The 1153433-nt window shown below is 33.0% G+C and overlaps 1 protein-coding gene and 2 long non-coding RNA genes across 3 annotated transcripts; 1 reads left to right on the plus strand and 2 right to left on the minus strand.

Annotated features, from left to right (window-relative positions):
- Positions 1-958: 958 nt before the first annotated feature.
- LOC124357860 lies at positions 959-4271 on the plus strand. The gene is made up of 2 exons (XR_006921998.1): positions 959-1810; positions 3909-4271. It is a non-coding gene; the product is annotated as an uncharacterized LOC124357860 (long non-coding RNA).
- Positions 4272-36297: 32026 nt separating this feature from the next.
- Positions 36298-40499, minus strand: LOC124358774. The gene is made up of 2 exons (XR_006922071.1): positions 40390-40499; positions 36298-36505 (listed from the first exon to the last, which is right to left on the minus strand). It is a non-coding gene; the product is annotated as an uncharacterized LOC124358774 (long non-coding RNA).
- Positions 40500-128892: 88393 nt separating this feature from the next.
- Positions 128893-862741, minus strand: LOC124358513 (fat-like cadherin-related tumor suppressor homolog). The gene is given in 62 exon segments (XM_046810807.1): positions 128893-130530; positions 132602-132703; positions 138281-138352; positions 139083-139236; positions 140319-140418; positions 140509-140740; positions 141470-141680; positions 142719-142869; positions 143319-143659; positions 145185-145436; positions 146546-146689; positions 147108-147245; positions 147899-148113; positions 151034-151235; positions 152238-152422; positions 152547-152786; positions 152921-153091; positions 154552-154812; positions 156427-156693; positions 157765-158073; positions 158187-158348; positions 159544-159688; positions 161714-161922; positions 162367-162517; positions 163138-163298; positions 164348-164533; positions 165399-165599; positions 166683-166919; positions 167746-167970; positions 169367-169538; positions 170730-170885; positions 171702-171969; positions 173841-174034; positions 176358-176578; positions 176770-177013; positions 180546-180774; positions 182647-182833; positions 185063-185307; positions 185499-185740; positions 205730-205869; positions 207071-207284; positions 223428-223574; positions 226229-226336; positions 227196-227354; positions 250302-250363; positions 252893-253097; positions 263971-264077; positions 266503-266716; positions 283734-283880; positions 286508-286615; positions 287432-287725; positions 287861-288087; positions 288139-288265; positions 324453-324514; positions 327048-327252; positions 347405-347511; positions 468116-468353; positions 468355-471441; positions 620109-620164; positions 715127-715178; positions 798349-798385; positions 862634-862741. Coding segments are annotated over 58 exon segments (13620 nt in total). The 5' UTR covers positions 471418-471441; positions 620109-620164; positions 715127-715178; positions 798349-798385; positions 862634-862741; the 3' UTR covers positions 128893-130426.
- Positions 862742-1153433: the final 290692 nt, after the last annotated feature.

A 1153433-nucleotide genomic window follows, 5' to 3' on the forward strand; every position in this document is an offset into this window, starting at 1 on the left:
AGTAGATTTAAAAACTCCTGTTTGTGTCACTATTTATTTAGTAAAACTTTACATGCTTTTGCATGTTGTAATTAATTTGTACATATTTAAGGTGGATGGTAATTTTTGAAACCAACATTTGAATGTTATAGATCATTCTTTTTTTATTTATTCCCATATTTTGTAATATTTTGGGGCCATTTCGAAGAAATTACGGTAAAAACTAAAGTAAACTCGAATTTTCAGCCCAACTTTGAAATAAGTATTTGGAATGGGGCTTCAAAAAAGGAGAAGATCTCCTTTAACATCTCTGCGTCGGTCACACTAGAATTTCAAACAGCCGTTTCCTTCCATTCCATGTTCTAGTTAAAAGATTTTTTATTTAAAAAAGAAACCACAGTTTCTCTAAAACTACAAAAAAAATCATAAATACCTATGAAATACAAGATAAAATATACCAGTTATGTCAGTGGTTACGATAAATAAAAAAACAATGTTAAAGTATTGTGCAATTATGTATGCTTTTGTAATCAGACCACTGAAATGGTAAAGAGCTGAATAACATAAAAAATGCTGCCTAACGTTGATTAAGATAAAAATACGAGTAATATCTAGAATAGATACTGAAGGTAAAACGTAATTTTAAATCCAAAAATTCCCTCAAACAATATAAAAAATCATATCGTTGGTCAAATATAAAATGTATTACACACAGAATACATGTTATTAAATATGAATAGTCAGTAAAAATATTGCCATTATTAATTACTCAAAGAATGTTTTCTTAACGAAAAAATTAAATACATACGAATGTAAACGGAACGAAAACTTGTAAATCATATACACGTTATAAGTAGAAAAAGTTCAACAATTCAATATGGTACGCATAATAATATGTATTATCAAAAAATATACCTCCAAATATTTTGGAATTTCACTCAAAGAACTATGTTTGACATAAAATTTAAAACTTGGAAGTGTTATCAAAGGACCTGCTGACACAAATGCGATTTTCGTTCGGCTGATTAAATTCTTACGAACATTTTTTTGAACATCCCTTAAATATCTAAAAAATTTCTTTGCGGAATTACTTACGTAGGGCGAAAAATGTTAAAGAAGAGTGGACACTTTTGCTTTAAAACAGAGTACGAGTAGTATTTCAAGAAAAATCGCATTGCTTGCTTATTCAGTACACATATGCTCTCGGGTCCTATATTAAGCTAGACAAATTAAATAGCATTAATGACTTATTTACTGCAAAAACTATTTAAAAAAGGATTATTATATTTGTATCATGTGTTTTTCATGTTCCTTTGTTGTAGAGTAAAAAGCAAGAGTAGATACATTTATTCATATCAGTCCATAAATTGGTCTACAACTAATAATAAATTCATTGATTTATAAGTCATAAAAATATGGCAATAGCTTTAGTAAAGTTATTACTTTTATATAATTAGCCTCGCCACATAAATCATGTTTGGCTTATCGCATTAAGCAAACGAACAATCGTTATTCAGCCAATCATGTTCTAAAAATAACATTCATTTTCCACGCTAGAATAATTCCTTAATTAACTTCTATTGTGTACGTTCAGAAGCGAATACTCTTTAATTGTTCGAAATCAAGGCGTTAAGGCTATATAAGTCGCGATTAATTAGCGTGCAGTGATAAACGCCTTTGCGTGCAAGGTATATCTTTGTGTTGATCACTTGTCTGGGGAGCTTCAACACCAAAGCACACCAGATGGAGGTGAGCTTGGTGTGGTTCACTGCAATTCTACTTCTGGACTTCGTATCTGCCTCTTCCTCGCTTCCGGTGTGGTGCTGTATTTGTAAGTACTTAGTTTTTAAGAAGTAGAGTGAGTTCGTGTCATAGTTTTGAATTGAATAAAATTAAAATTCGTACCCTTTGGCTTTCCACACTGTTACAATATGATTTCAAATCGCTTTAAAAAATCAAGAATTTCTATTTAAAACAGTTTATTAGTTTAAAATTAGTTTTTTATAAAATGAAGGCCTATTTGCAAACAATTTAAAATATTTCAGTGAGGCCAGATCAACCTAATTAAATAAAATAACTATTTTTCCAATTACATGAATTTTAAGACCTGGGCTTACTTTTACAATCGAGATATTAAACCGCTATTTAAAATCGATAATGGTACCTTAAAATTTTAACTCATAATTAAATCTTGAATACGCCTTTTTCACACAATTTGAAAGTGATTAGTGAGGCGATTTTAACATGATTAAAGTGAAATAATAATATTAAAAACTTTTAAAAAATTGTTATAAAAAATAGAAAGTTTAAAAAGTGTTAAAAGGTTCTTAATAATTATATACATAGTTATTAAAAAAATTTTCACGGATATAGATATTTTTATGGAATGCTTTTCAACTAGAAAAATACGGATATTATATTTAGATGTGGAATATTAAAGTTATTATTTAGAATTATTTAGCTTAATTAAAAGACATAACAATACATTTTCAAACACAATTCGATATATTTTACAAAACTATTTTATGAAAAGAAAGGAATAATAAATAAAATTACTTTTATTGTAAATATAATAATTTTAAAATTACAAACTCCAACGCAGTTTACTAAGGAACAGCCTAGCTGAAAAATTATCCATGTTTGTAATAAATAAAAACCATTATTTTTCCATCCTTCATTTGGTTTTTATTCATAATCTCATATTGTAAAAGAATAATAATTGTCAAATTAAATATCAAACCTTAAATTTATTATGCCTGACTACATATTTAAATGGAATTTAGTAAAATAAGATCGTAGTTTTAGACGTTTATGATATATTTACTGAGTGAAAAAATGTTTCGCGTCTAACAGCTTAAATTTTTACATAGATATGTGTCCCTTCTTATGCAGTTAACAAAAAATACTTTTGACTAAAATATGAGCCTAAAAATTTTTCAGGAAAACATCGAGAAATATAACAAACTTAATTTTGATTTTAAATTAAACATTTTGATAGTTAAGCCTTGAAAAAGCGTACAGCTATATAAAGCGCTATAAATAATTAATCATAGCTTCATATACTAATTACGTAATTTTAATTACTTGAAGAATCATAATTTATTTTGGTTTCACGTTAAAATTAAACTGCTCTGAAAATAGTGGCCTTCAATACGTTACGCAAGTGTTTGGTCAATGAAAGTTTCTACTAGACTATCAGTAGAATTTCTAGTGATGGGGAAATCCAATGACAAATAAAAGGGGTGTAACACATTGGCAACAAATTTCCAAATACTCCACTGTGTTACGTAGGTCTATCGGGGAGGGTGTGTTTTAGTATGGGAGTTCATATTAAAAGTAATATTATTTATTAAATCATACAAAATAATAGCATACAACATACATAGCATATAAACATACATTCAGTAATTTCATATGAAAATGCCTCATATAGACTACAACTGACGAAAGAGGCAGAGACCAGAAATCAGTGTTTTCTTGAGATAACGTTTTCAAGTAATTTCCACTTAGCATGCTTCTCAGTCAACAATAGGAATCACCACCTCTGCAGCAGCACCACTCAACCAGAACAACGTCGCTTATACTCGGTTATCCTTTTACCCTCAGCCTTCAATATTTTTATAGATAAAAAAATACATGAACAATGTAAAAGAAGTTAAATATTTATATGAAAAAAGACAATTTGACCTAGATATCTGATATCCAAACTGTATTTTGTTTTGAAGATTGTCGTGCTGTGTAAAATTGTGCTATATTATATAGAGTAAAAGAGGTTTTAAAAATAATTCAATAACATTTAAAAATGATCTAAAAGTTTTTAACATGTTTAAGATTGTTTAATTATAGCAAAATAAATTAATAAGTGTCATGTCAGTGATGTTATCTCATTCTAAAAGAGATTAACTTTTCATTGTTTCTTATTTTTTCAGTTCGATCAACATGGTTTATTTACTGCTTGGAGCGTCGTGGTTAGCGGTAATCAATCTGGGAGATCTGGCTTTGCAATGCCCAACGAGATTTGCAAAGGAAGATGTGTTTGCTGAAGATGGAGATAATGAGTTTAGAGATAATTACAGTAAAAACTCCCAAAGTACCAATTACCTTCCACCGAAAACAACGAAGCGGTCACTACGAGGAGAAGAAGCAGTATTGCAGTAGACCATACCAGTCTCGTCTATGTCTGGCGTTCTTTGGTGTTGAAGCTCTTCTAACAAGTGTTCAACACAAAGATATACCTTGCACACAACGACATTTATCACAGAAAATAATAAAAAAATTGCTTTCACACACAATATCTTCTATAAATTATTTGATGAAAATACACAAGCCCTTAATTTAAATATACAGAATTTAATTAAAGAATGTTATTAGCGTAGATAAACAATGCCACGAATGAAATTAATGTTTGTGCTTCATAATTACAAGTCATTATTATGCGCATTATAGGTAATATTCTTTTTACCAAAGATGTTAGCGGATGGTGACTCAAGAGCTGCCTAATGTACTGGTGTTGTTATGAGGTAATATCAGAGATTATGACGGCTGGGATCAGGAACCTCCTGATTTTACATTTCGTGTCACCTCTTCCCCGAACTGGGCACTAGTAGCGTTTGTATTTTCACACTTTGCTGTGGTGTGCAATTCTTGTTCCGTTTATAATGAATCATGGCTCTTGCCTTTTTTTCGCCTTCTTTAAAACAGTGTACGCTGAGGATCAATTTTAAAAAATATTTGGTTTTATTCAAATGTTTAGTTGTAAAGTAATATTCTCTAAATCTTCCACGCCAAATCCTCAAATTGGCATAATTGCGAGTAATCACTCTTCCAGAGAAAACTTTGATTCTGGCAGTTTGAGGCCATTTGCGGCGCACCAGAATCTCGACATTGATATGTCAATCCTGGACATCAGTTAGATTTGCCAGATTTAAGTGACAAGCCGGTTTTCGCTTCAACCAGTGTACGTTCAACTAGGTGGTATAAGCCAGCCAAAAGTGAACCCTCCTTGTGTAGTATAAATATGTTACAAATTAAACAAAATGTTGCCTTGAAAGATTTTGTTTTTTACATATGTGGGTTTATATAATGTTGTGGAATTAGTTCTATGATTTAAGATAATTGAAATAAATTCAATGTAATTTAATTTTATTACTGGAATAATTTATTTGAGGTTTGTAAAGAATTAATTGCATAACAAAATCAATTAATCCATTAATATATATTCATATTATAGTATCGTTAAACATGGACAAGAAGCTATGGACAAGAAAAAACATAACTGTTTAAACTTTACTTGGAGTTTAATTTAAATACGAATATGGCCGAAAAAACGGATTTGACAGTGATGAGTCAGCTGATGTTTTCATAACCCAGCGAATATTGCACACCGCCAACCCCCCCCCCCCCCTCAAATAACAGGTTCTCAGACCCTCAGGTATAGCTAAACCACCATCCTGACATGTATGGTTGTTCCTACCCCTCCTTAATACTATCACTGGTTTATCCTTATATTGGTCTTTCCTTTCTTGTAAGTGTTTAGCCTGCTCTTTGGTGTTGAATGATTTTGAAGGGATAACATGATTACGGATATTCACATACGTTATGTTTGACAAGAATATAAATACAGCGCAAAGTTTTGAACAGTGGTATCTGTGTATTTCTGCTTGTGTCTAATTCTAAAACATTATGTTAAGTAACAGTTCAAACACCAAAGACCAGCTGTTGGTATGTTCACAGCCGTGTATCGGAATTCTTTACCTTATATTTTATTAATCAGTGCCTGAAGAAGAGGGAAAAAAACCAATCCTCGAAACGTCACGTATTTTTTCAGTTGATATGAGTTTATGCTCATTTCGTTGCGCCGTATATCTTGTTTAACTAGCTTACCGTGTGCAAGATAAGCTTGTAAACTCAGATTGAATAATACAATTATTTTAAAATTAAGTAAGGAAATGAAGTACTTTTTATATACGTAAATAGATTATATTTCGATTATAGTCTAAATGGAGCTTGACTGCTTTGTTCAAAATTACTATAAGCCAACATTAAATATCTTTTCCAAGTAGACGAAAAGAAAGGTATATGTCATGTGCTGCTGTCACCTCAAAATTTCAAAATTAAAACGCATTATTAGTTCGTGATTTATTTGTATAAAACTGGTAGTCCGTTTACTACTTGGTTTCTGTTGTTAAACTCGTAATACTTTTAACATTATAGAAAGTTTGTCTAGTGAATATTTTACAAGACAGATAAATATAAGCATATTTAAGTGGTTTCTAAAAACATAGACATGGTATAAATGTCTGATGGCATGATTGTAAAACGAATTGGCTTACATTAATTCGTGGTTACTGAAGTGTTCTGAAACTTCTAAACCCAATATTAGTTTGCACTGCAATGCCTAATACGGACAAATATTCCTACAATCTCTCATCTTCGTATCTTTAAAAGACAGCCATGTTAAAACCAAACTTTATTTCTACATAAAAACTCTCCAACCATAAAAAAACCTTTATTATTTCTAAAAAAATTTAGTTTTAAATGAATATTTTTTTTAAATATTTCATAGCCTAAAAAAAAGTTTTACAAATTCTAGCGTAGGCCCGACACCTTGAACTCTTATTTGCTGCTAATACTTAACGAATTTTCTAAAGCACTGTTATCTGTGTTATCTCCTTTACGAGTTTAGTTTTAATTAATTTAAAATCATGGCTGTTATCTTTGTATTTTTAACTACAATATAATATTAGCGCCGTTTGGACAAAGATAAATTTCTAAATTAAATTGAATTTATGAGATAGAATTATCTTAGAAACTTGTAACTTTGCACCATTATTCTGTTCTTATTTTATCTTTAATAAAGTGTAACACGAACGATATTCAATAATTTCTTCGATACGATATCCCATATTTTAATTTCTTGGCACAACGAGTGATTTTACTGTTTCCAGTCAGAACTAATAAAGTCAGTGACATTGCAAAATTTATGCCTGGCTTGAAAAGAACTATCAAAGCAATAAATCTGCGTTTACTAACCAGGCAGTAGTGTTTTCTCTCAGCCAACCGAAGAATGAATCGTAAATTTTAGAGGTATAAGTTACTTCTGATACTACTAGCTGAGAATTTCTTTAAGAATAAAAATGTTTAATGGTGCCTAAATATTATTCTAATTTCGGAAATTTTATTTCAAATTTTCAATTTATTTACAATCGTTTTTAGCTTTCCAAACTAAGTTACGTTGTAGAAAGTAATACACACGAAGAAAATTATGGACAATTTTCGTGCCATTAATTAGTTACCTAGTAATATGCCACATGAAGTGTTGCGTAACAGGCTTCCCTGAGGCAGAATACTAAATTACAAATCTATAGCTCGTTTCATTATGTACTCATTTTCCTTACGAATTTAATTTATACTCCGATTTTCTCGTTGCCATCATTGTTTAGTATTAGACAATGTAAGAATGTTCAGTAAAGCTCAGTCGGATCCCATTGAGTGACGTAAACCTTCATCGTACTCGATGTTTCCTATGTAGTAATAAAGCGACAAGCAAAATTTCAATTTTATAGGTTAGTTCATTCTCGAGATATCGTGCGGACAGACAGACAGACTGGCTGAAATAGAAATTTTCGAGTTCCTAAAGTGATAGGCTTCGCTAACGCTCAGCAAATTACGTTAAAATTATCCATTTATGTTTGACTCCAACATAAAAGCCAGCCGTTGCCGCCGATAGAGCCAGCTTCCGCCAATATAGTAAAGGTTCCTAAATTTACTTGAATAAACTTAGGATTTCAATCTTCCACTTTGTGTTGAATTCCCCACGTGGGCCTAGCTTACATCTCTCTTTGTATGATCTTGACTTACACCTGCATGGTTCATTGTCCATGTTGAAATATAGATATCTTTGTTTCCCTAGTCACTTGGGTTATTACTAGAATAGAATTTCAATGTATTAATATACTAATTTCATTAATAACAAAATAATATCAATAAATTAATGGAACATTAAACAGTGGCACCAATTAAACATTTCTCTAGTAACATGAAACACTCACGTATTTGTCGGATCCCAGCGTTTGAACAATGTGAAATTAAACAAAGCTTTCACTGAACACCGCATGTTACTCGTAATCCACTGAGAGTTCTCAGAGTGTAATATGTCTGCTTAAAATATCTGAGTGACTTTCCTTGTTCAGACCCTTACCACGGTTCAAGATTATAGTTTATTATAAGAAAAGTTTCCATCTTCTTCGACGATGTAATATTTTTTCCCAAACCGCGAAGGTATTTTTATTGTGTGTTTTTAAATACTTTTATTTCTGTTTTCTTAAAATTTAAAATCTACATAATAATCCAACAATTATTGTATTGACATTTTGTTTTAATTTTACGTTTTATTTGGCTCAGTTACTGATTCAATAATTTAAGTGGAATCTCCAAGATAAGCTTACAAATTTTTAAATAAATATTATGTGAATTAGCATTAAACTAATTTCGTTCTTAGTAAATAAAACTCTTCGTTATGTCTTTCGTTGGCTTAGCTGAACCTCAAGTTACGAATGACCTAACATATAACATATACGTATGTTGAGACATTTTATTTGTCTCTACTTATCCATGAAATTTGTACTATCATGTTTCCCTGTTTTCTCTTCTTCTTTTAATATGTAATTCTAATCACAAGATCAGTTTATATTTTATGGTATTTTAAGGCACAGATTCCATCCATATATTATTTTTTGTTTGTGTTTACAAGGCGCGATTCTAATTTTATGCTTACTATTATCATTTTATGGGAATTATTCTCTAATGTTGCAAAACTTGAAGGGTTTGTATGTAATAAAATATCTATTTGCTCTCTTCTCATATTAGAGATGTATGGTATTTTAGGAGTTGACTTCTGAATAAGACAATAGATACCAGTTATCAAAACTTTATGTTAAAATTGATTTAACATATTTATCCGGAGGAAACATCCGTGGTCTTGTTAACATTTAAAAAATATTACTAACCGTACAATTAATTTAATTTATTTAATAGGTATTTATTTATATCCATAGTGATTGATTACAAGATGATAAGCGGTCTTTAATTTGTATATGTGTATAAGTTTTAAACTTATTATGTTCGCATTATAAATAGAAAACAGTAAATTTGTTGGTATAGTCAGATAATCCTATATTGATCAAAATTGAAATAAATAACAAGCCTTTTATACATTCAACTAATTTTGAACTCCTTACTGGAAATATTTAATTGTGGACACTTACAAATCAAATTAATAGAAAATCGTGTTGAAGTTTATCTACATTATTAGAAGGTTTTAATAATTCTGTGAACATAAACAATAAATAATGATTAATTTTAATTATGTTGAACATTTTATTACACGATCAATAATTTAATTATGATAATACTAAATATAAAAAGAGTCTGAGTTGATAAAACCAAGGTAACACAGATTCCAGTCACTTGTAATCTTACAGTTTCTATTCCAAGCACGTTCTTAATATTATCTTGGTGTCTTTGTACGTCTGGGTTTATTATCATTTAAGCGATTTCCGCAAATTAGAAGTTGTGTGAATATTCAACAGCTGGAATCTATCGATTGTGTTTTCGCGTTTCATTTATAGCTTTATGGACATTAAAGAAAGATTTTTTATTACTAATGGCACAACTATTTGTACTTTAATAAAAAAATCGTTGAACATTTACTGACTAATTAATCATATTATGGAACTTCGTCGACCTTCAACACCATTTGAGAAAGATTAGATTGGTATTAACCCAAACCACATAGATCTTGATAATACAATTTATTAGTATGAACTGGGTTTCGGACATTTGCCATAGTTATACGTTACAAAATGTACGTTTCGAGTATTGAAATCTAACCTCTTCGTCAGGTGTAAGAAATATAAAAGGTACTTTAAGCCTTCAACGTGCGACAATGAACTGCCACTAAAAATTTGAAACCCAAGGAGAAAATAAGCCCATAATAAGGAGGAAATAAGCGTGTTATATTAATTTTCTCCTGTCTGGACTTAAAGCTGTTGCGGGTTTGATCATTATTTTTAGGGATAGTTTATTCCCACACGTTGTAGATTTTAAGTACTCTTTATGCAATAAAGTTCTTTCACCTTACGAGGAGTGTAGATTTCAACCATCTAAACTTAGTGTTATACAATGTTTAACATTTAACGAGGTTAAATGTCCAAAATCTCATGATCCTTTCAAACATTCATTCGTCAATAACAAACTTAAAAAAAGCATTTCTTTATCTTAATATTTTCATCAAAGTTAAGTAAACATGATAAAACTATTTGATTAGAACTAAGAGTGGCATTATTTCAAGTTACGATTGTTTTCTTTTTTTTACTATGGACCCTCGATTTGCGACACCATTGTACTTTTAAAACTTATGCAAAAATTATTCAATCCTTACTCCTGTTCATTGTTTAATACAATTGTTATTCTCACAAATAGTTTGTATTATTTTATGTCTTGTTGAAATGTAAGTGGGAGAAAATAAAAAAAATCTGATTTTTACACAACTTTATGAAACAATATTGAGAATTTTTATTACAGGAAAATTATGACCATTTCTTTCCTTATTAACCTCTTGTATCATTCAGTATGATATGCTGAAATTTAATGAGACATTACATTGTTTCTGTATTATTAGTTTTTCCAATGCCTTCTCTATATCCTTTGTAACTAATTATTTAACGAACACAATTAGCTGTAAAGATGTTTTCAATAAAATTATATTTCGCAGTTTTAATTTAAAACTTTTTTTGCAAGGTTGGCAACAGTGCGCAGTGAGGGATGTACAGTCAATTTCAACTGGGACCATAGTACGGGGAATCTTCTCTCAAATAATTTAAAAATCCAATATTCCAATAAAGAAGTTTGATGTCCTTATGTTTGAATATTATCCATCTTGTCATACATTTGCAAAGCGCGTAAAATATAGCTTATAATTTAAAAGATAGTTATTTAGGTTTTTAAGTGTCCATTAGACTGTCTATGAGAACAATATTTTGACAAATATTTTTATGTAATATATTGTACTAAAACGATATCAAAACTGCTAATTAAAAAGATAAATGTCTATCTTAAAGGTAATTTCTTTCCTAAAAGGTTATATCTTGTTGGAAACTCTTGTTCCATCCATCTTACGAAAATGACAACTAATTATATATTATATGTCTATTAACATTAATACATGTGTTTATTTATTACAATAAAGTTTATTAGAAAGCAATTTCAGTAATCTTGTCATTGTGTCAACTTACATTTCGTATACTACATGTTTAAAAACGCATTTCAGTTTAATTGAAAATTGTTTGTCAATGCGTGTATAAGGCCTTAATTATTAGTGTGTATAGTATGTTTTATTTTTTGTATATGATTTAAAGCTAAAACATTAAAAAATATTAAATAAAAAACAGTACAAATATGATTCGTAAAATGAAAACTTTCTTAGAATATTTGTTTTGTAAATTTACGACATCACAAATGCAAATGTAACGCTTTTTTACTCTTAATACTTTACTTACTACTCGATTACTATGTAATTACTAAATACATTTCTGATATACTCCCCAAATAAGATAATATTTTTTATTTAATTATATTTTTAATGAAAACCATTTTTATTTTAAGAGATAAATGTTAACTTTTATATGTATGAAAGTTTTCTAAAAGATAAAGCTGTGTACCTTCTTGAAGACATAACTTGTTTTTTATTCTTTAAATAATCAAATATAGGGGACTCAAATGGTCTATTTTTAATTTTCATACGTGACTCTATTTTTATTAGCAATATGCATATGCCTATGTAACAAATAATACTTGTATGATAAAAAGTGTTACAATTTTGCCAAAGAAACAAAATAGTTCAAAAACTCGAGTCTTTTAGGTTTTTAACTAAACGGAACTTGGTTTGTAATTAACCCTCCCCACCCCCCAGCCAAACGTTAAGATTAATAGTGGGGATATGTACACTTGTACAGTAACATAGACGTTAGGGGCTGAAAGTGTAAATTAATTACTTATAAATAAATAGGAAAAGAGTTTAAATTCATTCTTAATTCTTGAATGTTTACCAAAACTGATTGCCAACGCAAAACATAACAAGGGATCAAATAAATGATTTAATAAAAATGTTTGAAATTAAAGGAAACAGCATTGAGAAGCTATGAAATCTCTGAATTATTAAAAGAATTTTTAAAATGGATAAGCGTTGGTGCTGACTACCCTTCTCGGAAACCATACATGTAAATACATGATGTATGCTAATGAGGAACAGTTATATTGTGTTATAATGAATCATGAATATCATTTACGGAGACCATTCGAGACACAGCTTCGACAGCCTGTAGAGATTATAAACGGCTGGAAACGCGTGGGTCATTGAACCTTTCAAGAAAAAGAAATGGGTCTTGTAAGACAAAAGTACACACAGGACAATAGCATTGGTTGCTTGGAAGGATTTCCACAATAGAATTTTTATCAGCAATGAGCCATAGAGTTATAACAATTCTCCTTGTAACAGTTGGTGATGATTTTGACGATGAATTGGTTCCTCTACCTGATATTATTTATTGCAGTTAGACAAGAATAACAACATTAAAGGCGCATAGGATAGTACTCGCTAGGGTTTTTCTTGTTAAGTAATATTTAAATGGGTTTGAGTGTTTTACTGATAAAATAATATGAATAGTTATATACAATAATAAACCATTTTAACACTTTTGATATATTTTTTTATTTTGTACGATGTCCATTTCAAATTCTATGAATTTCATCTTCAGGTACATGAATTCATAAAATTGGAAATTTACATCGTACGAAATAAAAAAATATATCAAAAGTGTTTAAAATGTTTATTATTGTATATAATTTCATCAATATGAATAGTGTTTTGTTATTTATATTTTTCTATGCATAACAACGATATTACTGCTTTATCTTGTTTATAACGTACTTAACAGACCAGTGAATGCTGGAAGATGAAGGACTCGTACATCAGATGCAGGAAGAAGAAGGTGACAACGATGCTCTTGCTGTAGGTTAGTGCATGTTGTTTGGGCTGCAGCTTGGCAAGGAGGGGCCGACTATGCCAGATGAGCCATCTGGAGAAGGGAGACTCTCTTGTGTTGCCCGTTTAATTAATTGCCAGACCTACAAGGATATGCAGTCCATGTTGCCACACAGTTTTATAGGGTTATGTACGGCTAATTTCATAAAAACCAATTTTTTTACTAGGTAAAGACAGCATCAGGCGGCATACTGGATAACATATCAGATAACCCCTGACTTGCCCGCAATGTTGTCCAATAATAGGAAAATGTATTAAAGTTTTAGTTTAAATTTTTCCTTTTGTGTTGTATATATAATTTATGCTTTATAATTAGTGTGGTTTTTGCATATAGTTTCATTTTCTTTTATTTATTATTATATCACATTTTTTACTTTCATTAACTTAGTTATATAATTTAATTTATAAACATTTTGTATAATATAGTACTTTATACTACAAATAAAACTTTCGTTTATGAGTTTGTAATTCACCAACACGCCTGAACCTCATTAGACTATTTATATCTTTAAGGTAGAATCGGGAATATAAAAATGTGCCATACGTGACTTACAAGAATATGTTTCAAATCCAGTTAACAAGTTACTTGAAGCATTGATGAGTAAAAAAATATTAGACTCAAACAGTAATTTAAACGCAAAATTATTTTTGCTGCAGATGTTAGTACAAAAATGTCCAGGATCTTTTATATCTCTATTACGTCGATTTTTATGTAGATTATGAGTTTTAAGAACACCGAAATAAAAGTATTTAAAAATACACAATGAAAATACCTTTGCTTTTGGAAAAAATATTACATCGTTGAAGAAGGTAGAAACTTTTCTTAAAATAAACTATGATCGTGAACCATTCTTGAACCGTGGTAAGGGTCTGAACAAGGAAAGTCACTCAGATATTTGAAGCAGACATATCACTCTCTGAGAACTCTCAGCGGATTACGAGTAACATGCGGTGTTCTGTGAAAGCTTTGTTTAATTTCACATTGTTCAAACGTTGCGATTCGAATAATTCGGACATGTTTAATTGTTCTTAGAGAAATGTTTAATTGGCACGACTTAGTTTAATGTTGCAATAATGTAGTGATATTATTTCCTCATTAATGAAATTAATATATATTAAAATTCTATTCCAGCAGTAAGCCAAGTGACTAAAAAAACAAATATATCTATATTTTAAAATTTACAATAAACCATGCAGGTATAAGTCAAGATCATACAAAGAGAGATGCAAGCTAAACCCACGTGGGGAATTCAAGACAATGTGGTAGACTGAAATCCTAAGTTTATCCAAGTAAATGTACGCTAATCTGACTATATCGGCGGAATATCGGCGGCAACGGCTGGCTTTTATGTAAGAGTCAAACATAAATGGATAAATTTAACGTAATTGGCTGAGCGTTAGCGAATATGAGTATATTTCAACTTATTTTACTAAAACCATTATCCACAAGTAGTATCAGAAGTTTTTATACCTCTAAAATTTACGACTCATTCTTCAGTAAGTACTGCCTTACACACTACTGCCTAGTAAGTAAACGCAGATTTATTGCTTTGATAGTTCTTTTCAAGCCAGGCATAAAGTTTTTATGTCACTGATTTTATTAGTTTTTACTGGAAACAATAAAAACACTCGTTGTGCCAAGAACGAACAATATGGCATTTTGTATCGAAGAAATTATTGAATGTGGTTCGTGTGAATGTTGCTCATTAACTATTAGGTAAGAGAAAAATAATGGTATAATTTACAAGTCCCTAAGTTGATTCTATGTCATAAACTTAATTAATTTTAGTAATTTACCTTTGTTCAAATTTTAAAGACCTTGGTACTAATTTTAAAGAGTAGTCAAAAATATTAGGATAACTGGAGTAATTTTAAATGCATTGAAACTAAACTTTGTGTGGAGATAGTAAATAATAAACGTACTTTGGACAAATCTGTGAGGCATTAGCAACAAATCAGAGTTCAAGAGGCCTTCGGTAGCATTTGTGAAACATTTTATTTCGATTTTAAAATATTAATAAAAGAACAGAATAAAAACTAAAAATTTTAGAAATAATAAAAGTTTTTATGGTTACAGAGTTTTTATGTATCAATAAAATTTAGTTTCAACAATGCAGTCTTTTAAATACATGAAGAGGAAATATTCTAGGAATAGACGCCAGTATTAGGCATTGTAGAGGAAACTGAAATTGGGTTTATAAGTTTCAGGCCACACTTACAACTTCCTTAGCCTCGAAATAATACAAGCAAATACGTTTACAAACATAATTTCTAACTGACTCCAATTATATTTTGTATACACTTTCAGAAACCACTTAAATATGATGATATTTATTCAAATATTTTTAAATGTTAACTAGATAAACTTTCTATACTCTTTAAAGTATTGCGAATTTGATAACACACATCAAGCACTAACTGTACCGCAAACTTTATAAATTACTAGCAAAAATTATATATTAATATTTTAATTTTTATATTTCGTTATTATACAGCCACACGTGGCATATACCTTTCTTCTCGACTGCGCTGAAAGGACATGTATTGTAGACTTTCTCTGACTTTGAGTCACTAAGCAATAAAATGGATTAAGTTCTAAAATTAACCTATTTAGGTATATAAAAATATGATCCTTACTTCATTTTTAAAATACATGTATTATTCAATATACGTTTATCTTGTATTAGAAGCCGGGTAAACAAGATATACGGAGCAACAAAAATCAGCATAAAGTTCTATTAACTGAAAAAGACGCGATGTTTCAAGGATTGATATGTTTGCTCTTCTTCAGGTGTTAAACCTTAAAAGGGCAACATAAAAACCATAATAACATGCCAACAGCTGGGTGTTAGTGTTTATACTGTTACATAACATAATATCTTAGAATTAGACACGCGAAGAAGAGAAAAGATGCCAGTGTTCAAAACTTTGTACTGAATTTCTATTTTTGTAAAACATAACGAATCCCTTCAAATCATCCATCGTCAAGAAGGAATTCTAAACAAAAAGCAGGTTCTTATCAATACAAGATAAAACACTCACAAGAAAGGAAAGACCCAGATAAGGATGATTCAGTGATAGCGGGGAGGGGGAAAGGAACAATCATAAATGTCAGGATGGTGGATTAGCTATACCCGAGGCTCTGAGAACCTGGCGATGGGGGGGAGCGGGGGTGGCGGTGTGCAATATTCGCTGGGTTATGAAAACATCAGCTGACTCACCACTGACAAATCAGTTTTTTCGGCCATATTTGTATTCAATTCAAACTGTAAGTAAAGTTGAAATAGTGTATTTTTTGTCCGTAGCTGTTTATTCATGTTTAAAGATGGTAAATTGATACTTTTTATAATCACCGTAGTCTATTAATTACTATCAGTTATATCTGACAGTATAAAACACTGAAATAGAAAATCAATATAATAGTGAATGAGTTGTTTTATCATGATACCTTCAAAACTTGAAACTAATTATTTCAGTAATTCAAATAAATTATAAGTAAATTACATTTCAACTGGATTATTTCAATTATCTTAAATTATAGAACTAATTTCACAAACAATTATTTCATTCATGGCAGTAATTATCCATGTTGAACCAATTCTTTAATTAGGTTCTCACTTTTATTTTTTAATTAAGGACTTTTGTATTTTTATTTAATAAATTAATAAAAGATATTATAGTTCAAAATTGTTTTTATTAAGGCATTTCGACTGTCTGTGATAGACGTCGTTGCATGCAAGGTATATCTTTGTGTTGAACACTTGTCAGAAGAGCTTCAACACCAAGGGGCACAAGACGAAGACGAGGCTGGTATGGTCTACTGCAATACTTCTCCTCCTCCTCCTAGTAACCGCTTCATTGTCTTCGGTGGAAGGAAGTTGGTACTTCTTTTGGGAGTTTTTACTGTCATTCTCTTTAAATTAGTCATTTCCGTCCTCAGCAAACACATTTTCCTTCGTAAATCTAGTTGAGCTGTGCAAAGCCAGAACTCCCAGATTGAATTCCTCTTGCCAAGACTCTCCAAGCAGTAAATAAAGCATGCTGATCGAACTGAAAAAAAACAATTAAAAGTTAATCTCTTTTAGAAATAGATAATATCACTGAAATTACGCTAATTTATTTATTTTGTTATAAGTAAAAAATAAAACACATGATAAATACTTTTAGATCCATTTTAAATGCAACAGAATTAATTATAAAATCTCTTTTACTATATATAAAAGAGCATGTTTCGTTCATTACGACTAATCTATTTAAAAGAATGCAGTTTGAATATCAATAACCTAGACCAAATTGTTCCATTAAACAATTCAAATCTTTATTACGTAATTCATGTACTTTATAAAATTTGTAAAAATATTGGAGACTGAGGGTAAAAATGTACCCGAGTATAAGCGTTGTTGTTCTGGTTGGGTGTTGCTCCTGCAGAGACTTTTTGAGAAGTTTGCTAAGTGAAAATTATTTGAAAAGTTATCCACTTGATTCTTCGAAAATAATTGGTTTCTTTGGTGGTGTACTTGGATTGCTTTCATTTATTAGACTATTTGTAGTTATCCGTTGACTGAAATTAGGCGACATACATTATTTTTATAATTATTTATTGGGTATAATATTAAATTAATATTTTGCACATATTTATAAAATCAGTATTAAGGGAAGTATAACTCGATATTTAAAAATCTAATTTTTACTTTTTTTCTTTATTATGCATTAAATATTCTCTTTTATAAGGTATTTATTTTTTATTCCATATAAATTAAAACTTATAAAAATATATTTTTTAACTATGTCATAGTATATTTTTGGCTCTAGAAAATAGCACATAACAAATAAATAAATAAATAGCAAAGAACTTAGAGATCTTCATGTACTTAGTCTGTTGCACGAACTAATCCACAATGGTTGTCCAAGTTATTTGGCCCAAAGTTTCGTTTTTATGTCTGATATTAGTGCACGTAGAACTCGTAGGGGTGCATCTTTATTATCAACTCCAATTCATAGGACAACCTTATATAATAAATCTTTCACTGTTTCCGCATGTCGATTGTGGAACGCTCTCCAAGACAACATCAGAAATATTGACAAGCGCGATCGCTTTGGGGCGGAGGTTAGGGCCTTTCTGCTGCGGACTCGGCCGGAGTGACGGTTGGTGATTCTTGTGGTCACACTTGTGGTAACTGTATGTAAGGGGCGTGGATAGGGAATGAAAGCTGATTAGGATAGGATAGTTTTATTAGTTGCCTGTTGTATTAAATCTATTTATGATAGAGTTTAATCTAAATGGTTAATTTTAATTATAATTTATATATATATATATATACATTATTATGTTACATCCAATATGCAATTAATTATTAAAGTGATTTAGTTAAGTGTCAGTTACAATGTCGTAATAGGTATGATTATATTTTACTTTGTTTGGAGGTTAAGTGGTAGAGAGGACTTTTAAGTCCTAACTTCGCCTCTGTAAATAAAGGCATTTTTCATTTCATTTCATGGTGCAAATATAACAAATCTTTATTAGACCAAACACAGACAGCATGACCATAAAAACTATTTGGGCATCTTAAAAGAGATTTTTAATAAAATTAGGCCTCTACATCTGGAATTGACAGACAAACGGCTCTAAGAAGGGTAAAACAGAATACGAATGTGGCTATTTATATGGTCTATTATATGTTCTGTGATCCAATAAAGGACCTTTGTGAGAATACCGACACTGAAGTATGGTTTTTTTACTGCAGTTTGTGCATTTAATGAAGGTTATATAAATAGAGCAAAAATTTTGAACCGTATATGTTTGAGTGTGACAAAACATCTAGTGAATGCAATCAAAAATCTGGAGCGAATTAAACTGCAAATGGTTGAAAAAGTTGCTAATAGCCTGAAAAAGAAAATCAGACAGACCAGGACTCTCTGAAAAGTAAACTTTAGGATATTTATCATGAACAAGAGGATCCAGAAAACTCTAAATACTGTCCTGGACATTATTAAACAGTTGCAAAGCTTTACTTTTGTTTCTCTTCGCGATTTCCGGAACTTGTGTTTTAAATATTTGGATGCCACTATTTTAGCTCAGAAAGATCCTACATTAGTAAAATGCTTAAAAAATATTGTTTGTAATACAAGCTAATCACAGACATCGGGATTTAAAAAGTGTGAATTCTGTTGAAAATAAAAAATGTTATAATACTTTTTTGTTATAATATTAATATACATGTTACAATGTATGCACATAATATAAATTTATTCTTTAGTAAAATGTATGTTTAATTTTATTTATTTTGCGTGTATGTATCTAAATAAAAGTCCAAATAATTAACACAAAAAATTCAGAGCCCTAACTTGATTAATTCTGGAGATAAATGGCATAAATTAACATTGCGGGAGATAGGAAGTCAGACTCCCCTCAAATGAATTACGTCTCAAGAACAGACTGATATCTGCACTCTTCCTCTTTCATCAACTGTGTTTATATACGAAATTGTCATGTGAAATTATTGAGTGTATTCTATTATTTAATATGAGTCAATAAATAATTTGAATTTTCTGATGAACTCTCATTTATCAGACTTACGTCGCAATGTGGCGTATTTGGCAATTTCAGTTGGTAAATTCTGTGAATATGACAAAAGGAAAAATAATATAATTACGGTACAGCAAGTATCTGTGCTGTACCCTTTTTACTATTCATTGGATATTACCATCACTGGAAATTCTACTGATAGTCTAGTCCCAGGGTTTCTCAAAGAAAGAACTTCTATGACCTGCATGCACTGTAGCTACTATTTTCAGAGCAGTTTAAGTTAAGCGTAAAACCACAATAAATTATGTTTCTTTAAGCAATTAAAAATACGTTTCTAGCATATGAGCTTATGATTAATTTATTTATTGGGCTTTATAGCTTCACGAAATAGCAGTGTTTTCAAGGTTTAATTATCTCAAATTAAAATCACAACTAGGTCAGCTATACTTTCCGATATTTTCCGGAAAACATTTTAGGCTCGAATTTTAAACAAAAGGGTCTACTTTTAAATTATAGAATTTTGCGTTGTAGATTTTTCGGATTTCCTACGATTATAATATTGTTATACTCTGGCCGACTTCCCTTAATAAATTACTCGTAAATATTAAATAAAAAAAGTAGATTGCCCTACCACCATAAAAATAACTTGAACATAATTACATGTGTTGTCTATAATTTCTGATGAAGCATATCCATTGGCAATATACATAAATACAATGCAATTGATTGCAATTTATATTTTTTGCAACTCGTTTTTAACTCTGGAAAGATCTGGATTCCTGTGTAACCAATTGTCGCATCCTCCAATGCCAGTGACCTCCGACCGATCTTTGAATTCACCTGCAAATATAGAGTGTTTCGACCTTGCTGGAGTCTTTTTGTAGGATCAGATATCTCGTACGTGCCGTGCTGTGCGTGTGACAGATGAAATTAATTTAGGCACAGTGAATACACTAGAGAAGAGGGTAGAAAATGTCTTCTCTATTGCAAAAACGATGAAACCTCAGGAGGAAGACAATGAGTATAAATTGATAAGCAAGGACTACTATAAAACACTGGAGGCGACTAATGAGAAGAAACAGCTAGTTGCTCAATCTTATACATGATCTAGTGTCACAGTACATGCGTCACCTGGAGCACGTGAGTAATAAGTTCAAGATGGAGCTGGATGCCGAATATGGCCATCACAGAAGTATTGGAGAAGCGATCTCAGAAGATAAATCTACCACCAAACAACGGCTCCAAAAGGTAAATCGATATTAATTTGCTACTCACAGAAGTTCTGTGGCTGATACAACAGAAAAGAGGAGGGATTCTACAATTTTGGATCACATGAGAGCAGTTTCAACATTGACCATCCATATCTCTGCCCATTGTCAACTACAAGCTGACTCATATTGATTGTCGTGGACGAGGCTACATGGGAGCTGGTAGGACTGACATACAGGTATAGTAGAAGCAGCGGCAAAATGGAACAAGGATATCGTACTGCAAGTATGAAAGCCTTATATTAAGCCATCAACTTAGGAGGGTCTGGGGATAGGGTGCAGAGGCAATGGTTCCCACAGCCACGATTGAGCATAAGCAAGAAACTGACTGGAGTCGTTCGAATTCAAAAATTTGTAGCTGCCATTCAGCACAGCAGAAAAAAAAAAAACAAAAAATCAGAAGGTGCTTGTCAGCAGCATTAATAGTAAAAATTTGAATAGTTGTGTTGAGTCTTGTCAGCTTTGTTGCGAGTAACTGGTTTTAGAATGTAATCGAGAAGAGTATAAAATGAAAGGACATTTCAATTACAATTGTACAGTGTAATTCGATATAACTATATTTTATGTTTATATGGTCACGTATTTCATTGTCATTTCGTTCTATGTTTCATAACGTTATTATTGTTCTCATTTGTATTCAAACTTCAAAAGATCTCATTAGTTCATTGGTAAAAATGTTAGGGTCATAGCCTAAAAGCCAAGTAGTAGTTTTTAATTTTCAAATTATATTTACAACACAAGTCGTTATATTTATTATTCTTTTCATATCATCATATAATGTTTGTGAAATATATGGATTGTCTTAGAACAAATATTTATTATGATGTCTTTTTCAGCACCTACACTATAAACTGGCCCATATGGGGTATAGCATACACTAAACACCTTAGTTGGTAAAATTTAAAATTACCATTCTCAATTTTGAAAAAAGTTTCACATATTGGTTATAGAACTGAGCTCAAGTCTTCAAATTCACATACTTGGAAGGAATTGATCTTAATTTATCTCAATTTAATGATAATCAACTCGACTTCCTAAAATATTTCAAATTTTATGTAAAAAGGCTTTCATTTAAGATTTAAACAATCATAACATTTTAAATTGCCATTGCAAAAAGCGGTAAAAAGTGGTTTTGATCTTTCGGCGAGATGTTACATTTACATAAATGGAAGAATCATTCTTAAATTTATCTCAATTAAATCATGTTAAACTTGACTTACTAAAAACTTTAAAAATGTATGCAAATAAGCTTTCATTTAAGATTTAAAACTAAAATAACATTAAAAATTACAATTCTCGATTTTAAAAGCGGTTTAATATCTCGGCAGTAAAAGCAAATTCAGATTTTAAAATTCACAAAACTGAAATAAATCTATCATGAGTTTATATCTACTTTATTATGTAGATTCGTTATAATAAAACTGTACGCAATTGGCCTTCATTAAACATTTTAAATTAAGTTTAGAATTTTCCTCCACCCCACAGTATGAGGGTGAGGAGAGCAACCAGGTAAAAAATTGAATTTACTCAATTTAAAACTATGACACAAAGTCACTCTACTTCTTAAAAATTAAATACTCACAAATGAAGCATCACAGCCACCACACCAGAAGCAAGGAAGTGGCAGCTACGAAGCCGAGAAGGAGGACTGCAGTAAGCCATACCAACTTCATCTTCATCTGGTGCGCTTTGGTGCTGAAGCTCCCTGACAAGTGTCCTACCCAAATATATACCTTGCATCCAATGGCGTTTATCACTGCACGCCAATTAATCACCACTTTATAGCCTTAACGCCTTGATTTCGAACAATAATATCTCCTTATGAAATTAGTTTGTGAAAATTAACGAGTATTCGGTTCTAAACGTACACAATAAAAGTTAATTAAAGAATTAAATTAGCGTGGAAAATGAATGCTATATATAGGACTTGATTGACTGATTAACGACTGTACGTGTGCTTCGTGCGATAAGCCAAACATGTTTTATGTGGCGAGGCCAATTATAACTTTACTGCACTCTATTGTCATATTTTTATGACTTAAAAATCTATGAATTTATTATTAATTATAGAGTAATTTATGGGCTGATATGGATAAATTTATCGACATCCACCTTTAAAATTGTTTGACTTATGATTTTTCTTAGTCTAAGGTACAAAAACACGTTTACAAGAAGCAAATAGCATCGTTAATTTTAAATACATATTGCAGTAATAAGTATTAATAAATCCTATTTAATGTATTTTAATCTAGGAGCCGAGAGCGAATGTGTCCCTAATAAGCGCAGAAGTCATTTGTCTTGAAATTTAAAAAGAAATGTTCTTAACAAAAAATATTATTTTCTTTTGCTTTATTCGCTTAAAACCGACAGCCAGGAAAATGAATAATAGTTATCTATAATTATATTCGTCAGATGATGTGAATTTAAGTCATCGCTGTTTTAACACTTATTTTCGTGTCTGACAATTAGATTAAAGTGCGTAAAGAAAAACATGATCTAGGAAAAACTTTAAAAATAATACTCTCCCCTTTCTACCTCCACCAAACCCACTATGGGTGACGGTCGATTTTCTTTCGTACGGGAAACATTCTCTGTCCATTTTTACAGTAACTTATTCGTAATTTTTGTCGAGATATAATACAGCTTTATATCGGTTTATTACCTTATCATCTTTTTTTAGCTGTTTAACGCTGTACAGTGAGATAGACGATGAAGCACGAGATGTAATTGTTATGCGTTTCTCCTTCATTAACATGAAACAGTAGTCTTGTTCTAATAGCTAACTAACATTTAATTCCTCATAAATAAGACATTGGCTAATTTGACTTTTTCTAGATGGAGTAGTATCTGTGAAATAAGTTTAAAAGAATTATATATTTTGAAACATGTTAGATTTCATCATGTATTGCGGTTGTATGATTGAAATTATGATGATTGAAACTGAGTATCAATATTTTTTACTTTACCAAACCTTTGTTATTGTTGGTCTAGCTGGGACTAAGTGGAGGCATAGTGTGGTGCTACGTTTAAGCAGGTTGTTGGTAAATAAAATACTTTTAATTCGTAAATCTTTAATGTTAACAACTGCGAGACAACTAGTTTTATTCAATTACATGCAATAAAGAAAAAAAGGCGTGGAAGATCTATTTGCGTAGCTGTAATGAATACAGAGCGGCAAAGCTGAAACATAGCAAGACAGTCAGTCAAGTGTCAGATAATAACCGCAGGAGCATTAAATTTATTTAATGGATTAGTTAGGGAAAGGTCGAGCAGTTACTGCAGAGAGAGATGATGGCCGTGCGGTCTGTTATATTGTTGCCACACAGTTTTTGTAGCATTGGGACTGCTAGTGGCTGCATGATGTGAAGTATTGGATATGAGGTCGGTAACCTGAAATAGACCTTAGATATGTTTACATATTTTATCTATTCTATTTCTAATTGAAATGCGATTAAAATAACTAGATTTATAAAAGTAGTTGAAGAAATGGCTTGTACTCACTACAAAACTTCTTACTCGATTTTAATAACTTCAGTACACCACATTTAACATGAAACGTTTAATTTAAGTTAGTAACTTTCTCTGGTGTAGGTTTTATTCTAGAAAATAACTGTTTTAAAACTGGATTACAAAGAAAGTAACAAACTGTAAAAATCCATTGTTATCAAATAAAAGTTAACGTTCAATTCCTAAAAGCCTACCTCTTGGAGCAAATAACATTTTACAGTCAACAATCTGATTTTGAAGAATATATAAATACCCTTTCACAAGCACTAAATGAAAGAGGATGTCACAAAAGGTTAATTTATAAACAAAGTAAGTTTCTTAGTAATAATATAATTACCTTCATTTGACTTTATAACCCCAAACTTATTACACAATTTATTCCAGACTTACAAAAAAATCACGAAAACTGTTTTCATATTTTTGAAAATTCACGAGAAACTCTACAATTATTTTTAAACCACCTTAAACATGTCATTTCCTCTAAACCCTCTAATTAAAAAAAAAAAACGTATAAGAATAATTTTGAAAGATTACATCCAGAGAGTAGTCTTAACAAGCAACTTAATATTTATGAACCCTCTAAATGCTAAACGCAAAAAAAATAAAAATAATGGAAGAATATAAATCACTCATTATTATTTCAATTAACAAAGAATATAAAATTAAAACAATATTAACTCTAATCTAAACAAGGCTATCCATCAGACGAGCTGCAAAAATTGTACAATAGATTACTTTAACAAAATCAATAATTCCCTTAATTTTTTTTTTTTAAGGAGGAGCCGATCTCCTTTTATGCCTTATTCTGCCCGTCCTCATGGGCCACTGGCCTGAGCGAGGATCTTATCAAACAGAATAAGGGGGAGAGTCGATACAGTACAAGGTCGATGGTACCGATAATAAGTGCAACGGTCACAGACAGGATTCGAACCTGCAATATCTCTAACTCAGACCCAAAGTCCAACGTCTTAGACCACTCGGCCATCGGCACTCCCAAATAAAGATGACTATCACTTTGCCATCTCTCATCAAAATTCAGAAAGGCCATTCCTTTCATAACGCTTCCTTTTGTGAGGTAGAATCAAGCACCGATCTTCATGATAACATGTAATTTTCACAATAAGTCAAATAAAGTCTTCCCTTTCTAGAAATGTAGTTTTTTAGGTTCGCGGTAAAAATTTGTTCTAAAATTAATGGCCTACGAATAGTACCAAAGTACCATTTTGAACTTAGGGTGAGTCCATATTTATGGCTATACTCTACTTACGTTAGAACTTCCAATCGTGGGCAGGTAGCACATCCACTTTCCTCAGAAGTATAATTCAGATAAAATAGACAAAATTTGTAAATTGTGTGCAACAAAATCTATATAGGAAGGAAATGCAAAACCCTTACATTTCCTGCCATACCAATAATGCAGGAAATGTAAGATCGCGATGCTAGCATGAAGAATTTCAGGGTCGCGAGGTAAGAATGCTGTTAAGAATGTTCAAGCTGCAGTGAAAATACAAGTAAGACTTGTCCTGTAAGAAAATCAATCTCGAAGAATACCATTCAAGCCTGTCCACTAAAAAGTGGTGATTGACATTTTGTACCCCTCACCCTATTTTGTAGGCGTACCTGAAAGAACCCCGCTTGACATTTTCTAGGTCGCCGTCATTGAGGCTCCAACACTCCCAAAGAGCTACTATTGTGTCCACCTTGGCACATTTATTAAATCTAATTCTCAAGTTTCTAAATCTGCAATGGCAGTGGCAGTAATCCAAACTTACCCAGACAGTCTAAGTTACCGCGCATCCCACATGTCCACACAGAAGTGGTACCTTCCCGCATTCATGCAACGGAATCCCATGCAACAAGGAGGCCGATTTGGGCCGCACTACAACATAACACAATTACATTACACTCTAAGGCCACATAGATATTTCATAATACAAAAATTAAATGGCTGCCAATATTTTTGAAAATATTGAAACTTAAAAAAAAATGTTTCTGATATAATACATTCTGAAATGGACCCTTTTTACCAAGTTTTGTAACAATCGTAAAGATAAAAAAATATACATGTTTTAATAAAACAGAAAATGGCGTATAGCTGGAAATTGGAAACACTTATTCTTCATTGTTAACAATCGCACATAGAATCTTAAAATGCATAGCCAGCCCAACCTTTTTATTATACCCATATATAATTTTCATTGGGACAAACCTAAGTCAACTATGACATCGGAAATATCTTGGACCAGATTTAGATTGCAAGGACCGGAAATATACCCTTTTTTATTGACGAAGATTTCAAAGACCTACAAAAAAGTATATATTTTCGTAATCGGGATAACAGGGCAAACTTAACTGTTGTGTTTGGGAATAATTAATTTAATTTTAAGTTAATATTTTTGTCATCAATTACAAGTTAGTTATCAGATGTTCAACCTATATATTTGCAAAATTTTCAACGTGTTTTTGCGTATGCTTCAACTCAGATATTTTAATTTTGAAGTTACAAACAATCAAATAATTTTACGATTTAGCTATTCAAGCCACTTGGTTCTCTTAGTTGTAATTTTATTCAATTTTTACAAATACGAAATATGAACTTTAAATACTCACAAAATAATTTAAAGTGCCACAACGTCCTGCCACTAACGAAGTAGCCGCTATCAGGAGAAGTGCAGTGAGCCATATCAGCCTCATCTTGATCTGGTACAATCTATCTGCACTGTGCAATGTGTTCTGGTACGTTTTCAACACAACGTCACCGCTTGAACACAACAATTCTTATCTCTGATTTCACGCAAATTAATTTCCAATGAATACTAGATTACCTGTTTGGCTAACTGAAACGTTGTTAACAATGAAAACTAAATAAATTGATTTTAAAACACTTTATACGTACCTCTCATTATGTGTACACAATGCGGTATTTTATTAGCGTATAAAATCAATTTCATATACGATTTAAGGCCAAGACTGACTAACTGGCATTACTGTTTACCTATTTCATGTGGAAAACAGTATTTTTATGCCAAACCCAACATTATTGAGTTTTGTGATAGAATTTGACTATACTAGCAGTACATACAAAAAATATTGTATTAGTAGTAGAATAGTGGGCAACACTCAGCTATGTTTGGAAAGCTGAATTCAATGCGTATTATGATTTAGCTCCAGCTCACCTTCCTCTTAGCACAGCGTCTGTAATGCGACGCTGTCACGAACTTTACTCCAGATTCCAGGAGTCAAGTTCGTCCCCAAAAAAGATCTCTTCAAACAAACTTGACTTCCTATTCCATAAGTCAAGGCTGTAAAAGTTATAACATACAGCAATATCTAAGAAACAGCCAAAAGTAACCACAAAAATATTCTACAGATTGAGCTACCTTTTTGTAGAGGCTTAACTTAATTGTTTTACGAATGGGGTATGGGGCAGCAAAAAATCGCTCAAAATGGCTCAAGAGGATTGAAGATTTACCTGGTGTTTTAGTTGTGTGCCCAGTCATTTACAGAGATTTGTAAGAGTAGGAAATTCCCAAAAACTTAGGTCCCCAAGTCCCCAAGAAGTACACGAATAAAGTATGTAATTTGGAACTTAGCTGTGCCATTCAGTTTTCTTCAACACCCATATTTTGTTAATCAACAAAATTAAGAGATAATTTACAAGACTGCGTAGATAGTCTAATAATATATCAACTTGAAAATATTGTTTTATTATAATTCGACAGCATTTATCCATTTAAGTTTGTAGATATAAGAAACTGAAGTATATCATAGCTAAGAGTCAAAGCATTTCCAAGCTTGAATACCCTCAAAAATAAGTTAATAATAATTGTGCGTTTATAAAAATTTCCCAAAACCTAAAAAATAATCTTTTTCCTTCTTACTAATTGAAATAATTTTAAAAAAAATTCTTTCTGGGAACAATGTCTACTACATATTAGAGTTGAATTTCATCATATGATCCCCAGTTTTTTTACTAGTGATGACTTACACTGGGTGAAGCAAACACTGACGTGACTCAACCCCAATGGACGTCATGGAACGGCGCATCACTAACAGCAAATGTGGAGATATTAGAGTAAAAGGTATAAAGTGCAGATCGGTCTAGTTTACTGCGGAGGGTGGCTATTGGAGTTAGGTACAGCTTCCTTAGTGTTAAAGGCTGTTGCTAGCTTAATATTGAGGGTGTAACTTTTTTATCTACTTTGGCTCGAACAAAAAAAGCTTTACATTCTCCTACGAAGACATTTCTAAGATTTAGTGTTGTCTATTTTTTTCATGGAATCTCTAAAGAAGGGTATCCCTATCATCAACCTTACTCACCTTGTATATTGTGTCAGCAAGCGCAAATGTTCTTTCTAGGACTAAGTACAGTTGGTATTTCCTCAAATTCCTGTTCTAAATAATAATAAAGAAAGATAAATGGACAGGGAATGGTAAATTTGCAGATCACAGCGTAAGATGTCTGAAAGTCCTATGTGTACTTCTGGACTAATCACAGTATGAAAAAGCTTAGCCTTTGGAAGTCTCACCTTCACCTTTTTGTATTACCCAGCCTCTCAAAAAGCCCGATAATTAAGATATTAAGATATAACATATAAGATGTTACAGTTACCTGTTAAATAGGAGTCTGTGACCACCTTGTTTCTACTAGCTACTGATCTGAGGTCTCAAGCAATCTTTCCTAATATCTAGAAAATGAGTTTCACTGTTTTCTTTAACATCTGGACAGTAATCATGAGATTGACTAACCAAATACGAGTATCGTTATAAGATAAACAGGAATCACATTTTATATTATTTCACAAAAGAAAACTCACAATTATCCAATAATTTGTGTATATTTCACATAGAATATGACATTTACAGAAAACCCACTTGCAACAACATATACATACCACACGATTCGAACCATCCACCCTCCCAAAAAAGAGCTGCTTTCCACACAATGATTAATAGATTACTTACAACACCTTTAAAACACGATGAATACATGAAGGAAATAAGAAACATAAAAAGTATAGCAGCTTTCAATGGATACTCAACTAAATTAATTGACAGTTTATTAAAAAAACAAAAGAAGAATTTATCAAAAATATCGAGGACAACTCTGAACAAAAGTGAACAAAAAGAAAATCGAAACTGGCAATCCATGAGTTATGGTCCATTTTATAAAGAAATTAAAAAAGTATTTAGAAAACATCAAGACATGAACATAACATTTTACACACCATATAAGATAAATAACCTAATTTGAAATCCTAAAGATAAAATTTTAGATGAAAATAAAAGTGGCATTTACAAAATTAACTGTGAAGATTGTGATAAAATTTATATTGGCCAAACAAAAAGAACCATTAAAAAAAGATTTAAAGAACACGAAAGATATTATAAATATGGACAAACTGATAAATCTGCTATTGCCAAACATGCTTTTGAAACAAACCACACCTTTAAAAACTTTACATTATTAAAACAAGTCCACAAACAAGAAGAACTCGACGCATATGAAACATTATACATAACAAAACACAAAGATAAAATTTTAAACAATGATTTTGGACCGATTCAAAATTCACCATTCCTTTAAAATATAACTAAATTTTTTGACCCAAACTTATATACATATACTAATATTTGATATTATTTTATTTTAATTTTAACCATATAAATCTTGTTAGTTTTACTCAGCTGATATTTGTTTTTAAATTGTTGATTCACACCTGATGATGGCATCTTCGATGTCGAAAGGCCTCGTGAAAAATACACAAATTATTGGATAATTGTGAGTTTTCTTTTGTGAAATAATAGAAAATGTATATTCCAATAAGAAGAGCTCCTCCTCCTTCATTGCAATAGGAATCACATTGTTTCGTTTTATTTTTCAGGGATATACGTACAGAGGGGATGTATGCCAGTAAATAAATCAAGATTAGTACTAAGGCCTTCAGAGACATTTAATTACTGTACAACTCTGTAATATTATGAATTGATACTTGAATTGATACTTAGAACGTATCTCACTTAATGCTTACGCATCCTTTAAAAGCAAGCACAGTACTATTGCCCTGAACGCTTATTTAAACCAACAGGTTAAAAAATAAATTTCCTAATGAAACTCTCCCTACTTAAACTCGAAATCCTTGACAACGCCTCGCGGGAATTTTGGTTTCTGGACGAAAACACACCAATTTGCCTCACAGATACCACCACACTCATACCGGGAATGTGTGTTTAACTCAGCACGTTTAATAAGAAGTGTTAATTACAATAATTATGTATCGTACTATCCAATATTACAATTACTCCATATGGTATAAAACATCAGACTCAATTTGGCTATAAGCAATACAAATTTACAGATTTTCATCGCTATTTCAATATCAAATGTCAGTTTTGTGAAAAGACTCATTTACGATAAGTTTTAAACGGACACTTTAAATAACAATATCGATATGGTTTCATAATAACTGAAAATATGCTCTGTTTAATAATTTGATCTACTGAATACAAAGCGATATACACGAGTAGGGATACGTTAAATTCCTAAGTATGATAACATTGACATTGTGTTATGGTTACTGATATGTCTAAGAATGGAAGCGAGGTACTGATTCGACTTCAGGAGTAAATTCAATGCTGTGGTCAAGTAAATTCAGAACTTTTTTTATAGCTATTGGAGGTGTTGACTTTTCTTTCCTGCAAATATATCTTAATAAAACAAATTAAGTATGTCGTGCAGGATAAATTTAAAAATAACTTATGTAAAAATTTTTGCTAATGCTCAGAAAAATCCGGTGGAGTGCTCCATCATCAAAAAATTTGTTGCCTTTATCTAAATAGAGCTTCGTTTAAAATTTCAAGACTATATGCTAATTCGTTCCTGAGATTTCGTGTAGACAGAACAGAAATAACAATTGTCGAGCCCCTCAAGTGATAAGCTTTTCTAACCCTCATCCAAAGAAGAGTTTTTCAAAGATACTGGTAGATCTCATATCTTCTTCTGTTTTACAACGATTGGTAAGCAGTACAATTTAGATAGGATTTGATGTTACAAGTTTCTGTTTTTCAAAGATACTGGTAGATCTCATATCTTCTTCTGTTTTTACAACGATTGGTAAGCAGTACAATTTAGGTAGGATTTGATGTTACAAGTTTCTGTTTTTCAAAGATACTGGTAGATCTCATATCTTCTTCTGTTTTACAACGATTGGTAAGCAGTACAATTTAGGTAGGATTTGATGTTACAAGTTTCTGTTTTTCAAAGATACTGGTAGATCTCATATCTTCTTCTGTTTTACAACGATTGGTAAGCAGTACAATTTAGATAGGATTTGATGTTACAAGTTTCTGTTTTTCAAAGATACTGGTAGATCTCATATCTTCTTCTGTTTTACAACGATTGGTAAGCAGTACAATTTAGATAGGATTTGATGTTACAAGTTTCTGTTTTTTCAAAGATACTGGTAGATCTCATATCTTCTTCTGTTTTACAACGATTGGTAAGCAGTACAATTTAGATAGGATTTGATGTTACAAAGTTCTGTTTTTAAAAGATACTGGTAGATCTCATATCTTCTTCTGTTTTACAACGATTGGTAAGCAGTACAATTTAGATAGGATTTAATGTTACAAGTTTCTGTTTTTAAAAGATACTGGTAGATCTCATATCTTCTTCTGTTTTACAACGATTGGTAAGCAGTACAATTTAGATAGGATTTGATGTTACAAGTTTCTGTTTTTCAAAAGACTGGTAGATCTCATATCTTCTTCTGTTTTACAACGATTGGTAAGCAGTACAATTTAGATAGGATTTGATGTTACAAGTTTCTGTTTTTCAAAGATACTGGTAGATCTCATATCTTCTTCTGTTTTACAACGATTGGTAAGCAGTACAATTTAGATAGGATTTGATGTTACAAGTTTCTGTTTTAAAAGATACTGGTAGATTCTCATATCTTCTTCTGTTTTTACAACGATTGGTAAGCAGTACAATTTAGATAGGATTTGATGTTACACGTTTCTGTTTTTAAAAGATACTGGTAGATCTCATATCTTCTTCTGTTTTACAACGATTGGTAAGCAGTATACTAGATAGGATTTGATGTTACAAGTTTCTGTTTTTAAAAGATACTGGTAGATCATATCTTCTTCTGTTTTACAACGATTGGTAAGCAGTACAATTTAGATAGGAATTTAATGTTACAAGTTTCTGTTTTTAAAAGATACTGGTAGATCTCATAATCTTCTCTGTTTTACAAACGATTGGTAAGCAGTACAATTTAGATAGGATTTGATGTTACAAGTTTCTGTTTTTCAAAGATACTGGTAGATCTCATATCTTTCTTCTGTTTTACAACGATTGGTAAGCAGTAACAATTTAGATAGGATTTGATGTTACAAGTTTCTGTTTTTTAAAAGATACTGGTAGATCTCATATCTTCTTCTGTTTTACAACGATTGGTAAGCAGTACAATTTAGATAGGATTTGATGTTACAAGTTTCTGTTTTTCAAAGATACTGGTAGATCTCATATCTTCTCTCTGTTTTACAACGATTGGTAAGCAGTACAATTTAGATAGGATTTAATGTTACAAGTTTCTGTTTTAAAAGATATGGTAGATCTCATATCTTCTTCTGTTTTTACAACGATTGGTAAGCAGTACAATTTAGGATAGGATTTAATGTTACAAGTTTCTGTTTTTAAGATACTGGTAGATCTCATATCTTCTTCTGTTTTACAAGATTGGTAAGCAGTACAATTTAGATAGGATTTGATGTTACAAGTTTCTGTTTTTAAAGATACTTAGATCTCATATCTTCTTCTGTTTTTACAACGATTGGTAAGCAGTACAATTTAGATAGGATTTTAATGTTACAAGTTTCTGTTTTTTAAAAGATACTGGTAGATCTCATATCTTCTTCTGTTTTTACAACGATTGGTAAGCAGTACAATTTAGATAGGATTTAATGTTACAAGTTTCTGTTTTTAAAAGATACTGGTAGATCTCATATCTTCTTCTGTTTTACAACGATTGGTAAGCAGTACAATTTAGATAGGATTTGATGTTACAAGTTTCTGTTTTTAAAAGATACTGGTAGATCTCATATCTTCTTCTGTTTTACAACGATGGTAAGCAGTACAATTTAGATAGGATTTGATGTTACAAGTTTCTGTTTTTAAAAGATACTGGAGATCTCATATCTTCTTCTGTTTTACAACGATTGGTAAGCAGTACAATTTAGATAGGATTGATGTTACAATGTTTTTAAAAGATACTGGTAGATCTCATATCTTCTTCTGTTTTACAACGATTGGTAAGCAGTACAATTTAGATAGGATTGATGTTACAAGTTTCTGTAGATACGTAGATCTCCATATCTTCTTCTGTTTTACAACGATTGGTAAGCAGTACAATTAGATAGGATTTAATGTTACAAGTTTCTGTTTTTAAAGATACTGGTAGTTGTACAAGATTTCTACTTTGATGTTACAAGTTTCTGTTTTTCAAAGATACTGGTAGATCTCATATCTTCTTCTGTTTTACAACGATTGGTAAGCAGTACAATTTAGATAGGATTTGATGTTACAAGTTTCTGTTTTTCAAAGATACTGGTAGATCTCATATCTTCTTCTGTTTTACAACGATTGGTAAGCAGTACAATTTAGATAGGATTTGATGTTACAAGTTTCTGTTTTTCAATTTTAATTAATTGTTTTCAATACTACAATTCACCACTGCTGAAGTTTGGAGAATCAGATCTTTCTAGAGAATGTTGGAGAGAGTCGAGGGTAATTTGGAAATAAGACTAAATGCCGTCGATTAATATCACCAGGAGAGTAATATTTTTTACTAATTGTAAAAAACGACTTTCAAATCTGGCTATACCTTATGTTATTCTTTGGTTATGTATAACAAAACCATACAAAATATAAAAACGGATTGGGTCATAATTTTAATACTATTAGTTATTAAATGTAAGAAAAATATTTTCTTGTGAAATAAAAACACCAACCAGCGACTCACTCACTTTCATATCATTCGGTAAATTCCAGCTGTTCACTCCATTCATTTTCCCTCGTATAATACTCTCTGTTCTTTTGCCAACTAGTCCAAATATGATATTATGTCAATTTCGTTTTCTATTTCCTAGTTCACTCACCATTTAAAATATGTACACAACTAGTGCTAAATAAATAGATGCCATTTACACATTTATATCTTATAAATTATATATTCTATCATGTCAAGTTCGTATATAAAAATTATAAAAGAAAAGATCCTAACACAGCATTAACTTTTATTTAACTAAGCATTAACTAAGTATTTAAGTATTGCAGATTAAACTTTTGCTTAAAGATGTATCAATTTAGATTCATCATCATGACCATGTGTAGTCTTGTGCGATACACTTGTTATATGAGCCAAGTAAAGTGTCAATCACTTATTATAAGGCAATAGTTGTTGTAATGTTAATTGAATAATAAAGTTGGTATGTTAAAATTCCTCAATGATTCTGTCTGTTAAAGTGGAGTATCTTTTTAACAAGTCTTAAAGGAGCTCTTCGTATGCATTCTTGCCAAGTGGATATCAAAATTGTATGCGAAGATTTAGTTCCTCACTAACGTAAATTCAATGGCTTTAAATAGTGAGGCAAAGACTTTAGAGGAACAAATATCAAGTTCCAGTATGACTGCAATTGATGAGACTATCCCTTTCAGATGCGTCTGATTATCCTACAGAAGACACGATATCACAAGCTGGAAGAGCATGTTTCTTCTCAAGAAACCTTGTTAAATGTGAATAACAGCAATTCAGCAACTGAAAAGAACCCCTTGCAGTATTTGATTCCTTTAAAACGTGGAGACTTTTCCTGATTGGACGTTGGTTCAAACTGATTACAGATCAAAAGTTGACCTCGTACTTGGTGAACCAAAAGCGTAATGGCAAAGTAAAGAATAACAAAATCCTGAAGTGCCAACTAGAGTTAGCACCACAATCTTATGATATTGTCTACCAATCAGGCAAAGAAATTTTGTAGCCGATGCTTTTTTCCCGTGTTTCCTCTTCTCTTTCAACTCGAGTATCTGAAAAACTTCACCTAAATTCTTTAAACGTAAGGAGAATTAATCATGTCGTAGTTGCTTAAGCATTTTGTTGTGCGGCAGGGAAGTACACTGTTTTATAATTGTTAGTTTAATAGCCAGAATTCGCAAATAAGGCATTGTAATAGTCATGTTTTTTCATAAAAGCCGTCCATTGCTTGGCAAAGTGGACATCCGATTGCCTTCACAGAATTTACAAGGTGTAACAAAACTATCTACACAACTTTAGGATATTGTTTCATGAAACAAGAGGAGCTAAAAACTAAATACAACCAATGGTATATCCCTTTTCGTTTACCGTTAGTCTGTCTGTATCTGTTTGTTTCTTCAGAAACAAGTACAGATAAAAAACTAAAATTTGGTACAATTACTTTTCTTGCAGTCTCAAATCAATAGCTAAGTTTGTGTAGACAGTTTTGTTGCACCCTATGTAGATCGTAGGATCTATTCAGTAGACACTAAGTGTCTACATTTCAAAGTCCAATGACAAGGATTCCAAAACTCGATAACTCTGAGTGTTGAGGAATAGAACATTTACTAAGTTGTAGATGCAAAAAAGTCGTTCTCTTTGCCTGTATCGTTACCAGTGATGTTCCTTCCTGCCTTCAGGGATGATCTTCTCTAAAGCAAATCTTTAATTTTGTATTTAGTTGCTCTATTATTATTAATTTCTTATTTATCAATTAACTTCGCGATATAATACATTACTCTATACCTTCACTGTTGGTCTATAACTGAGTGACGATGAGTATTTTCATAAAACAGCAAGCGCAATACCACGTAATAAGGAATCTAAACAACTATTAAATCCAATGTGGATAACAAGGCTTTATTAACTGACAAATATATTGGTTATTAACTAAGTATGTATCCCACAATATCATTCAGTTCTTCCTACAAGCGTCATTTACTCCAGTGCCATTTGGTAGAAAGTCTTCTTTTGGATAGATCGACAATGCAAAGTTTAATGAATTGGCTTCCAATACGTCCACAATGCAGACCGTTGCAACAAGTGCAAACTGCGCACAGAAAACACACTCTTAAAATATGTTCATGTTATATATTATAAAACTAGAGTGTTTTAAATACTTAAAGACGTATAGCATGTAATACAGTATATTGAAATATGAATTTAGTTTTACTTAAATATAGAATTATTTGATTTGTTGGCTAAATGTGCAATTTATTGCTTATTACCCTACCAAACTTTATTCCCCATAAAAATCCAACTAAAAGTAAAAGTTAACAACAGATAGTGCGACCAGTGTCATGACTATCATTTAAGTTTCCGTTTCACACTGGTCCACAAATTGTTTACACAATTAAAGTCGTGGAATATTTCAGTCTCGCTATGGAAATCTAACCTCAGTCAAAAAATGTTCAACCGAAACTTTAACTAGAATTGCTCGTGAACTGGAAAGCTTTTATGAAAGATAAACTTCGATAAAAATAAATTATTCACTCGTGGTTAGCCACTCAACTTACTGTAATTAGAAATTTAAATATTGTATAACATTGAATATAAAAAGTATTATATTTAATATAATAAATTTAATATTTACTTTAAAATTTAAACATTATTATATTTAATTATTTTAAACATTATATAACTGTTTTTATAAAAACAGTCCAAAGTAGGATTAGATTTGTCTTCACTTAGCACTATAAGCTGAGGAAACCTCTTATTGTACTTAGTCCTTTGCACTTGCTTCCGGAGAGATAGGACATCCAGGATAGGTACGGTTGGTGTAGGGACCACCTCCCACGGAGATCTCGTGAGCACACTGTAAGGACAAATTCCGATCATTACACCTTAATCTTGTGGCCTTGGAAGAAGGGGAGGCCAGTTAGGATGCAGCCGCTCCAATCAGAACAGGTAGAGAGGAGTACTCTCCGTGGAACTACTGAAGTGACATATCTGATTTTGCCTTCTATCGTGTGTATCCTCTAACAGGACGATATTAAACATCCAGACGAGAACACTCCAAGGAGATTGATTATTTATTATTACTATATCGTTGGTTCAACATTTAAGATGTGCTAACCACAAATACTTACATAATCAAGGCAAACACGCGAATAATATTTCAGTAATATAAGCAAATTCTGGTATTTTAAAAATAACGTGCCTTGAGTACATCATAAAAAGAATATAGTTAAAGTTTTTTGACCTTCAATTTCTCTATTTTGTGATAATAACACATTTTTATGCAGGAAAAGTAAACTGATAATAATTAAATTTGCTTAAACTTATATTAAAGTTTTATTAAGTTAGCTAGATTTAAAAGACGCCTAACCTCTACCGCTTCACCAACACACAAAGACTAATGCAATTAGACGTTCTTGTGGCTGATTGAGGTCGGTTATGCCATTAGGATGTGGATTTAGCTGCAAAAACGATTCATCCATCCCAAAAAATTGTAACATGTCATGGTTTAATTACACAAAGATTTGTTACGTCCCTAAATATTGAATATTAACACATCTGTTAAGCCTTAATTTTCAAAATAGTTGTTCTTAGAAAATCCTGGAGGAATAATTATAGAATAAGTTGAATAACAGATTTTGTTTAAATTTCGCTTAGTTTTACTTACTCTTAGTTCAGGGTAAGAACGTAAAAAATTAGGCCCTGATAGGTCCTGCGTATCTTTGCCTGTATATCCTGTATACGCGATCTGTATATGCGATAACTGTTAATAGAAATATCGATCGTAGGAACTTGAAACTTTACTTGGTTCCATGAGTCGCATGATTAAATGATTCATGACTACTGATTGAAATCTGTGCCACTCAAACTCCTGAAATGATTCGAAAGATTGTTATTGAAAAATAAACATAACACCTAATGAAATTTTCAAAAATGTTTTAGAACAATATTTGTGATTACTCCAATGGTGCACGTAAAGCGTGAAGACCTCAGCGGCAACCAGAACTGTCCGGTCGTAACTAGTTTACTTGGCAGTACGTGGACGGCTGTTACGTGAATATTTGACTTGAACATATATAACCAAGAGTAAATACTCATTAATATAATAATTAATCTATTATATTGATTAATACGTACTTCAATAACTGTAAATGTACAGTGATGTTAGATATTTTACAATTATATGAAAAAATAGTCTAAAACATTTCTAAAAGCATTCTTACTATCTCACTTTTTACACAATAACAGTAGAATTAGGCTTACGCGCTTTCCTTAGTCTTCCGGTTGACGCCACGTCGAAACATTGGCTACACAATATATTCCAATAGTATGTCATTAACATATATTTTTTCAAAAATAATATATGCATATATTTAATGTTTATTTGTATGTACACACCTTGATTAGCCTGCGTTGCAGGTTATATGTAAATGTTATATGAATATAGGTTTATATGATATTCTGTCAGTAGGTGGTAAAGTAAGTGCTAATATATTGACAACATTTTGGTTTTAATTTAATTTCTGAAAAATATCTAAAATCTATTCTATTATTGTGACATAATAATTTATAAATATATTTTCAGGAAGGCTAAAAATTGTCTGCAGTACACTTCAAAAATTATCGGAAGCATTATGATAAGATAAGAAAGTACAAAAAAGATTGGCGAATCGCTGAATTAGGAGTGAAGGAGATGTTTATCTACATAACGAGCCTCTATCAGTCCTCAGTTGTCTCCGTTGTCCCTTCCCAAAGCGTGTTTCTGGGAAACCTATCTCCGCACTAACATTGCGTTAAATATTTACTGACAGAACAATACAAAGTTTTGATTTGACCAATTGGACAACACAATTTCCTACGAAACTATACGGGCATGGGGATTACAAATGTTTAGTTTTTAAAATTTGTAATAACCCTATTAGAAATAAAATTATATTGAAAACTTGTAAAATGTAACAAAAAGAGTCGTGTAAAATATAAACGAGTACAAACAACATCAGTGGCAAAGCATATCTCCATTTAACGGCGTATTTTGTACGAGACCACGGAGCCCGAACGCCCCCAAACAGTTTTAGCAAAATATTAAATTCTCTGAAGAGAATTATTGACCTTTCTATCATAATCATTATTTTATAGTGTAAATAAAATGAATGAGAATTTTTAAGACTCAAAAAGTCTATATTGATTGAGAGACAGGCACCTAGGTGACGAGTTGTCTTAACCATAATTTGATAGGTTGGGCTCCCTCACAACTCAACCCTGACTCCATTATCAAAACGAGCATATGTCTATCGACCGAGAGAAGTCGTAGCTGCTCTTTTTGCATGGGTGCTAACCTTATCCTCAATATTATACAGACTTTTCATAGCATATAATGAAGAAAATAATTTTTTTAATTTAAAGAGGCGATTTTAGAACTTAAAAGTCTTCTCTTCCACTTTCCACGACCACAAGTAAAACCTAACCTAGCGTATGTTCTTCAGTATTACTCAGAAAGCTATTCCTTAATATATTACAAAATGCTATATGTAAACATGTTATTTTTTTAACTATGAGCCTTAGTACGTACAGTTAGATTTTTGAAGTAGGAACGAATTGACTATAATGGTTAGTAAAAGATATGAATTTATTATGACACTGCAAGAAGTGGTAAGAAAAATTAACGTTAAATTTGTAAAATTAATCGAACCAAAATGGACGCCGAATGAGTACAGTTACTTTTCCTAAATTTTAAGAATGTATATTCTATAGGTTGTAAGTTAATTTTAAACGTGCTTTGATGGTGGTATGTTGTGCAAAACTTTACAAGATAAAACGTAAAAAGCTCACTCGCATAAATGGGGAGTCGATTTTGATTACAAAATGTTCAGAAAAACAGCCAAACGAAATTAAAGTGTTACTAACTACGATCAAATTAAACATACGTTTCTAATAGTCTGCAGATAAAATTAGACGTTTTTTATGATTTTTACTTACAGGTTTGAATACGCTATTGCAAAACTGATCTTCGCATGAACCAAATACAAGAATAAATAATATCAAAAACATCGCGCTTATGAACATTGTAAGAGCATCGTAATTCCTACAGCTACCTCATCAAAATGGGATGAACATAAAATCTTGCAAATTTTATAAACCATAGATCTATTACCTCAATGGCAAAATACTCATTTTCATAATGAACGCGGATAATTCCATGCCTTGTAAAATTATTGGTATTTTTGAAAATAGGCGTGAAGTTGCTCAGTGTTCATTGTATTTGGCATTAAATTACTGCAGATATGTCGTAAACTGCATTGTTAAGCAAGGTTTTACAAGCCGAGGTTTATGTAATCACAAAATCACTGTCTTCGCGAGTTTTTACGATTACTTAGACAACCAAACATACAACTGTTTGTACTTGTGTACTTTATAACAAGGTATACATCACATACATTAAATGTGTCGTAACACGCTTCGCTGAGGTTGCATGCAAAATTTAAAGATTATAGTTAATTTTATTCTCGATATTTAGATAGATAGACAGGCCAACATTATACAGAAATGAAATGTTTACAGCCACCGGAAAACAGTAGATATGTTACGACAGCCTACTGAAAGGTAGACTTTAATGTCACTCAGCTAAGTCCCACGGTTGGACATGCTCCAGCATGAAACTTATTCTTGACCATTTAGAAATAAAGTTTTATTGCAGAATTAAAAGTGTACAAATTACATCTTTCTAGTGATATATTGCTACGTGGTACATTAACATATTTGTTAGTTGAGAAAAAAATACTAATGTGAGTTCACGTATAGTACATTTCTTAAAGAATGCGCTGAAATCAAATATTATATACGGATTTTAAAATTATTACGGATTTCACTCTATTATTTTTCTTTTTACTGAAAAAATAAGCTGCATGTGTTTATATGTCACATGTTAAAATCTCGTAAAAATTTTAATCAGCTTGTTTAGTAATTTATTTATTCTACTATTTTCTCGTTCACATCATGGGTATCAATAAGAAACAAATATTAATAATATTAGCTAACGCTTAGCTCAATTCCATGGACAAACATGCACTATCATCGAACTCAGAGTTAACTGTATGTAAATAAAGCTTCGTGTAAAATTTCAAACCTATAGGTTAGTTTGTTTTCGAGATATGAAGCCGACAGACGCGCAGAAATAAAATATTTCCAGCCCTTAAGTGATAAAGAGTTTTTGTTTAATTTCTCACGTTTTCATAACAGTTAGATTCTCATCCGATTGGAAATATCAAGCAGAACAATCGAACGCCCACGAAGTAATCGCGAGCACAATAGAGCGATCTAATCCTGCAGGCAATCCTTTGTTTGTCCGAATAATTTGCAGCCATTAAACGTCTTATTGTCCACTCCCATTGATTGTTCTACAGCCTTCAGTAACTTTTGTGTTCACAGATTTTATTCGCATTGTACAGCCTGCTAAAGATAGTGTTTCTTAAAGATTTTCAATTACAGTATTACCTTCATTAAATTTCGACAAAAATTTCTCCCATGTAATCGTGACAATAACGAAATTTTCTAAAATAATTTTCACGTCTTAACGTTTTATAACTCCTGTTAACAAAATAGAAAACAAAATTAAAGGTTATATTTAGACCGTGGTTACGGATTATCTTAGGAAATTTAAATGCGCAAATTAAAGATTTTTTCTAGAGATTTGAAGTATAAGAAAAGAATAATTTTCGAAATGATGGCATGTGAGCTACGATGTATCCGTACAAATAAACCATGTACCTTCACCGATGAGTATTTTAATAGTGCAAACCGTATAGATAGGTGACGGGTTGTAACCTGTAAAACATCTTTTGTTTAGTATGTGCTGTATCCATTTATCTGTTCTTTATCACAATGGAGGGGAGAGCCTCCTGTTGACTAAAATAAAGGATCCAGATAAGAGAGGAGAAATGAGGGAAATGGATAGCAGAAAACTATAGATTAACAAACCATGGGAGGAAAAGGATGAGGTACTAGGGGGCAGAAACTTGCGGAAGGAAAATAAAGAGGGGAACAGAATGCGTAAGTTTTCAGTTGTAGAGGAAGGAGAATTACTCGTGTGAGGAGAAAGGAAAGAGAGACTCCTGTGAAATCTGTAACAAGATTCGTTATGTGTGTTGGTGTGTGAGAGATAGAGGGAGGGAGGGTGGGAGGGAGGGAGAGAGAGGGAGGGAGAGAGGGAGAGGGAGAGGGAGAGAGGGAGGGAGAGAGAGAGAGAGAGAGAGAGAGAGAGAGAGAGAGAGAGAGAGAGAGAGAGAGAGAGAGAGAGAGAGAGGAATACAGGACGCTCAACAACTAGAAGATTGCGAGTCATTAGCAGCAAGCGAGCAAGATAAGAGTGAGAGAGGTAGACAGACGAGTTGTCGCCAACTATAGGAGAGTAAGTTGTGATATCGGTAGAGAGGGTGATTGAGCTATCAACTATGGGAGGAGGGCAGTTTATGAGACGTTGAGAGGAGTAGACAAGTGGACTCTTTGTTAGTTTACAGGCGCACTATAAGTTGCACTATACGATATCCATTTAGTGTGCAAAATTAAACAACACTATACATTTTTATACGGAGTAAACCCTTTAAAGGTTATTGTTGTCGATCATCGCATTCTGTTGCTGCGGATTACTTAAAAGGCATACTGAAGTGCAGCTCATAATAATACCCTTAGTATATACCTTTATAGTTGTTATTTAATGGAAATTAAGTTCTATATTATATGTAAAGAGAAATAATTTTTTATTGAATTGTAGATATATTGAAACAAGCCATATCTCAGGAGAAATAAACTGGCCGTAAGAACATAACAAATTATTTTGACCAAAATACCCGTACTTAATACACGCATCTAACTTTTCCCCGTTTTTAAGGCCACATTTAAATGGTATAAACGATTGATACAGATATTATTAAAATTAAATGTTACTATTGGAGGAAGTTATGATTCTTTTAGTTATAATTAGTCAAACACGAGAACATCAATAAAGGTCTTGATATTGCTTCGAACAAAACATTGTGGGTTCAAATGAACGATGGTAAAGTAATTGCATCAAATCCTAACAGTAACGCGGTTCGTAGATTGCTAACTCTGTTGTCATCTACAACTGGCAACGTATTCAGAATAAAGAATCTCAATTACTATCTTCCTTGTAATTGCTGATTAAATTTTCCTTTTAAAATGACCGTCCTTAATATTATAATTTAGATATTTATTTATTTATATTTATCTTTCTATTGACTGTATGTCTAGTAGTATATTAATAACCTACCTCAACTTTGATTTCAGTTTAAAGGTTAACAATATAGAGTACCTTCAGTTGTGATGATTATAAAATATGATCTTGTTTTGAACAATGCAATCTAAGTTTAAACATTTTGGGACGGTTTTACAAGAACAGTTGTAGTTGATATGTCTGGCAAGAAGTAAACGCTGAATTTTACATCTGTATTTATCAGACTTATTCAGATGTATTCTTCAATAGTAGGCAATTACTCCTTCGAATATAGCATAAGAAACAACACCAGTTGCGTAATTCCTACTTACAGGTCAAAGCTATTTAAAAATCAGAAAACATCTATTCCTTACCATAGTCTATCAGGGAACGCTATGAAGGATTAACGATGAGCGTTGTCCCCTTTAATCCATCCCAGAACCCTCTCTTTCGAATTGTGAATTTGGTACCATGAAGGATAAAGTGATTACAAATAGGATTTCTAAGTATTTTTAGCTAAGTATATTTGACTTTTCCGTCTCCTTTTTACTAATTAATTGATTGATTAACTAATTAGCTTCCATCTAGCTCAGTATTAATTATTTTATTTATTTATCATTGTAACTTGTATTTATTTCACGCTCAATTTTAGATATTTCTCGATAGATTACAAAATCATTTTATATATCCCTTCTAACCATTTTGAGAAGGGGAAATAGAGCTTCGAAATTCGTCATAATGATCTGAAGTGAATAATTTATTACAAATTCAAGGGTAGAGAAGAAGAATTTAGGTTTGTCGGATGAACTGTATAATATAAGAGTATCATATGCTACTACTCTATCGATATTAGGTAAAAAGGCGCAAAGGTTTCATAGAAATCATTTATGTTGATCCTCTACTACAATTACTGCTATAAATATTCGTTGTCTCTTATATTTCATATTCTACAAAACTAATACTATAGAAAGAAAGCCAGAAATGAAAGTGACAATCCACCGGCCACAATACTCGCCAGGCTGCATCTGAACTATCGGAACAATCTAAAGTTCTGTAAGGAATCAAAACAAAGGGACTCAAACTTCCTGGTTAGTTTTAAATTGTTAAAGCTTATAAATTTAATAACTTTCGGTGATTATGTAAAAGTTTTTCTTCATCTTATAATATCAAAGGTTCATTTGTTATCTACCAGTTCAACAAGGATTCCATTAATCGTTACTAAGAGTTAATTGAAACCAACTGCATTACTCGAGTTGGTTTTGATTGAACGTTACAGTAGTAGAAAATATTTTCAGTCAATATCTCTTTGTAAATAAACATTATAAGTTTATATGTGATGTTATTTTTTAAACATAACAACTACTTATGCATTAGTAAAATAAGCATGGGATACAAACCTATATATGGGATAGTAGTTTGAGTTTATTAAGGAATATTAAACCTTTACTAAATAACTAAGAACTTCTTCACCAAAAGCTAGCCAAAACGATTTTAACCACATGTTTAGGGTAAAAGCTTTTTGTAAATAAGGGTGCTACAGCTTGGAAACTGTTCTTATGCAAAACCTTCAAATATTTTCCGAGGGAGGACCCCTGGACCCTCTTTTCCATTATACCCATTGATTATAATGAGAAATACAAGATCATTTCAAATGTCCAGATCTAGGCACAGCTTAACACTTCTGTGTAATTATACTTGAGCCTTTCTAAATTTATTATATGCAAGTTGCCCCCACTTAGAGAACGTTTTAAGGGCTCACTAAAATTAAATGCAATTTTATGTGATAGGAATATGGTACTGATTATTTCTATAAAGATTATATTTGGCTTAACCTTTCATTTATATAATAATTTAACCACTAGACACTTAAAAATTGACATATCAACATAATCAAACGAGATGTCAATAGATGTTTCAGAAAATAACATACAAACATGTTCTAAATTTACATATATACACAACATTTACCACGGATTCCTCCCACACCGTAACGAACCAAAATAAACGTTCAGCCTAGCACAGGAAGAATGAGTACATCCCAGTATATAACTACACTCTTTGTTAGTCTGGAAATTATTTCTTTAGTCATAGGAAACTTCAAGACTCTGAGAGCAATTGAAAATAATTTTAATCATTAATAACAATATTTTTTCAATGCAATTTTTATATTTTGAGTCGAGGAATTTTGAAAGCAACTAGTTTCTTGTCAGGCGATTCCATGAATAATATTTACGCAATGTTTATTACAACAAAATTAATATACCATAAGAAGAAAATGAAGTTATTTTCAAATATTTGAGACATTATGAAAAGTTATACAGGACTATAGTGTAATGTTTATAAAGAGAATAACGTAGAATAGAATTTTTAATATGGCCTTCATAACTGATTTCATTTTCTTGATATATATTTAAAATGGTCTCCAAGCAATTGAATGCATTGTTCTTGTAATTTCTTTATTAATTTAAGATTGTAGAATTTTTTTCTATTCACTTATATTTTGTGTGTTGCGATCAGCTGTATAAATCTTTTATATTTTTTTGTAAATACATCTTTTAAACACAATCACCACATCTTATTTCATATATTCTGGATTTATTTAATTTAAATCCTTATTTAATTCTAAACTAATCCTTGGGGCTTCCTAATACATGATATAGTGTATTGTTTATTTTGTAAGAAACAGATTTATTTCATGTTTTAAAAGTTTATCAATTTCTTTTCGAAAGGCATCGCCCAAAAAATAAAAGTTGTATTAAAGAATAGTTTTTATTACTAATTATTTAAAATGAGAAAGAATGTCTGAATCTACAAAAGGCATAGCAATGAAAGATGTTCAAGAAGATATCCACAACACCATGAAAAACTAATTGTAATTATATAAATATACGTTACGACGATAAAGCATACACATTGAATTTCTTCAAAGTATTTCTTCAGATAGCGCCATACGGATTTGTAGGAATAAGTATTATTCCTAGCGACACAATAAGTCCGGCTCATATTGCCACCGTGGAGGTGCGGTATCAATATTGACAGAGGCTGTATTGGCTGTCGAGAGAGGATGTAGAGAGGACACTCCTGCTTTCAAACTTTCAACATTTTCCACCGATGGTCCAAACTTCAGGAATTAATCGATGTAAGACCTTAGGAACAACTCTAAACAATTCTACAATTCTCTTCAGGAAACAATAATTCTAATCCACACCATAGTGTACTCTTTTCTTTGTCTGGTGTGGCTACATGCAGATTTCAATAGTTAATAATGAAGTTTAGAATTTTAGAATACGGTTTTATAAAATAAAAATGTTTAATAACAATATTAATTCATCAGATTTTTATTGCGATACAAAATGTAAAAATGCGATACAGTATTATGATTTCCTTCCTCCTATGAAAACCCTTTGTAATTTTGTTCTCTGGGTCATAAGAAACGCAAACCAACTATAATCATCTATATATATATATATATAGATGATTATAGTATATATATATATATATATATATATATATATATATATATAGATGATTATAGTTATATTAGATAGATAGATTATAGATGAGGTGCTTAGTTGGATGATTATATCAATTAATTAAGCACCTGTATATCTGTATGTGACACTTAAATAAATTAAATTATAAAATAGCTTTCCAAAATTAAAGAAAATTTTGTTAAATGTTATCTATGTAATGGTTTCTATAAATAAAATTTGTATATGTAAGTATATTTGTTATCATATAATGATTAACGATTCTTATAACTTAATCAACTATTTACCAATGGATTGGTAAGGCCTTGCCTGTATAATCTATCCAGCTAGAAAATAAATTTATTAGTTTTTAAAATGTCACAGTAAAAGGTTTTATATGTAACCAATGTTAAACTTTAAACATACATTTCTGTACGATATTCCTATTTTATCATACGTACGTAATTATTTATGAAATTACAATACTATACTTAATTCGCAATATTGAACATTGCAGCTCTTGAAAAATTCCTTACACAATATATTACTTTGGGCCAGAATCCATTACAGTAATACCATGTGTACAATTACGTTGTATCACAGAAAGCGTAAATGTGTTACATTGGATTAAGCAATATGTTGGAGAATTTTCTGTGTTCTCTCCATTTACAACTTCTTAATCCTGGGCTTACAACTTCACGTGCTTCATTACGTCAGAATCTCGCATCGGTCAAGAGATTAAAACTTTATCTGACCTCAGAGTACATCGCAGGATTTGGCCTACTCACTGCCTTCTGGTTTCACGTATTTAATTCAGTTAGAAAACAGCACTGCTTTATAGATTAAAACTGTGTATGCTTTGAGAATATAACGTGGGATTTGTATCCCGCTACTCTAGTCTTCCATTATGAATATTAGTTGGAAAGAGGCTTGTAGCAGTATAAAGGTATACTACTGTGTGTGAGAAAAAACACACTGAGCAAAATATCAGTAGGTGGAAAAAGTTTATTGCTTGTGTACAGAAGAATGGTTTGGATGTTAAAAAAAAAGATTTCAATGTACAAGATTTCATGAGTAGAGTTATGAGGAAGATGTGAGTAGTAATGGGCACAAATTACCAACACGTTGACATTTATGAAAATTGAGATGTTTACAACCAATAGCTCAACAACCTTACGATGGGTGGTTGTAAGTTACCGGATTGAGCCATTCGCAAAGGAAGTGTCTAAAATGGACGATTTTAGAACAAAATGATTTTACTTTCATACATATCTTATAATAAAACTTCTTGTAACGAGTGTTGTAGAGAGACAGCTGATTGCCGCACAGTCTAGGGCGTCGGATTTTGGATCTGAGTTAGAGATAGCTCAAGTTCAAATCCCATTGGTAACTGAATAATTCGTTATTAGTACTGCTGATCTTATCCTATTTGACAAGTTCCCCTCGCAAGCTAGTGCACAATAAAAGGCAAAAAAGGACATAGGCCTCTCCTTAAAAAATTTCTTTTTACTTATCACAGACCCAAAGGTCATGTCCATATTATAACACGAATTCTAACATAAATAAAATAAAAAGTTAAACAAGTGAGCTACACACCCAGTGGTAGTGAACTTAAAATCAGACCACCTAACTTGTGTCTACGGAGCAACAATGAGGTCTAGGAAAGCTTTTACAAGTACTTCAATAACCCCACCACACTGTACTAAAATGCGTGACAGACTACGGAATGAATATGTGTCACATTCAATTTTGATGATTCAATAAGAATAAATTCATGCTGTACAACTAGTTAGAAGTGAAATTTAGATAAAAACTACCTAAACAGTAAAGACACTCAACTCAGGCACCTAACGTTGCCACTATATTCTCGAGGTATCGGTGTATTGCAAGTTCAGATGTCACTTGACTCTTACCAGGGATGTCCACGGGTACATTACAAGAAGTAGGGACAACTTGAGGGTTCAGAAACATCGGCCAGCCGTCTTTGATAAACTCCCTTCAAAGGTTGGTGTCAGTTAATCAGCTCGTACCTGGTAACATCAAGAAACTGGAAAATTAAAACTATTTCAAAGATAGACTAAAACACTTCTTGGTGACTATTCCCTTGAGAATCTCGTGGTTATCAGTTGGGAACATTAAACTAATTTACTTCTTTGATTGCTTGGTTTGCTAAGTGTGAAAAAAGTGTATGAAATTTTGTGTATGGATGTTATATGATTGAAACCATTGTAAAAGTAAATTATAGTCAGTGTATTAACGATGTAATTACTATTTTACTATTAAAAATGACTTGCATTACAATATGAGTATTGGCCTTTTGCAGTAAAAAAAATATATTTGATTTGATTGGAAGTGCAGTCGGCCGAGTACGGATGCTATGGGGTAACCTTATTGAAACTAATTGGTTTGAAATATTTTTTACGTATAGCTTCAAAATCAAGATACGGTGACTGCGTTCAGTTTCCCAGCACGACTGACCAGTTGCAAGACGGCTATCTCCTTAGCGATAAGAGGCCTGGACTCTGATAACTTCACTGAGAACTGGCGGAACAGTTATCGCATAGTGTAAATAAGGATAACCAGTTTCTTATCTCGAGTATCACTAGTCGAGTTGCTATCACTAGGTGTTGCGCCAGACAAAGTAAATTCTGTTCACATACGACAGTAATATCTAGAAAATGTATAGAATTGAAATGTCCGACACTTGTTGTGATAAAACTCGCAAAAGCTCTTGCGCCTTTTTAGCATATGAATTTTTACTGTCGGATACCAAACTTGCGCAATTTCTTGGAAGTGTAAACTCACCCTACTATAGTTAAATGACCTTGAGTTATTTTCCATAAGAGCAACGTTTAAACCTTACATAATTTTACGCCCCCTCATTTTTATTTTAGCATTATGTGATATCTCTCATTTTAAACGTATAATTATAACGCATACAAACGTATTTCATTTCTTTGTAAAGTGCGTACTTTTTAAATAAGTAAACAATAAAAGTACAATCAAATTTGTGATTTTTTTTCTGAATAATCGATAAGAATTTGGAAAAATCTCAAAGGCGTTTGGAAGCATATAAATTATATTAAAAAAACAGTGTTCTCCAATAATTCTATGGATAAAGATAAGGGCGTAAAAATGCACGAGGTTTAAGACTTTTCTACGGGAGAACTCAAGGGTATTTTACTACGGCGGGCTCTTTATGTAATGATGTTTTTAATTGATATACTTAGTACTATTTTACTATTGACGTTTGTCATACATATGTAATTAACATAAAGAATAATACAGATATTTAAACATTTGTATAGTGCATTTACATTTGAAATTCTACGGAAATTTGATATTGATTTAATTTTTAATTTCATGTTATTATACGTGTTCAATGCAACATACACCTGAGAGCACAGTTCATTTGAATCTATTTCCTTACAATGTTCTTAAATAGCTTTACAAAGAGTTCCAAACAGACAATTACACATGTGAATCACATGCATGCAAAGTCGGGGGTTTTGCAAACATTTTACAGAACTAATTTCCTTTGCACGTCCAACGGAAGTGATATTGCAGTTCCAACAAAGCTCGCAATCCAGTATTAGTAAGCAACAGCGATGACCCTCTTTCTGAATGAATTTAAAATGTTTTTATAGTCAGTGCTTTGTGTATCTGACGTAAATGAGGTTTTCGTATTGCAATTATTATTCTTCTAAACATAACAATTCCAGTCATAGTGTCTGATTTAAAAGATAAAAATAAACTTGATACATGTGTATGATATACGAAATTGTTCATGAACTAGACCGGCAACGTTCAAGTTATGTATCAAAAATAAGACAAAAAAGCTAAAGATATAAGTTTTTCAGTATGTTCAGAACTGTAAGCAATTCAAAACATCGTTCCTGAAGTTATGCACATTAATATATATATATATATATATATATATATATATATATATAAAATTAGTACTTTATGTGATTCAATGTTTATTGAAATGAAATTAGGGTATTAACACTTAGACAAATTTAATGAGTAAATAAAAGTCATTTGACAGGTATTTGGTCTTCCGATCATATGTTACTTTGGTTATTTAAACACGTATGTAAAAGATACGGCCAAATACAAAATAATTGAATCGTAAAAAGTAAGAACTCTGTGGTGTAATGGTAGCACATTCACCCGGCAAGACAGAGATCCGGGTTCGAGTCCCGGCGGAGCAAGTACTTTGTGATTCAATGTTTATTGAAATTAAATTAGGCTATTGCCAGTTATATATATATATATATATATATATATATATATATATATATGATTAAATTATACGCACAGTGTTAAATTAAATGTTTATTATCGTTTTCGAGCTAAAGTTCATTTTTTATATATTTTTCTATTATTATAATTTTAAACAAATGTATTTATCTTTAATGTTAAGGTAAATATGTTAGTTTAAAAACCCGGTTATATCACCTGAACGTTTGCTTATTCAATTTTTATTGTTCTTACTGAACCAAATAAATACTTAAAAAGTGAATAGTGTGCTAGATATTTGTCATTTGACTGTTGTGTAGTGAAACTTGGAGAACAAATACTCACTTTCTTAACTTAACTCATGAAACGCCCGACTTGAGCGGAACAATAGCACAACACACGCCTCGGCTGCACATAACATTATGATTCAATATTCATGCATTGTGGCCTGAGCCCATACAGTCGCTTTGTGGTGTACTACTGTATGTTGTTTACAGCTGCATAATTCAGTCGTTTGCTCAACATTTTATCGTATTAGATCTTTACAGAGAGAGTGTTCCGACGACACCACACTGTGGGTTTCAAGCTATGAAATGGATCAGCAATAACTTTATTGTTACAAAAGGAGATTCTTATTTATTAATTTTAATAAATTTTATTTTCAATATAGTTGTTTCTATTTCGAGAAAGTGAGTTTCCACAAACAAAACTAGTGCTTACAACTATAGATTCTTAGGAGAAATTCCCCTATCGCTTTCACGAACCTTTTATTCGGCATAGTTTATAACTATTTAAATTAAACTATCTATCTATATTAACATGGTACAGAAATGTTTAGTTTATCGGCTGTCTGTGTGAATGTATATGTGAATTTTTATCTTTTATTTCTGAAAACAGTAAAGAGAGCAATTCATATTTGCCCCAAGTGTAATTCTTGCTGTCTCAAATAAAGAGAAAATTACTATTCAACTAACATTTCACGTTTCAAAATGACCGGCTGTTGAAGTTTATGAAAATATTTAAATTATAAAAAATTGTATAATTTAATTAGAAATATATTGACAGCCTAGAACACAATAAGTAATGAACACATAATGTAGATATATGGGTTTCACTGTTGCAATTCACGGTTAGTAATAATGAAACATATATAAACCGTGAAAATGAACAATGTTTATATCAAATTTTTGGTTTGTCTTGACACGAAGAACAAACTCCCAAAAATTACTGGAGGGTTCGTAAACACCAATATTCATATATATATATATATATATATATATATATATATATATATATAGTGTGTGTGTATGTGTATGGGTAAATATATATATATATATATATATATATATATATATATATATATATACTTTTTTTAAATATTTTTGTGTTTCATTGTTGGGTGTGAAAAATATACGTAGGCTAACACACTGGTTTATTATAATAATGTATAATTGTACATATTACCCACCCATAAACCCATGAACTGCAATAGTATTCAAAAGAACGGGTTAGTGCATCAAAGATGTGGTCAACTGTAAAGAAGCCAATGCAGACAGATTGAATATCCAGTCAGTCAATAAACGAAGATGTTTAATGATAAACAAGTCAAATATCAGAGACTAATGTTTTCCTAGTAGGCTGACGTCAGAGAGGAGGGGGAGAACCGATTGACAGATCAACGGACAGCTCGCCGATAATGATGAAGGGGGAGTAAGAAATGATAACTGCTTACTATTATTAGGAACTCAATATTCCTTAATTCACCAAATAGAACTTAGCAATTCAATATCCCTCAGAGTTTCACCTTAAATTAAACCCATACTAAACATTACACACTGGTGATTCACATTATGTAGACACTTGGGTGAGATAGTTCGTTCATTTACGTTTGCTCATTTAATATATCTTTTACACGAGGTTCGTTTTGGAACTTAGAAGAAAATAGAAGAGTAGGGCTAATACATCATGGTAAAGTACAGCCAGAGTATCTGACAACATTGTGTGCAAAAGGTCTAAGTGTTTCATTGTAAGGGTTCTCTCGTCTAATGGAAGTGTCTCACGCTCTTTCTGTCTCAACCACCGGTCTTGATACTGTATCGGTATCAGTATCTGACAACAATGTGTGCAAAAGGTCTAAGTGGTTCATTGTAAGGGTCCTCTCGTCTAATGGAAGTGTCTCACGCTCTTTCTGTCTCAACCACCGGTCTTGATACTGTATCGGTATCAGTATCTGACAACATTGTGTGCAAAAGGTCTAAGTGGTTCATTGTAAGGGTTCTCTCGTCTAATGGAAGTGTCTCACGCTCTTTCTGTCTCAACCACCGGTCTTGATACTGTATCGGTATCAGTATCTGACAACAATGTGTGCAAAAGGTCTAAGTGTTTCATTGTAAGGGTTCTCTCATCTAATGGAAGTGTCTCACGCTCTTTCTGTCTCAACCACCGGTCTTGATACTGTATCGGTATCAGTATCTGACAACAATATGTGCAAAAGGTCTAAGTGGTTCATTGTAAGGGTCCTCTCGTCTAATGGAAGTGTCTCACGCTCTTTCTGTCTCAACCACCGGTCTTGATACTGTATCGGTATCAGTATCTGACAACAATGTGTGCAAAAGGTCTAAGTGTTTCATTGTAAGGGTTCTCTCATCTAATGGAAGTGTCTCACGCTCTTTCTGTCTCAACCACCGGTCTTGATACTGTATCGGTATCAGTATCTGACAACAATATGTGCAAAAGGTCTAAGTGGTTCATTGTAAGGGTCCTCTCGTCTAATGGAAGTGTCTCACGCTCTTTCTGTCTCAACCACCGGTCTTGATACTGTATCGGTATCAGTATCTGACAACAATGTGTGCAAAAGGTCTAAGTGTTTCATTGTAAGGGTTCTCTCGTCTAATGGAAGTGTCTCACGCTCTTTCTGTCTCAACCACCGGTCTTGATACTGTATCGGTATCAGTATCTGACAACAATGTGTGCAAAAGGTCTAAGTGGTTCATTGTAAGGGTCCTCTCGTCTAATGGAAGTGTCTCACGCTCTTTCTGTCTCAACCACCGGTCTTGATTCTGTATCGGTATCAGCATCAAGTGTATATGTAATAATATCCTTTACTAAATTATATTACATTATTATTATTTAAATATTCATATCAATAAAAATACAGTAATTTTCTGTCGAGTCACTACCAGTATGGTGATAATTGTTTTAGCACCTCCAAAAACATAACTATTGATTTAGACTCTTGCGAACATTTACTTACACTGGAAACCCCACAAAATAAGTCCAGAACATTATTCAGATAAAATATATTATTTATATATATATATATATATATATATATATATATATATATATATATTATATCAGCAATGTTTAAGACGTTTTTAGAATAAATCATATAAATGCTAAAAGTCTTAATTCGGGTACAGGGTGATATGTTCTGGACCTCAGAATCCGACATGGAGTAACTTGTCACGGCACTCCAGAACCTGTTATGAAGTGGCTTGTTAATGTCATCGAAGCTCGAGATTAATTGAATTGTCACGGCACTCACAGGACAACATTGAGTGAAATTTTACGGCGCTCAGAGTCCGACATTGAGTAGAGTGTGAGAGTCTTTCATTTAGTATAATATTACATCACTCACAATCCAACGTTGAGTGGGTTGTTCCGACACACACAGGGCCTTCCATTGAATAAACTAACGTTGAGTGGACTGTTTCGACACTCAATCCGGCATTAAGTGAACTATAACGGTTCTCACAATTAAACATTGAGTGAATTATTACGGCATAGTCCATCATTGAGTGGAATGTTACAGACTAAAAGTCCGACATTGTGTAGGCTGTCAGTGTTTGGCATTGAGTGAACTATTATGGAACTCACAGTCCAACGTTGAGTGAACTGTTACGACACTAAGTCCGAAATTGAGTGGACTATTACGACACTCAGTCTGGCATTGAATGAATTATTACGGTACTCCCAATTCGAAATTGAGTGTATTGTTACAGCAGCACTAATATTCCGGTATTAAAACACTAGCACTGGGGTAAAAACAAAATTTATGCACCTTAAAATAACTCACGAAAATTACTTTCCAATACAGCGTTCCATGTGATTATTTTAAATACATTTGATACAGGTCTGACAGGGTTGATTGAATATAATTCATTTATTACAAATATATTTATTATAATGAAAATGTATTTCTAACATTTACATCACTTATAAAAATAGTCCCTTTAGTAGCACAATGTTCAGGTCAGTAAATTAGATAAAAAATCACAATAGTAATTTTGTGCTTGCGGGTAAAACCTCATACTTGGGTAGAGTAGGGTGGAAAGGTCAAGTTATATGTAAACACTATTTCCTCTCAGGAGCTGACGAAATCCTTACAGTGAAAAAATTTAAAATAATTATAAATCCAATAGTAAAATTAATGTTACTGATTTTATTGGTATTTGATACCAGATTACAGTAAAAAATATTACAATTATTCAATTAAAAGCTTATATATAATGTTCAGCCTTAAGCTTATAAGTTTGTTTATTAGAATTTCATAAAATAAAAAATGCAACATTGATTGTTCCGATGATTCTATTCACTCATCATAGAACATCGGAATACATGAGCATCACTATAATGTTCATTGATGGCCACGAGCGGAAAACCCTGTTATGTTAATTGTATTGTATTGTATTGTGCTTCTGTATTTAAGTCAAATTATTACTACAAGCCTTACAGTTACTTCTTAAACGACAGTACAAAACTAATCGTTATTTGTACAACTAATTCTAGAAAACAGTTTACTCGACTCTCATTTACTGCGCTATCAAATAAAAATCTACACTAAATACATTCTAACCTAAATATCTATTAAATGTCAGAATGATAACTCATAAAGATTTATTGAAAAAAAAAAATTATCTTTAGTAAAAAAATTACTGGAAAATAAGTAGAAAAGACTTATATTGAAACTTACGTATAATACGAGTAAACTGTCTATACCACTGATTTTACGACCTTGTAAAAGGCTTAAAAAATTTGTGTTACTTCATACTTAACACAATGCGTTGCGATTAGGGCAAAATACACAGATAAAAATTAAAACACGAGCTATGAAAAGCTGGTAAAAATATATCTTAAGGTGTAGTCCAGAATAAAAACTCGTTTTTAGCGTAATCAGTCAGCAGCCATGGAAATGCTTATTGGTTGAAGATAGCTCACGGAAGAATCTGTAAATTTTCAATGGTTTTGCTAAGCACTTTTTAATGCATTTTGGAGTTATTACAAAAGCTATTTACAACATAGGTGTTTTTGTTATGAATTAACTTGATTTAACCCAAAATCGAAGATCGTAATGAAAAAAATTTGAAACAACTCTAGGAAAAGGTAATTGGGAAACATTTTCTACATTCTCATACATTAATGAATAGTCAGCGAAAATTAATATTGGTTTTTAGATCATACCTAATAATTTTTGAAATGGAGAGATAATATTACTTGTAGAATTCTTTAATGAGATAGTCCAGAAATTTTTGAGTAAGTATAGATTTTGAATTGATAAAAGATAAACTCTATTTATCTATGTCAATAAAGCTGTAGAAGGTAATCAATTCGCTTCGTAAACTCAATGAAAAGCTTCTTTGGCACATTGTAAGTGAAGAAGATTTTTTCAAAACGTGAAAAACAAAATAACTAAGCAATACAAAATGTTAAAATACACCTTTAAATCTGAACAATTCCTCAAATAACCCATCAGTCTTTTATTCTACTTTGTGAAGGATTTACATAGCGAATTGGTTCAGGATAAATAAGCAGGTACACGAGTGAAACTGAAAGCGTGGAGGAGGCTACGAGCAGACGTCCAGACTGCTGGGAAACCCGTAGGGGATCACCTGATCCTCTTGACTGTTCAGTTTAGTGTCCAGGGTCGCCAGTTCCCGAGCAGGGTCACCTAAAGATATGAAAACAGTTGTATATGTAACACTAGAAGAGTGGTTACAAGCAGATGTCTCGGCTCCTGGGAAACCCGTACGGGATCATCTGATCCTCTTGACTGTTCAGTTTGGTGTCCAGGGTCGCCAGTTCCCGAGCAGGGTCACCTAAAAAAATCAATTGTACCAAGATGGGAAGACAAGTACATTTATATCACTAAAAGCCTGATTACAAGTAGACATCTAGAGTGATAAAACTCCCATATAAGCTTAGTTCCTTGAACTTTCGGTTTAGTGTCCAGGATTCCTGAGGAGCTTGTTAGCACAGCGCTGGAGGCAAGGTGCTGTTATCTGTTATCTGCAATTCCTGAAAAAGATATCTGTGAGCAAACCCTGATATATTAAAATAGTAAAACCCTTCGAAATGAATTATAGAAATTCTACATCAGTTACCATTTATGGTTCATCTCAGCGTTGAAAAATATTTTGAAAACAGGTGTAAATGAAGATCTAATGAAGAGCAAATTTGAGACTACATAGTACTACATCTAAAACCGAATGAGATGTTACAATTTGTATACTATAAATATGATGAATGAAATGAGCAATCCTTCGGGAAACAAAATCTCGAAAAAGAATAGGTATTTTCCTGCAGTATTCGATGATCTACCATATTGAATACAATAGGATTGTGTATGTTTCATTATTAAATATTGCATAGGTTTTTATTCTATTATGTATCGTTATTGGCTTATTAGTATGGCGCGGGGGACTAGTTTTTACTCCATTGAAGAGTAAATTTAAGTTAAATCTCATGGTTAGCAAAATAAAAGCACTGATTGTGGTTTCCAAAACCGAATCAAATTTAAAATGTGTCGAAAAAAGGGATTACTCTTGAAAGAAATCTGAAATGTTAATTTAAGAAATTATTACAGATATAGGCTGGTGATTTTCCAATCATCAAGACAATTTTCAGATTGTATAGAGAATGCCACGTACGAACATATTAAATGCAGTGGGATGGAACAATATATTTCTCTTGAATATTACATACAATTGTATTTTTTCCCACGTACAAAAAAATCCAACAACATGGAATTGTGAAAAGGAAAGTGAACAAAAGAAAGGAATCGAGCATGACTGAAAAATTAAGTTAGATCTTCAAGGTAAACAAGGAGCCGAATTTACTTTCAAAAGTGTCGAAAATGGAATAGATTGAAAGAAATCGGAAAATTTACAGAAACTTATTCTTAAAAAATTATTATAAATAGGCTAGTGATTTAGTATTTTTTCAGTCGTGAAGGCAATCTCAGCTTGTCCTGGAGAATGCCACATACGAACATATTAAATGCAATGGGATAGAAAAATATGTTTCTGTTGAGTATTAAATACAATCTTATTTCATCCCACATACAAGAACAGTTCCAACAACGTGGTAAGGTGATAAGGAAATTGAACCAAAGAAACAAAAGAAGGGAAACGAGCATGACTGAACAATTGAGTTAGATGTTCAAGGTGAACAATGAAATAACATCAAATTTTAAACTTGTCTAAAAGAGAATAAACATGAAATAAATCGTAAAATTTTGCATCCAGACATCAAGCCATCAGGTTGTCCTAGAGGATGGCAAGAACGAACTTATTTAAAGCAATGAGACTAATATATATTTCAATGCCAATATTTATTTTTAATTGAATATTATTATTATTTGTGAGAATATTATATATAACTATCTAGATTTCCACATTTAAAAAAAATGTTCAACTTAAAATCCCAGTTTTCAAATTTATGTAACGATTAAATTATCAATTATTCCTTTATTATATTGTTAACATAGTGAAAGTTCTGCTCTTCCACCTAATTAATCAGTTTGTCATTAATATATTTACTTCCATTAATTTAGTTTTTTCTTTAACTAAATAAAAAAATATCTACGAAATTGTAATTGCTAGAGTTCGAATTTAAATCAACAGAAATGATTGGACTACTACAATTTGTTGGTTCATGGAAATTACTTTTGATATAGGTAGTTGTGAACTTTCTTTCTTAAAGCTCGCTTCTTTTGCTACACATCTGGTTGAAATAATTACCAGAAACTCTTACATCTCCTAAGGACAATACTTTATGTATAGCAGTAAATGATGACTGTATGTGGGCTACCTGTGAGACAGCTATCGTTGCTATGGTAACTGGAAGAGTCGCCCAGGATGGTTGTGTGGACATCGCCGTTCTGCAACCACTCCGTACAGTCCCAGTGGAATCCTGCAAGTGAACACGTGATCAACATATATAAGATATTACAAGGTTTACAACATTTTTGATAACTAATAAATGTTATTACAAGTTATACTTTAGAAGTTAGGAAAACTCGTTTTAAGTAACTTTTGTAAGTATTTGAGTTTCATTAGTTTGATTTTTGTTCAAAGACACATAGGTACAGCTTTCTTTGTTTATTTGGGTAACTTTTGTGGAGAAAATATTTATTTTCATTCATTATTTTCGAAGTGTTTTATTTTCAGGCCAGATTTTGGTTTATACAGTTTAGTGCGCGACTTTGAGTTTTTCAAGTAAAACAAACTTTTACACAATTCGATGTAAACCTTTTGAGTGGTTACCAATACACAACTTTTGTTCTTTAATAAATGTGCAAACATAAAACCCCTACTTAAATTAGTTTATTTTAATTTATATTTTAATTTATACAACCAATAATTTAGCACAAAATAAATAGTCTTTAGAGCTTTTAGATTAAAATTATTTCTTTCGATTAACTCCTTGAATAACACTAGTCAGTATAAATATTATTTATAATCCAACTAATATTAGATTATAAATAGTATTTTGGTGACTGACGATTGGTTGTGGGTGAGTCTAAAATAAAGAATTAAGGTTGCTAAAATTTATTTTCCAAATTATAACCCGTTTTATAACCCCCAATTCGACCTTCATCGAGCCTTGAACGCGAATTCTTTCTAATGGGGCTTACCCCCATTTTGTTTTCCCCACACAATGGAAGTCCGCCTTAGTTCGTCCACATAAATAAAATTAAATCTCCATCTGAACCCCAAGACTACCGACCAATTAGTATCTTACCAGCTCTCTCGAAAGGCCTTGAGCGAATAGTACATTCCCAAATATCAGATTTCTTGTCTAAAAATAATATTATTAATGTTTTTCAGTCTGGCTTTCGCCAAAACCATAGTACAGAAACTGCACTTCTGAAAATAACTGATGACATTCGATTAGCCATGGATCGAGGTCTTTATACCTTACTAGTTCTATTCGATTTCAGCAAGGCCTTCAATACAATCATTCATAATATTCTATTTAAAAAGCTTAAAAATGTAGGTTTCTCTGAAAATGCTTTAGCATGGATAAAATCATATCTGAGGGACAGAAAGCAGTGTGTGTGCAATGACAACTCAATGTCTGATTTCAGAACTGTGACCTGCGGAGTTCCGCAAGGATCAATACTTGGCCCACTACTTTTTATTTTGTACATAAATGACATTAACACTGTATTGCGACATTGCAAATTTCACTGTTTATGCTTATGACTTACAAATCTACTCACACTTTAAACATTATCGACATAAACCAGACTGTGAAGTGGATGAATGAAGACATACAACGACTTGTTCAATGGGCTTTAAAAAATGGACTTAAACTTAACCCGGATAAAACCCAACCCATGATTGTCTGTCATCAACGACTTGCCAACTCCATTGACCTACAGAATACACCGACAATAATTGTAGACGGAAAACTTTTACCATACGTTTGAAAGGTAAAAAGTCTAGGACTAATTCATAAGCAACACACTTGGATGGACCGATGCAGTGGTGTGTACACCTGTAACAGGGTGTTCGCTGCTGTTCACACACTGAAACGAATGAAAGGACTTCTACCATTTCACATTAAACTTCTCTTGATCCAAGTCACTGGTGTGTTTTCATTACTTTAACTACTGCAAGTCTGTAATCAATGACATGACTGTAGCCCTTAGCACTAAACTGCAAAAGAGCACAAAATTACTGCATTCGCTTTCTGTTTGATTTTACGTCGAAGGGATCATGTTACACCATATTTTATTCAATCATCAATTCTAAAATTTGCTGATTCAAGATCGATTCGAATTTTGTCATTGTTGCACTCTATTAATTAATTAATACGGATTCACCAAAATATTTGTCTGAAAACTTTCAGTTTTTTGGCGGGGAGTGGCGCAAGAGAAACTCGGTCTGGTGCACTAAGTCTCAGAATTCCAGTACACAGAACCAAAACCTATAACCGATCCTTCACCGTTACCGCCTGTAGATTATGGAACTCCTTACCAGATCCTGTCCAACAAATTGAGACGAAAACGGTTTTGTGGCGGAGCTGAGACGAAAATACCTGGGACCGGATGATCGTGGCGGGCGGCGGGGCTACTCTTTGAATCCTGACTGTGTGAATGAAAGAGTGAATGGAATACCGTTAAGTTATAGTTAATTAGCCTTAATTTGCATTATTAAGATTTAATTTTTTAAGAGGTTAAATGTAAGAAAGGACCGTGTGGTCCTAATTTCGCCTCAATAAAGAAGTGTTTCTTTCTTTCTTTTTTTTACCAATACCAGTTTTATAAAACCTACAATAAAATTAGGTACACATAACTAATCGGATACCATAATATGAATAACTGGTACAGAAATATTACTGGGTAAAACAGCGAAAAGGCTTTGCATTCTATTGACATTAAGGCATATTTTTAGGTAACGCTACTTCAGATATATTCAGAAATACGTAAAAAAGTCTGGCTTGACAAATGACATCCGGACAAGCCGGAGATCCTGTTTGCGACACAACCAACGGACCATGTTTGTAAGACCGCCATCACTGTTCTTGAATTACAGCTCACATTACATACAGATTCCGTCTGGCTTGACACATGACATCCGGACAAGCCGGAGATTCCTGTTTGCGACTCAATAAACGGACCAGGTTTGTAATACCACCATCAATGTTCTTGAACTACAGCTCACAATTACATACAGATTCCGTCTGGCTTGACAGATGACATCCGGACAAGTCGGAGATCCTGCTTGTGACTCAACAAACGCATCAGGTTGGTAATTCCGCCATTACTGTTCTTGAACTAAAGCTCACATTACATACAGATTCCATCTGGCTTGACACATGACATCTAGAAAAGCCGGAGATGATCCTGTTCGCGATATCTATTTTATTCTATTCTACATACAGATTCCGTCTGGCTTGATACATGACATCTAGAAAAAGCCGGAGATCCTGTTAGTGACTCAAAAAACCGACCAGGTTTTGTAATACCGCTACTCATAGTAGAACAGAAAATAGTAATAGAAGTGCCTAATTTAAAAATTAATGTTAAATATAGCTAAGGTAAAACGGGCTGGTTACTATTAGAGTTAAAGTGAGAAAATGCTTATTAAAAAACATATAACAAATTTATATAAAAAGCATACAACATTAACTATAAGTAAAATCTGTAAATTTGTTATCCGTTTAACAAAAAGTATTAAGTAGAATACGAATATAATAGTAGCGGTATATTAATGCTTTTAAGTCAAGCTCAAACTTTGGGAATAGCAAATACTAATTAGTAATCTAACAATTTCGGTCATTTTCTACGCACCTCACATTATTAATCCTAACTCTTCCTGTGTTTCCGATTCTATTAACGGTTTTCTTCCCATTTAAAATATCCGTAGTCGATTAATTTGTTAAGATTAATCTTTATTTTTTATCCAATTGTAATAATATTAACGTTTATTGTAATAGAAGTGTATAGCCAATAATTACTTCAACTCGATGAAACAAATATAGGTCGACGATATACAATATTACCAGTATTTTTACATTAAAGTCACTAACCAAATATCAATTCGAGAGCAACTGTAATTATGAATAATACTGGAGGAAATAGTAAAATGTCATTATAATGGACGTATAATATTGTAGGCCATCCGCAGTATTTGGTATTTTAAATTACAATAAATTAAAACTTTTCATTAATGTCACGTGTACAGTAGTTATCAAAACTGACACTGAAATAATATTTAAATGAGTTTTATGTTTATCTAGATAATGGGGTAGATTAATACCTTAGTTTTGCACAAAAAAGAATTGACAGATGTACACTTGCAAAGTTAGTATTAAAATACTTATTCATTAAAACACTATTCAAATTGTAAATTATGTTTTATTTTCCTTAATTTTCATTGAAAATCATTTATACTTACCTCCAATCGTTCTTGTATCATCTTCTGTGGGTATAACCTGGTGTAGGGGGATGTCTGCAGTTTGTTTTTAAATCTAAAAAAAAACAAAAAGTTAAACTTTAGTAAATAACGTAATTATCATAACTGTACAGGGTGTTCTTTAGAAATGTTATCACGCGTCTGATCGAGCACTGAGGAAACAGTGAATATACATTTTAAAATTTATAATATAACAGATGAGTTTTATTGTTTGTATTATTAGAAACAAAATTTTTTACATAATCTATATTTTAGAAGTTATCAATAATTATTTACTTATATTATACAGCTAAGCAAATAATTTGAATACGTCTTTAAATTAAAAAAAGACTTTCCATACCTATTTTACTTGAATCTAGTGTGAAATGGCTAAGAAAAAAATGAATCCACGAGACTTTAAATAATAAACTTCATACTATTTTGGACGATATTTATATTTATTGAACATATATGTAAAATATGGGTCAAAATGTTCAGTATTTTAGGGCATGTTTTATTTTAGCTTATATGGCTTTTATTTATGAAATTCAGCATCATAGTTTTTATAATGAACACAAAATTTTAACCCGTATTTTATAACTTTCAGAAATTTCCTTACTCATAAACCTTGTTAGATCAACATCTGCATTTAGGTAAAATTACATACTTTGGACCAATAATAAATTTCTAAAAATTACCAATTACCCATACACAGTGAGACAGACCGAAAAATAAGGAGGCACCCGATATTCATTTCTCTACACGTGACTGTTTTCTAGGTTGAGTAATTTCTGGACACCCTGTACATATTGTTTGCCAATGGCGCAGTGTAGTGGGTACGGCGGTTTATCGCAAGATAACCAGATCAAGCAACGCCGAGCGTGGCTGCTGCTTGGACAGGTGACCGCTGAGCGATGCTGTCCTTGCAAGCGGCCCGTCTGCCCGGCCATTGGTGGTGGTTCGGAAGTCACCTTTAAGCCGTTTGGTCCCCAGGTTAAGTGGTTAGAGAGGGCTTCTTAGCCCTAACTTCGCCTGGTAAAATAAGACATTCTTTACTTTACTTTTTTTTACTTTTACATACGTACCGTTGTTGATCTTGTGATGGGGGACTCATGAGGTTGCGCCTGTAGTCTGGCGGCACGTTGTCTGACTCCGCTGTCCCTCTCTCGGCGTTGTTGAAGCGCCACGGCTGAGAAAACCTCGTTGTTAGAACTGCACGTGTACGATGTTGGCCTGGAGGGCTGTTCCAACATCACCAGGATTTACAATTTTATAAAACATCTTTCATAAAAAACATTATATTAATGTCCCATTTTTATATCAGAGGAAAATAAAATGCAATTTTATTTTCAAAGCTTTTGATGTATTATTCATTTTCCTGGATAATGGCGAGCTCTAAAGCTAGGCTGACTTCCTGGAAGTGAAAAAGATTTTCAATTTAAGGTAAAGTAATTTGCTCCAAAGTAGGACTGATTAAGTCATTAAATAGCGCCAGTGTTCAGTTCTAAATTAGCAAAGCAAATTTTCCCTGGTGAATTGATTAAATTCTAAATGGTGGTGTCTTAGGCTATAATTGTTTTTTAATTTAAATTTTATTCCAGGTATTTTATCCAGAATATTTCGGTATATTTTATACGCTGGTGCTAAGGCGGGACCTAATGGCAGTCCTTCTTCGCGAATTTTTCGTTGTCCTCTAAGTACTTGCACTTTGGGTTTCATTAGTTTGATTTATATAATCTCCTTTTTGTCTAATGAGTGCTGATTGTAAGTCCCCACCCCCCCCCCCCCCCACCCCCCCCCCCCCCCACCCCCCCCCCCCCCCACCCCCCCCCCCCCCCACCCCCCCCCCCCCCCACCCCCCCCCCCCCCAGAATGGCTAACGTAAGATTACTCTCATTGAGGGTAGCGACCCCCGGGAACGCAAACTCGTTCTCTGCGCCCCGTTTTTCGAGTGGGTTTTTAGCCAAATAAAAGGGGATTTTTTTCGCCAGAAAAAGGAAAAATTTCCGTTTTGAAGGATCCTTTTCCCTCTCTGCGCTACGACGCGGATTTTGGGGAAAGAGAGAGTCTTCTTCCTCGACCCTTGATGATGTAGTACGTTGTGAAAAGTTTTCAAAATTTTTAATTTTTATCATCTTTTTTCAAGTACCCAAATTTTAAAATTTTTTCAATTATCTGTAGGACCCCCCTTTGTCGCCATCATGGGTTTTTGGTAAATATTTTTAGAGTATTTAAACTTTTTGATCAACATTTTTAACTAATCAGATTTAATTTTTTAACTCTAGGGATAGGGGTATTTTCAAATTTAAATTATTTCAAGCAAATTTGATTTTGTGTTGTGGGATTTTATTTTAAGCATAGCCAAAATTTCATTTCACCAAATTGTTTTTTAGTATTGTTTTTATTCAATAAATCAAAAAATTTTGTTTCTTAAAAATTTTATTTTCTTTTTTACCACACATAGCTGCCCTACGCCGCACCCATTGTAAAAACGACCCTGTAAAGAAAAAAGAGCTAAAGCAAAATTTTTTTACAAAACCTATTTTTTTACTATTTATTATAATGTAACGTATCCGTTTACAAATGGCACCCAGCAAACGTGGGGCAGCCTAAAAGTGGTTTTTTAGCTTAATAAATTGTGTAGGGTTTTCTAATTTGAAATAGAATAAATCAAAATTTAAAAATGATGGATCAGAACTTAGAGGAATATTGACAATTCGGACAGTAGTAGTGAGATGACGCTCGCCGGAACTAGCATAATTAGGGCCTAGATCAGACAAGTCTTTGGGCTAATGCGAATAATGTTGAAACGATGTAGGCCTGTTAGAACTGTGCATATCAGCAATTGTTTTTGTTTTTGATTGACACAAAAACTCAAATGACAAAATTTGAGTGGGTTAAAATAACAAGATGGATGAGGGTAAAAACCGATATTTTATAACAAGATGGTATGACCTTAAAAACGATTATTTATAGCAAAATGGATGACGTTCAAAACGGGGCATTGACACAAATTGAACAAAAATTTAAACACCAAAAAATTGAGAATGTTTTCAAAGTGAATTGAAAGGGAGAGATTAAAGGTTGTGGGGGAGGGAAGTTGCAAAACTAAAATTTGCTAAAAGTCAATCAAAAAATTCGATCAAGAGGTTTCACAGATTAGTGCTGGGTTGATGAGATAGTAAATAAAATCGATACACATGCAACGGAGATACTGAGAATAAAAAGATTATGTAGGGATGAGTGAAAGTACTAAGGTAACTTTAAACGAGGAAAGAATCTAAATCAAATTTAAAAGAGAGGAATCAGACCTACTAGTTGAGTCGAACAAAGTTCAGACCTCTGTGAAAAGCGTAAAAATGGAGGGTAGCGGTCTTAATCAACAAATACCGGGCTTGTAAAGATTATGGCGGAACTCTATTTGACCGAGTTTGATGAGGGTAATGATTGGACTCACCTATGAATTTTTGAAATTGGGCTGAAAAATTTTTACTAATAGTAATCCAAGAACACTGGGAAATCAAAACTTTTGTATTATTGTAAAATACTTGAAAGGGGGGAAGCATCTGAGTGGGCTTCGGAGAAACATTGACAACATGGGAGAGTTTTGAACAATTTAAAAATTGATTTCAAAAAGAGATTCTGGGGCATTACTAACAAAAAGATTTTGAAAACAAATTGATGGGTAATGGGAAATTTTTTGTGAGGTGGGTAAAAACCGAATTGACAAAACATATGTGCTTGGGGTATTTTGACATAGCAAAAGAAATTGGAAAACCAGATGGATAACCCTTGCGTTTGTTGGCTTTATTTGTCGACATTTTGCCGCTACACATAAGTGCCAGTCTCGGCAATTCTACAATCCCCTTGCTGGTAGGGAAGAAATAGAAGTAGTATTAAATCAGCTCAGTTATGAAGCCTTCAAAAAAGTAAGTTTCAGGGATACATTACAACACTAATCATGAAAATGGAAATAGACAAAAAAACATACACAGGAAAGTGGCCAACACAAAACTTTCATGAACAGTTACCCAAGGACAGAAGTATAGGCCAAAATCATGAGAAACAGGGTAGTAAATACCCACACAAATTAGTGTGTGTATGTGTACCTATACAACATGCGCAGAGGCCGATAACACTGTGTACACTACTGGAAATCATTTTGAAAGGGGAATCGGGAAAATAATAGGGGGTACACAGAACCCCCGAGGGTTTCAGAACATTTCGAGAAGGTAGGGGAAGATTACAGGGGTGGACCAAATTACCGGGGGGGACACAACTATAGGGGAAACATACAGAAAAACTTTGATGGGGCCGGGAAATTGAAAATGGTCAAGATTGACCAACCAACAATTTCAAGGGGAAATAACTCGGAACTTAAAATTTTGACAAAAGGACCAAAAATAAAAAACTTTTGAATTGATAGGCGATAGTCAGTTTTGTAGGACTATTAAACAAAAAATTATGCAAAATGGATAACAGTTAAAAAAACCCTGGTGGTAGAAATCAATAGGACTTTGTGTTGGGGGGGTTTCAAACGATTAATACAATTATATGAGCAGGTAAAAAAATACATTCAATCAAGTTATCTGAAAACCTAATGATTTTTATTGGGTACAAATTGACTTTCTAAAAAATAATTCAATTGAGCAAATGAAAACGGACATGAAAAGATTCTGTTGAATACCTAATAAAATTGTAAATAAGAAATTAATCATTTTGACTCTACTCCAATTCGAAAAGTTGCTAAAAGACATTTGTGTTCAGAGGGAAAAGGGTTTAAAGATTTTAAACAGGTTCATACGGGCATTAGTCAATTGGGATACAATCAAGATTTAATCATGTCCACACACACTTTGTTGATCACAATGAGTTAGGGGTGTAATTTAAAAATTATTTTGAACAAAACATCAAACTTTGGGGAAAAAAAAAACATTTGATGATTTGGTTCATCTGAATATTGATGGGTTTGAAACTTTTTAAAAGAAAGCATTGATGAGTTTTTTTCAATCAAACAAATGAAGAGTTGAAAGGGGTTGTGCAAAGTAACCAGAATCAAATCTTTATGGATCAAAATATAGCGGATGATTTTTTAGATGAAAGCAACTACCATGATGGAAAAATAAAGTTTTAAGGACGTGATTGGGTTCAATCTTTACCAGAAAATGGATATTTGGTATTGGTGGGGGTTTAAAAATACAAGTGTTTAGTAGATTCAGGTAGTCAAGCATGTATAATGTCAGATGAATTCTATATAAAGAAAATAAAAAATCACAGTGGGGTACAACATTCAGAGTTAACCTATTAGTAATCTGTCAATTGTAGTGTGTTACAAGGAGTCGGGTCCAAAAGAATAAATGTTCAAATAAGACTAGAGGTAAATATTGGTGAACAAAGTTGTCCCAATAACATTTTTAATTGTTCAAAGGACTAAAAATTGAGTTGATACTTAGGTTGTGACTTTTTCAGCAAATCATAAGGTTGTACTAATACTTTGATTACCAATACTTTCTGCTTTAGACATGACGGGAAATATCTGAGGACTAAAATTAGTGTATAGAAATGGTGAGAATTTGGGTGGGGGTTAAGAATAATACATATTAACAGAATTAACTTGTATAAAGATGAAAATGAAATAGACAGATATTTAGGCAAATTTAAAGCCACTTTTTTTGAACACAGATCAAATCAAGTAGGCCTAGAACAAAAATTATAAGATCAAACATGAATTCTGAATCAGAAGCAATTTGAACAGATGGTTAGTAGACAGATTTAGTGAATTAGAGGCAGATAATGTGTAGTATTAAGGGATGAGGAACTAGAATTATTAAGGAGTAGTACTCTTTGAAAATATTGAAGTTTTTTCGGATCAACCACGTGTCAGCCTGTGGGTTAAAGGATACACAGCAAAGCTGAATGTTAAAGTGAAGTCCACATATATTGGCATGTCTTATCCGGTTTCCGTTTAGTAAAAAGAAAAATTGTAGAGGAAGAATTAGAAAGACTGAAACAACAAGGAGTATTATAGGAAGAGTCAAATAGTCCTTTTTTTCTAATCCCTTAGTCTGTGTAGTAAAGAAAGATTTTGAGTATAAGATTGTTGCTTAGACATGTTAGGAAATTTAAATTTGTATACTTTGTTCCCGGGATAGACAAAGTAACTGAAACAAAACTGATGATATATTTCAAAAATTTATGGGAGTTAAATATTTTTACAACATTAAGATTTAACGCAAGGGTAAAAGGTTTTTCCAGATTCAAACTCGATAAAGAATCTAGTAAATTTGTAGCTTTCACATTCACGGAAAAAATTTGCAATTTAAGCGAGATTACCATTTGGGTTTGAATGAATAAGCACGGCTCATTTTACTAAAGCGATGAATAAAATTTTGGGCATGAGTTTAGCAATTTATTTCGTAACTTGTTAGTTGATGACTTTCTAATAACGTCCAGAACTTTTTTGGAACATTTATATCATATCGATAGAGTACTGAAAAGACTGCAATGAGGTGAGAGTGACTTGTTAAAAACTTAAAAATCAGATTTTTAGAAACAGGAAGTAAAGTTTTTTTAGGTTTTGTTTCTTAGTAAAAAAAGATGTGGGACTAAAGATGGATGAGGGATACAGTTGAAAAGATAAAAAATTTTCCAACCCCAAAGTACTTTAAAAGAACTGGCAATCGTTTTAGTTTATGTAATTATTACAGAAAAATTTCAGGAAGAACTATTCAGATTGACGGGTCAGTTTGGTGACATTTTGGAGTTCTAAAGTAAATGGTTTTTGGGATAAGACAAAACAAAAATCTGTTTGAGAAAATAAAAGAAACATTTTTAGACTCAGTTATTGTTACATCATCCAATCTGAAAGTAGGGCATTCTATTTAAGTACAGATGTATCAGACATCAGTGTGTCAAGCCATTCTTTTCAAGTAAATGATCAGGGGGGAACATGAAAGTGATAAGTTTTGCAAGTAGGACTCTGTTTAGCAACAGAGAAAAATTTATAGCATACAGGAAAAAGAAATTTATTGGCTGTGGTCTTTGCTTGTAAAAAAAATTCCGATCTTATATTAATTGGACATTTTTCAAGTAATTGTTCTTTCAGAACCCACAAGGCATTATCTTTTCCTTACAACCTGTAGACTATCTATGGTAGAATTTTGAGGTGGAGGTTTTGCATTTCAGAATACAATCTCCACTATTGGTACATCAGCGAGAAGGCAAAATATTCTTACCGCTGAACATTCTTTCAAGAGAAACTGCGACGAAAATTATAAATGAATCCAGTTGAAAAGGAATTCGGTAAATGGTTTTTACAAAAATAAAATTTGAAATTGAAGTTAGCGATAGGAAGATTTTAAAACCACATGGTTCAGAAATAATAGAGGAAAAACAAAGGAAGTGATGATAAAATTTGGGGCCTATTTTTACTAAATTGGGGAGGGTTAATGATCAACAAAATAAAAGATCAATTTGTTATTCATAAATGGAATTCTTTTTAAGAAAGATTTAAATGATTGTGATAGTTTTAACGTCTGTATACAAAAGCAATTCAATCAGAATTTAATTCAATTTAACACATTTGAAAATATGGTCATTTGGGGGGACATAAAATCTATTTATACTAAGGGAATATTGTGTTTTTCCTAAGATGGAACTTTCAGTAAAAGAATCAGTTAAAATGTTGTCAATTGTGTCAATGTGCCAAACACACACTGTTAAACTCATAGGTCTGTTTTACAACCAATTAATTCCTAAAAATTGAAAGCTCTGCACTAATCTCAGCTTGACTTGATGTGTAAAATACTATATGTTGAGTTGGAATTTGTTTTTCTAAATTTGTGAAGTTGTTCTCCGGCGTCATAATAGTAGAGCTGCTAGCCGAGTATTACTAAATATATTGATCAATGAATACATACCTGAGGTATGTGAGATAGGTAGTGTTTTGTCCGATCATGGGCTCGCAGTTCACTAGTAATTTATGAGTATAATACCCTTAGAGGTGGGGGGGGGGAACTATTAAAACATTAAAAACTATATTCATAGTTCTGTTTGGCATCCAGCCTCAAATCCAGTTGAAAGGGCTAATAAGGAAATTACTGAAAAAATATGCTGGTATATTGCCATGAAGAATACATACTAAATGGCCATTATAGTATAAATTTTCATTGAAAAGTGTTTTTAAATCATTCCGTGCAATGAGACCACGGGATGAAATCCCGTTTTGAACATAATGTCTTGGTAGGCAAAGATAGGAATTTTTTACAGGATATCGGTTCAATTTCCCAAAGAGAAAAGACTGTTAGCTGACTATCCAGGGTTAAATAAGATTAGTCAAAGATAGATAGTTTCAAAAGGGGAAAAAAGGAAAAGAAAATTTGATAATAAGGTCAAAAACCCAATTTTAGATTTAGTATTAGGAGAAATGAAGTTCATAGTATAAACACACACAGTCTCTGCTGACCAAACTTGACAAGAAAATTAAAGAAGTTCTTTCTGCTTTATGAGGGCCCGTATCAGGGTCGTCAGAAATAAAATTTGGAAAACGCATATGTTCAGGTCAACGAAGCATGGTGGTGTGATAGGAACAATTAAATGTAACACAATTAAAAAAGGTTTGTATCGGAAATTTTGGTTTAGTTCAAAGATGGGAGGGTTTAAAAACAATATGGTTTCGTGATTTTTATTATTCCCTTTGTAGCTTTTTTCCCGTCGAAAGATATAAAAAGTCATACACAAAACAAAATAAAATGGCATGCCTGATTTTGTACGATGTGAACGGCCATGGGACAAAATAAATGCCAAAAAAACCACATAGTCACACACAGTTAGGTTTCTGGGTGGTTAACCACATAAAACATACTTGAAATATGAATTTCAAGACAACAGTACGAAGGTACACTATCACACACATTTTATTGTTTCTGGGTGTGGATTAAACACAAAAAAACATACTCATCTAAGAACGATTGAAGTCAACGTACAGGTACACAGGGTACATAATCACACACAGTTTATTGGTTTCTGGGTTTTGTAAATAGTTGAAAATGTAAGATTCAAAACTAATTATTGAAATATGGTTGGATTTAATAGGAGCGAATGACATTTCTAAGTAAGGAAACACAGTTTTATTGAAATTAAAACTACAGTAAACACATTCTAAAGAAAAAGAAAGAGAGAAGAGGAAAGTAAAAGAATAAAACAAAAAGACACAAATTAAAAATATTCATTATTGAAATAATGAATTGTTTTACTGATGAGTTATTTTATGTTTGTTGTATGGATAAACATAATAATAATAATGAAGTAAACATGGGGAGATACTGATGATGATACAATAACACAGAATAAGGCACACTGGGGGGTACATACTGTAAAAAAATAATTATTCTTAAAGTAAAATGTTTATGAGATGGGTAGGTACAAGTAGGCCCTTTTAATAGTGTTAATATGATAATGATAGAGGGGTAGTGTTAAGTAAACTACAACTGAACAAATGCAAAATGTGAAGGAATATATTGTGAATTGGTAGTAGGATAATATAATAGATAGAGAATAGGCAGTAGAAATTGAAGTAGGTTGGGAACAATTTAAAAAGTGGAAAGGAAAGTAGGAGTTACAGGAGAATGTAATTGTGAACCAGAATTGAGCCACTAAAAAAAATTTTCAAAAGTCAGTACTAAATTAATTAATTCAGATGGGGGATGAATAGACAAAGGAGAAATATAGTAGGCAAATATAAATATTTGGTTTAATAATTCATTTAATCAACTTATAATATGTTTTTTTAAAGTGACAATGACCACATAAGAAGGGATTATTCACTCGTGGCGAAATTGGTATTTTAATGGTAATTGAGGAAGTTAGGAGAATATGTTATATAAATGAATACAAAATAAATGAGTGAGAAAGAAAAGAATATCAGGCTAATTATACAAAAAAATATAAAACTCAAACACCAAGGGACAATAATTGTAGTTATTAATGACTGGGGGGTTGCAAAGGAATAATTTCATTAGATTAAAAAAAATTGGTAATTTAATTACATGAAAGGCTGATAACTATTAGACTTAGTGCGTTGAAGTAAAAATAGTACAACAAAATAGGTCAACAAGGAGGGTAAATAAAAATAAACTACAAAAATAGACAGGTTAATAATATTATAACCTCGATTAAAAATAAACAAAAACAAAAATATTTAAAATTATGCAAGATTATTACAGAAGGATAAATACATTAAATAAATTTTTTACCATTTATTGTGTATAATTTCTAAAAAAAAAAAGGAGAATAACAAATTTTATAAACTTGTGTGAGAGAGATTGTTATTGTTAATTATGAATGAATTTGTAAGATGAAAAATGCTGAGAATGAATTTTTATCTAGTAACAATAGTAGTAATAATTTATTTGGAAAAAATAATGGTTCATAATTTATGTTAATGTTTGATTGGTTTTTGACTTAGTTGTAAGAATGTTTTAATAAATAATGTAGGTAACTATTTGTTGTGAAAAAACTTTAATTTTAAAATATTAGAAAATGTTTAGAATTTAAGATGTGAAAGTGGTTGTGCGCGAATATCACAGGCAAATCACAACAAATTAAATCACCAAAAGCAACTGGACTAGGACACTTTTAAAAGTCATGGTGTGTTTTTTTATGAATCTACCACAAGTGTATGGGACACTTTAAAGTCCCATGGTGTGTGCTGTTTCTTTATGACCTGAAAATAAGTCTAAGGACACATAAGTTTGAAGAAGTTTTTGTCAGTGAAGATGACGAATAGTGTTTAAAAAATGGAACATTTTTAAAAGCATTGGATGCGAGAAAAGTCAAAAACCGTTTGGATCAATTCACTGCAATAATACAATTCACTTTTGGTAACAAGTGAATGAAATAAAAACTTTCTCTTCTCCCATAAGGAAATAGAAATGTGGAAAGGCAAGAACCTTTTTAAATCACAAATTTCAACTTCCAAAAGGTGATGTTAAATGAAGTAAATGTGGAAAGGCAAGAATTTTAATCAAATTCAACTTCCAAAGGTGATGTTAAAATGAAGGTAAATGGAAAGAGTAAGGCAAGAACTTTTAATCAAATTCAACTTCCAAAGGTGATGTTTAAATATGAAGTCAGGACAGATAAAAGCTGAGCTCTGGGCCCCAATAAGTATAGAAGCTGTGATAACTCACCATGACCTGTAAGTCTATGAACTAAGAGAGTAAACTGTGATAACTTTTAGAGCCTGTAGACAATAGCAAAACTTGAACTTCACAGAATTTTAACTTTAAGTAAAAAATTTGTTCGTCAAGAAGCATGAAGAAAAAATTTTGTAATATTAGATTTAATTAACAGTTGTTTGTTCTTTGTTCTTCAATTTTATTTGTTTGTTGTTGTTCGGATTGTTTAATATGTATATCTTTGTTATTTTAAATCATTCACTGTAAAAGTTTTAATGAGTAAAAATTTTGTAATGAAAATTTTCAAATTTTACCACAAAAAAATTTTGGGGGTATCTGTTAACGGTATAGGCCTAGCTGTAAACCTAAATCAACTTTTATACTTTTACAATTAATAATAATGTCGAGAATAATAATAATACAATAAATAATATTGTTTTCTATTAATAATAAATCTAAATGAATAGGAATCCAAAACGACAATTTAATTGCTTAGTTAATGTTATCATTCTCATATTTGAGAATAATCAAATTTCAATTTATTATGAAAGTTAGTTTGTGCATGGTGACATAGTCCGTCACTGACAGTTTTTGTAACCTCAAACATTAAATCTCGAATAGTTAAAGCGGTCATATTTAATAAAACTCGATAGTTCCCTCATCCAACACAACAAAGAACAAAGCCTAAACACGGCAAAAAACGGCGTGCCACGATTGGCTAACGTAACGATTACTCTCATTGGAGGGTAGCGACCCCGCGGGAACGCAAACTCGTTCTCTGCGCACCGAATTCGAGTGGGTTGTTAGCCAGAAGTAAAAGCGGATCATTTTTCGACCAGAAAAATCGGAAAAAATTTTCCCGTTTTGAAGGGTATCACTTTTTCCTCTCTGCGCTACTGACGCGGAGTTTGGGAAAGAGAGAGTCTTCTTTCCTCGACCTCTTGATGATGTAGTACGTTGTGAAAATTAGTTTTCAAAATTTTTTCAATTATTAATCAGTCTTTTTTTCAATGTGATCCAAATTTAAATTTTCAATTATCTGTGAGGACCCGCCTTGTCGCCATCATGGGATTTGGTGAATATGTTTTCGAAAGAGTATTTAAACCTTTTTTGATCAACATTTTTAACTAATCAGGACTCTTAATTTTAACTGCTAGGGAGTAGGGGTATTTTCCTAATTAATTATTTCAAGCTAATTGGATTTTGTGTTGTAGGATGTTATTTTAAGCATAGCCATAATTTCATTTTCATCAAAATCATGTTTCATTAGTATTAGTTTTTAATTCAATAAATTCTAAAATTTGTTTCTATCAAAATTTTATTTTCCATTTTAACACCACACATAGCTGCCCTACGCCGCACCCATTGTTTAAAACGACCCTGTAAAGACAAAGAGTCCTAAAAGCTAATATATTTTTCAAAAAAACCTATCTTTTTTACTTTTTATTATAATGTAACGTATCCGTTTACAAAGTCCTATTACAAAAAACTTCTAAATTGTATTTTGACAGAATTAGACTACCCTGTCCTGTAATTGCATATATATTTACTTCATCAGAAAACAAGAAACCAACTATGGAACAATAAAGGCAGTGTAAATTACAATATCCATAAATGTACACTTTTTGATAGATTTTTTTTATAGTAGTAAGCAACGTAACAAATTCAAAAATTTGGTGTCCGGTAGTATAATTATTAATTATACTACAATCTCTCGTCCATATTCCTAAATGAAATGCAACATACTCAACAATCATTGCACTATATACACTATTTTTATTTTATTGAAACAAAATAATTAAATAATAATACACAACATTTTTTGTTTATTTTGTATTTAAATTTTCTACGTTTGTCAAACTGTAAACCATTATAATTATGCTAATGTGTACGAAATATTACTTATAGAACAATCAAGTTTCAGCCAACCGTGGCTATTACGCTATAAATACTGTATTTATTAATACTGTACAGATAGGAATAAAAATTTAATCTTATTACTTGAAATAAAAAATATTTACATTGTTTTTCTTCTCTTTGGTTTATATGTTAATGTAATAACCGTCCTTAGTTTGAAAGCAGTGAAATTTCATGTCAAAGCCTACATTACTGCCTTCACATTTTAAATGTAAAAAATAACCTAATCGTAATAAATATGACCTTATAAAATAGGCAGATCGTTCATTAATCTCATTTAAAATATATCAGATACTCAAAAATATATCTACTTATAGCTAAAACAAATTTAAATATAACAAATAATTAAACATGCACCGGGGAGTATACGGGTTATTGCTTTGACGTGTAACTACCTTAATAACGTATTATATAGGTTTAATATTAGGTTAACCATTCTCATTACAACAATTTTATCACGGTGAACATCATTAATGTTTTATTGAAAACTGTAAGAGTATTGTTTATCAAAATTTAATTTGTAAATACAAACCCCACTAAATACTCATATTTTTAAAGTTTTTTTTTTATTCAAAAGTGCTAACTGTAACAAAATAATTTAAGCTAAAGATGAAATATCAAGTTCTGTTTTCAAATAAGAAAAATTCCTTAAATATTTTGTTGCACCGCATTCATTCTTAATTGATTACGATACACAATTATTTAAATTTAATTCGTTTAATTTCTGTAGTAGCACTGCAATGAAAATAAAAGTCAATTGACAACACATGGGATTTATTCTATGCCCAGACTTTATAGAGAACAAAATATTGTTCACATAGTTTTTAACATTATTCTTGTTTTTAAAATAAGATTAATTTACACACATAAATAGTCTAGTATGATACAAAATTAAAGTTTCTTCTTTGTATATAATTTAGAAAATTCTTCTTCCCAAATCTTGATCTTAAACTGTAATTATTATTTAACTTTACTAAGGTTTTACTATTGAAATTAAAAACTACTTTAAAATTAAAATAACATAATTATAACTATGTTTTCTATACATTGCATTGAGTTTGAAATTAATCTACAGAAGTAATTTTGATTTTGTATGTTATCTACCGGTTTTTTACAAGAGTGTTCTTTGACCAAACAGATTATGTTTAGTTCTGTAGTAAGAATACTTCATAGTCTAGTAGCCGAGTACCAATTTGACCTGTACATAATCTTGGTTAACTAGAAATAGATAGAAGAATTCTTTCTAAGAAAGAAATTGATGATCAACCACGATAATTTTGGTAGGGGTTGAAATATTGGGGTACAAAAGTGTTTAAAGATATTAGGACGATATTTAATCAAACACTACCTTTTTTTCCTTCATTGATGCAATTACAACTGAACTTCAAACAAACTAGATGATTAAATTTCTTAACGTTATGGGTATGTATACGATTAGTTAACACTGATTTTAAAATTTAATGAAGTGTCTGATGGTGTTTTAGCTTGTTCCAGAGAACAAATATGAAAATATCTTCATTTCATAATTTTTTACCCCTTTTGATACTCTTCCATTTCAAATTCCACCAGTATTAGTGAAACTCTCGATCGATTTTATTTTTAGGGGAAATTTCTCTGTAGATTTCATGAAAAACAACGCTGTGTGCTTTACAATGCAAAATTTGGTTCTGGGCTCCTGGGCTATTATGTTTATCCCAACGCTTCTTCTACGATCGATTTGGAAAGCGTTTTAAAAGCTAATACCGGAAACGTGGTGTGATTACAAATTATGTTCTTTACCACCCTGTAAGTGGCATGTATTATTTAAATACATTAATCTGCTTATGTCTAGACTCAATACAAAGTTAGGGTCACACTCATTACTTGAAGCTTCTCTTCATTTTGATGTAAGTATTATTGGAAGATTATAATATAATGCTATTAAGAATCTTTGAAATGCGTAGAGATTGAAGAAGAAGATTAAACCATTTTGATTATACAATGAAGTTGTAAGACGTAAGGACAAACGTATCTCCAGATAAAAAAGGACGATGAAGAGAAACACCAGCATTATGATTCGGAAAGGTTGTAATGATGTAAATAGTCGAAGTTTTGTGTACCGTACTGTATTACCCAATTATATTATATCTCCGGAAAATGTCACTTTTTACGTTAGTACTTATTCTTTATAACACTTTTTCGCACACAAAAACTATTTTTTTCACAACAATGCCGTTATAAGTAATCTTTATATGTTTACGCAATAAAACAAATTAAAATATTTTGTAATTTTTTTGAAGTTTTAATAATTTTATTTTATAATTTAAAAGGTATTAAAAAAGAGTATGCCAGATATTTCAAATCTATAGCTCATTTTATTCTTGAGATGTCCTCCGCTCAGGTACAGAAGACACAATGTGTCAGCCTACCAACATATAGGCTTCAATTACGCTGAGCCAAATGGTTGGACATGCACCATTATAAATTAATTCTTAGCTAGATGCATTATCAAGCAAACTGTTAAGTGTACAGACGAAATATTTATATTAGACCACCTTAAAGAATTTGCATTTCTCAGGATGAACGTTTAAGTGCCTAGTGGCGAACGTTTGAACGACTGTATTACTGACAAATCAGTTATTTGTGAAGCCAAGATTTTTAAAATCAGTACAGATACAAATATATTATGTGACTATAACAAACCTCAGCTCTAGAATAGAGTGGAGCCACGCCGTGGTCATAGGCGTACACTGTGAGCCAGTAGTGAGGGGTAGTCTCTCGGTCCAGGACAGCTTCTGTCCAGATGTTTCCTGGAAGCAGACGTGGAAATCAGGTTACAGTATTGGATATCCTAGCAACACACAACTCTCTTTATATTGTGACGTCCAATGCTTTGGAAAGCGTATTAGTATGAAAGTGCAATTGCAATAAAAACATACATTGAGAATCATATTATTTTAGAATGAATCTGTAGTTGAGAAATCAAATCCAGAACTGAATATTATATTTTTAACAATAATCGATAACAATTTAATCGTTGTAATATTCAATTTTTTTGATAAAAAAACTTCTAGAGTAAAGTAAAATGTAAGAGTATGATAAAGAATGATTGTTTATGAAACACCAACTTTCAGTTTCTATTTTGAAGTACTTTTCTACAAGACTTATAGGTATTGTTATAAAGCAAACATGTAAGAACAGCAATCGGCAATTTTGTGCCACAATTTGGTACGATTGCTCTGTCACTATTCACTTAGTTTAATATAAAGAAGCTAATGCAATAACCCACTCAAGCCGCTTATAGGCGAAATAACGGCAAACAATCAGCAGTTTCCATCATGATCTTATAACTCCCCACAACCGTGATCCACTTTAAACTCGCGTAATTATCTTGGCTGGAGTCAAGAGATTGAGTCACACGTAGTCTACACTCTTCAGCATTTCATCCGATAACCAACTTATATTGTATTCTACTGGAAGTCTGATACTTTTATGCTCCAGAAAACACTTCGTGGATGTTCTGTACACTCTCGTAAATTTTATTCTCTCAACAATATTGTAAACAGTGACTTTATTGTGTTGATAACACTAATTACACTATACAAAAAATAGTCAACCTTTATTTACTGATAAGCTGAACAAACTCATAGAAGAAACACATTTTAATCTCTAACCGTTGAAACCTAACTACCTGACCAGTTTAATTCCATATAGAACTTAACCATTTGAACATTTTATGTAGTTTTAACAATGAACCAAGATCTTCAGGGACCTATTTCAGTGATTAGCATAATAACATGATGTACTTGATGTTCTTGCCACCCTCTAGTTATCTTAAAAAACCAAATAATATAATATTAATAGTAATAGGGGATGAAAAAAGAATGCAGGATAATAATAATGAATAGTTAACTAGTGAATCTAATAATAATGAATAGCTAACTAGTGAATCTAATAATAAAATAAAGTTCAAATCTCAGCGATTTTCCCAATTCACAACTCAATCGCGCAATTAGGTTGCCCCCACAGTAACATAGCGTTCATTCCCAACGTACAATGATATACCGGGGTGAGTTTTTTAAAGTGATCCAATAGCTATCTTTTTAATTACACGACTTAGCACCACACTTTAAATTTGGAACTTGCTCAATTTTAAAGTTTCACTCAGGAATACACTTTCACATTTTTTTAAGATGGCCGCCATTTTCCAATATGGTGGCCAACTTTAAAATCTTTTTTTGGAACACCCTGTATTTTATGTTGCTTTTAGATTTTACTCTAAAAAATAAGACATTTTTGCTATTGAGAGTTTTTCAATATCTCTAATGGTTCAGGAGCAACGTGGACTGGAAGTTTTCATCATCGGTGGCATTAACTCTTAAAGCACGTTTAATCAATGTCAGTTGTTAGTGTTTTGTTATGTGTGTAGTTTATATGTGTTTTGATATTAGACATATTTTACGGTGAGCATTAATCATTTTGCTTTGATATTCATTTAACTTTCGACTAAATGTTTAGTAAAAAAAGATTTTGAGATAAAAAAGATTTCAGAAGCAGCGACTTAGACGGATCGCAGTTTAAACAAATGCATTTAAAGAATACATAATTTATTGAACACATTTAAAAATTATATAAAAACATATTATTGTGATAGCAATACCAAAAACAAAGGACCAGTTATAATAGCTTAATAACCCTACAAAATCAAATCAAATGTTTCGAAGTGCCGCCCTTCTGTATCAATTCACTTTCTGAGTCGTTGCACATTCACTCTTTGTTACCCTTATTAAAACGTCTTCGCCAATTGAGCTCCACTCGTTGCGTATCCTTTCACACATCGTAGCGTAATCTTTGTCTTCGGGAGTTGTAGGGCGCGTGTGGTACACCTTATCCTTTTTGGCTCCCCACAGAAAAAATCCGAACCATTAGGTAGTGTGGGCCTCCTCGATCACCTGACCTTTCTCCTTTGGATTAGCACATCCGTAGCACATCTCTCATCGGTACCGATCAGCTTGTTCTTATACACAGTCCAGCCGTTATCAGAAGATGACACTGGAGCTGTGTTGCATCGAGCATCGTGATATGATAACGACCTGGCAATAATAGTATGCCTGTTATGTTGCAAAAACCAGTCTACAATACATGGTAACTGACACAAACATCGCATTCCCCTAGTTATAATTCGTATTAAAAAAATTTCCGTGGAGATTTTAATATTGCCGAAATAAACAAAATTGAGATCTTGTATTGAAGTCGAAGCAGAAACATCAATATTGCAAAGGTAGTGGCCTTAGAACAATGCATTTGGACGGAATTCAAAACAGTCCATCAAGTTGTAGAGTGGTCTGACTTGCCACTTCTGCACTAAATATATGTTCTGCCCCGCAACAAGACTAGGTAATCAGGGGCGAAAACATGTGTTTTAAACATTTTTATTTCACCACTTTAGAGCTATTCAGTTTCGATTGCAGATTATTCAACTAATGTAACAGTTTGGATGATTTTATAGTAGGTGCACAAATTTTAAAATGAAAATTTTCAGAACAATTTATGTGTTTTATATGTATTCATATCCCAAGAGATTTAAGACGAGACTTCATTTTTTACATACTGATTACTTTGGTAATACGTACGTACGATGAATGCTCAGTTCTTGTCGAAGTGTAATCAGAAATATTCAATTAGTCGAGCTGTACTGAAAATAGAGCTATTTTCAGCAGCTGTGACAAGATTTGTCAATGTCACAAAATAAGCGAACTCGTTGAAGTATCAGCTGACCCGTTTATTGGAAACGCGCCCTGTATCTATGCTTGGTTAATTTTATGTGTAATAGTTTTACGATCCGAACACAAAATTCTGACTGGATGTAATGAATTTTCGAGTGGTAAAAAAGTTATTAGTTTAAACTCTACTAAAACTAATAAAGAAGTAAAAAAAAATACAAATTTTCTAAGCAGTTGGGAAACATTTATCTGATGATAATTTATGAACTCTGGTATTTTGAATTTATGGTTCAATACTGATTCTGAAACATCCTTTCATTAATATTATCATTGGAAGTAAAACCAATACAATATATTTAATAAGTGCTGTTTAATGGCAATATATAATTAATCATGTTAATAAAAGTATTACTCCCACGTCCTAAAAGGACGTGATTTCTTTTAAGAATATCAGAGAAAGTTTAGGGTATCAGCAGAGAAAACCCTTTCCAACACTAACCTGGAGATGTAACAAGCCAAAGAATTACTTGAGAAAAATGACCGGAGGCAACCAGAGAATATTCTCAGACTCGATAAATACAGACTTGAAGTATTGGTAAGCTTTCTTACAGAGCATTGTATTATCAATGAACAAAAGAAGCTTGGTTTGAAAGATGAAGTTAGATTCCTTCAAGAAAATGGAAATTGCAGCTCCAAAATTTTTTATCGAAATACCTTATCTAATAATACTATAAAACGCACTACCAAAGAGCCAAAATCAATCTTCTGGTATAGGGATGTAGTATAAACGCTTCTCAGTTTTTTTATGTAACTAGAATGAAGAGGCAGTATATTATATAAATAGGTATTTTCACCGTTAATAAAGGAGTAAGGAAAAAACAGTACATGTAGAAAATTTGCATCGTCTAAAAAAATAACTATGTTACACTTGAGATAGGAACGAAACATAAAGGTTCATTTTAAGTGATGCTGTCATCGTAAAATCTCAAACCGCACATGTATTAACAGGATCGAAGATTAATTTGTCCAACCTCTATGCTACGACCTCTATAATATTATTAGCAAAGTAATCAGTATTTAAAAAATGAAGAAGACTCGTCTTAAACCTCTTGGGAAAATGAATAGTTATAAACACATAAATTTTACTAAAATGTTCATTTTAAAATACTAATATTTTGGTTTTTTATTGGGTTATAACATAAGTCAAATGTTTAGACACAATCGTCCCCGGTTTTATTAGACCAGTTGAAAATCATGGAACTGATCACTTTTTCTAATATTGCTGCGATAACATTTCAAATAATGAGACTTAATACACTTATCATGGATAAATACTTCGAGTGTATTATTACCGATTCATCGGGGACCGTTAAAATGGCAAAAAGTTAAATTTAGTTCGTATTACTCGTACTTGTTCGTTTACTTCTTAAACTGGAACAAATAATAAAATATTTATAAATGATTAAAATGCTAACACCGCTTTTAGACACTCAAAAACCTTAAAAAAAATTTAGAAAATTGCTTTCCCTTTATTGCAAAAATAGTTTTCAATTCAATTGAAACGACCGCCATATTTTTTTTATAAGACTGTATAAAAACCTATTTTATCGAAACAACTTTAATACTACACTATACCGTTCTTGTTGTAGTAATAAAAAAAAATTACAGTATTCATAGTGTCCATTAGCATTGATACTATGTTATTTATACATCCAGTTATCTTAATAACTTACATAAAATTCTAAACTTATGAGTACAAAAGTTTAAATTGCTTAAGTTCGTGGAAAAGCGTTACACCTTTGGTCTACACCGAGCAGTACCCGAGATAATAAATATTGCACAAATGTGTCGCGTCTTACAACTTTTCACTGCCCAAGGTTGTGCTAGCTAGCTTATCCAAGGGACTTTTAAAAACTACCCCTATGAGAATTCATTTTGCCTACTACAGGATATCACAATTATAATACAAGTAATTTATGTTTCGATTTTTATAATGTCTAAAACTTTCAATAATACTCATGTACTTGGTTTAGTATAAAAAGGTTATAAAGTAATTACGCTACTGTGTTAAGAAATCCGAGCTATACTGTCAATATAAATTCTGGAAAGTATTATTTTTAAGTAGAAATAGAAATTATCTATCTAACCGGTGCAAAATTTAAAAGAACTTTAGTATTCAAAAATAAATAGAAATGACATAAGAGCTTTCTTGGATTAAATGTGGGGAAAGGGTGTATTTGAAATTTGAGTCAAAAACAGGAAAGATATTCTAGTCATAACCGAAAATTGTTTTAGAAGTGGGAAAGAAATAGTTGATTCTTTGTTAATATTTATTTGTTATTGACGTTACATATTTGTAGAATATAAAGGGATTTCGGACAGTTGCCATCGTTATATGTAACAAGAATCGAACGCTACATTTCAAGGATTGGGAACTATCCGCTTCTTCAAGTGTCGGCAGTCTCTCACCTTGTCTGGTTTGTGCAGCACGTATTCTGCAGTGCGCTTTTATTTTGGTTCTTTCTACTTATCTTCTTTTTCTTTTCTCACTGTAGGTATATGGGTAATTTTTTTGTTGTTTTAGTACCATATATTTTTTCGGTCTGGCGAGTTTATGGCCATATATTGATGTCATCCAGCTTAGCCACATGCATTAAAATTTTCGATAGCTAAAGAACAGCATAGGTTTTCAATCGTGAGAAACACGCAAGTTCTATTCTTGCAACTCACGATGGCAAATGAACAAAATCCTTTCAGCTGATTAATATAGGCGATTTCACAACAGGGTTCGAGATTGTATTAGAATGATTTGTAAAATAATGTTCTATGTAAATCATATTTCAACCATAAACGCCACTATAATTTAGGAACAATGGGATAATTTTACCACATCGATGACATTGACAACCAAATCAAAACCACCAAAATAACTTCAAATTACTAATCATAGCTAACCATTTTTCCAATGAGAAATATAAAAATTAACTAATATTTTAATATTACTTCTTATATTATTTACGCCTTAGTGTGTTAGAAATTTTCATAAAATGACCTTGAACATGACATTCTCATTCAATTAAGTGTCCAAACGACCAGCTAATTAAATTAGAGAGTGAGGGCTCTGTCAGGTAAAGTTCAAGTACCTCTGACGCTGTTGTAGCGGTTGGTAATTGTGCGGTAGTGTGCATTATAACATAAACAGTCAGTCCGTACAAAGCAATGTTACCAGTCAGGTTTGTGTTCTTTCCGATGAACTAAAGTTATATTTGTTAGGATAGGTTATAGATTATCCAGTGCATATTAGACAGTCATATCAATAAATACTAGTCATTAATAGTCCATTCTTAATCGCTCTATGAATTTTGGTGTAAAATAATATACTGGTATTTTATTTAAATACGACCAAAATACAGGTGATTCTTTACAAAACAATGAAACGATTAGTCTACAAGGAAACCATGTATTGACCTTGTGATCTGTTCCCAAAAAACCTACAAAATCATGTAAGTTGTTAAACCTAACTATTACAGTTTAATATACTTTATGATATCATAATTTAAATATATTCAATTCTATATAAATATTATTTATTATTTAACTAGCAATAGAATAAAACTCTACGTAAATCGACATGTTAACAATTTCAACTACATCGTTAGCAAATTGATGAGTTTTTCACTTTTGTAAAGGTTCATTCAGAAACCGTAACGAACCCGGACCGATACCGTTTGTATTGGAACTGTCACAAAGGTACCAAAGCAATTACGGAATTATCAATAACTGGACTTGACAGGTGACAGTGTATAGTTCAATGGTATAGGGAAATTATAACAAGCACAGTACGATAAGAGAACATGCTTTATATGCATACGTTATAAATAAATAATTACACAAATAATTTCTAAGGAAATCAGCATTTCGGACATTTTGCTTCGTTATTTGTTATAAAAACGTATAACACTATGAGATTTCATGAATTTCAAACAGGATTGATATCTACCCTCTTAATTAGGTGAAAAAGCAACATAATACATTAATACACGAATATTTGCAGTAAAGCACTGCCACTCAAAGATACAAAAAATTACTGGTAGACGATTAGAGATATACAAAAACTACAGATTAGAGATATAAAACCCAAGCGATATCATTGCATAGGAGCTAGAACGCACACAAACACGTTAAACCCAAACTTTTGAACGTGGAACAAAAGCGAGACCAGTAGAAAAAGTAATTTCGTTTCTAATCGCTTTTATATGTACACGATTGTGTTGATAATTGTAATTAGCCAACAATAGCTTTACTACCTGTCCAATACCTTTCTACCAACTCTGCAAGACTGTTGAAAAGAAAATTAAGTGAAAAATATTAATTAAGTTGGATACGAAGACACAATGTTTTTGGACACTCCATAGGCATTGCTACCTGTCCAACCTTATTCTACTAACTCGACACGACTGTCCCTAGAACTAAGTGAAGAATATAATAAAGTTGGATAAGAAATTATGTTCTTGTTTAGAACCACTGCTTATGCCTTGTTGCCTGTCCGTTCCCATCCAACTTGTCTAACAAAGGACTGAATTAATAAGAGAAAATAGGTTAATTGCTCATTTTGGGAACTCTTCTTTAAGCCTTTTTAAATGTCCTATCAAATACTTACTATTTCGCCAGGGTCTTAGCCTAAGAACCAAAGCATTAATACTATGAGTATAAACAGCAAAGAAGAAAAATGATTCCAACAAATATTCTCTTTCGTCTTGATCTAACACAAGTAGACAGTAACTACAGAGAATTCGTTTTGCCAAACTTATTTACTGTATTATTCGTTGGTTCCATAATTCGTCAAATATATAAAGTGAATACGTAATTAATTTGCCTCTGTCTATTAAGTAACATCGATGGAAACTAATATTTTTACATGCTTTTAATTGAGAAGTAAAATTAAACTAAATTACAAATTAGAAATAATTCCTATAACATTAGTATAATACAGTAGTTAGTAGTAGTTAATGCTTATTAGTTACTTAGTTAAGTTACAATCTAAAGAAAGGATGATAGGAATTTTACGTTTGCCATCGTTATATGTGTTATACATTCAGTATTATATAAGGATGGAAGATTTCTGAAATAGTATTTGTTATTCTTTTAGCACTTCAATTGTGAAAACAATCATTAAAAACATTTTAAAACCGTTTTTTGATGGTCTTTTCCACCTCGCTAATATTGTTTTGTGCTGTATAATATAATCTGTACGTAATATTTACATTCTGACAATAGACTATTAAGGTTTAGTTAAAAAGGCAAATAGTTTAAGAGGTAGGTTTTAATGGTACTTGTTTGGATACTAGGATGAGAAGTAAGGTCAATACCAATCGTACATAATAAATACTTCTATCAAATGTCAACATTATAGATTACTCATGAGTTACATTAGAATATAGATGAATCTTTTAATGTATCCGTGACCCATACAATTATATACCACGTAACATATCATTACAAATAGTGTTTGTATATTCTGTTAGTTACTTTACGTGTTTGCACTAAAAGGAATATTTTAAAATGATAATTAATATTTATTCAAGTAACGCATGTTCTTTTCCAATACGTCGAATACACTTCAGATTAATGAATTATTATACCATAAACGGAAGAACTGTAAATAGGCGATAAACGCATTAAAACTGTGGGTAAATACGGTAGCGGCAAATATTTACTGGAAATGATTGAATGCCGAACAATCTGTGGTTCAAACAGTGAATTCTCACTTAGCAGACACCAACAAAGCGACTGTAAACTACAGCAATTTCATTAATCGAATCGCTGTGCAATTAGTTCAAATTTGGCCCCTAATACCGATTAAATGTGAGCTACTAGACACCACACGATTTGTTGAAGTAGTACGCGTGTTGAACGTATATGAAAAAACCTTGTTATATTATATTATAATTCAGTTTCTAAAACAAGCGTCATATGTTGTAGAATAAATTCTTGACAGATAAAGGTCTTAAGGCTTGATATCAATAACAACACAAACAATCTTTCCCTACTGCAGTTTGACATTAAAATGCTATTTTCACGCTCATTAGTGCCAGTACCATTAGCTTATCTAATATTATTTATAATGTTTTACATCTATGCGAGTATAAAGCAGTGCAGAATGATATAAAAATACCTATAATAAAACAAAGGAAGTTATAAATTTGTGTTTTATTATGCTCCAACACTATAAATAACCCTCATAAAGGTTCTGAGTAAACGTCTGAGTAAAACTTACCATTTACGATATTTCGTTAAGAACACTGGCGTTTCGGGACGATAAAAGTAGTAATAAATCTAACCGAAATACGAAATATCCCTATCGTGTTCAGATAGCACGTATGTAATAATTCAATGGCATCAGTAATGTGTCTATTTTATTAGAGGTAATGTTTATATACCTACGGTCATTGATGGTTGTAGTATTGTTTGTAATAATAAAGAAACTTTATAATATTTACAATTATGTTTTATTAGATTAAGATTTAATGTTATTACATAAAGAATATTGTTTGGATTTGTCTTCTCTGTAGAATAATCGACAAGCACTGTTGAGATTGCACTGTGGACTTTGCCATAGATATACAGAATAGTAAAAAATAAGTTCCAAGTTTAGAAGAAACCCACAGGTAATAAAAAATATATAATAAGAATAGCTATTAAAATTTCTTATTTACTGTCAGAAACACAGGTTATTTGTGCCAACGCGAGCATATTCTTTCTTCTGTAGGGGTGGAAGTAATGGACAATAAAGTCTCAAGCAATGTCTACTTTGGTAAAAATACATAGCGAAAAACGCAAAACATGTCGGTGCATTAAATCTTTGTAGTTTCGGTATTTCACCTTACAGTTTGTTACAAATAACAATTTCCTCCAGGCACGCAACATATTTTACGGTCTGTATCCTCATGCGAACTGTTTCTTAACTTCATACCAACGCTAACGTATCGTGGGCTTTGTACACAGACTTTCTCAATGCAGTAATATAGTTCAACTAAGAAGCTGAATTTAGGAACTATATACTTGTGTTGTGTTAAATGATACAAATATATTCAACTCAAAATCAAATCAAAATCATTTATTTCTCATAGACATGAACATGTATCGAGAATTGTCAATATTTATAAAATAACTAAATACTAAAAATATTCTTATTAAAGTTATTGCTATATCTGGTAAAACTACAAATTAAAAATATATTGAAAAAACAGTACTAATGATATTTTTACTTGTAAGGTTGTGTGCGGCACACAAATTCAGAGAGTGAGTAAAAACAGTTTTTTACAAGAAATCTTTTAGTTTGTTTTTGAAAGATGCAAGTGAAGTGCTGACTTTTAAATAATCTGGGTTGAATTGGCTAAATAATCAACTATGCTTAATTTGTTGAACTTTAGCGAAACATATTACACGGCATTTGGAAAAATGAAATTTTTTGACATTGTTCATCACCGAGTTTGATGAAGGTGCATCCCACTCCATGAAATTCGGCTAAACGTTACCGAAAATTTTGACAACCGACTTTCTGATAACCATGAAAGAGGGAATCGCAGGATAAATACTTTTATAAAAAAAGCAATATCAAAGTTAGCATACAAGATTGAAACATGTGACACATAGTAGTTATAATATTGGTGTAGCGTATTCCTAATTTTTTAATTAATTACCAGCGGAAAATTATTACAACCTTTACCAATTATACGAAATACCCTTTGTATCAATGGCACTTTTTTAATGAAAAACCTTGCTCTTCGTAAACATTTGTGAACTGTTCAGAACCTATATTGAGCAGGAGGTCTGTGCGTGCATGATTGCATGATTGATTGCATGCATGAATGCTCCCTACTCTGTTTATCCAGTGCTACATGACTATAAATCGTAATTATACAAAGTTAAATGTAATAATATGCAGATTTATTGTAAATATAGTTATCTTGCTTCAGTAATAAATGTTACATTTTATATGTATATAACATATTGTTGCATATGTTAGTAAAGGGTTATTTCACATAAACGTTTTTCATATATACTGATAACATTAGCACTGTTTCCTATCATTGCTACTATAGCACAACTTTCTCATAACTTTAATAATATACTACTAATTCCATGGACTTTTTATGTTTCTTTATACATTTTCACCACTGGATCTTTGATGTTTCTTTTCTTTACTTAATGCACAAATATTGCTAGGTTATACATTGAAGGAGACATTGATTAACGACTTTATCCTGTATTGTTCTATCCCTAAAAAAAGAATATGCTTACGTTTGCACAAATAACCTGTGTTCCTGAAAATACATACAACTTCTTTCTAGTGTTTTTTTATTATACAATTTTTGTTACAAGTGGTTACAAATAAAGTTTGTATTTACAATTGTTTGTGGTAGAATCGCTTTTGGGAAACCACAAAATAGTTTACTATAAAATATCCAGGGAAGTGTTATATACATTTCTATAATATCTCTTTCAGTCTTTAATTCACTCAATGTGTTAAATGTGAATGCCGTGTAAGTTATTTTGTGCAAGATTAATAGGGTCGATCCTAAAATAAATTTTGTGACACGGCAAGTATAAAGTTTTAGAATTTATTTATTTGTTTAAATTAACGGAAATTAGAATAATATTTAAGATATCAACAAAAAATAATTTTATAATTAATTGTTTATTTAATTCTAAATACGTTTCTAAGCGATATTTAAGACAACAATTAGTTGCAAATTATCAAATTTAGAAAGAATTTTAATTATTCAACCACGATGACAGGGTCTGTCCAACAACTCCTAAGAATGAGGCCACAGAGTAAACCAATATCCTTGAGTAAGATGAATGCTCAGTTCTTGTCGAAGTGTAATCAGAAATATTCAATTAGTCGCGCTGTACTCAGAGAAGCTATTTTCAGCAGCTGTGACAAGATTTGTCAATGTCACCAAATAAGCGAACTCGTTGAAGTATCGCAGCCCCGTTTATTGGAAACAAGCCCTCGATCTGTGCGAAGCTCCGAGCTTGGTTAATTTTATGTGTAATTGTTTTACGAGCCGAGCACAGAATATCTGACTGGTGGTAATGAGTACGAGTGGCAACGAGTCGATTTCGTTGATCAATTTAACCATTATTAAAAGTAGCAAAAATGTAAACAAATGCATACTGTCTGAACAGTTGGAAAATTTATCTTCTGATTAATTATGAATTCTGGTATTTTTAATACATAGTTTCTACCTTATTCTACAACATCCTTCAATTAATATTATCATTGGATGCAAACCCAGTACGATAAACTTATTACTTGCCGTTAATGAAATTATTTAATTAACAATGCACAACAACATTCATCCTTACAATGAATATTGTTTTATTTGATATATTACTTATGCATACATAGTATGCCAGGAAAACCAATAAATCGCAGACTATAGTGTAATGGACTATAAGGGCACAGTACAAATATATGGATATTGTCAAGTGAAAATTATCTTGTAACGTCATTTATAAGGTATTTTCTAAGATATTAGGCTGACAATATATCCAGAAAAGGACCTCCAACGCCTTTTTAGGACTTGATGTCGGAAGCACGCAAGACATTTCATCCTTTCATGAGAATCTCAGCGAAACGAAAAAAAGAGGACTTTTTTTGGAACAGTAACCCACGGATGAGACAAGCCAAAGAACTACTTGGAATGAAGAACCGAAGGGTGGGAAGGCTTCAGTAGATTCTGTCCCGACAAATAAAAGTTCTCTGTCCCGACAAATAAAAGTTCAAGTTCTCAAAAAATTCAAGTTAGGCTTTCTTACAGGGCATTGTATTTTCAATAAACTGAAGAAGCTTAGTTTGAATGAAGATTATGGATATAGATTCCTTCAAGGTTGAAAGGAAACCGATGATACTTTATTATTTGATAGCGATATGTAGAGCACTACAAAAGAATCAAAGTTAAAATTCTGACATAAAGTTACAATATAGAAGCTAATCAAACCACTTGACCCCTTTCATGTAATAAGATTCATGAGGCAATGTTGGCAGAATATAATAAAATAGGCATTTTCATCACTAAGCCTAGCTGTTAAGGGAAAAACATGGCAAATAATAAGTTTTGCACACTATATTTAAATTGAGATAGAAAACAAAGTAATTAAAAACACAAAAGAAGGGTACACTTTCCGTGTAATTTATATAGTTATATCTCAAATGAATGATGCATTTGTACAATTAGATGTTATTTTTACATCTTTCTTGTAATGACCTCTATGATATTGTCAGCGTAGTAATAAATAGTAAAAAAAATATAAAACTCATATTAAACCTTGTTCTAAAAAAAGTAAATTAAAAAATACCAATATATTTTCTCTTTATTGCATTATAACCCGTATCAAATGTTTGTTGGTAAAAGATATCCATCAATTTAAATTATTACTCTATACTGCTAATAACTCAAATAAAGTTTTACAAACTAATATAAAAAGCTTTAAAACTGAAACTTTTAATTGAATTGATAGCCTTAAGGGCGTTTAGACACAATCGTCCACGGCTTTGTTGGACCAGTTAAAATGTATGGACTGATCTCTTTCTCTCACATTGCTGCAATAATATTTCAATAACTAAGATAGTAAAACAACTCTCACTGAATATATGTAATGCTTTTTTACCGTCTCATTGGAGTCGTTATTTAAAAATAACTATTAAATGATTTCAGGGGTAGGGTACGGACCCGGTTTTTTATATCAAAGAATGCAATCATCGATACCTAATATTCGTATCTTAAAACCTAGACTATCTATCGATATAAAGTATATATAGTCCTCAATAACAATCATATGTTTTAATTTAAAATATGAATTTAATATTTAGAGTGATCAAACAAATTATTATAACCAAAAGTAGGAAAACTAAAGACGCCCATATTAGCTCCTGTCACAGTTACAGATTCTTACAAGTTTCTGGAAAAGTGTTACTTTTGGTCTACACAGCGCAGTACCAAAGATGATAAATTTTGCCCAAATGTGTCGCATCTTAAAATGTTTCATTGCTTGAGAATGGCTAGCTAGCTTATCCTAGACTTGTGAAGTAGCTACTCCTGTAAGTATTTTTTTTCTACTACAGAAATCACCATAATACTACAGTTATTTTATCTTCCGATTATATAAAAATGTAAAGCTTTTAATATTATTCCTATACATAATTTCTTTTGAATCAGTTAAGCATTACATCAGCTGTTGTGTTAAGAAACTGCATTTTACTGTCAATATAAATCCTGAAAAGGACGATAGCTTGGAAAACTATCGATCTAATTGGTGAAACATTTGAGAACTCTTTTCAAAACGGAAAGTTCTATTCTTGTACATAACCGAAAATGATTGCACACGACCAACATCCTTTCAGTTGATTAATAAGAGTGATTTTACAATTCAAGACTATAATTATTGTATTACAATATCGTGTAAAATAACGGTTTTGCAATCATGTTTCTACAATATTGGGCAATAATTTCGCAATAATTTAACAAATGTTCCACGTCAGTGATCTCCCTGTGTGGCTATTTGGAGGGACATCAAGTATCAAATTAAATTAATTAATCGACTGTGGCAAATTAGAGAAGAATTCAACCACACTAATGAATTACCGACAAAATTAAATTCAAATTTTTATTCATTAGAAAATGCAATATCGACACCATATTATTTATTTTTAATGAGAAATATACACAGGTAACCTGATTTTTCTACAATATCCTTGGACATTATACTTCCATTCAATTAAGTATCCAAGCGACCAGCTAATTAAATTAGAGAGTGAGGGCTCTGTCAGGTAAAGTTCAAGTACCTCTGACGCTGTTGTAGCGGTAGGTAATTGTGCGGTAGTGTGCATTATAACATTAACAGTCAGTCCGTACAAAGCAATGTTACCAGTCAGGTTTACGTCTTATCTGATGAAACAAATATTACATCATAACAACCTATTATCAGGAAATAACTACACTTATTGTGACAAAACATTGCGGATCGCGAAACGTAATATATATTTCATTGCCACAATTTAGTAGTTTCAATACAAATTATAATTCTTCAAATAACAATTGAATCAATCTCTACGTAATACGACATGGTAACAATTTCAACTACATCATTTGCAAGTTGATGAGTTTTTGCACTTTTGTAAAGGTTCGAAACCGTAACGAACCCGGACCGATACCGTTTGCATTGGAACTGCCACAAAGGTACCAAAGCAATTACGGAATTATCAACTTGATAGATGACAGCGTATAGTTCAATGGTATAGGGAAATTATAACAAGCAAATACACAGGAGAAGAGAAAATGCTTTATATCCATGTATTACCATTTAACAAGAAATTTTAAAGGACAGCAGCATTTCTAGATTTGCATCGCTATACGTTACAAAAATTATAACACAACGTTTCGAGGATGAGATCTTCACTCTTCGTCAGGTTCAAAAACTCCTAATACTTCGGTAACATAATAAGTGCGGCAAATGGTCTACCATTCAATAGGTATAAATAATAGATAATAGGGCTGATAAATAGCTAACATTACACTTTCCAGTATTTTGAAAGACTGTGGCAGGACAAAATCACATAAGATAGTAGAGATAGAGATGTCGAATCCCATACTGCTAATTTGAAAGATTGCTGAAGGAGCTAAAATTAAAATAAAAACAGATATATGACAGAAAATATGTGAGGTGAAATATAGAACTTGAAAATTAATAACTGTCCAAACAATGCTACAAACGTGGCCAGACTGTCCGAGGTACTAAACTGAAGAATATTAACAAAGATAGATACACAAGGAAATATCCTCGTTTTGTAACTAATATATAAGCCTTATTACTTGACCAAACCCGTTCTACAAAACCGGCCAGACTTTGCTCTTCTCTTTTTTGTTGAGAGAAGTGAAATGAAAAGTAAAACAAAAAGTTAGACAAAAGAATATAAGATCTTTTAGCTAAAACTGAACTCAACTTATAAAACTAACGCTATGTACTACCTGTCTAATCCATGCTACCAACTCCGTCAGACTATTCAAAGTACTGAAATTAAGAGTATTAACAAAGTAAATACGAGAACAAGGCGCTATGCTAGTTTTTGAGACTAATTATAAGCCTTGCAACAAACGTTCAGAAGGTAAGAAGAACAGAAGTAAACAAAAATATAACCAATCTGAAAACATTATATTGTTGGTCAGCGTAAATTAAAATCTTGACAAAAAGACCAACTGTCACATCCATGCTACCATTCGGTCAGAGTATTTAAAATACTGAAATGATGAATATTAACAAAGTAAGATACGATAAATAAGGGGCTACGATAGCTTTTAAGATAATTTCATAAGCCTTGCAACAAACAACCCATTTTATTACATCAACTCTATCAGAATGTAAAAAAGGAAGTAAACAAATACAACAAAACGGATAAAATTATATGGTCGATCAGCGTAGATGTAAAAATCTACTAAACCACCTGTCAAATCCATGCTACCATTGGGCCAAACAATTTATAATAATGAAATGAAGAATATTAACAACGTAAGTAACGATATACAAGGCGCTATGCTAAATTTTGAGACTAATTATAAGCCTTGCAACAAACGTTCAGAAGGTAAGAAGAACAGAAGTAAACAAAAATATAACCAATCTGAAAACATTATATTGTTGGTCAGCGTAAATTAAAATCTTGACAAAAAGACCAACTGTCACATCCATGCTACCATTCGGTCAGAGTATTTAAAATACTGAAATGATGAATATTAACAAAGTAAGATACGATAAATAAGGGGCTACGATAGCTTTTAAGATAATTTCATAAGCCTTGCAACAAACAACCCATTTTATTACATCAACTCTATCAGAATGTAAAAAAGGAAGTAAACAAATACAACAAAACGGATAAAATTATATGGTCGATCAGCGTAGATGTAAAAATCTACTAAACCACCTGTCAAATCCATGCTACCATTCGGCCAAACAATTTATAATAATGAAATGAAGAATATTAACAACGTAAGTAACGATATACAAGGCGCTATGCTAAATTTTGAGACTAATTCATAAGCGTTGCAATAAACGTCTTATTCTATCACATAAACTCGATCAGAGTGTTAAAATAACTAAAGTAAAAAATATAACAAAAGTGAAAATATTATATGTTCATTGAGTTTAGGTTGAAATCTACTCGTAAAACATAACTGGTTCACTACCTGCCACATACATGCTACCAACTCGGTTAGGCTATTAAAAATACTCTATTGAACATTTTAACGAAGTAAGATACGGGAAACAAGGCGCTTTGCTAGTTTTTGAGAGATATATTCATAAGCCTTGCTCCAAACGTCCCATTTAATCACAAAAACTCGATCAGAAAGTTAAGAGAACTGAAGTAAAAAAAATGTAAAAATAGCCAGAAATAATTCAATGACCGGTCAGATTAGAAGGAACTTTACTCGTAAAACCCACCCAGTGTACTACTAAATGTCACGTCCAAGCTACCAACTCGGGCAGACTATTCAAAGTATTGAAATTAAGAATATTAAAAAAATAAGATACGAGAAACAATGCGCTATGCTAATTTTGAAACTAATTCATGTGCCTTACTATACCAGTCCCATTTCATCAATCAACTCGACCAGAATGTTAAAAGAACCGAATTAAAAAATATAAAAATAGCCAGGTAAAATTATATGACCGGTTTAATTAGAAGAAACTTTCCTCGTTTGTCCAAGGAATTTAAAAAATATATAAAAAAGGCCTTGGGAAGATAAGGTCAATGTCATAATTTTAAAATAATTTAACTTTGGTAAGCGAACTGTTTAGATTCAATTTAACGATCGCCACAATGATTATTTTTTAATAATGGTGCGAAAAACTTACTTAAGTGAAATATATTTATTTCTTTGGAGCGCTCTTATAGTATTAGATAGAAATTACAGTACTTATCATTTTCACTTGCATTGATATTATGGAACAATTAATTTATCTTCCGATTATATAAAAATTTAAATATTATTTTTATACATAATTTCATTTGAATAATTAAATATTACATCAGCTTTTGTGTTAAGAAACCGTGTTTTACCCTCAATATAAAGTATGCAAAGGGCGATAGCTTTAAAAACTATCTCATCGGTGAAACATTTGAGAACTTTTTTGATAACGGAAAGATCTGTTCTTGTAACCCAAAATGATGGCACACGACAGCATCCTTTCTGTTGATTAATAAGTGTGATGTTACAATGGGTGACGATAATTTTATTAGAATGTTGTGTAAAATAACGGTTGTGCAATACTGTTTCTACAATATTGGCCACTAATTTCGAAATCATCGGGCAATTGTTCCACGTCGGTGATCTCCCTATGTGGCTATTTGGAAGGACATAGTATCAAATTAAATTAATTAATCGACTTTGGCAAATTAGAGAGGAATTCAACCACACTAATTGATTAACGACACAATAAAATTCAAACTTTTAATCATTACAAAATACAATATCGACACCATATTATTTATTTTTAATGAGAAATATACACAGGTTACCTGATTTTTTCTAAAACATCCTTGGACATTATACTTCCATTCAATTAAGTTTCCAAGCGACCAGCTAATTAGATTAGACTGTGAGGGCTCTGTCAGGTAAAGTTCAAGTACCTCCGACGCTGTTGTAGCGGTGGGTAATTGTGCAGTAGTGTGCATTATAACATAAACAGTCAGTCAGTCAAAAGCAATTTTACCAGTCAGATTTACGTCTTTTGTGATGAAACAAATATTACATCATAACAACCTATTATCAGGAAATAATTACAATTATTGTAACAAAAAATTGCGGATCGCGAAACACATATATTTCATTGTCACAATTTAGTAGTTTCAATACAAATTATACTTCTTCAAATAACAATTGAATCAATCTCTACGTAATACGCCAAAAAAAAATTGAAATACATCGTTTGCAAGTTGATGAGTTTTTCACTTTTGTAAAGGTTCATTCAGAAACCGTAACGAACCTGGACCGATACCGTTTGTATTGGAACTGCCACAAAGGTACCAAAGCAATTACGGAATTATCAATAACTGGTATTGACAGGTAACATTGTATAGTTCAATGGTATAAGGAAATTATAACAAGCAAATATATAGGAGAAGAGATCATGCTTTATATCCTTGTGTTACCATTTAACAAGCTATTTTAAAGGACAGTAGCATTTCGAGATTTGCATCGCTACATGATACAAAAAGTATAACACTTTGTTTCGAGGATGAGATCTTCACTCTTGGTCAGATACAAAAACTCCTAATACTTTGGTAACATAATAAGTGCGGCAATGGACGCACCTATATAAACTTGTAGTAAAAGTAATTAAAAGGTAAAATAATAGATGATAGGGCTGATATATAACCAACATTAGACGTTACAGTATTTTGAAAGATTGTGGATGGACTAAATAAACACACGATATAGTAGATATAGATGTGTACAAATCCAATCCTGCTAATTTGAAAAAAATGCTGAAGAAGTTAAAACTAAAATATTAAAAACCATTTTAGAGAAAGTAGGTGAAATTTAATATAGATATTGAACACTACTAACTATCTAAACATCCGAAGTACTAAATTGTATAATATTATTACAGTTAGATATACAAGGAGATATGCTAGTTTTTATACTAATATATAAGCCTTATTACTTGATCAAACCCGTTCTACGAAACCGGCCAGACTTTGCTGTTCTCTTTTTTGTTGAGAGAAGTGAAATAAAAAGTAAAACAAAAAGTTGGACAAAAGAATATAAGATCATTTAGCTAAAACTGAACTCTACTTAAAAAATTAACGCTTTTTGTACTACCTGTCTAATCCATGCTACCAACTCGGTCAGACTATTCATAGTACTGAAATTAAGAGTACTATCAAAGTAAAATAGAAGAAACAAGGCGCAATGCTATTTTTTGAGATTAATTCATTAGCCTTGCTACAAATGTCCCATTTAATCACAAAAGCTCGATCAGAAAGTTAAAAAAAAAGAAATAAATTAATAACCAAAGTGAAAAAATTATATGGTCGGTAACCGAAGATGAAACAATTTACTAAAAGACCACCTATTTAATCCATGCTACCATTCGGCCAGACAATTTAAAATACTGAAATGAAGAATATTAGTAAAGAAAGTCGCGATATACAAGGCGCTATGCTAAATTTTGAGACTAATTCATAAACCTTGCTACAGATGTCCCATTTAATCACAACAGTTCGATCAGAAAGTTAAAATCAATAACAAAAGTGAAAAACTTATATGGTCGGTAACCGAAGATGAAACAAGTTACTAAAAGACCACCTATTTAATCCATGCTACCATTCGGCCAGACAATTTAAAATACTGAAATTGAAGAATATTAGTAAAGAAAGTCGCGATATACAAGGCGCTATGCTAAATTTTGAGACTAATTCATAAACCTTGCTACAGATGTCCCATTTAATCACAACAACTCGATCAGAAAGTTAAAATCAATAACAAAAATGAAAACATTATATGGTCGGTAACCGAAGATGAAACAATTTACTAAAAGACCACCTATTTAATCCATGCTACCATTCGGCCAGACAATTTAAAATACTGAAATGAAGAATATTACCAAAGTAAGTCGCTATATACAAGGCGCTATGCTAAATTTTGAGATTAATTCATAACCCTTGCTACAAATGTCCCATTTAAAACAGCTCGATCAGAAAGTTAAAATCAATAACAAAAGTGAAAAAATTATATGGTCAGTAACCGAAGATGAAACAATTTACTAAAAGACCACCTATGTAATCCATGCTACCATTCGGCCAGACAATTTAAAATACTGAAATTGAAGAATATTAGTAAAGAAAGTCGCGATATACATAGCGCTATGCTAAATTTTGAGACTAATTCATAAACCTTGCTACAGATGTCCCATTTAATCACAACAACTCGATCAGAAAGTTAAAATCAATAACAAAAGTGAAAACTTTATATGGTCGGTAACCGAAGATGAAACAATTTACTAAAAGACCACCTATTTAATCCATGCTACCATTCGGCCACACAATTTAAAATACTGAAATTGAAGAATATTAGTAAAGAAAGTCGCGATATACATAGCGCTATGCTAAATTTTGAGACTAATTCATAAACCTTGCTACAGATGTCCCATTTAATCACAACAGCTCGATCAGAAAGTTAAAATCAATAACAAAAATGAAAACATTATATGGTCGGTAACCGAAGATGAAACAATTTACTAAAAGACCACCTATTTAATCCATGCTACCATTCGGCCAGACAATTTAAAATACTGAAATTGAAAAATATTAGTAAATAAAGTCGCGATATACAAGGCGCTATGCTAAATTTTGAGACTAATTCATAAACCTTGCTACAGATGTCCCATTTAATCACAACAACTCGATCAGAAAGTTAAAATCAATAACAAAAATGAAAACATTATATGGTCGGTAACCGAAGATGAAACAATTTACTAAAAGACCACCTATTTAATCCATGCTACCATTCGGCCAGACAATTTAAAATACTGAAATGAAGAATATTAACAAAGTAAGTCGCGATATACAAGGCGCTATGCTAAATTTTGAGACTAATTCATAAACCTTGCTACAGATGTCCCATTTAATCACAACAACTCGATCAGAAAGTTAAAATCAATAACAAAAATGAAAACATTATATGGTCGGTAACCGAAGATGAAACAATTTACTAAAAGACCACCTATTTAATCCATGCTACCATTCGGCCAGACAATTTAAAATACTGAAATTGAAGAATATTAGTAACAAAGTAAGTCGCGATATACAAGGCGCTATGCTAAATTTTGAGACTAATTCATAAACCTTGCTACAGATGTCCCATTTAATCACAACAACTCGATCAGAAAGTTAAAATCAATAACAAAAGTGAAAAACTTTATATGGTCGGTAACCGAAGATGAAACAATTTACTAAAAGACCACCTATTTAATCCATGCTACCATTCGGCCAGACAATTTAAAATACTGAAATTGAAGAATATTAGTAAAGAAAGTCGCGATATACAAGGCGCTATGCTAAATTTTGAGACTAATTCATAAACCTTGCTACAGATGTCCCATTTAATCACAACAACTCGATCAGAAAGTTAAAATCAATAACAAAAATGAAAACATTATATGGTCGGTAACCGAAGATGAAACAATTTACTAAAAGACCACCTATTTAATCCATGCTACCATTCGGCCAGACAATTTAAAATACTGAAATTGAAGAATATTAGTAAAGTAAGTCGCGATATACAAGGCGCTATGCTAAATTTTGAGACTAATTCATAAACCTTGCTACAGATGTCCCATTTAATCACAACAACTCGATCAGAAAGTTAAAATCAATAACAAAAAGTGAAAAAATTATATGGTCGGTAACCGAAGATGAAACAATTTACTAAAAGACCACCTATTTAATCCATGCTACCATTCGGCCAGACAATTTAAAATACTGAAATTGAAGAATATTAGTAAAGAAAGTCGCGATATACAAGGCGCTATGCTAAATTTTGAGACTAATTCATAAACCTTGCTACAGATGTCCCATTTAATCACAACAACTCGATCAGAAAGTTAAAATCAATAACAAAAGTGAAAACTTTATATGGTCGGTAACCGAAGATGAAACAATTTACTAAAAGACCACCTATTTAATCCATGCTACCATTCGGCCAGACAATTTAAAATACTGAAATTGAAGAATATTAAAGTAAGTTCGCGATATACAAGGCGCTATGCTAAATTTTGAGACTAATTCATAAACCTTGCTACAGATGTCCCATTTAATCACAACAAACTCGATCAGAAAGTTAAAATCAATAACAAAAATGAAAACATTATATGGTCGGTAACCGAAGATGAAACAATTTACTAAAAGACCACCTATTTAATCCATGCTACCATTGAAAATACCAGCGCACACAAAATACAATTTAATATGATCAATAACAAAAAGAATATTAACCTGTAAGATCCATGTCGCGATAAATACGTAAAGAAAGTCGCGATATACATAGCGCTATGCTAAATTTTGAGACTAATTCATAAACCTTGCTACAGATGTCCCATTTAATCACAACAGCTCGATCAGAAAGTTAAAATCAATAACAAAAGTGAAAACTTATATGGTCGGTAACCGAAGATGAAACAATTTACTAAAAGACCACCTATTTAATCCATGCTACCATTCGGCCAGACAATTTAAAATACTGAAATTGAAGAATATTAGTAAAGAAAGTCGCGATATACAAGGCGCTATGCTAAATTTTGAGACTAATTCATAAACCTTGCTACAGATGTCCCATTTAATCACAACAACTCGATCAGAAAGTTAAAATCAATAACAAAAATGAAAACATTATATGGTCGGTAACCGAAGATGAAACAATTTACTAAAAGACCACCTATTTAATCCATGCTACCATTCGGCCAGACAATTTAAAATACTGAAATGAAGAATATTAACAAAGTAAGTCGCGATATACAAGGCGCTATGCTAAATTTTGAGACTAATTCATAAACCTTGCTACAGATGTCCCATTTAATCACAACAACTCGATCAGAAAGTTAAAATCAATAACAAAAGTGAAAACATTATATGGTCGGTAACCGAAGATGAAACAATTTACTAAAAGACCACCTATTTAATCCATGCTACCATTCGGCCAGACAATTTAAAATACTGAAATTGAAGAATATTAGTAAAGAAAGTCGCGATATACATAGCGCTATGCTAAATTTTGAGACTAATTCATAAACCTTGCTACAGATGTCCCATTTAATCACAACAACTCGATCAGAAAGTTAAAATCAATAACAAAAATGAAAACATTATATGGTCGGTAACCGAAGATGAAACAATTTACTAAAAGACCACCTATTTAATCCATGCTACCATTCGGCCAGACAATTTAAAATACTGAAATTGAAGAATATTAGTAAAGTAAGTCGCGATATACAAGGCGCTATGCTAAATTTTGAGACTAATTCATAAACCTTGCTACAGATGTCCCATTTAATCACAACAACTCGATCAGAAAGTTAAAATCAATAACAAAAATGAAAACATTATATGGTCGGTAACCGAAGATGAAACAATTTACTAAAAGACCACCTATTTAATCCATGCTACCATTCGGCCAGACAATTTAAAATACTGAAATTGAAGAATATTAGTAAAGTAAGTCGCGATATACAAGGCGCTATGCTAAATTTTGAGACTAATTCATAAACCTTGCTACAGATGTCCCATTTAATCACAACAACTCGATCAGAAAGTTAAAATCAATAACAAAAATGAAAACATTATATGGTCGGTAACCGAAGATGAAACAATTTACTAAAAGACCACCTATTTAATCCATGCTACCATTCGGCCAGACAATTTAAAATACTGAAATGAAGAATATTAACAAAGTAAGTCGCGATATACAAGGCGCTATGCTAAATTTTGAGATTAATTCATAAACGTTGCTACAGATGTCGCATTTAATCACAACAGCTCGATCAGAAAGTTAAAATCAATAACAAAAGTGAAAAACTTATATGGTCGGTAACCGAAGATGAAACAATTTACTAAAAGACCACCTATTTAATCCATGCTACCATTCGGCCAGACAATTTAAAATACTGAAATTGAAGAATATTAGTAAAGAAAGTCGCGATATACAAGGCGCTATGCTAAATTTTGAGACTAATTCATAAACCTTGCTACAGATGTCCCATTTAATCACAACAACTCGATCAGAAAGTTAAAATCAATAACAAAAATGAAAACATTATATGGTCGGTAACCGAAGATGAAACAATTTACTAAAAGACCACCTATTTAATCCATGCTACCATTCGGCCAGACAATTTAAAATACTGAAATTGAAGAATATTAGTAAAGTAAGTCGCGATATACAAGGCGCTATGCTAAATTTTGAGACTAATTCATAAACCTTGCTACAGATGTCCCATTTAATCACAACAGCTCGATCAGAAAGTTAAAATCAATAACAAAAATGAAAACATTATATGGTCGGTAACCGAAGATGAAACAATTTACTAAAAGACCACCTATTTAATCCATGCTACCATTCGGCCAGACAATTTAAAATACTGAAATTGAAGAATATTAGTAAAGAAAGTCGCGATATACAAGGCGCTATGCTAAATTTTGAGACTAATTCATAAACCTTGCTACAGATGTCCCATTTAATCACAACAACTCGATCAGAAAGTTAAAATCAATAACAAAAATGAAAACATTATATGGTCGGTAACCGAAGATGAAACAATTTACTAAAAGACCACCTATTTAATCCATGCTACCATTCGGCCAGACAATTTAAAATACTGAAATTGAAGAATATTAGTAAAGTAAGTCGCGATATACAAGGCGCTATGCTAAATTTTGAGACTAATTCATAAACCTTGCTACAGATGTCCCATTTAATCACAACAGCTCGATCAGAAAGTTAAAATCAATAACAAAAGTGAAAAACATTATATGGTCGGTAACCGAAGATGAAACAATTTACTAAAAGACCACCTATTTAATCCATGCTACCATTCGGCCAGACAATTTAAAATACTGAAATTGAAGAATATTAGTAAAGAAAGTCGCGATATACATAGCGCTATGCTAAATTTTGAGACTAATTCATAAACCTTGCTACAGATGTCCCATTTAATCACAACAACTCGATCAGAAAGTTAAAATCAATAACAAAAATGAAAACATTATATGGTCGGTAACCGAAGATGAAACAATTTACTAAAAGACCACCTATTTAATCCATGCTACCATTCGGCCAGACAATTTAAAATACTGAAATTGAAGAATATTAGTAAAGAAAGTCGCGATATACAAGGCGCTATGCTAAATTTTGAGACTAATTCATAAACCTTGCTACAGATGTCCCATTTAATCACAACAACTCGATCAAAAAGTTAAAATCAATAACAAAAATGAAAACATTATATGGTCGGTAACCGAAGATGAAACAATTTACTAAAAGACCACCTATTTAATCCATGCTACCATTCGGCCAGACAATTTAAAATACTGAAATTGAAGAATATTAACAAAGTAAGTCGCGATATACAAGGCGCTATGCTAAATTTTGAGACTAATTCATAAACCTTGCTACAGATGTCCCATTTAATCACAACAACTCGATCAGAAAGTTAAAATCAATAACAAAAATGAAAACATTATATGGTCGGTAACCGAAGATGAAACAATTTACTAAAAGACCACCTATTTAATCCATGCTACCATTCGGCCAGACAATTTAAAATACTGAAATTGAAGAATATTAACAAAGTAAGTCGCGATATACAAGGCGCTATGCTAAATTTTGAGACTAATTCATAAACCTTGCTACAGATGTCCCATTTAATCACAACAACTCGATCAGAAAGTTAAAATCAATAACAAAAGTGAAAAACATTATATGGTCGGTAACCGAAGATGAAACAATTTACTAAAAGACCACCTATTTAATCCATGCTACCATTCGGCCAGACAATTTAAAATACTGAAATTGAAGAATATTAGTAAAGAAAGTCGCGATATACAAGGCGCTATGCTAAATTTTGAGACTAATTCATAAACCTTGCTACAGATGTCCCATTTAATCACAACAGCTCGATCAGAAAGTTAAAATCAATAACAAAAGTGAAAAAATTATATGGTCGGTAACCGAAGATGAAACAATTTACTAAAAGACCACCTATTTAATCCATGCTACCATTCGGCCAGACAATTTAAAATACTGAAATTGAAGAATATTAGTAAAGAAAGTCGCGATATACAAGGCGCTATGCTAAATTTTGAGACTAATTCATAAACCTTGCTACAGATGTCCCATTTAATCACAACAACTCGATCAGAAAGTTAAAATCAATAACAAAAATGAAAACATTATATGGTCGGTAACCGAAGATGAAACAATTTACTAAAAGACCACCTATTTAATCCATGCTACCATTCGGCCAGACAATTTAAAATACTGAAATTGAAGAATATTAGTAAAGAAAGTCGCGATATACAAGGCGCTATGCTAAATTTTCAGACTAATTCATAAACCTTGCTACAGATGTCCCATTTAATCACAACAACTCGATCAAAAAGTTAAAATCAATAACAAAAATGAAAACATTTTATGGTCGGTAACCGAAGATGAAACAATTTACTAAAAGACCACCTATTTAATCCATGCTACCATTCGGCCAGACAATTTAAAATACTGAAATGAAGAATATTAACAAAGTAAGTCGCGATATACAAGGCGCTATGCTAAATTTTGAGATTAATTCATAAACCTTGCTACAGATGTCCCATTTAATCACAACAGCTCGATCAGAAAGTTAAAATCAATAACAAAAGTGAAAACATTATATGGTCGGTAACCGAAGATGAAACAATTTACTAAAAGACCACCTATTTAATCCATGCTACCATTCGGCCAGACAATTTAAAATACTGAAATTGAAGAATATTAGTAAAGAAAGTCGCGATATACATAGCGCTATGCTAAATTTTGAGACTAATTCATAAACCTTGCTACAGATGTCCCATTTAATCACAACAACTCGATCAGAAAGTTAAAATCAATAACAAAAGTGAAAACATTATATGGTCGGTAACCGAAGATGAAACAATTTACTAAAAGACCACCTATTTAATCCATGCTACCATTCGGCCACACAATTTAAAATACTGAAATTGAAGAATATTAGTAAAGAAAGTCGCGATATACATAGCGCTATGCTAAATTTTGAGACTAATTCATAAACCTTGCTACAGATGTCCCATTTAATCACAACAACTCGATCAGAAAGTTAAAATCAATAACAAAAATGAAAACATTTATATGGTCGGTAACCGAAGATGAAACAATTTACTAAAAGACCACCTATTTAATCCATGCTACCATTCGGCCAGACAATTTAAAATACTGAAATTGAAGAATATTAACAAAGTAAGTCGCGATATACAAGGCGCTATGCTAAATTTTGAGATTAATTCATAAACCTTGCTACAGATGTCGCATTTAATCACAACAGCTCGATCAGAAAGTTAAAATCAATAACAAAAGTGAAAAAATTATATGGTCGGTAACCGAAGATGAAACAATTTACTAAAAGACCACCTATTTAATCCATGCTACCATTCGGCCAGACAATTTAAAATACTGAAATTGAAGAATATTAGTAAAGAAAGTCGCGATATACAAGGCGCTATGCTAAATTTTGAGACTAATTCATAAACCTTGCTACAGATGTCCCATTTAATCACAACAACTCGATCAGAAAGTTAAAATCAATAACAAAAATGAAAACATTATATGGTCGGTAACCGAAGATGAAACAATTTACTAAAAGACCACCTATTTAATCCATGCTACCATTCGGCCAGACAATTTAAAATACTGAAATGAAGAATATTACCAAAGTAAGTCGCTATATACAAGGCGCTATGCTAAATTTTGAGATTAATTCATAACCCTTGCTACAAATGTCCCATTTAAAACAGCTCGATCAGAAAGTTAAAATCAATAACAAAAGTGAAAAAATTATATGGTCAGTAACCGAAGATGAAACAATTTACTAAAAGACCACCTATGTAATCCATGCTACCATTCGGCCAGACAATTTAAAATACTGAAATTGAAGAATATTAGTAAAGAAAGTCGCGATATACATAGCGCTATGCTAAATTTTGAGACTAATTCATAAACCTTGCTACAGATGTCCCATTTAATCACAACAACTCGATCAGAAAGTTAAAATCAATAACAAAAGTGAAAACTTTATATGGTCGGTAACCGAAGATGAAACAATTTACTAAAAGACCACCTATTTAATCCATGCTACCATTCGGCCACACAATTTAAAATACTGAAATTGAAGAATATTAGTAAAGAAAGTCGCGATATACATAGCGCTATGCTAAATTTTGAGACTAATTCATAAACCTTGCTACAGATGTCCCATTTAATCACAACAACTCGATCAGAAAGTTAAAATCAATAACAAAAATGAAAACATTATATGGTCGGTAACCGAAGATGAAACAATTTACTAAAAGACCACCTATTTAATCCATGCTACCATTCGGCCAGACAATTTAAAATACTGAAATGAAGAATATTAACAAAGTAAGTCGCGATATACAAGGCGCTATGCTAAATTTTGAGACTAATTCATAAACCTTGCTACAGATGTCCCATTTAATCACAACAACTCGATCAGAAAGTTAAAATCAATAACAAAAAGTGAAAAATTATATGGTCGGTAACCGAAGATGAAACAATTTACTAAAAGACCACCTATTTAATCCATGCTACCATTCGGCCAGACAATTTAAAATACTGAAATTGAAGAATATTAGTAAAGAAAGTCGCGATATACAAGGCGCTATGCTAAATTTTGAGACTAATTCATAAACCTTGCTACAGATGTCCCATTTAATCACAACAACTCGATCAGAAAGTTAAAATCAATAACAAAAATGAAAACATTATATGGTCGGTAACCGAAGATGAAACAATTTACTAAAAGACCACCTATTTAATCCATGCTACCATTCGGCCAGACAATTTAAAATACTGAAATGAAGAATATTACCAAAGTAAGTCGCGATATACAAGGCGCTATGCTAAATTTTGAGATTAATTCATAAACCCTTGCTACAGATGTCCCATTTAATCACAACAGCTCGATCAGAAAGTTAAAATCAATAACAAAAGTGAAAAAATTATATGGTCGGTAACCGAAGATGAAACAATTTACTAAAAGACCACCTATTTAATCCATGCTACCATTCGGCCAGACAATTTAAAATACTGAAATTGAAGAATATTAGTAAAGAAAGTCGCGATATACAAGGCGCTATGCTAAATTTTGAGACTAATTCATAAACCTTGCTACAGATGTCCCATTTAATCACAACAACTCGATCAGAAAGTTAAAATCAATAACAAAAATGAAAACATTATATGGTCGGTAACCGAAGATGAAACAATTTACTAAAAGACCACCTATTTAATCCATGCTACCATTCGGCCAGACAATTTAAAATACTGAAATGAAGAATATTAACAAAGTAAGTCGCGATATACAAGGCGCTATGCTAAATTTTGAGACTAATATTCATAAACCTTGCTACAAATGTCCCATTTAATCACAACAGCTCGATCAGAGTGTAAAAAGAACCAAAGTAAATAATATAAGGAAAGGAAAAAAATTTTATGTTAATTCAGTTTAGGTGGAACTGTAATTGTAAAACATACCTAGTTAACACCTGTAAAAATCATGCTAGCTACTCGGTCAGATTATAAAAAATATTCAATATTTTTCATATTAACAAAGTAAGATACGACAATCCAGGAACATTGCTTGTTTTTTAGATATATATTCATAAGCCTTGCTACAAACGTCCCATTTAATCACAACTGAATCACAAAGTGAATAGAAAAGAAGTAAAAAAATAACAAAATTGAAGAAATGATATGGTCGGCCAGCGTAGATGAAACTCTTGACGATAAAAACACCTATCAAAACTACGCTACCAACTCAGTCAGACTATTAAAGATACTTATATGGAGAATATTGACAAAGTAAGATTAGATAACCAAGGCTATTTCCTAATTTTTGAAAGATACGAGCTTTACTGCAAACGTCTCATTTTATCACAGCAACTCGATCAGAAAGTTAATATAAAAGAAGTAAAAACCATATAAAAAAGTAAAAAGAACAACGAAAATAATATTTAAATGATATATAATACTCATTCCAGTAAGTTATGTTCTTTCCACATACTTCCAATATACTATGAAAGTCAACAACAGAATTTTTCTGTAAATATTGTAGCTGCAAATATTTACTGGAAATGATCGAATGCCGAACAATCTGTGGTTTAAACAGTAAATTCTCACTTAGCGGGCGCCAACAAAGCGACTGTAAACTGCAGCAATTTCATTAATCGAATCGCTGTGCAATTAGTTAAAATTTGGCCCCCAATACAGATTAAATGTGACCTACTAGACACCGCACGATAAATGGAAAATTATACGCGAGTGAAAGTGTTTCCGTACATTAAAGTGTTGATAAAAAGTCAGCAACGAGTTAGCAACTGTGTATATCCAAGAAAACATTCTTGGTTGAAACGAAAGTAATGTATTTCATCTCACTTTACAACAAAAGCATTCAATAAATAATTTCCAATTGCATTTATACGTTTCAATACTATTTAGTAAATGTTGAGTTTTATCTCCAGTTCCAATTGTACTTTGGCGTTCATAAGAAAACCATTACCTTCTTTGTTTACTTTAAATGCTTTATACCTATGTACTAATAAAAGCAGTCCAGAATAATATAGGACTTCTGTTACTAAAACTAAGGAGGATATAAATTTAACTTTCTTAGGCTCGAACAGTATAAATAGATACCATACACGCCTCACATTTCAAAAACAGGGATTTCTTTGACGCTTAAACAAATGAAAATAGTAAAAACTACCAAAGTTGATTAAACAAAACATGTTAAGCAGCATTATACACAGACAATGCCTGTAAACTCATTCAAAAACAATCACAGTCAATATGCCTGTTTTTATTAGACGTTATGTTTATACATTTACAGCTATTGGCATTTACAAACTTGTTGAAATAGTAAGGATCAAAGTTTATCATCTTGATATACAGACTTGTTATTTAAGACAGTTTTGTAAGCAAAATCCTTTGGCTTTTATATTTTAACAATAAAATCCAGATTTTCCATGGGTTTTGTGTTTAAGGTCTGCATACGGTAATGCGATGACATAGGTTTCCACTTAGAAGTCTCAGATGGACGAGTCACAAAAGTTTTATCGAGAGCACCCTCTAGCTTCTTATTGGTGATCACGATATAAAATAAATTGAGTAGGTCTACTACCATTGAGCTGGTGTCCTCTACATTGAGTTTTCCTATAAAGTATGTATCTTAGACGGACGAATCAGGACAGTTTTGTTACAAACCATCTTGCTTCTCAGTGGCAAATCACGAAAGTAAGTTTCTTGGCCATACTATCTATCTACGGCTGGTGAACCACAATATTAAATGCTCTTGGCAGGACATCCTAATCTCTGACTGCCGGAACACCTTGGTAATCTTCTTCTGGCGAAGCGTAAGTCATTCACTTTCTCGGGCAGCCACCATCTAGTAGAGAGCAAATTTGTTGGAGGTACTTGAAACATTTTATTTTGCCTCAGCCATAAAAAAGATTGAATTAGGCTTTTAATTGTCATAAGGCATTATGGGTGCCATGACGTGGGTCATGTGGCATAAGGTAGCATAAGAAGGAGTAGGAGAAAGAAGAAAAATATTAATTTTGAATATGGAACTTGATTACGCACAACTTTATGTAAGCTTGCACACGGGATGATGTTTAAAATTCGACCCAGCGCTACTGTTTCTGTGAACTCAGACTCGCTCTGACAGAATCGTCCTCTCAGGGATAGTGGCCAGAGCTGTTGGCCTATTGCGATTTCTTTCTCCTGTTTCCCAAGCAACCACATTTTATATAATGAAGTAATTGGCTACCTGTGCTGAACATCAGGCATCAGCGAAAAAGCAAATTAATAAATGTGCCTAACATAGAACTTGTGGTGGCCATCGAACGTCAGAGAATAGTTCAAACTAAACAACTGATTAGGGAAGTACCGGCAATAACGCCCATCTCAGACCAACCACCGCCAGAGAAAAGTTCAAACTAAACTAATGGCTTGGGAAGGAACGGCAATTGACGCCCACCTCAGGCCACCCACCGCCAGAAAAAAGTACAAACTAAACTAATGGCTTGGGAAGGAACGGCAATAACGCCCATCTCAGGCCACCCACCGCCAGAGAAAAGTTCAAACTAAACTAATGGCTTGAGAAGGAACGGCAATGACGGCCATCTCAGGCCACCCACCGCCAGAGAAAAGTTAAAACTAAACTAAGGGCTTGAGAAGGAACGGCAATGACGAGCAGCGCTCGCCATCCGAGGACTCTTGGTCAATAATCCATATTTTTGAAAGAATAATACCTAAGTAACTCAAGGTGACTAAACTTTCCTACCAAATATCATAGGTTTCACAGTGATATCCTGTAAACTAATATGTCTCCGAGAGCTCATGACGAAAATACTTTTTTTTGGAAGGATAATACCTAAGTAACTCAAGGTGATTGAACTTTCCTACCAAATCTCATTGGTCTCACAATCTTATCCTGTAAACCCATATGGGTCTGAGAGTTCATGATCAATAATCCATATTTATGGAAGGATAACATCTAAGTAACTCAAGGTGACTTAAATTTCCTATCAGATCTTATAGGTCTCCCTGTCCTATCCTGTTAGCAGCCAAACTAATCTACTAGCTGGAAAATGAATAGCGGCGAAGATGCAGGGATATCCAACCAAGGTCCAATCTTTGTTATATAATATATTATAATAACATGCATATTTAGAAGTTCGCTTTAAGCACATGATCCGAGAGAAGGATCATCGTTGTCCCCCCCGCCAAAAAAAAGAAAAAAACACGAAACGCTGATTCCCTTTTAAGTTTTGATCTGCCAGCCCTTGAAGCTACATCCAGAAAAATAATATGAGTCCGATTACTCTGCTATAATTATTTCATTAAATGTAACATTAAAAAACGTAAGATATGATTCCCAACGAAAAACAGTATAGTAACGAACATGCAATACTCATAAAAAGGAAATAAGTAAAGAAATGTGATTTATTGTCATAAACACAGGTTATTAGTGCCAACGCGCACATATTCTTACTTCTCTATTGGTAAAAACCAATAAACTATAAAGTCGTCAAGCAATGTCTACTGTGTTGGAAAAATACACAGCGACAAAAGTAAATCATGTCGGTGCATTAAATCTTTTTGTGGTCTCGGTATTTCACCTTACAGTTTGCTAGAAATCACAATTTTTCCCACACAAGCTACATATTTTACGGTCTGTACCCCTCATGCGAACTGTTTCTTAACTTCATACCAACGCTAACATACCGTGGGGTTATACACTTATATACAGACTTTACCTTTCGCATTGCAGTAATATACAGTAACTAATATGCTGGTTTTATCATCTATAAACTAATATTTCATTGCGTTAAATGACACAAAGATCAAGAATTATGCTTAATTGGCGGAGCAATTACCAAGTGTAATCACTCAAACGGATGCACAAATTAATGGTCTGTATATCCACAAGATATATCAAGGACTATCTGACCTACAGACTTTAAATTTTGCATAAAGCTTCATTTATATATCGGTAACACCAAGTTCAGTAATGCTGCATATTACACTATGGGATATGGCTAAGTGTTAAAGAAAATTGTATATTGGTCTTATGGCTAATAAAGATTCAACGAGAATATCGCAATATAAATACACATTGTAACCATACTGACGAAGATAGCCTTGCTATCGAAAGGTCTCACAAAAATAAAAGTATTAAATAGTAACATTATATTGTGTTGAACTGTTCAGTAATGTATAGAGAACTTTATGAAATAAGCTTTCTTTTATGCCAGTCACAATTTTCACCATTAAATTTAATGAAACAAATAACCTGGGTATTGATTGATCAAACAACATAATATTTTTAATTTTGCATGAAAAATTATTTCTTAGAGCGTCATTACTCCCTAGGTTGACAGAATTTATATTCTGACTGCCGAAGAGATGTAAACATTTCTTTTCCGTATGACCGTCAGTTTCTGTGTACACCGGATAACTGAAAAACGAAATGAGCTTTAGACTTTGGGGTTCCTACGTGTTGCTTTTTCTTTTTTCAACAAGAGATTATAAAACTATCTTACCGCACATGTACATGATGAGGCTAACCTGTGAAAAATATGTCTAAGCCCATTCGATGGTCTTCATGATTAATATGAGTTTATTTAATCTGTATTTTTGTGTTTGCAGTGGAATTGTCAAAAACACACAATCAAATGTTTAATTGCGAGCACAAAAACAAATCCCATTCTGTACCAAATAATTCAGTTATGATGCCTCTGTAATTGCTCGCAATTTGTCGTTTTGTTGTTCTTTATTGATTTGTTATCTAATTTGTTTTACCGAATTAAAAAAATAAATAATTTAGTGTATTAATTATAGTATCAATCATATTAAATTAAATATCTCAGTCCCGTCCGGCTAGATTTAGTGAATTCCCATAAGGAAAATAAAATAAACCACTGGTAACGCCTTCGTTGTAATAGCCAAGTCCGAGAGAATAAAACATGTACCGTCATAGCCCCTAGCAGTGAGCCCTGGTGTGGGAGAGAAAGCATGTTCTTGGTGAGCACATTTCAGATAACAGAAATATCATGACATTACATTTGACCTAGAAGTTTGCATTGGTACTTTAAGATCGGGGGAGTTTTTCTATCGATTTACGTATATAAATGATTCTTTGTGAGTATCTGTTCATTAAATCGAGTTTCAATAAAACGTGTAAAAGATTTTAGTTAATTAATTTCTATTAAGATTTTAAAACGATAAGGTGGGGAAGAATAGAGAGCAGGGCCGTACTATAACGGAATACTCTTACCTTTTAATATATACACTCAATTTTCATAGTGCAGTTCAAGTGGTTTTTAGCGTACAAATAAAGCTCGATTAACACTACATGCTAAATAATACTGTTACTACTAAAACAACGCTCAACACCCGTCACGCGTATGAAATGAGTAACCACGTGCAGTACCTATTCCACGGTTCGATATTAACGTGACGTCACTAGCTGCAAATAAAACGCAACGTACAAAGTAACTATGTGTTGGGAACATAAAGAGTTTACCGGTCCTGGGTAAAAAGACATTTTACTGGGATAAAGAAAACTGTAGCGACAGTACAATAAATAAAACTGTTTATCAGTAAGCAAACTTGCAACATTGTCGGCAACGAGAGCCGCATTCATATGTTAAACAGGTCGTTTGTTGCAAGCAGAGACAGTCACACACACGTTGTTATTGTCACACGACTGGATTGTGTAACTGGCATGTGTGTAAACGTTGATTTATTTACATAAATTACAATCGGAAAATGTAAAACTGGCTGACGTCTTTTAACCCGAATAGTTACAAACTTTTTTTACATCATTAATTTTAAAGTTCTCACAGAAAAAACTCCACAAGCCAAGGGAAACTGACATAAAGTTACCTTTTTTAAGGTGGCTGTATTTTTCTTTCATCTGAACCACTAACTCTTACACGTTTACCACATTACTTCAGGTTCAATTTAGATGAATAATTGCAGCTTTAACAGTTTTTTAATTAAATTAAAAATCCTAATAAGTAATTAACCGAAAAACGTGGATTATGGATGAACTTTACCAATGTAGTTTTATAATAACTATATGGATAACAGAACAGATAAAAGACACAACTGTTAACAGGAAAGAGATAACAGGGACAACTTTTTAAAGCGCAATCCAATGGTCAGACAAAGTACTACTATTTATAGAGTGCGGTCAGGTCAACATTCATGTTGCCTTTGACTAGGAAAACATGGAACGATTTAAAACGTGTTTTGTCTATACCAAGATGACATCCAATGTCGATATGTTTCCTCTATCTAAGTTATTTTTAATTTTCATACTATTTGGCAAGATATCAGATGACTTACGTCATAAGCGTAAATGTTCGAAACACATAAATTCTAACAGTAAAATACTTTAAATTCAGACTATTATCTTTAATGCTAAATACGGCTATTTATTTTTAAGTGCTTTGAAAAAGAGCACTACCTTTTTTTTAAAAAAACAAGCGTTTCAAATTTTTTTCATAATTTTGAGACTAATGGAAGAGAGATGAAAATGCAATAATAGTATTTTGAAGATCCTTAATATAAGCAGAAGTATCAAGAAAATACTTAACATGCCAAAATAATGATGAAGTCGTGAGAATTTTGATATTTTCTTTCAAATATTTTATGTGTTGTGTATTATTCCTAATTGCATAGTAGTTTTTGTTTCCCTAGGGTGTTCCAACCTTTAAAAAAATATAACACATCATGCAATTTCATATTATTTGATGTATTTTTTCAAGAGAGACATCCATTGTTTTACACAAAATTAAACTATGTATGATGACTAATTTTAATAAGTAATAACACCTTTTTGTAACTCTAGGTCAACAACTACTGACCTGCAATTACTACCTCAGCGAAATATACAACCCTTTTACGGCAATTATTAAAAGATAACTACTTGATTTAGAATTATGCAAGAGTTTTTTAGTATAGTGTACTCTCAAATACATCTACAGATACTCACTCTCTAAAGTTCAATACAGAACCGTTATAAAATAAAATGAAGAGAAGTGGTAGTAAGTATGGAAAGTATATATCTTTGAATCATTTTCTCTATCCCACTTGCCGTAGCGAGAGAACTGGGACCGATATAAAACCGGCGAAAGGAAGTCCCTTTCAACATCGTCCCAGTGCGGCATTTCGTATGGTAATCAGGTTATTTCTAAACGAGTACACAGAGACATATATGATATGGTTGGACACAGCCAAGTATTGCTTCATAGCTCGTGAATTGAGAACCGGTTTGCGCTTTGTTTCATTGTAGGATATGGCAAGTTTTGTGCGAGTTGTTAGCGAAATGGTACAAAAATATAAACGAAACATTTATTTATGACACTGACGTCAAAGTACAGGTGTGGCAATGAGAGAATTCGCACCTTTTATTTTTTATATCTCAAAATTGAATAACTCCATTTTAACATTTTTTGCTGGTAAACAAACATCATGACATTAGGTAATTACTATGCATATTTTAATTTGTCCTCCACGTCATTTTTGTGAGTAAACCATTCTATATTTTAAGACGAACGACCTTAGAACCCACTGACAGTCCTTAAGTGCTGGCCTGAATCACTTGTTCCAGCATTTACTTGAGGAACTGCCTGAACTTCCCTATGTTAATCCTTTGCATAGTAAGAACGTTCTCGGACGAATTATTAACAAACCGGATTTATCAATTAGCTCTTCGAAGAAACAATACAAACAGAGAGTAATCTATGGGGTCGAGCTGACCCAGGAGGTATGTCCCCAAATCTTCAGAATCTAACGACCATTAAAAGGTCTTCCATAGAGCCAGTCAATAGATGGCGTCCATATCAGTCGTGCGCAGTGGTTCGCGTCTTGCTGCTGAAAAGTTACACGAGAGATCATTTATCAATACCCAGCTCTTCTAGAAAATGGAATAAAAAATTACTAAAATTCTGTACAGAACCGAGGGTTTACAATAACTTGTGTCTCCCCCCGTTATCAAAGTAGCTTTCAGTAAGCACAACAAAAACAAAAAAACAACAAAACAATAGCACAATAAGGTCCAAAATTTTGTTTCCTATCTTAGACTGCAGCACCATTACCGCCACTTTAGGGTGTTTACGTAAATGGATTGGGGTATAAAATCTCTCTGGGCGATTGATGAGCATTTTGGGTCAGGAGTGGGCGCGAGTTCGCAATTTTACCTCGTACAGGAGGGAGGACCTGTGAAAGCAATTTTTTTTCTATTTTTAAGGAATAAACGACTAGTAGAGGGATGTTTCACTACCGGAAATTTCAAACCCTCAAAGCATAACTCATTTGACAGGTTATTGTGGTATACAGGTGGCACACCACACAATGATGTATATCTTAGATTTCAATTACCAAAAAATTGAGGGTAGCAGATTACTCCCTCTAATAAAAAATCAAGAGATGACCAGCCAATGAAATATCTTTAGTGTATTAATTTTAAGGTTAAATCGTTTTAAGGGACCACTCCATACTCAATTTTACAAAAACATTATAAAAACCGAGTTACAACTTACTGCTGAAAAATTCTACTATATTTACATTCATGGGAAAGGAGGTCTTTAAGTGATGATGAAGTTTATTAGAGACATGTTCTAATAAAATTATTATCAGTGATAATGTGGGGAGAAAAGTTAATCTTTAAAAAGTATAGGTCTCTCTTGATTATTAAACAATAAAAAAAATTTTTATCAATAATACCATTTTTATGGCCAATGGTACCTCGTACCTCCATAAAAAAAATAGGGAAATTACAAATCCCACCCCCCCCCCCCCCCACCCCCCCCCCCCCCCACCCCCCCCCCCCCCCACCCCCCCCCCCCCCCACCCCCCCCCCCCCCCACCCCCCCCCCCCCCCAATCTTATAATTTTAAAACGTTCATTTGTTATCTAACCAGTTAAAACAAGGATTCCATTAATCGTTACTAAGAGTTAATTGAAAACCAATGCATTACTCGAGTTGGTTTTGATTGAACGTTACAGTAGTAGAAAATATTTTCAGTCAATATCTTTTTGTAAATAAACATTATAAGTTTATATGTTATGTTATTTTTGAAACATAACAACTACTTATGCATTAGTAAAATAAGCATGGGAATACAAACCTATATAGGGGATAGTGGTTTGAATTGATTAAGGAATATTAAGCTATTACTAAATAACTAAGAACTTTTTCGCCAAAACCTGGGCAAAACTATTTTAACCACATGTTTTAGGCTAACAGTTTTTTGTAAATAAGGGTGCTACCCGATGGAGGGTCCGAACACCTCGTTTTCCATTATACACATTGACTATAATCAGAAGTACAAGATCATTTGGAATGTCCAGATCTAGGCACAGCTTAAAACTTCTACTTGGAGCCTCTCTACATTTATTATATGCAAGTTGCAATCACTTAGAGAACGTTTTAAGGGCTCACTAAAATTAAATTCAATTTTATGTGATAGGAATATGATACTGATTATTTCTCTAAAGGTCATATTTGGCTTAATCTTTCATCCATATAATTAATTAATCACTAGACACTTAAAAAAATTGCCATATCAACATAATCAAACGAGATGTCAATAGATGTTTTAGAAAATAATATACAAACATTTTCTAAATTTACATATGTACACAACATTTACCACGGACTCCTCCCACACCGTAAACGAACCAAAATAAACGTTCAGCCTAGCACAGGAAGAATAAGTACATCCCAGTATATAACTACACTCTTTGTTAGTCTGGAATTTATTTTCATTAGTCATGGGAAACTTGAAGACTCTGAGAGCAATTGAAAATCATTTTATATCATTAATAACAATATTTTTTCAATGCAAATCTTTATATTTTGGGTCGAGGAATTTTGAAAGTAACTAGTTTCTTGTCAGGCGATTCCATGAATAATATTTACGCAATGTGTATTACAACAAAATTAATTATACCATATGGAGTAAATGAAGTTATTTAAATTTTTGGGACATTATGAAAAGCTATACAGGACTATAGTTTAATGTTTTTAAAGGGAAGAATGTAGAATAGAATTTTCAATATGTCCTTCCTATCTGATTTCATCTGCTTGATATATATTTTAAATGGTTTCCAAGCAATTGAATGCATTGTTCTTGTAATTTCTTTATTAATTTAAGATTGTAAAATCTTTTTATTCACTTATATTTTGTGTGTTGCGATCAGCTGTATAAATCTTTTTATATTTTTTTTGTCAATACATCTTTCAAACATAATCATCACATCTTATTTCGTATATTCTGGATTTATTTGATTTAAATTCTTATTTAATTCTAAATTAATCCTTGGGGTTTCCTAATATTTGGGATAGTGTATCTGTTTATTTTGTAAGAAATAGATTTATTACATGTTTTAAAAAGTGTATTAATTTTTTTTCGAAAACCATCGCCCAATAAATAAAAGGTTCATTGAAGAATAGTTTTTATTACTTATACAAAGGATGTCTGAATCTACTAAAGTTATAGCTTTGAAAGACGTTCAAGAAGATATCCACAACACCATGAAAAACTAATATTGCAATTATATAAATATACGTTACGACAATAAAGCATACACATTGAATTTCTTCAAAGTATTTCTTCAGATAGCCCCATGCTGATTTGTTGGAATAAGTATTATTCCTAGCGACACAATAATTTCGGCTCATATTGCCACCGTGGAGGTGCGGTATCAATATTGACAGAGGCTGTATTGGCTGTCGAGAGAGGATATAGAGAGGACACTCCTGCTTTCACACTTTCAACATGTTCCACCAATAGTCCAAACTTCAGGAACTAATCGATGTAAGACCTTGGAAACAATTCTAATCGTGCACCATAGTGTACTCTTTTCTTTGTTTGGTGTAGCTACATGCAGATTTCAGTATTGAATAATGAAGTTTAGAATTTGTAGTACACGGTCTTATAAAATAAAAATGTGTAATAAAAATATTAACTCAACTGATTTTAAAAAACTAAAATGCTATACAGTATTAGGATTTCCTTTTTCTGATAAAAACCCTTTAGAATTTCGTTCCCTGGGTCAAACCAACATATAATCATCGATATATATACATATATATATATATATATATATATATATATATATATATATATCAATTAATTAAGCGTCTGTATATCTGTATGTGACACTTAAAATAAATTAAATTATAAAATAGCTTTACAAAATTAAAGAAAATTTTGTTAAAATGATATCTGTGTTATGGCCTATATAAATAAAATATGTGTATGTTAATATACTTGTTCTCATATAATGATTTGCGTTTTTCATAACCTAATGAAATATTTACTAATGAATTGGTAACACCCTACTTGTATAATCTATCCAGCTAGGAAATAAATTTATTAGTTTTTAAAATGTCACAGTAAAAGGTTTTGTATGTAACCAATGTTAAACTTTAAACATACATTTCGGTACGATACTCCTATTTTATCATACTTACGTAATTATTTATGAAATTACAATACTATACTTAAATCCAAATACTAAACATTGCAACTTCTAAAACATTTCTAAAACCCTATTAATTTCGGCCAGAATCCATTACAGTAGTAACCTGTGTACAATTAAGTTGTACCACGGGAAGCGGAAATATGTTACATTGGATTAAGCAATATGTTGGAACATTTCCTGTGTTCTCTCCATTTACAACTTCTTAATCCTGGGCTTACAACTTCACGTGCTTCATTACGTCAGAATCTCGCATCGGTCAAGAGATTAAAACTTTATCTGGCCTCAGAGTATATCGCAGGATTTGGCCTACTCACTGCCTTCCGGCTCCACGTGTTTAATCCAGTTAGAAAACAGCACTGCTTTATAGATTAAAACTGTGTATGCTTTGAGGATATAACGAGGGATTTGTATCCCGCTACTCTGGTCTTCCATTAAGAATATTTGTTGGAAAGAGGCTTGTAGCAGTATTAAGGTACACCACTGTGTGTGAGAAAAAACACACTGAGCAAAATATCGGTAGGTGGAAAAAGTTTATTGCTTGTGTACAAAAGGATGGTTTAGACGTCTATAAAAAAATAGTAGGTGTACAAGATTTCATGAGTAGGGTTATCAGGACTATATCAGGAAGATGTGAGTAGTTGTGGGCACAAATTACCATCACGTTGAAATTTATGACGAATGAGATGAGTACAACCAATAGCTGAACAACCTTACGATGGGCTGGTTGTAAGTTACCGGATTAGCCATTCGCAAAGGAAGTGTCTAAAACGGACGATTTAAGAAAAAAATTATCTTGCTTTCCTACATATCTTATAATAAAACCTCTTTTAACGATTGTTGTAGAGAGAGAGCCGATTGCCGCACAGTCTAGGGCGTCGGACTTTGGATCTGAGTTAGAGATAGCTCAGGTTCAAATCCTAATGGTAACTGAATAATTCGTTATTAGTACTTCTGATCTTATCCTATTTGACAAGTTCCCCTCGCAAGCTAGTGCATAATAAAAGGCAAAAAAGGACATAGGCCTCTCCTTAAAAAAATTCTTTTCACTTATCACAGACCCAAACGTCATGTCCATATTATAACATGAATTCTAACATAAATAAAACCTAAAGTTAACATGTGAGCTACACACCCAGTGGTAGTGAACTTAAAATCAGACCACCTAACTTGTGTCTACGGAGCAACAATGAGGTCTAGGAAAGCTTTTACAAGTACTTCAATAACCCCACCACACTGTACTAAAATGCGTGACAGACTACGGAATGAATATGTGTCACATTCAATTTTGATGATTAAATAAGAATAAATCCATGCTGTACAACTAGTTAGAAGTGAAATTTAGATAAACTACGAGCCTCGTACTTAAATTTTAAAGATTCTCAACTCAGGCACCTAACGTTGCCTCTATATTCTCGAAGTATCGGTGTACTGCAAGTTCAGATGTCACTTGACTCTTAGCCGGGATGTCCACGGGTACATTTCAAGAAGTAGGGACAACTTGAGGGTTCAGAAACATCGGCCAGCCGTCTTTGATAAACTCCCTTCAAAGGTTGGTGTCAGTTAATCAGCTCGTACCTGGTAACATCAAGAAACTGGATATATTAAAACCATTTCAAAGATAGACTAAAACACTTCTTGGTGAATATTCCCTTGATAATCTCGTGGTTATCAGCTGGGAACATTAAACTAATTTACTTCTTTGATTGCTTGGTTTGCTAAGTGTGAAAAAGTATATGAAATTTTGTGTATGGATGTTATATGAATCAAACCATTGTAAAAGTAATGTATAGTCAGTGTATGAACGATGGCATTACTATTTCACTATTAAAAAGGGCTTGCATTACAATATGAGTTTTGGCCTTTTGCAGTAAAAATATATTTGATTTGATTGGTAGTGCAGTCGGCCGAGTACGAATGCTATGGGGTAACCTTATTGAAACTAATTGGTTTGAAATATTTTTTACGTAGAGCTTAAAAATCAGATACGGTGGCTGCGTTCAGTTTCCAGCACGACTGACCACTTGCAAGACGGCTATCTCCTTAGCGATAAGAGGCCTGACTCTGATAACTTCACTGAGAACTGGCGGAACAGTTATCGCATATTGTAAATAAGGATAACCAGTTCTTATCTCGAGTATCACTAGTCGAGTTGCTATCACTAGTTGTTGCGCCAGACAAAGTAAATTCTATTCACATACGACAGTAATATCTAGAAAATGTATAGAATTAAAATGTCCGAAACTTGTGATAACACTCGCAAAAGCTCTCTTGCGCCTTTTTGAGCATATGAATTTTTACTGTCGGATACCAAACTTGCGCAATTTCTTGCAAGTATAAACTCACCCTACTATAGTTAAATGACCTTGAATTATTTTCCATAAGAGCAACGTTTAAACCTTACATAATTTTACGCTCCCTCATTTTTATTTTAGCATTATGTGATATCTCTCATTTTAGACGTATAATTGTAACTCATACAAACGTATTTCATTTCTTTGTAAAGTGCGTACTTTTTAAATAAGTAAACAATAAAAGTACAATCAAATTTATGATTTTTTTCTGAATAATCGTTAAGAATATGGAAAAATCTCAAAGGCGTTTGGAAGCATATAAATTGTATTTTAAAAACAGTGTTCTCCAATAATTCTATGGATAAAGGTAAGGGCGTAAAAATGCATGAGGTTTAAGAATATACTTACGGGAGAACTCAAGGGTATTTTATTACGGCGGGCTCTTTATGTAATGATGTTTTTTAATTTATATACTTTGCACTATTTTACTATTGACGTTTGTCATACATATGTAATTAACATAAAGAAAAATACAGATATTTAAACATTTGTATAGTAATTTACATTTGAAATTCTACGGAAATTTGATACTGTGTTAATTTTTAATTTCATGTTATACATGTTGAATGCAAACATACACCTGAGATCACAGTTCATTTGAATCTATTTCCTTACAATGTTCTTAAATAGCTTGACAAAGAGTTCCAAACAGACAATTACACATGTGAATCACATGCATTCAAAGTCGGGGGTTTTGCAAACATTTTACAGAACTAATTTCCTTTGCACGTCCAACGGAAGTGATATTGCGGTTGCAACAAAGCTCGCAATCCAGTATTAATAAGCAAAAGCGATGACCCTTTTTCTGAATGAATTTAAAATGTTTTTATAGTCAGTGCTTTGTGTATCTGACGTAAATGAGGTTTTCGTATTGCAATTATTATTCTTCTAAACATAACAATTCCAGTCATAGTGTCAGATTTAAAAGACAACAATTAAATTGATACATGTAAATGATCTACGAAATTTTTCATGAACTAGACCGGCAACGTTCAAGTTATGTATCAAAAATAAGACAAAAAAGCTAAAGATATAAGTTTTTCAGTATGTTCCGAACTGTAAGTAATTCAAAACATCGTTTCTGAAGTTATGCACATTTGGATATTATTATTCCATTATTATATATATATATATATAAAATATAAAAAATTAGTACTTTTTGTGATTCAATGTTTATTGAAATGAAATTAGGGCTATTGCCACTAATCCAAATTTAATGAGTAAATAAAAGTCATTTGACAGGTATTTGGTCTTCCGATCATATGTTAGTTTGGTTATTTAAACACGTATGTAACAGAAACGGCCAAATACAAAATAATTGAATCGTAAAAAGTGAGGACTCTGTGGTGTAATGGTAGCACATTCACCCGGCAAGTGAGAGATCTGGGTTCGAGTCCCGGCGGAGCAAGTACTTTTTGTATTCAATGTTTATTGAAATTAAATTAGGCTATTGCCACTGATTTATATATATATATATATTACATATATATTTATTTATTTATATATATATATATATACATATATATATATATTTATATACAATTTATTAAATTACACGCACAGTGTTAAATTAAATGTTTATTATCGTTTTCGAGCTAAAGTTCATTTCTTATATATATGTCTATTATTATAATTTTAAACAAATAGATTTATCTTTAGTATTAAGGTAAATATGTTAGTTTAAAACCCGATTATATCATCTGAACGTTTGTTTATTCACTTTTTCATTCTTCTTACTGAACCAAATCAAATACTAAAAAAGTGAATAGTGTGCTAGATATTTGTCATTTAACTGTTGTGTAGTGAAAACTTGGAGAACAAATACTCACTTTCTTCACTTAACTCATGAAACGCCCGACTTGAACGGAACAATAGCACAAACACACGCCTCGGCTGCACATAACATTATGATTCAATATTCATGCATTGTGGCCTGAGCCCATACAGTCGCTTTGTGGTGTACTATGTTGTTTACAGCTGCATAATTCAGTCGTTTGCTCCAACATTTTATCGTATTAGATCTTTACAGAGAGTGTGTTCCGACGACACTGCGAGTTGTAAGCTATATAATGGATAGTAAAGACAACAATAATTTTTTTGCCACAAAAAAATGTTAAATATAACTTTTAATAAATTTGAGTTATAATAAGGTTGTTTCTATTTCAATCAAAAATATGGTCTTTATATGGGTTAGATGATGCGGATTTAATACTTATTGACGTATCTAGTGGATGGAGAACACGTATCCAGGTAATCAATAAACGAAGATATTGAACGATAAAACAAGTCAAAAGATCGGAGGTTAATTTTGTCCTGGTAGGCTGACGTCAGAGAGGAGGGGAGCACTGATTGGCAGATCAACGGACAGCTCACCGATAATGATGAAGTGGTGGGGGGGGGGTGAGGAACGAACCCTGTCCAAGCCTATAACGGGCGATACGCGGCTTGTTGTAGTAAAGTGTACTGAGTATTGCGTTGATTATAATTCAGGGTTAATCGTTGTAAAATTAAATTATTCCACAAATAATCTGTATTCTACTAGTCTATAATGTGTTTTACAGCTTATTTCTTTTTTTTTTAATTTAACATAATGTAAGGATACCACTTTAGATATCAAATAAAGGAAATGCTTCAGGCATGTAACGTTTAAAGGTGGTGAGCTTGAAAACAATATATTAACATTATAAGTCAGCCATTAAAGAATTAGATTGTAATATTACTTATTATTAGAGCATTGGATACTCCATCTACGATCACATTTTAATTTGCCCAAAACTTTTTCTTTCACTAGGTTTCTACTCGTACATCTGAGAGGGGAATTAAATTGAAAGCAACTGCGTATCCAACATTTGAGCCTCCTTTAGAGAAACCATTGCAAATTTGTTACTCAAACTCATAACATAAATATGGTAGGAAGGGTTGATTCAGTACGAAAGTTGAGTTCAACTCCAATTCTATATCGGTCTTCCTGGATCCTTCAGAAGTACTTGGACTCCACATTCTAGGAGTCAAGTTAGTCAGTGGCAGCGTCAGTTCTCAGAGACTGGACCAAGCAGAAAGTGAAATATAGCTGAACTCAACATTCGCAAAATTGGTTATTGTTACTGTTCATAGCAAGTGGCGACAATCACCTTGCTGATAATCCTCTTAGATCAAATGTTCTAAATGGATCACATTTATTGTGATAAAACATACTGCAAGATATAAAAAAACAAACTAGAGTACAATTAGACATTGTACAAATATTTAGAATCAATTACACGTTACCTAATCGATTCATTAGGGACAGTCGACACCTATTGCTAAAATATTTATTGATCAAAGAATGGTAATAGAAACCTTAATCACTCCGAGATAGATATGCTTTTCAACTAATTCGCATTGAATAAATCCTTACCACCATAGCTTAAGATGATTAAAGAATGGTAATAGAATCCTTAAGCACTCCGAGATAAATATGCTTTTCAACTAATTCGCATTGAATACCTTCCTTACCACCATAGCTTATGTTAGGTATAGATTACTCCGTTACTCCTCCCTGCTTTAGGATCGTGTCTAAAACATAGTAGTGAAGTGAATTGTACACATGATGAGTCAATGAGAATACTTCATCATATAAATTACACTACATTTTGTAGTCTGCGTGTCTCTGATGTCGAAATGATGCAAAGGAACACGTAGGAGAGATGACCTTGTTTTGTGAGTCTTAGAAATTCTTCACCGCCTACTTGTTTTGGATCTCTTCACCGGGCCGTGGAATTAGGATTCCAGGGCGAGCTAAATCGTCAAAAATCGCATTAAATTAATCCTTCTTACTATACCACATGTTAGCTATTATTAACTTTACTTGCTATTATTAGGAACTCAATCTTCATTAATTCACCAAAGTGAACTTACCAATTTAATTTCCCTTCGAGTTTCACCATAAATTAAACCCGTACTAAACATCACACACTGGTGATTCACATTTTGTAGACAGTAGAGTAAGATAGTTCGTTAATTCACGTTTGCTCATTTAATATATCTTTTACACAAGGTTCGTTTTAGAACTTAGAAGAAAAGGGAAGAGTAGGGCTAATACAGCATGGTAAAGTATAGCCAGAGTATCTGACAACATTGTGAGCAAAAGGTCTAAGTGTTTCATTGTAAGGGTTCTCTCGTCTAATGGAAGTGTCTCACGCTCTTTCTGTCTCAACCACCGGTCTTGATGCTGTATTGGTATCAGCATCAAGTGTATATGTAATTATATCCCTTTACTAAATTATATTATATTAATATTATTTAAAAATATTCATACCAATAATAATACAGTAATTATCTGGCGAGTCATTACCAGTATGGTGATAATTGTTTTAGCACCTCCAAAAACATAACTATTGATTTAGACTCTTGCGAACATTTACTTACACTGGACATCCCACAAAATAAGTCCAGAACATTATTCAGATAAAATATAATATATATATATATATATATATATATATATATATATATTATATCAGCAATGTTTAAGACGTTTTTAGAATAAATCACATAAATGATAAAAAGTCTTAATTTGGGTACAGGGTGGTATGTTCTGTGCCTCAGAATCCGACATGGAGTAACTTGCCACGGCACTCCAGAACCTGTTATGAAGTGGCTTGTTAATGCCATCGAAGCTCGAGATTAATTGAATTGTCACGGCACTCACAGAACAACATTGAGTAAAATTTTACGGCGCTCAGAGTCCGACATTGAGGAGAGTGTGAGAGTCTTTCATTTAGTAGAATATTAAATTACTCACAATCCAACGTTGAGTGGGTTGTTCCGACACTTAGGGCCCTCCATTGAGTAAACTAACGTTGAGTGGACTGTTACGACACTCAATCCGGCATTGAGTGAACTATAACGGTTCAAACAATTGGCATTGAGTGAATTATTACGGCATAGTCCATCATTGAGTGGAATGTTACAGACCCAAAGTCCGACATTGTGTAGGCTGTCAGAGTTTGACATTGAGTGAACTATTAGGGAACTCACAGTCCAACGTTGAGTGACTGTTATGACACTCAGTCCTAAATTGAGTGGACTATTACGACACTCAGTCTGGCATTGAATGAATTATTAAGATACTCCTAATCCAAAATTGAGTGTATTGTTACAGCACTAGCATTAAAACACTAGCACTAGGGTAAAAACAAACTTTATGCACCTTAAAATAACTCACGAAAATTACTTTCCAATACAGCGTTCCAAGTGATTATTTAAAATACATTTGATACAGGTCTGACAGGGTTGATTGAATAGAATTCATTTATTACAAATATATTTATTATAATGAAAATGTATTTCTAACATTTACATCACTTATAAAAATAGTCCCTTTAGTAGCACAATGTTCAGGTCAGTAAATTAGATAAAAATCACAATAGTAATTTTGTGCTTGCGGGTAAAAACCTCATACTTAGGTAGAGTAGGGTGTAAAGGTCTAGTTATACGTAAACACTATTTCCTCACAGGAGCTGACGAAATCCATACAGTGAAAAAATTAAAAATACTTATAAATCCAGTATTAAAATTAATAAGTTACTGATTTTATTGGTATTTTGTTACCAGATTACAGTATAAATATTGAAATTATTCAATTATAAGCTTATATATCGTGTTCAGCCATAAGCTTATAAGTTTATGTTTATTAGAATTTCATAAAATACTAAACGCAACATCGATTGTTCCGATGTTCCTATTCACTAATAGGAACATCGGAAACACATCACTATAATGTTCATTGATGGCCACGAGCGGAAAACCCTGTTATGTTAATTGTATTGTATTGTGCTTCTGTATTTAAGTGAAATTATTACTACAAGCCTTACGGTTACTTCTTAAACGACAGTAAAAAACTAATCGTTATTTATACAACTTAATTCTAGAAAACAGTTTACTCGACTCTCATTTACTGCGTTAAGAAATAAAAATCTACACTAAATAAATTCTAACCTAAATATCTATTAAATGTCAAAATGAAAACTCATAGTTTTATTGGAAAAAATAATCTTGAGTAAAATTATTACTGGAAAATCAACTGAAATGACTTTTGTTTAAACTTTCGTAAAGTACGAGTAAACTGTTTATACCACTGATTTTACGACCTTGTAAAAGGCTTACAAAATGTGCGTTACTTCATACTTAACACAATGCGTTGAGATTAGAGCGAAATATACGGATAACAATTAAAACACGAGCTATGAAATGCTGGTAAAAATATACCTTAAGGTGTAGCCCAGAATAAAAAATACTCGTTTTTAGCATAATCAGTAATCAGCCTTGGAAATGCTTATGGATTGAAGATAGCTCATGGAAGAATCTGTAAATTTTCAATGGTTTTGCTAAGCACCTTTTAATGCATTTTGGAGTTATTACAAAACCTATTTACAACATAGGTGTTTTTGTTATGAATTAACTTGATTTAACCCAAAATCGAAGATCGTAATGAAAAAAATTTGAAACAACTCTAGGAAAAGGTAATAAGAAGTAAGAAATTTTTGATTATGTATAGATTTTGAAATGGTAAAAGATAAACTCTATTTATCTCTGTCAATACAGCTTTATAAGGTTATCAATTCGCTTCGTAACTCAATAAAAGCTTCTTTTGGCACAGTATAAGTAAAGAAGACTTTTCCAAACATGAAGAACAAAATAATTAAGCAATACAAAATGTTAAAATACACCTTTAAATCTGAACAATTCCTCAAATAACCCATCAGTCTTTTATTCTACTTTGTAAAGGATTTACATAGCGAATTGGTTCAGGATAAATAAGCAGGTACACGAGTGAAACCGAAAGCGTGGAGGAGGCTACGAGCAGACGTCCAGACTGCTGGGAAACCCGTACGGGATCACCTGATCCTCTTGGCTGTTCAGTTTGGTGTCCAGGGTCGCTAGTTCCCGAGCAGGGTCACCTAAAAAAATCAATTGTGCTAAGATGGGAAAACAAGTACATTTATATCATTAAAAGCCTGATTACAAGTAGACATCTAGACTGCTAAAACCCCATATAAGCTGATTCCCTTGAACTTTCGGTTTGGTGTCCAGGATTCCTGAGGGGCTTGTTAGCACAGCGCTGGAGACAAGGTGCTGTTATCTGTTATCTGCAATTTCTGAAAAAGATAACTGTGAGCAAACCCTGCTATAGTAAAATAGTAAGACCCTTCGAAATGAATCATAGAAATTCTACATCAGTTACCATTTATGGTTCATCTGAGCGTTGAAAAATATTTTGAAAACAGGTGTAAATGAAGATCTAATGAAGAGCAAATTTGAGACTATTATGTATAGTACATCTAAAACCGAATCAGATTTACAATCCTTGTACTACAAATATAATGAAAGAAATGAGAAATCCTTCGCGAAACAAAATCTCGAAAAAGAATAGGCAAAACTTTTAGCAATTTTTCTAGCCGTAAAATAACTTAACTTTTCCTAGCGAATGCGATGATTGACCACATTGAATACAATGGGATTGTATATGTGTGTCATTATTATTTATTGCATAGGTTTTTTATTGTATTATGAATCGTTATTGGCTTGTTAGCATGATGCGGGATACTAGTTTTTACTTCATTGATGTGTGGATTTGAGTTAAGTCTCATTGTAAGCAAGGAAATAAAAGCACTGATTGTGGTTTCCAAAACCAAATCAAATTTAAAATGTGTCGAAAAGAGTTTACTCTGGAAAGAAATCGGAAATTCTGCAGAAACTTTAATTTTTTTTAAATTATTACAGATATAGGCTATTGATTTTCAAATCATCAAGACCATCTCAGCTTGTCCCAGAGAATGCCACGTACAAACATATTAAATGCAATGGGATAGAAAAATATATTTCAGTTGAGTATTAAATACAATCTTATTTCATCCCACATACAAGAACAGTTCCAACAACGTGGTATGGTGATAAGGAAAGTGAACGAAAGAAACAAAAGAAGGGAATCGAGCATGACTGAACAATTAAGTTAGATCTTCAAGGTGAACAAGGAGCCGAATTTACTTTCAAAAGTGTCGGAAATGGAATAGACTTGAAAGAAATCGGAAAATTTACAGAAACTTATTCTTAAAAAATTATTATAAATAGGCTAGTGATTTTGTATTTTTTCAATCGTCAAGGCATTCTCAGCTTGTCCCAGAGAATGCCACATACGAACATATTAAATGCAATGGGATAGAAAAATATATTTCTGTTGAGTATTAAATACAATCTTATTTCATCCCACATACAAGAACAGTTCCAACAACGTGGTATGGTGATAAGGAAAGTGAACCAAAGAAACAAAATAAGGGAAACGAGCATGACTGAACAATTGAGTTAGATGTTCAAGGTGAACAATGAATAATATCAAATTTTAAACGTGTCTAAAAGAGAATAAACATGAAATAAATCGTAAAATCTTGCATCCAGACATCAAGACATCAGCTTGTCCTAGAGGATGGCAAGAACGAACTTATTTAAAGCAATGAGACTAATATATGTTTCAATGCCAATATTTATTTTTAATTGAATATTATTATTATTATTTGTGCGAATATTATATATAACTATCTAGATTTCCACATTTTATGACAATTTTCAACTTAAAATCCCAGTTTCAAATTTACGTATGATTGAATTATCAACTATTCGTTTATTATATTGTAAACATAGTAAAATATTTCTGCTCTTCCACCTAATTAATCAGTTTGTCATTAATATAATTAATTCCATTAATTTATTTTTCTAATCAGTTTTTTTTTAACTAAATTAAAAATCTACAAAATTTTAATTGCTAGAGTCAGAATTCAAATCAACAGAAATGATTGGACTACTACAAGTTGTTGGTTCATGGAAATTACTTTAGATATAGGTAGTTGTGAACTTTCTTTCGCAAAGCTCGCTTCTTTTGCCACACATCTGGTTGAAATAATTACCAGAAACTCTTACATCTCCTACGGACAATACTTTATGTATAGCAGTAAATGATGACTGGATGTGGGCTACCTGTGAGACAGCTATCGTTGCTATGGTAACTGGAAGAGTCACCCAGGATGGTTGTGTGGACATCGCCGTTCTGCAACCACTCCGTACAATCCCAGTGGAATCCTGCAAGTGAACACGTGATCAACATATAGAAGATATTACAAGGTTTACAACATTTTGAGAACTAATATATTTGATACATTAGGTACAATTAGGTACAAATAAGCAATCGATACCATGATATGAATAAATAATTGGTACAAAAATATTACTGGGTCAACATTCTATTGAACAATACATATTTTCAGATAACGCTACTTTAAGTTATATTCATAAATAGTCTGGCTTGACAAATGACATCCGGACAAGCCGGAGATCCTGTTTGCGACACAACCAACGGACCATATTTGTAATATCGCCATCACTGTTCTTGTATTACAGCTCACATTAAATACAGATTCCGTCTGGTTTGACACATGACATCTGGAAAAGCCGAAGATATTGTTTGCGACTCAACTAACGGACCATATTTGTAATATCGCCATCACTGTTCTTGTATTACAGCTCACATTAAAATACAGATTCCGTCTGGTTTGACACATGACGTCTGGAAAAAGCCGAAGATATTGTTTGCGACTCAACTAACGGACCATATTTGTAATAACGCCCTCACTGTTCTTGAATTACAGCTCACATTACCTACAGATTCGGTCTGGCTTGACACATGATATCCGGACAAGACGGAGATCCCGTTTGCTACTCAACTAAAGGACCTTGTTTGTAATACCGCCATGACTGATCTTGAAATACAGCTCACATTACCTAAAGATTCGGTCTGGCTTTGACACATGATATCCGGACAAGACGGAGATCCCCGTTTGCTACTCAACTAAAGGACCTTGTTTGTAATATCGCCATCACTGTTCTTGAATTACAGCTCACATTACCTACAGATTCGGTCTGGCTTGACACATGATATCCGGACAAGACGGAGATCCCGTTTGCTACTCAACTAAAGGACCTTAGTTTGTAATACCGCCATGACTGATCTTGAATTACAGCTCACATTACCTACAGATTCGGTCTGGCTTGACACATGATATCCGGACAAGACGGAGATCCCGTTTTGCTACTCAACTACAGGACCTTGATTGTAATATCGCCATCACTGTTCTTGAATTACAGCTCACATTACCTACAGATTCGGTCTGGCTTGACACATGATATCCGGACAAGACGGAGATCCCGTTTGCTACTCAACTAAAGGACCTTGTTTTGTAATACCGCCATGACTGATCTTGAATTACAGCTCACATTTACCTACAGATTCAATCTGGCTTGACACATGATATCCGGACCAAGACGGAAATCCCGTTTGCTACTCAACTAAAAGGACCTTGTTTGTAATACCGCCATGACTGATCTTGAATTACAGCTCACATTACCTACAGATTCGGCCTGGCTTGACACATGATATCCGGACAAGACGGAGATCCCGTTTGCTACTCAACTAAAGGACCTTGTTTGTAATACCGCCATGACTGATCTTGAATTACAGCTCACATTACCTACAGATTCGGTCTGGCTTGACACATGATATCCGGGACAAGACGGAGATCCCGTTTGCTACTCAACTAAAGGACCTTGTTTGTAATACCGCCATGACTGATCTTGAATTACAGCTCACATTACCTACAGATTCGGTCTGGCTTGACACATGATATCCCGACAAGACGGAGATCCCGTTTGCTACTCAACTAAAGGACCTTGTTTGTAATACCGCCATGACTGATCTTGAATTACAGCTCACATTACCTACAGGTTCGGTCTGGCTTGACACATGATATCCGGACAAGACGGAGAATCCCCTTTGCTACTCAACTAAAGGACCTTGTTTGTAATATCGCCATCACTGTTCTTGAATTACAGCTCACATTACCTACAGATTCGGTCTGGCTTGACACATGATATCCGGACAAGACGGAGATCCCGTTTGCTACTCAACTAACGGACCATATTTGTAATAACGCGCCCTCACTGTTCTTGAATTACAGCTCACATTACCTACAGATTCGGTCCTGGCTTGACACGTGATATCCGGACAAGACGGAGATCCCGTTTGCTAGTCAACTAAAGGACCTTGTTTGTAATAATCGCCACCACTGACTGTTCTTGAATTACACAGCTCACATTACCTACAGATTCGGTCTGGCTTGACACATGATATCCGGATAAGACGGAGATCCCGTTTGCTACTCAACTAAAGGACCTTGTTTGTAATACCGCCATGACTGATCTTGAATTACAGCTCACATTACCTACAGATTCGGTCTGGCTTGACACATGATATCCGGACAAGACGGAGATCCCGTTTGCTACTCAACTAAAGGACCTTGTTTGTAATACCGCCATGACTGATCTTGAAATTACAGCTCACATTACCTACAGATTCGGTCTGGCTTGACACATGATATCCGGACAAGACGGAGATCCCGTTTGCTACTCAACTAAAGGACCTTGTTTGTAATACCGCCATGACTGATCTTGAATTACAGCTCACATTACCTACAGATTCGGTCTGGCTTGACACATGATATCCGGACAAGACGGAGATCCCGTTTGATACTCAACTAACGGACCATATTTGTAATAACGCCCTCACTGTTCTTGAATTACAGCTCACATTACCTACAGATTCGGTCTGGCTTGACACATGATATCCGGACAAGACGGAGATCCCGTTTGCTACTCAACTAAACGGACCTTGTTTGTAATACCGCCATGACTGATCTTGAAATACAGCTCACATTACATACAGATTCGGTCTGGCTTGACACATGATATCCGGACAAGACGGAGATCCCGTTTGCTACTCAACTAAAGGACCTTGTTTGTAATATCGCCATCACTGTTCTTGAATTACAGCTCACATTACCTACAGATTCGGTCTGGCTTGACACATGATATCTGGACAAGACGGAGATCCCGTTTGCTACTCAACTAAAGGACCTTGTTTGTAATACCGCCATGACTGATCTTGAATTACAGCTCACATTACCTACAGATTCGGTCTGGCTTGACACATGATATCCGGACAAGATGGAGATCCCGTTTGCTACTCAACTAAAGGACCTTGTTTGTAATATCGCCATCACTGTTCTTGAATTACAGCTCACATTACCTACAGATTCGGTCTGGCTTGACACATGATATCCGGACAAGACGGAGATCCCGTTTGCTACTCAACTAAAGGACCTTGTTTGTAATACCGCCATGACTGATCTTGAATTACAGCTCACATTACCTACAGATTCGGTCTGGCTTGACACATGATAACCGGACAAGACGGAGATCCCGTTTACTACTCAACTAAAGGACCTTGTTTGTAATACCGCCATGACTGATCTTGAATTACAGCTCACATTACCTACAGATTCGGTCTGGCTTGACACATGATATCCGGACAAGACGGAGATCCCGTTTGCTACTCAATTAAAGGACCTTGTTTGTAATACCGCCATGACTGATCTTGAATTACAGCTCACATTACCTACAGATTCGGTCTGGCTTGACACATGATATCCCGACAAGACGGAGATCCCGTTTGCTACTCAACTAAAGGACCTTGTTTGTAATACCGCCATGACTGATCTTGAATTACAGCTCACATTACCTACAGATTCGGTCTGGCTTGACACATGATATCCGGACAAGACGGAGATCCCGTTTGCTACTCAACTAAAGGACCTTGTTTGTAATACCGCCATGACTGATCTTGAATTACAGCTCACATTACCTACAGGTTCGGTCTGGCTTGACACATGACATCCGGACAAGACGGAGATCCTGTTTGCGACTCAACTAAAGGACCATGTTTGTAATATCGCCATCACTGTTCTTGAATTACAGCTCACATTACATACAGATTCCGTCTGGCTTGACACATGACATCCGGACAAGACGGAGATCCTGTTTGCGACTCAACTAACGGACCATATTTGTAATACCGCCATCACTGTTCTTGAATTACAGCTCACATTACATACAGATTCCGTCTGGCTTGACACATGACATCCGGACAAGACGGAGATCCTGTTTGCGACTCAACTAAACGGACCATGTTTGTAATACCGCCATCACTGTTCTTGAATTACAGCTCACATTACCTACAGATTCGGTCTGGCTTGACACATGATATCCGGATAAGACGGAGATCCCGTTTGCTACTCAACTAAAGGACCTTGTTTGTAATACCGCCATGACTGATCTTGAATTACAGCTCACATTACCTACAGATTCGGTCTGGCTTGACACATGATATCCGGACAAGACGGAGATCCCGTTTGCTACTCAACTAAAGGACCTTGTTTGTAATACCGCCATGACTGATCTTGAATTACAGCTCACATTACCTACAGATTCGGTCTGGCTTGACACATGATATCCGGACAAGACGGAGATCCCGTTTGCTACTCAACTAAAGGACCTTGTTTGTAATATCGCCATCACTGTTCTTGAATTACAGCTCACATTACCTACAGATTCCGTCTGGCTTGACACATGACATCCGGACAAGACGGAGATCCTGTTTGCGACTCAACTAACGGACCTTGTTTGTAATACCGCCATGACTGTTCTTGAATTACAGCTCACATTACATACAGATTCCGTCTGGCTTGATACATGACATCTAGAAAAGCCGGAGATCCTGTTTGTGACTAAAAAAACATGCCAGGTTTGTAATACCGCTACTACTGTTCATAGTAGAACAGAAATTAGTAATAAAAGTGCCTCATTTAAAAATTAATGTTAAATATAGCTAAGATAAAACGGGCTAGTTACTATTAGAGTTAAAGTGAGAAATGCTTATTAAAAAACATATAACAAATTTAGATAAAAAGCATACAACATTAACTAAAAGTAAAATCTGTAAATTTTTTATCCGTTTAACAAAAAATATTAAGTAGAATACGAATATAATAGTAGCGGTATTAATGCTTTCAAGTCAAGCTCAAACTTGGGAATAGCAAATACTAATTAGTAATATAAAATTTCGGTCATTTTCTACGCACCTCACATTATAATCCTAACTCTTCCTGTGTTGCCGATTCCATTAACGGTTTTCTTTCCATTTAAATTATCCATAGTTGATTAATTTGTTAAGATTAATCTTTATTTTTTATCCAATTGTAATAATATTATTGTTTATTGTAATAGAAGTGTATAGCCAATAATTACTTCAACTCGATGAAACAAATATAGGTCGACGATATACAATATTACCAGTATTTTACGTTAAAGTCACCAACCAAATATCAATTCGAGAGTAACTGTAATTATGAATAATATTGGAGGAAATAATAAAATGTCATTATATGGACGTATAATATTGTAGGCCATCGCCAGTATTTGGTATTTTAAATTACAATAAATTAAATGCATTAAATTAAAACTTTTCATTAATGTCACGTGTACAGTAGTTAAAAAAACTGACACTGAAATAATATTTAAATGAGTTTTATGTTTATCTAGATAATGGGGTAGATTAATACCTTATTTTTGCACAAAAAGAATTGACAGATGTACACTTGCAAAGTAATTTAATAGTATTAAATACTTATTCATTAAAAACCAACACTATTCAAATTGTAAATTATGTTTTATTTTCCTTAATTTTCATTGAAAATCATTTATACTTACCTCCAATCGTTCTTGTATCATCTTCTGCGGGTATAACCTGGTGTAGGGGGATGTCTGCAGTTTGTTTTAAATCTAAAAAAACAAAAGTTAAACTTTAGTAAATAACGTAATTATCATAACTGTACAGGGTGTTCTTTAGAAATGTTATCACGCGTCTGATCGAGCATTGAGTAAACAGTGAATATACATTTAAAATTTATATTATAACAGATGAGTTTTATATTTTGTATTTTCGAAGAATCAAAATTTTTTTACATAATCTATATTTTAGAAGTTATCAATAATTATTTACTTATATTATACAGCTAAGAACTAATTTGTGTACGTCTTTAAAATTAAAAAAAGACTTTCCATACCTATTTTCTTTGAATCTAGTGTAAAATGGCTAAGAAAAATGAATCCATGAGACTTTATAAATAATAAACTTCAAATTATTTTGGACGATATTTATATTTATTCAACATATATGTAAAATATGGGTCAAAATGTTCAGTATTTTAAGGCATGTTTTTATTTTAGCTTATATGGCTTTTTATGAAATTCAGCATCATAGTTTTTATAATGAACACAAATTTTAACCCGTATTTTATAACTTTCAGAAATTTTTTACTCATAAACCTTGTTAGATCAACATCTGCATTTAGGTAAAATTACATACTTTGGACCAATAATAAATTTCTAAAAATTACCAATTACCCATACACAGTGAGACAGACCGAAAAATAAGGAAAACAGATCTACATTTTTCTACACGTGACTGTTTCTAGGTTGAGTATTTTCTGGACACCCTGTACACACGTACCGTTGTTGATCTTGTGATGGGGACTCATGAGGTTGCGCCTGTAGTCTGGCGGCACGTTGTCTGACTCCGCTGTCCCTCTCTCGGCGTTGTTGAGCGCCACGGCTGAGAAAACCTCGTTGTTAGAACTGCACGTGTACGACGTTGGCCTGGAGGGCTGTTCCAACATCACCAGGATTTAAAATTTTATAAAACATCTTTTATAAAACATTATATTAATATCCAATTTTTATATCAGGGAAAATAAATTCATTTTCGAAGCTGTTCATGTTTAAGCTCTTAGCTAGGCTGACTTCCTGGAAGTGAAAAAATTTTCAATTTAAGGTAAAGTAATTTGTTCCAAAGTAGGACTGATTAAGTCATTAATAGCGCCAGTGCTCAGTTCAAAATTAGCAAGCAAATTTATCCTGGTGAATTGATTAATTCTAAATGGTGTGTTTGGGCTATGATTGTTTTTTAATTTACATTTTATTCCAAGTGATTTATCCAGAATGTCTGGGTATTTTATACGCTGGTGCTAAGGCGAGATCTAATAGCAATTCTTCTTCGCGAATTTTTCGTAATCCTCTAAGTACTTTCCCTTTGGGTTTCATTAGTTTGATTTATTTAATCTCCTTTTTGTCTAATGAGTGATGATTGTAAGGTCGTCTATTATTTTTCGGTAGGATCGTTATATATTTTTATGTTACTGTTTTTATAAACTCTAATATTCGTTCGTTATATTGCTTTATTTCCATTATTACAAAAGCTTGGCTGTCTCCGGCTTAGTTAACATGTAATGGTGAGTCATTGTTTATTCTTTTTTTAGTATTTACAGTTTGGGTTCTTTTATTTAAATATTAAACTATCATTTTTGGGACCTTTTTTAAGGATTCGTTTAGTTTGTTATCAATTACATGTCTAACATAATTTTTAGTTTCAATGTTTAATGGAATTTAAGGTGGTTTCAGCGTTTAAGATTTCCGAAATCTCTCAGATAATAAATTAAAATAATTGCTTTGGTTTCTGCATTTTCTCACTTGTCTGCACTTAAGAAGTATTCTGGAAACGTAATATGATTCTTTCACCACATTTTCCCAATCAGATTAAAAAAACCTCCCTCCAATTCGAGGAAGGAACAGGATTTTCGAGAGGATATTCCAAAGCTCCTCGGAGACACAAGAAAGAAGAAATGTGCAAATTATGCGTGTCCATAAAAAATACATTTAGATTAAAATCTTAATCGACGTTCAATGTTACCTGTGTAACCTGGAGGTTACTGAGTTTGGAGGTTCTCTTGATGACGTGATTCAGTTCCGACTTGTCCACCCTGTTCCCAGGACTGATGCGGTGGCAGCGTCTGCAACACGACAGTACAGTATTTAGTCGGTTGATCCTCACATACAATATAAATCAAATCAACAACATGACTGTCATACAATACTCTTACCTGTAGAGGACGAATACGAGTACAAGACACGAGACTATGAGGATTGCCACGACGATCGCCACCAGCTCCTCCCAGTGGATGCTGGCGGTGACGGCGGGAGGACAAGAGTGAGAGGGAGGGCAGGAGGGGGGTACGCAGATGTAGCCCCCTGGGGCCCCCGCCTGGGGCATACATCCCTGAGGAGGAGGACACCCACAGTCGCCGCCCGGGAGAATCTCCTCACAGTATTCACCTGCCATGTAACACCGCAAATTAGAGAGAGCATTTAGTTACAAGGAAAACCCACACAATTATTTAAAAAAATAGGAGTTCACTAAACTATGTATCGCGTAACGAGCTTTGTTAAGTTACATGCTAAATTTAAGTCTAAAACTTTCATTTTCAAAATGTCCTGCAAATAGATCTTGAAGTCAAACATTATACAGAAAATCGCTTGTTACCCCTCCCCACCTCCGGGTAACAAAAGAGAAATTGTGCCAGCTAATTTCAAGTTTCATGAGAAATTCTAAGTTTACAGATGAAAACTTTCACGAGATATCTTGCCATCGTTTTTTTTTTTTTTCATTAAATTAGGTTTCTTAGCAATGTTCAAATTGTAGTTTCTGTGAACTAGGGAACGTACTAAATCGCAAGAGTGAGCTGAAATCACATGTTAAAATCTCATATAAGTGTACTCAGTTTATTTACAGATTTATTGATCCTACTATTTTCTCGTTGCATGGTTACCCACAAGGCCAATGTACAAATTTTCACTGAGTGACATGCACCATAGTCGAACTCAGTGTTACTCGTATACACATGAACCTACATATAAGATTTCGATTTTGTTGGTCAGTTCGTTTCAAGATATCGTGCGAACAGACGGAATGACTGAAATAAAATTTTTAGTCCCCAAGTTAGATAGTTTTAGCTAACGCTCAGCCAACTAGCAGTATAAGTAAGTTTAGAATGATAAACTGACCTCCATAGCCGAGGTTGCAGGCGCAGTAGAGTTGGTGGGAGTGGCCAGGACACACGAAACTGAGGTGGTCTGTGGCCACTGTGAACACCAAGTCCCGCTGTATCTGAACCTTCTGGCGGCAGAGAGCGCCGTTGTGGCAGTCGCATGACCAGTTGGCCCCGCTCAATCCAGCGGACTGTAGAGCCTCGCTGAGCACCGCCAGCTCCACCCCCTGGGTTACAAAACTGTGGTTAGACCCTGAGAAATACAACAATACCCACGGATTGAACTGACTATGAATCGGACTGTAGAGCCTCGCTGAGCACCGCGAGCTCCACCCCTGGGTTACAAAACTGTGGTTAGACCCTGAGAAATACAACAATACCCACGGATTGAACTGACTATGAATCGGACTGTAGAGCCTCGCTGAGCACCGCTAGCTCCACCTGCTGGGATTAAAAAACTGTGGTTACGCCCTGAGAAATACAACAATACCCACAGATTGCTGTTACTGACAATGAATCGTACTGTAGAGCCTCGCTGACAATGCAATACTGACAGTTACTTGCTACGGGATCATGAATTTGATTGTTTTTTAGGAGAAGCCGATCCCCTTTTAAGACTTACTCTGCCCGTCCTCATGGACCACTGGCCTGTGCGATGATGTTATCAAACAGAATAGGGGGAAGAGTCGATACAGTACAAGGTTGATGGTACTGATAAAAAGTGCAACGGTCACATATAGAATTCGAACCTGCGCTATCTCTAACTCAGACTCAAAACCCAACGTCTGAGACCGCTCGGCCATCGGCACTCCCAATATCTGTCCTTTTACAAAAATTTCAAATGGTGCTGTGGAATTTTTGCACACCAAGCATTCCAAATAAACAATTGTATGGTATTGGATTTAAAAGCCTTGGGATTTAAAATAAATTATCATTGTTATGGCAAATTTCATAGACAAAACAGATTTTCTAGTAATTGCAGGAAGTGTTTTGAAAAGGCCCTCTTACTCAGCGGTTTGGCGCTGACATGTAGAACACTTCGATACCAGTGATCGCTACGACTAGCTTTTTCGTTACCATCAATATATATTGTGATAGCGGCAAACTTAGCTACTAGCGCTGATCGTCTATCGACACTACTGACTATCAAAGTTCGCTATGGTCTTGGAAGGAAAATTTAAGAATATGAGAATGAAGATAATTATAATTTGTAAATTATGTATCACAGATTCACTCAAAATATGTACTCGTAATTGTTGACTCACCCCAGTGATGGTCAAGAGTATGTCAAGGTCACCGTGAGCCACAGCTTGCAGACTGGTCAGTGACACCTGCCTCAGCAACGCTGACTCCAGGAGCTGCACCAGGCTCTTCCACTGCCGCAGCACGAAGTGATGGGCCGTCATACTCCGCAACCTGAAGCAGTGGGACATTTCATTATGCTACAATAATTGTAACGCCAGACGTTTGATGCTTAATTCATAAATATTTCACTACATTTTTCGTGAAAATTATAATGGTAATGTTATTTTTAACATCAAAGTATAAAATAACTCCAACAATTTCATTAACATATTAATTATGTTTAACAAATTTTTCTTCATAAATGGATTTTTTCACACGACATACTTAAATGTGATTGAGTTCAAACAGTTAAATCTGTATTTAATTCGTTGATGTTTTCCTCATATCGACATATTAATTTAGTAATTTATCATTATTAACAGCTCTACAGAATCTTGTGGGCGAGCATCATCTCTTATCTGCTCCACCACAATAATGAGAAAACATAAGGCCATTGCGGCCCTGCGACCACAATTAGGCTAGATCCATCTACTAAATGGTATCCTAAAATGTTACCGGACCTGATGCTGACGCTGTGCTGCAGCATGTCCTCCCAGAGAGGCAGCACGTGGACGGTGACGGTGGTGTACGTCGTGAACTTGCCGTCAGACACAGAGATGTTGAGGCGGTAGCGGCCAGCATCCACCATGGGACCGGCGGTCAGAACTCCACGGCGAGGCTCCACCGAGAACTGTCCCTGGCCTGGTGGGCTCGGCTCCATCGCGAACACCAGCGTGTCATAAGGGTCCTGGTCCGAGGCTATCAGGTGACCGATCTCACCTCCGGGCCATCGCTCCTGGTAGGCGATGATGAACACCTCCAGTGGTAACACTGTCGGTGCAAATTGTGACTCCTCTATAACCTGCGGAAAGAGGAAATAATGATGAGTATCTTAAGAAACGTTATACACGTTTATATGAGTCATACACCGTCACTTGCAAAAACTGATGAATATCTGAACAGTGCCTGATGCAATACAGGATGATTCACTGAGGAATACCTACATTGAGATGTCAGAAAGTATTAATTTTACTGAATACTTTTTGCATTATATTTTATTATTATTACAAACACGAGTTGCCATTACTTGTTACTTATTACTCGTTATTATTATTTTTACTCGTACGTAGTTGGAATTTTTAAATTCGGTCTCAATTTTTAATATAACAATCAGCTTTGAAATATGTTATGGACACCCCTATTTTTAACGGATATGAGTTTTACATACTTCAGGATGTTATTTTGATACACTATAAATTCATAAATTGTAACTACTTATTTTTAATATGCATTAAAAATAAGTGCAGTTCTGAATTCAAATTTTTTACAATAGTATGAAAAGGATTCTGACAGTTTAAGTTATCTTAGCGGCTAAACGGTTATGTATACGAAAATAATATCATGAAGCATGTAAATCCAAATCTGTTAAATAAAAATAAAGGTTCTTATAGTAAATTTCAAAGTGGACTCATTTATACATGGTGTCCAAACTTTAAACTTTCAACTACATATTTATAATACTTAAATAAGGTAATTGAATGGATTCAAATTTCTTTGTAAAATTAATACTTCCTAATATCCCAATGGTGGCCTCACGGAGTTGATAAATCTGTATAATTCTCCTTTACTATATAAAATGTATGTTTAAAGTGTTTTCGATACTCTCTAAGAATGTTGTAATTCAATCAACGCAAGCGAAAATCGGCAAGTCAAATGTCGTATTTGAAATCCAAACATTTTAATAACACGAACATGTATATACTCGTATATTAATGATAATTTCAAATTAGCTAAGGCTTAAGAAATTAACTTTAATATACCATGAAAGGAATATACTCAGGAAAGAGGCATTAAACGCTGTTATACTTTTCTCAGCTATGGGTTGGGAAAATCGACATCTTTCAAAGTGCATATACAGGATGGGTCAAAAGTCCCGAGACAATGGAGTATTTCCTCAGACACGAATTTCTGAGAAAACGGTTTCAAATAAAAGTTATACGGTTTGGAAAACTCTATCCACTAGTGTCATGAACTATGTGTGGGGTCGTTTGTTCTTGTTATTGAGAACCCATATTTTTCGTCAAAGATTCATGTTCTACTCAAAAACTAAGAAACCAAACCGAAAAACTATAAAAAAATATAATGGACAGCAAGATGTAAAAGGGAATCAGCATCTTCTTTTAAAAAAATAAATAAATCATTTGTTTGAAAATTGTTTTATAAACCCGAAAAGTTTATCGAAATAACAATGTGAACTAATTATTCTAAAGTTTGTTCATGCAGAAATACTCTGAAATTTTGGTTCATCCCGTATATAAAATGCAGCTACTTTATATGCTGTGAGTGGCTTAGCTGTAAGTTTAATATTTTGCGTACACATTGCGTACCTTGACAGTGATCCAAGAGTCGGTGTGCAGGGGAGGGAAGCCGCTGTCACCCACGCGAACCTGCAGGTAGTACACAGAGCGAGCTCGCGTGCTGAGGCGAGCTGCTGTGTACAAAGTGCCGTCAGATACCACGCGGAAAGCCAGGTCAGCATTGCCGGACAAGATGCTGAAGGAAAACGGAGCTCCGTTGGGGAAGGTGTCAACGTCAGACACAATCATCTGACCCACAGCCCAGCCTGGCATTTTGTCCTCCTGAATCAAAACATGTACGCCATATCAATAAAGTTGTTTTGTTGATAAAACAAGTACGTCACAGATGCCAGTTTTAACATTATGTCATAAAGAAAGAATAGATTCTCTTTAAAGAGATCATTAAATACAAAGTTTAATAAAAAAACAGTTAAAACTTATCCAAGAATTCCTTCGAACACATTGTTGGAGAGGAATTTTGATCATACTCTTTCACAATTAAGGTGTACTTAAGATTTGCTGAAAAACTAAACTCATACAAAACCCTTTCAAATAATTAAGAAGAGAATTTAAAAAAGAATATCTACGAATACCACTAAAGCCACGTACGAAAGTGTGCGAAGCAAATTAATTGTGAATTTTATTATTAAAACAAAAATATGACATCAAATTTAATAAACAAAATGTGAATTTATCGAGTGGAAAGTTATCTCGGGAAAGGTTTCATCTGTAGGAATGTTGCATTAACATTCATTTGTGCATAAACAAGAACGTTCTCTGCTGTGGCAAGTCCAAACATGGAGTTTAACTAACGTCGACGAAACCTATAAATCAGTTAGCTGACACGATTTATTTTTTGTTTGCCGGGCAATGTTAAATTTTCCTTGCCGTATGATTGTCTGTGGTTCTATCTGTCAATATTTAAATGAATTACAGATTTGAAATCATACAGCGAAGCTTGTTACACACGTGTTGTGGTGTACTTCTACCTTGTACTGAAAGGTATCAATCATATTCCAGCAAAAAACAACAACGTAGCATCATCTGCATACAAGGTTATTAACCGTGTTCCTTCGATACAAATGATTGTAGATGACAGAAATGTTAAAAAATAGAGGACTCAAGATAGATCCTAATGGTATTCCAAACTTATCCTTGACTAAATTTTATTTCTATTAAAGTAATATGGTATAATTAATCTACAAAAACTAAAAACTCCTATAATTAAATTAATGAAGGGATTACAGTAAGAAAGAAGCTTCAACAAAGTATTATGATCATATTTTAGTTTCATGCTCCTGGTTGGACAAAAATGTGTCTGATATTTAATATACAACTATAATAATGAATCTATCAAATTATAGATTCATTTGTCCAATCTATTTGGTTACCTGGACAAAGAACGTGTAGTTGTCTTGGGTCAGTGTTGGCGGATTATCGTTTACGTCCAGGACACTTATACTGATGAAGACAGTAGAACTCAGTTGAGGAGAGCCGAAGTCAGAGGCCTGGATCGTTAAGCTGTATTCTGCGATCTAGAAAATATAATCTTATGTGTTGTGAACTTTTATTGTTAATCTTAAAGCACTAAAATAAGAGACAACTAACTTGTGCATTAAATGTCGTTTCTTTAAAGGGAATTCCATTAAACCAAGAAAATGACAAGAGTTAAGTATGAACCAAAATTTTACATTTTGGTTTTGAAATAAATGAATGGTAGAAATAAAACTGTTTCGGATCTTATCTGTACAAAGTGGTAACCAATAATAATAAAATTGCTTTACTTTATTAATGGTTGTCATTTATGATATGCTGATAAAATAAATTTTACTACTTATAATGGTGCCTTTTACTCAATGAAATAGATTTTAGATTTTATCTCGCTCTATTTCATGTCAAACAAGTTTGAATCCATTTAAAGTTGACAAATACTTCGGACTACATAACACTTACAGACTCTCTGTCCAAAGTTTTGGCCACCGACAACTCTCCAGTGTTCAGATCCAGACTGAACTGGTGAAGAGAGTCTCCCGACTCCAGAGAGTATCCCACTCTCGCGTTGGGTCCACTGTCCCGGTCCGCAGCCTCCAGCTGGAACATGAGCTTGGTTCGTAACAGTTGAAACTTATCAGAGACATCAAAACCTTACAAGAAATGGTGAATTTAAAAATGTAGTACATGATTGAACAACATGATTAAATTCCAAAACCAATTAATATGGCAAGTTATGGTACTAGCGAGAAAACATTTTGCTGAACAACAGAGTTGTAGTGTGACCATTATTATTTAACTGACGAAATTCTATCTACAGCTCGACAATATCAGCTTAGACAAAAGTTTATAAAGTCCTAGTGTCATTTTTATTTAGTAGCCAATTTAACTTGTTCAATTAAGTTTAATAATAAAAATAAATTGATAAGTTTTTGACTGTGTTCACGTATGTTATATAGTTGTGTAAAGCTACTATGTGTGCTTTGTCTAAGCTTATACAATTCAAAAAATCCGAAATTTGTTTTGTTTTATTTCTTAATAATTAATTATTCAGATACGTACTGCAAATCCATGTTTATAATTATTAATTAATTCTCAAGCATAAAATTATATGAATGACTAATCAGTGACTATGATTATATCAATGACTAATGATATAATAAAAACATAGATGAGTTGTATTAAATTTTGCAGTGCTTTATTGGTTTCAGCAAGGATTTCGTTTGGAAATATCGAATGTAGTACAAACTCACCTTTAAAATTATTTCTCCCACTTGCACGTCTTCAGGGACCTGAGCGGAGAATGCAGTCTGGGAGAAGACAGGAGCGTTGTCGTTACTGTCCAAGACGGTGATGTTTACAGTGGTCTGACTACTGAGTGGGGGTAACCCTTGGTCCGTGGCCAGAACAGTCAACAGGTACCACTTGGTCTGCTCGTAGTCTACCTGCTGTACCACTGAGATCACTCCTGTCACATAACATCGTCATACAGAAGGTGCAACTGGGGTTGTGGTAGTCTAACAGTTTACAACGATGGCTACTGAGTGGAGGTAACCCTTGGTCCGTGGCCAGAACAGTCAACAGGTACCACTTGGTCTGCTCGTAGTCTATCTGCTGTACCACTGAGATCACTCCTGTCACATAACATCGTCATACAGAAGGTGCAACTGGGGTTGTGGTAGTCCTAACAGATTACAACGATGGCTACTGAGTGGGGTAATCCTTAGTCCGTGGGCCAGAACAGTCAACAGGTACCACTGGTCTGCTTCGTAGTCTATCTGCTGTACCAAGTGAGATCACTCCTGTCACGTTAACAACATCGTCAAACAGAAGGTGCAACTGGGGTTGTGTAGCTCTAACAGTTTTTACAACGATGGCTACTGAGGTGGTAACCAAACAGAGTCCGGTGGCAGTTAGGTGAACAGTCAGCAGGTACCACTTGGTCTGCTCGTGTAGTCTAATCTGCTGTACCACTGAGACCACTCCCTTACACATAACATCACATACAGAAGGTGCAACCTGGGGTTGTGGTAGTCCTAACAGTTTACAACGATGGCTACTAATTTCGTGTGGAGTTGTAACCCTTGTCGTGGCCAGAATCAGTTTACCAAGTGGGGTTGGTCCCACTTTGGTTCTGCTTCGTAGTCTATCTGCGTACACTCTGAATCACTCCTGTCACATAACATCATCATAAGCCAGATAGGTGCAACTGGGGTTGTGTAGTTTTTTAACAGTATTTACAACTTGTTGGGCCTTACTGTGGTGGGGGTATGTTACCCATGGTCCGTGCGGCGCAGAAACAGTCAGCAGTTACCACTTTGGTCTGCTCGTAGTCTATCAAATATAGTAGCCAGTGAGATCAATCCTGGGTTGCATAACATCGTCATGTGAAGGTAGCAAACTGGGGTTTTGTGGTAGTCTTTAACAGGTTGGGTACAAACGATTGCTATCTGAGTGTTTGGGTGTAGCCCCTTGGTCCTGTGCCAGAACAGTCAGCAGGTACCGTTGTAGAGTAGTGGGTGTGGTGTGTTGGCCACTTGGTCTGCTCGTAGTCTACCGTCTGCCTGAATCACTCCAGTGAGATCACTCATGTCGGTACTGAAGTGCATACCATCGTTCATAGTGGTAGTCTAACATGTGGTGTTTGTTGAGGCTACTGAGTTACAACGACCTTGGTCGTGGATCCAGAACAGTCATCCCAGTACCACTTGCCAGAACAGGTCAGCGTACCACTTGGTCTGCTCGTAGTCACCTGCTGTACCACTGAGATCTCACTCCTGTCACAACATAACATCGTCATACAGAAGGTGCAACAAATGCAACTGGGGTTGTGGTTTTTTGTACTAGTCTAACAAATTACAACGATGCTACTGAGTGGGAGGTAACCCGGTCCGTGGCCCAGAACAGTCAGGCCAGGTAACACTTTCGGTCTGCTCGTAGGTATTTCATACCACATGCTACCACTGAGATCACTCCTGCTGTCACATAAACATCCAGGATACAGAAAGATTCAACTTGTGGTAGTCTATCAGTTTTAACAGACGATGGCTTACTGAATCGGGGTAACCTCTTGGTCCGTCGGCCAGCAGAACAGTCCACCCAGTACCACTTGGGTCTTGCTCGTAGTCTATCTTCTGCTGTAAACACTGAGAATCACTCCTGTCACTTATAACATCGTTCATAAAGAAGGGTGGCCAACCTGGGGATTGTGGTAGTCTAAACAGTTTATCAACGAGGCACTGAGGTGGGGTAACCTTGGTCCGTGGCCCAGAAAAGTCAATCAAGGTGACCACTTGGTCTGGCTCGTAGTCCCTATCTGCTGTACCAGTGAGATCACTCCTGTCACATACCATCGTCATACAGAAGGTGCAACCTGAGGATTGTGTTAGTCTAAAACAGTTTACAAACGGATGGCTACTGAGTAGGGGGTAACCCTTGGTCCGCTGGCCAGGTCAGCCAGGTACCACTTGGTCTGGCTCGCTAGAGTATCTGCATGTACCACTGAGAATCATCCTGTCCACATAACGTCGTCATACTGCAGGGTGCAAAAACGGGGTTTGTTGGGTACTCTAAAGCAGATTACAAGTGGTTATGGGCTACTGTGTGGAGGTAACCCATGGTCCGTTTGGCCAGAAACAGTCAGCAGGTACGCACCTTGGTCTGCCCGTAGTCTATTCTGCTGTACCAGTGAGGATCACACTCCTGGCTCGTCCATACATAGAAGGTGGTCAGAACAACGATGGCTACTGTGGTCCGTGGGAACAGTCTACGTAACAGGTTTACCACACACGAGGAGTGAGGTCTGTCTACTACAGGTGGAGTGTAACCCCTCCTGATAATCGTCATACGTACTCTAACAGAGTCACTGAGTGGAGGTTACCCATGGTCCGTGCAGAACAGTCATGCAGAACCAGCAGTGAGATCTCTCCTGTCACATAATAAAATCGTCATACAGAAGGTGCAACTGGGGTTGTGGTACGCCGTACACTACTGAGATGGAGGTAACCCCCATGTCCGTGCTGCTACTCGTATCTGTAACCACTCGTACAGAAAGTGCAACTGGTTGTGCAGTTTACAACGATACATCTACCGTGAGTCAGCAGGTCACTCCTGCTGTTACACTAACATAACATCGTCATACAGAAGGTGCAACTGGGGTTGTGGTAGTCTAACAGTTTACAACGATGGCTACTGAGTGGGGTAACCCTTGGTCCGTGGCCAGAACAGTCAACAGGTACCACTTGGTCTGCTCGTAGTCTATCTGCTGTACCACTGAGATCACTCCTGTCACATACCATCGTCATAAAAGAGGTCCTGCAAATTATCTCTGTTCCAACTCGCTATCTTCTATTACTATCTAAGAGGTAAACAAACCAAAAAATACTCACCAGTAATAGGGTGGAGGTCGAACTTCCCCTGTTCGTTACCCTCTACAATAGTGTAGATGATTTGTGCGTTGACTCCAGTGTCTTTAGAGATGGCGTCAACTTTGACAATCTCCGAGCTGACAGAGATGTTCTCAGGTACCGTGATGGCATAACTGCGCGAAAGGAACTCCGGTGGGTTGTCATTAACATCCAGCACTGTTACCTGCAAAATTAAGCACAACGATTAAGAAATTTTTATTATTGTAGTACATGTCCTTTTCAATAATTATAAATAATGAGACTTATTTATTAAGACGATTTTGATGAAAGTAGTATATAACCTTTGCTAGCCCTGAATTTCTCAATCATTTTTCTCGTATTATGAAATTAACTTCATAACGCTATGATAAGCGATTTCAATACATTACAAAAATTGCATATGCTGTTCAAATGACAAGTGAACATTACATTATAAGAAATACTGATGGAAATCACAACCAAATCCCACAATGGCTGACGCAGGTGAAGAGCCATAAGAATAACATTATTTTGATACTTCTCCTTTTTCAACTAGTCAATATATATTTTCAAAATAACATGATTTTTTATGCGCAAAACTGAGTTGTTCGGTTCGATTTCTTTGTCTTTTCAGTCTTTTACCCTCAAATTAACCAGCAACAGCTTGGCTTAGTCTTCCAAGAAAGCCAATTTTTCAGGTTACCATTACAGATACACGTTCAATTGAAGGAAAGTGCCAAAAATTCACAGCTGTAAAAAACAAATCACATAGCCAAAGTATAATATTGCTTTTCTTCAGCAAGTCGGGTTTGGCTAGTGAATTACCTCACCTGAAATCCGTTTAAGGAAGGAAGATTTATTCAAAGTAATAAGAAAATCGGTTGAATTGTTTTACTAAACACAAATATTTTTTTTTAAACCATTTGAAAACGTCTTCTAAATCTCTGCCTAGTCTTCTAGGGATTAGCACACATCGATAAGCTGATCATAGGAGTTATTACAACGTAGTCAAGAATACGCTCAACTTAACTGATGTGACTACTAATAACATCGCACATCAATCATCACGACTCGTTACCTGCAGTGTGGTGAGAGTCCAGAGCTGCGGCATGCCCGAGTCCACGGCTTTCAAGGTAGACAACAATAAGCTGCACTTCACTAATGTGACTACTAATAACATCGCACATCAATCATCACGACTCGTTACCTGGAGTGTGGTGAGAGTCCAGAGCTGAGGCATGCCCGAGTCCACGGCTTTCAAGATGAGGGTGAACATGGATTGGGCCTCGCGGTCCAGAGTCTTTGCGAGGCGCACGATGGCGGAATCCTTGTCAACCTCGAAGTGATTCTCCCCAGAGTTCACCAAGTAGTAGCGGATCTTCCGGTTTACTCCTAGGAGGACGGGTTTAGTAAATATCGCTTATTGTGAAATTATATGGTGATTGATATAATTTTATATATTATCTCGTTACCATATTTTCAAAAGTTATGAAACGTATGTGCAATAAAATCTCACCTCTGTCTGCATCCACGGCAGTCAGTTTAGTAATGAAAGCACCAACAGCCGAATCCTCTGACAGCGAAACCTTGTGGCTGGCCAGATGGAACTCTGGAGCGTTGTCGTTCACATCAGTCAACGTCAGCTCTACGTACGATACGCACTCCCACTCGGGATAGCTGTCGTCGTACGCGTAGGCCTTCAGGGAGTACCTGGGCATCGTCTCCCGGTCCAACAACTTGCTCGTCTTCAATTCTCCTGAACATAAATACCATACCATTACCATTATATAATTAAAGTAGAACTGTGATTTTATTTACAAAACTTACTACTTACCTGTTTACTTTTTTTTCTTTTAGACGCAAAGTACTGATATTTAAACACATGTTTACCTTTCTCCTTGTGGAGGTAGAAGTGGTCAGCGCCATCTCCCGCCAGGTGAAAGGAGACGGAGGGCTGGAGGTCGGGGTCCTCCACAGCTACGGTCAGCACGAAAGTCCCGGGTGCCGCATTCTCTGCCAGGGTGGCGTAGTACCGCGACTGTACACAGTAGGGTCGTTCATCTGACACAGATCATCAGGTACAGTCAGGTCTACAAGTACAGCGCAGCTAACTTGGGCTTCAGAATACAATTGGTTCCTACATCCAAGTTCCAGCCCTTGTAATTATTTTACTAAAAGCTTTAAGTAGAAGATAATGGATGAAATATAAGTGATGCAATTTCTAAAACTGAACAACACATTGCCTTCAGCCTTATCCTTTCTGTGAAGTTAGGGAATCAGTTATTTTTATCGAAGCTGGTTCAGTTTAAAAAATGCCTTTTTATTTTGTTCCTGTCTTCAACAGCTGTAAACTTCTTACGAAACTTGTCTCGAAGTAAATGAAGTTGTCTAAGATATTCATTTCGTAAACATTAAATAAATCAATTAAAATTCAAAGTAAAAAAAAATTTTAAATTTAAATGGATTTTTTTTTTACTTTTTTACTACATATTTACTTTTTTCACTATGTGACATTTTTTCAGCACTGAATTTAGATTCTTGTATCTTACAGTGGAGGTTCCTATTGAGACAAAGAATAGCTTATGACGAAAACAAAATCGTAATAATTAATTATTTAAAATTGATGTTAAAGCTTAATAGGCTGAAATTTACTTTTTCATAGATATCCCTTACTCAGTTTAGAACATTAGTAAGTAATTTTCAATACTTGACTTTTCGTACAGTTTTGAACTGAGTATAACAAATGAAGTAAATTGTAAAACCTAGACAAAAATCGGTATTTATTCTCTTTATAAAAAACGGCTAATTTTAATAGGGTTTTCATAATTGTATGTAGTTATAATTAGTTTTATTTGTTTGTATTTTACAAAGAAATGCACTAATGTAAAAAACCTAGTCAAGTTAAGAATTTAGCTAGAAACTCATTTAAATAAAATAGCCCTCAAAATCAATCTCACTCATTACAATATTACAAACATGAGTAAATTCTAAAAAAATGACTGCAACTCATAATTATAATCAACGAATAAATGCAAAACCTAGAACTCTCAAAGTTTGACTAAAATAAAACTATAAATATTATAAATTCAAATAGGATGAACTAAGATTTTAAATGCATTTTTATCAATGCAAATGCAAATGTAATTTAATTTTTTTTCTGTAAAATACTTACAAAATCTAACATTATATTTTTTGTAAAACGTTATTAAAGAACTTTCATTGCCTGCAATAAGAGCAAGGCAGAAAAGATGAAAAGCAAAGTTTTCTGGTTGTCGGGACGAAGTCATTCCAAAGTTTCTCGTGTGATAGGATCCGTCTATGACCTATGCCGGGTTTCCGCGAAGATAAGTTCATTATACTACTTTAAAATCATATAAATTTGTAGGCAAGGTGGTTGCCACTCGTAGCTGGAATCTCAATTCTTGGATTTTTGGCGGATCTTTTAGCAATATTCCCTGTTAGCTCATTCCAAATTTCTTATCAGACTCAAAAAAACGAAATAAATGGACAGTGAGTCTTACCATTAACATCCAGGACGTGCAGTGCCACCTGGGCTGTAGCGATGAACTTTGAATCGGAGACCAATACTGTCAACCGGTAGCTGTCTCGGAATTCCCGATCCAGCCCCCGTCTCAGGTACATCACCCCGGGGACCGCTTCATCCATGGCGAACTGCAGATCTGGATCTCCGCCCGAGATGTAGAACTTGAGCACTGAATCTGAGTCCAAGTCCGAGGCTTCTAGTAGCAGTACCTCGCTGCCTTCCTCCAGATCCTCTTTCACTATTGAACATCATACATCAGGAGACTAATTTGACAGTAATGACTCATACGGCACCAAAATTTAAAACATTCAGAACTGAGTTATATTATGCCGATAACTGCCTTCTTAAAAAATACTCATTTAGGTCCAGCAAAACGTTAGTACTTTGATAGTAACTATATCTATAGGTAAATATTTCACTTTAGGACTATCAATAAGTGATCTTTTAATAAAAGTAATTGTCAGCAAAAGCGGAATGTGCGTTTGACACTGAAGCCAAGTAAAGCTCTAGTCCAAGGCATATATAATAACTATTCTTCTAAACACGCATCTATCTATTCCTCCTGATTAGTTGGGATTGTATTTCGTCATTATTAGACGTTATCCATGTTTAGCACACATGTTTCTTGTTTCAATGAGGTAGATTTTAATCCGACTGATGCAAGGAAGACTAGATGCACAATGTTTTAACTAGTTCAAGAGGCGAACTAACATCATGGCTTCGATGACTGGGTTTAGGATGCTAATCTTATATGTTGTCTTGTGCTTTTATGGACAATGAAGAAAAAAATATTGCTTTTATTTTACAAAGAAAAAAAACATGCAATATGCTACAATCATTATTAATACATTTCGTTCTTTCTTCAGAAAACATCAAACTACCCGCTTGATTTGAGGAATGCTATTATGTCAAAAACAAATATATATCCACAAGACTTGCAGGCTTAGTGCATCCGAAATTCCTGATATGCAAGTACCCATGTGGCCTGACTAATAAACCGGTGTCCGTAAAAACTTCCTTTTTTGAATAACTAATATTTATTGTAGAATATACTTTTATGGCTAATAAATTTTCATTATATTGACAAATAATATAATCAGAGTTTTTTTAACAATTGTACATCACGAAATACAAACCATGCGTAAGACCAGCAGATATCAACAGGTATTTGACCTTTAATCAATGAAACTATCCAGCGTGACTGATGCTACTGGATGTTGGGAATCTCTGAGTAAGATGATCAATGTCACATATCTTTTATGAATACACAAATTCTCGATGTAACCCTATAAAAAGTTCAGTAGTGGTGTATGTCTGAAGGCTTCTTGGTAAACATGATAATAAAACTTAACAGTATACTCAACAGTTCCAAATAACTAATACTCGTTATCTATACAAACTAGTATCATCCTTAGGAATATTCATAACTAGGAATTTCTTTTGCGGACACCCGGTTTATAATAAATACGTTTATGGCATAATAAGGAGTAATAGCGGATCACGTAAATCCATCCTTCCAAATCAGGAATGGCGAGTACGCTCATTGCTATGTCCATCTGACCAATTTCCAGGTCCGTTATCTTTAAATCGATAAGTTAGAGACTCCATAAGCGATAAGTGACTCTGCCAGTGTCACTGATAACGCCGTAAAACTGATTATTTCGAGTCTTAACAATGTAGAATGATGTGTTTAACTGTTTTAAGGGCTGAATAGAATGAGTGTAAGTTTTGATAGTATATAACTGTCGTTGGTATACTATTATACTACTTGGATACTGATCCCTATTCATGGATACTTGTATTAATGCAGTATTTGTTAACACACTAAACACAAATTGTGTGGAGCAAGTACCAGAAACAGTGTAGACATCCTGGGAGAACACCGGAGGGTTGTCGTTGTAGTCTATGAGATCTACCAGGAGAGAGGTGGAACTGCTGAGTGCCGGACTGCCGTTGTCCACTGCCACCACCGTCAGGTTGTAGGAGGTCTTCAGCTCTCGGTCCAGTGCCCCTGACGTCACCACCCAGCCCGTGTACGTGTCTATGGTGAACACACCCTCGCCCTCCAGCAGGTAGTACACCTCGCCGTTTCTTCCCTCGTCAGCGTCTTCCGCCTCCACTACGTCCAGACAAAAGTTTGCTTATTGTAATACTCTCAAAACACTACGATATTTCAGCTACAAAGTTAACTTAAAATTAAAAGTTTCGAAAATATAAGTGACACTACACCAGTTTACGAGTTTTGAAAACCTATCATGTTTTATGGTGTACTATGCAACTATATAAAAAAAGTATTTATTTGCTTACTTATTAGTGAGGTTTTAAATTAAATTATATGCACAGGAAAAATGTTATTTTAATTTCTAGAATATTCGCTACTCGTTTGTACAAGTTAAACTAATAACATTAAACAACACTATTATTACACATACAATAATATTACTAACATTTACAGTTGGAAGTTTCATGTAACATAATTTAAGAGTTGTCTGAGATTACCTCAAACTGTCTTTTTTATCATCTCTGATCTAAATCAAATCAGACTACTAGCATACTAATCAATCTTGGAAAGTCAAGTTTACAAAAAAACAATCCAACATCTTATTGATTAATGGATTAATACAACTGAACAGATTTATGACTACCGAATGAATACAGGTGTTACATAAGGTTTATACTTGAGTCCTTACTTATTTACTATTTATTACTCCAATAATTCATGGATATACAAGGACCTTATTTATTTAAAGACCGGATTTTTCAATATTTCGGAGAAAAATATAATCGAAGAAAATTCTAAAGTCGATTTTTTATTCCGGAGACAATAAATAAATAGCATATGAGTTTCTTCATTGTATTAGGAAATGACTGGAACTGATGAAGTTGTTTTGCTATCTAAAATTTTAGGTTAAAATGCGAAGACAGTTAAAGGAGACTGTTAGAGGTGTTGAATCACTATTCTTGTAAATTTGAAGGCTACACTTACTTGGATGCAGTTTATGGCTTATCTATAAGAACTCCATTATCCATTATTTTAAAAATGTATACTAATTAAATTGAATAGCTTGTTCTTGAATGACATTTTTTGCTGCAGTCATTTTTATGCAAATAATAAACTGAACTATGCTAAGTAGTTTCTTAAATTATAGAAACTTTCTGTAAAAAATCACAATTTCCAAAGGACTCTGACCTTGCATGATCGAGGTTCCGACTGCGACGTTCTCTGCCACGGCAGTCCGGTACAGTGCGGAGTGGAACATGGGGCGGTTATCGTTACAGTCGAGTACGACGACGGTAATGGTGTCGAGGGTGGCAAGCCTGGGGGCGGCTCGGGACTGCGCCACCGCCCCCAGAGTGTGGAGAGCCACCGCCTCCCGGTCCAGGGGAGCGGACAGGTAGAGCCAACCGTCTGGGCTGACCGAGAACTGAGAGCCGGTAGCCAGCAGACGGTAATCCACCTGTAGTGGAGAGCTGAGGACCAACTGTGTGACGTTGTAACCTGGAAATCATGAATGGGAGACACACGTAATATAAGAGAAAGCGAAAAAGTAGTAAGCTTGTAAAATAAAGTACATAGATAATCTTAACCTGTAGAACTAGAAGAACATTTACCTAACGGGGCGTCCTCGGGAATGAAGAACGTTTCGTCTGTCCTCTGGAAGGCCGGGAGCTCGTCGGTGAAGTCCATGATGTAGACTCTGACAGGGACATCGGAGTGGAGTGAAGGTGAACCTCTATCTGCCGCTCTCACAAAGAACTGGTACACTTGGCCCTCTGTAAAGAGGTGTAAACGTAAAGATTTATTCCAATGTACAAACAGTGGTCTAAGAAAACAGTTTATCAGTCAAAAATGTTAATAATGATAAACTGTTCATTAACACAAACATTTTAGGATCCATTCAATTTTTCCTGGTATAAATTTTAAAATTGATTAATTTAACGAAAAATGTTTTATTTAATTACAGGTTTCTTTAAATTTTAAATGTATTTACTTCAAATAAACATTAAAATACAGTAAAATATTTGTTGTTATATCGATAACAAAGATTCCCTAAATATTTTATTTTAGTTTTGAATTAAATTTAATATTACAAAAATTTTACTAAATATATAATTTTTGTAAAAAAAAATGCAGAAGTAAGTATATATTAGATTCTTTATTTTAGAACATTAAATGTACAATTATATTGAAAGAAAAATTTTAAAATCCATATTTTTTTATAATGTCTATTGAATATTGGGTTGATGCAAATATCAAAAGAGTATAAATATTATTATGTAAAACAAAAGATTTTTTATTTAAGAAAGTCTTTTTTATGTATCTTTGTTAAGTTGCACGTCTATTAAGTGAACCACGTAAGCTGACAATATTCTTTGATGCGCTTTTGTGCAATTGCGTGAGTATGAAATATTTTACTACTAAAGTGAATTTAGTGCATTGTTTGCCAACTATTACTTTCACTGCACTTCCAAGAGATTTTTAATGTTTTGTAGTGCTAGAAATTGGAACGCATCCACAACTGGATGAAGCTCCATTATTGAGTTAGTTTGTTTGTTTGCTTTTGTGATTTGGATTCAGTAGTAAAGATTTTTATGTTCCATCAATATTTCACTCTTAAAATAAACGGCTTAATTAGCAGATAGAAAGACTTTATGGCTGTAATGGTGTAATTCTGGTATGCTAAAGACCATACGCATCTCATTAAGTTTACAATAATGGAAAATTTCAAATTACAGTTGCGCTAAAATCCTCTGTAATTTTATGTTTCTTTAAAAATACGAACTTTTCATTTGTTTAACAAGGCTGTACTCATTTGTACTTGTGTTATATAATGACAATAACGACTTCAGAGAGGATAAATGTGGTGAAAGACGAAATATACAATGAGTTTAGCTCAATTCAGACAATGCAATGGACGACTCTTTGAACTAGACAGGTAAAGATACATAATTATAGAGATAACTGTACCGAGAGAAAGTACAGGCTGCTGTAGGTACAGAGTGCCGCTGACAGGATGAACACTGAACAGCTGATGTGTCTCGCTGTCCTGTGGGGACTGCAGGGTGTACGTCACCTGCGCAGCTGGGCCCTTATCTGCGTCAGTTGCGCGCACCTGCAACATTTCACCTACAGCTGTTGACGATACCAACAACTTGTAAGAACATAACATCTTCATTAGGTGTAACTTCTTTACTTTCAACAATAACTTAATTTAACTAGAAACTCAAACTTGCCTTTTAAAACAGGCATCTTAAGAAGAAGATAAATACCTTACAGTTAACATTGAGTTGAACAGTGCTCTACTGGAGGCAATATATTCTAAGTACATGAAGCGTAAAATTGGTTGCTTGCTCTCAAAATCAACAAGAATACATAAAGTCTTAGGCTAAAAACGTGTATTTGGTTTGTCCCGAGCAACTAATGCAGAGTTTATCTTTCATCAGCTTTATCTCTATTTTGCTGTGCGGTAGAAAAATGTGGATCGTCTCGTTATAAATGCGCGTGAAAGACAAGATTAGACTAAAAGACTAAAAAGTAGATGTGCAACTAAAAATGGTATCCTCTCCTTTGATAAAATCGTATGCACCAAAGAATCTCGTGTTATTCGAGCACAAAGAAATTCGGAAAAGACGTGCTTTTTAATTCTTCTGATCTCAATCTCCCTGTTTTGCTAATAAAGTAGCTGCATCAAGTTCCGGAAACCTATGGTCATTTTCATTTAAAAAAACGCTGACAATTCCAAATCAAAATCACTGTCTTCAAAGAAATATTAAGAGACCATAATAACAACATAATAAAGAGCAAATTAATCCATTAAAATGACAAGTGGAGTGAGATTTTTGGAAGGAATAGTCCAACATTAACTGTCCTTCGATTTGGAAATGGCCTACGAAATTACTTAAAATCAAATAGCTAGAAATAAAGGTCACGAGATGTAATGGAGTAGCTGCCTCGTAAACAACGGATACCATCGTTAACGAGTGTTCTTTCCGGTTTTCTCGAATGTGGTTTCAGATGATGTAAATTTTGATAATACATTATTTATAATATTATTTCAATTGTGTTCCGATAAAAAAAAACTAAGTTGCGTGGGAGGTATGTATTTGAGAGATTTGAAAGTATGAATATTAATTCACGTTCACGTTCACAATTTGTATTAAAATTTCATAATTGATAATAAGTTTAATAATTTACTGAAGATGACTGAATTTTAACGTTCTTTCATGCAAATTTGGAAAATGTATTGGTAACAATATGTTATATCCTTATAACAATATAAATTTTTAAACTTAGCTACAATATTGTGTGGGGTTCGTATTGCCCTTGCTCTCTAGGAACATAAGTAAGTCACTTGAGGGATTTTAAATTTAGCTACAATATTGTGTAGGGTTCGTATTGCCCTTGCTCTCTAGGAACATAAGTAAGTCACTTGAGGGATTTTAAATTTAGCTACAATATTGTGTAGGGTTTGTATTGCCCTTGCTCTCTAGGAACATAAGTAAGTCACTTGAGGGATTTTAAATTTAGCTACAATATTGTGTAGGGTTCGTATTGCCCTTGCTCTCTAGGAACATAAGTAAGTCACTTGAGGGATTTTAAATTTAGCTACAATATTGTGTAGGGTTCGTATTGCCCTTGTTCTCTAGGAACATAAGTAAGTCACTTGAGGGATTTTAAACTTAGCTACAATATTGTGTGGGGTTCGTATTGCCCTTGCTCTCTAGGAACATAAGTAAGTCACTTGAGGGATTTTAAACTTAGCTACAATATTGTGTAGGGTTCGTATTGCCCTTGCTCTCTAGGAACATAAGTAAGTCACTTGAGGGATTTTAAACTTAGCTACAATAGTGTGTAGGGTTCGTATTGCCCTTGCTCTCTAGGAACATAAGTAAGTCACTTGAGGGATTTTAAACTTAGCTACAATATTTTGTAGGGTTCGTATTGCCCTTGCTCTCTAGGAACATAAGTAAGTCACTTGAGGGATTTTAACTTAGCTACTTGCCCTTGTCTTGAGGGTTGCGTTGATTGCCCTTGCTCTCTAGGAACATAAGTAAGTCACTTGAGGGATTTTAAACTTAGCTACAAAATTGTGTAAGGTTCGTACTCCCCGTGTTTTCTAGGAACAACAGTAAGTCACCTTGAGGAATGCCGAGTTGACGGTGAGGTTGGACGGCACACAAGCCAGGTACTCCGGCAGCATGAACTTGGGCGAGTTGTCGTTGACGTCTGTAACCGTCAGTCTGACAGACGTGAACCCTACATGGCCAGAGGTGTCAGAGGCCATCACCAGGATATCGTACAGGGCTCGCTTCTCCCTGTCCAGTGCCTTCTTGCTCCTCAGCAGTCCTGAGCAAGTTAAAACTCATTGTCTTTGAAAATGAATCGTCTGGACATAGGCTCTAGAGGGTCAAAATTTAATGGCTTCACACATTGTTTTTTAATTCATGAATAAAGTTATATAATGAATTTTAATAAAATAATCATTAGCTGGAGGTTTTCCAGGGGTGATCGATTTGTCCTTCTTTAAAACGAGCAACCGTCGTGTGAATATATTTTGAAAACAAGCATCAGTGCTAATAGTGTATGTCTTTACCTGTCCTTATTTCCTCTCCAATTCTTTTTATAATACTCGTTACACTATCATATACTCGCAGGCAACATCATTTTCTGTCAACATCAGCTGACTCTTTTTTTACCGAGAACAAACTTTTTAAAAGCTTCCATCTTTGAACAAGAATTTGTACATATATTTTATTCTATCTAAAGGATTACGAGTGACTGCCGACTCACCTGTCAATGGATCTATGCTGACCATGCTTCTGTGCTTGTCGGAAGGAAGAGAGTACGTGACTTCCCCTTCTATAGCTCCCTCCGAGTCCGTATCCTCCGCAGCAACCAGGACCAGGAAGCTAGGTTCCGCCATGTTCTCCGGTAGGGTTATCTAGTGTAAAGAATATAGCAATGATAAATTGCAAAGACGCGAATAGGATTAGCACAAATTTTAATGTATGATTTGAAAAATTGAAATACTTTCCAGAAGACATAAAATCGGCTTAACGGAGTGAATTTAACCTTTAAGAAATATCCATCAAGGTTAGTAATACAGGTATATTGGATACATTTAGATTTCATACATTTTATAAGATCTCCAAACACCAGATGTTTGCGGTTATTCCTTGATAAGACAGCCATACATAGAAATTTAGTAAAAGTTAATTTAATAATTTTCGCATTAATTTACTGGTATAACTTTGAAAATAGTAGACTCTTGACGTTTAGTTTAAAATTTTCCACACATTCTCTACTCTTAGTAAATAGTATTCAAAAAAGAAGACCAAGAATTTTCTCCTCTCATTACGATAAAATATGAGGGCGTTGGTTTGCCCCCAAAGTCAAATTCCTGATACGCTACTGATCTTACTTACCTCATAGTGATCTGCGAGGAACACAGGGGCGCCACGGTCAGCGTGCTGCAGGTCCACGGCAACTGTACAGAAGCTCATATGGACCCCATCGCTCACAGACACGTTCAGCTCCAGGGGCGACACTGATCTTACTTACCTCATAGTGATCTGCGAGGAACACAGGGGCGCCATGGTCAGCGTGCTGCAGGTCCACGGCAACTGTACAGAAGCTCATATGGACCCCATCGCTCACAGACACGTTCAGCTCTAGGGGCGACACTGGCAGCGACTTGGGCAACTTCATCAGCTGCAACACTCCTGGAACATAGGTGTATTAGTAGTTTCTTCTGCAAACAAAAATAGGTGGTACAGAACGATAAACTAGTTTGAAAAAACTTATAGTTAAAAATCTGTAAAAGATAATTAATTTTGAGGTTGTGTTGAGATTGTGTTTCCACTTGGATATTTTGCTAGATTACACACAAGTGGGCGCGGACAACTACCACTGATTTCGTAGTGGAAAGGAGATTGTTAGTCCTATAAGGACATTAGCAGTTGCTTTCAAAGTGACATTTCATCCAGGATGGGCAAGGTTGGGGATTAGGGGCTACCTCCTGTTGAGATCCCATATAAAGGGATAGCGGTCTTTTTTCAGTCATGTCACTTTGGAAGAAGGAAATGCCAGATCTGCCTCATCGTCTCTAGTCAAAGCGGCAGGAACAGGACTCCCTCGTATTCAGGCTACCAACAGACTAACACTAAGAGAGATCGACCCACTCCAGTGGTCAACATCCACAGTAGATCCACTCAATTATCTTACTCCACTCCAGTTACATCTGAGGTCAGTGGTGTGCTAATCCTCAACATCCATAGATTGCTCAGATATCAGATATATATTCCAGGATGGCCAGGACACATGGGTTTCTGCTGTACTCACTAGGTTCAATTGGAAAGTATACACCTTCTTGAAGTGAACCCTCCTAAAGAAAGAATGGTAGCTTAGTACCACAAATAATTATCTGAAAACTCAGAAGAGCTGATATGATCGTAGAATTTTTCTTAAAATCGCTTAATATGCAAAATTATCATTCCATTTTTTTTTTTTACTGTGGAATATTATCAGTTATAAAAATCAAACGCTATCATTTATTTACCTCTGTAGTATATTAAGCTGTTTATAAAAAAACTGATTAATAAATGTTTAATAAAATACACAAGGAAATTAAAGCTAAAAGGTCTAAGTTCTATTGTTTAAGGAAACCAAAATATATGTATTACGTAATCAAGTTGAACGTAAAAGTCGAGATTTGATATGGACATTAAATATTATTCCATTATTGAGACCATTATTCATCATACTGACCCACCTGTGTCCGCCTCTATAGAGAACATGTGATGGAGGCCCCTGGAGACGATGTTGTACTGCAGACGGTCCAGATCGGGGTCCCTCGCCTGCACTCTGCAGACGAACTGGCCTCTGACCGCCTCAGACGATAGTTGGGAAACGAACACGGACCGGGCGAACTGTGGAGGATTGTCGTTTGTGTCTAGAACTACACCAACAGTTCAGCGTCAGAAAGCGCTCGATACAATTCTTAGCACAAATCATGTTTGTGTCTTGCATTTAAGTTTGGATACATATTAAAAAAGAACATTAAATTATAATCTTCTTCTATTAATACTTCTACGGAACTATTTGGGATACAGAAGCGAGCAAGAAAATTACTGACAAATGATAGGAAAATCGTAAATGAAAGAGTAGGGATTTAACAGATGTCCATAGTCAGATCTCTATTGCGTATCTTATTGAACATTTTAGAATCCAAAGAATTTTGAATTTATATTAAAAAGGGTTTCCCCCAATTTCATGAATGAACTCCGAATGTTTGTATATGTTCATTAAAAAGCACTTAAGGTATAGACGTACTTGTATACATTTAATATAAATTAGCAATTTTAGGGTAATTTAATGAGTAGTTATGGCTTTGTATAAAAAGATTTTCTCCTGTACATTTTAGATTTTTCTCTTCGATTGCGTTTACGTTACTAGCATATACTTTCTAGTGATCCAGACATTCCAGACATTTTCCACTGTTTGGGGTTCTCTCCGAAAGGGTTAAAGGTTTTCTGAATACTGTACTAGTTTATGCTCTGTGTATATCTAACCCATATCTACCGTATAATTGTGGGATAACAAATTGCCTTTCAATGTACACAACGATAAACACATCAGTATGTTTTCCTCCGCAATCTATCGATCGTAATACATAATCATTAAAATTTGATAACGAAGAGAAAGAAAGATTTCATGGTTTCTGACTTCTCATTTAATGAACAGCCAATCCAAACAGTTTCATGTTCAAACACGAGGATCACTGATTCATAACATGCTTTAGAATAACGTCTCAATAATCGCACCTTTGACCCACAGATGAACGGATGTGGAGAGGTTAGGGATGCCTGTGTCTGTAGCCACCACCACCAGTTTATGGGAACTGTGGATCTCTCTATCCAGGCTCTTCTTCAGGTACACAGACCCGTCCTCTGGCTCGATTGTGAAATGGTCTGAGGTCAAGCCCTCCAGCGTCTTTAAGGAGTAGCGGATTACACCTCCATGACCTGAAAAGTTGACATAATTATTTATTGATACAGACATGCTATAAAATTACCTATTTAAATCAACCCTGATTGTGATTTACAAAGAAATAAAGTATACTGTTTCAATTATAAAGCTTAGTGTGTTTTTATTTATAAATTTATAATTTCTTGCACTCAAATTAAGATTTAAAACCTTGTTTCTGAGGAGGAAGAATTAGAAGTTATATGATATACTTCGACCTTTATACATGGGACAAAACAAGACTTTTTTCCATTCCTTATTTGGAGTTCGAGACCAAGCATTTAGCTTAAACTGTTAATATTCGATGTAGCTGAGTTCAAACTTACACTTATTCGATGTAATAAGTGATCAACAACTACGACAATGAAATGTGGTGTCATTCAATGCCATTTGGACGAATTAGGCTAACTGGAGTGACGGCGAAAGCTTTAATCCTAGAACTTTGACTTGATTGTCCAGAAAAGCACTACTATAAAAAAATCGGTTTTCTCATGAACCGTTGCAGTGGAAAACACTCAAGCAAGAAACTAATTTCTTATGGTTTCCATTCCTGAGTGGAAACTTTTCTGCACCAATAAAAGTCACAGTGAACAAATTTGACATTAATTTGATATCCAATTAATTATTGTGAAGCCTACCTAAAGAGAATTGGGAACTATAAAAAGGTGTTGGGGTCGGTTCAAATAAGAATTTAATCTTATTGATTCCGGGTCTGTGAGGATCTATTGGGTACAAAATACTTCTTTAACTGACAAACACAAAAGACACTAAATAAAGCTTGAGACAAATTTACATTAGGCAGCAATTGTGCATGTGATATCTAAACTGGACATAGCCATTCTGCGGAAAAAATGGTTACGACCAAAAAATAAATTCCGAGTTTCATATAAACCTAGATAAGGTAGATGGAATATGGTCAAATGTTAATATGATGACTATAAACATTTCACGTTCTTAGTCACTTGTTAAAATACCTAAGTTAAAGCGCTTAGTTCGTACTTATCTCGCAATTAACGTGCTTATTTTAAACTTCACTATGTCTGGATAGTAATCAAAACACTGTAATCGATCATTATACCGACCTGTATCTTTATCGGATGCTGAAACTTTGATAACAAACGAGCCAGGTGCAGCCGCCTCAGACACTGTAGTGTGGTACATGTTTACTGGAAATTCTGGATGGCAGTCGTTTATATCGGTTATCTTGACTTTGACCAGCGTCTCGGCTGAGACTCCAGAATGCAGATCGGTAGCTTTCACAGTCAGGCTGTGCTCCTGGGCATCCTCGAAGTCCAACTCGTCTGCCACCCTCAGTACACCTAAAGACAAGGAACAATCTTGAAACAAGGAAGTTGAGGCGGTAGGTCACATAGGTGATGGCCTAGTAATTGGTGATTTGACAGTGGAATCATTGTAAAACGGCGCTTTGCTTAGTTACAGAATTTTCAACTTCCCCTGGCTGACATACAGGGATTTCGCAGTTTTTTTAGTGACGGTAAACTTCCATGCGTATCAAAGGTATGTTGTTTTTTCTATTTTTTTAAATTTTCATACCAAACACTTCTAAGCCTACCTATCGACTTCTCTACTGTATTTTAGGCAGGTAGGCTATATTCCCGAACCAATTTTCCAAAACACACCAGAAATCTTTGTGAATTCCAGAGTTGTCATAACCTTTTGACCTTTCAGGTATTTCTAAAATAATCACTATCACCTACCGAAATTTTACCTACCATAATTGATGGTACATCCTATAAAACGCATGAAAAGTCCACCTCGTATTTATTCATCTATATTATTTCATCGTCAATTTAATTGGACTTAGCTACTTTAACATTGAATCTATTGAAACACTTGACGGTTTTTCCCAGTTTTTGATACTTTTCTTTATATGTATTCGCTCATACCGGATATAACTATATCGTATAATAAGGGGAAAGTTATATTTGTAAAAACAGAGCTATAAATAAAATGATAATGTAACATTAAAAACCAGTAATAATATTTTTAAATAGTAAACATTACAACAATTACAATCGTAACAGACAACTGTAGCAGTGTTGGCCAAACGATAAAAAGCCCTTACAAAATCCACATTTTTACCAGCGAATATTCCACAGAGATGGTAGAAAACCCGGTTATTACCTGAACCAAAGTCGATGGTGAATATCTCGTACTCGTTCCCGGCCACGATGGAGTAGTAGAGCTTCATGCCGTGTGGGACGTGGGTGTCAAGGGTCACAGGCACCACTGTGTGGGCAGCCACATCCTCCGGTACTACAGCGGTGTAGAACTGCTTGTCGAAGAGCGGCAGTGTCCTGTCTACTACGGTCAGGTGCACCCACACCTCGGTGGAGCACGGAGTCATGCCTGCCATAGCATTGTAACCGACCACAATTAAACAATGATTTTATTTTGAATGAATACATTAGTATATACAATGAATTGTTGGATTGGAAAATACCATGCGATTGTTATAGCTCCAACATCACACATTAGGAATTGAGAAAAAGCAATCATTGTAGTATCACTAGATAAAGGAATACAACATTTTCCAATATATAATTTTTTATTTTGTGCAAGGCTTTTCTGAATCAAAGATTCCATCATCAGGCACTTCACAAATTATCAAATTATTAAACATTTGATAATTTGTGAAGTGCCTGATGATGGAATCTTTGATTCAGAAAAGCCTTGCACAAAGTAAAAAATTATATATTGGAAAATGTCGAATTTCTTTATCTAGTGATACTACAATAAACCGTTTTTTCCAATGCTCCAAGATTCAACATTCAACAAAAAGCAATCAGTTAGTTTTGTTATGCTCTTTGGAACTGCGAAATTTAGATATCAGTACTTTTACTGGATTTATTTTATTTTATTTATTTTACTGGATAAATTTACCTTTCGATCGAGCTTATTGGTTTAGAATCCCGAATAACAAAACATATTTTAAAACGAATTGTAAAACATTGACTTAGAACATTTATTGAAGACTCTTGGAGCAATTGGAAAATTCTTTAAATATTACTAAATGCTAATGAAAACATTACTTTTCCCAAATTTTTTATTTGTGGAGTCGTCTTATGATGAAACCTTTGGTTTTGAAAGGCCTCGTCCCAAAAATAAACAATATGGAAAAAGTATTGTTTTCATTAACATATTTAGTAATGTTTAGAACATTTATACTCATACAAGCTTATTATTTTAATTAATATATCAACACCAATCAAATATATTGTTATCTTTATATTTATAAATTAAAAAGTAATAAACTGAATAAAAGGGAATATATAGATTAATTTTTTGCTATGCCACTATATTGCTCTGGTAAATAGTACATGGAAAGAACCATTCTCATTAAATCAATAACAAGTAAGTAAACAATAATAATCTTTTAACAATTTTATTTGTACAATGTACATTTCAGAAGAATTCATCGGGTACTTGTAAATTGTATACAAAAAATACACAAAAGTGTTAAAATGTTATTATTGTCTACTTATATTAAACACTTTTCGAGGTAACATTTTTAATTTAATACATTGTGTTAAAAGCGAATTCATTTAACATAAATAATGTAACTAGATATTCATTCTTTACTTTACTTATTTTGATCTTTTTCAGTCATTTGTTTTACTATTTTTGGCCACTGAGAGAATTAATTAATCATGGAATAATGCCAATTAGTAATAGTTTATACTCCTTGTTGGAATTATAGAGGGTTTGATATTGTTACAATTAGAGCAGAGTAGACGGGTATAACCTCCATCGTAGGCAGCGATGCTGAGCTGGTACTCTCGGACCTGAGACTCTAGGGGCTGCTTGAGTATGACCTCTCCGGTCTTGCGGTGGACGCGGAACAGCTCACCATGGCCTCGCATCAGCTCGTACCTCACCTCCCCGTTCTCCCCGGAGTCCAGGTCGATGGCGTGTACCTGCAGGATACGCTATTTTACACTTTACCTTCGGCTTGGCACATGTTCTTGTGCTGAGAAGCAATGGTAAGGGTATCTTATTCACAAATCATTCTTTTTATACGTTATAAATGTAATTTACTTTTGCTTGTTCACGTTTATCTTGCTAAAATCCAAATATTCAAGCTGTAAATAGAATTATCTATTTAACATGGTAATCTACTACATCAATAGTAAACTAAACAGAAGTCTTCGGCAAGTAAAATATGTAAATAGGCCAAATTCAATGTTGGGAATACATATGTATATAAACATCAATTTTTTTCATAAATCGGGCACAAATTACTTAAAATCTCCTAATTAGTATTACGTCAGTCAAGAAGCTACCAACTTTAGAAAAAAAATATTTCGTCATAATCTGAGTAGGCAGATTAAAAAACTAATCACACAACAACAATAATAGTTTTCTAATTAGGAGGATTGATTCAAACGCAGTGCTCTTAGCTTCAGAGATCTATATAAAGCCACCCGTCACTTAGCTAGACTACGATTCGATGATTTGTCTGTGATGAGATTATAACTTTATTGATTTCCAAAAATCAATAAATCATCTTCGTCACTTCACTTTCAATGTATCTTCAGAAATAATGAACATTTATTCATCTCGAGGGATTCAAGTGTTATGACAGGTTTACTGTATCATGGCTTAACTATTATATACAGTATTATTCAGCAAATTATGGAATTGATGTAATCTAAAAAAGATTTGGAAATTCGCGATCTATTAATTTAAAAATACGTTTTAATTTTTAAAACTCTTTAATGTAGACAGATTTATTCCTTTTCATCTCGTCAACATAAAATTTATGTATTTGTTACTTTTTCACTGTTTCTATTAGGATATAAATACTGAATATTTAAATTTAAAAATAAATCTATCTAAACAACTGTAGTATGACTGACAATGTTTTTTGGTTTAGTCGAAAATTGAAGTAACCAACATTTCCAACGCCAATCTCCTTGCCTCTGATACTTAAGGCAGTTTAAAATAAGAACTTTATTATTATTTGAGTCTGTGATCATATTATTTATTACTAATAATTCAAAAAGAGGATTATAAAAAAACTGTAGTAAGCATGTTACATGCTATATGTTTAATATCGACTGTTCCTTAACGTGATTGGTATATTGAGAGCCAAACCTGCCACATGCCTTAGTGATGACATCGCCCTTGGCCGCATCCACAGGCACAGTCCCATAGTACGGCAACCCCACGAACAGAGGGCAGTTGTCGTTGATGTCCAGCACACTGATGTTCACAAGGGTCTGAGCCACCCGCACTTCTGCACCAGCTGTCGTGCTGCGACCCTAGGAATAGTAACATTTACAACTGTCACAACCAAAAACAACACATCATACAGCTACGAGGCTAAACGTTTTTTGGGTTGGAATCTCCACTTAACCACCAAGTTCCTTTACTCAGATATGTACCGATCTCTTAAGGTTTTGCAATTGACAAATCACTTATATTTGAAATCGTTATATTACACATTTTAACCGTATATCTTTAAAACATCTTTTTTAAACACACAAAACTTATTTAAGAACTTAAGAAATTATTAATCTACGAGGGTTGTATGTCTCCTCTTTTGTAAGAAACACTAAATAATTCACAAGCTAATTTTTTATCAATTAAAATTTGGTAAAAAGCCATGTAAAATTCCTAAAATCATATTTCGTTGGAAAATTATTATTTCTGTGTCATAAATCGTTTAAAATAGGCTTCCTTTCCCTAACTTCCTAACTCATACATACCATAAACAATTTTTAATTTATCTTCAACTGTATTTAAAATGTGCATGGTAATAAATATTCTCGGAGTTCCTACTTTAAATGCATGTACGACGTAAAATACATACCACATATTTTAATTGTAAAGGACCGCTGGACATTGAACAATATTGTCTGTCTTCTTTCAGATCAAAGCCGCCTATTACTGTTAAGTTCAATTTAGTTAATAATAAAAACTGATTATGCTATTGTAGATACTTTTTAAAACTGAATATCATATAGGTTATCATCTCTGGAATAAAAACTTTAGTTTTGATACTAAAAGTTAAAATTACTGTACGTTCTGAGGAGTAAAATAGGAAGAAATATGTTTCCAGTGATGACTGAACACACCTGAACGATGAGCTGAAAGTGGTCCTGGTGCTCACGATCGAAGCGTAGCCCGGTGGTCTGAATGGCGCCCGACGTGGGGCCGATGTGGAACAGTGGTGAGGGGTTGAGCAGGGAGAACACCACGTGCTCGTTTAACTCTGCCCCCACCACTGACACCACAGCCACTGTTACAATCTTGGTGGAGTTCTCGACTATAGCCGCTTCGTACACGTCCTGCTGGAACTTGAGTGTCGACTCGGAGCTCCACTCCCACTTTATGTTAACAAACCTGCAGTGAAGCGTACACAGGGTGTTTAGAAAAGGTTATCACACTTCTTGGGCCGATAGTACTCATCATTTCAAACAAAAAATGTCATATAAACATAGGTCGAGAAATGTCTCGTTCAGCCGCTAGCCAACATTTTGTCTTTTTTTAAGTTAAAATAAATAATTTTGTAATTTATTTCAACAATAACATAATAACGCTTGTTGCAAATCTTTAGTCAAATAAAAAAATAAATCTTATTTACAAGACACAATCTACTTAGCAAATTGTATTACAATACCAAATGCACTTTTTTTAACGAAATCTGTCCACGCATAAGTAAGCACGATCACTGTAAAGTTCACAAGAACAGTAGCAAACATCACAACAAAATTGATGGGAATGACGAAAATAATATTTTTCTATGTAAAGTAACATTATTTTAGTTCAGTGCTGCAAACTAAAACAAAAAGGATCAAGATTTTAAATCTAAAGGTCAAAAATAACTACTGCTGTTTCTTTGAGTTTGGTATTTATCTTTGACAATGTGCATAGTTATTTGACAAATTTTAGGCATATTAGAAATTTTAGCACTTTCAACATTTGAAAAGCCCTGCATCCATTTCCCTGAAAGAATATGTCAGTAATAAGCTTAGAAAAATTGTGCTCCCTACTGCGTTATAGTGAGAATAACCCAAAACTTAATTTAAAACAATTTTCTTAGTACGTAATTTGGCAGATCCTCTAACTGTATCCTTTATTTTGACTTAAGATAATTAACTTTTATTTTCGCCGAAACGTTCAGTGTCTAAAGATATTAAAAATTACTTATAACTTAGAACCCATGTTGAATTATAATATTTCTAAAACATTACTCCAGCCCAAAACTAGGCATTATTTGAGCCTTTATTAAAGTTTTAAGTAATGTTATTCAATTAAAATTAGTGGATTTAGAGATAGTAAAAGTGTAATTGTTACTTAGTTTGACCACAGTAAGTTGCCTACAGCACGGGTGGTCTACCTAATCTTCTACAGAAAATAGTTTGTCATGGCTCCGATGTTACAGTATTACAAGAACTATTGTAATAACGTTGTTGCTGAACTTTACCAACTACCATAATAAGCTGAGTTACCAAACTTACGTCTATTATAAGATTGCCTTTGGTGTAATATTTTAGGGGAATGATGTGGAAAGCGAGAACTACTGTTTAAAAAAAAAAAAAAAACTGGGCGATAAAATATTTCTACCTGTAATAACTCATTTCCTCCAGATCAGTGTCAGGATAGCGTTTTACCTCTGATCATCACATAAAACATAATCCATCACTATTTATACATACTAAAAATACAGATCGATACACTTTTTTCAGCTTAAACTGAACATTTACTGATATACTAACATTGATTAATTTTATTATCTATTCTAGTAGTTAACATGATTTCTTTAGTAGAGCGACAGAGCGTTAAACATATACCTATTTGACTAAATATATTTTTAGGCAAACTACACTTCCATAGAAAGTCACTTTATGCTTAAACAATTTACTGGTCTGTATCGTGGTCTCAATTGATTTTCCCAATAAATTAACATTTGTCTTAATAACTTTTAATCCCTTTACAGTTTATTATCATAATATTTATTATGCTATAACAAATTATTTATCTTTTTTATCAAAACATCCTCTCGGGTAAATTGACTGAATTTGCTCATCACCGGTTTAAAAAAAAGTGTATATAACACTGGTGACCAAAGGAATACAATTTTTTATCTGTAACAAAATTTTTTTAAAGCAATTGAATCATTGTGCCTGTAAAAAAATAAAACTTGCATCTTCTTAGATTACAAAATTATTTTACCATGTACAGGAGAGGGAACATGTATGAAGATTACTCACGCAAATGCCGTGTGGGGACCGTCAGATACGGCAACTTTGAGGCGGTGAGGAGACTTGTGAATGCCTCGAGACTTGTTCTTCAGAGAGATCAGGCCAGAGTCGCCGGACATCGCGTAGACATTCTCGTAGTTTCCGGTCACTATGGAGTATTCCAGCTTCGTTATATTCGGGGAGTCGCAGTCACTCGCTTGTACCTGCACGTCACATTGCAAACTTGACTTAGTTACATCTAGATGTTGGATCTGATGTGGTCATATTTAGTAACAGGGGCTGAAATTGAAAAACTAAAATCCTTCATATTATTTGACGGAATGTAAGACGTTGAATGAACTTCAACAACATAAATTATACAGAGTTTCCAAAAAGTTCAACCTTTAACTATATATCGGTTGAGAATTTTCGAATCTCGATTAAGCACATGTAATAACTTCACACAAGGATATTTATTGATGTGAATGTTTAGTTCCAGTTCAACATCATCTAAGTGCATCGTCTGGAATGTGACGCTGGCACTGACTTGACTCTTGAATCTAGAGCCTTATTCGTCTAAAGAATCAAAAGAAATTTGGCTAAGTAGAAACTTAAATGAACTCTTTACATCGATTCGACATTGGAGACACTTAAGGGGACTGGGATTGTCCTATTCCTGCAATGTTAAATTTAACAAACTTGTTGTACCTCTATCTCAATAACCATAAAAGATAAAACACTAACTTGTGTTTTATTTTGAAGATGAACCTTTTCTTTACATTTTTAGCAGAGGGGTTATAAAAATTCCATCAGGTAAAGGTTTTGGTAATTTATAAAAATATATATAACATTTTGTTATTTTTTCCTCATATGATCAGATATAATTTTTTTTTCAAGCAGTATTTCAAAAAGTTGTCTGTTCAAAATGTAAGGCATATTATGTGGAATAAAACAAAAAAAAGGTCATGCTTATATCTTTTATAGTTTTTGAGATACAGGTACATATGTAAAAAAAACACACAAATGTTCGGGAATCGCGAGTAAAACATGTATTGCTATAACACAGAGGATTCTGTTTACTTTAATACATCCCTGCACCATATGAAGGCTCATTTGGGTCTTCCTGCTCCTCAAACTGGTCCTCCAACTTCCTTTTAGCGAACTGCTGCGTCTTGCGGCACTTTTTTCTAATTTCTTCTACAGCTTTCTCTGCTTCGATTCTCGTTTCGTCAATGGATTTCAAGGTTTTTATGCAATTAATGCCCGGTGTGATTCCTAATTTTCCTAGTATTTTACATTTAGTAATGTTTCCATTGTTAAAAGTAGCTATACCCTAATAAACACCAAACTCAAGTGTAGAAATCATCACAAAATTAGACTTTGGAATTCTATTCCAGATCACACTGTTGAGCGACTCACAAGGATTTTGGGTGCCACCATGCAGACACTTTTGTAAGAGCACAGGAGAAGATAAATCTTTGAAGATGGGTTTAATTTTGTTTATTACCTAATTCTAAATGTTTATTTAGAAATAGGTAGACCTACTATAATAAAGTACAATAACAATTTAGTGTTGAAGTAACTTCTCAGTACTCGCGCGGCGCAGGTTTACGAGCCAGAAAAGCGTGCACAACATTACAAAAATGCAAATAATTATTTTATTATTGCTCAGAAGTTTGTTCTAATGGTTTCAAATTAAAGAGGACAGAACATAGATTTGAAAAATGTAAAAAACAAAAAATCGGTATTTTTGACCAAATGGACCATCCCAGTCCCCTTGTTACAATATAGTGTAATCTAGGTGAAGAGGTATTCTCATTGTCACATCAAGTGCACAATTGAGTGTTCTATCATGTTTTAATGACGATCTCTAAGCTCGGTGGAGCAACATAATCTTTTACACGTATCGCTCCTATGGCTAAGTGTTGAGATCTGTGACAGTGTTAGATTCCTAAGAGGAAGGCAAAGTAGGGCTAAACTCAATATTTTACATTGAATTAACCCTTCCCCCGCTTATAGCTATGTTATTTATAGATGTATTCTAAAAATCCCTCCACTTTCTAAAATTTAAAAAAAAACCAACAAAATGAGGTATTACGTAATAGGGTTACTTGTTGAAACCTTTCTAGCTCTTCCACCCAAAAAGAGGGGAGGTTGGGTAATTGAAAGATCTACATAAGTAAAATCATCGTGTGATACCTGATTGTGAAAGTCTTGATAACATAAGAACGGTGGAAGTTATATGCCTCTAAAAGATCATCACATGTTTCCTTCCAACATAGCAACAAACTGAAGATAGGATTTTACATTTATTCAGACCACAGTCATTTTGGATAGCGTAGACTGAATGTGATACGTTGTGTCATTCAATTTAGTCTATTTTAATCACCTCTTACTAGAGGAAATGGACGTAATTAAATTTATCAAACAATCTTCATCTTCAGTTATTGCATTCCTAAAGAATATTTCAAACATCTCAAGGATTCAAAGTGAAAGGAAGGGAGGATTGGTTGGGAGTTTTAGGACTCTCTGTATGTAAGAACTTACCTGGGCAATAGAGACATTGTTGAAAGTGGGCAGCAGGACTGTAGTATTGTACTCTGTCTGGGAGAAGTGTGGCGGACAATCGTTGACGTCCGTGACCTGAACCCAGACCTTGGCGAGGTCCCGACCGGACAGTTGGGGAGATCCTGTGTCCCGGACCTGGACGTGAAACGTCACGGACTGGGTCTCCTCATAGTCCAACTGGCCTTGGGTGCGGATTGCTCCTGTAAGTTTACATCACCATTACCCTCTTAAGATTAAATAAATATTGTAAAATTTCGTGGAAAGCATTAAATTGAATCTGTTTATTGAAATATAATATTCTTAATTAAAGTCTCGAGTCGGTGGTATATAACGATATAAAGTGAAATAAAAATAACGTTTTTGCTCAATTATCCAGAAAAAGAAAATTTACCTGTGGATGGATCTATGTAGAAGATCCTCCTAGGGACGGACTCCACGATGTCGTACTGGAGGATAGCAGAGTCCGCGTCCTCGGCTTTCACCACGAGAGGGCTCCGAGAATCCGTGAGGACCAGAGAACCTGGAGTGGCGTCCTCGGATATTCTGCCTCGGTATTCGGTCTCTAGAAACCGAGGGGAGTTGTCGTTGCAGTCCACTACGTCCACCACCAGACCGATCTCCGCTCTCACTCCGGCCTGTAAACGAGATATAGATAACTTGTTGTCCTTTGGTGTCTACTTTGGTATTCGGTCTCTAGAAACCGAGGGGAGTTGTCGTTGCAGTCCACTATGTCTACTACCAGCCCGATCTCCGCTGTCACTCCGGTTCTGTAAACGAGATATAGATAACTTGTTGTCCTTTGGTGTCTGCTTTGGTATTCGGTCTCTAGAAACCGAGGGGAGTTGTCGTTGCAGTCCACTATGTCTACTACCAGCCCGATCTCTGCTGTCACTCCGGTTCTGTAAACGAGATATAGATCACTTGTTTTCCTATAGTGTCTGCTTTGGTATTCGGTCTCTGGAAACCGAGGGGAGTTGTCGTTGCAGTCCACTATGTCTACTACCAGCCCGATCTCTGCTGTCACTCCGTTCTGTAAACGAGATATAGATCACTTGTTTTCCTATAGTGTCTACTTTGGTATTCGGTCTCTGGAAACCGAGGGGAGTTGTCGTTGCAGTCCACTATGTGTCCGCAGTCCACTATGCTCTCCGATCTCTGCTGTCGATCTCTGCTGTCACTCCGTTCTGTAAACGAGATATAGATCACTTGTTTTCCTATAGTGTCTGCTTTGGTATTCGGTCTCTGGAAACCGAGGGGAGTTGCCGTTGTAGTCCACTATGTCTACTACCAGTGCGATCTCCGCTCTCACTCCGGCTTGCAAACGAGATAAAAGTCACTTGTTGTCTTTTGGTGTCTGTTTTGCTATTTAGTCTCTAGAAACGGAGGAAAATTGTCATTGCAGTCCCTTTACTTTGACAATTTCTTAAGCTCCATATATCTGGTTCAGCAACAACATATACGTTTCATTATCAGCAGCACGCGTAAAATTAACCCACATAAAATTATACAAGATGGAGTAAAGAAATATAACAGTGAATTTTGTGACATAGGAGGTGTCAATATTATAAAGTGAAATGATTGAGGAATAACAGAGTGTCTATCATATCATTCATGCCCAACCTATCCCCAACATAAAAAAACAAACAACACACTACGATTCTCAAACATAGAGGCACATCTGCTCGGGAAATTGATAAGGAGATGTGCGTATCTCTCCACTAGAGCGATGAAAATAGAAACAATACTCTGCGTTCATCATGGAAAGTGGCACTTTGGGCCCATTGTTTTTAACCCTTCCATTCACTATAAACTGACAGTTGGACCTATTCTAACAAAGTACATAATTAACTTTGCAAATGTTGAGTCCATCACTTTACAGTGAACTTTCATACATGATATTTATCTTTGTTACTAGTACTGTTTTAAACTATGTGTACTGTAAATTTTAAAATTTTCAATTAAATCTCATAACCTTACTTATTACGAGTAAAAAATGAATAAATCTACTAGTTTACATTTTTTAAATATCAAACTCATACGAAGAAATTACGATTGTATGGCTCGTAATCATCCAACTGAAAAATTATATTAAAAATATCGTAAATTCTGTGTCTATTTTTACACCATGTTCAAAAGAAATATTGTAAGGATTAGTCTATAACCAGTGCTAGCTAATTACATACATTTCTTTCACTTTATTTCTTATTTATTGCTTGTAAATTTGCACAACAAGCAATTTTTGTACTCTGCGTGTACAAGAAGAGTTTGATTTATTTTAGGCGAATTCGATTTGCTTGCTTGTTAATACTTGTAAAAGTATTTATCACTTTTGCTTAAAAAATGTATTGAACATTTATTTTTTTATGTAACTATCTGTGTAAAATGTAAAACCTACACAACCTACATAATGTAAACAACACTAAAAGATTGATTCTCTAGAGTATGTGGTACATAAAAGGTGAACAAAAATTCCCGGGGAAAATCTAATTTATCACATACATCCAGTGACCGTCACTTCTTCAGGGTGACGGCCCACAAGGAGTCAGAAGAAAATCTTACATGTTAAAATACGTTGTTCTGCACATCAAATTAAAGGTAAACAAAAATTAATGATGCAAACCCAACCTCAAACGAACAACCCAGCCAGAAATAGCAGCCGTTAACTTGGAAATTTGGACTTAGTTTGTAGTAAATAAGAAAATACTAATGATGAATCACTTCTATTTTATGCCTAAATTTATGCAATTGTCGAATTCAGCAATCATCAAATGCTCTAGTTTTGCCTGTGAATAAGGTATTCATACTACCTTAAAATTTGCTACGTTTACATAATAATTGTAAATTGTAGCCATATTTGAACTGTTGTCAATTCGATTCTCAGTATTTTGCCACTTACAGGAACCTTTGGTAAGGTTAAAAGAACAAAAGATGTTAAGTCATCTGTAAAGACATTGAGTAACAAAGGAATGTAAAATCCCCAACTCGCTGAAGAAATGAAACAGATCTCGACATTCAACAAAAACAGATTGCTGGAAAGAAAATGACTGTTGCCATCATTCGGTAATAACTCTTTTTCTAAGAGACTTACTAAAGAAAGTACAGCATCGCAGTTGTGATCTACGTTATGTTTTGTGTAATTCACGACGTTCTGTTCTCTGGGCATTGTCTGGTGTAATGGATTTCCCAAGAAAGACAGGTTGATTCGATAGCGCCCCGTTCTTTAAAACATTTCCAGACTAACCTAGTTATTCACGAAATACAACGAGTATTTTATGGAAATTCTTTACGCCTCGTCATGGAAAATCATAAATGTAACGGAAACGTCATTTGATGAAATTTGTGATACAATGAATTTTTCAGAAACTATTCAGAACAGAAACTAAGCTGTCTCAATAATCTATCAAATACAGTTTATGATACTTGACAATATAATTCTATAAATAGCTGAGATGAAAAAGTATACAGTTATTTGGTTCTTCACTACTATAACGGTAGATTTCGAAATTAGAACCGTTCGTACAGTGTCTACTAACAGTATTTCTATTCGATTTTTGAAAAGCATCTATAAATTATATCAAAATTACAGTACTCATCTAAGACCAATGTTGGAAAATAACATACACAAAACGAGTAAGTATAAATTTTGGATACTAATATACTAAACTAATATCCACCTACATACTTCACAGAAAGATGAAAGCAACACTACTAGATCCTTTCTTCATTAATTCGACTATTTATTATTCTATCTGTCTTTATTAAATTTAAATACAAAATAGATTAACAAATGGTTAAGCAATAGACACATCGGATAGTTTTCAATCTACATACTGTTGCCATGCCAACCGTACTGTTCCTATATTAGTGCTGGGTATTGATAGGATTCAAGGCTATAATAAAAAGGTAAAAAGCAGCGTTGTATAAGAATATAAAAGTAAAAAAGTTCGATACCTTATGTTTTAGAGTTAATTTGAGGCTATTATCCCTATAAATAAGTACTCGTATATTCTGTTTTTAATTACAACTCTCAGTAAAATGAAACTAACTTTTTGAACTTTAGATACTTTGTTATATATACGTATATTTATGCGCAGTTCATAATCTATCTTTAAATTAATCTCCAGAAATATTGCACTGACATTACAAATAATGTTGTAAGTACATTACCATGTTTGTAGCAGACACAGTGAGATTGTAGCTTGGCCTAGTCTCGTAGTCCAGGGGGTGTTGGGTTGAGACAACTCCTGTAGTAGGGTTGATGGTGAAGTGCCTATCGGAGTTGCCATCCTCTATATCATACGTGAGGGAGAGAGCGCTGCGAGCTCGGGCTTGCCAGACTATCCAACCCACGGCTACACTCTCCTCCACCTCAGCCACGGCACGGATCTCCTCAAACCTACATCAAGTTAAATATTAGCGATGTACAAAGTACTATAGGAGAACAGAAGATGTTGGACGGTGACAATTCCTGTTGTGAAGCTCATGATGATGGTTGAATTGAGTTGCCATCCTCTACAACACACGAAAGAGAGAGGATGCTGGAGTCAACCAATTATTTCCCAACACCTGCATCAGTAAGCACAATAAAAGAAAGGCAAGACCTTAATACCGAGGTTCATGCTGGTTACCATGTATTTGGAACTTTATGAATGCTTCCGAAGAACAAATAGTGGCTGTCTTTATGGTGTATGTAACACTATGATGATATGAGGCTGTAGCACAATTAGTAAAAACTTTAAAACGTAACAGTTAGACTTTTAATTCCTTGAAATGTAAAATAAAAGATAACTGTAAAGAAAATTAGCAAAAAATAAACAAAATGTAACAAACATTTAACGCATTTGTATAAAAACACATGGAAGAAATCGCACACGCCTTTATTAATTCTGGTTCGATTGTGAACTTGGATTTAGTAAGGCTGGTTTAATCTTTAAAAAGGTCAAATATAGCGTTTCCTTTGAATTAAGTTGTAAGTGGGATGCCTTTGTTGAGTAATTGCTTGACGTGAACGTAATTAAATATCAAGAAACCAGTCATTCATGCTGCCCCTTTATTAGAAAAGTGTTATAACTCACACTGACACTATTCCTTTCTCATAGAATACTATTCAAAAGGTGACGCTTTGATGGTTGTATCGAAATTGTTAAGCTCTGAATGAGTATGTGCGTACGTTTCAAATTCTTAGCATTATCACAATAAAACTCAATTAATCCGACTTCCTGTCCAAAGTACAACAATTAAAAATGGTTTATATTATATCTATAGTTAAAAGTTCTATAATTCATTGCAAATGCATAGCGCTTAGTGAAATCATAAAGGAAATCTCACCCTTCTTGGAAAACGATTTAAGACAGACCTTCAAAGAAATCATTGTTAATGTTCTTTGTTTCGTGTTTATTTTTGTCAATAAATTGATTACGAAGAAACAGGATTTTCCAGAGGTTTTCAGTTATCAAAAAAAACATTAACACTACTTTTCGAAATTTGAAATCGGATCTCTTCCAAAGGTAAAAACTAAACAAAGCATATTATAGAGCGTTGCTACATGTATTTTGTGTATCAAGTCCATGCAGATTAACTCTAAAACATGCACTAAATAACAGTAAAAGTGAACTAATGAATGCAAGTCACAACAGGTCTGCACTCACTGACAAACTTAAGAGAACTGCCTCTGATTGGCACGCCTGATTCACCTGAAGAAGAGATCAGATTGCGGATTTCTAAACGGAATGTTATTGATTTTCTTTTACATCAAACGATACCAAATGTAGGGTTCAATACCATCAAAAATCATATTTCCTACTAACGTAAAATTGTAAAATTATTCAGTAGACTTGTGTATGTTGTAATTTAAAACCAACATATTATGTACTTTCATAACTCACATTTAATGAATTTGTATAACGCTTATACTAAAAAAGCTGGTCAAAAATCATTCAATTACGAACCACACTGAGATCAATGGAAGAACGTTTTTCTCATGTAGTTGTTTTACTAAACCTTTCAGTAGTACATTGTATATATATAAACAAACCTGGGAGGAGCATGGTCTGAATGCCTGACAGTGACGAAGATGGGCAGGGTACTAGCCAGCGGGGCGGAGCCCTGGTCCAAACAGATTTGGTATCACAATGTATACATGTAAACAAACCTGGGAGCAGCATGGTCTGACTGCCTGACAGTGACAAAGACGGGCAGGGTAATAGCCAGCGGGGCGGAGCCCTGGTCCAAACAGATTTGGTAGTACATTGTATACATGTAAACAAACCTGGGAGCAGCATGGTCTGACTGCCTGACAGTGACAAAGACGGGCAGGGTACTAGCCAGCGGGGCGGAGCCCTGGTCCACAGCCCTCACAATCAGGTTGAACTCCGCCGCCTCCTCGCAGTCCAGATCTCGAGCTACCGATATGTCCCCCATCACCGCGTCAATGGAGAAATAATTTCCAACATTGCCTGAAAACAAATATTTCTCTATGGTATGGTATACTGGTATGGCTAGTCTACCTCCAGCCATACCGGTATATGACATCGACAACAGTAAAGTTATCAATATATACTAACATACGAATAGTATAAGCTTATTTAATAAATTTGCAAACCCTGTAGAAAACATTAGCAAAATGTTTTTTTACAAATACAGATATCATTAACGTCCACATTTAAACTTGCTTGAAAAAAAGACATGTAAAACGTTTAAGTTAAATCTCTACAGGATTTTGAGATGGGAACACTAGATATGTTAACCTTTTTTAATATTTAAGTTTCTTTATTCTTTAAACATGTAATATTTTACTAAAAAAACCATACGGAATGAAAGCCAAGCGGAATCCCATTTTATTTATTTAACTTCCCGAAAACAAAAAGATATTTAATAAACCAAATTCATTTTTGCCATTACCAATTTATAAAAAAGAGTAATGACAAAAATATTAAATCTCAATAAGAAAAGTTTTTCGTAAAAATTGCATGTTACTTCGTTGAAGGTAAAGAATAATGAGGTTTTTTAATTATTTAATACAAAAAGTCTATAGTATTTAAAACATTAACTATATAATTTAAAGTTACAGAGCAGATAGTTAAAAGCACACTTTATCATACCCAAACTATATTTATAACCGTTACCAATAATTTGTAAAGTGAATTAGAATTTAAATTAAGATAATACGAGTATTTTATTTAAATACGGCGTAGTTTAGTTCATAAATTAATAGGTGAATACTACAACGTTTGAAGTATTTATTTCCAGTGATTACAAACGTATTGTAAGATAACTTTTTTCCAGAAAGACTAGAGGTAAACATTGTCCAGAAAGTGACAAAATGTACTTTTGAAAAAGCTCTTATATGCACATCACTTGTAGAGGTTGTATAATATCTCCATTGTATAAAAAGCTGTGCCTTAGCAACTCCTAATCCTATTCTTCTAACAACTCTAGACTACGAGTCAGGAAAGTGCATACAAAAGCTAAAAAACATAATCATATTAAAACTCTCATAAACTACATCCCTAAAGGGGTATATAGACTTTTACCACGAAGTACAAAACTGACCAACAGATGATGCTAGTGACAATACTCACGCGGAACAACAAATTACCTGAATATGAATGAAGAGTAAATTTGCACTCTATATAAAAACAATCCAGCTTTAAGTGAAAACTGAATTTTATATAATATATAACTCAACACTATCACCACTATACCCTATCAACTATCGTGTATTAGTGTTGAACAAGAACCCAGCAAAGACATAGAAAGTCAAGTAGAGTGAAAGGAAAATTGTCGATCCGAGCCCAGAGTAGAAATCTGGAGATTCTGGAGATCTGGAAATCTTGGAGACTTCGAAAGCTGGAATTTAATATTTATACAAGAACTTGGGTTGGCTAATGAAAACATTGATAGAAAGAAATATTCCTGGTAGTGAGTGAGTAATATTTATCTGTGCGAGTGAGCTAATCACAGGCCATGATAATTAAACAATGTTGTTGAATATCGCAAACAAGGCCTATTTGCACGTGGCTGTGTAATGTATATTACTTAATAACCATCAGACAACTGTATCAATCTACAACGCATGGCTAGACAATTTATTCTCTTATCTTGTAGAGAGCTCAAAATTAATTGATATTCTTTTTCCTGTGGCATACTTTAGCCTTTTGCAGCTGGTGTAAACGCGTTTTACACAATTGGACAAGTTGGAAATAATAAAAGACGCGTAGGCTGTGGATAGTAGTTTCAAGGTTCGGTTAGGGACCGCTAAGCATTGGCTGCTGTACAATTAAGGAAAATGTGTTATTGTTCCTGCTGATAGATTAATGAAGTACTTTACACTAGGGTGGTTAGCCTACTCCTGCACCTTTATAATCATCTTTAGGTCAGGGTCGTGATTATAACCTGTAAGGTGGTAAACTGTGTTCCTGTAACGTTTGTGAAAACCGCAACATACGAGCATAACATAAACCATATATCGGACTCTCCGTCATTCCTGTTCACTTTTCGTAGTTTTTTTTGCCTGTGACCTGAAATTACCCCGCCCACTCTAGGGAGTGTCGTCTGCGGCAATTAAAGTAATATTCTTTTGACGATTCTTATTCATAGGCGACATATTCCGCGTATGGTGAAAACAAAATATTTAAGGTATATAAATAATTATTACTATTAAATTTATTACTATAGGCTACTACCTGATACTATAGCGTAGGTAACTGCAGCGTTGGCGCCGTGGTCTCGGTCAGTGGCGACCACGGTGACGACTCTGGAGCCCACGAAAGCGTTCTCCAGCACGACAGCCTGGACAACACCGCCAGACCACTGCGGCGCGTGGTCATTGCTATCTGTCACATGGACGATGACACGGGCAAAGTTGCGCTTCACTGGGGAGCTGGAGTCTGACACCACCACGGTCAGGATGTGCTCTGATATGCTTTCCCTGGAATAAGGAGTAAAATTACCATCAGTTCTAACTAAAAGACACAAATAGAGTACACAACATTTAATCCTATAAAATAAGACTATGATCTAGAGACAAGTGATTCATCAGGCACAAAGATTTATACCTCAATATGGATCAAATTCTTTCAAAACTTCATCCTCAAAATTGCCACAGTTGGTTATCCTCACCTGTCCAAAGGCTGGGCCACAGTGAGTAGACCAGTCACGTGATCCAGGTCGAACAGCTCGAGACTGGTGACGCTGCGACTGTTGTGCACACTATAGATGAGCTGACTGGTGACGTCATTGTCTGTAGCGGTGACGTGGACCAGTGAAGTGCCCGGCCTCACGCTCTCGTCTACCGTCACCACGAACTCTGCCTGAGAGAATTCTGGCCTGAACTCGTTACTGTCGACAACCTCCACCAGCAACTGTTACCAACAAGTAAAATTACCACAAGATCCAGCAATATCAGAGAATTTGTGTCAGTACCCATTGGAAACTAAGGATGCATAATTTTTCAAAACTGTTTTTCTTTCACAGCTGTTTTTTTTTTTAATATAGTGTACCTAAAATACTCTATATTAAAAATCAAACATGGTTTTAACTGTAACTAAAGCATTTGGTGGTATTTTTATGTGAGGAGTCATTGGACTCTCTATTACTGTAGTAAGAGGTATCCAGAATTTGTAAAACGTTGAAACTGATTCTTGAATAGTTAAAATCGGACTGTTATTTAAAAATTGGAACAATGATGAAATTTTAGATATTTTTATTCATATATAATTATAAAATAAATTCTTAACTCCCTAACCTTTAGAAAGGCAAATCACTGCAAATATTCATATTAGTGCCAAAACAGGCAGGCAGAAAGAATGTTTAGATATAGTACTTCGTTATGAATTTCATCTGCAGTTATTAGAACAAGTAAATTGCATAGAACTCATGTGGAATTTTCTCTCTTCAAATTGAATCTTAATATAGAATTAATCTTAATTTAAGCCTATTTATAAGCATATCTTAAATAATCCTATTTATTGCCTAATATATATTTTTGTACACTTATATTATTGTTTGAAATTTAATTATTTCGGAGAAAACTAAACCAAATCTTAGTTAGTTGTTACACTTTCCATATACAACAAAAGCACAAACAGAGACAATTAGAACTCCTCACTCCTCCTTAACTCCGACAGATGTTTAGCACACCACAACCGACACCACTCATTCATTTTAAAGGCCTTCGCCACCAAATAGAGATAAATAGAACTCCTCGACCGAGTTTTAGCACACAAATCCTTCATTTCAAAGACCTTTGCTACCATTTTTCAAGACGAAGAATTCGAAAATAATTCTACAGCTGCAGTATTTACCAAATCAAAACAAACTCCTGATGACATGATAGAATTCACTATCTCGAAAATGATGAAATCCTATATGATTTATCTAATGGCTCCAAATAGAAGAGTCAAGCACCATAAGTGGTACAAACTTTCATAATTAGCTTTAGGGACAATTGGCTACTATAAATCAGAGTAAATTATATCGTCTAGAACAGTAGGAATGTATGAACGCCTAACTAAAACACCCAATAAAAAATAAGAGACTAAATTGATTTTATTTGTGTATGGAAATTGATGTACAAGTAGGTGACAATTCAGAGGGAAAAAACGAGTTAATTCAGTTTGAGTTCATACTTAAGTATTAGACCTATGTATTCTATAGATAAATCATGAGACATGAGCACCCCCAGAAACGATTTTAAAACGGGTTTCGACCTATGGGCGTGGTAGTACGGACAGCACATATGAACAATCGACCCTTGGACGTTTGGTCCGATGCGGGGGGGGAGGGGGGGTCGAAAATGGACCTTTCAGACTGGAGCCCAGACGGTAAGAGCGCCGAAGCCAAAATGGGGGGGATCGGTGCTCCGTATGGGACATCCTAGGTTTGCCGCCGGGTACGTGTCGCCAGCCCCCCTGTTTGCGAGCTATTCAAGATGGCGTCACGAGCACGTCGTGTGGGAGAGGTGGTGAGTGCGGGGTAGGGTTTTTCCATTGGACACGGTCCACCGGAGAGGTCTGAGGCTAAAATTTGGCATGCGCCGTCTGTCGTTTGTCTGGGGTGCCGACCATGGACGTTTGAAAAAGGGTGATTTTCAGCGATTCCAAACGGCTGGAGATTTTTCCAAAGTGAAGGGTTCATGTGATGCGTCTTGGGAGTGGGAGGTGAACGCCGTTTACAGAAACGCCGTAGGTGGTCCCAATTCAAAATGGCGGCCACGAGTTTGCGGATCTCGGCCGTGGTAAGTGTTGGGGAAAAATTTCTTTTTGGACATTATTCTACGTCGGGATTGAGCGACAAAAAGTGGCATGAGTCATTGTTCAAAGTGATGGGGGGGAGGGGGGGGCGTTTCAAAAAGGGTGTCCAAACTGTGGCCCAGGTGGAGTTAGGTGGCCCGGGTTTTTTGGGCTCATGTCATGGCTCGGGCGCAAAAAATAAGATTCCCGTGGAGAAATTGCGGGTTTTTAAAACTACCCGGACTCAAGGTCCAGAAGAAGACGATTTTCGTTATTAACGTATTTTTCCGGGTTTTTTCACTGGAACCCCTTTAGTGGACGAGTTGATGTACAGAAATGTCATTTTTTCGGGTTTCCGCCCAACCATGGGGTAGGGGTGGGGGTGGGAAATCGGGTGTCCAAACTGGAGGCTAACTGATACCACTTGAGCGGTCCTTTTTGGGCATAAAAATCGTCAAAAAATTAGAAAATAGGATTGATGTGGAGAAATCGCCGGTTCGATAAACTACCCGGACCTAAGGTCCAGAAAAAGGCGGTTTTCGTTATTGGTGCATTTTTTTCGGGGTTTTTTCAGTGTGACCTCTTTAGCGGACAAGTTGATGTACAAAAATGCCCTTTTTTAGGGTTTCCGCTCAACCATGGGGTGGGGGTGGGGGTGCGAAATCGGGTGTCCAAACTGGAGGCTACCTTATACCACTTGAGCCGTCCTTTTAGGGCTTAAAAATCGTCAAAAAATAAGAAAATAGGATTCCCGTGGAAAAACTAAGGGTTTTAAACATTACCCGGACATAAGGTCCAGAAAAAGACGATTTTCGTTATTAACGTATTTTTCCGGGGTTTCTTCACTGGAACCCCTTTGATGGACGAGTCGATGTACAAAAAACCCTTTTTTGCGGATTTCCGGTCAACCATGGGGCGGCGGTGGGGGTGCGAATCTGGGTGTCCAAACTGGAGGCTAACGGGTAAATGTTGAGTGGTACTCTTTGAGCTTAAAAATCGTCAAAAAATTAGACAATGGGATTGCCGTGGAGAAACTACGGGTTTTAAACACTACCCGGACACAAGGTCCAGAAAAAGCCGATTTTCGTTAATAGCGTATTTTTTCGGGTTTTCTTCAGTGGGACCTCTTTAATGGTCCAGTTAGTGCACAAAAATGCCATTTTTTCCGATTTCCGCCCAACCAAGGGGTGAGGGTGGGGGTACGAATTTGGATGTCCAAAATGGAGGAAAACGTGTAATAATTGAGCCGTACTTTTTGGGCTTAAAAATCGTCAAAAAATTAGAAAATGAGATTCCAGTCGGAAAAAAGCCCACTTTTAAGAATATCGGGGACCGAAGGACCAAAAAAATCGATTTTTGGCGTTAAAAAAATTTTCAGGTTTTTTTTGCCTGGAATCCTTTAATCAGCCCAGGTGATGGACAAAAATACCATTTTTTTGCTTTTCGCTACTATACCAGGTTCAGGGGATCCGTTTGGATTTAGGTGTCCAAACTGGACTGAAATGCGTAATGGGTGACTGCGGTTTTTTGGTGTCTAAAAATCGAAAAAAATTTATAATTGGGATTCCGATCATAAAAGTTGCCACTTTTGACAATTTCAGGCAACGAGAGGCCTTCATCTATGGTGCAATACGGTGTACGTGCCTTCTAACAAGCTTCCGAGGCCGTCAGGCCGAGGGCAATGCTGCAATAGGGCGTACGTGACTACTAACAAGCTTCCGAGGCCGGCAGACCGAGGTCAATAGGGCAATAGGGCGTACTTGACTACTTCAAACAAGCTACCGAGGCCGTCAGGCCGAGGGCAATGCTGAAATAGGGCGTACGTGACTACTAACAAGCTTCCGAGGCCGGCAGGTCCGAGGTCAATAAGGCAATAGGGCGTACTTGACTACTTCAAACAAGCTACCGAGGCCGGCAGGCCGAGGTCAATGGTGTAATAGGGCGTACGTGACTACTAACAAGCTTCCGAGGCCGGCAGGCCGAGGTCAATAGGGTAATAGGGCGTACGTGACTACTAACAAGCTTCCGAGGCCGGCAGGCCAAGGCCAATAGGGCAATAGGGCGTACTTGACTACTTCTAACAAGCTACCGAGGCCGGCAGGCCGAGGTCAATGGTGTAATAGGGCGTACGTGACTACTAACAAGCTTCCGAGGCCGGCAGGCCGAGGTCAATTGTGCAATAGGGCGTACGTGACTATTAACAAGCTTCCGAGGCCGGCAGGCCGAGGTCACTGATGCAATAGGGCGTACGTGACTACTATTAACAAGCTACCGAGGCCGGCAGGCCGAGGTCAATGGTGCAATAGGGCGTACGTGACTATTAACAAACTTCCGAGGCCGGCAGGCCGAGGTCACTGATGCAATAGGGCGTACGTGACTACTATTAACAAGCTACCGAGGCCGGCAGGCCGAGGTCAATGGTGCAATAGGGCGTACGTGACTATTAACAAGCTTCCGAGGCCGGCAGGCCGAGGTCACTGATGCAATAGGGCGTACGTGACTACTATTAACAAGCTACCGAGGCCGGCAGGCCGAGGTCAATGGTGCAATAGGGCGTACGTGACTATTAACAAGCTTCCGAGGCCGGTAGGCTGAGGTTCTTAATTATATAGAACGAACATTATTGGCAAAAATTTATTTAGTTTGTTATTTTAAGGTTAAGAATATGGTGAGAACTTGCCTATAGTACATATAAATTGGTAAGACGGGGAGTGGTATTGTTACAAAAGAAACAAATTTTTTATATATTTTGTTTAATTTAATAAAAGTGAACGATTTTATAAGAAGTATGTGTGTAAATTTGAAAGTTTATATTGTGTATAGTAAAGTTTTTTAAGAATTTAAAGATAATTACGTATATTGGCTAATTATATTAAGAAATGTAACATGTACAGTATCATAAATTGGTAAAAATAAGGAGTATTATTTGAAAAGTAAAAATTTTTGAAATATTTTGCTTTATTTAAAAACATTAAATGTATTTATAACAGTTTTGTATATGAATTTGTAAAGTTATAACATGTATTGCAGAGTATTCTATATACATTTAACATTTTTTTACCGTAATTTCGTATAAATGAAGCGTATTCTATTGGAATTGCAAACTTTATACATGTTATATTATTTGAAATGAACGTAATTGCTTTTTTTAGCGTAATGAATGACACTTAATACATGTATTTTGTGTATAGAAGAATTATTTGTAGAGAAATGGGTCACATAATGTACATAAACTTACTAAGAATTATTCAGCATGTTGTGAAATAAGCGAGTTTTTTTATTGGCTTGGTGTTAGGAAGGAAATTACATTCTTTTTTTACGTTATGTATGGTGATTCGTAACGGTATTACGTATATTGCACAATTATATAGACAAATGTAACATGTACAGTAGTATAAAGTGATAAGAATGTCTAATGTTCTTAGAAAAGTTACAAGTTTTTAAAACGTTTTGCTTTATTTCATAAAAATATATGTATTTGTCATAATTATTTATATAAATTTAGAAGTTTATTGTATACACTTAATAGTTATGTATAGCAATTGGACAAGTTTTACAGTAGTTTTTATAAAAGTAAGTCTGTATTCTTTGCATTGATTCAAATACCGTACATTATTATATGTATAGAAATATAAATCATTCTTATAAATGAATAGTATTTAAATTAATCGTGTTTATTATACAGAACGTTATGTGTAATGATAAAAAATAACAATATACAGTTGCAATTTTGCCTTTGTAAATGTAATATTAATAAATGTTTTACAAATAATGACGAATTACATTTCAAAAAAGAAATTTGTTATCGTCAAAATACGGGAAGATTAGTCTGCGCGACTACGACAGGTACGTGAAATAGCCTTTTATAATTGAATAGTATGTCAATTATTCATGTTTAGTATTCAGAACGTAATGTGTGATGATTAAAATTATCAAAACACAGTGATAATTTTGCTATAACAAATAAATATTAAGAAATATATTACAAATATTGACGGATTATTTTTCAAACTAATACATTCTTCATCATTATGTATATTGCACAATTATATAGACAAATGTAACAAAAGTAAGTCTATACGCTTTGTGTTGGTTCAAATACTGTACATTATTATATGTATAGAAATATAAATCATTCTTAAAAGTGAATAGTATTTCAATTATTCGTGTTTATTATACAGAACGTTATGTGTAATGATAAAAAATAACAATATACAGTTGCAATTTTGCCTTTGTAAATGTAATATTAATAAATGTTTTACAAATAATGACGAATTACATTTCAAAAAAGAAATTTGTTATCGTCAAAATACGGGAAGATTAGTCTGCGCGACTACGACAGGTACGTGAAATAGCCTTTTATAATTGAATAGTATGTCAATTATTCATGTTTAGTATTCAGAACGTAATGTGTGATGATTAAAATTATCAAAACACAGTGATAATTTTGCTATAACAAATAAATATTAAGAAATATATTACAAATATTGACGGATTATTTTTCAAACTAATACATTCTTCATCATTATGTATATTGCACAATTATATAGACAAATGTAACAAAAGTAAGTCTATACGCTTTGTGTTGGTTCAAATACTGTACATTATTATATGTATAGAAATATAAATCATTCTTAAAAGTGAATAGTATTTCAATTATTATTGTTTATTATACAGAACGTTATGTGTAATGATAAAAAATAACAATATACAGTTGCAATTTTGCCTTTGCAAATGAAATATTAATAAATGTTTTACAAATAATAACGAATTACATTTCAAAAAAGAAATTTGCTATCGTCAAAATACGGGAAGATTAGTCTGCGCGACTACGACAGGTACGTGAAATAGCCTTTTATAATTGAATAGTATGTCAATTATTCATGTTTAGTATTCAGAACGTAATGTGTGATGATTGAAATTATCAAAACACAGTGATAATTTTGCTATAACAAATAAATATTAAGAAATATATTACAAATATTGACGGATTATTTTTCAAACTAATACATTCTTCATCATTATGTATATTGCACAATTATATAGACAAATGTAACAAAAGTAAGTCTATACGCTTTGTGTTGGTTCAAATACTGTACATTATTATATGTATAGAAATATAAATCATTCTTAAAAGTGAATAGTATTTCAATTATTCGTGTTTATTATACAGAACGTTATGTGTAATGATAAAAAATAACAATATACAGTTGCAATTTTGCCTTTGTAAATGTAATAATAATAAATGTTTTACAAATAATGACGAATTACATTTCAAAAAAGAAATTTGTTATCGTCAAAATACGGGAAGATTAGTCTGCGCGACTACGACAGGTACGTGAAATAGCCTTTTATAATTGAATAGTAATGTCAATTATTCATGTTTAGTATTCAGAACGTAATGTGTGATGATTAAAATTATCAAAACACAGTGATAATTTTGCTATAACAAATAAATATTAAGAAATATATTACAAATATTGACGGATTATTTTTCAAACTAATACATTCTTCATCATTATGTATATTGCACAATTATATAGACAAATGTAACAAAAGTAAGTCTATACGCTTTGTGTTGGTTCAAATACTGTACATTATTATATGTATAGATAGAAATATAAATCATTCTTAAAAGTGAATAGTATTTCAATTATTCGTGTTTATTATACAGAACGTTATGTGTAATGATAAAAAATAACAATATACAGTTGCAATTTTGCCTTTGCAAATGAAATATTAATAAATGTTTTACAAATAATAACGAATTACATTTCAAAAAAGAACTTTGCTATCGTCAAAATACGGGAAGATTAGTCTGCGCGACTACGACAGGTACGTGAAATAGCCTTTTATAATTGAATAGTATGTCAATTATTCATGTTTAGTATTCAGAACGTAATGTGTGATGATTAAAAATTAATCAAAACACAGTGATAATTTTGCTATAACAAATAAATATTAAGAAATATATTACAAATATTGACGGATTATTTTTCAAAACTAATACATTCTTCATCATTATGTATATTGCACAATTATATAGACAAAATGTAACAAAAGTAAGTCCTATTACGCTTTGTGTTGGTTCAAATACTGTACATTATTATATGTATAGAAATATAAATCATTCTTAAAAGTGAATAGTATTTCAATTATTCGTGTTTATTATACAGAACGTTATGTGTAATGATAAAAAATAACAATATACAGTTGCAATTTTGCCTTTGTAAATGTAATATTAATAAATGTTTTACAAATAATAACGAATTACATTTCAAAAAAGAAATTTGTTATCGTCAAAATACGGGAAGATTAGTCTGCGCGACTACGACAGGTACGTGAAATAGCCTTTTATAATTGAATAGTATGTCAATTATTCATGTTTAGTATTCAGAACGTAATGTGTGATGATTAAAATTATCAAAACACAGTGATAATTTTTGCTATAACAAAATAAATATTAAGAAATATATTACAAATATTGACGGATTATTTTTCAAAACTAATACATTCTTCATCATTATGTATATTGCACAATTATATAGACAAATGTAACAAAAGTAAGTCTATACGCTTTGTGTTGGTTCAAATACTGTACATTATTATATGTATAAGAAATATAAATCATTCTTAAAAGTGAATAGTATTTCAATTATTCGTGTTTATTATACAGAACGTTATGTGTAATGATAAAAAATAACAATATACAGTTGCAATTTTGCCTTTTGCAAATGAAATATTAATAAATGTTTTACAAATAATAACGAATTACATTTCAAAAAAGAAATTTGCTATCGTCAAAATACGGGAAGATTAGTCTGCGCGACTACGACAGGTACGTGAAATAGCCTTTTATAATTGAATAGTATGTCAATTATTCATGTTTAGTATTCAGAACGTAAATGTGTTGATGATTGAAATTATCAAAACACAGTGATAATTTTGCTATAACAAATAAATATTAAGAAATATATTACAAATATTGACGGATTTATTTTTCAAACTAATACATTCTTCATCATTATGTATATTGCACAATTATATAGACAAATGTAACAAAAAGTAAGTCTATACGCTTTGTGTTGGTTCAAATACTGTACATTATTATATGTATAGAAATATAAATCATTCTTAAAAGTGAATAGTATTTCAATTATTCGTGTTTATTATACAGAACGTTATGTGTAATGATAAAAAATAACAATATACAGTTGCAATTTTGCCTTTGTAAATGTAATATTAATAAATGTTTTACAAATAATGACGAATTACATTTCAAAAAAGGAAATTTGTTTATCGTCAAAATACGGGAAGATTAGTCTGCGCGACTACGGCAGGTACGTGAAATAGCCTTTTATAATTGAATAGTATGTCAATTATTCATGTTTAGTATTCAGAAACGTAAATGTGTGATGATTAAAATTATCAAAACACAGTGATAATTTTGCTATAACAAATAAATATTTAAGAAATATATTACAAATATTTTGACGGATTATTTTTTCAAACTAATACATTCTTCATCATTATGTATATTGCACAATTATATAGGACAAATGTAACAAAAGTAAGTCTATACGCTTTGTGTTTGGTTCAAAATACTGTTACATTATTATATGTATAGAAATATAAATCATTCTTAATAAGTGATAGTGGAATTTCAATTATTCGTGTTTATTATACAGGAACGTTATGTGTAATGATAAAAAAATAACAATATACAGTTTGCAATTTTGCCTTTGTAAATGTAATATTAATAAATGTTTTACAAATAATGACGAATTACATTTCAAAAAAGAAAATTTGTTATCGTCAAAATACGGGAAGATTAGTCTGCGCGACTACGACAGGTACGTGAAACTAGCCTTTTATAATTGAATAGTATTGTCAATTATTATGTTTAGTATTCAGAACGTAATGTGTGGATGATTAAAAATTATCAATAACACAGTGATAAATTTACTTGCTATAACAAATAAATATTAAGAAAATATTCCAAATATTTACGAATTTTATATGAGAAAAAAGAAATTGTACATAGTGCTAATACTACAAGATCACTCTGGGCGAGTATGATAGGTACGTGTAATAGCCGTGGCAGTTGCACTAGTTCTCTTTCGTTTCAACAATACAATTGTTCATTCCTTTTTAAATTTTAAAGGAGTGTTGTTGTGCGTGTTAAAATCTAAAAATATATTTCTTCTAAATATTGTCAAGTAAGTGGAATATATATTTCTTATGTTTAATTATTATCTAGGACATGTTTAATTTCATATTTTAAGTAATAAATTTCATGTTTGTATGTGTTATTTTTCTTTAATTTTCAGCAATATATTATGGAACCTACTCTGACGCCATTTTGGACCTATCTTTCGGATGATGAAATTTTTAATATCGTTATTAAAATTGAAACGTTATATAAGTTTTAAACTATTTATATACTTATATTTTACTTGACTATTATTATCTAGAATGAATTTATACATAAAAAACTAAATTTCTAGAAATTTAATTTTTTTATCTTTGAATAAAAATTTTTTTTTTTTTAATTTTACTTGACGTTAAAAATTTTGATGGCACGAGTTGCAAAACATGATTTGAATCAAAAATGGCTCTTGACATTTTTCAAGAAAATTAATTATTAAACTGAGATACAAGGACTTTTAGGTAGTAAAAATAAGCCTAGACGTAAAGCGTGTATAGCCTACGTGTGTTTGCAGAAGGAATATGGAATTAATTAGTGTTCGGAAATGATAAAGGACATGAAATAAAGATGATTGACTGATTTTGTTTTATAAAATTATTTGTATTTTTTATTTTAATGGGATTTCTCGGTTTTCACTTCGTTACGGAGTAAAAATTTTATTTAAGATGTTAAAACTTATTGGAAGGTAATTTTTTTTAGGTTCTACACACTATTTTAAGCAAAAAATGTTCTCATGTGTTTTTCAAAAAATGAATATTTATTGAGATACAGGGTTGCGGAAAAAAACATTCTTCGGATAACCTCAAATATTGTAAATCGTTAAAAAAATTGAAATGTTATCGAGGTACAGTTTAAAATAACTATTCTAAAATGTATACATACTTAATTCTTTATCATAAATGTACAGTAATTTATTGGTTTTATCTTAATTTCATCCAATATTAAAAATAATATGTTTTTAGGTTATACTAATGAGGTGTATACAATTTTGTTTTTATATTGTATTAAAAAACATTGTACAAGATGTAATAACATAATTCTAAACAAAAAATTATTATTATGAATATTTTTGAAAAAATCGCGTTTTAACTAACGTATAGCAGTATTTCGGAAAGTAACTGCGTACGTATAGTGTCAATATCCTACGCATTACTTCGCAAAGGAATATGAGTACAATTATGATTGGTAATGGACAAAGGGAATAAATATAATAAAGTTTTAGTAATTTACTTTTATAAATATATTTATATTATTTATTTTATGGCTTATTTTTGGATTTTTAGGTTATATTTTATAAATTTTTGTTGTGTGATGTTGTGGAAGTGCCAAAGAAATTGAAAACATATGTGAATAAGTGTAAATAATTGTCATTTATGTGTGTAGTAATTTGTTGTTCGACATAAATGTAGATTTATTATGTAAAAATTTCTTGGAAAATGGAAATTTCTTATTTATAAACATTTAAATTTTTACCGGTAAGTGAAATGTTTTATATTGTAGGAGAAAAACATTAGAGTGGATATTAAAACACAAGTGCAAATGAAAAATATGCTTGGAATATTGCGGGAAAAATGTATTCTAACTTCGTTACAAGATTGTTTTGGAAAATGACAGCGTACATCTAGTGACAAATTGCCTACGCGTATTTCGCAAATGAATATGGATACAATTGTGATTGGTATGGTTAAAGGGAGTTAAATAATGATGTTTTAGTGGTTTAGTTTCATAAAAATATTTATATTATTTATTTTTATGGCTTTACTTTTGGATTTTTAGGTTATATTTTAAAAATTTTTGTATTGTAATGTTGTAAAGTGCAAACATATAGAAACATTATGTGGGTAAGTGTAAATAATTGTCATTTATGTGTGTAGTAATTTGTTGTTCAACATAAATGTAGATTTATTATGTGAAAATCTTTTGGAAAATGGAAATTTCTTATTTATAAACATTAAATTGTACCGGTAAGTAAAATGTTTTATATTGAAGGAAAGAAACATTACAGTGGATATAAAACACAAGTGCAAATGAAGTATATGCTTGGAATAATGCGGTAAAAATGTATTCTAACTTCGTTACAAGATTGTTTTGGAAAATTGACAGCGTACATCTAGTGTCAATAGCCTACGCGTACTTCGCACATATAATATGGATACAATTGTAATTTGTATTGGTGAAAGGAAGTGAAACAATGGTGTTTTAGTGATTTAGTTCATAAAAAATATTTATATTATTTATTATATGGCTAATTTTTGAATTTTTAGGTTATATTTTATAAATTTTGATTGTTGTGATGTTGTAAAGTGCAAAGAAAATTGAAACATTATGTGAATAAGTGTAAATAATTGTCATTTATGTGTGTAGTAATTTGTTGTTCGACATAAATGTAGATTTATTATGTGAAAATTTCTTGGAAATTTCTTATTTATAAACATTAAATTTTACCGGTAAGTGAAATGTTTATATTGTAGGAGAAAAAACATTAGAGTGGATATAAAACACAAGTGCAAATGAAAAATATGCTTGGAATCTATGTATTCTAAATTCGTTAAAAGATTGTTTTTGGAAATGACAGCGTACATGTAGTGTCAATAGCCTACGCGTACTTCGCACATCAATATGGATACAATTGTGATTTGTATTGGTGAAGGAATTTAGTACGAAATAAGTCCTATTGAGTCTCACAGACGCAAGGACTATACCCGAAGCTCCTTTTAGGGCTATGATAAGTTAGGAAAACATTAGCGAGTATTTATTTCATGATTAGAACAAGTAAATTGCATAGGAATCTATAAATGTTACTCTTTTCAAATTTATTGTTCATGTAGAATTTATCTTTAGACATTTATTTATTGTATAACAGATACTTTATAATATAAACTTATATTATTGCATAAATCAATTAAGATTACTAGAGCTATAAACTTATATCGAGGTATGTAAGTGTATGAGTAAACGAAACATTAATTTTTGGCATTGGTTGTATTTAGGGTTGTATTAGTTTTAATATTAATTATGAAGGACTCAATAATAAAAGACTCGGAGATTATTTGGAAATATTGCATTATAAAGACGTTTGATTTGGAGCAGTAAAACATTGAATTATATCTGACGTAACTAAACCAATCCTAGATTAGTTACTACACTTTCCATTTAAAACAAAAGCACAAAGAGAGATAATTAAAATTCCTCGACAGGGTTTTAGTACACCACCACCAACACCATCTGTAAATTTGAAGAGCCTTCGCCACCAATTGTTAGGAAGAAGAATTCTACGATAATTCTACATCTCAGACCGATCCAAAACTTAAAAATTCACAACGAGCTCTTGACGAGAACTCACTAACTCATAAAATAATGATGACCTATATGATGTGTTTACTGACTCCAAATAGAACAGTCAAGCATCATCGACTGTACAAACTTTCATAATTAGATTTGGAACTTAGAGACTATTATTAATCAAAGTAAATTATAACTTCCAGAAAACTCCGAAAGTATCAACGCCAAAATTAACCTCCTGAGACCCAGGGATTTTTGTTGTTTTTTCTAATTAACTCCTAAGTGACTAATACTAGGCCATTAACTACAACTCAGTTGAGTCCTGAGCGTAAACTGGTGTATACTTAAACAAATTCCTGAGTGCCTAGTATTAGTCACTTAACTTCAAAATTCTCTCCATGGCTTGCTGGTTATCAGACTGCCCCATAGGGGGTAGCACTGTACAGGTTAGAATGTTCCTTGTTGATGTAGTTCCTCAACTCACCGCTAGGGTGCGTCAGTGTGACACAGCATTGAAACAAACAAGATGGCAACACCACCCAGAAAATCATCCTCTACAAATCAACGATGTAAGTAGATAAAACCATTGTTTTACTTTATAAGTTATATTTATATGTCATAAACACATCACAAGGTTATTATGTAGTGTATTAAATGCAACAATAATCAGTTTCTTTATAGGACAAATTGTTGTGCAATCTAAGTGACTAATATTAGGCACACAGGGCTAAAGACCAAAAGGCAGTATTTTACTAATACCTAATACTAGTAACTTCGGTCTTTATTATGTTGAATTTCAGTATAAACTTTTTTACAGTGACACCAAGAAAAATCAATGCTTGTCTGTTTGGGACTGATGATTCTGAGATCGAGGATTTCAATGATGAAGAAAATGAAGATAATGTCCTCAGTGCCAGCACAAGAGAGCAATCTTTATTTCAAGCGAATTGGAGTGACAATACTGGCAGCGACCCTGACTATCATCCCTCAACTAGTGACAGCGATAACGAACCCACAACATCAACAGCAGTAAAGGTAACTTGATCATTAAATTTCTTTATCCTAACCTAACCTAATGTAATCTAACTTATACAAACAAAATACATGTAATTACTATGGTTACACATTCTACTTAAAATTCTGTTGAAAATTATTAAATACTTTAACTGAGTACATGATTTATTTTATTTTATTGATTGTTTTCAGAAAAATCAACTAGCCAAAAGGAAGAAAAATACTAAACTGCAACCACCAATCAAGAGAACAAAGAACATACCTACTGCCGAACCATGGAGAAAAGGCATTTTTTCTCCTGATCCTGTGACTCTTCACGAACCTTCGTATATACCACTGGACTGTACGAATTGGAGTAATGAGAAGTTTGTTGAACTATATTATGATGATGATATTCTTTTACAATTTGTGGAGAAAAGCAACCAGACTTATGTACTTAAGACAGGTAAAAGTTTGAACTTATCTTTGAGAGAATTCAAAGTTTGGTTGGGAGTAAATTTTGTAATGTCATCCCTACAGTTGCCCCAAATACGTATGTATTGGGACAAGGAATGGAGAGTTGCTGTAGTTGCTGATCATATGCCTAGGGACAGGTTTTTTCAAATAAGAAATTCACTAAAAATTGTCTTTGATGATGACATTAATGAAGAGCAAAGGAAAGCCGATAGGCTATGGAAAATAAGACCACTGATTGACCGTGTTTTGTTAGGATGCTTAAAACAAACCAGAAATCAACACATCTGTATAGATGAGATGATGATACCCTTCAGTGGCACAAGTGACTTAAAACAGTACATTCCCAACAAGCCCAACCCCTTAGGAATTAAGGTATTTGTTTTGGCTAATCCTACTGGGATTATATGTGACTGTGGTTTACCAGAATCAGACCACCTTTACTCAAGATATTGCTGGAAGCTTTTGGCAATGTGAGTCTGCCGTTCTTTATCTAACTCGGTCTTTAGTTCCTGGTCATGTCATTTACATCGACAGATATTTTAATACTGTACGATTAGCTGAAGAACTTCTTAATCGTGGAATTAGATGCTCAGGGACTTTAAGGAAGGATAGGCTTCCCCAGGATAATGATCTTCCTGACGACAAGATTTTTAAGAAAAGCCAAAGTAGGGGTTCAGCCACTGTCAGTGTTCGCGCCGATGGTGCGATAGCATTAACAAAGTGGCTGGATAACAAATCCGTAACTATGATCTCAACTAATGAGTCCGTTGAGCCCATGTGTGAGGTTAAAAGGTGGTCAAAGGCTGAGAAGAGGTATATTCAAGTGTCCCAACCAAGTGTGGTGCAGTCATACAACAAAAATATGGGAGGGGTGGATTTGATAGACAGAATACTATCTTATTGCCCTTCGAGATCTAGAACTAAAAAATGGACAGTTAGATGTTTATTGCACTTTTTTGATGTAGCCCTAGGAAATGCATGGCTTCAGATGAGGGAGATTAAGAAATCGTCAGGAGTATCTCCCAAGGACATTGTTCAATTCAGGCATTTCAAGTTGGAATTAGGTAAATCCATGATTGAGAAGAATAGTGTTCGTCTGGATGTTGATGAAAATGGGGATGAAGATCAAGGACACCAAGAAGAAGGATTTTTGGATCGTAGGAAGAGTGCGGGCCCATGTTTAGAGAAAAGACTGCAAGGCGCCACCCACTTACCGGAGGTGACAAAGAAAATCCAAAAGAGGTGTGCTCTTCCAAAGTGTTTAAAAAAATCTACTGTTTTTTGTACACAGTGCAAAGTTTATCTTTGCCTTGTAGATGGAAGGAACTGTTTTGCTAAATACCACACAAAGTAATTTGAGGGTCATGATTTAAAAATCCTAATTAACTTAGTATTTTTAATTAACTCAAAAATCAACAGAAACCATGGAAGTCTGATTACGATAGCTCAGTGCAGTATTTTTAATTCTTTTGTACTCATGTTAATTGACACTCAATAAAATATATGGTTTAACTGGATGTACTATGTTTTTATACCATTTCTACCCATTTCAGTCCGAAGTGCCTATTATTAGGACAATCAAAAAGGGTAGAATAAGGCACAACAGAATTTTTTAAATATTTTTTTTGGCTCTTTTCATTTGTTTATAGACAAGTTATTATCATGTCATATGATATTTTAAAGAAAAAAATTCTCGGGACTCAAGGCCAATTTTTTAGAGTGCCTAATAAAAGGCACTTCGGTCATAGTTGCTAAATCTTATTGAAATCCTCAGGTCTCAAGTACTATCAAGACAAGTGCCTAGTATTAGCCACTCTGGACTCAGGAGGTTAAAAGACTAACAAATTGTAAGAGACGAAATTGATTTTATTTGTGAACTGAAATTGATATAAAAATACTCTAGGAAACCGTTCGAGAGGGCAAATGAAGTTAATTAATTCAGTTTGTGATGCATTTTTCAACCTCTAGTAATATAAATATGTACTCTATAGGTATATTATATGCTATAAACAAATTAGTACGAAATAAGAGCCTCTTCAGTCTCACAGACGCAAGGACTATGACGGTAGTTCCTTTTAGGGCTATAAAGAATAGAAAAACATTGGACAGTACGTATTTTGGTTATTAGAACAAGTAAATTGCATAGAATTCATGTGTAAATTTCTCTTTTTAAATGTATTGTTAATGTAGACTTAATCTTAACATAGGCTACTATTTATTACCGAAGAGATATTTTAGTACACGTATATTATTTATTAATTAATTAAGATTACCAGCAATATAAATTTTTATCGGGGTACGTAAGTGTATGAATAAATAAAACTTTTATTGTATATGTTTAATTTAGTGTTTGTATATATTCATTATAGCGCACTTAATACGGAAATACCAGAAACGTTTTTGGAAATATTGTAAAATAAAGACGTTTGAATTCGTATAGTAAAAACTGAATTATATCTGAGGGAACTAAACCAAACCTAGGTTAGTTATTAAACTTTCCATTTCAACAAAAGCACAAAGAGAGGCAATGAGAACTTCTCGACAGGGGTTTAGCACACCACCACCAACACCATCTTCGAGAGCCTTCGCCACCAATTTTCAAGAAGAAGAAGAAGTCGATGATATTTCTACACCTGCAGACCGATTAAAACCAATCCGATTGAAAACCAAAAACATAAAAAGTTCCTGACGTAATGGTGGAATTCACTAGATCAAAAAATGATGATTACCTATGATTTGTCTACTGACTCCAGATAGAACAGTCAAGCACCATCGGTGGTACAAACTTTCATAATAATCAAGTTTTATTTGGGGATAATAGACTACTTGAAATCAGAGTAAAATATATCTTCGAGAATAAAAGGAAAGTATCAACGCAAAACTTAAAAACCTAACAAATAGTAAGGGACCAAATTTATTACATTTGTGAAAATAATTTTAAGTAATTTGTAGAGGGCAACCAGACTGAATTCAATGTTTGATGTCTAATTTTTCACCATTTGGTAATACATCTATGTATTTTCCGTAGACCTATGAATTTTTCAGGTGTACTGTATGCTATGAACAGGTTTATCTTAATAGGCTTTTCAGTGTCACAGACACAAGGACTATGCCCGTAAGACTTTATAGGAATATTGCGGAATATAAAAACATAGGATGGTATCTATTTTAGTTCTTGTAAAAAGTACATTTCATTAAAATTAATTGTGAATCTTTTTTAACTTTTTGCTGAGATAGATTTATTTTCAATACACGCAATTTGCCTGAGTTATGTAAGCACTTATATTTGTACAAAATTAAGTTTACTCACAATATAAATTTGAATTATTGTATATTATTTTATGATAACATAAAACTTGTTTCTTTTAATTGGTTTAGTGTACAGTTTATAAATATGCATTCATTATAGCAGACTTATACGAAAAGAATCGGAACTTATATGAAAATATATTATATTAAAGACGTTTTAAATTGGTTTAGTAAATATTAAATTATTTTTGAGAGATCTCAACAAATTCCAGATTGGCCTTATTTGAATTAATCCTTGTTCAAATATTCCAAATTGAAAGGTAACATAAAAAGCAATGCACGAATTGAATTACATATCTCTAGATGCAGTTACAGCTGCATAGTATCAGTTAATACCTCCATAATATAATTATATTGATGCCACTAACATATAATTATCGATACACACTTCCCCCAACGTTTTACAATATAATGTTAGGAAAATACTTATGACTATCATAACTAACTGTCACATTATAATTTCCCAGCAGTTCATTTATTGTTATAATTATGATTAAACAATGCAAGTGATTTATTAGACTTGTATATTTTTAATTGTTACGTATGTTTTAGTTTACTAATTGACGAGAAGTTCAAAATACAATTCAGTCGTTGACCGTTCTTCCAGTATAATTTTACAGATCAAAATATTTTAGCGACTGCAATGGTTTATATTAGCTAACAGGTGACCAATTATGACATTTCTTAGATGTTTTATGAAATTATACGCACTTTCATGAAACTATTTTGTATTGAATATTTTTAAGAGATCTCAGCGAATAGGTGTTGCCTAATGGTTATTTTAATACTTATACACTACTGTTTGAATATATTAAGTTTACTAGCACTATATCATTTTATTGAAGTAAGTATGTGTACGAGGATATTGAACTTATTGTTTTTATATTTATGATGATGAGTCGTTGGTTGGTTTGATTATATAATTATATGTAGTTGTATCTCATTTCTATCATAGCGAAAATGCATTCATATGTATGTTATTAGTATAATGTATAGTATAATGTATACTATACATTACCGTATAATGTATGGATACATTATAATGTATAATGTTGACACAATTTGAATTTAATTCATATTATTAAATACACCCATTTTGATATATACCCTTATAATACTTCAATAATATATTGTATTTCCATTTGTTGATAAAGACATTTTTAAAGATAAATGATAAGTAGATAAATACAAATATCAGTAACATGTTACACAAGAATCAAATATTTATATACCACATGTAGTATTATTAGGCCATCTGCCTTTTTGCTTGTGTAAAATAGTCACCTAATCCACCAACTGCTTTACGAAGTGTTTGTGGAGCGTAATCATTCAGTTTCAGGTGCGGTAATGTCAGTGGTTAACAGATATGTCTATAACAGAATAATCCCATCACCGTTGTATCGACAGGTGGCCGTTATGACGCTGCAACAATTCATCTATAATTCTACGAGCCGTATGTATATGTGAGTCTACAGTGCGATGACTATTGGATAGGCTACTTTGTAAAGATGTGACATTTCACAATCAAGTTGACGGACAATGGTACAGACCGAATTATTTAGCAAGAAACACTTGGCGGGGAGACGACACGACCCCCTCTCCCACAAATAGCCTACCCCTCCCACGACTCAAGCAAGTACAGCTCGCTCCCACATCCACAAGCCACTGACAATACAATCGTCTCAGGTCGTGACAGCATTACTTCTGGTCTGAACTGTTCCAAGTGTTTCCGTATGCACTGGAAAGGTAAGGGTAGCTCGTGCGCATGCGCTGGACGCACTGAGCCAAATGGTTCGGTCTGTACACATGGTAGTAGTTTTAGCCATGCAACAGTTTATCTAGATACCTACGTATGTGTATACGGTGCGATGACTATCAGACAGGCTGATTGTGAGGTTGTACAGATTCTGCGTCTCACAGTCCAGTTGACGGGCTAGTTGTACACTTCCTGAGTCGACTCCGATGATGAACTCTTCTCTGGGGTCTCCGGCTGAACGAAAACAAAAAACAAATTTTTGATAAGAACAAAATACCTGTCAAAAGTTTACCTTTTTAACAAAAATAGTTTTGTTACAATCTACTTGTATATACAATTATTTATATAACTCGCCCTAAATATATTACAATGTTACCTTTCTTATTTGTTTTTCATTTTACAGCAATACACTGACATATACATAAAGAATGTTTAATAGTTCTACTCAAAAAGGCGACAGTTTATATGCCAAAAAGACATGTTAATGGAGGAGAAACAAAAATATGAGTGATTGAATATAAAGTCATGCTAGAGTGGAACTGTTTTTCTGTTGAAAACGGCACAGGCCTAACAGAAGTCGGATTCTTTAACAATTTTTAGTTATTTCTTTGAATCTTTTATCTTAGTATATTTTATTATTTGTTATAAAATAATAATTAATATACGATATTACTGCGTTATTGATAAGAAAAAAATAGTTGTTTCCTAGGAGGTAAAGCTTTACATCACAATTATTAACTCATCAAAACAAAATTTATACGTTGAGGCATAACAAGATAATAAATAATGCAGCATCAAACAATACAAAAAACCAACTATGAGGTACGTTATATACACAGATGAAGAGTTTGAGAAGCTAAAAGAACTCAAAATATTTCTAGACTATGTTTTACAAAACACGGTATAGTAAAAAGTATTTGTAGTAGCGGGTGATAGAAAACAAAGCCTGGGAAAATATTGGATTTTTTTGTCTAGGAAACATAGAGATCAAAATTTGTTTTGATTCTGACCCTGTTACAACTTCAAAAAATAGGAAATATAACAAAAGTTTTGGTAATGGTGAGTTACATCATTTGCAATTCAATACCACTCATAATATAAGATCTTCAAGCTAGTTTATAAGTCACTGGTATTAAGTACAACTTCAAATATTAAATATAGCAACAGTTTTGGTAATTGTGAGTTATATCATTTGTAATTCAATACCACTCATAATATAAGATCTTCAAGCTAGTTTATAAGTCACTGGTATTAAGTACCAGTGTGTGTGTGTGTGTGTGTGTGTGTGACTAAAGCTCAGCCACTAAGTTTGATCATTTGTTATTATAAGAGATTTATTTGTTAATAGATATGATAAACTGCATATCCATACATAATCACAAACTATGTATCCATACATACTCACTTATTGTACTGTATATCCATACACACTCACCTACTATGGAGAACCAGATGATGGTGCCGTCTAGTATAGGAGGTTGCACAACAGCCACCAGATAACCCTCAGGGTCCAGTTCCGTGACGCGGGTGAAGTGAGGGTTCGGTGCACTGAGGATTGAGGGTCGACCGTCACCCCCAGGCCCCACAACGTGCACGCTCACCCTCACAGTAGAGCGACGCTGGGGCGATCCTTGGTCCGAGGCCCGCACCTACAACATGAGCACGATATATTATCTGATGTAGGAGACATCACTATACCACGTGTTGCCTTACAGACCTCGCTGGGGCGATCCTTGGTCGGAGGCCCGCACCTACAACATGAGCACGATATATTATCTGATGTAGGAGTACGCTACCACACCAAGTGTTGCCTTACAGACCTCGCTGGGGCGATCCTTGGTCGGAGGCCCGCACCTACAACATGAGCATGATATATTATCTGATGTAGGAGACACCACCACACCACGTGTTGCCTTACAGACCTCGCTGGGGCGATCCTTGGTCCGAGGCCCGCACCTACAACATGAGCACGATATATTATCTGATGTAGGAGAACGCCACCACACCACGTGTGGTCTGTAAGGCATTACAGACCTCGCTGGGGCGATCCTTGGTCCGAGGCCCGCACCTACAACATGAGCACGATATATTATCTGATGTAGGAGTACGCTACCACACCACGTGTTGCCTTACAGACCTCGCTGGGGCGATCCTTGGTCGGAGGCCCGCACCTACAACATGAGCACGATATATTATCTGATGTAGGAGACACCACCACACCACGTGTTGCCTTACAGACCTCGCTGGGGCGATCCTTGGTCCGAGGCCCGCACCTACAACATGAGCACGATATATTATCTGATGTAGGAGAACGCCGCCACACCACGTGTGGTCTGTAAGGCATTACAGACCTCGCTGGGGCGATCCTTGGTCCGAGGCCCGCACCTACAACATGAGCACGATATATTATCTGATGTAGGAGTACGCCATCACGCCACGTGTCGTCTTACAGACCTCGCTGGGGTTGAATACGACATTTCAAGTATATAACGCATTTCATTATGTTTATATGTTATTACTATATAAAATTTTGAAAAATGATATGATTGTACTCAGTCTGTTTGATAATTTATGTACTCTATGATATTCTTCTTGTTATAAAACCAATGTATTAATGTTCACTAACACTCAGACAAATTCCATTGCGTGGCATGCACCACCATACGACTCGACTTTGCCTATATAGAAATAAAGCTTCATACAAACAATCAAATCTTTAGGCCAGTTTGTTAATAAAATGCGATGAACACAAAGCTTCAGCTATTGAGCTATAAAAACCAATTACCCAAAAACCTAACCCAAAGACAAAGCAAAGCAAGTTAAAAATAAATTTACTGAAACGAAGCTGATTGGTTTTACACACTGAAAAAAGTACCAAAAAGAAGCTAAAATATCTACTACAGTTGAAGCTGTAACTGTGTATTTTGGGGGATAAGTTTCCTGACTACTAATGTTGCAACTAGCGAGGGTTACTTTATATATTATAGCGAGGCAACTTTATTTTTATATATATAATGTAAATAATTTTCTTCTGGAACATTAATATACAAGATCAGACAGAAGCTAGAAAAGATTCACTTTTTGAAACCCATCTACACAAGGATTTTAGAGTTCTCCCGATATTTAAGACTCATGTGCTGGACAAAATAAGATACATATTTTCGTTAAGTTCCATCACTACACACTGAATTGAATGGTTTAACTTGGTAGCTATCTCTTTACCAGTAACTGGTCACAGTTTTATGGAAAATGGCAAAAATATAGGATTATTTTCCAAGTGCTCTACGGTAGATACTCCCAATGAATGATTGGAAAGATATCATCGAGGTAGCTAGAATAAAGCAGTATTTTTTTTGTAATTTCATGTAGGTAAACGATTTTCAAAAATCAGAAAGAGTTTCTTAATGGAAAGCATTACAAACAAGTTTCCTTTCGCTATGAAGCCTGTGAATCCATTTTTATTTTGTGCCTAAAAAGGAGAAATGTTAAGCATATACATGCTTACAACGGAGCATTCTACTCAGCTTCTGTATAAACTTAAGTCGCTCAAGGAGCCTTCTAACATAACAGAATCTAAACAGCTATATCAATCTCCAATATTGCCTCGTCAAAATAGAGATGTACAGACCTCGCAATTTTGTGAAGATACGAGGAGTAAGATTAATACAAACATCTTCTTATGGCTCAAGACAGTGCTGTAGTGGCATTAATCTATAAATATGACTTTCATTATCTTGAAAATAACTTTTAATAACAGGAAATCTCGCACGATCTATATGTAAACACATGCGTTGACCTTTTAATTAAGAATTAATTTCTATCTTTGTACAATCATTTAAGGGTGTATATACAATTCATACATGCAAGATTTTCCTATTTAAAGCTGATTAATATAAGATAATTTCTTTTAGATTTTGATTTTTTTAGGTACTGGTCTATTTTAGGTATACAGGATTAAACATGCTTTTTTAGTAGTAAGGCTAAAATGTTTTATTCCTCTGAATGATGTTTGATAATAATAAAATGGCAGAAGAGTTTATTTTCTGTGGCATTTATTAAATGATTAACCCACAAGGTAATTTATTTACACACACACACACACACACACACACACACACACACACACACACACACACACACACACACACACACACACACACACACAAACTACCTAGGACTTTATCAAATTACAAATATTCTTCGACTAGCATATAGTTTATGTTACAACTCTGCTTCAACTAACCAAAATTTCAAAAAAATTCCAAAAATAAGATTAAAAAAAAACCATTAGTTTTAAAAGATATTTTAGTGGTCCCAAAATTACCTGAAGTCAATAAACACAAGGAACAAGAAAATATTACAGTCGCAACACATCGTTACAACAAACTCAGATGTTTAGTATGCAACTTTAAAAACTTTTACAAGTAGTTCTATACAAAAATCGTACAGAATATTTGAAGATTTATTTACAAATTCGATACAAGTTATACCCTAAAGATTAAATTAGCTCAACAATATATTCTCTAAAAACAAGGATGACAGAGCACAAATATGTATGCAAACATAAAAAAAACAGTAACTAATAATGGCACATGGCTTGATGTATAATTTAAATTTTGAAGAATACGTATATTCACTAGAACCGATAAAAAAAATGGCACAAAATTTGAGTACGAACAACCGAAGAACCATGGAACAAGCCCACCACCTCACCACCAAACCAAAATTTCCGAATGGATTAAATTTAAGAGGACTTCGTGAACAAAATGAATTTATAGATAAAAACAACAAAAATAAAAACTAAGAAGGTATTACTAAACTATTTTATATTTTGGTTGAAACCGTCATCAAGAAATTAAAAAAGTTATCGAAATAAGTTATACGAACATATAAAAACATAAACATCACAAAGAAAAAAAATTAACGAGGTAGAGTTGTAACATAAGATTTAATCATCAAGAAATTAAAAAAGTAATCGAAATAAGTTATAAGAACATATAACAACATAAACATCACAAAGAAAAAAAAATTAACGAGGTAGAGTTGTAACATAAGATTTAATTTTATTAATTCATTTTGTTCACAAAGTGGTTTTAAATTTAATACATTGGGAAATTTTGATTTGGTGGCGAGGTGGTGGGCTTGTTCCATGGTTCTTCAGTTGTTCGTACTAAAATTTTGTGCCTTTTTCTTATCGGTTCTAGTAAATATACTTCTTCTTCAAAATTTAAATTATACATCAAGCCATGTGCCTTGTATGTAAACAACTACTGTATTGCAAACAAGTTCAGGTTGCTGTTTTTTATTAAAAACATAAAAATCACAAAGAAAAAAAAAATTATATATAAAATATATATATATATATATATATATATATACACATAAAATAATAATCTTTGTGTTTCATTTCCTGAAAATAGTTATGAATGATGAATGATTTCCCAACCTTATAACTTAATAAATATCAATATTTTATGCATAAAAGTAATTTAATATCCATACATTTTCATGAACATCATTTCCTTCTTGATCTACGTTGTGAAATAATCAAGGTACAAATTGTGTATAATGCGTTGTAACTCTTGTAACACCGGCTTGTAACTCTTTGTTGGTGGATATTGGCTAGCGAAGTTATCCCAGGGACATATAAGTACCGTGTTAATACCAAATTCAATTTGGATTACTTATAAATTACGGTAGTATTTATCGAGTTCTGGAAATCTTGATCTGCAAAAACGAATTTATCTTTCCGAACTGTCGTCATGAGAGTTACTGCATAAGTTGAATTCCTATCAAATCCAAGAGTAGTCAAAACCATATGGTACTACAACATTTACCATTATAAACATAAGAGAGTCCCAATAACAGAGGATCTTAGATGATGGCTAATATTGATAATTATGTTAAAATAGTAGTAATTGTCGTAAAACTGGTATCGCAATAGTAGTAATTAAGTAAAACTTATCGCCGGTAGTTCAACATCTCTACAGAAGGAATGTAGATAAATAAGAGAAATGATAGTTAAACTCATCACTTATAATGAAATGTTATCTATTCAGACGTGTCGGAGGAGAAGTGGAAGAAATTAAGTAGTATTTAGAGATTCAAAAGATAAAAAATAAAAAAAATTATGGTTGCCTGTAAAGTCGGTTTTACGGGCGAAGATTTTACGTGACAACGTCTTTTTCTCGGTAGAATATTTATTGATATGAATATTATTAAATTGCACAATAGGAACAAGGAATTGAATGAAAATAAGAATTGCACAAATTTTAACTATAGAAATATATTTTGTTTACTAAAACATTTTACATAATTTGAAATTAATTAAAATTTGTTATTGTAAATGGTAAAGTTGAATAAAACATTTACTAAAATTGGAATTTGAAATTCTTGCTAAACACAGTTAAATTCTAACTCCGCGCGTGGTGATTGGTCGGTTTAGTTCGTTTGTTTGGTCGCACTGTTATGACAGGTTAGAGGTTATAATTTGTTATTTTAAATGTTTGACTAGCAATACGCGCTGTTTCTTCTCAATCGACTGAATTATGATTGATTGCAGAGTGATTTAAACTAATAATTTACTTAACACTATCAACATTTGTCAATAGTATGACATAACCTATAAACTCAGTTTCTCAACTTTTGTGTCAATCTAACAATTAATCAATCAATCATAGTTTACGATAATGAAATATCAGTGTACATTATTTACCTTTATTGTTTTAGTTGTTGTAAATGACGAATCTAAGCACTCCACATTTTCACGAATAAACATAGTTATCTGCTTTATCCCGTGCGGCGGACCCACGTTATCTGCTTTATCCCGTGCGGCGGACCCACTGGACGGGCATCGTAACGTTACCGGGCGTTACACTTTTTCATGAGTGACTCCGAGCCGCAACCTAATTTAAGACGTTGTCACGTCAAAAAATCCTTCTGATATTAATTATTCTATATTATGTTTCTACCATATGTAAACTACGGAATAATTTAATTTCAAAATTAGATTAGGAATAGTTTTGTGTTCTTTCCTATTACATTGTACCAATTTACAATGTTATATTTCCTAAGTTTGCGATGATTTGAGTTTTTATGATATACTTATACTTATAATGTAATAGCTAACTATACTCTTAAACATATCATTAAACTCTTATGATCTCAATACAAATCTACAAAGAAACATTTGTTTCCTTGCAGTGTCGACCTGATTTTGATGGTGTGAATTATTTGAAACCTGTTTATTTCTCTAAACGAAAAGTTATTACCAAAATTGACATTTATTAATATTTCGAATTTGCTTATAACGTAGATGTGGTTGGAAGGGTTGATTCAACGTTAATGTCAAACTAAGCTCTATATTACCTTCCGTTTAATAAAAGAATTAACTTAACATTCGCATTTCAAAAAGCGTCTTGCTTTAACCCATATTGTAAAATTTCGAGTTGAAGAAAGAGAAAATCATTTCCATGAGCGAAGAGCAAAAAATACCATTCAATCGCAGCGAACCAATTAAACAACAACTAAAAAACAATTAAAATTAAGAACAATTTTAATTGTTCTTAAATCAACAAAGCTTGGCAAGATTTCTTATTATTATTTTTTTTTAATTGTTCTTAAATAAGCTATTATCGAAATTTTATTTCTGAAGTCTATTACACACTTGTATTGGCTACACTACTAACACAAAGTTATAAACTTTCTACTTCATTTTTTATTACTTTTATCTCAATGCAGGAAAAATTAGGTAAAGTATATTTTTGACATCGTATCAGAACTGTTCACCTTGAACGGCTTCTATTCTATTTGAAAGTTAAAACTATAATGTTAAAATTTCAGTATAATATAGATTTGTTCCTGATGTAATGTAATTAAATTTCAGTCATAAATCACAACAAATATAACACAGTTCAATCCATGTGGCATAACTACAAAGGAAACGGCGATATACAGAATTGTAAATTTCTTACATGTGTTTTAATTACGTCTTCAGATAATCACATTATGATACAGATTTTATGTTATTCAGTACGTTATACCTGTAGAGAACCATGGCGAGAAACAATGTGACAATGTGATTGGCTCATTGCAGAGTTGTCTGCATACTAATGCACAGTTCCACTGATGTATGGCTACAACTCGCCGACAATACACTGATTAGAAGCTGTTGTGTTTACAAGTAGGACGATATTGTCAATACACTGAATGAGATATATCATTAAACTTTTCACCTTACTAACAATTATTTTATATTGATTGAAAGTCTTTTTATGTTTGGAAATCTTGATAAAGTAGAAGCTTATTAACGTTTCAGTGCTCACATGTCTTGAATGGTCCAAAGAGCAATACCGACATCTTGTCCTCTGATGAAAACTTGAACGTACTTATTCTTAAAAATAAAAATTACGAGGAAATTTATTTCATTTTGATTGACTGAACTAGTGTGGAAGAATGCAATAACTTTAATAGTTACGATTAAACAATTTACACATACATTATTTTACAAGCAAAAACTTAAAGTCTTGTAAAAAGGGTCCACAAATACTACAAACAAGCCATAATCGATGAATAATCTCAAGTCGATACACAAATATTATCGTGTCATCATATTAAACTTTTACATCTCCACAAAACCTTATTGGAAATAAATAATGCTTTCAAATTCTTTTTCTGAAATAAATACAGTTGTAGCCTACACAGACTAGGATTAAAACAATATTTTTAACTAAAAGTTATATACTGTATTATTGTTTACAATTCCGCAGCACTATCGTTTAAATAACAATAAGCGATTTTTTGTTAATTACAAAGACTAGGATTAAAACAATATTTTTTACTGAAAATTATATATTATTGTTTACTGTTCCGCAGCACTATCAATTGAACAACAATAAGTGATTTGTTTGTTATCTTTATAATTTCAGCTTGTAAATGCCAAATTCTGTAGCTTATTAATCAGGATCAAAATAAAAATACAAATAAAATTCACTTTTTGTTTTTTTAAATAACAAATAATATTGTATTGAAGTCCTCTAATTGAAGGTGCAATGTTTAATTAAAACGAGGTTGCTTCTTATTAATTTTATATACTTATCATTGATTACTCAAATGCATGTCATGCAATTTTGAACCTGATTCCCAAAATATACTTATTTTGTATTATAATTTTTGATAAATGTGTTCTATATTCTCCATAGCCGTTAATTGTGAGCATATTGTTAAAGACTCCTCTTGAACTTAATATATAATATGATATAAATGTAATCATAGCTCGATTTACATATTGTTTTTTTAATTAAATGATTTTAATGATATTTTTATAAACAGTAAGAAATAAAAATTGGTGTCTATATTACATAAATAACAATTTCAAGACCAACACTTGCTCGGAAGAATTTATAACAGTTAGAAAAATTGTTTTACCGACTTTTAAACTACAATTTAAAGACAACTTTAACTTTAAAAAATAAGGCTTTTAAAAATTAGTAAACATTTTAGAATAAATGAAAAGATTAATTTCTTAAACATAAATACTAAAGAACCCCTACTAGTAAAGGAAATAAAGCAAGTGTACATTTTTACCCGCAATTACCACCAGAGCAATTCGCTATTCACTTTTCCATCACATTTGTATATTTTATCTCTGTTTTCGTTGGAGTTCAATGAATAAAGGCCACAACACTTTGGATCAACGAAATTTTTGTAACTTAAATGTTTATAAACGCAGAAGCATTACAAGACCTGTATTAGAAAATATTTATTGCAAACCTTCAACACAAGAAGATTTGACGAAATTGTTTCGAAAAGGCTTCATTGTAAACACTGGAATCATGAAGCAAAATATTACACAATAAGACACAAAAATGTTTATAAATCCAAAAATGCGTCAGACATATTTTTAAGAGCTATGATACAGAGATAAATAAAACATTGACACAAACAAGATAAAAAGAGAAATGAATAAATCCTTTGCCTCGCAGGAAAGACACGTCAAGCAGGATATGTACAGTCGTGCATGCTGCAAGCAACATATAGGGTCTATAAGTGGCTTACCTACACGTCTTGTGTCAAGTTTCGACTATTGCCTGAAGGGGGAATAGTGATTGATATGTAACGCTCAACTTCAACTGGTTTATCATTGAGAGAATTACAAATACGTTTGTTACCTTTTCACGACCATTGTATGAGAAGTGAACATTAGTCGATAAGTAATATTCACTTTGAATTGGTGTATAATTGAGAGATTTACAAATACATTTGTTGCCTTTTTACGACGATTGCATGAGAAGTGAACATTATTCAATAAGAAATATATTCACCATAAGCTGGTTTATCACTGAGAAGATTACGCATACGTTTCTTACAATTTTATGGCAATTACCAGAGATGTTAATAGTGATTGACATATAACGTTTACTTTGAGCTAGGTAGTCATTACACTATTATCTGGTATTAACACACGGTGATTGTCTCGAGTGTTTATAGTGATCGATGCCTAACCCTTACCTTGAGCTGGGTTGTCACTGAATGGCTTTCTCGGTTATCTGGTATTAACAAACAGTGATTGTCGCCAGGGTTTATAGTGATCGATACCTAACCCTTACCTTGAGCTGGGTTGTCACTGAATGGCTTTCTCGGTTATCTGGTATTAACACACAGTGATTGTCTCGAGTGTTTATAGTGATCGATGCCTAACCCTTACCTCCTTGACCTTGGGTTGTCACTGCATAGCTTTCGCAATTATCCGGTATTAATTCACGGTAATTGTCTCGAGGGATTATAGTGATCACTACCTAAACCTTACCTTGAGGTGGGTTGTCACTGTATAGCTATCGTGGTTATCCTGTATTGATTCACGGTGATCAATTTTCGAATTGCCTCTATATATAATTGCTACCGTTAAATTTTAATCTAAGTATACTTGAGGTAATGTGTTAATGTTTTATCACGATTACGGTGGAAATTTTATCGGATCTTTGCAAATATTAACATGAGCGTTTAAGAAAAATTTTTATTTGTACTATGAAGTTGTGAGCACGATGAGAGAAAGGTGGAATAGGAACCAGGTCAATGGTTACAGGTTTCTTAATTAAATTTCAAACAATTATTACGGTTTATATACGATATTTATGTTCAGAAGAAAACTTTATGAGCGCATTTCATTTTTTTTATTTAACTTAATACCTTACAAATATAGCAAAGAACAATTTTCTGTAGTTTTCTTAAAAAGGGGTTAACTTTATATTTCATAGACGCATTCACCCTTTTAAATATTAATATTTATTAAGAAATAAGAAACGGATTTGACTTTGTTTATTTACAATATAACTACTGTTTGCACCGTCCTGTGTAAAAGGTAATGGAAGAATGAAATATATAAAACATAAAAAGGTAGGTTTCACTTAAAATATTAAAGGTACTAATTAGAGTTGAATGTATTATTTCCTAATTTACGAGCATTTTACTAAAATGTGTATACTACTGAAAACTTATTTCACAATAATGGTTAGTGGCAATAACCAAAATGATGTCACTAAGCAAAAGTTAATCAAAATCTATACACATTTAAATTGCAATTTTAATCTGACATGAACACGTCATGAAAGTTTTAAATTTTAACTAAAACCCAGTTTTGTTTATAACTAATGAACATTTTATGTAAGGCTAGTTTAAGATATCAAGTATAACAAGTAACAACAATTATAAAGAAACTCGTGTAAAACTGCGTCGTATGTACATCGCTTCAACACGTCTTGTTAACAATTTCTGTACAACATCCAGTAACTTTATAATTAGCTGAAACTCTCGAGTAATTTGAGTGACGCCGTATCCTGTCAAGACAGGTGATGTATTGTCCTTCTGCTTTGTTGTCAGTATTCACAAACTTTTTGACTAATGCTATTGTTGGTTACTTGAAAAATATCATCTTCGATAAAGTCTTCAAATACAATAATATATCCCTTATAATTTAGCACAGTTATTGGCTTAAAATTTGATAATAAGCTAAAACTATTATAAGAATTGTGTCTTATTTTGTTTACTTAGAGGAAGAATACGAGGAAACCCATTATTGCACTTAGTTATAAATGATCACTTGCACTGCTTCCAGATTGACAGGATATTCGGGATGGGTAAGGTCGGGAATAGGGGTGTCACCTCTTGTCAATATCCCATGAGTAGGGATAACGGGCACTATCTGAGTAGTCCCCTTGGATAAAAGGCTCATATAAATCTACTAGAAAAGAACCTTCCATGGGGTTAAAACGAACTGTGGTATTAAGTTAAAGGTAAAAATCTCCAGAAGTGTAGCAGAACTTATATATGAATCAAACATCTCTTTAGAGCAATGGTAAAATAATTAGAAAATATATAAGCCAATGAAGGAGCGTCTGTAGAATAAAAGATATAAGAAATAAAAAGAGCTGAGAGCCTAGAGCTGTACATGACATGTTCTTGTAAACCTGAAGTAACAGGTTCGAACAAAAAATTTCTTGTCTCTACACGTTGTATCACGTGACATCATTAACTCTAGGAACGAGTGGTGTGTTTTCCAAGAAAATAAATTAATCGGAAACAGTGCTAGTTATCCTCAGGATCGTAGTTATCAAAACTTTCGAAAATGTTTAAGAATAATTTTTCAACAGGTAACCTTTTTTACTGGCTCACTTAATATACGCGAATAATGATTAAATCAGCAACAAGATAAATAACAGCTGTTTAGCTGAAAACCACTATTTTTTTCGTTTGTAGACGCGATTTAACGATTACCAATGTTTGACGGTTGGTTGCAAGTTTGAAAAGCTAATGAGACCAAAAAAAATATTTATCATTTAGTATTTTAACCCTATTGGTACGATCCTATTTAGACCATCTCAATGACTAACGCGGATGGCTGTCAATGTCTTTCTCAAAGAATACTTATCTGTTGATTTCGCAAGACACTATGATGTACGCTTATAAACTTCAAACTGGCTCAAAGATCCAGGATTACGTACTGTATCAACTCCCCTATGTGTGTATTCCTCCCGCAGACATACGGTGGCTCAGAGTGGAACATGGCGGAATCTTGTAAACAAACCGTTACATGCTGGCACAGGCACGTTCCGGCTTACACCCCTTACATCCTGTCTTGTAAACAAGCCTTGTGCAGGTGTGTGGGTGTGTGTTGCATCTAAGAGTTGAACAAATAGCACTTTAACTATTAAAAAACCAATATACTGTTAAGTTAATATTGGATGATGTATTAACTCATCTAGCAATTTCACCGAGAAGAAATTCATACATTCGTAAAAAGCCACATAAATAAGGATCAGCACTTTGCAATAGAAACAAGTAGTTTAGTAAATGATTTGTCACAAACAGATACAAAATATAAGTGGAGAATTCCACTCCGATGGCTTAAATATTATTTTTATCAATAGTCTTGATGTTTCTAGCTTTATTTTCATAAACACGTGATTTTAATGACTATACAATATAGAAATCAATAGTACATTTTCACATCAATTTTAGACACCTCCCAAAGTAATTTTAATTTCAGTTTAGATTTCTTTTAGCTTTATTAGCTTTATTTATATACAACTTTTTATAAAGCGTTATCGTAATTTCAGAAATCCATAAGCCAAGTGCATACCGTTATTAAACGTTATAAAATACTAAATACGTAATTAACAATAGTAAAACATTAAAAAACATTTAAATTTTATATCTACTATTCGATGAAACCATAAACATCAGGTTAATGTATTGATGATGGATACATGGCATCCGAAATGTAAATAGTACGCAAAAAAATAATAAAATTTTTTAAATCTGCTTTATTTTGTTAGTTTAACTAAACCCTTTCGGAAGTGTAATCTAACTCTTTGTTTGAGGATTGTTTTCCTAATGTAACAAGAAACTCAGTTTTTTTGAGACGTGGTAGTATAATATGAGTTACAATTTATAAAAAGCTTGTTTTATACTTCGTTTTTACAATTAGTTACAACGATTAGTTAAAATTGATTAAAACGCACATTCCCTTGTGTACAGAAATTGTTCATTTGGATTTGCGGGGACTTATTAACTTTTTGTCAAATTCAAACTCGACATCTCAACTTCTTAAATGTGTTGCATAGCGACTGTGAAACAATTAAACACAGTAGCAATACAAAATTGTGTCTTTATTGTTGAACCCTCTTGCTCACTTACTGTATCTGAATTCAAGAAAAGCCACATCTAAGACGCATACTTTACACGGCAAAGAGAAAGGTATATTTCACTGACAGACGAGACTTTCTCACATTCACATGTTCTTTGATCTGCCAAGCCTTGATGCTCACCACACGACAAATTTTGCCCGTTTCTCGCTTTTCTATTTCACAGACTCAGCATTCTGACAAAAGTCTACGTAATTCTCTTAATATATAACAAAGTTTCCAGTGAAAGTTGGAAAATTCGAGGCTCTACTGAGGAATAACACAATTATAATTCTTTCAGATTTCAAATTATGTAGTCTTTATATTACAGTATAGGAATTTCAGTGGATCGAAAAATATCCTAACTATCCAAAGTTATATTAAATTCCAAAGGCTCATAGTTATATTGTATGCTCTAATAAAGTCATGATTTATGGTCATGTCAGCAGATGGTTGACCCTTCCAAATGTCCTTAATGGAATTAGTCATAAAGGAAAAAAACTCATCGACTATAGATACGTCAAATATATAATACGTCCATCCACATTAGAGTCCAAGAAACATGTTTCTCGCACCTGCCATTGATAAGTTAGCAGTTTGCGGTGCGAAAAGCTTATCTTTTTGCAAATATAAAATTCCCCTGGGTTTACTTGGTGATTACAGTTCTGATCATAGAAATTCATTGATCAAGGAATCGTAGTTTTTAGAATTCACTGTCACGTTACTCTTTAGAGAAATCCAGCCCCATTAAATTGCAACGGTCAACCGCACAAAAAATTATAACATTCTGAGATTCGGAAAGAGATTAAAACAAGTTGGAGTGATTTTTATGGGAACAATATTATAGGGTTTAATTACTTACTGAACAGGGTAGATGAAGATGAGCTTCATAGTTTATTAAACTGAATTTGAGTTATCACTAAAGAACATACGCATGTGGCGATGCAATGACAACTATTTTTTCAAATACAGTAAATTTCAGTTGCTTTACCGCCTAAATTTGACTGGCACATTTCTCGCATATCAGGTTTATGTTAAGCCTCTTGCATATCTTTGCATGGATCGATTTGAACTCATGACTAATGGCGAAATAAATTGGCGATATTTTCGGGTGTCCTTACGATTCTTGCTGGGTGTGATGGTTCTGTTTTTGTTTACCTGTTGCTCTGGTAGTCTCAAATAGTCAAAACCAACGTGTTTCAGTTTGGAACAGTTCCATTCTTATTATAGTTGAAGTTCATACTAAATATTAGCTGTACTGTAGCAGATTCGCTTTAAAAAATAAGATTCACAAGCAAAATCATATTGCTGTATCTTTTACTGCTCTGTTAGGACTGAAATGTACACCAAAAGTTAAATATTCCTCTCCTGAAATAACCTCGCAGAGTGAACAAAAAATTAGCAATAGCGTAGGATAGTATTCTTGAAAAGTCTCAGGCAAAACGAAGAAGACATAAAATACCTCTGTTGAATCATAAATACCAAAATTTCCTGCGAGACCGAAAACTCCTTTAATAATCATAGCTACCTTAGACAACCTTGACAAGAACTATTTCTCAGATCTTCACGGTTTCAGATCAGACTTATGACAAGTGTGCATAAACGCAATTTCATGCACATTACCTGCGACGTTATTGTGGTAAAGCAGTTTGTGGTAGACAACAAACCCCTTCCTTATTACGTTCAAACGTAAACGACAATATTAATTTAGCTGAAAAACATAGCTTTTGAAGATAGGTTCTTCTGGAGATTCCAGTAGCCTTTTATAGATAGCTCACTTTCATATTAAATAATGTAATATTACCAATATAACTGATTTATGAATGAAAGTCTACTTAACGATATCTTTACTCCTCAAGAACTGGATTATGTATCGAATAAGACTACATATCCTTTAACAAAACCAAACAAATGCTACGAAACCTCATCTTGAGGGAGACAGTTCTAGTGAATTTAAAGCTTACATAACAGAATTAGACATTGGAAAACATATTCAATAGCGTTTAGAATGGTCTTCTTTCAGCTACCGGTTAATATTCTGTAAAGTATGATAAACATATCACTGGTATGGAATTTAAATCATACCATCTGTTGCATGGTTTTCTTTGAGTAATCCATTTTTGATTATTTGTTTTACAGAAAAAAATCCCCACGGGGATAAACAAACCTGCGATATTCACAGAAACAAAAGTTCTCCCTGGGAACAGGCCTAAAGAACGATTACCTGTAAAGATTTGTAATTGGTTAAATGGCATCACTTCTCGTATTGAAGTTGCAGTTGCTATTTGATCTTTCATGAAAGAGAATAGCCCAATGTCATAACTTGACTATGTCAGATCTAATTCTTATATTGTTGTAAGGAGACCTTAGTAAGGCGTACAACAAACCCCAGGCGAGTATATATCCTTCTGACAAATCTTCACGATGGACGAGAGTGTTAAAACAGGATCTTCATATTTATTTCTAACGCGAAAGAGGATAATTTCTTGAGAAATCATATTTACGAATTCAAAGAAAACGCAGATAAAACCAATCTTGTAAGCTTTTCCAACCAAGAGAATTCCAATTATTAGAAATGCTTCCTACAAAGAAACCCTATACTACCGCTTAAACCAGAGAGAACATTCCGTTCGTCGATAAATTCCGCGCACACAGATGGGATAGCAATGCAGCGCAGGGCCAATATGTGGCTAGATAAAGGCGGCCAACATCTGTGTGGCGGGCGCGGTGTATTGATGCAACCGCCTTTGTATCCATCTTGCGGCCCTTGATAGCTTCAATTGATAGTACCTGACTAATTTATGGCCTATCTCATCTCAATCTACGCCTGAGTGAAGATTCGTTCCACAACTTAAATCTTTTTTAATATCAGTATGTTTAGACTTAATTTACAATGACAATAAATAATGTATTTTTAACTCTATTTATTTTTTATATTTGTTTCTCGATAACCTCTGCCTAAATATGCAACAGCTTTGTAAGGTCTATAATAAAACTGAGTTGGAAAATTATTTAGATTACCGTCGGTACTATGATACACAGAATTCATATTATAAGCGTACAATGGATAAATATGACTAATGGGAAAAATATATGGAATTCACAATACCAGTAATAATAATTTCCACGCATTGGCGTATATAAACTGGGCCTAGGGACTCAAAACCTTCCCCAAATTTTAAAAACACACATTAAAACCGCACCTAGTTATTCGTTTAAGGCTAGAACACTTTTTGAGATTTTAAAACTTAAACAATTTCCCATTGGAAGATTCCGAGCCTCTATTCAATGAGTGTATTTCATACAGCCTAAATCACCCAGTGTTCCCCCCACGAAATAATTTTCTGTATACGCCACTGTGTCGAAGAGTAGAATACTCTTTCTTCTACTTCTGAAGAGTGATCAATGACGATTTCCCCAAGGTGTTAGAAGTCCTGAAGCGATTGTAGCTGAATTTGACCTGGTATTTTAAAATTAAATTTACTTACCAGGAGGTCGAAGTCGTGGTTGGCGAAGACTGGGCGCTGAGCGAACACCAACCTAGAGTGTTGGTGGATGCTAAAGCGATCGTGGCTGGATTTGACCTGGTATTTTAAAATTAAATTTACTTACCAGGAGGTCGAAGTCGTGGTTGGCGAGGACTGGGCGCTGAGCGAACACCACCCCAGAGTGTTGGTGTATGCTGAAACGATCGTGGCTGGATTTGACCTGGTATTGAACTTTCCCGTTGTTGTCACAATCCGAGTCCACTGCTAGAAGCTGTAACACACCCACTTATAATTACTACTAGTCGTTGGCATTATCAGTAACACTTGAATGGAAAATGTGAACAATAAAATAGTAACATTTAAGTTTTTAGGCTAATTAACTTAATGAGGCTAATTGAAATAACCTACATCATATACCTAATGTGTGCAAATGTGTTCTTAAGTTATTTATTAGCACATTAAGTTTTTGCTAACTAATGCTTTTATTTTCAGTTTAAGTTTTAGAAAACTCAATGAATAGTCAGTGATTAGAGAGACCCTATGTTAGAATGCATATAGAACCAACCAAATATAAACGACGTAACTTAAAAGTGAAGATAGGAAATAAGCAGGCATAGCAGAACACAATTTCAAAAACAAATTTTCCGTTTTCCAGAACCCACAGGAAAATGTTTTCTTTCAACATTCCCCGGGCGTAAGCGTCCGGTGTTGTAAGATTTGGGAAAGGAAAGTTTGTTCTAAGGGAGATGAGACGGTTGCCAAAGGTTTGTTGGAGGAAAGCAATGTTGTTAACGGCAGTGTGACTGGTTGCGCCATCTTGCTGGAACCAATGTGAGTTTAGCGATTAAATATTGTATTAAAACATTATAGTCAATGTATCCTATAATACGTTTCCTTTAGCCATAACGAATGAAAAAGATACCTTTACCAATTCAAGAGGAATTGTAGGCATTGAAATTAGTATTCAGTGCGTTTTATAATGAAAGCATTATGAGAAACTGTTTAAAATAAGTTTTAAACACAAAATTAAATATCTACATGGAATAAAATTTATTTCAATAATAATATTGAGGAAAAATATATTTCCTCAATATTAAAACATAAAATAGATCTTTTTTACCTCCAGCAGTTTTTAATCTGTACCTAGTTACAAAAGTTATAAAAATTTAATGTTTAAAATACCTATAATTCCTTATAAAGTAATCAAAAGTTTCTTTTAATGTCTTCTAAAAAAGGCACAAATCAAGGACACAAAGCATCCTTGTTCATTCTACACACATTCTAGTACATAAGTAGAAGATAAAGAATCTTTTCCCTACGAAACCATGAAATTGTAATGCGAATGTAAATCTTAATTAAAAAAGTGATGTTAGCTCTTGTCTCTCGGTAATTTCAGTTCTGAAGATGAGTTAATGCTTCTGTAATTACGAGGAAGGTAAAGCGCACCTGGGTTTATGTAATTGTGCAGGCCTTCGTTTTACAGATAGTAATTTGTGTTTGAATTCTCCAAGAACTCTCTTATATTATATATTAAAACTTGCCATTACGCATTAATTTTTTTAAACTTTATAATGTTGGAACTCAGTGGAACCACTCTTTATACTTGTCTCTCCTACTTGTACTATTTGCGTTTTTAGACCACTTTAAAAATTATGTATTAAAAAAACTATTGTCAAGCAACTGACAGGCTGTAATATGCCTCATACAAAAGAGAATATGGTTTTCCCAACATAAACTGTACATCTGTGTGTGAGGTAAAAGGTATAAATATTATTCTTGAATACAATATTAGGTTATTATTAGTGTAATAAAATAAATAATCAAACACATAATTGTTGAATTGAAGCATCATACATCTTAGAAATTATATTATGAAAGTTAGTGATTGTTTTTTTGATATGTTGCTAACCCGAAGTAGTTCGAAACATATATATATATATATATATATATATATATATATATATATATATATATATGTGTGTGTATGTATATATATATATATATACATACACACGAATCCAATATAATGCAGCGGTACGAATGCAGTAATGTTTCAAATTACTTCGAGTTACCAAAATATTAAAAAACTATAACTGTAATTCACCCTAGTTGCAGAAATGTTTAATATGGAATGCTTTATTGCAAACAACTGTGGCATCAAAACAGGATTTTTTTTGTTCTCTTAGGACAAGGAGAATATAAATTTTATCTAATCATATAAGGACTTTTGCGCTACTTCCGGAGTGATAGGATATTCTCAAGGGGTACGGTTGGGGGTAGAGGCTACCTTCTATCGAGATCCATGAAGAATAATTTAGGTATTTAGGTCACTAGTCTCAAGTCATGACCTCTCGAAAGTAGGAGGAGCCAGCTCTGAACCAGTCTCTCCAGCCAAAGGAGGCAGGGGTGGCACACCTTTATGTTGAGGCTAGAAAGAACCTTTGACACTAAAGGAACGAAACCCTCTAATAAACCCTCTAACAGTCATATCCGTAAGGTTGTCTAGATTGAAGTGACACATCGGTGTTTGCTGTGCAAAGTGAAAGGTTCAATTAGAATGTACGAGGCCAGAAACAGGCCAGAAATGATCTCTGCTGGGTATTGAAAAAGGATAGTTGATGTTCAAAATTTCCAGAATTTGTAAGTTTTTGACAAAGAGCAATAACTTTATAGTAATTCTAATGAGAGCATGTCTACTACAGAAAGAAACTTTACCAGAAGACTGAAAAGCAAGTAACGTTACAGTCCACCGTATACAAACAGTTGAGACCTCATTTAATTATATCTAGGACAATGTTTACTACCTTACCAGAATACATAATTGTATGTAAAGTATAATCCTCTCTATGGTAACCCTACCTTACAAACTTTGAGACCACATCCAACTCTATCTGTAACAATGTATGCAACAGAATGTCAACTTACCCTGAACACGGGGTAGCCTGTGAGGTTATCAGAGTCCAAACTGTGCCAGGCCTCACCGACAAATAAAGCCTCGAACTCCAAGTCTGATTCACTGGCATCTACTTCATTCTGGAAATAAATACATTTTTCAATAAAATCCTGACCAACCCTTTAATAATTCATATATTTTTAATAAAAAACTCACGGGAAAACGTACAAATTTTAAAGAATATATTAAACACTACTAAGGGACCTGTAATTTTAGCTATATAATTCAACAAAATGCAATTTTCAGTTTTATAAAATTTGTCCAAACATAAAAAAGTAAGTCTAAACTTAGAACGCATAGTGAAACAATACACAGTTCTTTGCAGCATACATTTTTATACAATTGGAGTTCTCTTTTCCTATAATCTCAGGAAATGTATATATATATATATATATATATATATATATATATATATAGTATATATATAACTTCTTAACTACTAACTAGTCTCTTCATTAACCTAAATTCGTAAAACGGAGTCTAGGATCAGTTTAAACTATTTTGGAACCAGGCATTGGGCGACAATCTCCCCGATCTTAGTGGGCGACTGAAAATACAAATTGGTGGATTATGGAAAAACTAAAAAAAAATTAAAACATCACTGATTATTATCGACTTTTATGGACTTTATAGGACATCCAGGTACACATTTTAGTGACATTCTGTATCAATATTGTATCTAGGAAAAATTTAAATCACTAAATTTTTACCCCGCCACTTATATTTTTGAAAAACAAAACCTTCGAAATGCAAATAATAATAATTTGTTATTTATCATAGGACATTTTGTGTAATTAATTTTGAATTATTACAACACTCTACGAATTAATTTTACAAGTTAACAAAAAGGTGTAGGGCCACACTCATTTCATTCTTTTAATGAATGGAATATTTTAACTTATTTTATTTCGCAGTATAAACTGAGGACGATGTACGTACCTGGATGATAAATGTAGACTCCTTGCTCTGCACCTCGGGTATCATGATGTGGTAGAACGTCTGGTCGAACTGTGGAGAGTTGTCGTTCTCATCCTTCACCACGACGACGACCTGAACTGTGGAGGACAAGGGTGGTGTCCCACTGTCCGTCAGTGTTACCTGCAAACACAACGCTCCATCACTATAGATCAGAGTCTGATCGAACTGTGGAGAGTTAACGTTCTCATCCTTCACCACCACGACGACCTCAACTGTGGAGGACAAGGGTGGTATCCCACTGTCCGTCAGTGTTACCTGCAAACACAACTCTCCATCACTATAGATCAGAGTCTGGTGGAACTGTGGAGAGAATTGTCATTCTTATACTTCACCACCACGACAACCTGAACTGTGGAGGACAAGGGTGGTATCCCACTGTCCGTCAGTGTCTCCTACAAACAAAACTCTCCATCACTATAGATCAGAGTCTGGTGGAACTGAAGAGAGTTGTCATTCTTATACTTCACCACTACGACGACCTCAACTGTGGAGGACTAGGGTGGTATCACGTTGTCCGTCAGTGTCTCCTACAAACAAAACTCTGCATCACTATAGATCAGAGCCTGGTCGAACTTTGGAAAGTTTTCGTTCTTAATCCTTATCATAACGACGACCTTAACTATGGAGGACAAGGGTGGTGTCCCACTTTCTTTCAGTATCACCTTCAAACAAAACACAACAATATACATCAGAATTGCTTAGTTTCAAGTTCCAATAGTGACTCACTAAATATCTGAATATTGAACGAGATTTTCATCAAAAATAACTTATTATTCGTTGGTTTCAGGCTCCAGCAGGTTGCCCACATCAGGATTATTGAGTGTACACCATATGTTATACCTTCACAACTAAATTGCAATGCATACAGACATTTTTAAATCAATGACTTTCAAGAAATTTTATAAGGTTTACCTCTTGCAAGGAGGCAAAATGTATATTTTATGCACGATAGTGCACCAGCACATTATACTTTGCTGGAGAAGGAACATTTAAATGAAGTGTATCATTAGAGTTAGATTGGTAGAGGTGGTCCTGTGGCATAGTCTCCATGTTCTTCAGAATCCCATTGATTTCTGTCTGGGACCATATAACATCTCTAGTATACTCATCACCGATTTTAATTCAAGAAATGGGGTATTCATGACACCACTGGAACCATCAGAAATCAGCCAGGAATTTTTGAAAGAGTGAGAAGGTCTTTTGTTAGAATACTCATTTAACTACTATGATATTGACCATGAAAAATCTTAAGTTTCTAGACAAAAACTTTCTTAAATTAAAGGACAACAGAAATAGGAACAAAAATGACTTCTTTATACTCTAATCTTTTTATGGAATTACTTGAGAGAATCTTGTTATCAGCCCAACACTTTCAAACCCTTGGCTTGGCTTCGTTATAGCGATGAAATCTTTCTACTTTGCAACAATGGAATGGAAAATCTGAAAAATTCCTACAATAACTAAATGATTTTCCTTAGTCAATATCACTTGGCAATCATCACAAAATTCAGTGACTTTTCTTGATGCAAACGTTCTATTAAATGACGGTTGCTTTAAAACTAAAGCTCATGTCAAGGACAGAAATAGTATGTAATACCTACATTATGAGAGCTGCCATCCACAGTATTTAAAGAAATCTAATACCCCAAGGGTATTCTACTGTTCTACTAGCTAAGAATCTATGTACGGATAAAATTCACTTCCACAATTATATAAAAACTTTGTCAAATTCATTAATTACCATAAAAACTACAAAAGCGATTAATATTGAAGTGACTATACTCAAACCAAAAACATGTTTTAAATATTGTAAAAAATATGCCAAATTTAAAACTTGGACAAAAAATGTATTGGTTTTTCCAAACTCCATTCAAAATAAGAACAGCAATCAATATTTCTATGAGTAAACCACGCTGTGGAATATAAAGTATGATGTAATCGACAAACTGTTAACTAAATATATTCTATGCAGAAGATATCAATTGTAACAGCGAAAATTTAGTTTATAAATTATCCTGTAAATATGGCCCCAAAGACTAAACTGGAGAAACATCACACCACTTAATCTGAGGATGAACAATCATCGTGCAAATGTTCAACATCAAACCTTTTAAAAGTGTATCCATGTGCCATGAATACACCATGTGCCGAACATATATTTTTTAAAGTGTATCTCTAATTGGAATCTAACAGTTTCAAAATTATGAAAATAAAGAATACACAAAAATATTAATAAGAAGATAAGAAATCCAACATATTGGCTCTTTATCAGTTGGGTTAAATCTAAGGCAAATTTCATTAAATTCTTGAAACTTTGTTTTCTCTTTCTCTGTGTTTAAGATAAACCATTTCTTATTTACTTCTTTAGATACCATATGTTATTACAGTTTTTAATGTGTTCATAACCTTTATTCTTCTATTTTGTTATATTTGTATTATAAATGTTTTTGATTAATGTCATTCAAAAGGGACTAAATGATCAGCACTAAAGATAAGAAAAGAGTTTTGTTTTATTGTATACCTACATATATATATATATATATATATATATATATATATATATGAACTTGAATATATATATATATATATATATATATTCAAGTTCAGACAATATCAACAAATTACATGGCAAGAACGAATCACACCAATCTCCACTTCTCAGAATAACTTCTCCAGTGAGGAAGTTGCACAAATGTGTGCAATTTTGTAGTCCCATGCCTTCTAGATTAACACCAACTTACTGATCCATTCAGCAATAAGTCTTAAACTAGAGGGCATATTTTCTTGTACATTGATGAAACTAGAAAGATTTCATCACTATAACGAAACCATCTTGCATTGCCAGCACACAGATCTTATTAAAACGAAGAAAAAACTTCCTCTGAACACAGTACTAGATAAGTAAACCAACCTGTTGGATACTAAATAAGATACTGATTTGAATTAATTGCGGACACTACAAAGAGTTTTCCCCAGAATATGGGTGATGAATGTGCGTTTTTCTTACATATCTTCACAATAGTAACACCGCATTAGCCTTAATGTTACTTTTTATACTGGTCTGGAAGATAGTATTTTAAGAAGACCGATTACGAAGGGAACCCGATTTATATAGAGTTATAGAGATATATTCATTATGATTCACGACTCTTCGTCTAGCACTTTTGGCATATAATCCGTCGGAGTTTTCACTATTGTTGGCACATCTGTTTTATAAGGAGTCAACTGTTGACAACGTAGAAACTCTTGTAGATAAATTTCTATTGTGTTCTACATGAAAAACTATTTTAATACGTATTCAGTTCGCGGCTACGTTCCCAGGGAGATGAAGGATATATTTAAATAGGAACACAGGATGAGAAGTATATTATTAAAAGATTTATTAATAGAATAGAAGACACAAATCCGACCTCATTTTTAGTATTTGCATTGTATTCTTATTATCGTGAAGTACAGAACTACGGATAAATACTTTGAACACCAACTAGAGGTTTCAATCAGTATAACATAATTTATTTTATTTATTTGCTTGTTCTTAAAACGACGATTCTAGTTGTTTTAAAGCATATAAAATTATTATATACGTTAAAAGACTCCAAAAATACACATTTTTCTACTTAATTTCAGATAGTAGTTTATTAACTTTGTATCCAAATAATATACTTAAAAATAATAACATTATTTAGTACCCGAGAAACTATATGTATTTCCAATTCCTACGTAAGTCTCAACTAGGACGCCTTCGTTGACAAATATCTCCGCAGTTATGCACCCACTGCAGAAAGCCAAGCTACCCTCACAACGATCCATTGAATTTATAAATACCAAGGTTTAAAAAAAGTTACTGGACATTCTAAAAGAGACGTTTTGCATACTGAACTCAATGATTGAATTCACGTATGGAAATGAGATACTAAGGGAAACTTAGGTAAAGGCGTGTACATTGATATTTCATTGTAAATTAACTTTTACTAGAAATTAAACACATATATTGAAATAGCAATTGCACCTTGAGAGTATATTATGCATATGAATACAAGAATTCTTCAGCTTGCCTTGATAATTTCATAAGGTTCTAATGTTTAACTGACAAATTAGTTTAATGTTTCTTATATTAGGGGTTCTTATTTTATATAATGATTATTAAGTTTAAAATTTTTAGGAGGTTTTAAATTTTTCAATATATGTTCTCTCATAGTATAATGTAGTTTGTTTGTAAAGTAGATGTTTTATAGCGATTTAATATAAATTCGTAATATTTTCAATGACTTTTAAAGTTTATCTAAACTTCGGTAAATCCCAGATATAACCACGAGTGACATTCATGGTTAGAAGAGTTAACAAATAATGCCACCAGAAATAAGACGAAAGATTTCACAACGGTTATCCGTTTTATGCACCAAATTACATACTAACCCAATACCAGACATTGAACACTATAAAACCCACAATAAAGAGACGTATGCAAAGATGTAAACTTCAGATGACAACTCAAAGATATGGAAAGAACGATTAACGACCTCGTACTATTTAGATAACTTCTTCAGTGAGGACTTGCGCACAAATGTGAGCAACTAGGTTGTTTAACCCTCCAACTGTTGTTTATCAAAATTTTGATAAACATAACCCCTTGTGGATTGTTGTTCGTCAAAATTTTGATAAACAAACATTCCCTTGCATTATCACTCATTACAGTATATTCCGGCAACGTATCGATTCGATTCATGCACCATTGGATTCGGGAAAAACAGCCTAAGGAATACTATAGTTTTATTCCTCTTTGTATTGTAGTTGCAACGTACCAAGTTCGTAGTTTGGAACGTAAAAGAAGATGATGCAATTCATTGTGACCGCCATGTTGTCGACGCCGTCTGAGTGTTGTTGATGTATCGAGTCGTGTTTATTAGTAAGTTTTAGTAGTTTTATTTGTGTTTTAGTGTTGTGTTTAGTGTGTGGTGAATTGTTAGATATTGCAGTAGTGCAAATAAATATATTTTAGAATAAATAAATTTCTTTTTACTGAAATATGTTTGATGAATTATCGAGAATCTGTGTAGGCTATTGCAAAATGACTTTGCTAAAATTCATTTCACGTAGTTTGTTATTTTTTTTTACTCACTAAACGTTATTTAGGCACTCTTTTAGTCCTGAAATAACAATATTTAGTCTTAGTAAATAGATAGTTTTCACAACCAAATATATATTTACCGTAATTTCTTTAGTTATGTATGATAACTGTTTGGACCATTCCAGGGTCATTGTTAGTCGCGTATATACTGTTATTTTAGTAATACATGTAGTTGTGGAATCAAAATTTAGTCTTGGCCAGACTAATAAGAAATTTATTTAGTATTTCAGTAATAAGAAATTAATTTTTTCTTGAATATTGGTGATAAAAATAGTGATTTTTGTAGGCTACTGTAGGCGACGCGCACCAAGCTCTTCAAGCGACTCGGACTAAAAATAAGTAAGTTAAATTTTGTTATAATGTTTTCTTATGGTAAATTCAACTTAATTAATCAATTTTAAGTGATGTAAATAAATATTAACATATTTTGTAAAACTGTGTACTTTATTGTAAATTTGAATTTTTTCTCATTGGTACGCGTTGTTATATTTTATTTTATAAATTTGGTATTATTCCATTTATTTGGACACAGTTATATGGTTTTCTAAAACTACATAAAATTTCCCATCAGATGGAAACCATAGATTTATAAATTTGGATATAATACAAGCTTTGAAACACATTTTATACTTTGCTGTTTAAAAATTTTTCGCAAAATTTTTGAGTAATGACAAAATGAAACTTTTTTCGACTCTTCAAAAAAAAAGTTATGGAATTTATTTTACTACCGGTACTGCTGTATAGTTTACTTCATTTTGAGTAGTAAAATATGCAATATAACATGTATTGAAGTAAAACTGTATTAGTAAAACTTTTATTAGCAAACTCTTACATATACACCCTATTTTCACAATTTATGCGCATCGCTGCTTCTTGTTATATAGTACTATTATAGTTTCATAAATTTGTATAATGCTTAAGTGTTTCTGAAACTAGAATAAATTTGACACAAAATGGTAATCTCACTTTTATAGTTTTCTTACTATAACTTGGTTTGCTAGGTATGGTCCCCCCCAAATTGAAAAAAAAAAATGTAAATTTTGAATTTCATGGGAAAAAAAATTTAGTAAACATTTTTTTAAGGCCAAATTTAAATACTAATATTATTATATGTTTAATTCCGAACACAAAAATATATACTTCTATATATATATATTACTTTTAATTTATATTTTTAATAAATTTTTTAAAAAACCCTTGCACGAGGCTCGAAAACATGCCGCCACTACAGGAAAAAATGACCGCCAGTTGGAGGGTTGAAACAGTCATTTAAAGCTAACACCGGCCAATATTCTTACCACCCATTTCTCCAATTACTTGAACTCTTAAAGAATTACAAGAGTTGCCACAGAACATCAATCCATATGAAATTAAAGAATTAAAATGCCCAAAGTACACTTGTCTATAAACATGATGATCAACTGCTTGGGATACGGTTAGGATTGAATAAAAGGCTTTGCTCAATTAGGAAAGTAAAGATCCAATATGTTGAGATGCCATGTTAGGTTAGCATTGATTACCAACCCCAAGAAATTGGTACAAGTAAGAGAGTTAAAGCCAGATGGGAGATACAATGTGTAAGGTTGAGGAGTCTTGCAGTGTAAGTGTGCAATGAGGAGATGTAGATGTAACTTGATACACTGAGTGTTACAAGGGTTAAGTTTCAATCTATTTGCATCAATCCAAGAATTTAGTTGTTGAGTAATACAATGTTTTATTCTAGAGATGTTTCCATTATGTTTGAGACCATGCCAGACGATCTTTCCTGATGAATCTAAAAGAATAGTTATCCACATGTAAGTTCTTTATCCATTCATCTTAGTGACAATTTATGTAAGAGGGTCATTCAGGAAGTAAATCGTTGTTGAATGAGTGGGGTTAGAGACACGATCTTGGTATTCATTCCCCCATTTTGTACCAAACCACAGCTCGAGTTAAACACTATAATCTGCTTTTTTGTAACTCGTGAATAATTGTTGTGAAATGTTTATTTCGGGAAGTACACACAAACATTCATGAAGTGCCTAGTTACCTTGGATTGATGACATTGTTCAATATAACTTTCAATCTGTTCTGTAGTTATATACTAAAAGTATAAAACTGTTAGAACACAATCCTCTGAAAACAATAATATCCTCAGATAATAGCACTTGCAGAAATCAGGTAGACGAGTAAACCACCCTGCTGGATAAGAAATCAGATTCTTGCTTGAATCGATCGAGGACGCTTTTATGATTCAATAGAATATCAACAACAAAGATAAACATAGAGCTATATTCCTCCTGCAACGTGGGCGATGATTCGTTTCTATGATTTGTATCCAAAGATATGTACACAAAGCTTTTGTAAATTGAATTCAGTTATTAATTTCATATTTGAATTTTAAATTACGAAGAAAACGTAGCTATAGACGGGTAAATGCAAATTTAACTGTAGTAAAAATTTAAAAAATGAACACATCTATAGAAATATAAATTGTATCTTAGGAGTGTATTGTGAATATGTATACGAGAATTCTCAGCTTGATTTTATTAATACATCAGGTTCTTTATGTTCAATTGACAAATTACATTCAATTTTAGTGTCTGAAAGGTATTTTAAAGGTAATTTTATAGAATGAAATATTTATTAAATAACGTTCAGTTTTATTTGGAGATATTTGACCTTTTATCAATATTTATTCTTTCATAGTATAAAGAAGTCGTAATGTAAGGTATAAAGAGAGAAATGTTTTATGTATTCATGACCTTCAAAGAAATTTAAAGTATAGCAAAATTTCGGTAGATCCTAGATATAACCACCAATAATATTTGAAGTTAGAAAAATTTACAAATAATGCCATTAGTTAATGTGATGAAGAATCGATCAACCTAGATCATTAATGCGCACAAAAACACATCCTTTAATAGAAAATACTACGTATGTAACAATACAAAGAAGCACAAAAATAGGGTGTAGTCAAAAATGTACTACTCAAATACTGAAGATAGCGACGCAAAGAAAATGTCGTATTCATTTAAAAAGATACATGATCAAGATTTATGTTGATTGGTAGACAAAGCCCAAAATATTCTTTTCTCATAATTTGAGATAGTAGTTAAACAATCTGTTTACCATAATTTATGAAAGTGTTATAATACATATTATGTCAAAGTGTAATGCAATTATGATATAATTAGTATAGTTCTAGTGTAACGTGTCAAACAATTTTAACACGTAATTTTTTTTCACTGCTAAGCTCCCAAGGAGACGAAGGACATGTTTAAATGGGAACGAAGGAAGAGAATTATATTTAATTAAGTGTATTTATGTCAAAAACTCGCCCTCAAAATATGGATAGTAACTAAAATTATAGCTTACTAAACTTTAACACATTTTTAGTATTAGCTTTTGTATTATTTTCAAATTGATCTTGAAGAACAGAACTACAGTTAATTATGTGAACACCAATTAAAGGTTTCAATCAGTAAAACATAATTGATAGTTATTTGCTTGTTCGTAAAACACAGTTCCTAGTAGTTTTAAAGGATATAAAAGTTTGATATATGTCAAAGAACTCCAAAAATACATAATTTTCTCTTAATTTCAGGTAGTAATTCGTTAATTTTGTAAGAAAATAATCGAGTTGATATTTCCATTTCCTACGTAAGTCTCAACTAGGACACCTTCGTTGACCAATATCTCCACAGTTATGCGTGCGCTGCAGAAATCCAAGCCACTCTCACAATGATCCATTAAATGTATAATACCAAGGATTCAAAAAAGTTCTTAGACATTCAAAGAGACGTTTTGCATACTGAACTCAGTGACTGATTTCACATTTTGAAATGAAATATTCAGAAAAACTTAGCTATTGACGCTAAGTACACATTTCATTTTAGTGCAAAATTAATAGAAATTAAACACGTCTATGGAAATAGCAGTTGTAGCCCAAGAGTATATTGTGCATATGTATACGAGAATTCTTCAGCATCCTCGATAATTTCATAAGGTTATATATCTTCTCCTGACAAATTAGTTTAAATTTTAGTTTATTATATTAAAGGTATTTACGTGGGGCGATTATTGTGTTTAACATTTGTGGAGATTTTGTACATTTTTTCAATATGTGTTCTATCATACTGTACTTTAGTTTGCTTGTAATGTAGTTGCAATTTAAGAGCAATTTGTAATATTGACCTTCAAACTTTGCAAGAACTTCGGTAAATCCAGATGTAACCACGAATATCCTTCATGACAAGTAACATAATGCCACAAAAACGTAGACGAAAGGTTACACAACAATCTTATATCAACCCCTATACAGTGATATGAAGATAAGTGTTGTGATTAACAAGTCTCGTGTATTATGTCCAAGATTGGAGACAAGTACTTGTGATTGAAAGACAAAACTAATAGTAGTGTACCTTGAAGCTGTATGAGTTAATCAAAGCCTGCTTTTAGGAAATCCAATAAAAGAATCTGTAACACTATCAAAAAGCCTATTCCAGAAAAAACTACCAAAATATTAAAATAAAAACAAAGCGGTGAAATATATAGAACAATATAGTCTTCTGTTGCCACAAAGAATTAGAATTATTATATACCTGAAGGTGTGTTGCGTACCGTACAGAAACACCTCAATCAATCTAATACTTGCTCTGTCCCTATCTACTAATCCCATCACAGTTTGAAAATAGGCTCACTATTTCGGGATTTTAAAATGTCCAGTTTTCAGCTTATCCCGTGGTTACATGTTGAAAGTCAACTGAGCGTCAAATTTTATGTTTCTAGCCCTCTAGAATTAGGTTAGAGTTTCTATACATGATTTACACATGTTGCTGTTAAGGATAATATATTACATTTATATCTGATGATCAATTTTAACACAGACAACTCAAATCAGAACGGTTTTAGTATTGACTAATACAAGGGTCTTTTATAATTGGTTTACTTAATGTGTATGAACCCATCTGGACATAGCAGAAGATATGCATTTTAACACACAGTGTGACATACTCTATTTAAAGCAACATAAGTGACATAACAATACTGATATAAATTTATTCTTAGGAATTGTCGATTCAGCATATAACTATTACAGACATAAAGACAGTGATTATGGAATTGAAATAAATGCTGCTCACTTAGAACAAAATATAGCCATCACTGTATATCACTGTTTATTAGTGGGATAACGGTTTGTATTCCAAATCGAAGGTACGACTATAGAAGGATGTACCAGTAATATTCAGCAAATCCTAAATCCAAATTGAAATGAAAGAAAAGTACTTTACCATTCCAAAGATTGATGGGTCCTTAAAGAGTATACAGTTATTTAAGTACCGAAAAAACTTGAATGATAAAAGAAACGTAAAACTCGTTCGTTCTCTTAACAACTCTGCGAAAGAGAAGTTTTATAAAGAATCAATCACTCGGAGATGAACGTCTGGTATTGAGAAGGTGCAGACATTCACGTCATTGAGAGTGGAAAGGCAGGGATACGGCGGCGATGGATCTGAATACCGCCAGCCTTTTGACTTAGCGCTACATTTTGTGAAATCTCCGTGAATGGTTAATTGTGGGGCTCGTATCCATGCATTCACATGTTCAATTTACGGATGAAAATGGTGTATGTTATTAATAGTAATTAACATCGGTACGTAATTGTAAAAGCTAGAGTTGAAATATTTCTAATTTTATCATATTTAAACAATTTAAACAATCTAAACAATGTTAATTCTCTTCTTAAAAAGTTGAAATAAATAGCATTAATAAGGGATTATGAACTATTATACTTACTCTTATGATAAAAACCAAGTTTGAACTTTTTAATTAAGCGATAGGACATGATTAAGTGTTAACAGGACAATGTTACCTATGAGAAAGGAATATTCTGAGCAAAAATACAAATTTTAACATAGATTTAAAACTAATCGAACATAAATAGTAATTTATATTGAAACTTTTGACATCGAATGCTTATAACACCTCTGAAACCAAACAATGAACAATTTAAATTTAACTTTAAATGACAAAACTAACAAGTATATACTAACAAGTGTTAACAGGTTAATTCTTAGGTTTATTTTTATATAAAACTTGTATAGTATGTTTTATTAATTTAAATTTTATTCCAACAGTCCTCTTTGAATATTTTGTAAAATAAGAGCACGAATAGTTAATAAATATTATATTTGTTAAAAAGAAGAGAAACCCTCTCTGATTTATTTCACTTTGAAATTTTCCTCTTTAGATATAATTAGTAGTTTAACATTATTTAGTAGAAACACTTCAACATTAGACAAACTAATAGTAATTAAACGGGAAGTAAGTTTATATCACATTCTAGTACTCTTTCATGCCGGTTTTTGTTAACATTACGGTTTATGTTATGTGCAATCTGCTTACAGATTCTGTTACATTAAATAAGCAGTTATCAATCCACACAAACACAAGTATTCACAACTTTCATTACGTTTTAGTTAGGAATGTCAAATAATAAACAGATTAAAGTTTATAATTCAAAAAATACACGAGTGTTCACAACTATCATACAGTTGCAGTCAAAACATGTCAAAAGACACATAGGTAAAGATTGGAATCCACACAAGCATGAAAGTTGACAACTATCATAAAATGTAGTTAATAATGACAAAAGATACACAGGTTAAAGTTTGTAATCCACAGATACATCAATGTTGAAATTTTTCATAAAGTTGTAGTTAGGATTAAAAAAAAATACTTGGGTTAAAGTTTGAGCAATTCACACAAACATGAACAGTGAAAACTGCCATGAAGATTTAGTATGGAATGGCCAGAAATACGAATGTTTAAAATTGTGATCTACACAGACACGAATGTTTACAACTGTAATGAAGATATAGTTTGGGATAGCAAAAAATAAATGGGTTGATTAATCACCCATTTTCATAAGGATAATATTCGACGGACTGTAGAATACCAAAACGGTCACCACACATCTCTCTGTGTTTAGAGGTGATTGATAATTTTCTTTCTACATTTTACGAGTTGCAAAATGAGTTGACGATCAATGAATGATGTATAATGTAGGCGAGTAAATGATTATTGTACTATATTTACTTATAAATATAAATAATTAATACTAAATTTTAAGTCATCAATATAATAACTAGAATGACATTTAAAATCTTATTTCCGATCTTCAGCGGAAGAGATTTTTCGGATTACCGATATATGACCGGTCATGTCATGTGTTTCACAGGGAGGCAATTGTAATTAGAATGACTTATAGACTGGCTTACTAAATAGGATTAATGAAGTCCAGATTGAAGGACTCTATAGTCAATTTACTCTAACTGTAAGAACAGTTTGGGAGTATTAAAACGTAATTAATTTAAACTATAGCAACACAGAAAGAATTTCGTGTAGAAATAAGAGTTTGTATACACGCTACAAAGCTGCTTAGAACACTGAGGGAAGTTACCAGAGATATTCCCACCCTGACTTGTAATTGACTCTCCAAGCTCTTGAAACTTTTTCAATTTTATTCAATTTTCTTTACAACTTTATGCTGTTTAGTCCAATGTAAAGCGAGATCCTTGAGGAGATTATTCAACGCCGCTTTTAAACTGACCTCAGGCCCATTCATCTGTACCACTTAATTACTTCTGATAGACATTTTAATTAAGACTGATTTCTTCTTATCTTTGGCGCTGATTTTATTTCCTTTTTGCTAAATTAATTGAAAAATGCCAACCAAACTATGTCTATATTTAATATAACTAGTTATATTTAAATCAATAAACAAAGTTTAATTTTTTTTCAATATTTAACACAACTCTTTGTTTCTCTTTTTCTTCTTTGTGTCAGTAAGTTAATTGTATAAATTAACAATGTCAGGGCTTAAAACCAAGTTTAATAAATGAAAATGTAAAACTTTTTATAGCTGAAATACATTGCCAAAAATATTTTTTTAATTCCTTGATACCGTCAAAATGTACATACAATCGAGATATTGCATATAAACACTGACAAAGAAATGAATACGAAGCGGCAAACGAAAATGATGAAATAAAAAAGCATGAGGAAATCAAGTGGTTAAGGTATATATTTGGTCATATAATTGACAAGAAGACATTACTGATGTTTGCAGATTCAAAATACAATTTTAAAATTATTACAAAACGCGTTTATATCTTGCGGCCAAACCTCTCTTTTCTTGGCCAAAACTACTCAAGGAGTAACTGGAGTTCATTGAATCAGAAATACACCAGTTACAATGATGGGGAGGAGAAGTCGAGCCCTACGGCGGGAGGTCAGCAATTCTTACGGGTTTTGTGAATGGCACGAAAGTTTTCATACCTTTACAAGTGCTAACAATATTTAACACGAAAAATCACTTATTTGCTTCGAGTAGGTTATTTCCATGCCATAATTCTTCCTTCACAAAGGACAAAAACCATGATTAAACGATTTCAGTAGAAGGAAATTCCTTATCATGATTTTTAGTTAAGGAAATTAAAAAAGGAAAGAACTGGAGTATGATGCCAATTTACACTTCCTCACGCACTTTGAATAAACAAACGTACATACTTCCAAGCAGAAACTTAGATGTGAGGTGGATTTTGTTAATGTTTACAAAGTAACCTATAAAGCAAGTCAGAGGTTTTATCACTAAATATTGGTCAATAGGTGCGAATAGGGATTATTTCAATGAACGTAAATGAACTCTATATTATATTAGCAAACTTCTGATGGCTTACTGAAGTTTTTTCATTAAAATGCAACGTTTAACAAGACATTAAACAAATATACCCAAGAAGAAATTGTAACCTAAGAGTGTGTTTTGATACGTACAGTATATGGGAATTCTCATTTTGCTTTTATTATTACATTAGAATATAAATGTTTAAGTAACATACAGGCGTACATTACATACCTGTATTACATTAAAGTTTAGTTTTTCTACTCTAGGAAGTATTTCTATGAAATGATATATTTTTATTAATTTATCGAGTTTGCCATAGTTTGAGATATTTTAAAAAGTATTATGCCATAATGCAATATTAATTTGATATAGATTTTAAAGGAATCTTCAACATTTTAAATTATTTACAAAGTTTTCAAGAACCACTATCGAGATAACCGACTAAGAAACTTTTTGGTTTGAACGTTTTATAGTTACAGCCACATGGTAACTGAAAAATGATATCAAAACTAACGAGTCCATAATACGAACACAAACACTTCCTTTGAAAAGAAAATGCAACACATTGTACGATAGAAGAAACAAAGATGGATATATATATATATATATATATATATATATTTATACTGTAAGTATTCCCATAGTTGGTTAAATTCGCATTTTTCCTATAAAGCAAGTCAAAGGGTTTATCACTTATGATTGGGAAACATATGTGAAAAGGGATAGTTTCAGTGAACGTGAAAAACTCAACTTCTGGAAAGAATGAAGAATCACACAGAATCCTACGAAAGCGCATGTCACTATCAGTATGCATGTAGCGGATTTAGTAACGTATTCACAAGTGTTTATTTTGAATTATTTAATATTGTTGAATATTATTGTTTATGTTTACGCATATATCTGATTATTTATCATTTCTTGCATGATGCTGGTTTAATGTTGTTATTTTCGCATAAGGTTATTTGTCAAATCTTTTTATTACTGTTGCTGGTTTTGATATTTAACTATCTATAATTGTATTTGTCTTCGTAACCTTTTTGTTGAGTATTTGTTAACTAACTTATATTTCTTACTTATTCATTGTTTTGTTGATTATTTATTTTTAGCAATGTTTTTTATTTTATTATATAAGTAAATATTATTGTAGCTATTAATCGTTTATACTGTTTTTAACTTATTTAGGTGTACTACTTGTTTAATTCCGTTGGAGGACAAGAGAAAGACTTTCAGATCAGGTAGATTATTACACCACTATGACGGCTAAAAAATCAGATACTAATTTTAATCAATCTAGGACACTATTATGAAAGATAATCAACGATAGTGATAACCATGCACATATATTCCTACCGAAACATCGGCGATGACTATTTGTATTTTTGATGTGATGTGGACCCTTTTCTGATTACTCCGGCTGGACCTTGATGTTATAAGCGCTAGTAAAAGTTATAAGGAAACGCCACCACACTGGGGGTCAAACCTGAAATACATGGGCGGGATGGTAATACCGCACTTATGAACGTAGTACATGACGCTGGAGGGAAGGGGGGTAGCTAAGGCTGTCGAATTCCCCTTATGAGGGGCCGCCGGCCCAGCTAATTCCGACTACCGACTCCCTCCGGTTTAAGAAAATCTTGCCGATTTGGAGGATGAACTCATGAACTTTGCCGAAGCGATCCATCGTGAAAACAAAATTCCTGCAGCCACCGCCACCGCCAGGAGTGGTGCAATGTTTCTCAAGGACGTTGGGCACTCCCAAGGCCAGCCTAGTAAGTTAGTAGAAATCATGATATACTCAGCTCGGGTAACTCCGTGGTCGCTGACCACATACTTATAAAATATGACCTCCTGGGGGAAGAGTCCAAATTAGTACAAGAATTAATACTGACTACAGAAATTCTGAATATTGAACCACTGTAAATACTGACGCACACACACCAAACAGTGGCGCTACCAGAGAAGTCAGTTGAATTATCTCTAACAGCAAGCCTATACTACACAAAAAAGGCTTCTACGATGAAAGCAGCAAACATGAAAGAGTAATACTGGCACATCTTCTCTTAGTATTAAACCAATGTTAGTTTTGATAATGGCAACGCAAACAATGACTGCTACTAGAGTATTGGTGAGTTCAGTTGATGTGGGAATATGACTCTTCATTGCATTCCAACATCACGGCTATACTACACCCTTGTTTCCCGAATATTAGTAAAATAGCTAACTTCAGTATTAGAGGTAATATTGACTAAAACGTGTCTCAATATTGAACACCGTTCATTCCGACACTGGCACTGGAAGCAGTTACCGCTATCTGAGTAGCGTTATTTTATGAGTAGCGTAGATGAGTAGAATTATTGCTTAACTTCAAAATCACTGCTGCTCTAAAGAAATAATCCCTAAAATGACTTTCCAATTGTTTTTCCGTATTTTAAAGGAAAAACTGGAATAATTAGCAGATATAATTATGAAGGCTGAAGAATTTGTCAATATTGACATTGGCACCTCAAACAGTGGACGCTGCCGGAGAAACGATGACATGATTTGGTGTCGGAATATTATTCATCAATACACTCGTTGGAGTGTACACGAGACAAATAAGTCTTGCCATTGTTTCTCGAATGAAAGCGAGAGAGCTGAAATCAGTAGCAGAGGTAATATTGACTAAAGCGTCTCTCAATATTACACCACGATCAATACTGACACTGGCCCACAAACCGAAACCGCTGCCGGAGTATTAATGTTTTTTCAATCAATACACTTCAAAAGAAGGGCTACACTAGTTAAATAAAACTCTCACTAATTACCGGTTGAAGACTTGGAAATCATTAGCACAGGTAATGGAAACTAAAATGGTTTTCAGTATTAGATCGCGATCAGTATTGACTATTACTTCAAGTAGTGATCGCTTCTTAGTATTAATGAGTTGTAATATTATTCCACAATACTTATAATCTTCTACTTTCAACTAGGCCAAGTTATTATGCAATTTGATAATGTTAAAGTCTAAAATACACGTTGCATTAAATATATCATCTATGAGGGAACTGAATATATTAGGCAGCAGTTACCGTTAGTAATATTTCCGTAAACATTGACTACTTCTGGAGTATTGAAAAGTTTCTGCGATATTTATATAGTGTAAATTAGTAGACTAGAACGGCATAACTTCATCATGCAAATTGAAAAATAAAATTCGCTCTCAGATGGTGCAATACGTAATATCAGTTAAGATATTTTCTATAAGTATTAATCTGCGAGCGTCATATAACCTGGATGGTACCAGAAATAAGTCATGACAAAATTCACCAGTACATAAGGTTAATATACAATAACTAGTATCAAGTATATTATATTATATATATACATACATACACAAGTGATGATTACTGACATTTGTTGATAATTATTTCCAGCTAAACGTTCGTGTCAAGTTACTCAGTTGAAAGTGTACAATTATTGCACTGTTCAATAAAGTTCCGAGAAAAATCAACGTAGCAAATCTTCAAAAAATCAATGTTTTCTGTCAACGTATAATATTGATACACCTACCTGCACCGATGTTATCCAGTCATGTCAGCCTTTTCACCTCAAACAGAGAGTCAATTTCAAAGATATACTGTAGCTCTGCAGTTGAAGTGTGTTCTTGTACAACATGCAGACATAAACTCAAATCAGCAACACTGCGGCAGTGTCTGTGTGAGTGTCTTTACTGCGGTATAATATTGACAATGAACTCAGCCGACAGGAACTGTAGTCCCCAGCTGAGAGCCAGCCATTATTGAGTTTTTGTCACCGGTCTATTTTTGCAAGTGTAATGTTAACTGATATTCTGACAGTTAACATGCGGCATGGCGAGGTGGATTACTACCTCACGCAGTTCATGACAGGTCACGGCTATTTCAAGTCGTACCTGAACCGGATGGGCAAGACCGATTCACCGGATTGCATCTACTGCCCGGGCGAACACACCTTCTTCCACTGTCCGCGTTGGGAAAGGCCCCGCCTGGAGGCCACAAGAAAACTCGAGGTTTTTTTCGGTGGATACGGTTTGCGAAAAGATAATGGAGGATGAGGGGAACTGGGATTGTTTGTCACAGTTCGTCCGGGGCATCCTCCTGGAAAAGAAACCCGATCTGGACCGCGAAGTGGGCCAGATCCCTTGACCGAGCGGCTGGATAAGGAGCGAGCCCCACGGGCTTAAGCCAATTTTAGGCCTAGCCTGAAGTAATGTGATAAACAATGCCAGGTTAGAATCCTTAAGAGTAGAGGAGGTTTTTTAGTGGGTAAACCCGTTTTTAGGGGAGTCCCACACTACAGGCTGGCCACCTGTGTGCGTAATTGCATTTTTCCTGCCTCTCCCTAAAAAAAAAAAAAAGAATTCTGACAGTAAACTCAAAACTATTAATAACGCCGATGCATTGTTTAATATTGACTGCGGTATAATGTCCATCGTTGCCTCGGCCACCACTTGTGTCAATATTTTCTTCAAAAAAAGTTAATTTCAAGATACTATATAAGTATATTACAAGGATCTGGTAGGGCAGTCCTTTTTTTCGAGTTGCTGTTTCTTTCTGTGTACTAGTGTAATTCCCGAACAGGTATTTTGTTACCTCGGGCTTTATTGTTGATTTTAGTTTAAGTTCTACTGTATGTAAAATGTACAACTGAAAACAATAAAGAAATGTTTCATCATTCATATTTCCTTAATTAAGTGTATTTAACGAATAATATTGTCATAAATAATCAAATAATCAATATTGTGGGTGAGGTTTGTATCAGTCGTGTAGTTTAGTCTACTATTGACATAAGTTTCAAAAGCTCAAACTATTAGTTTTTATTTTTCAATTCAATCTGAAAGAACTGTTAAGTTAATTTTGCTTAATTAACTACACCAGGTGCACTTTGGTGTTCTTATTTGGTATACATCTACAGCTATGGTATTTTTGGTACAATATATAAATTGGTGTCAAATAGTGTCACATCGAGTATGTCCTTGAACTCACGTAAATAACAAATACATTTATTTTTCCATATAAATACATTTTATAGCATCAAGTATGCATGAAATTGCTCAATACAATAGAGAGATGCAAAATCCATTTTGCACTACAACATCACAAAATGTGGAGTCGACCTTCTTGACATGAAGAGTGCGGTGTACTCTTCAAGCTGTAGAATCAGGCGTTCATCTCTTGATATTTTTTACAGGGTTGTGAGCAGAGGAAAAATAAATGTATTTGTTATTTACATGAGTTCAAGGACATACTCGATATGACACTATTTAATTTATTAGAAGCTTTGGGCTACGCATTGATTGTCCCTCACCTACAAGCAAGATCAACACCAACCAGCTCGAACCAAACATGAGACGCATGGCCGTCTGCTTCAAGCCAATGCTCCACTAAATCTTTCTGGAGTTAGAAAAATCAAGTCCTACTTGCTCATTGGTAAAACAAGGAAAATGTTGTTCTAATTATATTTCAATAGAAAGGTTTGTCTTGATTTTGCAACAAAATTGATATAGAAGATATATGTACAGAAAATTAATACTTTCAGTAAGTAAAATTTAAATTAATTAAATCTCTATTTTAAAGATTCCAATTTTAGTTTCGATGGATTACGATTTCTGATGTAGAAACTAAATTTAATATTATTTTTTATTGTAATATATGATATTTTTATGTATATGTAATAAAAATAATTAACATATAACAAATATTACTTAATTTTTTTATATAATACTTATTCCTTTGTATAACAGAGCTGCGACAGAAAGCTATAAAAAAGAAAATACGGTCTCAGAGACCAGGTGTTTCTATTGACGTAATTTAAATTAAGTTTCAATAATAGTGTTAAAAGCTAAGGTGAAGATAAAGAGTGACTGAACATTTTTTTAACAGACTTTTATTTTTCACTATAAGTTTGGTTTAAACTTGTGCTTCAAAGTCGAGTTTGCTAATGGGATTTGAATATATAGTGCACGATGAAATTACTAACGCTTTAGATTTTGTTTTATTTTTGTAGGAGTTTACTGGCTTAACCTCTCAAGATAGGGTAAAAGGTCACTAGATCTTTAAAATTACTAAACCCTAACTTATTCTTGTCGGGGTAGAACTTAAAGTTCGGTTACTGTCGGGATTTAAATTGATGACTGTACGGAATCATTTTGTGGCTTAACTGAGCTAGATGAGGTAAAAAGTCATTAACATTTTTCTTCCTTTATTTCTCACTAAACACACAGCTTTGAAAAGTCTGAATGGAAAAATTGGCAAAATGTGACTAAAATTTAGACGGTTCGGCTCTTTTGAGCTAGAACCAAAAACAGTTTACGTTGAAAAATTATGTTTAATTTATTGCTAATTTTTCGAGGAGCTAAAAGTAAATTTTTACGAAAGATTTACCAAGTGGCCTTTTTTGAGGTTTTTTGGGAATAGACCTAGACAACAATCATTCAAAAATGTAAATGTTTTATCACATCTAGAAGTATGATACAATTTCTGTGCATACATGTGTTTATCCGGGGCTTAAACCTTGATATCTCACTCACCGGGTGAGCGCGCTACCACTACACCCCAAAGCCCTTAGTTTTTACTATTCAATTATTTTGTATTTTTATGAACAGGTTTAACAGCTGCTGTATAAGTATTCAGTTTTGACAACAGCCACGGTTATTATCTTCCGCAAGGAAATAGACTGGTTAACGTTCTGGCCCATAACCATATGTTGGGTTGGGTGAAAGAGTGTAAATTCGTCGGGTATTACAAAAAAGTCATCCACCAAATGTTGGTTAGTAAAATTTACTTTGATACGTTAGAATATATAGTTTAAGGTATCCACTTAAATTACGCATTAATTAAGTAAACAGGAAGGTTTTCATGGTTTAGGAATTGTTAAGGGTTGTAGTTTCATTCAGTCCTTTAATCAAGTGGAGGTCTTATGAGTATAACCTTATTCTATGTGTAGATAATTCATTAATACTGTACTAAATTATTCATCAATGATGGCAAGATATATCGACTAGATCCACCCTCTGAATACAATATTGCTCATGTAGACGTACCCCAAGGTTGATATCAGAGTTACCCATAAGATCAATGTAAAAACATTTGCTAACGCTAAGACAAGTCTCATGGAGTGGCATGCATCACTGTACTCTAGCATTACTAAAAATGAAGTTTATGCAAAACTTTAGGTATACAAATCACTTTGTTTTCAAGATATCATCCTTACTACAATAATACAATTTTTCCAGCTGTCCAGTAGTAAGCTTCACTGACGCTCACCCAATTAATAATTATCACCCTTTCCCATCGCTGACACTATAATATGTAAAATATCGTATAACAAGAATAAAGTACTTCTAAAGACAATTCCCAGGGAGTTTTTCTATATTTTAAAATACCTGCATCTTTTAAATATATTTGTGTAATAATCTGTTGATATAAGAGAATAGCTATCTACATTACAAAAATAGTAAGCACCCGACAACATTCTACATGCTGCTCATTCATAAAGGATGGGTCATATGTACAGATTATAATGTATGTTATTATCAAAATTATAATTGTTTGCTGCGTTAGAATACTTATTTATGGCAACTTCATTATTTAGTATTCTTTATATAAACTAAATATAAGATTTTCGTTATTTATAATACTGTTTTATAAACGTAAATCTTTACAATTTGCCCATTATATTGTGTTTTTGGAAACTAAAAGCTTTTACACTAAACGTTGTTCAGGTAATTTTATGTTAACCCTTTATTTTATCTGGGACGTTAATTAAAATCTTTAAGTATTCAGTATGCAGAAGCAAGTTGTTTACGAAACTTTCCAACCTCTAAAGCTTTCAGAGGTGTTAAAATGGAATTTCTTTTCCTCCCAACTCCCTTTATAAAGCGTGAGAAAACTAATTTATTTAAATAGAGGTTTAAAAACACTGTATACTTTATTGTTTCTTCTAAATGCAGTTGAATTAAATTAATAAAGCGTTTAAATCTTATTTTTATTATTATTCTTGATACATTAAGTAGGCTACAATATATATGAAAATTAGATAAATAATTATGTACATTACAATATAATTATACATATTTATATTGTGTATTTCAGAAGTTTTCATGAGAAAAAAGAACACGTATAAATACTTACGATATGTATAAACAATCAAACAACAATATATTTTTAACCAAACGCATAGTCCAACCTAAGGATTGAACAACTGTGGATAATTAATGTAAGTTCGGAGTGCAAAATTTATTAAAATTTAAATATACAACTAAAATATTACAATATAAGAGTACGCCAAAACATGTGTGCTATAACAGACTTAGCTGACGTTTCATGCGAAACTTCAAATCTGTAGATCATTTCAGACAGACAGAGAGACAGAAAATCATACAAATTTTTACATCTCCCGAAAGGAAAAAAGGAAATTGTGTCGGCATACTGAGTGATAGGCTTCAATGACTCTCAGCCAAATTCAATAATGGACATACGTCATCAAGAACGCATTCATATCTATATGAAATAAAGTTTCATAAAATATTTCTACAAATATCTTCTACATACAATTCATTTACATTTCTATTCATCAAATTAAGTTTCATAGCAATTTTCAAATAATAAAAGTTCCTGTGAGCTAGGGTGGGTAATAAAATGCAAGCCTACGCTAAAATCATATTTTGGTACATACTTTTAACATGGACTTTCCAATCTATTTTTTCTTCTTTTTACTTTACCAATAAAATTGTCACATAACTACTCATTTTTCCAAATTTATTTATTCTGCTTTGGTGTTTTTACCATCATGGTTACCCATAAGACCAATTTAAATATATTCGCTAACGCTCAGCCAAATCCCATGGAATTACATGCATGATCATTGAACTCAGTGTTGCCTATACAGTAATGAAGCTTCTTCCAAAATTTTAATCTGTAGATCAGTTTGTTTGCGAGAAATCGTTCTGAAAAATATACAGACAGACCAAGAGAAATGAAAGTTATCCAGGACCTTAAGTAATAGGCCTCGCAAACGCTCGGCCACAAGACAAGTTTAAGGCCCAGTTCTACGTTATCAGGAGGAGAATTAAAGTAGTTCATGCTCAGAACACCTGATACAGTTGTGATAGTTCTTCAATAATAAAACTTATGTAAGTAAAGTAACTAGTCAGAAAATCAAGTCCATGCTCATGCAAATCACAAAAAAACGCATACAGAAATATGGTTATTTTCGATCAATGATTAAGAGAGCTCAGGAAGAATTTTACCTCGAGCACATATTCTTCTTGTTCTTCCCTGTCGATCTGGTCCGTGGTCGTGTATATAAGACCTGAAACAAGGGGCATATAAACAATTACTGTAGAATATGACATTATTGAAATACTCATGCATGCATAAGATATACTATAGTACGTATGCGTTTGTCGTTGGTAGTAGTGCATTATTTTCACGCTGTCCCCTTCCCCCTTGCGCTGTTCTCATGCATACAATTACGGCAAAGAGAATTATGATTAATTAATACAATAATCCCAAATAGAGGCAAAAACACTATGTCCCACTGGCCAGTCATTATCCCAACTTCACATAGTTATTTTATTACATGTTTGACCTAAAATACTAGATTTAAAAATGATTCTGATGTCACATTTCCTTGTATATTCTTCTTAATTCAAGTAATGTCGCTTTTCATAACAAAATTAACTCCTAACAAACTGACACTAGTTTGACATTTTCATTCACAATAGTGGACTTTCCATTATTCGTGTATAAACGAGGAAATTTCTTCCTTTATTTATGTGTTATGGAAAAATTGAATAATATCAATTCCAAAAACAAAACTATGGACAAATATCAAACTGACGGTTATTATCCTTTGGAAAGAAAATAAAAATATTATGTACAAAGTGCGCTCAACAAAATCTGAAAATTATTATTGTACACTAGTTTATGACAGTAAAATCTTTCGGTATTGCCTACAGGAAGAGTTACATTTTAATGTTAATTGACTTGTAGCGTTTTTATAACTTATAACAATGATCATATTTACTTGTACTATTAAAGGTATATTTTTATTTTAAAAGAAGTACAGAGTTTAATCAGCACAGTGAAGAAAACATATATTTTTAATGTAGAATGTTATAACGCTTTGGTCCGCCATCTTAAAACGATTAAGTTTTTTTTATTTAATATTTATGTAAAATAGAGCTTTAAAAATGTGCAATACGTCATACATTTACTATTTTAAAATTTTAATCAGGAATCTCCAGTTGTAGCACATCTTTTCCATAAATAATTAAATAAATTCATGAATTGAATTAAATTGTTTTAAATACATTTCATGTATGTAATTTAGAAAGATTGGTTTTTTCTTCTTTACTGTAGTTCTAACCATTCTCTTAATATACTTTTAGGATACGTTATTTGACTTACCCTGTATAAAAGCGTTTTATGAAATTAGTTTTACATAAAGTATCAGAAAAGGTTACCTTTAAACACCAATTTTCGCATACATACTAAGATTATTTAACCTAAAATCTAAACTTTGAATGTATAAAAGAACTTTTACAATTGTATCCTCAAATGGCATGGTACAGTGAATTAACACCCTATTTAATTGTGTTGTTGACAGCGCTCGAAGTTCTTGTTACGTTCTTGGTGTAATTACGCTCTCTAAACAGCAGCGTGCTACGCTACACCAAGAGACACGTTGACGTCTTGCCCCACTCCCATGGTAATTATTACATTTGTATGCAAATGTTATTAAAAACTTCACTAGACTGTGACAACTTTGTAGGTATTACCTGTGAACTTTATGCAAGTTTTACTGTGTCCATGTGCCATAACTCAGTAAACAACTTTGCTTCTTTGTATTTGCTTTTCATCGCATTTAAATGTTACAATTTAACCCTGTGTCACATCTGATGTGTCAATACATTTTAGTATATTAAAACTGAAAAAACTAAATTAGATGAGAGATGAAGAAAATATGAGGCTTCAAGGCATTTTAAAAATAATATTAGAGAAATCAAAAGCCGATTTTCATTGTAACACAACGTGGTTCTTTTGGAATTTACACAATAGGAGAATTCTCATCGGAGAGAAATCGACTTTAATCAACACCAAATTTTATCTCTATTGTACATCAATCTGATTTTATGTATGTTTATTATTTTGTAAAAGCAAGCCGCTTCGTATACGAAGTAAATAAGGATATCTTATTTTACCAGGCAACTTTATGGCTAAAAACCCCTCTCTAAAACTTAACCTACAGTTACATACAGTTTCTTTAATTATGTAAGCATATCATTACAACTAATTTTAAAAACAAATTACCGAAAAAAGGTAAAGTAGAAGAGATAGACTTTGCAAAAAAGTATATGGGATGTTATTGATGAATCTGTTTTTTTTTTTTTTTTATTTAACGTATAAATTTTTAGATTTGAGAATAACAATAATAGTCTGGTAGACATTGTAAAAATGTATACGGGACGTTAATTATGAATATAGTTTTTTATTTTACGTGTAATTTTTCTTATTTGAGAATAACATTAACACCTGCCACCCACTTTATTTATAGTGAGAATATAGAAACTTTAAAGTCATTATGACACCAACTATATCAAAGTAACTTGAAATTAATTTCAGGTACGGTTATTCCTACCATATTTAAATAATCATTTTGCCCAACCTTTGGACATTTGCCATATGTGAAGAGACCAAATAAGGTCAAATCCGGAAGAGAATTGATATGGATCGTTATCACTGGTTCAATTCGTGTTGTAATTAAATTTGATGGAATATGTATTTCAAAAAAAATTTCATAACACGAAGAAGCGAATAATAAACCAAGATTGCTCACCGGTGTCATCTATAGCGAAGTGACCGGCTGTGTTGCCGGCAGTGATGTTGAAGCTGATCCTCTCGCCGGGACCCTGATCGGCGTCAGAGGCGGACACCCGGAGCACAGAGGTGTGAGTGGGGCAGTTCTCCAGCACGTGGCCGCTGTAGGCCGGCTTGTCTGCCAGGGGGACGTTGTCATTCTGGTCCTCCACTAGCACAAACACCTGCAACAGAGAATGATACAAGTACGATCACAATGGTGATTACTACAGCTGCAGTGTTCTAGTCCTGTAGGCCGGCTTGTCTGCCAGGGTGACGTTTGTCATTCTGGTCCTCCACTAGCACAAATACCTAAAGCAGAGAATGATACCAGTACGATCACAATGATGATTACCACAGCTGCAGTATTCTAGTCCTTTAGGCCAGCTTGTCTGCCAGGGGGACGTTGTCATTCTGGTCCTCCACTAGCACAAACACCTGCAGCAGAGAATGATACAAGTACGATCACTATGGTGATTACTACAGCTGCAATGTTCTAGTCCTGTAGGCCAGTTTGACTGCCAGGGGGACGTTGTCATTCTGGTCCTTCACTAGCACAAACACCTAATGCAGAGAATGATACAAGTACGATCACAATGGTGATTACTACAGCTGCAATTTTCTAATCCAAGTACTTCAATGCCAAGTCCAAAAAAGTTTTGAAGAAGTAATAATTGAGGATAAGATTCTTATATCAGCTAGACTCTAGACTTATGCTGTATTACATATTGTAACAATTTCAGCGAACGCATTTGCAGAATATCTTGTTAGTTAGGCAAACTCCTCAAATCAATACTCTTTAAATGTAAATCACGTAATTACTGTCTTAGGGGCATTGTATAAATTAATATTTTATATAATAAATGTATAATAATTACTTCAATCACACACGCGCAACCTATGAGTTGCATGGGAACTATAGAAAAATGTATTGTGTCTTATTCCTGAATAAAGATGATTTGAACTTGAACTTGAATGTTCTTTGACTAGAAAAACCAGCAAGAAAGTTAAGAATAACTTCTTGGCCTCTAAAACAAGTGTTTGGCCAATATTTATTATGAAACCTCTTTCGATTGCAGATAATTCTAAACTTCAAACAAACACATGTTTTATTCACGAGCAGGGTTACAAGTATATATGATATATAATTATTTTATAATTCATCTTATCATATAAAACCAGTCGAAAAGCTAAAGTTCGTGTCGAGTGGACGTAATCCCTAAAAAAGGTAATATATTTCGATTTAATTTTATATTTAATTAAATGTAACTATTCTATCTAATAGAATGCTCAAAATTCGGTAGAAATCTACAATTTGTTAATGATTAGGTTCCCTGTTTGTGGAAATCGATCCTTGAAAGTTGGAAGCCCCGCGCATTAATTCCTGGATTGCGATTAACCGCTGCACAAATAGGGTGAAAGGGAGGAGACAAAGGAGGAAAAGACAAGAGGGAAAGATAAGGGAGTAGCATTCAAGGGTAGAGATTGGGGAAGGAGATAAGTTTTAGCAAAGCCTTGTACTGTCGTGGTTTTTCAGATCCAACTCAAAAACTACGTATATTCTTCTAATTGAGTAAAGAAAAACCTTGTAGGTGGAGTTTGTATTGGTTAGTTAATTTTGAATAACCGACAAACAAAAAACTATACTTTTTATTTTGTGAGGCTTCTTAAATGCAAAGCTGTTCCATCAGACACTTCACATAATAAAATAATAAATACTAATTTCTTTAAATTTTTGAAACGGTCAGACATAAGAGATTTTAATATTGTTTTGTGTGGTGTTGTATATGAAAACCCCAAATTATAACTTTGAAAGGTACTGTGTAAATTGTTGAACGTTGTGTTTGTTTGTATGTTTGTTTACTTTTGTGTAGGGTTTGATGTACACTGCTCTGATGTAAAAACTCCGTTCAGAATAAAAAGTAAAATTATTGGCTTGTTTTCTATTCTAAATTAGGTGATATCAAAAGGAAGTTGGGAAAAAGTATTGTAATTTATGCATGAAAGTTGTATAATAGTAATTTTTGTAAATAGCCTAACTTTTAAACACATTCCGTTGGATGGCGCAATTTCTAAACTATGTATACTGTATTTCTTTAAGTTTATAAATATCTAAAGATTGGTAGATTCAAATTTATAGAATACATCCTATCAGATTGTCATATAATTCCAGTTACGTCCTGTACAAGTGTGTTAATAACAGTTACCCTTGCAAGTCAGGTATTAATCAATGACTATGTCTAAAAATTAGTGTGGCTGGCAATACACTAACTGTCTTTGTTCAATATTGTTCTTCTATCATTGAACAATAATAGTGCTTAACTCGATTAAATATAATAAACGTTTTCTACATACACCTATTCAAGCTGTTTTGACTTAAATCATCTCGAAAAAAAACCAATCCAACTAGAAGTTTGGATCATTTAAAAATGTACACAACATTTAAATTAAGTGGCAAACAAATCCCCGCGTTTATCTCATATGCCGGTCTATTTTGTTTAACCTGAGCGAATGGATTACACTGAAAGAAATTAACGTACACGGTTTCACAATTAGCATTAAATCTCCTCTAACCGACACTACATTACATGTGAGGCCAATTATGTATAATTACATTTTAGTTGATAAGGTAATTTTATTCATGTATGGGAATTCATCAGCTAGCCCCTCACATAGACCATGCAAAACTTTGTTATATAAATGTGTGTTTTTGACTAATAACTGATTCGTAAATGGAGTTTAAGGTTACTTAACTTCACAAGCGTAATAGCCTAAGAGCTGAGAGGCAAATCACATTGAATAATCATAAAATGGGTTTTTTAAATTTTAAAATAATTTCTTATAAAAATAAAATTTATCGTCAGCCTCGCGGGTTTGGTGGAAGTCGAAATGAAAGGGTAATAAAAGGGTGAAAATATTAAATATTATCCTTTTATCAGAGAATTTTCCTTTCTTTATTTGTTTAACAGAGTAAAAACTGCCCGTCAGACACAAGCGTAATAGCTATATCACCGTCTGACAATTAGATAAAAAAAACAGGCGGCTGGATAAGTGTTTTTTCATTATGCCGGTCTGCATGATACCTGAAAAATTAACTAACCTACGGATTTGATATATGTCACATGACTTTATTTATATATGAGCAACGCTGAGTTTGATGGTGGAGCGTCAACCCATAAAATTTGGCTCAGGTTTAGCGTAGGTTTACATTGGCCTTATGTGCAACCATGATGGCGACAAGAAAATGGCGGTGTAACTGTATTTGCATCAAACTAAGTACAATTATATGACATTTTAACATGTAACGTAGCAAAACTTGTAGCCTAATGAAATGAGATTTAGAGTTTAAACGTTGTATGTAGCCCCAGCAGAGACTGTGGTCGAATATGTGTGATAGAACCAGTGAATATAAAAACTGAATAGTTTACAGACCGAGTTAGAACCCAACATTGGTCCAAATAATGGTGAGTAGCTGTGTTGGAGTTGAGGGCAAACAGAATGACGTATTTCATATTCGGGAGTGAGTTCGGAACTGAACTTGGGACATTTGCATGGCAACTTCCACTGTTGGTTAGTTGTCTGCAGCATCAGCTCGCCACTAAGACTGACGCCACCATGTGAAAGACTGATTAGCATTATATATACATGAGGCATATTCTAATGGTACTTTAACTAGAATACTGGATATTATTGGTATGATTAATCTACCGCCCATTTAAACGAACAAGCTAACAAATAATTTCATAAATTAAACACCTTCATAAAAAAAATTCTTTGATGGTACCAACATCTAGCGGCTAAAGGTTAGTATATGCGTAGTATTACGAATAAAAGGGTGAGAAAATATGTAAAGTGTAGACGACCTTCATTGGATTCGTATAAACCATCGTTTATACCAAATATAAAATCCGGTGAGAGAAATCCAAACCACTTCAATTACGAAAAAGTTCTGAAAAGCACAAAATTGAATTTTATTCTACTAGTTTAACATGTGTTCAATTTATATTTACATTTACAAATCTTTATGTACGTATGTATGTCAAATCGCCTTATCAAAACAGTCAGTTTACGCCTGTCAATATACAGGGTGTTTGCGAATTCTCTAGTTATATTTTAGGATTTTTTACAATAAAGACAACAAAAAGTAATTATAAATATGGATCAAAAATATTTAGTATACCATCTGTCTGCCATTTTATTATTTATTTTTTAAATGTGTGGATTCTGAAGGCAGTTTTATAGTTTTTATACCACAATTATTTTCTTAGTGATAGTAATTAAAAAAAAAAAAATATTGGTTGAAGAGCCTTCCTCAATAACAAAGAAAGTAATGTTTTTAGTTTAAATTTAGTTAATTTTTTAAAGGTTTTCTGGTATTTAGCGGGTTTTTTTAGTTCTACATTCTGGTTGATATTGTATGCGCGTTCAGCGATGTGACTGCTCATTGAAATGTTGTTTTAGGATCCGTCAGAAGAGGAGAGCAAGTTTGAATATTGTTTCAGTTACTTCTAAAAAAATACGATAGAAAATATGTGGATCAAATAAAATCTCCATTATTTATAATACTTTTAAGCAAATATGTGCAAATATAATAACAATTGATACAAAGCTTATACGGATGTATTGAATTGTTATTGTATATTAACTAATCCATAAAAAGAAAAATATTTAAAAAATATTCATTACTTATATGAATGCCTTCGTAAAGTTGGATCGCAATATGAAAGAATTGATCTTGGAGCTAAAGAACAAATTGGGGTTTTACGCAGGGGTCGCGCCAGCGAATATGAACCAAACTTCTCTTATCTGAATCATAGTAGTAACTTACTAGTAAGACATTTTTATTGCTATAATGAAAATAACAGTACATTTTATGATTAGTTTCAAAGGTGACTGATCAATAGACAACGATTACTGATGATTTTGTATCATAATTTAAAACAAAAACTAATAGCTCTTGTGTTGGCGTTAAATTTTCAATTGTTTACGCAGAGAAAAATATCGTTTAGGAGTAGCAAAACCAGCTGACTTAGCTACTGTGGAAAAAATATACATTTTTAAATCGCAGCTATATTGAATAATAGCCCACTTCCGTACAAATTGCTGAAAAATATGTTACTACTATTTGGAAACTTGAAGACTACATACCTAATCTACTTAATTTTGTTTATAATTTCCTAAGAAAAATGACATTTTAATAATTAAAACTAGCAGGATCTGTTTGATTTTGTTTGATCCACCTTAAAATGTGGGAAAGTTTTTATCTCGATTAATAAACGTATTATTTTCCAAATTCTTAAGTATTATTTTTCAGTGTTTTTAAATTAATTATCTGTTTTCTGTAAACATAGTTTTTGGGACAGTACAACCACACGTTTAACTAATTTAACAAATATTTTCAATTTGTTTACATTTATATTGTTGAAAGCATAGAGTAAGCTTGATAGCAACATCACTTTTTATTAAACTTCTCTGCAGCCGCTGTTTAGCATTGAGTAAGAAAATGTCAAGATAATAAAATTAAAAGTTGTAATAAAAACATAATTTTAAGTGCAAATTTTAAATATGTAATTGGTCAGTGCAATCAAGATATAATAGAAAAATTACTATTTAACTATGGTTACTATTTAAGGTAACTTAAAGTCTATTACAAAAAACTTCTAAATTGTATTTTGACAGAATTAGACTACCCTGTCCTGTAATTGCATATATATTTACTTCATCAGAAAACAAGAAAACCAACTATGGAACAATAAAGGCAGTGTAAATTACAATATCCATAAATGAACACTTTTTGATAGATTTTTTTTATAGTAGTAGTAACGTAACAAATTCAAAATTGGTGACGGTAATATAATTATTAATTATACTACAATCTCGTCCATATTCCTAAATGAATGCAACATACTCAACAATCATTGCACTTTATAAACTATTTTTATTTTATTGAACAAAATAATTAAATAATAATACACAACATTTTTTGTTTATTTTGTATTAAATTTTCTACGTTTGTCGAACTGAAACCATTATAATATTATGCACAATATGTACGTAAATATAAAAATCAAGTCTCAGCCAACCGTATCTATTACGTTATAAATACTGTATTTATTATACTGTACAGATCGGAATAAAAACTTAATCTTATTAGTTGAAAAGTAAATATTTACATTGTTTTTTTTTTCTCTTTGGTTTATATAATGATGTAATAATTATACATACTTTGAAGAAGTGAAATTTCATGTAAAATATAAATTATTGGTTTCACATTTAAAATGTTAAAAATAACCTAATCGTAATTAATAACTTGACCTTATAAAATATGCAGATCATTCAATAAACTCATTTAAAATATATCAGATACTCAAAATATATCTACATATAGCTAAAACAAATTTAAATATAACAAATAATTAAACATGCACAGGAAGTATACGGGTATTGCTTTGACATTTAACTACCTTAAAATCTTATTATATAGGTTAATATTGGGTTAACCATTCTCATTACAACAATTTTGTCACGGTGAACATCATTACTGTTTTATTAAAAACTGTAAGAGTATTGTTTATCAAAATTTTATTTGAAATAAAAACCCTCACTAAATCCTCATTATTTTAAAGTTCTTTTTTTATTCAGAAGTGCTAACTCTAACAAAACAATTTCTGCTAAAGATGAAATATAAGTTCTGTTTCAAATAAGAAAAATCCCTTAAATATGTTTTTTTTGCACCGCATTCTTAATTGATTACGATACACAATTATTTAAATTTAATTCGTTTAATTTCTGTAGTAGCACTGCAATGAAAATCAAAGTCAATTGACAACACGTGGATTTATTCTATGCCCAGACTTTATAGAGAACAAAATATAGTGCACATAGTTTTAACATTATTCTTGTTTTTAAAATAAGATTAATTTACACACATAAATAGTCTGGTATAGTACAAAATTAAAGTTTCTTCTTTGTATATAATTTATAAAATTCTTCTTCACAAATCTTGATCTGAAACTGTAATTATTATTTAACTTTACTAAGGTTTTACTATTGAAATTAAAACTACCTTAAAATGAAAATAAAATAATTATAACCATAAAAATGTATACAAAATATAAATCTTTTGAAATATTAAAAATTTTAAAAATTCAAAGAATCAAAATTTTTAAATCACTCCAAATGTCTTATCTTCTCAACGAGTGGGATATTAAACTGGTCATGTTCTGGCCACTGCTCGGGAGTGAGACAATAGTTTATTTCAAAAGCCATTTCTTGGCTCGTTTTATCGACATCACTTCACAAAGAACACTGAATCATGAATGATAGAAATGTATCCAATCCTCCAATGAGATAGTTTTCCAATATCTTCGGTAATGCATTGGCATAGATCAGTGGTAGGCAGGATTACATTATTCTCTATGTGTTTTTGTAATAATATGATGTCTTACTTCACAAAAATTCACTTAGATAATAGCTTCTATCAACTGCGGCTGAAAGAGAGAAGTTATTACCTAATAGGGTTTGTAGTTTCTTGGGAATATTATAAGATTGTAAGAGCACCATTCAGGTTACGTGTAAGATCATAAGTGATGTCATCTCTTCTTAATAAAATATTTAGGACATAAGATTTAATTCTGCAATTAGTTTATAGGTAGCATATTAGTATATACGCGCAAGAATAACGCCATTCTAGAGCCAGTTTAAATTAATTCAAAAAAGAAGTGGGAGTGCTTCCAATATACCCTGGTATTAATAAATTTTTAACATTTAAGTTTTATATTTTCAAACCAATTAACGATCAATGAATGAACGTAAGACCAAGACTTATTCATATTACTACGAAAATACAGAGGAGTATAATGTAATCCTGCCTACCACTCCTGTTTGCCAATGGATTAACGAAGGTATTAGAAACTATCTCATTGGAGGATTGGATAAATTTCTGTCATTCATTATTCAGTGTTCTTTGTGAAGTGATGTCGATACAACGAGCCAAGAAATGGCTTTTGAAATAAACTATTGTCCCACTCCAGAGCAGTGGCCAGAACATGACCAGTTTAATATCCCACTCGTTGACAAGATGAGACTATCGTAATGATTTAAATATTTTGATTCTTTTAATTTTCAAAATTTTTAATATTTCAAATTTTTATATTTTGTATACATTTTATAGTTATAATTATCTTATTTTCATGTTAAATAGTTTTTTATTTCAATAGCACAACCTTAGTAAAGTTAAATAATAATTACAGTTTCAAATCAAGATGTGTGAAGAAGAATTTTATAAATTATATACAAAGAAGAAACCTTAATTTTGTATTATACCAGACTATATATGTGTGTAAATTAATCTTATTTTAAAAAAAAGAATAATGTTAAAACTATGTGAACTACATTTTGTTTTCTATAAATTCTGGACATTGAATAAATCCATGTGTTGTCAATTGACTTTTATTTTCATTGCAATGCTACTACAGAAATTAAACGAATTAAATTCAAATAATTGTGTATCGTAATCAATTAAGAATGCAGTGCAACAAACATATTTAAGGGATTTTTCTTGTTTGAAACAGAACTGATATTTTCATTTTTAGCTGAAATTGTTTAGTTACAGTTAGAACTTCTGAATAAAAAAAGAACTTTAAAATAATGAGGATTTAGTGAGGGTTTTTATTACAAATTAAATTTTGATAAACAATACTCTTACAGTTTTCTATAAAACATTAATGATGTTCACCGTGATAAAATTGTTGTAATGAGAATGGTTAACCCAATATTAACCTATATAATACGTTATTAAGGTAGTTACACGTTAAAGCAATACCCGTATACATTCCGTGCATGTTTAATTATTTGTTATATTTAAATATGTTTTAGGTGTGTGTAAATATTTGAGAATCTGATATATTTTATATGAGTACAAATTAATGACTCTATTTTTTATAATGTTAAATTATTAATCAACATTATGTTATTTCTTGCATTTAACCGAAGGTATTAGAAAGTAATTTTGATTAATTTTTTATGGTATAACAAGTAAAAAACTTTAATTTTTAAGATATCACACACATTTATTTGTTTTTTATGTAAATAAATTTTACTTTTAAAACAAGAATAAGTTTTAAAACTATTTTGACCCTTTTTTATTGTCATTTATATATAAATCCTACATTTAAAGAAGAATATATTTAAAACTATTTGAAATATATTTTTTTCCATGGCGTCTGGACATAAAATATACCTACGTATTTAAATTTACTTTAATTTTTATTTCAATTCCTCAATTAAAATTTATACTTGAATACAAATTTAAATGATTGTGTATCGTAAAAAATTGACAACACGTTACATCTAACAAAAATATCGAAATTTTTATAGGAAACGGATGTGATATTTCAATTTTAGGTGCAATTGTTTTGTTCAGAGGTAACAAGTCAGAATAAAAAAAACCAATCTCTAGGCGGATTTAGTGAGGATCTTTAAATTAGAAATGAAATTTTAATAAATAATAATCATAGAGTTTTCTACAAAACATTAAAGATTTCACTATGACAAAAGTTTGTATTTGAAGTTTGTTTGACAACGAAAGTATTTTTAAGGAAAATCAGATCTTTTCCAGGCATTTGCCGTCGTTTACACAATTTTCAGTCATTGTATTATATCACTGAACGATGGCAAATGTCCGCAAAATCCTGTTTTCATAACAAAACTGTTGTAATGATAATGATTACCCTACTAATAACCATGATAATACGTTGTTTTGATGGTTAAAGGCCAAAGCAACACCCATATTATCCAGTGCGTGTTTAACTTTATGTTATATGTAAATGTATGATTTAAAATTTAATGAAGTGTCTGATGGTTTTTTTAGCGTGTTCACCTAGAGAACAAATATGGAAATATCTTAATTTCATAATTTTTACCCCTTTTGATACTCTCCTATTTCAAATTCCACCAATATTAGTAAAACTGACGATCGATTTTATTTTTAGGGGAATTTCTCTGTGGATTTCATGAAAAACAACGCTGTGTACTTTACAATGCATATTGGCTCTGGGCTCCTGGGCTATTATGTTTATCCCAACGCTTCTTCTACGATCGATTTGGAAAGGGTTTTTAAAAGATATACTGGAAACGTGGTGTGATTACAAATTATGTCTTTGCCCTGTAAGTGGCATGTATTATTAAATACATTAATCTGCTTATGTCTAGACTCAATACAAAGTTAGGGTCACACTCATTACTTATAGTTTGTCTTAATTTTTATGTAAGTATTATTGGAAGATTACAATATAATGCTATTAAGAATATTTGAAACGAGTAAAGATTTGAAGAAGATTAAACAATTTTGTTTATACCATGAAGTTATAAGACGTGAGGACAAACGTATCTCCAGATCAAAAAGGAAGATGAAAAGAAACACCAGCATCATGATTCAGAAATGTTGTAATGATGTAAATACTCTAACTCAGTCGAAGTTTTGTGTACTGTATTACTCAATTATATTATATCTCTGGAAAATGTCTCTTTTTCTTTACGTTAGTACTTATTCTTTATAACACTTTTTCGCAAACAAATGATTTTTTCACAACAATGCATCGTTAAGTAATCTTTATATGTTTATAGAATAAAACAAATTTAAATATTTTGAAAATTTTTTAACTTTTAATAATTTATTTTATAATTTAAAATGTATTTAAAAGAGTATGCCAGATATTTCAAATCTATAGCTCATTTTATTCTTGAGATGTCCTCCGGACAGGTACAGAAGACACAATGTGTCAGCCTTACCAACATGCAGGCTTCAATGACGCTGAGCCAAATGGTTGGACATGCACCATTATAAATTAATTCTTAGCTATACAGAAATGCATTATCAAGCAAACGTGTACAGACATATTTATATTTAGACACCTTAAAAACTTTGCATTTCTCGGGATGAAAGTTCAAGAGCCTCGCAGCAGACGTTAAACGACAGTATTGACAAGTCAGTTATTTCTGAAGCGAATATTCTAAAATGTTTTAAAGATACAAATATACCATGTGACTATAACGAACCTCAGCTCTTGAATGGAGTGGAGCCACGCCGTGATCATAGGCGTACACTGCGAGCCAGTAGTGAGGGGTAGTCTCTCGGTCCAGGACAGCTTCTGTCCAGATGTTTCCTGGAAACAGACGTGGAAATCAGGTTACAGTATTGGATATCCTAGCAACACACAACTCTCTTTATATTGTGACTCCCCCCCCCCCCCCACCCCCCCCCCCCCCCACCCCCCCCCCCCCCCACCCCCCCCCCCCCCCACCCCCCCCCCCCCCCACCCCCCCCCCCCCCCACCCCAATCATTTGTAATTCTATAACACTCATAATATAAGATCTTCAAGCTACTTTATAAGTCACTGGTATTAAGTACAACTTCAAATTTGTAATGAAGGTAAATTACGTTCCGTCTTTTAATTTATAGTGAACTTGGAAAAGTCTACTTCAAAAATTAACGTAGTTTTGTGATGTCAAAATGAAATGTACCCTATTATTTGCTGTATATATTCTGCAAAGAATTACGCTTTTAATGTTAATTAAGAGTAAAAAGCATAATTTGAATTAGTCTGGTTTCAAATTATTAAAAGTAAAAATAATCGACAAACTGGATATAAAAAAACAGCTGATCTCGAATAATGAAGACATATGAGCTTATGCAAACAACCAGAGAATATGCTTCAATTCACCCTCTGTGTTTTTATGGTTGGGAAAATCTCGTATTTATGTAGCCGGTATATTATGTATTCTAAAAAACCTTTACCGTCCATTATAACACTAAAAAGTGTAACATCTGCCTTTATTAGAATGCAGATGTTATGTAATGTCCATTAAATATTAAAAAGTATAACATTTTCTTTTATTAGAATGTTATATTTCTTTCTTAGTTCTTCTTCTTGTTACAGATTTCATAAAAATTCCAAAAATTAAAAATGTGGAATTATATATAAATTTTTAATAATTGCTGAAATTATTTGCAATAGTCATACAATTAAACAGTTGTTCTTCACTTCTGCTTATTTTTTATGGATTTCATTTAAGACCTATACGGAGGCAAGATAAATTGTACCTGTATGAAGTCTGTTAACATGATAATCAAAATATAGTTTTTAAAGTGTTTAAAGCGATAAACAGACTGAATGGGATATATCACAAAACTACGTTAATTTTTTAAGTAGACTTTTCCAAGTTCACTATAAATTAAAAGACGGAACGTCATTTACCTTCATTACAAATTTGAAGTTGTACTTAATACCAGTGACTTATAAAGTAGCTTGAAGATCTTATATTATGAGTGGTATTGAATTACAAATGATATAACTCACAATTACCAAAACTGTTGCAATATTTCCTTTTTGAATTTGTAACAGGGTCAGAATAAAAACAAATTTACATACTCAACATAAATTGTTTTAGTTTTGCATTTTAAAAGTCATATTAAAATAATGACAAACATTAGAATTACTAACCAATGAAAATCAACTAGTAGAAAAATATAAAACAGGAACAACGACAGAAACAATATGATTAATATTACAATGAAAACATATTTTTTTCTAATTAAAGAAAATATATGGTCAGATTATTTATTGTAATTACTAACTAAATACATAATGTTATTTTATTTAGAAACTTAAGTAAATTATTCATAGTATAAGACGCGCATGTTTTTAGAAATGTACGAAATGTGATTGACAGGCAGAGGGCGCATTCCTACTGCCAGTCTACTCGTAAGCTCCGTACAGTAGCTAGCACCGATTGTATAACAAAGAGAAGTACGCATGAAGCTCTGGGGAGAAGAAGGTCTATTAATATTATTTATTCGTTGATACTTGTAGTTTTCCAGTTCATTTCGGAGTCAGGAAGTGATACCATTCCGAACTAAAATCAATAACGATTACATTGGATGGAACCTCTATTGTAACTCACTCGGTTGGTAAGCTATTTTGGAAATGGTTACTTCCGGTATGGATAAGTCTATATTACTTAGTAAGCCAAACATGCTGCTGAGCACAAAACAGACAAAAGTGAAGAGTGTTATGATCTTAAATGGGTAAAATAAGGCCTTTCCTTCGAAGAAAATTTAAATATGTTAAAATTAAAAAATTATAAAACAAGCCCATCAGATAATCTTAAAATCAAAATACCAATTCGTTTAAATTAAAGATAAAAGTAACTTTTATAAAACTCCTTCTGTTATTAATTATATAACAGCTGGGTCTTTGCATTTTTTAGTTGCGTGTTAACTTTTTCTGGTTATTATCTTATTTGTTGGGTTTATTGTTCTTTTACACTCAATAATTAATTAACTAATTTTGCTTCTTAAAGATGTGGGCATGGAATCCTACGAAAAATAAAAGCTTTTTATCTTTGATTTGAATTTCAATAAGTGAAATACTATATATATATAGGCTTTACTAACGCTCAGCCACTAAGTTTGTTGTTTTAAGAGATTTTTTGTGTAAATAGATATGATAAACCTATGTATCCATACATAATCACATAATAATATGTAGCCATACATAATCACTTACTGTATATCCATACACACTCACCTACTATGGAGAACCAGATGATGGTGCCGTCTAGTATAGGGGGTTGCACAACAGCCACCAGATAACCTTCAGGGTCCAGTTCCGTGACGCGGGTGAAGTGAGGGTTCGGTGCACTGAGGGTTGAGGGTCGACCGTCACCCCCAGGCCCCACAACGTGCACGCTCACCCTCACAGTAGAGCGACGCTGGGGCGATCCTTGGTCCGAGGCCCGCACCTGCAACATGAACACGAAATATTATCTGATGTAGGAGTACGCCAACACACCACGTGTTGCCTTACAGACCTTATCGCCGGTAGTTCAACATCTCTACAGAAGGAATGTAGATAAATAAGAGAAATGATAGTTAACCTCATCACTTATAATGAAAAATTATCTCTTCAGACGTGCCAGAGGAGAAGTGGAAGAAATTAATTAGTATTTAGAGATTCAAAAGATAAAAAAAGCTGCAGAAAATACAACAAACCTATCTTTGAGTTGTTGGCAAACCATTCGTAAGATTCTCTTACAATCTTCTAATACTTCAATGAAACATAAAAACCTTTGATCGTATTCTGCTTGCTCGATTGAAAGCACTATTTTAGTCGCTTGCTCGAACGTTAACGAGGCTTCCGATAAAAGTTTTTGTTTGGCACTTTCACTTCTGATGCCACTCACCAGTCTGTCTCTCAAGTAATCATTTAACGACGCGCCAAAGTCACAATGGGTTGTCATTTTTTTCAAATTTGAAATATACTCGACAACCGACTCGCCTTCCAACTGTACTCGCTTACTAAAACGATATCGCTCCGCGATGAAGCTAGGAGTCGGGAATAAATGTTTTTGCACAAGTTGCACCAGTTCATTAAATGTCTTTTCCGACGGTTTATTAGGAGTGCACAGGTCTCTCAACAAACTATACGTTTTTACTCCTATCACAGTTAAAAGCGTACTGACCTTTTTACCCGCGTCAATGCTATTACAGTCCACATACAGCTCAAAACGTTCGATGTATGACGCCCAGGTTTCAACTGACCCGTCATATTCCCCGATAACGCCTATTTGCGCCATTATATTAGTTACAGGAAATGGTAATTCATCTAATTGTACTTGCCACATCAACTAGTAGCTAAAATAATTTGGTTGCACACTACACTTCCTCCCACACTAATTGGTTTGAAACTAAAGAAAATTCGTACTGTTAATCTCCGTGATGTTCACTCGCCATTTTGTGATGTTCACTCGATCAAAACTGTCCTCGTGTTGTTCGCGCACGTGGTGTTCACTGTTGATGTCCAGCGGCGATGTACACTCGGAATTTCGCACTAATTTCCACAAATCCTCGTCGCCATTTGTGATGTTCGTGACGGTGGTAATAAAACTGGGTTAATAAAATTACACCTAATTAAGGAAAACTATTGGACTACGTCTTGGTCGGGAGGACGCGGGTTTCAAGGACCGTGGGTAAAATTGGACTGAGAGAGAACACTCGCTGCTGGAACGGTAAGGAACGTTGGCGGGGAGAAGTGGCGTGACCTCAGTAGCCAATAGGATTTATTTCAAAAAGTATGGTCTCATATGACGTCACATACATGTAACCGCCAACGGCCAGATTGACAATCAACATTCCTATCTTAACAAATATATTTTAGATAGCTGACTATTTATATTGGATTCAGATATGTACACCACAACCCTAAAGATTAAATTGGCTCAACAATACATTCTCTGAGAACAAGGATGACAGAGCACAAATATGTATGCAAACATAAAAAAAACAGTAACCAATAATGGCACATGGCTTGATGTAAAATTTAAATTTTGAAGAATACGTATATTCACTAGAACCGATAAGAAAAATGGCACAAAATTTGAGTACGAACAACCGAAGAACCATGGAACAAGCCCACCAACTCACTACCAAACCAAAATTTCCGAATGGATTAAATTTAAGAGGACTTCGTGAACAAAATGAATTTACAGATAAAAACAAAACAAATAAAAACCAAGAAGGTATTACTAAACTATTTTATATTTTGGTTTAAACCGTCATCGAGAAATTAAAAAAGTTATCGAAATAAGTTATAAGAACATATAAAAACATAAACATCACAAAGAAAAAAAATTAACGAGGTAGAGTTGTAACATAAGATTTAATTTTATAAATTCATTTTCTTCAAAAAGTGCTCTTAAATTTAATCCACTGGGAAATTTTGATTTGGTGGCGAGTTGGTGGGCTTGTTCCATGGTTCTTCGGTTGTTCGTACTAAAATTTTGTGCCATTTTTCTTATCGGTTCTAGTGAATATACTTCTTCTTTAAAATTTAATTTATACATCAAGCCATGTGCCACTACAAGTTGCTGTTTTTTATGTGTATAAAATAATAATCTTTGTGTTTGATTTCCTGACAATAGTTTTTTCGACTATGTTGGTTTTCCCTTAGAACCGTAAATCACTTTTTCCCCAACCTATAACTTAATAAATATCAATATTTTATGCATAAAAGTAATTTAATATCCATACATTTTCTTAACATCATTTCCTTCTTGATCTATGTTGTGAAATAATCAAGGTACAAATTTTGTATAATGCGTTGTAACTCTTGTAACACCGGCTTGTAACTCTTTGTTGGTGGATATTGGCTAGCGAAGTTATCCCAGGGACATATAAGTATCGTGTTAATACCAAATTCAATTTGGATTACTTATAAATTACGGTAGTATTTATCGAGTTCTGGAAATCTTGATCTGCAAAAACGAATTTATCTTTCCGAACTGTCGTCATGAGAGTTACTGCATAAGTTGGATTCCTATCAAATCCAAGAGTAGTCAAAATCATATGGTACTACAACATTTACCATTATAAACATAAGAGGGTCCCAATAACAGAGGATCTTAGATGATGGATAATATTGATAATTATGTTAAAATAGTAGTAATTGTCGTAAAACTGGTATCGCAATAGTAGTAATTAAGTAAAACTTATCGCCGGTAGTTCAACAACTCTACAGAAGGAATGTAGATAAATAAGAGAAATGATAGTTAAACTCATCACTTATAATGAAAGATTATCTCTTCAGACGTGCCAGAGGAGAAGTGGAAGAAATTAAGTAGTATTTAGAGATTCAAAAGATAAAAAAAACGCTGCAGAAAATACAACAAACTTATCTCTGAGTTGTTGGCAAACCATTCGTAAGATTCTCTTACAATCTTCTAATAGTTCAATGAAACATAAAAACCTTTGATCGTATTCCGCTTGCAGCTGCATAGTTTCTATCTCTTTCTCCCAGCTCCCTGTGTTCTTTTCCAGGCTCTTGAGGGAACTTCTTTATACAAAACTACTTTCGCAATAAATTAAGTCAAGTTTGACATACGTAATATCGTTTACAATTTTTAATCGCCTATAACACTTATACTTCTTTATTTTTAATATACACATTCCAAACTCAGAGGTTTCATCAACTGGCAGGCAGGTTTAGGTTAAACTAAAATTAAACAAATAATTGATCTAACTTAAGATGTATAACTAAGTTCGTGGCTAAATTTTGCACTTAATGTTGCATGTGTGATTAATATTTATTATTTAAAATTGTAATAAGTAATAATTTTTGTAACAATTTGTCAGTTGATAGTATGTCATAGTTAATTTTAGCAATTTTTAAATGACAAATATTTGAAAATTGATATCTATATTCGTGTATGTATGGCTATTATTATTTAAATGAGAGCTTTTATATATTCAAGACACATATAATTTTCTGTTTCGCGGCATGACCCAAGCAATCTGCGCGCGCAGCCGAGGCTCTACTAGCCATTCACGAAACAAGATCTCACCTACGCGGTCATTCTGTGATGACTTTAAATAATAAACTATCAAAACACCTTTGATTTGAATACAACCACGAGATAACTGAATAAATCAGTAAATATTCCAGTTCTTGAATCTTGGCTCGCACGAATACCGAAGAATGGGCTATAAGGTAAAGCCCATGTTCTTTGGAAAGAAGCCCCCCTCCCCCGTCAATACGGGGGCCCATTCATACTGCAGTGATTGAGTGAACGTTTGATTAAAAGGATAATAATCCTCAGTACTGATACCTTTGATTAAATAAACTCAAAAATTAATGGATTACACTGGGAGAGCTACCGTGTTGAAAGTAATCAACTAATCAGAGCACCAATTCACTAATAACTGGATACGATTATTATCCATAGATTTACTACCGGTGGTAAGATCTAAAAGTCATCTAAAAGTTAAGTTCACGCCATGTCGAATGGTTGCTAATAGTATTAAAACCTATTTCTGCCTCGCTGTTGCTGTTTGGGCAATTATTGAGTTTTCGAAAGTTTGAATATGATATTTTGATTTGTCTTTGGTCTTCGAATAACACCCGAAAAGGTTGGTAGGACACTCTGTATATTAAATAGTATAGAGGGAAATGATATGGTTATACTTGTATAAAAAAAGTAATTTATTTCAGTAATGCTTCGAACGAATTAAATTCGTTTCTGGCGAACAGTTCTGATGTGATTTCAAAAATATACTTTTTCATTAATTGAAATAAAAATATTATAACAATTAAGTAGAAGGTATATAACTTTGTATTAGTAGTGTAGTCACAAAAATAGATTTAAGAGATTTAATAAATAAGATTTCAATGATAACTAAAGTTTAAAAAAAAATTAGAAATCATTAAATATATTTCAAAAAATATGGCAAGCCAAGCTTGGTTGATTTGATAACAACAAAAAACAAAAAAAAAGAAGAAAACGATAACGATGTTGAGTAAGCTGAGGTTCACTAAGAATGTACGAGGGAAACAGACCAGACGAAAACGATCAATAGTGAGAGTTACTAAATGCAAGTAAACGCTCGACACACTGATTCAAGTCGGGAGTACATCTGTGTTGTATTATTATAACTGCAAAATCCAAAATTCATAGTTTAACAATATTGGAATATACAGATTAAATTTTGATTTCGAATTACGGTTTACTATACAATGGAAGTAACCGCTGAGTTTGAATGCTAATTGGATCCTTTTTTTAAATCATGATCTAGTAATTTGTGGCAAAGTTTACAAAGATCCCGATCTGGGTCAGTGTTTGTTTTTCTTTTTCTTATTTTTGGCTTTTAATTGTTCTTAATCACCAAGCTTGGCATTTAGTAACTCTTATTATTGTTTTTTTAAATCTGCTGTTATTATCGAAATTTTATTGTCTGAATTCTATTACACACTTCTTATTGGCTACACTACTAACACAAAGTATATACTTTTTACTTCATTTTTTGTAATACTTTATATTTCCTTGAGGAATGAGGTAAAGTATATCGGTATTGAAATCATATCAGAACGTTCACCTTAACGGCACCGATTCTATTTGAATTTTCAACCAACTATAATGTTAACGATATTTCTTGTTATGATACAAGCGTTTTGTTCCTGATGTAATTTCGATTAAATGTGATGCTGAAAGATTTCAATTCATGTTGCATAACTACAAAGGAAAACTGCGGTATTACAGAATTGTAAACTCCATAATTACATTTTTTAAACGTCTTCTGATAATCACATTATGATCCACAGATTGTATATATTATGCAGTACGTTATACCTGTAGAGAACCATGGCGAGAACAATGTGACAATGTGATTGGCTCATTGCAGAGTTGTCTGCATACTAATGCCCAGTTCCACTGATGTTATGGCTACAACTCACCGACAATACACTGTTTTGTAATTCTAAGTAGACAACAATGTGATCAAGTGATTGGCTCGTTGCAGAGTTGGTCTGCATACTAATGCAAGTTCCACTGATGTTTTTACAACTCACCGATCAATACACTGATTAGAACCGTTATAAGTAAACAAAAATGTCGTGGCTACGTTGCAGAGTTGTCTTAACATATTAATGCCCAGTTCCAAACTGATCGCTGGGTACAAAACAATCACTGATTAGCATCTGTGTTTATAAGTAGAACAATGTGACATGTGAAATAGGCTCGCTTGCAGTTAAGTTGTTCCGACTAATAACTGAAAATTTTGCTACAACTCACCGACAATACACTGATTCAAGAGAATATCCACTAGTGACCATAAATGTGATTGGCTCGTTGCAGATTTACTGCATACTAATGCTGAGGGTTCACATTGATGTACGAGGGAAGCAGACAACTAAATCACCGACAATACAATAGAGAGAGTTACTAAATGCAAGGTAAACTGCTCTGTTTATAAGTACTAACACAAATGTGACAATGTGATTGGCTCGTTGCAGAGTTGTTACTTTGCATACTATAATGCCCGGTTCCACTGTTGAATGGCTACAACTCACCGACAAACTGATTAGCAGCTGCTGTGTTTGATAAGTAGAACAATTGTGACAATGTGATTGGTTTTCGTTGCAGAGTTGTCTGCTTAATACTTAAATGCCCCAGTTCCATCTGATGTATGGCTACAAACTCACACGACAATAACACTGATTAGCAGCTGCTGTGTTTATAAGTAGAAAAATGTGACAATGTGATTGGTCGTTGCAGAGTTGTCTGCATAACTAATCAGTTCCACTGTGTATGGTACAACTCGCCGAAATACACTGATTTAGAAGCTTAAATGTGTTTATAAGTAGAACAATGTGACAATGTGATTGGCTCGTTGCAGAGTTGTCTGCATTACTAATGCCCAGTTCCATGATGTATACAATTTCAAACCTCCAATACACTGATTAGCTGCTGTGTTTATAAGTAGAACAATGTGACAATGTGATTGGCTCAGTTGCAGAGTTGTCTGCATACTAATGCCCAGTTCCACTGATGTATGGCTACAACTCACCGACAATACACTGATTAGCAGCTGCTGTGTTTATAAGTAGAAAAATGTGACAATGTGATTGGCTCGTTGCAGAGTTGTCTGCATACTAATGCCCAGTTCCACTGATGTATGCTACAACTCACCGACAATACATGATTAGATGCTGTGTTTACAAGTAGGACGATGTTGTCAATACACTGAATGAGATATATCATTAAACATTTCACCTTTCTAACAATTATTTTATATTGATTGAAAGTCTTTTATGTTTGGAAATCTTGATAACTTAGAAGCTTATTCACGTTTCAGTGCTCACATGTCTTGAATGGTCCAAAGAGCAATACCGACATCTTGTCCTCTGATGAAAACTTGAACGTACTTATTCTTAAAAATAAAAATTATGAGGAAATTTATTTCGTTTTGATTGACTGAACTAGTGTGGAAGAATTCAATAACTTTAATAGTTACGATTAAACAATTTACACATACATTATTTTACAAGCACAAACTTAAAGTCTTGTAAAAAGGGTCCACAAATACTACAAACAAGCCATAATCGATGAATAATCATTCAAGTCGATACACAAATATTATCGTTTCATCATATTTAACTTTTACATCTCTAGAAAACCTTATAGGAAATAAATATTGTTTTCAAATTCTTTTTCTGAAATAAATACAGTTGTAGCCTACACAGACTAGGATTAAAACATTATTTTTCACTGAAAATTATGTATTATTTTTTTACAGTTCCGCAGCACTATCGATTGAACAACAATAAGTGATTTGTTTGTTATCTTTATAATTTCAGCTGGTAAATGCCAAATTCTGTAGCTTATTAATTAGGATAAAAATAAAAATAAAATTCACTTTTTGTTTTGTTAAATAACAAATAATATTATATTGAAGTCCTCTAATTGAAGGTGCAATGTTTAATTAAAACGAGTTTGCATCTTATTAATTTTATATACTTTCATTGTTTACTCAAATGCATGTCATAAAAGTTTGAAACTTATCCTCGAAAAAAAATTCTTTTTTAAAAATTGTTTTTTAATTCTTGTATAAAATAACGAAATGATAAGTGTGTTCTATATTCTCCCTAGCCGTTAATTGTTAGCATATGGTTAAAGACTCCTCTTGAACTTAAGACATAAGATATATACATTTAATCATAGCTCGATTTACAATATTGAGTTTTTAATTAGATGATTTTAATGATATTTTTATAAACAGTAATAAATAAAAATTGGTGTCTATATTACATAAATAACAATTTCAAGACCAACACTTGCTCGGTAGAATTTATTACAGTTAGAAAAATTGTTTTACCGACTTTTAAACTACAATTTTAAAGACAAATTTAACTTAAAAAAATAAGACTTTTACAAATTAGTAAACATTTTAGAATAAATTAAAAGATTAATTTCTTAAACATAAATACTAAAGAACCCCTACTACAAAAAGGCAATGGACAATGTTATGTTACAAAATTACGAATAGATATAGATTCACTGCATCAAACCAATAGTAATTTTAGTAAAATATACTTATTTATCAAAACAGTAAAGGAAATAAAGCAAGTGTACATTTTTACCCGCAATTACCACCAGAGCAATTCGCTATTCACTTTTCCATCACATTTGTATATTTTATCACATTTTTTGTCGTTGGAGTTCTATGAATAAAGGCCACAATACTTTGGATCAACGAAAATTTGTAACTTAAATGTTTATAAACGCAGAAGAATTACAAGACCTGTCTTAGAAAATATTTATTACAAACCTTCAACCCAAGAAAATTTGACGAAATTTTTTTGAAAAGGCTTCATTGTAAACACTGGAATCATGAAACAAAATCGCACCATTACACAATAAGACACATAAATGTTTATATATCCAAAAATGCGTCAAACTTATTTGTAAGAGCTATATACAGAGATAAATATAACATTGACACAAACAAGATAAAAAGAGGAATGAATAAATCCTTTGCTTCGCAGAAAAGACACGTCAAGCAGGATATGTACACTCGTGCATGCCGCAAGCAACATATAGGGTCTATAAGTGGCTTACCTACACGTCTTGTGTCAACTCTCGACTATTGCCTGAAGGGGGAATAGTGATCGATATGTAACGCTCAACTTCAGCTGGTTTATCATTGAGAAAATTACAAATACGTCTGTTACCTTTTTACGACCATTGTATGAGAAGTGAACATTTGTCGATAAGTAATATTCACTTTGAATTAGTGCATAATTGAGAGATTTACAAATAACTTTGTTAACATTTGAGGGTGATTGTCTTAGAACTAACATTACGTTTATTACTATTTTATAGCATTACCTGAGAATGTTATATATTTACCATAAAGCTGGTTTATCATTGAATTACATATATACTATTTTATGGCAATTACCTGAGATGTTAATAGTGATATATATATATATAACGTTTCGATATATAACGTGATCGAGCTAGGTAGTCATTACACTATTATCTGGTATTAACTCACAGTGATTGTCTCGAGGGTTTAAAGTGATCGATACCTAACCCTTACCTTGAGCTGGGTTGTCACTGAATGGCTTTCTCGGTTATCTGGTATTAACAAACGGTGATTGTCGCCAGGGTTTATAGTGATCGATACCTAACCCTTACCTTGAGGTGGGTTGTCACTGAATAGCTTTCACGGTTATCTGGTATCAATTCAAGGCGATTGTCTCGAGAATTAATAGTTATCGATATTCAACGTTTAACTTGTCTAGCTTGTCACCAGACAAGTTACACAAACGTTAGGTGTGCACAGCACAATACTGGTTTAAACGCTTTTGAAATGGCATCTCAGGGATATCGGAGATTATTGGTGATAATTAACATTCTTAAAATTTTCAAAATTCATTAATAAATGTAATTTTAAGCCTTAATCTGGCAAAACTGTATTATCGGTTTTTTAGAACGGAAAATTACGAGATCGTAAGTTTAGAGCGGAAGTTTGTTAGCTAACAATCATCTTAATACTTCACAATGGATTCAGGTTCTATAGAATTGATTCATTTGTTTTCGAAATGTCAGTATATATTAATGAAAGGCCTTGTAGTTAATAACTAAATACAAAATATTTAAATGAAATTAGAGAAGTGTATTAAGAACGTTGAATATTTTAATTTCAGTTTAAAAATAGGAGGCAAATTCTAATTGTCTCTCTATATAATTGCTACCGTTAAATTTTAATCTAAGTACACTTGAAGTAATGTGTTAATGTTTTATCACGATTACGGTGGAAATTTTATCGGATCTTTGCAAATATTAACATGAGCGTTTAAGAAAAATTTTTATTTGTACTAAGAAGTTGTGAGCACGATGAGAGAAAGGTGGAATAGGAACCAGGTCAATGGTTACAGGTTTCTTAATTAAATTTCAAACAATTATTACGGTTTATATACGATATTTGTGTTCAGCAGAAAACTTTATGAGCGTATTTCATTTTTTTATTTAACTTAATACCTTACAAATATAGCAAAGAACAATTTTCTGTAGTTTTCTTAAAAGGGCATAACTTTATATTTCATAGACGCATTCACCCTTTTAAATATTAATATTTATTAAGAAATAAGAAACGGATTTGACTTTGTTTATTTACAATATAACTACTGTTTGCACCGTCCTGTGTAAAAGGTAATGGAAGAAATAAATAGATAAAACATAAAAAGGTAGGTTACACTTAAAATATTAAAGGTACTAATTAGAGCTGAATGTGTTATTTCCTAATTTACGAGCATTTTACTAAAATGTGTATACTACTGAAAAATTATTTCACAATAATGGTTAGTGGCAATAACCAAGTGATGTCGCTAAGCAATAGTTAAACAAAACCTATACACGTTTAAATTGCAATTTTTATTCTGACATCAACACGTCATGAAAGTTTTAAATTTTAACTAACCTGTTTTGTTTATAACTAATGAGCATTTTATGTAAGGCTAGTTTAATATATCAAGTATAACAAGTAACAACAATAATTGTTGTTACTTGTTATCTAATTATTATAAATAAACTCGTGTAAAACTGCGTCGTATGTACATCGCTTCAACACGTCTTGTTAACAATTTCTGTACAACATCAAGTAACTTTATAATTAGCTGAAACTCACGAGTAACTTGAGTGACGCTGTACCGTGTCAAGACAGGTGATGTATTGTCCTTCTGCTTTGTTGTCAGTATTCACAAACTTTTTGACTAATGCTATTGTTGGTTACTTGAAAAATATCATCTTCGATAAAGTCTTCAAATACAATAATATATCCCTTATAATTTAGCACAGTTGTTGGCTTAAAATTTGATAATAAGCTAAAACTAATATACGAATTTTGTCTTATTTTGTTTACTTAGAGGAAGAATACGAGGAAACCCATTATTGCACTTAGTTATAAATGATCACTTGCACTGCTTCCAGATTGACAGGATATTCGGGATGGGTAAGGTCGGGAATAGAGGTGCCACCTCTTGTCAATATCCCATGAGTAGGGATAACGGGCACTATCTGAGTAGTCACCTTGGATAAAAGGCTCATATAAATCTACTAGAAAAGAACCTTCCATGGGGTTAAAACGAACTGTGTTATTAAGTTAAAGGTAAAAATCTCCAGAAGTGTAGCAGAACTTATATATGAATCAAACATCTCTTTAGAGCAATGGTAAAATAATTAGAAAATATATAAGCCAATGAAGGAGCGTCTGTAGAATAAAAGATGTAAGAAATAACAAGAGTTGAGAGCCTAGAGCTGTACATGACATGTTCTTGTAAACCAGAGGAAATTTCTTGTCTCTACACGTTGTATCACGTCACATCATTAACTCTAGGAGCGAGTGGTGTGTTTTCCAAGAAAATAAATTAATAAACAACAGTGCTAGTCATCCTCAGGATCCTAGTTATCAAAAGGGTCGAAAATGTTAAAGAATGATTTTACAACACGTAACCTTTTTTACTGGCACACTTAATATACGTGAATAATGATTATATCAGCAACAAGACAAATAACAGTTGTTTGGTTGAAAACCACGATTTTTTCGTTTTGTAGACGCGATTTAACGATTACCGATGTTTGACGGTTGGTTGCAAGTTTGAAAAGCTAATGAGACCTATAAAAATATTTATCATTTAGTATTTTAACCCTTTTGGTACGATCCTATTTAGACCCTCTCAATAACTAACGCGGATGGCTGTCAATGTCTTTCTCAAAGAAAACTTATCTGTTGATTTCGCAAGACACTATGATGTACGCTTATTCACTTCAAACTGGCTCAAAGATCCAGGATTACGTACTGTATCAACTCCCCTATGTGTGTATTCCTCCCGCAGACATACGGTGGCTCAGAGTGGAACATGGCGGAATCTTGTAAACAAACCGTTACATGCTGGCACAGGCACGTTCCGGCTTACACCCCTTACATCCTGTCTTGTAAACAAGCCTTGTGCAGGTGTGTGGGTGTGTGTTGCATCTAAGAGTTGAACAAATAGCACTTTAACTATTAAAAAACCAATATACTGTTAAGTTAATATTGGATGATGTATTAACTAATCTAGCAATTTCACCGAGAAGAAATTCATACATTCGTAAAAAGCCACATAAATAAGGATTAGGATGTTATAAGCACTTTGCAATAGAAACAAGTAGTTTAGTAAATGATTTGTCACAAACAGATACAAAATATAAGTGGAGAAATCCACTCCAATGGCTTAAATATTATTTTTATCAATAGTCTTGATGTTTCTAGCTTTATTTTCATAAACACGTCATTTTAATGACTATACAATATAGAAATCAATAGCACGTTTTGACATCAATTTTAGACAACCTCCCAAAGTAATTTTAATTTCAGTTTAGATTTCTTTTAGCTTCATTTATATACAACTTTTTATAAAGCGTTATCGTAATTTCAGACATCCATAAGCCAAGTGCATACCGTTATTAAACGTTATAAAATACTAAATACGTAATTAACAATAGTAAAACATTAACAAACATTTAGTTTTTATATTTACTTTTCGATGAAACCATAAACATCAGGTTAATGTATTGATGATGAATACATGGCATCCGAAATGTAAATAGTACGCAAAAAAATAATAAAATTGTTTAAATCTGTTTTATTTTGTTAGTTTAACTAAACCCTTTCGGAAGTCTAATCTAACTCTTTGTTTGAAGATTGTTTTCCTAATGTAACAAGAAACTCAGTTTTTGTGAGAGACGTGATAGTATAATACGAGTTACAATTTATAAAAAAGCTTGTTTTATACTTCGATTTACAATTAGTTACAACGATTAGTTAAAATTGATTAAAACGCACATTCCCTTGTGTACAGAAATTGTTCATTTGGATTTGCGGGGACTTATTAACTTTTTGTCAATTTCAAACTCGACATCTCAACTTCTTAAATGTGTTGCATAGCTACTGCGAGACAATTAAACACAGTAGCAATACAAAATTGTGTCTTTATTTTTGAACCCTCTTGCTCACTTACTGTATCTGAATTCAAGAAAAGCCACATCTAAGACGCATACTTTACACGGCAAAGAGAAAGGTATATTTCACTGACAGACGAGACTTTCTCACATTCACATGCTCTTTGATCTGCCAAGCCTTGATGCTCACCACACGACAAATTTTGCCCGTTTCTCGCTTTTCTCTTCCACAGACTCAGCATTCTGACAAAAGTCTACGTAATTCTCTTAATATGTAACAAAGTTTCCAGTAAAAGTTGGAAAATCCAATGCTCTACTGAGGAATAACAAAATTATAATTCTTTCAGATTTCAAATTATGTAGTCTTTATATTACACTATAGGAATTTCAGTGTATCGAAAAATATCCTAACTATCCAAAGTTATATTAAATTCCAAAGGCTCATAGTTATATTGTATGCTCTAATAAAGTCAAGTTAAATGGCCCTGTCAGCGGATGGTTGACCCTTCCAAATGTCCTTAATGGAATTGGTCATAGAGGAAAAAACTCATCGACTTATAAATGTATATATATACGTCAAATATAAATATATAAATAAACGCCTTATAAATGAGGAGTACTTGTCTATGTATTCAACACGCAATAATAGGCAAATGACCTGTATATGCGCCCTCATAACAGTAAGGTGTGAAGTTAGATCCCTCAATGACTACACACAATTTGGGGCATTCAAGAACATCATAGAATCTGTACTACCTGATGCTAAGGTGATATATCCCCTGATCATGGGCACCGGAAACAGGGACAAGTTTATCGGCCCAGCAGCTGCTAGGGTGGTTGAAATACTCCAACAACAGGATCGAGAGGGTGGAAGAAGAGGTAGTCCCAACACAGGTGGGGAGAATGAAGCACACACCGGGGAGGATGAGGACTTGAACCTCTAGTTTTTGAGATTAAAGTTCTGATCATAGAAATTCATTGATCAAGGAATCGTAGCTTTTAGAATTCACTGTCACGTTACTCTTTAGAGAAATCCAGCCCCATTAAATTGCAACGGTCAACCGCACAAAAAATTATAACATTCTGAGATTCGGAAAGAGTTTAAAACAAGTTGGAGTGATTTCTATGCGACCAATATTATAGGGTTTAATTACTTACTGACAAGGTTAGATGAAGATGAGCTTCATAGTTTATTAAACTGTACTTGAATTATCACTAAAGAACATACGCATGTGGCAATGCAAAGACTACTATTTTTTCAAATACATTAAATTTCAGTTGCTTTACCGCCTAAATTTGAGTGGCACATTTCTCGCATATCAGGTTTATATTAAGCTTTTCTGCATATCTTTGCATGGATCGATTTGAACTCATGACTAATGGCGAAATAAATTGGCGATATTTTCGGGTGTCCTTACGATTCTTGCTGGGTGTGATGGTTCTGTTTTTGTTTACCTGTTGCTCTGGTAGTCTCAAATAGTCAAAACCAACGTGTTTCAGTTTGGAACAGTTCCATTCTTATTATAGTTGAAGTTCATACTAAATATTAGCTGTACTGTAGCAGATTCGCTTTAAAAAAATAAGATTCACAAGCAAAATCATGTTGCTGTATCTTTTACTGCTCTGTTAGGACTGAAATGAACACACCCTCCTCAATAACTGAAGCTAATTACTCCACCACACACAATGACCATGTACCAAAATTTAAATATTCCTCTCCTGAAATAACCTCGCAGAGTGAACAAAAAATTAGCAATAGCGTAGGATAGTATTCTTGAAAAGTCTCAGGCAAAACGAAGAAGAAGACATAAAATACCTCTGTTGAATCATAAATACCAAAATTTCCTGCGAGACCGAAAACTCCTTTAATAATCATAGCTACCTTAGACAACCTCGACAAGAACTATTTCTCAGATCTTCACGGTTTCAGATCAGACTTATGACAAGTATGCATAAACGCAATTTCATGCACATTACCTGCGACGTTAGTGTGGTAAAGCAGTTTGTGGTAGACAACAAACCCCTTCCTTATTACGTTCAAACGTAAACGACAATATTAATTTAGCTGACAAACATAGCTTTTGAAGATAGGTTCTTCTGGAGATTCTAATAGCCTTTTATAGATAGCTCACTTTCATATTAAATAATCTAATATTACCAATATAACTGATTTATGAATGAAAGTCTACTTAACGATATCTTTACTCCTCAAGAACTGGATTATGTATTGAATCCTATGTAGATTATGTACTAGACTACATACCCTTTAACAGAACCAAACAAATGCTACGAAACCTCATCTTGAGGGAGACAGTTCTAGTGAATTTAAAGCTTACATAACAGAATTAGACATTGGAAAACATATTCAATAGCGTTTAGAATGGTCTTCTTTCAGCTACCGGTTAATATTCTGTAAAGTATGATAAACATATCACTGGTATGGAATTTAAATCATACCATCTGTCTCATGGTTTTCTTTGAGTAATCCATTTTTGATTATTTGTTTTAGAGAAAACAATCCCCACGGGGATAAAACAAACCTGCGATATTCACAGAAACAAAAGTTCTCCCTGGGAACAGGCCTAAAGAACGATTACCTGTAAAGATTTGTAATTGGTTAAATGGCATCACTTCTCGTATTGAAGTTGCAGTTGCTATTTTATCTTTCATGAAAGAGAATAGCCCAATGTCATAACTTGACTATGTCAGATCTAATTCTTATATTGTTGTAAGGAGACCTTAGTAAGGCGTACAACAAACCCCAGGCGAGTATATATCCTTCTGACAAATCTTCACGTTGGACGAGAGTGTTAAAACAGGATCTTCATATTTATTTCTAACGCGAAAGAGGATAATTTCTTGAGAAATCATATTTACGAATTCAAAGAAAACGCAGATAAAACCAATCTTGTAAGCTTTTCCAACCAAGAGAATTCCAATTATTAGAAATGCTTCCTACAAAGAAACCCTATACTACCGCTTAAACCAGAGAGAACATTCCGTTCGTCGATAAATTCCGCGCACACAGATGGGATAGCAATGCAGCGCAGGGCCAATATGTGGCTAGATAAAGGCGGCCAACATCTGTGTGGCGGGCGCGGTGTATTGATGCAACCGCCTTTGTATCCATCTTGCGGCCCTTGATAGCTTCAATTGATAGTACCTGACTAATTTATGGCCTATCTCATCTCAATCTACGCCTGAGTGAAGATTCGTTCCACAACTTAAATCTTTTTTAATATCAGTATGTTTAGACTTAATTTACAATGACAATAAATAATGTATTTTTAACTCTATTTATTTTTTATATTTGTTTCTCGATAACCTCTGCCTAAATATGCAACAGCTTTGTAAGGTCTATAATAAAACTGAGTTGGAAAATTATTTAGATTACCGTCGGTACTATGATACACAGAATTCATATTATAAGCGTACAATGGATAAATATAACTAATGGGAAAAATATATGGAATTCACAATACCAGTAATAATAATTTCCACGCATTGGCGTATATAAACTGGGCCTAGGGACTCAAAACCTTCCCCAAATTTTAAAAACACACATTAAAACCGCACCTAGTTATTCGTTTAAGGCTAGAACACTTTTTGAGATTTTAAAACTTAAACAATTTCCCATTGGAAGATTCCGAGCCTCTATTCAATGAGTGTATTTCATACAGCCTAAATCACCCAGTGTTCCCCCCACGAAATAATTTTCTGTATACGCCACTGTGTCGAAGAGTAGAATACTCGTTCTTCTACTTCTGAAGAGTGATCAATGACGATTTCCCCAGGATGTTAGAAGTCCTGAAGCGATCGTAGCTGAATTTGACCTGGTATTTTAAAATTAAATTTACTTACCAGGAGGTCGAAGTCGTGGTTGGCGAAGACTGGGCGCTGAGCGAACACCAACCTAGAGTGTTGGTGGATGCTAAAGCGATCGTGGCTGGATTTGACCTGGTATTTTAAAATTAAATTTACTTACCAGGAGGTCGAAGTCGTGGTTGGCGAGGACTGGGCGCTGAGCGAACACCACCCCAGAGTGTTGGTGTATGCTGAAACGATCGTGGCTGGATTTGACCTGGTATTGAACTTTCCCGTTGTTGTCACAATCCGAGTCCACTGCTAGAAGCTGTAACACACCCACTTATAATTACTACTAGTCGTTGGCATTATCAGTAACACTTGAAGGGAAAATGTGAACAATAAAATAGTAACATTTAAGTTTTTAGGCTAATTAACTTAATGAGGCTAATTGAAATAACCTACATCATATACCTAATGTGTGCAAATGTGTTCTTAAGTTATTTATTAGCACATTAAGTTTTTGCTAACTAATGCTTTTATTTTCAGTTTAAGTTTTAGAAAACTCAATGAATAGTCAGTGATTAGAGAGACCCTATGTTAGAATGCATATAGAACCAACCAAATATAAACGACGTAACTTAAAAGTGAAGATAGGAAATAAGCAGGCATAGCAGAACACAATTTCAAAAACAAATTTTCCGTTTTCCAGAACCCACAGGAAAATGTTTTCTTTCAACATTCCCCGGACGTAGGCGTCCGGTGTTGTAAGATTTGGGAAAGGAAAGTTTGTTCTAAGGGAGATGAGACGGTTGCCAAAGGTTTGTTGGAGGAAAGCAATGTTGTTAACGGCAGTGTGACTGGTTGCGCCATCTTGCTGGAACCAATGTGAGTTTAGCGATTAAATATTGTATTAAAACATTATAGTCAATGTATCCTATAATACGTTTCCTTTAGCCATAACGAATGAAAAAGATACCTTTACCAATTCAAGAGGAATTGTAGGCATTGAAATTAGTATTCAGTGCGTTTTATAATGAAAGCATTATGAGAAACTGTTTAAAATAAGTTTTAAACACAAAATTAAATATCTACATGGAATAAAATTTATTTCAATAATAATATTGAGGAAAAATATATTTCCTCAATATTAAAACATAAAATAGATCTTTTTTACCTCCAGCAGTTTTTATCTGTACCTAGTTACAAAAGTTATAAAAATTTAATGTTTAAAATACCTATAATTCCTTATAAAGTAATCAAAAGTTTCTTTTAATGTCTTCTAAAAAAGGCACAAATCAAGGACACAAAGCATCCTTGTTCATTCTACACACATTCTAGTACATAAGTAGAAGATAAAGAATCTTTTCCCTACGAAACCATGAAATTGTAATGCGAATGTAAATCTTAATTAAAAAAGTGATGTTAGCTCTTGTCTCTCGGTAATTTCAGTTCTGAAGATGAGTTAATGCTTCTGTAATTACGAGGAAGGTAAAGCGCACCTGGGTTTATGTAATTGTGCAGGCCTTCGTTTTACAGATAGTAATTTGTGTTTGAATTCTCCAAGAACTCTCTTATATTATATATTAAAACTTGCCATTACGCATTAATTTTTTTAAACTTTATAAGGTTGGAACTCAGTGGAACCACTCTTTATACTTGTCTCTCCTACTTGTACTATTTGCGTTTTTAGACCACTTTAAAAATTATGTATTAAAAAAACTATTGTCAAGCAACTGACAGGCTGTAATATGCCTCATACAAAAGAGAATATGGTTTTCCCAACATAAACTGTACATCTGTGTGTGAGGTAAAAGGTATAAATATTATTCTTGAATACAATATTAGGTTATTATTAGTGTAATAAAATAAATAATCAAACACATAATTATTGAATTGAAGCATCATACATCTTAGAAATTATATTATGAAAGTTAGTGATTGTTTTTTTGATATGTTACTAACCCGAAGTAATTCGAAACATATATACGATATATATATATATATATATATATATATATATATATATATATATATATATATATATACACGAATCCAATATAATGCAGCGGTACGAATGCAGTAATGTTTCAAATTACTTCGAGTTACCAAAATATTAAAAAAATATGACTGTAATTCACCCTAGTTGCAGAAATGTTTAATATGGAATGCTTTATTGCAAACAACTGTGGCATCAAAACAGGATTTTTTTGTTCTCTTAGGACAAGGAGAATATAAATTTTATCTAATCATATAAGGACTTTTGCGCTACTTCCGGAGTGATAGGATATTCTCAAGGGGTACGGTTGGGGGTAGAGGCCACCTTCTATCGAGATCCATGAAGAATAATTTAGGTATTTAGGTCACTAGTCTCAAGTCATGACCTCTCGAAAGTAGGAGGAGCCAGCTCTGAACCAGTCTCTCCAGCCAAAGGAGGCAGGGGTGGCACACCTTTATGTTGAGGCTAGAAAGAACCTTTGACACTAAAGGAACGAAACCCTCTAATAAACCCTCTAACAGTCATATCCGTAAGGTTGTCTAGATTGAAGTGACACATCGGTGTTTGCTGTGCAAAGTGAAAGGTTCAATTAGAATGTACGAGGCCAGAAACAGGCCAGAAATGATCTCTGCTGGGTATTGAAAAAGGATAGTTGATGTTCAAAATTTCCAGAATTTGTAAGTTTTTGACAACGAGCAATAACTTTATAGTAATTCTAATGAGATCATGTCTACTACAGAAAGAAACTTTACCAGAAGACTGAAAAGCAAGTAACGTTACAGTCCACCGTATACAAACAGTTGAGACCTCATTTAATTATATCTAGGACAATGTTTACTACCTTACCAGAATACATAATTGTATGTAAAGTATAATCCTCTCTATCGTAACACACAAACTTTGAGACCACATCCAACTCTATCTGTAACAATGTATGCAACAGAATGTCAACTTACCCTGAACACGGGGTAGCCTGTGAGGTTATCAGAGTCCAAACTGTGCCAGGCCTCACCGACAAATAAAGCCTCGAACTCCAAGTCTGATTCACTGGCATCTACTTCATTCTGGAAATAAATACATTTTTCAATAAAATCCTGAACAAACCTTTAATAATTCATATATTTTCAATAAAAACCCACTCACGGGAAAACTACAAATTTTAAAGAATATATTAAACACTACTAAGGGACCTGTAATTTTAGCTATATAATTCAACAAAATGCAATTTTCAGTTTTATAAAATTTGTCCAAACATAAAAAAGTTAAATTAGTCTAAACTTAGAACGCATGGTGAAACAATACACAGTTCTTTGCAGCATACATTTTTATACCATTGGAGTTCTTTTTCCCTATAATCTCAGGAAATATATTTCTTAACTACTAACTAGTCTCTTCATTAACCTAAATTCGTAAAACGGAGTCTAGGATCAGTTTAAACTATTTTGGAACCAGGCATTGGGCGACAATCTCCCCGATCTTAGTGGGTGACTGAAAATACAAATTGGTGGATTATGGAAAAACTAAAAAAAATTTAAGACCTCACTGATTATTATCGACTTTTATGGACTTTATAGGACATCCAGATACACATTTTAGTGACATTCTGTATCAATATTGTATCTAAGGAAAATTTAAATCACTACATTTTTACCCCGCCACTTATATTTTTGAAAAACAAAACCTTCGAAATGCAAATAATAATAATTTGTTATTTATCATAGGACATTTTGTGTAATTAATTTTGAATTATTACAACACTCTACGAATTAATTTTACAAGTTAACAAAAAGGTGTAGGGCCACACTCATTTCATTCTTTTAATGAATGGAATATTTTAACTTATTTTATTTCGCAGTATAAACTGAGGACGATGTACGTACCTGGATGATAAATGTAGACTCCTTGCTCTGCACCTCGGGTATCATGATGTGGTAGAACGTCTGATCGAACTGTGGAGAGTTGTCGTTCTCATCCTTCACCACGACGACGACCTGAACTGTGGAGGACAAGGGTGGTGTCCCACTGTCCGTCAGTGTTACCTGCAAACACAAAGCTCCATCACTATAGATTAGAGTCTGATCGAACTGTGGAGAGTTAAAGTTCTCATCATTCCCCACCACGACGACCTGAACTGTGGAGGACAAGGGCGTTATCCCACTGTCCGTCAGTGTTACCTGCAAATAAAACGCTCCATCACTATAGATCAGAGTCTTATCAAACTGTGGAGAGTTAACGTTCTCATCCTACACCACCACGACGACCTGAACTGTGGAGGACAAGGGTGGTGTCCCACTGTCCGTCAGTGTTACCTGCAAACACAACACTCCATCACTATGGATCAGAGTCTGCTCGGACTGTGGAGAGTTAACGTTCTCATCCTTCACCACCACGACGACCTGAACTGTGGAGGACAAGGGCGGTATCCCACTGTCCGTAAGTGTTACCTGCAAATAAAACGCTCCATCACTATAGATCAGAGTCTGATCGAACTGTGGAGAGTTAACGTTCTCATCCTTCACCACCACGACGACCTGAACTGTGGAGGACTAGGGTGGTATCCCACTGTCCGTCAGTGTCTCCTACAAACAAAACTCTCCATCACTATAGATCAGAGTCTGATCGAACTGTGGAGAGTTAACGTTCTCATCCTTCACCACCACGACGACCTGAACTGTGGAGGACAAGGGTGGTGTCCCACTGTCCGTCAGTGTTACCTGCAAACACAACGCTCTATCACTATAGATCAGAGTCTGGTCGAACTTTGGAAACTTTTCGTTCCTAATCCTTATCATAACGACGACCTCAACTATGGAGGACAAGGGTGGTGTCCCACTTTCCGTCAGTATCACCTTCAAACAAAACACAACAATATACATCAGAATTGTTTAGTTTCAAGTTCCAATAGTGACTCACTAAATATCTGAATATTGAACGAGATTTTCATCAAAAATAACTTATTATTCGTTGGTTTCAGGCTCCAGCAGGTCGTCCACATCAGGATTATTGAGTTTACACCACATGTTATACCTTCACAACTAAATTGCAGTGCATACAGACATTTTTAAATCGACGACTTTCAAGAAATTTTATAAGGTTTACCTCTTGCAAGGAGGCAAAATGTATATTTTATGCACGATAGTGCACCAGCACATTATACTTTGCTGGTGAAGGAACATTTAAATGAAGTGTATCATTAGAGTTAGATTGGTAGAGGTGGTCCTGTGGCATAGTCTCCATGTTCTTCAGAATCCCATTGATTTCTGTCTGGGACCATATAACATCTCTAGTATACTCATCACCGATTTTAATTCAAGAAATGGGGTATTCATGACACCACTGGAACCATCAGAAATCAGCCAGGAATTTTTGAATGAGTGAGAAGGTCTTTTGTTAGAATACTCATTTAACTACTATGATATTGACCATGAAAAATCTTATGTTTCTAGACAAAAACTTTCTTAAAATAAAGGAAACAGAAATAGGAACAAAAATGACTTCTTTATACTATAATCTTTTTAAGGAATTATTTGAGAGAATCTTGTTATCAGCCCAACACTTTCAACCCTTGGCTTGGCTTCGTTATAGTGATGAAATCTTTCTAGTTTGCAACAATGGAATGAAAAATCTGAAAAAATTCATTCAATAACTAAATGATTTTCCTTAGTCAATATCACTTGGCAATCATCACAAAATTCAGTGACTTTTCTTGATGCACACGTTCTGTTAAATGACGGTTGCTTAAAACTAAAGCTCATGTCAAGGACAGAAATAGTATTTAATACCTACATTATGAGAGCTGCCATCCACAGTATTTAAAGAAATCTAATACCCCAAGGGTATTCTACTATTCTACTAGCTAAGAATCTATGTACGGATAAAATTCACTTCCACAATTATATAAAAACTTTGTCAAATTCATTAATTACCATCAAAACTACAAAAGCGATTAATATTGAAGTGACTATACTCAAACCAAAAATATGTTTTAAATATTGTAAAAAATATGCCAAATTTAAAACTTGGACAAAAAATGTATCAGTTTTTCCATACTCGATTCAAAATAAGAACAGCAATCAATATTTCTATGAGTAAACCACGCTGTGGAATATGAAGTATGATGTAATCGACAAACTGTTAACTAGAAAAATATTCTATGCAGAAGATATCGCTTTTAACAGCGAAAATGTAGTTTATAAATTATCCTGTAAATATGGCCCCAAAGACTAAACTGGAGAAACATCACACCACTTAATCTGAGGATGAACAATCATCGTGCAAATGTTCAACATCAAACCTTTTAAAAGTGTATCCATGTGCCATGAATACACCATGTGCCGAACATATATTTTTTTAAGTGTATCTCTAATTGGAATCTAACAGTTTCAAAATTATGAAAATAAAGAATACACAAAAATATTAATAAGAAGATAAGAAATCCAACATATTGGCTCTTTATCAGTTGGGTTAAATCTAAGGCAAATTTCATTAAATTCTTGAAACTTTGTTTTCTCTTTCTCTGTGTTTAAGATAAACCATTTCTTATTTACTTCTTTAGATACCATATGTTATTACAGTTTTTAATGTGTTCATAACCTTTATTCTTCTATTTTGTTATATTTGTATTATAAATGTTTTTGATAATGTCATTCAAAAGGGACTAAATGATCAGCACTAAAGATAAGAAAAGAGTTTAGTTTTATTGTATACCTACATATATATATTCAAGTTCAGACAATATCAACAAATTACATGGCAAGAACGAATCACACCAATCTCCACTTCTCAGAATAACTTCTCCAGTGAGGAAGTTGCACAAATGTGTGCAATTTTGTAGTCCCATGCCTTCTAGATTAACACCAACTTCCTGATCCATTCAGCAATAAGTCTTAAACTAGAGGGCATATTTTCTTGTACATTGTTGAAACTAGAAAGATTTCATCACTATAACGAAACCATCTTGCATTGCCAGCACACAGATCTTTTTAAAACGAAGAAAAAACTTCCTCTGAACACAGTACTAGATAAGTAAACCAACCTGTTGGATACTAAATAAGATACTGATTTGAATTAATTACGGACACTACAAAGAGTTTTCCCCAGAATATGGGTGATGAATGTGCGTTTTTCTTACATATCTTCACAATAGTAACACCGCATTACCCTTAATGTTACTTTTTATACTGGTCTGGAAGTTAGTATTTTAAGAAGACCGATTACGAAGGGAACCCGATTTATATAGAGTTATAGAGATATATTCATTATCGGTATATTCATTATGATTCACGACTCTTCGTCTAGCACTTTTGGCATATAATCTGTCGGGGTTTTCACTATTGTTGGCACATCTGTTTTATAAGGAGTCAACTGTTGACAACGTTGAAACTCTTGTAGATAAATTTCTATTGTGTTCTACATGAAAAACTATTTTAATACGTATTCAGTTCGCGGCTACGTTCCCAGGGAGACGAAGGATATATTTAAATAGGAACACAGGATGAGAAGTATATTAATTAAAAGATTTATTAATAGAATAGAAGACACAAATCCGACCTCATTTTTAGTATTTGCACTATTTTCTTATTATCTTGAAGTACAGAACTACGGATAAATACTTTGAACACCAACTAGAGGTTTCAATCAGTAAAACATAATTTATTTTATTTATTTGCTTGTTGTTAAAAAGACGATTCCAGTTGTTTTAAAGCATATAAAATTATTATATACGTTAAAAGACTCCAAAAATACAAATTTTTCTACTTCATTTCAGATAGTAGTTTATTAACTTTGTATCCAAATAATATACTTAAAAATAATAACATTATTTAGTACCCGAGAAACTATATTTATTTCCAATTCCTACGTAAGTCTCAACTAGGACGCCTTCGTTGACAAATATCTCCGCAGTTATGCACCCACTGCAGAAAGCCAAGCCACCCTCACAACGATCCATTGAATTTATAAATACCAAGGTTTAAAAAAAGTTACTGGACATTCTAAAAGAGACGTTTTGCATACTGAACTCAATGATTGAATTCACGTATGGAAATGAGATACTAAGGGAACTTAGGTAAAGGCGTGTACATTGATATTTCATTGTAAATTAACTTTTACTAGAAATTAAACACATCTATTGAAATAGCAATTGCACCTTGAGAGTATATTATGGATATGAATACAAGAATTCTTCAGCTTGCCTTGATAATTTCATAAGGTTCTAATGTTTAACTGACAAATTAGTTTAATGTTTAGTGTTTCTTATATTAGGGGTTCTTATTTTATATAATGATTATTATGTTTAACATTTTTAGGAGGTTTTAAATTTTTTCAATACATGTTCTCTCATAGTATAATGTAGTTTTTTTTAAGTAGATGTTTTATAGCGATTTAAGATAAATTCGTAATATTTTCAATGACTTTTAAAGTTTATCTAAACTTCGGTAAATCCCAGATATAACCACGAGTGACATTCATGGTTAGAAGAGTTAACAAATAATGCCACCAGAAATAAGACGAAAGATTTCACAACGGTTATCCGTTTTATGCACCAAATTACATACTAACCCAATACCAGACATTGAACACTATAAAAACCACAATAAAGAGACGTATGCAAAGATGTAAACTTCAGATGACAACTCAAAGATATGGAAAGAACGATTAACGACCTCATACTATTTAGATAACTTCTTCAGTGAGGACTTGCGCACAAATGTGAGCAACTAGGTTGTTCAATGCATTTAAAACAGTCATCTAAAGCTAACACCGGCCAATATTCTTACCACCCATTTCTCCAATTACTTGAACTCTTAAAGAATTACAAGAGTTTCCACAGAACATCAATCCATATGAAATTAAAGAATTAAAATACCCAAAGTACACTTGTCTATAAACATGATGATCAACTGCTTGGGATACGGTTAGGATTGAATAAAAGGCTTTGCTCAATTTGGAAAGTAAAGATCCAATATGTTGAGATGCCATGTTAGGTTAGCATTGATTACCAACCCCAAGAAATTGGTACAAGTAAGAGAGTTAAAGCCAGATGGGAGATACAATGTGTAAGGTTGAGGAGTCTTGCAGTGTAAGTGTGCAATGAGGAGATGTAGATGTAACTTGATACACTGAGTGTTACAAGGGTTAAGTTTCAATCTATTTGCATCAATCCAAGAATTTAGTTGTTGAGTAATACAATGTTTTATTCTAGAGATGTTTCCATTATGTTTCAGACCATGCCAGACGATCTTTCCTGATGAATCTAAAAGAATAGTTATCCACATGTAAGTTCTTTATCCATTCATCTTAGTGACAATTTATGTAAGAGGGTCATTCAGGAAGTAAATCGTTGTTGAATGAGTGGGGTTAGAGACACGATCTTGGTATTCATTCCCCCATTTTGTACCAAACCACAGCTTAAACAGTTTAATCCAGTTAAACACTATAATCTGCTTTTTTGTAACTCGTGAAGAATCGTTGTGAAATGTTTATTTCGGGAAGTACACACAAACATTCATGAAGTGCCTAGTTACCTTGGATTGATGACATTGTTCAATATAACTTTCAATCTGTTCTGTAGTTATATACTAAAACGATACAACTGTTAGAACACAATCCTCTGAAAACAATAATATCCTCAGATAATAGCACTTGCAGAAATCAGGTAGACGAGTAAACCACCCTGCTGGATAAGAAATCAGATTCTTGCTTGAATCGATCGAGGACGCTTTTATGATTCAATAGAATATCAACAACAAAGATAAACATAGAGCTATATTCCTCCTGCAACGTGAGCGATGATTCGTTTCTATGATTTGTATCCAAAGATATGTACACAAAGCTTTTGTAAATTGAATTCAGTTATTAATTTCATATTTGAATTTTAAATTACGAAGAAAACGTAGCTATAGACGGGTAAATGCAAATTTAACTGTAGTAAAACTTTAAAAAATGAACACATCTATAGAAATATAAATTGTATCTTAGGAGTGTATTGTGAATATGTATACGAGAATTCTCAGCTTGATTTTATTAATACATCAGGTTCTTTATGTTCAATTGACAAATTACATTCAATTTTAGTGTCTGAAAGGTATTTTAAAGGTAATTTTATAGAATGAAATATTTATTAAATAACGTTCAGTTTTATTTGGAGATATTTGACCTTTTATCAATATTTATTCTTTCATAGTATAAAGAAGTCGTAATGTAAGGTATAAAGAGAAATGTTTTATGTATTCATGACCTTCAAAGAAATTTTAAAGTATAGCAAAATTTCGGTAGATCCTAGATATAACCACCAATAATATTTGAAGTTAGAAAAATTTACAAATAATGCCATTAGTTAATGTGATGAAGAATCGATCAACCTAGATCATTAATGCGCACAAAAACACATCCTTTAATAGAAAATACTACGTATGTAACAATACAAAGAAGCACAAAAATAGGGTGTAGTCAAAAATGTACTACTCAAATACTGAAGATAGCGACGCAAAGAAAATGTCGTATTCATTTAAAAGAATACATGATCAAGATTTATGTTGATTGGTAGACAAAGCCCAAAATATTCTTTTCTCATAATTTGAGATAGTAGTTTCACAATATTTTTTTAATGTGCTTCTTAAATGATGACACTATTTATTACTTGATAAACAATTATTATTTAAATTGTCTGTAAAAGTTCTTGTTCATTATAACAGATAAGTTTTATGTATTAAAACTCAATTATTGGTTACATTCGGAAGTGAAATTATCAGGAAAATATAGCTATAGACAGGTACATTCACATTCTATTATAGGGCAACAATTATGAGAAATTATATACGGCACGGGAAATAGCCATAATGATAATCTGAAAGTCTATTGTGAATAGATGTGCGAGAATTGTCAGCTTGCTTTGGTTAGTACATCAGGTTCTAAATGGCCAACTTCCAAATTCTATTCAATTTTAATTTTTATTTAGGCGGTATTCTTAAAAAAAAAGCTATTTCATATAAGTTGATATGTCATCATTTATGAAAGTGTTATAATACATATTATGTCAAAGTGTAATGCAATTATGATATAATTATGTAATTAGTATAGTTCTAGTGTAACGTGTCAAACAATTTTAACACGTAATTTTTTTTCACTGCTAAGCTCCCAAGGAGACGAAGGACATGTTTAAATGGGAACGAAGGAAGAGAATTATATTTAATTAAGTGTATTTATGTCAAAAACTCGCCCTCAAAATATGGATAGTAACTAAAATTATAGCTTACTAAACTTTAACACATTTTTAGTATTAGCTTTTGTATTATTTTCAAATTGATCTTGAAGAACAGAACTACAGATAATTATGTGAACACCAATTAAAGGTTTCAATCAGTAAAACATAATTGATAGTTATTTGCTTGTTCGTAAAACACAGTTCCTAGTAGTTTTAAAGGATATAAAAGTTTGATATATGTCAAAGAACTCCAAAAATACATAATTTTCTCTTAATTTCAGGTAGTAATTCGTTAATTTTGTAAGAAAATAATGGACTTGATATGTAATAAAATTATTATTACTCGATAAAATATATTTATTTCCATTTCCTACGTAAGTCTCAACTAGGACACCTTCGTTGACCAATATCTCCACAGTTATGCGTGCGCTGCAGAAATCCAAGCCACTCTCACAATGATCCATTAAATGTATAATACCAAGGATTCAAAAAAGTTCTTAGACATTCAAAGAGACGTTTTGCATACTGAACTCAGTGACTGATTTCACATTTTGAAATGAAATATTCAGAAAAACTTAGCTATTGACGCTAAGTACACATTTCATTTTAGTGCAAAATTAATAGAAATTAAACACGTCTATGGAAATAGCAGTTGTAGCCCAAGAGTATATTGTGCATATGTATACGAGAATTCTTCAGCATCCTCGATAATTTCATAAGGTTATATATCTTCTCCTGACAAATTAGTTTAAATTTTAGTTTATTATATTAAAGGTATTTACATGGGATGATTATTGTGTTTAACATTTTTGGAGATTTTGTACATTTTTTCAATATGTGTTCTATCATACTGTACTTTAGTTTGCTTGTAATGTAGTTGCAATTTAAGAGCAATTTGTAATATTTTCAATGACCTTCAAACTTTGCAAGAACTTCGGTAAATCCAGATGTAACCACGATATATCCTTCATGGACAAGTAACATAATGCCACCAAAACGTAGACGAAAGGTTACACAACAATCTTATATCAACCCCTATACAGCGATATGAAGATAAGTGTTGTGATTAACAAGTCTCGTGTATTATGTCCAAGATTGGAGACAAGTACTTGTGATTGAAAGACAAAACTAATAGTAGTGTACCTTGAAGCTGTATGAGTTAATCAAAGCCTGCTTTTAGGAAATCCAATAAAAGAATCTGTAACACTATCAAAAAGCCTATTCCAGAAAAAACTACCAAAATATTAAAATAAAAACAAAGCGGTGAAATATATAGAACAATATAGTCTTCTGTTGCCACAAAGAATTAGAATTATTATATACCTGAAGGTGTGTTGCGTACCGTACAGAAACACCTCAATCAATCTAATACTTGCTCTGTCCCTATCTACTAATCCCATCACAGTTTGAAAATAGGCTCACTATTTCGGGATTTTAAAATGTCCTGTTTTCAGCTTATCCCGTGGTTACATGTTGAAAGTCAACTGCGCGTCAAATTTTATGTTTCTAGCCCTCTAGAAGTAGGTTAGAGTTTCTATACATGATTTACACATGTTGCTGTTAAGGATAATATACTTATTACATTTATATCTGATGATCAATTTTAACACAGACAACTCAAATCAGAACGGTTTAAGTATTGACTAATACAAGGGTCTTTTATAATTGGTTTACTTAATGTGTATGAACCCATCTGGACATAGCAGAAGATATGCATTTTAACACACAGTGTGACATACTCTATTTTAAAGCAACATAAGTGACATAACAATACTGATTTATTGTTAGGAATTGACATTCAGAATATGTCTATTACAGACATAAATACCGTAATTATGGAATTGAAATAAATGCTGCTCACTTAGAACAAAATATAGCCATCACTGTATATCACTGTTTATTAGTGGGATAACGGTTTGTATTTTCCAAATCAAAGATACGACTATAGAAGGATGTACCAGTAATATTCAGCAAATCCTAAATCCAAATTGAAATGAAAGAAAAGTACTTTACCATTCCAAAGATTGATGGGTCCTTAAAGAGTATACAGTTATTTAAGTACCGAAAAAACTTGAATGATAAAAGAAACGTAAAACTCGTTCGTTCTCTTAACAACTCTGTGAAAGAGAAGTTTTATAAAGAATCAATCACTCGGAGATGAACATCTGGTATTGAGAGGGTGCAGACATTCACGTCATTGAGAGTGGAAAGGCAGGAATACGGCGGCGATGGATCTGAATACCGCCAGCCTTTTGACTTAGCGCTACATTTTGTGAATTCTCCGTGAATGGTTAATTGTGGGGCTCGTATCCATGCATTCACATGTTCAAGTTACGGATGAAAATGGTGTATGTTATTAATAGTAATTAACATCGGTACTTAATTGTAAAAGCTAGAGTTGAAATATTTCTAATTTTATCATATTTAAACAATTTAAACAATCTAAACAATGTTAATTCTCTTCTTAAAAAGTTGAAATTAATAGCATTAATAAGGGATTATGAACTATTAAACTTACTCTTATGATAACAACAAGGTTTGAACTTTTTAATTAAGCGATAAGACATGATTAAGTGTTAACAGGACAATGTTACCTATGAGAAAGGAATATTCTGAGCAAAATTACGAATTTTAACATAGATTTAAAACTAATCGAAGATAAAATAGTAATTTATATTGAAAATTTCGACATCCAATGCCTATAACTCCTCTGAAACCAAACAATGAACAATTTAAATTTAACTTTAAATGACAAAACTAACAAGTATATAACCACAGTGTTCATTAATTTAATTCTTAGGTTTATTTTTATATAAAACTTGTATAGTATGTTTTATTAATTTAAATTTTATTCCAACAGTCTTCTTTGAATATTTTGTAAAATAAGAGCACGAATAGTTAATACATATTCTATTGGTTTAAAAAAGAGAGAAACCCTCTCTGATTTATTTCACTTTGAAATTTCGAAACCTCTTTAGATATAATTTGTAGTTTAACATTATTTAGTAGAAACACTTCAAAATTAGACAAACTAATAGTAATTATACGGGGAAGTAAGTCTATATCATATTCTAGTACTCTTTCATGCCGGTTTTCGTTAACATTACGGTTTATGTTACGGGCAAAATTCTTACAGATTCTGTTAAATTGAATAAGCAGTTATCAATCCACAAAAAACACAAGTATTCACAACTTTCATTACGTTTTAGTTAGGAATGTCAAATAATACACAGATTAAAGTTTATAATCTAAAAAAACACATGATTGTTCACAACTATCATAAAGTTGTAGTTAAAACATGTCAAAAGACACATAGGTAAAGTTTGGAATCCACACAAGCATGAAAGTTCACAAATATCATAAAATGTAGTTAGTAATGACAAAAAAACACACAGGTTAAAGTTTGTAATCCACACATACATCAATGTTGAAACTTTTCATAAAGTTGTAGTTAGGATTAAAAAAAAATACTTGGGTTAAAGTTTGAGCAATCCACACAAACATGAACAGTGAAAACTGCCATGAAGATGTAGTATGGAATGGCCAGAAATACGAATGTTTAAAATTGTGATCTACACAAACACGAATGTTTACAACTGTAATGAAGATATAGTTTGGGATAGCAAAAAATACATGGGTTGATTAATCACCCATTTCCATAAGGATAATATTCGACGGACTGTAGAATACCAAAACGGTCACCACACATCTCTCTGTGTTTAGAGGTAATTGATATATTTCTTTCTACCTTTTACGAGTTGCAAAATGAGTTGACGATCAATGAATGATGTATAATGTAGGTGAGTAAATGATTATTGTACTATATTTACTTATAAATATAAATATTTAATACTAAATTTTAAGTCATCAATATAATAACTAGAATGACATTTACAATCTTATTTACGATCTTCAGCGTAAGAGATTTTTCGGATTACCGATATATGACCGGTCATGTCATGTGTGTTTCACAGGGAGGCAATTGTAATTAGAATGACTTATAGACTGGCTTACTAAATAGGATTAATGAAGTCCAGATTGAAGGACTCTATAGTCAATTTACTCTAACTGTAAGAACAGTTTTAGACTATTAAAACGTAATTAATTTAAACTATAGCAACAGAGAAAGAATTTTGTGTAGCTGAAATAAGAGTTTGTATACACGCTACAAAGCTGCTTAGAACACTGAGGGAAGTTACCAGAGATATTCCCACCCTGACTTGTAATTGACTCTCCAAGCTCTTGAAACTTTTTCAATTTTATTCAATTTTCTTTACAACTTTATGCTGTTTAGTCCAATGTAAAGCGAGATTCTTGAGGAGATTATTCAACGCCGCTTTTAAACTGACCTCAGGCCCATTCATCTGTACCACTTAATTACTTCTGATAGACATTTTAATTAAGACTGATTTCTTCTTATCTTTGGCGCTGATTTTATTTCCTTTTTGCTAAATTAATTGAAAAATGCCAACCAAACTATGTCTATATTTAATATAACTAGTTATATTTAAATCAATAAACAAAGTTTAATTTTTTTCAATATTTAACACAACTCTTTGTTTCTCTTTTTCTTCTTTGTGTCAGTAAGTTAATTGTATAAATTGACAATGTCAGGGCTTAAAACCCAGTTTAATATAAAAATGTAAAACTTTTTATAGCTGAAATACATTCCCAAAAATATTTTTTTAATTCCTTGATGCCGTCAAAATGTACGTACATTAAGGATATTGCATATAAGTACTGACAAAGAAATAAGTACGAAGCGGCAAACGAAAATGATGAAATAAAACAAGTATAAGGAAATCAAGTGGTTAAGGTATATATTTGGTCACATAATTGACAAGAAGACATCAATGATGTTTGCAGAATCAAAATACAATTTTAAAATTATTACAAAACGCGTTTATATCTTGCGGCCAAACCTCTCTTTTCTTGGCCAAAACTACTCAAGGAGTAACTGGAGTTCATGGAAACAGAAATACACCAGTTACAATGATGGGGAGGAGGAGTGTAGCCCTACGGCGGGAGGTCAGTCATTCGAATTTTGTGACTGGCACGAAAGTTTTCATACCTTGAGCTACCAATATTTGTACTACCAATTTACCAATTGTACTACCTATTTGTAGCTACCAATACAAACACGAAAAATCACTTATTTGCTCCGAGTAGGTTATTTCCATGCCATAGTTCTTCCTTCACAAAGGACACAAACCATGATTAAACAATTTCAGTGAAAGGAAATTCCTTATCATGATTTTTAGTTGAGGAAATTAAAAAAGGAAAGAACTGGAGTATGATGCCAATTTACACTTCCTCACGCACTTTGAATATACAAACGTACATACTTCCAAGCAGAAACTTAGAAGTGAGGTGGATTTTGTTAATGTTTACAAAGTAACCTATAAAGCAAGTCAGAGGATTCCTCACTAAAATATTGGTCAATAGGTGCGAATAGGGATTTTTTCAGTGAACGTGAAAGAACTCTATATATTATATTAGTCAACTTCTGATGGCTTACTGAATTTTTTCACTAAAATGGAAAGTTTAACAAGACATTAAACAAATATATCTAAGAGGAAATTGTAACCTAAGAGTGTGTTTTGATATGTATATGGGGAATTCTCATTTTGCTTTTATTATTACATTAGAATATAAATGTTAAAGTAACATATTCCGTTAAATTTTTAGTTTTTATTCTCTCTGGAGGTATTTCTATGAAATGATATATTTTTATTAATTTATCGAGTTTGCCATAGTTTGAGATATTTTAAAAAGTATTATGCCATAATGCAATATTAATTTGATATAGATTTTAAAGGAATCTTCAACATTTTAAATTATTTACAAAGCTTTCAAGAACCACTATCGAGATAACCGACTAAGAAACTTTTTGGTTTGAACGTTTTATAGTTACAGCCACATGGTAACTGAAAAATGATATCAAAACTAACGAGTCCATAATACGAACACAAACACTTCCTTTGAAAAGAAAATGCAACACATTGTACGATAGAAGAAACAAAGATGGATATATATTTATACTGTAAGTATTCCCATAGTTGGTTAAATTCGCATTTTTCCTATAAAGATAGTCAAAGGGTTTATCACTTATGATTGGGAAACATATGTGAAAAGGGATAGTTTCAGTGAACGTGAAAAACTTAACTTCTGGAAAGAATGAAGAATCACACAGAATCCTATGAAAGCGCACGTCACTATCAGTATGCATGTAGCGGATTTAGTTACGTATTCACAAGTGTTCATTTGAATTATTTAATATTGTTGTTAATTATTGTTTATGTTTACGCATATATCTGATTATTTATCTTTTCTTGCATGATGCTGGTTAAATGTTGTTATTTTCGCATAAGGTTATTTTTCAAATCTTTTTATTGCTGTTGCTCGTTTTGATATTTAACTATCTATTACTGTCTTTGTCTTTTTAACCTTTTTGTTGAGTATTTGTTAACTAACTTATATTTCTTACTTATTCATTGTTTTGTTGATTATTTATTTTTAACACTGTTTTTTATTTTATTATATAAGTAAATATTATTAAAGCTATTAATCGTTTATACTTTTTAAACTTATTTAAGTGTACTACCTGTGTAATTCCGTTGGAGGACAAGAGAAGAACTTTCCCCGAACGTAACACTTTCACATCAGGTAGATTATTACACCACTATGACGGGTAAGAAATCAGATACTAATTTTAATCAATCGAGGACACTATTATGAAAGACAATCAACGATAGTGATAACCATGCACATATATTCCTACCGAAAACATCGGCGATGACTATTTGTATTTTTGATGTGTCTGCACAATAGTGACACTACCCTACACGTGGATTGAAAGAGACCTTTTTGTACAAGATAGACTTCCTACAGCAGCAGAGTGGTCACAGATTTAAAGATCAAGAGACCTACAGCAGCAGAGTGGCCACAGATTTAAAGGATCAAGAGACCTACAGCTGCAGAGAGGGCACAGGTTGCAGTGATCAATTGTTCAAAAGCTGCTCATAATTTGCATCACACGACTATCGATAAACAGAGGAGGGCCAAGTTCCTTCACCAAAGATGATTATTTAAAAAAAGTTGGAACACCTTCATAGGAAAACCAAAATAAATAAAAGGTTTAGGTAAGATACATAATAGAATGCATAAAATAAGAAGCAACAAGGACGAACAATCATCGGATATATTTATAATATTCATTTTTTATTATTTTTATTTATAATATTAACACATTCATAAAAATTAGGCTCTTCTTATTCCTATACGACGTAAAAACCATAGACCGGAAAATACAGTACATCTGCCCTCTTAGACCGAACTATCTAAATACACAGTATATAACTAACAATCTGTGTTCCAAAAACGAGTATTAAAAAGATTCATCAATGTAATACTCAGCAAATCTTAAAACCAAATTGAAGTGCAAGAAAAGTATTTTACCATTCCATAGACTGATGGGCCCTTAAAAAGTACAGAGTTGGATAAATACCGAGAAAAAAACTTGAATGATAGAAGGAACGTGAAACTCGTTCGTTCTCTTAACAACTCTGTGAAAGAGAAGTTTTATAAAGAATCAATCACTCGGAGATGAACATCTGGTATTGAGGGGGTGCAGACATTCACGTCATTGAGAGTGGAAAGGCAGGAATACGGCGGCGATGGATCTGAATACCGCCAGCCTTTTGACTTATCGCTACATTTTGTGAATTCAGCATGAGTGGTTAATTATGGGATTCATTTCTATGCATTCTCACGTTCAATTAACGGATGTAAATGTTCAATGTGATTAATGGTAGTAAACATCAGTAATTCATTTTAAAGTCTAGTGTCTAATTATTTCTAAATTTAACAGTTATTTTTAATATATATCATCATTTGTAACATCATGGACTTCTAATAAAATTAGTGGACAGTAATTTAGTATAATAAATATTGACTATAAAGTTTGAACTAGTTATTCAAGGATAGGACTCAGTTACAAATATGGCACGATGAAGTGATAACAGGACAACGTTACTCAGAAAAGAATAATTTCTTTTAAAGTGTAATATCTTAAAATATTTTAAATACTCATTAGAATAATGTAATGAAATTTTTGACATTGCCGAAGGAAGCCAGACCATAAATGCTACCGGGTGCTACCAATATTTAATATACACAAACATAGATCTACATAGCAGGACAACGTTACTCAGAAAAGAATATTTTCTTTTAAAGTGCAATATCTTAAAATATTTTAAATACTCATTAGAATAATGTAATGAAATTTTTGACATTGCCGAAGGAAGCCAGACCATAAATGCTACCGGGTGCTACCAATATTTAATATACACACACATAGATCTACATAGCAGGACAACGTTACTCAGAAAAGAATATTTTCTTTTAAAGTGCAATATCTTAAAATATTTTAAATACTCATTAGAATAATGTAATGAAATTTTTGACATTGCCGAAGGAAGCCAGACCATAAATGCTACCGGGTGCTACCAATATTTAATATACACAAACATAGATCTACATAGCAGGACAACGTTACTCAGAAAAGAATATTTTCTTTTAAAGTGCAATATCTTAAAATATTTTAAATACTCATTAGAATAATGTAATGAAATTTTTGACATTGCCGAAGGAACCCAGACCATAAATGCTACCGGGTGCTACCAATATTTAATATACACAAACATAGATCTACATAGCAGGACAACGTTACTCAGAAAAGAATATTTTCTTTTAAAGTGCAATATCTTAAAATATTTTAAATACTCATTAGAATAATGTAATGAAATTTTTGACATTGCCGAAGGAAGCCAGACCATAAATGCTACCGGGTGCTACCAATATTTAATATACACACACATAGATCTACATAGCAGGACAACGTTACTCAGAAAAGAATATTTTCTTTTAAAGTGCAATGTCTTAAAATATTTTAAATACTCACTAGAATAATGTAATGAAATTTTTGACATTGCCGAGGAAGCCGGACCATAAATGCTACCGGGTGCTAAAAATATTTACTATACACAAACATTGATCTACATATCAGGACAACGCTACTCAGAAAAGAATATTTTCTTTTAAAGTGCAATATCTTAAAATATTTTAAATACTCATTAGAATAATGTAATGAAATTTTTGACATTGCCGAAGGAACCCAGACCATAAATGCTACCGGGTGCTACCAATATTTAATATACACAAACATAGATCTACATAGCAGGACAACGTTACTCAGAAAAGAATATTTTCTTTTAAAGTGCAATGTCTTAAAATATTTTAAATAGCTTTATTTTTGACATTGCCGAGGAAGCCGGACCATAAATGCTACCGGGTGCTAAAAATATTTACTATACACAAACATTGATCTACATATCAGGACAACGCTACTCAGAAAAGAATATTTTCTTTTAAAGTGCAATATCTTAAAATATTTTAAATACTCATTAGAATAATGTAATGAAATTTTTGACATTGCCGAAGGAAGCCGGACCATAAATGCTACCGGGTGCTACCAATATTTAATATACACAAACATATATCTACATAGCAGGACAACGCTACTCAGAAAAGAATATTTTCTTTTAAAGTGCAATATCTTAAAATATTTTAAATACTCATTAGAATAATGTAATGAAATTTTTGACATTGCCGAAGGAAGCCGGACCATAAATGCTACCGGGTGCTACCAATATTTAATATACACAAACATATATCTACATAGCAGGACAACGCTACTCAGAAAAGAATATTTTCTTTTAAAGTGCAATATCTTATAATATTTTAAATACTCATTAGAATAATGTAATGAAATTTTTGACATTGCCGAAGGAAGCCGGACCATAAATGCTAGCGGGTGCTACCAATATTAAATATACACAAACATATATCTACATCAAAGATTCGTGAAGAAGATATAGATTGGCATGATTAAAAATGGATAGATAAAATTTGTATCCACACAAACAAAATTCATGAAAAAATGTATGGTCCCAACATTTACGAACAAGATGTAGATTGGAGTGTCAAACTACGGGTAAAATGTTATAATCGGATTTTTTGTTTCCGGATTAACCAATCCATTCTATGAAGACAAAATTCGACGAACTGTCAAAAAAGAGAAAAGTCACTACAAGTCTCTCTGTCTTTACAGGTGATAATGTTTTGTTACTTTCTTTTACGAGTTTCAACACGAGGTACATTATTATTGTTATATAATATACTAAATATTTTATACCTTGTTTAATCTCATAAATTACTGGATTGATATTGCGTAGGCTGTTTAAACGATCTTCAGAGACGCCGACTTTTATGTTATCCTACAAGAAATTGGTTGAAAGGGAGGCTATTGTAATTGCAATGCATTTTTGACTGAAGTATTAAACGAGATTATTGAATGTGGTATTGTGAAATAAAAATTCAGGTAATGAATTCTACATTCCAGGACTTTTTCCAAGGAGTCCAGTCCAAACCTCTCCATTTCCTGTAACTATAAGGACTTTTTAAACGTAGTTTTATTAATCTATAAAAAAGGGACAATTTGTTATAACTAAGAGGATTGTGTATACACACTACAAAACTGCTTAGAACACTGAGGGAAGTTACCAGAGATATTCCCACCCTGACTTGTAATTGACTCTCAGAGCTCTTGAAACTTTTTAAATTTGATTAAATTTTCTTCACAACTTTATGCTGTTTAGTCCAATGCAAAGCGAGATCCTTGAGGAGATTATTCAACGCCGCTTTTAAACTGACCTCAGGCTAATTTATCGATACCACGTAATTACTTATGATAGATATTTTAATTAAGACTGATTTCTTCTTATCTTTTTCTGATTTATATTTATTTCTCGGTAATTAAATTAGAAAGTACTAACCAAAAGTTTATTATTTGTTTGAATATTTAACATAACTGTTCGTGTATGTTCTGTCTGATAGTTATATAAGGATAGATATAAGGACTTTTTAAACGTAGTTTTATTAATCTATAAAAAAGGGACAATTTGTTATAACTAAGAGGATTGTGTATACACACTACAAAACTGCTTAGAACACTGAGGGAAGTTACCAGAGATATTCCCACCCTGACTTGTAATTGACTCTCAGAGCTCTTGAAACTTTTTAAATTTGATTAAATTTTCTTCACAACTTTATGCTGTTTAGTCCCAATGCAAAGCGAGATCCTTGAGGAGATTATTCAACGCCGCTTTTAAACTGACCTCAGGCTAATTTATCGATACCACGTAATTACTTATGATAGACATTTTAATTAAGACTGATTTCTTCTTATCTTTTTCTGATTTATATTTATTTCTCGGTAATTAAATTAGAAAGTACTAACCAAAAGTTTATTATTTGTTTGAATATTTAACATAACTGTTCGTGTATGTTCTGTCTGATAGTTAACTGAACCATAAAAATGTGAAAACTTTTATTCCTAAATAAACAATGACAACGATTGTTTGTAGATACCATTATAACGTCAAAAATGCAATTACGTTCCATATGTTGTATATGCACTCTGAAAAGAAAAGAATATGATGAGGCAAATAAAAATTAAGAAATATAAAAAGTATGAAGAAATTAAGAGGATAAGGTACGAAATATTTTGCCAATTAATTTTAGAGGTCCGATAAGAAGATATTATTGATGTGATAAATATCAAAATATAATTTTTAAATTTATTACGAAAATGGCTCCTATCTTGTGAACGCAATATGACCCAGCCGATTGTCTCACTTGTTAACCAAAACTACAGAGGACTTGAATGGATTTCATGGAAACAGAAATACATCAGTCACAATGTTGGGTAAGAAAGTTATGGTCAATGGCAGAAGGTTAGTGATTGGTAAGCGTTCTGTAACTTGCAAGATAGTCTCCATCCTTTTACCTGCACCAGTGTTACCAAGATTTAAAACGAAATATCCTAATTTCTCTGCTACAATTATTATTACTTATCAAAGGACACAGCCAATGATGATGCCAACTTAATGATTACTCTCCCTCACGAACAAAGGAACAAAATAGAACTGTAATTATACGTTACAGCCGAGTATTAGCGTGATATTAAACTTGTGATAAAAAACTGTATTTACACAAAGTTTTCAAACAACACCACACAAACTATAGTAGAATTTATCTAAAAGTAGACATTTGAAAGAGCAAGAAAAGAATTGTTTTGGTGAGAATAAAACGTCTACTTAACTTAAACATTATGACCAGCAGTGATAAAGCCAGCAGTGAATTTAATAGTGAATCTAGGGCCACTCTACACCAAAATCTGTCAGAGAAACATATAACCCTAAAAAGCAAGATTATCAATCAAGTACAAAATTTAAACATTAACGACAATTGCTCATTTCGTTACTGTTTGTGATTTAAAAAAGTAAGGAAAATGTATTATTATATAATATTAAATAAAGACGAAAACGTACTCCATATTGTTGTGTATTTGAGCATTACGTTATCTATTTGTGTTGTTTCTTTTCATTTTTTAAGATTTCTGAAGATATATTGTGTAGATTATTCTCTGAAGTAGAACAAAATAACTCTTTTTATTCAATAAGTAAAACATGATAACCGTTTTGCGAGAAACTAATAACGGTACGGAATCTTTTGGCAATAAGTTTATTTTTTATAATCTTTCTTTTACACACAGGTTTTTCTTTTATTTGACATTTCAACTATTTCGTTATAAAAATAAATACACACAGTACGAAGAAATATATGAAAAAACACTATAAGTATCGATTTTTGAAGATTGTGAAAAGATAACTGGCCATTTTGGATATTTATATTATTGTTTTCAGTCCCAACCACTCAAAAACCTTTAGGCTCTGTTTTTAAATTTCCTGTTAATACCTCTCAAGCTTTACATTAACTAATTTTTTTACAGCTAGAACTCAGTTCGGTGCTTTTAACTGAGAAGATTGCCCTAAACGTACACACATGGCCAGCTTTGAGCTCAAGAATTCAAAAAAATCACAATTTTTTAAAGAGTAATGACCTCAGACGAAGCTACATTTCAAACAAGTGATGTATTTAATCGCCACAAATTGTGAAATATAAAGTTGATAACAACCAGATATTGAGTAAAGCTTTAATATTTGCAGAATAGAAAATGTAGCTATCGAGTATGAAAATAACATTTTTTCTTTTCTCTTCAATTTGACTTCTAATTAAGTGGAAATCGAATCTCGATTTAGCTTATAGTGGTAAAAGGAAAGGTAATATCATATAAAGAAAATTTCCACTTGCGAGTGACAATTCGCAATCAATCACAAAAATCGACGTGTTTGAGTTTACGGTGATGGAAGATCGGATATCGTGAGGTACAACTCGTGCGAGACAAGACCAATCACAGAAATCGAGTTTTGCATAAATCGAAGTTCAAGTGTTTGAGTTTACGGTGATGGAAGATCGGATATCGTGAGGTACAACTCGTGCGAGACAAGACCAATCACAGAAATCGAGTTTTGCATAAATCGAAGTTCAAGTGTTTGAGTTTACGGTGATGGAAGATCGGATATCGTGAGGTACAACTCGTGCGAGACAAGACCAATCACAGAAATCGAGTTTTGCATAAATCGAAGTTCAAGTGTTTGAGTTTACGGTGATGGAAGATCGGATATCGTGAGGTACAACTCGTGCGAGACAAGACCAATCACAGAAATCGAGTTTTGCATAAATCGAAGTTCAAGTGTTTGAGTTTACGGTGATGGAAGATCGGATATCGTGAGGTACAACTCGTGCGAGACAAGACCAATCACAGAAATCGAGTTTTGCATAAATCGAAGTTCAAGTGTTTGAGTTTACGGTGATGGAAGATCGGATATCGTGAGGTACAACTCGTGCGAGACAAGACCAATCACATAAATCGAGTTTTGCATAAATCGAAGTTCAAGTGTTTGGGTTTACGGTGATGGAAGATCGTGAGGATATCGTGAGGAGGCACAACTCGTGCGAGACAAGACCAATCACAGAAATCGAGTTTTGCATAAATCGAAGTTCAAGTGTTTGGGTTTACGGTGATGGAAGGGAAGGTAAGAACGGATAACGTGAAGTTCCACTCGCGCGAGACACAACCAATCACAGAAATCGAGTTTGGTGGAAATCGAATCTCAGGTGTTTGGGTTTGTGGTACTGAAATGGCTGGAGAAATGGCTATTGGGAAGGAGAAAGAGGATAACCGTAGTTGATCTCATATTACATATGTGTCACATTCAATGGTAACACGGCCATATATATCATGATATATTTATTAATCAGATAAAAGTTGTATCTTTTTTTGCCATGTTATGTCCTACATATTTTTAAGTACATATTTTTCATAAACACATGTCGATAGTTAAAAAAAGTAATTTAAATTTTGTCTTTTTATTTTTACCACTAGTAATGTATTACTGATTGAATATCTTGGCATAAAAGGGGAGTAACTAACCTAAAAAAATCGTATTTTTTACTTACGAAATAAACATGGCTTTTACAGTCATTATTTTCCAAACTAATGATTAAAAGTAATAAAAGCATAGTAATTCAGTAAATAAAAACATCATAAATGTTCGTTACATTGTTTAAACACACGCTAAAAGTTATCACTGATGAAGCAATAAAAATGTGTATAATACGAAAGTCTAGTAAAATATATCATAGAGAAAGTTACACACTAGCATATATTTTTAAACTCACCATTAGGAAATGTTCGAAGACGATGCAATTAATTAAGTTTTTTTGTAAGATTGACAACTGACCTGGACTTTTTAATGTAAGTAAAATTAAAGTTACTCCAAACAAGTAAGTTACACCGGGTGTTACAAAAAATTGTTATAAGCTGAAAATGACGTAATCGTACTTATCTTAACCATTTTGACTATGAATATCAAAGTCTTCAAGGAATTTATTTTTCCCATTTTGACTAAATTAGAAGAAAATAGATTTACTTTTCCTAAAAACATGTAGACTTTTTAGAGACTGAAGTTTTGTGAATCAAACGAACATATTCCTTCTTTAATTTTAGATAAATTAAAATAAAACTAAAATGTCTCAAAATAATTTATTAGAAAAATATTTAAAGACTCATGGTGATATATAATATGGGGTAGAAAACTCTTTTAGAATGCCTCAGATTTTGTTTAACAGACGCGTTTAAGATAGAAGCTCGATCGAATGGTCTATCGTATGGTATAAAGACCATCTAGCGTGACAAATATCCATCGTGGTTTTGGGCTGGCGACCTTTTCTGGGAATATTCTATAAACGCAGTCACTCCTCTTCACAAATTGTGAGTTGTGAGAGTCAATCGATTAATGAAATAAGGACACTTTAAAACAAAAAAAAACCCCTGGACTTAAAACTCGATCACTGGAATTTACGGATGTAAACATTCAAAGAAAGCAATTGATTGTTTCGGTGAAGCTGACATCAAGTGATCTAAAAATAAATAATGATGAAAATGTAGTAAATTAAATAAGCTACCGATTGACCATCGTCGGCCTTAGTAGCAAACACAATATTATAGCAAAAAGTATGCATACTGTACAGATAGTAGTACATAGTCACACAATCTCGAACAAGAAGATATTAGGATGCCAGATGTCACCACAAATTTTAGGGTACAAACAACAACAGGTCGCAGCAGGCGAGATCTGCCGAAGAAAACCAGTGGTTTTAATAGTGCGTTAAAAGAGGTAAAACGGGGAATAAATCAGGTAAAAAGATGAAATGGTCTATAATATTAAGTCACCAGCAAGTTCAACACAAAAACATTATTCTTACAGCCTATGTTAACATTCTAGAGTAGCGTTACTCTAGTATTCATAAATAGAATAAAAGAAGAAGGAGACAACAGACATTGTGCAAGTGACAGAGGAGTCTATACGTATAAAAAACTAAGTTATAATAGATTAAAAATATAATAACATTAGTAAACAGCGGAAACAACTATAATTTATTAGTTGACAGATAATCAAATATTCACAGTTATTGATGAAGATCAAATGTGTTTCAGAGCTTAATCAGAACTATTACGTACCGTACAGAGCTCTAAAAGGGCCACTTATGGCCAAAACATATGTACCATTGCACTAACCATTTTTGTGGACCTGCAGATCATTTGCTTATGGGCTTTAAATAAAGATCTGCTCAGTAATAGATTTACAACAGTAAACTCTCAAAAGTATTATTTATTTTCTGATTTTTTACAAGGAATTTTCTATAATCATTGGAACATACATACACTCATTTATTATTCAAACATTACTGTATTTAAAATTCAAAAAGGACATTTTATGCATTAAAGATTTATAACAGTAAACTCTCAATCGTTTACAAAAGTATTTATTTTCTGATTGTTTACATGTACTTTTCTATAATCATTGGAACATACCTTCCACATTCATTCATTATTCAAAAATTACTGTGTTTTAAAATTCAAAAAGGACATTTTCTATAAGTCTTTGTTTCATCAATTCAATAACTGGTTTCTTTTCATTAATTATTTACTATTAAGACTATTTAAATACTATTAAAATATTATTGAACCTGATTATTAGATTAAACTCACTTTAATACTACACTTCGCACCGTCCACTCTCTGGACACACTGCTGTCTGCTCCATGTTCCGCGAGACTTCGCCATGCTCAACCAAAACAATTCTCAACCACAAATAATCTCCGTCTCTACATACTTAGGCAAGTGCTTAAACCCGTTTTTATTGCATTTTATTATTTAAAATGGCTTAAAACTTAACAAAATACACATGTACCTTTACCTTTAATTAATTAGTCTATATTTACATAGATAAACAAAAAATCATATTTCTTTAATGTCAGTCTGTAAAAATTGTGCCGAAAGAACAGTTTCAGTCACATAATAAAAACGTATACACTAGCAAGGAAAAGTGTAAGTCTATTCAACAAAGAAATGTTTGATGACTTCTAGCTTCTAGACTTCCCAGGCTTTACGGTAATTTTCTACGAAGAGTTCGCGAAAAATTAAAATCAGTATTTTAAAAGTTCCATATCAATTTCGTGTATTTGTATATAACAAAATATTTGTTATTGAAAAGTAATGTGACATTCATTTTAATCATACCAGAAATTATAACAAAAAATTTTCAATAGTATGTAAATATTTTTAGTGTGTTCATAGAATCTTAATAATAACAATACTAATCAACATTTGTTAACAGAAAAGACGTTTTTAAACGTTGTCCTCCAACATTCTCTTGACGGATTTATCAAAATAACATCACATTAAGGATATTTAAAGTTTAATGAGCGAATGAAAAATAAAATACAAGACATAAACGTATTATATAACAATTTTTTATGTTATGATAGAAAAAATCACTGAGCTAATAATTTTAACAATCTTAAAAATAACAGCTTTTAACCTTAATTATTAGAATCTAAATTTAAATGTTCACGATTCACTGTATCAAATCACTGTTAACAGACATAACATGTTTCGGTCTTTTTGTGGAGACCCCGATATTCAGGAAGAAACCAATTGTGCTTGGTAACTACTTAGTTAGAGAATATTTAAATAAATAAACTATTATTCAGGCAAAGCTCACCACATGCGGAGCTTCCATAACAAATAAATTTCTTGCTTTTTCCTAAAAATAACTCTTTCTGAAACGAACAGGATTCATTAAAATGTACCAGCTTTATACAATAATATGGGCACTAGGTTTGAGCCAAGTACTCAAACAAATAACGGTAACTTCTGTGTGACAAATGTTGCAGAGTGACGCCAGGCCTGTGACGTCACATATCACAAGAAGTGTCCTACAAATCATCAGTGTAGTGTCACAAACCCGTGCACAATCAGGCTGGAGTTCCACCAGGCTCATCCTTTCTCCCTTTCCTGGTAAACAGTAAATCTGTTTGTTGTCTGTTTCTTTGTCTTACAAATTACGCCGTGATATTTGTTAAGTCGAGCAACCCAGATTGGCTATAAACTATATTTTACAGCCAAAAGTATTTTACAGTTTTAAACTTGCGTTCGAAAATTTTCCTTACTACTCGGGATCTACAGAATTCGTTGAACATATTTTCACTTTAATTTAACACTAATAACTCGACTGTACACTCACTTTTAAATGGTAACAGTCGTAAACTATTACATGGTTGAAAGGAATACCTGCTAAAACTTCTATACATATAATGATATAATGAAGTTTTAAACAGAACTGTTCAAAAATAAAGGACGAATATGAAACCTAGTAGGAACCTATTGATACAAGTTGTTTAGTATTGAGATCTTTATTCATCTTTGGTGGTAAGTAAACAGAAATTGGTGGGGTATAAATTTTTTAATACTCGATGTTTAAGAAGTTCTTGGTTAGTTCGGGCCTAACATCCTGGCTACTGAGCAGTGACACTACGACTGTACGAGGCTAGATGTGCTATAAATACGTGACTTGGGTAAACAGATATACAACGTAGTGTGGATTTACACAGTTATCAGTTTCAGCTTTCGCTATTCCATAGTTCCTTTCTAATTTGAATCCTCTCTATTTTGTCGTTTTACTTTCTGACAGAATAGAAATCAATCAACTATATTTTTTCTGACAGTTATACGGTTCTTTAAAACCTTCGCTGTTGCTTTACACTGAGTGAGTCAGCTACTAAACACTAATGTTGTGCGCGGTTTGGAGATTACCGTAGTCAATATATTAACTGTACACGTAAATTTTAAATTTTTGAGTTCCGAATACTTTTCAGCCGTAATAACAAAATAGGATTTTAGCCAAATATAACTCCCAAATGAAGCAGTTACCATACCAATCCAGGCTAGCCACTGTATCTTGGTTGTGTGATGATATCATTAGAACAGGTAATAATACCTTAAATGACCCTCAGTATTAAACTGTGATCAATACTAAAACTGACAACGCCAGTAGCCGCTGAGGGAAGATTTATTATTTGGTGTTTCGAAATTAATCATAAGTCCACTCCAACAGATCTACTATAATGGGTAAATAAAACTTTCCCCTTTCTAGATGAAGGTAAGAGGGCTGACATATGTTCCCAGAGGTAATGCTGACTTATAGAGACCGAGATAAATACTAACTCTTAAAATCGCAAACAGTGGCCGCGCAGGGAATATTGATAATTTGGTATAAGTACTCATGAAATCAAATCCGAACACCAGGATTATAGTAGAAAAACAAAAACGTGCTATTGTTTTCTCGATGAAAGTTAGAGGGGCTAACATAAGTTATTGAAAGAAATTCTGACTTATAGCGAGTCTCAATATTAGATTGAGGTCAATACTGATACTGACACCACAAACAGTGGCCGCTGTAAGAGTATTAATGACTTGGTATAAGTATAATACTCGTGAAATACAATCCAACCCTAGGATTACACTAGACAAACCACAACTTCATATATTTCCCGTTAAAAGTTAGAGGGCTAACATCACTACTAAAAGAAATGCTGACATAGTGAGTCTCAATATTAGATTGAGGTTAATACTGATACGGACACCACAAACAGTGGCGCTGCAAGAATATTAATGACTTGGTATAAGTATAGATACCCTAGGATTACACTAGACAAACACAACTTCATATATTTCCCGTTAAAAGTTAGAGGGCTAACATCACTACTAAAAGAAATGCTGACATAGTGAGTCCCCTCAATATTAGATTGAGGTCAATACTGATACGGACACCACAAAAAGTGGCCGCTGCAAGAGTATTAATGACTTGGTATAAGTATAATACCCTAGGATTACACTAGACAAACACAACTTCATATATTTCCCGTTAAAAGTTAGAGGGCTAACATAAGTATTTAAAAGAAATTCTGACTTATAGCGAGTCTCAATATTAGATTGAGGTCAATACTGATACTGACACCACAAACAGTGGCCGCTGCAAGAATATTAATGACTTGGTATAAGTATAATACCCTAGGATTACAATAGACAAACACAACTTCATATATTTCCCGTTAAAAGTTAGAGGGCTAACATTAAGTATTTTGAAAGAAATTCTGACTTATAGCGAGTCCTCAATATTAGATTGGGGCCAATACTGATACTGACACCACAAACAGTGGCCGCTGTAAGAGTATTAATGACTTGGTATAAGTATAATATACTCGTGAAATTACAATCCAACCCTAGGATACACTAGACAAACACAACTTCATATATTTCCCGTTAAAAGTTTAGAGGGCTAACATCACTACTAAAAGAAATGCTGACATAGTGAGTCTCAATATTAGATTGAGGTTTAATACTGATACGGACACCACAAACAGTGGCCGCTGCAAGAGTATTAATGACTTGGTAATAAGTATAATACCCTAGGATTACACTAGACAAACACAACTTCATATATATCCCGTTAAAAGTTAGAGGGCTAACATAAGTATTGAAAGAAATTCTGACTTATAGCGAGTCTAAATATTAGATTGAGGTCAATACTGATACTGGACACACCACAAACAGTGGCCGCTGTAAGAGTATTGAATGACATGGTGTAAGTTATAATACCCTAGGATTACACTAGACAAACACAACTTCATATATTTCCCGTTAAAAGTTAGAGGGCTAACATAAGTATTGAAAGAAATTCTGACTTATAGCGAGTCTCAATATTAGATTGAGGCCAATACTGATACTGACACCACAAACAGTGGCCGCTGTAAGAGTATTAATGACTTGGTATAAGTATAATACCCTAGGATTAACACTAGACAAACACAGACTTCATATATTTCCCGTTAAAAAGTTAGAGGGCTAACATAAGTATTGAAAGAAATTCTGACTTATAGCGAGTCTCAATATTAGACTGAGGCCAATACTAACACTCGACGACCACAAACAGTAGCCGCTGCGCCAAAGTATTGATGTGTTAAAGTTTGGTGTCAGATACATGTTTTCAATACACTCAAATACTAGGGTGACAATTGTCGTCCACTTACTTGTTGTAATAATGCTCCTCCAACGAGATTTTAATTCGTTTCTCTTCTAAATGAGATCCTATGCTTTGTAACTATACTCCACTTCTTTTTTCAATAATTCTTTACGTTCGATCAACCACTCTTTAATTTTCTCTTCTAACTCTGTTTTTTCCAATTGTTTTATTCTTGCCTAAAAAGAGGTTGTTCAGATCGTTGTTTGATCGTCATCGTCGATGCTGGTCTTGGAAGTTCCCATCGTCAGGAGAGGACCTCAAACCTATCCAGGCGGTGATCTGTGTGACTTCGTTCTCCCGATGGGTTCGCTGAGTGGAGGTCAGGAGCCATTCACTTCGATCCTCGATCATGTAGTGCAACAAGGACACAGAGGTCTGGCTCAATATTGCTACGGGCGAGCCCCAGTCCGTCTCTGTTTTTACGATCCGGGGAAAACGGATACTAGGCCTCATAGAACAGGGGTAGGTCATTTAGTGTCTGAGTTGGACCCTTTTTCTGATTAATCCGGCCTGGAACTTTGATGTTAATAAGCGGTAGTAAAAGTTATCAGGAACGCCACCACACTGCGGCTCAAACCTGAAATAGATGGGCGGGATGGGTAAATGCCGCACTTATGAACGTAGTACATGACGCTAGGTGGGAAGGGGGTAGCTAAGGCTGTCGAATTCCCCTCATGAGGGGCAGCCGGCCCAGATAATTCCGACTACCGACGCCCTCCGGTTTAAGGAGGATGAACTACATGAACTCTGCCGAAGCGATCCGAAGCGAAGTGAAAACAAAATTCCTGCAGCCACCGCCACCGCCAGGAGTGGTGCAAGGTTTCTCAAGGACGTTGGGCACTCCCAAGGCCAGCCTAGTAAGTTAGTAGAAATCATGATATACTCAGCTCGGGTAACTCCGTGGTCGCTGACCACATACTTATAAAATATGACCTCCTGGGGGAAGAGTCCAAATTAGTACAAGAAGTAATACTGACTACAGAAATTCTGAATATTGAACCACTTTAAATACTGACGCTGACACACCAAACAGTGGCGCTACCAGAGAAGTCAGTTGAATTATCTCTAACAGCAAGCCTAGACTACACAAAAAAGGCTTCTACGATGAAAGCAGCAAACCTGAAAGAGTAATACTGGCACATCTTCTCTTAGTATTAAACCAATGTTAGTTTTGATAATGGCAACGCAAACAATGACTGCTACTAGAGTATTGGTGAGTTGAGTTGGTGTAGGAATATGACTCATCATTGCACTCCAACATCACGGCTATACTACACCCTTCTTTCCCGAATATTAGTGACAGAGCTAACTTCAGTATTAGAGGTAATATTGACTAAAACGTGTCTCAATATTGAACACCGGTCATTCCGACACTGGCACTGGAAGCAGTTACCGCTATCTGAGTAGCGTTATGTTATGAGTAGCGTAGATGAGTACAATTATTGCTTAACTTCAAAATCACTGCTGCTCTAAAGAAATAATCCCTAAAATGACTTTCCAATTGTTTTTCCGTATTTTTAAAGGAAAAACTGGAATAATTAGCAGATATAATTATGAAGGCTGAAGAATTTGTCAATATTGACACTGGCACCTCAAACAGTGGACGCTGCCGGAGAAACGATGACATGATTTGGTGTCGGAATATTATTCATCAATACACTCGTTGGAGTGTACACGAGACAAATAAGTCTTGCCATTGTTTCTCGAATGAAAGCGAGAGAGCTGAAATCAGTAGCAGAGGTAATATTGACTAAAGCGTCTCTCAATATTACACCACGATCAATACTGACACTGGCCCACAAACCGAAACCGCTGCCGGAGTATTAATGATTTGAATTTCCGGCATCAATCAATACACTTCAAAAGAAGGGCTACACTAGTTAAATAAAACTCTCACTAATTACCGGTTGAAGACTTGGAAATCATTAGCACAGGTAATGGAAACTAAAGGGGTTTTCAGTATTAGATCGCGATCAGTACTGACTATTACCTCAAGTGGTGATCGCTTCTGTAGTATTAATGAGTTGTAATATTATTCCACAATACTTATAATCTTCTACTTTCAACTAGGCCAAGTTATTATGCAATTTGATAATGTTAAAGTCTAAAATACACGTTGCATTAAATATATCATCTATGAGGGAACTGAATATATTAGGCAGCAGTTACCGTTAGTAATATTTCCGTAAACATTGACTACTTCTGGAGTATTGAAAAGTTTCTGCGATATTTATATAGTGTAAATTAGTAGACTAGAACGGCATAACTTCATCATGCAAATTGAAAAATAAAATTCGCTCTCAGATGGTGCCATACGTAATATCAGTTAAGATATTTTCTATAAGTATTAATCTGCGAGCGTCATATAACCTGGATGGTACCAGAAATAAGTCATGAGAAAATTCACCAGTACATAAGGTTGATATACAATAACTGGTATCAAGTATATTATATATATATATATATATATATATATATATATATATATATATATATATATATATATATTATATATATATATATACATACATACACAAGTGATGATTACTGACATTTGTTGATTTTTATTTCCAGCTAAAAGTTCGTGTCAAGTTACTCAGTTGAAAGTGTACAATTATTGCATTGTTCAATAAAGTTCCGAGAAAAATCAACGTAGCAAATCTTCAACAAATCAATGTTTTCTGTCAACGTATAATATTGATACACCTACCTGCACCGAAATGTGATCCAGTCATGTCAGCCTTTTCACCTCAAACAGAGAGCCGATTTCAAAGATATACTGTAGCTCTGCAGTTGAAGTGTGTTCTTGTATAACATGCGGACATAAACTCAAATCAGCAACACTGCGGCAGTGTCTGTGTGATTGTATTTACTGCGGTATAATATTGACAATGAACTCAGCCGACAGGAACTGTTGTCCCCAGCTGAGAGCCAGCCATTATTGAGTTTTTGTCACCGGTCTATTTTTTGCAAGGGTAATTGTTAACTGATATTCTGACAGTAAACTCAAAACTATTAATAACGCCGATGCATTGTTTCATATTGACTGCGGTATAATGTCCATCGTTGCCTCAGCCACCACTTGTGTCAATATTTTCTTCAAAAAAGTGAATTTCAAGATACTATATAAGTATATTACGAGGATCTGGTAGGGCAGTCCTTTTTTTCGAGTTGCTGTTTCTTTCTGTGTACTAGTGTAATTCCCGAACAGGTATTTTGTTACCTCGGGCTTTATTGTTGATTTTAGTTTAAGATCTACTACTGTATGTAAAATGTACAACTGACAACAATAAAGAAATTTTTCATTCATTCATATTTCCTTAATTAAGTGTATTTAACGAATAATATTCTCATAAATAATCAAATAATCAATATTGTGGGTGAGTTTTGTATCAGTCGTGTAGTTTAGTCTACTATGACATAAGTTTCAAAAGCTCAAACTATTAGTTTTTATTTTTCAATTCAATCTGAAAGAACTGTTAAGTTAATTTTGCTTAATTAACTACACCAGGTGCACTTTGGTGTTCTTATTTGGTATACATCTACAGCTATGGTATTTTTGGTACAATATATAAATTAGTGTCAAATCGGGTATGTCCTGGAACTCATGTAAATAACAAATACATTTATTTTTCCTCTGCTCACAACCCTATAAAACCATCAAGAGGTGAGCGCCTGATTCTATGGCTTGAAGAGTACACCGCACTCTTCATGTCAAGAAGGTGGAATCCACATTTTGTGCAGTTGTAGTTCAAAATGGATTTTCCTTCTCTTCATTGTATTGAGAATTTTCATGCATACTTGATGCTAATATAAATTCAGTGAACCAGTTGTCTCCTGCTACATTTGTATTAGATCCCTAGATTGTATGACAGGTTTATGCTGTAGTTTTTTGTTTTTAGTAACAATTTGATTCCACCTTCCTCTAAGTGATACTAGCATTTCATCCTTTGTTACATTAGATGATACTCAAAATTTTATTTGGCATTTAGATATGAATTAAGTGAATATCTTTCATATTAACGCAATTTAACATTTCTCATTTTCCATACGCTTATCAGCGTATATCCTAATAATGTATCTGGCCAGTGTGTGTCACACAATCTAGGGATCTAATACAAATGTAGCAGGAGACAACTGGTTCACTGAATTAGTAGATGAACTGCAGAAGAGAAAATTGACATACGCTGGTACAATAAAGACAGATTTATTGGTACAACAGATTCCTAACGACTTCCTGCAGAATGCTAATCGATACCCTGGTTCTTCCATCTATGGATTTAAACAACAAATTACTCTTACACGCAACGTACCTAAAGATATTCAAGGATTTATATTAGCATCAAGTATGCATGAAATTGCTCAATACAATAGAGAGATGCAAAATCCATTTTGCACTACAACATCACAAAATGTGGAGTCGACCTTCTTGACATGAAGAGTGCGGTGTACTCTTCAAGCTGTAGAATCAGGCGTTCATCTCTTGATATTTTTTACAGGGTTGTGAGCAGAGGAAAAATAAATGTATTTGTTATTTACATGAGTTCAAGGACATACTCGATATGACACTATTTAATTTATTAGAAGCTTTGGGCTACGCATTGATTGTCCCTCACCTACAAGCAAGATCAACACCAACCAGCTCGAACCAAACATGAGACGCATGCCCGTCTGCTTCAAGCCAATCCCTCACCAAATCTTTCTGGGGTTGGAAAAAAACACGTCCTACTTCCTCATAAGTAAAACAAGGAAAATGTTATTCTAATTATATTCCAATAGAAAGGTTTGTCTTGATTTTGCAACAAAAGTGATATAGAAGATATATGTACAGAAAATTAATACTTTTAGTAAGTAAAATTTAAAGTAATTAAATCTCTAATTTAAAGATTCCAATTTTAGTTTCGATGGATTACGATTTCTGATGTAGAAACTAAATTTATTATTATTTTTTATTGTAATATATGATATTTTTATGTATATGTAATAACAATAATTAACATATAACAAATATTACTTAATTTTTTATATAATACTTATTCCTTTATATTACAGTGCTGCGACAGAAAGCTATAAAAAAGAAAATACGGTCTCAGAGACCAGGTGTTTCTATTGACGTAATTTAAATTAAGTTTCAATAATAGTGTTAAAAGCTAAGGTGAAGATAAAAAGTGACTGAACATTTTTTTTAACAGACTTTTATTTTTCATTATAAGTTTGGTTTAAACTTGTGCTTCAAAGTCGAGTTTGCTAATGAGATTTGAATATATAGTGCACGATGAAATTACTAACGCTTTAGATTTTGTTTTATTTTTGTAGGAGTTTACTGGCTTAACCTCTCAAGATAGGGTAGAAGGTCACTAGATCTTTAAAATTACTAAACCCTAACTTATTCTTGTCGGGGTAGAACTTAAAAGTTCGTTCACTGTCGGGATTTAAATTGATGACTGTACGGAATCATTTTGTGGCTTAACTGAGCTAGATGAGGTAAAAAGTCATTAACATTTTTCTTCCTTTATTTCTCACTAAACACACAGCTTTGAAAAGCCTGAATGGAAAAATTGGCAAAATGTGACTAAAATTTAGACTTTTCAAGCGGTTTACGTGCTGATCCCTAGAACACTTTTTTAGATAATTTAATCTGTTAAATCTCGTCAAAAATTAGATTAGAGCTACGGCCATACGGTTCGGCTCTTTTGAGCTAGAAACAAAAACAGTTTACGTTGAAAAATTATGTTTAATTTATTGCTCATTTTTCGAGGAGCTAAAAGTAAATTTTTACGAAAGATTTACCAAGAGGCCTTTTTTGAGGTTTTTTGGGAATAGGCCTAGACAACAATCATGCAAAAATTTAAATTTTTTATCACATCTAGAAGTATGATACAATTTCTGTGCATACATGTGTTTATCCGGGGCTTAAACCTTGATATCTCACTCACCGGGTGAGCGCGCTACCACTACACCCCAAAGCCCTTAGTTTTTACTATTCAATTATTTTGTATTTTTATGAATAAGTTTAACAGCTGCTGTATAAGTATTCAGTTTTGACAATAGCCACGATTATTATCTTCCGCAAGGAAATGGACTGGTTAACGTTCTGGCCCATAACCATATGTTGGGTTGGGTGAAAGAGTGTAAATTCGTCGGGTATTAAGTCATCCACCAAATGTTGGTTAGTACAATTTACTTTGATACGTTAGAATATATAGTTTAAGGTATCCACTTAAATTACGCATTAATTAAGTAAACAGGAAGGTTTTCATGGTTTAGGAATTGTTAAGGGTTGTAGTTTCATTCAGTCCTTTAATCAAGTGAAAGTCTTATGAGTAAAACCGTATTCTATATGTAGATAATTCATTAATACTGTACTAAATTATTCATTAATGATGGCAAGATAAATCGACTAGATCCATCCTCTGAATACAATATTGCTCATCTAGACGTACCCCAAGGTTGACATCAGGGTTACCCTTAAGATCAATGTAAAAACATTTGCTAGCGCTAAGCCAAGTCTCATGGAGTGGCATGCATCACTGTACTCTAGCATTACTAAAAATGAAGCTTATGCAAAACTGTAGGTATACAGATCACTTTGTTTTCAAGATATCATCCTTACTACAATAATACAATTTTTTCCAGCTGTCCAGTAATAAGCTACACTGACGCTCACCCAATTAATAACTATCAACCTTTCCCATCGCTGACACTATAATATGTAAAATATCGTTTAACAAGAATAAAGTACTTCAAGAGACAATTCCCAGGGAGGTTTTGTTTATTATAAAATACCTGCATCTTTTAAATATATATATATGTATGTGTGTGTGTGTGTGTGTGTGTGTGTGTGTGTGTGTGTGTGTGTGTGTGTGTGTGTGTGTGTGTGTGTGTAACAATCTGTTAATATAAGAGAATAGCTATCTATATTAAAAAAATAATAAGCACCCCACAACGTTCTACATACTGCTCATTCATAAAGGACGGGTTATATGTACAGATTATTATATATGTTATTATCAAAATTATAATTGTTTGCTGCGTTAGAATACTTATTTATGGCAACTTCATGGTTTAGTATTCTTTATATGATCTAAATATCAGATTTGCGTTATTTATAAGACTATTTTTAAACGTAAATCTTTACAATTTGCCCATTATATTGTGTTTTGGAAACTAAAAGCTTTTACGTTAAACCTTGTTCAGGTAATTTTATGTTAACCCTTTATTTTATCTGGGACGTTAATTAAAATCTGTTAAGTATTCAGTATGCAGAAGCAAGTTGTTTACGAAACTTTCCAACCTCTAAAGCTTTCAGAGGTGTTAAAATGGAATTTCTTTTCCTCCCAACTCCCTTTATAAAGCGTGAGAAAACTAATTTATTTAAATAGAGGTTTAAAAACACTGTATAGTTTATTGTTTCTTCTAAATGCAGTTGAATTAAATTAATAAAGCGTTTAAATCTTATTTTTATTATTATTCTTGATACATTAAGTAGGCTAAAATATCTATAAAAATTATATATATATATATAAAAGAGAAAATTTCAGATTATGTACTTTTTATAATAAAATTGCCTATATTGTGTATCTAAGAGGAAGTCTTCATGAGGAAAAAAGAACACGTATAAATACTTACGACATGTATAAAAAAATCAAACAACAATATATTTTTAAACAAATGCATAGTCCAACTTAAGGATTGAACAACTGGATAATTAATGTAAGTTCGGAGTGCAAAATTTATTAAAATTTAAATATACAACTAAAATATTACAATATAAGAGTACGCCAAAACACGTATCGTATAACAGACTTAGCTGAAGTTTCATGTTTCAAATCTGTAGATCATTTCAGACAGACAGAGAGACAGAAAATCATACAAATTTTTACATCTCCCGACAGGAAAAAAAATATTGTGTCGGCCTACTGAGCGATAGGCTTCAATGACTTTCAGCCAAATTCAATGGTGGACATACGTCATCAAGAACTCATTCATGTCTATATGAAATAAAGTTTCATAAAATATTTCTACAAATATCTTCTACATACAATTCATTTACATTTATATTCATCAAATTAAGTTTCATAGCAATGTTCAAATAATAAAAGTTCCGGTGAGCTAGGGCGGGTAATAAAATGCAAGCCTACGCTAAAATCATATTTTGGTACATACTTTTAACATGGACTTTCCAATCTATTTTTTTCTTCTTTTTACTTTACCAATAAAATTGTCGCATAATTTTACTCATTTTTCCTAATTTATTTATTCTGCTATGGTGTTTTTACCATCATGGTTACCCATAAGACCAATTTAAATATATTCGCTAACGCTCAGCCAAATCCCATGGAATTACATGCATGATCATTGAACTCAGTGTTGCCTATACAGTAATGAAGCTTCTTCCAAAATTTTAATCTGTAGATCAGTTTGTTTGCGAGAAATCGTTCTGAAAAATATACAGACAGACCAAGAGAAATGAAAGTTATCCAGGACCTTAAGTAATAGGCCTCGCAAACGCTCGGCCACAAGACAAGTTTAAGGCCCAGTTCTACGTTATCAGGAGGAGAATTAAAGTAGTTCATGCTCAGAACACCTGATACAGTTGTGATAGTTCTTCAATAATAAAACTTATGTAAGTAAAGTAACTAGTCAGAAAATCAAGTCCATGCTCATGCAAATCACAAAAAACGCATACAGAAATATGGTTATTTTCGATAAATGATTAAGAGAGCTCAGGAAGAATTTTACCTCGAGCACATATTCTTCTTGTTCTTCCCTGTCGATCTGGTCCGTGGTCGTGTATATAAGACCTGAAACAAGGGGCATATAAACAATTACTGTAGAATATGACATTATTGAAATACTCATGCATGCATTAAGATATACTATAGTACGTATGCGTTTGTCGTTGGTAGTAGTGCATTATTTTCACGCTGTCCCCTTCCCCCTTGCGCTATTCTCATGCATACAATTACGGCAAAGAGAATTATGATTAATTAATACAATAATCCCAAATAAAGGCAAAAATACTATATCCCACTGGCCAGTCATTATCCTAACTTCACCCAACTTCACATAGTTATTTTATTACATGTTTGACCTAAAATACTAGATTTAAAAATGATTCTGATGTCAAATTTCCTTGTATATAGTAATTTCGCTTTTCATAACAAAATTAACTCCTAACAAACTGACACTAGTTTGACATTTTCATTCACAATAGTGGACTTTCCATTATTCGTGTATAAACGAGGAAATTTCTTCCTTTATTTATGTGTTATGGAAAAATTGAATAATATCAATTCCAAAAACAAAACTATGGACAAATATCAAACTGACGGTTATTATCCTTTGGAAAGAAAATAAAAATATTATGTACAAAGTGCGCTCAACAACATCTGAAAATTATTATTGTATACTAGTTTATGACAGTAAAATCTTTCGGTATTGCCTACAGGAAGAGTTACATTTTAATGTTAATTGACTTGTAGCGTTTTTATGGCTTATAACAATGATCATATTTACTTGTACTATTAAAGGTATATTTTTATTGTAAAAGAAGTACAGAGTTTAATCAGCACAGTGAAGAAAATACATATTTTTAATGTAAAACCCAATGTTATAACGTTTTGGTCCGCCATCTTAAAACGATTAAGTTTTTTTTTATTTAATATTTACGTAAAATAGAGCTTTAAAAATGTCCAATACGTCATACATTTACTATTTTAAAATTTTAATCTGGAATCTCCAGTTGTAGCACATCTTTTCCCATAAATAATTAAATAAATTCATGAATTGAATTAAATTGTTTTAAATACATTTCATGTATGTAATTTAGAAAGATTGGTTTTTGCTTCTTTACTGTAGTTCTAACCATTCTCTTAATATACGTTTAGGATACGTTATTTGACTTACCCTGTATAAAAGCGTTTTATGAAATTAGTTTTACATAAAGTATCAGAAAAGGTTACCTTTAAACACCAATTTTCGCATACATACTAAGATTATTTAACCTAAAATCTAAACTTTGAATGTATAAAAGAACTTTTACAATTATATCCTCAAATGGCATGGTACAGTGAATTAACACCCTATTTAATTGTGTTATTGACAGCGCTCGAAGTTCTTGTTGCGTTCTTGGTGTAATTACGCTCTCTAAACAGCAGCGTGCTACGCTACACCAAGAGACACGTTGACGTCTTGCCCCACTCCCATGGTAATTATTACATTTGTATGCAAATGTTATTAAAACTTCACTAGACTGTGACAACTTTGTAGGTATTACCTGTGAACTTTATGCAAGTTTTACTGTGTTCATGTGCCATAACTCAGTAACAACTTTGCTTCTTTGTGTTTGCTTTTCATCGCATATAAATGTTGCAATTTAACCCTGTGTCACATATGATGTGTCAATACATTTTAGTATATTAAAACTGAAAAAACTAAATTAGATGAGAGATGAAGAAAATATGAGGCTTCAAGACATTTTCAAAGTAATATTAGAGAAATCAAAAGCCGATTTTCATTGTAACACAACGTGGTTCTTTTGGAATTTGCACAATAGGAGAATTCTCATCGGAGAGAAATCGACTTTCATCAACACCAAATTTTATCTCTATTGTACATCAATCTGATTTTATGTATGTTTATTATTTTATAAAAGCAAGCCGCTTCGTATACGAAGTAAATAAGGATATCTTATTTTACGAGGCAACTTTATGGCTAAAAAGCCGTCTCTAAAACTTAACCTACAGTTACATACAGTTTCTTTAATTATGTAAGTATATCATTACAACTAATTTTAAAAACAAATTACCGAAAAAAGGTAAAGTAGAAGAGATAGACTTTGCAAAAAAGTATATGGGATGTTATTGATGAATCTGTTTTTTTTTTTTTATATATTTAACGTATAATTTTTTAGATTTGAGAATTACAATAATAGTCTGGTAGACATTGTAAAAATGTATACGGGACGTTAATTATGAATATAGTTTTTTATTTGACGTGTAATTTTTCTTATTTGAGAATAACATTGACACCTGTCACCCACTTTATTTATAGTGAGAATATTGAAACTTTACAGTCATTATGACACCAACTATATCAAAGTAACTTGAAATTAATTTCAGGTACGGTTATTCCTACCATATTTAAATAATCATTTTGCCCAACCTTTGGACATTTGCCATATGTGAAGAGACCAAATAAGGTCAAATCCGGATGAGAATTGATATGGATCGTTATCACTGGTTCAATTCGTGTTGTAATTAAATTTGATGGAGTATGTATTTCAAAAAAAATTTCATAACACGAAGAAGCGAATAATAAACCAAGACTGCTCACCGGTGTCATCTATAGCGAAGTGACCGGCTGTGTTGCCGGCAGTGATGTTAAAGCTGATCCTCTCGCCGGGACCCTGATCGGCGTCAGAGGCGGACACCCGGAGCACAGAGGTGTGAGTGGGGCAGTTCTCCAGCACGTGGCCGCTGTAGGCCGGCTTGTCTGCCAGGGGGACGTTGTCATTCTGGTCCTCCACTAGCACAAACACCTGCAGCAGAGAATGATACAAGTACGATCACAATGGTGATTACTACAGCTGCAATGTTCTAGTGCTGTAGGCCGGCTTGTCTGCCAGGGGAACGTTGTTCATTCTGGTCCTTCACTAGCACAAACACCTGCAGCAGAGAATGATACAAGTACGATCACAATGGTGATTACTACAGCTGCAATGTTCTAGTCCTGTAGGCCGGCTTGTCTGCCAGGGGGACGTTGTCATTCTGGTCCTCCACTAGCACAAACACCTGCAGCAGAGAATGATACAAGTACGATCACAATGGTGATTACTACAGCTGCAGTGTTCTAGTCCTGTAGGCCGGCTTGTCTGCCAGGGGAACGTTGTCATTCTGGTCCTTCACTAGCACAAACACCTGCAGCAGAGAATGATACCAAGTACGGATTCACAATGGTGATTACTACAGCTGCAATGTTCTAGTCCTGTAGGCCGGCTTGTCTGCCAGGGGGAACGTTGTCATTCTGGTCCTCCACTAGCACAAACACCTGCAGCAGAGAATGATACAAGTACGATCACTATGGTGATTACTACAGCTGCAATGTTCTAGTCCTGTAGGCCGGCTTGTCTGCCAGGGGGACGTTGTCATTCTGGTCCTCCACTAGCACAAACACCTGCAGCAGAGAATGATACAAGTACGATCACAATGGTGATTACTACAGCTGCAGTATTCTAGTCCTGTAGGCCGGCTTGTCTGCCAGGGGAACGTTTTCATTCTGGTCCTTCACTAGCACAAACACCTGCAGCAGAGAATGATACCAGTACCATTACAATGGTGATTACTACAGCTGCAATGTTCTAGTCCTGTAGGCCAGCTTGTCTGCTAGGGAGACGTTGTCATTCTGGTCCTCCACTAGAACAAACACCTGCAGCAGAGAATGATACAAGTACGATCACTATGGTGATTACTACAGCTGCAATGTTCTAGTCCTGTAGGCCGGCTTGTCTGCCAGGGGGACGTTGTCATTCTGGTCCTTCACTAGCACAAACACCTAAAGCAGAGAATGATACAAGTACGATCACAATGGTGATTACTACAGCTGCAATTTTCTAATCCAAGTACTTCAATGCCAAGTGCCAAGAAGTTTTGAAGAAGTAATAATTGAGGATAAGATTCTTATATCAGCTAGACTCTAGACTTATGCTGTATTACATATTGTAACAATTTCAGCGAACGCATGTGCAGAATATCTTGTTAGTTAGGCAAACTCCTCAAATCAATACTCTTTAAATGTAAATCACGTAATTACTGTCTTAGGGGCATTGTATAAATTAATATTTTATATAATAAATGTATAATAATTACTTCAATCACACGCGCAACCTATGAGTTGCATGGGAACTATAGAAAAATGTATTGTGTCTTATTCCTGAATAAAGATGATTTGAACTTGAACTTGAATGTTCTTTGACTAGAAAAACCAGCAAGAAAGTTAAGAATTACTTCTTGGCCTCTAAACAAGTGTTTGGCCAATATTTATTATGAAACCTCTTTCGATTGCAGATAATTCTAAACTTTAAACAAACACATGTTTTATTCACGAGCAGGGTTACAAGTATATATGATATATAATTAATTTTATAATTCGTCTTATCATATAAAACCAGTCGAAAAGCTAAAGTTCGTTTCGAGTGGACGTAATCCCTAAAAAAGGTAATATATTTCGATTTAATTTTATATTTAATTAAATGTAGCTATTCTATCTAATAGAATGCTCAAAATTCGGTAGAAATCTACAATTTGTTAATGATTAGGTTCCCTGTTTGTGGAAATCGATCCTTGAAAGTTGGAAGCCCCGCGCCTTAATTCCTGGATTGCGATTAACCGCTGCACAAATAGGGTGAAAGGGAGGAGACAAAGGAGGAAAAGACAAGAGGGAAAGATAAGGGAGTAGCATTCAAGGGTAGAGATTGGGGAAGGAGATAAGTTTTAGCAAAGCCTCGTACTGTCGTGGTTTTTCAGATCCAACTCAAAAAGTACGTATATTCTTCTAATTGAGTAAAGAAAAACCTTGTAGGTGGAGTTTGTATTGGTTAGTTAATTTTGAATAACCGACAAACAAAAAACTATACTTTTTATTTTGTGAGGCTTCTTAAAAGCAAAGCTGTTCCATCAGACACTTCACATAATAAAATAATAAATACTAATTTCTTTAAATTTTTGAAACGGTCAGACATAAGAGATTTTAATATTGTTTTGTGTGGTGTTGTATATGAAAACCCCAAATTATAACTTTGAACGGTACTGTGTAAATTGTTGAACGTTGTGTTTGTTTGTGTGTTTGTTTACTTTTGTGTAGGGTTTGATGTACACTGTTCTGATGTCAAAACTCCGTTCAGAATAAAAAGTAAAATTATTGGCTTGTTTGCTATTCTAAATTAGGTGATATCAAAAGGAAGTTGGGAAAAAGTATTGTAATTTATGTATGAAAGTTGTATAATAGTAATTTTTGTAAATAGCCTAACTTTTAAACACATTCCGTTGGATGGCGCAATTTCTAAACTATGTATACTGTATTTTTTTAACTGTATAAATATCTAAAGATTGGTAGATTCAAATTTATAGAATACATCCTATCAGATTGTCATATAATTCCAGTTACGTCCTGTACAAGTGTGTTAATAACAGTTACCCTTGCAAGTCAGGTACTAATCAATGACTATTTCTAAAAATTAGTGTGGCTGGCGGTACACTAACTGTCTTTGTTCAATATTGTTCTTCTATCATTGAACAATAATAGTGCTTAACTCGATTAAATATAATAAACGTTTTCTACATACACCTATTCAAGCTGTTTTGACTTAAATCATCTCGAAAATAAACCAATCCAACTAGAAGTTTGGATCATTTAAAAATGTACACAACATTTAAAATTAAGGGGCAAACAAATCCCCGCGTTTATCTCGTATGCCGGTCTATTTTGTTTAACCTGAGCGAATGGATTACACTGAAAGTAATTAACGTACACGGTTTCACAATTAACATTAAATCTCCTCTAACCGACACTACATTACATGTGAGGCCAATTATGTATAATTACATTTTAGTTGATAAGGTAATTTTATTCATGTATGGGAATTCATCAGCTGGCCCCTCACATAGACCGTGCAAAACTGTGTTATATAAATGTGTGTTTTTGACTAATAACTGATTCGTAAATGGAGTTTAAAGTTACTTAACTTCACAAGCTTAATAGCCTAAGAGCTGAGAGACAAATCACATTGAATGATCATAAAATGGGTTTTTTAAATTTTAAAAGAATTTCTTCTAAAAATAAAATTTATCGTCAGCCTCGCTGGTTTGGTGGAGGTCGAAATGAAAGGGTAATAAAAGGGTGAAAATATTAAATATTATCCTTTTCTCAGAGAATTTTCCTTTCTTTTTTTTGTTTAACAGAGTAAAAACTGCCCGTCAGACACAAACGTAATAGCTATATCACCGTCTGACAATTAGATAAAAAACACAGGCGGCTGGATAAGTGTTTTTTCATTATGTCGGTCTGCATGATACCTGAAAAATTAACTAACCTACGGATTTGATATTTGTCACATGACTTTATTTATATATGAGCAACACTGAGTTTGATGGTGGAGCGTCAACCCATAAAATTTGGCTCAGGTTTAGCGAAGTTTTACATTGGCCTTATGGGCAACCATGATGGCGACAAGAAAATGGCGGTGTAACTGCATTTGCATCAAACTAAGTACAATTATATGACATTTTAACATGTGACGTAGCAAAACTTGTAGCCTAATGAAATGAGATTTAGAGTTTAAACGTTGTATGTAGCCCCAGCAAAGACTGTGGTCGAATATGTGTGATAGAACCAGTGAATATAAAAACTGAATAGTTTACGGACCGAGTTAGAACCCAACATTGGTCCAAATAATGGTGAGTAGCTGTGTTGGAGTTGAGGGCAAACAGAATGACGTATTTCATATTCGGGAGTGAGTTCGGAACTGAACTTGGGACATTTGCATGGCAACTTCCACTGTTGGTTAGTTGTCTGCAGCATCAGCTCGCCACTAACACTGGCGCCACCATGTGAAATACTGATTAGCATTAAATAATCCATGAGGCATACTCTAATGGAACTTTAAGTAGAATACTGGATATTATTGGTATGACTAATTTACCGCCCATTTAAACGAACAAGCTAACAAATAATTTCATAAATTAAACACCTTCATAAACAAAAAATTGTTATGTTGATACCAACATCTAGCGGGTAAAGGTTAGTACATGCGTAGTATTACGAATAAAAGGGTGAGAAAATATGTAAAGTGTAGACGACCTTCATTGGATTCGTATAAACCATCGTTTGTACCAAATATAAAATCCGGTGAGAGAAATCCAAATCACTTCAATTACGAAAAAGTTCTGAAAAGCACAAAATTGAATTTTATTCCACTAGTTTAACATGTGTTCAATTTATATTTACATTTACAAATCTTTATGTATGTATGTATGTCAAATCGCCTTATCAAAACAGTCAGTTTACGCCTGTCATTATACAGGGTGTTTGCGAATTCTCTGGTAATATGTTAGGAAATTTTAAACAATAAAGACAACAACAAGTAAAAAATACGAGTAAAAATAAAATATCATTGCTAGTTCTAAGACAAATTAAATTATAAATTTCATCGTCCCTAGTTAGAAACAAGGCTGGTAATAATTACTTCCAGTTCATTACAAATGGATACTAACTATACTATTTTAATAATTTTTTTATGTATAAGTTCCATTATAGAAGTAACTTTTAATCACACATTGCTAATTAATTTTGAGTTACTGTTAGATACATTGTATGCCTACCACTATCCTATTTGCCAAGAGATTACCGAAGGTTATTGCAAACAGTCTCATTGGAGATTGGATACATTTCTGTCATTCATGATTCAGTGTTCTTTGTGAAGTGAAGGTCCATAAAACGAGCCAAGAAATGGCTATTGAAATAAACTAATTGTCCTAACTCCTAGAGAGCAGTGGGCACAAAATGTCCAGTTTAATATCCCACTCATAGGACAAAATGAGACTTTTAGGAATGATTTTAAAATTTTTATTCTTTGAACTTTTAAAATGTTTAATATTAAAATATGAGACATTTTTATACTTGAAATTAATTTTATTTTAATTTTAAAAGTAGTTTTTAAGTTTAAATACTGAAACCTTAGTAAAGTTAAATAATAATTACAGTTTCAGATCAAGACTTGTGAAGAAGAATTTTTTCTAAATTATATACAAAGAAGAAACTTTAATTTTGTTAATATCAGACTATTTATGTGTGTAAATTAATCTTATTTTTAAAAACAAGAATAATGTTAAAACTAATGTGAACTATATTTTGTTCTCTATAAAGTCTGGGCATGATGAATAAATCCATGTGTTTGTCAATTGACCTTTTTATTTTTATTGCAGTGCTAACTGCAAAAATTAAAAAAAATTAATTTAAATAATTTTGTATCGAAATCAATTAAGAATGCGGTGCAACAAACATATTTAAAGGACTTGATATTATTTGAAACAGAACTGATATTTAATCTTTAGCTGAAATTGTTTTGTTAGAGTTAAAACTTCTGAATAAAAAAATAAGTTTAAAATAATGAGGATTTAGTAAGGTATTTGTTACCAAATTACATTTTGATAACAAATACTCATAGTATTTTCCAAAAAAACGATACTGACGTTCACCAAAAGAAGGTGTTTGTAATGATTACCCTCAATATTATTTTATATAATACGTTATCAAGGTAGTTACAACGTCAAAGCAATACCGTAATATAATTCCTTGCATGTTTAATTATTTGTTATATTTAATATGTTTTTAGTCTGTGTGTAAACATTTGAGATCTGATAATGTTTTATATGAGTTTGATGAATGATCTTGTCTTTTTTATAAGGTTAAATTATTAATTAACAGTGATTTGTAATTTCTTGCATTTTAAATTTGAAATCATTGACGTCGTAGCCATTTCATGAAATTTCACTTTCCTTAAAGTAAGGATGAATTATTATTTACTGTTACTAAACTACCACAGAAGAAACAATGTAAAAGTTAAGATTTCAAAACTTTAAAGTACATACCCACGCTTGGCTGAGGTTTTTTTTTTTGGTTATTTACGTGATTAATATTATGTACAAATTACGCAATAATATAATGATTTTCAGTGTGACAAATGTACAAAATGTATTGCTTTTAATGTAATTTATAATAAGTTTTCTTTACCAGTAAGTAACTTTAATTGTGTAAGATACCAGACCCCATTTTTTATAAAAATAAATTTTATGACTTTTAAAACAAAAATAAAATTTAAAACTATTTCGAGTACCATTTTTTTACTATACGTTTTATGTAAATAAATCTTTAACTTTTAGTAGAAGAATAATTTTAAAACTATTTGAAATAATATTTTTTTTCTATGGCGTCCTGGAAGTAAAATAAAACTACGTGTTTAAAATTGACTTTAATTAATTTCAATTCCACTATTGAAAATTAAACTTGCATTAAATTAAAATTAATTGTGTACCGTAATCAATTGAGAACACGTTACAATGAAAAAAAGTTTAGGATGTTTTATATGAAAAAGTATATATTTCAAAATTTAGGTGCAATCATTTTGTTCAGAGGTAGCAGGTCAGAATAAAAAAGCAAATCTCTAGGCGATTTAGAGAGGATCTTTAAATTCTAAATGAATCTTAAGACATTAATTACTCATAGAGTTATCTACAACAAACATTAACGATTATCACTATGACAAAAAAATCTTTAATTTAAAGTTTGTTTTTGACAGTGAAAGAATTATTAAGGAAAAAAAAAATCGGGGGGCATCTTTTCCGTGGGCATTTCCCACATCGTTTAATACAAAATTTTCGGTGATTGTATTATATCATGAACTATATGGAAAATGTCCGGAAAATCCTGTTACCCACAACAAAACTATTGTAATATGAGAAAGAATACCCTACTAATAACCATGATATACGTTGTTTTGGTGGTTAAAGGCCAAAGCAACACCCATATATATATATTAGATATATATTAATAATATATATATATATATATATATATGATATATATATATTATATCCAATGCGTGTTTAATTATTTGTTATATTGTAAATGTATTTTATAAGATTAATATTTGTAACAAATTATGTTTTATTATAAAAGTTGTCAGTGTAGAAAATGTAATACAAATCATACACAGAATTTTGAGTATTTATAATCTTTATTTGTAATAAAATGCAAAATAAAACACAACAGCATCAATACGGCAACATTAAATCGTGCATTGTATCTACACTATTTACTTAACCGATTGTACGATCAGGGAAATTGGAACTATTTAACTATAAAGTTTGTTAGATGATTGTCCCTGTTTGTATAAATCGATTTATAATACAGTACGAAGATCCGCGCCTAATTTCCTCAATTATGATTAACCGCTAAACAAAAGATGGTGAAAAGGGAGGAGACAAAGGAGGGAGGGACAAGGGGAAAGAATAGGGAAGTAACATTTCATGGGCAGAGATTAGGGAAGGAGATAAGGTGAAGTTTTTAGCAAAGCCTTGTACTGTCGTGGTTTGCCAGATCCAACTTAAAAAATACGCATATACTTCTAATTGAGTAAAGAAAATCCTTGTAGACGGAGTTTGTATTGATTGGTTAATAAGTTTATAATAACAAACGAAATATTATTAGATTTTGTGAAACTTCTTAAAAGCAAAGCTGTGTCCATCAAACACATCAAAATTAATTACAAAATAATTTCTTCAAATTTTTTGAAACAGTCACACATAAGATATATTAATATTATCACTGAGCATAACAAAAAATTTATGTGTCACACAAATCAAAATATCTGGGCAACCCTTTATGGATGTACCAGGAGGCGGCACACGACCAAACTAGACCGCAAATGGAAATGTCCAGATTCTTCAAAAGGCTTCTCTTTACTCAATTAGAAGATATACATATTTTTTTAAGTTGGATCTGGCAAACCATAAACAGTGCAAGGCATGTTTTGCTAATACTTAATCATTCCTTCCTCAATCTCTGCACATGAATGCTACTCCCTTATCTCTCCTCCCTTGTCTCTTCCTCCTTTGTCTCCTCCCTTTTCACACTCTTTAAGCAGCGTTAGTCGCAATCGAAGAAAATAGGCGCGGGGCCTTACTACATTCAAAGACAGCGATTTCCACAAAGAAGAACCTAATGATTGACAATTTGTAGAATTCTTCTACCCAAATTTGTACATTTTGATAGGTAGTATAGCTACATTTTATAATTTAAAAATTAAAAATAAATCAAAATATATTATCTTAATCTAAAAAGAGCATGTTCATCATGACGTAAACAGAAGTGTACGATCGTAACCGAATAGTCATATTCATTAACAGTACTATTCTGTCGTATTTTTTCTATAGTGTCAATAGAGCTGGTTCCAGTGCGTGGATGATTCCCCATGTGGCAAATAACAATGGTTTTTTTAAATAAGTTTGAACTACAAACTAGTGTTTCACATGTTAACATTTAATTTACTAAGAGAATTCCTTTTTAAAAGTTTTTATACTTTTTTGTAGTACATCGTCAGTTTAAAACTACTGTTAGGTACCGTGAATCTTTCCTGAACATAGTGGACATGAAAGTTGGTCCTGCCTTAACCTGTGAAACATGCCACTGCGGAATATCAGTGCTGGTATCACATGTGGTCGGGGAAAAAAAACCAATGGGTAGTGCTGGTGCCAAGGGGGAATAACAAAGGTATTTTACATATTTGTCTATTGAAATCCATATAATATATTTTTCTCTTGTAACAAAATCGACTTTTTTTTTGCGGCTAAAAATTGCCCGAATACCACACTTATGTAATGTGGAGAAGCTGCAAGATGGTTAGTAAAAAAAATTCAGAAATATGAAGTATGCTTTATTTGTTTTAAAAAGAAATCATTATCATTGCAATAACCAGCGCTCCATGTCGACTATCATAATTGAAAATTATGTAATGTAAATGTTAATAAGAATTCTAGTTCATTTCCAAAACAATTTATATATCATCTAAGTCATGTTATTATAATGGATTTATAATTTCATGGGGCAATTTAACAATATTTTATTGATTACCCTCGGAAGTCATTATTCATTACTGTTTAGATTTCGCGAGAGCGCTATCTCAAGTAGATTGGTGTTGGTTATAAACTTTACGGCATCATTAATCGTGCATTGTATCTATATTATTTACTAACCGATTTTACGATCATGGAGAAACAAATGTTTGTATTTTAGAATTTAGCTTGTACCTATTAAATATTCTTTAATGACTACCATAATATTATTCATCTTATATACGGTATTACGCTTTAAAAAACGTCAATCGGCTGCCATATTTAAATACTAAAGCGATCTAGCGGGTAAAGGTTATTAAGAATTAGTATTACGAATAGAAAAGGGGTGAGAAAATATGTAAAGTGTAGACGGACCTTCATTGGATTCCATATCAACACATCGTTTATAACCATAATTTGAAATGGGGCCCGGGTGAGAGAATTATCCAATTCACACTTCAATAAAAAAAAGGTTTCTGAAAAAGCACCGAATTGACTTTTATTCTACTAGTTTAACATGTGTTTCAATTTTTATATTTAGATTTTACCGATCTTTATATTACTACCTACACATCAAATTGCCTTATATTCTCTAATCCAGTCACAATAAACGCCAGTCATTAACCAGGGTTTTTGCGAATTCTGGGGTAATATTTTATGAATTTGTTTTATATTAACACAACAAAACTTTAATACAAATATGGATCATAAATGTTTAGTAGGGGGGAGGAGGACAGTCTGCCTGTCTATGTTCTTTTTAAAATTTTATTTTGAAATTAAAAAAAACCAATAAAAACATGAAACCTTATATTTTGGGGGGCACAAGTCTATTTTTATTGCAAACGCTCAGATCAAGATAAAAATAATATATTATCATAACCACGTTTAAATATGGCAGGCGATTGATGTTTTTAAATCTTAATACCGTATGAACGAATAATATTATGGAAGTTATTAAAGAATAATTAATGTTAAGCTAAATTTAATTAACACATTGTGCCAACTTGATCATAAAATCGGTTAGTAAATAATGTACATATAAGCTTAACTGTTATAATGCACGATTAATAATGCCGTAAAAGTTTAAACAACAAAACTTTGGCCGCGAATTACAACAGTAATGAATAAATGACTGAGGGTGATAAATAAATATTGTTAAATTGCATGGAACTATAAATCCATTATAAATGACGCAGATAAATATAACATTTGTTGGAAATAAACGATACTTTAGCAAAATTTACATTACATAATATCTAATTATGATAGTCGACATGGAGCGCTAGGTATTGCAATAATAATAACTCTGTTTAAAAAAATAAGGCATACTTCATATTTGTGAATTTTTACCAACCATCTTGCAGCTTTTCCACATTACAAAGTGGGCTATTCGGCAATTTTAGCCGGAAAAAGTCAATTTTGTAAATATCACGCGAGAAAAAAGTACTTCAATCTATACTTGTTTTTCAGTTTAACAGAAGACCAAAGCTCAACAGGGAAGGATCTCGAAGCTCTAAGCCCAAGATGGAAAATAATTAATCCTATTATTATATATTAAGCATTATTTACATATAAAAAATTGTCCCTGTGTTTTAATAGTTGTAATACGATTTCCTAAGTTTTATCTTATTTGTGTTCACTTTCTATCTGTAGAAATTACATATAATACTAGATAGGGTAGTGGTGTAAATGAATATTAAATTGATTAGAAATAAAGGAGAATTTAGTAATATTTACATTACATAATTTCCAATTATGATAGTCGACATGGAGCGCAGGGTATTATAATAATATTATTTCTGTTTTAAACAATAATGCAATCTTCATATTTTTAATTTTAACCTGCTATCTTGAAGCTTCTCTACACCACAAAATGGGGAATTTGTCAATTGTAGCCGGACAAAAGTAGATTGTGTTACAAGAGAAAAATATATTTATCGATTTCAATAGACAAATATTAAAATACCTTTGTTGTGCCCTTTGGCACTAGCTCTGCCCCATGGGTTTCCCCGACTACATGAGATACCACTGATAACGCAGTGGCATGTTTCCACAGGTCAGACACTTTCATGTCCACTATTTTCAGAACGATCACGGTACTAACAGTAGTTTTAAACTGACGTGTACTACAAAATAGTACAACACTTTTAAAAAGGATTCTCTTAGTAAATTCAATGTTAACATGAAACAGTAGATTGTAGTTCAAAAAAAATTTAAAAACCCAGTAATATTTGCCACATGAATCATATACGCACTGGAACAGCTCTATTGACACTATAGAAAAATACCACAGAATTGTACTGAAATATGTCTGTAGGTTACGCTCTTAACTTCTGCTTACGTATGAACCGCTGTCTTTAGAGTAAATTAAATGTTTGTTTCCCAAATTGACTGATACGCCTTATTTCTAATAACTGTATTCTGCTCCAAACAGGAACGTCACATATAGACCTGTCTCAAGACTCGAACTGTTCAACTTGATGCGGCAGCTTAAGGATATCACTGTAAATAAGCGGCTTGAAGTAACGTCTTTTAATTATACTAAATGTTCAGAGAAAGATAAAAAAATTAAAAATTCGATTTTCCAGACCTAGATTTGAATAAAAACCCAGCTGCGAATAAATGCACAGAAAAGTGAACGGAAAGAATTTTTTAATAACAGAGGATGGTTCCAAAGAACGTTTAAGCTAACACAGAAAAAAGTTAATTGTCAAAAGATTTTATCGTTTCCTCCCTGACATACCTCTTCTCTCAAGAGGTACAAACGCTTAAGATGAATGAGTTAGACTTCTGACATATCTGCATCTCGCATGGTAAGCTGTAGAGTCTGTTCAAGAGTGACCTCTCCTCAAGCTTAATAGTAGAACGCCGCACAGTGTATAAGAGGTTCTAAAAACTAAGAGTGTTTTGTCCGTATTGGAAAAGACTGAATAATCATAATTCTTAAATTAATCGCCCTTCCTTCATGTTGGAGAATCTTATCAAAAGGAATAAGGAGTACTGTACTTTATAAATGTTACGGTCGAAAACAGGATGTGACATGTCTATTTCAGACCAAAAATGCAACGCTTCAAACCACTAGCCCACCGGCTACCCCAAACCCCTCTTTTGAAGCATCCTCTACAAAAATGTAATTATTAAATATTTTTTTCTAAGTCTATACTTACTAAAAGTCTTTTAACAATGGAACGTCTGACTGTTTTTCAGACGGTGTAATAATAAAACGTTTTCGTATAATACCTGTTAAAATGTTTTATATCTGTGGAAAAATCTTTAACAAAGACAGCAATGTATTAAAGTAATGTTTCAATTTACTATAGTTATATACATAAATTATACAAAATGGCGTTCTCTATAACTGTGATGTCTAGCCCATGCACGAGAAAAACATTTTTACAAAAGACACCAATTAGTAACATTTTACATATGGACTGAAATATTTAAACTTGTTTGCGGTTGTTAGTGGTTTCAGTGGTAGAAGCCCACTAACAACTATGCTGATGAGTATTGTTTTGTAAAATAAATAGTGAAACGGTACACTGTATATAAACAATAGACCACTATAATTAACCTAATGCATTTTATATGTGTTCAGGAGGTGACCTACTTACAATATATAGCTACTAAACTAGATACTGTGATCAAACCAGAACAACTGTATTACATAACTTAAATATGATTCATTAGTATTTCACCCCCTACATTTGTAACTGCAATAAAAAATAAGTGTAGTCATAGTCAATTTTATGCCATTTTATTATAACGTACATACATTTCAATTCATACTATGACTGATATAAAACATTAAAGTGGTTCATTAAGTTGCATTTATTTTATTATGTATTTTTCAAATGTGTGGATCCTGAAGACGTTTTTAAAGTTTTATAATTCAATTATTTTTTTCGTGGTTATTATTTTTGGCAAAAATTATATTGCGTGAAGCGCCTTCCTCAAATAACAAACAAAGTAATATTTTGAGTTTAACTTTAGTTAGTTCTTTGTAAAATTTTTCTGGTATTTAGCGAGTTTGTAGTTCTACATTGTGGTAGATTTTGTATGCGCGTTTAGCGATGTGACTGCTCATTGAAATGTTGTTTTAGGATCCGTCAGAAGAGGAGAGCAAGGTCCGAATATTTTTTCAGTTACCTTTAAAAAAATACGATGGAAAATAAGTGGATCAAACGAAAACTACATTATCAACAACTTTATAAGCAAATATATACAAATATAATACAATTGATACAAAACTTGTACGGAGATATTGAATTGTTATGAACATATTAATTAACTATAAAAAGAAGAAAATATCAAAAATATATTAATTACTTATATGAATGCCTTCGTAAAGTTGGATCGCAATGTGAAAGAATTGATCTTGGAGCTAAAGAACAAATTGGGGTTTTATGTACGGGTCGCGCCGGCGGAAAATGAACCAAACTTCTCTTATCTGAATCATAGTAGTAACTTACTAGTAAGACATTTTACAGCTATAATGAAAATAACAGTACATTTTATGATTAGTTTCAAAGGTGACTGATCAATAGACAACGATTACTGATGATTTTGTATCATAATTTAAAACAAAAACTAATAGCTCTTGTGTTGGCGTTAAATTTTCAATTGTTTACGCAGAGAAAAAAATCGTTTAGGAGTAGCAAAACCAGCTGACTTAGCTACTGTGGAAAAAAATACATTTTAAAATCGCAGCTATATTGAATAATAGCCCATTTCCGTACAAATTGCTGAAAAATATGTTACTACTATTTGGAAACTTGAAGATTACAGACCTAATCTACTTAATTTTTTTTATAATTTCCTAAGAAAAATGACATTTTAACAATTAAAACTAGCAGGATCTGTTTGATTGTGTTTGATCCACCTTAAAATGTAGGATAGTTTTTATCTCGATTAATAAACGTATTATTTTCCAAATTCTTAAGTATTATTTTTCAGTGTTTTTAAATTAATTAGCTGTTTTCTGCAAACATAGTTTTAGGACAGTACAACCATATGTGTAACTAATTTAACAACTAACGATTTGTTTACATTTATATTGTTGAAAGCATAGAGTGAGCTTGATAGCAACTTCACTTCTTATATTAAACTTCTCTGCAGCCGCTGTTAAGCATTGAGTAAGAAAATTTCAAAGTAATCAAATTAAAAGTTGTAATACAAATATAATTTTAAGTGACAATTTTAAATATTTCATTGGTCAGTGTAATCAAGATATAATAGAAAAATTACTATTTTACTAAGGTTACTATTTAAGGTAACTTAAAGTCTATTACAAAAAATTTCTAAATTGTCTATTCACAGAATTAGGCTACCCTGTCCTGTGATTGCATATATATTTTCTTCATCAGAAAACAAGGAAATCAACTATGGAACAATAAAAGGCAGTGTAAATTACAATATCCATAAATGTACACTTTTTGATAGATTTTTTTTGATAGTAGTAGCAACGTAACAAATTCAAAATTGGTGTCGGTAATATAATTATTAATTATACTACAATCTCGTCCATATTCCTAAATGAATGCAACATACTCAACAATCATTGCACTATATAAACTATTTTTATTTTATTGAACAAAATAATTAAATAATAATACACAACATTTTTTGTTTATTTTGTATTAAATTTCCTACGTTTGTCGAACTGAAACCATTATAATTATGCACAATATGTACGTAATATTAGTTATATAACAATCAAGTTTCAGCCAACCGTATCTATTACGTTATAAATACTGTATTTATTAATACTGTACAGATCGAAAGAAAAATTTAATCTTATTTCTTGAAAAGTAAATATTTACATTGTTTTTTTTCTCTTTGGTTTATATAATGATGTAATAATTATCCTTACTTTGAAGAAGTGAAATTTCATGTAAAATCTAAATTATTGGTTTCACATTTAAAATGTAAAAAATAACCTAATCGTAATTAATAACTTGACCTTATAAAATATGCAGATCATTCATTAAACTCATTTAAAATATATCAGATACTCAAAGTATATCTACATATAGCTAAAACATATTTAAATATAACAAATAATTAAATATGCACGAGAAGTATACCGGCATTGCTTTGACTTTTAACTACCTTAAAAACTTATTATATAGGTTAATATTGGGTTAACCATTCCCATTACAACAATTTTGTCACGGTGAACATCATTAATGTTATATTAAAAACTCTAAGAGTATTGTTTATCAAAATTTAATTTGTAATAAAAACCCTCACTAAATCCTCATTATTTTAAAGTTCTTTTTTTATTCAGAAGTGCTAACTGTAACAAAACAATTTCAGCTAAAGATGAAATATCAGTTCTGTTTCAAACAAGAAAAATCCCTTAAATATGTTTGTTGCACCGCATTCTTAATTGATTACGATACACAATTATTTGAATTTAATTCGTTTAATTTCTGTAGTAGCACTGCAATGAAAATCAAAGTCAATTGACAACACGTGGATTTATTCTATGTCCAGACTTTATAGAGAACAAAATATAATTCACATAGTTTTAAAATTATTCTTGTTTTTAAAATATGATTAATTTATACACATAAATAGTCTGGTATAATACAAAATTAAAGTTTCTTCTCTGTATATAATTTAGAAAATTCTTCTTCACAAATCTTGATCTGACACTGTAACTATTATTTAACTTTACTAAGGTTTTACTATTGAAATTAAAACTACTTTAAAATTAAAATAAAATAATTATAACCATAAAAATGTATACAAAATATAAATCTTTTGAAATATTAAAAATTTTAAAAATTCAAAGAATCAAAATTTTAAAATCACTCCAAATGTCTTATCTTGTCAACGAGTGGGATATTAAACTGGTCATGTTCTGGCCACTGCTCTGGAGCGGGACAATAGTTTATTTCAAAAGCCATTTCTTGGCTCGTTTTATCGACATCACTTCACAAAGAACACTGAATCATGAATGACAGAAATTTATCCAATCCTCCAATGAGATAGTTTCCAATACCTTCGGTAATCCATTGGCAAAGAGGAGTGGTAGGCAGGATTACATTATTCTCTATGTGTTTTTGTAATAATATGAATGTCTTACTTCACAAAAATTCACTTAGATAATAGCTTCTATCAACTGCGGCTGAATGAGAGAAGTTAGTACCTAATAGGGTTTGTAGTTCCTTTGGAATATTATAAGATTTTAAGAGCACCATTCAGGTTACGTGTAAGATCGTAAGTGATGTCATCTCTACTTAATAAAATATTGGAGGACATAAGATTTAATTCTGCAATTAATTTATAGGTAGCATATTAGTATACGCAAGAATAATGTCATTCTAGAGCCCGTTTGAATTAATTCAAAAAAGAAGTAGGAGTGCTTCCAATATACCATAGTATTAATTAATTTTTAACATTTAAGTTTCATATTTTCAAACCAATTAATGATCAATGAATCAAAGTAAGAGCAAGACTTATTCATATTACTACGAAAATACACAGAGTATAATGTAATCCTGCCTACCACTGCTCTATGCCAATGGATTACCGAAGGTATTGGAAACTATCTCATTGGAGGATTGGATACATTTCTGTCATTCATGATTCAGTGTTCTTTGTGAAGTGATGTCGATAAAACGAGCCAAGAAATGGCTTTTGAAATAAACTATTGTCCCACTCCAGAGCAGTGGCCAGAACATGACCAGTTTAATATCCCACTCGTTGACAAGATGAGACTTTCGTAGTGATTTTAATATTTTGATTCTTTTAATTTTCAAAATTTTTAATATTTCAAAAATTTCATATTTTGTATACATTTTATAGTTATAATTATTTTATTTTAATTTTAAATAGTTTTTATTTTAATAGTAAAACCTTAGTAAAGTTAAATAATAATTACAGTTTCAGATCAAGATGTGTGAAGAAGAATTTTCTAAATTATATACAAAGAAGAAACTTTAATTTTGTATTATACCAGACTATTTAGTGTAAATTAATCTTATTTTAAAAACAAGAATAATGTTAAAACTATGTGAACTACATTTTGTTTTCTATAAATTCTGGACATTGAATAAATCCATGTGTTGTCAATTGACTTTTATTTTCATTGCAATGCTACTACAGAAATTAAACGAATTAAATTCAAATAATTGTGTATCGTAATCAATTAAGAATGCAGTGCAACAAACATATTTAAGGGATTTTTCTTGTTTGAAACAGAACTGATATTTCATCTTTAGCTGAAATTGTTTAGTTACAGTTAGAACTTCTGAATAAAAAAAGAACTTTAAAATAATGAGGATTTAGTGAGGGTTTTTATTACAAATTAAATTTTGATAAACAATACTCTTAGAGTTTTTAATAAAACATTAATGATGTTCACCGTGACAAAATTGTTGTAATGAGAATGGTTAACCCAATATTAACCTATATAATAAGTTTTTAAGGTAGTTAAAAGTCAAAGCAATACCCGTATACTTCTCGTGCATATTTAATTATTTGTTATATTTAAATATGTTTTAGCTATATGTAGATATATTTTGAACTGATATTTCATCTTTAGCTTAAATTATTTTGTTAGAGTTAGCACTTCTGAATAAAAAAAGAACTTTAAAATAATGAGTATTTAGTGAGTGTTTTTTATTACAAATTAAATTTTGATAAACAATACTCTTACAGTTTTCAATAAAACATTAATGATGTTCACCGTGATAAAATTGTTGTAATGAGAATGGTTAACCCAATATTAACCTATATAATACGTTATTAAGGTAGTTACACGTCAAAGCAATCCCCGTATACATTCCGTGCATGTTTAATTATTTGTTATATTTAAATATGTTTTAGGTGTGTGTAAATATTTGAGAATCTGATATATTTTATATGAGTACAAATTAATGACTGTATTTTTTATAATGTTAAATTATTAATCACCATTATGTTATTTCTTGCATTTAACCGAAGGTATTAGAAAGTAATTTTGATTAATTTTTTATGGTATAACAAGTAAAAACTTTAATTTTTAAGATATCACACCCATTTATTTGTTTTTTTATGTAAATAAATTTTACTTTTAAAACAAGAATAAGTTTAAAACTATTTTGACCCTTTTTATTGTCGTTTATAAATAAATCCTACATTTAAAGAAGAATATATTTAAAACTATTTGAAATATATTTTTTTCCATGGCGTCTGGACATACAATATACCTACGTATTTAAATTTACTTTAATTTTTATTTCAATTCCTCAATGAAAATTATACTTGAATAAAAATTCAAATTATTGTGTATCGTAATCAATTGACAACACGTTACATCAACAAAAATATCGAAATTTTTATAGGAAACGGATATGATATTTCAATTTTAGGTGCAATTGTTTTGTTCAGAGGTAACAAGTCAGAATAAAAAACCAATCTCTAGGCGGATTTAGTGAGGATATTTAAATTAGAAATGAAATTTTAATAAATAATAATCATAGAGTTTTCTACAAAACATTAAAGATTTCACTATGACAAAAGTTTGTATTTGAAGTTTGTTTGACCATGAAAGAATTTTTAAGGAAATCAGATCTTTTCCGGGCATTTGCCGTCGTTTACACAATTTTCAGTCATTGTATTATATCACTGAACGATGGCAAATGTCCGCAAAATCCTGTTTTCACAACAAAACTGTTGTAATGATAATGATTACCCTAATAATAACCATGATAATACGTTGTTTTGATGGTTAAAGGCCAAAGCAACACCCATATTATCCAGTGCGTGTTTAACTATATGTTATATGTAAATGTATGATTTAAAATTTAATGAAGTGTCTGATGGTTTTTTAGCGTGTTCACCTAGAGAACAAATATGGAAATATCTTCATTTCATAATTTTTACCCCTTTTGATACTCTCCTATTTCAAATTCCACCAATATTAGTAAAACTGACGATCGATTTTATTTTTAGGGGAGATTTCTCTGTGGATTTCATGAAAAACAACGCTGTGTGCTTTACAATGCACATTGGCTCTGGGCTCCTGGGCTATTATGTTTATCCCAACGCTTCTTCTACGATCGATTTGGAAAGCGTTTTTAAAAGCTATACTGGAAACGTGGTGTGATTACAAATTATGTCTTTACCCTGTAAGTGGCATGTATTATTTAAATACATTAATCTGCTTATGTCTAGACTCAATACAAAGTTAGGGTCACACTCATTACTTATAGTTTGTCTTAATTTTTATGTAAGTATTATTGGAAGATTACAATATAATGCTATTAAGAATATTTGAAAAGAGTAAAGATTGAAGAAGATTAAACAATTTTGTTTTTTACCATGAAGTTATAAGACGTGAGGACAAACGTATCTCCAGATAAAAAAGGAAGATGAAAAGAAACACCAGCATCATGATTCAGAAATGTTGTAATGATGTAAATACTCTAACTCAGTCGAAGTTTTGTGTGTACTGTATTACGCAATTATATTATATCTCCGGAAAATGTCTCTTTTTTCTTTACGTTAGTACTTATTCTTTATAACACTTTTTCGCACACAAATGATTTTTTCACAAAAATGCATCGTTAAGTAATCTTTATATGTTTATACAATAAAACAAATTAAAATATTTTGAAAATTTTTTAAGTTTTAATAATTTATTTTATAATTTAAAAGGTATTAAAAAGAGTATGCCAGATATTTCAAATCTATAGCTCATTTTATTCTTGAGATGTCCTCCGGACAGGTACAGAACACACAATGTGTCAGCCTACCAACATATAGGCTTCAATGACGCTGAGCCAAATGGTTGGACATGCACCATTATAAATTAATTCTTAGCTATATTAGCTATATGCATTATCAAGCAAACTTTAAAGTGTACAGACGAAATATTTATATTAGACACCTTAAAAAATTTGCATTTCTCAGGATGAACGTTTAAGAGCCTAGTGGCGAACGTTGAACGACTGTATTATTGACAAATCAGTTATTTGTGAAGCCAAGATTTTAAAATCAGTACAGATACAAATATACTATGTGACTATAACAAACCTCAGCTCTAGAATGGAGTGGAGCCACGCCGTGGTCATAGGCGTACACTGTGAGCCAGTAGTGAGGGGTAGTCTCTCGGTCCAGGACAGCTTCTGTCCAGATGTTTCCTGGAAACAGACGTGGAAATCAGGTTACAGTATTGGATATCCTAGCAACACACAACTCTCTTTATATTGTGACGTCCAATGCTTTGGAAAGCGTATTAGTATGAAAGTGCAATTGCAATAAAAACATACATTGAGAATCATATAATTTTAGAATCAATTTGTAGTTGAGAAATCAAATGCAGAACTGAATATTCTATTTTAACATTAGTCGATAACAATTAATCGTTGTAATATTCAATTTTTTTATAAAAAAAAACTTCTAGAGTAAAGTAAAATGTAAGAGTATGATAAAGAATGATTGTTTATGAAACACCAACTTTCAGTTTCTATTTTGAAGTACTTTTCTACAAGCCTTATAGATATTGTTATAAAGCAAACATGTAAGAACAGCAATCGGCAATTTTTGCCACAATTTGGTACGTTTGCTCTGTCACTATTCACTTCGTTTAATATAAAGAAGCTAATGCAATATCCCACTCAAGCCGCTTATAGGCGAAATAACGGCAAACAATCAGCAGTTTCCATCATGATCTTATAACTCCCACAACCGTGATCCACTTTAACTCGCGTAATTATCTTGGCTGGAGTCAAGAGATTGAGTCACACGTAGTCTACACTCTTCAGCATTTCATCCGATAACCAACTTATATTGTATCCCACTGGAAGTCTGATAATTTTATACTCCAGAAAACACTTCGTGGATTTTCTGTACACTCTCGTGAATTTTATTCTCTCAACAGTATTGTAAACAGTGACTTTACTGTCTTGATAACACTAATTACACTATACAAAAAATAGTCAACCTTTATTTACTGATAAGCTTAACAACTCATACAAAAAACACATTTTATGGTTATATTAATCACTAACCGTTGAAACCTAACTACCTGACCAGTTTAATTCCCTAGAGAACTTAACCATTTGAACATTTCATGTAGTTTTACAATGAACCAAGATCTTCAGGGACCTAATGAATGATCAGCATAATAACATGATGTACGTGATGTTCTTGTCACCCTCTAGTTCTCTTAAAAACCTAATAATATAATATTAATAGTAATAGGGGATGAAAAGGAATGGAGGATAATAATAATATTAATAGTTAACTAGTGAATCTAATAATAAAATAAAGTTTAAATCTCAGCGATTTCCCCATTCACAACTCAATCGCGCAATTATGTTGCCCCCACAGTAAGCGTAAGGTTCATTCCAACGTACAATGATCTATAAATAAATAATCCAGGTAAAGTAACAGCCCTGTTTTTCAACTGTACTTTGTGGCGAAACACGCTTTTTATTGAAATCTCTTTAAAGTGAATAGTTTCAAATTTGTGTAACCTAAAGTGGTCAGGAGCACTTCCAGAGAGCTAATTTGTTGTGAAAAATCGTGATTTTTGGAGTCAAAAAGTGAATAAAAGTAGGAACAACTCATGTGCGAGGTATTCCAAAACAAAATATTCAATAAAAGAAAACATTGGAGCCTGTATCCTTCCAAAAGCTAAAACGTTTACATAGATTATGATCCTGCGAAGGTAACTTAACACTACCATGAGAAAAGAGCTAACTAAAGGCGAAAATTGTTATACGCTAAATATCAGTAATCTGCAAACTACAGGCAAGCAGTGAGACTTCTAGAACCAAGATGAAGCAATATCGTATTAACCAATGCATAAAATAAGATTGTTAAGATGAAGAAAGATTATATCTAAAAATGTTTTAGATCGCTGAAACATAAATCGAAAGAAGCAAGGAATATTACATAAACTAAAGAGGAACTATGATGAAACATGGAAGAGGACGCTGAGAACACTATCAGCAATTAATTTTCTTTAATGTTATTTACTTGAATACAACACATGGTATAGATGGACGCATTCCGTATTGCAAGTTCCCGCAGATCTGAAAGTCATCTTGTACCAGCTATATATATTCACATACATGCTAAGAAACATCTATTAATAGTTTCTCTAAACCTAGAACAAGTTAAAATTTCTTTAGTATAACATATCGGACGTAGCACATCTCTCATCGGTGCCGATCAGCTGTTCTTATACACAGTCCAGCCGTTATCAGAAGATGACACTGGAGCTGTGTTGCATCGCGCATCGTGATATGATAACGACCTGACAATAATAGTATGCCTGTTATGTTGCAAGAACTGCAGTCTACAATACATGGTAACTGACACAAACATCGCATTCCCCTTGTTGTATTCTTATTATAAAAAGATTCCGTGGAGATTTGAATATTGCCGAAATGAAAAAGATTGAGATCTTGTATTGAAATCGACGCAGAAACATCAATATTGCTGAGGAAGTGGCGTTTGGACATTCATTTGGACGGAATTCAAAACAGTCCATCAAGTTGTAGATTGGTCTGACTTGCCTCTTCTGCACTAAATACTACATGTTTTTCCCCGCAACAAGACTAGGCAATCAGGGCCAAAACATGTGTTTTACACATTTTATATCACCAGTTTAGAGCTATTCAGTTTCGATTGCAGATTATTAACTAATGTAACCGTTTGGATGATTTTATAATAGGTGCACAAATTTTAAATGAGAATTTTTAGAACAATTTATATCTTTAAATGTATTCATATCCCAAGAGATTTAGGACGAGACTTCATTTTTAAATACTGATTACTTTGCTAATAATATTATAGAGGTCATAGCATCGATGTTGTACAAATTAATCTTTATTTCTGCTAATACATTTTTAGTGTGAGATTTTACGATGACAGCAACACTTAAAATAAACTTTTATTTTTCGCTCTTATCTCAAGTGTAATGTAGTTATTTTATTGCATACGTTTTTTACATCCCTATGCCAGAAGTTTAATTTTTTCTCTTTGGTAGTACGTTTTATAGTATTACTAGATTAGGTATTTTGAGCAAATGTTTGGAGCTGCAACCTCCGTTTTCATTAAGGAATCTGACTTCATCTTTCAAACCAAGCTTCTACTGTTCATTGTTAATGAAATTCTCTGTAAGAAAGCTTACCAATACTTCAAGTCTGTATTTATCGAGTCTGAGAATATTCTCTGGTTGCCTCCGGTCATTTTTCTCAAGTAATTCTTTGGCTTGTCACATCTCCAGGTTAGTGTTCGAAAGGTTTCTCTGTTGGAACCCATGAATTTCTGTGATATTCTCAAAATCATCACGTCCGTTTAAAGGGCGTTCCTGTTATAGGTATTCTTTCAGCGTCTTCGGTAAAAATATCTTACAAGCCCCGTTATCTTAAACGATCTGAAAATAAAAATTGAGACACTCCTAATACAATATTTATATTTAAATCAATTTTAAAAAATAAACGGAAATTAGGACACATTTAATATACAAAACTATAAGATTTTCATATTGTTTTAGTTCATTGGATACACTCTTCTAAGCGATATTTAAGACAATTAGTTAGCAAATTTTAACAGCAAAAAGACATTTTAATTATTCAACCAAGATGACAAGAACCAAGTCCAACAATTCCTAAACATAAACTCACCAAATAAAGCAATAACCTTGAGTAAGATGAATGCTCAGTTCTTGTCGAAATGTAATCAGAAATATTCAATTAGTCGCGCTGTACTGAGAGAAGCTATTTTCAGCAGCCGTGACAAGATTTGTCAATGTCACTAAATAAGCGAACTCGAAATTCATCATAGAATCGTTTATTGGAAACAGGCCCTGTATCTGTGCTTGGTTAATTTTATGTGTAATAGTTTTACGATCTGAGCACAAAATTCTGACTGGTTGTAATGATTTTTCGAGTGGTAAAAATTCGATGTAGTTATTAGTTTAAACACTACTAAAACTAATAAAGAAGTAAAAAAAGAAAATATTCAGAGCAGTTGGAAACATTTATCTGGTGATAATTTAAGAAATCTGGTGTTTTAAATGTATGGTTCAACACTCATTCTGTAACATCCTTTCATTAATATTATCATTGGAAGTAAAACCAATACAATAAATTTACTAAGTGCTGTTAATGGCAAGATATAATTATCTTGTTAATGAAAGTTTTACTCTCCACGTCTAAAAGGCGTGATTTTTTTGAGAATATCAGAGAAAGTCTATCAGCAGAGAAACCTTTCGAACACTAACCTGGAGATGTAACAAGCCAAAGAATTACTTGAGAAAAATGACCGGAGGCAACCAGAGAATATTCTCAGACTCGATAAATACAGACTTGAAGTATTGGTAAGCTTTCTTACAGAGCATTGTATTATCAATGAACAAAAGAAGCTTGGTTTGAAAGATGAAGTTAGATTCCTTCAAGAAAATGGAAATTGCAGCTCCAAAACTTTTGATCGAAATACCTTATCTAATAATACTATAAAGCGCACTACCAAAGAGCCAAAATCAATCTTCTGGCATAGGGATGTAGTATAAACGCTTCTCAGTTTTTGTTTTTTTATGTGACTAGAATGAAGAGGCAGTATATTATATAAATAGCTATTTTCACCGTTAATAAAGGAGTAAGGAAAAACAGTACATGTAGAAAATTAGCATCGTCTAAAAAAATAACTATGTTACACTTGAGATAGGAACGAAACATAAAGGTTCATTTTAAGTGATGCTGTCATCGTAAAATCTCAAACCGCACATGTATTAACAGGATCGAAGATTAATTTGTCCAACCTCTATGCTACGACCTCTATAATATTATTAGCAAAGTAATCAGTATTTAAAAAATGAAGAAGACTCGTCTTAAACGTCTTGGAAAATGAATAGTTATAAACACATAAATTTTACTAAAATGTTCATTTTAAAATACTAATATTTTGGTTTTTTATTGGGTTATAACATAAGTCAAATGTTTAGACACAATCGTCCCCGGTTTTATTAGACCAGTTGAAAATTATGGAACTGATCATTTTTTCTAATATTGCTGCGATAACATTTCAAATAATGAGACTTAACACACTTATCATGGATAAATACTTCGAATGTATTATTACCGATTCATCGGGGACCGTTAAAATGGCAAAAAGTTAAATTTAGTTCGTATTACTCGTACTTGTTCGTTTACTTCTTAAACTGGAACAAATAATAAAATATTTATAAATGATTAAAATGCTAACACCGCTTTTAGACACTCAAAAACCTTCAAAATGTTTTTTTTAGAAAATTGCTTTCCCTTTATTGCAAAAATATTTTTTAATTCAATTGAAACGACCGCCATATTTTTTTTATAAGACTGAATAAAAAAATATTTTATCGAAACAACTTTAATACTACACTATACCGTTCTTGTTGTAGTAATAAAAAAATACAGTATTCATAGTGTCCATTAGCATTGATACTATGTTATTTTTACATCCAGTCATCTTAATAACTTACATAAAATTCTAAACTTATGAGTACAAAAGTTTAAATTGCTTAAGTTCGTGGAAAAGCGTTACCTTTGGTCTACACCGAGCAGTACCCGAGATAATAAATATTGCACAAATGTGTCGCGTCTTACAACTTTTCATTGCCCAAGGTTGTGCTAGCTAGCTTATCCAAGGAACGCCTAAAAGTTACCCCTATAAGAATTCATTTTGACTACTACAGGATATCTCAATTATAACTACAAGTAATTTATCATTCTATTTGTATTTGTCTAAAACGTTCGATAATACTCCTGTACATAGATTAGTATAAATAGCTTATAAAGTAATTACGCTACTGTGTTAAGAGAGTCCGAATTATCCTGTCAATACAAATTCTGGAAAGTATGATAGCAATAAAAATTATCTATCTAATCAGTCAAAAATGTAAAAAAAAAACATCTAAGAATTAAAAAGTAAATAGAAATGACATGAGAGCTTTCTTAGATTAAATGCTGGAAGATGGTGTATTTTGAATTTTATATGTGAAAAATCAAAAACAGAAAAGATACATTAGTCATAACAGAAAAATGTTTTTGGAAGTGGGAAGGAACTAATTGATTCTTTGTTAACATTTATTATTGACGTTGCATATTTGTAGAAAATAAAGGGATTTCGGACAGGTGCCATCGTTATATGTTTCAAGAATCGAACGCTACATTCCAAGGATTGGGAACTATCTTTTTCTTCATGTGTCAGCAGTCTGTCACCTTGTACAGCACGTATTCTGCAGTGCGCTTTTATTTTGGTTCTTTCTACTTATCTTCTTTTTCTTTTCTCACTGTAGGTACAGGTATATGGGTAATTTTTTTGTTTTAGTACCACATTTTTTCGGTCTGGCGAGTTTATGGCCATATATTGATGTCATCCAGCTTAGCCATATGCATTAAAATTTTCGATAGCTAAAGAACAGCATAGGTTTCAATCGTGAGAAACACGCATGTTCTATTCTTGCAACTCAAAACGATGGCAAATGAACAAAATCCTTTCAGCTGATTAATATAGGCGATTTTACAACAGGGTTCGAGATTGTATTAGAATAATTTTTAAAATAATGTTCTATGTAAATCATATTTCAACCATAAAGGCCACTATAATTTACGAACAATGGGATAATTTTACCACATACACAACCAAATCAAAACCGCCAAAATAACTTCAAATTCCTAATCATAGTTATCCATTTTTCCAATGAGAAATATACTAAATTAACTAATATTTTAATATTACTTCTTATATTATTTAAGCCTTAGTGTGTTAGAAATTTTCATAAAATGACCTTGAACATGACATTCTCATTCAATTAAGTGTCCAAGCGACCAGCTAATTAAATTAGAGAGTGAAGGCTCTGTCAGGTAAGGTTCAAGTACCTCTGACGCTGTTGTAGCGGTTGGTAATTGTGCGGTAGTGTGCATTATAACATAAACAGTCAGTCCGTACAAAGCAATGTTACCAGTCAGGTTTATGTTCTTTCCGATGAACTAAAGTTATATTTGTTATTATGGGTTATAGATTATCTAGTTCATATTAGACAGTCATATAAATAAATACTAGTCATTAATAGTCCATTCTTAATCGCTCTATGAATTTTGGTGTGAAATAATATACTGGTATTTTATTGAAATACGACCAAAATACATGTGATTCTTTACAAAACAATGCGTACTACAAGGAAACCATGTATTGACCTTGTGATCTGTTCCCAAAGAAGCTACAAAATCAAGTAAGTTGTTAAACCTAACTATTACGGTTAATATACTTCATGATATCATAATTTAAATAGATTCAATTCTATATAAATATTATTTATTATTTAACTAGCTATTGAATAAAACTTTACGTAAGTCGACATGCTAACAATTTCAACTACATCGTTAGCAAGTTGATGAGTTTTTCACTTTTGTAAAGGTTCATTCAGAAACCGTAACGAACCCGGACCGATACCGTTTGTATTGGAACTGCCACAAAGGTACCAAAGCAATTACAGAATTATCAATAACTGGACTTGACAGGTGACAGTGTATAGTTCAATAGTGTAGGGAAATTATAACAAGCACAGTAGAAGAAGAGAACATGCTTTATATGCATACGTTATAAATAATAATTAAACAAATAATTTCTAAGGAAAGCAGCATTTCGGACATTATGCTTTGTTATATGTTAAAAAACGTATAACACTATGAAATTATGAATTTCATACAGGATTGAAATATAACCTTTGTGTAAAAGCCCCTTAATACTGTACACTAATAAGTACAGTAAAGTACTGCCACTCAAAGATATAAAGAATATTACTGGTAGACGAACATCGTAAATTCCAGATTAGAGATATAGAACTCAAGTGATGTCACTGCACATCAATACAAAGGGCTGAATTAATAAGAGAAAATAGGTTGATTGCTCATTTTGGGAACTCTTCTTTAAGCCTTGTTAAATGTCCTATCAAATACTTACTATTTCGCCAGGGTCTTAGTCTAAAAACCAGAGCATTAATACTATGAGTATAAACCGCAAACAATTAATATAATTCCAACAAATATTCCCTTTCGTCTTGATCTAACACAAGTAGACAGTAACTACAGAGAATTCGTTTTGCCAAACTTAGTTACTGTATTATTCGTTGGTTCCATAATTCGTCAAATATATAACTTGAATACGTAATTAATTTGCCTCTGTCTATTAAGTAAAATCGATGTAAAAGATTATTTTTACATGCTCTTAATTGAGAAGTAAAATTAAACTAAATTACAAATAATTCCTATTGTAAATTAAAATAATATATTAATCTTAATTAACTTATCTATTACTAGATAGGACAAAACAGATATCTTCAACACACGCAATATATATATTTTTTTAAATATTTTTGTAGGAAATGATGATACGAAATATAGAATTTACTCAGAATAAGGTTGAAGCGCTTTTTTTAAGGTTCATCTGTTATACATAAAAACAGTGTAACTACGATTTGTTAAAAAAATGTACGTTGCAATACATAACAGGAGTAGCCTACACACCCTTTCGCTAGCAAGATATATTTAAATACAACGTTTCGTAAACAAGTATTTCCTCTCTTTCTCTTATTCAGGCGTTGACAATAGACCAGACCCCAAGGCAAAGGAAAGCCACAAAGAGAACATGTAAGAGGATCATTGTGTAAGTATTATACTGATAATGTGACCAAAACTATAGCACATATCAGTAAAACATTTTTTTTTAACTATCCTCCTTGAAAACCGAATATTTAAACATAGAAGGAATACAAAAAGTTAAAAATTAAATCTATCAATATGACCTTGATTGCTAACTTTATAAATTTCCAGCCGATAATAAATTTATCACTAAGCTGGATGAATTTTAGGCGAGATACGTTATCTCGTGTGTAGCTCAAATTGAAGGTATTTAAAAAATACTTGCAGAATTCTTCTACTTAATGAAATATTAACAGTTTTATTATTGTAACAGTAGTATAATACAGTAGTTAGTAGTAGTTAATGCTTAGTAGTTACTTAGTTAAGTTACAATCTAAAGAAAGGATGATAGGAGTTTTATGTTTGCCATCGTTATATGTGTTATACATTCAGTATTATATAAGAATGGAACATTTCCGAAATAGTATCTTGTTATTCTTTTAACACTTCCATTGTGAAAACAATAATTTAAAAAATTTTAAAACCTTTTTTGATGGTCTTTTCCACCTCGCTAATATTGTTTGTGCTGTATAATATTATCTGTACGTAATATTTACATTCTGACAATAGACTATTAAGATTACTTAAAAAGGCAAATAGTTTAAGAGGTAGGTTTTAATGGTACTTGTTTGGATACTAGGATGAGAAGTAAGGTCAATATCAATCGTACATAATAAATACTTCTATCGAATGTCAACATTATAGATTACTCATGAGTTACATTAGAATATAGATGAATCTTTTAATGTATCCGTGACCCATACAATTATATACCACGTAACATATCATTACAAATAGTGTTTGTATATTCTGTTAGTTACTTTACAAGTTTGCACTAAAAGGAATATTTTAAAATGATAATTAATATTTATTCAAGAAATGCATGTTTTTTCCAATACTTCCAATACACTTCATATTAATGAATTATTATACCATAAACGGAAGAACTGTAAATAGGAAATAAACGCATTAAAACTGTGGGTAAATACGTTAGCGGCAAATATTTACCGGAAATGATTGAATGCCAAACAATCTGTGGTTCAAACAGTGAATTCTCACTTAGCGGACACCAACAAAGCGACTGTAAACTGCAGCAATTTCATTAATCGAATCGCTGTGCAATTAGTTCAAATTTGGCCCCCAATAACGATTAAATGTGAGCTACTAGAGACCACACGATTTGTTGAAGTAGTACGCGTGTTGAAAGTGCATGAAAAAAGTTGATTAAAAATTATGATCAGTATCTAAAACAAGCGTCATATGTTGTAGAATAAATTCTTGACAGATAAAGGTCTTAAGGCTTGATATCAATAACAACACAAACAATCTTTCCCTACTGCAGTTTGACATTAAAATGCTATTTTCACGCTCATTAGTACCAGTACCATTAGCTTATCTAATATTATTTATAATGTTTTACATCTATGCGAGTATAAAGCAGTGCAGAATGATATAAAAATACCTATAATAAAACAAAGGAAGTTATAAATTTGTGTTTTATTATGCTCCAACACTATAAATAACCCTCATAAAGGTTCTGAGTAAACGTCTGAGTAAAACTTACCATTTACGATATTCCGTTAAGAACACTGGCGTTCCGGAACGATAAAAGTAGTAATAAATCTAACCGAAATACGAAATATCCCTATCGTGTTCAGATAGCACGTATGTAATAATTCAATGGCATCAGTAAATGTGTCTATTTTATTAGAGGTTAATGTTTAAATACTTACGATATTCGGCGGTTGTAGTATTGTTTGTAATAATGAAGAAACTGTATAATATTTACAGTTATATTTTATTATATTAAGATTCAATTTTAATAATTAGAATAATTTAGTTTGGATTTGTCCTCCCAGTAAAATAATCGACAAGCAAAATTGAGATTGCACTATGGACTTTGCCAAAGAAATACAGAATCGTAAGATACAAGTTCCAAGTTTAGGAGAAATCCACAAGTAATAAACATTATGTAATAAGAACACGATAAAGAAATTATATTTACTGTCAGGAACATAGGTTATTCGAGCATACTCTTTCTTCTCTACGAGTGGAAGCAATGGACAATAAAGTTTCAACTTAAGCAATGTCTACCGTGATGAAAATACACAGCGAAAAACGCAAAACATGTCGGTGCATTAAATCTTTGTAGTTTCGGTATTGCGTCTTACAGTTTACTACAAATAACAATTTCCTCCAGGCACGCAACATATTTTACGGTCTGTACCCCTCATGCGAACTGTTTCTTAACTTCATACCAACGATAACGTACCATGGGGTCTATACAGACTTTAAAATGCAGTAATATATTTAAACTAAAAAACTGAATTTAGGAAGTATATACTTGTGTTGAGTTAACTGATACAAATATATTCAACTATGCTTAATTGGCTGAACGTTAGTGAAACATATTACACGGCATTTGGAGAAATATAATTTCTTTAAAATTTTCATGAAGTATCTCATTCCTATATTAGGGAACACCGAGTTACATGAAAGTTTATCCCACTCCATGAAATTCGGCTAAACGTTACCGACAATTTTGACAACCGACTTTCTGATAACCACGAAAGAGCGAATTGTACGATAAATACTTTAGTAAACAAACAGTATAAGTACTATTATGTGATACAAAACACACACACACACACACGGCATAACACATACACAACATGGACATGGACATGTGAAATAGCAGCAGATGTAGCTATAATCTTGGTAGGGCGTAATCATGCCTTGTAAAATAATTACCACTAAAAATTTATTTATAAATTATACGAATTCACCATTTGTATCAATGGAACTTTTTTAATGAAAAACCTCTGACTTCATAAACATTTGTGAACTGTTCAGAACCGATATTGGGCAGGCAGTCTGGGCGTGCATGATAGCATGATTGATTGCATGCATGAATGCTCCCTACTCTGTTTTCCTGTCTACAGGACTATAAACCGTAATTATACAGTTAAATGTTTTAATATGTAGATTTATTGTAAATATAGTTAACTTTCTTCAGTAATAATACTTTTAAATGTTTCTTGTATGTAACATATTGTTGCATATTTTAGGAAAGAGTGATTTTACGTACACGTTTTTCATATATACTGATAACATTAGCGCAGTTCCTATCATTGTATCCTCATAAATTTCCATTTTATTATACTACTAATTCCATGGACTTTTTATGTTTCTTTATACATTTTCACCACTGGATCTTTGATGTTTCTTTTCTTTACTTAATGCACAAATATTGCTAGGTTATACATTGAAGGAGACATTGCTTAACGACTTTATCCTGTATTGTTTCTATCCCTAAAAAAAAGAATATGCTTACGTTTGCACAAATAACCCGTGTTCCTGAAAATACATACAACTTCTTTCTAGGGTTTTTTATTATAAAATTTTTGTTACAAGTGGTTACAAATAAAGTTTGTATTTAAAATTGTTTGTGGTAGAATCGCTTTTGGGAAACCACAAAATATTTTACTATAAAATATCAAGGGAGGTGTTATATACATATCAGTAATATATATTTCAGTCTTTAATTCACACAATGTGTTAAATGTGAATGAAAGTGTAAGTTTTGTGCAAGATTATAGGGTCGATCCAAAAATAAATTTTGGAACACGGCAAATAAAAAATTTTAGAATTTATTTATTTGTTTAAATTAACGAAAATTAGAATAATATGTAAGACAGAACAAAATTTTATATATTGTTTATTTCATTAGAAATACGTTTCTAAGCGATATTTAAGACAACAATTAGTTGCAAATTATCAAATTTAGAAAGAATTTTAATTATTCAACCACGAAGACAGGGTCCGTCCAACAACTCTTAAAATGAGGCCACAGAGTAAACCAACATCCTTGAGTAAGACGAACACTCAGTTCTTGTCGAAGTGTAATCATAAATATTCAATTAGTCGCGCTGTACTCAGAGAAGCTATTTTCAGCAGCTGTGACAAGATTTGTCAATGTCACCAAATAAGCGAACTCGTTGAAGTATCGCAGCCCCGTTTATTGGAAACAAGCCCTCGATCTGTGCGAAGCTCCGAGCTTGGTTAATTTTATGTATAATTGTTAACGAGCCGAGCACAGAATATCTGACTGGTGGTAATGAGTACGAGTGGCAACGAGTCGATTTCGTTGGTCAATTTAACCATTATTAAAAGTAGCAAAAATGTAAACAAATGCATACTGTCTGAACAGTTGGAAAATTTATCTTCTGCTTAATTATGAATTCTGGTATTTTTAATACATAGTTTCTACCTTATTCTACAACATCCTTTAATTAATATTATCATTGGATGCAAACCCAGTACGATAAACTTATTACTTGCCGTTAATGAAATTATGTAATTAACAGTGCAACAACATTCATCCTTACAATGAATATTGTTTTATTTGATATATTACTTATGCATATTATGCCAGGAAAACCAATATATCGCAGACTATAGTGTAATGGACTATAAAGGTACAGTAAAAATATGAATATTGTCAAGTGAAAATTATCTTGTAACGTCATTTCTAAGGTATTTTCTAAGATATTAGGCTGACAATATATCCAGAAAAGGACCTCCAACGCCTTTTTAGGACTTGATGTCGGAAGCACGCTAGACATTTCATCATTTAATGAGAATCTCAGCGAAACGAAAGAGGACTTCTTTTGAACAGTAACCCACGGATGAGACAAGCCAAAGAACTACTTGGAACGAAGAACCGAAGGGTGGGGAGGCTTGAGTAGACTCTGTGCCGAGAAATAAAAGTTCAAGTTCTCGATAAATTCAAGTTAGGCTTTCTTACAGGGCATTATATTTTCAACAAACTGAAGAAGCTTAGTTTGAATGAAGATGATGGATATAGATTCCTTCAAGGATGAAAGGAAACCGATGATACTTTATTATTTGATGGTGATATGTAGAACACTACAAAAGAATCAAAGTAAAAATTCTGGCATAAAGTTATAATATAGAAGCTAATCAAACCACTTGACCCCTTTCATGTAACAAGATTCATAAGGCAACGTTGGCAGAATATAATATAATAGACATTTTCACCACTAAGCCTAGCTGTTAAGGAAAAAACATGGCAAATAATAAGTTTGTAACTTTTTGCACACTATATTTAAATTGAGATAGAAAACAAGTAATACAATTAAAAACACAGAAGAATAAAGATACATGTTTCGTGTAATTTATATAGTTAAATCTCAAATGAATGATGCATTTGTACAATTAGATGTTATTTTTACATCTTTCTTGTAATAAACCTCTATGATATTGTCAGCGTAGTAATAAATAGTAAAAAAATATAGAAATCATATTAAACCTTGTTCGAAAAAAAGTAAATTTAAAAATACCAATATATTTTCTCTTTATTGCATTATAACCCATATCAAATGTTTGTTGGTAAAAGATATCCACGGTTTTTTATGTAAAAGAATGTAATCATCGATACCTAATATTCGTATCTCAAAACCTAGACTATCAATCGATATAAAGTATATATAGTCCTCAACAACAATCGTATGTTTTAATTTAAAATATGAATTTAATATTTACAGTGATCAAACAACTTATTATAACCAAAAGTAGGAAAACTGAAGACGCCCATATTAGCTCCTGTCACAGTTACACTTATTTCTTTACTTCTTCTTACAAGTTTCTGGAAAAGTGTGACTTTTGGTCTACACAGCGCAGTACCAAAAATGATAAATTTTGCCCAAATGTGTCGCATCTTAAAATGTTTCATTGCTTGAGACTGGCTAGCTAGCTTATCCTAGACTTGTGGAGTAGCTACTCCTGTAAGTATTTTTTTTCTACTACAGAAATCACCGTAATACTACAATTATTTTATCTTCCGATTATATAAAAATGTAAAGCTTTTAATATAATTCCTATACATAATTTCTTTTAAATCAGTTAAGCATTACATCAGCTGTTGTGTTTAGAAACTGCATTTTACTGTCAATATAAATCATGAAAAGGGCGATAGCTTTGAAAACTATCGATCTAATCGGTGAAACATTTGAGAACTCTTTTCAAAACGGAAAGTTCTATTCTTGTAACCGAAAATGATTGCACACGACCAACATCCTTTCAGTTGATTAATAAAAGTGATGTTACAATGCAAGACTATAATTGTATTAGAATATCGTGTAAAATAACGGTTTTGCAATCATGTTTCTACAATATTGGGCAATAATTTCGAAATCATTGGACAATTGTTCCACGTCAGTGATCTCCCTGTGTGGCTATTTGGAGGGACATCAAGTATCAAATTAAATTAATTAATCGACTATGGCAAATTAGAGAAGAATTCAACCACACTAATGAATTACCGACACAATTAAATTCAAATTTTTATTCATTAGAAAATAAAATATCGACACCATATTATTTATTTTGAATGAGAAATATACATAGGAAAACAAATTTTTTATAAAATATCCTTGGAAATTATGCTTCCATTCAATTACGTGTCCAAACGACCAACTAATTAAATTAGAGCGTGAGGGCTCTGTCAGGTAAGGTTCAAGTACCTCTGACGCTGTTGTAGCGGTTGGTAATTGTGCGGTAGTGTGCATTATAACATAAACAGTCAGTCCGTACAAAGCAATGTTACCAGTCAGGTTTACGTCTTATCTGATGAAGCAAATATTACATCATAACAACCTATTATCAGGAAATAATTACACTTATTGTAATAAAAAGTTTCCGATCGCCAAACGTAATATATATTCCACTGTCACAATTTAGTAGTCTCAATACAAATTATAATTCTTCAAATAACAATTAAATCAATCTCTACGTAATACGACATGATAACAATTTCAACTAAATCGTTTGCAAGTTGATGAGTTTTTCACTTTTGTAAAGGTTCATTCAGAAACCGTAACGAACCCGGACCGATACCGTTTGTATTGGAACTGGCACAAAGGTACCAAAGCAATTACCGAATTATCAATAACTGGACTTGACAGGTGACAGTGTATAGTTCAATGGTATTAGGAAAATATAACAAGGACACTCTGAGAAGAGAACATGCTTTATATGCATGTGTTACAATATAACAAGTAATTTTAAAGGACAGTAGCATTTCGAGATTTGCATCGCTATAAGTTAAAAAAGTATAACACTTTGTTACGAGCATGAGATCTTCACTCTTCGTCAGGTTCGAAAACTCCTAATACCTTGGTAACATAATAAGTGCGGCAATGGACGCACCTATATAAACTTGTAGTAAAAGTAATTAAAAGGTATAAATAATAGATAATAGGGCTGATAAACAGCTAACATTAGACTTTACAGTATTTTGAAAGACTGTGGCAGGACTAAAATCACATAAGATAGTAGAGATAGAGATGTCGAATCCAATACTGCTAATTTGAAAGATTGCTGAAGGAGCTAAAATTAAAATATAAAACAGATATGTGAGAGAAAATATGTGAGGTGAAATATAGAACTCGAAAACTACTGTCTAAACAGTGCTACAAACTTGGCTAGACTGTCCGAGGTACTAAACTGAAGAATATTAACAAAGTTAGATACACAACGAAATATCCTCGTTTTGGAACTAATATATACGCCTCGTTACTTGACCAAACCGGCCAGACTATGTTGTTCTCTTTTTTGTTGAGAGAAGTGAAATGAAAAGTAAAACAAAAAGTTAGACAAAAGAATATAAGATCATTTAGCTAAAACTGAACTCTACTTGTAAAACTAACGCTATGTACTACCTGTCTAATCCATGCTATCAACTCCGTCAGAATATTCAAAGTACTGAAATTAAGAGTATTAACAAATTAAATACGAGAACAAGGCGCTATGCTAGTTTTTGAGACTAATTTATAAGGTTTGCAACAAACGTTCAGAAGGTAAGAAGAACAGAAGTAAACAAATATAACCAATCTGAAAACATTATATTGTTGGTCAGCGTAAATTAAAATCTTGACGAAAAGACCAACTGTCACATCCATGCTACCATTCGGTCAGAGTATTAAAAATACTGAAATGATGAATATTAACAAAGTGAGATAATTTCATAAGCCTAGTAACAAACAACCCATTTTATTACATCAACTCTATCAGAATGTACAAAAAGGGAGTAAACATATACAACAAAACGGATAAAATTATATGGTCGATCAGCGTAGATGAAACAATCTACTAAACCACCTGTCAAATCCATGCTACCATTCGGCCAGACAATTTATAATAATGAAATGAAGAATATTAACAAAGTAAGTAACGATATACAAGGCGCATGTATACATCGATACATACTAGTCATCAATAATCTATTCTTAATCGGTCTAGGAACTTTGAGTCCTCTGTCAAACGATAAGCTACTATACCCTGCGATTTTATTCAAATGCGAAATACAAAAGTGTGACCTTGACAAAAAAAGCAAATCCACAAAAAACCTTATATTTTTCCATTTGGCTACTAAGCCTTATTAAACTTTATGTTATACGGTTTTAATCAAAATTAAGACGAAAAACAAATATTACATCTTAACCACTTATTATAAGGAAATCTTTACATCTATAGTAACAAAAATTAGCGTATCACTGAACATAATATATTTCATGACATTATCATTTAGTTGATTTAATTATTATATAAATACTATTATTCTTCAAATAACAATTGAATCAATTTCTACGTAATACGACATGATAACAATTTCAACTACATAATTTGCAAGTTGATGAGTTTTTCACTTTGAAAAGGTTCATTCAGAAACCGTAACGAACCCGGACCGATACCGTTTGTATTGGAACTGCCACAAAGGTACCAAAGCAATTACAGAATTATCAATAACTGGACTTGATAGGTGACAATGTATAGTTCAATGGTATAGGGAAACTACAACAAGGAAATACATAGGAGAAGAGAAAATGCTTTATATCCTTGCAGTAACAAATAACAAGTAGAAATTGAACACTACTGTCTAAGCAATGCTACAAACTTGGCCAGACTGTCCGAAGTACTAAATTGAAGAATATTATTACAGTTAGATACACAAGGAGATATGCTAATTTTTATAAGAATACATAAGCCTCGTTACCTGACCAAACCCGTTGTACAAAACCGGCCAGACTGTTGAGATAAGTGAAATGAAAAGTAAGACAAAAAGTTAGACAGTAGAATATAAGATCATTTATCTGAAATAGAACTGTTCTTATACAACTAACACTATGTACTACCTGTCTAATCCATGCTACCAACTCGGGAAAACTTTTCAAAGTACTGAAATTAAGAATATTAAAAATTAAGATACGAGAAACAATGCACTATGCTATTTTTGAGACTAATTCATGTGCCTTACTACACCAGTCCTATTTCATCAATCAACTCGACCAGAATATTAAAAGAACTGAGTAAAAAATATAAAAATAGCCAGATAAAATTATATGACCGGTCAAATTAGAAGGACTTTCGTCATTTGTCAAAGGATTTTAAAAATATATAAAATGGTCTTGGGAAGGTAAGGTAAAATATAAGTCGTAATTTAAAAATAATTTAATTTTGGTAGGCGAATTGTTTAGATTCAATTTAACGAGCGCCACAATGATTATCTTTTAATAAGGGTGCGACAAACTTACTTAAGGGAAGTATATTTATTTCTTTGGAACGATCTTATAGTATTAGATAGGAATTATAGTACTTATCATTTTCACTTGCATGGATATTATGCTATTGTAATATTTCTAAAAGTGTTGTGTGATAGTCATCTTAGTATCTTACAAGACATTTAAATCTTATGTTAAGTTTCTGGAAAAGTGTTACTTTTGATCTACACAGCGCAGTACCAAAGATCATAAATTATGCACAGATGTGTCGCATCTTAAAAGTTTTCATCGCCAGAGACTGGCTAGCTAGCTTATCCTAGACCTGTGGAGTTACTACCGATATATAAAATGTATCTTCGATTATAAAAAAATTTAAAGATTGTAATATTATACTGTCAATATAAAGTCTGAAAAGGGCGATAGCTTTGAAAACTATCCATCTCATCGGCGAAACATTTGAGAACTTTTTTGATAACGAAAAGTTCTTTTTTTGTAACCCAAAATGATGGCACACGACCAACATCCTTTCAGTTGATTAATAAGGGTGATGTAACAATGGATGACTATAATTGTATTAGAATATTGTGTAACATAACGGTTGTGCAATCTTGTTTCTACAATATTGGCCACTAATTTCGAAATCATCCGACAATTTTTCCACGTCGGTGATCTCCCTGTGTGGCTATGTAGTAGGTCATCAATTATCAAATTAAATTAATTAATAAACTGTGGCAAATTACAGAGGAATTCAACGACACTAATGAATTACCGACACAATTAAATTTAAACTTTTAATTATTAAAAATACAACATCGACACCATCTTATTTATTTTCAATGAGAAATATAAACAGGTAAACTGTTTTTTTTTTCTTCTAAAATATCCTTTGAAATTATACTTCCATTCAATTAAGTGTCCAAGCGACCAGCTAATTAAATTAGAGAGTGAGGGCTCTGTCAGGTAAGGTTCAAGTACCTCTGACGCTGTTGTAGCGGTGGGTAATTGTGCGGTAGTGTGCATTATAACATAAACAGTCAGTCCGTACAAAGCAATGTTACCAGTCAGGTAAGGTTCAAGTACCTCTGACGCTGTTGTAGCGGTGGGTAATTGTGCGGTAGTGTACATTATAACATAAACAGTCAGTCCGTACAAAGCAATGTTACCAGTCAGGTTTACGTCTTTTGTGATGAAACAAATATTACATCATAACAACCTATTATCAGGAAATAGTTACAATTATTGTAACAAACAATTGCAGATCGCGAAACGTAATACATATATTTCGTTGTCACAATTTAGTAGTTTCAATACAAATTATAATTCTTCAAATAACAATTCAATCATTCTCTACGTAATACGACAAAAAAAAATTCAAATACAACGTTTGCAAGTTGATGAGTTTTTCACTTTTGTAAAGGTTCATTCAGAAACCGTAACGAACCCGGACCGATACCGTTTGTATTGGAACTTTCACACAGGTACCAAAGCAATTACGGAATTATCAATAACTGGTATTGACAGGTAACATTGTATAGTTCAATAATATAAGGAAATTATAACAAGCAAATATATAGGAGAAGAGAACATGCTTTATATCCTTGCGGTACGATATAAAAAGTAATTTTAAAGGACAGTAGCATGTCGATATTTGCATCGCTACATGTTACAAAAAGTTTAACACTTTGTTTCGCGGATTAAATCTTCACTCTTCGTCAGGTGCAAAAACTCCTAATACTTTGGTAACATTATAAGTGCGGCAATGGACGCACTAAAGTAAACTTGTAGTAAAAGTAATAACGTAACATAATAAATGATAGGGCTGATATATAACCAACATTATATGTTACAGTATTTGAAAAGACTGTGGAAGGACTAAATAAACACACTAGATAGTAGAGATAAACGTGTACAAATCCAATCCTGCTAAGTTGGAAAAATTGATGAAGAAGTGAAAATAAAAATATTTAAAAAAATTTAGAGAAAGTAGGTGAGATGAAATATATAAATTGAACACTACTAGCTGTCTAAACATCCGAAGTACTAAATTGAAGAATATAATTACAGAAAGATAACAAAGGAGATATGCTAGTTTTATACTAATATATAAGCCTCATTACTTGACCAAACCCGTTCTACGAAACCGGCCAGAGTTTGTTGTTCTCTTTTTTGTTGAGAGAAGTGAAATGAAAAGGAAAACAAAAAGTTAGACAAAAGAATATAAGATCATGTAGCTGAAACTGAACTCTACTTATACAATTAATGCTACGTACTGCCTGCCTAATCCATGCTACCAATTCCGTCAGTCTATTCAAAGTACTGAAATTAAGATTATTAACAAAGTAAAATAGAAGAACCATGGCGCTATGCTAGTTTCTGAGATTAATCCATAAGTCTTGCTACAAACGACCCACTTTATCACATCGACTCTAGCAGAATGTATAAAGAACAGAAGTAAACATATATAACAAATCTGAAAACATTATATGGTCGGTCAGCGTAGATGAAACTCTCGAAAAGGAGACCACCTGTTAAATGCATGCTACCATTCGGTCAGAGTATTCAAAATACTGAAATAAAGAATATTAACAAAGTCAACAATAACGAGAAATTAGGCGCTATGATAAGTTTTGAGACTAATTCATTAGCCTTGCTACAAATGACCCATTTCATCACAACAACTCGATCAGAAAGTAAAATAAAATAAGTAAAAAACATAACAAAAGTGAAAAAAAATATCGGTAGGTCAGCGTAGATGAAACAATCGACGCAAAGACCAACTGTCAAATCCATGCTACCATTTGGACAGAGTATTTAAAATACTGAAATTATGAATATTAACAAACTAAGATACGATAGATAAGAAGCTATGATAGTTTTGGAGATTAATGCATAAGCCTTGCATTTAAAAATATATAAAAAGTCCTTAAGAAGATAAGGTAAAATATATATCGTAATTTAAAAATAATTTAACTTTGTTAGGCGAATTGTTTGGATTAAATTTAACGATCGCCAAGATCCACATTTTTGTAAGGATAACATCTAAGTAATTCAAGGTGACTGAACTTTTCTCTCAGATCTCATAGGTCTCACAGTTATATCCTGAAAAACTCATGTGTGTCCGAGAGCTCGTGATCAATAATCCATATTTTTGGAAGGATAATATCTAAGTAACTCAAGGTGACTGAACTTTCCTATCATATTTCATAAGTCTCACAGTTAGATCCAGTAAACCAATGTGTGACCGAGAGTTCATGATCAATAATCCATATTTTTGGAAGGGTAATATCTAAGTAACTAAAGGTGACTAAAACATTCCTATCAGATCTCATAGGTCTCACAGTTATATCCTGAAAAACTCATGTGTGTCCGAGAGCTCATGATCAATAATCCATATTTTTGGAAGGATAATATCTAAGTAACTCAAGGTGACTGAACTTTCCTATCAGATCTCATAGGTCTCACAGTTATATCTTGAAAACCTCACGTGTGTCCGAGAGCTCATGATCAATAATCCATATTTTTGGAAGGATAATATCTAAGTAACTCAAGGTGACTGAATTTCCCTATCAGATCTTATAGGTCTCCCTGTCCTATCCTGTTAGCAGCCAAAATAAACTACTAACTGGAAGATGAATAGCGGCGAAGATGCCGGGATATCCAACCAAGGTCCAACCTTTGTTTAATATCACGCATATTTGGAAGCGCGCTTTAAGACCATAATCCGAAAGAAGGATAATCGTTGTCCCCCCCCCCAAAAAAAAAACAAAAAATGAAACGCTGATTCCCTTTTAAGTTTTGATCTGCCTGCCCTTGAAGCTACATCCAGAAAAATAATATGAGTCCGATTACTCTGCTATAATTTTTTCATTAAATGTAACATTCAAAAACGTAAGATATGATTCCCAACGAAAAAGAGTACTAGTAACGAACATGCAATACTCATAGAAAGGAAATAAATAAAGAAATGTGATTTATTGTCAGAAACACAGGTTATTCGTGCCAACGCGCACATATTATTTCTTCTCTATTGGTAAAATCAATAGCCTATAAAGTCGTCAAGCAATGTCTCCTGTGTTGGAAAAATACACAGCGACAAAAGAAAATCATGTCGGTGCATTAAATCTTTTAGTGGTCTCGGTATTTCACCTTAAAGTTTGCTAGAAATCACAATTTCTCCCACGCAAGCAACATATTTTGCTGTCTGTATCCCTCATGCGATCTGTTTCATAACTTCTTACCAACGCTAACGTACCGTGGGGTTTGTACACTTTTACAAAGACTTTACCTTTCTCATTGCAGTAATATACAGTAACTAATAAGCTGAATTTAGCATCTATAAACTAATATTGCATTGCGTTAAATGACACAAAGATCAAGAATTATGCTTAATTGGCGGAGCAATTACTAAGTGTGTCACTCAAAGGGATGCAAAAATTAATGGTCTGTATATCCACGAGATATATCAAGGACTGTCTGACCTATAGACTTTAAATTTTGCATAAAGCTTCATTTATATATCGGCAACACCGAGTTCAGTGATGCTGCATCTTACTCCATGGATATTGCTAAGTGTTAAAGAAAATTGAATATTTGTCTTAAGGCTAATAAAGATTCAACGAGAATATCACAGTATAAATACACGTTGTAACCATACTGACGAAGATAGCCTTGCTATCGAAAGGCCTCACAAAAATAAAAGTATTACATAGTAACACTATATTGTGTTGAACTGTTCAGTAATGTATAAAGAACTTTATGAACTAAGCTGTTTTTTATGCCAATCACAATTTTCACCATTAAATTTAATTAAACGTATAACATGGGTATTGCTTGATCAAACAACACAATATTTTTTAATTTTGCATGAAAAATTATTTCTTAGAGCGTCATTACTCCCTAGGTTGACAGAATTTATATTCTATCTGCTGAAGAGATGTAAACATTTCTTTTCCCTATGAACGTCAGTTTGTGTGTCCACCGGATAACTGGAAAACGAAATGAGCTTTAGACTTTGGGGTTCCTACGTGTTGCTATGTCTAAGCCCATTCGATGGTCTTCATGATTAATATGAGTTATTTTATCTGGTTTTTTGTGTTTCCAGTGGAATTGTCAAAAACACACATTCAAATATGTTTTAATTGCGAGCACAAAAAAATCCCATTCTGTACCAAATAATTCAGTTATGATACCTCTGTAATTGCTCGCAATTTGTCGTTTTGCTGTTCTTTATTGATTTGTTCTAATTTGTTTTACGAATTAAAAAAATACATAATTTAGTGTATTAATTATAGTATAAATCATATAAAATTAAATATCTCAGTCCCGCCGGCTAGATTTAGTGAATTCCCATAAGGAAAATAAACCACTGGTAACGCCTTCGTTGTAATAGCCAAGTCCGAGAGAATAAAACATGTACCGTCATAGCCCGTAGCAGTGAGCCCTGGTGTGGGAGAGAAAGCATGTTCTTGGTGAGCACATTTCAGATAACAGAAATATCATGACATTACATTTGACCTAGAAGTTTGCATTGGTACTTTAAGATCGGGGGAGTTTTTCTATCGATTTACGTATATAAATGATTCTTTGTGAGTATCTACTGTTCATTAAATCGAGTTTCAATAAAACGTGTAAAAGATTTTAGTTAATTAATTTCTATTAAGATTTTAAAACATAAGGTGGGGAAGAATAGAGAGCAGGGCCGTACTATAACGGAATACTCTTACCTTTTAATATATACACTCAATTTTCATAGTGCAGTTCAAGTGGTTTTTAGCGTACAAATAAAGCTCGATTAACACTACATGCTAAATAATACTGTTACTAAAACAACGCTCAACACTCGTCACGCGTATGAAATGAGTAACCACGTGCAGTACCTATTCCACGGTTCGATATTAACGTGACGTCACTAGCTGCAAATAAAACACAACGTACAAAGTAACTATGTGTTGGGAACATAAAGAGTTTACCGGTCCTGGGTAAAAAGACATTTTACTGGGACAAAGAAAACTGTAGCGACAGTACAATAAATAAAACTGTTTATCAGTAAGCAAACTGCAACATTGTCGGCACGAGAGCCGCATTCATATGTTAAACAGGTCGTTTGTTGCAAGCAGAGACAGTCACACACGCTGTTATTGTCACACGACTGGATTGTGTAACTGGCATGTGTGTAAACGTTGATTTATTTAACATAAATTACAATCGGAAAATGTAAAACTGGCTGACGTCTTTTAACCCGAAGAGTTACAAACTTTTTTTTCATCATTAATTTTAAAGTTTTCACAGAAAAACTCCACAAGCCAAGGGAAACTGACATAAAGTTACCTTTTTTAAGGTGGCTGTATTTTTCTTTCATCTGAACCACTAACTCTTACAGGTTTACCACATTACTTCAGGTTCAATTTAGATGAATAATTGCAGCTTTAACAGTTTGTAATTATAATTAAAAATCCTAATAAGTAATTAACCGAAAAACGTGGATTATGGATGAACTTTACCAATGTAGTTTTATAATAACTATATGGATAACAGAACAGATAAAAGACACAACTGTTAACAGGAAAGAGATAACAGGGACAACTTTTTAAAGCGCAATCCAATGGTCAGACAAAGTACTACTATTTATAGAGAGCGGTCAGGTCAACATTCATGTTGCCTTTGACTAGGAAAACATGGAACGATTTAAAACGTGTTTTGTCTATACCAAGATGACATCCAATGTCAATATGTTTCCTCTATCTAAGTTAATTTTAATATTCATACTATTTGGCAAGATATCAGATGACTTATGTCATAAGCGTAAATGTTCGAAACACGTAAATTCTAACAGTAAAATACTTTAACTTCAGACTATTATCTTTAATGCTAATTACGGCTATTTATTTTTAAGTGCTTTGAAAAGGAGCACTACCTTTTTTTAACGTCAAATTTTTCATAATTTTGAGACTAATGGAGGAGAGATGAAAATGCAATAATAGTATTTTTAAGATCCTTAATATAAGGAGAAGTATCAAGAAAATACTTAAAATGCCAAAATAATGATGAAGTTGTTAGAATTTTGTTTATTTTCTTTCAGATATTTTATGTGTTGTGTATTATCCTAATTACATAGTAGTTCTAGGGTGTTCCAACCTTTAAAAAAATATAACACATTATGCAATTTCATATTATTTTATGTATTTTTTCAAGAAGACATCCATTGTTTTACAAAAATTAAACTATGTATGATGACTAATTTTAATAAGTAATAACACCTTTTGTAACTCTAGGTCAACAACTACTGACCAGCAATTACTACCTCAGCGAAATATACAACCCTTTTACGGCAATTATTAAAAGATAACTACTTGGTTTAGAATTATGCAAGAGTCTTTTAGTACAGTGTACTCTCAAATACATCTACAGATACTCACTCTCTAAGTTCAATACAGAACCGTTATAAAATAAAATGAAGAGAAGGTAGTAAGTACGGAAAGGATATATCTGTGAATTATTTTATCTCTCCACTCGCCGAAGCGAGAGAATTGGGACCGATATAAAACCGGCGAAAGGAAGTCCTTTCAACATCGTCCCAGTGCGGCATTCGTATGGTAAACAGGTTATTTGTAACCGCGTACACAGAGACACATATGATATGTTTGGACACAGCCAGACATTGCTTCATGGCTCGGAAATTGAGAACCAGTTTGCAATGTGTTTCATTGTACGACACGGCAAGTCTTGTGCGAGTTGTTAGCGAAATGGTAACAGGGATAACTTACACAAAGGAGTGACCAGCCATCAACCAACAACCGTTAACACTTAGGGAACCCAACCAACTCCAACAGTCATATCCAACAGGAGACTGGACCGCTCCTAAACATATGGGGTTGCCCAAATTTAAGTGACACATCGGTTTTTGTTGTACCCAGTGTGGGTTCAACTTAAAGGTATAAACCAGCCAGAAGTGAACTCTCCTGGGTGTTGAGCTTATATACAAGTAGGATTAATGACATCAAAATGCCTCGTTGATGTCCAGGTATAAACATTCCAAATCAATTAATTTTGTGATGGCCGAAGAGCCTTGCTGGAAGCCATGTTGTTTGTAGGAAACACTACTGTGAAGATGATGATACACTATTCAGTATAATACTCTCTAAAATTCTTCTAATCTACTAGAGTTATAATCTCTAGAGCGGGTGTTTAACTAATAATATAAGGTTGGGGATTTTAACATTTCCTCTGCCTGAAACCTTAAAATAAGCACTGCATGACTCTGCTTCAGAGATTGTGCGAGTACCTTTGATGAGAAAATATACTTAAAAATTGAGTAAGGCGAATTTAAAAAAGCTGTATCATATGACAATCACATGTTATTAAACAACTGAAAACTTGGACAACACTATAACTACTTTAACCTGGTGGTGGAGCTTAGCTGGCGTAGCCACCCTAGTAATTTTCCAATTTAAAAGGTGAATACTTTTTTGATTCGTTTATCTTAATCCATATTTTAAATGGATAATGCTCACTTCCAAAGTTTTGACCTGTAATATTCACCTTCTTTACAGTTATGTGCTAAATGCTTTACTTATATTTGAGAATTAAAAAGAAAATAAAGCTCAATATTAGACACGCGTTTATCTACTGTAATATTGCACTTTATAATCTTTATTGTCAGTACTGTTACCGTTAGATTTACATTAAATATGAATACAGTAACAAACGCATTTGAAATAGCATTAAAGCTCTTGTAAAAACATAAAATATCACATAATATGTTTAATCCACACTGTTTCTGAACTGTCTTTGTATTTTATAAACACGTAGAATAACATACAACCGCAGAATACAATACACAACTGATACTCATAAATATCAATATTCCCTTGCATTCTCCGCATTGCATTCTCCTCAAACGGTTTAGTTAGTAAAAACAGAATTTCTTATTATTATTCATGGCATTATCTCGTCTCCGAGAAAATTGGCTACTTTGTCTTGTGGCCGAGATTTACAGTGAAAATGCCTCACCTTAAACTGGAGGATCGCTTGGAATGAATTAAGTAATAAACGATTGCACTAATCAATATATATTACAATAATGTAAAAGATTTTAATCACAATGTTCTGTGCTTATTTTAGAGTAAACAAAAAAATTTAAACCGTAAATTACAATTATCAGAGATTTCAGACAAAGGCACTCTATACTACGGACGGAAAGGCTCTCTTTCATTCTAACGAAAATGCGCCAACCAATTCTTGGCAAAGTTAATTAGTTTTAATGGTTTAGCAGTCATCTTTTTTCCTAATTATTATGATAAAGCTTTAAAATTCAGACATAAAGATAGCTAAGTACTCTAATAACGAAAATTTCGGAAGAAAAAATTGTTTTGGTTCTTTGCTTTGCAAGTGGTAGGCTACATATAAAGAGATATGAAGAAACAATCTGAAAAATAAGTACTCCTATCTAGCCAGAAAAAGTTCGTAAACAGGAAAGTAACATTTTATAAGTCTTGCCCTAAATGTTGGTAAAAGGAATTGGATTCTATAATTATTACTTTCAGGAAGAATATTTTCTATAATGTTTGTTTTCTAGATGTAAAACACGTCTACCTTAAAAGTAGAAACGTATACGCAATCTGAAGGATGAATTTGATCAGGACAATTTTATATTAAAGAAATTAATAGGGTTAAACTCAGTTAAAAATTATCTATCCAACTTCCTGCTATGAACCATCATGCTCTCGCCAGTTGACAAGCATTAGAATATAACTGTGATTTGATTTTTGTATGTAGCTTTGTGGCTGTAATATCAATTCTCGTTAATTTCTAGGGCGTCTATTGTACAGTAATATAAAAATATATTCTACCGTAGTAAAAGCTATTGCAACATATATTTCTTCTGGGTAGTATACATAAATAAATTCCTAGAAGAAATAATACTCATGAAAGAAGTATACTATAGCATTATTAATTGGTGCGTAGCTAAATAATATGATATTGGTTCCTTGGAACACTCAAAACTTTATAACACTTGTCTTACCTGTTACGTAAGTTTAATATAAAGATTTTATATTTGACGATGTATAAGAGAGCAGTAGCAGTTCTAGAAAGCTTTGTTTAAATTAATTTATATTATATTAGTAATCTTACTGTTAAACACACTAATGTAACTATATTAATTATAAATTTATCCATCGTAAGTCTAATATTACCGCTTCATTTAAAACATAGGTACAATATTGCATTTACAAAGTGAAAATTAGTGACTTAAGTAAGTATCATGCAAAAGACTAATACAATATGTTTAATTTGGTGCAAGAGAATATGACATGTACCTTTAAATTCTATAAAAGTATAAGTTAATATTCCAAATGGTAGTACACATTCTTTATCTATAAACAATTTATTTTTGGCAGTAACATTATATATTATGTAATTAAAAATACAAAATTATTCATTACTATTCACCAAGATTGAAATTGGAAATTTCAAGATTAGTTTTACTCTATGATACGTAGGAAGAAAAGAATAATATCATTTAACTTGGTTCATGAGTTGACTCCATCTTTATTATCGTCCGTGTCTAGATAAACTTTCAATCGTGATGTTAATTATGCTAATTATTAGAAGCTAAAAATAGATTAATCTTGCATACAATCTAAAAGAAACAAACTAAAGCAACTGGGGTTTTAAAACAAAAACCCTCGGTTACAAAAAGTATCAAAACTTCAATGGTAAACGTTTCAGAGACAACTGGTGTTTGTTAGGTTTAGCACCTTATTGTTGTAAAGCAGGATTTCTATACAAATGTCAGTCTTAAGTCCCCAACGACGCTTTGTACTTAACTAACGAGATCGACCGCAGACTCTTAATGATCTTGGCAAGTCGTGTCGCCGCGAGCTAATCGTCACCATTGTTGAGCCTCGCAGGAGGAATATTGTCAAGTACCTGATTGTTCAAAGGGAGAGGTAATATAAGAAACTTTTACAGATGGATCAAATTTAGGATTGCTACGCTTACAGAATATTTAACATATTTTATATAGTAGATGATATAAAATACAAAATTATTTTACGCAAAACGTTCAAAAACTGGTAATATAAGAGACTGCTACAGATGGGTGAAATTTAAAGATTTCTATGGTTACAATAGTGTGTTTAATCAATCAACGTTCAAGAGCTGTATTGCTCTCTTAGACAGGCTCAAATACAAAAGTTTATGAATAAGTGTGTAGAGTAACATGAATATTCCGTATAAAAAGAAAAAAGTAATTGAAAAAAAAATATTTAATTACATTTACAAAAACGTTTCACAAAGAAGGCCTTTTATCTTCATTATTTGGTATTTTGGTTCCTTAGAATTTTAGATGAATTAATAAAATGTATATATATAAATATGTATATATATATGTATATATATATAATGTGATTAAAAACAAGTTTACGAGTTCTATTGGATTTTATTCTAAATATGTTTTCACTGTGCAAAAAGATCTTGATAGAAAAATCCTGGACATTTATATCTTGGTGCATATGTTCCTATTATTCCAAGAAGTTTTAACCCGATTTAGACATACAGTTGTGTTATTTAAACCCTGATAAACAATAGTAAAATAGAAAGGTATATATATATATATATATATATATATATATATATATATATATATATATATATTTCAATAATGCAACCCAAATGTGGTTAAATTTAAATATTTTGGCTCTAAACTGTAAAATTCACACGGTTTTCTTACGGAAAAACTAAATTATTGTTTAAAAATTGTATCGATGAGATCATAAATTTTCGTTACGACTTAAATATAAAATTTCGTAATATTTTATATCCATGTAGTGAAAGATAGAAAGAAAGAAATATATTAAAAAGAGAGAACGCTGGCTATCATATTGGATCGCAATTTAATAAATACATAATGCAACATGAAACTATATTACCAATAGTACACAATACACATTACATTCGTTATATTGTTGAACAAAACCACTTGTACTTAATGCTTCACACGCCACACATGCCAACAATTAAAAAGTGATATTTACTGAATGATGCCTACTGAATCTCTGAGGCAACAGAAATTGAATAAATGTCAATAATGATTTCTCTGGAGATTTTTCTCATTACTGATTGGATTTGGAAAGCGGATTGTCGGCGGGATCTGCATATCAATGAGAGGCCGCAGAGTGATTCATGCATTCAATTACGTCATTCACTGATTTTGACAGGTTGGCATTGACGTCGAAGTTAATCACGACACCTTTCATCATTTTTCTAAACAGAAGTCACAATTACAAATACTTCGTAAATCCAGGAAGTTTAGTATAGTTTACCTTACGAGAAAGTTTCAAATTAATTTTTATGGTGTATATATATTTCACTTAGTTAACCTCTGGTGCTATATTTATCATGGAGATTTGTTTGAACATACTTATATTATTTCTATTTGAAAAATAGTACCAGCAACGACCCATGTTAGACCTTGATACATTTTTATTTTAAATTATTTTTTATAGAGAGTCCAATGTCCTTTAAAATTCTTCTGCAATAATAATACTGTAATGACTTAAATAAACCGCGTCAACAAAAAACTGGTGTTTTTAAAGGTTTTAAAATTTAATTTTTCTGTTTCTCGCATATTTAACCATATATTCTAGGATTTTAAATCTGGAGCAGATAACACATATCTCCTGTTTAAACTTCCGCATCATGTTCAGTTGACGTAACTCTTAACAGAATCAAAACCCTGTAACTCAAATAAAAACCCTCATTCAAACCACTTTTTTGCCAAAAATAAACCTTTAGTCAAAGGAATTATACTGGTGATATAACTTTTCTCTATTAAGGTAACGAGCTTCCATGAAGCAGAAATCTATGTTATTGTAAAATATACTTTTACCAAGATAGATAAACAAAGAGAAAGCTAAAAAATGTACAGATTTATTTTAATAAAATAATAGTGAAAGTGAGAAAAACTATACGAGCATTCTGTGGTATTTCAAAAAAGTGGAAGCAAGGCTAGTACTATTTTTTAGTTAGGAAATAGTTTTGAAACTACATAGGAAATTCGATAATTATCCTAAACACTTTCCAAAACTTTTTATATTGATTTTTGAGCTACTGATTTTTATTGCATATTCTTTTAGAGATAAAAGAACACAGTACATAAAGGCGGTTATTGAATAAATCGAGGATTTCCGTGCGTTACAGAGTGACTGATATCCAGCGACGGCACACCGTACCGCAGGGGACTGCCAGTCAAGCTGTCAATATGTACAACAACACAGCTTCTACTGTCGACTACTCTAATGTTATTCTTTACAATTTTACAATAGCTACTCTTTCCCTGTTTTAATCTTTTATTTATGATAAGTATTTTTTATAGTTTTATTTTTATTAATATCAATTTTGCTGTAAAATACAATAATTTTAGGAATAATGTGACTTTATTTAACACGTATAATTAATTTATAATGTGACAGCATACTATGCAAATTTCTATTGAGTAAATGAGTCCAACGGTATAAAGTGTCCGGACTTCAATTATCCGAACTCCAGTTATATGGACTCCAATTATTCGAAATCCAGTTATTCGGATCGCTAATTATCTGGATCAGATAAAGAAAAATAAAATAAATTTGATATTTAAAGGCATGTCGTCCTGCGAGCAATCATTATGCAGGAATCGCCCGCTGCAAACACTGATCATAGAACGGATCCTAGACTTTGCAGAATCGATTCAAGACAACAAAACAGCTGACTCTGCCTGGTATGTTCAAAAAATGATATATTTTACTCGGATTCAATATTGCTTGTCAACATTATGTAATGTAAACATTTTCATTCATGTTGTTTTTTCATGATAAATACGGTACATGTTCTCTCTTTTGTTTACAGTTTTTTCTAAAAATGGCCCTTTTTTCCAGAAAAATATATACATCTAGATTTCTTCTCATCCGGATCGTGTCCGGTCCCCAATTAATCTGAATAATAAGAATTATTCTGTATTAGGTTTTGATAAATATGCAAAAAAATAAAAAACTAATATAAAATAATATATGTTAAAAAACTATATGTATTGCAAGTTTTGTTTGTTTCTGCAGTTCGCGTGTCTAAAAGATAATGAATTTTGAATTTCACAGCATCTTTGTCACAATTTGTAGGGATTCATTTTGAGACATTTAAAAAGTGTTCTTAAAAAGATATTAAATTATTGGATGTGCACGCTGTGCAACATTTCGGCATTGATTGAAATATCTAAAGTTGTGTATCATTTATATTCAGCTTATGTTGAACTTGATGCTTTAAAAATCTTAAAAGTATTTAAAAAAATCAAATTTACAAGAATAGGTCGATAAGATCAATATATATATATATTCACATTCATTACAATTTTCATTAGTATGTTGTTAAGTTTTGTAAAATTTGTCATTTATTGCTAATATAGTGTTTATCTCAATAATTTCATACACGGTTTCAGAGACTGTACCTACAATAAAACTTACTGATATTTATGTCTAAATTGTCAATTTCTGTTATTATTGTCAACTACTTTGATCAAGTTGATAACGTGTCTACGATTTAATCTGGAGTCATTGTTTCAGGCATTACTGTACTGGATTAGTATAGCCATAGTTTTTCGTAAGTTTGAACCAGCGACTTAATCAGAAACAGAAATTGTACATAAGGTTATATAGTAGACTACGCTATTAAGGGATTGTCATTTCTACAGTCGATTACGATTTTTTGTAATCACTATTATTTTACGATTTTACCAAAGTTGTGTGTTTATTTGTGTTAAATTTATAAAAAACTGTATATGTTGCTAATATAACACATAAAAGTAATATTACAATTATAATGTGGGAATATATCCAATATATTTTACTATTCATTATATTTTAATTAGTACATTGTTAAATTTTTGAAAAAAATTCATTTTTGCTAATACTGTATAGTGATTATTTGAAAAGTGTTATAGACGGTCTGAATGAATAACTAGTACCGATTTAAGTCTAATTTGTGCATTCCGGTTATTGTTTCCAACTACTTAAATCAAGTTGATTGTGTGTCAACGATTTTAATCTGGAATCAATGTTTCAGATATTACTGTATGTTTCTTGAGATACTGCAACTTAATCAGAAATACATAATTTAATAACACATACATAAAATTTGTAAGTAAAACAATTTAATTTAATATTTTAAGAGTCAGTTTGCACAGGATAAGGATACAAAGGATACACCTTGGTTTTTTCAAATCGATTAAAGGATTTTCCAGATGGAAGTATTCGATTTATCAGCCATGCTAGGTTTTTATGGAGGTTAAAAAAAGAATAGTATGAAAAGGGTTAAAAGTATGAAACAATAATTTTTTAGATTACAATTTTCTAGACTGATACACTTGAAACAATCGTCAGACACCCCAAATAATAGCTGTTGAGGCACCGATAGAAGAAACTCGTAATCAACAATTTAAGTGTGTGATATGGTTATCTAACGCTGAGTTAAGATTGATTTTATGTGCCAAAAGTTGATTTTAAGTATGTCAAGCTTTTGGTACCTTCGCATTTCGATCAACAACAAAACAGCTAGCGCAGCTAACGTATGATTTCTATCTCGTGAAAAATTTATCTCAAGACAGACCAGTAACTAAAAGTTTTAGAACATTAATAATCGGTACTGAATCGGTACTTTTACATAAGTGCAAATAAATATAACAAAATGTGTAAGATACCTTAAAGTTATGACATGACAATACTAATTTTGAAACTACCCTTCAAGCTTCCCGGAATCGTGGGAAATTGACCTCAAGTTGATAGTTTGTCTATGATTTTGATCTGGAATGTTTCAGACATTACTGTATTACAATGCCAAAGGCTCGTAAGTTTTGTGATACTGCGATCTAATTAGAAATAGATAATTTTGAAGTTTTAACTAATACAAATCAACACGATACGTTATATTAGTTAATGGCCACTAAGGTATGTTATGTGAGGAACTTTTAAATATGTTTCAATATATATATTTATAAATTTATTTTTAGAGCATGCTAGGCCTAAGAAAATATAAATTTGTGTTGGTATCAATGCACGAAGACATAGTCAAGAGTGGAATGATCGTAGTCCACTAAATAATACAGGATTACAAACATAATGGCAAGTGAATTAATATGAAATAAAAGAATGTGAGATTCTGAAGCTCGCTTTGATAAACTTTGGTGTCAGACGCGAGGTTCACACAAGCTGCAATCTCGCCGACTTACTGTCTCCTCCTGCATACATCCAGCTGTCTTTACTCTGCCATTTCCGACCTAAACCGTGGATAAACCGTGATTCTTTCTTATCATTATAACCGGATAACGTGTATTTGTAAGAAATAAATAGAAAACTGATAATATACCGTACAATTCTAAAACCACACTATTAAGACTCAATAGAATAGTGGAAACTATGAAATCTTATTAAACGAGAATCTCTGAAGCAAAGGTAGATGAATAGTCGTAAAGTTCTGGCTTCCCAATCCATGTTCGTTATGTCGTACTTATTCATGTCATAAAACTTTAATTTAGTACCTCGTGTATTGACTTGTGACCTAAATAATGTTTACCTAAAATGTTGAAATAAAAATGTTGTTACTTTTGTCATGCTTTTACTCTATAAATGTAAATAAATTAAAAATATTGGTTAAAATAACTAAAAATATGGCCGTACTGTCATAATACAATGTTTACACAAACCAGTTGAATACATTTAATTGGCTCCTTGAATTTTAATTTACTAAATTTAGCGTCCAAGATGGGATGTTTTTCGCTATAAAGATCAATGGGGCGTAGCCCGGAAGGATTCTCGAAACAAGAATAGGCCTATGTTCATCCTACGGACCCTAGGAATGACCACGTAAAATTTTAGTACAATCATGAATGGTTTGTTGTAAAATTTTAGTACAGTCATGAATAGTTTGTACATAAAAGTAAAACAAACAATCGCACTTTCACATTTATTTTATTATTAGGATAATGAATAGTTGTGGAACAATTACACATCAAATTTAGTACCAATCACGAACTAAAGTGTGAAGTGCCTTGAAGAACGCATCTTGCGAACATAATGATAACAGTTATTTTGAACTCTTCAGACTTTGCATTTATACAGTGAGATATCCATAGAAGTTTAAAAGGCTCCACTGTTACAGGCTTCAGAACATTTATTCTACTATAACTGTAGAAGAAGCATGTAGCATGAAGAAACATAACAACTTTGAGTAATACAACCCTTCCTAGTTATACTTTAATAAATATTATTCGGATTTCCGTGAGAAAAACTATTAGGGAATATGAACAGGTGAGAAATATTCCAAATTATGAACCCGAGAGAAAAACTATTTCAATTTATGAATCTGTGGGAAACACTATTCTCACTTATAAATATGTAAGTAAAACTATTTGGAGATATGGACGAATAAGATAAACTATTCTGAACATAAACCTGTAAAAAACAATTCAATATTATGAACAAATTCTTACATATTTTCTTTTCCTCAAAACCATTTGGAAATATAATATTTATCTGGAGAGATCAACTATTCAGATCTAAGAATATGTAAAAAAAACTATACAGAGATATATTTATAACCTGTGATAAAAACTGTTCCAATTTCTGAACATTCAAGTATCGGTAATCGCACACATTACCTTTAGAGAAAAACTATTTCGTCTTGTAATACATCGGGACTGTGGGAAAAACTAATTTAGTTACAAGTCATTCATAAAATAGGCCACAGTTTCTGTATTGATGTTTCACATACGGAAAGACAGATAAGGAAAAAAATATTTTTCTCAGCGTGATTTATCAAGAAAGAGTAAAGTTTTCATTTGTCAAATAAATACAAAGGCAGAATGGGTGAGATGTGGCGGCGGAGAAAGTGTACTGGAGCATGAGACAGTGATCCCGCACTTGGCTATGACATGTATCACACCACCTCTCATATATTTTCCAAAAGCAAAAACAACTACGCCTTATACTTACGTGGATTTCAACCAACTTCCCATGTTCTGCGCCAAGTTCTCCTAATTATACCAATAAAAACTTATCAATACATTAAAACATATGCAAAAATATACGCCAAAACATGCTTGTATTATTTGGATTCGGCTTGTAAAATAATTGACCCACGATGATTCAGAAATTGAGGTAAAAAGAACCTTGAATATTAATTGCAAATATACTTTGAACATTTATAAAAAACTATTTTAGCGGGATTGTCGATTCATATTTTACCCTGCAGATAACAATATCATATAGATTTTGAAATTCAAATCCTGGAAATTCATATTTTAGTTCCAAATATGCATGAAATAGTATACGTTACTAAGTGTAAATTCACTATCATTCCATTAACAGGGGTTTGATATCAATATCAAGTTAAGCACACATATACAAACAATTTCTACGAATATTCAATAAGTGACTTATATGATTAGTTCAATAATATGAATCACTAGTGAACTGTTGAAAATCGATTGGTTCAATGACAGGTGTAATGACAGAAATTACGTCACAATTCTTTGAATTACAAGAAAAACTGATAACGCTAAATTTTATCACTCATGTCAAAATTAAATTTAAAAGTAAAAAAGAATGTATAATATTCTATCAATATTTATATTGTATTGATATATAAAAAATAACTGTGAAAATAATTATTTTATATTAATTTATAAAAAAATCTATTACAGTTGAACTTAATAATGCGAAGCACAAGAAATTATAATTAAAAATATGCTGTCAAAGTATAACTGTATTAACAGCGTGGCTGACTAAATTAATTTAAATTAAAGTGGAGATATGGGCGTAAATTCTGAATACAGATTTAGGATGGGTGTAATTTTAAGTTAGGCATAAAAACAATATTGTACAAGACAGAGTTTTCCTCACATAAAAAAAACTGGAAATAGCTTTCTAAAACTAAATTGACAAAAAACTAACCAACTTGTGTGCTTGATAAAATTTGGTAATTTCTCTTTTTTAAATATATCGTATCGGAGTTAAAATATTAAAAATAGCCGTATATATACACATTTATGTGATGGTTTACAAAAAAACTTTAGAAAAATCGAATTGCTTGATTTATTATATAATTAGTTACGATTATGTCGACACTTTACTACCTACAGTATAACTAGTTATTATTGGCATTTAATTTACATTTCAAAGTACCAAATCAACCACTTCTAAGATAGTAATATTCAATGGGATTCATCCTCAAATAAGGAGCCATTTTTGCGTAACTAGATATTTTAGACACTTTAATTACTTAATCCCAATCGTTTTTCTAGAAAAATGATTCTTTTACTTTAGTTTTTTCCTGGCAATAGAAGGACTGTAAAGATATGGAGATCATTCTTTATGTTTAGTAAGATATGTAATAGATCAGTAACGCTACGTTTCAAGCTAGAAATCTGATGTATTTCTCAGGTGAATACCTAACCAAACAAGTAACTGCAGTCTAGATTATTGTAAACAAATCACATCAGAATCAGAATGCAGTGACATACCAGTTAGCAAAAGTGTCATGTGTGAATTCTATGCATATTATCTCTAAAATCTAAATTAACCAAAACAAAACACAATTCTTAAAACTGGATTAAATAAGACACGTTATAACAGAAGTACAATCAATGTTTAACCACGTACAACTGTCAGTGGTTTATGTTACGTTACGTGACTGATGGCGAAGAACGGATTAACACGCGGAATCACGCACATGTTACTACACAACGCGTAGACGCATGCTACACTAGCAGAGTGATCGATGTCGACTAGAATATGCATGGCGAGCTTTATTGCCCCGGCCTCCGTGAAAGCAACGTGGTCCCATGATGAACGCTCAAATTATTCCAGGGATTACTCAGCATAAAATTGCAGCTTGCTATACGAGTTTTACGTACTAAGGAGAGGGAAGGGTTGATAAAATTGGTCAAATAGACATTGAAATTGTCCCACTTCTGCAATATAAAAATTTGTAACTAATATTACATTTAGAGGCTCATTTAACAGTACAGAACTTACTAAAAATGTTGGAACTGCATACAATGATTGAACAAACCAATGGTATATGTCTTTGTGTGTAAGAACAATCACGTAAGAACTACTGCCTCAATTGTACTGATATTATGCATGGACATACTTAGTATCCCTGGTTAAAATATAATCCTATAATTATTTTTTAATCCCTCCAGGCTATGTCCTACTGGTCTCTAAAGTTACTTTACAGCAAACAAATATTATTAAATGAAAGATCCTTTTAAATGTAATCAACTGTTGTGTGTAAACATTATTTACCGTTGCGACCGTTATTAATCAAAAAGTAAGAAAATATCTAGATATAAAAATGAAACGTTTTAGAAAAATTTACATTTAATTGTAAACTTTAGCAAATATTTAGTATGCCGTGCTTAAGTCAGTACTAGATCATCACAGATTATATCAAACACAGATTTACCATTTATAATCTTTACTATTAATTTAGTAAAATAAAAAAATTATATAGTACGGTTTAAGAATGGCTGATAATTTCTTAACCGGTACAAAAATATTGGATTTTCATTTTGAGCTTATTACCTACACGAAAAAATGGCTGAGTACTTTCTCAACCAGTATAAAGATATCAGATTTTCATTTTGAGCTTATTACCTACACGAAAAAATGGCTAAGTAATTTCTCAACCAGTATAAAGATATCAGATTTTCATTTTGAGCTTATTACCTACACGAAAAAATGGCTGAGTAATTTCTCAACCAATATAAAGATATCAGATTTTCATTTTGAGCTTATTACCTACACGAAAAAATGGCTAGGTAATTTCTCAACCAGTATAAAGATATCAGATTTTCATTTTGAGCTTATTACCTACACGAAAAAATGGCTGAGTAATTTCTCAACCAGTATAAAATATCAGATTTTCATTTTGAGCTTATTACCTACACGAAAAAATGGCTGAGTAATTTCTTAACCAGTATAAAATATCAGATTTTCATTTTGAGCTTATTACCTACACGAAAAAATGGCTGAGTAATTTCTCAACCAGTATAAAGATATCAGATTTTCATTTTGAGCTTATTACCTACGCGAAAAAATGGCTGAGTAATTTCTCAACCAGTATAAAGATATCAGATTTTCATTTTGAGCTTATTACCTACACGAAAAAATGGCTGAGTAATTTCTCAACCAGTATAAAGATATCAGATTTTCATTTTGAGCTTAATATGGCTGAGTAATTTCTCAACCAGTATAAAGATATCAGATTTTCATTTTGAGCTTATTACCTACGCGAAAAAATGGCTGAGTAATTTCTCAACCAGTATAAAGATATCAGATTTTCATATTGAGCTTATTACCTACACGAAAAAATGGCTGAGTAATTTCTTAAACAGTATAAAAATATCAGATTTTCATTTTGAGCTTATTACCTACACGAAAAAATGGCTGAGTAATTTCTTAAACAGTATAAAAATATCAGATTTTCATTTTGAGCTTATTACCTACACGAAAAAAATGGCTGAGTAATTTCTCAACCAGTATAAAGATATCAGATTTTCATTTACAGCTTATTACCTACACGAAAAAATGGCTGAGTAATTTCTCAACCAGTATAAAGATATCAGATTTTCATTTACAGCTTATTACCTTCACGAAAAAAATATTGTAAAATTTAAAGAATAGCTGAGTAATGTAAAATATCAAGTTTTCATTTTCAGATTATTACATCTACGGGCTAAACTAAATAAGTCAAATTGAATTTTCTTATTCTTGTATACATGTTGAATATTTTAAACAAACTGTATACATTTAAAATACTTCATCAGTCTGTAAAAATATTATAAAGATAATAAGCAAAGACCACTATGAAACATTCAAACAACATTTCGTTCTGTGTAGAATATTAACACTTCGCCAGCAATTATTGTAAAGAAACATTGTGGACTCCAACATATATCCAACATATACTCACGAAATTATTTATTCTCTCAGGTAAAATGTTTTACAGCACACACCGTTGAAAGATATACGAACAAAGTACTGCATTTTTAAACCTTTCAATTGTTTACCTCACCCATTGAAAGCATTAGATTCCTTCAAACTCTTTAAGATCTCCTAATGAGCTACCTTCTAAGCCGAGCTTTTTCTTTCTTTTGGTACTTATAGTAACTTGTTGCTTATGTTATGTAACACATTTTGCCATAACAAATTAACTAAATCTGCTCTTAAACTTATATTATCTTAAGAAACCGAATATTTTTTCAGTTCAACCATTTTTATCAACTGTTATAAATTTTTTAGAATGAGTTAGCCAATGTTTATAAATAACTAGCTTACCCTGCGCGCGTTGCTACGCCACCAACTAAAATAAATTTGAAGGAAATATTTCAATAAATTTGAAGGAAATATTCAATACACACATATACAATTCATTTTGAGTCACCTTATTGATTTTGTTCATTCCGAAAAAAATGTGACATTGCAGCGTTTCGATTAAATTCGATATTTATTGAAGGGCTGTGGGATACACAATATTTCTTGTTTTTCCATCTGGTGCGTAAACAAATAAATCAGAAGGTTTTCCAACGCGTGAGCAAGCCACATAGAGCTGGCCCATGTGAGAAGCATGGATTCTCCAAATTCAATCCACCATACTTGCAACGATTGTCCTTGTGCTTTGTTGATAGTTATTGCGAAAGCGAGTCGCACCGGAAACTGCAAACGTTTAAATTCGAATGGCATATCTGTTGGGATCATTGGGAATACGTGTAACAGTACGTCTTCACCTTTGAATTTTCCAGTCAAAATTGTTGCCTCGATAACATTGTTCATCATTTTCTTGACTGAGAGTCTGGTTCCGTTACAAAAGTCGTGGTGGATTTATGTTTCGAAGAAGAATGATGGGTACGGCCAATTTTCAATATAAGAACGTGCGGTGGCATGCCTGGCAAATCAAGCGAATTCAAAAATTCAGTTGGATAGTTGATAACTTCGTCTTGATTCACCACAGTATCGATGGACTTATATATTGTTGTTTCGCCAGGTATTCCATTCTGGAATATTGAAGTTAATGGTATTGACATCGATATTTTTGGCTGCTAATATAGCACGCGTACTGAGCCACTGAAGATTTTTGTAGCTTTGTGCAATGTTTGGAAAAACTTTTTGCACCAATTCATCTATGCTTTTTTGTGATCTTACAGAAGTTTGCTGGCAAGGTGATTCATTGCGTAGATTCATCAATTTGCACTCGCCCATTTCCAATATCCATCAATTGTTTTGCAAAATTTTCAGCCGATGCATCCTGTTGTAGTTGTACAGGCTGTTGGTTTTCAAAATCAATTTCTGTATATGGCGCCATAAAACTGATGATTTGAGACATGCATTAAGTTCGTCAGCGGGGTGTTGAACGTGGTATAACCGGCAGCGTTTGTCGAAAATCACCAGACAATAAAATGAGTGCGCCACCAAAGATCTGTTCGTTTCCTCTCAAATCTCGCATGTGTACGATCAATTGCTTCCAATGCTTTCTTGTGAGACATTGTACATTCGTCCCCATATGATAATTTGACACGTTTGGAGTAATTTGCCCATTTCCAGAGTTTTTACTGATGTTGCATGTTGGTGTCTCCAGTGTTTTGCAAATTCAACGGCAGTTTCAATGCTGAATGCCACTGTTCGGCCACCATCCAAAAGAGTTGCCGCAATTCCAGATGATGCAATGGCCAGTGCAATATTATTTTGTGATTCGATATGGTTGCCAGAATGAGTGAAAGAAGAAAAGTCTTTCCCTGTACCACCAGGCGCAATCTAGGAAAAATAGTCACCACTCTGTTCTGTAATGGCACGCATAATTCTGTCATACGCAATGCGTTGTTCTGGAATCAACTGCGGAAGATTTATCTGAAACAAATGTCCCCAATTCGACAGTATCAAAGTGTGTTTCTCGTTGCAAATCACGATCGAAAAGGTTGTTCGCTGGTCGGTTTGGATCAGGCATTCCCAGTTGCACCAGTGCCTTGTTAGTAATTGCCAAACATATATCTTCAATCAAAATCAATGCCTCATTATACACGTTTGGAGTGAATTGAATGTCCCGAATTTTGATTCGCAATGCGCAAACGATGTAGAATGTCTTCACTCATGTTGTCCTTGTATTTTTCCCAAAGATCGTTTGGATTACATGGGAAACAGGTTGTTAAAATGATAGCAAATAACGTACGTATTTGCTGTGGTCGAGCAGTATTCGATGCATCAGCGAGTTGCAGTGTCCCAATGGGCATCATTTTCAAGAAGATTTAGTTTTCTGGCAAGCTTGATGATAAGTGGCGCATAACTGACCGTTGACTGTCCTTAAATCTTGGAAGGACATCGGTCCACGTACATTGATTAACAGCAATCGCAAATAGAAAATTCGGTATTGTTCGGGTGAACAGTGTTACAGACGACCCAATGCGTCACTGGAATACAAATTTGGGATGTCCTTCAACTACTTTACCTTGTTTGCGACGTTGAAAACTTTTTAGCCGATGCATTCCACGTGTAGAATTTCGGTACCTCAGAATAAAGTAGAGTTCTTTTTGCAAAATGATCATCTTGGCACAATGAGTAAAATGCAGTTAAAGTTGTTGCCGGTGGAAACCAATGCTCTTGCACGTACATTATCTGTTGTGAAGTACACGCGTTGTCCATTCTCGAGATGCACTGCCAAATTGTACTACTGTTGGGATGTCGTTCATGGATTGGAAATGATAAGATTGCGCCATACTGCTTCATTGCTGCTAATGTAGCGTCCAAGTTGGTATTGGTTGATTTCATCGAGCGGTTGCCGCTACATTCCCTACTCCGAAGACTGCCATGTCACTTCCTTTGTTGACATACTTGCAAATGTATTTAATCGACTTTACTGAATTGCAATACTCAACATTAATGTGTGCTTTGAAGGTCTTTGAGAGCAAATGGTGAATATGGAACAACCCAACGATTATCGACTTCGACATTAACGTTTCGTACTTTCAGAACGATGGGATTTGCCGCCATCTTCAACTGATCGTCGGACGATACAGTGGGTATCCGTCATTGCCAGTAGTATGGTCTCAGAAACCAAGTTTCTTGGTATCGTTTCGTGCATTTCCCATCAGGCAATGCATGGTGAATTGTTATTAAATGCGCCACATGGACCATGAATTCATATTTTTGGTAACGACGTCGAATAAGTTTTGAATCAATGTCTTTATCTGGTATTTCTGCTGAGATGATTTGGTCAACTTGATTTGGGCGTAATTTTATTGACTAACCAAATCAAAATATGTGCATGTGGCAATCCTCTTTTCTGCCATTCAATGGAATACATCCAACAGCGTACCTCTCCAAAAAACACGATGCTTGATAATAAAATCCATGAAAGATTTCAATTTTTGTTTAAATACGCGTGTGCGGTAATGTCATGGCGGTCCGAAGATGATTGTCCAGCTAACAGAAGTTTCATTAATTTCATCCCACGTAGGATTGCATGTAAATGTGATGAATCAAATCTGGACGACCGTATGCGCGAACGTATGTTATCGCAATCTTGTGCATATTCATGCATTGTGCCGTGGACTTCCCGTGAATGTCGATGGTAATATGACCATTCTTCCTTAATCGTTTTGGATTCTTGTTACCATCATTAACGATTGCGTCTCGTAAATGGATGTACTCTTCAGACCGCAACTTGGTTTGATTCAATCGAATATATAAGAGTCGTTCGGTTCAATCTTCGCCGTACATGTCGACAAATGTATTGATGGAACAATTGTCGACATTTTAGTATGTGGTTCTCAGGCGTCTTGACGAATCATCAATCGATACGAATAATAATTCATAGCAACTGACTTTCTTATTCGTTTCCTCGTCTGTTTGTGGATTTCTCATTTTGATGTTTAAATGATATCCATCTTCTCCTCGCCAAAACAGAATCGGATACTGTAATCCGTCCTATGAACGATGAGTTTCGGAGACTCGTTGAACGTCACCACTTCTGCGATGAAGAATTATGTCGCGTGATTCGAATTCTTCGCCAACTATCACGATCGCCACTTCATCAAAACTGTTGGTGCATTAAATTGTCTTTCGTATTGGCCAACGGGTCTTTTATCTGCTCGAATTACAACTGCGTAGTCATCGGCTGGCATTTGTTGAATGGCGGTTTTAAACAAACTGAACTAATTCATTGTGTTGATCGAAAAAAGGCTTGTTAACGCAGCCACGATTTCTCGTTTAAGTGCCTGCATTGTAATGAATCATCGTTGTTTCAATTTGTTCATGACTGTTTGCCATGAAATAAATTTGAAGAAACTTGTGATCTGCGTCCGGCAATGGTAGCAGCGATCCGGCACGATGATAAATTTGCCCTTGCACTCTAAATGTTGGCATGTAATTTTCACGCACGATGTTAGTTGCACCGAACGATGTCATTTGAAAACATGAATTGTATTTGCGAATATTTTCCAAGAAATGCTTCGATTCACGTGTAACACCTGATAACAACGTTGATAGTGGTTCGGGTGGTGGATGTATTTCTGGGCAGTATAACTTTTCCATTGGCGCAGCACATTCCTGGTGTTTCATTCTTAAATTTAAGGGCGCCACAATACATACAAAATTTTATCCATTTTTCCAATGACGACACTTGGATGAAGACTGTAATCATTATTACTATCATAATAGAATGCCAGCAAGATTTAAATCAATGTGCAACGTTCGTCTTGATCGAACGTTGCTTATTCTAATATTTTGCAGCCTTCTTTCCCGTTGTTCAGTTGTCTCAGACGAACGGGCCTGAGTAGTACGTATTCGATTAGTTTCCAACCTCAATTTTCGTTGTTCAGTTGATTCCGTCGAACGGGTTTCAGCGGCATGTACTCGAATATTTTCCAGCCTTAATACTCGTTGCTCGTCTGATTCTGAGGCTCGTATTGCTCTTTTCTTCCGAGCTTGAGGTGTAGATCGACAATTGCTTGTCGCTTTGGAGGCATTAATTGTACGGGAACAACGTAAAAAATGCGTTTGAATTTATAAGATGTTAATCAGCACTCCGAATCACATAATGTATCCGATCCAATTGAACCGGCTGTTCACACACGGATAGATGCTTTTCTAACTTTATTAATATTATTTAATATTAATCCTTCATAACTATTTTATTGTACTTACATTTTAAATAATTTGACAGCTCTATATTTTATATATATACAAAGAACAGCTGATTAAAATTTGAAAAGACGTTAACATATGTTTGCTGCAATTGCATTTCTTATGGGTATTTCTGTAACCAGTGGGGCGGAATCCTGAATCGGGAAAGGGATAACATTCAATGGGCATAGCATATAAACCTTCTCCGTGGAGGAAAAATACATATACGTACAAATTTTCATCATGATCGGTCCAAAAAGTTCACGATTCATAAAGGACAAACATACAAACATTCATTTATATATATATAGATAGGATAATAATTCTAGTCTTGGTTAACGTCAACGTGTCGAAAGAATAAAAAAATGTCCTTTTGTTAAACGTCGTAGACTAATTCGATGAAATGAATGGAATGACAGTATTTTACACGAACTTGTATAAAATGTAAATTTTGTTTGATTTTACAAAGATGGAACGTCGTGCTGTTCAAAAAATGTATTGTATTCTTTGGCAAATTTTCTGACGAATCACGTATAATCCAAGCTAACGCCGTACACCAAAATTTAGATTACTGTCACACTGATATAAATTTTTAAAACTTGTATCAATCATCTCTTTAACGTAAAAACAGTTAAAACAATATGCATACGGAATTTTACCTGTAACATAAATTCTGTCAGTTTGATAACAAAAGATCTATTATCTATTATAAAGAATACATTAAGCATGTTCTTAAGGTTTTAACTTGCTTACATAATCAAAGTACTACTAACTACTATAATAATTAAAATATTACTTAAACATTTCAACTGTTTACCAGCTTAGCAAGTAGAGCAAAAAGCGTTAGGTCAGTGTAGGTTTTGACTTAATACTAAATTTGAATCAAGGGCTCCATAGCAGCAGCAGTTAACCATAAAGCCACACAACCAAATTATATCTACACAACTCATCGCTTTCTAAAATATGAATTTTATACAAATATATATTTTACGTTTAACAACAAAAAGGATATTATACTGTTTATAGTCTGCAAGAGCATATAAAATATGCAGATTGTACAGTAAAGCAATAGGCTACATGCATCGATAAGCTAATGCATATTTTCCACTTAATAAGCGATCCCGTACACACAATGCTGTTATGTTTATCCACATAGAGCGAGGCTTGTTAGTTATAACAGTTCAAGTGTAATAATATAAAATCTATCATGTGTTCAGATAACTCTGATTTTTAAGTAAACCATCAGGTAATTGTGGAATGTTACATTTAAATCTTTTTATGTTAATAATATTCATCAGTGTTTTTTAGATAAGTGCAAATAAATATTAAACCATTTTAAGATACCTAAAAGTTATGAGATGCCAATGCTTATTTTGAAAACTACCTTTCAAGTTTCTGGAACATTATTTACGTTAACTGTAATAAACATAATATGAAGCACAAATATATGTAATTTCCTTGACGTTATCTGTTATTAACACAAGTCAGAGTCGAGAAGGTTAAATCCTCGATTACTGCATTGCTGTACTGTTTGGAAGCAGAGACGTCTGATACGCGATTCATTTCCTGTCTCAAGTAATTCCTCCTGTACTTCCTCCATTATCCTTCATATCCGCCTACTACTACGAAAATATTTCCAGGATGTTTCTTAGAGCTAGTTATATTTGTTATATTTAAACAACACATATACAAACATTCAATAAAGAGCTATACACACAGATAACACATAAGACATCTTTAATTACTAAAACATTATATTGTTTTACAATTTCAATCAATTCCCAAAATCTGAATTAACATAATTGAGTTCACCACCCTCCGGATAGGTGGGCTAATTTCACTTGGAGCTTCAAAAGAACTTTGGATTAAGTTCACCAAGCGGATAAGTTTACCAAGGGTTAAGAATTGCCAAGGGATTAAGGTAGGGCTGGAGTTAAGTTGATCAGGGGTTAAGGTTTCTGATCTCGAGCACGGTGAAGTCCACAGTAGTTTCTGTTTGGTTCGCTGCGATTTAATGATATCCTTTTAAAATATCTATAGTTTTCGTTGTTTTTTTATCTCTTTCCCTCATGAACATGATTTTCTTTTTCTACAACTCGAAATTTTAAAATTTGTGTTGAAGTAAGACCATATTTGAAATGCGAATGTTAATTTAATTTATTTTCCTTTTTTTAAGCGGAAGGTGAAATGGAGCTTAATTCAACATTACAATTGAATCAACCCTTCCATAGCTGCGTTATGAACATATTTGAAATATTAATAAATGTCAATTTTGGTAATGACTTCTCGTTTAGGAAAATAAACAGGTTTCAAATAATTCGCACCATGGAATGCGGCTCGAGACTGGCAAGGGAATAAATATTTCTTTGTGGATTTATATTGAGATCATGAGAATGAAATTAATATATTTATAAGGATATGGTTACCAATAAAAGTAAAGTATGTAATACACATTCAAAACATCTCAAACAGTTATTATAGCATTGGAAATTTGTACATAGTATTAGGAAAGAACACAAAACTATTGTAAACCAATTTTGAAATTGAATTATTTCATAGTTATAATAACATTTCCTATGGTACAGACGTTTTATAGAATAACTAATAACCGAAGATATATATATATATAATATATATATTTTTTTTTTTATTACCAAAAGATATCCATAAACTACATTATGAGAGAAGAGAGTAACAGGTTTCAATTGGAAATACAGAGGAAACGAGCTCTTGGCGCATTCATTTCGTTAAGCTTAATTTAAAACTAATTCAGTATCTGAATTCAATTATGTTTCATGTACGATACCGAAGTTTGCAGCTTAGAAGCAACAGAAAATGGACATTTATAAATGACAAATTAGAACAAACGAAAGAAATCATATTATTTATAGTTTACTGTCGTAAATAGAAGATAAATTGTGTCTATTTTTGAAAGGCATATCTAAAGTTATGTGCAGCGTATAAATAAATTAATTTCGTTTAATAAAATATTTTATTGCAATCTTTAATATGGAGTTTGAGTTAGTCATATTTATGTTATCCCCTAAGTTTTAGGAATGTAATGAGAATACAACTCCATCTTCTTTCCTCACCCTAAAGAAAAACAACAAATACTGGTCCTGTTTCTGTGTTTGTAAAACTAATGATGATGAAGTAAATGAACGTTATCACACTAACTAGACTGTTAGCAGAAATAACCTAATTAAGTGACGTCACGTCTAATTAATTACTATGTAGTCGGAAGGTGTTTCGAAAGCTCTTTCAATATTTAGGAATTTAATTTTCGTGTCAAGATAAAAACAAATTATATATAAACATGGATTATATGATTGCACTCTCAAATACTTAATTTACCGTATATCACTATGCACGTGTGCTTAATAGTTTTTATTTTTGTTCCAAAAACCAGTAAAAATTATAAAATCTTAATTTGGCCAAATTTATTTGCTTTCAGTCGGAAAAAAGTGAAAATGTATATTATATTATGTTTTTAAAAGGCGGACAATTAAAGTTTTTGAAGTTTCATAATGTAAAAAATTATAATGTTTACGGAAAAAATTAAATTTGCTAATTGTAAGTACAGACAATTTGACACATACATCGTAGAAATCAATAATTAGATAGTATAGATATAAACTTTTAAAGGTTCCCATGTACGATTGGTGATGAGTTATACAATAGTAATTTTGATGTGTATTTTCCATCAAAAGTTTATATCTATATTGATTTACATTGTTTATGTTATAGGTGTCTAGATGATTTTATTTTTATATTATAATTATAAACATTAAATGAGTTTATAAGACGTATCTATTCCCTTAAAACCTTCAGTAACGAAATGTTTTGTGAAATTTGTTTTTGCTGTTTTCAAATAAAGACTAAAAATATTTACTCAAAAAACTTGGTGAGCTTTTAAATTTTAACTATATTACGAATGAGGTTTGACAATGTGTACAACAAATATAATACTGTGGAAATTTATATTGTTTTAAACATATTTTTAAGGTTATAACTATTATTTTCATACCATTAATATTTACGTTCTTGGAGCTTCAAAATTTAGAAAATAATGCTAATAATAATAATAAATAACGTGAACACTTTAAAATTATCATGTCAACTATATTGTATAAATCATCCTTCAGAAATATAAATGCTTTTTTATTTATTATATTTAGTCGTCAACCTCACATGCTGATTCTGACTCCTAGCATTTTATAAGGACAAGAAATGTCGTTATTAAGTTCTCTCCTTTAGTTGGCCATAAATAGAGGAAGACATTTCAGATTTATTTTCATACTATACCTCTCTTAACCATAATTTTGTTAGGCAAAATTATAAAATATACTTAAGCAATGTGATACACCAACTTAAATTATAAATGTTTTACAAGTTTTTAATAATAGTTAGAAATGTTTTATAGTAATCTGAAAAAGATTAAATCGGTCTAGAAAAATTAAATCCACACAAACCAGGTAATCCATTCAAGGCTCGACGAACAAATGCGGATTACAGAGCCTTTCCCCACGCCGGACTTCGTTTATCGGTCAAAATCGCCTTAACTTGGTGTTATATTTGTCGTATAAAGCTTTCAATATTTTCCTTTCATGGAACTATAAATTCAGTATGACAAAGTAAATCAACTTCAAAAACCTATAAAACAATACAATAAAGGAACCAGAAAGTAAAAAACGTTTTAATTTTAGACAACGACAGTTATTCAAATCCAATATCGTAGAATGTTTGAATGCAGCGAAAAATTTAAGAAACGTTTTTATCAGACAATTAAATCCATAGTGAAAAGTTACAGAGACATTTTCCAATTAGCGCAGTCCTTGTATAAAGTGGAATGTTACTTAAGAAACATTCACATGGTTGAGTACCTTATATCACAAGTATAATGAATACGGTAGTTAAATATTGTTAGGTACTGCCAACCGTTGTTTATTAAATATTATTAAACTGTTTATATGTATATAAGTATGGATCAAATTTAAATCTGATAATTTTTATTTTAAAAGTCTTGTTCAATATTACTTGTTAGAGGCTAATGTGTGTAAACTTGAAATAATATTAGGTATATAAATGTTCAGGGACTAGCATCTGACATTCACTAACTACAATAAGCACATTGAGCTATAATTTATTCAAGACAATGAACATTAATTTAATAAAAGATTCATATAGGAGCTTTATCTGGAACCGAGACAAAAACAGGGAAATTATCTTAATATAGCAAGGAATATATTTATGCACATTTATAAATTCCTATATCTACTTTTTATCATGCCTAGTTGCCTAAAGATATGTAAAATATATCCTCATAAAGAGATGACACTACGAAAAGTAGATGACTTACTTAAAAAATAAGTTGGAATTTTTAAATTATGTAACTTAAATATATTACGTGTATATATTTAAGTAATTATTTAAGTCCACCCAGTAATTCTAAGGATAAAAACGATTATCATTATGAATAGTGAAAGAGGGATAATTAGAAGATGAATATAAATAGCACTCCAGTATAAGAAAGCAATATCGAGTTAGCGTGAATCCCAGAGTTTCTCGTTACAAAATAAATAAATCTGGGAACAAATCCAAGCAAGCAATCTCAATCTAAAAGCCATTTGTAGCGCAATGTGTTTCACCCTCGATCGATGTATCTGTTTTGTGGTGTTCTGAGTAAGACTCATGCACGAGTACTTTCGATCAAAAGTTAATAAAAATCTACCTGTTTTTCCTTCATCATTAAAATATATCGGGGGATTGTATCTGTGGTCTATTACTTAATTATTAACTTACTTCATATTTTTACAATTCAGTAAATAACTAAAATAAGATACAGAAATGAATTATGATAATTATTATTCATTACTTAAAATACTTACGCTGCATTTTGTTAAAAGTTTAAAGTGAAACAATTATTCAGTTAAAAACGTTAAGCGGAGTAAAAACTGGAATATTCTTGTTTACTCCTTTATCGTTCATCTAAAGCCCATTAATTTCTTGATGAAACTGTAAATAAATCTCTTTAATATTTCCATCTCATTTAAATGCATTTTAAAATACTCATTCCATCGCTGAATGAATTAAAAACTGAGACGAGAGTAACAATTTCTTCCATGGAGGCGACTGAAACTTTAATTGCTCGCAAATTGAAAGTGATCCGCAATGATAAAAAGTTGAAACAAACTCTTGGGAACTTTCACTTTATCGCGTCCCTCCAGGATATAAAGTGAAGCACGTTACTCGAAGCAACAGGTTGAAGAAGATCTCTTTTACAGTTTTATCTCGTATTGAAAGTACCCATCTTTATTTATTGTTAAATAGAATAATAACATTTATTTCAATTCAAGTGACCAAAGTAATAACTAAATATTTTAATCTATTATTTATGGTATTATATTAAATCTTCATTTTAATATCACATATCTGGTAAAACAATCTCTAGAGCTAGTTTCGTTCGTATCTTACTGCTAGCAGTAAGATAATTCTTCCTGTACAACGTTCAGTAAGTAATTTACACATAAAAAAGTACCAGTAGAAAGAATGTAAAAGGCTAAAATTTACAAACCTTTTACATATTTCGACACTGTGTAAGCATTTATCTACGACTTTTACGCAATTTCTTACTGAAAAAGTGACATTGTGGACATATTCCTTTTAAAATACATTCCTAACAAATTCCTGAGTTGTGATGATCACTGATAAATATTCCATCAGTATTTGACCCATTTTAGATTATTTAAGCTAAGTTCAGAGCGGGAGTGAGGAGAACTAAAAAATCTGACTGAACATGCTCTCGCATTGCATGTTTGTACAGTAATTAAATTCATTGTCTTATTGATTTTGATACAAAGATACATTAATCCTCTGTGTTGGGGTACTACAGAAACTATTTTTATTGCAGTTAATATTTTTAATATATAAATCAGAGAGCTTTTGAAAAGATCGTTTATTCTGTAGATATACCTGATCCTCCTCTTGATAATTAAACAAGTCAAGAATAGTAGGGCAGATGTGATTTTTACAATAGTGTTCTTAAGTCTAATAATATGATAGTTGGTGTTCAATGCCAGATTGTGGGGAAGGCTTTATAGGATTGTTAATGTTAAATGTCTTCTAAATGTTTCCATTCCATCTATGTACAATTTTGATTTTTTTTTATATCATGCCTGTTTAAATATATGATTAACAGACAAGGTTTACTGCGAGTGTGGTCTGTTGGTACTACGTTAGCGAGTATACTTATGATTTATTTAAAAATGAAAAGGATTTTGTATAGGTATATTATGTAATGCCACTTTATACTATCAAAAACGTACGTGATGTGATTTTAGATTTCCAGAAATGTGAGGCTAATACAGAGTATTAAATTAATCGGCAAACACTGTCCATAGTGTGTACACCATACAAAAATCTGAAATAAGACGAAGTTGAACTGTAGCTAAAGTCAAAATACGCATTAAATTAACCCTTTCCACCACAGTTAAGTAAATAAATACAGACTAATTATGTAAAAAATACATAATTAAGAATTGAAATGTAATTTATATGAATGGAAAAAAAATTAAATTTAATAGACGTTTTCGCCGTGATATTTCAAAATGTATGTATCTTATACGAACATTTTTTAATTGGAAAATAATTTTACACTACATATGACGTTCCTTTGAAGTCCAAGAATGATGGAAAGTATATTTTACACATACTGGTTATATAATACCAAAACTTGATTTTCATGATATCTTTAATGGAGAGGGAGAGAGAGATACGGAGACTTAAACCTAAAGGTATTTATTTATGCTCAGCCTGCTGTCTTTCCGAACTATATAATATAGAACAAACCTAAAAAATTTGAATTTTGCGTTTAAACTTCATTAATATTAAGGGAAAATGGAATCCGATGATGGTGCATGTCACGTGTGAGATTTCTGCTCAGCATTTTTACATTGGTCTTAGGGGTATAGTTTTTGTTCTGTTAGGACAAGGAGCTTATAAATTGGCATCTATTCCTATAAGGACCTTTTCCGGAGTTACAGGATATTCTAGATGGGTAAGGTTGGTGGAAGGGACCGTCTCCTGCGGAGATCCATGAGGAAGAATTTAGGACACTAATCTCAAGTCATGTTCCCATCGGAAGAAGCGGAAGCCAGCTATGTACCTGCCTCTGCAGTTAAATACAGGTAGGTGATGACGTACCCTGATGTCTAGGCTGACAAGAACCTTGAATTTTATGGAATAAACCCCACCAACTTCAACAGTCATCTCCCACAGTAAACAAGACCTATCAAACTTACCCTTGAACCCCAGAACCTCGACATTTGTGGTTAGTGATGTTCCGCTCCTGAACATCTATAAGGTTGCACAGATTTAAGTGACACATCGGTATTTGCTGTACCCAGTGTGGGTTCAACTGGAAGGTATAAACCCCCTTGCTGGGCAGTCTTATGAGGGTGATGCCAAGAAGGAAATTGCAAAATAAGTATTTTTGAACATAGAATAAAATTGATTTTCAAATATATGACATAGCAACAAATTTTACTTACTGGCTTAAAAGTTTTGCATCCAGCCTTGACAAAGCGTGTTATGCAACATTTGTTGTGGCATACCCCCTCCTTGTTAAGTTTCTACTCTATTACAGAGAAAAGGTTAATTTACATGCAAATTTAATAATGAAATACTAACATCAGCATACTTGTTGTGACATTGTAACAAAATCATAACATAAACTAAACATAACTTGCAGTTTCTAAAAAAGAAACATTTACTTAAAGTTAAACTGTATTGACACATTGGACACAAGAAACATCCCTAAAAGATGTTCATTACTTACGCTTAACGTTATTACTCTGGGAGATTGTCAAATATGCGATAGAGAGCAACTTAACCGAGAGTTGATGTTTCCTCCAAGTTACCTCTGTCAGATTAAACTCACTTTGCGAGCAATCAAACTTTTAGTTCTGTATCAGGGATATATATATATATATATAATATATATATATAAAAAACTCTTGCTTTTCATCGTGGTGTCTTAAGAAATTAAAAAATACACACCTATAAACGCAAGAGTTTCGCTTATATTCTATTCAACAGTTTTATTAATCTCAGGCATTAGGTTTTTTTGTTCATTTCGTACAAAAACGCTGAGTAACACTATCTTTAGACTTAGTCCTTTGCACTAACATCCGGTGTGATATAGAACATCTACGATGGGGGTTGTGAAATAAAAACCTTGTCGGAAATCCAATTTTATATCCTCTATGACAAAGGATAGCGGGCAATATATCTGTCATGTGTTTGAAGGAGAAAGAGGAACTAGTCATAACGTAGCAGGACAGTGTTGGAGGTCCTCACATTTAGACTTGCAATAACCTTACACACTGAGAGATTACGGCCTCCAACAATCATTTCCGCAATAAATAGACTAATCCTTTTACCCCCATATATCGACATTTTTGGATAGTAATTGACCACTTGTGAACATCTGTCGTGTTCTCAGACGTTAGTGGCACATATGTTATTGCTGTGCTCAGTAGAGATTCATACTCTAACGTATAAACCAACCAAAACAGAATCTTCCTACACAAATATAAAAGTTGCAAGTATTGTTAAACATTCCACTGAACACATGAAGACAAATAAGGAAAAGCATTTAAAGGTATATATACATACTGTTTCGAAGTGTGAAAATTTTGCCAAAAAGATTTAACCAATTTGTTTGTCAATGTTTAGAAAACAAGAATTTATTTTCGACACTTTCCATCTTTTCCTTTTTTTTAATCGTAACACTATTTTTAGCGATCGAAAATACCGTAAACTTCTATTGATGCAACGTCAGTCGAGTTAAAATATTGACGCCATTTATATTTTTAGTATAACATTTACGTTAGAATGCAATGGAAAAAATTTAAATTTGCAATTGAAATGTCGAAGTTATTGGTTAGAGAACCGAAAATATCTCTTGAGACAAGACTACCATCAGTATCAGCCCAGTGATTAGGATGCTTTGAGATTTAGAGTGTGGTTTTGTAACAAGAAAAGTTATATGAAAAATAGGTATTTAATATTTAAATTTATACTTTCTTCACGTGATGTAGTAACTGTAGAATTTATTTTTTAAATTACAATTATTTTTTTAAAGCACAAAAATAATTCTATACAGTCAAGAAGCGAGAGCGAATACACAATATATTCAAACAAAATGTGTTCTTTCATGAATATGTTTTAAATAGTTAACTCTACAAGGAAGGCTTCTAGGTACGCTGAATTATCTATTAGTCATATCTGTGAGAAATAATCCTAGCTTTTATCCTTAGTAATTTAAACCTTAAACAAAGAGAATCCGCTGTGCTACTTTCAGTGCAATTTCCATTTATGAATATATTGAAATTGTATAAAAATAATAATACATAATTATGTTATGTTTCGCGCTGAAAATGTGTTAATATATAATAATAACAGTAATTAAGTGAATGAGAGGCCGATTCCCTGTTGGCCATAATCGGTCTATCCTCATGGTTTATTGGCCTGAGGGAGATATTTATCAAAGACAGGAAGTAGGACAGTCAGTACAGTACAAACCGGTGCTAATGATAAAAACGTGCTACTGGTGCAAACAGGACTTGAACCTGCACTATCTTTAACTCAGGCCCAAAGTCCGTCCTCTTAGATCGTGTGGTATTCAGCCCCCCCCCCATTTTGTCACAATTAACTTATATTTCAGAATTCTAGCCGGTGACCTTGAATTTCCGCTTTTCTCTGCATTTAAAACGTATAAACACATGTTAGAAATGTTTCTATTCCAAACTTGTATGTGATCATGAGGAGACGGAAAAGTAAAACTTATCATATTTTTCCTAGAAACAGGCGACAGTCCTATAAGGATATTTTACATGACACAGACTGTGAAGATAAACAGAATCAACATTCAACCTCTGCCTAATACAGGTTATAACACTGCGGCCCCAAGAGCCACTGCTAAGGCACAGTGAGATCTTGGCTATAAATCACAACTCGTCGACTGACTGAGCCCCAGGCAGTACGTATTGTCTCATATCTCTCCATAAAGTTACTACCTCCAGATTCACTTTAAAATCTTGTTCTTTAGCTTGAAGTAACAGAATTAAATTATTTATCAGAAAATTAAATACAGTATAAAATGTTTAATTATGTGAATAAATAAGTTTTTCATACTAAAACGATTCAATTTAAAACAACCATATAAACACCGGATGCTCTAAGAGGAGTGTAGGAGTTTGAACAATTTGTGGTATTTATTATACATGGAAGGAATACCCCAATACCATGTGTCTCGTAACAAGCTCCGCTGTGGTTTAATGCAAAATTCCAAATCTGTGGCTCATTTCATTACTGACATGGAACAAATAATAATGGTGCGGAAAAGAAACTTTTACATCCTCCGGTAAATAAAAAGTTAATTGTGTAAGCCTACAGAGTGAAAGGCTTCAACGTCGCTAAATTCAATGGTTGGAAATGCACCATGATAAAACTTATTTTAGTCTATGTAGAAATGAAGTTTAATACAAAATTTCAAGTCCACAAATAAAACTCCCCTCCCCCCAAGAATTATACCATATAATATATTCACATTTTTGTTAATGAAATTGAATCCTGGTAGAGCAATTACTTTTAGTAATTCAATATTTATTGAAATTGAGTAAGTCTATTACCATTTATACAAATGTTATGAATGTAAATATAAATTTATATATATATATATATATATATATATATATATATATATACATATATAACAGTCTATAATAATCCATTACACTTAAATGTTTTAATTACTCAAAACCATTTTGAAATTTAGAAGTTAACCTATAAAAAATTCTCAAGAATCTTATTTAGAAGAAAATTATTTTCTCTCCTTAAGTACATAAAGTTCAGGAAATTTACGGAAGAGTTGTGTTTATTCAAATGTTAAAATATGCTTTCGGCGAAAGTCTGGAAACAACACGTACATTCATATGCGGAAAAACGCACTAATATTATTCTACATAAAAAGTATAATAACACAATTTTTATCAAAGTTCCTCTAACAAGTTCAGTTACACTGTGTTATTAAATATTTTCGTTTGAAAAGACCAGGTTAGTAAGAAAGTACCATGGAATCAATAATTCCAAAATGTACTGAGTTCAGAATTATAAATATGTAATTTCAAATTGTCTCTGTTGTTTCTTACTTGTCATAGGATACATAAACCCAAATGGAAAATATGACTGTTAATTTTGAAAAAAATTGTAATTTTTAACCGTAAAACTTGATGTTGCATGAATTTCTGTATCGAGATATACAAAAATCCAATTTCTAAAATTACCAAATTAGTTTAGAATATTGTATTGTTATATTATATTATTGTCAATTAATTTTGTATACGAAACCGTATCTATAAAAAAAACTGTTTTAGTTTTAAAGTTAAATCAAACGTTTATAATTTAAATGTTCCGTTACCTAAATAGGTAGTACGATGCTCAAGATCAAAGAATTACAATTATTTCCAGTTTTAAACGAACACTATAATGGTGCCTCCAACAAGGATAACCTCAACAATCTGCATATTTGATATAGAAAGGTCTGATCAGATTTGGCCAATAGGATTGATTTGACTAGAATATCGTACAGAGAACAAACATTCCACCGGTCAGTAACTCGATATATCCTTGGATTGCATCGGACCATCCTGGTTATCTACGGTAGATACCACAATGTGTTATCTAATCAACGTAGAGATTAGATATACGTAGAGTTGAAAAGGAACTACAAGATGTTGTTAACTCAAAACAATTACAAAGTTAATTTAACAACAACAATTTAGTAATATATTATTATCTGAAGATGTACAACTATTATTGAAATACTCGATGGTCGGTGTTATTTAAATCAAACTACGAGTAGGAAAACATAATATAAGAATCTTATATTTCAATATTAATAACATTGTTATACCCGCCCATTTCGACCTATAAAAAAATTAGCGCATCTGACGATAAATTTCTTTCTAAAGAGAAATTTCTTTATCGAGTTCAAGAAAAACCAGGTTGTGTTTGTGGTTGTGCTTATAGAGTGCAAATTGGCTAATTTCTCTTAGAATAAAAGGTGTGTCTGCCAAATTTTCAAAAAAGTGTTTGACTTCAGTTTACAACAATCATTGAACTAGTGTTCAATAGGCAACTATCAATAAATTATTGCTTGCAGGAGCGCAATATCTTCATACGGGAATTCAATAATTAATATTTTATTAATCTGTAACACATCTATCCCATGAGGCGAAAAAATATATTAACCTTTTATGTACCCTATCATTTCACTCCGAACAAACACTAGTGCGGCTAACGAACAATTACCGTCTTTGGGTAAGTTCCTCCATAGATTCCATGAAAACTGTATTCATACAATGCCAATGACTTCGATTCTAAAAGCATCCAATCCGGTGAATTACTTTTATAACTACCATTTTTGCGATAATCGAAACATTGTAATTAATTCATCGGAATGGTTTGATTGTCATTTATTAAGCACCGAGTAAGAACTGGATTCTTATATTATAAGAGGATAATGTTGTACTAAGCTCCTATGCCCTCATTTCAATCAAGATTAAATCTTCTCCACACCAGTATTCCTTTCACTGTAATAGTTCCAGATTGTAGTTGAATATTGTTTGAATTCTTCCTTGATTGCGTTAGACATTATAAAGAAATTGAGCAGTTCATTCATTTTCATGCTCCAAATAGAATAACCCTATATTAAATAGGTACTAAAAATTACACATCATGTAATTGATAAAAACCAATAGCTAAGTTACACTAGAATAAGCAGTTGTTTTTATTTCTACTACTATAAGATGTGAGAATATAATAAAACGTATTTAGTATATGAATATAATATTTTGTGTGTGTTACAATTGAACAATTCATATTTTATCATTTCCGAGAATACTATTAATCAAATTATCCAGCCATCGCACTAAGAATCCAGATTAAACTTGGAATAATTTTGGAAAAGTAATGTAAACCAACAAATCGTTTTTAAATTACTCATGTGTAGTCTTTTATTTCTGTATAGTTTGCAAACAAATGTTGATGGTGGAAAGAACCTATAAAAAATTAAAGCTTGAAATCAATAAATATAGTTTGTATATTGCATATGATGATATAAATAAGAGGTATGATGTTAAAAATAAACTATACGTTGTTTTAATAGAAGATAGAATTATTCTGGAAAACATATCCACAGAACTACGAAACACTCTGTAAATTGTATATTGGTGCACATCAATCTTTATATAACATCACATTAAAATAAACCTGCAATAATTCTTGTTATTTATTAAAATTCTATAAAAAAAACCAAACACCACAAAACCTTTCTTGCCTGATGTAACACAGGAACGTCGCAGTATGGGGAACGATATTTGTTTTGATGATTGACAAACATATAAATATAAAATGTTAATAACCTCAATCGACGAATGATAGGTTAATATTGGATGGCTTGGTCAAATAAACATGATTGGCAAATGAATCACCGGAAGATTAAACCGTTAATGTGTGTAAATATGTATTTAAATCTCCATTATTTCCACAAAGTTAAATTGAAAAACTTCACCTATAATAAATTGCGCACAAGTAAAAATATAAAAATAGCAACTCCAGATTCGTTTATATCAATTTAAACATATCCTATAACACAAGAAAACAAATACATGCGCGCGTGTGCGCGCGCGCACACACACACACGCACACACACAACACAATACAGGGGGAGAGAGAGAGGGGAGGGAGAGATAATTTTCTATTTACAAAGTTTTTAAGTTTGTAAGTGCAAATAGGATTTTTCACTAATTTTTCTCCCAACTTTAGGTTTATTAAACTAAAAACTATTTACATAAGTACATTTGAAATACATTTTTTAAGTTTGGAATGTGGTATATTATTTGCCTATTTATGAAAGTTCATTAACATTTTGTATTGAAACAGATGTTAAATTTAATTGTATTTGTATAAAATTAATCGATATTGTAAGAATGTCGATATCAAATAACAAATATATTGATGCCGTTCTACAATATTTAAATCTTTCAGGCTAAAGAACCTCCATGTTAACCGCACCCTCTTTTTCACGTGGAAGTTATTTCTGTATATAACTTGTATACTAATCTGTTTATTGTCAGCTCGTAGTTGTTGTTAAATCCTTGAAGATTACTTATTTATTTGTGTTAATCAGTGAATTCCTCTTGTTAAACTCTATCACGATCATTGGAACTGGCAGCCATTGTTCTCAGACAATAGGCTGGCAGACAGACAGGCAGACAGAAGCAATCGCATTAGTTCACCTGCTGTATTTTGGCTTACATTGAATCTTAAGCCAATTACTGGACGAATACAAGAGATAAGGGTCTATAGGCAATATATCAGTATTTTCACATACGATCGAGTGAGAACTGTCAGTCGGTTTTAAACCTAATTCTGCAGGACGTGTTCCTTGATCCTTTAAAATGTAATTCGTCTGAACGTACTTTCTGAAAACTTTTATAAAAATCATTGCAAACAAACGTTTTTTTTATTTTAAAGTATGAAATGTACCTTTATGGGTAAGGATCTTTAGTTTATTCATAAATTAAACAGCAAGAAAAATAACAATTTATTCTAGCTTTCGAAACTACATCTTTTTTATTATCAAAATCTCATTACTTAAAAATAACAATAAATGAGGTTGATAATTGATTTTAATTTAGCATAAGACTTTACCATAATTAAATTTATAGTCCTGCTAAAAAGTTTACACGCTGTTGCTATAAAAATGGTCATTATTATAGAACATTGGTTTATGTCTTTACAACAAATTTAAATATGTCTTCCCACAATCAACCCTTATTAATTTTGACATTCTTTTATTTTTGCACGGATTGAGGAAATGTAGGATGAAAAAATAATATGTTACACAAACTATTCACAAAATACTACAATAATTCTGCAGCCACTACGAAGAGTAATATTATACAAGAAACAAACCGTGTTTCCTTTCCAATAACCCACACTGAGTTGTAACACATCGGAGACTCAGATAACTACATCAGAGACTCAGATAAGAGCAGATAGACTCTCCAGGGACTCAGACTCTTCCAACACAGCCCCACAGTGAGATCAAAGATTATTAGTACTCTTTATATTACATCTTTACAATGTAAATATAGTAAGAAAATATTTTTTGGACAGTACAATTATTCATATATCCTGATTTTTTTCGTGTAAAAATAATTTTATGTATACTTTGTGATATCGCAATAATTAAATTTATCCGTAAAAGCATTGTGTGTACGGGATCACTCATTAAGCGTAAAATGCGCATTTGCTTATCAATGAATGTTGATTATTGCTTTACTGAAGAAGTTATATATTCAATATACATAGAAAATAAACATTGAATATACTTTTTTTGTGAAAAAAAAAACAAACACAACATTTGCATGAAATACATATTTTTAGATAGCGATGACTTGAGTAGCTGTAATTTGGTTATGTGGCTTTGTAGTTAGCTAATTTTGTTACTAGATGGTCTTCATTTATAATTAGTATCAAGTCAAACCCTTCAGTGAATTAACCCTTATTGCCCTGCTTGCTAAGCTGGTAAACAGTTGTGATATAAATAGTCCAGCCTGAGTACATAAAAAGTTAAATAATTAAAAACTCCGCTTTCTTATATTCTCAGGCTGGACTATTTATATAACATTTCAACTGTTTACCAGCTTAGCAAGTAGGGCAATAAGGATTAATTTACTGAAGGGTATGACTTGATACTAATTATAAATTAAGACCACCTAGTAAAAACATCAGCTAACTACAAAGCTACATAACCAAATTAAATTTCATGCAATTATTCTGTTTGTGTTTCACAACAAAAAGGATATTCAATGTTTATTTTCTATGTATAGTAAATATGTAACTTTTTCATTAAAGCAATATGCACCACGCATCAATAAGCAAATGCACATTTTCCGCTTAATAAGCGATCCATCCCGTACACACAATGCTGTTATGTGTATCCGATAGAGCGATGATCGATAATTGTAACAGATCAAGTGTACTGCTAGATAATCTATCAATGTATTGAATAAACTTGTATTATTAAGTAAGTCACCAAATAATTGAATAATGCCATATTGAAAGGATTAGAAAAAAAAAGAATTGAATTTGAATAGTCTAAGAGCCGAGCAAATTAGAACTGCATCTTATTTTCCTTTATACCAATTGAGAAATCTTTTTCCAAAAAAAGGATTCCATCATCAAGGTATTCATACAGCCATACTAAGTTCGTGGAGTTAAAAATTGGAATGTTAAAAAGGATTAAAGTATGAAACGATAATCTTTTAGATTATATATTTTTTTAAATTGATACACTTAAAACCAACTGTGAGACATAAATAAAAGTTGTCACCGTCAGAAGAAAATTAAATTCGCCACTGCAATGTGTGTAAATGGTTACCTGGCTCTGAGTTAACATATATTTATGTGCTGCAAGGTTTGTTCTCAGTGCGCCAAGTTAAGAAAAATACGATATATGAAAATATTATATTTTTATATTGCTAACCCTTTTAGCACTCCCCCCCATTTCGACTCCCATCAAAACTAGGTCGGTTTACAATCGATTTATTTCCCTTGGAAAACTTCTCAATACATTTTAAATGTTAAAACAGACCATGTTGTGTAATTATAACAATACAAACGGGTTCTCTGTTCCTGGTCTATACATTCGTAATACAAATAATTAATCGGTACCTTTTAAATTAGTTAAAATAAATAAAAAAATTTGGTAAGGTGCCTAAAAGTTACGATACGCCAATACTAATTTTAAAAACTTCTGGAGTTAAGTAAATTAACCTCAACGGAAATAAATATAACAGGAAGCACAAATATCTTTAATTTCCTTGACGTTATCTGTAATTGAAACAAGTCAGAGTCGAGAAGGTTAAGTCCCAGATTACTGCATCGCTCTACTCTTTGGCAGCAGAGACGTCTGATATCATTTCCTGTCTCAAGTAATTTCTCCTTTACTTCCTCCATTTTCCTTCATATCCGTCTATAATACGAAAATGTTTGCAGGATATTTCTTTACTCAGTTTATATCTTTGCATCGTATATTTGTTAAACAATAGAACTGCAGACTTTCTATTAAGAACTATAAACAAAACTACACATTTTAATTAATACAAATTATTTGCCCCCTCCCTCAGGGTAGGAAAACTAGTTTCACCTGGAGCTTCTAACGAACGTGGGATTAATTTGACCGGGAGATTAAGTTCACCAGACGGATAAGTTTACCACGGGTTAAGATTGGCCAAGGGATTAAGGTGGGGCTGGAGTTAAATTGATCAGGGGTTAAGGTTTCTGATCTCAAGAAAGGTGGTGTACAGTAGTTTATATTTTATTTGCTGGTATTTAATGGTTTCTTTTTCAAATATTTATTACTTTTGTAACTTAGTTTCGTGTAAGTGATTTTCTTTTTCTAACCAGTGAACGTTGTGTTGAAGTACAACCGTACTAGAGTACAGTAAAAACCTTTCATTTAGGAAAATAAATAGGCTTCCAATATTTCACCTCATAGGTATTTTAAGAGATATATATTTAACTTTTGTGGCCCACTTGTCGATATTTAAAGTAGTGAGAATAATGGTACAAAAACCATTAAAATCGGCTCAACAATGTCTAGGAGTCAAATTTTCTTTCGAGGGTTATGTTGTGAAGATTAGTTTAATGTTATGAAATAAGACATATAATTTTATTTTATTACCAATCAAAGTAAAGTATGTTATTAACATTGAAACCATCGCAAACTTAGTTATTAAGGCATTGTAAATTCAAAATTAAATTAAGTAAGAACACACAAATATTATTGCAATAACTTTGAAATGTTATTATTTAGTAGATTTAATAACACATGCTAGAGTAGAAACACAGTATAAATTCGAAGCATAATAACTAGTACCTATTGAAATATTATATATTATTTTATTGCCAAAACATATCCCAACACTATTTCACTATTTTTTGAAAGGAGAGTAGTAATAGATTCCAACTGGAAATAAGGATGAAACAAGGCTCTTAATTCATTCGTTGAGCATAATTGAAAATAATTCAGTATCGGATTTCAATTTTAATTTTGTTTCATGTATTGTATCATAGGGGTTTGTAGCTAAGAAGCAGCAGGATAGGGAAAATTATAAATAATAAATTAGCAAAACAAATCTTATATTATTTATAGTTTACTGTTGTCAATTGTAGGTAAAGTGTGTCTATTATTCAAGGTTGTGTCTATAATTATTTACTGTGTATAGTAAACCTTAGGATGAAGATTCCAGTGATTCATCTTTAGGTTCTCCCCTCAGTCTCAAGAGAGAAATATGAAAACAACTAAATCTTTTCTCCTGACCCTGAAAAAAATAAACTAGCCTTGTTTTGAATTTTGTAAATCTTAATTGTAGCAAACGCCCTTTTATCACATTAATCGAATTACTAGCGGGAATAACGGTTATTAAAGGACGTCACATTTCTTATTTAAAAACAAACTATATACAAGGAGAGTAAATACAGACTATCCTGAAAAAGTTTGAAATTTGTTTTTCGTGTCAAGACAAGCAAAAATATAATATAAACATGGGTCATAAATGCTTAATATCCTTTATTACCTGTATAAATGTGTTATATATTTTTAATTCAGAAACTAGTAAAAATAATAAAAAAGAATTTGGACAAATTGCTTTTCTTTCAGTCCCAAATAAGGTAAAAAGTTATATATTATTATATAATGTTTAATGATGGCGGAAACGTAACGTATTTAAAGTATAATACCGTAAAAATAATACTATTATGATACTGATTGCATAAAAATTATTTTGCTAAGTCTAAATACAAATATTTTGACACACAGATCACAAAAATCGGTTAAGTAGATAATGTAGGGTTTTTCCATTACAAAGTTAATTTGTAAATTTTTACGTTTTAGCTGTCAAAATGTTTGTATTTTTATATTGCAATTAATATACAAAAAAACATATAAGTCCAAGCCACTTAAAAAATTTCAGTTTAGACTAAAAAAAACTGTTATTCATGAAAAAGATAAGATTTTACATTAGAATTTGTTTTACTGTGTATTGAAACCATGTAAATCACATATATTTAAAAAATTACATTTATAAAACGTATTTCTCAGGGTTATAATAACTAATATTTGCATACCGTTAATATTCATGTCATTGGAGCTTCCAAATTTAAAAAATTCTACTTGGCCTGCTTCACTATAGAATTATTGTAAAAAAACATTAACGTTACATTTTTTAGCTTTCTGAAAAGATGAGCAGAAAAATAGTTCTATAAAAATGGAATCCACAAAACCAGGTAAGCCAAGTATGGCTCTACGAACAAATGCGCATTACAGTCATTTTTCTTCACATCGGAATTCGTTTATCGGTTATAATCCTCTTAACATGGTTTTATATTTGTCGTGGAAAGTTTTCCAATATTTTCATTTTATGGAACTCTTGTATGATAAAAAATGTTGTATAAAATTATATCGACATCAAAACCATGAAAAATAATAGTAGTAAATTAAAGGAACGAAAATAGAAAATTTACTTTAATTTTAGAAATCAATAGATATTCCAAGCAAATATTATAGAATTTTTTAACGCGGCGACTTATTAAACATAACTATTTTGAAGACAGCGTATGATTAAATGTATTTAATTCTAAAATTTCAGAAAGTTACTACTAGAAACAACATGAGATTCTTGTATTTCATCAAAAAATCTAAATGTAGATTAAATTTTATACTTGTTACGAATGATATTTTTACTCATACATGTAAAAGAGAGACTACACTTTCTGAGCTAAATTAAAAAAGAAGGCATCAGTGGTATTACAAAATAGTATGCAAAAATACACAAAGATGTTAAGAATTAAAGAAAGTGATATTTCCAAACAGTAAAAACTGAATTTCTGACGCTTCATTGAGATCCACCCAGTAGTTCTAAGGATAATCGAATTATTATTATGAATAATGAAAGAAGGATGATTAGACCATGAATATGAATAGCAATCCAGAATAGGAAGCAATATCGAGTAAACGCGAGTCCCAGAGTTTCTCGTTACAAAATAAATAAATCTGGGAACAAATCCAAGCAAGCAATCTCCATCTAAAAGCCATTTGTAGCGCAATGTGTTTCACCCTCGATCGATGTATCTGTTTTGTGGTGTTCTGAGTAAGACTCATGCACGAGCACTTTCATAGAAATTTATAAAAATCTACCTGTTCCCTCCTCCATCATAAAAATATATCGGGGGATTGTATCTATGGTCTATTACTTAATTATTAAGCTATTTCATATTTTATCGTTTAGTACACTATTAAAATAAAATAGGTACCGAAATAGATTATAGATTGTTATTAATTTAAATATTTGGAACATTGTAGCAGCATTTTGTTGAATCAGTTACGGAAGTATTCAATTAAAACGGTATGCAGAGTAAATACAGGATATTTTTGTTTATTCCTTTATCGTCTATTTAAAGCCCATTAACTTGTTGATGAAACTTTAAATAACTCTCTTAAATATTACCATAGCATTTAAATGTACTTATTCCATCGTTGAATGAGTTAAAAATTGAGACGAGAGTAACAATTTCTTCTATCGAGGCGACTAAAACTTTAATTGCTCACAAATTGAAAGTGATCCGCAATGATAAAAACTTGAAACAAACTCTTGGGAACTTTCACTTTATCGCACTCCTCCAGGATATAACTTGAACTACGTTTCTTGAAGCAGCTGGCTCTTTTAAACTTTTATCTCCAATTTAAAGTACACATCATTATTTATTGTTAAATAGAATATTGAAGTGTATTTCATGTGATGTGACTAAAGCAATAACTAATATTTTAATAGAATATTTTTTTATTTTAATATCACATACCCAGTCAAAAAGTATCTAAAACTAACTGTAAGAGCTTTTTCCTGTACAAGGTAAAAAAATGTTAAAAATCAGTATATAGAGTGTAAAATGATAAATTTTAAGAACCATTTTCATATTTTTGTACTGTACTAGCAGGTACCTGGGGCTTTACTGGTAATTTCCTACTGAAAAAACAGGGTCGTCATAGCATATTCCTTTTTAATGAGATTCCTTTGGTCTATTTTTTATTTAAATTTAATAACCAGTGTTTTAGGGCCTTTAAGTCGGAAAGTGAAACAGTTTTGAAAGGACTCGAATTTCGTTCAATATGTCATAATTAAATATTTCAGTAATAATTAAATATTTCAGTAATAATTAAATATTTTAGGCTACCGTGCAGGAATATCAGGGCGAAGGTCTTAGCTTTTTATTTAACACATTAACGATGTAATGAATACGCCATTTTGAAACGAAATTTGACTTTGAATTGATGTTCTGTTGAAGTACATATACGCGTATGCAAGTCTGAGAAGCCTATTTCGGTCAAATATGTATAATTATAGCCATTGCAGTTTATTTAGACCCGCACAAAATTAAAATTTGTATAGTTTAATCCTTTTAAATTACAAAACCCTAAATAGTCAAAACATGAAAGTAAGTTTGTTTATTTATTATGCTTTCATACGTAAACTATTAAACTGATTGTACTGAAATTGTATGCATGTTCTGGATACAATATACCAGTTATTTCGAAAATCACTCTGCGGTAAAGTCCACTGGCCAGGGAACATTTTAAAATTTATCTTACGGGTAATGGTGATGGCAACGAGAAAATGTCAAAATAAATTATTTTACACGCATAATAAAATCACATGTTAAAATATGTGACATAGACTTGCTATAGACTTAAAATTTTGCATGCAGCTTTGGCGAAGCCTGTTACGTAACACTTGTAATGGCATACCCCACCATTATTTTCCGTACAACCACAGAGAATTCATTTTATTGCAAACTTAATCGTGAAAAACTAACAACAATGCGTACTAGTCGTGACGTTTAAAAAAATGAGAATATAATCTTACTTCAGTTTTTAAACAGTAAACATCTACTTAAACTTAAATTGTACACATTACACACAAGAAGTATCACTAAAAGGTTCAGTTAATCAAGGTTTAAGTTATTACTCTGGGAGATTGCCAAAGATGCGATAAAGAGCAACTTCCCCGAGAGTTGATGTTTGCTCCAAGTTGTCTCTGTACAGATTAAACTCACTTTGCGAGCAATCAAACTTTTAGTTCTGTCCCAGTAGGATTTATATATATATATATATATATATATATATAATATATATATAAGTCTGACATTAAATACAATAAAACCATATTAATGGTTCAAGTATTAAAAATAATAAAATTTTACTAATCGTAATAATACTTAGTGACATCTAAGAAATGTAAGAAAGAACAGTTGTACCAATCATAAGAATAAATTATTAGCGTACATGGACGAATAAACGATTAGTTAAACCCGCAGTAACAGAGACTGGCAGTTATACGATACGATAAGTGACAAATGAATGACGTAGCAGCGGCTCAGCGCGGCGTCCCGCAGAGTCCGGATGCGGTCTGCCGGAGGTAAATGGAAAATTCAATAAAACCCAAATCGATATCCGGACAGAGCTGCGTTAAACTGACTGTCACATTCTGTCTGCAGACCAGTGTCGAAATATCCTTTTTCTAAATTCCAATTCTTGGAACTTGTGATGGAAATTATTTTTTTAAGTACAATAATAAGTCAAACAGTCAAGGTGTGAGAGCGAATTCACAATTAATAAACACAAAATGTGTTTTATAAATTACAAATAATCGTACCTTTTACTTTAATAATTTATACGATTATAAAAATACAGCATCGTTTTTCTTTAAATCCGATCAGGAAATGCCTTTCATGAAAAATTGATATCCGCACTGCTAGTTTTTGGTGCAATTATGTCATAGTATTATGAGGGCATCTAAGGGATTAAAACAATAAATAATTCTAATAAAATCGATTGTCAGTAATGAAAAAATATATATAATATTACGATCAAAAGCAATATAAAGAGATTGCAATTTTTATCCATAGTCTTTTTTCGATCCATCACTAATATTAATGCAGGTGATATTCAACTCCTTTCTCGAAAAAATTCTACACTAGTGATTTCATAAACAAACTAGTTTGTGTTCTTAGATCAAGTTCAAATTGGCTCTCGCCTATCTAATACAAACTATTTTTACTTGTGTTACTGTGAATAAGGACACCAAGGTCTTCATGTTAAATATCTTTCATATTCATTAATTTTTAATTCTCTAAAGGTCCCGCTTTTTCATCTCTCATTGATAATTGGTAATGCATTTCTGTTCATAAAAAACACTTAATTTCTCCATATTAAATAGAGTGAAACAAGTTCTAAATTGCGAACCTATTACATAAGTTTACATAAGTTATAATTGGGTTTGAATATTATGTGCTAGTAAAACGTTGATATATGCATAATTTAGCCTAAGTCAATATAGTTAATTATAAGTTTCAATGTTTATATTTTTGAATCTATGCTATTCTGATTTGCGCCAATGTATAATTAAGAAATACTGACTTTTAATATAATTATTTTTAATTTTAGGCTAAATCTAGTAGTATTTTAAGCCATGGTATCGCATGTCCTGTTCTAATTTATTATAAACATTGTGTTGGATGAAAGTGAAGAATGTTAACCAACATGCGTTTATATAAATATGCAGATTAAAAAATTCCATCCGCGTGAATAAATTTAACTACAACTTTTGAATCATACCTGAATTATATAAAAACCTAACCAATTTTATCTTTTATCAACATTACGTCAAATCACGAAAATTAAATTTGCTTAAATCATATTCAATCGGAATAGTATGTTTGTTCTTTGTGTACAGTAAAATATGCTATTATTAAATATAGAAATTTTCCACGCTGTACGACATATGATGTCCATTGAATGTATTCAAAGGTATTCAATGAAGCGGTAGCCTTTGACGTTTCAACGTGCCAGACGAGACGTTATAACTTATTTACCACCTGTCGCTCCATTATCTACCACTGTTCCATTCGGGTTATTAAATATGAATAAACGTTGATTCTATTTTGCTATATCAGTACATTAAAAATAATAAAGGGTGATCAACCCAAGCATTGCCATTGGAGTATCAAAAATTATTAGATTTACAGCAAACTTAGAATTAGGAAAGTTACAGTATTTTTTTGTAGTTAATAAATGACAAATTAAAATTTAAAATTCTCCCCCAAGTTTAAAATATGGCATTCGAATTTGAAATTTATTAAGAAAACCCCATTTTTTCTGACAGTTGTGGGCTGATAAAATAATCTTTACTAATTATTAGTTCTTCATTAATTATTTTCTAATTATTTACTAATTCTTGTATTAATAATTTCATTCTTAAAAAAGGTTACAGTCTCTAGAAATTGCCTATATCTTTCCGTTTTCAGTGAATCGATATTTTATTTCAGTGGATACGGAGTACTCAGAATATGAGTATGTGCTTAGAAAACTCTCAAAGATGACAAAATTGCATTTAAACTCCCCTAAATTGAATGCTTTTCGTCCCTATACGAGGCGGTCAATTTATTGACCAATCCTTTTTCGTCTAACAACTGAAACTGGTATTTTATATTTTGTTGGTCTAGAAATATAGCTATTTCCTCAAATGGGAGAAGATAGAAAACTTCATTTGACAGCAGGATGGTGCAAAGCGACGTAGGTTATAACGCAGAATGCGATTGGTTGAAAATCACTATGCTCGACTGCAGGATTGTTCACATCTTATCTATTGTATGTTATGGAGAACATACTACTTAATTTCGGTCGACGACACAATGTCTTTTAAAGAACCTCAAATAAATAATCGATCTTCAAAGTTCGAACAACAGCTGCGAGCTGGTAATAATAATTAACTAAGCAGAATGGTATACAAGTTAGTTAGTATACCTAAAATATATTATAGGTATCAGCTGAAATTTTCCTCTAACATTGTAAAAATTAATGGAGATTTAAATGCCGATTTCCTGTTTTATCTTTTGGCAATTAATTCGGCAACATTATCATTTTTGCGAGAAGCGAGACAGTGTAATTAATTCATCGGAATGGTTTGATTGTCATTTATAAAAGCCCCGAGGAAGAACTGGATTCTAATATAAGAGGATAATGGTTTAATAAGCTGCCATGCCATTATTGCAATCAAGATCTCTAAATCTTCTCTGCGCCGTTCTTTTATCTCCTGGCACTGTACAGAATATTGTTAAATATTGATTGACTTCACGTATAATTGCTTTCAATTTGATCAAATAATTTGAGCAGTCAATCTATTTCGTGCTCAAAATACAGTACTCCTACATTAAAGAGATACAAAAAATTATACTTAGCTACATCTAAAATAGGCAAAAAATATAATAAATATCAAAATATGCACTTCTGATACCGTATTTAAGAATTACTGTTGTTAACTTTATCTCGCCATGGTGCTAAAAATCCGGATGGAGTTGTTTTAATTTTGAGAAAGGGTTAGAGTGAATGTCGAAACTGACAGTTTCCTTTAACTACATTTAGTATTATGATTTGTCTTGGAATAAAGACCCTTATAATAATATTATGCAAGTTGTTTGGAATTTCTTTTCATATACTTACGTTCAGGTAAAAATCTATAAATAGTCTTTAAATTACTCAAGTTAAACCCTTAAATAACTTTAGCCTTTTTTGTACAGTTTCCAGGAAAAGATTTAACACAGGATAGAACCCATAGAAACATGAGCTAATACAACATAGTTAGGAGATTACATGTGTTGATCTGAGTTTGATATTAGACGTTAAAACTAAAAATATGTTGTCTTAATCAATGAATCAAAGGAACAATTATTGTGGAAATCATGTTCTGAGAACTAAGGGACATTTTACATTGTTGCACATAAATCTTTATTTAACAACATAATAAAAGTAGCCTTCAATTATTTTTGTTAATTATTGAAATTCATAAAAAACAAAAAACTCGGATAAATTGTGCTTATTGTATCCATTGGTAACATAAACACTATTGCCGAATTAATTACCAAAAGATAAAACAGGAAATAGGCATTTAAATCTAGATTTATTTTTACAATGTTAGAGGAAAATTTCAGCTATGATATGGTGACACATACACTTTTATCTATCTTGATTTTTATAAACTGGTTTAGTACTTTAATGTTTACTTTGTGATACATTATTCATAAAATGCGTCTTTCAAAACTAAATCATTTAAAAGTATTGAATGCATGCTCTTTAAAGAAGTTAGGGGTACTTCTACGGTCTTTGCTTAGTGTTAAATTAAATAAACAAAACAATTAAAGGTGTCAGAGCGAGGACAACGCACAATTGCCGACTGTTGCTTTGTTCAGCTCATATTTACAGTACACCCTAGAGCTTCGGATTGTTCACATGTGTTCTGTTATTCGTTCCTGGAAAATTAAAAAGGTGTTGGATATTTTCCAACAATTTCATTTCCATAAAAGGTTCTCAATTCAAAGTAGTATGTATAAATTTAGTAGTAAAGTTTACGCACCCTGCTAGTGTAGTAGTCTAATTTTTACAATGTTAGAGGAAAATTTCAGCTATAATATATGTTAGGTAATGATAATGAATAAAATAGGAACTGTAGATTCGTTTATAACCATTTCCAATGAACACGTATTCTATATGAAAAGAAAACAAATAAATCTACACATGTCCTGTTTAAAATAATTTACTTTCAAGTATGTTTGAAGGAAACATTTATTATAAGACTTTTAAGTGTCTATGTTGGACTAGCCTTAACATTTTATATTGCAACAGATGTTAAATATACTTATATTTGTACAAACACAATAAGTATGAAAATATTTTGATCTTAAAAAACAAACATATTGATGGCATTCTTTAATATTTTAATTTATTACGTATATAAAACCTTCGGGTTAACCACATCCTCTTTTTCACATTGAAGTTATTTCTGTACCTAACTTGTATACCATTCTGCTTAGTTAATTATTATTACCAGCTCGCAGCTGTTGTTCGAACTTTGAAGATTGATTATTTATTTGTGTTAATCAGTGTCACGACTATTGGAACTGGCAGCCATTGTTCCAAGACAATAGACTGGCAGACGGAAGCAATCGCATTAGCTCATCTGCTGCATTTTGTCTTGCATTGAATCTTAAATCAATTATTGGATGAGTACGAGACAGAGAGTATATAAAAATATATGCAAGGTATTCCTTGTTCCTTTAAAATGTAGGACATCTTTAAGCTATTTTTATTCAATACTGTTAACTAAAGATATTTAGTTTATTCATAAATTTAGATAGAGAAGAAAAGATAAGAAAAATATAATTACTAAAATACGATGGGTATCTTCATCCTTGATAAGCAAAGCTGCCCACAAAAAAATCTTAATTTCAAATAGCTTTCGAAATTACAACTTCGATTTTTTTAAATGAAAAACTCATAAATAATTTTAATTTAGTATAAACTTTAGGTTACTTATATTTTATGTCCAGCTAAGGATTTTACTCACTGTCACTAAAAAAAATGATCATCGGTATAATTGCTTCCACAATCGCTCTTATAAATTTAAAGTTATTTTTATTTGCTGCGGATTAAGGAAATTTGGGATATATTCAGTAGAAAAGTTTGTCACGCTAATATGTTACAAAATGATCTCATCTGAACACGAAAAGAAATAATATGTTTGAAATTGAAATTACATTCCAAATTGTACTTTGGCCTATTGCACCAGCGGGAATAAGGGTTTCTACGCGAGGGTACAATGACAGGTATATATACCATATTTATTCTTCACATTACACTGCACATCTAGAAATATTTTGCTATTTCCTGATTTATCATATTTTGCTTCATAGTGTTTGTTTTATTTCTAAAACGGTGGAGATAGCGTGCTTGTTAAAACTAGGCCAGTTTTCATAGTTAGTGTTGAATTAAAATCTTTCTAACTACGTGTACATAAAATTATTTATTTTTTAGCTGTCATGGAATACTACGTTGATTTAAAAATTATGTGACACCCATAAAATAGAATGATATAGTTAGATCAGTTTATCGTATTTTACCTCATTCAACCATTGGTCATCAAACATATACACATTTTTATATTTAATTCATTAGAACCATCTCGAGGTATGTTTTTCCCGTTCGATTAATAGTTCTTTAACAAGACAATTTTTATTTTTTTCAGGTTTTAGCAAATTTAACTATTTTTATTGTGGATTTGTGAAGTGGCTAAAAATATCCATAACGTAAAAACTTGGCCGTAGTCATCTTAAGGTTCATCTAGCCATCATTTTGTTGCACTGCTGAATTCGACAAGACCACTTATCGCCAGAAAATAAAACCTAAGGATCCGATATGCTACTTCTTGTGCAGTGTGTGTGTGTGTGTGTGTGTGTGACTTGGCAATTGCACGAGATGGTGACACATACACTTTTATCTATCTTGATTTTTATAAACTGGTTTAGTACTTTAATGTATACTTTGTGATACATTATTCATAAAATGCGTCTTTCAAAACTAAATCATTTAAAAGTATTTAATGCATGCTCTTTAAAGAGGTTATGGGTACTTCTACGGTCTGTGCTTAGTTGTAAATTAAAATAACAAAACAATTAAAGGTGTCAGAGCGAGGACAACGCACAATTGCCGACTGTTGCTTTGTTCAGCTCATATTTACAGTACACCCTAGAGCTTCGGTTTGTTCACATGTGTTCTGTTATTCGTTCCTGGAAAATTAAAAAGGTGTTGGATAAACAATTTCATTTCCATAAAAGTTTCTCAATTCAAAGTAGTAAAGTATACACACACTGCTAGTGTAGTAGTCCCCTACAATTGCTGGAATGGTACTCGAAGATAGAGTAAGTCTCAATCTTTAACACAAATTTTATGTAGACCAAAGAATAGATACTACGATTGGTGAAGCAGTTCCGTCTCTTCAGACGCAGATAGGCAGAATATTTCAAATTTCAATGTGTTACAGCATACTCAATTGAGGATTGAGGGCCCTGCTCGTGTACCATCCCATTCAGTGTGGAAGAATAAATTCAACTACGTAACATTTCCTGGCTATGAGGAAATTTATCTAATAGACTACAACTTGCCTATCTCTTCATGGATACATCGTGATTTAATACTTTTAAGATTTATAATTTGTTAAATCACCTCATACATAAAGTTTTCCTTCTAAAGTACATATTAATCGCTAATAATATTTTAATGAGCCAATATTAATCTTGTTAGTGAGTTCAAATCGTGCGGATGTTTCCGAAACAAGGACACAAAGTGATACATCAATTAATTATGAACAGTCAATTAACGTTTATTGTTATTTATCTCATTGGCTTTTTTCACTTAGCATATTCTTCTTGACGATAAAACATTGTGTTCCGCCTCCCCTTCCATGACTTTCTGGGGTTGGTTCCATTTCACCGCAGTGTCTGGATAAATACATTTTGACTGCTGCTATAGGGTTGGCTGAAAAGAAATTATCCTCGAGATGGAGGCATTTTTATAGCATTTAAAGTTAACGATGTAAGGCATTTTGCTGCATAGTTGATTTTTAAAAGCATGTACCTGAAATGAAATAAAGTTTTATGCTATCTGAGTAAAGTTTTAACACAACTAAAAAAGTCTTTGAACATGTATACTTAAAAATAATCATACCAGTAGATTTTAACGGGGAGATCTTGCAAAGTTAGTTATCACTAAGGCTAATCATGATTATAGAGATTTTAAAAAGTACACAAGAAATTATTATTTACAAGAAATAAAATCAGGATGTGTTTAATCTTATACTTCCACTGTCCAGAATACTCTCTTACTGTATTTACAATGTAAAAGATGTAATATAAAGATTACTAATAATCTTTGATCTCACTGTGGGTCTGTGTTAGACGAGTCTGAGTCCCTGGAGAGTCTATTTCCTCTTATCTGAGTCTCTGATGTAGTTATCTGAGTCTCCGGTGTGTTACAACTCAGTGTGGGTTATTGGAAAATAAACACGGGATGTTTCTTGTACAATATTTGTTCTTCATAATGGCAGCAAAATTATATGGTGACGTAACAATTTTCAAGGCAGTTTTATTTATTACTATTTTGTATATGTAGTAGACAACAGTTTTATTCTTTTATGGTGAGTAAAACTAACTAGATATTTTGACATAGAAAAATTTTATAGTTTAAAATATTCCGATTTAAAAGGTAGATGTTAGATAATTAAGGAGTTCCGACATGACTTTCCAATGTTCCAAAGAAGAATCTGCTCGACATTTATTTAATTATCGTAAAAACAATACAGCTGTAGATTTCATAAAAATCGATGCTCCTCGTCGGGATCAAAATTGAATAGCTTGGCTATGAGTATTACTGAACTCGCCTTCGGCTCGCTGGGGGCTACGCCCCCGGCCCCTAAGTAGGGTGTTCGCAAATTCGAGGATAAGCGTATTTCGGGAACAGGTTAAGTCCGAGCATTCGATGAGGAATGTGGGCGAGCTTTTTAAAAGAAATATTAATCTTGCAGGCATTTTTTTTCCTTAATTATTTTTTATACGATTATGTCATAGTTTATCTTGGAGTAAATAACGTGCAAAAATTTTCATTTACACAGGTCAATCATTCTCGAGATATCGTGCGGGGCACCTAGTTTCTAGGTTAACACCGATTAAGGCAATAAAGGGGCGAGGATTTTGCTCTGTTTTTTGTAGTTTTATGAATAAAGAAAATTATTTGATCTGAAGAAAAACTCACCAAAAGAACTGTAAATCAAGAAACTAAGGTTTAAGTGTCATTTACACAGCAAGGGTTAACTTGACCAGATGTTTATTAATGGTATCTAAATTGAGGCAAAAGATATATCGCAGATTCATTAACATGTATTAGAAAATATATTTTCCATAGGTCAATTAATATAAGAGAAATTGTCCTTGTAAGGCTATTGCAGTTTCAAAAACTAAGTAAGAATTGAGTTTTTCCTAGATAGACACATATATCTAATTATTGAATAACATGGTCGTGGTTGTAATAAGGTTCATCCTTAATAACTGTAGGTGAGAAAAACTTAAACGTACGTTGGTTAGCGGATGATGTATTTAATGTTACACCGAGGTTGGCAGCTTATTAGGAATTTGTGATTTAAAATTATTCTATTTGAGCGTTGGTAAAAACACGTCTTAACCTTTAATTTAGTTTCGTCTATTTGTTATCGTCACATATAAGCAGGCAAATATAGAATAATATAATAAGTAAATTAGAAGTAAGGCAATGCCGAGAAATGCCTTTGCGTTTGGCAATGCCTTTTGCGTTGTTTAGTTCATTTTTTCATAGAATAAACAACATAAAATAAACATCCTAAAAATAGCATCATGTATAAAAACATTGTCCTCGGAAATGAGCCTGCATGGGCTATGATGCCTGTGCGCAGTCTCGAGTTGTTCACGCCTGAAGAAATAACGGACTGGATTAATAAAAAAAACGAATATAAATATAGTACAAAATAATACACCATTACACACCACACACATACATACAACACACACATACATATATACATATATATATATATATGCATGCACATACACATGCGAATATGCAATGAATATATTAAAAGGAAAAAACCGCGTACTTTTGCTTTGTACCTGTTTTAAAGCATTAAATATTATTAATTCTAAAACATATACATATTAGCAACAATGGTAATTAAGCAGGGTCACCGCAGATTATAATAGGTTATTGATAATGAATGATGATGGGATAGGAGTGGTGGCTGTTTACATGTCAAACTGTCCGTCTGTAGTTCGTAGACAGCACTGCCTCGGCCTCCTCAATAGGACAATGATAATAACCACTGGTTAAACCTTCCTTTTAAAAATAATTGTAGAAATTTCACTGAAAAAACTAATAATTTGGAAAACTGTTTTACTCATATTTATAAAAGCACGTGAGCAAGAAAAGTATGAGTTTGGTGTTAGAATAAGATTTAGTTAATTGCAATGGTAGAATTCCTGTTGATCTAGAATAACGTGTGTTATGGGTGTGTTGAGTTCTTACAAATAAATCATCTAAATTTTTATACATGTGTATTAAAAGAGAATTTTTATAAAAAGTTTGTCTTATTGTAAAACATTTTAGTTTCTTGAAATAAAAACGGATGTTGAAAACCTATGACATTTTTTAAAAGCTACTTTCAAAATTGTTTTCTGAACCGTAAAAAGAAGATTCAAGATTTGATTTATAAGCTGCCCCCCAAGAAATTATCCCAAATGCCAAAAAGAGATTGCACGTATGAATAATATACCATTTTCATTTCTTGAACAGTAAGAATATCCCTAAGGTTCTTAAAGGCAAAGATATACTTTCGGTCTTTTGTTTGAGATTATTCAATATGGTCTGACCATTTCAAACGGAAATCTAAAATAACGCCAAGATATTTATACGAGTTTATTTTTTCGATTGCTTCACAAATATAGGTACTGTTACTGTGATTTTCCACAATTATGTATGATCAGATTTCCTAAGACATAATCCGACTGAGATTCAAAGAAATTGGGCATAAATTTTGTTTTAGTTATATTTAGGAAAGGACATTCTGATCAAACCACTTTTTCAATAACATTAAATCACTTAATGCTTCTCGGTCTCACATCCGCCCATGTATTTCCTTTCAGAAAAAATAAGTGTGTCGTCGGCAAATAATGTTATTTTTCCGTTTAAAATTTAGCTTGGCAATATTATTTATATATAATAAGAACAGAATTGGCCCAAGTGTACTCCCTTGAACTACACCGTAGTCTACATTAATTGCCATCGCTACTAACATTACAAATTGAGACATATTGTTTTCTATTGGTAAAATAACTTTTGAAACCAGGTAAGGCATTGCCCCGAACACCTAATTGTTCTAATTTATTCATTAACTTATTTCTATCAACAGAGTCCAAAGGCTTTTTTGAGGTCTAAAAAGAATTAGCATTGATTTTTTGTTTTTCTGAGATTGCACTATTTAATTCTTTATTTAAATCAAACAATGCATCCGAAATACTCCTGTCGTCCCTAAACCCATACTGAAACTGAGAAAGTACATTATTTAACCTGGAGAAAATGTACGAGCTGTTCCTTAACTACCTTCTCCATACCTTAGCAAAGACACTCAAGAGGGATATCGGACGGAAGTTGTTTTTGTCAGTAAAGCTGTTTGACTTGTGCAAAGGGTACACTTTAGCCAACTTAAAATTTTCAGGGAGTATTCCCTGGTGTTTATACTTAAATTGATCAAGTATAGCAGTGGTTTCATAAAAGTGCTTAAATTGTCCTTGAGGACCCGTGCAGAAGACGCCCATCATGACCCGGGCAGAGCCTCCACGTAAATTTGTCACGTGCCGTATTATGTCCAGTTCTGTCACCGTACGTAACGTAAATGTCGCATCCAGTCTATAGTCGCTATCGCTCACCACTGGGTCCCCTACCGTGGTTAATTGTATCGGCTAACGTTTTCCCAAACAGACGCAAAATAATTATTGAAATCATTTGCTACTTGAGTAATTTTAATCGTTAGTAATGTTTGAATTTTGTCGGCAGAAAACTTTCGTATTGGAAATGTATCCCTGGTTTGCACCCTACCCGCCAATTCGTTTACTATTCCCCAAAACATTTTAGGGTCTTTTCTGTTTTTCAGTAATTTTTAGAACGATAATATTCTCTCTCTCTTAGCGTGGTTTTTAATGATGTGCTTAGAGTTTGTCTATAGTTGTGGTAATAATGTTTTAATGACACATTAAAAGGTTGTTTTTTTTAATTATTTTACTTAACTTATCCCTCGCTCTTATTGAACAAATCAAATCCCGCAGATATCCAAGGCTTAAGTTTCTTAGATCTAGTAGATATTTTTATTACTTTAACTTTGTGGCATTCTCGATTGATTTCTGTACTATATCGTTAAATAGTGTGGAACAAGTATTGGCCTCCAAGGACTCAAGTACGGGTTTTTCCCAGTGGGCGCGTGTCAGCAACTTTCTCTCGGAAAATTATATTTCCGACACCAATATAATTTTAATCTTAGTTTACGTTTTTGCCACGATCATAAAATCTTTTATATTGTTTACCTCACCTGCTGAACAAATTAGAAGCTTTTAACTCTTTCCCTAACAAGCAACCTTCTTAGCAGGGCGTTTCAGTTTGTTATAAATGTCCACCCCAACCTAATATTTCATTGTTGATACTTAGAATTACTTGTTGCTTAGTTTATATAGAATATTCTTTATTGCACATATTCTTGGAGAACAGGGCAAAAGTCATATTTATGTTACAATTGGTGTAATGAGTTAGTGTTTGTCAAAAATTGTGTGTTCTACATTGAACAAATTCTTGGATGGTGTAAATTGGTCGCTCTAGTAGCCCAGTTTCTCAAGGAGGCTTTGAAGTTCTTTTTCTGGCAGTCTTCTTAGGGATTCAGGTAGAATGTTGAAGAACATTGCTCCTCGATAAGAAGGTTTTCCTCTCAAATAAGCTGAGATGATGTTGATTTAGGAGAAAGTTGCTCCTGTGTCTGGTGTTATAGGAGTGTCCGTCTCCAGTCCTTGCTTGCCCCTGATTTGATTGTATAGAGGATTGTCTCTTGGATGTAAAGTCCTACTACAGTCAGAATTCTCAGTTCTTTGAAGGCTGTTCGGCATGTGTCAAGTGGTCCTAGTCCTTTTTAGAGCTCTAATTGTCCTTTTTTGTAGAACCAGCACCCTTTGGAGATTTGAGATTGTCGTGCCTCCCCAGGCTATCAGGCCGTATCTCAAGTGAGATTCAAACAACGAGTAGTATGCTGTCATAGCTACATCAGTGTTGCTGATTTTGCGCAATTCTCCTTATTGCGTAAAAGACTGCTATTTAGTTTTTGACAGAGCTGGTTGATGTGTGGTTTCCCAAGATAAATTTCGGTCCAAGGTGAGTCCTAAATATTTTCCGAATTCTATTGTAGTTACTTCTGGGAGACCATGATAGTTATTTTGAGTAGCTGTAAAAAAAATTAGTTGTTGGGTTTTTGATTCATTTAAAACCATATCATTTAGGTTGCAATATTGTTTAGCCATATTGAAAGCTACAAAGGAGTCAATGTCTAGTTGATCTTTGTTTTTGTTTGCTACAATAAGGGCTGTATCATCGGCGTACATTATCATTTCACAATAGTTTGAAGGTATTCTGGAAAGTCGCTATTCAGAAGGATATACAAGACGGGTCCAAGAACAGAGCCTTGCGGCACTCCTCTGCTTACTGGTAGTGGTTCAGATTTCACTTTTTTGACCGTGTTGTGTGTAGTGTAAGTAATTTCCACAATCTGTGTCCTATTGCTGAGGTAGCTCTTGAACCAGTCTATTTCTTTGTCAATGATTCCCAGAGTTTGCAGTTCTTTTTTAATAAGCTTGTGGTCTAGACAATCGAAGGCCTTGGTAAAGTCCAAAAGTATACTTGTGGCTATATATCCTGCTTCCAATTTATCAATGATGGTTTCAATTAGTTGGACCAGTGCTGTTACTGTAGATCTGTCTTTTACAAAAAACCATTGGAGGATCCCATGAAACGTTTTAAAAGCAGCATCCACATTGTATGTGAGCATAACTTGTGACCCAGTCCTGTGCTTGTAGATTATACCTCAGTTCTTCTACGGCTCTTGTGTTTAAATTGTCTTTCTGTATGATTGTGTCTGCGTGGGGCTTGTCATGTTTGTAGAGATAAAGCATAACTGGGCAGTGTGATCTGAGAGACCTGTTTTTTGCACTCTGGTTGATATTTCAGTTTCGTTAATGTTTGTGCATATGAAATCTATAGAAGTCTTGCTGTGACTGGTTATTCTTGTAGGGGGTAGGTGAAGTCTGCTCAGGGCCATAGCCGGTGAATCATATCGTCCAAGTTTCTTCTGTCGTTGATTGCCACCAGGTTGTCTACATTGGACATCCCCTATTACGAGTACCAGGGTTTTTTAAAAGATGTTATTTTGTCCAATTCAGATGATAAAATATCTAATGCTTCTTCCAAGTTGCTACTAGGTGGCCTGTATAAACCTAAAAAAAGGTGCAAGAAATCTTTGTTTCATCTCAATTTTCACAAGGATGGTTTCACATATAAGTTCTGATGTGGTTCCTGATAAGGATATTACTGTAATTTTATTTTTAAGGTTTAAGTTTGCAAAGACAGCCACTCCACCTTTTCTGTGTTGTTGTATATTTAAAGCTGCCTATAAGTCTGTAGCCAAGGATTCTAGTGCTCACCAGCTTTTCGTTGTTTAAGCCATGCTCAGTAAGTATTAGTAAGTCTGGTTTGTTGTTGTGGAGAAAATAAGCAAGTCTGTCGGTTTTGTTCTGAAGGCCGTCAATATTTTTGGTCTGCAATCATACGTTTCTGGTGCTTATTTTCTAGGTTTGGGAGAATTTATATTTTGGGGATTTTGATTTATTTTTGGTTCTTGTACTGTTGCTAATTTCGGCTCAGCTATGTCCTTGTGGACTTGATTTTGGTTTTGTCTAAAAAGTGTCAAGTTGGTGGGTCGCATCCTGTGAAGAGGTTTGAGTCTGAGGTCCTGGTGGTGTAGGAGACTGGTTAGGCATATATGAGGTGGCAGTTTCACATAATGCAGAGGGTTTGCCGTATTTTTTTTAAATTGTCTTTATAAATTTTAATATTTTCCTTGTACTCATCAATGTGAACGGTTGAAGAACTCCTCGATACTTTCTTCTTCTTTTCTGATTTTTTGCTAAAGCTGGTGGTGATCTTGAGATCCTATGGGAAGATGTGGAAGGTGAAGTTATTTTAAGGCCAGGCATTGGTGATGTTGGTGTCCGTCCAGAGGACTCGTTTCAGAGGCTTGTCGCCCTGGTTGTTTTCTTGAGTCCTGTCCTTGAAGTGTTGCAGCCTCCTTGCATTTGGCAACTTGCAAAGCTACACTGAACTGAGTCTTTTTTTTTTTGTTTTTTGGAGATTTTTTTTGATACATTAAATTTAGAGCAGTTATTTTTCTGACTTAGATAAAACATTTTGCTTTAATAAATCCTCTATAGCTATTCTTAATCTTAGTTTATCTTAACAATTCATTTAAGTCAATTATTTTACAACGAGTAAACAATAGTTTTCAAAAAATAAGTTAAATCTTACGAATTCATTGTAGTAATAACTAGTTTCAATTTATCTGAAAAATCAGATGTAATATGTCATAGAATCGTTTATAAAAATCAATGGAATAATAATTTAGATTAATTTTTAAAAAATAGAACGTCATTTTGTTCCAAAACTGTATCGTCATCGTTGGTAATTTTTTCACCAACCACTGATAATCCAAGCCAACGCCAAACGCACATCAAAATATTTTATATTTTTACTTAAACATATATTGAAAAACGTTATCATGACTTCAACATAAGTATCAATAACAATACCAAATATAATATGTACCATCATACTGTCAGTTTTATAAGCAAATATTTATTATGATATATACATTAAAATGTTTTTCAGCGATTAAACTTATTTATAGACTTGGACTGGATTATCTATACAAACGTTTAGCTGTGTAACAGTATAGCAAGCAGGGCAATGGGTTTGACAGTCAGCGAAGGGTTTGACATGATATTACATATAAATTAAGACCCCATATTAGCAACACCAGTTAACTAAAATCCCAAATAATCACAATATAGCTACAAAACGCATCGCTATCTAAAAAATTTATTATTTATATAGCCTACTGTGGGTTCAGCTGGAAGGTATAAATCTGCCCGAAGTGAACCCTCCTGGTAGTAACTGTGTAGATACTGCTAGATACTATACCTATGAATTCAGGTAACTTTTATTGTTTAGAAAGCCACCACATATTTGGGGAACGCAACATTTAAAGTTTTTGAAAGTAAAAGGATTAATAGTATTAAACGATAATTTTTTAAAAATACATTGTTTATAGCTTTATATACTTAGACTTCCCATAGTTGTTGAGTCACCGTCAGAAGAGATTAAAAATCGCCAGTTTGAGGATCTTTATATAGTTGTCTGACGCAGAATTAACAGTTATTATTTGCCGCAAGGTACGTATTATGTGTTTCAATCTAAGAAAGATACGGTATAAAAATTATTATATTATCATTTTTGTAACCCTTTTGGTACCCTCCCATTTCGACTTAGACCAAAACTAGCGCGGCTAACGATCGATATTTTTCCCTTGAAAAACTTCTCAATCGAGATTATGTTAATACATATATGTAATTATACATAGTGTAAAAAATTGGCTCTCGGCTCCTGGACTGTAATTTTTGCATATTATTAACTCATTTGGCCTTTTCAGTTAGTGTGAATAAATAAAAACATTTGTCATGTTCATGGCAATGTTAACTTTAACAACTACCTTTCAAGCTTCCAAAATTATGGTAAAACAACTTCACTTGTAATAATATAATAGGACGCACAAATTACTTTAATTTCTTGACGTTATCTGTAATTGTAACAAGTCAGAGTCGATAACGTTAAGTCCCAGATTACTGCATTGCTCTACTCTATGGAAGCAGAGACGTCTGATACGCGATTCATTTCCTGTCTCAAGTAATTTCTCCTTTACTTCCTCTGTTATCCTTCATATCCGCCTATTACTACGAAAATGTTTGCAGGATGTTTCTTCAAGCTCTTTATATTTGTTACAACATCTGTTTTGCTCAAAATACAACTGCAGACATTCTAGAAAGAGCTATAAACATTAATGTCATTGTTTAATACTATATTATAGTTTTGATAAAGCAATTGAATCAATAACCCATATGTAAATTAACACAATTAATTAAGTTCTCCACACTCACGGTAGGACGGCTAATTTCACTTGAAGATTCAAACAAACGTAGTATTAATTTTTTATCGGGAGATTAGGTTAACCAAGCAGATGAGTTTAATGAGTTTACCATGAGTTAAGATTTCACAATTGAGTAAGGTGGGGCTGGAGTAAAGTTGATCAGTGGTTCAGGGTTTCTAATAAAAAACACTGTGAATTATTTTCAAATATTTATATATATTTATTTGACAAAAAGTACATAACCAACAATTTAGGGATCTTCTTCATTAGTTAAGAGGTCAAAGGCGAAGATATACTCTAACTTAAATGATAGATGTTTTAGAACATGCTAATAAAAGTTGGACAGTTATATTTTATAGTTATCTGAAAAAGATTAAATCAGTTTATAACAATTAAATCCAAGTAAACCAGGTAAACCATTCATGGCTCTACGAAAAAATGCAGATTATACTGTGCTCTTTCCCAACGCCGGACTTCGTTTATCGGTTTAAATCGCCTTAACTTGGTGTTATATTTGTCGTGGAAAGTTTTTCCAATATTTTCATTCCGTAGAACTATACATTCTGGAATGATAATACAATATTTATAAAGTAAATCGAATAGAAGACCCTAAAAATAGTAGTAGTAAAACAAAAGAACAAAAAAGCAAAATTTAATTTTAATTTTTGGAAAAATATGAAAAGCCAGTATTATATAATTTTTGAATGCGGTGACAAACTGAAATAAAGATGTCATTAGACAATTTAATCCTTATTTTAACGTTATAGAACAATTTTTAAATTATTATGTCCTTCTTACAGTGTTTATCTCCTCTAAGAAAACATCTACGTGGTTTAGTGCTTTTCATCACAAGAATAACGAATTTAGCATTAACTACCGAACTGTAGGTACGCTGCGTTAGCTGTTATGTAGTAAATATCATTATAGTGTTTCTATGTACAGAAATATGAATAGCTTTGAAATCCGTTAGTTCTTATTTTAAAATTATAATATTTGTTTTAATGCCTTATATTTGTTATATTTACATAATATTAGGTATACCAAATTTTAGAGACAAGCTCCTATTATTACGTGACTTTAATCATTTTTGTAACGTTTTTCCATTTTCAAACAGTTCTCTCCTCATAACAATTTTCTTGAACAATCTTTATCTGATCATTCGGAGTGTAGTTGTACAATTTGTGTAATCACGGCCAAAAAATCTTTCAAATACTAAGAAAAATATGAGTGTGAACACAATTTTTAATCCAAAAAGTAATTGCTTAAAGTCATAAATCGTTAAAAAGTCAATTACAGGAGCAATAGCTCATAGACCCATACGTGCTTTAAACTCTGCATTTTTCTTCACCTGTTTTATATAGATTTAATTTTAATGTTAAACGCCTTCTTTATGTTAAAAAGCTGTATCCTGTAACATCTCAACAACAAATCATAATTAAAGACGTTAACTATGGGAAACATCTTAACTAAGTATACCAAACGAAGAATGTTTCCTCTTTCACATACTGTACAAGGGCAGGAATAATATCAGTGCGCAATTTATCAGTAATTATTTATTCAAAATATCCAAACCATCAAAGGATTAAGCATTTTTGTATAATCTGATCTTACATACAAGAATCTACACTTAAAGTACCAACGGTTGGAAGGGTTGATTCAGTGTGATTGTTTAGTTAAGTGCTGTAAAGTGTTGCAGTGATATTTCTCTTGAATTTTACCTGTGCCTGGTACAATTTAAGTTTTAATACACTATCAAGTTTAAAAAGATTTGGCTATTGCGATTCACTAGTCTTAAATCCCATGTCTTATGATAAGGAATTTACGTGATATTATTTATATGTTTTATGTACGAAGACATCCTTAGACTAAACCTATCTACATTGTTGCTATTGCATTTATTTATTCCTAAAGAATCCGAATTTTACTACTAGAAATACATTGTTTTTGTAATTTCATCTACCAGTTAAATGCATGATTACTATGGTTAAAATAGGTAATTTTGGCGCCAGAAGTCGGAGAGAGAAACAGTTCCTATAAATTCCGTGAAATAACCTGAATTTCTTCCAATATTTCATGATAAAAGAATCCAGTAACAGTTAAAATGTTTTAGGCCAGCATTGAGGAATCCCAAAGTTGAAATTCTCACCTTTCCAATTAAAACACTCACGATGAAATGAATAATGAAGCTATGTCATCTTGAATCATGACTTAATTTTTCTTTTCATAATTTAAGAATACAATACATTTACGCATGTCTGATAAGCCTATTACGGCAATAAAGTGTATACCACTCGCCATTGTAGTATAAGGTATTTCTGTTGCCATAGTTTAGTTTATTCAAAGGCTTACTTCAGTCAAAAAACTAACATGCTTTGTATACGGGTATTTAAATCTGTAGCAAGAATTTGATAGTAACTTTGTCTTTGACATCTGGATTACACTAATGATCAAGCACTGCATACTAACATTTGCTAAATTTAAAGTTAAAAGTAAATTTTTACTAAGACGTCCAATTTTATTATCTGGAGAACAAAAGGTAGTTTTCAAGACCAGTTGGGCGTATCCCGGTGAAATTTGAGCACAGAATAGGCATAGGCCCATTAATCAGGAACCCAAAATATGTCCATGTAAAATTTTAATACATTCAGTCCAGTAGTTTTTACGTGATTGAGTTATACAAAGATGAACACACAGACAGATGCCATTAGATTTGTATACAATAGTATAGATTATACAGAATACACCATAATATCACTTTTACTGAATTAACAGTAAAAACTTTAAACAATGTATACGCATAACATAAACGTTTGCCTTATTTCATTCATTTTAATAATTAAAAAAATTATAATATGTATTAGACAAAAATAATATCATACATATGAAAATCTAGTGCTAAACAATTTGAGTGTTTAATGAGAGTTGAAGCTTGCAAAGCTCTGCGAAGAGTGGTGATATTATTCGCTTATAGGAAGATGGTTAGAACTAGCAAAATGCTTTATTACAACTATTTATTACAACTATGCTTTATTACAACTATTACAGTTATACAATGCTTATTCAACTCAAAGTTAAGAAAGAGAGTGACTTATTACAAAGAGATCAAACCAGGTAATACTGCTAACAGATTGGCCTATTTAAATAAAATAATGGTACTAAGCTCTGCTATCAGACATCTGCTGTATCCAGCTATCTGAGCTCAGGTAGAGGAATCATCTGATCCGATCCAACAAGATTCTAAGAAATAACGTTGGGAGTAGATTTAGCTATTGGTTATCTCAAGGCTTATCAAGATTCCCTGTGATAGGAGTGACCTTATTCAAACCGACCGGGATAAACATTAAGAATATAAACCATTGGAAACAGCTTATTGATAAGCACCTGCGGTAAGTTTATTCACTTCTAGTTTAATCGTTGTAGATAAGATCAGTAGTTTGGGGATTCCAGTTGGTAACAGCATTTGAATAATTTATTTAGCTCAAATAAAATACAAAATTTACAGTTTTAATTAGAAAATCAGTGAAACACGAGGTTCAAATTTCGCATAAATCATATAAGGGATGTCACAAATAGCGTACCCCTGAGAGACATGCACCTACTATAAATGTAACGATTTTACTTTGCTGAGAACGTGCATATGTGTTAGACTGCAAAGAAAACATCGATCGAGGCTGCACACTTTCTTCTATAAATAGCTTTCAGACTGAATCTACCGCTTGTATTTGTTCACCACACTTTGATTCATTTTATAATGAGAAATTCTAGTGCTTGACGTATTTCTGTTTATAAAATATTGAGGTTTTGATGTGTTTTCCCTAGATTTTTACACACTACAAATTCCGCATAAATATCGCAAAACAAAGATGATAATGAAAACTTAGCTCTCTAGAATAATAATACGCCCTGTCCTGTTCCAGTTTTGTTAATTAATCAGGTTTACTTTTAGCGTTATAATGTATGAAATATCTCACTTAAAAATAAAAGGATTTTGTATCCAATATATATATATATACCGTACTTCTAGAAGTGCTGGAAAAAACGGGTCCCAGTGGGCAGAACCGATCAGAGTCGCAAAGCTCATCGTCTTTGACAAGGCCCCGATGGCCCATCGCTACATATTCGAGATCCTCGACCGTTCGCTTCGAGATCTCATGAACCGCGATGAGCCATTCGGTGGCAAGATCTTTCTGTGCTCTGGAGACTTCCGGCAGATCGCGCCTGTCGTTGTAAAAGCACGGATGGCAGCTGCCGTTGCGTAAGTTTCTCTTCGGTCCTCGCGTCTGTGGCGACTGTTCCGCATCTTCTCTGTGACCACACCACACAGGACGAGCAGTTCCGTTGACTACTCCGACTTCCTTCTTGCAGTAGGCAACGGCACTGTTCCGTCCACAACTTTTGGGGAGGGCAAAGAGAGTGGCGCTCTTATTCCTCTGACCGGAGTAAATTTCGTTACTTCTTTACAAAACCTAATCTCCAAAGTCTTCCCCTGTCGAAGTCCTCCAGGATTCCGATCAGTGTGCTTGTCGCGCGATCCTCTCTACCATGAATGTGAATGTCAAGGAAATCAACGAAATCATCCTGAACTCCGTGGACTCGCCTTTATGAGTTGAGAAGCGCCGACTCTGTGGACACTGAGAACGACCATCTTGGCGTCGAAGTTAATCTGCTAAACCAGGCTACAGGCAAGGGTACTCCAGATCACGTGCTGCGACTTAAGATCGGTTCAGTGTGTCTCATCATGAGGAATCTTAACAACGCCGACGGACTCGTTAATGGCACTAAGGTCATTGTGACGGCTGTAACCAATCGGTTGATTACCGTCAGACGCCCTCACGACACACAACCTATCGTTTTTCCTAGAATAATCTTTAGGTTCCCGATCGTTGAAGGTTCGCCGTTATTTGTCCGTCGACGTCAGTTTCCTATGATGCAGGAGGTTTCCTCTTTCGTGTCAGCATACTCGATGACCGGTCACAAGAGCCAAGGTCAGACAATCGATCTTGTCTGAGTCGACCTTCGCACTGACTGTTTTACCCGCGGCCAGTTGGACGTCCTGTTAAGTACAGTTAGACGCCCAGAAGACATCGTTGTACTTGTCCGTCCTGATAGGGATTGCGATGAAGTCGCCTACGCGAAGAACATCGTGTACGGCGAACTTCTTCAGTAAACCCGATTGACACTGGCAGTAGGCTAGGGGACCTGCCCAAACCAAACTCTCCGTCGTGATTGACTATGGCAGTATGCTAGGGGGCCTGCCCAAACAAAACTCCCCGTCGTAATTGACATTGTCAGTAGGCTGGGGGGCCTGTCCAAACCAAACTCCCCGTCGTGATTGACATTGGCAATAGGCTAGGGTGCCTGCCCAAACAAAACTCCCCGTCGTGATTGACATTGGTAGTAGGCTAGGGGGTCTGCCCAAACAAAACTCCTCATCATTATTGACATTGACAGTAGGCTAGGGGGCCTGCCCAAACCAAACTCCCCGTTGTGATTGACTCTAGCAGTAGGCTAGGGGGCCTGCCCAAACAAAACTCCCCGTAGTGTTTGACTAGGCAGTAGGCAAGCGGATCTGCCAAAACAAAAATCCTCTTCGATGTAAATAAGTTTCATGTAAATATGTAAATATATGGTCTTCATGTTTGCCGGCCTCCCCGTGGCGAGACTGGATATGTCATGCTTACATTTAAAGCATTGACAAACTAACGGGCAAACAACAGTTTCAACAACGATAAGTTATTACCAAACCATTTGACACAAATATATAAACAACTAAATATGCAAATTTGTACACGATATGAGTGAACATCATTAATCAACGATACTTGTAATTCTGTTAATAGTATATGGTCTCCATGTTTGCCGGCCTCCCCGTGGCGAGCCTGGATATGTCATGCTTACATTTAAAACATTGACAATTTAACGGGCAAACAACAGTTTCAACAACAATAAGTTATTACCAAACCATTTGACACAAGTATATAAACAACTAAATATGTAAATTTGTACACGACATGAGTCAACATCATTAATAAGGTTACCTGATACCTGTAATTCGGTTAATAGTATATGGTCTCCGTGTTTGCCGGCCTCCCCGTGGCGATACTGGATACGTTATGCTTGCATTTCAAGCATTTACAAACTAACGGGCAAACAACAGTTTTATCGACTATAAGTTGCTAGCAAATAATTTGACACAAGTATATGTACCGCTAAATCTCCGAAATTGCACACGTTATGCGATAACAATATTAATTAATGTGGTAATAATATATGGTCTCAATGAGACTGAATAAACCACGCAAAAATTGAAACCATTGGAGAACTAACACGAAATCAAAAGTATAATAAATTTTAATACCAATGAATACACAATTACACACCAGTAAATATTTCTAATTACAAAAGAAATTGTTCCACTAAGAGGTATAAACTTTAATCACCGAATTTTTACAAACTTTTGAAGTATTATCCAGACTATCCGTATTGAGACCGGCTATATATTATTGTAAGAAGCTTTGGACAACCACTGTGCAAAAACAAAAGTTTTGCCTTAAATTGATATTTATTTGATTTCTTTATTTCAACGGCCTATATGTTTCTCTTTAACTGCCCATATTTTTAACTTGAGGCGAGACATGATAAACTATCTATTATTTCCAGATCTCTAGACATTGCCTTACTTCTAATTTACTTATTATATTATTTTATATTTGCCTGATTAACTGTAACGATAACAGATAGGGGATACTAAATAAAGACGTGTTTTTCACCAACGCTCAAATAGAATAATTTTAATCACAGATTCCGAATAAGCTACCAACCTCGTGTGACATTAAATACATCAACCGCTAACCAACGTACGAATAAGTTTTCTCACCTACAGTTATTAAGAATGAACCTTATTACCACCACGCACATGTTATTCAATAATTAGATATATGTGTATCTCTATAAATGTCTCAATAACGTGTGTATACGATGACGAACTATATATGCTCATACTTACCTAGTTTTTGAAACTGCAATAGCCTCTCACAATTTCTCAATTTCTTTTATATTAATTGACCTATGGTAAACTATTTTTTTAATAACGTTAATGAATCTGCAATATATCTTTTGCCTCAATTTAGAACACAGTAATAAACATCTGGTCAAGTTAACCCCTGCTGTGTAAATGACACTTTATCTTAGTTTCTTGATTTACAATTCTTTTGGTAAGTTTTTCTTCAGATCAACTTTATTTTCTTTATTCATAATACTACAACAAACAGAGCAAAACCTTGTCCCTTTATTGCCTTAATCGGTGTTACACCTTGAAACTAAGTACCCGCACGATATCTCGAGAACTGATTGATCTGTGGAAATGAAATTTTTGCACGTTACTTATTCCCAAGATAACTAGACATAATCGTATCAAAAATAATTAAGGCAAAACATTCCGGCAAGGCTATTATTTCTTTTAAAAGCTCGCCCAGATTCCTCATCGAATGTTTGGACTGAACCTGTTCCCGAAATACGCTTATCCTCGAATTTGCTAAAACCCCACTTAGGGGCCTGGGGGCGTAGCCCCTAGCAAACCGAAGGCGAGTAGGTTTGTTATATTGTACCACTCCATACTATCAAATCGTACCTGATGTGATTCAGATTTAAAGAAATGTGAGGCTTATTAGAGTAGTAAACTAAATCGACAGACACAGTCCTCGTAGTGTACACCATACACAAGTTGAACTAAGAGAAAGTTAAACTGGAGCTAAAGTTAACATACACACTGAATCAACCTTCCCACCACAGTTACATGAATAAATACAGACTAATTATATTAAGTGTACAGAATTCATACTGAAATTTAATTAATCTGAATGGGATACAAACAGGAAAGTTAATGGTCGTTTTTGCCTTGATGGTTTAAAATTTATGTTTCTTATATCAACGTTTATAATTAGAAAATAACTTTGAACTACGGTAACATAAAGGTATTAAACCGCCTTTTCATATGACGTCCCCTTGAGGTCCAAGAATGATGGAAATAGTACTAAGTGACGTAAAAAATGTTACATAATTCAAAAAAATATCCTTAATTTATTATTAAAGGAGCGGAAAAGACAGCTACAGAGACTTAAAAGTAACGGTATTTCATTTGCTCAGGTCGCAATGCTATAAACAATTCTTATGTGTATTTAACCGGAATTTGGGCTTAACGCTGGCCTTGATTTAACCAATTGGAACTACGTGGCAGAAGAAGATAACGTTCAATATAACAGGAATAATTATTTTTTGAGCGATAGTAAAGCCATTCACTCGTGGGGCAAGAAAATATTTATTTGCCTGTGTCTGTCTTTCCACACAGTATCTAAAAGTGAAGAAATCTATAAACTTGAAATTTTTTTACCTCGAGTCCAATGATGTTACATATCACCGCAGACGGTTTTAATCAAGACATTTGTAAACAGAATAAAAACTATATAAAATTTTAACATATAACATTGTAAATCAGTAGCCTATAGGCTCTAACTTCTGCGTGCAGTCTCTGCATGTTAGCAACACTTGTTAGGGCATACTTCCTAATTGTTATTTTCTACACTACTACAGAGAAAAGGTTCATAAAAATTAATCCTCGAAACTAATCAAATGCATACTAGTCAGTCATGACGTTCTAATAAAATGAAAAACTAATCTAACTGGCAGTTTTTTAAACAGGAAACATATTTTTAAACTTAAATTACATTAAAACACTGCACTCAATAAGCATACCTAAAAGGTTCAATTAATCAAGCTTTAATTTATTTCTCTGGGAGATTGTCAAAGATGCGATAAAGAGCAACTTCCCCGAGAGTTGATGTTTGCTCCAAGTTGCCTCAGTACAGATTAAACTTTCATTGCGAGCAATCAAACTTTTAGTTCTTTCTCTAAGTGAAATATGTATATATATTGTAGGAATCACAATTCCGACCCGTTACAACTTAATAATCTTTACTTAGAAAACAGTAAATACACGCCGATCGACATCAGAATTTCGCTCATATTCTAGTCAATAGTTTTATGTACCTCAGTCATTCAGGTTTTTTAATAAAAAGCTGAGGTACCCTCTCATTGCACTTAGTCCTAAAAAGAACTTTGCATTTATACTCGATTTGATAGAATATTGAGAATGGGGTGAACAACCACATTTTGTAAAGATCCCATTTTAAATCCACTATGAAAAGAAATAGCGGGCAGTACGCATATGATGTTGCATTGGATGTTTGGAGTTGGCAAGCGTGGGAAGGACTGGATCTCTTTCAGCCTCTTCTAGTCATAACGGGAAGGTGACAGTATTGCAGCCCCTAAAGTTTACACTTGCAACAACCATATCCAGAAGAACTTCTTGATATGCAATTGAAAACATTTTTGCGTTATGTTCTATTAGTGCAAACAGAGAAAAGTTAGATTATAAGTGTCCTTTCCATTTTTAAATAATTAGCAAGAATCGTACAATTTTTAATTTTTGAAATTTAAAATGTCTACAATACTTAATTGAGATCCGAAAAGAGTAATCTAAAAATAACTCAAGAGATAAAGATTAGCATCAATATCAACTACAGTGGCTAGGGTGATTTCAGATTTCAAGTATATTTTATAACGATAAATTCTAAACTTCCATTATTCAAATCAAATAACTGTAAAAAGTATAAATTGAACAAAATACTTTATAGGAAAATCACAAATTTATATTTATGATAAAACTTCACGTTACATGTTCTCTGTAGAATTTATATATCATTACATAATTGAAGTAATTAACCAAAAAAATCTAAAAAAAATATTTGTTATCCTAGAAATAAATTAATGCTCCTGGACGTTTCAATCTTAAAATAACGTTTCTGTACCTAGTTTCGATTGTACTACTCTCCAAAGGAAGAGAAATTATATTCTTAGCATAGTGATCTGATCAGAACTTTAAGAAATAATTGACAAATTTCAAGAAAACTTTACTTACATTCTAGTTTAATTCTGTAAACTCAACTTTGTTTAGAGTATAGTTATTACGTCACACATTAAAAAAATTAAAACTATATTAATTTTTTGTGTATCTAGACCTATTTTTTACATAATCCTGAAGATCAACATAAAGATTAAACAGACTGCAATCCATAGACTAAATAATTAAAAATCGTAAAGATTTTACTAATCGTAATGGTTCACAGTTACATGTAAGAAATTAAAGCAAGAAAAATTCTACCAATAATAGAAATAAAGTATTAGGTACATGGACGAATAAACGATTAGTTAAACCCGCAGTAACAGAGACTGGCAGTTATACGATACGACAAATGACAAATGAATGACGTAGCAGCGGCGCGGCGCAGCGTCCCGCAGAGTCCGGATGCGGTCTGCCGGAGGTAAATGGAAAATTCAATAAAACCCAAATCGATATCCGGACAGGGCTGCGTTAAACTGAGTGTCACATTCCGTCTGCAGACCAGTGTCGAAATAACCTTTTTGTAAATTCCAATCCTTGGAACTTGTGATTATTTTTTTAGTACAAATAAGTTCAACATTCAAAATGTTAGAGCGAATTCACACTTGATTAAAAACCACCTTATTCTTATATATCTTTCTTTTAAATTAGTTGACTCTACAAGGGAGGCTTCTAGTAAAGCTACTGAGTAAATGCTTTTCTATATGCCCTTAAAGAAAGAAAATTGACGTCTGCAGTGCTTACTCTGGTGCAATATCGAATTATAACTGCATCGAAAGGGTTAAAATCAATAAATAATTAATTTTTAAAATTTAAAATTTGTGAACTTAGCTTAACTATTAAAATCGATTGTCAGTAATGAAAAGATATATAATATTATGGTCAGAAAACAATATAAATAGATTGAAATTTTTACTGTTGGCCCCATTTTGGAGCCACCGTCTATAGTACGAGTAGTACAAGTAACACTCAACTCCTTTCTCGAAGAAATTTCCACTAGTAATTTCACTAGTGAAACAAACTGGATTGGGTTCTTAGATGAAATTAAAATTTACTATCACTTACATCATGTGTACGACTTGTGTGTTACCGTAAATAAGAACATAAAAGTAATTATTCATTTAAAGTATCGTCCACATTCATTTATTTTAAACTTTCATAAATCCCGCTGAAATATTATCCTCGCATTGGTTATTAATAATGCACTTCTTTTCGTATACAAATACTTTTGACCTTACCTTATAAATATTAGATCAAGTGAAAAAATTTCGAATTCGGAGCCCATAATATAAGTTGTAATTAATTTCAAATAATTTAGTTTGATACATATGTACTAGTAAAACGATGGCACAAGTATTATTTAAGGTAAATAAGTTTCAATATTTAGTTCAATTACTACGATGTTGAAGATAACATATTTTTGAACCTATGCTATTCTGATATGCGTCTGTGTTTAATTAGGCACTATTCAATTTTATTACAGTTTTTCAAAAGAATCAACAGGGAAACTAGTAAACATAGTAGGTTGTAAGGCTCTGTATCGTGTATCTTATTACACTGTATCATCAAAATTGTGTTGGATTAAAGTGGAGAATGTTTACCAACTTGAGTTTTTTATAAATATGCAGATTAAAAATTTCCATCCGGGTGAATAAATTTAACTAAAACTTTTGAATGGTGTTAAAACATAATCAGTTTGCTCTTTTATCAACGTTGCATTAAGTGAGGAAGATTACATTTACTTAAATACAATTCAATCAGAATTCTATGTTTGGTATTGTGTTTCGATAAATATGCTTTAAATATGGAAATGTTCCACGCTGTACGATATATATATATATATATATATATATATATATATATATATATATATATATATATATATACCTGTCCATTGAATGTATTCAAAGGTTATATTCAATGCGCCGTTGGCCTTTGACGTTTCGATATGCCAGACGAGACGTTATAACTTATTTACCACCTGTCACTCCATTATATTCCACTGTTCTATTCCGTTTATTATACATGAATGAAACGTAACTTCTATTTTGTTATATCAGTACATTAAAAATAATAATGAGTGAACAACCCAATCGAGGCCATTAAAATGTCAGTAATTATTGATTTTACAGCAAACTTCTGAGTTAGGAAAATTACCGTGATTCTTTTAGTTATTAAAATAACTTGTATCAAAATGTTTAACTCGCTCACAATTTTCCAATATGGCATTAAATTGTGAAATTTCTTAAAGAAAGACCCATTTTTTAGAGATTTGGGCTTAAAATGGAATCTTTACTAATCTTTACTTTTTTACTAATTTATACTAACTCTTGCATTAATACTTTCTTTCTAAAATAGGTCACAGTCTCTGGAAATTACCTGATCTCTTTCGTCCTTAGTGAATCGATATTTCATTTCACTAGCCACGGAACACTTTGGCATTTTTATATTGAGAAACTTAGCGACATTTTGTGATGAGGGTACATTAAAAATGGCATGTTTCGGCCTCTTTTACCCATACATGTCTTATGGCATTACTCTATGGGGTGGTTGTTCGCATCGCAACTTGTCCAGATGTGTTGTGTTGCAAAAAAGAGAAAGCAGAATAATTGCAAAACTTGGTTTCAGGGAGTCATGTAGGGAGAGTTTTAGAAGGCTCGAACTGATGACAATCCCATCCCTCTACGAAACTGTCTTGTACTGTCGGTACAAATGTAAAACCTCACGTGGCAGGGACGTACATGGCTATAACACTAGGGGGAGGGTTGTGTTAAGGGTAGCACAGCACAGGCTCCAAGCTCAAGAAGCTCTAACCCGTGAGGTGAGAGCTAAATTGGGCATGAGGAACACGGGGAAACAATGTTTAAAAAGAAATTAAAGCAATTTTAGTAGGGGGAGGGGACTTCTACGGTGTTGATGAGTTCGCGGACCGTGAGCCGTGAGTTTTAAGGGGCCGACCTGTCTTACCTTAAATTATATTTGTAGGATTTTAATTGTATTTTATAGTTTTAACCATCTTTTTGACTGTTTTAACTATTTTAAACTTTAAACTATTCAAAAGTATGTTTAATTTTATATTTTTAATTATATAAAGTTGTTGTATAAATATTGTTTAATTTGATCAACTTTAATTTGACGTAACCTGTATATTGTGTATTATTTCAATAACATATGTCATGTTTTAAATAAATACCTGTTTAAATGTCATATTAAATTTAGTTTAGTGCTCTAAGCAATTAACTTCGAATTAATTCTATACAATATGTGACATGTTTTACAGGAATAAATAGATTAATTATTTATTATTATTATGTGAGTATGTGCTCAGAAAACTCTCACAGATGGTAAAATTGCAACTCCCCCTAAATTGAATGTTTTCTATACCAATACGAGGTGGTTAATTTAATATTCCTTTTCGATCACTGCACCCGACTGCTGGATTATCCGCAAAAGGTCTAACGACTGAGCTTGTTACGCGTAGCATCCAAATTCACCCGGTCTGACGCCATGAGATTTCTACCTGTGAGGATCACGAAAAATCGAGCGTACTCGTATGACTCTATGCTACCAGATGACTCGTCCGATTCAAGGAATACAATTGAAGCAGCTGTAGCATGAATGACTCCAGACACACTGAACATTAGGTAAGATCTGTGCTAATGACTAGACGTGTGTAATGTGACGCCTAAACCTCACATTGAACACTTATACGCTTTTAGATATTACAATTAGAGTTTCTCTCTTGTTCGGTGAGTTTTAGCGAAGCTTATCAATGTGGAAATTTCATTTCGGTCTGCCTGTCTCTTCGCCCGATATCTCCAAAACGAACTTACATACAAACGTAAATTTTACACGAAGCTTTATTTCTGTATAAGGAACACATAGCTAGAATGTTACATATCACTCCATAGGATTTATATTTTTAAATTGTTTTAAGGGAGACCACGATGGCAACGAAAAAAGTACAGAATAAATTAATTTGTAAACAAACTCAGTACATCCATAGATTTTACAATGTGGCATATTAACACACGTATCCAAACTATCTCAACACAAATTTATATGCTCATCTAGGAGCATCTGGTACTTATTGCTCTATTTATCATAACAAGTATAGTCAAGATCTTAAAAACAATAAGAGATTTTAAAAAATTGTATTAAAAAATTGTAGAACATGTTATGCAAATTCCAGAACACATTATGTATTTTCCTCTTCCATCATGAATAATTGATAAAATAAATATTTTTTTCAAATTCAAGTGACCACCACGATAGAACGAAGTTAATCATAATATTTGTAATATCAACCTTTGTATCAAAAATGGACTTATTTCAGCATTTCTATAGTCAGTTATTGGTTATATAATAATTGTTTGGGAGTTTACGTACAATCGATATCTTACTATAAGTAAAGAATTAATTTTAAAATAGAAACTTCGTTGTAATATATTTTAGACAGTTAATATTACAGTATGTTGTGTAATAAGGTCGTTATAAAGAAACTGCTATAATCCGTCAACTCGCTGTTGAACTTAACGTCATGTTGCCTCGAGCAAACATTCTCTAATACGTCTGAACACAACCCTTGTTACAAAGTTACAAAATACACACATATTAAGGCCGTTTAAATAATCTAACACATAGTAATTTATTATTATATTTTATGTAACTTTTATTCGATTAATTTTATTTGATTTACTATCATTAATTACAATTAATGTGTTGCATTTCAGCTACAATAAATGTTAAGAATTTTAACCTCCTTCTTTAATTAAGAATTGTTTTTGAGTATGAAAACTGAAAATATTTTTCAATCTCTAATGGTTTCAATGATTCACAAGTAGTGTGACATATAAAAGTTTAAATTTTACATGGCTATAAAAAATAATCAGGAAAACTATTATTTTCTCATCTTTTAGTACGTTAAGTTCAGCAAAGTTACGGAGTAGTTATGTTTATTCAAATTGTAAAATATCCATAAGGCAGACCCTAGGAACAATACATGCATTCGTGTCTATAGTTCAAAAATAAAATAACCTCTAAAAGTTCTTTTACAAAAAGCTCAGTATCGCTGCGTTAAACATTTTCTTTCAAATTTAAAAACTGGTTAGACGATTGTTTTTCTGCTTATTGGTCTTGTGAGAATGAGCATTTGAAAATTAATTTCGTACATCGAAGACATTGTTAGTAAGAATTTCCAAAAACATAATGAAAGTTATATTGCAATGGATTGTTGAGCCATACAGCACGATAAGCTATGCCCAATTCAAAATCTAATAACTGGATATATGCAGAATTATATATCTACAAAAACTTATTATTTGTTGTATGATTTAATTAAATTGCTCCTTACTTTAATAAATCGTAGGATGTAGCAAGTTCAAAGAAGTACAAATATTTACTGGTTTAAAAGAGCCAGAATAGTGACTCAAACAAGGGTAACCTCAAAAACCTGCAAATTCGATACGGAAAGGTCTGATCAAATTTGGCAGGTAGGATTGATGTGAATAGAATATGCCATTGAGAACACACAGTCCACCGGTTAGTAACCAAATCTATCCACAGCAATCCAGAACATACTGGTTTTCTTCGGTCCTATCAAGAACCTCATCTAATCGAAGTAAAGATGAGTTTAAAAGGATCCAAGAATGAGAAAATTGTTGCTAACTCTGGACAGTTACAAAGATAATTAAACCATAGCAATTTTGAGTATTATTATGTTATCATTATCGTATGACGATGATATGACTACATTGTGGTGCCTAATGGTCAGAGTTCAGTAAATAGATCTACGCGTGGAAAACAATTGAGAAAAACAGATCATATTGATATTTTAACACTTTTGATACTCTCCCATTTCGAACGCCAACTAAATTAGCGCAGTTGACGATCGACTTTCTCAGTAAACATTTCTCTATCGAGTTCAAGAAAACCCAGGTTGTGTTATAATTGTGCTTGTAGAATGCAAATTGGACATCGGGTTCTGTACTAAAATATGTTTGCCAAATTTTAGGAAAATTGTTTGACTACGGTTAATGAAAATTACCCAACAATTGATCAACAGACAAAGATCAGTACATTGTTTAAGCCTTGTATTCTCATATGGGAATTCAATAATATAAATATTTTAATTATCTGTCACACTTCTCCTAGTACAAGAGATTAGAGATATTTTAAGTTATTAGGTACCCTATCATTTCAACCCAACAAGAACTAACGTAGCGACGAACGATTACTGCCTTAGAGCACATTCATCTATCGATTCCATGAAAACTGAGTTTACGCGATGCCAATTAACTTCGATTCCCAAACCATTCAATTCATACCATCCGGTGAATTACTGTTATAATTACCATTTTTGCGATAAGCGAGACAGTGTAATTATTTTATCTGAATGGTTTGATTAATATTTAAAAATACCCTGAGGAAGAACTGGATTCTAATATAAGAGGATAATGGTTTAATAAGCTGCGATGCCATTATTGCAATCAAGATTAAATCTTCCCTGCGCCGCTCTTTCTTCTACTGTAACTGTTCCAGAATGTAGTTGAATATTGATTAAATTCACGTTTATCTGCATTACATTTGATACGCTCATTACAAGATTTGAGTAGCTCATTCAATTTCTAGCTCAAAGTACAATAACCAGATATTAAATAGATATAAAAATGAGACCTCAAATAATTTTATGAACATTATTTACATTAGTTATATTTGTATAAGTAACATTGTTTTAAAAATTTTACTATTGTATAAAAAATTGAAAAAATGTAACAAATATGACAGTGCTAATAATTTTCGAGTGTGCTTTACAGTTAAATAATTCATATTTTATCATTTACCAAGAATAACTGTTGCTCAAATTATCCAGTCATGGCGCTAAGAAACCAAATGAAGTTTAAGTTGATTTTGGAAAAGGAATATCAACGCTGACAGTTTCATTTTACTACATTACCAAAAAAAACACAAACTGCAATTTTTATTAATACGATTAGTCTTGGAAAAGAGGTTACTAGAATTTTATTATCCACGTTGTTTAGATTTTTTCATAAATAAACTAAAAACATTACTTAAATTCGTGTAAAAATCGAAAATTAACCTTTAAATTACTTAATTTTAGCCTTTTTCCTGTACATTTGAAAGAATCATTTTATAAACAGTGAACAAAACTGATAAAAAAAGGAAAAATGTTGAAGTTAATACTACATAATTCTTAGATTGCATAAATGGTGATCTGAATAATATATCAGATGTTAAAACTAAAATATAAGTTCTCTTACTTAAAAGAAATAACTATTGTGGAAACCATGTCCACAGATTACAGGACTCTCTTTACATTAGTACTATTGCTGCACATCAATCTTTGTATAACATCTCATTAAAATTAACCTACAATGTTTCTTGTGTTTAATAACATTCTATAAAAAATACAGAAAAAACAACAAACACATTGATGATGCCTTTATTCAATATTAAAATCCCTTAAGTTTAAAGAACCTCCAAGTTATTAACCTCATTTTTCGCATTGAAGTTATTTCTGTATCTAACTTGTATACCAATGTGCTAACTTAGTTTATTATTAGCTCGCAGCTGTTGTTCGAACCTTAAAGATTGGTTATTTATTTATGTTAATCAGTGGATTCAGCATCACGATCATTGGAACTGGCAGCCATTGTTCCCAGACAATAGGCTGGCAGACAGACAAGCAGACAGAAGCAATCGCATCAGCTCATCTGCCGCATTTTGGCTTACATTGAATCTTAAATCAATTACTTAAGGGGGGTCGGAATGTAATTTTAAAGCTTGTGATTTTAGCTTTATTTTCATACCACATTTATAGATTTTTGTCAATTAGTTTTTTTTTTCTATAAGCATATTAGTAGAGTGATGCAACACCAATTTTGACGGTTTATGTCCAAATGGTGACGAAAGTTGGTGTAAATACCAGCGAGCGATAGCTGAAAATACAATATATGACCATGCTGCTCACACCCACTTACCTTTAGCAGTAATGGCGGAAATTAAACCCATTTTCAGAGATTTGTCAAACCGAGAATTGCTACGAAAATGCCTGCACAAAGGAACTCAAAATCCTAACGAGTCATTGAATAATATTATATGGACAAGGATCCCAAAGACAACATTCATCATGAAGAAAACCCTACGATTTGGTGTATATGAAGCTATTGCCACCTTTAATAAAGGTAACATAGTTAGATTAGAAGTTTTAGAGAAACTAGGAATGTTCCCAGGCAATCAATGCATTGTGGTAATGAAGTCACTGGATGAGCTAAGGGTAAAAAAGCAGAGAAAGCGATGCACGAAATGGAAAAAAAGTGCCGTAAGCAGCTTGCCTTAGCTAAAAAGAGACTAGAAGACACTTATGAAGAGATGGAGGACCCAGACAATCCAACATATGGAGCTGGAATGCATTGATTGTAAGTTTTTTGTTTACATCAGTTCTTAAAAATATTAAAATGCGATTTCCCGAAAACTTGCGTTTTTTTATTTTAGGAACATATATCTCAAGAACCAAAAAAGATATCATCTTGATTTTTGTTTTAATTTGTTTCTATTTTATAGCTTTACATTTTAAACAGAGAGATAATTAAAATCATTCATATTAATATTTTTGCACAATTTTTAAATAATTTTTTTTCCATAGTAATTTTTAAAAAAGTTTTAAAATCTGTAAAAAATATAAATTAATACTTTAATAAAAACCCTCCGTTCATACAACACTTAAATACATGTACTTTAAAATAAAAAAAATTGCAGCATCCTAAGTGATATAGTTTTGGATAAATGTGTTCCTAAAATCAACAAAATAGCATGGGATAGATAGGCCTGTCCGACACCCCTTAAGGAATACAAGAGGCAGAAAGTCTATAAAACTATAGGCAAGGTATAATGTATAGGTGTTTTTACGTATGCTATGGTGGGATCTATGATTGGGTCAAGGTGGATTTCAAACCTAATCCTTCAGGAAATCCTTCCTCGTTGCTTTAAAATGTAATTTGTCTTGACGTACTATCTGAAAACCCTTAATTAAAAAATAGTAGGATATTTAGTTTATTTATAAAAGTGGTCAAAAAGAAGAATAGACGATAAAATATTTAACAACCAAAATATAATAATAATCATTATTTTTTGCAAGGTGTTCCAAAAAAGTCTCTACTAAACAACACCTACAATGTTTAAATTAAAAACTCATAACTCATACATAAATGAGGTTGATAAATGATTTAAATTTAACATAAACGTTTAGCTTAATCATATCTTACGCCCTGCTAAAAATTGTACACGCTGTTGATAGTAAAAGTTCATTAGTAACACACATAACATGTAACATCACGTACATGTAGCGATTGTGACATTATCATGTAACTTTTAACAAATTTCCACAATGAACCATTATTATTTTATGTTCTTTTCATTTTTCACGGATTAAGAAAATTTCGGATTGTAAATTGTGAAAAAGTTTCATTTTCTAAAATGTTCCAAAATGATCTTATCTGAACACGAAACAGCGTTGTCGAGGAGGAGGAGAAAGTAACATTTTGTTTGGAGGACCCTCAACAGCTTCTCAAATATTCTTGCGAGAGGTTTCACACATCCTTCAAACATCCTTGATTAGAAGCAACATTGAGTGTATTACCACAAACTTGAATACATAACGGACCTAAACAGTTAAAGCAATATATATGGAAAAACTTAATATTGAACAACCATTCAAAACATGTTTGAAGTTTAAGTTATATCCAAAATTGTTTCTTCGATCTAGTGAGTCAAAGGGAATTGTGGTTTCTGAGTGAGGGGGGAATTTCAACTGTATGTGTAATTATTATTCTTCATGTGACACTGCGCATCTTTTAATATTTTACCATTTCCTAATGATAATATTTTGTAATTTCCTGATTGATCATATTATGCTGCATAGCTAATTTGAAGAGGAAGACGTAGTAGACATCGTACCATTGTGTTCAGGTGCATTGTGTTTGTTGTTTTATATTTCTACAATGGCAATGGTGTGCTGGTAAAAACTTTGGGGAAATTGTATATTGGGTGTTATATACAACATTTTCTGTTTCTGTTGAAAATAAAAATATTGATTTTTTAGCTGTCGTTGAAACGTTATTATTACACAATACGGTTACTATGGAGGCCACACAATGTAAATAATATAGTTAGGTCAGTTTGCAGTATTTTATCTCTTTCAAAAATTCGTTATCAAGCATGTGAATCTTTATATTTAACTGATCGGTACTACCTCGAAGAGTCTTTTTCGTCCACTACCATCAGCGCAGATGGCCGGAGGCGTTTCTGTCAGTCTGACAAAAAATATTGGGAATTTTCAAAACTGCTAAAATCTAGACGTTTTAGAACACTAAGAGCAGTTTAGCAGTTTTGTGTGAACATAACAGAATAGGCATTATATCTTCACTTTTTAATTTTTGGGTGGAAGTAAGCAAAGCATTTCTTACGCTACAAACAAAACTATTAAATCCTAATTAAAACTCATATATACCTGTAGAGTGTAATGCCTTCTTGTGTAAGTTTAATGCTATCTGAGTAAAAATTAACATAATATAGGAGATTTGTACATTATGTATTGTAGAGTATAAGGTGTTACGCAAATACAGCGTCACTGAAAATCTATAATTATCTTAACTGTTTTATTGTATTAATAGATTTTAAGCTTGTAAATTTAATTATTACTAAGGATAATTGAGATTGTAGCAATGTCTTAAAGCATATATGAAATTATTTTTTGCCAGAAGCACTCAGGATGTGTTTACGTATATACTACTACTGTCCAAAGTAAGTTCTTACTTTATTTACAATGTAAAGATGTAATATAAATATTAGTAATCTTTGATCTCACTGTGTTAGACAAGTCGGAGTCCCTGGAGAGTCTATCTGCTCTTATCTGAGTCTCTGATGTAGTTATCTGAGTCTCCGATGTGTTACAACTCAGTGTGGGTTATTGGAAAAGAAGCACGGTATGTTTCTTGTATAATATTACTCTTCGTAGCGGCAGCAACAATTACGTGTTAACTTCAAATTTTGTAAGGCAATTTTATTTATTACTATTTCGTAAAGGCAACATAAATCAGTTTCATTCTTTTACCATTCGGTATTTTCACTTAAAAATATTATACGGTTTGAAATATTTCAATTCAATTGGATTTAAATCGATTTTTATTATATTTATAAATATTTCGATGGTAATTTGAAATAATAGAGGTTTTAGATGGTAAATAAATTAAGGAGTGTCTCTTGGTTGATATTGGTGTAATTTTTTTAAGTGCCAAAAACAACTCTGCTCGACAGTTATGTAGTCATCGTTAGGACAATATAGTCAGTAGATTTAATATCGTAATCTCATTGAAAATTCCTTATCGCCTATAAGCACTTCTAGTTCGAGTGAATTATATTCCCGAAGCCAATGTTGGATTTGCATTTTTTACTCCAACAAGAAATTCTGTCAAGAAATATCTCCTAATGTCAATTGTAATTTACTCCGGTCTTAGTATTTTTTGTTCACGCTTCATTTAGCCTTGTCTCCCGGAAAAGAATATACATATACACATCTGAGAAGCCTACTTCTGTCAAAGTCAACTAAGATTTGTTTCATAACAGTCTTTAAACACACAGTAAAAGTTAGATAGTAACTTTATCTTTTATATTTGTATTATAGTACTGACCAAGGACTGCATACTTGCTCAAATTTACAATACATATTTTTACTAGAGCTTTGAATTTTCTCATCTGGATATTTTCTTACTCTGTAAAAAAATTTTCTCAACAGTGGTCGCAAGGAATTTCGAAATAACAAGGGATTATGTTTAAGTTCACTTTTTGTTGTTACACTACAAATGTAGACCAATGTGAAAAATTGGTAAAAACTAATTACACACATATGGTTGTCCTGTGAAAAAACAATGTTTCTACAGAAACCAGTCACATTTAACAGACTTTTAGATTAAAAATATTTGTCTTTTTTAGTATAATTTAACTTTAGAGACCAAGATGGGATTTTTCGAAACTTTTCAGACCAAGAGGGAATTTCTAAATAGGAGTAGGCCTATACGTTAACTACGGTCGCTAAGAAATTCCATCCAAAATTTCAGTACAATCGATTGAATAGTTTATTTCACGCATAAAGCATAAAATAAAGCAGAAGCATAAAGCGTTACAAAAAAGAAAATCAATTTCGTATTTATACTTTTAGTTACGATATTGTGACAGCAATTTATTTAGTTAGCTTTGTTTCTTAGTCCAGGAGTATGTCATAACTAAATCATCCACTTCACATACTCTAGCTTGCGCAATTAAAATTCTGAAATATGACAAAGGAGAGTCAGCCATCCTCAATCAACAGATGTTAAACTGAAACAGCCAATAATACACATATGAAGTACAGGTGATGGAGCTGTATCATGATATGCTAGTAATAGACTGCCAGTTTTTTGACAATCTGATGCTTTCTACTTGCTAGTACTAGATTATTGGCAACAGTATTTCTTCATTTTTCTACATGAATTGGTTTAATGGAATATCTGTTTGACTCACAACGTAGAAGTATTTAATATCGAACCTTACATAATTTTATAACTTTGCCACTCAACATTGACCTCTTCAATTACCTTTCAATGACCTAATTCAAGCTAAAAAAACACGCCGAGATAAGACCAATCTCTCAAAGCAGAATCTCGCGAAAACAAACCCATCTTTTTTAAAGGTGCTGGTGTATGTTCTAATTACTTTAGTGCTTAAAACTTTGCTAGAGGAGGAAGACGAAATATGAAGGCTATTTATTTATGGTTAAATACTATTTACATTATAAATATTTTGTTAACCTATTAATTATTATTATATATTTATATTATTACTCATAAAATAATTCAATTCTTAAATATAAATTTTTAAACTGTAGATAAATACAATTAAATTAATAAATCAAATAAAATGAAATATAATAAAATGTTAAGCAGATTACAAGAAGAAACTTTTAATATAATGATCCTTAAAGAATATAAATATTAGTGCTCCAAATAAGTTTACTGCATAGTGCACAGTTTATATTAATGCTTTCAGGCGGAATAAAAGTGCTGAAGAAAAACTTGTGGACTTAAAATTCATGAAGTTCATCCAAAGAGTTGAGTTGTGCTGAGAGTTTCTTGTCTGAACTGTGGCCTAAACAGAGTCATGTAAGGAACTTGGCCAAACTATTTTTAAAAATCTACTCAAGCTAAACTTTGTCTGAAACGATTTCGTTCCATATTTTCTATCTGAGGCAAACTGTTTGAATTTCGTTACTGGAATTGTTAAGGACTTAAATGCATTATATGGAATAAGATATTTACAAAAAACCTTCCATTCCAACAGCTATTAATAAAATTATTAAGGCTCTCCTTGAAATTGTAACGTGCCATTACTGTAAATTACAGAAATGTCGTAATAGGGGTAAAACCTATGGGATTTTCTTGGTGTATCGAAGAACCTTGTTGATTTTTGGGTGAAAAATTCAAACAGTAATCTGTTTTCTATATGTTTGTTCATCTGTGTCACTCTCGATAGAAAGATAAAAACACAACGTTCCTCTAGGTCTAAGGAAGACACAAATTAGATTTAGATTCTGAAAGGTTGACAAGACTGTCTGTCTCGCCATCTGTCTACAGGATAAATCTTGATAAAAAAATTATAAAGACTCGAAACTTATTGTATGATTCGACGATAAATCTTAATAAAAAGATCCTAGGGACTGGAACCTTAGTGTATGGATTTCTCTTTGCCCACAAAAGAACTTTACTCATTTTGAAATCAATGGTAAAAGAGCTGTTCGTTCATCTGTCTGTACATTAATTCTTCCGTTACGTTCTGGCGATCCTTCTATACTTTTATCGGTTCAGTTATGTTTATTTTACTACCATAATTCTCCAAACAATCCTACTTACTGGTGGTGCTTTAATATGTATAAATATAATGCAGTCTTATGAGCTTTAAATGATAAAACATCGAATTCTAAGCGATATAATAGCTTATATCCTCTGAATATTGCAAGCGTTTGAAGACTAAATAGAGAAGAAACCCTAACTATTAACTGTAAATAACACCAAAGAGAGCTGATAGCCAAGCAAACATTGTCCTCTGACAGAACCTTTACTTGCAGCCAACAAAACCAATTTGGTCAACAATTCCGTTAACACTCTGGGAATTTGTGATTGAACTTCTACACAATCAGAACTCACGTTGTGGGATATTTCTCTTTATCGGTTCTGTCCTTTGGCAGTAGCGACAGATGTTTCAGAAAAACAAATTTGTGTGTAGATGTTTGTATGGTTAAAACAATTTGTTATTATTTAAAGCTTTTATTAGTCACAGTAATTTCAGGGAACTTAACTAAATATATAACAGTGTTATCATTACTCAGAAATTATAAAAATCAGATTTACTAATTAGGACCATTTTATAATCAGGTTGGAAGAAAAACGGTTGTAAATCAGGATATTAATTGTTACAGGTGTATGATACATTAATGGAGGAAAACATTTTTATGTACGCTAAAAAACATAATTTCCTAAAATATTAAACAAATAAAAAGGAATTTATAAGGACAATTCAGATCGTAACGAAAATCAAATTTGTTTGATTGTGCTCAACTTGTTCTGAATTTATATTTTCGGCGATTTTATCTTTGTCACCATCATTTTATAAGATCAATGAAAAAGTCTTACAGTTTTATTTTTACCTTTAAATTTGACCATTTAACACCAAAATCAGTAATAATAAGAAAAACATATGTACCAAGTTTTAAGGTTTTTTTAACACTATCGCTCAAAAACTAGCGGCCATCCAACGACTTGATTACAGAAAACGCTGTCGCTTCCCTAAAATGTATGAAAAAGTGTTACCTTAAATTGTATTTGATTTTATATAATTTCCTTAAGCTATATTGTATCATAAATCGTACAATTTTCTTAGGATCGTTTTATTTGCATCTGATTACTAAATTGTCCAAAACTATATTTTAAATTATTATAGTGCATACTAGAATGATAAAAATAACTTTTTCTCATTTATTTTTTCTTTTCAGCCTTTAACTTTGTAATTGTTTAAAAAACAAAAATGGCTGCACCACCGCATTTACACGAACTGTTTCGCCTTAAAGATATAAAAATAATATTTAATCCAGGTATGCTACATAAGAAATTTAAAAAACAATTTTTTTGTATTTAGATTTTATTTAAATACACGAGAAAAAGATTTAAAATTGGCATTGTTTTGTAAGACTACTACCTTAACAATATACAGGCCCTACTTGGAACCAGTGTAGGAGGGTTCGAGATCTTCTGGCATGTTTCCTTTGGGAGTCGGCACGTCTCCAAGATTCGTAGTGTACTCATTTTCTTATCATTTAAATGACCTTATTGGAATAATTTTACCGTCGTTTATCAAATAAAAGTCTCTATTTCCATATTTACTATTTAACAATACATAAGCTTTATGGATGCGTGTTCTTGTAAAACACATGGCATACAAAATCAAGATTGAAAATACTTTTTTTTCGTTTTTGTAACGGTTTTTAATATTTTCAAACTGGAAATTCCAATAAATTACCAATGTATGTATCTCGAAATCCACAAATACTCATTTTAAGGAATTACAAAATATCATCATTAAAATTTCTGGAAATCACTATTCGTTTAGACAGCTCAGGCCAATCACTTGAAAATTAGAAAAGAAGGCTGATGACGTAGCGAAAAATTGAACTGTCCTCAAATTAGTCCATAATTCTTAGATGTTAATACAATTAAAAGCAAATTAGTCCATATACTCTACATTATTGTGGCTACAGTCAAAATAAAAATCGAGGTACAATTTTTTTAAATTTTATTTTATTCAGATTTGTTAACCTCCAGTGCATTTATTTATAAAACTTTAAATGTAATACATCATAAGCAGAACATTTAAACAACACTAAGAGTAAAATAAAACCAATTTATCACCTACAAGTATGTTTCACACACACACACACACATATAAGATGTCGTTTGATAATCTTAAGAAGTATTGATTTTTATGAACATTTGTTTACAGCATGTAAAGATAAATAGATCTTTTTATAAGGAAAAATTCATTAAATTTTATGTAAATCACAATTTTCTTTTACTGTTCTTGTATTTTTACTCTTTCAAGGTTTTGAAGTATGCTAATGACGTACTAGAAAAGTTTAATCGCTCTCATATTAAATACAACTTTAAATTAAATAAACCATATTAAATACGCTATAAAATAGAATGAATCTTACTAACATTAAAATGAATTTATTACTTACAAGTATGTTCATACATATATATCATGTATATTGTTAATCTTAAGAAGTATTGATGTTTATTAGAATTTTTATTATAGAATGGGTTTAAACGAACAAGACGATAAAATACAGCTATAACAACTGTAAAACATAAATAAATCATTTCATAAAGAATGCTAAAGCAATCCTTATCAGTAACAAATATAATGAAGAGAATTCTTCTCCAAATATCTGAATCTATAAACGGCTTTTTCTTAAATGATTCTATAAAGCTCTTCCAATAATTGGACTTTGGGACGGTTGGTTGCTCGAATTTTGCAAATACTTGATGAGCCTTTTTCTTTATTTCTAGTTCTTTTATTTGTCTTCATTTGAGACTTACCGTTAAACTTCTCTGCTCTCTTGTATGTTGATATGTATCATCCTTTTAGGACTCTGTGGTAATAATTTATAAAAATATACTGCCCATTTTCATTGTAAGTTTAGTATTTTGCGATACTTTGCATGAAGTAAAATTAAATTAAGTTTTAACACTTTGTACTATATTTCAAAATGAATTTATAAAATGCATTATTAGTTTCAAGGTAATAACTCAAATTTCTATCCAACGATAACACACAAACAAAACAAAGGTGCAAAATTTTCGGAGCAATCTTCAAAACAAAAGCTTTGCTTAGGCTCATCCGTTGAATAACTGTAAAATGGAAACTGTTTAAGGAAAGATAGTGCACAAGTGTAGACTTAACAATATCATTTATGTTAAATAGTCAATAAGTCTTAAATATTTAATTAATTAGGGTTATTCATAAAAATTATTCATCAATTTAACAAACTTTGTTAAATTTCATCGTTAAAATAATTATAATACACATTACAAAAAATAAAAAGCGTTCGGATACTTATTAGTGCCTTTAATTGTTACCTAATATAATAATTGATATCTTTATAATGTGATATTACCCTTTAATGTTACGATAAAAAGGGCGTAAAATTGTATTTATTTTAACATTGTTCTTATGGGGAAAGCTTCAAGATCAATTGTCTACAGCCTTGGTTATTAAAGTAGTATCTCTTATTATTTCCACAATCACTGTAGGGTGCATCAAACTACGGTTTTTAATATAAACGAGAATGTTCTTTTATTTTATGGAACTTAGTAGCATAATGGATCCAAACTGTTTGAACAAGAGAATCTAAAATTAAGAGCTGTTGTAAGTCAGTTCACACCCCGCACAATTAGTCTAATTATTATAAGTAAAAATTCGATCGCAAATGAATGGCCGTGCTCCATAAACCAGAAAATAATTTTAGGGAAAGGGAAGATAGAATCGAGCTGCGAGCTACACTCAAGGTAGTTCCTGTCTCAGCAGACAGATAAGGTCAAGGGCTGGAGGCTCATCAGACCACCCTTCAACCCTCTTTCCGCATACCTCTGGCCCTTCACGTTCCTTGTGCACGTTTCTAACTGTGATATGACTCATATAGTGCAACACATGTAACATACAAGATTCAGACTATGTCCTTTATTTTAAATTTTATGAATGTATTAGTATAGTAGTATTAGAATAGTTTTAGCTATACTGAGAAATGGTTCCTAATTACATTATCCAAAAAAATTGTGTGTAGGCAGGATTGTTCAGCTGAATACAAGACAGTAACTACAAGAGTAAACAACAAACAAATCAATGTGAAAAGAGCAAGTTGGTAGTTGTTCTCAAACTAACTTTTCGAGAGTACTATTTCAATATTAGTTCGACTTTGTTATTTCTCTACCTTAAAATTGTACTTTTCCATAATTTTCCTATATAATGTTGGAGAGCTGGAATTGCATTTACGTGTGTATTCTAATATGCGCTTTGAAAAATTATAGATACGAACTATATTATATTGGTGAAAGTGAAGGGGCAGTACGAAAAAGATCCAGGTATTTATTTAAAATAATTAACAGCGACGTTACATCTAATTATATAAATGCATAAATTTATTTGAAAATATCAAATATAAAAATTTAAAGATCATAATGTAACTGGTTATGATATGTTTACGGTTGTGCAATACCTTTCTTAGAACGGCTTGTATTGAGAGTCATTCATTAGATGTGCATAAGCAAAGCAATTATCATGTAGATTATTAAACAAAATTAACATATTTGTCTTTTAGTTTTTTATCTTAAGGATAGAAAATCGAGTTCAAAACTCGATTGAATGCATTTTATAAATTCATTTTGAGATATAATACAAATATTAAAAATTACTTTGTTTGTACTGAACATATAATAAATATGGGGCCACGCATAATTTTATAAATTATTACCACGCTCTTCTACTATTGCAATAAGTCCAACAAAGCCCAATTTATCGAATAAACTAAGAAAAAGCCGTGTATAGATTGAGAAATTTCAAGAAAAATCCTCCTCATTATATGTGTTATTGATAAGGATTGCTTTAGATTTCTTTATACAATGATTTATTTATGTTTATATAGTTCTTATATTTGCTATTTATCGTCAAGTACAAAATATTCATAAAAAATCAATACTTCTTAAGATTAACAATAGACATCATATATATGTAAGAACATACTGGCAGGTAATAAATTGTTTTCATTTTACTTTTAGTAATTTTTTTAAATTTTCTAGTTTATTGTGTATGATTTAATCCCATATCTTATTAATTGGTAAAAATCGAAGTATTAAAGCGTTAGTTTCAAAACAGATCGTGAAATGAAGACATTATTTTTTTGTATTATTACTCATAATGCATACTTTTTATGCATTATCTTTCTGGTATTTTAAACTGCAATTAAGCTTTAAACTTGTACGCACGAGTTCTGGTATTTTAAAACATTGCATTGAGTTAAATCGCCTGTTTTCTAAAATAAAAATATATTTAAAATAACATTCTTCGGATTAAACAGATATTATACATAAAATATTTTTATTTCATTACTATTTATTCGAATGGGATGACCCAATTATATTTAGTAATGAAGTTTTCCATTCAACTTATAATAACCAGATATTGGATTTTGTTAACCCATTAACATTTTTACTAAACGAGAATCCATTGTAAAAGAATTTTAAATATGTTGTTTCAAAATATTCAGATAAAAAGAGTAAATATAAGAACGTATAGTGCTACCAAGTGCGTTCCTTTGTCTTGTAAGCAGTGTTTAACAAAAGTTATTTTCAACAAGTCCTTTCAACAAGACCGAATTAAAATGTATTTACTTGAACAAATAAGAACAGAGCGCGAGAGTACGCGCGTAAAGGACAAACGGATTCCGACAAAAACAGTGCGCCCGATTATAGGCCAAAGATTATTTTAAGGAACAATGGGGAATGATTCAGGGCGGACACGGATGTAAATCTCGCAGGAATCTTGGCCTCGAGCCAAACACTTGTGTGGTAGCGGTCAGGGGCATCGATCTAGTGTTAACTGCACCGACCCCACCACTTACCGTCGTATTAATAACGCTAGGTTAATATGATTTAATAAGGGGCTTAGATAAGAGGTAATTAATTCATTGTAGAATTGGAAAAGGTCCGAGGTACAATATAATTAATAGCATCAACGTGTTTTATTCTCCACTCCACACCACGTCTTTTCGCCACTTCTAATAAAATTAAAAAGTTACTAATACGAAATTGTATAATAACATACCAGCATTTCAACACTTGAAATTCAAATCAGAGCCATTCTTGTAAACTTGATTGGTTACTGTTGTTAATTTGAAGCAGTTCTTCGTTTAAATTTTATTATTGACTATTCTTGATTGGAGAGGATAACAAGAATTCGAAAAATTTTGGTAATTACATGCCATACAAGGTTTTTCATAATTTAGGCTTAACTTCATAAAACTCGTATTAGGAATTTTGGCAACTGACAAAGGTAGATTTCAGTCCTAAAAACGTTAACATATAATGATGGCAAATTTCCCAATTCTTGGTATTCTTTCATAAATGGCAAGTTTTAATAATCCATTACATTTATAAGAGTTTTTCCGAATATAACAGGAATTTGAAATTGGATATGTTTAGAATTGTGTTGAAACCACCAATAGATCTTAATGGCTTACTACTTTTACTCCAAAGACGTATAAGTCGTCAAGAAAAGATAAAGATATCCACGATAAACATATTAACTATAACATTCGTACAAATAAAAATATGTATTAAGTTCCATTGTGGAAAAAAGATAAAATATCTAATCCAACTTTAAAAATTCAAATATACATTAGTACGTAAATTTTTGCATTTATGTAATAAAAGTATTTAAAACTCTAAGTATTTATTTGTATTGCCAGTAAACTTTCACTTTTATGTTAATTAGAAGCTGTTATAAAGCCAATGACTTGACACCAATATGTTTTCTTTCAAAGTCATTTGAGAATTTTTGAATGCAATCCATATCAATTTTGAACTAAAATATCTAAAAAACAATACAAGTTTTAATATCCAGTTCGCTCAAAATTATATTTTGACAACTAGATTACATTACAAAAAATGTATTTAAAAAAGCGAAAATAAAGTTTTGAGTTAAAAAGTTTTGCCATTTTCAGCCCCTAAAAGTTTTCATCATTGTTATAACGTAGACTAGTGATCTAGGAAATCCTAGTTTCATAGTTCTATCTGAGCAGACTGGGTCACTTATTTATCACTCACAATAACAGTATTACATGTAGGTCGTCACAGCGATATAAAAACGTACACTGAACCAGTACTTTGCCGATATTATAGCTTGGGCCCATATCCATCAATAAAGAAACACAACAAAACTGAGCACTACAGTAATTGCTCTACTGCAAGTGACATTGTATGACTCAATGAGATACCTCATCCCACCGTGACACATCTAGCACACTGTCATAGTTACAGCTTGAGCTCATATCCATCACTAAAGAAACACAACAAAACTGAGCACTACAGTAATTGCTCTACTGCAAGTGACATTGTATAACTCAATAAGATACCTCATCCCACCGTGACACATCTAGCACACTGCCATAGTTACAGCTTGAGCTCATATCCATCACTAAAGAAACACAACAAAACTGAGCACTACAGTAATCGCTCTACTGCAAGTGATATTGTATAACTCAATGAGATACCTCATCCCACCGTGACATATCTAGCACACTGCCATAGTTACAGCTTGAGCTCATATCCATCACTAAAGAAACACAACAAAACTGAGCACTACAGTAATTGCTCTACTGCAAGTGACACTGTATATCTCTATGAGATACCTCATCCCACCGTACTTGTACAAATGATTTTTAGCATTTTGACACATTTTTTTAGGTTAAATTTTCTGTTTTTATTCTAGAAAAAAATAGATTTAAAATAAAATTCTCAGGATTAAAGGGTTATTATACATACAATATTTTTATTTTATTGCTATTCATTCAAACGAGTCAGCCAATTATATAGTCATGGAGTTTTCTATTTAATATAATAACTAGATATTAGGTCTCGTTAACCCATTAACATTTTTACTGAACGAAATCCATTCTAAAACTATATAAGACATGATGTTTCAAAATATCCAGAAACATCCAACCGTGACGCATCTAGCACACTGCCATTGTTACAGTTAGAGCTCATACCCATCACTAAAGAAACACAACGAAACTGTGCACTACTGTAATTGCTCTACTGCAAGTGACATTGTATAATTCAATGAGATATCTCATGCCACCGTGACATATCTAGCAAACTGCCATAGTTACAGCTTGAACTCATATCCATCACTAAAGAAACACAACAAAACTGTACACTACAGTAATTGATCTACTGCAAGTGACATTGTATGACTCAATGAGACAGCTCATGGCACATCGCTGACATTGTACGAGTATAACTCAATGAGATACTTCATCCCACCGTGACACATCTAGCACACTCCACCATTGTTACAGTTAGAGCTCATACCCATCACTAAAGAAACACTACGAAACTGTGCACTACAGTAATTGCTCTACTGCAAGTGACATTGTATAATTCAATGAGATATCTCATTCCACCGTGACACATCATGCACACTGCCATTGTTACAGTTAGAGCTCATACCCATCACTAAAGAAACACTACGAAACTGTGCACTACAGTAATTGCTCTACTGCAAGTGACATTGTATAATTCAATGAGATATCTCATTCCACCGTGACACATCTAGCACACTGCCATTGTTACAGTTAGAGCTCATACCCATCACTAAAGAAACACTACGAAACTGTGCACTACTGTAATTGCTCTACTGCAAGTGACATTGTATAATTCAATGAGATATCTCATCCCACCGTGACACTTCTCGCACACTGACATTGTTACAGCTTGTTAAAAGTTATCAATCTACACGTGTATGTTTATATTTATTCAAGCAGACATATGTTCCAATTAAAACATCATTCGGTTATTGGGCACGCAAATGTTGTGTTCGCCTAATGAATATTCGATATTTTGACGAAAAAAATCTATAGGGTTAAAAAATATAAAAATAAACAGCATTTACTTCCCATTTGTTTTTTAGCATAAGGGACTTGATATGGGTAGTCATAATGCATATATTTGGTATCAGTTTAACATATTTAAAACGTAAGAGATTTGTAGTTGGCCTAAAAATCATTTTCCAATTCAGTTGATATGTGATTGATGATTTATAACTCATTAATAAATCATAAAATGTTTAAAATATTTTTTGAAATCTCTTTTAGCACTAGCACTACCCTAAATTAAAATTTTTGGACAAAATTTGCTTCCCATTTCGTATATTTCATTACGTTATTAATGTAATGGAAATTGAGTAATATAAATAATAATGCGAGTTTTCCCACTATGTGTTATACCTATTAAATATTGCAAGACAACATTTTTCGCCAAAATAATTTAAATAAACCTCTTTGGCACAAATTAAAATATTTTAAGGAGAATCGGAATGCAAATATAGCTTTTTAAGTAAAATTTTTAATTACTTTTTAATTAAACTATAATAATTCTAAAAATGTCAATATATAATACATGTAGGTTTAAATCATTATTTAGCACTATAATAAGTTTTAAATGTTGCTCTGATAAGGGGGTTTTTAGTTACTCAACACAGGCTTTGCCCTAAAGGCAATAAATAATGCTGTAAATTCAACAGAGCAATAGCTGTAAATAAAATAGATATATTTAAACACAAGAATAGTTTACCTGACGCTTTTATAGAAGATTGTAAACCAATATTCAAAGCCCAATCTAAACATTTTTTACACAAAATTGTTACAAAAATCTATTTTTTTTGCATACATCCCACTATACGTTTTATATATTAAGAATCATAAGATAAATAAAAAATATATTTCCACCAAAATAATTGAACTGAAAATCTTTGAAACAAATTAAAGATTTTAAACAGCAACATAATTCATCAATTCGTCATAACTGTATGTCAATTTTCAGCTTTATAAACTTTCCAGATACAACATTAACATGATCCACCACACTCTGTATCCTTTATCCTTCGAATGAAATTTAAAAAAATATTCTACTACCAGGATCTGTTTACATTTATTTCTCCTAGGGTTCCTAAAAGGGTGACCGTAAGAGTTAATTTTCTTACGGGAATCCGATAATTACACTAATGGATAATGAAAACCAACTACATATATCAAACCAGAATACAAATATACGCAGAGAAAGTTATGATGAAAGTTCAACATTCAGACATAACTGCACTGCGGGACTCCCGAGCCGTAGTAAAAACATATCCCTCTCTTGCGATCAATCCTTCACTCCAGAAACTTTCAGAACATGACTAAAGTACAATTCTGTGTTCATCCATTGACTTAACCTACACGTCAAGTTTCTTGCATAGTTTTTAAAGGCTTTGTTTTAAAATATACATAGCTTTATTTTTAAGTACATTTAATTGGCTCACAACTTCGATAAAATAATTTAGAAATCTTTCAAATTGTCTTATTATAATCAAAAAATGCTAAACCTGAAACTCTATGTATATGTACGAGGTTATAAAGTCGTTTTCAGGATACATGTTTCAGGATGGCGATCATGCAGAGTTTAAAAATGGAATAGTAGAGTTCTCGCGTTATTTATAACCGTTATTTCATTATATTTCAATATCTTTAAGGTTTCACGATGGTTTAGTTTCCAGACCTTTGACGATAAGTATAGTAATTTGTCAGCATTAGTGTTCGAGAGATACAAAGTTAGTATCTATCACAAATGATTAATATTTTACCCCATCAGATTGTTTATAGAGAAACAAGCACGTCTTACAAATGTATGACTAAATAAATGTTTCTACGACATCCCATCTGTAAAAATAAATAGTGTACATTTGAAAGTTATTTCTCGTAGTGGCGTGAAAAGGTAGGATGGCCATAGTGAGACCAGAACAACCACACAAGCAAGCAAACAAATAAATTTATAAAAGTGACGGTGTTTAGATATGGGTATACACATTACTTAACATCCAGGACTTCAGAAATATAGTTTTTAGTAAGATCAGATGTTCCAATCCTTAATCGTACGTAGTAAAACACAGCTACCTCAAAATCATCTAACACATAAACATTTGTTTTCTACATATGATTTTACCTCAGATCACAAAGAAAAGACTCACTTTTAAGTAACAGTCAACAAAATTATGTGGTACTCAAAATCGGTAGCGAAGTTAAAAGGGGGATAAAGTTGACCAAGTTATTATAAGTAGTGGCGTATTAACCAGAGCGTAAATTTGGCCAGGGAGGTAAAAGGATCAGGTGGTTCAATTGCGAATGGGTACAGAGCCTATAATAAGTTATCCTACACCAGAGGCTGAGTATAAGGTTTGGTGCACTGTTAGAGTACCTATACCAAAAGGTTAAGAAGACCTGAAAGTAAATTGCACCAAACATTAGTAAAACTATTCTTGAAACATGCTGACTGATGGCTTTTATATGAAATAAGATGGTTTTGCGTCTAAATAAAGCATTAAAATTTAATATTGTGAATTTAGCTGACAACAATATAAATATCTAATTATGTATTTAATTCGGAATGTTACCTACGAATTTCATGCATTACGAAATGAAAAAATATATATTGTGTGACCTACCTTTCGAGTCAATGTTGAAAAATCCAAGACCTGATCCAGACACGATGCGGTAGGACACTCTGGAGTCTTCTCCGGGAGGGTCGGCATCCGTCGCTCTCAGAGTCGTCACCAGAGTCTCAATGGGTTGGTTCTCACGCACTCGTACCGAAAACGCGAAATCATCAAATCGAGGCGGATGCACGTTTTCATTCACGTCAGTGATCTCGATGGTCAAGTTCACCTCGGCCCACAGAGAAGGCACTCCCTTGATCCTCACCCCTTAAAATTATGCTGTACATTTGGCGCTCTTCGTAGTTCAAGGGTGCCTTCGTCCTGAGGGTTCCCGTTTCCGAGTCCACGCTAAAAGGAAGATCCCCGACCGCCTGCGACAAGGAGTATTTTACAATTCCTCCTTCTTCCAAATCGGGGTCCCAGGCGTCCACGGTCACCACCACCGTCCCGACCGGCACATCCTCACGGGCTTTCACCAGGTACGTCTGTGACGGAAACACGGGCGCCTCGTCATTCACGTCTTCCACAACGATTCGCGCGAGCGCGTACGAGTGGAGTGCGTCTGGGTCGTTCGGGTCCGAAGCACGGTCGGAAGCCTTAATCTTCAACTCGTATAAGGACTTCGATTCTCTGTCGAGTGGACCACCAACGGTAAGCATTCCCGACCTGCTGTCGATCTGGAAATCTTTAGTGTCCGTAACTATTTGATACCAGACGTGAGAGTTTTCACCCAAATCGTTGTCTGTCGCTTTAAAACGGAATATTTCAGTTCCACTAAGTGTATCTTCTTTAATTTTGAAACTCACTACAGCCTTGTCAAACACAGGTGCGTTATCATTTACGTCTAAAACAAAAATCGAGAGCATTCGGGAACAAGATAGTTGAGGTTTTCCGAGATCAAAAACAGTAATATTTAAATAATACCTTTCCCTGCGTTCTCTATCCAAGTAACCAGTCACCCGGATGTCCCCCGTGTCTTGGTTTATAGAGAACGTCGAATCAACATCTCCAGCAGTAATGCCAAATATGAGTTTTCCATTGTATCCCAAATCTCTGTCTACAGCTTTCACTTTCATCACGGTGAATCCTAAGGGAACGGATTCGTTGATTTGTATCTCATTGGGCATGCTGATTAGCTGAGGGGCATGCGAGTTTGTTCCGTAACGATTCGGCAAGGTGACTTCGTCTTCTTCTCGACTTTTCGGCCCGTTATTTTTGTCAGCCAAGGCCAATACCTCTGTCAATCTTTTCGCTACTCCAAGATCTTTGCAGTCGAAGCTCGCTGACTCGCCATTCACGAGGAAGTCTCTTGGTCGGTCTGAGTTAATGAGTTTAATGTGAACTCGCGCAAAGTCAGCAAAGTGAGTTCCATCATAGGCAGTTACATTGATGTGCCTCTCGGAGTTACCAATATCTGACAAATCACAGGCCACTGATAACACTCCTGAAGTCACGTCGAGACTAAAGCAGCCGTCTTCGTTACCAGAGGCTATCCTGTAGCTAATTATGTTACCGGCATCCAAGTCGATAGCTGAAAGCGTAATGACTTCTGTGTCTATAGGAACCTGTCTAGGAAGATAACCTACGCAGTCGGTTTTCTCAAAGAGCGGTTTATTGTCATTGATGTCCTTTAATCGAATCTTGAGCCTCATTTCAGACTGTCTTCTAAAAGGTGTTCCCCAGTCAGATGCTCTGATGTACAGATTGTATTCTCTCCTCATCGACTCATAATCAAGGACTTTCGTCGTGCGAATCGTACCGGTAAAGTGGTCTATCTCGAATGGTACATGATTAAGATTAGCAATACTGTAGGAAATATAGGCGTTCTCTCCAGAATCCCTGTCCTTGGCAGTGACCTTGGCCGTGGAGGTTCCGGCTGGCTCATTCTCGCTCACCCATAACTCCAGGTCAGAACTGTCGAACTGAGGATCGTTGTCATTCATATCCACCACCTGGACCTTTACTTTAGCTGAGGACTGTTTCATAGTCCATCCCGTACCATGGTCTATGGCTGACACTGTGAGTGTATAGAAAGTTTTCATCTCTGCGTCCAACTGGACAGCTGTATAAAGAACACCAGTCCTCGGGTTAATGTAAAACTCTCCGGCTTCATTACCTCCTACTATTTCCAAAAAGATTTGCCCAATATCGGAGCTATCTCTGTCGTCAATTTTCAATCTTATAATTGAAGAATTAATCGGCGTATTTTCAGAAACGTCGATTTCATAGATTTCCCTATCAAAGACTGGTTTGTTAAACGTATATTCTTTTATTTTGATAGGGACTGAAATATACGTTGTTCTTGCAGGTTTACCCTTATCGATTGCTCTCAGAGTTAAATTGTACCGGTTCGACACGCTGCTGTTGTGAGCTAATTTCAAAATCTCAATGTTAAACTCCTCCCCTTTCACTCCCGCAGTTTGCTTGCCCAAAGGTGTTATCCTAAAATGCCCGTCGTTGTCGCCGTCCACAATGGTTAAACTGTGCACTTCCCCGTTGACACCGTCATCTCTATCAATAACTCGCACTATCGCATATACGTCTGCGTGAGAGTATTCAGATATCTCCGGAAGGTGGTACACGTAGATTTCCGGTCCGTGTTGGTTCACTTGAGCCACCAGTACTTGCACTTTGGTCATACTAAACGGTTTCTTAACTCCTCTAATGTCAATACCTCTATCTTTGGCAAGTACTTGCATATCATAAACTGATCTCTCAGAGTACCTGAGAGGCCTGGTTAGAGTAATCACACCTGTCACCGGGTGAATCGCAAATTGTTCTGATATTTCTAAGAAACTATAGTAGACCTCACCGTTACGCCCCAAATCTGCATCCTCTGCGAACACTTTTATTACACTACTGTGAACCGGCAAGTCTTCTGGGACAGTCGTCGAGTATTCCGGATAATAGAACAACGGACTGAGATCGTTAGTGTCAACTATGTTTACTGTCACTATTGCTGTCGCCTCAAGACCGGAAGTGGCAGTGGCGTTCACAGTTAGCACGTACTTATCCTTCCTTTCGCGGTTGAGGCTGTCCGAACGCGTAAACACGGAGAGGAACCAAAAGTCCCCGACCAGGCGCTCCTCGACTTTGAACAATTTACCCGAGTCTCCGGACACCACGCGGTAACTCACGTTACTCCCGGATGCACCCACGAAGACGCCCACCATCTGGTCTGTCGTCGCCAGCGTTTCCCTTGCAGAGTGCTCCGGGATACTGACGTTGTAGGAACTTTGGGTGAAGCGGAACTGAGAAGCAGTGGTCGTGGTGAGCCCACATACCAGGAACACGAACAGTACCAGCGCCATGATCACAATGTGAGAGCAGGAACTCTGGAACACACAAAAATGAGAAATCAATAAGAAACTTTGGTAAAATGAAACTGATAAGTAATGATCGTAATTAACTCATGTATCAGGATCAGAGGGAGAAATGATAACGCTAGGTCACAGAAGGAGAACAGGAACTATGGATGATACAATAATAAGAAATCAACGAGGAACTTGGGGTAAAATAAAACTGATAAACAGTGGTCGTGGTGAGCCTATATATCAGAATCAGAGGGCGAAGTGAAAGCACTATGGCCACAGTAGGAGAACAGGAACTCTGGAACATACAATAATGAGAAATTAATGAGAATCTTTAGGTCAAACGAAACTGAGAAGCAGTGATCGTGGTGAAACTATATATCAGAATCAGAGGGCGAAGTGAAAGCACTATGGCCACAGTAGGAGAACAGGAACTCTGGAACATACAATAATGAGAAATTAATGAGAATCTTTAGGTCAAACGAAACTGAGAAGCAGTGATCTTGGTGAAACTATATATCAGAATCAGAGGGCGAAGTGAAAGCACTATGGCCACAGTAGGAGAACAGGAACTCTGGAACATACAATAATGAGAAATTAATGAGAATCTTTAGGTCAAACGAAACTGAGAAGCAGTGATCGTGGTGAAACTATATATCAGAATCAGAGGGCGAAGTGAAAGCACTATGGCCACAGTAGGAGAACAGGAACTCTGGAACATACAATACTGAGAATTCAATGAGGATCTTTGGGTCAAATGAAACTAAGAGGCAGTAGTCGTGGTGAATACATACATCAGGAACTATTACACACAAATTTAATGAATAAAATTACAAAATTTTGTCGTTTTAACTTTTTACGAAATTTTAAAACTCGAGCAACTACTTTTATAAGGTCCACTTGTCACAGCTGAGGGCTGCTCTATCAGATGCTCTAGATAATTCTCCTACTTCCACAATAAAACATAATGGGTTAGAAATCTGAGGCGCATTTTTGGTTCTATTTCAAAATGGCTTGCTTTCAATGAACCATGTGTTAATACTCTCCAAAGTTAAATCTTTTAATTCAATATTTCAATATAATCTAAAACAAATTGTATGATCCCAACAGTAAAAAGTTGTGTTTTCATCAAATTAGTGTGTTTAGTTTAATTCTTATTTATTTTTACCTTACCATCCTAATTCATTACCATATACCAGTTTCTTTCAAGTAAAGACTACTGTATATATTAGCATATTACTTAAAGCTCTTACATATAACTGAATAAAGGAGAGTAACGTTAACAAAAACTAAACGAAGAGTTAACAACATGATTAAGTGTGCTTATAAAGCAATCTGTGTTCTAATATATATATATATATATATATATATATATATATATATATATATATATATATATATATAAATGTCCTTATCTACTCGTATATAACTAAAATAACATAGTAAAATAATTGAGTTGCAAACAATTTAATATAACTTGTATGTTATTACTTCCTTGCCTATATTTTAATAAAGCTTAAAACTAATTTTTATTAATTCAATATTTTCCTTTACCAAGTTAACTAAAATGCATTCAACTGGCAATGTATCAAACCGTGATTTTTTTTCTCAAGCAGTAAAAAACACAACAAACACTCCATATTTTTTATATGAAACCTTTAATTGTGTTGCACGGCATATATGATATTTAAAAATATAAATATAATATAAACTTGTCTGCTATAATTGTGTATTAGATTATTAACGGAATAAATTTGAGAGTTATTTGACACATTGTACTATTTCATAACGTAAGTACATTACCAGATACAGGCGGATTATAACACGTGACGTATCCCTATCAACAGATCAACAATGATAGATTATCCACTATCAAATATTGGTAGTTGATCCTACCACTGAGCTAGCCACTTGTTTGTCTGCTCCATGGCAAATATGTGCAATACACTGATTGTTGGTCTAATGGGTGATCAATTATCTCGGGCTTAATTATCCCCAACTTCAAAACACTGCAATATCTGGAACGAGGCGTATATTTGTACTAATTTAAAACAGCAGACTCAAAAATATTATATTTTTTCTTTTAACCTGCTATTTAAACAACCGAGGAATCAATTTTACGTACGTTTTGTACACTATTAATAGTAATGTTTAGAGAAAAAACATAATCTATTTTGCAGTTAATAATATACAATTTAACTTTATACAATGATGATAGTCCATACAATAATGTTTTACAGTTAAATACATTTACTAGTTCGAAGTCAAAAAAATATAAGATAGAAGTGATAATGTTTTATTACTTCAACACGGTACACTATATAATAAAACAAATGTTACTGGCACAATTTACATCCATATGTAATACTACATTCATTCGTACCTAACTATCAAATTGTTGATATTACGAATCTGTTATTCCTATATATAATTATTAAATTACAATTGGTGTCTATTTTCATCAGAAACGTGATGTCTTAGAACGTAAAATCCTAGCTTTACTTAGCATCCGAAAGCAATACTATAAGTGTCAGTACGTTGACTGTCTTATGATAAGATATACTAAAAATATTTTCTTCGTGGGTAAATTATTCTAAATTGACGAAAGTATTAATAAAATGTAGAAAGTTGCGTTTAAAAATCTCTTTTAAATTTTTGTATCAAGGATAATATATTCCCTGTAAACAACCTTAGAATTTCATAGTATTGTTAATATGCTTCAGCACTGTTTGTTTATTGTATTCTTACAAGGTCCACACTACGCAAACAGGATTCGTTGATGTTGAATGTAAAATTTCACATCTAAAATTTATTTTATTCTCGAGATATCCTGCGGCAACACAGACATACAACAAATGTGGACATTTTACATCCGCCGGTACACTAAAAGAAATTGTGACTAATAAGTAAGTGATAAACTAAAGAATGATAAAATTTTCAAGTAAAATTTATTATTTATAGACAAAATGTTTTTCAACATTTCTAACTACGAATTAACTTTAAACTTTAAATTTTGTTTTCATTAAGTCAGTTTTCATAACAGAGTTTACATACTAAAGTCCATGTGATATAAGGAGGGAATTACAACAAGAGTGTACGCTAAAATCAAATTTTATCATTCCATTTTCACTCTATTACTTATTCTTTTACTGTAAGAATAAACGTCGAGATTTGACACTAAATATGGTTGTACTCTGCTTGCTTACACATGTATTTATTCTGCTGTTATCTCATTGCCATTACCCATAAGACCAAATACATAAATGCCATTTTTAGCGCCAGAAATTATAGGCTTCGCTAAAGCTCAGCCAATAACAACTAAATGCTATGAAATTTATGGTATAAACAATAATATTGGAGTTTAAAAAAAATAATTTTCTATAAATTAAAAGAGTTTTTTTAGTTTAGTAAAAGAAGTATTATTAAAACCGTAAAAATGAAAGAACAATAATTTAAGGTAAAATACCTTGTAACATATTGGCCCATGAACTGTGTCGAGGTTAAATCGAACGAAAAAGAAATAAAAGAAAACAGTTTCTTCCTTTACATTGCTATCAACACGGACAGAACATAATTAATGGTTTGTTGTTTCCTGTGGGATTGTTCTCTTGCCGTAAGAAACTCAGGGAATATAAATGCTTAGAATGTTCGTATGGTTCACAATAAACTGGTGAATACACGATAAAGCCAGATGACGATATAAAGAATATGAGAATGCTGGCAAGGTACACTTGAGTACACAACTGCCGAACCCTGCTTGACAATATTCATGACATCCTATTCCAAATGCAATATCTTCTCCAGTGAGGATTTACTTTGACAAAACAACTAATGTGAGTCTTCAAAACACTTCCCTTATTGTTGGGACTGCCCTTATATGCAAATACATGACGGTATTATTGGCTCATCTAAAGGATGACGATCGACGACTTTCACTATTCTGCATCTTCTTAATCATATGGTTAACTCATCTTCAAGACTATCACTGGAATTGCAGTGAAATATAGGTATATAATATAACAAAGGAGGAAATTGATATCCAATTGCAGAGTTGTGTATTTGGGCAACAGCATTACCTTTTTATCTGAGTTTGCTCAAAGTAAATTCTAGTAGAACGAGTAATTCGTATTGATTTAATTACGAACCAAGATCAGAAAGAAACCTAAAAATTGTATTTAATGTCATGCACTCGCGTACTTGTAAAGACAATATTTTAGTAAATACTCAATCCCCACATCCATTCGTGTTTAGGAGGAACCAGGTCATTACGATGAACTAAAAATAATTTTTCATTGGCTACCCTAGCATAGACGACAAGTTAAAAGTTTCCGTGCATTGTTTCAAAATTAAGCCGAAACCCAGAACCTTGTGATCTCAAACGACGATATCATACGCCACGTAATTGCGAAAAATGTCTATGTGTACCTAAAGGATATAATGATGATAATAGTTGTAATGATGAAATCGTCCAACAATCGTACTGTAATTGCCTCACAACTTCCGGCATTCCCAATATGGTCATCATCGTTTACGTACACCGGGTCAAGTCAATTAACTAGAACATATTTTTATTGGGTATTTATCGTAGAATGAATTTTCAAAGCTTCCAAGCATTTTCTAGGCCCAGGAAATTTGACTGCCTTATACTAACTGCCACTATGTTTACCTAAAGAATGTATTATATATTACCAAATCAAAATTCCATCGCGCTTTATTACGCCAGAACCTCTGCATCTCCATCACGACCATCATCGTACATCTAATATGATTTTCAAAGAATGAGTGGAATTTCAAAATGGGCAGCCTCCTTTATTTTACAAAACCAGGTCCAAAGTTTAGGCTCTCTAAACGAGAAATAATCACGAGACTGAAGTTTGAACCCCGACTTGAATGACGTAAACTAACACATTAATACATACTGCTTGACTCGGTCATTTCGCGATAACCACCGTACCCACTACACTGCGAAATTGGTAATTTAAGGTTTTAAAGATTTCAAGAGTAGTTATTCTTTTCTCCAACATATCTCATCCATATACCTTTCAGTATCACCCATTAAGAAAAATTAAAACCAATCAATGATTTATATATATATATTAAACAGACATTCGTTATTCACACTGTCAGAATATACCTGTACTAATATACATGTATATATATTATTTGTCAGTGTGTGAGGGATCCCTTGATAATAAACAGACAGCGCTTCACCAATCAGACAGACAGCGCCAGTGACAACGGCACTTGACAGTTACAGATTACCTACATAATGATCTGAAACGTACGGCTTGACACAGACGAATATTATTGGTGTATCTGAATAATAATCAGTAGGCCTAGAATTTTAAAACTCAATGGACTTTGTTATCGCAACACAGATTGAAATCCAATCCTTATTGCGAATCATACATTATTATACGGATTGATGGAAGAAGGAAACACGAAATCTGAACCATCCTGGTGAAGTAACAGATGTTTTAATTTCATATATCACCAATGACCATTGACTCTTTATTAAGGTCATGACATGGATTTCTCAAAATCGTGTTGTTGTCAGTACATTCGTCAGTACAATCAATCTTGATAGAATAAAATATGTCAAACATAAAACTTGGTGGTCCATTTCAGTCAAACTCACCGCCATTAACAATATTAAATACGGTAAAATAAATTTTGAACGCATTTTGAAATGTTCATTCCTGTTTTTATTGTTCCTCTAGGATGCGTGCAAGCCTTATCTTATCTCTTAATGATAAAGATAACCAAAAGTGCTCCCAGCAACCAGTGTTTCTTGAGTCACAATTTAGAATATATTACAGCTACGTAGTGTGTTCGACAGTACATAGCAGACACTGAGGTTTTTACAACTCAGGAGTTTTTGTAAACCCCAGACAGTGAGCAAATGAAATGTTATTGTGTCTCAGTGACATTCAAGACCGTTTGTTGGCTTCAAAACACAAGTGTTGCAAATAAAACATTTTTTACAATACGAAGTAATAAAACTGACAAATAGGTTTCAAACCCTGTCGTTTCTCACGTCTCCTTGTTAAGAAATGTAATGTCGCGTCGTGAATTAACAGACGGTTCAGTTTACAACCGTAGGGTTGTGAAACTCGCACCTGTTCAGGCAATCATGCTGCTTGTGTCTGTTTACGTTCTTCATTTTACCTTTGTTGAGCCTTCGCTAATTTTTAGAACGTTACAACAACACGTGTTCCAACTAGACCCAAGTCTGGATTTTAAAGTACTTTTTATTTTAAAACAGTAGTTTGGAATCAAATGTTAAAGCAATTTTGTGCAAATCTTGTACCAAGGTTTCTCCAAATAATATAGTACGAGTTTCGTTACCATAGCATTTAATCACAGGTCCTCAGCACAATATATTTCAGTATGAGATTAATGTTACATTTATGTGTTCCTTACAAAACACCATTAGGAAAAGAATTCCAGAGCATTACAAATAGATTATAACGTATATAAATATGTGTAACTGATATTAAATCTTAAAATTCCATGTTGTTTATCTAATTTTAAAGACTGAACACATATTACACATTTAAAACAAGCCAATATTACTCCACTTCTCAAGTGACCTAGAATAACTGCTTAATAGATCTTTTCGACAATGCAACAAGTGAATAGTACTGTCAAAAACGGCTATGACATGAGTGAAAACTTTTTGGACACAAGCAGTTGACACATAAAAATGATAAAACGACACTACTTTAAACGAATTCACAGAGACTCGTAAAATGGCTGCATCTTAAGAACTGTAAGTCACATCCTCCAATTTTACCTTTAATGTATACATTATAAAATTAACTTCCAGAATACAGACCTTTCATGTAAATAATGGGCACGTATTTGTACTACTTAAATATATAAATACTGTATCCTACCTAAGATGATTAAAAAACATTTTAAACCATGCCATCTACGATAAAATTATTGCTATATATTTGTATAGACCCTATGTTAATTGTATATAATATTAAACTTTAACATTTTTATTTCTCTTTAAGGTTTTGTAATTATGGGATTTCATTTTTTTATCTGCTTTGGCCTGTATAAAAAAGAATCTAAACATAATTTGTAATGATGTGTTTTTGTCTCTTGGGAAATATTTACTGCTTTTCTTTAGTTTACATTTATGTGTGGGATTTTCCCTATTTTGAGTCTGGAATCGTAATCTTTTTTGATTAACGGTAACAAAGGAATTGGAAGATTGAGTGACATTCCGCAAAAATTGTGACGAATCAATTTTATAATCGTGTTTTTTAACGCCTGCACGTACACTAGGAAGACGCAAATCGCAGAGATAAACAAGCATAGAAAATACGAACTTCTAGTTAACTATTTCACAAACGAAGCACGATGTTTTGTTGCTTTAGACTCATACGCATGTTAACTATAGATAAAGAAATTTACTCATAATGAATGCTTATAAATCAAGTATAATTAGTAAAGTATGTAAGTTGAAAATTTTAATTCTATCGTCCTAATTCTAAGAAAAATGCTAATGCTTGATTATTGCTGGCTGATGGCAACTCTTTGAAGGAAAGCTAGAACATGATCAACAAGTTTTCAGGACCATCTCTGTCATCTAACCGTAAGGTGGGTAAGCTGAAAGTCAGCGGTATTAAAGACTGATGGCTTCAGTTTGGACACAGAGAGAGGAACGTATACTTAACAGAGTGAAAGTTGTGGAACCTAAAGAAAGGTAAGAAAAAAAAGGAACAACACTAAAACAACAGGATAAAACAGCGAAAAAAGGTTTATTCTGTATAAAACAAAGGAAGAAGCATTAGAATCTCGTATAACAAAACATTTAAAAGGTAAAAGAATTTAACAACTACTATTTGAAATTTTACGCCTGAAAATTAACTTCTTATTAAGTTTTGTAATATATTTAGTTATTTTAGTTATTAATATATTATACGAATATAAAAAATTACTTGTAATAAATACGAGATATTTAATTTAGTATTTTTTACTATTAAGGCCTATAATTAAAAAAAATCCTACAAAGAGTATAAAACATTTAAGTATTACTATTTTTAGTATATTACAAAATAAAATACTCATCAATTATTAAAATTGTTTCCTCTAGTCCAGACATCCAAGAGAATAAGACGTACCTAGCAACATACATAGTATAAACTAAAGAAAAGCAATTAAAATGTTCTAGAAAACATTACGAACTATTAGCGACCAATAGCGATTTTGTATGTTCTAAAAAACGTATTTTAAAGCTATGTAGCATGTAATTTCACGGCGGTTGTGTGTGTGTTTATTGATTTTCTAACAGCATATTTACCTACTCTATTCCTGGACTATAAGTTTTATTATATGTTTGGTACAGTATTGTTTATATAATTATGTTGCACCGCACCCTAGAGACCATGATAGTGTTTTAGTTTACATTTACTTAACTGCTAAGATTTCTCAAACTATGTGAAAACCTACCGATAACTCTTAGTAATTTGTTGGGACCCCATTCTGTAAAATTTTAATAAAAGTTTTGATTGACCCATTTCAAAGAAACATAACCTACAAAAATAAGAACTAAAGAACATTTTTAATTCTACAAGCGAAAGCAGAAGGAGAAGAATTGAGATCACAAAATATTAAAAGACAAATAAAATTTAAAACCAATTAAAAACACAGATAATGTTTTAGTTCATTATTTTATATTATTCTATTTACCAGGTAATATTTTCAGTTTCATTAGTAAAAAAAGGTAATTATTATTCAGTTGTGTAGTGTATTTAATTATTCTTGTTTTAATAACTTAAACAAAACCAAAAATATATGCAAGTTTTATGTCAGGCAAGACCGTTAAGAAACAAGAATATAATCACCTAATAAAAGGGAAACTCTCTTCTCATTTATGAACCACAATAAAAGAAATAACTATGGCATTGACGAAGGGTCTAAAGGGCATCGCACTTTTTTGGAATTAGGAATAAGGATTTCATTTTGTGATATGCTCGGTGATAAAGGACAATAAAAAACCTCCTCTTTCACTGCTACCGTTAATCAAAAAATATTACGATTCCCGATATAATATTAATAAAGCAAGGCAGTACAAACTTTAGAGGCAAAAAAATACATATTAATGCAATAAGAACGAGCAAAGAATATTTTTCGTTCCACAGGTAAAGAAGAGGGAAAAGGATTTAAATCTTTTGAAATTGAAAAAATAATATTCGAAGTTTAATGTCTTAAATATTTACTCCTTTGTTGGGTTGAGTAATGTATTGTACTATTCATGTTTTTATACTTTAATCGAAACCTAATACATATACAACTAATTGCGATGCGTAGCCCACAGGGATACAAAATTAGGATCCCCTAATAGAAAGGAATACATCTTCCCGTTTAGGAATCACGATGACGTAATGGCATTGACGAAAATTGTAAAGAACAATGAGTAATGTATTAGCTCAAATAAGAATTTCATATTGATATATCCTTCATTTAAAGGGCAATCCAGAACCTCCTCTTTCAGTGATACCGTTAACCAAAAAAGATTACGATTCCCAACCTAGTTGTAAAAAAGCAATGCAGTGCAAACTTTCCAGGCAAAAAAAAAAACATATCAATGCAATAAGAACGTGTCAAGAATAATTTTCATTCGACATGTCGAAGAAGGGGGACAAAATTAAAATCCTGTGAAATTGAAGCTCAATACAAAAAAAAACTAGGGAAGAATATTTTAATCTATAGACTAAAGAAGACAGACACATTGTGATATCATAGTCATAACATCTTAAGAGTAAGTTACATTTTTAGTTCTAAAATTTACAAGATTCTTGCCTAAAAATGTACATAACATTATTTTGATTAGTGTATTGAAATATGATTATTACAACCCATAATGTTTAAAAATCCTATAGATAACGTACAATTTTCAAGTATTCATATTTTGTGTATATTACTAATATAGATAATGTTTTAGTTCATTATTTTATTTTATATTTTCCACGTAATATTTTGAGTATCATGTATGGACAATGTACTTATTATTCTGTTGTGTAATGTATTTAATTATTTTATTTTAATATCTTAAACAAAACCTAAAATATATGCAAGTTTTATGCCAGACATGGCTGTTAAGAAACAAGAGCATGATCACCTAATACAAAGTAAGCTCTCTTCCCATTCATGTACCACAATAAAAGAAAGAAGTAATGACACAAAGAAAGAAGAAAATCTAAAACCTCCTCTTTCACTGATACCGTTAATCAAAAAAGATTACGATTCCCGACCTAATTGCGATGCGTAGCCCACAGAGACACAAAATAAGGATCCCCTAATAGAAAGGAATACATCTTCCCGTTTAGGAATCACGATGACGTAATGACATTGACGAAAAGTGTAAAGAACAATGAGTCCTGTAGTAGTTCAAATAAGAATTTCATACTGAGATATCCTCCATTTAATAGACAATCCAGAACCTACTCTTTCACGGACACCTTTAATCAAAAAAGATTACGATTCCCGACCTAGTGGTACAAAAGCAATGCTGTAAACATTTTCCAGGCAAGAAAATACATATCAATGTAATAAGAACGTGTAAAGAATATTTTTCATTCCACAGATCGGAGAAGGGGAACAAAATTGAAATCCTGTGAAATTGAAGCTCAATAAAAAAAACTAGGGAAAAATATTTTAATCTGCAGACAAAGAAGACAGAGAAAGAATGTGATATCATAGTCATAACATCTTAAGAGTAAGTTACATTTTTAGTTCTAAAATTTACAAGATTCTTGCCTAAAAATGTACATAACATTATTTTGATTAGTGTATTGAAATATGATTATTACAACCCATAATGTTTAAAAATCCTATAGATAACGTACAATTTTCAAGTATTCATATTTTGTGTATATTACTAATATATGTAATGTCTTAGTTCATTATTTTTTTATAATATTTTCTAGGTAATATTTTGAGTATCATGTATAAACGATTTATTTATTATTCTGTTGTGTAATGTATTTAATTATTTTATTTTAATCTTAAAAAAAACCTAGAATATATGCAAGTTTTATGCCAGGCATGGCTGTTAAGAAACAAGAGTATGATCACCTAATACAAAGTAAACTCTCTTCCAATTTATGAACCACAATAAAGAAATAAGTAATGGCATTGACGAAAGGTGTAAAAAACAATGAGTCCTGTAGAAGTTCAAATAAGAATTTCATATTCAGATATCCTCCATCTAAAAGGACAATCCAAAACTTCCTCTTTCACTGATACCGTTAATCAAAAAAGATTACGATTCCCGACCTAGTTGTAATAAAGCAATGCAGTACAAACATTCCAAGAAAAAAATACATATCATTGCAATAAGAACGAGCAAAGAATATTTTCAATTACACAGGACATGATAACATACAATTTTTAAGTATTCATATTTTGTGTATATTATTAATATAGATAATGTTTTAGTTCATTATCTTATTTCATACTATTTTCCAGTTAACATTTTGAGTTTCATGTGTAAAAATTGTACTTATTATTCAGTAGAGAAATTTATTTAATTATTCTTGTTTTAATATCTTAAAAAAACTTAAAATATATGAACGATTTATGCCAGACATGGCTGTTAAGAAACAAGAGTATAATCACCTAATACAAAGTAAACTCTCTTCCAATTTATGAACCACAATAAGCTTTAGTAATTTAATTTGAACCAGTATTTTTTGGATAATCACTATTACAATGTAGGGCTTTCAAATATACCTCCTGTTTTTCGTGATACCGTTAATAAAAAAAGATTACGATTGCCGACCTAGTATTAATAACGCATTGCAGTACAAACTTTCGAGGTAACACATCACATATCAATACATAAGAATGAGTAAAGAATATTTTTCATTCGACAAAGAAGAGGGAAATGAATTGAAATCCTTTGAAATTAAAAAAAAGCATTATTTAAAGTTTAATGTCTTAAAAATTACTTCTTTATTTGGTTGTGTAATATATTGCACTGTTAATGTTTTTATTCCTTAAATCAAACCTAATACATATGAAAATTATTGCAATGCGTAGCCCGCTGAGGAACAAAACCAGGACCACGAAAGGAAAAAGAAAACCTGTTCCCTCGATGAATTCTCAAATTAATAAAAATAGTTGTTAAATTGAATTATCATATGGTTGTGCATTCTAAAACGAATTATTATTCAGAACTGCTTAGTAATAATATAACAGCCTCTTTTAATTAATATTTCTAATTATTATAACTTGTGAGAACAAGATTGTATTTTCAAAAATATAAGTCAAACAACAGTGGATTGACGTATTTCATATCAGGAACTTAAGATTGCCTATGTAAAATCGATTATATAGTTGATTACATGAAGGCATGAAAGCAAAACAAAAAAAGATAAAGCCGTTTTTCATTTATAATATTACTAGGATTTATATGATGTTTCGTCTTTCAGTTCGTGAACACCTGGCGAATGTGAAAAGCAGGATCAATACTTAAATGGAAACATTAATTTTGTATTAAAGCAAAGAGAAACAGAGTCAAAACAGTTTACAAGTGTATATTACTTGCAATGTAAACTGTGTTAAAATTTACAATACTTTATGAGCACGTTACTTGTCGTGTTGACGCGATATTCCAGAGTTGTGAAAAGGATCAACAAGCGTAAAATGAAGAACGTAAACAAACACAAAGCAGAGTGATTGCCAGAACAGGTGCAGCTTCACAACGGCACGGCTGTAAAATGAGCTGTCTTGGTTTAGCGGGGCTTGCGGGACGAGGAGGGGACACTAAATGTGAACTATAGCTACTCTCATATTTACAGGCACAAGTGATACTGTATTAACAACTAATTTAGCCAATAATGCAGTAGCTTGATACTCCCATTTCACATTACACAATTAGGCACATTTCTAATATGCAAATTGATATTTGACATTTTCTATTAGAGACCCAATAACCGTTATTTTATTGTAATGACTATTTTTGTTTAGAAATCTAAAATACACTATTATATACAAATACTCTATACGCACAGTAAAATATTTGTACTTTGATATTTGTAGAAAATTTATGTTGACATTTCCAAAAATTTACAGAAGAGAGAGGGAAATATTCAAATATTAAAACTTACTCAACCGTAGAAAATTTGTTTTATCCATCCCCAATGTTTAGTGTATTAATTTCTTTATATCTTAACAATACATTCCCTTGCGACACAGTACTGTTAAAATGTAAATTAAATACTTCTGCTTATATATGTACGAAAAAAGTACGCAATTAATAAATGTACAACATTTGTTTATCCTTAAAAAGGTTAAGTTACATGAAAATAGAAAAAAACATGAATGTTTAGTTTCACAACATTTTCATTTCCCAATAACGCTTTCGTTAGCTGCTTCGAAGTCGCTATTAAATGTTCTTTCTTATGATTTTCAACAAGTTTAAAATACATTTTTGTATTACTGTATTTAATTTTGCAATTGAAAAACTCAGGAGTTTCTTTTTACCCATCACGTATTTGGAAAAGTAAGGAGTTCAACATTTTAAAACCAAACGCCAATTGCAAGAGCGTTTCATTTTATGTTCAATATTACAATAACTTAAAGTGTAGGATAATTTATTTCCACTTGCATGTACTACAAACAATTTTTTGATATAGCTTTTAAACTGAACGCTGTACTGACCAATCTACTTCACCACATAAACCACATGAATAGACCATAACTTCATCTCCTTCACAATCTGAAATCTCTATACTGATCAAACCGTTATAATGTGCAGGAGTTGCTTCCGTCACCCCGGGCAAATTAGCCCTACAGGAAGCAGTAAAGTGGGCGACCGTGTTTATTTTTGGCACTTGTACTCCAAACATGTCAAGTTCATCCCGAAACGACATCAGACAGATGTCATAATTCTATTCCTACTTTAGAACTAAAGAAGATGGACTTGGCACTAATATCGAAGAAAAACTATGTAACTCTACAATAATTAGTAATTGAATTTTCATAAGTGTTCAAATTGTAGTGGATTTTAACTTAAACCGATCACAGCTTCATTTTTGCGGAGAGAATCAACAAACTATAAACCAACTTATCAAATAAATATGAACCATTATAGAGCAAAAGACAATTGTATACCTGTAGTAAACCCTTTTAGAATGCCTTATTAAGCGGTTTTGATACTAGTGACATTTGAAAAAAAAGTAAACATCACAAAATTAAAATATGAAAAAATAAACCAATACTTAAGGGGAGTCGGTTGACTATATAGCGCACATGTTAAATTAGATAAGTTTAGGAACATGTTTCTCAATAACCAATAAACATATCAAGATAAGGTTTGTTTTATTTGAATCTGCTATTTCTTACCTACATTTACAGCACAGCAAATTTCCATAGCATAAATATAAGTATTAAACATATTTTTTTTTATAAAAGTCAATTTTTATCAATTTTTTTTAATACATAAACTTTTTTTTAAATTATTATTAGACTACATACAACAATTTGCTGTGCTATAAACATTGCTCTAACTACGAGGAACAAAATTTTTTAAAAATCATCAAAATAAATTGAGTGGTTCTAGAGAAACGTGTTCCTAAACAAAGAAAAACAAGAATTTTCAGAAAACCCTTTTAAAGATTGCATACACATTAATCAGAAACATAACAACATTTAATGCATTCCAGGACCATAACTACGGTTGTCAGGATCCTCCTCTTGTTCTTATAAGTCTTCTAAATGCCTTTTAGCTGCAGTTACTTTCTGGCGACACTTTTTCTCGATCTCTTCCACAGCTTTCTGCGCTTTGTTGATTCGGGTGACATCAATTGTTTCATTGTTTCACAACAATAGCATGCAGATGTGATCCCTAGTTTGCTCAACACTTCACATTTTATTATGTTCCCTTAGTTGAAACTTGCTACAGCATCAAATATACCTAGTTCTAATGTTTCCTTCATCACGAAGGTTGATTTTGGAACTCGCGACCAAATTATATTGTTCAGTGATCACTGGGGTTTTGAGTACCACCGTGCAAACATTTTGATAACAATGATAGATCTGATAAATCTCTAAATATTTGTTTCACCTCTTTCATGACAGCAGGAGCAATGTGTTTGTGATTGTTGTGATCATAAGTTTCATCATTTATTTTAGCTAGTTGGTACTTACACCAAGTATCTTGGCTAGTACTTATATCAGGCTAGTACTTGGTTCTGGTTCTTGACATTTACTAGGCACAATTACTTTTTTACCACCTGGATTTCTTGTCCCTGTAAAGCACTTTGCTTTGTTTTTGAAGGTTTATGTGCTCTAGGCATTTTCACAAACAATAAACTACACAGTATAACTAAATATTATAACTTAGACTGAATGAAAGCAAGAAACACAATGTATGTGACAATAATAAACAAACAACAATTAGGGTTATGTCAAATCTCAACTGACTGTAAACAGATGGGTTGACAACCTTGTATATTCAAAGCAGCATAAAGCAAGTTGGCTAACATAAGCCTAATAATAAATATGCGCTTCAATAAGGATTATGTATGACAATGATGCAGAGTACATGAATTTTACGAGCCAAAATATGCTGAAGCCATTTACATAATATTATATTTGGGTGTGATATTGTTGGCCGATTTGAATAAAAATTGCACCAAATTAAACAGGAGAGTCTAAAGATTAATAAAAGCAAATAAAACGTTTTTTGGGTTTTTTTTTAGATTTTTTGTCAACCGACTCCCCTTAATATTTACATTTGTTATTTATAAAAAAATATTATAATTATAGATTTGGTATTTACTAATCCAATAATAAATACAAACTTCATATCCAAGGTTCCGAAAAGTAAGCCCCACAAATCGTCTTGCAGACCCAGAAAAGGAAGATCAAATTCTTCAACAAATCCATCAATGGTTCTAAGAATCCAAAGAATTCCGAGAACAAGATGGTTTGCAACTCGGTTCCCGTTTAACTCGAGATAGTGGTGAATATCTTTTTTCAGTGTTATCGCTGGCGATAAGGAATAAGTTTCTTGCTATTCTTGGAATGTTTGAAAAATTTAATTTGAGACTAATGAATATTTATACACAGCATAATAGCAAGGTAAAGGAAGATTTTTACCAGCATACAACTCCCTCCTTTACTCGCACACTGCCGCCACACCACATCTTTATATAAAATAGATATAATATAACGTAGAAGTAACCAAATTTAGTTAATTAAATATGTGTAAATTATAGATATAAAATTTTCTGAAATACGCTTTTTCACAATAACACATTTAAATATTCTAAAAAAAACTTTTTATTCTTCATTAGAACTGTAAACACCTAAATAACTGTAGCAAAATAAACAAAGGTTCTCTTTATTTATGGAAATAATTTCTGGAAAACAAATATAAAACGTATAAAACGGAGAGACAGGATCGGTCTTTGCAATAAATAGAATATGAAAAAACTTCACACATATTCTAGTATGAGAGTAATCTTGTTAAAAAAGAATTAGAAATAATGCTTTTTATTCCAAGTATCGACCAGAAAACTTTGGTCAAATTCAAGTTATTGGACTAATCTAAAGTGAATTAACATTTCAGGACGATGCAGGAACTGTCACTTACGATGCCCGAGGTTAGGATGACAATCCATTAGTAACGTAAAGTTCTCTCTCAAGTTGCCTTTGGCAAAGATGAAGGAGCTGTGTGTTCAATGTCGTCGACCCACCATTGGACTGTTCAGCTTGTAAACATATCATTCCATCAAATACAGGAAGATAAATACAACTTTATACATCGCCTCATGAACCTAAAGATAAGAACTTCCTTAACTGAGAACTGGGTATAATTCATAATTAAATAATAAATAACAGGAAAATTGTAACTCAACACTTTCATATTCTAAGAAAGTTCTTTAAAAGTTCAAACTTTAATTTTTTGGCATACTATAATGTTTAATGTTTATTTTATTTAATTAGTATAAAAACCTAAAATTAATTCAAATAGGACAATTTTAAGTATGAATTAAAGAGAGTGACTTTCTTTCAATAAATAAGAGTATACTAATTTTAAATTTTGTTATTGAAATGTTTTAAATGTTATTTAAAATATTGAAATTACAATACTTTAAAGAAAGTAATTTAAGATAATTAAACATTTCAGGAAACATTTGTTACGTAAAAAACACGTCACTTACTTTAGTTCTCGTTGAATTGTATGTCCTTAATACTTGTTTTAGACCTCATTACGATATGCCCCAAAAAACTAATTCAAATTTCAACAACTCCTTGTTAAATAACACAAAAATGTATATTATATTTTTTGCATTGAAATCTAAAATGTTACACATTATCTGAAATAACTACTGTAAACATTTATTAATCTCAAATGTCACGTTTATTAGTGACATGTTATTCAGAAACTTCATTGATTTTGTATATAAAGAAGAGTAAGTTTAGATGACATAGCGGAATCGGACATTTTTTATAAGTATGACAAATAAAATAAAAGACTGGAAAACCACGGATACATAAAATAACTATACTATTTTCTCCGTTGTAGTAATAGAAGAATAATTTACAAATATTGGAAAAATGCAAGCTCTAATGAGAATCTCAAAAGAAGACAATCATTTACAAACATAACAATAACAGTAGCTCTGCAGTTGCACATTCGTTTTATTAATATTTATGTTAGCACGGCCACGCAAAAAAACCCTTTGTTATTCTATACCTTGGCAGTAAATTGCGTTCTCATGGACGTAGGCTACATTATTGTGTTCACTAATAAATACTGAACATTAGCGCTCTGCAATATATAGCATCAGAGACGAAACACAATGGGAATGAAAGATGTAAACCGTCGACAATGCAGAGTAACATAATTTTCCCTTCTCGTCGAATCACATAGTAAATACGATTTCCGGCTTTGACTCATGTAACTGAGTTATTCCCCACGGCGTCTATTATGTCTTCTACAATAGGGCGAGGAAACCATTGTGAGAGCATATTAAACCAGCAAGAGGAAAGATACAAAATATAATCCTATAGAGATGATTCTTATGAACTGTGAATATTGATAAGTATTTATTTATAAGTAATATTTGTTGTAAATGTGACGAAAATGTACGATATCGTCAAATTACATGGGACATAAAGATTTCTTTGTCAAGGGTAAAAATTTATTATAGTTTTCCATTGACTAAATTTGAACGTAAATAGCATAGTAAAACAGCCAAATCAATATTTAATTGAGTGATAATTAAATGCATAATCTTTATAACAAACTGACTTAAATGTGTATACAGCTCACGGCGATTTATTTTTTTTTAATTTTTGAGACGAAAAAAATGTTCCTTCTAAATAACGTCTATACCTGTATGAGAATAGATTAGGGATAGTAAAATATTATCTGTAAGTTAGAAAGCAAAATAAATACTTATTAATTTTGTTATTTACATGGCCCAATTTAACGGCCGTAACGAAAATTAAAGTATAAAAAACAAAAAATAAAGAGCAAGACGAAATTATAGCTCTAGATTTTCAACCTAGGATCACCAGTTTTAAAAGTACATTACGCTATATAAGAATTTGTCTAAATAAAGAATAAAACGATATTTTATCTAAATTAAAACTGTAGCACTTATATAAACGTATACCACAACTAAAAGGATTATCAAATCACAGCATACAACAAACCTCGTCATGTAATCCACTATAAATTTCAGGTAATTTGTTTATTAAATAAAATAAATATATATAGCTTTAGATCATTCTAACCTACAGTATACCACAACACAAAATAATTGCATTATATTTTTAAAATGTCTTTTTTAAGGAGTAAATTTCTATGCCAAAGCCATTTTCATTGATACACTAAACTTTTAAGAGAGATGATACAACACCATTTCCACAATTGTATTGCCCACCCCGCGTTAAGGTTAGGTTGTATCAAACATTGTGATTCCTAAATGTGTCGATGAACCCTAACGTTTCCTATGGACTTTCCAAAGCTACTCAATGTAATGTATTTTTTATGGAGATCTATTGTATAAAAATGAAATTTTTATTGATTAAACTAAACTTTCAAAAGAGACGGTACAGAACCGTTTGCAAATTTTAACAGATATCCCAGAGGAACGTACCTGTCCCCCTAGGTAAGAGAGACTGTGTTTTGCACCGTGACTGAGGCAATAGTTGCATTCGTTAGCCTGATTTTAAGAGATATCCCAGAGAAACGAACCCGTCACCTCGAAGTATGAGAGAATGTGTTTTACACCGTGACTTAGGCAATAGTTGCGTTCGTTAGCCTGATTTTAACATATATCCCAGAAAACGAACCCGTCACCTCGAGGTAAGAGAGGCTGTGTGATAAACTAAAGAATGATAAAATTTTCAAGTAAAATTTATTATTTATAGACAAAATGTTTTTCAACATTTCTAGCTACGAGTTAACTTTAAACTTTAATTTTTTTTTTCATTAAGTCAGTTTTCATGACAGAGTTTACATACTAAAGTCCATGTGGTATAAGGAGGGAATTACAACGAGAGTGTACGCTAAAATCTAATTTTATCATTGCCTGTTCACTCTATTACTTATTCTTTTACTGTAAGAATAAACTTCGAGATTTGACATTTAATATGGTTGTACTCTGCTTGCTTACACATGTATTTATTCTGATATTATCTTATTGCCATTACCCATAAGACCAAATACATAAATGCCATTTTTAGCGCCAGGAATTATAGGCTTCGCTAAAGCTCAGCCAATAACAACTAAATGGTATAAAATTTATGGTATAAACTATAATATTGGAGTTTTAAAAACATAATTTTCTATAAATTAGAGGAGTTTTTTTAGTAAAAGAAGTATTATTAAAACCTTAAAAATGGAAGAAGAACAATAATTTAAGTTAAAATACCTTGTAACATATTGGCCCATGAACTGTGTCGAGGTTAAATCGAACGAAAAAGAAATAAAAGAAAACAGTTTCTTCCTTTACATTGCTATCAACACGGACAGAACATAATTAATGGTTTGTTGTTTCCTGTGGGATTGTTCTCTTGCCGTAAGAAACTCAGGGAATATAAATGCTTAGAATGTTCGTATGGTTCACAATAAACTGGTGAATACACGATAAAGCCAGATGACGATATAAAGAATATGAGAATGCTGGCAAGGAACACTTGAGTACACAACTGCCGAACCCTGCTTGACAATATTCATGACATCCTATTCCAAATGCAATATCTTCTCCAGTGAGGATTTACTTTGACAAAACAACTAATGTGAGTCTTAAAAACACTTCCCTTATTGTTGGGACTGCCCTTATATGCAAATACATGACGGTATTATTGGCTCATCTAAAGGATGACGATCGACGACTTTCACTATTCTGCATCTTCTTAATCATATGGTTAACTCATCTTCAAGACTATCACTGGAATTGCAGTGAAATATAGGTATATAATACAACAAAGGAGGAAATTGATATCCAATTGCAGAGTTGTGTATTTGGGCAACAGCATTACCTGTTTATCTGAGTTTACTAAAAAATAAATTCAAGTAGAATGAGTAATTCGTATTGATTTAATAACGATCCAAGATCAGAAAGAAACCTAAAAATTATATTTATTGTCATGCACTCGCGTACTTGTAAAGACAATTTTTAAGTAAATACTCAATCCTCACATAAATTTGTGTTTAGGAGGAACCAGATCATTTCGCTGAACTAAACATTATTTTTCATTGGCTATTCTAAGATGACAAGTTAAAAGTTTCCGTGCATTGTTTCAAAATTAAGCCAAAGCCAGGACATTGTGATCTCGAAAAACGGCATCATATGCTGCTTAATTTAGAAAAATGTCTATGTGTACCTAAAGGTTATAATGATGATAATAATTGTAATGATGAAATAATCCAACCATCGTACTGTAATTGCCTCAGAACTTCTGCATTCCCAACATAGTTATCATCGTTTACGTACACCGGATCAAGTCAATGGACTAGAAAAAATTTTCATTGGGTATCTATCATAAAATAATTTTCTCAAAGCTTTCAAGCATTTTCTAGGCCCAGAACTTCTGACTGCCAATTACTTGTAAGAAATCTCTATGTGTAGAAATCTCTATCTCATTTAATAAAGAGAAGAAGGATGCTTGTATTCTTTACAAAAAAGGTCATTTCTATCACATAATGCAAGTTAACAATTAACATTAAAGGGTGCAATAATAATAAATTATGTATTTTAATGTTGTTCGTAATCGTTACAGATCAGTGTACAATGTAGATAATTTGTGCTAAAGAACATCAGTTGATGCAGTGTTAAGAATTTGTATGTTATATCTTCAATATAACCAACCTCATATTGGTCAAATGTCCTCAATAGTAAATATTGGACGAGAGCAGCAAATTATTAAATAAATATGAAATATTTATCGGTTTTCGCAATACCAGTAGTAGCATATTTTTCACAGACACCCTATATGATAAAACAACACCGGATATTTCTGGATTTTTACTAAGTAAACAAGACAAGATTATTAAACTTCTAACCAGACTAATGGATTTGATATTCCTTTTTTTAAGCACTGTTATTAAGATAAAGTAAATATGTCTTATTGGGACCAACGGCTTAAAGGTAGCTTTCGAACCAACACCAATGGCCGGACAGGTGGGCTGCTTGCAAAGACAGTTGCTCGGCGGTTACCCATCCAAGCAGCAGCCCGACGTTGATGACTCGGTCATTTCGCGATAACCATTGTACCCACTACATTGCGAAATTGGTAATTTATAATTTATGGTTTTAAAGATTTCAAGAGTAGTTATTCTTTACTCCAACATATCTCGTGCATATACCTTTCAGTATCACCCGTTCAGAAAAATTAAAACCAATCAATGATGTTTTATATATATTAAACAGACATTAGTTATTCACACTGTCAGAATAAACCTGTATGAATATAGGTGCACATATATTATTTATCAGTGTGTCAGGGATCCCTTGATAATAAACAGACAGCGCTTCACCAATCAGACAGACAACGCCAGTGACAACGGCACTTGACAGTTACAGATTACCTACATAATGATCTGAAACGTACGGCTTGAGACAGACGAATATTATTGGTGCCTCTGAATATTAATCACTAGGCCTAGAATGTTTAAAACTCAATGAACTTTGTTATCGCAACACAGATTGGGGATCCAATCCTTATTGCAAATCATAAATTCTTATACGGATTGATGAAAGAAGGAAACACGAAATTGAACCATCCTGGTGAAGTAAAGACGTTTAGTTTCATATATCACCAATGACGATTGACTCTTTATTAAGATCATGAAATGGATTTCTCAAAATCGTGTTGTTGTCAGTACATTCGTCAGTACAATCAATCTTGATAGAATAAAATATGTCAAACATAAAACTTGGTGGTCCATTTCAGTCAAATCCACCGCCATTAACAATATTAAATACGGTAAAATAAACGTTGAACGCACTTTGAAATGTTCATTCCGGTTTTTATTGTTCCTCTAGGATGCGTGCAAGCCTTATCTTATCTCTTAATGAAGAAGATAACCAAAAGTGCTCCCAGCAATCAGTGTTTCTTGAGTCAAAATTTAGAATATATTACGGCTACGTAGTGTGTTCGACAGTACATAGCAGACACTGAGGTTTTTACAATTCAGGAGTTTTTGTAAACCCCAGACAGTGAGCAAATGAAATGTTATTGTGTCTCAGTGACAATCAAGACCGTTTGTCGGCTTCACAACTTTTTTACAATACAAAGTAATAAAACTGAAAAATAGGTTTCAAACCCTGTCGTTTATCACGTCTCCTTGCTAAGGGTTGTAATGTCGCGTCGCGAATTAACAGACGGTTCAGTTTACAACCGTAGGTTTGTGAAACTCGCACCTGTTCAGGCAATCATGCTGCTTGTGTCTGTTTACGTTCTTCAATTTACCTTTGTTGAGCATTCGCCAGTTTTTAGAACGTTACAACAACACGTGTTCCAACTAGACCCAAGTCTGGATTTTAAAGTACTTTTTATTTTAAAACAGTAGTTTGGAATCAAATATTAAAGCCATTTTGTGCAAATCTTGTACCAAGGTTTCTCCAAATAATATAGTACGAGTTTCGTTACCATAGCATTTAATCACAGGTCCTCAGCACAATATATTTTAGTATGAGATTAATGTTACATTTATGTGTTCCTTACAAAAGACCATTAGGAAAAGAATTCCAGAACATTAAAAATAGATTATAACGTATATAAATATGTGTAACTGATATTAAATCTTAAAATTGCATGTTGTTTATCTAATTTTAAAGACTGAACACATATTACACATTTAAAACAAGCCAATATTACTCCACTTCTCAAGTGACCTAGAATAACTGCTTAATAGATCTTTTCGACAATGCAACAAGTGAAGGGTACTGTCAAAAACGTCTATGACATGAGTGAAAACTTTTTGGACACAAGCAGATGATACATAAAAATAATAAAACGACACTACTTTAAATGAATTCACAGAGACTCGTAAAATGGCTGCATCTTAAGAACTGTAAGTCACATCCTCTAATATTTTACCTTTAATGTATACATTATAAAATTAACTTCCAGAATACAGACCTTTCATGTAAATAATGGGCACGTATTTGTACTACTTAAATATATAAATACTGTATCCTACCTAAAATGATTTAAAAAAATTTAAAACCATGCCATCTACGATAAAACTATTGCTATATATTTGTATAGACCCTATCTTAATTGTATATAATATTAAACTTTAACATTTTTTTTCTCTTCAAGGTTTTGTAATTATGGGATTTCATTTTTTTATCTACTTTGGCCTGTATAAAAAAGAATCTACACATATTTTTGTAATGATGTGTTTTTGTCTCTTGGGAAATATTTACTGCTTTTCTTTAGTTTACATTTATGTGTGGGATTTTCCCTATTTTGAGTCTGGAATCGTAATCTTTTTTGATTAACGGTAACAGAGGAATTGGAAGATTGAGTGACAACCCGCAAAAATTGTGACGAATCAATTTTATAATCGTGTTTTTTAACGCTTGCACGTACACTAGGAAGACGCAAATCGCAGAAATAAACAAGCATAGAAAATACGAACTTCTAGTTAACTATTTCACAAACGAAGCACGATGTTTTGTTGCTTTAGACTCATACGCATGTTAACTATAGATAAAGAAATTTAGTCATAACGAACGCTTATAAATCAAGTATAATTAGTAAAATATGTAAGTTGAAAATTTTAATTCTATCGTCCTAATTTTAAGAAAAATGCTAAGGCTAATGCTTGATTATTGCTGGCTGATGGCAATTCTTTGAAGGAAACCTAGAACATGATCAAGTTTTCAGGACCATCTCCGTCATCTAACCGTAAGGTGGGTAAGCTGAAAGTCAGCGGTATTAAAGACTGATGGCTTCAGTTTGGACACAGAGAGAGGAACATATACTTAACAGAGTGCAAATTGAGGAACCTAAAGAGAGGTAAGGAAAAAATGAACAACACTAAAACAACAGGATAAAACAGCGAAAAAAGGTTTATTCTGTATAAAACAAAGGAAGAAGCATTAGAATCTCGTATAACAAAAAATTTAAAAGGAAAAAGAATTTAACAATTACTATTTAAAATTTTACGCCTGAAAATTAACTTCTTATTAAGTTTTGTAATATATTTAGTTATTAATATATTATACGAATATAAAAAAATTACTTGAAATAAATACGAGATATTTAATTTAGTATTTTTTACTATTACGGCCTATAATTAAAAACTCCTACAAAGAGTATAAAACATTTAAGTATTACTATTTTTAATATATTACAAAATAAAATACTCATCAATTATTAAAATTGTTTCCTCTAGTCCAGACATCAAAGAGAATAAGACATACCTAGCAACATACATAGTATAAACTAAAGAAAAGCAGTTAAAATGTTCTAGAAAACATTTTGAACTATTAGCGATCAATAGCAATTTTTTATGTTCTAAAAAATGTATTTTAAAGCTATGCAGCAAGTAATTTTACGGCGGTTGTGTGTGTGTTTATTATTTTCTAACAGCATATTTACCTACTCTATTCCTGGACTACAAGTTTTATTTATGTTCGGTAAAGTATTGTTTATTTAATTTTGTGCACCGCACCCTAGAGCCCATGATAGTGTTTTAGTTTAGATTTAATTAACTGCTAAGATTTCTCAAACTATATGTGAAAACCTACCAATAACTCTTTTGTAATTTGTTGGGACCCCATTCTGTAAAATTTCAATAAAAATTTTGATTGATCCCTTTCAAAGAAACATAACCTACAAAAATAAGAACTAAAGAAGATTTTTAATTCTACAAGCGAAAGCAGAAGGAGAAGAATTGAGATCACAAAATATTGAAAGACAAATAAAATTTAAAACCAATTAAAAACATAGGTAATGTTTTAGTTCATTATTTTATATTATTCTATTTACCTAATATTTTCAGTTTCATTAGTAAAAAAAGGTAATTATTATTCAGTTGTGTAGTGTATTTAATTATTCTTGTTTTAATAACTTAAACGAAACAAAAAATATATGCAAGTTTTATGTCAGGCAAGACCGTTAAGAAACAAGAATATAATCACCTAATAAAAGGGAAACTCTCTTCTCATTTATGAACCACAATAAAAGAAATAACTATGGCATCGACGAAGAGTCTAAAGGGCATCGCACTTTTTTGGAATTAGGAATAAGGATTTCACTTTTTGATATGCTCGGTGATAAAGGACAGTAAAAAACCTCCTCTTACACTGCTACCGTTAATCAAAAGATATTACGATTCCCGATCTAGTACTAATAAAGCAAGGCAGTATAAACTTTAGAGGCAAAAAAATACATATTAATGCAATAAGAACGAGCAAAGAATATTTTTCGTTCCACAGATAAAGAAGAGGGAAAAGAATTTAAATCTTTTGAAAATAAAAAAAAAAAAATATTTAAAGTTTAATGTCTAAATGTTTACTCCTTTGTTGGGTTGAGTAATGTATTGTACTATTCATGTTTTTATACTTTAAACGAAACCTAATACATATACAACTAATTGCGATGCGTAGCCCACAGAGACACAAAATAAGGATCCCCTAATAGAAAGGAATAAAAGGAATACATCTTCCCGTTTAGGAATCACGATGACGTAATGGCATTGACGAAAAGTGTAAAGAACAATGAGTCCTGTAGTAGTTCAAATAAGAATTTCATATTGAGATATCATCCATTTAATAGACAATCCAGAATCTCCTCTGTCACGGACACCTTTAATCAAAAAAGATTACGATTCCCGACCCAGTGGTAAAAAAGCAATGCTGTAAACATTTTCCAGGCAAGAAAATACATATCAATGTAATAAGATCGTGTAAAGAATATTTTTCATTCCACAAATCGGAGAAGGGGAACAAAATTGAAATCCTGTGAAATTGAAGCTCAATAAAAAAAACAAGGGAAGAATATTTTAATCTGCAGACAAAGAAGACAGAGAAAGAATGTGATATCATAGTCATAACATCTTAAGAGTAAATGACATTTTTGGTTCTAAAATTTACAAGATTCTTGCCTAAAAATTTACATAACATTAATTTGATTATTATATTTAAATATGAATATTACGGCCCATAATGTTTAAAAATGCTATAGATAACATACAATTTTGAAGTATTCCTATTTTGTGTATATTACTAATATAGATAATGTTTTAGTTCATTATTTTATTTTATATATTTTCCACGTAATATTTTGAGTATCATGTATGGACAATGTACTTATTATTCTGTTGTGTAATGTATTTAATTATTTTATTTTAATATCTTAAACAAAACCTAAAATATATGCAAGTTTTATGCCAGACATGGCTGTTAAGAAACAAGAGCGTGATCACCTAATACAAAGTAAGCTCTCTTCCCATTCATGTACCACAATAAAAGAAAGAAGTAATGGCACAAAGAAAGAAGAAAATCTAAAACCTCCTCTTTCACTGATACCGTTAATCAAAAAAGATTACGATTCCCGACCTAATTGCGATGCGTAGCCCACAGAGACACAAAATAAGGATCCCCTAATAGAAAGGAATAAAAGGAATACATCTTCCCGTTTAGGAATCACGATGACGTAATGGCATTGACGAAAAGTGTAAAGAACAATGAGTCCTGTAGTAGTTCAAATAAGAATTTTATACTGAGATATCCTCCATTTAATAGACAATCCAGAACCTACTCTTTCACAGACACCTTTAATCAAAAAAGATTACGATTCCCGACCTAGTGGTAAAAAAGCAATGCTGTAAACATTTTCCAGGCAAGAAAATACATATCAATGTAATAAGAACGTGTAAAGAATATTTTTCATTCCACAGATCGGAGAAGGGGAACAAAATTGAAATCCTGTGAAATTGAAGCTCAATAAAAAAAAACTAGGGAAGAATATTTTAATCTGCAGACAAAGAAGACAGAGAAAGAATGTGATATCATAGTCATAACATCTTAAGAGTAAATGACATTTTTGGTTCTAAAATTTACAAGATTCTTGCCTAATAATTTACATAACATTAATTTGATTAGGGTATTGAAATATGAATATTACGGCCCATAATGTTTAAAAATGCTATAGATAACATACAATTTTCAAGTATTCATATTTTGTGTATATTACTAATATAGATAATGTTTTAGTTCATTATTTTATTTTATATTTTCCACGTAATATTTTGAGTATCATGTATGGACAATGTACTTATTATTCTGTTGTGTAATGTATTTAATTATTTTATTTTAATATCTTAAACAAAACCTAAAATATATGCAAGTTTTATGCCAGACATGGCTGTTAAGAAACAAGAGCATGATCACCTAATACAAAGTAAGCTCTCTTCCCATTCATGTACCACAATAAAAGAAAGAAGTAATGGCACAAAGAAAGAAGAAAATCTAAAACCTCCTCTTTCACTGATACCGTTAATCAAAAAAGATTACGATTCCCGACCTAATTGCGATGCGTAGCCCACAGAGACACAAAATAAGGATCCCCTAATAGAAAGGAATAAAAGGAATACATCTTCCCGTTTAGGAATCACGATGACGTAATGGCATTGACGAAAAGTGTAAAGAACAATGAGTCCTGTAGTAGTTCAAATAAGAATTTTATACTGAGATATCCTCCATTTAATAGACAATCCAGAACCTACTCTTTCACAGACACCTTTAATCAAAAAAGATTACGATTCCCGACCTAGTGGTAAAAAAGCAATGCTGTAAACATTTTCCAGGCAAGAAAATACATATCAATGTAATAAGAACGTGTAAAGAATATTTTTCATTCCACAGATCGGAGAAGGGGAACAAAATTGAAATCCTGTGAAATTGAAGCTCAATAAAAAAAAACTAGGGAAGAATATTTTAATCTGCAGACAAAGAAGACAGAGAAAGAATGTGATATCATAGTCATAACATCTTAAGAGTAAATGACATTTTTGGTTCTAAAATTTACAAGATTCTTGCCTAATAATTTACATAACATTAATTTGATTAGGGTATTGAAATATGAATATTACGGCCCATAATGTTTAAAAATGCTATAGATAACATACAATTTTCAAGTATTCATATTTTGTGTATATTACTAATATAGATAATGTTTTAGTTCATTATTTTATTTTATATTTTCCACGTAATATTTTGAGTATCATGTATGGACAATGTACTTATTATTCTGTTGTGTAATGTATTTAATTATTTTATTTTAATATCTTAAACAAAACCTAAAATATATGCAAGTTTTATGCCACTCATGGCTGTTAAGAAACAAGAGCATGATCACCTAATACAAAGTAAGCTCTCTTCCCATTCATGTACCACAATAAAAGAAAGAAGTAATGGCACAAAGAAAGAAGAAAATCTAAAACCTCCTCTTTCACTGATACCGTTAATCAAAAAAGATTACGATTCCCGACCTAATTGCGATGCGTAGCCCACAGAGACACAAAATAAGGATCCCCTAATAGAAAGGAATAATAGGAATACATCTTCCCGTTTAGGAATCACAATGACGTAATGGCATTGACGAAAAGTGTAAAGAACAATGAGTCCTGTAGTAGTTCAAATAAGAATTTTATACTGAGATATCCTCCATTTAATAGACAATCCAGAACCTACTCTTTCACAGACACCTTTAATCAAAAAAGATTACGATTCCCGACCTAGTGGTAAAAAAGCAATGCTGTAAACATTTTCCAGGCAAGAAAATACATATCAATGTAATAAGAACGTGTAAAGAATATTTTTCATTCCACAGATCGGAGAAGGGGAACAAAATTGAAATCCTGTGAAATTGAAGCTCAATAAAAAAAAACTAGGGAAGAATATTTTAATCTGCAGACAAAGAAGACAGAGAAAGAATGTGATATCATAGTCATAACATCTTAAGAGTAAATGACATTTTTGGTTCTAAAATTTACAAGATTCTTGCCTAATAATTTACATAACATTAATTTGATTAGGGTATTGAAATATGAATATTACGGCCCATAATGTTTAAAAATGCTATAGATAACATACAATTTTCAAGTATTCATATTTTGTGTATATTACTAATATAGATAATGTTTTAGTTCATTATTTTATTTTATATTTTCCACGTAATATTTTGAGTATCATGTATGGACAATGTACTTATTATTCTGTTGTGTAATGTATTTAATTATTTTATTTTAATATCTTAAACAAAACCTAAAATATATGCAAGTTTTATGCCAGACATGGCTGTTAAGAAACAAGAGCATGATCACCTAATACAAAGTAAGCTCTCTTCCCATTCATGTACCACAATAAAAGAAAGAAGTAATGGCACAAAGAAAGAAGAAAATCTAAAACCTCCTCTTTCACTGATACCGTTAATCAAAAAAGATTACGATTCCCGACCTAATTGCGATGCGTAGCCCACAGAGACACAAAATAAGGATCCCCTAATAGAAAGGAATAATAGGAATACATCTTCCCGTTTAGGAATCACAATGACGTAATGGCATTGACGAAAAGTGTAAAGAACAATGAGTCCTGTAGTAGTTCAAATAAGAATTTTATACTGAGATATCTTCCATTTAATAGACAATCCAGAACCTACTCTTTCACAGACACCTTTAATCAAAAAAGATTACGATTCCCGACCTAGTGGTAAAAAAGCAATGCTGTAAACATTTTCCAGGCAAGAAAATACATATCAATGTAATAAGAACGTGTAAAGAATATTTTTCATTCCACAGATCGGAGAAGGGGAACAAAATTGAAATCCTGTGAAATTGAAGCTCAATAAAAAAAAACTAGGGAAGAATATTTTAATCTGCAGACAAAGAAGACAGAGAAAGAATGTGATATCATAGTCATAACATCTTAAGAGTAAATGACATTTTTGGTTCTAAAATTTACAAGATTCTTGCCTAATAATTTACATAACATTAATTTGATTAGGGTATTGAAATATGAATATTACGGCCCATAATGTTTAAAAATGCTATAGATAACATACAATTTTCAAGTATTCATATTTTGTGTATATTACTAATATAGATAATGTTTTAGTTCATTATTTTATTTTATATTTTCCACGTAATATTTTGAGTATCATGTATGGACAATGTACTTATTATTCTGTTGTGTAATGTATTTAATTATTTTTTTTAATATCTTAAACAAAACCTAAAATATATGCAAGTTTTATGCCAGACATGGCTGTTAAGAAACAAGAGCATGATCACCTAATACAAAGTAAGCTCTCTTCCCATTCATGTACCACAATAAAAGAAAGAAGTAATGGCACAAAGAAAGAAGAAAATCTAAAACCTCCTCTTTCACTGATACCGTTAATCAAAAAAGAATACGATTCCCGACCTAATTGCGATGCGTAGCCCACAGAGACACAAAATAAGGATCCCCTAATAGAAAGGAATAATAGGAATACATCTTCCCGTTTAGGAATCACAATGACGTAATGGCATTGACGAAAAGTGTAAAGAACAATGAGTCCTGTAGTAGTTCAAATAAGAATTTTATACTGAGATATCTTCCATTTAATAGACAATCCAGAACCTACTCTTTCACAGACACCTTTAATCAAAAAAGATTACGATTCCCGACCTAGTGGTAAAAAAGCAATGCTGTAAACATTTTCCAGGCAAGAAAATACATATCAATGTAATAAGAACGTGTAAAGAATATTTTTCATTCCACAGATCGGAGAAGGGGAACAAAATTGAAATCCTGTGAAATTGAAGCTCAATAAAAAAAACTAGGGAAGAATATTTTAATCTGCAGACAAAGAAGACAGAGAAAGAATGTGATATCATAGTCATAACATCTTAAGAGTAAATGACATTTTTGGTTCTAAAATTTACAAGATTCTTGCCTAATAATTTACATAACATTAATTTGATTAGGGTATTGAAATATGAATATTACGGCCCATAATGTTTAAAAATGCTATAGATAACATACAATTTTCAAGTATTCATATTTTGTGTATATTACTAATATAGATAATGTTTTAGTTCATTATTTTATTTTATATTTTCCACGTAATATTTTGAGTATCATGTATGGACAATGTACTTATTATTCTGTTGTGTAATGTATTTAATTATTTTTTTTAATATCTTAAACAAAACCTAAAATATATGCAAGTTTTATGCCAGACATGGCTGTTAAGAAACAAGAGCATGATCACCTAATACAAAGTAAGCTCTCTTCCCATTCATGTACCACAATAAAAGAAAGAAGTAATGGCACAAAGAAAGAAGAAAATCTAAAACCTCCTCTTTCACTGATACCGTTAATCAAAAAAGATTACGATTCCCGACCTTGTATTAATAACGCAATGCAGAACATACTTTCGAGGCAACTAAATACATATCAATACACTAAGAACGAGAAAAGAATATTTTTAATTACACAGCACAGGGAAGAGGGAAATGAATTGAAATCCCTTGAAATTGAAAAAAATATTATTTAATGTTTAATGTCTTAAAAATTAACTTCTTTATTGAGTTGTGTAATGCATTGTACGAGGGTTGTTCAATAAAGACTGAGACTGGGCCCGGGATTTCCCCATACTGCTCTGATAAGACATGATGCCAGGTTTTTCCAATACCTTTGGACCCTATTGTTTACCAACAGACATTGAATTGCTTTATATCTATCACAAAGCCATCAGTGCTCATTTGAACATCAGCTTGGTAAGTGCCGCCTCCAACGTTTTATCATGTCCAGTTTGCGTGAACAACGATATGCGATTAAGTTTTGTGTTAGACTCAACAAAACTGCGACTAACACTTATGAAGACATAAAGCAAGCTTTTGGGGATGACGCAATGTCTCGTGCTTCCTGTGTTCGCTGGTTCAAAGATTTTAAGGAGGGAAGAGAGGACCCAGAGTTGCAGGGAGGAGATGGTGCCCCAGTTACTGCTCTCACTGAGGAAATCATCAATACAACAGCGGCAATGATCAAAACCGACCGACGTCTGACCGTCAGACAGATTGCTGAACTCCTTGACATATCGGTAGGTAGTGCTCACACAATTTTAAAGGACAATCTTAACATGTCTAGAGTGTGTGCTCGTTGGATTCCTCGTTTACTCACACCTGAACAAAAACAAAACCGTGTCGATGTTTGCCTTGAGTGGAAGCGGTTCGTTGAAGAAGATAGGGATTGGTGGAAGAGTGTAATCACTGCTGATGAGTCCTGGGTTTATCAGTATGACCCTTCAATGAAAGTCCAAAGCACTGAGTGGGTAGAAAAAAATGAAGGTCGCCCGAAGAAAGCTAGGGCAACCAAATCTGCAAACAAAGCAATGGTCATTACTTTTTTTTACTATAAAGGAATGGTGTACACTCATTCATTTCCACGTGGACAGACAATCAATGGAGACTATTACAAACAAGTTTTGGCTACATTAATGAATGATCACATTTCTCGAAAGCGTCCAGAACTTCGAGGAAACTGGAAACTTCATCACGACAATGCGCGGCCTCACATTGCACACGTTGTGACAGAATATTTGGCCAAACGATACATTAAGGTCGTGCCCCACCCACCTAATAATAATGACCTTGCGCCCTGTGACTTTTTTTGTTTCCTACTGCAAAAAAGGAATTAAAGGGAAGTCGTTTTGATTCGGAACAGGATGCAGTAAAGGCTTTGGAGGCGATCCTGAAGAACGTGTCAAAGGATGGCTTCTCTAACGTTTTCCAGGCATGGCAAAGGCGCTGGGACTAGTGCATTTCACTTAATGGGGAATAATTTGAAGGTGAAAAATTTGATGTAGATCAGAATTAAATAATAAATGGTTTATAGAAATAGACTCAGTATTTATTGGACAACCGTCGTACTATTCATGTATTTATAGCTTAAACTAAACCTAATACATATGCAACTTATTGCAATGCGTAGCCCGCCGCTAAGTAACAAAACTAGGATCACGTAAGTAAAAGGAAAAGGACAGCCTCTTTTAATTATTATTTCTGAGATATTATTAATATTAATAATTATAATAACTTTTGAAAACAAGATTATATTGTACCCACGTCACACTGGACAGACGTATTTTCATACCAGGAAGTTAAGAATGCCTATGTAAAATTTCAGTAAAATCGATTATATAGTCGAAAACATAAAGGCATGGAAGTAAAAAAAATAAAAAATAGAAGCGTTTTGCATTTATAATATCACTAGGATTTATATGATGTTCCGGGGTATGTGAAAAGCAGGATCAATACTTAAATGGAAACATTAAGTTTGTATTAAAGCAAAGAGAAACAATGAGTGAAAACAGTTCACAAGTGTATATTACTTGCAATGTAAACTTTGTTAAAATTTACAATACTTTATGAGCACGTTACTTGTCGTGTTGACGCGATGTTACGGAGTTGTGAAAAGGATCAACAAGCGTAAAATGAAGAACGTAAACAAACACAAAGTAGAGTGATTGCCAGAACAGGTGCAGCTTCACAACGGCACGGCTGTAAAATGAGCTGTCTTGGTTTAGCGGGGCTTGCGGGACGAGGAGGGGGCACTAAATGTGAACTATGGCTACTCTCATATTTACAGGCACAAGTGATACTGTATCAACAACTAATTAGACCAATAATGCAGTAATTTGATACTCCCATTGAATTGTATACATTGTGTTCCGATTGTTTTATAATAGCAGACATTTGTAGATATTGTATTGTAAGACGTTCAAGGTTAGTTTTTTTGTAAGACATGTGAACCATTATATAGCAAAAGACAATTGTATACCTGACATTTGAAAAAAAAGTAAAAATCACAAAATTAAAATATGACAAAATAAACCAATACTTAATATTTCTATTTGTTATGTATAAAAAAGTTTTGCAATATAGATTTGGTATTTACTAATCCAATAATAAATACAAGCTTTATCTCCAAGGTTCCAAAAAGTAAGCCCCACAAATCGTCTTGCAGACCCAGAAAAGGGAAGATCAAATTCTTCAACAAATCCATCGATAGTTGTAAGAATCCAAGAATTCCGAGAACAATATGGTTGTTAAGGAGAAACCTCAACTCGGTTCCCGTTTATTTCGAGATAGTGGTGATTATATTTTTTCAGTGGTATCGCTGGCGATAAGGAATAAGGTTCTTGCTACTCTTGGAATGTTTGAAAAATTTAATTTGAGAATAATGAATATTTATACACAGTATAATAGCAAGATAAAGGGAGATTTTTACCAGCATATAACTCCCTCCTTTACTAGCATAATGCCGCCACACCACATCTTTATATAAAATAGATATAAAATTTACACATTTTTAATTAACTAGATTTGCATAATTCTACGTTTCCAAAATAAGCTTTTAATATTCTAAAAATAACTTTTTATTCTTCAATAGAAATTTACTGTAAATACCACAAAATAACTTTGATTGACCTGGTTACCTCTTAAAAAAAGGTTCTGTTTATTTATGGAAATAATTTGTGGAAAACAAATATAAAACGGAGAGACAGGATCGATCTTTGCCAATAAATAGAATATAAAAGAAAAAAATCTTCACACATGTTCTAGTATGAGAGTAATCTTGTTAAATAAGAATTAGAAATAATGGTTTTTATTCCAAGTATCGACCAGAAAACTTTGGAAAAACTCAAATTATTGGAATAATGTTAAAGTGAATTAACATTTCAGAACGATGCAGGAACTGTCACTTACCGAAGCCGAGGTTAGGATGACAATCCATTAGTAACGTAAAGTTCTCTCTCAAGTACCCGGCTTTATCAAGGAGCTGTGGTGTTCAATGTCGTCGACCCGCCATTGGACTGTTCAGCTTGTAAAGATATCATCCCATCAAATACAGGTAGACAAATACAACTTTATACATCTCCTCATAAACCTAAAGATAGGAACTTCCCAAACTGAGAACTGAGCATACTCCATAATTAGTAAATAAATAACAGGGAAAATGTAACTCAGGATTTTCACGAAGGTATTTTCACCTTCACATGATAATGGCCGGTGAGGAGTTAACCTTCATCTTCAAATGTAAGTGTAAGTGAAGTGGTATAGTACTGTAGGCCGATGGTATAGGATAAAAAATAAAAAAGTTTAAATCTACTAAAATGTAACCATTTAAGGTTTTATTGGTATTTTATACATGACATCATGGCTACTTTTATAAAGAAAAAAGCAAGAATTAGTCAAACATGACTAACAAAGAGAACTGAAAAATAAGTCTAAATTTGTAGCGGTGATCACAAAATGGGGTTTCTTACGGCTTATGTGGGATGGAACGCGAGAGTACATTATTACCTCGCCTTCTTTAGATTTTAAAGCATTATGATAATATTTATATTGAACAGTTTAAGTAAGGTCAAGTTTATGAGTATTTAACATACAAAAATGTTAAGTAATTATATACTCACTTTATTTAAATATGCAGTTAAAAATGAGAAAAAAAACAAATGCCTGTCAAAAAATAAAATATTTCAAAATCCATACGCATTTAGAGACGGAAGACAAATATTGACGTGTAAATAATAGTACTAATAATAACTCAGTTATAAATTCTAACAATAATTCTCACTCTACAAAAAATAGCACAGTTTTTTGTCATTTACAGCTGATTTAAATATAGCAAGTTCCAAAGCTACCGATTATATGTTCTGTAATATTTGTTGTGATTATTGTTATACAGCGCAAGTTTACATTGGTTTACAATTTACGTTTTATTACGCTTTGTATTTTGAACAATAAATTGAGAACGTCCCTATATACCGGATGAAGGGGAATTTATCTCCTTATATATAACAATGTTTGGAAACATGTAGTCTGAAACAGTCTAAACACAAATTAATTAAACACAAATTCGTACAAGTTCGTACAACGCGCCGGTGATAAACTTTTGATAGGAAACTCCAGAAGTAATTGAGTTGAAGTCAACACCTCGAATAATGGAGTCGACAGCACAATGACTCACAATGGTAAATCAATAACAACACCTCATTGGCGTTTCAATTTTTGTCATCCCAGAAAGCAGGTAAAACGTTATAAATACATTATTTTTACCTATACATTTACAATAAATTATAAATTTAGGCCAAGTTCTATTTCTTATATAATTTAAAAATAGATGATTGGCAACTAAATCTGTGTTGAAGGCATATATTATTTTTTTAATAATTTATACTTATTTTTTGTTCTAGATTTGGATATACACACCAAATACGTTGGTATCTTAAAATATCAATAGGATTCCTAACCTCTAAACAATGGTTATCTTATCTGTAGCTAACGATATGTTAATTATAACCGACAGGAGATCGATTATGCGGTCATCTCCAGATTAGCTCATTTATACTCTGGAGGTTTTTCATGTTGAAATGGTGCAATTTATTTTTGCAGTACATGCTCTGGAATCTTTTTCGTGGCACGTCCGCCGCATATATGGGATTGGTTTCAGCAACAATGTAAGGCGATGGAGAGCGCCCTTCTCTTACGGTAGATTTGCAGGGCATATCCTAAGGAAGTTCTTTCAAAGTTATAATTATAATTTTTTGGCTTACAATACTTTTTAATAATTATTTTATTTTATTATTATAAGTACCTAAAAATAATTCAAACAGGAAAATTGTAAGTATGAATTAAACAATGTGACTTTATTGCAATATATACGAGTATAAAAATCTTGCGATTGAAAAGTTTTAAATATTTTTTTTTAATATTGAAATTGTAACCTTTTAAAGAAAAGTAATTTAAGATAATTAAATATTTCAGGAACCATTTGTTACGTAAAAACACGTCACTTACTTTAGTTCTCGTTGAATTTTATGTCCTTAATTTCAACTTTCAATTTCAAATTTCAAATTTCAACAACTCCATGTGAAATAACACAAAAATGTATATTATATTTTTTGCATTGAAATCACAAATGTTATACATTATCTGAAATAACTAAACATTTATTAATCTCAAATGTCACGTTTATTAGTGACATGTTATTCAGAAACTTCATTCAATTTGTATATAAAGAAGAGTAAGTTTAGATGACATAGCAGAGTCTGACATTTTTTATAAGTATGAGAAATAAAATAAAAGACTAGAAAACCACGGATACATACAATAACTATAATATTTTCTCCGTTGTTGTACTAGAAGAATAATTTACAAATATTGGGAAAAATGTAAACTCTAATGTGAAATTCAAAAGAAGAGAATTATTTACAAACACAACAATAACAGTAGCTCTGCAGTTGAACATTCGTTTATGAATATTTATGATAGCACAGCCACGCAAAAAAAACCCTTTGTTATTCTATACTTGGCAGTAAATTGCGTTCTCATTTACGTTGGCTACATTATTGTGTTCACTAATAAATACTGAACATTAGCGCTCTGAAATATATAGCATCAGACACGAAACACAATGTGAGTGAAAGATGTAAACCATCGACAATACAGAGTAACCTCATTTCCCCTCCTCGTCAGATCACATAGTAAATACGATTTCCCGCTTTGACTCATGTAACTGAGTTATTCCCCACGGCGTCTATTATGTCTTCTACAATAGGGCGAGCAAACCATTGTGAGAGCATATTAAACCAGCAAGAGGAAAGATACAAAATATAATCCTATTGGGATGATTCTTATGAACTGTGAATATTGATAAGTATTTATTTATAAGTAATATTTGTTGTAAATGTGACGAAAATGCACGATATCGTCAAATTACATGGGACATAAAGATTTTTTTGTTAAGGGTAAAAATTTATTATAGTTTCCCATTGACTAAATGTGAACGTAAATAGGATAGTAAAACAGCTAAATCAATATTTAATTGAGTGATAATTAAATGCATAATCTTTATAACGAACTGACTTAAATGTGTATACAGCTCACGGTAATTTATTTTTTTTATTTTTGATACCAAGAAAATTGTCCTTCTAAATAACGTCTATACCTGTATGAGAATAGATTAGGGATAGTAAAATATTATCTGTAAGTTAGAAAGCAAAATAAATACTTATTAATTTTGTTATTTACATGGCCCAATTTAACGGCCGTAACGAAAATTATAGTATAAAAAAAAATAAAGAGCAAGACGAAATTATAGCTCTAGATTTTCAACCTAGGATCACCAGTTTTAAAAGTACATTACGCTATATAAGAATTTGTCTGAATAAAGAATAAAACGTTATTTTATCTAAATTTAAACTATGGCACTTATATAAACGTATACCACAACTAAAAGGATTATCAAATCACAGCATACAACAAACCTCGTCATGTAATCCACTATAAATTTCGATTAATATGTTTATTAAATAAAATAAATATAGATAGCTTTAGATCATTCTAACCAACAGTATACCACAACACAAAATAAATGCATTATATTTTGAAAATGTCTTTTTTAAGGAGTAAATTTCTATTCCAAAGCCATTTTCATTGATACACTAAACTTTTAAGAGAGATGATACAACACCATTTCCACAATTGTATTGCCCACCCCGCGTTAAGGTTAGGTTGTATCAAACATTGTGTTTCCTAAATGTGTCGATGAACCCTAACGTTTCCTATGGACTTTCAAAAGCTACTCAATGTAATGTATTTTTTATGGAGATCTATTGTATAAAAATGAAATTTTTATTCATTAAACTAAACTTTCAAAGGAGACGGTACAGAACCGTTTGCAAATTTTAACAGATATCCCAGAGGAACGTACCTGTCCCCTTAGGTAAGAGAGACTGTGTTTTGCACCGTGACTGAGACAATAGTTGCATTCGTTAGCCTGATTTTAAGAGATATCCCAGAGAAATTAACCCGTCACCTCGAAGTATGAGAGACTGTGTTTTACACCGTGACTGAGGCAATAGCTGCGTTCGTTAGCCTGATTTTAACAGATATCCCAGAAAACGAACCCGTCACCTCGAGGTAAGAGAGGCTGTGTGATAAACTAAAGAATGATAACATTTTCAAGTAAAATTTATTATTTATAGACAAAATGTTTTTCAACATTTCTAGCTACGAGTAAACTTTAAACTTTAATTTTTTTTCATTAAGTCAGTTTTCATAACAGAGTTTACATACTAAAGACCATGTGGTATAAGGAGGGAATTACAACGAGAGTGTACGCTAAAATCTAATTTTATCATTGCCTGTTCACTCTATTACTTATTCTTTTACTGAAAGAATAAACTTCGAGATTTGACATTTAATATGGTTGTACTCTGCTTGCTTACACATGTATTTATTCAGATATTATCTTATTGCCATTACCCATAAGACCAAATACATAAATGCCATTTTTAGCGCCAGGAATTATAGGCTTCGCTAAAGCTCAGCCAATAACAACTAAATGGTATAAAATTTATGGTATAAACAATAATATTGGAGTTTTAAAAACATAATTTTCTATAAATTAGAGGAGTTTTTTTTTAGTAAAAGAAGTATTATTAAAACCTTAAAAATGGAAGAACAATAATTTAAGGTAAAATACCTTGTAACATATTGGCCCATGAACTGTGTCGAGGTTAAATCGAACGAAAAAGAAATAAAAGAAAACAGTTTCTTCCTTTACATTGCTATCAACACGGACATAACATAATTAATGGTTTGTTGTTTCCTGTGGGATTGTTCTCTTGCCGTAAGAAACTCTTAGGAACTCGTGGGAATATAAATGCTTAGAATGTTCGTATGGTTCACAATAAACTGGTGAATACACGATAAAGCCAGATGACGATATAAAGAATATGAGAATGCTGGCAAGGTACACTTGAGTACACAACTGCCGAACCCTGCTTGACAATATTCATGACATCCTATTCCAAATGCAATATCTTCTCCAGTGAGGATTTACTTTGACAAAACAACTAATGTGAGTCTTCAAAACACTTCCCTTATTGTTGGGACTATCATTATATGCAAATAAATGACGTTATTATTGACGTTATAATTGGCTCATCTAAAGGATGACGATCGAAGATTTTCCCTATTCTGCTTCTTCTTAAACATAGGGTTAACTCATCGTCAAGGCTATCACTGGAATTGCAGTGAAATATAAGTATATAATATAACGAAGGAGGAAATTGATATCCAATTGCAGAGTTGTGTATTTTTGCAACAGCATTACCTTTTCATCCGAGTTGGCTGAAAAATAAATTCTAGTAAAACGAATAATTCGTATTGATTGAATTACGAACCAAGATCAGAAAGAAACCTAAAAATATATTTATTTAATATCATACACTCGCGTACTTGTAAAGAAAATTGTTAAGTAAATACTCAATCCCCACATCCATGCGTGTTTAGGAGGAACCAGGTCATTTCGATGAACTAAAAATGACTTTTCATTGGCTACCCTAGCGTAGATGACAAGTTAAAAGTTTCCGTGCATTTTTCAAAAATTAAGCCCAAACCCAGAACCTTGTGATCTCGAAAGACGACATCATATGCCACGTAATCGTAATTGCGAAAAATGTCTATGAGTACCTAAAGGATATAATGATGATAGTTGTAATGATGAAATAATCCAACCATCGTACGTAATTGCCTCAGAACTTCCGCATTCCCAATATGGTCATCACCGTTTACGTACACCGGGTCAACTCAATTAACTAGAACATATTTTCATTGGGTATTTATCGTAGAATAAATTTTCAAAGCTTCCAAGCATTTTCTAGGCCCAGGAAAATTGACTGCCTTATACTAACTGCCACTAACTATCTGTACCTAAAGAGTGTATTATATATTACCAAATCAGAATTCCATCGCGCTTTATTACTACGCCGGAACCTCTGCATCTCCAACACGGCCATAATCGTACCTCTAATATGATTTTCAAAGGTTGTGTGGAATTTCAAAATGGGCAGCCTCCTTTTTTTTACAAAACCAGGTCCAAAGTTTAGGCTCTCTAAACGAGAAATAATCACGAGACTGAAGTTTGAACCCCTAATTTAATGACGTAAACTAACACATTAATACATACTGCTTGACTCGGTCATTTCGCGATAACCACCATACCCGCTACACTGCGAAATTGGTAATTTATAATTTATGGTTTTAAAGATTACAAGAGTAGTTATTCTTTACTCTAACATATCTCATGCATATACCTTTCAGTATCACCCATTAAGAAACAATTGAAACCAATCAATTGCAGTTTATTTTGGTATATATTAAACAGACATTCGTTATTCACATTGTCAGAATATTCCTGTACGAATATACATATATATATATATATATATATATATATATATATATATATATATATTATTTGTCAGTGTGTGAGGGATCCCTTGATAATAAACAGACAGCGCTTCACCAATGAGCCAGACAGCGCCAGTGACAACGGCACTTGACAGTTACAGATTACCTACATAATGATCTGAAACGTACGGCTTGACACAGACGAATATTATTGGTGCCTCTGAATATTAATCACTAGGCCTAGAATGTTTAAAACTCAATGAACTTTGTTATCGCAACACAGATTGGGGATCCAATCCTTATTGCAAATCATAAATTCTTATACGGATTGATGAAAGAAGGAAACACGAAATTCAACGATCCTGGTGAAGTATCAGATGTTTTAGTTTCATATATCACCAATGACAATTGACTCTTTATTAAGATCATGAAATGGATTTCTCTTAATCGTGTTGTTGTCAGTACATTCGTCAGTACAATCAATCTTGATAGAATAAAATATGTCAAACATAAAACTTGGTCCATTTCCGTCAAATCCACCGCCATTAACAATATTAAATACGGTTAAATAAACGTTGAACGCACTTTGAAATGTTCATTCCGGTTTTTATTGTTCCTCTAGGATGCGTGCAAGCCTTACCTTATCTCTTAATGATGAAGATAACCAAAAGTGCTCCCAGCAATCAGTGTTTCTTGAGTCACAATTTAGAATATATTACGGCTACGTAGTGTATTCGACAGTAAATAGCAGACACTGAGGTTTTTACAATTCAGGAGTTTTTGTAAACCCCAGATAGTAAGCAAATGAAATGTTATTGTGTCTCAGTGACACTCAATACCGTTTGTCGGCTTCAAAACACAAGTGTTGCAACTAAAACATTTTTTACAATACGAAGTAATAAAACTGACAAATAGGTTTCAAACCCTGTCGTTTATCACGTCTCCTTGTTAAGGGCTGTAATGTCGCGTCGTGAATTAACAGACGGTTCAGTTTACAGCCGTAGGGTTGTGAAACTCGCACCTGTTCAGGCAATCGTGCTGCTTGTGTCTGTTTACGTTCTTCAATTTACCTTTGTTGAGCATTCGCCAATTTTTAGAACGTTACAACAACACGTGTTCCAACTAGACCCAAGTCTGGATTTAAAGTACTTTTTATTTTAAAACAGTAGTTTGGAATCAAATGTTAAGCAATTTTGTGCAAATCTTGTACCAAGGTTTCTCCAAATAATATAGTACGAGTTTCGTTACCATAGCATTTAATCACAGGTCTTCAGCACAATATATTTCAGTATGAGATTAATGTTACATTTATGTGTTCCTTACAAAACACCATTAGGAAAAGAATTCCAGAGCATTAAAAATAGATTATAACGCATATAAATATGTGTAAAGAATCAATTTCTTAATGGTGTTTTTTAACGTCTGCACGTACACTAGGTAGACACAAAGTGCAGATATAAACAAGCATGGAAAATACGAACTTCTAGTTAATTATTTTACAAACGAAGCACGATGTTTTGTTGCTTTAGACTCATACGCATGTTAGCTATAGATAAAGAAATTTAGTCATAACGAACGCTTATAAATCAAGTATAATTAGTAAAATATGTAAGTTGAAAATTTTAATACTATCGCCCTAATTCTAAGAAAAAGGCTAATGCTTGATTATTGCTGGCTGATGGCAACTCTTTGAAGGAAAGCTAGAACATGATCAAGTTTTCAGGACAATCTCCGTCATCTAACCGTAAGGTGGGTAAGCTGAACGTCAGCGGTATTAAAGACTGATGGCTTCAGTTTGGACACAGAGAGAGGAACATATACTTAACAGAGTGCAAATTGAGGAACCTAAAGAGAGGTAAGAAAAAAGGAACAACACTAAAACAACAGGATAAAACAGCGAAAAAAGGTTTATTCTGTATAAAACAAAGGAAGAAGCATTAGAATCTCGTATAACAAAACATTTAAAAGGGAAAAGAATTTAACAATTACTATTTGAAATTTTACGCCTGAAAATTAACTTCTTATTAATTTTTGTAATATATTTAGTTGTTTTAGTTATTAATATATTATACGAATATAAAAAATTACTTGAAATAAATACGAGATATTTAATTTAGTATTTTTAACTATTACGGCCTATAATTAAAAAATCCTACAAAGAGTATAAAACATTTAAGTATTACTATTTTTAGTATATTAAAAAATAAAATACTAATCAATTATTAAAATTGTTTCCTCTAGTCCAGACATCAAAGCAAAGAGAATAAGACATACCTAGCAACAAACATAGTATAAACTAAAGAAAAGCAGTTAAAATGTTCTAGAAAACATTACGAACTATTAGCGACCAATAGCAATTTTTTATGTTCTAAAAAACGTATTTTAAAGCTATGTAGCATGTAATTTCACGGCGGTTGTGTGTGTGTTTATTGATTTTCTAACAGCATATTTACCTACTCTATTCCTGGACTACAAGTTTTATTATATGTTTGGTACAGTATTGTTTATATAATTTTGTGCACCGCACCCTAGAGCCCATGATAGTGTTTTAGTTTAGATTTACTTAACTGCTAAGATTTCTCAAACTATATTTTAAAACCTACCGATAAACTTTTTGTTATTTGGTGGGACCTCATTCTGTAAAATTTCAATAAAAGTTTTGATTGATCCATTTCAAAGAAACATAACCTACAAAAAAAAGAACTAAAGAAGATTTTTAATTCTACAAGCGAAAGCAGAAGGAGAAGAATTGAGATCAAAAAATATTAAAAGACAAATAAAATTTAAAACCAATTAAAAACATAGATAATGTTTTAGTTCATTATTTTATATTATTCTATTTACCAGGTAATATTTTGAGTTTCATTAGTAAAAAAAGGTAATTATTATTCAGTTGTGTAGTGTATTTAATTATTCTTGTTTTAATACCTTAAACAAAACCAAAAATATATGCAAGTTTTATGTCAGGCAAGACCGTTAAGGAGCAAGAGTATAATCACCTAATAAAAGGGAAACTCTCTTCTCATTTATGAACCACAATAAAAGAAAGAACTATGGCATTGACGAAGGGTCTAAAGGGCATCGCACTTTTTTGGAATTAGGAATAAGGATTCCACTTTGTGATATGCTTGGTGATAAAAGACAATCAAAAACCTCCTCTTTCACTGCTACCGTTAATCAAAAAAATATTACGATTCCCGATCTAGTATTAATAAAGCAAGGCAGTACAAACTAGAGACAACAAAATACATATTAATGCAATAAGAACGAGCAAAGAATATTTTTCGTTCCACAGATAAAGAAGAGGGAAAAGAATTTAAATCTTTTGAAAATGAAAAAATAATATTTAAAGTTTAATGTCTAAATATTTACTCCTTTGTTGGGTCGAGTAATATATTGTACTATTCATGTTTTTATATTTTAAACGAAACATAATACATATACAACTAATTGCGATGCGTAGCCCACAGAGACACAAATAAGGATCCCCTAATAGAAAGGAATAAAAGGAATACATCTTCCCGTTTAGGAATCACGATGACGTAATTGCATTGACGAAAAGTGTAAAGAACAATGAGTCCTGTAGTAGTTCAAATAAGAATTTCATACTGAGATATCCTCCATTTAATAGACAATCCAGAACCCCCTCTTTCACGGACACCTTTAATCAAAAAATATTACGATTCCCAACCTAGTTGGTAAAAAAGCAATGCAGTAAAAATTTTCCAGGCAAAAAAATACATATCAATGTAATAAGAACGTGTAAAGAATATTTTTCATTCCACAGATCGGAGAAGGGGAACAAAATTGAAATCCTGTGAAATTGAAGCTCAATACAAGTGTATTGAAATATTCTGGTTTTTATACCTACTTCGAACAGAAACAATTCATTGTAAATAATTAAAATAATCAGCCTACAAGCTTTGAGAACAGTGTAAACCAAAGAGTCTTAAAAAGGTCATTTTTGTGCTTATGGATATTACGGCCTATAATGTTTAAAAATCCTATAAATGACATAAAATTTTCAAGTATTCATATTTTGCGTATATTACTAATATAGATAATTGTTTTAGTTCATTATTTTATTTTATAATATTTTCCAGGTAATATTTTGAGTATCATGTATAAACAATATACTTATTATTCTGTTGTGTAATGTATTTAAATATTCTTGTTTTAGTATCTTAAACAAAACCTAAAATATATGCAAGTTTTAAACCAAACATGGCTGTTAAGAAACAAGAGTATGATCACCTAATACAAAGTAAACTCTCTTCCAATTTAGGAACCACAATAAAGAAATAAGTAATGGCATTGACGAAAAGCGTAAAGAACAATGAGTCCTGTAGTAGTTCAAATAAGAATTTCATACTGAGATATCCTCCATTTAATAGTCAATCCAGAACCTACTCTTTCACGGACACATTTAATCAAAAAAGATTACGATTCCCGACCTAGTGGTACAAAAGAAATGCTGTAAACATTTTCCAGGCAAGAAAATACATATCAATGTAATAAGAACGTGTAAAGAATATTTTTCATTCCACAGATCGGAGAAGGGGAACAAAATTGAAATCCTGTGAAATTGAAGCTCAATAAAAAAAACTAGGGAAGAATATTTTAATCTGCAGACAAAGAAGACAGAGAAAGAATGTGATATCATAGTCATAACATCTTAAGAGTAAATGACATTTTTGGTTCTAAAATTTACAAGATTCTTGCCTAAAAATTTACATAACATTAATTTGATTAGGGTATTGAAATATGAATATTACGGCCCATAATTTTTAAAAATCCTATAGATAACATACAATTTTCAAGTATTCATATTTTGTGTATATTACTAATATAGATAATGTTTTAGTTCATTATTTTATTTTATATTTTCCACGTAATATTTTGAGTATCATGTATGGGCAATGTACTTATTATTCTGTTGTGTAATGTATTTAATTATTTTATTTTAATATCTTAAACAAAACCTAAAATATATGCAAGTTTTATGCCAGACATGGCTGTTAAGAAACAAGAGCATGATCACCTAATACAAAGTTAGCTCTCTTCCCATTCATGTACCACAATAAAAGAAAGAAGTAATGACACAAAGAAAGAAGAAAATCTAAAACCTCCTCTTTCACTGATACCGTTAATCAAAAAAGATTATGATTCCCGACCTAATTGCGATGCGTAGCCCACAGAGACACAAAATAAGGATCCCCTAATAGAAAGGAATACATCTTCCCGTTTAGGAATCACGATGACGTAATGGCATTGACGAAAAGTGTAAAGAACAATGAGTTCTGTAGTAGTTCAAATAAGAATTTCATACTGAGATATCCTCCATTTAATAGACAATCCAGAACCTACTCTTTCACAGACACCTTTAATCAACAAAAGATTACGATTCCCGACCTAGTTGGTAAAAAAGCAATGCAGTAAAAATTTTCCAGGCAAAAAAATACATATCAATGTAATAAGAACGTGTAAAGAATATTTTTCATTCCACAGATCGGAGAAGGGGAACAAAATTGAAATCCTGTGAAATTGAAGCTCAATACAAGTGTATTGAAATATTCTGGTTTTTATACCTACTTCGAACAGAAACAATTCATTGTAAATAATTAAAATAATCAGCCTACAAGCTTTGAGAACAGTGTAAACCAAAGAGTCTTAAAAAGGTCATTTTTGTGCTTATGGATATTACGGCCTATAATGTTTAAAAATCCTATAAATGACATAAAATTTTCAAGTATTCATATTTTGCGTATATTACTAATATAGATAATTGTTTTAGTTCATTATTTTATTTTATAATATTTTCCAGGTAATATTTTGAGTATCGTGTATAAACAATATACTTATTATTCTGTTGTGTAATGTATTTAAATATTCTTGTTTTAGTATCTTAAACAAAACCTAAAATATATGCAAGTTTTAAACCAGACATGGCTGTTAAGAAACAAGAGTATGATCACCTAATACAAAGTAAACTCTCTTCCAATTTAGGAAACACAATAAAGAAATAAGTAATGGCATTGACGAAAAGCGTAAAGAACAATGAGTCCTGTAGTAGTTCAAATAAGAATTTCATACTGAGATATCCTCCATTTAATAGACAATCCAGAACCTACTCTTTCACGGACACCTTTAATCAAAAAAGATTACGATTCCCGACCTAGTGGTACAAAAGCAATGCTGTAAACATTTTCCAGGCAAGAAAATACATATCAATGTAATAAGAACGTGTAAAGAATATTTTTCATTCCACAGATCTGAGAAGGGGACCAAAATTGAAATCCTGTGAAATTGAAGCTCAATAAAAAAAAAACTAGGGAAGAATATTTTAATCTGCAGACAAAGAAGACAGAGAAAGAATGTGATATCATAGTCATAACATCTTAAGAGTAAATGACATTTTTGGTTCTAAAATTTACAAGATTCTTGCCTAAAAATTTACATAACATTAATTTGATTAGGGTATTGAAATATGAATATTACGGCCCATAATGTTTAAAAATCCTATAGATAACATACAATTTTCAAGTATTCATATTTTGTGTATATTACTAGTATAGATAATGTTTTAGTTCATTATTTTATTTTATATTTTCCACATAATATTTTGAGTATAATGTATGGACAATGTACTTATTATTCTGTTGTGTAATGTATTTAATTATTTTATTTTAATATCTTAAACAAAACCTAAAATATATGCAAGTTTTATGCCAGACATGGCTGTTAAGAAACAAGAGCATGATCACCTAATACAAAGTAAGCTCTCTTTCCCATTCATGTACCACAATAAAAGAAAGAAGTAATGACACAAAGAAAGGAGAAAATCTAAAACCTCCTCTTTCACTGATACCGTTAATCAAAAAAAGATTACGATTCCCGACCTAATTGCGATGCGTAGCCCACAGAGACACAAAATAAGGATCCCCTAATAGAAAGGAATAAAAGGAATACATCTTCCCGTTTAGGAATCACGATGACGTAATGGCATTGACGAAAAGTGTAAAGAACAATGAGTCCTGTAGTAGTTCAAATAAGAATTTCATACTGAGATATCCTCCATTTAATAGACAATTCAGAACCTACTCTTTCACAGACACCTTTAATCAACAAAAGATTACGATTCCCGACCTAGTGGTAAAAAAAGCAATGCTGTAAACATTTTCCAGGCAAGAAAATACATATCAATGTAATAAGAACGTGTAAAGAATATTTTTCATTCCACAGATCGGAGAAGGGGAACAAAATTGAAATCCTGTGAAATTGAAGCTCAATAAAAAAAACTAGGGAAAAATATTTTAATCTGCAGACAAAGAAGACAGAGAAAGAATGTGAGATCATAGTCATAACATCTTAAGAGTAAATGACATTTTTGGTTCTAAAATTTACAAGATTCTTGCCCAAATTTTACATAACATTAATTTGATTAGGGTATTGAAATATGAATATTACGGCCCATAATGTTTAAAAATCCTATAGATAACATACAATTTTCAAGTATTCATATTTTGTGTATATTACTAGTATAGATAATGTTTTAGTTCATTATTTTATTTTATATTTTCCACGTAATATTTTGAGTATCATGTATGGACAATGTACTTATTATTCTGTTGTGTAATGTATTTAATTATTTTATTTTAATATCTTAAACAAAACCTAAAATATATGCAAGTTTTATGCCAGACATGGCTGTTAAGAAACAAGAGCATGATCACCTAATACAAAGTAAGCTCTCTTCCCATTCATGTACCACAATAAAAGAAAGAAGTAATGACACAAAGAAAGAAGAAAATCTAAAACCTCCTCTTTCACTGATACCGTTAATAAAAAAGATTACGATTCCCGACCTTGTATTAATAACGCAATGCAGAACATACTTTCGAGGCAACTAAATACATATCAATACACTAAGAACGAGCGAAGAATATTTTTAATTACACAGCACAAGGAAGAGGGAAATGAATTGAAATCCCTTGAAATTGAAAAAAATATTATTTAATGTTTAATGTCTTAAAAATTAACTTCTTTATTGAGTTGTGTAATGCATTGTACGAGGGTTGTTCAATAAAGACTGAGACTGGGCCCGGGATTTCCCCATACTGCTCTGATAAGACATGATGCCAGGTTTTTCCAATACCTTTGGACCCTATTGTTTACCAACAGACATTGAATTGCTTTATCTCTATCACAAAGCCATCAGTGCTCATTTGAACATCAGCTTGGTAAGTGCCGCCTCCAACGTTTTATCATGTTCAGTTTGCGTGAACAACGATATGCGATTAAGTTTTGTGTTAGACTCAACAAAACTGCTACTAACACTTATGAAGACATAAAGCAAGCTTTTGGGGATGACGCAATGTCTCGTGCTTCCTGTGTTCGCTGGTTCAAAGATTTTAAGGAGGGAAGAGAGGACCCAGAGTTGCAGGGAGGAAATGGTGCCCCAGTTACTGCTCTCACTGAGGAAATCATCAATACAACAGCGGCAATGATCAAAACCGACCGACGTCTGACCGTCAGACAGATTGCTGAACTCCTTGACATATCGGTAGGTAGTGCTCACACAATTTTAAAAGACAATCTTAACATGTCTAGAGTGTGTGCTCGTTTGATTCATCGTTTACTCACACCTGAACAAAAACAAAACCGTGTCGATGTTTGCCTTGAGTGGAAGCGGTTCGTTGAAGAAGATAGGGATTGGTGGAAGAGTGTAATCACTGCTGATGAGTCCTGGGTTTATCAGTATGACCCTTCAATGAAAATCCAAAGCACTGAGTGGGTAGAAAAAAATGAAGGTCGCCCGAAGAAAGCTAGGGCAACCAAATCTGCAAACAAAGCAATGGTCATTACATTTTTTGACTATAAAGGAATGGTGTACACTCATTCATTTCCACGTGGACAGACAATCAATGGAGACTATTACAAACAAGTTTTGGCTACATTAATGAATGATCACATTTCTCGAAAGCGTCCAGAACTTCGAGGAAACTGGAAACTTCATCACGACAACGCGCGGCCTCACATTGCACACGTTGTGACAGAATATTTGGCCAAACGAAACATTAAGGTCGTGCCCCACCCACCTTATAATCCTGACCTTGCGCCCTGTGACTTTATTTGTTTCCTACTGCAAAAAAAAGAATTAAAGGGAAGTCGTTTTGATTCGAAACATGATGCAGTAAAGGATTTGGAGGCGATCCTGAAGAACATGTCAAAGGATGGCTTCTCTAACGTTTTCCAGGCATGGCAAAGGCGCTGGGACTAGTGCATTTCACTTAATGGGGAATACTTTGAAGGTGAAAAATTTGATGTAGATCAGAATTAAATAATAAATGTTTTATAGACACAGTCTCAGTCTTTATTGGACAACCCTCGTACTATTCATGTATTTATAGCTTAAACTAAACCTAATATATATGCAACTTATTGCAATGCGTAGCCCGCCGCTAAGTAACAAAACTAGGATCACGTAAGTAAAAGGAAAAGGACAGCCTCTTTTAATTATTATTTCTGAGATATTATTAATATTAATAATTATAATAACTTTTGAAAACAAGATTATATTGTACCCACGTCACACTGGATAGACGTATTTCATACCAGGAAGTTAAGAATGCCTATGTAAAATTTCAGTGAAATCGATTATATAGTCGAAAACATAAAGGCATGGAAGTAAAAAAAATAAAAAAAAGAAGCGTTTTGCATTTATAATATCACTAGGATTTATATGATGTTCCGGGGTATGTGAAAAGCAGGATCAATACTTAAATGGAAACATTAAGTTTGTATTAAAGCAAAGAGAAACAATGAGTGAAAACAGTTCACAAGTGTAAACTTGCAATGTAAACTTTGTTAAAATTTACAATACTTTATGAGCACGTTACTTGTCGTGTTGACGCGATGTTACGGAGTTGTGAAAAGGATCAACAAGCGTAAAATGAAGAACGTAAACAAACACAAAGTAGAGTGATTGCCAGAACAGGTGCAGCTTCACAACGGCACGGCTGTAAAATGAGCTGTCTTGGTTTAGCGGGGCTTGCGGGACGAGGAGGGGGCGCTAAATGTGAACTATGGCTACTCTCATATTTACAGGCACAAGTGATACTGTATCAACAACTAATTAGACCAATAATGCAGTAATTTGATACTCCCATTGAATTGTATACATTGTGTTCCGATTATTTTATAATAGCAGACATTTGTAGATATTGTATTGTAAGACGTTCAAGGTTAGTTTTTTTGTAAGACATGTGAACCATTATATAGCAAAAGACAATTGTATACCTGACATTTGAAAAAAAAAGTAAAAATCACAAAATTAAAATATGAAAAAATAAACCAATACTTAATATTTCGATTTGTTATGTATAAAAAAGTTTTGCAATATAGATTTGGTATTTACTAATCCAATAATAAATACAAGCTTCATCTCCAAGGTTCCAAAAAGTAAGCCCCACAAATCGTCTTGCAGACCCAGAAATGGAAGATCAAATTCTTCAACAAATCCATCGATAGTTCTAAGAATCCAAGAATTCCGAGAACAATATGGTTGTTAAGGAGAACCTCAACTCGGTTCCCGTTTATTTCGAGATAGTGGTGAATATCTTTTTTCAGTGGTATCGCTGGCGATAAGGAATAAGGTTCTTGCTACTCTTGGAATGTTTGAAAAATTTAATTTGAGAATAATGAATATTTATACACAGTATAATAGCAAGATAAAGGGAGATTTTAACCAGCATATAACTCCCTCCTTTACTAGCACAATGCCGCCACACCACATCTTTATATAAAATAGATATAAAATTTACACATTTTTAATTAACTAGATTTGCATAATTCTACGTTTCCAAAATAAGCTTTTAATATTCTAAAAATAACTTTTTATTCTTCAATAGAAATTTACTGTAAATACCACAAAATAACTTTGATTGACCTGGTTACCTCTTAAAAAAAGGTTCTGTTTATTTATGGAAATAATTTGTGGAAAACAAATATAAAACGGAGAGACAGGATCGATCTTTACCAATAAATAGAATATAAAAGAAAAAAAAACTTCACACATGTTCTAGTATGAGAGTAATCTTGTTAAATAAGAATTAGAAATAATGGTTTTTATTCCAAGTATCGACCAGAAAACTTTGGACAAACTCAAGTTATTGGAATAATGTTAAAGTGAATTAACATTTCAGAACGATGCAGGAACTGTCACTTACCGAAGCCGAGGTTAGGATGACAATCCATTAGTAACGTAAAGTTCTCTCTCAAGTTGCCGGCTTTATTAAGGAGATGTGGTGTTCAATGTCGGCGACCCGCCATTGGACTGTTCAGCTTGTAAAGATATCATCCCATCAAATACAGGTAGACGAATACAACTTTATACATCTCCTCATAAACCTAGAGAGAGGAACTTCCCAAACTGAGAACTGGGCATACTCCATAGTTAGTAAATAAATAACAGGACAATATGTAACTCAACACTTTCACGAAGGTATTTACACCTTCACATGATAACGGCCGGTGAGGAGTTAATCGTCATCTTCAAATGTAAGGGTAAGTGAAGTGGTATAGTATTGTAGTCCGATTGTATAGGATAAAAAAATAAACAATTTTAAAATCTACTAAAATGTATCCATTTAAGTTTTATTGATATTTTATACTTTATATCATAAGAAGAAAAAAAAGAATTAATCAAACATGATTAACAAAGAGAACTTAAAAAATAAGTCTAAATTTGTAGCGGTGGTCACAAAATGGGTTTTCTTACGGCTTATGTGGGATGGAACGTGAGAGTACATTATTACATCGCCTTCGTTAGATTTTAAAGCATTATGATAATATTTAATATTGAACAGTTTAAGGTCAAGTTTATAAGTATTTAACATACAAAAATGTTAAATACTTATATGCTCACTTTTATATAAATGTACAGTTAAAAATAAGGGGTCAAACAAATGCATCTCAAAAATTAAAATATTTCCAAATCCATACGCTTTTACAGACGAAAGACAAATATTGACATGTAAATCATAGTACCAAAAATAACTCAGTTATAAATTCGAACAATGATGAAATGGTCGCTCCACACAAAATAGCACAGTTTTTGTTATTTACAGCTGATTTAAATTTAGCAAGTCGCAACGCTACCGATTATATGTTCTACTAGCTGTTTCCCGCGGCTTCGCACGCTTATCGTAAGCTTTGCCCGTGTATCAGCACTTCTGGTTCAAGTGAATTATATTTTAAATGACGATGTAGAGTTTACCCAGTTGCTACGATCAAGAAAATCTGTTTGTTTAAAGGCAAATATACATAAAAGCTAGTGTGATTGCAGTTTATAATGCGTAGTCGCTTTGATAACTTTTAAATTTTGCAGCGTCGCCTGATGCTGAGTTGCATTGATAGGGATAGCATATAAACCTTCTGCGTGGTAAAATACATAAACATACAAATTTTAATAATGATCAGTGAAGTTGTTTCCGATTCCATAAAGGACAAACACACAAACATTCATTTATATATATATATATATATATATATATATATAGATAATAACTGTTGTGATTATTTTTATACAGCGCAAGTTTACATTGGTTTACACTTTACGTTTTATTACGGAGTATATTTTAAACAGTAAATTGAGAACGTCCGTATATACCGGATGAAAGGGAGTTGATCTCTGTCTATGGAACAATGTTTGGAAACATGTAGTCTGTAACAGTTTTAATTAATTAAACACAACTGTGTTCGAACGACGCGGCGGAGATAAACTTAGGATAGGAAACTCCAGAAGTAATTGAGTTGAAGCCAACACCTCGAATAATGGAGTCGACAGCACAATGACTCACAATGGTAAATCAATAACAACACCTCAGTGACGTTTCAATATTTGTCGTCCCAGAAAGCTGCCAAAACATTAAAAAAACATTACTTGTACCCATACATTTACAATTAATAATGAATTTGGGCGAAGTTTTTTATCATACATATATTTTTAAAATAGATTACTCAAAACTAAATATGTGTTGGAGGCATATATTAGACTACTTATTTTATTAGTTCCTAATTAGTTTTTGTTCTAGATTTAGATATACACACCAAACAGGATATCTTAAAATATCAATAGGATTCCTTATCTCTAAACAAAGTTATCATCTGTAGCTAACGATAAGTTAATTAAAACCGATTGGAGATAGATTATGTGGTCATCTCCAAATTAGCTAATTTATACTCTGCAGTTTTCTTCAATTTTGAAATGGTGAAATTCATTTTTACAGTGCGTGCTCCGTAACTTTGTATCTAGCATATCCGCCGCGTAGCATGGAATTGGTATCGCCAACACTGTAAGGTGATGGAGAGCATCTGTATCTTACGGCAGATTTGCAGGTGCATATCCTAAGAAAGTTCTATCAAAGATCAAACTTTAACTTCTTTGCTTACAATAATTTTTAATGTTTATTTTATTTAATTATTATTAATTCCTAAAAATAATTCAAATAGGACAATTTGAAGTATGCATTAAAGAATGTGACTTTCTTGCAATACAATACGAGTATACAAAGTTTAAATTTTGCGATTTAAATGTTATAATATTTTTTTAAATATTGAAATATGCGTTTCTTTTTAAGGAATTTCAGATAATTAAATATTTCGGGAAACAATTAGTTACGTAATTGAACCTCATTACGATATACTTCAAAATACTACTTCAAATTTACACAACTACTTGTGAAATTACACAAAAATAAATATTATATTTTTTGCATTGAAACACAAATTTTATACATTATCAGAAATAAATAAACATTTATTAATCTCCAATGTCATGTGATTAGTGACATGTTATTCAGAAACCTCATTCAATTTGTATATAAAAACAGTAAGTTTAGATGACATAGCAGAATCTAACATTTGTTATCAGTATGAAAAATCGAATACAAGACTGGATTACCACGGATACATACAATAACTTTAATATTTGGCTCTGTTGTACTAGAAGAATAATTTAGAAATATTGCAAAAATGTAAGATCTAATGTGAAATTCAAAAGAAGAGAATTATTTATAAATATAACAATAACAGTAGCTCTGCAGTTGCACATTCGTTTTATGAATATTTATGATAGCACGGCCATGCATAAAAACAAAAACACCTTGTTATTCTATCCTTTGGCAGTAAATTGCATTCACATGTACGTAGGCTACATTTTTGTGTTCACTAATAAATACTGAACATTAGCGCTCTGAAATATATAACATCAGAGACGAAACACAATGCGAGTGAAAGATGTAAACCGTCGACAATGCAGAGTAACATCATTTCCCCTCCTCGTCGGATCACATAGTAAATACGATTTCCGGCTTTGACTCATGTAACTGAGTTATTCCCCACGGCGTCTATTATGTCTTCTACAATAGGGCGAGCAAACCATTGTGAGGCCATATTAAACCAGCAAGAGGAAAGATACAAAATATAATATTATAGGGATGATTCTTATGAACTGTGAAATGTAATATTTTTGTGTAAATTTGCAATAGCGTTATATTATTAGTATCAAACCGTTTTTTTTTTTAGGGTACAAAGTTTAATTATACCTTCCGTCAATGTCCACATTTTAACTTAAATAGGATTTAATCTATTTAAGTAACCATTTAATCTATATTTAATTGATGGATTATTAGTTGAATAATTGCTTTCCCAAATTTTATTAAACATGTATACAGCTCAAGGCGATTTATGTATTTTTTTATTTTCAGAACCAAAATTAAAATCTTTTCCTCATAAATAACGTCTATATCTTATCTGTGATTAGATCAGGGATATCGAAAACTGATCTGTAAGTTAAATACTTATTAATTTTGTTATATTCATGGCCAAAATTAATGGACCTAATAAAATTTATAGTATTTATTATTAAAGAGCAAGACAAAGTTAGAAATTCAGATTTCAAACCTAGGATTGACGGTTTTAAAATTAAATTACGCTATATAACAAGTGTTCTAAATAAAGAATAAAACGTTATTTTATCTAAATTTAAGCTGTGGCACTTCTATAAAAGTATGCCACAACTAAAAGTATTATCAAATCACAGCCTACAACAAAAGCTCATAACTTTTACTAATTTTGATAAGCCACTAAGTTAATACAAACCTCGTCATGTAATCCAATACAAATTTCTTTTAATTTGTTTATTAAAGAAAATAAGTATAGATAGCTTTATATCATTGAAACCTAAAATAAACCACAACTCAAAATAATCACAATGTATTTTATAATTCTCGTCCTCGTTTTTTTGTACGATACTAAGTCCTTTTTTAAGCAGGTCCTTTCTACGCCAATGGCATTTTTATTGATTACACTAAACTTTTAAAAGATATGATACAGCACCATTTGTACATTTGTAGTGTCCACCCTGCGTTAAGGTTAGGATGTATCAAACATTGTATTCCTAGACGTGTCGATGAACCCTAACGTGTCCTATGGACTTTCCAAACGTAATGACTTTTTGAAATTTTTATTGATTACACTATAATTTCAAAGGAGATGGTACAGAGCCATTTGCAAATTTTAACAGATATCCCAGAGGAGCGAACCTGTCACTCCGAGGTAAGAGAGTTTGTGTTTTCCACCGTCTCTGAGGCAATAGTTGCATTCGTTATCCTGATATTCATTTAGTTTAAGTTCATCAGCTTTGATACTTTAAGATTAGGTTTTATCATACATTGTGTTTCCTGGATGTCTATAAACCGCCCTTTCATAACAAAGATAACTGTTCCCCTTATTAATCCGCCAGTATTCGAAGGGAAGAGATGAAGATTAGACGACAAATAAGACGCACGAGAAGAAACAAAATAGGAAGAATCTAGATTACTTCATAGACTTATGTATTACTGAGTCAAGTCCAGTTCATTGTAAGCACTGTTTTCTAATTTTTGGTTATACTGGTTTGTGTCTACGAAGCCAGGTAGAGCACTAATCGCTCATTCTTACAGCTCTGCTGCTTGGTCTACTAGAATGCTCCTTCTAGAAATCTGAAGAAAACAAATTTCTAACTCGATAGACTAGGTTGCTTCACGTTCCCAACATTCTATTTCGACATTTTGATGTCGGTGTAGAAGAAAACTTTTTCACTATCATGCATAACAACCCTATCAGATTTTCATCGCTTAAAACTAGTTTTGTCAAATTATCGAAATAAAATAATAGTTTTAATTTCTTCTCTGTTAAAAAACACCGACACAGTTCTAAATGTATAAATTTCTAATTATTTAATACACCCAACAAAATTATTTCTAAATTAAAATTCTGCGGGCGGCCATTTTCTTAAGGTTTCTTAACTTTCAAGGAACATCCAAAGAAATTTAACGTCAACTTACATTAAGCTTACTTAAAATAATGAATTCAATCCATTTTAGGATTTGGACTTTTTACAAATTTATCACATGTGTAGTGATAATATGACTCAATTTGTAAAATAACTATCAATAAGCAGAATAAGAACTGCTGCTCATTTTAAAACTACAAATGTACATTTAGTATAAATAAGTTTTATTAAATGTTAACATTTTATAAAACATGAAACAATGGAAATAGTGATATCAAAAAGTGAAAATGCCTTATATATATACCATCAGAGATTAGAGTTTTCATTTTTAAAAGAAAAAATGTTAGATTTGATACAGTTACTTAGGTTATTTTAAAATAAACATAATCATACAGTGAAATTTATTTTTTCGTCCCCCAGCGAGAGAGCATTTGTTTACACTCAATAATAATTAATGCAACAATTCTTGTTATTCGATTATAGCAATAGCCTATTATAAATAATGAAAACGACATATAAAAACTAATTGAATTAATTTTATTCATCTAAATAATGAAGGTTTTATCTAGAGAGTTCGTGACAATCCATTAACACAGTTTCAGATTACAGCGCATGTTGATTAACTGCAAATAATTAATCTCTAGTTCCTGATATGTTAGTAATTACATGATCTGTCATTACATAACTCTGCACATTCAAGAAACTTCTGGTTTAATAAAGTTTAACTACAGACCGTGTTGGAAAATTGTCAAAAGTTTAGGAAAGGACTGATATATCTGGAAAAACTGATTATCTACGAGTTGCTCAATGATGTTTCATGTCGTGCCATGGAATTTTCCTAAGTGTTAGCAAACATCTTCAAATTAGGTAACCACGATGGCAATAAGAAAATCGAACAAACAAATTTAAACATACAGAGCAGTCATTTCAACATGTGATATAAATCACGTGCAACCTAACTTTGCGTAATAAATGAAGAAAAAGGTCATTGAAACCTATCTTTCAGTAGGCACAATTTGTGATAGGTCTGCCCGGAATGGGATGTAGTAAAGTAAAACATATTTTCTATGTGACTATTGGTCTGTCCCCAGAAAATCTCAATAATGAAATGAATTAAAGAATTAAATTTTGCATACAACCTCAGAGAGCCTGTTCTACGCAAAGCGTGTTTCTTATTCTAAGCAAGTGGTAAACCATTTTTAGTAACTGCAAAAAGATAACTCATTGCATAAAAAGATAAGATTTACCATCACGCAGCAACCAATATTAGTGTATTAATGGATAAGTACCATCTTTTTATTACTCCTAAATAGTTATTTTTGTACACTTAACCTGGTAACTGCGAGCTCTCCCTCAAAATTTCGCGGTTTTATCTCTTTTTTTAACGGACATGAAGAACAGATTGCCTGAAAGGATGAATGCTGGCTTGCACGCATCAGGGTTGATGATTTTCATAGTCGTGAAGAGCTGGTAATTTCATCCTCAAGATTTTTAGAAAGAAAGGTGTTTTATCTCGAATATAGATACTCTTATATAAAAGCATAAATTGTAGTTTAATTCACTTTTAATGAACTATATGTTATTATCTATTTACATATATAAATTTTACCTTTTCATAAAATCTAGTCGAAATATAAGTTTTTATATGAATATTTCAAATTCAGTTATGATGAAATAAAAAAAAATACAACCTTGACCTCAAAGTGATCGGTATATTGATTTAAAATGATCCATTGTGCCTTGAGTTCCATTATTCGGTGTAATGGCTTCAATTCCATCACTCTTGGCGTTTCCTCTTGGAGGTAATATTTCCATCTTTCATCGAACACCGTCATTTTAATTCCTTTCATCACCATTGTATTAATGAATGCCAGCTTATTCAATCTTTTCTATTATTCCAGGAAAATATAATTAATATAAATTATAAATAGCAAACTAGGTTTAGATGAAACAATAATTTATCTAGCTTTTTTAGACTAGGAGATTTCAATAACATTTATACTAATTTAAGATATTTACAGATTTTCCCTTCAACATAAAATTAACAATTTTTTAAAGAGGGAAAATATGTGGTATTAATTAAAAGAATATACCCAAGGTGCTTCTATAATATAAAATACAAGTTTAAACTAAAAGTTTCACTGAGACACATAACAAGGACTAGTAAAAAGAATTCACAAGCAATGCGCTATGTCCACCAATAGTATATACTACAACTGACCATCGGAAAGCACTGTGAACACGTTTCATTTAGAATTTTGTGTTTTATGTCTTCTGAAGATAAAACAGTCAAGCTTTTGACAGGCTTCACCCTATCCCACTCACCATCTTGTAAACGTATAAATTTTGAATTAAAAGTAAAGAAATTATTGCTTTATAACTTTAACATTAAAGTTTATATTTATTACCCTTTCCAAGACACGCTACAAAACACATTTATATCCGTTGGAACGCAGCATGACGTGCATTCTCCCCTATTTACGCAGCGAGGGTCGAGGCCGCGGCGTAGTGTCTTGCTGTAGACTGACTATGACCCTAGGCAACTTCAGGGAGAACTTCAGTTTATTAACTTGTGTTTTCATCCTCGGATACGAAACTTCTTTGGTTTCTTCAAGGTTCCTTAACTGAGCAGCAATAACACAATTCGATTTTGTCTACCACGAATGTTTCATTAAATGTCATGTTATAATTTTAGACTGGCCTTGATTAAAATAAACTATTACAAATTTAATTTACTAGCGTTCTTTCAACGAAATTTTACATTCGGTGCCTGTATCAGTAATATTATATAGGAATCCAAAGCCAAAGTCTTGAGCGATAATTCCTGACATTTTTGACATTGGGAAATCTTTTATTGTGACAGTGATTTCCGCCTAGATGGCCTAGGCTTTGAAGGTAACAGGTGTTAAAAACCCTGCCAGACAAAACACACAAGTATAACCCTCAGAGAATGAATATATGAGATTTCCTAGGGAGTCCATCGAAAGTGTCTATCAGTGTAGTCCGGAGCCTTGAAGATGCAGCAAAGATGAATAATCAACATCAAACTGTACCTGGATGTACTTTAATCAAACACCAGTAGTTTCATCGTGAGAAATCTTCACGACTGCAACCCATAAGCGCAGAGTTGCCCTTTCACTAGACCTGAAAAAGAACTAGGTTATCCTGTTGGAGTATGTAGCCTCCAACAGTGATGTCATTAAATTAATAGATAAAAAAGAAAGCCTTTCTACGAGTTAATGATTGGTTGGTAGGAAAACATTGTCTCATTCCAAGGCACACACCGATTACTATCATACACACAACTCAGCTTTATAGTTATTGTATGCTCCAGATATAAAGACCTAAATATCCACGAACAACGAGAAGTTCTTACAATGGAATATCATCCCTTCAGTAAATAAACATGATTAAGTACTAGACCGGCCATTTTTTATATAGTGTCGCTGTCTATCTCTCTACCTGTGCGTTACCTCTAGATAAAAGGATAAAAAAAAATTGGAAACAATAAATGGATTTTAATTTTATTCATTTAATATCGTATTACATGAATCTCTCGGATTCAGATTGAGCAATCCTTTTCTGAATCAAAACATTGAATTTGACCCAACAGTATTTCCCTAAAACATCACCCCATATTTTTAGGTGCTAATATGCATAAGCATAATGACACTGTTATGACAGGGTCATAGTTGGCTGACCTTGTAATGTCTTTGACACCACAACAGGTGGAGCTTAGCTTGCTACCCAAGCATGACAAATAATCCCTCAGTGTCAATTTTTGACTATCCAAAATATCGCTGATGACACTCTTAAGATATATTCACATTTCACATCGAGTTCTAGGCTTTATGTTGTGAAATGGATGAGTTGGCTCTTGTTGTTACTTAAAATACATATAACATTTAATAAAACAGGTAACATTTTCGTGATAGCCAAAATGAGTATCTTGTTTTAAATCAAATTGTGGGAGTAAATGCTGTTCAGTTACAGAACCTTAAATGATCGTAACCGAGGAATAAAAATAAAGTAGTAAACTGAAGTTCCGTCAAGTTGCTTGGGGTCATAGTTACTCTACAGTAAGACATTACGTCGCGGCGAAGGGTGAGACGCTGCATGTCAAGCTGCGTTGTAACGGATATAAATTAGTTAACGGATATAACTTCTTAGTTGTAAAGTATGTACGATTGTATAAGAGTTCTTTATAATATCTAGGACATAGTAAGACGACCCTTTCAAAAATGTTGTAGTATATAAAGAATATAACTCTTTTAGTATAAAATGATATATACAATTTTATATCCATGTAAAACTTCTTTGATAATGAAACTTTTTCTGTTAAGTAAAAATTTAATCGTGTTTATAGTTTTCCTCTTAACATAGTTGCTTGGTATAAATCATATTGACGATCCATAAAAGTATAATTCCCAGAAATATGAGCAATAGGTGTTAGGGTTACATTCAGATTTTGGTTTTTTAATTCTGTATTCTTGGTAACATGGTTTTCAAGCAATTTGAACTTCGCCACGGCGTAGTGTCTTGCTGTAGAGTGATTATGACCGCAAGCAATTTGAACTTCGCCACGGCGTAGTGTCTTGCTGTAGAGTGATTATGACCGCAAGCAATTTGAACTTCGCCACGGCGTAGTGTCTTGCTGTAGAGTGATTATGACCGCAAGCAATTTGAACTTCGCCACGGCGTAGTGTCTTGCTGTAGAGTGATTATGACCGCAAGCAATTTGAACTTCGCCACGGCGTAGTGTCTTGCTGTAGAGTGTTTATGACCGCAAGCAATTTGAACTTCGCCACGGCGTAGTATCTTGCTGTAGAGTGTTTATGACCCCAAGCAATTTGAGGGTGAACTTCAGTTTAATAACTTGTGTTTTCGTCCTCGGTTACGATCATTTGGGGTTCTCTAACTGAAAAGCATTTACTCCCACAATTTGATTGAAAAAAGATACTCATTTTGGCTATCACGGAAACGTTAACTGTTTTATTAAATGTTAGTATAGGTAAATATAGAAAACCAATTTTCTGAAAGACGATTAACACTTCCATTAACTTATATAAATGTCTCGGTTTTCAAAACGAGTACAGCCAAATAGTTTTACTGATTACTCGTTACACCATAGCAGTTATCAGTATCCGACACACAGACTTATACTGGACGAGAAGCGAGCTTATTAATCAGCCATGAAACTTTTCAAAGCCGTTCCAATCCATCTGAAGGAATATAACGTGAGATCCTTTAAAGCTTCCCTCATATGCAAGGAGTTTTACTTTGTGGCTGAATCTTTAAATTATGGATAATTAGTTTGTCTGCATTAATTTATCAGTATATAGATTTTTTTAGTTTTTGGTTATTGTATACTCCAGGATATTACTTATATTTATCTATAAAACGACTTACAATTCACAAGTTTAAGTATTTACAAGTATATTTAAAGATATGTGAAGATAATGGATAAATTATACCCTATACGATAGGTTTCAAGTCTCTAGTATCTTTATATTCAGAGTTAATGCACAGAAAGAAAGATAGACAACAGTTCGATTTAAAGAATGGCCGTTTTGGAACCTGAAGGGACGATATTACGTTGTAAGAACGTCTCTTTGTTCATGGATATTTAGTTTTCGGATATGTAAATCTGCAGCTTTTCATTGGGTTGGTGAAATTAGCAGTATTTTTGTAAAATGGGCGTCTGATGTACAGCATAAAACGTGTCTATTTTAATTCTCATAGATTATAAGAAATTATCGAAATAATATCTGTTCTACTGTCAAAGCCTTTGGAGTTTTCCGACTAAAGTATTAAGCACTAAAGACTGCGTTTGACGTCGAAAAGGGATTACGAACTTTTTCTGCTTTAAAGTTTGGCAAGACTAGGAACTTAGACTTTATTCAGTCAGTTGTAGACAAATACTTCAACTTTGCAGACGGGAAAATACTTCTTATTCTCATTAGCCTGTTTAATAAGCTATCTTTTTTAATAATTAATTTAAGTAAAGTATTAAACTCAGTCATAACTAAATTAAATAGTATTGAAGTTTGAGAAAACGCCATAACTAGAACTGGAATTAATTAGCTGAACAAATTAAATTCTTTAGATAAAATAAAAACAATAATTAGTAATTCTGGTTCATTTTCCAAGACCACGTGGTGCTTAGCTAAGTAGTAATTATGAAACTAGCATAACCACAGTAAAAACCAATCAAATATAAGTTAATTTAGAAAAATTAAGTAATAAAATTTAAAAACAAATGAGACTAAACCCTTAATCACCTAGCTTGTACAGTTTTACAGAGTACCAAATTAAGGGTTATATATTGTGCGTACTTTTGTGATCATACGGCAACCCTGGGCTGTTACGGCTTAGTTTGTGAGATAGTGAGCAAACCACAGTTTTAAATTAGTCCCTTCTTTGGTTTTCACTAAACCTTATCCATTGATACTACTATATAAATAGAGTTTCTACGTCAACACTGCGGTTATTATTTCATTAACATCTTTTATTAAAGCATAATATTACACATATTATTAAAGAATAAAGAAACTTAAGTACGATTAAAAACTCCGAATAATTTTACTATTTAAACAATGAAAACTATTTGTATTCACTGTAATATTTATAAGCAAGGTAGAAGTACGCCACACCATGCCGTAAAAGGTTTCACTGAGGTTGCATGCAAAATGTAAAATATCTAGCTTATTTTATTCTTGAGATATCCTGTAGACTAACAGGCAAGTTGACACAAAAATAATGCATCTAAGACTGTTTTTGATAATACAAATATTTCTTTAAGTAGATAATTAAGCGTGTTTATATTTTATTCTTTACTTAATTGTTTAGTGTAAATCATATTGATGATCCAAACGAGTATAATTCCGGGGAAAAATATAAGTGAAAGGTGTTAGGGTCACATTCAGATTTTGGTTTTTCTGTATCTGTATCCTCGGAAACATGGTTTTGGCCACAAATTGCTGGACCGTGGGAGTGTGGAGATACATTACTTGAGTTGTGTCGAGCATCATCTTTTCTGTACTGGAGCTCGACTTCTGGAGCACGCAATGACTGTGTTTGTTGTTCATCCAGTGTATCATTTGCAGGGTCCAACTCTGACATACCAGAGTTTGAATTGTAGGAATAAAATCTATCAAACTGATTAGAATCTTCTTCTACAGAAACACTTAACGAAGCAGTGTTATCCAACTTGGCACTCGGAACCTAACACACAATATATTAAATCAATTTATATCTCGAAAACTTGTTAAAATTTACTTGTTGTTACTTTTCAATCACTATTTACAATACTCTGATTCAGTTTTACCAATTTGGTAACAAAAGTAAAAAGATATTATGGTAAATAGCAATGTTTTTTGCAGTGATTCTGAGTTTAGGATTTTTTTATGCATGACCAACGTAAATATTTGAAAGGTATCATGCATTAGATACATTCTAAACCTCATTTTATAGTAATCTAAAATATGTTTATATGTTTTTTCGCTATTCTCCATGTACTAAATGATAGATACATTCTATAATACATTTGTAAAACTCCAAATAGCTAATGGTTATCGTGGGAAAAGACATAAAAAAAATCAGAGTTAAAATATGCATAAATAAGTCATAGTTAACTAATACTAATTAGCTAAGAAAAAAGCACCAGTATTAGTTGAGGTTTTAACACAAAGTGTAACTTTCAACTCTTTGTGGAATATTTTTTAATGAATAATGGGACGTGTTTAAAAACTGACATTAGTAAACTAATTTTTATTTTTTTTTACGAACCTTCCACCACTGAAATTTTATTTAATCAATTTCAGTATTACTTCAGGAACGTTCTCACAAATATTAAAATTTAATATAGTAATACTTTTGAATAAGTCGGTTTTTCTATTAGACTTGTTATTATAGTATGTACTATATAATTCTTTACTTTTGGCATCAAAGTGGTGAAACTAAATTAGAGTATTGTAAATAATGATTTAAAAGTAGCAGCAAGATAGTTTTAACAAGTGTTCGAGTTATAAATGTACTTAATATTTTGTGTTTTAGGTTCCGAGTACGAAGTTGGATAACACGGATTTGTAAAATGTTTATGTAGAAGAAGATTCTACTCAGTTTGGTAAATTTCATTACTACAATTCAAACTCTGATATGTCAGAGCTAATCCCTGAAAATGATTTACTGGATGAACAACAAACACAGTCATTGTGTGCTCCAGAAGTTGAGCTCCAGGGCAGAAAAGATGATGCTCGACACAACTCAAGTAATGCATCTCCACACTCCCACGGTCCTGCAAGTCGTGGTCAAAACCATGTTACCGAGAATACAGAAACAGAAAAAAACAAAATCTGAATGTGACCCTAACACCTGTCACTTATATTTTTGGGTGTTATACTCGTTTGGATCATCAATATGATTTACACTAAACAATTAAGTAAAGAATAAAATATAAACACGCTTAATTATCTACTTAACACGTTCGCTGCGGGCCACTGTTTGGACAGTCCCGTGACCCTCGCCAAAACTGCGAGGCACTGTCCGGACAGTGCCGATACGCACAATGCATTGCTTATTCGTTTCGCTTGTCACGTGATGCGATCTTGCGGGAATTGTCGGAAACTTTTCAAGCTTGTTCTACATGAAGTATACTTACTTTCTGATACGTCAGTTCGTCCTGGAAATGCGAGCCTACTGTTCCGACAGTGCCAGCGAAACAGCTGAAATTTCACATGTTTATTGCTATTATGAACCAGTAGGAAAACAATAAAACACGTGTTCCTAATTTCTTTTCCCTTGTGTTATTGTTTTCGTGAGTAGACGTATTAGCTGCTAGGCTTTTTTACAAATTGGATAGGTTATTACTACTACATTAAAAGTAAGGTAATATTTTACCGGTATTGCGATTTTATCTATATGTGTGGTGTCAATATTATTCTTGTACACAGTATACATATTTTGCTTTTTTGTATACAGTATGTATTGTCTCCTTAGTAAATTCATTCAAACGATACTGTTATTTGTTTTACTGTGCGGACAGCACGCGGCGGCGATCTGCACCGCGGGCTCTGTGGGTGTTTTACGCTATGTGCGGGACTACTGTCCGGACAGTAGCGTTGTCTAGCAACGGAATCTGATGCATATCAAAGTCGATTGAAGCATTCTTGCTACTTTTGGACATCACACAACACATTTGGTTAGTTATAGTTAAATTTTATATAGCCCGTCATATGTTAACATAAATGATGCCATGCCAAAAATGCGGGCCACTGTCCGGACAGTCCCGATGATTACGAACGCATAAGAACGTAATATAATCGAATATCATTATTTTATAGCGCATCAAACCAAAATAACGCCAATTCAACGAAAATCGCAAGTTCGAATTTTGCCGCATATCGGGTACATCATTGGCCGCTCTTGCCGCAGCGAACGTGTTAATGAAATATTTGTATTATCAAAAACAGTTTTATATTGATAATTGTACATATCATTTTATACTAAAAGAGTAATATTCTTTATAGACTGTTACCTTTTTCAGACTTCTTCTTACTGAGTCCTAGATATTATAAAAAACTCTTAAGCAAGTGCTGCGTCACCCCCTTCGTCGTGACTTACAGGGTTTGTCCGGAAAGTAATAGGACTCACTTTACTTCGCCGCGACTGTACTTCGGAGCGTGCGCACGCCGACTGCATTCGGTACAGGGTGTTCCTAGCTAACGAACAAGCTGGTAAGATGTCTCCGAGCACCTGGAGAGTCAGGACAGATGCAGCGTTGGTTAGAGCATAGGTACGCGATTAAATTCAGTGTCAAACTCGGTAATCTGCGACAGAGACATTTGATATGATCACGCAGGCCTACCTAGATGTTGCTTTAGCAAGAAGTGGTGTGTTTCGGTGGCACCAGGCCTTTTTGGAGGGCCAGGAACAGGTCGCTGATGAAAACCGTGCTGGAAGACCTTTGACTTCAACAAACACCGACAATGTAAGTTATGTACAAAGTTTTGAACTCAGACCGTCGACTAAGTATTCGTTTAATTTCCCAGATGTTAAATTTACCGAAGTCTGTGCTTCATGACATTGTGACGGAGCATTTGAACATGCGCATGTTATGCGCGAAGATGATCCCATAAGTGTTTACTGACGACCAGGATTGCGGGGAGTGGAAGTGTGCCAAGAAAATTTTAACATGTGTGAAAGAGACTCCTAATTTTTGAATAACGTAATCGCAGGTAATGAGTCGTGGATCTTTGAGTATGATCAAGAGACAAAGAAGAAATCTTACGAGTGGCACGCGCCGGCGTCTCCTCGCCCAAAAATGGGAAGAAAGAGCAAATCAAAATCGAAAACGATGCTCATTGTCTTTTTTGACATCAAAGGCACCGTCCACCATGAATTTGTTCCTCCTGGACAAACCGCCAACGCCAAGTTTTACGTGGAAGTGATCAAGAGACTCAAAAGAAGGGTCAATCGGGTCCGACAAGACATTGCACCACGACAACGCCCGGCTCACACCACCTTTCTTGTGAACAGCTGTCTGACCGAGGACGGCATCCCAACGCTTCCGCAGTCACCCTACAGCCCAGATGTGGCCCCCGCGGACTTTATTTTGAATCCTTGCCTGAAAAGGCCGATGAATGGCAAGCATTTTGAGACGACAGAGCGGATCCCAGCAGCAAGCACCGCGGCTCTCAAGGCTATCCCGGAGAATGCCTTCCGTGACGCCTTCAATGCTTGGAAATCGCACTGGCAGCTCAACGTTTTTCGAGATATACGTATGAGTACTTTTATACTTTACAAAAGGTAAAACTTTTACTGTAAATATGAAACTAAAACAAAAACATTATATGCCAATTAAATCTCAACTATAAATTAATTTAAAAGAGATAAAGATAAAGTTTTGAAAATAAATAAGACAAAACCCTTAACCAACCAGATGGTATAGTTTTACGGAGTACAACATTTGGGGTTCAATGTTGTACATACCACTGTGTACATATGGCAAGACTGGTCTGATACGGTCTAATTTATCTTAGCTTTTGAGATAGTGGAGTTTTAAAGTAGTTCTTCCTTTAATTTTTACTTAACGTTAAAGATTTATAACGATACTATATAGTTACTCTTTACTATTTAGGTAGAGTTTTAACCTCAACACTATGTTTATTAAACACCATGATTAAAATATTCTATTAAATCATAATGTTACACACGTTTGGTTTATGTTTTTAATTACTTAATTGGTTAGAAATTGAAAACACAAATGAAACATATTTTGCGTGTGATTTAAAACTCCGAATAATTTTACTATTTAAAAAATGAAAGTGTTCCATTCAAGCAAGGTAGACGTACGCCAAGCCAGTTGTAACGGATTTCACTGAGATTGCATGAAAACTTTCAGATAACTAGCTTGTTTCATTCTCGAAATATCGTTTCGACTAACAGGCAATCATTCAAAAATAAGCTGAGACGAAAATAATGCATCTAAAACTCATCTTATGGAAATAAAGTTTCATGTCAAATTTAAATTCTACATAACGAATATTTATAGACATACTCGTGTCTTGCCACATGAGAAATTCAAATGTTTGTTCATTAAATTATATATCAATGTTAGGTCTATACACCATTTCACTACAAAATGGAATTGTACGTGTTGAGATGCTTAGGCTACACAAGTTAATGTCACGTGTTTAACGTTTTTTTTACGAAAGTGTTAATTATAATAGGTTTTCTCTCTCTACTTGCCATAATGGTTACCTATAACATCATTACAATAATGATCGGTAACGCTCAGCCAAAACCAATCGAGTGACATGAATCGTCATCAAACTTATTGGTTTGATCATAGAAGGTTCCTTACATAGAAAGGAAGATTCATCTAACATGTCAAGTCTATATATCAACTTGTTTTTAAAATATCGAACAGACAGACAGAGAAAGATAAAATTTTACAGTCTTATGAGTGGTAAATATCACATATAACTTTTCATAAAATACTGATATGTGAGGTTGGATTAATTATTATTTTTAAAACAAAGCAATATAATATTCTATAACTTTTAATTAGCAACGTTTACAGAGAATCAAGTTGTGACATTTTCTTACGTAATATTCTTGTAATAGAAAAATTAATTAAACCTTTAAAAAAGTTAGAAGATAACTAATGTTCAACTTAAAATCACACGAGTAATCATTAACTCTTTTAATCAATACATTTGGTCACTGCCAACGCGTAAATACTCGTCCAAACAAAGAGAATATTTTAAAATATTACCTTCGATTGTATTTGTTACACAAAGTATAAATAATTCATAGGGTAAATAGAAACTTGACAGTGACTATGATCTTGTCTAACGATTTATAACTAAAGACAGTGAGAATTCCAAAATCCACTTTCTCGAACTGTCCTGGGGCAAGACGGGGCGCGAGGAACAGATTAGGAGTGTTGTGAATACGGAGACAAAAATACAATCCATTAAGTGTCTCAAGTTCCCCTCTATAGCCAGGGGTTACAAGGCGCCGCGCCGGCTTCATTTGTGGCTGGGAGGCGACATTTATTACAAGGGTCTATAACAGAGCCATACACAAACGAAATGATTACATGTTCATGACATGATTGAACTACAATGGTTTAGACTTTCGGAGCTCATCGAATTAAATTAAAAAAATATATTAAAAACCACACTTCTTGAAGCCGACAACTAACATAGAGAACTCTGCCCCGTAGCCACCCGTGATAAATCTATAGATAAACAGCCCGCTGCCCTCCTGCCTCAAAACCATCAAGGCAAAATCTCGGAGATCCTCTCCCAACATAGTGTCGATGATGTCGTGTCTCATGGATATACTGAGCTCCTCCACCCATGCTTAAGGGGAGAACATCGCTAAAAATGGATTTTTTTTTATTTTACTGAAAAATTCTTGGATTCTTCCTGAAAATGGCAATATATAACACTTGGTATTTTAAACCACGGAAGATCTTGGTAAAAATGAAAATATATTATGTGTTCAAGTGTTTTAGCGCATTTTCTGTAGAGAAATCGTCCCAGAACTCATACTTCTGTATTCATTCTCATACATATTTTATTTCCTGGTGTTATTTTTATACTCTGCAGTTTTATGAGATACTGTACTGTCACCAGCTGCAGCTGTATTGCAGTCTTGGGAAGTTTTATGTTTATATATTATGTGCAGTAGTTTGTTTACAAACAGTTTCAAGTGGTTGTGAAGTTTGACCTTATTAGTTATAATCAGTTTTGTATTTCAATATGCCTAAATGACTAAGTTATACTAAAAGAAGAACCTTCAGAGGGAATAAATATACTAAACAAACAACATTAGACATTAGAAGTAATGAAACTGCTGAGTCTAGCATTAGCTCAACCCTAGGTTATGGAAATCCTAGGCCTAGTTTTGAAAGTGCATCAAAGAAAAAACTTTCCTATTTGAATAAGCCTAGTAAAGAAATTGAAGACATATATCAATCAAATGTTTTTAAATATTATTGTTGATGTAAATACACTAAGTACTCTCAATACCTTATGTAAATGCAAACATTGTGACTCTATTGGCAATTTAAAATTTTCTGAAGACTCGAGTAAAAGAAAAGGTATTGTTTCAAGTCTTATTATGCACAAACTGTGCTAATAAAGTATCAAAAGACACATCAGAAAAGAAAAACAAACTCTACAAACTAAATACTAGGTTTGTTTATGGCCTACGTTGCATAGGAGTACGCGTAGCTGGTGCGAAAAATTTGTTCTATATTAAATGTACGTCCTCTAAGCTAGTCTAGAGGCTACAAATGAGATGAGGGTGAAAAAAGACGATGTAAAGGAAGCTGGAAGATTCAGAGAACCAAGGGACCAGCTCTATGGTGCTGGAGCATTCTAAATTTATTTGTAGGTCTTTTTACATATGATCAACTACTATGTTTATTTCAATTGCTGTTTTCCGAAAATTGTGTTTGTTGAACTTATGTACCTGTAGCTCAGCTATTGTTTACGTTAGAAAGATGAAATTTTGTATACATCCCAAGGTACTGTTTAGCTTATCTGGTAGTAAAATCATGACTATATCTTACACATTTACTGAAATAAATAATAAAAATCATAAATTAGTGTGGTAAAAAATTACTTGTTTATTGATAATGCAATAAAATTGTTTCTATTGCTCTAAAATATTTCAATCTACTACAGGCTCATCTACTAACATACCAGAACATACTGTAAAAAATTGTATTGTAATATCTTTACTGGTTATAGAACTGCAGGTACACGAAGTTAGTAAAAGTTCTCATATATTAAGCATAGGCGACGTTCTCCCCTTAAGCCGCTAATCATCAGCTGAAACGCCGACGAGCTAGCGGGCAAGAAGCCCGCACGATATTCTAAAAATTCGTGACTGCTTTTTTCCTTCGAATTAGAAGGAAGCATTAAGGAGTTTTTTAATATATCATGGTCGAAATACCCGCTATATAAGTCCACTATGAGAATTAATATTTTTGTTTTTAAATAGCTTGGACTTCAATAGATAATTGTAAGTAAACAATTTCTTTCTCTAAAGAAATCTACTTTTATATTATGTAATACTTTATATAGCGGCCTTTTCAGACAATGCCTTGGAATCGGGTTCTCTAGGTATAAAATAGGCCTAATATTCGTGCAAAATATAATACTCTAGAAGAGTTTTGTGATTAAAATAAAAAAGAAACAATAACATTAAATAGACATGGGTAAGTAAGCCGACATATAGAACCTATAGAAGTAAAAAATCCACACGTATACTCATAAACTAATCTTCTTATATAAATATTAGTTTCCAGCTCTTAACATACACCAATTATATAATTTTAACTAGTATAAAAATGTTCTTATAATACACCCTTATCAGGGGGTTTAATTAATTTACACGAATAACTATTGGTATAAGTAATAAAATTTTAAATGGTTGAACAGCTCTGCTAAGTTTTCTAACCAATTTATTACATTTAATTATATTTAATATTTATGTTAAAACTAACGTAGACATGGGTTGTTTTTATTTCATTATTTATTATCCAAAATTTTATAAGTGATCGTTGGAACACGAACATTAGAAAATTATGTTTATAACAACATCTGAATTGTTATTAATAAGTATTCTAAACCTGAACTTCAAATATAAATAAAATTCTAGTTAGTTAAAAAAATCTAAACAAGTGTCAATTAACCGCTCGGTCAGCATTATCAATAATAAATGTATTAAGTAAACAAAACAAAAATGAGACTCAAAACATGATAATTCAGTAAAACGTTATCTAATCATAATAGGACAAGGTACGACTGCGCAGGTCTGTAAACATTGGATTTTTGCAGTAAAACGATAACGTTTCAATAACAAAACTGACAGATAAGTTTCAAACCCTGTCGTTTATCACGTCTCCTTGTTAGGGGCTGCAATGTCGCGTAGCAAATTAACAGACGGTTCAGTTTACAGCCTTAGGGTTGTGAAACTCGCACCTGTTCAGGCAATCATGCTGCTTGTGTGTCTGTTTACGTTCTTCAATTTACCTTTGTTGAGCATTCGCCAATTTTTAGAAAGTTACAACATGTAACGAAACGAAGTCTACAACACTAATTTGAAATCAAATGTTAAAAACATTTTGTACAAATCTTGTAAATAGGCTTCTTCAGATAATGAAGAACGTGTTTCGTTACTATTGAATTTAATTAAAGTTCCTAAACAATATATAGCTCAGAATGAGATTATTAGTTTAAAAAATAGATTGTGGCGTACATACATGTGTGTAACTATTATTAAATCTTAAAATCGCTTGTTATTTAATTAATTATAAAGACCGAACACATGTTAAGCGTTTAAAATACGCCAAAATTACTTCACTACTGAAGTAACCTAGAATAAACACTTGACAGATCTTTTCGATAATACGGACAGATTTAAACCAGTTTGTTCATTTAGATATAATACCGTAAACGTTACTACGCTTAATATTCTCCCGACTTCATACATTGTGAAAAGTAGAGTTAAGTTATCCTATCTTACGACCGAACCGTCCATCATCATCTTATGTTATTTAATACAGATAAACGCTGACGGCTACAGTTAGACTTTCGTTGAATTCTGGAATTTTCGTAAATCGTACACACTTAAGTAAACTTTAAATTTTATGATGCTCTTGTTTACTGTAATAATTCTTAAATTTTTTTGCACTCGGCTAAAATTACAGGCTATAACGGTCATATATTTCAGATGACCTAATGTAGGAGGGAACTACCATTACCGGAAATAATCTGGGAATTTCCTGTACCTCCCACTCAACCTACGACCCGGAACAATCCCAGGAAATGTGTTTAAATGCTAATAATAATAAGCTTCACGAACTTCTTAGAGCATACAATTGTTATTTTATGCTTGAAAAAAACAGCTATGAGTTAAGTGAGATTTACATTTTATTAAAAATAATAAAGCGATACTATTTTAAATCAAGTCACGGAGGCTCCGAAAATGCCTGTATCTTAAGAACTGCAAAATCATATACTCTACATTTTACCTTTAATGTATAGGCTATAAAATGAACTTCCAGAATAAATGTCTTTTACATAAAAATCAACATATATTGAACTTCCATAAAGCACGCCTTTTAAATAAAAATGGATATATATTTTTAATACTTAAATCATAAAATATTGTAGAATATTTTGAAATGTTTTGTATATCAAACCATGCCATGTAATATACAAAATATTGCGATATAAACTGTCAAATATTTTTATAGAGAACATGTTTACTACATAGATGTGTATTGGAAAAAATTATTGTTTTTCTTTACTTTTCACTCTGTGTGTTGTCGGGGTTCTCTTTCTTTTGAAACTGGAATCGCAATCTTTTTTGATTGACTGTAATTGTATGGATTGTATTCTTGTATGAATGGTGTACTTTTTATTGATTTAAGTAATTTAACGTGATATTATAATTTTGATATCTTATACGTTCAAAATGCATTCGTAGTATGTAAAGAAATACTTATAATAATAATATATGTACGTCGTTTTTCGTTGTGGAATAAATACAAGATACAATCCGCTAATAAAAAAGAATCGTCTAATAGAAATATAACCTCTTAACCAACAGTAGAAAGAAGATTTTTACTGTGAAAAGATCCAAAGAACTCTGAGAGCTTAGTACTTTGAACGAGGATTTATTCCCTACAGAGATATGGCAAGAACAGAGTAATTCATACCACATCTTCCATATAATCTGTGGCCAATCAAAAAAAAGATGACAATTTTCAGACCAGTACTAAACATTGTTCCCATTAGGCCACAAACAGAAAAGAATAAGATCAACCTACCTACAAAAAAATGAAAAACTAAAGCAAGGAAGTATTAATATTTGGGGCAACAACAATCATCTCAAGACAAAAAGATCGAGTGCAGAAGACTTATCATTCCACCGACCAAAGATGTATTTCATATTTAATTGTGTATTATATTGTATTACTCTAGGTTTAATATGTTCTACGATAAAAAAAATCTTTAAAACAAAAAATAAACAGCCCGGTAGCTTTGATTACGGTGCAGACAAAATAATTTGAGAAATGTATTTTAGTTATTTTTTTGGCTGTTAAGGCCCAGAATTTAAATCTATATTTCCGAGACAAAAAGATCGAGTGCAGAAGCTTATCATTCCAACGTCTAAAGCTGAGGAAGCAGAATAGAAATCTCCTATTTTCAAAAAATGTATTTCATATTTAATTGTGTATTATATTTTATTATTCTAGGTTTAATATGTTCTACGATAAAAAATCTGTTTGGCTCTTAAGGTCCAGAATTTAAATCTATATTTCTGAGAATATATAGATAGAATAATAGTTAAAGTATTATTATGTTATGTATGTTACTTATAAAGATAATGTTTTAGTATCATTATATTGTATTTTCCAGGTATTAAATTGAGAGTATTGTATGAAAAATTAATTTTATATTAATTTGTGTAATTTATTATGATGTAAGAATTTAGATATCTTCTACGTTCAAAATGCACTGGCCGTATGTAAAAAAAAATATATTTAAAAAAATGTTATGTTAATTTTAATATCTAAATATGTGCAAATTCCTTCGAAGGTACAATCCGCTGATAAAAAAGAATCGTCTAATAGAAAGGAAAACCTTTTAACCACCAGTAGAAAGAAGGTTTCCATTCAGAATATATACACAAAGCTATGAGCCAAGTAGTTGGAACCAGTATTTATTCCCGAAATATGTACCAGGACGTAGCAAGAGCAGGACCTTCCTAAACCACCTCTTTCCCTATAATCTGTGGCCAATCAAAAAAGATGACGATTCTCAGACCAGTAGGTAACATTATTCCAATTAACCCACACACAAAAAGAATAAGATCAACCTACGTATACAAAAAGTGAAAAAATAAAGCAAAGAAGTATTAATATTGGAGGCAACAACCATCATCTAAAGAAAAAAAGATCGATTGTAGAAGACTTATCATTCTATCGACTACAGCTGAGGGAGCATAATTAGAATACTATATTTTAAAAATGTATTTCATATTAAGTAGTGAATTATATTGTATTATTCTAGTTTTAATATGTTCTACAAACAAAAATAATCCGTTAAAAAAAATAAACAGCACAGTACCTTTGAGAACGGTGCAGACCAAAACGTTTAAGAAATTTATTTTTTTGTTTTTGACTATAAAGGACCACAAATAAACAAAATATACTTCTGAGAATAAAAAAGGTTAAAGTATTAACATGTAATGTATATTACTTATAAAGATAATATTTTAGTATCATTATATTGTATTAATTATTATTGTATTTCCTGGTATTAATTTTAGATTATTGTATGAAAAATTAAATTTTTATTAATTTGTGTAATTTAATAAACAGTAAAAATAAGGTTTTCATTGTGCAATAGTCTTAAAAACAACGAGAGCTATAACAGTTGAAGCACGATTTCTTCCCAAAAATTGAACACACTTTTTAATCATAATCTAAATAGAAACACTAAGTTTGTTTTAAAGCAAAGAGAAACAATGAGTGAAAACAGTTCACCAGTGTATATTACTTGGAATGTAAACTTTGTTAAAATTTACAATACTTTATGAGCACGTTACTTGTCGTGTTGACGCGATATTACGGAGTTGTGAAAAGAATCAACAAGCGTAAAATGAAGAACGTAAACAAACACAAAGTAGAGTGATTGCCAGAACAGGTGCAGCTTCACAACGGCACGGCTGTAAATTGAGCTGTCTTGGTTTAGCGGGGCTTTCGTCGCGAGGGGGGGGGGTCACTAAATGTAAACTATGGCTACTCTCATATTTACAGACACAAGTGATACTGTATCAAAAACTAATCTAACCAATAATACAGAAATTTTATACTGCTATTGTATTAGATACATTGTGTTACGATTTTTTTCAGTACTAGAGATCTATAGAAATTACATTCTAAAAGGTCTAAGGTTAATTTTTTCGAGCGATAAACAGCGATAATAGCTTTTAAAACTATTTAACAAAATCCACAAAATATTTTATCAGAGTATAATAAAATAGTATTTAATTTTATTTTACCAAGTATAACCATTATTTTATTTTTATAACTATTTTTGTTTACAAGTCAGATATATTTTCTATATAAAAAGGTTTCTACGTAACATATAAGTTCTATTACTATTATAGAAATTTATATTGAAATTTCCCGGAAATTACAGGGAAAAATTGAAATACAGTATTATCACCAAATATTGTTATCACTAAATTCAATCCAAAGTATATAGAAAGAAACTTACTAAAACATAGAAACTAGTATCATCCTCCCTATAAAATATTGTGACTGTATTAATTAACTCGCCTTCGGCTCGCTGGGGCGCCCCAGGCCCCTAAATGCAATGTTAGCTAATTCAAGGATAAGCGTATTTAGGGAACATGGTCCGAGCATTCGATGAGGAGTTTGTCGACCTTCTAAAAGAAATAATAATCTTGCCGGGAATTTTTTTCCTTAATTATTTTTGATACGATTATATGTCTTAGTTATCTTGGGAATCGTGCCAAAATTTCATTTCCACAGGTCAATCAGTTCTCGAGATATCGTACGGGCACTTAGTTTCAAGGGTTAACACAGATTAAATCAATAAAGGGACAAGATTTTGCTCTGTTTAATGTAGTTTTATGAATAAAGAAAATAAATATGATCTGAAAAAAAAAACTTACCAAAAAGAGTGTAAATCAAGAAACTAAGATAAAGTGTCATTTGCACAGCAGGGGTTAACTTGACCACAAGTTTATTACTGTGTTCTAAATTGAGGCAAAAGATATATCGCAGATTCATTAACGTGTATTAAAAATAGTTTGCCATAGATCACTTAGTATAAGAGAAATTATCTTGTAAGGCTATTGCAGTTTCAAAAAACTAGGTAAGTATGAGCATATATAGTTCAACATCGAGTACACACGTTACTGAGACTTTCCTAAAGATACAAATATATCTAATTATTGAATAACATGTGCGTGGTTGTTAGGTTCATTCTTAATAACTGTAGGTGAGAAAACTTATTCGTACGTAGGTTAGCGGATGATGTATTTAATGTCACACAAGGTTGGCAGCTTATTAGGAATTTGTGATTAAAATTATTCTATTTGAGCGTTGGTAAAAACACGTCTTTACTTAGTATCTTCTATTTGTTATCGTCACAGATAAGCAGGCAAATATAAAATAATATAATAAGTAAATTAGAAGTAAGGTAATGCTGAGAAAGCTAGAAATAATAGATAGTTTATCATGCCTCACCTCAAGTTAAAAATATTGGCAATTAAAGAGAAACATATTATAGGCCATTGGAATAAAAAAATCAAATAAATAGCAATTTGAAGCAAAACTTTTGTTTTTGCACCGTGGTTGTCCAATGCTTCTTACAATAGTATATAGCCGGTCTCAATACAAAGAGTCCGGATAATACTTCAAAATATTTAGAAAATTCTGTGGTTAAAATTGATACCTCTTAGTGGAACAATGTCGTTTGCAATTAGAAATCTTTACTGGTCCGTAATTGTGTATTGATTGGTATTAAAAGTTATTATACTTTTAGTTCTCTCTAAGATTGCGTGTTAGTTCTCCAATGGTTTCAATTTTTGCGTGGTTTATTCTGTCTCATTGAGACCATATATTATTAGCACATTAACTAATATTGTTCTCGCAGATTTAGCGGTACATATACTTGTGTCAAATTATTTGCTAGCAACTTATAATCGATAAAACGATTTTTTTGCCCGTTAGTTTGTCAATGCTTGAAATGCAAGCTTAAATTATCCAATCTCGCCACGGGGAGGCCGGCAAACACGGAGACCATATACTATTAACAGAATTACAGGTATCGTTGATTAATGATGTTCACTCATATCGTGTACAAATTTGTATATTAGTTGTGTATATACTTGTGACAAATGGTTTGGTAATAACAAACCATTTATTATATTGGTAATAACTTATTGTTGTTGAAACTGTTGTTTGCCCGTTAGTTTGTCAATGCTTTAAATGTAAGCATGACATATCCAGTCTCGCCACGGGGAGACATGGAGACCATATATTTAAGGGAAACTTATTTACATATAAGTTGAGGAGTTTTGTTTTGGCAGACCCTCTAGCCTACTGCCTTACGAATCAGAACAGGGAGTTTTGTTTTGGCAGATCCCCTTGCCTACTGCCTAGTCAAACACGACGGGTAGTTTTGTTTAGGCAGGTGCCCTAGCCTACTGCCAGAGTCAATCACAACGGGGAGGTTTGGTTTGGCAGGCCCCCTAGCCTACTGCCAATGTCAATTACGACGGGGAGTTCGGTTTGGTTGGTATATCCGGAGAGCCTAAAGCATATTACACGCCTTTGGCGGAGCAGTTTCCGAAATAGGGGGTTCTGCGGCAGAAAACAGTGATTTCGTGCTATAGTGTAAGTAATACCAGAAAATCCGCAACACATTTTGTCACAGTTCAGTTAATGTGTTCTGTAAACCGGACGAGAGAGGAAAATTACTAAAAAGTTATATTTTCTCTTATCAAATACTAATATATAAACACTCTCCAGTTATCGTTAAATTCGCGTTTTACGTCTTTTTATTTACAGCCAATATTGCAGTAAATACTCATTGGGGAAGTACAATCTTTGAAGATTTATTTTCCTCGTTAAAGTTTGAATATATAAGGTGGTGTCACTCAATTTTCCGACCCTGATAGTTAAACACATAATTAGTAAAATTTTAAAACTATTTGCGTTGTTTAGTTCTTTTTCTCATTTGTATACGCATTATAACTTTGTACTATCTACAATTTCATAAGCCTTTTTAGATAGTAATTCCAGTAAATATTATTAAATATTTAGAAGCGAAGAAAGAGGAGGGAACAGGAAAATAAAAGAAAAAAGATGGATAAAAAACTAGATGAATTGTGAAGATTTAGAAAAAGTATCAAAAGCAGTATTTCCCGAATACCCCCTCTAGTTGGAGATTACATTGAAGTTTCGGTTGTAATTTATTTCATCTCTACGAGTAGTCACACAACTGAAGCTCACTTGATGAAAGAGTTTCATTCCCGGCCTTATATAGTTCCATGCCTTCTAAGCTCAAAATTAATGGAAAGCAGGTCGTAACCTTTTGCAAATTGCAAGGACAATTACGGGTACGCTCACAGCCGGGATAGACATAAGATTAAGATAAACATAACGAAAGACGAAAAATGATTACTGATATCGCTAAAAGAATAGATGATATTATTATAAATAACAATCGCCCGCGTGGATGTCGGTTACAGCTGCAATAAGCCTATCCAGAAAAGCCTCGGTCAGTAAAATGATTCCCAGGTCAATTCACAGACAACGACACTAACATCGACGACGCAGTCATTATCCGCAGCCTGCAGAGATTGTGTTTCTGTGGATGTTAAAGTTGTTAATGATGAAAATATTTAAATGAAATTAATACTAAGATTTCACTTCGGTCGGCAGTCCCGGAGTGCAACCCGTTGTTTTAGGATAGATAACTAAAGCGATTATTGTAGAACTTCTCTATAAACAACATTTGACGTTAAATTATTTTCAGGTAGACTAACAAAATATACTGATGGTACATGCGTAAAACATTCTTTTCGTAAATCAATTCCAACTAATATGAATGGTTGGCCCCAAGATCGATTGTCTGACCTTGGCTCTTCTGACCAGTCATCACGTTGTAAGTGAATGTGAGAAAATACGTCGGTGAGCCCAGACGTGTTACGAGAGCCATTGCATTCTCGTAATGAATCTTCATGTATCTGAGCCCACCGTTAAACGAACTTGGAAGGTAAATTTTGCCAGGCTTTGCACCACCCTCGCCTTGTACGTGTGATGTCTTTCCTAACCTGTATTCCAGCCGGAACATTGCGTTGAGCATCAAGAATCTCGTTTAGTTGGCCTATTCAAATGGCATTTTGGACTGATGACCTTGACTGTGAGAATTTAATAAACCGCAGTTGCCCTTCTTCATACCTCGCAAACATTTCGACCTGCCAGGCCTGCGAGAGACGGCCGAGATATGAAAAGCGAGGACTGAACAACAAGAGAGAACGCGTGTGGTTGTACTGAGAATGCTTTTTCCCGTTGTTATCAAGAAGGACAATTTGCCAACCCAAAGTGCCATGTGCATAGAGCAGTGGGAACTGGAAGGGCTCCATCAGAGGCCTGAACAAATCAATCGTTGACGGCCTTCAAGCTTTCACTTTCCAGACGGTGAGTCGTCGTGGTTCGGTCACTGCTTCGATAGTACTGAGCACAGCGTGAACCTCAACACCCCTATTCCTGTCGCCAAGAACATTACAATGAGTAGCTCGACTTGTTACCTGGTACTCCAAATGAGCGATTACCGTTGGCTCATCACCTAATTGCCGGAAATCATCGATGAAAGGATCGAATCCAAGTAATTGGCAATGGTGTCAATAGATCCAATATCAAGCGATCTACCCATGGCAATGTTCCTGCGCTCTTCGCCGTCGTCAATGTATAGGCGGCACCGGTTAACAAATTAGACGTCTCCCACCTTAGTAGCAAACCATTGGCCGGGGACGTACAAACTGTACACCTTGAAGAAAGAAATTCACAGGCACAAGCAGAATTCGCATTGCACTGAACGTTTTTGCTCGTAGGAAATAACTGTTCGTCTCCCTGATGGAAGGAGTCCTTCACAATACAAGAGAAAGACATTGTTATGTTAAATAAACTGTAATACAAAATATAAGAGGAACTGTAGTATATATTAAAAGCGAGAAAAGAAAACGGAAAGGAGAGCAAATATCGTATATGAATTGGTAAACCAAGAGGTTAACTGTCAAGTGAAAAGACATTCAATATGAAACCAATAAGAAAGTGAGAAAATTTAAACAAAAGACGATGATCACTCTTTACCTATCTAGTAATGTTGCAGTCACCCACCTATTGCAACTGAACCGTTCAAGGTAGAATAAAAGTAATCGTGATTACTTTTAACATAGCATACAATAACCACCAATAAATAAAACTAATCAAAAACAGGTGAAATAAGATAAAGCTATTCCTTTCCAGAGCCGGCCTATCTTGCTTTATAACGTAACGTACAGATCTTGCTGTTCTTAAATAAACTTTAAGTTGTAATTCAAAAATAAGAGGAACTGTACTGTTTATAAAATGCGAGTAAAGAAATGGAAAAGTCGTATATGAAAAGATTGACCAGGAGGTTAGCTGTCTAGTAACAACAGAGATTTAATCTAAAACCAGTAAAAATGTGAGAAATTTTTTTAATAAGGCGATGTTCCGAAAATCGTATATGAATAGGGAGACGGTTTAAACAAACTATATACTATATATATATAAATATATCCCTATCTGCCAATCTATTGTTGCTGACACAGAAATATTGCGACTAAACCGTACAATAAAAACCAAGAAATGAAAAGAATCAAAAACATGTGAAATAATTTAAAGGTTTGCTGGCTGGCTGATTGTGACTGTGGGGGGGTAGGATCCCCCACTTCTGTTAAGGCGTCTGCCGATTAGGCACTTGCCTTATGTAAGTTGCGGGTCAGTGCCCTAGTAGCTAGTGCTACGAGTCAGTATAGTAGTAGTAAGTGAAGTGGAGTAGTGTTTAGTCGTCCATTGGAGGACGTAGACGGGGGACCTCCTGGGCCTGTAGTAGTTGAATGTGCTCCCAGGGCGAGGACTCTGCAGCTTCTTCAAAGGACGAAGTCAGGCCATCCACAAAGGTCCTGATCGTAGGGATGTTAGACGATGCTCTGACCACGGTGTTCCTGATGAACCATGGCGACTCGGTGGCTCTCCGAAGACAGCTGCTCTGGACTGCGAGCAGCTGTTTTCTGGCAGTCTTGCAGGTTAGATGATACCACGCAGGAGCCGCGTAGGTAATCACTGGTCGCACCAGGGCCGTGTAGAGCAGGACCTTTGTCTTGATGGGAAGCTTCCTGGAGTAGAGCAGGGGGCCGATGCTGGCGAAGCCCTTCCTCGCTAGGGTGCACACTCTGGTGACGTGGGGAGTCAGCGTGAGTCTTCTGTCCAGGAGTACCCCCAGGTACTTTACAGTTGTCCTCCAAGGGATGTTGTCCCCGTTGAGGGACAGATGTCGGCCGTCCGCTTGCCTCAGACTTCTCGTGAAGTTGATGGCCTCACACTTGTCAGCGTTGACTTTTATTCTCCATCTCCTCAGCCAGGGCTCCAGTAGACTCAGCTGCCGCTGCATGTAGACACCAGCCATCCTCAGGTTGATGGAGGTGGCCGTGAGGAGGGCGTCATCGGCGTAGAGCGACAACTGGATTCTCGGAGCTACCGGAAAGTCGTTTGTGTACCACAGGTACAGGATCGGGCCGAGCACTGATCCCTGTGGCACACCGGAGGAGACCGGTCGAGAAGTAGACTTGGAGTTGGCAACGCTGACGGAGAAAGTCCGATGCTGGAGGTAGCTGCGGATCAGCCTGTACAGTCTGCCGGGCAGCGGGGAGTCAGTAAGTTTGTAGAGTAGCCCCTCGTGCCACACTCTGTCGAAGGCCTTGCTGACATCTATCAGGACCGATGTGGAGTGGTGCTTCTTCTCCGCCGTGCTGGTGAGGAGGTTGAGCACTCTGCGGAGTTGAAGAGTGGTGGAATGTCCTCTCCTAAATCCAAATTGTTCGGTCCTGATAGAGCTGAAGAAGTCCTCAGGAAATCTCGCCAGTATGATCCGCTCAAGAATCTTGGAGAGCACAGGCAGCAGTGAAATCGGCCTGTGGTTCTCTGGTAGGAGCGGATCCTTGCCAGGCTTGGGAATCATGATCACCTTTGCATCCTTCCAGGTGGTCGGGAAGTGCGCCAGTCGAAGGCAGGAGTTCAGGATGCAGGTGATCGTGACGACCACCCAAGCCGGCAGTTTCTGGAGTGCAGGAGTTCCCAAGGAGTCCGGGCCAGGAGCCTTCTTCGGGCGGAGGCGGCGAAGATGCTCTCGTACCTCGAGTGTTGTCACGGGGGGCAGTGGGTCGTCTTCTTCTGGTGTGTAGTCGTCCAGGAAGTTGTCAACCATCTCGCAGGTGTCCAGGTCGTAGACGTCTGGGTGCGGGGAGAACTGCTCTTCCATGGTGTCGGCGAAGGCCTCGGCTTTGTCGCCGGGGGAGTAGACAATGCCTCGTTGACCTTGGAGTGGTCTTATTGTCTTCTTCTCCCCTCGGAGAGCCTTGGAGACCTTCCAGATGCCGCCGACACCCCGTCAGCTTGGAGCTCCACGAAGTCGTCCCACGCGGCCGCTCGGTGTTCCGCCAGGAGACGAGAGCATCTCCTGGCCTGGCCGTTGAAATCTCGCTTGGCGTGGGGACATCGTGTTCGCTGGTACTCCCGACGCAGTCTACGACGAAGTCTTATCTCCTCTCTCAGGTGCTCGGGGAGTGGTGGGTGGAGTTCCTTCCGTGAGAGAGGGGACGAGGAGATGGTCACTGCTTCCTGGAGAGTAGTTGTCAGTGCTATCACTTGTTGGTCTAGCTGGTCTGGTGATTCGGCAGGGGTTGGTGGTGGCCGGGGTCTGTCGGCGAGGTAGTTGCCGTACTTGTGCCAGTTGACTTTGGTGGGAAGCGCCGGGGGGTAGGCCGGCGCTCCGTCGTCTGGCAGGTCAAATATCACTGGCACGTGGTCCGACGAGAGGTCGGACACGGCAAATACCTCGAAGTCCATGTGAAGTGATCCAGCTAGACCAACGTCAAGGATGTCAGGTTCGTGTTGAGTGTCGTGGTGGTAGTGGGTAGGATCCTCAGGAGCTAGTAGTTGTATGTGTTGGCGCCCCTCCAGGAACCGTTTGAGGCCACTTCCGACGGAGTTGGTGACTCGGCATCCCCAGTCCTGGTGCTTGGCGTTCATGTCTCCTGCCACAAGTGTAGGAACGCCAGGTCGCAGCAGGGTGTCCAGGTGTTGTGGCTGCAGATTCTTCTGAGGTGGGTTGTAGATCGAGGCTATCTCGAGTTCGGCTCCGTAGAAGGGAATGGCTACTCGAGTAACCTCGATCCCCGGCGTGGGAACAGCGGGCAGCAGGCGGTGAGGCAGTCGGCGATGTACCAGGACTGCCGTGCCTCCGCTGGGTCGAATGTTCTGCTGCAGCCTGTCCGTGCGGTACACCTGGAAGTTGGGGATACCGAAGCGGTCTGCTTGTCTGAAGTGGGTCTCCTGGATCAGGGCGACGTCCACATCCATGTCGGTTAGAAGCTGGCTGAGCTCCAGCTTCTTGCCCGCTAGCCCGTTGGCGTTCCAGCTGACGATCCGGAGCTTACCCATGGATGGATGTACTCAGGAGCTCCATGAGTCGGCCCATCATATGGACCATGGTCGTCAGCTGGGTGAGGATCTCGGAGATTCCTGCCTTTAGTTCCTGATGCAGGTGGGCGGCGGGCTGTGTGGCCGTGGGTGTGTCCCGGGTGGGTTGTGGGGCAGGGGCGGAGGTGGCAGTGGTGGCCTGAGCAGTGGTGGCATGAACAGTGGTGGCCTGAGCAGGCTTCGGCACTTCCAGGCGAAGTCTAGGAGTCGGCCTGGGTCTGCGCTCGGGGGCTGTGGTCGGCTCCTTGGGCCTCTCAGGTTGTCGGGCAGCTGGTGGTGGGGGGGGCTTCGAATCCTTGGCCCTCGCCGGTGAGCGGCCTCCACGGTTTTTGGGGTTCCGTGGAAGTCGGTGGCGGCGGCGATTGACGGTCTCGAAGCCGTCATCCTCGTCCTGGCTGTCAGTGGAGGAGTCAGGGCTGGCGGCGTCAGCGACTGGAGGTGGTGGGGGAGGGCATCCTCGTGCCTTTGGCGGCTGCGTCTTCGCCGGGGCAGGTGTTGGCTTCCCAGCCTTGGCTGCGGCTGCGTAGGAGTTCTGGCGCTCAGCTTGGCACATCCCCTGTAGTTAGCAGAGTGTGCCTCGCCGCAGTTGCAGCACTTCGCTGGTGCAGACGCCTCCTTCGGGCAGAGGCTGGAAGGGTGGCCATCGCCGCAGCGCACGCAGCGGAGCTCCCGGTGGCAGTGGTTGGAGCCGTGGCCGAACTCCTGGCATCTGTGGCACTGGATCGGGCCGCCGGACCTGGTGAATTTCCTCACCTCCAGTCTGCAGTAGAACAGGCTCTTAATACCGTAGATTTCGGAGGCGGGTCTCCGTCCCTCGCTGTTACGTAGGGAGATCTGCCAGAGGCTGGTTGGCTGGCCCCTCCTGGATTTCAGCAGCTTGGCGTCCGCGACGTTGAATCCCTCCTCGTGGAGCTCCGCCATGATCTCCTCAGACGTCAGAGTGGAAGGCAGACCCTTGATGACAACCTTCAGCAGCCTCTCGCTGGCGAATCGTATCGATGGCCGTTGAAGAAAACTCAAAACCAAGCGCCTTCCATACAAGGGCACAAGCAGAATTCGAAGTGCACTGAGCGTTTTTGCTCGTAGGAAATAACTGTTCGTCTCCCTGATGGAAGGAGCCCTTCACAACACAAGAGAAAGACATTGTTATGTTAAATAAACTGTAATACAAAATATAAAAGGAACTGTAGAGTTTGTAAAAAGCGAGAAAAGAAAACGGAAAGGATAGCAAATTCGTATATGAATAGGTAAACCAAGAGGTTACTGTCAAGTGAAAAGAGATTAAATCTGAAACCAATAATAAAGCGAGAAAATTTAAACAAAAAACGATGTTCACTCTTTCCCTATCTACTAATGTTGCTGGCACCCACCTTTTGCAACTGAACCGTTCAAGGTAGGATAAAACTAATCGTGATTACTATCAACTTAGTATAGAATAACAACCAATAAATAAACGAATCAAAACATATGAAATAATATAAAGGTTTCCCTAACCAGAGCCTGCGTATCTTCCTTTGTTACGTACCGTACAGACCTCGCTGCTCTAAAATAAACTTAAACTAGTAATACAAAAATAAAGAGGAACTGTAGTGTTTGTAAAAAGTGAGAAAAGAAATCGGAAAGGAAAGGAAAAATCTTATATGAATAGGCAATTCAAGAGATTAACTTTCAAATAAGAAGAGATTTAATCTGAAACCAGTAAAAATGTGAGACAATTTTAACAAAAGGCGATGTTCACTATGTCCCTATCTGCCAATCTGCTGTTGCTGACACGGACCTACTGCGACGAAAACGTTCAAGATAGAATAAAAGAGGAATCGCGGTAGTTATCAATGTAACATAGAATAACCACCAAGATATGAAAAGAATCAAAGACAGGTGAAATAATATAAAACTTTTACTTTTCATAGTCTGCCTATTTTGCTCTGTTGGGTACCGTACAGAGCTCGGTGCTCCATCCCTTACTGCCATCTCTGTCCCTAACTATTGGTCAATTTTAACGTGTTTTCGACTTATTTTGAGGGGTTTAAAATAAAAAAATTCCGGTTTTCAGACTTTTCCCGGTGGTTTCACGGCAAAAGGCGATTACGTGCCAAATTTCGTGTTTCCAGCACTTCTCGAAGTACGTTAGAATTTGTATACGTGAGTGAGTTACACATGCGGCTCTAGGCCTATATATATTAGATGTATATCTTAAAATACATTCCTTTTCGATACACAACTGTTAAAAGTAAATTAAATGCTCCTGCTTATAATTATACAAACAAAGTATTAATAATTGTACAACAAAAGATTGTTACACTAAAATAGAAAATATGAATTTTTAGTTTAATTTTTATTTAGTCTAGATAACACGTTCTTGTTAAGTGGATTGCTTTTGAAAACTTAGGAGTTTCTCTTTACTCATCAAATATTTGTGAGAATATTTTTAAAACCAAACGTCAATTACAAGTGAAATATATATTATAATTTGATTTTATATCCAATATTACAATAGCTTAAAGTATATGATTATTTATTACTACTTGCATATAATACAAACATGCTATTTGATATTACTTTTAAAATGGCAATAAACTTACAATAGGTATCCTAAACTTGTAAGGAGTAAGATGCTGTACTTACCAATCTACTTAACCATACATACCAAATGAAGCACGTACAGTTCACATAGACCATAACATTGTCTCCTTCACAATCTAACATCTCTATAGTAACCAATCCACTTTACCACATAAACCACATGAATCACGTACAGTTAACATAGACCTTCAATCAATCAATCAATCATATTTTTATTGCGTTCAAACAGTGTTACATTGTATTGCAAATGTCAATAAATAAAGTTAAAATCCTGCAATTTCCTATTCTAAGATTCATTCACTGCTCGCATACATACATTAAATTACATTCTCCCTCTCATTCATTCATGGCTTCAGTATCGGTACTAAGTTACGAAAATTTAGTGCTTCCAGCGGCGTAACATGACCTCATCTATAGAGTAAAACACTTCAGAAACTAAAAGGTCCTGTAATCGAGCTTTATACAGGGTTGCGTCGTTGAGATTTTTTATGCTCTCAGGGAGATTATTAATTAATCTGACACCAGCTTGTGAAGGAAGTTTTTCAGATGCCAGTGTTCTATGATGTTGCATCCTGTAGCTGTCCCCACCTCTAGTATCATATACCTGTGGACGTCCCTGCCACGCACTAACTCACATCGGAATCGGCAATACAGAGCTACATCCAGATATAGAGGTAGGGTAAAGTCAGAAAACCATGCTCCCTGAAAGCATCGCGGCAAGACTCTCCAGGATTCAACTTGCACATGATTATGATGACTTTTTTCTGAAGCCTGAAAACTCTGTTGAATCTGATCCTGGCACATCCACCCCAAAGGCGTATGCCGTAGGTCAAATGAGAATATAAAAGGCCAAAATAGGCTATCTTTAGAACGTCAAAAGAGTAAACCTGTGCCAAATTCCTCAGGGCAAAAACGCCAGAAGCAAACCTTGCACACACATGCTCAACATGATCGGTCCAAGTTAATCCTCTATCGAGATATATTCCTAGAAATCGAGTGGATTCCACTTCCTCTAAAAGGGTGTCCTCTACCATGACAATGGGTCGAATTTCGTTAACTTGTTGACGGAGACAAAAACTTATAAAATTCGTTTTTGTATTATTTGTTTTAAGATTTAAGTCCGAGAAATACTGAATACAAGAATTCAGTTCAACGAAAGTTTCTATTTCCAGAGCGGTATTTGATTTTGCTCTGACGCAGAGAGTCGTGTCATCCGCATATTGAACTATCTTTCCATTTTGAATTGATAGTCCAAGATCGTTCAAATAAACTAAGTACAAATAACTAACAGTACAGGTCCAAGGATAGATCCCTGGGGGACCCCCTGATTCAAAGGAACTCTATGTGAACATTGGAAATTTCTAGAAACTGATATCTGTCACTGAGATACGATTTCAACCACTTCAGTGGCAGACCACGTACCCCGCCGTAAGAGTAGCATGGTGAACACAATCAAAGGCCTTCGAAAGATCGAGATATACACCAATTGTGTGCTCCCGACCCTCAAAACCCTCCACGATCGCATCCACAAGGTTTGTGATAGCATCGATTGTTGACATGTTTTTTCGAAATCCAAATTGGCTTGAAGAAAAAATATTGAGGAAATCCATGAGTCTTGCAAGAAAAGGTTTTTCAAATACTTTACTTAAAACTGGCAGAATTGAAATGGGACGATAGTTACTTGCGAGGCAAGGATCGTCCTTCTTGAAAACTGTGGACACACAGAGACCACAGCAGTAGAAATGTTTGTGATGACATTGTCAATGGCTGTGCTCGATGTAGCGGTCACTCTAGTGGGTAAGTTCACAGCCCACTCCAAGTCGAATGAATTCAACACGTCTCAAAGCCGCTGGGTCATGGCGTTGGTGTGGTCTAAGACATTGATATTGAAATCGCCAATTATAATGAAATGCTTGGACTTCAGTTGAAAAAGGAAAAAGTGATTCGAGTTTCTCAAAAAATGTATCGGTGCAGCCTCTGAGGGATCTATACAGTCCGACTATGTTTACCTTTTCAGAGGATTTTAGGGAAACACTTATGCCACTAATTTCAAAGTCCAATTCAGAACTATAGTTTGTTTTAAAAAGCTCAAACTTTAAATAATATTTTACAAAAATGGCCACACCTCCCCCTTTGAAAAGACTGCGACCATAAAATCATCTCCTTCACAATCTAACATCTCTATAGAGACCAATCCACTTCACCACATAAACCACATGAATCACGTACAGTTCACATAGACCATTATAATGTGTAGGAGTTGCTTCCGTCACCCCGGGCAAATCAGCCCTACAGGAAGCAGTAAAGTGGGCGACCGTGTTTATTTTTGGCACCTGTACTCCAAACATGTCAAGTTCATCCCGAACCGTCATCAGCCAAATGTCATAATTCTGCTCCCACTTTAGAACTAAACAAAGATAGACTCTAATACCGAAGAACATTTATTCAACATCCATCAATTTTTTAATGAAATTATCAGAATTTTTCAAATTGCAGTTCATTTTAGGTTGAAATTAACTCATCACAGCTTCATTTCTTGCTGAAAAAAATTTAAAATCCATAAATCATCTTTTAAGCATTTGTGATTATATATATCAAAACTCGACCTTTTTGCATATTTAGTTGTGTATATACTTGTGACAAATGGTTTGGTAATAACTTATTGTTGTTGAAACTTTTGTTTGCCCGTTAGTTTGTAAATGCTTTAAATGTAAGCATGACATATCCAGTCTCGCCACAGGGAGGCCGGCAAACATGGAGACCATATATTTATATATTTACAGGAAACTTATTTACATCGACGAGGAGTTTTGTTTTGGCAGACCCTCTAGCCTACTGCCTTAGGAATCAGAACGGGGAGTTTTGTTTTGGCAGATCCCCTTGCCTACTACCTAGTCAAACACATGTTACAAATTATCTGATCTTGTTAACATGTATTAATCTCAAATTATGAAATATTCAAGCCTAGATTACCATGGATACACATTCATGCAATAACTATGATAGGTTTTACTCCGTTGATGCACTGGTTTGAATCCAAACTCTAATGCGAAATTCACAAGAAGAGAATAATTTATAAACATAACGTTGGCTCTGCAGTTGAACATTCGTTCTATATTCACGTTGGCACGCCCACACAATAAAACAAAACCTCTGTTTTTCTATACTTTAGCAGTAAATTGCGTTCTCATGTACGTAGGCTACATTATTGTGTTCCCTAATAAATACTGAACATTAGCGCTCTGAAATATATAACATCAGAGACGAAACACAATGCGAGTGAAAGATGTAAACCGTCGACAATGCAGAGTAACATCATTTCCCCTCCTCGTCGGATCACATAGTAAATACGATTTCCGGCTTTGACTCATGTAACTGAGTTATTCCCCACGGCGTCTATTACGTCTTCTACAATAGGGCGAGCAAACCATTGTGAGGGCATATTAAACCAGCAAGAGGAAAGACACAAAATATTATCTTAAAGGGATGATTCTTATGTAGTGTTAATACTGGGCATTATTTATTTATATGACCAATATAAAACAGAGGTTTTTGTTTTATTGTGTGGCCATGCCAACGTGAATGTAAATGTAACCAAAATGTACGATAGCGAAGAATTATCAGCTTCAGTTTTTCGGCGGTAAAAAGTTGAATATAGTTTCTTACTGATTAAATTAAACCGTAACTTAAACCAATATTTTAAAGTTTTTATTAACTGAGGGAATTCAAAGACTATTATTACGGCACAGAATCACTTAGAGTCTTTTAGCGTGTGTTCATAACACAAGAAGGTTTAGATTTCAGATAAAATGTACGGAAAGAAGTTAAAAGTTAGTCTTGAGTGAAAAGAATGTATAACACGAAAATCCATTTTTTTATTGTAAATTTAGTATAACCCAAGATTAATTATAACGATCTTTTTCGTTACCCAAATCTATTGCAAGACTGGCAAACAAAAGTGACCGTTCATATAAGAGTCCATATAAGTCAAAGCATTTACATCATTGCCTGATCGTTGACTTCCAATCATTCCTCGATATTTAGTAGTACAAATTAAAAAATTAGCATTAAAAGTAAAAAATTTAAGTGATTAGACCACTATTTTAGTGCGTTGGCTTAGCAACAGCTATATAACGCTATGTACTTTTTCAAGCGTATGGACATTTTCAGCATGCATTGGTTTACTGAGTCTATCTTTTTTAAGGAAGTACCTTCAGCGTCAATGGAATTTTTACTGATTACAGTAAACTTTCAAAAGAGATGTTACAAAACCATCAACACATTTTTATCGACCATGATGTTGTACCATGCATTGTTTCCTGAGTGTCTATGATCCCTATCGCTTTCCAAAGTTAGTCAACGTAATATACGTATTTATTTTTAAAAGAGGACTTTTCTGCACTAATGAAATATATTGACTACACTAAACTTTCTAATAAGATAATCATTCCTCGATATTTAGTAGTACAAACTAAAAAATTAGCATTAAAAGTAAAAAATTTAAATGATTAGACCACTATTTTAGTGCGTTGACTCAGCAACAGCTATATAACGCTATGTACTTTTTCAAGCGTATGGACATTCTCAGCATGCATTGGTTTACTGAGTCTATCTTTTTTAAGGAAGTACCTTCAGCGTCAATGGAATTTTTACTGATTACAGTAAACTTTCAAAAGAGATGTTACAAAACCATCTACACATTTTTATTGACCATGATGTTGTACCATGCATTGTTTTCTGAGTGTCTATGATCCCTATCGCTTTCCAAAGTTAGTCAACGTAATATACGTATTTATTTTTAAAAGAGGACTTTTCTGCACCAATGAAATATATTGACTACACTAAACTTTCCAAGGAGATAAAAAACTATTAGCACATACTTAAACCTACCCGGGAAACGAACCTGTCACCAGTAGTTTAGAGAGACTAATTCGTACTCTTCCACTGCCATGATGGTTGCATTCATTCTAATAATTGTAGATTACTTCATATTCTTCAGCTATGACGCGTTAAGGTTAGGTTTTATCATACATTGTGTTTTTTGGGTGTCTATGAAGGTTGCTGTAAAACAAGTGAACTCATCTCCAAATTGATCCACCAATTTCCAAATTGAAGATTAGATGTCAAATGAGATGCACGTAAAAAGACAAAATTTGAACAATCAAGATTACTACATCAAATCAAATCAAATCAATCTCTTTATTGCATTTTGACAATGGACATTGTATTGCAAAAGTCAGAAGTAAGTAAGATAAACCACAGGCTTAGACGTTCAAAACACATTCATACTTACAATTCATGCATTCACTCAAACACATTCAAACTGACTTGAGATCCAAGTTAAATTTAGACATCCCAGCGGCGGCTGACCATGAATTCATCGACAGAATAAAACGCTTTGGACACCAAAAGGCGTTTAAGACGAGTTTTGAATTGATGTTGATTGGCGGAATGTTTGACACTTTCAGGGAGCTTGTTGATTAGTCTGACACCAACTTGTTGAGGGAGATGTTGTGATAATGTCAGTCTGTATTGCCGAGTTCGGAAGTTGTCCCTGCCTCTTGTCTCATAGTGGTGAACGTTACCGCCACGAACCAAATCACACTTTGATCCGCAGTACGTGATCACCTCCAGAATATAAAGGCAGGGCAAAGTCAGCAATTCTAACTCCCTGAAAGATTCCCTACACGACTCTCTGTAATTTAAATTTGCAATGATTCTGATTGGCTTTTTTTTGGAGTTTGAAAACTCTTTCCATTTTGTTTTTGGTACAACCTCCCCAGAGTCTCACTCCATACGCAAAGTGTGGATGAATCAGGCCGAAATATGCCATTTTCAGAACTCTGGGGGAACAGAACTTTGCCAGGTGCCGCAAGGCATATATGCCTGAGGCCACTCTAGCACATACATTGTCAACATGATCAGCCCAGGTCAGTCCTCTGTCTAGGAACATCCCCAGAAACATTGTGGAGTTTGTTTCCTCTAAAAGCACATCATCCACAAACACGGCTGGCTGAACTTCGTGATCATTTTGTCGAAGGCTAAAACACATGACATTTGTTTTTGAATGATTTGTTTTCAGGTTCAATTCAGCAAAATACTGAATGCATGCATTCAGTTCCATGAAGGATGTGATTTCCAGGTCTTGAGTTGATTTGTTTTTGATACAGAGAGTTGTGTCGTCAGCATACTGAACTAGTTTTCCATGCTGGATCACTGAATTCAGTCTGCAGACGTAAACTAGGAACAAAAGAGGCCCAAGGATGGAGCCCTGAGGGACACCATGGGTCATTTTAATTTTGTTTGAGAAGACGTTCGATACCTCAACGCACTGGTCTCGATCCTTGAGGTAAGAAGCGAGCCATAAGTGCGAGAGACCCCGAACGCCGCATTTATCCAACTGGAGCAAAAGTGTTTCATGATGCACACAGTCAAACGCTTTGGATAGGTCGAGGAATATACTGAGCACATGTTCTCGTCCTTCCAATCCATCGACAACATTGTCCAAAAGATTGTTCACAGCGTCTATTGTGGATCTGTTTTTCCTAAATCCAAATTGTTCCGGATTTAGGATATTGTTATTTTCCAGAAAGCTTGCAAGCTTTTCATAGAAAATTTTTTCAAAAATTTTGCTGAAGACTGGAAGAATTGAGATTGGACGATAGTTGCTTGCAAAGCAAGAATCGTCCTGTTTGAAGATCGGAATGACTTTGGATGTCTTCAAAAGTGATGGGAAGGTTCCTTTTTCAAAAGAAAAGTTGATTAATTTTGTGAGTGGTCTCAATATATGCCTGAAGCAGTGTTTGAGTAGCCACACTGACATCCCGTTTGCGTCACAAGATTTTTTTGAGTTGAGTCCCTGTATGACTCGTGCAACCTCCCCCTCACACACAGGAGTCAGGGCCATGGATGCAACCGATACAACAGCATCTCCTCCGTGGGACCGTGGTTCAGTTAATGCCGAACCCACTGTAGCCACGGAAGAGAAGTATTTATTAAATTCTTCTGCCACTTGAGCTCGGTTTTCAACAATTTTGTCTTCAATTTTAATTGCGATTTCTTTGGTGTTTTTTATCTGCTGTGTATCTCGAGAAAAGTCGTTTATGATTTTCCAAGGAATCTTTCCATGTATTGTTACGATTGGTTGGTAGGAGAAATCCTCATCCCCAAGCATACGGCAATTCCTATCTTATACAACACTATGCTCTGAACGTTATCCAGGTGACTTTATATCTGACATAGCTAAATCTGATACATCACTTAAATCTGGGAAACCAATAGATGTTCAGGATCAGCTTCCACTAAACGTAAACTCAGAGATATTAAAGTTATGGTTTCATCGAGATGTTAAAGTTATTGCGAACAATGATTGTTGGAGTTGGGGCCTTCATATTGTTCTTTTCTAGCACGTAAACTTGGGTAGCAGCCTCCTACCTGGTTTGAACTTTACATCAAGAAATCCGTTGGAAAAGTATTAAAATTATATATAAAGTAAGCATATTACAAATATTATCAAGAAAATTTTTTTTAACAAAATTATATATAGATTTCTAGTGAATGATTTGGTTCGACCATGTGTTTCTTTCAATTAATATACCAATAAAAACGGTGTATTGAAAAACCAAACAAAACGTATAAATGTTTTACTAACCAACTCATTAAAATAACTTTGTCGCATAACTACCAAGTCAATATGGTAAAATTTAAGACTATCATCATAGTCACTTTGATTACAAAACTTGTAAAAATGTGATTTTATGGTTGCCACCATGCATATTCATAAGACCTGAGTCAAATAATCGGAGATTTTGTTACTTTTTATTTTTACTTCAAATTAACTACACATATTCCTTCGATCAAAAGAAACCTTGGCAAGAACAACCATTAAATAAAAACAAAATCAAATCATACATTTCTCAACACTAAAAAACCCAGATGTCAATGTAAATATACCTATACCTAGAGTATTATCAGCGATAATTTAGGTGTCGATCAAAATTTGAAACGGAAAGATAATTTGTCATACTTGGGTGGCAAGTTAAGCTCTGTCTGTTTGCCATCCAAGTTATTGCAGCGTCAGCAAATTATGATAATCAACAAGTGTTCCTTGTTAATTACTCTTTGGAAAATCACTTGTTGATTCTTAAACTGACAATCTCTAGGAGAAAGAAGAAAGGAATAATAAATTGCGATTCATATCACATTCCAGAATAAAAGGAATAGATTAAGAAATCTAAAAGAATATGGAAATAAGAAGAGTGAAAGGGAATATGGGTGTAAATATTGTTGCTAGCGCTCGAGACGAAAGAGCGGCAACTGCGACACCAATTACTCGAGCTGCTCTCAACACAAACTCTTGCACTCTCCGCAGCTCCGGAGTTTATGAATGTCAACTTCTGTATCATTCAAAAAGCTGATCAATACCCTCTTCCAATTCATTTCAAAAAGCTAATGAAGCTCATAGTCTACGGAAGCCCCAGCAATAATTCAAGTCTCATGTTAACAACAGCATTGATGAGTTGCGCCAACTCTAGATTTAATGATGAGATAGTTACACAGTTAACAGCCTGTTCTGCAGAAATCAACAGAATTGACCTAGAGACATTTCAAACCCTATTTGACGGCTACTCCAATATCAATCTAAGAGACCTCTCTTTTTTTGATGGAATGGAGGCACCACACTATGTCTACGCATTAAGCTTAATACTGACCCTCATAGGCAAATCTTTGGATAATAGGAACTTCACACCCTGGATGGAGAGGAGAATCCGCTCCTTTGCTCAACCATTGGGACTAGCAATAGACGATCCTCTACTATCAGCTCTGCAACCTTGCATAGAATTCTGTCAGCGGTTCTATGCGGAAGTGAAGGTGTTCTGGAAAATACGCCGGCTCTTCTTTATAAACATCAACAGCATGGCCTCTAGGTCCGACTTGCTAGCCTCAGGCACCAAGATTACAAAGGCTCTATTAGGAGGTGCCGAAATTTCCAACTGGATGCTTATCCTACATTGGATAATCATCCTCAACCCGGACCTCTTAATGTGGAATGAATTAAGCAAATTCCTGACAATGTTAGTTGCAGCAAGCTGCAAGTTTACCGAAATAGGAGAACTCGCACCCTGGTGCAAACTCATACTTCCGGTAGAAGAGCTGACTGAATTCAAATCAGAAAATCTAAACTTGCCATATGCTGTGGCAAAAGCAATTGCCACACACTGCGGCAACAGCTCTAATAAAAACATACAAGGAACGCCTGAAGAGGCGTTTTTCAAAGATGTTGTAAAATATGCCATCTATATCGCAAAGAATGCCGGCGGGGCAAAGACAGTTGACGTCATGGCTTTGAGATGTTGGAGGTACAATGGGTACCAAAATCCACGCCTCTATGAAGCTCTTAATACGGGAGCGGAAAATGAGACCATTGATGACGAAAGAGAAGCTATGATACTGTCATAACAGTGTTTATGCATATAAGCACTCAACTTTCAGCATGATGTTTTGGCAAGTTTATGTCGAATCAAACTCAATTATTTTGATTCAGAAAAAGATTATAAGGAAAAATGTTAACAAACCTAAGAGATTCCCATAAGCAAATTTTCAATAAGAACACAATTTAAACTTTTTTATAACTTTACATATTTCAATGTCTAGTTTATAGAAAAGATAATGCCAGAATATTTTCCAATAGTTGTACTGCCTAATTGTTACCAAATATCAGTATCAAATACACAGACTTAAACTGTACTCCTTGAGCGAGTGAGATTTTTAAAACTTCTCTCAGACACCACATCATAAGCAAGGGTTTCACTCAGTGGCGAATTGGATAATTAATTTGTCTATGTTAATAAAATCCTGTGGTTAATAGTATTTACCAGATATTACCTATATTCATTTATAAAATGACTGACAATTCACACGTTTACTTAATATGCATTTACATGCATATTTAAACAAATGTGAAGATAAGAAATTTAATTAAATCTATCAGTTACGTTAAAGTATCTAGGATCTTTCTATCAATAGCTATCCCGTGACCGGACTGACAGATACATATACAGTGATGTGTTTCATAGAATGGCCGTTCTGGTACTTAATCATACTTCATTATTTAAGTTATTACATTTCATTGTAAGAACTCCTTTTTTCTTGATGGATATTTAACCCGTGGATAATTGCAGCTTGATTATCTGCAGCTTTTAATAAATAAATAATAAATAAATAAAAATGCCTTTATTGCAAGCGTTTCTCAGTATAACAACTGCTTTACAGAACAACTCTTGTCATATCTTACACTATTTACAATACTGGGAGATAAAATTAAAAAACTAAAACCTATAGACTAAATATAACACCCAAACAAGACAAATAAATTACTGTACAATCATTTTTCTTAGTTTACTTTTAAAAACAGTAACAGAAGTCTGTTTAAGGCTCTGGGGGAGGTCATTGTACAACTTTGGGCCAAAGTAAGAAAAGCTCCTCCTCCCAAACTCATGCTTGACTCTGGGAAAGTGAAGCAAGTCACCATGGCGGACACTGCGTTGAGAGACCTCCTCCCGAAATTGGAGCTTCTCGACCAGGTACCGCGGCTCACCCAGCGCAAGCACCTTGTGGATCATGCCACATGTCAGGATCCTGCATACATTTTCCATGGGGGACAAACTGACAGCATCTCGGAAGGGTGACACATGATCAAAGCGCCTCAAATTGAAAATGAATCGAACTGCAGAGTTTTGCAGTCTTTGAATCCGATCTATGTCTCCCCTAGAGATACTGTTGCCGTATGCAGGATAGCAGTAATAAAATACAGACAGAACAAGAGAACTCATAAGCCGGAGCTTAGCGGATTCTGGCAGCAGACTTCTAAATCTGTACAGACTAAATCTTTTCATTTGGTTGGCGAGATTGCATAAAATTGGGCATCTGACGTAAACCATAACACATCTCTTTTAATTATCTTAGATTATAATAAATTATTTAGATAACTTCTATTCCACTTTCAGAGTCCTCTGATTGAAGTATTAAGCACTAAAGATTGCGTTTGACGTCGAAAAGGGATCAAAAACCTTTTCTGCTTTAAGTTGGGCCAAACTAGGAACTTAGTCTTTATTCATTCAGTTGTAGACAAATACTTCAACTTTGCAGACGGGAAAATACTTCTTATTCTCATTAGCCTGTTTAATAAGCTGTCTGTTTTTTTTTTTAAATTAATTTGGGTACGTAATTAAACTAGGCCACTATTCAACTAAATTAAATGGTATTGAAGTTAAAGAAACCGCCAGAAGTAAAATTTGGTTTAATTAAATGAATAGATTCTAGATGAATAGATAACTAGGACCAATAATTAGTAATTATGGTGCTACGGTTTACTCATTTTCAAGACCATGTGACGCATAAGAAGGTTTGATAAGGTCAGAAGTAACACGGGATATACCATGGGGGAACATACTCCATGTTCAAATCCGTCTGGCCTACGTAAAGACAGTTTTACATTCAAAATCTGCAGTCTCTCAATTTCTTCACAATAGAACTAAAATTTTTACTATGTTTTAATCGGAATAATTACACTACTTAAGAAAAGAAAACTGTATTTTCTTTAACAGTATATTTATAAAAAGGCAAAAGTCCGCTGCACCATGTGTCGTAACAGGCTTCGCTGAGGTTGCATGCAAAATTTCAAATTCATTGCTCATATCATTCTCAAGATATCTTAAAAATATAAGTTGCCGCAAAATAATGCGTACAAAACTCATTGATGTGGAAATTAAATTTCATGAAAGTTTAATTTCTACATTAAGAATATTTATTTCTATCTTGCCACGTGGCAAATTCAAATTGTTGTTTATTAAATGACATACAATATTTAAATAGTAAACCAGTTTTGTAGTTAATGATGTTGTTTGTGTTGGGATAGTTAGGATACACGAGTTAATGCACATGTTTTGAATCTTTTATACGCACAATGAATTTGATTACAAATTTATTTTTTTCGCTTCTTTGTTTGAAGATAGTTTTTGAATATGGAAGCACTGTGAAGGAAACAGGATTTTCCGGACATTTGCCATTGTTCGGTGATACAAAAAATCAGTAACACCTTACTTATTTATTTATTTATTGTGTTACTTATTTAATGTGCTAATTTTTTCTTCCTTTCATCATATTCGTACACTAATGTATTCATATTAGCTAACGCTGATCCTCATGAAGTGACGTCAAACATCATCAAACTCAACTCCTCACATAGAATTGAAATTTCAGGATCAATTTCAAGTCTATAGATCAGTTCGTCTAAGAGTGATAGACTTCGCCAAAGCTCAGCCAATTAAGAATATATATACAATTTCATAACATAACCATATATAATGTTTCTATCAATAATTACGTTAACATTTAGTCACTGCCAACACCTAAATACGCATGTACACAAATTAATATTTTTAACAACTACCTTCCATTGTGTTATGACACAGGGGTTAAATCATTCATAGGGCATAAAGAAATTTGACCTTGACTATGATCTTAAACTTACAAATCCAATAACGTAACGAACAATTTATGGCTATCAAAAGAGAGAGGTTCCAAAATCCACTTTCTGAAACTGTCCTGAGGCAAGATGGGGTGGGAGGAACAGATTAGGAGTGTTGTGACTACGGAGACAAAAATACAATCCATTAAGTGTCTCAAGTTCCTCTATATAGCCAGGGGATACAACAAGGCGCCGGCGTCGTTTGTGGGTAGGAGGCGAGATTTATTACAAGAGTCTATAACAAAGACACGCAAAAGCGAATTGATTACAAGTACATGGAATGTTTGAACTTCAATAATTCAGAGCTCACGAAGACTGAAAAACCACCACTGCTTTAAATAGCAAACCTTTCAGACAATTAATTCTTCAGACTGATCTTATTAACTACAAGGCAGGAGTACGCCACACCACGTTGAAGTTGCTTGTAAAGTTTCAAATCTATAACAACTCTGGAGATGTTCTGCACAGATAAACACAAACAAAAATGATGTAGAAATGATTTTAACATCCCCACCATAAAACATTTGTCAGCCTACTGACTAATCCACATTTTTGAAAATTACGTTACATTTCATGGCAGTGATCAAATAAAAAAAAGTTTAAGTGAGCTGAGGAGGGTACTATAACGCATGAGTAAGCATTAATCAAATCTTTTCACGGACTTATAACACGGTATTTCAACTCCTTTATTATTTTTTACACAATGAATAAAAATGTCACGTTAAAATTTCACAAGATTGTACAAAATATATTTAGGATTTATTATATATATATAATTTTCTTGTTACCGTCCTAGTTAGTCACAAAACAATTGAAACAATAGCATTTGTCATAATTTATATTGATGGCCATGCTACTCCACCACCCCTAGCGTCGCGTACTAGCAGCACAATCTGATCAGCTGCAAACACAGCTAAACTGACATTGCCGTATATTGATGGCTGGCTATGCTACTCCACCGCCCCTAGCGTCGCGTACTAACAGTGCAATCTGATCAACTGCAAACACAGCTTAACTGACATTGACATATGTTGGTGGCCTTGATACTACATCGCCCCTAGCGTCGCGTACTAGCAGTGTAATCTGATCAGCAGCAAATACAGCTAAACTGACATTGCCGTATATTGATGGCCTTGCTACACCAACGCCCCTAGCGTCGCGTACTAACAGCACAATATGATCAGTTGTAAACACACGCTAAGTTTTAGTGTTTACACAGTGTTTCATTGTTACTTTTATAACTACAAGATGTAGCATTCATTAACAATGTGCATAGTAACCTAATAAAATGACAGAGTAAATTGGAAACTGCACAATAATAAATCCAACTTGAGTTATGAATACATATATCAAGAATGTTTTTATTACTAATTTATTATTTATTGCGAAAGAGTAAATTGAGTGAAGGAGCTAAAGTAAGTGGTATACCAATTTTTTAAAGAAATATAAATAAAAAAAAATCAAATGAATGTACTTTCTTATAAATTTCCTTTTTTTATATATGTTATATTGTTCTAGTTTTAATATCTTAAATAAAATATAATTTGGAAAACTTCTTTGCAAGCCTATTTTTGACCTTGTCTGATAACTAACAGGTACAAGTTGAAATTACGGAAAAGGACACCTCAACCCATTTAAGAATCACCCAAAGACAAAAGAAATACCATCGTCGTAAGAACTACGAGAGCTTCAGCAGGATGAACCAGGATTATAGGAAGGTTTATGGAACATATTGGTAGGGGAGTATGGAACAAACCCATCAAAAAGACCTGCAAAAGACGAAAAAAAAACAGCCTGGTATTTTTTTCAGAATTTTGATCAGTATACATACAAAGTATAAATACAAAAAGAATGAACTGGAGAAGTAGTTTATTCTATAGTAAGAAAGAAAGGAAGATTTATAAACCCAAATTTAAAAAATCTCAAGGTGAAAATAATATTTTGCATCCACTTTTAATAGATATAATATTACATTAATGTATTATTCATCTAATGTTTTACAGCAAATATTACAAAGTCTTTACTAGAAGTAATAGGACTTCAGTAGAATGAACCAGGATTATAGGCAGGTTTATGGAACATATCGGTTGGGGAGTGTGAAACAAAACCATCAAAAGGACCTGGTAAAGACGCCAAAAAATAGCAGATCCAAAGACGAAGAAGCTAATATTACTAATCTAACACTGAGGCTAGGAATTAGAATATTAGTATCCACCTATTCAAACGACATGAATCAGCCAGGTACAATCTTAGAAAATGACTATTGTATGGTGATGAAGTCCGGTCATATCAAATTCCTATTCTCGATTACCGTCAATAAAAAAAATGACTATCCTTTTTCCAGTATTAAAAAGACATCGTAAAGCGTAGTTAAATGGGAAAATCATCTGCCGACTTACAAATTGAAAAAGCTAAAGATAAGTTGTAAAACTTTCACAAGGAACACAAATAATGTGAAGACGAGTTTATTGGACGGTAAAAAAAGGAGAGGAAGAATAATAATTTCCCCAAATCACGAAATAGTTTTCCAAAAAACATAGAAAAAATCTAAACACGGGAAGAAGTGGTGGAATTTGATTATTTAAGAGTCCAAAGCTAAGGGAGAAGAATTGGGATCTACAAATGACAAAATCTTAAAATAAAAGTATTGAAGTCTCATCATTGTAATTATAATTTTTATATCTTCTAAGAACGTAATACATTAATTAGAAATTATCAGAATAAACAACCTAGTGATTTTTTTATTATTTTGATTATTATGTATATATACATAGTATAAATACAAAAAGACTGAACTTGAGAAGTAGTTTATTCTATAGTATGAATTAAAAACCCAAATGTAAAAAATCTTAAGGTGAAAATAATATTTTGTGTACATTTATATTAGATAGTATTTTAAATTAATTCTAAAATTCCTGACTAAAAATGATTGGCTTGTTTATAAATAGTGTTATATGTTGTATTATAGATTATTTTACATCTTATATAAAAACCGTAATTTTTACAAGTTCTTTGAAAGAATATTTTTACCTTATCTGATAAGAGATAGAAAGAAGTTCTATCGGAAAGAAAAAAATGAACCTATTTAATAATCATCCAAAGAAAGAAGATATACCATCGTAGTATGAACTATAAAAGCTTCAGCAGTTTCCACCAGGATTAGTAGCAGATTTATGGAACAAATCGTATGAGGAGTATGGAACATATCGATTAAAAGAACTCTGAGAAGGCGTTCAACCAACCTTATTTTGGGCAGTCTTAAATTTTCCTCCTTAAAAGATTAATTATTCTAAGCGAAGACGAAGGGGGAGTAGCTAACAATCCTAGTCTAACACTGAGGTTAGGAGTAAGAATATTAGTATCCAACTATTCAAATCACATGAATCAGCCAGGTATATCCCGAGATAAATACCTTTGTATGGTAGAAGCAATTCCGTTTAATGTGCAGAAGCAACGTGTAACAGAGTAATTACAGGAATTGATTTGCTGTTCGAAAAAGAAGGAAAGGGGAGGCTCGCTCCAATTTAATTTGGTTCTTTGGTGTCACTCTATCCACATAGAGGAGCAAACCAAAACGGTTAAAGCCAGTTGCACACAGGCCGATGTTCAAAAGTAAACTGTAATGAAGTACAGATAACTACAGGAATTGAATTGTTGTTCTGAAGAGCAGGAAAGGGGCGGCTCGCTCCACTTAACTTTAGTTCCTTGGTGTCACTCTACCAACAGAAAATGAACGTTCTCCAACCGCGGACAACGTCTTTAATTAATTTATGAACAAAACTACTAATACTGTTTAAACTGCATATGTCACTTATCTGCCTAGACTATACATTATTTAGTTGAACACTCTTTATTTATAGCTATGAATTTATATGCAAATGTTAATTATAATATTAATATCAAAATGTAGTCTAAATTTGTTTAATGGTTATAGTTTAATGTTTTACTGATTTATTTTTACTGAGTATAACATAAAATAAATACGTTAAAAATAAAATATTTAACTTGCACTAGACAAAAATAGAAGTATTATAGAAACGTACAGAAAATACCTCAATATGAACTGCACCTTCCTGTATTTTAAAGAACTCTTATAGAAAATCCATTCAATACATAGTCTCAAAATTATTTAATCAAATGACTGATGAAATCAAATCGAGTAGTAACTTATTATTGTATTGCTTTTCAAACGAGTGTATTAATTTAAGTTTAATGCATCCAATTATTACATTTTATATCATTTTTAACCTGATTGTGTAAAACTATGATGATCATAGTAGTGTGTGCGTGTGAATGTTTGTTTTAGAGTGGGTGGACGTTCTACCGTATGCATGTAGGTGTACGTATGTTATTTTTGATATTTGTATGTAAAACATTAATTAAATTTTCAATTATTAAAATATAATTTGTTATAAATTTTTTGTAAAATTATTTATGATTTTAGTACATAAGATTGTATATTTGTATATTGTATTTTTTTTTCAAAACAGTTATTTATTCTTTACATTGTCTAATTAGTTTCTATTAATCACTCTATATTGTATAAAAGTCTGCTATGCGTCTTTCTTTTTCTTGTAGTTTTGTGCAAACGTCGCGGATAGCAGTCTGTTGACTTTTTAGTTTTTCATAACAAATATCAAAACAAAATTATAATTTGGAAAACTTTGCAAGCCTATTTTTGACCTTGTCTGATAAGTAGCAGGAAGAAGTTGAAATTACGGAAAAGGACACCTTAACCCATTTAAGAATCACTCAAAGAAAGAAGAAATACCATCGTCGTAAGAACTACGAGAGCTTCAGCAGGATGAATCAGGATTATAGGCAGGTTTATGGAACATATTGGTAGGGAGTGTGGAACAAACCATCAAAAGGACCTGCAAAAGAAGAAAAGAAACAGCCTGGTTTATTTAAGAATTTTGATTATTATGTATATATACGTACATAGTATAAATACAAAAAGAATTAACTGAAAATAATATTTTATGTACATTTATATTAGATAGTGTTTTAATTAATTCATCTTATGTATTAAAAAAACAATTTTGGTTTACTTTACTAAAAATGATGTACTTGTTTGTAAATAGTGATGTATTTTGTATTATGTAATATTTTATATCTTATATAAAAACCATAACTTTGACAACTTCTTTGAAATACTATTTTTTACCTTATCTGATAAGAGATAGAAAGAAGTTATATCAGAAAGGAAAATATGAACCTATTTAATAATCATCCAAAGAAAGAAGATATACCATCGTCGTATGAACTATAAAAGCTTCAGCAGTTTGCAACAGGATTAGAAGCAGACTTATGGAACAAATCGTATGGGGAGTATGGAACATAACCATTAAAAGAACCCTGAGAAGACGTTCAGCCAAAGTTTTTTTTGGCAGTCAAAAAATGAAAGAAATGAAAGATAGTGGACAAACTATACTAAGCGAAGACGAAGAGGGAGTAGCTAACAATCCTAATCTAACACTGAGGTTAGGAATAAGAATATTAGTATTAAAATATTCAAATCACATGAATCAGCCAGGTATAGCCCGGGATAAATACCTTTGTATGGTAGAAGCAATTCCGTTTAATGTGCAGAAGCAACTTGTAACAGAGTAAAGATAATTACAGGAATTGATTTTTTGTTCCGAATTAAGAAAAGGGGCGGCTCGCTCCACTTAACTTTAGTTCCTTGGTGTCACTCTATTCAAAGAAAGGAGCAAACCAAAACAGTTTTTGCCAGAATTCACACAGGCCGATGTTCAAAAGTTAAGTGTTATGAAGTAAATATAATTAAAGGAATTGAATTGTTGTTCTGAAGAGCAGGAAAGGGGCGGCTCGCTCCACTTAACTTTAGTTCCTTGGTTTCACTCTATCCAAAGAAAGGAGCACACCAAAACAGTTTTTGCCAGTTGCACACAGGCCGATGTTCAAAAGCAAAGTGTAATGAAGTAAAGACAATTACAGGAATTGAATTGTTATGAAGAAAAGGAAAGGGGGCGGTTTGTTCCACTGAACTTTGGTTCCTTGGTGTCACTCTACCAACAGAAAATGATCTTCTCCAACCGCGGACAACGCCTTTAATTAATTTATGAACAAAACTACTAATACTGTTTAAACTGCATATGTCACTTATCTGCCTAGACTATACATTATTTATTTGAACACTCTTTATTTATAGCTATAAATTTATATGCAGATTTTAATAATTATACTATTAATATCAAAATATATTTTAAATTTTTATAATGGGTATAGTTTAATGTTTTATTGATTTTTTTTACTGAGAATTACATAAAATAAATACTTTTAAAATAAAATATTTAACTTGCATTAAGAAACATATAAATGTACAGAAAATACCTAAACATGAACCTGACCTTAAAACAATTTTATTTTGTATTTTAAAGAACTATAGAAAATCCATTCAATACATAGGCCCAAAATTATTTAATCAAATGATTGATGGAATCAAATAGAGTAGTAACTTAAACCAATTATACTCCTTACTAAAATTTTGGATATTTACAAAACCTGATATTGCTTTTTAAACGAGTATATTAATTTAAGTTTTATGCGACCATTATAACATTTTACATCATTTTTAACCTGATTGTGTCAAACTATCATAATCATAGTAGTGTGAACGTGTTTGTTTTAGAGTGGGTGGATGTTCTTTCATGTGAATTTAAGTGTACATATGTTATTTTTCTGATATTTGTATGTAATACATTTTCAACTATTTAAATATAATTGTTTATACATTTTTTGCAAAATTATTTATGATTTTAGTACATAAGATTGCATATTTGTATTTTTTATCTAAATAGTTTTTTATTCTTTACATTTTCTAATTAGTTTCTAATCATCACTCAATATTGTATAAACGTCTGCTATAAACCATTATTTTGTTGTACTCTTGTGCAGACGTCGCGGAAAGCAGTCAGTCTGTTAATAGGTAGCCAGCCGTTGATAACTTGAATATATATTGCGCCACTAACAATCCCGATTGACAACAGGTCGTAATTACAAACGAAATATTTCTCAGACACAGGAATAATAATTCAAATACACAAAAAAAATTATTCAACATGCAAACAGATTCAACAGTGAGGTAAATGAATTAATAAATCCCCTGTGCGAAAAAATTACGCAGTGTGCTACAGTTTCCGATATAGACAAAACCCGTGAAACAATAATTACAGTAATGTGAAAGATTTAGGAATGTATCTTATCCAAACTTGTATTGCCAAGCAAAAATGGTTGAGTTTTCACTTCTAGCTGGCTAATACCTTTAAATCGAACCAACACATTATGTACAAGAAAATTGGTGTTACTTACATCTGGGCTACCCTATGATGTCACAAAGTGGCACATCACTAACCATAAATGTAGAGATAATAGTGTAAAACTGATCATAAATTCTAGTCCACTGTGAAGGGGGTAGGAATATTAAAGATTGTTGGCAAGAGTACAAACAGAATTTGAGGTGCCCTACGTGATTAAAGGTAAAAAATAACTGCCCGATTCTTTTAAAGTCCGTTAGCAAACAAAACAGAAATAAGGTCTAAAAGGAAATAATTCAAATAAAAAAGTAAAAACACAATAATGGTCAGATGTATTCCTAGCTAAGGAAACGTCAAAAAATACTTCCAGTATATTAATTAAAAGCTGTGGTGTTCTGTGCGTGGCATTAAAGTTAACACAATTGCAAGTCAGTAGCTCAACTTGTTCTCGTTGTGTGCGTACAGATAACTTTACTCACGCGCAGAAAAGTACTGCAGGGATCCAAGACAGAAAAAAAGAAGATCAGTTCCGACAATAAGCTCAATTAAAGCCAAAACGGAAAGAACAAACATACAAACCTTGTTTTACGTTACTTATCCAGCTTTGTTACGTATCGTACAGAACTCACGAAGCAGGTAACCACTGCCGTTACCAGACTGAAAGAAAGTTCCTCTGTCCTTATCTAATACAAATGTAATGAAGTGAATGACCACCGTTCTTATATTGCAAATAATACATTTTGACCAATAGGAATAGTCATACAATTTTCTATACATTAAGAATGTTTGGTATATTAAAGTCCCTTATCTTCTAATTATATTACAATTTAGACTTGGAAAATCGTTGCTGGGTTAATGTGTAGAAATACAGAAACTCTTTACTGGATCCTTTCTGTAGATAACTTTATTTACTAAGAGAACGCAAAATAAATTTCAGATACAACTGACCATTCATCCGCTAACAGAATAGGATCATAATGTTCAATGAAAAAATTCCTTAAATTTAACGTATGAAAATTCCTTAAATTTATTGCGAACAATGATTGTTGGAGTTGGGGCCTTCATATTGCTCTTTTCTAGCGCGTAAACTTCGGTAGGGGCCTCCTACCTGGTTTGACTGAAAGAGCCAGGAATAACGATAACCTTCTTAAAAGGTGCCATGACTCTTATATCATAAACATATCTTCTCGTGGTTGATGTACCATTAGGTCTCAGTGTGAGGCGGCTCCAGCCTAAACGCTTGCCCATCCTGAATATAATTTAACTTCAAAACTATGGTGACAGGTTTTTTCAGAATTCTATCCTAACTGAACAAGAATACTATGACCACCGATAAGATACCACAAGTCACTATCGTATAGACCTGCCACTGCGGTGACACAAACTACAAACCGCCTTGCTCTTTGTGGAACAATGCTTTGTGCTGCCAACAAGAACATCAATGGAGTTTATAGCTCTTTCAGGCAATTTGTATCACTAATTTTGTGTACGAAAGTATTAGATTGTACACTTATGCCATACATAGTACTTTTTCAATGTGCCTTTATGTAGGCATACGATTTTTGCATTATATAAGGCTATCCATTAAGAAGGACGATAAAAATATAAAATTTTGATTGAAACAGTGTTCGTAACTATAAGTCTATAGGCCTCAGTGACTCAGATCAATCTATTGACAAGGTTAGTTATACTTCTGTATGTTACTGTCACAATAATTACTAAGTCAAATGATAAAACATTGTAATATTGGATTCGCACATTGTAAGCTTGTGAAAAGTCAACACAATGACAGCATACAAGACGGATACGAGTCTGACATTCACGTCTCTGCAGCGTGTAAGTGACAGTTTATGACGGATGAGGATGGATTAATAAACTCTACATCAAGAAATCCATTGGAAAAGTATTAAAATTATATATTAAGTAAGCACATTACAAATATTATCAAGAAAAAGATATTTTAAAATAATAATATATATACATTTCGAGAATGATTTGGTTCAACCATATGTTTCTTTCAATTAATAAACCAATAAAAACGGTGTATTGGAAAAGAAAATAAATCGTAAAACTGTTTTACTAACCAAATCATTAAAATAACTTCGTCGCATATATACTTAAGTCAATATGGTAAAATTTCAGACTATCATCATATTCACTTTGATTACAAAACTTGTAAAACCTCAGTCAAAAAGTTAGAGATTTTCTTTTACTTTTTATTTAGACTTCAAATTAACTACACATATTCTCTAGATCAATAGAAACCTTGGTAGCAACAACCATTAAATAAAAACAAAATCAAATCATACATTTCTCAAAAATAAAAAGCCCAGATGTCAATTTAAATATACCTGTAGTATTATCAGCGATATTTTAGGTGTCGATCAAAATTTGAAATGGAGAGATCATTTTTCATACTTGGGTGGCAAGTTAAGCTGTCTGTTTGCCATCCAAGTTATTGCAGCATCAGCAAATTACGATACTGTCATAACAGTGCCTATGCATATAAGCATTCGAATTTCAGCATGATGTTTTGGGAAATTTATGTCGAATCAAACTCACTTCTTTTGATTCAGATTAAAATTGTAAGGAACAATGTTCAGCAAAATTCTGAGATTCCCGTAAGCAAACTTTCAATAAGAACATAATTGAAACTTTTTTTATCAATTTACATTTTTAAATTTATATTTTATCGAAAAGATAATGCCAGAATATTTCCCAATAGTTGTACTGCTTAATTGTTACCCAATACAGGTTAACAGTATCAATTACACAGACTTCAACTGTACTCCTTGAGCGAGTGAGATTTTTTTAAAGCATATGTCAGACACCATCATAAGCAGGGGTTTTACTCTTTGCCTGAATTGGATTATTAATTTGTATATGTTAATGAAATACTGTGGTAAAAAGTATTTACCACATATTACCTATATTTATTTATACAATGACTGACAATTCACACGTTTACTTAATATGTATTTACATGCATGTTTAAACAAATGTGAAGATAATAAATGTAATTAAATCTATCAGTTAAGTTTAAATTATCTAGGATCTTTCTATCAATAGCCATCCCGTGGACGGACTGACATATAGATGACCAGCGATGCGATTTACAGAATGGCCGTTCTGGTACTTAATCATACTTTATTATTTAAGTTATTACATTTCATTGTAAGAACGCCTTTTTTCCTGATGGATATTTAGCTCCTGGATAATTGCAGCTTGAATATTTACAGCTGTTCATTTGGTTGGCGAGATTGCATAAAATTGGGCACCTGATGTACACCATAACACATCTCTTTTAATTATCTTAGATTATAATAAATTATTTAGATAACTTCTATTCCACTTTCAGAGTCCTCTGATTAAAGATTTAAGCACTAAAGATTGCGTTTGACTTCGAAAAGGGGTCAGAAACTTTTTCTGCTTTAACTTGGGCCAAACTAGGAACTTAGTCTTTATTCATTCAGTTGTACTTCAATACTTCAACTTTGCAGACGGGAAAATACTTCTTATTCTCATTAGCATGTTCAATAAGCTATCTGTTTTTAAAATTATTTTTGGGTACGTAATTAAACTAGACCACTATTCAACTAAATTACATAGTATTGAAGTTAAAGAAACCGCCAGAAGTAAAACTGGGTTTAATTAAATGAATAGATTCTAGATGAATAGATAACTAGGACCAATAATTAGTAATTCTCGTGCTACCGTTTACTCATTTTCAAGACCATGTGACGCATAAGAAGGTTTGATAAGGTCAGAAGTAATACGGGATATACCATTTGGGAACATAATCCATGTTGAAATCCGTCTGGCCTACGTGAAAACAGTTACATACAAAATCTGCAGTCTATACATCAATTTCTTCACAATATAACTAAAAGGTTTTTACTATGTTTTAATCTGAATAATTATACTATTTAGAAAAGAATTGTTTTTTTTAACAGTATATTTATAAAAAAGCAAAAGTCCGCTACACCATGTGTCAAAACAGGCTTCGCTGAGGTTGCATGCAAAATTTCAAATTCATTGCTCATTTCATTCTAAAGATATCTTAAAAATATAAGTTGCCACAAAACAATGCGTACAAAACTCATTGATGTGGAAAGAAATGTTATGAAAATTATAATTTCTACATTAGGGATATTGCTTTCTATCTTGCCACATGACACATTCAAATTTTTGTTCATTAAATTACATACAATATTTAAATAGTAAACCAGTTTTGTAGTTAATGATGTTGTTTGTGTTGGGATAGTTAGGATACACGAGTTAATGCACATGTTTTTAATATTTTATACGTACAATGAGTTTGATTACAAATATATTTTTAATACCTTCTTTGTTTGAAGTTTTTTTAATATGGAAGCACTGTGAAGGAAACAGGATTTCTCCGGACATTTGCAATTGTTCAGTGATACAACAAATCAGTAACACCTTACTTATTTAATTATTGTGTTACTTATTTAATGTGCCAATTTTTCTTGCTTTTATCATATTCGTACACAAATGTATTAATAGTAGCAAACGCTGATCCTCATGGAGTGACGTCAAACATCATCAAACCCAATTCCTCACATAGAACTGAAATTTCATGGTCAATTTCAAGTCTATAGATCAGTTCGTCTAAGAGTGATAGACTTCGCCAAAGCTTAGCCAATTATATATATATATATATATATTATAATAATATAATAAAAATAATAATATAATAAAAATAATATATATATATATATATATATATATATATATATATATATAATTTCATAACATAACCATATATAAGGTTTCTATCAATAATTAAGTTAACATTTAGTCACTGCCAACACCTAAATACGCATGTAACCAAATTAATATTTTTACAAACTACCTTCCATTGTATTATGACACAGGGGTTAAATCATTCATAGGGCATAAAGAAATTTGACCTTGACTATGATCTTGAACTTACAAATCCAATAACGTAACGAACACTTTATAGCTATCAACAGAGAGAGGTTCCAAAATCCACTTTGTCAAACTGTCCTGCGGCAAGATGGGGTGGGAGGAACAGATTAGGAGTGTTGTGACTACGGAGACAAAAATACAATCCATTAAGTGTCTCAAGTTCCCCTATATAGCCACGGGTTACAACAGGGCGCCAGCGGCGTTTGTGGGTAGGAGGCGAGATTTATTACAAGGGTCTATAACAGAGATCCGCACAAGCGAATTGATTACAAGTACATGGAATGTTTGAACTTCAATAATTCAGAACTCACCGAAGACTGAAAAATCACCACTTCTTTAAATAGCAAACCTTTCAGACAATCAATTCTACAGACTGATCTTATTAACCACAAGGCAGGAGTACGCCACACCACGTTGAAGTTGCTTGTAAAGTTTCAAACTGATTTCACTCTCGAGATGTTCTGCACAGATAAACACATAAAACAATATTGTAGAAAAGATTTTAACATCCCCACCATAAAACATTTGTCAGCCTACTGACTAATCCACGGGCTTATAAGACTTAACGGTATTATTTTTTACACAATGAATAAAAATATCACGTTAAAATTTCACAAGATTGTACAAAATACATGTATATAATTTTCTTGTTACCGTCTTAGTTAGTCACAAAACAATTGAAACAATACCATTTGTCATAATTTATATTGATGGCTTTGCTACTCCACCACCCCTAGCGTCGCGTACTAGCAGCACAATCTGATCAGCTGCAAACACAGCTAAACTGACATTGCCGTATATTGACGGCTGGCTATGCTACTCCACCGCCCCTAGCGTCGCGTACTAACGGTGCAATCTGATCAACTGCAAGCACAGCTTAACTGACATTGACATAAGTTGATGGCCTTGATACTACATCGCCCCTAGCGTCGCGTACTAACAGTGTAATCTGATCAGCTGCAAACACAGCTAAACTGAAATTGCCGTATATTGGTGGCCTTGCTACTCCACCACCCCTAGCGTCGCGTACTAACAGTGCAATCTGATCAGCTGCAAACACAGCTGAACTGAAATTGCCATATATTGATGGTTTTGCTACTCCAACGCCCCTAGCGTCGCGTACTAACAGCACAATATGATCAGTTGTAAACACACGCTACGTTTTAGTGTTTACACAGTGTTTCATTGTTACTTTTATAACTACAAGATGTAGCATTCATTAACAATGTGCATAGTAACCTAATAAAATGACAGAGTAAATTGGAAACTGCACAATAATAAATCCAACTTGAGTTATGAATACATATATCAAGAATGTTTTTATTACTAATTATTATTTATTGCGAAAGAGTAAATTGAATGAAGGAGCTAAAGTAGAGTGGTATACAAATTTTTTGGAGAAACATAAATAAAAATAAATCAAATGAATGTACTTTCTTATAAATTTTCTTTTTTTTATATATGTTATATTGTTCTAGTTTTAATATCTTAAATAAAATATAATTTGGAAAACTTCTTTGCAAGCCTATTTTTGACCTTGTCTGATAACTAACAGGTACAAGTTGAAATTACGGAAAAGGACACCTCAAACCATTTAAGAATCACCCAAAGAAAGAAGATATACCATCGTCGTAAGAACTACGAGAGCTTCAGCAGGATGAATCAGGATTATAGGCAGGTTTATGGAACATATCGGTTGGGGAGTGTGAAACAAACCCATCAAAAGGACCTGCAAAAGACGAAACAAAACAGCCTGGTATTTTTTTCAGAATTTTGATCAGTATATACATACAAAGTATAAATACAAAAAGAATGAACTGGAGAAGTAGTTTATTCTATGGTAAAAAAGAAAGGAAGAATTATAAACCCAAATTTAAAAAATCTCAAGGTGAAAATAATATTTTGCATCCACTTTCATTAGATATAATATTACATTAATGTATTATTCATCTAATGTTTTACAGCAAATATTACAAAGTCTTTACTAGAAGTAATAGGACTTCAGTAGAATGAACCAGGATTATAGGCAGGTTTATGGAACATATCGGTTGGGGAGTGTGAAACAAACCCATCAAAAGGACCTGGAAAAGACGCCAAAAAATAGCAGATCCAAAGACGAAGAAGCTAATATTACTAATCTAACACTGAGGCTAGGAATTAGAATATTAGTATCCACCTATTCAAACGACATGAATCAGCCAGGTACAATCTTAGAAAATGACTATTGTATGGTGATGAAGTCCCGTCATATCAAATTCCTATTTCTCGATTACCGTCAATAAAAAAATGACTATCCTTTTTCCAGTATTAAAAAGACAACGTAAAGCGTAGTTAAATGGGAAAATCATCTGCCGACATACAAATTGAAAAAGCTAAAGATAAGTTGTAAAACTTTCACAAGGAACACAAAAAATGTGAAGACGGGTTTATTGGACGGTAAAAAAAGGAGAGGAAGAATAATGATTTCCCCAAATCACGAAATAGTTTTACAAGAAACATATAAAAAATCTAAACACAGGAAGAAGTGGTGGAATTTGATTATTTAAGAGTCCAAAGCAAAGGGAGAAGAATTGGGATCTACAAATGACAAAATCTTAAAATAAAAGTATTGAAGTTTCATCATTGTAATTATAATTTTTATAAATTCTAAGAACGTAATAGATTAATTAGAAATTATCAGAATAAACAACCTGGTGATTTTTTTATTATTTTGATTATTATGTATATATACATAGTATAAATACAAAAAGACTGAACTTGAGAAGTAGTTTATTCTATAGTATGAACGAAAGGAAGAATTAAAAACACAAATGTAAAAAATCTTAAGGTGAAAATAATATTTTGTGTACATTTATATTAGATAGTGTTTTAAATTAATTCATCTAATGTATTACAATAACAATTTTGGGTTTCCTGACTAAAAATGATTTGCTTGTTTATAAATAGTGTTATATGTTGCATTATAGATTATTTTACATCTTATATAAAAACCGTAATTTTGACAAGTTCTTTGAAAGAATATTTTTACCTTATCTGATAAGAGATAGAAAGAAGTTCTATCAGAAAGGAAAAAAAGAACCTATTTAATAATCATGCAAAGAAAGAAGATATACCATCGTCGTATGAACTATAAAAGCTTCAGCAGTTTCCACCAGGATTAATAGCAGATTTATGGAACAAATCGTATGGGGAGTATGGAACATAACTATTAAAAGAACTCTGAGAAGGCGTTCAACCAACCTTTATTTTGGGCAGTCTTAAATTTTCCTCCCTAAGAGATATTCTAAGCGAAGACGAAGGGGGAGTAGCTAACAATCCTAGTCTAACACCGAGGTTAGGAATAAGAATATTAGTATCCAACTATTCAAATCAAATGAATCAGCCATGTATATCCCAAAATAATGTCCTTTGTATGGTAGAAGCAATTCCGTTTAATGTGCAGAAGCAACGTGTAACAGAGTAAAAATAATTACAGGAATTGAATTGATGTTCCGAAGAGAAGAAAAGGGGCGGCTCGCTCCACTTAACTTTGGTTCCTTGGTGTCACTCTATCCAAATAGAGGATCAAACCCAAACCGTTAAAGCCATTTGCACACACGCCGATGTTCAAAAGTAAAGTGTTATGAAGTAAAGATAATTACAGGAATTGAATTGTTATGAAGAAAAGGAAAGGGGGCGGTTTGTTCCACTGATCTTTGGTTCCTTGGTGTTACTCTATCCACATAGAGGAGCAACCCAAACCGTTAAAGCCAGTTGCACACAGGCCGATGTTCAAAAGCAAAGTGTAATGAAGTAAAGATAATTACAGGAATTGAATTGTTATGAAGAAAGGGAAAGGGGGCGGTTTCTTCCACTGATCTTTGGTTCCTTGGTGTCACTCTAACAACAGAAAATGAACGTTCTCCAACCGCCTTCTCCTAGACTATACATTATTTAGTTAGACACTCTTTATTTATAGCTATGAATTTATATGCAAATATTAATTATACTGTTAATATCAAAATATAGTTTAAATTTGTTTAATGGTTATAGTTTAATGTTTTACTGATTTATTTTTACTGAGTATAACATAAAATAAATACGTTAAAAATAAAATATTTAACTTGCACTAGAAAAAAATAGAAGTAATACAGAAACGTACAAAAAATACCTCAGTATGAACTGCACCTTCCTGTATTTTAAAGAACTCTTATAGAAAATCCATTCAATACATAGTCTCAAAATTATTTAATCAAATGACTGATGGAATCAAATCGAGTAGTAACTTATTATTGTATTGCTTTTTAAACGAGTGTATTAATTTAAGTTCTATGCATCCAATTATTACATATTATATCATTTTTAACCTGATTGTGTAAAACTATCATAATCATAGTAGTTTGAGCGTGTGAATGTTTGTTTTAGAGTGGGTGGATGTTCTACCGTATGCATGTAGGTGTACGTATGTTATTTTTGATATTTGTATGTAATACATAATTAAATTTTCAATTATTAAAATATAATTTTTTATACATTTTTTGCAAAATTATTTATGATTTCAGTACATAAGATTGTATATTTGTATATTGTATTTTTTTTTCAAAACAGTTGTTTATTCTTTACATTGTCTAATTAGTTTCTATTAATCACTCTATATTGTAAAATTCTGCTATACGTCTTTATTTTGGTTGTAGTTTTGTGCAAACGTCGCGGATAGCAGTCTGTTGACTATTTAGTTTTTTTATGTGAGAGCAAGCTATAAGCTATAAACTGTGTATTTATGTATTGTTTATCTGTTACACTGACCATCTACTTGATTTTGGTCAGTGACTTCCTAATTGAATTTATTAAAAAAAATGAATTCCTAATAAATTTCGTTTATTGTAAACATGTATGTATATCTTGGAAAATAAATATTTATTCATTTATATTATATAAATATCAAGATCGTGTCCTTGATAGAGTACGAAAATTCACTTGGGAAAGCAGCATTGAGAAGGTTCATGAATATGGTAAGACATAAGATATCGGTGACTTCACGACTGACGAAGATCCGGAAGGAGAAGCTCGGCCTGAAGATCTAGGCTAATTAGTTTCTAATAATCACTCTAAATTGCATAAAAGTCTACTTTACGTCTTTCGTTTGGTTGTAGTTTTGTGCAGACGTCGCGTAAAGCAGTCTGTTGTCTTTTTAGTTTTTTTAAACATGTATATAAATGTTGGAAAATAAATATTTATTTATTTATATTATATAATTTTTAAGATGTTTTTGGACAATATATATAAATATATATTTACAAGTAATGAATCAAATAAAAATAACTGAGGGAAATCAAAAAATATTATTACGAAACAGAATCACTTAGAGGCTTTTACGAGTATTCATAGCACCAAAAAATTTAGATTACAAAATAAAAAGGAAGTATATTATTAGCACTAGAAAAAATATAAATGAATTTCTTCTGTAAATTTTCCATAACATCATAGAAAATTGATCATGAACGTGATAAAGGAAGAATGGAATTTGTAGGGCCAACGGAAAATATTGGAGAAAGTACCGTAGATCTATAAGATCTTAGTTCATACTTTGGCTCAATAGGTAGCCAGGCGTTGATAAGTTGAATATATTGCACACCACTAACAATCCCGATTGCCAACAGATCGTCATTACAAACGAAATATTTCTCAAATAAGGTTTATTAATTAATTAAAAATTAAATAATTCAAATACACAAAAAACTAATTCAACTTGCAAACAGACTCAAGAGCGGGGTAAATAAATCATTAAATCCCCTGTGCGAAAACATTACGCAGTGTGCTACAGTTTAAAAAGTTTCAGCTGTAAATGAAACCTTAAAAACATTAATTACAGTAATATGAAAAATTTATAAATTTATCCTATCCGAACTTTTAATGTTAAGCATAAATCGTTGAATTTTCAATTCTGGCTGCTTAATACCTTCCAAGCGAACTAACACAGGATGAAGAAGAAAATATAACGTTACTCACATCTGTACTACCTTATGATGTCCAGGAGTGGCAAACCACTAACCGCATGTAAAACTGTATACACCATTTACCATATACCTTCATATGTATGTTAATGTAAAACGGTGGATCATTAAGTCTAGTCCACTGTGAAACAGGTTGTTGGCTAGAGCCAAAACAGAATTTTCAGTGCCCTGCGTGTTTCTAACAGCTATCAACTAGCAAGAGGTTCCAAAATCCACTTTCTCGAACTGTCCTACGGCAAGATGGGGCGAGAGGAACAGATTAGGAGTGTTGTGACTACGGAGACAAAAATACAATCCATTAAGTGCCTCAAGTTCCCCTATATAGCCAGGGGATACAACAAGGCGCCGGCGTCGTTTGTGGGTAGGAGGCGAGATTTATTACAAGGGTCTATAACAAAGACACGCAAAAGCGAATTGATTACAAGTACATGGAATGTTTGAACGTCAATAATGCAAAACTCACCGAAGACTGATAAATCACCACTTCTTTAAATAGCAAACCGTTCAGACAATCAATTCTTCAGACTGATCTTATTAAGTACAAGGCAGGAGTACGCAACACCACGTTGAAGTTAATTGTAAAGTTTCAAATCTATAACTGATTTCACCCTCGAGATGTTCTGCACAGATAAACACATAAAACAATATTGTATAAAATATTTTAACATCCCCACCAGACAGAATTTGTCACCCTACTGAGTAATTCACATTTTTGAACATTAAGTTACATTTCATGATCAAATAAAAAGAGTTTCTATGAGCTGAAGAGGGTACTACAACGCAAGTGTAAGCATTAATCAAATCTTTTCACGGACTTATAACACGGTCTTTTCACTCTATTATGATTTGACTATAATTATATTATAATTTATAATAAATGACATTGCTATATATTGATGGCCATGCTACTCCACCGCCCCTAGCGTCGCGTACTAACAGAGCAATCTGATCAGCTGCAAACACAGCTTAACTGACATTGACATATGTTCGTTGCCTTGCTACTACACCACCCCTAACGTCGCGTACTAACAGTCCAATCTGATCAGCTGCAAACACAGCTTAACTGACATTGACAAGATGTTGGTTGCCTTGCTACTACACTGCCCCTTGCGTCGCGTACTAGCAGCACAATCTGATCAGCTGCAAAAACAGCTGAACTGACATTAACATATATTGATGACCTTGCTACTCCAACGCCCCTAGCGTCGCGTTCTAGCAGTACAATATGATCAGTTGTAAACACACGCTACGTTTTAGTGTTTACACTTTTATAACTACTAACTAAGATGTAGCATTCATTAACAACGTGCATAGTAACCTAAAACAATTATAGAGTAAATTGGAAACTAATATAAAAATAAATAAAATGAATGTACAGTCCAATTTTTTTAGACTCGAGCTGGGAGAGCGGTGGTAGGCGAGGGGTGCGGTGCGGGAGGATTGTAAAGGGCTTTCTGCAAACGTACGTTTAAGGTCACGCGCTTGTGACTACCGGGATAGATGCGAATAGTCGGTCGGACCTCTCATCGACTGTCAGTAATATTTATTGTCCTATATCGACGGCCTGCCTGCCAGTTCAGTCAGTTCACTTGCCGCGACCTCGACGATCGCTTCGTGAAAATTGCTTAGCCTATAACTTAGTGCGAATTTTATTTTTAACATTTTAAGTTTTGCTTACTGGAGTGTGTTTTAGGTTAGTGCGGGCTTCTATATAATGGAAACATTCGTATCGAAGGTAACTTCAGGGAAAAAACTTCACAGTCAGGCAAGAGAAATAATTTGGCGAGTGAGCGTGTTCGTGCTTAACGAAACTATTGAGCCAAACCTCATACCGTTAAAGAAAGGTATAGAAAGAACAGCGGCAGCTTGCGGAGTTTCGGTTGGAGTAGTGAAGAAAATTCGTAAAGAGAAGAAAGATCTTGACACCACGGATGATACAACGTGCTCATTTGCTACACCCAAGACAAAAGAAAGAAGTAAAATCGTCACAGATATTGACGAATTTGACAAATGTGTAATAAGAAGAAAAATTTACAATTTTTACAAATCCGAGCGTTCACTTCCTTCGCTAAAGTTATTACAAAACACACTCGCAGAAGATTTAAATTTCAAAGGTAGTGTATCAAGTCTTCGAACAATTATTAAAGAATTAGGATTCAAATGGAAAAAAATTGAAAACAACAGAAAAATCTTAATTGAACGGAATAAAATAAGAGCTAAGAGGATTGATTATTTGAAAAAAATAAAAGAAATCAGAAAAGAAAATAAACCAGTCGTATACATGGACGAGTCTTATGTTTTGTCTACTCACGTTACTCGAAAAGGTTGGTGTGATGGTAGCTTAGAGGGTTACAAAAGTAATATAAGTAAAGGCGATAGAGCGATTATAGTCCACGCAGGAGGGGACATGGGTTTCATTCGCAATGCATGTCTATAGTTGAATTGATTACAAAATAGGACTGGCGCTCGGCATAGGAGAGGGAGCGGCGTTGCCACGTCGACGTCGCATGGCGTTACAGGGTACAGCAGATCTGCTAGCCACGCGCGTTTCACTGACCGTTTATTGAGTCTTCAATTTATTATATTATTATTCTATTAATTTCTTCATTATGGTTAATATTTTTGAGTGACTTTTGGTCATTTACACAAAATTATGATGAAGTTCACTCATGACCTTGTATGAACTTGTTTGCTCATACTTTTCGTTTTGGTGTTCATAAATGAAACAAACTCACGTAAATATTGATTTAAATAATGACATAAATATTTGGTTGCACATTTTATTTTAAATATCATTACAGTTGGGTAGATAATAATTGTGATGTAATTTTAAACCAGTATTCATAAAAATGATTTAGAATATGGTTTTTAAGTGTACAGTTTTGTAGTATTTGCATGCGAAAATAGAATTCAAAATATTATATTCGGTTTTTTTTGCTTTCTTCATGTCTGCTTCAAATGGGATGTTGAATTTCTGTAGCCATTCCACCATCAAACATTTTTTTGAAGCCATTTTTGGGGCCTTGTCCAATACTTTTGAGTGGTACTTAGCATTATGAAATACTGTGGTTGAGGATTTTCCAAATTTGGAAGAAGATTGTTTACAAACCAGCCTAAAAACCTTTCGTGGTCCATTTCTTCATGGTAATCACTCGTTTTTTTCGAAGAAAAAAGTAGAAAGCTGTTTGGAATTAACCCTTTAGAACTACCAGCGTGAAACAATATCATTCTTCGCCCTTTACCGAGAGATACGGACATTGTACCTTGAACAGAGCCATCTGTCCAAGCGTTTGTTAGGGAGTGGTTTGTGTTAATCCATGTCTCGTCAATCCAGACTACTTTATCTAAATTTAAGTTCTTCTTTGACGAAGAAACCTACAGCGCCATGCAACTACATCAGGTATTTCAAAAAGTACTTTCCGTTTCTCAACTGACTTGTACTTGAAGCCAAGTTGTTTTAAAACAAGTGAAAGACAAAATTTGCAGCCGTTAAATAAATCGGCATCCTTCAATGATTGAATTAGTTTTCTTACAGTTGGATATTCCTTTCGTCTATAGTATGCATACACATGACGACGGATTGCATCTTTTTGGAAATTTATCCAGGTTTGTAACTCGTTTCTGACATGGAAGTTTCTTTTTGTTTGGGGTATGTACTTCTCCACTTCGTCCCTCATCATTGTTTTTCTTCTTCTCTGAACAAATTTTTACAACGGTATTTTTATTTATGCCCAGGGCCGCTGTAATTCGTTTTACAACTTTGGCAACGGGTAAGAGTGGCCCATTGTTTGTTTTTTTCCTGCTGGAAATATTCTTTGGCAGTGCAAACAAGTTTTCTGGCTTGAGTGCTCAGAGGTACACCACGTCCTACGTTCTGATAATGTAAACGCTTGAGATGAATGCGCGGACGCCCACGACGATTCACAGTTTGATTTCCTGCATTCATGATGTAAATATAATCATTAACTACCAGTACGAAGGTTATGAAAGTACAAAATAGTTTGTTACACTACTGTAGGCCTAAGTCACAGCTAAGTCCTGAAAAGGACTGTTAAACAACGGTAACACCACTACAGTTGCACAGAACACGAGACTACAAAGTGAAACGCACGAATCGGTTGCTGGGCAGAGACTGAGACTGAGGAGTGACGTGCGGATGTGAAAACGGCAACGCTGTGCGGTTTACTCGAAGCTGATTGGCTGCTCTCAGCCGTCGACCGCGCCCCCCTCCACCGGTCCCAGTCCTATTTTGTAATCAATTCAACTATAGTTTGGAAGGCTGGAACAACCGAAGGTGACTATCACATGCAAATGAACCATGAAAACACAGTTAATTATCAACCTTCCACAAAATTCGCTCGTTGTCATTGACAATGCTTCTTATCACAACGTACAAGTAAATAAAGCTCCAAATTCAAACTCGAAAAAGGCTGATATGACTAAATGGTTGAATGAACATGAAATTGAATACGACTCTTCATTACTAAAACCTGAATTGTACGAACTAATAAAACTCCATAAGGACAGATACAAAACTTTTGTTTTTGATAACCTCCTCCATCAATTCGGTCATTCAGTTCTTCGATTACCGCTATACCACCCGGACCTTAATCCAATCGAGATGATTTGGGGAATAGTTAAAAACTTTGTAGCCCAGAAAAATGTTACCAATAAAATAGCCGATACAATTCAGTTGTGTAAAAATAAAATGGATGCTATATCTGTAGAAGAGTGGAAAAAAGTTTGTGATAAGGTAATAAAAGTGGAAAATGAGTATTTGGAGAAGGAAAACGTAATAGATGACGCAACCGAAAGTTGTATAATAAACATCGGTGATTCTGAGACCAGCGATAGTGAAGGGGATAGTTACGCCAGTGATGTGGAGGAACTCGCCGCTCCATTGTAAAAAAGTACTGTAAGTATTAAAGAATATTATTTTAATGCAAAAAAGTTCAATGCAATCATTATACTTGTTGTAAATGCTCAATATTAATAGTTAGTTAAACATAGAATACAAGTGAGTTGACACCGTTGTAAATAATCCAGTTATTGCTACGGATAAAGTATATAATTGCAATAACAATTAAACCCACAATATTTTTAAGACTAATAAAGGTCACTGATTTTTGCAGTCCGTTTTCATACTCCGCCGGGACAGTTTTAACACAGCGAGACTGACTTTTTCATGCAGGTTAGTAGTCCGCGGCCAAGTCTACGGTTAAAAATATTGGACTGTACTTCCTTATAAATTTCTTTATATATATATATATATATATATATATATTCTATTGTTCTAGTTTTAATATCTTAAACAAAATTATAATTTGGAAAACTTTGCAAGCCTATTTTTGACCTTGTCTCATAAGTAGCTGGAAGATGTTGAAATTAAGGAAAAGGACAACTCAACCCATTTAAGAATCACCCAAAGAAAGAAGAAATACCATCGTCGTAAGAACTACGAGAGCTTCAGCAGGATGAATCAGGATTATAGGGAGGTTTATGGAACATATTGGTAGGGGAGTGTGGAACAAACCATCAAAAGGAACTGCAAAAGAAGAAAAGAAACAGCCTGGTTTTTTAAGAATTTTGATCATTGTGTATATATTACGTACATAGTATAAATACAAAAAGAATGAACTGAAAATAATATTTTATGTACATTTATATTAGATAGTGTTTTTAATTAATTCATCTTATGTATTAAAATAACAATTTTGGGTTACTTTACTAAAAATGATGTACTTGTTTGTAAATAGTGATGTATTTTGTATTATGTAATATTTTATATCTTATATAAAAACCATAACTTTGACAACTTCTTTGAGACTAATTTTTACCTTATCTGATAAGAGATAGAAAGAAGTTCTATCAGAAAGGAAAATATGAACCTATTTAATAATCATCCAAAGATAGAAGATATACCATCGTCGTACGAACTTCAGCAGTTTGCACCAGGATTAGAAGCAGATTTATGGAACAAATCGTATGGGGAGTATGGAACATAACCATTAAAAGAACCCTGAGAAGACGTTCAGCCGTTTTTTTGGGCAGTCTTACATTTTCCTCAAGAAATGAAAGATAGTGGACAAACTATACTAAGCGAAGACGGAGTAGCTAACAATCTTAATCTAACACTGAGGTTAGGAATAAGAATATTAGTATTAAAATATTCAAATCACATGAATCAGCCAGGTATAGCCCGAGATAAATACCTTTGTATGGTAGAAGTAATTCCGTTTAATGTGCAGAAGCAACTTGTAACAGAGTAAAGATAATTACAGGAATTGATTTGTTGTTCCGAAGATAAGAAAAGGGGCGGCTCGCTCCACTTAACTTTAGTTCCTTGGTGTCACTCTATCCAAAGAAAGGAGCAAACCAAAACAGTTAATGCCAGTTGCACACAGGCCGATGTTCAAAAGTAAAGTGTTATGAAGTAAATATAATTAAAGGAATTGAATTGTTGTTCTGAAGAGGAGGAAAGGGGGCGGCTCACTCCACTTAACTTTAGTTCCTTGGTGTCACTCTATCCAAAGAAAGGAGCAAACCAAAACAGTTAATGACAGTTGCACAAAGGCCGATGTTCAAAAGTAAAGTGTTATGAAATAAATATAATTAAAGTAATTGAATTGTTGTTCTGAAGAGCAGGAAAGGGGAGGCTCGCTCCACTTTTAACTTTAGTTCCTTGGTGTCACTCTATCCAAAGAAAGGAGCAAACCAAAAAAGTTTTTGCCATTTGCACACAGGCCGATGTTCAAAAGTAAAGTGTTATGAAATAAATATAATTAAAGGAATTGAATTGTTGTTCTGGAGAGCAGGAAAGGGGAGGCTCGCTCCACTTTTAACTTTAGTTCCTTGGTGTCACTCTATCCAAAGAAAGGAGCAAACCAAAACAGTTTTTGCCAGTTGCACACAGGCCGATGTTCAAAAGTAAACTGTAATGAAGTACAGATAACTACAGGAATTGAATTGTTGTTCTGAAGAGCAGGAAAGGGGCGGCTCGCTCCACTTAACTTTAGTTCCTTGGTGTCACTCTACCAACAGAAAATGAACGTTCTCCAACCGCGGACAACGTCTTTAATTAATTTATGAACAAAACTACTAATACTGTTTAAACTGCATATGTCACTTATCTGCCTAGACTATACATTATTTAGTTGAACACTCTTTATTTATAGCTATGAATTTATATGCAAATGTTAATTATAATATTAATATCAAAATGTAGTCTAAATTTGTTTAATGGTTATAGTTTAATGTTTTACTGATTTATTTTTACTGAGTATAACATAAAATAAATACGTTAAAAATAAAATATTTAACTTGCACTAGACAAAAATAGAAGTTATATAGAAACGTACAGAAAATACCTCAATATGAACTGCACCTTCCTGTATTTTAAAGAACTCTTATAGAAAATCCATTCAATACATAGTCTCAAAATTATTTAATCAAATGACTGATGAAATCAAATCGAGTAGTAACTTATTATTGTATTGCTTTTCAAACGAGTGTATTAATTTAAGTTTAATGCATCCAATTATTACATTTTATATCATTTTTAACCTGATTGTGTAAAACTATGATAATCATAGTAGTGTGTGCGTGTGAATGTTTGTTTTAGAGTGGGTGGACGTTCTACCGTATGCATGTAGGTGTACGTATGTTATTTTTGATATTTGTATGTAATACATTAATTAAATTTTCAATTATTAAAATATAATTTTTTATAAATTTTTTGTAAAATTATTTATGATTTTAGTACATAAGATTGTATATTTGTATATTGTATTTTTTTTTTCAAAACAGTTATTTATTCTTTACATTGTCTAATTAGTTTCTATTAATCACTCTATATTGTATAAAAGTCTGCTATGCGTCTTTCTTTTTCTTGTAGTTTTGTGCAAACGTCGCGGATAGCAGTCTGTTGACTTTTTAGTTTTTCATAACAAATATCAAAACAAAATTATAATTTGGAAAACTTTGCAAGCCTATTTTTGACCTTGTCTGATAAGTAGCAGGAAGAAGTTGAAATTACGGAAAAGGACACCTTAACCCATTTAAGAATCACTCAAAGAAAGAAGAAATACCATCGTCGTAAGAACTACGAGAGCTTCAGCAGGATGAATCAGGATTATAGGCAGGTTTATGGAACATATTGGTAGGGAGTGTGGAACAAACCATCAAAAGGACCTGCAAAAGAAGAAAAGAAACAGCCTGGTTTATTTAAGAAGTTTGATTATTATGTATATATACGTACATAGTATAAATACAAAAAGAATTAACTGAAAATAATATTTTATGTACATTGAAGCAACTTGTAACAGAGTAAAGATAATTACAGGAATTGATTTGTTGTTCCGAAGATAAGAAAAGGGGCGGCTCGCTCCACTTAACTTTAGTTCCTTGGTGTCACTCTATCCAAAGAAAGGAGCAAACCAAAACAGTTTTTGCCAGTTTCACACAGGCCGATGTTCAAAATTTAAGTGTTGTGAAGTAAATATAATTAAAGGAATTGAATTGTTGTTCTGAAGGCAGGAAAGGGGAGGCTCGCTCCACTTAACTTTAGTTCCTTGGTTTCACTCTATCCAAAGAAAGGAGCAAACCAAAACAGTTTTTGCCAGTTGCACACAGGCCGATGTTCAAAAGTAAACTGTAATGAAGTACAGATAACTACAGGAATTGAATTGTTGTTCTGAAGAGCAGGAAAGGGGCGGCTCGCTCCACTTAACTTTAGTTCCTTGGTGTCACTCTACCAACAGAAAATGAACGTTCTCCAACCGCGGACAACGTCTTTAATTAATTTATGAACAAAACTACTAATACTGTTTAAACTGCATATGTCACTTATCTGCCTAGACTATACATTATTTATTTGAACACTCTTTATTTATAGCTATAAATTTATATGCAGATGTTAATAATTATACTATTAATATCAAAATATATTTTAAATTTTTATAATGGGTATAGTTTAATGTTTTATTGATTTATTTTTACTGAGAATTACATAAAATAAATACTTTTAAAATAAAATATTTAACATGCATTAAGAAACATATAAATGTACAGAAAATACATAGGCCCAAAATTATTTAATCAAATGACTGATGGAATCAAATCGAGTAGTAACTTAAACCAATTATACTCCTTCCTACATTTTTGGATATTTACAAAACCTGATATTGCTTTTTAAACGAGTATATTAATTTAAGTTTTATGCGACCATTATAACATTTTACATCATTTTTAACCTGATTGTGTCAAACTATCATAATCATAGTAGTGTGAACGTGTTTGTTTTAGAGTGGGTGGATGTTCTTTCATGTGAATTTAAGTGTACGTATGTTATTTTTCTGATATTTGTATGTAATACATTTTCATCTATTTAAATATAATTGTTTACACATTTTTTGCAAAATTATTTATGATTTTAGTACATAAGATTGCATATTTGTATTTTTTATCTAAATAGTTTTTTATTCTTTACATTTTCTAATTAGTTTCTAATAATCACTCAATATTGTATAAACGTCTGCTATAAAACATTATTTTGTTGTACTCTTGTGCAGACGTCGCGGAAAGCAGGCTGTCTGTTGATAGGTAGCCAGTCGTTGATAACTTGAATATATTGCGCCACTAACAATCCCGATTGACAACAGGTCGTAATTACAAACGAAATATTTCTCAGACACAGGAATAATAATTCAAATACACAAAAAAATTATTCAACATGCAAACAGATTCAACAGTGAGGTAAATAAATTAATACATCCCCTGTGCAAAAAAATTACGCAGTGTGCTACAGTTTCCGCTAAAGACAAAACCCGTGAAACAATAATTACAGTAATGTGAAAGATTTAGGAATGTATCTTATCCAAACTTGTATTGCCAAGCAAAAATGATTGAGTTTTCACTTCTAGCTGGCTAATACCTTTAAATCGAACCAACACATTATGTACAAGAAAATTGGTGTTACTTACATCTGGGCTACCCTATGATGTCACAAAGTGGCACATCACTAACCATAAATGTAGAGATAATAGTGTAAAACTGATCATAAATTCTAGTCTACTGTGAAGGGGGTAGGAATATTAAAGATTGTTGGCAAGAGTACAAACAGAATTTAAGGTGCCCTACGTGATTTAATGTAGAAAATAACTGCCCGATTTTTTTAAAGTCCGTTACCAAACAAAACTGAGAAATAAGGTCTAAAAGGAATTAATTCAAATAAAAAAGTAAAAACACAATAATGGTCAGATGTATTCCTAGCTAAGGAAACGTCAAAAAATACTTCCAGTATATTAATTAAAAGCTGTGGTGTTCTGTGCGTGGCATTAAAGTTAACACAATTGCAAGTCAGTAGCTCAACTTGTTCTCGTTGTGTGCGTACAGATAACTTTACTCACGCGCAGAAAAGTACTGCAGGGATCCAAGACAGAAAAAAAGAAGATCAGTTCCGACAATAAGCTCAATTAAAGCCAAAACGGAAAGAACAAACATACAAACCTTGTTTTACGTTACTTATCCAGCTTTGTTACGTATCGTACAGAACTCACGAAGCAGGTAACCACTGCCGTTACCAGACTGAAAGAAAGTTCCTCTGTCCTTATCTAATACAAATGTAATGAAGTGAATGACCACCGTTCTTATATTGCAAATAATACATTTTGACCAATAGGAATAGTCATACAATTTTCTATACATTAAGAATGTTTGGTACATTAAAGTCCCTTATCTTCTAATTATATTACAATTTAGACTTGGAAAATCGTTGCTGGGTTAATGTGTAGAAATACAGAAACTCTTTACTGGATCCTTTCTGTAGATAACTTTATTTACTAAGAGAACGCAAAATAAATTTCAGATACAACTGACCATACATCCGCTAACAGAATAGGATCATAATTTTCAATGAAAAAATTCCTTAAATTTAACGCATGAAAATTCCTTAAATTTATTGCGAACAATGATTGTTGGAGTTGGGGCCTTCATATTGTTCTTTTCTAGCGCGTAAACTTCGGTAGGGGCCTCCTACCTGGTTTCACTGAAAGTCAGGAATAACGATAACCTTCTTAAAAGGTGCCATGACTCTATATCATAAACATATCTTCTCGTGGTTGATGTACCATTGTCTCAGTATGAGGCGGCTCCAGCCTAAACGCTTGCCCATCCTGAATATAATTTAACTTCAAAACTATGGTGACAGGTTTTTTCAGAATTATATCCTAACTGAACAAGAATACTATGACCACCGATAAGATACCACAAGTCACTATCGTATAGACCTGCCACTGCGGTGACACAAACTACAAACCGCCTTGCTCTTTGTGCAACAATGCTTAGTGCTGCCAACAAGAACATCAATGGAGTTTATGGCTCTTTCAGACAATTTGTATCACTAATTTTGTGTACGAAAGTATTAGATTGTACACTTATGCCATACATAGTACTTTTTCAATGTGCCTTTATGTAGGCATACGATTTTTGCATTATATATGGCTATCCGTTAAGAAGGATGATAAAAATATGAAATTTTGATTGAAACAGTGTTCTTAACTATAAGTCTATAGGCCTCAGTGACTCAGATCAATCTATTGACAAGGTTAGTTATACTTCTGTATGTTACTGTCACAATAATTACTAAGTCAAATGATAAAACATTGTAATATTGGATTCGCACATTGAAAGCTTGTGAAAAGTCAACACAATGACAGCATACAAGACGGATACGAGTCTGACATTCACGTCTCTGCAGCGTGTAGGTGACAGTTATGACGGATGAGGATGGATTAATAAACTCTACATCAAGAAATCCATTGGAAAAGTATTAAAATTATATATAAAGTAAGCACATTACAAATATTATCAAGAAAAAACTATTTTACAATAATAATATATAGACATTTAGAGAATGATTTGGTTCAACTATATGTTTCTTTCAATTAATAAACCAATAAAAACGGTGTATTGAAAAAGCAAACAAAACCTAAAACTGTTTTACTAACCAACTCATTAAAATAACTTCGTCGCATATATACTTAAGTCAATATGGTAAAATTTCAGACTATCATCATAGTCACTTTGATTACAAAACTTGTAAAAAATTGGAGATTTTCTTTTACTTTTTATTTTGACTTCAAATTAACTACACATATTCTCTAGATCAATAGAAAACTTAATAGCAACAACCATTAAATGAAAACAAAAACAAATCATACATTTCTCAACACTAAAAAGCCCAAATGTCAATGTAAATATACCTAGAGTATTATCAGCGATATTTTAGGTGTCGATCAAAATTTGAAATGGAGAGATCATTTGTCATACTGGGGTGGCAAGTTAAGCTCTGTCTGTTTGCCATCCAAGTTATTGCAGCGTCAGCAAATTATGATAATCAACAAGTGTTCCTTGTTAATTACTCTTTGGAAAATCACTTGTTGATTCTTAAACTGACAATCTCTAGGAGAAAGAAGAAAGGAATAATAAATTGCGATTCATGTCACATTCCAGAATAAAAGGAATAGATTAAGAAATCTAAAAGAATATGGAAATAAGAAGAGTGAGAGGGAATATGGGTGTAAATATTGTTGCTAGCGCTCGAGACGAAAGAGCAGCAACTGCGACACCAATTACTCGAGCTGCTCTCAACACAAACATTGCACTCTCTGCAGCTCCGGAGTTTATGAATGTCAACTTCTGTATCATTCAAAAAGCTGATCAAGACCCTCTTCCAATTCATTTCAAAAAGCTAATGAAGCTCATAGTCTACGGAAGCCCCAGCATTAATTCAAGTCTCATGTTAGCAACAGCATTGATGAGTTGCGCCAACTCTAGATTTAATGATGAGATGATTACACAGTTAACAGCCTGTTCTGCAGAAATCAACAGAATTGACCTAGAGACATTTCAAACCCTATTTTATAGCTACTCCAATATCAATCTAAGAGACCTCTCTGTTTTTGACGGAATGGAGGCACCACACTATGTCTACGCATTAAGCTTAATACTGACCCTCATACGTAAATCTTCATTCTAATAATAATAGGATTAGAGGAACTTCACACCCTGGATGGAGAGGAGAATCCGCTCCTTTGCTCAACCTTTGGGACTAGCAATAGACGATCCTCTACTATCAGCTCTGCAACCTTGCATAGAATTCTGTCAGCGCTTCTATGCGGAAGTGAAGGTGTTCTGGAAGATATGCCGCCTCTTCTTTATTAACATCAACAGCATGGCCTCTAGGTCCGACTTGCTAGCCTCAGGCACCAAGGTTACAAAGGCTCTATTAAGAGGTGCCGAAATTTCCAACTGGATGCTTATCCTACATTGGATAATCATCCTCAACCCGGACCTCTTAATGTGGAATGAATTAAGCAAATTCCTGCCAATGTTAGTTGCAGCAAGCTGCAAGTTTACCGAAATAGGAAAACTCGCACTCTGGTGCAAACTCATACTTCCGGTAGAAGAGCTGACTGAATTCAAATCAGAAAATTTAAACTTGCCATATGCTCTGGCAAAAGCGATTGCCACACACTGCGGCAACATTATTTAGATCTTATTATTATTTTATTATTATTATCTTTATTTTTATTTTATTATCTTTATATTATTATTATTATATTATTATTATTTTATTTTATAATATTTTCCAGGTAATATTTTGTGTATCATGTATAAACAATATACTTATTATTCTGTAGTGTAATGTATTTAAATATTCTTGTTTTAGTATCTTAAACAAAACCTAAAATATATGCAAGTTTTATACCAGACATGGCTGTTAAGAAACAAGAGTACGATCACCTAATACAAAGTAAACTCTCTTCCAATTTATGAACCACAATAAAGAAATAAGTAATGGCATTGACGAAAAGCGTAATGAACAATGAGTCCTGTAGTAGTTCAAATACGAATTTCATATTGAGATATCCTCTATGTAAAAGGACTACCCTAAACCTCCTCTTTCACTGATACCGTTAATCATAAAAGATTACGATTCCCGACCTAGTTGTCATAGAGAAATACAGTACAAACTTTCCAGTCAAAAAATACATATCAATGCAATATTTATTACATTATTAGCAATTGCATTATTTATACTTTAAACGAAACCTAATACATATACAACTAATTGCGATGCGTAGTCCACAGAGACACAAAATAAGGATCCCCTAATAGAAAGGAATAAAAGGAATACATCTTCCCGTTTAGGAATCACGATGACGTAATGGCATTGACGAAAAGTGTAAAGAACAATGAGTCCTGTAGTAGTTCAAATAAGAATTTCATACTGAGATATCCTCCATTTAATAGACAATCCAGAACCTACTCTTTCACAGACACCTTTAATCAAAAAAGATTACGATTCCCGACCTAGTGGTAAAAAAGCAATGCTGTAAAAATTTTTCAGGCAAGAAAATACATATCAATGTAATAAAAACGTAATATTTTTCATTCCACAGATCGGATAAGGGGAACAAAATTGAAATCCTGTGAAATTGAAGCTCAATAAAAAAACTAGGGAAGAATATTTTAATCTGCAGACAAAGAAGGCAGAGAAAGAATGTGATATCATAGTCATAACATCTTAAGAGTAAATGACATTTTTTGTTCTAAAATTTACAAGATTCTTGCCTAAAAATTTACATAACATTAATTTGATTAGAGTATTGAAATATGAATATTACGGCCCATAATGTTTAAAAATCCTATAAATAACATACAATTTTCAAGTCTTCATTTTTGTGTATATTACTAATAAAGATAATGTTTTAGTTCATTATTTTATTTTATATTTTCCACGTAATATTTTGAGTATCATGTATGGACAATGTACTTATTATTCTGTTGTGTAATGTATTTAATTATTTTATTTTAATATCTTAAACAAAACCTCAAATATATGCAAGTTTTATGCCAGACATGGCTGTTAAGAAACAAGAGCATGATCACCTAATACAAAGTAAGCTCTCTTCCCATTCATGTACCACAATGAAAGAAAGAAGTAATGGCACAAACAAAGAAGAAAATCTAAAACCTCCTCTTTCACTGATACCGTTAATCAAAAAAGATTACGATTCCCGACCTTGTATTAATAACGCAATGCAGAACAGACTTTCGAGGCAACTAAATACATATCAATACACTAAGAACAAGCAAAGAATATTTTTAATTACACAGCACAGGGAAGAGGGAAAAGAATTGAAATCCCTTGAAATTGAAAAAAATATTATTTAATGTTTAATGTCTTAAAAATTAACTTCTTTTTTGAGTTGTGTAATACATTGTACGAGGGTTGTTCAATAAAGACTGGGCCCGGGATTTCCCCATACTGCTCTGATAAGACATGATGCCAGGTTTTTCCAATACCTTTGGGCCCTATTGTTTACCAACACAATAAATACCGATGTTTTTTAGTTTTATTTATTGTGTTATAAATTTATGACATAATTTGCTAATTAAAAAAAGTCAGTGAAAACACATTGGTTAGTAGAGTGAAACGCCGCCTACCGCATCAGAATACGACGATCCAGTCAGAAATGGCAGCGCATAATGTACTTCACAATGTGTACCTAAAACAACCCGCCATTTCTGATTGGATAAACCTTTTGAGATGCGGTTTGCGGAATTCAACTCTACTAAGTGAGCTCTTTCAAGTGAGCTCATCACTCGACCCATGCTTCAATTTAAGATTTCCATATTTTCCTCTGTGGGCCGTCCCCCCAAGGTTGGCATGTCATGGTAATAGCAAGGGAAAATAGTTTACATAGCCATACGACACTGTGCAAAGTTTATAGATGTTATCTCCTATGGTTTTTAAAATATTAAGCCGTACCCATACTTTTCAAACACCCTGTATAGCAAAAGACAATTGTATATCTGACATTTGAAAAAAAGTAAAATTCACAAAATTAAAATATGACAAAATAAACCAATACTTAATATTTCTATTTGTTATGTATAAAAAAGTTTTGCAATATAGATTTGGTATTTACTAATCCAATAATAAATACAAGCTTTATCTCCAAGGTTCCAAAAAGTAAGCCCCACAAATCGTCTTGCAGACCCAGAAAAGGGAAGATCAAATTCTTCAACAAATCCATCGATAGTTCTAAGAATCCAAGAATTCCGAGAACAATATGGTTGTTAAGGAGAAACCTCAACTCGGTTCCCGTTTATTTCGAGATAGTGGTGAATATCTTTTTTCAGTGGTATCGCTGGCGATAAGGAATAAGGTTCTTGCTACTCTTGGAATGTTTCAAAAATTTAATTTGAGAATAATGAATATTTATACACAGTATAATAGCAAGATAAAGGGAGATTTTTACCACCATATAACTCCCTCCTTTACTAGCACAATGCCGCCACACCACATCTTTATATAAAATAGATATAAAATTTACACATTTTTAATTAACTAGATTTGCATAATTCTACGTTTCCAAAATAAGCTTTTAATATTCTAAAAATAACTTGTTATTCTTCAATTGAAATGTACTGTAAATACCACAAAATAACTTTGATTGACCTGGTTACTTCTTAAAAAAAGGTTCTGTTTATTATGGAAATAATTTGTGGAAAACAAATATAAAACGGAGAGACAGGATCGATCTTTGCCAATAAATAGAATATAAAAGAAAAAAACTTAACACATGTTCTAGTATGAGAGTAATCTTGTTAAATAAGAATTAGAAATAATGGTTTTTATTCCAAGTATCGACCAGAAAACTTTGGACAAACTCAAGTTATTGGAATAATGTTAAAGTGAATTAACATTTCAGAACGATGCAGGAACTGTCACTTACCGAAGCCGAGGTTAGGATGACAATCCATTAGTAACGTAAAGTTCTCTCTCAAGTAGCCGGCTTTATCAAGGAGCTGTGGTGTCCAATGTCGTCGACCCGCCATTGGACTGTTCAGCTTGCAAAGACATCATCCCATCAAATACAGGTAGACGAATACAACTCTACACCTCTCCTCATAAACCTAGAGATAGAAACTTCCCAAACTGAGAACTGGGCATACTGCATAATTAGTAAATAAATAACAGGGAAAATGTCACTCAGGATTTTCACGAAGGTATTTTCACCTTCACATGATAATGGCCGGAGAGGAGTTAATCTTCATCTTCAAATGTAAGTGTAAGTGAAGTGGTATAGTATTTTAGGCCGATGGTATAGGATAAAAAACAAAAGAATTAAAATCTACTCAAATGTAACCATTTAAGGTTTTATTGGTATTTTATACCTGACATCATGGCTATTTTTATAAAGTAAAAAGCAAGAATTAGTCAAACATGACTAACAAAGAGAACTTAAAAAATAAGTCTAAATTTGTAGCGGTGGTCACAAAAAGGGGTTTTAATATCTTTACGGCTTATGTGGGATGGAACGTGAGAGTACATTATTACCTCGCCTTCATTAGATTTTAAAGCATTATGATAATATTTAATATTGAACAGTTTAAGGTCAAGTTTATAAGTATTTAACATACAAAAATGTTAACTAATTATATACTCAATTTTATATAACTATACAGTTAAAAATGAGAAATCTTGTCTGATAAGTAGCAGGAAGAAGTTGAAATTACGGAAAAGGACACCTTAACCAATTTAAGAATCACTCAAAGAAAGAAGAAATACCATCGTCGTAAGAACTACGAGAGCTTCAGCAGGATGAATCAGGATTATAGGCAGGTTTATGGAACATATTGGTAGGGAGTGTGGAACAAACCATCAAAAGGACCTGCAAAAGAAGAAAAGAAACAGCCTGGTTTATTTAAGAATTTTGATTATTATGTATATATACGTACATAGTATAAATACAAAAAGAATTAACTGAAAATAATATTTTATGTACATTTATATTAGATAGTGTTTTTAATTAATTCATCTTATGTATTAAAAAAACAATTTTGGTTTACTTTACTAAAAATGATGTACTTGTTTGTAAATAGTGATGTATTTTGTATTATGTAATATTTTATATCTTATATAAAAACCATAACTTTGACAACTTCTTTGAAATACTATTTTTTACCTTATCTGATAAGAGATAGAAAGAAGTTATATCAGAAAGGAAAATATGAACCTATTTAATAATCATCCAAAGAAAGAAGATATACCATCGTCGTATGAACTATAAAAGCTTCAGCAGTTTGCACCAGGATTAGAAGCAGACTTATGGAACAAATCGTATGGGGAGTATGGAACATAACCATTAAAAGAACCCTGAGAAGACGTTCAGCCAAAGTTTTTTTTGGCAGTCAAAAAATGAAAGAAATGAAAGATAGTGGACAAACTATACTAAGCGAAGACGAAGAGGGAGTAGCTAACAATCCTAATCTAACACTGAGGTTAGGAATAAGAATATTAGTATTAAAATATTCAAATCACATGAATCAGCCAGGTATAGCCCGGGATAAATACCTTTGTATGGTAGAAGCAATTCCGTTTAATGTGCAGAAGCAACTTGTAACAGAGTGAAGATAATTACAGGAATTGATTTGTTGTTCCGAAGATAAGAAAAGGGGCGGCTCGCTCCACTTAACTTTAGTTCCTTGGTGTCACTCTATCCAAAGAAAGGAGCAAACCAAAACAGTTTTTGCCAGAATTCACACAGGCCGATGTTCAAAAGTTAAGTGTTATGAAGTAAATATAATTAAAGGAATTGAATTGTTGTTCTGAAGAGCAGGAAAGGGGCGGCTCGCTCCACTTAACTTTAGTTCCTTGGTTTCACTCTATCCAAAGAAAGGAGCACACCAAAACAGTTTTTGCCAGTTGCACACAGGCCGATGTTCAAAAGCAAAGTGTAATGAAGTAAAGACAATTACAGGAATTGAATTGTTATGAAGAAAAGGAAAGGGGGCGGTTTGTTCCACTGAACTTTGGTTCCTTGGTGTCACTCTACCAACAGAAAATGATCTTCTCCAACCGCGGACAACGTCTTTAATTAATTTATGAACAAAACTACTAATACTGTTTAAACTGCATATGTCACTTATCTGCCTAGACTATACATTATTTATTTGAACACTCTTTATTTATAGCTATAAATTTATATGCAGATTTTAATAATTATACTATTAATATCAAAATATATTTTAAATTTTTATAATGGGTATAGTTTAATGTTTTATTGATTTTTTTTACTGAGAATTACATAAAATAAATACTTTTAAAATAAAATATTTAACTTGGATTAAGAAACATATAAATGTACAGAAAATACCTAAACATGAACCTGACCTTAAAACAATTTTGTTTTGTATTTTAAAGAACTATAGAAAATCCATTCAATACATAGGCCCAAAATTATTTAATCAAATGATTGATGGAATCAAATAGAGTAGTAACTTAAACCAATTATACTCCTTACTAAAATTTTGGATATTTACAAAACCTGATATTGCTTTTTAAACGAGTATATTAATTTAAGTTTTATGCGACCATTATAACATTTTACATCATTTTTAACCTGATTGTGTCAAACTATCATAATCATAGTAGTGTGAACGTGTTTGTTTTAGAGTGGGTGGATGTTCTTTCATGTGAATTTAAGTGTACGTATGTTATTTTTCTGATATTTGTATGTAATACATTTTCAACTATTTAAATATAATTGTTTATACATTTTTTGCAAAATCATTTATAATTTTAGTACATAAGATTGCATATTTGTATTTTTTATCTAAATAGTTTTTTATTCCTTACATTTTCTAATTAGTTTCTAATAATCACTCAATATTGTATAAACGTCTGCTATAAACCATTATTTTGTTGTACTCTTGTGCAGACGTCGCGGAAAGCAGTCTGTCTGTTAATAGGTAGCCAGCCGTTGATAACTTGAATATATTGCGCCACTAACAATCCCGATTGACAACAGGTCGTAATTACAAACGAAATATTTCTCAGACACAGGAATAATAATTCAAATACACAAAAAAAATTATTCAACATGCAAACAGATTCAACAGTGAGGTAAATGAATTAATAAATCCCCTGTGCAAAAAAATTACGCAGTGTGCTACAGTTTCCGCTATAGACAAAACCCGTGAAACAATAATTACAGTAATGTGAAAGATTTAGGAATGTATCTTATCCAAACTTGTATTGCCAAGCAAAAATGGTTGAGTTTTCACTTCTTGATGGATCCAAAACTGACACGAGCTCCTCACACGGGCTATCTGTAGTTGGCAGGAGGGGCCCCTCCATCCCCACTCTTTCTCTCCGCCTCGGTTGATCACCCCATTAAATCTAACACGTGAGGAGCTCGTCAAAAAATACTTCCAGTATATTAATTTAAAAGCTGTGGTGTTCTGTGCGTGGCATTAAAGTTAACACAATTGCAAGTCAGTAGCTCAACTTGTTCTCGTTGTGTGCGTACAGATAACTTTACTCACGCGCAGAAAAGTACTGCAGGGATCCAAGACAGAAAAAAAAGAAGATCAGATCCGACAATAAGCTCAATTAAAGCCAAAACGGAAAGAACAAACATACAAACTGGCTGGCTGGCTGATTGTGACTGTGGGGGGATGGATCCCCCACTTCTGTTAAGGCGTCTGCCGATTAGGCACTTGCCTTATGACATACAAACCTTGTTTTACGTTACTTATCCAGCTTTGTTACGTACCGTACAGAAGTCACGAAGCAGGTAACCACTGCCGTTACCAGACTGAAAGAAAGTTCCTCTGTCCTTATGTAATACAAATGTAATGAAGTGAATGACCACCGTTCTTAGATTGCAAATAATACATTTTGACCAATACGAATAGTTATACAATTTTCTATACATTTAGAATGTTTGGTACATTAAAGTCTCTTATCTTCTAATTATATTACAATTTAGACTTGGAAAATCGTTGCTGGGTTAATGTGTAGAAATACAGATACTCTTTACTGGATCCTTTCTGTAGATAACTTTATTTACTAAGAGAACACAAAAAAAATTTCAGATACAACTGACCATTCATCCGCTAACAGACTAGGATCATAATTTACAATGAAAAAATTCCTTAAATTTAACGGATGAAAATTCCTTAAATTTATTGCGAACAATGATTGTTGGAGTTGGGGCCTTCATATTAATCTTTTCTAGCACGTAAACTTGGGTAGCAGCCTCCTAATCAGTTTGACCGAAAGAGTCAGGAATAAACATAACCTTCTTAAAAGGTGCCATGACTCTATATCATAAACATATCTTCTCGTGGTTGATGTACCATTAGGTCTCAGTGTGAGGCGGCTCCAGCCTAAACGCTTGCCCATCCTGAATATAATTTAACTTCAAAACTATGGTAACAGGTTTTTTCACAATTTTATCGTAACTGAACAAGAATACTATGACCACCGATAAGATACCACAAGTCACTATCGTATAGACCTGCCACTGCGGTGACACAAACTACAAACGCCCTGCTCTTTGTGCAACAATGCTTTGTGCTGCCAACAAGAACATCAATGGAGTTTATGGCTCTTTAAGGCAATTTGTATCACTAATTTGTGTACGAAAGTATTAGATTGTACACTTATGCCATACATAGTACTTTTTCAATGTGCCTTTATGTAGGCATACGAATTTTGCATTATATATGGCTATCCGTTAAGAAGGACGATAAAAATATGAAATTATAAAATTTTGATTGAAACAGTGTTCTTAAATACTGTATAAGTCTATAGGTCTCAGGGACTCAGGTCAACCTATTGACAAGGTTAGTTTTACTTCTGTATGTTAGTTACAAAAATTACTAAGTCTAATGATAAAAAATTGTAATATTGGATTCGCACATTGAAAGCTTGTGAAACGTCAACACAATGACAGCATACAAGACGGATACGAGTCTGACATTCACGTCTCTGCAGCGTGTAAGTGACAGTTTATGACGGATGAGGATGGATTAATAAACTCTACATCAAGAAATCCATTGGAAAAGTATTAAAATGATATATAAAGTAAGCATATTACAAATATTATCAAGAAAAAGATATTTTACAATAATTATATATAGACATATAGAGAATGATTTGGTTCAACTATATGTTTCTTTCAATTAATAAACCAATAAAACGGTGTATTGAAAAAGAAAACAAAACGTAAAACTGTTTTACTAACCAACTCATTAAAATAACTTCGTCGCATATATACTTAAGTCCATATGGTAAAATTTCAGACTATCATCATAGTCACTTTGATTAGAAAACTTGTAAGACCTCAGTCAAAAAGTCGGAGATTTTCTTTTACTTTTTATTTTTACTTCAAATTAACTAGACATATTCCCTCGATCAAAAGAAACCTTAACAACAACCATTAAATAAAAACAAAAGCAATTATACATTTCTCAACACTAAAAAGCCCAGATGTCAATGTAAATATACCTAGAGTATTATCAGCGATATTTTAGGTGTCGATCAAAATTTGAAATGGAGAGATCATTTGTCACACTTGGGTGGCAAGTTAAGCACTGTCTCTTTGCCATCCAAGTTATTGCAGCCTCAGCAAATTACGATACTGTCATAATAGTGCCTATGCATATAAGCATTCGAATTTCAGCATGATGTTTTGGGAAATTTAAGTTGAATCAAACTCACTTCTTTTGATTCAGATTACAATTGTAAGGAAAAATTTTCAATAAAACTCTGAGATTCCCGTAAGCAAACTTTCAATAAGAACATAATTGAAACTTTTTTTATCAATTTACATTTTTAAATTTATATTTTATCGAAAAGATAATGCCAGAATATTTCCCAATAGTTGTACTGCTTAATTGTTACCCAATACAGGTTAACGGTATCAATTACACAGACTTCAACTGTACTCCTTGAGCGAGTGAGATTTTTTTAAAGCATATGTCAGACACCATCATAATCAGGGGTTTTACTCTTTGCCTGAATTGGATTATTAATTTGTATATGTTAATGAAATACTGTGGTAAATAGTATTTACCACATATTACCTATATTTATTTATACAATGACTGACAATTCACACGTTTACTTAATACTTATTAACATGCATGTTTAAACAAATGTGAAGATAATAAATGTAATTAAATCTATCAGTTAAGTTTAAATTATCTACGATCTTTCTATCAATAGCCATCCCGTGGACGGACTGACATATAGATGACCAGCGATGCGATTTACAGAATGGCCGTTCTGGTACTTAATCATACTTTATTATTTAAGTTATTACATTTCATTGTAAGAAAGCCTTTTATCCTGATTGGTATTTAGCTCCTGGATAATTGCAGCTTGAATATTTACAGCTGTTCATTTGGTTGGCGTGATTGCATAAAATTGGGCACCTGATGTACACCATAACACATCTCTTTTAATTATCTTAGATTTTAATAAATTATTTAGATAACTTCTATTCCACTGTCAGAGTCCTCTGATTAAAGTTTTAATCACTAAAGATTGCGTTTGACTTCGAAAAGGGATCAGGAACTTTATCTGCTTTAAGTTGGGCCAAACTAGGAACTTAGTCTTTATTCATTCAGTTGTACACAAATAGTTCAACTTTGCAGACGGGAAAATACTCCTTATTCTCATTAGCATGTTTAATAAGCTATCTGTTTTTAAAATTAATTTAGGTACGTTATTAAATTATGCCACTATTCAACTATATTAAATAATATTGAAATTAAAGAAAACGCCAGAAGTAAAACTGGGTTTAATTAAATGAATAGATTCTAGATGAATAGATAACTAGGACCAATAATTAGTAATTCTGGTGCTACGGTTTACTCATTTTCAAGACCATGTGACGCATAAGAAGGTTTGATAAGGTCAGAAGTAATACGGGATATACCATTTGGGAACATAATCCATGTTGAAATCCGTCTGGCCTACGTGAAAACAGTTACATACAAAATCTGCAGTCTATAAATCAATTTCTTCACAATATAACTAAAAGATTTTTACTATGTTTTAATCTGAATAATTATACTATTTAGAAAAGAAAATTGGTTTTTTTTAACAGTATATTTATAAAAAAGCAAAAGTCCGCTACACCATGTGTCAAAACAGGCTTCGCTGAAGTTGCATGCAAAATTTCAGATTCATTGCTCATTTCATTCTCAAGATATCTTAAAAATATAAGTTGCCACAAAACAATGCGTACAAAACTTATTGATGTGAAAGGAATTTCATGAAAAATTATAATTTCTACATCAGGAATATTGCTTTTTATCTTGCCACGTGGCCAATTCAAATTTTTGTTCATTAAATGACATACAATATTTAAATAGTAAACCAGTTTTGTAGTTAATGATTTTGTTTGTGTTGGGATATTTAGGATACAAGAGTTAATGCACATGTTTTGAATCTTTTATAGTTTGATTAAAAATATATTTTTTGTCCCTTCTTTGTTTCAAGTTTGTTTTTGAAGATGGAAGGACTGTACAGAAAACAGGATTTTTCCGGGCATTTGTTATTGTTCAGTGTTACAACAAAATACATTACTTATTGATTTATTGTGCTATATTTCCTCTTGGTTCTATCATGAGTACTCGTAACACCAATGCAATAGATATTAGCTAACGCTCATCCAAATCTCATAGAGTGACATGAAACATCATCAAACTCACATAGAACTGGAGTATCATGCACAATTTCAAATCTATAGATAAGTTTTTTTATATCGTGTAGACAAGCAGACATACCTGTATATTATAATTCTTAAGCCCCACAAGTGATAGACTTCGCAAAAACTCAGCCAAACAGTATTTTTACAAACTACCTTCCATTGTATTATGACACAGGGGTTAAATCATTCATAGGGCATAAAGAAATGTGACCTTGACTATGATCTTAAACTAACAAATCCAATAACGTAACGAACAATTTATGGCTATCAACAGAGAGAGGTTCCAAAATCCACTTTCTGAAACTGTCCTGAGGCAAGATGGGGTGGGAGGAACAGATTAGGAGTGTTGTGACTACGGAGACAAAAATACAATCCATTAAGTGTCTCAAGTTCCCCTATATAGCCAGGGGATACAACAAGGCGCCGGCGTCGTTTGTGGGTTGGAGGCGAGATTTATTACAAGGGTCTATAACAGAGATCCGCACAAGCGAATTGATTACAAGTACATGGAATGTTTGAACTTCAATAATTCAGAGCTCACGAAGACTGAAAAACCACCACTTCTTTAAATAGCAAACCTTTCAGACAATTAATTCTTCAGACTGATCTTATTAACTACAAGGAAGGAGTTGCTACAGATAACGCAGCGAATATAACACTTGCTGTGGAAATTTCGTTTGGTAAAAATAGGCACATACCTTGTTTTGCCCACACTTTAAACTTAGTTACGGAGAAGGGGATTGAGCTCAGTAACGATGCAACTGTCTTGATTGGTAACGTCAAATCAATTGTGACATGGTTCAAACACAGTGGTGTTGGAAGTGACGAGTTGAGGAAATTAACAGACAAAAGACCAGTTCAATCTGTACCCACCAGGTGGAACTCGGTTTTTTATATGATAAAAAAGATTTTTAGAGATCCGGCCTTTTGTAAATCAAGTTGTCAATCAACACGCCAGTGCACCGCCTATGCTTAGTGCTGCGAAAATTGAAATGCTCTCAGATATTGTTGATGTGTTGCGCCCTCTGGAATCGGCAACATCTGAGATTAGTGGGCAATATTATGTTACAGGAAGTTTGGCAATTCCAATTGCACACATAACTAAGCAAAGTCTTGATTGTTTGGACCCAAAAACTAATGTAGGAAAAGAGTTCCACAAACAAATTTTGAAACAATTCAATACAAGATTTGGTAATATTGAGCAAGTTCATCTTTTGGCTGTTGCTACCATCTTAGACCCCCGCTTCAAAAAAATGTACTTTGAAAATCATGTACATATTCAAAGCATATTGGTTTTATTGATAAAAAAATAAAAAATATGGACAAGGAACTGTCTGCAAAGCGATTGGCAACCGATTCGTCCTCCTCCGACTCTGAATTGGAGCAGAGGCCAAAGGGACTATTCTGTGATCACAACAAGACGATCCAGAAGAAATGGGGGAAACCAGATGACAACAACGAAAACCTGGGTGGAGAACCTCGAAGACTACATCCAGAGCTTTCATTGTATTTAGGTAAGCCTGCGTGTTTTCTTTGTTTGTTTTATATAATTAATATATACTCTTCAGCATATTTTGTTTACTTCTGTAAAATGTAAAAGAAACGTTAGTTGAAGTACGGTAAAAAATAAATTGTACAAAGTTTTACAATAAGTCACTTATATACAAATACGTCAAAACAACATACAATTTTAATATAATACAATATCAGTACAATGACAATATTTGTAAATATCTGTATAATTGTATAAGTGACTTATTGTAACAACACGTAACATGCTAATCAAAAAATAATTTAGTTTTACAATAGTAATTTGGTTTTCAGGTGCCCCCGCTGAAAAAATTCAACAAATACCCCTGCTATTCTGGAAGCAGATGGCCAGTACCTATCCACTACTAGCAGAATTGGCCAAAACCTATTTGATTACAATGGCCACGTCAGTTCCATCTGAGGAACTGTTTTCCAAAGTGGGACAGACAGTTACCAAACCCCGAAACAGACTAGAGGGGAAAATGATTTCCAAAGTGGTTTTCCTTCATTCTATTGAAGATACGCTATGGAGCTGGGAATGATTTTGTGTAGGCCTATCCTATAGCCTTTGTAATATGTATTAATAACTTGACGAAATTAAATAATTTTTTTATAACGTTTGATTTAAATTTATTGTGTGTATAATTGTGGTTTACCTATCCTTTTATACGAAACTACAGAATTATTACTAAAATATTGATGTTTGGATCCGATGTCCTTTTTTTACAATATACCAGTTTTTATAAAAACATCGATGTTTGGGTCCGATGTTCATCGATGTTTTCCACACATCGATGTTATGATTCGATGTTAACATCGATGGTCATCATTGATGTTTTTCTATCGATGCTCATCCCTACTAAAGATCAGCAAGTGCTAATTAGTTTCTAATAATCACTCTACATTGTATAAAAGACTGCTTTACGTCTTTCTTTTGGTTGTAGTTTTGTGCAAACGTCGCGTAAAGCAGTTAATAATTGAAAATTTAATTAACGTATTACATAAAATTACATACAAATATCAAAAATAACATACGTACACCTACATGCATACGATAGAACATCCACCCACTCTAAAACAAACATTCACACGCACATACTACTATGATTATGATAGTTTTACACAATCATCAGGTTAAAAATTATGTAAAATGTAATAATTGGATGCATAAAACTTAAATTAATACACTCGTTTAAAAAGCAATACAATAATAAGTTACTACTCGATTTGATTTCATCAGTCATTTGATTAAATAATTTTGAGCCTATGTATTGAATGGATTTTCTATAAGAGCTCTTTAAAATACAGGAAGTTGCAGTTCATATTGAGGTATTTTCTGTACTTTGGCTTAATAGGTAGCCAGGCGTTGATAACTTGAATATATTGCACACCACTAACAATCCCGATTGACCACAGGTCGTCATTACAAACGAAATATTTCTCAGATACAGGAATAATAATTCAAATTCACAAAAAAGTAATTCAACTTGCAAGCAGATTCAACGGCGGAGTAAATAAATTAATAAATCCCCTGTGCGAAAAAATTACGCAGTGTCCTACAGTTTAAAAAGTTTCAGCTGTAAACGAAACCTTGAAAACATTAATTACAGTAATATGAAAGATTTAGAAATATATCCTATCCGAACTTTTAATGTTAAGCATAAATCGTTGAATTTTCACTTCTGGCTGCTTAATACCTTCCAAGTGAACCAACACACGATGAAGAAGAAAATATGATGTTACTTACATCTGTGCTACCTTATGATGTCCAGGAGTGGCACACCACTAACCACATGAAAAACTATATACACCATTTACCATATACCTTCATATGGTAAAAAGTTAGTATAAAACGGTGGATCATTAAGTCTAGTCCACTGTGAAACAGGTTGTTGGCAAAAGCAAAAACAGAATTTGCAGTGCCCTGCGTGTTTTTAAGGTAAAAAATAACTGCCCGATTCCTTGAAAATTCATTAGCATTAAAATTAGGAAATATGGTCTAAAAATAATTAATTCAAATAAAACAAAGTACAAACACCGTAAGGGCGGAAAGATTTAAAATATATGTAACATAGCTAAGAAAATTAAAAAAAAGTCAGTTCCAATATACTAATTATAATCTGTGGTGTTCTGTGCGTGCCATTAAAGTTTAAAATAACGCAAGTCAATAGCTCAATTTATTTTCATTGTGTGTGTACAGATAACCTCACTAACGCGCAGCAAAGTCCAACTGGGACCCAAATTAGAAGAAAACATCAGGTCCAACAATAAGTTCAAATAGAGCAAAAATGGAAAGGAGGATATTCAAAACATACAAACCTTGTATTACGTTACCTATTAAGGTTTGTTACGTACCGTACAGAACTCACCGAGCAGGTAACCACTCTATGATATGCCGTTACTAGGCTAAAAGAAATTTCCTCTGTCTTTATCTATTACGAATTTAGTACAGTGAATTACCTCCGTTCTTAGATTGCAAATAATACATTTTGACCAATAGGAATAGTTATAGAATTTTCTATACATTTTGAATGTTTGGTACATTAAAGTTCCTTATCTACTAATTATATTACAATTTAGACTTGGAAAATCGTTGTTGGGTTAATCTGTAGAAAAACAGAAACTCTTTACTGGATCCTTTCTATAGATAACTTTATTTACTAAGAGACACGCAAAATAAATTTTAGATACAACTGACCATTCATCCGCTAACAGACTAGGATCATAATTTACAATGTGAAAATTCCTGAAATTTAAACTATGTAAACGTTTTGTAAGAAACAATTGAGATAGAGCAAAAATGTCAGTAAACCCTTTTTTTATACATCATATCATCACCTATAAAATATATTTCATCAGATTCGTAGTAAGTGCTATTGTTTGACCGCTACTGAGGTGCAAAAAATACATACAAAGGTGAAAATGGACCTGCCATTGATTTTTTAGGGGTAAATATTCAGCTGCCATACTTTTCCTGACGGTTACACGACAAGCATAAGATAATTTTTGCCGCTTAATGAAGTGGTAAGCTTAGAATTTGCATACCTAAGGTAAGCAGCCAATCAGTCTGTGAGTTATACATGCAACTGAATAAGCTTAGACCCACAATTTTACAAATAAAATCCCAAAGAATAAATAGATTATATACTTACGTATTACGAAACAAATCAATGTTGTACAACTGTCATTTACTACATCCTGATCCGCCAGTAAAATCCATACATTTGTTACTATGCACACAGTAGAATTACGTTAAATACAAATACCATATTATGTAATTAAGACGAACACTTACCCTAATTTATTAAGAAACTGCTCTTTCAGCGCGACAGTGAGTCTCCTCGGTTAAGTCTGGAAACATAACAAGACAATTAATTTTCTTGCACTTTATTCACGAAAACAACTTGACAGCAGTTTTCAAGTGTAATGTAAAAATGAACTCAATAGTTGCTTATTTTTTTGGGACGCAAGAGAGGAAAAATATATTTTAGAGTAGTAGCTTTACAAAGGTTCGACAAAACATCAAAGAAGAACGTAACAGATTTCCCCGAGGTACTCGGCCTGTCAACCTTCTTCTAATTCTTTATTTAATTACATTCTTTATCTACCTTTGACCGAGTCTGCGGTTCATAAACAATTCCAAGAAAACAATGCATTATTTAGATACCGCTGAGAGGTTCAAAGCATTCCGTAAGTTAACACAATTCAGTCCGTCAATTCAATCTTTATTTTGTAGACGTTCACAAATGACCTTTTAATGTTATGTATGGCAACTGCTTTATCTGTTTCTGAATAACTGATGTGTAATATTTTACGAGTATTTGTCTTTCGATACAACAAAGACAGGAATAATAGTAGTGTCCTATTTATAAACAACTAGCGGGCCCGGCGCGCTTTGCTGCGCATTTCAATAATTTTTTGCAAAAGTTGCCCGCGGCTTCGCACGCAATTTCCCGTTGAAAACAGTACACTATATTCACTTATTCTTTTTCTATCACATTCTAAACATTGCTGAGATAATTGATAGTCGTTCCATCGTGAGCCTCTTGGGCGTATTATGAAGGTATGTACCATATTCCTGCCTCTATCTAGCTGTTACCCACGGCTTCGCACGCAAATCTTAAGAACCGAAGTCCTTATATTACTTAGTAAATTTTTTTTTTTACTATAATAAATTTTAGATTAAATTAGTTATATCTCCGATGCCACGATTGAGCTTGCTTTGTTGTCTCGATCGAGAGAATATGTACACACGGAGTTTTGAGAACCATACTTCTGTCAAAAAAAACAACTAAGGTTGATTTTATAACATTCTTTATATTTGTAGCCAACGTAAGATAGTAATTATGATATCTGCATTACTCTTCTGATCAAGCATGAGCATGGTTTATATTAAATAAATATTGCAGTTAAAGGTGAATTTTTACGTCAAATTTGAATTGTATTATCTGGATAGTAAAGTCTATGTTTAACAGTGATTGCAAAAACAGTTTAAACAAAATTTGTCGTTTCTCTTAAGCTTACTCTATGCTTTAAAACTATAAGTGTAATATATGTTTACAAAGAACAGCTGATTAAAAATTTGAAAAGACGTTAACATATGTTTGCTGCAATGCATTTCTTATGGGTATTTCTGTAACCAGTGGGGCGGAATCCTGAATCGGGAAAGGGATGGGCATAGCTTATAAACCTTCTCCGTGGAAAAATACATATACGTACAAATTTTCATCATGATCGGTCCAATAGTTCACGATTCCATAAAGGACAAACATACAAACATTCATTTTTATATATATAGATTTGTGATGAGAACACGTTTAACTTACTAAATGAGTGAGTGTAAGTAAAAACTTGAAAATACAATTAAACCATAAGGAGATTTTAATAATTTTTGAAGACTTGGAGATCTGTGGAAAGCTTAAACGTGAACAGAGCTCAAGGTAAGCGTCAGTTTAAGGAGTTTATGAGATAACAAACTGACATGAGATAAGATCTTTCCCGTTATATCAGCATGAAAAAGAATAATAAAAAACTAAATCTATTTGCAACAGAGAAAGGAACTATTTACCGCAACTTTATTATTTAGGCTATCGTTATCTGTCTGAGCGATAAGCTCTTTCTGTGATAAGCGAGAATTAAACATTAATTATCCGGCGCTGCCACTCCATCTGTATTATGTCTCTGTGCATTGTGCATAACTAATAAGTTTTGTTGGTAAAACTACGTAATAAATCGCAGTGCGGTGCTAGTCGTTCGTAATTAGACTCGTATTTGTGCGAGTTACAGAAACTGAAAAGACCTGTTCAACTGAATTCTCCACGATATCGGGAAATATTGGTTTTCTTAACAAAGGTAAAACTACGTGATCAATACTCAGAAAATTAGAAGAAGGATTTGAATAATGTCTTATAGACTGTATTTATGTACACTGACTTAATTTACCATCTGTCAAGAATATAAAACGACAAAACTAACATAACCAAACTACAATACATTGAAACACTAACGGAAAGGTACATCATCCTTATAGGATAACGATAACAAAGGGGAATTAAACTCTTTTTCGCGATCGAAAATGTCAGAACGCATGTCATTATTTTCCTTGGCGATAATATATTAATATTTTGGATGCACTATTATATTTTTCAACTAATCATAATGTAAAAATGTAGTAGTTATTACAGTTTTACAATAAAATGGAACGTTAACTGCGAAACCAAAAAAACATAAAATAAAACCTACTGTACTAGATCTGTAAGTTTATAAAACAAAGCAAAATGTTATATAATGTTAGTTAATTATGTACTTTAGTCCATTAGTATATTTTTTTTAGATCAATTACCCTATAATGGCAAAACCTTACACATATAAGGTAATGGTAATTCAATCAGAGAATATTACTCACTAAAACCAACACACCAAATATTACTTTTATTGTTATCGTGGCTTAATTTTTATCTTCTTACAGAAAAAAAACTTAACGTTTGCAAAGATTTTTATTTTTGTTTTTTTTTTAAATAGAATATGAACAACACTGTCAGTAATACAAGAAGATTAGATTTACATTCTAGATATGAATTCGAAAGAGAGGAAAAAGTCCAGCACCGACGATTTTCAAACGAGCCGGAGCATTCTGCCAAGATAACGAGATTATACTTAGCTTTATTTTAAAATCAGTTCGCTTTAGTTATCTAAATTAGTTTATTTAAATTCATGTTCATTTAAGAAAATTTAGAAATAGTGTATTTGTTGTGCATGTTTGAGTCACTCACAACGTTTAACCTTTTTACTAAAACAAATTACCTAAAAGTTTTGACAGTTCTAAGACCCATTAAGAGTACAAAATATTTCGTAATAATCGGTCCTGACAACAGGTACAAATATACAATACTCACGAGTCACAAGTGTAGAGTTAAACACAAAAACTTTTTCAATTTCCCAAGGTAGAACTATGTTTTTATTTGATCCGATGATCTCGAAGTTCTGTAATCGGAAGTTCATTTTGGTAATTCACTTGGTGGACAATACAAACCTTGAGAAACTTTTATTCTTTTAAAAAGTTTATCTCACCTATGCACTACAATTAATTAAAAAAACTTCAACAGTTGCATAAATGTAAGCGTTCACACTCCTGTTTGGAGAAAAATACGAAGTAGTAACTAGATCTCATAAGAAAAAATTCGCACATTATTCCAAAATGTGACCTAATAACACTTGACAACTACATGTATTTATGGAAACAAAATAAAACTCATAATATATTAGGTTATGCAGGTTTCTATATCTTGTTATAGTAATAGAAGAAAAATATTATCAAATGATAAAAGTGTGTTGCTGCTCACAAAAGATCTCATGTATAATATCTAGCGGTAAACAGAAAGATCGGGATTCTTGCAAAATTAAAGTAGGTCAACTACTAAACACACTGAGGGTTGGATACTACCATTAACTTAACAATATCTAGACCTCGGGCTGGAAATTCTGTTCAAGGGATTGTGGATAGCGCTAATAACAGTGCTACACATTCTGTTTAAGGTTGTAATCCATTTGAATCGTCTTGTAATGATTTCTTTTTAGCGAAATAAATTTCAATACAGGTAATTTTTCTTGCTGTCTAAGTTTACTTAAGATAAAGTGTTTATACTTGCAACATTTTTTTTCGTTATAGTTTATGTAGTTTACTGGTACGTAGGGAGCAACAATAACATTTTAGGTGACAGTATATTTTAGTATTTAATGGGATATTTTTTTATATGCCATTAAATAAACAAAGATAATATTTCGGCACAATTTGAGTATGTAGATATAATAATGTATTATATCAAATACTAAATAGATTTTTAAACAAATTGTAAATATGAAAAAATACCTTGAAGAAAGCATAAATGGTTACTCTGTATTAACGAACTGTGGGACATACCTTAATGGTGAGCTGAAATTTGGCCATCTATAATATTAGTAAAACAACTTTTGCATTCATGAAACTTGACATGGCACTTTTAGTTAGAAAAACCTATATCAGTCTAGAATTGTGGAGGTAGTGACAAATTAAATTATTTAAGAAAATAAAACTGAGTTTAATTTAAATACGTTTTTATTACACTAGATTATTAGTTTTGCAATATTCGTTCTTGCCATTGCAACAAAAGAGAAACATTCAATTCAGCTGAGTGTTGTATCCAGGCAAAATCACAGACCAGCAGGAAGTGAGAAGACAGACAGACAGACGCACTCCAGGCGGCTCCAGACAAAGACTCCAAATATAGCTCCAGTCGTCTCGTCGCGGCGGATATATTTAATGGACCTTGGATTATTGCTGTCCAATAGAAGAGGGTCCACAACTCTGATGGCTGTTCCCCAGCGGTTTATCGTCCTTGCAAAAACATTGTTACGACCAAATCTAAATTAATTGTTTTGATTTATGACACGCTGTGTGAATAAAGTGCGACCAAAATGCTCGTTTCCAGAGACATTGGGCGTTGAATGGCGCAATGGTTAAACAACTGGCAGAACTAGGAGTTGCTCGGACATCTGACGTTTTTCATAGTTCAGTGATAGAAAATATTCTAAAAATTCATGTTTCTTTCACATTCCTTCATCGTTCAAAATTAAATTCAAAAAAAGAATTGATTATGTAAGTAAAATTATAAAAACAAAAATAATAAAACACTACATTATAACAGACTTATAAAATGCGATTGCAAACTTCTTGTCTTTTTGGGGTTATAGTTCAAGAAGAATTTCATAAACATTCAAAGTTGCACATTTATTATGAAACTACCAGGACATCACGAAAATGATTAGATTTTGCAGAGTATACTATACTAACTTCAAAAACGAATGTTGAGTTTAGCTTCTTTTCAACTTCTGCTTAGTGCAGCGTCTGAAACCCGACACTGTCACAGACTTGACCCTGGAAGTTAACAAAACATTCTAAAAAATTGCCTTGATTTCGGAATTCAAAAATATATTCTCTACAACACAAAGAGTTTTTGTTTGTTATCGTTAGATAACATAATTTTGGACGTCAGAGATACCAAGAACACGACACTTTTATACCGAAGAGAAATCCAGAGTAATCTTAATGAAGTGATTCTCACTGTTTCATCAGTTGTAAAACTGATTATTAACGTTAAAAATTGTATGTAATACATTCAGTTAGTTATATAATAGTATCTAAAATTCATAAACCAGCAAGAAAATAAAACAGGAGTTCGTAACTCAGAAAATTAATTCCAATTCTTCAAGTTGTAGCTAAATTTTACTAAATCTAAATTTCTGATTTGTAAAATGATTTAACCGCTTTTGTCAGTCCACGGAACAAATTCACCTATTTCAAAACATTTTTTCCACATCACTTTACTGAGGGTTATTATTTTTATAAGTGTTAGAGAAACTAGACGATGCAGCTTTATAAATTTTACTAAATCTTGTTACACATCTTAGTAGCCGTTGTAGGAAAAAACTAAAATATTATGCAACATAACAAATTATATAAATATAACTCTCGATACTATAACTTTCATATATTTCTGTTTTTCGATAAAAAAAAATGATATTGGATAGATTAAAATACTTTCGTACTGGACCTCAGTTTTAACAGCATAAAATCTAGTTTCAAAGCTACTTCTTTCTCTAATCTATTTATTTAACCATGTTACATAACAATAAATGAAGCCTTGAGCTACGGCATTTCACAAAAGACTCACAAACAATACTGCGGAATTGATTAAACGTTCTTCTTAGTGAGGTGGTTAGAAAAAACAATAAGAGTAATAAAATTTCACGTATTAAATTTCGTAAATTCTCATAAACTATTTGAAAATAATTCATTGATCGCAGCAAACTAACATTGTTTATGTGCTAAATATGCTCTATGCAGTAAAGTTTATTTTTAATACTATGTAATCATAAAACACATGGTATAGTTGTGTTCACTGTCTAGATATGTTTGTAATGTAAACAATGTTATGTAAACTACAGCAGCTATGTATCTTCATTATCACAACCGTCATTATTAACGGACTTACCAGCTCTGACAACAGCAAGTCCAGTCTGCTTTACCTCCTGCAATGTTTGTTTCACATGATACTACCACACGTTAGTCCAGGAGGCGACGGCCGATTTCTAAGCACAAAAACTGGTGTTTGTGGAGATAAAAATGGAAGATTATCGAAATGGTTAAAGAGAGAAAAGAAAATTTTTGCTTAAATTATATTTTTCCTACCTTGACAAACTTAAAACTGACAATCATACACATAAACAATAATTATGTCAAAGTGTATAAAAACATATAATTTGTTAAGTCTAACTTTAAGCGTCTGCATATTACTAGCTGACGTTGATTTAAACCTTGTTCTCGTATTTTGTGCACGACGAATCAAATAACTTGTTTGGAGCAAAATGTTATTAATCATTAACAGAAGTATACGTATACATCTTTACTTGATCCCATACACACACAACACCAAAACGTAGCAATTAACATGAAAACTGAAATAAACAATATAAATTATACAAATCATAAAGCTTGCTTGGCCTTCTTTAATGAGTTTAAATATTTAAAGGTAAGGAAAACATGATCTGAGAAAACAGTATTTTACATTCATACTCGTATTTTAAAACCTTTCGATACCCATCAATTTTGACCATCAAATCTGACGCGAGTCTTGTTATGGTGGTTCTAGTATGTGATTTATTTCTGTAATCTGTATTTTAACTTTGTAGCGAAGCCATCACCATAACAACACCTACAAAGGTTTGACGATAGTTGAATAGCAAGCCTTTGAAATGTGTCACCTTATGATATACAGGTAAATGTCATTTCTTTTCATGTCTTTTTCAGTCATTAAGGTTTATGTTTAATTTTTTTATGTAAAACTATCCTACGCACTCGTTTACGAATATGATCTTTATTAGTACGTGTTCATCGCCTTGTATTCTTTGTTGAATTATCCCTTTATGACATTTTTAGTCTTATAATTTAGGCTTTTTGACGCCGAAGATGACAGGTTCTTTAAACTTAGCATTGGTATTAATTAACATAATAAAGATTGTAAATTACCACTATCCTTTCAAACCAACTGTTGTTAATAATGAGCTTCTTGACCAATCTTTCCAAAGATAAACAAAACCATGAAAATGAAAAAAGCCATTCTTCGCTGGAACATATCGAACCTAAGGGCGAAACCACAGAGCTGAAACCGTATATAGAACATTCACAAGACGAGTTTAGTTTATTTAGATTTTAATACAAATTAGCATAAACGTCTCATGACACTACTGTTGATTGAGGTTTACTTCGTCAGCAAAAAGGGTAGTGCTCTAAAAACCAAATCTGCTTTAAAAGCCATTCTGGGTGTCCTAATAATACATAGATTTTATTAGTAGTAGTAGCTTTGACCTAACCGATGAAAGTTAGTGAATTCTTTTGAAAGCGAGGGGAGAGTGCTCTAAGGTCGCTGTACATTTGATATATCCACGAATTTGAATGTAAATATGGTAATGCCGGTTTGAAATAGGCTCTAACTAAGGTTACTGTTACAACCTTTTTATCTGTGGCAAAACTGCATTTTACCCAAGATCCTCACTGTACTGTATTTGATTTACACAGGAATGGTGAGTATTTTATTGCAGTGTTTGCGTAGTATGGATTCAGCTCAATGGAGAACGTTTGTTAAAAGAAATAGTTCTCTTACTAGAGGATACGATTGAGAGAAATAGTTTCATCACAAGTAATATTATAAATGTATCCCTTTGCGACTGTTAATAGAATACCAGTTCTCGCTTAAGGATACAAATAATTACCAAGGTACTAATGTTTACTCGTTAAATGTATTCGCACTAATGTTTTTCATTATTACATTGGAAGTGATATAATTATTTTTATATATAACGTACAATACAATTGCTTGTGATGTTCAGTTGGATGGCTTTAAAAATAAAATTATATATATATATATATATATATATATATATATATAGAGAGAGAGAGAGAGAGAGAGAGAGAGAGAGAGAGAGAGAGAGAGAGAGAGCTCCAAATAGGTTTTGTGTAGGAGATTTCTAAAAAATATCTTACATTTATTATTTATATACGTAAAAATATATAAAATCGATTTTGTAAAAGAAAATATTGGAGCAGTTCTGTTTAACTGTAAGCGGTGTATGTAAGCTTCATAGATTACTGAAAGCTAAATAAAAAATATAGGGTACTATTTAGATAATTGCTTTATACTGTAATAAAGATTGATTTGACCATCTTCATTTTATAAATATGTAGAGTTCGTCATAAAATTACATGAACTTTTCATGTAACAAATTTTAACAATGAATGATATTTTAGCTCCTTATAGACTTAAACGGCAGTAAAGAAACAGCAACTTTTTGACAAAATAAGACTCGTTTGGATTTCTTACGGGATTCATCAAATTTGTCTTAAATATTCCACTGATCGAATGTAGAAAAGTGATAGTCCATAGGTTCAAGATATTAAAGGCAATTACACACCAAAGGCGTTATGAAAATGAAAACTTCCATATCTCAAGAGCTTTAATGACATGTCTTATAAATGCAAAATTTTGAAGGGTGAAAGGTTCCAGGAGTTCCAACTCCTTACCTTAAACAGAGCAAAACTGGGGAGCAATTTACGCTATTTCTGGTTTCGTAAATTTTAAAATTTTTTCACAATGCAATAAGCAAAATTTAAAAAAATCGTACCTATTATAGTTCTAAATTAAATAATTTAAATAAAATAAGCAAACAATCAACATATTTTATAATTCTATAATGTTATTGTTTACAAAAATACAAATAGATAGATTAAATATCAAGTACATCAGCTAAACAAATAATGGACTAAAAGTATGACGTAGTAAACAAATTAGTTTAAGCACAGCTAAATGATCTATCACAGGACAACAAGTAGAACTTTGAGTCCAGGATCTGTAGTTAGAACGGCCTCATTCCATTCCTTAGCATCCGGAGACTATTTCAAGAGAATCCTGACCCTGCTGTGCTTGGAATAGAGTGGTCACTCCGCAAACAGAACTACATTCCCTGTCTATATTTAGATTGTTTGCTTACACCAAGTAAATAAAACAAGAACCACATTTACTTACTTAAGTGTTGTAAAATGACTTTTGCTTTTATTAACATGAAAATTTAAAATAGCGACAGAAAACTCGATAAACACCCTGGTTTTTTTTGTATATTGGCTACTGAAAAGTCTAAAATTTAGGAAATATTTCTCAGTGGATCTTTAGTTCCCACGCTCGCATTACATATTAATTAACGTTATTTCTCACGTTTATTCGACTCACTAAACATCTAACGAAAAAACAACTTAGTTATGAGGATTTAAATAATATTTGATACTAGACAAAAGGAAAATAATAAAAATTATCGGCTGTAAGAAATACGAAGATAGGAAAGAAATCAGCGGCAGGATGTTAAGATACGGACTGTAAATGTTAACCAAAATTCAAAGATTATAAGCAATAGATAACGTTTATTTAGGACGAAACTTAGATATAAAATAACACTGACTGGTAGGATACTAAATATTATCAGATTTCCTATAATAACACAAATTTCTTAGTATTATTCAGGGTAGATTTTAAGTAACGTGATTTTGATTCTCGTTTTCTGTAGAAAATACAATAGCGTTCAGTGTAACTTTATTGAGGTAGTTACGTAGAGAGAGAGAGAGAGCTACAAATAGAATTAAAATATGAAACTCTCCGTACTAAGAAGGATTACTGAGACATGAGGTATAAAAGTTATATTTGAGGATATACGCCAACTCAACGGTGTTGATCTTGGTTTTTGCCTCGCTTCATCCGAGGAAGGGAGGAACTTCCACAGCTCGGCCTGGGCCTCTAGGGCTGCAGTGGAGTCACTTTCACTAAGACTCTTTACTGGCATCGAGGTAGGAACAAGTATAGAGAGGAACAATCAGGAGGGGTAAGCTACTGCTTTGGACCATGTCACCTCCGACGGGAGCAACGGGACAGTGTACAATGAATACTAGACCTGGAAGAGGGCATAGAGACTTCCACTACCGCGAGAACAAAGGGGTGAGCGACCGCAATCGAGCCATGTCTCCAGAACGGCTCCTACGGTACAACTGAACATTTCAGTGTCTATGGGACCCTCCTGGGCAGTTAATCGGACGACAGGTCACTTAGATAAGCTCACCAGTATTTATTTTGGCATAGGAAAATTCCATACACTATTTCATAGATAACAAGGAGACTTCCGCTGAATATATTTAAATACTAAACAAAGGTATTATATTATGATTGAATTGCTTGACACAAATAGAAAAAATTTAAATTCAGTCGAAATACATATGATTTATGCTGTATTATAGTTTTAATATCAAGTTAAATTCAGATTTTACCTCCATTTTGGAAATAATTATTTTGTCATACTTCAAAGTTTTTACTATGTCACTAAGACTTTTAATATAATTGTTATGACCAAAAAGTGTTTTAAAGGTACGAAATCCAATAAACATACTAAAATGCTTTATATCATTGCAAAATTATATCAATGACATTCTACTCAATTTTGCTATAGTTTTGACATTGCCCACAACTGACAACATAAAAAAACTTTCATAGAAGAAATTAAGTATAGTACCTCAATATTTGAGGTAAATATAATTAACAATAATATAAATAACAAAATATAATTAACAATAATATATACAGTATAACAAAATATAATTAATAATAACCTTATTATTTTATAGTTATTCGTTCTTGAAATATCTGAAAAGAATCTGTAAAAAACCTAAAGAAGATATATAGTAGGTAGTAGTAGGCTTTGGCCAGGCTTTCTATCTCTAAACCAATCTTGAAATCCAGAGCACAGCCAATTTTATCAGTGGCCTGGAAAATCCTTCAAGATCTCATTCACCCTTCTACATCTTTGTTACATCTTATTTTAATGTCCTGATTCAGATTGTTCCCAAAAGCTGTTAGACAGTTAGAATACTGATTTTTATTAAAGAATGTATTCGTTTTAATTAAAAATTAGTCCACTAATAGCCTTTACATCATGGTCTTTGTGAGCTTCATAGTACAAAATACTCATATAAAGAATTTCAAGATCCTGGACGCTTAAAGAATATTCTAATAACACTCACGATACGTAAACTTACACAGGTGACAGCTTACAGTCCTTGAATATAAACATCGCTCACAAATTAGGGCCACTCATTCTAGTATAGCTACGAGCCTAACCCACCATTAAAGATATTATATTTCAATAGGACCATTGCTACCAACACTGGTGTTTCTCTCGACTGGTGTCTAGTACTTTTTTAAACTTTAAGTTACCAGTCGCGCACCTGAAGGTCATTTTAAGATTGGTCTTCAGTTTTAAAATGCATCATAAATAGAAAATCGTCAAAAATCTAAAATGCTTCACTGCATAAATATACGTTTCAATGTCATATTGGTCACGAATTTAATAAAGACGATTATCTATTAATTGTGGGTTATAATTTAGATTTAAAATTTAGATAAACAATTGATATTAACATATAATAAAGTTTTTAACAATTCATTAGCGATGTTTTTTCTGGTGCGAAAAATGTATGGAATACAGAGAGAATCCTATTTCTAATGCAGTTTGAACGTAAGCCCCATGTTAAAAGCGGAGCCTCGTATGCGCAGCCGACAGGTGAGTAGCGTTTCTTCTTGACGACAGAAGTAATTGCCAGAAGATAAACAATTATTGCCTTCTCTCTCTCAACCCTAAGATCATCAAAGACTTTATTTTTATCTAGAAGCTTTACCAGATCGCAACATCTGTAGAGGGAAAGATTTTTCATGTCACTCCACATAAATATATAACGTAATATAGAATAAAGAAATCATGGTTAACTTATATAGTATCCGAAGTAACCATGATGAAATAATAACGCAGTAAGTTAGTATGAAAATATCTAATCTTGTCGAGTTGGGATCGTAGACTACAGACATCATGGAGCTGAATGACAAATGTCCTTTCGTTACTAGTATAGATAAACACCATGATGAAAGAAAATGGTCCTACGAAATTCCTTGACATCACGTAATGATTGTTTGACATGCAATATTCACGTTGACTCCAATTAGTTACTTACAAAATAATAAACCTATTCTTACAAAAGTTTAATATAGTTTCATTTATTCTCCCTTTGACTAGGACTGGTGCTTTTCAAAACATAACTGAGGACAAAATTCTTCACAGATATGAAAAAACATGAGTTAATTTTGCTAAGCATCTATATTTTAAAAAAGAAAAACAACTTTTACTTGTATGTATATATGTATATATATATATATGTACGTTAACCAACCGTTGACAGCTCAGGACACACAAAAGACTGTATTGAATACAGCATCCAAGTATGGATATTCACTTTATAAACGCTATGCAAAACTAAATTTAAACGCGTACACGCACAAGGCGTTTTAAAATAGAGTCAAAAGCTGTAATTTTTATATAAAGCTGCAGAGTCAGAAGACCAATTGCCAAATTTTAGTGGAAACAATTGGCAATGAACCCAAAAATATAAATTCGACTAAAAGTACAATGTGACATGAGTATATAATATATACAATTTCACTTGTCCCTGTAATAAAAATGTGACTAATGACTATTCAGACAATGAATAGCGCCTCAACCGGAAGTTGTGAAGTTTATGATTCTGATGTAGAGACTGGAACCATGAGAGAGTTCCCAGATTTAACCCAATGAGTATCATTGTTGTAGGGGATGCTTCGAGATATTTCGCCATCCGGTTTCCGATTATTTCGCTGTTAGAGTTCACAACTTTCCGAGTCCGATGGAGCGAGACTGACGAATAAGTGAAGATAAATATTTCTCAAAACGTTCATCACTGATGTCAAAGTTATATAAGACATACCAGATTAATTATATAATAATAACGTAACAAATTCATGGCGATTGTTATAGTGTGATTAGCATTCATTATGAACTATGATACTATGTTGAAATTATATTATATTCACTTCCCTAACTCAAATAAACCACAAAAAATCTGATTATAATTTTCATAACTATATTACATTTTGGAAAAATGTTTATCATTGTTAATATTATCCCGTTATGTTTAAAACAATGATATTTAAATAACATTTAATATTTCATAAAATTTTATTATTGACATTGAATAAATGTCAAAACAACTGGGATTTTTACGCATACAATATACAAATTAACATTTATAACTTTGGCGAGTTTATCGCCACATATTTATTTGAATTTTGTGCATGCTCAACCTTACGTCGTAAACCTTTTGACAACTGATGAAGAATACGTGAAACATCGAAACTTAGTGTTCAATGTTTCTCAAATTAAGGTTATCAAATGTCCGAAAACCAGTTTTCATCATCACTGAATGGTGTTTTAAATGTAAGCAAAAGTTAAAATTGTAATTTCCGAGAACATTTAATTACACTATATAGACAACTTATAATACTAAGAAACTTACATTTTGGATTCATTTTAAGAAAGAGGGTAAGTCAAGGTAAATAAAATTATAAACTACCACATAAAACAACTGTTTTTAAACAACCTGTAATTATATTTAATTTATTTTTAAAACTAAAGAACAAACACCACATTCAGTTTTACCACATGTTTTGTTCGACAAGTGAAAAAATTAGCTGAATATTCACATTACATTATTAAACTCATTTATTATTTATCGTATAGCTTATAGTATTTCTAGAGCTAGTCATGTGTGAAGTTTATGGGAAAGTATAATACACTTGGTTCCAAAATAGCTTCTTGTTTATTGACTCATCTCTCGCCGCTGCAAGCAAACATCTGCCTGGAATGTTTGTAATCTGATCATATCGTAATAAACAATTTCTATAATCTATTTTTAAGTCTGGTACTAGAGTAGAGTTGATATTTTGTCGATATCCATGATTCATACTAACAAGTATAAAGTAATTCTACCGTAAAAGATAGAACGTTAAATGTGTTTTTATACCTGAATCTCGCAGTAAAGGCTTATTGTTCTTAATAATTTAGTAGAATAATAAATAAAAATACTTAAAATTTAATTAAAAGTCTTAGATACAGTACTCGGTCAAGATTAGGTGGACAGTGTGGTGAGCTTTTAGGGCCCTTCGGAAATTAATAAAACATTCTTATAACTTTCAGTGCACAGAGAGCTCATTTTATAAACTGAGTGCAGAGTAAAATGCTTCTCGCTCGTCTTGCTACTCGGATCTAAATATACGAGTACAGGTCAATCACAGCACTCAGCATCAATCATCCTTGAGCCCTCCATTAGGTAACACGTGAGGCGAGTGAATGGACACCTACATCACAAGGTTAGTTGATGTTTTCTGGGACCTTATTGTCTGTTGTAACAGATCAATCACAGCACTCAGCCTTGAGCCTTACCATTAGGTGACATGTGAGGCAAGTGAATGGACACATATATCACAAGTTTAGTTGATGTTGTTGTCTGGGACCTTAGTGTCTGTAGTAACACAAGACAATACATCACTCAGCATCAATCAGCCTTGAACCCCACCATTAGGGGACATGTGAGGTGAGTGAATGAACGCCAACATCACAAGCTTAGTTTATGTTGTTGTCTGGGACCTTAGTGAATGTAGTAACACAGGTCAATCACAGCACTCAGCATCAATCAGCCTTTAGCCCCACCATTAGGTGACATGTGAGGCGAGTGAATGGATACCTACATCTCAAGCTCAGTTTATGTTGTTGTCTGGGGCCGTAGTGTCTGTAGTAACACAGGTCAATCACAGCACTCAGCATCAATCAGCCTTTAGCCCCACCATTAGGTGACATGTGAGGCGAATGAATGAACACCTACATCACAAGCTTAGTTTATGTTGTTGTCTGGGACCTTAGTGTCTGTAGTAACACAGGTCAACCACAGCACTCAGCATCAATCAGCCTTTAGCCCCACCATTAGGTGACATGTGAGGCGAGTGAATAGACACCTACATCACAAGCTCAGTTTATGTTGTTGACTGGGACCTTAGTATCTGTAGTAACACAGGAACACAACAGCACTCAACATCAATCAGCCTTTAGCCCCACCATTAGGTGACATGTGAGGCGAGTGAATGGACACCTACATCACAAGCTCAGTTTATGTTGTTGTCTGGGGCCTTAGTGTCTGTAGTAACACAGGTCAACCACAGCACTCAGCATCAATCAGCCTTTAGCCCCACCATTAGGTGACATGTGAGGCGAGTGAATGGACACCTACATCACAAGCTCAGTTTATGTTGTTGTCTGGGGCCTTAGTGTCTGTAGTAATACAGGTCAATCTCCGCACTCAGCATCAATCAGCCTTTAGCACCACCATTAGGTAACATGTGAGGCGAGTAAATGGAAACCTACATCACAAGGTTAGTTTGTCTTGTTGTCTGGGACCTTAGTATCTGTAGTAACACAGGAACACAACAGCACTCAGCATCAATCAGCCTTTAGCCCCACCATTAGGTGACATGTGAGGCGAGTGAATGGACACCTACATCACAAGCTCAGTTTATGTTGTTGTCTGGGGCCTTAGTGTCTGTAGTAACACAGGTCAATCACAGCACTCAGCATCAATCAGCCTTTAGCCCCACCATTAGGTGACATGTGAGGCGAGTGAATGGACACCTACATCACAAGCTCAGTTTATGTTGTTGCCTGGGACCTTAGTATCTGTAGTAACACAGGAACACAACAGCCCTCAGCATCAATCAGCCTTTAGCCCAACCATTAGGTGACATGTGAGGCGAGTGAATGGACACCTACATCACAAGCTCAGTTTATGTTGTTGTCTGGGGCCTTAGTGTCTGTAGTAACACAGGTCAACCACAGCACTCAGCATCAATCAGCCTTGTGCCCCACCATTAGGGGACATGTGAGGTGAGTGAAAGTACACCTACATCACAAGCTCAGTTTATGTTGTTGTCTGAGACCTTAGTGTCTGTAGTAATACAGGTCAATCACAGCACTCAGCATCAATCAGCCTTTAGCCCCACCATTAGGTGACATGCGGGGCGAGTGAATGGACACCTACATCACAAGCTTAGTTTATGTTGATGTCTGGGACCTTAGTACCTGTAGTAACACAGGTCAATCACAGCACTCAGGATCAATCAGTCTTTAGCCCCACCATTAGGTGACATGAGAGGCGAATGAATGAACACCTACATCTCAAGTTTAGTTTATGTTGTTATATGGGACCTTAGTGTCTGTAGTAACACAGGTCAATCATAGCACTCATCATCAATAAGCCTTAAGCCCCACCATTAGTGGACATGTGAGGCGAGTGAATGGAGACCTATATCACAAGCTTAGTTGATGTTACTGTCTGGGAACTTAGTGTCGGTAGTAACACAAGACAATACAGCACTCAGCATCAATCAGCCTTGAGCCTCACCATTAGGGGACATGTGAGGTGAGTGAATGTACACCTACATCACATGCTCAGTTTATGTTGTTGTCTGGGACCTTAGTGTCTGTAGTAACACAGATTAATCACAGCACTCAGCTTCAATCAGCCTTTAGCCCCACCATTAGGGGACATGTGAGGTGAGTGAATGTCACCTACATCACATGCTCAGTTTATGTTGTTGTCTGGGACCTTAGTGTCTGTAGTAACACAGGTCAATCACAGCACTCAGCATCAATCAGCCTTTAGCCCCACCATTAGGGGACATGTGAGGTGAGTGAATGTCACCTACATCACATGCTCAGTTTTTGTTGTTGTCTGGGACCTTAGTGTCTGTAGTAACACAGGTCAATCACAGCACTCAGCATCAATCAGCCATTAGCCCCACCATTAGGGGACATGTGAGGCGAGTGAATGGATAGCTACATCACAAGCATAGTTTGTCTTGTTGTCTGGGCCCTGAGTGTCTGTAGTAACACAGGACAATCACAGCACTCAGCATCATCAACATTGAGCCCCACCAATAGGTAACACGTGAGGAGAGTAAATGGACACCTACATCAAAAGTTCAGTTTATGTTGTTGTCTGTGACCTTAGTGTCTGTAGTAACACAGGACAATCACAACACTCAGCATCAATCAGCTTTGAGCCCCACCAATAGGTAACACGTGAGGCGAGTAAATGGACACCTACATCACAAGCTTAGTTTATGTTGCCTGGGACCTGAGTGTTTGTAGTAACACAGGTCAGTCTATGACGGGTTCTAAAACACAACCAAAATTTGCTGTAAATTGACGTATATTATCTCTTTAAAAGAGTTTCAGAACGAAAGAAGTCTTATGTTGTAAAATTTACTTTTACATATTAGGTACAACACTTTCATTTTACTGTTACAAGAAGATAAGTAGCTTTTTAAAAAGGGGTGATTGATTGTGAGTTTATACACATTCTCATAATCGTTCAAAAATATTACCTGAAACAATCAATAAAAAAACGATCATATTTTACAGTACATGCACTTGACATAACGTGAAATACAGATAGACAGATGGATAACGAAAAGTGATATATAATTGATTACATTTAGTTTGTAACTATTCTTTTGTCTTGGAAAAAACACCCTTATGTTTGTTGGGACAGTTTTGAAACATACTATATGCAACTGAAGGAGAACTATATTTCAAGTATTGTTTTAGTACTTCCATTAGGCTTTAATAATCACGGCCGCTGATAGTTCTTACCGTGATATTTCGTTACTCAGATTAAATGTAGAGATCTGTGATAAACTCATCAGGAAAGTCGATTTTATTAACATAAAAGACTACATTAACCATCTTTCCTACTACTACCGGTTCAAATGTTGTTGTTCACATGCTGATGTTTGTGTGTGAAAGGTCCTTTAAGATTTATACAGGGTTAGGTCAACATGAAAAGAGTATTTACTGGCTTCTCGAAGTTTTCAAAAATAGTGTCTGCAAAAATACAAGTCTATGTGTTAGAGGTTAGTAAACACCACTGGCGTTGATGTAGGCTGCTCTTACCACTACCTGTAAACCACGTTTAAAGGTGATTGGTGTGAGCTGTGTTAGTGTTCGACAAGAGTTAAGTATTTGTAAATATACATTTGTTAAAAACACCGACTAACTTAATTCTAAAACTAAAAGGATAATGTTGGTAAATTTACAGCACATTCTGGTTGTTTTTACTAACCCGTCTCATAAAGGAATATATTATTACAGAAACTCTATTTTTTTATGTCCAGAAGCCAGAAAATACTCATTCCATGTTGACCCAGCGTAGTATAAATCTAAAAGCCACGTTCAAACACAAACATTTATGCCATATTTATTAATATAGGAACTTTACAGATAACTTTAATTATAACACTAATACAGCTCCCCCCAATCATCATTGAATTTATAACGTGGTTTACAGGTAGTGGTAAGAGCAGAATACATCAACGGCAGTTAGATTCCATCACACACTGACACCCCGTAAATCATATTGCAAATCACAAGATAAGTTTACACCTGGCCACTATTATTATAATTCTGGTTATATCAACACGTGTGTTTACTAACCTGTAACACATAGACTTGTATTATTACAGACACTATTTTTGAAAACGTCGAGAAGCCAGTAAATACTCGTTTCATGTTGACCTGAACCCTGTATAAATCTTAAAGGACCTTTCACACACAAACATCAGCATGTGAACAACAACATTTGAACCGGTAGTAGTAGGAAAGATGGTTAATGTAGTCTTTTATGTTAATAAAATCGACTTTCCTGATGAGTTTATCTCGGATCTCTACATTTAATCTGAGTAATGAAATCTCACGGTAAGAACTATCAGCGGCCGTGATTGTTAAAGCCTAATGGAAGTACTAAAAACAATACTTGAAATATAGTTCTCCTGCAGTTGCATATAGGATGTTTCAAAATTGTCCCAGCAAACATAAGGGTGTTATTTCCATGACAAAAGAATAGTTACAAACTAAATGTAATCAATTATATATCACTTTTAGTTTTCAATCTGTCTATCTGTATTTCACGTTATGTAAAGCGCATGTATTATAAAATATGATCGCTCGTTATTGATTGTTTCTGACAAGATTTTAAATTGAACGATGATGAGCATTTATACAAAGACTCACAATCAAGCAAACCGTTTTCAAAAGCTACTTATCTTCTTGAAATAATAATATTAAAATGATGTCCTTAATATGTAAATATAAATTTCAAAAAGTAAGACTTGTTTTTTTCTAAAACTCTTCTAAAAGGCTAAGGCACGTCAATTTACCGTAAACTTCGGCTGTGTTTGGAAACCAGTCACAAATAGGCATGTGTTACTACAGACACTAAGGTCCCAGACAACAAGACAAACTAACCTTGTGATGTAGGTATCCATTCACTCCCCTCACGTGTTACCTAATAGTGGCCTCAAGACTGATTGATGCTGAGTGCTGTGATTGATCTGTGTTACTAAAGACATTATAGTCCCAGACACCAACATCAACTGAGCTCGTGATGTAGGTGTCCATTCACTCACCTCACATGTCCCCTAATGGTGGGGCTCAAGGCTGATTGATGCTGAGTGCTGTGATTGACCTGTGTTACTACAGACACTAAGGTCCCAGACAACAACATAAACTGAGCATGTGATGTAGGTGACATTCATTCACCTCACATGTCCCCTAATGGTGGGGCTAAAGGCTGATTGATGCTGAGTGCTGTGATTGACCTGTGTTACTACAGACACTAAGGTCCCAGACAACAACATAAACTGAGCATGTGATGTAGGTGACATTCACTCACCTCACATGTCCCCTAATGGTGGGGCTAAAGGCTGATTGAAGCTGAGTGCTGTGATTAATCTGTGTTACTACAGACACTAAGGTCCCAGACAACAACATACACTGAGCATGTGATGTAGGTGTACATTCACTCACCTCACATGTCCCCTAATGGTGGGGCTCAAGGCTGATTGATGCTGAGTGCTGTATTGTCTTGTGTTACTACAGACACTAAGGTCCCAGACACCAACATAAACTGAGCTTGTGATGTAGGTGTCCATTCACTCGCCTCACGTGTTACCTAATGGTGGGCTCAAGGCTGATTGATGCTGAGTGCTGTGATTGACCTGTGTTACTACAGACACTAAGGTCTCAGACACCAACATAAACTGAGCTTGTGATGTAGGTGTCCATTCACTCGCATCACGTGTTACCTAATGGTGGGCTCAAGGCTGATTGATGCTGAGTGCTGTGATTGACCTGTGTTACTACAGACACTAAGGTCCCAGACACCAACATAAACTGAGCTTGTGATGTAGGTGTTCATTCACTCGCCTCACGTGTTACCTAATGGTGGGCTCAAGGCTGATTGATGCTGAGTGCTGTGATTGACCTGTGTTACTACAGACACTAAGGTCTCAGACACCAACATAAACTGAGCTTGTGATGTAGGTGTCCATTCACTCGCCTCACGTGTTACCTAATGGTGGGCTCAAGGCTGATTGATGCTGAGTGCTGTGATTGACCTGTGTTACTACAGACACTAAGGTCCCAGACACCAACATAAACTGAGCTTGTGATGTAGGTGTCCATTCACTCACCTCACATGTCCCCTAATGGTGGGGCTCAAGGCTGATTGATGCTGAGTGCTGTGATTGACCTTGTTACTACAGACACTAAGGTCCCAGACACCAACATAAACTGAGCTTGTGATGTAGGTGTCCATTCACTCGCCTCACATGTTACCTAATGGTGGGGCTAAAGGCTGATTGAAGCTGAGTGCTGTGATTAATCTGTGTTACTACAGACACTAAGGTCCCAGACAACAACATACACTGAGCATGTGATGTAGGTGTACATTCACTCACCTCACATGTCCCCTAATGGTGGGGCTCAAGGCTGATTGATGCTGAGTGCTGTATTGTCTTGTGTTACTACAGACACTAAGGTCCCAGACACCAACATAAACTGAGCTTGTGATGTAGGTGTCCATTCACTCGCCTCACGTGTTACCTAATGGTGGGCTCAAGGCTGATTGATGCTGAGTGCTGTGATTGACCTGTGTTACTACAGACACTAAGGTCTCAGACACCAACATAAACTGAGCTTGTGATGTAGGTGTCCATTCACTCGCATCACGTGTTACCTAATGGTGGGCTCAAGGCTGATTGATGCTGAGTGCTGTGATTGACCTGTGTTACTACAGACACTAAGGTCCCAGACACCAACATAAACTGAGCTTGTGATGTAGGTGTTCATTCACTCGCCTCACGTGTTACCTAATGGTGGGCTCAAGGCTGATTGATGCTGAGTGCTGTGATTGACCTGTGTTACTACAGACACTAAGGTCTCAGACACCAACATAAACTGAGCTTGTGATGTAGGTGTCCATTCACTCGCCTCACGTGTTACCTAATGGTGGGCTCAAGGCTGATTGATGCTGAGTGCTGTGATTGACCTGTGTTACTACAGACACTAAGGTCCCAGACACCAACATAAACTGAGCTTGTGATGTAGGTGTCCATTCACTCACCTCACATGTCCCCTAATGGTGGGGCTCAAGGCTGATTGATGCTGAGTGCTGTGATTGATCCTTGTTACTACAGACACTAAGGTCCCAGACACCAACATAAACTGAGCTTGTGATGTAGGTGTCCATTCACTCGCCTCACATGTTACCTAATGGTGGGCTCAAGGCTGATTGATGCTGAGTGCTGTGATTGACCTGTGTTACTACAGACACTAAGGTCCCAGACACCAACATAAACTGAGCTTGTGATGTAGGTGTCCATTCACTCGCATCACGTGTTACCTAATGGTGGGCTCAAGGCTGATTGATGCTGAGTGCTGTGATTGACCTGTACTCGTATTTTTAGATCAGAGTGGCAAGACGAGCGAGGAGCATTTTACTCTGCACTCGTACTATAAAATAAGCTCTCTATACATTGAAAATTCTAAGAATATTTTATTATTATTAGAAGGTCCCTAAAACTTCACCACATTGTTCACACAACCTTGGCCGAGTACGGAGTTTCTAAGATTTTTCATTAAATTTAAATTACTTTAGATATGTTATTCAGGAATATTATGAACAACAATAGGACATTACTACGAGATTCTGGTATAAAAACACATATAAAGTTCAGCCTTTAACGGTATAATTACTTTATACTTGTAAATATGTATCCTGGAAATAGACCAAATATAACCTCTACTTCAGTACCTGACTTCAAAATAGATCATAGAATTGTGTATTATGGTATGATCAACTTACAAACACTCCAGGCAGATGTTTGCTCGCAGCAGCGGGAGATGAGTCAATAAACAAGAAGCTATTTTGGAACCAAGTTTATTATACCTTCCCATAAAATTAACACATTACTAGCTCTAACCTGACTAAAAATTATCTGATAAATAAAAATGAGGTAAAAAATGTAACGAGAATTTTCGGCCAAAATGTTTTTCTCGTATGTTCCGAACAAAACATGTGGTAAAACTGAATGTGGTGTTTTATAGTTTTAAAGATAGATGAGGTATAAATATAGGTTGAATAAAAAAACCTTGTCTTAATTCATAATTAAAAATTGTATTTGCCTTAACTTACCTACTTCCTTTAATCCAAAATTTAAATTACTTTGGATTAATATTTTTTTATAATATAATAAAACGTTTATTTAACATTTTTTCTGACATTTTAAACACAATTTAGTGTTGATAAAAATTGGTTTTCGGTCATTTTTCTAATAAATATGTAGCGATAAACTCGCCAACGTTATGAATGTTAACTGGAAATAGTATACTTAAAAAACAGTTTTTGTCAAAACATCCATTGTCAATAATAAACTATGAACAAACAATTAAATTTTCTTTACATGCTAATCTTTTTAAATATAATAGCGTAATTTTAACAATGGTGAGCACTTTTTTCCTAAATGTGCAAATTTTACTTTGATTTTGTGTCGGTTATTTTTTGAGTTGGGGCAGTGAATATAAGATAATTTCGTAATGAATGCTAATCACGCCATACGTATCGCCACGTATTGGTGACGTTATTATTATGAAATTAATCTTGTATGTTTTAAGTACTCTGACATCAGTGATGAACGATGTGAAAAATATTTGTCTTCACTTATCAGTCAGTCTCGCGCCATCGGACTCGGAAAGTTGTGAACTCTAACAGCGACATAATCGGAAACCGGATGGTGAAATATCTCGAACAATGATATTCATTGGGATAAATCTGGGAACTCTCCTAACGTTTCCAGTCTCTACATCAGATCCCTAAACTTTACGACTTCCGGTTGAGACGGCATTCAATTTCTGAATAGTCATTAGTCACATTCTTATTACAGAGACGAAATATATTAGACAATGAAAAGTGAAAATTGTGTATACCATATGCTCGGGCCACATTGTACTTTTATTCGAATTTACATTTTAAAACGTTCGTCGCCAATTGAGAACCATTGAGATATAACCAGCTTAGATGTTATGCTGCTCAGTGGTTGGAATTGCAGACCCCAGCTTTGATTTGTGCTTTTATAGCCTCTAGTCATTCTCACCGACTGGTGTATGAGATGTGACCAGTACAGTGTTCGGCAACAATGATCTAGAAACAGACTGTCTCTCTGAACAGCAGCGGGAGAAGGGATAATGCCATGAGAAGCGTACATGATTTTCTCAGTGGTTGGAATTAGAATATCCTGCTTTGTTTTTACTTTATTTCATAGTTTTTTGCAAGAATCTGTAGTGAAGGTCACTCTCATAATATACTAGTGCAACTTTCCAAAGAACAGACTTCCACAAAAAAACTACAGCCAATAATCTTTTAGTCAGTTAAGGGGATTACAGATCGTTGGTGGTTAAGCTGTCCTAACACACTGCCGTGGTCGGTACCTTAAGTTAAATTAACTCTCTGTTTCCAAGCTGCACCCTTTATACAATCGTTGCGGCATTTGAAGAAGAAACATACTATACGGAGCTACAACACCAAAAAATACAGAGTGAAGCTGGAAATATCGGATTTGATTTTATTATAGTGGAAAAAGAAATTCTGCCCAAGGACACCACATATGTGGACATCGTGGCGGATATTTGAAGGGACGCTGTGCTATATTGTGCAGTTTTTGCTAACAAACTACTTCAAATAAGAGAATATTTAAATAACTAAAGGATCTTCCCTTTATAACAGATTTAAAGATTAATACTATGCGACGCATTTAAAACTGTCATTTGGCTTCAAATATGTGCTGATTGACTGTTTTACAATTGTTCTAACAATATTCAATATTTCACAAACATCCTATAGTCAAGCCAGTTTTTTTTAATACATTTCTCCAAACGAAAAGAAAAATTTGTATATCGGATTAAAGATTATGTCATTCTACATTTTATATATACTTGCATTTGCATGATTAAGAATACATGCTGCAATTTAAGAGAGTAGGTTTTGCGACAATGGAGTGGTACAAACCATTGATTCAATTCACTAATGACTTAACGACGACTGGTATATGGTAATATTTAGAAGAACATGCATTAAATCATTTGTAATTTTAACAGTCATTTACTTTTACGCATCGCATACGAACATCATAGAGTTTCTCTAGAATTTATATTTATGAGGGGATTTCCCCCCATGCGCCAAAGCGCACTGTGGGGATATTTTTTGGAATTTGACTTAAAAATTCATCTTGGCCTATTCACCAATATTAAACACAAAAGTGTTTGAAGAACTTGTATAATTGACAACCATCTTCAGACAATAGTAAGGAAAGTATTATTTATATTCAGTAAAGTTATATTAGTTTCAATACAAATATTAACTAGTTAACAAAAGAAAGTTGTTGAATGTAAGATTAATACGTTCTAAGACATTTGACACTGATTGAGATATAAAAATAATACACTTCGTTTCAAGGATTGGAATCTACATCTCCTATCAAGTGTTCAACCTTAAATATTATCAAGACGACTAAGGGAGTTCATCACTACATATTAATTAATCTTTTTAGATTTTGTGTATAGTAACATTATGCCTTGAAGTGTTGGTACCCGATGAGACATATAGATTTCATCCTCAAAACTAGTGATCTATTTATTTAACATTATCAATTTTAAGAAATGTCTGAAATTCTGCTATCCCGCCAAATCATCCAATGTCAATAATAAATTTAATTTTAAAATTGTCAAATGTATTTGAGATAAAAGAATATTTCTCACTGACAATACTTAAAACAAAGTAGGATAGGATTTGTAACATTTACAAAAAAGTTAATTCTATTAGTTAAAAAGAGAAATCTAAAACGAATTACACACGCGTACAAAATTATTATGAAGTAAAAATGTTGTTAATTCTCCAACAATCACCGTTTTAACAAGCAATAACGACACACAAATACTCATTGAAAAGTATAAGTACATAACTTTTAATAGACTGTAAGAAACGCATCCAGTTTATAAACGTTTCCTGGAACGTCAAGTTTCTAGGTTACGCCATTGTTAAATTGTGTGAATAATGCAACTCCTTTACGTGGTGGAACGCTTTGCACCAAGTGTACTTGGAGATTCATTACATGAGCACAGTGCGAAACATTGTGTATGCATTTCATTCATACGTAGTACACCAAAAAAAGTTCTGGCCCCATTACTTATTAATAGCATTTCATGCAATCAAACTAAAAGATTACGGATTTTTGTGACTAAGTTATAAAACGTCGATCTAAGAAATCGTGAAGAATTAATAAAATAAACATTCATAGGGAATGTCTTTGGATTGTTTGTCAGGTAAAATGGTTACATTCCCACGTATACAAATACTACACAAAGTTCAAGTGATAAATCTCTGAGTAACTTTGGTGCAATTCATGGTCAACAGGATTAGCGGCCTGACGATCTATTTCTTCCTTAGTGAACATTCCTCCATACATTTCAAGAAAAGCTCGTTTACATGCTTAAATAACCTCGGCTTCTGGAAGAATAAGATTTATATTGCTAGGAAGCGTGGCATTATAAAATTAAAACTAGTGTTTACATTACCTACTTTACACTTTTAATCGTTTTGGGATATTCTTTAAATAACAACTAATTTTTATTTTATCTAATACTAGCAGAAACCACGGATTGGCATGCAATTTCGTAGACTTTGCACTTAAGAACGCTTTTGGTTTGAGTAAATTGTATTTCCCATACCAATGTCGAGTTTGCCTTGTTGCCACGATCAAGAAAATGCAGTTTGTTAACAAAAGGTCTCGCACACTTTTGTAGCTGATAGTAGGCCTACTCATTCAAACGTTCATTCATCATTCCAAAAAATATTGTCCTGCAAACATCTTTCGATAAATGTGTCGTTTAGCTGCTAGCCACCATTTTGTATTGTTATAAAAAATCAACTGGATAAGTTACAAATAGCAAAACTTGCACACAGGTAGAAATACACAAGTATATAATTTTAAAATATTAGTTTGATTGGTTTTAATATTAAAAAAGTATTACAAAACTATAGTTATAAAAAATTTACAAGATAACAGTTATTTTGTAATTTTTATAACCATTACAACGGTGGTACTTTTCTGAACAAAACCCATCAATGGGTAAGTGAGCACTATCACTTAAGAGATAATATGCTTACACAAGCCGGGAGCAGCAAAGACTTTGTCAGTTGAAAGGTATTAGCTGTTTTGCATAATTATACAAATTTTACCAGGCGCTAAATATTTTGTAAATATCATAACAATACCAACGGTACTTTTTCCAACTAAACCGGTCAATGCATAAGAGAGCAAAACCACTTTACAGACAGGCGTCAGCTATTTGTTAGGTATCTGTAGTTTTACTAGTTCTCAAAGATATTATTTTTTTTATAAAAAAAAGCTAGTGACTAAACGATCAACAAATCCTAAATGCGAATCGCCTCTCTGCTCTTGAACTTCACGTAGGTTCACCCATATACATAGGAAAGCACAACGCTGTGTATATTTGTGCAGTGTCTCTACCTCTTTCTATTAACGAAATGAAAAAAGCGGACTATAAAAATAAAAGTTACAAAATTATTTAAATTTTACATTTCACAAATGTCATATAGAAGGTATATCTATTTCTTATTGCGCAGTTTTAAATATAAAATATGACGAATAATGTTCTGTCGTACGCATTAAAGGATGTCTTCAATCTAGCTGTAGAGGGACCTTTTCAGGGTTTTATACGTCTGAGAAACGACAAACTTGGAAGAAAAATGACAGCTTGAGTGAAAAGGAATCACCACAAGTTTTACAACACAAAGAGTTGCCTTTCCCAGTCCTGTCTTTCTGTAGCAGTCTAAAAAACATTCACAATGCACAACCACAGAACCGTTTTCTAAAGGTGCTTTAATTTGAAACATAGTTCAAGAAAATTATTTATTTCATGGTAGAAGTACAATTAGTCTACTATTTCATAGCTTTAGCATTTAGTATAGTTTAGTAACATTTATTTGACACGAAACGTTTTAACGTGATATTTTGTGATTCATTTTTAAAATGTTCAGAATCAAGGAATGGCAAACTTAGTATTACCTGACTTGAAAGATATTTCAAAGTAAGAGAAGTATGAAAAAAATTATCTTAATTATCCACTTCACTTTAAATAAGAGAAACGTTAATCTGAAAGAATGGCTTTTTTTAAGATGATACAACCCGACAGCGATCCTCTGTCTCTCTTACTTTTCTGCCCCTTATAGTATTGCCTTCTTGTATAGAGTTTATTTAGTCCACTGTTCCTTGAACGATAAATTAAAATATTCAATAGAAGTATTAAAAGTTTCTAAAAATATACCACCTTGTGAAACATGTCTGTATAATATTAAAAGGTTCTAATCCTTTAAGGCTGCTTTTTTTTCAAACAATAATTGTAACGTATTTTATAGCCTGTTTAGAGAATTTACAATAATGTTTCTAGACAATTATACAATCTACGGTTTATCTTTACTCGTTTATTGTCTGTTAGTCTATGAGTTTTTAATTAAACATTAAATTTGTATAAAGCTAATTACCAACTGTAACCGAACTTTATGTTGATTTGGTACATAATGAAACAGTTTGGATGAATTATACAGATAAAACATTGTTTATAAAACAAGTATTTAAAAATTACAGTTCTTCAACTTCAAGAAACTCAACTAATACATTCAAAATAATTTGTTAAATTATACTTCTTCCATTATTCAATCTTTACATATAGTGACGAAACTGAATGAGAATAAATTTGAAATAATTTAGTTATTTATAATTGGATTTCACCATGGAATTATCAAATATTCGACAAAGTTTTAATTAGGTTACTCGTAATTTTAGTAATTCTAAGGTCTATTGGTTTAAATAAAAACCCAATTTTTAAAATGAAATTTACAAATTATTCTACTCTTATTTATTGTAATATTTTCACAACATAAATAGATTACCACAAATGATGGTTAAAGCTAGTTTATAAGATTTAATTAGATTTGTTTACAAAAAATTACATACATATATTCAATAAAAGTATATAGACCATTTACTTGCGTCTCAGTTTTGGCCACTTTTGGTCCACGGAGAAATTTCCTAAAGTTTATTATGAGAATTTTGGGACACAATCTATATAAACATATAGGAAGAATTTCATACAAATATAGAAACTAAACTATATTTATATTGTTCTAGCTCGAAAATAAGGACGATGAAGTTATTCTAGGACGTTACAATACCAAATTGGTGGAAAGCATTAAATAATAAGTAATTTACCGTTTAAGACAATAGAACAATTGTAAACAAACATGAAATAGAATAAGTAAGATGGATGTTATTGTTCTTTAAGTTACTCTAAGAGAGAGGAGTTAAACAAGTTTGTGACTCTGCCAACTCAGCAGAGTAAATGTTACAAACGCAATTATAGTGCGAGCATCTTCTCAAACACTGACGGATGTATTGGAAAATCATCGTATTACGAGAGGCTAAAACACCAATACAAATATTTTAAAATTCTAAATGATTACAATTTTATGATTTCTATTTTGAATGTTATTACCTAACTCAAAACAAAGAAAAATTATATTATCATAATGTTTCAGCGTTGCAGAGGGACATTAGTTAAAAGTTGATTAGGAATTAAAGATTGTGGGGGAGTTAGAGATTTAGGGGGAGTTACGAACTAAGAGTAACGGAAAAATTTCAAAGGAACAATGTTTTACATACAGAGAACAATGATAGAAAGGACTTTACAATGACAGGAGGAGTTACATAACAAGGGGGAGTTATAACAATGAGTTGTTAATTGTAGGGGAAAAGTTAATATTGAATATTGAGTAAAGAACCAGCATTACGAAATGGCACATTTTCGAATATCTTGTGTATATAAATACGTCAAAATTATGCAATTTTGAATATTAAAACAAAATAAAATAAAATATTTTTAACGGAACTTTAACTCACATAATTGGCAAAGTACTTTTTAGAAAAAATTATGATATTAAGATCTTTTACACATGTTTTATTTTCGTATTTTCCAGGGCTGTAAGCCATTAAGAGGGGATCAATCTTAATAAAAAACGCATAAACATTATTAATGGCAGGGAGAATTATTTTCCGTCGTAAAATGATCACGATAAACATGTTAAGTCCCCGCTATTTTCTGGTCCCTGTTACATCACGCGATATCCTCATCCGAGCCTTAACAGGATCTCTTTTATCACGAAAGCCTGTACTCCTATCAGGCAATTTGTCTAAAGCGTTAGTTTTAACTCCCAAGGTAAAATAATTTTAAATAAGTAAACAAGGCATTAAAAATATATTAGATTTTTTATTCCACAAAGTAATTGAACAGTGTCCGACTTTATTTCGTGTACTTTAAATGGACAGGAGAACACAACCAATAATTTAACCTCATTGAGTACTAACCCTAAGCTACTTTTAGGGAACCTGAAAGCAGCTTTCAGTTTGGCAAAAAAGACGAATTTCATCTATATGTCCTTTTTCTGAGAGGCCTAATTTACGAAAGAACAAAAATAATGACAGCCACTGAACATTTTTTGGGTAAAATCTTTCAACGTACTAATTCTGGGAACATTACATTCCTCCGTAAAGCATATAAGGTGTCTTATAACTAATATGAACAATATTAAGGCGGGAGGACTATTTGTACTTAAGAATTACCACAACACACGAGGATGGATATTGGGAAGAATAAAGGGTAAAAGAGGGACTAAACCTAAAATAATTCTTTATTATTTTTTTTATTTTTTCAATGTTTGGAAGTATGTTTCTCTGAAAAGAACTGTGCAAAAAGTTTTTGCTTTTTATTTTGACATTTCCAAGTATTTTAATTTTAATTTTTAAATTAATCCTTGACATACTTTTTTACCCATGCAGTGGCATAGTGGTGGGTTGAATAATTGAAACATGTAAGCCACTTCACTTGGGATGCTTTTTATATTTGACTTTTATTTTGTATTTTATTTTGTACTTACGTATGTTGTTAACCTGTCAAAAAGCTATCTTTAGTGAGAAGCAAATAAATACTAATGCAAATCAATAACAGTTGAAGAAAAATTTGCTTTCTGATGGAAACCCAATCAAAGGAACTGGAAGACTGTTAGATAAATCAATTGACGAATTTCAAAGGTATTACGGAAATACAGTTAGAAACAATGTTAATAACTTAGAAAATTATGAAAGGTGTGTGGGCAATCTATTTACACCGTCAGTAATCTAACTGACAGTAATCCCAGACAAAGCTCGAGCCCTCCGCCACCAGACACCTGGTGTAAATATAGATTAGCCCAAGCAGAAAATAAAGCTTACAACCAAAAAGGATCATCCCTTAACAGTACTGGAAAAATAAAGCCTACTTTTCAAGCTTTATCCCATCCTGATTTGCTTCAAAAATGCCTACATAGAAATGTCTTTTGAATCTTTTAACAATGTTTTATGGAAAAGAATTTAAAAAGTAAATTTGAAGTTATAAATACCTTGGAATTACTTTCGTACTAAAGACGAACTTCTAAAATTTAATGATAGAAATATAAGCAGACTAAGTTTTAAAAGGACTTTTAATAATTTTAAATGACTTTGTGATTTTGGTTTATATAATGTTGCTGCACTGAAAGATGCTAGTGATATCCGGAAAAGTAAAGCGGATAGAGCAGCCCGTGAGATGACCTAAGGGTCCAAAGTGCAAAAGGGAAAGAAGATCTCTACTGTCCAGGAGACTTTTAATCGTAGTACATTGACATTGTTATTAAAAGCTACCTTCCTTTTGCGATTACCGGAAGTTTTTTTTCATCATTAGGTACCAATATCTTAAAAACCGTTCAAGATATCTCTTTGTAGTATTTAAAAATATAAAAATCTCATAGACCAAATACCGATATAAGTAAAACATTAAAAGAAAACAAAATAAAATTTATAATTAAAAAAATGTAAACAGTTAAGAATAGTATAAAATTGTTATTGTTTATGTTAAAAATTTAATTGGTTCAACATAATTTGCTACGGAACTCAAAAACATCCTGTAGATATTTAAACTCATTATCTGAAATACAAACAGAAATATAGAAACGTTTAGCCTCTCTAATCTGTGATACAGTTGTGATCAAACCTGACACTAACACTAGGTAATGTAAAAAAAAACTTAATCAATCGTCGCTTACGGAGATTATTGATTACAGGATTTAAAATGCACTGATTGTGTTTAATATTATGAACAAAGCAATAAATAAAATTTAATTTCCTTAGTAAACTATATAATTTACTTAAATTTAGAAGTATTTCAAAAAACGACAATATTTGATTGTAAAAAATAAAAAATTGATTTAAGTTAATTGTATATCTTTAATAATCTTTTTACCATTTAATATGAACTTAAAAAGTAAAGTTATTCTGGTTTGTAATTACCTTTCACAACAATTCTTACCAGATTAAATTAGGTACATTTAATACGATAAAAGCTATTATTAATGCAAAAAACTTAAAGAGCCATTAAAAACTGTATACACATATAAAACTGTTGTTTTAACTAAGGTTAGATTTTTTCGTAAACTATATAGTGTTTATAGTTCACCGAAAAAAATTGACCAAATATACCTGTTCATAAGGTCAAAATAAATGAATTTGTTTTTGGTGGTAAACCAGTAACACTCAACTGCAATAAGTACTACTTCTAATAAAAGTCAATTTTTTAGTTTTACATTTCAAAGAAATCAGAGCCCAAACAACCTTCCATATGCTTTTTAATAATTTATGCAAATTTTTCTTACATCATACAAAAGAGTTATTCCCAACCGAATTTAGGGAATGAATGAACACTCCTCTTCTAGATTAAAAACGCAGTATGAGAAGCCTTAATTATAAAAGGATAAGAGAATTCCATGCAAAGGGTCATCGTGAACACAAACTCTTGGAAAGAATCAATTACAATAACTCGTTACACGAAAGTATAATGAGAAACACGTGATCCAGTGATATGAGCGGTTATAACTTCGTTATATTTCCATCTCGTGCGGTCTGTGCGCCACCGCCGTGTTTACCTTACTTTATAACTTGTAAACGAGCCTGGCCTTCCGCTGGAGAAATCGCCCACGCAGTAGACCCGAGCTTCTATATACGTACACACGTGCATAATCCATCTGGTATACGTCCTGATATTTATGAATGGAGTTTAAACATTAGGAACCGTGATAAAAACTTTACAACATGTTTAAAATTTTTATCTGATATATGCAATTATACATCTAATGAATATAATTACTTTAGTTGCAACAGATCTTAGGATTAAATGCATTGACAATCTGTCCCTAAAATTACATTTAACAAGATGTGTACCGTACTCTTACCTTATCCGTCCTAAGTGATAGGCTTTAATGACACTCAGCTAAATTTAATGGTTAGAGATACACCGTCATAAAACTCATGCTTAACTATACACAAATGTAGTATCTTACAAAATTAAATAACAACGGATGAAAATTCTCTAGACGATTGTTTACAATACATTTACATACTTGATCATTAGCTTAGGTTTTACAATAATGTTCAATAAATAAAAGTTCCGGTAAGGTAAAGAAGGCTACCAGGCAAGAGCCCCGTAAGGCCTATGGAAAAATACCTGCTAACGCTCAGCCAAAACCTATGGACAGACATGCACATCATCGAATTTAGTGTTACCTATACAGAAATTAATCTTCATACATCTCTAATTTATAAATCAGTTCGTTTTCTAGTTATCTTGCGGACGGACAGCCATAAAGAATAAAATTTGTCCAGCCCCTCGAATGATAGGCTTGGCTAACGCTCATCCAAAACCTATGGACAGACATGCACATCATCGAATTTAGTGTTACCTATACAGAAATTAATCTTCATACATTTCTAATTTATAAATCAGTTCGTTTTCTAGTAATCTTGCGGACGGACAGCCATAAAGAATAAAATTTGTCCAGCCCCCGAATGATAGGCTTGGCTAACGCTCAGCCAAAACCTATGGACAGACATGCACATCATCGAATTTAGTGTTACCTATACAGAAATTAATCTTCATACATTTCTAATTTATAAATCAGTTTCGTTTTCTAGTAATCTTGCGGACGGACAGCCATAAAGAATAAAATTTGTCCAGCCCCCGAATGATAGGCTTGGCTAACGCTCAGCCAAAACCTATGGATAGACATGCACATCATCGAATTTAGTGTCACCTATACAGAAATTAATCTTCATACATCTCTAATTTATAAATCAGTTCGTTTTCTAGTAATCTTGCGGACGGACAGCCATAAAGAATAAAATTTGTCCAGCCCCCGAATGATAGGCTTGGCTAACGCTCAGCCAAGGCACTAATGAGTATACAGATCAAAAATTAATTTTGCTACTAGCCAATTAAATTTTATGTATAAAAATTGATAAAATATTTATAATAATTATAGATAAATTTTCGACTTTGAATGAACTCAAATGATTCGACTTAAAAGCAAACGACACATGCAGAAAATTGCATTTGTTTTACTAACTGTAGTATATGAATAGTTATTAATAAAATATTCATTAAATCAAGACAAAAAGGTACAACCTAGCACGCAGAAAACATTAAGGGACGCATCACGATGCCTAGGATGTTGTATTGTTTCTGAGTATGAGAAGCTAAAGTATAGACATCCGTTCGCCTCCCTGTACAAGTATTTTGATTGCCCGAGGCAAGCCTTTGTTTGCACAAGCAGCTTTATCCTCCAGGATCATATTGTCTTGCCGACCTGAGTGAAGCGATGTGATCTATACCGGTTTACTTGTCTGCAATATATTACAAGATGCAACCGCGTACCTGGCAAAACCGATCAACTGAATATATGTATTTAAAGTTTCAAGTAATATTTTTAACAATTTACCAACAAAACTGTGCTATTTTCTGATTCTCATTAAAGAATGGATATAAGAGGTTAGAGAAAACGTACCTTGTGTACAGAAAAAAGGTAAATACATTGGGATATGGTTTAAAACGTGAAAATAACATTAAAAAAGTTTAATTTACTGAGTGATAATTTTGCATGTCTGTGTGCCTGATTAGGAAGTTACTTTCTGCTAAAAGAAAAATATTTATTATTGATAGTATAAAAATGATGGCCACAAAAGCAGTACTAAATAATATATAATTCATACCGATGACAAGAAAAAAGTTTTATGAAACAAGTACTGTGTACTTTTGACTGAAATTGATTTCACGAAAACAGGAAACTAACATTTCTTCCGTTATTTATCATTAATTTATATTAAAAACTTATTAAAATTTACCGATTTTTACAAGATGTCTTTTATGTGTCTTGACAATTGTTATTTTTCCGAGTCGGTTATTATGATATTTTACTTCAAAGATATTACACGGTCTCCATTTACTATTAACACAAACACGCAAAATTATGCCACTGCAAAATTACAACGTCGTATGCAATAGACCAGAGTTGGAGGATAGTTTGGTTTATTTCAAAACATTGAACATTATCCTAAAAGCTTTTCCCACATTTTTTTAAACGCCTTGTGTACACGATTAGCCTTTCACAGATAAGAAATTGCGACTCATGTTCTTTTCAATACAGATGCATTATTAGCTCCCCACTTATGTTATTAATGTAATGCAGCAAAAGTTTACATATTGGACCACTAACTCAGCTTGCCTAGAGATTATTAGAAAAATCTAAAAATGCTTATAATTAATTCTTGGGAATATTTTTCGCAGTGTTAAACTGTAAAATTATTTTCAACTTTCTAGGTACCCATAGAATATACTTGACGGACCAGCTGAGGGCTCTTCACAGATTCGTAGGGGGCAACAAAGGAGCACATTTTACGACAGTTTACTAATCATAAACCTCTTCAGGAAGGACAAAGGGGAATCACAGTTTACGACGCATCATTGAAATATTTTTAACGAAACTAGAAACTTACATATGCTTACTTTTAATCTGACAACACGAAAATGATATTAACATGAAAAATGTGAATTTATTACAAAAGATTGTAGCATAAAAATTACCACCATGCAATAGTAACATTAATACAGAGAAAATTTTAAAACTCCTACAAGAAACTGTTCGAATCATTCTTTAAGCGCAAAGAAAGATAGAAACTCGTATAAACATATGTCTGAAACACACCTTCCTCTACCTCTACCTGTATGCCATCTTTACTTTGGAAATACAAAACTATACATTGGTTGAAATTACAGCTGTGGAAAATGTCTTACTAATCTAACTATCGGAAAAGATTGCTAAAAATAATAAGTACATTTGAAATGACGGCTCTATTACGACTTTTGTGTAAATCTCCATAACGTAGTATTACTGTAAAGTATAGATACAAATATATATTGAAAAATCTTTAAAAGGCTGTATGTTTTGTACAATAGTACTTCATTTATTATTATTAGACAAAAACATTCATAACATAATTTTAAAATGTAAATTAAGATAAATCTTAGGAAATCCCGCGTGGGAAACTCTCATCCCAAGTGAAATAACTCATTTACTCGGTTATTTTGCATAAAAACGTTACAAAAATGTTAGAATCATTGTACCATCGTACATTTACCATGAAACAAAAAATAAATCAGTAACAATACTATTTAATCGTAATTCAATCGGAACTCTTGTCCAGAACATTTTAAACTCTACCTAACATTTAACCAAAACACAATTTAAAGTACTGGACATATACGTTGTCAGAACCACGACGAAATCAGGATTAAGATGATTATTGTTGTCAGTTCAATATGTTCACAAAAACATACTTTGAATTTATAGACAATGTTGCCTTGGCAGATAGTTAACTAGCTCCATTCTTATAGGAACCCTGTTGTATTTATAAAACATACAATATATCTAAATTACAATATTAATAAAAAAGTACGAAGAATGTAAAAACCGGTTATCCTATACTTTTATGAAAAAGTAGTTTTGGCGATTATATTTGGGTACATTTAAATTATATGTACAGTCGGTGTAGTAATAAACATTATATTAACGCTCTTTAGTGTTGCATGCAATTAGAAATTTTCAGCTTTTCCCTATTGGCAGACAAATGTGTATTGGAAGGTTTCTAAATTTAACCGAAGACAATATACAGTATTATATATTATGAATAAAAACTCTTCATTTTTCGTTGAGTCTTTCTACATAACATAATTACTACAATGAAAAACTTAAATCTATTTCATCGTTCAATTTAAAGCTTTGCTATTTCAGGTTGGCATTACTGTTACTGACACTTAACATTCTACCAAAAATATCTTCTAAGTCATTTCCACTAAATATAATTAAAAATAAGCAATGTTACCTTTATGAAGTATGCTGTATTTAGTAAGATTGCTTATAAAAATTGGCTTTTTTTAGTTGTGGTATCATTGGTATAAGAACTATGTTTTACTATCGTAGGAGGCAAGATAATTTAAATCACCTACCAAATGATAAAGTCCCGATTAACACACGTTTTGGTTATTTAGAATTCTTAATATTTTTAAGCTGATTAATAGTGTAATGACTTTTTAATGTAAGTCAAATACTTTTTTCTTGAAACGATTTTATGGAATACACCCTGACATTCAAGCTGTCTAAGCCACTGGTTTAGGTATACTTACAATTGTTCAAATAATTGACTAGAAAACGTTTAACACGCATAACCTTGTAAAAATATGACACGTGAACAAACAGGAAATATTTGTAATAGTTTATTTGTAAACAAAATATAGAATTGAATTCATTAATAAACAAAGAATGGTTTTAAGTACAGTGAAAATTCGGATTATGAGTTAACTGTGCTGGTGTGGTGGGGGTCGGTACCACAAAACCTCTACATAGCTTCTCTGGTAATTTTATCGTGAGTATATTAATTTACTAGCAACGTAAATTCCAAACCTCAATACAACCGCTTCAATAGAACAAAGATCTATTTGATGGTATGCCACAAAACTTTAATGCCGGATACAAAGCGCTGAAATACCAATTTTAGTTTTTGTAGAACACATCAGAAACTGTGGCTCCGTTTAGTCTTCTTTGAGGATTGGAGTTCATTCCAACGGCAAATGCTTACGATGTAGACTAAATACCACAGTAATTTACTAGCTAAACCGTTTGAGTCTTCATTTTTAATCCTTCCTCCAAGACACAATAATATCAATCCAATAATACCATCAAAAGTAGTAAATAAACCATTAGATATATCGAGTATGGATTAAAAGTAAATCCCATATAAATTTTATATTGTTTAAAGCTGGCAAAATAAATGCTGAATTAAGTTCGATCTGCATTGGACAGTTTAATAAACCATTTACCTTCAGTATGAAAGCCACTTCAACTTTACAAAAAATTCAACCCCGTTATTTATAAACCAAGGTAAAACATTTTGTAGAATGGTTACAACATTTCCTAAACCTTTTGCGACGATTCTTTTTATCTAAGCATGTTTTCCAGATATTGAGAACATACAGATCTCAATAGAATAAATTAATAATATTTAAATTGTAGCAGAAACCACTTCTTTCAGACTGAGCCGGGTACTATTATACTAGGAAATTCTAATGACAAAGTGTGGTAGGTAAAAGTCATTTATTGCCAGTATAAGATGGTGTATTACTTGATGTTTTAAGCTGGTAATATAATTGTAGCTATTAAAAAACAGCGTAATTGATTATTAATCGGTCATGGACCATTAATCTTTTTTGTTATAATAAACGATTTGCCTAGTAACATTAATTGTTATTTAGTCATTTTTGCTGACGATTCAACTTTTTTAAGCTCAAACGGTGGTCTTAACTCACTTATTTTGTAAATACTCAGCAGTCTAAGGCAAAGTAGTTTCTGGTTTAGTGTAAATGGTATTTTGCACAATGCAAGTAAAATTCAAAATGTACTCCCCACGTAAATGAGTTGCATTATTCCCACAATTTAACAATAGCGAAACCAAGAAACTTGACGTTCTCTTTCGTCCAGTTTACGTTGATTAAAAGGAAGCTTTTATAAATTTCGATACAAAGGAAATTATAAATCCCTGAGCACCAAAATACAAAATTGAGTCCACAGGACTAAAGATCCAAGAAATTATGAATGGAAGAACACTGATGCCAACACATCCTCGTGACACTCCAGTTGTTGGAAATTCCACAAAAACGAGATAGTCTTAACGTTATAAGTTATTTAATATTAAAATTATTACTTAAAATAATGTTTTTCTGGTTTATTACTTTAAGGCCATCTGTTTGTGTTTAGCTTCTGAAACCTTAATTTTGTTCCTCGTAGTTCAGAATGTAATGAATACGTTCCTGTACAATCAAATGGTGATAATAGGTATTACTATTGAATGAATTCTTAATTTTTGAAATCAGTATTAGTTTGAATCCAACGCAAACAATGAGAGTGAACAAAATGAAAACATGAGGGCCAGATGACAATTTCCGTGCGAAGAAAGGCTGTGAATTATTTTGGTGAAAACATCGGATGAAGCGTGTGGATGGAAACAACAACATGGTTTTGAAATCAATCGGTTCGTTGGTGTAACCACTCGTTTTTTCGACACTGCCACGATAACGATAAATAGATTTATAACATGGAATTTACATTATGTCAAATTGGTACATTGAGTAATAACGTCTCTATAAGAAGAAATAATACTGTTTTTTGTGTAAAAATTGAGGTTTGAATAATACTTATTTTAATCTTCCTTATTAAAACATTTTTATTCGTTTATAAGACCGTGAGAAAGAGATTTATACAGTCTAGGGACGCGTTAATGCATCAGTAATAACTGACCCTCGTTCCTCAAAGGATCGGAAGATTTACGCAGAAATTCAATGCTGTACTTTAGTACAAAATTAATGAAATTAAAGACTTTCCACCATTAACTACAGTCGCTGAGCGAGTTATCCGTTCCTTTTACCAGTAATAATGTTAAACTAGCTGAAGATAAACTGATTGCGCTGAACACAAATGGCACAATTACACGTCTATTACCCTCTGTGTAATATTAGAACAATCGGGAAACGCTACCATTCTACAGGTCTGTTGAAACAACCAATTTGCACATCACTCCAGCGCGTCACTTCATTTACTTTGATTCATCACCCGTAATCTTGTGCAACACAGGAGATTAGTACTGTAATTTGATTCGGAGTCAGAAGCTTTTCCTCGAGGGCACATTAACTTGAAAAGGTAAACTTATACAGAATAGTAATTATACAAGGTAAATACTAACTCGCCATAAATATTATGGAAATTTGTTCTTTGTTTAAAGAAATACAAAAATTGTTATAATTGGTCAGAAATGCTTAGTATATTTTTTTCTCTGTAATTATACATTTTTCAGTTTTTCAAACAGCGCACCATAACTATGGAGAAATCCCAATTCTTGGTCACTCTTCATATATATCATTATCATAAAAAATATCTCAAATTATTAATCTTGTGAAACCTTGATACAGTTAGCCATTTTTAGGTTATTTCTGTTCGAAAAATTTGAACTGGCCACAATTACGGTTTTGGAAAGTGAAACACTTTTTCTTTTCCATATACCAAATTAATATAAAACTATATGCAAAATGTTTAAACTTTACGTTTAATAGTTTTTAATAGTCAAAACAATGAGTGAAAAAGACAAAATGTTGCATGTATGAGTTACTTGTATTTAGTACGAGTTACTTTTTGACTTTTAGACGATTTAAATATGATATTTATATTTGCTTTAGGCATAGAAACAATACACTAATATATTATTAGGGTCTTCTATGTATTTTCTTACTCAATTAATTCAATTTATTTAATGAAACCAATTAATTAATATTTTTACTATATAAAGTTATAAATGATTATTAAATGTAGTAGATAAACTTACTGGCTCATTGTTATTTTTAGTAAATTACTCATTGTCACTAAATCAAAGAAAAGTTTAATTAGCTCATGCATTTCGTTTGATTCCTCTCAGCCATGTTCCTCTGTAAATTATATTCCTTTGAAAACTTTCCATTACTTCTAAATCCATAACTCTCTTAAATCTCTAGCCTCCCCTCAATCTTAAATTATCTATGAACTTGTAACTCATATAACTCCGCAACGCCTCACCCTTACGATACTATAATTCTTTTCTTTTTAAGATGGTTAGTACAATTCAAAATACCAACAAAAAACGTCAATGATCGAATGTTTTAAATATTTGTATTAGTGTTTTATCGTCTCGTAAATAGTATGAGACTAAATTTTCAAATAAATCAATTAGAGTTTGTGAGGAAGTTTGCACTATAATTGCGTTTGCAACATTTACTCTGCTGAGTTGGCAGACTCACAAACTTGTTTCACTCCTCTACCTTGAGTGCCTTTTAGAACAATAACAATCCATCTTACTTATTCTATTTCTTGTTTGCTTACAACTCTTCTATTTTGTTTATCTCTAATTACTTATTAATTACTGCTTTACATCAATTTGTGTTTTTTTTTTTTATTTTTTTACAGTTCTTCATCACAGAAGTTACTTTGTACTGTCAGTCAGTCCTGGAATAACTTTAGCGCCTTCATTGTTGCACAATACAAAATTCAAATAATTTTATTTTATTATTTGAAGAAAATTCATCCTACAACCTATATCAGGGTGTTTCCCAAAGTCTCGTTGAGGCTATTTCTCCGTATATCAAGAGGAGCCAAAAACGAAATGGAAGTAATTGTCTATATTTTTTTAAGGTTCTCTGTCTGAAATTTTATTAAATAAACGTTGTTAAAAATAATCCAATCTAAAAATATAGTTTTTATTATAATTTGAAAAACTATTTATCAATTGAATTGTTACATTTTACACTTTTGTTTAAAAATTAAAAACTCTAAATTATTTACAAATCTTTAGAGAGGATATAATAAATTCTTGTATCTTTTCGTAATACAGTATTTAATGCGACCAAAAAGAATTATAGAACATCATTTATTTTTTATCACTTTGTTTCAAATCTTTCATTACTTCAATTGTAGGATTTAAATAAGCGAATAAGACAAAATGGACTGAACTCTATTGAATAAGGCAATACTATAAGATAGAGAAAAAAACAGAGACAAATGATCACTGCCTGTTTGTATCATCTTAACGAAGCTATTCTTTTAGATTAACGGTTCTTTGGATTAAAGTGAAACGGATAATTAAGATAATTTTTGTCGTATTTCCTTTACTTTGAAATATCGTTTAAGTCGGGTAATGCTAACGTTTGTCATTTCTTGATTCCTTATATTTTAAAAATGAATAAAACAAAATTTCACGTTGAAAAGTTTCATGTCAAATACATATTACAAAACTATACTAAATGGTAAAGATATGGAATAATAGCAACCTAATTGTGCTTCTAAAACGGAATAAATAATTTTCTTGAACTATGTTTCAAATTAAAGCACCTTTAGAAAATGGTTCTGTATGAGTTGTGCATTGTGAATGTTTTTCAGACTGATACAGAAAGGCAGGACTGGAAAAGGCAACTCTTTGTGTAGTAAAACTTGTAGTGATTCCTTTTCACTCAAGCTGTCATTTTTCTTCCAAGTTTGTCGTTTCACAGACGTATAAAACCCTGAAAAGATCCCTCTACAGCTAAATTGAAGACATTCTTTAAAAGACAGCATGATACGTTTTATGTTCTGCTTTAAAATGGTACAGTAAGAAACAGCTGGAACAAATACCCTCCAACTATAATTTATAAAATTTACAGTTTACATAATATTTAGTCTTATACTCAGTATATACAGATCCTTTATTTAATTAAAATAGAGAGATAGATATACTGCACAAATCTACACAGCGTTGTCCCTTCTTATGCTTACGCGTGAAACCCACATGAAGTTCTTCCTAGAATATTTCAATTGTCCCATAATTTCCTAACAGATTAATAAAATAATAAAGTTTCTGTACATAAAAGTGAATATTACAAAATAAAAATTACTGACGTGTGATACGTCATTGACCAGCTGCGTTAAGGTTGTACACCTGATAAAAGGCACAAAATCTCCAGTTTGCATTGGAATTTTGTGTAATCTACCGATCATTGATTTGAATGCAGCCATTTTTTTGGTAAGATGGGTAATTCGATGAGGGAAGGAATAACTAAATCTGTGTATGTTGGTTTTCTGTAAATTTAAAAATTGTGCTTTTTTAGGTTGGTTTTAGTCAAATCAAGGTAGTTTATTGCATTATTTTCTTCAATTTCACTGGTAAAATTTATATTAGGATGGATTTGGTTTAAGTATTCTTTGAACATGTCTATATTTGTCTTTCATTTCCTTTGAGTAGACAAATTATATCATCCACATATGTGTAATAATAAATTATTTGTGTTTTATGTCTGTTTTTATCACAATATGAATATGTTTTCAATGTTGTTGAGGAATATATCAGCCAATCATCCAGATAGTGGTGATCCCATTGGTAGTCCTTCCTGTTGGATGTAGTAATTGTTGATAAATGTAAAGTCATTTTGTTTTAGAGTTACTTTTGTGAGTTCAAGTATTTCTTCAATTTCGTGTGTATTTAGAATGTGTTGTTCTGTAAAATTATTTTTAATTATAAGTATTGTTTTTTGGATTGGAAAATTTGTATACAAATTTGTTACATCGAAGGGTACACACCTTATGTTCATATATGACAAAACAGCTACAAAAGAAGAATATAGTACCTAAAAATTTATTTTAGATACCTAATACATTCCACGACTATAGTAAAGCTTAAATGGGCCTTATTTAGCTAAAAACTCATCCTCCAGCTTTCTCTTGGCAACTAATTTCTTCTGCCTAGCATCTTTTTGAATTCAGTAGCTTTTCCGCTTTTCGCATTTGCACTTTGGTAGGTTAGCTTTATGAAGGCAGGATTGATTTATATTGATGCAAGAACTTGGTTTGGCAGGACTAACTATAACCATGAGTTTTCTTTTACCAACATTTTTCCTCTTTTTAAAATCCCCTTTCGGTTTTATCATTGTCACAAAGTATAAGTCTATAGAATACTAAATACTTCTTGTTAATAAACACTAGATAGATTTGCAACAAATAAATACTCTGAACATAAAGAAGAAAACAAATCTTCTGACCAATCATCTGTCTTGACTGTCAAAGCAAGCCACCAACTTATGCATACAAAGAAACAAACATTACAAAGTATAGTGTGCACCACGACGAATTTCCTCACACTGGCCCAGGAACAACGTCGTCCTTTTTTGCATGACATGTTATCTTTGAAAAAACATTTAAAATATTTTTTAAGACATTTCAACTTAAACCTTCCTTACATCAAATTAAAGTTAATAATTTAAAGAATAATTTCAAACTAAAAAATTAAAATAAATGTTTGTGCCTACCGAAACCCCCCCCCCCTTATGTGTAATAATGCTTACAATTCTCGAGGCCCATAATTCTATACAATATAAGGATCTTGAATTTTTTGTCTTTTATTTCTAATTTCATGATTAAACCGTTTTTGATACTGATATTGTTTTGTTAATGAAAGGGATCGCTTTTTAAGGTTTCCAACGTCTGTTTTTTTAAACACTATTCCAAAATTCTAGTTGCAATATTTTCCTTAAGTCTTATTAGTTTTTCTTAATAAAGGCAAGAAAAAATATATACAGTCATTGACAGTCATGTGAGTTAAATTCTGTTAAAATCTGGTTTATGTTTTTTAACTTATAAATATTCAAGAAATGCATAGTTTTGGCTTAATACGAACACTGTGGTCTTCATGGAATTTGGAAATGGGTCATTGCGTAATGCGGTTTCTTTATTAAATATTTAATATTAAGTTATCCCCTACAATCAACTGCTCCTTATTATCACTCCTCACTGTTATGCTGTTCCTCTTCAGCATCAAAGCATTCCTCTCAGCCATGTTCCGGTGTGTTGTCAAGTCAAATTTCCTTTGAAAACTTTCCATCACTTCTAAATCCGTAACTCCCCATAAACTTCTCCTCACTAAGCAACGCCACAACATTATGATAGTACAATTCTTCTTTTTCAAGTTAATTAATAAAATTTGAAATACAAAGTAAAAAGTGGAATAGTCGAAATGTAATGTAAAAAAGTCAATTGCAGTAAATCGTATTTTCTTAATAATGTTTTTACCATTTGAGATACACGAAAAAAGTAAAGTTATTCTGGTTTTAAAAGATTATACGGTCATATATCAATTCGATTAACTTAAGTATAATCAATACATTAACAAATATTGTAATTATGCAAAACGGAAAAAGTAGAAGAACTATAAAAAAACTTAAACATGTTTAATTAAGGATAATTTTTTGCAAACTATATAGTACTATGTACTTAGTTTAACCCCAAAAGAATTTACCAAAAATACCTGTACAAAAGGTCGCGATAACGAATATTGCTTTTGGTGGCGAACCAATAACAATGAACACAAGATGTACTTTTTGTAATAAAAATCAATCTTTACAAAAATTATACTTTAAAGAAATCAGACTCCAAGTGAACTTTCCATATACGAAATTTGTATGTTGTACAGTGATCTTACATGCTACAAACACAAATTATTCCTAACATAAGTCAGGAAATAAATGAATCCACACTCCTCTGCTAGATTAAAAACACAGAGTTTGAGAAACCTTAATTATAAAAGGATAAGAGAATTCCGTCCAAAGGGTCATCATGAACGCAAACTTGTGGAAAGTCTCAATTACAATAACTCGTTACACGGGAAAGTATAACGAGAAACACGTGATCCAGTGATATGAGCGGTTATAACTTCGTTATATTTCCATCTCGTGCGGTCTGTGCGCCCCCGCCGTGTTTACCTTACTTTATAACTTCTAAATGAGCCTCGCTTCTAAAATCGCCCACGCAGTGGACCAGAGCTTCTATACGCGTAGGCACAAATGTACATCTTGATATTCGTCTTTAAGTATATATTATACAGTTATTAGAAGGTATAAGACAACATTTTAAACATAAATAGTTTCATTGTTGTATCATTTAACCAATAAAAATTTAGGTAGTAAATGAGAAACGAAATTATAAAAGAGAAATATTTTATTAGCTCGGCGTTAGCAAAGGTTGACGCTCCTTAGATAATTCTGATGTTATATAAACAAGTAACTAATTTCTTTAAGCATTCTGAAATAAATACAAAAATATTCTGCAAAGATATTCATACCACGTCAGAGTTACGCATTGAAAGATTGTGATGTTATACACAATTGGATTAAGATGTACAAAAGAAACTAGTAAAAATAAAATGAACTAAATAACTATATAACATAGACTCTTAGCTAAAACAATTTCCTGATAGCTCAAATCATCCGACATATTCCCAACGTGCAAAACACATTGACCGCGATGGACGAACATTACTGCTAATCTAGTACAATAAAGTTTGTCCATGACACGTGTCGCCGTGAAGGTATAAACAACGTATTCTGTAGCTAGAGATGTATCACAGTTTAACACATTGACTGCGATCGACGAACATTACTGCTATTCTGGTACAATAAAGTTTGTCCATGACACGTGTCGCCGTGAAGGTATAAACAACGTATTCTGTAGCTAGAGATGTATCACAGTTTGACACATTGACTGCGGTGGACGAACATTACTGCTAATCTGGTACAATAAAGTTTGTCCATGACACGTGTCGCCGTGAAGGTATAAACAACGTATTCTGTAGCTAGAGATGTATCACAGTTTAACACATTGACTGCGGTGGACGAACATTACTGCTATTCTGGTACAATAAAGTTTGTCCATGACACGTGTCGCCGTGAAGGTATAAACAACGTATTCTGTAGCTAGAGATGTATCACAGTTTAACACATTGACTGCGGTGGACGAACATTACTGCTATTCTGGTACAATAAAGTTTGTCCACGACACGTGTCGCCGTGAAGGTATTAAACAACGTATTCTGTAGCTAGAGATGTATCACAGTTTGACACATTGACTGCGGTGGACGAACATTACTGCTATTCTGGTACAATAAAGTTTGTCCATGACACGTGTCGCCGTGAAGGTATAAACAACGTATTCTGTAGCTAGAGATGTATCACAGTTTAACACATTGACTGCGGTGGACGAACATTACTGCTATTCTGGTACAATAAAGTTTGTCCAGACACGTGTCGCTGCCGTGAAGGTATAAACAACGTATTCTGTAAGCTAGAGATGTATCACAGTTTAACACATTGACTGCGGTAGACGAACATTACTGCTATTCGGTGCAATAACGTTTGTTCAGACACGTGTCGCTGTGAAGGTATTAACAACATATACTGTAACTAGAGATGTATCACAGTTTAACACATTGACTGCGGTAGACAACATTACTGCTATTCCGGTGCAATAACGTTTGTTCAGACACGTGTCGCTGTGAAGGTATTAACAACATATACTGTAACTAGAGATGTATCACAGTTTAACACATTGACTGCGGTAGACGAACATTACTGCTATTCGGTGCAATAACGTTTGTTCAGGACACGTTTCGCTGTGAAGGTATTAACAACATATAACCGTAACTAGAGATGTATCACAGTTTAAAACACATTGACTGCGGTAGACGAACATTACTGCTATTCCGGTGCAATAACGTTTGTTCAGACACGTGTCGCTGTGAAGGTATTAACAACATATACTGTAACTAGAGGATGTATCACAGTTTGAACACATTGACTGCGGTAGACGAACATTACTGCTATTCGGTGCAATAAACGTTTGTCCAGACACGTGTCGCTGTGAAGGTATTAACAACATATTACCGTAACTAGAGATGTATCACAGTTTAACACATTGACTGCGGTAGACGAACATTACTGCTAATTCGGGTACAATAAACGTTTGTTCATGACACGTGTCGCCTGTGAAGGTATTAACAACGTATACTGTAACTAGAGAATGTATCACAGTTTAACACATTGACTGCGGTGGACGAACATTACTGCTAATCTGGTACAATAAAGTTTGTCCATGACACGTGTCGCCGTGAAGGTAATAACAACGTATTCTGTAACTAGAAATGTATCCACAGTTTAACACATTTGACTGCGATCGACGAACATTACTTGCTAATCTGGTACAATAAAGTTTTGTCCATGACACGTGTCGCCGTGAAGGGTAATAACAACGTATTCTGTAAGCTAGAGATGTATCACAGTTTAACACATTGACTGCTGATCGACGAACATTACTGCTAATCTGGTACAATAAAGTTTGTCCATGACACGTGTCGCCGTGAAGGTAATAACAACGTATTCTGTAACTAGAAAATGTATCACAGTTTAACACATTGACTGCGATCGACGAACATTACTTTCTAATCTGGTACAATAAAGTTTGTCCATGACACGTGTCGCCGTGAAGGTATAAACAACGTATTCTGTAGCTAGAGATGTATCACAGTTTAACACATTGACTGTGATCGACGGACATTACTGCTAATCTGGTACAATAAAAGTTTGTCCAATGACACGTGTCGCCGTGAAGGTAATAACAACGTATTCTGTAACTAGAAATGTATCACAGTTTAACACATTGACTGCGATCGACGGAACATTACTGCTAATCTGGTACAATAAAGTTTGTCCATGACACGTGTCGCCGTGAAGGTATAACAACGTATTCTGTAGCTAGAGATGTATCACAGTTTAACACATTGACTGCGATCGACGGGAACATTACTTCTAATCTGGTACAATAAAGTTTGTCCATGACACGTGTCGCCGTGAAAGGTATAAACAACGTATTCTGTAGCTAGAGATGTATCACAGTTTAACACATTGAACTGCGATCGACGATCATTACTGCTAATCTGGTACAATAAAGTTTGTCCATGACACGTATCGCCGTGAAGGTATAACAACGTATTCTGTAGCTAGAGATGTATCACAGTTTAACACATTGACTGCGATCGGACGAAACATTACTGCTAATCTGGTACAATAAAAGTTTGTCCATGACACGTTTCACCGTGAAAGGTATAAACAACGTATTCTGTAGCTAGAGATGTATCACAGTTTAACACATTGACTGCGGTAGACGACATTACTGCTATTCCGGTGGCAATAAAGTTTGTCCATGACACGTGTCGCTGTGAAGGTATAAACAACGTATACTGTAACTAGAGATGTATCACAGTTTAACACATTGACTGCGGTAGACGAACATTACTGCTATTCCGGGTGCAATAACGTTTGTCCATGACACGTGTCGCTGTGAAGGTATTAACAACATATACTGTAACTAGAGATGTATCACAGTTTTAACACATTGACTGCGGTAGACGAAACATTACTGCTATTCCGGTGCAATAACGTTTGTCCATGACACGTTTCGATGTGAAGGTATTAACAACATATACTGTAACTAGAGATGTATCACAGTTTAACACATTGACTGCGGTAGACGAACATTACTGCTATTCCGTGCAATAACGTTTGTCCAGACACGTGTCGCTGTGAAGGTATTAACAACATATACTGTAACTAGAGATGTATCACAGTTTAAACACATTGACTGCGGTAGACGAACATTACTGCTATTCCGGTGCAATAACGTTTTGTTCCAGACACGTGTCGCTGTGAAGGTATTAACAACATATACTGTAACTAGAGATGTATCACAGTTTAACACATTGGACTGCGGTAGACGAACATTACTGCTATTCGGGTGCAATAACGTTTGTTCCAGACACGTTTCGCTGTGAAGGTATTAACAACATATACCTGTAACTAGAGATGTATCACAGTTTAACACATTGACTGCGGTAGACGAACATTACTGCTAATCCGGTGCAATAACGTTTGTTCAGACACGTGTCGCTGTGAAGGTATTAACAAACATATACTGTAACTAGAGATGTATCACAGTTTAACACATTGACTGCGGTAGACGAACATTACTGCTATTCGGTGCAATAACGTTTGTCCTGACACGTTTCGCTGTTGAAGGGTAACTAGAGATGTATCACTGTTTAACACATTGACGTAGACGTGCTATTCCGGTGCCGTGAAGTGTATAGGTATGAACAACGTATTCTGTAGCTAGAGATGTATCACAGTTTAACACATTGACTGCGGTAGACGAACATTACTGCTATTCCGGTGCAATAAAGATTGTTCATGACACGTATTGATAATATGAACAATACATTCTGTAGCTATAGGTGTAGCTTAATTTAATCTGATATTGTTGTTGTATATAGTTAGGAAATCAGGCGGGAATAAAAGTCCTAACAAACGTGAGGGGTAAAAACTAAGAATATGGTTGATAAATTTAGAACGTCTAACTATTAAACCAATATTTATTCATTTGTGAACAAGTAAGAGTTCCTTAAACAAATTGTGAAGTTCTTAATTGACACAAATAGGCTTTTCACGGAAAACGCAAAAGACAAGTTATAGGACTACAGAAGCCAGGTATAAATTGTCTGGATTCTTCAGCAAACTTGAGATTGTGTAATAAGTTTAAGTCAAACAAATCAAACTCTCTGGAGAGACTCTCTGGGATTTCTAAGCAACGTAAAGGTTTCGTTATTACATTGTCAGAACTGTATAATTAGATTTTTACTTTAGTTTGCTATATAGACTTCGATTAGTTCAGAAACAGTGGGAAACATTTTATACACATACCTCGTAAACTATTTCTCCTACCTTACCACTATTAACCTACGTTATGATATTTGCAGTTAATTATACATAAAACCTTTACTTGATCATTATACTTATTACCCAACAAATATAAAATACCAAGAATTCTAAAAATAACTTTCTAGTTTAGAATAACCCTGTAACATTGTATTCATTCTTTAGATATTAGTTAGCATATTATGTGAGACTAATGATACTGCTGAGAATATTCTCCGACAAAGATGGTCAACGCCACGTCCTTTTCTGCATACGAGTACAATGAGTTCTTAACGTAACCCGATTAAAAGTTCAGTGGGGTTATGTCTAGGACAGAATCGCGCGCGGTCACCCATGCAAGGAGCAGCCACGCTCAACGGTGCTTCAGTTATTTCGCGACAACCGCCGTAGCGCTGTACTGCGCTATTGGCACCTATCCATCTTGTTAGAGAACGTACAACTGAGGCTGAGCTCACAAGTGGTTTGTAGTAGGGTGGCGCGGCGTACCGTCTTACTGGAATATCACTAGTCGTTTGTCCGACTTGATGTCAGTCTACTGTGGAAACACAATCCCTTCTAGCATATGTTTTCTGATGTAGAGTACCCATTGCCTTGATGTCATCCTGCTGTGGAAACACAATCCGTTCTAGCATCTGTTTTCTGCCGTATAGTACCCATTGCCTTGATGTCATCCTACTGTGGAAACACAATCCGTTCTAGCATATGTTTTCTGCCGTAGAGTACCCATTGCCTTGATGTCATCCTACTGTAGAAACATAATCCGTTCTAGCATTTGTTTTCTGCCGTAGAGTACCCATTGCCTTGATGTCATCCTACTGTGGAAACAGAATCCGTTCTAGCATCTGTTTTCTGCCGTATAGTACCCATTGCCTTGATGTCATCCTGCTTTGGAAACACAATCCGTTCTAGCATCTGTTTTCTGCCGTATAGTACCCATTGCCTTGATGTCATCCTACTGTGGAAACACAATCCGTTCTAGCATATGTTTTCTGCCGTAGAGTACCCATTGCCTTGATGTCATCCTACTGTGGAAACACAATCCGTTCTAGCATTTGTTTTCTGCCGTAGAGTACCTATTGCCTTGATATCGTCCTACTGTGGAAACACAATCCGTTCTAGCATTTGTTTTCTGCCGTATAGTACCCATTGCCTTGATGTCATCCTACTGTCGAAACACAATCCGTTCTAATATTTGTTTTCTGCCGTAGAGTACCCATTGCCTTGATGTCATCCTACTGTGGAAACACAATCCGTTCTAGCATTTGTTTTCTGCCGTATAGTACCCATTGCCTTGATGTCATCCTACTGTGGAAACACAATCCGTTCTAGCGTTTGTTTTCTGCCGTAGAGTACCCATTGCCTTGATGTCATCCTACTGTGGAAACAGAATCCGTTCTAGCATCTGTTATCTGCCGTAGAGTACCCATTGCCTTGATGCCATGCTACGTTGAAAACACAATCTGTTCTAGCATCCGTTTTCTGCCGTAGAGTACCCATTGCCTTGATGTCATCTTACTGTGAAAAAATAAACCGTTCTAGCATCTGTTTTCTGTTGCAATTTGTAGGGAGTCGAGTGTGGTGACTGTTGTAATATTATTGCGCTCTATGTCAAACAGGTCTATCAATGTTATAAAATAAAACTTAACAGTAGACAAAAGTTTATAACGAATAAGAGCAATACCTAGATAAGCTAACTTCAATTTCAGTATACGACAGTGTATCATTCTGAGTGTCGCACATGTTATAAAACACTTAAGAAAAGAGAAATAAATAAAGGAGTAGATAGCATAAATACGGTATGTCATAAATGATGTTATGTAGCTTCGATATGACGCCTCTTTTAGATGTAACATCTATCTTAGAACAGCGAAACAGGACTATACAATTCGGAATTTTCGATATAAACATCGATTAGCACAGAAAAACTATATTAGATTACTCTAAAGATAAGTTTTAGATTACAGTAAAATATATATATATTTTTACATCAGCTAACTGATCAAATAAAAATTAGATGAGTTATCGAGTGATAGGTTTCAATGACGGTTAGCCAAATTGCATGCTTTGAGATATACTATAACAAAACTCAGTGTTGCCTATAAAGAAATGAATCGTAATACAAAATTTCAAGTTTATATATCAGTTAGTTAACGAGATATTGTGACAGACAGGCAGAAATAAAATCTTTCAAGGCCCTCAAGAGATGAGCTACGCTAACGCTCAGCATATCAGGGATGGTATTCAGTAGACATATATAGTGTGATGAAAGTTAGTGCCAAATAATTGTATACAAGAAAAGTTATTATCACGCTGACTGAATTGTATCCATAATCACCAACTTATATAGGGAACTAATCTTTTTATAAGGCACGTTTTCTCTGTAGACATAAATGCACGGTATGTCTATTTATAGTAATTTAATAAAATTGAAATTATTAAAAGATTCTAAACTTTTATTTATAATAAAATAACCTCTTTTGAAGGTAAACGACAAATGCGATAGAAGAATCCTTGTATTGTGTAAAATAAAGTTTATGAGTAGTTTATAATTCAATATTTCGATAAATCGAGACGATAACATACTAAAAAGTATCTTGGGACGCATCACGATGCCTGGGATGTTGTATTGTTTCTGAGTATGTGAAGCTAAAGGACAGACAACCGTTCGCCTCCCTGTACAAGTATTTTGATTGCCCGAGGCAAGCCTTTGTTTGCACAAGCAGCTTTATCCGCCAGGATCATATTGTCTTGCCGACCTGCGTGAAGCGATGTGATCTATACCGGTTTACTTATCTGCAATATATTACAAGATGCGACCGCGTAGCTGGCAGAATTGATCAACTGGATATCTGTATTTAAACGTACTAATTTACTACGAAACTGTAGTGTTTTCAGATTTTGATAATAAAAATGGATATACATAGTGTACAAAAGTAGGGAAATACTTTAAGATATGGTTTAATACGTGAAAATAAAGAAAAAAGTTCCTCTAACGCTTGTATTTTCCTTCGTTTAGCGTCTGTCTGTCTGTCTGGGTTTTAAAAAGTTATAATTATTGAAGGTGATTTTGCATATCTGTATTTTCCTTTCTGCTAGAGAAATATATTATTATTGATGGTTTAAAAAATACAACAACATAAGCATATTAAAGTAAAATTTAATTTGAACTGGATTTAAATTAAAAAAAGACTTGTATTATATACTACTGACTAAAATAAATTTCAGAAGAGAAACAAACACATTATTCCCTTATTAGTCATCCAATCGTAATAAACGAAATATTATTACTAACTGTATTTTCAAAGTTTGTATAATATTTTATCTAAAACACTTTAATATAACCACCATTTTGAAAGTATTATTCCAAACACTACAACGTAAAACCCAATGGACAAGTGTTAAAGGAGCTTTTATTGTTTTTTTTTTCAAATACCAAACCTTATCCTAAACTATTTTACCACATTTTGTAAACTTCCCGATATACGATTATTACCCCCTCACGTAAGTTATTAACTTAAAGTTGTTTATATAGTGAAGTAGCAGCACAAATTTAGATAAGAGATCACACATACAACTTGCCGATAGGTTAGAAAAATTAAAAAAGTGCTCATAATTTATTCATGTGAATATCGTTCAATACTTCGGACTCAACTTACAAGAACTCGTGGATTTAAACTTAACTCGGACAAAACAAAACGTACAATAATAGCTCACTCTCGACTACTGAACACGTTAAAAACGTACAGAATATAACAATGAACTGAATATCGATACCGTACTGCAGCAATGTTAGAAGTTTGGGACGTACTATTACTTACTATACACCACGATGGACTAGTCTGGCAACATAACAAGTACTTGTAAAACAGTTTTTTCGCAATGCTCTCGTTCAAGAAAATGCAACGTATTCCATATTAAATTGTTACTTTTATGTCCATACTTTAACTACTGCAACTTTGCAACTAATGACATGACTATGGTTTTGGGCAACAAACTCCAGAGAATCCAAAGTTATCGCATTAGATTTTTGTTTGATTTTCAAAATATGACTGTATTATCTTATTATTTTCACATATCAATATTAAAATTAAATATACGTTATATAAAGTTTTTAAAAGTGGGTTCCACAATATTTCCCAACTATTTTAAATGTATTTGTAACATAAAAGCGCAATAAATACCTGCCTGGATAATCTATGTTACGGATACTATGTCTATAACAACATCAATATTTAATAAATCCTTCATTGTTACGGCATGCAAAACTTGGAATTCCATATTAAATAGCATTAAAAACTTTAAATCCAGCTTTTATCACTTCCTTTCAAATAAGGCGTTACTTAACGGGTCTTTACGTTTAAGAATTGAGCCACCCCCTCTCCAAAAAAATCCCGTCACATTTTCGCAAATCAAACAAAAATGTTATGTAATAATTTTTTATCTTCTGGAGTTTGTTGCTCACAACCATAGTCATGTCATTAATTAAGGAGTTGCGTTAGTTAAAGTATGGAAATAAAATTAACAATTTAATATGGAATATGTTGTATTTTCTTCAATGAGAGCTTTTCGAAAAAAGACTGTTTTACAAGTACTTGCAACATAGTCAGACTGGTCCATCGTGGAGTATAGTAATACGTGGAGTATAGGCTGTTCAACATGTTTAAATGTAAAAATCCATTAAGTGTCATGATGAAAGGTCCTCATTTTGAAAAAAATAAAAAAAAACAGTGGAAACTAGAGCTTTCTATTTTAACCAAGAACAAAATAGCAGAGCTAATTGCTTTATTAATAAATCAGTAGTTTAATGACTTTTTAATGTCCTTAAAATACTTTTTTATTCCAAAACTTTCGGCAAATATACCCAGGTTTAGGTATACTTAACAATTAACAATTAATGGGTTAGCAAATTATTAAGACGCATGCGACATGCAAAGTCAAAATATTTGTAATACTTTGTTTGGAACTAAAATATAGAATTGCATTCATTAATATACACAGAATGATTTAAAGTATAATAAAAATTTGGATTATGAGTTAACTTTGACACTGCGGATGAGGGGTGGGCACCACAAAACCGCTGTACCGCACCTCCACAACACTCGCCTCCGCCTCTCCACAACTCTGGTAATTTTAACTACCACAAATCTCGTGTTCATTCTTTGGCAACGTAAATTACAAACCTTCAATACAACCGCTTCAATAGAACAAAGATCTTTTTGATGGTATGCCACTATACTTTAATCCTGGATACAAAGATCTGAAATACTAATTTCAGTTAACCATTGTGCAACACATCAGAAACTGTGGTTCAGTTTGGTCTCCTTTTAAGATTGAAGTTTCATTCCAACAAAAAATGCTCGCGATGTAGACTAAATAACATAGTAATTTGAAAGATTGACCGATAACCGGTGGAAGACACTTGCAATTGCGCAAGTCGGAAGTTTCCACACCGGCCAACTGTATGTGGCAATCGGCCTTGTAAGATCACTGAACTCTTCGGTGGCACTTGTTCAATCTTGTTTTTACAGACATCTTCTTACGCCAAGAACGTTGCTTATCGACAACTAATTAACTAAGTTGTACAACTTCAGATTCTCCCCTCTTTTGGGATATCAATGCGAGTACTTATGATAATATAACAGGACGTTAAAGAAGATTTGGAGGTCTGCGAAGACAAAAATTTCCTTATGTCGTCAGGCAGAGTAGAGGGCCTAACAAATAACCTCCTCTTCTGATTACAGTCATAAATTTATGACTAAAGACAATATACCATACTGACATGTCCTATATAATAATATAGTCTGATATGTAGTAGGATAATCTGGGTCACACTGGTCAATCTACAATGAATTTCTTTCTGTACGCGCAATCTCCTCTTCAAACTCCAAGTCATCATACATTTGTCCTAATTTCGAAAATATTTAACAACTAATTCAATCACAGCAAGGAGTATTAAAAAAATCATAAAATTCCTACGTAACTCAGGGTTATATATGTCAAATTAACATCGAATATGAGGATTTACCAAGACCATAACGCCATCACGGCAGGAACATTCTAAACCAGAGAAAAAACTCACTGCATGCGCTGGTCCCTTTACGAGGCAGTTATGCAAAATAACTTTACCAAGATCAAATAAGTTTTAAGAATTTACACAAGCATGCTAATTATTCGTAGTATAAATATAAAATAATTATAAACCTTTTAACATTTTTTGTATGTTTTATTGTACAATGTACATTTCGAACTCATTATCAGGTACTTGTAAAGTAAATGAAGTAAATAAATAATTGAAACCAAATTTTCATATGTTTTTAAGTTCCTTGGTGGCTACATTTTTTTTATTTAATCTTATATGTGATTAATTTATATAATTTAGCATTCTTTTGAATAATACATTTTTGTTAGAAAATCTTTGTAATTTAATAATACATTAGGATTAATTTGGTACTTTCGTAAATTTCAAAATGTTCTAAAGTTGACAAAAGTTAATTTTTGGCATGTGTGTAAAATATCAAGATAGTTTTCAATGTTTGTGTATGTAGTGCCAGTGTTATTTAAATGGTCAGCATATTTTGAATTTGATGATGTCTTAAATGCTTTAATATGTTCATTAAATCTAATTTTGAAGGATCGGTCGGTTTGTCTAATATAGTGGTTTAGACAATATTTGCAATTTAATTTTGATATTCCATATTGTTAAATGTTGTTTTTGGTTTGTTGAATTACTTTTGTTTTTTTATTATAAGACCAAGGTTTTTAAAAGTTTTGAAAGCCAATAATTATCCTTGTTAATAAAACGATTTGTAATTTTGTGGCAATGTTTACCAAGGTAATCTCATGAAATGTATTTCAGATCTTCTTCTTTCTTGTCATTTTCTTTCTTTGTATGGTTCTTCGATAATACATGACGTGAAGGATTACGAATGGTATCACCACTGTCTGGACTATTGGCTGATATATTCGTCGACAAAATAGAAGACAAATTCATATTAAGTGATAAAAAGAAACACAAATGATTTAATATTACATATATCTTGATGATATAATGCGTCTATTCAAAGGAAATGAAAGGAAAATAGACATGTTCAAAAAAATACTTATACCAGATCCATCCTAATCTTAATTTTACAAGTGAAAATGAAGAAAATAATGCAATAACTACCTCGATATGACTATAACCAACATTAACAAAATGCACAATTTCAAAATTTACAGAAAACCAACATACACATATTTGGTTATTCCTTCCTCATCAATTCATCCACGTCACCAAAAATGGCTGTGATCAAATCAATTCATCCGTAGATTATACAAAATCCCAATGAAAACTGAAGATTTTGATTAAGAATTAAATATTATTAAATTCATCGCCCAAAATAATGGATACAAACCAACCATGATTGATGTATTATCGAAGAACCATACAAAGAAAGAAAATAAGAAGAAAGATGAAAAGATCTGAAATACATTCGATGAGATTACCTTGGTAAACATTGCCACAAAATTACAAATCGTTTTATAAACTAAGGATATCAATTGGCTTTCAGAACTTCTCAAAACCTTGGTCTTATAATCAAAACCACAAGTAATTCAACAAACCAAAAACAAAATTTAACAATATTGGAATATAAAAATTAAATTGTAATGATTTTCAAAACCATTATATTGGACAAACCGACCGATACTTCAAAATTAGATTTAATAAACATATAAAAGCATTGAAGACGTCATCAAATTCAAAATATGTTGACCATTTAAATAACATCGGCACTACATACAGAAACATTGAAAACAATCTTAACAAGTTTTACACACATGCCAAGAAGTGACCTATTGTCAACTTTAGAACATTTTTAAATAAACAAAAGTGCCAAAATTAATAGTAATGTACTATTAAAAGGTTTTCTAACAACAAATATATTATTCGACAGACTGTTAAACTATATAAATTGATCACATATAACATTAAATAGAAATATTTAGCCACCAAGGTACTTCAAAACATATGTCAGTTTGGTTTCAATATTATTTATTTACTTCCTTTAACTTAACATACAACTACCTGATGATGAGTTCATTGAATTCGAAATACAAATTGTACAATAAAATATAGAAAAAGTGTTAAAAGGTTTATTATGGTATATTAATGTATAAAAATTTTGGAGGCTACATTTCTAATATTCCTAGTAAATTCCTACATGGGGTTTTCAGGTTATGCGTTGGCGAAAGTACGGTATATCTCGGGAGTGACATCAAGTCATGACAAGAGATTTACTTGGTAGCCTAGGTATCCCGTATTGCCAGATGCATGTATCGAATACTAGGAATATTTAAGTTCTTATGTGTTGGAATATATCTTAAAAATTATTGTTTCTTCAAAACTTCCACTAAGTTACTTAAAACAAAAAGCAAAGTTCAAAACATGTTGACTTTAACTTTTTAATGGAGACATAATTCATTCTGTGATCAGGCAATTTTGAAGATGCTCTTTCTCCCAATAAAGCTAAGTGCAGGTAAGCCTTCGTCATTAATCTAGCAGCTGGGGACCAGAGTTTCTAAGTACCTTCTAAATAAGAAATGATACGATCTCCGCCGAAACCCTTTATTTATTCACAATTTGTTTCTCAAAACTCTATTTCTCTTACTAATAATTATGTAACCTCATGTGTTACTCATGTACAGCTCTTAGTAACAACATGTAAACTAAGACATATCGCATCTTATTACATAATAATAATGAAATTCAGAAATACATGTAACAACATGTTACTAAGGACTATACGTACAATGTTATCTTTGGTCTGCCAAATAATTTGAGTACATTTTAGGGTTTCAAAAATATAAGAAATCCATTACCATTTAATATATCCATGACGTCTTAAAAAAATTATTATAAAAATAAAAATCCTTCAAAAGGACATATAAATAATAAAGTCTTAAACGTTTCCAGGAAATAAACGAATATACTTGAGCTGGAAAAGTCGTTATGTGGGTAGTTGTAGAGCAATGAAAACGTTATGGCACTGCTGTAACGTTATACGTACCAGTGATATTGCAAAGACGCGACCATGAAATCGATGTGTTGATTATAGATTGTCCTTCGCAAATGTATCGAACGTTTAATATACTAAAACTGTAATTAAAGTAACCTAGCAGATGAAAAGTGTAGTGTTTAAAGAAGTAACTAAGCATGCCTTTTCCTAGACTAGCTGATTTTTGTAGCTAGTTTTTCGGTTTTTATACTTCAGTATCTATTTGGAGGGGGGGAATTATTTTACTCCGTCCTGTTAAGAGAAATGTATGCTTAACATTTAACTAATTAGATATGTTATAACTTTACTACGCGAATACACACCAAAACACCATTTGGAACTCCTAAAAATTTGGAAAAGAATACACTAAGTAATACATTAGGAATATTCGAGGATCAGTGTTAAAGCCTTAAGTAATAATGTAATTAAAAATTAAATAAATTAAATAGTAATGTAATTCAAAATTATACTACATCTTAACTACAATATTTTACGACCCTCTGTGAATAAACTGAATTATGAAGATTTTAAGGACAGAAGTGAAAGGTTTCAGCTGAAAATATTATCGTGTTTACCGATCAAAGTATGGCCCTAAGACAGAATAGTGTATAACGCTTAGTTAGTGATAAAAAGCTTCAATAGAGGAACTTGCCTTCAATGAGATCCAAGTTCAATTTTTGATGTATTTTCCTTCTCATTGCAATAGTTCAAGAAGACTAATTTACCTTTGGTAAAGATTGCCTCATTACCATATACTCTACTTCCAAATATGGACAAAAATAAATGAGATCAAAGCATATAATTGCAGAAACAAACCTTTTATATTTATCCGATAATGAAGTGTACTATACAGAGATAAAGACTACATTTCAGATGCCAGTTGCCTTGCCAACTAACGCGTGTCAGTCTAGAGACAAGTGCCAGGTTTCTGATTTCATAGCTGGTAGTAGCGCACTACACCCTTATCAAGAATATTTTCTAACATCAACTATACTTAAAGTAGTTTATAAATTCTATTGTTCACGACTCACCTTGACGGACCTTTGTCTAAAACAATTGATGTGGAGTACTGCTGTTAAAGGACGTGTTGTATTAATTAATAATTCTTTCGAACCACCTAAACAGCTTAGCCAATGGCACAGTGTTGTGGTAAAGGCGGTATTCCATGATAACAGAATAAAGCAACGTGGCTGCTGCTTGGGTGGTTTACCGCTGAGCGATGCTGTCCTTGCAAGCAACCCGCCTGCCCGGCCATTAGTGGTGGTTCGGAAGTCACAATGAAGCCGTTGATCGCCCTCGGTAATAAAGAAGGCTTCTTAGCCGTAACCGCGAGGTGATATAATACACTATTTAACATTTAACTTTAATTTTCAAAAGCTTATATATACTTTGTTTCATAATATAGTCTCTATTATTACCCTGACAACGATTTAAACATTAGCGCAATAACATTTTCCCATAACTTTCAGCAAGGATTTTGATGGCAAATGAATAAAGATCGTATATATTAGTACAATATATCATGAAACATGTTGTATCGTCAAGTAAATACATTTAAGATTTCGTCACTTATAATACTTGTTCATGATAAGGGAACTTCTAAATCAATATCTTACTACATTGAATAACTTCCAGTATTAGGTAGTTTTTTTTATATTTAAAACTTTTAAAGATAAATAAAACAGCTATAAAGTCTTAACCGCTGGGCATTTATCATCTTAATGAAGTTACTGGATAAACATTTATAAAAAAACTGACAAGATTCACTGGGCCAGTAACAAAAAGACTATCATTAACATCTAAATTCAAACTTTAAATAATTAGTTTGTAAATGTTCTCTAACCCTCTAAACTAAAAAGGTTATAAGCCCTAAGTACCTCAGTTGACAGTCATTTTTGTTTAAAAAATATTCTACTTAATTCCAAATATACTAATCTAGTGTGCCATTTCCGCCACCACATTGTTACAAAAGTAAATGTAATCGTCCTCTCTAACACGAATGAGAAGAAGTCCCCAAATACCTCGATGAGAAATGGGAGGTGCTTAATAATTTTCTATCTCATTACAACTAAGGGTAACGATATAAGAGTAGAATTTAGGGACCAAGGCATTGGTAAACAACGTTAATAGGTTAATAAAAGTTGTTTTAATTATACACTAAACCTGAGATGCAGGTAATTATGACAAAGTGTAATGTAATGGGGGACTCGGAACCTTCGTGTTTAAAGATTCAATTCAGGCCAGAAGTCACATAGCGGAGTAATGTTGGCCATTAGGCGGGTCGTAGCAAGCATCTCATCAAACTCGCTTTTGTTGTGAGATTGAACTTTACCTTTATACAACAATTACGTGACATGATCACGCTATACACTACTATACTCATGGTTTAGTTATGTGACTTGAAGAGTTAACTAAACTATTAACTTGATATCGGCTGTGCAAAGAAAAATCAATCAGTACATTACTGTAGATTGATGTAAGTGTAATTATTTGTATTTTGGTGAGAGATAAAGAAACCTAATACCCTCGAGAGTTCAAGGCATCGGGGTTTGAATAATGTCATTTCAGTCTATCTGTTCGTAGTATATCTCGAGAATGAACTGATCTATAGATTTGAAATTCTGCGTGAAGCTTGCATACAAAGCCAACGTCTAGTTCAATGATGGTGCATGTTAACCCATAAGATATCGCTGAATGCTTGCGAATATTTTACCATTGGTCCTACGGTATGGCAACGAAAAAATAGCAGAATAAATACATTCATCATATAAGATTTTACCGCATTACATAATAATTGCTTACATTCTTTCAAGATATGTATTATTTAAAATAGAAAATTAAGTTTCGTGCAAGGTTAGTAATAAATTTGGTAATGTAAGTATAAGTTAACACTGCATAACAATATCCATTTAAGACGTACTATTAAAATAAATCGCCTTCACTCACAAAATAATAGCGGCCATTATTTAAATCATACTTTATTGAAGTGGTGCTTGGGGGAGTTGATGTCTTCTGGAAGCGGTTAAGTCTATAAAGAAGCGGAACGTAACACGATAGTAAAACTCGAGTGGAAACAATAAGACATAACAGGAAACATATCCGTCTTTATGACGTCACCAGAAAGGAGCATGACGTTGTGGTTGGGGTTTTGTTGTAGCGGTCTACACGACCATCTGTGACTGTCAACCGGGGGACAAATATTTTATCTTGTGAATTCATTTTTGTGGACAAATATATTGATTTGTAGCTCTTACAGAATTATTGCTGGGATACCTTGGGATTGAATAAAGATAAAATACACAACAGAATATGAATGTTATTCTAACTTAGTTATAATATTAATGTACAACAGATTTTTCGCAAGAAATATAATTATAAATATTATGAATCCAACTCAATCAACGAGAGCGAGCAGAATGAAAACACTAGGGCCAGATGACAATTTCTGTGCGAAGGAAGGCAATGAATTATTCTGGTGAAAACATCGGATGAAGCGTACAGATGAAAACAACAGCGTGATTTTGGAATCTATCTGTTCGTTAATACAACATCCCGTTTTATCGCCACTGGCAATAACATTAATGGGATGAATAGATATGTACCATGGAACTTACAGTAGGTCGAATACATTGGGTAATACGTCTTTGATGAAAACTAAAATTTGTGGTTTTGTATAAGAAAGAAGAGTTGAGTAATATTTTAACCACTCTTATTTAATACAAGGCTTATTCGTTTATAAGTCTGTGAGATAAAGCCTTATAGTTTAATGACGCGATAATGCATTAATAGAAAATAACTTACTCTCATTTCTCAAAGGATCAGAAGATTTACTTATAAAATCGATGTTGTACTTTAGAAAGAGATGAATGAAATAGAGACTTTCCATCATTAACTACAGTCGCTAAGCGAGTTATCCATCTCCATTACCAGTAATAATGTTAAACTAGCTGAAGATAAACTGATTTGCGCTGAACACAAATGGCACAATTACACGTCTATTACCCTCTGTGTAATATTACAACAATCGGGAAACGCTACCATTCTACAGGTCTGTTGAAACAACCAATTTGCACATCACTCCAGCGCGTCACTTCATTTACTTTGATTCATCACCCGTAATCTTGTGCAACACAGGAGATTAGTACTGTAATTTGATTTGTAATCAGAAGCTTTTCCTCAAGGGCACGTTAACTTAAGTGATAAACTTGTAAAGAATAATAATTATACAGAGTATTTACGAACTCTTCCTTCCAAGACATAAAAAATTGTAATAATGAGTCCGAAATGCTTAGTTCATTATCTGCCTCTAAATATATATATATATATATATATATATATATATATATATATATATATATATATATATATATATATATATATATATATATATATTTAAGTTTTTATAACCACGCACCATAAAAATAGAGAAATCCCAAATAATTCTTGATCAACTTTATTCTGAGATATATCGTTTGTTTTGTTATAAAAATATCTCAAATTATTATTACCGTAAGTAAAACCTTGATAAAAACTTTTGCTTTCTAGGTTATTTCTGATCAAAGTTTTTTAATGGTCACAATTTCGATGTTAGAAAATAATACTGGTTTTCTTTGCCAATTACCCAATCAATATGAAACTGTGAACAAAATTATAAAACAACGTTTAATAATTTTTTAGAAACAATAATGAATTTAAACAAAAAAAAAAAATTTCGATATGCGATTTGCTTCTTACGTTTGCACGATTTCACTTTATTTATTGCTCTAATGACAGAAACAAATATTGGTATTGAGACCTCTATGTTCTCTTACTCGCATACATCAATTAACTTCTCTTAATTAATTAATCACTTATTTATACTTTCACTACATACATTTTCCACTGGTTATTACATTTAATAGATATATTTACGCGTCTATTGTTGTTGTTCTTTAGTAAATCTACTCATTGTCACTCAATCAACGTAAAGGTTAATTAGGTCGTCTGTTTCGTGTGTCAGTGTAGTGAAACTGGTACCATAATATGGCAGTTCTACAAATATTGGGTGGAGAAGTTTGTTTTGAGGTTTGATTACACATTTACCAAACACTCCGCATTGTTCGTAGAACACGACTCAATCCGAAGACAGATGTGTTTATTTATATGATTTTGGAAAGTACTTTATAAGAGTAAAGATTCAAATTCCATATAGAATGATAGAGGTACCATAGAGAGATTTTTCATATAGGTAGATAACCAGGTTTCTCTTAAATATATAGGAATATTTTGAAAGCAAGAAATGGATCGTCTGGGACTCTAATTTTTGTGAAGGTTAAAAAGGGTAAGGAAAGGATTAAAAATATGAAAGGATATATTTCTAAAATTATGTTTCTTATTATTTTATTATAAATTATTCAAAACCTACCATCAGACACAGAAATAATAGTAATATCAAAGTCTAAGAAGATCAAAATGGTAAAAGTTGCCTCTTTAAGGGACTATTATATACGTTTAGCTGAGACTGTTGTAACATAAATGTATGTATCTTACTGGTATTTTACGTTTAGCTAGCTAAGAAACATATGATAGAAAAAATTAATTTTGATACACTCCTATTGCATTCTCCACTAAAACTAGCATGGCTGTAAATTGGCTTGATTCTTATTTGTTCTTGCATTATTATGTTGTAGAAATTTCTCGAAAGAATTCAAGAAAATCTAGGTTTTACAATACAAATAGGCCTTCAATTCCTGGACCATTTCGGTAAGATGATTTCAGAAGACCTTTAATGTATTAATAAAGGTGCACAGTTTTCAGTGTCAACTTTATTATTCAGTTATTCATAACTTCCCGCACAGTTTGCACCGTTATTAAAACTGGTCATAAAACAAAAGGAAATAAAGTTTATAAAACCGTTAAGAAGTTTGTAAAATTTGACAACTAATGGCCGATGTTAGATTTAGATTGGAACACTGCGCAAGTTTGAAGTTTTCACAACGTAGAACTGTATGTGGCAATCGGCCTCGTCAGATCACTGAACTCCTCGGTGGCACTTTTTCCAATCCGGCTTTAGAGAGCACTTCTTACGCCAAGGACGTTGTTTACCGACAACTAATTAGCTAAGTTGTGCTACTCCAGATTCTGCATTTCAGCCTTTTTTTGAATAAAATACGAGTAATTATGATAATATAATGGGAGATTGAGGAAGATTTGGAGACAAAACTTCTCTTAGGTCGCCCGGCAGACTAGAGGGCCTAAAAAATAACATCCTATTGTAAAAACTGTAAAAATATTATCTCTAATCTGTTTGCTAACATTCCCGTAGAGAGTATGATATGTAATGCCTTAATAAATATTGTAAAAGTTAAAATAACAATAATCAAACGATATTTATCACAACAAATACAAATTAAGTGAGTTTTAATTTTTTTTATTTAAAATTATTCATTTACAAATAAAACACTTGTTGATAGACCACATATTTTACATAAGGTTTTTGACTTTGCATTTTTAACTCAACGAAAATTTGCCAGCATAATATTTCTACCGTGATGTATAAAGACAATATACGATACCGCAATGTCATATGAGATAACTTGGCATATTAAGTAATAGGAAGATGGGGCTCAAACTGTTGCCATACACTACTATAAAATGCGGAAAAACGTTACTAAATGGCCTTATGTGTTCTTATACTCCAAATGAAACACAGCCATCCAATGTTGGTTCTATTCAAAGATGCTTAAAAACAAAAACAATGGAATCGCAGCAATTAGTATCTAAACAATCGTAAAATTACAATTTAACTCGTCGAATAAAAGGAGTTTTCAAAACTATACCGCATCTTCGGCCGAGAAAAAACCGCCTCCATCTGAGAGAAAACTCACTAAATGCACAGATTACCAAGCGATTATCCAAAACGACATTAATAAGATCAAATAGTTTTTTGAAGTATTCCCATAACTAAGCACGCTATTTATTACTGGTATATTTCAACACGAATCTTTGCCGTTATTCATTGGCGAAGGTACGAGATATCTAGTTGTAACAAGAGAGTTACTCGAGGTACATTACCAAAATAGATGTATCTCGTGCTAAGACTAATGGGAGTTCTAAGGAATAGAAATACCTTTAAAAAAAATATTTTCATGAAAACTTATGCTAAGTTACTTAAAACAAAAGGAAAGTTCTAATTATGTTGACTTTAACTTTTAATGAAGACCTAGTTCAGTGTGTGATCAAATAATTTATAGATGTTCTTTCTCCCAATAAGGCTAAGTGCAGGTAAGTCTTCTCCATTAATCTAGCAGCTGGGGGACAGAGTTTCTAAGTACCTTCTAAATAACAAATGATACGATCACCGCTGAAACCCTTTAGTTATTAACTGTTTGTTTCTCAAACCTCTATTATTCTTAGTGATAACTATAGTAACTTCTTGTGTTACTAATGTAAAGCTCTTAGAATGTGCATGTTAAATAAGATAAATGTCATTATTAAATCATTATATTATTGAAATTCATAAGTTAATGCGACAACATTATGTAACAAACAACTACACGTACAATTTTATCTTTGGACAGGTAAATTGGAATGTTCTTAAATTAAAGAAGTTCCTCACCGTTCCATACATCTGTGTTGTCTTAAGTTAAAGGAATTACAAAAAGGGAAACCCTCTAAAACGACATAAAAGAAATAAATTCTGTAATGTTCGCAGAACATTATCGAATGTACTTGAGCTGGACAAGTCGTTATGTGAGCAGTTGTTGAGCTATTAAAACTTTATGGGACTGTTATAACGTTAAACGTACCACTGATATTGCAAAGATACGACCATAAGATCGATGTGCTAATTATAGATTGTCCTGAGTAAATGTTTGCATAATTTATTACAATAAACCCGTAATTACTGTAAAGTTTATTACAGATATGGCAACGTGGTAATGTTATAGGTACCAGTGATATTGCAAAGATACGACCACAAGATGGATGTGCTGATTATAGATTGTCCTGAGCAAATGTTTGCATAATTTATTACAATAAACCCGTAATTACTGTAAAGTTTATTACAAATATGGCAACGTTGTAATGTTATGGGTACTAGTGATATTGCAAGGATACGACCACAAGATGGATGTGCTGATTATAGATTGTCCTGAACAAATGTTTGCATCATTTATTACAATAAACCCGTAATTACTATAAAGTTTATTACAGATATGGCAACGTTGTAATGTCATAGGTACCAGTTATATTGCAAAGATACGACCACAAGATCGATGTGCTGATAATAGATTGTCCTGAGCACATGTTTGCATCATTTATTACAATACACCCGTAATTACTGTAAAGTTTATTACAGATATGGCAACGTTGTAATGTCATAGGTACCAGTGATATTGCAAAGATACGACCACAAGTGATATTGCAAAGATACGACCACAAGGTCGATGTGCCGATTATAGATTGTCCTGAGCACATGTTTGCATCATTTATTACAATAAACCCGTAATTACTGTAAAGTTTATTACAGATATGGCAACGTTGTAATGTCATAGGTACCAGTGATATTGCAAAGATGCGACCAAAAGATCGATGTGCTGATAATAGATTGTCCTGAGCACATGTTTGCATCATTTATTACAATAAACCCGTAATTACTGTAAAGTTTATTACAGATATGGCAACGTTGTAATGTCATAGGTTCCAGTGATATTGCAAAGATACGACCACAAGATCGATGTGCTGAATATAGATTGGCCTCAGTAAATGTTTGTATCATTTATTACAATAAACCCGTAATTACTGCAACGTTTATTACAGATATGGCAATGTTGTAATGTCATAGGTACCAGTGATATTGCAAAGATACGACCACATGATCGATGTGCTGATTATAGATTGTCCTGAGCACACTGTTGTAATTACTGTAAAGTTTATTACAGATATAGCAACGTTGTAATGTCATAGGTACAAGTGATATTGCAAAAATATGACTAGGAGATGGATATGATGATTATAGATTTAACTTTAGCATTTTTTTACATTTATTACAGTAAAACCGTAAATAAAGTTACGTTTAATACAGTGTAAATGGAGATATATTACGTATTACTGAGCGTCTGGACACCCTAGTCTTAATTTGATCTATCAAATGAAAGTATAGTGTTAAAAGAAGCAACTATTCCTGTACTAACTAATCTTTGTAGCTAGCTAATCTAACGAAAAATTAAGATACTACTAAAGTTTTTTTTTTTACTTCAATATGTACTTATAGACGGGATTTTGTTTACTTTGTCCGATTAAGGAAAATACATTCTAATCTTTTAACTAATTACATAGATTGTTTCGAATTAACCGAAAACGGCATTTGGCACTTCAAAAAGTTGGAAAAAGTTACATTGGGAAATACATAAGGAGCGGTTAAGGGGTTTTAAATTCTTAAACAACATAATTTAAAATTATTGTACATCTCTACTGTAAAATATTACAACTCTCTATAAATAATTAGAATCCGGAATCGTGCTTTTCGATCAGAGTATGGAAAGCATAATCCTGTGGAGACCGCAGCTTCAATAGAGGAACTCGCTTTCAATGAGATCCAAGTTCAATTATGAATGTATTTTCTCTTGTCGTTGCAAAAGCTGAAAGAGTTTATTAACCTAATATACCTATGTCAAAGATTGGCTATTACTCTATAATCTACTTCCAAGAATGGACAAGAATAATTGAACAGATAATTTCAGAAACAAACTTTTTTATCTTTCTTTGATAATGAAGTGTCCTACTAAGATAAAGGCTACATTTGGGATTCCAGTAACCCTGCCAACTAACGTCAGACTCGAGACAAGCGCCAGGTTCCTGAATTTCATAGGTGATACTGATGCACCCTACCCTTATCTATATTTTTTATTGTAACAATAATTAGGTTTAAATTAGTTGATAAAATCTATTCTTCACGACCCATCTTAATGGTTGTAAACCAAAACCATTAGAGTATTGTTGTTAAAGAACGTGATGTTATAATTATTAACGATTTTCAACTATCTAATAAGTTTAGTTAATTTCACAGTGTTGCGGTCATGGCGATTCTCGCTAGACAACCGAATCAAGCAACGTCGAGCGTGGCTGCTGCTTGGATGGGTGAACGCTGAGCGATCCTGTCCTACAAGCAAGGGCTATGTCCTACAAGCAAGCCCGCCTGCCCGGTCGATGGTGGTGGTTCGGAAGTCAGTTAAGCCGTTGGTCCCAAGGTTAAGTGTTAGAGAGTGCTTCTTAGCTCTAACTTCGCCCAATCTCTTTAAACATTAGCGCATTGAATATTTTTCCATAACGTTCTGTAACGCGTTTCATCGCAAGTGCGTATATATATTAGAACAATATATCTTGAAAAATATCATATCGTCAAGTAAATACACCTAAGTTTTCGTCACTTACAATATTTTTTAATGACAAGAAACTTCTAAATCAGTATCTTACTGCATTAAATTATTCCAAGTATGAAGTAGTTCTTTATAATATTTTAAATTTTTAGGGGTAATTCAAGTTCAAGTTCAACTAATTAAAAACAGCTTTGACTTTTCTAACCATAAATGTCATTTTATTATCAGTTGTAACTTAAGTGGCATATTTGCTAAGCGATGTTAAAAAACAACTTGGTTAGTAATTAATACGTAGATAATATTTTAAGTGCTTAATAGTAGTTTCTTACAATTATATGTCAACTACAATTTAGAGTAACTGTATAAGAATAGCATTTAGAGATCTTGGCATTCATAAGCAGCGTTAATTAAATTATTAATGTTTGTTTTAATTAAAACCTGAGATGCAGGTAGTTATGACAAAGTGTAATGTAATAGGGGACTCGGCACCCTCGTGTTTAAAGATTCAATTCAGGCCAGAAGTCACATGGCGGAGTAATGTTAGCCATTAGGCGGGTCGTAGCAAGCCTCTCATCAAACTCGCTTTTGTTGTGTGACTGAACTTAACCTTTATACAACAATTACGTGACTTGATCACGCTATACACTACTATCCTCATGCTTTAGTTATGTGACATGAAGAGTTAACTGAACGATTAACTTGATATCGGCTGTGCAAAGAAAAATCAATCAGTATATTACTGTAGATTGATAGAGGTGAAATTATTTGTATTGGGGTGAGAGATAGCGAAACCTAATACTCACGAGAGTTCAGACATCGGGATTTGAATAATGTCTTTTCCGTCTATCTGTTCGTAGTATATCTCGAGAATAAACTGATCTATAGATTGGAAATTCTGCGTGAAGCTTCATTCCAAGCTTGTGTTACAGGCAACATCGAGTTCAATGATGGTGCATTTTAACCCATAAGATATCGCTGAATGCTTGCGAATATTTTACCATTGGTCCTACGGTAGTGACAACGATAAAATAGCAGAATAAATACATTAATCATATAAGATTTACCGCATTACATAATATTAACTTACATTCTTTCAAGGCTGCTAAGATAACTGTGCCTATTAAAACACAACGCTGTTCATTTACTTGGATTGAAAATAACCAACGCCTTCCTTGAAATATATTGAGTTTCGTGCAAGGTAAGTAATAAAATTTGGTAATATAAGTATAAATTAATACATTCCACATAACAATATCCATTAAAGACGTCCTATTAAAATAAATCGCCTTCACTCACAGTATAATAATGGACATTATTTAAATCGTACTTTATTGAAGTGGTGCTTCGGGGAGTTGAAGTCTTCTGGAAGCGGTTAAGTCTATAAAGAAGCGGAACGTAACACGATAGTAAAACTCGAGTGGAAACAATAAGACATAACAGGAAACATATCCGTCTTTATGACGTCACCAGAAAGGAGCATGACGTTGTGGTTGGGGTTTTGTTGTAGCGGTCTACACGACCATCTGTGACTGTCAACCGGGGGACAAATATTTTATCTTGTATAGTCATTTTGATGGATAAATATATTGTTTTTTTGCTCTTACAGCTATTGCAGGGACTCCTTGGGTTCGAAGAAAGATATAATACCCCAAAGAATTATATAGATATAGCTTCAGTTTTCAATAATAGTATGTCTCTCTATATGTATTTTTCACTTGCAACTTTTCAACTCAAGTATATTGTCAATGAATTATAAAATGCTACTGCTATTAGTCTTTAATGATACTTGATGAATGAATCATATTCACTCACCTACGGTACTATAAAAAACGAAATGAACAATTATGATTATTTCTACAAAACATAAAAAAAAACGTTATGAAACATAAAACATGACATGACATAATAAAGATAAACTATTTGGAAGGTATTTTTAAAGACAGAGTGTAAATAATTTAGAAAACTAATGTTTACTAGGTGGCATGGACCAGTTTATTTAGTTAATATTTGTATTAATAAAATATTTAAATACTACACTCCCATTACATGTTTTGATAAAGAGATAATACGAATAAGTTAATAGATAAGTTTGTAATTAGCATTTCAAACATATTCAACGCCAATTATGCAATGCGATATATTTATAAATTTTGTGAAATGTCTTTACGTCATTTAATCACAAGAGGTAACTAGTTATATTTATTTTACCCCCATAGTGTGATTTAAAAAATTAGATTCCTACGGGGTTATAAACACTTAATAGGATTATGTACTGCATTTCTTATTTATAGTGCTTATAATTCGGAATGTCATTGAGACATAGTAACTTCTTTCTGAAGTCTTATAAAGGAGCGTGAACAATTTTAATACTTCAAGAAATCTCTTTCTGCCTCAAAATTTGAAATAGAAAATATTTAATACTTATAATTATGAGATTTCTCTCATATCTGAATTTTTTTCGAAAATTTAAAGATTAAGCAATAGTGGAATGATACCTCCGCAAGTTTACCTTAGGTTTTTTTATTTGAGTCATAATCTTTAGTGATTCTCAAATAAATCAAGTAACGACATGTAACAAAGATTGAGGCAGTAGTAGTACTAAACCGATAATCAGTTATTGTACATAAAAATAATTGTCTTTAGCCACATGTATAAGAGCCCACGAAGAGTAACTCTATGTTGCTAGAAAACAGTAATGTAATTGTTTAGTATTTAGAATAAAATAAATAATTAAATTAATGTTTCTCTGGTTTATTGCTTTAATTCCAGCTGTTTATGTCTATCTGGTACCTCGGTTTTAATACTCGTGGTTAAAATGTAATTAATACGTTCGTGGAAAGTCAACTGGTGATAATAGGTAATAATTTTGAATGACATTTTACAATATTATTTTAAAAGAACTTATATTAAAAAGTTATTGTAACGTAGTAATAATATTAATATACAAAAGATTTGTCGCAAAGAAATATAATTATAAACATTATAATATCAACTCAATCAACGAGAGCGAGCAGAATAAAAACACTAGGGCCAGATGACAATTTCTGTGCGAAGGAAGGCAATGAATTATTCTGGTGAAAACATCGGATGAAGCGTACAGATGAAAACAACAGCGTGATTTTGGAATATATCTGTTCGTTGATACAACATCTAGTTTTATCGCCACTGGCACTAACACTAATGGGATGAATAGATATGTACCATGGAACTTACAGTAGGTCGAATACATTGGGTAATAGGTCTTTGATTAAAACTAAAATTTGTGGTTTTGTATAAGAAAGAAGAGTTGAGTAATATTTTAACCACTCTTATTTAATACAAGGCTTATTTGTTTATAAGTCTGTGAGATAAAGCCTTATACAGTTTAATGACGCGATAATGCATTAATAGAAAATAACTTACTATCATTTCTCAATGGATCAGAAGATTTACTTATAAAATCGATGTTGTACTTTAGAAAGAGATGAATGAAATAGAGACTTTCCATCATTAACTACAGTCGCTGAGCGAGTTATCCATCTCCATTACCAGTAATAATGTTAAACTAGCTGAAGATAAACTGATTGCGCTGAACACAAATGGCACAATTACACGTCTATTACCCTGTGTGTAATATTAGAACAAACGGGAAACGCTACCATTCTACAGGTCTGTTGAAACAACCAATTTGCACATCACTCCATCGCGTCACTTCATTTACTTTGATTCATCACCCGTAATCTTGTGCAACACAGGAGATTAGTACTGTAATCTGATTCGGAGTCAGAAGATTTTCCTCGAGGGCACATGAACTTAAAGTGGTAAACTTGTAAAGAATAATAATCATAGAGAGTATTGAAAAACTGTACACCATACTATGGGAATTTGTTCTCCGTTTCTAGACATCCAAATTTGTAATAATGGGTCAGAAACAATTAGTTCATCGTCTGTCTCTAAATATATATATATATATATCATAAATATGTATTTATTAAATATATAACTTAAATATATATATTTAAGTTTTTACAAACGCGCACCATTAAAATAGTGAAGTCCCAATAAATTCATTATAAATGAGATATTTCGTTTGTTTTGTTATAAATATATCCCAAATTATTTTATTACCAAAACATTGATATAAGTAATATAAGCGCTTTTTAGGTTACTTGTAAGTGAATTTGTTAACTGGTCACAATTCAGATGTTGGAAAATGGTACTAATTTTCTTTTCTATTTACCCAATCAATATGAAACTGTGAACAAAATTATAAAACAACGTTTAATAATTTTTTAGAAACAATAATGAATTTAAAAAAAAACAAAATTGAGATACACGAATTGCTTCTGACGCTTGGACGATTTCAATATATTTTTATTCGCTTTACGCGCAGAAACAATATTCTAAAATATTGGTACTGAGACCTCTATGTTATCTTACTGACATAATTCAATCAACTTCTATTAATTAATTATTCAATTATTTATACTTTCACTACGTACATTTTCCACTCATTATTAAATTTAATACATAAATTTACGCGTCTATTGTTGTTGTTCTTTAGTAAATCTACTCATTGTCACTCAATCAACGTAAAGGTTAATTAGGTCGTCTGTTTCGTGTGTCAGTCTCGTGAAACTGGTACGATACTATGGCAGTTCTACAAATATTGGTTGGGAAGTTTGTTTTGTGGTTTGATTACACATTCACCAAACACTCGGCATGTTTAGTGGAACCCCAAGTCTGCTAATGTTTCAACGCTTTGAGGTGGTAATTAAAATCTTAAATATATCTTCTTTGACAATCTGAAGACAGATGTGTTTATTTATATGATTTTAGAAATTACTTTATAGTTTAAGAGTCAACAGTCAATTTTCAACGTATAAGCAGATATCTAGGTTTCTCTTAAGTAGATAGGAATATTTTTAAAGGAAGATATCGATTGTCTGGGACTCTAATATTTGTGAAGGTTAAAAAGGGTATGGAAAGGATTAAAATATAAAACGATATATTTCTCAAATTATATGTTTCTTATTATTTTATTATAAACTAATCAAAACCTACTAACAGACACAGGAATAATAGTGATATCAGAAAAAAATTGTGAATTTGCCACTTTAATGGACTATTGTATATCATTAGCTGAGACTGTTGTAACATAAATTTATGTATATTACTGGTATTTTACGTTTAAATAGCTAAGAAAAATATTATAGAAAAAATAATTTTGATACTCTCCTATTGCAACTTTCACTAAAAGTAGCATGGCTGTAAATTGGCTTGATTCTTATTTGTTCTTGTATTATTATGTTGTAGAAATTTCTGTAAAGAATTCAAGAAAATCTAGGTTTTACAATACAAATAGACCCTCAATTCCTGGACTATTTCAGTAAGATGATTTAGAAGACCTTTAATGTGTTATTAAAGGTGCACAGTTTTCAGTGTCAACTGTATTATTCAGTTATTCATAATTTCCTGCACAGTGTGCACCGTTTTTAAAACTGGTCATAAAACAAAAGGAAACAAAGTTTATAACACCGTTAAGAAGTTTGGAAAATTTGACAACTAATGGCCGATGTTAGATTTAGATTGGAACACTGCGCAAGTTTGAAGTTTTCACACCGTCCAACTGTATGTGGCAATCGGCCTCGTCAGATCACTGAACTCCTCGGTGGCACTTGTTCAATCCGGCTTTAGAGAGCACTTCTTACGCCAAGAACTTTGTTTATCGTCAACTAATTATCTGAATTGTGGTACTCCAGATTCTGCATTTCAGCCTCTTTTTGAATAAAATACGAGTAATTATGATAATATAATGGGAGATTGAGGAAGATTTGGAGACAAAACTTCTCTTAGGTCGCCCGGCAGACTAGAGGGCCTAAAAAATAACATCCTATTGTAAAAACTGTAAAAATATTATCTCTAATCTGTTTGCTAACATTCCCGTAGAGAGTATGATATGTCATGCCTTAATAAATATTGTAAAAGTTAAAATAACAATAATCAAACGATATTTATCACAACAAATATAAATTAAGTAAGTTTTAATAATTTTTTTTTTTTTATTTAAAATTATTCATTTACAAATAAAACACTTGTTGATAGACCACATATTTTACATAAGGTTTTTGACTTTGCATTTTTAACTCAACGAAAATCTGCCAGCATAATATTTCTACCGTGATGTATAAAGACAATATACGATACCGCAATGTCATATGAGATTAACTTGGCATATTAAGTAATAGGAAGATGGGGCTCAAACTGTTGCCATACACTACTATAAAATGCGGAAAAACCTTATTAAATGTCCTTATGTGTTCTTATACTCCTAATCAAACACAGCCATCCAATGTTGGTTCTATCTAAAAGATACTTAAAAACTAAAACAATGTAATCGCAGCAATTATTATTTATAAAATCGTAAAATTACAATTTAACTCGTCGAATAAAAGGAGTTTTCAATACTATACCGCACCTTCGGCCGAGAACAAACCGTCTCCATCTGAGAGAAAACTCACTAAATGCACAGATTACCAAGCGAATATCCAAAACGACATTAATAAGATCAAATAGTTTTTTGAAGTATTCCCATAATTAAGCACGCTATTTATTACTAATATATTTCAACATGAATCTTTGCGATTATTCATTTGCGAAAGTATGAGATATCTAGTTATAACAAGAGAGTTACTTGATACCCGAGGTATCTCGTATTACCAAAATGTACGAGTATGTATCTCGTGCTAAGACTAATAGGAGTTCTTAGGAATAGAAATAACTTTTAAAAAATATATATTTTCATGAAAACTTATGCTAAGTTACTTAAAACAAAAGGAAAGTTCTAATTATGTTGACTTTAACTTTTAATGAAGACCTAGTTCAGTGTGTGATCAGGTAATTTTATAGATGTTCTTTCTCCCAATAAGGCTAAGTGCAGGTAAGTCTTCTCCATTAATCTAGCAGCTGGGGGACAGAGTTTCTAAGTACCTTCTAAATAACAAATGATACGATCACCGCCGAAACCCTTTAGTTATTTACTGTTTGTTTCTCAAACCTCTATTATTCTTAGTGATAACTATAGTTACGTCTTGTGTTACTAATGTAAAGCTATTAGAATGTGCATGTTCAATAAGATAATTGTCATTATTATATCAGTACAATAATATTGAAATTCATAAATTAATGTGACAAAATTATGTAACAAACAACTACACGTACAGTTTTATCTTCGGAAAGCCAAATAATGTCAGGTAAATTGGAATGTTTTTAAAATTAAAGAAGTTCCTCACCGTTCCATACATCTGTGTTGTCTTAAGTTAAAGGAATTATAAAAAGGGAAACCCTCTAAAACGACATAAAATAAATAAATTCTGTAATGTTCGCAGAACATTATCGAATGTACTTGAGCTGGACAAGTCGTTATGTGAGCAGTTGTTGAGATATTAAAACTTTATGGGACTGTTATAACGTTATACGTACCACTGATATTGCAAAGATACGACCATAAGATCGATGTGCTGATTATAGATTGTCCTTAGCAAATTTTTGCATCATTTATTACAATAAACCCGTAATTACTGTAAAGTTTATTACATATATGGCAACGTTGTAATGTCATAGGTACCAGTGATATTGCAAAAGTATGACTAGGAGATGGATGATTTATTTCAGCAAAGTTTTTACATTTATAACAGTAAAACCGTAAATAAAGTTACGTTAAATACAGTGTAAATGGAAATATATTACGTATTACTGAGAATCTGGACACCCTAGCCTTAATTTGACCTAGCAAATGAAAGTATAGTGTTCAAAAAAGCAACTAAGTACAACTTTGGAACCATTATATATAGTCCAAAAATCAATTTTAAAGGCCGCGATTGGAGTTGGTACTGGGTTTCCGACACATGATCTATTTAATATTTTTGAAGTTCTCAGCATAAGACAGCTTTATGTAAAAACCATCTTACTCTACATATTCAAACAACCGAGATTAATATTTAACAATGTATCCCATACATACTCTACACGAACCGCAGAATCGATAGGAATACAGCCACTGCAGCTAAGCAGGTCTTTTTCAACAAAAAGGCCATTTTATATTGCGCATATATTGTATAGGAATATTCCGAGCTATTTGAGAAACTCTGGAGGATGTTCTGTAAGCTCTTATAAAAAGAGAGTGCATGGCTGGATACTTAGTATTGGCAAAGACGCGGCCGAAAGCGTCATAGTCTCGGGATACAGATAAGCCTACCTTGACCTCTTCACTGACCTTGACAAACAATCCACTATCCGTTATCTTACAGTTAATCACATCCTCTGGCGGTTGGCGCGCCTTGTCTGTTGGTTGGGCCTTCGCGGGTGGCTATTGTTGGGCCCGGCGGTGGCTGCTGGACGGTTTGCCAAATCACAGACCGCTGGTGTTGATGAACAGCGGTCGTCGTTGGGCCGGGGCGGTGGTCGCTGGCGGTGGCCCGGTTCGCGGATGTGGTGCGTCGGTCGTACTGGAACGCGTTTCTCGTCGGGCTGGCTCTCTCGTTAGAGCAGAATTATGTCCATAACCACAACATGCATTTTTTTGTTTATTTTATATTACAGACTTTCCTTTTTTTTTCTTTTTTTTATTTATTAAACTTTGAATTCCTCTCACCCAATTATTACCAATGAAAATACTCCATACTCGTCATAATGTACCAGACCAAAAAATGTCTTTTTAATCTGAACCTCCTCAATATTGTATATTATATTATGTTACATTAACGGCTCGCACCCACGCACAGGCTTTAGCCTATGTGGGTGTCAATTTCCTTGAATGTTTTGTAAAGTTTATTTTGTAAATTTTTGGAAATAAATCTTTTTGAAATTGAATTGAATTGAATTTTCCTGCGCTAACTGATCTTTGTAGCTAGCTAATCCATCCAAAAATTGAGAAACTACTATAAGACTTCAATATTTACTTATAGACACGATTTTGTTTACTTTGACCGAATAAGGAAAATACAGTCTAATCTTTTAACTAATTGGATAAGTTATTACTCTACTAAGTTATTTAAATTAATTTTGAAACGTTTGAAAGTAGTAGACTTATCCGATAAATACTATAATTAATCTTCCGTGCAAACATTACCCTTGAAAGAAAGTACTTACGTTCTCATTGAATATCTCAGATGGTAATTGTATACCAATAATATCAAAGTTATTTGTATAATTAAATATTGTACAAATAACTTGATGATGCAAAGCCTGGTAAATCCTCTTTACAATAAAATTTAAAGTTACTCGATATTTAGTGCTGTTCTCTAGTATTGGTGAAATATCACCTCTAATTCACCTTCTATAAAAATGTTTGGAATTAACGGCATTTGGCACTTCAAGAACGTTAGAAAAAGTTACATTGGGATATAGATGAGGAGCAGTTAAGGGGTTTTAAATTCTTAAGCAATAAAATTTAAAATTATTGTACAGCTCTACTGTAAAATTTTACGGCTCTCTATGAATAATTAGAATCCGGAACCGTGTTTTTCGATCAAATTATGGAAAACCTAATCTTGTGTAGACCGTAGCTTCAATAGAGGAACTCGCTTTCAATAAGATCTAAGTTCAATTATTAATGTATTTTCTCTTGTCATTGCAAAAGATCAAGGAGTTTATTAACCTAATATACCTATGTCAAAGATTGGCTCATTACTCTATAATCTACTTCCAAGAATGGACAAGAATCACTGAGGCCGAACAGACAATTTTAGAAACAAACCTTTTTATCTTTCTTCGATAATGAAGTGTCCCACTAAGATAAAGGCTACATTTGGGATTCCAGTAACCCTGCCAACTAACGTCAGACTCAAGACAAGCGCCAGGTTCCTGAATTTCATAGCTGATACTGAGGCACCATAACCTTATCAATATTTTTGTATTGTAACATTAATTAGGCTTAAATTAGTTGATAAAATCTATTCTTCACGACCCATCTTAATGGTTGTAAACCAAAACCATTAGAGTATTATTGTTAAAGAACGTGATGTTATAATTATTAACGATTTTCAACTATCTAATAAGTTTAGTTAATGGCACATTGTTGTGGACATTACGATTATGGCTTGATAACCGATTCAAACAACGTCGAACGTGGCTGCTGCTTGGATGGGTGAACGCTGAGCGATCCTGTCCTACAAGCAGCTCGCCTGCCCGGTCGATGGTGGTGGTTCGGATGTCAGTTAAGCCGTTGGTCCCAAGGTTAAGTGTTAGAGAGTGCTTCTTAGCCGTAACTTGGCCTGGTGAAATATGTCATTCTTTAACTTTTTTAAGCCTGGACAAATAAATATAAACACAGTTAAAAAAAATTAATTAAATACCGTTCATATAATTTAACATTTGATGGTTGAATTCTGAAGAACTCAATCGGCAGCTGATTTACTTCGGATAAACAGGTAAATTCACTTTTTGATACTTTAGGCTCTACTGGTTGCCTGGAAACGATTTAAACATTAGCACATTGAATATTTTTCCATAACGTTCTGTAAGGCGTTTGATCACAAGTGCGTATATATATTAGAACAATATATCTTGAAAAATGTCGTATCGTCAAGTAAATACACCTAGGTTTTCGTCACTTACAAAGTTTTTAATGATAAGAAAACTTCTAAATCAGTATCTTAATGCATTGAATTATTCCAAGTAAAAAGTAGTTTTTTATATTATTTAAAAACTTTTAGGGGTAATTCAAGTTCAAGTTCAACTAATTAAAACAGCTTTGACTTTTATAACCATTAATGTCATTTTATTATGAGTTGTAACTTTTTAATCAGGTGCCATATTTGCTAAGCGTTATTAAAAAACAACTTGGTTAGTAATTAATACGTAGATAATATTTTAAGTGCTTAATAGTAGTTTATTACAATCATATGTCAACTATGACACATACTATCTGTATAAGAATAGCATTTAGAGATCTTGGCATTCATAAGCAGCGTTAATTAAATTATTAATGTTTGTTTTAATTAAAACCTGAGATGCAGGTAATTATGACAAAGTGTAATGTAATGGGGGACTCGGGACCCTCGTGTTTAAGGATTCAATTCAGGCCAGAAGTCACATGGCGGAGTAATGTTGGCCATTAGGCGGGCCGTAGCAAGCCTCTCATCAAACTCGCTTTTGTTGTGAGACTGAACTTAACCTTTATACAACAATTACGTGACTTGATCACGCTATACACTACTGTACTCATGTTTTAGTTATGTGACTTGAAGAGTTAACTAAACTATTAACTTGATATCGGCTGTGCAAAGAAAAATCAATCAGTATATTACTGTAGATTGATGTAAGTGAAATTATTTGTATTTGGGTGAGAGATAGTGAAACCTAATATTAACGACAGTTCAAGACAACGGGGTTTGAATAATTTCATATCTGTCTATCTGTTCGTAGTATATCTCGAGAATAAACTGATCTATATATTTGAAATTCTGCGTGAAGCTTCGTTTCAAGCTTGAGTATATGGGCAACATCGAGTTCAATGATGGTACATGTTACCTGATAAGACTTCACTAAACATTTTCTTGCATTATGGATGAAACGGAATTTCTTTGTAAATTTGCCATCATTCAGTAATACAAATTTGTAAAATTGCCACAAAAGAACTCAGCGATACAAAATATCAGTAGCACTACAACTCAAGATCTACTGTTTCATTTTTCCTCCTGTGGATAACTAACCTAAAATATAACAATCCAGATTCAAATAAACAAATACTACCAGAGCATACGTTAGGAATCACTATATATATATATATATATATATGTGTGTGTGTGTGTGTGTGTGTGTGTGTGTGTGTGTGTGTGTGTGTGTGTGTCAACTTCTTGCTCACTAACTTTAAAACACGCATTAAATAAAAAAGCACTAATAAATTGTTGAAACTGGAGTAAAGAATACAAGTCACAACAGGTCTGGACTGGACGACCACTGATGATCTACATTAGGTGTAATCTGTTTTTAGCCAATACACAATGTTCCAAAGTTTATAAACAGTTTAAATTAACTTTACAAACAACCTTTAAAGTAGAGCTCATCAAGGAGGCAATTTAAATTAAACAAAGTTGAGTAAAGAAATACCCTTAAAAACAAGCCTATTATTAAAGGCTCAGGAAAATAGAGTTTTATAATAACTTGTCCTTACTCCTCTTTGAGCAATAATCCTGTTTAGCTGACAATTTCATTCAATATCTGGAGTGATTCACAAGAGAATAATTACTACAGACACCCGGCGTGGTATGCCACAGGAGACACGTTTGTAATTATAGTTGTTTCCGTAACATTAGATTACGTCTCAGGCATCCACTATGGATGAAATAAATACAGGATACAAAGTGTATTGTTATGATTAACAAAATTCATTGAATATTTTTAATAACTACGTCTATTTTTATACCGTACTACGTTTAATGATACGGAAATTAATTTAACGGCATATGGGTTCTAATAAATGTAAATTTAATTCCATACACATTTGATAGTTACTTTAAAAATGCCTGTTATATATATATATATATATATATATATATATATATATATATATATATATTCAACTGATTATGCATATGGAATAATCAGTTGAAATAGGTGTAGATACAGGTTAAACTATACATATATATTATTGGTTTAGTATAGCCTAAATGTACTGGTTAATTTTTTTATAAAACAATATATACGAACCAAAAACAAATGTATATGTTAAGACTGCTATGAAATAAAAATAATGTAAAAAATGTTCAAAAACAAAAAAACACTTGGCCTTTAGAAGTTTTTTTAATTTCCAATTTTTTTTATAATATATACTCACTTTTTTAAACGAAAGTCGAAAAAATGTGTTTCTATTTATACAGAAATAATATCAATCATATGAGAGTTAATCATATGGTAGTGCCGATGGTCTAAAACGTTGGAATTTGAGTCTGAGTTAGAGATAGCCCAGGTTCAAATCCTGTCTGTGACCCTTGCACTTTTTATCAGTACCATCGACCTTGCACTGTATCGACTCTCCCCCTTATTCTGTTTGATTCGATCCTCGCACAGGCCAGTGGCCGTAATATAAGTTTGTTGTACTTTTTATTAGGCACAGAAAAATTATAGTTTTAAACAATACAATAAAATAATAGTTAAAATAAAATAATAGTAACAAAAACAGATTTTCTCTATATTGATTTAACTTTATACATTTTTTAATAAAAAGAGTTTTTTTCTTAAACTTTCCATTGTTCAGTGATACAAACACAATATTCGAAATACGTACTTTCTCCTTCACAAATCTTCTGTATTCAAAAACAAAGTGTTAACATCTTATTAGTTACTTTCTCAAAACCAATTCATAATTAGACGGGAAAATAACGAAAAATACCAAAACGTACTCACTGCGGTTGATACCTTTTATCTTAGAAACTTGAAATCGTTCCATGATGGAATTTGAAAAAAAAAGAAATAGGTGGAACAAATATAATTGGGGTTTTATAAGACAGAAGATGGTACAGGAACAAACTGTGTTGAAACGGCCAACTCAGGATAATTGGTTTATTTTGTATTCATAAAGAGATAATGTAATTAAGGAAGGAGCGAGTGTCTTCCCCTGTAGCAGTTTAACTCAATCAAAACTTAGGCGAGAGACAGAACAGTACAAGTTGTAATTAGCCCCGGGGTACACAAGTACGACTACCAGCAGCCTGCCATCTGTTAAACCAGACTTTACATTTTAAAACTCGACTGTAATAAATAACACTAAGGTACGATATAAAAGTTCTTGTAATTAGCCCCGGGGTATACAAGTACAACTACCAGAAGCCTGCCATCTATCTGTTAGCATAGACTTTACATTTTAAAACTCGACTGTAATAAATAACACTAAGGTACGATATAAACGTTCTTGTAATTAGCCTCGGGGTATACAAGTACAACTACCAGAAGCCTGCCATCTATCTGTTAAACCAGACTTTACATTTTAAAACTCGACTGTAATAAATAACACTAAGGTACGATATAAACGTTCTTGTAATTAGCCCCGGGGTATACAAGTACAACTACCAGAAGCCTGCCATCTATCTGTTAGCATAGACTTTACATTTTAAAACTCGACTGTAATAAATAACACTAAGGTACGATATAAACGTTCTTGTAATTAGCCCGGGGTATACAAGTACAACTACCAGAAGCCTGCCATCTATCTGTTAGCATAGACTTTACATTTTAAAACTCGACTGTAATAAATAACACTAAGGTATGATATAAACGTTCTTGTAATTAGCCTCGGGGTATACAAGTACAACTACCAGAAGCCTGTCATCTATCTGTTAGCATAGACTTTACATTTTAAAACTCGACTGTAATAAATAACACTGAGGTATGATATAAACGTTCTTGTAATTAGCCCCGGGGTACACAAGTACAACTACCAGAAGCCTGCCATCTATCTGTTAGCCCAGACTTTACATTTTAAAACTCGACTGTAATAAATAACACTAAGGTACGATATAAACGTTCTTGTAATTAGCCTCGGGGTATACAAGTACAACTACCAGAAGCCTGCCATCTGTTAGCCCAGACTTTACATTTTAAAACTCGATTGTAATATAATATAATACTAACGTATAATGTTCTTGTAATTAGCCCCGAAGTACACAAGTAAGTTTATACAAAACTTGAGATTCAGCTGGAGGCGTCGCCGAATAGTTTATATTGCAATTTTCTGCGAACTAAAGATTAAACTTTTTATGATTGTGTTTAATGAGATACCGTTCTTGAATTCATCTTAAAACTTTATCACAGCAGCGGGTGCTCTTTCCCAGAAATATTTATCAATTTCATGACTTACTTAAAGAAACTAAAAATAAAATAAAGAGAAATGTCTGAATATTTTAGTACTTACTGTACATACAGCCAGAGGCTAGTGTATTTTCTTAAAATAAGATGATATCACGTTATTGGTCAATGTAATAAACTTTAAAAACTCTACTTAAAAAAATTCCAAATGATAATTTTAGTAGTTTTACAACATTTTCTTAAACGTAATTTTGTGTGTCGAGTTTTTAACTGTAAGCATATTGTAGGCGTCATTTTTACTAAATCCACACCTACGGGATAAGATTCTTATCGAGACAAACAGTTGGTATCTTATTACCAGATATTATATGCACACACAAAATTAAAATAGCTTTTTCATTCCGAGTTAGTTACAAGGTAAAATTATATAAGATTTTATTACAGTTTACGAAAACACACACTTCTCATAAGTTTTTTATACGAAGGCAATAACATTTATTAAGATTGATTATTAATTGTTTATATCAATAATACAAATACTATACGTGTATATATACTATGTTAATACCTCTACAATGTAATTTAGAAATATTGCAGTTCATGTTCTACTTAATATAATTATAAGTTTTTAAATGTTATAGTGATGGATGATTTCAAATAAGAACACTACAGAAACATCTTACTTTTTTAATTTTATTAGTGTCAACATTTCTCCTTCCCTCTACTTTATGTAAAAATAATCTATTTCATTAGAATGCACTCTGTAACAGATTATGGACAGCAACAAAATCTCCTAATTTTGTGTGAAAATAATTCGAAAGTACAAATGAAAGTTATCAAATTGTTCTACTGTGTGACGGATATATACTTCAACTTAAACATTCACAGACATCCACATACGAGACGTTATTAAATATTCATGTATTCAAAGTGCCCATAATCTGCATACAAAGGACTATGACTAATAATGACACTCTTTAGTAATGCAGTTTGAAGCACATGCGGTAGTATTATAGCCGTGATCATTCAGCACCAACAAGCAGCATAGAGGAAATATGATGTAAAAGACACCACAAGGAGAACTGATACTAATAATTTTATTTCATCTTGTAAGATATCCTCTTCTACACTACGATTGATATGTGTATGTATTTATATATACAGGGTGTATATTATGTCTGGAAACACCCAAATATATCCTTTAATAATTTAAATATAAATTTGAAACCTCTTACAATCGTGATAGAGATTGGGCATCTACTTTTTGGAACAATGTTTTGTTATGTCACACCAACGGGGGACGTCCTGCCGAGGGTATCGTGAATATTCTTAATGGAAGCCTATACCTTGTGATACATAATTTTAAAGGTAATAGCTTACTGAATTGAATGCCACAAACCGCATCTCAAAGGAATTATTCTATCAGAAAATAGAGCATTTTTAGTATTGAAAATTTACTGATGTTCAACAATGTAATTTTAAACATGGTTCTTGCCACAAAATGTGTTACACACTAATTTTTTTTAGCATTTTTTAAATGTTCAATTAAAATAAAATAAACAATTTATTTTTAAGCTGGTTTCATTAGTACAAATTTACCAGTTTTTATTACAATGAATAAAACTTATGAGTCACTTTCTCTGATTACTTATGAATCTGTACTTGGTGTTTTCCAGTCAGCAGGAAGGTTTAAAGAGACAAAGGTCACTAGCCTATGAGAAACATTATTGTGTTATTAATCATCTGGTCTACAGGTTTCAGTTTGTTGAGCATGGAGCTTTCACTAGACAGGTCTAAGCTTGGGAATTACAAATGGACAAAGGTCATATCATTCCTGTCGAGTTAATCAGTGTCTCTGAAGCATTGCTGTCAACAAGTTATCTAATTACAGTAGTTCAGTTTTTATTTGGCATTTTAATGGAATTGTCTGAAAGAGAACGAATTACTCTGTTGATGATGCGAGGATATGGCGATCGTCAAAGATCTTATCGGGAAGTTTGTAATTTGTTTTAATGACACTTTCCCAGAAAGGAATCCCATAAGTGTTTCAACAATATCAAAAACTATTGAGCGTTTTGAAATGACAGGGAGTGTACGTAATCGGCAAAGTCGGGTAGGATACAATCTGCAACAGATGAAGAACATGCACTAGATGTTTTTGCAAACATTTATTGAAGACCCACATACATCGCTCAGAAAAGCTGCACAGCAACATGATATGCACCCTATGTCTGTGAGTAAGATTTTGAAAATTAATAAATACAAACCATTTAAAGTTCATTTAGTCCAACAGTTAAGTGAGGATGATTACGACAGAAGAGTTGAGTTTTTGTGAACTTGTGATGCGCAAATGTGATGACAATAGAGATTTTCTGACCAACATACTATTTTCTGATGAGGCAACTTTTTTCCTAAATGGCAATGTTAACAGGCACAATTGCCGTTACTGGGCTAGTGAAAACCCACATTGGATTACTGAGTCCCATTCACAGCAACCACAAAAACTGAACGTATGGTGTGGAATTTTAGGTAACAAAATTGTTGGACCCTTTTTCATCAATGGAAAATTTAAATGCCGAACTTTACTACAATATGCTCCAAAATGAAATAATCCCAGCTATTCAAATTGCATCAGGAGAATACTTTGATAACGTATGGTTTTAAGCAGGGATGTTTGCTCCACCCCATTATGGGAGACAGGTAAGAGAGTATTTGGATTTAAGGTTTCCTCATAAATGGATTGGCCGAAGAGGAGAATATCGAATGGCCTCCAAGATCTCCGGATTTGTCACCAATCGATTATTTTCCTATGGGGTCATTTAAAATCCAATGTTTATAGAAGAAAGCCTCATAATTTGGAAGACCTAAGAAACAGGATTATAGAGGAGATTGCTTTGATAACTGAAGAAATGTTAGGCAACTCTGTCGAATCATTTTACACAAGATTGGCTCATTGTCAAACCGTAGAAGGAACACAGTTCGAACAATTGCTTTGACACCAAATGCAGGTAAAAACGTTTTGTTGTAAGACTTTTCTAACAGCATACATTATTTTTTATTTGTAATAAGAAATCAATAACATAAGTATTTCCATAATTGTTACTGTAATAAAAACTGGCAAATTTGTGCTAATAGAACCAGCTTAAAATGAAATTTTTGTTTTATTTAATTGAACATTTAAAAAAATGCTAAAAAATTAGTGTAACACATTTTGTGGCAAGAACCATGTTAAAATTACATTGTTGAACATCAGTAAATTTTCAATACTAAAAATGCTCTATTTTCTGATAGAATAATTCCCTTGAGATGCGGTTTGTGGCATTCAATTCAGTAAGCTATTACCTTTAAAATATGTATCACAAGGTATAGGCTTCCATTAAGAATATTCACGATACCCTCGGCAGGACGTCCCCCGTTGGTGTGACATAACAAAAACATTGTTCCAAAAAAGTAGATGCCCAATCTCTATCACGATTGTAAAGAGGTTTCAAATTTATATTTAAATTATTAAAGGATATATTTGGGTGTTTCCAGACCATAATATACACCCTGTATATATATATATATATATATATATATATAATATATATGTGTGTGTGTGTGTGTGTGTGTGTGTGTGTGTGTGTGTGTGTAAAATCTACTTCCAAAAAAAAACCAAACAAAATCTGAACCTGGCACAATAAAATGTCTAATATTATATTAGGGGACACACCTGCCCGCTTTGAAAGGCAACATACTTTATTTTTCAGCTCACTCGCTTCGTCACTATTGAGCCTCGAACCCTAGACCGTACTGTTATGTAACCTTATACCATTTCACCTATGCCCCACCATTATATTTTTTAGCAGTAATTTGATAATAGAGATAAAACAAGAACGAATAAATGTTATTGTATGGACAATAGCTATATAAAAATGCTGACGCTGGTAATACAGCTCAATTTGTACTCCAAATACAGTCTTTTATGAAAATTTTTATACAAGAGACCCTTAGAAGAAATAAATTTCAGCCTTAATTTATCCAAAATAAATATGTATCAATCACTTTTCTCTACATTACTTGACAAGCATGATTTAAACTGCGAGTTTAAAAAGCTTAAGTGTTACTTAATTCAATCAGCAGCTACTTTGTAACGTATTTAACTGTATATATACTATATATTAAATGAAATAAATTTAACTTAACTTGAGTATATAACGAACATATTTAGGATGAAAGAATTATACAATATACACATAAAAGGAGCTAACGTATAATTGCAATTTATACACGTTTTATAAACAAAGGCGAAACTCGTTAATATTTATAAGATACAAATTGTGCTAATGAATGAAAATACTTATAATTTATTCAGATGATTATTGATTCACAAAAGTGTTTAGTTCTTTGTATACTCAAATAATCACAAACGGGAGTAATAAGCTGAGGGTTGCCCTCAAAACAGACTGAAAAGTTCACTGGTAATTTGAAATATAATATTTATAAGCTGTACTCAAAATATACTAACTCTACAGCTAAGAGTTTTGTTTGTAGTTGTTCTGGGGACTACACGAACTGCGTTGTGATAGAGCAATAACGCCCTGTTGCCGGGTTCAGCCGTTTAGAGAAAAGTAATTTTATTAAACAAGAATATCGCGTGGCTCTGGCAGCCTGAACGTTTATTGTACCGAACGTCGGTCACGTAAGCCTCCGCACAGTTGCTCGATTATTTAAATGTGGCATTTGTTATATTTGGAGCTATGAGAAAACCATCCGTTCCTGCACAGTTGGAAAAATGTGGATGTTACGTGGAGTTGCCATCTCAAAATATAAGATTACGTGTTTAATAAAAAGTTTTTAGTAACATTAAAATACGAGTACGATTGCCATTTTAGGGCATTATTATTGATAGTATAGAATTTTCAAACATTTAAAGCACGCCCGTAAGAAAACTAACGAGTCTTGTCTTAGTCATTTGATTTTCTTTATTATCTGCAGGAGTTATAAGTTATATAAATCAAAACCTGGAAAAACATCATATAAGTATCACCAACCATCGTCAGATATTTTAAAATAAAATTGTATGATGAATAAAGTAACCAAACAAAAACGTTTAGAACATGTTTAGGACCACCATATTGAAACTTTTAATTAGTTGACAGTTGTTTATGAACTCCTTCAAAGTATGTTTCGAGTCCAGCAGTCGAATAAATAATTGGTCGTAATTGGTTCAAGTACGATTTTATCGTGTTCGCATACTCGTTTATTATTGCATGAGTTCCAAACTTCATAATTCACCGTACAGAGATCTTGTGAAATATCGATGTATTTATGAAACTTGTGTATTACACAGCCGTAAAACAGGTTGGTCTTTCACCCAGATTACTATAATACTTTGTAACAAATCACTATTTAGAAACTTTTCCAAAATGTTTCTAAATCTTAATTAAAAAAAGTTACATTGGTATGTAAAAAGTTCAACAATAATATTAGAAATCTGTACACATCAGACCAACATATTGAGTATCCACCATGCTACAAATGGTATATACTGTATTACTTTCTTTTCAGTCTGGCTGTAAGTATGGTGTTATATCAAAGTATTTTTCTTTTCAAACAGTTTAAGCTATAACACAGATTAATGAAAGAAATCTCCGTGCCAAAAACATTATGGTCTTCAAATAAGATTCTACTCACTGATCGCTAATTCACTTGTGGACATATTATCTGTCTATCATAACGTTGATTACGTATTATTTGCTGGTGACTTGCCAGGCTTCAACTGGATTCAACCCGTGCTTTCTACTGCTTCTCCTTCTGCCAATATCATCTTGGGCTTAGCTCCACATCTTGGTATCTGTCAGATTAGCAATTTAGCTAATGACAGAGGACTTCAACTCGACTTGATCTTCGGATCCTCTGACATCTTTACCGTGTCACGTGCCGAAGAGCCTCTACTAGCCCAGGAACCATGTCATCCTAGCTTGTGTGTCTCCGTGGATATTTCTGTACTAACACTTAAGGGCTCTGAGCGTCCTATCTTCATTCGGAACATTCGAAGATGTAACCTACTTCAGGTTAAAAATTATCTCCAGCTTGGAGCCATTCAGTTCGACTATGATTGCACTGACGTCACTCCTCAATTCTCCAGCTTTTGCGGAGCTTAGTGAAGTTCTCAAATATCACTCTCCATGGGTAGTACCCCCTTGACCTAAATGACTACAATAACTTTCGTGTCATTCGTGATCTGTGTAGGGTTGTCTCCAGGAGCCGTCGTTCAAGCTACATCAGTCATGTCATTACTACTATTTCATATAATTTCAAAATTTTCTGGAACTTAAATAAATAAATATTTATTTTCCAACATTTACATTCATGTTTACAAATAAATGAAGAAACTTAGGAAGTCACTGACCAAAAACAAGTAGCTGGTCAGTGTAACAGACACACAATACACATATAAACAGTTTATAGCTTGCTCTCACATAAAGAAAAACTAAAAGGTGCACACCGCGACGTCTGCACAAGACTACAGAAAACTACAACCAAAATAAATACATATAGCCGACGTTTATACAATATAGAGTGACTAGGAACTAATTAGAAAATGCAAAGAATAAAAAATAAAAAACAAGCCTTGGAAAAAAATACAAATATACAATCTTATGTAATAAAATCATAAATAATTTTACAAAAAATGCATAAACAAATATATTGAGATAATGGAAAATTAAATTAATGTATTACATAAAATTACATAAAAATATAAGAAAAATCACATACGTACACTTACATGCATACTATAGAACATCCACACTCCAAAACATACATTCACACGTACACACTACTATGAAAAAATTATGTAATAATAATGTAAACAATGTAATAGGTGGTTGCATAAAACTTAAATCAAGACACTCGTTAAAAAAGCAATATCAGGTTTTGTAAATAGCCAGGATTTTAGTAAGGAGCAGAATTGTTTTAAACTATTACTCGATTTGATTTCATCAATCATTTGATTAAATAATTTTGGTCCTACGTATTGAATGGACTGTCTATAGAGTTCTTTATTAACTTTAGGTAACCTGAAGATTCTACTTTCACTAATTCTAGTTTTATACGTCAAACCACTCGTACCTAATTTTCCGCTTCTAGTATAAAATACTCTCAAAACTTTGTAAACGTATAGATGTTCTATAGGCAAGATTTTCAATTGCACTTTGTACAGGACCTCAATCGGAACTATTCTATACTAAACTATAGAATCTCTGAATGTGCTGTCTCTCTTGATGATGTGGAAAGGAAGCTTGTCCACTTGGACCTCACCAAAGGCAGCGGTCCTAATAACATCTCAGCAGGAGTACCCAAATTCTGCCACCCTGAACTGGTCCTTCAAATACATCACTGTTTAACCTAATCTTATCTACTGGCATTCTTCCCTCAATATTGAAAGATGGATTATTGATTCCATTATTCACATCTGGACATCGTTGCGATGGAACCAACTACAGACCCATAGTTATCCAATCCGTCCTTAGAAAGCTTTTTGAGTGCCTTATTTTAGATATAGTGCAGCCTTTATTTAAACAAGTTGTTATTGATGAGCAACACGGCTTCACGTCCGGTCATTCTACTGTGACAAATCTTCTCTTGCTCCAGTGCATGGTGATGGAGGCCTTCAGCTGCAAAAATCAAGTCGATGCCGTTTATATTGACTTCAATAAGGCGTTTGACAAGACCAACCATCGTCTTCTTCGTGCTAAGCTACAAGACTACGGGTTTACTGGCACAATGTTGCAATGGTTTAGGAGCTACCTTAACGACTCGCCGTACGCTTTGATGCAAACGTCTCAACTAGCTTTGCTGTAGGTTCTGGTGTTCCACAGGGGTCCCACCTTGGACCTTTCTTGTTCTCCATCTTCATCAACGACATGAAGTAAGTCATCAAGGTCCCTTTCTTCTCTTTGCGAACGACATCAAGCTGCTCGTTGAAGTTGCATCCCTCAATGATTGTCAGTCCTTGCAGGACGCCCTTGATGACGTAGTCGACTGGTATCTCACGAATAACATGGCTGTGCATCCTGCCAAAACCAAGTTGATAACGTTCAACAGAAAATTAAGATTAGTAGTAGCCGGCTACTTTCTCGATAGTAACAGGGTGGAGAAATACAATACCATCAAGGATCTTGGTGTTTCTTATCGACTCTTCATTTGAGTTTGGTCACAACATCAGCCACATCTGCGACAGGCCCACCATATTCACCATCTCCACTCGGCGCAAAGACGTTTCATCAGGTTCTTGGGATGTCGTGCTTGACTTGCGTGAGATCCCAGTCGATGAGCAGTCTGCTGCCTATGGTCATCTGGGTCTTTAAAGTAGGACGCGGATGGCTGATTGTATCTTCCTATTCAAACTCATCAATCACCAAATCAACTGTCCCTTCTTACTGGATACAATTAAATTCCACGTTCCTTCCAGAACCACTAGACATCAGGGCCTATTCGAGCCTGACCATGCTGGAAACAACTACCATCGTTTTAGTCTAATTCCTCGACTGATGTATTTCAAGAACAAGATTGGCTCTTCGGTTCACCTCTTCATTGCAGCACTGGGAGCGGTTCGGCGAGCTGCTGCTGATAGAGGCTCATCTATCAATACGTGATTGTTATAAATTATTCTATTTCTGTTGTTACCTTGAATATTTATTTTTTTAATTTGTTCACGTTGTCATTATTCATACATATTTATTCTTCGTTATATTTGTTTCATTGTTTATATAGTTAATGGTTTACATTGTTAATTTTACATAAATATATTTTTTCTTTTGTTAATACTTACACGTTTTATTTTGTAATGGATTGAGTTTTTTTATTTATACTGTTAATTGTTACTTTGTCAAATTTTTATTACTTAGTTTCTTGTTATTTGCTACTATTGAAATATAAAAGCGCTATTTTTGCATAGGAGTACATATTTACGTTACTATGGTTAGATTAGTTTTTGTTATCACTGATCGAATAGAAAACCTGGCATCAGCAGGACGGAAAATGGTATTATTTGTTTGTATGAAAATACACGCATGGGAAGGATTTTAGTTTCCATATCTAGAAGTCCAAAAACATTGACACTCTGTAACTTATTCAACTTCAAAGTACGAAGAGTTTCGGTAGTAGAGAACACACGAGGGCAAACCATAACTCAATCAGCAGTGTGACGCATCCTGGATACAATTAGAAGAATCCATCTGGAGACAGAGGGGATAGCTACATTCCATTCATCGAATGGTGAGATTAAAAAACAGCTCGACGAGCTTTTGGAATTATGGAAAATCTGGAAAAGAAACTCAGGAAAGTCCTCGTGTACTGTACGACGATCTAAAATATGGCAAGGTAGAGTTCACAAGAGGTCACAGGCGTCTTTTTTCCTTTATCTGTTGACACTCCAGTCTATTAGTGCTGCCATTGAAAACAAGTGAAGCGGCCTACCACACGTCACACAAGTAGTAGGCGGCGTCAAACTCTCAACACTCTATGAATGGACTTTGTATATTCATTAATCCAGATTTACAAACCTTCCAATACGTCAGGGTAATTCATATTGCACTAAATCTTGAAACTGAAGATGGTGATGCCCAACAGGCTTAGACCTATTTCAGGCTTTAGTGAAATGAAGTTTTTTCTTCAGTGTGTTACACAGAGTTTACCAAAATGTTGCAGTTTTCATGTTCTTCAGCGTCCCAACACATCCAACATCATCAATATTAACAGTGAAAAGTGAAGATTTGTAGCAAAAAGACTTGATTCTTGAAAAAAAAAACATTAGGAATTTGTTTTATAAGTTTATCACTGCAATCCCGCATAGATCTGCACTGATAACCATTCGCCAATATCCTGTTGGTGTTAAATACGCAGGAAATGGAAACGTCGTGATCCCCAAATAATTGTACACAAGAGCCCTTTATCCTAGGCTCACTTTAGTTCACACCTTTGATTAGGATATCTGATACAATGGTTGAAATAATATCTAGACTTACCCACACACCAACTACTATCCATTACGTTAAATTAATTAAAAGGCAACTAATTAAACTGACAATAGTATAACCAATTAGCCCAGCCCCTCCAAACCTTAAATCCAACTCAAATTAACCCTTTTCACAGAAATTAATATCCCCCTAAATATTAACCCTATATAATTTAAAACTAGTTCACCAATTACGATGAGGTAGATCCTGTACCCTGTCTTCGGCCGAGGTCACCCACACGACTCCCTCCCTCTACTTTACCCCCCCCCCATCACTTTCCGCATACTGCGCGTAAGGAAGAGACTGGTACTCGATCGCCTTGCAAGCAAATTATACATGATGGATGTTCAATACAAAAGCCGAATCGGTAATTCGGGCTCCACACATATGTTATACGTTTTGGTTCATTCCTTGTCACAAGAGTAACAATATTTCATACAAGGATGCTATTAATAAGCCATTTTAATGTACTTATGATTATTATTCATAGTATTTTAATATGATTCGAATATATATTCAACTTACAGTGATGCACAATCATTAGGTTTGTCTGGGGATACAAGTGTCAAAGTGCTGCCTGAAACAGAAAACATGCATTATATACGCTATTAAACTAAGATCTCAAATGTAATATGGCAAACTAATACAGGGTGTTCAGAAAAAGTGTTCAAATACTTTGGGATTATTTTCTACATAGAAAAATTAGCAAAAGAAAATCTGTCAACGATTAAGAGAGCACGATCACTTTATAGGCATGCTTGCACAAGCCGGGAGCAACTAAGATTTTGTCTTTAGATAGGAATCAGCTGCTTTAAATATGTTATACACATTTTACAAGATAATAACTATTTTGAAAATTTTATGACAATTACAACGGTACTTTTCCAACTACACCGAACATGGCCACTTTAAAGATACGCTTGCACAAGCCAGCAGCAACAAACAACTAATACCTATCAACTGGGACATGTTTGGTATATGATCGAACAATTATTATTCACACAAATAATAGATGTTTCCGTAAAAAAACTTGCAACGTGCATTTAAAATGCTCCTATCACTATATTACATGAATTTACAGACATTGACCTAAGTATTGTTCTGTCGCAAATAAAAATATATCTCATTTACACTTAGATTACGCATAATTTCATACTTTAAAGAAGTTGTAGAAGAATATTTTAAAGGTTTTCAGCGTCATTAAGTCGTATAGCTATAAAAATAAATCTTACTATTGTGGAAAATTAATGATTTTGCCTGGTATTCACTTAATTTTCACCGTATTTCTCACGCTTCATGTACAAGTAATCAGTTCATGTGAGTATTAAATACAATCTAAGAGTATTGTATCACTTCAAAATATTACATAAAAACGTTTACAAGATGCACAACGAGTTTTTATCTGCAGTTTTTTATTACTAAAAAGAGCAAGAAGAACGACTTCATTCCACTCCAGATTTACTACGTGCCATTTGGTGTGTAATGAACACTGTGGAATTGCAACCGAGGTTTCTAGTAACAGCTCGTTTGCTTTTGTGTTACAAATGATGCAATTTGCGATCTTAATGTAGCGGCTATAAGGATGACATTAGCTTGACGACGGCTTTAACATTGACCCAGTCCTTGCTGTCTCTCTCTTGTCAATTAAGTCAACCTTTTTTATTATAATAAACTGTTAATTAGTAAATTGAAAGAATGTTTACTGATTTATCTAATCGTGGTATCTGGACTGTAAATCCCTTCATCCACATAGTGGCTTTCCTTATCACACCAGGGCTATTTGATAAAATAACGTTTCTATCAGCTGATGAATGCAAGTAAGCAGAGTAAATAATCTTGGAACTAGATAGCTATACACTATTTATAGTTACATGAGATAAATTTAATTTGACATAACCGTAGAACTATACAATATACATTATTTACAGCTTCTTGTGAGGTTAATTTAATTTGAGATAACAGTATAACCACGAATTTATAAACACGAAGATAAGTAAATCTTTTATAACATTAGATTGGTAAGTGTAATTCTTGAAACACGCTTGCAATGGAGTTAAAATTTTAAAACTTATATTTGCGTATGATATTTTGTATTTTCACTTTATGTGGAGAGTAACATCGATATAACAGAGCGTGTTAACCTCAGAAGCCGCATGGTGTAGAAAACTCATTGTTCAAGACAACTTAATCCAAATTCAAAAATAACGTTACTTTTATGTATTATTTTGTAGCGATTCAGCCATTTTAGGTTTTCTTACCTTGAAAGCGTAATTTTAAAGTTAAACCTTCCGTGATATCCATTGATAATTTTCTCTTATAGTAAACAATAATTAGTATGTTTAAATATTTTTTGAAGTTTATTTTTGACAATGTAGCGTCTAAATCAATGAGAGGATCATTAAGCATCGTTATTACAAAAAAAACACTCATTTTGAAAATTTGTAATCTGTAGTCTTCCTAAGATGGACACATTAATACACCAGAATAACTAACCATATAAACAAATTGGGTATGACCAGTACAACAAATTCACAAACACAATGGATACGTGAATTATTCTAACATAACATTAGCAAGTTACGTTGGAACAAAGAAAGACTCTGCATCAGCATTTATTAGTCAAAGCGAACATAATTCAGAAGCCCCGCCTAATTCAAATATTAGTCCTCCGTAATAAATTAAACGTATCGGTCACGTTATACCTGTACCCTAGTAATATGTCGATATTAGAGGTTAGCAATTTGCTATTGCGGGAAAACGACTGAGTTCCCAAAATGTAAAAATATCTAATAGGTATTTCGGATATATGTAGATTTTACTGACAGTTATAGGCCAACAAGAAGTAAAGCCCCCATAGGGAGTTGCTCGTAATTTAGTAATAAACACGAATTCTTTCTTTTTTATTATCTATTTTGTATCTTTTCATTTCTAACTTGCGTCAATCAGAGTACAATGACTATTTAGATTTAATTTCTTTGTGATATAAAACTTTTTAATATTATTGATTTAATGTTAACTATTTTGTACTTGAATATTACTGTATATTTTATTACCATTAGATAAACAAATATTACATTTGTTTTCTTTTTCAATCTAAAATACTTTCTTCTGTTTTTTTTTTCAGTACCGTAATTTGTGGAAATAATGTAATTTGATTTGATTTATTGATGACTTGCAAATACATCCTTATCACATCACTGACAGAGCCACACAGCGCAACATAAGCCTAGAGCCGCAGGAACAATGCAACATAGCCGCTAGCGAGTACATCTCAGACATCCCTTAACAGTCCACATAACTAACAGCCCACACAGCGCAACGTGTGTTGAAAACCCCGGAAACAATGCACCAGAGCCGCTGACGAGTACATCTCAGACCTCCCTTAATAGTTCACATCACTGGCTGAGCCACACAGCGCAACATGTGTCGAAAGCCGCGGGAACAATGCACCGGAGCCGCTAGCGAGTACATCTCAGACCTCCCTTAATAGTTCACATCACTGGCTGAGCCACACAGCGCAACATGTATCGAAAGCCGCGGGAACAATGCACCGGAGCCGCTAGCGAGTACATCTCAGACCTCCCTTAATAGTTCACATCACTGGCTGAGCCACACAGCGCAACATGTGTCGAAAGCCGCGGGAACAATGCACCAGAACCACTAGCGAGTACACCTCAGACATCCCTAACAGTCCAAATCACTGACTGAGCCAGAGAGCGCAACGTGTGCCGAGAGCGGCGGGAACCATGCATCAAAACCGCTAGCTAGTGTACACCTCAGACCTCCCTAACAGTCCACAACACTGACTGAGCCAGAGAGCGCAACGTGTGCCGAGAGCGGCGGGAACCATGCATCAAAACCGCTAGCTAGTGTACACCTCAGACCTCCCTAACAGTCCACAACACTGACTGAGCCACTCAGTGCAATGTGTGCAGAGAGCTGTGGAAACAATGCATCGCTTGTTACTTGAAATGCTAATATTTCAATCTCGATAAAAATTTAATAGTTGACGCATGAGCGTTCCTATATCGGGACTCTTGTTTACCGTAGCTCTGTCACGATCTACTATAGTGGTAGACGTGTCATTCTGTGTTTTGCAGTACTGACATAAACAGCTGAGATTGATAAACGCCTTTAGACAAAAGGAACTGCACCGGATTATATGCGGTTCACATCTGGAGTACTCCAGTTCTACAACTTATGTTCTCAGCAAGCCTGAGCAGACACGTACAGGAAGTCATGAAGTTGTTGTAAGGCTGAAAATAAAGCTTCCTTATTTAATTTTTAGTCTACCTAATTACAATTAACAGCTTTGTTCAAACGCTGCTGCGCTATTGCGGAACAGGGAAGTTACTCAGGGAAAGAATTTTGTCAATCCTAGATTTTATCTAAAAGTTTATTACAGTGAGAGAAGAACATTATAAGAATTTATCCCTTTTCCTGAATAACATCAGGTAAAACCAAAATTCACGACACATACAGTATTTTAACACCATTAAAATGTCTATATTACGAAATAACTTTTTTATTTAATTTTATTCTATTTAAATTCCTGGGATGGGTTTTCATAAAACCAATGAGTTAAAATTCGATTTTTACATTTACAGTGATTTCCTAATTCCATTTGGTCTCATAAAATAAAAATTATAATAAATAAAATTCAAAAAGTAACATTAAGGTTTGCCTCATATACTGTATGCAACTGACCTTACAAGTTTATATAACTAAAGCCATAAGCAATATAGTGGTATCCTCTTTCTTTTCTTTTACGACTATGAAATTTGAAAAATGTTAATAAATATAAATATTTTCAATGTTTCAATTTACAATACCTTTAATTTTCAGACTAGAATGTAGAAAAATTTCATATAATATTTAACCTCGCATTTCCGTATTCCGGAAAGTTTTTACTGAATTTGAGTTCGACTAGTACAAATTTCACAGTTTATTGCCATATGTATTTTAACATATGTAGAAAAGACATTTATTTGAAAAATAATATATTTTATTACCATTGAAATAGTAAATATCTAATGATTAAATATGAAGTTAACTGTTAATCTACCATAATAAAAGAAACTGATACATCGTTGTGTACAAATGGGACATCTTGTAATAAAACAAAGATTGTGTAGAAAGTATATAAAAAGAAATAAAAAACCAATAATCATTTGTGTTCGAAGCTCGAGAATTTGCTTAGTTTAGGAGGGAGACAACACCTGCGCCTTCCTTTAATTAAAACCAGGTCTTTATTCCCCAAGAATTATTTATATAAGTTTCTGTAGTAATCTATTAAACCGTCATTTCCACCTTTATATTTTGAAATAACCTGTACTACAAAAATAACCGCAATAATGAACACATAACCTAAACTAGGGCTATTTTCTATTTTTTTTTTTTATTAAATAATCTTTATAATGATTATAATTTGAATTAGTAACATGTGCGGTATAAGTTAAAATATGTACTTAAACTTTAAATTGTAAGAATATATGGGTAAAATATGTAGATAACTATTATATTACCATTTGTAATATTCCAATTACATGCAAAAATCATCTTATTATCTATTTTGTTAAAACAAACGATATGATAGTGAGTAAAAAAAACAATATAAGTAGCGGAATCATCAAAACATCCAGGTTTTAGTAAAACCAACAGCGAATAAAATGTTACAATTTACCACTTGGCTAGCAAATATACCTAAACATATGTTTTTGTTTATCTACAAACCCTTGCACTTTATAATAGATAAAAAACAAAAAAGAACGCCAGTTTTATTTAACGACACACTTCTGTTTACAGCAAAAAAATTAATAAATAATACTCTTTGCCAAGGATTTGCAAACAAGCACATGATTCTACCAAAGACAAATCGGACTTATTATAATATACTATTAATAGTTACTCAAATCAATTATATGGGTTAATTAAGATAATATGTCCTTTTTAACAGTTTATGAAACACTTTTTCGATATATTGTTGAAAAAAAAACACATTGTCACTTTAAGAAAATGTGATTTAATATCGTCTGTTAACTAAATATAATAATCCGATCATATTATGTATTTTATAAATAATCCTAAAATTGATATGAAAAGTAAATTTGAAATATTATTAATTATTAGTAATTTAAAGCAGTTTTCTAAATTCTTTTAACGTACCAGGAACTTTTAGTTCAAAGTACACGTTTCAGATTATATTATAAAAAACCTGAGAATTAAATTCTGTTAATTATTTGTAAAATGTACATGTTTTGGAATCACCCTTTCGGAAAAGACTTGTTTCTTAACGATTTATAGTACAACCATACAAGCTAGATGTAGTAAAACTGACTACAAACGCACTGAGTTGTGTAGTAAAACTGACCACACACGCACTGAGTTGTCTAGTAAAACTGACTACACACGCACTGAGTTGTGTAGTAAAACTGACTACACACGCACTGAGTTGTCACTGTCATAACAACCATCAAATCATTACTGTGGTTGAGGTATTTGCATATCATTTCCGTTTATCGACTAGCTACAAAGCTGCTGATAATCTCAGAACAGGATTGTTTATCTCCAAGCGTACTTTAACAGGCGTTTTGAACTAACAGTATTTAATATTAGAAAAGTTAGAAAAAGTTATTGTTTAAATTAGAAAGAATATCAATTTATAATGCGGAATTCTCCACACAGGCAATGTGTATATTTGTCTCTTACAAAATCGGTATACAGATTTAGAGCATATCAAAACTCTCTCCGCAAACTCTAAGAAATATATGGAACACCTATTTTTACTAAGTCATAATAATATGATTTTATATGTGTTAGTTGGATAGTTAGTCATCATTTGTTATATGACACATGTTGCATTATTATTAGAGTACTGGGTTTGTTCACATAGTTATGTATTCTGATATTATCTCGTTCCCAACAAGGTTACCTGTAATACCAATGTAGATTTATTCGCCAACAATTACCCAAATCCTATGTAGTGACATACATCATCATCGAACTCAGTGATCCTGATGTACAAATAAAGCTTCATTCCCAATGAACAGATAGCCGACAGATTACTTAGTGAATGAGAAATTTATTTGGTTGTTTCAGCTCGTACCGTTCTCCTTATATAAATGGTGGTCGGAAACAACTTGTATGATTCATATTAATATTAATAAGATGTTTGATGACAAATTTGAAATGTGATGTTTATTGTCTCCGAGTATGGTTACTCCTACTTCATAGTTACTCTTTAAAACACTATTCACCAACTTTAGCGATTCATCTTATCAGATGAACCGTCAATCTTAAAAAGTAATATATAATAATTTTCAAGCTTCAACTCAAAAATTTAAGACCTATATCGCCACATTTATGTAAATTAATTGTTGAGATTTAATGATTCAAAAGTGAATAGAAAATTAAAGGTCTTTTCAATATACCACAACTATTACAAGACTTATGTTTTAAAAGTTTTGCACTTGAAATACTAGGAAGTAATGCAGGAATAATCAAGCTGCAGCTGATTTTGAAATTCACTGCCATAAAGTCAGCGCTTATAACCTGTGACACGAACTAATTCGTATTGCAAATGAAAAACCAATAAGCCAAATAATCTTGATAACATTCCAGTAATCACTAGTTCGCCTATGAGGATTCGCCTAGTTTCGTATTTTACATTGCATAATCTTCATAAATTCTATATGAAATAAAAATAGTTAAATTTAAATGTTTGCTAGCATAAACACAAGAAACTGTATTGTTTCACAAAGCCAATAATTTTTCCTATTTTAAACAATAACTTAATATTTAAACCTTTCTATATTAAATATTTTACAGTTAGTTCAAGCACCTGTTAAAGCACGGTTGGAGATAAACAATCCTGGCCTGAGAACTCCAGCAGCTCTGCAACTAGTCGATAAACTGAAATGATATGCAAATACCTCAACCACGGTAATGGTTTGATGGTTGCCATGACAGTGACAATTCAGTACGTGTGCGGTCAGATGTATTACAATTGTGAGTGTAAAAACCAACTTTAGTATAATAGACTGTACAAACTATTATTCTTGTAGAATTTCTTTCAATTCCCTTGCATATCCTTTTTTCTTAAAAGGTGTATCGAATATTGATAAAACGTAGAATATAAATGTTATGTTTGAGGTGAATATTCAAAATCTAGTTTTAATGAGTTACTTCAAAATTTAATTTCTAGACAAAGGAAAAAATAATGTTGGAATATGGTACTAAATAAAAGAAAATTACTAACAATTGATATATGTATATTTATTTACCTGAATAACAAACGGTTTCAAAACAACGATTTTAAAAGCATGTTTATTTACCCAAATAGCAACTGTTTTCAAACAAAGGATCCTAAAAGCATGTTCATTTACCTAAATAACACACGTTTTCAAACCGAGAATGCTAAAAGAAATGATTATAAATAATAATAATAATAATAATTTATTTTCCAAATAAATACATTACATAGTTATTTGTACAAATACAGGATAATAAAAACCATAATAATATACTTAGGTAACAAAATACATTTGCCATTACCACAATAATTGAAATCTAAAAGTATCTTAAACTAAGTGCCAAGCCTAACTTTACATCCTTAAAACTTAACGCATTCATTCCAACATGGATAAAAGTACATACACTCTTCACATTCATACATGCACAACGAATATAAAGTACAATATTACTGTGAAATTCATGGATTGACACATTTAAATATAACAAAATTAAATCAGAATGTTGGGTCATGTATTGTACAAAATATATTGGATATTTATTATTATTTATTCGGAACTAGAGTACTCCAAGGCAGTGCCCTGTTTGGAGGTACTTTCACACCACTAGAAATCCTGTAATATTATGGCAAAACAGAGTATAAATATATATACATATACATACATATATATATATACATAGATACACATACATACACACATACATTATAATTTTCCAAACTTTAACATACTGATATTTCAAAAGAAAATTTATCGTTTCAAGTGCAGTTTTGTATAAGCCCTTAAGTCCCAGGAAAATGTCTTTCAAGTTAATTTATATTTTTTGACGTTATTTAAATTTGTAAATATTGTTAGAATTGAATTGTATGGCAAAAGGTTTTCAAGCGTTTTCTATGCAATCATAATAGGATAGTATACTACTAGTTATGAAAAGGAATGTTCTATTGATACTATATTAAACATCTTATCTTCAATATTTTCAACAGTAAACAACCACATTCTAACTTTATTAGCAAAAAAGGTTGCTGTTCTTAAATTTTGAATTTCAGTTGGCAATTTATTAACATTCTTGGTGCTAAAAAGTAATATGTTTTTGTGAAGTATGTATTGGAAGGTTTGGGTACAGTAAAACTAGCTGCATTTCTTAGTTTAGACTTAAAAGCCCTTATCAGTTATGCAGCATCTGCTACGAATGAAAAATATTTTTAAAACTTTATATACGAACATATATTGCAGGGGTAAGATTTTCAAATTGCAAAAAATTGGGAAAGATCTTTCAGTTTTAAGCTTTTTTTTCCTATTATTCGTATAAAACGTTTTTTTGAATCATGTAGATTGGTTTGATATTTGAACGATAAGTCCCTCCCCAGCAAATTAATTCCATAATCCAATCGACTATGCACTAGTGAAAAATATAGAAACCCGTAATAATTCTTTACTGCATATATTTCGTAAAAAATAAAAATAACCTTAAAGTACTATTTATTTTTGATTTCAAATTCATGATATGATTCTTAAATTTTAGTTCCCTGTCCAATACTACTCCCAAGTATTTTATATTGTCCACAGGTTTTACTTCAGCACAAACAGTAGAACACTGCCCGCCTCCACTGATACAATCAATGCATTTATAACAAATTTTATTTTTCAAAAATAACCTCACGTCTTAAACTAAAATTCATAAATCTAGTTTTAGCAGAGCTAAGTACCATGTTGTTTTTTGAAAACCACCATTGAAGCGCTTCTAAGTCTGAATTCATTTTTAGTTCTATTTCATTCCAATTCCGTTCAACATAGCAAAGTGCTGTATCGTCGGCGAATGATGTTACTTTCCCATTAAATTTTGCACAGCATAGATCGTTAAATAAATTAGAAAAAAGTATTGCTCCCAAAAACAGATCCTTGTGGAACACCATATTTTATTACTCCCATATTACTCAAAATCCCATTTATTTCTTACACACTGAGATCGATTCAGCAAGTAACTTTTAAACCATCTGTACACAACACCTCTTACACCACAATTGTACATCTTATGTAGCAATATTCTGTGATCAACTGTAATCAAAAGCCTTTTGAATATCTAAAAATAGACCACTCACTCGCATTCCATCATTCATTCCATTTGATACCCTATCCATAAAATCTCGTAATGCAGTTTCCGTATTCATTCCCTGTCTAAAACTAAATTGATTTGTACTAAAGAATTTTACTTTTTCTAAAAATAGTATTAATCTTTTCTTCATTATTTTTTCATAAATTTTTTGAAAAGGAAAGAAAGCAAAGAGATGGGTCTGTAGTTATTACAAGCCAGGTTCGAGCTGATTTTATGAATTGGAATCACCACAGCCTCCTTCAACTTTCCAGGGAAAACCCCTGTCTCAAAACTCAAATTGATAACATACGTCAGGACAGGAGCAATTTTTTTGATAATATTTTTTTAATAATATGTGAATTAATACCATCAACTCCAGGAGAAGTCCCATTCTTTAATGAGTTCACCGCTTCCCTAACATCTGTCTCTAGTACTAGGGCCATATACATTGATTTTAAAAACTGGCCTTTCGATAAAATAATTTAGAGTGGATAAAATATCTGATTTGTTTTTATTTACACTTAGTTTTTCAGCAACAGAAAGAAAATAATTATTAAATTCATTAGCTACTACACGAGGCTCATTTACATGCCTGCCATCCAATTTCTAATGTTACTATAGAATCTCTACTGGGTTTCTGGTTTGTTATTTCCTTAACAATTTTCCAAGTTTCTTTTGAGTTTCCTTTATGTCTGTTAAACAATGATTCATAATATTTATTCTTTAGGTTGCGAATATCGGTCTGAAGTTTATTTCTAATTTCTATAAATTGCGATTTCAATAAAGTATTGTTTGGTTGTTTTTTCAACTTTTTTCACTAACAAGTTCCTCATCTTTATACGTTTACAAATAATATCATTCATCCATGGTTTTAATTTATTTATACTGCAATTTTTATAATGTACTTCTTTCCTACTTTCATTTATTAAATAAGAAAATTTGTTAAAAAAAAAATATCAAAAGCACTATTAGCATTAAGTTCTAATAACACACCATTCCAGTCCACATTATCAAGTAAATTGTTGATTGGTCATGGTTGATGCGATAAGGGCATTGACTATTTCTAAATTTAACCGAATCAGCTGACGCAATCCCCCAACCTGGCCGTCCAGAACCAAACAGCTGTTAAACAATGATCCGTTATCTGACAATCAATTACTGCAGCCTCAGTTCTAACTTTGTTTTTATTTCTTATTTTTACAATTATCTGGTCAATACAAGTTTTTAGATAAGTTTGTGATCCTTGTAGGGACGTTGATTAGGGATTCTAATCCATTGGAAGCTAATGTAAGTTTTATAATTATCCATAACACTGCTTTGCTCTAGATAATTTATATTAATGTCTCCTATAATTAGTAGGTTATTACATTTCTTATATAATCTTTATTCATATAAGAGTTTAATTCAAATAAAAATGAATCAGTGGTTTTTTGCTGTAACCTATAAATTGCTAAAATTATGAAATCATAACCTAACATTTGAAAATGATAGCTCTATTATATCAGCTGAGTTAAATTTCACATCTGATGCTTTAGTTTTGATTGATATTTGTGTGGATATATACAGCTAACACCACCAGCCCCTATATTTATCATTAGCATTATAGAAAGAACAGTAGTTGGGGATGTTAAAAAAACTTGTTTCGTTACTATTTACCCAAATTTCTGTTAACACAATCACTTGAGGAGGTTTCTCAATTGCTGTCAATTCAGCTAAAAAGATGTCAAAATTTGATCTTAAACTTCTTATATTTTGGTGGATTACAACAAAACCAGCATTTTTATTAATGAAATCTATAGTTTCATATTGTGACATGTTAATCTAATAGTAATTCAAATAAATATACAAAAAGACAAACTAACCTAGTAACAGCTAATAAACTAACAACAACAATTATATTATTTTGAAAGAAAACAAAAAAAAATTTAATCTATAACTTACAATTTTCTAAGTCAGCTTGGCACTTTACAAGTATAACTGGTTCTCCATCAGATTTTCTAAGAAAAATCTTCCCACCTCTAACCCATAGCCACTTATAGTTCTTATCAGACCTAAAACCTTTCTAGCCATGGCAAATAGCCCTCCTTCTCTCTGGTGTTAGAGACTCATTAACATAGACAGGAGAGTCTGTTGAAAGTCCTAGATGCCTGGTGGACAGCTTCTTACCTCTTCTTTTTGACAACAAAGTCTCAGCATCAATTCTTCGTACAAACTTGACTATAATTCCCGGAGGATCAGTAGCATTAGGTCTTTTCCCCAGTAAATGACATGCATCAACCATTGATTCGGTTATTTCCATGCCCAGAGCCTGACCCACATTTTTCACACTATCGAATACCTCGTCATCACTAGATGGAACTCCTTGTATTTCAATACAGTTCCTCCGAGAATACTGCTTCCATATCTTCTACTTTAGTTTCCAACAACTGCACTTTTTCTTTCAGCTTTTTATTTTCATTTTTAAGAGAATCTATTATTTCTAGGTACTCACGCATTTTAGCTGTGTTTTCTTTCAGGGCATCATGTTGTCATCAATCTTATTGTTCAGTAGTTCATATGATTCATTAAAATCCCTCATGGACACCTTATGATCACTTCTAAAGTTCATCAATTGACTTCATGACATCCTCCAGTGACAGAGTTCCTTCATTAGCCTTAGATTCCAGCCTCAAACTGCTACGCCTATTTACACTGCAAAGCTCACACCTCCACACAACTTGCTCACTAGCCAGATAGTCAATATCAACCTTGCTCATCTTTACACAAGATCCATGAAAGGATTGATCACAGTCACAACAAGTAACCTTTAGCCTGTTACCTAGGCCCTTGTTACAAACACTACACGAAATCGACATTGTAGGTTATGTTTGGTTCACTGTTGTACAAAACAAATAAATACACTTGAACCACTTAATAACTACCTTAAAACACTGATATGGGCTTATGAAGCAATTAAAACTCACTATTTAAATACATTTAAGCACTTAAACGCTAAAATAACTAAAGTTTGGAAGAGCAACTTTTTGTTTACGTGTACACTGCTCAGCCACTGCCATCTGAATGAATTATTTATGTGAATAGCAAATGTTTCAAACCAAAAATGCCAAAAGCATATTTTATCTCAACACCAAACGTTTTCAAACAAAGGATGCTAATAAAACCATGTTTATTTACCTGAATAGCAAACGCATTCGAACCAAGGATACTAAAAACATGCTTATTTACCTAAATACCGAATGTTTTCAATCAAAGGATGCTAAAATCATAGTTTTAACTTTAATAGCGCACATTTTAGTAATAATGAAGCTAATGGTTTTCTTTCGCGACGAGCCTCTTTGTCAAGCTACGTTTTATTTTATTCATAGAGCAATTTCTAAACTTTGAGAATTGCCAATCAACGGCGAATCTTTCCAAACGCTGAATTAAAATATATAGCACTTGGTATCCTACTAATAAACTGAAAATATAACCAAAGAAATCCATATGACAGGGAAAACTCAGTAAGTAGTATATTTACTGTGAGGCATAGATATACATGAAGTTATAAGAATATCATTTTCAGATAGACATTATATTTCAATTCCATAACATATTTACCTTTTGTCTTACAATACAAGAAACAAAGATAAAAGAGACGTGTTGACTATGATCAAGTGTCAGTGGTATCTCAATAACACAAAGCAAATGAAATAGAAACTGAAGAGGGAAGAGACGGCTTTGGCACAGTTTCAAATCGCGAACTACACAACATCGTAACCTCTGATCTTACCGATCGGCCACATACTTTTCAGCGAACAATACTTGCCCTGGCATTCATGACATAACCTAAAAATTTAATTATGTTATTTACCTAGACAAGGTAGAAGTATGCACATGCGCCGCGTAACAAATTTCGCCGAGGTTAAATGGAAAATTTACACTACATAGATAAATTTATTGCTGACAGATAGAATGGCACGGCAAAGAAAATTTTACATTGCCCGATAAACGAAAGAAACTCTGTCAGCCAACTGAGTTATACGCTTCAATGACAATGAGCTAAATTCTTTAGAGATGCCATATCATAAATTTCTTTGTTTGCAATTTGTTTCTGATGATGGAAGGAAGGGTTGTGAAGTAAACATGATATTTTTGGACGTTTGGGGCCATTAAAATATACCGCGAAAGGGGCTAACAGGAAATACAAACATTCCTCATCATTGTTGGTCCGAAGACCATCATATGAATTGAGATGAAGCCAACATAACACTGTGAAAACGTAATTTCGTAAAGAGGGAATTAATCAAGGCTTCATACATAACATTGCAAACCAACCAGTCAGTTTTAATTATGCCGCTTTGGTTCTGAAAAATTAAATCAGATTAAAATGCATGAAATAGAATAGATAATTGTAATAAACCAATGCGGAGTCACAGTGTGATTTTTGACCAAGAATAAAAATGAACCACCTAGAATTAACAACCTTGTTTCTGCCCATTGTCTTTAACTATTGGCCTCTGGTCAGTCCTAGGTGGTTGGACGTACTTAGTGCAGACCTACTTTAACCTACTGGTTATACTTTCTGTGGTTCAGTTTTCATAACTATGTTGTGTTTTGTTTTTATCAAGTGTATGTTTAAGAGTTAATGAAGTTGATACACAACATGGTGGTTGTGATTCCTGACTTAGACGTGTCAAAAAGCTGTGGCATGATTTGTTTTATATTAACATAGAATTTAATTATGTGTTAGGTTACGTATTAACCTGAAGTAAAGATCGGATTGCAGATCTAGAAACGTAGTTAAACATTTTTTTTATCACTGAACGATGGGAAATATCCGGAGAAAAATCCTGTTTCCATCATAAAACTCTTTATGGACTATGCAAAAATTAAAAGTCTATAGAGGAAACGTTCTTGAAATATTTTGCAACATGATACAATCACGGTTTTGTCAATTAAATTGATATTTATATCAGTGATTAAATTAAAGAATTCTAAACAAAAAGTCTCTACATTATGATGTTTATATGAGTTGTGTTAATTAGTCTAGTTAATTTGCCTCATGTAAAAATCGTTTACGACTCAACTGAGATTGTTTAGAAATTTATTTACTCTGCTATGTTTTTCGCTACCTTCATGACTACCCATTAGACAAACGTAGATTTATTCGCTAACGCTCAGCCTAATCCCATGGAGTGACATGCACCAACATTTATCTCAGTGTAATTTAACAGTTTCAGGTCTATAGATGAGTTCTATTTCGAGATAAGCGAGCTCGTAATACTCCGCTAAATAAATGTAAAATGCCACTCAACAATGAAAGCAACCAGATTTCCCTAATGAAGAAATATACTGAAATTACAAAGGAAGGCAATGCAGATGGTATCAATGTCTAGCCGGTGTCAAGCTAATTGCACCCTTACAGCCGCCACATTAAGGGTGCAAATTGCATCATTTGTAACACAAACGCAAAACAGCTCTGTGATTACAGGAAGTCTGGGCTGCAATCCCGCCGCCTTCATTACAAACAAAATTGCGCGCAATCAGCATGAGAAGCTCTGTGCATTCTTGCAGACGCTGTCATATTAGCAGACACTCACGAATCTGGATAATATTTACGCTATAGAAACATAGAGACACGCATTTAGTTTTCTCTACTCCATTTATGCATGTTTTCTGATTCGTGAATATATTGCTTTACTATAGTTAAGGAAATTAACAAACATCGCATTTAATTAATAACCGCCCTTTATAATAAAAATAAGTGCATCCTAATAATAGTATTGATACTGGAATAAACTACTATACTTTATATAATAAAATTAACATTAAACACTCTGATTTCGATTTTGATATAAACAAAATGTAACTTGTTTATTCAATAAATCAAACAAATCGTCATGAATAAACTAATAAAGTCACGGTTCCTACGTTACTATTAATAATTAAATAAAGCAACACGAATATAGTAAATATTTCGGAAATATAATAAAAATTAAACCTCAAAAGATGTACTATATTACACTATTATTATGTTTATCATACTACATATTATTGATAAAACCAGAAAACATATTTCGGATGATCTCTATTACATTTACTTCTCGCATTCTTACAATAAAAGAATAATAATTACATGAATAACTAATAAATTGACACCACACTTCCGATTTCCTTAGTAATTTGGATTTCAGATTCCACTTAAACTACAAAATCGTACGTAATGTTTTATTTTAGTAACTTTGACCAAAAAGTCTTGTCCGGTTCCAACTGAAGTTTTATTGGCTATCACAGCAAAACTAAAAATAATGATTACCACTTTGTTTGCTTAAAATTCATAAGAACATATTTATTATATGCAAAAGTTAAAGATTATATTACAAAAATATAGCGGCGTATTAAAAGGGCTGATCATTAAAATATAACTAATGTTCGGAGGATCTCCAGAAAGTTTCACTCCGTTGGTTTACATCTTCCAATTGAACTTATACTGGGTATGGTAAAAACCAATGTGCCATTTTATAGTTTTCCAGGAGCGGTACATCACTAATCGGTAATGTCGAATTATTGGGGTGGAAGTGTGCATCGATAGGTCTAGGCTATTGCAGGAGATACTTGTTGGAATTAAGGAGGGCTCCCGAAGTGTTAAGGGCTGTAGCTGGCCACGACACAAGAACACCTTCCACTCCCTGCCTGCTTCGCTGTAGGCTGTACAGTCCTGGCTTGTTCTTCCAATGAGACATGACAGATTGATACCCCAAAATCCTTCCTAATGGATCTTCACAGGAAGAGAACCCAACTCCTAACCTCACCCATTCAGTATCTCATGTCACTCTGCGGAAGCAGCGCAAAAGTCCTTTTAGGATTAAGGGGAAATTTCAACTTCTTGTCTTAAGAGAACAAACAAACATTTTTGGAAGAGACCGTTTCTTACACATATTTCTCTTGTAACGGATCACTAAACGGCACCCAGTTATTGCCAATTTAGCTATTTGGAAAACTATCACACTTTACAATAACCAAACAAACGTTCATTTCTTAATATATTCTGCGAGTTGAATTACGTTATATGACATAACAAAAAAATAAGCTAATATAAAATAAAATAATCTAAATTACATAATATGGTTACATTTAAATGTTAGATAGTATCTATGAAAAGCCTTACTATAGTAGCCTAGGAGATCAACAATTCTGTGTGAAAACAACAGCAGTTCCGCAACCGGTCGATAAACTGAAATGATATGCAAATACCCCAACCACAGTAATGATTTGATCGTCGTCATGACATATTTCAGTGCGTGTGTGGTCAGATTTACTACCTCTCGTGGGTGGAAATAACGTTAGTATAATCTCGTATGTAAGTCAAATCTCTGATTTCTCTTATACGTCTTTTTCTGAAAAGGTAAACAAAAATTGATAAAACGTAGAGTAAAAATTTTATGTTTAACGTGAATGTTTCTAATCTAGTTTTAAACAATTACTTCCGAATTTAACTTATCTGTAAAGGAACAAAATAAATTTAAATACGGTCTTAAATGAAATAATACTACTAAAAATTGGTTAATATGGCTTTTACAATTTTCGCAATTTGTTAAACTGACAAACCAATGATGCTAAAAGCATATTTATTTACCTGGATAAATAACGATTTCAAATCAAGGATGCTAAAAACATTTTGATGTACCTGAACAACAAACGTTTTCAACCCCTAGACGCTAAAAGCATGTTTATTTAACTGAACAGAAAGTGTTTTCAAACGAAAGATGCTAAAAGCATGTTTAATATATATGTTTTCTATGTTGAATAGCAATGTTTTAATAAAAATGAGGCTAAAGTTTTTCTTTCGTTACGAAAAACTGTACTCTTTAATGTCACAGTAAGTTTTATATAACTTGCATCGCAATTAGAAATCTATTAAAATATCCAATCAACGACAAACCTTTCTGAGTTTAAAATAATGTTCTGTTTGCTCCAAGCGCCGTATTAAAATATACTTTATTCTCCTGTCTGAGAAAATCAACTAATCTTAATACCATTTTTTAGATCGATAGTATATTTCAATTTTATAAAATATTCCCTTTGGTCGTACAATACAAGAAAGAAAGATAAAAAGGCGTAAACAAACTAAATACAAGCTATGCTCATGTGGGAAGTTTATTTATGTAAGTAACAAATAGCAGATGTATGCATTTGTTAGATATGTTAGAATGTGTATTTTAATGAATAAAATAACGATTTTTAGTTGAAAAAAAAAAAAAACCACTCCTACACGTACATAATAATAGCTTTTTGTTTGCCATAGAGTAAAAAGGAAAGGATTTTAGACGTTTATAATGTATATGTTTACGACACAGAAACCAAAATTAATGAAGAAAAATGTGAATTTAAAATACGGTATAATATATCGGTAAATATTTCAACTGTAGACGTTAAATCTTGCACGAAACTTTATTTACATATTGACAGGAATAGCTGTTACAATTATGCAACGATTTCCTTTTCATGCTGGAGGAATTTAAACATTTCTTTTATTTGTAAATGTCCGACTGTCTCTTTTCTACAGGATATCTTGAGAATAAATTACTTTAAACGTTGCATGCAACATCAGCGAAGCCTATAGCATGATACGTGGTGTGGCGTACTCCTACTAATATAAATATTAAATAATAATCAATTTCAGGAAACGGGGAGGGGCAGTCAGTTCAAACATTTGACGTAAAACGCTGTCGGCGAGTAAAGAAGTAGCGGAATGTTGTTGACTGGTCTACTCCAGATGGCACCTTGCCATGGCTTAATTGGCTCAGAAGTTAAGAGTTAATCTAAAGATACCGTCATATTACTCACACTGTTTTAGTGATTTACCAATGTACAGTCTTTTCATCGTAAAATGTTCGGTTTTACTGTAGGAAATACTTTTCGAAAGTTTGATAATTTTAATTAAATTTTTAGTTTTTTGTTTAAAAAAAAAGGAAAGCGTTTTTATAACCTTGACTTAATTCGCTTAATAGTCCGATTTTTAATAAATCAACTTAAAACCACTTTAGTCTAATTGTTTGTAACAAAAACTCACGATACATTGTTAACCTTCAAAAAATAGTAATAGCTTTAAATCACATAATTTCCATTAATAATGTATTACTTTATTTTAAGGAAGAGTTTTCTCATTAAAACCGACTTAGTATTGTTCAGTCACTTAAAACCAGCCATTATAAAAAATTGGTTATTTACTTTACTAAAGTATGAATTTGACAGGAACTTATCAATCCTTGGAATTTTTAACACCTTACAATTTTATTGTCACAATAAAATTAGTAAGCTTGAAAAACTTAATAAAGGCATAATGAGTGCAGACTTCATTTGTATTTAAAGAGAACTGCGTTGCGAATTCCGGCATTGTATTGATGGCAAGGTAATTGTAGCATTTAATGAATATGTTCATCTTATTTGATAAATATATACATTACCTGTAAATTTAAACTATAGCATGTTGAAACAAGATAAGAAAATTGTAAATTTATACAGTAATAACGGTTTATGTAAGATAGCCATTTCTTATAGATGTACTGGTGTGTGTAAGCTAACACAATCACAAAGGTGCATGCGACACGTATAACGGGCAGGTATAAAAATTACTGAATACTAAATACATGTTTCGTGCAAACTGTGCACTAGCGTGTTGTTGCTCTAAAGATCAAACTATAAATATTCTCTTTTCATCCGACTATATTTATGTTGGAGAGACTATCTCAACTCTATACCAGTTACTATAAGACATATTTTAATATTATACTTCGCTTTAAAAAAAAAACACGGATTGTTATAAAAGAATTTAAAGAAATCGTTAAGATTAATAACAGGCTATAGGCCCACCTCTTTTACATGTTAAGAATAATCAATTCAAATTTTACATTAAAAAAAGTTTAACACATTTTTTTACATAGGATTTAACTGCTCAAGTATAAGAGACGTTGAAGGGTTATTGTTTTCAATTAATCAGTTTACAGCTGTTAGATGTAATATAAGGCAAACTGAGAACGCTGTTAGAGACAAAACATCACTTGTGCCTGAACCCACATTAGGAAAGGAACCAATTCAAAGACAATGCGGGCGTTAGAGTACACTGTGGTGAATGCAAATATTGAAGGCGGATTCTTTTATTAAATGGTAAAATTGAATTTAAAAAGTTCCATTTCAATTATAGATCTAATCTTAAAAATAGATTAGTCTCATTGAGAGTAAAAGTTAAGTAACTGTTGTAAATCAGATAATTCAAATGAAAAAATTTTTTCTTATAACACATAATCTAAAAAAAACATTATTACATATATTTTAAGAACTATAATTGCAACATCTAACAGTTATTTATAAAGTAGAATCTTGCAGTAATTTTTTAATCAAAAAGTAGAAAATTCATTCATGAGCTAAAGATTAACACATGCATCTATATTTATAGAAAATTTACAATCAACAATTTAATAAGAAAATTACACTTAAATATATAAACTGTTGTGCAACTTTATTATTTCTAGATCTATAAACAACGTGAGTTTTTATCTAAACGTGTACTTTTATACGAGTCGTTATGCCAATAATTTGTGCAAAATTATTTAAGGCAAATTATAAAATTAGACAAAAGAATTCTTATTTTCACAGACATACAGCAGAGATGGTCCCACTAACATAACTGTAAACCGATGAAAAAAGAATATATTGCACAGTTTTCATACTATTGCTCATTGTAGCAAACCATACACTACACACAATTTGGCCAAAATTTCCTTTATTATTCATGTTTCCAATAATGTTTATAACTGCTCGTTATTCGTATCACATACACCTTATGGATTGTGCTAGCTTTAACGTATCAATACGTCAATCATAACACTGTTATCTTATATATAAGTTATTACTGTATAAATTTAATGTTTTTTTGTTTATTTCACTAAACTCTATCTTTAAGTTTACAGATAATCTATGTATCTATTAAGAATGGATGCATTAATTAAATGCTATAGTTTACCTTATCAACTATACATTACCAGAACTCACAACTAGTTTCCTTTAAATATAAGACGACCCTTTACACTCTATGTTCGTATTACGCTATCGAGCTCAATAATTTTCTAGCAAGAATAAAAGCACAGTATCCCACTTTCGCCTGTTCTCGTGTGACGTGGGATTGTGAAGTCGACTTCCCGTGCTTATGACTGATCCTGTGCAGTGACGCCTGGACTAGACTGTACGCATCTCTGGAATGATTTATTAATTTAACCTTTATTGTATTAGGCGATAAGTTGATTATTCACCCCGAGATATGAATCTGATTGCAGACAAAACTTAGTGTTACACATTTTGTAACACATATCAATGGCGAAATACTATTATCCAAACCATCCATCGTCAATAATACACTAAAAAAAGAATATTACACGTCATATTAGTAACTTGTAACTGACTATAACTTTAAAAGTTAAAGCATAATATACTTATTACTATTTATTGTTGGTACTATCCAGTATAATACTTAATGGTTATATTAAATATTTATGTATTCTTCATCTTTGTAGATGTTATTATTTTACATATTAATTGGATCATGTATATTTATATTTTTTTTATATGCCACACTTTATTAATTCTTTCACTTTAATTCAGTATTTATTTGTAAATTTTTATATATTAACTATTGCCAACGTTACAAATTATACTAAAAAGAAAAACATTCCTAGACTCTAATTAAGTTGGTAATCCTGTCTGACAAAGTTTCACAGACTCATAACCAATTTACATGAATGACAGGCGTATAAGCACCATTTAACGTTAAATAAGGGAAATACACAAATTAAAATTCACAGTATATTTTTAAACTGTGTATTTACATTCAAAAGCCTAAAAAATGTAAAATAGCCACAAAAAGAAACGGAACAAAAGATGTGCTCAACTAATAAAACATAAAAAATATTGTAAGCAGAGTACTTAACTATAAATGTATTTATTTGTAGTTGTTATTTTTTCTTTTCATTTATAAGTACATTTTGATTTTATTTTCTGTATACCATAATATGTCTATCAACTAAATATGAAAAAAAACTTTCGGCTTTATTAGAGACTTCGTTGAATTCAAAACAGCAGTTAACTTTAAAAAATAGATTAATACCTAAGAGAAATGATAAAACGATGTTTCTTTGCTTCAGAGTGATCAAATTGCCCCTAGATTACTGTTTCTAAGTCATAAGATGACCAGAAACTTAAAAAAGATAAGAACCAAGCATAAGGTAAGTAGTATCTGTCAGATCTACAAAACAACCTTGGGGTTTCCCTGAGGTGAATAAGCGAAAGGACGGAATTTGTGTTAGGTCGTTGACATCCAACTTTGATGCTACACCAACTGCTTTAAAACGTGCAAATTTACGTTTCAAAAAATAAATTGGCTCACAATTAATACGTTTAAGAAATCATATTATATATTACCAGTTAAAATATGGGCAAGTGTAGCTCCAGTTTATGACTTTCCAAAATCTAGACCTGGCCTTTATAAGGGAATTTCGTATGGTAAGTATGATCGATAAAACTGGTTCTGTACGGTAAAGCATTGATAGTGCTACTATGCTAAATCGAAGTGTAATCTATTTAATCACCTGATTTTTTTTAGTTACATTTATAATGGTGAACAGTTTCTTTTATTATTCCACTTTCCAAAACATCACATACCTAACAATTTTCTGTAAAATGCTTATAATATTTACAATTTTGTCGGATTACGCTTTCTTGAAGATTAAAAAAGCACGAAAATGACATTTTCGAGTTTATCAAATACACTATAGTGGAAACAGATTCAAATAAGATTTAGGTTATGCGAAGAATTAGACAGAGTAGTGCAATATTCTTTCCAAGTACGAATTTGTTTTAAATAGTGCGTAATTCAATGTCATTGATAAATATACGATACTCATGATATTTATTTATTATTTACTCCCAATGAATATCAATATCACAAACCAGATTATACAAGATAAGTATCAGTTTCCGATAAAGCGGTATTGGATACACTTTTACGTCGTGTTCCTCACCGACATAATTAAAACTGAAATATCGGATATTTCCACTTAGAAACGTAGTCGAATGGCTGACACCGTAACATTGTAACTGTCAATATTCACGTAGTATTAGTTCTCAAACATTCCTAAACGTACTATATCATCGACTTCCATAATTACACGTAATACTTATGGTGTTAGTACTTATAAATCAGGTGGACATGCTATTTTAAACAAGTAGAACCAGCAATAAGACACAGGTATGCCATGTGAAACCTTGCCAAAAGAGATGCGACCCACTTGAAGCCCAACATTTTAGAATCCTTGTGTTCTTGTCGGACCAATCAAACAATAACCATCAATATTCAGAACTGTCACCGTCAAGGCTAAGATATAACTTTGTTAATTTATCCATTCTGTAGTAATTGAATAAGCATGTAGTAAATGTTAGATTGGCACAACACGTCTGAAAGTATACGCTTTTAAATAAGTTGAACCAGCAATAGGACACAGGTATGCCATGTGAAACCTTACCAAAAGAGACTTAACGAAGAGCACGCCTTTTATTCCGCGTCACTGATGAAGCTCAAGTGCCAAGAGAACAAGCTGTTGGAGTAGGAAAACTATTCCTTTGCGATAGAGGACGAAATAAATAATTTCCAGGAATATTTCCAAGAAATATCAGACGTTTTGTATTTGGGAGATTTTTTTTCTGGAATAAGAAACGTGAGTGATGACTAGGAATTAAAAAGAATATTTGTATTTTTAAGTTGTTTGTTATTTGGTTTTATTATTCGTATATTTATGCCATTATTTTGTTATGTAATCTATTTAGATTCACTTTCGTTATTTTATGTACTGTTTTATTGTTAATATACATATTTATTATTTTAGGTATATATCAAACAGGCGATCAAAAAGGCCTCTATTTAAACCAAAAATTATTAACACATGTTGTCTATAATATGTAAATTGTTCTCACTAGCTAATAACTTGCTGAATGCAAAGCACACGTTCTCCACGCAAATTGAGCGTCTTCGATGTAGACGAGGAGACATGTGTGCCGATGTATTTAAATGGATTTTTAAATTACAGCTATGGATTTTTGCATTAGGTACTCTTTTAATGAGGCAATTTAATCCCTAGATGTATTCCTATTAATGTTAATTTTTAATCAACATTAAATAAATGTCTGTAGCCTTAAGTACAATTTGAACAAACTATTTGCTCAATGCTAAATGCCTTACGGATGAGTTTGGATTGCTGTTTGCAAATAAGTTACGTTATAAGGATTTCACGAATGTACGATTTGACCGCTGCGCTGGTAGAATTAAAACTCTGGTACACTCCAATCCAATTATATTTAGATTTATGGAGGTGATATATAAGTTACGATTGAAGGACTGATGTGTGACAATATCACCGAATGCATAAGGTTCCGGAGTTCATCCACTAGATTTTACTGTTTTAGTAATCTATGTAAGAATCTATGAGAGAATCCGTCTATTACACAAAAGAAATACTAATAGAATAGCTAACAAAAAGGTACGGATAAGTTTTAATTTGCACAGTTAACTAGAATAACCCTACATATAGTCGATCCCTATTATCTAATCTAATCTTTAGTCCAAGGTACCACTCAGATTACGACTATGCAGCTAACCGCAAATCAGATAAAAAGCAATTAAAATTTCTCTCCGGTGGTGAAATCAATAGACATGAATGTACTTAACAGTATTTACAGGATCTAACCAAATCTGTTACGTACCGTACAGAGCTCGCCGAACTACAGGCAGTGTTTGGGGTTTTATTTCTTTAATAGTTCCATACTAAATTCACCTTTGAATAAATACACGCACACATTATTAAAATAAAAATACAAAGACGCAAATAAATCAACTTTCAGGAAGATGCTCCTCATGGATGGGTTGTTTTATTCAGTAGACGAGTTTATTAGAGCAGACTTAACATACATTTTCATTGAAACACGGGTATTTATTTTGTGATATTGGTTGCCTCCTTATTGTTGCTATTATATGCTCATTGTTACTGTTACAATATTTGAATTTTTTTATATTTACTTAAAAAAAATCCATTTACTGTTTTTTGTTCTAAATTGTAGCTCACAATCTCCTCTTTAAAATGATATATGAATTGTATTTCTACGGTTCCTGGAAAGGTGACGAGTAAATTGATATGTTAGACAAGCTTCCAAGTTTTTTTAGCATACCTAGTGTTAGTATCACAAAGCGATTCAAGAAAATGTTACCTATAATCACAATAATCATTTCCATCTCCCTGAAAAAGTTATGCTTCATATAAACCAGTGTTCAGAGCTCTTTGAGAACCGGTCTTGCTTCAAAAATGTGTCAAAGGCAAAACTCATAACGTAAACGAGTCACTAGACTCTAAGGTGTTAGAGTAGAGGGTTCCTTTGCGATAGGGGATGAAATAATTTCCAGGAATACTTCTAAGAAATATCAGACGTTTTGGATTCGGGAGATTTCCTCTGGGTTTTATACTACCATAAGAAAAGTGAAATGACTAGGAATATAAAATGTATTTGTATTTTTAATTTGGTTATATTACGCGTATATTTATACCATTATTTTTTGTATAAGCTATTTAAATTATCTTGCTTTTGGTTATTTCATGTACTGTTTTATGTATTTATTATTAATAGTCATATTTATTATTTTATGTATATATTGACAAGGCGATCAAGAAGGCCACTATTTGAACAAAAAATTTTCCGTCGGATTGTGAAAGCTATGGACAGAAATCCTAAAGCATCAGATAGCATACAAAGCAACGACCAGAATATATGAACCAACACAAATGTCTACTAAAAGACTTGTTGGTCACCGAGTTGAAAGTTACTAATATTATGTTGCAGTAAAGACCAAAGTGCGGTTAGGTTGAAATTAGGAAGGACTTTCATTTACATCCGTATATAGTTTAAGTTTTTATTTATACAATTAGTAATTTTGTTGTAAACTATATGTTTGTTTATATTGCAGTTTAGTGCTTGTATGTTAAAGAATCTGTTAATCTGTGAAATTCGCATGTACCTTCTTATTCTACATTTATTAGTTTATCTAATGATATTATTACTTTGATAATACACTGTTTATTTATATACATAAATGAATTTATTTAAATACTATTATATTAATTAATTGCATAGTTGAGTAGTTTGAATTAAAAAATGTAATAAGAAATATAGTAACATTTTCCTAAATGCAAATATTTACATATTGACATTTGATACAAAACGCCATCACCTTACTTCACTATTGCAGTAAGTTACGAACCATAGAAAAAATATATAACTTTTAATTGGGACAGTATAGCCCAGAACCACGGTTAAATTCCCCCTACCAGAAATATTAATTTTTCTTAATTAATAATAATTAATCTTTGACTAGAGTGAAAAAACTGGAAGTGCTACAGAACGAAAAAAGAGAATATGGCAAAGACTTTTCGGTCAGTGCAGTACGAAAAACAATACACGAATAAGGTATTGAATAATGTAGAAGAACATAAACAGAAAAAAACAACGTAAATGGAACAAATATTTAGCAATATTGTCCTTTATAACTATTCCTTTAATAATACATATATTTGTTTGTAATATATGTATTAACAGAACAAATTAATCTTATTAAATAAAAGGAGATCATAATCTTACTACTTAAAACCACCGACAGGGGTACGATTAAACTCAACAGATAGAAATATACTCTAGTGGAAGACTAACAAACAAAGGAACAAACCGATATAACCGTCACGGTACAACTTCAGGAACATGATATCTTGTTTTTTTCCTGTTAACAGTCCTCCCTATCAACAAAATATTTAGTACGACTTCTACAGTTAAACCGCGTTGACACTGACACCGAGGTGTTACGCATTGTTCAAACACACAATTAATATAGTCTGTGTTTAACTACTTAATGTCTTATAGATGTATTTAATTGTATTACTATATTTTGAATTTTGATGTCATATGGTTATATTATGCGTTTATTTATAGCATTATTTTGTTGTATAATCTATTAAGATTCACTTACTTTCGTTATTTAATGTAGTGTTTTATTTATTTATATAAGACTTAGATACAGTACTCCCACAGTAGAGAACACAATAAGAAGTGGCCGGCTCGGTTTCCTGACCTAACTCCGATTAACTACGTAACATGATACCTTAGTGCCAAGCATTGCTGGTACACACAATAAATTTATCTCTGTTTAACTGCTTCTTTTATTGTACATTTATTTAAATGTATTTGTATTAGTAATTTTATTAGAGTATGTTTTGCGTACATTTAAACAATTATTTTGTGTTATAATCTATTAACATTCACTTACTTTCGTTATTTTAAGTAGTTTTTTATATATTGATTGTTAATATTCACATTTATTATTTAAAATATACTAATATTAACAAAACAATCAAGACAGTTTTTAATTTAAACCAGAAACTATCCCAGGTTAAGGAAGCTTAACAGAAAACTAAAATCTGTGCCAGCATACAATCCCAAGTCAAGAATTTGTAAAATTATATTAAAAAGGTGACCAAGATTGAACCTCTATTTGAACAAAAAATTATCCGTCCGATTGAAAAAGCTAAGGGCAGAAATCATTCAATCAACCGACAAGCAAATAATGACCACCAGAATAATGATGGGCCTTGTTGGTCACCGACTTAAAAGTTACTAATATTGTCTTCCAGGAAAGACCAAAGTGAGTTTAGGCTGAAATTAGTAAGGACTTTACATCCGTATATAGTTTCAGTATTTATACATTTAGTAGTCTTTTTTCAAAGTATATACATAGGTTTTTATTGAAGTTTATTGATTGTATGTTAATAAATCTGTTAATCAGTGGTGTAATAATTTGCATGTACCTTCTTATTCTCCATTTATTTCATTCATATTTACTTGTTTATCTAATTATATTACATTTTTATAATAAACTATATATTTATGTATGTCCATGAAGTCATTAAAATAAGTGTATACTAATTAATTGCATAGCTAATTACTTTGAATTCAAACGTTCAAAAGACATATAGTACAATTCTCCTAAATACAAATGTTGACGTCTGACACAACGTCATCGCCTCACCTCACTATTACACGAAATTAAACACCATAGAAAAAATATGAAATTTAAATTGGGACATTTTAGTCCAGATCTACAGTTAAATTCACAAAAATGGTGAATGTAAAACACCCCTACCAGAAATATTACTTTTCTTTTTATCTTTTACCGCAGTGACAAAACATTTGTGCTACGGAGTGCTCAATCAAATTATTAAACAATGACAGATCAATATCTACTACTAGTAAGTGTGACGGAGATGAAAACACGTCTGCAGGATTCTGTGTGATAGTTTTACCAAATGTAGTGAGGAGGGTTAATTACAGGAAGTGTAATCTTCAATGGGTAGCATCAATCTTGAACATGGTACGAATTTCAATTCCTACGTTGTAAGAACGAAACAGAGAATTAAATTCGAAATATTTTACTTTTACTAATGAAAGTAATTGTTTTCACTAATTCTTTGTAGCAATAAGTTTTTAAAAGTTAAGCAGCATAGTGGTACTATCACTTTTAATTTAAGCAACGGAAAGTTCCATACTCATCAATGAGACGAGGTGACCGGTAGAGAAATCTTTCGGGTGCCTAATACATAAGTGGTGAAGGGATATATTGCAGCTCACATTAAATATCTTTAGAAACGCTTATTATTACGGTATTCTATTCATCTTATTCACGCTATACAAGGCGCAATAATTATTAGTGTATTTATTGTGTATGGATTTTATATTTAATATTTTTGACACGGAACTAAACAGTTTCGTTCCGCGTCTTTGATACAGCTCCAGTACTCAGGAAACAAGCTGTTGGAGTAGGGAATGGTTCCTATTCCTAAAGGTCGGAATACATGAAAACGGGGACTTTTATGACATATCAGAGATGGTTTTTTCCAAAACCATATGAAACCTGTGTGACGATTGTTACGATTCGAGAGAATTTGGAAAAGAAGTAAATCAGTGTTTCTTAATCTGTTACTGCAAAAACTGTTTATATTGTTTTCCATGGTTACGAGAACTTTTATTTTGTAACCGTATATTTTCCATTGTATTTATGATGTATAATTCCTAGTACAGTTTTATATAGTATGATTACAAATCCAATCCAAGACAATCAGTAAAAACAAACAAGGAGTAGGAAAACTGGCCTCTACAAAGTTAAAAATGGTACCTATTATAGTGCTACAACGTGTTATAGTTATTAATACATATTATACTTATTACTGCATATTATAATTGGTACTATGTAGTATAATACTTAAAACATTTAAGCTAATATTTAAGTTTTGGTATCCTTCATAAAACAGTAAGAACGATATAATATTATAAATCCTTATATTAAATATTTATGTATTCTTAATCTTCGTAGATGTTATTATTTTACATAATAATTGGATCATGTATATTTATATTTCTATTTAATTGTTTATATGCCACAATTTATTCATTCGCTTTAATTCATTATTTATTTTGAAATTTGCATATATTAACTATTGCCAACGTTACAAATTATACTAAAAAAGAAGAACATTCCTAGACTCAATTTAAGTTGGTACGCCTGTCTGACACATTTTCACACTCAAACAATTTATATTAATGACTATTGCGTATATGCACCATTTAACTTTAAATGAAGGAAATACAAAAATTAAAATTCACAGTATATTTTTAAATGGTGTATTTACTTTCAAAAGTCTAAGCAATGTAATAGCCACAAAAAGAAACGGAACAAAAGATGTGCTCAACTAATAAAACATACTAATACTGTAAGCAGAGCACTTAACTATGAATTTATTTATTTGTACATTTTAATTTTATTTTGTGTATAACATAAGAATTCTATCAACTAAATATGAAAAATCTTTCTTTTATTAAGTGCCTTCGTCGAATCCAAAACGGCTGTTAACTTCAAAAAATGTTTAATACCTAAAAGAAATGATAAAACGTGTGTTTCTTTGTTTCAGAGTGATAAAATTGTCCCTTGATTACTCTTTCTAAAGTCATAGGATGACCAGAAACTTGAGAAAAGCTAAGACAATATGGTAAGTCGTATCTGTCAGATCGACAAAACAACATTGGGGTTTCCCTGAGGTGAATAAGCGAAAGGACGGAATTTGTGTTAGGTCGTTGACATCCAACTTTAATGCTACAGCAACTGCTTTAAAACGTGCAAATTTACTTTTCAAAAAATTAATTGGCTCACAATCATTGCGTTTAAAAAATTGTATTACATATTACCTGTTAAACTATGGGAAAGTGTAGCTCCAGTTTATGACTTTCCAAAATCTAGACTTGGCCTATATAAGGGAATTTCGTATCGTAAGTATGATCGATAAATTCTGTTCTCTTCGGTAAAGCATTGATAGTGCTACTATGCTAAATCGAAGTGTAATCTATTTAATCATATATTAATTACCTGATTTTTATTAGTTACAACTATAATGGTGAATAGTTTCTTTTATTATTCCAGTTTACTCAACATCACATACCTAACAATTTTCTGTAATACGTTTATAATATTAATTATTTTGTTGGATTACGCTATCTTGAAGCCTGAAGAAGCAAGAAAATGACATTTTCGAGTTTATCTAAAAAAACTAACTAAACTGATTCAAATAAGATTCAGGTTATACGAACAATTAGACAGAGAAGTGCAATATTCTTTCTAAGTACAAATTGTTTTTTCAATACTGCGTAATTTAATGTCATTGATAAATATACGATACTCATGATATTTATTTATTATCTACTCCAAAAGAATATCAATATCACACACCAGAATATACAAGGTAAGTATCAGTTTCCGTTAAAGCACGAGATGACAACGCGGTATTGGATACACTTTTACATCGTGTTTCTCGCCGACATTAATTAAAACTGAAATATCGGATATTTCCACTTAGAAACGTAGTCGAATGGCTGACACCGTAACATTGTAACTGTCAATATTCACGTAGTATTAGTTCTCAAACATTTCTAAACGTACTATATCATCGACTTCCATAATTACACGTAATACTTATGGTGTTGGTACTTATAAATCAGGTGGACATGCTACTTAAAACGGTTGGTTTATATTTACCGGGTGTCCGAAAAAGAACTTCCTTTCTGAGAATACTTATTGTTCACTGTAGAGCGCACATAAATAAGTCCATGAATAATACATGAAATAGAAAGGAATAAAATCAGGGTTTTAATACTAGTAAATCTCGGGATGCGACCCACTTGAAGCCCAACATTTTAGAATCCTTGTGTTCTTGTCGGACCAATCAAACAATAACCATCAACATTCAGAACTGTCACCGTCAAGGCTAAAATATAACTTTGTTAATTTACCTATTCTGTAGTAATTGAATAAGCATGTAGTAAATTTTAGATTGGCACAACACGTCTGAAAGTATACGCTTTTAAATAAGTTGAACCAGCAATAGGACACAGGTATGCCATGTGAAACCTTACCAAAAGAGACTTAACGAAGAGGACGCCTTTTCTTCCGCGTCACTGATGAAGCTCAAGTGCCAAGAGAACAAACTGTTGGAGTAGGAAAACGATTCCTTTGCGATAGACGATGAAATAAATAATTTCCAGGAATACTTCTAAGAAATATCAGACGTTTTGTATTTGGGAGATTTTCTCAGGATTTTCTAACACCCTGAAAAAACGTGTGTGATAACCACGAATATAAAAATTTAATTTTAAGTTGTTTGTTATTTGGTTATATTGTGCGTATATTTATGTCATTATTTTGTTATTTAATCTATTTACATTCACTTACTTTCGTTACTTTATGTACAGTTTTAATATTAATATTCATATTTATTATTTTATGTGTATATCAAATAGGCGATCAAGAAGGCCTCTATTTGAACCAGAAATTATTAAAACATGTTGTCTATAACATGTAACTTATTCTTTCTCACTAGTTAATAACTTGTTAAATGAGAAGCACTCGTTCTCCACGCAAATTGAGCGTCTTCGATGTAGACCAGGATACATGTGTGCCGATGTATTTAAATGGATACATGTATGGAATTTGGCATTGGGTACTCTTTTAATGAAGGAGATTAGCCCTAGATTTATTCTTATAAGTATTACAACAACCTGAAAAAAAATGATTTCTATGAACAAACTAAGAGATATAAATGTTTCGGCCAGTGCAATAAGTAGACAACGAGAGAAATAAGAGAATCGATCGTGTACAAGAATTTTTCATTTTCTGCTTTGTATCCTTGGTGGAAGTAAGTTGGTTTTAATGGAAAAGACATATTTAATGGAAAAGACGTGTACAAGAACACAAAAAAGATAAAAACAACGTCAATTGAAAACGTACAGAGTGTTCTAAAAAGAGTTTAAAGTTTAATTATAGATTTATTGCCCATTTATACCAACCTCTACACATTTAATGAAATATGCTTTAAAAATATTCTGTAAAAATTAAAGCTGCCAAACAATTGTAGAAACAAAATTTCAAAAAGCTAGATGTGTAATATTTATGTAAACATATAAAAATGCTAGAGGGTTTTACTCACTTTATTTACAAAATTGTTTAATCTGCGATCTTGTTATAGTCAACATGGTTGCACAAAAGAAGAATGTAAAAGTGTAACCGAATACTCAGTATTGCCAACAACTATAATCAAACTAGATGTTACATACGTAAAAATGCTAGAGGGTTTTACTCAGTTTATTTACAAAATTGTTTAATCTGCGATCTTGTTATAGTCAACATGGTTACACAAAAGAAGAATGTAAAAGTGTAACCGAATACTCAGTAGTGTCATCAACTATAATCAAACTAGATGTTACATACGTAAAAATGCTAGAGGGTTTTACTCAGTTTATTTACAAAATTGTTTAATCTGCGATCTTGTTATAGTCAACATGGTTACACAAAAGAAGAATGTAAAAGTGTAACCGAATACTCAGTAGTGTCATCAACTATAATCAAACTAGATGTTACATACGTAAAAATGCTAGAGGGTTTTACTCAGTTTATTTACAAAATTGTTTAATCTGCGATCTTGTTATAATCAACATGGTTACACAAAAGAAGAATGTAAAAGTGTAACCGAATACTCAGTAGTGTCATCAACTATAATCAAACTAGATGTTACATACGTAAAAATGCTAGAGGGTTTTACTCAGTTTATTTACAAAATTGTTTAATCTGCGATCTTGTTATAGTCAACATGGTTACACAAAAGAAGAATGTAAAAGTGTAACCGAATACTCAGTAGTGTCATCAACTATAATCAAACTAGATGTTACATACGTAAAAATGCTAGAGGGTTTTACTCAGTTTATTTACAAAATTGTTTAATCTGCGATCTTGTTATAGTCAACATGGTTACACAAAAGAAGAATGTAAAAGTGTAACCGAATACTCAGTATTGCCAACAACTATAATCAAACTAGATGTTACATACGTAAAAATGCTAGAGGGTTTTACTCAGTTTATTTACAAAATTGTTTAATCTGCGATCTTGTTATAGTCAACATGGTTACACAAAAGAAGAATGTAAAAGTGTAACCGAATACTCAGTATTGCCAACAACTATAATCAAACTAGATGTTACATACGTAAAAATGCTAGAGGGTTTTACTCAGTTTATTTACAAAATTGTTTAATCTGCGATCTTGTTATAGTCAACATGGTTACACAAAAGAAGAATGTAAAAGTGTAACCGAATACTCAGTAGTGTCATCAACTATAATCAAACTAGATGTTACATACGTAAAAATGCTAGAGGGTTTTACTCAGTTTATTTACAAAATTGTTTAATCTGCGATCTTGTTATAGTCAACATGGTTACACAAAAGAAGAATGTAAAAGTGTAACCGAATACTCAGTAGTGTCATCAACTATAATCAAACTAGATGTTACATACGTAAAAATGCTAGAGGGTTTTACTCAGTTTATTTACAAAATTGTTTAATCTGCGATCTTGTTATAATCAACATGGTTACACAAAAGAAGAATGTAAAAGTGTAACCGAATACTCAGTAGTGTCATCAACTATAATCAAACTAGATGTTACATACGTAAAAATGCTAGAGGGTTTTACTCAGTTTATTTACAAAATTGTTTAATCTGCGATCTTGTTATAGTCAACATGGTTACACAAAAGAAGAATGTAAAAGTGTAACCGAATACTCAGTAGTGTCATCAACTATAATCAAACTAGATGTTACATACGTAAAAATGCTAGAGGGTTTTACTCAGTTTATTTACAAAATTGTTTAATCTGCGATCTTGTTATAGTCAACATGGTTACACAAAAGAAGAATGTAAAAGTGTAACCGAATACTCAGTATTGCCAACAACTATAATCAAACTAGATGTTACATACGTAAAAATGCTAGAGGGTTTTACTCAGTTTATTTACAAAATTGTTTAATCTGCGATCTTGTTATAGTCAACATGGTTACACAAAAGAAGAATGTAAAAGTGTAACCGAATACTCAGTAGTGTCATCAACTATAATCAAACTAGATGTTACATACGTAAAAATGCTAGAGGGTTTTACTCAGTTTATTTACAAAATTGTTTAATCTGCGATCTTGTTATAGTCAACATGGTTACACAAAAGAAGAATGTAAAAGTGTAACCGAATACTCAGTATTGCCAACAACTATAATCAAACTAGATGTTACATACGTAAAAATGCTAGAGGGTTTTACTCAGTTTATTTACAAAATTGTTTAATCTGCGATCTTGTTATAGTCAACATGGTTACACAAAAGAAGAATGTAAAAGTGTAACCGAATACTCAGTATTGCCAACAACTATAATCAAACTAGATGTTACATACGTAAAAATGCTAGAGGGTTTTACTCAGTTTATTTACAAAATTGTTTAATCTGCGATCTTGTTATAGTCAACATGGTTACACAAAAGAAGAATGTAAAAGTGTAACCGAATACTCAGTAGTGTCATCAACTATAATCAAACTAGATGTTACATACGTAAAAATGCTAGAGGGTTTTACTCAGTTTATTTACAAAATTGTTTAATCTGCGATCTTGTTATAGTCAACATGGTTACACAAAAGAAGAATGTAAAAGTGTAACCGAATACTCAGTAGTGTCATCAACTATAATCAAACTAGATGTTACATACGTAAAAATGCTAGAGGGTTTTACTCAGTTTATTTACAAAATTGTTTAATCTGCGATCTTGTTATAATCAACATGGTTACACAAAAGAAGAATGTAAAAGTGTAACCGAATACTCAGTAGTGTCATCAACTATAATCAAACTAGATGTTACATACGTAAAAATGCTAGAGGGTTTTACTCAGTTTATTTACAAAATTGTTTAATCTGCGATCTTGTTATAGTCAACATGGTTACACAAAAGAAGAATGTAAAAGTGTAACCGAATACTCAGTAGTGTCATCAACTATAATCAAACTAGATGTTACATACGTAAAAATGCTAGAGGGTTTTACTCAGTTTATTTACAAAATTGTTTAATCTGCGATCTTGTTATAGTCAACATGGTTACACAAAAGAAGAATGTAAAAGTGTAACCGAATACTCAGTATTGCCAACAACTATAATCAAACTAGATGTTACATACGTAAAAATGCTAGAGGGTTTTACTCAGTTTATTTACAAAATTGTTTAATCTGCGATCTTGTTATAGTCAACATGGTTACACAAAAGAAGAATGTAAAAGTGTAACCGAATACTCAGTAGTGCCAACAACTATAATCAAACTAGATGTTACATACGTAAAAATGCTAGAGGGTTTTACTCAGTTTATTTACAAAATTGTTTAATCTGCGATCTTGTTATAGTCAACATGGTTACACAAAAGAAGAATGTAAAAGTGTAACCGAATACTCAGTAGTGCCAACAACTATAATCAAACTAGATGTTACATACGTAAAAATGCTAGAGGGTTTTACTCAGTTTATTTACAAAATTGTTTAATCTGCGATCTTGTTATAGTCAACATGGTTACACAAAAGAAGAATGTAAAAGTGTAACCGAATACTCAGTAGTGTCAACAACTATAATCAACTAGATGTTACATACGTAAAAATGCTAGAGGGTTTTACTCAGTTTATTTACAAAATTGTTTAATCTGCGATCTTGTTATAGTCAACATGGTTACACAAAAGAAGAATGTAAAAGTGTAACCGAATACTCAGTAGTGTCAACAACTATAATCAACTAGATGTTACATACGTAAAAATGCTAGAGGGTTTTACTCAGTTTATTTACAAAATTGTTTAATCTGCGATCTTGTTATTGTTAACATGGTTACACAAAAGAAGAATGTAAAAGTGTAACCGAATACTCAGTAGTGTCAACAACTATAATCAACTAGATGTTACATACGTAAAAATGCTAGAGGGTTTTACTCAGTTTATTTACAAAATTGTTTAATCTGCGATCTTGTTATAGTCAACATGGTTACACAAAAGAAGAATGTAAAAGTGTAACCGAATACTCAGTAGTGTCATCAACTATAATCAAACTAAATGTTACATACGTAAAAATCAAGCTTGATGGAAAACTTCAAGACTACAGGTCAGTTCGTTTACAAGATATCGTGAGCAAAGTCACGGAAATAAACTCCTTTAACTCCTTGATTGATAGCTTCGCTAGCGCTCAGCCAATGACTGTGTGATTTTAAAGTTTAAAGTTATCGTTAAAACGTTGCTGTTTGTGTATCATACGCAATACTATTGACCACTAAGCCGCGTAACAAACCGCAAGCGTATCCCTTAAAGCGGCGTCCGCTCTAAATAAATATGGAAATACACTTATTGTTTTATTCTGTGCTGGAATAATTACCACGTAGTATACCAAATAGATAGTTTTCAATTATGTTCTATCAATGATACAGTAAAATAATCATGAATAATTTGTATTTAATTCAATTTTGTCAAAGTTAAATTGTTATTAAACTTACATTAATTAATGATTCCAATAACATATACTAAATTCCACGACAATACACATTTTGTCTGATCTAAAAAGTGTAAAACGTAAAAGTGAGTTTCACGTTTATACAGCGATGTTGGTCCATTGCAGGTATCGGACTCCTGCTGATTTCTGTAATATGCGATTGACATTCTCACCAACACTACTTCAGTTTCTTAGCTAAACTTGTTAAATAATCTATTTAAAAAACCAATAGTACGATTTTTCATTGCACATTTAGAGTTCAAGGACGCCCACATACACAATATTATTTCATAATGAATTATAGTGGGAAATCCATTTTGAACAAGAAATTCAAACTTTTACAACCCATCTTCTTAAACGATTATTATGTTTCACATAAATATTACGCCTTTAAATTACAACGAAACGTTTGTTTTCAAATAAAACAAACTTGGGTTTTCTTAAAACAAAATATTAGTAACTTTCTACTTGGTGGCCGACAGGCACAAGTCTAATCAGACTGTAAGAGTATCTCCGTTGCTTCAAACCTACTTAACTGTACAAAAGTCTATACCTAAACATACTTTTGTTAACATGTGCATTGCACGTTCAAAGTAAATCTGTTTGTCTGCTCCTAAAATCCTCTTGTGAGAACACTACTATTAACTCCCTATACCGTTCTAAAATCAATATTTTAGACTTGCAAGGATGTTCAGAGAAAAACAATTAAGATCGCTCAGTCTATGGGTTCTTTACATCCACAGGATATTGGTTTTAAGATATACCATTATCTAATATCTGAGAACGCTCGGAGACATACAGTCTGAGGACAACCTGAGATCATCAATAAAGATATTCAATATAAAAGCGGTCAATAAACTAAATTAATAAGGATATAACTCAAACAAGCAAAAGGATTTTTCCTTTTCACTACAGCAACAACTACACACTGATACTATTAGATTCCATGCGAATCTGCATCTATAAATGATAACAATTTTAACCAAACGTTTAATTAACGTAACATAAACATAGTTCACAAGTTTACATTGATGAGACTCTCAGATTCATGCAAACTTAATCTAACCACCAAAGCGAGGGTTTATGCAAATGAGTATTTCATCAATCACCACTTCATTTCTCTCAAGGAATTATCTCGTACTCTGAAACGTCTAGATAAGAGCTCTGTGTATCGCACATCAAGGGGCGTACAAGCTTTGAACTGTGAGAAAATTATGTATTCCATTCAGAGACCTTTAAATATTTGAGAGGGTTATTTCTCAAAGAATATTGGACTTGATCCCTATGTCTTGTATTTAAGTACTTAGTCCCCTATCAAGGTCTAAAAAAGCGAAGTTAGGTTCCATTTAAACAACAATTTTCAGTTGTGGGACAGTCGGCAAATAACGTAATATCTGCTTGCCCTGAAAGTTCCACATGAGAAAAAACGTTCTGGTAGATTTGCTGTTGCCCCAGAGGGTTAATTCTTCCGATACCGGTAACTTCTGGGCAGATTCCCACCGCACCATTCCTTGCTTCGTCTGCACATGGACATAGGCGTAGTGCCGGTCCTCTAGGACGAGAAATACAGTTAAACTTCTTGTTAGGTAGTCTTTAGATCATAATCTTTTAGAATCCTTGCATTTTTGTCGGACTACCTATAAACAATAGCCATCAATATTCAGAACCGTCAAGGCTAAAATATCACTTTGTTAATTTTTTCATTGAGTAGTAATAGAATAAGAGTGGTAATACACTTCTGAAAGTATACGCTTTTAAACAGACAAAACCAGCAATGCCATATGCATGTGTAGTGCCACGTGTAATGAATGCCAGAGGTATGCTATGTGAAACCTTGCAACAATTTCATCGTTATTTCTTCCGCGTCACTCAAGAAGCTTAATTTCCAAAAGAACAAGCTGTTGGAGTAGGAAAACTATTCCTTTGCGATAGGGAATAAAATAATTTAAAGGAATACATTCAAATAAATGTGAGGGATATTGGATTTGGGAGGATTTATCTGGGGTTTTTAACATCATGAAGAAACATGTATGATGACTACGAATATAATTATTTGAAAAGAAGAAAATCACTGTTACTCAATGAGTCTGCAAAAATCGTTCTTTTACTAATAGTTGTATATCTTTGGGCCTTTACTTAGTTACAAAAATACTCGTTATTTAATAATATATTTTAAGGGAATTCATATATATAATTATTAAATTTCATAAAATAGATTTAAATAATATAATTTAGAAAACCAAAGCCACGAAAATCAACAAAACAAACGAGGAGAAGCCAAAACTGCATTCACCAAAAGTATCCGCGTAACCATTTACGTAACGGACACACGATAATATTGTCTCTGTGTAACTGCTTCTTTTATTGTATATTTATTTAGTTGTATTATTTGTATTAGTAACTTTATTAGGGTATGTTGTGCGTATATTTAAACAATTATTTTGTGTTATAATCTATTAACATTCACTTACTTTCGTTATTTTCTGTAATGTTTTATACATTGATTATTAATATTCAAATTTATTATTTAACATATACTAATATTAACAAAGCAATCAAGACAGCCTTTAGTTTAAACCAAAAACTATCCCAGGTTTAGGAAGCTTAAACAGAAAACTAAAATCTGTACCAGCAACTAAAATCCCAAGTCAAGAATTTTAAAACTATATCAAAAAGGCGATCGAGATTATCGCCTTTATCTATTTGAACCAAAAATTATCCGTCGGATTGAGAAAGCTTAGGACAGAAATCATTCAATCAGCCGGCAAGCAAAGGAAGACGAACCGAAGAATAATGGGCCTTGTTGGTCACCGAGTTGAAAGTTACTAATATTTTGTTCCAATAAAGACCAAAGTGAGTTTAGGCTGAAATTAGTAAGGACTTTACATCCGTATATAGTTTAAGTATTTATAAATTTAGTAGTCTTGTTGTAAAGTATATTCAATTATTTTTATTGAAGTTTATTGATTCTATGTTAATAAATCTGATAATCAGTGGTGTAATAATTGGCATGTACCTTCTTATTCTCCATTTATTTAATTCATATTCACTTGTTTATCTAATTATATTATATTTTTATAATAAACTATGTATTTATATATATATATATACATGAAGTCATTTAAATAGGTATACTAATTAAATGCATAGCTAAGTACTTAGAATTCAAACATTTAAAAAATATAGTAAAATTCTCCTAAATACAAATGTTGAAGTCTGACACAACGTCATCGCCTCACCTCACCATTACACGCAATTAATAACCATAAAAAAAATGTTAAATTTGAATTGGGACAGTATAGTCCCGAACCACAAAAACAGTGAAGTAAAACGACCCCTACCAGAAATATTAATATTCTTATTATCTTTTACTAGAGTGACAAATAATTGCAAGTGCTACGTATTGCTCAAACAAACTATTAACCAATGGTAAATCAAGATCTACTACTAGTAAGAGTGACGAAGATGAAAACACGTCTGCAGGACGTCTGGGTGATAGTTTTACCAAATGTAGTGAGGAGACATGGCAATTAGTTAAAATGATAAACCGATGATTCTAAAAGTATATTTATTTACCTGGATAACTAAAGTTTTCAAATCAAGGATGCTAAAAACAATTTCATGTACCTGAACAACAAACATTTTCAAACCCTAGACGCTAAAAGCATGTTTATTTACCTGAATAGAAGATGTTTTCAAACGAAAGATGGTAAAAGCATATTTCAAATCAAATCAAATCTTTTTTATTGCGAAGACAATATTTACATTGTATGGCAAACGTCATGGGGTTTTTTTACATTTTCTAACATTCGTACAACAATACACACTCACACATCCAATTTTACAGTTACTCTTTCATCCATCGCGTCACTCAAGAAGCTCAAGTGCCAAAAGAACGAGCTGTTGGAGTAGAAAAACTATTCTATTACGATAGGAAATGAAATAATTTACAGGGATACTTTTAAAGATATCTCAGGGATATTGAATTTGGAAAGTTTTCTCTGGGGTTTTTAACACCATGAAGAAACATGTATGATGACTAAAAATATAATGTGCCAAAAAGATTCCTTTACCACCACAATTAGAAATATTTACGGAATATTCTTAAAAATGACAGAAATGAGGTTTTACAGATCATAATATATTGTGTGCTGATTGCTACAAATAAAATATTTCTAGACAAGTATGACATTATCTCAGTATAATAGTTATGAAATACATGTATAAAACTCACAGTGTAATATAATTAAAAAACCTAAGCAAAAAAATAAAAATAAGAACCAGAGAGAAGTCAACAGTGTTTTACGAAAGATGGAACAAGAGTCAGACACAAGACAAACACAACAGATTGATACATTCAAAGGTAGATGGGGCAGCAAATGCAATGTCATACTTTGTACTCCATTCACGAAAATACATACATATGTAAATAACATACGAAAAATCCACACAATAGAACGCCAAACCCAACATGACGAGTTAAAGAACAGAGAACCTTGTTTCGCCAAGTAAAAGTTTTCTCTTTAATCAAACTATACTACAAGACTATAAGAATTAATTTAAGGGGAATACTTCCAAAACTTTCACAAATATAGGTTTCGGGGATTTTTCTATGCCTTTCAAAACCATAATAAAACGTGTGAAGACTAGGATCATCAAAGGAAAGAATTCTTTGAAGGAAGGAAATAATTTTTTTATACGTTATTGCAAAAATTGTTCACTTTGCTAATGATTGTATATCTTCGGGTATTTATTCATGGGTTAAAAAAAATACTAATCTTATAATTTCATATTTTTCATAAATACGTTATTAATTGACATATTATAGTATTAAGTAGTATAATTTTTAAATAACCAAAGCAAAGAAGAAAATAAAACAAACGAGTTGAAGCCACAACTGCATTCCAAGAATGCAGAACGTGTAACCATTTACGTGACTGGAGGAGAAAGCTACCCATAGAGTGTTACATTTTGTACAGCATTCACGAATATACTGGAATAGAGTAAGTATAAACAATAAAATCGCAACAGAATAAAACGCTTCAATAGTCAATACACAAGTTACGGAATACGGAATCGTGATTTTCTAGTTAACAATCCTCCCTTTTATGGCTACAAGTTTTCAACAGTTTAACCACGTTTACTCAGACACCAATGTCCTAAACATTGCTCCAACACACGAATAATCTTGTCTCTTTTTAACTATTTCTTTCATTATATATTTATTAAATTCTATTTTTATTTTGGCATGATATTTAGTTATATTATGTGCGTACCTCTACATTTAGTTTTTTACATTATTTATAATAGCATTCAAGATTTTTTATATGTATTAGATAACTAAAATATTTTAGTATAAAATTTAGAAAAAATAATTAATCCTACAAACAAATATTTATATGCTTCTATGTCTATGTATCACTATTTCCGCGGTTGTTCAGAGAGTAATAAAAGAAAAAAAGTAAAAAACATCAAAGTCACCTTACAAGACTTCATTGAAAAGATGGAACAACAACAGGAAACAGGGACTTCAACAAAATCCAATTGTAGCAGCAAATACACTAAAATAGTTAAACTGTGACATAAGGATAGGAAATACAAGTATTATTTTATTTAGATATCTATTTATTTGTTATGTTATTGACATGAAAATAAAGAAAATGGAAAGCAGATGTATACAGCAACATTCTTTATCGATACAGAACAGCAATCTGGAACATGGTAACCTTCTCTATAGTTTCTCTATCGTTAGACTCGCTTAAATTGATTGTTAACAGAATCAGACTACACACCTTAGATTTAAGAAGCGCAATGTTATCTCAGTCCAGAGGAATATAATTATAGTACTATAGGTTACACAACTATCACTCTATGATATTTGGTCTTTGTCCTAAAATCAAATTCCATATAATGACAACAGAATAAAGCACCATAATACAACTTAAGAAAAATGAAACAGAACATAAATCTATGTACTTTGAATTGCTAGAAAGCTACGGACATAAATCAATGACAATCAACCAGCATACAATACCACGACAGGAACACATCGAGAGTACCAATGATTGGGTATGATGGGACTTTTTGCTCACTAGGATACATGTAGTAGTCTTGTTATAAACTGTAATGTTTGTTTTAATTGCAATTTATTGATTGCATGTTAATAAACCTGTATGTACATGTATTTCCGCAGTTGTTATATCAAAAAAATAAAATAATTAAATCAATATCAAAGTCACCTTATAAGACTTCATTGAAAAGGTGGAACAACAACAGGAAAACATAGACTTTAAGAAAATCCAATTGTAGCAGCAAATAGACTAAACTAGTTAAAAGGTGACATAAGTATGGGAAAGACAAGTATTATTTTATTTAGTTAACTATGTATTTGTTATATATTTGACATGAAAATAAATAAAAATATTATACACCACAATTCCCTATCGATACACATCTACATGGAACGTCATAACCTTTTCTATCGTTAGGCTCGCTTAAATTGATTGTTAACAGAATCAGACTACACAACTTAGATTCTAGAAGCGCAATGTTACCTCGGTCCAGAGGAATACAATTACAGTACTATAGGTGACACAACTATCACTATATGACATTAGGTCTTTGTCCCAAAATCTATTTCTATACAATGACAACAAAATAAAGCACCATAATACAATTTAAGAAACATGAAACAGAACATAAATCTATGTACTTCGGATTGCTAGAACACACTAATATACCATTTGAAATTTCACTATCATAAATTCCACTCCTTTATTACCTTCATTTAATCTACATTTGAAATCAATGTTCTCCGTTGGTGGTTAGACAGTGTGCCAATCGGTTGTAAAAGCTGGATACTGCGTTTTGGATGTATTGTTGAGGAATATCTCGAGCTTCCTGTTTTATCCGAAATCTCAGTTGCGCCAAATCTGTAGGCTTAGTTTGGTAGACCTTGTCTTTGAGGTATCCCCAGAAAAAATAATCGAGTGGTGATAAGTCAGGAGACCGAGCAGGCCACTCTATTGCTCCACGTCTTCCAATCCACCTTTGTGGAAACACATGATTTAAATATTGTCTCACTTGTAGTCCATAGTGTGGTGGAGCTCCATCTTGTTGGAAAACAATTCTATCGAAGTGTGGACCAAGAATAGTTTTAAGGATAGGACAGATGATATTTTGGAGTAGAGCTAGGTAAGATTTTGCATTTAAATTGCCATCAATAAAGAACGGCCCAACGATTTGATTTTGTACAATGCCCGCCCAAACGTTTATTTTCTGGGGATGCTGCGTGTGATTCTCGGATGTCCAATGCGGGTTGGCGTTGTCCCAGTACCTGTAATTATGTCTATTTACACTTCCATGTAGGAAAAGTATTGCCTCATCGGAAAATACAATATCATTTAAAACTATTTGATTTTGGTCAATTCGTTGCATTGTAATCTCACAAAATTCGAGACGACGATCAAAGTCATCTTAACTCAGTTCCTGAAATAAATGCACTTTATAGGCCTTAAAGCCAGCCGTTTTCAATGGGTTTCTCCCACAGATCTAAGTGACTCATGGGAATTCTCAATAAATGATTGTATGACGTCTAATGAGGCATTTTCATCTGTTACTGTCCCTGGTCGACCACTTCTGTGGCGGTCTTTAACGCTTCCAGTCTCTAAAAAGCGTGCTACTGTTTTGACGGTTGTAGACTTTGAAATTTGATTTCTGTCAGGAAAGCTAGCATTAAATAAATTAGTAACTTCCTCGTAGGGTCGTACGTTTTCTCCCCAACCACGCATCATTAGAATAGTGATTCTTTCCCGTTCACTAAGCGACATGGTCAAAATAAAATGATTAATAATAATGTTAAAACTTGTACTAAAGAAATCAACTGAACACATACAACCACCAGTGAAAGGTAAACAGCAACTACTGATATCAGTAGGATTTTTAAGAGTAGATAAGGTTTGGGGTTGAAGTCCATTTCATCGGAAAACCCAAAGCCACTTATGCAGTTATTTATTAGTTTGTATCTACAGTTTTGTTTTATGGTAGACCTTTTTTTCAATAACTTATAAAAGACCTGGGATTACAAATGTATCAAAACATCATTTGCAAAGAATAATATTTTGATTTTTTTTTTTGTTGGGATTTAATTTAAATTTACATAAAAACGTCTAACTGCCGCCATTTTGGCTAGGGTCAACCTTTTGAGGTCTGGTTTGTAGCGTTGTGTTCCACTCACATAGCCCTTTAATTTGATGTACTACTCGACCTATGCTTGCATTTAAGATTTTCATGACTTCCTCAGTGGGACGTCCCCCTGATGTGATGAAAACCAAGAAATCACTTACATGTACATTTTTTAGTATACTATTGATAAACGCAAGTGGTATTTCATTATCTGTAATCATTTGAGAGTTGAGAGGCCGGTTCCAGACTTAATTGACACCCTGTATAAGTTACGCCTAAAGGACTGATGTGTGACAATTTCACCGAATGCATAAGGTTCCGGAGTTCATCCACTAGATTTTACTGTTTTAGTAATCTTACATCAGAGAATTCGTGTACTACACGAAAGAAATACTAATAGAATAGCTAAAAATTAAGGTACGGATAAGTTTTAGTTTTGAACAATAACTAAAATAACCCTACATATACTCGATCCCTATTATCTAATCTAATTTTTAGTCGAAGGTACCACTCAGATTAAAACTATGCAGCTAACCGCAAAACAGATAAAAAGGAATAAAAATATTTCTCTGAGGTGAAATCAATAGAAATGAATGGACTCGTCACTAAAATTACTACAACGAATACAACTATGCAGCTAACCGCAAACAGATAATAAGCAATTAATATTTATCTCCGAGGTGAAATCAATAGGCATGAATGTACTTAACAGTATTTACAGGATCTAACCAAATCTGTTACGTACCGTACAGAGCTCGCCGAACTACAGGCAGTGTTTGGGGTAAAAGGACGCTGGACCCGTGATAAAAACTGTTTTGTGCAAAAGTAGTGGTATCAAAAACCGATTATACTCGAATAGAACAATTAAAAACGATAAAACGACAACAGAGTAAAGCGATATAACTGTAATTTTACATGCTCAAGAACAGGGAATCTTGTATTTTTTCGGTTATAACAGTCCTCCCTTTCGTCAAACTATTGACGCATTGCTCCAAGATATAATTAATATTGTATCCGTCTAATAACTACTTTTATTATATATTTATTTAATTGTATTATTTGTATTTGTACCTTTATTGTTATTTAAGTATGTTATGCGTATATTTATACCAATATTTTGTTATATAAGCTATATATTCACTTACTTTAATTCTTTTATTTAACATTATATATATATATATATATATATATATATATTTATATTCATAATTTGTTATTGTACATATATTAATATTAAAAAAGCAATCAAAAAAGCCAATTTTTAAACCAGTAAGTATCCTAGGTTAAGGAAGCTATAAATCGAAATTGAAACATCCACCATGTAACAACCTCAAGTCAAGAACTAATAAAAGTAGAAAACTACTAATAGTTTCTTCCATTAAGGACCAAAGAGTGCTTAAGTAAAAATTGTAGTAAAAGTATGGGATATTGCATTGGGTACTCTATAAATGAAGCAATTTTATCATTTGATATATTCCTATAAGTCGTACAGTTACCTGCAAGGGACATTCCATTAGAACCAATAAGAGAATATATTATAGACTTTTCGGCCAGTCCAGTAAGAATAACATTAAATGACTTCAATATTGAAGAGAAAAAAACAAAAATAACGACGTAATCCGAAAAATAACTATTCCTTTTATAATACATGTTATTATAATAATTTTGTTGGCATTTGGTCATAATATGCGTCTATTTATAGCATTACTTTGTTATATAATCAGTTAACATTCATACACTTACGATATTTTAATGTAGTGTAGTAAATATATATTATTAATATTTATATGTATTATTTTATGTATATATTAAAAAGGCGATCAAGAAGGCCACTATTTGAACCAGAAATTATCCGTCGGATTGAGAAATCTATGGACAGAAATCCTTCAATCAACCGGCATTCAAAGGAAAATGAGGTCACCTATTATAAGTGAAGTTAGGGGGAAATTATATTAAAAAAGGTAAGATAGATCATAGTGAAAAATGATAAATATCTTTGATTTATAGTTTATAACTGAGTATTCATTCGTGCTATGAGTCTAAGACTAACTAGGTTTGAGTATGAATCTGGAAGCACAATCATTAATAGTTTATATTTTGTAAAATGAAGATTTAACTAGAAAAGAATTTGAGACTATAATTTTACTGACCCAAACTGGGCCGAGTCAATAACGAATACATTGGACATAAGGAATCTGGTGGACCTATGCAAACATGATGATTACGATTTTTGAGCAAAATTCACGACAAAAAGTACCAATAATCAACTTCGACGGACACTCCGCTTCGTGTACTATGGATCGTACACGATGTGACGGATATCTCGAGACTTGAATACCACAGATAATGGATACTGGAAAAATATTGCTCAAGCATTAAAAAAAAATTACTTACCTTAAAGCAAGAAAGTGTTTAGTAAACTTTGCCTACAATGAACTCTTAGATTCTTTTATATAATATCTATAAATTTAAAAGTTATGATTTCATGTACAATGTCAGAAGAAATACTAGCGGTCCATTACATTGGCTAGACATTTTTTGTATTGAGACTGAGACTGAATTCGTCAGAGTCAGAAGCGGGAAACAAAGGCATTCAAATCAGTCCTAAAAAATCGTTACCACATTGTTATATACCTGTGCCTTACAGCAAAATAACAACTTATTATGACAGAGTTATTTGTTTAGTAATAGCGATAATCTCCTTACTGTTATTTATTTATTGTTGCTGTCATTACAATTGATATTATTAATAAGCAAGTTATTTATTATTTTAAGTTTAATAATGATATAATTTAAATATAAATAAAAGGAATTCACGATTATGTATTGTTTAATTTTACAATTTAAAAACATGGGTGTATTAATTATTTTATGAAATTATTTCATTTATTTATTTTGGAAGTGTAACATCCATCTGAGGAAAATCCAGTACAACCGCTATGTAGGATAGATATAACAGATGTTATTGTAGGAAAGGTCTTGTAAGTCCACTGAATTAGCTAAGTTGAACTATGTTTTAAAAGTGTAAGTATCACGTTATCTATTGTTCCAGCTGATTGACTACTCCCAGAACTAGTTCAGTTAAGGTGCTAGATCACGACTTTGGAAAGATTACTCAAAACAAATCTCCACGACAGTAATATACTTCACAACTAACCCATCTCTTTCTCGATGGAGTCTTGCTTCAATTGATTATTAACTGAATGAAACTAACACAACTGACATCCTGCAACCACAATGTTACATCAACCCAGAGGAAGATAAATACAGCACCATAAACCACCATCAGACTTCCATCAGGTTGTATCGGAAATCTATGTACTCCGGAATGCTCCAACGTAGAACTAATCGTCTCTTTGCCATTCCTCTACCAAAATCAGAAAGTTCTTCAATTTAAACACCTTTATTTGCATTTTTAACAAACAAATTCAATAAAAATTAAATATATTAATTATTAAACTGAATAAAATTCAATAGCTCAGCAGAAATATCAAGAATCTTCAAAATATTGTTTCAATGTACATTATCGAAGATTATGACCATGCATTGGTAAACTTGATGGACGAAACAAACATGTAAAGAATGATGAAGATAAAGTCAACAGCAATTAAATACAAACAAATATATGGCTTTGACTAAGAGCATCTAGCAATATAACTCGTCTTACATTACACTTCGATACTGAAGATAGAAATAAAGTTAGAGCTCTAGAAATCTTAATTTAAATTGTTGCTATTAACATTTTTTTACTTATAAAAATGTAAAATAAATCATATTGGAGAAAGACAAATAAGTTTTATTTACTGTTTATGAATGGTTATTCATTTGAAGTAACTATTAAAAGCACAAGACATAAAGAATAAATGCAATACGTCAAAGGAAGTACGTAATGGGTTCCAACATGAAAATATGTCCAATTTTCTATAATTAAGTCCAATGCATTATCTAAATATTTTGTGTGCAGGTTAATATAAATCCCGTTTTTCTGAGTTCAGTCCAGTAAGACCCCTATAAAGACAGGAAATATAACTCAAATCCGATATGTGAGAGGAAAGCCTAGCCAAGTCCACTGTATTGGCTAGATTTTATATATTTAGTAAGCAGGTGAAATATAAATGCAATCTCTTGTGACTCTTTAGTAAGCCCCTTATAACGGCAGGAAATGTAATACAAATCCGATATGTCAGAGGAAAGCTCAAAGTGACAAGAGAACAAGCTGTTGGAGTAGGAAAATTGTTCCTTTGGGATAGAGGATGAAATAATTTCCAGGAATACTTCTAGGAAATATCAGGCGTTTTGGATTTGGAAGATTTTCTCTTGGCTTCCTAATATCATAAGGAACGTGTGATGACTACGAATATAAAATTTATTTGTATATTTAATTTGGTTATATTATACGTATATTTCTACCATTATTTTGTTGTATAATCTATTTACATTTACTTACTTTCGTTATTTTATGTACTGCTTTATGTATTAATTATTAATACTCATATTTATATTTCATGTATATATTAAAGAGGCGATCAAGAAGGCCACAATTTGAACCAAAAATTATCCGTCGGATTGTGAAAGCTATGGACAGAAATCCTAAAACATCAGCTAACATACAAAGCAACGACCAGAATATATGAACCAAAACAAAAGTGTACGAAAAGACTTGTTGGTCACCGAGTTGAAAGTTACTAATATTATGTTCCAGTAAAGACCAAAATGCGTTTAGGTTGAAATTAGTAAGGACTTTCATTTACATTCGTATATAGTTTAAGTTTTTAATTATACAATTAGTAATCTTGTTGTAAACTATATGTTTTTTTTATAGCTGTTTAGTGCTTATATGTTAAAGAATCTGTTAATCTGAGAAATTCACATGTACCTTCTTATTCTACATTTATTTGTTTCATATTTACTTGTTTATCTAATTATATTATTATTTTTTAATTGCACTAATTATTTATGTATATCCATTAAGTTATTTAAATAAGTTTATAATAATTAATTGCACAGCTGAGTTTTTTGAATTGAAACATTTAAATATTTACTTGTTGACATCTGGCACGCTATCACAGCAAATATTAACTAAAGGAAATATATTTGAATTAAGACAATATAGTCAAGAAGCACAGTTAAATTCACAAAAACGGTGAACGTAAAACTCCCCCCTATCACAAATATTACTGTTCTTTTCATCTTTTACCAGACTTTAATTTAAAAACGAAATTTTATATAGATTCATTATGTGAACGGTGGAATCAATTTTATTTCTTACAATGTAATAAATATACAACGACATTCACATCGAAATAATTTAATAATTATAAGTACTTGTTACTAATCACTTCACTGGGTTGATCACAATATTTCAAAACTCTTGTGTTCTTGTCGGACCAGCCAAACAATCAACAATACATTTACACTGATATTTATAGGCGTAAGGTTGGTTACATTGTCCAAATGTGCTAAGACACAATTTGGTTCGTCACTAGTAAGCGTGATAGATGTGAAAAAACCTCTGCAGGACGTCTGAGTGATAGTTTTACCAAATGTAGTGAAGAGGGTTAATTACGAGAAGTGTAATCTTCAATGAGTAGCACAAACCTTGGACGTGTTACGAATTAAAATTCCTACAATATAATAAATAAACTGTGATATTAAATTAGAAATGGTTTATTTTTTATAATAAAAGTAATTATTTTCACTAATTCATTGTAGGAATCACAACAGAATACAAATATGCAGCTAACCGCAAAACAGATGAAAAGCAATTAAAATTTATCTCCGAGGTGAAATAAATAGACATGAATGTACTTAACAGTATTTACAGGATCTAACCAAATCTGTTACGTACCGTACAGAGCTCGCCGAACTACAGGCAGTGTTTGGGGTAAAAGGACGCTGCACCCGTGATAGATATTGTTTTGTGCAAAGTAGTGGTATTAAAAAACCTATACAATCTTATTTTCCTATCTACAGAATCGAACATTATGACCACGCATTAATTAATTTCTTGGACCAAACAAACAACAAATAAATAAAGTTGAAAATTACACAATAAAAAAATTAAATTTAGGAAAATATGATCTGTGTTAATAAATGTTTTCTTAATAATAAGATCTGTTAGGTACCGTACAGAGCTCGAAAATCTAGAAGAGTAAGTCAGAGTATCCAGGTTGATATTTCACTGCATATAACGATATGACTAAATACATTGGATTACCAATGTGCCTGCACGTTTTCATCTTTAACGTGAACGTCTTGGACGAAAAAACGTTTTATTGTTTTATTACAATTATGATTTTTTGTAAAATTTTACGCCCTTTCCGATTCAAAACACCATTTTTCTACTTGACAACAAAAAAGTGTAACGAAACTCAATTCGCCATTTTTAATTTCTTTAATAGTTGAATTATTAAATGTCCATTGACACAGGGATATTTGTTTAGGCATATTGGCTGTCTCCCTGTTGTTGTTATTATATTTGGCATTGTTACTAGTTTATTGTTAGGTTTTATGTTATTGTATTTTATTCAGAATTAAAGCAATTTATGTTCATTATTGATCATTTTATAGTTTAAAAACGTGGGAATAATAACTATTTTATACACATATTTTTATCCTTTTTACAGAGTAATATACAATCAGATCTGTGGTTAAATGCATATAAGTTGAGCTGCTGCCTTAGACTTCATTTCAACAAGGCAGGCAACCGCCTAATCAGCGAGGACATGGCTCTTCTAAACAAACGCATTAACTGTCCTTCTGGAATCTCCTAATCTGAAGTCTCAGCTAGGACTCCAACACAGCCCTGTACAGATTGCTCACAGAATAACATTTGACTTGAGCATGTTATTTGACATTGATAATTATGAGACTGTGTTGGACACGATGTGTTCGCCGGTTCCGACTTGCCAGCAGCAGCCTAATGCGTCTATCGTCGTCAGGGAGAGTTCCAGTATGGAGTCGTTCAATCTCTCACAGAATGACTTCCTACCACTGCTTGCGAGCCCAGAAAAGGGCTGCAACTATCACGTTAGATCGACTGTGCTGCCTTCTTAGGAGAGAAGAGAAACTGGTCAGTGATAAGAGTAGATGGAGGGGATGATTGTATGGTGAGTGTTCATCCTACACTTCAGTTTGTCTCTAGAAAGCATCATAATATACGGAAACAACAGAAAAATCGTAGAGGCTAGAAAACTATGCATCCTTGCACCAAAATATCGTAGAAAACTGATGTCACGTTGCAACAGAAATATATGTACTTCGCTGAACTAAAATAGCTCATCATATATTCGATCCATATCTTCTACTGTGCAGCTGTAAAATGTCAATGGATCAAAAAGATATAAGGCAATCAAGATTTGCCCTCAAGATAAAGTTAATCAAAATAAGTGAACTCAATAATGTATAGTGGATCTAACCGAATCTGTACCGTACAATCCAGAGGTCGCCGAACTACAGAATAAATGTTTTAAATACATAAAACTACACCTGTGACGAAAACTGTTTTGTGCACAATAGATCTATCTAGAACTTTCACAAAATTATGATCCTATGTAATGTATAGAATATTATGACCATGCATTAATAATCTAGGTGGACACACAAAAAAACAACAAGTAACGAAAGATGAAGGACCTACCACTGTTAATCCTTTAACCAATTTGTGCTGATTATGTATAAAAAAACTGTGCAACTGAAGTACTTCAAAGATTAACAGTTCTATCCTAAAAACATAGAAAACACCTAAATAGTTATGATAAATGAATTGCCAATGGATATCCTTCACGCTACCTTTAGGCCAATCTTTCTGACCGTACTGAAACAAACGAACTGACCTACATAAATCAACATTACGTTGATAATTGATAACACTAATTAAAATTTGAATGAGCACTAGTGGACATTTTTACATTAATTTTAGTAGGTTGTTTTTCAGCATTCTTAACTGGTTGGCAGTTAGATTTATTTCTATAGGTAATTAGCTAACATGTAGTATCTTTTGTTTTAAACAAGGACGAGTTATTTTATGAAAGCATATAATATCTTGTTAGAGTTCTATATGCACAATAAGTTATGCTAAATTTTAAAAGACCTTGGTTATGAAATGTAGTTGCAGCTGGCGCTAATTCATAGTTTGCAAAGACAACTCAAAGAGGCGTGGCGTCGCCATCGTATTTAAATAGCAATTAATATGTTTGCATGAGCTCATCATCCCGTAGCTTTGTCGGAAACTCGTCACAGAATACTATTTTTGCCATCTAGGAGGATTAATCTCTCATGCTTGTTAAGGTAATTTATTTACCACTAAATGTGTTGATTAAAATTAATATTATAAGTGAAGTTAGGGAAAAAATTAAATTAAAAAAGGTAAGATAGATCATACTGAAAAAGAACAAATAAATTTGATTTATAGTTTATAACTGAGTATTCATAGATTGCAATAGGTTATTACACTTGAAGTAACTATGAAAAGGGGGAACAAGAAGTATAAATCCGATACGTCAAATACGTGAATTCCAAAATGACAAGTCTACCTTCCAATATATAGGTTCACTGTATTGGCTAGAGTTCTTGTGAGCGGGTGTAATATAAATACCAATTTTTTGGAATTTTTTCAAGAAGTCCCCTATAGATGTAATCCCTAATAGGTCAATTATATTGTCAATAAATCAGTTGTGTACAGATTAATTCTAAGACTATGATTGAGATTGAGTAAGAATCAGGAAGCACAATCATTAATAGTTTATATTTTGTAAAATAAAGATTTCACTAGAAAGGAATTTGAGACTAGAATTTTACTGACCCAAAATGGGCCGAATCAATAACAAATACATTAGACTAAAGAAATCTGGTGAACCTCTGCAAACAAGATGGTTACGATTTTTGAGCAAAATAATAATTAAGGACAAAAAGTACCAATAATCAACTTTGACGAACACTCCACTTTGTCTACAATGGATCGTATACGGTGTGACGGATATCATGAGACTTGAATACCACAAAACTACAACACTTTACTAACCAAACCACAGATAATGGATACTGGAAAAATATTGTTGAAGCATTTAAAAGAAATAACTGACCTTAAAGCAAGAAAGTGTTTAGTAAACTTTGCTTACAATGAACTCTTAGATTCTTTTTTACAACATCTATAAATTTCTAAGTTATGATTTCATGTACAATGTCACAAGAAATACTAGCGGTCCATTAAATTGGCTAGACATTTTTTGTGTTGAGACTGAATTCGTCAGAATCAGAAGCGGGAAACATAAGCATTAAAATCAGTCCTAAAACCATCGTTATCACATGGTTATATACCAGATCCTAAAGCAGACAAAATAACGAGTCATTGGGACAGATTTATAGATTTAGTAATAGCGATAATCTCCTTATTGTTATTTATTTATTGTTGCTGTCATTACATTTGTCACTATTAATAACTTGTAGTCCTCTATATTTTTAAGGCTATGTAGGATGGATATAAAGATTTTATTGTGAGAAAGGTCTTCTAAGTCCAGTGAATTAGCTAAGTTGAACTATGTTTTAAACGTGCAAGTATCACGATATCTATTGTTTATTACCATCTTATTGACTACTCCCAGAAGCTAGAACTAGTGTAGTTAAGGTGCTGGATCACGACTTTGGAAAGATTTTCTCGACACAAATCCGCACAACGGTTATATATTTCACTACTAACCCATCTCTTTCTCGATTAAGTCTTGCTTCATTTGATTATTAACGAAATGAAACAACACAATTGACTTACTGAACCACAATGATACATAAACCCAGAGGAAGATAAATACAGCAACATAAACCACCATCAGACTTCCATCAGGTTGTATCAGAAATCTATATACAGGATTGCTCAAACATAGAACTAATCGTCTCTCTTCCGTTCCTTTACCAAATTGAGAAAGTTCTTCAATTTAAACACCTTTATTTACATTGTTAACAAAAAAATTCAATAAAAATGCAAAAGGTTCCGGAATTCATCCACATTTACTGTATTACTAAACTTACATAAGAGAAACCGTATATGATAAAGAATAAAGTACTACTAGAATAACTTACAAGTAAGTAAAGGATAGGCACAGCTAATTTGGAATAACCCTTCATACACTTGACTTCTAACACCTACTCTTTTGTCGGAGGAAGTGGGCTGCATTGTAGCAGCTGTAAAATGTCAGTGAACCGATACAAGGCTATCAAGATTTGTTCCCAAGATTTGAAATTAATCGAAATAAATAAACTCAATTATAGTCATTTCTAGGATCTAACCAAATCTGTTACGTACCGTACAGACCTCGCCGAAGTAAAAAAAAGTTTATTTTTTGGACAAAACGACACTACATCTAAAGAATTTGATAAACTAATTAGTAATGCCTAAGGCTCGGGAGCTTTCTGTCTCTATGTCAAACTATCTGACTGGCTGAGCGTTAGTCAATATTTCTACATTGGTCAAAAGTGTGTATAAGGAAGTCGCGTCGCCATCCTATTTAAGCAACAATAAATTTGTTTGCATGAGCTCATCATCCCGTAGCTTTGTTGGTGACTCAACGACTGCCACAGTGTATTTTTTTATATATAGGGATATAATATAACTCATGTTGGTTGAGATAATTTATTTTATCTAAGTAAATTAATTTAAATTATTGTTATTGTAATTTATTTAAAAAATAAGCTTGAATTATAAAAAGGTCAAATAAATTATACTGGGAATGGACAAATAAATGTTATTTACTTTTTATGAGTTAGTATTTAGAGATGGTAATAATTTAATAAATTTGAAGTAACTATTAAAAGCACAAGAGTTCAAGTATAAATCCAATATGTCAAAGGAACTATTGGATTTCAATATGAAACTATGTCCAATTTCCAAATGTAAGTCCAATATATTGGCTACATGTTTTGTGTGCAGGTGTAATACAAATCCCGTCTTTCTGAGAACAGTTCAGTAAGTCCCATATAAAGACAGGAAATCTAATACAAATCCGATTTGTGAGAGGAAAGCCTAGCCAAGTCCACAGTATTGGCTAGATCCGATATATTTTGTAAGCAGGTGTAATATAAATACAATCTTCTTGGGATTTTTATAGTAAGTACCCTATGACGACGGGAGATGTAATATATGTCACAATGTAAGAGAAGTCCTAATTAAGTCCAATGACTAGATAAGATACGTTTTTTAAGCAGGTGTAATATAAATCCAATATGCCAGAGAAAGTAGTAGTAGATTCATTAAACTATCTAGAAGTGTTCCGTCTAGAGACTAACTTGGTCTGTCATAACCGGGAAGCACAATAATTTACAGTTTGTAATGTCCAAAATGGAAAATTAATTCCGAAAAAATTCTAGACTCGTTTTCTCATGATTCAAACAGGGCCCAACCAATATCGAATATATTCGACCTACAAAAATCTGTTGGACCCCCGCAAACATGTAGTAAATATTAATGAGCAACAAATAGGGACAAAGAATAGCAATAAACCATTATTAAAAAATACTTCGACGTGACTGACATCGATTGGCTTGAATACACAAACCAACAACGATTTACTAACCATAACACAGAAAATGGATACCGTAAATATTGTTGAAGTATTTAATAAAGATGATTTGACTGAAGAGTAAAAACTAAAAAGTTTGTTCTGTGAACTTTGCCTACAGTGAACTCTTCATTTTCTTTTTACAACATTTACAAATTTCTGGTAAAGCAAAACAAGGCCTTGGCGGTGGACTCCGGATTGGCGCTGGCGAACTTTGATTACAGATTAGCGAACTAATTCTCAAGACTAGGTGCTTTTCCCTAATCGTCAGTGCTTTTCAAGTATAATTATTATAAGTATTGTTTAGACAGAACACTTACTAAAAAGCATGTTGGTTTGAATATAAGGGACGACTGGTGAGAACTGATTCAGATGCTTATCCATAACCTACTCCATGGTCTTGAGGAAGACGGATGTTACGCAGTTAGGTCTATACGGTTTTGGAACATCATACGAAACTGTTCAATTTGCTAATGGTTGTATGTATTTGTGCATTTATTTATAGTTACAAAAATATATATTGCATTATTTCATATTTTTCATAATATTCATAAATACATGACATAATATAGTTTTAAATAATATCATTTAGAAATCAAAGGCATGAAAATCATCAAAACAAACGAAGTGAAGGCAAAACTGCATTCCACAAAAGAGGCCTATTCCGGAAGAAGGGCACATAGGCCTATTTTTCGACGATTTTTCCGGAAATCGTCTTAAACGATCCGCCATATTGCGTTGTAGATGCTCTGAAAATTTCATTTTGTTATATCAATATTTGGCAACCTGACAGATATTTTTGTAAGCCTCTGCACATCTGGTTTGGCACAGCTGACCTGGTGAATATTCAGATGCTTCAGAAATTAACCTATAGACGTGAGTTAGTGTTATATGTTTAAAATGCAGTCTGAAATTGAACCTGTATATAAAAAACGGCGTGTATTTTACAGTAACAAGAATTTAAAACGTGAAGAATCTAAAATCAAAAAGGTTCGTGGTGAAAATTATGTAAACTCTTGTAAGAACGAAGTCCCGGCCAAAGTGTTTTCCTTGGTTACTCATTGCTGTAAAGATAAGTGTTATGAGAAATTTTCTCTTCAAACTCAATGTAGTCTGTATGATTCCTTTTATAGTCGTCAGGAAAAGTCTCTTCAAGATTCTTACTTAGCATCATGTATGACAAAATCAGAAAACACAAAATGCTATCTCAACCAAGTGAAACCACGAATACACACATGGAAGTACTCTGTTAAGGATGGGGGAATAGCTAATGCAGTGTGCCAAAAATTTATCCTTGGTCTATTTAATATTTCAATGAACGTGTACGAGTAATTGAACGGAAAATATTAGACGGAGCTGATTGTCAAGAAAAACGAGGTAAGCACACTAATCGTCCACAAAAAACAGGAGAAGATGTTTTGGAACTGATGGCTAGTGATCTTCGGATGTTTCCAAGTGATTACAGCCATTAATGTGGACATAAATCAAAACTTAGATATTTTGAAAATCCTAATCTTGGCGTTACGAAACTATACTCAATGTTTCAAGAGTACTATAAGGAGCAAACCAAAAAGTCTTTCCTATCCAAAATACTTCAAAGTGTTTATAGAACATTTTTCATATGGGTTTGTTAGACCCAAAACCGACACGTGTGACTTTTGTGCAGAGTGCGAAGAAAAGCTGTCGCGAGATCCTAATGATCCATGTAAAATATTGCATCAAGTTCATAAAAGAAAAGTTAACAGACACAAAACTTTGAAGGATGATTTTATTTTAAAATCAAAATCAACTGAGAATGAAAATAATCTTGGCCCGTCTCATCTTGTTTTAGAGTTTGACTACGGTCAGAACTATCCCATCCCTAGATTAAATGTTAATAGCCAATTTTATAAAAGAATGCTTTGGTTATATGTATTTAATGTACACGTTCATAACGATGACTCAGCATATTTCTATTGTCATATAGAGAGACTCATTGCAGTAAAAATGGAAACTCAGTTTCTTCCTTTTTATATGACTGTTTAAAAAAGAACGTAAACAAATTTCCAAGTGTAAAGCATTTAGTGTTACTGTCCGATGCAACAGGCGGTCAAAATCATAATACGATCATAACAAAATTCTGTTGTTGGTTCGCCAAAGTTTACCAAGTGGAAATAACTTTTTTGTATCCTGTGAGTGGACATTCGTTCAGCCAGTGCGACCGCAACTTTGGCCTGGTGCGTAACAAAATAAAAAAAATAGCAGTCGTGGGACTGCCGATAGAAGTGAAAACGGAACTATTAAGTTGAGAGTAATTAAAACTATATGCAAAAATTATATGAAATTTTTTATGTTTTATTTATTAGTTACATATGATGGGTTAAACAAATCATGAACAAAATATAAATACAAAGTGGTTGAAAAAATAATTAATATACAATTATCTTAACAATATCTTAATAAAAACAATAAATGAACATATTTCATAAAATCTAAAATTATTATAACATTTTTTTAATTTTCCAATTTTAAAATCCACGAAAAAATATTATCAAATAACTAGAAATCTATTTTACCACGCTAGTAAGATAAATCTTATACCGTAATAATACTCATTTCATGATGAAGAGGTTAAATATTAATAAACATAGAATACAAGTGAGTAAACACCGAGTGAACAACAGTGAGTTGAACACCGTTGTAAATAATACAGTTATTGCTACGGATAAAGTATATAATTGCAATAACAATTAAACCCACAATATTTTTAAAACTAATAAATTAGTTAAATTAACATGGTTCTTTCGTAAAGATATTTTTATTGCACAATAAACTAATTTATTGAGTTAATACGGTATCAGTGAGCCAATGCGCCAACTACAGTTCCGGCAGAAACGTTCACTCATCACTTCATACGCTACTACAGGCTAAACTAAACTTCCAATAAAAAAATGATAAATTACAAAAAAAATATTCATCTATTTTCACACAACTTTCTCGCTGACAAATTTTGTCTGACCAAAAAAATAAAAAAAATCCTCGCTTACTACTTTTTTCTTGTCATTGTAAACGCTATGTAAAATGTAAACAATAATCAAAATTATTTCGAAATTTTTTTAATATTTAAAAAGTAACCAATAGATTGCCAATATTAAGAGCTTTAATTTGACGTATCTTACAGAATTGCACGACATTGGCTTCACTTTTAAATCGCGAGAGGAAGCCGTAAAGGTCACTGATTTTCGCAGTCTGTCTTCATACTCCGCCGGGACAGTTTTAACACAGCGAGACTGACTTTTTCATGCAGGTTAGTAGTCCGCGGCCAAGTCTACGGTTAAAAAACACAGCGAGACTGACTTTTTCATGCAGGTTAGTATCATTAGCATGTCGGTGACGCGAACCGAGGATTTTACCCTCTACCAAAACGCTCAACGCGCCTAAAGAAGTTTTCACTTCAAAAAACATGGAGAGAATCGTATCTGCAAAGCCATGGTTAGAAGCCATCGTTACTTCTCGACAGAATCCATCGCCCTTTGAAATGATCATGGATAAGGATTTGGTTAAGGATTGGGATACAGCTTTGGCCCCTTTCTTTTCATCCAGCCCAACATCAAACATTTCAAAGTATACCACTTCAGCTGGTGGTTTACTATGTTCTCCTACATGCCTTCATATATCACTTTTTCGTACTTACTAAGGTGTAATAACGATCATTTAAAGAACATTGGCCCCAAGCCCGTCCCTTTTGTTGGAGTGAGTGATGCGAAGGAGAATGATGTTCGATCTCTTTTGAAGTTTCTATCTGCCGAAGACAGCGACTGGATAGAATTCATTCTAAGTGAATACAAATGAGACTCATTTACTCAAAAGCTCATTTACTATCATATTTTATCATGTACTATTAATCTTTCCTGTAATTAGAACAAAAAGTTTGAATGTAAGAAGAATGTGTTATTCATTCTACCAACAAACATTTCCCAAAAAAGGATACAACGTTTTTTATAAATATTTGTATATAAAATATAAAGTGAATGCAAATGAGACATATTCACTCAAAAGCAATATCAAATTTATCATGTAAGTACAATAAATTTTTCTTGTGATAAGAATAAACAAGTTTGTATGTAAGAAGAAAGTGTTTTTCATTCTACCAACAAACATTTCCGTAAAAAGGGCACCTAACGTTTTTCACAAATATTTGTATATAAAATATGAAACATTTTTATGTTTATAAAATGAACTATTTTTAATTTTATATATGTATATAAAATATCTAAAAGCTATTCAATGTATATTTACAACAATAATTAATAACATTATGTTGTGATAAAATCTTCACAAGCAATTTTCTCAAATCAATAAAATAGCCTATGTGCCCTATGTGCTATTTCAATTTAAATTATTAAAATAATTAAAATTTATGTTCCTTGCTAAATTGAGTGTATTGAGACTAACATCTTTGGTAATTGCATCTTATAAATGTTAAGTTTGTTGTTCCACGTTTTACATAATAAATATCCATGTTATTGTGTCCTAGTTTCTTATATATGTTTATTGACATTTGCAATAGCAGCGTTTTTATACAAAGATACTTCTTTTGTATTGAGTTTTCTGCAAACTTCACAAGGATGACATACTTGCTTTATTGAAGTTTTTTTGTGTTTTCATAAAGAAGACTGAATTTGCCAACAAATGTCCTGTGAAACAGGCTGTGAAGTGTGATATTTGGATTTTTAATATTAAAATATACACAATGTTAATGTACAGAGAATCATTTATTAAAGTAGAACGCGCAATCATTTACGTGATGGATTAGTACGCGACTAATGGAGTGTTACATTTCGTCTGCTTTCAGGAATGTACTCAAACGAAATAGAATTATAATATAAAAATAGAATTAGGATGGAAGATTATTACTAAGTAGTTTACCATCATCCATAGGTGTACATTTAAACTCAACAAACACGAATATACTCAAATGATAGAATAAAAAACTAAAGAATAACAGAATAAAGTGAACACCGTTATGTTACAAGTGAAAACATGCAATTATGATTTTCCAGTTAGCAAGGCTCCTTTTCAAACTATTGACTATGAGTTGAACCACGTTGACACTGACACCAATGTGCTACGCATTGCTCGAACACTACTTATTTTATTATATATTTATTTAATTCTATTATTTGTATTTTTATTTTGTTGTTATTTGGTTACATTATCAGTATATTTATACCATTCTTTTATTATATAATATACTTACATTCGTTATTTGAATGTAGTGTTTTATATATTTAATATAAATATTCATATTTATTAATTTATGTATATATTAACAAGGCAACCAAGAAGGCCTCTATTTAAACCAGAAATAAACCGTCGTTCGAATAAAATCGGTTCGTCCACAACGAGATTGACACCGCATGACACAACCAATAAAATTATTAACCACGTCCCAGAAAGTGGATTTTGGAAAGGCTACTTGAGTATTTTAAAAAGAATTTAACTGAACGATGAAGGCAAAACAGTTTGCTCAATGAATTATGCCCACTATGAAATCTTCATGTATGTTAGTAACATATTTTTTCATAGATAAGCTTTCACAATTCCTCCTTAAACTAAGAACAGGTGACAACGCTTGACAAACTGATGATTTTGTCACTCCTCAAATCAAACGACGGTCTTGGGCCTGCAATGATGGGTTAAATACTCAAAGAAATAGCTTAATTATCAAGGTAAAAGAACTAAAGTTGGAGCAAAAAATTGAAACAAATAAAATATTTAACAAATTTTACTTCGCTTTAAAAATAAATAAATAATTTCCGCAACATGCTTCGTGAACTCCTCGTGGACATTCGGTAGATGGATTCCATAGAGCAGACTTAACATAATTGGCACAGAGATATTTGTTTAGTGATATTCACTGTCTCTTTATTGTTGTTATTGTTTATTGTAATTGCTGTTACACTTGGTATTGTTACTAGTTTATTGTTGCTTATTTGTTTTATTGATTATTGTTTTATTTTCATAATTAAAGCAATTCATGATTATTTTTGTTAATTTTATAATTTTAAAACAAGGAGGTATTAACTATTGTACATGTATTTTATCCTGTTTTACAGATTAATATACAATCCCCTTTTTAGCTTACGCGTAACATGTTTCTGTGACAAAGGTCTTGTAAAGACCAGTGAATTGGAAGTGGTACTTATGTTCTAACCGTGGAAGTAGCACATCACTATTTTTTTGACTACCTGAATAACTACTGCATCTAAGATTCTAGAAAAGAAATGTGATTAGCATTATTTCATAAGGATAAATAGTGAGTGCTTCCAGAAGCTAGAACTAATGCAGTTAAGGTACTAGATCACGACTTTGTTAATATTTATCAGCACAAGCCGTACACAATTGTAATTTATTTCTCTGCAGACCAATCTCTTTCTCAATCGTAAACTCTTCCCCGATGTAATAATATCTTACAATCATTTTACCTGGTTCATACTCGTATTTCACGTTAACACAAACTTTATTCCTTTTATGATTAATTTGAACAAGTACACTGGAATTTCGCAATAGTGTTCTACTAAGTTTAAACGTTTAGGAGATTTATCAACAGTGTTCTTGCCTTTTTTTATCTTCAAACCCTTTTATAATGGAATAATTGTTAAACGTCAGTAACTAAATTTTATTATCAACATTCAAAGGAGATTAGAATTGTTATTTAGGAAATAAATACTTTTCTACACCCTGTAGGGCTACTTTAGTGTAATTCCTTGTCCAACGATCAAGAAACTAGGCTTCAGACCATGTGGATTTCTATGGAAAGTCTTTCCATTCCTTCAGGAGACAACTTCGGAGTCTTATTTTCTTTTTCTGTATGCACAGACGCCACATATACACATCCAGACTCACACAAAATGTCCACGCATTGCAGTTTCAATTGTGAAAATTAATTCTTTGCTCGTTTTATTCCTGTTAAATTATACAAAATATAAAAAAAGATGTTATTTCATTGCTTGTTATTTTTGACACTTACTCATATATTTGTTATCTCTTCTCCAGTGTATGTAATTATTAATGCATTCATAGTTTATGGAATAATAGACTATTTATTTAGGTTGTTACTTATTTCCTATTTATTTTAATTTTCCTCTTGTTACATAGCTCAGTTTATCTAGTTTTAAGTCTCTTTTGTATTCAGTTCCGTATTTATAATAGTTTGTTTAGTATCTGTAGTATTATCTATTTATATTATTGCATAGCATATATCCTATTATTGGTTGTAACTTATTTATTTATTTTTATTATACCTAAAATTGTATCTGTAGCATACATATCCAGTCTTTTTAAATGTTTAAATTATGTACATATTAGTCTTTATTACGTCTTTTGCACTACATAAAGGGCATAAATAAATGGCTTTATCCATTTGCAATAAATAGCAATGGATGATCTTCAATAGCTAATTACACTCTTTCTTTTTGGAGTTTCAGATACCGTTTATCCATTGTTCTGTTCTAATTGCGTATTGTGCCAATTCTTGAAATGCTGTAAGGACAGATAGGTAATAACGAAGTCTTCCCGACAGACAAAAAGGATATTATGCCAGCCTACTGGATGGTAGGTTTTAATAACGCTTAGCTAAACCTTATGGATGGTCATGAACCACATTAAAATTGTTGTATGTGTAGCAATTAAGATGAACAATTTGAATTCTAAAAGTGAAATCTTTCACGAAATATCTTGCGGATAGTTAGGCTACATGTTATACTACGTCACATGTTAATTATTATATACGGTTGTAATAAGTTTGTTTATACATTCATTTATTCTACTTCGCTAACCATCCACCAATTTCTATTGAGTAAATTGCACCATCGATCGTTGGACTCAGTGTAGTTTATACAGTGTGTTCACAAAAGGGAGTCACAAACCTTTGTCGGTGATAGTATTCATCATTTAAAACAAAAATTGACATATAAACATAGTTCTAAAATTGTCTCGTTTAGCCAGTAGCCGGCACTTTGTATTTTATTTTAATAAAATATTATTTCTATAACTATTTATATGAAAACAACCAAATTTAGCACTTACGTTTAAATAGAAAAAGCAAACATTTCGTCTTTTGATAAACATCAGTTGTTTTACATAGGCTACAAATCTTACGATACTAACTATTTAGAAATTGAAAAAATTCGAACGGCACTTATTCCAACGAAATTAATTCGTAAACGTATAACTAAGCAGGACAACTTTGAAGATACACTTGCGCAAGCCGGGAGCGCCAAACATGTCACAGTTGAGAGTTATCAGTTTGTGACACCCTCTTGTGAATACCCTATATAGAAATGAAGTTTCCTTCAGAATTTAAAATCTATATATCAGTTTGCTTTCGCGACATCGAGCGGATATTCAGACCCTTCAGTGATATGTTCGCTAACGCTTAATCAATAAATTTTTCTTCTGTAGCCTATATCGTCACTGCCTTATAAAGAAATTTATTTATTAAGATTCGATTTAAAGTAAGAAAATAAATGTTCACATCAATGCAGCTTGCAACCAGATTGGTTAAATTCGAACGATTTAACATAATTTAAGATTAGTTAACACGAAGCAGATCCAATTTTACTGATTCTCCAGCGTGTAAGTAAATAAATCTTCCTTAATCGGGATTAGTAGAAGAAATGTATGTTGAGGACATTAATTTAAACACACCAAAGCATGAAACGTCTCTGCCTATATGATCATTTTTTTATGGTCCGACATTTTAAATAACCCGCTCGAGCAGATTGTAACAAATGTCAATTATAGGGTAATGGTTTCAGAACCGATCCTTGGTATTTTACACAATAAAATAATTTGGGATAATGTTAATGAATATTTATTAAATCAAGTTGAAAAGGAACTGAACAAACTAATTTAGTATCGCTATAATTGGAAAATTTGTTTTATTCTCAATTCAGCTATTGACAAGATTATGTGACAAATCCGATAAATACAATAATAACATTATTGAAATGACTTTTATTGTTATAGTTAATAAGTTTGATACAACTAGTGTGTTGAGCTCCTCATGTTTTAAATCATAAACTCCAAAGGTAGGTAATCAAAATAATAATGAAGGGTTGAGCTTAAAATCAGAATCATTCTTAACTAACTCTATTTGCTATATAGGTAAAATCATACTAGTAATTTAATTAATATAAAAATCTAAAGTTAAATTAAATATTTCGTAAATATTGAAAACTATTTTTTCAGGTTTACTATTATAATTTTTTAAATATAAATCTCATAGGCAGTAAATGAAAAAAAAACAAAAAAAAACAATTATAACATTAGTTTAATCCACGTCCTGCAAATTTAAAATAGTTATGCCATAATAGTATACATTAATAAAGTAAATACTACTAATTTGAGCAATGTTAAAAGAATTCACTGCAGTATTTAACAATGAAATAACGTAGCTCGTAAAATGTTAAACGAATATAAACTAATGCTTCATTTAATTATTGAAAATACATTTTCAATTTTCATAAATTTTATTTAATGTGATAATTTTGAAGCTCAATGTCCTGTTCAAAACACACTCGAATTAAATCTAGCTATGAGAAATTTACTATTCAGTCTTTACAATATAAAAACTGGAAGTGGACAGTTATGTCTAAATTCAATTGTTTTTAATTTGAAGTTTAAATTAAGGATATGATTTTTTTTTTCAGAAAATATCAAAATTGTACATTTGATTTGTTTTGACGTGAGCATTTGCAGGTGACACATCTGAGTCTCACATAGTCCTCATCACATTAAATAGAAGCGTGGAGTGTATTAATCAAATTGCCACTTAGCCTGTAATCCTCGGGCAGATTTGATTTATTACTTACCAAGCTTCTAGCATTCTAGTGTTCATCATTTACATGGTACTAATTGAACACAAATTGATTATTCACTAAACATATGCACACTGTGTGTTGTAAAACTCTGATTTTGAATTGATTATCTGATACTTCATCATCCACTCTAATGAGAAGAGAAGGAAGAGAGTTACTATCCTTTCGAAATAAAAATATAGACACGGGAAGGAAAAGGAAGATAATGATATGAAAGGTGATTGTAAAAATTTAGTAAGATGCTGTATTATGTTCTCATTTAGTTCATTAATCAACTCTAGCAGATTACAACAGGCATCTCAGATGTCGGTTTGGATTAGCTGTGTTTGATGTGAAAGAATATCTGGGGTGCGTGTGACCTTATTTAATATTATAAACCAGATGAATAAGGTCTTGTTTCTCCAAACGAAGTAGCCCTCGCCCAGATTTAGATGGGGACCAACCGCTTAATATCCGGGCTGGCAGACTGCTTGTAAGGACAGGATAAGGATCGTTCAGCAGCCACTCATCCTAGTAATGGCGGACTAATATTTACCAAAATGTTATTGGGATGATATTTATATCAAAATTATGAGCTCCTGATTTATATACTAGATAAAACTACCAAATACTCGTAAAAAAAGATTTCGTTGCAATGTTTGTTATTTTTGTTATTCTTGATATTTACTCGTATATTTCTTGTTCTCCCCTATTCATGTGTACGTTATTGCTTTCATAGTTTATGGAATCGTGGACTATTTAATACTAGGTAGTTGATTATTTAGTTTTTTAAATTTTTAGGTCTGTTCTCTACTAAGTCCAATATTTCCAATATGTTATTAGTATCTGTTTGTATTATTCCATAGCGTTTATTCTGTTATTGGTATAATTGATGTATTTAATGTTTTCGATTGAACTAAAGTGTTGTTTTTTATCGCCCATCCAATCTCTTTGCATGTTTTAATTATTTATACATTAGTATTTGCTTACGTATTTTTCATTACAAAATAAATAAACTGCATGTCCGTTGGAAATAAATAAATAGCATAAACTAACAACACGAAACGGGTTTATTTGCTGTCAATTGAGCATGTCACAGCCAATATGGAAGGGGTTGGTTCTAAAAACATATATCACGTGAAACTTTGCCGGCAGGCGGAAAAAATGCATAAATTACAACTACGCTGACATGATTCAATTCTTCAATGATCACTACTTTTATTAATGATGAGTCAAGTATCTACTCGAGTTGAATTGAGTCATTATTTCCTACTCGACTTGTAATAAACATCCGTTACTAGGCCATACAAATCGACACGAACTCGCCAGAGTCTATAGCATTACACTCATTGTATTCCAATATAAATAAATACTTTTACCATTGCAGCTTTGAAGATTTGAGATCCAGTCTAGAATCATCCAACCTCGATCATATTTAGATTTTGAAAATCCGTTAGACTTCCCCAAATATATATAGACAATTTTATGAAAAATACCTAGGATTAAGAATCCCAATGAACAATGGTTGACGTAAATTCCACCTAGCGTGCTAAGGTTCGTCCACGACGTAATTGACGTCTTTGACTTATATATACCAAAACAAAAACATTTATTAACCATAACCCAGAGAACGTGTGATTAAAAATTTGTTGAAGTATCTCAAAATATGTATTGAGTTAAACGATAAAGACATGTATGTTACTTGAGACTGCGCTATATACAGTATTTTTTTAATCTTCGTGAGCGGTTTGAAAGACAGAGTTTTTATCCAAATTTAAATGAAACAAATATGCTCTATTTTAGACCACATAGAACTATATCTTGCCATTTAATGTTGTACTCATGCGTAGTGTAATGCCACAATAATAATGGTTAATCTGCATTACCTATCCGAAGGTCATCATTTCTACTCTTTCGAAAGGACTACTTGTACTTAAACTCACTTTAAACATAACTTTATATTTTAAAATACTGATAAGAGGTATATTATACTTAATTATTATTAGAATAATATTTGCTTTAGTTTGTTCTACAAATGCATCGGACGTGGAATTATTGCACTTATAATTAGATTTAAAATTCCATTATCTTGAGATATCTGCAATAACAGTTATTCCAATCGTCCTCAGAAAATTGTTTGAACTTACTTCCGTTGCAATTCATCAGGTAACATGTGACTGTGAGATGTTCTTTAGTATCCGAGCTTTTTGTCCAGGTAGTCCTAATGATGCAATTTGCAGCCTCAACGTCACACCTGTACGACACAATTAGTTCTACAATGGCTTCACACAACTCCAGCCCTCACTCGTTCCCTTATACATGGCATGTTCTTTCAGTTGGAAAAGGACACTTCTATATGAATCGAACTATTTTAGTTACAGGCACTATTATTAGTTATATAATAGGTTTCTGCGAAATGAACTCTGTTAGTTTATCATTTCAAGCATTATTGTTGATAATTGTTAAGTTAGAAACTAATTTAGTAACTAAATTAAGTTAGTAAGTCCACCTTAAACGTGATTTGAACTATAAAGTACACTAGGCAATATAAATCCAAATCTCTTATATTTTCTAGGTCGTTTGTCTATCAGTTTAATTATATTTTTATATTTAATAACATAGTACGTTCCAAAGTGTAAAATTAAATTTGTAATAGCTCAATAGAACTTGTTATTACATGAATAAATTACTGAACCATAAATAGTACAATATAGCTTAGTTTCGTGGCATACATTAAACATAAATTTAAAATATGTCCATTCTTATAAAAGTAAACATTAAGGTAATGTTATTAACGTTCTAAGCTTCCATATAGAAAGAATTTCTTCCAATATTATTTTGGAATACTTAACTTCAGGACGGAAATCCAATTTCAGTACACAGGTGTAATATTCAAACTACTAAAAACAAGGGACAGAGCTTTACACTGAGTCGCTGAAGCTTGAACAACTATCGCCAAACCATGATCAAGATAGCTTCTTTATTAGACGCTACAGGCTTTTCAAAAATTTTTACACTATCTTCTTTATGGAGGATTTTTATTTCTTTATTATATTTTAGTTTCATATAATTATCCTTGATTAGGAGTGGAGAATTTTCGGCGGTTAATTTAGATTTGTCGAATTTTATTACATGTTTGGTTTTGAAATTGTGTTATGTTATAGGTCAATTCTCTGCAAAGCAACAATTTTAAAACATTCTCTAAGCCATCCGAGATTGAATTTGACAGTTTAAGAGATTGAAATACAATAGAAAATTACTGACTTATAAAGAGGTAGCACAACTTTGGCCCTGTTTATTTTTGCACTTAACGATGACCTGTGATCGAAAATGAACACAATTAACCCCACAAATATATTTTACACTGCAAAGTTCAGTAATGTTTTAAGTAAAAGTTCTTGGCCGTTGTACTAATTTATCTATAGACAACTAGTTTCATTTAATTAAAATAACGTTTAAGACAGCTAAAATGTTATGTGTAATAATACTTGTTAAAAGAAAAGTTATAAAGGTAATGTCCAAAAAAATATCGAGGCTAAAATGCACAGTACCAGCAACAGAGATGATGATAACACTATTCAAATTCAGCAATAAATACAAAAAAAACAAATTTTATACAACATAAAACTTGATAAATTACCAGATACAATTACAACAGCCAACTAAAGAGTTAGCAGGATCCTACTAGGAGTAATGGATAATAATTAAAATTCAACAAGAAATGTACAAATTTCACTGACATAATACACATAAATACTAGATATAAACATCACACATGAGCACAACAGCCTTTTGAGGACTTAGTAGGTACCTGCTAGAACTAATGTGTAATAATAAACATTCAACAAGAATTCTAATGTATGAGACTGATACTCCTTCTCTTGATACTCCTCTCTTCTGATACAAGCTACATGAATATGAGATAGAAAATATAAAAATATGAACAACGACATTTTATTACTACCTACATTTTTCTCCCAATAGGGAAAATCATAAATTCCAATGATATATTATATATAAACCGAAAATAAAATGGTTCAGTGTGTTTGTACTAGAAAACATGAGGAAAAAGATGTAGTATTATCAATTAGAAGAGATTTTGTTGGAATATACTTCCTAAGTAAAATCGACTTTGGTGATCGTATCAAATCTGAAAATTTTGATGAGACTTGGACTAAAAGAACAATAATTGACCTGTCATTACAAATTATTGATCTCTATAGACATCTAATACCCTATTATATTTCTTAACAGGATAACAGAAGAAAAGTCCTTAAAAAGTCTTAAAAAGAGTTCTCCAAATCCGTCAAGCTATTCTTGCTATATTTATTTACACAAACAGATAAATACATAATGTTTATATAGCACATCAAATAGTAAAAAATAAACAAAAAGTAAAATATTTGAATTTACATATTTTTTATGTGTAATATTTAAATATCAAATACGCCAAGGACTAAAGCTAAAACTTCATAAGAAACTCTTACATTCGTGATCAGTACAAATACTGTATATTCAGATACTTAATTAAAAAATAAGATTACTTAATTTTTAATCATATATGTTATATTTATATGTTAACATTATATATATATATATCATATATATTTAATGTTATATATCACAAATTAATTCAATTTGTGTCAAAATTAAAGTGTCAGTTTTCAGTCTGGCTGTGTGGAAGAATAATCTAAATGTTATTATTATCTCTCATTTATTGTAAAGACCGTGGTATCAGGTTGTATATTTATCATAGATATTTCAACTTGACTATAGCAACTCATGAGGTTTATACCCCAAAAGGTTTTCTCAATAACTCAAATAATAAATTAATCTAACTCATCCTTCTTACCTCTATTATAAAAGAGACAAAGAACAGCAAAGAGAGATTTTTTCCACCTTTTTGCAAGACGATAAAGCTTTCACTTCGCCAATTAAGGCGTTGGCCGCCTGCCACCTGGAGCTCTCTTGGCCGCCTATACTCTAGCTGTACGCTCGGTATTAGGCAACAGAATTCGGTAGTCACATGTTCCAAAACCCCTATTGAAACAATTGTTATATTACACTATGTCATAGAAGTTCAGTTCACAAGCTTTTAAATAATAATTTACAATAAATAGTAATACAAAGTCACATGGTCATAATGTTTAACACGAGAACAACCAAATTACGTGATTACGAGTGTTCTGTAATTTGAAACTAAACAATTAAACTTTGTCTGTATTTATGGTTTTATTTGTTTTGTTTAAAGTTTGCTATTGACGATGGAAGATTTAAAAGGATAACAGGATTTCGGGTTATAGTTTATAAAAAGTATAACAAATCGTTTCGAGGATCGGAATCTTCGTCAGGTGGGGGAGGTATTAATACATACAAAATAAAGAACAGAATGAAAAAAAGAAGGCAAAGGAGAGGGTTCAAACATATCCAAAACCTGCTTGGAGACCAGTCCAAGGTGTTGTCACTGCACAGGATGCAAGTTCCGAGCAAAAACCACAAGTACAAGGATAACAATCACACATCACACTAGCACAGGCTAAAATGGGATAATAACTCGAAACGTCGTGTTATACCTTTTATAACCTGTAACGATGGCAAATGTCCGAAATACTGGTATTATAATATATAATGTATTTCAAATTATATACTATTTTCGTTCATTAAAATATGTAATTAAAAATTTAAAAATAGTTTTTTTGTACAAATAAATTATTGAGTACACTGACCAAGTCACGATTGCACAAATTTGGTAAGAGCTGGATCACAGAATGTATGGTTGTTCTGCCATTGAACATTACTCATACCTGTAGAAAAAAAAAATTATTGATTGCCATTCTTCAATTTTTTGTAATTTAAGGGATTCATAAGTAGGAAATTCCTAAATTCAACATTTTGGAAAGGGTTTCCAAATTGGTTGCGTTCCTTTATTGCCGCAACTGGATTTTATGATTACTGGCATTGCAGGTATTTTTGGCAGTAACAAGGATCTAGTAGATTTGTTTGCCACCTATCAAATTTATAAACAACGTAGGTTATATAGAGTTCAACGCTGTAAAGATGGTATACCATCCACACCTAGTGCTCTATCTCATGACATCTGCACTACTTCTGATCGGTTCCTAAAAGTGCACAGAGGGCTATTAAGGGTGTTTCTGGAAATACCGATATTGTACTTGTAAACATAAATTAATGCTCCTAACAGAATCCTCACTACATACAGAGAGGCTGACGGTTGCAGAGCTCCAGAGAACAGTAAATATCTTTTGAAATAAAAGATTACTTTTAGGATATTTAGTATCCCGATTCCTCATAAAAGAGGGAATTTCAAGGCCTAGAAATTTAAAATTATTTAGCGTCAGCATCAAAAATTACCTTTTGTTCGCAGACGACGTAAAGTTAGATCAGGGGGTTGGATCTCAGAGTTACAGTATATCCCTCCTGGAGGATTTGATCGCTATCGAGGAGTGGTGTGGCCTAACAGAATGAAGCTCAACGTGAAGAAATGTTCTGAAATAACTTTCCATCACATCAAGAACCTGATTATATATCAGTACTATTTGGGGATCAAATGCCGACACGTTGTTCAGTCGTTAAGGATCATGGAGTTGTTTTCAGCCACGATATGAATCCATCGGAGCATGTTAACAGCATTTGTTTGAAGGCTTCAAAGTCTCTGGGGTTGTTAATTCGTACCTCCAGTACTATAACCAACTTAAGGGCCCAGAAATTGCTATATTGTGCTCATGTAAGGCCTATTCTGGAGTACTGTTGTGTAGTGTGGACCCCTTATCAAGTTACTCTTGCAAGACGGTTGGAAACAGACAAAATCGATTCCCGCGATTAATTGGTTGTCGTTTGGAATTTCCATATAGACTGGTTCCGTTTGATGATATTAGGACTCTTCTGGGACTCCATTCGCTCGCATGCAGAAGGAATGTTTAGGATGTCCTGTTCTTGTATGAGGTCATCACAGAAGTAATTGCCAGCCCATCCATTCTCAGCCGTATTGACTGCCGCTGTGCTTCTGTAAGAAGATCAAGGTAACTTTTTGGTAGGAAATATACTAGCAGGAACTATGAATTTTATAGTGCTTTGAATATGAGCCAACGCCTTGTAATTGTAGCCGCCCCTCATTTAAATGTTTTAGCAGCAAATTTTAATTTATTTAAAGGAAATCTCACAAGTTGTCTATGTGATGAGGATCTGCCTCATTACGTGGTGGCATGAGCTACGTATGCGCGCGCCAACACACACATACACACACACACACACACACACACAAACACTTCATACAATCCTGTAATGTTTTAATCTTTTTGTTATTGTCTGTTGTTTTCGACTTGTAATTTAATCTCACAGTTTTCTTGATATACCTATTTTATATGTATACGTATATTTATTTATGATTGTTATTGATTTAGAGTATTTATTATATAAAAAATTACATTTTTATGTCAAATTTTATAACTGTCACATTTTATAACTATATTTTATGTTATCACTTCCTTGTTATTATATTTTATTACTGTGTTATTATTAATTATCATATATTTATTATTGTTATTATTTATTAACTCAATACTATAATTATGCTTTTTTACACTGATGTATTAATATTTAATGGTTTTTTGAGACAATGTCTCTTGAGGATTTTTGATCACAAGGTAAATTTTTACTTTTACTATTATAATGAGTAGAAGAATCTTTATATAATTTTTCATATGCAGAAACTGTCAATTAAAAAATAAAACATAATTTAGAAAATATCTGAATCTATTTGTAAAAGTGATAAATATAACAGTGTGTAATGAAGTTGTAGCTATAGGCAGTGAACTTTATAAAGAAGTCAATATAATACTTTTCAAATAAATCATTAATATATTGAAAAATTATAAAATGGGTCCATACGAATTAAATTAGAAACCCACGCAACCAATTTGAATGTAATCGATAAATATAACAATGTTTTTCTTGTGTTTAATTTACAAAACAGACATCAAGAGAAGTACATAAAAGAGAATATTCAAATTATATATTATCTTATATATTGCATTATTTATTCAGATTATTGTGGCATTTTTATTCATTATATATAAAAAAGAAATAAGGAGAAATAAATCATTGCTGGTCAAAAAAGTAAACACTAGCACGAAATTTTTTAATAGGTCTTATAGAAGGTTCCATTGATGAACAATATTCTTTAATGGTAATGTTCAAGTAAAGTACAGAAGAAGGTGGCGAAACGGAATAATTACGAAGAGGATGACAATAGGATAAAACTTGAGTTGCTACAGCCAAATTGAAATACTTTTGATAAAAGTCACTCAAATATATCCCAAACATCTAAGTCTTCGTCAAAGATTATAACTTAAAATAACGGTTACGTTAATCTCATGTACACAGTTAAATTTATGAGACACTATAAAGTGTTTTAGACCTTTAAGCTTTAGGAAATAAACTTTATAAAGAAGTCAATATAATACTTTTAAAATGAATCAATAGTATATTAAATTAATAATTAATGGGTCCGTATGAATTTTAAAAAAACTCACGGAACCAATTTTAACGTAATCGATAAATATAACAATATTTTTCTTGTGTTTAATTCATAAAACAGACAGATTTTAATAGGTCTTATAGAAGGTTCCATTGATGAACAATATTCTTTAATGGTAATGCTCAAGTAAAGTACAGAAGAAGGTGGCGAAACGGAATAATTACGAACAGAATGAGAATAGGATAAAACTTGAGTTGCTACAGCCAAGTTGAAATACTTTTGATAAACTTCACTCTAATATATCCCAAACATCTAAGTCTTCGTCAAAGATTATAACTTAAAATAACGGTTACATTAATCTCCTGTACACAGTTAAAATTATGAGATACTATACAGTGTTTTAGACATTTAAGCTTTAGGAAATAAACTTTATAAAGAAGTCAATATAATACTTTTCAAATGAATCAGTAATATATTAAATTAATAATTAATGGGTCCGTATGAATTTAAAAAAAAACCCACGGAATCAATTTTAACGTAATCGATAAATATAAAAATGTTTTTCTTGTGTTTAATTTATAAAACAGACATCAGGAGAAGTACATAAAAAATAAAAGTCAAATTATATATAATCTTATATATTATTCATTCGGGTTATTGTAGTATTTGTATTAAGTATTTATAAAATAGAAATAAGGAGAAATAAATCAACGCCGGTCAAAAAAGTAAAAACTTGCACGAGATATTGCAACAGGTCTTCTAGAAGGTTACATTGATAAACATTTTTATTTAATGCGAGTGTATAAGTACAGAGTACAGAAGGTGACACATTCGAACGCTGAAGAGGAACACGTTTGGGGATAAAACTTGAATTTTTACAGTCCAATTGAAATACTTTTAATAAATGTCACTCAAAAATAACCAGAAAATTTCCGTCTTCGAAAAAGATCTGAAAATAACGGTTAAATTAAACTCCTGTACATAATCACATTTATGCGACGCTGTGAATATATATCGCTTATGACAATTAGGAAATAAAATTACTTGTTTATACTTGAAAACATCTGAAATTATTTTATATGGTAAAAGATCGAAAATGCATGCAAATAATTATGGAGAAATAAATAAATATAATAATATTGTTGTGTATATAACCAAGATAGGTTCCTTTCCGCTTTATTCTATACGTTCTCATGGGCCACATGTCTGAACAGAATGGACCAAAGTAGTGATGCAATTATGTCCGACACGCCATAGTTCTTAAAGCTATCGGCTTTCCCAAAACTATCTCGCCTTATAAATTTAATATGCAATGAATATAACTTCCTAACGTTCAATAACTATAGTTAGGATCCCTTTGAACATTCACAGTTTATAAAATTAATTCTAAATAACAATTGCCAACATTCTTTTTCGGTGTTCCATATTTAATACTACTAATGTTTAGATAAACTTCACAGATTTATTTATAGTTCGGTCATTATCATACCGAGATGACCGGTTAATCTTACCCAGAGCTCAATAATAACAACATGAGGATCGTTTAGAATCATATTAATTAAAAAAAAATACAGTTGGTCGATAAAATATTATCGACGGAGAACGATAATGTCGTCTTTGCACCTAGGAAACTAGACTGCTGAGTATATTCTCTTTAACTGTGTAGCGCTAGCATCTATTAAAAGGAGATTGCTTGAAGCTCAATCTCTACACTATGTCAAACCATTTTTCAACTGGACTGCTATCAAAATCTCAATGAAGCTGAGTATCTGCTTGAAGATGCCAAAATTTGGTTTTCTGTGAACAAGCTAATGGATCGGTGAAGCTCCATGGGATCTGAGTAGATTCAAGGTTGAGTCTGGACACACATAATCGCAGGTATGTACCTAATTATCTCGCTTAACCTAACTCCTCAGGAAACTGAGACATGTGGTTCTGGATAAGTACCTGAGTCATTGCTCATGTTGGCCCTAATGAACACTACAGACCTATCTTTGCCAACCTCAAGATACTTATGGTATATTGGCAATATATCCTAAATTCTTTGCCCCTCCCGAAGACAAATCTTGATTAGTACGTGAGACGGGTTCAAATCCACAACCATAACATTGACGAGCATGTCACCACTATATAATATAAAAATGATAAATTAGAAAGATTTCAAACCTAAAAAGTCACCTGAAAATTAGGCCTTTGCATTTTCTAATAGACCTGGAGGAGGACCCGCTTTTTAAAGCATTCCATCTAGTTTTCATTATTTTCTGTGTTGTAAATGTTGGTCAAAATCAAATGACGCGATCTATCTGGTTATAGCCAGTCATCGATAAGTATTTAACTCCTGACAGAAACCAGCTCCGGACTCCCTATTGAGGTATCATGTTGGGTTGAGATCTACCCTTATTTTCAATCAATTAATGACATACCATGATGGTCGAATAAAAGGTATTATCATCTTTCGTCTAGTCTTACTCCCGTTATACCAAAATCAACAATAGGTTACTCGTATGTTTAAGTCATCGAAATGTTTCAGTTAGTCGATATTAGGCTAATATGTTACCTTAGCAAATATTAATTTCCAGCCTTCGAAAAAATGACCACGATTGTTAACATCCATCATCCTGATAAAGTGTTTACTCTACAGGCAATCATGCCAACTTATTTAAAGGTAACAAAAGGCATAAAGTCACTCTTGAAGCATGACAAATGTTAATAGCGAGTATGATACACGAGTCTTTAACGTTGAACCCAGTAATGCTTTCGGTTCTAACCAAACTTAGCCGGTGTGAACCAGTTAACATGTATGAGTATAAAAATAGAAATGTGCTATGAACTGTTTACTAGAGCATATAAACTTCCCGGAAGCCACAAGTATATAAAGTTAAAAACAAGCGAGATTTCCATTACTAGTAGCTACCTGCTACATGGGTATGCCGGTATATAATTAACATGAAAATGTTGGGGAGTAAAATATCACGATATTCACTGGTACAACAACCCTCACCGGCGGTAGTGATGGCAGGTAGTGATAAGAGGAGGGGTGAATCACAGCAAGTGAGTAAAGCAACATGAAGCTTTGATGTTGAGTTCAAGGCGGAGATTAGGCCCTCATATAATCCTGAATAGTTTAATACATAAAACATAGTTAATATACATTTTCTCTCCTCATCTTTAATTCATACAATATTTTAATATTACATATTAAAAATATGGTTTTAAATTTATTTTTTTACTAAACATATTATATTCAGTGAATTCCATAATCTTATAAATGTGTGTGTTGCTACGCGTTATTCTCGAGAACGGCTTGAACAATTCCACTAATTATTTTTGTAAAATGTTCGTTGAAATACGAGGAAGGTATAATATATAAAAACCATGTTGCAGACTCGACAGGTTTGTTATTACTACCCTGAATCTTTTTACATTAAACCTGGATAAAAAATGTATTAAAATTTTTAAATATTGTATGCAAATCTTTTACAAGACCAACAAAGACGGTAGTCTTGGGTTCGAGTCAAATTCTATAATGCTGCGACTTATCTTTAACCTAAAATAAATTTAATTATATTTATTGATAAAATACCATATATGTTATATTTTTCTCCTCGTGGATACGCAAATAAATCATAAAATCCCCTTTTTATTATCGTTTAGTGAAATTTGTTCTAATAGACGGTACATAATGACTTATAATTGCCAGTACAAATAACCTGCAACGGAATTTCCTAAAAATATAATGGTTCATAGCTGCATTTTGGTGACTTGGTAACAAAACTCACTATGAATAGTGCGATGTTACCCTTTATGCTTCTGGACATAAAAACATAAATAACCCTAGGACGTTGTGTAAAAATGATACACATCAAACGAAATTTCAGCAAACAACGCATGCTGAATTACGGCTCGATGCTGTGGAGTATGCCCCGTATATCGCTGGCTGCGACAGTATCATTTTACGATTGACCGGAGTTGAGCTTTATGGTGGATATATTTCTTGGTTCTACATCACGTAAGCCTCGTGTATCTCCTCGTTTCTCTGTTTCAGTCGATAAAGTGGTTGTTCCACCGATGTGTACCGGTCAGGTGGTACAGAACCCGAATTACAACTTCCACAATGTTCATTGTACATTCTATTAGTCTATTACTCGTAGCAAAGATAATCTACTCAAAACAGCAATCACGGTATATCTTTAACATAAGGGCATGATTTATTCATGTGTCTATTATTATTCAGATCTACTGCAATTTAACCAATTGGCTTTATTTGTTTTGGTACCGTGGTAATTTAACTTGAGTTTTATTGTTGATTTTGTTTTAATGATTTTCAGATTGTCTTTTCATATTTTAGCATATTATGATGCAATATTATATATAACTCTCCGTAAGATTTATACGAGTACACCCCTAGTAGGGTGTTGGTTAAATTCAGGGAAAGAGTAAAGTAAATGTTCCGTAAAACAGTAGATAGGGGAACACATTATAGTAAATACAATATCCTCCCTCTCATCATTATTTACATATGGGATGTCTATGTACCTCATCTTTATGTTAGACGTAAAATATGTCTAGGTAAATGTTGAGACATATTTTATTTTTGGAATATTCATAAGAAAATGAGTTAAAGTTGTTATACAATGATGGGCAATAAGCTAACTACAGTTCATAAATCAAAGAATTCATAGCTTTAAGTTAGCAATTTCACTGAATTACCGTACATTCGTCTCAGAGCAAGAAAAGTAGTGATGTCCATAGACGACTAAAATTTAATTGTTTAGTCGAATAACGAGAAATATTAGTCAACTAACTCAACAACTACTTTTTGTTCGAATACAATACGACTGGGAACACCCAACATAAGCGAATTAAGACTTGTCTCCTTCCAGAGTATTATTCATTCTTCTTATTCTGTCGTCACTTTTCACATTTTTCAATTTGATTATAAGAGCAATTGAATCCATTTGTAAAGAATATTAAATTTTTAAATAAGTGTGTTTTAAGTTATTTAGATACTTTTGGAAGTTTGGCTTCTTCACATAATTATATGTATAGGCTATTAGTAATAAATATAATTCAAAATGTTTTAGGAGTGGAAATATTCAGATGTACATTTTGAACTGTTTAACATACTAGAATTTACTTCAGCTGTAAATTAAATTGGAATTTATACCTATTAGACCCATTATTAGTATTATACAAACTTATCATAGTTATTACATTATTAACAGCTCACTCTTATTAAGAGAATATCCATATGAGTAGCCCAATTTATCGCAACTACACATGGTATTAAACATTAAATATATGAAAACGAATTTATGAAGTGAGCTAAAACACCACTTACCACAGAAATATGTCATTAAAGATTTAACCAGTTATCAGAATTTTAAGTCGCACTAGCTTTGATTAATATTAGATGAATGACTGATTTTTCCTCTGAATAGCGACAAACTAGTCAATAGTGCACATTACTAAAACAAAGATTCGTTGCAAACTTTATTGTAGAAGTTAAAATTAGCTAATAACGAATTCCGTCAGATCCTGTTGGTTGAATAGTTTATTCTGTTCCTATCTACTGCTAAAACGTAGAACGGAAATTCCGAACTTAAAATTGAAAACTTTTCACTCCACAGAGTTAAGATGATATTATATTTATCTATTAATTAAACGTATTATATTTACCACAACAATATCATTAAATGCTAATAAAGTCAGAAATGAGCATTGTACACATTACTGTTTATTAATGTCTATCCAGCTCCCTTATGTATCGTACAGTCCTCGCCGAGTACCAAATTCTCCTTTCCTTGTTTGAAGTTTGTTTTTAATAATGAAAGGGTTGTGAATGAAACATAATTTTTTTTTTCGGACATTAGCTATCGTTCAGTGATTGTAACACTACGTTTCGAGATCTGCAATAAAATCTCTTCCTCAGGTGAATAACTAACCTAACACATAACTACAAGCTAAGTTAAAATAAAAAAATCGTACCAGAGCATTTTCAGGAATCTCAACCATCCAGGGCACTCACCATTCTGAGTGTCAACTCCACTAACTCTAAAACATGAACTGAAAACAAAACAAAACTAATTACTAAATGTGAACTACAGAATACATGCCACAATAGGCCTGTATTTACCCACAACCAACCACTTAGAACTGACCAGACGCCAATCGTAAATTGCAATCGTCACGGCAAAAACAAGATGGCAGCAAAAAGAGGGATTTTGGGTATTTTTTATCATTGAATCATTCTATATTAAATTCTTAAAACCATACTGTGAGTGCGCATTGGTTTATTATAAATGTCTAATCTGTTTGATGCTTTGGTTTACTTATTAGTTTTCTTTTTTCAGAATAGGAACCAAAGTGATCTATTTTCTACTAAGAGTCGACTGAATAGTTTGTTTGCCAATTTAATGTATGAAGTCTGGATTAATTTCCTTTAAAAGAAGAGATTCCCGATGTTTTATTTTGGATAAATCCCTATTCATACGATGGTCTTCGACTTACAATGATGCACAATTTTGAATGTTCTGTTACCCCTTTCTCGTCTTTTCTATGATCCTTACGTGTTGTTATGGACTTTTCGTTTCGCCTATCTTTGTTACCCTATTGGATCTACATTTTAAACACAATTTTGGGAATCTTATAATGTGCCACATTTTTGTTTTTTACGAGACTTTGGATTATTAGAGTCTAAATATGAGCTTAATTCGAACACGTTTAGGAATCCAAATATTGACTGCATAGGTGAAAAAGAGGAATATTATTCCATAACATTCTGTAAACAATATATCCCACTTTGAAAACACAACGAGGCGTTTTAAAGCAAAGGTACCTCTACTTAGTCTCTTAAATTATCAATGTGATTTTTTAAGTTGTAACTTTTAATAATAAAGACTCCTAGAAATCCATAGTACGAGTGACAAGCATGTAGAAGTTGAAGATTGTAATATCATGCAAGCTAGAATTTCGTATTTTTAAAATAATGATTTAGTATTTACAGTTAATTACAATCAAGAGATTCAGGTTAAATTAATTTATAGGTACATTCATACACAATCACTCCAAGCGCGGAACGAGTGGTTTCAGGTGCCGAAAAACAGTTGTCATCCTAGAAATGTTGTGTTCCATTTATTTTCAGTTTTAGGAAAAGCCCCAAAAACATTAGGAAAAATATGAGACCAAGCACCGATCCCTGAAGTACTCCATGAACATTGATAATGATAATGAATAAGTCTATCTTAAACTAACATTATTATTAGTTTACAGAATTTGAAACATTTGGCCTCTACCACTAAGATACCTATTGACCTTTGAATGCGAAACTCCTCTGAGACCAAGATCATATAATTAACTTAAAAGGGTGTTGTGGTTTATATATTATGAGTGATTTTGGCTAACTCAAAGAACATACAACAATCAAAATAGATTTAAATTTTGCACGAAACTTTATTTTCTATATAAAAGATAAAGTTTGATGATGATGTAGATAAGCGTCGTTACAGTTTAACTTTCAGAGAGATATCTCGTGAACACAAGCAGAGAGGAATATTGTACCCAATAGTTTTTAATACAACGCTTATAGTCGATTTTTACGCCACAGGAGTATTATGGACATCATTATTTTCCTGTCATTCCACTTCGTGTAACGACTGAAACAAAGTTATTGTAACCGCATCTTGCTCTAGAACTGAAGTACTCATATTACCAGTTAAACGTGACATTTGTAAAATCATTTAATATTAAATTATGTTACATATTCTCAGTGATTTTCTGAAAACTGTATTGGTCAAAAAAAAGGGGGAGGGACCGAAATTTTGGTTCATTTAAACTGTACTGTACAAAAGGCATTTCATCAAAGGCAGTTCTTACTTATTACAATCATAATACTGAAATAATATTAGAAAAGCAAAATTATGTTGTACAACGAGGAAGTCATTTAGTAACGTTATCGACGGATCTATGCGTTTTCTATTGAATTTTGAGGCTGGTAATGAAGTATTTATGGTACGGTATGGATTAATTTTTTATAATTGTAATTGACCCTGTAAGGAAAACAACTTTATGTCTAAAATTCGTGTAGGAAAGAAAGAAAAGGAGGCTCTAATGACAGTTGTATCGCATTGTAATAAATTTAAACAATAGTTTATGCTAAATAGTTCTATAATTTAAAATGTGTTTTTAAACAAAATATTTTTACAACTTACACAAAACAAGCTAAAATTAATGTCTCATTACTGTGTATAAGTAATTATTACGTAATAATTAAGAGTTAAAGGAATTTACCTAAATTGGTAGTAAATCATGAAGGTGCTCGAACAATCTGGAACAAGTGCAAAACAATCAGTAAAAAATAAAAATGTTTGAACACACAATTACATGCCATGAGTACATACAAATACCGCACATAAAAGAGGGTGAATAGACGTATAAGTGCAAAACGCTGTTTTTATATCCAACGGGTTATATTTAGCCGGACATGGGCAACTCGCCACGCGTGACGGCCAAAATCTCTGATAATCTTTTGTTTGGTTCGATGCTGATCACTTCACTGCTTTGTGTACACAAACGCAACCAGCTTCAAACGTGTTTGATACGAGCTTTAAACCTCATTATATTGCACCGAATTTGTTTTATACCACACAACAGTTTTATGTAATTACTAGCAGTTCCACGCGGATTCGTACGCTATTTCGCTTTGAAAAACACGGACAACATGAGTATATTCGTTTTAAATGGCATTCCAAATAATCCTGATATAAGTTATAGCCACTGAAATATATTCTAATCTTAATTTCCAATCCATTCTCTTAATTCATTTTAAATTTCAGTTTAATGATGAAACATAATTTTTAATAAGTGCCTGTAAAATTTCTATAATTCCTCTCAAAATTTCATGATATTTTATTGAATATCTCAAACGATTTGAGTAACAATTGAACTATTTTATGTCAGTGTTGATACCTGGGAATTTACTGAATACACTTATGATTGTAATCAATTATGTTATTTTAGTAAAGTTGATTTAAATACCATTAAAAAACTCCAGGTAAAGAAAAAGCTACACAAGTAAGGTGAAATTTTACGTGTAAATGACTTTTCACATATGAATAAAGACAAACATTATTATTAACTGATTAAGTGTATATTAAATTTTTACCTATACTAATATATTATACATAACTCTAATGGTATGGGTGTGTGTGAATCTATCTAACAGTAGGGTATACACTACATTGGGCCAGGTTAAGAGGGAACAGAATTATGGGGACGGACCGAAGTTAAAAACTCTAGAAAATGAATAGTAAGATTAGAAACTCTCACCCTTGATTAAAGTGTTTGCGCACATTTAACTATGGGGCCCTACTTATTTCACTGTATACTAGCGCTCGGTAGTGTCACGTGACGTGCGGTGATCCGACGAACTAAGTCGCCCGATCGTCCCCTCGCATTCCGGTCTTCGTCTATTCATCTTCTGGAAAAAAATTCCTGTTCTTTGAACCACATTGGTTGATGATTCCATACACCCAGCTCATAAATACCTCTTAAAATTTTGCGTACTTGATTTTTTCCAATAATATTCCCTCTTCATAATTTCAGATCGTTATGCACGTCTAAAAATTAATTTGTAGTTTATTATTAAATTATATTGCAGTATTTAACGGAACTGTACCTGAATCTTTTGCATGATGACCAGTTTGTACACTTTAATTTGACTATTTGTTTTAATTGATTGCTAATTATATAACTGCTTATTTTATTTATCCTTCTTCTAGAGGATTAATGCTTTTAGTAACCGATTTCAATGTTTGAATTTGTAACTGTCCAAAAAGATGACTTACCATCCATCACTTTGATAGTTCTCCTCAAAATTCCGAAAGGACTTTGTCTAAACAAATAAAATAATAGTTTTATATTGAAAGGAATTTATTACAATCAACTTAAATCGGACTCACAGAAACATTTAGTACAATTGATAACCATAGACATAGTCAACGAGATGATCTTAAAATCAAGCCAGTCGGATGGGATTAACAAAAGATGAATTTTTTTATTATTATAAATTTAAGCTGTATCTCATTTATATTTTCTTCTGTTTAGTGTTAAAGTTTGAAAGCGTATCTTTTACTTTGTTTCACTATAATAAAGATCAGAAATAATCCAAATACAAGCTGTAACGAATTTGTTTTCTTTCTAAAGAATAATGAAGCAGTTTGGCGTTTCCACAAAAATACAATAAGAGTGAGGAGGAAATTAAACTTTTGTCCGCAAATTAAGTGTTACACACTACACCTTTAGGTTTCTGAGAGTAATTAATTATAGACTATAAGAATATTTGTGTAGTAACTATATATTTTAACGACCAAATGGAACTAATGTGATACAACTTTGGAGTACAATTCGTGGAGGCACTCGTGTCACCAGACGAGATGGAACGTAGACCGTTAAACTCCCTAGGGATATTATGGAAATAGTAATAATGCAGGCAAGCTCTAAGAAAAAGAATAAGTAATAATACTACTATGTAATAACACTTCTGTTACCGGAAGAGACCTCTCACGGGATAGGAAGTAGGCAGTTCAACAACCTAGGAATATCATGGATAAGATGAATTAAGTATACAATTTTAACAGTCATTCTTATATAATGGCTTTGGAGCAAGAAGTAATAATAGAATATAAAGGAAAATGTTTAGTGTTGATATTTGTGGAGATTAAACCACATATTTATTAATTAGTAATAACTAATTATTAATTTAGTAATTAGTTATTGAATTTTAAGTGATTTGTATAGTGTACGGATTTGACTAAAATGTCAACCGTTATTCATATATAATGGCTTTAGAGATAGAAGTAATAATAGAATACAAGGAAAAATGTGTAGTGTTGATTTTTGTGGAGATTCAACTACGACTTCAACAACCAACTAAAACTAATGTGCAATACTTTAGAGTTGGTTGGGACTGAGGACGATCAATAACCATGGAAGGTAACAATAGAGACGGATACTTAGAAGAAGAAGTAGTAATGATATACATTAGGGGATGTTGTGTAGTGTTGATTTTTGTGGAGATTCAACTACGTCTTTAACGATCAACAGGAACTGATGTGTAATAAATTTAGAGCTTAATTCCTGTAAAGCAACAGTTTTGTCGAATTAGGAAGACCTATTCTGGGATGTTACGTTAGACGTTCAAGGATTATCATGACTAAGAGTAATTAGTTATTGAATGTTAAGAGATTTGTGTAGTGTGCGAGTTTGACTATGATTATAACGGTCAAGGGAATTCATGTATAATGAATTTGGAGTAAGAAGTAATAATAGACTACAAGGAAAAATTTGTAGTGTTGATTTTCGTGCATATTAAACTACGTGTTCAACGAACTACTGAAACTAATGTGTAATAATTTTAGAGTTCTAGTCGTACAAGCAAACACGTGTGTCACCAGACGATACCTTAACCGGGTCGAGACAGACCGATTATTATCTTGGAATGTAATAATAGAGGCAGACCATTAGAAGAAGAAGAAGTATTGATAGAAAGTAAGGAGGGTTGTATAGTGTAAATTTTTTTAGAGATAAAACTACGTTTTTATTCCCAGCCCTTATATAGGTAATCTGAGATATAGGTAACATAACCAACAGTGATGGTGTCTAGAGAGGTCGGTCGCTTAGCCTACACACCGTGCCCTTCTGCCCAACCTTCGGATATCCCCACACCTCTTCTGCCAGAGCTACAGAGACTCTGCAAGTGGTGGAAAAAACGAATAATGGGAACAGGAAGGATAGAAGATTGTGAAAAAGGCAATGGAGCACCATATTCAGGATTTTGTAGGTAGGGATACAATGGGTGACATATCAAACCGAAAAAAAATAATATAATAGAAGGGGTATGTCCGTTTACCCCAGTATCTGGGAAACCTTATGAATTTTTGTGAATTTAAAATTTGCATAGTATATAGAAAAAATATATTTATAACTTTGTATTGTAAAATACTATAAAAAATAAATAAATACAAACTTGCTATAAAAAAAGGCAGTTAACCAACCTAAGAATATCATAAACAAGAAAAATTAATTATGGATTGTGAGATTTGCGTACTGTGGTGTTTTGACTACGATATCAATAGCCACAAGTAGAACTCACGTGTAATAATTTAGAACTCTTCATGAATGGGACGTACACCAAATGTAACGAACAACTGGAATTGATGTGTAACAAATTTAGAGTTAAATTTGAACAAGGAAAAACGCGTGTCACCAGACGAGGTCTGTCAGGTTTCAAATAGGCAGTTAAGAACCCTAGGAATATCATGGATGAGAGTAAATAATTATAGGCTGTAAGTAAATATGTATAATATTGATTTGTGTGGAGATTACACTACGATTTTAGCGACAAACTGGAGATGATGTGTAAAATATTTTGAGTCCAATGACACACAAACATGATTGTCATGAGACTTTATCCAAGGTGAGACCACAGGCCGTTCAAAAACCAAGGAAAGTAATAATAGACCAACAAATTACAAATAAGTGGTAATATATCTTGGGGAAAGTTGTGTATTGACGATTTGTGTGGAGATAAAACTAAATGTTCAACGACCAACTGGAGACGATTTCGTGCAACTAAACACGAATACCTCCCAGGACAGGACTCAGGGCGTTCAACCAGATAATATCATGAATAAGTTAAATTAATTATGGATTATTAGGAGATTTGCGTAGTGTGATTTAGCTAAGATTTCAATGGAAACTTTAAATCATATATAATAACTGAGCCCTCTCCTAAGATGGGACTCAGGCCGTTCAACTACTTAGAAATATCACGACTAAGAGTAAGTATGGAAAATAAGAAGATTTATGAAGAAATTAAAGTACAATGTTAACGACCAACTAGAACTTACGTGTAGTAACTATGGAGTTCAATTCAAACAATCTAACACGTGTGTCCCCAGACGATACCATACCAGGGGTGCGACACAGGCCAATCAACAATCTAGGACAGTAATAATAGACGTAGACTCTTAGACGAAGAAAAACTAATAGTACATTATTAAGATAGGCGTGCAGTGCCGATTTTTGTACAGATTAAAATGCGTGTTAAACGACCAACTGGGACATTTGTGCAATAACTTTGGAGTTCAACGTGCATCCAAACCCATTTGTCGAAGGAAAACACTTCTTCCGGGATAGTACGTAGGCCGCTAAACAATCTAGAGAACCATGATTAAGAGAAATTAATAATTATGGATTATAAGGAGATTTGCCGTAGTGTGAAGATTTTACTAAGATTCAAATGGCCAACTAGAACTCATGTGTAACGGCTTTTGGGTTAAGTTCGTGTAAGCAGACACTTGTGCTACCGGCGAGACCTCTTCCAGATTAGACCTAGAAATCTCATGACGGAGAGTAAGTAATAATAGACTATATGAAAAATTTTGTAGAAATTAAACTAAGAGTTTAATGACAAACTGGAACTGACGTGTAATAACTGTTGAGGGCAATTTGAAAAGGAAACGGGGTAGGACGTAAGCCATTAAACAACCCAAGTCTATCATGGAGAAAGTAGTAATACAGGCAGACCCTTAGAAGACGAAGTAATCATTTACTATAAGGAGAATTTTGTAATGTCAATTATTGAGAAGATTGAAGTGCGTGTTCAACGAACAACAGGAACTCATGTGTAATAACTTTGGAATTCTATTCGTAATTCAGGAAGGTTCTTAAAAGAACAATAAATAATGAATAACTAAAATGATAGTTGTGCAGTATCGAGTTTTGTAAAGATTACATTACGTGCTCAACGACCAACTGCAGATGATGTGTAATAACTTCGGAGTTGAATTCGTGTAAGAAAACACTTTTGTCAAAGAAGAAGACTTTTACCGGGATAGAACGTATACCGTTCAACAATCTAGAAATATCATGACTAAGAGTAGCTAATAATGGACTATTGAGAGATCTGATACTGATGGGGTTTTGACAGAGATTTCTAAGGCCGAATAGAATTCATGTGTAATAACTTAAGAGTTGAATTTCGAGCAAGCAAACATTTGTACCACCGGCGAGACCTCGTCCTGGATAGGACGTAGGCTGTCAACATCCTACTAATATCATTACAAAGTAATAATGTATATACAAAGTATATTATTTATTAAGTATACTATATTATTACAAAGTAATAATATAAGAATATAAAAAGATTTATATAATGTGGATTTGTGTGAGGATTTTATAGAGGTTTTTTTGTTGTGGTTTATGATTGACAAATTTTTATGTTTTAAGGAAATTCTTTTTTCAGGTTCTCAAGTACAAAGTAGATCCTAAATAAAACGTTATTAATCATAGACTCAAGCAGAAAAACAAGAAGTAATTAAAAAGTAATAATTAAAAAAAAAGAAAAAATCAATGTCCTATGGAATTACAGCCAATCTTATGCCTTAAAAAGGATAACGTGAACACCTTTTAACAGTAATCAAGTGAATTCACTAATACAAAAACATGTAAAGCACTACTTTTACACTCTCCAATTTACTATGTTCATACATCATCAAGCTTCATGAAAATTAAGCTTAGGAGATAGTTTAGAGTGCATAATACACTTTTTCCTAATACGTTATTCCAAAATATTTAAGAAGAAAGTAGGTCTTTGGATTTCGATGTATTTAAACCTTTGTTTGTGCAGTCTTTCATTTCATAGTCTGTGTCTCATATTTTGCTGCAACAGAAATGTACCAGTTTGAAAAAACCTTATAGTTATAATTTAATCGGCCTTAAGATATAGGTATGTTTCCGTCTCAGTTTAAAGCATGTCCCACCAGGTCCCATAATGTCTCAAGAATGTAAAATTATGAATTGGAATTTGGAAAATTATGTACAACATAAGGAAATAACAAAGGAGATAAATTGAAGTACTGGCACATGTAAGAATATATATGGACTGGAGGCTTATTGAGATGAGAGCAGACTCACTTTTAAAAGAAATACAACTTGGAAAACCTAAAACAAGAAACCGCCAAAATAAATCCAAACAAAAATCATGGGACAAGTATGGAAGAGGCAAAAGACAGAGGAAGATTCAGAGCGAGTACTGATGACACTGGAATGATGGCGTACTGAGCGAATAACTGTACACTACAATACACAGTAATTTGAAAGATGGCTATTTATCTCTAACACCTATATCTTTCATATGTCCTTGATATTGATGAAGAACCACCTACTATTAGTAATCGTTATCATAAAGTTTAATTTGACATATAAGACATTTTCTTGTACCTTTCGGACCTCCTATTATGAAAAAAACTTATTTTATCGGACATATTTTCAAAAGATGTTGTAACAAATTATTTCGGATTAGTTAATAAGGTGAACTTGTTCTTCCTCTAGGATAACATGCCAACTTCTGACATTAAAGATCTTTAGGATATCTGGCATATGGAAACTAGAAAAACTCTAGAATCTTTTCACATCTACAATATTTAGGTCACGGATTAGAGCCTGACATTTGTAAGCATCCGGCTCGGAAACGCTCAGTCCAAGAGAGATGCCTCAATATCTGTTTCTGAAACAACTCCAACATTATAATATTTCAAACTCTACACAATCCTATACTTATTCTGAAACTGCTTGAAGTCTATATCCCAAGTTTGTTTTCCAGGCTCTCTGGAAGGTTTCTGAAAATTATTGATGTCTAGGAACTCTCAATCATTGAGAAACATAAGCATCTAAGTTTAGTTCCTAATTACTACAAATGTGTTATCTATAGACTTATCTGGCCCCTTGGAAATGACGACCTCTAAAAGCTTTAGCAAAAAAGAAATATTCTTCTTCTTGGAGCTTCCAGCCTGTGAAAGCTTTGAAGATTTAAAAGCTTTCAGCATATTAAAACTAACTACTACTAAATATTACCACGGACGCTCTGCACCACTGGAAGCATATTTTTAACATGCGGCAACTCCCTGCCTCCTATACCTCCTAACCATGATCCGCTTTCAATAATCATACGTTACAAGGTCAAATGAAAACAGTTCATTCCAAGTGCACGTTCTCTCTCATCTAAGAGCATATATTAATACTTTTTGGTAAAATTTCTTCCATATCATTTTGGATTGACTTTAACTGATATACACGATCTCCGAGATAGAGAGGAAATCATTTTGATCCTGAAGCTGGATTCTGATGACTGAATGCGTTGATCTACTAGCGCTATTAAAGGGCATTATGTATTTTAGAGAATGTACATACCAATTTTGGTTGAAGTCTACTGATAACATGAAACTTAAAAGATTATAAATCATGAAATGGTTTTAACTCGAGAATTCCACCCACTCTGTTCCTATTCCCCATTGTGGTCTAACCTCGGGAAAAATTCACCCCTAGATAGTTTATGCCAGCTTTGAAATCAGTCCATCCAAACCCAAGGTGTATTGAATTGTCGAGTGGAATACAAGATATGGTAATTGTGACAGCCCTCTTTCGGTAGATTGTCTCAGAGAAACCACCGCTAAAGCTTGGAACGCTCTTTGCCGGGGTTAATTAGAATCGGTTAAATTGCAATTGGAAATCGTGATAATAATACATGTATAATTCTTCCTGTTTACTAATAATACGATAGATAGATTTCAGACTGCTAATTATAACAACAGTTTTATATTGAGAACAAATACGGTTAATTAAAAGGTGATTTTTGTACACGAACACATTTATATATGAATATAAAGACAGTTGAAACATTGATAAAATAAGAACAAAACAATTAGTTATAAAACACTAATAACTGGGGATAGTGCTTCGGTAGAAACGTCTGAAGAAATAAATAGTAAAGTGAAAAGAGCGCATTAAAAACTCGCTCCTTATGTACCGTAAAAGATGATTCACAAATTTAAACCCTACAATAAATTACGAAATAAATTTTGTACCCAATTACAGATCCTTAGTACCATCGAATGAAAAGTTATAAGAGAACTCATTTTATACTCATTAACAGTAATTGGTTATTTATAAAAGATATGAAATGCTGGACTTTTCTCTTGATTTACACTGACTCGATGTAATTACTGAAGAATATCTTCAGATTCTTGCTTGAATGAGCAGCGAAGTTTACTTTGACTTTATAAACATGGTAAATATAACACTTTGATAATATTGAATCTTTGGGTAAAATTTAATTTCGTTGCAAAGTAGCAATGCTTTTCATTTATGTACACTAATTTATATTAAAATAAGATGATAATTTAGCTAAACGTATTTATTTTTACAGATATCCTGGATACGCTAGTATTTATATTGTAAGCTGTGAGTAACCATTGTGAAAATTAGTAGTCAATACACTGTATTCGAATTTATACGCATTTAGGCCACTCGGTCAGCAAAGCGAGTTTACACAGCTGAGAGCCGGACACTAAGGCCATATTTTGAACAAATTGAAAACTTACTAGTAAAGAAGTGTAATATTAAAGTGTATAAATGTACCGAGAAACGCAGAGCCCCTCGGTCAGCAAAGCGAGTTTACACAGCTGAGAGCCGGATACTAAGGCCATATTTTGAACAAATTGAAAACTTACTAGTAAAGAAGTGTAGTATTAAAGTGTATAAATGGGCCGAGAAACGCAGAGCCACTTGGTCAGCAAAAGCGAGTTTACACAGCTGAGAGCCCGGATACTAAGGTCATATTTTGAACACATTGAAACCGTACTAGTAAAGAATGTAGTATTAAAGTGTATAAATGGGCCGAGAAACGCAGAGCCACTTGGTCAGCAAAGCGAGTTTACACAGCTGAGAGCCGGATACTAAGGTTCATATTTTGAACACATTGAAACCGTACTAGTAAAGAAGTGTAGTATTAAAGTGTATAAAATGGGCCGAGAAACACAGAGCCACTCGCGTCAGCAAAACGACTTTACACAGCTGAGAGCCGGATACTAGGTCCATATTTTACAAAAAATTGAAAAAACTTACTATTAAAGAAGTGTAATATTAAAGTGTATAAATGCGCCGAGACACGCAGAGCCACTCGGTCAGCAAATCGAGTTTACACAGCTGAGAGCCGGATACTAGGTCCATATTTTACAAAAAATTGAAAACTTACTAGTAAAGAAGTGTAGTATTAAAGTGTATAAATGCGCCGAGAAACGCAGAGCCACTCGGTCAGAAAATCGAGTTTACACAGCTGAGAGCCGGATACTAGGTCCATATTTTACAAAAAATTGAAAACTTACTATTAAAGAAGTGTAATATTAAAGTGTATAAATGCGCCGAGGACACGCAGTAGCCACTCGGTCAGCAAATCGAGTTTACACAGCTGAGAGCCGGATACTAGGTCCATATTTTACAAAAAATTGAAAACTTACTATTAAAGAAGTGTAGTATTAAAGTGTATAAATGCGCCGAGACACGCAGAGCCACTCGGTCAGCAAATCGAGTTTACACAGCTGAGAGCCGGATACTAGGTCCATATTTTTACAAAAAATTAAAAACTTACTATTAAAGAAGTGTAGTATTAAAGTGTATAAATGCGCCGAGAAACGCCAGAGCCACTCAGTCAGCAAATCGAGTTTACACAGCTGAGAGCCGGATACTAGGTCCATATTTTACAAAAAAATTGAAAACTTACTATTAAAGAAGTGTAGTATTAAAGTGTATAAATGCGCCCGAGACACGCAGAGCCACTCGGTCAGCAAAATCGAGTTTACACAGCTGAGAGCCAAATACTAGGTCCATATTTTACAAAAAATTGAAAACTTACTAGTAAAGAAGTGTAGTATTAAAGTGTATAAATGCGCCGAGAAACGCAGAGCCACTCGGTCAGAAAAATCGAGTTTACACAGCTGAGAGCCGGATACTAGGTCCATATTTTACAAAAAATTGAAAACTTACTATTAAAGTGAATAATGCGCCGAGACACGCAGAGCCACTCGGTCAGCAAATCGAGTTTACACAGCTGAGAGCCGGATACTAGGTCCATATTTTACAAAAAATTGAAAACTTACTATTAAAGAAGTGTAGTATTAAAGTGTATAAATGCGCCGAGAAACGCCAGAGCACTCAGTCAGCAAAACGACTTTACACAGCTGAGAGCCGGATACTAGGTCCATATTTTACAAAAATTGAAAACTTACTATTAAAGAAGTGTAGTATTAAAGTGTATAAATGCGCCGAGAAACGCCAGAGCCACTCAGTCAGCAAAACGACTTTACACAGCTGAGAGCCGGATACTAGGTCCATATTTTACAAAAAATTGAAAACTTACTATTAAATAAGTGTAATATTAAAGTGTATAAATGCGCCGAGACACGCAGAGCCACTCGGTCAGCAAATCGAGTTTACACAGCTGAGAGCGGATACTAGGTCCATATTTTACAAAAAATTGAAAACTTACTATTAAGATAAGTGTAATATTAAAGTGTATAAATGCGCCGAGAAACACAGAGCCACTCGGTCAGCAAATCGACTTTACACAGCTGAGAGCCGGATACTAGGTCCATATTTTACAAAAAATTGAAAACTTACTATTAAAGAAGTGTAGTATTAAAGTGTATAAATGCGCCGAGAAACACAGAGCCACTCGGTCAGAAAAATCGAGTTTACACAGCTGAGAGCCGGATACTAGGTCCATATTTTACAAAAAATTGAAAACTTACTATTAAAGAAGTGTAGTATTAAAGTGTATAAATGCGCCGAGAAACGCAGAGCCACTCAGTCAGAAAACGACTTTACACAGCTGAGTGCCGGATACTAGGTCCATATTTTACAAAAAATTGAAACTTACTATTAAAGAAGTGTAGTATTAAAGTGTATAAATGCGCCGAGAAACGCATAGCCACTCAGTCAGCAAAACGACTTTACACAGCTGAGAGCCGGATACTAGGTCCATATTTTACAAAAAATTGAAAACTTACTATTAAAGAAGTGTTAGTATTAAAGTGTATAAATGCGCGAGAAACGCCAGAGCCACTCGGTCAGCAAAAGACTTTACACAGCTGAGAGCCGGATACTAGGTCCATATTTTACAAAAAAATTGAAAACTTACTATTAAAGAAGTGTAATAAGTGTATAAATGGGCCGAGAAACGCCCGGGGCTACTCGGTCAGCAAATCGAGTTTACACAGCTGAGAGCCGGATACTAGGTCCATGTTTATACAAAAAATTTGAAACTTACTATTAAAGAAGTGTAATTATTAAAGTGTATATATTAAAGAAATGTACCGAGAAACGCCGAGGCTACTCGGTCAGCAAAATCGAGTTTACACAGCTGAGAGCCGGATACTAGGTCCATGTTATACAAAAAATTGAAACTTACTATTAAAGAAGTGTAATATTAAAGTGTATAAATGGGCCGAGAAACGCCAGAGCCACTCAGTCAGCAAAACGAGTTTACACAGCTGAGAGCCGGACACTAAGGCTATATCAGAGCAGCTGCTATGCATCCCACAGATAAACTGACATGAAATGCAAATAGCTCCACCACAGTAAAACTTTTATCTGACATAACAGTGACATACAGTCTGCTCTTGTTTATTCTGTTCTGACCAGCGCAACGGTGCCCTAGCGCTTGTTTTATGTCGCTCTACAACAGAACTATCACCGGTATTACTGCACCTCAAACAGACTCCATACACATCTCCACATCGCTTCAACAACGTAACAATTTATCTGTATGGAAATCACAAACACCTTGTCGGTGCCACCTATTTAGGTAATCATCCATCCTCTCGGCATATTTAGATGTTTTATCGTTTTATTCCAACTCATGTAATTCTATTATAAAGTCTTCGAATTACAGCATACTCTAAACGATTTTTTATCACCAAGCTCTTTCTTTCTGTACTAAAAAAGAAAGTGTAAAAGGAGTTTCAAACAACTGTTTAAAATAGCCTCACTTAATACAAAAACAATCAAGATATTGTATAGCTGTGTACAGAATGGATGAAACACATGGGGTGGGGATGTCTGATGTCGAAGAAATAAATACTTGAAATAGCACACGAAAATTTATATGCAAGTTACACTATGGCAAAAACACTTACACACACAATTTACCAAAGAGTGGTATATAAAAACTAGGGTTAAGAATATATACATAAATAAATAATGAATACAGCAAATAAAACAATAACCAGAGGAAAAAAGTATTTATTTCAATCTCAAGTACGTTTATTAATTTTTTAATTATTTCAACTCCCTAAAAATATAGATTATAATCGAAATTTAATTATAATAACAAAACCAACATAACGCATTAAGAAAATTTAATCATATCAAACCATTTTTTGAAACCCACATACACAGATGAAACTATTTATTAATAACAATATTCTCTTCCAACGAACCGTAAGGTAAAAAATAAAGTAGAGCAAAAGTCCATATAAAAAAAGGTTAAAACTAAATTTGACTACCGCGCACTTTTACGTTGGAGTACCTCCCTACGTCAAAAGAAAAAGGGTGATTTATTTTCCGCCATCTACTGTATATAAACCTATTTAAATTTCCTCCATACTGTATACATTTAATAAAAAATACATAAATATGCGTTCTATACGTTTTATAGAACTCTCGGCATAAACCTCAAAGTTTTAATTAATAGAGCCTTCAAATGAAATTTCCTTTTTAATTGTTAGAAGAAACCATATTCATTTTAACGCTACAGTAGAAAATGCCGAGAGTTATGAATATTTAATATTTGCTAGGTTTATTTAGAGTAATTGCCTCTGAAATTTAATTCCTAACTATGACCGCCACAACAAATAAACCACACGCAGTGACCGATAACTCAATACCTTCGTTATGAAATAAAGCTTTGTGGCGGTATCACATTTAGAGTGTGTGGGGGCGAATGACATTTATCATGCAGAATATATTGAAACTCTCGTCGAATCTATTAGGCTATTGTAAACTTTAGAAACAAACAAAATAACATAATCAATCATAAAATGTTTCATTTGTCGTCTGATTTCATGTGTTTTCTTTAATTACTTTCTTTTAAACACGTGAAAATTTACTACTAGAATTCTCAAAATTCACATAAATTTTGTTACACGTGCACGTTTAAAACTATTCAATTTGGCCATACAATTAGGAGGAATAAATAAGGAACAAACCACTATGTATGCTTTGTATTCTTTTTAATTTGACTAAATGGCTTTATGTTATCTTTTTCTGTAAGAATTAATAAGTGTATTTAACACTTGGAAGTGGGCAAACATTTGGAAGCCGAACGAATATGTTTTAAGATTTTAGTCAAATAAGTTTAGCGGCAAAATTTTAGATAAAACCACATTCAGACGAGTATATTGGAAACTCGGAGACTTGAGTTGCTGAAGTGAAATCAATCTAAAAATTTATTGTTTAGAACTGAAAAGCTTGGAGAAAAAGCTGTATTTAATATTTTACACAAAAGCTCGACTCGAAACTGACATACAGAAAACTCCGTTCCACGCGATACAGAAAACCTAGATTCTATGTTACGATTCATTCTTTTCATATTCATGGCTGTTAAATCTACCGGAAGAAGTGATTTAACGATCCAGACGTGTCTATTGCAGTTTCATTACATTTGTTTGTATAGAGTGACTACTGCAGTGGATGATGTAGTTTTGATTGACTACTGCAATGGATGATGTAAGCTTATTTAACTCTGGTATACATTATGTAATAGAAACTATAATAAGTCTAGTAATGTATTTATTTAATAAAAGTTAATACTAAACATAATTGTGACAAACCTTTGTGCATAATTTTAAAAACATGAGTTTAATTCATTTATTTAATAGTATTTTAAAAGACTGTTTCGAATTTTTTTTATTGCATACATCTACTTAGGTTTGTATTAGTTATATTAGGTTACGCTTTTGTTTTAGAATTTTATTTATACACGAGTGTAAAGGGAGACCATTTGATATTCCTCTTTGTATTAAAGAAATGCATTCCTAAAGGTAACCAGTGTAAAAGAAATCAAGAGAATTAAGATAATAAAAAAATGACTAATGTTCCAAGTAATGTACTTATTGAAATCTAAAGTGCACTGTGTATTGTTTACTAGTTTTTGTTTTCAATTTAAATGTGAATTTGAATGGAAGATTCAGATTACTACAGTGAAACTATAATTGCGTAATTAGATAAATATAATGTAGATATGTACATAAATAAATGTTTTACTAAGGGAAATCAAGACAACAACTAAAAAAACAATACTTTTTACATTGTTAAAAGTAATTTAAAAATTTAAATCCTATGGAATTGCGTAATGTTTACTAATTTTTGTTTGAATTTAAATAACTTGATATTTCAATGTGATAATAGATGATTCGGGTGTTTACCATGAAAATTGTGTACTTAAATAAATATAACGTGAATACTTAAATAGTGTTTTTTACGTTATGAATTACTCTTCTCGGTTCACATACTGGTAAAAGGCTGCAAAAATATTTTACAATTCATTAATATAACTCTTTGTATACACGTAATGAAAATGGTGTATCATAATACATTGTGTATTTTTACTGTACATTAAAGCCCCATTACTAGTAAGTAGAGGGTGGTCTAGCACGTTTTAGACGGTCTGAATATTTTAAGCACCGTATACTTTTGCTTATTTATTTCAATACCGAAACAAAAGACCGCTACAGAGAATCCATTTCACGCTACGGACGGAGATGAGAGCGCTAAAAGCACACATTAGGAAGCGCGAGCTATTGTTACTCTACAGGACGCTGTTGAACGGCGCCGTTTTACCAAAACATAAACAGAAATGTGTGCAAAAACGATGGAACAAAAGAGAGGCAATTAAGTCTGTATTTGCGATACTACCCATGCGTTTATGTTACGCTGCAGAACTGCAATACCTGTCTTATACACAATTAACTCACTGAATATTCCAAAATGTTTTCCTGCTTACGGTTTATTTTAGAAATTTGTATAAATGCCCACCTGAGGTACAGTGAGTACCAGTTTACTGTTAGTAACCTTTGTGATAGTAAGTCAAGATCACTCCCCCAAAAAGTGTTCCACTTCTGACTAGTTTAAACCCTCCAGTTAAACTACACTGGGTACAGCAAAACCCAATGTGTCATTTATATCTGACTAAGAGTGGCTCATCACAAAAACCCCGCAAATGTCGAGATATTGGGGAGCAAGGGTAGATCGATAGGTCTAGTCTACTGCGGGAGATGACTGTTGGAGTTGGTGGGGCTCCTTAAGAATTAAGGGCTGTTGCTTGCCTAGAATAAGGGCCGGCCACCCCCTAACTGCTTTGAATGGAGAGGCTGGTACTCCACGCTTGTCTTACTGCTCTGAGGACCACCACGCAATCTACGCTTGCACTTTCGCCCATCTTAAAGTGAACCAAATAGAAAGGGCTAATTAGAAAATAAATTGTAAAAAGGAATAGATAAATTATTATTTTACTAACTTTTTTGGGATATCTACTTAATCACACTTCTCTTAACATAAATTACATACAGTAATAAACCCTAACATTTCCTTGGAAATAATTCTAGACTCTATTTTATATAATAAAAATTGTAATTTCGACATACTTTATCAATTCCGAATTAAGTATAGATCATCGATCCAGATCAATCCTGAGAAACCTTCATGCAACAATTCACTGTTACTATTTTGTTAATACGTGCAAGATTCCCCTTCACATACTGTCTGTAATGGTCGTATTAATAAAATCTTTAAAAATATACCAAACTTGACCATATAAAGTTTTACACACAACAGTGTATTTATTTTATGTAAATATTCATTTGTATGATTACATATGAAAATTTTATTTAAATGATAATGGTTGGAACCAGGTCTTTACGAAATAAATAGCGTCTGAATAGAGAATTAAGATCTAAGGCCAAATCGCTCGCTGCCACAATAATTATGAATGTTAAGGTAATCCTAAATTATAATTGAAAAATCATTATATCTTTATGTTAAAACTTTAAATAATTCTATTTTATAATACGAATTACTTTACAGTATCCAATTTTCTTCTTTCAAGGCTAGTTAAACTTATCCATACAACTGAAATGTATTTCATTATAGAGATTTCAACTCTCAGTGCAGTTACTAAATATTTTTCTTTTATTACTTCTATATATAATATTTGTAAAAATGTTAATTAAAGGCCTATAAAACAATAACTAAATAACAGTATGGAGAATTTGCACAGTAAATTAACTCAACCGACATTGACTTGTTTGAATTACCTTCATGCCTTTAGGGCACCTTTCCCATCAATGAACGCGATTGCCAGTTAAACACTATAACTTAGGTCGACTTTTGTCATGAAAATAATTTTGTTTGAGCCGTAATTAGAAAGATTATTTTAGAACTCTGTAGTGTATACCATTTACTTTTATTATTATTAAACAAGAGTTCACTATTTATATTATTACTGAGTCAACAACTAAAACCCTATTACAAAAAATCAACAAGCTTTCTAATGCTACACGAAAAAAATGTGCCATAACAAATAGCCTTTTTGATATTTATAAATAATATAGCTTTTTATTTATTATGGTCCATGATTGACATGATACTGAAACAAATGGGATTTTGTAAGAAAATTGATAAAAGTTTTGGAACTCAGTACACAACATATTGCAATGACATTATCGTCCAATAGGATTTCCCTGTTTACTGTAAATTCCCTGAAGAACAGCTGCATTTCTCCATTCCCAATGTAAGTACTTTTCTAGAACAACTGGATCAAAACAGATATTAAACTACAGCGATGTAAACTCTATTAATTTATACCTAAACTTATACTGACGCTGATTAATAAAAGAAATTTACTTCTATTGTCTTAGTACACAACGAAAATAGAGCTTGGAAGAAAGGAATACGTCGTGCCTATCACCTCCAGTGAATCACCACCAGTGACCATTCGAATGTCTTGCAAACGTAATCCCCTTGAAAAACAATCAACAGGTCATAGAACATTTTATACTGTATGAAGGTGTGTGTGTGTGTGTGTGTGTGTGTGTGTGTGTGTGTGTGTGTGTGTGTGTGTGTGTGTGTGTGTGTGTGTGTGTGTGTGTGCGCGCGCGCGCGCCAAAAAAGCACATATGTAATTGTAGTTATCAGTACACAACTTCTAAAGTAAAGTAAAGATGTATTTTTTACCAGACCAGACGAAGTTAGGACTAAGAAGCTCTCTCTCACCCCCAATGGCCGAGCAAGCGGGCTGCTTGCGACAGGATCGCTCAGCGGTCACCCATCCAAGCAGCAACCAAGCTCGACATTGCTTGATCCGGTTTTCTTCCGTTGTACCCGCTACACTGCACCATTGGCTATTGTACTTAAATAATTTATTAAGCATCATTAAATAATATTTATAAGTAAAATATACCGATTTGATTTTAGAATATTAATGTAAAAAACGTAGATAAAATTGAAATGTCTTATTGTTTCCATAGTTTTTTATTTTTTGTACTCCCATTATATCCATGACAACACTTTAGCCAAATCAGAAAATGATCTAAATTCACTATTCTCAAGACGTATTTAAACTAAAAAATATTTATTAATTTTGTTCCTTACGAAAGGATAAGGAACTGTAACTAAAAGGACACGTTAATTCAAAAATAAACTTTTTAATTATAAGCAAAATCTTCTACGGATACCTTAGTCATCTTTTGTATTCAACAACCACACACGGTACAGAAAATGTAGAACATTAAAATTGAAATGCAAATAGCTCCACCACAGTAAAAACTTTTATCTGACATAACAGTGGACATACAGTCTGCTCTTGTTTATTCTGTTCTGACCAGCGCAACGGTGCCCTAGCGTTTTGTTTATGTCGCTCTACAACAGAACTATCACCGGTATTACTGCACCTCAAACAGACTCCATACACATCTCCACATCGCTTCAACAACGTAACAATTTATCTGTATAGAAATCACAAACACCTTGTCGGTGCCACCTATTTAGGTAATCATCCATCCTCTCGGCATATTTAGGAGTTTTATCGTTTTTTTCCAACTCATGTAATTCTATTATAAAGTCTTCGAATTGCAGCGTACTCTAAACGATTTTTTATCACCAAAACTCTTTCTTTCTTTACTAAAAAAGAAAGTGTAAAAGGAGTTTCAAACAACTGTTTAAAATAGCCCTCACTTAAAACAAAAACAATCAAGATATTGTATAGCTGTGTACAGAATGGATGAAACACATGGGTGGGGATGTCTGATGTCGAAGAAATAAATACTTGAAATAGCACACGAAAGTTTATATGCAAGTTACACTATGGCAAAAACACTTACACACTCAATTTGCTAATATTAAATAAAAATATGACTTGGTCACTTTGCTGCCAAAATATAGGAAGAATGAACTGAAATGTTATCTGGTGGTAGGCCTAGTGATTTCAATGTTCTTTAGAATAATGCCTACGAGATTTAATTATTAATAACACGCTGGAGTTGACTGGCTATTACCATTGACGTCGACTGACAAACTACGAAGTCGTTGAATTGGCTTTAACATAGACTTTAACATCAGAGTTCAACTGTTTGTAGTTCAAAAGAATCGAATTTGAAGTGAGAAAAAAAGTGAATGTATTATGAGTCGAACTCGAAGTGAGAAGAACGAGAATCGGACTCGAACTTAAACTTCCGGACAATGCCAGCAAGGTCCTTCCAGGGAGGAATTTTGTCGGCTACAAAGTTCAATAGAGGAAAGATTAGTAAGCGAGCCACTCAGATTATCATTCCACCAAGAATTCAGTTCCTAGAACATAACATAAAGAATAATAATAATAACCACCAAAGAGTGGTATATATAAAAACCAGGGTTAAGAATATATACATAAATAAATAATGATACAACTAATATTGTACTGTACAAAAACGTAATTTTAGCAAATAAAACAATAACAAGAGGAAAAAGTATTTATTTTAATCTCAAGTACTTTTATTAATTTTTTAATTATTAAAACTCCCTAAAATATAGATTATAATCGAAATTTAATTATAATAACAAAACCAACATAACGTATTAAGAACATTTAATCATATCAAACCATTTTAGAAACCCACATACACAGATGAAACTATTTAATAACAATATTCTCTTCCAACGAACCGTAGGGTGAAAAATAAAATAGAGCGAAAGCCCATATGAAAAAAGGTAAAACTAAATTTGACTACCGCTCACTGTCACGTTGGAGTACCTCCCTACATCAAAAGAAAAAGGGTGATTTATTTTCCGCCATCTACTGTATAAAAACCTATTTAATTTCCTCTATACTGCATACATTTAATAAACAATACATAAATATGCGTTCTATACGTTTTATAGAACTCTCAGCATAAGCCTCCAAGTTTAATTAATAGAGCCTTCAAATAAAGTTCCCTATTAATTGTTATGAATATTTAATATTTGCTAGGTTTATTTAGAGTAATTGCCTCTGAAATTTAATTCCTAACTATGACCGCCACAACAAATAAACCACACGCAGTGACCGATACCTCAATACCTTCGTTATGAAATAAAGCTTTGTGGCGGTATCACATTTAGAGTGTGTGGGCGAATGACATTTATCATGCAGAATATATTGAAACTCTCGTCGAAACTATTAGGCTATTGTAACTTAGAAACAAACAAAATAACATAATCAATCATAAAATGTTTCATTTGTCGTCTGATTTCATGTGTTTTCTTAATTACTTTCTTTAAACACGTGAAATTACTACTAGAATTCTCAAAATTCACATAAATTTTGTTACACGTGCACGTTTAAAACTATTCAATTTGGCCATACAATTTTAATAAATAAGGAACAAACCACTATGTATGCTTTGTATTTTTTTTTAATTTGACTAAATGGCTTAATGTTATCTTTTTCTGTAAGATTTCAAAATAAGTGTATTAACACTTGGAAGTGGGCAACATTTGGAAGCCGAACGAATATGTTTTAAGATTTTAGTCTAATAAGTTAGCGGCAAAATTGTAAATAAAACCACATTCAGACGAGGACATTGGAAACTCGGAGACTTGAGTTGCTGAAGTGAAATCAATCTAAAAATTACTGTTTAGAACTGAAAAGCTTGGAGAAAAAGCTGTATTTAATATTTTACACAAAAGCTCAACTCGTAACTGACATACAGAAAACTCCGTTCCACGCGATACAGAAAACCTAGACTCTATGTTACGATTCATTCTTTTCATATTCACGGCAGTAAATCTACCGGAAGAAGTGATTTAACGATCCAGACGTGTCTATTGCAGTTTCATTACATTTGTATAGAGTGACTACTGCAGTGGATGATGTAGTTTTGATTGAATACTGCAATGGATGATGTAAGCTTATTTAACTCTGGTATACATTATGTAATAGAAACTATAATAAGTCTAGTAATGTATTTATTTAATAAACAGTTAATACTAAACATAATTGTGACTAACCTTGTGCATGATTTTAAAACATAAGTTTATTCATTTATTTAATTGCATTTTAAAAGACCGTTTTGATTTTTTTCATTGCATACATCTACTTAGGTTGTATTAGTTATATTAGGTTACGGTTTAGTTTTAGAATTTTATTTATACACATGAGTGTAAAGGGAGACCATTTGATATTCCTTTTTGTATTTAAGAAATTCGTTACTAAAGGTCACCAGTGTAAATTAATCAAAAGAATTAAAATAATAAAAAATGACTAATGTTCCAAGTAATTTACTTATTGAAATCTAAAGTGCACTGTGTATTGTTTACTAGTTTTTGTTTCAATTTAAATGTGAATTTGAATGGAAGATTCAGATTATTACAGTGAAACTATAATTGCGTAATTAGATAAATATAATGTAGATATGTACATAAATAAATGTTTTACTAAGGGAAATCAAGACAACAACTAAAAACAATACATTTTTACATTGTTAAAAGTAATTTAAAAATTTAAATCCTATGGAATTGCGTAATGTTTACTAATTTTTGTTTGAATTTAAATAACTTGATATTTCAATGTAATAATAGAATGATTCGGGTGTTTACCATGAAAATTGTGTACTTAGATAAATATAACGTGAATACTTAAATAGTGTGTTTTACGTTATGAATTACTCTTCTCGGTTCACATACTGGTAAAAGGCTGCAAAAATATTTACAATTCATTAATATAACATCTTTGTATACACGTAATGAAAATGGTGTATCATAATACATTGTGTATTTTTACTGTACATTAAAGCCCCATTACTAGTAAGTAGAGGGTGGTCTAGCACGTTTTAGACGGTCTGAATATTTTAAGCACCGTATACTTTTGCTTATTTATTTCAATACCGAAACAAAAGACCGCTACAGAGAATCCATTTCACGCTACGGACGGAGATGAGAGCGCTAAAAGCACACATTAGGAAGCGCGAGCTATTGTTACTCTACAGGACGCTGTTGAACGGCGCCGTTTTACCAAAACATAAACAGAAATGTGTGCAAAAACGATGGAACAAAAGAGAGGCAATTAAGTCTGTATTTGCGATACTACCCATGCGTTTATGTTACGCTGCAGAACTGCAACACCTGTCTTATACACAATTAACTCACTGAATATTCCAAAATGTTTTCCTGCTTACGGTTTATTTTAGAAATTTGTATAAATGCCCATACCTGAGGTACAGTGAGTACCAGTTACTGAAAAATATGGTGGATTTAGTAACCTTTGTGATCTCTGGTTCAATTTAGTAAGTCAAGATCGGTCCCCCAGAAGTGTTCAATTCTGACTAGTTTAAACCCTCCAGTTGAACCTACTCTAGGTACAGAAACAACCAATGTGTCACTTATATCAGAGCAACCCTATGGATATCTGGAGTGGCTCATCACTAACCGCAAATGTCGAGATATTGGGGAGCAAGGGTAGATCGATAGGTCTAGTCTACTGCGGGAGATGACTGCTGGAGTTGGTGGGGCTCCTTAAGTATTAAGGGCTGTTGCTTGCCTAGACATAAGGGCCGGCCACCCCCTAACTGCTTTGAATGGAGAGGCTGGTACTCCACGCTTGTCTTACTGCTCTGAGACCACCACGCAATCTACGCTTGCACTTTCGCCCATCTTAAAGTGAACCAAATAGAAAGGGCTAATTAGAAAATAAATTATAAAAAGGAATAGATAAATTATTATTTTACTAACTTTTTTGGGAAATCTACTTAATCACACTTCTTAACATAAATTACATAAGTAATAAACCTAACATTTCCTTGGAAATAATTCTAGACTCTAGTTTATATAATTAAAATTGTAATTTCGACATACTTTATCAATTCCGAATTAAGTATAGATCATCGATCCAGATCAATCCTGAGAAACCTTCATGCAACAATTCGCTGTTACTATTTTGTTAATACGTGCAAGATCCCCTTCACATACTGTCTGTAATGGTCGTATTAATAAAATCTTAAAAATATACCAAACTTGACCATATAAAGTTTTACACGCAACAGTGTATTTATTTTATGTAAATATTCATTTGTATGATTACATATGAAAATTTTATTTAAATGATAATGGTTGAACCAGGTCTTTACGAAATAATAGCGTCTGAATAGAGAATAAGATCCTAAGGCCAAATCGCTCGCTGCCACAATAATTATGAATGTTAAGGTAATCCTAAATTATAATTGAAAATCATTATATCTTTATGTTAAAACTTTAAATAATTCTATTTTATAAACGAATTACTTTACAGTATCCAATTTTCTTCTTTCAAGGCTAGTTAAACTTATCCATACAACTTGAAAGTATTTCATTATAAAAATAGATTTCAACTCTCAGTGCAGTACTAATATTATTCTTTTATTACTTCTATATATAATATTTGTAGAAAATGTTTAAAGGCCTATAAAACAATAACTAAATAACAGTATGGAGAATTTGCACAGTAAATTAACTCAACCGACATTGACTTGTTTGAATTACCTTCATGCCTTTAGGGCACCTTTCCCATCAATGAACGCGATTGCCAGTTAAACACTATAACTTAGGTCGACTTATGTCATGAAAATAATTTTGTTTGAGCCGTAATTAGAAAGATTATTTTAGAACTCTGTAGTGTATACCATTTACTTTTATTATTATTAAACAAGAGTTCACTATTTATATTATTACTGAGTCAACAACTAAAACCCTATTACAAAATCAACAAGCTTTCTAATGCTACACGAAAAATGTGCCATAACAAATAGCCTTTTTGATATTTATAAATAATATAGCTTTTATTTATTATGGTCCATGATTGACATGATACTGAACAAATGGGATTTTGTAAGAAAATTGATAAAAGTTTTGGAACTCAGTACACAACATATTGCAATGACATTATCGTTCAATAGGATTTCCCCTGTTTACTGTAAATTCCCTGAAGGACAACTGAATTTCTCCATTCCCAATGTAAGTACTTTTCTAGAACAACTCGATCAAAACAGAAATTAAACTACAGCGATGTAAACTCTATTAATATAGACCTAAACTTATACTGACGCTGATTAATAAAAGAAATTTACTTCTATTGTCTTAGTACACATCGAAATAGAGCTTGGAAGAAAGGAATACATCGTGCCTATCACCTCCAATGAATCACCACCAGTGACCATTCGAATGTCTTGCAAACGTAATCCCCTTGAAAAACAATCAACAGGTCATAGAACATTTATAATGTGTGTGTGTGTGTGTGTGTGTGTGTGTGTGTGTGTGTGTGTGTGTGTGTGTGTGTGTGTGTGTGCGCGCGCGCGCCAAAAAGCACATATATAATTGTAGTTATCAGTACACGATTTCTAAAGTAAAGTAAAGATGTCTTTTTTACCAGACGAAGTTAGGACTAAGAAGCTCTCTCTCACCACCAATGGCCGAGCAGGCGGGCTGCTTGCGACAGGATCGCTCAGCGGTCACCCATCCAAGCAGCAACCAAGCTCGACATTGCTTGATCCGGTTTTCTTCCGTTGTACCCGCTACACTGCACCATTGGCTCATTGTACTTAAATATTTATTAAGCATCATTAAAATAATATTTATAAGTAAAATATACCGAGTTTGATTTTCGAATATTAATGTAAAAACGTAGATAAAATTGAAATGTCTTATTGTTTCCATAGTTTTTATTTTTTGTACTCCCATTATATCCATGGAAACACTTTAGCCAAATCAGAAAATGATCTAAATTCACTATTCTTAAGACGTATTTAAACTAAAAAATATTTATTAATTTTGTTCCTTACGAAAGGATAAGGAACTTTAAACTAAAGGGACACGTTAATTCAAAAATAAACTTTTTAATTATAAGCAAAATCTTCTACGGATACCTTAGTCATCTTTTGTATTCAACAACCACACACGGTACAGAAAATGTAGAACATTAAAATTACTAATGAAAACAAATCATCTTCGTTTCGTGCATTAACCAATAATAATACATTCTTCTCAAAGTAGTTTGAAAATAATACTGTTTTATTACATTATATTTTAAATACATGTATTGCAATCAAAACTTCAAAGGAAACACACTTGAAAGGTACAAACATCCTGTAAAACACACCTGACAGCTCAGTAAAATTCTAAGAACCACTGTGAGATAGATTCACGTGTCTTCTAATTACTTCATGTGTTTGCGCGCACATTGTTTACGGTTTGCTAAAAATGCTTTGTTAGCCAAGGCTTTTGTTTCCGTTAAAGTTTACAGAAGCACGCTCAGCCTAATGTGTGCTTTTAACGCTCTCGTCTCCGAGTGTGATGGACATACTTCAGGCGTGCTTGTGTTTCTGTGTTGGATTTAGATACTCGTATGTTCAACGAATCTTTAACATCTCTCGTGAAATAATATACTTTATATTTATTGACCATATTTTTTCACGAAGTACAGTTAGCATTTAAATGTTACCACCCCAAATTAACATAATTAAGTAAAATAAAAATATAAAATATTTTAAGGAAAACAATAGTTACAAATTCAGGAATTTTTATTACATTTGTATAATATTCTCACTTCAATTAGTCTCTGAATTCTCTAGCAGAGTTTGAAAACGTTTTAATTTTATAAATACATCATATCTATTGACTCCACTCAAGATAGCCTCTTCGAAGATACTCTGAAATTAACTGAAATTTAATACAACAATTATACTTTTTGGTATTCAGGAATATATTTACAAACCGATATGCAGAAGTAGTGCAAAGTTGTTTAACAGTTTGTGTAGTTATATTCTTATACATTGATTGCTGTCGCGCAATAAAGAACTTTGCGAGATTTATTACTAAATGAAAAGTTTCTCATCTTTTTCAGGTTGACCCTGAGATTTAGAATTCTCCATTCATATCAACTTTCCAACTGATACAATAGTTGCCTTTGAAGTGGAGCTTTAAGATAAAAGAGGATATTGTAACATTGGGCTCATTTCATTCGTAGGCCACGACCATAGCACCTTGAAAATATTTGTGTACGTAGTCCGTGTCATAAGGGAGAACGCTAACAAGAGATCTAAGTTGCTAAAGTTGCTAAGTACCAAGATGAACAAGGGGTCATTTCACCACAGTATAGGGTAGAGTTTAACCATCATTCTCTAAGCCACCTTAAGGTGATTTAGATAACACGAATGGACCATCTTGAAAGGTTAACTTCGGACATTGCCACGGTTGGTGAGATTTTTGTGTCAGGTAAAAATATACATTTACAAACCAATTTTACACTTCATCCATTCTTTTCGTTACGATGTGATTTCAGGGAGTGTGATTTTCGTTTTTTTATACAGGAAGTTTTATCGTAGACTATAAAACGATGGAATAATAATCGAAAACTATGATTCAATTGATACTATCCGGTTTCTATTCCACCAAATAGAAACCTTTTTTAAATGAGAGTCCGATCCCTTTTCAACCTTATGCTGCCCGTCGTATCCTTGCCTGTGCGGGGATCTTATCAAGCAGATAAGGAGGAGAATCGATACAGTAGAAGGTCAACAGTGCTGATAACATGTGCAACAGTCACAAAACATGATTTTAAAATGAGCTATACATAACTCAAATCCTAAATCCAACGTCTTGGACAGTTCAGCCATAGACTCTTTCATTTGTTAGACTAAAATTTGAGTAAACTATCCATACTGGTATAAAACTATGTTACATTAACCTATGCATTAACCCAAAATCGTCAGACCATTTCTCCATCGATATATTTTAAGGGGTTTGTTGTGACAGTCACATCCTAACCCACTGTATCGTAATGTAACAGAACCTTCTACGACAGGCTATGTGTTTACCATACGGGCAGCACGGACAGTAATAACCGTGTATCAATTATGGAGACAAGGTAATGTGTGTTCACTTAGCAATGCTAATATGCGGATACCCTCTTAAGTGATATGCATTGTTATCACTCGAGGGGTATTTTTACGCAGGAGTACGATAATGATATGAGTGTATGGATACTATGTAGGTAAATAACAATAAAAATCTTGTAAAACTAGTAAGGAGAGACTATTACAATTATTGTTTGAAACGAAAATGATGTTCAATAAATTAAAGGTAGTCTCTGGACTTTCAAACAGAACTGAACAGAACACACTGCCTAGTATAACAAATTAAATTATGCAAACTACTAAAATTTATTATTATTATTTAAACTCACTTACCACTTACCTACAGGTGTGCGATATGGACTATAAGTGCACAAACATAGAAAAAAGCGGAAACTCCACTAATTGTCACTAATTGATTTTGAATAATAATATAGCTACACTAAGAGAATGGAAACGAATATTTATAATGTTAAAATAACCCATCGCTTACCTATAGGTGGTGTTAAGTTAACTCTGAGTGCTCAAATAAAGACGGAAGCGGAAGCTGTTTAACTACTAGTCACTAATTGTTTGGCACATTAATAGAGCTGAATTAATGGAATGTAAGTACAACTTTTACACTGTTAAACTAACTTACCGCTTACTTCCAAGTCATATAATGTGGATTTTCAGTGCACAAACATATACAGAAGCGGAAACTGTGTAATTGCTCGTCACTAATTGCTTTGGCATAATAATATACCTGCACTAATGGAATAGAAATACAAGGTTTACACTATTAATCTCATCCATCTCTTAGTTCCCTCGGTGCACAAACACAGACGGAAGCGGAAACTGTGTAATTGTTCGTCACTAATTGATTTGGCATATTGATAGAACATCACTAATAGAATGGAAGAATAACGTTTGCAATGTTAAACTTGCAGACCATTTATATATAGGTCGTGTGAAGTAGACTTTGATTGTACAAACAAAATCGGAAGCGGAAAATGTGCAACTGCTCCTCAATAATTGATTTGGCATATTGAAAGAGCTGCGCTAACAAAATGTAAGTGCAACGTTTCCACTGTTAAACTAACCCACCACTTACTTCCAAGTTGTGTTATGTGAACTTTCGGTGCACAAATATAACCGGAAGCGGAAACTGTGTAATTGCTCGTCACTAATTGATGATTTGGCATATTGATAGAGCTGCACTAATTGAATGTTAGTACAACGTTTTACATTTCAACTGACGCACCACTTACTTCCAGGTGGTGTGATGTGGACTCTGGGTGCACAAACACAGACGGCAGCGGAAACTGTGTAATTGCTCGTCTCTTCTTTCATTTGGCATATTAATAGAGCTGCACTAATGGAATGGAAAGTACAACGCTTACTCATTACAAGTGGCAGACTCATTATTTCAGGGTCGTGTGATGTTGACTCTAGTGCACGAACACAAACGGAAGCGGAAACTGTGTAATTGCTCGTCACTAATTGATTTGGCATATTGATAGAGCTACACTAATGGGATGTAAGCACAACGTTTCCACTGATATCCTGACGCACCACTTACATCCAGGTTGTGTGATGTGGACTCCGCGTGCACAAGCACAAACAGAAGCGGAAACTATGTAATTGCTCGTCATTAATTGATTTGGCATATTAATAGAACTGCACTAATAGAACGTAAGTACGACGTTCCCACTGTTAAGTCGACGCACCACTTACTTCCAGGTGGTGTGATGTGGACTCTGGGTGCACAAACACAGACGTCAGCGGAAACTGTGTAATTGTTCATCACTAATTGATTTGGCATATTGATAGAGCTGCCCTAATAGAATGGAAGTACGACGTTTCCCACTGTTAACCTCGACGCACCACTTACTTCCAGGTTGGTGTGATGTGGACTCTGGGTGCACAAACACAGACGGCAGCGGAAACTGTGTAATTGCTCATCACTAATTGATTTGGCATATTGATAGAGCTGCCCTAATAGAATGGAAGTACGACGTTCCCACTGTTAAGTCGACGCACCACTTACTTCCAGGTGGTGTGATGTGGACTCTGGGTGCAAAAACACAGACAGCAGCGGAAACTGTGTAATTGCTCATCACTAATTGATTTGGCATATTGATAGAGCTGCCCTAATAGAATGGAAGTACGACGTTCCCACTGTTAAGTCGACGCACCACTTACTTCCAGGTGGTGTGATGTGGACTCTGGGTGCACAAACACAGACGGCAGCGGAAACTGTGTAATTGCTCGTCACTAATTGATTTGGCATATTGATAGAGCTGCCCTAATAGAATGGAAGTACGACGTTCCCACTGTTAATCCAACGCACCACTTACTTCCAGGTGGTGTGATGTGGACTCTGGGTGCACAAACACAGACAGCAGCGGAAACTGTGTAATTGCTCGTCACTAATTGATTTGGCATATTGATAGAGCTGCACTAAGGGAATGGAAGCGTGGATTATTTAGGTGGCGGCTTCACTACAGACCACACAGGTAATCATTCACCTCGATACAATACGGTGTAATATTTTATGTCCCAGTGGTTGAATGATTTAATCATTACTTTCCCGTGAAAAATACACACTGTAGGTGAATATATGTTCTCTTCATTCTCGTCATAGTAAACTATACAAGCTGTTATTTCTGAGTGTCATTAGAGTTTATATATTTTTATTTATCGTAAATATTTAGGCCACTCAATATTTAGTCCCAAAAGTTATTTTTTACAATATTTTTTTCGATTAATACGTTAATATTTCACGTCAAAATAAAAAATTGGGATAAACATGTTATATAATTGTAACCCTAAAATAAATATATTTTGTACTATGTAATCAATACCTAAATATATATGCTGTGCATACTTGGTGATTATGAAATTTTTGTAACTTACGTAATGCATTACTAATAAACTATATGTTATTTATCATATTAGTGAATTACATGAAATTAACACAAATAACAGCTAAAATTTGCTAAAATAATGGGAATAAAACTTATGTGAGTAAAATAATGAATGCCAGACGCTTTTGAGAAACAATAACTAGAGAAATTTTGGTAGAATGTACGTGTATTTATATAAAATCATTTTCTCATTTCTGTATAACAATTCTCATATTTATAGCCCCGGTTACACCTATAATGTCTAGTAAATTTTGAAATTGTGCCTAAAAAATTACTAAAACGTTTGAATTCTATTACAATTGTTCCGAGACAAACGAGACTCAAATATTTGATTTTTTATCATTATCAATTAAATAAAATGTTCTAAATCGGAAGAATAAGTGTGTGAAATAAAAGTGTAACATAAAAAAATATGAAGTGCATAAACCTCCTTATTGTTCGAATTTTCTGTTTAACAAAATCACACGAACTAGTCCAAAAAGGAAAGAATGTGCCATTTTTTAAATCGCTTTAACGTGCGTTTTTTAAAAAGTGCATTTAAATCTTAATCAAATCCCAAAAAGACCCATTAGGCAGTGAAGGTTCTACAATTTACCTTCGAAGAGTAGGTGTTTTGATAATAGGTCCACCAAGATGTCCCATTTTATCAACAGAATGCTAAAACAGCACAAATCCCGAATAAAACATGTTCCTATGACAATTATAAATCGTCAGACATCAGTGCAGTCAAGCTTGGGGGCAAGAATTAAATTCATTTCTGTCTGTCAGTCCGTTTGATATCTCGAAAACGAACTGACTTATAGTTTGCATAATTAATTTCTGGTTAATTTCTATACAGGCAACACTAAATTCTATGATGAAGCTCAACAATCCAAAGGGATTTGGTTGAGCGGAGGCAAGTTACATTTGAATTGAGCGCAATCTTGAGTTACAGTAATCTCACTATTATTGGTACACTGTTATAAAAACAATGTGTATGTATCACGTGGCAAAATACCTCAAGAAAGATTTTATCTGTACACTTTCAATCTTAAGAAAATTTAGGTCATAATAAAAGCACGTTCATCCATGAAATATGGCTGAATATCATTTAGGAACATCACTCAGTAAAATTACATTATTTCTCTTTTGTCCCACGTCGTGATGTGAAACTTTCTCTTCTGTATGATTGCCTGTCTGCCTATTTGCCAGTAAAAAAACTCGAGAATTATATGAGCTGTATATATTTTCACTGCTATCAAATTTTGCAGGCAACCTTAGCGAAGCTTGTTACACGTGGTGTGGCGTACTCCTATCAAGGTAATATTTAAAACTATCAATTTATTGTACATCAAAGCATCCTGTGTACAATAAGAATTTTCATCCTTCATCTCTTTCAATTAATCCTGTTTCTTAAAATAATGCATAAATTACGTATTATCATTAAATTGAATGTTTACATTCAACACACTGGCTGCTCAACCATTAATATAATTTATTATTACTTATTATTAATATAACAGTTCTAGAAACTTACGTAAACCTATTCAAGTTTGAAATTTGCTAATCGGAATGGATCAAATATGTGTGTGGATGTGAGCACGCGCTCGCGTGTGTGCGAGAAAGACGTGATCTCGCATCCTAATCAGTCTGAGTCAGCGCTCACAAATCTTGACTCATCGGTACGAGGCACTTGAACAAATGTCACAAGAGAGAATGTAAAATAGCTCTATCGACTTCCTCCCTTCTCCAGGTGTCCCAGTCCACCAATTCGCTATCTTTATAGCCAAACCGATCGACTGAGAACGCTGAGTCTGAATCGTCCCGCCATTAAATCAACACTAAAGGTTTTGTTATAAATAAATTCGTGAATTAAAACGAATCGTTGACACAAAACGTGTTTGATTTTTTAATACTCGTATAAACAAAATATGAATTGACCTAAAGGTTCTGTTATAAATAAATCCGTGAAATAAAACGAATCGTTGCCACAAAACTTTTTTCGTTTTGTAATAATCGTATAACAGAATATAAATGGTCCTAAAGTTTCAGTTATAAGTAATTCGTAGATTAAAACGAATCGTTGACACAAAACGTGTTTGTGGTTTTTAATAGCACTCATATAAACAAAATATTAATGGACCTAAAGGTTCTGTTATAAGTAATTCGTGAATTAAAACGAATCGTTGACACAAAACGTGTTTGGTTTATTAATACTCGTATAAACAAAATATTAATTGAGTTATATGTATACATACTTCCAGTTCTATTAATACTAATGACTCTAAACGTATTACTGATTATTGTCCTGGCCTTCATGAGATCATCAACAAAATTCTGAAGGTGTCTTTTTCCCATTTTGGAATCATCCTCTGAAATTAGAAATTTATTTTATAATTCCTTTAAAGTAATTTTTTTAAACCAATTAAATTTACAAAACATTCTCTCCAGATCGACATTAAACTATGGAGGCAGTTTAACGTGTGCAATCCTTGTAACAGACCAAGATGCAGCATTTGTAAGATGCTAAAAAATGATAAATATTTTAAAAGTAGTACACCAGGAAAAGAATATTCCATTAAGGGCAACATTGATTGCACCACAAAAAAGGTCATTAATCAAATAACCTAGAAGTTCTGTCGCAAAGATTATATTGGAAAAACCATCACTCCATTAGGAGTGAGAATGATCAATCATCGGTTTGATGTTGTTCATCAAAATGATATATAAAACATCACATACATATTGTAACATTTTACAAGCTCATATTCTGACGATAGTTTGGTAATGAATGAGCAATAAGATTTTGGTAATTTCAATTTTAAATGATGACCAAAAACGGGTAAGTTTTACAACATTCTCAATGAGGTAAACTAGTAAAATGAGTGTAAGAGAAAATATTTAAGCAATTTAGTTAAGTTTACTGTGCCAAAGTAACCAACTCGAAAGTGAAAGTTACACAGTAAATGTACCATTTCGACTTCTAGAAACAAAAATACTTCACTGGGTGAATGTCCTAAAATGAGGAGGTTGCAGATTGTGTTCATAATAAATTAAATAACAAGACAATTGCATTTAAACTTTTTATTATGTGTGCTGCTAATGAAAATCAATATTTAGTCATGATTTCCAAAGTTACAATAAACTTTAACACCATGTTATGTAAAGAGAAGGATAATTTGTCTCATAATCAGTTACTAAAGCTATTAAATTCACAACTATTCACTGATAGTCTGAATTAAAAAGTGTATAACAGGTCACGTATAATTTCCTTATAGGGTTTTGTAATTTAAATCATACTTTGCATAAAGCGTAAGAGATATTATGAATGAAACGGTTTATTTGCAACATATCCACTTAATTCCAGTAGTATTTGGATCTGATTCCTCATTATCCACCTAAATTAAAATACTAGTGGGTGTTTACTCGACACATAATCTGTAATTACTTATCAGTGATAATTATAGAAAGATTAAATTAAACTAATGTATTAAATTTATCCCTAAAAACTCGCGTATCAGTGTCTAATGATTAAACTCATAACCAATAAACGTAAGAATTCTAGTTTTATATCGTTTGTAATTGGAAGGTACGTATTTTTCAGTAAACATAAAAAAAATTAGCAAATTGATGGTCAAACCGATATTGGCAAACATATTGAGTAAGACTATTTAAAGAACTTTGCAAACACTTGTAGTTTATAATACCTTAACCATATTAGTGTTTATTAATCTAGTTATAGTACTTATGGATTAAACCTACCACGCTTACTTTTCTTAGGTTTCTTTTCAATTAAAGCAACATATATGGAACAAAACTAAACATTTCCTTGTTGTTTCGGTTTATCTTATCTCTACAGGCAAATGTCAGTGGAGGAGCTGTTGACACATCAATCGGCTTTGCAGCAGTGTCATTGTATCGCGTCAAGTACTGCACAGTAGAGTAGGTTGAAGCACGTGTGTCACAGTCAAGTAGTTAGATGAAGTAAATTTTCATTAACTATCGCAGGACCAATACATTTTCCATACGTAGGATAGGAAAGTAATTGGGTATAAGGTTTCTGACACATATGAATACAAGTCGACAATATCAAGAGGAAATTTACGCTTGTTTTAACAAATAATTTAAGAATATGGAAACAAGTACTATACTTATTAAGTGTAATTTTTGGGCTTGTATGTATCATAAACGGCATATTTTTTAACGTTCAGCCAAGATGCAGTATTTTAAAGGGCTATAGTCATTTAATGGAAAAAGTGTATTAAAAATACTTTGAATTGACTAATATATTAAGAATAACTGATTTTGATACTTTTTCATCACTCCAGAAGATAAAACTCATCAATAATAATAAAATCATAACTAATGTTAAACGTTGAAAATTTAAATGTGTTATTAAAAATAAATTCAAGAATAATGGAATTGGATAATACACGGTGTAATGGTTGAGCTGGTATATGTAGTAAACGGTATATTCTTATGGTTTGGCAAAAGTGCAGAATACTTTGCAATAGCAAAGCAATATGGTAATGTCCATGGTAAAATGTTTTGAAAAATTGCTTGAATGACTAATATATAGGAAAACAATTAATTTTTATATTTTGTCATCACTCCAGAAGCTGAAAATAATTAATTTATAATATTAAAATCAAAACAAATGATAATAAATGAAATATTTTTAAGATTCGGTCAACACGTGTATTTCAAAGCGCTATATAAAGCCCATGGAAAAAAGGAATTCCTTAAATTAGTTTGAATGACTAATAATTTTATTGACTTGAGAACTGTTTGAATTGAGAGTAACTAACTTTTATAACGTCATAAAGTTAGTTGGATTTAATCGATTTTATCTAAAACATTATTTCATATCAGTATTTACTGTACTTAAAACATTTACTAAAAATTCTATACTTTTTAATAAATAAGAACTAATATTGCTTTTTCAGAATTGTTATTACAGCTTATTCCGTTTATTAACTATTATAATATTAAACTATTAGGTCATAGTTTAGTGTGGGAAAGGCTAAATTTGACTTTTTGATAACACACTACGTTCTACAATGCTAAGCTTCAGCTTTCCCATTAAACTCTTTCTGAATACGGAATAATGGTCCAATTTCATAATTATCTTGAGTTAAGATAGTTCTAATAGCTACAACGTTGTGCATAAAACTATGAAGTCTATTTTAAAAACTTTGGAATCAAAACATTTACCTCATAGCATATTGTTAGCATCACTAATGTTTAAATATTATGACGATCTTGACTGTATAGATCAATACCATCATCAGTATATTTATTATTCCTCAGACAGTATTTGAAGGTCGTTCGTGGAGCTAAAAATACAATCCTCAGTAGGCTCCCCTGAGGTCTAGTTGTCTGGTCCGGCTCTCGTTACTTCCAAAATATAAAATACGAGCCAATAGTTTTCGGTTCCTCGTATATGATTGTATCGTATTTTACTTAAGATAAAAATATGATCCGCAAAATCGAAGGGTTATGAAAGTTTATGATAACGTACGTCAATCTCCGGGTGTTTGAGGAACCATTATTGTTGCTTTAAAATACACCAGTTGCTTGCTATTTATACCACGTTACATTGAATGAAAGAAGAAATCATAACGGCAAAATTCAATGGGTTTTGAAGGAATGCACCCACTCTTTTGTACCGTTGACATTTCACTGGGTAACATTACCACGTTTAAAATTCCATCCAAAGGAAACGCTTTAATAATACGAGTAATGCTCCCAAGCCCAACAGCTGTGTTGAAATACTTCCCATTAGTGGGGAGAACGTAAGAGAACTTTTGAGGGGTTCGAGCCACAGGTGGCCTTTCAAAGGAAACGTTACAGCGGTAAGCTAATGTTCCTCGAGATCAAAAGAGACTTTAGGTAGTAATTAACCTAAAGAAATATTTACGTCTCTGTGATGTTTTGTTGTTGGTACAACTGTATTGTTTTGTACACTTCAGGCATATAAACAGTTGAAACTGTCACGTAATTTCGGCCTGCCGGAGGCAATTTAATTTGCCGTTATGTTATTTCAATGCACTCATTTCGTCCAAGGCACATGCAATGCTACTTTTACTTACAATTCTGGTGATAGTTAAAAAAATATTTTGTTTTTAAATCAATTTAAATTATTTTTTAAATTTCAAGGTTCGTTCTACATAAAATAAGGGCATTAAATAAGGATTTTCACTGTTAAAAGATTACACTCTAATATTTCAAATTTTTTTAATTCTTAGTTTCTGTTATATTTTCTTTTTTCTTAAAATGATTTTAACATCAAACTTCAATTTTCTCTTGATATTAAACTCAAGAGAAAACTTAACTTTTTGTTTTTTCTTGTACTCAAACGTGTGGAATATCTTTTACAACATGACACATACAAAATGTAAGTACGATTGGATTGGTATAAAGCATAAATACCAAGACTCATTTAGTAAACATTGAATTTGTTGAGTTATAATAAGCTAAATGATTTTCCAAGTAGTTTAAATCTTGATTGTTTTGTTGGTAAATGGGATCAGTATTAGTTATGGAGAAAAAAAAACGTAACTTTATTTGATAAAGTCACACATACAATACAGGACTACGCCACACCACGCGTCGCGATACAGGCTTCGATAAGGTTTATTCAAACTTTATAAAGTATATACCCACAAGTGGTACTATGTCACAAATTTAAATATCACATAACTGTACTCTGCTTTATTTAATGTATTTATTCTGCGATTTTCTAGTTGCCATCTTGGTCACAAATGAAAACAATTTTAAAAAGTTTACTAATCTTTAGCAAGTTCCATATAGTGGCATGCACCATTACAAAACTCGATGCTTCTCATTCAGAAATAAAGCTTCATGCAAAAGTTCATGTCTATATGTCAATACGTTCTAGAGATATTGTGCGCACATACAGAATTAGAGAAATGTAATTTTTTAAATCCCCGAGTATTAAGGTTCGCTGACACTCAGCCAACTATCTAAACTTTCAATGAAAAAATCAATCAATAAATAGAATTGCACAATTATTACATTCTCACGAGGTTTAGATATAATTTTCAACTACGCTGAACAAGGTACGAGTACGCGACATCGCGTCGCAAGCTTTGCTGAGGTTACGCTCACAATATCAAGTTTATAGCTTATTTTAGAAGTTTTGACCATAATTTGCAGCTACACTAAATACAAATGTGTAACATAAAATATATAATAGTTGTTTTTGAAAGACTAAAAGTATTTTTTAAGTGTATTCATATTCCTAATTAAAATTCAGCATTAACATTTACGATTGTACACGATAAATATTTTCCAACATTGTAATGCTCTTAGACATACAGCAAATTGTTTTAATTTTTTTCTCTTCACCATTTTCCTGATACTTAGTTTCAATTCAATAATTTCTCATGGAGCAAAGCAAAAAAGCCCTGATAGTAAGAAAAAACATTGGCGAAAGAGACAAAATAAAAAATTCATTCCCTCACAATCTGGATGCTGAAGAATAATTTTATTGTTAAATAATTTAAAACCCCCTCTAAATAGGCCAATTGCCGTGGAAGCCCCAACTTTTTTCTTCTGCTATTTAAAAAAGTCAGTATATTTACAAGTTTTCATAATGATTAGATATGTAAGGGGCGGAAAGAAGTTATATTAAGTTACATTATGTTATTTTTTTAAATCTGAACACATGTTGAAGTTTTCATTTAGTGCATTTAGTCAGTCTTAGGAAGTGTAATTATATTGTTTATGATTCTCAATTATGTAAGTTTTTCCTTTATTTTATGTATGCTTTGGAGCAGAATGAGAAAATAAATACATTTATTTACGTAAAAAAACCTTGTGATGTTTAATACTCACAGTCTTGTAAGATAATTAACTGTATATTAAAAAATTCTGGTGTAACACCATATAAATATTTCATACGTATGTTAAATTAACCAGAAGTAGACACAACTTTAGAATTTCAAAAGGCAATGATGATTAAGTTCAACAGTTAGAAGAAATATTGCGGTGTGTACGCTCTCCTGGGATATTCAACTTCCCTTATGAATCTCCATGGCAACTAAACTGAATGTCTTACGATTCCGGCTTTGGACAGTTTTATGTCAAAAGTCACTTTGACACAAAGTATTCCAACCAGTGAGAGAAACGACCGGTGTCATGTGGCCGGGCAGTTTTATGTCAAAAGTCACTTTGACACAAAGTATTCCAACCAGTGAGAGAAACGACCGGTGTCATGTGGCCGGGAAGTTTTATGTCAAAAGTCACTTTGACACAAAGTATTCCAACCAGTGAGAGAAACGACCGGTGTCATGTGGCCGGGAAGTTTTATGTCAAAAGTCACTTTGACACAAAGTATTCCAACCAGTGAGAGAAACGACCGGTGTCATGTGGCCGGGCAGTTTACTGACTGTGGCGTCGATTGTGTAGCAATTAACTTGATTAGAACCCCCCGACCCACCCCCTTCACTACTAGCCCACCGCGCGACAACAGACTCTAGGCACATTAATCTTGTCTTCGTGGCGCTCTCACATCGATCTACTGTCGTAAAAATGTTTACATTGCAGAGATACAAAATAAGCTTCACACTCTGTTAAAACTACTTTCATTAAAATATATCTAGTGACCTATTAAAATACAATATAAACAGGATAGTTGGAAACGGATTATTCAATTACTTTATTAATAGTTGGTTATATTCAATTATAACACACCCAACGGGGTTTACTAATCAAATAGAATGTTTCTATAGTAAAAATCAGAGATCTACCACAAGAAAGGACACGTATCATCCAGTTTACTTCTATTTAAATACTTACAGAATAAATAAAAATAATTTAAAATACGTCACAAGAAATGTATTCGTACTTTTTTGTTAAACGAAAAAAAAACGTGCGAATATTAATTATTATTTTTTTAGACAAAGAATATTATGTGTTCCATTGGAGCAATCGTTTCAATCAATACCCTAGCAACATTTCGAGACTTATATTTTATACCGTTAATTGTCTTCTCCCTCTTCGTTCAAGTTTTATATTTTTTTTTGGTGTACTTAAGCCCTTCTTCACTCTCCCAGGGCGCGCAGGATCAACAGGTCTTCGCAATTCTTTTTGCTTTCAAATTTATTCTCTTTGATTACTGGATTGGTACTCTTTAATATGTTCTATACTCGACTTGTAAAACAAACACACAGTACAGTTTTTAACTCTACCTTCTTCTATGTACATTTCAAATTTCTCGCCAATAGGAGGGTTTTAAGCAGTGCCCACATGATTATAGTCAACCGGGTGTACTTCCAAGTTTACGTAGACTGCACTCAAAACTCATCTGAAAGAACATGGAGACGAGATTCCACCATATAATGTAACTTGTATTTGTTAATCCATCTTCCTACTCACACGTCCTTGTGTGTTTGCATGATACAAAAGGCTTTAATAAATTCCTTTTGGTATAAGTATCTTTTTAATCTTTGTATTCAATCCTACAATTGAAATTACTATTATCTCTAAGAAATTACTTTTGAAACGCTTCTTCCCTTCTCAGTTGTGTAAAAAAGGAGTAAGTAGTAAGCCTTCCCAAATAATAAGCATAAACCCAAAAAGAATACAGAGCTCTGAAAATACTGTATAGTTAAGTATAATAATTGTTTATTACCACAATTACTTAGCTATTAATTTTTTATTTATTCAAAATTATATTTTATTTGCAGTAAACAAAATGCAGATTCAAGTAGAAATGCAATATCAACTACAATTAATAAAAAAAGTATCATTCTAACAGAAAGAGGAGTTATTGTTTAAAGACACACAAAGTATTAAACATATACCTCCAGAAATTAAATTAAGTACAAAAATTCACCATAAATACATAAAGTGAAAAAAAAAAAACATCACTAGTTCTGCTTGTTATTGTAGAATATGCAATAGTTCATTAGAATGTACTCGTCTTCTTTACGATAATGTGGGAGAATACTAAAAAAACATACATTGAAAAAATAACATACTAATACTCATAGTAATAATAAATTGTAAGTCAAAGGAAAAGGTACTTAAATTAATTAAATCGAGTCAATTGTGTAGAATAAATGAAAATATATGTACGGAATCGCAAACCGGATCCGCCCATCTCGATTTATCAGGAACGCATTCCGCGGAAGTGTGTTCCTCGAAGTTTCTAACTCCTCAATGGCGATAATTTATCAGCGGTTTCCACTCGACCATGTAGAAGTACGATATCTGCACCAAACACTCTATGTTGCTTGTTCCTTTCTTCGCATTTGTTGTTCGCAAAGAGACATAGACTCTTAGTTTTACTGATAAGAAAACAACTAACAAACCAATACACCTAATGGACTTCAAGACTAACACACGGAAATTCCAACTAAAATTCCTTCTCAGGACCCTCGGAACATTCCAAGTTAGATCTAATAATTAAGCATATTCCCTTAAGAATTGGAAGCAACACTCACTAACCTTGAATCAAGACCTTGATAGCAATCATTCAGTAGTAAAATTTTGTTTATGATGTGGCAACACAAATTTTGCATTCAATGCTGCACTCAGCGTACAACTTACTCTCCGAATGAGACAATAGATATTAACATTTATACACACGTGGATACTCTTTCTACGCTACCCCCTCTAGTTTGAGGCAGATGTGTATCATCCGTCTCCCAGTTGTTAGAAAGAAATAACAACACAGAATAGAAAGCTGCAGAATATTAGTTTTACTGAGCTTTGAACACGACCGGCGTATGGGCTCTCTTATGAGTTATGGAAATTGTTGGTTGTCACAATACCAGGCTGAGAGAGAGAGAGAGAACGGGTAATACCTAACGTCATGTTTAGTCCAATTCTTAATTCATCCTCTAGCACAGTGAGTGCTTACGTCTTGCTCTCCTACTACCTTAGTACAGAAGCAGGGTAAGATCAACAACCCAAGCCCTCTGGAAGCTGTCTTGCACAAATCTTTATGTTTCATAATTTTGTTGATCTGAACAGCTCTTTTTTGCAGTATAAATAATCTTAAAAAGTGTCTGAACAGTCTCCTTCAGGTGAAATTCCGTATGAGAGGTGGATATAAATTTTGCAAAAATAAGAGGGTAAAGGGCTTTTCTCTTTTAATTTAGAGAGCATCCTCAGTACGAATATTGTCACGCATAATGAATTCATAATGCCCTTCAGAAAACTCCATTCCATGAATTGCTTTTTCAAATTAACCTCTCTGATACTGTTCAATCGCCGTTCTTGTTGTATTAAGAGTAAGGGTGATCGAATCCCCTATTGAATTTTCTAATTAACGTCAGACTTGTCGTTATCGTTAAGGAGAGCATCCGGGTGATTTGAAAATACATATTCGATTGAAGAATGCTTAGACCTCTACACACAAAACAAATCAGTCTCTGGATCATCATCTAACAAAGTGTAATCCTGGATTTTTCACTGATGCAATCAAGGATATCCAATGTGTATGATGTATTGACACACTGTTAAGGGAATTTTTATTTATGCAGTTTAAGTAAAACTAAACTTTGTGTAAGACTTTGCAGAGCTTTCTTTACCTTAACTTATTAAGGTATATAAAACTTGCCTCAAAATGGAACAAAAAACTATGATCGATTTGAGGGCACAATGTAACTTTACTTCAGAACAATATATTACTGTCTTAGCTGTGCCACAATAAATAATTAATTGCATGGAACTCAGAATAACTGCTTTTGTTCGCGAGCTCGACAAAGTTTGGAGATAATATGCCTTCATACTTGTGTATTGTGTGTTTGAAATTAACTCCATTCCAGTCAGAGGCTGATAAAAATTTTAACTTTTTAAATATTTTAAATATTTTTACTTCGTTGGGACACTTGTATTATACTCGTAAATTTGTATACATAAAAACTAAATTTAAAAAACACCGGGGAATAAACTAAACAGACAGTATTAGTAGTCTCAGTTTATTTAATGCCGAAAGTTCTCTTAACTCGGAAGAAAAGCTTTTCAAACAAATTGTCTTTGATTTAAACACAGCAACGTTGAAAGGCGGATCCATTGATGGAACGAAACAACAAACGTTTCTTCAGGACAGAGCTGATTCAATTAAATGATAAAGTTTATACAGTGTTTTATTGTGTTTCTAGTAATCAGTTAAATAAAACTGTTTTGTTGGTTTCTTCCTTTACCTAAAGTAAGGATTTCTTCCGTATTACTAAAGCTGTACAAAAATTCTCAACTCTATTTTTTTCATTGAAAAAGCTTCGCACCTGTAGTAATTTTATGAGCTACACTCATATCATTGTTGTACCATAAAGCATTTTTTCATTTAGACGGAATTCCCGTGTGTGCAAAGTATTATTAGAAATTGCTATTCATTTCTAAAATAGATACATTGGGACACAACTGAAACGAAAAATGCAAAGCATACAATATATAAAGAGATCTACGTAACTTTTTTCCGCAGTTCTGAAAGTAAAAAGAAAATTAATAATACAGTAATACAAATAAACAAACGTGTAATTAAAAAAAAATACTTTAAAAGCTTATTTCCGTTCATATTTACGAGACAAGTGTATCTGAACCACTTATTAACTTCAATAGTTATAGTATTAATAAGATTGGCTGTATTCTAATTGTAGAATTAAAAATAAGGAATTAGTAATAACAAAATAAAAAAGAAAGTAAAGTGTTTCGTTATTGTACTTATTTTTATTAGGAAAGTTATATTTCATGTCATAATTTTATAGGATAAAATGTAGAATTTATTTCTTTGCTATTATGGATCCTACTCTTATTTTCTCGATTGAACAAAGAAAAGTGAAAACAACATATTTAAAAAGTGAAGTTTAAATTAAGTGTAGACAGAAACTATGAGGTATCAAAAGTAAAATTGGACTTGTAAGAATATATAGAATTTAAAAATTTTGTTAATATTTGATTTATTGGTATGGAGTAAAAATAAATTAAATTTAATACATTAATGTTCTAGTGACTGATGACATACCGGATGATCGAAAAAGAACTCAGGGATTTTTCATGTAGAGAAATGCTGGATGTGTTTTATTCAGTTAGTCGAAAAGCAAACTGATATACTGTGTAGCGTTATTTAAGGCTTCAATATGGTATTGATGAGCCTGATCCTTAGAAGCACATGGTTAAAATATTTCAAAGAGATCGTTGTGGTCACAATTGTGTTTCTGAAACAAAATTTAATTTCAAGAGATTTTAAAATTTACAAAACTGACAAGAATGATTTTTAACTAGCTGGAATCGAACTACAAATTAAAAATTGGTTGTCATAGTCATTTATAGGTCTCCCAGCAAGAACTAAAACATGTTTTTCTCTAAATTTGAATCCCTGCTAACTAACCTGACTAACCACCCCCATGACTTTGAATTGATCGGAGATTTCAATATTAAAGCAACTTAACTACAACAATTTATACGCTAAACGTCTTGCTGATTGACTGAGGTCATATGGTCTTGAGTTACTTGTAAACACCTCAACAAGGGGGACGGCAACCACACAATCGACTACCGACAACGTAATCTCAAACCTCATTAATGTTTCAGTATTACCTGATACAGACCACTGCGGCCAAAAAGCCATACATACAGTCAAGGTTTACATCCCCAGCAGAAAAAGAAACTGTGCCAGCATTCTAAGCAATACATTACAATGGTGCTTAGCCAAATGTCATGATAAGAAATATACTATCATTCAACACATTCTTGTCTATGTATATATGAAATTTCATGCCAGATATTACATCTACAGATAAAGAATTTCTCGAGACATCTTGCGGATAGTTAGTTACTATCCGCTACATGTCGCTACTCTGCCTCTTGTTGAAATTCCAAATGTTTGTATTCCGTTACTTTACAAATTAATTTATTCTGCGATTTTCTCTTTGCCGTCATGGTTACCCATTAGGCAAATGTAAAAGTACACTCTAACTCACAGCCAAATTGCATGGAGTGAAATGCTCCATTATCTTTCTCAATATTCTTTGTATAGAAAAAATGTCCTAATTAGTGTTTGAATTATCGTGCGGATATAGAGACAAAAGTTAAATTTTCCAGTCCCTAGAGTAAATGGCTTCGCTGACGCTCAGCCAATGAGTCGGCTTTCCTATTATAGACTATCCAATTGTAGAATTGGCAGTCTGATAACCATATACAACCATTCCACACCATCAATACTCGACAAAGGTTAACGTTTGGTGCGATCTAATGAACGGCAGGGACGTCAAGTCGTTTATCTTTCCTGATTACACTATAACTGGTGTATATATTGTGATATACTGGTACTCAACGTGTGAGTGTGGAACTCAAGATGATTTTCTAATAACAGGCTTCACATCACTACAGTAACCGTATACGTATAGCTTTAGACACTTGTTTTCCAAACAAAAAGTGAATAAGTATGCTTGGACTAATTGATTGGCCTTGAGGAATGCCATACACCACCGCTTGGATATTTCCATGGAGCCTTTTTAACAACTTCTTATCATCTCCAGAAAAATGTAACGGCGATAAAATAACTTAAACCTGATAAGTTAGTGATACTTGGCTCGAGTATTCGCTGGATAAGAAAAATTAATTCCATATTAAGGTGTATAGATTTAAAAAATTTAATAATATCACCCTTCATGTCACTTATTAGTTTTATACGTATGTGTGAACTATCACTCACAGTCTCACACTTTGTTCTCTCTTCGGCAGTGTAGTTAATTCTTGAGTCACGATGCCCTTTGTGAACGCGGTTACTGAGAAAGTACCCCGCCAAACTCCCCTGGTGTGCTATGGACAGATAATTCCTGTCTAAACCTGTATCGTATCTTAATGCCAGTAACAACGTAAAGGTGTTACAAGTAAACCGTACTTCCATGGATCCCACTGAAGCCCTTGGCGAGCTGGAAGTCCCCCCCCCCAACATGATGAAGCGAGGCTCGTATATCAACATTGTTGAGTTGGCCATCTATTCTTATTAAATGCACCTTCCACTACCTAGTGCTCAAACCCCGTCCTTCCGTCTTCGGATGTATAATGGTTTGTTTAATTACTCTTGATATTTCCTCTATCATCCTAAACATTTTGGCTTACGGGCAGTACTAATAAATAAAGTGTTTTTACTATAGAATCCACAATTTTCAAAAATACATGATAATACTACAAATTACAACGATTTTTTAACAACTAGTTACAATTAATTAATGTAATGAATAACTGAGAAGCAACAGTGACATTAAATCATTTGCATATAGTCGTATGTTTATTTATTTATAATGTACCATTAATTTTGTAATCTTTGATCAAAAAATGATATCCCAAATCAAAGTGTGACGTATGACGCAGTAGTTTTTAAAATGTATTATTAATTTTGTAATCTTTCGTAAAGAAATTATATTCCAAATCAAAAGGTGACGTATGACGCAATAGTTTGAACGTAAGGCCTTACAATCGATTCATGTGGGAAAACAGTGAAAGGTAAGATAAGTTATTTTGGTAACAACAATGTCAATATACAAATCCACGTGTAGTACTTTTAATTGGATTTGAAAATACTTTTGCAGCGCAGTTCGTAGTCCAATAGCCAACTTTCAATCATCACCGGACTTGTAAACATACACTGGTGTTACTCAGCCCACTTTGCGATGGACAGAATGAAGGGGAAAGACAGGAAATGTTAAATTTAGAAACAACAGAATTCGATTCGAGGAGTAAATTGGCTTTTTATTATAATCGGCTCATACATTATTCAAGTAAATTATTAGTATTGTTACTTGTAAGATAATTTCCTATGAAGAATTCATTGATTTATGTGGGAGCTAATATAGTTTCGAAAAGATCACTACTAATTTCAATGTTTACTTGAAAATTTATAAACATTTCTTTTCAGAATCAAGAGTAACTTTTTTTTAAATAAACATATTCTTATAATAAACCTGTATAAATGTTATGTATGGTCTTACTGGTCAAGGAAATAATAATCTTCAAATAAATTATTACTCCCATTATATGCTTATAAACAGAACGTTATGTTTGATTTAATATTTAAGGTATAGTAAATATTTTATTTTATACATAACTGAACTTTGACTAAAACTTTCCAAAAGGAGAAACGTTACAAAGTGAACAGAGATAACAATATTACCTCCCAAGGAGGTCTTGGAAAAACTAAATCAGAACGTAAGTACATAATTTCACCAGAAAACGGAGGATACCCAGTGTTGGCGATGTATTGGGGCATGAAGGAGATCCGCCAAAATTTATTCGATACTTATTGACTTTTATCACACATTATTTCTAAACACGTTTATAAAATTAGGCAAATTTCAGCAGTTAAAAAAATATGTTTACCACAATCGATATTGTGTTGAATTTGTATACTTTTTATACAAAAAAAGTTACCAAAAGTAAAGAACACAGAAAAGACAAGCTCAGCTTAGAGGAAAGAAAAAGACGGCAAGAGAAAGGGAAGCATATGGAGCTGGATATTTTTAAAAAAAGGTATACACTTTTAAGTTTCCCCCATTTTTGGCACATAATGCTGAATAGTATTTGATATAACAGATAATTGACTATAATATTTACAAATTTATATTCATAGTATAATAAAGATTTGTCTGTATCAAGAGCTTAGTACAATGTTTTGTATAAATTCATATACAAATATTCTAATATGTGTTACTATTGTTTATACTCGTGTTAAGAATTTAAAAACATATATCAAGATATATTCATATATTAAAGTTATTTAATAAGTTTATTATTAGTTGAAAGTATAAAAAACTAGAAAAGAAACATTAAAGACGTGAAGAAACTCAGAATATATATGTACTTTTAGCACGAGAAAGTTTATGTAAACCAGTTTTGACAGTTAAAAAACACTTTTCTATAAGAAAAACGCTAACATTGCAGACCCCTTTAATCGTAGCGACAGGAGCCCAGACTAAAGGTACCCAAACCGCCTTTCCTGAACAAAGATATCCTGGGTCACATGTGATTAGGTAAAAAGAAAACAAAACGCAAACAGAAATACTCGAAAAATATACTGACTAAAGAGATGTTTGGCCTGAAATCGGAGTTGGAAATGAGATCTCAGGGGGAGGGGGTCAAGACGAACTTCCTATGATCTATCAGTAAGGGTGACCTGAATGATTTCCAGGTTGCGAAAATGGCCAAGATAGTTAAAATCAGTTAACCACATTGCCTTTGCCTTAAATTGGATTAAAATACACCTGGGATGTTGAAAACTAACTTTTCATAACATACCAAAACACGTAATACCACGGATCACCATGTCTTACCGCCGTGGCCGACAAGATAAACCCAACTTCTCGCTTTATACCTACAACCGTTGTCAAACTCCGCCGTAAGATACTCTTTAAACATCCTGAAATTAGTACCGCATTCCATACTTTGCGAAACCTTCAGCAGGTATTAAATTGCTCAATCTATTAAGTGACGTCCTTATCGACATAAATAAATTCCGTTATACTTCAAAGGTGACATCAATTCCTAGAACTCAAAACGATGAAAGAAAGTTAAAACTAAATTCAGGCGAGATTGATATAATAGAGAATTCTGAGTAAACAAACGAGTTTCATTAGTTAATCTTTCACATCGCAATGCTCATACATGTTTAACTACAACCGCAATCACGCTGTGTACTGAAGTGAATAAAGATCGGCTGGCTTGGCAGCTAACTCATCGCCAAATTATCCCCAATAGATGTACCACGGGCTGCCAATCATCATCAAGGCAGGACATAGCTCCCCACCCTTGACCTGACCCACACTGCTCAATCATCCACACTCTTCAGTATGCATTGTTGATACTCGCAACAACAATGTATCTACGTAACACTGTCTCAACCCAAAAGAGATATAACATGAACACATTATTATTAAATTTCATTCACCAGCGAGTAGGACAAAAAGTTAATTGGTTAATTTAATCTCTACAATATACGTTATAATTAATCTGAAAAAATCTTATTTCAGTACGCTCTTAGTCTATTACTGCAGGTATGAACTGGGAATTATAACAATAACCATCCCCTGTATGACTCTCACGTTTACACTGTAGTAACTATCATACAACATCACAGGTATTTATTAAGTTATCAGACAATTACTACAAATGTAACAAAGTCCATAATGAAGGCAATGTATCACTAACCAACACGAACGTAGCCTGCACCGTCGAATTATATACGTATTTGAGAAAACGTTGTTGCTTCATATTGCTCCTCGCATTGAACTGTGTACAAGTGCAGTTCAGCTGTGTGCAACAATGGATGCGTTAAAGTCAACCTTTAATAATTGTGGCAAGATATCACTCCCCAGCTTAGTCTACCTACACTGCCCAATCAACAGCACTCTTGAAAACATACTGTCCTCCTCACATAAAGCTGGGTAGAAGTCTAGTTCAGATGTGTGCAAAAATGGATGGACCAGAGTCAACCTATCATCATTGTGGCAGGCTATCCCTCTCCGGCTTAGTCTCCCTACACTGACCAATCAACTGCACTCTTGAAAACATACTGTCCTCCTCACATAAAGCTGGGTAGAAGTCTAGTTCAGATGTGTGCAAAAATGGATCGACCAGAGTCAACCTATCCTCATTGTGGCAGGCTATCCCTCTCCGGCTTAGTCTCCCTACACTGACCAATCAACTGCACTCTTGAAAACATACTGTCCTCCTCACATAAAGCTGGGTAGAAGTCTACTTCAGATGTGTGCAAAAATGGATGGAACCAGAGTCAACCTATCATCATTGTGGCAGGCTATCCCTCTCCGGCTTAGTCTCCCTACACTGACCAATCAACTGCCCTCTTGAAAACATACTGTCCTCCTCACATTAAGCTGGGTAGATTCTAGTTCAGATGTGTGCAAAAATTTGATGGACCAGAGTCAACCTATCCTCATTGTGGCAGACTATCCCTCTCCGGCTTAGTCTCCCTACACTGACCAATCAACTGCACTCTTGAAAACATACTGTCCCCCTCACATTAAAGCTGGGGTAGAAGTCTAGTTCAGATGTGTGCAAAAATGGATGAACCAGAGTCAACCTATCCTCATTGTGGCAGGCTATCCCTTTCCGGCTTAGTCTCCCTACACTGACCAATCAACTGCACTCTTGAAAACATACTGTCCCCCTCACATTAAGCTGGGTAGATTATAGTTCAGATGTGTGCAAAAATGGATGGACCAGAGTCAACCTATCCTCATTGTGGCAGGCTATCCCTCTCCGGCTTAGTCTCCCTACACTGACCAATCAACTGCACCCTTGAAAACATACTGTCCTCCTCACATAAAGCTCGGTAGAAGTCTTGTTCAGCTGTGTGCAAAAATGGATATGCCAAAGTCAACCTGTAATCATTGTGGCATGATATCGGTCCCCAGCTTATTCTTCCTGCACTGCGCAATCAACTGCATTGTTGAGAACGTGATGTTCTGTATTGCTTCTCGCATGAAATTGTGAACAAGTCCAGTTCAGCTGTGTGCAACAATGGATGGGCCAGAGTCAACCTGTAATGCGTTGAGATAGTAGCATGAATCTCATCTTCTCTGCCTCTCTTCTTTATATACCTATAAGCAACTGAATCTTCTGAGTATAAATTAACATACTCAGAGTCTTATTCCAGGGTAGACTAGTCTTGTTGAGCTCTGCGATGATATCCTGCTATGGGAAATTCCCAAAAAGGATTTTCCTAAACATCAGTAATCACAGTTATGTACCTGGGGACAGTGAAAGGTGTGTGGGCTTAGGGAGCAAAGTACACGTAGTATTTTCAATTATAATTAATGGAGATCCATTTATATTTAATTATAAAGATTTTTAACGAATCACGACTAGTATCAATACTCAGGTAAACAGTGTGTTCGAAAAATCTATGGTTAAGTATAGTTAAAGTATATTTACTAATGTTAGGAAATAATTAAAAGTACGGTAGGTCTCTAGCCTAGTCTCTATACTCTGCCCAATCATTTACAATCTTGCTGCGTGATGTTCTGTATTGCTCCTCGCATGAAATTGTGTACAAGTCCAGTTCAGCTGTGTGCAACAATGGATGGGCCAGAGTCAACCTGTAATCATTGTGGCAGGATATTGCTCTCTAGCCTAGTCTCTATACTCTGCCCAATCATTTACAATCTTGATACGTGATGTTCTATATTGCTCCTCGCATGAAATTGTGTACAAGTCCAGTTCAGCTGTGTGCAACAATGGATAGGCCAGAGTCAACCTGTAATCATTGTGGCAGGATATTGCTCTCTAGCCTAGTCTCTATACTCTGCCCAATCATTTACAATCTTGATACGTGATGTTCTGTATTGCTTCTCGCATGAAATTGTGTACGAGTCCAGTTCAGCTGTGTGCAACAATGGATGGGCCAGAGTCAACCTGTAATCATTGTGGCACGATATTGCTCTCTAGCCTAGTCTCTATACTCTGCCCAATCATTTACAATCTTGATACGTGATGTTCTATATTGCTTCTCGCATGAAATTGTGTACAAGTCCAGTTCAGCTGTGTGCAACAATGGATGGGCCAGAGTCAACCTGTAATCACTGTGGCAGGATATCGCTCCCCAGCTTAGTCTCCCTACACTGCCCAATCAACAGCACTCTCTCGTACGTATGTCATAGTAGCTCCACCTCAATACTATAACCTTTCACTACAAATCGTATGACTAATGAATATTTAAATTATATCAATGCATTATGTGTATTTTCATCCATTTTACTGAACTATTATTAATTGTCATTATCTTTATTATTAGTCTCCAGTTTGTCATTAGGTAAGTATTAACTCAACCTTGAGTAGACCAAAAATGTATCAATCAATCCTGTATTGAATATAATCACTATTTTCTACAAACATTTATTAATTAAAATTAGTATCTAGGTAGTATTACAACATTGATAGTAATTTAAAATGTTAGTAAAGAGGATATCTTATGTATTTTCCTTAGCACAGGATGCCCTACTTTCCAGTTAAGAGAAGTTTACGTTATCTAGAGTTTGATTTAAAATAACGTTTAGTTCAGTATTTAAATGCCATTAAAATTAGTATTATTATCCATAAATGATGTGATGTTGTTTTACAATTTAAATATTGCTGTAAAATAACTTTTTCAAGTTACTGTCTATTTTTCATAAATCTTTTCATAAGAATTTAATATACAAAACGTATATTAATATATATAAAGAAATAATTACACTGGCTTATATAATAGTTCAACTTACTTTTTAATTATATTCCAGACTCAGGGAGACCATAAACCATCATTAAATATGGAATAAATTTAATATAATTATAAAAATCTTATGGTCTACTATTTTACTAATATTCAACTTTGCTATCTTACTTCAAAATGTTGAATGTAGACACACGACAATGCGGTTAAAATATTGTCTGAACCACTAATTATTTTGAGATGTTTCATAATACCTTATCAGTTAGAAAATTCTTTTTATCACTATCTTATGGAATGGATAAAGTATATTATTGGTGAATTTTAAAATTTGTTATAACAAACACCTCAAACTATTTCAATCAGAGCATTACAAAGTTTAGTACTAGCCTTAAGGGGACTTACGCAAGTCAACATTATTCTTTTAATAAAGCTTAACCTTATTTTATCTTCGTCAGGATTCAGTAAGAATATTATAAGGAAAATCCACCTTGCGATATTGCATTTTAATGTGAAACTATTAATGTTCTTATAATTATTAAAAGGTCATCGAAATATGATATTTCCAACTCAAAGTCAAAACAATGACGATTTCAATTGATTACAAATTGCATTGAATGTTGGAGTGAATTTTACTCTTTCCACCTGTCCTGAAGTTTTACTGGATGCTATTTTATACAGCATAAGAAAGGAGAAAACCATGAACTCTAAATTATAGTTATTCCTAACAGGATTAAGATAAAAAATATAACATGTGTTAATATTATATTATTTGTTTACTAAACAATTTTGGCAACTACATTAAGTATATATATTTTAAAAAGATATTTACACATTTCGGTAGAGACCGCATACAATAATAACGAGTGGTTTGAACATGACGTCATACAGAGAGAGCAGGCGCCGTTATTTCACCAGTCTAAATACCAAAACCAGCCAGTCTGTGAATGGATCGAGTCCAAATGTGTAAAGAATATCATTGCAGAGTGTTCTAAAGTTAATATAGTAATGACCATTCATTCTCTGACGTTTGTTAATCCAAAAGTTGGTTCCCACACCTTTACATGCGTACTCTTGACTGTAGTCTTGATTTATCATTAAAGCTTTTCAATGTAAATATTAATATTTAAAGTATTTACTATCATGGAAGAATTTGTTTTTACCAGTGCCAGTGTTAAACGAATTGGTTTTTTCCATTCAAAACCAAACTTGCGTGACTTCCTCGTGAATGGAATCAGTGATCTATCAGTTAGATAATTTAAGGCTTGCCTTTACTAAGGTCTGTTATTTATTACTGAAATTGATTATTTGATTTATCCTTTATTTAGTTGGCTGCCATACATATTATTTCTAAATTACAAACTCCACTCTTTATCCGTACGAATGTAATTTCCAAATGCAATAACAGTTAAAGTGAAAACGAATTATTTCAATTTTTCGCCTCATTAATGGACTTCGCATCTCTACTTCCATCGTATCTTTGACAATTTTTAAAATCTACAACTACAAAAAACTGTATGTTTAAAAAATAAACTTTTTATGTAAAATGTGTTTTTATGGTTAATACCGCAAAACACTGAACGATCGTAATACAATACTGTTATTTTTATAAATTTTATCCTGTAGTCATAGATGAGATGGTTTCAAAAGTGATAGCCACTAACAGTGATATCAAATTAACTTCCATGGTATTTAATTCCCTGAAATATAAAAGTAAAATAAAGTTTTATTTTGTTCTATTTATATCTAGTGATTACTTTTATACATAAAACTATATGCTGAAGGTACAATTGTATCTATTAATAGAATATACTTCTAGTTGCATCTCGACAAATATTCTTACTAGCGAGATGGACATTTACCAAATAACGAAATATATCACACGATAAAAAAACAGAGTTTGTCGTTGTTGATGGACTTATAACAAAGTGATAAAGATTGTGTATAACAGCAAGTAGTTGAGTGCAAGATGTCAGGTCTGGCGGTTGGCTAGCCACGTGGCCAATCACTCATCTCGTGAGCTCTACACAACAAACACGAGTTACTGTGACTTCATGTAAACAAACAGTGGCATTGACCCAATACTTTATCTCGAACCCCACGCAAGCAGGTGCTCCTGTGGTTTCGTGTAAATAAGCAGTGGCATTTACCCAATACTTTTTCTCGAACCCCACGCAAGCAGGTGCTCCTGTGGTTTCGTGTAAACAAACAGTGGCATTGAACCAATACTTTTTCTCGAACCCCACGCAAGCAGGTGCTCCTGTGGTTTCGTGTAAATAAGCAGTGGCATTGACCCAATACTTTTTCTCGAACTCCACACAAGCAGGTGCTCCAGTGAGTTCGTGTAAATAAACAATGACATTGACCCAATACTTTTTTTACACACCCTACACAAGCAGGTGCTCCTATGACTTCGTGTAAATAAGCAGTGGCATTGACTCAATACTTTTTCTCGAACCCTACACAAGCAGGAGCTCCTATATTTCGTGTAAATGAAATAGTGCATTGACCCAATACCTTCAACCCCACATAATAGGAGCTCCTATGACTTCGTGTAAATAAACAGGGAAATTGACGCAATACTTGTTTCCCGAATCCACAAATCAAGCATGAGCTCTATGGCTTCTTGTAAATAAGCAATGGCATTGGCCCAATACTTTTTCTCGAACCCCACAAAAAAGAGGAAGGCCCTAAGACTTTGTGCGGGGGAGATTGGGGAAATACCAACACCACGGACAATGCGGATAACTTGGTAGATACGTTAAATAGACTGATGACTGATCAAATATAAATGCGTAGTACTAAATTTTGAGTAATACTAAAAGAGCTTATTTCGTTACCAATATTAACATGTAAAATGAAAACCTATGATCAGTTCTAAACTAGGCACCCAGAACTTGACAAATATGTAAAAAAAAACCCTTAAAGAAACAAACGCGCCGCGTATCGTTACATACCACCACGGACTCCACTTCCGGTCAAACACAAAGGCGGGAATGCGACACGCGATGCCAAAACTTCGGCGCAAAGATAAGCTCAAATATTTGCAATACGTCTACCCCGAGCAGCATACCAGTCGATAGCAGCACCGAAAACCTCGGAGGAGCGGGAACCCTGTGAACTAAATATATGTCTGACAATATTGTACAAGTATATGGCGGGGGAAAGCAGTCAAAGGAGACTGTTGCTTCGAGTAAACAAACTGTGATACCATCCCAATTTCTGCACAGAAAATTAGAGAGACTATAGCTTCTAGTAAACACCCAACGATTATAACCCATTCACTTTCAACTCAATATTCTTCGAGTTTAACATACTAAACGTTAAAGGAACTCATTTTTTAAAGTTGTAATAGTTAAGGTTTGTAGGTAATAATCCAAAGGACATTGGAACGACTAGGACCACACGCTTATTTCAGTTTGGTATCGCTCTGGCAGCATCCCGGCGAAAACATATTTTTTATAAAACATCTAGAAGAGGTAATTGTAAATTTTATTTAACACAATTTACAACGTAAACTTTGCAATCTCGATTATTTATAACAAAGCCCTCAAGAGATCTCCCCTCCAATGTTTCGTCATTCGGTACAAACGGACAGCTAGATATAAGATACTGGATGCGTGAAGTTCCACAATTATAAGTGAAGACCTCAATTTATTACGCAGCAAAGTTTGAAGAGAAAGTATGTGAAGACACAAGGTTGGCAAGCTGTCGTCGCGTCAGACAGCGACACCCACGGCTGACATTGGCTTTGACAGACATCGCTGACACTAGTTGTGAGATAGAGACTTTACGGGAAACGTGGACAACCATGGAGTACGTTCCACTTGGAAAAACTGAAACTTCCTCGGACTAGGAGGTTGGTTAATATTTATAACTGTATTTCAAAGGACTTGTTAGCACCTTAAGTTGTTGCCTTAGAACATCTATAGTCATAAATGTGACCAGCCGAATGAAACGTCAAAGTTAGATTTAGAGGAAGAAAAATTACTAACAATTACTAGTTTAATTTACTAGTCGAATTTCTGTGCAATGAAAAAAATCAACTTTCACTACCACTTTTAGTAACTACTGATAACACTTCTTTGGTACGTTGAAGGTTATGTTATGTAAAAAAATGTTTGTAAAAGACAAAATCAGGACTCCATAGGAAAAAGCAATTAGTTATCAATCTTACTGGGAATTTTAACTACATCATTAACGAGTGTCCCTGCGATTCTTTTCAAAATTGATTACACAACGAAATTCAGTAGGAAAGTAACTACTTTATTTGCTTTATTTATTGAATTTGACTGATAAGAAGCAACACAATTTGATTTTTAACCATTTGTTTAATAGACAACAAAAAACTATCAGCTTTAAATATATTATTTATATAAATAATTGATTTACGTTCTAAACTAGTACGTTTTTCTTAAAATAAACCCCTGACGTGATAATACATCCGTTACACAAGGTCTATTTCTAATAATTTCAACATATGAATAAAGTTGTTACAAAACTTGGTAAGCTTGGTTTTCGTAAAAGTCACAAACAATATTTGAACTTTTTTGGGAGGGAATTAAAAGGATGTAAAATCCTGAGTATAATTCCAAATCATTTACAGAAAGGAACTGAGATAAGTTTGACCTGAAATGACAGTAACTGAAGGAAAATACCATGTAATTATAGAATAGGATATGCAGCGTCATATGTCTGTGCAGTACGGGCCGTGGCCGTGTAGTGATGACGGGAGAGCTCTCAGGCTGCGAGAAAGAGGAAGGAAGGGGGTCTTCCGTTAATTAACTGTCTAATTTAAACCCCGGCTTTGTTTAATTTATTGCTGCTAACATATTTTACCATTTTAACAATTCAAATAAACTGTATCAAGTATAGCGGCCCAGTTCTTATTCTATCGTTTACAGAGTATATTATTTGGATCATAAAACCGTAAGGCTGTATTGGTTTTTCTACGACACTTTAATTATTAAAGGAGGTACTATTATTGATTTTGTTTGCCTCACTGATATTTTATCAGGGTTACACATATTTGTGTACTTAATAAAAAATATGCAAAATTATGTCACTAATCGTTACAAAAGGGATATGAGGGCGAAGCCTAGATGAATGGTTTATATATAAAATATTATAACTAAAAAGTTATAACGTACCATTGCTATTTGTTTCAGTTCAACCAAACACAACAATTAACCTTCCACTACATTCAAAGTAGCGGCTATTATACTAAAATAAAAGATTGTAGAAGATTAGCAAAACAAGTACAATTAATTCACATACATAAAAATGACGAGAATGAATTAAATGTATGAGAAAATTAGATCTACAATACGAATTTAAAAAGACAATAAGTTTTAATGCTTGAATGAACTTGAAGCGTGAGTCAATTAAATTTATGTTGCTTATTAACAGCTATTTTCTTTTAGATTTTATTTCATCTTAGTTTACAAAGCTATAACTCGATAGGCTGGAAAATGTTATTTCTGTTCGACTGTGTATCGGCACGGACTGTCGTTTGTCGGACTCCAAAACTAACCAACTTATTACAGACTTGAAATGTTCCATGAATCTTTATTTATAGATAGGATATATCGAGTTACATGATTGTGCATGTCACACAATAGCACTTGGTAACCATGATGGCGACAAGAAAATTGTATAATAAACTGATATAACATTTTAACTTTTGTTATAGTAATAGAACACCTTGATGAAATCTGTTACGCGAAACATGGTGGAGCGTACACTTACTTCGTATCTTTGTTTTTTAATGAATCATGCCTTACGCGAGTCACTGCAGCTCCCCATTTGTCCAAAATGCAATAAAAACATCCAAACGGGCACCGACAAAATTCCAATTAAAAAATTATTCGAATATTTATACGCACTACCATAATAATATGCTGAAGTTTTAAAAATATAAATTATTTTTGTTCTCAATATACATCCACATCCTCGCTATAACACTAAATTGAGATAACATTTTCGAGAAGATGAGAGAGAAATGTCTTTCTCCGCAAAGAAAGATTTTTTGTTCTCAATGGTTTGATGATCACACAGTGTTCAGTGGTCCCTTGACTACGATTCTGACATTTGTCTCTGCATCATGTCTCCTGACAACTGTTTGTTTTGTCTGTACAATATCAGTCAAATTTATCTCGAGTTATAAATGCTGTTAACGTCCTATTTTGACTGCATGCAGGTGATCATTATGTCCGAGCTCTGCTACATTTTAACGGTTTTTTGCGATACAGAAATAAAGATCAAAGTCTGTTCCTGAAGAAATGGACAGTACTTTTAATATTAATGCAAACTGACAACAATCTTTCCCCAGAAGGAGGGTGCCCCCTACTCACAATTTTCAAATCGGAATCCATCCTTTATCGGAAGAGCTGAAAAAAGAATTTGATCACAAGCCGGAAATGTTTAAGTTTATTGGTTTTCAATAAATTTATTATCAAAGCAAAATTCTTTCACGATTTAGAAGTTCATAAATTTTTTTGAATGTAAATTATAGGTGTGAAACGTTCCTTGATAGAAGCACTAACTTTAACCAACCTTTTAGTTGTTATTAGGCAGTTTGTATTAGTTCCAATTTTACATTTCAGTGGAATTTAGTGTTCTAATTTTGCAAGTTTGTACTCAAGAGTTCGTTTTCATCCAATAGAAAATTTAAATTTCGGATGAATCAGGTTAAAAATTCAAATAGGCGGCAATTACTTATGGAATGACATTCCAAGAGAGCTCTTCTTTTACCACTACAATTAAAATGACGTATCACTTCATGGGACTTTCCATAAGGTATATCGGGGTTAACCCCGAAAATATCCCATATTGATAAGGAGCGATGTTATAAAAGTTGGCAAAGAGTACATTTTCATAACCTATCCAGATATGCCGAGTATAATTTTACTAGTTAAGGCGGTTAAAAATATATGAGGGAGTTCCCACGCTTTTTCCTCACCCTGCATTTAATTCCCTAAGAAATAACTAGCAAGGTATGAATTGTCTAATGCCAGCAGTTACTGATGGGTCCATAATGTTTAAGTTGCCAACTTAAATCTGGGGTTTGCCAGCAATTATCAATTTCATTCAACAACACCTATTTAGCACTGAAGATATTCCACTGTAATTGGCGTAACAGAACCTCTAATGGTTAATAGGGTGGTAACGTAAAGCAATAAAATACAGGAGTAAACCAGCTGTGAGTATAACCAGGACGTGGGTGGTTTCCCCATACCACAGAGTAACAAGTGGTCACTCCCCTCCCCCCCCTCCAATTAACAAAACGTGTGGTGACACACAATTATACGCACCGAATATATTTTATTGTTCAATAAATTAAGGGCAATAAACAAAGCTAGGTGTTTATATTATTGCCGTAAATGTTCATAATTGGACCACATTTACAGTCCGTTCTAAATAATGTTTTATGCACACATATTTGTTGTTTTATATAATTTACCACTTGTTAAAGTGACAATAATTAAAACTATTCTTCAAACATTTTTCCAAGGGTTTATATGCATATTTAAAGTAATAATGGAAGTATTTTTGTGCTTATCAATATTGCAATGTAACTATTATACGTGTAACTTCTACATGTCATTAAACACCTTATCAAAGTGTTCCTTTGAAAATAAACTGTTAATTCAACAAAATAATTCAAAATTCTCAATTTTCATAGCAAATCTATTTGCGTAGTCACGTTTAATACCTTTCAGTCTCTAAAGTTGTTACAGCATCATTTCTAGTCAGTATTTAATGAAACCAACTGGTTAACACATGTACAGTCCAAACTGATGGAAAGATTTTTAAATAATGTTATAATTTTAAATATTTACTATTACTTTTTTAATAATTTATATTATTACTCATCATCCTCTCTGGTTCCATTTTTAGCATGAAACCAAATGAAGAAGATTTATATAATTTAGCTCAATTTGAAGCCAAAATTTTCCAAAAACAATTAATTAACTTTTCAATGCAGATATAGTTATCTGAGTTCTTAGGTTGGGTGTGCCGAAATTACTGTCATTTAAGTTTTACAGTTTCTCAACGCGTCGAAACATTGCTTATACAATTGTACAATTCAATTATTTAAATACTCCTATACTGACCTTGCGGTAGAGAGCCATCCTCAGTCAACACACGAGTATGAGTTAAGTGAATATAGCTTTCTACGGTAAGGCAGAAATATTTCAAGGAAGTATTTAATTGTGTAAGCAATGTTTCTGCTCTGATACTAATGTAGAAATGTGGAGGCTTTACCCACATTCTCTCTTGTTTGAGAATCAGATACGAGTATAAAAAAGAGGGTTTTCACGGATACTTCAATGCAACATGCGTTATTTTAATTAAGGCATGTCATAGAAAAAAGGAACACAAATTATAACTCCTTGAAAAGGCTAAAGAGTGTGAATTTGCATGCTTTCGGATGATGTCAAGGATTATAAAAAATAAATAATTATTTTGTTCTTTGATAATCCAATTAATGAAAAGCTGGTAATACAATACCTGTGGTTCAGTACTTTTTTGCAATGATATTGAAATATAAAAAGAACCAGACCACCTAGGTTACTGATTATAGCAGGATAACAAGGGAAGATAAAACCATTTTTTAAAGTCATACGAGTTGTCTAGTACCATATTTTAAAGATATCTTGATACAGAGCGATTCAAAATGTTTTTAATTTATCTTGCTATTAATTTAAAGGTTGTTGAAATCTAAACCAACAGCTTTAAAACAACAGGTTTAAAAAATGAAACTCAATATGTTACACAAAATTGTTAAGGATCTACCCTTCCAAAATATAACTAAGAACTTTCAGTTCGCAAATCATTTCGACAAACAATTACCGCAACAATCAGTGGCTCATGTTGTCTCGTACACTCTGTATGTTGGCATTGACGAATCATCATAATGCAGGTATAAGGATTGCAGACGAACTTTGATCGGGTTGCCAAAGTGATCTAGTATTTGGAATTAATCCATGTTTGTAAAAACCCGAACCCCAAAAAATGTATATATATTAAAATAACTCACTAATGATATTAATAGTTTAAAATAACGAAGTAAAAAAATGCATGCTCTTAATCCTAAACACTATACTAAGTAAACAAATTCGTAAATGTAGTAAAACACATATTTTGTCATTTATTTATGACGGTTTTTACACATAAACGGTGATTTCAAACCAAAAAGTAGAATTATTATATAGATACTTATTTACTTTTTTATTTCGAATAAAACCAACCAATATAAAATTAGTAACTCATTCTAAACTGTATTATTCTCGGCTGAGCTTTAGCAAAGTATCACTTCCTTCACCTATGACTCGGGGGGTTGAAGAATTGTTATGTCTACCGGCACGCTATCACAAATAGGATGTGACCTATAAACTTGGAACTGTGCACGAAGCTTCATTTCTATAAAAGGGAACACTGAGTTTTATTAAGGGGTAAGTTACTTCATGGGATTTAGCTGAGTGTTGGTCTTATGGGCAACCATGATTGCAACGAGAAATAATATAAACATAAATTTGTAAACAAATAAAAAGATATTTTAACATATGACATATTAACACATCCAGCCTAACAATCCTGATACATACGTACAACATCCATTTATGGTGAATTGGTGTCTAGACTTTTATCTTTTAAACACTTATATTAGTACCAATTTAATGGGAAAAATGTGAATATATCATGTAGCTAGATATCTTAAGAAAGATTTAGTCTTTAGGCTTGATATGATCCATGACACTTCTTTCTACATAGGCAAGAATGAACTAATAATGGTGCGAATCCAAGTATGGAAATTGGCTGAGTTAAATGCATTACTCAGTAGGCTGAAAAAATAATGTTTTGTTTTCAGGGCGTGTATAAATTTCTTTTCCGCATGATTGATTGTCTATCGTTCTATCTGTTAATATTGAAATCACCTATAATTTTAATTTTCGCACTGAAAATCGGCGAAACCTGCTACGAAACCCGTGATGTAGAGTACTCCTACCTTGCAGTAAAAGAAATCCACAACTATCTAGTCATTTTAAATTAGAAGTACGTTGCCTTTCATCATAAAACTTTTCGTACATTCAATTTAATATTATTATTAGATTGTGTGTTGCATTTACTATAATAGTTTTTTCCAATAAAAAGAGCTCCTCATAAGTAATCTAGGTTTGACGGCTCATGAGTACTGGTAACCAAAATCCAACATTATTAAAAATGGATGAGACGAATGCCACCGATAATTTACATTTAAAACTATTCCTTGTCATAATAAGGAAGATAGTAAAACTGTTGATTACATTTATCCATTAGCCCAGACTATAAATCCATAACCTAACAGACCTGTTAAAACTATCCATAAAATGAATGTAATTAAACACTCTCTAACTATACATTATTTTTATCTCAATAATTATATACCCACACCTTTTAGAAATATTTCATGAGCTTCACGCTGTCGTACTGTACTCGTCAGACTTTGATTTACACTCAAATTGCTAAAACCTAAAATACTATGTGACATATAGATTTTAAAATGCAATTTTACACGGCACACTTGTGGAAGCATGTTATGAAACATGAATAGTATATCGCGGCGTGAAGGTCATCCATGACAGAATTGTATGGGGCGACGATATGTTTGGCAGCACAGTTTTTTGTCTTACTTCCTTAAAATATGTAGATAATAAAATTAACTATTCACAGAAATTTATCTGTGCCTACAAAATAGATTTTTATAATTCATGTTTTTCAATAGTTTTTGGATGTCTACGATTTTTAACACACCCTTCCTAACGGGAAGCTTATTTAGCCACTCTAGGTGTGTTTGTGATACATTTTGTGCAAAACAATGGATACAAATATAACAATAGACAACTGAGAAAATTCTAAAATAGTTTCTGGTAACCAGTATGTGATCGAATGGGTGCCAAGGCAAGAATTGCCGATGCGATCTCATAAGTTCCAAATATACGATCAAGTGTAGCGGGATGGAAAACTTCATGAGATGTGGATTTCTCTAAAATTTTCATTGTTAAATAGATGGTTTTATCGAGGTAATTCGCCAATTGCGTGAGGGTCCTTGGAGATTCCAAGACTGTACATCTAGAGCAACGAAATGGGCAGGAACTCGGAAAGAAAATTCTTCGAATACCAAAAATTGACCGCTGATATTCTTGATGAATTTATTCCATTCAGCTGAAGACACTAAGCAAAACCCCATTTTCCTTCCGTAGAAGTCCAAAATCTTCCGTACTTAGTCCAGCAAGACGGGGTGTGCAACGAACGTGTGGGATTCCTTCAAATAAGTGTCGGTGATTCCTCAAAGATTTCTCATCATCTAAGTGAGAATTACTGATAATACTGTATAAGTCCACTATATTTCGAGAACCGTTCATGAAGTGGAATGATCTGTAGAGACACAGGTTTTCCAACAAATTCACTGACCTCAGATACTCAAGAAGAAATGTTATCCTTGTTACGATGCTCATTGAAAATTCTTTTCAAGCTCTCACATTTCCGTCCAACTTCAATGAATCTAACGTGAATGAAACTCCTAATAAGGGATGGAATACGTTAATTCTAGTACAAGGTTGGAAGCTACTTCAAGTACTATTAAGGAATATCTGATGCCAGTCCTTGTCAATATTTATTATTTTTACCACTCACAAATATAAATAGTTTCTCTTTCATAAATTAAATACGTCTTCAGCGCTGTACTATTATCAAAGCACTAATATCAGTAATATTCTGTCCTAACGAATTTTTCCACTAAGACAAGCTCATTTAGGGCATGAAAAGCATGTTATTTTGGTGCATTATTTTTAAACATAAAGTATTGGTGAAAGTTACATACTTTTTTAAACGTTTGCTATTAAAATGCTTTTTGTTAAATCAAAGTTTTTTTTGTCTTGTACACTGGCCAGAATTAACAAAAATGGCCAAATTCTTAATTTTAAAACCCTTAATAAACAGGATTAAAATTTCTGTGGTTAGGAAGAAAAATATTGGGAAAATTATTTTCAAACTATCACATTTGAGCTTCAAACTTTATTTAGTTAATGGCAATGAAACGTCTAATAAGAGATGGAATACGTCGATTAAATTGTTTCAAAATAAAAATTATTGACTATTAAAAAAGGTTGGAAACTACTTCAAGTACTATTAAGGAATGTTTGATGCCAGTCCTTGCCAATATGTATTATTTTTACTACTATAAATATAAATAGTTTTCTTTCGTAAATTAAATACATCTTCAGCGCTGCACTATGATCAAAGCACAAACATCAGTAATATTCTGCCTTTACAAAGTTTCCACTACGACAAGCTCATTTAGGGCATGAAAAAGCATGTTATTTTAGTGCATTATTTTGAAACATAAAGTATTGGTGAAAGTTACATACTTTTTTAAATATTTCCTATTAAAATGCTTTTTGTTAAATCAAAGTTTTATTGTCTTATACGCTGGCCTCAATTAACAAAAATAGTCAATTTTTTTCTTTTAAATCCCTTACTAAACAGGATTAAACTTTCTGTGGTTAGGAAGAAAAATATCGGGAAAAATATTTTCAAGCTATCACATTTGAGCGTCAAACTTTATTTAGTTAATGGCAATGAAACGTCTAATAAGAGATGGAATACGTCGATAAATTGTTTCAAAATAAAAATTATTGACTATTACAAAAGGTTGGAAACTACTTCAAGTACTATTAAGGAATATCTAACACAAGGCATTCCTTGTTAATGTTTATTATCTTTACAATTCATAAGTATAAATAGTTCTCTATCGTAAATTAAATACGTCTTCAACGCTGTAGTATTATCAAAGTACAGCATTCTGTCTTCACGAAGTTTTCCCTAAGACAAACTCATTTTGGGCAGGAAAAGCATGTTATTTCATGGCATTATTTTGAAATTCAAACTATTTTTGAAAGTTTCATACTTTTTTAATGTTTCCTATTAAAATGCTCTTTGTTACATAAAAGTTTTTTATCTACATATAGGCCTCAACACAACCAAAACTGATCCAAATCCTTTAGGAAGAAAAATGTCTTGTACAATGTATACCTGAAATCTTGGCAGAACACAGTTCCTTAAGATGGAAATCTGTTAAAAAAATTAAAACTATTAAAACGCCTAAGTTTAAAACTTAGTTCTATCGTCCAACAGGAAAAGCCACAGCCGAAACTTACTGAAGATAACCTCCGCAGGTAGTTAGGAGAAAGCGAGACGTGTGAGCGAGGCGACGTGATGTTATCGCACTAGAGACACGCGCACACCGCGACGGCACGACAGGCGGCACACAACTGACAGCGTCGCGGCGCCCGCACGCCGACAGCGCCCTGCGGCCATCCCGCCAACTAGTCATGCGGCGCGGCTAACTTTAGCCGGCAACACGTTGTTCAGCGAATTGAAATTAATCGCGGCTCACAGCTGCCGCTCCGCGAACGATAATTAGAACGTCCCCGACGTACCATACACATGGACCCGCCAGCAAATACCTTCATCCCACACCGAGCAAAAAACCGCCAGGTCCAGATTATAATGGGCCATTTGTTACTGCTAGCTTCCGTTTTACAGAAACTAACGTTGAACACATTTAGTAATTTAATTTTTCAGTAACAAACCATTTTTTATAAACACTTCATTTTATAGACACTTCATTTACATGTCCATTATAAAAAATATTATTTTACTGTTCATAACGATTTCCCCCCTAACCGTGCCAGGGAAAATACACCCCTCCTGAAAAAATTTTAAAATGAAAATGTTTCATTTTTCGTTATTACTGATCTAAAAATTAAATATCTTGCAGTTGAAAAGGGAAACATTACTTCCATTTCTATGATTTACTAGCTGTTATCTTCAGCTCTTTACGTGTTTATCCGCTGTATGACATGGGTGCCTTAAGTAAAACCTTTTTTTTTAGGATCATGGGATGATATTTCATTTCCTGAATCACTTACAAACCATTTAATATGCAGAGCTAAAAAGACTACTCAAAATAAGCCTTATAGTCATTGAGTAAACTGTTATTAATGCATCAAAAAGACACCATAAATGACTATAATAAATGCCACAGCATATACTGGGTGTTTTATGAATTTCCATAATCCAAAAATTACACACATTGCTTACACACATTTATTACATTCCTACTGCATCTCAATAACCAAATTTGTCCACGGAATGAGGAAAGTCTAAACTAAAAATCTAACGAATAAGTTGGTTAATTTAGTTGGGGAAGAAACAAATTTCTCTTCTTCTGGACGAACTACCACCTACTTTTTAAAGGACTTTATGAGGGGTTTCTAGAAGAAACTGCATTTGAACATTTTAGATGTCACAAAAATGACTTACTTTTGAAGAACGATAATACAGTTTTTTTGGATCGTTAAATAAAACTTCCTTTATCGGTGATATCACTAACTAATAACATTAGTGTATTTGGTAAGGATCATTATTTATATGGTAAATAATTTCATATGGTAGGAATTAGGGTTTATGGTTAGGACACACAGGAAAATTGACTCTTACCCGCAGATTCATTCATTACATAAAAAACATTTGTGGGACCAATCTCCCCCACTATAAATGCACGTATTTTTATCATGTTTTCCAACATTTAATATTTTTTATCGTATCCTTCTGAGACGTTTTTGGTAACGGTTGCCTGATATCCTAAGGCTTCCCTGAGAACAGAACCATTTTCACAAATTATTATTCTCTTATTGCATTCTCCCATTTGAAAAAGTTAACAGTCTCAATAAGGTAATCTAATAGACGACAAGATTTTGGGTTTAATTAGTATGACGAATATGTATCCCTGTACTATATCATATCTTGCTACTCAGTTCCGAAAATCTGTGGCTTCCAACAGGAGTGTAACTAGAGAAAACTTCTATCACTACGTGACTCCTAAGTGTTCCCGTGGCTATGGATAAATCCCCATCTCCATACCCTGATTTGCAATCTCAGTCCATTCCTGCAAGCCTTTCACGATAAAATCATTTGCACTTATTCGAGTAAATAGTACGTTACCATGTAGAAGTTATAATTAGTTTATTAGTTACACCAGTCATGGAGGTTTAAGGCTTCCTATAGAGAGTTCGTGTGAAAGACATTATACTACTGATAAATTCTTATCTTCGCACAGATCTTGGAAGTACGCAAAGAAAACAGAGCGTTATCGCAATGAATGATCTAAACAGATCCTGGAAGTACTTACAGATAACAGGGCGTTATCGAAATGAATAATTTAACAGATCCTGGAAGTACTTGCAGATAACAGGGCGTTATCGACAATGAATAACCTAAAAGATCCAGGAAGTACTTACAGATAAACAAGGTGTTATCACAATGAAGAAACTACCAGATCTTGGAAGTACTTATAGTTAACAGGACGTTATCGCAATGAATAATCTAACAGATCCTGGAAGTACTTACAGATAACAGGGCGTTATCGCAATGAATAATCTAACAGATCCTGGAAGTACTTACAGATAACAGGGCGTTATCGCAATGAATAATCTAACAGATCCTGGAAGTACTTACAGATAACAGGGCGTTATCGGAATGAATAACCTCACAGATCCATAGAAGTACTTACAGATAACAGGGCGTTATCGCAATGAATAACCTCACAGATCCTAGAAGTACTTACAGGTAACATGGCGTTATCACAATGAATGATCTAACAGGTACTAAATTACAAACAGATAACAGAGCGTTATTGCAATGAATAACCTAGATTGCGTTAGGTTCGCAGTATAATAATTATTAACCTAGTCATTAGCTTCTACCCTTTCTTTTCCATCAGGTCATGGCAGCCCTCAGTCACCAACAGTTCAGTCACCTCAACAACCTTGAACATGTGTAATAACGCTACTGCAGTATACACACTCACAAGCAATACTGATGTTAGAGGCGTTCATTTTTAGAAGCCTCTTTCACCGCAACCCTTTCGTTCCGCTCATCAAACCCGGAGTATATGCGTCATAAAAGAATACTTCGCGTTATGTCTGGTGCTGATCATCGTGCTCAATATAATAGTGTTTTATTCGACAACACTATGAAAAAAAGAATCTTGGTGAAATTGGAAAAAAAAGAAATTTTAAAAAGTACGTATGGTTTATGTTTTAACGAGGCCTTTCGAAACGAAAGGTTTCTTCATCAGGCGACTCCAAAGATAAATATCTACATATTTTTTAAAAATTAAAATTAGTATTAAAATATCATACGGTGTGAATATGCAAATACAAACATTTTGGAAATACTTCAGCCAGTATGAAAAATTTAATATGACTACAGTATAATTTTTTAAAACATTGAGAAGAAAGAAGACCCTTTTCAATATGGCCTTCATTCACTGTTTATGAGTTTTTCTTTATTTCTGTTTATGTGTAGTGTTTTCGAAGCAGCATTTAAGTTCATTGGTTTTGTTACTTCTTTTATTCATTTTAGGTTTTTAATCAATAGCTATTATATGGATTTAGGAATGTTTTGTTACATGTAAATGTGGTTTCAGTACATTCTGTGTATTGCATTTATTAAGAATTACCCGTTTTGATATATCGATTCCAAATAATTAAAATATTTTTAATTAAAATAATATTTATAAATTATTGATTTAATAATGTTCTGTGTTCTGATTTAATGCAGTGCTTGGCTACAACAGATTTTACAACTCCATATTTTTTGTATAACAAATGCTCTTTAAATCGTGTTTTTATTGTTCTTTTGGTTTATCCAATATATATTTTGACACAGTTATCGCATGTAATATTGGAAAGTATTGACATTTAGTACTATTTAAAACACTATTGAAGTTTAAACCTTCTTTCAAAAACAACCCAATCTTATAGCAGAAAATACCTTTATTAATCAGTACAATACCTATCACAAGAGTCTACCCGATCCATAGGATGACAAATTGTTCAAACGGCATGCTCTGACCAAGTCTGCAGCAATGTAAAGCGCTTACTCAGCACTTCTAAAAGATATCAAGCTCGAAAATGTCATAAAAACGATTTATAAAATCACATTGCTTGAACAAAGGTCATATTTAGTAATATAATTTCTCTTGCATTTCATCCAAATGTGGAATAATCATTCTAAGGGCTTTCAACAGAGACCGAAATTCGTCAGAAACTAATTATATAATGGCAAGATTTAGAATATATGAATATGAATAGTCATCATAACATTATAATTAATTATATTAAATCTCTATATTGAAGTCACTGATAGTAAAAAGTCCAAGGCTTCTAACAGAGATTATTCAATTAAAAACTTTTATAAACGATCATGTATGTGGTGGTACGTTCCCAAAAGAAGCATTCCTTTTCAGGATCCACTCAGTACCAAGTGTAGTAATAGTGTCAATTTGGTAGTGAATAAACCTTTCCTTAAACAGCCAAGGTCCCTAAGTAGTCCTGGGATCAATATTGGTCATTGGGAGCAATACCAATCACTCTAGTCAATTGTGCCTGGGTGAACCGGGCTTGGCATCCCGTGGGCTTCAATAGAATAGTAAGCGGTGAATTTCACTTGTGCCATGTGTCACCAAGTACCCATCATGCCAGTAATGTTGGAACTTTTGTCAATATTAATCTGTATATCATGTTTTGCATACGTTTGATTTATCATAAAGTAACCCAGATTATGCAAGTGGTATTAACTAAATATTATTGGTTTGAAAATATTATGTTCTCAAAATCCAATTCATAAAAAGTATTGAGTTTTGAGCATAGACATAAGTATATAGACATTTATAAAATAAATCAGATTATTTAGTAGGACTAAAAAAATCTATAAAAAGCGCTTTGTGAGGCTGTTGACAAAAAAGTTGCAACAAAAATTAAAGTGTTTCAGGTTAAAAAAAAAAACGAAGCCCTTCAGCCAAAAATAAAAATAATTGAATTGAAGTGCCAACAAGTCTATTATAGTTTAATTCTGACAAAGTACATTTTTAAATTTAAAAATACAATAAATACCAACAGTGTTTTGTAAGCTGCCAAGCATCCGTTTATTGGTTCGAGAAGCTGAACTCGTGTAGGACTGAACCTAGGTAAACTAGTAAATGAAGACAAGAACGTAAAGAAGAGTGAAAGGAACTAACCTAATAGAAAATATATCTATTATTGAAGAAGGTGTGACGGAGGAGATTACATGGAAATTCTAAAACTCTGTTTCAACGGATTGTATTATTGAAGCAAATTAAGCCTAAAATGCAGAATTAACTTAATTGGTTTTGAAAACAGTACATTATGAATGCACTGATCATATAAAATATACTGTATAGCAACAGTTAAAATAATCTTTATCCTACCCAATTCTCTCGTCAAAAGAACAAAAAAGATTATGTATTTCTATATGTACGGGTGGATAGATGTACCACTACCATCTTAAACTCCGTGTCACTGTATCATTCCCCAAAAACAAACTGCTTACCCCTACCCTTACCCAAAAAAAAACTTCTACAACTGTATCAACTACAATTATTACACCTATTAGTATTGTTTTAAACCATATATAACAAATAAGTACATACTTTTAGATTGTAATTTATACATAGATAAATTACATTGTTTTCTGCTACGAAACTCTGCTAAAATAAGAAGAGATAAATTATTACTTTAAAACTCTAAACGGCAAAATTTAAATATCCAATGTAAACATTTAACTTTAAATTATATTACAGTCATTTCTATGTAAAGTTTATAAAAAGAATCACTTCTGGCCACTTTGCAATACCGCGGATACTTTTTCCTTTATTTTCAACTCGAGCATCCATTTATTTAGCTCTCGATTGTCAACTAGATTTATTGCCTCAATTACAAACTGGGTCAAATGTTTAGCTACCTTATACAAAATTGCTGATCATTTAAAACTTCACTTACAAGCAATTCCCCAAGATTGGAAATCTAATTTCTCAATGTTCAAAACGTATTAGTAAGGTTACTCTAAATTTTGAGTACAAAAGATTATTTTATCTTTCTTCTCAATTTTTTCGAACATTTTAAACGAGCAATTACTCTAAATCACGAGTTTTTAACTATGTAAAATTCGATATCCAGATGTACCGTTTTACCGTCACAATATGAGGGGTTAGATTTGAAATTGGTAATTCAAACTGGTAATATATTCTTCACTCCCAACAATGTACAAAGTTCTTACAGCTTGTCTTTTATTCAATTTTCAAACATTCAAACTCTAATCTGATCAGGCAATTCTTCACTTTAATTTATCTTCAAAATTCAGTTACATTTGTTACTAATTTTCTTTACTTTACTTTAAAAGTTATTCTACAGTGTTAGAGATTTAATAAATCAAAAATTGCTGAAAGCATCTGTAACAACCACAAAACTCTTTTAGTATTTTTACATCAAGTTTTATATACATTTGCTCATTGCAATAACAAGTTTTACATTGCACAGATCAAAAGGACAAGTTCCTAAATTCCGATTAAATTTAATTTTTACGATATTTCTTTCCCCAAAATTATTCCAAAATAACTAAGAATGTATATTGACTTGACTCCAGTTAAAAGGTTCACTTACCCGCACGTTCGATGACGATTAGCAAAAAAGATTTACTCTAAGCACTTACAACTCTACTAGTTACAATCACTTCTGATTAACTGAGACGGAGGTCTACCTCACCCCACCTCACAATTTCGTTATCAAACACTGCCATCTGCGATGCGCGCCTCGCCGATAGCAGCCTCTTTTGTACAGTCCAGTCCTTATCATTCTTCTGGGCCTACTCCTTCCACCGGTAATCCAGTTACCCCATAATTATTATTTAATACAATCAGTACACAGAAATACCAACAAAGCAGAGTACGCTAATAAGTAAAGATATTAGACTCTCGACTGCACTTCCACGCAAAACTTTAGTATCATTTATACGAACAGGCATTCGGCGTATTGATGCTATTATATTTCTAGTTAACTTCAAAAGTAGTCAGTATGCTTACACAAGGATAACATTAGAAGTTTATAAATAAAGCGTGAATATGTGAGTTTCGTTATTAACATCAAGAATACTTTGGACAAGTTGCGATAGTTCTTACAATTTAGGTTAAGATGGAACTATCAATTTTGCGTTCAGAAAGTTTTCTTTATGATAAAAATATAATTCTTTGGAAGAACTTTCCTAAATACAAAAAAGTTTAAATTCATGTATTACTTGAAATTACAGACATTTAATATAGGGCATTCAATATCCAATTACGCATTCGGTGAATATTGTAATCAGGCCCAAGTGAAAACGGCCGGAGTTAAAATTATGAAAATGTTACGTATTTGCAGAACTTATATCTTCCGGGAGTAATATATTTTTATTTATTGGAGAAATTAACTTCTGTAAGCAAAAAAGTATTACTGTAAAAACTTCAGTTTTGATCGTCAGTAGTTTTTATTTAGACCTGATTACAAAATTGTCAAAATGTCCTAGATTAAAATGTTATTAATTTTAGTTTAGTAATCGAAAAAACGTAGTCAATTTTTTTGTACTCAGGATATTTATCTCTAAGAGTTATAAACTCTACATAAAACAAATTTCCAAGCATAAAATCGATATTTGCAACAACTAAGACGCTATAACTCATTTACAAATTATATTTACAAAACTGTAAATAATGGATGTGAGAACATTTGCGCGCCTGGCGCTTGCAGGACCTCACAAGTCGCGGCGTCTCCCCAACTGAGCAAACACGGTCAATTGACTCCATGATGTCAACACTGTCACACATTCCTATCTTTATTACGACCTCTCTTTAATTAGTAATACACTCAAATGAGTTATTCATGTCTCGAGGATGGCAAAATTTTGTTTCCACTAATAAATCTCCTATTAGAACTATAACTAGAAGCTGTTCTGTGGCAAGTTTTCGACAAGTGTCCAACATTCTCTGAGTATAATAGAAATACTTAAGTCCAAATAACTTATGCAATAACACAGTACTTAAGCCTTTCTGTACTTTTGCTAAACAATTATACCATTTTTAAATGTCCATCCGTCCAAATGTCATCCAATCCGATGTGATATATATTTGCACGCCAAACAACTGGTAATTATAGAATGCAGGGAAAACTCCAAATTCAAAGTACAGTCCTGAAACTATAGGGAATAATTAAATTATTACACCAAAAGGAAAAACAAAATTTTCATGCAAAATTTAACGTCCACATAAAAACACCTTCACGAGATAACTTGCCACATAATACGTTAATATTTTTGTTCATTAAGTTATGTTAGGTAACAGTGTTCATATCATAGTTAGGGTGAGCTAGGGACAGTATTACAACGTAAGAGTGCGCTGAGATCAGATATTCTTGTTATATCAATTTAAGATTTTTAAAATTGACTCCCCATTTACTTTTTCTTTTTACTCAATAAATATATCACATATATTTCTAATCAGTTTATTACCGAATGTATTTATTCTCCTATTTCTCGCTGCTACCACGGTTTCTCTAAGATCAATGCAGAAATATTCGGTAACCCTCAGCCAAATATTTCCTTAACCGTCACATCGCCATGTGACATCATCGAACTCCAGGTTGCCTATATATGAATGAAGGTTCATGCAAACTTTCAAGTCTATTGGTTAACTAGTTTTCGAAATATCGTGCAGACGGACAGACAGACAGAACAATTTTCCATCCCCACAAAAGATACTCTACACTGACCCTCGTTATTGTTTCCGCTCGTTTTTTACAAAACCTTGAAAAGACGTTTCTTCCACAGAAAGTATCTACAAATGAACAAGTGTATAACGTTTAATTTATCTTTAAGTGGATTTAAGTTACTGGATATACACGAAGAGTTATATATATTGGTAATTGTGACCACGGCTATCATCAGGACATTAGAATTATGTTGTTAATAAAATAAAGCTACGCTGCAATACAGCGATACAAGCTGCTGAGTTATGAAGATGGTGACAAGGCGACACGTCTTGTTCTCAAGAACACAGATTACGGCTCCTAATTGTGGCATTTGCATCACAAAGCAAGATTTGCTAGATTAAGATCTAACGGTACGTTAATGTTCAGGTATGTAACCTTAAATTACGTAAATAACTTGGAATAACTCAAGTGTATATATACGCTTTTGCCGTTGAAATGTTTCACGTAAAGTGTACGCATAAATGATGGAAGTCTAGATTTGGTTGTAACTTACGTAATGGATATATTTGACCGCAAAAAGACGAATATACTAAATATTAGAGTGAAGATCATTGATATACAAAAATATAGTCGAATAAATCTCACTATTTAATTAAATTATACATACGTCGTGTTCAGAATTATTATTTTAAAACATAGAATTTGATTGTTGTTACAAATGTGCGCTCTAAAATCTTTAGTTTTTTATCTTTCTCTATGTATCTTACCCACAAAGTGTAGTAGAGAAAAATTTTTATTAAGTTATAAAACTTGCTTATTGATCTTGGTGAAACAAGTGTTATTTAATAAATTATGCTTAAAAATTACAATCCCGTAGTGTATAGTGAAAATAGCCATTTTTAGGGTATTTCGGTAGATAAATGTTTACCGTTTGCCATTTTTTATGATAGATGGGTCTGAAGCAATAAATTGGTTAACCTAGATATACAGAAATTATAGAAATGTATTCTCTTCGAACGCTGTACTGTAACAGTATACACTTAGATAACCAACTCTATTTTCTTCCTTTCCATACATTTCTATTTCCTACATAACTTGAGCTAGTTCCACGTAACGCAAAAAAAATTGTAAAAATCGCTTTTTGTGTTGATTGTGGTTTTTGTCTTATTTGATAACTTGCAGAAGCGTTACCATTAGACATCATTAATAACTGTTGACATGAATTGAATTAAAAACATGTAACTCACAAATATAAACTGATTTAACTACTTCAAAGTGAGCATTCTAATAAAAACTTTAAAATGATTGAGCATAGCTTTGTAATAAACTGGGCGTAATTTATTAATTTGTTGTGTGTTAGAAAAAAAAATTACTTAATAAAAAAATAAATATAAAGTTCCATTTAGAACTGAACACTAAAATATATTGTTATGTAAAAGGAATATATTTTAGGATGGTCACAAAATGTATAGAAGAATATGTATATAACACATACAAATAAACGGACAACAGATCATTATTAAATTAATAATTTATATTTGGAATTAAAACAATTTTAATTATTTGGAATCGATATAATGAAAACAAGTAATTCTTAATAAATTCAATAAACAGAATGTACTGAAACCACGTTTATATGTAACAAAACGTTCCTAAAGCTGTATAATAGCTTAACATTGTACTAAACATCTGTTACTCAATTAATTTATTTAAAAATAGTTTTATACCACTCTAGTGATAACGCATTTGAACAAAACACTGACATGTAAAGCTACATATTTCTAAGTTCATCCATTACCGATCGAATTTGTTATTTAAACGTGTGTGTGGCAATATTGATTCGTTTTCGTCCTATAAACAGAGTTAAGTACTCACACTAAGCTATTCGGACAACATGGGGGCTTAATCTATGCATCTTGGGCCAGACATCAAAGCTTTGAGGTCTGAGACAGCCGTTGCCCCAGGCAGCAGTTGGCTACAACATCCATCCCACGTCAAACTTACCAAATTGATGTTGTAAAAAGCGGATAATATGCTTGCAATGAACCACATAACAATTATTACTATGCGTGTCCCGTCATTACTACCCTCGATTTTACTAGGTTATACTGCAGGTCAAGATTATTGTTTGACATATAATGTAGAATAATGTCTGCCTACATTTCTGTCTGCATGTCCTGTGAAGGTTGTATCTCTATGATGGTTTGTGATGTCAAACGAAAACGTGGTATACTTAATGGTATAACCAGTTTATTTGTTAGCAACTGTGTCAGTAAATATTGGTTTTTGATAAAAACCATCGTATCAAATGTCATTAGATTTTCAACATTTGGACTGAATAGACTCTAAAACGTCAAAATTTTAATTTTGACATCTCATACCGTTACTGATATTTAAATTATTAAATAAATGAAACATATGAAAACAGTAAGAAAAAACAAAGCAAGGAGAATCTATACACTATACTGAAACACTGTTTATTTTGACATATACAACAACGTGATAAAATATTGAGCAGCAGTTATGGAAAACTCTGTATAATTTCCTCTCTCAGTACGGTTAGACAGAAGCCTTTATGCTGAATTTAAAAATTATAACTGTATCTGTAAAGTAACAATGTGTAATTTACTACAAATACGTAAAATATACGAAATACAGGGTTAGCCAGTGAAACGGGAAGATTGGAGATGACCTTGACAGTTGGAATGTTAGTGGTGGGGGTAATAGTGGCCGGCTCCTTTCTACCTGCGTGTCCTGCCATTTAGTTGAGAAGGATCGTTGGACGGGCGAACATCGCGGCTACGCGGTTAAAGCGTATTATGCAAATTGTGAGAATTTGGTGAAAACGCGACGTGCTTTCCGACGCCATTTCAACATACCGCGCAACAGGCCTGTTCCTTCGGATAACGCAATTCATTCGTGGATAAACAAAATTGAACAAACTGGATCAACGTTTAAAAAACGAGGTGGGAGTGCAAAACCCGTTCGAACCCCTCAAAATATCGCTACTGTTCAACAGGCAATGCTCAGAAGTCCACGCCGATCTGCCAAACAACATGTTCTACGCCTTGGAATAAGTAACACTTCGGTGAGAAGGATTCTTCATCAAGATTTAAATTTTCACCCATATAAAATAAAGATTGTGCAATCTCTCAAATCAACTGACCATCAGAAACGATTGCAATTTTGTGAGGAAATGGCCAGAAGACTTTAAGGAAAATATCGACCAAGTAAACAACTTGTGGATGAGCGATGAGGCGCATTTCCACCTCTCTCGTTTTGTTAATAAACAAAACTTCAGATACTGGTCTGAGGAAAACCCTGGCGAACTTCATGAAACGCCTCTTTCATGCTGAAAAAGTGACGGTTTGGTGCGCAATGTTAGCAAGAGAAATCATAGGCCCATTTTTCTTTGAGGATAGCAATGGACAGCACTCTGTGACTTTTAACTCTGTGCGTTACGTTGCAATGATCCAGAACTTTCTTACACCACAATTCTCCCGTTTTCCAGTAAATGAACACACAATGTTCCAACAAGATGGGACAACAAGCCACACTGCAAGAGTTGCTATGAATGCTGTAAATGCTTTGTTTCGAGTTGGCTTCATTTCCCGAAACGGGGATATCCCTTGGCCCCCTCGCTCTCGAGATTTGACAGCCTGTGACTTTTTTCTATGGTGTTATTTAAAAACAAGAGTTTTTCAGAACAATCCACCTAGAAATATCCCAGCCCTAAAAAACGAATTCGGGACGAAATCGAAGGAATACCAGTCAATATGCTGCAAGATGTCATGAGAAACTTCCAGGCCCGGCTGCAGCAGTGCATAGATTCCAATGGAAGACATATGACAAGTGTTATATTCGAAAAATATTTTTTTCACTTATTGTACAGTAAATGGCTAACTTTTTTCTTTATATTTATAACCATTAAATAATAAAATTAATTTTCTTAAAGAATTAGTTACTTATTTAAATATTCCCGTTTCACTGGCTAACCCTGTAGATGTAATGAGTGTAAAGTTTTGAATAAAACTGAGTAGTGGTTTCAGACTAAATTTCAGTTCAAAGACTTCCATCAAAGGACGGATGAGTTTCATTACAGTATGTGCGATCCAACTAATGAAATACATCTTCTGTATTGAAACGTGTTTTTGTTGATATATTTCACTCTCCATTAAATACCATCGTAATTTGTTTGATGGAATATGACTGACACATGAAGGTTTCATTTCATATCCCCAATTATTCATAGTGTTTTGTTCGCACTGTTCACAGAAAAACAAACTTTATTTATTGCATGTATAAGAAATGTTTCAAATCTTTATTTAAAATTACGGAAATCACATACATTAGTTTGTTAAATGTCTAAGAGAGGTAGGAGCTTGTGGGCCATGTACCTAAACTAAATTTCGATGTGTTGTAACAAGCAATGACGTTCTCATACTGTGTATTACAATAAATTGTCATTTGTTCTTCAGCGTTAGTAAGTTACCTAAACACGATTAGTAAATAAATTTTGTCAAATTACTAAATTGTACCACCCTGTCACTAGTAACGTGAAGTAAAACTGTTCATAATTTAATAGTCCTAATTATCATTCATTATTAAAAAGACCTGGGTGAAATCCTCTCAACGAGGGTTGAGCGTAAGTCATAGTTGCACAAGTTCCAGAAATGTTCCATAAATAAATACTTGTGAGTTTGTAAAAATGGTATATATTGACATTAATATTTGTTGAGTCTTTTTATTTTGAGTCCCCGATAGCCGAAGACTGAAACAGAGAGTTTTAGAAAATCTACAAAGAACAACGAACAGTAGCAAAAACAAAACAAAAATGAAGATTTAAATTGACACTCATGATTTTCTTATTAAGATAATACCCGTAGACCCTATTGGTTCTATTAGACTCAAACGATTTAGTAAGACAAGTAGGGAAAATATCTTGCGAGGATCTTTAGTTACACGTATTTCTCGTCTCCCAAAATATATTCAGTATCGCATGTGTTTAGTTTTAGTCCCTTAATTTATAACTTCAAGTAGTCACAATGTATTATGTAAATTTTTCCATTTAAATTATTATTGAATACAAGTAGTTTCAACTATGTATTATGTTTTTTGTTTAAAACTATTTAAAACAAAGCCCTGATGGCCCATGACCAATCACGACTAAGAAAAAGTTGAACAATGTACCAAGAGCTGACTGCATAATTATTGAACTTATCAATGATGCAAAGGTTGACTTTCAGTGTGATCACAATCTCAGGAGACTATTTGATATTTCATGTGCGAACAAGTTTCCTCCTTAGACTACGGCTGGGTGAACAAAGATTAGGTAACAGCTTAGTCGACAGATTCACTGAATACTATAAGGGTTTTCGCTATAAAATTACAAACAAGGTTTATACTCTTTATTGCTTAATTTTACAGTACTCAATTATCTAACAATTGCCTAAATTAAAACTAGTCCCATTGCAACATTTATAAACTCCTAATATTCAGAAGTTAATAGTTTTAATTTTAATTTTTTAAAAACACTCAACACTGCAAAATATACACGCATTTTTATAGAAGTAATCAAATACGGTTAACAAAATAATTGCAATTTTAAGGTTATTTACGATATAGCCAAACATATATTACTTTAACAACGATAATAGTTGAATTTCGATAAAAATTTATATTTATAGTTGGTCACACACACACACACACACACACACACACACAATATTTTAAAATGCTGGTTTATTATTAAAATACAAATATTAAGTTAATACTCACTAGATTTGGGAAATTTTAGGTAGAAATTTCTTTACACGGGAATTTGAATTAGTTAATCGTTTTTAACCCTAAAAACTGAATAGAAAAGGATTCACAACCAGGTTACACATTGCTTTAAACACTGGTCCTAAAACCAAGCATTTAGAAAAAAAATTGGTTATATCATTTTAAGTGCAATACTGAAACATTTTCAAAACTGAGTACAATGTATAGTTTTGGAATTTGTTTTAATAAACCATTCAAGTCAGGAAACTACAAATGCATAAACAACATTTTATGTTTAGTTTCATTCCTCTTTAAGATTTTGTTCGTAAAATCCTCGTTTACCCATAAGAAGCTGACAGAAGTATTCATGCTGACAGATACATTGGTGAGCCCTGCTATAATGATGTTTACATAACACGGCCTAAAAACTTACGAAATTAGTTCTCTTAAAATACAGGGATACATGATTGTGTCACAATATTGTCTACATTCTTTTAGAAGCGGTGGTGTTTTAATATTAGCAATATATTCATTTACTCCTACTTCTGTCTCAAAGCTAGGTTCTGAGAAAGATTTTGTGGCAGCCAGTTTTAAAGTAACACTAGGAAAGATTGGTATATTTATATTATTGGCACATACCATGCTCCAAACTCAAATTTAATCCCTTGAAAAATATAAAGTATTCTAAGGGTAATACCATAGTTTTGGGAGATATGAATGGTAACCGTAAATGGTAAACGGGTGAACTGGGTTAAAGATAATCATGAAATATTCTTGTTTCCTGACCTGTTTGCAAGTTATGATATGAGGCAGATAGTAAAATCTCCCACACGGGTGACTACCACATTATCTGGCACGATTGACTTAATTTTCATCAGCCTGCCGTTCAACGGTGTGTCATGTGAAATTCTCGGTACTGGAATGTCATACCACTGTGCTCAACGGGCATTCGTGACAGACATTGCAGCCTCTCTTTTTCAGTCCACAAAGAACTAGTCCAGATCATCTTCGAACAATTTTGATTTTTAGGAAATACTATTTATCAAAACAGAACTGGGGAGATATGAATGCTTTTAGTTCCGTTCAAGACAAATTTAACTACTTTTTCATTGTATTTTTGTACCATTTTAACAATTATTCTTGTCAATTGTCAAAATTATACACGTGACTCTCTAAAATAAAAATCCTAGATAACACCTGGTATTATAATATCCAGTAAAGCATTGAAGAAACTTGACATAAAGAAAAAATGGAATGTTTCTGACGTAAACCGTAAATGTTAAAGAGAATATAAAATATAATGGAGGGTTTTACCCACTGCAAAGTCATGACTTTTTTAAATTTCTCATTCTGACAACAAGACGAAGGAATCATGAGCAGAAAATGATATTACGAGGGGGAACAACCAGTCTGCAAGTAAAATCCAATAAATTGAAATAATAAATGACAGTGTAGTCCAGTCATTTTAGGTTTTCTAAATCTCAATCTGCGGAAAAATTCCTATTGAACTGGATTTTGATATACAGCCTTATTATGGCGTTTTAATGAAGATGTGAAAAATCTGCAATGATATCGTGCCGGCTAAAAACGTTTTTTGCGAAGTTTTTTGCGAATATCTCGCGACCAATGTCTCGGAGGTCAATAAAGGCCATTATACAAATTATTCCTCATACGATTATATACAAAAAATGTCTCTTAATTTTTCTATAAAGTCGAACGTTCTCGTACTAGAGTGCTGAGAAAGCGAGTAGAATGCACTCACATAAGGTATTATATACCGTATACATATAAGGCGTCAACTCACTTACTTTTTAATAATGTATTTAAGTTTTCTTAAAACTTCTAACTTCTACTCGTTCGTTTTGTGACAATAAACTTATATTATAGAGGTTTTGGAACTTAGTAAAATCTAATATATATGATACAAATGAGTAAAATGACCTCCACTGGCAGATGTTCCGATCTTTATTGTTCTGTGACCCGTCTCTGTATATCTGCTACTGCCTTTCGGACTATGTTTAGCTCAGTTGAAAATTTTTTATTGAGTATTAAAGACGTTATTTTCGTAGTTTTGTGCTCTTGAACAGTTTTCATAATGAGTGATAAATGTTTCATATGAAATGAATCGTTATCTTGTAGTGACGTAGTAGAAGTTAGACGTGGTTTACAAACATTAAACGATGCTAGTGTCGCTAGAAGTGATGGTAACATTGAATATTTGAATACGGTGACATTTGTAAATGTTCACATTAATTTTCTTAAAAATTTGAGTATTGTTGCTTTCAAACGACGCCACGAAGAGCGAATTAGTTGAAAAATAATATATTACAGCCAATAACAACTTTATTGCCATCAGCACCCAATGATCTATTAACACAATCTTTTCTAATTGTACAAGAGGTTGTGGTGGCAAATGTAGATGTAAAAAAATTGGATTGAGATGTTCTAAAGCTTATGGACATTGTCGTGGTCAGTCATGCTTAAACGCAGAGTCAAAAGAAAATTATGAAAGTGTTGATTTAAATAAACAAATAAGTCCATTGATGTATTGTCAGCAACTTTTAACGAAGTTGAAGTTGAGGATATCGGCGACGAATAAAAATAATAATATTTAGTAATAATAATGTAAGATAATATTTTAATAATAATATAATCTTTTCGAATAATATTTTCTTTGATTTTTCTATAAAAGAAAATTATATAAAAATATATTTCCCCCCCTATTTTTCAATGTACAAATAAATAATTATTGAGCATAAAATAATACAAAACTTTTATTCCAGATCATGGATTATGCCTACGCGGGAAACCATGTCAAAAATCGCGCCTTGCATTCTACCTCAAAGGTGGTGCGGAAACGAGTGCATGATCATAATGTAGTCGCTTTCTCAGCGCTCTAGTCCGAAAACGGTTGACTTTACAGAAAAATGTAAGAGATATTTCTTGTAGATAACCGTATGAGAAATAATTTTTATAATGACCTTTGTAGACCTCGAAGCCGTAAGTCGCAAGATATTCGCGAAAAACTGATGATTTTCGTGACCTTTTAAACCTTATAACTTTTTTAGCTGACACGATATCAATTTCGATTTTTCACATCTATATTAAAACTCCATAATGAAGGTGTATACCAAAATTCAGCTCACTAGGAATTTCTCCGCAGATAAAACCTTAAATGACTGGACTAGTGTAGTAACTGACGGTAGACGTGTATTCTCTTTGTTCAATGAATATTTTTCTGTTAATAGGGGAGGGACAAGTGGAGGAGAACCGGCTCGGAGAACGGCCTCTAACGGTGATAGTTGCCGTTCTTCTCCAGCCCATACTATATAACCTTGAGTATCACTGCTGCGGCTGAGGTCATGGATGTTTTACTGCCTCTAAAGAATTCAAAACTAAGACTTCTGTGGCATTTCAAACTATGTAATAAAGCCGTATGATATTCATATTTGTAAATCACTAGTAACTTTAATAAACACATATTTCTAGTTGGCGTATTCCCTCCCACATTGAAAGTTCCTTTGGTTAAACCAGTATTAAAAAGGGCTCTAAAGTTGAACTATCCAGTTATATTGACATATATCAATAACTTTTTCACTTGTTATTGTTTATAAGCACTTTACTTTTATTAATTTATTAAAGTTCCTACAAAATAAAAACACATTTTCTAACAGATAGTTTGGATTCACACAAAATAAATCGACGATTGATACAGTCATGTCGGTGGTGACGAATGTGACTATACATCTGGACGGTGAGTGACCTGACCCCTACATAAACCGGTCATTAAATCAATTCAAAATCAATATGTAAATTCCAGTTTAGATTTTTATCAATAATGATATAATATCTAGATATTGAGATTCATTCTCATAACTAAGCAAATGATCGTCAATACCTGTATTGAATTATCTAAAACCTTCTGAGAGCCAATGAAAGAGAAAGGAACAAGACTTTTCAAAATATGCTTCAAGATTTAGGTTCTTAAGGTACTAGTAAGCCTGACTAAGTGTAACTAATGAGTTCTCTTCAAGCTGTTCATTCGTGTCAAACCTTAAATTAATAACTATATCATCAACATAGTGTGGGTTCCGTGCTCGATTGCATAGTGTAAATCATTGACGTATATATTTAAACAGTAAGGGTCCCAATACTGAACCCTGAGGGCAATACTTACAATCGGAAGGCATGTGGATCTAACTTTCTGAAGGCCGACACACTTGTCTTCTATTCTCCAAGTAAGATTCCAGCCATTGCATGATTAGTCCTCGAACACCTATCATCTTTAGCTTTACAATAGCTTTTCAGTGACTGACACTGTCAAAGCTTTTTCTTTAAATCGAGAAAAACACCCGTAGTTGTTTTACCAGCGTCCAGATGTTTAGTCACATTCGTCACCACCGACATGACTGTATCAATCGTCGATTTGTTTTGTGTGAATCCAAACTGTCTGTTAGAAAATAGGTTGTTATCTTGTAGGAACTTATATAAACTAATAAAAATACAGTGCTCATAAATAATAATAAGTGGACAAGTTATTGATATAGGTCAATATAACTGGATAGTTCAACTTTAGAGACCTTTTTAATACTGGTTTAACCAAAGGAACTTTCAATGTGGGAGGGAATACGGCAACTAGAAATATGTGTTTATTAAAGTTACTAGTGATTTACAAATATGATTATCATACGGCTATATTATATAGTTTGAAATGCCATAGAAGTCTTGATTTTGAATTCTTTAAAAGCATTAAAACATCAATAACCTTAGCCGCAGCAGTGAGACTCAAGGCCACACTATTGGCTGGAGAAGAACGACAACCGTCACCATTAGAGGCCGTCCTCAGAGCCGGTTCACCGCCACTTCTCCCTCGCCTATTAACATGAAAATATTCATTGAACAGAGAGCATACACGTTTAGCATCAGTTACTACAGTGTCATTCTCCATTATCTACATTGATTGGATTTTACTTCCAGACTGGTTGTCATCCCTCGTTATATTAATTGCTGCTCATGAATTTTTGTCTTGTTGTCAGAATGAGAAACTTAAAAGTTGTGACTTTGCAGCGGATAAAACCCTGCGATATATTTTATATTCTCTTTAACATTTAAGGCTGGCTTCAAATGTATTCGGTTCTTTTTTAAGTAAAGTTTCTTTAATGCCTTACTGGATATTATAATACCAGGTGTTATCCAGGATTTTTCTTTTAGAGGTGTCAGGTGCATATTTTGCTTTTGTCAATGGACCTTCTTATGTGTATGCAAGGATTTTACGAACAAAACATTAATTATAAATGGAACTAAACATAAAATGTTGCTATTTAAACTACTTACGTTTTTATACATTTGTAGTTTCCTGACTTAAATGGTTTATTAAAACAAATTCCAAAACTATACCTCAGTTTTAAAATGTTTGAGAACTTTATTGCACTTAAAATAATAAAACAAATTTAGTTTTTTTCCTAAATTTTTGGTTTTAGTTCTAGTTTTAAGGCAATGCATAACCTGGTTCTTAAACCTGTTCTATTTAGTTTTTAGGATAAAAAAATATTAACTAAAAAGAGGCAGGGCTGCGCGTGTGACCGTGAGTGCGGGTCTGGGCGTGAGGGTCTATCCTCTGGAGCTGTTGAGATTCCGGACGAACTATATACAATATATAAAGTAATGGACTTTATGTGGACTCAAAACAGAAGGAACAAGTTAATGGTATGTAATTGGAGTTGATTTGATCAAGACTAAACGACAAACCAAACTGCTACAGTAATTACCAAGTGGGTCTAAACTTGGCGGAACATGTAAACGGAACCATTATCTCTGATCCTGGCGTTATCGCTGAAGAGATTTAACTATCTTATCTCCCTTTTTTACCTGCTACATATAGTCTCAACAACAGAATTATCGCTGATTCAATCATCTTCAGTTTTTCTGTATCACCAAATGCAGAGGATGAAATAACGAGTTATAAAAAGGATTTGAATAGACTTTTGACTGTAAAAAATATAATTATAACCCACTTTTAGTACAATTGCACACATTATACCCCACACCTTTAATATTTTCTTAAAGCACTATACTGCATTTGAGGATTTATTGTATTTTAATAAAATGTCTGAGTTACATAAAGTTTATATTTTAGTCTATAGTGTTTCGTAATATAGACCGGGTCACTATTAGCTCAATAATTAAACTTAAAAGCATCCCTAATAAACCGATAAATTGTTTTACGAAAACAAATCCACAGTCATGTAAAACGTAGGCGAACATCTGGCTATCCAAACCCTTGATTATGTTGTTAATTCCAACGTTAATTATATGTGGGACTTACAAGTACAACGAAAGAGTTTACATGACACAAACAATATTTAAATATTATAACAATTATGAAATTTCCTATTTAATATTGACATTCATAAAGACAACTATTTTAAATCTCCATCTATTATATCGGGTTTTAGATTGTAATAATGAAGTCTGTAAACAAATGATTGTTTGCAGAGTTTGAACAAAATACATAAATCAATAGTGGCTCATACCTAAAAGAAAACTACGGTTCGACACTCTTCAGTTTGACATAAAAACGAGTAAAGTTTCCCAAGTAATATCGGAGAGATTACTCAAGTGAAGGACTACAAATAACTCTAAGTTGGATCTTGAGAGTATTTATGTGTTATTAAAAATACAACTTTTATTAATACTGTTTATTAATATATACTGTTTTATAATACTATTTTATTAATACGGCTAGTAATAATTTTCCACTTATTTGATAAAATTAACTGGCGTTCATTTAAACATTCAAACTCTATTTAAATCATTCCTTTACTTATATAATTATTTCGTTAATATAAACTCTTATAAGTAGGTTTCATCGCAAACATTGAACTACATTTTAATGTAAGTTGAAGTTTATTAGCGTAAATTTCCCGAATCTAGTTCAAGTTGTGCTTTATTTGATAACGTAGTACTCTCAAAATAATTTATAATACTTTTATAGAAAATTTAAGAGAAAATTGTGCGTAATTGTAATATATAGTGAAATAAAACGTTCCGTTGAATAAAACTTTCAAATAAATATTTCATTATTTACTGGCTTAGTGTTAATATAGACGTCTAATAAATGACGTTTAACATAAATTTAATTTTTATTTAGTTTATTTGATATAGTAAGTGTAAAAACCGCCAAGTTGTCTTAAGATTGCCCAAGTGATTAAAAGATGTTTTTTAAGGGGTTGTTTGTCGACTAATGATATTGTAATTTAACATTCTAAACGTTTTGACAGGAAAACGATCAACACCCACTAACAACTATTTATTGGTCTCCCCAAGAATCGAACACGTGACCTCTCGGTTAGAGAGTTCCAGCCTTATCCCTACGCTACAATGAAGATTTATTTTTTTATAACTGTAAAGAGTGGTTAGTATATGCGAAATATTAAAGGGAAATTATTGCTATAATAATGCATAACGAATTATCATTATTTTATTTCTTCACTTTTAAAACCTACAAAATGTATCTTACATATACATCTTAGGAGAAGAAAGGATAAGAATCAAGATACATGACACATCATACGGTAGCTGAAGGCGTGCCCACAACGGTAATGTCGAAAGCAACACCGCCGCGAGCAATATGTCAAAATATCTCTTACAGAGTATCTAGGTTTGTACATAAATGTATATAAGAATGAAAATCCCATATTTCACTCACAGGTCAGTCCGTAATGAACGTGTATGAGAGTGAACACTTCCAGTATCCAACTATATTAAAACAGATAAATATGTCATAGTTATCTACTACATCAATACTTGTTATCCACTACTGTTAGATTACAACTTGGTAAATAGTGTGCTAAATATAACACAGCAATGTCGCAAAGTAATCAACAGTAAGGTTTCACTAACCACGCTCATCAAAATGGCTTCTGACCAAATTGCTGAACAAGGAATTCAATTGTAGTTACCCCACAATAGTAACGTTCATGAAGTTCTTTAAATATGATATTACGGTTTAAAGTTGAAAACAACAAAAAGTGCAACGATGACCTCTCCACGATCTTCAAGTACCCATAATTATAATATTTTAGGTCATACAACATAATCTTATAGAGTTAACAAGGTAAAACCCTAGGTGTGATTATTAGATTATCTTTACATTCTCAACACATCTATGACAAGGACTATTCCACTTTTAGATTCATCTTCCTTTCTACTCGTAAGGAATAACTTCTCTGGTGTTTTGCTTCTACTTGAAAAAAGCACGTATATGTTCTCTTCTAGAATATAATTCTTCTGTTCGGATATACATGAATATAAGAATAAAAATATTAAACAATATATTATCAAGGTGAGCAACAACAATAAGGCGTATGTTGAGTTAAATATTGCCAAATACAAAGAATTCCCTGAGTGTGAAACTAATGATTCAGCCATATAATTAGAGGTTAAAATCGAGCCAATTCGTAATATGAGAAGTTTTTTTATAGCATAGGTTTGATAAAAGTTTATAAAACAAGTAAAATCTTTTTAGCAATTTTACTTTTATATTAAAACCAAGTGTTTTCTATTTTGTTACATAATTGCCACCACTAAAAAAGCACTTATCATCTAAGCCTGCTGCTTGATTTTAAATTAACTGTAACAGCATCGTATTTACACTGTAAAAAGTTAATTCAGTGTTATGAGTATTACATTGGGACTGTATCTAAGATTGTCAAATTGTTCCCAGCTAAAGGTGATCCGATTTTGAGTTCATATTGGTGCATGTGGCTCACATGGTCATTCAGTAAAACGTACCTCAATACCAGCGTTTAAACGTTCGATAAACTTTACAAAGAGATTAATTCTTCAAACTCGCAAAAACTCCTCTGATTTTGAAGAAATCGTAAAGCGTCTGGTCATTTTCTCTTTCAGTTTCTAAACCAAATCACTGATTAATGAATGTTATCTGTTCTGTTTCTCAACGTGTATATTCTTTCTGCTGTATTTTAAAGCTCTTATCGATTTGCATAGGACTCCAGCATACAGTACGTTTTGTCGGTAATTCACAATTCGGAAGGTACATTTTAACAATATACACTCAGAGGAATTTTCAATCGACGCTGCATAACTCTGTCTCAGTATCCGCAACTTGTCACATTAGGGCACTAGTGCATATGTTGTATTTTATTAATCTGTGTATGTTTTATCTAAATACTTGTGGGTATCTAGACAACCGTCGTTGAGACTCGTCTAGATTCATTATTATGATATCAATATATAACAAAATTTTAATGAAGTAGGATAAATAAAATCTCTTCAACAATTTGTGATTACCACGCTTAGGCACGAAGAAGACGGAAACTTATTCCTTCGCAAAATCATCGCTGTTAACGTCAACTGTCCCTAGCTTCTTACTAAAATCGATTTTCACGTACCTAGGCAGACAAAGGAGCATGAAAAATTCTAAATAACACTCTAATCTACACTCTGCTTTTAGCACAGAATAGGCCGTCAAAACCGCAGTGATAATAAATTTATGTGACTGATTTCATTGTTTTGGGATAACCTATATTATTCATGTTAAACTTTTATAAGTAGATAACATGTTGTTTACTTATACAATACAGTAAACACTGCGTTTATACTAAATAAAAAAGCAACAAGATTGAAAAAATGTTGCACAACTCTGTCACAGATAAAGTAATATGCACAACTTGTCACATTGCAGCACTCGTGCAGTACTCATCGTTAATCTCGTATGTTATGGAGCGTCATTATCGTAAAACAACGCGCTAGTTGCGATTCCTACTATTACCTACCCCCATGTTAATATTCCTATCGTATCAGACACGTAATAACCTCGTCAACACAAAATTGATAATATGAGCATTCAAAATTTGCTCAGCCGGAAATTAGTGATGTCAAGGATGGTCTAGTATAACCAGTCCAGGCGTGAGATAGTTACGTATAACCTGACTTTTGATCAAATTAATGAGACATAATTGAATGCACTCATTAGCCAATTACTAAATTTAACATAATCACGTTCAACTACTGCAGGTAAAATATTGTGCATCACGTATAACGCACAACTTTTAGATTAAATGCTACGTAAACAATGTTTGTGACGACCATATTAAGTGTTACCCATACAATAAGCCGCTCCACATCACTTGCATTTAATATCTTTTTACAAACTCAGATACTATAAAATATACATTTTATATACTTTATTGAACTTTCTTGGCCTTTAAGCTCAGGATTCTCTTGAATCAACCTCTTAAATAATATCGTTTTAACCACATTTCGTCAGGTAAACATAGTTGGAAATTCAATAGTAGCCTATCATTAAAACTTCCAGTGGACTGCGGTTACCTGCGGTAGACTACAAACAGCCGGAGAAACTATTTCAATTAAACGTGACTTCAACATGAGAACTAATCAAATACCATTAGTCAATTACTAGTTGAATGTCCCGGTAAACCATTTCAACTGACTGTCAACTATTTCTTGTCTGTTCACTTGCTCTAGTCTGTAGTAAAGATCTTGCTTTATCTTTATATTGAGGTCAAGCCGTCAGACTATTTGGTGAAACTTGCTAATAATTATGATTTCAAGTAAGGAAAGTAATTCCTCGTGAAATACCAAAAAATATAATTACATAAATAATATTTCAGAAAACTGACAATTTGAGTATTAAATATAAATTCAACACGTAGAAGAAACTATGGACGACAATGTTAACAAAAACAAAAAATAAAACATGTTTATTGACTATAGTTAAAATGATATACCACAATAAAGTGACAACAACAAAAACCAAGCCATTTTCAATAAGCTCATGTGCATTAATTTTAACAGTTCACATTTTTAACCCGTGGCCAAAAATAATAATGGGCAATAAGTCTGTCTGTCTTGAGAGTTAATACTATCCTGTAAGATTCTCAAAACCTGGCACATAGACATAACGTAGATATGATGGGAAGGGTTGAGTGTGAATGCTGAGTTTAGCTCCAGTTCATCTTCCTCTTAGTGGGAGAACTGAAATCTGACGCTGTCACAGAGAACTCAACATTAGTATTGAATCGATCCTTCTCAACATTGCTACGTTACGTGTAGACAACTCGGTTGCTCCACCGTGACTTGGGATCGTGTCTGGAACATCGCAGTAAACTCGGATGAGCGCCTGATGAGACAAAGAGAAAACTTATTTATCAAGATTACATTTTGTGTACTCAGATATCCCTGATGACGATACAACGCAAAGAGTTTATATTTAAAGCTTCTTTGTCGTCATACATTTTAGATCTTCTTAAACAAATGTTACCTCCAGATTCCGAGAGTCAAGTCTGTGACCACAACGAACTTAGAAGTTACGTCGCCTTCATAGAAATGTAGCTTCAGGCAGAACTTCAAGTCTAGTAAAAGTTTACCAGTGAAATATCGTGTGGAGTGATATTTGGATTGATATTATTGGTTCTTTACTTTACATACTATCTTACTTAATCTATGCTCGTGCAATACGGACCTAACCTCTAAATTGGTTATTGGTTCTTTACTTTACATACTATCTTACTTAATCTATGTTCGTGCAATACGGACCTAACCTTTCAATTGTTTATCAGTATTATTGGTTTCTTACTTTACTTACTATCTTACTTAACCTATGTTCGTGCAATACGGACCTAACCTCTAAATTGGTTATTGGTTCTTTACTTTACATACTATCTTACTTAATCTATGTTCGTGCAATACGGACCTAACCTTTAAATTGGTTATTGGTTTTGGTATTATTGGCTCTTCACTTTACTTACTATCTTACTTAATCTATGCTCGTGCAATACGGACCTAACCTCTAAATTGGTTATTGGTTCTTTACTTTACATACTATCTTACTTAATCTATGTTCGTGCAATACGGACCTAACCTTTAAATTGTTTATCGGTATTATTGGTTCCTTACTTTACTTACTATCTTACTTAATCTATGCTCGTGCAATACGGACCTAACCTTTCAATTGTTTATCGGTATTATTGGTTCCTTACTTTACTTACTATCTTACTTAATCTATGTTCGTGCAATACGGACCTAACCTTTCAATTGTTTATCGGTATTATTGGTTCCTTACTTTACTTACTATCTTACTTAATCTATGCTCGTGCAATACGGACCTAACCTTTCAATTGTTTATCGGTATTATTGGTTCCTTACTTTACTTACTATCTTACTTAATCTATGTTCGTGCAATACGGACCTAACCTTTCAATTGTTTATCGGTATTATTGGTTCCTTACTTTACTTACTATCTTACTTAATCTATGCTCGTGCAATACGGACCTAACCTTTCAATTGTTTATCGGTATTATTGGTTCCTTACTTTACTTACTATCTTACTTAATCTATGTTCGTGCAATACGGACCTAACCTTTCAATTGTTTATCGGTATTATTGGTTCCTTACTTTACTTACTATCTTACTTAATCTATGTTCGTGCAATACGGACCTAACCTTTCAATTGTTTATCGGTATTATTGGTTCCTTACTTTACTTACTATCTTACTTAATCTATGCTCGTGCAATACGGACCTAACCTTTCAATTGTTTATCGGTATTATTGGTTCCTTACTTTACATACTATCTTACTTAATCTATGTTCGTGCAATACGGACGTAACCTTTCAATTGTTTATCGGTATTATTGGTTCCTTACTTTACTTACTATCTTACTTAATCTATGCTCGTGCAATACGGACCTAACCTCTAAATTGGTTATTGGTTCTTTACTTTACATACTATCTTACTTAATCTATGTTCGTGCAATACGGACCTAACCTTTCAATTGTTTATCGGTATTATTGGTTCCTTACTTTACTTACTATCTTACTTAACCTATGTTCGTGCAATACGGACCTAACAAATAGATTATTGCTCTGGATCTATTATTATTTCTCTTACACTTTTCTTACTTAATCTTTGTTAATACGATACTGACCAAACATTATATATTGTTCTTAGTGTTGATATTACTTTTGCTCATACTATTTAACATAACATACAGTGTGTTGCGATCCGAGGTAGCTTTGATTTAGATATAGATCTAGGTAGTTACGCTTTTGTATTTTCTTTAATTGATGATCGTAAATATCTTATTTATCGACATCATTTTATTTCAAATTCTTAATTTTTTTCAAGGCCAGTTGGGTAATGATGATTTACTAAATGCTTGAACGTTACCACCACCTAAGGTGATAGCAATATATCTGAACCCAACTGACATACATAATCCATATGAATAAAATGTAGACCCCTGGATCGAATCCCCGCTTGATTGGGCTCATCTAGGGTATGCGATACGTAACATTTTTAACAGTAAATGGTTGTGTTGAGAAAAGACACGTCACATTTTGGCGCACGAACAGGGACGGATATTCGAACAGACTCGACTGATTGTTTACATTACAGTGATCGTCACGTAAAAATAACTGATACAAATTAAATATCTAGACTCATATTCTATTTTAGTCCTACCGTATCTACATTGACACATCATGTTTCCATTGAGCTTTCTCCGAATCTGGAGGCTCTTATGCCTTCTGTTTCATTCAAATATACTGCCTACTGGTCGTTCGAAAACTACTGACCCTAAGAGTGAGGATAATAAGTCACACCCACAGACTGGAACTTTAACTACAGATGTTGCTATTACTAGCCCTCTTAAAGACGCAAATGTTGCTACCACAACATGTAAAACATCTACTGCTCCATCAAGTCAAGTCAAGTCATTCCGGTACAATTCCAAAAGTATTGCCCGTTACTACTGAATCATTAGCCTCAGGGAAACAAACCACGATGAGGAGAAGTTCCGAAAAAGTTGGATGGATTTATAATTTGAAGAAGCCTGAGTTGATTGAAGAAATGTCAAAATATGGGTTACCAATCGAGGGAAATAGTGAAGATCTACGCTCTCATTTTGTGACTTTCTTAAGGAGCCAAGGATTAGTTCGAAATACCTCTACATTTACAAAGAGTTTAGATAATACACTCTTAAGTGCTGAAAATACTGAGGTTCAGGGTACTTCAACTATTCCTGCTGTCTCTACTCTTAATACCAGAATGGAAGATTCCAACCAACTTGAACTTGCCAGTTTTCGAGAAATCTTGGGTCTTTCTCAGAGCGCTAGTGCAGAAACAGTAAAAAGAGTTTTAGTTAATTTAAAAATATGTCTTCATCCGAAACCAATCATATTCAGCAAGAACCTTTACAACCAGCAAGCCAAAGTCCATATACACTTTTAAATCCTAATACGGCCGTTACTTATTTAGCTCCCCGCGATCCTATATTTACCACTACGGTACCAATAGATAACGGAGTTCAAAGTAACGAGTTGCGGGATACTGCCCCCTTTAGCGCTAAAAATTCGGTCCATATATGCAATATTGCCAGGAAATTGAATCTGCATTATGAAGGAAATGGAGATCCAGTATCTTTCTTAGAGCGACTTAACGAGTTAATGGAATGCTACGATATATTCAAGGAAGAAATCTTAAGAGCTCTTCCGGAACTACTACGAGGAAAAGCCCTGTTGTGGTTTAGAAACCATAGAGAATTTTGGGATAGTTTTGAGGATTTTCAGACTTCGTTTGAGATGCAATACTTACCCCCAGGTTACCGACGCAATCTTGAGGATGAAATCCGCCAGCGTACACAAGGAGAGGCTGAACCATTTCGTAGCTTTATTGTGGCCATAACTACACTAATTCGACGAAGAGGAGGATATAAACTAGAAGAAAAACTCGATCGTATTTATTGCAATATGAGACCAGAATATAAACTGATTATGAGAAGAGTGAATTTAAAGTCTATACAGGATATGATAAAAGAAGCCGAATATTACGAAAGCTACGAAAGAGAGCGTCTTCTTTACAAACCTCCACCTAACCCTGCACAAACACTGGTCCCAGAAACTGCATACTATTCCAAAAATAAGCAGGTAGGCATGGAAGGAATGAGACATCGACAGTACAACCCCACTCCCAGGATATGGACAGATAATGGAAACCGGGGACACCAACAATTAAGGCAGTCGGTTAGACCCAATTTGGTTCAAACGGTGCAATATTCACAAGCGGCTACTTTACAAAACGATCAGAAACAGTACAGGCTCGGCGAGGTAAAGTCAAATTCACGTCCAGGACCTACAGTGAACCCTCCTACTAGGAATATCCGTAGAGAGACTGTTCCAGTTTGCTGGAACTGCGAAGAAACTGGACACAGATTCAGTGAGTGTACTAAACCTAAGAGGCTCCGCTGCTATAACTGCAAAACGGAAAGTATCAAAACAACGGATTGCCGATGTAGTACCGGAAACGCCATGTGGATCCCAGACCAAGGAGGTCAGCTGAGATCCCGATATTGTCCAACACGACCTCCAACAGGGAAAATTTCCTGTGCCGAAGAATTAACACACTACTCGGGTAGTTTAGGACTTGGGAAGCTACGTGATTGTCGACCGTATGTAACTGTTAACATTCTTGGAAAACAATTTATGGCTCTGATTGATACTGGTGCAATGGTTAGCATAGTAGGCGAAGATTTAGTAGATCATTTAAAATATAATTCTATAAAACCCCAAAATACAAATATACCTTTGCAAATGGCTAATGGCTTAAAACATATGTAAAACACTCGTATTTTGTTAACTTGGAGGTTAACGAGGCCCACATTGAGGCAGAACTCTTGTATGTTCCAAACCTTACTACGTCCTTAGTATTGGGGATGGACATAATAAAGGAGTTAAATTTAGTTTATATAAACACACCGTCTTTAAAACGTGAATCTCAAAACGACGTCAATGATATCAATATAAACTCAATCGCACACTTGAGGGCAGATGAACATAAACGGTTAGATTTATTAATACATAAGGAATCAGACAAGGATTTCTCTGCTGTAATTACAAATCCAAGAGATTGTAGACTTCCCTCTGCTCAGCCTGAAACGTCCGAACTCATAGTATGTTTCCCCGAAGGTCGTCAGACTGTAGTGACGGCATGGGACCCGATGCTTGAAGCCCCCAAAGAAGCCATCGACAATAATTATGAGGGAAACGAATCCTCGGTTACCTTTTCAAATCCACCTGATAGTAAAGTTAAAATCGCAGTATCTACCTCCAATAGAACTGAGTGTCTTTCATGCCATGAAATGGATGAACTGAGGAAGGAAAGTGGTCCAACGCCAAACACATCGCATCAAGATGTTAACATCCATAAAGAAGCCGCCGCCGAGGATGACTTTGAGATGGTAAATGAATGCGATGTGACGTGGTCGAGAGCATCTTCTCCATGCCTTTCCATCATGGAAGATTCGGAATGGGTAGACAACGAACTAGGAATGGATTTCCAAGAAACATCACTTAAGACAAACTTAAATTCCAGCACCAATTGCATTACCACAATACGAGATACTCCACAACCAATCCAACCACCACCACCACCGGAGAAAACTGAAGCCCCAGAAGAAATAAACAAGCATGTCCTGGATTGCTCGTTGAACGTCAGAAACGTGCAGGCTGCTTCAAACAAACAAAAAAGATATCGTCCAAAAAGGATTCGGGTATTCAATCCGGACGGCACTTTTGTAAGAATAGATGTGCGAAAGTTGCCACCCGAATTGCGCTGATTTGGTTATTCCATTAGTATATTTTAGCCACCAAGAAGGAAATGTTTTTATTTTTTATAACGGAAGATTAATATTTTGTTTTATTTCGTTCAAGGCAACTGAACTTTCTGCAGTGAAGTGTGTCTCTTTATAAATTTGAAAACAGTTTATGTTTTTTTAGTTTTAACAAAATTATTATAAAAAGTTTTGTATTATTATTTTAAGTTTCGTTTTCATGTTTTCATTTCAACTTTATTACTACATTTATATAGAATTATCGACAAATGGTGTTCTTTTTGAGTGTTCTTTTTATTGTTTTATATCATGTTTATTATAATCTAGTACACAATTTTGTGGGTTCAGAGCAAAAGAACGTTAGTTTGTTTATATTTTTAAGTAAATAATTCCTTTGTTTAATTTAGTTTCTACATCTTACTAATATAGTTTTACATTTAAAAATAGAAAATTGTTGAATTGAACTAAGAAGATGATTAATTTTGTTCGCTCTGTTCTCTTCCCGAAAGAAAGAGGGGGGTGTGAGGTACTGAAATGTACAATGTATTTCTTTTTATTATCTTGGGTCGTCCATTCAAGATTTATTGTGGGATTAGTTTTTCCCGTCAACAATGATTAACGGGATCGATAAAACAAGTTCGCCTCGGCTATCGTGCCACGACATGTTCGCCGCTTGACGGGTTGCGGCATGAACGATAAGTCGCGCATGCGCTCCAACGCAAAACTCGTCAGACGGACCGGCCAGCAGAGGAGCGAGAGGTCAGTCTACACAATCCTATCACGACGATAAGACGTACACTGCGCTGCGATCTTAACCTCACTCCTGCCGAATTGTTCGTGAGATACGGACGTATCGATTACTTCTTGCTATTGGTAATATATTACTTCAATTACTATACTATACATAATTAACCTTTCATTAATATTCTGTATCGTTTTTATATGCTGTGCCACACGAAATTTACTTATAACTTATTATTCTTGGTATTCTTTTACTTTACTTACTATCTTACTTAATCTATGTTCGTGCGATACGGACCTAACCTTTAAATTGTTTAAATTGGTTATTGGTTCTTTACTTTACTTACTATCTTACTTAACCTATGTTCGTGCAATACGGACCTAACCTTTAAATTGTGTACTATTAGTTCTTTTACTTTACTTACTATCTTACTTACTCTATGTTCGTGCAATACGGACCTAACCTTTAAATTGGTTATTGGTATTATTGGCTCTTTACTTTACTTACTATCTTACTTAACCTATGTTCGTGCGATACGAAACTAACCTTTAAATTGGTTATTGGTTCTTTACTTTACTTACTATCTTACTTAATCTATGTTCGTGCAATACGGACCTAACCTTTAAATTGGTTATTGGTTCTTTACTTTACTTATTATCTTACTTAATCTATGTTCGTGTAATACGGACCTAACCTTTAAATTGTGTACTATTAGTTCTTTTACTTTACTCTTACTATCATACTTACTCTATGTTCGTGCAATACGGACCTAACCTTTAAATTGGTTATTGGTATTATTGGTTCTTTACTTTACTTATTATCTTACTTAATCTATGTTCGTGGGATACAGACCTAACCTTTAAATTTAAGATTAGTAGTTATTTACTTTACTTGCTATCTTACTTAATCTATGTTCGTGCAATACGGACCTAACCTTTAAATTGGTTATTGGTTTTGGTATTATTGGCTCTTCACTTTACTTACTATCTTACTTAATCTATGCTCGTGCAATACGGACCTAACCTCTAAATTGGTTATTGGTTCTTTACTTTACATACTATCTTACTTAATCTATGTTCGTGCAATACGGACCTAACCTTTCAATTGTTTATCGGTATTATTGGTTTCTTACTTTACTTACTATCTTACTTAACCTATGTTCGTGCAATACGGACCTAACAATAGATTATTGCTCTGGATCTATTATTATGCTTGAACGTTACCACCACCTAAGGTGATAGCAATATATCTGAACCCAACTGACATACATAATCCATATGAATAAAATTTAGACCCCTGGATCCAATCCCCGCTTGATTGGGCTCATCTAGGGTATGCGATACGTGTTATTCTTAACAGTAAATGGTTGTGTTGAGAAAAGACACGTCACAAAATAAACAACACCATCATGCAATTGTTTCTACTTTATTTTTGGAAGATTTTCCAGCCATAAGTATTTGTGAGTACGATAATATAGACTTGGGTAAGTTGTTAAATATTACGAACATACTAGTAAAATAGATTGGGGAATACACTTTCATAGGTATAATAGTTCCCGGGCTTATCACCAATATTTTATTTTAGTTGTAAAATCTGTCACTCTTCTAAATAATAAATTAAAATATACAAATGAATGACAAAATTAATCGAGCTTTTAATAATATATTAAATTCATTACATGAACATAGTAAACGATAACACTGAACGGATAAATATATATCAAGAAACGTATTGTTTCAGGAATCTAGTAAATGTAAATAGATCTATTAAAACAGATAAAAAATGTAATTGTAAGTTACCAGATACATTAGTAAATGTTAATACTTAAAATCAATGGACTTTTTTCATTGATTTGCCTTTGATTTATCATATGTAAGGTTATTCGACTGACCCGTACGAATTGAACGGGTCACGACCAAATGACACATCTCTATTGGCTACTGCCACTGCCCAGCTAACCTTTACAACAGAATGCAAGCTTCCTGGATACGCCTATAGCTACATTAATCTGATCAATTAATATTTTACAGTTAGACTGCAACACTTGTACATGCCTACACACAAAAATGTACTACAGTTATAGATCAGGTAAAATAGCTGCAGTGCAAACAAAACTGTGCGAGGAATGAACATTTTAACTTGGGGGATAAAAGCCCAAGATAAATAGGACTCTTAACTAGATACTTATAAGAAACCACAACTATAAATTTATTATATTGCAGGTTTTTAAATAATAATTTTGTTATTGCTTTAATTGCTGTTTATCTAATTTATATAAAATAATTCAATTAAATTCAGTCGCTTAATATTATAGAAAATTGTTGTTTATCAAACTGGATAAACAAATATTCTGGTTGTTCGAGAAAATCGATCTCTATAAAATATTACCCTTTCCCTCCAAATTAATTTTTTATAAAGCGGCACGGCTTCAACTTTGGCAGATTCACGAGCATAAATCTAGCCATCCTGCAGCATCATGTAGTCAAATTGAATTTGAGTAAATCAACACAAAAAAAGAATTGTTTGAGGTTGCAGGGTGAATTGATGATTCCGAAGTTCCCTCGTTAGAAGAGAATCTGTGAATGTAAGCCTTACACAGGAACTACCGATGATTTGCAAGACAATGAAAAGGGAGGAAGCAACCAACTTTAATGCTATGTGGGTCTTACGAACATTTATTACGAAAATAAAGCAAGGGAAGAAATAAATGAGTTTACATCACAAAGCCAATATTTAAGTATTATAATACTTATGCAATTATTGATTTAAAACTGGAATTCCTAAAGAATACTGTTTTTAATACCCATCTATTATATCGGGTTTCAGATTTTAATAATGAAATTTTTCAACAATGGATTGGTTGCAGAGAATGAACAAAACAAGTGAACAAATCATTGCATTGGGAAATGCACTATACTAAACAGCTACATTTACTTTATAAGGCTTAAATCATTTACTCAAGTTTGTTGCAAAACGCAGCAAATTAACATTACAAACCTACTGAAAAATAACAATTAATTTTGCGCCTCGTTGGCTACACATACATAAAATGTAATCTTCTTAGACATAAGCCGTGCTTTGTAGTAGCGTAAACTAATCAGCTTTTGTCTTGGCAGTTAAATCAGTTAGTGTAACTAAGATGATTTAATTACTTGCTTAACTTTCCCATTAAATGATTTTCAATAAACATTAATCTTATTCAGGAACAACAATTATAAATTCGTACGCGTACATTTTTTGTCGAGCTATTATGCAAATTAATGATTTATTAATTTTATAGTTACAGCAGTTTAAAAATGATAGAAAACAATTTTGATCATTCCAAAAAGAACTGTAAATTTTTAAAAGTAAAAATAGCGACACCTTGAAATAAATTCCGCAGATAATACTCTTTCAGACAAGAATGCAAATTTATATAGACTATAATGTTACCAGGTACAAAAAATACATGTTTTTTACGATAGTTTATATGATTAAACAGAAAACAATAAAAACCAAGCTATTTTTATTACATTCTATATTTTATGCAAATATTTATTTACTCTTTGTATAAAGCACAGACCATAGTGTTAAAGCACATTATATGTATTAATTTTACTATATAGATTTTCTGTAGTGATCTGTTCTTGAAAGCATTAAAATAATTTAGAAACTGCGTCAGTAAAATAGGTTTATTTACGTAAAATAAAGAAGACATATTGTTTTGTAAACTAAAAAATATTTTCCAAAAAAATTTGAAGTGGCGCCCTGGAGTTAACTAAGGGCAGTGACAATCATGATGGACTTGATTCATAGTAGATGTTACTTGCTCTTCCCCAGACTTGCATACTGTTATTTTAAATTTGTATTTTATTAGTAAACAAAAGAGTAAATCAAAATATATTTGACTTTGTAGAGCGAACATTCATTCAGAATAGATTAACATAAACAGTGCAAATAAGCTGTAATCAAATTATTGTTAGGACCTTTGCTTAAAAAACCAGGTTCAGCGTATTAAAAGAAGGAATTAATAAATACGGTTTCTAGTTTTTTGTTATGATTGAAAACGGATCTTAAAATGGCCACGAGTGAAATAAAACATTTTAAGTAGTAATCACTTGGAAAGGTGAAGATGACTCGTAGTAGTTATTATTGGTATTTCTACATACTTGTATACTGTCGTTTTTAATTTGTATTGTATATGTAAGCCGAAGAGTAATTATATAAATACTTAAACCAAAAATAACTAATATATTGTAAACTGTTTATATTTAAATAAAAGAATTTACTTTAAAAAATATTATTTATTTAACAATAAAATGGATTTTTAAAATAATAAAACTACTACTATTAAATTTGATTATTTTTATATTATTAAAGACTTGTTTTCTCTAAGTAATAGCGCTTAATATGTCAGGTGAAAAAATATTAACTTTATTTGTTTACAACATTGTTTTATTTGTATTAAATATGAATTTGTATTAGTTTCAAAGATTAAAGTTACTTGTATTATTTCATTAATGTTTATATTATATTAACTTAACTGCTATACTTTAAAGTGAATTCATATTTTTTTACTTCCATCCTTTTTTATTGAACATGTATTAAAAAGTATACTCTCTTTTATCTGTACAATCTATTGTGTATATATAGTCAACTGTATCGAAAAACGAGTATGTCAGTTTTACTAAGGCGGTTGAAAACCCATCTCATTTTTTTGAGGGGAAAAAATGAAAAACTGTTGTCTTTGTAAAGAAAGGAAGGCTCTAATGCAGGGAGCCACTATGGCCAGCATTTATTCTTCGTGTGCTGCGAACAACTGAAGTATACCTCTACACATATGAAGTAGAAATGTAGGGTGACATCAACCCTCGCAGAGTAGTTGTTCCTGAAACACAAATCTGGCTAGCTACTCAGTACAGGTTGAGGCTGAACTTAAAAATGGGGATCCATACAGTTTCCAAGAAGCATTGAAAGAAATGATTTTATCATCGGATATGATTAAAAAGATGCAGAGAGAAGAAAACAGGACGCAAGCCGTTCCTATAGATCTAATCTACTACATTTTGTCATGTATTTTATAAATTATGCAATTACTATTAAGCACAATAAAATATTTGAAACGTAGATCAATTATATACTCATAATAGAATAAAGTTGGTTCGTAAAAATGAGTTAAGTGTAAGTAGATTAAGTAACTAAGAATTAGACTTTTATAACCAAACCATATACTTTAGTGACATAACAGTTTAAACATATTTAAATTGTACATGTATATATTCAAAGAACAACTCTAATATATAGGACTTGAATATTACTTTAGATTTAAAACCAAATTTTCTAGGTTCAGCTTGAGACTGTGTTGTTTTATTCTGCAATTGAGTTGACTGAACGTGAATGAGTGCCGATATTAATGATGCGAGGCTATAGTGACCTTGTCAGGTCCTTTCGTGAAGTGCGAGATTGGTTCAGTAATTTATTTCAAGATAGGAATCCAATATCTCATGCAACAGTCATCTAAACAGTTCAACGGTTTGAAATGACAAATAGTGTAAGAAACCGTTCGAAATCTGGAAGACCCAAAGTGCAACAGACGACGAACTTTCTCTGGATGTCTTGCAGAGTGTTGTTGAAAATCCACATACTTCCCTTCAAAAAGTAGCCTAAGAGCAGGGGGTACATTTTAGGTCGGTGCATAATGTTTTGAAGAAGAACAATTCTAAGCCATATATAAAACCCAATGATTACAAGAACTAAATGAAAATTATTTTGATAAGAGAATGAAGTTTTACGAAATAATGATGAAAAAGTGTGGTCTAAGACGTAACTTGAATTATTTTAATTCTTCAGTTTTTTCTTATAAGGCCTCTTTTACCCTGCATGACCCACTTAAATCGGCACAAGTGTAAATATTGGACTAGGGAAACTCCTTACTGGATGGAAGAACTCAAAAAGTGAATGTCTGGGCTGGCATATGTGGATTCCAAGTAATTGGGCCTTTCTTTATCAATGGGAACTTGAACTCAGAAATAACCTAAATATGCTCCACAACTAAATACTCCCTGCTATTGACAACCTATTAACCTCAACTTTATTTAACTTACGATTTATTCAAAATATTTTAGCTTTCATTGCGCAACTGTGAAGATTACCAAACATCTGGTGACAATGTCATTTGTTTAAGCCAGCTTTTGTCGTCCACTTCTTCTGACAAACTTTGTCTTTGTAACCGATTGGTTACGAATTATTTTGAAATAAATGATGCCAATATTGTGTTGTGTTGTAAAAGTGTTATTACAAATTTAGATGTTTCCTTTTCAATGTTTTAAATAAAATAGTTTTATATATATTACTTAAACTAATCAACGGTAAATCCTTACAAAAGTCCTACTGTAAAGAAAATGTTATTGGAATATACTAGAATAAATTGCAACACATGAAATCTTATGAATAGTTATGCATAATAGTCTCAATGGACTAGTGAATGTATGACATATATTTTAAAGTTTAAATGCTTGAACGAAATGTGGTTTGCAGTATCAGGTGTTACAAATTTTCCTTTTTTACACTCAATTTACCATAAACATGTAACGTTTACTACTTGAGTATACCTGAATTTCCTTCATATTATCAACACGTTTCCAACATTTTTGGCAAATATCCCACCTTTCACTTAGGTACGTGTTTTTTGAGTAAAACGAAAAAAAAACTCCATCAATTTTGGACAGGTTTCCCATCAAAAACGATAATGTACCATAATATGAGACAAAATTAACAACGTCAATGACATTAAAGCTACTGAATTTCAACAGCCATGATATGGTATAGCAGATTCTGGTGGTACACAGGTTCGGAACATGACGGATGTTATTGACACAGTGAAAGAAAAAGGAATCAATCGTAATTGTTCACTGTGACTGATTATAGATGCTAATGACGAGATGGTTGGCAGAGTGCAAGTAGAGTCTGGTGATAGACTTGTATACAGATTGACAACACAATGGATGTTTTCGACACGGTAAAGAGATAGAATTACAATGAGATTACAGAGATCAATCGTAATTGTTCACTGTCACTGATGATAGATGGTAATGACGGAGTCGTAGGAGTGTGTTCCTAATATTTAAGAACTTACCCAATTCTACATTATTTTATTCGCAAAAACTTATGGCTGGATAATTGTCCAAAAACAAAGCTAAAACATGTTCCGTCTTGTTTACTTGTATTAATTTAAATTATTCAAAGTTGATTTTATGGTTACAGGAAGAGGGGGAGTATGATTGGGATTCGACAGTTCAGGGAGCAATCCTGGGCTCCTTCTACTGGTGCTACATTCCGTCACAGGTGGTGGGGGCGGGATGATGACCCAGAAATTCGGTACTCTTCAATTTAACATAAAAATGAGTAGTTTCCCAAGTAATATCGGAGATTACTCAAGAGAAGGACTACAAATTGGTTAGATTTTTAGAATATTTTCATGTTATTAACAACACAACTTTTACTAATACAGTTTACCATGTCTTTGTTTGACATTAAAGTAACAATGAACAAGTATTTAATTAAAGTACCAGTTTATTCAACAAGGAGCAATAGTTAACCGTACATTACATAAAATTAAGTGATGTACTTTTACACATCCAAACCTTGTTTCATATACATACTTTAAGGATGTACATACATTAAGTGTGTTTTTAAAGACAATTTTTATGTCTAAGGATATGGTTGATTTATGATACAATGCATAGCTTACAAATTTTAGACTTAATGTTCTGTGTATTTATTGTGCTATGTTTAGAAAAGATGAATAATAGTTTATAAGTATGAATTCTGTGATACTGACTACTATTTCAGTAGCCTTCTCTTAGGCTAACTGGCTGAAGAGATTCCTTATTGATCTTTTGTCTTTTTGTTTCAGCCCAACTTCGAAGTGAAAGTGCTCGGTGCTGATGGGGTGAATTGTACAGAGACCTATCGACATTTGTCCCACCAGACTACACAGCCTGCCGTAGACTAAAACCTCGAGACAGTAGAATCTGTCCTCATGCCCAGGAGTAAGAAAGGACTGTGAGGGGAGCAGATGCTCCACAGAGGGCTTCACCAATCTCAACAAGCTGTGTAAGTAGCGCTTAGTTCTCACAAGACCTTTTTGCCTCCCATAACTTAAACAGTTTCAAATCTGAGGCTTCTGCAAGAGCCAATTAGATGTGTGGTTCCTGGTCTGTAGTGTCATTTGGGCTCAAGATATAAGCCTCAGGAAATTTTCTTCTGGTTTTTCGAAACAACAGTTTAGCCATAACGGCGCGGCTAAAAACACTGTGGCTATTATTTACCTGGTATAGCGTCAGCAAAAGGAAAAGTCAGGTTTACAACCCTCAAGCGGGGTGGACGATTACTACTTCAAAGTAATGGTGGGAGGGAAAGAGACATCGACCTAATTTTGAACAAAATAATAATGAAGTATAAACGTTTAGTAAAGAGTGCGTTATTTTACCTGACCATTCTGTGAATTTAAACATTTGGAGAAAAGTATTCTGAATATTCAGTTTTCTGATATAGCGCTTATTATTTCAGGTGACAAAATATTTACTTTATTTGTATACAACATTGTTTCATTTGCCTTAATTTATATTAGTTTATAAGATTAAAGTTACTTGTATACTGTATTATTGCATTCATTTTTATACTATGATATTAACTTACCTACTATACTTTAAAGTGAAATCGGAAGGGTCTAGTCCAGGGAGCCACTATGGCCAGCATTTATTCTTCGTGTGCTGCGAACAACTGAAGGATACCTCTACACATATGAAGTAGAGATGTAGGGTGACATCAACCCTCGCAGGGTAGTAGTTCCTGAAACACAAATATGGTTAGCTACTCAGTACAAGTTGAGACTGAACTTAAAAATGGGGATCCATACAGTTTCCAAGAAGCATTGAAAGAAATGATTTTATCATCGGATATGATTAAAAAGATGCAGAGAGAAGAAAACAGGACGCAAGCCGTTCCTATAGATCTAATCTACTACATTTTGTCATGTCTTTTCTAAATTATGCAATTACTATTTAAGCACAATAAAATATTTGAAACGTAGATCAATAATATACTCATAATAGAATAAAGTTGGTTCGTAAAAATGAGTTAAGTGTAAGTAGATTAAGTAACTAAGAATTAGACTTTTATAACCAAACCATATACTTTAGTGACATAACGGTTTAAACATATTTCAATTGTAAATGTATATATTCAAAGAACAACATATGTAGGACTTGAATATTACTTTAAATTTAAAACCAAATTTTCTAGATTCAGTTTGAGACTGTGTTGTTTTATTCTACAATTGAGTTGACTGAACGTGAATGAGTGCCGATATTAATGATGCGAGGCTATAGTGACCTTGTCAGGTCCTTTCATGAAGTGCGAGATTTAATCAGTAATTGATTTCAAGATAGGAATCCAATATCTTATGCAACAGTCATAAAAACTGTTCAACGGTTTGAAATGACAAGTAATATAAGAAACCGTTCAAAATCTGGAAGACCCAAAGTGCAACAGACGACGAACTTTCTCTGGATCTTTTGCAGAGTGTTGTTGAAAATCCCCATACTTCCCTTCAAAAAGCAGCCTAAGAGCGGGGGTTACATTTTAGGTCGGTGCATAATGTTTTGAAGAAGTACAACGATCGTGTTTCATTTCCTTTGCATTGGAAAATGCACTATACTGAGTAAATACATTTATTTTATAAGGCTCAAATCAAACACCTGTATTGTGATTGAAAACGGATCTTAAACTGGCAACGAGTGAAATAAAACATTTTAAGAGGTTATCAGTTAGGACTTGTAGATGACTCGTAGTGGTTATTCCTATATACTTGTATCCTGTCGTTTTTATTTGTATTGTATTTGTAAGCCGAAGAGTAATTATATAAATACTTTCTTTTAAACCAAAAATAACTAATATATTTGTAAATTGTTTATTTAAATAAAAGAATTTACTGTCAAAAATATTATTTATTTAACAGTAAAATGGATTCTTAACATAATACTTCTACTACTATTAAATATGATTATTTTTATATTATACGACTTGTTTTCTCTAAGTAATAGTGCTTAATATGTCAGGTGAAAAAATATTTACTTTATTTGTTTACAAGACTGTTTCATTTGCCTTAAGTATGAATTTGTATTAGTTTAAACGATTAAAGTTACTTTTATACTGTATTATTTCATTCACGTTTAGAATATATAACTAATACACTTTAAAGTGAATTCATATTTTGTTTTTCCATCCTTTTTTAATGAAATTGTATTAAAAAGTATACTCTCTTTTTTCTGTACAATCTTAAATAGTCTACTGTATCGAAAAACGAGTATATGTCAGTTTTCCTAAGGCGGTTGAAAACCCATCTGGTTTTTTTTTTTTTTAAAAAAAGAAAAAACTGTTGCCTTTGTAAAGAAAGGAAGGCTCTAATGCAGGGTGCCACTATGGCCAGCATTTATTCTTCGAGTGCTGCGAACAACTAAAGGATGCCTCTACAAATATGTAGGGTGACATCAACCCTTGCAGGGTTATAGTTCCAGAAACAAATATCTGGCTAGATGCTAAGTACAGGTTGAGGCTGAACTTAAAAATGAGGCAAAGTACAGCTTCCAAGCAGCATTGAAGGAAACGGTGTTATCATCCGATATAATAAAGGAGAAAAGACAGGACGCAAGCCGTTCCTAGAAATCTACTTTACTGTATTTTGTCATGTCTTTTTTAAATTATGCAATTACCATTAAGCGCAATAAAATATTTCAAACGTGTCAAAAGACCAAAGAAATAATATTTAAGATTATAAATATTGTATCCTTAGATGAGTTATTATATTTATAAGAGAAAAAGTTGGTTCGTAAAAATGAGTTATGTGTAAGTAGATTAAGTAACTAAAATCTAGACTTTTATAATCAAACCATATACGTAAGTGAAACAAAAGTTCATAAATATTTCAAGTGTGAATGTATATATTCAAAGAACAACCTCTAATATGTAGGACTTGAATATTACTTAAAATTTATCACAAAATGTTCTGGGTTCAGTTTGAGACTGTGTTGTTTTATTCTGCAATTGAGTTGACTGAACGTGAATGAGTGCCGATATTAATGATGCGAGGCTATAGTGACCTTGCCAGGTCCTTTCGTGAAGTGCGAGATTTGTTCAGTAATATATTTCCAGATAGGAATCCAATATCTCATGCAACAGTCATCTAAACAGTTCAACGGTTTGAAATGACAAATAGTGTAAGAAACCGTTCAAAATCTGGAAGACCCAAAGTGCAACAGACGACGATCTTTCTCTGGTTGTTTAGGAGTGTTGTAGAAAGTCCGCATACTTATTTCAAAAAGTAGCCTAAGAGAAGGAGGTACATTTTAGTTCAGTGCATAATGTTTTAAATCAAATTGTACATAAAATAAATTTTATTGTTCTTAGCGAAATTTGGATTGGTGGTGACGAAGTTGAAGTCTATAAAATTCCTGGTTACAACACATTCCATTGCTCTAACAATGATTTAAGATCGGGGGGAATTTTATGCTACATATCGAACGAAATTTGTGTGTCGAACCTAAATTTGAGCTTAACAACAGCTGATACCTTACTTTTAAAAATTATCTTTAAAGACTTCTTTTTTAATCTTTTTTGCATTTATAGGCTACACAGTTTTAGTGAAAATGATTTTATTGTGGAGCTAGGCAATGAATTAACATCAATTTATAATAACACAGTATTAATTGGGGACATAAATTTAAACATAACAGAGAACACACGGAATGCAAATAGTTATCTAAGTTTATTAAGTAGTAATGGCTTTGTTCAGTTAATTGATCGTCCAACTAGAATCACTGCCAACTCACAGTCGTGTATTGATCACATATTTGTCAGACACCGTGATGTTGCCATGTTTAAGAGTGCAATATTTGATGTTGACTTAACTGATCATTGTATGTTAGGCTTAAAAATGACGCTTCCTAGTTGTAAAAATCAGGTTGTAAATAATAGCGTAAATAATCATAATAACTTTTCAAGGCCAAATAGATTACGATAAGCTATTATCAGATTTGGATTTGATACAGTGGAATGAATGTTTTATAAATAATAATATTGATGATAGTTTTAATTGTTTTTTAAAAACTTTACTAAATACTATAGACAAATGTAAGAAAAGTCAACGTTTGAAAAATGATAAATTAAACAAAGCTAAATTAATCAGTCCTTGGATAAATAATAAGCTATTAGAAAAACTGAAAAGAAAAAATAAGTTATATCATCTTTATAAATCCAGGCCATATGATAGAAATTTTTCATGCTATTATAGTGGGTTTTGTAATAAATTAAAACTTGAAATAAATCTTACAAAAAATCAATATTATTCTAAGAAAATTAATGAAGCAAAGGGAGATACAGCCCTTCAATGGAAAAATAGTTAATAATTTGAGTGGGGCAGTTAATAAAAAGTCAGTTGAAAAGGTAGCATTAGATAGCGGAGAAATTTTATCTGATCCAATCATTGTAGCTGATACAATAAACAACTATTTTATCGCTGTACAAAATAATATACAATACTACAATAACGATGCTATAGAGCTAAACTTATTACCTAGGATGTCTTCTTTTTTTATTCTTCCAACAAACGAAAATGAAGTGTTTAAAGTTATTAAAAGCTTAAAAAATAAAAAATCTTCTGGTTTCGACAATATAAGTGTTGCATTGGTGAAACATGTTGCTCGCGTATTGTCTCCTGTTCTCGCTAAAATAATTAATTTAAGTTTTTCTACAGGTTTGTTTCCTCAGAAATTAAAGTCTAGTATTATTGTCCCTATTTATAAGAAGAACACTTCCATTAAATTAGACAACCTACGTCCTATTAGTTTGCTTTCTATTTTTTTCAAAGATCTTCGAGAAATTAATGAAAATAAGATTAGTTAGTTATTTGAATAAAATAAATTTTTTTAGTGGCAATCAATATGGTTTTTAGGAAGGGGTCGTCTACCGAGGATGCACTTGTTAATGTAACGGATATGATTTATTCTAGTTTAAACCAGGGTAGTAAATCGACGGGATTATTCATTGATTTCCAAAAAGCATTTGACTTGGTTGATCATGACATATTGTTGTTAAAAATGGAGATGGCGGGAGTGCGGGGTGTGGCCTTGAGCTGGTTCCGCAGCTTCCTCACGGGGCGGGAGCAGCGTGTGCGGATTGGTCACGCTGTCAGCGCGCCACTGCCGGTTACTACAGGGGTGCCGCAGGGAAGTGTTATCTCTACCACTCTATTTCTGATATTTATAAATGATTTCTTAGAACTCGGTTTTAATGGCAAGGCTAGTGCCTTTGCCGACGATATTGCCTTCTTTTATTCCCAGAAGAATACGGAATTATTATTTAGCCAAATTAATGATGATTTGTTTATTTTAAGAAATTGGTGTCTTACAAACAAAATGCTTGTAAACGTTGAGAAAACAAAATATGTAAATTTTGTTTTCAATGATTTCAACTTTCATTCTGAACTTGTATTTCACGAATTTACTTGCAAAGGCGATGTAAATCTATGTAATTGTAAGCAAATTGAAAAACAGGATAATTTTAAATATTTAGGAGTCATTTTTTATCGGAAGTTAACATGGGATAAGCACGTAACAGTTTTGCAAAGAAAATTAAAATATTCAATTAGAAAATTTTACTTTCTACGAAAATTTTTGCGACGAACATTTGTTACAAACTCTGTATTTTGCTTTGGTCGAATCAAAACTACAATATGGGTTAGTTTGCTTTGGAAGTACTTTTAAATATCTAATAGAGACATTAAGAGTTGTGCAAAACCATTTTATAAGAATTATTTCTCATAAAAAAAGACGTGACAGTTCTTTCCCAATTTTTGCTAAACTTAAAATACTACCTTTGCAACATCTATTTATATTTAAGGTACTTAGGCTATTTTACATTAAAAGTGGTAATTTGGGAACTACGGACTTAAATTACGGTACTAGAAGTATAGACCAGAGTATGTTTCGACTACCAAAAGTCAATAAATCAATCCTAAAGCAGTGTTTTATGTACAATGGGCCGAAACTATTCAATAAATTACGATATGAGTTGAAAATTGTCGTTAACAATAAGTTTTTTTATAGGAAATTAAAAGAGTTTTTACTGACAATAGAGGATTGTTTGTTCTTTTTCAAATAAAATTACTTGTACAAATAAAGACTGAGTAAATAAAAATAATAAAAACCATGTAAATAAACTAGGATTCATTTTAAGTTTGTTTGTAATGTTATGTAATCTATTATATTATTATTATTTTATTATTGAATTTGAATTATTTTTGTGTACAAAGTTTATTTTAATTTCATTAAAACTGCTAACCAAGTTTTATTTTTATTTAATGTAGTTCATTTTCAACAGAGAAACTTATATTTATGATATATAAAGGAAAAGTAGTTGTGTGTAAATAAATAAAACTATTTTAGAGTAAAAGGTACAAGTTGTACTTCAGGAAGATTTTAGTTCAGTTTTAGATTTGGTTCTGAGTTTAAGTTCGTAGTGTTTTAGATAAATAGTAGTGATAAGACTTATGTGGACGCCACAGAGAGCAGCCCGGCTGAAACAATTGAACTTGTATCTGGACGTAGATAAGATACTTGTAATTTAAGTACTCGCACTGGCCACACTACTTGTAAAAGTGGTCAGTCTTTCCAAAGATTGTATTTTTGTTAATGACTGTACATATTTGCTGTTGGAAATAAATTCAATTCAAATTCTTCAATTCTTCTTCTGTTTTGAAGAAGAACATTTCTAAGCCATATAAAACATATTTGTTACAAGAACTAAATGAAGAGGATTTTAATAAGAGAAAGAAGTTTATCTAAATCATGATGAAAAAGTGTGGTGAAAAAAGTGACGTCAATTTTTTTAATTCTTTAGTTTCTTCTTATGAGGCCTCTTTTACCCTGCATGAGCACTTAAATCGGCACAACTGTAGATATTGGGCTAGTGAAAATCCTCACTGGATGGTAGACCTCAAAAGTGAATGTCTGGGCTGCCATATGTGGATGCCAAGTAAATAGGCCTTTCTTTATCAATAGAAACTCAGAGACTTACCTAAATATAATCCACAACCAAATACCCCCTACTATTGAGAATATTATTCGGGTTAAACTTTACTTAACTTAAAAAATATTTTAGCTTTCATTGCACAACTGTGAAGATTACCAAATATCTGGTGACATTTCATCTCATTAGTTTAAGCCAGCTGTTGTCGTCAACTTCTTCTGACAAACTTTCTCTCAATAACCGACTGTCAAAAGTTACGAATTATTTTGAAATAAATGATGCCAATATTCCTTGTGTTGTAAAAGCGTTATTACAAAATTGGGTTTCCTCTTCAATGTATTTAACAAAATAGTTTATAGATATTACTTAAACTAATCAACGGTAAATCGTTACAAAAGTCCTACTATAAAGAAAATGTAATTGGAATATACTAGAATAAATTATAACACATAAAATCTTATGAATAGTTATGAATAATAGGCTCAATGGACTAGTGAATGTATGACTAATATTTAAATGTTAGAATTTAAATGTTTGAACGAAATGTGGTTTGCAGTATCAGGTGTTACAAATTTTCCTTTTATACACTCAATTTACCATAATCATGTAACGTTTGCTACATCAGTATCACCTGTATTTCCCTCATAGTATCAACACGTTTCCAACATTTTTGGCAAATATCCCTCCTTTCACTTAGGTACGTGTTTTTTGAGTAAAACGAAAAACTCCATCCAATTTGGACACGTTTCCGATCGAAAACGATAATGTCCAGAAATATAATGTACCATAGTATGAGACAAAATTAAAAACGTCAATGGCATTAAAGCTACTGAATTTCAACAGGCATGAGATGGTATAGCAGATTCTGGTGGTACACAGGTTAAGAACATTAAGGATGTTATTGACACAGTGAAGAAACAGGACTACTATGAGATTACAGGGATCAATCGTAATTGTTCACTGTCACTGATTATAGATGCCAATGACGGGATGGTTGGCAGAGTGCAAGTAGAGTCTGGTAATAGACTTGTATACAGATTGACAACGCAATAGTTGTTATTGACACAGTAAAGAAACAGGACTACAGTGAGGTTGCAGAGATCAATCGTAATTGTTCACTATCACTGAATATAGAAGCTAATGACGGGATTGCTGGCAGAGTGCAAGTAGAGTCTGGTGATAGACTTGTATACAGATTGACAACGCAATAGATGTTATTGACACAGTAAAGGAACAGGACTACAGTGAGGTTGCAGAGATCAATCGTAATTGTTCACTCTCACTGAATATAGAAGCTAATGACGCGATGGTTGGCAGAGTGCAAGTAGAGTCTCGTGATAGACTTGTATACAGATTGACAACGCAATAGTTGTTATTGACACAGTAAAGAAACAGGACTACAGTGAGGTTGCAGAGATCAATCGTAATTGTTCACTCTCACTGATTATAGAAGCTTATGAAGGGATGGTTGGCAGAATGCAAGTAGAGTCTATTGATAGACTTGCACACAGATTAACAAAATGATGGTTGTTATTGACACAGTAAAGAAACAGGACTACAGTGAGATTAGCGGGCGTCAATCATAATTGTTCACTATCTCTGATTACATATGCTATTGAACAGAGTCGTTATAGTGTGTTCCTAATATTAAACAACTTACCTAATTTTATATTATTGTAGTCACAAAAACTTATGACTGGAAAAATGTTTATTCAAAATCAAAGGTTCTTTGACAATAATAAACTGCATTCAATTGCATAATGATAGAGGTTTGTAAGCAGTAGTTATAAAAATATATAAAAAACCCATAATATACTACATTATATAATCGATTTCTTAAAACAAAGTATCTAGTTTGAGTCATATTTTGATGGACTCTTTTACCCCTATTGCAAATGTTCATTATCTCCCACAGAATGGCTGTTTCGATTCATTTTCAATCACCACGCAATACTAGAATCTTTTGTTTTGGTTTAATAAACATACAATGACCAAATTGATCTAAGAGCTGTCTTGATCAATGACATGTTCTGAGCTTCCATCTTGCGCGAATAGTCCTCAAATTTCATCGGTAGTGCATAAAAGCAATTTATATACATTTATAACCCAGATTTTGTGATTCAATTGTATGGAATTAAATTAAGATTATTAATATACAGAACTTTTGATTTTGACTAAACTTGTGTATAATGGCATATTTTTTGTTATAATTGATTTCTTGATTTTACACAATAAACTAAAGCTCTGCGTTAATTTTCAGCTTATTTACTCATAGTTTGTTTATTTATATTCGTAGAATTAGGGAAAAGCGTCAGTTTAATATAATGACAAGACCAAACATTTATGAGAGTTTCAAGCCCATCATTTTCTTTTAGTGTAAGCAATGCAATGAATATTAAGCAGTTAGAAAGAGTATTAATTGTTAAAGGGGGATCAGCCCGGGTCCCAGAGAGAGAATGGCAGCCCTAGAGGATCTTGGTCGCACCGAAGAGAACAATGTACCTTCACAAGAAACAAAATATTGTTTTAGGTCACTACAAGGTCAGTTAACAAATCCTTTAGAATATTAACTCCAAAATTTGTAGTAACTTCCTCGAATTCTTATTTTATACTTATCAATATTACTATAAATTCTTTATTTGTTGAAAAATAGAGTCAATAGATAATAGTGATGTCTATCTCCACCACATAAATAATAAAAATGTACTGGACTTCAAATCAAGCCACTTCATAATAGTGCACGATCCGTATTAAAATGTATTAAAAATTATACTCTCTTTTTTATGTACAATCTTAAATAGTCTACTGTATCGAAAAACGAGTTTATGTCAGTTTTCCTAAGGCGGTTGAAAACCCATCTGTTTTTTTTTTTTTTTTTTTTTTTTTTTTTTAAGGCAAAACTGTTGCCTTTGTAAAGAAAGGAAGGCTCTAATGCAGGGAGCCACTTTGTCCAGCATTTATTCTTCATGTAATGCGAACAACTGAAGGATACCTTTACACATATGAAGTAGAAATGTAGGGTGACATCAACCCTTGCAGGGTTATTGTTCCAGAAACATATATCTGGCTAGAGGCTAAGTACAGGTTGAGGCTTGAACTTAAAAATGAGGCTAAGTACAGTTTTCCAAGCAGCATTGAAACAAAATGGTGTTATCATCCGATATGATTAAAAAGAAAAGACAGGACGCAAGCCGTTCCTAGAAATCTACTCTACTGTATTTTGTCATGTTTTTTTTTTAAAATATGCAATTACCATTAAGCGCAATAAAGCAATATTTCAAACGTGTCAAAAGACCAAAGAAATAATATTTAAGATTATAAATATTGTATCCTTAGATCAGTTATTATATTTATAAGAGAAAAAGTTGGTTCGTAAAAATGAGTTATGTGTAAGTAGATTAAGTAACTAAAATCTACACTTTTATAATCAAACCATATACGTAAGTGAAACAAAAGTTCAAAAATATTTCAATTGTGAATGTATATAATATTCAAAGATTAATTGTTATATGCAGGGCTTTAATATATTATTTTAAATTTAAAACTAAATTTTCTAGGTTCAGTTTGAGACTGTGTTGTTTTTATTCTGAAATTGAGTTGACTGAACGTGAATGAGTGCCCATATTAATGATGCGAAGCTATAGTGACCTTGTCAGGTTCTTTCGTGAAGTGCGAGATTTGTGCAACAATTTATTTCTAGATAGGAATTTAATATCTCATGTAACAGACATCTAAACAGTTTAACGATTTGAAATGACAAGTAGTGTAAGAAACCGTTAAAAATCTGGAAGACCCAAAGTGCAACGGAAGACGAACTTTCTCTGGATGTTTCCTAAGTAGCCTAAGAGCAGGAGGTAAATTTGAGTTGAGTGCATAATGTTTTGAAGAAGATCAATTCTAAGCCATATAAAACGCATTTATTACAAGAACTAAATGAAGATTGTTTTGATAAGAGAATTAAGTTTTAATTTAATTCTTCAGTTTTATCTTACGATGCCTCTTTTACCCTGCATGAGCACTTAAATCAGCACAACTGTAGATATTGGATTAGTGAAAATCCTCACTGGATGGTAGACCTCAAAAAGTTAAAGTCCGGGCTGACAAATGTGGATGCCAAGTAATTGCGCCTTTCTTTATCAATGGGAATTTGAACTCAGAGACTTACCTAAATATGCTCCACAACCAAATACCCCCTGCTATTGAGAATATATTTGGGCTTAACTTTATTTAACTTACAAAATATTTTAGCTTTCATTGCACAACTGTGAAGATTACCAAACATCTGGTGACATTCTCTCATTAGTTTAAGCCAGCTGTCGTCGTCAACTTCTTCCTCCAAACTTTGTCTCAATAACGGACTGTCAAAAGTTACGAATTATTTCGAAATAAATTATGCCAATATTTTGTTGTGTTGTAAAAGCGTTATTACAAATTTGCTTTTTTCCTCTTCAATGTTTTTATGAAAAGAGTTTATAGTAATTATTTAAACTAATCAATGGTAAATCCTTATAAACGTCCTACTATAAGAAAAATGTTATTGGAATTTACTAGAATAAATTACAACACATGAAATCTTATTAATAATATGCTCAATGGACTAGTGAATGTATGACTTATATTTTGAAGATTAAATGCTTGAAGGAAATGTGGTTTGCAGTATCGGGTGTTACAAATTTTCCTTTTTTACACTCAAATTACCATAATCATGTAACGTTTGCTACTTCACTATCACCTGTATTTCCCTCATAGTATCAGCACGTTTCCAACAATTATCGAACAATTTTGGCAAATATCCCACCTTTCACTTAGGTATGTATTTTTTGAGTAAAAAAAAAACTCCATCGATTTGGACACGTTTCCCATCAAAAACGAGAATGTACCATAGTATAAGACGAAATTAACAACTTCAATGACATAAAAGCTACTGAATTACAACAGGCATGAGATGGTATAGCAGATTCTGGTGGTACACAGGTTAAGAACATTAAGGATGTTATTGACACAGTGAAGAAACAGGACTACTATGAGATTACAGGGATCAATCGTAATTGTTCACTGTCACTGATTATAGATGCCAATGACGGGATGGTTGGCAGAGTGCAAGTAGAGTCTGGTAATAGACTTGTATACAGATTGACAACGCAATAGTTGTTATTGACATAGTAAAGAAACAGGACTACAGTGAGGTTGCAGGGATCAATCGTAATTGTTCACTGTCACTGATTATAGAAGCCAATGACGGGATGGTTGGCAGAGTGCAAGTAGAGTCTGGTAATAGACTTGTATACAGATTGACAACGCAATAGTTGTTATTGACACAGTAAAGAAACAGGACTACAGTGAGGTTGCAGAGATCAATCGTAATTGTTCACTATCACTGAATATAGAAGCTAATGACACGATGGTTGGCAGAGTGCAAGTAGAGTCTCGTGATAGACTTGTATACAGATTGACAACGCAATAGTTGTTATTGACACAGTAAAGAAACAGGACTACAGTGAGGTTGCAGAGATCAATCGTAATTGTTCACTCTCACTGATTATAGAAGCTTATGAAGGGATGGTTGGCAGAATGCAAGTAGAGTCTATTGATAGACTTGCACACAGATTAACAAAATGATGGTTGTTATTGACACAGTAAAGAAACAGGACTACAGTGAGATTAGCGGGCGTCAATCATAATTGTTCACTATCTCTGATTACATATGCTATTGAACAGAGTCGTTATAGTGTGTTCCTAATATTAAACAACTTACCTAATTTTATATTATTGTAGTCACAAAAACTTATGACTGGAAAAATGTTTATTCAAAATCAAAGGTTCTTTGACAATAATAAACTGCATTCAATTGCATAATGATAGAGGTTTGTAAGCAGTAGTTATAAAAATATATAAAAAACCCATAATATACTACATTATATAATCGATTTCTTAAAACAAAGTATCTAGTTTGAGTCATATTTTGATGGACTCTTTTACCCCTATTGCAAATGTTCATTATCTCCCACAGAATGGCTGTTTCGATTCATTTTCAATCACCACGCAATACTAGAATCTTTTGTTTTGGTTTAATAAACATACAATGACCAAATTGATCTAAGAGCTGTCTTGATCAATGACATGTTCTGAGCTTCCATCTTGCGCGAATAGTCCTCAAATTTCATCGGTAGTGCATAAAAGCAATTTATATACATTTATAACCCAGATTTTGTGATTCAATTGTATGGAATTAAATTAAGATTATTAATATACAGAACTTTTGATTTTGACTAAACTTGTGTATAATGGCATATTTTTTGTTATAATTGATTTCTTGATTTTACACAATAAACTAAAGCTCTGCGTTAATTTTCAGCTTATTTACTCATAGTTTGTTTATTTATATTCGTAGAATTAGGGAAAAGCGTCAGTTTAATATAATGACAAGACCCAACATTTATGAGAGTTTCAAGCCCATCATTTTCTTTTAGTGTAAGCAATGCAATGAATATTAAGCAGTTAGAAAGAGTATTAATTGTTAAAGGGGGATCAGCCCGGGTCCCAGAGAGAGAATGGCAGCCCTAGAGGATCTTGGTCGCACCGAAGAGAACAATGTACCTTCACAAGAAACAAAATATTATTTTAGGTCACTACAAGGTCAGTTAACAAATCCATTAGAATATTAACTCCAAAATTTGTAGTAACTTCCTCGAATTCTTATTTTATACTTATCAATATTACTATAAATTCTTTATTTGTTGAAAAATAGAGTCAATAGATAATAGTGATGTCTATCTCCACCACATAAATAATAAAAATGTACTGGACTTCAAATCAAGCCACTTCATAATAGTGCACGATCCGTATTAAAATGTATTAAAAATTATACTCTCTTTTTTATGTACAATCTTAAATAGTCTACTGTATCGAAAAACGAGTTTATGTCAGTTTTCCTAAGGCGGTTGAAAACCCATCTGTTTTTTTTTTTTTTTTTTTTTTTTTTTTTTTTTTTAAGGCAAAACTGTTGCCTTTGTAAAGAAAGGAAGGCTCTAATGCAGGGAGCCACTTTGTCCAGCATTTATTCTTCATGTAATGCGAACAACTGAAGGATACCTTTACACATATGAAGTAGAAATGTAGGGTGACATCAACCCTTGCAGGGTTATTGTTCCAGAAACATATATCTGGCTAGAGGCTAAGTACAGGTTGAGGCTGAACTTAAAAATGAGGCTAAGTACAGTTTCCAAGCAGCATTGAAACAAAATGGTGTTATCATCCGATATGATTAAAAAGAAAAGACAGGACGCAAGCCGTTCCTAGAAATCTACTCTACTGTATTTTGTCATGTTTTTTTTTTAAATTATGCAATTACCATTAAGCGCAATAAAGCAATATTTCAAACGTGTCAAAAGACCAAAGAAATAATATTTAAGATTATAAATATTGTATCCTTAGATCAGTTATTATATTTATAAGAGAAAAAGTTGGTTCGTAAAAATGAGTTATGTGTAAGTAGATTAAGTAACTAAAATCTACACTTTTATAATCAAACCATATACGTAAGTGAAACAAAAGTTCAAAAATATTTCAATTGTGAATGTATATAATATTCAAAGATTAATTGTTATATGCAGGGCTTTAATATTATTTTAAATTTAAAACTAAATTTTCTAGGTTCAGTTTGAGACTGTGTTGTTTTATTCTGAAATTGAGTTGACTGAACGTGAATGAGTGCCCATATTAATGATGCGAAGCTATAGTGACCTTGTCAGGTTCTTTCGTGAAGTGCGAGATTTGTGCAACAATTTATTTCTAGATAGGAATTCAATATCTCATGTAACAGACATCTAAACAGTTTAACGATTTGAAATGACAAGTAGTGTAAGAAACCGTTAAAAATCTGGAAGACCCAAAGTGCAACGGAAGACGAACTTTCTCTGGATGTTTCCTAAGTAGCCTAAGAGCAGGAGGTAAATTTGAGTTGAGTGCATAATGTTTTGAAGAAGATCAATTCTAAGCCATATAAAACGCATTTATTACAAGAACTAAATGAAGATTGTTTTGATAAGAGAATTAAGTTTTAATTTAATTCTTCAGTTTTATCTTACGATGCCTCTTTTACCCTGCATGAGCACTTAAATCAGCACAACTGTAGATATTGGATTAGTGAAAATCCTCACTGGATGGTAGACCTCAAAAAGTTAAAGTCCGGGCTGACAAATGTGGATGCCAAGTAATTGCGCCTTTCTTTATCAATGGGAATTTGAACTCAGAGACTTACCTAAATATGCTCCACAACCAAATACCCCCTGCTATTGAGAATATATTTGGGCTTAACTTTATTTAACTTACAAAATATTTTAGCTTTCATTGCACAACTGTGAAGATTACCAAACATCTGGTGACATTCTCTCATTAGTTTAAGCCAGCTGTCGTCGTCAACTTCTTCCTCCAAACTTTGTCTCAATAACGGACTGTCAAAAGTTACGAATTATTTCGAAATAAATTATGCCAATATTTTGTTGTGTTGTAAAAGCGTTATTACAAATTTGCTTTTTTCCTCTTCAATGTTTTTATGAAAAGAGTTTATAGTAATTATTTAAACTAATCAATGGTAAATCCTTATAAACGTCCTACTATAAGAAAAATGTTATTGGAATTTACTAGAATAAATTACAACACATGAAATCTTATTAATAATATGCTCAATGGACTAGTGAATGTATGACTTATATTTTGAAGATTAAATGCTTGAAGGAAATGTGGTTTGCAGTATCGGGTGTTACAAATTTTCCTTTTTTACACTCAAATTACCATAATCATGTAACGTTTGCTACTTCACTATCACCTGTATTTCCCTCATAGTATCAGCACGTTTCCAACAATTATCGAACAATTTTGGCAAATATCCCACCTTTCACTTAGGTATGTATTTTTTGAGTAAAAAAAAAACTCCATCGATTTGGACACGTTTCCCATCAAAAACGAGAATGTACCATAGTATGAGACGAAATTAACAACTTCAATGACATAAAAGCTACTGAATTACAACAGGCATGAGATGGTATAGCAGATTCTGGTGGTACACAGGTTAAGAACATTAAGGATGTTATTGACACAGTGAAGAAACAGGACTACTATGAGATTACAGGGATCAATCGTAATTGTTCACTGTCACTGATTATAGATGCCAATGACGGGATGGTTGGCAGAGTGCAAGTAGAGTCTGGTAATAGACTTGTATACAGATTGACAACGCAATAGTTGTTATTGACACAGTAAAGAAACAGGACTACAGTGAGATTACAGGGATCAATCGTAATTGTTCACTGTCACTGATTATAGATGCCAATGACGGGATGGTTGGCAGAGTGCAAGTAGAGTCTGGTAATAGACTTGTATACAGATTGACAACGCAATAGTTGTTATTGACACAGTAAAGAAACAGGACTACAGTGAGGTTGCAGAGATCAATCGTAATTGTTCACTATCACTGAATATAGAAGCTAATGACACGATGGTTGGCAGAGTGCAAGTAGAGTCTCGTGATAGACTTGTATACAGATTGACAACGCAATAGTTGTTATTGACACAGTAAAGAAACAGGACTACAGTGAGGTTGCAGAGATCAATCGTAATTGTTCACTCTCACTGATTATAGAAGCTTATGAAGGGATGGTTGGCAGAATGCAAGTAGAGTCTATTGATAGACTTGCACACAGATTAACAAAATGATGGTTGTTATTGACACAGTAAAGAAACAGGACTACAGTGAGATTAGCGGGCGTCAATCATAATTGTTCACTATCTCTGATTACATATGCTATTGAACAGAGTCGTTATAGTGTGTTCCTAATATTAAACAACTTACCTAATTTTATATTATTGTAGTCACAAAAACTTATGACTGGAAAAATGTTTATTCAAAATCAAAGGTTCTTTGACAATAATAAACTGCATTCAATTGCATAATGATAGAGGTTTGTAAGCAGTAGTTATAAAAATATATAAAAAACCCATAATATACTACATTATATAATCGATTTCTTAAAACAAAGTATCTAGTTTGAGTCATATTTTGATGGACTCTTTTACCCCTATTGCAAATGTTCATTATCTCCCACAGAATGGCTGTTTCGATTCATTTTCAATCACCACGCAATACTAGAATCTTTTGTTTTGGTTTAATAAACATACAATGACCAAATTGATCTAAGAGCTGTCTTGATCAATGACATGTTCTGAGCTTCCATCTTGCGCGAATAGTCCTCAAATTTCATCGGTAGTGCATAAAAGCAATTTATATACATTTATAACCCAGATTTTGTGATTCAATTGTATGGAATTAAATTAAGATTATTAATATACAGAACTTTTGATTTTGACTAAACTTGTGTATAATGGCATATTTTTTGTTATAATTGATTTCTTGATTTTACACAATAAACTAAAGCTCTGCGTTAATTTTCAGCTTATTTACTCATAGTTTGTTTATTTATATTCGTAGAATTAGGGAAAAGCGTCAGTTTAATATAATGACAAGACCCAACATTTATGAGAGTTTCAAGCCCATCATTTTCTTTTAGTGTAAGCAATGCAATGAATATTAAGCAGTTAGAAAGAGTATTAATTGTTAAAGGGGGATCAGCCCGGGTCCCAGAGAGAGAATGGCAGCCCTAGAGGATCTTGGTCGCACCGAAGAGAACAATGTACCTTCACAAGAAACAAAATATTATTTTAGGTCACTACAAGGTCAGTTAACAAATCCATTAGAATATTAACTCCAAAATTTGTAGTAACTTCCTCGAATTCTTATTTTATACTTATCAATATTACTATAAATTCTTTATTTGTTGAAAAATAGAGTCAATAGATAATAGTGATGTCTATCTCCACCACATAAATAATAAAAATGTACTGGACTTCAAATCAAGCCACTTCATAATAGTGCACGATCCGTATTAAAATGTATTAAAAATTATACTCTCTTTTTTATGTACAATCTTAAATAGTCTACTGTATCGAAAAACGAGTTTATGTCAGTTTTCCTAAGGCGGTTGAAAACCCATCTGTTTTTTTTTTTTTTTTTTTTTTTTAAGGCAAAACTGTTGCCTTTGTAAAGAAAGGAAGGCTCTAATGCAGGGAGCCACTTATGTCCAGCATTTATTCTTCATGTAATGCGAACAACTGAAGGATACCTTTACACATATGAAGTAGAAATGTAGGGTGACATCAACCCTTGCAGGGTTATTGTTCCAGAAACATATATCTGGCTAGAGGCTAAGTACAGGTTGAGGCTGAACTTAAAAATGAGGCTAAGTACAGTTTCCAAGCAGCATTGAAACAAAATGGTGTTATCATCCGATATGATTAAAAAGAAAAGACAGGACGCAAGCCGTTCCTAGAAATCTACTCTACTGTATTTTGTCATGTTTTTTTTTTTAAATATGCAATTACCATTAAGCGCAATAAAGCAATATTTCAAACGTGTCAAAAGACCAAAGAAATAATATTTAAGATTATAAATATTGTATCCTTAGATCAGTTATTATATTTATAAGAGAAAAAGTTGGTTCGTAAAAATGAGTTATGTGTAAGTAGATTAAGTAACTAAAATCTACACTTTTATAATCAAACCATATACGTAAGTGAAACAAAAGTTCAAAAATATTTCAATTGTGAATGTATATAATATTCAAAGATTAATTGTTATATGCAGGGCTTTAATATTATTTTAAATTTAAAACTAAATTTTCTAGGTTCAGTTTGAGACTGTGTTGTTTTATTCTGAAATTGAGTTGACTGAACGTGAATGAGTGCCCATATTAATGATGCGAAGCTATAGTGACCTTGTCAGGTTCTTTCGTGAAGTGCGAGATTTGTGCAACAATTTATTTCTAGATAGGAATTCAATATCTCATGTAACAGACATCTAAACAGTTTAACGATTTGAAATGACAAGTAGTGTAAGAAACCGTTAAAAATCTGGAAGACCCAAAGTGCAACGGAAGACGAACTTTCTCTGGATGTTTCCTAAGTAGCCTAAGAGCAGGAGGTAAATTTGAGTTGAGTGCATAATGTTTTGAAGAAGATCAATTCTAAGCCATATAAAACGCATTTATTACAAGAACTAAATGAAGATTGTTTTGATAAGAGAATTAAGTTTTAATTTAATTCTTCAGTTTTATCTTACGATGCCTCTTTTACCCTGCATGAGCACTTAAATCAGCACAACTGTAGATATTGGATTAGTGAAAATCCTCACTGGATGGTAGACCTCAAAAAGTTAAAGTCCGGGCTGACAAATGTGGATGCCAAGTAATTGCGCCTTTCTTTATCAATGGGAATTTGAACTCAGAGACTTACCTAAATATGCTCCACAACCAAATACCCCCTGCTATTGAGAATATATTTGGGCTTAACTTTATTTAACTTACAAAATATTTTAGCTTTCATTGCACAACTGTGAAGATTACCAAACATCTGGTGACATTCTCTCATTAGTTTAAGCCAGCTGTCGTCGTCAACTTCTTCCTCCAAACTTTGTCTCAATAACGGACTGTCAAAAGTTACGAATTATTTCGAAATAAATTATGCCAATATTTTGTTGTGTTGTAAAAGCGTTATTACAAATTTGCTTTTTTCCTCTTCAATGTTTTTATGAAAAGAGTTTATAGTAATTATTTAAACTAATCAATGGTAAATCCTTATAAACGTCCTACTATAAGAAAAATGTTATTGGAATTTACTAGAATAAATTACAACACATGAAATCTTATTAATAATATGCTCAATGGACTAGTGAATGTATGACTTATATTTTGAAGATTAAATGCTTGAAGGAAATGTGGTTTGCAGTATCGGGTGTTACAAATTTTCCTTTTTTACACTCAAATTACCATAATCATGTAACGTTTGCTACTTCACTATCACCTGTATTTCCCTCATAGTATCAGCACGTTTCCAACAATTATCGAACAATTTTGGCAAATATCCCACCTTTCACTTAGGTATGTATTTTTTGAGTAAAAAAAAAACTCCATCGATTTGGACACGTTTCCCATCAAAAACGAGAATGTACCATAGTATAAGACGAAATTAACAACTTCAATGACATAAAAGCTACTGAATTACAACAGGCATGAGATGGTATAGCAGATTCTGGTGGTACACAGGTTAAGAACATTAAGGATGTTATTGACACAGTGAAGAAACAGGACTACTATGAGATTACAGGGATCAATCGTAATTGTTCACTGTCACTGATTATAGATGCCAATGACGGGATGGTTGGCAGAGTGCAAGTAGAGTCTGGTAATAGACTTGTATACAGATTGACAACGCAATAGTTGTTATTGACACAGTAAAGAAACAGGACTACAGTGAGGTTGCAGAGATCAATCGTAATTGTTCACTATCACTGAATATAGAAGCTAATGACGGGATTGCTGGCAGAGTGCAAGTAGAGTCTGGTGATAGACTTGTATACAGATTGACAACGCAATAGATGTTATTGACACAGTAAAGGAACAGGACTACAGTGAGGTTGCAGAGATCAATCGTAATTGTTCACTCTCACTGAATATAGAAGCTAATGACGCGATGGTTGGCAGAGTGCAAGTAGAGTCTCGTGATAGACTTGTATACAGATTGACAACGCAATAGTTGTTATTGACACAGTAAAGAAACAGGACTACAGTGAGGTTGCAGAGATCAATCGTAATTGTTCACTCTCACTGATTATAGAAGCTTATGAAGGGATGGTTGGCAGAATGCAAATAGAGTCTATTGATAGACTTGCACACAGATTAACAAAATGATGGTTGTTATTGACACAGTAAAGAAACAGGACTACAGTGAGATTAGCGGGCGTCAATCATAATTGTTCACTATCTCTGATTACATATGCTATTGAACAGAGTCGTTATAGTGTGTTCCTAATATTAAACAACTTACCTAATTTTATATTATTGTAGTCACAAAAACTTATGACTGGAAAAATGTTTATTCAAAATCAAAGATTCTTTGACAATAATAAACTGCATTCAATTGCATAATGATAGAGGTTTGTAAGCAGTAGTTATAAAAATATATAAAAAACCCATAATATACTACATTATATAATCGTTTTCTTAAAACAAAGTATCTAGTTTGAGTCATATTTTGATGGACTCTTTTACCCCTATTGCAAATGTTCATTATCTCCCACAGAATGGCTGTTTCGATTCATTTTCAATCACCACGCAATACTAGAATCTTTTGTTTTGGTTTAATAAACATACAATGACCAAATTGATCTAAGAGCTGTCTTGATCAATGACATGTTCTGAGCTTCCATCTTGCGCGAATAGTCCTCAAATTTCATCGGTAGTGCATAAAAGCAATTTATATACATTTATAACCCAGATTTTGTGATTCAATTGTATGGAATTAAATTAAGATTATTAATATACAGAACTTTTGATTTTGACTAAACTTGTGTATAATGGCATATTTTTTGTTATAATTGATTTCTTGATTTTACACAATAAACTAAAGCTCTGCGTTAATTTTCAGCTTATTTACTCATAGTTTGTTTATTTATATTCGTAGAATTAGGGAAAAGCGTCAGTTTAATATAATGACAAGACCCAACATTTATGAGAGTTTCAAGCCCATCATTTTCTTTTAGTGTAAGCAATGCAATGAATATTAAGCAGTTAGAAAGAGTATTAATTGTTAAAGGGGGATCAGCCCGGGTCCCAGAGAGAGAATGGCAGCCCTAGAGGATCTTGGTCGCACCGAAGAGAACAATGTACCTTCACAAGAAACAAAATATTATTTTAGGTCACTACAAGGTCAGTTAACAAATCCATTAGAATATTAACTCCAAAATTTGTAGTAACTTCCTCGAATTCTTATTTTATACTTATCAATATTACTATAAATTCTTTATTTGTTGAAAAATAGAGTCAATAGATAATAGTGATGTCTATCTCCACCACATAAATAATAAAAATGTACTGGACTTCAAATCAAGCCACTTCATAATAGTGCACGATCCGTATTAAAATGTATTAAAAATTATACTCTCTTTTTTATGTACAATCTTAAATAGTCTACTGTATCGAAAAACGAGTTTATGTCAGTTTTCCTAAGGCGGTTGAAAACCCATCTGTTTTTTTTTTTTTTTTTTTTTTTAAGGCAAAACTGTTGCCTTTGTAAAGAAAGGAAGGCTCTAATGCAGGGAGCCACTTTGTCCAGCATTTATTCTTCATGTAATGCGAACAACTGAAGGATACCTTTACACATATGAAGTAGAAATGTAGGGTGACATCAACCCTTGCAGGGTTATTGTTCCAGAAACATATATCTGGCTAGAGGCTAAGTACAGGTTGAGGCTGAACTTAAAAATGAGGCTAAGTACAGTTTCCAAGCAGCATTGAAACAAAATGGTGTTATCATCCGATATGATTAAAAAGAAAAGACAGGACGCAAGCCGTTCCTAGAAATCTACTCTACTGTATTTTGTCATGTTTTTTTTTTTAAATTATGCAATTACCATTAAGCGCAATAAAGCAATATTTCAAACGTGTCAAAAGACCAAAGAAATAATATTTAAGATTATAAATATTGTATCCTTAGATCAGTTATTATATTTATAAGAGAAAAAGTTGGTTCGTAAAAATGAGTTATGTGTAAGTAGATTAAGTAACTAAAATCTACACTTTTATAATCAAACCATATACGTAAGTGAAACAAAAGTTCAAAAATATTTCAATTGTGAATGTATATAATATTCAAAGATTAATTGTTATATGCAGGGCTTTAATATTATTTTAAATTTAAAACTAAATTTTCTAGGTTCAGTTTGAGACTGTGTTGTTTTATTCTGAAATTGAGTTGACTGAACGTGAATGAGTGCCCATATTAATGATGCGAAGCTATAGTGACCTTGTCAGGTTCTTTCGTGAAGTGCGAGATTTGTGCAACAATTTATTTCTAGATAGGAATTCAATATCTCATGTAACAGACATCTAAACAGTTTAACGATTTGAAATGACAAGTAGTGTAAGAAACCGTTAAAAATCTGGAAGACCCAAAGTGCAACGGAAGACGAACTTTCTCTGGATGTTTCCTAAGTAGCCTAAGAGCAGGAGGTAAATTTGAGTTGAGTGCATAATGTTTTGAAGAAGATCAATTCTAAGCCATATAAAACGCATTTATTACAAGAACTAAATGAAGATTGTTTTGATAAGAGAATTAAGTTTTAATTTAATTCTTCAGTTTTATCTTACGATGCCTCTTTTACCCTGCATGAGCACTTAAATCAGCACAACTGTAGATATTGGATTAGTGAAAATCCTCACTGGATGGTAGACCTCAAAAAGTTAAAGTCCGGGCTGACAAATGTGGATGCCAAGTAATTGCGCCTTTCTTTATCAATGGGAATTTGAACTCAGAGACTTACCTAAATATGCTCCACAACCAAATACCCCCTGCTATTGAGAATATATTTGGGCTTAACTTTATTTAACTTACAAAATATTTTAGCTTTCATTGCACAACTGTGAAGATTACCAAACATCTGGTGACATTCTCTCATTAGTTTAAGCCAGCTGTCGTCGTCAACTTCTTCCTCCAAACTTTGTCTCAATAACGGACTGTCAAAAGTTACGAATTATTTCGAAATAAATTATGCCAATATTTTGTTGTGTTGTAAAAGCGTTATTACAAATTTGCTTTTTTCCTCTTCAATGTTTTTATGAAAAGAGTTTATAGTAATTATTTAAACTAATCAATGGTAAATCCTTATAAACGTCCTACTATAAGAAAAATGTTATTGGAATTTACTAGAATAAATTACAACACATGAAATCTTATTAATAATATGCTCAATGGACTAGTGAATGTATGACTTATATTTTGAAGATTAAATGCTTGAAGGAAATGTGGTTTGCAGTATCGGGTGTTACAAATTTTCCTTTTTTACACTCAAATTACCATAATCATGTAACGTTTGCTACTTCACTATCACCTGTATTTCCCTCATAGTATCAGCACGTTTCCAACAATTATCGAACAATTTTGGCAAATATCCCACCTTTCACTTAGGTATGTATTTTTTGAGTAAAAAAAAAACTCCATCGATTTGGACACGTTTCCCATCAAAAACGAGAATGTACCATAGTATGAGACGAAATTAACAACTTCAATGACATAAAAGCTACTGAATTACAACAGGCATGAGATGGTATAGCAGATTCTGGTGGTACACAGGTTAAGAACATTAAGGATGTTATTGACACAGTGAAGAAACAGGACTACTATGAGATTACAGGGATCAATCGTAATTGTTCACTGTCACTGATTATAGATGCCAATGACGGGATGGTTGGCAGAGTGCAAGTAGAGTCTGGTAATAGACTTGTATACAGATTGACAACGCAATAGTTGTTATTGACACAGTAAAGAAACAGGACTACAGTGAGATTACAGGGATCAATCGTAATTGTTCACTGTCACTGATTATAGATGCCAATGACGGGATGGTTGGCAGAGTGCAAGTAGAGTCTGGTAATAGACTTGTATACAGATTGACAACGCAATAGTTGTTATTGACACAGTAAAGAAACAGGACTACAGTGAGGTTGCAGAGATCAATCGTAATTGTTCACTATCACTGAATATAGAAGCTAATGACACGATGGTTGGCAGAGTGCAAGTAGAGTCTCGTGATAGACTTGTATACAGATTGACAACGCAATAGTTGTTATTGACACAGTAAAGAAACAGGACTACAGTGAGGTTGCAGAGATCAATCGTAATTGTTCACTCTCACTGATTATAGAAGCTTATGAAGGGATGGTTGGCAGAATGCAAGTAGAGTCTATTGATAGACTTGCACACAGATTAACAAAATGATGGTTGTTATTGACACAGTAAAGAAACAGGACTACAGTGAGATTAGCGGGCGTCAATCATAATTGTTCACTATCTCTGATTACATATGCTATTGAACAGAGTCGTTATAGTGTGTTCCTAATATTAAACAACTTACCTAATTTTATATTATTGTAGTCACAAAAACTTATGACTGGAAAAATGTTTATTCAAAATCAAAGGTTCTTTGACAATAATAAACTGCATTCAATTGCATAATGATAGAGGTTTGTAAGCAGTAGTTATAAAAATATATAAAAAACCCATAATATACTACATTATATAATCGATTTCTTAAAACAAAGTATCTAGTTTGAGTCATATTTTGATGGACTCTTTTACCCCTATTGCAAATGTTCATTATCTCCCACAGAATGGCTGTTTCGATTCATTTTCAATCACCACGCAATACTAGAATCTTTTGTTTTGGTTTAATAAACATACAATGACCAAATTGATCTAAGAGCTGTCTTGATCAATGACATGTTCTGAGCTTCCATCTTGCGCGAATAGTCCTCAAATTTCATCGGTAGTGCATAAAAGCAATTTATATACATTTATAACCCAGATTTTGTGATTCAATTGTATGGAATTAAATTAAGATTATTAATATACAGAACTTTTGATTTTGACTAAACTTGTGTATAATGGCATATTTTTTGTTATAATTGATTTCTTGATTTTACACAATAAACTAAAGCTCTGCGTTAATTTTCAGCTTATTTACTCATAGTTTGTTTATTTATATTCGTAGAATTAGGGAAAAGCGTCAGTTTAATATAATGACAAGACCCAACATTTATGAGAGTTTCAAGCCCATCATTTTCTTTTAGTGTAAGCAATGCAATGAATATTAAGCAGTTAGAAAGAGTATTAATTGTTAAAGGGGGATCAGCCCGGGTCCCAGAGAGAGAATGGCAGCCCTAGAGGATCTTGGTCGCACCGAAGAGAACAATGTACCTTCACAAGAAACAAAATATTATTTTAGGTCACTACAAGGTCAGTTAACAAATCCATTAGAATATTAACTCCAAAATTTGTAGTAACTTCCTCGAATTCTTATTTTATACTTATCAATATTACTATAAATTCTTTATTTGTTGAAAAATAGAGTCAATAGATAATAGTGATGTCTATCTCCACCACATAAATAATAAAAATGTACTGGACTTCAAATCAAGCCACTTCATAATAGTGCACGATCCGTATTAAAATGTATTAAAAATTATACTCTCTTTTTTATGTACAATCTTAAATAGTCTACTGTATCGAAAAACGAGTTTATGTCAGTTTTCCTAAGGCGGTTGAAAACCCATCTGTTTTTTTTTTTTTTTTTTTTTTAAGGCAAAACTGTTGCCTTTGTAAAGAAAGGAAGGCTCTAATGCAGGGAGCCACTTTGTCCAGCATTTATTCTTCATGTAATGCGAACAACTGAAGGATACCTTTACACATATGAAGTAGAAATGTAGGGTGACATCAACCCTTGCAGGGTTATTGTTCCAGAAACATATATCTGGCTAGAGGCTAAGTACAGGTTGAGGCTGAACTTAAAAATGAGGCTAAGTACAGTTTCCAAGCAGCATTGAAACAAAATGGTGTTATCATCCGATATGATTAAAAAGAAAAGACAGGACGCAAGCCGTTCCTAGAAATCTACTCTACTGTATTTTGTCATGTTTTTTTTTTAAATATGCAATTACCATTAAGCGCAATAAAGCAATATTTCAAACGTGTCAAAAGACCAAAGAAATAATATTTAAGATTATAAATATTGTATCCTTAGATCAGTTATTATATTTATAAGAGAAAAAGTTGGTTCGTAAAAATGAGTTATGTGTAAGTAGATTAAGTAACTAAAATCTACACTTTTATAATCAAACCATATACGTAAGTGAAACAAAAGTTCAAAAATATTTCAATTGTGAATGTATATAATATTCAAAGATTAATTGTTATATGCAGGGCTTTAATATTATTTTAAATTTAAAACTAAATTTTCTAGGTTCAGTTTGAGACTGTGTTGTTTTATTCTGAAATTGAGTTGACTGAACGTGAATGAGTGCCCATATTAATGATGCGAAGCTATAGTGACCTTGTCAGGTTCTTTCGTGAAGTGCGAGATTTGTGCAACAATTTATTTCTAGATAGGAATTCAATATCTCATGTAACAGACATCTAAACAGTTTAACGATTTGAAATGACAAGTAGTGTAAGAAACCGTTAAAAATCTGGAAGACCCAAAGTGCAACGGAAGACGAACTTTCTCTGGATGTTTCCTAAGTAGCCTAAGAGCAGGAGGTAAATTTGAGTTGAGTGCATAATGTTTTGAAGAAGATCAATTCTAAGCCATATAAAACGCATTTATTACAAGAACTAAATGAAGATTGTTTTGATAAGAGAATTAAGTTTTAATTTAATTCTTCAGTTTTATCTTACGATGCCTCTTTTACCCTGCATGAGCACTTAAATCAGCACAACTGTAGATATTGGATTAGTGAAAATCCTCACTGGATGGTAGACCTCAAAAAGTTAAAGTCCGGGCTGACAAATGTGGATGCCAAGTAATTGCGCCTTTCTTTATCAATGGGAATTTGAACTCAGAGACTTACCTAAATATGCTCCACAACCAAATACCCCCTGCTATTGAGAATATATTTGGGCTTAACTTTATTTAACTTACAAAATATTTTAGCTTTCATTGCACAACTGTGAAGATTACCAAACATCTGGTGACATTCTCTCATTAGTTTAAGCCAGCTGTCGTCGTCAACTTCTTCCTCCAAACTTTGTCTCAATAACGGACTGTCAAAAGTTACGAATTATTTCGAAATAAATTATGCCAATATTTTGTTGTGTTGTAAAAGCGTTATTACAAATTTGCTTTTTTCCTCTTCAATGTTTTTATGAAAAGAGTTTATAGTAATTATTTAAACTAATCAATGGTAAATCCTTATAAACGTCCTACTATAAGAAAAATGTTATTGGAATTTACTAGAATAAATTACAACACATGAAATCTTATTAATAATATGCTCAATGGACTAGTGAATGTATGACTTATATTTTGAAGATTAAATGCTTGAAGGAAATGTGGTTTGCAGTATCGGGTGTTACAAATTTTCCTTTTTTACACTCAAATTACCATAATCATGTAACGTTTGCTACTTCACTATCACCTGTATTTCCCTCATAGTATCAGCACGTTTCCAACAATTATCGAACAATTTTGGCAAATATCCCACCTTTCACTTAGGTATGTATTTTTTGAGTAAAAAAAAAACTCCATCGATTTGGACACGTTTCCCATCAAAAACGAGAATGTACCATAGTATGAGACGAAATTAACAACTTCAATGACATAAAAGCTACTGAATTACAACAGGCATGAGATGGTATAGCAGATTCTGGTGGTACACAGGTTAAGAACATTAAGGATGTTATTGACACAGTGAAGAAACAGGACTACTATGAGATTACAGGGATCAATCGTAATTGTTCACTGTCACTGATTATAGATGCCAATGACGGGATGGTTGGCAGAGTGCAAGTAGAGTCTGGTAATAGACTTGTATACAGATTGACAACGCAATAGTTGTTATTGACACAGTAAAGAAACAGGACTACAGTGAGATTACAGGGATCAATCGTAATTGTTCACTGTCACTGATTATAGATGCCAATGACGGGATGGTTGGCAGAGTGCAAGTAGAGTCTGGTAATAGACTTGTATACAGATTGACAACGCAATAGTTGTTATTGACACAGTAAAGAAACAGGACTACAGTGAGGTTGCAGAGATCAATCGTAATTGTTCACTATCACTGAATATAGAAGCTAATGACACGATGGTTGGCAGAGTGCAAGTAGAGTCTCGTGATAGACTTGTATACAGATTGACAACGCAATAGTTGTTATTGACACAGTAAAGAAACAGGACTACAGTGAGGTTGCAGAGATCAATCGTAATTGTTCACTCTCACTGATTATAGAAGCTTATGAAGGGATGGTTGGCAGAATGCAAGTAGAGTCTATTGATAGACTTGCACACAGATTAACAAAATGATGGTTGTTATTGACACAGTAAAGAAACAGGACTACAGTGAGATTAGCGGGCGTCAATCATAATTGTTCACTATCTCTGATTACATATGCTATTGAACAGAGTCGTTATAGTGTGTTCCTAATATTAAACAACTTACCTAATTTTATATTATTGTAGTCACAAAAACTTATGACTGGAAAAATGTTTATTCAAAATCAAAGGTTCTTTGACAATAATAAACTGCATTCAATTGCATAATGATAGAGGTTTGTAAGCAGTAGTTATAAAAATATATAAAAAACCCATAATATACTACATTATATAATCGATTTCTTAAAACAAAGTATCTAGTTTGAGTCATATTTTGATGGACTCTTTTACCCCTATTGCAAATGTTCATTATCTCCCACAGAATGGCTGTTTCGATTCATTTTCAATCACCACGCAATACTAGAATCTTTTGTTTTGGTTTAATAAACATACAATGACCAAATTGATCTAAGAGCTGTCTTGATCAATGACATGTTCTGAGCTTCCATCTTGCGCGAATAGTCCTCAAATTTCATCGGTAGTGCATAAAAGCAATTTATATACATTTATAACCCAGATTTTGTGATTCAATTGTATGGAATTAAATTAAGATTATTAATATACAGAACTTTTGATTTTGACTAAACTTGTGTATAATGGCATATTTTTTGTTATAATTGATTTCTTGATTTTACACAATAAACTAAAGCTCTGCGTTAATTTTCAGCTTATTTACTCATAGTTTGTTTATTTATATTCGTAGAATTAGGGAAAAGCGTCAGTTTAATATAATGACAAGACCCAACATTTATGAGAGTTTCAAGCCCATCATTTTCTTTTAGTGTAAGCAATGCAATGAATATTAAGCAGTTAGAAAGAGTATTAATTGTTAAAGGGGGATCAGCCCGGGTCCCAGAGAGAGAATGGCAGCCCTAGAGGATCTTGGTCGCACCGAAGAGAACAATGTACCTTCACAAGAAACAAAATATTATTTTAGGTCACTACAAGGTCAGTTAACAAATCCATTAGAATATTAACTCCAAAATTTGTAGTAACTTCCTCGAATTCTTATTTTATACTTATCAATATTACTATAAATTCTTTATTTGTTGAAAAATAGAGTCAATAGATAATAGTGATGTCTATCTCCACCACATAAATAATAAAAATGTACTGGACTTCAAATCAAGCCACTTCATAATAGTGCACGATCCGTATTAAAATGTATTAAAAATTATACTCTCTTTTTTATGTACAATCTTAAATAGTCTACTGTATCGAAAAACGAGTTTATGTCAGTTTTCCTAAGGCGGTTGAAAACCCATCTGTTTTTTTTTTTTTTTTTTTTTTTTTTTTTTTTTTAAGGCAAAACTGTTGCCTTTGTAAAGAAAGGAAGGCTCTAATGCAGGGAGCCACTTTGTCCAGCATTTATTCTTCATGTAATGCGAACAACTGAAGGATACCTTTACACATATGAAGTAGAAATGTAGGGTGACATCAACCCTTGCAGGGTTATTGTTCCAGAAACATATATCTGGCTAGAGGCTAAGTACAGGTTGAGGCTGAACTTAAAAATGAGGCTAAGTACAGTTTCCAAGCAGCATTGAAACAAAATGGTGTTATCATCCGATATGATTAAAAAGAAAAGACAGGACGCAAGCCGTTCCTAGAAATCTACTCTACTGTATTTTGTCATGTTTTTTTTTTAAATATGCAATTACCATTAAGCGCAATAAAGCAATATTTCAAACGTGTCAAAAGACCAAAGAAATAATATTTAAGATTATAAATATTGTATCCTTAGATCAGTTATTATATTTATAAGAGAAAAAGTTGGTTCGTAAAAATGAGTTATGTGTAAGTAGATTAAGTAACTAAAATCTACACTTTTATAATCAAACCATATACGTAAGTGAAACAAAAGTTCAAAAATATTTCAATTGTGAATGTATATAATATTCAAAGATTAATTGTTATATGCAGGGCTTTAATATTATTTTAAATTTAAAACTAAATTTTCTAGGTTCAGTTTGAGACTGTGTTGTTTTATTCTGAAATTGAGTTGACTGAACGTGAATGAGTGCCCATATTAATGATGCGAAGCTATAGTGACCTTGTCAGGTTCTTTCGTGAAGTGCGAGATTTGTGCAACAATTTATTTCTAGATAGGAATTCAATATCTCATGTAACAGACATCTAAACAGTTTAACGATTTGAAATGACAAGTAGTGTAAGAAACCGTTAAAAATCTGGAAGACCCAAAGTGCAACGGAAGACGAACTTTCTCTGGATGTTTCCTAAGTAGCCTAAGAGCAGGAGGTAAATTTGAGTTGAGTGCATAATGTTTTGAAGAAGATCAATTCTAAGCCATATAAAACGCATTTATTACAAGAACTAAATGAAGATTGTTTTGATAAGAGAATTAAGTTTTAATTTAATTCTTCAGTTTTATCTTACGATGCCTCTTTTACCCTGCATGAGCACTTAAATCAGCACAACTGTAGATATTGGATTAGTGAAAATCCTCACTGGATGGTAGACCTCAAAAAGTTAAAGTCCGGGCTGACAAATGTGGATGCCAAGTAATTGCGCCTTTCTTTATCAATGGGAATTTGAACTCAGAGACTTACCTAAATATGCTCCACAACCAAATACCCCCTGCTATTGAGAATATATTTGGGCTTAACTTTATTTAACTTACAAAATATTTTAGCTTTCATTGCACAACTGTGAAGATTACCAAACATCTGGTGACATTCTCTCATTAGTTTAAGCCAGCTGTCGTCGTCAACTTCTTCCTCCAAACTTTGTCTCAATAACGGACTGTCAAAAGTTACGAATTATTTCGAAATAAATTATGCCAATATTTTGTTGTGTTGTAAAAGCGTTATTACAAATTTGCTTTTTTCCTCTTCAATGTTTTTATGAAAAGAGTTTATAGTAATTATTTAAACTAATCAATGGTAAATCCTTATAAACGTCCTACTATAAGAAAAATGTTATTGGAATTTACTAGAATAAATTACAACACATGAAATCTTATTAATAATATGCTCAATGGACTAGTGAATGTATGACTTATATTTTGAAGATTAAATGCTTGAAGGAAATGTGGTTTGCAGTATCGGGTGTTACAAATTTTCCTTTTTTACACTCAAATTACCATAATCATGTAACGTTTGCTACTTCACTATCACCTGTATTTCCCTCATAGTATCAGCACGTTTCCAACAATTATCGAACAATTTTGGCAAATATCCCACCTTTCACTTAGGTATGTATTTTTTGAGTAAAAAAAAAACTCCATCGATTTGGACACGTTTCCCATCAAAAACGAGAATGTACCATAGTATGAGACGAAATTAACAACTTCAATGACATAAAAGCTACTGAATTACAACAGGCATGAGATGGTATAGCAGATTCTGGTGGTACACAGGTTAAGAACATTAAGGATGTTATTGACACAGTGAAGAAACAGGACTACTATGAGATTACAGGGATCAATCGTAATTGTTCACTGTCACTGATTATAGATGCCAATGACGGGATGGTTGGCAGAGTGCAAGTAGAGTCTGGTAATAGACTTGTATACAGATTGACAACGCAATAGTTGTTATTGACACAGTAAAGAAACAGGACTACAGTGAGATTACAGGGATCAATCGTAATTGTTCACTGTCACTGATTATAGATGCCAATGACGGGATGGTTGGCAGAGTGCAAGTAGAGTCTGGTAATAGACTTGTATACAGATTGACAACGCAATAGTTGTTATTGACACAGTAAAGAAACAGGACTACAGTGAGGTTGCAGAGATCAATCGTAATTGTTCACTATCACTGAATATAGAAGCTAATGACACGATGGTTGGCAGAGTGCAAGTAGAGTCTCGTGATAGACTTGTATACAGATTGACAACGCAATAGTTGTTATTGACACAGTAAAGAAACAGGACTACAGTGAGGTTGCAGAGATCAATCGTAATTGTTCACTCTCACTGATTATAGAAGCTTATGAAGGGATGGTTGGCAGAATGCAAGTAGAGTCTATTGATAGACTTGCACACAGATTAACAAAATGATGGTTGTTATTGACACAGTAAAGAAACAGGACTACAGTGAGATTAGCGGGCGTCAATCATAATTGTTCACTATCTCTGATTACATATGCTATTGAACAGAGTCGTTATAGTGTGTTCCTAATATTAAACAACTTACCTAATTTTATATTATTGTAGTCACAAAAACTTATGACTGGAAAAATGTTTATTCAAAATCAAAGGTTCTTTGACAATAATAAACTGCATTCAATTGCATAATGATAGAGGTTTGTAAGCAGTAGTTATAAAAATATATAAAAAACCCATAATATACTACATTATATAATCGATTTCTTAAAACAAAGTATCTAGTTTGAGTCATATTTTGATGGACTCTTTTACCCCTATTGCAAATGTTCATTATCTCCCACAGAATGGCTGTTTCGATTCATTTTCAATCACCACGCAATACTAGAATCTTTTGTTTTGGTTTAATAAACATACAATGACCAAATTGATCTAAGAGCTGTCTTGATCAATGACATGTTCTGAGCTTCCATCTTGCGCGAATAGTCCTCAAATTTCATCGGTAGTGCATAAAAGCAATTTATATACATTTATAACCCAGATTTTGTGATTCAATTGTATGGAATTAAATTAAGATTATTAATATACAGAACTTTTGATTTTGACTAAACTTGTGTATAATGGCATATTTTTTGTTATAATTGATTTCTTGATTTTACACAATAAACTAAAGCTCTGCGTTAATTTTCAGCTTATTTACTCATAGTTTGTTTATTTATATTCGTAGAATTAGGGAAAAGCGTCAGTTTAATATAATGACAAGACCCAACATTTATGAGAGTTTCAAGCCCATCATTTTCTTTTAGTGTAAGCAATGCAATGAATATTAAGCAGTTAGAAAGAGTATTAATTGTTAAAGGGGGATCAGCCCGGGTCCCAGAGAGAGAATGGCAGCCCTAGAGGATCTTGGTCGCACCGAAGAGAACAATGTACCTTCACAAGAAACAAAATATTATTTTAGGTCACTACAAGGTCAGTTAACAAATCCATTAGAATATTAACTCCAAAATTTGTAGTAACTTCCTCGAATTCTTATTTTATACTTATCAATATTACTATAAATTCTTTATTTGTTGAAAAATAGAGTCAATAGATAATAGTGATGTCTATCTCCACCACATAAATAATAAAAATGTACTGGACTTCAAATCAAGCCACTTCATAATAGTGCACGATCCGTATTAAAATGTATTAAAAATTATACTCTCTTTTTTATGTACAATCTTAAATAGTCTACTGTATCGAAAAAAAAACGAGTTTATGTCAGTTTTCCTAAGGCGGTTGAAAACCCATCTGTTTTTTTTTTTTTTTTTTTTTTAAGGCAAAACTGTTGCCTTTGTAAAGAAAGGAAGGCTCTAATGCAGGGAGCCACTTTGTCCAGCATTTATTCTTCATGTAATGCGAACAACTGAAGGATACCTTTACACATATGAAGTAGAAATGTAGGGTGACATCAACCCTTGCAGGGTTATTGTTCCAGAAACATATATCTGGCTAGAGGCTAAGTACAGGTTGAGGCTGAACTTAAAAATGAGGCTAAGTACAGTTTCCAAGCAGCATTGAAACAAAATGGTGTTATCATCCGATATGATTAAAAAGAAAAGACAGGACGCAAGCCGTTCCTAGAAATCTACTCTACTGTATTTTGTCATGTTTTTTTTTTAAATATGCAATTACCATTAAGCGCAATAAAGCAATATTTCAAACGTGTCAAAAGACCAAAGAAATAATATTTAAGATTATAAATATTGTATCCTTAGATCAGTTATTATATTTATAAGAGAAAAAGTTGGTTCGTAAAAATGAGTTATGTGTAAGTAGATTAAGTAACTAAAATCTACACTTTTATAATCAAACCATATACGTAAGTGAAACAAAAGTTCAAAAATATTTCAATTGTGAATGTATATAATATTCAAAGATTAATTGTTATATGCAGGGCTTTAATATTATTTTAAATTTAAAACTAAATTTTCTAGGTTCAGTTTGAGACTGTGTTGTTTTATTCTGAAATTGAGTTGACTGAACGTGAATGAGTGCCCATATTAATGATGCGAAGCTATAGTGACCTTGTCAGGTTCTTTCGTGAAGTGCGAGATTTGTGCAACAATTTATTTCTAGATAGGAATTCAATATCTCATGTAACAGACATCTAAACAGTTTAACGATTTGAAATGACAAGTAGTGTAAGAAACCGTTAAAAATCTGGAAGACCCAAAGTGCAACGGAAGACGAACTTTCTCTGGATGTTTCCTAAGTAGCCTAAGAGCAGGAGGTAAATTTGAGTTGAGTGCATAATGTTTTGAAGAAGATCAATTCTAAGCCATATAAAACGCATTTATTACAAGAACTAAATGAAGATTGTTTTGATAAGAGAATTAAGTTTTAATTTAATTCTTCAGTTTTATCTTACGATGCCTCTTTTACCCTGCATGAGCACTTAAATCAGCACAACTGTAGATATTGGATTAGTGAAAATCCTCACTGGATGGTAGACCTCAAAAAGTTAAAGTCCGGGCTGACAAATGTGGATGCCAAGTAATTGCGCCTTTCTTTATCAATGGGAATTTGAACTCAGAGACTTACCTAAATATGCTCCACAACCAAATACCCCCTGCTATTGAGAATATATTTGGGCTTAACTTTATTTAACTTACAAAATATTTTAGCTTTCATTGCACAACTGTGAAGATTACCAAACATCTGGTGACATTCTCTCATTAGTTTAAGCCAGCTGTCGTCGTCAACTTCTTCCTCCAAACTTTGTCTCAATAACGGACTGTCAAAAGTTACGAATTATTTCGAAATAAATTATGCCAATATTTTGTTGTGTTGTAAAAGCGTTATTACAAATTTGCTTTTTTCCTCTTCAATGTTTTTATGAAAAGAGTTTATAGTAATTATTTAAACTAATCAATGGTAAATCCTTATAAACGTCCTACTATAAGAAAAATGTTATTGGAATTTACTAGAATAAATTACAACACATGAAATCTTATTAATAATATGCTCAATGGACTAGTGAATGTATGACTTATATTTTGAAGATTAAATGCTTGAAGGAAATGTGGTTTGCAGTATCGGGTGTTACAAATTTTCCTTTTTTACACTCAAATTACCATAATCATGTAACGTTTGCTACTTCACTATCACCTGTATTTCCCTCATAGTATCAGCACGTTTCCAACAATTATCGAACAATTTTGGCAAATATCCCACCTTTCACTTAGGTATGTATTTTTTGAGTAAAAAAAAAACTCCATCGATTTGGACACGTTTCCCATCAAAAACGAGAATGTACCATAGTATGAGACGAAATTAACAACTTCAATGACATAAAAGCTACTGAATTACAACAGGCATGAGATGGTATAGCAGATTCTGGTGGTACACAGGTTAAGAACATTAAGGATGTTATTGACACAGTGAAGAAACAGGACTACTATGAGATTACAGGGATCAATCGTAATTGTTCACTGTCACTGATTATAGATGCCAATGACGGGATGGTTGGCAGAGTGCAAGTAGAGTCTGGTAATAGACTTGTATACAGATTGACAACGCAATAGTTGTTATTGACACAGTAAAGAAACAGGACTACAGTGAGATTACAGGGATCAATCGTAATTGTTCACTGTCACTGATTATAGATGCCAATGACGGGATGGTTGGCAGAGTGCAAGTAGAGTCTGGTAATAGACTTGTATACAGATTGACAACGCAATAGTTGTTATTGACACAGTAAAGAAACAGGACTACAGTGAGGTTGCAGAGATCAATCGTAATTGTTCACTATCACTGAATATAGAAGCTAATGACACGATGGTTGGCAGAGTGCAAGTAGAGTCTCGTGATAGACTTGTATACAGATTGACAACGCAATAGTTGTTATTGACACAGTAAAGAAACAGGACTACAGTGAGGTTGCAGAGATCAATCGTAATTGTTCACTCTCACTGATTATAGAAGCTTATGAAGGGATGGTTGGCAGAATGCAAGTAGAGTCTATTGATAGACTTGCACACAGATTAACAAAATGATGGTTGTTATTGACACAGTAAAGAAACAGGACTACAGTGAGATTAGCGGGCGTCAATCATAATTGTTCACTATCTCTGATTACATATGCTATTGAACAGAGTCGTTATAGTGTGTTCCTAATATTAAACAACTTACCTAATTTTATATTATTGTAGTCACAAAAACTTATGACTGGAAAAATGTTTATTCAAAATCAAAGGTTCTTTGACAATAATAAACTGCATTCAATTGCATAATGATAGAGGTTTGTAAGCAGTAGTTATAAAAATATATAAAAAACCCATAATATACTACATTATATAATCGATTTCTTAAAACAAAGTATCTAGTTTGAGTCATATTTTGATGGACTCTTTTACCCCTATTGCAAATGTTCATTATCTCCCACAGAATGGCTGTTTCGATTCATTTTCAATCACCACGCAATACTAGAATCTTTTGTTTTGGTTTAATAAACATACAATGACCAAATTGATCTAAGAGCTGTCTTGATCAATGACATGTTCTGAGCTTCCATCTTGCGCGAATAGTCCTCAAATTTCATCGGTAGTGCATAAAAGCAATTTATATACATTTATAACCCAGATTTTGTGATTCAATTGTATGGAATTAAATTAAGATTATTAATATACAGAACTTTTGATTTTGACTAAACTTGTGTATAATGGCATATTTTTTGTTATAATTGATTTCTTGATTTTACACAATAAACTAAAGCTCTGCGTTAATTTTCAGCTTATTTACTCATAGTTTGTTTATTTATATTCGTAGAATTAGGGAAAAGCGTCAGTTTAATATAATGACAAGACCCAACATTTATGAGAGTTTCAAGCCCATCATTTTCTTTTAGTGTAAGCAATGCAATGAATATTAAGCAGTTAGAAAGAGTATTAATTGTTAAAGGGGGATCAGCCCGGGTCCCAGAGAGAGAATGGCAGCCCTAGAGGATCTTGGTCGCACCGAAGAGAACAATGTACCTTCACAAGAAACAAAATATTATTTTAGGTCACTACAAGGTCAGTTAACAAATCCATTAGAATATTAACTCCAAAATTTGTAGTAACTTCCTCGAATTCTTATTTTATACTTATCAATATTACTATAAATTCTTTATTTGTTGAAAAATAGAGTCAATAGATAATAGTGATGTCTATCTCCACCACATAAATAATAAAAATGTACTGGACTTCAAATCAAGCCACTTCATAATAGTGCACGATCCGTATTAAAATGTATTAAAAATTATACTCTCTTTTTTATGTACAATCTTAAATAGTCTACTGTATCGAAAAACGAGTTTATGTCAGTTTTCCTAAGGCGGTTGAAAACCCATCTGTTTTTTTTTTTTTTTTTTTTTTTAAGGCAAAACTGTTGCCTTTGTAAAGAAAGGAAGGCTCTAATGCAGGGAGCCACTTTGTCCAGCATTTATTCTTCATGTAATGCGAACAACTGAAGGATACCTTTACACATATGAAGTAGAAATGTAGGGTGACATCAACCCTTGCAGGGTTATTGTTCCAGAAACATATATCTGGCTAGAGGCTAAGTACAGGTTGAGGCTGAACTTAAAAATGAGGCTAAGTACAGTTTCCAAGCAGCATTGAAACAAAATGGTGTTATCATCCGATATGATTAAAAAGAAAAGACAGGACGCAAGCCGTTCCTAGAAATCTACTCTACTGTATTTTGTCATGTTTTTTTTTTAAATATGCAATTACCATTAAGCGCAATAAAGCAATATTTCAAACGTGTCAAAAGACCAAAGAAATAATATTTAAGATTATAAATATTGTATCCTTAGATCAGTTATTATATTTATAAGAGAAAAAGTTGGTTCGTAAAAATGAGTTATGTGTAAGTAGATTAAGTAACTAAAATCTACACTTTTATAATCAAACCATATACGTAAGTGAAACAAAAGTTCAAAAATATTTCAATTGTGAATGTATATAATATTCAAAGATTAATTGTTATATGCAGGGCTTTAATATTATTTTAAATTTAAAACTAAATTTTCTAGGTTCAGTTTGAGACTGTGTTGTTTTATTCTGAAATTGAGTTGACTGAACGTGAATGAGTGCCCATATTAATGATGCGAAGCTATAGTGACCTTGTCAGGTTCTTTCGTGAAGTGCGAGATTTGTGCAACAATTTATTTCTAGATAGGAATTCAATATCTCATGTAACAGACATCTAAACAGTTTAACGATTTGAAATGACAAGTAGTGTAAGAAACCGTTAAAAATCTGGAAGACCCAAAGTGCAACGGAAGACGAACTTTCTCTGGATGTTTCCTAAGTAGCCTAAGAGCAGGAGGTAAATTTGAGTTGAGTGCATAATGTTTTGAAGAAGATCAATTCTAAGCCATATAAAACGCATTTATTACAAGAACTAAATGAAGATTGTTTTGATAAGAGAATTAAGTTTTAATTTAATTCTTCAGTTTTATCTTACGATGCCTCTTTTACCCTGCATGAGCACTTAAATCAGCACAACTGTAGATATTGGATTAGTGAAAATCCTCACTGGATGGTAGACCTCAAAAAGTTAAAGTCCGGGCTGACAAATGTGGATGCCAAGTAATTGCGCCTTTCTTTATCAATGGGAATTTGAACTCAGAGACTTACCTAAATATGCTCCACAACCAAATACCCCCTGCTATTGAGAATATATTTGGGCTTAACTTTATTTAACTTACAAAATATTTTAGCTTTCATTGCACAACTGTGAAGATTACCAAACATCTGGTGACATTCTCTCATTAGTTTAAGCCAGCTGTCGTCGTCAACTTCTTCCTCCAAACTTTGTCTCAATAACGGACTGTCAAAAGTTACGAATTATTTCGAAATAAATTATGCCAATATTTTGTTGTGTTGTAAAAGCGTTATTACAAATTTGCTTTTTTCCTCTTCAATGTTTTTATGAAAAGAGTTTATAGTAATTATTTAAACTAATCAATGGTAAATCCTTATAAACGTCCTACTATAAGAAAAATGTTATTGGAATTTACTAGAATAAATTACAACACATGAAATCTTATTAATAATATGCTCAATGGACTAGTGAATGTATGACTTATATTTTGAAGATTAAATGCTTGAAGGAAATGTGGTTTGCAGTATCGGGTGTTACAAATTTTCCTTTTTTACACTCAAATTACCATAATCATGTAACGTTTGCTACTTCACTATCACCTGTATTTCCCTCATAGTATCAGCACGTTTCCAACAATTATCGAACAATTTTGGCAAATATCCCACCTTTCACTTAGGTATGTATTTTTTGAGTAAAAAAAAAACTCCATCGATTTGGACACGTTTCCCATCAAAAACGAGAATGTACCATAGTATGAGACGAAATTAACAACTTCAATGACATAAAAGCTACTGAATTACAACAGGCATGAGATGGTATAGCAGATTCTGGTGGTACACAGGTTAAGAACATTAAGGATGTTATTGACACAGTGAAGAAACAGGACTACTATGAGATTACAGGGATCAATCGTAATTGTTCACTGTCACTGATTATAGATGCCAATGACGGGATGGTTGGCAGAGTGCAAGTAGAGTCTGGTAATAGACTTGTATACAGATTGACAACGCAATAGTTGTTATTGACACAGTAAAGAAACAGGACTACAGTGAGGTTACAGGGATCAATCGTAATTGTTCACTGTCACTGAATATAGATGCCAATGACGGGATGGTTGGCAGAGTGCAAGTAGAGTCTGGTAATAGACTTGTATACAGATTGACAACGCAATAGTTGTTATTGACACAGTAAAGAAACAGGACTACAGTGAGGTTGCAGAGATCAATCGTAATTGTTCACTCTCACTGAATATAGAAGCTAATGACACGATGGTTGGCAGAGTGCAAGTAGAGTCTCGTGATAGACTTGTATACAGATTGACAACGCAATAGTTGTTATTGACACAGTAAAGAAACAGGACTACAGTGAGGTTGCAGAGATCAATCGTAATTGTTCACTCTCACTGATTATAGAAGCTTATGAAGGGATGGTTGGCAGAATGCAAGTAGAGTCTATTGATAGACTTGCACACAGATTAACAAAATGATGGTTGTTATTGACACAGTAAAGAAACAGGACTACAGTGAGATTAGCGGGCGTCAATCATAATTGTTCACTATCTCTGTTTACATATGCTATTGAACAGAGTCGTTATAGTGTGTTCCTAATATTAAACAACTTACCTAATTTTATATTATTGTAGTCACAAAAACTTATGACTGGAAAAATGTTTATTCAAAATCAAAGGTTCTTTGACAATAATAAACTGCATTCAATTGCATAATGATAGAGGTTTGTAAGCAGTAGTTATAAAAATATATAAAAAACCCATAATATACTACATTATATAATCGTTTTCTTAAAACAAAGTATCTAGTTTGAGTCATATTTTGATGGACTCTTTTACCCCTATTGCAAATGTTCATTATCTTCCACAGAATGGCTGTTTCGATTCATTTTCAATCACCACGCAATACTAGAATCTTTTGTTTTGGTTTAATAAACATACAATGACCAAATTGATCTAAGAGCTGTCTTGATCAATGACATGTTCTGAGCTTCCATCTTGCGCGAATAGTCCTCAAATTTCATCGGTAGTGCATAAAAGCAATTTATATACATTTATAACCCAGATTTTGTGATTCAATTGTATGGAATTAAATTAAGATTATTAATATACAGAACTTTTGATTTTGACTAAACTTGTGTATAATGGCATATTTTTTGTTATAATTGATTTCTTGATTTTACACAATAAACTAAAGCTCTGCGTTAATTTTCAGCTTATTTACTCATAGTTTGTTTATTTATATTCGTAGAATTAGGGAAAAGCGTCAGTTTAATATAATGACAAGACCCAACATTTATGAGAGTTTCAAGCCCATCATTTTCTTTTAGTGTAAGCAATGCAATGAATATTAAGCAGTTAGAAAGAGTATTAATTGTTAAAGGGGGATCAGCCCGGGTCCCAGAGAGAGAATGGCAGCCCTAGAGGATCTTGGTCGCACCGAAGAGAACAATGTACCTTCACAAGAAACAAAATATTATTTTAGGTCACTACAAGGTCAGTTAACAAATCCATTAGAATATTAACTCCAAAATTTGTAGTAACTTCCTCGAATTCTTATTTTATACTTATCAATATTACTATAAATTCTTTATTTGTTGAAAAATAGAGTCAATAGATAATAGTGATGTCTATCTCCACCACATAAATAATAAAAATGTACTGGACTTCAAATCAAGCCACTTCATAATAGTGCACGATCCGTATTAAAATGTATTAAAAATTATACTCTCTTTTTTATGTACAATCTTAAATAGTCTACTGTATCGAAAAACGAGTTTATGTCAGTTTTCCTAAGGCGGTTGAAAACCCATCTGTTTTTTTTTTTTTTTTTTTTTTAAGGCAAAACTGTTGCCTTTGTAAAGAAAGGAAGGCTCTAATGCAGGGAGCCACTATGTCCAGCATTTATTCTTCATGTAATACGAACAACTGAAGGATACCTTTACACATATGAAGTAGAAATGTAGGGTGACATCAACCCTTGCAGGGTTATTGTTCCAGAAACATATATCTGGCTAGAGGCTAAGTACAGGTTGAGGCTGAACTTAAAAATGAGGCTAAGTACAGTTTCCAAGCAGCATTGAAACAAAATGGTGTTATCATCCGATATGATTAAAAAGAAAAGACAGGACGCAAGCCGTTCCTAGAAATCTACTCTACTGTATTTTGTCATGTTTTTTTTTTAATTATGCAATTACCATTAAGCGCAATAAAGCAATATTTCAAACGTGTCAAAAGACCAAAGAAATAATATTTAAGATTATAAATATTGTATCCTTAGATCAGTTATTATATTTATAAGAGAAAAAGTTGGTTCGTAAAAATGAGTTATGTGTAAGTAGATTAAGTAACTAAAATCTACACTTTTATAATCAAACCATATACGTAAGTGAAACAAAAGTTCAAAAATATTTCAATTGTGAATGTATATAATATTCAAAGATTAATTGTTATATGTAGGGCTTTAATATTATTTTAAATTTAAAACTAAATTTTCTAGGTTCAGTTTGAGATTGTGTTGTTTTATTCTGAAATTGAGTTGACTGAACGTGAATGAGTGCCCATATTAATGATGCGAAGCTATAGGGACCTTGTCAGGTTCTTTCGTGAAGTGCGAGATTTGTGCAACAATTTATTTCTAGATAGGAATCCAATATCTCATGCAACAGACATCTAAACAGTTTAACGATTTGAAATGACAAGTAGTGTAAGAAACCGTTAAAAATCTGGAAGACTTAAAGTGCAACGGAAGACGAACTTTCTCTGGATGTTTCCTAAGTAGCCTAAGAGCAGGAGGTAAATTTGAGTTCAGTGCATAATGTTTTGAAGAAGATCAATTCTAAGCCATATAAAACCCATTTATTACAAGATCTAAATGAAGATTGTTTTGATAAGAGAATTAAGTTTTAATTTAATTCTTCAGTTTTATCTTACGATGCCTCTTTTACCCTGCATGAGCACTTAAATCAGCACAACTATAGATATTGGACTAGTGAAAATCCTCACTGGATGGTAGACCTCAAAAAGTTAAAGTCCGGGCTGACAAATGTGGATGCCAAGTAATTGCGCCTTTCTTTATCAATGGGAATTTGAACTCAGAGACTTACCTAAATATGCTCCACAACCAAATACCCCCTGCTATTGAGAATATATTTGGGCTTAACTTTATTTAACTTACAAAATATTTTAGCTTTCATTGCACAACTGTGAAGATTACCAAACATCTGGCGACATTCTCTCATTAGTTTAAGCCAACTGTCGTCGTCAACTTCTTCCTCCAAACTTTGTCTCAATAACGGACTGTCAAAAGTTACGAATTATTTCGAAATAAATTATGCCAATATTTTGTTGTGTTGTAAAAGCGTTATTACAAATTTGCTTTTTTCCTCTTCAATGTTTTTATGAAAAGAGTTTATAGTAATTATTTAAACTAATCAATGGTAAATCCTTATAAACGTCCTACTATAAGAAAAATGTTATTGGAATTTACTAGAATAAATTACAACACATGAAATCTTATTAATAATATGCTCAATGGACTAGTGAATGTATGACTTATATTTTGAAGATTAAATGCTTGAAGGAAATGTGGTTTGCAGTATCGGGTGTTACAAATTTTCCTTTTTTATACTCAAATTACCATAATCATGTAACGTTTGCTACTTCACTATCACCTGTATTTCCCTCATAGTATCAGCACGTTTCCAACAATTATCGAACAATTTTGGCAAATATCCCACCTTTCACTTAGGTATGTATTTTTTTTAGTAAAAAAAAAAAACTCCATCGATTTGGACACGTTTCCCATCAAAAACGGGAATGTACCATAGTATGAGACGAAATTAACAACTTCAATGACATAAAAGCTACTGAATTACAACAGGCATGAGATGGTATAGCAGATTCTGGTGGTACACAGGTTAAGAACATTAAGGATGTTATTGACACAGTGAAGAAACAGGACTACTATGAGATTACAGGGATCAATCGTAATTGTTCACTGTCACTGATTATAGATGCCAATGACGGGATGGTTGGCAGAGTGCAAGTAGAGTCTGGTAATAGACTTGTATACAGATTGACAACGCAATAGTTTTTATTGACACAGTAAAGAAACAGGACTACAGTGAGGTTGCAGAGATCAATCGTAATTGTTCACTATCACTGAATATAGAAGCTAATGACGGGATTGCTGGCAGAGTGCAAGTAGAGTCTGGTGATAGACTTGTAAACAGATTGACAACGCAATAGATGTTATTGACACAGTAAAGGAACAGGACTACAGTGAGGTTGCAGAGATCAATCGTAATTGTTCACTCTCACTAAATATAGAAGCTAATGACGCGATGGTTGGCAGAGTGCAAGTAGAGTCTCGTGATAGACTTGTATACAGATTGACAACGCAATAGTTGTTATTGACACAGTAAAGAAACAGGACTACAGTGAGGTTGCAGAGATCAATCGTAATTGTTCACTCTCACTGATTATAGAAGCTAATGAAGGGATGGTTGGCAGAGTGCAAGTAGAGTATATTGATAGACTTGCACACAGATTAACAACATGATGGTTGTTATTGACACAGTAAAGAAACAGGACTACAGTGAGATTAGCGGACGTCAATCATAATTGTTCACTATCTCTGATTACATATGCTATTGAACAGAGTCGTTATAGTGTGTTCCTAATATTAAACAACTTACCTAATTTTATATTATTGTAGTCACAAAAACTTATGACTGGAAAAATGTTTATTCAAAATCAAAGGTTCTTTGACAATAATGAACTGCATTCAATTGCATAATGATAGAGGTTTGTAAGCAGTGGTTATAAAAATATATAAAAAACCCATAATATACTACATTATATAATCGTTTTTTAAAAACAAAGTATCTAGTTTGAGTCATATTTTGATGGACTCTTTTACCCCTATTGCAAATGTTCATTATCTTCCACAGAATGGCTGTTTCGATTCATTTTCAATCACCACGCAATACTAGAATCTTTTGTTTTGGTTTAATAAACATGCAATGACCAAATTGATCTAAGAGCTGTCTTGATCAATGACATGTTCTGAGCTTCCATCTTGCGCGAATAGTCCTCAAATTTCATCGGTAGTGCATAAAAGCAATTTATATACATTTATAACCCAGATTTTGTGATTCAATTGTATGGAATTAAATTAAGATTATTAATATACCGAACTTTTGATTTTGACTAAACTTGTGTATAATGGCATATTTTTTGTTATAATTGATTTCTTGATTTTACACAATAAACTAAACCTTTGCGTTAATTTTCAGCTTATTTACTCATAGTTTGTTTATTTATATTCGTAGAATTAGGGAAAAGCGTCAGTTTAATATAATGACAAGACCCAACATTTATGAGAGTTTCAAGCCCATCATTTTCTTTTAGTGTAAGCAATGCAATGAATATTAAGCAGTTAGAAAGAGTATTAATTGTTAAAGGGGGATCAGCCCGGGTCCCAGAGAGAGAATGGCAGTCCTAGAGGATCTTGGTCGCACCGAAGAGAACAATGTACCTTCACAAGAAACAAAATATTGTTTTAGGTCACTACAAGGTCAGTTAACAAATCCATTAGAATATTAACTCCAAAATTTGTAGTAACTTCCTCGAATTCTTATTTTATACTTATCAATATTACTATAAATTCTTTATTTGTTGAAAAATAGAGTCAATAGATAATAGTGATGTCTATCTCCACCACATAAATAATAAAAATGTACTGGACTTCAAATCAAGCCACTTCATAATAGTGCACGATCCGTATTAAAATGTATTAAAAATTATACTCTCTTTTTTATGTACAATCTTAAATAGTCTACTGTATCGAAAAACGAGTTTATGTCAGTTTTCCTAAGGCGGTTGAAAACCCATCTGTTTTTTTTTTTTTTTTTTTTTTTTTTAAGGCAAAACTGTTGCCTTTGTAAAGAAAGGAAGGCTCTAATGCAGGGAGCCACTGTGTCCAGCATTTATTCTTCATGTAATGCGAACAACTGAAGGATACCTTTACACATATGAAGTAGAAATGTAGGGTGACATCAACCCTTGCAGGGTTATTGTTCCAGAAACATATATCTGGCTAGAGGCTAAGTACAGGTTGAGGCTGAACTTAAAAATGAGGCTAAGTACAGTTTCCAAGCAGCATTGAAACAAAATGGTGTTATCATCCGATATGATTAAAAAGAAAAGACAGGACGCAAGCCGTTCCTAGAAATCTACTCTACTGTATTTTGTCATGTTTTTTTTTTAATTATGCAATTACCATTAAGCGCAATAAAGCAATATTTCAAACGTGTCAAAAGACCAAAGAAATAATATTTAAGATTATAAATATTGTATCCTTAGATCAGTTATTATATTTATAAGAGAAAAAGTTGGTTCGTAAAAATGAGTTATGTGTAAGTAGATTAAGTAACTAAAATCTACACTTTTATAATCAAACCATATACGTAAGTGAAACAAAAGTTCAAAAATATTTCAATTGTGAATGTATATAATATTCAAAGATTAATTGTTATATGTAGGGCTTTAATATTATTTTAAATTTAAAACTAAATTTTCTAGGTTCAGTTTGAGATTATGTTGTTTTATTCTGAAATTGAGTTGACTGAACGTGAATGAGTGCCCATATTAATGATGCGAAGCTATAGTGACCTTGTCAGGTTCTTTCGTGAAGTGCGAGATTTGTGCAACAATTTATTTCTAGATAGGAATCCAATATCTCATGCAACAGACATCTAAACAGTTTAACGATTTGAAATGACAAGTAGTGTAAGAAACCGTTAAAAATCTGGAAGACCCAAAGTGCAACGGAAGACGAACTTTCTCTGGATGTTTCCTAAGTAGCCTAAGAGCAGGAGGTAAATTTGAGTTGAGTGCATAATGTTTTGAAGAAGATCAATTCTAAGCCATATAAAACGCATTTATTACAAGAACTAACGTAAACTAAAATCTATAGTTTTAGATCTGCTACTCTTAAGATATCATCTCTCTTGACATTCAATAAGAGAAACACGAATGATTACCTTCAATATTGGGGGAAGGATACTTTACAGATATATATCAAGAAAAATAAAGTTGTATGCTTATAGAATGCAAATTTGTTCTCGGCTACTCGATTATATCTGAACACTCTCACAGTGAAAAAACAACTGTGGGTTCTATTGAACGTTACTTCGGCACTGTTGGAGATCTCTAGCTCATCATGTGGAATAATGGCCAAGTAGCCTTTTTCACGAAGACACAAAATAAGAGGAGCGTTATTTGTACGGCGAATTTCTTTAATTTATACAACTATGTGTATCTGGTGTAAAGATTTAGCCACAGTTTTCAAACTCCTCCCCACAGTAACCTATACTAGTTTTCGCTCGTTGGTTAACATTTGGACAAGTTTAGAACAACTAAGGTTATTAGTCTGTCTATGCAGGACACATCTCAGAGGTAAGGATACAACTTTACAGTTTCTCAGTAAATAAACAAGTGGTTGTAAACTTGCTCGTCCAGACAGTAGAGACGAGTGCTGAGTACTTTAAGTTAGTCAGCAGATCGTGTCTCATATTCGTGTACGTTTCGTTATTAGCTCACTTTCATATAAACTCCTGAAACCTGCACTTATTATTTATGAGATGTGAGCACCAGCTCTACTCCTGTGAGCCCACTAATCCTTCGAGAAAATACCATTAAGAAAATCTTTTTATGTGGAAAGATTAAATAATTATACGTTAAAATAAGGATCTTCTTCCTATTAATAAACAATACAAAAGTGTAAAGGAATTTGCTATGGATTACTCATTTGAACAACACACGCACCAATTCTCGTTTAACGCAAGGATTACACTCGTATTTTTATATTGAATGTTTACTTCATTTTTTGTCTCAAAGATTTCACTTTTCTATATATTGCACGAGATGCATTTATGCTAAACGTCAACTTCCTAATCCTTACTGAAAAGCGAAATGATCCTTGTATCCTTCAAGTCATTATCGATCCACATGCGCAACCACCATCTTAAGTACCCGAAGACGTTCCCAAAGATTTGCTTGAGTTGTAATCTCTATCAACACATACTTACACTTCTTCGCAGCATATAACTACCAAACAGGAAGCTAGTCACTAGAGGGCAGACTTGTCTTCAGACTTAATAATTATCCTTGAAACTCATTATTGGACAATTAGAAGTCCCAGATTTTCCGTACAATACAGCAACGGGAATTGAGGCAAATGTGAAAAGTCTCGTGCTTATCCCATTATCACACCTTGCCTATCATCGGCTCATGGATAAACAGTTAACGAATCACGTCTTTCCAAGTAATTTCAACACTTTTACCAAACACCGCAACGTCTCGTAATCACTCACAACTCCACCCACTTTGTAAGTATTGCACTTCAAACACAATTTGCAACTATTAAAATTAAAAATTACTACAATTATGATGATGTAAAATTGGAAACCTGTTACTGATTGATACTGCCGATAAACGTCAGAAATACTGGTAGTAGACAGGTAAAAAGATACCATCCGATGGTTATTGATTAGGCTATAAAAATAAAAGAGTACAGTGTAACTATTATACGTGTTTGTTCTCATTGATTTAAAGTACAACAGAAAATATCTCCTAAAACAGACCCGAAAGTACTAGTTTGACGCACGTGTTATAATAAGGAATCGCAATGTAGGAACCGCGAGTCCTCACTAAAGCTATTGTTGAAGCTTTTATAATGCCTAATAAGTAACAATTTTATTTACAAATAATGTAGCTATGGTGGAACAGGAATTCAATGCGATCGTTGAGTTTAGCTTCAATTCACACTCCGCGTATTACAGGGTCTAATATCCGACACTGTCTGAAATTTTACATCTGATGAGACAATGACAAACACCTCTTCATCTAGATTACCCTGGATGGCTGCTTTGAATCGTTGACTTTCTGAATATTTTTAGACCGTTGTGAATTTTAAACGCTGCAATGGAAGCAGTGTAGGAAGAAATGTAGCTGAAATCTACGTTCGAGTTTCATTTTATTCGCATTAGGAAATGCACTTTACTGAGTAGCTACATTTAGTTTATAAGGCTTCAAATCATTTACTCAAGTTTGTTGCAAGACCCATCAAATTAACATTACAAACCTACTGAAAAATTACAATTTAATTTTGCGCTTCGTTGGCTACACATACATAAAATGTAATCTCCTTAGACATCAGCTGTACTCTGTAATAGCGTAAACTAATCATCTTTTAACTTGGCAGTTAAATCAGTTAGTGTAACTAAGGTATTTAATTACTTGCTTAAACTTCCAATTAAATGATCTTTAATAAACATTAACTTTATTCGGAAACAACAATTATAAAATTATGCGCCCAAATTTTAGTGGAGCTATTGTGCAAATTATTGATTTATTAATTTTATAGTTACAGCAGTTTCAAAATGATAGAAAACAATTTTGATTATTCCAAAAAGAACTGTAAATATTTCAAATTAAAAATAAGGTGACCTTGAAATGAGTTCCACAGATAGCACACTTTCAGAGAAGAAAGCGACATAATTACGTCAAAGAGACCTAAAGTTTACTTTCCTACAAGAAATAAAATTTAATGTGACGATTAAATAAAGAGTCTGTCACTTTTTTTAATCGTAATTGAAATAAAACTGTAAAAGTTATATTGATATAATTAGCAATTTTTACTAAACATTAATCTAAATATAAAAAAAAATAACTCATAACATGTTTCGTACCGTAAAAAAGAGGTTTTTTTTGCCTCTAATGCTATCTTAAAGACGGTGGCACTCGAATTAAGAAAATAAAACAACTCAAAACCTATTTCCACACCTTCTTTAAAGAAAGATTCAAAGATTTTGTGTGAGTGGAATCTCAAACAAAAACAAAACCTTGCCTATTTAGATTTTTTTAAATATGTTAGTGTATCAACAATATTTTAGTTGCCGGAATGCACCAGTAATTGTGCATTTTTTAAACATACAGGTTTTCGTACAACCTGATGATGATAAAGGGATAATCACCAAGTGAAATTTATCAAATGCTGCACATACATTGCTGTCGAGTTTAAAATGAATGAAAATTTATTATTTATTTCTGGTTTACAGCCACAACAGTTTAAAAAATCGTAGGATACAATTTTGATCATTCCACAGCCGTTTAAGGAAATAAAAAAAACTATTTTGGTAATTCTAAAAAAACCTTCCCAACTAGAGTCAACTTTAATACATTCCGTCAAAGATAACCATCAGACTACCTTGTTTCAGCATCAATAACGAGCCAGTAGTTCCAACAGCGTGAAGTAGACAAAAGGTATATCTCGTTATCTAACTATCTGAATATTAGTGTTTAATGTAATTTAAACTGTTTCTATTTAGGCTATATTAAAAATCAATATTTCCTTTTGGATAAAAAGACTTCAGACACCGAAGTTGGAAAGTTAATCGCAAACTAACCGTTAGAATTACAACAACGTGAACTGAAATTAATTTAGCTTGTTTAGACCTAAACAGAAATCTATTTAAAAGTAATATCTTGAAAATATTATGTTGGTAACAACGAAATCTGTGCTTTATTTTCTTTTTTCATCCAAAATGCAACTTTGGATGAAAACAAGTCATGGTCCTCCCTTTAAACATGGTCAATTATCTACATGATCATAATCATTCACTCATTGGTTCCTAATCAAGGAAATAATCGGGTTCACTTGCCAAATGTGAGTAGTGGACTAGTTTGAGTTGCCAGCAAAATGAATGTCCATTAAACAGTACTGTTTTAACAACAATCGGTATAATATTGTATGTAAAATCTCAAGGGATACCCAATACCAAAGACCTATTCTTGTAAAAAGTAGTCGATGCTCTCGTATTTTTATTGAAGTTGTTTTATCTGTTCAAACCAAATATTTGATTTCGTTACCGTCGGGCAAATAGTTTCGGGGAACACTTGGAACTACTTTCGGTAAAAGTGAGCTTTTTATTACCAGAAACGTAATTAATTTAAATTATTTTTATTCAATACTACTAGTCAGTAATGTAGACAGTTTTGTAGCCTCGTATTGTCATATGGTGTGGTTTGCCTGTGTCCCTCGAAGATAACTTTCAACCATATGCCAGCAGGAAAGCTTTAACCTAAACAGATACTTCCCTCACTTTTAGTATGGGTTAATGAGGCAAGCAATGTTATTTATGTAGACAAGAGAGAGCATTAAATAAAGAGAGCACTAACATGTTTATTACAGGTTTTGAGATTATTCTCTGACATTCCCCGGTTACATCAATATGTATAGTAAGATTTCAAAAACTCTTATTTACCTTAATAATCTGATTAAAAATTGGTCATGGGATTATATTTTTTTAAACAATTTAGGATGTTTCAACAGGGGGATAAAAATAAGTTAAAAGCCGCTCTTTAATGCATTACGTACTCTTTTGTACACGCAAATACAACTAAGATACCTTTGAGTCAAATTCATTATTTATGGATAAAAAAAAGAACATAACTCGCCTATCGAAATAAGTTAACAACCACGGGTACAGGGAAACCACACTGTTACATAAATTTTGGTATTCAGTCTTTATATGCATAAATTAGATTGTTAGAAAACAATTTAAGGAACACTGATTGTACGATTTTGTACACATTTTACTTATGAAGTAAATCACAGCCAATAATTTACACTGGAAGCTAAATTCCACTATACATGCAATTCTCTACACATAAGAGACTTGAACAAATTTAGTATTATCACTGGCCGCTTCCTTATAACTACAGTCAAAAATAGAGGAAGACCATATGACAATACGAGGCTACAAAACTGTCTACATTACTGACTAGTAGTATTGAATAAAAATAATTTAAATAAATTACGTTTCTGGTAATTAAAAGCTCACTTACACCGAAAGTAGTTCCAAGTGTTCCCCGAAACTATTTGCGCGACCGTAACGAAATCAACTATTTGGTTTGAACAAATAAGACAACTCCAATAATAAATACGAGAGCATCGACTATTTTTTACAAGAATAACTCTTTGGTATTGTGTATCCCTTGATATTTTACATACAATATAATATCGATTGTTATTAAAACAGAAGAATGTACAAGTTACATTACTATGAACATTCTCAACTGAACTATGGATCCATTGTAAGGCATGAGATTGGGCACACAATTAGGATTTATATGTGCTTTATATTTATTTATTTATATTTACTTGTTACATCGAAAGTAGTTCCAAGTGTTCTCCAAAATTGCTTGCTGGACGGTAACGAAATCAACGACTTGGTTTGAACAGATAGGACAACCTCGGTAATAAATATGAAAGGATCTACTAATTTTTACAAGAATAGCTCTTTAGTATTTAGTAATTCTTGAGGTTTTACATGCAATATAATATCGACTGTTATTAAAACAGAACAATGAACAGGTTGCATTACAATGAACATTCTATTTTCTCAAATTTAACTTATATTTGGGGAACGAAAGGCAAAGAAACAATGTCCCGTGATTTCGGTGACAAATTTTAAACAATAATAACTAACTGGAGGAGGTTAGATAGATCACTAACACCTTGGTCACCATGAGAGTTTTAGCACTATCTGCTGGTTATATTCATTTTACAATAAACCCAAATCAACATCAAGAACCTTACAAAAATAATTATAATCTAAACTGCAGAGTATAATAATTGAATGTGAAATTTTGAGTAATTTCAACAAAATGGACACAATTTCAACAGATATGATTTCAACAAAAATTTAATTCATATACAATTTCAATTGGTGATGTAGCTTATTTTATTAGTTTTTAAGATATTAAGTTGTTTATAAAAACACATATATACGGGCAGATGGGAAACTAAGCATCGGAGACCCATGTTGATACGGTGAAATATGTTTGTTTTGACCTGAAGAATAACGTGGTATACCTTTGTCCATAGAGTTACGGGACATCCTGCACATATAAGGTAGCCAAGAGTGATGTAGCTTTACGTTTTAACTACAGTATTGCATGTAATAGTAAACTGCCAAAATCATTTACAAGCTTGGTATTAACCACCAATCAATCAGCTGTCCACAGGTACAGCTTTTCTAGACTACATTTAATCCGCAAACTGTCACGGGTAGACGAGTAATTAGCGTCTCTTTGTCAATCAGGTACCCGGGTTCGAATCCCATTATGGACAGGCTAACAAGTGTTTTGGTTGGCTAAAAAATAATTAAATTTGAGCCTAGCCTAGAAGTCTGTGACAACAGATTAGAGCTTCCAATCATCAAAGTGTCGTCCACAAGGTTTAGCAAGGATGATGTCTAATAGAACGGATGCTTACTATATATTTTAGTCAATTTCCATTAGTAACGGTTATGTTATTTGCTCTTCATCCAGACGCCTTAATTACCATATGAATGCACCACTCCAAGCATAAGAGGTCGACACAGTAACAGATGCAAATAGATGTAAATTGGCCAACTGGAATAAAGTGCCTGGCTCGTCATACCATGCTGTTGTAATAAACATACTATATCGGGAGTGTCACGTACAAAAAGGATGGTAACCCGCTTTTAAATGAAAAGACGAGAATATACATTATTATTTCATATAATAATTAAGGACAAGAAATATAATTAATATATTTCTGTTAAAAAATTTATAAAAATTAAAAAATATATTGATATTAGAATAAAAATAAACACACTTGTTCCAGAATACTTCCCTCGTTTCAGAGGGGATATTATACAACACCGTGATTGAACTACAAATAAATATTAAAAAGTTCAAAGCAAGATAGTTATTGTTACCTATGATATTTATATTTCATATAAAATATATCCTACTCTATGTAACACCAAATATGTTTTAGACAGACAATAAATGATCGTATTTCATCGTGTACACCGAATCTTGATGTGTCCTTCAGGTTTCTTTATATAATTTATAAATTTCACGTATTTTATTATTTAATACATATCTAAATCATTACAGTTGTAATATCACTTTACTCCTCAACAAGAAAGTATAGTTTCAAAACTAATGGTCGCTTCATAATAATACACTGTTTTCAACGTTCCACTTTCCCTCTTTTTTAACCTTTTTATGCCCGTCCTCTGGCAAGTCGTTTCTTATTTTGATTTATCATGCTCTCGATGCAGTTGTTCACCGTTAATTAAAGATCAATTTAAGGTTATCTTCTGTTAGTGATTTAGACAGATAATGCTGTTTTGATTCAAGATGTACACTTGAATGACCACTACCAGTGGGAAATCTTTAATCATTTTATGATTCCTCCATAGCAAATCACAAATTACTCTTATAACTCAGGAAATCTACAACTGTATAATTGGTAACGGAACTTAATTCATAATTGCTTGATCACTTTATAATTCCTCTATAGGCAATCAGGAATTAATCCAACACTTTTTGGTGATTTTATCACGTCTACATAAAAAATTTGAAGAAATCTGGCAACCTCGCGACCAATGATGCAATAGAGCCTGATGAGGATTGGATTGACCTGACTACGAATGTCTGTATTAAATACAGAAGGAATCGATTACATGATTTATGAGTTTGAACAGAAACGATTAATCCTGAACATTCCTTTTCATCTCAAAAGAACCAAAGCACTAGGCTAACGCCACATCAGCCATAGGTACATCGAGGAACCCATAACCTATCCTACACCGTGTTGAAGCAATGCAATAAACATTAGGCACTTAGTGTATTCATTGTTAAAGGGGGATCAGCCCGGGTCTCAGAGAGAGCAACAATGGCAGCCCCGGAGGATCTTGGTCGCGCCGAAGAGAACAATGTACCTTCTCTCAAACAGCCGAAATATTGTTTCAGGTCACTACAAGGTCAGTTAACAAATCCTATAGAATATTCATTACAACATTTGTAGTAACTTCCTTGAATTCTTGTTTTATACTTATCTATATTATTATAATTTCTTTATTTGTAGAAAAATAGAGTCAATGGATAATAGATATTTTCCTTCTGTTCAGATGCAGTTCAAGCTCGGGTGGTTCTCTACCTTCTGTCTTTCTCTGGTTTCATGATCAGCTTCATGATGAGAACAGACATACACATTGCTATAGTTGCCATGGTTGAGCTGCCAACACCCTCCAATAACCAAAACTCTACTCAGGATTCTCATGTCGTTTGCTACAATTAATCCCTCAACTTTACCTCTCTTCAAAACGATGATGATCCAGCCACTTCCCAAGTTAGTATATGTGAATGAAGTCTAATCAAAAATATAATACAGTTATAGAGCAGGTAAAGTAGCTACAGTGTTAACAAAACTGTGAGAGCTGCACACAGGTGGTAAATAGATACAAGACGCACTCCGACCACAACCCCACGCCGGAGGGGTTCCCTCCTGCGCTGTACTGCTAAAAATCAAAGGAGAGTAAAGTTGCAAAGAACAATACCTCAGGAACATGCAGTCAATCGGGACAGAAGATGTTTGGGTCTGTTAAGTCATTTGATATCAGGAAGGTCGATGTTGAATTAGTTAATTCAAGTTAACACTTTTTTTCATTTTACTGCAAACATGAATTATAATCTTTCAACAGGACCTTTTGTAAATCTGAATATACAAATTAGAAATTAGATTAAAAATTCAGATTACGCTACATTCACACATACTAACTCGGGAAGTGGCGGGAGCGTCATCGTCTTGGACAGGTACAGTTGAGGGAGTGATCATAGCAAACGAGAGGAGAATCCTGAGTAAAGTTTTGGTTATTAGAGGGTGTTCGCAGCTTAATCATGGCGACTACGGCAATGTTCATGTCTGCACTCATCGTGAACATGAGAAGGAAACCAGAGAAAGACAGAAGGTGAAGAACCACCCGAGCTAGAGCCGCATCTGAACAGAAGAAAAATATCAATCATCAATTGACTCTATTTTTTACAAATAAAGAAATTATAATACTATAGATAAGTATAAAATAAGAATTCGAGGAAATTACTACAAATTTCAGAATGAATATTCTATAGGATTTGTTACTTGACCTTGTAATGACCTGAAGCAATATTTCGGCTGTTTGAGGGAAGGTACATTGTTCTCTTCGGCGGGACGAAGATCGTCCAGAGCTGCCATTCTCTCTCTCTCTCTCTCTCTCTCTCTCTCTCTCTCTCTCTCTCTCTCTCTCTCTCTCTCTCTCTCTCTCCTCTCTCTCTCTCTCTCTCTCTCCTCTCTCTCCCTCTCTCTCTCTCTCTCTCTCTCTCTCTCTCTCTCTCTCTCTCTCTCTCTCTCTCTCTCCTCTCTCTCTCTCTCTCTCTCTCTCTCTCTCCTCTCTCTCTCTCTCTCTCTCTCTCTCTCTCTCTGGGACTCGGGCTGAGCCCCTTTAACAACTAATACTCTTTCTAAATCCTTAATATTTATTGCATTGCTTCGGCTGGAATTAATCTGCAAGGTTTCAATAATAATGAAATATTTATTTAAAAATTTGTGTAAGTAAAGTTGAAACAACCATGCCAGTAAGGTAATAGACTTTACAATGTAAATAGTACACTGAGAGAAAGTGATGATCTTGAGACTCATACAGTTCAGTGTTCGTGAGTTTTCACAACAACAAACTTGGAATGGAATATTATATTCATATATATAGAAATCATATACTACATGTGTTACTATGTCAGATTAACATACTCAGTTGATACAATTTTTATTGTTTTGCTATTTTTCATTGACACATTAACCCAAAGGACCAGTGTAAAACTGATCTCTAAAGCTCAACTGGTCTCTGATTTCTCCCAATGCGTGACTACCTCTGTCGTCGAACCAGATTTACTTATATAGAAATAAAGAATATATGCAAATTATCAAATCTATAGGTTAGTTCGATCCCAAGAAAATAACGGTTTTCCAGCACGTCAGCAATATGTTTCGCTAACCATCATCCAATTAGAATTTAAATTTATATACAACGCCAGATTAGGGCACTTAAATATAATATGTATTTATAACTTAATGTTAAAACTATGTTGTCTGTATGTGTCTACGTAATAAATATTATCAGTTACAAGTAAGCCAATATTAGAGCTTAGATTGGTTGACAGCATGTCAAATAGTACATTGTAAATTATTTATCATTTATCCGCTACACCTTTTATGTGTCACCATCAAATATTCCATTTCTGCATGATTTAACATGGACGCTAACTGACAAATAATAGAGGATATTACTGATGCAAATTCTACAACCAAGTATAATAAAAAAGTCACAAAAAAGTTACACAGTACAGCAAATCAAAGTCATTAGTCTAAGATCCAATAGCCGATTTGAATTGTATATAATACATCCTGGTATTATTTTGAATCTGTAAAGGAATTTTTCTGAAGAAAGAAATCGATCGTCAGCCTTGATAGTTTTTGTAGAGAACACGAAATGAAAAGGTATTGAAAAGTTTAAAAATATAAAATGATAGTTTTGTCTCAAATTATACTTTTCCGAGCTTAAAACACTTGAAACTGGCCGTTAGATACACAAATACTATAAAACTAGCCATCACCATTATAAAACTAGCTAAAGAGTCAGAAAGTCGCTACTTGTAGACAAATACCTTATCGGTATCAACGCATTTTGCTTAAACTTACAAAATTTTATTTACGTCACTGATGGTTGGTTTTTAAAGTGAATCAAGATATTAAAAATCAAACGTAAACTAAAATCTATAGTTTTAGATCTGCTACTCTTAAGATATCCTCTCTCTTGACATTCAATAAGAGAAACACGAATGATTACCTTCAATATTGGGGGAAGGATACTTTACAGATATATATCAAGAAAAATAAAATTGTATGCTTATAGAATGCAAATTGGTTCTCGGCTACTCGATTATATCTGAACACTCTCAAAGTAAAAAAACAACTGTGGGTTCTATTGAACGTTACTTCGGCACTGTTGGAGATCTCTAGCTCATCATGTAGAATAATGGCCAAGTAGCCTTTTACACGAAGACACAAAATAAGAGGAGCGTTATTTGTACGGCGAATTTCTTTAATTTATACAACTATGTGTATCTGGTGTAAAGATTTAGCCACAGTTTTCAAACTCCTCCCCACAGTAACCTATACTAGTTTTCGCTCGTTGGTTAACATTTGGACAAGTTTAGAACAACTAAGGTTATTAGTCTGTCTATGCAGGACACATCTCAGAGGTAAGGATACAACTTTACAGTTTCTCAGTAAATAAACAAGTGGTTGTAAACTTGCTCGTCCAGACAGTAGAGACGAGTGCTGAGTACTTTAAGTTAGTCAGCAGATCGTGTCTCATATTCGTGTACGTTTCGTTATTAGCTCACTTTCATATAAACTCCTGAAACCTGCACTTATTATTTATGAGATGTGAGCACCAGCTCTACTCCTGTGAGCCCACTAATCCTTCGAGAAAATACCATTAAGAAAATCTTTTTATGTGGAAAGATTAAATAATTATACGTTAAAATAAGGATCTTCTTCCTATTAATAAACAATACAAAAGTGTAAAGGAATTTGCTATGGATTACTCATTTGAACAACACACGCACCAATTCTCGTTTAACGCAAGGATTACACTCGTATTTTTATATTGAATGTTTACTTCATTTTTTGTCTCAAAGATTTCACTTTTCTATATATTGCACGAGATGCATTTATGCTAAACGTCAACTTCCTAATCCTTACTGAAAAGCGAAATGATCCTTGTATCCTTCAAGTCATTATCGATCCACATGCGCAACCACCATCTTAAGTACCCGAAGACGTTCCCAAAGATTTGCTTGAGTTGTAATCTCTATCAACACATACTTACACTTCTTCGCAGCATATAACTACCAAACAGGAAGCTAGTCACTAGAGGGCAGACTTGTCTTCAGACTTAATTATCCTTGAAACTCATTATTGGACAATTAGAAGTCCCAGATTTTCCGTACAATACAGCAACGGGAATTGAGGCAAATGTGAAAAGTCTCGTGCTTATCCCATTATCACACCTTGCCTATCATCGGCTCATGGATAAACAGTTAACGAATCACGTCTTTCCAAGTAATTTCAACACTTTTACCAAACACCGCAACGTCTCGTAATCACTCACAACTCCACCCACTTTGTAAGTATTGCACTTCAAACACAATTTGCAACTATTAAAATTAAAAATTACTACAATTATGATGATGTAAAATTGGAAACCTGTTACTGATTGATACTGCCGATAAACGTCAGAAATACTGGTAGTAGACAGGTAAAAAGATACCATCCGATGGTTATTGATTAGGCTATAAAAATAAAAGAGTACAGTGTAACTATTATACGTGTTTGTTCTCATTGATTTAAAGTACAACAGAAAATATCTCCTAAAACAGACCCGAAAGTACTAGTTTGACGCACGTGTTATAATAAGGAATCGCAATGTAGGAACCGCGAGTCCTCACTAAAGCTATTGCTGAAGCTTTTATAATGCCCAATAAGTAACAATTTTATTTACAAATAATGTAGCTATGGTGGAACAGGAATTCAATGCGATCGTTGAGTTTAGCTTCAATTCACACTCCGCGTATTACAGGGTCTAATATCCGACACTGTCTGAAATTTTACATCTGATGAGACAATGACAAACACCTCTTCATCTAGATTACCCTGGATGGCCGCTTTGAATCGTTGACTTTCTGAATCTTTTTAGAACGTTGTGAACTCCATAGTCCAGGAGTTAAATCTGAGAAAATTTCAGATTTTAAACGCTGCAATGGAAGCAGTGTAGGATGAAATGTAGCTGAAATCTACGTTCGAGTTTCATTTTATTCGCATTAGGAAATGCACTTTACTGAGTAGCTACATTTAGTTTATAAAGCTTCAAATCATTTACTCAAGTTTGTTGCAAAACGCATCAAATTAACATTACAAACCTACTGAAAAATTACAATTTAATTTTGCACTTCGTTGGCTACACATACATAAAATGTAACCTCCTTAGACATCAGCTGTGCTCTGTAGTAGCGTAAACTAATCAGCTTTTGACTTGGCAGTTAAATCAGTTAGTGTAACTAAGATGATTTAATTACTTGCTTAAACTTCCTATTAAATGATTATTAATAAACATTAACTTTATTCGGAAACAACAATTATAAAATCATGCGCGCACATTTTAGTCGAGCTATTGTGCAAATTATTGATTTATTAATTTTATAGTTACAGCAGTTTCAAAATGATAGAAAACAATTTTGATTATTCCAAAAAGAACTGTAAATATTTCAAATTAAAAATAAGGTGACCTTGAAATGAGTTCCACAGATAGCACACTTTCAGAGAAGAAAGCGACATAATTACGTCAAAGAGACCTAAAGTTTACTTTCCTACAAGAAATAAAATTTAATGTGAAGATTAAATAAAGAGTCTGTCACTTTTTTAATAGTAATTGACATAAAACTGTAAAAGTTATATTGTTATAATTAGCAATTTTTACTAAACATTAATAAAAATAAACTCATAACATTTTTCGTACCGTGAAAAAAGATGTTTTTTTGCCTCTAATGCTAAAGACGGTAGCAATCGAATTAAGAAAATAAAACAACTTAAAACCTATTTCCATACCTTCTTTAAAGAAATATTCAAAGATTTTGTGTGAGTGGAATCTCAAATAAAAACAAAACATTGCCTATTTAGATTTTTTTAAATATGTTAGTGTATCAGCAATATTTTAGTTGTCTGAATGCACCAGTAATTGTGCATTTTTAAACATACAGGTTTTCGTACAACCTGATGATGATAAAGGGATAATCACCAAGTGAAATTTATCAAATGCTGCACATACATTGCTGTAGAGTTTAAAATGAATGAAAATTAAATTATTTATTTCTGGTTTACAGCCACAACAGTTTAAAAAATCGTAGGATACAATTTTGATCATTCCACAGCCGTTTAAGGAAATAAAAAGAACTATTTTGGTAATTCTAAAAAAAACCTTCCCAACTAGAGTCAACTTTAATACATTCCGTCAAAGATAACCATCAGACTACCTTGTTTCAGCAACAATAACGAGCCAGTAGTTCCAACAGCGTGAAGTAGACACAAGGTATATCTCGTTAACTAACTATCTAAATATAGTGTGTAAGATAAATGTAATTTAAACTGTTTATATTTAGGCTATATTAAAAATCAATATTTCCTTTTGGATAAAAAGACACCGAAGTTAGGAAAGTAAATCGCAAACTAACCGTTAGAATTACAACAACGTGAACTTAAATTAATTTAGCTTGTTTAGACCTAAACAGAAATCTATTTAAAGGTAATATCTTGAAAATGTTATGTTGGTAACAACGAAATCTGTGCTTTATTTTCGTTTTTCATCCAAAATGCAACTTTAGATGAAAACAAGACATGGTCCTCCCTTTCAACATGGTCAATTATCTACATGGTCATAATCAATCAGTCATTGGTTCCTAATAAAGGAAATAATCGGGTTCACTTGCCAATTGTAAGTAGTGGACTAGTTTGAGTTGCCAGCAAAATGAATGTCCATTAAACAGTACTGTTTTAACAACAATCCGTATAATATTGTATGTAAAATCTCAAGGGATACCCAATACCAAAGAGCTATTCTTGTAAAAAGTAGTCGATGCTCTCGTATTTATTATTGAAGTTGTTTTATCTGTTCAAACCAAATATTTGATTTCGTTACCGTCGGGCAAATAGTTTCGGGGAACACTTGGAACTACTTTCGGTAAAAGTGAGCTTTTTATTACCAGAAACGTAATTAATTTACATTATTTTTATTCAATACTACTAGTCAGTAATGTAGACAGTTTTGTAGCCTCGTATTGTCATATGGTGTGGTTTGCCTGTGTCCCTCGAAGATAACTTTCAAACATATGCCAGCAGGAAAGCTTTAACCTAAACAGAGACTTCCCTCGCTTTCAGTATGGGTTGATGAGGCAAGCAATGTTATTTATGTAGACAAGAGAAAGAATTAAATAAAGAGAGAACTGACGTGTTTATTACAGATATTAATATTATTCTATGAAATTCCCCGATTACATCAATATGTATCATAAGATTTCAAAAACTCTTATTTACCTTAATAGTCTGATTAAACATTGGTCATGGGATTATATTTTTAAAACAATTTAGGATGTTTCAACAGAGGGATAAAAATAAGTTAAAAGCCGCTCTTTAATGCATTACGTACTCTTTTGTACACGCAAATACAACTAAGATACCTTTGGGTCAAATTCATTATTTATGGATAAAAAAAGAACACAACTCGTCTATCGAAATAAGTTAATAACCACGGGTACAGGGAAACCACACTGTTACATACAATATGGTACTCAGTCTTTATATGCATAAATTATATTGTTAGAAAAAATTCAAGGAACACTGATTGTACGTTTTTGTACACATTATACTTATGAAGTAAATTACAGCCAATAATTTTCACTGGAAGCAAAATTCCACTATACATGCAATTCTCTACACATAAGAGACTTGAACAAATTCGTATTATCAATGTCCGCTTCCTTATAACTACAGTCAAAAATAGAGGAAGACCATATGACAATACGAGGCTACAAAACTGTCTACATTACTGACTAGTAGTATTGAATAAAAATAATTTAAATTAATTACGTTTCTGCTAATTAAAAGCTCACTTACACCGAAAGTAGTTATAAGTGTTCCCCGAAACTATTTGCGCGACCGTATTTGGTTTGAACAGATAAAACAACTTCAATAATAAATACGAGAGCATCGACTTCTTTTTACAAGAATAGCTCTTTGGTATTGGGTATCCCTTGAGATTTTACATACAATATAATATCAACTGTTATTAAAACAGAAGAATGTACAAGTTACATTACCATGAACATTCTTAACTGAACTATGGATCCATTGTAAGGCATGAGATTGGGCACACAATTAGGATTTATATGTGCTTTATATTTATTTATGTATATTTACTTGTTACATCGAAAGTTTTTAGTTCCAAGTGTTCTCTAAAACTGCTTGCCGGACGGTAACGAAATCAACGACTTGGTTTGAACAGATAAGACAACCTCGATAATAAATATGAAAGGGTCTACTAATTTTTACAAGAATAGCTCTTTAGAATTCAGTAGTTCTTGAAGTTTTACATGATATATTATATCGACTTTAATAAAACAGAACAATGAACAGGTTGCATTACAATGAACATTCAATTTTCTCAAATTTAACTTATATTTGGTAACGAAAGGCAAAGAAAATTATGTACGTGATTTCGGTGACAAATTTTAAACAATAATAACTAACTGGAGGAGGTTAGATAGATCACTACACCTTGGTCACCATGAGAGTTTTAGCACTATCTGCTGGTTAAATTTATTTTACAATAAACCCAAATCAACATCAAAAACCTTACAAAGACCCTTGTTTTAAGACAAATATAATTATAGTCTAAACTGGCAGAGTATAGTAATTGAATGTTAAATTTTTAGTTTTAAATTTCAACAAAATGGGCAAAATTTCATAGATATGATTTCAACAAAAATTTCAATTCATATGCAGGGCCAATTCATATAAAATTTCAATTCGCGATGTAGCTTTACGACTTAATTGCAGTATTGCATGTAATAGGTAACTGCCAAAATCATTTACAAGCTTGGTATTAAACAACAATCAATCACCTGTTCACAGGTACAGTTTTACTAGACTACATTTCATCAGCAAACTGTCACGGGTAGACGAGTAATTAGCGTCTCTTTCTCCCTTAGGAACCCGGGTTCGAATCTCATTATGGGCAGGCTAACAGGTGTTTTGGTTGGCTTAAAAATAATTAAATTTGAGCATAGTCTGGAATAGTGTGACAACAGATTACAACTTTCAATCATCAAAGTGTCGTCCACAAGGTTTAGCAAGGGTGATCTCTAATAGTACGGATGGTTACTATATAGTAGTCATATCATGCGGTTGTAATAAACATACTATATCTAGAGTGTCACTACCAAACAGGACCGTAACCCGGTTTTAAATAAAAAAAGGGAATATATAGTAATATTTCATGTAACAGTTTAAGGACAAGACATCTAATTAATATATTTCAGATGAAAAATTTATAGAAAATCCAAAAATATATATTAATTAAATATCTATAGAATTAGAATATCCAAGTACAATTGAATGACCACTACCAATGAAAAGTCTTTGATCATTTTATAATTTCTCCATAGACAATCAAGAATTAATCCAACATTTTTTTATGATTTTACCATGTCTACATAAGAAAAGTAGAAGTAATCTAGCATACTTCAATCACGTCAGTCTTAAAATTGGTATTTCTTTAAAGTTTTCTTCAGGAAAGTTTTATAATGGCTTCCAAACACGAAAATTAGAACAAATAAAACATAATTATTTACTTACAACCAGAATTAACAAGCAACACAATTCTTAACCTTTGAGAAATTAGACAATAATGCTCCAAATCTTTCGCGCAAAAGAGCCTGATGAGGATTGACCTGACTACGGATGTATAATTAAACACAACGTAATGAAGCAACAGTTAGGAAAAGGAGAAGTAATCGATTACATAATTTCTAAGATTGAACGGAAACAATTAATCCTGAACATTCCTTCTCATCTCAAAAGAATCCAAGCACTAGGTTAACGCCACATCAGCCATAGGTACATCGAGGAACCCACATCATATCCTACACCAACAATGCGAACACGTTTGTTCTGTAGAGGCTGAATTACTTGCAGGTAGCTCTGATTAGGGAACCATGCCTCAGAAGAAAACTCCAAGACCGAACGAACATGAGCACAGAAGATAGTTCACAGAGCAGTGGGATCATTGATGTGAAGAGAACAAGCCAATATTCCAACAGTACTAAAATCATTAGCACAGACTGCCGTATATATTCGTCAGTATTCAACTCTAGACTAAGGATCACTCCGAGATCACGCATTGATGAGAAGATATCTTGCTAAGAGAAGTCTTGTAGTCAGATGTACTCGGAACCTTTCTGATGGGTTTCCTGCTACTCGGGAGTGTCTCAAGGGTCACACCTCGGACCTTTATTCTTCAACGTATTTCTTAAAGACATCGCGTCTGTAATAATTGATTTCAATACTATAATGTTTCTAGACAAAATCAAATCTTTCTGCTTAATAAATTCAAATACCAATTGTACTTGTGGAATACTGATTTGTTGTTCCTAAGATTTAGTTGATTACAGTATCACCGGTTTGTAGTAGCATTTAAAACAGATCTTGAACACTCACATACTAATGTTTAATACATTCCGAACAGTCGCCATTTTTGCTAGAGTTGTCCTTTTGAGATGAAACTTACATAGAGAAATTACATAAGAATTCGAGGAAATTACTACAAATTTTAAATGAATATTCTATAGCATTTGTTATCTGACCTTGTAGTGACCTGAAACAATATTTTCAATGCACAAGTAACCTTATTACTCAGTTCTCGTAAACTCCCAGGGCTGTTACTACTCACACACATTCCTATTCAAATATTGAATATAGATAAAAAGCAATCAACACAACAAATTTGATCTGGAGTAAATAGAACCTCTCTTTAGTGAACAACATAAAAGTTCATCATTCCCAAGGATAAATAAAGAAACTTCTGTTGATATTGAACCCGTGGCACCATACCTTTTAAAGGGTATTTCTGCCCTTTATTTCCCCATGCATGTACCAATCACCAAGAGCACAACGTTACAGATGGTAATAAAGCGTTTGTACACCAAAACCATTACCTGCTACCCTAATAAAAGTTTACGGTAGTCAAGAATAGAATTAAGAAAGATAAAAAGTTTCAATTCTAAAAACATGTTGTAGATAATTTGTTCTGGTTATCGTTGAGAGTGAACTTCCGTAGCCAATGCCAATAAGTACCGCGTTTGTTTGTTGCCTGTTACGGTTTTATGTTTGTTTCCCAGCGACGATCTGAGGAGGATGGAGGAAGCCCGTCTATTTCTAAGCCCCTGTAACTAAGGTTATTTTTGACGTTTCCTGTTTCTCTAACACGTTTCAAAAACTAATAGGTATTTCTTTATACCAGTTTAATATTAGAATAATGACAGATTTCATAAATAAATTAAAATATTGGTGAAAAGTCACAGAACTATTATACCTATAAAAGTGTACTCTCCAATCTATTTTACTAGTGTGTTTCTAATACTTAACAACTTGTCAATTCTATATTATTGTACTCACAAACACTTATGACTAGAAAATTAAAAAAAATAAAGCAGAAACAATTGCATCGAGTTTCCCATTATTTCATCAAAATTACAAAGTTGATTTTTATAGTTACAGGAAGAGGGGGAGTTTACATTGCGACTCGACAGTTCAGGGAAAACTAAAGTTAAAAAAAGTAGAAAACTATTTTGGTCATTCTAATAATAAACTTTCCCAACTTAAACCTACTTTAATACATTCCGTCAAAGATAACCATCAGACTTCATTGGCTGTCCAAGTGACCTTGTTTCAGCATCAATAACGAGCCAGTAGTTCCAAAAGCGTGAAGTAGACACAAAATATATCTCGTTAACTAACTATCTGAATACCAGTGTTTAAGATCATTTGAATTTAAACGGTTTCTATTTAGGCTACATTAAGAATCAATATTTCCTTTTAGATAAAAAGACTCCAGACACCGAAGTTGGAAAGTTAATCGCAAACTAACCGTTAGAACTACAATAACGTGAATTGAAATTGATTTAGCTTGTTTATTTATAAACAGAAATCTATTTAAAAGTAATATCTTGAAAATGTTATGTTGGTAACAACGAAATCTGTGCTATATTTTTCTTTTTCAACCAAAATGCAACTTTGGATGAAAAAAGACATGCTCCTCCCTTTGAGCATGGTTAATTATCGACATGATCATAATCATTCACTCTTTGATTCCTAATCAAAGTAAATAATTGTGTTCACTTGCTAATTGTAAGTAGTGGACTAGTTTGAGTTGCCAGAAAATGAATGTCCATTGTACTGTTTCAATAACAGTCAATATTATATTGCATGTAAAATCTCAAGGGATTACCAATACCAAAGAGCTATTCTTGTAAAAAGAAGTCGATGCTCTCATATTTATTATTAAAGTTGCCTTATCTGTTTAAACCAATTCGTTGACTACGTTACCGTCGGGAAAATAGTTTTGGAGAACACTTGGAACTACTTTCGATGTAATAAAGTAAGTTTTTCATTACCAGAAACGTAATTAATTTGAATTTTTTTTATTCAATACTACTAGTCAGTAATGTAAACAATTTTGTAGCCTCGTATTGTAATTTGGTCTTCCTCTTTTTTTCACTGTAGTTTTAATGAAGCGGCCAGGGATATTACTAAATTTGTTCAAGTCTCTTATATGTAGAGAATTGCATGTATAGTGAAAATTAGCTTCTAATAAAAATTATTGGCTGTGATTTACTTCATAAGTAAAATTTGTAGAAAAACGTGCAAGCAGTCTTCGCTAAATTGTTTCTAACACTCAAATTTAAGTATATTAAGACTGACTACCAAAACGTATGTAAAATTTTTGGTAACCTTTTATTAAAATACTACTGACCCCAAGTGTCCCATACTCCTTGACATCTTGTTATAGCTATTCAACTATTATACTTAAAAATAAGTTTATATACCTTCAGAAATGTTGTAAAACAATATACGTGTCTTTATTCAGACAATATCTATTCACCAACAACAATTTAATCACACACGCAGCTTAATTATTCGCTCTCATTTGCCACATTTGATCAAGGGCCTTAGCCCAAGTTTACAGTTTGCACCAGCCTCGACAAAGGGTTCATGCAATACGTCTGCCATTCTTAAGAAACCAGATCTTTAGATTCAAAATGGCGACCATTAAAACTTTAAAATTCCAATATCTTAAGAACCTGCAATTTTTCTCAAGAATTACGAAAACAACAGTTTTTAGAGGATTTTATCAATAATAATTTAAATCGAATAAAAAATAGCTGATTTAAAGCAGATTTTCTCAAACAAAACATAGCCCATATTGAAAATTGCTGTTTATTCAGTTTTTGTATATCTGGCTATTCAATGAGAACCTAAAACTTGTTTTTCTTATAATTCTTGAGAAAAATTGCAGGTTCTTACAATATTCAAAGTTTAAATGGCCGCCGTTTCTAAAATAATAAAGATGACTTCGTGATATATGTTTTAGTAACTGGCCTTGTTATCATAAACATTTGAGCCGTACTTGGTACGATTTAATTTATTACTTTTAAAGATATTAATATTTTTATAAAACACACATACATACAAACAGATGAGAAACTAAGCATCGAACTTAAAATTATAAAAGTGTTAATGGCTGCCATTATGAAAATAAAGATAATATCATAATGTTTTCCCCGTAGCTGTTCTCGTTATCATAAACATTTAGGCCAAAATTGATATCATTTATTATATTAGTTTTAAAGATATTAACTAAAAAAAAAAACACACACATATATACAGACAGATAAGAAACTAAGCATCGGAGACCCAAGTTCATATGGTGAAATATGTTTTTTTTTAACTGAAGAATAACGTAGTATATCTTTGTCCAGAGAGTTACGGGACATCCTGTACATATGTGGCAGCAAATAGTGATGTAGCTTTACGTTTTAACTACAGTATTGCATGTAATAGTAAACTGCCAAAATCATTTACCAGCTTGGAATTAAACATCAATCAATCAGCTGTTCACAGGTACAGCTTTACTAGACTACATTTAATCCGCAAACTGTCACGGGTAGACGAGTAATTAGCGTCTCTTTGTCCCTCAGGAACCCGGGTTCGAATCCTATTATGGGCAGGCTAACAGGTGTTTTGGTTGACTAAAAAATAATTAAATTTGAGCCTAGTCTGGAATAGTGTAACAGATTAGAGCTTCAAATCATCAAAGTATCGTCTACAAGGTTTAACAAGGATGATCTCTAATAGTACGGATGCTTACTATATATATCACTCAATTTTCATTAGTAACGGTTACGTTATTTCCTCTTCATCCAGACGCCTTAATTACCATATGAATGCACCACTCCAAGCATAAAAGGTCGACACCGTTACAGATGCAAATAGATGCAAATTGGCCAACTGGAATAAAGTGCCTGGTTCGTCATATCATGCTGTTGTAATAAACATATTATATCGGGAGTGTCACTTCCAAAAAGGACGGTAACCCGCTTTTAAATAAACATACGAGAATATATATATATATATATATATATATATATATATATATATATTGATAATTTGTGTAATAATTGAGGACAAGACATCTAATTAATATATTATTGTTGAAAATGTATAGACATTTAAAAAATATATAGTATTAAAATAAACACACTTGTTCCAGAAAACCTCTCCCGTTTCAGAAGAAACATTATACTACACCGTCGTTGAATTAAGCATCCAGTCCGTACATTGCCAACTGAAAAAATAATCAGTTTAATAATTGTTTTAAGACGTTTTGGCGATGGGAGAATTGGCAAGGAAACAAGATTTTTTACGAACATTTGGTATTGTTCAGTAACACAAAAAAGAGCTGTGGTACTCTACCGATTGGTCGGTTAGTGCAGACCCATTTAGACTATGTTCGTTAGATAAGAGTATTAACCTGAGGAAGAGATCAGAATGCAGATATCAAACGTATCACTGAAATATAGTATATGTCCAGAAAAATCCTGTTACTATCAAATTGTTGTCAACTATCCACCACATTTTCTACAATATATCAAGATTTAAATTTATTTGGAAATGTAAATAATTACTAATACGATTTCAGAGTAGACCTGCTGCTTCTCTTTTTAACTAGTTACAATCGAAATGGATTTACTGAAAATGAGTCAAAATAATTAATTTTGCTTTTAACATTACAAAACAAAATTCATTTTAATTACAGTTCAATCATTTTTGAAAGTCTTTTTAAGTATTATAGTTTCCATGATGATTTAATTATCGACAGACATTTATATTATTGAAATAAAATACTAGTCTTACTGCACAATTACAAACATCACAGATTTTATTTCCTTAAGAAAAAATACTGCATAAAAAATTATTTAGATGTAAACCCATCAAAAACAATACAAAATAATTTTAGTAAAATAAAAGACTACATTCCAAAAATACCTGACGTAGAAATTGAAAAACACGTTAAATTTCTAGGAGTCATCCTGGATGGAAGTCTAAACTGCACAGAGCATGTAGATCAGCACATGTATATATGCTGTGCGGCGCATAAAATGGACTTGAAATTTAGAAACAGCAAAAACACCTTACTATTCACTAGTAGAAACGCACATGAGGTATGGGCTCGCTGTATGGGGTGGGTCCTCTGCTGGGAACCTCAACAGGGTGCTCATCCTACAGAAAAAAGCCATCAGAATCCTCGCTGAACTTGAACCTCAACAAAGCTGCAGGCAAGCCTTCCAAGCCCTTGGCATAAAGAATATCACTGCTCTGTACATTCAAGAAGTTATTCTACATGCTCATAGTCTGAGTCTTAACACAGGGAAAGACTTCCACTCGTGCAATTACTCATCATGCAACTAACTACGTTCTGCCCCCACATCGCACAGCAATCTTTGAAGAAAAACCATCCTACATCGGCCGGAAGTTGTGGAATGCTCTACCAGATACAATGAAAGAATTGAAGAGGAATGCCCTACAAGGAAGACTGCATAACCTCCGAGTAAATCAACCTTTTTATACACTTTGTTTCATCATAAGCTAACTTTTTGTAATAATATGTGACTCTATTACTATTCTTTAAGAATATATCAATAAAGAAACTTGTCTATTGTCTATAAAATTGGAACGAAACTGCCACCATTGTCCTATTTTGGTGCGAGATTCTTTAGATATCATGTGGTACACACATTACAATTATATTTGGGGCATAAAAGACATCGAAAATTATGTCCGTATAATGAACTGCAGGAGGTTAGATAGATCACTAACACCTCGAAAGTTTTAGCACTATCTGCTGGTTATATTCATTTTACAATAAATCCAAATCATCGTCAAGAACCCTACATAGACCGTTTTTTTAAGACCAATATAACTATAGACTGTACAAGCAGAGTATAATAATTGAATGTGACTTTTGAAAATACTAAAGATGAACTCGTGATATATTTTTCAGTAACTGCCTTATTATTGTAAACATTTGAACCATATTTCGTAGATAAATAATGCCGTTTCGGCATTATTAGGTACATCACTAATATGTTTTTTTTATTTAAGAACACTTTAGTGATGTAGAAAATAGCAAATATTAGTGACTAGTAGAGGAATGTTACAATCTGAACGACTCTAGTGATAATCCAACATCAATTTTCCTACCCATTCAAGAGAGAAAGAACGTTAATTATATCAAATTATCCAGTTTCTGAAATAAAGATTTATATGTAAGCAATATATACATACATATAGATATAAATTAAGCATTTCTGAACCATGACCCCAAATTTTCTCTTTGCCGTGATCCGAAGAACAAATCCCCAAACCACTACCTGATATTTCAGGAACACCCTGGATATAATGGCTTGAAATCAAACTCCCCCTCTTCCTATAACCATAAAATCAATTTTGCATAATTTTTATTAAATAAAAATAAACAACACCATCATGCAATTGTTTCTACTTTATTTTTGGAAGATTTTCCAGCCATAAGTATTTGTGAGTACGATAATATAGACTTGGGTAAGTTGTTAAATATTATGAACATACTAGTAAAATAGATTGGGGAATACACTTTCATTGGTAGAATAGTTCCCGGACTTATCACCAATATTTTATTTTAGTTGTAAAATCTGTCACTCTTCTAAATAATAAATTAAAATATACAAATGAATGACAAAATTAATCGAGCTTTTAATAATATATTAATTCATTACATGAACATAGTAAACGATAACACTGAACGGATAAATATATATCAAGAAACGTATTGTTTCAAAAATCTAGTAAATGTAAATAGATCTATTAAAACAACTCGTACAACTGGAACGGGTCAAGACCAAATGACACATCTCTATTAGCTACTGCCACTGCGCGGTTAACCTTTACAAGAGAATGCAAGCTTCCTGGATACGCCTATGGCTACATTAATCTGTTCAATTAATATTTTACGCTTAAACTGCAACTTTTGTATATGCCTACACACAGAAATGTACTATAGTGATAGATCAGGTAAAATAGCTGCAATGCAAAGAAAACTGTGCGAGGAATGAACATTTTAACTTGGGGGATAAAAGCCCAAGATGAATATGACTCTTAACTAGATACTTATAAGAAACCACAACTATAAATTTATTATATTACAGGTTTTTAAATAATAATTTTGTAATTGCTTTAATTGTTGCTTATCTAATTTATATAAAATAATTCAATTAAATTCAGTCGTTTAATATTATAGAAAATTATTGTTTATTAAACTCGATAAACAAATATTCTGGTTGTTCGAGAAAATCGATCTCAATAAAATGTTACCCTTTCCCTCCAAATTAATGTCTAAAAAGCAGCACGGCTTCAACTTTGGCAAATTCACGAGCATCAATCTAGCCATCCTGCTGCATCATGTAGTCAAATTGAATTTGAGTAAATCAACACAAAAAAGAATTGTTTGAGGTTGCAGGGTGAATTGATGATTCCGAAGTTCCCTCGTTAGAAGAGAATCTGTGAATGTAAGCCTTACACAGGAACTACCGATGATTTGCAAGACAATGAAAAGGGAGGAAGCAACCAACGTTAATGCTATATGGGTGTTACGAACATTTATTACGAAAATAAAGCAAGGGAAGAAATTAATGAGTTTACATCACAAAGCCAATATTTAAGTATTATAATACTTATGCAATTATTGGTTTAAAACTGGAATTCCTAAAGAATACTGTTTTTAATACCCATCTATTATATCGGGTTTCAGATTTTAATAATGAAATTTTTCAACAATGGATTGGTTGCAGAGTATGAACAAAACAAGTGAACAAATCATTGCATTGGGAAATGCACTATACTAAACAGCTACATTTACTTTATAAGGCTTAAATCGTTTACTCAAGTTTGTTGCAAAACGCATCAAATTAACATTACAAACCTACTGAAAATTACAATTTAATTTTGCGCTTCGTTGGCTACACATACATAAAATATAATCTTCTTAGACATCAGCTGTGCTTTGTAGTAGCGTAAACTAATCAGCTTTTGTCTTGGCAGTTAAATCAGTTAGTGTAACTAAGATGATTTAATTACTTGCTTAAGTTTCCCATTAAATGATTCTCAATAAACATTAATCTTATTCAGGAACACCAATTTTAAATTCGTGCGCGTACATTTTTTGTCGAGCTACTATGCAAATTAATGATTTATTAATTTTATAGTTACAGCAGTTTAAAAATGATAGAAAACAATTTTGATCATTCCAAAAAGAACTGTAAATTTTTAAAAGTAAAAATGGCGACACCTTGAAATAAATTCCGCAGATAATACGCTTTCAGACAAGAATGCGAATCTATATAGACTATAATGTTACCATGTACAAACAAATACATGTTTTTTTTACGATAGTTTATATGATTAAACAGAAAACAATAAAAACCAAGCTATTTTTATTACATTCTATATTTTATGCAAATATTTATTTACTCTTTGTATAAAGCACAGACCATAGTGTTAAAGCACATTATATGTATTAATTTTATTATATAGATTTTCTGTAGTGATCTGTTCTTGAAAGCATTAAAATAATTTTGAAACTGCGTCAGTAAAATAGGTTTATTTACGTAAAATAAAGAAGACATATTGTTTTGTAAACAGAAAAATATTTGCCAAAAAATTTGAAGTGGCGCCCTGGAGTTAACTAAGGGCAGTGACAATCATGATGGACTTGATTCATAGTAGATGTTACTTGCTCTTCCACAGACTTGCATACTGTTATTTTAAGTTTGTATTTTATTAGTAAACAAAAGAGTAAATCAAAATATATTTGACTTTATAGAGCGAACATTCATTCAGAATAGATTAACATAAACAGTGCAAATAAGCTGTAACCAACTTATTGTTAGGACCTTTACCCAACAAACCAGGTCCAGCATATTAAAAGAAGGAATTAATAAATACGGTTTCTAGTTTTTTGTTGTGATTGAAAACGGATCTTAAAATGGCCACGAGTGAAAGAAAACATTTTAAGAAGTAATCACTTGGAAAGGTGAAGACGACTCGTAGTAGTTATTATTGGTATTTCTACATACTTGTATACTGTCGTTTTTAATTTGTATTGTATTTGTAAGCCGAAGAGTAATTATATAAATACTTAAACCAAAAATAACTAATATATTGTAAACTGTTTATATTTAAATAAAAGAATTTACTTTAAAAAATATTATTTATTTAACAATAAAATGGATTCTTAAGATAATAAATCTATTACAATTAAATTTGATTATTTTTATATTATTAAAGACTTGTTTTCTCTAAGTAATAGCGCTTAATATGTCAGGTAAAAAAATATTAACTTAATTTGTTCACAACATTGTTTTATTTGCATTAAATATGAATTTGTATTAGTTTAAAAGATTAAAGTTACTTGTATTATTTCATTAATGTTTATAATATATTAACTTAACTGCTATACTTTAAAGTGAATTCATATTTTTTTACTTCCATCCTTTTTTATTGAACATGTATTAAAAAGTATACTCTCTTTTATCTGTACAATCTATTGTGTATATATAGTCAACTGTATCGAAAAACGAGTATGTCAGTTTTACTAAGGCGGTTGAAAACCCATCTCATTTTTTTGAGGGGAAAAAAATGAAAAACTGTTGTCTTTGTAAAGAAAGGAAGGCTCTAATGCAGGGAGCCACTATGGCCAGCATTTATTCTTCGTGTGCTGCGAACAACTGAAGTATACCTCTACACATATGAAGTAGAAATGTAGGGTGACATCAACCCTCGCAGAGTAGTTGTTCCTGAAACACAAATCTGGCTAGCTACTCAGTACAGGTTGAGGCTGAAATTAAAAATGGGGATCCATACAGTTTCCAAGAAGCATTGAAAGAAATGATTTTATCATCGGATATGATTAAAAAGATGCATAGAGAAGAAAACAGGACGCAAGCAGTTCCTATAGTTCTACTTTACTAAATTTTGTCATGTCTTTTCTAAATTATGCAATTACTATTAAGCACAATAAAATATTTGAAACGTAGATCAATTATATACTTATAATAAAATAAAGTTGGTTCGTAAAAATGAGATAGGTATAAGTAGAGTAAGTAACTAAGATTTAGACTTTTATAACCAAACCATATACTTTAGGGACATAACAGTTCAAACATATTGCAATTGTGAATGTATATATTCAAAGAGTACTTAATTGTAATATGCAAGGCTTTAATATTATTTTAAATTCAAAACTAAATTTTCTAGGTTCAGTTTGAGACTGTGTTGTTTTATTCTGCAATTGAGTCAACTGAATGTGAATGAGTGCCGATATTAATGATGCGAGGCTATAGTGACCTTGTCAGGTCCTTTCGTGAAGTGCGAGATTTGTTCAGTAATTTATTTCCAGATAGGAATCCAATATCTAATGCAACAGTCATCTAAACAGTTCAACGGTTTGAAATGACAAATAGTGTAAGAAACCGTTCAAAATGTGGGAGACCCAAAGTGCAACAGACGACGAACTTTCTCTGGATGTTTAGCAGTATTGTAGAAAGTCCGCATACTTATTTCAAAAAGTAACCTAAGAGAAGGAGGTACATTTTAGTTCAGTGCATAATGTTCTGAAGAAGAACATTTCTAAGCCATATAAAACCTATTTGTTACAAGAACTAAATGAAGAGGATTTTAATAAGAGAAAGAAGTTTATCGAAATCATGATGAAAAAGTGTGATGAAAAAAGTGACGTCAATTTTTTTAATTCTTTAGTTTCTTCTTATGAGGCCTCTTTTACCCTGCATGAGCACTTAAATCGGCACAACTGATGATATTGGGCTAGTGAAAATCCTCACTGGATGGTAGACCTCAAAAGTGAATGTCTGGGCTGCCATATGTGGATGCCAAGTAAATAGGCCTTTCTTTATCAATAGAAACTCAGAGACTTACCTCAATATAATCCACAACCAAATACCCCCTGCTATTGAGAATATTATTCGGGTTAAACTTTACTTAACTTACAAAATATTTTAGCTTTCATTGCACAACTGTGAAGATTACCAAACATCTGGTGACATTTCATCTCATTAGTTTAAGCCAGCTGTTGTCGTCAACTTCTTCTGACAAACTTTCTCTCAATAACCGACTGTCAAAAGTTACGAATTATTTCGAAATAAATGATGTCAATATTTTGCTGTGTTGTAAAAGCGTTGTTACAAAATTGGGTTTTCTCTTCAATGATTTTAAGAAAATAGTTTATAGATATTACTTAAACTAATCAACGGTTAATCTTTACAAAAGTCCTACTTTAAAGAAAATGTTATTGGAATATACTAGAATAAATTATAACACATGAAATCTTATGAATAGTTATGCATAATAGGCTCAATGGACTTGTGAATGTATGACTTGAATTTAAATGTTTCAACGAAATGTGGTTTGCAGTATCGGGTGTTACAAATTTTCTTTTTTACACCCAATTTACCATAATTATGTAACGTTTACTACTTCAGCATACCTGAATTTCCCTCACATTATCAACACGTTTCCAACATTTTTAGCAAATATCCCACCTTTCACTTAGGTACGTGTTTTTTGAGTAAAACGAAAAACTCCATCAATTTTGGACAGGTTTCCCATCGAAAACGATAATGTACCATAATATGAGACAAAATTAACAACGTCAATGACATTAAAGCTACTGAATTTCAACAGGCATGAGATGATATAGCAGATTTTGGTGGTACACAGGTTCAGAACATGAAGATGCTATTGACACAGTGAAGAGACAGGACTACAGTGAGATAACAAGGCGAGTATCATAATTGTTCACTGTCACTGATTATAGATGCTAATGACGGGATGGTTGGCAGAGTGCAAGTAGAGTCTGGTGATAGACTTGTATACAGATTGACAACACAATAGATGTTTTCGACACAGTAAAGAAATAGAATTACAATAAGATTACAGAGATCAATCGTAATTGTTCACTGTCACTGATTATAGATGCTAATGACGGAGTCGTTGGAGTGTGTTCCTAATATTTAACAACTTACCCAATTCTATAATATTTTATTCGCAAAAACTTATGGCTGAATAATTGTCCAAAAACAAAGCTAAAACATTTTGCGTCTTGTTTACTTGTATTAATTTAAATTATTCAAAGTTGATTTTATGGTTAAAGGAAGAGGGGGAGTATAATTGGGATTCGACAGTTCAGGGAGCAATCCTGGGCTCATTCTACTGGTGCTACATCCGGTCACAGGTGGTGGGGGCGGGATGATGACCCAGAAATTCGGTACTCTTCAATTTAACATAAAAATGAGTGAAGTTTCCCAAGTAATATCGGAGATTACTCAAGTAAAGGACTACAAATAACCCTTGGTTAGATCTTGAGAGTATTTTCGTGTTATTTACAACACAACTTTTACTAATACAGTTTACCAAGTCTTTGTTTAACATTAAAGTAACAATGGACCAGTAATTAATTAAAGTACCAGTTTATTCAACAAGGAGCAATAGTTAACCCTACATTACATAAAATTAAGTGATGTACATTTACACATCCAAACGTTGTTTCAATCAATCCTGAACTTTATTATATTGATTTAATTGACAAAGTTGTTCGCTTATAACTCCGAATAAAGAGGTTTCATCTATACATTTGAACTTAATTTTAAACTTTGTAATATAAGATACCGTTAATTAGTGCTCATTTCATGAATTAGTCTAGTTAAAATCCTGCTATATTTTAAAATATAGTAGTTACAAAATAATTATAATAGTTTTTTTAAAGAACATTTAATGAACGTAGTGTGTAGCTGTGATGTATAACGAAATAAAATGGGTTATGAAATAAATATTTAATAAATTCTTGGCTGAGTATTACTATAGAGCACTTAAATTATGAGGTTTCACCTCTAACCCTTATATACATTACTATTTCCATTCAGTTAGTTTACATGTATTGTAAAAAGTGTTCTTTATATGCCAAAGGCATTTAAATTAAGCATGGTAATAGTTTTCTTTTAGGGAAAACAAACCTAAACCCTCTGACCAATATTTATTGATCTCCTAGGGAATACTTTTCCCTACACTGCGATGAGGGTTTATTTTTATAACTGTAAAAAGCGGATAGTACACTCCAAACAATTCTGAAAAAGAGCTAGCATGCAGCAAGAAACATCATCATATTCTTTTGTTCACTTTAAAAACCCCCAAAAAGTTTCTTACATATACATCTTTGTTGAAGAAAGGATAAGAAGAAAATGTATCAAGATACATGACACAACATACTCGTGCAGTAGCTGGAGGCGTGCCCACAACGGTAATGTCGAAAGCAACACCGCCTCGAACAGTTTTTTTTTCTGAACACCCTGTATATTAACATACTACATTGTAGGCTAAACAACATTGTTTTTCAACTGTTGGGGGAATAACTATTAAATTTTTATTTGTTACCTAAATTAGTTGAAAGAGACATAAAATATTCCCTAATACATTATAATTTGGATCTGAAAGAGTTAATACAGATCATAAAATAAAAAGAGAAAGACAACACCAGCTACATTGTTTCCTCCTAGTGTTCCTACATCAACAATCAAAAAGTTGCCTACTGCATCTATCACTGCTTGTAGCACTATAGAATGAAAGTTCTTGTAATTGTAGTAGGCTGATCCACAGTTCCATGGTCCCTCAATTCTTATATGTTTTTCACCTGCGGCGCTACGGCAGTTTGGAAAATTCCTTAAGTCTATAAAGCATTTAGCTACCGATGTCCATTTTCCAGGTGTAGGCTCAGTCATCATATACAACGTTGAAAGTACTTCCCAAATATACGCACAAGAGCTGGACGATCTAACAAAAATACTACAACTAGGGACAGAAATATTCATTCTGACGTTGGCCCCTTTCTACAAGATAGTTACAAAATGAAACAACTTTACCTATTTTCCAAAAAAAGAAGACTAATTCACATATATGGAGCATGGAAAATGATGAGACTCTAATACTGCTTTATTTTCAGTAATATCTTTACGTACAATTAATAGGTTTTTATACAGTATAATCACATACTTATGGAGGTAATGTTTCAACTGATCACATGCGAAGCAAACTTGAACTTATTATATAGTTATGTATTTTTCATAGTTTGTAAATATTTTAGGAACATTTCTACATTAGATTAGTTTTTATTATAGATTATTATTATAGATTATAGATTTAAAAGGGGTTTTATATACGTCATATTTTTAATTGGACATTTTTAACATAATAATGAATTTAACAATGAAAAGTTACTTGCATTAAGTGTGTTATACTTTGTTATGTACAATGGATATTTTGGATGTATCAAATAGATTGTTTATATATGTATTTTCACAGGTATGTTTTACACTATATTCTCAGTTTACAAGTTTAGTACCGTGCTCAAAAATCTTTTAATGTTATCATCTCTCTATTCCACATTGTTCTTACATCATTAGAGAAATTCAGTCATATGAAATGAAATGAAATATGTTTATTGTCATTAATCAACAGTGGTTGCAATAGACATATTCAAACTTACACAGCCTTAGTATAGCCTTAATAAGTGTAATAAGTTAAAAACATATAAATGAATAAAACCTATAAATAAATTAAACACACAAATAAATATAAATATTCTAGTAAACAACACATATTTACATAATATCTTGGATTACAATTTTAAAGAATAGAAATTTACATATAAACTTTACATATTACAAATTTACATATAAAATTGAGGCAATGGTTCCAGGACAATAAAGTGCACATCATGTGCAAAGAGCTCGATGACTTAATCCAAACATTACAACCAGGAAGAGAAATAGTTATTCTAACGATGGCCCCAATCCCCAAGCTAGTGACACAACTTTATCCATTTCCAAAAATTAGTCACTTTAATTCACATATATGGAGCATGGAAAATCATGAGTCTACACTATTGCTTTATTTTCTTGATTAGTTTTATATACAATTAGGAGGTTCTTATACAGAATAATCAAATATTTCTGGTTGTAATTTTTGAACCTATCACACGTGAACTTGAACTTACGTATATGTGGTGTATAATTTATAAATATATTAAAGAACATTTCTACATTAGATTAAATTTTAGTGCATATTAACTAGGTTTTTATATACGTCATTTTCAAAAAATTATACATTTATAACAAAATAATAATGAATTCAACAATGAAAAGTTACATGTATTAAGTGTGTTTTACTTTGTTATGAACAATACCTTCTCTTAGAAAAAGCACATCAAACGAAATTGGCCACGTGTGTTTTTAACAACAATTTTTATATCTATAGATATGGTTAAATTATGATACAATTCAAAGCTTACAAACCTTAAACTTAAATGTTCTGTCTATATATTGTGCTATGTTTAGAAAAGATGAATACTAGTTTACTAGTATGTATTCTGTGATACTGACTACTATTCTGATATTAATTACAATTATCAATAAAATAATATAATTGCCTTATTCATCTTGATATGATATTTGAAAATTTCATTAGTCTTCTCTTAGGCTAATTAGCTGAAGAAGTTATTTATCGCTCTTTTGTCTTTTAGTCACAGCCCAACTTCGAAGTGAATGTGCTCTGTGCTGATAGGGTGAATTGTACAGACACCTATCGACATGTGTCCCAACAGACTACACAACCTGCCGTAGACTAAAACTTTAAGAGAGTAGAATCTGTCCTCATGCCCAGGAGTAGGAAAGGACTGAGAGAGGAGCAGATGTTCCACAGAGGGCTTCGCCAATCTCAACAAGCTGTGTAAATTGCGCTTAGTTCTTACAGGACTTTTGTGCCTCCCTTAATTGTACTAGTTTCAAATCTGAAGCTTCTGCAAGAGCCAATTAGATGTATGGTTCCTAGTCTCTAGTGCCATTTGGATATAAACCACCGGGAATTTTATCCTGGTTTTTCAAAACGACAGTTAAGCCATATCGGCTTGGCTAAAACATTGCGGCTACTATTTACCTCGTATAGCGTCTGTTAAGTATTATTGCATTAAATAACTTGTTTTTATTGCCTAATATGAAAAGGCTACTTTTATTGAACAATAATTATGTATATATTTTTGGCAATTTATACTCTATATTTACCTTTATTTTACTAAACTGTATATACTGCATTAATTCTATATCTCTTTCTGCGGCCTAGTGCCTACAATACCATTCCTTACTGGTTTAAAATAATCACGTACAGTGACAGACCAATGAACCATTGTTTCACGAATCAGCTGTTTACTGTACACTCACCAACCAATCACAACGGTTGACTTATCAATTGCCTACCTTGCAAGCGACGGCACGCTTGCTCGTTATACTCTCGGTCCCGCCTGGGGCACTTATGTACTCTCTAGCCACTGCTTACCATACTTACTCTCTCCCCCATGTGTTACTCTCTTATTTAAATATTAGTTTATCTCTATTTGTTGTACATTTACATTAACATTAAAGTCAGTGCTCTGGATTGGCAATCTCTACCAGAACGTCTCTGCTCCCGGACACCCGCGTCTACCGTGCTCTACAGGACTGGCCACAGTGTTATGAACTATTCGTTTGCGGTCGTATTGTGCGTGAGTGAATCCGTGAAGGACATCTTCCGTCTTCACGCCTGCCGACAAGACAGCAGCCTATTTCCACACTTACTGATCACAACCTGGCCCTCAACAACAGCAGACTACGGTTAGGTACCTCTCATGAAAACAAAGGTAACTGTTTATTTTCTGCACTTTATTTGAATATGCACTGTTCATAAACTCATTATGTGTAACCTAGTGAACTCTTGTTAAATTCAGTGTGTTCGGCGTCTTCACTGCCTAGTGTGAAGTGGTCCTTCTTAATCGAGCCTCTAAAATATTATCTAACGGTTCTCATAACCAAAATTCATTCTTTTCATGGTCCTTCGAGCCGGATAATAAGAACTTTAGTCCATTGGTGAATATCAGTGCAATCTCAACTCTTATAAGCTATATATAGTGCATATTTCAAAGTGTGGTTTCAGGTTCTTTCACGATTGCAAAGTCCGTGCATATCGATTTTCCAGTCCCCTCTCCATATCAGCTGTGACGTCTGATCATATCAGCTGTGGTGCTCTGTCGACTGCATTGTTTTGTTGACAAACAAGCTTTCAGACTGTCACAGCACAGGTGAACTGATTACTGTTTAATGGTTACCGCTTCTCAATACTTGTTGGTTATCAGCCCTACTTGTAATACGCATTATTCTAAGCAGGTTAAATATAAACAATCTTGGTTATTGACACTTTACCTTGAGCAGGACTCTTATTGCAAAATTAAATGTTTATTTTGTCAACACTATATTCTAGTCTCAGCTTAAAAAGAAAAAAAAGCTACTTACTGCTCACAATTGTTTATTATAATTTCTATTTGAACATTGCTCACGCATATGTATGCATGGTTTATGGTTACTGTCACAACACTACCATACTTTACCACTGACAGTTTACATGTAGTACGTGCGCATAATGTTTCCAGAGCCTCTGCTACATTATAACTGAATTTAGCTCAACAATAACCTTAATTGTTGTTTATTATTTAATAACAACTTGTCTTGTTTACGTTTTTCCATAATAACAGTGTATTTTATTTTCTCAAAACAAAACTATATTATAGGCCTATACGAGCCTACTCTACTTATTGCATTATTATTGAGTTTTTACCTCAAAAAACTAAACAATTGGTACCTGAAGATTAAATCAATGATTTCGAAATGTACATAGTAACAAAAATAAAAGTTTACAAAAAGTGTTAAAAGGTTTATTTATATTGTATCATAAATATTTTTTAAATTGTTTTTCATTGTATTATATTGTTTAGATACTTCTTATTTCTTGGGGAAAATACTTCAGAGGAAAATAATTTAGTTTCTATTTTTATCACTGTCTCAATTCAAGAGGACAATATTTTGTTAACTTTTCACCTTTGAAGTTTTACTCAAATTGGTTAATTTTCTACAAACACTTTCAACATGGCGATGTCTCTTAAAGTGGCTAATGCAAAGCGAGAACACCTCTTTTCTCAGATACAAAGTATCTATGATTTAACTAAGAAGACTTCCGATCCAAATATACTTCAGCAGTTGCTTGTCAGAGCTAAATCTATTCAGAGACTTAGACAGGAATTTTCAGAAATATTAGACTTGTGCCACGAGTTGGAATTAAAAGTAGATGCCGACTATACACCTAACTATTCCGCATTAGCGAGCGTGGACGAGTTAGTTGATTACATTTCTGCTAACGTGCTTATGATTGAGAGACAAGCTAAAGCTAATAAAAGCGAAACTATTCCGCCTGCCTCCCCTCAAGTCAACGTCCGGCTACCGAAATTGGAATTAAAAACTTTCGACGGAGCTGCCTTGGACTTCTGTACGTTCATCAAAGTTTATGAACAAGCCGTACACAACAATGCGCACTTAAGCGATGTAATGAAATTTCAATATCTCTTGAGCGTGCTTTCAGGCGAACCACTCTCTCTGATAAAGTCGCTAAATATAACTGAGCAAAATTATGCAATCGCTTGTCAGCTGCTGAAGGATCGCTACCATAATACTAGGCGTCTACTCACACTACATTTAAATCAAATACTAGACCTTCCTGTCATCTCCAGCACATCTGTGAAGAATATCCGTGCTTTCCTTAATCTTTTTCACGAACATACGCAATCACTTAAAGCACTAAACAATGACATCACCAGTAACAACCCACTTCTCTCAGCCTTGTTATTACGCAAGATTGATAATCGGATGGTCACCCGCCTAGAACAGTTTCGAAAAAAGGAAGAGCTTCATACTTTGCCCTCGGTTGAACAAATAATTGAGTTTCTCAACCTGGAATGCAGCCACATTGAGGACAGTAGTCTACATGACAATATTGTGGACCCCAAGAACACTTCAAGTTCTTATTTTGGGTCAAAACCCAGATTTGATAAGCCCAAATCGTCTCTTAAAAACGTGAGCTTGTTAGCGGCTTCCTCTCCATCCTCCTCGGCCTATAAACAAGGCCCATCATGTTTTTATTGCCATCAAAGCGGTCATAAAATTTATGGCTGTCCCAGCTTCGGCCAAAAGACACCTCAAGAACGGCACGGGATTATTAAACAGCAAAACCGCTGTTCTTCTTGTTTGGGGACGCACAGATTAAGTGAATGTCAGTCTAAATTCACGTGTCGAACATGTCGTAGTCGTCATCATACCTTGCTACACTTCATTGATCGGCCAACACAGTCCAGTGTTAGTACATCGGACCGCGTTCGTCCCGTTGTGGAGAACGGCCGTGACGGCGGCCGGCCTGCACAGAGCAGTGCAACACCTACACCTGCTGTCCGCCCCTCGCCTGCGACCACAGCGCTCTCACCTCCTAGCCCGGCCGAACATACCACACTACACGCTCATGGCACACTGCATCGAGACCTCGCCCCTAGTACCACGGTTCTTCTGGGTACTTCTCTTGTCAAGCTCACCGCCTCTAACGGACAAGCTTATGTGTTTCGTGCGTTAATTGATTCAGGAAGCATGCTAAATTTTATTAGCGAAAAAGCCTCCCAACTGTTGGGTACACGGCGCCGTCCAGCCACTATTAATGTCGCCGGCCTTTCTCAAACCTCTGCTCACACACGCGGATTTTTAACTCTGGGCGTGGAAACTCTTGCTGGCCACCCAGTTGCCGCCCCGCACTCGTTCCACATATTGCCACAAACCACTGTAGACCTCCCACGAGTGCAAATATCTCAGGAAGTCATGAATAAGGTTAAAAATATTACACTGGCTGATCCAACCTTCCACCATTGACGTGCTTATTGGTGGAGCGCTATTTCCACATATTCTTACTCACGAGACCTACTCTCTTGGTCTCAATTTACCTCACGCCCTGGGCACCTGTTTTGGTTTCGTGCTGATGGGGACGGCTCCCTGCACACCACTGGCGCAGTCTGTCTCTACTATGGCTGTCTCTCTTCTCTCGACTGCTAAGGTGGACCTCCACGCCTCTCTGCAGCGTTTCTGGATACAAGAGGAACTGCCTGCTCCCAGTAAAAGGTCTGCAGAGGAAACTCAGTGCGATGAATATTTTTCTACCACGCACTCCAGGGACCGTGAGGGTCGATATATGGTCCGCCTCCCTTTCAAGAACACCAGTACTCATCTGGGAAATTCCAAAGTTCATGCTGAAAGTAGACTCTATTCACTCGAGCGCAAGCTCCACGCTCCCACTAATGTGGAGTATTATAATTTATATTCTGATTTTATACATGACTATCTCTCTCTAGGCCATATGCAGGGCTGCCCTACTCCTGACTTAAGCACTCCCCACTACTTTCTGCCACACCACGGTGTTTTTAAGGCACAAAGTAGCACCACCAAACTACGCGTCGTTTTTGACGCCAGTGCCAAAACCAGTTCCGGACTCTCTCTCAACGACACTCTGTTGACCGGACCTAAATTGCAAAATAATATTTGTGACATTCTTCTGCGCTTCCGCCTTCAGAACGTAGTGTTCTCTTGTGACATCATACAGATGTACCGCCAAATTAAGGTGCATCCTGACGATCAACATTTCCAACTGATCTTATGGCGTGATCACCCCACCGACTTGATGTCCACGTTCAAGCTCACGACAGTTACCTACGGCCTGAACTGTTCACCCTACTTGGCCATCAAAACGTTACATCAACTGGCAGAAGACGAAGGTCACCGCTACCCCCATGCTGCTGAGATTCTCAAGCACCAGAGCTACGTCGACGACCTGATCTGCGGAGCTGAGACTGAAGAACTCGCCGCTGAACTTCAAGATCAACTCATCAAACTCCTTCGGCTCGGTGGCTTTGAGCTCCGGAAGTGGGTCTCGAACTCTCCGAGACTTCTGCAACACCTTCCTGAAGACCATCGGGAAATCCCAGTTTTTCTGCAACCCTCTCAGGAGCCTCATTTCTCTATTTTGGGCCTTAAATGGACCCCTCTGACTGACACTTTTACGTTTAATTTTAATTTTTCTTGTGAAAACCCCACTAAGCGTAAAGTTTTAAGTCTCATTTCTCAAGTCTATGACCCCTGTGGTTTTTTGGCGCCTTGTATAATGCTCGCAAAAAATATCATGCAACTCGTATGGATTTATGTCATAGATTGGGATGATCCGCTCCCTCCAGAAATATACCAAAAATGGCACGCCTTTTTATTTGAACTTAAGCACGTTGCCACTATTACAATTCCTCGTGCTATCCCCTAATCTGCTGCTACTCACTGGGACTTGCACGGTTTCTCTGACGCCTCAGAACTAGGCTATGCTGCTGTAGTCTACATCCGCTCTACCTCCAATGACACGGTGCACGTAAGCCAAGTTATGGCTAAAACTCGCGCCGCTCCTCTCAAAAGAGTGACGCTGCCCTGACTGGAGCTATGCGCAGCTCATCTCCTGGCCCAACTTGTGAAATATTGTGTTACTCAATTAGCTCCCACCCGCAAGTTTGGTTCTATTGTCTGCTGGTGCGACTCTACTGTGACCCTCGCGTGGATCAAAACACCTTCTTATCGCCTCAAAACCTATGTGGCTAATCGTGTGGCGCAAACTCAAGAGCTTGTGGCTGTGGATTGCTGGCGCTACATACCTAGTGCTTCCAATCCTGCTGACTGCGCCTCCCGTGGGCTCCTTCCCTCTCAATTGGTGGATCATCCCCTTTGGTGGCTTGGACCCGACTGGTTGCGTCTCCCCTCCTCGGCCTGGCCAGATACTGATTCCAGCCTGTACTCGGTCTCTCTGGAGGAGCTAGGGGAGCTGAAGCATTCCACTCCTGTCATTGCCTTGGCCACAGCACCGCCTACGTGGGACCTCCTCATCCAGTACTCTTCATGGAGGAAATTGTTGCACGTGATGGCCTACGTCTTGCGTTTTATCCACAACTGTCGTTCACCAAACCGCCACTTCGGACCTCTCTCCAAGACAGAACGGGACTCCGCCCAGCTGCGAATTTTCAAGACCGTGCAAGAGGAAGCTTTCACTGAAGATCTGGCTCTACTGCGGGACCGAAAGACGTGTTCTACCAGACTTCAACGCCTCGCCCCATTCCAGGGTCCGGATGGACTTCTCCGCGTCGGCGGCAGACTGCGCCACGCTGACCTCCCGCCGAACGTGTCTCACCCGTGCATCCTGCCCAAGAAGCACCCTGTCGTGGACCTCCTCATTGACCATGTCCATGTCAAACATCTCCACTCTGGCGCGCAGCTTACTCTCTCTCTCTGCTCTCCCAGCAAGTCTGGATCCTCTCTGCACGCAGCGTCGTGAGATCTCGCATTTTTAGATGCCTCACATGTTTTAAGAATCGGCCTAAAAATAACGCCCCTCTCATGGGCGACCTCCCCAAAGCTCGCATTACTCCAGCCCGAGCTTTTCTCTTCACCGGCATGGACTATGGTGGCCCCTTTTCGCTCAAGGTCCATAATTTACGCTCTGTCCGCATTATTAAGGCCTATATTTGTATTTTTGTTTGTATGGTTACGAAGGCCGTTCACATTGAGGTGGTGACGTACCTGTCCACCGAAGCTTTCCTTGGTGCTCTCACTCGCTTCGTTTCTCGTCGTGGCCTGTGCACAGACCTTTATAGTGACTGTGGCACAAACTTCGTAGGTGCTAAAAATGCCCTACACAAAATCCTCACGGCTGACCAGCGCAAAGTCCAAGACTTTGCTGCTGACCGTTCAATGCGATTCCACTTCAACCCTCCTGCTGATCCCCATCAAGGTGGAATTTGGGAAAGTGCCATCAAGAGTGCTAAACACAATTTAAAACGTGTCATGGGACTCCACATACTAACTTTGTCTCAATTCATGACATTCATAAAATTACATTTTTACCGTTTAATATGAAGTAAGAATTTAAAATATTTTGTAATACAAAATTGTGTAGTCAAACTTGAGTAAAACAATGAGTGAATACTCGTATATTTATATAGTTGTAAAAATTCTAATCACTTATATTTGTATATCTTTTTTACTTTTAAATTCTATGAAATTATCTGAAATTTGTACAGGTTACAGATTACAAGAATGGATTAATGTAATTTAGTACTTAAATATATGTTGTTTAAAATGAATTAATATTTTGCACATTTTTAATATGAGTTGTTCAGAAACCGCAGGATACCAGACTACCAGATAAAATTAATAAGCTCCTTTATTAAACACAGAATGTTCTACTCTTATAGTCATGCGTTGGATGTATAATTAATAATAATTTATAATTAATGTTATAAAACTTGATAGTAATAATTGTTTTGCCTAATATCGATTTAAGTTATTTATGTTAAAAACTTTAAATGACTACGTTGTTTAAATTAGGTTTGTAATAACGAATAAAGCTGAAAATAATTGCGTGTTGTTTACTTGTATTAATTGAAAAAGATACAAAGTTGATTTTATGATTACAGGAAGAAGGGGAGTTTGATTGGGATTCGACGGTTCAGGAAGCAATCTTTGGCTCATTCTACTGGTGCTACATCCTGCCACAGGTTGTAGGGGAATGAACCCAGAAGTTCATTACCAAGGCAGTATTTGGCTACTCCCAGCTGGCCACTGCCATTTGTGCTCTGTTCATCCCTCAAGCTGCCTCCATCCACTACAGGCTCCTGATCGTCCTTCAGTCCACACAAGTATTTTCCTCTATGGTCTATAACTACTGTGTATATCATACGAAAAGCTTCCTATAGATAAACCGCTTGAATCATTTACTGTTGCCAAAACACCTGGTGCCTTTTAACTCGCTAAATAATTGTGCAAACTTTAGAAGTGGTTGTGCTCGTTTATGCGTTAAAAAATATTGGATAAGAAATACCGTTACTAATGTGTATTAAAAATGCCAAAACATTTTGTGTAAGAAGCCACTCCTTGTATGGACCGAAGGACGATCAGGAGACAAAATGTATCGCCAGTAGAATGAGCCAAGGATTGCTTCCTGAACCGTCGAATCCCAATCAAACTCCCCCTCTTCCTGTAACCATAAAATCAACTTTGTATAATTTTCATGAAATAAAAGTAAACAACAACATCATGCAATTGTTTCTACTTTATTTTTGGAAGATTTTCCAGCCATACATTTTTGATAATATAGACTTGGGTAAGTTGTTAATATTACGAACATACTAGTAAAATAGATAGGGGAATACACTTTCATAGGTATAATAGTTCACTGACTTATCACCAATATTTTATTTTAGTTGTGAAATCTGTCACTCTTCTAAATAATAAATTAAAATACACAAATGAATGACAAAATTAATCGAGCTTTTAATAATATATTAAATTCATTACATGGACATAATGAACGTTAACAGTGAACGGATAAATATATATCAAGAAGTGTATTGTTTAGGAATCTAGTAAATGTAAATATATATATTAAAATAGATAAAGAATGTAATTGTAAATTACCAGATATATTACTAAATATTGTAAATGTTAATACTTATAATCAATGGACTTTTTTCATTGATTTGCCTTTGATGTATCACACGTAAGGTTATTCGACTGACCTGTTCGAATTGAACGGGTCAAGGTCAAATGACACATCTCTATTGGCTACTGCCACTGCGCGGCTACCCTTTTCAACAGAATGCAAGCTTCCTGGATACGCCTATGGCTACATTAATCTGTTCAGTTAATATTTTACACTTAGATTGCAACACTTGTATATGCCTACACACAAAAATGTACTATAGTTATAGATCTGGTAAAATAGCTGCAGTGCAAACAAAACTGTGCGAGTAATGAACTTTTTAAGTTGGGGGGAAAAGCCCAAGATGAATAGGACTCTTAACTAGATACTTTTAAGAAACCACAACTATAAATTTAGTATACAGGTATTACAGGTTTTTAAATAATAATTTTGTAATTGCTTTGGTTGTTGTTTATCAAACTGGATAAACACAAATTCTGGTTGTTCGAGAAAATCGATCTCAATAAATTTTACACTTTCTCTCCAAATTAATGTGTATAAAGCAGCAAGGCTTCAATTTTGGCAGATCCACGAGCATATATCTAGCCATCCTGCAGCATCATATAGTCAAATTGAATTTGAGTAAATCAACACACACAAAAATTGGTTGAGGTTGCAGGGAGAATTGACGTTTCCGAAGTTCCCTCTTTAGTGAACCAATATTAGCTAGTATCGTAAGAAAACTTCGGTTCGTCACTCTTCAATTTGACATAAAAATGAGTAAAATTTTCCACGTAATATAGGAGATTACTCAAGTGAAGGACTACAAATAACTCTATATAACCAGCAGATAGTGCTAAAACTCTCGTGGTGACCAAGGTGTTAGTGATCTATGAAAACTCCTCCAGTTAGTTATTATTGCTTAACATTTTGACACCGAAATCACGGACATAATTTTCGATGTCTTTCGTTCCCCAAATATAAGTTAAATGTGAGAAAATTGAATGTTCGTTGTAATTTAACCTGTTCATTGTTCTGCTTTAATAACAGTCGATATTATATTGTATGTAAAACCTTAAGGATTACCCAATACTAAAGAGCTATTCTTGTAAAAATTAGTCGATGCTTTCATATTTATTATCGAGGTTGTCCTATTTGTTCAAACCAAGTCGTTGATTTCGTTACTGTCGGACTAACAGTTTTGGAGAACACTTGAAACTACTTTCGATGTAACAAGTAAACATAAATAAGTAAATATAAAGCACATATAAATCCTAATTGTGTGCCCAATCTCATGCCTTACAATGGATCCATAGTTCGTTGAGAATGTTCATAGTAATGTAACTTGTACATTCTTCTGTTTTAATAACAGTTGATATTATATTGTATGTAAAATATCAAGGGATACACAATACCAAAGAGCTATTCTTGTAAAAAGAAGTCGATGCTCTCGTATTTATTATTGAAGTTGCCTTATCTGTTCAAACCAAATCGTTGACTACGTTACCGTCGAGCAAATAGATGCATTGGAACTTTCTTCGTAGTTTTTACATGAACAATCAAATCCCAAAGTCTTATTTTTGAACAGATTTATTATAAATCTGAAAACAGATTTATTTCTGAACACCCGTTATATTAACATACTACATTTTATGCTAAACAACATTGTTTTAAAACTGTTAGGGGAAAAACTTATAAATTTTTATTTGTTACCTAAATTAGTTTAAAGACACAAAACATATTCCCTAATACATTATAATTTGGATATGAGAGAGTTAATAAAGATCATAAAATAAAAAGAGGAAGACAACACCAGCAACATTGTTTCCTCCTACATCAACAATCAAAAAGTTGCCTTCTGCATCTACCACTGCTTGTAGCACGATGTAATGAAAGTTCTTGTAGTTGTAGTACGCTGATCCACAGTTCCATGGTCCCTCAATTCTTATATGTTTTTCATCTACGGCGCCACGGCAAATTCCACAAGTCTTCAAAGCACTTAACTACCGATGTCCATTTTCCAGGTGTAGGCTCAGTCATCATATACGACAGTAAAAGTACTTCCCAAATATAAGCACAAGAGCTGGACTATCTATAAAACGCTACAACTAGGGAGAGAAATAGTCATTCTGACGTGGGCCCCTTTCTACAAGATAGTGACAAAATGAAACAACTTCAAAACACATTTCCCAAAAATAGAAGACTAATTCACATATATGGGGACATGGAAAATATATCAACTTTTTGATTGTTGATGTAGGAGGAAACAATGTTGCTGGTGTTGTCTTCCTCTTTATATTTTATGATCTGTATTAACTCTCTCATATCCAAATTATAATGTATTAGGGAATATGTTTTGTGTCTTTCAACTAATTTAGGTAACAAATAAAAATTTAAAAGTTTTTCCTCTAACAGTTTTAAAACAATGTTGTTTAGCATAACATGTAGTATGTTAATATACTGGGTGTTCAAAAATAAATCTGTTTTCAAAAGTTTGAGAAAGTACTGCAAAGGTATGGAAATGTACATTTAAGGATACGCTGTATTTATAGTGGTTTTACTGATTTGGCAAGGGTTATTACACCATTAGTCATTCTGTTGATGAATCTTCTTCACTGCATCCCCAGACGATCTTCCCTTGCAATCCTATTCAGTTCCGAAAGAAGATTTCTAGGGATGGCTTGCGTCCTGTTTTATTCTTGCTGTATCTTTTTAATCATATTCGGTGATTAAATCATTTCTTTTAAAGCTTCTTGAAAACAAGTGTGGAGTCCCATATTTAAATACAGCCTCAAACTGTACTATGTAGCTGGTAAAAATTAAATTCTATACATTTGGGACCGATTTGGGTGTAAAACATGGCATGTGATGTAGTAACCATACTCTTTATCAAATTATTAGCAATTGTTTTCCATGAAATTATTCTTACATCTTGTTTTCATTTAATTGCAGTTTACTTTCATTGCTTGATTATTACACAGCAGCATCATTACTAAGATTAAAAATTGTACATTTACCCTTTAATACATAAAGTAGGTAATACAATATCTTAACAAAAACTAAACTAAAACTTGGTAGGTTCAGGTAGTTACCATACTTCACACCATAATGAACCTAGGCACTAAAAGTAACTGGCTTACTGTCGTAAACATAATAATATTTTAGACACTTTTTCTTTCAAACATTTTAAGGTCAGAGAAACAAAAATATATCTGAAATAATATGAAAAATATGTTAACTTTTAGCTTCCGTCTTTTAGCTTTACACTAGATCGGCAGATATACATCTTTTAAGACAGTCCAAAAAGAACAAGTACTTTTTTGAACCATTATTTAAGTGATGATGGGCTTTTAAAAAATCATGATCATGTTTTACGGAGTCGTACTCTATACAATAACAATTAAATTAACTGTAGTTAGAAAGCCAAACAAACAACGCGGCTGTAAATGCTCGCTCTCTTTGACAGTGAATTAACATGCGATGGTTTATGGAACCGTTGTTACTTTCTGAATGCGAAAGTGCTGCGATCTGAATAAACAAACACGGCCCGTAGGATAATTTAAAATGCATTATAAGAAAGTAATTCTTAGAAATATATCAGTATAAAAAAGAGCGTTTGTAAAAAGAACATGTGTCTCCTTAAAGGTGTTATTGTGTAAAGTTTTTCCACACCATTACCAACTCTAAGGTAATTAATAATTTAAATAAATCTCTTTACTGATTTTGCATTATGGAAACAGCGTATGGAAATTACGGAATTCAGTTATCGTCCATGTTAAATCATGCAGAAAAGGAATATTTTATGGTGACAAATAAAAGGTGTAACGGATTAATGTTAAATAATTTACAATGTGCCGTTTGACATGCTGTCAACCAATATAAGCTCTAATATTGGCTTACTCGTAACCAATAATATTTATTACGCAGTCACATACAGACAACATAGTTTTAACATTAAGTTGTTTATAAATTATATAAGTGTCCTAATCTGGCGATGTGTATCTACTCAAGTTCTAATAGGATGATAGTTAGCGAAACATATTGCTGAGTTGCTGGAAAACCTTTATTTTCACCCGATCGCACGTAGTCTCGGGATCTAACTGAGATGTAGATTTGAATATTTGCATATATTCTTTATTTCTATATAAGCAATATTGAGTTCGATGATAAGAGAAAGTCACGCATTGGGATTTCACGGAGCATTACAGATCAGTTTCACACGGATCCTGTGGATAATACATTGTGCATCTTACAATGTATTATGTATTGCACAAAATACTTCTTTTAACATCATGCTTGGTAATTACACTGTACCTTACAATCCAATTTCATTCGTACATAGTCTACCAGTACGCTGCATATAATTTCGTATAAAGAATTACTTCATTGAAATAAGACAAAGCCTGATGTCAAAACTGTTAAAAATTACACGTTGTTCAATTATTGTTGGAATGTCAAAACGAACTTGGAATGATCTTGATCGTCTACATTTCCATCAAACCTGAAGTCTGCAGTACAACTATCTCTCTCGTTAACTAAAACAACTCATTTTGAGCAGTTAACAACGTGAGTTGTGTTCAGAATTACAATGTACTAATAATATTTACGTGCTTTATCTCCAAGACTTCAAGCATTTTCTGCTGACCCTCCTTCATTAAATACCATCACATGCATACAACCAAATACAAGCAACGTATGCTTTGAAAAATTAATACAGACCGTGTTGTAGAAAATCCACATACTTCCTTCAAAAAGTAGCCTAAGAGCAGGAGGTAAATTTAAGTTCAGTGCATAATGTTTTGAATAAGATCAATTCTAAGCCATATAAAACCCATTTATTACAAGAACTAAATAAAGATGATTTTGATAAGAGAATTAAGTTTTTCAAAATAATGATGATAGAAAATTTAATTCTTCAGTTTTATCTTACGATGCCTCTCTTACCCTGCATGAGCACTTAAATCAGCACAACTGTAGATAGTGGACTAGTGAAAATCCTCACTGGATGGTAGACCTCAAAAAGTGAAAGTCTGGGCTGACACATGTGGATGCCAAGTAATTGGGGCTTTCTTTATCAATGGGAATCTAAACTCAGAGACTTACCTAAATATCCACAACAAAATACTCCCTGCTATTGAGAATCTATTTGGGCTTAATAAGATCCACAGAATGGCTGTTTCGATTCATTTTCAACCTCCACGCAATACTACAATCTTTTTTTGTTTAATAAACATACAATGACCAAATTGATCTAAGAGCTGTCTTGATCAATGAAAGGTTCTGAGCTTCCATCATGCGCGAATAGTCCTCAAATTTCATCGGTAGTGCAGAAAAGCAATTTATATACATTTATAACACAGATTTTGTGATTTAATTGTATGGAATTAAATTAAGATTATTAATATACATAACCTTTGATTTTGAGTAAACTTGTGTATAATGACATATTTTTTGTTATTATTGATTTTACACAATAAACTAAAGCTCTCCGTTAATTTTCAGCTTATTTACTCACAGTTTGTTTATTTATATTCTTAGAATTAGGGAAAAGCGTCAGTGTAATATTATGGCAAGAGCCAACATTTATGAGAGTTTCAAGCCCATCATTTTCTTTTAGTGTAAACAATGCAATGAATATTAAGCAGTTAGAAAGAGTATTAATTATTAAAGGGGGATCAGCCCTTACGTGTTTGTTCTCACTGATTTTGAGTACAACAGAAATCTCCCAAAACGGAACAGAAATTACTAACCTGACACTCGCGTTATAATAAGGAATCTCAATGTAGGAACCATGAGTCCCCACTAAAGATATTGCTAAACCATTTACAATATCCATTAAGTAACTATTTTATTTACAAATAATCTAGCTATGGTGGGAACGGGAATTCTATGCAATTGTTGAGTTTAGCTTCAGTTCACACTCCGCTTGGACAGCGTTTAGTAACTGACACTGTCTGAAATTGTGCATCTGATGAGACAATGAGAACATCTCTCACATCTACATAACCCTGGATCGCTGCTGAGTAAACCAGATAAGCATGTTTTGTAATCAAGGTGTCTCTCATGTCAAAACAATACAAAGTTCATTTTGATTCGATTACTTTCTGAATCTTTTTAGACCGTCGTAAACACCATATTCCAGGAGTTAAATCTGAGAAAATTTCAGATTTAAAACACTGCAATGGAAGCAGTGTAGGATGAAATGTAGCTGAAATCAACGTTCGTGTTTCATTTTCTTTGCATTGGAAATGCACTTTACTGGGCAGCTACATTTAGTTTAAAAGTATTCAAATAATTCACTCAAGTTTGTTGCAAAACGCATCAAATTAACATTACAAACCTAATGAACAATTACAATTTAATTTTGCGCTTCGTTTGCTACACATACATAAAATGTAATCTCCTTAGACATCAGCTGTGCTCTGTAGTAGCGTAAACTTATCAGCTTTTGTCTTGGTAGTTAAATCAGTTAGTGTAACTTAACTAAGATGATTTAATTACTTGCTTAAGTTTCCCATTAAATGATTTTCAATAAACATTAACCTTATTCGGAAACAACAATTTTAAAAGCGTGCGCGTACATTTCAGTCGAGCTATTGTGCAAATTAATGATTTATTAATTTTATAGTTACAGGAGTTTAAAAATTATAGAAAACAAATTCGATCATTCCAAAAAGAACTGTAAATATTTAAAACTAAAAATGAGGACACCTTGAAATAAGTTCCGCAGATAACAATGCGAAACTATAGACTATAATGTTACCATGTACAAAAAATACATGTTTTTTACGATAGTTTATATGATTAAACATAAAACAATAAAAACCAATCTATTTTATTACATTATATATTTTATGCAAATATTTATTTACTCTTTGATAGTATAAAGCACAGACCATAGTGTTAAAGCTCATTATATGTATTAATTTTATTATATAGATTTTCTGTAGTGATCTGTTCTTGAAAGCATTAAAATAATTTTGAAACTGAGTCAGTAAAATAGGTTTATTTACGTAAAATAAAGAAGACATATTGTTTTGTAAACAGAAAAATATTTGATAAAAATTATGAAGTTGCGCCCTGGAGTTCCCTAAGGACAGTGGCAATCATGATGGACTTGATTCATAGTAGATGTTACTTGCTCTTCCACAGACTTGCATACTGTTATTTTAAATTTGTATTTTATTATTAAACAAAAGAGTAAATCAAAATATATTTAACTTTGTAGAGCGAAAATTCATTCAGAATAGATTAACCTAAACAGTGCAGCTAAGCTTTAATCAACTTATTGTTAAGACCTTTGCTTAACGAACCAGGTTCAGTATATTAAAAGAAGGAATTAATAAATACGGTTTCTAGTTTTTTATTGTGATTGAAAACGGATCTTAAACTGGCAACGAGTGAAAGAAAACATTTTAAGAGGTTATCAGTTGAGACGGTGAAGATGAAGTTTTTAATTTTTATTGTATTTGTAAGCCGAAGAGCAATTATATAAATACTTAAACCAAAAATAACTAATATATTTGTAAATTGTTTATATTTAAATAAAAGAATTTACTGTCATAAATATTATTTATTTAACAATAAAATGGATTCTTAAGATAATAGTTCTACTAATATTAAATTTGATTCTTTTTATATTACTAAAGACTTGTTTTCTATAGCGCTAAATAATAGTACATAGTAATAGCGCTTAATATGTCAGGTGAAAAAATATTTACTTTATTTGTTTACAACATTGTTTTATTTGCATTAAATATGAATTTGTATTAGTTTAAAAGATTAAAGTTACTTGTATACTGTATTATTTCATTCATGTTTATAATATATTAACTTAACTACTATACTTTAAAGTGAATTCATATTTTTTTATTTCCATCCTTTTTTATTGAACATGTATTAAAAAGTATACTCTCTTTTTTCTGTACAATCTATTGTGTATTTATATAGTCAACTGTATCGAAAAACGAGTATGTCAGTTTTACTAAGGCTGTTAAAAACCCATCTCGTTTTTTTTGGGGGGAAAAAAGGAAAAACTGTAGTCTTTGTAAAGAAAGGAAGGCTCTAATGCAGGGAGCCACTATGGCCAGCATTTATTCTTCATGTGCTGCGAACAACTGAAGGATACCTCTACACATATGAAGTAGAAATGTAGGGTGACATCAACCCTCGCAGAGTAGTTGTTCCTGAAACACAAATCTGGCTAGCTACTCAGTACAGGTTGAGGCTGAACTTAAAAATGAGGCTAAGTACAGCTTCCAAGCAGCATTGAAGGAAACGGTGTTATCATCCGATATGATTAAAAAGAAAAGACAGGACGCAAGCCGTTCCAAGAAATCTACTCTACTGTATTTTGCCATGTATTTTTTAAATTATGCAATCACCATGAAGCACAATAAAATATTTCAAACGTGTCAAAAGACCAAAGGAATAATATTTAAGATTAAAAATATTGTATCTTTAGATGAGTTATTATATTTATAAGAGAAAAAGTTGGTTCGTAAAAATGAGTTATGTGTAAGTAGATTAAGTAACTAAAATCTAGACTTTTATAATCAAACCATATACGTAAGTGAAACAAAAGTTAAAAAATATTTCAAGTGTGAATGTATATATTCAAAGAGTAATTGTAAAATGTAGGGCTTTAATATTATTTAAAATTAAAACCAAATTTTCCAGGTTCAGTTTTAGACTGTGTTGTTTTATTCTGCAATTGAGTCAACTGAACGTGAATGAGTGCCGATATTAATGATGCGAGGCTATAGTGACCTTGTCAGGTCCTTTCGTGAAGTGCGAAATTTGTTCAGTAATTTATTTCAAGATAGGAATCCAATATCTCATGCAAAAGTCATCTAAACAGTTCAACGGTTTGAAATGACAAATAGTGTAAGAAACCGTTAAATATCTGGAAGACCCAAAGTGCAACAGACGACGATCTTTCTCTGGACGTTTAGCAGTGTTGTAGAAAATCCACATACTTATTTCAAAAAGTAGCCTAAGAGAAGGAGGTACATTTTAGCTCAGTGCATAATGTTTTGAAGAAGAACATTTCTAAGCCATATAAAACCTATTTGTTACAAGAACTAAATGAAGAGGATTTTAATAAGAGAAAGAAGTTTATCGAAATCATGATGAAAAAGTGTGGTGAAAAAAGTGACGTCAATTTTTTTAATTCTTTAGTTTCTTCTTATGAGGCCTCTTTTACCCTGCATGAGCACTTAAATCGGCACAACTGTAGATATTGGGCTAGTGAAAATCCTCACTGGATGGTAGACCTCAAAAGTGAATGTCTGGGCTGCCATATGTGGATGCCAAGTAAATAGGCCTTTCTTTATCAATAGAAACTCAGAGACTTACCTAAATATAATCCACAACCAAATACCCCCTGCTTTTGAGAATATTATTCGGGTTAAACTTTACTTAACTTACAAAATATTTTAGCTTTCATTGCACAACTGTGAAGATTACCAAACATCTGGTGACATTTCATCTCATTAGTTTAAGCCAGCTGTTGTCGTCAACTTCTTCTGACAAACTTTCTCTCAATAACCGACTGTCAAAAGTTACGAATTATTTTGAAATAAATGATGCCAATATTTCCTTGTGTTGTAAAAGCGTTATTACAAAATTGAGTTTCCTCTTCAATGTATTTAACAAAATAGTTTATAGATATTACTTAAACTAATCAACGGTAAATCGTTACAAAAGTCCTACTATAAAGAAAATGTAATTGGAATATACTAGATAGAATAAATTATAACACATAAAATCTTATGAATAGTTATGAATAATAGGCTCAATGGACTAGTGAATGTATGACTTATATTTTGAATTTAAATGTTTGAACGAAATGTGGTTTGCAGTATCAGGTGTTACAAATTTTCCTTTTATACACTCAATTTACCATAATCATGTAACGTTTGCTACATCAGTATCACCTGTATTTCCCTCATAGTATCAACACGTTTCCAACATTTTTGGCAAATATCCCTCCTTTCACTTAGGTACGTGTTTTTTGAGTAAAACGGAAAACTCCATCCAATTTGGACACGTTTCCGATAGAAAACGATAATGTCCAGAAATATAATGTACCATAGTATGAGACAAAATTAAAAACGTCAATGGCATTAAAGCTACTGAATTTCAACAGGCATGAGATGGTATAGCAGATTCTGGTGGTACACAGGTTAAGAACATGAAGGATGTTATTGACACAGTGAAGAAACAGGACCACAGTGAGATTACAGAGATCAATCGTAATTGTTCACTGTCAATGATTATAGATGCTAAAGACGGGATGGTTGGCAGAGTGCAAGTAGAGTCTGGTGATAGACTTGTATACAGATTGACAACGCAATAGTTGTTATTGACACAGTAAAGAAACAGGACTACAGTGAGGTTGCAGAGATCAATCGTAATTGTTCACTGTCACTGATTGTAGAAGCTAATGACGGGATGGTTGGCAGAGTGCAAGTAGAGTCTATTGATAGACTTGCACACAGATTAACAAAATTATGGTTGTTATTGACACAGTAAAGAAACATGACTACAGTGAGATTAGCGGGCGTCAATCATAATTGTTTACTGTCACTGATTACATATGCTAATGAACAGAGTCGTTATAGTGTGTTCCTAATATTAAACAACTTACCCAATTTTATATTATTGTAGTCACAAAAACTTATGACTGGAAAAATGTTTATTCAAAATGAAAGGTTCTATAACAATAATAAACTGCGTTTAATTGCATAATGATAGAGGTTTGTAGGCAGAATTATAAAAATATATAAAAAAACCCATAATATACTAAATTATATAATCGTTTTCTTAAAACAAAGTATCTAGTTTGAGTCATATTTTGATGGACTCTTTTTTCCCTATTGCAAATGTTCATTATCATATTATGAAGAAAAGAGACTACAGTGAGGTTACAGAGATTAATCGTAATTGTTCACTGTCACCGATTATATATGCTAAAGATGGGGTGGTTGGCAGTGTGCAAGTAGAGTCTGGTGATAGACTCGTATACACATTGACAACGCAATAGTTGATATTGACACAGTAAAGAAACAGGGCTACAGTGAGATTATCGGGCGTCAATCATAATTGTTCACTGTCACTGATTATATATGATGACAGCTGGAAAATTGTCCAAAAATAAAGCTGAAACAATTGTGTGTTGTTTACTTGTATTAATTGAAAATGATACAAAGTTGATTTTATGGTTGCAGGAAGAGGGGGAATATGATTGGGATTCAACAGTTCAGGAAGCAACTCTGGACTCATTCTACTGGTCCTACTTTTTCTCGCAGGTGGTGCGTGGAATGTTGACCCAAAAGATCGGGACCAAGGAAGTATTTGGCTACTCCTAGCTGGCGACTGCCATGTGCTCTCTGTTCATCCCTCAAGCTGCCTCCATCCACTACAGGCTCCTGATTGTCCTTCAGTCCACACAAGGAGTGGCTTCTATGAGCCCATAACTACTGTTTCTATTTATCGTTAATTTTCAGCACATTTACTCATAGTTTGTTTATTTATATTCTAAGAATTAGGGAAAAGCGTCAGTTTTATATAATGACAAGCAGGAAAACCAACATTTATGAGAGTTTCATGACCATCACTTTCTCTCAGTGTACTATTTGCATTGTACACTAAGAGAAGTCTTTTACCTTACTGGCATGGTTGTTTCAACATTACTTACAATAATATTTCATTCTGTATTATTGACACTATGCACATTAACTCTAGTTGAAGCAATGCAATAAACATTAAGCACTTAGTGTATTAATTGTTAAAGGGAGATCAGCCCGGGTCTCAGAGACAGCAACAATGGCAGCCCCGGATGATCTTGGTCGAGCCGAAGAGAACATGGTACCTTCTCTCAAACAGCCGAAATATTGCTTCAGGTCATTACAAGGTCAGTTAACAAATCCCACAGAATATTCATTACAAAATTTGTAGTACCTTCCTTGAATTCTTGTTTTATACTTATATATATTACTATAATTTCTTTATCTGTAGAAAAATAGAGTCAATGGATGATTGATACTTTAGTTCTGTTCAGATTCAGTTCAAGCTGGGGTGGTTCTCTACCTTCTGTCTTTCTCTGGATTCCTGATCAGCTTCATGATGAGAACAGATATAAACATTGCCATAGTTGCCATGGTTAAGCTGCCAACACCCTCCAATAACCAAAACTCTACTCAGGATTCTCCACTAATATGTCAAAATATATCTTTCAGAATATCTAGGTTGGTACATAAATGTACATAAGTATGACAATCCCATATTTCACTCACAGCTCAGTCCGTACTATACGTGTGTTAGGGTTAATAATTTCACTATCTAATTATATTAAAGTTACGTAAAATATTAATCATATCTATGTTGTATTTCATTAATCTGTGTATGTTTTATCTAAATACTTGTTGGTATCTAGACAACTGTCGTTGAGACTCACCTAGATCAGGTATTATGATATCAATATATAACAAAATTTTGATAAAGTAAGATAAATAAAATCTCTTCAACAATTTGTGATTACCACCCTTAAGGCACGAAGAAGACGGAAACTTATTCCTTCGCAAAATCATCGCTGTCAACGTCAACTGTCCCCAGCTTCTTACTGAAATCGATTTTCACGTACCTAGGCAGACAAAGCAGCATGAAAAATTCGAAATTACACTCTACTCTACACTCTGCCGTTAGCACAGGATAAGCCGTCAAAACCGCAGTGATAATATATTTATGTGACTGATTTCATTGTTTTGGGATAACCTATTTTATTCATGTTAAATATTTATAAGTAGATAACATTTTGTTTACTTATACAATACTGTAAACACTGCGTTTATACTAAATAAAAAAGCAACATAATTGAAAAAATTTTGCATAACTCTGTTACAGATAAAGTAATATGCACAACTTGTTACATTACAGCACTCGTGCCGTACTCCACGTTAATCTCGTATGTTATGGAGCATCATTATCGTAACACAACGCGAAAGTTGTGATACCTATTATTACCTAGCCCCATGTTAATATTCATATCGTATCAGCCACGTAATAATCTCTTCAACACAAAATTGCTAATATGAGCATTCAAACTTTGCTCAGCCGGAAATTAGTGACGGCAAGGATGATATAGTATAACCAGTCTAGGCGTGAGATAGTTATACAGTACGTATAGCCTAACTTTTGATAAAATTAATGAGACATAATTGAGTGCACTCATTAGCCAATTACTAGGTTTTAACACAATCACGTTCAACTACTGCAGGTAAAATATTGTGCATCACGTATATCACACAACTTTTAGATTTAATGCTACCTACACACTGTGTGTGAACACCATATTCAATGTTACCCATACAATGAGCCGCTCCAGATGACTTAAGCACTTTTTCTAAACTCAGATACTATCAAATATAGATTATATGTGCGTTATTAACCATTCTTGGCCTTTTAGCTCAGGATTCTCTTTGATTAACCTCTTAAATGAGATTGTTTGAAATAAAGTTCAAGAGGGAAACACAGTTAATCTGTATGCTTATAAATATAATATAATCTGTAATTGATTATTAATTACACCAATTGTTTTATAAATAAAAAATGAAAAAAAAAACTGTAGAAATGAATGTAGCATTTACTAAGAGTCGTCTTCAGCATGGCTTCTTTTTGCCCTAACCGTTTACGTCTCGAAAAGATTATTGTCTCTAACCAAACGACAGATCAAGATCTATTTTTAATCACAAGTCTTTACCAGGTTTTGTATTTAATTTTGATAATTGGTACGTTATGAACTTGATTATAGTTCAATTGCATTGTTTAATCTTTTTTCTATACATGTTGGCTCCGATAGATATTACATTAAACTGATGCTTTTCCCTAATTTTGAGAATATAATTAAACATACCATGAGAAAAATTGCCATAACATTCAAACAGCCGAAAATTAACGCAGAGTTTTAATTTATAGTGTACACTCATTAATTGAACAAAATATATGTTTTTAAACATGTTTATTCAGAGTCAAAGGTTCTATAACATTAATAAACCGCATAATGGTATAGGTTTTGTAAGCAGAAGTAATTAATATATATAAAAAACCCATAATATACTAAATTATATAATCGTTTTCTTTAAACGAAGTATCTAGTTTGAGTCATATTCGTCATGGACTCTTTTATCCCTATTGCAAACTTTCATTATCTTCCAAAGAATGGCTGTTTCATTCATTTTCTATCACCACGCAATACTAGAATCTTTTGTATTGGTTTATTAAACATACAATGGCCAAATTAATCGAAGAGCTGTCTTGATCAATGACAGCTTCTGAGCTTCCACCATGCACGAATATTTCTCAACTTTCATCGGTAGTGGAGAAAAGCAATCTATATACATTTATAAAACAGATTTTGTCGTATTCGGAAATGAAATAATAAAATTATCACTTTCTTTCAAGCATGGAATATAAGAATCATGGCGTATTTTGTAGGCTAGATGATGTTCAATATGTCACAGTTTAAAGTACATCAATGGAGGATTTGGTGTAATTGCAATATTCAATAACTAAGACTCGTGTTTTGAGAAATGGTAAATATATTTAACTAACCTATTTGAAACATGAGCTATTTTTGAAATACTAAACTAATATTTGTCATGACTAAATTTTCTATTAACAATTTGCTAATTAATCATTCTCGCCCACTGTAGTTTCCTCGCTCCTAGAACCCATACTTATTTCCCTTATCTCTTAAATCTTAATTATAAATAAGTTCAGGGAGCAATCCCGGGCCCATTCCACTGGTCCTACTTCTTGTCCCAGGTGGTGGGGGGGATGTAGACGCAGAAGATCGGGACCAAGGCAGTAATTGGCTACTCCCAGTTGGTCACTAACATGTGCTCTCTACTCATCCCTCAAGCTACCTCCATCCACTACAGGCTCCTGATTGTCCTTCAGTCCATACAAGGAGTGGCTTCTGAGAGTCTTGACTACTGTTTCTGTTATATGCCTATAGATAAACCGCTCCCATCATTTACTGATGTCAAAACAGGTGATGCCTTTCAACGTTTGCAACGGGGATAAAAAGCCCATGATGAATATGACTCAAACTAGATACTTCATTTGAAGACGAGTATAAATTGAGGGTATTATACGGATTTTATGAAACATTTTTTAAATTGTTTTGACTTATGTTTATAAAACTTGTACCATTATGCAATAAAATTAAGTTTATTAAAATTATAGAAACTTTGATTTTGAGTAAACCTGTGTAAAGTGACATATCTTTTGTTATTATTGATTTTACACAATAAACTAAAGCTCTGCGTTAATTTTCAGCACATTTACCCATAGTTTGCTTATTTATGTTCTTAGAATTCGGGAAAGGCGTCAGTTTAATATAATGACAAGCACAGCCAACATTTATGAGAGTTTCATGACCATCACTTTTTCTCAGTGTACTATTTGCATTGTAAAGTCTATTACCTTACTAGCATGGTTGGTTCAACTTTACTTACACTAATCTTTCACTCTGTATTATTGACACTATGCACATTAATTCTAGTTGAAGCAATGCAATAAACATTAGGCACTCAGTGTATTCATTGTTAAACGGGGATCAGCCCGGGTCTCAGAGAGAACAACAATGGCAGCCCCGGAGGATCTTGGTCGCGCCGAAGAGAACAATGTACCTTCTCTCAAACAGCCGAAATATTGTTTCAGGTCACTACAAGGTCAGTTAACAAATCCTATAGAATATTCAATACAAAATTTTTTGTAACTTCCTTGAATTCTTGTTTTATACTTATCTATATTACTATAATTTCTTTATTTGTAGAATAATAGAGTCAATGGATGATAGATATTTTCCTTCTGTTCAGATGCAGTTCCAGCTCGGGTGGTTCTCTACCTTCTGTCTTTCTCTGGTTTCCTGATCGCCTTCATGATGAGAACAGACATAAACATTGCCATAGTTGCCATGGTTAAGCTGCCAAACCCCTCCAATAATCAAAACTCTACTCAGGATTCTCCTCTCGTTTGCTAAAATTAATCCCTCAACTTTACCTCTCTTCAAAACTATGATGATCCTGCCACTTCCCAAGTTAGTATATGTGAATGAAGTGTAATAAAAAAAATATAATACAGTTATAGAGCAGGTAAAGTAGCTGCAGTGTTAACAAAACTGTGAGAGCTGCACACAGCTGGTAAATAGATACAGGTCGCTCCCACTCCGCACCACAACTCCACGCCGGAGGGGTTCCTTCCTGCGCTGTACTGCTAAAGATCAAAGGAGAATAAAGTAAAGAACAATAATTCAGGAAAATGCGATCAATCGGGACAGAAGTTGTTTGGGTCTGTTAAGTCATTTGATATCAGAAAGGTCGCTGTTGAATCAGTTAATTCAAGTTAGCACTTTTTTCATTTTACTGTAAACATGAATTATAATCTTTCAACAGGACTTTTTGTAAATCTGAATATACAAATTAGAAATGAGATTAAAAATTCAGATTACGCTACATTCACGTATACTAATTCGGGATGTGGCAGGAGCGTCATCGTCTTGGAGAGGTAGAGTTGAGGGAGTGATCATAGCAAACGAGAGGAGAATCCTGAACAGAGTTTTGGTTATTGGAGGGTGTTGGCAGCTTAACCATGGCGACTATGGCAATGTGCATGTCTGTACTCATCGTGAACCTGAGAAGGAAACCAGAGAAAGACAGAAGGTGAAGAACCACCCGAGCTAGAATCGCATCTGAACAGAAGAAAAATATCAATCATCCATTGACTCTATTTTTCTACAAATAAAGAAATTATAGTAATACAGATAAGTATAAAATAAGAATTCGAGGAAATTACTACAAATTTCGGAATGAATATTCTATAGGATTTGTCTACTGACCTTGTAATGACCTGAAGAAATATTTCAGCTGTTTGAGGGAAGGTAGATTGTTCTCTTCTGCGGAACTAAGATCCTATAGGGCTGCCATTGTCTCTCTCTGTGTCTCTGAGACCCGGGCTGAGCCCCCTTTAACAAATAATACACTTTCTAAGTGCTTAATATTTATTGCATTGCTTCAGCTGGAATTAATCTGCAAGGTTTCCACCATAATAATTAAATATTTATTTAAACATTAGTGTAAGTAAGTTGAAACAACCATGCCAGTAAGGTAATAGACTTTACAATGCAAATAGTACACTGAGAGAAAGTGATGGTCATGAAACTCTCATAAGGTTAACTTTTCGTGAGTTTTAACAACAACAAACTTGGAATGGAATATTATATATACGAGATATATATATATATATATATATATATATATATATATATATATATATAGTAATCATATACTAAATGTGCTACTATGTCAGATTATCAGACTCAGTTTATACAATTTTTATTGTTCTGCTATTTTTCGTTGACACACTAACCCAAAGGACCTGTGTGAAACTGATCTCTAAAGCTCCGCAAAATCCCAATGCGTGATTTTCTCTATTATCGAACCCGATATTACTTATATGGAAATAAAGAATATATACAAATTTTTAAATATGTAGATCAGTTGGATTCCAAGAAAATGACGATTTTCTAGCAACTCAGCAATATGTTTCGCTAACTATCATCCAATTGAAATTTAAATAGATAAACAACGCCCGATTAGGGCACTTTAATATAAGATGCATTTCCCGTCGTGCAGCTAAACGTCAACACGGAGCTCATCGATACCAAACGCTGCGTCAAGTATCTAGGAGTGAGAATGGATTCCCGTATGACATTCTGAGAGGTAGACTTCTACCTTACCCAGCTTCTCACTGGGAACGGTTGTTTCGGCTTCTACCTTAACAGAATGGGGAAGATCCCGAGTCCGAAATGCCAGTAAGGGGATTCGGATGCGGACGATGCCTTGCACACCTTCTTCAAATGTAAAAGGTGGGAAACGAAGATAAGGTTTTTAGCAAATATCCCACCTTTCATTTAGGTACGTGTTATTTGAGTAAAAAAAACTCCATCCAATTTGGACACGTTTCCCATCGAAACGATAATGTACCAAAAATAGAATGAACCAAAGTATGAGACAAAATTAACAACATCAATGACATTAAAGCTACTGAATTTCAACAGGCATGAAGATGGTACACCAGATTTTGGTGGTACAAAGGTTAAGAATATAATATAGGATGTTATTGACACAGTAAAGAAACAGGACTACAGTGAGATTACAGAGATCAATCGTAATTGTTCACTGTCACTGATTATAGATGCTAATGACGGGATGGTTGGCAGAGTGCAAGTAGAGTCTGGTGATAGACTCGTATACAGATTGACAACGCAATGGATGTTTTGGACACAGTGGAGAGATAGAATTACAATGAGATTACAGAGATCAATCGTAATTGTTCATTGTCACTGATTATGTATGCTAATGACGGGATGGTTGGCAGAGTGTAAGTAGTCTGGTGATACTCTCGTGTACAGATTGACAACGCAATGGATGTTTTGGACACAGTGGAGAGATAGAATTACAATGAGATTACAGAGGTCAATCGTAATTGTTCACTGTCACTGATTACAGATGCTAATGACGGAGTCGTTGGAGTATGTTCCTAATATTTAAGAACTTACCCAATTCTATATTATTTTATTCGCAAAAACTTATGGCTGGATAATTGTCCAAAAACAAAGCTAAAACATTTTGCGTCTTGTTTACTTGTATTAATTTAAATTATTCAAATTTGATTTTATGGTTACAGGAAGAGGGTGAATATGATTGGGATTCGACAGTTCAGGGAGCAATCCTGGGATCATTCTACTGGTGCTACATCTTGTCCCAGGTGGTGGAGGGGATGTTGACTCAGAAGTTCAGGACCAAGGCAGTACCGTATTTGGCTACTCCCAGCTGGCCACTGCGATAAGCTCTTTGTTCATGACTTAAGCTGCCTCCATCCACTACGGTCTCCTGATGGTCCTTCGGTCCATACAAGGAGTGGCTTCTGTGTGTCTATAACTACTGTTTCTATTGTATGAAAAGCTCCCAATAGATAAACCGCTCGCAACGAAACCTGCGCAGAGGTAAATTTATGACCAGTACCGCTCAGGAGGGGCCCCCTCCGGCGGGGACTGGGACCGGCACCTTCTTGTATCTTTATTAGCTGTGTGAGTCGTGTCTCGCTCGCACAGTTTTGTTTACACTTTAGATACTTTACCTGCTCTTATAACTATATTATATTTGTTTGTGTAGGCATATACAACTGTCGCAGTCTAAGGGTAAAATATTAATTGAACATATTAATGTGGCCTTAGACGTATCCAATGAGCTTGCATTTTGTTTTGAGGGTAGCCGCGCAGTGGCAGTGGTCAATAGAAATGTGTCGTTCAGTTTTGACCCGTTCAAATCGACCGGGTCTGTCAAGTGAACGAGTGATCCGGATCGGAGTGTTTCAAAAGACCCGTACACCTCGAACGTTTCGTTCACGTTTACTTTCTAACTGAATAAATTTGATATGTTTTTTCAAATCAAATATATTATGTTTAATCTTCATTAAATCTTACAATATTATAATTAAGTTCATTTTAAGACCCCTATCCATCAAAATTAGCTTAAAATTATATGGAAATAAATAAAACTATAAAGTTTATGCGTTAGTTTAAACTAGGTCCACTAAATTGTTCAGTCGTTCCTTTCGTTCACTGCTAACCGATTAAGAATAGACGGTAGTCAACGGGGGGGAGTAGGGAGTCTGGGTATTATGAAAAGTGGTCGGAAGTTAACGGTTGGATATACAATATTTTGGTATTTATAAAATTATATTATTTTCAAACTAGCAATGTGTGTGTTTAATTTTTATTAATTTATTTTTAATATTTGTATAGAAATAACCTTAATTATGATAAATCAAAGGCATATCCATCACCCAAGTTCATCATTGATTATAAGTATTAACATTTAAAATATTTATTAAAGTACAGGGAGTTTTTTATATAATAGAAACAGTAGTTATAGACAAAAGCTCTCCTTGTATGGACCGAAGGACGATCAGGAGTCCGTAGTGGATGGAAGCAGCTTAAGTCATGAACAAAGAGCATATCGCAGTGGCCAGCTGGGAGTAGCCAAATACGGTACTGCGTTGGTCCTGAACTTCTGAGTCAACATCCCCTCCACCAGAGAAAGAAGTTTATCGAAATCATGATAAAAAAGTGTGGTGAAAAAAGTGACGTCAATTTTTTTAATTCTTTAGTTTCTTCTTATGAGGCCTCTTTTACCCTGCATGAGCACTTAAATCGGCATAACTGTAGATATTGGGCTAGTGAAAATCCTCACTGGATGGTAGACCTCAAAAGTGAATGTCTGGGCTGCCATATGTGGATGCCGAGTAAATAGGCCTTTCTTTATCAATAGAAACTCAGAGACTTACCTAAATATAATCCACAACCAAATACCCCCTGCTATTGAGAATATTATTCGGGTTAAACTTTACTTAACTTACAAAATATTTTAGCTTTCATTGCACAACTGTGAAGATTACCAAACATCTGGTGACATTTCATCTCATTAGTTTAAGCCAGCTGTTGTCGTCAAATTCTTCTGACAAACTTACTCTCAATAACCGACTGTCAAAAGTTACAAATTATTTTGAAATAAATGATGCCAATATTTCCTTGTGTTGTAAAAGCGTTATTACAAAATTGGGTTTCCTCTTCAATGTATTTAACAAAATAGTTTATAGATATTACTTAAACTAATCAACGGTAAATCGTTACAAAAGTCCTACTATAAAGAAAATGTAATTGGAATATACTAGAATAAATTATAACACATAAACTCTTATGAATAGTTATGAATAATAGGCTCAATGGACTAGTGAATGTATGACTTATATTTTGAATTTAAATGTTTGAACGAAATGTGGTTTGCAGTATCAGGTATACAAATTTTCCTTTTATACACTCAATTTACCATAATCATGTAACGTTTGCTACATCAGTATCACCTGTATTTCCCTCATAGTATCAACACGTTTCCAACATTTTTGGCAAATATCCCTCCTTTCACTTAGGTACGTGTTTTTTGAGTAAAACGAAAAACTCCATCCAATTTGGACACGTTTCCGATCGAAAACGATAATGTCCAGAAATATAATGTACCATAGTATGAGACAAAATTAAAAACGTCAATGGCATTAAAGCTACTGAATTTCAACAAGCATGAGATGGTATAGCAGATTCTGTTGGTGCACAGGTTAAGAACATAAAGGAAGTTATTGACACAGTGAAGAAACAGGACTACAGTGAGATTACAGAGCTCAACCGTAATTGTTCACTGTCAATGATTATAGATGCTAAAGGCAGAGTGCAAGTAGAGTCTGGTGATAGACACGTATACAGATTGACAAGGCAATCGTTGTTATTGACACAGTGAAGAGATCTAATTACAATGAGATTACAGAGATCAATCGTGATTGTTCACTGTCACTGATTATAGATGCTAAAGACGGGATGGTTGGCAGAGTGCAAGTAGAGTCTGGTGATAGACTCGTATACAGATTAACAACGCAATCGTTGTTATTGACACAGTGAAGAGATAGAATTACAATGAGATAACAGAGATCAATCGCAATTGTTCACTGTCACTGATTATAGATGCTAATGACGGGAAGGTTGGCAGAGTGCAAGTAGAGTCTAGTGATAGACTCGTATACAGATTGACAACGCAATGGTTGTTATTGACACAGTGAAGAGATAGAATTACAATGACATTACAGAGATCAATCGTAATTGTTCACTGCCACTGATTATAGATGCTAAAGACGGGCTGGTTAGCAGAGTGCAAGTAGAGTCTGGTGATAGACTCGTATACAGATTGACAACGCAATGGTTGTTATTGACACAGTGAAGAGATAGATATTACAATGATATTACAGAGATCAATCGTGATTGTTCACTGTCACTGATTATAGATGCTAAAGACGGGATGGTTGGCAGAGTGCAAGTAGAGTCTGGTGATAGACTCGTATACAAACTGACAACGAAATGGTTGTTATTGACACAGTGAAGAGATAGAATTACAATGAGGTTACAGAGATCAATCGTAATTGTTCACTGTCACTAATTATAGATGATAATGACGGAGTCGTTGGAGTGTGTTCCTAATATTTAAGAACTTACTCAATTCTATATTATTTTATTCGCAAAAACTTATGGCTGGATAATTGTCCAAAAACAAAACTAAAACATTTTGCGTCTTGTTTACTTGTATTAATTTAAATTATTCAAAGTTGATTTTATGGTTAAAGGAAGAGGGGGAGTATGATTGGGATTCGTCAGTTCAGGGAGCAATCCTGGGCTCCTTTTACTGGTGCTACATCCTGCCATAGGTTGTGGTTGTGTTCACTGTCACAGATTATAGATGCTAATGACGGGATGGTTGGCAGAGTGCAAGTAGAGTCTAGTGATAGACTCGTATACAGATTGACAACGCAATGGTTGTTATTGACACAGTGAAGAGATAGAATTACAATGAGATTACAGAGATAAATCGTAATCGTTCACTGTCACTGATTATAGATGGTAATGACGGAGTCGTTGGAGTGTGTTCCTAATATTTAAGAACTTACTCAATTCTATATTATTTTATTCGCAAAAACTTATGGCTGGATAATTGTCCAAAAACAAAACTAAAACATTTTGCGTCTTGTTTACTTGTATTAATTTAAATTATTCAAAGTTGATTTTATGGTTAAAGGAAGAGGGGGAGTATGATTGGGATTCGACAGTTCAGGGAGCAATCCTGGGCTCCTTTTACTGGTGCTACATCCTGCCATAGGTTGTGGTTGTGTTCAATGTCACAGATTATAGATGATAATGACGGGATGGTTGGCAGAGTGCAAGTAGAGTCTGATGATAGACTCGTATACAGATTGACAACGTAATGGTTGTTATTGACACAGTGAAGAGATAGAATTACAATGAGATAACAGAGATCAATCGTAATTGTTCACCGTTACTGATTATAGATGCTAATGACGGGATGGTTGGCAGAGTGCAAGTAGAGTCTAGTGATAGACTCGTATACAGATTGACAACGCAATGGTTGTTATTGACACAGTGAAGAGATAGAATTACAATGAGATTACAGAGATAAATAGTAATCGTTCACTGTCACTGATTATAGATGGTAATGACGGAGTCGTTGGAGTGTGTTCCTAATATTTAAGAACTTACTCAATTCTATATTATTTTATTCGCAAAAACTTATGGCTGGATAATTGTCCAAAAACAAAACTAAAACATTTTGCGTCTTGTTTACTTGTATTAATTTAAATTATTCAAAGTTGATTTTATGGTTAAAGGAAGAGGGGGAGTATGATTGGGATTCGACAGTTCAGGGAGCAATCCTGGGCTCCTTTTACTGGTGCTACATCCTGCCATAGGTTGTGGTTGTGTTCAATGTCACAGATTATAAATGCTAATGACGGGATGGTTGGCAGAGTGCAAGTAGAGTCTGGTGATAGACTCGTATACAGATTGACAACGCAATGGTTGTTATTGACACAGTGAAGAGATAGAATTACAATGAGATAACAGAGATCAATCGTAATTGTTCCCTGTCACTGATTATAGATACTGATGACGAAATGGTTCGCAGAGTGCAAGTAGAGTCTAGTGATAGACTCGTATACAGATTGACAACGCAATGGTTGTTATTGACACAGTGAAGAGATAGAATTACAATGAGATAACAGAGATCAATCGTAATTGTTCACCGTCACTGATTATAGATTGTAGAGCGAAGTATAGAGTATAGAGTAGAGCGCTGACTTTGTAGAGCGAACATTCATTCAGAATAGATTAACATAAACAGTGCAAATAAGCTGTAACCAACTTATTGTTAGGACCTTTACCCAACAAACCTTTACCAGGTCCAGCATATTAAAAGAAGGAATTAATAAATACGGATTCTAGTTTTTTGTTGTGATTGAAAACTGATTTTAAAATGACCACGAGTGAAAGAAAACATTTTAAGAAGTAATCACTTGGAAAGGTGAAGATGACTCGTAGTAGTTATTATTGGTATTTCTACATACTTGTATACTGTCGTTTTTAATTTGTATTGTATTTGTAAGCCGAAGAGTAATTATATAAATACTTAAACCAAAAATAACTAATATATTGTAAACTGTTTATATTTAAATAAAAGAATTTACTTTAAAAAATATTATTTATTTAACAATAAAATGGATTCTTAAGATAATAGTTCTACTACTATTAAATTTGATTATTTTTATATTATTAAAGACTTGTTTTCTCTAAGTAATAGCGCTTAATATGTCAGGTGAAAAAATATTAACTTTATTTGTTTACAACATTGTTTTATTTGCATTAAATATGAATTTGTATTAGTTTCAAAGATTAAAGTTACTTGTATTATTTCATTAATGTTTATAATATATTAACTTAACTGCTATACTTTAAAGTGAATTCATATTTTTTTACTTCCATCCTTTTTTATTGAACATGTATTAAAAAGTATACTCTCTTTTATCTGTACAATCTATTGTGTATATATAGTCAACTGTATCGAAAAACGAGTATGTCAGTTTTACTAAGGCGGTTGAAAACCCATCTCATTTTTTTGAGGGGAAAAAATGAAAAACTGTTGTCTTTGTAAAGAAAGGAAGGCTCTAATGCAGGGAGCCACTATGGCCAGCATTTATTCTTCATGTGCTGCGAACAACTGAAGTATACCTCTACACATATGAAGTAGAAATGTAGGGTGACATCAACCCTCGCAGAGTAGTTGTTCCTGAAACACAAATCTGGCTAGCTACCCAGTACAGGTTGAGGATGAACTTAAAAATGGGGATCCATACAGTTTCCAAGAAGCATTGAAAGAAATGATTTTATCATCGGATATGATTAAAAAGATGCAGAGGGAAGAAAACTGGACGCAAGCCGTTCCTATACATCTACTCTACTGATTTTGTCATGTCTTTTCTAAATTATACAATTACTATTAAGCACAATAAAATATTTAAAACGTAGATCAATTAAATACTTATAATAAAATAAAGTTGGTTCGTAAAAATGAGATAGGTGTAAGTAGAGTAAGTAACTAAAATTTAGACTTTTATAACCAAACTATATACTTTAGGAACATAACAGTTCAAACATATTGCGATTGTGAATGTATATATTAAAAGAACTACTCTAATATGTAGGATTAGAATATTACTTAAAATTTAACACAAAATGTTCTAGGTTCAGTTTGAGACTGTGTTGTTTTATTCTGCAATTGAGTTGACTGAACGTGAATGAGTGCCGATATTAATGATGCGAGGCTATAGTGACCTTGTCAGGTCCTTTCGTGAAGTGCGAGATTGGTTCAGTAATTTATTTCCAGATAGGAATCCAATATCTCATGCAACAGTCATCTAAACAGTTCAACGGTTTGAAATGACAAATAGTGTAAGTAACCGTTCAAAATCTGGAAGACCCAAAGTGCAACAGACGACGATCTTTCTCTGGTTGTTTAGCAGTGTTGTAGAAAATCCGCATACTTATTTCAAAAAGTAGCCTAAGAGAAGGAGGTACATTTTAGTTCAGTGCATAATGTTTTGAAGAAGAACATTTCTAAGCCATATAAAACCTATTTGTTACAAGAACTAAACGAAGAGGATTTTAATAAGAGAAAGAAGTTTATCGAAATCATGATAAGTGTGGTGAAAAAAGTGACGTCAATTTTTTTAATTCTTTAGTTTCTTCTTATGAGGCCTCTTTTACCCTGCATGAGCACTTAAATCGGCATAACTGTAGATATTGGGCTAGTGAAAATCCTCACTGGATGGTAGACCTCAAAAGTGAATGTCTGGGCTGCCATATGTGGATGCCGAGTAAATAGGCCTTTCTTTATCAATAGAAACTCAGAGACTTACCTAAATATAATCCACAACCAAATACCCCCTGCTATTGAGAATATTATTCGGGTTAAACTTTACTTAACTTACAAAATATTTTAGCTTTCATTGCACAACTGTGAAGATTACCAAACATCTGGTGACATTTCATCTCATTAGTTTAAGCCAGCTGTTGTCGTCAAATTCTTCTGACAAACTTACTCTCAATAACCGACTGTCAAAAGTTACAAATTATTTTGAAATAAATGATGCCAATATTTCCTTGTGTTGTAAAAGCGTTATTACAAAATTGGGTTTCCTCTTCAATGTATTTAACAAAATAGTTTATAGATATTACTTAAACTAATCAACGGTAAATCGTTACAAAAGTCCTACTATAAAGAAAATGTAATTGGAATATACTAGAATAAATTATAACACATACACTCTTATGAATAGTTATGAATAATAGGCTCAATGGACTAGTGAATGTATGACTTATATTTTGAATTTAAATGTTTGAACGAAATGTGGTTTGCAGTATCAGGTTTACAAATTTTCCTTTTATACACTCAATTTACCATAATCATGTAACGTTTGCTACATCAGTATCACCTGTATTTCCCTCATAGTATCAACACGTTTCCAACATTTTTGGCAAATATCCCTCCTTTCACTTAGGTACGTGTTTTTTGAGTAAAACGAAAAACTCCATCCAATTTGGACACGTTTCCGATCGAAAACGATAATGTCCAGAAATATAATGTACCATAGTATGAGACAAAATTAAAAACGTCAATGGCATTAAAGCTACTGAATTTCAACAAGCATGAGATGGTATAGCAGATTCTGGTGGTGCACAGGTTAAGAACATAAAGGAAGTTATTGACACAGTGAAGAAACAGGACTACAGTGAGATTACAGAGCTCAACCGTAATTGTTCACTGTCAATGATTATAGATGCTAAAGGCAGAGTGCAAGTAGAGTCTGGTGATAGACACGTATACAGATTGACAAGGCAATCGTTGTTATTGACACAGTGAAGAGATAGAATTACAATGAGATAACAGAGATCAATCGCGTAATTGTTCACTGTCACTGATTATAGATGCTAAAGACGGGATGGTTGGCAGAGTGCAAGTAGAGTCTGGTGATAGACTCGTATACAGATTGACAACGCAATGGTTGTTATTGACACAGTGAAGAGATCTAATTACAATGAGATTACAGAGATCAATCGTGATTGTTCACTGTCACTGATTATAGATGCTAAAGACGGGATGGTTGGCAGAGTGCAAGTAGAGTCTGGTGATAGACTTGTATACAAACTGACAACGAAATGGTTGTTATTGACACAGTGAAGAGATAGAATTACAATGAGATTACAGAGATAAATAGTAATTGTTCACTGTCACTGATTATAGATGGTAATGACGGAGTCGTTGGAGTGTGTTCCTAATATTTAAGAACTTACCCAATTCTATATTATTTTATTCGCAAAAACTTATGGCTGGATAATTGTCCAAAAACAAAACTAAAACATTTTGCGTCTTGTTTACTTGTATTAATTTAAATTATTCAAAGTTGATTTTATGGTTAAAGGAAGAGGGGGAGTATGATTGGGATTCGACAGTTCAGGGAGCAATCCTGAGCTCCTTTTACTGGTGCTACATCCTGCTATAGGTTGTGGTTGTGTTCACTGTCACAGATTATAGATGATAATGACGGGATGGTTGGCAGAGTGCAAGTAGAGTCTGGTGATAGACTCGTATACAGATTGACAACGCAATGGTTGTTATTGACACAGTGAAGAGATAGAATTACAATGAGATTACAGAGATCAATCGTAATTGTTCACTGTCACTGATTATAGATGCTAAAGACGGGATGGTTGGCAGAGTGCAAGTAGAGTCTGGTGATAGACTCGTATACAGATTGACAACGCAATGGTTGTTATTGACACAGTGAAGAGATAGAATTACAATGAGATAACAGAGATCAATCGTAATTGTTCACCGTCACTGATTATAGATTTTGTAGAGCGAAGTATAGAGTATAGAGTAGAGCGCTGACTTTGTAGAGCGAACATTCATTCAGAATAGATTAACATAAACAGTGCAAATAAGCTGTAACCAACTTATTGTTAGGACCTTTACCCAACAAACCTTTACCAGGTCCAGCATATTAAAAGAAGGAATTAATAAATACGGATTCTAGTTTTTTGTTGTGATTGAAAACTGATTTTAAAATGACCACGAGTGAAAGAAAACATTTTAAGAAGTAATCACTTGGAAAGGTGAAGATGACTCGTAGTAGTTATTATTGGTATTTCTACATACTTGTATACTGTCGTTTTTAATTTGTATTGTATTTGTAAGCCGAAGAGTAATTATATAAATACTTAAACCAAAAATAACTAATATATTGTAAACTGTTTATATTTAAATAAAAGAATTTACTTTAAAAAATATTATTTATTTAACAATAAAATGGATTCTTAAGATAATAGTTCTACTACTATTAAATTTGATTATTTTTATATTATTAAAGACTTGTTTTCTCTAAGTAATAGCGCTTAATATGTCAGGTGAAAAAATATTAACTTTATTTGTTTACAACATTGTTTTATTTGCATTAAATATGAATTTGTATTAGTTTCAAAGATTAAAGTTACTTGTATTATTTCATTAATGTTTATAATATATTAACTTAACTGCTATACTTTAAAGTGAATTCATATTTTTTTACTTCCATCCTTTTTTATTGAACATGTATTAAAAAGTATACTCTCTTTTATCTGTACAATCTATTGTGTATATATAGTCAACTGTATCGAAAAACGAGTATGTCAGTTTTACTAAGGCGGTTGAAAACCCATCTCATTTTTTTGAGGGGAAAAAATGAAAAACTGTTGTCTTTGTAAAGAAAGGAAGGCTCTAATGCAGGGAGCCACTATGGCCAGCATTTATTCTTCATGTGCTGCGAACAACTGAAGTATACCTCTACACATATGAAGTAGAAATGTAGGGTGACATCAACCCTCGCAGAGTAGTTGTTCCTGAAACACAAATCTGGCTAGCTACCCAGTACAGGTTGAGGATGAACTTAAAAATGGGGATCCATACAGTTTCCAAGAAGCATTGAAAGAAATGATTTTATCATCGGATATGATTAAAAAGATGCAGAGGGAAGAAAACTGGACGCAAGCCGTTCCTATACATCTACTCTACTGATTTTGTCATGTCTTTTCTAAATTATACAATTACTATTAAGCACAATAAAATATTTAAAACGTAGATCAATTAAATACTTATAATAAAATAAAGTTGGTTCGTAAAAATGAGATAGGTGTAAGTAGAGTAAGTAACTAAAATTTAGACTTTTATAACCAAACTATATACTTTAGGAACATAACAGTTCAAACATATTGCGATTGTGAATGTATATATTAAAAGAACTACTCTAATATGTAGGATTAGAATATTACTTAAAATTTAACACAAAATGTTCTAGGTTCAGTTTGAGACTGTGTTGTTTTATTCTGCAATTGAGTTGACTGAACGTGAATGAGTGCCGATATTAATGATGCGAGGCTATAGTGACCTTGTCAGGTCCTTTCGTGAAGTGCGAGATTGGTTCAGTAATTTATTTCCAGATAGGAATCCAATATCTCATGCAACAGTCATCTAAACAGTTCAACGGTTTGAAATGACAAATAGTGTAAGTAACCGTTCAAAATCTGGAAGACCCAAAGTGCAACAGACGACGATCTTTCTCTGGTTGTTTAGCAGTGTTGTAGAAAATCCGCATACTTATTTCAAAAAGTAGCCTAAGAGAAGGAGGTACATTTTAGTTCAGTGCATAATGTTTTGAAGAAGAACATTTCTAAGCCATATAAAACCTATTTGTTACAAGAACTAAACGAAGAGGATTTTAATAAGAGAAAGAAGTTTATCGAAATCATGATAAGTGTGGTGAAAAAAGTGACGCCAATTTTTTTAATTCTTTAGTTTCTTCTTATGAGGCCTCTTTTACCCTGCATGAGCACTTAAATCGGCATAACTGTAGATATTGGGCTAGTGAAAATCCTCACTGGATGGTAGACCTCAAAAGTGAATGTCTGGGCTGCCATATGTGGATGCCGAGTAAATAGGCCTTTCTTTATCAATAGAAACTCAGAGACTTACCTAAATATAATCCACAACCAAATACCCCCTGCTATTGAGAATATTATTCGGGTTAAACTTTACTTAACTTACAAAATATTTTAGCTTTCATTGCACAACTGTGAAGATTACCAAACATCTGGTGACATTTCATCTCATTAGTTTAAGCCAGCTGTTGTCGTCAAATTCTTCTGACAAACTTACTCTCAATAACCGACTGTCAAAAGTTACAAATTATTTTGAAATAAATGATGCCAATATTTCCTTGTGTTGTAAAAGCGTTATTACAAAATTGGGTTTCCTCTTCAATGTATTTAACAAAATAGTTTATAGATATTACTTAAACTAATCAACGGTAAATCGTTACAAAAGTCCTACTATAAAGAAAATGTAATTGGAATATACTAGAATAAATTATAACACATACACTCTTATGAATAGTTATGAATAATAGGCTCAATGGACTAGTGAATGTATGACTTATATTTTGAATTTAAATGTTTGAACGAAATGTGGTTTGCAGTATCAGGTTTACAAATTTTCCTTTTATACACTCAATTTACCATAATCATGTAACGTTTGCTACATCAGTATCACCTGTATTTCCCTCATAGTATCAACACGTTTCCAACATTTTTGGCAAATATCCCTCCTTTCACTTAGGTACGTGTTTTTTGAGTAAAACGAAAAACTCCATCCAATTTGGACACGTTTCCGATCGAAAACGATAATGTCCAGAAATATAATGTACCATAGTATGAGACAAAATTAAAAACGTCAATGGCATTAAAGCTACTGAATTTCAACAAGCATGAGATGGTATAGCAGATTCTGGTGGTGCACAGGTTAAGAACATAAAGGAAGTTATTGACACAGTGAAGAAACAGGACTACAGTGAGATTACAGAGCTCAACCGTAATTGTTCACTGTCAATGATTATAGATGCTAAAGACGGGATGGTTGGCAGAGTGCAAGTAGAGTCTGGTGATAGACACGTATACAGATTGACAAGGCAATCGTTGTTATTGACAGTGTGAAGAGATCTAATTACAATGAGATTACAGAGATCAATCGTGATTGTTCACTGTCACTGATTATAGATGCTAAAGACGGGATGGTTGGCAGAGTGCAAGTAGAGTCTGGTGATAGACTTGTATACAAACTGACAACGAAATGGTTGTTATTGACACAGTGAAGAGATAGAATTACAATGAGATTACAGAGATAAATAGTAATTGTTCACTGTCACTGATTATAGATGGTAATAACGGAGTCGTTGGAGTGTGTTCCTAATATTTAAGAACTTACCCAATTCTATATTATTTTATTCGCAAAAACTTATGGCTGGATAATTGTCCAAAAACAAAACTAAAACATTTTGCGTCTTGTTTACTTGTATTAATTTAAATTATTCAAAGCTGATTTTATGGTTAAAGGAAGAGGGGGAGTATGATTGGGATTCGACAGTTCAGGGAGCAATCCTGAGCTCCTTTTACTGGTGCTACATCCTGCTATAGGTTGTGGTTGTGTTCACTGTCACAGATTATAGATGATAATGACGGGATGGTTGGCAGAGTGCAAGTAGAGTCTGGTGATAGACTCGTATACAGATTGACAACGCAATGGTTGTTATTGACACAGTGAAGAGATAAAATTACAATGAGATTACAGAGATCAATCGTGATTGTTCACTGTCACTGATTATAGATGCTAAAGACGGGATGGTTGGCAGAGTGCAAGTAGAGTCTGGTGATAGACTCGTATACAGATTGACAACGCAATGGTTGTTATTGACACAGTGAAGAGATAGAATTACAATGAGATAACAGAGATCAATCGTAATTGTTCACCGTCACTGATTATAGATTTTAGAGCGAAGTATAGAGTATAGAGTAGAGCGCTGACTTTGTAGAGCGAACATTCATTCAGAATAGATTAACATAAACAGTGCAAATAAGCTGTAACCAACTTATTGTTAGGACCTTTACCCAACAAACCTTTACCAGGTCCAGCATATTAAAAGAAGGAATTAATAAATACGGATTCTAGTTTTTTGTTGTGATTGAAAACTGATTTTAAAATGACCACGAGTGAAAGAAAACATTTTAAGAAGTAATCACTTGGAAAGGTGAAGATGACTCGTAGTAGTTATTATTGGTATTTCTACATACTTGTATACTGTCGTTTTTAATTTGTATTGTATTTGTAAGCCGAAGAGTAATTATATAAATACTTAAACCAAAAATAACTAATATATTGTAAACTGTTTATATTTAAATAAAAGAATTTACTTTAAAAAATATTATTTATTTAACAATAAAATGGATTCTTAAGATAATAGTTCTACTACTATTAAATTTGATTATTTTTATATTATTAAAGACTTGTTTTCTCTAAGTAATAGCGCTTAATATGTCAGGTGAAAAAATATTAACTTTATTTGTTTACAACATTGTTTTATTTGCATTAAATATGAATTTGTATTAGTTTCAAAGATTAAAGTTACTTGTATTATTTCATTAATGTTTATAATATATTAACTTAACTGCTATACTTTAAAGTGAATTCATATTTTTTTACTTCCATCCTTTTTTATTGAACATGTATTAAAAAGTATACTCTCTTTTATCTGTACAATCTATTGTGTATATATAGTCAACTGTATCGAAAAACGAGTATGTCAGTTTTACTAAGGCGGTTGAAAACCCATCTCATTTTTTTGAGGGGAAAAAATGAAAAACTGTTGTCTTTGTAAAGAAAGGAAGGCTCTAATGCAGGGAGCCACTATGGCTAGCATTTATTCTTCATGTGCTGCGAACAACTGAAGTATACCTCTACACATATGAAGTAGAAATGTAGGGTGACATCAACCCTCGCAGAGTAGTTGTTCCTGAAACACAAATCTGGCTAGCTACCCAGTACAGGTTGAGGATGAACTTAAAAATGGGGATCCATACAGTTTCCAAGAAGCATTGAAAGAAATGATTTTATCATCGGATATGATTAAAAAGATGCAGAGGGAAGAAAACTGGACGCAAGCCGTTCCTATACATCTACTCTACTGATTTTGTCATGTCTTTTCTAAATTATACAATTACTATTAAGCACAATAAAATATTTAAAACGTAGATCAATTAAATACTTATAATAAAATAAAGTTGGTTCGTAAAAATGAGATAGGTGTAAGTAGAGTAAGTAACTAAAATTTAGACTTTTATAACCAAACTATATACTTTAGGAACATAACAGTTCAAACATATTGCGATTGTGAATGTATATATTAAAAGAACTACTCTAATATGTAGGATTAGAATATTACTTAAAATTTAACACAAAATGTTCTAGGTTCAGTTTGAGACTGTGTTGTTTTATTCTGCAATTGAGTTGACTGAACGTGAATGAGTGCCGATATTAATGATGCGAGGCTATAGTGACCTTGTCAGGTCCTTTCGTGAAGTGCGAGATTGGTTCAGTAATTTATTTCCAGATAGGAATCCAATATCTCATGCAACAGTCATCTAAACAGTTCAACGGTTTGAAATGACAAATAGTGTAAGTAACCGTTCAAAATCTGGAAGACCCAAAGTGCAACAGACGACGATCTTTCTCTGGTTGTTTAGCAGTGTTGTAGAAAATCCGCATACTTATTTCAAAAAGTAGCCTAAGAGAAGGAGGTACATTTTAGTTCAGTGCATAATGTTTTGAAGAAGAACATTTCTAAGCCATATAAAACCTATTTGTTACAAGAACTAAACGAAGAGGATTTTAATAAGAGAAAGAAGTTTATCGAAATCATGATGAAAAAGTGTGGTGAAAAAAGTGACGTCAATTTTTTTAATTCTTTAGTTTCTTCTTATGAGGCCTCTTTTACCCTGCATGAGCACTTAAATCGGCATAACTGTAGATATTGGGCTAGTGAAAATCCTCACTGGATGGTAGACCTCAAAAGTGAATGTCTGGGCTGCCATATGTGGATGCCGAGTAAATAGGCCTTTCTTTATCAATAGAAACTCAGAGACTTACCTAAATATAATCCACAACCAAATACCCCCTGCTATTGAGAATATTATTCGGGTTAAACTTTACTTAACTTACAAAATATTTTAGCTTTCATTGCACAACTGTGAAGATTACCAAACATCTGGTGACATTTCATCTCATTAGTTTAAGCCAGCTGTTGTCGTCAAATTCTTCTGACAAACTTACTCTCAATAACCGACTGTCAAAAGTTACAAATTATTTTGAAATAAATGATGCCAATATTTCCTTGTGTTGTAAAAGCGTTATTACAAAATTGGGTTTCCTCTTCAATGTATTTAACAAAATAGTTTATAGATATTACTTAAACTAATCAACGGTAAATCGTTACAAAAGTCCTACTATAAAGAAAATGTAATTGGAATATACTAGAATAAATTATAACACATAAACTCTTATGAATAGTTATGAATAATAGGCTCAATGGACTAGTGAATGTATGACTTATATTTTGAATTTAAATGTTTGAACGAAATGTGGTTTGCAGTATCAGGTTTACAAATTTTCCTTTTATACACTCAATTTACCATAATCATGTAACGTTTGCTACATCAGTATCACCTGTATTTCCCTCATAGTATCAACACGTTTCCAACATTTTTGGCAAATATCCCTCCTTTCACTTAGGTACGTGTTTTTTGAGTAAAACGAAAAACTCCATCCAATTTGGACACGTTTCCGATCGAAAACGATAATGTCCAGAAATATAATGTACCATAGTATGAGACAAAATTAAAAACGTCAATGGCATTAAAGCTACTGAATTTCAACAAGCATGAGATGGTATAGCAGATTCTGGTGGTGCACAGGTTAAGAACATGAAGGAAGTTATTGACACAGTGAAGAAACAGGACTACAGTGAGATTACAGAGATCAACCGTAATTGTTCACTGTCAATGATTATAGATGCTAAAGGCAGAGTGCAAGTAGAGTCTAGTGATAGACACGTATACAGATTGACAAGGCAATCGTTGTTATTGACACAGTGAAGAGATATAATTACAGTGAGATAACAGAGATCAATCGCAATTGTTCACTGTCACTGATTATAGATGCTAAAGACGGGATGGTTGGCAGAGTGCAAGTAGAGTCTGGTGATAGACTAGTATACAGATTGACAACGCAATGGTTGTTATTGACACAGTGAAGAGATCTAATTACAATGAGATTACAGAGATCAATCGTGATTGTTCACTGTCACTGATTATAGATGCTAAAGACGTGATGGGTGGCAGAGTGCAAGTAAAGTCTGGTGATAGACTCGTATACAGATTAACAACGCAATCGTTGTTATTGACACAGTGAAGAGATAGAATTACAATGAGATAACAGAGATCAATCGCAATTGTTCACTGTCACTGATTATAGATGCTAATGACGGGAAGGTTGGCAGAGTGCAAGTAGAGTCTAGTGATAGACTCGTATACAGATTGACAACGCAATGGTTGTTATTGACACAGTGAAGAGATAGAATTACAATGACATTACAGAGATCAATCGTAATTGTTCACTGCCACTGATTATAGATGCTAAAGACGGGCTGGTTAGCAGAGTGCAAGTAGAGTCTGGTGATAGACTCGTATACAGATTGACAACGCAATGGTTGTTATTGACACAGTGAAGAGATAGAATTACAATGATATTACAGAGATCAATCGTGATTGTTCACTGTCACTGATTATAGATGCTAAAGACGGGATGGTTGGCAGAGTGCAAGTAGAGTCTGGTGATAGACTTGTATACAAACTGACAACGAAATGGTTGTTATTGACACAGTGAAGAGATAGAATTACAATGAGGTTACAGAGATCAATCGTAATTGTTCACTGTCACTAATTATAGATGATAATGACGGAGTCGTTGGAGTGTGTTCCTAATATTTAAGAACTTACCCAATTCTATATTATTTTATTCGCAAAAACTTATGGCTGGATAATTGTCCAAAAACAAAACTAAAACATTTTGCGTCTTGTTTACTTGTATTAATTTAAATTATTCAAAGTTGATTTTATGGTTAAAGGAAGAGGGGGAGTATGATTGGGATTCGACAGTTCAGGGAGCAATCCTGAGCTCCTTTTACTGGTGCTACATCCTGCTATAGGTTGTGGTTGTGTTCACTGTCACAGATTATAGATGATAATGACGGGATGGTTGGCAGAGTGCAAGTAGAGTCTGATGATAGACTCGTATACAGATTGACAACGTAATGGTTGTTATTGACACAGTGAAGAGATAGAATTACAATGAGATAACAGAGATCAATCGTAATTGTTCACCGTTACTGATTATAGATGCTAATGACGGGATGGTTGGCAGAGTGCAAGTAGAGTCTAGTGATAGACTCGTATACAGATTGACAACGCAATGGTTGTTATTGACACAGTGAAGAGATAGAATTACAATGAGATTACAGAGATCAATCGTAATTGTTTACTGCCACTGATTATAGATGCTAAAGACGGGATGGTTGGCAGAGTGCAAGTAGAGTCTGGTGATAGACTCGGATACAAACTGACAACGCAATGGTTGTTATTGACACAGTGAAGAGATAGAATTACAATGAGATTACAGAGATAAATAGTAATTGTTCACTGTCACTGATTATAGATGGTAATAACGGAGTCGTTGGAGTGTGTTCCTAATATTTAAGAACTTACCCAATTCTTTATTATTTTATTCGCAAAAACTTATGGCTGGATAATTGTCCAAAAACAAAACTAAAACATTTTGCGTCTTGTTTACTTGTATTAATTTAAATTATTCAAAGCTGATTTTATGGTTAAAGGAAGAGGGGGAGTATGATTGGGATTCGACAGTTCAGGGAGCAATCCTGAGCTCCTTTTACTGGTGCTACATCCTGCTATAGGTTGTGGTTGTGTTCACTGTCACAGATTATAGATGATAATGACGGGATGGTTGGCAGAGTGCAAGTAGAGTCTGGTGATAGACTCGTATACAGATTGACAACGCAATGGTTGTTATTGACACAGTGAAGAGATAGAATTACAATGAGATTACAGAGATCAATCGTGATTGTTCACTGTCACTGATTATAGATGCTAAAGACGGGATGGTTGGCAGAGTGCAAGTAGAGTCTGGTGATAGACTCGTATACAGATTGACAACGCAATGGTTGTTATTGACACAGTGAAGAGATAGAATTACAATGAGATAACAGAGATCAATCGTAATTGTTCACTGTCACTGATTATAGATACTGATGACGAAATGGTTCGCAGAGTGCAAGTAGAGTCTAGTGATAGACTCGTATACAGATTGACAACGCAATGGTTGTTATTTACACAGTGAAGAGATAGAATTACAATGAGATTACAGAGAGCAATCGTAATTGTTCACTGCCACTGATTATAGATGCTAAAGACGGGATGGTTGGCAGAGTGCAAGTAGAGTCTGGTGATAGACTCGTATACAAACTGACAACGCAATGGTTGTCATAAAACAAATATGCAATTTCAACTTAAGAGTATGAAAACTGGTTCTAAAATTAAAAATTGCTAAGTAAAAAAAGTTAGCGACTGCTTGTATTTGGTCCCGAATACTAGCTGAAAGTCTCCTAAAAAGTTACGTAACATCTGTATGTATTGACTAAAATATATAAATGCATCCCCTCAAGGATGTAAATAAAAAAAATACATTTATTTTGAACAAAATATTTTACCTTTCATTGCGCAACTGTGCATATTACTAAACATCTGGTGACATTTCAATTTATTAGTTTAAAAGCTGTTGTCGTCAACTACTTTTGACAAACTTATGCCAATATTTTGTTGTGTTGTAAAAGCATTATTACAAATTTAGGGTTTCTTCTTTAATGATTTTAAGAAAATAGTTTATAGATATTACTTAAACTAATCAATGGTAAATCCTTACAAAGGTCCTATTATAAAGAAAATGTTATCAGAATATACTAGAATAAATTACAACACATGAAATCTTATGAATAGTTATGAATAATAGGCTCAATGGACTAGTGAATGTATGACTTATATTTTGAATTTAAATGTTTGAACGAAATGTGGTTTGCAGTATCGGGTATTACAAATTTTCCTTTTTTACACTCAATTTACAATAATCATGTAACGTTTGCTACATCAGTATCACCTGTATTTCCCTCATAGTATCACCACGTTTCCAACAATTTTGCAACATTTTTGGCAAATATCACACCTTTAACTTAGGTATCTGTTTATTGAGTAAAAAAATTCCATCCAATTTGGACACGTCTCCCATCGAAATCGATAATGTACCAGAAATAGAATGTAAGTATGAGACCAAATTAACAACATCAATGACATTAAAGCTACTGAATTTCAACAGGCATGAGATAGTATAGCAGATGTACACAGGTTAAGAACATATAGGATGTTATTGAGACAGAAATGAGACAGGACTACAGTGAGGATACAGAGATCAATCGTAATTGTTCACTGTCACTGATTATATGTGGTAATGACGGGATGGTTGGCAGAGTGCAAGTAGAGTCCATTGATAAACTTGCACACGGATTAACAAAATGATGGTTGTTATTGACACAGTAAAGAAACAGAACTACAGAGAGTTTAGGAGACGTCAATCGTAATTGTTCACTGTCACTGATTATATGTGGTAATGACGGGATGGTTGGCAGAGTGCAAGTAGAGTCCATTGATAGACTTGCACACAGATTAACAAAATGATGGTTGTTATTGACACAGTAAAGAAACAGAACTACAGAGAGTTTAGGGGACGTCAATCGTAATTGTTCATTGTCACTGATTATATGTGCTAATGACGGGGTGGTTGGCAGAGTGCAAGTAGAGTCCATCGATAAACTTGCACACAGATTAACAAAATGATGGTTGTTATTAACACAGTAAAGAAACAGAACTACAAAGAGTTTAGGGGACGTCAATCGTAATTATTCATTGTCACTGATTATATGTGCTAATGACGGAGTCGTTGGAGTGTGTTCCTAATATTTAACAACTTACCCAATTCTATATTATTGTATTCACAAAAAATCATGGCTGGAAAATTGTCCAAAAATAAAGCTGAAACAATTGCGTGTTGTTTACTTGTATTAATTGAAAATGATACAAAGTTCATTTTATGGTTACAGGAAGAGGAAGAGTATGATTGGGATTCGACAGTTCAGGGAACAATTCTTGGCTCATTCTACTGGTGCTACATCCGGTCACAGGTGGTGGTGGGGATGTTAACCCAGAAGTTCGGTACCAAGACAGTATTTGGCAACTCCCAGCTGGCCACTGCCATGTGCTCTCTGTTCATCCCTCAAGCTGCATTCATCCACAACGGCCTCCTGATCGTCCTTCAGTTCACACTGTATTGGCTTATATGAGGCTATAATTACTGTTTCTATCATTTACTGTTGTCAAAACAGCTGGTGCCTATCAACTCACTAAAAAATTGTGCAAACTTTAGAAGTGGTTATGCTCGTTTATGCGTTAAATAGTATTAGATAACAAATACCGTTAGTAGTGTATTAAAAATGCCAAAGCATTTTGTGTAAGAAGCCACTCCTTGTATGGACCAAGGGACGATCAGGAGACAAAATGTAGCACCAGTAGAATGAGACAGGATATTTTCCTGAACTGTCGAATCCCAATCAAACTCCCCCTCTTCCTATAACCATAAAATCAATTTTGCATAATTTTAATTAAATAAAAATAAACAACACCATCATGCAATTGTTTCTACTTTATTTTTGGAAGATTTTCCAGCCATAAGTATTTGTGAGTACGATAATATAGACTTGGGTAAGTTGTTAAATATTATGAACATACTAGTAAAATAGATTGGGGAATACACTTTCATTGGTAAAATAGTTCCCGGACTTATCACCAATATTTTATTTTAGTTGCAAAATCTGTCACTCTTCTAAATAATAAATTAAAATATACAAATGAATGACAAAATTAATCGAGCTTTTAATAATATATTAATTCATTACATGAACATAGTAAACGATAACACTGAACGGATAAATATATATCAAGAAACGTATTGTTTCAAAAATCTAGTAAATGTAAATAGATCTATTAAAACAGATAAAAAATGTAATTGTAAGTTACCAGATACATTAGTAAATATTGTAAATGTTAATACTTAAAATCAATGGACTTTTTTTTCATTGATTTGCCTTTGATTTATCATATGTAAGGTTATTCGACTGACTCGTACAACTGAACGGGTCAAGACCAAATGACACATCTCTATTGGCTACTGCCACTGCCCGGCTAACCTTTACAACAGAATGCAAGCTTCCTGGATACGCCTATAGCTACATTAATCTGTTCAATTAATATTTTACAGTTAGACTGCAACACTTGTACATGCCTACACACAAAAATGTACTACAGTTATAGATCAGGTAAAATAGCTGCAGTGCAAACAAAACTGTGCGAGGAATGAACATTTTAACTTGGGGGATAAAAGCCCAAGATGAATAGGACTCTTAACTAGATACTTATAAGAAACCACAACTATAAATTTATTATATTACAGGTTTTTAAATAATAATTTTGTAATTGCTTTAATTGTTGCTTATCTAATTTATATAAAATAATTCAATTAAATTCAGTCGTTTAATATTATAGAAAATTGTTGTTTATTAAACTCGATAAACAAATATTCTGGTTGTTCGAGAAAATCGATCTCAATAAAATGTTACCGTTTCCCTCCAAATTAATGTCTAAAAAGCAGCACGGCTTCAACGTTGGCAAATTCACGAGCATCAATCTAGCCATCCAGCTGCATCATGTATTCAAATTGAATTTGAGTAAATCAACACAAAAAAGAATTGTTTGAGGTTGCAGGGTGAATTGATGATTCCAAAGTTCCCTCGTTAGAAGAGAATCTGTGAATGTAAGCCTTACACAGGAACTACCGATGATTTGCAAGACAATGAAAAGGGAGGAAGCAACCAACGTTAATGCTATATGGGTCTTACGAACATTTATTACGAAAATAAGGCAAGGGAAGAAATTAATGAGTTTACATCACAAAGCCAATATTTAAGTATTATAATACTTATGCAATTATTGGTTTAAAACTGGAATTCCTAAAGAATACTGTTTTTAATACCCATCTATTATATCGGGTTTCAGATTTTAATAATGAAATTTTTCAACAATGGATTGGTTGCAGAGTATGAACAAAACAAGTGAACAAATCATTGCATTGGGAAATGCACTATACTAAACAGCTACATTTACTTTATAAGGCTTAAATCGTTTACTCAAGTTTGTTGCAAAACGCATCAAATTAACATTACAAACCTACTGAAAATTACAATTTAATTTTGCGCTTCGTTGGCTACACATACATAAAATGTAATCTTCTTAGACATCAGCTGTGCTTTGTAGTAGCGTAAACTAATCAGCTTTTGTCTTGGCAGTTAAATCAGTTAGTGTAACTAAGATGATTTAATTACTTGCTTAAGTTTCCCATTAAATGATTTTCAATAAACATTAATCTTATTCAGGAACACCAATTTTAAATTCGTGCGCGTACATTTTTTGTCGAGCTACTATGCAAATTAATGATTTATTAATTTTATAGTTACAGCAGTTTAAAAATGATAGAAAACAATTTTGATCATTCCAAAAAGAACTGTAAATTTTTAAAAGTAAAAATGGCGACACCTTGAAATAAATTCCGCAGATAATACGCTTTCAGACAAGAATGCGAATCTATATAGACTATAATGTTACCATGTATAAACAAATACATGTTTTTTTTACAATAGTTTATATGATTAAACAGAAAACAATAAAAACCAAGCTATTTTTATTACATTCTATATTTTATGCAAATATTTATTTACTCTTTGTATAAAGCACAGACCATAGTGTTAAAGCACATTATATGTATTAATTTTATTATATAGATTTTCTGTAGTGATCTGTTCTTGAAAGCATTAAAAACTGCGTCAGTAAAATAGGTTTATTTCCGTAAAATAAAGAAGACATATTGTTTTGTAAACAGAAAAATATTTGCATAAAAATTTGAAGTGGCGCCCTGGAGTTAACTAAGGGCATAGACAATCATGATGGACTTGATTCATAGTAGATGTTACTTGCTCTTCCACAGACTTGCATACTGTTATTTTAAATTTGTATTTTATTAGTAAACAAAAGAGTAAATCAAAATATATTTGACTTTTTAGAGCGAACATTCATTCAGAATATATTAACATAAACAGTGCAAATAAGCTGTAATCAACTTATTGTTAGGACCTTTACCCAACAAACCAGGTCCAGCATATTAAAAGAAGGAATTAATAAATACGGATTCTAGTTTTTTGTTGTGATTGAAAACGGATCTTAAAATGGCCACGAGTGAAAGAAAACATTTTAAGAAGTAATCACTTGGAAAGGTGAAGATGACTCGTAGTAGTTATTATTGGTATTTCTACATACTTGTATACTGTCGTTTTTAATTTGTATTGTATTTGTAAGCCAAAGAGTAATTATATAAATACTTAAACCAAAAATAACTAATATATTGTAAACTGTTTATATTTAAATAAAAGAATTTACTTTAAAAAATATTATTTATTTAACAATAAAATGGATTCTTAAGATAATAGTTCTACTACTATTAAATTTGATTATTTTTATATTATTAAAGACTTGTTTTCTCTAAGTAATAGCGCTTAATATGTCAGGTGAAAAAATATTAACTTTATTTGTTTACAACATTGTTTTATTTGCATTAAATATGAATTTGTATTAGTTTCAAAGATTAAAGTTACTTGTATTATTTCATTAATGTTTATAATATATTAACTTAACTGCTATACTTTAAAGTGAATTCATATTTTTTTACTTCCATCCTTTTTTATTGAACATGTATTAAAAAGTATACTCTCTTTTATCTGTACAATCTATTGTGTATATATAGTCAACTGTATCGAAAAACGAGTATGTCAGTTTTACTAAGGCGGTTGAAAACCCATCTCATTTTTTTGAGGGGAAAAAATGAAAAACTGTTGTCTTTGTAAAGAAAGGAAGGCTCTAATGCAGGGAGCCACTATGGCTAGCATTTATTCTTCATGTGCTGCGAACAACTGAAGTATACCTCTACACATATGAAGTAGAAATGTAGGGTGACATCAACCCTCGCAGAGTAGTTGTTCCTGAAACACAAATCTGGCTAGCTACCCAGTACAGGTTGAGGATGAACTTAAAAATGGGGATCCATACAGTTTCCAAGAAGCATTGAAAGAAATGATTTTATCATCGGATATGATTAAAAAGATGCAGAGGGAAGAAAACTGGACGCAAGCCGTTCCTATACATCTACTCTACTGATTTTGTCATGTCTTTTCTAAATTATACAATTACTATTAAGCACAATAAAATATTTAAAACGTAGATCAATTAAATACTTATAATAAAATAAAGTTGGTTCGTAAAAATGAGATAGGTGTAAGTAGAGTAAGTAACTAAAATTTAGACTTTTATAACCAAACTATATACTTTAGGAACATAACAGTTCAAACATATTGCGATTGTGAATGTATATATTAAAAGAACTACTCTAATATGTAGGATTAGAATATTACTTAAAATTTAACACAAAATGTTCTAGGTTCAGTTTGAGACTGTGTTGTTTTATTCTGCAATTGAGTTGACTGAACGTGAATGAGTGCCGATATTAATGATGCGAGGCTATAGTGACCTTGTCAGGTCCTTTCGTGAAGTGCGAGATTGGTTCAGTAATTTATTTCCAGATAGGAATCCAATATCTCATGCAACAGTCATCTAAACAGTTCAACGGTTTGAAATGACAAATAGTGTAAGTAACCGTTCAAAATCTGGAAGACCCAAAGTGCAACAGACGACGATCTTTCTCTGGTTGTTTAGCAGTGTTGTAGAAAATCCGCATACTTATTTCAAAAAGTAGCCTAAGAGAAGGAGGTACATTTTAGTTCAGTGCATAATGTTTTGAAGAAGAACATTTCTAAGCCATATAAAACCTATTTGTTACAAGAACTAAACGAAGAGGATTTTAATAAGAGAAAGAAGTTTATCGAAATCATGATGAAAAAGTGTGGTGAAAAAAGTGACGTCAATTTTTTTAATTCTTTAGTTTCTTCTTATGAGGCCTCTTTTACCTTGCATGAGCACTTAAATCGGCATAACTGTAGATATTGGGCTAGTGAAAATCCTCACTGGATGGTAGACCTCAAAAGTGAATGTCTGGGCTGCCATATGTGGATGCCAAGTAAATAGGCCTTTCTTTATCAATAGAAACTCAGAGACTTACCTAAATATAATCCACAACCAAATACCCCCTGCTATTGAGAATATTATTCGGGTTAAACTTTACTTAACTTACAAAATATTTTAGCTTTCATTGCACAACTGTGAAGATTACCAAACATCTGGTGACATTTCATCTCATTAGTTTAGGCCAGCTGTTGTCGTCAACTTCTTCTGACAAACTTTCTCTCAATAACCGACTGTCAAAAGTTACGAATTATTTTGAAATAAATGATGCCAATATTTCCTTGTGTTGTAAAAGCGTTATTACAAAATTGGGTTTACTCTTCAATGTATTTAACAAAATAGTTTATAGATATTACTTAAACTAAACAACGGTAAATTGTTACAAAAGTCCTACTATAAAGAAAATGTAATTTGAATATGCTAGAATAAATTATAACACATAAAATCTTATGAATAGTTTTGAATAATAGGCTCAATGGACTAGTAAATGTATGACTTATATTTTGAATTTAAATGTTTGAACGAAATGTGGTTTGCAGTATCGGGTATTACAAATTTTCCTTTTTACACTCAATTTACCATAATCATGTAACGTTTGCTACATCAGTATCACCTGTATTTCCCTCATAGTATCAACACGTTTCCAACATTTTTGGCAAATATCCCTCCTTTCACTTAGGTACGTGTTTTTTGAGTAAAACGGAAAACTCCATCCAATTTGGACACGTTTCCGATCGAAAACGATAATGTCCAGAAATAAGTATCGTCTTTAATAAGTATCCTCTATTTTGTTATCGTCACAGATAATCAGGCAAATATAAAACAAATATAAGTAAATTAATTATAAGTAAGGCAAATCTGAGACAGCTGGAAATAATAGATGTTTATCATATCTCACCTCAAGTTAAAAATATGGGCAATTAAAGAGAAACATATAGGCCGATGGAATAAAAAAATCAGATAAATAGCAATTTGAGGCAAAACTTTTATTTTTGCACCGTGGTTGTATAATGCTTCTTACAATAGTGTATAGCCGGTCTCAACACAGAGAGTCTGGATACTACTTTAAATATTTAGAAAATTCGGTGGTTAAAGTTGATACAACAGCTCCCTTCCCAATTCAGTCGTATCATCCTGCACGTCGGGGAGACCACAATCCACCAAAGACAGTCCCTGTCGTCGTGGACATCGGCCAATTTCAACCAAGGACAGTTTATATGCTTTTTCTGGGTCAAGAGGATTTCTTTCTAAGTGGTCCTCGCGTAGAGTGTTGCGGAATGTGTCCCACAGAATGGCTGCAGGAGCACCCATGTTGCAATGAAGCACAAAGAAAGGACACAGCCTTGTATCAATCATGAATTCAGAGACTTCGCGCATAGCGGCACGCTACTCTACCAGACCGAGCTGACGACAAACCTCCTGGAACGTGCGACAATCAGGACCACCGCGCGACAGAAGGTCAGAGTAGCCTCGAAAAGGTATCGACATCAGAACCATAAGTAGATAGTAGAGCTCTCCACGGTTGGGGGAGGTCCAACAGAGTTTACATACTTTCTCTCCACGCTGGCGAGCTGTGACGAAGTGCTTGCCGTCTGGATAGACGTATACTTCTTCATTTTTGCTAGGTTGTTTTGCATGCATAATACATTTTTCATAAAAAGTCAGGTTCGTTAGGTAGTTGAAGATTGAATTGGCTGGTCTATTGAAGTACAATAAAATTTAAGCAACAGAGCGGCATTATACGGTACCACCCAACCGTCATGGACCGTTATCGATTTGTTACAAGATGTAATAGTACCTGTGTTTTTATAATACTGTGTGTATTGCACGTGGCCTCTGTCGTTTACGTGTGTGGCCTGCCAGGAAGGCTTTAGGAAATGTTTAGTGCAGTGACCTTTCGTGGAATCCCAGCAGGGGAAGTCGGTACGATATTCTGTACCACAAGGGCCGTGAATCATGTCTTGCAGCACCAACTTCCTGAATCTCCCACCGGCCTCTTCAACCGAGGGAATGTCTGCGCGAATAACGGAATCGATTTCGGGTGCCTGAACGGGACCGTCTCCGTCAATCTTGAATACAATGTGGGCGTGGGGAAGGGCCCTCATTTGCATCTCGATGACGTAGACGATATACATCGTTCGGCCAAACATCGCTCCGCTACGCAGATCCCGCAGAAGCTCGAGGAGTTTAATCTGGAAGACTCTGCGGGCTGTGCTTGGGTCACTGTGACCACTGCCGTGGGGACAGGTTCTCTTATTTTCCTACCAAGTCGCGCTGTAAGTGAATGTGAGAAAATACGTCGGTGAGCCCAGACGTGTTACGAGAGCCATTGTATTCATTTGTATTGTATTCATTGTATCATAATGAATCTTCATGTATATAGGCCCACCGGTAAACGTACTTGGGAGGTAAATTATGCCAGGCTTTGCGCCACCCTCGCTTTGTACGGTTTTATCACGCGAATGTCTTCCCTAACCTTTCTTCCTGCCGGAGCATTGCGATGAGCATCACGAAGCTCGTTTAGTTGACCTATCCGCATGGCATTATGGACTGACGACCTTGGCTGTGAGAATTTATTAACCTGCAGTCGCTCTTCTTCATACCTCGCAAACATCTCGACCTGCCAGGCCTGCGAGAGACGGCCGAGATATGAATAGCGACGACTGGACAACAAGAGACAACGCGTGTAGTTGTACTGCGAAATCTTTTTCCCGTTGTATATTCAAGAAGCCCAATTTGCCAACCCAAAGTACCATGTTGGTAGAGCAGTGGGTACTGGAAGGGCTCCATCAGGGGACTGAACAGATGAATCGTTGACGGCCTTCCAGCTTTCACTTTCCAGACGGTGAGTCGTCGTGATTCAGTCACTGCTTCGTCAGTGCTGAGCACAGCGTGCACCTCAACACCCCTATTCCTGTCGCCAAGAACATTACCATGAGTAGCTCGACTTGTTACCTGGAACTCCAAATCAGCGTTCACCGATGGCTCATTACCTAATCGCCGGAATTCCCCGATGAAAGGATTGATCGAATCCAAGTAATTGGCATTGGTGTCAATAGTTCCAATATCAAGTGATCAACCCATGGCAATGTTCCTGCGCTCTTCGCCGACGTCAATGTATAGGCGGCACCGGTTAAAAAATTGGACGTTTCCCACCTTAGTAGCAAACCGTTGACTGGGGGCGTCCAAACTGTACACCTGATGGTACATTCTACCTTCGATCTTGAAGAAAAGAAAGAAAGTCCACTAGGGTGACGGTACCCACCAGAAATTTTGAGAGCGGAAGAAGAAAACAGGTCGTTGTAGGCGCGCGCTCTGTTGAGGAAGTATATATCTGAATAAAATGGTGCACTGAGAGAGGGCAAACGTGTTATGTTGTACACACCTTCACCACAACACCATTTTTTGCTATCCTTTTCTTCCTCGAACAGACGTGATTCGCAGTGTGGACATAAAAACATGTCATCTTCAAAAAGGCATGTTTTTTTTATTTTGTATGCATTTATGTAGCATAACAACTTACTGCTCCAGTGTGCAATAGGCCCTTGTGCAACAATATTTCGAGCAAGTGAGTTAGGTAAATGTCGAAATTCTCTGATCTTTGGTTTCATCAGACGAAATACCTGAACCCTATCCTGACCTGCGCCAGGATGTCGATCAACGTAGCGCCGAACTGCGGCTCTGTTAACCTCGGGATGTTTCTCGGTATAACGACGAACAGCGTCACGATTGGTTTCAGAATTTTGCTGAGAGTATCGCTTTTTCGCCTCTCTCAGTTGCTCATCTCTAGTAGTTTTCAGTATTTACGGGCGTTCAGGTTTTATTTTCTTGGGTCTTCCGAAATCTTTAGGTTTTGTTGCGGAATTGCTAGCGGTTTCGTGGATTGTAAAGTTTTGTATATTATCACTGAATGTTGATGATCTAAATGTAAGCCTAGTAATAGAGTACTGCCTTACAGATCCAACAAAGAGCAGCGTTGGACAACAACGAGGCGAAAGCAGGAGAAGTATCACACTGAAAGAGCCGTGCCAGGTTGTTGAAATCATTTGCCAAATCATGTGTTCGATTTTCGTTTACTGGATGTGGATCAAATAGGTACAGTTGTTTCTGAGACCGCCTAAAAGGAACTTTCACTGTATTTCCAGTAAACAAAAATCCGATGTTTTAAAATTCCACGGGCATCAGATTCTAAAACATTGGACAGAGAGATAATACTTTCGCTTACATCCTCCTCTGTCACAGGATATAAGGCATCGTGCACAAATACATTTTCTTCAACGGCTACGGTTTGGCCCTGGATGGAGAATTCGCATGGAAGTTCATCAGTGCACAAGTACCGATTTCCATCCATACGATTCTGATCGCTTAATGTTCTGTAAATACAGTCACCAGCGATTAGAATCGTATCGATGGCCATTGAAGAAAACTCAAAACCAAGGGCCTTATATACAAGAGCACAAGCAGAATTCGCAGTGCACTGAGCTTTTTTGCTCGTAGTAAATAACTGTTCGTCTCCCTGATGGAAGGATTCCTTCACAACACAAGAGAAAGACATTGTTATTTTAAATAAACTGTAAGATATATAAATATAAATATATAAAATATAAAAGGAACTGTAGTGTTTGTAAAAAGCGAAGAAATAAAACGGAAAGGAGAGCAAATATCGTATATGAATAGGTAAACCAAGAGGTTACTGTCAAGTGAAAAGAGATAAATCTAAAAACCAATAAGAAAGCGAGAAAATCTAAACAAAAGACGATGTTCACTCCTTTCCTATCTACTAATCTGCTGTTGCTGACACGGACCTACTGCGACTAAACCGTTCAAGGTAGAATAAAAGAGGAATCGCGGTAGTTATCAATGTAGCATAGAATAACAACCAAGAAATGAAAAGAATCAGACAGGTGAAATAATATAAAACATATACTTTTCATAGTCTGCCTATTTTCCTCTGTTGAGTACCGTACACAGCTCTGTGCTCTAAAATAAACTTAAAAGTGTAATTAAAGAAATAAGAGGAACTGGTAGTGTTTGTAAAAGGCGAGAAAAGAAATCGGAAAGGAATGGAAAAATCGTATATGAATAGGTTGACCAGGAGTTTATTAACTGTCAAGTACAAAAGATATTCGATCTAAAACCAGTAAGAATGTGAGACAATTTAACAAAGGCGATATTCCGAAAAACGTATATGAATAGGGAGACCAGGAGATTAACTGTCAACTAAGAAGAGATTCAATCTGAAACTAGTAAAAATGTGAGACAATTTAAACCAAGGTGATGTTCACTATGTCCCTATCTGCCAATCTGCTGTTGATGACGCGGACCTACTGCGACTAAACCGTTCAAGGTAGAATAAAAGAGCAATCGCGATAGTTAAAAACAAGTGAATGCTTGCTGTCAACACTGTTCAAAATAACATTTCTCCTTGTTAAACAGGTAGTTGAATTGTAGTTGAAATGTCAAAACGAACTTAGAATGATCTTCATCGTCAACACTTCCATCAAACATAAAGACTGCAGTACAACTATCCCTCTCTTTAACTGTAAGGACTCGTTTTGAGCAGCTAACAACGTTATTTATGTACAGGAGAACAGCGGTACTAACACTATTTATGTACTTTGTCGCCAAGGACTTTATCCGCTGACCTACTTCATTATATACCATCATAAGCATTCAACCAATTGTTAATGATGTTGTCGATTTCCTCAATCCTCAAATATAGCCATCTACTGTAATTTATTCGATTTATTACCATATTTCATTAATTGACACAAACCGTACTACATTGTCTATATCAATTTACCTCCTTGTAAACAATTCTTTTTAAAAAAATCTGGAAAATCTCCTAAATGGCCATCCAGCAATGTATTTCGATTTTAAAGTAGAATTATTGAAGCTGAGGAATTAGGAATGATTATCTAGAAATCGAACGCTTACTTGCTTGCAGGTGACGGGTGTAGCCGAGATAAGGATTCTGCACTGAACTCGCGTAAAGCGGAGAGATAACTCGGTAATCAGCGTTCATTGCTGACGCCGCCAGGAAATTGTGCAGGGTGATTGTTGCGGATCAACATCACCATTATCTGCTACCAACAGTTTATAGATACACTACCATCGACTGGTAAAATGTAAAACCATCAAGCTTTTGGGGTTTATACATATTATTGACAAAAAACATACTAGAATAGAAAATTGTTAACTGTAAGGAATTATAATATGTAATTCCATAAAATCGTAGAAATTATTCTTAATAGTATACTTGCCTTAAGTACTCATTCAAAATGTGTTATATTGAAATATGTAAGTGTTTGTTAAACACATATATATGTAAATTAGCACTCAGTTATAAAATAGATAAGATAGTTTAGTCTCAGATCACATTTCGGAGCTTCAGCATTATAGAATTACCTAAAGAGACTGAAAGTCGCCACGTTTAGACAAATACCTTATCTGTATGCACGCTTTTTGCTGAAACTGATTTACATTTATTTAAATGTTTCACGGTTCGTTTTTAGCGTATCAAGAAAAGAAAAATCAAACTTATACTACAATCTATAGTTTTACATTTGTTACTCTTACGGTATCCTCCCGTTTCGACATTCACTAAAATCAACACGGCTGACGATCTACATCATTCTTGAGGGAAGATTACTCCTCTATAGATATTAACAAAATAAAATTGTATGTTTATAAAATGCAAATTAGCTCTCGACTACTGGATTATATTTAAACACTCCCACACTGAAGAAACAACCGTGGTGTCATTTGAACGTTGTTTCGTCATTGTTGTAGATCTCTTTTATGTTGGGTAGTAGTTCATCTTGTGGAATAATAAAACCTTTGTCACGAAGACACAAAATAAGAAGAGCGTTAATTGTACGGCGAGTTCCTTTCACTCATACAACCGTGTGTATCTGCTGCAAATATTTAGTCACAGTTTTCAAACTCCTCCCCACAGTAACCTATACTAGTTTTCGCTCGTTACTTAACATTTGGACAAGTTTAGAACAACTGAGGTTATTAATCTGTCTAAGCAGGACACATCTCAGTGGTAAGGATAAAACTGTACAGTTTATCAGTAAATAAACAAGAGGTTGTAAACTTGTTCGTCCAGGCAGTAAAGGCGAGTGCTCTGTACATTAAGTTAGTCAGCAGATCGTGTTTGCTATTCATGTAGGTTTCGTTATTAGCTAACTTTCATATAAACTCCTGAAAAACTGCACTTATTATTTATAAGAAGTGAGCACCAGCTCTACTCCTGTGAGCCCACTAATCATTCGAGAAAATACCATTAAAAAAATCTGTTTATGTTAAAAGATTAAATAATTATACGTTAAAATAAGGATCTTCTTCCTACTAACAAACAATACAAAAGTGTACAGGGTTTTAAGGAATTTGCTACGGATTACTCATTTGAACGACACACACACACACACACACACACCAATTCTCGTTTAACGCAAGGATTATATTAGTATTATTATATTGAATATTTACTACATGTTTTGTCTCAAAGATTTCACTTTTCTAAATAATGCACGAGATGCATTCATGCTAAATGTCAACTTCCTAATCCTAATTGAAAAGCGAAATGATTCTTGTATCCTTCAAATAATTATCGATCCACATGCGCAACCACCATCTTGAGTACCCGCAGACATTCCTAAACATTTGCTTGAGTAGTAATCTCTATCAACACATACTTACAGTTCTTCCCAGCATATAACTACCAAACAGGAGTCTAGTCACTAGAGGACTTGTCTTCAGACTCAATTACCTTTAAAACTCATTATTGGACAGTTAGAAGTCCCAAATTTCCGTACAATACAGCAACGGGAATTGAGGGATATCTGAAAAGTCTCGTGCTTATCCCATTATCAAACCTTACCTATCATCGGTTAATGGATTTACAGTTAACGAATCACGTCTTTCCCAGTAATTTCAATACTTTTACCAAACACCTCCATCTATAAATGTCCTCGTCTTCTAATTACTAACAACTCCATCCACTTTGTCAGATTTCCTCACGGATGTAAGTATTGTACTTAGGACACAATTCGAAACCATTAAAATTAAAAAATACTACAATTATGATGATATATAATGAGTGAGCTGTTACGGATTTCTACTACCATTAAACGTTGTAAATACTGATGGTAGACAGGTTCAAAGAGACAATCTGATGGTTGTTGATTAAGCTATAAAAATAAAAGAGTACAGTGAGAGAACAAAGTTTCTATCATACGTGTTTGTTCTCACTGATTTAAAGTGGAACGGAAAATATCTCCCAAAGCAGAACAGAGAGTACTAACTTAACACATGTTTTGTAATAAGGAATCTCAATGTGGGAACCATGAGTCCCCACTAACGCTATTGATAAACCTTTTACAATATCCATTACGTAACTATTTTATTTACAAATAATATAGCTTTCAGAGGGGTTTTCAATGCGAAGGTTGAGTGTAGCTTCAGTTCACCCACCGCTTGGACAATGTTTAATACATAACATTGCCTGAAATTTTGCATCTGATGAGACAATGAAAACACCTCTCCCATCTACATTACCCTGGATGGCTGCTGAGTAATCCAGGAACATATTTTGTAATCAAGGTGTCTCTCATGTCGAAACAATAAAAAGTTCATTTTGATTCGTTTACTTTCTGAATCTTTTTAGACCGTCGTAAACACCATATTCCAGGAGTTAAATCTGAGAAAATTTCAGATTTTAAACGCTGCAATGGAAGCAGTGTAGGATGAAATGTAGCTGAAATTAACGTTCGTGTTTCATTTTCTTTGCATTGGAAATGCATTTTACTGAGCAGCTACATTTAGTTTAAAAGGATTCAAATCATTCACTCAAGTTTTTTGCAAAACGAATCAAATTAATATTACAAACCTACTGAACAATTACAATTTAATTTTGCGCTTCGTTGGCTACACATACATAAAATGTAATCTCCTTAGACATCAGCTGTGCTCTGTAGTAGCGTAAACTAATCAGCTTTTGTCTTGGCAGTTAAATCAGTTAGTGTAACTAAGATGATTTAATTATTTGCTAGTTCCCATGTTTTAACATGTTTTTTACGATAGTTTAAATGATTGAACAGAAAACAATAAAAACCAAGCTATTGTATTTTATATTTTATTACATTCTATATTTTATGCAGATATTTATTTACTCTTTGATAGTATAAAGCACCGACCATAGTTTTAAAGCACATTATATGTATTAATTTTATTATATAGATTTTCTGTTGTAATCTGTTCTTGAAAGCATTAAAATAATTTTGAAACTGCGTCCGTAATATAGGCTTATTTAAGTAAAATAAAAAAAACATTGCTTTGTAAACAGAAAAATATTTGCTAAAAAATAAAAAGGTGCGCCCTAGACTTCCATAAGGGCAGTGACAATCATGATGGACTTGATTTATAGTAGATGTTACTTGCTCTTCCACAGACTTACATACTGTTATTTCTAATTTTTATTTTACTAGTAAACAAAAGAGTAAATCAAATATATATTTGAATTTGTAGAGCAAACATACATTCAGAATAGATTAACCTAAACAGTGCAGATAAGCTATAATCAACTTATTGTTAGGACCTTTGCTTAACGAACCAGGTTCAGAATATTTATAGGAGGAATTAATAAATACGGTTTCTAGTTTTTTGTTGTGATTGAAAACAGACGTTAAACTCGCAACGAGTGAAAGAAAACGATTTTAAGAGGTTATCAGGGAAAGGAAGATATTAGTTATTACATAGTAGTTATTACTGGTATTCCTATATATTTGTATACTGTCTTTTTTATTTGTAAACCGAAGACTAATTATATAAATACTTTCTTATGAACAAAAATAACTAATTTATTTGTAAATTATGTATATGTAAATAAAAGAATTTACTGTAAAAAATATTATTTAACTAACAATAAAATGGGTTCTTAAGATAATACTTCTACTAATATTAAATTTGATTATTTTTATATTATACAATTATATTTGACAGGTGAAAAAATATTTACTTTATTTGTTTACGACACTGTTTATTTGCCTTAACTATGAATTTGTATTAGTTTAAAAGATTAAAGTTACTGGTATACTGTATTATTTCATTCATGTTTATAATATATTAACTTTACTACTACACTTTAAGGTGAATTCATATTTTGTTATTTCGATCCGTTATTGAAAATGTATTAAAAAGTATACTCTGTTTTTCTGTACAATCTATAAAATAGTCAACTGTATCGAAAAACGAGTATATGTCAGTTTTTCTAAGGCGGTTAAAAACCCATTTGGTTTTTTTAGGAAAAAAGGCAAAACTGTGTAAAGAAAGGAAGGCTCTAATCCAGGGAGCCACTATGGCCAGCATTTATTCTTCGTGTGCTGCGAACAACTGAAGGATACCTCTACACATATGTAGTAGAAATGTAGGGTGACATCAACCCTTGCAGGGTCGTAGTTCCTGAAACACAAATCTGGCTAGATGCTAAGTATAGATTAAGGCTGAACTTAAAAATGAGGCTAAGTACAGCTTCCAAGCAGCATTACAGGAAACGGTGTTATAATCCGATATGATTAAAAAGAAAAGACAGGACGCAAGCCGTTCCAAGAAATCTACTCTACTGTATTTTGTCATGTATTTTTTAAATTATGCAATCACCATTATGCGCAATAAAATATTTCAAACGTGTCAAAAGACCAAAGGAATAATATTTAAGATTATAAATATTGTATCTTTAGATAAGTTATTATATTTATAAGAGAAAAAGTTGGTTCGTGAAAATGAGTTATGTGTAAGTAGATTAAGTAACTAAAATCTAGACTTTTATAATCAAACCATATACGTAAGTGAAACAAAAGTTCAAAAATATTTCAAGTGTAAATGTATATATTCAAAGAGTAATTGTAAAATGTAGGACTTTAATATTATTTAAAATGAAAACTAAATTTTCCAGGTTCAGTTTTAGACTGTGTTGTTTTATTCTGCAATTGAGTCAACTGAACGTGAATGAGTGCCGATATTAATGATGCGAGGCTATAGTGATCTTGTCAGGTCCTTTCGTGAAGTGCGAGATTTGTTCAGTAATTTATTTCTAGATATGAATCCAATATCTCATGCAACAGTCATCTAAACAGTTTAACGATTTGAAATGACAAGTAGTGTAAGAAACCGTTCAAAATCTGGAAGACCCAAAGTGCAACGGAAGACGAACTTTCTTTAGACGTTTTGCTGTGTTGTAGAAAATCCATATACCTCCTTCAAAAAATAGCCTAAGAGCACGAGGTACATTTTAGTTCAGTGCATAATGTTTTGAAGAAGGACAATTCTAAGCCGTATAAACTCCATTTATTACAAGAATAAATGAAGATGATTTTGATAAGAGAATGATGTTTTTCAAAATAATGATAAAAAAGTGTGGTCAAAAACGTGACGTCATTTTTTTTAATTCTTTAGTTTCTTCTTATGAGGCCTCTTTTACCCTACAGGAGCACTCAAGTCTTCAAAGCACTCAACTACCGATGTCCATTTTCCAGGTGTAGGCTCAGTAATATACAACGGTGAATGTACTTCTCAAATATAAGCACAAGAGCTGGATGATCTAACAAAAATACTACAACTAGGGACAGAAATAGTCATTTTTACGTTGGCTCCTTTCTACAAGATAGTGACAAAATGAAACAAGTTTACCTATTTTCAAAAAAAAAAGACTAATTCACATATATGGAGCATGGAAAATGATGAGACTCTAATACTGCTTTATTTTCAGTAATATCTTTACGTACAATTAATAGGTTTTTATACAGTATAATCACATACTTATGGAGGTAATGTTTTAACTGATCACATGTGAAGCAAACTTAAACTTATAGTATAGTTATGTATTTTTTTATAGTTTGTAAATATTTTAGAAACATTTCTATATTAGATTAGATTTTAGTTTTTATTATAGATTATAGATTTTAAAGGGGTTTTATATACGTATTTTTTCTATTGTACATTTTTAACATAATAATGAATTTAACATTGAAAAGTTACTTGCATTAAGTGTGTTATACTTTGTTATGGACAATAGCTTCTCTTAGCAACAGCACATCAAAAGAAAAGGTTGGCCACGTGTGTTTTATAGACATTTTTTTGACAATGGATATTTTGTATGTATCAAATAGATTGTTTATATATATGTATTTTCACAGGTATGTTTTACACAATATTCTCAGTTTACAAGTTTAGTACTGTGCTCAAAAATTTGTTAATGTTGTCGTATTTTTATTCCACATTGTTCTTACATCATTAGAGAAATGCAGTCATATGAAATGAAATGAAATATGTTTATTGTCATTAAACAACAGTAGTTGCAATAGACATAGTCAAACTTACACAGCCTTAGTGTAGCCTTAATCTTAGATATTAAAGGTTACATGTCAAATTAAATGGGTTAAATAGAATACATCTATAGTCAACAAAAGTGAATAAGATATGGTAAATCTACATTTAAAATGTATTACAATAAATGTAACAAGATAAAAACATATAAATGAATAAAACCTATAAATAAATTAAACACAAAAATAAATATAAAGATTCAACTACAAAACACATATTTACTAATATCTTGGATTACAATTTTAAAGAAAAGAAATTTACATATAAAATTTACATATTACAAATTTACATATAAAATTGAAGCAATGGTTTCAGGACAAAGAAGTGGACATCATGTGCAAAAAGCTCGATGACTTAATCCAAAAACTACAACCAGGAAGAGAAATAGTAATTCTGACGATGGCCCCTATCCCATAACCTAACAAAGTGACACAACTTCACCCATTTCCCAAAATTAGTTCACTTTAATTCACAAATACGGAGCGTGGGAAATGATTAGTTTACACTATTACTTTATTTTCTGTAATTTTTACATAAAATTTACGAATAATTAGGAGGTTTTTATACAGTATAAGCAAATATTTCTGGATGTAATTTTTCAACCTATCACACGTGAACTTCAACTTACGTATAGTTTAGTTATATGTGGTGTATAATTTATAAATATATTAAGAACATTTCTACATTAGATTAGATTTTAGTGCATATTAACTAGGTTTTTATATATGCCATTTTCAAAAAATTGTACATTTATAACAAAATAAAGAATTCAACAATAATATATGTAATTTTTTAAGTGTGTTTTTAAAGACAATTTTTATGTCTAAGGATATGGTTAATTTATGATACAATGCATACCTTACAAATTTTAGACTTAAATGTTCTGTGTATTTATTGTGCTATGTTTAGAAAAGATAAATATTAGTTTATAAATATGTATTCTGTGATATTGACTACTATTTCAGTAGTCTTCTCTTAGGCTAACTGGCTGAAGAGATTCATTATTGCTCTTTTTTCTTTTTGTTTCAGCCCAACTTCGAAGCGAATGTGCTCTGTGCTGATGGGGTGAATTGTAGAGACACCTATCGACATGTGTCAGAGCAGTAGAATCTGTCCTCATGCCCAAGAGTAAGAAAGGACTGTGAGGGGAGCAGATGCTCCACAGAGGGCTTCATCAATCTCAACAAGCTGTGTAAATTGCGCTCAGTTCTCACAAGACCTTTTTGCCTCCCACAACTCAAATAGTTTCAAATATGAGGCTTCTGCAAGAGCCAATTAGACGTGTGGTTCCTAGTCTGTAGTGTCATTTGGGCTCAAGATATAAGCCACAGGAAATTTTGTATTGGTTTTTCGAAACAACAGTTTAACCATATCGGTGCGGCTAAAAATATTGTAACTATTATTTACCTGGTATAGCGTCAGCAAAAGGAAAAGTCAGGTTTACAACCCTCAAGCAGGGTGGAGGATTACTACTTCAAAGTAATGGTGGGAGGGAAAGAGACATCGACCTAATTTTGAACAAAATAATAATAAAGTATAAACGTTTAGTAAAGAGTGTGTTATTCTACCTGACCATTCTGTGAATTTAATTATTTGGTGAAACGTATTCTGAATATTCAGTTTTCTGATATAGCGCTTATTATTTCAGGTGACAAAATATTTTCTTTATTTGTTTCCAACATTGTTTTCTTTGCCTTAATTTGTATTAGTTTATAAGATTAAAGTTACTTGTATACTGTATTATTGCATTCATGTTTATACTATGATATTAACTTACCTACTATACTTTAAAGTGAAATCGGAAGGCTCTAATCCAGGGAGCGACTATGGCCAGCATTTATTCTTCGTGTGCTGCGAACAACTGAAGGATACCTCTACACATATGAAGTAGAAATGTAGGGTGACATCAACCCTTGCAGGGTAGTAGTTCACGAAACACAAATCTGGCTAGCTACTCAGTACAGGTTGAGGCTGAACTTAAAAAATGGGGATCCATACAGTTTCCAAGAAGCATTGAAAGAAATGATTTTATCATCGGATATGATTAAAAAGATGCAGAGAGAAGAAAACAGGACGCAAGCCGTTCCTATAGATCTACTCTACTATATTTTGTAATGTCTTTTCTAAATTATGCAATTACTATTAAGCACAATAAAATAATTGAAACGTAGATCAATTATATACTCGCAATAGAATAAAGTTGGTTCGTAAAAATGAGTTAAGTGTAAGTAGATTAAGTAACTAAGAATTAGACTTTTATAACCAAACCCTATACATTAGTGACATAACAGTTTAAACATATTTCAATTGTAAATGTATATATTCAAAGAGTAATTGTAATATGTAGGATTAGAATATTACTTAAAATTTATCACAAAATGTTCTAGGTTCAGTTTGAGACTGTGTTGTTTTATTCTGCAATTGAGTTAACTAAACGTGAATGAATGCCGATATTAATAATGCGAGGCTATAGTGACCTTGTCAGGTCCTTTCGTGCAGTGCGAGATTTGTTCAGTAATTCATTTCAAGATAGGAATCCAATATCTTATGCAACAGTAATAAAAACTGTTCAACAGTTTGAAATGACAAGTAGTGTAAGAAACCGTTTAAAATCTGGAAGACCCAAAGTGCAACGGAAGACGAACTTTCTCTGGATGTTTCCTAAGTAGCCTAAGAGAAGGAGGTAAATTTAAGTTCAGTGCATAATGTTTTGAAGAAGATCAATTCTAAGCCATATAAAACCCATTTATTACGAGAACTAAATGACGATGATTTTGATAAGAGAATTAGGTTTTTGGAAAAAATGGTGATAGAAAATTTAATTCTTCAGTTTTATCTTACGATGTATCTTTTACCCTGCATGAGCACTTACATCAGCACAACTGTAGATATTGGACTAGTGAAAATCCTAACTGGATGGTAGACCTCAAAAAGTGACAGTCTGGGCTGACATATGTGGATGCTATTTTGGCCTTTCTTTATCAATGGGAACGCAGAGACTTATCTAAATATGCTCCACAACAAAATACTCCCTGCTATTGAGAATCTATTTTGGCTTAACTTTATTTAACTTACAAAATATTTTTGCTTTCATTACGCAACTGTGAAGATTACCAAACATCTAGTGACATTCATCTCATTAGTGTAAGTCAGCTGTCGTCGTCAACTTCTTTCTCCAAACTATGACTCAATAACAGACTGTCAAAAGTTACGAATTATTTCGAAACAAATTATGCCAATATTTTGTTGTGTTGTAAAAGCGTTATTACAAATTTAGTGTTTTCCTCTTCAATATTTTTATGAAAAGAGTTTATAGACCCAAAGTGCAACAGACGACAAACTTTATCTGAATGTTTTGCAGAGTGTTGTATAAAATACACATACTTTGTTCAAAAAGTAGCCTAAGAGCAGGGGGTATAATTTAGTTCAGTGCATAATGTTTGAAGAAGAACAATTCTAAGCCATATAAAACCAATTTATTACAAGAACTAAATTATTATTTTGATAACAGAATGGAGGTTTACGATATAATGATGAAAAAGTGTGGTCTAAGACGTAACGTGAATTATTTTAATTCTTCAGTTTTTTCTTATGAGGCCTCTTTTACCCTGCACCAACACTTAATCGGCAAAGCGTAAATATTGGGCTAGGGAAACTCTTCGTTGGATGGAAGAACTCAAAAAGTGAATGTCTGGGCTGGCATATGTGGATGCACAGTAATTGGGCCTTTCCTTATCAATGGGAATTTGAACTCAGAGACTTACCTAAATATGCTCCACAACTAAATACTCCCTGCTATTGAGAACCTATTAGGGCTCAACTTTATTTAATTTACTACTGATTCAAAATATTTTAGCTTTCATTGCGCATCTGTGAAGATTACCAAACATCTGGTGACAATCTCATTTGTTTAAGCCAGCTGTTGTCGTCAACTTCTTCTGACAAACTTTGTCTTTGTAACCGACTGAAGTTGCGAATTATTTTGATATAAATGATGCCAATATTTTGTTGTGTTGTAAAAGTGTTATTACAAATTTAGATTTTCCTTTTCAATGTTTTAAATAAAATAGTTTATAGATATTACTTAAACTAATCAACGGTAAATCCTTACAAAAGTCCTACTATAAAGAAAATGTTATTGGAATATACTAGAATAAATTGCAACACATGAAATCTTATGAATAGTCTCAATGGACTAGTGAATGTATGACTTATATTTTGAAGTTTAAATGTTTGAACGAAATGTGGTTTGCAGTATCAGGTGTTACAAATTTTCCTTTTTTACACTCAATTTACCATAATCATGTAACGTTTACTACTTCAGTATACCTGATTTTCCTTCATATTATCAACACGTTTCCAACATTTTTGGCAAATATCCCACCTTTCACTTAGGTACGTGTTTTTTGAGTAAAAAAAAACTCCATCGATTTGGACACGTTTCCCATCGAAAACGAGAATGTACCATAGTATGAGACGAAATTAACAACTTCAATGACATTAAAGCTACTGAATTACAACAGGCATGAGATGGTATAGCAGATTCTGGTGGTACACAGGTTCGGAACATGACGGATGTTATTGACACAGTGAAAAGACAGGACTACAGTGAGATAACAAGGCGAGTATCATAATTGTTCACTGTCACTGATTATAGATGCTAATGACGGGATGGTTGGCAGAGTGCAAGTAGAGTCTGGTGATAGACTCGTATACAGATTGACAACACAATGGATGTTTTCGACACGGTAAAGAGATAGAATTACAATAAGATTACAGAGATCAATCGTAATTGTTCACTGTCACTGATTATAGATGGTAATGACGGAGTCGTTGGAGTGTGTTCCTAATATTTAAGGACTTACCCAATTCTATATTATTTTATTCGCAAAAACTTATGGTTGGATAATTGTCCAAAAATAAAGCTAAAACATTTTGCGTCTTGTTTACTTGTATTAAATTAAATTATTCAAAGTTGATTTTATTATACAGGAAGAGGGTGAGTATGATTGGGACTCGACAGTTCAGGGAGCAATCCTGGGCTCATTCTACTGGTGCTACATTCTGTCACAGGTGGTGGGGGGATGATGACCCAGAAATCCGGTACTCTTCAATTTAACATAAAAATGAGTAAAGTTTCCCAAGTAATATCGGAGATTACTCAAGTGAAGGACTACAAATAACTCTTGGTTAGACCTTGAGAGTATTTTCGTGTTATTAACAACACAACTTTTACTAATACAGTTAACCAAGTCTTTGTTTGACATTAAAGTAACAATGAACCAGTAATTAATTAAAGTACAAGTTTATTCAACAAGGAGCAATAGTTAACCCTTCATTACATAAAATTAAGTGATGTACATTTACACATCCAAACCTTGTTTCAATAAATTCTGAACTTTATTATATTGATTTAATTGACAAAGTTGTTCTCTTATAACTCCGAATAAAGAGGTTTCATCTATACATTTGAACTTAACTTTAAACTTTAAACATTCAGTTAGTGTACATATATTGTTAAAAGGGGATCTTTATACGCCAAAGGCATTTAAATTAAGCATGGTAGTAGTTTTGTTTTAGGGAAAACAAATCTAAACCCACTTTCAAATATTTATTGCCCTCCTAGGGAATCCTTATCCCTACACCGCGATGAGGGTTTACATTTATAACTGTAAAAAGTGGATAGTACACTCCACATAATTCAGAAAAAGGACTAGCATGCAGCAAGACACAACATCATATTCTTTGTTCACTTTAAAACCCGCAAAACGTTTCTTACATATACATCTTAGTTGAAGAAAGGATAAGAAGGGAATGTATCAAGATACATGACACAACATACAGTAGCTGAAAGGCGTGCTCACAACGGTAATGTCGAAAGCAACACCGCATCGAGCAATATGTCAAAATATCTCTTTCAGAGTATCTAGGTTGGTACATAAATGTACATAAGTATGACAGTCCCATATTTCACTCACAGGTCAGTCCGTATTAAACGTGTGCTAGGGTTAATAATTTCACTATCTAATTATATTAAAGTTACGTAAACTATTAATCATATCTATGTTGTATTTCATTAATCTGAGTATGTTTTATCTAAATACTTGTGGGTATCTAGACAACTGTCTTTGAGACTTGTCTATATCACGTATTATAATATCAATATATAACAAAATTTTGACGAAATAAGATAAATAAAATCTCTTCAACAATTTGTGAATACCACCCAAACGAAGAAGACGGAAACTTATTCCTTCGCAAAATCATCGCTGTTAACGTCAACTGTCCCCAGTTTCTTACTGAAATCGATTTTCACGTACCTAGGCAGACAAAGCAGCATTAAAAATTCGAAATTACACTCTACTCTACACTCTGCCATTAGCACAGGATAAGCCGTCAAAACCGCAGTGATAATAAATTTATGTGACTGATTTCATTGTTTTGGAATAACCTATATTATACATGTTAAACATTTAAAAGTAGACTAGCTGTTTCGCGGCTTCGCACGCTTTTCGTAAGCTTTGCCCGTGTATGTGCACTTCTGGTTCAAATAAATTATATTTTCAACGACGATGTAGAGTTTGTATTGTTGCCATGATCAAGAAAATCTGTCAAAAGTGTATGTTTATAGCCATTGTCTACGTACATGTACTTTATTATAAAGTGGTCTAACACTAAATCCTTAAGTTCAAGCAGAAATGTATTTTGAAGACAAATATACATCAAAGCTTAGCGCCTTCAAATAGTTTTTCACTATTTAATATACTTAACTGTCTCGCAATCGCAATTTATAGTGTACAGGCGCTTTAAAAACTTGTAACTTTTGCAGTGCCGCCTGGTGGCGAGATACATCTATAGGCATAGCATATAAACCTTCTCCGTCGAAAAATAAATATACATACAAATGTTCATAATGATCGGTCAAATAGTTTACGATTCTATAAAGGACATACATACAAACAGCGAAACAGCCACCTCTCTAAAAGTATGCCTATGTTACTTCCAGGAACGTGTACAATCACTGTACAAAATTTCACGATGTTTCGTGCATTGGTTCCAGAGTTGTAACGGAACATACAAACAAACATTCGCATTTATATATACATATATATATATATATATAATATATATATATATATATATATATATATATAAAAGCTGTTGTTTACTTGTACAATACTGTAAAAACTGCGTTTATAGTCAATAAAAAAGCAAAAATTTAGAAACAATTTTGCATAACTCTGTCACAGATAAAGTAAAATGCACAACTTGCTACATTACCGCACTCGTGCCGTACTCCACGTTAATCTTGTATGTTATGGAGCGTCATTATCGTAACATAACGCGCAAGTTGCGATACCTATTATTACTTATCCCCTGTTAATATTGCTATCGTATGAGCCACGTAATAACCTCGTCAACACAAAATTGATAATATGAGCATTCAAACTTTGCTCAGCCGGAAATTAGTGATGACAAGGATGATCCAGTATAACAAGTCTAGGCGTGAGATAGTTATACAGTACGTATAACCTGACTTTTGATCAAATTAATGAGACATAATTTATTGAGTGCACTCATTAGCCAATTACTGGGTTTTAACACAATCACGTACAACTACTGTAGGTAAAATATTTTGCATCACGTATAACACACAACTTTTAGATTTTATGCTACCTACACACTGTGTGTGAACACCATATTCAATGTTACCCATACAATGAGCCACTCCAGATGTTTCTATTTAGGCTACATTAAGAATCAATATTTCCTTTTAGATAAAAAGACTCCAGACACCAAAGTTGGAAAGTTAATCGCAAACTAACCGTTAGAACTACAATAACGTGAACTGAAATTAATTTAGCTTGTTGACATAAACAGACAATTAATTAAAAGTAATAGCTTGAAAATGTTATGTTGGTAACAACGAAATCTGTGCTATTTTTTCTCTTTTTCATCAAAAATGCAACTTTATATGAAAACAAGACATAGTCATCCGTTTAAACATGGTCAATTATCGACATGATCATACTCATTCACTCTTTGGTTCCTAATCAAGGAAATAATTGTGTTCACTTGCCAATTGTAAGTAGTGGAAGAGTTTGAGTTGCCAGCAAAATGAATATCCATTGTACTGTTTTAATAACAATCGATATAATATTGCATGTAAACTCTCAAGGGATACCCAATACTAAAGAGCTATTCTTGTAAAAAGTAGTCGATGCTCTCATATTTATTATTGAAGTAGTTTTATCTGTTCAAACGAAATAGTTGATTTCGTTACCGTCGGGCAAATAGTTTCGGGGAACACTTGGAACTAATTTCGGAAAAAGTGAGCTATTTATTACCAGAAACGTAATCAATTTAATTATTTTTATACAAAACAACTAGTCTATAATGTGGACAATTTGTAGCCTCGTATTGTAATTTGATCTTCCTCTATTTTTTAATGTAGTTATAAGGAAGCGGCCAGGGATATTATTAAATTTGTACAAGTCTCTTATATGTAGAGAATTGCATGTACAGTGGAATTTAGCTTCTAATAAAAATTATTTGGTTGTGATTTACTTTATAAGTAAAATTTGTAGAAAAATTTATGTAAGAGTGCAGTTTGCCTGTGTCCCTCGTAGATAACTTTCAACCATATGCCAGCAAGAAAGCTTAAACCTAAACAGAGACTTCCCTCACTTTGAGTATGGGTTAATAAGGCAAGCAATGTTGTTTATGTAGACAAGAGAGGGCATTAAATAAAGAGACCCCTAACTTGTTTATAAGAGATTTTGAGATTATTCTCTGAAATTCCCCGATTACATCAATATGTATCAAAGATTTCAAAAACTCTCAGTTACCTTAAGAATCTGATTAAAAATTGGTCATTTGATACATTATTTAAAACAATTTATAATTTTTAACAAGGTGTGTTTGAATAAGTTAACTACCAAGGACACAAAAAAAACCACACTGTTACATACATTTTGGTAGTCAGTCTTTATATACATAAATTTGAGTGTTAGAAACAATCCAAGAAACACTGCTTGGACGTTTTTGTACAAATTTTACTTATGAAATAAATCACAACCAATAATTTTTATTAGAAGCTAAATTCCACTGTACATGCATTTCTCTACATACAAGAGACTTGAACAAATTTAGTAATATCACTGGCCGCTTCATTATAACTACAGTGAAAAATAGAGGAAGATCAAATTACAATACGAGCCTACAAAATTGTCCACATTACAGACTATTAGTATTGTATAAAAATAATTCAAATTAATTACGTTTCTGGTAATAAAAAGCTCACTTTTACCGTAAGAAGTTCCAAGTGTTCCCCGAAACTATTTGCCCGACGGTAACGAAAGCAACGACTTGGTTTGAACAGATAGGACAACCTCGATAATAAATATAAGAGGATCTACTAATTTTTACAAGATTAGCTCTTTAGTATCGAAAAAAGGCATAGAAAATTATGTCCGTGATTTCGGTGCCAAACTTTAAACAATAATAACTAACTGGAGGAGGTTAGATAGATCACTAACACCTCGAGAGTTTTAGCACTATCTGCTGGTTATATTCATTTTACAATAAACCCAAATCAACATCAAGAACCTTACAAAGACCCTTGTTTTAAGACCAATATAATTATAGTCTAAACTGGCAGAGTATAATAATTGAATGTGAAATTTTGAGTAATTTCAAAAAAATGGACACAATTTCAATAGATATGATTTCAACAAAAATTACAATTCATATACAATTTCAATTCGCGATGTAGCTTTACGACTTAATAGCAGTATTGCATGTAATAGTAGCCTGCCAAAACACAGATACAGCTTTTCTAGACTACATTTAATCCGCAAACTGTCACGGGTAGACGAGTAATTAGCGTCTCTTTCTCCCTCAAGAACACGGGTTCGAATCCCATTATGGGCAGGCTAACAGGTGTTTTGGTTGGCTAAAAAATAATTAAATTTGAGTCTAGCCTGGAATACTGTGACAACAGATTAGAGCTTCCAATCATCAAAGTGTCGTCCACAAGGTTTAGCAAGGATGACCTCTAATAGAACGGATGGTTACTATATATTTTAGTCAATTTGCATTAGTAACGGTTATATGTTAGTTGCTCTTCATCCAGACACCTTAATTACCATATGAATACACCACTCCAAGCATAAAAGCTCGACACAGTAACAGATGCAAATAGATGTAAATTGGCCAACTGAAATAAAGTGCCTGTCTCGCCATATCATGCTGTTGTAATAAACATATTATATCTAGAATACCACTTCCAAAAAGGACGGTAACCCGCTTTTAAATAAAAAGATGAGAATATATAGTAATATTTCATCTAACAATTAAGGACAAGACATCTAATTAATATATTTCAGATGAAAAATGTATAGAAAATTCAAAAATATATATTATTAGAGTAAAAAAAACCCCACTCTTCTAGAATACCTCCCCCGTTTCAGATGAAACATTATACTAAACCGTCTTAGAATATCCAAGATCTAAGCTTGAACGACCACTACCAATGGAAAGTCTTTAATCATTTTATAATTTCTCCATAGACAATCAAGAATTAATCCAACATTTTTTGATGATTTTATCATGTCTACACAAAAAAAGTAGAAGTAATCTAGCAAACTTCAATCACATCAGTCTTAAAATTAGTATTTCTTTAAAGTTTTGTTCAGGAAAGTTTTATAATGGATTCCAAACACGAAAATTAGAACAAATATAACATAATTATTTACTTACAACCAGAATTAACAAGCAACACAATTCTTAACCTTTGAGAAATTATACAATAATTTTCCAAATATTTCGCACAAAAGAGCCTGATGAGGATTGACCTGACTACGGATGTCTAATTAAACACAACGTAATGAAGCAACAGTTAGGAAAACGAGAAGGAATCGATTACATAAATTCTGAGTTTGAACAGAAACAATTAATCCTGAACATTCCTTATCATCTCAAAAGAATCCAAACACTAGGTTAACACCACATCGGCCACACGTACATCGAGGAACCAATACCATATCCTACATCAACAATGCGAACACACTTGTTCTGTAGAGGCTGAAGTGTTCATAACATTAGCATCTGATTAGGGAACCATGCCTCAGGAGAATACTCCAAGACCGAACGAACATGGGCACAGAAGATAGTTCTCAGAGCATAAGGAACATTGATTTGACGAGAACGACAAGCCAATATTCCAAGAGTACTAAAATCCTTAGCACAAACCGCCGTATATATTCGTCAGTATTCAAATCTAGACTAAGGATCACTCCGAGATTACGCATGGATGAGAAGATATCTTGCTAAGAGAAGACTATATAGAAATTATTAACTCCAATTTAAAACCAGATTTTTCCAAATTTTCAATACCAATAACAATTAAAGTTGGGGACGAACTTTTACAGACCCCTGAAGAAGTGGCCAGGGAGTTTAGTAATTTTTTTGCAACCGCGGTGCCGAACCTGCCTTTGAGCGGCAGTCGGTCTAGTTTGGAACCTATAAGGGGACCGGTATCGTCCATGGTGCTTTCTCCTGCTAGCGAGGACGAGGTGGCGGGGGTGATACGGGGATTCAACACAAAAACAATCATGTGACATCAATGGCATGTCAGTGTGGCTACTCAAACGTTGCCTAAAGCACATTTTGAAACCACTGACAAGACTGGTTAGTTAACATGTCCTTTGAAATAGGAGTGTTTCCAGCCCAGCTAAAAACAGCAAAAGTGATTCCAGTTTTCAAGAAGGACGATCCTTGCCTCGCAAGCAACTATCGTCCCATTTCAATTCTGCCAGTTTGAAGTAAAGTATTTGAAAAACTTTTTCTTGCAAGACTCATGGATTTCCTCAATAGGTTTGACATTTTGTCTTCAAGCCAATTTGGATTTCGAAAAAACATGTCACCAATTGATGCTATCACAAACCTTGTGGATGCGATCGTGGAGGGTTTTGAGGGTCGGGAGCACACAATTGGTGTATTTCTCGATCTTTCGAAGGCCTTTGATTGTGTTCACCATGCTACTCTTTTGCGAAAACTGGAATCGTATGGGGTACGTGGTCTGCCACTGAAGTGGTTGAAATCGTATCTCAGTGACAGATATCAGTTTATAGAAATTTCCAATGTTGTCACAAAGAGTTCCTTTGAATCAGGGGGTCCCCCAGGGATCTATCCTTGGACCTGTACTGTTCTTAGTTTATGTGAACGATCTTGGACTATCAATTCAGAATGGAAAGATAGTCCAATATGCGGATGACACGACTCTCTGCGTCAGAGCAAAATCAAATACCGCTCTGGAAATAGAAACTTTTGTTGAACTGAATTCTTGTATTCAGTATTTCTCGGATTTAAATCTTAAAACAAAATAATACAAAAACGAATTATATAAGTTTTTGTCTCCGTCAACAAGTTAACGAAATTCGACCCATTGTCATGGTAGAGGACACCCTTTTAGAGGAAGTGGAATCCACTCGATTTTTAGGAATATATCTCGATAGAGGATTAACTTGGACTGATCATGTTGAGCATGTATTTGCAAGGGTTGCTTCAGGCGTTTTTTCCCTGAGGAATTTGGCACAGGTTTGCTCTTTTGACGTTCTAAACATGGCCTATTTTGGCCTTTTATATCCTCATTTGACCTACGGCATACGCCTTTGGGGTGGATGTGCCAGGATCAGATTCAACAGAGTTTTCAGGCTTCAGAAAAAAGTCATCAGAATCATGTGCAAATTGAATCCTAGAGAGTCGTGCCGCGATGCTTTCAGGGAGCATGGTTTTCTGACTTTACCCTGCCTCTATATGTTGGATGTAGCGCTGTATTGTTGATCCGATGTGAGTTAGTGCGTGGCAGGGACGTCCACATGTATGATACTAGAGGTGGGGACAGCTACAGGATGCAACATCATAGAACACTGGCATCTGAACAACTTCCTTCACAAGCTGGTGTCAGATTAATTAATAATCTCCCTGAGAGCATAAAAAATGTCAACAACACAACCCTGTATAAAGCTCGATTAAAGGACCTTTTAGTCTGAAGTGTTTTACTCTGTAGATGAGTTCATGTTACGCCGCTGGGACCACTAAATTTTCGTAACAGTACCGATACTGAAGCCATGAATGAATGAGAGGGAGAATGTAATTTAATATATGTATGCGAGCAGTGAATGAATCTTAGAATAGCAAATTGCAGGATTTTTAGCTTTATTTATTGACGTTTGCAAATACAATGTAACATTGTTTGAAAGCAATAAAAATATGATTGATTGATTTAATTTCTACTAATTTAAAACTACTGAATACAATGTACTATGTATTGCAAAAAATACTTCTTTTAAGATCATGCTTAACATAATTACACTGTCCACCTTACAATCCAATTTCATTCGAAAGCAGTCTACCAGTACGCTGCATATTATTTCGTACGAAGAATTACTTCATTGAAAGAAGACAAAGCCTGATGTAAAAACTGTTAAAAATTACATTCCTTCTTGTTAAACCCGTTGTTCAATTATTGTCGGAATGTCAAAACGAACTTGGAATGATCTTGATCGTCTACATTTCCATCAAACCTGAAGTCTGCAGTACAACTATCCCTCTCGTTAACTGAAACAACTCATTTGAGCGGCAAACAACGTGATTTGTGTACAGAATAACAATGTACTAACAATATTTACGTGCTTTATCTCCAAAGATTCAAGCATTATCTGCTGACCCTCCTTCATTAAAATGCGCATGCTTTGAAAAACATTTTCCACACTTGATTGTGAATGATGTTGTTAATTTCCTTAATCCTCAACTATGGCCATCTATCGTGATTTATACGATTTATTTCCATATTACATTAATTAATACAGACAGCATTAAATTGTCAATATCAATTTCCAGCCTTGTACACAATTCTTTTAAAACAAATCACGAAGATGTCCTATATGGCCAACACGTATATTTAAATTTAGAAGTAGAATTATTGAAGCTGAGGAATTAGGAATGATTATCTAGAAATCGAACGCTTACTTGTTTGCAGGTGACGGGTGTAACCGAGATAAGGGTTCTGCACTGAACTCGCGAACGCGGAGAGATAACTCGGTAATCAGCGTTCATTGCTGACGCCGACAGGAAATTGTGCAGGGTGATTGTTGCGGATCAACGTCATCATCATCATCATCATTATCTACTAACGAAAGTTTAGAGATTCAATACCATCGACTGGTAAAATGTAAAATCATCAACCTTTTGGGGTTTATACAGATTATTGACAAACAATTATACTAGAATATAAAATTGTAAACAATAAAGAATAACAATATTTAATTCTTTGAAATCGTGTCAATTATTCTTAGTTTATAACTATTTACATTTAAAACATTTTTAATGCCTTACAGAACATTAAAATTTTAAATTTTAATTAATACTTGTCAATTATTCTTAGTTTATAACTATTTACATTTAAAACATTTTTAATGCCTTACAGAACATTAAAATTTTAAATTTTAATTAATACTGTAATCGTTATATGAAGTATTTATTCACAAATGATTTAAACAACTTTAGTGCACACGATTACAATTATAAATGTATAAAGAAATGGAAAAAACTATGCATAACTCTGTCACAGATAAAGTAAAATGCACAACTTGTCACATTACGACACTCGTGCCGTACTCCACGTTAATCTCGTATGTTATGGAGCGTCATTATCGTAACACAAGAAAGGTGCGATTCCTAATATTACCTATCCCCATGTTAATATTCCTAGCGTATCAGTCACGTAATAACCTCGTCAGCACAAAATTGCTAATATGAGCATTCAGGCTTTGCTCGGCCGGAAAATAGTGATGGCAAGGATGATAAAGTATAACCAGACTGGGAGTGAGATAGTTATACAGTACGTATAACCTGACTTTTGATCAAATTAATGAGACATGATTGAATGCACACATTAACCAATTACTAAAACTTAACGCAATCACGTTCAACTACTGTAGGAAAATATTGTGCATCAAGTATAACGCACAAACTTTAAATTTAATGCTACGTAAACAATGCTTGTGACGACCATATCCAGTGTTACCCACACAATAAGCCGCTCCAGATCACTTGCATTTAAAACTTTTTCTAAACTCAGATACTATCAAATATAGATTATATATGCGTTATTAACCATTCTTGGCCTTTTAACTCAGGATTCTCTTTAATCAACCCCTTAAATAATATTGTTTTAACCAAATTACATGAGGTAAACATAGTTGGAAATTTAATAGTATCATTAAAACTTCCAGTGGACTGAGGTTACCTGCGGTAGACTACAAACGGCCGGAGAAACTATTTCAATTAAACGTGACTTCAACATGAGAACTAATCAAATAGCATTTGTCAATTACTGGTTGTCCGTCCCGGTAAACCATTTCAACTGATTGTCAACTATTTCTTGTCTGTTCACTTGCCCTAGTCTGTAGTCAAGATCTTGCTTTATCTTTATATTGAGGTCAAGTCATCAGACTATTTGGTGAAACTCGCTAATAATTATGATTTCAAGTAAGGAAAGTAATTCCTCGTGAAATACCAAAAAATATCATTACATAAATAATATTTCACCAACGAAGCCAGTTTCAGAAAACTGACAATTAGAGTATGAAATATAAATTCAACACGTGGAAGAAACTATGGACGACAAGTGTTTTGAGAAATTGTAAATATATTTAAATAACCTATTTGAAACATGAGCTATTTTTGAAATACTAAACTAATATTTGTCATGACTAAATGTTCTATTAACAATTTGCTAATTAATCATTCTCGCCCACTGTAGTTTCCTTGCTCCTAGATCCCATACTTATTTCCCTTACATCTTAAATCTTGATTATAAATTAGTTCAGGGAGCAATCCCGGGCCCATTCCACTGGTCCTACTTCTTGTCCCAGGTGGTGGGGGGGATGTAGACGCAGAAGATCGGGACCAAGGCAGTAATTGGCTACTCCCAGTTGGTCACTAACATGTGCTCTCTACTCATCCCTCAAGCTACCTCCATCTACTACAGGCTCCTGATTGTCCTTCAGTCCAAACAAGGAGTGGCTTCTGAGAGTCTATAACTACTGTTTCTGTTATATGCCTATAGATAAACCGCTCCCATCATTTACTGATGTCAAAACAGGTGATGCCTTTCAACGTTTGCAACGGGGATAAAAAGCCCATGATAAATATGACTCAAACTAGATACTTCATTTGAAGACGACTATAAATTTAGCGTATTATACGGATTTTATTAAACATTTTTTAAATTGTTTTGACTTATGGTTATAAAACTTATACCATTATGCAATAAAATTAAGTTTATTAAAATTATAGAAACTTTGATTTTGAGTAAACTTTTGTAAAATGACATATTTTTTGTTATTATTGATTTTACACAATAAACTAAAGCTCTGCGTTAATTTTTAGCACATTTAATCATAGTTTGTTTATTTATATTCTTAGAATTCGGGAAAGGCGTCAGTTTAATATAATGACAAGCACAGCCAACATTTATGAGAGTTTCATGACCATCACTTTTTCTCGGTGTACTATTTGCATTGTAAAGTCTATTACCTTACTGGCATGGTTGGTTCAACTTTACTTACACTAATCTTTCACTCTGTATTATTGACACTATGCACATTAATTCTAGTTGAAGCAATGCAATAAACATTAGGCACTCAGTGTATTCATTGTTAAACGGGGATCAGCCCGGGTCTCAGAGAGAACAACAATGACAGCCCCAGAGGATCTTGGTCGCGCCGAAGAGAATAATGTACCTACTCTCAAACAGCCGAAATATTGTTTCAGGTCACTACAAGGTCAGTTAACAAATCCTATAGAATATTCATTCCAAAATTTTTTGTAACTTCCTTGAATTCTTGTTTTATACTTATCTATATTACTATAATTTCTTTATTTGTAGAATAATAGAGTCAATGGATGATAGATATTTTCCTTCTGTTCAGGTGCAGTTCCAGCTCGGGTGGTTCTCTACCTTCTGTCTTTCTCTGGTTTCCTGATCGCCTTCATGATGAGAACAGACATAAACATTGCCATAGTTGCCATGGTTAAGCTGGCAAACCCCTCCAATAATCAAAACTCTACTCAGGAATCTCCTCTCGTTTGCTACAATTAATCCCTCAACTTTATCTCTCTTCAAAACTATGATGATCCTGCCACTTCCCAAGTTAGTATATGTGAATGAAGTCTAATAAAAAAAATATAATACAGTTATAGAGCAGGTAAAGTAGCTGCAGTGTTAACAAAACTGTGACAGCTGCACACAGCTGGTAAATAGATACAAGACGCTCCCACTCCGCACAACAACTCCACGCCGGAGGGGTTGCTTCCTGCGCGGTAGATCAAAGGAGAATAAAGTAAAGAACAATAATTCAGGAAAAATGCGATCAATCGGGACAGAAGTTGTTTGGGTCTGTTAAGTCATTTGATATCAGAAAGGTCGCTGTTGAATCAGTTAATTCAAGTTAGCACTTTTTTCATTTTACTGTAAACATGAATTATAATCTTTCAACAGGACTTTTTGTAAATCTGAATATACAAATAAGAAATGAGATTAAAAATTCAGGTTACGCTACATTCACGTATACTAATTCGGGATGTGGCAGGAGCGTCATCGTCTTGGAGAGGTAGAGTTGAGGGAGTGATCATAGCAAACGAGAGGAGAATCCTGAACAGAGTTTTGGTTATTGGAGGGTGTTGGCAGCTTAACCATGGCGACTATGGATATGTTCATGTCTGTACTCATCGTGAACATGAGAAGGAAACCAGAGAAAGACAGAAGGTGAAGAACCACCCGAGCTAGAATCGCATCTGAACAGAAGAAAAATATCAATCATCCATTGACTCTATTTTTCTACAAATAAAGAAATTATAGTAATACAGATAAGTATAAAATAAGAATTCGAGGAAATTACTACAAATTTCGGAATGAATATTCTATAGGATTTGTCTACTGACCTTGTAATGACCTGAAGCAATATTTCAGCTGTTTGAGGGAAGGTACATTGTTCTCTTCTGCGGAACCAAGATCCTATAGGGCTGCCATTGTCTCTCTCTGTCTCTCTGAGACCCGGGCTGAGCCCCCTTTAACAAATAATACACTTTATAAGTGCTTAATATTTATTACATTGCTTCAGCTGGAACTAATCTGCAAGGTTTCCACCATAATAATTAAATATTTATTTAAACATTAGTGTAAGTAAAGTTGAAACAACCATGCCAGTAAGGTAATAGACTTTACAATGCAAATAGTACACTGAGAGAAAGTGATGGTCATGAAACTCTCATAAGGTTAACTTTTCGTAAGTTTTAACAACAACAAACTTGGAATGGAATATTATATATACGAGATATATATATAGTAATCATATACTAAATGTGCTACTATGTCAGATTATTAGACTCAGTTTGTACAATTTTTATTGTTCTCCTATTTTCCGTTGACACACTAACCCAAAGGACCTGTGTGAAACTGATCTCTAAAGCTCCGCAAAATCCCAATGCGTGATTTTCTCTATCATCGAACCCGATATTACTTATATGGAAATAAAGAATATATACAATTTTTTAAATATATAGATCAGTTCGATTCCAAGAAAATGACAGTTTTCTAGCAACTCAGCAATATGTTTCGCTAACTATCATCCAATTGAAATTTAAATAGATAAACAACGCCAGATTAGGGCACTTTAATATAAGATGTATTTACAACTTAATGTTAAAACTATGTTGTCTGTATGTGTCTGCGTAATAAATATTATCGGTTACAAGTAAGCCAACATTAGAGCTTAGATTGGTTGACAGCATGTCAACGGCACTTTGTCAATTATTTAACATTAATCCGTTAACACCTTTTTTTACGTCACCATAAAATATTTCTTTTCTGCATGATTTAACATGGACGCTAACTGACAAATAATAGAGTATATTACCGACTCAAATTCTACAACCAAGTAAAATAAAACAAAAGTCACAAAAAAAGTTACACAGTACAGCAAATCAAAGTCATTAGTCTGCGATCCAATAGCCGGTTTGAATTGTATATAACACGTCCTGGTATGTTTTTGAATCTGTAAAGGAATTTTTCTGAAGAAAGAAATCGATCGTCAGCCTTGATAGTTTTTGTAGAGAACACGAAATGAAAAGGTATCGAAAAGTTTAAAAATATAAAAAGATAGTTTTGTCTCAAATTATACTTTTCCGAGCTTAAAACGCTTGAAACTGGCCGTAAGACACACAAATACTAAAACAAGCCATCACCATGATAATACTAGTTAAAGAGTCTGAAAATCGCTACTTGTATATAAATACCTTATCGGTATCAACGTATTTTGCTTAAACTTACAAAATTTTATTTACGTCACTGATGGTTGGTTTTTAAGTGAATCAAGATAATAAAAATTAAACGTAAACTAAAATCTATAGTTTTAGATCTGCTACTCTTAAGATATCGTCTCTTTTGACATTCAATAAGAGAAACACGAATGATTAACTTCAATATTGGGGGAAGGATACTTTAAAGATATCAAGAAAAATAAAGTTGTGTGTTTATAGCATTCAAATTTGTTCTCGGCTACTCAATTATATCTGAACACTCTCACAGTGAAAAAAACAACCGAGGGTTCTATTGAACGTTACTTCGGCACTGTTGTAGATCTCTAGCTCATCATGTAGAATAATGGCCAAGTAGCCTTTTTCACGAAGACACAAAATAAGAGGAGATATATTGTACGGCGAGTTTCTTTCATTCATACTAACTGTGTGTATCTGGTGTAAATATTTAGCTGCAGTTTTCAAACTCCTCCCCACAGTAACCTAAACTAGTTTTCGCTCGTTGGTTAACATTTAGACAAGTTAAGAACAACTGACGTTATTACTCTGTCTATGCAGGACACATCTCAGAGGTAAGGATAAAACTTTACAACTTCTCAGTAAATAAACAAGAGGTTGTAAACTTGCTCGTCCAGACAGTAAAGAGGCGTGTGCTGAGTACTTTAAGTTAGTCAGCAGATAGTGTCTCATATTCGTGTAGGTTTCGTTATTAGCTCACTTTCATATAAACTCCTGAAACCTGCACTTATTATTTATAAGGTGTGAGCACCTGCTCTACTCCTGTGAGCCCACTAATCCTTCGAGAAAATACCATTAAGAAAATCTTTTTATGTGGAGAGATTAAATAATTATACGTTAAAATAAGGATCTTCTTCCTATTATTAAACAATACAAAAGTGTAAAGGAATTTGCTATGGATTACTCATTTGAACGACACACGCACCAATTCTCGTTTAACCCAAGGATTACACTCGTATTATTATATTAAATATTTACTTCATGTTTTGTCTCAAAGATTTCACTTTTCTACATAATGCACGAGATGCATTCATGCTAAATGTCAACTTCCTAATCCTAACTGAAAAGCGAAATGATCCTTGTATCCTTCAAATAATTATCGATCCACATGCGCAACCACCATCTTGAGTACCCGCAGACATTCCTAAAGATTTGCTTGAGTAGTAATCTCTATAAACACATACTTACAGTTATTCCCAGCATATACCTTCCAACCAGGAAGCTAGTCACTAGAGGGCAGACTTGTCTTCAGACTCAATTATCCTTGAAACTCATTATTGGACAATTAGAAGTCCCAGATTTTCCGTACAATACAGAAACGGGAATTGAGGGAAATGTGAAAAGTCTCGTGCTTATCCCATTATCACACCTTGCCTATCATCGACTCATGGATAAAAAGTTAACGAATCACGTCTTTCCCAGTAATTTCAACACTTTTACCAAACACCGCAACGTCTCCTAATTACTCACAACTCCACCCACTTTGTCAGATTCCCTCACAGATGTAAGTATAGCACTTCAAACACAATTTTTGCAAGTATTAAAAATTAAAAATTACTACAGTGTTATGATGATGTAAAATTGGAAACCTGTTACTGATTGATACTGCCGATGAACGTCAGAAATACTGGTGGTAGACAGGTACAAAGATAAAGGTAGTCTGAGACATTTTAGTCGAGCTATTGTGCAAATTATTGATTTATTAATTTTATAGTTACAGCAGTTTCAAAATGATAGAAAACAATTTTGATTATTCCAAAAAGAACTGTAAATATTTCAAATTAAAAATAAGGTGACCTTGAAATGAGTTCCACAGATAGCACACTTTCAGTGAAGAAAGCGACCTAATTACGTCAAAGAGAACTAAAGTTTACTTTCCTACAAGAAATAAAATTTAATGTGAAGATTAAATAAAGAGTCTGTCCCTTTTTTTAATCGTAATTGAAATAAAACTGTAAAAGTTATATTGTTATAATTAGCAATTTTTACTAAACATTAATCTAAATATAAAAAAAACTCATAACATGTTTTCGTACCGTGAAAAAAGATGTTTTTTATTTGCCTCTAATGCTATCTTAAAGGCGGTGGCAGTCGAATTAAGAAAATAAAACAACTCAAAACCTATTTTCATACCTTCTTTAAAGAAAAGATTCAAAGATTTTGTGTGAGTGGAATCTCAAACAAAAACAAAACATTGCCTATTTAGATTTTTTTAAATATGTTAGTGTATCAACAATATTTTAGTTGTCTGAATGCACCAGTAATTGTGCATATTTAAACATACAGGTTTTCGCACAACCTGATGATGATAAAGGGAAAAGTGAAATTTATCAAATGCTGCACATTACATTGCTGTCGAGTTTAAAATGAATGAAAATTAATTATATATTTCTGGTTTATAGCCACAAACAGTTTAAAAAAATCGTAGAATACAATTTTGATCATTCCACAACCGTTTAAAGGAAATAAAAAAAACTATTTTGGTAATTCTAAAAAACCTTTCCAACTAGAGTCAACTTTAATACATTCCGTCAAAGATAACCATCAGACTATCTTGTTTCAGCATCAATAACGAGCCAGTAGTTCCAACAGCGTGAAGTAGACATAAGGTATATCTCGTTATCTAACTATCTAAATATTATTGTTTAATATAAATGTTAATTTAAACTGTTTCTTCTATTTAGGCTATATTAAAAAATCAATATTTCCTTTTGGATAAAAAGACTTCAGACACACCGAAGTAGGAAAGTTAATCGCAAACTAACCGTTAGAATTACAACAACGTGAACTGAAATTAATTTAGCTTGTTTAGACCTAAACAGCAATCTATTTAAAAGTAATATCTTGAAAATTTTATGTTTGGTAACAACGAAATCTGTGCTATATTTTTTCTTTTTTCACCCAAAATGCAACTTTGGATGAAAAAAGACATGCTCCTCCCTTTAAACATGGTTAATTATCGACATGATCATAATCATTCACTCATTGGTTCCTAATCAAGGAAATAATTAATTGTGTTCACTTGCCAATTGTAACTAGTGGACTAGTTTGAGTTGCCAGCAAAATGAATGTCCATTGTACAGTAACTGTTATAATAACAGTCGATATTATATTGTATGTATAATCTCAAGGGATATCCAATACCAAAGACCTATTCTTGTAAAAAGTAGGCGATGCTCTCATATTTATTATTGAAGTTAGTTTTATCTGTTCAAACCAAATATTTGATTTCGTTACCGTCGGGAAAATAGTTTCGGGGAACACTTGGAACTACTTTCGGTAAAAGTGAGCTTTTTATTACCAGAAACGTAATTAATTTAAATTATTTTTATTCAATACTACTAGTCAGTAATGTAGACAGTTTTGTAGCCTAGTGTTTTGTAGTGTATGGAGGCAGCTTGAGGGATGAACAGAGAACACATGTTAGTGGCCAGCTGGGAGTAGCCAAATACTGCCTTGGTCCCGAACTTCTGGGTCAACATCCCCCCACGACCTGTAATAAGATGTAGCATAACTAGAAAGAGCCCAGAGTTGCTCCCTGAACTGTCAAGTCCCAATCAACCTCCTCCTCTTTCTGTAACCATAAAATCAACTTTGTATCTTTTTGATTACATTAAAGTAAACAACATACAATTGTTTCTTTTTCATTTTTGGACAATTTTAACAATCATAAGTTTTTTAGAGTAGAATAATAGAGAGTTGGGTAAGTTGTTACATATTAGTATCACACTAGTAAAACAGTTGGGGAGTACACTTTCATAGGTATAATGGTTCCCTAACGTATCACTAATATTTAATTTTATTTGTAAAATATGTTATTCGTCTGAGTAAAATATACAAATTATTGACAAAATGAATAGAGCTTTCAATTACGTATTAAATTCATTACATAAACATGGTACGGCAATAATTTTATGAATTGGACTACATTTAGGTAAGGAATAAATTGTATCTCCACAACCATTAACATCTTGTCAATTTGTTATCAATCCCAGACACTTTGTTTAAAACCTTCACTGTTGGTCTAAACTAAGTTAAGATATTATTCTCATAAAACAGTCAATATGTTAAACTACTGTACAATCGTTGGAGAGTGAACTTCCGACACCAACGGCAATAGCTAACGCGTCTGTTTGTTGCCTGTTACGGTTGTTTGTTTCCCAGCCACGATCTGAAGAGGATGGAGAGAAGGCCGTCTATTTCTAGGCCCCTGTATCTAAGGCTATTTTGAAATTTCCTGTTTCTCTAAAACGTTTCTAAAAGTAATAGATATTTCGTTATGCCAGTTTAAAACACTAATTATAGGAATAAACTCCATTGTTCAGTCGACCTGTGGCATCTCGCAATATCAAGATAAGGAATGATGCGCTTTTTCATGCATACAGATAAGCTATTTGTCTTAACGTAGTGACTTTAAGTCTTTTTATCTAGTTTTATAATGGTGATATAACTAGCATTAGTTTGTCTGACGGTCAGTTTTTATTGTTTTAATCTCTGAAAAGTATGATCTTCGAGAAAATACCACTTAAAAAATCTTTTTATGTGAAAACATAAAATAATTATACATAAAAATAAGGATCTTCTTCCTACTAACAAACAATATAGAGGGTTTGATATACGTTTCTACGGATTACTCATTTGATCGACACATTTACAAATTCTCGATTACCGCAAGGATTATACTCGTATTATTATATTGTATATTTGCTTCATTCTTTGCCTTATAGATTTCACTTTTTTACATAATGCGCGAGATGGATTCATACTAAATGTAAACTTCCTAACCCTTACTGGAGAGATAATTTCCCTTGAGTCCTTAAAGTTATTAGCGATCAACATGCGCAACCACCATCTTGAGTCCCCGCAGAGGATTAATAGAGATTCTGATCTGGACGGTGACGTTAATAAAGATTTGCTTGAGTTGAAATCTCTATCAACACATACAGTTCTTCCCAGCCTATAACTGCCAACCAGGAAGCTAGTCACTACAGGGCAGACTTGTCTTCAGACTCAATATCGTTGAAACTCCATATTGGAGAGTTAGAAGTCCCAGATTTCCGTACAATACAGCAACGGGAATTGAGGAAAATCGGAAAAGTCTCGTGCTTAACCCATCATCACAACTTTGCCTATCATCGGCTATTGAATTTACAGTTAATAAATCACGTATTTCTCAGTAATTCCAGCACTTTTACCAAACACCCCCATCTACTAACAACTCCCTCCACTTTGTCAGGTTTCCTCACGGATGTAAGTAATGTACTTCAGACACAATTCGTCATCATTAAAATTAAAAATTACTGCAATTATGATGATATACCATGAGAAAGCCGTTACGGATTTCTACTGCCATTAAACGTTGTAAATACTGATGGTAGACACGTTCAAAGGTACAATCTGATGGTTGTTGATTAAACTAAGAAAAGACAAGAGTACAGTGAGAGTGCAAGGTGTCGTGTTTGTTCTCACTGATTTTAAGTACAACAGAATATCTCTGAAATGTAGCTGAAATCTACGTTCGAGTTTCATTTTATTCGCATTAGGAAATGCACTTTACTGAGTAGCTACATTTAGTTTATAAAGCTTCAAATCATTTACTCAAGTTTGTTGCAAAACGCATCAAATTAACATTACAAACCTACTGAAAAATTACAATTTAATTTTGCACTTCGTTGGCTACACATACATAAAATGTAATCTCCTTAGACACCACCTGTGCTCTGTAGTAGCGTAAACTAATCAGCTTTTGACTTGGCAGTTAAATCAGTTAGTGTAACTAAGATGATTTAATTACTTGCTTAAACTTCCTATTAAATGATTTTTAATAAACATTAACTTTATTCGGAAACAACAATTATAAAATCATGCGCGCACATTTTAGTCAAGCTATTGTGCAAATTATTGATTTATTAAATTTATAGTTACAGCAGTTTAAAAATGGGGAAACCTAGAAATGAGTTCCACAGATAATATACTTTCAGACAAGAATGCGATATATTATGTCAAAGAGAACTAAAGTTTACTTTCCTATACAAAATAAAATTTAATGTGATGATTTAAAAAAAGTCAGTCACCTTTTTTAATCGTAATTCAAATAAAACTAAAAAAATGTATAAATCTATTTTGGCCATTCTAATAATAAACTATCCTAACTTGATCCGACTTTAATACATTCCGTCAAAGATACCCATCAAACTTCTTTGGCTGCCCAGTTGACCTTGTTTCAGCATCAATAACGAGCCAGTAGTTCCAACAGCGTGAAGTAGACACAAGATATATCTCGTTAACTAACTATCTGAATATCAGTGTATAAGATAATTGTAATTTAAACTGTTTATATTTAGACTACATTGAGAATCAATATTTCATATTGCATAAAAAGACTCCAGACACCGAAGTTGGAAAGTTAATCGAAAACTAACCGTTAGAACTACAATAACGTGAACTCGAATAAATTTAGCTTGTTTAGACAGAAACAGAACATTATTAAAAAGTAATAGCTTGCAAATTATGTTGGTAACAACGAAATCTGTGCTATTTTTTTTCTTTTTTCATCCAAAATGCAACTTTAGATGACAAAAAGACATGATCCTCGCTTTAAACATGGTCAATTATCGACATGATCATAATGATTCACTCATTGGTTCCTAGTCGAGGAAATAATTGTGTTCACTTGCAAATTGTAAGTAGTGGACTAGTTTGAGTTGCCAGCAAATTGAATGTCCTTTGTACTGTTTTAATAACAATCGATATTATATTGCATGTAAAATCTCAAGGGATTACCAACACCAAAAAGCTATTCTTGTAAAAAGTAGTCGATGCTCTCATATTTATTATTGAAGTTGCCTTATCTGTTCAAATCGTAGACTACGTTACCGTCGGGCAAACAGTTTTGGAGAATACTACGAACTACTTTCGGTGTAACAAGTAAATGTCTCATTACCAGAAACGTAATTAATTTGAATTATTTTTATTCAATACTAATAGTCAGTAATGTGGACAATTTTGTAGCCTCGTATTGTAATTTGGTCTTCCTCTATTTTTCACTGTAGCTATAATGAAGCGGCAAGGGATATTATTAAATTTGTACGTCTCTTATATGTAGAGAATTGCATGTACAGTGGAATTTAGCTTCTAATAAAAATTATTGGCTGTGATTTACTTTATAAGTAAAATTTGTAGAAAAATTTATGTAAGAGTGCAGTTTGCCTGTGTCCCTCGTAGATAACTTTCAACCATATGCCAGCAGGAAAGCTTAAACCTAAACAGAGACTTCCCTCACTTTGAGTATGGGTTAATGAGGCAAGCAATTTTGTTTATGTAGACAAGAGACGTCATCAAATAAAGAAATCACTAACGTGTTTATTACAGATTTTAATATGATTCTATGAAATTCCCCGATTACATCAATATGTATCATAAGATTTCAAAAACTCTTATTTACCTTAATAATCTGATTAAACATTGGTCATTTGATATATTATTTAAAACTATTTATAATTTTTTAACAGGGTGTGTTAAAATAAATAAAATCCACTCTGTAATACACTACGTACTCTTTTGTACACGCAAATACAACTAACATACCTTTAGGTAAAATTCATTATTTATGGATAAAAAAGAACACAATTCGTCGATCGAAATAAGTTAACTACCACGGGCACAAGCAAACCACACTGTTACATACATTTTGGTACTCAGTCTTTATATACATAAATTTGAGTGTTAGAAACAATCCAGGGAACACTGCTTGTACGTTTTTGTACAAATTTTACTTGAGAAGTAAATCGCAACCAATAATTTTTATTAGAAGCTAAATTCCACTGTACATGCAATTCTCTACATACAAGAGACTTGTACAAATTTAGTAATATCCCTGGCCGCTTCATTATAACTACAGTGAAAAATAGAGGAGGACCAAATTGCAAAACAAAGCTACAAAACTGTCTACATTACTGACTAGTAGTGTTGAATAAAAATAATTCAAATTAATTACGTTTCTGGCAATGAAAAACTCACTTGTTACACCGAGAGTAGTTCCAAGTGTTCTCCAAAACTGTTTGGCCGACGGTAACGTAGTCAACGACTTGGTTTGAACAGATAAGACAACCTCAATAATAAATATGAGAGCATCGACTACTTTTTACAAGAATAGCATTTGGTATTGCTTATCCCTTTAGATTTTACATGCAATATAATATCGACTGTTATTAAAACAGAACAATGCACATTCAATTTGTTGGCAACTCAAATTAGTCCAATACTTAGAAATGGCAAGTGAACATAATTATTTCCTCAATAATGAACCAATGAGTATATGATGATGTTCAAGTAGATAATTTACTATGTTTAGGAGTGAGGGGTCGAAGGGATATTTTCTAAATTTTCTAAAGTTGAACTATGAATCCATTATAAAGCATGAGATTGGGCACACCATTTGGATTTGTAAACCAATGTTTAAATTATAAATAAAAATTTTAGGTGCAACTAGTTAATGCACGTATTTATAAAGTTTTCCTTAATTTCAAAGATTTATAAAGAATACCATAGTTATGCATGTATTAATGTACTAATGTAGGAGTCAGCATACTCACTTTTACCTCTGATTTAAATGATCCCACTGCATAAATAAACTTCCGATTTTCCAACTCTTTAACAAGAAATAAAACAATAACTTTTATATTTTAAATGTAGGCGTAGATCTAATATTTCTTTATTTTTACAACACACATTTTCTACTCACTCTAAAGTTAGCACTAGATTTATAACTAGTTCAGTTAATTCATGTACTGTCAGATGTGGCAGCCAGATTCGGCACGATTACAATATTAACATGTAGCTATCTCATGTGCAATATTGGCGATATTCCTGATTTATAGTATATGCACAACAAAGTTTTGGTACATATAGCATAATTAAAAAAGTTAAAAGTTTAGAGGAGACTGTCATCCTATTCACCTAATGGTTAAATTTGTAACTATTTGTAACATTTACAGTATTAAAAAACTACTGAAGCCAGGTGACCCAAACTCCTTGACATCTTGTTATGGCTATTCAACTATTATACTTAAAAATAAGTTTATTTACCTTCAGTAATGTTGTAAAACAATATACGTGTCATTATGTAGACAATATATATTCACCAACATCAATTTAACCACACACGCAGCTTAATTATTCGCTCTCATTTGCCACATTTGATCAAGGGCCTTAGGCCAAGTTTACAGTTTGCACCAGCCTCGACAAAGGGTTCATGCAATACGTCTGCCATTCATAAGAAACCAGATCTTTAGATTCAAAATGGCGACCATTAAAACTTTAAAATTTCAATATCTTAAGAATCTGCAATTTTTCTCAAGAATTACGAAAACAACAGTTTTTAGAGGATTTTATCAATAATAATTTAAATCGAATAAAAAATAGCTGATTTAAAGCAGATTTTCTCAAACAAGACATGGCCCATATTGAGAACTGCCGTTTATTCAGTTTTTGTATTTCTGGCTATTCAATGAGAACCTAAAACGGGTTTTTCTTATAATTCTTGAGAAAAATTGCAGGTTCTTAAAATATTCAAAGTTTAAATGGCCGCCGTTTCTAAAATAATAAAGATGACTTCGTGATATATGTTTTAGTAACTGGCCTTGTTATCATAAACATTTGAGCCGTACTTGGTACGATTTAATTTATTAGTTTTTAAGATATTAATATTTTTATAAAACACACATACATACAAACAGATGAGAAACTAAGCATCGAACTTAAAATTATAAAAGTGTTAATGGCTGCCATTATGAAAATAAAGATAATATCATAATGGTTTCCCCGTTGCTGTTCTCGTTATCATAAACATTTAGGCCAAAATTGATATCCTTTATTATATTAGTTTTTAAGATATTAACTTTTTTATAAATAAACACATATATACAGACAGATGGGAAACTAAGCATCGGAGACCCAAGTTCATATGGTGAAATATGTTTGTTTTTAACCTGAAGAATAACGTGGTATATCTTTGTCCAGAGAGTTACGGAACATTCTGTACATAGATGGCAGCCAAGAGTGATGTAGCTTTACGTTTTCACTACAGTATTGCATGTACTCGTAATAGTAAACTGCCAAAATCATTTACCAGCTTGGAATTAAACTCCAATCAATCAGCTGTTCACAGGTACACCTTTACTAGATTACATGTAATCCGCAAACTGTCACAGGTAGACGAGTAATTAGCGTCTCTTTCTCCCTCAGGAACCCGAGCTCGAATCCCATTATGGGCAGGCTAACAGGTGTGTGTTTTTTTTTTTTTTTTTTTTTTGCTAAAAAATAATTAAATTTGAGCCTAGCCTGGAATAGTGCAACACATTAGAGCTTCCAATCATCAAGTGTCGTCCACAAGGTTTAGCAAGGGTGATCTCTAATAGTACGGATGCTTACTATATATTTCAGTCAATTTCCATTATTAACGGTTATGTTATTTGCTCTTCATCCACACGCCTTAATTACCATATGAATGCAGCACTCCAAGCGTATAAGTTCGACACAGTTACAGATGCAAATAGATGCAAATTAACCAACTGGAATAAAGTGCCTGTCTCGCCATATCATGCTGTTGTAATAAACATATTATATCGGGAGTGTCACTTCCAAAAAGGATAGTAACCCGCTTTTAAATAAACATACGAGAATATACATATTGATATTTTGTGTAATAATTGAGGACAAGGCATCTAATTAATATATTATTGTTAAAAATTTATAGAAATTTAATAAATATATATTATTAAAAAAAAACAAAACACTTGTTCTAGAATACCTCTCCCGTTTCAGAAGAAACATTATACTATACCATCGTTGAATTAATCATCGTTGAATGTACATTGCAAACTGATAATCAGTTTAATAATTGTTTTAAGACTTTTTGGCGATGGGAAAATTGGCAAGGAAACAGGATTTTTTACGAACATTTGCTATTGTTCAGTAAGACAAAAGAGAGCTGTGGTACTCTACCGAATGGTCGGTTAGTGCAGGTACATTTTGACTATGTTCGTTAAATATTAACCTGAGGAAGAGATCCGAATGCAGATATCAAACGTATCACTGAAATATAGTATATGTCCAGAAAAATCCTGTTACTATCAAATTGTTGTCAACTATCCACCACATTTTCTACAATATATCAAGATTTAAATTTATTTGGAAATGTAAATAATTACTAATACGATTTCAGAGTAGACCTGGTGCTTCTCTTTTTAACTAGTTACAATCGAAATGGATTTACTGAAAATGAGTCAAAATAATTAATTTTGCTTTTAACATTACAAAACAAAATTCATTTTAATTACATTTCAATCATTTTTTAAAGTCTTTTTAAGTATTATAGTTTCCATGATGATTTAATTATCGACAGACATTTATATTATTGAAATAAAATACTAGTCTTACTGCACAATTACAAACATCACAGATTTTACTTCCTTAAGAAAAAATACTGCAGAAAAAATGACTTAGATGTAAACCCATCAAAAACAATACAAATTAATTTTAGTAAAAGAAAAGACTACATTCCAAAAATACCTGACGTAGAAATTGAAAAACACGTTAAATTTCTAGGAGTCATCCTGGATGGAAGTCTAAACTGCACAGAGCATGTAGATCAGCACATGTATATATGCTGTGCGGCGCATAAAATGGACTTGAAATTTAGAAACAGCAAAAACACCTTACTATTCACTAGTAGAAACGCACATGAGGTATGGGCTCGCTGTATGGGGTGGGTCCTCTGCTGGGAACCTCAACAGGGTGCTCATCCTACAGAAAAAAGCCATCAGAATCCTCGCTGAACTTGAACCTCAACAATGCTGCAGGCAAGCCTTCCAAGCCCTTGGCATAAACACTATCACTGCTCTGTACATTCAAGAAGTTATTCTACATGCTCATAGTCTGAGTCTTAACACAGGGAAAGACTTCCACTCGTACAATTACTCATCATGCAACTAACTACGTTCTGCCCCCACATCGCACAGCAATCTTTGAAGAAAAACCATCCTACATCGGCCGGAAGTTGTGGAATGCTCTACCAGATACAATGAAAGAATTGAAGAGGAATGCCCTACAAGGAAGACTGCATAACCTCCGAGTAAATCAACCTTTTTATACACTGGTTGAGTTCCTGAACGCCTGCAATGGAGAATGGAGACTACAAAAACCTTGACTTTGTTTTATCATAAGCTAACTTTTTTTAATAATATGTGACTCTATTACTATTCTCTAAGAATATATCAATAAAGAAACTTGTCTATTGTCTATAATTGGAACGAAACTGCCACCATCGGCCTAGTTTGGTGCGAGAGTTTTTAGATATGATGTGATACACACAATACAATTATATCTGGGGCATAAAAGACATAGAAAATTATGTCCGTATAACGAACTGCAGGAGGTTAGATAGATCACTAACACCTTGGTCACCTCGAGAGTTTTAGCACTATCTGCTGGTTATATTCATTTTACAATAAATCCAAATCATTACGTCAAGAACCTTACATAGACCGTTCTTTTAAGACCAATATAACTATAGACTATACAAGCAGAGTATAATAATTGAATGTGACTTTTGAAAATACTAAAGATGAACTCGTGATATATTTTTCAGTAACTGCCTTATTATAATAAACATTTGAGCCATATTTAGTAGATAAATAATGCCGTTTCGCCATTATAGGGTACATCACTTAAATGTTTTTTTTTATCTAAGAACACTTTAGTGATGTATATAATAGCAAATATTAGTGACTAGTAGAGGAATGTTACAAACTGAACGACTCTAGTGATAATCCTACATCAATTTTCCTACCCATTCAAGAGAGAAAGAACGTTAATTATATCAAATTATCCAGTTTCTGAAATAAAGATTTATATGTAGGCAATATATACATACATATAGATATAAATTAAGCATTTCTGAACTAAGAACCCAAATTTTCTCTTTGCCGTGATCCGAAGAACAAATCCCCAAAACACTACCTGATATTTCAGGAACACCCTGTATATAATGGCTTGTATATTGGACACCATTATGCTCTTGGAAATACCCTATTCATATGGTCGCCTACTTAAAAGTGATTTCGCAGTAATAAACTCCACAAAGAATCTCAAAATTCCGATATGAAGGGGGAGAGATTTCGCACCACCATTATAACAAATTACATGATTAAAACGGCTGCAAATGTACTTTTTCTATAATAAATAAATTTTAAATACAGTTCTTCAATAAAACACAAATTACAGCTGTATTGATACATTATTGCAGTTCTTAAATATTTGAAAAACATCTTTTAAGTTTCATTCAAAATTAAGAAAGGTTGCCCATTTTAATTTTGCTCCCAAAACTTAAGATTACAATGGTGACTAATTCAAACAGACTCAATAATATTGTGTCTGTTTTAATACTAATATAACACGTGCACTATATTTCGTTATCGAAATGGACGATTTGGCGGTAATATATTCATGCAATGTTTATGATAATAACCAATGAAATCACTCATGTTCTTAATATATACCGACACTCTCCTATCAGATAAACAGACACAATATTTCCATATGCTGTGAATATAGACTGCCTTTTTATGTAAATCGTGTCCACATTATTGTTTGTTTCAGTAAAACCGGCGGAATATAAATAGGCATATATTAACGCTGCGTCGGCATAGTTTAATACAACTCCCGTTAAATAATGTTAGCCACAGTTTGTATGTAATTCGTTTTAACTAATATTTGTATACTTTTAAAGTGTATGGATAACTACTAAACACTTCAGTGTTGAGTATTCAATAAAGGTTTAAATTTGTAAATCTACAGTATGTTGAAATGGCAAATATCATTTTAAATTTTTAAATGCTAACTCTTCATCCTCTTATTGAAGCTGTTGGTAAAAGTAAAAGAAACTTGACTGTTTTCACTGTCAAGTACAAAGATCTCTATTCAATTACAAACTGTGTTTTTTTAAACAATTGATTTAAAACAATTATTTTTAGATCTCCTACGTTCTTTTACTATTTATACATTTAATATACGCTCACTCATATTTTAACGATATTTTTACAATATAAGACATTACGTAATTGTTACATAATATAGTATAACATAACATAATATAACAAAAAGACTACTATTACTATTCTAATCAAAAGTAATGCATTCAATTGTTATGAAAACGTATTTACTAACAAAAATTTAATCATTCAGCTCTTACATTGCAAACCATTTACTTCATAATCATTGTTTGAATATTTTACGATGGTAGGATTGTGAATGAAATAAGATTTTTCTCCAGACATTTGCTACCGTTCAGCGATGCAAAAGAGATTTGTGGTAATTTATTGATTGTAGAGCAGACCTATTGAGAACACTATTCTTCAGTTCAGTTTCAAAATTTGGTGTTTTATTATACTTATGTACATGCTATTATAAAGATAGTGTTTTAGGATTGGACACACAACATCGTAGTTTTAATTCCTGAGTTATGCTTCTCACAACCTATAGTATGATATTTTTATTTTAAACTAGATTGTAGTTATGTTACGTTAGTTATCGCCTGAGGAAGAGATCAGATTGCAGATCTCGAAAGGTATTGCTACCGGGATTTGTATCACTGAAAGATGGCGTTTACACGGTAGAAATCCTGTTTTCCTCAATGTTTTGTAACTATCCATCATAATTATCTACGATATATATGTTTTATTTAAATTCGTAGAAAATGTAAATAACTACTAACAGAATTTCAACTAACAATTCAAGTTACAACCGAAATGTAATTACTGAAAATGAATCAAAAGTATTCATTTTGCTCATAACATTACAAAACAACACACATTTTAATTAATGTTCTATCACTTTTTCTACTGCTTTGACTATTACAGTTTCCATGAGGATTTAATTATCAACACAGCTTTAGATTAATTAAATTAAAGTACTAGTCAATTGTACCTACACACATCACAGATACTTTTTCACTGCGTACTCTTCTATGATGATTCTTTTGTGAAGATGCAACAAATGCTAATACATCATCTCGTATTCCGCTGGTGAGTGGGCCCAGGCATGGGTCTTTTACGGAAATGCTTTCTCCATTTCATCAAGATGGTGCCTACTCAACCCGAAAAGGGTCCTACAATAACAGTCTATCGGTTAGACAACAGTCGACACCGATGTAATACCTTTCTTATAATTTCTTAGTTTTAGTGCCCCTTCAACATAAGCTACAACACTTTCTTAAGCCGAAGTCAGTCAGAGACCATTTTCCGAAAATAAAAAAAAGGTGCCGGAGAGCCTATGATAATCGGGAGCCCCTTTCGTTTTTCCACCGCCTGTAGAAGAAATTGTAGTAGGCGCTGTCGTTCTTCGCGTCCCAATAAAGACGCTCTTCAATATTTCAACATTGTCCATAACTTCTCTTATGATTGTTTCAAGAGATTCTGTTGCAAAGGAAGTAAATTTTTGACACTTTCTAATGTAGTTAATAGACATCGCATGACAACAGAGGACCTTCACACTAATCTATCAACGATCACACATTCCAGGTAGGATTTTGACGGATGTACTTATCATAGAAATCTAATTATAGACTATCTCATGAACAGTTACTTACCAGTTTCATAAATACATTTGAACATATCACAATTGACTTATGAACATTTCCATCAGATTACGTTTTCACGATTAAGATTTCCATATTACTACAACGTTTTCACGATTATGGTTTCCATGGCAATAAAATTATTGACAAGTTTTAAAATTAGTCATTCTGGTTACGACGTGTCCAAACTTACTTAGGTCTCAGTTTACACTACGTTTCGATTCGTCTCTCCTTGTTAAATGCTGGATAAGAGTATTTAAAATTCAAAAGCTAAAATACGAAGCCAAAATCAATCTTAATTTAACTGCAGAACTATTTAATCTTAACGGTTGGAGTTCCATAACATTCCTTATTTAAGAGGTACAACAAAGATTGGAGGTAAAGGTCAGCGCGATGATTAAGATATGCATATGAATGCAGCAACTGTCTGCGGCTCGCGCATCGTTATGGCTGCGGTAAATTATATATGCATCGCTACATTGAAATGTAGATCTACCTTCACTTCATCTAGCTTTCATTTAGATTCATACATGTACCTATCCCATATCTAGATAAGGCGAAGCAACATCGTTATGGCTGCGGTAAATTATATATGCATCGCTACATTGAAATGTAGATCTACCTTCACTTCATCTAGCTTTCATTTAGATTCATACATGTACCTATCCCATATCTAGATAAGGCGAAGCAACATCGTTATGGCTGCGGTACATTATATATGCATCGCTACATTGAAATGTAGATCTACCTTCACTTCATCTAGCTTTCATTTAGATTCATACATGTACCTATCCCATATCTAGATAAGGCGAAGCAACATCGTGCTTTGTAGCCAGTATTTCTTTGGTTTAATTAACAAACAGTCCCGAATAAAAATATCTGGTTGAAAGAAAACAGAGAAACTTCAAATCTGTATTCCACAAACTATACGGTAAAGTTTACTCTTCTGTTTTCATTCAACTTATGGAACTATACAAGTTAATAAAACAATTTGTCAATTTTCAAGTTTCGAATTATTAATTAGGTTTGGCTTAAAACGTTTTTTAGATTATTTAACACATTACATACAATTAATTATATTTTTAATTTATGAAAAAACAGTTTAAAACTTTCAACTAGATAAAATTGTGTTTCAAGCAAATATGTATTTAATAACGATTACTAGTATTATAAGTAGTGTCGATTAAAAAATGGATAGTAATAAGTTTTTTTTTTGTATTGGTTTGTTTTCGGAATGTACAAAAAGGAATAAGATTCTAACATCTATTTGGATTACAACTATTTAAATATAGTTAAAAGGGAACAATATTTTAACGTCGAGCTGTACAACAAACTATTTAATATAGAAATTTGAATCAACCGATACAACAAAGTATTGGTTTATTGATTGAAGGACCAGACAAATCGCAACGGAAGAGTTATTTCTGACGGACAGAAAGGTGAACGGACTGGAGTACTTTTTGAAACAATAGAAGCCGCTGTCTTCCGACTAGACGTCACATAACCAGTAATTTTTATCACAAAACTGGACAGACAAACGGATTGACGGACGGACAATACGATTTTAAAAAGGTTCAGTCAGGTCATCAATAACAAAGTCGCGGCTTGGGTAAATTCATTGATTATACATATTACAGTATATTAGAGTAAGGCTTGACGGACAGTCAGATGGACCTTTGACCATAGAATCAATAGAGTTATTCTTGGAACAAGAGGAAGCTATGTTCCACCTTCAAGTAGATATAGCACCTTTCTATCAATAGTTATCACGCGAACGGACAATACGATTTTAAGAAGGCTCAGTCAGGTCATCAATAACAAAGTCGCGGCTTGGGTAAATTCATTGCTTATTTATATTACAGTCTATTAGAGTAAGGCTTGAAGGACAGTCAGATGGACCTTTGACCACAGAATCAATAGAGTTATTCTTGGAACAAGAGGAAGCTATGTTCCACCTTCAAGTAGATATAGCACCTTTCTATCAATAGTTATCACACGAACGGGCAATACCATTTTAAGAAAGCTGTCAGGTAATCAATAACAAAGTCGCGGCTTGGGAAAATGCATTGCTTAAGACATACAATCAATTACACTAATGCCTAACGGACAAAAAATGGATGGAATGGGCTTAAAATCATTTGAGTGAATATTTTTAATTTATCCCCATCGTCGACAAGGAATACGAATATAAGTGCTCCTTCATTATGTCAGTGATTATAAAGTTCAAAGCGCGTAAGAAACTTTACCATTATAACTACGGGTTGCATCTTATGGGTTGTTAAACGACTCGTAGAGAGCACTAGTCATATATTATTCCATACCAAATATCATAGTACAGTAGCTTTGGTGTTTTGTATCTTGGCTTTTTGCCGTACAATGGTGTATTCAAGAAATGAAACGTGTCATATGTATTCTTGGTCATTGTATATACGCCATACTCACCAGAACGAGTATACACGCCATCCTCAACAATCTTCTGGCCCGTTGGACCCTTTTTCTCCAGACAATTCCTGCTCTTTTAAAGGTTAAAGGCTATTCAAGTTCCTAGACTAAATGTTCGCGTGACTTAAAAATCCATCTACTGGTTTTGAGGTCCCACTTGTGTTTTTGATCAAACAGTTGGTTGAAAACTTAAGGAATGTATCAACTGGTTTAGAGGTTCCAAACAAGAAGGAGCCACCCAGTTGTTTTAAGCTAGCTCAGGGTTACCATAACAACCGTCCTTTCAATCACTTTCCGACTAAAACACTTTGTGATTAACACAATGCTATAAATAAGGCTAAAGAAATATAACTGCAGAGATATAAGTTTTAACATATATTTATCTGATATATATGGGTAATTATCGAGCGTGGAATTGAATCATGTGTTTATCATTGCTTTCTGATTCCAACTAATTGATTAAGATTTATTAAGAAAGCAAACTCATGATTTACATGGAATGTAGAGATAACAGCGTGGCTCTAGTGTGCTATCAGTCGAATGCTGTTATTTCACAAAGATGCGGGTGATCGGCGTTGTTCTCTTCTCGATGCTCTTCTTTGGGCTTGTCCTTGCTGGATTCGAAGACCCAACCAAAAGTAAGTTACTAGATTCTTAATGAGAACCCGTCTTCTGAGAAATTATGTAACCTTCACCGAAACACACATTATAACACGGCTAAACTCCCTAGTCCGTTATGGGTCACCAGCTGGCACACATAACCTACTTTAAAATTAATTTTAAGTATTGAATTTATTGCAAACAATACGATATATCCGTGAAAACATCAATAAAATTAGTTCGAACACAATAAGTTTAAAATAATAGGGCAGCGGAATGATTGTAATATCCGAGCGCGTACATATTCTGCTATTTTTGTACTATAAATTTAAATTAAAGTCAGCATTACTGTATCATACATAGCACACTGTACAGTATATCCCAGAAGGGTTTCCTTCTAGCTGTATTGTACCTGCCAGTGAAACCTATATACAACAAATATATATTTGTAACATAACTATAAGTATCTCAGTGAATGTCCAGTAGCAGCACATCCTTAACAGGTCGGATGATGTTGGAATAAAAAGACTCGTTAGGTCTAGTTTACTGCGCATCCTAGTTTATTGGATGATAATCCATTAGTGTTAAAAGGTACTTTCAAACCTAAAAATAGGGGAAAGTTTTCTTCTCCGTCTCCTACGAACAGTTTGGCTGAGAAAGAGTTGACAGAGTCTCCCCTACGTCACAATGAAGTCCCGGTTGTCCCTGTTCATCTTAACAGGAGGTGGCTCCTCCCCTGCCCTCATACATCCTGATTCTCTTGCTACTTCGAAATCAATGTAAAGGTCATTTTAGCAATAAACTCAAACCTTTTAGGAATAAAAAGTTTCCTAATCTTCTTGTAAAAAAGTACATTGTAATTAGACTCATTTTTCGATATTTCGTTATGAAAACTACATACGTAATGAAATGACATGAATTGGTTAAACAAATTTGGTTTAAAAATTGATGAATGGACATAGAATATACAGTCGATGATTAAAAGTGTAGTTTTATCATTAAAGTGTCTACAATTTCTCATAGGCCACAATTACATAATTAAATTGATTGTAATCCCTCAATTGGCAAGTTTCTTTGGGCAGAGTATACATGAACTAAAAGTGTGAATGTATTCTACATCTAAAAATTAAGACTATTACTATTCGGGTCATATTAAGTTACAAACACAATAATGTTCCATGCATCGTTACAGTTCACATGCAAAGTGTACAAAGAAATTGATGATTATAATTGTAAAACGATATAAAAAATAACAGAGGAATTAAATTGGATGCATTTTCCAATTTGCGTGAGCTGTATATTTAATAAAAATGTAACTTCACGTAAGTAAAGAAATAATGGATAATAAAAGGAGTTTCTTTCTTAATGCATTATTCCAGAGAACTATTAGTCCTGTAAAATTATCGAGCTGAAAAAGAATACACTTAAAAGATCACCATCACCACAATTCCGATGAACTAGATTGAGAGACTCAGAGTAAATGTTTTTTCAGCGCTTAATCAGACTGAACAATACAGACTAATTAATAGATGAATCAGACTAATTGATAGATGAATCAATTATCGGTTGAGAGAGACAGCATATTATTGTCTCGTACTTGCAAACAAATACAAGTAACTTTGCCAACATTAAATCATTTACTACCAGGTATATTGTACATGTAATGATATTACGGAGTGTTTCATAATTCGTAAGATACATAATAAATTAATTAAGTAAATAATATCGAACGGAAAGTACTAAAAACAAGGCAGAAGAATGTCATACCACGTGTATTACAGACATAAATGTGGTTGCGTGCAAATTTAAATCTATAACTTATTTTATTCACGAGATGTCCAGTGGAAACAGTTGCTACCGTTGTTACCCAAACGATGAATGTAAAAATATTCGTTAACGCTCAGCCAAATCCTGTGAAATGACATGCACGATCAAAAAAATCAGTGATCCGCATAAATAAAGTAGCTTTATTACAATTTAGGTTTCGTGTATAGGTCATTTTGATTTAGAAATATCATACCAACAGGCAGACAAATGAAATGTTTCTACCTCCACTAGCGATAGTCCCCCACGCTAAATTTCAGCCAAAAAAATGTTTTAAAGAAGAGACAGAAAATTATGTAATGGATGTAATCAATTTCTCTTATGCGATTTACAAATAAATTTTAAAGAATACACCTAATGGTTATACGAAATTATTTTGTGACCAAACTTGAAATCGAACATGAACAAAGTAATTACAATGTGTGATAGTATTTGTGTTAACTCTAACTTGACCTTTTATAAATGAAACAAAAATATACAATACAATAACTAACTTGAGTATTTCTAATTAACACAACAGATTTGGAATGAAGTGACAAGATAAAAGCAACAATACTAAATTGTTTGAATATTATTAAATTAATGGGATTAAACGTTAGACAAAGAGAAGAAAAATGATAAATTAATTATTACATCCCTTTTAATTAATTAATCGATTTATACTTCGCGGTCACCTGCCTTTGTCTATTCTGCATTGCAAAGCAATTAATAGTTAATAAAAGAATTAGTTGATAAAAAAAAATCTCTGAATGTAATATAGTTAGACAAATTACAAGTAAACAACGTTGCACAATTGTAATTTTCATGTTGTTGCTATATTAATTACGTGTGAGAATTATTGCACCTATTTAACAATTAGTTTTTAATTCGTCAAAATAAAAATAAAAACTCTAAATGGTTTTAAAGCCCCTAATAAGACAACCCAGACAGTTACGATTTTACACTAATAAAAAATAATCCATGTTTCAAAAACTTTAGATAGTAAAATTTCTGTTAATTATCCCATAGATAATATGTTGAAAAAACTTTAGACAGTAACATTTCTGTTAATTATCCCATAGATAATACGTTTAAAAATCTTTAGACAGTAACATTTCTGTTAATTATCACATAGATATAATGTTGATAAAACTTTAGACAGTAAAATTTCTGTTAATTTTCTCATAGATAATATGTTTAAAAAACTTTAGACAGTAACATTTCTGTTAATTATCCCATAGATAATATGTTGATAAAACTTTAGACAGTAAAATTTCTGTTAATTATCCCATAGATAATGTGTTTAAAAAATTTTAACCATTCATGAAATGTAAAAATTAAAATATATTTCCTACAACAACCCAGACACAAATTATAGCTCAGGAATAAAAAGTCGCGTTGGATTGTAAAGTAGAAAACTCAGTTATTCATGAAATTGATAGCAGATTTATCACTAAGAAAGAAGTTGACCGTCAGCAATGCTAGTTTTGGTGGTTGAAAAAGATTCAAAAGCTTAAAAAACCACTAATAATACATTTTTTACAACCATTGTGTTTAACTTAACAAAATCCAACCGTTAGATTAGATTGAAAAAAATAATCACTATCAGCCAGTGGGTATTTAAAAACTTTTTCTGTAATTGTCTGCCTGGCTAACGATCCTATGAACATCTCTGGAATTAAATGTGCTACAGACTTGAACATTGCATGCAATCATAGCCAAGTCCATTTCTCGACATTTAGCGTAGTACAGTTGCATACATTTGTTCTGTATGCCTATCGTAAGTAGAGATTTATGTCCTCTTGTGGACATAACAAACTATTCTAATAGTTTACGTTTTTCCCGTGAACGTGACAAGAATACATTGATAATGAAGCGACTTAAAAGTACAACCAATAAAGAACGTGCCAGACTTAGACTACAATGGATGGATGAGGTATGTGAAGGAAAGAAAGTGTATAAAGGTATATCACCATTTATTTCCAGCGTTAAAGAGAAGGAGGCATTGTTCATTGTTAGAGCAGTGTCTATGATTACCTTTATGTTTTATAGAAGAAATAAAGGGCATTTCTATTTCAAAGAGGAGACCTACTGGCGGAAACTATAAGTGCGGAAGAGAGGCGTGTGTTACTATCAAGATAGCGTAATCTGTTCAGTTAATTTACGACATTCAATAATGTCTCATTAGTATTACAGTAATGAGAATCTGTTAAAAGAAACTATTAAGATAATGAGTTAAGTTTAACAAAAAATGGGCTTTGAACAAATAGAGAGCGACAAAAACCTTTAGGGAATCAATAAAAATTTTATTAAAGTAATTGTAAAATTATAATAATTACGATGCAATTTTAAAGCCTAAAAATATTAAGTACACCGCCATACTATGATAACAAAATTGTATTCGAATGAGGAATAGTTAATGTGAGCATCTATATTCATTAAAGATTGTATAGCTTTTATTAATTTACTGTTATGAATATATATCTATTTTTGACCATGTCATATACAACATCGGTGTCTATCAACAAAACAGATTGATTCATTGAAGTACTTTTAAAATGAAGTTAATTGTCGATTATCGTGCTCCGCGTATTTTATGTGTTAAAATGGATTTGATAGTTTCGTAACGTACGAATGAACGTAAACTGACGTCGCCTCGGTCTCTAAAACATCTGCTCCACTACGCACCTCGATTATAACACTACGCCACGAGTGACGACTATTTTAACCATCAGTCCCTTGATAGAGCTTAGACAGAGGTATCTAAGCTTTTAGAGTGAATAAGAGGTAACGGTGTTCTAAGCATTCGGAGATTTCGAGGGCAAGGGTATTTAAATATCGCTGTCTATTTAGATGATGAATCACACACTAAAAACGGGTGAAACTTGTCACACACTTACAGTCAATCACGACACAAGAAATCTACGATTCAAAACCAAAATACAGCGTGTCCCTAAAAGAATGACCCGATTTTAACTTTTAGTGATATCGAAACACATGTCACAAGATAACTGAAACAGGGCTAGATGTACGCGTAATAGGCATGGTCTATAGTTTCAGAAAAATCCGCTGTATGTCGCTACCAGCTCTGACCTTGAGTGTGCAGCCAGTCTCTCACAAGATGGCGTCTGCGCAACAGAAGGCGTATTGTGTTATTGAATTTAGTCGTACATAATCAGTGATCACAGTTCAGCGGGCGTTTCGTATTCGATTTTGCGCTCATCAACAAAGACCATTCGACGGTGGTAGAAACAGTTAGAAGAACCCGAGTGCCTCTGTAAAGGGAAAAGTCCTGGTCGGCCACGCGTTCCTGAACAAACAGTGGAACCAATCCGACGAGCATTTAAGATGAGTTCCGCAAATCTACGCGCCGTGCTAGCCGAGAACTTGCGTTACTACACATATCAGTGTGGAGTGTGTTACGGCGTCGTTTAGCCATAACGATTACAAACCATACCGATTACAACTGGCACAAGCTCTTCGAGTGGACTTTAACAATGCTATGCTGGAAGACATGGAAGATGACACTTATGCTACAGTTGACATTTAGCGACGAGGCAACTTTTCATATTAGCGGCAAGGTCATAATGTGCGTATGTGGGAGCCGCTCGAAAATCCTGATGAAACCATAAAACACGAACGTGATTTCAAAAAAGCTCAAGTTTTTGGTGGTTTCGCAAACTACGGTTTATAGACTCTATTTTTTTGGGGTATTCTCTGACAATTTCATCTACCAGCAAGATGGTGCACCACCGTACTGGCACCACAACGTGCGCGGATTCCTCAATGACAACTTGCCTCAACGTTGGATAGGGCGTACAGGACAGCGATACACTCTTGGCCTCCTAGGCCCCCTGACTTAACACCTTGTGATTGTATCCAGTGGGGATATGTTAAAGAACGTGTTCACGTTCCTCCATTATATCATGTTATTGATGAACTAAAAACAGAATATCATCTGCTTTAGCTTCAGTGAAGAAGACACCTTAAGAAAGGTTTGGGTTGAATTCAGCTTGTCTAGGTCTTACGTAAAGCCAAAAGAAGACACGTTAAAAATTTATAATGCATTTTCGTAAATTTTAGTATTTTGTGAGTAATTGAGGATGCACTTAGTTGGTGTGAACCTTTTTTTGCTAATAAATAAATATATTTAAATCAGGTCATTCTTTTAGGGACACGCTGTACTATATAACAAGTTCTCATATTAATGTTCTAACACTAATATTTAATAGGCGATTCTAATTGACAATTAACAGTTCATTATTGACTGGGGTGGTTTGAAAAATAAAACAATTGAATGTTACAGCTGTCTGCTGGACCGACATGCAGTGTCCGTTAACCTACAGGTGTATCAAAAAACGATGTGCTGTCGTACCCTGCTGGTACCCTTTCTTCCAAAACAAACCACAAATAGACTTCGACAAGATGGAGGCATCGCTGAGTTCACAGTGATCTCGCTGAATGAAGAAATATTACCAATGTAAATGCATTGTTAAACGAGTGATGTATTGAATAAAATATATATCTTAGTGTTTCTATTACACCCATAACTAATCTGTTAGGATGTCTACTGGTATTTGACTTCGAACAAGACAAGATCAAATAACAACAGGTATGATCAGCCCAGTGAAGCCGTATGGCAGTACTATGCACAGTATTTAAAACTTATATGAGAAAATGATTATATTTTCTCATGTTCATTTACTGGTAGAAACCAAAAGATAAATTAATATTAAATTTGCAAAATTATCCAAGTTTATTCGTAGCCTCTAATTAATATTGACTAGAATTTTTATACTTCCTTAGTTATTTGACAATTATATATACTATGTATAAAAAGTACAATTCGGCTGTCCCTTCTCGGAAATATTTCATTAGAGACCACAAATCGTGGTAGGTCATGTATACAACGAATAGTGACCCTAAAAATGCGTTCTTATGCAGTCAACTAATGCTCTTTAAACGGATCATATTTTGCCTTAGCTACGATTGAGGTCTAAGTCCGACAATGTTACCAATGATACCTTTTTTCAACATACATCCACTTGTGAATGAAAACTTAATAATTTGAATTATGTTTATTATATAAACACTGCAACTTCTTAAAATGTGTTATTTTTAAGGTGATTTACAAAATATTATAAACACTTACAAATTGGTAAATTTCGAAACAGTGATTATTTTAAAAATTGATATTGCTTATATTTTCACTCTCATCGTTTATTAAACATTACAATCTTTTTTCCATGTATTGATTGTTTATGATAAAAAAATATAAAAAATTTGATCATCAAGAATACTATTGAATTTTATATATATATATATATATATATATATATATATATACATATAAATTTATATATTGTATATATATTGTATTACATATAAATTTAAGCGTAGGGTGAAATAATATTCATTCACACACTGCTTACTAATTGAGGAAATAATTGTGTTCATTTGCCAATTATTGTAAGTAGTGGACTAGAGTGAGTTGGCAGCTAATGACATGTTCATCGTAAATGACTTCAACGTTCAAATAACGCTCTCTACAAACAATAATTTGAACAAATAATATTTTATAAGAAGTTACTTTTATAAATATAGTGACAGATGTTTCCAAACTGTTTTGGGTCCAAATAGTTGCTAAATATTTACTAAGTTATGTTTATTTATAAATTATTTCACGATTTAGTGAATGATTTCAATTCATTTGACACGATTTTAGATATTTAAAAACATTTTTCACCTCTTTTTAAAAGCAATAAGAGTAGATATTTTACTGTATGTTACGTTCTCAAAGGAAACCCATTTTCGAAGTTATTCCTGTAAAAAGTAGTCGATGCTTTCATATTAATGATTGAGGTTGTCTCATCTCTGCAAAACAAGTCGTTGACTACGTTATCGTCAGGAGAACACTTTTTCGACACGATGGACAACATTTGTAACCACTTTCGGTATAGCAAAAGAGTATTTTAATACCACAAATGTAATTGATTTGAATGATTTTTATAAAATTTTAGTGGTCTGTATCTGTCATTTGGCACCATTTAAGATGTTTTTAAACATTTATCACCTCTTTTCAAAAGCAATAAAAGTTGATATTGTATTGTATTGTATGATGCGTTCTCAAAGGAAACCCATTTTCGAAGAGTTATTCCTGTAAAAAGTAGTCGATGCTTTTATATTAATGATTGAGGTTGTCTCATCTCTGCAAACCAAGTCGTTGACTACGTTATCGTCAGGAGAACACTTTTTCGACACGATGGACAACATTTGTAACCACTTTCGGTATAGCAAAAGAGTATTTTAATACCACAAATGTAATTGATTTGAATGATTTTTATACAATTTTAGTGGTCTGTATCTGTCATTTGGCACCATTTAAGATGTTTTAAACATTTATCACCTCTTTTCAAAAGCAATAAAAGTTGATATTGTATTGTATGATATGTTCTCGAAGGAAACCCATTTTCGAAGAGTTATTCCTGTAAAAAGTAGTAGTCTATGTTAACATATTAATGATTGAGGTTTTCCCCTCTGTTCAAACCATGTCGTTGACTACGTTAGAGCCGGGCGAAAACTTTTCCCACATAATGGAGAATATTTTGAACTACTTTCGGTGTAACACATGAGGTTTTTAATACCACAAACGTAATTCGTTTGAATTGTTTGTATACAATATTAGTAACCTGTACAGTAGACAATTTTCTAGCTTCGTGTTATAACTTGATTTTCTTCTATTTTTTACTGTAGTTATAAAAAAGCGTTCAGTGTTAATAAATGATTTTTTAAATTCTTTTATAATTAGATAATTGCGTGTACAGTGGAATTTAGCTTCCAGTGAAAAATATTGGCTGTGCCTTACTCTTAAGTAAAAATTTGTAGAAAAGGGATCATCCTCACTTTGAAATATGTGTTCATCAGGCAAGCAAGTTTAATTGTGTGGACAAGCAAGGCAATTTAATAAGGGCACTCACCAACGTGTCTTTTTAGAGATTTTGAGATCATTCCTTGAAATTTCCTGATACGCCTAAATGTAAAATAAGATATAAAAAACTAATAATGCCCTTAATAATCTGGGTAATATTTAGGGTAAGACTTGGTCCCGGGATTATATTATTAAAAACCCAATTTTGGGAGATATAACAGGGAGATAAAAAATTAATTAATATCCGCTCTATAATAAATTACTTACTCCTTTGTACACGTAACATTAACCAACATTTCTTTAGGTAAAATTCATTATATCTACGAGAGACACAAGCAAACCACACTGTTACATTTTGGTGGTCAGTATTTATATACATAAAGTACAGTGTTATTAACAAACCAGGTGGTATTGGTTGTTCTCATTTTCTACAAATTTTACTTATGAGTAAGTCACAGCCAATATTTTTCACTGGAAGCTAAATTCCACTGTACACGCAATTATCTACTTATAAAAAATTGAACAAATCTTTTATTAACACTGCAAGCTTCTTTATAACTACAGTAAAAAATAGAAGAAAATCAAGTTACAACACGAAGCTAGAAAATTGTCTACTGTACAGGTTACTAATATTGTATACAAACAATTCAAACGAATTACGTTTGTGGTATTAAAAACCTCATGTGTTACACCGAAAGTAGTTCAAATTCTCCATTATGTGGGAAAAGTTTTCGCCCGACTCTAACGTAGTCAACGACATGGTTTGAACAGAGGGGAAAACCTCAATCAATAATATGTTAACATAGACTACTTTTTACAGGAATAACTCTTTGAAAATGGGTTTCCTTTGAGAACATATCATACAATACAATATCAACTTTTATTGCTTTTGAAAAGAGATAAAAATCTTTAAAATATCTCAAATGGAGCCAAATGAATTAAAATAAATTATAAATAAACTCAAATTAGGAAATATTTAGCAATAACAGTTGTGAACATAAGTCACTGTAATATTTATAAAAAGTTACTTCTTACAAAATATTTGTTCATTTAATTGTTTGTAGAGCATTATTTAAACAAAGTCGTATTACGATGAACATTCAATTTCCTAGAAAAGTGGCAATGCAATTAATAATATTATACAATGTTGCAGTTATATTAATATAATGAGAAAAGTTAGAATTAGTAAAAAGTGGAAATAAACTAATAGACAAAACTATATAACAATTATACTATGCAAACATAACACTATAGTAATAAAAGATTTGTAGTCAATATACAAAAAAATCTTATTAAAATTACAAATGAAATACATATTATTTAATTCAAAAACGTAAATAAACTTTTAATAATAAATAAATTATTCATGGCACAACATGCGCAATGTTTTTATAATCGCATGAAACGTGATTGACAGAGAGCCCTGACAGGAAGAAGGCGCATTCCAACTGCTACTCTACTCGTGAGCTCCACACAGTAGAACAAACTGATTTATCAACAGTGGTATTAAAAGCTGAAAGAACTGGAAATGTATCAGTTGTTGAAGGCTGGTAGGAATATTCTCCCCCCCCCCCCATAAAAAAGACCTGATTGATACCACTAGAGTACCAATCCCAATTTAAAACTGATAAATGCCTCGGCGAGTGTAAACTTTCATTGTGAAACACTTGCAGTTTTGATACCCCCAAATTTTTGCTTCTGCGTACTCTGAAAGTCAATTTTATAGAGAGGCTTTAAACAGAAGACTTGTTATATTAATATATATATATATATATATATATATATATATATATATATATATATATATATATATAAAACATTACACAATATTAGACGTAGCAAAAAACCTTGTGAACAAAGGAGCGAATTGAATGGTCTACAAGAAAAGTACAATAGCTCTTGCAAGTACGAGTACATTTCAAGACACTGTTCTAAAAACGGTATTTTGAAATTGGATTGTGCCATCGACCCTTTGGACTAGTACATCAGTTGAACATACTACCGTCAATAACAGAAAAGTACTTGTATCTTTTATATTCATCTCCTTACTGCCCTTTGTCCTGTGTAGAAAGGAATTTAAATTTATTTCCATAGTAGTTGATGATGTAACTCCAGTTGTGTCTAAACCCCTAGCAAACATTGCAGAAGGTGGCGTAGAAGAAACAACCATCATAGAAGACGAGTCTACAGTTCCTCAAGACTATTGTATTATCAATCCAGAAGCGTCTGTTAAAGTAAATACAAATTACTATTTCAACTCATACAGACCGTATAAGAATAGACTACTTACTTGGTTCATCACATTAAAAACGTGTTTTCTCAGGATATCTTTCGTGTCCATGTTTTACTTATGTACCATGTAGTGTGTTTTTACGTTTTGTAATGATGAGAATACAGTCGCAATGAACATATGAATCATACCACCTCTTCAACACCTGACGAAGAAGATGGATTCCAATTCTCAAAACGTTGTGTTCAACTTTCACGACAGAGTTAAAACCCACCGTCAAGAGTAAATTTTAAACCGGTTTCAGCCGTAATCTGTACATACAGACTAGCTATTATTTTGACTGGAAGTGACGCTCAGCTCATTTATCTAGTTGCCTAATGGCGATATAACAATGTTTTGTGTGGTTGACGTTCAGTTTAAATGTGTCGAGCTAAGAATAATATACTCTGAGAGAAAAATTACCGATTGATATTTTTAAACCTTTCAGTACCCTCAAATATATGAGTCATGGTAGACAACAAGTTAAGCTGGAGAGACCAAATCTTCCGTACAGCGGACAAGGCTGGTCTCTTATCTTAATAAGCTAATGGCCAATGTCGGGGGTCCTCGGTCCGGCAGAAGACGGTTATTGATGTCCGCAATCCAGTCCGTGCTCCTTTATGGGGTAGAGATGTGGGCAGACGCTCTCACCAAGGAATTCTATAGGTTGCGACTCACCCGGGTTCAGTTCAACTCCAGTTCACCTCTTAGTATAGCGTCTAAAATTCGACATTGTATTGTATAATTATAAATTCCGCTATAGTATTCAAGTAAAGCTCAATTGTGTGCTTGTACAATGGACATTGACTCTCGCCTCCTGCACTATAGTAAAAAGTTTAAACTAATATTTGAGACGCATCACTTTTGTTGCAGATATCAGAACTAATAGAGCGCATTTATAGTAATATATCATTTTAGTTGTAGTGACTAATCTATTAAAACACGAAATAATGTTAACAAAGGAAAAAGACAATCTTCCTTCAGGTTCAGATTTTCTTTGACAGTAAATCTGAAACCTCATATGAAGCTAGCGTTTACTAAAACTGTGTTTCTACCTAAAGTTGTCTTTATTTTGTTATAAAACGATACATTATGGAAAAAGTTCACAAGATATAAATCCAAGACTTAACTCACATATTCAGTATATTACTCCAAATCTACAGAGTTTTTTTTATACTCATTGGGTATTTTAAAACAAACACGTTTTTGAAAGTCGTTATTTGGTTTATGTTTTAAATTTAAAATTGAACATGATTTTAAGAAGAAATCTCAACTTTATAACCAAATACTAAATATTTGGTAGATCTAAATTAAAATTTTTTTGAGAAATGTTTCTTCACAACTGCAAAAATCAACATTGACAGTATAGACATTACCAAACTCCCGTAACACTGTTGTTATCTTTTAAAGAACGATTCCAGTTCTAACAGAATGCACCAAAACAAACCGGCATTCACAGAGCGTCTCACTGGACTCGTCTCTCTGTAACCATCTATCACAGCTAGACGGAGTAAGTTATGAATGCCGCAGTTATCGTGTTGTGACGTCAAGCTTTCAGACGTAATTTATTCCTCTTTTCAACTTTTCAACATTGCCTTATTGTTTTCTCCCGACAGTTTCCTTCACTGTTTCATAAGAAAGTAACGTCAATATGCTCGTTATTATGTTTAAGAACCGTAAAAAACATAATTGTCCTCATATTTTACTTTTCTTAATAGTAATGCGGTTTATAATAGATTAGTCTACACAACTTTTAAATTATACGATATATTGATATAACTGCGCACTAACGATTCAGTTCTGATATCGCGCTCTAATATCGCGTTTCAAATATTAGTTTAAACGTTTCATTATAGTACAGGAGCCGAGAGCCAATGTGCGTTGTCTAAGCACGCAATTGAGTTTTTCTTGGGTCTAGCCTCTAGGCGGTTGTAGGTGGTTGGTAGACGTAGATAGAAGAGATGGTGAAGAGATAGAATTACAATGAGATTACAGAGATCAATCGTAATTGTTCTCTGTCACTGATTATAGATGCTAAATACGGGATAGTTGGCGGAGTGCAAGTAGAGTCTGGTGATAGACTTGTATACAGATTGACAACGCAATGGTTGTTATTGACACAGTGAAGAGATAGAATTACAATGAGATTACAGAGATCAATCGTAATTGTTCACTGTCACTGATTATGTATGCTAAATACGGGATAGTTGGCAGAGTGCAAGTAGAGTCTGGTGATAGACTTGTATACAGATTGACAACGCAATGGTTGTTATTGACACAGTGAAGAGATAGAATTACAATGAGATTACAGAGATCAATCGTAATTGTTCACTGTCACTGATTATGTATGCTAAATACGGGATAGTTGGCGGAGTGCAAGTAGAGTCTGGTGATAGACTTGTATACAGATTGACAACGCAATGGTTGTTATTGACACAGTGAAGAGAAAGAATTACAATGAGATTACAGGGATCAATCGTAATTGTTCACGGTCACTGATTATGTATGCTAAATACGGGATAGTTGGCGGAGTGCAAGTAGAGTCTGGTGATAGACTTGTATACAGATTGACAACGCAATGGTTGTTATTGACACAGTGAAGATATACAATTACAATGAGATTACAGAGATCAATCGTAATTGTTCGCTGTCACTGAATATGTATGCTAAATACGAGATGGTTGGCAGAGTGCAAGTAGAGGCTGGTGATAGACTTGTATACAGATTGACAACGCAATGGTTGTTATTGACACAGTGAAGAGATAGAATTACAATGAGATTACAGGGATCAATCGTAATTGTTCACTGTCACTGATTATGTATGCTAAATACGGGATAGTTGGCAGAGTGCAAGTAGAGGCTGGTGATAGACTTGTATACAGATTGACAACGCAATGGTTGTTATTGACACAGTGAAGAGATAGAATTACAATGAGATTACAGGGATCAATCGTAATTGTTCACTGTCACTGATTATGTATGCTAAATACGGGATAGTTGGCAGAGTGCAAGTAGAGGCTGGTGATAGACTTGTATACAGATTGACAACGCAATGGTTGTTATTGACACAGTGAAGAGATAGAATTACAATGAGATTACAGAGATCAATCGTAATTGTTCACTGTCACTGATTATGTATGCTAAATACGGGATAGTTGGCGGAGTGCAAGTAGAGTCTGGTGATAGACTTGTATACAGATTGGCAACGCAATGGTTGTTATTGACACAGTGAAGAGATAGAATTACAATGAGATTACAGAGATCAATCGTAATTGTTCACTGTCACTGATTATAGATGCCAAAGATGGGATGGTTGGCAGAGTGCAAGTAGAGTCTGGTGATAGACTTGTATACAGATTGACAACGCAATAGTTGTTATTGACACAGTGAAGAGATAGAATTACAATGAGATTACAGGGATCAATCGTAATTGTTCACGGTCACTGATTATGTATGCTAAATACGGGATAGTTGGCGGAGTGCAAGTAGAGTCTGGTGATAGACTTGTATACAGATTGACAACGCAATGGTTGTTATTGACACAGTGAAGAGATACAATTACAATAAGATTACAGAGATCAATCATAATTGTTCGCTGTCACTGATTATGTATGCTAAATACGGGATAGTTGGCGGAGTGCAAGTAGAGTCTGGTGATAGACTTGTATACAGATTGACAACGCAATGGTTGTTATTGACACAGTGAAGATATACAATTACAATGAGATTACAGAGATCAATCGTAATTGTTCGCTGTCACTGAATATGTATGCTAAATACGAGATGGTTGGCAGAGTGCAAGTAGAGGCTGGTGATAGACTTGTATACAGATTGACAACGCAATGGTTGTTATTGACACAGTGAAGAGATAGAATTACAATGAGATTACAGGGATCAATCGTAATTGTTCACTGTCACTGATTATGTATGCTAAATACGGGATAGTTGGCAGAGTGCAAGTAGAGTCTGGTGATAGACTTGTATACAGATTGACAACGCAATGGTTGTTATTGACACAGTGAAGAGAAAGAATTACAATGAGATTACAGGGATCAATCGTAATTGTTCACGGTCACTGATTATGTATGCTAAATACGGGATAGTTGGCGGAGTGCAAGTAGAGTCTGGTGATAGACTTGTATACAGATTGGCAACGCAATGGTTGTTATTGACACAGTGAAGAGATAGAATTACAATGAGATTACAGAGATCAATCGTAATTGTTCACTGTCACTGATTATAGATGCCAAAGATGGGATGGTTGGCAGAGTGCAAGTAGAGTCTGGTGATAGACTTGTATACAGATTGACAACGCAATGGTTGTTATTGACACAGTGAAGAGATAGAATTACAATGAGATTACAGAGATCAATCGTAATTGTTCACTGTCACTGATTATGTATGCTAAATACGGGATAGTTGGCGGAGTGCAAGTAGAGTCTGGTGATAGACTTGTATACAGATTGGCAACGCAATGGTTGTTATTGACACAGTGAAGAGATAGAATTACAATGAGATTACAGAGATCAATCGTAATTGTTCACTGTCACTGATTATGTATGCTAAATACGGGATAGTTGGCGGAGTGCAAGTAGAGTCTGGTGATAGACTTGTATACAGATTGACAACGCAATGGTTGTTATTGACACAGTGAAGAGATAGAATTACAATGAGATTACAGAGATCAATCGTAATTGTTCACTGTCACTGATTATGTATGCTAAATACGGGATAGTTGGCGGAGTGCAAGTAGAGTCTGGTGATAGACTTGTATACAGATTGACAACGCAATGGTTGTTATTGACACAGTGAAGAGATAGAATTACAATGAGATTACAGAGATCAATCGTAATTGTTCACTGTCACTGATTATGTATGCTAAATACGGGATAGTTGGCGGAGTGCAAGTAGAGTCTGGTGATAGACTTGTATACAGATTGACAACGCAATGGTTGTTATTGACACAGTGAAGAGATAGAATTACAATGAGATTACAGAGATCAATCGTAATTGTTCACTGTCACTGATTATAGATGCTAAAGACGGGATGGTTGGCAGAGTGCAAGTAGAGTCTGGTGATAGACTTGTATACAGATTGACAACGCAATGGTTGTTATTGACACAGTGAAGAGATAGAATTACAATGAGATTACAGAGATCAATCGTAATTGTTCACTGTCACTGATTATGTATGCTAAATACGGGATAGTTGGCGGAGTGCAAGTAGAGTCTGGTGATAGACTTGTATACAGATTGACAACGCAATGGTTGTTATTGACACAGTGAAGAGATAGAATTACAATGAGATTACAGAGATCAATCGTAATTGTTCACTGTCACTGATTATAGATGCCAAAGATGGGATGGTTGGCAGAGTGCAAGTAGAGTCTGGTGATAGACTTGTATACAGATTGACAACGCAATGGTTGTTATTGACACAGTGAAGAGATAGAATTACAATGAGATTACAGAGATCAATCGTAATTGTTCACTGTCACTGATTATGTATGCTAAATACGGGATAGTTGGCGGAGTGCAAGTAGAGTCTACTGATAGACTTGTATACAGATTGGCAACGCAATGGTTGTTATTGACACAGTGAAGAGATAGAATTACAATGAGATTACAGGGATCAATCGTAATTGTTCACTGTCACTGATTATGTATGCTAAATACGGGATAGTTGGCAGAGTGCAAGTAGAGGCTGGTGATAGACTTGTATACAGATTGACAACGCAATGGTTGTTATTGACACAGTGAAGAGATAGAATTACAATGAGATTACAGAGATCAATCGTAATTGTTCACTGTCACTGATTATGTATGCTAAATACGGGATAGTTGGCGGAGTGCAAGTAGAGTCTGGTGATAGACTTGTATACAGATTGGCAACGCAATGGTTGTTATTGACACAGTGAAGAGATAGAATTACAATGAGATTACAGAGATCAATCGTAATTGTTCACTGTCACTGATTATAGATGCCAAAGATGGGATGGTTGGCAGAGTGCAAGTAGAGTCTGGTGATAGACTTGTATACAGATTGACAACGCAATGGTTGTTATTGACACAGTGAAGAGATAGAATTACAATGAGATTACAGAGATCAATCGTAATTGTTCACTGTCACTGATTATGTATGCTAAATACGGGATAGTTGGCGGAGTGCAAGTAGAGTCTGGTGATAGACTTGTATACAGATTGACAACGCAATGGTTGTTATTGACACAGTGAAGAGATACAATTACAATAAGATTACAGAGATCAATCATAATTGTTCGCTGTCACTGATTATGTATGCTAAATACGGGATAGTTGGCGGAGTGCAAGTAGAGTCTGGTGATAGACTTGTATACAGATTGACAACGCAATGGTTGTTATTGACACAGTGAAGATATACAATTACAATGAGATTACAGAGATCAATCTTAATTGTTCGCTGTCACTGAATATGTATGCTAAATACGAGATGGTTGGCAGAGTGCAAGTAGAGGCTGGTGATAGACTTGTATACAGATTGACAACGCAATGGTTGTTATTGACACAGTGAAGAGATAGAATTACAATGAGATTACAGGGATCAATCGTAATTGTTCACTGTCACTGATTATGTATGCTAAATACGGGATAGTTGGCAGAGTGCAAGTAGAGGCTGGTGATAGACTTGTATACAGATTGACAACGCAATGGTTGTTATTGACACAGTGAAGAGAAAGAATTACAATGAGATTACAGGGATCAATCGTAATTGTTCACGGTCACTGATTATGTATGCTAAATACGGGATAGTTGGCGGAGTGCAAGTAGAGTCTGGTGATAGACTTGTATACAGATTGACAACGCAATGGTTGTTATTGACACAGTGAAGAGATAGAATTACAATGAGATTACAGAGATCAATCGTAATTGTTCACTGTCACTGATTATGTATGCTAAATACGGGATAGTTGGCGGAGTGCAAGTAGAGTCTGGTGATAGACTTGTATACAGATTGACAACGCAATGGTTGTTATTGACACAGTGAAGAGATAGAATTACAATGAGATTACAGAGATCAATCGTAATTGTTCACTGTCACTGATTATGTATGCTAAATACGGGATAGTTGGCGGAGTGCAAGTAGAGTCTGGTGATAGACTTGTATACAGATTGGCAACGCAATGGTTGTTATTGACACAGTGAAGAGATAGAATTACAATGAGATTACAGAGATCAATCGTAATTGTTCACTGTCACTGATTATAGATGCTAAAGATGGGATGGTTGGCAGAGTGCAAGTAGAGTCTGGTGATAGACTTGTATACAGATTGACAACGCAATGGTTGTTATTGACACAGTGAAGAGATAGAATTACAATGAGATTACAGAGATCAATCGTAATTGTTCACTGTCACTGATTATGTATGCTAAATACGGGATAGTTGGCGGAGTGCAAGTAGAGTCTACTGATAGACTTGTATACAGATTGGCAACGCAATGGTTGTTATTGACACAGTGAAGAGATAGAATTACAATGAGATTACAGAGATCAATCGTAATTGTTCACTGTCACTGATTATAGATGCCAAAGATGGGATGGTTGGCAGAGTGCAAGTAGAATCTGGTGATAGACTCGTATACAGATTGACATCGCAAGTTTAACACATTAACAAAATGATGGTTGTTATTGACATAGTAAAGAAACAGGACTACAGTGAGATTAGCGGGCGTCTATCATAATTGTTCACTGTCACTGATTATATATGCTAATGACAGAGTCGTTGGAGTGTGTTCCTAATATTAAACAACTTACCCAATTCTATATTATTGTATTCACAAAAATTCATAGCTGGAAAATTGTCCAAAAATAAAGCTAAAATAATTGCGTGTTGTTTACTTGTATTAATTGAAAAAGATACAAAGTTGATTTTATGGTTACAGGAAGAGGGGGAGTTTGATTGGGATTCGACGGTTCAGGAAGCAATCTTTGGCTCATTCTACTGGTGCTACATCCTGCCACAGGATGTAAGGGAGATGTTGACCCAGAAGTTCATTACCAAGGCAGTATTTGGCTACTCCCAGCTGGCCACTGCCATGTGCTCTCTGTTCATCCCTCAAGCTGCCTCCATCCACTACAGGCTCCTGATCGTCCTTAAGTCCACACAAGTATTTGCCTCTATGGTCTATAACTACTGTGTATATCATACGAAAAGCTTCCTATAGATAAACCGCTTGCATCATTTACTGTTGCCAAAACAGCTGGTGCCTTTTAACTCACTAAATAATTGTGCAAACTTTAGAAGTGGTTGTGCTCGTTTATGCGTTAAAAAATAATGGATAAGAAATACCGTTACTAATGTGTATTAAAAATGCTAAAACATTTTGTGTAAGAAGCCACTCCTTGTATGGACCGAAGGACGATCAGGAGACAAAATGTATCGCCAGTAGAATGAGCCAAGGATTGCTTCCTGAACCGTCGAATCCCAATCAAACTCCCCCTCTTCCTGTAACCATAAAATCAACTTTGTATAATTTTCATGAAATAAAAGTAAACAACAACATCATGCAATTGTTTCTACTTTATTTTTGGAAGATTTTCCAGCCATACATTTTTGATAATATAGACTTGGGTAAGTTGTTAATATTACGAACATACTAGTAAAATAGATAGGGGAATACACTTTCATAGGTATAATAGTTCACTGACTTATCACCAATATTTTATTTTAGTTGTGAAATCTGTCACTCTTCTAAATAATAAATTAAAATACACAAATGAATGACAAAATTAATCGAGCTTTTAATAATATATTAAATTCATTACATGGACATAATGAACGTTAACAGTGAACGGATAAATATATATCAAGAAGTGTATTGTTTAGGAATCTAGTAAATGTAAATATATATATTAAAACAGATAAAGAATGTAATTGTAAATTACCAGATATATTACTAAATATTGTAAATGTTAATACTTATAATCAATGGACTTTTTTCATTGATTTGCCTTTTATGTATCACACGTAAGGTTATTCGACTGACCCATTCGAATTGAACGGGTCAAGGTCAAATGACACATCTCTATTGGCTACTGCCACTGCGCGGCTAACCTTTTCAACAGAATGCAAGCTTCCTGGATACGCCTATGGCTACATTAATCTGTTCAGTTAATATTTTACACTTAGATTGCAACACTTGTATATGCCTACACACAAAAATGTACTATAGTTATAGATCTGGTAAAATAGCTGCAGTGCAAACAAAACTGTGCGAGTAATGAATTTTTAAGTTGGGGGGGGGGAAAAGCCCAAGATGAATAGGACTCTTAACTAGATACTTTTAAGAAACCACAACTATAAATTTAGTATACATGTATTACAGGTTTTTAAATAATAATTTTGTAATTGCTTTGGTTGTTGTTTATCAAACTGGATAAACACATATTCTGGTTGTTCTTGAAAATCGATCTTAATAAATTTTACACTTTCTCTCCAAATTAATGTGTATAAAGCAGCACGGCTTCAATTTTGGCAGATCCACGAGCATATATCTAGCCATCCTGCAGCATCATATAGTCAAATTGAATTTGAGTAAATAAACACACACAAAAATTGGTTGAGGTTGCAGGGAGAATTGACGTTTCCGAAGTTCCCTCTTTAGTGAACCAATATTAGCTAGTATCGTAAGAAAACTTCGGTTCGTCACTCTTCAATTTGACATAAAAATGAGTAAAATTTTCCAAGTAATATCGGAGATTACTCAAGTGAAGGACTACAAATAACTCTATATAACCAGCAGATAGTGCTAAAACTCTCGTGGTGACCAAGGTGTTAGTGATCTATGAAACCTCCTCCAGTTAGTTATTATTGCTTAACATTTTGACACCGAAATCACGGACATAATTTTCGATGTCTTTCGTTCCCCAAATATAAGTTAAATGTGAGAAAATTGAATGTTCGTTGTAATTTAACCTGTTCATTGTTCTGCTTTAATAACAGTCGATATTATATTGTATGTAAAACCTTAAGGATTACCCAATACTAAAGAGGTATTCTTGTAAAAATTAGTAGATCCTTTCATATTTATTACTGAAGTTGTTTTATCTGTTCAAACCGAGTCGTTGATTTCGTTACTGTCGGACTAACAGTTTTGGAGAACACTTGAAACTACTTTCGATGTAACAAGTAAACATAAATAAATAAATATAAAGCACATATAAATCCTAATTGTGTGCCCAATCTCATGCCTTACAATGGATCCATAGTGCAGTTGAGAGTGTTCATGGTAATGTAACTTGTAAATTGTTCTGCTTTAATAACAGTCGATATTATATTGTATGTAAAACCTTAAGGATTACCCAATACTAAAGAGCTATTCTTATACAAATTAGTCGATGCTTTCATATTTATTATCGAGTTTGACCTATTTGTTCAAACCAAGTCGTTGATTTCGTTACTGTCGGACTAACAGTTTTGGAGAACACTTGAAACTACTTTCGATGTAACAAGTAAACATAAATAAGTAAATATAAAGCACATATAAATCCCAATTGTGTGCCCAATCTCATGCCTTATAATGGATCCATAGTTCAGTTGAGAGTGTTCATGGTAATGTAACTTGTACATTCTTCTGTTTTAATAACAGTTGATATTATCTCGTATTGTATGTAAAATATCAAGGGATACCCAATACCAAAGAGCTATTCTTGTAAAAAGAAGTCGATGCTCTCGTATTTATTATTGAAGTTGCCTTATCTGTTCAAACCAAATCGTTGACTACGTTACCGACTACGAGCAAATAGTTGCATTGGAACTTTCTTCGTAGTTTTTACATGAACAATCAAATCCCAAAGTCTTATTTTTGAACAGATTTATTATAAATCTGAAAACAGATTTATTTCTGAACACCCATTATATTAACATACTACATTTTATGCTAAACAACATTGTTTTAAAACTGTTAGGGGAAAAACTTATACATTTTTATTTGTTACCTAAATTAGTTGAAAGACGCAAAACATATTCCCTAATACATTATAATTTGGATATGAGAGAGTTGATAAAGATCATAAAATAAAAAGAGGAAGACAACACCAGCAACATTGTTTCCTCCTAGTGCTCCTACATCAACAATCAAAAAGTTGCCTTCTGCATCTACCACTGCTTGTAGCACGATAGAATGAAAGTTCTTGTAATTGTAGTAGGCTGATCCACAGTTCCATGGTCCCTCAATTCTTATATGTTTTTCATCTACGGCGCCACGGCAGTTTGGAAAATTACACAAGTCTTCAAAGCACTTAACTACCGATGTCCATTTTCCAGGTGTAGGCTCAGTCATCATATACGACAGTAAAAGTACTTCCCAAATATAAGCACAAGAGCTGGACTATCTATAAAACGCTACAACTAGGGAGAGAAATAGTCATTCTGACGTGGGCCCCTTTCTACAAGATAGTGACAAAATGAAACAACTTCAAAACACATTTCCCAAAAATAGAAGACTAATTCACATATATGGGGACATGGAAAATATATCAACTTTTTGATTGTTGATGTAGGAGGAAACAATGTTGCTGGTGTTGTCTTCCTCTTTATATTTTATGATCTGTATTTAACTCTCTCATATCCAAATTATAATGTATTAGGGAATATGTTTTGTGTCTTTCAACTAATTTAGGTAACAAATAAAAATTTAAAAGTTTTTCCCCTAACAGTTTTAAAACAATGTTGTTTAGCATAAAATGTAGTATGTTAATATACTGGGTGTTCAAAAATAAATCTGTTTTCAAAAGTTTGAGAAAGTACTGCAAAGGTATGGAAATGTACATTTAAGGATACGCTGTATTTATAGTGGTTTTACTGATTTGGCAAGGGTTATTACACCATTAGTCATTCTGTTGATGAATCTTCTTCACTGCATCCCCAGACGATCTTCCCTTGCAATCCTATTCAGTTCCGAAAGAAGATTTCTAGGGATGGCTTGCGTCCTGTTTTATTCTTGCTGTATCTTTTTAATCATATTCGGTGATTAAATCATTTCTTTTAAAGCTTCTTGAAAACAAGTGTGGAGTCCCATATTTAAATACAGCCTCAAACTGTACTATGTAGCTGGTAAAAATTAAACTGTATACATTTGGGACCGATTTGGGTGTAAAACATGGCAAGTGATGTAGTAACCATACTCTTTATCAAATTATTAGCAATTGTTTTCCATAAAATTATTCTTACATCTTGTTTTCATTTAATTACAGTTTACTTTCATTGCTTGATTATTACTCAGCAGCATCATTACTAAGATTAAAAATTGTACATTTACCCTTTAATACATAAAGTAGGTAATACAATTTCTTAACAAAAACTAAACTAAAACTTGGTAGGTTCAGGTAGTTACCATACTTCACACCATAATGGGCCTAGGCACTAAAAGTAACTGGCTTACTGTCGTAAACATACCGTCAAACAGGCTAACTTGGGACAGTAGGTTAACTTGGGACGTTTTGTTGTTTTGTTTATTTTTTTTTTTTACTGCTCCCACGTGGAGTTGAGTTAATGAGCTTTGAAGAGTTTGAGTGTGCTGTCAGTGTATTTTTACTGGTTTTTTCATCACATTCTTGGACTTTTAATCATCAGGTAAGTGTCATTCAGTACTAAAACATGTACTTATAATCTTATCATTAAAATTGAACCTTGCAAAACTTTGCTTGTACACACATTACTCTTAAATGTATTAGGGTTTGAATTGGTTCAAAACATAACCTCAAATAGGTAGTACACTTTCAATGTCTTGATCTTGCAGTGCTGCCAACTTTTATTGACTAGTAAAAAAAAAAATTTCCACAGGCACTGAGTGGTCTAACTTGGGACAGTGTCCCAAGTTACCCTGCTCTGTCTTTTTATGTGTATAAAAGTGTATAATAACTAATAATGTGTTTTATTGTTCCAGATTGACTAAAATGGATGGAAAAAAGAAAGAAAAGAACTTAAAAAAGAGAAAATATAAAGACTTTGATCATGAACAAATGGAAAAAGCACTTACGGAAGTTGGAAAAGGCATGTCCTTTCGTAAAGCTGCTGAAAAGTTTGGTGGTGTGTCGAAGTCAACTTTAAACCGATACAAAAATGAAAAAAAACACTGGGAAGGTTGGCCGTCCATATGTGTTTGATCAAGAAAGTGAGGAAGTAATAGCAGAGTGTATAGCTTTTGGCTGGAGATTGGGGATATCCCTTTACCATTTTTGATATTCGACTAGTTGTGAAATCATTTTTGGACAGGCAAGGTGTAAGTGAAAGGCGCTTTCAGAACAACATTCTCAGGCAGAGATTGGGCTATTTTCTTTTGTTAAAAGATATTCAAATACCCTGACCAAAACGCTTATGTCAAAATTTTATAAAGATCCAGAGCAGGTGTGAATGCTGAAACAGTGAATCAGTACTTTGATGAACTTACAGCAACACTAAAAGACGTGGACCCTCATCTAATTGTTTAATTATGATGAAACAAACTTGACAGATGACCACGGGAAGAAAAAATGTTATAGTACGGCGTGGAAAACGCCACCCCGAGAGGATAATTGATTCGTCAAAGTCCAGTACCTCAGTTATGTTCAGTGCGACTTCAGATGGAAGCTTACTACCACCATACATAGTGTATTTAAAAGCAGAGAACTTGTATAGCTCTTGGTGTGAAAATGGGCCCAAAAGGTTACTGTGTACAACAGATCAAAAAGTGGTTGGTTCACTATGGAAATTTTTGAAGATTGGTTTAAAACAATAGTTTTTACCTTACTTCAAAAACTTCAAAGACAGTCCTAAAGTTCTGATTGGAGACAATTGGCGAGTCATGTTTCGCCTTGGGTTATTGATGAGTGTGTAAAGAACAAAATAAGATTTGTTTTTCTACCACCTAACAGCACAGGTATTTGCCAGCCGCTTGACGTAGCATTTTTCAAAACCCCTAAAGGTGAAGTGGAGAGAAGTTTTGGATGAATGGAAGAGCAAAAAATCGTGGAGGAGTTTCAAAAGATGTTTTCCTTCGTCTACTGAATAAATGTTTAGTTTCTATGGGCCAGGAAGCAACTGTCAACAATGTTAAGTCAGGTTTCAAAAGCATCAGGTGTTGTTCCTTTGAACAGAGATCAGGTTTTAAAGAGGTTGGCTAAGAAAAAAGAGGCGCAATCTAAAGCTAAAGACAGTGCAATAAGTGGTTCTAATCACTCTGTCATTGTAAACAGCTTTGAAGTTTACCTTGAAGAGGCACGAAAAAGTGAAACAACTCCACTAAGAAAACAAAAGAAGAAAAAAATTGATGTTGCTCCAGGAAAAAGTGTGAATCCAGGATTCTTATTTAAATAAGAAGTCTAGTGAACCTGAAACAACAGAAGCAAAAACTACTAGACCAATCAAGAGAAAAAAGCCTACAGCTGAAGAATCCAGTGACGAGGATTCGGATGGACACTATTCTCTTCATGATATGTCTGATGAGATGCCACTTTTCCTCTGAGGATGAAGATGTCAGCGAAGAAAAGCAGCTTGAAAGACCAGGTTGTAGTGGTGCGCTTGCCTAAAAAAACTGTGCAACTGCAAGATCTCACTCTTGATTCTTTCGTAGTGGTTGAAGTGTTGTATGACAAGGGAACTAAAAAGGAAAGTGTAAAAAAGTTTATTGGCAAGGTTTTATCTGTTTAAAAAACTCTGATGTTGTAGTAAAGTTTTTTAGAAGATCAACCAAAGCCATGAATGTGTATATTTTTCCAGAAATCGATGACATTATGACCGTGGATTTCTCACAGATCTTGGAGGAAGTTTAGTTAAGCCCATCAATGTGTCAAGGGGAAAGATATATTTTTTCCACATGAAATGGACTAAGTATATAGTTTTAATTCCATGTGTACTATGGAACACTTTGTTTTTCAAATTAAAATAATTATGTATTTCACACTTGAGTCTTAATTTATATTTTTTCCACACGTTCTTTGTTCGTTTCATTTGTTTCCTAGTGGGGAAAATATAGTACTTCATTATTTACACCATTAACATACTGTAAAATTGGTTGAAATCAATGTTATTTTAGCATGAACAAATGTTTACCACAAAGTTCTCAGTCCCAAGTTAGCCTGCAGAGACCTTAACAACTCTTTAACACAGAATTTATATGACTGTCCCCAAGTTAGCCAACCTTCAAGGGGTAAAACTTGGGACACAATGTTTAAAAATTTTTTTTTTATCAACCTGGGTAATTTAGCAAAAATTTGAAAATGTTTTTTTTAAAGTTCTAACTTAAGACCTAAGTTTTACATGAGAGAAAGCAAACTTTCCACTAAATTAAGAGTAGACATAAAAACGGCGGGAAAGTTGAAAATTGTCCCAAGTTAGCCTGTTTGACGGTAATAATATTTTAGACACTTTTTCTTTCAAACATTTTAAGGTCAGAGGAACAAAAATATATCTGAAATAATATGAAAAATATGTTAACTTTCAGCTTCCGTCTTTTAGCTTTACACTAGATCGGCAGATATACATCTTTTAAGACAGTCCAAAAAGAACAAGTACTTTTTTGAACCATTATTTAAGTGATGATGGGCTTTTAAAAAATCATGATCATGTTTTACGGAGTCGTACTCTATACAATAACAATTAAATTAACTGTAGTTAGAAAGCCAAACAAACAACGCGGCTGTAAATACTCGCTCTCTTTGACAGTGAATTAACACGCGGTGTTTTATGGAATCGTTGTTTACTTTCTCAATGCGAAAGTGCTGCGATCTGAATAAACAAACACGATCTGTAGGGTAATTGAAAAGGCATTAGAAGAAAGTAATTCTTTGAAATATCAGCATAAAAAAGAGTTTTTGTAAACAGAATATGTGTCTCCTCAAAGGTGTTATTTGTAAAGTTTTTCCACACCATTACTAACTGTAAAGTAATTAATAATTTAAATAAATATCTTTACTGGTTGTGCATTATGGACACAGCGTATGGAAATTACGGAATTCAGATATCGTCCATGTTAAATCATGCAGAAAAGGAATATTTTATGGTACACATAAAAGGTGCAGCGGATAAATGATAAATAATTTACAATGTACCATTCGACTTGCTGTCAACCAATCTAAGCTCTAATATTGGCTTACTTGAAACTGATAATATTTACTACGCAGACACATAAAGACAACATAGTTTTAACATTAAGTTGTAAATACACTTTTTTATTAAAGTTTCCTAATCTGGCGATGTTTATTTACTTAAGTTCTAAGTGGATGATAGTTAGCGAAACATATTCCTGAGTTGCTGGAAAACATTTATTTCCGCCCGAGCGCACGTTATCTCGGGATCTAACTGAGCTATAGATTTGAATATTTGCTTATATTCTTTATTTCTATATAAGCAATATCGGGTTTGATGATAGAGAAAGTCACGCATTGGGATTTCACGGAGCATTACAGATCAGTTTCACACGGATCCTGTCGGTTAATGTGACAACGGAAAATTGCAAAACAGAAAGATTGTAAAAATTGAGTACAATAATCTGACATAGTAACACATGTAGCCTAAGAATTACCAATATATCGCTTGTGTACTTTCAATGGTACAATACTTTTCATCTCTACTAATTTAAAACTACTGAATACAATGTATTATGTATTGCATAAAATACTTCTTTCAATATCATGCTTAACATAATTATACTGTCCAACTTACAATCCAATATCATTCGTACATAGTCTACCAGTACGCTGCATATTATTTCGTACAAAGAATTACTTCATTGAAAGAAGACAAAGCCTGTTATCAAAACTGTTAAAAGTTACATTTATTCTTGTTAAACACGTTGTTCACATCTTGTTGGAATGTCAAAAAAAAACATAGAATGATCTCGATCGTCTACATTTTCATCAAACATGAAGTCTGCAATACAACTATCCTTCTCGTTAACTGTGAGAACTCATTTTGAGCAGTTAACAACGTGATTTGTGTACATAAGAAAAAATTACTAACAATATTAAGGTGCTTTATTTCCAAAGATTTCAAGAATTATCTGCTGACCCTACTTCATTAAATACCATCACACGCATACAACCAAATACACGCACCGCTTGCTTTGATAATAATTTTCCACACTTGATTGTGAATGATGTTGTTAATTTCCTCAATCCTCAATTATGGCCATATATTGTGATTTATACGATTTATTTCCACATTACATTAATTAATACAGACCGCATTAAATTGTCAATATCAATTTCCAGCCTTGCACACAATTATTTTAAAACAAAACAAGAAAATATATAATATGGCCAACACGAAATTTAAAAAAATTAAATTTAGAAGTCGAATTATTAAAGCTGAGTAATTAGGAATGATTATCTAGAAATCGAACGCTTACTACTTGCTTGCAGGTGACTGGTGTAGCCGAGATAAGGGTTCTGCACTGAACTCGCGTAACGCGGAGAGATAACTCGGTAATCAGCGCTCATTAATGTCGCCGCCAGGAAATTGTGCAGGGTGATTGTCGCGGATCAATGTCATCATCATCATCATCATTATCTACTACCGAAAGTTTAGAAATTCACTGCCATCGACTGGTAAAATGTAAAACCATCAAACTTTTGGGATTTATACAGATTATTGACAAACAATTTACAAAAATATACTAGAATATAATATTGTAAACAATAAGGAATAAAAATATTCAATTCCTTAAAATCTTGTCCATTATTCTTAGTTTATAACTATTTACATTTAAAACATTTTTAAAGCACTACATAACATTAAAATTATTAATTTAAATTAATACTGTAATCGTTATATGAAGTTTGTACTCACAAATGACGTAAAGAACTTTAGTGCACACGATTACAATTTGAGATGTATAAAGAAATGAAAAACTCTGCATAACTCTGTCACAGATAAAGTAATATCCACAACTTGTCACATTAGGGCACTCGTGCCGTACTCCACGTTAATCTCGTATGTTATGGAGCGTCATTATCGTAACACAACGCGCAAGTTGCGATTCCTACTATTACCTATCACCGTGTTAATATTCCTGTCGTATCAGCCACGTAATAACACCGTCATAAATTGCTAATATGAGCATTCAAACTTTTCTCAGCAGGAAATTAATGATGGCAAGGATGTTCCAGTATAACCAGTCTAGGCGTGAGATAGTTATACAGTACCTATAGCCTGATTTTTGATCAAATTAATGAGACATAATTTATTGGGTGGACTCATAAGCCAATTACTAGGTTTTAACACAATCACGTTCAACTACTGCAGGTAAAATATTGTGCATCACGTATATCACACAACTTTTAGATTTAATGCTACCTACACACTGTGTGTGAACACCATATTCAATGTTACCCATACAATGAGCCGCTCCAGATGACTTAATAACTTTTTCTAAAATCAGATACTATCAAATATAGATTATATGTGCATTATTAACCATTCTTGGCCTCTTAGCTCAGAATTCTCTTTGATCAACCTCTTAAATGAGATTGTTTCAAATAAAGTTAGAGAGGGAAACACAGGTAATCTGTATGCTTATAAATATAATATAATCTGTAATTGATTATAAATTACACGATTTTTTTTATAAATAAAAAATTAATAAAAAAACTGTGGAAATGAATGTATCATTTACTAAGAGTCGTCTTCAGCATGGGTTTTTCCCCTAACCGTTTACGTCTCGAAAAGATTATTGTCTCTAACCAAACGACAGATCAAGATCTATTTTTAATCACAAGTCTTTACCAGGTTTTTATTTAATTTTGATAATAGGTACGTTATGAACCTGATTATACTTCAATTGCATGGTTTAATCTTTTTTATATAAATGTTGGCTCCGCTAGTTATTACATTAAACTGATGCTTTTCCCAATTTTTGAGAATATAATTAAAAATACCATGAGAAAAATTGCCATAACATTCAAACAGCTGAAAATTAACGCAAAGTTTTAATTTATAGTATACACTCGTTAATTGAACAAAATATATGTGTTTTAAACATGTTTATTCAAAATCAAAGGTTCTATAACATTAATAAACTTCATTTAATTGCATAATGATATAGGTTTTGTAAGCAGAAGTAATAAAAATATATAAAAAACCCATAATATACGAAATTATATAATCGTTTTCTTAAAACAAAGTATCTAGTTTGAGTCATATTCGTCATGGACTCTTTTATCCCTATTTCAATCTTTCATTATCTTCCACAGAATGGCTGTTTCGACTCATTTTCAATCACCACGCAATACTAGAATATTTTGTTTTGGTTTATTAAACATACAATGGCCAAATTAACCAAAGAGCTGTCTTGATCAATGACAGCTTCTGAGCTTCCATTATGCGCGAATAGTCCTCAAATTTCATCGGTAGTGCAGAAAAGCAATCTATATACATTTACAACACAGATTTTGTCGTATTCGGAAATGAAATAATAAAATTATCACTTTCTTTCAAGCATGGAATATAAGACTCATGGCGTACTTTGTAGATGATGTTCAGTACGTTACAGTTTAAAGTACGTCAAAGGAGGATTTGGTGTAATTGCAATATTGAATAACTAAGACTCGTGTTTTGAGAAATGGTACATATTTTTAATTAACCTACTTGACACATGAACTATTTATGAAATACTAAACTAATATTTGTTATGACTAAATGTTCTATTAACAATTTCCTGATGAATCATTCTCGCCCACTGTAGTTTCCTTGCTCCTAGATCCCCGTCTTCTTTGCGTACTTCTTAAATCTTTATTATGAATCAGTTCAGGGAACAATAACGGGCTCATTCTACTGGTGCTACATCTTGTCAAAGGTGGTGGGGGAGATGTTATTCAGAAGTTCGGGACCAAGGCAGTATTTGGCTACTCCCAGCTGGCCACTGCCATGCGCTCTCTTTTTATCTCTCAAGCTACCTCCATCCACTACAGTCTCCTGATCGTCTTTCTGGGGAGCTTTAAATGATATGAAAAGCTCCCTATATATAAACAGCTCGCATCATTTACTATTGTCAAAACAGCTGGTGCCTTTCAACTGTCAAAATGTGTGCGCAAACCTTTCAAGGGGTTGTACTCGTTTATGCGTTAAAGAATTGAATAAAAAATACCGTTCGAAGTGTAAAAAAACGTTCCAAAACATTTTGTGTACATTGTTTATATCAAAACATTTTGCTCCAATATTTTTTCATATTTTTTTTTATTTATCACAAAATATGTACACAGCTATGGCATCAGAAGGTTTACTAGTTCTAGAGATAATAATATTTTTGTTAAAACACCAAGTGACATGTAACTGCTAAACCAAACATTTTCAACCTATTTTTACGAGACACTATTGATTGAAACAATGTGAACTATTAGGCTTATAAGTTTGTGACGCCCTTTTTTGAACACCCTGTATACACAAAACTGACCATCAAAGACTTGTTCTGTATGAGTAATCTTGACGCGCCTACCGAATATCGCTCTTTTCATATAACAGAAACAGTAGTTATAGACTCTCAGAAGCCACTCCTTGTATGGACCGAAGGACGATCAGGAGCCTGTAGTGGATGGAGGCAACTTACTAGACTATCTGTATGAGTAATCTTGACGCGCCTACCGAATATCGCTCTTTTCATATAACAGAAACAGTAGTTATAGACTCTCAGAAGCCACTCCTTGTATAGATCGAAGGACAATGAAGAGCCTGTAGTGGATGGAGGCAACTTACTAGACTATCTGTATGAGTAATCTTGACGCGCCTACCGAATATCGCTCTTTTCATATAACAGAAACAGTAGTTATAGACTCTCAGAAGCCACTCCTTGTATAGATCGAAGGACAATGAAGAGCCTGTAGTGGATGGAGGCAACTTACTAGACTATCTGTATGAGTAATCTTGACGCGCCTACCGAATATCGCTCTTTTCATATAACAGAAACAGTAGTTATAGACTCTCAGAAGCCACTCCTTGTATGGACCGAAGGACAATCAGGAGCCTGTAGTGGATGGAGGAAACTTAAGGGGATGAACAGAGAGCACATGATAGTGGCCAGCTGAGAGTAGCCAAATACTGCCTTGGTAACGAACTTCTGGGTCAACATATCCCCACCCTCACAACCAGGGACAAGAAGTAGCACCAGTAGAATGAGCCCGTTATTGTTCTGATTTATAATAAAGATTTAAGAAGTAAGAAAAGAATACGGGGATCTAGGAGCAAGGAAACTACAGTGGGTGAGAATGATTCATTAGCAAATTGTTAATAGAACATTTAATCATATTAAATATTAGTTTACTATTTCATAAATAGTTCATGTGTCAAGTAGGTTAATTAAATATATGCACCAGTTTTCAATACACCAGTCATAGTTATTAAATATTGCAATTACACCAAATCCTCTCATTGACGTACTGTAAACTGTGACGTACTAAACATCATCTACAAAATAGACCATGATTCTGGTAATCCATGCAAGAAAGTGATAATTGAAGTGAAAACTTCTTTAGGCGCGTTGAGCGTTTTGGTAGAGGGCAAAATCCTCGGTTCGAGTCACCGACATGCTAATGATACTAACCTGCATGAAAAAGTCAGTCTCGCTGTGTTAAAACTGTCCCGGCGGAGTATGAAAACAGACTGCGAAAATCAGTGACCTTTACGGCTTCCTCTCGCGATTTAAAAGTGAAGCCAATGTCGTACAATTCTGTAAGATGCGTCAAATTAAAGCTCTTAATATTGGCAATCTATTGGTTACATTTTTAAATATTAAAAAAATTTCGAAATAATTTTGATTATTGTTTACATTTTACATAGCGTTTACAATGACAAGAAAAAAGTAGTAAGCGAGGATTTTTTTATTTTTTGGTCAGACAAAATTTGTCAGCGAGAAAGTTGTGTGAAAATAGATGAATATTTTTTTTGTAATTTATCATTTTTTTTTATTGGAAGTTTAGTTTAGCCTGTAGTAGCGTTTGAAGTGATGAGTGAACGTTTCTGCCGGAACTGTAGTTGGCGCATTGGCTCACTGATACCGTATTAACTCAATAAATTAGTTTATTGTGCAATAAAAATACCTTTACGAAAGAACCAAGTTAATTTAACTAATTTATTAGTTTTAAAAATATTGTGGGTTTAATTGTTATTGCAATTATATACTTTATCCGTAGCAATAACTGTATTATTTACAACGGTGTTCAACTCACTGTTGTTCACTCGGTGTTTACTCACTTGTATGTTTAACTAACTATTAGCGTGGTAAAATAGATTTCTAGTTATTTGATAATATTTTTTCGTGGATTTTAAAATTGGAAAATTAAAAACGCGTCACATTTACAATTACAGATGTACTGCTACTATAACGTATTGTTAATTACTCTCAACTTAATAGTTCCGTTTTCACTTCTATCGGCAGTCCCACGACTGCCACTGTTTTTTTTATTATTTCATTTCCGTATACGACAAAATCTGTGTTATAAATGTATATAAATTGCTTTTCTGTACTACCGATGAAATTTGAGGACTATTCGCGCATGATGGAAGCTCAGAAGCTGTCATTGATCAAGACAGCTCTTAGATCAATTTGGCCATTATATGTTTAATAATCGCGCCGAAGAGAAAAACGTACCTTCCCTCAAACAGCTGAAATATTGCTTCAGGTCACTAAAAGGTCAGTTAACAAATCCTATAGAATATTCATTCCAAACTTTTTTGTAATTTCCTCGAATTCTTATTATATACTTATCTATATTACTATGCATTCTTTATTTGTAGAAAAAAAGTCAATGCATGATTGATATCCTTCTTCTGTTCAGATGCTGTTCAAACCCGCTCGGGTGGTTCTCTACCTTCTCTCTTTCTCTGGTTTCTTGATCAGCTTCATGATGAGAACAGACATAAACATTGGTAAAGGTAGAGTCTAGGGAGTGATCATAGCAAACGAGAGGATTATCCTGAGTAGAGTTTGGTTGGTGGAGGGTGTTGGCAGCTTAACCATGGCGACTATAGCATTGTTAATGTCTGTTGTCATCATGAAGCTGATCAGAAAACTAGAGAAAGACAGCAGGTAGAGAACCATCCGAGCTGGAACCGCATCTGATCAGAAGGAAAAAATCAATCATTCATTGATAAATATACAATAAGAATTTTATGAAATTACTACAAGTTTAGGATTAAATATTCTATAAGATTTGTTAACTGACCTTGTAGTAACCTGAAACAATATTTCGGCTGTTTCAGGAAAGGTACATTGTTCTCTTCGGTGAGACCAAGATCCTCTAGGGCTGCCATTGCCTCTCTCTGGGACCCGGGCTGAGCCCCCTTTAACAATTAATACTCTTTCTAAGTGCTTAATATTTATTGCATTGCTTCAAAAACTAAACTTTAACTTGAAACAGAAAACAAATTAGGTATAAACTAATAGAATTAGGTTATTTATCAAATCTTTGAGGTTTCCACTTGGATAATAGCTCAGCTTGACACGGTCGATATAAAATGAATGTTGGACATAACCGAAGAATTAATCATTTATCTAACTTGGGGTGAGATTTGACACTGTATATCCAGGATTAACATGTATTGATCCATGATTAATCAGTGTATTAATCAAGTGATATTTTTATTTCCTAACGCCCAATTTAAAAGTACTGAATACATTTCTTTATATATTGCACGAAATAATTATATGAAAATGATGCATATTTAACGCAAAAACAGTAACTTACAACCCATATTCATTCGTATATAGTCTATCAATTACCAGTATAATTTTGTACAAGGGAGTAATTCATTGAAACAAGAGAAAGCTTGCTGTCAAAAGTGTTCAAAATAAGTGCATGATTTAACATGGACGCTAACTGACAAATAATAGAGGATATTACTGATGCAAATTCTACAACCAAGTATAATAAAAAAGTCACAAAAAAGTTACACAGTACAGCAAATCAAAGTCATTAGTCTAAGATCCAATAGCCGATTTGAATTGTATATAATACATCCTGGTATTATTTTGAATCTGTAAAGGAATTTTTCTGAAGAAAGAAATCGATCGTCAGCCTTGATAGTTTTTGTAGAGAACACGAAATGAAAAGGTATTGAAAAGTTTAAAAATATAAAATGATAGTTTTGTCTCAAATTATACTTTTCCGAGCTTAAAACACTTGAAACTGGCCGTTAGATACACAAATACTATAAAACTAGCCATCACCATTATAAAACTAGCTAAAGAGTCAGAAAGTCGCTACTTGTAGACAAATACCTTATCGGTATCAACGCATTTTGCTTAAACTTACAAAATTTTATTTACGTCACTGATGGTTGGTTTTTAAAGTGAATCAAGATATTAAAAATCAAACGTAAACTAAAATCTATAGTTTTAGATCTGCTACTCTTAAGATATCCTCTCTCTTGACATTCAATAAGAGAAACACGAATGATTACCTTCAATATTGGGGGAAGGATACTTTACAGATATATATCAAGAAAAATAAAAGTTGTATGCTTATAGCATGCAAATTGGTTCTCGGCTACTCGATTATATCTGAACACTCTCACAGTGAAAAAAACAACTGTGGGTTCTATTGAACGTTACTTCGGCACTGTTGGAGATCTCTAGCTCATCATGTAGAATAATGGCCAAGTAGCCTTTTTCACGAAGACACAAAATAAGAGGAGCGTTATTTGTACGGCGAATTTCTTTAATTTATACAACTATGTGTATCTGGTGTAAAGATTTAGCCACAGTTTTCAAACTCCTCCCCACAGTAACCTATACTAGTTTTCGCTCGTTGGTTAACATTTGGACAAGTTAAGAACAACTAAGGTTATTAGTCTGTCTATGCAGGACACATCTCAGAGGTAAGGATAAAACTTTACAGTTTCTCAGTAAATAAACAAGTGGTTGTAAACTTGCTCGTCCAGACAGTAGAGACGAGTGCTGAGTACTTTAAGTTAGTCAGCAGATCGTGTCTCATATTCGTGTAGGTTTCGTTATTAGCTCACTTTCATATAAACTCCTGAAACCTGCACTTATTATTTATAAGGATGTGAGCACCAGCTCTACTCCTGTGAGCCCACTAATCCTTCGAGAAAATACCATTAAGAAAATCTTTTTATGTGGAAAGATTAAATAATTATACGTTAAAATAAGGATCTTCTTCCTATTAATAAACAATACAAAAGTGTAAAGGAATTTGTTATGGATTACTCATTTGAACAACACACGCACCAATTCTCGTTTAACGCAAGGATTACACTCGTATTTTTATATTGAATGTTTACTTCATTTTTTGTCTCAAAGATTTCACTTTTCTATATATTGCACGAGATGCATTTATGCTAAACGTCAACTTCCTAATCCTTACTGAAAAGCGAAATGATCCTTGTATCCTTCAAGTCATTATCGATCCACATGCGCAACCACCATCTTAAGTACCCGAAGACGTTCCCAAAGATTTGCTTGAGTTGTAATCTCTATCAACACATACTTACACTTCTTCGCAGCATATAACTACCAAACAGGAAGCTAGTCACTAGAGGGCAGACTTGTCTTCAGACTTAATTATCCTTGAAACTCATTATTGGACAATTAGAAGTCCCAGATTTTCCGTACAATACAGCAACGGGAATTGAGGCAAATGTGAAAAGTCTCGTGCTTATCCCATTATCACACCTTGCCTATCATCGGCTCATGGATAAACAGTTAACGAATCACGTCCTTCCAAGTAATTTCAACACTTTTACCAAACACCGCAACGTCTCCTAATTACTCACAACTCCACCCACTTTGTATAAGTATTGCACTTCAAACACAATTTGCAACTATTAAAATTAAAAATTACTACAATTATGATGATGTAAAATTGGAAACCTGTTACTGATTGATACTGCCGATAAACGTCGGAAATACTGGTAGTAGACAGGTACAAAGATAACATCCGATGGTTATTGATTAGGCTATAAAAATAAAAGAGTACAGTGTAACTATTATACGTGTTTGTTCTCATTGATTTAAAGTACAACAGAAAATATCTCCCAAAACAGACCCGAAAGTACTAGCTTGACGCACGTGTTATAATAAGGAATCGCAATGTAGGAACCGCGAGTCCTCACTAAAGCTATTGCTGAAGCTTTTATAATGCCCAATAAGTAACAATTTTATTTACAAATAATGTAGCTATGGTGGGAACAGGAATTCAATGCGATCGTTGAGTTTAGCTTCAATTCACACTCCGCGTATTACAGGGTCTAATATCCGACACTGTCTGAAATTTTACATCTGATGAGACAATGACAAACACCTCTTCATCTAGATTACCCTGGATGGCTGCTTTGGAATCGTTGACTTTCTGAATATTTTTAGACCGTTGTGAATTTTAAACGCTGCAATGGAAGCAGTGTAGGAAGAAATGTAGCTGAAATCTACGTTCGAGTTTCATTTTATTCGCATTAGGAAATGCACTTTACTGAGTAGCTACATTTAGTTTATAAGGCTTCAAATCATTTACTCAAGTTTGTTGCAAGACCCATCAAATTAACATTACAAACCTACTGAAAAATTACAATTTAATTTTGCGCTTCGTTGGCTACACATACATAAAATGTAATCTCCTTAGACATCAGCTGTACTCTGTAATAGCGTAAACTAATCATCTTTTAACTTGGCAGTTAAATCAGTTAGTGTAACTAAGGTATTTAATTACTTGCTTAAACTTCCAATTAAATGATCTTTAATAAACATTAACTTTATTCGGAAACAACAATTATAAAATTATGCGCCCACATTTTAGTGGAGCTATTGTGCAAATTATTGATTTATTAATTTTATAGTTACAGCAGTTTCAAAATGATAGAAAACAATTTTGATTATTCCAAAAAGAACTGTAAATATTTCAAATTAAAAATAAGGTGACCTTGAAATGAGTTCCACAGATAGCACACTTTCAGAGAAGAAAGCGACATAATTACGTCAAAGAGACCTAAAGTTTACTTTCCTACAAGAAATAAAATTTAATGTGAAGATTAAATAAAGAGTCTGTCACTTTTTTTAATCGTAATTGAAATAAAACTGTAAAAGTTATATTGATATAATTAGCAATTTTTACTAAACATTAATCTAAATATAAAAAAAAATAACTCATAACATGTTTCGTACCGTAAAAAAGAGGTTTTTTTTGCCTCTAATGCTATCTTAAAGACGGTGGCACTCGAATTAAGAAAATAAAACAACTCAAAACCTATTTCCACACCTTCTTTAAAGAAAGATTCAAAGATTTTGTGTGAGTGGAATCTCAAACAAAAACAAAACCTTGCCTATTTAGATTTTTTTTAATATGTTAGTGTATCAACAATATTTTAGTTGTCGGAATGCACCAGTAATTGTGCATTTTTTAAACATACAGGTTTTTCGTACAACCTGTTGATGATAAAGGGATAATCACCAAGTGAAATTTATCAAATGCTGCACATACATTGCTGTCGAGTTTAAAATGAATGAAAATTAATTATTTATTTCTGGTTTACAGCCACAGTTATATGGCAAACCACACCATATGACAATACGAGGCTACAAAACTGTCTACATTACTGACTAGTAGTATTGAATAAAAATAACTTAAATTAATTACGTTTCTGGTAATTAAAAGCTCACTTACACCGAAAGTAGTTCCAAGTGTTCCCCGAAACTATTTGCCCGACGGTAACGAAATCAACTATTTGGTTTGAACAGATAAAACAACTTCAATAACAAATATGAGAGCATCGACTACTTTTTACAATAATGGCTCTTTGGTATTGTGTATCCCTTGATATTTTACATACAATATAATATCAACTGTTATTAAAACAGAAGAATGTACAAGTTACATTACTATGAACATTCTCAACTGAACTATGGATCCATTGTAAGGCATGAGATTGGGCACACAATTAGGATTTATATGTGCTTTATATTTACTTATTGATGTTTACTTGTTACATCGAAAGTAGTTCCAAGTGTTCTCCAAAACTGTTAGTCCGACAGTAACGAAATCAACTATTTGGTTTGAACAAATAAGACAACTTCAATAATAAATACGAGAGCATATGACTATTTTTTACAAGAATAACTCTTTGGTATTGTGTATCCCTTGATATTTTACATACAATATAATATCAACTGTTATTAAAACAGAAGAATGTACAAGTTACATTACTATGAACATTCTCAACTGAACTATGGATCCATTGTAAGGCATGAGATTGGGCACACAATTAGGATTTATATGTGCTTTATATTTACTTATTTATATTTACTTGTTACATCGAAAGTAGTTTCAAGTGTTCTCCAAAACTGTTAGTCCGACAGTAAAGAAATCAACGACTTGGTTTGAACAAATGGGACAAACTCGATAATAAATATGAAAGCATCGACTAATTTTTATAAGAATAGCTCTTTAGTATTGGGTAATCCTTAATAGTTCATTGCATAATGTTTTGAAAAAGAACAATTCTAAGCCGTATAAAACCCATTTATTGCAAGAACTAAATGAAGATGATTTTGATAAGAGAATTAAGATTTCGAAATAATGATGAAAAAGTGTGGTAAAAAACGTGACGTGAATTTTTTAAATTCTTTAGTTTTTTTCTTATGAGGCCTCTTTTACCCTGCATGAGCACTTACATCGGCAAAACTGTAGATATTGAGCTAGTGAATATCCTCACTGGATGGTAGACCTCAAAAAGTGAATGTCTGGGCTGACTTATGTGGATGAAAAGTAATTGGGCCTTTCTTTATCAATGGGAATTTGAACTCAGAGACTTACCTAAATATGCTCCACAACTAAATACTCCCTGCTATTGAGAACCTATTAGGGCTCAACTTTATTTAACTTACTACTTATTCAAAATATTTTAGCTTTCATTGCGCAACTGTGAAGATTACCAAACATCTGGTGACAATCTCATTTGTTTAAGCCAGCTGTTGTCGTCAACTTTATCTCTGTAACCGACTGAAGTTACGAATTATTTTGAAATAAATGATGCTAATATTATGTTGTGTTGTAAAAGTGTTATTACAAATTTAGATTTTCCTTTTCAATGTTTTAAATAAAATAGTTTATAGATATTACTTAAACTAATCAACGGTAAATCCTTACAAAAGTCCTACTATAAAGAAAATGTTATTGGAATATACTACAATAAATTTCAACACATGAAATCTTATGAATAGTTATGAATAATAGTCTCGATGGATTAGTGAATGTATGACTTATATTTTGAAGTTTAAATGCTTGAAGGAAATGTGGTTTGCAGTTTCGGGTGTTACAAATTTTCCTTTTTTACACTCAATTTACCATAAACATGTAACGTGTACTACTTCAGCATACCTGTATTTCCCTCATATTATCAACACGTTTCCAACATTTTTGGCAAATATCCCAACTTTCACTTAGGTACGTGTTTATTGAGTAAAACGAAAAACTTCATCAATTTTGGACAGGTTTCCCATCGAAAACGATAATGTACCATAATATGAGACAAAATTAACAACGTCAATGACATTAAAGCTACTGAATTTCAACAGGCATGAGATGGTATAGCAGATTCTGGTGGTACACAGGTTCGGAACATGACGGATGTTATTGACACAGTGAAAAGACAGGACTACAGTGAGATAACAAGGCGAGTATCATAATTGTTCACTGTCACTGATTATAGATGCTAATGACGGGATGGTTGGCAGAGTGCAAGTAGAGTCTGGTGATAGACTCGTATACAGATTGACAACACAATGGATGTTTTCGACACAGTAAAGAGATAGAATTATGATAAGATTACACAGATAAATCGTAATTGTTCACTGTCACTGATTATTAATGCTAATGACGGGATGGTTGGCAGAGTGCAAGTAGAGTCTGGTGATAGACTCGTATACAGATTGACAACACAATGGATGTTTTGGACACAGTGAAGAGATAGAATTACAATAAGATTACAGAGATCAATCGTAATTGTTCACTGTCACTGATTATAGATGGTAATGACGGAGTCGTTGGAGTGTGTTCCTAATATTTAAGAACTTACCCAATTCTATATTATTTTATTCGCAAAAACTTATGGTTGGATAATTGTCCAAAAATAAAGCTAAAACATTTTGCGTCTTGTTTACTTGTATTAAATTAAATTATTCAAAGTTGATTTTATTATACAGGAAGAGGGTGAGTATGATTGGGACTCGACAGTTCAGGGAGCAATCCTGGGCTCATTCTACTGGTGCTACATTCTGTCACAGGTGGTGGGGGGGATGATGACCCAGAAATCCGGTACTCTTCAATTTAACATAAAAATGAGTAAAGTTTCCCAAGTAATATCGGAGATTACTCAAGTGAAGGACTACAAATAACTCTTGGTTAGATCTTGAGAGTATTTTCGTGTTATTAACAACACAACTTTTACTAATACAGTTAACCAAGTCTTTGTTTGACATTAAAGTAACAATGAACCAGTAATTAATTAAAGTACAAGTTTATTCAACAAGGAGCAATAGTTAACCCTTCATTACATAAAATTAAGTGATGTACATTTACACATCCAAACCTTGTTTCAATAAATTCTGAACTTTATTATATTGATTTAATTGACAAAGTTGTTCTCTTATAACTCCGAATAAAGAGGTTTCATCTATACATTTGAACTTAACTTTAAACTTTAAACATTCAGTTAGTGTACATATATTGTTAAAAGGGGATCTTTATACGCCAAAGGCATTTAAATTAAGCATGGTAGTAGTTTTGTTTTAGGGAAAACAAATCTAAACCCACTTTCAAATATTTATTGCCCTCCTAGGGAATCCTTATCCCTACACCGCGATGAGGGTTTACATTTATAACTGTAAAAAGTGGATAGTACACTCCACATAATTCAGAAAAAGGACTAGCATGCAGCAAGACACAACATCATATTCTTTGTTCACTTTAAAACCCGCAAAACGTTTCTTACATATACATCTTAGTTGAAGAAAGGATAAGAAGGGAATGTATCAAGATACATGACACAACATACAGTAGCTGAAAGGCGTGCTCACAACGGTAATGTCGAAAGCAACACCGCATCGAGCAATATGTCAAAATATCTCTTTCAGAGTATCTAGGTTGGTACATAAATGTACATAAGTATGACAGTCCCATATTTCACTCACAGGTCAGTCCGTATTAAACGTGTGCTAGGGTTAATAATTTCACTATCTAATTATATTAAAGTTACGTAAACTATTAATCATATCTATGTTGTATTTCATTAATCTGTGTATGTTTTATCTAAATACTTGTGGGTATCTAGACAACTGTCTTTGAGACTTGTCTATATCACGTATTATAATATCAATATATAACAAAATTTTGACGAAATAAGATAAATAAAATCTCTTCAACAATTTGTGAATACCACCCAAACGAAGAAGACGGAAACTTATTCCTTCGCAAAATCATCGCTGTTAACGTCAACTGTCCCCAGCTTCTTACTGAAATCGATTTTCACGTACCTAGGCAGACAAAGCAGCATTAAAAATTCGAAATTACACTCTACTCTACACTCTGCCATTAGCACAGGATAAGCCGTCAAAACCGCAGTGATAATAAATTTATGTGACTGATTTCATTGTTTTGGAATAACCTATATTATACATGTTAAACATTTATAAGTAGACTAGCTGTTTCGCGGCTTCGCACGCTTTTCGTAAGCTTTGCCCGTGTATGTGCACTTCTGGTTCAAATAAATTATATTTTCAACGACGATGTAGAGTTTGTATTGTTGCCATGATCAAGAAAATCTGTCAAAAGTGTATGTTTATAGCCATTGTCTACGTACATGTACTTTATTATAAAGTGGTCTAACACTAAATCCTTAAGTTCAAGCAGAAATGTATTTTGAAGACAAATATACATCAAAGCTTAGCGCCTTCAAATAGTTTTTCACTATTTAATATACTTAACTGTCTCGCAATCGCAATTTATAGTGTACAGGCGCTTTAAAAACTTGTAACTTTTGCAGTGCCGCCTGGTGGCGAGATACATCTATAGACATAGTATATAAACCTTCTCCGTCGAAAAATAAATATACATACAAATGTTCATAATGATCGGTCAAATAGTTTACGATTCTATAAAGGACATACATACAAACAGCGAAACAGCCACCTCTCTAAAAGTATGCCTATGTTACTTCCAGGAACGTGTACAATCACTGTACAAAATTTCACGATGTTTCGTGCATTGGTTCCAGAGTTGTAACGGAACATACAAACAAACATTCGCATTTATATATATATATATATATATATATATATATATATATATATATATATATATATATATATAAAAGCTGTTGTTTACTTGTACAATACTTTAAAAACTGCGTTTATAGTCAATAAAAAAGCAAAAATTTAGAAACAATTTTGCATAACTCTGTCACAGATATGCAGAAGTAATATCCAGAACTTGTCACATTACCGACAATCGTGCCGTACTCCACGTTAATCTCTTATGTTATGGAGCGTCATTATCGTAACACAACGCGCAAGTTGCGATACCTACTATTACCTATCCCCATGTTAATATTCCTATCGTATGAGCCACGTAATAACCTCGTCAACACAAAATTGATAATATGAGCATTCAAACTTTGCTCAGCCGGAAATTAGTGATGACAAGGATGATCCAGTATAACAAGTCTAGGCGTGAGATAGTTATACAGTACGTATAACCTGACTTTTGATCAAATTAATGAGACATAATTTATTGAGTGCACTCATTAGCCAATTACTGGGTTTTAACACAATCACGTACAACTACTGTAGGTAAAATATTTTGCATCACGTATAACACACAACTTTTAGATTTTATGCTACCTACACACTGTGTGTGAACACCATATTCAATGTTACCCATACAATGAGCCACTCCAGATGTTTCTATTTAGGCTACATTAAGAATCAATATTTCCTTTTAGATAAAAAGACTCCAGACACCAAAGTTGGAAAGTTAATCGCAAACTAACCGTTAGAACTACAATAACGTGAACTGAAATTAATTTAGCTTGTTGACATAAACAGACAATTAATTAAAAGTAATAGCTTGAAAATGTTATGTTGGTAACAACGAAATCTGTGCTATTTTTTCTCTTTTTCATCAAAAATGCAACTTTATATGAAAACAAGACATAGTCATCCGTTTAAACATGGTCAATTATCGACATGATCATAATCATTCACTCTTTGGTTCCTAATCAAGGAAATAATTGTGTTCACTTGCCAATTGTAAGCAGTGGAAGAGTTTGAGTTGCCAGCAAAATGAATATCCATTGTACTGTTTTAATAACAATCGATATAATATTGCATGTACACTCTCAAGGGATACCCAATACTAAAGAGCTATTCTTGTAAAAAGTAGTCGATGCTCTCATATTTATTATTGAAGTAGTTTTATCTGTTCAAACGAAATAGTTGATTTCGTTACCGTCGGGCAAATAGTTTCGGGGAACACTTGGAACTAATTTCGGAAAAAGTGAGCTATTTATTACCAGAAACGTAATCAATTTAATTATTTTTATACAAAACAACTAGTCTATAATGTGGACAATTTGTAGCCTCGTATTGTAATTTGATCTTCCTCTATTTTTTAATGTAGTTATAAGGAAGCGGCCAGGGATATTACTAAATTTGTACAAGTCTCTTATATGTAGAGAATTGCATGTACAGTGGAATTTAGCTTCTAATAAAAATTATTTGGTTGTGATTTACTTTATAAGTAAAATTTGTAGAAAAATTTATGTAAGAGTGCAGTTTGCCTGTGTCCCTCGTAGATAACTTTCAACCATATGCCAGCAAGAAAGCTTAAACCTAAACAGAGACTTCCCTCACTTTGAGTATGGGTTAATAAGGCAAGCAATGTTGTTTATGTAGACAAGAGAGGGCATTAAATAAAGAGACCACTAACTTGTTTATAAGAGATTTTGAGATTATTCTCTGAAATTCCCCGATTACATCAATATGTATCAAAGATTTCAAAAACTCTCAGTTACCTTAAGAATCTGATTAAAAATTGGTCATTTGATACATTATTTAAAACAATTTATAATTTTTAACAAGGTGTGTTCGAATAAGTTAACTACCAAGGACACAAAAAAAACCACACTGTTACATACATTTTGGTAGTCAGTCTTTATATACATAAATTTGAGTGTTAGAAACAATCCAAGAAACACTGCTTGGACGTTTTTGTACAAATTTTACTTATGAAATAAATCACAACCAATAATTTTTATTAGAAGCTAAATTCCACTGTACATGCATTTCTCTACATACAAGAGACTTGAACAAATTTAGTAATATCACTGGCCGCTTCATTATAACTACAGTGAAAAATAGAGGAAGATCAAATTACAATACGAGCCTACAAAATTGTCCACATTACAGACTATTAGTATTGTATAAAAATAATTCAAATTAATTACGTTTCTGGTAATAAAAAGCTCACTTTTACCGTAAGAAGTTCCAAGTGTTCCCCGAAACTATTTGCCCGACGGTAACGAAAGCAACGACTTGGTTTGAACAGATAGGACAATCTCGATAATAAATATAAAAGGATCTACTAATTTTTACAAGATTAGCTCTTTAGTATCGAAAAAAGGCATAGAAAATTATGTCCGTGATTTCGGTGCCAAACTTTAAACAATAATAACTAACTGGAGGAGGTTAGATAGATCACTAACACCTCGAGAGTTTTAGCACTATCTGCTGGTTATATTCATTTTACAATAAACCCAAATCAACATCAAGAACCTTACAAAGACCCTTGTTTTAAGACCAATATAATTATAGTCTAAACTGGCAGAGTATAATAATTGAATGTGAAATTTTGAGTAATTTCAACAAAATGGACACAATTTCAATAGATATGATTTCAACAAAAATTACAATTCATATACAATTTCAATTCGCGATGTAGCTTTACGACTTAATAGCAGTATTGCATGTAATAGTAGCCTGCCAAAACACAGGTACAGCTTTTCTAGACTACATTTAATCCGCAAACTGTCACGGGTAGACGAGTAATTAGCGTCTCTTTCTCCCTCAAGAACACGGGTTCGAATCCCATTATGGGCAGGCTAACAGGTGTTTTGGTTGGCTAAAAAATAATTAAATTTGAGTCTAGCCTGGAATACTGTGACAACAGATTAGAGCTTCCAATCATCAAAGTGTCGTCCACAAGGTTTAGCAAGGATGATCTCTAATAGAACGGATGGTTACTATATATTTTAGTCAATTTGCATTAGTAACGGTTATATGTTAGTTGCTCTTCATCCAGACACCTTAATTACCATATGAATACACCACTCCAAGCATAAAAGCTCGACACAGTAACAGATGCAAATAGATGTAAATTGGCCAACTGAAATAAAGTGCCTGTCTCGTCATATCATGCTGTTGTAATAAACATACTATATCTAGAATACCACTACCAAAAAGGACGGTAACCAGCTTTTAAATAAAAAGATGAGAATATATAGTAATATTTCATCTAACAATAAAATTAAGGACAAGACATCTAATTAATATATTTCAGATGAAAAATGTATAGAAAATTCAAAAATATATATTATTAGAGTAAAAAAAACCCACTCTTCTAGAATACCTCCCCCGTTTCAGATGAAACATTATACTAAACCGTCTTAGAATATCCAAGATCTAAGCTTGAACGACCACTACCAATGGTAAGTCTTTAATCATTTTATAATTTCTCCATAGACAATCAAGAATTAATCCAACATTTTTTGATGATTTTATCATGTCTACACAAAAAAAGTAGAAGTAATCTAGCAAACTTCAATCACATCAGTCTTAAAATTAGTATTTCTTTAAAGTTTTGTTCAGGAAAGTTTTATAATGGATTCCAAACACGAAAATTAGAACAAATATAACATAATTATTTACTTACAACCAGAATTAACAAGCAACACAATTCTTAACCTTTGAGAAATTATACAATAATTTTCCAAATATTTCGCGCAAAAGAGCCTGATGAGGATTGACCTGACTACGGATGTCTAATTAAAACACAACGTAATGAAGCAACAGTTAGGAAAACGAGAAGGAATCGATTACATAAATTCTGAGTTTGAACAGAAACAATTAATCCTGAACATTCCTTATCATCTCAAAAGAATCCAAACACTAGGTTAACACCACATCGGCCACACGTACATCGAGGACCAATACCATATCCTACATCAACAATGCGAACACACTTGTTCTGTAGAGGCTGAAGTGTTCATAACATTAGCATCTGATTAGGGAACCATGCCTCAGGAGAATACTCCAAGACCGAACGAACATGGGCACAGAAGATAGTTCTCAGAGCATAAGGAACATTGATTTGACGAGAACGACAAGCCAATATTCCAAGAGTACTAAAATCCTTAGCACAAACCGCCGTATATATTCGTCAGTATTCAAATCTAGACTAAGGATCACTCCGAGATTACGCATGGATGAGAAGATATCTTGCTAAGAGAAGACTATATAGAAATTATTAACTCCAATTTAAAACCAGATTTTTCCAAATTTTCAATACCAATAACAATTAAAGTTGGGGACGAACTTTTACAGACCCCTGAAGAAGTGGCCAGGGAGTTTAGTAATTTTTTTGCAACCGCGGTGCCGAACCTGCCTTTGAGCGGCAGTCGGTCTAGTTTGGAACCTATAAGGGGACCGGTATCGTCCATGGTGCTTTCTCCTGCTAGCGAGGACGAGGTGGCGGGGGTGATACGGGGATTCAACACAAAAACAATCATGTGACATCAATGGCATGTCAGTGTGGCTACTCAAACGTTGCCTAAAGCACATTTTGAAACCACTGACAAGACTAGTTAACATGTCCTTTGAAATAGGAGTGTTTCCAGCCCAGCTAAAAACAGCAAAAGTGATTCCAGTTTTCAAGAAGGACGATCCTTGCCTCGCAAGCAACTATCGTCCCATTTCAATTCTGCCAGTTTGAAGTAAAGTATTTGAAAAACTTTTTCTTGCAAGACTCATGGGTTTCCTCAATAGGTTTGACATTTTGTCTTCAAGCCAATTTGGATTTCGAAAAAAACATGTCACCAATTGATGCTATCACAAACCTTGTGGATGCGATCGTGGAGGGTTTTGAGGGTCGGGAGCACACAATTGGTGTATTTCTCGATCTTTCGAAGGCCTTTGATTGTGTTCACCATGCTACTCTTTTATGAAAACTGGAATCGTATGGGGTACGTGGTCTGCCACTGAAGTTGTTGAAATCGTATCTCAGTGACAGATATCAGTTTATAGAAATTTCCAATGTTGTCACAAAGAGTTCCTTTGAATCAGGGGGTCCCCCAGGGATCTATCCTTGGACCTGTACTGTTCTTAGTTTATGTGAACGATCTTGGACTATCAATTCAGAATGGAAAGATAGTCCAATATGCGGATGACACGACTCTCTGCGTCAGAGCAAAATCAAATACCGCTCTGGAAATAGAAACTTTTGTTGAACTGAATTCTTGTATTCAGTATTTCTCGGATTTAAATCTTAAAACAAAATAATACAAAAACGAATTATATAAGTTTTTGTCTCCGTCAACAAGTTAACGAAATTCGACCCATTGTCATGGTAGAGGACACCCTTTTAGAGGAAGTGGAATCCACTCGATTTCTAGGAATATATCTCGATAGAGGATTAACTTGAACCGATCATGTTGAGCATGTATTTGCAAGGGTTGCTTCAGGCGTTTTTTTCCCTGAGGAATTTGGCACAGGTTTGCTCTTTTGACGTTCTAAACATGGCCTATTTTGGCCTTTTATATCCTCATTTGACCTACGGCATACGCCTTTGGGGTGGATGTGCCAGGATCAGATTCAACAGAGTTTTCAGGCTTCAGAAAAAAGTCATCAGAATCATGTGCAAATTGAATCCTAGAGAGTCGTGCCGCGATGCTTTCAGGGAGCATGGTTTTCTGACTTTACCCTGCCTCTATATCTTGGATGTAGCGCTGTATTGTTGATCCGATGTGAGTTAGTGTGTGGCAGGGACGTCCACATGTATGATACTAGAGGTGGGGACAGCTACAGGATGCAACATCATAGAATACTGGCATCTGAACAACTTCCTTCACAAGCTGGTGTCAGATTAATTAATAATCTCCCTGAGAGCATAAAAAATGTCAACAACACAACCCTGTATAAAGCTCGATTAAAGGACCTTTTAGTCTGAAGTGTTTTACTCTGTAGATGAGTTCATGTTACGCCGCTGGGACCACTAAATTTTCGTAACAGTACCGATACTGAAGCCATGAATGAATGAGAGGGAGAATGTAATTTAATATATGTATGCGAGCAGTGAATGAATCTTAGAATAGCAAATTGCAGGATTTTTAGCTTTATTTATTGACGTTTGCAAATACAATGTAACATTGTTTGAAAGCAATAAAAATATGATTGATTGATTTAATTTCTACTAATTTAAAACTACTGAATACAATGTACTATGTATTGCAAAAAATACTTCTTTTAAGATCATGCTTAACATAATTACACTGTACCTTACAATCCAATTTCATTCGAAAGCAGTCTACCAGTACGCTGCATATTATTTCGTACGAAGAATTACTTCATTGAAAGAAGACAAAGCCTGATGTCAAAACTGTTAAAAATTACATTCCTCCTTGTTAAACCCGTTGTTCAATTATTGTCGGAATGTCAAAACGAACTTGGAATTATCTTGATCGTCTACATTTCCATCAAACCTGAAGTCTGCAGTACAACTATCCCTCTCGTTAACTGAAACAACTCATTTGAGCGGCAAACAACGTGATTTGTGTACAGAATAACAATGTACTAACAATATTTACGTGCTTTATCTCCAAAGATTCAAGCATTATCTGCTGACCCTCCTTCATTAAAATGCGCATGCTTTGAAAAACATTTTCCACACTTGATTGTGAATGATGTTGTTAATTTCCTTAATCCTCAACTATGGCCATCTATCGTGATTTATACGATTTATTTCCATATTACATTAATTAATACAGACAGCATTAAATTGTCAATATCAATTTCCAGCCTTGTACACAATTCTTTTAAAACAAATCACGAAGATGTCCTATATGGCCAACACGTATATTTAAATTTAGAAGTAGAATTATTGAAGCTGAGGAATTAGGAATGATTATCTAGAAATCGAACGCTTACTTGTTTGCAGGTGACGGGTGTAACCGAGATAAGGGTTCTGCACTGAACTCGCGAACGCGGAGAGATAACTCGGTAATCAGCGTTCATTGCTGACGCCGACAGGAAATTGTGCAGGGTGATTGTTGCGGATCAACGTCATCATCATCATCATTATCTACTAACGAAAGTTTAGAGATTCACTACCATCGACTGGTAAAATGTAAAACCATCAACCTTTTGGGGTTTATACAGATTATTGACAAACAATTATACTAGAATATAAAATTGTAAACAATAAAGAATAACAATATTTAATTCTTTGAAATCGTGTCAATTATTCTTAGTTTATAACTATTTACATTTAAAACATTTTTAATGCCTTACAGAACATTAAAATTTTAAATTTTAATTAATACTGTAATCGTTATATGAAGTATTTATTCACAAATGATTTAAACAACTTTAGTGCACACGATTACAATTAGAAATGTATAAAGAAATGGAAAAAAAAACTATGCATAACTCTGTCACAGATAAAGTAAAATGCACAACTTGTCACATTACGACACTCGTGCCGTACTCCACGTCAATCTCGTATGTTATGGAGCGTCATTATCGTAACACAAGAAAGTTGCGATTCCTAATATTACCTATCCCCATGTTAATATTCCTATCGTATCAGTCACGTAATAACCTCGTCAGCACAAAATTGCTAATATGAGCATTCAGGCTTTGCTCGGCCGGAAAATAGTGATGGCAAGGATGATAAAGTATAACCAGACTGGGAGTGAGATAGTTATACAGTACGTATAACCTGACTTTTGATCAAATTAATGAGACATGATTGAATGCACACATTAACCAATTACTAAAACTTAACGCAATCACGTTCAACTACTGTAGGAAAATATTGTGCATCAAGTATAACGCACAAACTTTAAATTTAATGCTACGTAAACAATGCTTGTGACGACCATATCCAGTGTTACCCACACAATAAGCCGCTCCAGATCACTTGCATTTAAAACTTTTTCTAAACTCAGATACTATCAAATACAGATTATATATGCGTTATTAACCATTCTTGGCCTTTTAACTCAGGATTCTCTTTAATCAACCCCTTAAATAATATTGTTTTAACCAAATTTCATGAGGTAAACATAGTTGGAAATTCAATAGTATCATTAAAACTTCCAGTGGACTGAGGTTACCTGCGGTAGACTACAAACGGCCGGAGAAACTATTTCAATTAAACGTGACTTCAACATGAGAACTAATCAAATAGCAATTGTCAATTACTGGTTGTCCGTCCCGGTAAACCATTTCAACTGATTGTCAACTATTTCTTGTCTGTTCACTTGCCCTAGTCTGTAGTCAAGATCTTGCTTTATCTTTATATTGAGGTCAAGTCATCAGACTATTTAGTGAAACTCGCTAATAATTATGATTTCAAGTAAGGAAAGTAATTCCTCGTGAAATACCAAAAAATATCATTACATAAATAATATTTCACCAACGAAGCCAGTTTCAGAAAACTGACAATTAGAGTATGAAATATAAATTCAACACGTGGAAGAAACTATGGACGACAAGTGTTTTGAGAAATTGTAAATATATTTAAATAACCTATTTGAAACATGAGCTATTTTTGAAATACTAAACTAATATTTGTCATGACTAAATGTTCTATTAACAATTTGCTAATTAATCATTCTCGCCCACTGTAGTTTCCTTGCTCCTAGATCCCATACTTATTTCCCTTACATCTTAAATCTTGATTATAAATTAGTTCAGGGAGCAATCCCGGGCCCATTCTACTGGTCCTACTTCTTGTCCCAGGTGGTAGGGGGGGATGTAGACGCAGAAGATCGGGACCAAGGCAGTAATTGGCTACTCCCAGTTGGTCACTAACATGTGCTCTCTACTCATCCCTCAAGCTACCTCCATCTACTACAGGCTCCTGATTGTCCTTCAGTCCAAACAAGGAGTGGCTTCTGAGAGTCTATAACTACTGTTTCTGTTATATGCCTATAGATAAACCGCTCCCATCATTTACTGATGTCAAAACAGGTGATGCCTTTCAACGTTTGCAACGGGGATAAAAAGCCCATGATAAATATGACTCAAACTAGATACTTCATTTGAGCAGCACAGGATAAGCCGTCAAAACCGCAGTGATAATAAATTTATGTGACTGATTTCATTGTATTGGGATAACCTATATTGTTCATGTTAAACATTTATAAGTAGACAACGTGTTGTTTACTTGTACAATACTGTAGAAACTGCGTTTATAGTAAATATAAAAGCAACTAATTTGAAAAATTTTTGCATAATTCTGTCACAGATAAAGTAATATCCACAACTTGTCACATTAGGACACTCGTGGCGTACTCCTCGTTAATCTCGTATGTTATGGAGCGTCATTATCGTAACACAACGCGCAAGTTGCGATACCTACTATTACCTATCCCCGTGTTAATATTCTTATCGTATCAGCCACGTAATAACCTCGTCAACACAAAATTGCTAATATGATCATTCAAACTTTGCTCAGGCGGAAATTAGTGACGGCAAGGATGTTCCAGTATAACCAGTCTGGGAGTGAGATGGTTACAACCTGACATTTGATTAAATTAATCAGACGTAATTGAGTGCACACATTAGCCAATTACCAAAACCTAACACAATCACGTTCAACTACTGCAAGTAAAATATTGTGCATCACGTATAACACACAACTTTTAGATTTGATGCTACCTACACACTGTATGTGAACACCATATTCAATGTTACCCATACAATGAGCCACTCCAGATGACTTGTGCGTTATAGATTAAATATGCGTTATTAACCATTCTTGGCCTTTTAGCTCAGGATTCTCTTTGATCAACCTCTTAAATGAGATTGTTTTAAATGAAGATTAAGAGGAAAACACAGTTAATTTCTATGCTTATAAATATAATATAATCTGTAATTGATTGTTCATTAAACCATTTTTTTATAAATAAAAATTGAATAAAGAAAAACTGTGGAAATGAATGTAGTATTTACTAAGAGTCGTCTTCAGCATGGGTTCTTTTTGCCCTAACCGTTTACCTCTCGAAAAGTTTATTGTCTTTAACCAAAGGACAGATCAAGATCTATTTTTAATGACAACAAGTCTTTATCATTTTTTTTGTTTTTTTTTTTTTTTTATTTTGATAATTGGTACGTTATGGACTTGATTAGCCAGCTGGGAGTAGCCAAATATTGCCGTGGTCCCGAACTTCCGAGTCAACATACCCACCGACCACCTGTGACAAGATGTAGCACCACTAGAAAGAGCCCGTTATTGTTCCCTGAATTGATTTTATAATAAAGATTTAAGAAGTAAGAAAAGAAGACTGGGATCTAGGAGCAAGGAAACTACACTGGGCGAGAATGATTTATTAGCAAATTGTTAATAGAACATTTAGTCATGACAAATATTAGTTTAGTATTTCATAAATAGCTCATGTGTCAAGTAGGTTAATTAAATATATGTGTACTATGTTTAATACACGAGTCATAGTTATTAAGTTATTAGTTATTATAGATAAAAGAGTCCATGATGAATACGACTCAAACTAGATAGATTTTAAGAAATCAGTTATATATTTAGTATATTATTGGTTTTTATATATTTTTTTCCCATATCAGTGTTAAAAAATTACATAAGGCACCTAAAGATAAGTAACACTATATTATACCCGTACAAAAAATCTCAATTGTGTTCTTTAACCACTCAACAGCTAAAATGGTGGTTCCACACATTTTCAACACTCTAAATTATAAGCGTCTCTATTTCCACGACACAAAACCATTTTCGGAGAAAAATTTGTCCACAAAATTCTCTAACGTCTTGCCTCATCGGATGCTCGTGTACCCACAGAAAAATAGGATTCCAACAGGTTTTGTTGGATTCAGAAACAACTTCCTGTGTCCCAGCAGTTACACAATCTCCCTTGCCACGTAAGTAATTGTGAAGGATTGTTAGGGGCTTTTATTATCTTGACAACAAAATCATATTTGCAAGGAAAAGGTCTAAAATATATATTATATACGAGACATAATAATATTTGCTTTGGCTATTTCTCTAAATCCCTCAGAGGTTTTCAAACGGATAGATAATGTAAAACAATACTTCAAAATTCAATAGTTTTAGTTGAAATAAATATTATAATGTAATTGACCTGTTACTATTATCCAGATGAATTAAAAAAACTTAAACATTTCCAGACATCTTTATAGAATTATGTATCAAAAGTTTAATAAAGTACTGCAAAGGTATGGAAATGCACATATAAGGATACACTGTATTTATAGTGGTGTTACTGATTTGGCAAGGGTTATTACACCATTAGTCATTCTGTTGATGAATCTTCTTCACTGCATCCCCAGACGATCTTCCCTTGCAATCCTATTCAGTTCCGAAAGAAGATTTTTAGGGATGGCTAGCGTCCTGTTTTATTCTTGCTGTATCTTTTTAATCATATTCGGTGATTAAATCATTTCTTTTAAAGCTTCTTGAAACAAGTGTGGAGTCCCATATTTAATTACAGCCTCAAACTGTAATATGTAGCTGGTAAAAATTAAACTCTATACATTTGGGACCGATTTGGGTGTAAAACATGGCAAGTGATGTAGTAACCATACTCTTTATCAAATTATTAGCAATTGTTTTTCATGAAATTATTCTTACATCCTGTTTTCATTTACATACAGTTTACTTTTACTGCTTGATTATTATTCAGCAGCATCATTACTTAGATTAAAAAGTTTACATTTATCCTTTAATAAATAAAGTAGGTAATAATCGTTCTTAACAAAAACTAAACTAAAACTTGTTAAGTTCAGGTAGTTACCACACTTCACACCATAAAAGACCTAGGCACTAAAAATAACTAGCTTACTGTCGTAAACATAATAATATTTTAGACAGTTTTTTCTTATTTTAAGGTCAAAGGAACAAAAATATGTCTGAAATAATATGAAAAATATGTTAACTTTCAACTTCCGTCTCAGCTTTATACTAGATCGGCAAATATAAGACAGTCCAAAAAGAACAAGTACTTTTTTGAACCATTATTTAAGTGATGATGGGCTTTTAAAAATTATGATCATGTTTTACGGAGTCGTACTATATACAATAACAATTAAATTAACTTTAGGTAGAAAGCCAAAACAAACAACGCGGCTGTAAATGCTCGCTCTCTTTGACAGTAAATTAACAGGTGATCGCTTTTGGAATCGTTGTTTACTTTCTTTTAGAGCTGTCTTGATCAATGACAGATTCTGAGCTTCCATCTGGCGCAAATTGTCCTAAAATTTCATCGGTAGTGCAGAAAAGCAAATTATACACATTTATAAGACAGATTTTGTCGTATTCGGAAATGAAATAATGAAATTATCACTTTCTGTCAAGTATGGAATATAAGAATCATGGCGTATTTTGTAGGCTAGATGATGTTCAATATGTCACAGTTTAAAGCACATCAATGGAGGATTTGGTGTAATTGCAATATTCAATAAGTAAGACTCGTGTTTAGAGAAATGGTAAATATATTTAGCCATCGTATTTGAAACATGGGCTATTTCTGAAATACTAAACTAATATTTGTCATGATTAAATGTTCTATTAACAACTTTCTAATTAATCATTCTCGCCCACTGTAGTTTCCTTGCTCCTAGATCCCAGACTTATTTACCTTATTTCTTGAATCTTGATCATAAATCAGTTCAGGGAGCGATCCCGGGCTCATTCCACTGGTGCTACTTCGCTTGCTCCAGGTGGCGGGGGGGAGGAATGTTGACCCAGAAGTTCGGGACCAAGGCAGTATTTGGCTACTCCCAGCTGGCCACTGCCATGTGCTGTCTGTTCATCCCTCAAGCTGCCTCCATCCACTACAGGCTTCTCGTTGTCCTTCAGTCAATACAAGGAGTGGCTTCTGAGAGTCTATAACTATTGTTTCTGTTATATGCCTATAGATAAACCGCTCCCATCATTTACTAATGTCAAAACAGGTGGTGCCTTTAAACCTTTGCAATGGGGATAAAAAAGCTCATGTTGAATATGACTTAAACTAGATACTTCATTTGAAGACGACTATAAATTTAGCGTATTATACGGATTTTATGAAACATTTTTTTAAATTGTTTTGACTTATGTTTTATAAAACATTACCATTATGCAATAAGATTAAGTTTTATAAAAATTATAGAAACTCTGATTTTGAGTAAAAACTTGTGTAAAATTACATATCTTTTGTTATTATTGATTTTAAACAATAAACTAAAGGTCTGCGTTAATTTTCAGCACATTTACTCATAGTTTGTTTATTTATATTCTTAGAATTAGGGAAAAGCGTCAGTTTAATATATTGACAAGCAGAGCCGACATTTATGATAGTTTCATGACCATCACTTTCTCTCAGTGTACTATTTGCATTGTAAAGTCTATTACCTTACTGGCATGGTTGGTTCAACTTTACTTACACTAATCTTTCACTCTGTATTATTGACACTATGCACATTAATTCGAGTTGAAGCAATGCAATAAACATTAGGCACTTAGTGTATTCATTGTTAAAGGGGGATCGGCCGGGTCTCAGAGAGAGCAACAATGGCAGCCCCGGAGGATCTTGGTCGCGCCGAAGAGAACAATGTACCTTCTCTCAAACAGCCGAAATATTGTTTCAGGTCACTACAAGGTCAGTTAACAAATCCTATAAAATATTCATTACAACATTTGTAGTAACTTCCTTGAATTCTTGTTTTATACTTATCTATATTATTATAATTTCTTTATTTGTAGAAAAATAGAGTCAATGGATAATAGATATTTTCCTTCTGTTCAGATGCAGTTCAAGCTCGGGTGGTTCTCTACCTTCTGTCTTTCTCTGGTTTCATGATCAGCTTCATGATGAGAACAGACATACACATCGCTATAGTTGCCATGGTTGAGCTGCCAACACCCTCCAATAACCAAAACTCTACTCAGGATTCTCATGTCGTTTGCTACAATTAATCCCTCAACTTTACCTCTCTTCAAAACGATGATGATCCAGCCACTTCCCAAGTTAGTATATGTGAATGAAGTCTAATCAAAAATATAATACAGTTATAGAGCAGGTAAAGTAGCTACAGTGTTAACAAAACTGTGAGAGCTGCACACAGGTGGTAAATAGATACAAGACGCTCACTCCGACCACAACCCCACGCCGGAGGGGTTCCCTCCTGCGCTGTACTGCTAAAGATCAAAGGAGAGTAAAGTTGCAAAGAAACAATACCTCAGGAAAATGCAGTCAATCGGGACAGAAGATGTTTGGGTCTGTTAAGTCATTTGATATCAGGAAGGTCGATGTTGAATTAGTTAATTCAAGTTAACACTTTTTTTCATTTTACTGCAAACATGAATTATAATCTTTCAACAGGACCTTTTTTAAATCTGAATATACAAATTAGAAATTAGATTAAAAATTCAGATTACGCTACATTCACACATACTAACTCGGGAAGTGGCGGGGAGCGTCATCGTCTTGGACAGGTACAGTTGAGGGAGTGATCATAGCAAACGAGAGGAGAATCCTGAGTAAAGTTTTGGTTATTAGAGGGTGTTCGCAGCTTAACCATGGCGACTACGGCAATGTTCATGTCTGCACTCATCGTGAACATGAGAAGGTAACCAGAGAAAGACAGAAGGTGAAGAACCACCCGAGCTAGAGCCGCATCTGAACAGAAGAAAAATATCAATCATCAATTGACTCTATTTTTTACAAATAAAGAAATTATAATACTATAGATAAGTATAAAATAAGAATTCGAGGAAATTACTACAAATTTCAGAATGAATATTCTATAGGATTTGTTACTTGACCTTGTAATGACCTGAAGCAATATTTCGGTTGTTTGAGGGAAGGTACATTGTTCTCTTCGGCGGGACGAAGATCGTCCAGAGCTGCCATTGTCTCTCTCTCTCTCTCTCTCTCTCTCTCTCTCTCTCTCTTCTCTCTCTCACTCTCTCTCTCTCTCTCTCTCTTCTCTCTCTCTCTCTCTCTCTCTCTCTCTCTCTCTCTCTCTCTCCTCTCTCTCTCTCTCTCTGGGACTCGGGCTGAGCCCCTTTAACAACTAATACTCTTTCTAAATCCTTAATATTTATTGCATTGCTTCGGCTGGAATTAATCTGCAAGGTTTCAATAATAATGAAATATTTATTTAAAAATTTGTGTAAGTAAAGTAAACAACCATGCCAGTAAGGTAATAGACTTTACAATGTAAATAGTACACTGAGAGAAAGTGATGATCTTGAGACTCATACAGTTCAGTGTTCGTGAGTTTTCACAACAACAAACTTTTTTATGTAAATTATTTATGCTAAACGTCAACTTCCTAATCCTTACTGAAAAGCGAAATGATCCTTGTATCCTTCAAGTCATTATCGATCCACATGCGCAACCACCATCTTAAGTACCCGAAGACGTTCCCAAAGATTTGCTTGAGTTGTAATCTCTATCAACACATACTTACACTTCTTCGCAGCATATAACTACCAAACAGGAAGCTAGTCACTAGAGGGCAGACTTGTCTTCAGACTTAATTATCCTTGAAACTCATTATTGGACAATTAGAAGTCCCATATTTTCCGTACAATACAGCAACGGGAATTGAGGCAAATGTGAAAAGTCTCGTGCTTATCCCATTATCACACCTTGCCTATCATCGGCTCATGGATAAACAGTTAACGAATCACGTCTTTCCAAGTAATTTCAACACTTTTACCAAACACCGCAACGTCTCCTAATTACTCACAACTCCACCCACTTTGTAAGTATTGCACTTCAAACACAATTTGCAACTATTAAAATTAAAAATTACTACAATTATGATGATGTAAAATTGGAAACCTGTTACTGATTGATACTGCCGATAAACGTCGGAAATACTGGTAGTAGACAGGTACAAAGATACCATCCGATGGTTATTGATTAGGCTATAAAAATAAAAGAGTACAGTGTAACTATTATACGTGTTTGTTCTCATTGATTTAAAGTACAACAGAAAATATCTCCCAAAACAGACCCGAAAGTACTAGCTTGACGCACGTGTTATAATAAGGAATCGCAATGTAGGAACCGCGAGTCCTCACTAAAGCTATTGCTGAAGCTTTTATAATGCCCAATAAGTAACAATTTTATTTACAAATAATGTAGCTATGGTGGAACAGGAATTCAATGCGATCGTTGAGTTTAGCTTCAATTCACACTCCGCGTATTACAGGGTCTAATATCCGACACTGTCTGAAATTTTACATCTGATGAGACAATGACAAACACCTCTTCATCTAGATTACCCTGGATGGCTGCTTTGAATCGTTGACTTTCTGAATATTTTTAGACCGTTGTGAATTTTAAACGCTGCAATGGAAGCAGTGTAGGAAGAAATGTAGCTGAAATCTATGTTCAAGTTTCATTTTATTCGCATTAGGAAATGCACTTTACTGAGTAGCTACATTTAGTTTATAAGGCTTCAAATCATTTACTCAAGTTTGTAGCAAGACCCATCAAATTAACATTACAAACCTACTGAAAAATTACAATTTAATTTTGCGCTTCGTTGGCTACACATACATAAAATGTAATCTCCTTAGACATCAGCTGTACTCTGTAATAGCGTAAACTAATCATCTTTTAACTTGGCAGTTAAATCAGTTAGTGTAACTAAGGTATTTAATTACTTGCTTAAACTTCCAATTAAATGATCTTTAATAAACATTAACTTTATTCGGAAACAACAATTATAAAATTATGCGCCCACATTTTAGTGGAGCTATTGTGCAAATTATTGATTTATTAATTTTATAGTTACAGCAGTTTCAAAATGATAGAAAACAATTTTGATTATTCCAAAAAGAACTGTAAATATTTCAAATTAAAAATAAGGTGACCTTGAAATGAGTTCCACAGATAGCACACTTTCAGAGAAGAAAGCGACATAATTACGTCAAAGAGACCTAAAGTTTACTTTCCTACAAGAAATAAAATTTAATGTGAAGATTAAATAAAGAGTCTGTCACTTTTTTTAATCGTAATTGAAATAAAACTGTAAAAGTTATATTGATATAATTAGCAATTTTTACTAAACATTAATCTAAATATAAAAAAAAACTTATAACATGTTTCGTACCGTAAAAAAAGAGGTTTTTTTTGCCTCTAATGCTATCTTAAAGACGGTGGCACTCGAATTAAGAAAATAAAACAACTCAAAACCTATTTCCACACCTTCTTTAAAGAAATATTCAAAGATTTTGTGTGAGTGGAATCTCAAACAAAAACAAAACCTTGCCTATTTAGATTTTTTTAATATTTTAGTGTATCAACAATATTTTAGTTGTCGGAATGCACCAGTAATTGTGCATTTTTTAAACATACAGGTTTTCGTACAACCTGATGATGATAAAGGGATAATCACCAAGTGAAATTTATCAAATGCTGCACATACATTGCTGTCGAGTTTAAAATGAATGAAAATTAATTATTTATTTCTGGTTTACAGCCACAACAGTTTAAAAAATCGTAGGATACAATTTTGATCATTCCACAGCCGTTTAAGGAAATTAAAAAAACTATTTTGGTAATTCTAAAAAACCTTCCCAACTAGAGTCAACTTTAATACATTCCGTCAAAGATAACCATCAGACTACCTTCTTTCAGCATCAATAACGAGCCAGTAGTTCCAACAGCGTGAAGTAGACAAAAGGTATATCTCGTTATCTAACTATCTGAATATTAGTGTTTAATGTAATTTAAACTGTTTCTATTTAGGCTATATTAAAAATCAATATTTCCTTTTGGATAAAAAGACTTCAGACACCGAAGTTGGAAAGTTAATCGCAAACTAACCGTTAGAATTACAACAACGTGAACTGAAATTAATTTAGCTTGTTTAGACCTAAACAGAAATCTATTTAAAAGTAATATCTTGAAAATGTTATGTTGGTAACAACGAAATCTGTGCTTTATTTTCTTTTTTCATCCAAAATGCAACTTTGGATGAAAACAAGTCATGGTCCTCCCTTTAAACATGGTCAATTATCTACATGATCATAATCATTCACTCATTGGTTCCTAATCAAGGAAATAATCGGGTTCACTTGCCAAATGTGAGTAGTGGACTAGTTTGAGTTGCCAGCAAAATGAATGTCCATTAAACAGTACTGTTTTAACAACAATCGGTATAATATTGTATGTAAAATCTCAAGGGATACCCAATACCAAAGACCTATTCTTGTAAAAAGTAGTCGATGCTCTCGTATTTATTATTGAAGTTGTTTTATCTGTTCAAACCAAATATTTGATTTCGTTACCGTCGGGCAAATAGTTTCGGGGAACACTTGGAACTACTTTCGGTAAAAGTGAGCTTTTTATTACCAGAAACGTAATTAATTTAAATTATTTTTATTCAATACTACTAGTCAGTAATGTAGACAGTTTTGTAGCCTCGTATTGTCATATGGTGTGGTTTGCCTGTGTCCCTCGAAGATAACTTTCAACCATATGCCAGCAGGAAAGCTTTAACCTAAACAGATACTTCCCTCACTTTTAGTATGGGTTAATGAGGCAAGCAATGTTATTTATGTAGACAAGAGAGAGCATTAAATAAAGAGAGCACTAACATGTTTATTACAGGTTTTGAGATTATTCTCTGACATTCCCCGGTTACATCAATATGTATCGTAAGATTTCAAAAACTCTTATTTACCTTAATAATCTGATTAAAAATTGGTCATGGGATTATATTTTTTTAAACAATTTAGGATGTTTCAACAGGGGGATAAAAATAAGTTAAAAGCCGCTCTTTAATGCATTACGTAATCTTTTGTACACGCAAATACAACTAAGATACCTTTGAGTCAAATTCATTATTTATGGATAAAAAAAAGAACATAACTCGCCTATCGAAATAAGTTAACAACCACGGGTACAGGGAAACCACACTGTTACATACATTATGGTATTCAGTCTTTATATGCATAAATTAGATTGTTAGAAAAAAATTTAAGGAACACTGATTGTACGATTTTGTACACATTTTACTTATGAAGTAAATCACAGCCAATAATTTACACTGGAAGCTAAATTCCACTATACATGCAATTCTCTACACATAAGAGACTTGAACAAATTTAGTATTATCACTGGCCGCTTCCTTATAACTACAGTCAAAAATAGAGGAAGACCATATGACAATACGAGGCTACAAAACTGTCTACATTACTGACTAGTAGTATTGAATAAAAATAATTTAAATAAATTACGTTTCTGGTAATTAAAAGCTCACTTACACCGAAAGTAGTTCCAAGTGTTCCCCGAAACTATTTGCGCGACCGTAACGAAATCAACTATTTGGTTTGAACAAATAAGACAACTTCAATAATAAATACGAGAGCATCGACTTCTTTTTACAAGAATAACTCTTTGGTATTGTGTATCCCTTGAGATTTTACATACAATATAATATCAACTGTTATTAAAACAGAAGAATGTACAAGTTACATTACTATGAACATTCTCAACTGAACTATGGATCCATTGTAAGGCATGCGATTGGGCACACAATTAGGATTTATATGTGCTTTATATTTATTTATGTATATTTACTTGTTACATCGAAAGTAGTTCCAAGTGTTCTCCAAAACTGCTTGCCGGACGGTAACGAAATCAACGACTTGGTTTGAACAGATAGGACAACCTCGATAATAAATATGAAAGGATCTACTAATTTTTACAAAAATAGCTCTTTAGTATTTAGTAATTCTTGAGGTTTTACATGCAATATAATATCGACTGTTATTAAAACAGAACAATGAACAGGTTGCATTACAATGAACATTCTATTTTCTCAAATTTAACTTATATTTTGGGAACGAAAGGCAAAGAAAATTATGTACGTGATTTCGGTAACAAATTTTAAACAATAATAACTAACTGGAGGAGGTTAGATAGATCACTACACCTTGGTCACCATGAGAGTTTTAGCACTATCTGCTGGTTATATTCATTTTACAATAAACCCAAATCAACATCAAGAACCTTACAAAAATAATTATAATCTAAACTGCAGAGTATAATAATTGAATGTGAAATTTTGAGTAATTTCAACAAAATGGACACAATTTCAACAGATATGATTTCAACAAAAATTTAATTCATATACAATTTCAATTGGTGATGTAGCTTATTTTATTAGTTTTTAAGATATTAAGTTGTTTATAAAAACACATATATACGGGCAGATGGGAAACTAAGCATCGGAGACCCATGTTGATACGGTGAAATATGTTTGTTTTGACCTGAAGAATAACGTGGTATACCTTTGTCCAGAGAGTTACGGGACATCCTGCACATATAAGGTAGCCAAGAGTGATGTAGCTTTACGTTTTAACTACAGTATTGCATGTAATAGTAAACTGCCAAAATCATTTACAAGCTTGGTATTAACCACCAATCAATCAGCTGTCCACAGGTACAGCTTTTCTAGACTACATTTAATCCGCAAACTGTCACGGGTAGACGAGTAATTAGCGTCTCTTTGTCCCTCAGGAACCCGGGTTCGAATCCCATTATGGACAGGCTAACAGGTGTTTTGGTTGGCTAAAAAATAATTAAATTTGAGCCTAGCCTAGAAGTCTGTGACAACAGATTAGAGCTTCCAATCATCAAAGTGTCGTCCACAAGGTTTAGCAAGGATGATGTCTAATAGAACGGATGCTTACTATATATTTTAGTCAATTTCCATTAGTAACGGTTATGTTATTTGCTCTTCATCCAGACGCCTTAATTACCATATGAATGCACCACTCCAAGCATAAGAGGTCGACAAGGTAACAGATGCAAATAGATGTAAATTGGCCAACTGGAATAAAGTGCCTGTCTCGTCATATCATGCTGTCGTAATAAACATACTATATCGGGAGTGTCACGTACAAAAAGGATGGTAACCCGCTTTTAAATGAAAAGACGAGAATATACATTATTATTTCATATAATAATTAAAGACAAGAAATATAATTAATATATTTCTGTTAAAAAATTTATAAAAATTAAAAAAATATATTGATATTAGAATAAAAATAAACACACTTGTTCCAGAATACTTCCCTCGTTTCAGAGGGGATATTATACAACACCGTGATTGAACTACAAATAAATATTAAAAAGTTCAAAGCAAGATAGTTATTGTTACCTATGATATTTATATTTCATATAAAATATATCCTACTCTATGTAACACCAAATATGTTTTAGACAGACAATAAATGATCGTATTTCATCGTGTACACCGAATCTTGATGTGTCCTTCAGATTTCTTTATATAATTTATAAATTTCACGTATTTTATTATTTAATACATATCTAAATCATTACAGTTGTAATATCACTTTACTCCTCATCAAGAAAGTATAGTTTCAAAACTAATGGTCGCTTCATAATAATACACTGTTTTCAACGTTCCACTTTCCCTCTTTTTTAACCTTTTTATGCCCGTCCTCTGGCAAGTCGTTTCTTATTTTGATTTATCATGCTCTCGATGCAGTTGTTCACCGTTAATTAAAGATCAATTTAAGGTTATCTTCTGTTAGTGATTTAGACAGATAATGCTGTTTTGATTCAAGATGTACACTTGAATGACCACTACCAGTGGGAAATCTTTAATCATTTTATGATTCCTCCATAGCAAATCACAAATTACTCTTATAACTCAGGAAATCTACAACTGTATAATTGGTAACGGAACTTATTTGATAATTGCTTGATCACTTTATAATTCCTCTATAGGCAATCAGGAATTAATCCAACACTTTTTGGTGATTTTATCACGTCTACATAAAAAATTTGAAGAAATCTGGCAACCTCGCGACCAATGATGCAATAGACCCAGATGAGGATTGGATTGACCTGACTACGAATGTCTGTATTAAATACGACGTAATGAAGCAACAGTTAGGAAATGGAGAAGGAATCGATTACATGATTTATGAGTTTGAACAGAAACGATTAATCCTGAACATTCCTTTTCATCTCAAAATAACCAAAGCACTAGGCTAACGCCACATCAGCCATAGGTACATCGAGGAACCCATAACCTATCCTACACCGTGTTGAACCAATGCAATAAACATTAGGCACTTAGTGTATTCATTGTTAAAGGGGGATCAGCCCGGGTCTCAGAGAGAGCAACAATGGCAGCCCCGGAGGATCTTGGTCGCGCCGAAGAGAACAATGTACCTTCTCTCAAACAGCCGAAATATTGTTTCAGGTCACTACAAGGTCAGTTAACAAATCCTATAGAATATTCATTACAACATTTGTAGTAACTTCCTTGAATTCTTGTTTTATACTTATCTATATTATTATAATTTCTTTATTTGTAGAAAAATAGAGTCAATGGATAATAGATATTTTCCTTCTGTTCAGATGCAGTTCAAGCTCGGGTGGTTCTCTACCTTCTGTCTTTCTCTGGTTTCATGATCAGCTTCATGATGAGAACAGACATACACATTGCTATAGTTGCCATGGTTGAGCTGCCAACACCCTCCAATAACCAAAACTCTACTCAGGATTCTCATGTCGTTTGCTACAATTAATCCCTCAACTTTACCTCTCTTCAAAACGATGATGATCCAGCCACTTCCCAAGTTAGTATATGT

Source organism: Homalodisca vitripennis, chromosome 3 (genome assembly GCF_021130785.1).
Source record: "Homalodisca vitripennis isolate AUS2020 chromosome 3, UT_GWSS_2.1, whole genome shotgun sequence".
In the NCBI taxonomy this organism is placed as follows: domain Eukaryota; kingdom Metazoa; phylum Arthropoda; class Insecta; order Hemiptera; family Cicadellidae; genus Homalodisca; species Homalodisca vitripennis.